The 1,046,635-nt window shown below is 37.7% G+C and overlaps 7 protein-coding genes and 1 long non-coding RNA gene across 22 annotated transcripts; 3 read left to right on the top strand and 5 right to left on the bottom strand.

Moving 5' to 3' along the window:
* Positions 1 to 130,084: 130,084 nt before the first annotated feature.
* On the bottom strand, positions 130,085 to 132,553 carry LOC131737986 (uncharacterized). The gene is made up of 3 exons (XR_009329551.1): positions 132,452 to 132,553; positions 131,962 to 132,234; positions 130,085 to 131,681 (listed from the first exon to the last, which is right to left on the bottom strand). It is a non-coding gene; the product is annotated as an uncharacterized LOC131737986 (long non-coding RNA).
* Positions 132,554 to 168,727: 36,174 nt separating this feature from the next.
* On the bottom strand, positions 168,728 to 883,679 carry LOC117405606 (roundabout homolog 2). Of its 10 annotated transcripts, XM_059031304.1 has the most exons (31): positions 883,529 to 883,679; positions 875,335 to 875,451; positions 434,886 to 435,212; positions 281,352 to 281,509; positions 280,333 to 280,453; positions 277,276 to 277,414; positions 259,439 to 259,566; positions 250,968 to 251,092; positions 243,628 to 243,799; positions 233,241 to 233,446; positions 231,824 to 231,905; positions 231,377 to 231,542; positions 230,932 to 231,098; positions 226,678 to 226,799; positions 224,596 to 224,827; positions 220,663 to 220,787; positions 220,076 to 220,247; positions 218,293 to 218,481; positions 217,214 to 217,240; positions 213,072 to 213,114; positions 205,056 to 205,174; positions 204,232 to 204,513; positions 203,621 to 203,746; positions 194,772 to 194,928; positions 191,140 to 191,400; positions 189,226 to 189,437; positions 182,263 to 182,445; positions 181,115 to 181,285; positions 176,549 to 176,818; positions 173,952 to 174,152; positions 168,728 to 173,025 (listed from the first exon to the last, which is right to left on the bottom strand). In XM_059031304.1, coding segments are annotated over exons 2-31 (4,788 nt in total). In that variant the 5' UTR covers positions 875,438 to 875,451; positions 883,529 to 883,679; the 3' UTR covers positions 168,728 to 173,023. The 10 variants fall into 10 exon arrangements, with proteins under 10 accessions (XP_058887287.1, XP_058887286.1, XP_058887289.1 ...); XM_059031303.1 differs by lacking the exons at positions 875,335 to 875,451; positions 883,529 to 883,679 and adding an exon at positions 706,194 to 706,937; XM_059031306.1 differs by lacking the exons at positions 875,335 to 875,451; positions 883,529 to 883,679 and adding an exon at positions 459,269 to 459,994.
* Positions 883,680 to 905,212: 21,533 nt separating this feature from the next.
* LOC117405593 (lipase member H-A-like) lies at positions 905,213 to 925,091 on the bottom strand. The gene is made up of 11 exons (XM_034008767.3): positions 923,952 to 925,091; positions 918,517 to 918,580; positions 915,921 to 916,291; positions 915,097 to 915,205; positions 914,188 to 914,289; positions 911,376 to 911,465; positions 910,427 to 910,594; positions 909,100 to 909,189; positions 908,862 to 908,970; positions 908,118 to 908,291; positions 905,213 to 905,992 (listed from the first exon to the last, which is right to left on the bottom strand). Exons 2-11 carry the CDS (start codon positions 918,566 to 918,568, stop codon positions 905,905 to 905,907), a joined length of 1,353 nt encoding a protein of 450 aa, XP_033864658.1. The 5' UTR covers positions 918,569 to 918,580; positions 923,952 to 925,091; the 3' UTR covers positions 905,213 to 905,904.
* A 1,658-nt stretch (positions 925,092 to 926,749) lies between these two features.
* On the bottom strand, positions 926,750 to 931,737 carry LOC117406191 (stomatin-like). The gene is made up of 7 exons (XM_059031302.1): positions 931,719 to 931,737; positions 931,278 to 931,414; positions 929,753 to 929,856; positions 928,904 to 928,976; positions 928,178 to 928,260; positions 927,152 to 927,355; positions 926,750 to 926,953 (listed from the first exon to the last, which is right to left on the bottom strand). Exons 2-7 carry the CDS (start codon positions 931,363 to 931,365, stop codon positions 926,765 to 926,767), a joined length of 741 nt encoding a protein of 246 aa, XP_058887285.1. The 5' UTR covers positions 931,366 to 931,414; positions 931,719 to 931,737; the 3' UTR covers positions 926,750 to 926,764.
* An 8,845-nt stretch (positions 931,738 to 940,582) lies between these two features.
* LOC131738071 (splicing regulator RBM11-like) lies at positions 940,583 to 955,289 on the top strand. Of its 5 annotated transcripts, XM_059031297.1 has the most exons (7): positions 940,600 to 940,808; positions 941,014 to 941,059; positions 941,852 to 942,070; positions 943,573 to 943,735; positions 945,874 to 945,955; positions 947,282 to 947,375; positions 953,738 to 955,289. In XM_059031297.1, exons 2-7 carry the CDS (start codon positions 941,045 to 941,047, stop codon positions 954,047 to 954,049), a joined length of 885 nt encoding a protein of 294 aa, XP_058887280.1. In that variant the 5' UTR covers positions 940,600 to 940,808; positions 941,014 to 941,044; the 3' UTR covers positions 954,050 to 955,289. The 5 variants fall into 5 exon arrangements, with proteins under 5 accessions (XP_058887278.1, XP_058887280.1, XP_058887279.1 ...); XM_059031295.1 differs by lacking the exon at positions 941,014 to 941,059 and having other exon boundaries at positions 940,583 to 940,808; XM_059031296.1 differs by having other exon boundaries at positions 940,600 to 941,059.
* A 722-nt stretch (positions 955,290 to 956,011) lies between these two features.
* LOC117406238 (multidrug resistance-associated protein 1-like) lies at positions 956,012 to 989,167 on the top strand (the record flags this gene model as incomplete). The annotated part of the gene is made up of 28 exons (XM_059030581.1): positions 956,012 to 956,086; positions 957,022 to 957,083; positions 957,433 to 957,565; positions 958,180 to 958,340; positions 958,701 to 958,878; positions 961,672 to 961,926; positions 962,418 to 962,483; positions 962,854 to 962,991; positions 963,434 to 963,580; positions 963,833 to 963,917; positions 965,511 to 965,577; positions 965,750 to 965,876; positions 968,108 to 968,284; positions 968,613 to 968,780; positions 969,430 to 969,613; positions 969,823 to 969,874; positions 970,720 to 970,780; positions 971,767 to 971,986; positions 972,573 to 972,727; positions 974,227 to 974,382; positions 975,827 to 976,026; positions 976,790 to 976,916; positions 977,430 to 977,531; positions 978,186 to 978,329; positions 981,080 to 981,238; positions 985,348 to 985,514; positions 986,338 to 986,532; positions 987,555 to 989,167. Coding segments are annotated over 28 exons (3,903 nt in total), but the record flags the coding sequence as incomplete, so codon positions are not given.
* A 14,306-nt stretch (positions 989,168 to 1,003,473) lies between these two features.
* LOC131738069 (enteropeptidase-like) lies at positions 1,003,474 to 1,022,951 on the top strand. Its single transcript, XM_059031292.1, has 20 exons — positions 1,003,474 to 1,003,620; positions 1,004,888 to 1,004,996; positions 1,005,704 to 1,005,813; positions 1,006,260 to 1,006,397; positions 1,006,651 to 1,006,800; positions 1,007,366 to 1,007,471; positions 1,009,706 to 1,009,856; positions 1,010,300 to 1,010,444; positions 1,010,763 to 1,010,852; positions 1,011,405 to 1,011,530; positions 1,011,888 to 1,012,028; positions 1,014,058 to 1,014,168; positions 1,014,509 to 1,014,641; positions 1,015,280 to 1,015,375; positions 1,017,358 to 1,017,407; positions 1,018,491 to 1,018,665; positions 1,018,988 to 1,019,169; positions 1,021,711 to 1,021,806; positions 1,022,108 to 1,022,247; positions 1,022,415 to 1,022,951. The coding sequence occupies exons 1-20, from the start codon at positions 1,003,539 to 1,003,541 to the stop codon at positions 1,022,568 to 1,022,570; spliced, it is 2,487 nt and encodes an 828-aa protein (XP_058887275.1). The 5' UTR covers positions 1,003,474 to 1,003,538; the 3' UTR covers positions 1,022,571 to 1,022,951.
* A 3,476-nt stretch (positions 1,022,952 to 1,026,427) lies between these two features.
* LOC117406337 (chondrolectin-like) lies at positions 1,026,428 to 1,046,267 on the bottom strand. Of its 2 annotated transcripts, XM_034010276.3 has the most exons (7): positions 1,045,960 to 1,046,267; positions 1,038,528 to 1,038,846; positions 1,036,506 to 1,036,663; positions 1,032,376 to 1,032,423; positions 1,031,197 to 1,031,286; positions 1,030,050 to 1,030,146; positions 1,026,428 to 1,028,058 (listed from the first exon to the last, which is right to left on the bottom strand). In XM_034010276.3, exons 1-7 carry the CDS (start codon positions 1,046,042 to 1,046,044, stop codon positions 1,027,974 to 1,027,976), a joined length of 882 nt encoding a protein of 293 aa, XP_033866167.2. In that variant the 5' UTR covers positions 1,046,045 to 1,046,267; the 3' UTR covers positions 1,026,428 to 1,027,973. The 2 variants fall into 2 exon arrangements, with proteins under 2 accessions (XP_033866167.2, XP_033866168.2); XM_034010277.3 differs by lacking the exon at positions 1,032,376 to 1,032,423.
* Between the last annotated feature and the right edge of the window lie 368 nt (positions 1,046,268 to 1,046,635).

Genomic DNA, 1,046,635 nt, shown 5'->3' with positions numbered 1-1,046,635 from the left:
GAACAATATTTCATATGGCCAAGGTCCTGAGAAGGGGTCCGTCCAAAACATTGTACATGAAGACCGCACTGCATACTAGTTTATCTTTAATATTAATAACATTTAAAAACATATGTATAACGTTTATACAAAACATGTGAACAGGAACAAACTCAAATGTCTGTTAAAAGCACAACACTTTTTAAATTTATTATTGTGGTGGGGTGCCCCGCCCCTGTGAGTAGTTTTGTGTTTTATGTTTTATGTGATTGTTGCTGTGTATGTATTGGTGCAGGGGGTATAATGTGGGTTATGTAGCACGAGTGATTTAAAGTGTATAGTTGTATTTAGGCCCGGGGATTGCACAGTCACTTCACATGCAGATAAAATGTGTATTAGTATGTGGGCATGGGGATTACACAAATTAGTTCACGTGCTGGGATTCAAATGAACGATTAATTAGTAATTGAATCCTGGCACAGCTGTATATGTAGATGCACGAATCACTCACTCTGGGGTCGCAGTGGAGAACAGGAGAGAGAGAGTAGAAAAAAACAAAGAAGATAATAACAATTGCTACTCGTGTGGGAGAACCCGTACAATACTTGTTTGGGGTTCGTCCACTTGTGTTTTGTCTGTCTATTTATTTTGGCCAACGTGCTGTTTTGTTTGTTCAGTGTTTTGTATAAACTTTTTATTTATAATTAAAATGCATCACAGCGCATTCATTCCTCTGAGTACTGCCTGTAGTGTTCTTTCTTCTAAGGTTTGATGTCACCACCCAAGCTATCCATGACATATGGTTTTAGAAGTGGGATACAACACTTCCACAGACTCAGACCAGGAACAGTACTGCGGGTACAGTTTTTGAAGAGGAATTATTATTGTGTTTGTTTGTTTTTGTTTTTTAATGAAGAGGATGGAGGAAGGTCTGTGGTGCCAGCACTGCAAAGTGGTGGAACACTACACTGACGATTGCCCCTTTCGGAAGGAAGGGGAAACCAACATGGAAAGGTGATAGCAGTTGTAGAGAGAGGGGGCTGTGTGGTGCGAGGTGTGCAGAGTGTATGGGCATGTCAGGGATGGGTGCCCATACGAAAACTCCCACTTATGGGAGGCTTGTGTTGGGGTTAGGTGGAGTCAGCGGAGGACTGGTTCCTCCGGGAAGAAGTCAACTCCAGCCACCTGCCCAAAAGAAGGGGAGGAGCCAGAGCGCCCAACACCCACAAATTGGGAGTACAAGGGTCCAGTGCCTTCGGGGGAAATCTTGGAATGGCTGATGGACCCTGAGAAGGACCCCAATGAGACAATCCCGATGATGGTGAATATGCTGTGGGCCAGAGATGGGGAGCAATAGGAGGCCTGGGAATGACAACACCACCCAGCGCCCCTTCCTGACATCACAGCAATAGTACTCAGGTACCTGGTTGCCGATATGGGACTGTCCCCACTGCCTCCAGTCTCATCGGGAGGAGCCACACCTACTCCAGATCCACAGGCAGTAAGCACGTCCACGCCGGGGCCCAGAGGAGCCGCACCAGTCTCCAGTGACTAAAGGAGAGCCGCACCAGTCCTCAGCGACTGGAGGAGAGCTGCACCAGTCGAGCGAGAGGAGCTGCAGCTGCTTAAGCCGGCACTGCCTGGGGCTGCCAAGCCTGCATCGCCCGGATGGTAGGCTAGTTTGCCACCGCCTGGGAAGGCTAGTTTGCCATCGCCTGGGGAGGCTAGTTTGCTACCGCCTGGGGAGGCTAGTTTGCCATCGCCTGGGGAGGCTAGTTTGCCACTGCCTTGGTATGTCTACACAACACCACCCGGGGATGTCTGCTTGTCATTACTCGGGGCTTTGTTGTATCCAGCAGCAGAATTTGTTACAGAGAAGGTGGGAGAGGTGAGAAGACCACCTCCATCCGCAAATAAAATGTGCATTAGTATGAGGTACGGGGATTGTACAAATTAGTTCACATGCTGGAATTCAAGTGCATGATTAATTAGCAATTGAATCCCGGCACAGCTGTATATATAGATGCATGAATCACTCTCAGGGTACTTGTTTGGGGTTTTTTCACTGTCTGTTTTATTTTGGCCAACGTGCCATTTTGTTTGTTCAGTGGTTTGTATGGACTTTTTATTTGTAATTAAAATGCTCCACAGCACGTTCATTCCTCTCAGTACTGCCTGTTGTGTTCTTTCTTCTGGGTCTGACTTCACCACCCAAATTATAAAATGTGTTACAGAATTCTGAGCAAAAAATCAGAAGACCAGTGTGGTTTTGTACAATGTCAGAAGCATCTGTCTGATCTCCACAATACTGTCTCATCTTAAGCCACTGCTTGCTGGTTGTAAGTCAGGTGCAACAGAGTCTGGTCCAACAGGGAGCTGACTAAGTACATAAGTATTGCTGTGAATACAAGCTCTGCAATTATTATATCCCTTCACATCACAGTTACTATTATGCCACATCCATCTACAAGATGGGTGTTTTTTTATCAATTAAGCTTTATTGCAACATACACTATATACTGCACATTGGTTACATTGGTATATTGGGGGGATTTTCATATAAATGGTGTTTTCATCCCAACTAATGCAAGGGGAGACTAAAGAAAAGTTTCCTTCATTCAACTGCAACTATAATCATCCAGGTTAATTTAAAACAGATGCATGTCCCTTTAAAAGAAAGTCAAATCCTGATGCACTGCACCTGACAACATGTTGATTAGCATGGACAAGACCATGGCTGAACAGAATAAATGGGAATGTGTTTTATAATGTATGTTGCTATACATTGATTTTTTAAAACCAAATTAAAATGAAAATGAACAATTGAAAAATTGGGAAATAGGATTTTTCTGTTTTGGTAGGTGAATTAACCCTAACCCTAACTAATTTAATCTGCTGTCAAATGCATTCCCTGAGATTCACCAGTGATTATTTCACTTCATATACCACAAAATGTATAATGCTGTAGTTAAAATGTTGTTTAACTGCCATGTGGATGCTAATGGCAAAATACTGTCAAATTGGTTATTGAATCATTCTTGCCCATATGCTGTTCATCTAATTTTACAAAAATATCTCCAGGAAAAATGTACTTGTGTAACTATATTTGTTAGTGAATGTGTTATAACTAGGGTGTCTGATTTTCTGTTTTAACCGATAAAACCCCCAGTACAGAGAAGGAATCTGCAACGTAAATCTCCTCCCAACCAGAAAGGGCGCTGTGTAAGGGGGGCAGTACGCTTTCCCATAGATGGGCTGACTCGATGGTAGGTGGTAACCAGAGGTCATTTTGGGGTCAACATGTAGCTGTGAAATTGCTGAACAACTCCATTGTGGACAGGTGGCGATTGGATAAGCCCTGGCGCCGGGCTGATCACGGGGAGGAGGTTGGTAGTACAAAGGGAACGCAGTTACGTGAGTACAGCTCCTTATGCTGAGACGTGATTCCCAGCCGGAGTGTGTGCGCGTTTCGTTTATCGTTTGTGTTTGTCTTGTTGCAGAGGAGATTGGGAGCTGCCGCCACTGAGCCAGCACTTAACCCCGATCACTACCCCACTGCATAGCACAGCACAATACTTGTTTGTTTGTCTGTTTTGTCCATGGTGCCGTTTGGTTTTGGGTTCAGTGGTTTGTTTTTGTTTTGTTCAAACTAGTGCATGTACTCATAATACTGTGTCCTCTATTTACTGGTCTGACATCACCCGTAAGCCATCTCTGTTACACCACCCCTTATTAAAATAAAAAAAAACTACCTTTCCTAGTGAAGCTGGGCAATGTCCCTCCTTAATGACTTGTATCTATCATTGATTCATTCTAAATACTTTAAACCCACCCCAACTATTGAGTGGCAGCACCTTCCTACATTTCTATTGGAGACTCCGCTTGTGAGATTTAAAACAAGATTAGGAATGGAGGCTTGTTCGCGGGATTTATAGCTGTATTACAGTTAAGACACAGGATTTAAAGCAGAATTGCGAATTGCGGTGAAATGTAAAAAAATGCCTACACACAAAAACCCCAGAAGAATGTGCCCATGACCATAAGAATTTTGGTAAGTAAAAAAAACAATAATTTCATACAGTATATAAAAAGTGAATTTTAGAATACATGGCTGATTGCTTTTGTAACCCTAGCCCGAGGAGGTCATGTCAGTTACTAGAGCATAGATTATTACCTTTTTATTCTGGTAATATTTTCCCTAAAACGTATTGTAACGTTCACTGTGTTGTACTGTCGCTCTGGTCTGTTGTGATGTGATTGGCTGTCAAAATGTCTGTTCTGATTGGGCCAAGTCAAGGGTAGGGCCAATAGCACGTGTGTGGTGCTCTGCACCCTTACTTGCGTATAAGGGGGTGGGACCGAGGGAATAAAAAAGGGCTTGCCCGCCATTTTGGGTTCCTGGAAGCAGTGATGCTGTCAGAACTGTGGACTCTGAACCTGCCTGCAAGAGTGGCATAAATAAAAGAGCGTCATAGGAGGCTGTGTGGTCCGGTGGTTAAAGAAAAGGGATTGTAACCAAGAGGTCCCTGGTTCAAATCCTGGATCACTCATTGTGTGACCTTGAGCAAGTCACTTAACCTCCTTGTACTCCGTCTTTTGGGTGAGACGTTGTTGTAAGTGACTCAGCATCTGATGCATAGTTCACACACCCTAGTCTCTGTAAGTCTCCTTGGATAAAGGTGTCTGCTAAATAAACAAATAATAATAATTCCCAAAGAGCGTCTCCACTGTTTTTGCTCTACCTTGCCGACATGCTACAGTATCTATATCTCTATATCTCTATCTATCTATCTATGTATATATGTTACAGTCCATTTGTAAAATCGGTAAATCTATAAATTAACCAGTAAATGTATACATGTAAGCCCACCTGTAAATCTATAGAATAACCAAGGAAATGTGGTAAATCTATACATTTACCATCTATACATTTACCAACTTCAAACAGTGTTTCAGCTCTGATGTGACTAGCCAATCAGAAACTCTCTCTAGCCTCCCTTTGTTTCAAAAATCCCTTTAAGACAAGAGTTTTAGCAACTCAAAATGGCTGGAAATTTGTTTTAAGGTGCATCTCAAGAAGGGATGCAGGGAAGTTTAGAAAGATTAAAATGTCTGTATTAATAGCTGTTCTAAAGTAATTAATAAACCATACATATCATGCGATTTTAATATTGCTCGATGTATTTTGTAAAATAAAATAACAGATTTTGCCGAGTCAACTTCTAGACGGGTTTAAATTATATATATATATATATATATATATATATATATATATATTTGTTTGTAGTACCATAGTTGTAACTCTACAGTTGTAGCTCTGGAGTACGACAGAGAAATACCCCTCACTCATCCCAGTCATTCTTTTCTTTTACTTTTCTTTCTTTGATTTCCTCTTTCTGTGTCAGTCCAAACACACGCAGTTGTTACTTAGAACTACTTTGCTTTTAATAGTGTGTTCAATTGTTAAAGTTCCTGATTACACCACTAAATAAACCTGGTTTCAGCGAGTGCTCAATTGTCTATTTGGGTCATCAGAATCGCTTTGGCGAATATGTTGATGAGGCAGGCGTTCTGTAACTGGGCAAGACATGTCTTCAGAGTACTGTTTCACTGTAGTGTTTTTTTTTTACGTCTTCGCTCCATTTATGTGCCACAGATTTGGGGGCAAGCGTCGTTCGTTCATAAGAGTTTTAGTTTATAAAATATACTTTGCATGTCTTTTCCTTGAGAAACTATATAAAATAGGTAGGTAAATGAAAAAAATTATTTAAATCAATTATCTTTTAATCAAGTGATTTAACCCTGCGGTCCATTTATTCAGCACCTGTCAGGCGTGTCAGGTCTAATTTATTTTCACACAAGCTGTTTATTTTACACATGCTGTTTAAAAGTAATTTTATTCACAGTAAAACAGGTTTAAAAGGCACTGCATATCAACATGACACAGAGTACTGCATTTCCAGCCCTGCCTCACCTCTTGTTCGCTGTATTTACAACATATCTCTTAATAGTCGTGCATACTGATAAATCATCTCCTGATCACTCAATTTATCACCAAACTCCTCAATAATGCTATCCAAGTGTGACAGAGACAGAATGATTCTTGGTGATAAATCTCCCTCCAGACCGGTGAGGACACTGTGTAAAGGGAACAGAATGCTCTGGACTTGATGGCCCCAGAATTCATTCCCAGGGTTAGGTGGAAGTTGGCCATCTAGAAAGGGGGCGGAGCTACGGTACACCAAGTCATCGACCTGGAAGGGAAGCGATGTGGCAACTGAGGATTGGAGGAGAAAAGGTTGCAATCGCTAACCAAGGGGGCGTGACTGATGGTATATAAGGGGACATAGCGAGGTGATCTGTTCCTTTTGTATGATTAAACGCTGAACCGGAAGGAGAATGTATTATCATCATGTGTGTTTTGTTTGTTTTGTCTTCTCTAAAATCTACTTGTTTGTTGTTATTAGATGGCTAACATGATCCGTAGCTGTCGCTACAGGCCAGCACAAAACCCAGACAACACTGCACCTTGTTCACGATAAATTGTATTTTCACCACGGGCACTGCAGCACTGGACTTGTGACCGTGTTTGTGTATATTGTGTGTGTTTAATACTGTGTCTATAGTTTTGGGACTGAAATACAGATAGTTGTGTATTGCTAGTTCTCATTATTATGTACTGTTGTCAAGTGACGTTGGATTACAAATAAAACCATTATTTCACCAGTAACTTTGTTGTTTGTCATTATCTGGAGCACTGCATCACCTCTACACCTGCACACTGCAAACCACTTTGCCACACCAAGTCATTATTTTATTACTATAACATCGCAAAAAGCTTGGCAAATTTCCACGATTTTCTTTGAGTGCTGGATGCGGAAGCAGCTATCTTGTCTGTTTATGTCCGTGTTTTGTCTGTGATGAAGTGACAATGCATATTGCTCCGATCTGCCCTCATTTCTTTCCGGCTTCTCTCGGCCTCTCTCAGCCATTGAAAGCTTTTCTCTGCTTTTTCCGGAGAAAAACTGACTAGGGACCTGTGATTGACGCCTTTTTGATGATGTCCAACATCGGACCGGAAAGGAAAAATTTTAATGTCGGACCTGGTCCGACATAGGACTGCAAAGGGTTAAATCATGATTTAAATCAGTGATTTAAATCGACTTGATTTAAATCAGCCAACCTGCTTCTAGATAGTTTTTTCTATTAACGTGAACTGCCAAATTTCCCCTCAGACATTATTTGCGCATGGTTATTAAAAACCTTAAATTAATGGTGAAAATGTGACTTTCAGCTAAAAGTTGGAGCAGGGCGATAGTTCAAACTGAGGCGTTGACTCGGCAGAATCCGGTAACAGCAATAATTTAAAAAGACAACTAACGCTTGACCTTAAAATACTTTTTTTTTGTTAATTTACCCAAATATGTCTGTAACAGATCTCACAGAAATCACACTAGCATCATTTTTTTGTAATTAACCTACCATATGTTACTTTATTTCCCAACATTTTACTTATTTTGAGCTGGTAAATGTATACATTTACCGGTTAATTTATAAATGTACCAATTTTACAAATTAACCGTAACATATACACAAAAAATTAAAGGTGCAAACATAAAATATGGCAAGAAAAAAAAACATGAACATACAGTCAAAAATGTTGTTAAGGCATTTGCCAGGTAGACCTTAAGTGTTCTTCAATAAATCGTGGCAGCTTTTTGAAACATGCAGGATTTTGAAGCATGGCCCATCAATGTAGAGATTGCAGCAACATTCATAAGGACCATTTTCAAGCTGCATGAAAAAGTTACCTGCAGAGGCCTCTGGGCCTTTTGATTTCCATAAGTCTCATGTTAAGATGCATGTAAATGATGTTAGAGATACATTCATTTCTCTCAATTTCAGTGAATAAAGAAATATTCAAATTATATTCTTGTTGTTTATTGTGTTTTAAAATTATTTGACTATGTAAATAATGCTTCAGTGAACTGAGACACTTCATGATCTTTGTAGAATTATAATACAACATTGTTTTTTATGGTTGCTGAAATGTGAATTGTATGGGACACCGTATATTAATTTCCAAGTGCATTGCTAAGTAGCACATGTAAATGAGTGATAATTCATCCATGACACTGATACACAAAATGTGATACTAAGCCAGTGCATTTACTAGTTTCACTTGTTATTTAGATTCTTACTTTTACACCTTTGTGCACAGTGCCTCATATGTATTGTGGTGCTGAATAACTCCTTAAAAGGGTATGGCTAATCCATCACATGGACTGGTACCCACAAGATGTCTGTACCCATTCTGTAACTTTTCTCTTTGAATAGTTTTTAATTTTATTTAATTTATTATTATTATTTTATTATTTAGCAGACATTTTTATCCAAAGCGACTTACAGAAAATTAAACAAAATGTAAAAGTATACAAATTACAGGCAATAAAAATGCATATATACAAATAAAAATATATATAAATAGTAATTTACAAATAAAAATTGAATAAGTTGGTTCGGAGAAGTTGGTAAAAGACTGAACAGTCTTGAGGATAACCGGTAGCTGGTTCTGTTGTGTATTAGTAAGGAAAAAGGAGACCGGGACAATGAGAAACTGTACAAAGCAGAGGTAGGTAGCCGGTGGAGAGTGCAAAGCAGAGGGATAGCGTGAGAGTAGCAGGGTTGGGAAAATACCAGACAAGCACCCCCCCCCCCCCCCCCCCCCCCTCCAATAGTGGTCAAATTTTTATTCCCGTGTACGCCCCTGTTGTAAGTAATGCACATTTGTTTAATTTAGCTGGTATTGGGTTCTGTTTTATGTGCTTTTTTTCTTCTTTTTTTTTTTTGCTAAATTCTAGTGGCGTATGACTATCTACCAGTGATTTGCCCCTTTTTGAAAAGAATTGCAGATGATGATATGCTGTAAAATCAACACCCCCATGGGATATTTTGACCAATCAGGATAGTATTTCAAATATCAATTTTATAATACAGTATATCACACACCCTGAAATGCCTTATTGCTCTTATAAAATGGGTTACTAAATAAAAAAGTAAAAACGTTTTAATGAACAAAAAAGTCATTTTTTATATTAAATATCCTTCCGCCTAAAACTGAGCTAAGATAGTTCCATATAACTTTAAAAATAAAAATGCATTAATAGGAGTGTAACAGGGCGAGGAGCCCGGTATGTGTTATTTGTTTATTTATTTATAGTACGGGGTCTCCTCCTCCGCCCCTGTGCAGTTTAATGTTTTGCATCTGTTTTATTGTATTATTATTATTATTATTATTATTATTATTATTATTATTATTATTATTATTATTATTATTATTATTGTTGTTGTTGTATTTGTGTATTATGATTTAGTTATTGTATTTAAATGAAGGCGAAAGCCGTGTGTTTTAGTGTAGAATTGATTTGCTATTTGTATTATTCTTGTGTAAATATGACGAGAGCCTTACGCCGTGTTATTGTATGTGTATATGACGGCGAAGCGCTGCTGGTTTATATGCAGGTGACCATCTCCCGATTTAGCAACAAATTAATCATTTAATTAATTCGGGAGATGGCCATTTTTTTTAAAATTATTCCTGGCAGAGGACGAGCACTAATCTCGCCTCTGCCAGAACATGTTTGTAGAAAGCAACTGTAAATATTTATAAATATGAATATATTAATTGATACATTTTCAAATTTTCGCCCACTTTTCGCAACTTTGTAACATATTTGTTTGAAGTATAAAAGGACAAATAACATACGCTGGATAAGTTGGCAAATGTGATATTGTTTATCAATATGTTTATTACCGTTATTATATATTTATTAAAAATACACAACTCCCTACCCATTTTCAAAAGATTTGGTGTCTCTGAATCTACATTGATAATAGTATCCCATACAAGACAAATTTCCACAGTGGGAGTGGGCATTTTGGTTTTGCTGCAGTTCACTGACTCAACCCCGGTGAATCCGCTGCTTCAGCAGTGACGCATCGGTGAATTTAACAACAGTTCGTTGAGCAACTCCTGGTGAATTTAACAACAGCTTGGTGAATCCGCTTTACATTGGTGCATGCATTGGTGAATTTAACAACGCACCCTCTATGAATTTCCTTATGCCCACTCTCCCGAGCCATTGATTTTGTCAACATTCAAACTGAACCCGCCCCTAGGATCCGTACCAAACTGCTATTGGTTAGAAAGCCAAGTCTTTGTTGTAACTGCAATGCTATAATGCAGGTGACTTTGAGACTGGATAAAGTAGGACAGTAAGAAAAAAAGAAAATGCTACTCGACAGGTTTGAAATTGCACATTGTTGAATTTGCTAAAATACATGTTAATCGCAATGCTGAAAAAACAGCACGTGACTGGAGACAAAACAAAGACAAACTTAAAATAGTGAAAGAAAAACGAGCTGATAGAGGAGGAAAATGTTTATGGCCTGATGTATAAGACATTTTGTTTGAATCGAGTACTTTGAATGACTTTAATACATACTGTAACTTGTTCTACATACAGTATGCAACACTCACATGTTTTTTTACTGGTTATTAAATGGTGCACTTTTATTGTGTTTTTTTTTTTTTAATTGATGAAGCAGCACTGTTTAATGCCAATGCAGCAGGCACTATTGTCGATGGTTTTGGAAAGAAATGTTCAGTAAAGCAAAAAAGATATGTTCTTGAACTTGTCTGGGTACTTGATAAGCTAAAATAAAATACCGGTAGTTTAATACAGATGTGATGTGCTATGTATAACTTGATTTTAAGCTCTGTTAATTAATACTTTTTGAATTCTGAAAAACTAATAGTTTCTGGCAGTTTAACTAAAAACGAAAACAACACTGTAAATTTATTAGTGGAATACAATGTTGCAAACAAGGGTTATTTCGAAACTATACCTGTGTATCTTTCTTTATTTATCGGTGTTGAGCATGTAGGAAAACAATAAATTGTAACAAAAGTATTTTAAACACAAAAAAGGTGTTTTCCTAAAATTGAAGTCTCAGAAAGGGGGGAGCGACTTTTACGCCAGTGCGACCTATAAAACAATTTTTATGGTACACGTTTTTACAAGGTATGTATGTAAAGGTATGATGAGAGAGATCATTCATAAAGCAAATATAACATATACCACATTTAACTCTTTTGTACTTTGCTCTATCCCTGTGTGCAAGATATGACTTGTTTTTTGTTTGCCTTTACATTTTTGTTGAACAAGTCCTTTGATTTTATGTTACAACTACGTACTTGGTCTAATAAACTTACTAACTGGCCATGACACAACTGCATTGGGATTGCTATAGAAACGGCTATAAGCACACCTGTAAAATAATAAAAAAAAATTGATGCAAATACCGACATGCCTAACAATTAGTGTGCCTTAGACGGAGCTGTTTCAAGTTAAAGCTGCTGTATTAATTTGTCCGGTTAGAAAAATTCCCTTGAATCAAAGTTGCAACAATCAAATTATTTATTTCAAGTTTGTGCTGGTTGAAGCCTTGTGGCATTGTGTTGAGTCACTTAAAAACATATCTATGAACTCCAGCCTCAAATTTGTTTTTTAGGAATTACACATTTTACACAATTACACAATACTGACTGTTATACGTAAAGAGAAGGGACCATGGAAATAACACATGTATGTTTTTGTTTTTTTAATTGTGCTATCATCTTGTTGTAGTGTTTGCGATTTTGCTGTGAAAAGGCAAACAGAGTTATTTTGCATCTGTTTGTTTCTGAAGAAGCAGCATGTGTTGTGGCAAAATGATTTGCAAGTGTCTATATTCCAATATGGCTATAAACACAGCACCAGGCAGAATGTGTCATATAATTTCATCTCACTGATACACATCTATTGGACAATTCTTTTCATAACACAGCTGAATCGGTGCCTTTTCCCCAACTGCTGCATCAAGTACAGTCCAAAAAGACAGAGGGAAAGAAAATCCTCAACTGACAGTGTGACAGAAATATAATGAGTTCTGGTTATAAATCTCCCTCCCGGCCTGTGAGGGCGCTAAGTAGCAAAATGGGAAGGCTTTGGACAGGTTGGCCTGACAGTTCATTTCCTGGGTCGGAAAGTCAGTCAGCCTGGAAAAAGACAAGGCTCCGTTGCAGGAATGTATTGACCCAGAAGGTAAACGAGGTAGCAGCTGCAGGCAATAGAGTCTGCATGATCGCATAAAGGGGGCCGGAGAATTGTAAATCTTTTCCTTCGCTTGGGTTCAGAGATGCACGGAACTGGAAGGACCGGGAGACTTCCTAAAAAGATATAAAAATATTTTGTGAGTGTTTTGTTTGTTTGTAGCACTGTTAGTAATTGTCTTTTGTTTGTAAATTCACTAGACGGCTAACACGTCTCCGGAGCTGTGGCCTTGGACCAGCACTACCCGGAACAACACCACCACAGTCACTGTTATTTGTTATCACCCACCTTGAGCACTACTGCACGCACCCGGACTGGTGATTTGTGTTAGTAGTATTGTGGGAGTGGATAACGTGTTATTATTTGTTTTGTTTACAAATCATTATTATTTTCCTGCCGAGCTTTACACCAGGGGTGTATTGCCGGAGGATTATTGTTTGGTCACCAGACCAGGATTTGTGTAAAAATAAAAATAACATTTCCAAATTGGACTACAGTTTTCACTTGTGATTATTTCTGCACTGCATCACCTCTGTACCTCTTCTTAATCAGCAGCCACTTTGCCACAGACAGCAACTGCGATCCTTCCCTGACTGTTAGGGGTGATAAGTTCTATTGTCTTGAAAGCAAATACATGACAAAATGGCAGGCTAAGAAGAAAGAAATAAGACAAAGGACATATAGACATTTGCTTTCAGCTTTTGTCAACTAGACACCGGATGATTTCCATATCATGCTTACTGAATATTTGATAATATACACACCCCGTGGATGGCTGGACAGTAATTTGTTGAATGTGGCTGTTTGCGGTTGCTGCATCTTATCAATACTGTATATTTGGATAACAAAAAAAAAACAACAAATGGACATGCAACATAAGGATAAAGAATAGACCATGACAGCACACAAAGAGCAACCAACTGTTATAAAATGCAGCATGTTTTGGCCCCATAAATGTACCCAAGGTTGACAGTATTGCCTAATTTTCTACACAAACTATTTTTATTACTTTACAGTTATTTAAACTGTGCTTCCTTTTTATCAGGGCCTCCATTATATTCATGTTAGCCCTATATTATGCATATTTGTACATCAAGAGCATGAAATAGAAATGGTTGAAATTATCCATTAAAGTTACATGTACAATACCCCCTTTCGTGACTCTCATGATCCAGATCTGCTTAAGTCAGATATCTTTTCAGCATTAATCAATTTATGCTTTCCTGGGAGATAATTCACGGCATTTGTGCTAGTTTTGTTCTTGGCCACGCAAGCTCTTTCAGAATGAGGTTAGATATGATATTCCCATCAGTTGTCTCCTCAAATTGTAGTTATCTGCAAGTTTTTGGTTGATCCTGCAGGGTGAGAATATAGAAATAACATCACTATTTGAGGGTATTGCAGTTCCAATGAGTACTGAGGTGTCACAGTGGGATGAAAATACCAGGTTATAAAAACTGAATACAGTGACTATATTATAATATGCTAACATGACATGGCAAATCCAGTAAATACACAAACCCACTAACAACCAGTCTTGTTTCTAAATAACTGAATTATATAAAAACTACCCATACCGGTATCTAAATATTGTATGTATTAGGTATGTAAACTGTCTTTCTTACATTACTGTACAAGACTGTTCTGCAGGTTCATTATATAAAAAGTTCAGTTTTTACTAAAAAACTTTAGTTTAACTAAAACTTAAATTGATATATATATATATATATATATATATATATATATATATATATATATATATATATATATATATATATATATATATATATTCATTCTTGTCAGCTCTGCTGACGTGTTTTATTATTATTATTATTATTATTATTATTATTATTATTATTAATAATAATTTCTTAGCAGACGCCCTTATCCAGGGCGACTTACAATTGTTATCACAGTAGTTACCTCAGATGAAGTGATTTTAGTGAAACATCTTATATAACTTTTTCAACCACTCAATGTGTCTCCTATCCGTAGAATAACAATAAATGTTTCAATAAAAAAAGATTTATTGCTCTTAGTTTTTGAAGCAGTTAAATTAAATGTGATTAGTGTTTTCCTTTCAGAGGTTTAAACACCAAAGTATAGTAGCTCAAAACCCATAAGACATAATCCTTTCCTGTAACAGCTTGTTCCAGGGAAATTACTGTAATTATTGTCATATTTCAATACTTTTACAACTTTAATGATAGCAAGATTAAAGCCTCCTCCTTTATACACCATTCTTTCATTATACACAATTTACATTGTACAACTGAGAAACCATTTTCTAACCTATAGTGGCTGAGTGAGGGAAAGCTTAAATTGGACCATTTATTACACTGCTTGATGGCAGCTTTCAAGTATTTGTGGACTTTCTACTTGAAATGTCTTCTGTACATGTTGGGACTGAGTAACATGCTGAGAGTAGTAATCACTGTTATTTTGCCATAGAATAAGACAAGGGTTCCCAAACATTCTTGGCTCAAGGCCCCCTATAACGTTAGGTATTCTGACTGAGGACCATCCAAATTAATCCATAGAAATGTGAATTTTCACTTACAGTCACCCACTTTTGTTGTATAATGGTACTTCTACTACCACTGGCATTAGAAATTAAGATTTTAAATGTACAATGGAGCTGACGTCAAGGAGCTCTTAAATGACTCTCCTGCAGTTCTTTATATTATTATTATTATTATTATTATTATTATTATTATTATTATTATTATTATGCAGTAAAAATGAGCAGAATACGTACTGAAGTATTTGATACACTAACCATTTCTGTTCTTTGTTACCACAGATATTATTTAAAAAATATATATATATATTTTTTATATATATATATATATGCGCAAATTTGAAGCACACATTTTTTTGTTACCCCAATTGAATGTAACTGTTAAGTTTCTGTGCTTTGTACACAGCCGTTGTTTTGCACAATTGTAGCCATAGTGTGATTCAAGGGGTAGGAGCCAAGGCTCCTCCCCCGTTCTGTTCTGCCAATAATCTCTGCCAATCTCCCTATTTAAAACCTGACATGCTCTACAACTGCTGCTCCACCTCTGCAATGGTCTTCCTCTGGGGGGAAGTGAAGTGTACTTCCCAACCTTAGAGGCCCAGCTACTCTGGCCTCGTCCTCCGCCAGGAATGTTCTCACCAAACCAGAAAGGACCCCCGGCCAAATCTGTTATACCTCTCTTTTGTTTTCCTATTCTCTCACCTCTAGGTTCCCCTCTGGGGAGGTAATGGTTGCGTCCCAGCCGCGCAGACTGATCGGTTCGGTCTCAACACCATGATGTGGTCTCTCCGCGAGCCAAGGGGAAAACCCTGTACTCACAGTTATTCTCAATTCCCGAGGTTCGTGCTCCACACAGTCCTTGCTCCTGTCCCGTGAATGCAAAAAGTGAACAACAGACCATAATTATATAGAAATTAAAAGTACCTATAACGTTTCACAGGGCTAAGTTGCTCTTTGATATGCAGTTTTGGTTTGTACTGAATGTGTAAATGGAATTACGTGTACAGTACGTGTGTACATTTTGTAAATCTACTGACAAACAATTAGACTAATAGTCAAAGTAAAATTACCGGTTTGGTCCTAATCTAATATTTAAACTGTGGCGATATTTCGATTCACCATTGTTAAGAGCAAATGAATAGACCCCTGTATGTATAGGTATCAGTCAGCAGGGATTTGAGGGAGTCATAAGTTTCTCTTATTGTTAAGCTCCCTCTCCAGGGCTTTCTAGCCTGTGCCAGATGGTGTTGTCTCTTGATAGCTTGCACTGTTATCACCATCCTATTCCTGGTTGTGTCTTGCATTTTTGTATGAGTTTTTAATCCTCTGTTTATTAAAACCTTATTGAGGTCACTCAAGTGTAGCCTCTTGTATTTATCGTTTTGATCTTTTTTACCCAGTTCACAGTAGGAAAACTTGCGTCTGTTTTATGACATTTTAAAAGCTGCACTTCACTGTAAATACAGCTGACATCAGATTAGTCTGTTCCTAATGTATGTCTGCCTGGTGTTTTTTCTTGCTTTGGTAAATGTTGACGTAACTATGAATGGTAATGATAGATTCTTTTTATAATAGTTTAATATACATATATATATATATATATATATATATATATATATATATATATATATATATATATATATATATATATATATATGACCAGTTGAAAACAGCGAAGATCATGAGCAACACACAGTGCTCTTCATAGGCACAATTGCCAGATGTCTAGGTGCTTCACCTATATACCAGTATCAGTTCAGAAAGCCACTCAATCGAAATCAAGCATGCGTACAGGTGGAAAATGTGATAGATTTTTTTTTTTTTTCATCTGCGGTTCACTCTGAGCTGCTAAACAAAGATTAAATAAGTATACAAAGTGGTTTAGAGAATATATAACACCGTTAAAAAAAATAAAAACAATTCAAGATCATTATTTTCTCTTACTTTCATTTTTATTTGTGCATTTCTGAGTCACCCTGCGTACCCCCTATGACCATTAGAAGTACCCCCAGGGGTATACGTACCCCTGGTTGAAAACCCCTGGTGTATGTTATAACCAGAAATGTCACAACCTGATTAGATTTTCCAACAATTCTTACATTCGTTGCAACCTAACTAGAATACATGGAATTTCTGTGGTACTGAAATTGATAGATGAAATGGTAACTCTATTAGTCCAGAGTTGATAGGCAAAGAGAAGGAGATGTGATACCTTTCATTGGACTTTATTGGTGCACATCAATCTCTCTGTCCTACTTTCATCTAAAGAAGAGACCTCTGGTGTCTTGAAAGCTTGTGATTAATTATTGTTTAGTTAGTCTAATAAAAGGTATCATATCTCCTTCTCTTTGTCTATGTGGTACTGAAATAAATGTAAGCAACTATTATATACAGTAACACTATATTCCAAAAAGGTTGTCTATGTGTAACATGAAGCTTAAAGTGCAGGTCAAACACACCAATACATTTCTGTATAGATTTCATCAATAGAAATAAAACAGTTTTTATGCAGTTAAAAAATATTAATAAACAACAGATATGGTGGATTTTGTGTGGTGTATGGCCACACCCACTCAAAAATCGTGCTGGGCAGAATAAAACCAGAAGTTACGTACGAAACGGTAAACACACATGGCAACTGCTGCCGAAAACATTGAAGATGAAGTCGAAGACCCAATTAATTTTAGGGAATAGGTGCTACAACCCTACATTTTTTAACCGCTGGCAAGGCAGTGGGATTCCACTGATCAACAGAGGCAGCGACTAAATGGGCATCGACAAGAAATAGTTGTGGACCTTCCAAAATCTGTGGCGGATCAGCAACACTGCATGGAGAGTGTAATTTCCAAAACAGTAATGTGTTTGATTACCAATAATATACGCTTCAGTGTCTATACTCTGTAATTAGTTTATATTAGTTTAGCGATTGCCTGTTATGGCTTTAATACCCATTTTTGTCATATTTTGTCTGTGATCACAGGCCACAGACTGTCACAGAACAGCAGACCACTGACAGTGACACTGAGAAATCTTTACAAAGAAAATAAATTACAAACATTACAATAATGCAGAGTAGACATAAGGATTGATAAGATGGCATTATATAAAGCAGATAAGACAACTTCACCAATGAATACGACAAAATAAACGTTTTTTTACTCACCATTAAGTCAGCGGTACAAATTTTCTGATGCAGTAAAGTTCGGATAGTTGTTTGTAATTCAGAAATACAGGTTTATATTCCAATATGGTAATGCCATAACAACTATTTACATGTTTTGTATCCTGATGATGCACTGTGGCAAAGTGGTTTGAAGTGCACAGGTGTTGAGGTGATGCAGTGCTCAAGACAATGACAAACAACAAAGTACTGGTGAAATGGTGGTTTATTTGTAATTCCAACGTCATTTGACAACAGTAAAATAATGGAGAACTGGAAATACACAACGATGTCTATTGCACAGTTAAATAAACATGGGGTTCAGTCCCGAAATAAAAGACACAGTATTTAAACACACATGAACACAAACACGATCACAAGTCCAGAGTAAGTGCAAGTGGTGAAATACAATTTATTCAGTGAGTACGAGTGCAGTGAAGTCCGGGTTCGGTGCTGGCCTTAAGCGACAGCTCCCGGTTGTGTTAGCCATCTATAAAAGACAAACAGTACAATTGACACGGCAAACAAAACAAACACGAAACACTCACGGTACATTCACGGTCCTTCAGTGGTTCATCCGTACGATAACAAAGGAACAGTTCAAATCATTTTCCTCCAATGCACGATTGCCACATCGCTTCCCGTCTGGGGCGGTGACTTGGTGTACCGTAGCTCCGCCCCCTTTCTAGATGGCCGACTTCCTCCTTTCCCTGGAATGAATTGTCAGTCCATCCAGTCCGGGGCACACTGTTCCCTTTACACAGCGCCCTCATAGGTCGGAGGGAGATTTGTAACTCAGGTTCATTCTTTCTCTGTCACATGCACACACAATAATTAAAGTCTCTATATAATTTTAAAAGTGAGAGCCAATATTATGACAGTAAGTTTCTCTCAAAAATAGTAATGCAACTGAAATACTGTAACTTACTCGTAAGGTAAGCAAGGAAATTAAGAAACAGACAACCCACAGTCAACAAAACAATTTCCTCTGAGTGGACATTCAATAGCAGTTGTTTTGTCCCCGCCTGTGTTGTTTTAGGTGACACAAATCTTTCAGCAGCACGATAATTGCTGGATGAATCAGCTTTTCTGTTAACCATGCTCTTAAAAATTGCATAACTTCTTCGTAATCCCTTTGATGCTTGACCCCTTTTCAATCCACTCTTTTTCACATGATCACTTCAGCTAGTTTTATCCATTTTCATTACTGTATACTGTACTCAATACGTACTTTAGCAACAGCCTTGACTTGACAAGGCGAGTTGTATTTTTCAAATCTTATTTTCATAAAAAAAACACAACTTTGCTTTATATTTGGGCTAATGTAGGTATATATATATATATATTTTTATATATATATATATGTGTGTGTGTGTGTGTGTGTGTGTGCGTTCATGTTGGTTTCCTATAAAACCTCAATGATATATTTATTTAAAAAAAATTGACGTGCACTGAAGGTACCGCATCTGACTTCAACCTGACTCATTTCTTGCTTCTAAATCCCATGCTGTATTCAAGTAAGTAGCCCTCCAGATAATCACTGTCGAGAAAGTGCGCGTCACAAATGACAGAATTCTTTTGGAGAACGGATTTCGCGGTGAAGTCCTCTCTTATGATTTGTACAAACTGCACCCTGGAGTGAAATACGGCACTCTCTTTCCCTGGAAAGGCATGCACCCGATGCCCTGACAGCTTGGAGTTCGTGCAACCCCCGCACATGCACGTATTCACCAAATTTATTTATTTATTTATTTATTTATTTATATCTCACAAATCAAGGCTGAGAACTGTTTCCCTTTTAAAACATCACGTGTGACGTGGTACAAAAACGTTGTGTTTTTGTTAGGCATAGTCTGTGATCCACAATAATCACATTTCAGTGGCCAGTATATATATTTTTAAAAATAATAATGCTAATATTCTTAATAAACACTGCTGCATCCATTTCAGTGATAAAAAAAACCTGCAAGATACACTTTAATGTATTGTGTGATCCCGGTGCTGGGTAAATCCATGGGTCACTTAACAGAGTTCCTTGTTTCATCCTATTGTCTAGCTTGAGGCAACAGTAAGCATGTAGATTGCTTGTTATATTTGAAGTGCTATGCAATTTGCCACATGTAAGATGGCTCTGGAGGGGTGTGCTGCAGGAGATTATGTTGTTTTTGTTCTCATTTGATTCTGTTTTTCAGAATACTAATATCTGCAGCTTGCCATTTTCTTGCTTTCTTCAACTATTATTGGGAACTGTCATGCCATGTATGTACTGTTCTACATTTCTATATTTATAAACAGTAGATATAATTGACTTTTATCATTGTTTGATTTTTGCTTGTATGTTGTTACTGGTGCTCTACAGTAACTATTGTGTGCCTGCCTGCCATTCATTTTTGGTTGCTGATTTTGGTGATGCTTCTCTATCTGTCTTTGAAGAAGTTTGATATATTTTGTTGTTATATATCACTTTTGAAAAATACACCTTATTTGCTCAGCATTTGATTTAATTTCTTAAGAATTCTCCTTTTAACAGGACTTCACATCTTCTGGATATTCTCTGACTCAAAATCACTTATTTCTCCTGTCTGTATTCAAAATAAATAGTGATGTTATGTCATGATTTTACCCATTATATGTGTATGCATGCAGACTTCTTTTGTCTAGTCGCTGCTGTCTTTGTTTAATGCAGACAGTTGGTTTGGCTGCATCTGCTTATATTCTGCATCCTGTGGTAATGACATGTTTTCCTATGCGAGAGCTGGCAAAGCCTTAAGTGACGCCTGCCATTAGCTGGCTTTCTGTTTGCTGCATGAATGGGTAGGTCAGGCCATGGAAGACATCAGTAAAAGGTTTGGCAGACTATCAGTACAACCAGACTTTCTTGAAAGCATACACATAATATATGAATAATAATTACACTATGTAACACAATTTTTGTTCCTGGGTAGTAAGTGTTATTTCCTAATTGCTTATGCCTCAGAAGTATAGAAAATGGCTATTATTCCCCACAAACTTTGCTTTTGTGACCAGGACAGTGATATTTTGAAATTTACCTATTTCCAATCAGAAAACGGCGAATTTATGTCTTTTCGTTCACATAAAGTCAGAAAAAACAACATATGAATCCAAATTAACGTGTATTTATACTAAAGTAATACAAAAATGACTACAAAAGATTTAGAAGTGAGTAGGGAGGAGTAGGTACGGGGAGCTCATGGCAGTGTGGCACCGGGGCGATGGATGAAGGAAGGTCCGGATACGTGATAGCAGGTGCATTCTTGCCAGTCCGACATTTGGAAGGGTCCACCATGCAGAAGTAGCAGTTGCTTGAGTGGTCAGTGGGTTCCCGCCAAATTCTTGGGATAGCGAACTTCATGGCTCTCTTTTCCCCTCTGTACCATCCTACAAAAATACATTTATTTCACCCATGACTAATGTGTAAGAGATTCTCGCAACATTTTTCATATATGATTTCAATGTTATTTTTTCAATAACATTGAAAATTGTAAAACATTTTAAAATTAAAAACTTTTACAATTTTAAAAATTTTAACAAATTTTATAACATAAAATTCCGAGCAACAATTGTCCATCTTACCTTCCAGAGTTTTTTTGCAGTGCTAGCAGGTGAAATGAGGTGCAGCTGGTGGGCTTCAGGCCCCTGTATTTATACTACTATTTATATTACTGGAAAGTTCTAGAAAGTTCTAGAAGTTACTCCAAGTTTACTCAGCACTGAATCTATCTGGAATGTTCTGGAAAATAGGTAAATTTCAAAATATCACTGTCCTGGTCACAAAAGCAAAGTTTGTGGGGAATAATAGCCATTTTCTATACTTTTGAGGCATAAGCAATTACGAAATAACACTTACTACCCAGGAACAAAAAAAAAAATAATAATTTGTTACACGGTGTTATGGATGTGTTGGTTGAAATACAAATTACATCATAATTTAAATCATAAAAGATATGATGTGCACCTTCTGTTCTTTTAGATGAGACCCCAGTGTTTAAAAAAAAAATTCTTAGACATTATCTGGATACTAACCAGTGATTTATATCTATTCATTTTATCTTATTAGGCCATAAGGTAGTTTCAGAGAAGCATTTGTTTTATCTGAAAGTCAGCTATTGGGAAAAATAATACATCTCATAATTGAAGACAAACACCATAAAGTTAAGTGATGGGTAAAAAGAAAACATCCAAATGTTATTTGAAGCTATTGTTCAAAACAGTGTATTGTGTTGATACAATATGCTTATTTGTATTGTTAATGTTTAGCAGAAAGATTCAAGATGAACCCAGGATTGTAGGGGCCACAAGAAAGGTACGGGTCACTTTCTAAATACCATCTATATGTACAACGCCTGTAATTCTTAACACAACAACTTTCCACACTGTGATGGAAAACTGTAATTTTAACATGAACCAATATAAAAAGAGTCTGGAACCAGCTACTTAAGTCCCAGTATCCCATGCTATTTATCATTTACATTTATAAATGTTTAAAATCCCTAATCCTAATGTCACCATCAATTAGCTGTCGCTAATACCGTATATGCTCACGCCCACACTCTCCAAAGCTTTTGGGGGAAAACATCTATTTAGGTAATTGACTTATCTGAATGCGAGCAAGGAGCGAGTCACCTCTCTTGTCTTCATAGTTCTTCTGCAACATGTGTTAAGATTTACTGAAACAATTTTAGTCCAGTAACCATTGTTGAAATGTTACAGGGCTGCCTTATGACTAAGGCCTTGTATAAATCGCGATTTCACGGGCTGCGTAGAAATTGTGAAATTTGCCCAATACCGTGATTTTTACAATATTCTTAAGAAATAAAAATAAATGATTTCTTTATCTTAAACACACGCACAGCAATTTAAATTTAAATTCCAAAAACGGTCAAAATGACCGTCTTGGTTGTTCTAGTGTTAAACCATCTCCATTTCTTAATTACATCGTGGATATCTAACAATGATAAAACGGGCTTACAGTCTTTGACAGGTAATTAAATACTTTTGTTTATATACAATGACAAATAATATTACAGTATCATACTTTTGTGTGCTTTCGCCTGTGTTTTGCTGTAATACTACTAGGTTATTTTTCTAAATTCGGTGTGTAAGTTTCCCACGTCTCTGTAAACGGGGTAGTATGTAGGCTAACTACTGTGATTACATGGTGGTAATAATAGATAATAACCAGTTGGTGCAGTCTAACAGATATCCCAGCGAGGCCTTCTCATAGACAAGATGAGCACTAGATTTTAAAACCTTTGCAACCACAGTTAGCCCCAAGCAGGACGTGAACAATTCATGCCTAGTCCCGGTCAAGATGGCGGTTAAAATCTTAAAATGAAAATAGCAAAAGGCACGTCACTCAAATAGGATCTACATGGCTGATATTTTTCATTGTAATTAACCTGGTAGTTTTAGAGAACCACGAGGGTGAATTTTTTTGTAATGTTACTCTATGGGGAAAATACTAGTTTTTTGACGTGTCAATAAAACAAAAACTACCAAACAGAACTACACCCCATTTCAATTAATGTTAACCCCCTTTTTGAGCTTTGCAGAAAAAAAGCGGGTTTATCATGGGAAGCTCATTTTAACCTCAACTATAATGGCGCTACCGCACCACTATATTAACACCCAAGTGGTGCTGCATCGATGATTCCATATGCCTACTCAAATAGACACTCTTATCCAAATAACCCAGGTAAAGAAAAGATTGGGAAAATAAGCGCCCAGGTGCTATTTCGAGCAGATACGGTATACCACAGTAGCCATCCTGGTACAAATACACTTTGCAAATGGTGTACGATTATTTGGATCAATGAAACATCAATAACAATCTCTTTTTTTAAAAAACCTGCTCATATGATCCATTAGGTCCTAAACAATTTCAGGTAAGAAAGGTCACAGAAGATTACCCAAAGGTAACACTGTTATCTGTAGCAGACCTTGCAGTATCTGCTTGTACAGCAAATCTACACTATCCCGTAACAGCTGTTAATTCTCATGTTGAACTGTGAAAGCCATTACTGGCATTGGTACTGTTAAGGAAATACATCACCTGTGTCAGCAAAACTCTTGACTACGGAAGAGTGTAAATTGCTTTGGATTAAGGAAAAATAAGATTTTTTGGCACAAACTGGAAAATGCAATCAGAGCAGTATAGGTTTAGTGATCAATAATGTCAGTGTCCAGTGATACCTGGTGGATGTGTAACATTTTGGAGTATTTTCATGTATCTGCTTCTACCAAGATGCACTTAAACCCCTGCTAAAATACCTTTGGGGCATGTCATTCCGTATTGGCTTAAAATAATTAGTGCAAAAATTACATTTCTGTAAGTCAGTGACCCTAAATGCCCATTACATGTGTGCAAGAACTATAATGGCTAAATAGAGTTATTAAACCTTTAATTGCCATCTGGCTTTCATATGAGTGCTCCAGTATCATACTACTTGTCTGGGTCTTCCAAAGAAAATAGTTTTCCACATATCAATGAGCAGCCCCTAAAATTACAATCATATCACAAACATTGACCAGCTGAATGGAGTTCCCTTTCAAGTAGGGAATATTAACCATTACAAAGGGGTGTTTCCCTTTAAGACATCTAAACTGAAAACTCTATACCAAAGACTCTCGCCAGAGCAGGGTGGCTCTTTCTTCTCTATATACCTATTATTAGCGCTTTTAACTTGTTTTAGTGCTATATATTGTTATTATTATTATTATTATTATTATTACAGAATCACTGAAGTATGAAATTATTTCGAGCTATATTTCTGTTGTTTTTAGTCTGTGCTAGGTTAGTCCCACCGCGGCCTTGTGTGCCGTGGGAAGCCTGCAGCTCGTTTAGCCATTCCTTCCTGGGATCACAGTACGTTAGACTAACTCGCTCCTTCGGGGTACATAATTGTTTTTTTTTCTTAAAATGTGTCATGTATTATATACAGTTCCCCCTCACCGTCCCCTCCTCTAAAGCGGAGGAGGAAGAAAGCCCACCGATCATGTTCGGCAGTCAGGGAACAGATCAACAAGATCTGGGAGGTTTCAAGCCAGCAAGCAATCCTTGCAGAGCTGTTGAAAGAGCGCTCAGCTCCACTGTGAATGATGAGATAGATGACAAGCTCTCTATCACTGCCTCAGAGGAGTTAGATGACCAGCTGGTCCTCTCATCAGATGATGCAGAGTCTGACATGCCAGAGGCACAGCTCTCGCTTTTGGCCAAGCTTATGCACTTAATGCAGTGGTCGACTGCAGTGTTACAGGTGCTCTGGCCTGCAGCACAAACTGAAAGGCGCTCTATTTATGATGAGCAGCCGACACTTCTCCCTGCTGCTCCTACGGTCCACCTGGACTTCCTGTACGAGTTACAGTCTGAGAGGGAAGATAAGGAGAAGGAGGGTGAGTTAGTAGGAGAGACAGAGGGTGTTAGAGTTGGAGCAGGAGGGAGTAGGGGGAGGGAGAGATGTTAAAGTGTTTGCGGATATCAGAAGAAACAGGCAATGTCGTCAGAGGAGAGGAATGAAGGAGAGGGGGGGGGGGAGGGATGAGAAGGTAGAGGATAGTTTCCGGGGGTTGTTAGTGGAGGATTGGATAATAGATTGGAAATAGGAGCGTTTAGCAAAGGAGAGAGTAGAGGAGAGAGGGAGCGGTAGAGGTCTTCGGCAGCAGGGAGTTTGGTTCTCTTCTATTTCTTTTCAGCAGTGCGCAGTTTGGTTCTTGCTGAGCGGAGCACAGAGGAAAGCCAGATTTGGGGAGGGGAGGGGAGGGCGTGATGGGAGGTGAGAGGACAGAGGGAGTCGAGGGAGGAGGTGAGGGAGAAGAAGATGGTAGAGGTAGCAGAGTCTACAGAGAGTTGAGAGAGAGACAGGTTTCATTGAGAGCAAGTAAATCAAGAGAGAGGTGAGAGGCAAAGGCAGGGATGAAATCAGCTTTGTTAGCAGATAAGTGACAGTTCCAGAGGGCAACAGGAAGAGAGTGGGAGGGGGGGAGATGCAGAGGGATGAGGTTAGAAGGGTTAGGGGAGCAGTGGCGGAGAGAGGACAGAGGACGGGAGTAAGAGGACAGAATAACAGGGATGTGAGAGACAGTCATAGAGACAGTCATAGCAGGACAGGTGAGACAGATAGGTACAGTAGTACCATTATGTTTCTATTCAGAGGACAACATAAAAGAAAAATGTTTTTTTGAAAAATAACCTTTGTATAATTAGACTAGATAATTTTTTTTTTTAGATTGGATTTATGGGACACGTGTCACTGGGGGGCGGGGGGGCGGGGGGGCCGGGGGGGGGGGGGGGGGGGTGTATTACCTGGCCTACCATGCGAATACTACCCGTTTGTGCCGCTCTGCAATCTATTTTATTTTGAAGAAAAATGCACAACATTTTAAATTATGTCCCATGAATGTGATTTCACCTATAGAATAAGATCATATTCAATAGAATTTTCTGGTGATATGCTAGGACCCTGGGGATTGAGGCAGCAGTATTTTCAAAATGTCCACAGGTAGCAGTGTGGAGTAGTGGTTAGGGCTCTGGACTCTTGACCGGAGGATCGTGGGTTCAATCCCAGGTGGGGGACACTACTGCTGTACCCTTGAGCAAGGTACTTTACCTAGATTGCTCCAGTAATAACCCAACTGTATAAATGGGTAACTACAGTGCCTTGCGAAAGTATTCGGCCCCCTTGAACTTTGCGACCTTTTGCCACATTTCAGACTTCAAACATAAAGATATGAAACTGTAATTTTTTGTGAAGAATCAACAACAAGTGGGACACAATCATGAAGTGGAACGGAATTTATTGGATATTTCAAACTTTTTTAACAAATAAAAAACTGAAAAATTGGGCATGCAAAATTATTCACCCCCCTTAAGTTAATACTTTGTAGCGCCACCTTTTGCTGCGATTACAGCTGTAAGTCGCTTGGGGTATGTCTCTATCAGTTTTGCACATCGAGAGACTGAAATTTTTGCCCATTCCTCCTTGCAAAACAGCTCGAGCTCAGTGAGGTTGGATGGAGAGCATTTGTGAACAGCAGTTTTCAGTTCTTTCCACAGATTCTCGATTGGATTCAGGTCTGGACTTTGACTTGGCCATTCTAACACCTGGATATGTTTATTTGTGAACCATTCCATTGTAGATTTTGCTTTATGTTTTGGATCATTGTCTTGTTGGAAGACAAATCTCCGTCCCAGTCTCAGGTCTTTTGCAGACTCCATCAGGTTTTCTTCCAGAATGGTCCTGTATTTGGCTCCATCCATCTTCCCATCAATTTTAACCATCTTCCCTGTCCCTGCTGAAGAAAAGCAGGCCCAAACCATGATGCTGCCACCACCATGTTTGACAGTGGGGATGGTGTGTTCAGGGTGATGAGCTGTGTTGCTTTTACGCCAAACATAACGTTTTGCATTGTTGCCAAAAAGTTCGATTTTGGTTTCATCTGACCAGAGCACCTTCTTCCACATGTTTGGTGTGTCTCCCAGGTGGCTTGTGGCAAACTGTAAACGACACTTTTTATGGATATCTTTAAGAAATGGCTTTCTTCTTGCCACTCTTCCATAAAGGCCAGATTTGTGCAGTATACGACTGATTGTTGTCCTATGGACAGAGTCTCCCACCTCAGCTGTAGATCTCTGCAGTTCATCCAGAGTGATCAGGGGCCTCTTGGCTGCATCTCTGATCAGTCTTCTCCTTGTATGAGCTGAAAGTTTAGAGGGACGGCCAGGTCTTGGTAGATTTGCAGTGGTCTGATACTCCTTCCATTTCAATATTATCGCTTGCACAGTGCTCCTTGGGATGTTTAAAGCTTGGGAAATCTTTTTGTATCCAAATCCGGCTTTAAACTTCTCCACAACAGTATCTCGGACCTGCCTGGTGTGTTCCTTGTTCTTCATGATGCTCTCTGCGCTTTAAACGGACCTCTGAGACTATCACAGTGCAGGTGCATTTATACGGAGACTTGATTACACACAGGTGGATTTTATTTATCATCATTAGTCATTTAGGTCAACATTGGATCATTCAGAGATCCTCACTGAACTTCTGGAGAGAGTTTGCTGCACTGAAAGTAAAGGGGCTGAATAATTTTGCACGCCCAATTTTTAAGTTTTTTATTTGTTATCCAATAAATTCCGTTCCACTTCATGATTGTGTCCCACTTGTTGTTGATTCTTCACAAAAAATTACAGTTTCATATCTTTATGTTTGAAGCCTGAAATGTGGCAAAAGGTCGCAAAGTTCAAGGGGGCCGAATACTTTCGCAAGGCACTGTATGTAAAAAATAATGTGATATCTGTATAATATATAATGTGAAATAATATGATATCTTGTAACAATTTTAAGTCGCCCTGGATAAGGGCGTCTGCTAAGAAATAAATAAATAAATAACTGTGAACACATTAACAAAGGTAAGGGGTCTCCTAATAAACAAATAATTACGATACTACACAAAGACTGAAGAAACTGTCTTTGCTTTTATGTTTTGTTGTTTTCCTGTTAATTCGCAATGTGTAAATAGCTTTACACAAAGTCATATGGAGCTTTCTATTTTCTCTGATTCGCTCTTTGGTAGTTTGCCATTTTCCATTTCACAATTTGTTTAAATCGATTTACACAAAGACAGATGCAGCTTTCTATTTTCTCTGATTCACTCTTTGATTGTTTGTCATTTTCCAATTTGCAATTTGTTTAAATTGCTTCATACAAAGATCAATGGAGATGTTTTTGTCTTCTACTTCTATCTTTTCTTAGTCTGTATTTTACATTTTGCAATTTGAGCAAAATAATTTACTCAAACACCAAAAAAAACATTTCATATTGGTCTTTCCAAATGTTTAACCCTTTGCGGTCCTATGTCGGACCTGGTCCGACATTGCAATTATTCCTATCCGGTACAATGTCGGACCCTGTCCGACATCATCAAAAAAACGCAAAAAACGGGTTTCTAGTCGTTTTTTCTCCGGAAAAAGCCAAGAAAACCATTCAATGGCCGAGTGGGAGCGACAGGAGCCAAGACAAGCCGGAAAAAAAACAGAAAAAAAAATAGGACGTATCTCATGAATAGTCATACTTGCCCCTGGCATCAGATAGGGGCGGTCATAAGGAAACAAGCTGGCTGGTACTGCATCAGCGCTCAGAGAATATCACAGACATTTGCAGAGCTTTTTTGAGACGTTATAGTATAATGACTTGGATCGCATTATTGAGGAGTTTGGTGATAAAACGAGTGATCAGGAGATGATTGATCGGTATGTATGACTATTATTATTATTATTATTTATTTCTTAGCATATGTGAAAGCGATAGCGAACGAAAGGGTGGGGCGGGGCTGGAGATGCCTAGTGAGTGCTTTGTTGATATGCAGGGCATTTTAAACCCGTTTGACTGTGGAAAAATAATACTTTTAAACAGCGCGTCTAAAATTAACTGTGCGTGTGAAAATAAATTGGACCTGACGCACCTGACACGCACTTAATAAATTGACTTCAAAGGTTAAATCGCGGAAAGGTTATTTTTTTCAGTCAATGTCAGAAATCGCCGATTGAGTGTAACATTATAAATTATATATATATATATATATATATATATATATATATATATATATATATATATATATATATATATATATATATACACACAGTGCCTTGCATAAGTATTCACCCTCCTTGGACTTTTCCACATTTTGTAGTGTTACAACCTGGAATTAAAATTGATTTAATTAGGATTTTTGGTCACTGATCTACACAAAATAGTCCATAATGTCGAAGTGGGGAAAAAAATCTACATATTTTCCAAAATTATTTGCAAATAAAAAACTGAAAAGTCTTGATTGCATAAGTATTCACCCCCTTCGCTGTGACACCCCTAAATAAGCTCTGGTGCAACCAATTGCCTTCAGAAGGCACATAATTAGTTGAATGGAGTCCACCTGTGTGCAATTAAAGTGTCGCATGACCTCAGATTAAATACACCTGTTTCTGGAAGGCCCCAGAGTTTGTTAGAGAGCATATCTAAACAAACAGCATCATGAAGACCAAGGAGCTATCAAAACAAGTCTGGGATTAGAGAAGCACCAATCAGGGTTGGGTTATAAAAAAATATCCCAAACTTTGAACATCCCCCGGAGCACCATTAAATCCATTATTAAAAAATGGAAAGAATATGGCACAACCGCGACTCTGCCTAGAGAAGGCCGTCCACCAAAACTCAGTGACCAGGTAAGGAGGGCATTATTCAGGGAAGCAACCAAGAGGCCAATGGTAACACTGAAGGAGCTGGAAAGATTCACAGCTGAGATGGGAGAAACCGTCCATGGGACAGCTATAACCAGGACGCTCCATAAAGCTGGGCTTTATGGAAGAGTGGCGAGAAGAAAACCATTGCTGAAAAAAACCCATATCAAATCCAGTTTGGATTTTGCCAAAAGGCATGTGGGAGACACAGCAAACATGTGGAAAAAGGTTTTCTGGTCTGATGAGACCAAAATTGAACTTTTTGGCCTTAGCGCAAAACGCTATGTGTGGCGCAAAGCCAACACTGCTCATCACCCTGAGAACACCATCCCCACGGTGAAGCATGGTGGTGGCAGCATCATGTTATGGGGATGCTTTTCATCGGCAGGGACTGGGAAACTGGTCAGGATTGAGGGCAAGATGGATGGAGCCAAATACATGGAAATTCTAGAGGAAAACCTGCTTCAGTCTGCAAGAGACCACCTTCCAGCAGGACAATGACCCTAAACACACAGCCAAAGCTACATTGGAGTGGTTTAAAAACAAGAACCTGAATGTCTTAGAATGGCCCAGTCAAAGCCCAGACCTCAATCCGATTGAGAATCTGTGGCAAGACTTTAAAATTGCTGTTCACCAACAGTCTCCATCAAACTTGACAGAGCTTGAGTAATTTTGCCAAGAAGAATGGGCAAAAATTGCAGGATCCAGATGTGCAAAGCTGGTAGAGCCTTACCCAAAAAGACTCACAGCTGTAATTGCTGCCAAAGGTGCTTCTACCAAGTATTGACTCAGGGCGGTGAATACTTATGCAACCAACAAATGTCTTTTTTTTGTTTAATTAACTTTTATGTCACAATAAAAAATATTTTGCACCTTCAAAGTGTTAAGTATGTTGTGTAAATCAAATGGTAAAAATCCCAATTAAATCCACTTTAATTCCAGGTTGTAACACTACAAAATGTGGAAAAGTCCAAGGGCTGGTGAATACGTATGCAAGGTACTATATATATATATATATATATATATATATATATATATATATATATATATATATATATATATATGGGGGAATTACGGACTAATCTCACTGCACAACGTAGAGGAACCCCACAGGAGGAAACCTCTGGTTGTTCTTGCAGAGAGATGGCTCCCACTCTGGACATACTAGCGATACTCTGTACGGAGGAATAAGGGGGTATAAACTTAACAAAGAATATCTCAGAAAACAGAAAGTGTAAGACTTTTTAGCAGCCGAGGATCCCAGGTCGACTACCCTGTGATCAAGAAATCCTGAAGTAGAATTGAGACCAAGTTAATGTCTTTATTTTCAATAATATTGCGTCTAACTTGATGCGAGTGAGAGAGTGCTGGTGAATCACTGAAGCGGAGGAGGAGCCAGGTCTAGAAGCCTTCGCAAACGTGAAGATTAGCAGCTCAGCAGTTGGGGCGGGCGTGGCTGAAGCAGCGGAAGTGACGGACACTCTTGAGTGACATCCGGAAGGGGGGGGGGTGGCTCCTGGCTCTAAGCGCGTATTCCTGTTATCAAGCGCATCCAGGCAGTCGGAGACTGAAGAAATAGTAGCATTGAGACTGTTGAATGAGATGTTTAATATCACTAAATATTTGGCGACGCAATTCAGAGAAAGAAACTGAAGAAGCGGCAGGTCAGATAAAACAGCTGGCTCTAGAGCTGAATGAGAGGCATCAGTTACATCTTCTTTTTTTTAATTTAGTGGTCGCCAATTATTTTTATTGTTTTATTGCATCCTGAATTTCTGTCAAAACTGTTGGGTTTAATTTATTGTTGTATTGTTGTTGTCTGTAGCAGAAGAGCTGCTAGTGTATTTTGAGAAGTGAAGGCGCGTTCAGCACACAGCAGACTAGATGTAGTCGTGTGAGATACTGGATCTCACTTTGACAGTAGACAATTAAGCGTCTTTCTGTTCAGTGAGCCGTCAGAACGTTTTTAAAAAAATAAATAAACCTCCCATTCATTTTGAGTGCATTGCTCCGTTACGCGGTTCAGTGATTAACTTTCTATTTAAACAATAACTGCACTCAGACACTCAATACAATTTTGCAGCGGACGGGATTGAAGTACGGTGTGCCGAAAGGCTCAAGACATAGCAGTACGATTAACGCACGTTAAAAAAAATAATCTCCAAAGAAATTAACGCGTTAATTGCAGAAGTTAACTGCGACAGCCCTAATTATTATTATTATTATTATTATTATTATTATTATTATTATTATTATTATTACATTTGGGGGTTTAGTTAACTGGACCAAATTTAGTCTAGTTAAGAATACTTAATTGACTTGACCTGTAATGAAGTACCTGCAGAACAACTATTGCAAAGTAAATCACAGGAAGGCAAATTAGCAGTTTGAAGCGACAGACAAGCAAACCAAGTGCGAGAAGGAGAGAGCGGGTTGGGAGAGGGGAGGAGAGAATGGGCTTGCCCCAGGTTATTATTATTATTATTATTATTATTATTATTATTATTATTATTATTTATTTCTTAGCAGATGCCCTTATCCAGGGCGACTTACAATTGTTACAAGATATCACATTATTTTTACATACAATTACCCATTTATACAGCTGGGTTTTTTTACTGGAGCAATCTAGGTAAAGTACCTTGCTCAAGGGTACCTGCAGTGTCCCCTACCGGGGATTGAACCCATGACCCTCCGGTCAAGAGTCCAGAGCCCTAACCACTACTCCACACTGCTCCAAATTAGTACTTAGGTTAAATTCTGAAGGACAACACTCCCCCCATGGGTGTGACAGCCACCCCTGTCCTTTGGGGCATTGGCTGGGGTTCTGATTGGCTACTAGTTAGAAAGATTAGGTGGGAAGCTTTGGTCTAGCCGGTGTTGTGTGAGTAAGGGTTGTGTCCATCCCCAATGGTAAACGGTGCCTGTATTAAGTATACTGGAGTGTTAAGCATACTATCAACTTACTATATTAGCTTGGTCTTGCTGATACAAGGGAGGGTAATAAGACAACTTTAGAATATTCAACTTTTTGCATATTGTCTGTATTGGAATGTGTCCCTGGTTCCTCCTCTGTATGGTGGCCCCCTGCATACTGCCTCTCAGGATAAATTGTATTGGAAGTGCACTTACTTCAAATTGGCATAGGTGGCAGATCTACAACAAATTCAGGATGTCACCTCCCGATAACTGCGGGGTGCAACAAAACCACTCTACTGTAATTAGCCTGAATTCCTTCTAGATGTCACACAATAGTTGTGGGTAGCTAATGTCTGTTCCGAAGATGGTTTATTGTCCCAGGCCATAGTCAGAGCAGAAAAAAAGGAAAGGATGTCATGAGGAGGGCAAGAGATCAAGTTGGCTGCTCACTCTAAGGCTAAAGCAAAATGAGTTGTTGGCGTCAGTAAGTGTTATCAAAAATGTCAAATAGCATGTAGTGTGGCAGTCAATCTAACTTTGGTTTTTAATGCTCAATTCTAGAGACACCAAAAAACTAATAGAGCAATACATCACTTTATGAACTCTTGACCTCATTATTGGATATAATTGCCTATGATGTTCCTAGTAGCTCCTTTCATAGAAACTATAAAACCACATTTATATTTTTACTACTGATCTTTGATATACAAATCTATTTCTTTATTTAATGCAGATTTAAAGACTGGTTGGAGTTCTGCTAAGCAAATCTAAGATTGTTTCCTGGTTGAATAATGGAATGTATGTTTTTTGGAAGCAATCGCGTTCAGAATAAATAGAATATGTCCAGTTATGGTGTGACCTGTATAATGATATGATGTTCAATGCGACAATGCACCTTAAATATGTTTACCTTGAATTTGCACATGATTTCTGTCAGTCTAACACCTGGAAGAAAATGAAGAAGAAAAAAAAAACACCAGTGGGAACAACTGATGGCCTAGATACTCAGGAAAGGAAGGAATGTAATTCCCATTATGTGGGTTTAGTTGACCATAGCAACTGACAAAAAGTGTGTATAATTCAGACGCAGGCCACATCAGGCACATAATGCCTCACTTCACGTACGGTATTTTTCAGTAGTACTGCTTGTATAATAAAAAAATACAACTTAATGTTCTCCTTAAAATTACATAACATTTATTATTAATTTGTTAACTGATCTTAATATTAATTAAGGTAAAACTAAGTGTGTCCCCCTTAATTCTCCCTTATTTTTCATGCATGTTCCCTTAATTCTTCCCCCACAACTCTCATCCTCTCATTCCATTCATTTTCACCTTAATTTCAAATAAGTGGAATACATTAAACTTAAATTAGGATTACCAGTCTCTAGGAGCACATTTTTAAGGTATCTTTAATTAATTAAGGGATGTTTTGTATATTTTCTATATTTACATAAGGAGTAGACACAACTTGTACTTTTTCTTTTACATTCGAGTATATAGGCTACATGATATTTTACACACTGATTATCACCTACTGCCAAAACATGCTGCTACCAAATACATAACATACATAACTAAAGTAAATTTAATATAGTGATAATTAATGCATTTAGGCAATCATTTCTGAATGACTTGGCTTGTGTGTAATTTCTGATTCAGTTTCATGAGTTGTTGGGCTAGTAAATCAAATTGAAACTGATGTACTCGTGTATAAAAGGAATCAGTTCAATACAGAACTACTGTATGATTTCTAAAATTCCCCATGATAATTTGTTAAAAAGAACAAAACCTTTGCAAACTGCACATCACTCCTTTCAAAACATATGAGCAGCTGGGGACCGTAGGTACAAACCTTTGGTAGGGTGGGTGAACGGGTTCTGCCCCTATGAGAAGGACAATGTGTGCAAATCGAGAATGCAGTAGTTCTGAAATCGATATAAGAGTATCCCAGAAACCATCAATTGCAAAACAAATATATTTTAATACAACTTTTTGTCCAATACACATCAGCCTTAAAATATTTAAGTATTTTTGAATAGTTTTACATTTACAGAGCTCTAAAGTCACTACATATCATAAAAGACAATGAAACCTGTCGTATTAATCATAATAATAATGTCTCAAAATATTATATAAATCTCGCAAAATATAATTCTTTGGATTATACAATTCACCTAGATTACATTCGGCACAAAAAAGCATACTTTTCTAAGTGGATTTTATTGTAAGACAAGTGGCAATGGCATTTCCAGACGTAGCCGTTTCGTTTGCAGGTTACTTATTTTTCGAAAAAAACACACTGACTTCATTATACTACACATACAAACTGCATTAAAATAAACTTAATAACTGTATTTTAAAGATTCCTATAGACACACTCTTGAAAGGGTCGCTCCCTATCCTGGTAAATGTGAATGGTCCACTGCTGTTTTGCAGTTAACTAAATGAAATAGACACTTACTATCTTCATTTGCATTAACCTGACTCTACCTGTGTTGGTAACCTTGTGGCCCTGATTACCGTTGCCGGTATTCAGGCCACGGACAACAGCGGCCCCTGTGGGCTCAAATAAATCAATGCGCCTGAGTGGTGTTTCAAATACAGTTCAGTCTCCTGTGTGTTAGTGAATTGCCCACTACCATTCCACACTGCTGTTTTTTTCCATCATGGAACAGATATTGATACATTGGGTCGTACAGACGTGCTCAAATTTGTTGGTACCCTTACAGCTCATTGAAATAATGCTTCATTCCTCCTGAAAAGTGATGAAATTAAAAGCTATTTTATCATGTATACTTGCATGCCTTTGGTATGTCATAGAATAAAGCAAAGAAGCTGTGAAAAGAGATGAATTATTGCTTATTCTACAAATATATTCTAAAATGGCCAGGACACATTTGTTGGTACCCCTTAGAAAAGATAATAAATAATTGGATTATAGTGATATTTCAAACTAATTAGTTTCTTTAATTAGTATCACACATGTCTCCAATCTTGTAATCAGTCATTCAGCCTAATTAAATGGAGAAAAGTAGTCACTGTGCTGTTTGGTATCATTGTGTGCACCACACTGAACATGGACCAGAGAAAGCAAAGGAGAGAGTTGTCTGAGGAAATCAGAAAGAAAATAATAGACAAGCATGGTAAAGGTAAAGGCTACAAGACCATCTCCAAGCAGCTTGATGTTCCTGTGACAACAGTTGCAAATATTATTAAGAAGTTTAAGGTCCATGGAACTGTAGCCAACCTCCCTGGGCGCGGCCGCAAGAGGAAAATCGACCCCAGATTGAACAGAAGGATAGTGCGAATGGTAGAAAAAGAACCAAGGATAACTGCCAAAGAGATACAAGCTGAACTCCAAGGTGAAGGTACGTCAGTTTCTGATCGCACCATCCGTCACTTTTTGAGTGAAAGTGGGCTCCATGGAAGAAGACCCAGGAGGACTCCACTTTTGAAAGAAAAACATAAAAAGCCAGACTGGAATTTGCTAAAATGCATATTGACAAGCCACAATCCTTCTGGGAGAATGTCCTTTGGACAGATGAGTCAAAACTGGAGCTTTTTGGCAAGTCACATCAGCTCTATGTTCACAGACGAAAAAATGAAGCTTTCAAAGAAAAGAACACCATACCTACAGTGAAACATGGAGGAGGCTCGGTTATGTTTTGGGGCTGCTTTGCTGCGCCTGGCACAGGGTGCCTTGAATCTGTGCAGGGCACAATGAAATCTCAAGACTATCAAGGAATTCTGGAGCGAAACGTACTGCCCAGTGTCAGAAAGCTCTGTCTCAGTCGCAGGTCATGGGTCCTCCAACAGGATAATGACCCAAAACACACAGCTAAAAGCACCCAAGAATGGATAAGAACAAAACATTGGACTATTTTGAAGTGGCCTTCTATGAGTCCTGATCTGAATCCTAGCGAACATCTATGGAAAGAGCTGAAACTTGCAGTCTGGAGAAGGCACCCATCAAACCTGAGACAGCTGGAGCAGTTTGCTCAAGAAGAGTGGGCCAAACTACCTGTTAACAGGTGCAGAAGTCTCATTGAGAGCTACAGAAAACGTTTGATTGCAGTGATTGCCTCTGAAGGTTGTGCAACAAAATATTAGGTTAGCGGTCCCATCATTTTTGTCCATGCCATTTTCATTTGTTTTCTTATTTACAATATTATGTTGAATAAAAAATCAAAAGCAAAGTCTGATTTCTATTAAATATGGAATAAACAATGGTGGATGCCAATTACTTTTGTCAGTTTCAAGTTATTTCAGAGAAAATTGTACATTCTTTGTTTTTTGTGGAGGGGTACCAACAAATTTGAGCACATCTCTATATGCAGGTAAAGATTATTGATGCAACATTGCCGCCGGGAATGCAGTTAAAGCTGATATGGTCCAGGGTGCACATGGCATATCTTAATGTACGTGCATCAAAAACACAGCAGCAGCCATACATAGGTTATTAAAATGTGTCGTGCGCCCTGGACTATGATATGAATGATAGGTTGAAATACATTGAAGTTGTTCAGTATGTGTTCTCTATGCCATGATGACACAGCAACACATTTGTAGGGCTCTTTTTTGTGGCGGGGGGGCGGGGGGGGCGGGGGGGGGGGGGGGGGGGGGGGGGTGTAAGTGGCCCACTCTGCGGCTGCCTGCAGGTCATTTGGCCCACCATGAAATGTAATTGCTGACCCCTGTTCTAGGCCATGCTCAGTTTACAATAAAAATGTACACCAGAACCGGATCTTGAATTCGTTTGAGTACATGAATCAAAGTTAATGTATTTTTTTGACTCTGCAGATTTTTTTTTTTTAAGAAACAGAAATCAAATTTCTGGAAAAATTAGATGTACTGTCTGAAATGGTTGTTAAACGTTTTAAAATCAATCTGGAAAATACAAGCAACATATCAACTTGTATTGCTTATTATATATACATCTTCAGCCCCACACCCATAACATCTCAAAAAGCATATACATCAATATCATATGTACATCATTATCCACATAACATACTTAAATAAAAGTCTAATCAGTATTTTCTTCCCTATTCTGAAACTGTAATTTTGAAAAAGGTAATTAAATGTGAAACTATATTGTAATTATTTTTTATAAACTCTTGCAGCTATGTGGTATAACAATAGCATAAGGCAATTTTGGTAAGGTATCAAATGTAAGTAATACATAACATTTTTTTTATTAAAAATGGTTGAATTTAATATCTACATGTGTTACTGATGTAATTTTTCTAAAGTTAAAAAATGTAATGCACATTAACTAATAAAAATGTATAATGACAATGAAGTACTAAAAAAGGCATATAGTATTTTTGGTGACATTTTTATGTATAAGTGAGAATGTGCTTTTAATTTACCAATTTTCATATCATCCATAAAAGTGTTAAAGTACATTCTTTATTGATTTTCCATTTAATGTGTGAATTAATTTGAAGCACGTCCCATAATTCCAAACTTCGCAGACACCCAAGTTGTTAAATTTATACTGAAAAGGCTAAAGGGTTATTTTTTATTAATTATCATGGCATATGTTTTTAGCATTGAAAGTACATTTGGTATTCTTTTAAATCGACAAACGTTTATGCAAGGCTACTATAAAGCTATAATTCCATCTAGTGCTTCTTGTGAAACAATAAACTATGGAGATACATTTTAATATACATGCACAGTAGTCAGATCACTCAATTCCCTCAGCTACTTATTACTAGAGGTAAAACACACAATAATAGACTAGGATCCAACCTGAACCTGAAGAATAATAGTTTGTGTGCTTTTCATGCTTTTCCCATAATGAATGCAGTCCCAAACATGTAAACTATACATGTAGAAACACTACATAGGGGACGTAGACAGACACGCACACTGTGGGTTTAGAACTCTACTCCCCGAGGTGCTTTGCCTCACACACAAACAAGGTACCGTGGGTGATATTCTGTTGGTACTCACCGGTACTCTGTACCTGACTTATTTTAATGCCGGTGTGGCATGAGAAACTGCACTCTAGGAGATAGTACATCTCTTTACGCTGTTGGCTTTACCACACGTGTGCACGTTACGTGACGAAAAGGGGATTCACTTTTGCATAGCTATACCTATGAGAAAGTGCATCCCATGCAATTGTGCACCCCTACTTACAGTATATTAATATTCACATTTTTCTGTTTATGTAAGAAATAACCCATGACAGGGTGTGCAGTAAGATGATTCTTACCGCATGCCCTGGGTGCGTTGTGAGGCACGAGGTGGCAGGCTGAGTGCCTTCAACCACCCAGGATAATTCCATATATATATATATATATATATATATATATATATATATATATATATATATACAGCTCTGGAAAAAATTAAGAGACCACTGCAAAATTATCACTTTCTCTGGTTTTACTATTTATAGGTATGTGTTTGGGTAAAATGAACATTTTTGTTTTATTCTGTAAACTACTGACAACATTTCTCCCAAATTCCAAATAAAAATATTGTCATTTAGAGCATTTATTTGCAGAAAATGACAACTGGTCAAAATAACAAAAAAGATGCAGTGTTGTCAGACCTCGAATAATGCAAAGAAAATAAGTTCATATTCATTTTTAAACAACACAATACTAACGTTTTAACTTAGGAAGAGTTCAGAAATCAATATTTGGTGGAATAACCCTGATTTTCAAGCACAGCTTTGATGCGTCTTGGCATGCTCTCCACCAGTCTTTCACATTGATGTTTGATGACTTTATGCCACTCCTGGCGCAAAAATTCAAGCAGCTCGGCTTTGTTTGATGGCTTGTGACCATCCATCTTCCTCTTGATTACATTCCAGAGGTTTTCAATGGGGTTCAGGTCTGGAGATTGGGCTGGCCATGACAGGGTCTTGATCTGGTGGTCCTCCATCCACACCTTGATTGACCTGGCTGTGTGGCATGGAGCATTGTCCTGCTGGAAAAACCAATCCTCAGAGTTGGGGAACATTGTCAGAGCAGAAGGAAGCAAGTTTTCTTCCAGGACAACCTTGTACTTGGCTTGGTGCTTCAGCAAGGCTGGAATGGGGCAGATTTGTCTTTGTGAAGGACGCATGAATCAAGCCAAGTACAAGGTTGTCCTGGAAGAAAACTTGCTTCCTTCTGATCTGACAATGTTCCCCAACTCTGAGGATTGGTTTTTCCAGCAGGACAATGCTCCATGCCACACAGCCAGGTCAATCAAGGTGTGGATGGAGGACCACCAGATCAAGACCCTGTCATGGCCAGCCCAATCTCCAGACCTGAACCCCATTGAAAACCTCTGGAATGTGATCAAGAGGAAGATGGATGGTCACAAGCCATCAAACAAAGCCGAGCTGCTTGAATTTTTGCGCCAGGAGTGGCATAAAGTCACCAAACATCAATGTGAAAGACTGGTGGAGAGCATGCCAAGACGCATGAAAACTGTGCTTGAAAATCAGGGTTATTCTACCAAATATTGATTTCTGAACTCTTCCTAAGTTAAAACGTTAGTATTGTGTTGTTTAAAAATGAATATGAACTTATTTTCTTTGCATTATTCGAGGTCTGACAACACTGCATCTTTTTTGTTATTTTGACCAGTTGTCATTTTCTGCAAATAAATGCTCTAAATGATAATATTTTTATTTGGAATTTGGGAGAAATGTTGTCAGTAGTTTACAGAATAAAACAAAAATGTTCATTTTACCCAAACACATACCTATAAATAGTAAAACCAGAGAAACTGATAATTTTGCAGTGGTCTCTTAATTTTTTCCAGAGCTGTATATAGCAGAGTTGTAATGACTCAAGTCAGTGACTCGACTCAACTCATTGCAAGAAAACACTCGACTAGAGTCCCTGCTCAAAAGACTCGAGTCCCGGCCCAAAAGTCTCCACTCGACTCGAGTCATAGTCTTTATGATAAAATAAATGACATGATCAGTTTCATTTTCAATAACCCCAGTCCTTCTTCTGATGCTACAAGCCCTGCTTCTTTATGAGTGAGAGGAACACGTGACAACACAGAGAAGAGCGTCAGCAGCATGGAGTGTAAATCGAGAGTACCTGCGGTCATCGAGTTTGCTTTTAAGAACTATGGAGTAGACAAGGAGAGAAATAAGCAGTCTGCATCCTGCCAGCACTGTAAAGCTACAATAAGTGAACGTCTCGGGACATCATCCAACTTCTGACATTTGAAGATTAAGCATCCTGACCAGTAAGTAATGTCAGTCTAACGTTAACGCTAATTCACAGCACAGAATCCATGTTGAGCTCCTGCAGCCTGCTGCTTTGCAGTTTTCTGATTGAAATGTTTCTGCCGAAGCACTGTGGCTAGCTTCAAGATGAAATCTCTCCAACTGCTATTTTCCCCAGTACATTCCTTGTACAAAATGAAAGAATTGATGGCTGCTAGGTCCAGTAGACATAGCAGCTTTGTATATAAAAATAAAACAGAATATTGTACGTTATATTCAAAATAAAAACATGTATTATAAAAGGCAGTAAAAATGACTGCTCCGGCGGTTTTAGGTAGAGGGGATTATAATTTCAAACGCTCCTGCCTTTCAAACGCCATCAGTGTATTTAATACATGTATTTAGGAAAAGTCAAGAACGGACAACCGCGTATCTTTAACACATGCAGAGTCTGATTTGGAGAGGTTGAGTTTATGATGATGCGAGTGAATCCAGGAGGTGGCCGAGAGACAGGTAGAGATACAAAAGGAGATCTGGGAGTCAGAGGGGGAAATGTAGAGGAAGATCTGGGCATCATCAGCATAGAAATGATACGAGAAGCCATGGGAGGAGATGTGGGGACCCAGGGAGCGGGTGTAGAGAGAAAACAGGATGGATCCCAGGACTGAGCCTTGGGGGATGCCTGTAGAAAGCGAACAGAGAGTGAGCCACGGCAGGACACTATTTTTACATACAATTACCCATTTATACAGTTGGGTTTTTACTGGAGCAATCTAGGTAGAGTACGTTGCTCAAGGGTACAGCAGCACTGTCCCCCACCTGGGATTGAACCCACGACCCTCCGATCAAGAGTCCAGAGCCCTAACTACTACTCCACACTGCAACTATTGCTTTATAGCAGTGGTGGCCAATACCCCAAATGCTGTGATCCATTTTGGTGGATCTCAATGGGCTCCGCAATCCACCAGTAAACTATGACCAACAATTATTAGTGAGATTTAATAAAATAGTGTCCAATACGTAAGATAGCAATAATAAAACAAAACAACCACAACCACAACCACAACAACAAAAATGTAACAAACGTGCAATCAATGCCTTTTTAAAATTATAAGGATAGGTAGTTATAAAACAGAAACTTACCAGTGTTTTTCATCTGAGTCTTGAAACCTGGTGTAGGCAGGGCTATACCTATATATTTTTTTAGGCACATGTGCCCCTAAGTTAAAAAATGTAGGTGAGAACTGAACAATTTAGGGGCACACACACAAAAAAAATACAATTTTGCTTAAATTTATTGTTGAATATCTACAAATCTTTTTTTGTTTGTTTTTTTAGTCTCATATGCAGAAACTGTCGGGTATTTTCATCTGTGCTACTGGACGACACAGAAGGCTCTCCCCATCTTTTGAAACTCGTACCACAAAATGATCCATTGAAACCTCAACACAAACTCCTAACTGCACACCAGGAAGTACTTTCTATGCTGACCTCAGTGTAGGTGAGACTTAGAGCAATACAGGAATTGCGATCCACGTATTAGCCACCACTGCTTATAGTATTAATGCTGTTAGTTTGCAAAGACACCAGACAGCCTGGATTGTCTATAAGCTAGGATTCGATGTAGATCTGCGATCACTGGAACCATTAAGCATTAATAAACCGAAGGAGTAAATACATATTCTGATTTGTTAAACTTTGAATTACCGAAAAGATTAATTCTCAAACTGAACGCAGTAGGGCTTCAAGGAAATGCATGCACATGGATTAGGGAGTGGTTAACATGTAAAAAACAGAAAGTACGGATTAGAGGAGAAACCTCAAAATGGAGCGAGGTAACCAGTGGTGTACCACAGAGATCAGTATTAGGTCCTCTGCTATTCCTAATCTACATTAATGATTTAGATTCTGGTATAGTAAGCAAACTCGTTAAATTTGCAGACGACACAAAAATAGGAGGAGTGGCAAACACTGTTGCAGCAGCAAAGGTCATTCAAAATGATCTAGACAGCATTCAGAACTGGGCAGACACATGGCAAATGCAATTTAATAGAGAAAAGTGTAAAGTATTGCATGCAGGCAATATAAATGTGCATTATAAATATCATATGGGAGATACTGACATTGAAGAAGGGAACTATGAAAAAGACCTAGGAGTTTATGTTGACTCAGAAATGTCTTCATCTAGACAATGTGGGGAAGCTATAAAAAAAAAGGCCAAAAGATGCTCGGATATATTGTGAGAAGTGTTGAATTTAAATCAAGGGAAGTAATGTTAAAACTTTACAATGCATTAGTAAGACCTCACCTAGAATAATGTGTTCAGTTCTGGTCACTCGTTACAAAAAGGATATTGCTGCTCTAGAAAGAGTGCAAAGAAGAGTGACCAGAATTATCCCGGGTTTAAAAGGCATGTCGTATGCAGACAGGCTAAAATAATTGAATCTATTCAGGTCTTGAACAAAGAAGACTACGCGGCGATCTGATTCAAACATTCAAAATCCTAAAATGTACACACAATGTCGACCCAGGGGACTTCTTTGACCTGAAAAAAGAAACAAGGACCAGGGGTCACAAATGGAGATTAGATAAAGGGGCATTCAGAAAAGAAAATAGGAGGCACTTTTTTACACAGAATTGTGAGGGTCTGGAACCAACTCCCCAGTAATGTTGTTGAAGCTGACACCCTGGGATCCTTCAAGAAGCTGCTTGATGAGATTCTGGGATCAATAAGCTACAAACAACCAAACGAGCAAGATGGGCTGAATGGCCTCCTCTCGTTTGTAAACTTTCTTATGTTCTTATGAGTCTGTGTGGTTATTCTTGATTACAAGTTGCCTGGGTATGTGAAAATCTGTGAGCCAGTACACTAACAAAGCACTACAGGAGTTTATGCAATCTGAGTTGTCCTCCTGTTTGCCTCCCCTTTTTTTATATCTTAGAAGTTTCTTTTGTCACATACTAGTGGAGAACATATTAGATATGAAATTAGATATTTCAGGAATGGAGCATTGCCTTTTAAGAACCACACCTGTTGTTTCTTGTTTGTTTTTGTTTCTGGGGAACAAGATAAGAGTTCCTGTTGTAATTGCATGCAACTTACAGTGTTAAACTAAGTGATTTAGATAAAATCTCTTATATTTAATTCTACAGATGTTGCTTTGAATAATTACTCAGATGCTGCTGTTGTTTGTTTTGTTATGTTGTACAGATAAATCATTACTGTTTACCTGAATAGTCTCAATTGCAAGCTTGCTTATATATAGTTAATCAACTTCAGGATGGAACTTGAATCAAAGGGGAATTAACAGTCTGTGATTTGTTAGAGCCTGTAAATCTGTTGTTATTTTCAGAGGATGACATCATGGAGGATTTATGTACTGTAATGAATACCAACTGTTAAATTCCTTAATAACTACAATGTAAAATATAGCTATATGTATCTCTCTTACATAATTGGAGGCCCCAGCGAGATCCATTTAAGAATAATATCCACTATGCTTAATGCGTTCATGTCACAAAGACGGCCGGAGTGGGTGGCGTCAGACCAGAAGCAGGAAATAAACAGACAGAGAGGGGTGGTTTGGTGAAGCTGAGCGAATGCTTTTGCTCAGCATTTAATTAAACAGAACAGAAAATAAAAGGTTTTAACACAAAACACGGGACACGGCACTTCACGCCAAAAATAAAGAGACAAACAAAACGGACTATACAGTAAACAGACGGACAGACACACAAACAAACACGGTGAGTTTTAAATAAACAAGTATCGTGCTGGTCCTACCAGCACGTAATAGCAATTGATATTTAACCTAACTTTTATTTCTCCTTCTCTCTCACCCGTTCTCCACTCACGAACACCAAACACTGAGTGAATGAAAATGTGTCTATATATACTGTTGTGCTGGGATTCAATTACTAATTAATTATTCACTTGAATCCCAGCACGTGAATTAATTATGTGCAACCCCGTGCTCACATATTACATTTAACCAGCACGTGAAGTGATTTGTGCCCTCCTCGTGCCTAAATACAAATCTACATTTTTAAATACACGTGAAACACAGACCCGTTTATATCCCGTGTACAAATGACAATACACCAAAATTAACACACGCACGCAACATACAACACATAATATGCACACAGGGGCGGGGCACATTGCCACATATACCACCCCCTGTGCAAAGCACACATGGCCTCAACGGCCACCTCCCCCCTTAAAAATCCAGCAGTCCAGGACAAAGTCTCGGGCTGGGAAGGGAGGCTTCAGTGGGCCCATGGCTGGCCAGGCTGTCAGCACCCCTGCCGGTAGTGGCACGGCTGACAGCCTGCTAGTCCACGCTTGCAGCAAAATTGCTGCGGGGGATGCTGGTCTCCTGACCTCTCCCCCTTCCTTCGTAGCCGGTAGCTCCCCTTGGTGGGGCTCCGACCACAGTACTGCCGGCAGGGAAGAAGCTGCAGTGGGAGCAGGTCTCCGGACCTCCCCCACGATCTCTGGCAGCGAAACTGCTGCAGTGGGAGCAGGTCTCCTGACCTCCCCCACCTTCTTCGTGGCCGGCAGCTCCCCTTGGTGGCGTTCCGGCCATAGTACTTCCTGCTGCGATGCGGAGCGGCTGGCAACCCCAGGCGATGCGGAGCGGCTGGCAACCCCAGGCGATGCAAGGCAGGCATCCTTGGGCGAAGCGAGGCAGGCATCCTTGGGCGAAGCGAGGCAGGGAGTCAGGACAAGCTGGGGTGCGGATGTTGGCCCTCTTCTCGACCTCTGCGGCCGGGCGGTTCTTCCCTGTGCTTCCGCCAGCATCTAATCCTGATCTTTCTGGTGAAGGGAGAGGCAGCTCCTGCTCCTCTCCCCCTGATGGTGGGGAAAGTGATACCAGCAGGCATTCATCCTCTGCTGGTGGGGGAAGTGATACCAGCAGGTATTCATCCTCTGCTGGTGGACAGGGACCCAGCAGGCATTCACCCTCTGCTGGTGGACAGGGACCCAGCAGGCATTCACCCTCTGCTGGTGGACATGGCGGAGGCAGAGGCAGCTCCTGCTGCTCTGCTCCTGCCGGTGGAGGTGGCGGAGGCAGAGGCAGCTCCTGCTGCTCTGCTCCTGCCGGTGAAGGTGGCAGAGGCAGAGGCAGCTCCTGCTGCTCTGCTCCTGCCGGTGAAGGTGGCGGAGGCAGAGGCAGCTCCGGCTGCTCTGCTCCTGCCGGTGAAGGTGGGAGCAGCGTGTAGTCCCCTGGCGACGAAGGTGGAAGCAGCGTGTAGTCTCCTGGCGATGGAGGTGGGAGCAGCGTGTAGTCTCCTGGTGACGGAGGTGGGAGCAGCGTGTAGTCTCCCCCTTTTTCAGGGGACTGATGATGCTCTGCCTCTCTTGCAGGGGAATGGTGGCTCTGCCTCTTGCAGGGGACTGGTGCTGCTCTGCCTCTCTTGCAGGGGACTGGCTCGGAAGGGAAAACCAGCAGGCATTCTTCCTCTGCTGGTTGTGCTGGGGAAACCAGCAGGCATTCTTCCTCTGCTGGTTGTGATGGGGAAACCAGCAGGCATTCTTTCTCTGCTGGTTGTGCTGGGGAAACCAGCAGGCATTCTTCCTCTGCTGGTTGTGATGGGGAAACCAGCAGGCATTCTTCCTCTGCTGGTTGTGCTGGGGAAACCAGCAGGCATTCTTCCTCTGTTGGTTGTGATGGGGAAACCAGCAGGCATTCTTGCTCTGCTGGTGAAGGTGGGAACAGCTGCCTCTCAGGCTTCGGATTCCCGCGGTCCCCCCGTCTGGGCCTGGACGCTCGCGGTCCCCCCGTCTGGGCGCTGGACGCTCGCGGTCCCCCCGTCTGGGCGCTAGTTCCTCCTCTTCATACTGGGTGGGGCATATGGCTAACGTGTGCCCATAAGCCCCACAGCCAGGGCATAACTCTGCCGCGAGGTTCTTTAAAAAAACCTCCCAGCCATCATCCCCAACCTCCTCCCTTTTGGGCTGTGGACGCCCCAACTCCTCCCTTTTGGGCTGTGGACGTTCGGGCTCCCCCACTCAGGCGTAGGACGTTCGGGCTCCTCCCGCTTGGGCTGTGGACGCTCAGGCTCCTCCCGCTTGGGCTGTGGACGCTCAGGCTCCTCCCGCTTGGGCTGTGGACGCTCAGGCTCCTCCCGCTCAGGTACTGGAGAGGGCAGCGACTGCTCCTCTCCCTCTTGCTCACTGGAAGGCATCCCTCCCATGTCTGCAGCTAGGTACCCCAGCACCACCATGGTGAGGTCACGAACGGATGCCGGGTTGTGCTGTTGCTCCCAGTCCTCCCATCGTTTCCCATCTCGCATCTGCAGTGCGTGAATAACCCAGGGGAGGTCACTGGCGAAGTTCCCCTCGGGGTGCACCAGCCAGTTCCATATTTCCCGGGATGGTGGGGAACCCGGTGGCAGTGGGGGTAGAGGGGTGGCAATTGATGCTTGGGGTGACAGCTGCTTCCGCTGCTTCCTGCAGCTCTTTCTCCCCATCCTCGCTTTACTATATATATATATATATATTTTTTTTTGTAATCCAAAAAAATGCGGTTCCTGCTCTGGCCTGAGTCCTGGAGGCGCTGTAGATCCCACACAGGACACCACGTGTCACAAAGACGGCCGGAGTGGGTGGCGTCAGACCAGAAGCAGGAAATAAACATACAGCGAGGGGTGCTTGGTGAAACTGAGCGAATGCTTTTGCTCAGCATTTAATTAAACAGAACAGAAAATAAAAGGTTTTAACACAAAACACGGGACACGGCACTTCACGCCAAAAATAAAGAGACAAACAAAACGGACTATACAGTAAACAGACGGACAGACACACAAACAAACACGGTGAGTTTTAAATAAACAAGTATCGTGCTGGTCCTACCAGCACGTAATAGCAATTGATATTTAACCTAACTTTTATTTCTCCTTCTCTCTCACCCGTTCTCCACTCACGAACACCGAACACTGAGTGAATGAAAATGTGTCTATATATACTGTTGTGCTGGGATTCAATTACTAATTAATTATTCACTTGAATCCCAGCACGTGAATTAATTATGTGCAACCCCGTGCTCACATATTACATTTAACCAGCACGTGAAGTGATTTGTGCCCTCCTCGTGCCTAAATACAAATCTACATTTTTAAATACACGTGAAACACAGACCCGTTTATATCCCGTGTACAAATGACAATACACCAAAATTAACACACGCACGCAACATACAACACATAATATGCACACAGGGGCGGGGCACATTGCCACAGTTCACTTTCTAAAGATTGGTCTAAAGATGCACAGAAACAATGACGCATGTCTGTGTTGTTTTTTTCTTGGGTGCTACTTGCATATAAAATAATTAGTAGCATAAATGCTGTAGCTACATTTATGTAATCCATGTACCACTCTCAGGCATAGTGTATAAAAAGAAAAGAAAAAAATCTAGGTACATTGAATTTTTCACTCTGCTGCAAGTACTTGCATAACATTTATTTGCTACAATAACATGACTTCACAGAAATATAGCTTATAATAGCTAATTAAGGTACTAAGTACAGCAATAATAAACTACATTTCTGGTGTTTGCCTCTCAGTGTGAAGGCATAATAGCTCTAATTAGTCTTATTGTCCTTACATTAACTGTAGAAATAATGGCTTCAAGTTCATGATATGGGTGAATTAAAACTAGCATACAGGTGGAGTAAATACATTATTCTTGATTCAAGATTCTAAAAATTGTTTATTTTGGTTAAGATTAAATTTAGCATTGCAATTCACAAGTTGTGCAGTGAAGCATGATCTGGTTTGCATTTCCAGACTGTCTGCTATGTTGTAAATGGGGGGAGACACTGAAGAGACAGTAAGAATCTAAACCTGTAGATATCAGTACAAGGACAGTAATTAGTCTGGTTTTGGCGATGTTAATACTTTCAATATACTTCTGATGTATTCAATACTGTTTTTAATTTAGCAATGATACCCAGCTTGTTAAAGATCTTTTACACTATACTGGTCTGTTGTGGATAATGTGTTTTATTTTTGTTGTATTTACTTAGGGGTAGATTCAATCTAAAATGAATATGGCATGTGTGTTCTGTGAAGCTATGAGAATTGTGCGGCTTTCCAGGTTCTTTTTACATCAAATCAAACATTTTTTCAAATTTAGGGTGCTGCAAAATTGGAGGCGAGATATAACATAAGTATACTTTACTTTTGGGAGGGAACGAAAGTTACAATTTCAACAAATCTGACCCACTTTTTTATTTATTAATTGAAGTATATCGTCCAGATATTGACATATTAAGAAGCATATCGAAGTATGCTAGCCCCATTATTGTTGTGGCGAGATCGCTTTTACATTGTAGAATAACAATAGCTAGTCTAAAGAATGTAAAAAAGATAAATGGCAAATGCCAGTCAAGTATCTTCTAGTTTATCAGGCATTTGGACTGTTTTTTTTAATAAGATTCTCAGGACACTGACATACAGAATAACAATGTACAGTTGTTTTGTAGGCACTCGTATTTATTTACACTTGTTAACAAACCACCCACTTTTGCTTTTTTTCCTTAGCAAGTAATCTTTGGCCCTCTTGCAATCTTCATTCCCCTAGATGGTTAAGACTTGTAGACAGCAGTACAGCACCTGTGCTAGATCCACAAATAAGCCAATGTATATTCAAGGGTGAAAGTACTGTAGCCTGAAGAAATCTGACAGCAGAAACAAAAGCAATGCCTACTGCACAGCTATGAGCCATTGTGGCAGGTACACTCAAGGCTGAATTACTTTAGAAGAATAACATGTGTATGTCTATAGTAAAGTGACTTCATGCAGTTTTAAATGGTGGAAGTGTAGTGATACCAGACTATAGAAACACAGAATGAAGAGACTGAATCCCTATTGTTATAAATATGGGGCCACATACAATTGCAGAGAGGCTCTGCAGATGGATGTCCGAGGTGAAGCGTGAATGCTTCAGCAGTGTATTGTTTCTAAACTCAATCACAGAGAAGATATTAATGCTGCTAATGAAGATATTAATGCTGTTAATGAAGGTATTAATGCTGTTAATGAAGGTATTCATGTTGTGTTAAGTTTTGTAAAAGGACAACGTCAAAGTATCCTTGCTGTCTGTTCAGCATTACATTGTACTTCCCAATGTTATGTGGAATTACTTGTCTAGCTCAGGGGTGTTCCATCTACTCCTGGTCTTTGTTCAAACCCTGTTCTAAATTGTTTAATGTAATCAATTAAACTCCCATCCAGACCCTGAAGTAGTTAATTATATATCATTTTGCCTGTTAAATCTGGAGTGGAATAGACCTCCAGTACTGTACTCAGACTAACTGGAAGGAATTGAAAGAAACATTGCATTTACTATTTGTCTATTCCAATATTGCTGAATTGAATGTATATAAACTACTGAGACGTTGTCAGCTAAAGAAAAGGCTAATTTAATTGATTATATTGTCATATACATACACAAAAGCAAGATTTGATGTTCAACATATCAAATCATTAACTCATCAACAAGAGTATATCATCTGAAACAAAAACACATTGGAAATGTGAAAAAATGCCAAGTTATCAAAAGTGCCCAGCCATTTAAAGTGGAGCTATCAAAAACACAAGCCAAGTTTCAAGAAACCATTGGGTCAACCTTCGTCAGCACCAAGCAAATAAGCACAACTGTAAAAGCGGTGGGGGTCAAGGTTGCCCCAATTGTTTCTACTAACTTGACTTGTGTTTTTCATGCAGGTTCGATCCGCTTTTATTGTGCCATGAAAAACACAAGCCAAGTTAGTAGAAACAATTGGGAACCTGTATAAATAGCCAATCGAATTTTTGGGTTGTTTTTTTCCGAGGCTTTCATTTTTGATATACTGTATGAAATTTGTGTTTTCGGTTACTTTCCAAAATGCTTGAGCATTTTATTTTTTCTGTCAAAATATGTATAGTAGTAACTCGACAGTTCTTGCACTCTTAAGTTGTACCTTCTTTCCTTTGCTGTCTTCCACAATGAAATCCCTATGGTCACGGGCACATTCTTCTGGGGTTTTTGTGTGTAGGCGTTTTTGTACATTTTGCCACAATTCTGTTTTAAATCCTCCATATCTTAACTGTAATACAGCTTGAAATCTTGCTAACAAGCCTCCATCCTGATTGTAATCTCGTTTTAAATCTCGCAAGCGGAGTCTCCAATAAAAATGTTGGAATGTGCTGTCATTCAGTAGTTGGGGTGGGTTTAAAGTATTGAGAATGAATCAATGATAGATGCAAGTCAGGATGGCAGGACATTGCCCAGCAGCACTGGGAAATATATTTATTATTTTTTTTGAAGTAGGTTTTATTTTTTAATGGGAATAAGGTAAAGTCAACGTGAATTGATTAACCATTTCCACAGTTTTTCCGGTGTTTATTGGCTATCCACCGGTTTCATATTTTTTTATATCGGGGGGTGTTTTATCGGTTAAATCCGAAAATCAGAAGCCCTAAAAAATAATTTAATTCAGAGGTAAAATGCATAGTTAGATCACTTTTAGTGTTTTTAACTTTCTTTTTCAGAAGTATCTCTCGATCACAATCTTTAGTACATTGTTTCTTTAAGTATACGGCAGTCATATCCTTGGGTAATAAATTCGGAGTGCATTTCTTCAGATTTAATTTCATATTGTGACTCTGTGCTACAGTTCCTTCTTACCCGTAAGAATGGACCTTTTGGTATATTTCTTATCAGTGAGCGAGGATGTTGACGAATTCCGATCCGTTGGTTTATTTAATATAGTAAAAATGTATCATATCTAGATCAGATTCATATTTAAATGTGAAATGACTATTTGCAGAATTAATATAATTAATGTTGACATGTCAGTCAGTGTATCTGCTTTTACCTTGTTTTAATGAATAAAGTATGAATAATTGAGAGACACGTTTGGGATTTAGACTTTTATTTAGCGGGAGTTGTTGTCTTTTCTCTTTGGCATTGACAACATCTAAGAAGTGTTTCCTTCATTTATATATATGTTAAAGTCACATATGCAAAAGTATGTATGTTCAATGAAAGTGTCATTCATATCAACAATTTTTTAACATAAAAAATGTGTTTGTTACACATAAATAAAATACTTTTTTTTTAAGTTTGCAATATAAACACAGCTTGCAATGCAGATGCCGTAGCTTTCACGCCACTGAGTTTGTACTTCCATTTCACAACATTTGCAAGTAGTAAAGCAGTAAAGTTACAGTTTGTAACATGTAACAAGATGAACAAGATTTTGTAAATAATGATTATGTATCATCCTGATTGTATTGAAAGCTTTCCTCAGATGTTGCAAACTATCATAATAAGCTTGATCTGTTCATGGCAGCATGTACCGGTAAGTAAGCGTTCTTAAAAGGAAAAAAAGAAACTTGGTCAAATCACGTCAAAATGTGCTCCCTCACCAGGGGTGTACAGTAGGGGTCACAAATTCCAAGTATCTGGCACATCATAAATTATATCTTTCCTGTGACTGGAGGTAAGAAGTATGCTCTCTGTGGTTGCAAATACATTACATTTTGCTGTGGAAGATACTGTTTTTGCATTAGTCGCCATGGTTGTTTTGACCGCCAGTGCTGGGGTCACGTGACTGCAACCCCTCACTTGGATTGTTTACATCACATGGATATGTTTGTTGTCCTCAGCATTACTGAAATGCTGGGGACAAAGTAGAATGTACAGATCAGTACTAAATAGTACATTTCTAATAAGATAGTGGAACTTGTTTAAGCAACTAATGTATGTCAAAGAAAATATTATAGGAAGGTTGGTGTTTCTTATGTGTTTCACTTAAAAACTGGACATTAGGACGTCCGGGCTTGTTAATTCCTGCCACCCAGACACAGATGCCAATTCCCAGATTGTCCGGGTCAAACCCAGACAGGTGGCAACCCTAACTCAGGGAGACGGTGTTGAAATGTTCTGTAACCCCTGTAAACAACAACACACATTCTCCCCACTCATTCACTCACTCCCCCTTCCCATGCTAATGGCGTGACCCGTTCCCCTCACAATACATGTATAACATATATAAAAGACAGACGAGAAAAACTGAACAGACAAGAAGTCCTGCAACAAAGCAATTGTCTGGGTCGTTATAATATTTTTAAAATTTGAAAGTAAAAATATATGAAAGCATGACAAGCTTTTTATGTACAAAAATCTTCACTAATATACAAATGAACAAGAACTGTTGAATATTTATTTTGTTTCATACAGTATTAAATGGCAGTGTTTATGGGATAGTGAAAAATAAAGAAATAAATATCAATATAAAGAAATAAAAAAGTATGTATTCATTTATGTATTCATTTATTTCAATATTTATATTAATGTATTTATTTATTTATGTTTTACTTTTACCAAATATATAGGCTATCCTTCAGCATAGCTAATTCTCAGAAATATTAACATTCCTTTTTGTCCAGTGGGGACCACAAATAGCGTTACTTTCATCAACCAGTGTCGAGAGAGGAAACCGTACTTCTTCGCGCCAAAAGGGACCACAATGAGCGTTACACTGAAAATTACTGAAAAATACTGAAGCTACTACAAATTAAAAATGCAGCCCTTTGCAATAAATACATAAATAAATAACACAGCCCCTTGCAAAGCACTGAAATAAATATTTTTTCATCCTTTACACTTTTGTTGTCCTCGTGTTTGGTCATCAGATAGCGGATTGCTTTAAGCCTGGACAATTGTGTCTCTTAGCAGTAAGATGCAATTAATTGTACACTAGCCTTAAGTAGCATCTATCATTGGTTTGTGCCTGTAGCCAGGCAGAAACCTTGCTAATAAATAGTGTATTTTGCTTGTGAACTCTTTAAATAAAGTTTAATTACTTTGAATTTAAGTTTGGCAGGGATGGGGTTAACCCCATCCCTGCCAGAATCCACATGTGGAATGTGGCTGGGTCTTGATTGACTAATTGATGGTCAATCAAGCTCTAGCCAAAAGTGCAACAGCACTTTAAACTGCAACCTTCTGCCTCTGGATCTGCTTCCTGCCATTTAACAGCCTTGGCCGTGATGTGATCCTGTCACAGTGAAAAGGAAAGGAAATTTAGCAGCCAAAAGGTTAACAGAATATTGAAATGTCAGAAGACTGATGATATATTTCTCTTTTTAGTGAAACATGCTGACATATTCCTCGCCCTTTTGCATTTAAGTTTGCCTGTGCAGTTTTACAGGGTACTAGCCCCAGGTTGTATGGTACTGCAGAACAAGACTTTAATGATAAAATACAGAAGGGAAGACAAGCTTCTCTTGTCAGTGTCAGTAAATAAATAGCATTAATCTATCTTCATTACTGCCATGCATGGCGTAGTACAAGACTGTACCTGGTGGGAGGATGAGTAATATGTTCTTGCATTTCTGGAGTGCTAAGTAGCATGCTGTGGCTTTCGTTTGGAGCGTGTGAGTAATCTCTGCAGAAAAGTGCCAACTGTCACTGTTGGTCTTGTTTACATGTGTGGAAAAGGTCACAACAATTTTAGATTCAAACTAAAACTCTTTAAACATGTTAAATGCTTGGTCTTACTTTAAGGTCAGTACAAGATTTTCTTTGGGTCAATTTCATTTTCTGAGAACAAGCCAGGTTAATTTTCCCCTTAAGAAAATGCAATTAGGTTTTCTATTGGTTTACTTATTAGATGAGGCTTAGATTGATCGCTCTGAGAAAATGCACATACGAAAAATTAAAACAAATGGTTGTGTTATGCCAAGAAAAAAAAAAGTCAGTTACCAAGTGTAATACAATCCATCATGGATACTCCAGTGACAAAGTAAACCTGCTGAGAAATGCAATGAAAATTTTAAAAGATGGAGGTTTTAAAGCTAAACTACATATTAGACTACCGAATAAACAGCATGAGCATGTACCTTACTGAGGTTAGAGTGTAAAATGGCATGTATTGAAGAAAAATCATGTTATACTGTACGTGTTAAATTAATATCCAGGTTATTAAATGCTTTTGGTTGGCCCGGCTTTGACTGACCTCTGACCACTCATAGGATGACGGCTCCTTTCGGGCCGAAAAGGCCTGGACCGCACCGATCTTATCGTTCTCTTAAATAAATACAAATTGTAATGCTTAATGTTTTGCTTAATGTCACTTTTTTGATCATTAAACTAATAGACAATTTATACCACCAAATTCCTGAGAACTCCAGTTTATTTAAGAATTAAGATGCGACTAGTGGATGTGGAGGAACCGTGGCTGCTACTGAGAAGAAAAATGTTAGCATTTAAGCAGAGAGATTTCTAAATGTGGCCTGCTAAAATCGATCACAAGGGACTGATGATTTTGAACGAAGTCCCATTCCCATTTATGTCTTGGCTGTCGAAATACCAAACTTCATTCAATTATGTTTACACTATACATGAGTCCTTCACAATATAGAAATGTTTATATTATAATGCAGTATTTTAAAAGGTGCTCTGATTAGAATCCACACAACACATCCTTCCATATAGCGAGCACTGTCCTGTGTCGGTCTACAAATGCAGAGGACATCTGTAGGAAAGCATCGCTTTAAATGTAGTTTATTTTTTATAAATTCATAGAATTCTAATTAGTGCAGAGGGTTGTGTTAAATTTATTTGATGAGGTGGCAGCCGGTGGTCCCCCAGAGATTAATCTCCCCCTTCTAGAATGTCATTGACCAATCAAAGTGCTCCCTCAAACTATGCAGTTGCATAGTACTTTGTCTCAAATTCTTTCTATAGTTGACATCTCCAATCAAGAAGAGAAAAGGCTAACAGTCCCTTTAATTTAATGAAAATTATGTGCTAGTTTTTATGTTAATGATTCATTTGTAGGCTTATTTTTTAAATATATTGTCAATCACTGTGTACCAGACTCAGAAGCAGCTTTATATGTGGATGACTGCGATATTTTCCCTCCCTTTTAGGGGTCAGAACATGTTGTCGTCCTGGACCAGGGTCACTTACTGACTGTGCTACATCTTGCACAGGATGATCTGAATGCGGTTCACAGAACATACGACATGGCTCGGGCTAGGCAACTAAGTGGCCTGAGCTATCAGCCACAAACTGCAGCTATTTTAGCTAATAAATCAATTTCTCAGTGTGCCTCAAAGGTAGGCAGCAGTGGTACAATATGGTGTACAATGCAGTAAGTGCAATATTAAGCATTTTTGTTACAATTTACAGTAATAAAATAACAGTTAATATACAGTTCTTTAGTGTGTATATATATTTATAACATTTTTGCTGTCCTCATCAATCTGATTAGTGACACCTGACATGCTACAATATTTTAAGAAAAATGCTTTCCAATATTCCACCACTAAACATTAACACCATTACATTAATATCGAAAAATAAAATATCCATGTAAACTTTAAATAATTTCTATAAAAATATACTTTAAAATTATGTGGAAGAGAAATAGGCTTCACCTTCATCAAGCTGTATAGCAGTCTCTTATTTAAATGACCACATTTTCAATTTGTGGTCGCCAATGGCTCCCCTAGTAAAAAAAATACTACAGCATGGAGAGTGAATGTGGCCAGAATCCTTTTTGCACCAAATTACTCATCTAGACTGGAGCCCACAGCCCACAGAGAGCACTGCATTGGTCTTTGAGCTGCAGTAGGTAGGGAGTAAAATTGTTTGGAGATAGCTTACCTGGTCAGGGTTCAGTAGCTTGACAACATTCCTTGGCTTGACTGTGAGAAAATAGATCTTTTAATCTTTGAAAAAGTATGTATGAACATTGGGTATAGAAACAGATGCTGTTTATAAATATATACAGTGCAATATCAAATTGCACTACTTTTGTAAGGTGACAGGTGAACTGAAAAAAGGGAGTAACGTGAGGTTAACCTCAAGTGTGTCATTCTTAAAATAGAACAAAGACTGAGAAGCCATCCCTCACTTCTAACACCTAGGTAGCAATGCTTTGCTTGACTGCTTTGCACTACAACTTTCAAGTATGTGACTACCTTCTTAATTTGTATCCACACATTGACTTTAATGATGTGCTCCTGGACCTGTGATATTCCACTTTTTCTGGCAACAGCCTATTGAAAATGTTGATAAAGTAAGCTTTTTCATATGCTGTAGGCCCTGTAAACCCTACAGTGTAGGGTTTGTAGAGAAAGGTGATAACATGCATATTTTTTTTTTATAGTCGTGTCTGGCCAGGCAGATGGCTGGCAATGTATAATGTTGCATTCATATAGGTTTTGACGTGCTTGGCAGCATGTTAACTCTTCAGATAGACATTAAAGCCACTGTATGATTTAGAGTCTGGGTGTTATTAATGGGGCTCAGACATGTTGAATTGTGCTTATTTTTATTTCACCTTGGTTATAAAAAGAGTAATTTGGTTTTAGTCTCAAAACAGTCAACATTGGACCCAGTGATACCCGACACGTGTTCTTTATGTGCAAAAGAATACTGGATTCAGTATTGCCAGGTGCAGATCCTAGATACCCTCATGGGAGGTATGAATGAACATAAAAATCAGTAACACCATATGCACATAGTAATGCACACATGCCAACAAGTGTACTTCTTTTCTTGCAACTTGTTGTAAGCTTTCATTTCCTACAAGATTTCATTGGCCACATGAGTCCTCACCATCTGGTGGTTTACAGCATTCAGTTTTTCTTTGTACTGGTTCAGCATATACTTGATCCGCTTTTCTAACCCATGCACCCTTTCCTATTAGGATGCTTTTAAGTTGACTAGCAGAGCTCAATGAAGGCTTGAACAGACTTCAAGTGTGCTTTTCTGTCGGTATATATACACAGCAATAATGCAAAACAAATGTTATTTGATATTACATTTTCTAATTGGGTCCCGAGCTGTAATGTGTCCATTTAAAGAGGAAGTAGCTTCAAATGTAATTAAAAACCCACCTTGCTCTTGTGTTTTAAGAGATTTGCAATTCTGATGAGTGGTTCTGGGTTCTGTTGATCCAATATTGAGTTATTCTATTTTTTCTCTGTATCTATCATTGCCTGCCTTCTTTCCAACTGCCTAGCACGGAACAGATTTCAGCAGTCCAGTCAAATCACTTGACAAAATGTACTACCTATTCACCCAAGGTTAAACCAGCAGAGTTGAAAGGTCACATTGTCACACAGTCTGAATGGAATAAGGAAGTCTGTTGCAAGGAAGTTACAATAATCCAGACATGCAGAAATCCAGGTGAATACAGAGCTAGAGAAAAATTGTAATAATTCAATACCTGTATTGAAACATCACAAAACAGAACCACTCAATTCCAAACGTTTTTTTGTGTTTTTTTTGGCAACATGCCATAATATGGAACACGCGAGCTGATTGGCCGATTTCATTTTGTCATGCGTCACAAATCTCCGCCCATTTCGCTTAATGTCCGTGCTCATTGGTTGGATAACAAGAGAAGGCTTTAGTAGTGCGATATGAAAACAGCAGTATGAAGTAATATTATTTTCCTTAGTGCAGAGAAACGGAATATTCTAACAAACATTGCACCACATGAATTTGAAGGCAAAAATCCATGTCTGTTCAAGATAAATTACATAGTTAATAGATATTAGAAATACGTAGCGTGTTTAACCTAGCACTGATTTACCACCATGTCAGAATTTGAGTGATAGTTTCTAAAATGGCAAGTGGTGTGGGATTAACATAAAAAACAAGCTCAGCAAAGTGATGCTTTAGATTTGGCAAGTGAGTCAGGATCAGGGGATATAGATGCTGGTCCTTCACACTTTCCAGACACTGGCCAAACTTGCAAGGCAAATGTTAAGTATCGTGATCAACGTTTTGCTTTGTTGTGATCCTATTTTCTGTTACAAGGAGAGTAAAAAATAACAGTGAATTAAACAGCAATGTTTTAATACGTTACATTTAGTTGTTCTTTACATTTAAACACATGCATATAGTTTACTACAGGCCAAATATGTTTTGTATGATTAACTGCAACGAAACAGTTTGTGTAATTTATCTAATAAAGGCATGAACTGTCGACTGTTGAGAGCTATCAATTAGGTGTTGCACTCGGTGGGTTTTTTTTGTGTTTCATTTGTATAAGACTGACTGTTAAAGAAGAAACATTTGGTGACGTTGGTGTTTTGTAATGAACTGTATCCCTTTAAGACCGCCCACGCAGCACGGCTGCACAAAATGTCAGTTTATCAGCCGAGATGATTATTGGTTGTTAGTTGCTTTAGAAATTAATTATAACTTGGTTACTTATGCCTCTTTTCCACTGTACAACCAAGCCGTGCCGAGTTTGTACCGAACCCTCACGGTGCAGTTAAGGAACGAAAGACAGTTGTTATTAATTATTGTTATTAATTAACTCAGTTTGCCAAAAGATGCACAACCAAATGGTGTTGAAAAATTAATAGACCAACGGTACAGTTGTATCTTGTATCGCTATACTTTGTAAATATATCTAGGAATGTCTTTATAATCAACAAATGTTACTGATTATATTGACTTACTAAAGTTAAATTAGTTCTGTTGAAGTGGAAAAAAGATGTTTTTAAAAATACGATTTGCCAAAGATATCGCATTTAAGGATAGTTGTTTTCTAGTTGTTGTTTTTTTGTAAAAAATAACAACTATCTGTGCTCGCACAGATTACACCGTGTAACAATTTTTTTTTTTTTTTTGGTTCCTGGGTAGTAAGTGTTATTTCATAATTGCTTATGCCTCAAATGTATAGAAAATGGCTATTATTCCCCACAAACTTTGCTTTTGTGACCAGGACAGTGATATTTTGAAATTGACCTATTTCCAATGAGAAAACGGGCGAATTTGTGTCTTTTCGTTCACATAAAGTCAGAAAAAAACAACATATGAATCCAAATTAACATGTATTTATACTAAAGTAATACAAAAATGACTACAAAAGATTTAGAAGTGAGTAGTTTTTCGAGATTTACGATTATACTGTAAATCACTTTCACGAATCAGCCCCCAAATGTAGTCTCCCATCATGTTCTCGTTATAGTGTCCTTCATTGACAGCTCATCCAGGAGCCTCAAAGCCGTGCTGCTCCATAATGGTAACAAGGGGGCAGCAGTGTGGAGTAGTGGTTAGGGCTCTGGACTCTTTACCAGAGGGTTGTGGGTTCAATCCCCAGTGGGGGACACTGCTGTTGTACCCTTGAGCAAGGTTCTTTACCTAGATTGCTCCAGTAAAAACCCAACTGTATAAATGGGTAATTGTATGTAAAAATAATGTGATATCTGTATAATGTGAAATAATGTATAATGTGATATCTTGTAACAATTGTAAGTCGCCCTGGATAAGGGCGTCTGCTAAGAAATAAATAATAATAATAATAACAAGTACCCGTCTCTTCCCCTGGCTCACTCAGTGCACCTCAAAGAGGATTACAACAGCATCAAGACCTTGCTGGACGCCTTGAAGTATGATGAGTACGGCTGTCCCGAGAGCCAGAAGGGGAGGAGCTGTCGTCCCGAGAGCCAGAGAGGGGTGAGCTGTCGTCTCGAGAGCCAGAGAGGGGTGAGCTGTCGTCCCGAGAGCCAGAGAGGGGTGAGCTGTCGTCCCGAGAGCCAGAAGGGGAGGAGCCGCCGTCCCGAGAGCCAGAAGGGGAGGAGCCGCTGTCCCGAGAGCCAGAAGGGGAGGAGCCGCCGTCCCGAGAGCCAGAATGGGGGCCGCTGCCATCGCCCAGAGAGGGGGAGCCCGAACGTCCACAGCCCGAGAGGGAGGAGCCCGAACGTCCTCAGCCCGAGAGGGAGGAGCCCGAACATCCACAGCCCGAGAGGGAGGAGCCCGAACGTCCACAGCCCGAGAGGGAGGAGCCCGAACGTCCACAGCCCGAGAGGGAGGAGCCCGAACGTCCACAGCCTGAGGGGGAGGAGCCCGAACGTCCACAGCCCGAGGGAGAGGAGCCCGAGCGGGAGGAGTCGGTGCATCCACGGCCCGAGCGGGAGGAGTCGGTGCGTCCACGGCCCGAGCGGGAGGAATCGGTGCGTCCACGGCCCGAGAAGGGGAAGCCCACAGGCCCAGGGCTGAAGGGACTCGCAGGGGAAGAATACAGGCTGTTCCCACCTCCACCGCCAGCAGAGGGGGAACAGTCGGAGCTGTCTCTCCCTCCACCGCCAGCAGATGGGGAACAGCCGGAGCTGTCTCTCCCGCCTCCGCCAGCAGAGGGAGACGAGTTGCCGTTCCCGCCTCCGCCAGCAGAGGGAGACGAGTTGCCGTTCCCGCCTCCGCCAGCAGAGGGAGATGAGTTGCCGTTCCCGCCTCCGCCAGCAGAGGGAGACGAGCCGCCGTTCCCGCCTCCGCCAGTAGAGGGAGCCGGGCCGCCGTTCCCGCCTCCTCCACCAGAGGGAGCCGGGCCGCCGTTCCCGTCTCCGCCTCCCGAGGGTCCGCTGCTGCTGCCGTCGCCTGGGGTCTTCGGGGATCCTGCTTCGCCTGGGGTTGCTAGGGATCCTGCTTCGCCTGGGGTCGCTACACTGTGGCCGGAGCCCCACGGAGGGGAGTTGCCGGCCATGAAGAGGGGGAGGGAGGTCAGGAGACCAGCTCCCCCAGCGGCACTTTCGCGGCAAGATGTGTGGCCGGAGCCCCGGAAGAGGGAGCTGCCGGCCATGAAGAATTGGGTGGTGCTGGACGTCCCACCATGGCCACCCCCATGGACACTGTGCTTCCCCCTCTTCCGGGACTGAGACTGAGGGGGGAGGTGGCCATTTAGGCCATGTTGTGCTTGGCACAAAGGGGGGGGGATATGTGACGGGGGACTGCCCCGTCTTTATGAACATGGTTGGGACTGGCAGGGAGGGGGTTAAAATTCCTCCCTGCAAGGAAAACATGTGAGAATGTGGCTGGAGCCCTAATTGAATAATTAGCAATTATTGATTAATTGGGCTCCAGCCACAGGGGATAAAAGCCAGGGGAGAGGCCCTGTCTGAGGAGAGTTGTAGAAGGAGAGTTCTAGAAGGAGAAGCAAGAGTGTTTTTGTGTGTGCTGTTTTTCTGTTTTGAGACCAGTGAAGGCAACGCCCAGCCTGGAAGCTTTATTTTGTAAGTTTTGTTTTGTGGATTGTTTTGTGTGGTTGAAACCTTTTTGTTTGGCTCTTGTGCCTATTTAGTTTGTATTTTTGTTTATTAAAAACTTTATTTTTGAACTTTATACTGTCTCTGAGTCTCAAACCTCGGTCAATCCTGTCACACCTCCCTTCTTAGCTGTGATGCATAGTTCACACACCCTAGTCTCTGTAAGTCGCCTTGGATAAAGGCGTCTGCTAAATAAACAATAATAATAATAATAATAATAATGTAGTTGTTGCAAGCATTTATATGTTTGTCATTTTTGAATAGGCTACATAATAATTGAAAATAGTATAGACTGCAATGGCATTTATACAACTGTTCAGTTTGTGAATAGACCTATTACACTTGTCGAATAGAATGAAAGCAGTTTAGTGCCGAAGATTATAATGTATTGTGTTCGTATTTTACTATTTTTAAAAGACGACACAAGGTAGGCTATGTGTTTAGTATTTTATTTATGTAACATCCCATTTGCAACAATACGTTGTCTTGTTGCTTTGAATCTTCCATTAAATGTATTGACTCGTGTTTCTGATTTCTTCACTTTGTGTCGCTGTGTCTTATTCCTTATGAAACTCGCTTGGTCTGCGCATATTTTGATGGTGAAATCCACAAAAAAATTATGTTGTTGTATATGTTTAAATATTGCCCGAAGGTGCCTTCCCCCTCCCTTTCATTTTCAGCACCCCCAGTTTGAAATTCATCTCAGCTCCATCTCCAAATTCATCAGGACCACTGCTGGTTCTATAGAATATACAATATCTGGGGTTGGTTGGTCATACATCTGAATTCAAATACCATTGTATTAGATCTAAATGAAAAAATACATACATAAATAAATACTTGTATATGAAAAATAGCATCATTCTCCTACATTCAACATTTGATTATTACATTATATCCATAATACAGATTTAGAAGTACAAAGAATAAATAATTCAATGACTAAACTTTTTCCAGAACATGTACCCGTACAATAAACTTTGTCTATTTCACTATCATACTAACATAATGAAAAAAAAAAACCAAAAAAACACAGTAGAATATACTTACTATTATGTTTGAAAAATATCAAATAAAAGATATAGAATAATGTACGGATAGCAAATACAGATTACATGGGATGTTTATACATGCAGATGTGTACCTATCAAAGACCTGTCAATCAACCTATGTAGGTAAACGTAGACAAGTCTGGCTGGTTGGCAAAAGCCTTGGCTGTCTTTACAATGCTTGGTGCAGTTTGGTGATGTATTGCCATAGCTGCACAGCTAAGAAGAGAGGCATAGTGTGGAATCGAACATAGCCAATCATGGCTACCCAAAGACCACTAGGGGAATCGAACATAGCCAATCGTGGCTACCCAAAGACCACTAGGGGATTCGAACATAGCCAATCGTGGCTACCCAAAGACCACTAGGGGATTCGAACATAGCCAATCATGGCTACCCAAAGACCACTAGGGGAATTGAACATAGCTAATGGTGGCTGCAAAGGGGTTAATGATTGGCAATATCATAAAAGGGCTGGGGAAAGGTTGAACAAATAAAATGACATTTTAAGCTTTTATAACATTATTATACTGACAACAGTATATATTCATAATTATATTCATGAAATTTGCAATCAGGTGAGGTATAGAAATGTTTGAAAATATATATTACACTACTAATCTCTGCTATATGGGTTGTTTCCTGGTAGTAAATGACAAACATTAGATAAAAAGGACTACCAAGAAATAACTTTTTTTTTAAACAAGTTGTCAGGTGAGATAAAGATTTTAATTAACACTTGTCCAACTTCCGAGCTATTGCAACCTTTGTTTATTTATTCTTTATAAATGAGAAAACTCCCTGTTCCTGGCAGCTGGTGACAGCTTCTCATTATAACAAACAGGATCTTTTATTCTATTATGATTCTATTAAAGGGCGAGTGAGGCGGTCACTGTAAAAAGTCTTGTCTGAGTGACTGTGACATGCCATGCCTTCTGTCTGAACACTGTATGTTTTTTTTTTAGCAGGGGTGAATTTTATTTAAAAGGAGCCAGAAACTTTTAAAGACATAATATTCTTGCTTCAGTACCCTTTTCACCTTCACTTGCATTAGTATTTAAACTTTGAACTTGCATATAGTATTATAGAAAAGTTAAGTAAGAAAGTTTAGTAAACAGTACCGTATTGAAAGAATTGCTGAAAATATGGAAGCTTTTACAAATTTATTTTTGTCCATCCTGATTGCCATATTTACTGTGGACCAATAGTACTCAAAATGAAGAACATTTATTTATTTAATTTACAGTACCCCATTATTTTGCACAGATAGTAAGCAAACCTGTGCCACGCTGAATGTATGACTCACCCTGCACACCACATGGCCTTGCTTTTACAAGGTCAGAATACATGTTAACCCAAATGCTTTTATATGAAAGATGGGTTGCAGTAGGTGGGTGACTGCCACAAGGGTACCAACAATGTAGTCCCAATGCGGAAGGACATTAAATTAAATACAAAAAGTAAAAACAAAACAAAGTTGCTAAAACAGCTAAAAACTAAAGTTTGCCATCCAGTGACTTAGCGCGGCTCCCACAAGAAGGGAGGTCCCGCTCCAGCAACTCCCTAACACAGTGTTTTAATTTATTTTTTTTACATTTTGACCACTTTTTTAAACTTTTAAATCGCATTCCCTGCCTCAAGATGGCTTCACATGTACCCGCATGGGCCTCTCAGAACTGCATTTCCCATCATCCTCCTGCTCACTTGTAAATCCATCTCAGTCACATATGTGAACATGTAACACAATAAAATAAAAAGGTCCTTATGTACCCTTTAAATCGGTAATTCCATAAGAATATTTTTTAATGTGATATTTTAAATACTGAGCTGAGGGCATTCATTTCCATATTCCAGTTTTGTAGGTGGACGATCTGGTTTATATAGATTGAAAAATAATAATAATAAATAAATAACTAAATAAAAAGGAGTTGCAATGATAAGCTTTGCCCTAACTTCAACACATATTTTTACGCACCGAAATTGATGGCAGGGCTCATCATGTTGCTGTCTGTTAAGTAAAAACACCACATCACATAGCATCGCACAATATGTGGATTTTATAAGTGATAGACGTTGAAGACGGCCCCAAGTAGAAAAACCTCACTTGTCAGCAGTTCCCATTCACTGACAGATTTAAAAAAAATACTGTGGTTTTAAGATCCTGTCCTTGGATTAATATACATTTGTGTATTCTATTGTCAAAATGCAGCTGTGCGGTGTGCATGTGCCCCACCATGGCTTGGTGACAGTGGGCTCTATACTCAAACCGTTTTCCACAAATTTGGTGTTAGCATTATTTTTTCTGAAGGCTATAAACCTCCCATAAGCTGTCAAACAATAAGTTAATCATACACAGCGTCTATAAAATAAACCGTATGCACTGTGACTTACTGCACTTATTTTCTTTTATATTGTAATACAAAATAAATGCTTTAGAAATAGTGTCAGTAATACTGAATTTGTGTTAAATCTTTTGAGTATAGAGCCCAGTGTGTCAGGAAAATTTCGTAATGTTTACCCATTAAGGTATATTTGCATTAAAAATAACATTTTATTACCATTTATTAACATTTTATTTTATGGTCTAAAACAGCAATTTGATTACTTTTCTACTTTGTTTAAAGTTTAATACTAGTTTTGAGTTTTAAAAACACATAGTCTGTTCAGATTGACCGCCTAATTTCAATGAAAGACAAATGATCAGATAACATATTTCACATCAAATTATTGCTCACCTCCCATTTTTTTTTGCCATTGTAATCACTAATACTTGTGGCAGAAGATACACAGTCAGAAGCAGGGCTTATACCAGCTGTGCCAGGTTCCAGGTCTTCGCAGACAAACATACCTCGACAGACAGTGTCAGAATTAATTCCTAACTCAGATGATGCCTCATCACCTGATAATACAGCAGCTGAGGATGTTATAAAACTGCAGGATACACAGAAATTTCCAGAACGTTGGACACAAAACCAGTTTTTAGAAAAAAAAAAAGATATACCCATGGTTGATTTCTGCTGGAAAAAAAGATAGGATGTACAGTTTGTGCAAATTTACAGTCATTGGGCACAAGCTCCAGTAAACACATTCACCTGTCTAATTAATGGGCAAGAGTTGCAGTTAGCTGTCATGCGGACACCAAAGAGAGAGAGCAGATGTCTTTGAGGAAGAAAATCTTTAAACAGGAATTCTGTGGCCCACAACAAAGCTGAGAGAATTATGCAACAGGCCAAGGAAAAAAATAATTGAAACACTTGTTGCAAAAATGAAAAAAAGATTAGTATGAAATAACAGATAGAATGTTTCGAACCGTTTACAACATTGTACAATCAGGGAGGCCATTTACAGACTTGCCTCCTGACATTGATTTGCAAGTTTTAAATGGCCTTGACATGGGGTGTACCTTGCATTCTGATCAGTCATGTGCAACTATTTCTCATCATATTGCAAATGAAATGAGGAAAAAACTTGCAGAAAGTGTTATAAAGAGTGAATCCAAATTGGCAGTTCTGATTGATGAGTCTACTACAGTCAGTACAAAGTATGTTTTAATGATATACATTAGGGCTTGCCTCTGTGATTCAGATGAACCTGTAACTATCTTCCTTGATGTACTGGAACTTGCTGCCACTAATGCAGAAACAATATATAAAGCATTGCTTTCAACTCTTTCCCGTCATGGTTTCACAGAACAAATTCTCCAAGAGCGCCTGATCTGTTTTGTCTCAGATGGAGCATCCGTAATGCTGAGTAGTAAATCAGGAGTAGCTGCCAGGCTTGTGAAAGATTATCCAAAAGTTTTAGTTTGGCATTGCATGAATCATTGTTCGGAATTAAGTGTTGCTGACACTGTTGATGAAGTGACAGGAATAAATCACTTTCAGATATTTTTTGACAAGCTGTACTCCCTCTATCATTCTTCTGTAAAAAACAAACATGAATTAGCATAATGTTGTGAAGCTTTATCAATACAGTGCCTGAATGCAGGCAAAGTCTTGAGTACCAGGTGGGTTGCTTCCAGTTTTAGGACAGTAAAGGCAGTTTGGATGCAATACCCATGCATTATACAAACATTTCACAGAAGCCTCAAAAGATCCACGTCGAAATAGTACAAGTTTTGTTCACAATTTAGGATTAATGTTCGATGCCCTTGAAGAATTGTCAGAATTCTCCTTAGAGTTGCAAGAGAGAGAAATGACAATGCCTAGAGCACATTCTTTACTCTCCTGTCAGATATGTGGCTTCACGTCCATGGCTAGTAACCCAGGGCTACACACAAAGGAATCCCAAAATGCTGCCAAGTCTTTGGTGTTCAAAGGAGTTCCCCTGCTTGATAATCTAAGACATGATAAGGCAATTGATGTCTCTCTGTTTTTTAAAAGTTTAGCCAATAGTCTTTTGTATGGGGTGCTTGCCTGCCATGTTGACCCTGTCTGACAGAAGTAGGGATGCACCCAGGGGTGTAGTGGAGCCGGAGCGGGGCGGAGCGGCGCTCCGGCACTTTTTCAATCCATGTTTTTCAATTGCAAATGTTCACAATTATAAATACATATATTTAAAATATTTTCGTGTTCGAATTTTGTCTAAACACTTGTAGTAAGCATCACCTGCGGCTCTGTGCCAGCTGTGCGAATTTGCGACAGACAGACAGATAGCTATACGTTTAATAAAGACAAGCTGTCGACTAAAACATCAAGTAATCTGAAAAACGATGTCACCACAATAAGCAGCACAGTTGCTGCTTTCGATTGGTCCATTATTATGCCATTAAAATATGATGTCATTCCAGTTTTTTTTTTTAGCAAATCACTTTTGAAAGTGATGTTGCTGAGAACCAATCAGAGAAGGAGGCGGTTCGTTCCTTGGCCGTAACTGAGGTGATGATATTAGTAACAGTATTAATAATAATAAAAAACAACTCGCAAATCAAAACTGTCTGGTCTCGGAGGTAGTAAACGAACTCGTCAAGAGACTTTGATCCAATATTTTGGCAATAGTAGTAAAAAACAGAAGATCGTTTGTTGTACGGCAGAAGCAGAACCTACAGTGGAACCAGAACCTTCAGCAGTTGAAGAAAAAAACGCGGAGAAACAGCCATGGCCAAACATCTGGAGTTCTGAGATATGGGAAGAAAAGAAACAACTTTACACTTTCCTTGACTGTGCAGATGGTAATCTGGGCTGTCGTGTTTGTAGACGTGTTTCTGCGCTGTCAGTTTTGAAAAGTCAGGGTGTTTCTCTGTCTTCTGAGTGGAAAAATTACAGTGTTGGGTACAATGGAAAAACTCGAGAGCAACAGCTACGATCTTTGCGAAAAAAGATAGCTGAACACAAGAAATCCAGCGCTCATAACAAGGCCACTGCATTGTTACAGCAGAAAACAGGACATTATTGGGAAATGTGTTGACAGTGCAAAAAGGCGAGATCACGAAACTACCTGTAAAATATTTTCCTACCTATTTTACTACCTTGCAAAACAAAATCGACCCTATTCTGATCATCAGGCCTTACTGGAACTGCAAGAAATAAATGGTGTTAATGTGGGAACTGGTCTTCATTCCAGATACAGCGCCACTCAAATTATCAATTATTTCTGATGAAATGGTCAAGAAAGCCTGTGAGAGAATAACACATTGATGGAAAAATTGCTGTGTTATTTGATGAATCAACAGCTCTGAATGGTTCCCCAGCACTTATTGTGCATCTCAAATGCGAGACAGACAAGACACGTGACCCTCACTTCATGTTTTTGGAGTTAGTTGAACTTTGTGATCAGTCAGCTGAGTCCATAGTGTTAGCGCTTACTAAGTGTCTTCAGAAACACGGGTTTGACCATGCATACTTACAGAAGAATCTTGTTGCATTTGCAAGTGACGGTGCAAGTGTAATGCTTGGGAAAAAATCTGGTGTGGCAAAACGAATTTCAGACATGTACCCCAACATCGTTGTCTGGCACTGTCTAAATCACAGACTCGAACTTGCAGTTGCCGATAGTGTTTCTGAGACTACTGGCATGAACCATTTTCATTCTTTCGTGGACAAGCTATACTCAGTCTACAGTAGATCAGCACTAAATCAGCAAGAACTCCGAAATTGTGCGAAGGAACTGGATGCTGTCTTGAGGAAAATTGGTTGTGTACTGGATGTGAGATGGATTTCCAGTTCGTTCAGGACTGTCTCCGCTGTGTGGGAAAGTTTTGAAGATCTGTCGACTCATTTTAAAGCTGCAGTAAGCTCTAAGCGGACTTCTGCTGAAAGAGCGACATACAGCGGTCTACTGAAAAACATGAAAGTCTTCTTTCTGAGCTCTTGGTCCTGGATCCACACCACTGGCCTGCAGAACTACCTCAGGGTTATGGCAAAAATGAAGTTGAAAGATTGTGTCGGCGCTTTCAGCTAAATGAACGTATTATCAAAAATGCATTTCGAGATTTTAAGGAGAACAACGGAAGAATTCCAGATGATTTAGCTCCATTTATTAACTGCACACGTGTGATCCCGTGCAGTACTGCTGAATGTGAAAGGGGATTCAGCCAAATGAACTTAATTATAACTGATCAGCGTTCCAAAATTTTAATCAAACATGCTTCAGCCTTAATGTTTATCAAGCTTCATGGACCCCCTTTGAGACAGTGGAATCCAAGCCCTTATGTGACCACTTGGTTGCGACACAATCATCGATCCGCAGATGACAGCCGTACACGGGTGGCAGCTCCAATTTCCAGCGACTCCCCTGACGCTCTGTGGCAGTTCCTATAGTTGGCTAAAAACAACCTGTGATTGGTAAGTGCAACTTTTAATTTTCTATAGAGAGGGGAGATTTTACAGAAATTTGTTAAGTAAAATATGTGTTATATTATTATTAAAAAAAAAACCTGATTAAATCGCATTAAATGAAAAGTGGGCGTAACTGTTAATACCTCGTTAACTATTCAATTGATTCTCATTGAGACCGATCCCGTACTTTTTTTTTTTAACCACTACACCACTGGATGCACCGAATCCAAGTTTTTGGGATTCGGCCAAATACCATTTTCATTGTCAAGAAAACTGAAGGAAACTGTTGAATGAAAAACAGACTGGCAGCTACTAATAAGGGACGTGCATAATCTATAGTTTTGAGCATTTTAATTAATAGTATTTTTATTACCGAATGGAAATATATCCTTTAATAAGATTTTAGTTTGAAACTTACACAATTTACCGCTCCAAACCTGCCCGCGCCCCGCCACAACAGAAATGTCAAAATACAGAACCATTTACTTTACCTTTTTAAAGGAGAGCTGCATCTTTGCCATAACCCACTATTTTCTTTTATGACGTTTCAACCTGTGTCAACTGAGAGCTAGGAGGAAAAAATTACTGTGAGTGACCTGAATCTCCCTGCAAAATAAACCCCACGTTGATTTAAATGCACCGTGTGTGTAACACATATCAAATAGGCTACGAAATAGTTTTCAAAATCGGGAGACGACGGCAGCAGTGGACCCTCCGGCAGCGACAGCAGCAGCGGACCCTCGTACAGCGACGGCAGCAGCGGACCTTCTGGCGGTGATGGCAGCAGCAGCGGACCCTCGGAAGGCGACGGCAGCAGCAGCGGACCCTCGGGAGGCGACGGCAGCAGCGGCAGGAGACTGGTGCGGCTTTCCCTCGGTCGCTGGAAACTTGGGCTTCCCTTTCTTGGGCTGTGGACGCTCGAACTTCCCCCTTTTGGGCTGTGGATGCTCAGGCTCCACTCCTTCTGTGTGCTGGATGCTTGGGCTCCCCTCTTCTGGGCACGGAACGCTCGGGCTCCCCTTAATCATGTTTCTTTGATACCGTTTTCAGTTTAGCGCATTACAATTTCAGTTAATATGCTTTATCTATAAATAACGAATGATCCATTATCACACAATTAAACAATTATGTGCCTATGGAGCAGTGTCAGCAGCTTAAATGCAAGTATGATCTACCAGTTTGAAATGTGTTTGTTGTAATAAAAATGTGTCTTTCTTTTTGTACAGGGATCCCTTTATATATTTATCTGACGCTGATTTCTACATATCGGATTAGTAAAGATGGAATTATGCAGCTATGTAGGATTGAGAATAAAAAAAATGATATTAACCCAATTTTAACATCATGTAATCAGAGAAACTAAAAAATGATATCGCAAAAGTCAACCGGAAGCCATAATAGCAGTACAGTATTTTATGTTAGATTTCGAAAAGTCACATTTTTCAATTTGTCAGTTTTTTGTTGAGTATATGGAAAACTACAAAGCGGTATGTAATTTAATATATTAACATAACATTCAACATTATAAAGCAAAATGTGTTAATTGTATAATTAATTGGCCATAGGTGTATATTAGTCCCCATTATCGGTTTAACTTACGATCCGTTAAACCAATTACCGGGATCATCTGCTTGATACACTGCAAACAGGATTAAGTCACTACAGATTTGCAAGATTTTCTCGTCCGCATTTTAGTCCACTTGATCACTGGTACGCTGCAATTGACCCATGGTGGTAGCGTATTTGGTTCGCTCACCCTGGATCTACACACAGTCATGAGGCTTTCCGCTGGTAAACAAAGCAGATACAAAAGATAATCAATTTGGCAATCAGCACCTGGCCACATGCTGCACATTCATTTCATTTAGACAGGGAGGGAACTAACCTCTCAACCCTGCCACATCTAACACAAACTTCATTTTCAAATTATACTAATTGTATTTACAAACCCAACAAAACATATGTACCTGTGCTGCCACAAGCATATTGGAAACAAGTCCAAGGAAACCGTGGCCATCAGATTTAATCCAAATGTTGCTGTAGAGCCCAATCACATAGACGTCAGTACCAGACGAGACTTTCTCGAGTGAACACATACATTTTGCATCTGAATGGCACATACCTCATTTTGACTGCCTGGCTCTTGAGAGGAACAGATAGGAGTCTTTGGAATGAAGTTGTCTCTAGGTTCTACATTCAGACAAAAAAATGGGAAAATGTGTGATGCAGGTGTGGAAAGGATATACTTTTTAAGGTGTGTAGAATTGCAGTATCACAGGCACAGTAATACCACTTCCAATCACAAATTTCACAGATTTAAAGAATACCTTTTTATGTCATTGTGGCAATGTGTCCCGCCCCTGTGTGCATTTCTGTGTTATATGTTGCGTGTGGTGTGTTAATGTTGGTGTATTGTAGTTGGCTGCATGGGATATAAATGGGTGTGTGCAGCACGAGTTATTTAAAATGTATAATTGTATTTAGGTACAAGGATTGCACATCACTTCACGTGCATTTAAAGTTTTTAATATGTGAGCACGAGGTTGCACATAATTAATTCACGTGCTGGGATTCAAGTGAATAATTAATTAGTAAATGAATCCCGGCACTACAGTATATATAGATGTACGTTTCATTCACTCGGGGTTGTGTGTTCGTGAGTGGAAAACGGGTGTGGAGAGGAGAAAGTAAAATAACGTAAATAATAAGTGTTTAAACTCACCGTGTTTGTTTGTCTGTTTACTGTTTTATTGTTTTGTTTGTCTATTTATTTTGGCCTCAAGTGCCGCGTCCTGTGTTTTGTTTTGTTCAAACCTTTTATTTTACAATAAACCGGCGCAAGCAAGCACATTTACTATTTCATCCACCGTCTGTCTGTGTACTCCTTTCTGGTCTGACGTAACCACTAGAGCCTGCTTGTCACACATGGTGTCAGAACCGGGACAACAGCACCTCCGAGACTCAGACCAAAAGGAGTACTGTTTGTTTTGGTGGAATAAAAATGGTAAAGAACAGCAGAAGGCAGCAGCCACAACACCAGCTGGAAGAACAGCAGCCCAGGTGTTACTGCTGTGCTGAGCCTGGGCATTCCCGCACGAACTGTCCCTGGTACCCCCTCGGACAGCTACCCCAACTATGCCCCATCTGCGGAGGTGAGCACTATGTGGCTCGCTGCCCTGTCCATCAGGAGAGGGAGGAGCAGGGGTTGCCTCGGTCTCTACAACCAGCAGGGGGTGGTAGACTGCTGCTCCCACCGCCCCAGCAGCAACAGCAACAGCGGCCAGAGGAACCTGTTCCCATGGTGCACCTGGTGCGGAAAGGTGGATCACCGCTGGAGGGACTGCTCAGAGGTGCCACCGAGCTGGTGCAGGCGATGTGAGGAAGGGGGATACGACTAGTCGGGATGTCCCTATGCCAGCGTGCCAGCGCCCAGGCGGGGGTAGGCTGTGCATCCAGCGCCCGGACGGTGGGACCGCGAGCGTCCAGCGCCCGGACGGGGGGACCGCGAGCGTCCAGCGCCCGAGAGGCAGCTGTTCCCATCTCCACCAGCAGTGGGAAAATGCCTGCTGTCCCCATCTCCACCAGCAGAGGGAAAATGCCTGCTGTCCCCTTCTCCACCAGCAGAGGGAAAATTCCTGCTGTCCCCATCTCCACCAGCAGAGGAAAAATGCCTGCTGTCCCCATCTCCACCAGCAGAGGGAAAATGCCTGCTGTCCCCATCTCCACCAGCAGAGGAAAAATGCCTGCTGTCTCCACTTCCACCAGCAGAGGAAGAATGCCTGCTGGTTTCCCCATCACAACCAGCAGAGGAAGAATGCCTGCTGGTTTCCCCTTCCGAGACAGAGGGAGAACCACACTCGTCCCCTGCAAGAGTGGTAGAGCTGCACCAGTCCCCTGCAAGTGAGGTAGAGCCGCACCAGTCCCGTGCAAGTGAGGTAGAGCCGCACCAGTCCCCTGCAAGAGAGGGAGAGTTGCACCAGTCCCCTGCAAGAGCAGGAGACTACACACTGCTCCCACCTCCGTCGCCAGGAGACTACATGCTGCTCCCACCTCCATCGCCAGGAGACTACACGCTGCTCCCACCTCCGTCGCCAGGAGACTACACGCTGCTCCCACCTCCGTCGCCAGGAGACTACACGCTGCTTCCACCAGGAGCAGAGCAGCAGGAGCTGCCTCTGCCTCCACCACAAGGAGCAGAGCAGCAGGAGCTGCCTCTGCCTCCACCACCTCCACCAGAAGCAGAGCAGCAGGAGCTGCCTCTGTTTCCATCACCTCCACCGGCAGGAGCAGAGCAGCAGGAGCTGCCTCTGCCTCCTCCACCAGCAGAGGGTGAATACCTGCTGGTTCCGCCTCCACTGTTGTGGGAGGACTGCTTACCCCTTCCACCTCCACCAGCAGAGGGTGAATACCTGCTGGTTCCACCTTCACCGCTGTGGGAAGATTGCTTGCCGCTCCCACTTCCACCACCAGAGGAGCTGCAGCTGAGTTTCGCACCGCCCAAGGATGCCTGCCTCGCACCGCCCAAGGATGCCTGCCTCACACTGCCCAAGGATGCCTGCCTCGCACCGCCCAAGGATGCCTGCCTCGCACCACCCAAGGATGCCAGCCTCGCACCACCCAAGGATGCCTGCCTCGCACCGCCCAAGGATGCCTGCCTCACTTCGCCCAAGGATGCCTGCCTTGCATCGCCTGGGGCTGCCTGTTGCTCCACATCGCCTGGGGCTGCCTGTGGCTCCGCATCGCCTGAGGCTGCCTGTTGCTCCGCATCGCCTGGGGCTGCCTGTTGCTCTGCATCACCTGGGGCTGCCTGTTGCTCCGCATCGCCTGGGGCTGCCTGTTACTTTGCATCACCTGGGGCTGCCTGTTGCTTCGCATCGCCTGGGGCTGCCCGTTGCTCCACATCGCAGCAGGAAGTACTGTGGCCGGAACCCCACGAAGGGGAGCTGCTGGCTTTGAAGAATGGGGAGGAGGTCCGGAGACCACCAACCCCAGCAGCAGTTTCGCTGCTGGAGATCGTGGGGGAGGTCAGGAAACCTGCTCCCATTGCAGCACTTGCGCTACAGAAAGCGCTGTGGCCGGAGCCCCACGGATGGGAGCTGCCGGCTACGAAGAAGGGGGGAGGTCAGGAGACCACCCCCCAAGCAGCCTTTCCGCTGCCAGGACTACCCCGGCTGGAGGAGCCAGACTGGGAGCTATTAATGTCTCTGCTGACAGCATTTCCACTGTCAGCTGGGAAGCTGCCGGCACTGCCACCAGCAGCAGAAGAGTGGCAGGAGTGTGCCACCCCGCTGTCGGCATTGTTGCTGACAGCCTTGCCGCCCATGAACCTCTTGAAGTCCCTGTTCTTGGCCCAGGACTTTGAGCGAGACTTTTGGGCTTTTAAGGGGGGAGGTGGCCGTTGAGATCATGTGTGCTGCGCACAAGGGGGGGTATATGTGGCAATGTGTCCCGCCCTTATGTGCATTTCTGCATGTGGTGTATTGTAGTTGGCTGCATGGGATATAAATGGGTGTGTGCAGCACGAGTTATTTAAAATGTATAATTGTATTTAGGCACAAGGATTGCACATCACTTCACGTGCATTTAAAGTATTTAATATGTGAGCACGAGGTTGCACATAATTAATTCACGTGCTGGGATTCAAGTGAATAATTAATTAGAAATTGAATCCCGGCACTACAGTATATATAGATGTAAGTTTCATTCACTCAGGGTTGTGTGTTCGTGAGTGGAGAACGGGTGTGGAGAGGAGAATGTAAAATAACGTAAATAATAAGTGTTTAAACTCACCGTGTTTGTTTGTCTGTTCGTCTGTTTACTGTTTATCATTTTGTTCGTCTATTTATTTTGGCCTCAAGTGCCGCGTCCTGTGTTTTGTTTTGTTCAAACCTTTTACTTTACAATAAACCAGCGCAAGCAAGCGCATTTACTATTTCATCCACCGTCTGTCTGTGTACTCCTTTCTGGTCTGACGTAACCACTAGAGCCTGCTTGTCACTGTCATGTTCAAAAGAAACAGTGGAAGATAGTTTCGTATAGGTGGGACATAAAGGAAATAATTCCAATCACAGGCTCTGAATTCCTTTCTGGAGTAATAAACTGTTTTATTGTGTTACTAGCAATATAGTAGGTTTGCCAAGAGAGGTTTACACAGGTCACTTTCCTGTTTATTCAATTTTAAAACTCATATTATGATTAATTCTTAACCTAAAGCAAGCATTTTTCTAAATCTGCTGTTGCTTTACTTTCCATTTCTCATTCAGCCAGACTTGTGTCCTCCAAAATTTTTTTACCTGCATGTCCCATCTATTCATAATTTCATTAATTCTAAACTGGAAGCCCAAAGCTACCTCTTATAGCTGGCTCAGCTGGCTCAGCATACATCGATTACTTTACCCCATGTCCAGCTTATAATATCTATTTGGTTTTCTATCTCTTTGTCCTACTTATTAATTTATAGTTGTAGCGTCAGAGGGGGTCAGTATATCATTCAGTGTATGAAAGTAACAGAATTAAAATATACAGAAGGGAATCTTAAACCATTCTCTGTGTCTTCTTGGTTTCTGGTCACAAACTCCCCCGCTGACAAAGAATGCTTTTAAAAAGAGTCATAAACTAACTGCTGAACAAATGGCTTATCTTCATGATCTCTGAATGACTCTTTCGGCGCCGCAACCCAGACAGTTCTGGGTGCTTTGACACCTAAGACAAGAACCAGTCCATCACATAAATCCAGCCGACAGGGGGTGGAACAGCAGACCAATGGTGAACAAGGGGTTGCATCCGAACGAGAACAAACAATGAAAATGTCTAAGAGAAACAAATGGCAAAATCATAGACAAAGAAAAAAAAATAGCAAATATATTAAATTATTACTTTTCACAAGTTTTTACAAAGGAGGATACAGACAACATGCCCCACATGTCGACCTGTTCCTATCCAGTTTTAAATAACTTTAGCATAACAGAGGCAGAAGTGTTAAAGGGACTAGGAGCTCTTAAAATAAACAAATCCCCTGCGCCGGATGAGATCCTCCCAATAGTGCTCAAAGAAATGAAAGGAGTTATTTACAAACTGCTAACAAAGATCTCACCGGAGAAAGAGGCTGAACATTTGAAGTCGACCTAAATTGAAATATATTCAATTTATTGAGCTAGCAGTGCCAGAGTTTGCGATGAAATATCCCAGACATAACCGGACGAAGAGTGCACATATTGGTGAAGGAATTGCTGTTTCAGTGGAATACCTAAATAGTTAATGACTCTTGTTCTTTGCAAAGACATTTCTTTCGTACCCTGAAGTGGATACGAAACTCGATGAAGGCAGACCCCGGAACCTGGACCCGTCCTTACCAGCAGGAGAGCCTTTGAGTGCCTGTATTGTTGAAGACATGGATCAGCAGGATGAGGCAGCGCACGTCCGTTAAGTATTCAGTGAGTAGTGTTTTAATCCTCTTATGAACTCCAGAATAAGCAGACCTTAAAGTAAAATTAATGTTTTGTTTTAAGCGGAATGTAAGAAAAGTATTATTGCTTTCAATTCATGCTTTGAGTTAATGAACACTAGTATTTGTTTGTATGTGATTTATACAAATTGATGTGAGTTTCATAAGGCAATTATCATTCTGTGTTTAAGGCTAGAATCCAAATTTAGCTGATCATTCTCGATAGGTTGTCTGGACGCAAACAGCGTCTTTATCTCGCAAGAGTGAGAATTGCCTTCTGAACCAAAACTATATACATATATATATATATATATATATATATATATATATATATACATATGAGACTGATTTAACAATGCTTTGATTATCAAATATTAACGAAAGTAAATATTTGTGTTACTAGCGATACCCCTGTTAAGACTAACCTTCGTCTTCAGTAGCTGTCAGGAATGCAGTTGTAAACTTAAGGGAATCTCCCATAGATTGCGTTGGATCGCTGATCAACCAGCGGGAGTGGGGTGTCATTGTTTATGTTTCCTTTTCTGTTTTGTTTAGTTAATTCTTCCTTTCTGTATTATTTTAGTTTATTTGTTGCACCTTTATATTCACTAGAACGTTGTCTAGTCTGATTATTTAGATAAAGGTCGGCTTCTACATGACTTGAATTCAAAACAAGGTATTTTATTATTAAAATTTAAACTAGTCCAAATACAAATATACCTTGCACACTACATAGTTCACATTCACTTTTACATCTTATGCACATTCCATTCAGAAGTCACATACAGTATCCATTTCTGACCTGCAGTATTTTGTATTTCTGACCTCTTTAGATTCAATTAGATTTGGTCCTGCAGTGCTGCAGCGAGCATAACTGGAAACATATATCTTTTTTCTAGTCATTTGCACTTTATCCCCTGGTCTTTTAACGCATTTAACTATTTATCTGTGGAAAGTGTTTTTTGGCTTTTGGTATGCTGTTTGCTAGCATCCCAGAAATCGTCTTTTTTTTCAGACGTTAATTGAATATGTTTCTGTTGAGCAATAACAATATTGTTGAAGGTAGAATGTATGTTGTTGTGCTGGTTTAACTCCACCAGGTTTCTGATCTTCTTTTTAGTACTTTTCAAGACCTATGCTTTTTAGCCACTAGTTATAATTGGCCTGCACCCTATAGTCATTCAACTCAACTGGTTTGTAACTCCTATCTATTTCTGCCTTACTTACATCCAGTCCTACGGCTCATACCAATTCTCAACCTACAGCTTGCTAACCCTGGTGTCCAACTTCTTTTTAATTATTCCTGCCTACCTGCAGTTTACAATCATTCTTGTTAAATCAAATCAAGCATTTAACACCATCTCTTGATCCATGACTTATAGCTATCCTTGTCTATCTGCATTGGAAATATTTTCTTGACCTGCAGTGAACATCAAATCTTTATCTCAGGTATGCAGCTATTACTGAGATGCAGCTAAAAAGCCATATCTGCAACCAAAAGCAATTCCTTACCTGGAGATGATACCCGGCTATAGCCCACATCTTCTTGTTGCACCTTGTATTCCCGTGCAGCTCATTTTCTTTCCTGAGCACACCACACATCTATTCCAGGCTGTCCGCAGCACACAGTCATTCTTTACCTGCAGCTCACATCTAATCCTGACCCACAGTTGACTTTGATCCATGCTTCTCTGATCTCACTCATTCCTAATTTCCAGCCCTTACCCATTCTGATGTTGGAGCTGACAGCCAATTTACAGTGGCAGCACACATCTATTCTTCTCTGTCTGCCTCTTCTACTCCTGCCTGACCTCCATGTCACATCACATCCCACACTGCAGCTTAATTTCATCCCGATCTACAGCCCAAATGGATTCCTGATTGCAGCTTGAATGCATTGATATTCTTTCCTGAGCTCCATTCTGTATCTCCATGTTACGTTCATTTTTTTAAAACCTATAGCTGCAACAATTCCCATATGAGTATTCTGATTTGCACACTGCTATTCATTTTTAATTACTCCCAACATTGTAATTGGCAAAGATTAAAGATGAACTCCCTTATGAATTCTATAGCTTTGTATTCCTGTTTACATTTCTCATAGTTTTGATAGAGTTTCAAGATTTTGTTTAAATCAATGTAATTCATGTCTAGGAAAAGTAACGTTTGTTGTTTTAGGGATAAGAAATTGCAAAGCATGGCACCAAAGCAAAGCTACTGAAATAGGAAATGTGCTGCGAAAAGGTAAGCAGTGACACTGACAGTTTTTGCTTACAACTTATTTAAATATTTGTAAAATGAATGGACATTTTTATTGGAATAAAAAATTAAATATCCCTTATACAAAAATTTTAGATTTTTTATCATCATATCAGTCTATATAATTAACTACAATACATAATATTGTCAGAAAGACTGAACCACTAGAAACCGTCTATATAACTAGTCCTTAGAAGGACACTTGGGACTTCAGTATAGACCCTAATGTAAAGCAATTTTGCTAACATTAGGCTTCTAGCCACATGAAATGTAAGGTAAATTTACAGTTGCATTCTGCCTTGGCAGTAGTGCTGCACGACTCGATTATTTTATTATTCAGATCAAGCTTTCCATAGGTGAAGGTCATTGATCATTTCAAGTGACACAATGGAAGAAACAATTGCTTAGATTTGTGAGAATTGCTGCTCTCCACAGAATCTAAGAAAAGCAGCAGTCATCCAAATCTAAGCAGCTGTGTCTACATTTGTTTCACTTTGAATGCAAAATTAGAGCAATCAACACCAATGACCCATACCTGATTGTCAGCACCTCATTTCTGTGGAGAGCTCAATTCAAAATTATCAAATAATCGGTTTGTGCAGCACTATTTGGCATTAATAATTCTTTCAAAATGATAAAAAAAATAAGGAAACAGCATTTTGCATCGCAAGTACAAACATTTTGCATTAAAAAGGTGAGTATGGCATCCAATTACTGTCTTTTTGTGTCTACAGTTAAAAGCACTTCTAACTTGCTGCTTATATATATATATACTGATGCACAAAAGAAACGCAGGACTCATGGATTTAATCAAATATTTTAAACATAGATATCAAACAAAATCACAGAATATGTGAACAAAAATACAGATCATAATGAAAACATTACAAAGTTAATATCAGGTATGACCTTCCTGAGCATTAACACAATCCTGGCAGCATAGACTTGATCAGCCTCTGGATAGACTGCTGTGGGATATTCTGCCACTCTTCCTGTGCAGCTGCATCCAGCTGGCAAACGTTGGTTGGTTGTGGTTGTCTCCTGTGGATGGCACTGGTGATTTGGTCCCACAGATGTTCTATTTGACTCAGGTCAGGAGAAAAAGCTGGCCACGGCAAGACCTCAAAATTGTTTTCTTGAAGTCGTAATCCTAGCACTGTGTGGTCTTGCATTGTCCTGCTGGAAAATCGACACTTCCGGATTGGCTTGCAGGAACGGAAAAACTGTTGCCTCAAGGACTTCATCAATGTATCGCTGAGCAGTAAGGTTTCCCTCAATCTGCACCAAAGGCGTTCTTGTGTTAAAGGAGATTCCTCCCCACAACATCACACTTCCACCACCCCACCGGTTGGCTTGAACAACACAACAGTCAGCATAACGCTCTCCACAAACGTTCTGTTCCATCAGGTCTGTCAAGGGCAAACCGACATTCATCGGTGAATAAAACACTCCACCACTCTCTCTGCCGCCATTTAAGATGTTACCTGGCCCACAGAAGACAGCGATTTCGCCTATCAGCTGTCAACATGTTACCCCTGAATGGCCTCTGAGCATGCAAATCATTTTCATGCAGATGGTGAGGTACAGTCATTCTGCTAATGCGCGGGTTATTTCTTCCTGGAATTTCTAGTGCTGTAGCCACTGCAGTATGAAAACGATTACGCAGATGGATGAGTCGGATGTGATGGTCCTGGGCCAGTGTGATGACCCTCTGCCTTCCAGGACGTGGCCTGTCCCTCACAGAGCCGGTTTCCTGGTCTCTCTGGACTAGTCTGCTGATTGTTGAAGCAGAACATCTCATTCTCCGGGCAACTTCTCTCACAGACAGGCCGTCTTCAATCATGCCGATAGCAACCAGGCGATCTTCATTACTCAAGCGGGGCATGGTCATATCTTTCGCTGTTCTTGCGTTAATTAAAATCATGTCTTTTCGAATGGCTATTTATACAGATTCTTAATCAACTCATTTTGGCAATTTTAACTCAACTCAAATACCAAACACTGAGCACCTGGCGTTTTTATGAAATCACATGACTTGAGCTCAGTATTTTGTTATCCCAAGGAACAATACTACGCAAGCAATCAACAAACCTATCTGCACACTGTTTAAAATGTAAATAACATTATGTACGTGCCCAATGAGCTATTGATGTAAAACTTAGACTGTTGCGTTTTCATTGTGCATCGGTATATATTTAGCTGTGGTTTTGTCAGTGAAGAGCTTGCAAGCTTAACCTCTAAAGCTGCAAGAATATAATCAGATTTATGGTACATATATTATATTTGTTCTCACATTTATGTTAAACTTGGTAATACATACTTTGTATTTCCATCTAGATTTAAATCTTTAGGCATCATATTCTCACTAGATGCATATGTTTTGAAATTCCTGAGAAGATTTGATTCTAATTCTGTATCAAAGAGCATGTTTTGTGTTTAATAAGGGAGTTACAGCTGCATCTGCATTATCTGAACACCTGCTCTGGCAGGCCCACAATTTTAGTGGTTATGGTGATGGATGACTCTGTTTGCAGCTTGGGAGAAAAGCAGTAAAACTCAGTCATCACTAAAATGTGCAGTATGGGGAATTGTAAGACACTAGGAAACAGGAACAACACAGACCTGTACATTCATAAATATTTTACATGTTTTTTTTAAATGTATTTTAAATATTATTGTCACTAATTTAAATATAAGAACACAAGCATAGCACATGCTGCTAAATCTTCTTTTAAATAACTGGATTCAATGTTGTAAGTTCCATTACATTATAAACACGACATTTGAGATAGCCTTTATTTGAGCTAAAATATATATATATATATATATATATATATATATATATATATATATATATATATACACAAAAATATCAACACTTTACAATAAAAAATATATATATTCTAAGCTAGATGGTGGTATTCCCATGAACCTATTGGTGTTAATTACCTCGGAAACATGATGGCGCACATTTCAGAGCAAGTTGGACTTTCAGTATGTTACACGAACCACTCAACCCACAGCACTGCTGTCCACATATTATCTAATGCTGGTTTACAGTCCAGGGAAATTATGTCGGTTACCGGTCATCGGTCTGAAAACAGCGAGTAGGATCCTTTCCTACAAAAAGACATCTCCTCCATCCACGGCCTCACACTCAAAAGCCCCTCCCTCGATGTTGGCCCCAAGTGCCAGTGCACTGCCTGACTGTTCTGTGAATCCTCCCTCAGATGTGGGAAATCAGTCTGCTTTCAATTCCCAAATGCCATTTAATCTCAAAAATGTTACTATAAATGTGACCTGCTCCCACAAAATCAGTCACATATGACCCCCTAAACAAAAAATAGTTATATATTCCATGAGATTCCACACATCCTGCTCTTTCAAATGACACCAAATGTATTTAAATATCTTCGAGAATGACAAGGTTACAGCATTTTAAAATCACACATATCGGTGATCCTATTTTCGAGAAATTCGAGAATAAAGTTGAGCAATAATTTTCAGCTATGCACATTTGCTATGTCCTTAGCAACCCATATTTCCGGTTTGTGCTACACACTTAAAATGTGGCAGGCTTTAAAAGATCAGTCTAGACTAATACTTGGTTAATTTGGAGAGGGATACACTTGTGTATTTTTTATTTTATTATCTTGCAACCTCCAGGTCCCCACCGAAAGAAAAAAAAAGAAGAATAGGATTCCATTGGAATCTATGGGATTTTGTTACAGGACATGATTATGATTGCAAATATTGTACTTGCATGCTGCATTTTTTCGCCTCTCTTACAAAAAGCACATAGTGATTTTTTTTTAAAGGAAATATAAAATATAAACAGCCTAACTGGGTACGTTTGTATTCCAGAAGCCTATGTTTTGAAATTACATTTTACTGGATAAGTTGTCTACTGCAGAAAATGCTTTCATAATGTATTGACTTTTTGAAGTCATATACACAATAAAATAAAAAAAGAACAAGTCAGTGTTTTAAGGAATGCCTGACTTAAAACAACTAATTTTCTTATGATGGAGAGTATTACTATTAAATCTAATTATTTTGCCCTCATTTATACTTTATTTTGAGATTTTACAGATGGTTCCTGTCTACGTGAACGACAGGCCTCAAATGGAGTTCGGGCTTCCCTATATCTTTGTTTTAAAATCGAAAGTTATTTTATTCAAGCAAAACAAAAGCTGAAAACGGGGAGGGAAGTTTTGGCAATATATATAAGTGCACTGAGCGCACCTGTTTTACCTAATAAATAGCCAAATGAGGGACATAATTACAGGGTTCTATTAGGTAAAATTGCAGAATTGGAAATCAAATTGTCACAACAAAATGATGACCTGAGTAGGAGCCAGCAGGGTTTACACTCGATTCATCCATAGGGGTGCCAAGCCTCTTTAGAGCTGGTGGCTCCTCTGTAGCGGGACCGATGACGTCGACCGACGTGTCTAGTAAAGATAGGCCATCCTTACACTGCATTGATTGACCAGAAATGTCAGTCCCTGGGGATAACCGCAGCAACAGCATCTCGCCTTAGCTGCATGTAGAAGTATTTAAGGTAGAGTGGGGGTTAGAGAATTGGGCTCCTGAGACAGAAGAACACAGACAACACCAAAGTTGGAAAACAGGGCTCCCAGACCTGGTGATATTACTTTTGTTCTATATTTGACTATTAACTATAGACTGATATGTTTATATGTTGTTGCAATTGTTATATATCTGGCCATTTTGTATATATTTTGCAAAAAAAATACATTAATGCAGCATTAGGGTTGAACTCATTGCCACAAAAGCAAACAGGATCTGTTGTAAGTGGAGTGCACCTGTATCAATAAATAGTGGAATTTACCATGAAGTTGGAGAGTTAACTATGTCATTAGATAGTAGAATTAAGCATATTGTTAGACCAGAACTGTCAATAGATAGCAGGTCATTAGATACCAAACATTAATAGTGAAAAGAAAAGCAATCAAAATAAGTTCAACCAAAACACTATACAACAATAGTATACAAAATTAGAGTACAGGGCATAGTGGCAATCACTTCTTTCTAAAATAAAACAAAAACACAATTAGTATATACGAGCAAATTCAGTGATATTCCTTAACAGTACTAGCTATGTTAAAAGCCATTTCTTCATAATTACATGTGCATTGTACACACACTAACAGACACATTTAAAACCATGCATTTAAACTGTATAGTGAGCATATCCATGTGCAATAATCCAAGCATAAGGTTTCTTTAATATACCTTCACATACAGAACATAGGTTACTCAGTGCATAAACATTGTACCTAAATGCATTTCTGCATGTAACCATTTTATTTAGTGCATTAAAATGTTGTACCTTAATATACTTCTGTGTGCAAACCCAAAACATGAATGTTCTATAAACACAATTACAAATGCTGTTTTAACCAGAGCTTTAAAACATTACATGAAAAGGCATTTTTATGTGCAGGATCACCAAATGTGCATTTCTCTATTTTCGTCTCTTTAGACCTTATACAATACATAAAACATTTAATCTAGTACCTTCCAAACGCATACAAATAAAAGAACCCAGACTTATCCAGAGCTGGAAATGTAGCCTCGGATACCCTCAATGGCTTGCTTTCGTCTTCTGAAAACAAACAATATGTTCCGAAAGCACATAGTTAAAACAGAAATAAAAACAGAAACCAACTAAAATCAAGAATAGTGAGAAGTGGGGTTTACCACAGCAGAGTAGAAAGGTTTTCACAACTCTACGGACAGATTTTCTTTGTTGTTTGAATATTTACTGCTGACAGGTAATAGTAAAAAAAAAAAAAAAGGCAGACAACCTCACCCAGGCTACACATAGGTTCATGAATTGCAAATAATTGAAAACTATTTGTGGCAACATCAACACCAAAATTACATTATTCACTGTGCTAACCACTTTCCTGAAGAAAAAAAAAAACTGGTCATTGTTTCTTGGCAACCAGAATTTTCTTAACATTAAAAGCGCATTACGTCTCAGTATCTCTAATAAAAATGCATTCAAAGCTTGGGCCATAAAGAAAAACAAATCCTAACATAAAACAAATGATTTATATCTAACACTTATTTTCCACACAGTACAGTTTAAGAATCTATAGCTTACAATATATTTTGAATTCATAAAAACAGTCTAGAAATCTTGTCTTTCAAGAAATAACCTGAAATCTCTTTAAAATAATGTTCAGTTTATTTGGTCAGGTGTTATCTGTATTACCACAGTATATCCAGAACAACTGAGGCATATCAAACCCAGTCAATGGGCAATTCAAAATCAACCAATAGCAAAGTTGAGCAAATGTTCATAAGTGGAGAGCGCTGCTTTTGTCTCTTAATGGCAAATGAAGAAAGTCTTGGGGCTCTTACAAAACATCACCTATTGTTGGCAGCATTGTCCATAAATAAAAGCAGTAATGTAAAAAAATAAAATAAAATAGAAGCACACCTTGGACAAGGAAGAAAATAAATTATCCACCTCCACAGAACAAGAGAGCTTTATGGTTTAGAAAGAAAAATAGCAAAACAATTATATATCAGTTACATAAAGCTGGTTCTCCTGGTATAGATCCAAGAAAGAAGCCATTAATCACATTGATTTACAGACAATGTCATAACAGTATAATTACTTAACAGTGTGCGGATGAGAAAAAGAATATTGTGCTCATAGAGATTTTTACTGAAAAAAAAAGGATATCATTCTCTCATTTAATGTGCTGTTACAATTGGGTCTTGTCTAATTGTACATGTCTATCTGATGGGTGGACAGTTTTGGTATCAACAACTACTGCACTTGATTGTTTAATCATTGTTGGAAAGGTATTGAGTATGTAAAAATCATGTCTGCTAACTGTATTGTACTAATATCATAGTGATATTCATTTCCTTTCTCTGATGTATACTTTATGTAAGTGATAATTAAGGATTGCAGACCATAACAAAATGTAATGTATCCTAATGTTGTTATTGGTAAGGTGTGTGTTGCCCTGTTTATACTCAATGGAGAACTGTGCACTGTAGGGTGCTACAAATTGATTTCCTTCCTGCAGAGGAAAAAGCTTTTACTGTATAAAAGTCCACAGGGTATTTGTCCAGTTTGCTGGGGGATCTTGCTGTGTTGGCGGTCCAGATCAGCTGCATACCTACTGTTTTTACACATTAAAAAAACAAAAATATGCACTAAATTGAAATTTAATGAGTAAAAATATGCATATCAATTTTGTTGCACAGCTTGTCTGCCTCCCTAAAACTTCCACTAACAACTACATGTCCCAGAATACAATGTCTTCAGAGGATGAGCCACTAAAAAAAGGAGCCTATAATATTAAACTAACTGTTTTATAACTTATTCATGCATTTCCTTATTTTATTTATCTGTATGACTTCATAATGAAGTTTTAACATGTTCACTGAGTATAAGAATTTAATGTTAAAATATACATAACATAATTAACTCTCTCAGTGTTAAAATTAGAGGTTTAACACTGTTACTCCCAGACCCCAAACCTTATCTATAGTGCTGGGGGGACTAATAATAATAATGTAGTGTAGACTTTTATATAGATGTATTGAAAAATACACCTTTCTCACCGTAGCTTTATACTTGCATTCAACTTCAGAATGTTTTCTTGACCTTTATCACCTAGACCCATTTTTTAATAAGTAAACAGTGTTGATCAAGGCAAACTGCTTACCCATATTCACACATTTCTCCTTTGACAAAATGTAAAAAGTGAATAAATCCCGAAACGTTTGTATGTTCTGTGGCTCATGAACATTGGATTTTTTGTGCTCGATTCAATCTTTTCTCTTTAAGACAGTTAAATAGTAGAATGTGCTCCCTCAAACAAACTAAAACTATCCATTGCCACCTGTCTTTGCCTCTTACAGTCTGCAACCAGCAGCCTCCTTACTATTAGGAACATTTATTCAAGATAAAGAAAGATGACATCCACTCAAGTTCCTTGGTGTAAAGGGGCAATTGGCTTGGTTGTGAGATTGGAGAACATCCAATGGCCTTCAGTATGATGTGTGGAATTGCTGTGGTGAGGGATACTTGGGCAGAAAAAAGGGGGGATAATAATTGGGCACTATGAATTTTATATAAAAAGGGGGAATTATTCATAACATTTGATGTTTTAACACTTGAGTTTCATATAACAACAGTTTTGCCGACTAGTTTAATGGGTCAGATGGAAACATGGACATTAGTCCATATTAAATCACTTGGATAGAATGTTTTGAAGTCTTGTCAGTAGATGTTAAGCAATGGAATACATGTATTGAGAGAGAGAATGTGAAACAAGGTGCAAAAGCTCACAAATGAACAAAAAGGTATCTGACAGCCAAACACCAGGACCCTTCGGCAGTGAGAAGAGATGCGTTGGCGGCATGAAACTTGGATGACACCAACTGCAATTATCTTCCAACATCTGACACTAAGGTTACAAATGTACAGCAGGGGAATGCTTCAATTTCCTTCCCAGAGGAGATTACGTGACCCTATCACTGAGAAGGCTGCTTGCTGTTAGAGCTCCTGCTCCTTATATTATTATTTTTATTCTGTATATAATAATTGTCTGCTTACTATATTTATATGGCTACTTCACGAAGAGGAGGGCCTTTGGTGAAGTTAGAGCGAAGCTTCACTCCCAGGGAGTGGATAACTTTTTGGTATATCCAGTTGTCTTAAATATCAATCATGGTGGGGAGCGTCTTTCATACTCTTGAAGAGTTTGCTTCCTTCTTTGCTCAAGGTTTTCAGACATGATGGAGTCTACTGATCCCTCTGCGCGCAGGACCCTGTGCTTCTCCTCTCTTAATTCAGAGAAAACATCAGTATCGATAACCTAACTTTGCTCCGGTTTACTAATTTTTGGTACCTTCAGTGTATGGGAGTGGAAACGTCTTTTTCTATGACTGTCTGTGACCCTTCAGGTTTACACTTTTTCACTTGCTGTTTCCTGGCATAACTATAAAGATATTAAGTTACGGAAATCTAAACATTACTTACATTGGTTATTTCATATTGATCTAGTTATTAGTGTGGAGTAGTGGTTAGGGCTCTGGACTCTTGACCGGAGGGTCGTGGGTTCAGTCCCAGGAGGGGGACACTGCTGCTGTACCCTTGAGCAAGGTACTTTACCTAGATTGCTCCAATAAAAACCCAACTGTATAAATGGGTAATTGTATGTAAAAATAATGTGATATCTTGTAAGTCACCCTGGATAAGGGCGTCTGCTAAAAAATAAATAAGTAAATAAATAAATAAATAAATAATATTACTTAAGGTCCTCAAAGGAATATCTACACTGCAGAGAGTATGATAACCCTATCAAGAATACTAGTGCGGTTCATTATTAATAATTTGGATACATGGCTGTGTTTATTTCCATGATCTTTATTACTATCTGTGGCATACATGTTATTGTTGGTGACATTCTTAAACATTGAATACTAATATATATATATATTAGTTTTATTTATAGCCTACTCTATGCCTGTTGCTAAGGCTATGTATTTTGTTCTTAAGTTAAATATTTTATGGGTATATGGGAACTATTTTCCTTCGAGGCATACTTCTTTGCTCATTCAAAATTACCTTGTCTGATGGTATTGCTTTGATAAGATATGGGGACTAGTCATATGTTTCTCATTTTTCCTGGCATTATTAGTTCTACTGTTGCTACTTTGTCATTTTGACCTTGTCCCCTTGTATTACTGCCAGGTAATGGATGTATAACAGAATAATGTATGCTATATTTCGGTGGTATTAATTCTTAATTAATTGCCCATCTTTTTTAATTTTTTTTTTTATATATATATAGACATGTTGTTTACAGTTGTTCAATTTGCAGTTAATGTTTTCTGTTCGCGAGGTGGTTTAGCTCACAATTGCTGTATTGGTGGGGAGGGAGTCTGGGGAGCTGGAAGTAGAGAAGGGGAGGCTAGGTTTTGGGGATTTGGGGGTAGATAGGGAACGGAATCTGCGAGCGAGAGGGACTACATATGTTAATTGTTGTCTGAGCTTTCTGATATGCAGTGTGCTCCCTCTGGCTCTCTTCTTTATCATTTTAAATTTTTGTAACCACGCTCCCTTCTCAGTTTATTTTGCTGTGTTTTTGCCATTACTATGCTACTGTCCTATAGGATATTGCTGTGTAATGAGTGCCAAGTCGGTGATCTTTCTCCATATCGCATATCCTCGCTATCTCAGTGCTATGTCTTTCACTCGCTCACTCTCCCTGCTCTTTATTCCTATCTTTAACCATGGCTGGTGTTGTCATTAATTACTGGAATTTGTGAGTGGCCAATCATCCTGTAAAGAGAGCACAGTGCTTAGATTATCTCTTAGGAAAAAGGTTGATATTGCATGTTTGCAGGAAACCCATTTGGTTTCAAGTGATGTTGCTCATTTTCAAAATAAACGTTACAAGGTAATTGCATATTCCTCTGCTCAGAATAAACATATGGGTGTCCTTATTCTTGCCAAGAAACAGCTGAACCTTAAAGTTTGTCTCCAATTTAATGATTCGGAGGGAAGATTCTGTTATGTGACTGTTGGTGAATAACGTAGAGGTCTCTATTGCCATTCTTTATGCACCAAATATCTTTGACGTGCAGTTTTTCAACTAGGTGAAACATATATTGGCTTAATTGAGGAATATCCCTGTTATATTGGCAGGTGATTTCAATCAGCTATTCAAGCCAGTGTTAGACACATCTCACCCTTCAGACATACATTCTCCTAAAACTACTCAATTATTAAACTAATATGCTAAAGATCTATCGATTTGTGACCCCTGGCAGATTCAGAACCCCTCTACACGTGATTATACGTTTTTCTCAGACAGGTATAAAACTTATAACAGAATCGATGCTATTCTAGTATCCTGTAATATTTTGCAGTTTGTGAAGTTCACAGAGATCCAAAATATATTAATCTCGGACCACGCCCCTGTGTCATACACTTTCAATTTTATTCCTGAGATAAGACGGGCCAATCGCTGGAGGTTTAATACTTTTCTGCTGCAGGATAAAGCTTTTGTTAAGCATCTAGTAACAGAGAGTTTAGAAGAATTCCTGGCACTTTATCCTCACAGGTGACCCCCCCATACAGTATGAGAAGTAACAAAATATCATATTTGAAGTTGTACGTTCTCATATGCTTCAAATTTGAACAAATCCAGACTACAGCAGATTACTAGGCTAGAGGAGGATGTTAGACACGTTGAAACACAACTGAAGCTCAGCTTTTGTAGTTCCAAGATGGACCACTTATGTGCTTTGAAAGCCAAACATAAAAATCTGTCTAAAAATAAAGCAGGATTTATTTTGCATAAATCTTGACAGCTTTATTATGAACATACTGAATGCCCAAGCAGATTATTGGCCTGGTGCTTAAAACAAGCAGAACAATTTGCCTCTATGGATGCAATCAAAGATGGGAAGGGTGGTTTCCCGGCCGGAGCAAGTAAACAAGATCCTGAAGATATTTTACTCTCGACTTCACATCTGAGTTGATATCTCTTATTTTGAAAAAGGGGAAGGATCCTTTAGGATGTTTTAGCTGTCTCTCTTGAATGCAGACATAAACATTTATGCTAAGTGTTTAGTCCGTCAGCTTGACCCATGTATTCAATCCCTAATTCACCACGATCAGACAGGGTTTATGAAAGGCAGACTTGCTTTGGATAATTTGCATTGTTTGCTTCATGTATTAGATCTGGCTAAGGGATCACCCTCGCCCTCCACTGTTCTGTCATTAGATGCTGAAAAAGCCTTTGACAGAGTGGAATGGGATTCTTTGTGGGCTGTATTGCAGTGTTTTGGCTTTGGTGCTTCTTTTATCGATATGGTTCATACGCTGTACAGTTCTCCAACTGCTTCTGTTTTAACTGGATCCATGATGTCTGCTCAGTTTCCTTTGGCAAGAGGAACCAGACAGGACTGTCCTCTGTCCTCTCCTGTTTGCCATTTTGCTGGAACCTCTAGCACATGCGGTTTGGCAGAGCATGGTGATTACACCTATTGACATCCAGGGCATAAACACCATATATCCCTGTATGTGGATGGCGTATTGTTCTTGCGGGTATATCTAATTTCCTCCCTAATGCGTTGCAGTTGTTTTGTTTTTTGGTTATTTTTCCGGTTAGATCAGTTGGTCTAAATCCGCTTTGCAGCCCTTAAATCTACCTGCTACAGATCCATTACTTATTACCTTGACACCTATTCTTACTTGCACAGACGTATCTGGGCATAAAAATGTATAAGATGCTGCCATCAATTAGGGAAGGAAACTTTGGTAGTATGTTGTCTAAAATACAGTTAGAATTGGACAGGTGGTTACCGCTTCAGCTTACCCGTCATGGAAGAATATCTGTGATTAAAATGAATGTGTTGCCGCGTATTACTTTCTTGTTCTCCATGTTGCCTTTGTGACTTCCCCTCAAATTTATTGCTAAGATTAATTTGCTGTGCTCAAAATTTATCTGGAATAGTAAGAACTCCAGAACTTCGCAGTGCTCTAAATCCGCTAGAGGTCTCACCCTACTGAATGTTCAATATTACTATTGGGGTTTCCAGCTCAGGGCTATGAAGATGTGGTTTCACCCAGAAATTCCTTTTCTTGGCGTCCCATTGAAGATATTTTAGTTCAACCGTACTACTTCAGGATCTCCCCTTTTCTGGTTTAACACTAGAATGACCAAGCGGTAATTTTGACTGTTTTTGGAATTCAAATTGTGGTGCGTGGGTTTAAGATACGGAACTGTGCTTCCTGAGTTTTCCTAAATATATGTACTAATTACAAAGAAAGAATTGCTTAGCTGCAAAAATTAGCAAGATAAAATACTGTCATACCTATTACAACCAGGAGTAGTCAAATTGACAGATACATATAAAACAGGACTTGCTGCTATGTACTGAAGTTTGATTATATCAGTCTGCATTCCTCAAGTGAGCGATCTTTTGACATTTCTATTGTTTCAATGAGCCTCCTGATAGCCCATCAATGAGCCTTGACAGCTCACGGCGTCAGGCTGTCTCTCTGCACTCTGGTTACTACTACTAAGTCACTTGTTTTTCTAAGAAATTCATTGTTACCCCAATACACCCCCAATACACATTGAAAATTGATTGCTGAAGACGCAGGACAGCAAAGAAGTGTTTGGAATTACTGCAGATTTTACCAAACATCGATTCTGATGCAGCAGAGATGGACAATGATGAGTCTGGCTCTGAAGCAGACTGGGTTTGCGAAGATGAAAATAATGATTCTTGGTGATAAATCTCCCTCCCGACCTGTGAGGATGCATTGTAAAGGGAAGAGAGTGCCCTGGACTGGATGGCCTGACAATTGATTCCCAGGGTGTAAGTCGGCCATCTAGAAAAGGGGCACTCGCTAACCAAGAGGACGTGACTGAAGGTACAAAAGGGGATGTGGCTAGGTGATCTGTTCCTTTGTTTATGTCGCTACAGGCCAGCACTAAGCCCGGACAACACTGCACCATTGTAAACAAATAAATTGTATTTTCACCACGAGCACAATAACTCTGGACTTGTGAACATGTGTCTTTGTGTGTGTTATACTGTGTTTTATTAATTACAAACTGTGTCTTATTATTTCAGGACTGCAACCCATTGTTTTGAAACAGCACAATACATTGCCTGGGATTATTCTTTGTGGTCGCCAGACCAGGATTACAATAATAAAACCTGTTTGTCTGTCTTCTGTTTCCTAATCATATCACCACTACACCTGAGCACTGCAAACCACTTTGCCACAAAACTGTATAGTCAGAAGGTACAGTAGCACATGTCATATGTACATAATACATTTTATGACTCAAAAGCAACATATCTTAGATATCTTAGTACTTAGCACATCCATTATGATTCATCTTCCAGATCAAAATCCTTTTAAACAAACATGAACACACTGTCTGAATGAAAATCAGTAACTAAAACTAAAGTAAATGCATTTTAGCTAATTTCCAGATTTAGCTCTGCCCATTTTTGGTCACCTGAGCACCACTACAACAACAAATATGTCTAGGAATAATCCATTCCCCGTATACCCCTCGTCTTCTTAAAGACTTCTAGTCAAAAAACTTTCACTATCAATATTTCTACAAATAGTAATGAGAATATCATTTTATTTTACTAATAGTGTTGGAAATGTTGGTGTGTTCAACAGAAAATGAAAAGGAGCATAAAGATACTGTAGACTATATCAAGAAAAGAAAATTGTGTTTAGCAATACCAGGGTTAAAGTATTTTTAAAGCAGGATCTAATTAAAATACATGCACATCAATATGACCTATTCTGTATACAGACTCCTCTTGAGAAATTGAGAAAGCTGTACTGTACACAACACAAAAATAAATAATAATAATAATTATGGCAGTGCCAGGCATGAACAACATGATGTTGCCTTGCTAGACTACAGAGAAAAACAAAGGAGACATCTGGAACAAAAGTAATGTTTATACACCAATTGATAGGTATAACATTTCCTTAATAGCTATTTATCATATAATTAAATATATGCACATTATAAAATAGGTCATATCTTCTGTCTTTTTGCTTTTGAAGGCTGCCCAACATACTTTAATAAATCACTTTTAGACTAGCATATTTGTTTCAAGACAACTTGGGGTCTTCATTCAAAGTTAACTTAGCAGCAGGATGCATATAGTTTGGTAACTAATCCAATAACTTTCAATTTATTCTTAGTTTCTGACTACCTTAATTAAAACTGAGTGGGTGAGGTTTTGAAGGGAAACAATTCCTAGAGCAAGAAGATTGGATGTCAATCATATGTTGACCTGTGTCTCCTCTGGTTGTGTAGCCTGTTCAGTATCACCCCATGCGAAGCCGTGAATAAGCCTTTAACTCGGCTGCACAAGGATATGGAAATTAAGGGTTTGCTGTTTTTTCCAAATACAGATGATGTGCTTGTGAACCTTACATTATTATTCCCTTGTTTGCTTCTTGTGCAGTTTTGTTTTTTGTGTTTCCTGTCATTTTGCTCAATTTTGTCCAATGTATCAAATGTGTTTTAGTTTTAACCAAAAACAACCTGGGAACACCTTGGGTTTGAGTTTGGAACAAACATGTCCTCAAACATACATTATTCATTTACAGGTCCCCCAAATGAAGAAAAACAAGCTTGAAATATGACTTGGTGGTGAATAGAATGGGGGAGAAGGATTTTTTTGGTCCAAACTTTGGCCCATTCTCCTTTCCTGAAATTATTTTTTACTCTTATACAGAAAGTAAATGTTTCATTATTTCTATTAATTTTGCAAGTCAATTAATTATTGCTGGTATGTAAGGTTCCAGGATGCATTGCCGTCTTTCATTTCCTTACATGCTGTATTACTTTTAGTAAAGTGTCACCTCAATATCATGCTTTTGAAATCGTTTTCAGAGTAGTCACAAAAGATGAATTATTCATTCTTCCAATTCAGATTGGTATGATGACACTGACATTTTCACTCTGCACTCTTCAAATGGCTGAACACCGATTCTGTGAGTTAACAGAAAATGAATTACAAAACATACTACAAAAGAAAAATGGTGATTAAAACGTCACTGTCACTGTTTTCTTACTCTCTGAAATTCAAACAAATTCAACTCGATGTACAAATATGACGGGCTGGATATAAACTGGATTATGCAGCAGTCAGCAAACCAGACGGAGACGGAGAAAAACTTACTGCTAACTATACTGTCTGAACTTCAAAAACATCTGTTATTTATTTATTTACATATGCTGTATCAGCCATATTTAAACAAAATCTATAAGTCTATTTATTTCTGTAGGCTTGTGGCAGAGTGGTTCCTGATTATGTACAGGTGCAGAGGTGATGCAGTGCAGGAATAAACAGACAGAGATTTGTAATCCGATATGGAAAATAGATGTTTATTTTTGTTATAATCCAGGTCTGGTGACCAAAACTCCGGTTATACACAGCAATGCATAAATCACGGAGAACAGTAACAGGGATTGCAGCCCTAAACAATAAACACAGTATCTCTCCCACAATATACAACCACGGTCACCAGTCCTGGGTGTGTGCTGTAGTGCTCGTGGTGGGTGATACAGTTTAAAGAGTGACAAATAGTGCAGTGCTGTTCCGGGTTCAGTGCTGGCTCTTAGCGACAGCTCCGAAACGTGTTAGCCGTCTATAAACACACAAGTAACAATTATAGACAAAACAAAACAAACACTCACGATATGCTCAATACACAGTGCACGGGTCCTTCCGGGTCTATTTAGAAACCAAAAGCGGAGGAAAAGATTGACAATTCTCCAGCCCCTTTTATGTGATTATGCATGACCCCTTGGTAAACGATTGCAGCTGATTCTATTGCCTGCAGCTGCTACCTCGTTTACCTTCCAGGTCAATACATTCCCGCACTGGAGTCTCGTCTTTTTCCAGGCTGATTGACTTCCCGACCCAGGGAATGAACTGTCAGGACAACCTGTCCAAAGCCTTTCCCTTTCGCTACTTCGTACCCTCACAGGTTGAGAGGGAGATTTACAACCAGAACTCATTATATTTCCGTCACAAGGCTGTATCAGCTACATTTAAACTGTGCAAACTGTAGCACTGTAGCACTTCCTGGGAGCACTGACAGCACTGTACCCACTTCCTGGGACTCCCTAATACAGAAACTGTGCCAGGAATGGGCTGCAAACCCACAGACCAGGACTGCTGATCTCATTCACACAATGTGTAAGCACGTTTTACTTCCCTGCATAAGACAATTTAATAAAATAAACTGCCATTAAAAGTATTAAAAGTATAAACTGCCATTAACTATCTTCTATTTATGCAACTACCCTTTTTTACAATAGTAATGCCATGGCAACATTATATATATATATATATATATATATATATATATATATATATATATATGAGGGGGCTGAGTACCTGCTTATTTTTCCCCATGCGGTGCATAGGCTTCAGTGGTACTCACATGTCTTTTACTGTAGTTTAAAATAATGAAGCAGCAAAGTTGCTCTGGCTATATTAAAGGTTTGCCATATGATTGCTTTGGGGGTTTATTTTGCAATTACATTCAATTTATGTACAAAAAAATCCTGTGTCAAAATGTTTTTGTCAAAAGTTCCACTTTTCTACAGTTATTTTACAGTGAGCTAGCATTTTTATTTTTTTTTATTTTACAAACAACAATATTTGTGGTTTTATGTTAGAAAACCAGTCATGCTTTGCCAGTGCACAACTTATTATCAGAATGAAACCATGACGTAAAGCTAAAAGCATATTGTTTAAAATCAATACTTAACTTCCCAGTGTACAGTACGCTGTGCTCACACAGGACATGTGTTACGCCTCACGCAGACAGTTCAGTGCTGCTTACTGCTCAATGCAGAATCGCTTCCTGCTTCATTGGGTCACAGATGGTAATGATGATTATCGATAATAATTTTTCAACACGATAAAATTATCCCTGCAAAAATATTATTATGATTATCGATTATTGTTCCAACCCTACTACATAGTACCGGCAACATTTGTTCAATCAATCCATACATTGAGTTTGTTTATTAATTTTACATTCAAATTCAAAATAGCTCAAAAAGCCGGCAAGAAAGACACAGAAATTGGCAAAGCGAACCTGAAAAACTCGAGCCTCAGCACACTACGAGCCTTCATGGAGGCAAATGGCTTGACAGTTTTTATTACAGTTGTTTATCATCAATCGGCCGAATACTGTGCATACTTCCATCAAATATTTTTTTTTGCTACATTCTAGTCACAAGATCTATAGTAAGGTACTGTACACACCTGTTTAACATTTGTTTTATTGTATTTCAATAACTTTGCTTATGTTGGCTTTTATAAACTGTACATTATTTATAGGAGGCTGTGTGATCTTGTGGTTAAAGAAAAGGGCTTGTAACCAGGAGATCCCCGGTTCAAATCCCACCTCAGCCACTGACTCATTGTGTGACCCTGAGCAAGTCCTTGTGCTCCGTCTTTCGGGTGAGACGTAATTGTAAGTGACTCTACAGCTGATTCATAGTTCACACACCCTAGACTCTGTAAGTCGCCTTGGGTAAAGGCGTCTGCTAAATAAACAAATAATAATAATATTTTACTTTTCATATCGTGCGTTGCCAGAGAATAGTGTTGTTTGTATTGAGTGTGTAATATATTTCAAGTTGGTTTACTTTTCTGACCTTGTACAGTGGTTTAGTTGTAATAAGTTATTTGTAATAAAATATATAAAAATAACTTGCAATAACTTAGTTTATGCTGGCTGTTATATACATTATTTTACATTTCATATCATGCATTGCCAGAGAATAGTGTAATTTGCATTGAGCGTATAGCATATTTCAAGTTGGTTTATTTTTCTGAACTTTTTCAGTATTTTAAGTTACTTGTAATAAAATATAAGGAAAAAATAAAGTTATGAATCTGATCCAAACAAGTCATATATACATGTACATGTACGTATAGACCTATTGTCATTGTATCCCGTTTTATTCCCTCACTATGGTTATGCGCATGACCTCACTTGGTCCCGAGCCCATGCAATTGTGCGGAGTCGACTGTATATGTTTCATGAACACAGTTTACATAGCAGGATAAACTAGTAAAGATAAACAGACGGTTTCTATTTAGGGTACAAAAATAAACGTACATATTTTTTAACCTTGTGTAAGGTTCTCTTCAATTACAGTCAAATACTCTGGACCAAGATTGTCAAAATTAAAAAAATTATTTTATTGTGGAAACAGCAAAGAACAAGATAGTTTGAATACAAAAAATGAAGGCCATCTCCTCTGATCTCAGTTGATTTTGTTCCCTTTCAATTCGAAGACGACCACCAGCCAATACTTTTGGGATATGCCTGCCATAGGTAGGTATTTCCTGAGCATTTTATGTCAGAGCTGGCGATAGGCCCCTCTGTGGGTGCTTTTAAATATAACTAATGTGGGTTACATTAGTGTATAAATATAACAATGAATCAACTGATAACATTAACAGGTTCTCACATAATCTTACACATAAACTGTTTTTTTTATGAAGGTTTCACTTTGTAAGTTGTTTTAAAGAATGTTCATGTTTATTGATGTGGCTAATTCACATTTTCCCATCTTACTCATTGTAGTGTATTTCTGTTCTTGTTTGAGACAGGATATCATTGGAATACTAGTTTAGTTCAATTTATTTATTTTAAAGGAACAGTTTTGCAGTATTTTTTGGTATATAAAATGTTATATAATAGGATTTGAAAAAAAAAATCTGTTCATGCTCAGAGGCTTCCCCTTTTAATAAATCTGCAGAGCAGGCTAGTACACATGGTGTCCCTTTGACATGAAGATTTGCTCTATGAGCAGCAGACCAGGTGCACTCTGCTGATGCAGGATCTATGAAAGAGATAGCACAGGTGATGCTAATTAAAGGACCTTTGGAGATTTCAAAGCAGCTCTGGGCTGCCAGTGCTGATAAAATACCAGTGGTTACAGAAAGCCTGATTTATTTTCAAATTTGAGCTTGCAAGACATAAAAATGAGAAACTAAAGAATGTACTACACTAAATTATTGAAGGACTGTTAGTTGCCGAGTGATTAAAAGATGTACAGGTGTTCAGGGTTTTCTTCTTAGTCTCCTGTTTTAAGATACAAAACTGAATCTTGAATGTAGACAGAATAGAAATGTTTGAAAATATAAAATAATAGATATTTTCTTGTACCGTGAAACACAGGGTTACTGGCTCCAATGCCCTGAATCCATTCCAAGCCCTCCCGTACCGGCTCCAAGCCCTGAATGGACCCTATTTATAGTAGCAGACATCCGAAACATGCAAGATAGCTACAGGTATTAATACAGTCAAAAGCTGTAAGTTTCTATTAATGTGTTGTGGTAATTAAATTTAAAATTAACAAATGTATCTGTTTGTTAGGTTACCAGCAGTGGCAATAATAAATATATCGCTTTTACGTAAAGGCAGCCATGCGATCCAAAATCTCCATTCAGTTACCGCTGTACATTCAGAGGAGGCAGATGCAATGAATAGCATGCCTATTAGCCAATTATATTCTTCAATTTCTTCAGATGGCTTGCATGGAATGCTGAGTAAAGCTGTCTAAATAATAGCCATGGGTGGCATGCCCTCCCTTCCCTTTTGTCTGTTTTAGCCAATCACCGGACGTGTGTCCTCCCACATTTATGACCTTGGATGCTAATACCGATGAGAGTGAAAGGAAAGCAGTGTGGCTTAGAAGGACATAGCAGATGCCTATAGATTGATTAATTTATATTTGCATACATTTTTTTACAGATACAGATTTTATAATTAAGAGTACTGTTTCTGTTTCTTCAAATTGTAATATACCTGGTTGCGGAATTAAAGTTTGGCAGAATTGCTTCCTTTTTATTAAATATATTTGTTTCATATGTACAGAATGGAAACAAAAAGTTGATAGGATGTGCTTGATTTTAGTGTGCCTTTTTCCTGCCTTAACAACTGTCTTAAAATCTAAGTGCTATATTAATGTTGTATACAGTGCGTTTTTAAATATACACTGGCTGTGTGTAACAGTTAAGTTTATTAGAATAAATTATAATGGGCTACTGTTTTGTTTTCTCTCCTGGCTAGTCGAAGAAATATGTTTAACAGCCAAATTGGGGTAAAACGTTAAGAAGATATGAAGTGTTGTCAGCCAGAATACAATAATATGGTTCCACTGCTGCGGGGGACTTAAGGGGACCCCTAGCCCCTGCCTTTTTTCTGCCCCCCCCCCCCCCCCTCCATTTTTTTTGGCCACCCCCACTGGTTACCAGTACAAATGTCTCATTAAACCAGTACAAAAACAGTTGCTGAGCACTGCCTACAATAAATTACCAGAGGGATGAACTGAGTTGAGAAATCTACATACTGTATATTCATGTAAAATGTCCTGGTAGTTCTAAAAGATAAAGGAAAATGTTCATAATTCTAGGCAGTGATTTGGGGTGTGTATGATTGGTTGAGTAATTTAGGTCAAACATCCTTTTGACCTAAAGAAGGACATCAACAGGAATGCATCAAAGACAATTGGGTTTATCTCATACAGTGAAGAAATGCAGTCAGAAAAAAACTATCGGCAGCAAATTTTCAGGCAAAATGCAGCAAACAATGTTCCTTTGAAACAGCTTTAAATATCATATGCACCAGTATCAAAATGTTCAACATCTTTTAAGAGATAGAAAACAGTGTTCATAAAAGGATATTATTTCATTTTATTAACTCAAGAGATGTTGCAGATGACTAATTTCTTCCTAGCAGAAGGAAATGATAGTGAAGTGAGGATTCTTCAAGTGATCAGAAGTAAATACGAGTTGAAAGTACGGTGGGGCAGATTTGACTGAGGAGTAAATGAAAGCAGTTATTGCACTATGGCAGAATGTGGAAAAGCTGCATAATTAGTGGTTGAATTTTATTCTGAGAAGCGAATCCCAATTATTAACTGAGAGCAGGGTGAAGGGTAAGTAAAGTATTAAAAAATCATGCTAAAGAGATATAGAATATAGCACTCAAACTTGAAATGGCTTATGCCCCTTTTGCTTAAATCCTACTGAGCAAGCCATGTTTAACCTTTATTGGGGCTTAGCTTGGGGGACGACCACTGTATTGTATCAGCTGTTCTTTGGTCATAAACAACTTGTTGAATTGTAGGACGCAGGGATTCCCCAACACATCAGTTGTCAGTCTGACAGCAATTTTCCATTTTTTAAGCTGTTGTCACTCACTATTGGAATTGCAAGTTAGTTATTATTCTGTGATCAGTCTGTCAGCATGTGTGATGGTGGTGTATAGTGAAATTTAAGTTAAAAATGCAATGTTCAAAGCTACCAAATTTAAAGTATTCAGAAATAAAAGAGCATCCTGTCAAGAAAAGCAGAAGTGGTCTGTAGGGCATCAGCAGGTGGTCAAGATGAGGTTGCCAGTTGTGTTCTTTAGGCATTTTGTGGCAGCGGGTAGGATCTGAAGGTTCACTGAATGTCAGTAATGAGTCTCACTGGTGCTGGAGGCAGTTCATTAATGGCAACAGTGATGATAGCCTCGGCCTGCTTCTGGTAATTAGCAGTGGGATCTCATGGATTTGTGAGTCCCGGCAACTTAGAGGTCCAAGCTCCAAATGACAAATGCACCTCCCTTGTTGGCAGACTTCATTACCGTATTGTTTCTTTGCCAAATGATTAGGGAGCTTACTGTTTTCCCTTGGTGGGGTTCCTGCATGGTATCCTGTAAAGGAAATTGATATTGGATTGTGGCAGGGCTGAGGCCCTGCACATGGAAAGGGTGTGTTTTTGTATTTCATTTCTTTTTAGGTTTGTAAATGAAGTTTGTTTAAAAAAGTATGTTCTACAAATGGCATAGGGATAGAATCCCATCCCTGGCAAGACAGGTGTGAAATGTGGCCAGGTGTTAATTAATTTACTGATTATCAATTAGCCCTGGCCACATACTATAAAAAGGAGCTGGAAAACCAGTTCCTTTGTTCTACAAGTCCAGAAGTAAATGTCTGTTTGAGATGGATTGGCTGTGACGCCTCAAGACTGTGTTAACACTAGAACCTCTGAGATTTCGGACAACATACAACCGCCGCTCCATTTGAAAACGGCTTTGATAAGAAAATGAAAAACAAAACAATCGGATACAACTTAATATTTTTATGAACATCATACATAACATTTTCTGAGCAGAAACCATATTTACATTGAAAATTAAACTTTTTTCTTATTTTTTTCAAAAAGAGCACATATACATAAACATGAAAAACTGAAATAAAATAAACTTTACGCAAATAAACTTCTGTGTAAACAGGTGTAGAAAGCTGTATGCACATATAAAATTATAAAACATAAATAACTAGTTATAAAAATAGCATAAAACAAAAATCTAACATAACTTATGCAACGTGAAAGCGCTTTGAGTTCAAAGGCTGTCTGTCTGCCCAGAGTTCTATTACAGCTTTCTAAGTACAATCTACGCAGAAAACACGCTTTTCAACTGTACCAGTGCATTTGCCACAGACTTGCCTTTTCACAATGGGCGCAGACATCAAAAGTTCTGTTTTTAATGCATTTAGCAACCTGGCATTGTCTTTTAGTTATTTCAGATGAACCTGTCTCCATTGAGGACTGTTCCCTGGCCACTGGGGCAGTAATCGGTTGTGAGAGTATTGTGTCTGCTAAAATAAGCAGAGCCATAATGGTCTTTTTAAATAACCGATTTAGTCAATAACGTCCTGTTGCACAGCATTACAGTAAAAAGTTTCTGTGCTGCCTTTGGTGACTCCCACTGTCAAAGTTACCCTCTCCAATGCGAACTAGCAAGACACGGGAAACTAATTTGGGAATCAAGCACATTCCCCTTGGGTGCAAGACCCTGCAGCTGAAACATGTCATGTCTTTCCAAGACAAGTTTATATGATTTTAAATGACCTGGATAACAATCTCATTGTTTCTTTTAAATATAAAATTGACAGGAATGATTACATTGTTTTTGCCTCCTCTGAAAGCATGAAGTGTTTCAGATGAGTTGGGGATGGACCACATATGAAGAAATTGCCCATTGGATCTGGATTAAGGTGGCTCTGGGGCGAAGGAGCGTAGGGACGATGACAGGCAAGAAACCCCCGGCCCTGCCACTCCTGAGCCCCGAGAACAGGCTGCCGATGTGGGGAGGTGGGTAACGAGCTCATTGATACGATCGGAAAAGAGACAGCTGGCTCAGCCGGGGGGAGTGACGAGACCCGGAGCAATGCAGAAAATAAAGAAAAGAGCTGGTAGGCAACATAGCTACAGATCTGCAGGCCCAGACGGAGAGGGAGCACGTTGAGGTGCGGGATGACCATGAAGCCGAGGCATAGGTTGACATGGAGGGGGATAATCAGAACTCTGTTTCATTACCCCCAAGTCTAAAAAAGACCACATTATAATAATAACTGTGTATTTATAGTGAGGAATAATAGCAGCAACAACAATGTGTCAGTTGTCAGCAGACCCGCTACATGATCGGCCATGGCTGAGACGGCGGATTTGGCTGCTCTACCAAGTTCTCAGCCCCAGACGTGTGGGGAGGGACTCAGGGACTGGGACTCAGTAATCAGCGCTGTAGTGGAGGAGGAGACAGACACAGACAGTGAGGCTGAATCTGATGAAGCCGTGCCTCTGAACAGAGAGGTTCTCAAAGAAGTCAAAGGGAGATGGGAGGTTTTTGTTAAAGATCTCTTCCCTCATCTCAAGCTATTTGTCAATTCTTGTAAACCACTTTTTAAAGTCTGGAACCAGAAAGAACTACAGGTTAAAAAAATCTGTTAAAGAAAGTTTGTGCTTCTCTTCAAGAATAAAAATGGATAGATTAACACAGGGAAACTTTTTTCTTCTGTTTGTTGATTTTACTGTTCTTTTTAACTTTTTAATTATGAATAAGAGGCAGAGATGTAGCTAAAAGGGCAGCAGTTTTTTTAATTTTTAACTTTTTAAATTTTTAAATTTGAATCAGTCTCTTTTTTACAAGAAACCCATGTGATGGCATAGATTTGGTTAAAAGAATGGAAAGGAAAGGTTTATTTTAGTCATGGGTCTAATCTTAGTGCTGGTGTTGCCATTTTTTTCTCTGATCATTTTAAACCTGATTCTGTTGTTTTTAATGAGATAATCCAGGGCAGGCTTTTATGGGTACAGGCTCATTTTAAAGACACTTGTTTTAATTGTATTAATGCGTACGGTCCCACAGTTGGCAAGGACAGGGTACAGTTTCTCCAGACTCTTACGGCTGAGGTGGAGGGGGCTGAAGGGTTTTTATTCTTCTCTCAGGCAGTGATGGGACATAGGGAAGATACATAACAGACTCTTCTGTCAGCAGTACACTCAAAATGTTACAACGAGTCTGGACAGCTGGAGAGAGACATCCTAGAGCTTCAACTCAGAGCTTCAACTCAGTGTGACTCAGAGGTGGAGCAGTACTTGCAGGATCTGCTGAAGGTCAGTGAAGAGGAGGCAGCAGGGCTGGAGCACTCCCTAACACTGGAAGAGCTAACAACTGCTCTCAATTGACTGCAAAGGGAGTGCTCCAGGCAACATTGGCATCCCTGCTGAACTGTGCACACATTTCTGGTCCCTGATGGGAAGGAGAGCAGCCCCTCAGTTGCCGAAGAGCCGTTATTACACTGCTGCCCAAAGCCGGATACTTGTGTCTCATTAAGAACTGGAGACCAGTGAGCGTCCTCTGTTCAGACTTTAACCCTTTGTGTTCCTATGTCGGACCTGGTCCGACATCGCAGTTTTCCCTTTCCGGTCCAATGTCGGACCCTGTCCGACATCATCAAAAAGACGCAAAAAACAGGTCTCTAGTCGTTTATTCTCCGGAAAAAGCTGAGAAAACCATTCAATGGCCGAGTTAGACTGATAGGAGCCGATAGAAGCCGAAAAAAAGGGCGTATACTGATAGACCCGACACCACATAGAAAACACGGACATAAACAAACAAGATAGCTGCTTCTGCATCCAACGCTCAAAGAATATCAGAGACATTTGCAGAGCTTTTTTAGATGTTATAGTAATAAAATAACGACTTAGATCGCATTTTTGAGGAGTTTGGTGATAAAACGAGAGATCAAGAGATGATTTATCGGTATGTACTATTATTAAGAGGCATTTAAAAAATATAGCGAACAAGGGGTGGGGCCGGGCTGGAGATGCAGTACTGAGTGTCCTGTTGATATGCAGTGCCTTTTAAACCTGTTTTACTGTGAAAAAAAATACTTTTAAACAGCGCGTCTAAAATAAACTGCTGACGCGCCTGACACGCGCTGAACAAATGGACCGCTAACGGTTAAGATCCTGTCCAAGGCTATGGTCAACAGACTCACAACAATCATGGAATCACTGTGCACCCTGATCAATCGTACTGCGTTGCCAATAGGTTCATTTTTTATATTTTCTTTGGTACGGGATGTTTTGGCTGCTTCCAATATGTGTGGCTGCAATGCTGGTCTGATCTCCATAGACCAGGAAAAAGCCTTCAATCGTGTAGACCACAAATTTCTGTTTGAAACTTTGGGAGTTGGTTATGATAAAGCGCTGTTCTGATCAATCCTCATAACTTTGACCTCTTCCGGTTACCTGTGTTTTATCACAGTGTGCTAGAGGCCTGGAAGCTGCTGGATGCTGATCAAGCAGCTGACTCCTTCAGTTGGCACTGGCTCTTAGAGGAGCCTCTAGTCCATAATAGCACCTTAGGGCTGGAGCTTCTCAGCAGATTTTTATTGACCTGTTAATGAGAGCAGGGGTCACAAGAAACATCTGATCGATTGGAGCAGTTTCTCTTTGAATAGTGCAGAGTCTGTGGCCTCAGTTAGGGATCAAGTCAGTGAGGTTTGTATCCATTCGTCTCTCTGAGATGCGGGATGCTCTGTCTGGACTTAGTTCTGAGATGCTGGCCCAGGGGCTCCAGGAACACAGGCTGCCTGACTCCCAGTCCTTTCCCCCTATCTATTAGTGTCCTCTGCAATCAGTCAAGATAGTGACAAACCAGGCCAATTATTAGAAATGAGTCCCCTGTGCTGAGTCTCTCTGGCCACTATAGGGTGCAGAGAGCTCTATACAATCGTAGTAAAGGTATGACACTTCAAGACACTGAAAGATCTCCCAGATTCTCCCTGGAGAGAGGCTGGCTAGCGAGGACTCGATGAAGCTCTGTATGAGCCCCCCCCCCCCACTCCACCTGCCTGCAATGGAGAGTAATCCATGCAGTTTACACAGTTAGGCAGTTCTGACGTGTCCCTCGTATGCTGCCGTTCCTTCTCCCTCGCGACGGCTCTGGTATATATTTACCATACATAATGTTTTGGTGGTCGTCTTCAAATTGAAAGGGAACGTTAGGTTACTTACTGTAACCCTGGTTCTCTGAACGAGAAGATGACCACCAACCGCTAGGTCGCATCGGTCGCCCTCACGGGTTTGATGCAAAAAGAGAAATGACTTCTGGTTTTAACCCCTCGGTAGGGGGGACTGAGGATGTCATCCAGGAAGGGGCCTATCGGCAGCTCTGGTATAGAATACCTACCAATAGGCAGGCATATCCTATACGTAATGTTTTAGTGGTCATCTTCTCATTCAGGGAACCAGGGTTACGGTAAATAACCTAACGTTTTCATCCCTTCATGTAAAAGTGAGACTTTGAATAAATTATTTAGTATGAATTATTCTCGGGGTAGCCCCAAATATGTCAAACTTTGGAAATAAACAAATGAACAAAAAATGTTAATGTGGTAATAAATACATTGCAGGCTTTATGCGTTTAAATAAAATGATCAAACCATCTGGTTTATTTATGTATTTATTAATATTGTATAAACAAGGAGAAGGAGATGTGATACCTTTTATTGGACTAACTAAACATCTCCTCTTTATAATGTTATTTGATAGCATAGGTTTGTAATAAATACATTGCAGGCTTTATGCGTTTAAATAAAATGATCAAACCATCTGGTTTATTTATGTATTTATTAATATTGTATAAACAAGGAGAAGGAGATGTGATACCTTTTAGTGGACTAACTAAACATCTCCTCTTTATAATGTTATTTGATAGCATAGGTTTGTAATGCATGTGTTACTGCGTTAAGGTATATTCTGTGTATTTATTTTATTTCCAAAGTAGCCTAGTTTGACACATTTGGGCTACCTTGGAGAATAATTCAAACTAGTCTTACTTTGACATGAAGGGATGATCGTATCTTCTTCAGATCAGCTTTGGGTAAAGCGAATGTTCTGCATCGCGATGGGGTCATTCGCAAGACAACCCCGAGCCGATCACGAAAAGATTTTGTGTTTCTAAAAATGTCAATTAACCCTAAGCCAGTGGGGTTGACCCAATCCCCGATGGGGTCATATTTTGGCTTGGGGTCCTAACAAATACACATACATGAACACAAGCAGAATAAATGCATACAAACAGCAAGGAAAAATTACAGCAAAGATAACATCTCACATCAGTCATTATGCATTGGTAGTAAATTAAAGCAACAAAAATTGACGGAACACAGCCTTTGTGGTTTGGATTGCTCATTAAAATTATTGTGCATATATTTGAAGATGGAAGATATACTGAGATATGTAGTGAGCAAGGGGCCCAAGTCTGGTAAAATGGGCAATAACACCCCATCGCTAGTCATTCACAATACCTAGAAATTGTATAACATTTTCAAGTAAAAATAAATGTGAGATGTGTTGCTTAATTTGTGTGCCTGTATTTTCAAGGAGGCCAACTTTTGCATGTAGACAATTATTTATTAACAATGATAATGTAAACAATTGATTGAATGTAAAAAGGAAGGTCTTTCAAAAGCAGCATTAATAGCAGGCCACCAAATTGGTCTAGGAGACAGATTTGAAATGCCAGTTCTAGCAAGTGACCTTGAATACATTGATTAATATATGGAATTGTAGTCAAATAGAATTGTATATGCTACTGTATATACACTGCAAAAATACATATAAATACCTGATAATAATTGGTGCTAGTGGTAAGTATAGGCCCTGTGTGTGCACATCTGAAAGTCACCTTTACTTATTTTAATTTCTTATTACAAGTTACTCATTTGCATCACTAACACTCATTATGCTATTTGCCCTTTTACAAGCTGTCCTTGTGTTTCCTCTAAATACCACATGTCCACTCTAATGCTACAGATGTTTGCACACTGCTCATTAAATAAAGGAATTACAGCAGCCTCTTAAAGCTGAAAAGGTTTTCACAGCTTTGGATAAAAAAAGCTATTCTTTGCTGCATTACACGTTTTGTGGTTTCCAACACCTTTTTATAGATACCGCTGCAACTGATTATAGATTCCTTACATACAATTCATAGTGGTACTGTTTACTATTTAGCATTTTCACAGCTTGTTGGTATTTTTTTTTTTTCACTGCTGTTAAAAATGTTATATTTTGGAATATAAGTTAAATATTGAGACTTAGCATTATATATATATATATATATATATATATATATATATATATATATATATATATATATATATATATTACAGTTTGAGATTTCCATTGAAATGAAATACTCTTCTATTTCTCATTATATTACATTTGTGATATTGAGTTTTTATAGAAGCTGCTTCTAGTTATATCTGCCTATTTCTGTACTATAAAATACATTCAGTAATATGTTGATTAAGTGATTGAAACCAGGCCTGCAGACTTATTGATGACTAGGAATCATGCAGTGGGGGTTATGTGTTTCTGTAAAGTAGTATATTTGAGTATATTGGCCTACATACAGTTTATATGTTCATGTACATTACTATATATATATATATATATATATATATATATATATATATATATATATATATATATATATATATATTGCGAACGAGTGGTAGTGTGGTGCCGTTAGTCTCCGGCATTTTCTTCCTATTTTAGAGACTGGACAGACTCCGTAGTCAGGTGAGTAATCTTTATTTACAATATTTACACAGACTTTTGGCTTATTCAATTCTCTACGCCCTGTGCGGGCCACTAACTAACTCACTTCTTCAGCCCTCTCTATTCTATCTCTTTCAGGTCCAAGCTGCTGTAGTCTTCGATAGTAATACACTTGGTTATTTTACTACCAGTGTTAAAAAGGTGTTTTCTCCGGGTGGAGTAAACTAGGCACATAGGTAGAGTAAGTAGAAGCTCCCTCTGCTGGAGTGAGCCAGAACCACAGGTAAGTTGAGTAGAAGCTCCCTCTGCTGTACTGAGCTGGAACCACAGGTAAGTATAGTAGAAACTCCCCCTGCTGGAGTGAGCTGGAACCACAGGTAAGTATAGTAGAAACTCCCTCTGCTGGAGTGAGCTGGAACCACAGGTAAGTATATTAGAAACTCCCTCTGCTGGAGTGAGCTGGAACCACAGGTGAGTCGAATAAAAACTCCCTCTGCTGGAGTGCGCTGGAACCACACGTAATCTTGGTGCAGACTCCCTCTGCCGGAGTGTTCCAGAAGCACAGGTGAGTTGGGTACAGGTTCCCTCTGCTGGAGTGGTCCAGGAATACAGGTAAATTGGGCGTCGGCTCCCCTTTGATAATCTCCTGGAACAGAGACAAACAGACAACCAGAAACTTCCCTTGCTGGAATGATCCAGGGGCATACACACTTATGAACAAGTGGTTATGACGAGTTCCAGAATGTCTGTAGAATGAAGCTGGCCTCCTTGACAGAACGGTGAAGTAATGGAAACCCCGTGGAATGGCGGGGTTTGAACAGAACAGCCCCGAAACAATAAATAAAACACTTAATTCCCAGCGTCCTGTGTCTGTGTCCTGGGTGAATAAAGCACCTCTCTCACACGCTGCTGTCTCGCTGCGGCTGCAGCTACTGTGTACAGCGAGTCCCGGGTTTGTTTCTCTTTCGTTTACCACACAGCACTTTAATGCTTCAGCGTAGCCTGTTCTCTCTCTGCGCCGACTAAGCGCTCGCTGAGTGTTTTACACTACCAATAACCGGCAGTAACACAGTTCGTTGTAGCAAAACATAAACAGATATCAAAATAAATCGGAGCAAACAAAAAGCCGCCTCAACACGAGGATAAACACATAGCGCTGCACTTTGTATTAACAAAACAAAAGCTGTCTTAACCTGGGAATAAACACACAAAGCTGTGCTCTAAAAGACTGACTACCACTGAGAAGTCTTGTACTTACTATTACTTAGAGGGAAGTCATGAACAAATAAACCCAATGTTGGTTAGGCAGGACAATCCAGCGGTGTTCCCCACGATCACCCCGATTGTTCTGCCTGGCTTCCTTTTAAAGCCCTGTTACCCCGCCTCTCCAATTTACCCTGGGCATTCTGAGGTATGCAGTTTTTCTTCCCGCGATGCCATTTCTTAAAGGCGTCGCCGTCCTTATCTTCACAATATATATATATATATATATATATATACCTGTATATACAGCTCTGGAAAAAATTAAGAGACCACTGCAAAATTCTCAGTTTCTCTGGTTTTACTATTTATAGGTATGTGTTTGGGTAAAATGAACATTTTTGTTTTATTCTATAAACTACTGACAACATTTCTCCCAAATTCCAAATAAAAATATTGTCACTTAGAGCATTTATTTGCAGAAAATGACAACTGGTCAAAATAACAAAAAAAGATGCAGTGTTGTCAGACCTCGAATAATGCAAAGAAAATAAGTTCATATTCATTTTTAAACAACACAATACTAATGTTTTAACTTAGGAAGAGTTCAGAAATCAATATTTGGTGGAATAACCCTGATTTTCAAGCACAGCTTTCATGCGTCTTGGCATGCTCTCCACCAGTCTTTCACATTGATGTTGGGTGAATTTATGCCACTCCTGGTGCAAAAATTCAAGCAGCTCAGCTTTGTTTGATGGCTTGTGACCATCCATCTTCCTCTTGATCACATTCCAGAGGTTTTGAATAGGGTTCAGGTCTGGAGATTGGGCTGGCCATGACAGGGTCTTGATCTGGTGGTCCTCCATCCACACCTTGATTGACCTGGCTGTGTGGCATGGAGCATTGTCCTGCTGGAAAAACCAATCCTCAGAGTTGGGGAACATTGTCAGAGCAGAAGGAAGCAAGTTTTCTTCCAGGACAACCTTGTACTTGGCTTTGGCTCACCGCAGACCAGCGACCCCTGTAGTCTGGCCGGGCGCCTGCGGGCTTGCCTGTAACCTGCCCGAGAGCTGCGTTGTCCTCCGTAGCTTGGGTGGCTGCATGGTGAGTCCGCAGTGTGAAAAAAGCGGTTGGCTGACAGCACACGCTTCAGAGGACAGTGTGTGTTCGTCTTCGCCCTCCCGAGTCAGTGCAGGGGTGGTAGCGGTGAGCAGAGCATAATAAAATAATTGGCCATTCCAAATTGGGAGAAAATAATAATAATAAAAAAAATAATTGGCAATGACTAAATTTATAAAAAAAAATAAAATACTCTTTCTGCAATACTGCCTTTAATATCATATGTATTTATCTGTATCAATAAAACTGACCATAACATTATCTTTCCATTTTGTGAAATGCACTTATTTTATCCTTTTTAATCTTTTTCGTCACTCGTCTCACAAAAAAATTATTCTTCTCACAAAGAATCTGTTCTTGTGAAAAAAGAATTATTCTCATGAAAAACGTTGATTTCTTTTGTAGTGATATGGGTCTTTTCGTTCTTGTGAAAAATGTTATTTGGACTTTGACATCAACCGCAGCCAGGTCCACAGGGAAGGTATACCGGAGAAAGATAGCTCTCCTGGACAGGAGTCTCAGCAATCTCCTGTCCCCTTTAATCGTTCATATCTCAGACCCCCTGCATGTTAGGGAGACAGGGGATTCTTGTTTTGTTCCTTACCCCATCCTCTTCTATAATAAAAATACAGAGAAATGAAGGAGAGAATAAATTATTACAAATTTGAAACGTAAAAAAATTACAAATTTATTAAACCGTATATACAGTGCCTCTCAAAAGTATTCACCCCCCTTGGACTTTTCCACATTTTATTGTGTTACAACATGGAATCAAAATGGATTTAATTAGGAGTTTTTGCCACTGATCAACACAAAAAAAGTCCATAATGTCAAAGTGAAAAATAAAATCTACAAATTGTTCTAAATTAATTACAAATATAAAACAGAAAATAATTGATTGCATAAGTATTCACCCCCTTTGCTATGACACACCTAAATAAGCTCTGGTGCAACCAAATGTCTTTAGAAGTCACATAATTAGTTGAATGGAGTCCACCTGTGTGCAATTAAGGTGTGTCACATGATTTCAGGTTAAATACACCTGTATCTGGGTGGTCCCACAGTTGGTTAGTACATTTCCTAACAAAAACTGCATCATGAAGATGAAGGAACATTCAAAGCAAATCTGGAATAAGGTTCTTCAAAAGTACCAATCAGGGGTAGGATATAAGAACATTTCCAAGGCATTGAATATCCCCCAGAGCACAGTAAAGTCCATTATTAAGAAATGGAGAGAATATGGCACAACTGTGAATCTGTCTAGAACAGGCCGTCCTCAAAAACTGAGTATCCGGGCGAGAAGGGCACTAGTCAGGGAGGCCACCAAGAGGCCTATGGCAACTCTAAAGGAGTTACAGTCTTCCACGGCTGAGCTGGGAGACACTGTGCATACGGCAACAATAGCCTGGGTGCTTCACAAAACTGGCCTTTGGGAGAGTGGCAAAAAGAAAGCCATTTTTGAAAAAAACTCACATCAGATCTCAGCTAGAGTTTGCCAGAAGGCATGTGGGAGACTCTGAGACCAAGTGGAAGAAGATTCGATGGTCTGATGAGACCAAAATAGAGCTTTTTGGCCTCAACGCTAAGTGCTATGTTTGGCGCAAGCCTAACACTGCACATCATCCTGAGAACACCATCTCTACCGTGAAGCATGGTGGTGGCAGCATCATGCTATGGGGATGCTTCTCTGCGTCAGGGCCTGGAAAGCTTGTGAAGATAGAGGGCAAAATGGATACAGCAAAGTATAGAGAAATCCTGGAGGAAAACCTGCTGAAGTCTGCAAGAGACCTGGGACTTGGGAGAAGATTCATCTTCCAGCAGGACAATGACCCCAAAAATACAGCTAAAGCCACACTGGAGTGGCTTAAAAACAAAAAGGCCAATGTCCTGGAGTGGCCCAGTCAAAGCCCGGACCTCAATCAATTGAGAATATGTGGAAAGAGTTGAAAATTGCTGTTCACCAAAGGTCCCCATCCAACTTGACGGAGCTTGAGCAATTTTGCAAAGAAGAATGGGCAAAAATTGCAGTGTCCAGATGTGCAAAGCTGGTAGAGACTTATCCAAATAGACTCATGGCTATAATTGCTGCCAAAGGTGCCTCTACCAAATATTGACTCAAGGGGGTTAGTACTTATGCAATCAATTATTTTCTGTTTTGTATTTGTAATTAATTTAGAACAATTTGTAGATTTTATTTTTCATTATTATTATTATTATTATTATTATTATTATTATTATTATTATTATTTATTTATTTCTTAGCAGACGCCCTTATCCAGGGCGACTTACAATTGTAAGCAATACATTTCAAGTGTTACAATACAAGTAATACAATAAGAGCAAGAAATACAATTTCACTTTGACATTATGGACTTTTTTTGTGTTGATCAGTGGCAAAAACTCCTAATTAAATCCATTTTGATTCCAATAAAATGTGGAAAAGTCCAAGGGGGGTGAATACTTTTGAGAGCCACTGCATATTTATATATATATATATATATATATATATATATATATATACAGTGCCTTGCGAAAGTATTCGGCCCCCTTGAACTTTGCGACCTTTTGCCACATTTCAGGTTTCAAACATAAAGATATGAAACTGTAATTTTTTGTGAAGAATCAACAACAAGTGGGACACAATCATGAAGTGGAACGAAATTTATTGGATATTTCAAACTTTTTTAACAAATAAAAAACTGAAAAATTGGGCGTGCAAAATTATTCAGCCCCCTTAAGTTAATACTTTGTAGCGCCACCTTTTGCTGCGATTACAGCTGTAAGTCACTTGGGGTATGTCTCTATCAGTTTTGCACATCGAGAGACTGAAATTTTTGCCCAGTCCTCCTTGCAAAACAGCTCGAGCTCAGTGAGGTTGGATGGAGAGCATTTGTGAACAGCAGTTTTCAGTTCTTTCCACAGATTCTCGATTGGATTCAGGTCTGGACTTTGACTTGGCCATTCTAACACCTGGATATGTTTATTTGTGAACCATTCCATTGTAGATTTTGCTTTATGTTTTGGATCATTGTCTTGTTGGAAGACAAATCTCCGTCCCAGTCTCAGGTCTTTTGCAGACTCCATCAGGTTTTCTTCCAGAATGGTCCTGTATTTGGCTCCATCCATCTTCCCATCAATTTTAACCATCTTCCCTGTCCCTGCTGAAGAAAAGCAGGCCCAAACCATGATGCTGCCACCACCATGTTTGACAGTGGGGATGGTGTGTTCAGGGTGATGAGCTGTGTTGCTTTTACGCCAAACATAACGTTTTGCATTGTTGCCAAAAAGTTCGATTTTGGTTTCATCTGACCAGAGCACCTTCTTCCACATGTTTGGTGTGTCTCCCAGGTGGCTTGTGGCAAACTGTAAACGACACTTTTTATGGATATCTTTAAGAAATGGCTTTCTTCTTGCCACTCTTCCATAAAGGCCAGATTTGTGCAGTATACGACTGATTGTTGTCCTATGGACAGAGTCTCCCACCTCAGCTGTAGATCTCTGCAGTTCATCCAGAGTGATCATGGGCCTCTTGGCTGCATCTCTGATCAGTCTTCTCCTTGTATGAGCTGAAAGTTTAGAGGGACGGCCAGGTCTTGGTAGATTTGCAGTGGTCTGATACTCCTTCCATTTCAATATTATCGCTTGCACAGTGCTCCTTGGGATGTTTAAAGCTTGGGAAATCTTTTTGTATCCAAATCCGGCTTTAAACTTCTCCACAACAGTATCTCGGACCTGCCTGGTGTGTTCCTTGTTCTTCATGATGCTCTCTGCGCTTTAAACGGACCTCTGAGACTATCACAGTGCAGGTGCATTTATACGGAGACTTGATTACACACAGGTGGATTCTATTTATCATCATTAGTCATTTAGGTCAACATTGGATCATTCAGAGATCCTCACTGAACTTCTGGAGAGAGTTTGCTGCACTGAAAGTAAAGGGGCTGAATAATTTTGCACGCCCAATTTTTCAGTTTTTTATTTGTTAAAAAAGTTTAACATATCCAATAAATTTCGTTCCACTTCATGATTGTGTCCCACTTGTTGTTGATTCTTCACAAAAAATTACAGTTTCATATCTTTATGTTTGAAGCCTGAAATGTGGCAAAAGGTCGCAAAGTTCAAGGGGGCCGAATACTTTCGCAAGGCACTGTATATATATATTCTAATGTGAATTTACAATGAGATAGGAGTTACACTGATGTTGTTGTGTTTGATTTGGGACCATGCTGGTAAACATATTTTAAGAGTTTAAATCAGGAGTTGAAGATATTCACGTGCTTCAGGTGTCCAGTATATGGTACACTATATACCCAGTTTTCATTTATCTATTGCCAGTGCGCTTAAGCAGGCACTACACATGCACATCTTTGATAGCTACACATATTGAATCTACAGCATTTGTGGCAGGCACTATCGGTAATGACACTGCATTATCTTGTGTTGTGTATATATTTTAAAAGCCATTAGACAACAACATCAGCTAACATTTACATAGCTCCTTATCATGCCAAGGCATCTTGAAGCAAAAAAAAAAAAAAAATAGCCGGGCAGCATCTTTGATTTATACTAGCCTGTGCTTATTGCTGTGAGTATTCTCAAATAATGTGCTTGCATTATCAATATGACAAAGCACTAATATTAATGGATTAAAAAGGGTCTTTTTTTACCCAGTTCGACAAATATGTTGGTCTTATATATTTATAGAGTTACGGTGTGTAGCCTCCAAAGGAAAGAAGCACAGAATTGGAAAGCGGGCATATAGATATCTTACATATAGAGATAGTACTTTAAAATTCACGTTCACTCAGTGAAACACTGCAAAATAAAATATATTAAATACTAAGTAAAAGGTTTTTGGATTGATAAATGAATTGCCTTTTTTTCTCTGTGGTTATGATTTTAAAACATAAACAAACAAATCTGGCTTTGTTAAAAATGGGAATTTAACCTTCACCTTTAGGGGGTACTGTACTTGGGAGGCGTTACAGTTACAGTTATACAGAAGGCGCTGTATATCGATAAATGATATGACAATGTGTTTGTGCATCTTTATATAGTATTTATGTAATTTACATTATTACAGCTGAAGTTTGTTAGTATGTGATTAACATTTGCATGTAAACAGAAGCATTCACCTAGTATGCTGCACAATTTGTGTTTCTGCTTTTTCACAAGATTGCCTTTATCAGGGGTTGAATGTGTAATTCTCAAAGTACACTCCTGTAAATAGATGTACATGGTTCAGAAATATGTTGTTAAGAGTCATCTCAGTTTACTTTTTCTAAGATGACACGTTGGAATAAATGTACTTTATGTATGCATACATTCATAGTTTTTTTCGCCCAATCCAGGAACATGTTTCAATCTGGCCTCAATTAAATTGGCATCAGTTTGAATTTATGTTTTCACAGTATACTTAAAGAATTGTGTAGGTCTCGTCTCTGGCACATCCTTTGCTACACTATTTATTCAGAAAGAAACATCTTATAGTATCTATGAAACACATATAGAGGTGCAGCCTCCCAGTAGATCTCAAGGGAACCTCCCCCCCCCCCCCCATTGTGCACCTCCCCCCCATTATTATTATTATTATTATTATTATTATTATTATTATTATTATTATTATTATTATTATTTATTTCTTAGCAGACACCCTTATCCAGGGCAACTTACAATTGTTACAAGATATCACATTATTTTTGGGGTACAGCAACAGTGTCCTTCACCTGGAATTGAACCCACAACCCTCCAGTCAAGAGTCCAAATTCCACCACTGCACCCACAACTGCAAATATCTTGTAAACGATTTCAGCTTCCAACTTAATGGGTTATGGAAATTCCATGGGCAAAATACAGGCACTCTCCGAACTAATAATGCTGCCATATTAGGGTCATGTGATTTTATTTTTTGTAAAATTACCTAATAATGAGATATTGGCTTCATACTCAGTACACAGCTGTATTCCTTGATTCTCTTTATTAAGTTATAAATTAACCCTTTGTGCCACAGTGTCAACGCCTTATATAATGCGAAATATGTTGGTGACCATAAAAGTGACTTCCGACCAAATATGGCTGCCATATTGAGATGATGTCACTTTTTATATTTATGCGTATAGAGATTGTACATTATTGGTGTTGTCTATTAAACATTATTTTTCCTTATATAAAAGTATATAAGCATTAATTGACCTTACCATTGTACGTTTGCTAACTTTACAGTGCTTACCTCTATAACAATGATAGAGTGTGACATAATGGGCTTGTTTTAGCTACAGGAGCAATGTTTAAACACAAATACAAGGTCTGTTTGCAAATCCCATCAAGCGCAAACATACATTGACTGGTTGTAACCCTTAACACCTGGTGTAGGTAGAACTTTAGAATAGTGGCCTTGTAAAGAAACTAATAAACTAATGAATTATGTCTGTGAAGGAGTGCACACAATGCCAATTGATGTGTTAGTAAGTTTCCTTGTGCATCTCCTGCACACGGTCAAATTTACCCCACCTCATCAGTTACTTGTTCAGCTGTATCCTGGGTCAAAGACATCCTCCCACAACTGCTTACTATGCAGCTTTGCTGAGCCACAGTGTTCTTAAGGGTGCTCACAATATTTGTGTAACTCTCATTAAACCTAGAGCCTCATTCATACATACTTGACTGAGTTTGCAATCTGGACATACAGTAGGTATTCCACTGTGCCTTAGCTCATATATATTTTACATGCTAAAGCCAGGTCTAAGAGTTTTGCTAAATATAAAACGGGATAACAGAAGAAAAGAAAAATTTAAACAAAATAATATTTTGATAATTGCTGTTGCTTTTCATCAGAGAATGTGTCTGATTTATTCACTAATGTACACAAGCCGCAGGAGTGTTTGCTTTCATAATGCAGATGGGGTTTAGTTTTTCGTAGTTAGTTTATGTTTATATTGAAAATATCAAATTTAGGAAGGAACTCCAGGTTTATGTAAAATACATATTTCATGATTCATTTTTTTAAACTTTTTTCTTTTATTTCCCCACAAGCAACATACATTTTCTTGCTGGGCTTTCAGGTCACTGGTTCCTACCTCATAATTATGAAATGTATCCTTTACAATTTAAAACTAACCTAGAGGTTTTACATAAATATGTGAAAATGTCACATAACTAGTAACATAATTCAGCCCTCCCTCCCATTTACTGTATCAGAGTTGAGCTGTGCTAGCCGTATCCTTCTAAAAATAGGTATTTCATAAGTAAACATAATATTTATGAAAGCAGAAAAAATAGCCTAGTCACATTCAAAATGGATAATTTTCTCTAGATTTCAATCAACCTTTTTAAAGACATTCTGACTTCACCATCAGTGCATTGTCAAACAAAATAAAAACATAAATAAAGATAAAAATAACAACACGTGAAATGTCCCCTTCTTGTACTGGACAGAGCGATATTTAGCAGAAATACTGCCAATCTTTAATGCAACTGGTGTCTTTTTCGTTGAAGATGTTTTAAAGAAATCGTGCAGCTCTATGCAAACTAAACTGGCTGCCAGGTTCCTAAATGCAGTTTACAGCAGGTAGACAAATAAGACAAAGTTTGCCATATTTATTTTTACGTGATAAAAAATATGTATATTTACACTATTCTTTCAGAAATGGGAATTTTCACTGGGAACAACATATTACATGGCAGATGACTGAGTATTGAAAAAAGTACCAGTTTGATAAGCCAATTATATATTATTTGTGCAGCCACTGCCAGAAGCCATGCTTTACCTGGGATAACAAAAGTGACCACTGCTCTTCATTTCTATGGAAACTGCCTTTCACAAGTATCAAAATTAATACAGGATTAATACAATCATTAGTGTCAAAAATAATCACACAGGTGACTGATGAATTATTTAAAAAGGCACATCATGTTATACAATTTCCAACCTCAGATAAACAGCAGCAGGAGGCTTTTTGTTTTTGTAAATTTCCCGGGGTCAGATCAAGAGAGATGTTTTGCTTTTATGAAGAAGGGGAAAAACTTGGCTTCTGTGTAAGCCCTTAGAAAAGTTCACCATAGTAAAAGCGCAATGTGTAATTGTGACAGGATGGCTTGAGCGGTGATGTCAGACCCGGAAGAAACACACAGTACTGCAAGGTGAAATGGTGAATGCGCTTGGTTCTGCCAGTTTATTGCAAAATAAAATAAAAGGTTTCAACACAAAACTCTCAAAATAAAAGGCACAATAGCCAAATGAACACACAGACAGACAAACACAATGGACAAACACTAAACAAGTCTCGCACGAGTAGCATTTGTTATTTATAATTCTTTATTTTTCTTCTCTCTCTCCATTCCCGTTCTCCACTCACAAACACACAACCCCGAGAGAATGCTTCATGCCTCTATATATACAGTTGTGTAGGGATTCAATTACTAATTAATTATTCACTTGACTCCCAGCACATGAACTAATTTGTGCAAACCCTGTGCTCATATACTATTACACACTTTATCTGCACGTGAAGTGATTGTGCAATCCCCCTGCCTAAATACAACTATATATTGTAAATCACTCGTGCTACACAGACTCATTTATATCCTGTGCACCAATACCAATACACCAACATTAACACACCACACGCAACATATAACACATAATACACACTGCCACAGTAATGAAGCACAGTGAAAGTATGGTAAAACATAGGTAAGCATTGTGATGAATGATGAGGTTTTGTAAAGCATATTAACAAACATGGCAAACCAGGGTAAATGCATTGTATAACCATGGGAAAAGCAAGACACTCCGCCACACATGCCACAGCTCTTGTTGCTCTGCTCCTGGTGATGGTGGAGACAGAAGCAGCTCCTGCTGCTCTGCTCCTGGTGGTGGTGGAGACAGAGGCAGCTCCTGCTGCTCTGCTCCTGGTGGTGGTGGAGACAGAGGCAGCTCCTGCTGCTCTGCTCCTGACGGTGGTGGAGACAGAGGCAGCTCCTGCTGCTCTGCTCCTGGTGCTGGAGACAGTGGCGAGGGCTCCTCACCCTCTAACGCTGGAGACGGCAGCCATGGCTCCTCTCCCTCTGGCGTTGGAGACGGCAACACTGGCTCCTCTCCCTCGGGTGCTGGAGAAGGCAGCGATGACTCTTCTCCCTCTGGTGCTGGAGAAGGCAGCGATGACTCTTCTCCCTCTGGCGCTGGAGACGGCAGCGATGGCTCCTCTCCCTCTGGCGCTGGAGACGGCAGCGATGGCTCCTCTCCCTCTGGCGCTGGAGACGGCAGCGATGGCTCCTCTTCCTCTGGTGCTGGAGACGGCAGCGATGGCTCCTCTCCCTCTGGCGCTGCAGATGGCAGCCATGGCTCCTCTCCCTCTGGCGTTGGAGACGGCAGCACTGGCTCCTCTCCCTCGGGCGCTGGAGACGGCAGCGATGGCTCCTCTTCCTCTGGTGCTGGAGACAGTGGCGAGGGCTCCTCACCCTCTAACGCTGGAGACGGCAGCCATGGCTCCTCTCCCTCTGGCGTTGGAGACGGCAGCACTGGCTCCTCTCCCTCGGGTGCTGGAGAAGGCAGCGATGACTCTTCTCCCTCTGGTGCTGGAGAAGGCAGCGATGACTCTGCTCCCTCTGGCGCTGGAGACGGCAGCGATGGCTCCTCTCCCTCTGGCGCTGGAGACGGCAGCGATGGCTCCTCTCCCTCTGGCGCTGGAGATGGCAGCGATGGCTCCTCTTCCTCTGGTGCTGGAGACGGCAGCGATGGCTCCTCTCCCTCTGGCGCTGGAGATGGCAGCCATGGCTCCTCTCCCTCTGGCGTTGGAGACGGCAGCACTGGCTCCTCTCCCTCGGGCGCTGGAGACGGCAGCGATGGCTCCTCTTCCTCTGGTGCTGGAGACAGTGGCGAAGGCTCCTCACCCTCTAACGCTGGAGATGGCAGCCATGGCTCCTCTCCCTCTGGCGTTGGAGACGGCAGCACTGGCTCCTCTCCCTCGGGTGCTGGAGAAGGCAGCGATGACTCTTCTCCCTCTGGTGCTGGAGAAGGCAGCGATGACTCTTCTCCCTCTGGCACTGGAGATGGCAGCGATGGCTCCTCTCCCTCTGGCGCTGGAGACGGCAGCGATGGCTCCTCTCCCTCTGGCGCTGGAGACGGCAGCGATGGCTCCTCTTCCTCTGGTGCTGGAGACGGCAGCGATGGCTCCTCTCCCTCTGGCGCTGGAGATGGCAGCGATGGCTCCTCTCCCTCTGGTGCTGGAGATGGCAGCGATGGCTCCTCTCCCTCTGGCGCTGGAGAAGGCAGCGATGACTCTTCTCCCTCTGGTGCTGGAGATGGCAGCGGCTGGGCTTTTCCCGATGGAGCTGGAGATAGCGGTAACCCTGCCATATCTGCAGCCAGGTAGCGGATTACCATGTCCGCCACCTCCGGGAGGGACACTGGGCAGTGTTGCTTTTCCCAGGCTTCCCATCGCTCTCCATCTCTGGCCCATAGGAGGTTGATCACATCGGGGAGGGCCTCTTCAGCATTCCTCCCAGGCTCCACCAGCCATCCCCAGATTCCCTCAGAGGAGAGTGAACTCCTCTTAGCCAGCGGGCCCTCTCCCCCTGACGCCGGACGCTCAGGCTCCTCCATCTCCTGCCATGGAGGGGGTTGGTCTGGTGCCACGTGCCCAACCTCACCAACCGCGAAGCACCACTCCTCACCCTTCAGGCAGGTGAGGCAGACGTCCAGTGTGGCAAGGTAAGGCTGCTGTTGCTGCGCCTCCTGCTGCTGTTGTTGCTGCTGCTGCTGCTTTCTCCTCCGGCTACTTTTCCCCATTTTTATTTATTTTTTTTATTTTTTTTTCCCCCAAAAAAACAACACACAAAAATACTTTTTGAAAAAAACAAACAAAAAAACGTCCTTATCCTTTCCTGGTCCGGCTGTTGGAGGCGTTGTTTATCCCACTTCTTACACCATATGTGGCAGTCTGGCTCGCAGTGGTGAGGTTGATGACGTCACGGACCAGGAAGTAACTCAAACCAAAACAGTGGATGGGCGGGTGAAGCTGAATGCAATTGCATTCAGCGTATTTAAAAACAAACAAATGATTTTCACAAAACACAAAACAAAAGGGCACAAGGGCCAAACGAATGAACAAACAAACAAGTAAGTGATGTGCTGGTAATCCAGCACGTTTTAGCAATTGTTTTTTAAATGTTGCTTTCTCTCTCCGCTCTCCCGTACTCTCCTCTACACTCAGCCTCGAGTGCAGAGAGCTGCAGGTTTATATACTCTGGCCGAGGGATTAACTAGTTGTTAATGATCTTATTATCCCTCGGCCAGAGTCTGCACGCGTTTGGTAAGGATGCATGACTGTCAGCTAGTTAAATAATCAGTAGCTGATCAGCCATGCATCCTCACGGGGTTTTTAAATATAACAATAAAAGACGCAGCGCTTTTACCCACGCCGCAAACAAAAATACAAATAATAATACATAGGAGCGGGACACTCCGCCACAGTGTCCAATATCTTTCTTTCTTTTTCATTTACAGCTGTGGTTAAAGGTGCATCGGTCTACGTATGTTGTCTGTCCTGTTGAGTTTTTCTATTTAAACAGTTTTGTCTTCTTTTCCAGCCTTTGTAGTCTTCAACTTCTCTAGTTTGCAGTGGGTCTTTGAGTATTTTATCTGTATAAAACATAAACATGAGCATTATATATATATATATATATATATATATATATATATATATATATATATATATATATATATATATATATATATGATATAAACAGATATTGCAAAACAGCAATGTAAATTCAATAGTTTTTGGGATAGCTATAATTTAAAAAAGAAAATGTTTGCGTTATATATATATATATATATATATATACATACACATACACAGGCTGGTCAATATGTTTTACAGAGATAAAATACACTATTTAGTTTTAAAAATACCTAGTCTTGTATTCCCATCAATGGAAAGTGGGTTGATCAAGTAAGGCACCTTTTTCTGCCCGGGTCTGCCACCAGTCTTAGTTTTCTTTAGTTTGACTTTTTTCTCTTCTCGTGTCAGTGAATTTTCACATTGACTTTTTCAATTGAACGTTTCTGGGTTCCCATCGCATTTACTTTGTTTGTAATTTCTCTACAAACTTTGACTTTTTGGGAATGTCCCACCTCATTGCTGATTTCACTCATGAGAATTGTTTTGCTTTTTATTATTTCATCCAGCAACAACATAACTAGCCTCTGTGATAAATCTGGTGCTTTTTTTTCTTTCTGTTCATTTTTAGCGCTCGTGTTTGTTTTCTTTCTCCATCTTTACTCCATGTCCATCTGTTCCAATTTAACATGTTTGGCACAGGAAGGGGACCACGTATTTTAAAACCTATATCTGCAGTCCCAGCGCCTTTATTTAACGTTTATAAAGGGGGTGTGGTGGGGTTATGTGAACAACATGTACACCGTGATAAATAAAGTTATTTTAACATAAATGTATACTACTAACTTTTGAAAATAAATATGTAAACGCATATTCAATCAACATAATGGCACTTACTTAATGTACTTGACCAACTTTTGAAATTACATGGCATTGTAACGATATTTGCTGTCTTGTGAAGTGATATTAAAATTGTTTGACTATGTTTAAATTATGATTATTATCACATTAATACAGTTTACTTAAGAAGCTTCAACATGACTGCCATTAACTTTCATGCAAATATCCCAGTGCTGGAAAGTGTCAGGCACATCATACCCCAGTATGCCAGGAGTGATATTTTCCCATAGCATCAGTAATGCATCACTTAAGTTCATCCACATTACGCTCACATACTTCTGGACATATTGTCCCCCTGACATCACAATAAGCAACTCATCCTATAGTTGCCTTTTCCCTCATTTGCTGAAGGGTGTTTTGTGTCTATGCATGGGTTTATTCATTCTAGAATGCTGTCCTTATGAACTCCCTGCAGGAAACAATGGGCTAGTCCTTTTGTCTACTCTAGCAAAGCAAGTATGAAAATATATTGAGATATTCTTGAACAGGAGGACTAATGATGAATGAAAATAAAGGTGAAGGAGTTTCACGTGAAGATTAAGGTTTAGTCTCAGTGCACATTAACATTGATTATACCATATTTACCATGTATGCAATTTTTTGCTTGGCTTGTTTAAACCAGTCTAGCTGCTAAAAAAAGACAACATGTTCCATTAAAAAGCAAAGCTTCACAGCCTAGAAGATATTGGGGCTGATGAAATGCAAATGAAGCCTGCACTCTGACAGCTGGCTGCATCTGGATGACATGTGTGATGAATGACTCCTAAAACATGAGCCGGCATCGTGCTCCAACTCATTGTCACCAATGCAGAAAAAAGAGGAAAAACAGGAACATTAAAGGAAGCTTCCTTTAATTAACACAAACCCCTCTGCATTAGTACAGACACCATTGAATGGGGAAAACCTAGTACAGTATCAGCAGTAATATCAGAAATCTCTCATCCTTGAAACAGTGAGGGTTTAAAAAGGCTTCAGTATATTTAAGGTCCAATTATAGATGCAGTGGGGAGGCGCAGCATGACAAAAAGGGAGATACAGCTTAGAGAAAGCTGGCGATAAATGAGTTAGGAAGAATAAACTAAAAAAAGGCAAATAAAAGAATGAAGGGAGTCAAAGATAGCTACTTTACAGACAACAATAACTATGGTCATTATCTCCTAATATATTAAGCTTCAACAATTCCATGAATAGAAGTCCTGAAAGCTACATTAATCACACAGTTGGTGTTGGATGTAGATGGCTTCAGATCCATCCATTGTACATTGAATATGTGTTTATGAAAAGAAGATGGAATAAGATAGAATTGCCACCTAGGATTGCATTTGGTTGATAATGATCTAACTATATTCATACTTTGTAGTCATTGCCAATATTGATGTGTTTTCTAGTTACAGTTTCACAATTAATCATGTAACTGACAAACAATCATCATTACATTGGCATGTGTTTTAAACTATTGGAGCCTCTCAAGTTGTTGGTTGCTCATTTTGTAACATTAACATGGATTTTGTTTTTCCTTTCAAGATTCTTCTTCCCTCCTTTTGATCATAACTTAATCCTGAATCCCAGCTTGGTGTATAACCATCTAAAACAATTTTTTTCCAGCTCTTCTTGAACATAATGATGTCATGAAATAAATACTAACTGCATTTGCATTTTCAATGTCTGCTTCTCCTTCATAATTTCTTCTGCCATTTTGTAAGTTGCAAAAACAGGAAGTTACCCATAACCCATGTCCTACTCCCCACTAACCAGCAAACTCCATGCTTGCAAAGGTACATTTTGCCTTGCTTTTACAGATATATGTTTGTGTGGCATTGTTTTACAGGAACTGCAGCTTAAATCTGTTAGAGCAGTTTTTCCCAACCTGTGGTCCGCGGACCGCTTGTGGTCCGTGAGTAAACATCTGGTGGTCTGCAAACAACTCCCAAAATTCGGTTATCCAGTGCAAAAACCCATGTCTACACAATCACACGTTATGCTATTACTAAGCAGCACAACAAACAGCTTTAACCATGTGATATAAAATTATAAGATATGTATGAAGGCTGCATTTTCCCCCTTTATCCGTTTTCTTTTTTTTTACGTATGTGTTTATAAATTAATATATATTTGTGGCAATGTGCCCCGCCCCTGTGTGCATTTCTGTGTTATATGTTGCGTGTGGTGTGTTAATGTTGGTGTATTGTAGTTGGTACATGGGATATAATGTGGGTAATGGGTTTAAAATGTATAATTGTACTTAGGCACAGGGATTGCACTTCACTTCACGTGCATTTAAAGTATGTAATAATATGTGAGCACGGGGTTGCACAGAATTAGTTCACGTGCTGGGATTCAAGTGAATAATCAATTAGTAATTGAATCCCGGCACAACAGTATATATAGATGCACAAAGCACTCACTCGGAGTTGTGTGTTCAGGGCGAAGGAACGGGAGAGAGTGAGGAGGTAAAAGTAATAAATACTAATAATAATTGCTACGTCGTGCTGGAGGACCAGCACGGTACTTGTTTGTTTAGTGTTCGTCCCTGTGTGTTAGTGTGTGTTCATTTTGTTTGTCTGTTTATTTTGGCGTCACGTGCCGTGTTCTGTTTTGTTCAACATTTTATTTTCTGTGTGTTAATAAAACACTGAGCGCCGCAGCGTCTCAGTTTCGCCCGCAGTTGCTATGTGGTTTGGTTTCATTTCTTTGTCTGACGTCACCCCTACAGCCAGCCTGTTCACAGGCATCAGCAGGTGGTCAAGATGAGGTTGCCAGTTGTGTTCTTTAGGCATTTTGTGGCAGGGGGTAGGATCTGGAGGTTCACTGAATGTCAGTAATGAGTTTCACTGGTGCTGGAGGCAGTTCATTAATGGCAACAGTGATGATAACCTCGGCCTGCTTCTGGTAATTAGCAGTGGGATCTCATGGATTTGTGAGTCCCGGCAACTTAGAGGTCCAAGCTCCAAATGACAAATGCACCTCCCTTGTTGGCAGACTTCATTACTGTATTGTTTCTTTGCCAAATGATTAGGGAGCTTACTGTTTTCCCTTGGTGGGGTTCCTGCATGGTATCCTGTAAAGGAAATTGATATTGGATTGTTGCAGGGCTGAGGCCCTGCACATGGAAAGAGTTTCTTTTTAGGTTTGTAAATAGTTTGTTTTAAAAAAGTATGTATTGCAAATGGCATAGGGATAGAATCCCCTCCCTGGCAAGACAGGTGTGAAATGTGGCTGGGTGTTAATTAATTTATTGATTATCAGTTAGCCCTGGCCACATACTATTAAAAGAAGCTGGAAAACCAGTTCCTTTGTTCTACAAGTCTCCTATTTTCTGTGTGCAATAAATCACTGAGCGCCGCAGCGTCTCCGTTTCACTGCAAGTACTGCGTGTTTCTTTCTGGCCTGACGTTCACAATATTACAGTTCATTTTGATGCAATACCAAGCATTGTGTTCAAAGCTGGCATTAACTGAAACAACTTTCTAATGTGAAACAAATACTAATTAAATAAGTTACACATTATGAAGGCACATGTGACTTATTTTTTTTTAGCCAGCATTATTTTAAAAAAATCTACATCTATCATTAAGGTAAATGTGACCTGTGCTCATTCTACTGCTTGTGTTCCCATGGATATAGGAATAGGAATAGACCATTATTTCCATACATTTTTGGAGAGGTTAGCTGCATATAGTAATAGAAGTTTGAAACAGGAGTTTGACTTGTGAACTGTACCGTAGTATGAATGATCGAATTCAGGGTTTATTCAGTCAGGTTTAATATCTCACAAGACTATATGCCTTTAGTAAATTATATTAACACTACTTCTGGAAATAACGTGTACAGTCTGTTCTTGATGCTGTCATATTGAACCAAAATGCTATAAATCCTGTCGACTGTGTGCCACCAATCCTTAGACATCACAGCCCACAAGAAGTGGTAAGTAACATCCTGTACACTCCAATCTTTTTGTTCCTTTTTCAAATTGCTTCCCACCCACTTCGTCTTCTGGTGTTTTTTATATGTAAATCGAGCGAATCTGGCAAATAATAAGATGCATTAGAAATGTTTTGGAAAGATGAATTTGCTATGAAGTAACGGTTGCGTGGACCAGCACTGGCATTTATATTTACTGCATCTGAGGATGACCCAAGCCAACAAAACTCTTCAACCTGCAAAATTGAGATGCCACTTATCTACAAAGCATTCAGAATGTGAAAAAAAACTGAAACAAAAGAAACAGGAATTTTGCCATCAGCATCTTTCAATGCTCAAAATGACAACATTCCTTGCTGACCTGGTAGCAAAGATTCAACCCAGGAATCTCATTACGTTAGGTATGTTATATAAATTTTATATAAATTTTATATATATAAACTTTCTACATGTACTTATACATATAGACATAAAAATGAGTTTCAAAATGCTGTTGTGAAAAAATGCATGGCAAGTGGTCTGTGGGAAAAATCCAAACACCAAGGTGGTCCCTACATTGAAAAAGGTTGGGAACCACTGTATTAGAGGTTGAGAAAGAATTCATAAATTTTGACTTGCATCACAAACTTTTGTTCGTTTTCACAGACCCTGATTAGGACTAACCTTAGGGTCCTTTCACATTGGGTACGCTTGTAAATGTACCGAGTACAATACACTTACCAAGTGCACCCCGCACTTTCCAGGAGAAACATACTTAAATCATTTAACTTTCACACTTGATGTGCACTGAGTACACTTTTCAACTTTATTGAGACCATTTTACTTTCACACTGCACATCAGAAAGAGTACTGAAAATACAAAAAACACATGATCTCCTTGAAGTGGATGTTGGGAAGTTATAATGTTTACAAAATGTCTGTCTCCTCATGCCTCCGTAATGTCCCTCTGTTTGCCATTTTTCATCTACTTTTACTTTATCATATAGAACATTACCACACAAATATATATATATATATATATATATATATATATATATATATATATATATATATATATACACACACACACACACAGTGGAACTCTGTTTATCCACACAGTATATTACAAAGACCGAAGAATGTTTTAAAATTTAGTTTACTTTGACAGTGATACACCTAGAAAAATCTTTTCAAAATGTGATACACCTCCAACCCCATTTCCCTAGCTTTTTCTGTTACCAAAAAAAAAAAAAAAATAGAAATAAAAAATAAATATACTGCAAAAAAATAAAAATACTACAAAGCTACAAGATCATAAGACATTTTATGACAGGAATAAGCTATTCAGCCACATCAGAGCTCACAATTTTCCTGTAAACTAAGTTGTGTGGCTAGCAGCTAGAAATACCACAAGGTATTATCGCTCATTTATTCCACACATTAATATTAAATTATGGTAGCTACGTGTTGCTAGTTCTCTGGGATTTCAAACAAAAAATACAATTCTATTAATTTTTTTAAACTTTAAAACTAAATAAACAAGCCTGCTGTGTCATTTAAACTTGTCTTACATTTCAACAAAATACGTACCAACAGAAGAGGGTGTTTTTTGTAACAGCTTTTTTTTAACAATTCATTGCTGCAAGTCGTTCTTTTGAACCTTGACAAAGTCCATCATAGCCTTTTGTTTCAGTGAGGCTTCACTAAGTAACTGCCTCAGGAGAACACATTTTACAGAATCCTCATGCTGTTTATTTTTCTATGCCAAAAAAACTTTAATAACTGCGCTATGGACTTCAAAAACATTACTTTCTTGACTGATTCATAAAACAAATATGGACAGCACACCTCAGCTCATAGTGGGAAACAAAAGGCCCAGAGGGAAAAACTATAGTTACCTCTAGGCTTCTATCATTATAGTCCCCTGTTAGTAACTATAGTTCTTCCCTCGAGGGCCACAGTTTCCCACTATTAGCCTCCTCCCCAGTCCATATTTACTATATATATATATATATATATATATATATATATATATATATAATTTATTTCTTAGCAGACTCCCTTATCCAGGGCGACTTAGAATTGTTACAAGTTATCATAGTACAAAGTATCACATTATAAAATATCACATTACAGAATATCCTAATACAGATAAGAGCAGATATGAAAGTACAATACAATAATCAATTCAAGTAAGAGCAAAATAAAGCATACAGTAACTTAAGTAAGAATAAATTCGACTAAGTGCAGTTAAACCTTATAGTAACTATTTGCTTATTTGAGTAAAGTCCAGTAAGAACACATAGTAAGTATGATAAATGGATGAGAATGATTTCAAATAAGAGCAATTACAGAAAACGTGAGTACAGATACCTATGAGTAAAATCATATACAAGATATAGTATGCAGATGCTGTCGTAACAGGTGTGTCTTGAGGTCAGGGACTGAGCAGTCCTGATATCCATGGATAGGTCGTTCCAACACTGAGGGGCAAGGGTGGAGAAGGAGTGGACTCTGGAGACGGGGGAGCGGAGGGTGGGTACATCTAGTCTGCCGGAGGTGGAGGAGCAGAGGGGGCGAGAGGATGTGTAGGGAGAAATAATAGTTTGGAGAGAGGAGGGAGTGAATGGTCAAGACAGCGAGTACAAGAGTTTTGAATTGGATGCCGGCCAGGAGGGAGTTGCAGTAGTCAAGGCAGGACAGTACCAGGGCCTGTGTGGAGTAACCAGTGATATATGATTATTATTTATGTATTTTTATCAGTGCTCCAGCAACTCGAAGCCTGGAGTATTTAATGCTCATGGATTTACCACTTACGTAGCAACAGCTTCCAAGAATATTACTGTTTGGTACACTTGATAGTTTGATATGTTCGCAATTGAACCAAGTACATTTCTCTTTCACACTGAAGCAAAAATAAGTGAACCGTACTGAGTACAGAGGCAACTGTACCGAGACCACCTCCCTCAGGTGGTTTCAGTATGGTTTGTTATAATCGTGCCTGGGAAAGTTTGGAGCTTTCACACTGAATGCCAAATGTACTCAGTTATGGAATTCCAGGGGAAACCTACACAGTGTGAAAGGGCCCTTAACTTGTCTTAAATGAGGTAGTTTAAGAGTATTGGTAATTGTTGGTAAAACCAATCCTATGTGTTACAGACCATATGGTTTAAAATGTGTTTATGATATAAAACATGTTTCCTCACCTGTGTACTATTAATAAAACTGATAGAAACCTATCTGCTCCATGTGTGCAGTCTTTCAACCAACATAGATGTTTGTAACGAGTTTAAGATCTACTCTTTATAGATAACTAAACAGGATGGTTTAAATCATGAATACATCGTTAAAGGTTAAGTAAAAAAAAAAAAAGTTTGCTTTGTAGTTTTTTTGCAGTTTCAAATTAAACTGAGGAAGGAAGCTATTTTTTGTGCTCTTTGTTATTTGAGAGGCACGCGTATTCAAGTCCGTTTTCATCCTTTCAGATCTCAAAAGATGTTTTTGTCTGTTGGCAGACACACTCGCGCCCATGTCATGCCAGGTTAAGCTGAAGATCAAACCAGACTGTGGTGTCCAGTGAAAGTGCTTCAGATTCCTACAGGCGCTTCAAATCCAGGTCGGTAATACGGGGGTGAGTGGCAGGAAGACATCGTTCCTGGAACAGAGATTTTAAAACTTTGACTGTTTTAGACAAAAAGGAAAGGAAAAAGAGCTTTCTGTTACAATGCTCCCAGATTGTGGAATAAACTGCAGTCTGATATTAGAGATACTGAGTCACTTAGTATTTTTAAATAAAGATTAAAAACAAATTTTTTTAAACTAGCATTTCGTACCAATTCTTTGTACCAGTTGTTGTATCTTCTCTTTATTTTTCTACTAATATTGACTTACTGCTACTTAAAAAAAAAAAAATACTGTGAAAGTTGGTGCTGTACCAGTTCTCTGGAGTCTCCAGAGTGTAACAGAGGACAGGGACTTCTTCAGGCTAGACTAGTTCTTTTGGTGAAGTTGAACAGATGCCTAAGGATAGGCTCACGGTCAGATGAGTAGACACAGGGAGACAGGTACTTCCAGAACGTGTGGGTTTATTCAGAACGTGCATCAAGTAAACAATCCGTGTTGATAATCACCAATGAGGAGATAATATTATCCGTGTTATACTAGTATCTGTGTTATACTAGTATCTGGGTAATGCTAGTATCTGTGGTCTGTAATAAACAAGAAACAACGATTTCTGTAAACCCTGCTTGTTCCAATAAACAAGGAATTAAGTAAACTAAGGAAACGTTGCGATTGGCAGAGTGAATATGCATGAGCTTACTATGCTATGTTTACAATCATTAAACTTAAATCTTACGTATAAGTACTGATATCAACTTAAACAGAAATGATGGTGAAATACTTATAATTAAGAATATTACTTACATTTCGGCACTGACGCACAGATAGATGGATTATTCGTGTAAGAAAAGGCTTGCTTACTCTCAGCCGTCTATGACAATACAAAAAAAACGATTATCTAAGCTGACTCATAAGGAAACTGTCTCACTAAGATGACGTGTATAAAGAGAACAATATAACATCCATGAACACTAGAGAGCAGCATTTAGCCGTAAATCAAAGACTTTCTAACACCAAGTATAAACAAAATGGCTACCAGTCATTTTGGGTAGTGGTTTTATAGCAAAGAAATAAAATGGCGTTGCTGTCTAAGCAATCAGAGTTAGTTATTTTTCCAAGCCGTTTTATAACACATACTTCTAACCTTTTGCACTATAGAGGTTATTTAGGATTTTCTGTGGGAACACTGATTTGGAACATGGGTCCTTTATCGTAAGGTACAACTTAGGAAAGGTCATTACCGTTTTGCTCATTTGCACACGTTTTCCGTCATGTTTTGTATCATTTGCATCACTTCTGACAGCGCATGAAGAAAATGCCAGCGCCCAGAGTGAAAGTTTTTTTTTTTTTTAAAAACCTTAGTCTGTTTAGGAAAATTTCCTCGATCACAGATGTGCCAGCGGAGGATGTTGAACTGATCACAACAAGTGATCACACTGGAAAAAACAACACACTGGGAAAAAAACACCCCTCTAATGCAGCTAATTCTCAGAAATCCTGCTACGATGTCAACATGAAATGTGCTGCTATAAAGTGTACAAATGTATGAAAAAGGATGAACTGAATGGGCTAACACTGCTTCTAAAACATAGAGTAAGGTTTGGAGTTGGTTTTGGACTGCAGGTTTGGAGCCAATTCTTCCACTGGCTTCATAGTTTGCGTTCCTTTTCTTTGTGTTGCTTTTTCAACTTTCTGTACTCAGCTCCTTTCTGGTCCCATTTTATTGCAATAGTGATTGTGAAAAAATATTCTATTCTACCTTCAGTACCCTCTGCGCTTTCATTTCTCTTGTCGTGTTATTTTTGTTTTGAATTGTTATTGCACAAAAATGACACGACAGACAATTGGTGCACCCCCAAGCAGGCAGTGAAATGCATAATTCCTCCCCTATCCAATGAGATGCGTTAACAAGCTGTACTGCAAATTATGGTGGCCCAGCAAGGCAAAGAAACAAAGTGTGTTTTTTATCGTGTTTACCCGATCACAGGCCCAGAATCACACTTCAATATGATCGTGTTTACAGCTGTTTGTTGTGTCGACAGTATTTTAGAAATGTGCATAATAGCTACATTTATGCAAATCAAGCCTGTTTCCATTTGGGCTAATCGATTATTTTTCATTTAAACGTTTGCTTTTAGTGAAGTAACAGCTCCAATGGAAAAATAGCCATAAACTTAACATCGTTCTATTTTTTCTTTTATGATTTTATAACCAAATAAACAAGAAAACACAACATTGGTATTGTAAATATATAGTATATGGATAATGGGAAATAATAAACAAAATTTACATTTAATTTCCAAGGATAGTACTTCGTCGGGAAACAGTTAAAGTAAGCATAACCACATACATGCCAACAGTCCCTATATGGCTGGGACAGTCCCGATTTCCTAGCAAATATCCTGCGTCCTGTTGTGTAGGAAAAAAATCCCAATATTTATCCTTGGAAATTCTTCACAGGTAGTCTAGGGCGTACTTCTCTCTCTCTCTCTCTCTCTCTCTCTCTCTCTCTCTCTCTCTCTCTCTCTCTCTCTCTCTCTCTCTCTTTAGCGGCTGCTGACCCTCGTGCACTGCACTGCCTGGCAGGGATTGTTTATTGACATATGTCATATCCCGTCATATTGCAAGAGTGTATTGTTTCCTCCCTGCTGCTGCAATATGATTTGATGTGTATGATTTTTAGCATAATGTGGGAGCCAGTGGAACGTGAAGGACTGGAGTTAGATACACCCTTCATTTCGTACAGCATTCGTTGATCAAGGGAAGCGTAGTGTTGAAGGTTTTGAGATATATATTAAGTAAAGTCGGGTCCAGCAAATGAAAATGGCATCTATCAAAGCAACAAAAAAAGAAAGTGCTTGTTTAACAGTATGTAAAACATATGTATTTATCCTGGGGGGGGGGGAGTTTAGTCTATTACTTAGAGAAAGAGTACTCAGGGTAATTATTTTTTATGTACAAAATTGTATTAAATCAGCTCCTGGATCCAATAGGGCAGTGAGGTCAATCAACTGTCAATCTAAACCCTAGAGCCTATCTAGAGGGGAAGGAGGTGGGACCATCAGCATAATTGTCTCTGAACTAAGCAAACATCAGGCATCCATCAGTGGTGAGCAGCAGTCATCAAATTCTTACATACTTTCCAAAAACCCACTATTTTAAAATAACTTAAAACAAATTCATATGTGATTTATTTGGGGATTTTAGCCTTTATTTGAGGATGCCTGATACCTGACTCAAGGAGACCTGATACCTGATGCCTGATACACGACGACTGACTCGAGGAGGACTGATGCCTAATGCCTGATACCTGACGATGGACTCGAACAGGGGTGATTCCTGACACCGGAAGGAGTGATGTCTGAGGATGTCCTAAAATGAACACCGTACAAAGGTAAGATATTTTTCGAGTTTCTTGTACTCTCATTTTTTTCTTGCAGTGTCTTTAGTTATTTTCGTTGTTGTCATTTGGGGATGTGGTGTCTGTGATTTACTGTTTAATGCATTTTACAGAATGTTTCAGTATTCTGCATACTAGTATGATATTATACAGTTACAGGGCAGTAAAGGGTTACAGTGCAAGCTTAATATTTAAGTACAGTGTAGTTTGCAGTAAGTGCAAATAAAACTACTAAAATGCAATATGAACTAGGACGCAACAGGTCAGGATTATTAGAAGTTATATCTACAATGACATAGTAGTGCAGTAGTGCAAGGATAGTGCATTAGCTGATGATCCAGTAACGTGGTGCATAGGTCATGCAAGTCCAGTGCATAATAGGAGTGGTAGAGCAAGAGACTGCAGTCTAAACTGCTAGGTGAAATATTGAATCAGTTTAAGTGACTCTTGGAGAGGCTGGAACTGACATGCTAGCAGATGTGGTCATTTCAGAGGGAAACGTGGTGTGCACTAGACTGAAAACTTTATTGATGGGAGTGCCAACAGATAATATAGTGGTTGTCATATAAAAGCCTGAACAGGTGGAATTAGTACCAAAGGAAGACGTCAGTGACAGACGGTTTGGAAATACATTTGGGAGCCACTGTTGCTGGGCATACACATAAAACAACCACAACTGATGTCATCTTCATTTTGAACAGGAAACTTGTGAAGAATGGATGTGACTGATGTGATCAATCGAGGAGCAGAACTAAGATTGATAGATACAGTGGCTGATTGTCCATTACTCAATGGAACAGCTGCATTAGATGTGTAACAGAAACTAATAGTGGGGGATATGGGTAATACATAAATGCAGCGTGGGGGTTATAAAGCAGTAAAGCAAATAGAGACAAAGGATAATTAATTTGTACTTAGATTTGAAGGGCATAATACATTTTGAAAAGAGGTGTGAGTTTTTGAGACAAATGTGATTGTTGGATACATTTTTAATCTTGAATTAAAAAATTATCAAAAGTTGAAATTAAAATGAGTGTAATACAATGGCATAGCTAGGGGGTGGTTTTAGGGGTTTTATGGGGTTTGAAACCCCCCCCCCCCCTGAAATTCATTATTCAACGACATGGGAGAAGAAAAAATGTCAGCCTCCTGCAACACTGTAAACCCCCATCCCAACCAATGTAAGCTCAGACCCGTGAGCTGTTTGCTTCACTGCCACCTAAGCACACTTAAAATAAATAAATAAATAAATAATAATAATAATAATAATAATATGTCAAACACATATCTAGTTGTGATTGGGCAGAGTCCTGTCATGTTTACACCAGATTCAGCCTTCGACTCCTTTGACTGAACGCGTGTGCACATATCCCAGATAATTTCTCAGAGGTCCTCCTCATTATTTTACAGGACATCAGGACCATCAGTAAAATTTCAAACTCAGGCGTCCTGTGTCTTTTTACTCCAGTGCAAATCGACCATGTCAGTGTTATGTTACAAATGATATAGCATTTCCGGGGTATTCACCTCAAAGCAATACCAGCCTTCCCAATAAATCATAATATAATATTATGATTGGTACGATCTGTCCTGAGACTCTACAGTTCAGTAAAACGATTCGGCACAAGCAAATTGAGGACAGGGAAAATACAAAACCATAATTTGCGAAAAAAATGTAAGTTTTTAACGGTGCATTTGAAGATATGTATGGAAATACATATTACTCAAAGGTTATTGTATCGTATTTCATTTTTAATTTACTGACTGATAAAAACGAATCCACATCTGAGAGGTTACTAGATGTGCTCTGCTTTTGACCAACTCTGAGGAAACCTGGTTTTTAGTTCCCTGCAAAGCATGCTTTAAACGGTTGTTGTATACAACCGAGACCTATTTAGACTCGACAAATTTGCAATGAAAAACAGGAGGATGGACTTGGGGATTTAAACGTCAGGTAAGGTAGGTTATTCCAAAACAGAATCCTGGCTACGCCACTGGGGTAAAGTGTGGATGTTTAGCAAAACAGTTAACCTCTGTTTTATGTAATATTCCCCATTTTACTTGCATTCCTTTAGGCTTGTTAACCACGCAGCTGCCCATTTATTTTGTCAATTTCCATGCCAAAAATTCCCTTTTTTTTCGTTTGCAGATTTTTATTTTTTATTTTTAGCCCTCAAACAAGCAATTTGGACAGTTTTCAAAATGTTTTGCGTTATTTTTTTAAATATATTTGTATTGTTATGAAAAAAGGAAATATATTATTTCAACAGAACTTAAATAATAAAACAACAACAGGAGTACCTGCCAAACACACCTCCCACTACAAATATTTTACAATATATAGTGTGTGTGTGTTTACTTGTTGATTATCTTTTGTCATTATTATTAATATTAATGTTATTGTTATGTGTTTGCCTTCATCCATACTTTAGTCTCCCCTGACCAGACAGGGTTTATTCAAGGCAGACACTCACTCTTTAACATTAGACGTCTGTTTAACATAATATACACACCCTTTTGTACTTCATTCCCGGAAGCGCTGATTTTACTTGATGCCGAAAAAGCATTCGACCGTGTCGAGTGGGATTATTTGTTTACTACTCTAGAAAGATTTGGGTTTGGCCCTAATTTTATTACATGGGTGCAGCTTTTATACTCATGGCTTCTGTTTGCACCAACAGCACCCACTCAGATTATTTTCCACTTCACCGTGGTACTAGACAGGGCTGCCCTCTCCATTGCTTTTTGCTATCGCAATTGAGTCGCTGTCTATTGCATTGCGCTACAGCGAGGGGATTCAAGGTATTTCTCAGGGAGGGCACGTGCATAAGGTCTCACTTTACACCAACGACCTCTATATTACTGATCCCGACTCCACCTTACCACATATTTTCTCAGTTCACTACGATTTTAGCAAAATTTCAGGATATAAACTCAACTTGCATAAAAGTGATTTTTTCCTATTAATCACTCTGCACTGCAACACTCATTCACTACCATAGCCTTCAAAATGTCATCCAACTCTGTAGACAGGACTTAAAATGTTGGCTAACTTTACCTCTTTCTCTGGTGGGTCGAATTAATTCTGTTAAAATAAACATTCTTCCTAAATTTCTGTACCTTTTCCAATGCATACCCGTATTTATTACCCAAAATTTTTTCAAATCCCTGAATCAGTTAATTTCTGTATTTATTTGAAAAAACAAGCCTGATCGCATTCGCAAGGAGTTTCTCCAAAGACCTAAATCTTTCAGAGGGTTATCATTTCCCAATTTCCAAGTTTACTACTAGGCAGCTAATATCAATAATATGTCCTTCTGGTTACACTCCTACCTCAGCGGGTCTACCCCTGCTTGGATAAATATTGAGGCAGCTTCGTGTTGGCCCTCTTCATTATCGGCTCTGTTATGCTCCTCTCTCCCATTGGCTAATTCCTTTTCCAATAACAACGTAATAGTCTGTCAATCTCTGAGGGTCTGGACGCAGTTCAGAAAACATTTTGGATTGCAATCTATTTAAATGTTATTCCCACTTATTGATAACCATCTGTTCCCTGCATCTTTGGTGGACAGCATTCAAACTCTGGCACAATAATGGTATACAAAAATTTGGTGATTTATAGCAATATATTCGCAAGCTTTGAACAATTATCTCAAAGGTTCAATCTACCTCATTCCCATTTTTTTCCAGAAAGAAACGGGATCCTTACATTGTTAGATGACACTTCAGCCATCTGTACATATACTGGCCATTCCTAGTTGCTTTCCTCAGATAGCTTTGAATGCAGGTTCATAGTCTCATAGTCTGTACAAACAGCACCTATTTGTTTAAGATTCAGGACACGGACAGCATGGAGAAAATCAATGGTCGGTTGCAGGAGGATGAGTTTTGCTATTTAAATTATTATTAGGTCCTAACATTTACTAGCAAAATAAATAAAATAAAAAGTTTTAGTAATTACACATATCTAGTTATTTGTAGTATGTGTTAATCCTGATCGTGCTGTTTGTTCAGTAACTTGTTCACATTGTATGTTTATAAAGTTAAAGGTTCCATCTTCGGGCTTTAGAGAAGAAATGTGACGTGCCTGTGTTGTTACTGTGATATGCTTAAATAAAGTTGCTGTTGTTTGATTTCAACTTGTCATTCAAACCAGAGCTATTGTGGTTACTGTATTGTTGCTGACAGCAAACACTTTATTTGGTATACTAAATTAAAATAGATAGATAGGACAGCAAAGAAGCAGAATTATTCTACATTGACAAACAACATTCCGAGGGCGTGTGTAACACCTGCAAGGTAGCCCTGACTACGCCACCGAGGAAATTGCACCCTCAGAATTAATTTTTTTTTTTCAGAGGGCAAATCAGGGGAGAGAGTAACCAGGACACAGTTGTTGTCGTCAATTAAAATAATGTTTTATTGCACAAAATTAAGAATTAGCAGCAGATCATTACAATAGCACATATGTGCTTTGTACAAAAAAAAACAACCAAACAAACAACCAAACAAACAAGGGTTTTGTTTAAAATCACAATAAAGATCCGAAAATAAAAACAACCAGTTTAAAAACAAACACAAAACACAAAACGCCAGTGAGTGCAGAGGAGGGGACATCGATAAACATTATTCCCAACTACATCATCATCGTCATCATAGCAGCAGCAACAAGTACTAGGTTTACCATTTATTTTCGTTTTCTTTTCGTCTCAGGTCCCCTCTCCTACATGCACAAACAAACACAGACAGACAAAACAAATTGTGGATGGCCATCCTAGAAAACTAAAATCAAGGGGTATTTATAGTCAGGTGCGTATTTTCAGTTGCCGGGTAATTTATTAATTAGCTGAGTGGGGAAGGAACAATAAAGTGCTACAAAATCAATCAAAGTGCACAAATCAAAATATACAAATAACTGAAAGTGCAAAATAAACATGTGAAATAACGGGTCATTTCGACCCTGTTACAAGAATAGAGATTTTCTTTCATCAAGCAGAAAAATACTTGATTTGGAACAGTGATTAAACATAGTTTGAAAGATAACATTCGAGGTCCTTTATCAGAGATTTAAGCCCTTGTATTGACCAATCAGGTTAAAGGAGATCTTCTCTCCATTTTCTAATACACAGTACATATTTTTTCAGTCCTTTAAAATGTGTCTGTAAAACATTAAGATTAAGGGTTGATTCCCTTGGAATAACATCAACAGAAATGTTAAGACTCAGTTAACACTGGTTGCGAAACTGGTTCTGTGATCAACAGAGACACTCTCACTTATGCTTCTTTAATCACAAATGGCTGTCAGCATATGAAGTATTAAAGGCATTGCTATCATGTCCACTGGCTATAGGTTCCCTTTCAAGTCGAAAATAACCATCAAGGTATGGGACATTGCCGTCAGGCAGTAGGGATTGGCTGAGCTTTATGTCAAAGCTGCCGATAGGCCTCCGCGCAAGCTGCCGTGTAAGCCCGCCCCCTTGGGAGCTTACTATACGCAGCGCGCGGAGAGTCACTTCCTCTTTTGCCTTCAGCATCAGTAGCGGTAGGACTTAGAGCTATTTTAACTGATTGTACTCACTAAGCTTAGGCTTGAGAAGCTGGTTTATCCCCTTCTCCGAGTTTATTTCAGTTATTATTGTTATTATTGTGTATTTGTATTATTTTAGGATATATTTTGTTTTTACATTATATATTCCTTTTCGCTTTGCTTCGGCACTGCGTTCTTCGTGGTCTCCCCGTCTTTCCTCTGTTCCTTTATTATTACAGTGTGGGTTTTTTGTATATATATATTCTATATATATTATATTTATTGTGTAATTATATATTGTTATATATTTACATTGTGTGTCGGACGCGTGTTGCATTGGCCTTGGCCACGCGCAATTGCATCCTCGGTCTAGCTTAGGCTAAACCGTGTGTGTGTGCGGGTAGTCTGCTCTGCAGTGTTCCCCCCCGCGGCGCGTTCCCGCCACGTGGTATTGCACTACACTCCCTTTCCTTCTGCAGCGTCCACAAAAAAAAAAAAAAAAGTAAAAGTTTTTCCCTTCACTATACAGACAACCACCAACGTGCAAAATCCCCAGCACCTTCAGGTAGGTATTGCACAGCATCAGACACTGTACCAGCACTTTGCGTCTCCGCTTGGCGGGTCAGTTGACGCTTAGGCGTCTGTGCTAGCGTTCCGCGCTCGGTACTCGCGCTTCGGCCCTCGCGCTCCGGCGCTTTTGGTGTCAGCGCTTGTGCGCTTGGTGCAGCGCTTCGGTGCTTTGTGCAGCGCTTCTGCGCTTGGTGCTTAGTGCTTCTGCACTTGGGGCTCAGTGCTCGACGCTCGACGCTTCGGCGCTCGGTGCTCGACGCTTCGGCGCTCGGTGCTCGACGCTCGGTGCACGTTCCATCAACGTCGGTGCTCGACGCTCGGTGCTCGACGCTCGACGCTTCGGCGCTCGACGCTCGGTGCTCAGCGCTTGGCGCCTCGACGCACGCACCCTCGACGCTCGACGCACGCGCCTTGGCGCTCGACGCTCGACGCTCGGCGCTCGACGCTCGGTGCACGCACCCTCGACGCACCTCGGTGCTCGACGCTCGGTGCTCGGTGCTCGGTGCTCGACGCTCGGTGCTCAGCGCTTGGCGCCTCGACGCACGCACCCTCGACGCTCGACGCACGCGCCTTGGCGCTCGACGCTCGACGCTCGGCGCTCGACGCTCGGTGCACGCACCCTCGACGCACCTCGGTGCTCGACGCTTCGGCGCTCGGTGCTCGACGCTCGGTGCACGTTCCATCAACGTCGGTGCTCGACGCTCGGTGCTCGACGCTCGACGCTTCGGCGCTCGACGCTCGGTGCTCAGCGCTTGGCGCCTCGACGCACGCACCCTCGACGCTCGACGCACGCGCCTTGGCGCTCGACGCTCGACGCTCGGCGCTCGACGCTCGGTGCACGCACCCTCGACGCACCTCGGTGCTCGACGCTCGGTGCTCGGTGCTCGGTGCTCGGCGCTTGGCGCCTCGACGCACGCACCCTCGACGCTCGACGCACGCGCCTCGACGCTCGACGCTCGACGCTCGGTGCTCGACGCTTCGGCGCTCGACGCCTCAACGCGCGCACCCTTGACGTCGAAGGACGCACCTCGGTGCTCGACGCTTCGGCGCTCGGTGCTCGACGCACGCACCCTCGACGCCTCGGCGCTCGACGCGGCGGCGCTCGACGCACGCACTTTAGGTGCTTGACGCTTGGTGCCCAGCGCTTCGGCGCTCGACGCGCGCACCTCGGCTCTTCGTGATTGACGTCAATACTAGACGCTTCGGCGTTTTACAATGTCTGGGTTCCACCGTTGTGTGTCCTGTCAGGCCAAGTTGCCTGCCAGCGACCCTCACGAGGACTGCGTCGCATGCTTAGGGCCGGACCATGCGGCATCTGCCCTGGCAGACAGGGCATACTGCCAGCTATGTGCGGGGTTTCAAACACGCACCCTGCGCCAGAGAGCTAGGAAGGCGGTGGGAGGTCGTTCCCCATCCTCGGGCTCGTCCCACACCGTCTCGGCCCCACCATCATCTATCGTGTCGCTGCCGGCGACTTCTCAGCCTATGAGCCCATCTTCCCAGCTTACAGCTGGTCAAAGGTCTCCAATTAGGCGTGCTCGGGAACGTTCCCGCAGCCCCTTCTCTCGCGGGGCTCGCCCCCGTCGGGAGTCGCGATCCAGATCTCGATCGCCTCGCCGGAGAAGGCACTCCCGCTCCCCTCGAAGGGGTAGACGGCATCAGGACACATCTGGGGTGGCTGAGGTCACCTCCAAGATGTCGCAGTTTATGGAGCTCATGATGGGACAACAATCCCTCCTCATGACTCTAGCGAATGTGGCGCCTCGGGCCCCAGAGATGGTTACCGGACCCAGCGCTAGTCAGCCGATGGTTCCTCCACCAGTGCCCCAGGAAGTAGAGTGGGACGCCGATGCTGTCTCAAGGGACGCATCTGACGCAGACCCGCTCTTTGAAGACACAGAGCCTGAGGTGGCATCCCAGCACTCTGGGCAGGACGACCCTGAAGTGCTGGATACTAATGACCCTATCTGGTCAGTGGTGGAGAGGGCAGCCCGTCATCTAGGCGTGGACTGGCCTGCATCAGAGCCAACACGTCGCTCTCTATTTGAATTGCCATCGGCTCCGCCCCTTCAGTCCAGGATGCTCCCGGCATTCCCGGATTTTATTAAGGAGGTGCAGTCCACCTGGGGAGCACCGGCCTCCGCCCCTGCGACTTCTCGCAAGGCTTCGGCCTTCACCATGCACGGGGCGAGCGAAGCTGGGCTGGCGTTGTTTCCACCAGTGGGCGCCGCGTTCGCCGCGCTAGTAAAGACGCCGACACTTTCGGGGCTGGCTAAGGACCCTTCCTGTCCTAACAGGCAGTGTAGGATTACGGAGGCCCACCTAAAAAAGGGTTATGCCGCGGCTACAGAGGCAGTTAGACTGTCCAACGTGGCCAGCCTCCTGACAGTCTACCAGGCGGCGCTGATTCGCGACCTGCCTGAGTCCCCATCCGTCGGGCTCAGAACCGAGCTGGGTGCAGTTGCACAGCTTTTAGTCAGGCTGGCTCAGCTAAATGCGCGAGCACAGGGCAGGAGTATTGCTTCCCTCGTAGTAGCAAGGAGGCAGCTATGGCTCTCACAGGCCAGGGTACAGGAGCCTGATAAGGCCCCGTTGCTAGATGCTCCTATATCCCCGGGGCACACGTTTGGCCCAGCGGTGGAGGAGATGCTGCAACGCTCCGTCAAGGCGCGTGAGGCGTCGCAGCAGTTGGCTAAGATGTGGCCAAGCAAGCCTTTCCAGCCAAGGCGGCCGCAGGAGCGCCAATGGCGCAGGGCGCCGCCGCAGCAGCAGGCGCACCCACAGGGCAGTAAAACTGCCCCTTCGGGGGTTGCAGCACGCAGCCAACCCGCGTTTGCAAGACCGCAGCGTGGAGGGTGGCGCCCCAGAGGAGGTAGCAGACCACGCCCTTCGTGAGCGAGCGCAGCCTAAGCAGCCCTGAGAAACCCCGGCAGCCGTTAACCCACCCCTACACTGTTCCACAGCTCCTGTTCTGGCAACAATGCACCAACGACATCTGGGTGCGCAAAACTATACTCACCGGGTACACCCTTCAATTCCGGTTAAACCCCCCCCCCCCTTCAGGGGAGTGGTGGTAACTGCAGTGAAGGACTCGGTTCAGTCCTCAGCTCTAAATGCAGAAATACAGGCATTGCTCAAGAAGCGTGCCATTCAACTAGTAGACCCTGCTCTGACCGACCAGGGGTTCTACTCCAAATACTTCCTTGTGCCAAAGAAGGACGGCGGGCTCCGCCCTATTCTAGACCTGCGTGTACTGAACAAATACCTGCGGGTGTTGTCGTTCAAGATGCTTACGCACAGGCACATTGTCCAGTCTGTCCGGCAGGGCGACTGGTTTACCACCGTAGACCTCACAGATGCGTACTTTCACGTTCCCATCTGTCCGGGTCACAGGAAGTACCTACGTTTCGCATTTCAGAGCAGGGTCTACGAGTTTTGTGTCCTGCCATTCGGCCTGTCTCTAGCTCCTCGAACCTTTTCGAAGTGTATGGACGCCATTTTAGCCCCCTTGCGGGTTCAAGGCGTTCGACTGCTGAACTATCTGGACGACTGGCTCGTCTGCGCGCAGTCAAAGGAGCAGTTGGCACAGCACACAGTGATGGTTACAGACCATCTTCAGCGGCTAGGTCTGAAGGTCAATCCAGACAAGAGCCGCCTCGTGCCCAGCCAACAGACCGAATTCTTGGGTCTGCATTTGGACTCAGTGTCCATGGAAGCGACCCTATCGACACAAAGAGTTGCCTCATTAGAGCGGTGTCTCTCCCTATTCAGGTTGAGAGAAACAGTCAGCATGGAGCTCTGTCAGCGCATGCTGGGGTTGATGGCTGCCGCCTCGCAAGCCCTTCCTTTGGGCTTACTACACCAGAGACCTCTGCAGGCCTGGTTCAATGCCTTCGCGTTGCACCCGCGGAGAGACAAGCACCGCAGGCTGAGGGTATCCCGAACCTGCTGGGAAGCATTACGCTGGTGGAAAGTTCAGTCGAACATCCGCCAGGGCGTGCGCTTGGGTCCCATCTTCCGAAGGGAAGTTATCACAACCGACGCTTCCAACCAAGGTTGGGGAGCAGTCTGGAACGGGACAGGGACCCGTGGAGTGTGGTCAGGACCCTGGAGGTCAGCCCACATCAACGCTCTGGAACTCAGAGCAGTGGACCTCGCCCTTCGGCACTTCTTGCCAGTGCTTCTAGACAAGCACGTGTTAGTGCGGTCAGACAACACCACAGTAGTGGCGTATATCAATCGCCAGGGCGGATTGCGGTCCCCAGGTCTTCACCGGATGGTAACGCGGCTGTTGCTCTGGGCTCAACCGCGGTTAGCCTCTCTGCGTGCAGTTCATCTGCCGGGTAGAGTCAATTACGCAGCGGATCTCCTGTCCAGAGGAGGTCCTCTTGCGGGCGAATGGCGTCTTCACCCTCGGGTGGCAGAGTGCATTTGGGACTGGTTCGGCACAGTGCAAGTCGATCTCTTCGCTTCGCGAGAGACCACGCACTGCCCCCTATGGTTCTCGGTGAAGGACCTCGACAGCCCCCTAGGAGTCGATGCACTGGCTCACGAATGGCCGCCAGGGCTCCTGTACGCATTTCCACCGATTTCGATGCTCCCCGCCTTCTTGGAGAAGGTCAGGGTAGAGCAAGCGACAGTGATTCTGATCGCTCCTCGGTGGCCTCGGAGGATATGGTTCCCGAGTCTAGTGCAGTTGTTGCACGGTCGCCCGAGGGAGCTCCCTCTGCGAGCGGACCTGTTGTCCCAAGCCCAAGGAGGGCTATGGCATCCGAACCCCAAGCTCATGCAGCTATGGGCTTGGCCCCTGAGCGGGAGCGCCTGTCAGCCTTAGGGCTTTCGACGGCGGTTATATCCACTATTCAGAGTGCGAGAGCGCCCTCTACTCGGTCGCAATATACGTATAAGTGGCAATTATTTCAGAGTTGGTGTCTGGCTGAGGGCCATGACCAGGTCTCCTGCCCTATGGCAGTGATATTACAGTTTCTGCAGAAGCTGTTAGACGAGGGTAAGTCTCCCTCTACACTTAAAGTGTATTTGGCCGCTATTTCGGCTTGCCACGTACGCATTGACGGGTTATCACCTGGTTGCCATTTTTTGGCATCTCAGTTTCTGAAAGGCGCAAGACGCTTGCGGCCTCCAAGAACGACCAGTTTACCGTCGTGGAGCCTTGATGTGGTGCTAGAAGCCCTTGCCAAGGCACCGTTTGAGCCTCTCCACAGCGTGGATATGAAGCTCATATCTATTAAGACTGCGTTTTTGCTGGCTGTAGTATCAGCAAAACGCGTGAGCAAGTTACATGCACTGTCAGTGCATCCTTCTTGTACTCGTTTTGCAGGAGACGGTTCTAAGGTCTCCATGCGCCCTAATCCGGCCTTTTTACCAAAGGTTATATCCCCGTTCCACATGAACCAGTCAGTCGAGTTGATGGCGTTCCATCCTCCTCCTTTTTCTTCCCCAGAGGAAGAGCGGTTACACATGCTCTGCCCTGTGAGGGCATTGAGGTGTTATATTGACCGTACAAGGACTGTGAGGCAGACAGAACAGTTGTTCATATGCCATGGTTCTAGATCTTTGGGTCAGCCGCTGTCTAAACAGCGCCTTTCCCACTGGATAGTGGATGCTATTAAATTAGCTTATGAATCTGCAGGCCTTCCACCACCAGGGCAGTTGAAGGCACATTCTACCAGGGGTATGGCGACATCCTGGGCCCTCTTTCGAGGGGTGCCGGTGTCTGATATTTGCGCGGCAGCCAGTTGGGCTACGCCGCATACTTTCATGAGGTTTTACAGGCTAAATGTACTGGAATCCTCTGCTCCGTCATTTGGAGCATCTGTGTTGCACTCTATGACGCCTCAGGTTGCGGACGTCTAGAGTAGGTGACAATATGGTGTGACTATTCCACCTTGGGACAGGTGTCATTGCGAGCATAGACGCTGAGGCGCAGCTCCGCATATGTGTAGATGTACTGCCTACGCAGTTGCGTTATGACGTAAGTCTGTCCTACTGCCCGAGAATCCTCCCTCGCGACGGCTTGGGTACACTGTTCCCATACCTTGATGGTTATTTTCGACTTGAAAGGGAACGATAGGTTGCGGATGCAACCCCGGTTCCTTGAAAGAGAAAATAACCATCAAGCCGCGAGGTCGCTCTGGAGGCCTTCACGGCCTGAAGGGCAAAAGAGGAAGTGACTCTCCGCGCGCTGCGTATAGTAAGCTCCCAAGGGGGCGGGCTTACACGGCAGCTTGCGCGGAGGCCTATCGGCAGCTTTGACATAAAGCTCAGCCAATCCCTACTGCCTGACGGCAATGTCCCATACCTTGATGTTTATTTTCTCTTTCAGGGAACCGGGGTTGCATCCGCAACCTATCGTTCTTACCAGTCCAGCCTATCCCTTCTGTGTTTAGCTGCCATTACCATTGTTCTCAATATGTAGTGTTCTAAGCACTGCAGCATAACACTTCTTTATTGTTTATTTGGAAACACAGTTTCAGCATGGTCTAAATATAACCAAATTTGTGAATTGTCAAAAAAAAGAAGAGAGTGCATTACCAAAAAACTAAATGGAAGCATTAGATTTGTTCGAAGAGCAGGTGCTATCAATTTATATTAGCTTGGAATCAGTTGGAGTTGTTTTCAAACCCAATTAATGGAAACTAACAGATGGATTACCAGCTGAGCAAATCATTACTGTCATTACAATTAAAAAGGGTAAAGAAATTAGTTTCCCTATATTGATCTTATTGATCTGCCCTGTATCAGGGAAGTCACTATATATGAATATCCCTACTGACCAGAATATTAACTGTTTAGAGAACTTGCATGCTAGCAGATATATGTCTAATGCTAGATATGTGTTCCAATATAATAATATTATATTATAAATCCTGTCAGTCAAATTTTTTAATAACCGCTTATGCATTAATAATCTGAACATTTTGAATATCAATTTGTCCAACCGCATGTATCAGTGAAGGAAATATTAAATACTGTTATATTAAATGTGGTGTTGTTGAAAAATGAAAATACAATGAAGTGCCTGGTCAAGCACACACACGCTGAAGGACTAACCTTGAAAAAGATGAAGTTACCCAACATCAACTCAAAAAAGTATATTTTAAGTAATGGATAAACAACACGTGTTGCATCTGTAAAAATAATTCACTGTGGATTATTTTCTTTATGCCACTTAAAACATTTATTCCTAATGGATTCTTGTTTGATAATGAGATTCAATTGATTATTCATTTGGTAATTGGATTAGTTTTTGGCTCATTTGTTACACTTCAAACAGTTAAAAATGTTTGTCTCTCACATTGTAGGTATGTGTGTTCCTCAGAGTTTGAGAAGTCCCATTTACACAGACAAAATTGTCTGTTGTAAGTGAAGATAGTAGTGAGGACTATGTTTTAGATGTAGAACATGAAAGTGGTATTAGAAAAATCAATAACGGAAAGTCAAGTTATTGATCCTTTTGCCCAACCTAAAACAGATGAAGACCTAAATATCCTTGGTAATGATCGGTTTTTGAGAAGTACTCAGGCAAAATGTAAGAGGGCTGTAAGCTTGTTTGAACAACTCTTGTGATTGATTAAGTGATGATGTCTAGAAGAAAATTGAAATAAAAATTAGAAGGAGGATGTTTATGTGGAAGGGAATTTGTAATTATGATTTTTTTTTTACATTTTAATGTATTATTATTATTATTATTATTATTATTATTATTATTATTATTATTATTATTATTTATTTCTTAGCAGACGCCCTTATCCAGGGCGACTTACAATCGTAAGCAAATACATTTCAAGTGTTACAATACAAGTAATACAATAAGAGCAAGAAATACAATAACTTTTGTTCAAGCAAAGTATAAGTGTGACAAACCACAATTCAATAACACAGCAGATAATAGTGATAGTTACATCAGGGTATGATTAAATAGTGATAGTTACATCAGGATATGATTAAATACAAAGTACTACAGGTTAAACACTTGGCAGATTACAGTATTCTGAAGTACAGGATTAAATGCAGTAAAATAGGGGGCTGATAAGAGCAAAATAAAGCACATTTACATGAAGGGTGATAGTGTCCCAGGATACAAACAGAGGAGTTCTACAGGTGCTCTTTGAAGAGGTGAGTCTTAAGGAGGCGCCGGAATGTGGTCAGGGACTGGGCAGTCCTGACATCTGTAGGAAAATAATAATTATATTACTTTTCTTTAACAATATGAAATGCTAAACTGAAATGACAAGCCCTTTTCTAAGTATTATGTTTGAAATGTGTAATGTTATAATTAACTAATTGTTAAAATTATTATTGAGTAATAAAAAGGCATTCACTTTTCTGTTGAATTGTTCTGACTGGTTGCGTTGACGGATTTTGTAGCATAAACTGTGGATTAATCAACAATGCATCTGCCCCACAACCCCCTTCTCTTCAAACCCACACAGCTACCTTTAGTTAGAAGATTAGTATAATTAATCAATTAAAAGCACTAAGGTGATGTCACAAAAATGTTTTAATAAATTATTTTTTAGAAAAGTTGTTAGGAAATCTCCTTTTCAGTGAAAGTGATATCTCTGAAGAGTTTGAATCTGAACCAAATGTTCTGCCTCCCTCACCTCACTCACAAAACACAGAATGACACTTAGCTCTGTATCACACTGGTTCTCTCTATCTCTAGATTTGAGATTGACATTCATCACTGCCCTACTGGAACCAACAGCTGATTCAGTTATTTTTTTTTACATATATATTTTTTATTCTGAATAATGAGTTATTCCATTGATATTACATTGTGATATTTAAGTATACTTTTCCTTTTTATTACTGTTGTCTGTTTATAAGCTAGATTTATGTTGTATAATAATATTGTATATTTTGGTTAATTTAATCTTAAAAAGATTTTAAAAGACATTATTTCAACACTGCATGAAGTTATGCATTTGTTTTATTAAATTCAGATGTAGGCGTACAGCAGTGGTCGGCAAATGGCAGATGCCTCCTGGCAGGGCTGTATCAAGGGCTGAGCAAGAGCGGAACTTCATTTTAATATTACCGCAAGGGGGTTGTCATGGGGGATTCTCCATATGACCTTCATACATTTCAGAAAATTAAGTGTTTTGCAATATCGATTCCAAAGTACAGTACTTGCTGATTGTGATGATACATTTTGCCTAGCTATGGTACTGGAATGTTCATATGATAGACAGGAACGCAGAGTAACATAAAACATAATTCAAAAGTAGCATACTTTTTTTCTTAAATGCTTCATTGCGTTATGACAAATTTAATGAGAAAAATGGCACTTTTGTTCTGCGATCAGCTTTAGGACACCAAGTGTGATAGACGTGACGGTGATATGTAGGCAGTCCTCCAAAGATTCCTGTGTCAGCCTGTTTTGTGCATCTGTTTTTAATATTGCATTCATTGTGGAATAACAATGCTTATAATATATTGAAAAGCAAAAACAAAAAAAATATTTTAACACCCAAGAATAGTCAAAAACAATGTTGTGCTTAACACTTGAGCAAAAAGAGACACCTTAGTCCCCATCTAGAACACCTCTGATTATACGAAACAATAAACCAAAGAACATCTTTCCACAACTTAAAACAATGTGAACGCATAGGTCAATTTAACATTATAATGATTTAAACACTTTATTAAAAATAAGTAATTAAAATGCCACGTTTCTGTCCTCTCCTTTTGCCCTAGGATGATGTCGATTTCATCCACTTAAAACATTCATGCTCTCACCAAGATAAGCACCAACTAAGACGTAGCTTTATAGTAAACTAATGTGATCCATCTGCGTTTCCATCCATTTGTGTTTCCTACCATCTGATGATGTAGATATCCTTCTGCCTGGTGTTGATGGCTAAAGTGTAATGCTGGCTCCAGGTATCAGCTTATTTTGCCTCCCTGGTTCATTAGTACACACAACGGCTGCGATGCTGGCTCCAGGGATCAATGACAATGCAGTCTCCCCAGCGCCTCAGCATGACAACCGCCTGGATTGAGCTGAGTAGGTACATCTCTGGGGTCTTCAAATGGGTACCTTCCATCCTTGGTGTTTTGTCGACTAGCCCACAACACCACAAGAGGGCTCGACGGTGACTCTGGCATCCCAGAATCACCCCCTCTGTCCCCCACTCAGCTCAGCCCAGCTGACTTACCTGTGCATCAACGTTGCTTTCTTTCTATTGTGCTTGAAATCCCCAACCAGAATCTTTCCATCTTAACCACAGCCAGTTGCTGCTCCTCTCTGCTGCTTCAGGTAAGTTCTTCACTGTGCGGCGCAACTCTTGACCACTGAATCGGATGTCTCTGAGAAACCGGGTTGTAGAGTGTGCCACGAATCCTTGACAACCCACCTTCACTGGGTAAACCCGGACTCTCCAGCCTCGCTGTTCCGCTTCAGCAGCTAGTTGAGCATACCAAAGTTTCTTCCTCTCATACGCCTCATCCACAGCATCCTCCCATGGCACTGTTAATTCTACCAGGTGAACTAGGCATGCTGATCCAGACCACAAGACAATATCTGGTCGAAGGTTAGTGGTGGCAGTCTCAGGTGGAAAAATAAGCCGTTGACCAAGATCTGCCAGCATTTTCCAGTCTCTAGCAGCTTCCAGTTGTCCTAGACGAGGCTTGGTTTTAATACCTTTTCTTGGTGGTTGCTCCCCTGGACAGAGGAATGTTGTTCTTTGTGTGCAATGTTTTGATGGAACTGGTGGCAACTTATTGACCATGTTATGTTTGTCTTCCATTGCTAAGGCCAAGCAACGCAGCACCTGGTCATGACACCAAGTAAACCGTCCTTGGCTAAGTCCCACTTTACATCCTGTCGAAATGTACCTTAATGTTGCAGGTGATGAACACAAATATCGGATCCTCTCCTACCCAGAGGTTTAGGTTCTGTGGTGTTGGGAGAACATCATACAGTGCCTTGCGAAAGTATTCGGCCCCCTTGAACTTTGCGACCTTTTGCCACATTTCAGGCTTCAAACATAAAGATATGAAACTGTAATTTTTTGTGAAGAATCAACAACAAGTGGGACACAATCATGAAGTGGAACGAAATTTATTGGATTATTTTTAACAAATAAAAAACTGAAAAATTGGGCGTGCAAAATTATTCAGCCCCCTTAAGTTAATACTTTGTAGCGCCACCTTTTGCTGCGATTACAGCTGTAAGTCGCTTGGGGTATGTCTCTATCAGTTTTGCACATCGAGAGACTGAAATTTTTGCCCATTCCTCCTTGCAAAACAGCTCGAGCTCAGTGAGGTTGGATGGAGAGCATTTGTGAACAGCAGTTTTCAGTTCTTTCCACAGATTCTCGATTGGATTCAGGTCTGGACTTTGACTTGGCCATTCTAACACCTGGATATGTTTATTTGTGAACCATTCCATTGTAGATTTTGCTTTATGTTTTGGATCATTGTCTTGTTGGAAGACAAATCTCCGTCCCAGTCTCAGGTCTTTTGCAGACTCCATCAGGTTTTCTTCCAGAATGGTCCTGTATTTGGCTCCATCCATCTTCCCATCAATTTTAACCATCTTCCCTGTCCCTGCTGAAGAAAAGCAGGCCCAAACCATGATGCTGCCACCACCATGTTTGACAGTGGGGATGGTGTGTTCAGGGTGATGAGCTGTGTTGCTTTTACGCCAAACATAACGTTTTGCATTGTTGCCAAAAAGTTCGATTTTGGTTTCATCTGACCAGAGCACCTTCTTCCACATGTTTGGTGTGTCTCCCAGGTGGCTTGTGGCAAACTGTAAACGACACTTTTTATGGATATCTTTAAGAAATGGCTTTCTTCTTGCCACTCTTCCATAAAGGCCAGATTTGTGCAGTATATGACTGATTGTTGTCCTATGGACAGAGTCTCCCACCTCAGCTGTAGATCTCTGCAGTTCATCCAGAGTGATCATGGGCCTCTTGGCTGCATCTCTGATCAGTCTTCTCCTTGTATGAGCTGAAAGTTTAGAGGGACGGCCAGGTCTTGGTAGATTTGCAGTGGTCTGATACTCCTTCCATTTCAATATTATCGCTTGCACAGTGCTCCTTGGGATGTTTAAAGCTTGGGAAATCTTTTTGTATCCAAAACCGGCTTTAAACTTCTCCACAACAGTATCTCGGACCTGCCTGGTGTGTTCCTTGTTCTTCATGATGCTCTCTGCGCTTTAAACGGACCTCTGAGACTATCACAGTGCAGGTGCATTTATACGGAGACTTGATTACACACAGGTGGATTCTATTTATCATCATTAGTCATTTAGGTCAACATTGGATCATTCAGAGATCCTCACTGAACTTCTGGAGAGAGTTTGCTGCACTGAAAGTAAAGGGGCTGAATAATTTTGCACGCCCACTTTTTCAGTTTTTTATTTGTTAAAAAAGTTTGAAATATCCAATAAATTTCGTTCCACTTCATGATTGTGTCCCACTTGTTGTTGATTCTTCACAAAAAATTACAGTTTCATATCTTTATGTTTGAAGCCTGAAATGTGGCAAAAGGTCGCAAAGTTCAAGGGGGCCGAATACTTTCGCAAGGCACTGCATGTCTATGAGGAACATCATATCTGATGAGGAAACTGATCCTGCTCTGTTCCATTATCCATAGGTCTTGCCAGCCGATCTTGCGTTGTTCCACACTCTCCCAACTCATCCATTCTCCCTGCTTGGCCTGAGAAACTGCCTTTACACACCTCATCCTCTCCTACTGCTTTTGCACTGTATTTATTGAAAGCATATGCATTTTAAATGGAGCAGTTGCAATTTTAAAAGGTTTACTTGTTCACCAACAAACTACAGTCAGCGCTGCCTAATCGGGATACTGATATCTGGGATTTCTGCTTAAATGGGATACAACTCTGGGAGACGATTCTTCCAATGCTATTTATATTGTTTATTTGGGATGTCACTTCATTTAATTCGGATAGAGTATTTTCAAATGATGAACGGAGATCGCTGTTCAGAGCAAGACAGATTGCGTAGCACAGTGCAGTGAGTACGTGATTACACTGTAAACTGTGTAACTGTGAAGGAGCCACAACTATATAACTGCAGCCTAGGAGCCAGACCTGTGGTGGCGGAATTGTCACGGCTTACATCTACTTCATCACTGAAGGTGTTGCAACTTTCATGTGACAATTGGTACACTAAGCGTTACACCCCTATCACGTGACAATTGATCATGTTGAAAGGGTTATTTTTTTAAAACACATCATGTCCATTTATTTAAAGGTATTCAAAAGATGGATTGTTGAACTGGAGTCTCCTGTGGTTTTTCAGGCTGCTGTTGCAAAGAAAGTTGCTGTGTCAACATTGCAGGTGCCTCGTGTTGTGATAAGATGTGATTTAATTATTTTTCATTTTATGTAGAAATAAAAACAGCGATTAATTTTGTTTAGGAATAAAAAAAAAAACATTCTCGTATTTTAAATTATGTATTTAACATTTAATCATTCTTTTCATTAAGAAACAGCTTATTGGGGATATTTTTCCTTCTCCCGAGACGTCCCGATAAAGTGGTGATGACTGTATCTTTATTTTAACGTATTATTATTTATTTCTTAGCAGATGCCCTTATCCAGGGCGACTTACAATTGTTATACGATATCACATTATTTTTACATACAATAATGGGTTTTTGCTGGAGCAATCTAGGTAAAGTACCTTGCTCAAGGGTACAGCAGCAGTGTCCCCCACCTGGGATTGAACCCACAACCCTCTGGTCAAGAGTCCAGAGCCCTAACCACTACTCCACACTGCTGCCCAATATATCTGTTTTGTAAAATAAATACAGCTATGTTGTATCTGGTTGCTATCTAACAATTAAATGTCAATATTGTTTTTGTACAAATGTTTTCTGCTGTTTAAACTTGAATAGTGTGCCTGTGTGTGTGTCGGTATTCATTTATATTTGTATTGTATGCCCATTTTTTATTTTTTTGTTTGTTTGTTTTAAACATGAATCTTCAAGCAAGCTATTTAAGAAAATCCTCGAAGTTTAAAAGAGAATCCTGTTTCATTAATGCAAACCATTATAATGCTTTAATTAATATGAAATAATTAGTTTATACACCCACCACAAGACACAGCATTTGAGAAGCCACCAATACTGTTTGTGTGGCGCCTTCAATATTTGCAATAATACCAAGCAATTGGACAGCACTATCATTTTGTTGTTTAAATACCACATTTATTCCACATTAGCCAAGGCAGACACTTTATTTAAATTTGTGTCTCCCCCACCATCACTGTTAGTATAGCAGCATGAAGAAACCCACATCATGGCTGTGGTTGTGATTGTCATAGTGTTTGTCAGCTGTCGCCTATACTCTGTTTGTTGTGTGTCACTGACACCTATGTATATATTGCATGCTTGTTATAATGTACTTGTTAAACTGTATTTTATCCAGACAAAGGCTAAAATTAGCCTTTATGTACTGAACTCCTTTACACCCGTATAACTAGTATTCTTTAGTGCACTGTTCTTGAAAGCATAACTAATCTTGAGATGTATGGTGTCAATTGAGAGGCCCTTTATCTGTCAGTATTTGTATATCTCTGGGGCATAGTGTACTTATGAATACATGTACAAGTGCAGTATTGGGGAGTAATGTCTTACATGTACTGTAATTGGATTACATTTTTTCAGTAACTTGTAACTGTAATGGTGCGCTTCAACAGTGAGTTAAACCTTACATGTCACATGAATGCACTTTTTATATAATCTTGCTAAAAGATGGCGTTGGAAGGGAACAACCTGTTTCCATAGCTGGATCTTCAAAGACTATTTTGAGCTGCAGCCTAACCAAACTGAAACTGAAAATATCTCTGTAAAATGTAAACTTTGCCTGAGAAGTAACCATTTGTAAAGGCCGGGACAACGCATATGCGGCGCAATTCTGCCAGCTATCAGGCAGTATTTTACTGCCAATATCACTGGCAATGTTACTGAATGGTGCTGCACAGACCAGAACAATATAATACTGCAGTGTCGCTGAGCGGTGCCGCTCAAATCAAATCTAGAACGATTTTTTCTAGGTGCCACGCGGTACCGTTGGTGGATTAACCAAGTGGTGACAACACGTGCTTCAAAGGAAAAATCATGAATGACCAAATGTTGTCTAAGGAGGTGCCAAGCACCCTGAAGTGTTTGCTCCTTCCCATATGTCCTACAAGGACAGGCAGGTCAGAACTGTCAATCCTTACGGATAACCCGTAAGTATTACGGATTTTCACAATTTCAAAGATCTTACGGCCGTAAAACACAATCCATACATGTTTTAAGCATCAGCGTCTATTTTTTTAATTATCGAGGCAAAGTCACCTTAGGCGCCTTTTTTGGATCTGGTTGTAAGCATGCGAGAATCTCACATTAAATGAAATTAAGTATCAAGCGCATAATCAAAGTTTCCGGAAGTTATTCTGTAACCATATTGAAAATCGGAACCCGCAGATGGCTTCGAAGTGAGATATTTACCACAATGGGCTGAACTTTACCCAGGAATCGTGGCTCCTTCATCTCTCAGTGAAGAGTACATGTTGTGCCTTGTATGCAACCGCAGTGTGAAAGTTGCTGCCACTGGTCACTTTGATCTGAAAGATCACTTTAAAATAAAGATAATAGAAAAAAAGAAAACGCACACCCCAATAATCCAATGTTTTCAAGACAAGCCTGTTTGCAGTGGTGGGACAGCAGCAACTGTTTGCAGTGTGGTGAAGAAGACATTGAGGTAAAAAAAAAAATAATAATAATTATAATTCATTAAAAGAAAATGTAGTATCTGCATTTGCTTTTAAATAACTATAAATACCCTGCGCAGATGTTAGTTTACAAAATATATTAAATTAAATATAATTGAGCATTGTGTTATGTTCTACTTTTTTTTTTTTAAAGCCCTCTTACTTTTTGCATTTGTAATGTAACTTAATATACTGTGTTTATGTTACTATTGTATAAACTGTACTCCTTTATATTGGATTAAGGCATCATGCAAATACATTAATAGTAAAGATAATAAAACATAACGTGCCCTGATGTTGGTGTTGATTTATCAATAAATTAATGATTGTTGTAGAGAAAAGCATTTAAAATACTTTTGGAATATTTAGTCAGGTATGTCCATTTGTATTTAGTTTTGGTATTGGAAGTATTCAGATTTGCATTTAATTTTTCAATAAAAAACAAAACTAAATTTGAATATTTATCTATTAAACAGTTTTAATGTTAATTTCTTAAACAGTTTGTTAATTAATTACAGCAGAAATAGATGAATTGAAACTGATTTTCCAGTCATTCTGCTTTTTCTTAAGGGTTTTGAATGAATCTTATGGGTTTGAAAAGTAAAATATACAAGTGACCATCAAAATAGGTTGACAGCTATGAGGTCAGTTTATACATTGCTCCTGATAAGAAACCTTTCTGTAGCCTAGAGTTGCCACCTTTGAGATACGAAAATACCGGACGCCCCATCCCCTCCTATTGTCTATTTCTTCATTTGTCTCTGCCATTGTGACTAACGTTACAGTATGCTACTTAATAGTTTCGTGCTTCTTCATTCAAAGGGCTGTGTGATGGGGTGCTAGCTCGCCCCTATAAATATGTGTTTGGTATTGTTGTTAGTTTTACTGTTTTCATTATGTTTTTGTGATTCTTGTTTTGGTTTGGATCAGCAGGGAGGGGGGTAAGTTCCTCCCTGTGAAAATACATGTGAGAATGTGGCTGGAGCCTTAAGTGCTTAATTGTTAATTATTAGTTAATTGGGCTCCAGCCACAGCGTATAAAGGGCAGGTGAAACCCTTTGTGTGGAAGTTTTGGGGTGAGTTTGTTTGTTGGTGTGCTGTGCTGTGCTGTGCTGTGCTGTGCTGTGCTGTGCTGTGCTGTGCTGTGCTGTTTAGTTTTGAGAAAGAAACTGTAGTGAAGGCGAATGCCCAGCCTACATTTCTGTATTTTGTTTGAACCTTTTTGTTGGCCCTTGTGCCTGTTTATTTGATTATTTTTTGTTTAATAAAGATCATTATTTTGCCCCTTCCACTGTCTCTGAGCCTCAAACCTCTGTCATCCTGCCACAGGCTGTCAAACTTAACAGCAGCGCGCATGCTCATACCAGATAACACAGCAGTGAGCACACAAGAAAAACATAACGGTACAGCGTTTTGGTGGCTTACGTTGTTACCTCAATTCTTTCTGGTGCATTTACACACTGCTGTGTTATAGTAATTGAATTTCACTCATACAAGCACAACATGTTGTAACGATCACTCTGCACAACTGAGAAGCAGTTGCACTGTCCTCCCTAAGGAGAAACTACTGGCCCTATTCCTATAGCTAAATAAGTCAGCAAGAGTGACAGACAGCAAAAGCAGGGACGTCAGAGGTGTCAATTTCACGAACAATCAGTTTATTATTGTGAACAATAATGTCAACAAATGAAAAAATGAACAAATGAATGAAATGAATAATGATAAGTAAGGAATTCAAATAATTGCAGGTAACAGGTAAGAAATAAGATGGTACAGATAAATATGTAGGGACAAACAGAAGGCTAAACAGTATCACCAAACAGAAATTAATGTAGTGTCCGGAGGGTCTCCAATAAACCCACACTCACAAACACAACACACACAGATAGACAAAAGATGGTGGGAGAATGACAGGTAGGCCCAACAAGTCCAGTAATAGCAGGGTAATTGAAATCCATACAAAGTAACAAAATAACAAAAAAATACAGGAAACAAAGTATCAAATTAAAGTAGAAACAATCCAAACGAAAAAGAAATGATCTCACCCAAAAATAAGGCAGTCCAGCAAAGTGTTCCGAAATGATGGTGATTGTAGAAAGGTGAAAACATTGAGTACGTTGAAATTGTTGAGACTGTCCAGTAGTGTTGAGTTGAATGGTGAACAGTTGTTTGGAAAAAATCAGGAGGATCAGGAAAAAATGGAGGCTGTCACACATAAAACAACAAACACTAAACAGACCTAGAAAAAACAGCTAAACTTAAACAAGTAACAGTGAAAACAAAAAGAGCAGTTTAGACAAAGCGCAGTGACAACAGAAAATAAACGGATGCACTGGAATTATCTAAGGATGTTAATGGATTCACTGAAATTTAAGTAGAGAAAATGCTGTAGTTAAATGGATTCCTCTGAGAAAGGGAGTCCCCCTCAGGCCTGATTAGCCAGCTTTAATACAACTGCTGGCTACTAAGGAGCTCTGAGATTGGAGGGGTGGAAATCTGAATGAGCCAATGGGGAGAGAGGATGAATAGAGGGTGGTTGCAAGGAACTATGGGAAATGAAGTTTTAACCTGGCCAGGCTACTGACCCTAATTAAAGGGACAGGTGGGTGAGACTTACACCCACATTATGTAGCATGGGAATTGCTACATATTCCCCCCCCCCCACACTGGAGGTGCAAGGGACGAACGCCATAGTAGCGTTTTAAATTAACAATATTGACGGTATCCTCTTTGACATAATCTGGCTCCCCCACTTGAGTTTGTAGTTGTTGGGTCCAAGCCTCTTGGTTACAAGAGCTGGCCCAAACCATTTAGGGGCAAGTTTTGCGGAAAACTTTCCGGAGACATCAGATAAGGGGTGAGATCTTATCCAGACTAACTCACCTTCTTCATACTGATAGTGTGCTCTCCGGGCATTGTAATTCCGAGCTTGCCGTTTCTGAGCTTTGGCAACGTGATCCCTCACCTCTTCGGCAATCTGCTGCTGGCGATCTAGCAGTTGGTAGGGATCGGTGGATGGAGCAGGAGCAACAGCGATTAATCGGTCCAATGGGCCTCTGATGGTCCTTCCGAGCGCTAGTACTGCAGGAGAGAAGCCAGTGGTTTCATGTTTGGCGGTGTTGAGGGCGAAACGAAACTCGGGTAGCCACTGATCCCACAGCTGATGGTTTTTCCCGACGAAAGATGCAACCATGGTCTTTAAGGTGCGGTTCACGCGCTCTGTCAGGTTGGTCTGTGGGTGGTAGCTGGTGGTGAGTTTTTGTACTACTCCCCAGGTCTTGCACACCTCTGCGAGTAGCTGGCTCGTGAACTGAGGTCCACGGTCTGAAAGAATGTGTTGCGGTGTTCCCCATCGAGTGAATATTTCCTGCGTCAAAATGTTCACAATTTTGGTGGTCTTACTGTCCCGCAATGGAAACAGCTCAACCCACTTTGTGAAGTAATCAACAATGACCAGGATGTAAGTGTTACCTTTTTTACTTCTGGGGAAAGGTCCCATTAGGTCCAGACCCAGCATCTCTCCTGGCTCCTTCACAGTAGTGGACTGGAGTTGACCTGCAGGTTTGGTGTTGGATGGTTTGTACTTCTGGCAGGTTTGACACTCCTTTATGTGGTGCCATGTATCTTTACGGATGGAGGGCCACCATGCAACCTCCAGCATGCGCAACAGGGTCTTCATCCTGCCCAGGTGACCTCCCAAAGGGTTGTCATGGTAGTGGTGGAGGAAGGAATCCGTCAGCTGTTCCGGAATTACCAGCTGGTATCGGAATCCTTGTTTAGGAATGGGCACCCGGCGATACACAAGTCCCTGCTGTTGGATGAAGGAGATGCGGTTATCATTGGCAGTATTGGAAGCAATGTCATTGATGATGTCAGAGATAGCTGGGTCTTTGGACTGAGCGGCCGCAATCTGGTCCATGGTGGTGGGAAGATCCATGCTACTCGCAGGGGCATTGCTAGCACACACTGATGCAGAAGGAGTTGAAGGTGGTACAAGTGGAGCTCTGGAGAGTGCATCAGGTACAAGATTCAGACTACCTTTCCTGTAAATAACGGTAAAAGTGAATTGTTGTAGGCGAAGAGTCCAGCGGGTCAGTCTGGAAGAGGTTTTTGGGTTATTGAATGCCCAGGAGAGTGCAGCGTGGTCAGTGACAACCTCAAACTCCATCCCCTCCAGATAATGCCGCCATTTTTCTACTGCCCACACGACAGCGAGACACTCCTTTTCAGATGTGGAGTAGTTTTTTTCGGCAGAGTTCAGTAATTTGGAGGCGTAGGCTATTACCTTCTCATCATCTCCTTCTAGCTGAGTCAGAACCGCTCCAAGTCCTACATCGCTGGCATCAGTAAAGACTCGGAACGTCTTGTTGATGTCCGGGTGAGCGAGGACTGGAGGACTGATCAAAGCTTCTTGGAGGAGTTTGAAACTCTTCTGGCACTCTCCTGTCCATTTCCAGGGGACATCTTTCTTTTTCAAGTTGTTAAGTGGGGCAGCAATATCCGCAAACCTGGGGATGTACTTGTGGTACCACCCTGCCAAACCTAGGAACCGTTGAACCTCCTTCAAGTTGGTAGGAATGGGATATTCCTGGATGGCTTGGAGCTTGTGGGGATCAGCAGCTACACCCTCACCTGAAACCACATGACCAAGGAAATGGAGAGTGTGTTTAAAGAAGTGGCATTTTTTGAGATTGAGAGTAAGACGGGCCAGATGAAGTTTGTGGAAGACAGCTTCGAGGTCTTGAAGATGCTGTGCGGAGTTTGGTGAATAGACAATGATGTCATCTATGTAGACGAAACAGATCTTCCCTCGGAGGTCTCCTAACACTCTCTCCATCAGCCGTTGAAAAGTGGCTGCAGCATTTTTTAACCCAAATGGCATTACATTAAATTGATAAAAACCAAAGGGTGTGGTAAACGCAGTCTTCGCTCTACTTGCTGAGTCCATCGCCACTTGCCAGTAACCCGAGCGTAGATCAAGGGAACTGAATACCGCAGCACCACTCAGGGACTCCAGGATGTCATGAATGAGGGGCATGGGATATGCATCAAAGACAGTCTTTGCATTCAGCTTTCTGTAGTCCACACAGAACCTGTAACCACCATCTTTCTTCTCTGTGAGCACCACTGGAGAGGACCATGGGGAGTTAGATGGTTCTATAACTCCGTCCAGCAGCATGTCTTGGACGTGTTCCTTGATTAAAGCCTTCTTCAGTGGAGACGCTCTATACAGTCGACCCCGAACAGGGACTTCGTCCTCAGTGGAGATGGAGTGACGGGTGACTGTTGTCATTCCCAACTTATCAGTGCAGACTGAAGACCACTTTTGCTGGAGGTTCTGGAGTTGTTGCTCGACAGGAGATGGTTCAGCTGAAGTGATGGTCATGGTCACCTTCGCCGGTTGGCATGGTTTTGGATCAGAGGTGGTAGGTGGCTGGCAAGATGTATGGAAGTAGAGGCTGACACTCGATAAGGACCTGTCCCAGGAAGCTTCCCCCTCATACCGTGGCAAAAAAGGATGGTAGGAGAAATCCTTCTGATGTTTGACACCATACTGCCTATTGACAATGTCAATCTGGGTATGAGTTTTCTCCAGGAAATCCAAGCCTAGAACCAGGGGAAACGTCAGGTGATGATCCGGTAGGATATATGTGCCTAGAAACCATATCTCTCCGTGGAGAAGGTAAGTGAGGCGAACTTGACCTTTGGCCTGGTGTGACTGTCCATCCGCCAGCATGAAATACTGGTCCTGTGCAGACTCCAGCTCTTCCCCTGGATGAGCGATCTTCCTCCAGAGACTCTCTCTCATCAGAGTGAAGGTGCTCCCAGTGTCCAGGACTGCAGGCCCTTGGAGCCCTCGAACGCCCACATCCACGATCAGCAGCGTCAGGCTTGCAGCAGGAACTATATTTTTCTTCTTCTGGCTTCTCACCATGCTGACCTCTGCCGGCTTCTTCGTAGCTCCTTTATGGCTCTTCTCGTCCTGAAAGGCTTTGCTGGAGTTTGACTTGACCCAGTATTCCCGCTGGGCAGCGTTGTCTCTCTCCACCTGGGTCCCGATGCGCACCAGTTCTGCCACTGTCTTCACCGTTCCCCTCAGACAGCTTGCCATTTTGGGATTACAGCTGTTTAGAATGCGACAAACCAACTCAGTCTCCTCCAAGTCTGGCTTCCAGCGCAGACATAGGGCACGGTAGTCATAGGCGAAGTCAAGGATTCGCTCGTCAGGCAGCTGGACTCTGGAGCAGAGTCGGTCTTCCACTTCGGTCTGGTAGTCAGACGGCAGAAAGGCTTGACGGAAGACAGTCTTGAACTGTTCCCAGGAGTGGATTCCCTTGCGCTCCGCGACCCACCAGCTCTTTGCTGAGCCTTTCAGCACACTGGACATGGTTGCCATGCTCTCATAGGGTGTCATGGGTCGTAGCGCTAGGAATTCATCACATTTGTCCAGGAAGTCAATGGCATCGCTGCTGGCCTCCCCGCCAAACTCTGGGAAGTTGATTTTAATGGGCAGCTTTGCTTGGGAAAGACTTCCTTCAGTTCTGGAGCCATGGTAATCAGCAGACCCACCATCAAAGGAGAATTGTTGTGGTGCAGACTGCTTTCTAGAGGAGAGAGACGGCAAAGAAAGTGGTAGACGAGGGGTGCTGGTCTTTTTGAAGAGTTTCTTCAGCTCTTCTCCCCACAGCACATCCCGGCGTTTCAGGCACTTCACCACTTCCAGATCCATTTCATCAAGGGCCTCTTGCCTTCGATTCTCTATATCTGTGAAGCGTCCTTCGATGTAACCTCGCAGGACCTGTTCACGATTAATGCTGCTCTCCTGTAACTCAGACAGCTGTGTTTCCAGTTGCTCAACACGGTCAGTGAGATGGGAACAGTACTCAGTCAATTGCCCTGTCACAACACTGTCAGTAAGGTTCCCTTCATCATCATCGCCTCCAGAAAGATCTGCCCCTTCCTGTGTAATGTACAGGTCACTAATGCGGGTGGTTCTCTCTGTGATAGGCTCTCTGATAGTCACATGGGGTCTATCTCCAATCTCAGAGAAGTTTAGCGAAGTCAAGGTCTGATTTTCCATTTCTGACATTAAGTTCCCAACAATTTAAACTGATGAATTTAGATTTGAATTTAATGACACAAAGGGTCCCCGTACGGGCCACCAATTCTGTAACGATCACTCTGCACAACTGAGAAGCAGTTGCACTGTCCTCCCTAAGGAGAAACTACTGGCCCTATTCCTATAGCTAAATAAGTCAGCAAGAGTGACAGACAGCAAAAGCAGGGACGTCAGAGGTGTCAATTTCACGAACAATCAGTTTATTATTGTGAACAATAATGTCAACAAATGAAAAAATGAACAAATGAATGAAATGAATAATGATAAGTAAGGAATTCAAATAATTGCAGGTAACAGGTAAGAAATAAGATGGTACAGATAAATATGTAGGGACAAACAGAAGGCTAAACAGTATCACCAAACAGAAATTAATGTAGTGTCCGGAGGGTCTCCAATAAACCCACACTCACAAACACAACACACACAGATAGACAAAAGATGGTGGGAGAATGACAGGTAGGCCCAACAAGTCCAGTAATAGCAGGGTAATTGAAATCCATACAAAGTAACAAAATAACAAAAAAATACAGGAAACAAAGTATCAAATTAAAGTAGAAACAATCCAAACGAAAAAGAAATGATCTCACCCAAAAATAAGGCAGTCCAGCAAAGTGTTCCGAAATGATGGTGATTGTAGAAAGGTGAAAACATTGAGTACGTTGAAATTGTTGAGACTGTCCAGTAGTGTTGAGTTGAATGGTGAACAGTTGTTTGGAAAAAATCAGGAGGATCAGGAAAAAATGGAGGCTGTCACACATAAAACAACAAACACTAAACAGACCTAGAAAAAACAGCTAAACTTAAACAAGTAACAGTGAAAACAAAAAGAGCAGTTTAGACAAAGCGCAGTGACAACAGAAAATAAACGGCAAGCTCGGAATTACAATGCCCGGAGAGCACACTGTCAGTATGAAGAAGGTGAGTTAGTCTGGATAAGATCTCACCCCTTATCTGATGTCTCCGGAAAGTTTTCCGCAAAACTTGCCCCTAAATGGTTTGGGCCAGCTCTTGTAACCAAGAGGCTTGGACCCAACAACTACAAACTCAAGTGGGGGGAGCCAGATTATGTCAAAGAGGATACCGTCAATATTGTTAATTTAAAACGCTACTATGGCGTTCGTCCCTTGCACCTCCAGTGTGGGGGGGGGGAATATGTAGCAATTCCCATGCTACATAATGTGGGTGTAAGTCTCACCCACCTGTCCCTTTAATTAGGGTCAGTAGCCTGGCCAGGTTACTGACCCTAATTAAAGGGACAGGTGGGTGAGACTTACACCCACATTATGTAGCATGGGAATTGCTACAATGTTATATTAAATTGTTTATTGTAACATATTTTTTAAGAACATATCCAATAGATTAGAATACTTAGAATTACTGGACATCTTCCAAACAAAACGGACAGGGGGTCAAAGTACATAAAAATACCGGACAGTCCGGTAAAATACCGGCGGGGTGACAACCCTACTGTAGCCTATTTAGCAAATGGTAACCTTAAATCGCTATTCCCTCACTGTATCAAACCATTCTGTTTTTGACATTTTTTTACATTTTTATCATTTCTGTAGTTCACTACTATTTTTTATTAAGTAAATGGCTGAGACGGTAAAAACATATATTTTTTTATAGTCGGCTACTTGCTGTCAGCTAAGTATTGTATTTTTCTTTTCCAAGTGGATCGGTCATTTCATAAACCTGCATATAGATCACAGAAAAACAAATTTGATTAACAAACCAGTGGTTTGTATTTAGTAGATTATATGGTTGCATTAGAGCTGTGGCCAAAGGTTTTACATGACCCTATAGAATAAAGACATTTTCCTTCATAAAGTTGAATTAAACCTGCTGAATAATGTTACGTTAACATATTGAATTACATATCGCTTTGCAGTTTTCCACATACTTAATGATAAACTGAAAGAAAATTGAAAATTTTGGAATCTAACATGAGCTACTGTACAACTATTATGGCTTCCAGTAGGCTTTTGCGATATCATTTTGTAGTTTCTTTGATTACATGATGTTAAATAAAAGATCTAAATTATGTTCATAGAGCTGTACATTATATTTGAGTACATAGCCTACTGTGTGGTACTAACAACTGCCATTCAATTTTTCTACACTATTGTAGCAGAAAGCCAGCCTTGTAGTGCATAGCGCTCATGTGTGTCCGGTTTGGAGACTAGCGGTATTGCACTGCATAAATGCGGTGCCGAGATGCATATGTGTTTTACGGCCTTAACTCGAACTAGTTAATTTTTTTTCAAAGTAATACTTTAACTACTTATAATTTTGTTCAAGTAACTTGTAACTGTAACAGATAACTTTTTTTAAAGGAACTTCCCCAACACTGTACAAGAGTAACAGGGTATAAACCGATGTCTGTTTCTTAGCAAGCATCTTCTATACAGAATGATCAATCCTCCCCCAATGAGTAGTTTCTTATAACCCATTAACATTATATTGCACTCAACAGCAGCATTATCCTTAATCAATGGCAGTCAATCAGTCAACTCTGTCTGTTACACAGATTCTCCCAACAACCTCAGGGATTAGCTGCAGAGTCGTTTCGATTCTGAGTCACAATACCAATGTACAGGTGGGGGCTGTGTGCAAAATGAAATGCTTGTGTTTGCCTTAACCATTGTACAAAAGTTTCAATCCCCTCTGGACTTGTGTTTGTTTATTTTCCCAAGCTCATAATCAGTTATCTTGTCTCATAATACTGCATGTTGCAAAAGCAGCTTCAACAATTTTAGTTCCAATGGCTGCTGGAGTTCATTAACCTTCTGTTTGTGTGTATGTGTAAGCAGGGAAGCAGTAAGCTTGCCTCAGCCACGACTGATTGATGTCCGGGTAGGTGTGGACGTGAAAGCCGACATCACCGCGGACAGAGTTGACAGCTGAGTGTGCCAAGATGCTGTGTGAATGTGCAAGACCGTTCGTTGTTTTTGATGTCGCCCAGGCTGACAGGGGCCAGTGGATTCGAGTATCTGCAAATTGTGTGTGTCTTCTTCCTTCATTTTCCATGGTATGCTACAATATTAATGTGGCCATTGTAAATCATTTTGGGAACAAAAATGGCAATAACACAAAGGCAAAACACAAATTACGCGGTCACCAATTACCCAACAACCGCGTTATAATGGGGTAGCACTGTGTGTGTGTGTGTGTGTGTGTGTGTGTGTGTGTGTGTGTGTATGTATCGATATATATATATATATAAGACATAAGACTATACCGACTATAAATGCTGTAGCATTTTCATTGTAAATCTCTTGTAGATATACAGTATTTCCCTATAGAACCCTACATTTTAATACAGATCTCATTTTGCTTAAAGGTAAGTTTACATTAGCTTTAATACTGGAGGAAATAGTTCGTTTTTTTTTAAGAACCCAGGAAATTGTGTTATGACTATATTCTTTGTTCTGATAATCTACATTTACCTTTATCTATTAAAATGTGCACCTGGAGACATGAAGAGAACACGTTGATGTTGAACTTCTTTCCAAGCATCCCTGCAGGCAAATGAGCTTTGTGCAAGCTGTTTCTAAACACCCAAAAGGAAGACGAGTATGGTTTAATCTTTATCGTTCAAAGCAATGTCTTAGGCTCATTTCTTTCAGCTTTTTTTCTGGCAAGTTTCTGGCTGCGTTATTGTAAATCTTGCCTGCTTGTCTAGTTAAGTAGTTTTGCTGTTTTCATGTTTAACTGTTGGCAATATAATCCAAAGATGATTAAAAAACATCAGTGACTTCAGATTGCTGTAGGGCTTTCCATAATCATTTCTGAAAACTTCAAAAAGAACTCCACATTTCTATTACAGTATATCTCCTTATTTTCAGCAGTAATTCTAATACAGTACAGCACAAATCTTGTGTATAATGCACATAAACTGAGATGCCATGGGTTGCACACTTTATACAGTTATAATACCTCATGTACAACATGCACTATCCTATCAAAAACAACTGAGTATACTGTGCACCTAAAACACCCAGAAATGACCCCAGTATTTATAAATGGGTGGATGTTACATTTTAACAAACAGTGATTGTCATTCAGTACTGATGCATGTGTTATTTATACTGTAATATATAAAAGCTGCATCTGCTTGTAAGACAGTAACAGTCACAGTAGGCAAGGCCTATGTTAACAGAATGCTAATGGTAGGCTGTCATTTTGGCCAGTGCAAGACTGTACACATTAGTTCTGTTTCAATACAGTCTCAAAACTGCCATTTTGGAGAACATACTTGGCTACCGATTTCCACCGCTAATTATCACTTTTCCCAGAAACGCTAGACAAGAATAATGAAGTATATACTTTCAGTGCCTTATAATGAAGAAGAAAGAATATGTAATACCTATTAGTAGATATTGCAGTTTTGAACAGAGTTGTCTTTCTTAGACCTCAAACAGCTGATGTTTATTCCTCCAGACAATTTGCACACCTTGCAGTGTTGTCATGCCAAAAGTGCCATCCTGGATTTCTATGTTGACCTTCATTCTATTTTGTCAAACTCATGTATTTTATAAGAGCTCCAATAAGAGGTTTAACAATGCCTTTTCTACCATGAAAATAGCAATATTATTTCATCCTTGCAAAAGAATGCTACCCCTTCAAATAAAATGATCACAAAATGATCATATATTTTTCAAATTGCAGAAACAAACACTTGAAAATAGGAACCTTTTCTCATTTTTCAAAAATATTTTATTTGTTGCTAGTGATCCAGGTACAAGGAGAATGGAGTTATTGTACAGAACATGAGAACTAAATTTGTAAAAGTTTTCTTAGACAAACACATGCAAGTGAGTACAGAAGAAAGAACAAAATGTAAAGACTGCAACACAGCTATAGGATGTTTCCATCCTTTTCCAGTACTGTACAGAGAAACACATTTTCTTTTTTTTTCTTTTAGCAAAAAGTCAACACACAGAATGACTACAAAGAACCAACATTACTGTATGAAATAAACAAATGAGAGAGAAAGCCATTGAACTCTTATCCTTACAAGCAGAACACTTTCCTATTGTCTTGTCAGGCAAAGTATTAGGGGTGGTGGGGGGCAATTTTAAAGTTCATATAAAATATATCTTCAAAACCAAAGAAAGCTAATGGTTAAAATGCAGTACACAATGTGAAGCTCCTTTGAGGCTCTTGAATGTTTTGTTTTTCAAATGAACAGAACAAATGCTGAAACTCCTTCAGTAAATTGCTAACATCCCTCTGACATCTTCTTGTTTCTCTGTTGGCTAACCCAGTTTACATTACACAAATGTATATTTAACATCTATCATATATCACAGTATAACGTTTAATAAATAGAAAACAAACAATGCTGTGATTTAAAAAACAAACAAACAAAAAAAACATTTTGTAACAAGGGTGCTACAGATATTTGTTCAATTCATCAGCCTTTGTCTCCCACAATATTTTCTTTATCTCCACTTTGTAATATAAATCTGAACTTAAAAGCCACTGCTAGTGAATCCAAGAGAGTGTTATAAGATAAAAATAAAAGCAGCAACAACCACTGAGTTTATAATTGACTGCTAAAACAACTGGAGATAACTGCTGCATCTCATCTCTTTAATTAACTGTAGGTGTGTATATATATATATATATATATATATATATATATATATATATATATATATATTTTCCCCAACAGAAGGTTTACACATTATGTTCAAGTGCTTTTGTCATATTTCACTACTATAGACATGCATTTAAACTTGTGTTTGCTTTAAATAATTCTGTGGTAATAAAAAAAAAGTAATTGACAGAAACAATCATAAAATGGACAATTAAGTGTCGTGATGCAGTCACTTTTACTTGGCTTCGATGTCTTGTGTTAGTGTTCATATTCACTACAGCCATAGTAATGGCTAAATAAATATGTATGCACAAAATGTATACACACATTTCTATAGTAGCCCAATAGGCTACCAGAGTCATTTTAAGTAAAATATTTTATTTTCTTTGTAGTATAGTCTTAATACTTAGCTAAGGTCAAATAAGACTTTTGGTGGGATGGGCTGAAATACATTGAAATCAATAAATATTGCTGAATTCATATGAAGGGTAGGACAATTGGGATCCTAAGAGGTATCAAAGCATCAGTATCAGTACATACTGCATTTTTCAAAGAGACATATCCAGCCAAACTGAGCTTTTGATCTAAACATTCATATTTTACCCAAGAATGTCCTGGTTACTGGGCCTGGGAATTATGTGGTTTTGATTTGAACTGTCTTATACCCATATTAAGAAACACTTGAGTGTTAGTGCTCACTTGTGTGCCAAGTTAATGATTGCTGATATTGAGAAAGCACTAACACTCAATGTTTCTGAATATAGCTGTTAGACATTAGTATTCTAAGACAGATTGGCTTCTTGTTAAGAAAGAAGGTAAATACACAACCGACATGAAAAGGTTGCGATCTGGCTCCATAGATGCTGCCTGACAGAAGCTGGAAACAGTAGTACAACCCCAGTGTGATAAAAACAGCTGAGCCTTACCTTGTGATGGCATGAATACAATGTTACACAATTGATCACTTACACAGTCCAATGTATACTACAAGCAGGCAGGTAAACATACTAGAACTAGGTCAAAACCTAATACTGACACCATTTTATTTGGACTTCCCAATTTTTTTTTCAAATTTTGTATTTAGTCACACTGAGCAGATGGTGTTTCACTAAGAGCAGCCTAACCTCCATACTAATGCAGCAAGTCTCCATTTAGCAACCTTTTTCAGTGCAAGACTATGGGGTGTGGTGGGCTTCATTAAAGAATAGCACCAATCAATTGCTATTACGTGCTTTACTTTTAGCCACAGGAACAGTTCTTTAGACAAATACAGCTTGTACAATTACTACTATGCACTCAAAATACTCCAGTGGAATTAAGGTTGAGGCACCCAGTTTTGAAACAATGCACTTTCTGCTCACATATATTTCAAAGGACATACATGAACACTTTTTCGTTTAAACAAGGCTATGTGATTAGCTTTCCACAATGTTAAAATGTTTTTCCAAGTTTAACATACTGTGTATAATTTATTAAATATTACAAAACATGCATACAATCTGAGCAAAGGGTAAACAGTCATTTAGGTGTTATAGACCTGTATAAATATTTTATTGTGTGTGTAAAGGAACAGTCAATAGACATTCATTTTTTTGTTGTTGTTTTTTTTCAGCTAAATATATTTCCTCACAATTACACTATGTTAAAGGTGCACCATGTTTTTTTTTTAAGGACAAAATATCTACAGTAGTTATTGTAAAATTATGAACTTGTTTATGTTTTTATAAATGTCTAAATATTTTAATGTATTATTTAAAACCAAATGTGAGAGAGAGAGAGAGAGAGAGAGAGAGAGAGAGAGAGAGAGAGAGAGAGAGAGAGAGAGAGAGAGAGAGAGAGAGAGAAATAGCACCAGAACTTTAAAATCAAGAGATACTATCTGAGCTGGATACTGATCTGTTACACTATTAGAAAATATCATGCATCTTTAACTTAAGCCACAAGGCTAATTGATACACTTTATTTGTAATTTCCTAAGATAACCATGGGAACATAAAGCTAGTGGTAAAATATTTAATTATTCTGGGCTTGTACCTTATCATCTTTCTTTGTTCATAGCATCAGTTCCAATTTTAATTTGTAAAGTGAATGGTGATTCTACTGCTGCAGCGAATAAAATATTCTACTGGTGACAAATGTAAAACCAAATTTCCTTTAAAGCTTCAAACAGTCTTGTTTTCGGATATTCAAGGTTTCAGAAAATCAATTTACTTTAGATTCTAAAAAGTCATTTTTTTGTATTACTTTAGAACAGCATTTGAAACAGTGAATCTCACTTTATTATGACAAGCTGAGGGACACATGGCAAAAGGATGTAACAAATGGGTAGATGTCAGGAGTGACAATGTAAACAGTGCCAGATAGGTAAAATGTACATAAAATAAGATACAGAATGATATGGCCTTCAGTATACAGTTGGCAAATTACAAATAATAAGATATAAGGACATAATAGGAAACTGAAACATTGTGTTATGCCCTTTTGGAATACTGTCCTTGAAATGTACTGTCATTGGGTCTTCAATTAATTTTTTTTAATAGGGGGTTTTGTGGATTACAAGGCACAAGCCACAGGCAGGACTAATTGTAACACCCTCTGTTTAAACCAACTCTAGTGAAACACCTATTTGGTACTATCATTCCAGCTTTTTTTTTTTTTCCAAGATTACTCTAAGTAGTGAACCAGATTTATCTGTTACCATCACATGTCTGTCACAAGCCTACTTAATCCTAGAAAGGTCAGGCCCCATTAAATACAATATCCTTTCTAGTGTTGAAGATGATTCAGCTCTTTCCAAAAGAAACCTCCTTTTTTACAGTTTACAGTACACAACGCCCTTCAAATTCAGTCTGGTTTTCTTCATGTCACAAGGAGTTAAGGTTTTGTGCTTATCACCAAAAAAATTGCAGTGCAAAACATTAAACATATAACAAAAATGTTATACAATAAAACAATTATTTTATGGCACCACAGCCTATTAATTCACGTATAGTACAAATGACCAATAAAAACTGACTATCATGAAAAAAAAGCTAAAAAGTGATCTTGCATAGCAATGCAACAACAAAAGATTATTTACAAAAACAAAATCCCTTTGCCTTGGAGGGTGCTCTTTTTTGTTTCTCATTTGTCTTTAAATACATTTCATTTTCTTTTTTTTTCTCCTGACAAGAAATAGTTAAGGTGGGAGGTGTGTTTCAGAGGACAAAAACATAAGAAGAGTAACTGTGGGATATGTGTGTCTGTGTGTCTTTACATCACATTTACAGTTTCTTTTTTTTCTAATAGTACATAAATAAGGAAAAAGTTCATTACACCAATGGGTGTCATCACTTCGGTGAGATCAGACCTGGTGGTGTCAGAAGCAGCTAACGATGCATCCTTTTCAAATTACTCTACAAGAAATGCAGAAAACAGAAGCAGTTAGTAGCAGTTAGTACAAAATGTGCACCATATTTCCAGGTCACATGTACCAATCTCACATACAATGTAATACCTGGATGCCTCAACAGTTGCAAACAATAAATTAATTACTGGAAAAGCAAGGGTTTACTCTAGTCACACTATTCCACATCAAGAACAATCACAATTCAAGATGTAATTAGGAAAGACGTTCATGTTTCATGTATGGCACTACATTATACTGCAAGAAAAAAAAGAAAAAAAAAACCTTGAGTGCAATCTAACCTTTGGAATACATCAGCCCAATCTGATCTTTACCAGGAATTATATTTCTGACAATATAAGAGTCACGGAGAGAATGTAATAAATTGGTGTGTGGGTAGTATCTGGGCCTTCGGGTTCACTGATTTAAGTGCTCTAGATATGTTTGCCCTGAAGTGCACAAACTGTGTATTATTATTATTATTATTATTAATTCTAATGGGCTCCCATGAGAAGACGTTCTAAGACTTTCTCTAGCAAAGCAGCTTAAATAAAAATGAAATATGTTTTTTTACACACACACACAGTCGGGTCACAAAAAAATTTACCAGTACCCCAGGCTACCAGTTAATTCCAGTGCAGTAAGTGTAATCGCTGAACCAGAAAATGGCATATGCTGAAGACTGTTCTGTCTTGTAGAGAATGAAAGGGATTCTCTACAGTTTTCAATTACCTGTCCTTTTTATCTCTGTCCATCGATGCAGATGTTTTGAATTCATTACATTTTCACAGAAATAAGACATTAATTGTAATTTGACAGAGGAAAACGCTACTGAAACAGAAAGAGAGGCACCTTTATAGGGAGGGAGACGAGCAAGCCCAGCCTCTTACTGTCGTTCAACTTTTCCAGAAAGGCCTTCTGCCAGAGAATACGTACATAATTCACCAGAGTACTGTCCTTGGCCATTTGTTCCCATGTATCCTAGATCTGGGAGGTCTGTGGTGTTACGTTGGTGAGGCCCCCTTGTGACCTCCCCTTTCCTTGGTCCAGTTGATCCTTTTGAAGAAGATGTTCCTGAAGAACTGTGTCCTCCTGGAGATGGGAAGCTGGGCTTGCTGTATGGCACCAGTGCCTCTTCTGGAATAAATGCAAAGAGAACCTGTAAGTCTCACTGCCACATGCAGGCTAAGTGTAAGGATGTAATTATGTCTCCAGGTACAGACTTGAGTTGGAACATGAGTTTGAATGAAAGCTACCTAAATACATCATTTTGCAATGAGACGCTTGTCTTAAGATACAATATCACAAATATAGAAAGGATAAATTCAGAAGCATTTAAATGAATACAATAATGTATTTAATTTATGCGTACATTTATCACATGGAATCCTCCTTACAGAGTACCCAGTGCCACTTCCTAGCACTGGAAATTATTGTTTGCTGCAAAGGTGGAAACTCTCCTCAACTAGTGCCACGGGCAGGCTGGAAAGCCAATCGATGATACATAAGGGACATTTTTAAATGACATTTCCAATTAATAGGACCGTCATAAAAAAGGTAGTTTTCTACAACCTGTGAAGATATTGTCCTTTACAATCTTCACTCTATAATCCAGTGTTCTGTTTGATACATAAGCACAGCTCAATTGTATTGTTGGTTCAAGGTCACACAACCCAAAGCTATTCAGTTGCATGTAGAGCTTTCAGTTGCCCTGGTGAAGGCCAGTTTTATAATTAAAATGATACACCACATACTGGACATAGAATACATTTTAAATGCTGAAAACTGAAATTGTAGCAATTAAATTATTCAATCAAATCTAGTAAAGTAAAAAAATAAAATAAAAAAATGCTAATGCTTTTGTTGAATCAAAAAGTCATCATTTTTTATACATTGATGGTGCTGGGCGGTGTTGTCATCACACTCTAAACATATTGTACTCTCGACAGTGGTTTTTTCAGACATAAAGGGAGTTGATTTTTCAAAGGATTGCAACAGCCAAATCTATTACATTTATCTTGCCTTTATTTGAAAGCAGAACGGAAGGAGATAACTGAATTTCTAAGAAACTTTTGAATACATCCACAGTTCTTTTTACTGGGCTTTTTTATTATTTCCACTGGATTAGAAAGCATGAAAAAATTGAAATGGTGGACCACAAACGCATTAAAATCTCCAGAAGTACAGTGCAGGGTGCGTCCCCACCTGTCGCTACTGTTTAAATAATGTACCTGTAATATTTATTTTCATTTTTTAAATCCTGACAACTTTTTACACTTATAACTTTAAAATCTGTTTCAAAGCTCTTTTCAAAATGTCCACTCTAGCGCTGGGGTTTGAGATCATAACAACAAGTGCTCTGGCTTTTCTGTTCCATACCACATCATGGATCGTTATTGCTGTCTTTCCTGTTTGACAATGGGCAATAATAATAATAATAATAATAATAATAATAATGTTATATGTGTAAAAAGTTGTCAGGATGTTAACAATGAAAAGAACAATTACAGATATGTTATTTAAAGAGTTGTAGCAGCATGTAACGCTATATTTTCCGGAACCCCGCTATGCACTCTTTAACTGCAAGTTCAAATTGAGGAAGTAGTTTAAGTTGCATTTATAATTAATACAAAAAAAGTGAATTACTATGAACACTCAACTCGGAACCAAAGAGAAATGAATGGGTTCTTCACATTTTATATCATACCGCAGGGTTAACCATTTTAGATAAATAATTATTTTAAACAATAATTCTTCACTTCTCATGGGATTCACCTCAAGTTCTGAGGTTAACAGAAGTAGAAAAGGAAAATGAGCCAAGTCTGAAACTAAGATGACAGGACCAAAATAACAACCCGTCAGAACACTGGCAATTTAATAAGGGTAACTGCAAGAGCCTGTCTTCTGACTTGGTGGTCTTGCTTTCCAAAGCTACAGTGAGGGTAATTGATCTTTGGATTCAAAAGGTTTCCAGTACATCTCCCTCACTATCTCTATTATTTTTTTAATGCTGTTATGATACAATGCAATAGGATGTCGGGCACAATAAGGGATACATCCAAATATTTCTGAATCCGACTCCTCAAAATATTTATTGCAGACAACTGAGCATTGTTATAAAGGTTGTCAAAAATGTCACAACGAGTTGCCATTATTTATATTGAATAAACCTTGAACTGCCAGATGTAATATGAAGGCCTTGAAAACTGCATCAATATATGGCTGAAATGCTCCACAGTTATACTGTTATAATTTCCATGACAAAATAGTGAAATGCAACCTTGTTTTTCAATACAATACAAAACCAATATGCGATTGATTTACTTCAGTGGCTTATTGACCCTGATCCTTGCCTAGCATGGGGGTGAGCATGTCCTCTTGGCTGCATAAATAGTTGGGGTTTTTTTGCAATTTTGTAATATTTATGTGAAAAAATATTAGAATATTTTGTGGAAGCATGAATTGGTCTGGTCAATGAATGTATTGTGACTCAATATTATTGTTAACCACTTTTATCAGCTTTGTTAACCCACCTGATCCATGTGCTTGCTTGTGGAGTCTCCTCATGTCATCGCTGCGCTCCATGGAGCCGACGCGCTCCTGGGCTTGCCTCTGCCGTTCCAGAGACATCCTGGTCTGCCGCTCCAGGGAGCTCTTCTTCTCCTCGAGGCAGGAGACGTGCTGTCTCTCCAGGGAGCTGGCCGTCCTCTCTGCAGAGCCGCCCATGCCCATTCCTCTCTGCCCTGAACCTGAGTGCAGCCGGGATCCCTGGCATGGAGGGGGGTCTGGGGGTGGAGGCAAGTCTAAGAGTAAACACACAAACAACAAGGTTTAGCAATGCTGATAGGGATTGTTTTACATGTATAATTCTTTCTCAGTGGATTTTGTCCAGTGTTTGAAAATGGAGTTCAAAAAGTCAGTATTCAATATTATGCATTTATGGGGGGAAAAAGGGTAATATATTTTCATACATGTATCAGGGCTACCTCTTATTTTAAGAGTGCTGTCTTGTGCATTATTTGTAAGAAATTATAAGTCATATTTTCGTATTGGCGTATGTAAGAAAAATGCTTAGAATGGTCAAATCTGATTTGAAAACTTTTTTCTAACTGCAAATTAAGTCAAGGAATTATATATATTGGGTTTAAGTGTCAAACTACATGCCAGGACTGGCCAAACTTCCTGACCCTACGAGCCGCATACCAAAATTTTCATATGGCCAAGAACTGCAAGACACATACCGGTACTGTAAAACATGAAATGTTTGCGAGCAAGACATTTTAAATACTAGCATTGTTTCACATTTTGTTTTATTCTCTCAGATATTATAAGGGGATCTTGCACTTACTCTGTGCAGTAGTTATCTCTTGATGGCAGCAAAATACACAAGAACAAGCGATACAGCATTGCAGAGCTTTACACAGTTTCTGTGTAATGTACTGTATGAATTAAAATGTAACACTGTGGTGTTTTACATTATTTCTGTTTATACTGTATGTATTATGCACTTTAAATAAAATATATTAAGTTATTATGAAGCAAAATACGATAACTGCCCTGGCTTCACCAAAAAACACCACATAAAACTTTTTGTAAGGATTCTTTTTGACAAGCTCTTCCCTTCAAGATTTTAATGCTGTTTTTTTGGTTTTTGGTTTTTGTATGAATGCTCTGCGTTTTAAATACTTTTGAGAGCTTTGTGGATGACAAATGCACTGTATTTATTTTGATTGAGATTACAGTACCTGCGCATGACGAGGTGTAAGATATGTAAATACAATATACATATTAGACCTGCAACATTTAAACTTGCATTCTCTAGTCTAGTGCCAACACTCCAATTTTATACAAAGATTCATTCACCTGAATAAGGACGTTTGGCATGACCAATATTCCATGCCATACAAAACTCTCTTAAGTTGTTAAATCAGCTAAATCGTTTGAGGTTGCTCGCCTTGTACAGACTACAACGATTTGTTGCAGATGAGACACAGAGGTTTACCACAGTGAAAGCAAACTCTTCCTCCCATTCTGGCTAAAGCCTCATACTTTCATTTAATACTCGTGGAGGGTTTGCTCAATGCCATTGTCTCCACGAAGTGAACAAGCACTTTACTCAAAATTATGAAACTGACTTTCAACTGCAGATCCGGCTTTCACCGAGGTGATCGAAATACGCATGTGCCAGCGAGCGGTGTCGAAAGTCAGCAAGTGATGAAATGTCCTTGCAGTGAACATATGCAGGCTCAAAGAAACAAGAGAGAAGAAACAATAATTAACACAAATTAATAGAGAACAAAATATAATAAACTTGTGTTTATTTTTACTTTTTCTCTTGTTTCATTTTTGTTTATTATTCTTTCTTCAGTTCATTTGAGCCGCAAAGTGTGCAAAACAACAATTTCAACACTTAGCTGCTGTAATGTGCTGTTATACCATATTACTAGTAATTAGAGTCATACTTTGATGTTGTTGTTTTGTTTTTGTTTTTTTTTAAATAATGAAAGAAATGTGTCAGCTTCCTACTTGAATGCCACTGAAAGCACTAAAAGGCTTGTCAGCATTTCTTGGAAATGTATGGCTGCTTTACATATTGCTACTTCAAAGCTTTTGTTCAAAATCCAGTGAAGACTGGCACTTTTACAACACTTTTAAAACTAAAACATTTCCAGACCACCTCTACACTGGATAAAACATTAGAACTTATTGCTAAAACCGGACTTTGGCTCTGGTTCCCCAGCATGTGTAAACCACATGGAGAACACCAGCGAGGTAATATCTGTACAAGGCAGCATCCTGAAATGCAGAACACATTTTTTTTTTCCATTTGCAGTTGTAGATTACTCAGTCATAACATAATTTTGATAATATCTCATACCACAGTACTGTAGTATGTGCAGGCAAAATTGATTTATATAGTCATAGTCATAGTTATGTGCTAGTGAGATAAAAAGATTATTGCCCCATTACAGGTAGTGTTTGCATGCAAACAGACCTTTAAAAACTACTGTACACTGTTTTCAGAACATTAAATGGATATACTTCTCATAATACCATAACTATAATATTTTTAGAACATTCATCAAAGCAGAATGCATTTTTGCATAAAAAAACTCCATCAGGTTTTCTTCCAGAATGGTCCTGTATTTGGCTCCATCCATCTTCCCATCAATTTTAACCATCTTCCCTGTCCCTGCTGAAGAAAAGCAGGCCCAAACCATGATGCTGCCACCACCATGTTTGACAGTGGGGATGGTGTGTTCAGGGTGATGAGCTGTGTTGCTTTTACGCCAAACATAACGTTTTGCATTGTTGCCAAAAAGTTCGATTTTGGTTTCATCTGACCAGAGCACCTTCTTCCACATGTTTGGTGTGTCTCCCAGGTGGCTTGTGGCAAACTGTAAACGACACTTTTTATGGATATCTTTAAGAAATGGCTTTCTTCTTGCCACTCTTCCATAAAGGCCAGATTTGTGCAGTATACGACTGATTGTTGTCCTATGGACAGAGTCTCCCACCTCAGCTATAGATCTCTGCAGTTCATCCAGAGTGATCATGGGCCTCTTGGCTGCATCTCTGATCAGTCTTCTCCTTGTATGAGCTGAAAGTTTAGAGGGACGGCCAGGTCTTGGTAGATTTGCAGTGGTCTGATACTCCTTCCATTTCAATATTATCGCTTGCACAGTGCTCCTTGGAATGTTTAAAGCTTGGGAAATCTTTTTGTATCCAAATCCGGCTTTAAACTTCTCCACAACAGTATCTCGGACCTGCCTGGTGTGTTCCTTGTTCTTCATGATGCTCTCTGCGCTTTAAACGGACCTCTGAGACTATCACAGTGCAGGTGCATTTATACGGAGACTTGATTACACACAGGTGGATTCTATTTATCATCATTAGTCATTTAGGTCAACATTGGATCATTCAGAGATCCTCACTGAACTTCTGGAGAGAGTTTGCTGCACTGAAAGTAAAGGGGCTGAATAATTTTGCACGCCCAATTTTTCAGTTTTTTATTTGTTAAAAAAGTTTGAAATATCCAATAAATTTTGTTCCACTTCATGATTGTGTCCCACTTGTTGTTGATTCTTCACAAAAAATTACAGTTTCATATCTTTATGTTTGAAGCCTGAAATGTGGCAAAAGGTCGCAAAGTTCAAGGGGGCCGAATACTTTCGCAAGGCACTGTAGCTATAACAAATATTTTGAGCCACACTTATACTTGCTACAAATCTCACAGAAATATATTTATCCATCTTGTATTTCATAACATTCACTTGGGGACATGGCCGTAACTAACTATGAGGACACTGAGGTTGTGTCCTTGGTTGTTTTTTTGCATCATCAATGCTGATGCTCATGTAAAAATTCTGGTAAAGTACAAAAGACTCCTTAATTTTGGTTGGCCGTGTAACATAGATTTGGAGGATGAACAGTATACCAAGCATTCATATCTGCCAGCTATGGCTTGAAACCTAAGTTTGACCTCGGAAGAATGTCAGCTCTGGTTACAACGCTGCTTGGGGAGTATCTTTTTACTGGTAGGCTTAAAGGTTAATTACGTTTTAACTTTCTTAAACATATATATACCTGTTTTACAAACCTAGATATTTAAGTGGCCTTAATTGATGACATATTATATTAAATATATATCAGTTACAAATAAACTTGAATTAAAATCCTACATAGATTTATACATTAATAAATGGCTTTTTCTGGGATGAATGATTCTAATACCTGGATATTACATATACCTTGAAATTATGCAATCATTAATTCACTGATATACTGTAAAATCCATATCACAAAGGCACAGCTTTTGTTAACAAGTGGCATGTACAGCGGTAACATTGCGATTTTGATTAATGACTAGTGTTGTACTTCTAAAATTGTGGGTTTGTAGAAGTTGTGGGTTTGTATCTTAATCCTGCTAATTAATTTAGTTTAAGAATGCAATTCTGTTTTCAGAGTCTTTTAACTGTTCTTTGTTCCAGGGTTGCTAAAGTTGTTTTCAAACCCCAGACCTAATGGCATCAGCCTAAGCCTACTCTTTCACTGCTACAGTATGATCTGTTCAATTCAGTTGGTGTCTACACACTCACCGTCTGCTATGCCTTCCCTGCGGTGAGGCATGGGTGCCTGGTCCAGTCTGCCTCCCTTGTGTTTCTTTGTTGGCCTGGCCTTTTGGTTCTGGCTGTGAGCTGCACTGGTGTTGCTGTCTGTTGAAAACGGACTGCCGGGCCGAGGTCTCTGAGAGGAAGAGTAGCCTTTACCTAGAGAAAGTGTCCATTCAGTTACTAACATGAAGTTGCCAGGTTGTGTTGTAAGATAGAATAATATCATGCTTAACTTTTGGATGTATTTTTTTTCAAACAGCTTATTCTAAGTTTGTACAATTATAAACCCAAACACTGCATGGCTGGGGAACAAAACTGGATTTGCTTATCTAGTACAATATACATTCCAAGAATTATTTATTTAATAATTTGTTTTGATAGACTTTATTATCTTATTCAATAGACTGGAGTAAAGAAAGGTGTTTACATATGCCATGTTTATCTATATATCAAACATACACTACTAAATCATATACATGGGCCCATTGTAGAGGATACTATTAGCTTTCATGACTTGGGGCTCAAAATCCCTTGTGTTAAAAGTTAAACATGTACTGAAGTAAGGAAAAAAAAAAAACATTCAGAAGCAATTCCACCAGACAGCTTGAGTTGAAAGCGAGAAACTGTTAGTTTACCAGAAGCAGAAAGAATAACAAACCGTTGATCTTCCCAGAGCAAAGACAGTACCAGCCACAGAATAATCTGTTTTCTTTTCAGTATGATTTTGAAGAAGAAAAATAAGAAGATGCAATGTGGTATATAAACTGATGTGTTTTTGATTAATTTAATGACCAAAACACAATAGCCACTTTACCAAAAACATTAAACAAATCAAATACAGTAGGATTTTGCACTAACCCCCTATAAGATATTGTCCAGAACTGTATGCAAGTCTTATTACATTGAAAGCATGAAAAAGACACCAACACTGCACTTAACCAAATAAGTGTTTAAAAAAAGGGTGTTAAATCAATGAAGAGCAGCCCCAGGAAATGCATCCTGTGTCATGCATGTATAATCCAGAGTGATAGCTATAGCTGGAGCTTCTGATCCATTAGGGGAAAGTTGAGGTTTTCAGAATAGCAAGAGACATCCACCATGCCACAGTGGTTAAACTTGGTGGGTTCACAAACCTTTTTTGGTTAAGCTTGTCCCATCAAACCTGAAGCCAGCTTTGTCTGCTGCAGCAACCAACGCCTGGGCAAAGCTGCCATTGGTAAATATGGAGTCGTCAGAGGAGCTACCTATGCTAGACCTATGGCTAGATAAGTTATGTTCCTCCTCTGAAGCAGAACCCCATCCATTAACCATTGAACCTAAAAACAAATGCAGGAGGTCCAGTAAGCCATAGGGGTTTTAGTATTAACTATGTACAACATTACTCGTCCTTACAAAACAATAGCAGGAGTTGCTGAGGTAAATAAACCCTTTTTTTTTTTTTTTTTTTTTTACAAAATATGAAAACCACTCATTAATGAGGAAAGTTTAAGGCTGCCACTTCTCTGAAGCTAAAAAAGGTGACAAGTGAAGCAAAATACACAAAGACAAACAAATACGTCAAGCATCAACTGAGCGTTTTTTAGCAGATACAGCACATTGATCCCACTGTTGTAAAGAAACATTTTAATAAAGGCTAATTGCACCTTAATATTAACATGTAGAAGTGTTTTCATCTTTGTCTACATCACTGTGTCCCTGAATCTTCCAAATACATGTATGGATTCAAATATTCTATTTTAGAGCAAAAACCTATTAAAATCTAGCAGCAACCATCATACAAATACTGTTTCAGTAACCTTTTAGTACTTTGTCATATAGTAATAAATAATGGGTTTCTCCCGCAATACCAGTGGATTTTATCAAATCCCATAGGATTTCTTGTGATATGAGCCATAAATAAGTGGAGGCAGTATTATAATTCTTTACGAATCATTTATAAATGATTTGACAGGGGGTGGTCTGTTAATTGGAAAATCTAGTGTTTTAGTAAATCTAGTGCTTTGAAAATGAGAAACTTCCAAAAAAGGAAGCTGGTTTGCAAGCTGTGCGTTATCATTTTTATTAAATGCTTATTTCCCTTTATATAAATACAGAACTGTGTACAAGAGATATTATATCTAGTCCTGCCATGAAAGAAAAGTAGTTCTGTGTCCTAAAATGCCAGAGCTCATCAGCTTCAATAAGCTGGCAAGCTATGTAACAGAAGTTCGTGAACTTCAGACTATACAAACACTGACTATAGGAACCCAGGAGGCTGACAGGCAGACAAGAGACAGCAAGGGAGCAGAGTGGAATAATAAGTGACAAAGCTCCACTCTGTTGGGCAAGCTCACCCCTGGAAGTTGTGACTTCTCAAACAGCTTTCACAGGGGACACAAGCTGAAAGGGTGTCAGGAGGCCAGCAAGAACGGTCTAAGGTTACAGACAGCTTTAAGAAGCCATGGATAATGAGGCTAAAACCTTCATCTTCAGTGTTTGAACACTGAGGTAAAGCAGTAGGTACTGGCATAGTTGACTTGGCTTTTGAAATAACATGCCTGAAAGGTAGAACGCTGAAATATATACTGTGTAAAACTGTTATAGTATGTTACCAAGTGTCAAATAAGATATTTGCTGAAGCTATTTGGGTCATTCAAATGTCTTCTGCTTCACTTCACCACCTGGCCTAAGTATAAATGGTGAGAATATGGGACAGAAAGGCCTGAATATATGGTTATCAAAATATTTTTTTCACGAGTTTATTGGACAAACAAAGCCTATGATACAATGTGTAATAAGGTAGGTTTTCATCTATCTAAGTCAATATGTTGTTCACAAGGGAACGTAAGGTAAGGTCAACCTTAGCTAATCCTGTGACTGTGTCAGTGTCCCTTTAAGGAAATATGATTCTTTTTTTTATATTATTAAAAGTAACAGTAAAAGACTTGTCTGTAAAGCCTAGTACACGCTGCCTGATGCGATCGTCAAAATATAAAAACATGTTTAAACTTTGCGAGACGACTGAAATAGTTTGGCTGATCCTTAAAATCGCATTGCAAAGCATAATACACTGCATTGAGGCATTTACAGGGACTGAGGGAACATCACCTTTTGACAAAAGTGATTCTGCTACCATCTGTGTTCATGCAACAGCAAGCAAATCAAGTGGGATCTACCTACTGTACCTGTTTAATGCTGTGCTTGTGACCACAGTGGGAAGTGTGACTTATGTGGACTAAACCTAATTTACAACCAATAGCAAGGGACAACAAAATTAATTAATCTTTGGTCCTGTCCACAATACATAACCGATCTCGAGAACCGTACTCAAAAACCTTTTAATTAATTCAGCTCAAAGCATCCACGCTAAAGTACTGTTTCATGTTTAGTTGGGCTTAATGCGTACAAACACTATTAAAATAGTTCAGTTATAGTTCCTAGCAGCGCAATGGACTGTGGGACTTAATATGACATTATCCCACCATGCACTGTATTTAATGTTTACAACCCGGCAAATATGGAGCCCGTGCCCATGGAAGGCGCTTCTTAGCATGAACATTTTTTTCTTTCTTAAAAACACAAGGTACATTTTATCATAATGAAACAGACTTATAAGTGTGAAAAGTTATCAGGATGTTAACAATGAAAATACAAATTACAGGTATGTTATTTAAACAGTTGTAGCAACATGTGGGGACGTGTGACGCTATATTTTTTGGAACACTGCTACTTACTCTTTAAGACCATAACAAAAGAAAGTATTAGAAAAATGTAAGTGAAATGGCTTAAATGCATTATATAATATGACCAGAAACATCACACAGAAATCCTTCAACAGAATTTCCAACTTACTCGTTTCCAACTACATAAATAACATTCCTCTGATTTATCTTTAGTGGCAGTATCTTAAGTACTTGTTCAAATGTTGCTGAGCAGTAAAATGCTATGATAAAGTGAGATCTTGCTGCTTCTCAATTACATCTTCAGCACTAAAATAAATTTACGATCATTAGTTGGTTCATTTGCATTTTACTTTACACTAAAATCACCCTTGCTGATGAACATGAACCTCTTAAAGCCATTAAACTCTTTTCCTCTGCCTTTGACCTTGCTAATTGTTGCATTGCCTCTTTTTATGTGTAAAAAAGAACAAGTGGTGCTGAATTGTCTTTTTTGTGATTGCATCTTTTCCATCCATCCACTACAGACCCTCAATTAAATCACTTTTAACTGCCTGTGAAATAAATATGTTTTGCAAAGTGAATACATACATTCACTCCATACATGATGGTTTTAGTGCAGCAAACAGATTATTGTAGTCATTTTTTTTCTCAATTATTTTCTGATACATACATAAGCACTGAAAATACTAATGACACGTGCTTATTAAGCAAACAGGAATATGATTAACATTTGTGATACAGTTTATTGGGCCCTGTCACTAAGGTTTTTTTTTTTTACGTTATTTTTTGTGTTTATAAAATGAGAATAAACAAATAAAACCTCTAAAACAGCAACGTTTTGTGAATAGTGACGATTGTATAAAAAAGATTGAAATTAATTCAAACAATATTTGCTTGTAATCAAAATTATAAGTTTATTATATCTGAAACTTTATTATTATATGGTTTCTTCAGGCAATTAAAAAAACAAACTTTTTTTTTTAGTGTCCACAGTGGCTCACCTAGTAAAAGCACAACTGCTTTAGTGATGCAAACAGCAGCATGCTGGTCTAATCCTGTTGGCACTGTATTGCCAAATAATTAGTTTACCTCACCCTGCTTCAGTAACCCTTACTGGGCAGGCGCCAGTTTTACAAAGCATCAGTATCAGGAATCTGTAGATTTTTTGTTCCTGTAAAATCATCTTCAGCAAGGGACAGCAAAACAGTTAGCTAACAGACTGTACTAAAAGACTATGCTGTGCCAAAATGAGCACAGCATTAACAATATGTATGGTACGTGCATAACGATTTCTGTTTAGTTTTCAAGTAGCCTAAAATTACAGCTAGATAAATGCAGTTTGCATTATTGTGGATTTAAATTTGTTAGAAATTATGATGGTTCTGTGATTTCATATTGAAGTTCAGTAAACTAATTAATGTAGCATAATGCACTATGTTAACGATAAAGTAATATTTTATGCAAAGACTGGGAATCACCAACCCGCTTAAGTGTAATATCCGTTAAAGTGTATACATATTTCTGAAAAATTGGTTATTATTATTATTATTATTATTATTATTATTATTATTATTATTATTATTATTATTATTATTATTATTATTACGTGTAACACAATTGTATAACAGATTTTTCAGCAATATTTATATGAAATCACGGAACCATCAGTTTATTACATATTTAAATGCACAATAATAAAAACTGCATTCATCTACTGTAATTTTAGGCTACTTGAAAACTGAACAGAAATAGTTGTTGAGTTTGATTGCAAATTTGATTGCTAGAAATATCAAGAGCACAATACTGTATATACTGCATGATTATTGATTTATACCGATATCTGGTGGTATTGTGTTACTCTGTATTACAGGATACTGCAGTTTTGATAGACCAAGGCTGACTGAAAAATATGTCCGGGTTTGGTCTGTGGAAAAGGTGGCAACCCTAGGGGGGGACATTCAAATTGAGTAGAAAAACATGGGTAAAATAATTGCACCCAATACAAATGTCCTATTTTATGGGTTAATGTGCATTATTAAATTGAAGAGGACTAACTTGGAAAAGCAATCTATTGCTAGTTATAGACCATATCTTTGAAACATTACTTCTAGAGAAAGGGATCTTTTTATATTAGAAATTATAGAACAGTTGCACTGCCAGCAATTGTCTTACATGTTCATGCTTGTTGATACAGTTTAGTAATGTTTCCCAAGTCTGTTGTAAATAAATACATTTAACATTACAATTGTTAACATTTGGTAACAACTGCCCATCTTGGTAATGAAATGTGTATCTTGTACAGTGGCATGCCCTGTGTTACTAGTCTGGTTGTTAATATGGTGAGGTCTGAAAGAATGAGAAATATTATTCCAAAATAAGTACTCAGTTTTAGAGTGATAAGCAGGCACATGGATGAGCAAAATTCATAAATGTCAATAGAATGTACAAGATTAACAGCTCAGCCCTTAGACACTTTACTTTAATCCCTACACATATATTATCAAGGTGGTACATCTCATAGAAAAAAATACTGGAGCTCTTTTCAGTTATATCACTAGGGCGATTTTTGTTAAACCAAATTTATAGCTGTAGTAAAAATGCAAAAGGGGCTGTCTTTGAAAACTGCACAGTACTGTATTTCACAGCCAAAGTGCATTAACATTTTTATGTACCTTTTTTGCTGATGTATGAACTCAAATTTAAAAAGGAACCTCAGATAATATTTTTAAAACCCTACAGTTAACGGCATTATTAATTGAGCATATCTGCAAGGCAGGTTTTTTTTTTTTTAAGATCAGAAGGCAAGTGGAAATGACGTCTCAGGGAACTAATAAGTAGAAGAAAAAAAGGAAGGATATCAATTTGCGTCCTACATTGTAAGGTTGCTTGTTAAATCCAGTACTGGCGTTGACATAGTATACATACAATATGCTGTACATCAAACATATCTGGTCCTAATAAAAGAAAAAAAATCACCATGGGAACCGGTTAGTTGCTCGGTCCCTTAGCTCTTATTCTAGAGAGGAGATGGCCGCCTCCAGCATTATGAGCTCACTGAAGCACAGCTTGTAGTTTAGACCAGAGCTGAAACTAATCCTAAACCATTCAGATGCCACATGACATAGAGGGAATTGCATTACAGCACTCTAAAATACATGTAATTATTGAAAGGTGTATTTAACATTTCAGGGACTGGTGGTTATAATGACACAAAATAATGAGGGCCACATACTATACAGTAATCTACATGTATTAAGTGGTAACAGGGTAATTTACTGCTTCTTAATATAATGCATTAACAGAAAAAAATAAAGGAGGTTAAATGAAAACCTGTACCGGCTGGCAATAATGCACACTGCCCTGAGAAGACATTTGGTGTATAATGTTCTTTTTTAGACAACTCCCACCTCCATTACTGCTACTTACACAGCCACCCACTCTAAATTATAAAATAATAAATACGATGACTGTTTTCGTATCTTTCACTCTTCTCCTCATTGGTCTTCTGAAGTGCTGTCTGGCATTTCCTCTCACAATCTCAGAGTTCTTCTATTTTCTTTAATTCCTAATTATTAAGTGCAGATTATGCCATAAACATGACAAGATGTCAGCTCCATCAAACATAAGAACTTTAGATTTACATTGCTTTTGAAGACAAGCTGTACGGAGCAAAAACTTGAGGGAAAAACTGATGGAAGGTTGGCTTAACTTCTTTTCTTCCCCAAGCAAGTGACACACACCTGATCTGGGGGATGGTGGATCAAAGCAGTAAATCTACAGAAATGCATAAATGCACAATGTGTCATATAGAAAGGAATAATCTAGGTCATACTAAAATATAACTCCCTTACAGTGATCATATACCCAGCTAGATGTAAGAATACATTTTAATGTCTTATCTTCCTATAACTCAGGTAATGATACCAGAACTATGTGGAACCCCTATTTGGAGCTTCTGTAAATGTCCTGTTCAGTTGAAAATAGTTGTTATCTGTAATGAAATACACGGCACATAATTTGTATCTCCAACCTTTTCTCATATAACCTGCCAATCTGTTTTGAAAGCCAGCATTCATTGAAAGCCGATGCATGTTTTTAATATGCTGGCGCTTCTTAAGATTCATGAAGTCTCTTATCTTATTTTTATTCTTCTGAGCAGCTAAACTATTTGAAAATGATGTGGTGTACTAAACTAACATCTGCTGAAGAAATGTGTTTTAACATGTATTTTACATAAAATACCCCAGACTTTGATGGTATTACTTTTTTTTAAAGTCAAAAGGTGTTTAAAAAAACAACAAGTATCTTTAGAAATCCTGTTAAAACATCCACATGGAAAAATAGTTAATACACACACAGCGATTAAACAACTGAACTATCAAAAGCAATTCACTGGTTGACTTCCCTGACAAGTAATGAAAGCAGTTAACTAACCTGTCACGGAGCTGTCAAGATTGTCCATACTAGAGCCTGGAGTATGTTCTATACCCCTGAGTGGCCTGGCAATTTCATATCCTTCATCCTCGTCTTCATCTTCATCTTCCTCATCTGGAATGTCAGTTTCTAGGTCTGAGACCAGGGTACTGGAAATGTATCCAAGAGGAGGTGCTGGGGCCTGGGGAGGATGGGGGTTGCCTTGCATATGCCTGTGTGAAAAATTCAAACAAAGCGCTCACATATCCAACCCTTTAAAATTTTTACTTCAGTGACGGTTAAACGTGTGTGACACATATCTGATTATTTCATTTTGGCCCTTTTCAACCCTTATCCGTTTTTCAGGGAACAAATAAAAGATACAATGTCAAAAATACATAGCTGAAAGTATTGTGTTTTAAAATAAGTAAGCTACTGTAATGTACTGTAGTTGATTTTGTTGGTACGGTACTATATTTTCAACAGAAGTAGTATTTTAATTCAGAACAATATGATTCAGAAAATATCACTTGCCAAAAGATAATGACACATGGACTGTAATACAGTATATACTTTTAAATGTATGAAAAAAAATTCCCCATTAACGACCCAACAGGAATTAAATAAAAATGTTACCCATGCACAGAACTGCGTAAAATGTAATAGGCAATGCAATTTAGCAAAAGATTACAAAAAAAAACAACAACACAGTTTCCAGAATTAAAACTATCCAAAGTGAGTGATTTATTTTTTGTTTAGTAGTCACCAATTATTATTATTTTTTTAATTATTTTCTCCCAATTTAAAATATCCACTTATTATTTAAACTCGGCTCACCGCTACCACCCCTGTGCTGACTCGGGAGCGGTGAAGATGAACACGCTGTCCTCCGAAGCATATGCCGTCAGTCGACCGCTTCTTTTCAAACAATGCAGCCACCTTGGAGCTACAGCGCTGGAGGACAATGCAGCTCTGGGCAGCTTACAGGCAAGCCTACAGGCGCCCGGCCAGAATACAGGGGTCGCTGGTGTGTGGTGAGCCGAGGACATTTTCATTCAGCCTAAGTTCATGAATCTTTATGTATGTTTAAATGCCTTTGCTTAATATACACTGATGTTGTGATATTATTAAAATGACAAAATTAATTTTGTCTTGGGTAGGTAAAATGCAAGGAGGAAAGTGTGTAAATTTGGTTTTGAATAAATACAGTATTTTCCACTAAACTATTGCTCCTAGGCTTTCTCCTGCCCATGATATCTTCAAGCTACAGCACCTGAAGTACATATTGATTTTAAGACAATTGAAATCGGGCCCATGGTATTCACATATGTCTGAGCAAATTCTCTTTTAATCCTTTGTGTGAAAAAAGTAAAAACATGTATGTGTGATTGTCACTATGATGTTGTGTTTCAAGAGATTCACAACAGAGATCAATGACAGCCCTTGATATTAGCTGTTATGTAATGAGTATACAGTCAATAGCCACAGCCACTGATGGAAAGCCTACAATGGTTGTAAAACTAATTTTGCATGTTGTTGCTTGGAAGGGGTGTAGAAATAACATGTAATTACAAGATCTCTCCTCATGCCAGAGCCCCCAATCAACTTTTGCTAGTTTTTATTCCTGAACATGGCATTTCCCATTCAAACATGACACTCTCATTATTGTGTATTAAAGCTTTCATAGATTTACATGACCTGCTTAAACTGTCTTTTGAACGTTTATGAATATGTTTTTCCTATTCTATATTTCAATTAGATTGACGCATACCCTTTCAAATGATCTTTAGAGTAAATGCAATGGTTCTAAAATAAGGGTAGTATTTTTAAATTCGACAATGGTAGACTTATATGAAGAAATATTCATTAGCATATAATCTATCTGGTAATGTGCTTAAGTGGACAATATGTTAGCGTATTCAGTAATACACTTACCATGTTTGTTTTGCAATATCAAACTGGTAGGCCCTGGTCAGTTCGTCCAGGTGGGCCTGAAGCATAGGCTGTATTTCCTCTCGTGGCGAGGGTGTGAGGGTTGCGGTAGACTGCTGTCCATAAGACATGGCGGGAGAGGAGGCCACTCCTCGGATTGGAGGTGTTGGTACTCTTTCGTCTTCTTCCTCCAGTTCATCCTCCATCCCCTGATGCAAGTATGTCTGGACTGGTAGAGGGGGTCCCCAGCCATCATTACCATACCTAGAACCAAGCATTAGACACTTTAATTAAACACTCAATTCAGTTTATTTCTGGAAGCACAGAGATGCCACTATGTAGAAAAATATCCAAACTTCTTGTAACCAGTCTGTGATGGGGTGATGGTCCGAGCTTACCCCCACCCTCAATCACATTATTTTCTCAGTAACACAGAGATATTTAGAAACCAGGAAAACAGAAATGTGGTGTACACAGGTATAAATATTTATTTTGCACTGGATCCTTCACACAAATTACAACTGACTAAACAACAGGTTGTACATACAATGACATTTACGAGAGAATCTCACGACTCACCACCTAATCTCCCTCCTATGGAAAGACATGGCATTAAATAATCCCCAGCCCCGCCTACTCCTAACAATAAACATTGGCACCTGGAATCATTTTATACAAAAATACATTATTTAACATTCATTCCATTTACAATAAACATTGGCACCTGGAATCATTTTATACAAAAATTATTTAATATTCATTCCATTTACATTACACATTTCTTCTTATTTATACATATTTGCTTAACCTGCATGAATACCGTCTTTGTTTACAAACACGATCGTTAAACTATTCTTCCGTTTACTGGTTATTATTATCATGGTCATTATTATTCTCTAGTCCCTAACCATTACCAGTAAAGGCTGAACATTAACATTACCCCTTCTCTTGGAAGATTACTGAACATATGGCTATAAAAAACCCTTGTCCCACATGTATAGCTACGGCAACTTCATTAAGGGAAACGCCTGAATCCTAAATACAGCAATACACCATCATATATTAAATACACCAGCCCAACAACATGCACGATACATAATAAAACCACGGCTCTATCACCAGTAGAATAACAATACCAATAATAAACACAATAACATGCATTTGAATAATACAGTGAGGGTCTCACCCTCACACAGCGTTACACACTATAGAATACCAGTGTGTTATTGCTTGTATCTTTCCACCCTCTAAATCACCTCTTTTGAACAGCCACCTAGATAGTATGGTCTAGATCTAGAAATACACTACATTCTTGTCACCGCAGTGTGGTCCAGTGGTTAAAGAAACAGCCCTGTAACCCGGAGGTCCCCGGTTCAAATCCCACCTCAGCCACTGACCCTGAGCAAGTCACTTAACCTCCTTGTGCTCCGTCTTTCGGGTGAGATGTAATTGTAAGTGACTCTGCAGCTGATGCATAGTTCACACACCCTAGTCTCTGTAAGTCGCCTTGGATAAAGGCATCTGCTAAATAAACAAATAATAATAATAATATCTCCCGGCTGAGGCTTGAATTTGCACTATTGGTAGACAAAAGGTATTCTTACTAATGGATAGGGCTTTTATGGCATCGAGTCACTGTATCCACTAAGGGTGGAAATTTAAACTATGAAGAAACACCAGGCGATCTTTTTAATTTGGAGGTTATCCCTCCAGGCACATTTCAAAATCCTTTGCTCACAGTGACTACAAAGTCAGTTATTTATCCACAAGTGGGTATCCTCACCTGCCAATGAGAACTTACTTCATGTATGATGCTACACTTATGGTATATGGACAGCTGGTTATACCACTGTTTGACTTGGAAATGTATTCCCTAAATAATTCCTTTAAAAAATTGAAAACAGAAGTCCAGGTGTTTTATGTAATATACAGTATGAGTATGTGAAGAATTATGAACAAAACTACATTTTAAATTGGAAACCAAAAACTCCAGTCATCAAGACAAACAGTAATTGTACTACACAGTTGGAAATGAACAAGATTTATTTCTTCATTCCATTTGTTTTATCTTGTGTGGTTTTTAATGGCAAGTATTTTCTATTTATTGAACATGTATTCATGTGTGACCAAATGTACTTATTAAATAAATAAATAGTAGAACAGACCAGATATGAGAAACTGTTTTGACAAAAAAAAAAAACCAAAATCTGCCAGTATGCTTACTGCAGCTCATTAGAAATAACTCTTAAATGATCAGTCTACTTGTCTAGACTTTATAGAGCTTTTAATCTAATATCACCGACTAGAGTAATTAAACCATGATTCAGATTTACAGTGCAGAAGATTTTATGACAGGAGCTTTTTCCCCAAGATAAAGATTAATGGCATTTGAAACCTTGGGTACCTTCTTTTTTTGAAATCTAAAAAATAATTGTCTATGGCTATACACTATAATTTATTGAACTAAAACAGTGCAAAGCACACATTCTAAATATTCTGACAAAGCTTTCTCTTATACTATATTGATGCCTGCCTTTAACCTCAGTTATGACTGTTTGGGTTAAAACTTAATATGTATGTGACAGCTACTGAGAAAATAAGTGGTGTGAGCCGTGGTTGGCTTCAGTACAAATGAACCCTTCAAAATCGTAACATGCAACAGTGCTTCAATTGGAATTTCATTTTTTAGTGTAGGCATTTTTTAAATGCCTACACTAATATATACACTGTACGCTACATTTCCTAGTGTCTGCAATTTGGGATAGCTGCTACCTGTAAATTAAGTATGTTTTAAATCTTAAATGAAAACTACATTAACTCAACCTCTAATGTACCTCTAACACATTTTATAGTCGTAATGGAAAGCATTTTAATAAAATGCCTAAAAAGTGATGTAGCAGATGAGTTCAGGACAAGGTGGTGGCCATGTACTGTATATGTGGGCTTGTATGACCAAACCAGTGGCCTGTAAAGTTGGAACACATTTATATTCTTTTTCTGGCAGTAGGTTTGAAATGTATTTACCAGAATTGTAAAGCTTTATATATATAGCTCACCATCTTTTTAAAGCAAATACATTTCCAGATAGGAAGAGAATCGTGCCATGGAATGTGTACTCAATATCTGTCATGAAAAATACAAATTATTCGGAGAAGTGGTGTTCCTTGAAAAATGGGAAACCTTTCAAGTTTATTATAGTTTGTATATAAATGACTAAGGACAAACGCTGTATACAGTACAAGCTTAATTGTCTTCACCACATGAAGAATAAAAAAGCCAATGTTGCATTTTTTAGGCTTTTTGTTTCAAATTACCAGACTTTGGACTGACATTGTTCAAACACACAGTTTCTGGCAAAGCTGTTCAGTGCCCTGACCACTGAGTGAATGGCATTCGAGTTAGCAGCTTGGCCTCTCTATATTATCTGAAAATAAGTGGCCCATAATTATTTTCTCATTTCGAATCTAACCTTTGGGACATTTTAAATCTTGTTAACACCTTTAATTTTGCAAAACTGAAGGCTGTCAAGTAGCGGGTTGACTCATTTTCATTTCCAAAGTACAGAACCTGAAAAACAAACTTAAATTGGTGATGACAAACTACAATGAAGAATGTCTCTATATATTATATCCTACCCTCCTTCTTGATGGTCTCCGCCATAGTGGTCCAGTTCTGTACCAGGCAATGGATGTACTGGGGGAGGTGGAAGAGGAACATTGGCCCAGTTTGATCCATTTGTCTTCTGAGGTTTGGATCCACTTTTGTTTTTCTTTTTCTTGCCTCCTTTTCCACCTTCAAACACCAGAAATACAAATGAATTGTCTTATAAACCTACATTTGACTTTAGTGCTTGTACTTAGAGTGTTGTGTCATTCAAAGCTGAATCCACATGCAGTACTGTGCGTCTGCTGGAAATAGGGCTGTAAGGGTTTAAACGTTTAAACGGTAAACGTGGATTAAAAATATTTTTGTTTAAAATTTGTATTACACGTTTAAACACAACTTAACAGTAAAATACATTATCAAATTATTTTTGCATGTTTTCCGCATATATATGCTTCCCTTTCTACATGTATGGTTTTCCCCTTTAAGGAAACCTGACCTGTTCTCCCACGTAATCACTCTAAAGACATCTTGCATAAGTTAAGGAGGGATCAACTTCCTGCTTTGTTGTGTATCTTCAAAGGTATTATATTCTCTTTGGCATCTCTTCACTCAGGCCAAACAAACAATCACTGTAGCCGTGTAGAATACAATAGTTTCCAGCATACAAAACTTCCCACATTGGCTTCTGGTTCCGTCGCATTGCCTTTTATCAGGTCTTATAGGGCCCTATGGAATTCGTGTTAACGAGAACACGGACAGAATCACGGAATCAAAAGAATAACGCGGAATTAAGTGCTGTATGGAAAAAAATCCATTTGGCAGTAGAGCATTAAGCTTACATATTTGAAGGGAAAATGTGAAACTTTAATGGTCAGTACAGGCAGTGGCATAACTTTGGTTTCAAAAGTGTGTGTGTGTGTTGGGGGGCCAGTTTCTGTATCTGGGTTATAAATGAGGCGGGGTATTCTGTAAGAAATAAACAACAAGAAGGGTTGAATCAGTGAAAATAATTCACTGTTTGATTGCATTAAATAAATGCAATCATGGAAAATAAATAAACCTTTTTAAGGACTTAAACAATTAGGCAACATTGTAGACTATTTTTAACGTCTGTATTAAAACACAAGAAGTACACAGATACGATTTATGGTGGTGAAACCATGGGCATAGCAGTAAATATAGAACTGATCAATTTCAAAACAAAAAGTTATGAAACATTATTTTTATTTTTTTTACTACTCTGCTCCCTGCCTATCTGTTTCCTTTGGAGCCCCCCACACTGCACTAAAATAAAAAATACAACCCATTTTTAAAGTTAACAATAATATTTTTCAATACAATTAGATAAAACAATACTCTAAATCCAATGACCACGAACTCAAACCAAATGGAAAAAGTAGAAGCCTGTAGGTTTACGTTTTTGTGCTGTTCGCCTTGCCTGCGGTGTGCATACGACGGACGCTGGGAAATTAAGTCTTTATTTTTTCACGTTAATGCGCAAGCGACGTTGTGAAGGGGAGGGACACTGGGAACTAGTAATGTATCAGACAACAGCTTGATTTTTTATGAAAAAAAAAGGTTTTTGGTTCTGGATACATTTGTTTCCTGCCAACAATATACGAGTGAATGAAACTGAAAATGAAATCTTGTGCACTGTGTTTAAGTTTAATTTAAATATTGCGTTGTTTTGTAATGTTTTTTCGATGTTGGATACACACACTTTTTATGGAGCTTATGGAGAAATGGTACGTTGTAAAATCGACTATGAATATTTTTTTTATGATATTAAAATAAATTACATTTTAGTGCTAACTTACAATCCTTATGCTTACCATTGTTTGTCTTTAAGTGGATCTGTATGGTACGCGTTTTGAATAACAAACCAAGGTTAAAATATGACTTACAATATTGGAAGTAAAATATACAAATATGAAATGAGTGAAACATTAAATTTATGGCCGTTTAAATGGTTAAATGACCGGATTAACAATGGGTTTAAACGTGTAGTCAATTAAATGTAGATTTACAGCCCTAGGTGGAAAGATGATTGTGTTCAGCTGAAATGTAATCTACATTCACATACATGATGCTTCTACAGCAGTTTGAACACACTAATGGTATCTGTAGAGTCTATTACAATTTAAGTTTTTAGGTTTCACTCAGAATGTTCCTCCTCCTTTTAACATTTTTTTTGATGTGCTTAGTGCGAATGCACTGGAGCTGGTAGCCAAACATATTTAATCCAATTTAAGGCTCAGCATAGGTTTGTCTTAGTTATTTGTGATCAAGGATTGCTGAAGACACCAAAATTGTGCTTTGGAACCGACGAACCAGATACAAATATCAGGGATCCGGTACCAGTTAGTACTATTATGTTTTTAATTAAACTGATTATTAAAACATTAATTTCTGTCAAAAATGCATTTGATAACTATAATTGACACGTTCACACTAAAGAAAAAAGGGCTGCAAAATATTTATTATGGCATTAGCAGTTTTTATTTTAATTATATTTATTTCCCTGGAGAATAATTCAGTCTCACGTTTATATGAAGTAATGAAAACGCTTTAGGTAAAGTGAATCTTCTGCACCTCGACGAGATCATTGGCAAGACAACCCCAAGCCAAACACTACATGATTTCAGCTGTCTCAAAAAGTAATCTAACCCCAAGCCAATGGGGTCGTAGTTCGGCTTGGGATCCTGACATATACACTGACCTGTTTGCACATACCATCTTTTATGTATCTCCGGTTTTCACAGTCTATTATTGACCCCCCCTTCCGCTCACATATTGACATACGGACATGTTTTTCGAAATGGTTGTGGAACCGGAGTAGAAATACCCAGTTCCAATGACAGAACCAATTCCAAAAATCTCTTCAAATGCACATTAGTAGATAACAATAAGAATAAACTGTTAAATTCAGACGTGTACTGTAACATGGCAACAGGCATAAATGGAACAGTTGCTTCGTTCTGATTGGACCATACTAAATTTGCATGACAAATGGCAAAATCAACCATTTCTGACTTATGTTTACACAATCTTATAGTGCACGAGTAAGTGAGTACATCACTGGCACATTGTGTGTAAGTAGTAAATCAACATTTTGAAATAAAAAGTTTCCTTAAAATTTTAATTAACGAAACAGAACACCCCCTTTTTTTTTAGCTAAAACGCCCCCCTCCCACCCTCTTGGATGTAAACACCCCCCTTTGGCTTCAGAACACCCTTTGGGGGGCGGTACCGCCCCCGTTGAGAAACACTGGTATATACAGTATTTAAGTTAAGAATACACTGTTAATTTAAATTGTGTGGTGGCAATCAGAAATGCTTGGAATTAGCATAACCCACAGAAGCACACTAATTGCACATAGTTTTTATTGTATATAATATGTGCCCAGGTTCCCCCAACAGTTATGCCAAATCTAGATTATAGCAGGGGGGCATGTTCTTTTTAGTTACAAGTGGACAAGTCACACACAGTTGTGACCACTCATTACAATTACACTGCAGTATATAGTTACAGGATGTTCTGTTTCCCTGTCTGCACTGTAACCACTAAACCACACACTTTAGTTGTTTCATCCCATTAGGAAAAATTCATATTTTCAGCAGTTATTTTTCAGAGATGAGTATGATATATAGCCCTTATGCACTCCATAACATCACTGCCGTTCAACAAGTGAGGCTGAAAAATGTTTACTGTAGTGCATTGCAGGGGTTGTTTTTAATGAGTGAATTCAACTCCCTACAGAATTGCCATACTGCTATTCAAGCAAAGTGTTTTTTTTTTCTTTGTTTTATTATTTTTTGATTTTCCTCCTCCTGAGAGTGCTATGAAGCAAATTGTTGTTACTGCTGCCATTGTGTTGGTCTTGCTGTAAATTTTTCAATGTGTTGACTTTTTTTAAGGAGTTAATACGTTTTTAATAAGTTTAGTCAACCGTAGTACTTGGTACCTTGGGTTTATAGGGACTTTGGATGTTTTTTTGTTTATAGATATAGGATTGCAAAATAAATCAAAGGCAATAGATTTACTAACTTTACTAACTGCAATTTGGTAAAAAAAAAAAAAAAAAATATATATATATATATATATATATATATATATATATATATAAATTAGATCAGTTCATTTATGGGCATTAGCTAATTAATTGGTAGATTAATCCGTGCACATTTTTTAAGAATGGTAACCTTATAGTGGCTGTCCTGCATAGTAATACTTTAAAATAATTTTTAAAAAAAAGCCCAATGGAATTTTAGTCTTTTTAAAACCATTTTTATTATTATTTTTATTTTAGTAAATGTAACAAATGTTATCATTCTGTCCTATTACCCTAATAAAACAGATATAGGTACCCGATAACTGAGTCACACAAGCCCCAAGGACCAGAGCAGCACAGTTACGCGTACTGTTTAACCACTCGGGGGTAACCCCTAAACAGCTAAATTATTAGCAATGCACAAACACGGAAACAAAAAACACTCCAAGGTTTATAACTAAATCAACAGTTTATTATGTTGGTCAGGATAAATGCGCCAATCTGGATTTTACCACAGCGTTCACCACAGCTGGTTACAATGCACATGAGTAACTTTGTAGTTTGGCAATCATTTAAATCAGCGTAGATAAACATTCCAGTTCCAAATACGTATCTACATCCTTAGTACACTATCAGCAATCCTTTGTACAAAACAAGACAACAGTTATGATTTTTACACAACTTTAACCCCTCTTTATACAAGCTTAAAATCACAGTGTCCTACCACTTCCGAGGAGAGAGAGCACGCTTCAAATCCATCACTTCCCTAAATAGCAGAACACAGTTCTCTCTCTATCCAGAATGCACTTTTAATGCATGATTAAATTGTAAAAAAAATGTATCTGCGATAAACTCTTTAGTTGATAATCGATCCGATTAAGCTGTTTTGTTTGGCTGAGAAAGATAATTTTGTTTTTGTAAACTGGACTCAATGCTGTAGAAAATGCTGCATTCATAGTTATGTCTGCACAATGCTGCTAAATGCTTCCGAGGAAATTGGTTCAAAGTCAGCCCCATTGTTTGTTTTTTTTATTGATTAGATGAAATTTGAAAAGTGTTTGTCTGTCTTTTTCAGGTATCTGGTGAAATTCTCTCATTTCTCCCACTGAATGCAAATTTGACTTTGTGAGGTTTATGTAAGTAAGTGTTTTTCTTCTTGTATTTTCATTTTTGTTTAAATTCTTTTGTTATTGGTGTGAACCTCGTTTTTTTCAAATTGTCCATATCTTTGTTTTGAACGTAGCCTATTATTGTCCGCTTACAGTGCTTGTTGTAATTAGTGATACATATAGCGGCTGTTGACATATGCACACTAAAGAAAGTGATGACGTAGGAAGGAGTATAACATGAAAAAAAGATTAGTCACGTTTATACGTATTAACAATAACAGGATTTATTTTTTTTAAGTTTCAGGGTCTAGGGGTCTATTGCCATGATAACATATGTATTCCATCAAAGATAGTTTTGCACATGCCCTGAATATCCTTCTACCACATTATGTTCTGCTTTTTAAAATAAGCTTATGTCATTGCTTTGGGTTCCATCCAAGATTTTGCTCAGAAAGTAAAGTAGGTATTCCATTTTGGGGGGCTCTTTCAGTCGCTTCAGAGATGACACATGCTTTGCAAAAAACTTGAATACTGAAATACTTTACTGGCTATAGCAGTGAGATAATTTCCCATTTTACTTCTAATGGTTACTGGCTACAATAAAACTTGTGTACTGAGAATTACAATGTCATTTATAGGACACAGAGGCTCCTGTGTAATATAGTTACAAGCCAGTGCTTTAACTGGTTTCTAATCCAATACATATCAAGCCATTATACTCATGAAGCAGATATTATAGCTGATCTAGAGTGGCTTTTTCATTTTACTTTTACTTCCTTAAGACTTCTTATAGGTCAAAGAAGTCCTTATTTTATTAAGTGAAACATAAATTTGGTTTTCTTTCAAAGCAAGGCTCCTTCTCATAAGACTGGTCAATGGTCACTGCTATTTGTTCTTGGAAACATGTTTTATACAATACAGTCCTAAATGGTATCTAGTGAATGCATATGCAACACAAACAAATATTACGTTGATTCCAATTCATGTGTGTTTTGAATGCCAACATCAGATTTCAGTATCTAGCTAAACTACATGATAATTTTCAAGTATGTTAAACTGATAGCATCAGCATCAGGAACTGTGAAAATGTCGATCCAGCTTTATTTTATTGCTCAACACTTACAAAATGTGTTTCATTGGTGGGGTTTCCAGTTTAGAAACTCCAAAGTTTCTCTCTATTGTTGTGAGAATGTGACGCAGCAGCACATACCATGCACATTCCTCACTCTATAGGTTGTGCGTGGCCAAACCATGGTACAGCTTAAAAGGGTTGGTAAATCGTCTTCTCATGCTAAAAAGCCACCAAATTGACCAAATACTATGCATGGAGACATGTTCTAAAGCCGTACCTTATTGTCATGAGACTTCAGCAGTGAAGATCCCATTTGTGACGTAACCTCGTGCAACTTTCTACTATAACTTAAGGCCATGAGATCTGCTGGAAGTAGCCCTGACAAGCTGTTTGACCAAATAGGAAAAAATAAGCATGCAGTACGAGGAGTTTAGAGACCTCTTCTTTCAGTATTTTTTTTATGTGACACCATTTATTCAACGTTTTTGACTGCTAAAATGATAATGCTTTATAGTTTAGTTGTTTTATAAGCAAGGTTATTAAAAAATACTGAAGCTACTACAAATTTTAAAAATGCAGCCCTTTACAAAAAATAAATACATGAATAAATAAATAATGAAATAATTCACAAAGCACAGAATGTTTTTTTTTTTTCATCATTTTGTTATCTGGACTTTTCTGTCCCTTAACAATATGATGCAATTTATTGCACACAAGCCTTACGTAGCATATATCATGGGTACCAACCGAGGCCAAAAAAAGTCACGTTTGTACCCCGAAATGTAGCATAGCTGGTGCCAGTTGTCTCCTGTATTATTGCTGCGGGCTACCGACAGCACCAGGCTTGAGCGACCACCTACAGCTGAAGTAAAATCTCTTAAACCTAATTCATTGAGCAAGATTTGTTTTACAAGAACAAAAACATGAAAAAATTGGTTCCATGAACTTGTTCAAAAAGACAAATATGAGGCTTAACATCAACTTTCTGCAAGACTTACATAACGAAGTTCCAGAAAGTCCCGGGTGGATTAGCACCGACTGAGAAATGTGTTGAACTGGTATGGACTACCGTAGTACTGGGATCCCCAACAACAACAAATATATAACCAATTCGGATTCAGGTATTTATTATTATTATTATTATTATTATTATTATTATTATTATTATTATTATTATTATTATTATTATCCTATTTGTAGATGTACTACCAGTATTTTAAAAAATGTCCTGTACAAAACATTTTGACTGGATAATTTGTATATCATTAACCTAAAGTGCTGGATTTTAGCTCTGTTCATAAACTACCCTGAAGGATCAGAATTGCTGAAGCTACGGTTCTGTTGGGAAACTTGTATATATCATATATGTACATGTATAAGAGGTTTACATCAAGAGCAACATCTTTCTTTTTCTTGTATGGTGATGCATTACACCGTGTAACAATTTTTTTTTTTTGGTTCCTGGGTAGTAAGTGTTATTTCCTAATTGCTTATGCCTCAAAAGTATAGAAAATGTCTATTACTCCCCACAAACTTTGCTTTTGTGACCAGGACAGTGATATTTACCTATTTTCCAGAACATTCCAGATAGATTCAGTGCTGAGTAAACTTGGAGTAACTTCTAGAACTTTCCAGTAATATAAATAGTAGTATAAATACAGGGGCCTTAAGCCCACCAGTTCAGTTTAGTTCCAGCTGCCTAAGTGGAAACATATCTGCATTTTTCTGAGATGGCATCAAGGTCATAGGAGACTTCAAAATGGTGGCATTCCTGATGGGTCTCCAAGGTGGTTTTACCAAGTTTCCCTGCTATCTTTGCCTTTGGGACAGCAGGGACACCAAGGGGCACTACCACAGGCGGAACTGGCCACAGCGGACCGAGTTCTCTGTGGGGAGGAACAACATCAAGTGGGAGCCACTGGTGGACCCCCGAAAGGTGCTGATGCCACCACTGCACATCAAATTGGGCCTTATGAAACAATTTGTCAGAGCTCTAGATAAGGAGCCTTCAAGTACCTTCAAGATTTCTTCCCTAAGCTGTCTGAGGCAAAGGTCAAAGCCAATGTCTTCGTCGGACCACAGATAAAGAAGATCCTGGAGTGCAATGAATTCCCCAAGAAGCTCACTAGTAAGGAGAAAGCGGCTTGGAACAGTTTTGTCGCAGTGGTTCGGGGCTTCCTGGGCAATCACAAGGCCGAAAACTATGTGGAGCTGGTTGAGACTCTGGTGATGAACTATGGCACAATGGGCTGTAGGATGTCCCTCAAAGTCCATATCCTTGATGCTCATCTTGACAAATTCAAGGAGAACATGGGAGCGTACTCGGAGGAGCAAGGCGAACGCTTTCACCAGGATAAGTTTTTTTTTTAGTCTTGTACTAATATTGTATACATGTAAAATTATGAAAGACTACTGTAGCAAACCTTGAGTATCAGCGATACAGTCAAATTGTAAACAAAAACACCTTGCATTTCAAAAATAATGATTTTAGTTGCAGTGTTAGAGCAAAGCATTTTTTGGGAGTTAATACAGACTTACTTGAGGTTAGGGTTATTAATTGATGGTGCGTGCAAAAATTGTAGCTGGTTGCATATTAACAAACTATTGGTGAGAACTATTTCTCTGTTCTGTGTGATTAAACCAACCTGAGAGACTGCCACTCCTTTCTGAGCTGTTTTGAGAGCTGGTGGTGCTGAAATCTTGTGACTGGTTGTGTGGCATTCTATTAGACAATCCTTCAGCCAATCGGTAGTCAGGAATGAAAAGTAGGGCTAAGGGTTAAAGGGCAAAAATCACAGTGGCATCAGGTGATTTGCTGGCAGCACAAGCACATGCGAAGCGTGCAGTTAGCATTCAAAGCAGAAGCAAAGGTTGTGAAAAGTTGTGTTTTAAAACTGTGTATAACCCTCTCCCTTTCACCCAATGCCTTTCAGGGAAGCGTTAAAAGGTATTATTTAAATACCTACTCCTCTTTCTGGTAGTTTCTAGAAGAGGTCAGTCATTATTTATGGCCAAATTAATCAACCAGTTCACTGAACTAAAATATTTTAGGCTACAAAAAAGTTACTTTAAGTGCTACAAAAAAAGTTAGTTTGGAACTTAAACATATAGTTGACTTGACCATTTTACCAGCACTTTGAGGTTATCAGGTGAAGGGTTAAGGCTAATATTAATTGTCAAATAATTTACATGCTATAAAGTGACCCATGTAAGCATGTTAACCTTACATACTTTTTGAGTGGAAGGCTTCACTTACTGTTGTTACATGATGTTTTGTCTGGCAGCGAGTAACCCAATCCTGTCAGGTCTTGCTTGGCCTGGATTGAGGCCTTCCACTGAGGGTCAGGGAGGTCAACGGCAAGTTCATGGATGCTGTTGGAGTGCAGGATCTGTGTGGTGGCATAAGGGGTGGCCTGAGGAATCTGACTGGGGCTATTGTAGCTGGCCTTAGTGGTAAAGTCGATACTGCTATAGATGGCTCCGTCTGAGAGCATAGTTCCGGATTTGTCCCCTTGGCTTGGCACCAGTGGTAGAGCATCTGTGATAAGCATAGGGGAATGAAGGAAACCAATGATGCAGAGGTAGCCTGGACTATCAAGGTTTTCAAATGAAAAATAAATGTGTCATTCTGCATGTGTGCATTTCAGCTGAGACAAGGTTCATGAGCCAATGAAGGGAAAATGATGTACAACCATCGCTTAGCTATCAGCATCTGTGACGGGACTTGTGCTTGTCCTTCACGTCTCACTGCCTAAAACCATCTTTTTTCCCTCCATATCTTTGAAGGCAAAAGTGAAGTATGGAATATTTTACCACACAAGAATGTTTCCCATTATTCACGATATGCCATCGAATCTGAGCCATTGAAAACTATTGTCCGTATGGCCTTACATTTATTTATTTATTATGACTGGACAAGATTGAAATGTGCCATCAAATGCCCACTGTTCCTCTTCTAGCTTCACAGCCTTCAAAGAAAGTCTAGGGGATGGCAGGATATGTTTCACAAGTGGCTGTATAATAAACATGAATTCCTAAAGTCACATGGCATACCACATTAAAGGCAGATATTTAACTTACCTCCGCGGCTAAAGTTTCCAAGGTCATTAGGCCCATTGTTGCCAGGAATGCTTGTAGCAGGCCAAGAGTCAGCCAGCCAAGGGTAACCTGGGTCACTTGCATTTAGTAGTCCTGGGCGGCTAAAACAGGAAAAGGGGATTGCTATTAGCAGACACCTTCACGACTAATAAGGCATTGGTAGCTTTTCCAGGCTACCCAGGAAAGGGCTGTGCAGTGTTCCCTGGAGATTTGAAGAGTATCCCTCCTGGAAGAAAATGCACATTCATATTGCTCCCTGGATCACAGCCCTGCTGCCCTTTTTACAAAACAAAGAATATATTTTAACTTTCAGCAAGGATATGCGATTAGAGAATGGGTATGTGCTGTCTGGCATGGCATAAAGATTTAATATTTATAAACCGTCCACTCTGCTCCATAGTAAGACACTTGTAACAGTGCTGTCTATAAATACACCTAGAAGGGACCAGAGCAGATGTAGTTTTTGCCACTGTGTCCTTCCCAAACAGTCAAAATCAGGTCATAGGAAGAAATGTTAGACTTATGTCCCATCTGGTTTTGCTTTCTTCAATGGGAATCAGTTATTCCATCATGAAAAAACAGTGTAAGCAGTGTGAAAAGCTGTGTGCGCTATGATGATATGCACAATACTATGTCCCCTGCAGCACTCAAACCAGAATGTAGTAAGACACAATACTTTAATGTAATGAGCAAGCACATATGCTTGCCATTACTTGTGCAGTTCTAATGATACAACCATTCCTTTTTTATGGTCTCATGGAGAAAAAAGTAAAACTATTAGATAAATAAGTGGTCTAACATGCACTGATAAAAATTATATGATAGAGACCTTTAAGCATTCCAAGGTAGTAGGCAGATAACAAAATGCCTGCTAATGTGAGGATTTAAATGAGAAGCAATTTAGCTGGAATCCAAATAAACTCTATCTGTCTGAAATAGGACAGGCACGCTTAGAGCTCCAAACTAGGGTTTGAATGATAAAAGTGGCACCTCAGGAAAACAATCATTCAAACTGATGGCTCTGTATTAGCCATTTCCACAACTATAGGCTAATATATCCCCTCTCTGCATTCCAAATAAGCATCTGTCAGGTCCAGGTAGCCATGGTGATTACAAGAAGAGACTCTCATAGCCTGAACACAAAGTCTCTGCTTTGAAATACTGCTTGCTACATTTGCTAAATAGTGCTTCACTCCCGGGCCATTCCTAACGAACATTCCATTGCTGCTTTATGGCTATTTATCATTGAAGAGACCCTTGAAATTATAATTAGAAGCAGAAATGTTGGAGTGGGAATATTCAATGAGTACATATAAGTAGTAATGCAATTTGTTAGTAAGGGTGTGAAAGCACATTTGTTCCTGTGGGAACATGGTGGTGGTATTATTATTATTATTATTATTATTATTATTATTATTATTATACGGTATAATATATGCATAATGTGAAAGTACAGTATAAACCCACTTCCCAAAAGTACTTGAATAAAGTTTCCATTTTAATGTTTTTGTTTTTTTTTTCTCAATCTTTAATTCACATTTAGGCAGGCACACTTATGAAAAATGTTTTCTTAATAGCAGCTGATAATAAATGTAAAGTTGTCAGAGATCCTGCTTATATGGCAATACAGTATGTCTGCATAAAAGAACAATTTGTATTCACTCATTACCATGTTTTTTGTAACATATTTGCAGCAAAGTGATGAAGACCACAGGCTTATAACCCCAGTCTCTAGGATAAATCTCTATTTCTGTTTGTACCGCTCTACACTCAGAACTAGAACTGGGTAAAACTGGCTTTCTTAGAAAAAGCATGTATTAAAAAAAAAAAAAAAAGATGCCTAAGAAAAAAATGGTAGATAATTTACAACGCGTTTCACATAACCATAACATCCCCAATAAGGGTTTGTACACTAACCAGTATTTAAAGCATGTCTGAACATGAATTTACATTTTAAATTTAGATTCATTGCAACCTTCTGTCAGCCTCAAGTTCCTAGGAGGTAAATTCATTTCCATGGTAACAGTAACAGTAAGATTCATTGGTTTGCCTGGCAAATCTACCAGCACTCATTAGGCATTATCGCCTTTAGCTAAAATATTGATTAGCTGGGAGATAGGAAGTTATTACTGGGGCCTAATTACAATCCCCATATTGACAAAGGGAAAAAATATGGGAATGTATGGGTTTGTTATAAATTTCAATTGAGTAGCCAAAGTTGTTGGATGCAGGCCTATCAATCGACAGCCTATTCATCGTCCATGAAAATGTTATTTTGTGATCGATTAAATGTAATTGTCGTAAATAGCAAAAACTTTGTAAACAGCAACAACTTCATTTGCTGTTGTCTAATTAATGCAATAAACATTCCCTGTAACAAATTAACACATTTCCTTTGCTACTTGCCACTAATTTATTTTTGGGCATATGGGAGATATGAAACATCTGGGCCTGATTTCTCTAAAGTGTATAAGAGATCAGGTCATTGGAGCTCAAGAATTCCTATTTTCCAGTCAATGCTTTTGTGGTAATTTTTTTAAATCTCACCAGGCTTGCCATTATTATTTCTGCAAATGCAAAGTCCTAGAGATGGAGCTGCATCATCAAGACTTGGATGCACTGGAGACATGTGCTGTAAACTGACACAGCGTCTTTTAAATGGAATCTCGCTTTGATTAATTGAATGTGTAAAATGCACTTAATATGCAATTTACAGATTACAGCATGACCAGAATTTTGGTGTTAAATTGAAAGTAGTGCAGCAGGTTACAGAATTCTAATGGTTAGCAGGGGTGCTAACTTATCTCATGTATTTATGTTTCTCAGACACAAGTAAGCAATTATTTAGTCTCAGATATTTGACAAGAATATTAGTGCATACAGGGACCTTGTGTTTAAGTTATGTCTACAGAGAGGAAAAAAATCCTTTCAGTTTGTTTATATTTGTAGTTCTTGTTATGAGTAGGCTCTAAGTTCTGGAAGCTCCCAGGATCAATTCACTTATGCTCCCTGTGAAGTTCACCCAAGTGTTAAATACAACTATATCTAGATTCCCCTTGGAAATAATCTGTAAAATCACAGCTGTGCTTATTGAGTCATATAACTAGCGTTGTAAAAGAGGCCAAAAGTCCGAAGCATGTACAGTAACTGACATCATTGAAAATCATAAAGAATTGCCAGCTATGGCACAAAAAAGCTACTGCCAATAATATAATGACATTCTCCTATCACTGTAACTAGGCAATTGGGTATTGTGTATCTTGTACAATTCAACAGTGAAAAAAAGTAGGAATTATTACTTTTGCTATTCTGGAATTCTGTTTACCTCTCCATATGTGGGGACAAGGCTGATATATTTACATATCTAAAAGCCATTTTCCAACATATTTGCCCCCATAGTGTAATACAGGTAAAGGAGATAATTCATTAAAAATAGGACTTGAGTGTCCAGATTTGACCAGATTTCCAAAGCTCAGAACTGGGACATGTAGATTAAAAATAGTTTTAAAACTAAACTATACTATACTATACTATACTATACTATACTATACTATACTTTTTTTAACAAATGCTTCTTATTTGAATTTATCACTATTAATATTTTCACATTAAACTAACAAAAAAACAACAACCTCTGACTGCTGCACCACTTCTCCTTCCCTATACTGCTATTTATACCCTTCATTTCTATCATTTTGCATACTTTCCGAAATGCGTGCTTTCATCTGTATTTCTTGGTCAACACATTTGAATTTAAGGAAAACTTTATTTGCAAGACGTGCTCTGTCACGTATTCTTTAATGAAGAAGGTTGTCGAACTTTAGAAATTGGAATACACAGAAGCATAAACGAAAAGTCAAAGTATCCTTCTAAAAAACTACTTGATTAAAAGTACAACAAATATCAGGCTCAAATGATTAATTTAAATCTCAAATTTAAATTTTAGTCACAACCTTTATTCATAAATAAAACACAATTCATGAAACAATTCTAGGATCAAATGTTAAAAATGTGAAATCTTGTTTTGAAACTGCTTGTAGATTCCTGTTACTCTTCTAAACTACTAATGCATCCTCTGCAGCTAAACGTTGTGTTTGTTGATTGGTTATTTTAAAAATTTAAACGGTCTCTGGTTGGGCATCAACATACTATGTCATCATCAAAACAAGCAGTCACTGCGCATGTGGGTCTGCTTTATCCAATCAGAATCCTGGCCAGCGCAAGCGTCAGTGTGCTGAAAGAACGAGTAACGAGATGCTTCTGGGAAATGTACTGGAGTAAAAAGTACAATATTTTCTAAACATACTTGAGTAAAAGTAAAAGTATCCCAAAAATAAAGTACTTAAGTAAAGTACAGAAAACAAAAATACTTAAGTAGTGTAACAAAGTATTTCAACTTTGTTACTTTCCACTCCTGGTTTTGGATACTGAAGGTGAGACTGAAAACGACACTGATTTTGACTTTATAAATGCGCCTGCTCCATGTGATGTTTTAGTGCCACAGCATGACAGTGGAGCTGTATGTGTAGAGGGACCTGAGAAGGTAAATATGGATGAAAGGCAGGAAGTGAGTGGGGACTGGGTAACTGTTAGAAAAAATACAAAGAAGAGGATGACACCGAGCAGTCAACATAGAGATTGATCTAGCTAATAGATTCCAAGCACTGAGCAATGACGACCTAGTGCTGGATAAAAACAGGGGTGAGGTGTTGTTAGTAGGTGATTCAATTATACGCTATGTCGACTGTGATTTTAGCTGTAAAGATCCCGTAAATAGGGTTGTTACCTGCCTCCCTGGAGCAAAAGTAAAGGATATTGAATCAGGAGTGCACATATTATTAAATCACAAAAAAGAGGCTGTGGTCATTGTACATGCTGGTACAACTATAAGCAACAGAAAATCTGAGATTCTGATAAGACAGCTGAAAAAGTTAGGATGCAGAATTATTCTCTCAGGTCTACTACCTGCTGTTGGTGGTGGGGATGAAGTATTCAGTAGAATTAGGGCCTTAAATACTTGGCTGGCTGGTTGGTGTGTGCAAGAAGGGCTGGGATTTATAAACAACTGGGATTGCTTTTGGAAAATAAATAGATATTATAGGAAAGATGGACTGCACCTTAATAGGTCAGGGGCAAGAAAGCTAGCTGATAACATCGATCACCGCCTAGCAAGGTATTTAAACTAGGAACTGGGGAGGGGAGGGAATCTAAAGAGGCATGTACAATTCAGGTTAAAGTATCCTGCCATTCCCGCTACTCGCTGAGTAAACACAGAGGTGTGTGCTACAGTAACCTTTGTCAAATTCCTATTACCCCTGCTCAATCACATGCTCTTGATTGGACCAATTTACACCTAGGTTTATTTAATGTCTGGTCTCTGGCTAATAAGGCTCTGTTAATTATTGATTTTATTCAGGATTACAACGTTGATATTCTCTCTTTAACTGAAAAATTGACCGATTTGGACCGAATGACAATGTTTCCCTGACTGAGGCTTGTTCACCCATTTTTTTTTTCCAGAAAGCTCGCTCTGCTGGGTGGGGAGGTAGACTTGCTACTGTTTTCCGTAGTGAACTTAGAATCAAACAGGAAATTGTTGAAGGTTATTCATCTTTTGAAGTTTTAACCTTAGCATTAAACAGTCCATTTCCTGTTCATATTGTAAATATTTATCGACCACTTAAGTCAAACCTGCTATTTCTGACTGAATTTGGGGATCTGCTATTTATATTGACAGTCAAATATGATAGGATTCTTTTATTGGGTGATTTTAACCTTCATGTTGACATTGATTCTGATTCTAGCTCCTTGAATTTTTGAGGCTACTGGATTCCTTAGATTGTATCCTGCATGTCAAAGGTCCTACACATAATCGTGGCCATACTTTAGATCTGGTAATTTTTCTGATTTAGCTGTTAAGAACGTCATAAACCTAGATCTTACTATTTCTGATCATCTTGCCAGTTCTCAAATAAATAGTTATAAAATGCATACAAATTTGTTTTTAGTTATTTTTTTCACTTGTTTTCTTTGTTAGGGGTGTCCTGAGCGATTGCTCTAAAATCACTCTAACTTGACAAAAACAATAATGTTGTGATTTTTTTTTACAGGTTTTTTTTGCAATGGTCCACTCATATAAATAGTAAAACAATGAATAAAGACTTGTTTTTGGTTGAAAAAACTGGTATAATTTTCTTTCCTCAGAGTATCACTTTAATTATATAGTGATTTGAAACATGTTTTATGTAAATAAAGTCACTTTAATTCAATTTGAACAGCACATGGTCTAAAGTGTTACTTTGTTCCCCAAAATTAAATAAGACCTGACCAGCCAGACAGGGTCAAAATAATTGGACTGCAAAGGGTTAAGAAACACAATTTGGACCCTAAAGTCTAAAATAACTATAGGTCAATCTTCAACCTACCATTCTTAGATAATGTTCTAGAGAGAGTTGTTGCAATTCAGTTACAAAAATTTCATAATGGTATAGTCGAGAAGCTTGTCTGGTTTACGTGCTGCACATAACGCCGAGACGGCCCTTGTCAGAGTTGTGAACGATCTGCTGATAAGCTCAGACTAGGGCTTTCCATCAGTATTAATTCTTCTTGGTCTGTGCTGCCTTTGATACTGTACACCATTCCATCCTACTGAATCATCTTGAAAGCACAGTAGGACTGTCTAGCCTTGTCCTATCCTGGTTCAAATCTTATCTTTCTGATAGGTTTCAGTTCGTCTCAATTGGGGAGGTAAAATCGGCATTATCGGAAGGTGTCTGTGGTGTTCCACAGGGCTCCATTCTAGGTCCCTTGCTGTTTTAATTGCTATGCTGATGATACCTAGCTATATTTGTCCGTAAAACCAGGAATTTCTTCTTCCTGGGTTTTATTAGCTACTTGCTTTACATAGATAAAGCATTGGATGTCACAGAATTTTCTAATGTTGAATTCAGATAAAACAGAGGTTATGCTAGTGGGATCACAGAATCAACTAAAAGGAAATGTGGGACTACATGAGCTCGACTCTTGCAGTCTCTCATCAAGACTTAAACTAGAAATTAAATGTTTGGGGGTCATCTTTGATCCTGATCATTTGAGACTCATATTAGGGAAGTTACTAAAGTATCTTTTTACCATTTGAGAAATATAGCCCAAGTTAGACCAATTATTTCCGTATCTGATGCCGAGAGACTAATGCATGTGTTGATTATTGTAATGCACTTTTTTCTGATGTCCCAAACGTGTGGTATCCTGCTTGCAGCTTGTTCAGAATACCGCTGCTAAAATTCTGACTAAAACCACCAGGAAAAGTGAACATATTAGCCCTGTTTTGGCCTCTTTACACTGGCTCCCTGTGCAGTATAGGATTTATTTTAAGATTTTGCTGTTAACTTACAAGGCCCTGAATGGATTAGCACCTAGTTATTTGCAGGAGTTACTGACCCCCTATCCTTCAAACCACACTCTGAGATCACAGGATGTGGGGCTGCTGGTTATTCCTAGAAGCAACATGGGAGGTAGGGCTTTTTCTTGTAGAGCTCCTAAATTATGGAATGCTCTGCCTTCGTTAGTCAGGGAAGCTGGGTCCGTTACAGTTTTCAAGTCAAGACTAAAAATGCACTTTTATACAGTGGCTTTCTTATCTTAGTGGTTTTTAATGTAACTTTAAAATTGCTGCGTTTGTATTATTATGTGTATACTGCTATTTAAATGGTGGAAGTAGTATGTGTGACATGCTATACAAATGTATTGTGGTTAGTTATTTTTTTTCTGTTGTACAGTGCTTTGCGATACTTTTGTATAAAAAGTGCTATATAAATGCAATAAATAAATAAAATACCTTGAATTTAGTATAGTAACCTATATGAAAAATCATATTTTAGAACCATATTTTAATTGTTTACGTCATTGGATGTCTGGTCACCCTAGTGAGAGTGATAGTTATGAACTCATTTTATGTTCATTGTACGGTAGAGAAAAAGAGAATAATTTCTTCCTCACCTCCCATTGCTCACCATGCCTCCATCCCCTCGCTGAAAGGTTACTTCATTTGCAAGAAAAAAGGATAGAAAAACATAGTATTTTAGTCTCGCTGTCATACATCTACAAGGCTTTAAAAGTTTACAAAACACATTTGGCCTGTTTGTACATTTTCATGATATGTTTTACAAACAATATTAGGTCCTAGATACAATACACAACCCTCACTTGAATTTATCTACAGCCCTTTGTTCTGAAGTGATGCTTAAACTGTTTGTTTCTCTACGAAAAAAAAGTGTTTAGGGCGCTGAAGCTAATGAAGTAATTTGATATGTATTACAATAAACCATCAATGCAGAAGAAAAATAGTGTTATTCAATGAAAAAAAAAAACATTAAGAAATTACACCCAAGGGTTTTATACAACTATATATTATTTCACAAAAAACATTTTTTTAAAAATGTATGAAGGCATTTGTGTATTAAAATTCAGTAGTCATCTTTCCTTGTCAGCTTGCCTGCCTTATCACACAGCTGCCAGTGCCAGGCTGTGTTCTACTCTCAAGCCTCAAGGCATTTTTCTGGGGGGTGACAGGGTCAATGAAGTCACATTTCTACAGACAGAACTGCTTCATCACAAGTAATGCTATCAGTTGTTCAAAGGACATGGAAAGAAATGTCTCTGATATTATTGCTTGTATTGTCTGTGTCTAGTTTCTGTCATTCGAATCTCTAACAATGTATGTTGTGTTTTGTTTTTTTTTTTAATTTAGTAGTCGCCAATTGATTTTACCCTGTTTTTTCTCCCAAAATTGAAATTGAAATGTCCAATTGTATTTTTAGGCTCAGCTCACCGCTACCTGTGCTGAATTGGGAGCGGCAAAGACAAACACACGCTGTCCTCCGAAGCGTGTGCTGTCAGCCGACTGCGTCTTTTCACTCTACAAGCCTGCCATGCAGCCAACACAGAGCTACAGCATTGGAGGAAAACAGCTCTGGGCAGCTTACAGGCAAGCCCGCAGGTGCCCGGCCAGTTTACAGGAGTCGCTGGTGTGCGGTGAACCGAAGTCACCCTGGCCGACCTAAGAGGGGGCGGCGCTCGGCCAATTGTGCGCTGCCCCCTGGGAGCTCCCGTCCACGGTTGGCAGTGGAGTAGCCTGAACTCGAACCGGCAACCTCCAGGCTTTAGGGTGCATCCTGCACTCCACGTGGAGCGCCTTTACCATGTTAAAACTCAATAATATGCTGAATTAAAATTTGGTAAAACACATTGGGCAGGATTTTTTTTTTTTTTTTTTTGTTATTGTATCGAACTTGCGGTATAGTAATGACAGTTTTAGTAGCAAGTGATTTTCAAATTAAATGTGTTAATAAAATGAATCTGTTAATGCTTTGAAATTGAGTCGATCAGGTTGTTAATTAACGCATTTTTCGTTAAAAATCTTAATTGCTGCATGTCATGTACATCGCTTCCTGTCTCATCGACTAGATAAGGGCAACTCGTTAATCAAAATACATGTTAACGAGGTCAAGAATAATGAATGGAAGCAGAATTCACTGTTATGGAAACTACTAGCATACAGGGAAACAGCTCTCCCACCAGCGAGCAGCAGCCAAATGTAAATAAGAAATAATGGGAACATCTATTTTGTGTATAATTTGTAAACTTAATTTAAAATTGTGCATTTTGACACCCAGAATGTACATGAATGTAGAATTAATAAATAATGCTGATTTAGGATTATCTGGCATGTGGGTATAAATCGAACGGCACGGATTTAAAAATAAAAAATACATTTAAAAAAATGAAATCCCACTAGTCATGTACCCTCATTCTGGGGGATACAACTCTTTTAATGTGCATTTTGCAATCTTTTTTTGGTTAAAAAGAAACAAATACCTTTTTTCATTTTTGGATGGGGCGGCAGGTGTGGTAGACTTGTCAGCTCATGAAGTGTAGGCTGTGTAGGCTTGGTTGGAATTTACTTTTGTATGTACTTTAGTATGTATTATTGTAGGCTATAAATAAATATGTTTGAAGTGCCATTTGTTTTTGTAGTTGTTAGTTATTAGTATACATGTATACCTTGTATGTAACACTTCATTATATAGTTATTAAGCTTTTAAAATTACGATAAAACTCCCTAACCCAATACATAATTAATTGTTCGGTGAATTCCTCTAATCATGTATTTTCTCTGGTACTCGCCTCCGTAATAAATAAACTCAACATGATTAGAAGTAGCCACCGAACACTTACAGTATTATAAGAACATTTTATATGCATACAAATTTGTGACAACACAGATTACCTTTTAAATTCCCACGCAAACAAATGAAATAGTCACAAGAAGCACTGCTAGTTAAGATGTTAACATTATTTTATTATTTTATAAATCAACATAATATTATAAATCACATTAGCACGATTATTTAATAATGAAATAGGCATAACGACTGATTGAAAATGTCAAAATCAATGCTGCATACAGATTTCTTGATTAACACTGGAGTTATCATTTACGACCTTTTGAAAATCCTGCCCATTGTGCAAAGAGACTATGAAAGAAGTATTGCAATATGCAGTTGCTGGTAAAATGGGTAATTTCACTCTGTGGGTAGGTGTATTTTATTCAAAAGCTAAGAAAAAATGTATTTTTATCTACAGATGGCAGGCTTACGCCTGGTGAAATGTAAAAGAGTTATTGAGAAGAAAATTACACTGTAGCTTTTTTCCCCCACTGCCTTGTTAAAGCAACCCAACCCTGACCTGTCTGTGAAACCATCGTGCTGGTAAGAAATTTAGAGTTAACTTAATGCATCTGGAGCAATTGCCAAAGGCGACTGAGCTTAGACTAGCAAACTCACTTAGCTTGTGACTGTAGCCTGTTTTTAAAAAGGGAATGGCCAGTAAAAAATATTCCATTTAAGTAAAATAGAAAGAAAGAAAAATATTGTGCCTATTCTGTTGACACAAAAAACAGGGGCATGCAAGTACAACATTTCTTACAAAACTGAGACAGTGAAAGGTATAGAATGGGTTGACATTTCAGCAAGTGGGCCTTCAGAAATCTTAGATGTTCCTATCTCTACTTGGCCACATTTCCCCACCGCAAATTTCCCCACTGCATTCTGCCTGCTGATAAGCAGTTTCTCAAATATGAATACAGATTAATCCTCTTTAATAAGCATTAACTGAGAGCAGATAATCAGCAAATAAAAATTCCATCAAATCTTCCGCCTGCCTCTGGATGATTCTGTCAAATGATTTACTCTGCTTGGCTTGACAGTTTTAGGAGCGGTGCGTGAAATTTTGTGCATATGATCATTTTTCCCCTTCTCACTTTGCTTCATTCTTATTTATGATGTTTTCTGTTTTACACACAGTGACACATTAACTCTTTCAATACTGGAGATTAACATATTTCCTCAATCATTAATCACTCCACCCAGTGCAATAAGCCAGGTCTCAGTTGTGGGTGTCAGGACAAGGCTTTTATCTTGGGTCATGTGTGCTTCTCTCACTTGAAGTGCACTTTTCTTTCTGTCTTTCTTTCTTTGATTGCCAAAATAACTTTTGAATATTTTGAACTGATCACCAAAATAGCAAATCAATGACTCTCCAAAGCAAAACAATTATGTGGTGGTTTTGTGCTCTAATATATACTGTGAGCTAAATTGAGACTTCCTAACTCAAGCCAGGCCACCATTGAAGCAACCCATTATGCCATCTAGTCCCTACATTTCCTACAGCGTGTTCTCCACATTTTAACTTAAGGTTAAGCTTATTCCTAATCATGCTGACGCGGTAGAATATACAGTGTAGTGGAGAATTGACAACAAATAATTAGTTCGGAGACAGTCATAACACAAATTGCTTATAAATACTCTTATTTAGTCTGTGAACTTAATTCTGTTCTGCATCTAGGGGTTGTCTTGTAATGGTGAATAAACAATTCCTGCAATGTTTTCTTTAAAAAAAGAAATACCCAACACATACTTACAATGAAGAACAGTGATGGAGAATAAAGGGGCAAGACATTTACTATAACATTTGGGTTCAAGCATGTATTTACACACAACAAATGGTTACATTACATGACAGTTAGTGCCACACATGGTATGCAAGTGAGGTACAGTGGAAGACAGACAAATGGACAATACCTGCAGGGGTGAAGGTGAAGGACTGAACTGTAAAACAAGAAGACAGAGAAGTCATGAGTTAAAAGACCCTGGTAAGGTAGCTCTACATTTACAGCCAATCGCAGTGAATTGGTTTTTAGCTAGAAAGCAGGCAGTGAGACATCAGAGATTAAAGAAAGATGCATAGTGCGGTAGACATGAACAGTGTACATTTATTAATTTTTAAATACACATCTATAAGATGACCAGATATTACATGTATTAGCATAACCATTCCCTCCTTATCAGTTACTTTTCATGTCGCTTAAAGTGGCTTCTAGTTTTAATGTCTTTTTGTTGTTAGAATAGAGTTTCTTTATGTCAGACTGAGGGGGGGAATGGTTATGTGTTTAATGAGACAGTCAAGGTTACGTGGTAAAGGCTTTGCTACAACTAGTGAAACACAACTGTTCACATGTCTACATCTTGAAACAAAGAGTGCGTGCATGTGCATGTGTGGCATGGCTAGTCAGGGATGGGCTTTGACTGGGGAACACAAAGGTCCATTTTAATCTTTCCTTTTGCAACTCCCAATGGTTTTTAATTCTAAACACTTTCCATACAAGCACTTTTGTTAAACATTTTTAAATTCTTTGTATTTGGTTCTCATCTTGTTTTCGTGACCAAGGTCCAACATTTATCCTCAATAAATATTAGGTCACCTTCTGGCAAAGGGTTGGTAAATTAAACAACACCTCAGAGTATCCTTGAGATTTTTTAACTTAATTCGAGAAGATTCCCGTTTTGGAAGTAATGAGGAATGACGCACATCACATTAAATGGTCAAAAACATTAGCCATCAGATGCTGAGAACTAATACTAATACTAAAAAGAACAGCAGACACCCCGTGTTTTATTTTTTTATTGTGTTACTCCATCTATTTCTGTAACATATTTTTTCCTCCAATTTAAGTAGCATGAATAACCACTAAGTCAGGGAAGTAGCAATGAGTTCCTAAAAGAGAAGCAAAATATTTATTTATTTAAATATTACAAGACTCATTCCTCGGCTTTCGAGAAAATGGAATCCGTCACTATTTGAATGCCACTATTTTGCTTACCTGCATAGTTGCTGAGACCCTTTCTTTTCTTTCTGCGCCAGTACAGCCAGATACTGAAGCCCATTAGAATGACCCAGCATGCACCTCCAATGCCTGCAATGAAAGCAGGTTGCTTGACAACATCTGTGATCTGCTCAGTGATGCTGTTGTTGCTCCCAGCTCCACTCATAATGACATCTTTGAAATTCCCTGCAGAAAAGACAAATCGGGGCAAAATCTTATGCCAGGTCAGAATGGATGATATGTCATCACACGGCCACTCATAATACCTTGTTATTTGAAGTTGTTAGGCCATGGGCAAAAATGATAAGGTGTTAGAGGCTCAAACATGGATATACTGACCCCTGGCCAGAATATGACAGGCTCCAATACCGCCTTGGGTTAACCTAAATAGCACCATCTATCAACACTTTAGCATGGCGTGAAGGCCACACGTTGTGACTGGCTATCGTAAGAGATGTACATTGACATCCCTGCTCCATGGCCTTTAACATCTCTTTAAAGTCTCAGGTTACTGAATTTGATACACTGGCCAAAGTTTTCTTTGATGGTTAAAAAAAAGTAACCTTACCACCAACCAACACTAACATTGTGTATTTAGCATGCTGTTCAAAGAAAGTGTTCATCTTTGAGAACACCAACCACTGCTTCCATTCTCTTCACTGTAGAATTTGTTGAGGTACTTAAAAAGGTTACAGTTTAAGTATTCAGTAAAACACCTTATAATTAAATGTTATAACTGTGTCAGATTATTGATCAAATGGTGCAGAAGGAATATCTGAGATGTGGCTTGATTACAGTGAAGACTTTTTATAACAATGCTGTCACTTTGTCTAATTAACACACAAAGCAAGGGAAGTGTCTGACCTGCAACGCTCCACTGTTCCCAGTGACAAAAAAACAAATAAAAAAAATATACTGTATATATAATGGCTTCCTCCCATTGGCGAGTAATAAAGAACAAAGCTAATTTGCTGGATAGGAATTAATTAGACACATCAGGTCTGATTGTATCCATTACTGTGAAACTTTGCAGCTGTTCCATAGATTAATACTCGGGCAGCACTTTTAACCAAGAGCAGGCCATGCGCTTAGTGATGTAATGGCTTTATTATTAAGAGTCATTATGGCCAAAGACTTCTATCTTCATTAATGTTCTTCTAAAGCTTGAGGATGTTTGTTCATTACAGAAGGCATACCAACTGAACATTTTACATTTGACATGTTATCTTCTTGAGTTTGCTGAACACTTTTGAATAGATAATAGACTGAATAGTTAGCCTCCTTCCTTACTTCTTACCTTACTTCTTTATCATATTGTTGCTGTATCTGCATCACTGCAGTATCTATTCCAAAAACATGTTGTTGCTATACTGTATCTGTGATGTTGGTATCTGCTAATGGTCCTGTTAGGGTTTCTTTAGGATATTACAATGGTTACTTCTCAGTATTGTTAATTGCTTATATACAGCCTGAAATGTGTATAGTACATGGTGAGGATATTAAAGTGGATTACTGATATGGCCAAATCCCCTGATGACTTCCACAAGTAGAATAATGTATAGCTTTGCTGATGTTTTAGCTCAGAATAAACCATTGGATGAACACAGAAAGTAACTGAATGCACCTATTTTTTCTGGCTATATCTGACACTTATTTATAAACTTTTGATCACTTAAATACAAAAGAAGTGGAGGGAGTAGACATTACAATATTATTCCACATTTGTTGCATAGTGACCGATTAAAATGTATAAAATTCTTTCTGTCATTTTTCTACTAACCAATAATAATTGGATGAGGCTCGCTCTTGACTCCCACTCCAGCACTGGTGCTTGCTGCCACAGCAACACGATACTGGATCCCAGAGTAGAGCCCCCCAATAACCACAGAGCGAATAGCTGCATCTACTGTCTTGTTGATGTCAAATCGAGTCTCGTTGGCAAGACACCAAATCTAAAATGAAGGAAAATAGCTCCAAATATATAAATACAGTAGAAATATCCAAATGCGACCTTAACCTAAAATGGGTTTTAAGAAAGTATCTGGAAGACATACTGTAGAAGACACAGAACAGAGGGAACTGGATATTTTATATTCATTTCAAAGCTTTTTGTGTAATGAATATAGTTTGCATGAAAAAACAATGCTTTTTATAAAGAACAAATTTGTTTCAGTAATGAATGGTGTTTTCTTTTTTTTTTGGCATGTTTATATCTAAATCTATTCAGATCATATTTTGTTAGCATAAATACTAATGAGAAAAAAAACTGAAAATATTAAATTCCTTCACAGATATATGTTCACATAGATATATGTGTGTGTGAAAAAATAAGGAATGTACTTTTCCCATACTCTATGACTACAGTACCTTGTACTCCTGGATGATTCCATTCTGGTGGTCGGGAGGGGGAGGGTCCCAGGAGACGCTGATGCTTGTGCTGTTGTGGTTCCCCACCGTCAGGACAGTGACAGACTGAGGAGGGGCACTCGGGGCTGCACCAGGTAGATGAAGCAAATGGAATGAAGACATTAATCCAGTTGCTGGAGCGTTCATTTTGCTTAAATAGCGAAAATGCAAGCAGTGAATAGGCAAAATACACACTCCACATAGGTCTGAATATGCATGAGCCATGTAACACTGACAACTTTGAAAAATGCCTTTATGAAGAGGCACACGACAAGGAAATAAATGAAGCAGGTAAGAATATGCAGAACCAATAAACAACAGCATTTTCTATTTCTAGATTTTAAAAAAGATGCCCAGGATAAATTAATAAATATATTTTAGACAATGTCTGCTTTGTAAATCGGTGTTGAAGATTTAAACACATTTCGATCACGTTTTTTTTTATTTATATGAAATGGTGTTTCCACTTCTGTATTTGAGACAGAATAAACATCCAAATGATGCATGTTTTGACTTCTTTGAAGACAATGAAGAAGAGCATCAAAATCACGGAACTTAGTTTCTTCTGTATTCTTAATATATTTTACAGTTATGAATATAGACTTGATCTACCTGGTACCATTGGTCTAAGGACTATAAAATCTATCTGCTTTTATTAACAGATATGTGTTCATTGTTTTAAGTAAGTGGGGTCAGTCAAAGGCCAATTTAAACAAAATTACACAAAAGGTCAATAGTTATTAAACACCAGCTTCTGAATAAGACACAGTATAGGTTTCATCTGTACCTTTGAAAGTGTGCCTTTTATACATGTTTACAGACAGCCCTTTTCTGTTGAAAAAGACATTTTTTTAAACCATTTTCTCATTTCCCTTGCTGCTGGCTCTCAAAAAAACCCCAAAAACACTGTGCCTGATTACTGACAGGTCAATTGTTCCAGCTTTCAGCTTCTTCCTACAGATGTGCAAGAGTCCAAATCGCTGCTCATCTGTTCAGGATGCAACCAAAAATAACTCAATTTGTTTCCTTCACAAGGCCAAGGAAGTGGAAGACACATGTATTTCTAGCTAGGTAATTTTTGGGGGCTCCACACCATCTGAATCACTGGCTCCCGCTGCTGTATGCATGTTACGCACGATGCGTACCATAGGTTTGCAAAATTTCGGCTTCATAAGTGTGGACTTGCATATAATCTTGTGCAATCGGCTGAAGCGAAACAGACATTTTAAGCTTATAGGATTGTACTGTTTATTTAGTGGTAGTAATGAGCAAACTGAAGCAGATAAGTTTAGTTGAAGCCTTTGCACATTTCTACAAGTTGTAGTTGTATTTTCATTGAATCAGTGTCTTATATTAAAATGAATAATACATTTCCTAATCATTAACACATAATTGCCAAGTTGTGTAATCTTCTTCTTCTTCTTCTTCTTCTTCTTCTTCTTCTTCTTCTTCTTCTTGTTGATTTAAAACAAAAAATACAATTCTATTATTTATGTATGTATTACTTTAAAACTAAATAAACAAGCCTACTGTGTAGTTTTAACTTCTCTTACATTTCAACAATATATGTACCAACAGAAGTTTTTTTTTTTTTTCGTAGCAGCTTTTTTTAAAACAATTCACTGCAGCAAGTCGTTCTTTTGAACCTTGAGAAAGTCCATCATAGTCTTTTGTTTCAGTGAGGCAAAATATGTTTGCTGGGCTTCACTAAGTAACTGCCTCAGGAGAACACATTTTATATAATCGGCATCCTTGTGTTCATACCAAGAAATTAATCTTCGCATCTGTAGCACTGCTGTCTTGGCGACTACTTCCTCACTGCCACTGTAATCATCACAGTTACTGTTGTCCAATTTGGTGCTAAATGGCAATAATGTTCTGTATTTCAGAGATACAACTCATCAGAGAGCCGCAGATAATTGAAGTCGCAGATGAATTGGGTGTGGATAAATGAGGTTCTAATATATATATATATATATATATATATATATATATATATATATATATATATATATATATAATTCCTGTATTTCCCACTGTAAGGGTATCCCTTGAGGAATAATGAAGGACATACCATGCTTAACAATATCTGTCTGGATTACTCTACTTAAAACCTAATTGCATTAATGGACTACAGGAATTTTAATCATGCCAGGCTTCTCCGTACAGTAATTCCTAATAAATCTACTACTCCCCTGGTTCTTGTCTGCAGTTTCTGCTGCAGGCCATGCTAAGACTTGGAGCTTAATGTTCTAAATTAAATAGTGGAATCAGCAGAGCCAGACGGGGGGGACGGGGGGGGACACATAATACAAGAATCCACAGATCTGGAAGCACTTGATATATTTTTATTTGTTTGATTATGTGTATGTTTTAGGAAATATATCTGGAATATGAAAAACAAATCTCAAATATACAACACTCATCATATACAATTTATTTGAATGCATTTGGGCCCAGTTTTGTACTGAATATTCCATCTACTGCAATATATTCAACATAGGGAGATGCCTTCAAAATGTCTTTGTTAGAGAAACACAGGGATTACATGTAAGTATTCAGATTCTAACATGATGTTGTTGTATAATAGTCTGTCATTTTTAGAATTTTGGTACAAAGATATAATTTTGGGCAGCAATGTGTTCATAAGATACTAGTGTTGAATATATCTGAGATCAATATCTTAAATATTGAGAAAGACATGTTGAAATGTTTGTAGTTTTATTGTTATGTTTCATTATTTAGGCATACAAGCACTAGCAACTAACCTAAATCTATTTCTTGTGCTACTTAAAACCAAAATATCTATATTGTACAGCTGGCTGGTGACAGTACTATTTGTTTGAGTGTCGCAGACCACTGATATGGCTAAGCTTATATTTATCTACCAAACAAGAGATAAGACTGTATGAATCTGCTGGCCATGGGAGCTTAAACTCCCACTGGAAAGATGCACACAGGGAAGTAGCCTTTAAAAAGTTTTGTACAGCGTTGTGAGAAAATACATGGTCCTGTCAGGTTTCAGGGACATTAACCACCCCCCTGCTGTAATAGATTGCTGATTGTGCTAGTGGCATTCTTAGCAAATGTATGTTTTCCATGTTTTTTTATATATATAATAATAATAAAAGGGGGTGTTATGTGCACCCAGCATGAGAGCAGTAGTCTGTCTGCCTCACAAATAGATGCACTTTATGGAATGTAATGAGGCAAATCAGAATTCAATAAAATGTGGTACACAGCAAAATAAATCATTTGAGTCTGGCGGCAAGGTGGACAGAATGTCATAAACTCTGCCACTAGGCAAGCAGCCTGTTACCTGTTACTATTGGGATTTCCAGCAATACTGGTTTGTCAGAGCTGGTAGTTTGTTAGTGTTCAACTGGTTCAAGAGACTGTAATGCATGTTAAAGAGTTGGAAATACTGGTTCAAGAAAATAAAAGTAGTCAATGTAGAGTCTATAACATTCTAAAGTAAATACTATAACACATCCCAATTGTTGGGACATAGAAAGGTTGTATCTGGAGATTACATGTGAATTTTGCCACATAGATCATGGCAATCATGCATAATATCAATAAAGTGTCTACCATACCTAATGTTTTTTTGTGCAAAGACTTAAATAATTAAAAGTTCTTACCCTATAAAGCTAATATACATTAACGTGTCTACATTTGCATCTCTACTAGTTTAGGGATACCGCCTGGTGCACTGTAGATAAGCAGGCGATACAAACTTGTATTTCAGTAAACATTTTACTTGATTAGGGACAGAGGTATTGCATTCTGAGTACCTCTTTTTATGTATCTTCCTGTTCTGTTGTAAAATGCAATGTGTAATGCATATCTCTCCCCCCTATACACACTGATGCTTTCTTATTTAACAGAACCTACCTTCCTCAGTTGTACGAGCGGTCTTGGAGTCACTGTCCATCCCCTGGAATTCATTGAAATATGGCCGAACCTTGATCTCGTATACAATGCCTTTCTTGAGGTTGGACAGCACAGTGCTCCTCTCAGTTGGAACTTTCACATCCGTACTCTGCCAGCTGGAAGGAGAGGACAGGCCGGAAGTCTGTCTGTACATCACTCGATAGCCTTGGATAAACTGAGATTGCCGGTCCACCTGTGAACAGCAAGCAAGATGCAATACACTTTAGATGAGAGATACTCTGTTAATAAGAATCTAATGTGTTGGAAAGTATGTTAAAAAAGAATAGACAGTTAAGGTACAATGTTTAAAACATGAAAAGGCATTTTATACCTTGCTCTAAATATATCAGACCTAAACTGTTATGTCTTGTTTAGAAGTATCAACGCATTTCGGTTACTAGTTCATAAGAGATGCTTAATAAGTGTGGGTGTTTACAGTGTAATTGAGAAATACTACACTTTTGCCTGATTTCACTAAATAATTTATGTATGATCTGCTCTGCTACTGTACTGTACATGAGTGTTATAGTTTACGGTTCTCAATACGTTGATGTGATTATATGATTTGTTCAGTTAACATTGAAGCACAGATGAACTTACCCAAATGTTTTAGATCAAAGCAGTCATTTCAGAGCATATTTGGGCAAATACGTGTATTACCCCTTTCTGTGTTTTTTGACTCTTACAGTACAACTTAAAACTTTACAAAGCAGACTTCAAAAACAGATTTTTGCAAATTTTGATTATTTCTTATAGGGGATTCTTAAAGGGGATTATTTCTTATAATATCATGAATAAAACACTGCAATATGGCAAAATGGTTGTATAGTTCAGTACAAATATTAATGTTTATTTATTTTTTATTTGTATTATTTTTGTCTGTGTTTATCCAGTAAAAATATATGGATGTAATTTTTGTAATTCTTTATACCAATATTCTATTAATAAGAATGCAACTACATCGAAATGAATCACATTTCTCTAAAGTAAATGTTAATTAATCATACATTCCACTCTAAATTCATTCAAGCCAAGCGCTAGCATGAATTTATCATGAACAGACCAGCTTGTTATAAAAGTAAGTCCTTAAAACAACTATGATTATAGAAATAATTGTTGAATGTAATGCATTATTAAATTGATGTTAACTTAATTCAATGAAAAATTCAAACAAAGTGGATGAAACCAAGTGTCCGTATTTGTATTTGTTATTAACACAACTCAGAAATGTATAAACTGTTTTAAGGACATACTTTTATAACAAGCTGGAAGTTTACTTTTTCAAGGCAGATATCGGAACTAAATGTCACAAAAGAGAGATGAATGCTGGTCAGCAGAACTGTTTTGATGTCAGAAAATGTAGATGTGTCCATGTCAAGATAGAAGCGAAATGCCATGCAATGTGTAAATGTTAGGTGTCTGTTTTCTAAACTTAGCTCCATTTACTTAAGGCAAACTTTAATTTATGTACCAAAGGATGGCTATAACTCACAGTAATAGCTGGTTAACTGAAAGAAGTGAGCTGTGTTTTTAAGGAGGACATTAAGCAGCTGCTTTTTCGTTGAAGAGGTGTCTGTAAATCAGGAAAATTGTTTCTATTAGTGTTAGACTTTCATTAATTGAATGTTTTAGGGAACTCAGGACTGTTACAGAAAAGGAAATGATGATTAAATGCCAGTACATCTAAATAATAATTAAATGCCAGTGTATTTAAATGATGATTAAATGCCAGTGTATTTCCTGCTAATAAAAACAAAAGCACTCTTGAGTGCTTCAATGTGAAGAATAAATGATTTTTATATTAGCTGGTTTCATTTTCAATCTGTACTGTATGTCTTTCACACTGCCAGAACTGAACTGAAGGCATTCTATCACTGAAGGCAGACAACCTATGACGTCATGCCTCAGCTATGTGTATTGTACGCTACTTAACAGTTAAAAAAACATTTAGACTTATAAAAATGCCAAATGCCCATTATGCCCATTTTTTAACTTAAAATAGTGTAATATCGGCTACCAAAGCTATAGGGTAGTGTAACTTACTGTCCAAGTAACTTGAATGGTTGTCGGTGTAAGAACAACAGGGTTGTGCAGTCGTATAATCACCTCCCCCAGCTCTCTCTGCACATGCCTGTGATCCACTCCCTGTGCTGGTGGACTGATATCTGTACATGATACAAGTTAAATGTTAAGACAGGTAAAAATACACACGCACCAGGGTGTTACCAGGGCATTGTATGGGGTTATCAACAACTAAATCAGCATGCCCGTGGAGTTAGTGTTTTGGATTAGGGATGGTCAACAAATTGCTTTGCAAAAGTATTCAGACCCCTGACCAATTCTCTCATATTACTGAATTACAAATGGTACATTGAAATTTCGTTGTGTTTGATATTTTATTTTAAAACACTGAAACTCAAAATCAATTATTGTAAGGTGACATTGGTTTTATGTTGGGAAATAGTTTTAAGAAAAATAAAAAACTGAAATATCTTGCTTGCATAAGTATTCAACCCCCACACATTAATATTTGGTAGAATCACCTTTCGCTGCAATAACAGCTTTAAGTCTTTTGGGGTAAGTATGTACCAGCTTTGCACACAGTGTCGGAGTGATTTTGGCCCATTCTTCTTGGCAGATTTGCTCCAGGTTGTTCAGGTTGGTTAGACGACGCTTGTGGACTGCAATTTTCAAATAGTGCCACAGATTCTCAATGGGATTGAGATCAGGACTTTGACTGGGCCACTGTAGGACATTCACCTTTTGTTCTTGAGCCACTCCAATGTTGCTTTGGCCTTGTGCTTGGGATCACTGTCCTGCTGAAAGGTGAATTTCCTCCCAAGCTTCAGTTTTTTAGCGGACTGAAGCAGGTTCTCTTGCAGTATTTCCCTGTATTTTGCTCCATCCATTCTTCCTTCAATTTTAACAAGATGCCCAGTTCCTGTTGATGAGAAGCATCCCCACAGCATGATGCTGCCACCACCATACTTCACTGTAGGGATGGTGTGTCTTGAGGCGTGGGCAGTGTTAGGTTTGCGCCACACATAGCACTTTGAGTTTTGGCCAAAAAGCTCTATCTTGGTCTCATCTGACCACAAAACCTTTTCCCACATCGCAGCTGGGTCACTCTCATGCTTTCTGGCAAACTCCAGACGTGCTTTCAGATGGTACTTTTTGAGTAACGGCTTCTTTCTTGCCACCATCCCATACAGGCGCTCTTGATATGGTTGGCTGGTGCACCATTACTCCACTCCCAGCCACTGAACTCTGTAGCTCCTTCAAAGTGATTGTTGGCCTCTCTGTGGCTTCTCTCACAAGTCTCCTTCTTGTTTGAGCACTGAGTTTTGAGGGGCGGCCTTTTCTTGGCAGTGCCTGGGTGGTGTGATGCAGCTTCCACTTCCTGATTATTGATCCAACTGTGCACACTGGGATATCCAAACACTTGGATATTATTTTGTACCCTTTCCCTAATCTATGCATTTGTATTACTTTATCTCTAACTTCTGTAGAATGCTCTTTGGTCTTCATTTTCCTTCAGATTCACAGCCTGACCAATGATCCTTCAACAGTGGGGTTTTTATCCAGAAAATGTGACAGCAACTTTAATGGTTCACAGGTGGAGACCAATGGTAAGGTAACTGTGTCCTCGTTAGCGCAATTTCTTTCATCGGTGTAAACTGGGAGCTTCCACAGCACAGGGGTTGAATACTTATGCAAGCAAGATATTTCAGTTTTTTATTTTTCTTAAAAATATTTCCCAACATAAAACCAATGTCACCTTACAATAATTGATTTTGAGTTTCAGTGTTTTAAAATAAAATATCAAACACAACGAAATTTCAATGTACCATTTGTAATTCAGTAATATGAGAGAATTGGTCAGGGGTCTGAATACTTTTGCAAGGCACTGTATGTGTTTGGAGTATTATTAACATAGTGTGATATTGTGGGCTATAGTGGGTCACTAATGTTGAAAGCTATTAGTAAGGATTGCCTCCCAAGCAGAAAATTCAAGCAAAGCCACTGACACATTCTGTCACTATAAGAACAGCGATACACATTGTTGTAAGTATTTACATCCCAACTGGATAACTGGTTCTCGAGTTATGTAAAACTGTGACATAAGTATGTGTGTCTTTACTGTATACCCTTATGATGGAATAATGCTGATGTATACAGTAATTTAGAAACAGATTTGATAAAAGCAACTTAATCTTTTTGTAAGAATCCAACGAGAAGCATTTTTGATGGGAGTATCTTTGGTTATACCTTGATCTTGAAATCAAGTTTGTGAAAACGATACCCCACTGACTATATTAACTAGTCATTGCCAACTAAAATGTGACAGCTAAATTATGAAAGCTAACTGCTGCAACAGTAAGTGAAGGTAAATCCTGAGAGTATTTAAATAAACAGGAAGAACCTGTAACATCCTATTATTAAGGCCTTTTATTTTTCATCTATAACGTATGTGTATAATGTGCAATACACACACACACACACACACACACACACACACATATATATATATATATATATATAACAGATTGAATATGCATTTAGAAAACAGAAGCCATTTTACAGAATACCGTAAAAAACAAAGTAAAACCATCCAACAGCAGCCTCTGCAAAATATTTCATACCCTTCTTTCCCTAAGAACACCTCCAAAAATCTAAGTGTGGGAGGAGTGTTTAATTACAACTGAAAAATAACATATTCCTTTTTATGAGTTGTCAGCCTCCACTTAAAGATTTAATTTAGCAGCCCTGAAGCTGGCCAACATCCATGGTTATTGGTCAGAACTGAGAGTGTTTGTCCTCCCTCTTTTTCCAACACTGTCAGGCCACACTGACAGTAAAAACAGTGCATTAAAATTTACACACAAGAAGTGACCGTCCTAGGAAATTGCTGACACAAAATTAATGCAAATAAGTAAATAATAATGATATTTCATGGCTGTAGCTTTTGTCATTTAGGAATATGAGCAGCAATGTAGGTCATAGTCATTCTAGAATATTAATGTCAGACAAAGAGACTTTTTGCAGAGTTTCCATGTGTATGACTTCTGGTTTACTCTAAACTATGGGACAAAGTGACAGGCTCCCTTGTGGCATGCAACCTTCTGTCAAAAGCAATGCACTGTAAAATATCAGACTGCACTAACTGAAACAGAACAGACGGACAAGCTGCATACAAGAGCATCCAATAAGGAAAAAAAGAGGATTGATTACATTGCTGCAGGTCTCTGCATATAGAAAGCACTTGTTTTCAGCAACAAAAAAAAGGTTTTGCCAAATTGTTTTTTATTTCGAATACCCCATTTTGAATAGTTTTTGTGTGCACATGAAGGTTTAATACACTGAAGCATAATATTACACATTTATATACATTCATTTTAAGTTATGTACTTTTTTCAGACCACCCAGCACTTAAGAGGAGAGACTTTGTAATGATTAATTCTGACCAGCAAAGCACCGTAGTGCATTTCCAAAGAGGAAGAACACTTCTACAATGTTATTACTGATTTTAGTAAACAGCTTGAGGGGAGGGAAATCCTTTTAAATGCCAAAATGAAAAGGCAATGGAGTACAAAGGGAAACTGTAAAGATAACTATGTGATGATGGTGTGTGGATAAAAAGAAAATTGCAATTCTAACAAAAAGCAGTCAAGGCTTTACACCGTACACTGCTTTAGATGTTTTCTTCTTTTGTAATCAGGTTAAAATAAATGTCATATCAATGTGGTAATCCGTGTAATATTTCTTTCTTACGTTCTCGTGCATTGGAAGAGTCAGTTAATGATTTAATTTCTATAAACACCACTCATGATATATTCTTGCTATAATCTGTAAGTGACAATAAGCTTTAATTAATTTCAGTACTTGTTATGTTAATTTTTTTAATATAATACAGTACAATCTGTTAACATCTTAGAGTTTAACATTATTCAGTTTATCCAAGTGTTTATTGCCTGAATATATAATAACAGAACACTAAAATGACTAAATAAATAATAGGCATAAATAAATGTAAACTTTATGATGGTTTTCGTCTTTGTGAACTGGGAGTGTAACTTATTCACATCTTATGTAACTGTTTTGAGATCTAATGCTTTGCCTTTGATTTCCTGTTCTCTGAAATCATGGGAGTCACATAATCACACGACTCACAAGTGACACTGTGATTGCATTCATGTTTGCAACCAACAAATTGAGACAACCCTTTAAAAAAATAATTGCATTCAAGGTAAGATTACTAAACAAATGAATTTGATTTAAGTCCTTTAAAAGCCTTACCTTGAGTCCGTACTGGATCTGTTATTGGACTTGGGTCACTGAGTCCTTGTGAGTTGACGGCTCTGACCATGAACAGATAGATTGTGTTTGGTCTAAGTCCTCTCACAGTGAACTGGGTCATCTTCACGTGATCAGCAACTGTCTGCCAACTGTTACTCACTGATTGGCTACAATAAGGAAAAAAATAATGGTGAGTATCTCGTTCGATACAGAGAGGATACAAAATTAGGTAACAACATCATAAATTCTCTCTTTATTCCTATAAAACAGGCTATGCAGTGTTTGATGTCAAATCTTAAGCTTCTACTATAGATTGAGCGATTAAACATAGTGGCTTACACTGATCAATTTTGCCAGTGATTAATCCTACAACAGTCAAGTAACTACTGTATGCTAACTATTAGACCAAATTATTATTGTGAAATGATTCTGGGAAAACCAGTACCTGAATGCTTCAATGACATAGGATGTGATAGGTGAACTGCCTGTCATGCCTGTTTGCCAAGACAACGAGACACTGTTCTTTGTGACGTCGGTGACCTGTGGTTTGGACGGGGGTCCTGGAAGCTCATTGACATCATGATTCTTGCTCACTGTAGCTCCTCCAGATTCTACATTTATATAAAAGAGACTTAATTTAATCCTTCAGTGGCCCATCTGCGAGAAGGCACTGAGCCCTTGCAATCACGCCACTCCGTTGCAAGAATGTGGCCTCTTCTTAAAGCCTATGTAGTAGCCCTCTTCCCAATCTGACTGAAAATTATTTCAAACATATTTATGGCATAATTATGGACACTCATTTCAGTTTTAACCCCAACCCAATCTTGGGGATCAACATTTCATGTATTTACTTACATTTTTTTAATAAAAAGTTGTTTAAATAACACTTTACCTCGCACTTCAAGAAAAGCACTCCAAGATGTTTCCCCACTGGAACTTGCAGCCACACAGGTATAGATGCCAGAATCTGAGAGCTAGTTTAAATGCAAGACACTATATGTAAAATCCATACTATAATTCGTACATGTGAAAGCAATGCTACTTTGCAGTGAAACACATCTGGGGGTTATATGTGTTCAAAGAAAATGTGTAGCATCCAAAGGACACCACACGTTTGCTAATGTACGTAAAGAAAATGCTAAAATTAAGTGCACAGGCATGTGTACCAAAATGCTCTTTCCTGAATCCAAACAACAGTCCCAAGAGCTAGAACCACTGATGACCCGCAGAAATGTCATTGAATTCTGTCTGAGATCTCCAGGCTACTGTTTTAATTGCTACTCTTTGGATGAAGTAGAGGCATCTTTCAAGCACAGTGTTTAATCCAGCTGTACAGTAAAAACACATTAACCTCCTTGGCCTGCCTCTACTTGAGTACATGGGAGGAAGACTAAATGGTTTACCCAAAAAGTGCTGACATTAATTTCTTTAATAAATTCTATTTTCTACCACCAGTGGTTGATAATTAATTTATGGCTGCTGAAATGCCGAAGACTGATGACAGCTGGTATATCGTGATCTCTTTTTTTGCTGTTGTTTTCATCTTTGTCTCTCTTCAATTTATTAAATAAAATGTCAGCAATATAAGTATTTGTCAAGTCTAATGGATATTATGGATAAAGCAATGTATTACTCAGTGTGGAGTTGTTATATTTACTCAACTCCAAATAGGCTAACGTGTTTATTGGCAACCGTTTTTCAACCTCTGTTTGGCTCATTTAACCCTTACATATTACTGGAAGTAATCCAAGAGCTTTCTACTTTATTTAATAAGTCATCAGTTGCTAAGTGTTTGTATCAAACAATTTAGAAACATCAATACTTTCTATGTACCCCTTACAGTAAAAGCAATATGATTCCCTTCAACTTACTTTTAACCTAGATGCAATTGAAACCTGCCAGGAGCAGATTTAAAAGGATAAAGGAAAATAAGGAGACTGATGAAGAGAGGTTGCTGATGGGAGGGGGGTTATTAGGGATGTTTCCCCTTTTGGACCTGAATGTATCAGGGATTGAAATGTTGTTCATTTGGCCTAGGAAACTGTTTAGTGCAGTTTTTTATTATTTGTTTTTAATTGTAGAACTTTTGATACTTCTACAACTCAAAAGAGTTTTAGTTTTATGAATTACTCTTACTGTTATTTCAAATTTGGCTGTCAGGCAAAACAAGAAAATATCACTCTGTCTCCATTTCTGCTGTCTATTGGTAGGTTCTATTGTCTTTGACTTGACAATAGAACCTGCTTTAGGTAAACTTTTTAAAGGACACCCAAATTATGGGGAAAATACCAGAGAAAGACAATACCTACCCGTATGTTTTTAATTTGAAGGCTTCCTCGGTCCTGGAGAGACATCCTAGAGTCTTTTCCAAGGAGACTCAAACCATCCTTTAACCAGCTGATCGTAGGAATAGGGTCACCTAAGGCTTGGCACTTTAGCAGAGCCAAACTGTCAACTGCTAGCGTCTGATTAGCTGGTCCTTGGCGGATAATGGGTGGGGGCCTGTCGGTCAACACTACAAATGAACACACAAATCATTAAATAATGCTGATATCTAAAGGTGTATAAGGGAAGCCAGTGCTTTCTGAAATAGGGACTGACCTCACTTGACAGGTTTACCTTTGTATGACCATGCAATTCCTGTCATTGGCTGGGAAAGTGAAAGAGAAGCAAGAACATCAACAGGTAAGACTTACTGGGTAACCGATTAGAAAGAGGGACTGCAGATCTCTTCCCTGAATTTCTACCAGATCTTCCTGATAATATCATTACACAGGCACCAAATTGTATTACTTAGGAAGTTTCATTTGTGTTGCCAGCATAATACTGCATTTTATTGTGGTTAGTAAATAACTACTCACCATTTTTAATTCAGTGAATCTTTGAACTGTCGATTCCATCCTCAAGTGCCCATTCCCCTCAAAGTGGGAAAATTACCTTTTATGAATGACCTGAAGGTTGCCTCTTTTTACCAGAATATTGCTATAAGCCTTGAATTGACTTTATACAGCATAAATGAATACCTTTTAACCTTTTATGAGATCATGATCAATGAAATACAAGAGTGTCCCTAGGCTCAAATGATCTTTCAGCTCCAGTATTCTGGGTGAGAGAACATTAGATGCTTCCTTGTGACCAGGGGTGAAAGGTTAAAAGAACACTTACAGTTCCTAATGATCTGTGAACAACTGTATAGCCATTACATTTATAAGAAATAAATTCTCTATTGAAACAACATTGTTACACCTTAATGTCAGTCCAATTACTATTTTGGAAAAAAGTACCTGTGACAGAGATCGAATGAGTCTTAGTGTTAGATCTCCCTCTCGACCTGTGAGAGCACGGTATACGAGGAACAGAGTACCCTTAATGAAATGGCACGACAATTTATTCCGTAGGGTAGATGGAAGTCGGTCAGTTCGGAAGGGGGCGGAGCCATGGCACCCGAGCTCAGTGACCCAGACGGTAAGCGGCGTGGCATCCGAGGACTGGAGGAGCGGATGCGCTCGTTAACCTCGGGGTCATGGGCGAGGGTATAAATAGGGGGCATGGCTTGAGTGATCTGTTCCTTTGCATATGGTTAAAACATATAACCGAGAAGGAGCCCGAAACGTGAACGCGACCGTGAGTGTTTTGTGTCTGTGTCCTAACACTGTGTGTCTTGTGTGTTATTGTCTCACTAAGATTACTGAGCACGATCCGGAGCTGCAGCCGCAGGCCAGCGAAAACCCGGACTTCACCACTCACCTGTTTCACTTTCGGAACTGTCTCTGTGTTTGCACCTTTTAACACTTGTATCACGCACTGTCTTTGTGTACGTGTTTAGTGTGGGTGTCGGAACGGGACTTTGGGGTTGCGGGTCAAACCCGTAGGATTACAATTAGAAGTGATACACGCCGCTGTATCACTTCCAGCACTATTATTATTTACAGGTTTTGCCTTGAGGCTCTGGACATTTATTAAATTAAATAAACACCCTTGCACCTGTACCAACGTCTGTCCGTGTGATTATTCTGCACTGCACTCACCTGCACGTCATTACCACTTTGCCACACGTGGTCGTCAGAAGTAGGAGATGGACTACGCAACACTGTCGGCGCTGCTGGAGCAGCTGGACAGCAGACGGGAGGGGGAGGAAAGACGGAGAGAGGAGAGGTACACCGCGTTGATCGAGAGGGTCGGGCTGGCAATACCTCCCACAGCATCAGCGGAACGCGGCTTCATAGCGCCCAAAGCCAGGACGCATAAAATGACGGCGGATGATGATCCAGAGGCATACCTGGTGGCATTTGAGCGGCTGGCTACCACCGCGTCATGGCCCCGACAGTTCTGGGCAAGCCAGCTGGGACCCTGCCTGATTGGGGAAGCGCAGGCAGCATACCAGGCAATGGGGGATGACGACGCCGCTCAATATGACCTGGTAAAGCTGGCTATTCTCCGCCGTCTGAATATTACGGAGGAAACGCACAGAGTGAGGTTCAGGGAGTACAGGAGGTCCCCGAACGTACGCCCCAGGGTGGTCGCGCAGAAGCTCTGTGACCACATGATACACTGGCTCACCCCGGCGCTAAAAACAACTGCCCAGATGGGGGAGGCCATCGTTATCGAGCAGTTTTGTCATGTGGTCGGCGCCGAGACCCAAGGATGGATACGGCGCCACAACCCCGACACCCTGGAACAGGCAGTCAAACTCGCTGAGGACTTCGAGGACTCCCTGGTATCCGCCCAGACCGGGCTACTCACCCCGCTACCTCAACGGAGCAGCCGAGCCCCACCTCCTCTCTCTGCTCCATCAGCCCCACCACCAGGACCGGGTCAACGCCCTTCGAGAGCACCAACCCCAATGGGCGACCTTGCCTCCTCTTCATGGAGACCAAGGTTGGCCCCCAGCGGGGGTAGAGGTGCTGCCCCTGCCCCGTTGCCATACCAGCAGCGGGACAGACCATTTAATACTGTGCCCTCCATTCCCCCTACCTGTTTTAGGTGCCGCCAGCCGGGACATCAGGCTAGGTCATGCCCATCTGCGATGGAGTGTGACGTGGCCGTCTGTAATCTGGCATCTGAAGCGGGTAAGCGAGGGAAAAATGGTCGGGAGGGGCCTTGTATTGTTAAGGTGATTTTTGGAAATGTGAAGACCCATGCATTAGTGGACACAGGGTGTGGTCAGACCTTAATTAGAGCATCTCTCTTGGGCGGTATGGTGTGGCAGCCACAAGGTCAGGTGGCGATCTCCTGTATCCATGGAGACACGGCAACATACCCCACAGTAAAAGCATATTTATCGGTCGGTCCGATGAAACGTTCCCTGGTAGTTGGGGTAGCGGAAAGGTTACCACATCCCATTATTCTGGGTCGGGACTGGCCCAACTATAACGATTTATTGAAATTAAGGGCAGTCCCGGCCATACACGCAAATGTGGCAGAAAAAGTAGAAGGGGAAATAATTGGTAATGTTTTTCCCTTTCAAGCGGAAATGTTCTCTTCCCTGTTCCGGCCGAAAAAAACAAACAAAGAGAGAAGGCTGCGGAAATGGGAGGGAGCGTTAATGAGACAAGGCTGGGGGCTGGTGGGAGCCTGTTATAACGGTGAAAAACGTAGTCAAAGGGGGTCGGAACGCAGTGTGACCGAGAGGGCGAGGTTACTGGGCCATCAAGGGCAGATGTTACTCCTGCCCCGCTCAATATACCGGACATGTGGCACTCGAATGTGAACCTAGTGTGGGAGCAGGACAATGACCCATCACTGGTGCACATTCGGGGACAGGTCCGGTCCATTGAAGGTAAGGATGTTGAAGGCGCTGGGGCACTAGTATTTCCACACTTCATTATCAAGGGGCAATTACTATATAGGGTAAACCTGGCCGCGGGCACAGGACATCCTGTAACACAATTATTGGTTCCCCCGTCTTGTCGGCTGGAGGTCATGAGGCTGGCGCATGATATCCCTTTTGCGGGGCACCTCGGAGTTGACAAGACAAGGGAACGGATATTGGCTCGATTCTTTTGGCCAGGTGTTTATAAAGAAGTGTCGAAATATGTAGCCACATGCCCAGACTGCCAGAGAGTAGCGCCGGGTCGAGTGCGCCCCGCCCCTTTGGTCCCACTGCCGATTATTTCCACCCCCTTTGAACGCATCGCAGTGGACATAGTCGGCCCTTTGCTACCTTCTGACTCCGGGTATACGCATATATTAGTGGTGGTAGATTACGCAACGCGATACCCAGAGGCAGTTCCATTGAGGTCCACTAGTGCTGCTGCGATAGCCAAAGAACTAGTGCAGATTATGGCAAGAGTAGGGATCCCCAACGAGATATTGACTGATCATGGAACTAATTTCTTGTCAAATACGCTACAGCAGGTATATAAATTACTAAAAATACGTCCCATCAGAACGTCGGTTTACCATCCACAGACGGACGGTTTGGTGGAACGTTTTAATCAGACTCTAAAGGCGATGCTGAGACGATTTGTGAATCAGGAGCAAAAACATTGGGCATCGCTCCTTCCCTACCTCCTTTTTGCAGTGAGAGAGGTGCCGCAGAGTTCGACAGGGTTCTCCCCCTTCGAGCTCTTGTACGGCCGACAGCCTCGCGGCATCCTCGATCTGTTGAGAGAGGGGTGGGAGGAGCACAAAGGCTCGTCCAAAAATGTAGTGCAGCATGTGCTCCTACTGAGAGATCGCCTAGATTTGGTCGGTCGTTTGGCCCAAGACAATCTTAGATCGGCTCAGCATCGACAACAGCAGCATTACAATCAAAATGCATTAATCCGAACTTTTCGACCGGGAGACAAGGTAATGCTGCTACTTCCCTCAGCGGAATCCAAACTATGTGCTAAATGGCAAGGGCCATATGAGGTGATTCGGGCTATAGGAAAGGTGAATTACGAAATTAAACAGCCCGATCGCCGTAACAAAAAAGAAATTTATCACATAAATTTATTAAAGCCCTGGCAGGCAAGAGAGGTGTTATTTATAGCCCCAGGCAATATAGAGGATGATTTAGGGCCCGAGCTAGAACCCTCTAGCACAAAGAACATTTCGATGGGGGAACAGTTACTTCCTGATCAGCAACGTGAACTACGCAGGTTAATTGAGGAATTTAGCGATGTTTTTTCTAACACGCCCGGTAGAACTAACCTCGATGAATATGACATTATCTCTCCCCCAGGTGTCACAGTGCGAGAGAGACCTTACCGGGTCCCGGAAAGTCGACGGAGTGGCGTTCGCAAAGAGGTATGGGACATGCTCGAACTTGGGGTGATTGAGCCTTCCAGGAGCGAGTGGTGCAGTCCAATTGTGATAGTGGCCAAAAAGGACGGCACCAACCGCTTCTGCGTTGATTTCCGCAAGGTAAACGCTATTGCCAAGTTTGATGCATATCCCATGCCTCGGGTCGACGAACTCCTAGATAGACTGGGGACGGCGAGGTTCATCTCCACTCTGGATCTGACGAAAGGATATTGGCAGATCCCGTTAACTCGTAGGTCTAGAGAGAAAACCGCATTTTCGACACCAGAGGGGCTGTTTCATTTTACAACCATGCCGTTTGGGTTACATGGTGCGCCTGCTGCCTTTCAGAGACTGATGGACCAGGTTTTACACCCACATCGTGAATATGCGGCAGCGTATATTGATGATGTGGTCATTTACAGCTCCACCTGGCGAGAGCATTTGGCTAGGATCACAGCCGTCCTTCAGTCTCTAAGGGCAGCCCGGCTGACAGCTAACTTGCGAAAATGTGCGTTTGCCAAAAGAGAAACACAATATTTGGGATTTGTAATGGGGAATGGCAGGGTGAAACCCGTTGTCTCCAAGGTCCAGGCCTTGGTAGACGCGGCAATCCCCAAAACCAAGGCTCAAGTGCGGTCGCTACTGGGGTTAGCCGGTTATTACCGCCGCTTTATCCCCGAGTATGCCACAGTGGTTAATCCCTTAGTTGACCTCACCAAAAAGAGCGCACCAAATTTAATTAAATGGTCAGAAGAATGTCAGGGGGCGTTTAATACTGTTAAGCAGAGACTTTGCCAGGCCCCTGCTCTCATCACTCCAGACTTCACTAAGAGATTCATCCTCCACACCGATGCTTCGGATGTCGGTTTGGGTGCAGTCCTGTCTCAAATGGTAGGCGGAGTAGAACACCCTGTTTTGTACATAAGTAAAAAAATGCTCCCTCGGGAGCGCAACTACTCCGTTGTCGAAAAAGAGTGTTTGGCCATGAAATGGGCTACTCACTCTTTAAGATACTACCTGCTGGGACACTCATTTGATCTTGTCACTGACCACGCCCCACTCAAGTGGTTAAGCACAATGAAGGACAGCAATGCCCGGATAACTCGGTGGTATCTGGCATTGCAGCCCTTCATGTGCCATATGGTACACCGTGCAGGGAAAGACCACCAAAATGCGGATTATTTTTCCCGGGAGGGGGGAGTAATGGGAAAGGTAGGGTTAGCCGAGTGTTCCTTCGGCTCCACTCTGAGCGGTGGGATATGTGACAGAGATCGAATGAGTCTTAGTGTTAGATCTCCCTCTCGACCTGTGAGAGCACGGTATACGAGGAACAGAGTACCCTTAATGAAATGGCACGACAATTTATTCCGTAGGGTAGATGGAAGTCGGTCAGTTCGGAAGGGGGCGGAGCCATGGCACCCGAGCTCAGTGACCCAGACGGTAAGCGGCGTGGCATCCGAGGACTGGAGGAGCGGATGCGCTCGTTAACCTCGGGGTCATGGGCGAGGGTATAAATAGGGGGCATGGCTTGAGTGATCTGTTCCTTTGCATATTGTTAAAACATATAACCGAGAAGGAGCCCGAAACGTGAACGCGACCGTGAGTGTTTTGTGTCTGTGTCCTAACACTGTGTGTCTTGTGTGTTATTGTCTCACTAAGATTACTGAGCACGATCCGGAGCTGCAGCCGCAGGCCAGCGAAAACCCGGACTTCACCACTCACCTGTTTCACTTTCGGAACTGTCTCTGTGTTTGCACCTTTTAACACTTGTATCACGCACTGTCTTTGTGTACGTGTTTAGTGTGGGTGTCGGAACGGGACTTTGGGGTTGCGGGTCAAACCCGTAGGATTACAATTAGAAGTGATACACGCCGCTGTATCACTTCCAGCACTATTATTATTTACAGGTTTTGCCTTGAGGCTCTGGACATTTATTAAATTAAATAAACACCCTTGCACCTGTACCAACGTCTGTCCGTGTGATTATTCTGCACTGCACTCACCTGCACGTCATTACCACTTTGCCACAGTACCTTCCTTTAGTGCGGTTATATATATTTTTTCTATACAGCTTCATATCCAGAGAACATAGACATGGCAATTTAACAAACTACAAGATATAAGATCAATGGCTGATACAAATGTGGGATATTTCAGTGAGTTATTTTCAGTGCCTTGTATTTTAGAACTAATCTATTCAGTCTTGTGCTATCACGTGACGTTCATTAATTTTGAGCTGTGGATTAATGATGGTAAACCGTGTGTGTTAATGAACAACTCCGTTCTATCTTGCTGTGAAATCTGTACAGGAAAACCCACAGAATGTAACCCTAAAAAATAGGAACATTTGGGGTTTTCTTTTGGTGTTTTCAACACCATGAAGTATTATTCGTTACTTCCTATACAATTCACTGTTATTCTACCAAATTACCTTGGTTATTATTTCCTCCAGCCATATTTTCTTTCAAACACAATTTTTCTTTGGTGGTCCAATGAAGGACACCTGACAATTACATTTCAGTGGGTCAACTTGGTAAGGTATATAGAACTTGGCGTCCATTTAAAACTTTTTACCTGGGATGGGAGAGGTGTTGTGGTTGGAACACAACATCTCAATACGGAAAAAACATTGGTTAACCCTAATCAATAAATGTAGTGTAAATATAGGGAGATGACATTCTATATAACATATGCTATAGTTCATTTTTTAAATATATATGTTCTAAACCTGTTAAATTAGATACAAAATAAATGGTCTTTAATGACTGTGAACATATCCATCACAAGCAAGATTTGAGGTTACCAGAGCTCATATTTCTATAATAATCAACAGCTTACCAATAGAAATGTGGTTAGATGTCTACAGCTTTGGTATTAATTTAGCTTGGGTCTCTCAGGTTAAATGGACAGTGTCCTTGTCATGGGAGACCCCACTCAGCACTGTGTTTCTCAACATAACTAGAATATAAAGCACCATTGTAGGTTTCATTTCAGGCTATATTACAACTTTTATAATACTAACAAAAGTTGCCTTAATAACATTTAACTTAATATTTATAAAATAATTGAAGCCTATGCATGGTTATTAGAAAGTACTAATGGCTATTTGGGGGAATAAAAATCACTACACTAAATCACTAAACTTGTCAGGTGGCATCAGAAATTAACAGAACATCACCAGGGGTCATAGAGGATGGTGTAGCTGGTGACTATATGTGCCATTACATTAACAGCTTAACATGTCTAACATTCATGTTAAGGTGGGGTTCTATTGTCAAGATAACAGAGACAAGAAATTTCAGAAGGACAAATAAAACCTATGAATGATGGTGTTCTTCAGTTTGGTATGCTTTTCTTTTGTAAAGTTGCAGTATAAAATAGACCAACTGACATTAAAATCTAGTGTATAATAGCATTTAGAGTGGGAGTAAGCTGTACCATTGTATGGGACATGTGTTTCTAAATGGAATACAACCTACTGTAGATACTGGGGATAAAAAGAAGATCCCTGCCAAAATATTTAACCTGCATAATTTAGCAGCATTCAATGTATGTCTATATTCACCACATGTTTCATTAACTACACTGGTGTGCTGATATACTGTATACCAAGGTTACTGTCGTAGCTCAAACCTAGAGCCTACATATCCTTCGGATGAGACATAAAACTAAGGTCCTATTGTAAGAGTCTGCAGCAGCAGTTTTTAATGTATAGTTCACCCCCTAGTCTCTGTAAGTCACTTTGGATAAAAGCGTCTGCTAAATGACTAAATAATAATAACAACAATAATAATAATAGGCCATAGTTGACAGTGCTACCTCCTAAGCCACCAGCACCCTCCACAGATCAGTGAATGCTTTTTATTCAGCTCAGGAAAAGGAGAATGAGAGATAGAGAGAGCAGGATCAGACTGAGGCCTTGACTGTCTAAGCAGGAATTTCTCATTACGAATCTCCTTGAACCGGCTTCGCTCTTCCTGGCCTCACCGCAGTCAATCACTGCAGCAACAGCAGGTGCACCCATTAACAGCTCCATGTCCTCTCCCCCAATATTTGTCTGTCCTATTTATTCCAATCACGGCCAAGGCACTGAATCAAGCCGCACCGTGGACAGATATTAAAAAGTACCGCCTTTCCATTAATTTTAAATGACCTTTTAATCTACATGCAAATTCACATTGGATGAAAATGCATCATTTTGTCAAACAGGAGAGCTGGCTGCTAGGGGTCACAGTGAGAAGGTTAAGATATAATCTCTGGAACACTAGTTGGGGAAGTATGGTGGCTGGTATAGATACAGGGATCAGAAAGCAATGAACCCTTCCTGTCATAAAATATGGCAGGCTTTTTGGAAAACAAAGAGAAGCCATTAAATTCACCCCATGAAAGTGTAGGGTGTGTGTCCATCTCTCGCTGGCTGTCACCTGTGATGAATATCCTTTCATGCTAACAGATTACATATCATTGGATGGGTTTCACAAACCTTCGGTCACTTCCTGCATCCCCATAGCGCTTTACTCAGCTACAGCGATTGAACGGAATGAAGATTTCCAGGCAGGAGGATTAATGTTGAGTGTTGTCTTTCATAAATTAATTTGATTATCAGTAATCCTACGAATCATGAGCATAATTTTCCTTAGCATTTTATTTATATTTTCGTAAATGATAACTGACAGTAGAGGCCTTAAAATAGCAAGATAGCAAGTTTAGATGCTCAGATGTTCCAGGTTCAATTTTCTTTACAACTTATTATTTTCCCAATTTTTTAAATAATGAATGCGGTTTTGATTAATCTACATACTAAAACACTATATTATTAATGAAAGTTTGTAGATGTATCTGCAATTTATTTTGGAACAGTACAGAAGATCAATGGGAGGGAGCTTCAGCATATCATGATAGTTATACCCCTAGTCATTAATGTGCTGGCTGATATGAATAGGAAAATGTCATAATGGCCCTGGTTCAAATCCTTACATGATGTATTTCTTTTTTTTAACAAGCAGGCAATAATACACTACTTGTGAGAGTAGAATGCTTGGTAAAACAAGGCTACCACATTGTTAAGGCTTCCCCCTTTAGTTTTTATTGGCTCTTTATAACTTGTTAAATTGTATCAGAAACATCTTATTCAGGCCTCAGGGAGAGACCTAAGCTTGTTTTCAGCCATGTTCTTGAAATTGGTAATCTGTAGTGAACAGTCACTTTACTAACTTAATCAATATACCCAGAACTGATTACACAGTTGCATTTTTTGCATTTCTCTAATATTTTGAAAAACAGTACCATTGTTGATCACAATAAATGATCGATGATTACTCATGGTATAATGACTGCTTGTGAGTGGTATTAACATGTACTGAAACCCCACACTCTTTACAATGAAAATGTGATTAGAAAGATGAACAGGTTAGGCTGTGGTGTCATATACAGTACCAAGCATGATATGGCAATATTAAGTCTTACCATCAGTGACTTCCAGCTGGGCCTTTGCTAAGATGCTGCCAGCAACAGTGAGAGCCTGGCAGATGTAATATCCAGCATCTGATCGCTGGACAGTGGAGATTGTGAGGTCTCCACTTTGGGAAACTGAAAATCTACTGTTTGTCTGGAGGGGCTGGTTTGGGAACAGTAGATTCTAGTGGAGAGAAAAAATACATATTATATACTTTATATATACTATACATACAGTGTGTGTGTGTGTGTGTGTATATATATATATATATATATATATATATATATATATATATATATATATATATATACCCACCTTGGACCTTGTTCTTAAATTCCCCAAAAAATCATAACAGGGCAATTTCTTGGATGTCATATTGCTGAATTGCCAATCGCTTGTCTACCTCTAATATGGGAGGACAGTTTACAATGGACAGCATTGGACTGATCAAACTTCAGTTAGGAAGATGCAATACAGTGAATAATAAAATACAGGACGAGTTACATACTGTACCAATAAAACATGTGATGCCATGCATGCAGTTAATTACATAATATATATTCTTATCAGGGATGCATCAGTTTAACTATTGTAATATATATATATATATATATATATATATATATATATATATATATATATATATATATATATATATATATATATTACAATAGTTATATATATATTACAATAGTTATATATATATACACAATAGTTATATATATATACACATTGTAGTCAAAAGTTTACATACCCCAATGGAAATTTATAATTTATAGAAATTTCTCAAAAACAAAGTTACAAGAAATAGATGTCTACAATTATTTATTTCCCTTAGTATAAAAGGGTTAGGCATAGGATGATTGCCAATACCATTAGTCAATATGGGGAAAAAGTCATTACCAATAAGTCAATATGGGGAGAGAGTAAAGAGCTATATGAAGACCTTAGGCAGAAAATTATTTATTGTCATAAAGCTGGAGAAGGATACAAGAAGATTTACAAGCAATTTCAACTATTGTTTCTATTATCAAGAAGTACAAGACTCATGGTACTGTCACAACGCTCCCTTGGTCTGGAAGAAAGAGAAAGTAGAAGAATTGTGAGGAAGGTTAATAACAATCCGAGATTGACTGCTAAAGACATTCAAAGTGTATTGGCTGCAAGTGGGACCGGAGTTTCCATTTCAATCATAGGTCGAGAATTGCATGGTGAAGGTCTCAATGGTCGCAGGCCAAGGAAGAAGACACTCTTAGGAAAACGTCACAAGGACAATTGCTTAAAGGTTGCAAAACGGCATCTGAATGATGGATATGAGTTCAGGTCAAAGGTTTTGTGGAGTGATGAAACAAAAAAATCAAGCTATTTGTCATGCTGATAGTCGTTACATTTGGAGAAAGTCTGGTGAGGCGTACAAAGAAAAGAACACCATATCTACTGTCAAGCACGGGGGTGGTAATAGCCTTCTATGGGGCTGTTTTTCCTCTAATGGAACAGGACATTTTCTTCCAGTACATGGTAAAATGGATTCCATAGCATTGCAAAATATACTGACCAATCATTTGAAACCCTCCACTACAATACTTGGTTTAAAGCACAACTGGATGTTCCAACACAACGATCCAAAGCACACATCAAAATCTAGTTCAGAATGGTAAAAGAAGAATACAATCAAGGTTCAGGAACGACCTTGTCAAAGTCCTGATCTAAATCTGATTGAAAATCTTTGGTATGAGTTGAAGAAGGCTGTGCACAAGAGAAGTCCTCGGAATTTGAATGAACTGGATCAATTTTGTGTTGAAGAATCACAAAAGAATCATGTAAAAAGCTCATTGACAAATATCCTAATTGTTTAAAAGAGGTTATTATTGCTAAAGGTGCCTCAACTAGCTATTAATTTAATTTTCCTTGTCAGGGTATGAATATTTTTTAATTAGCATTTTTGAAGTTAAAAAAAAATGCTTTCTTGTAACTTTTTTCTTCATCCACAAAAGCAAAACTTGTGCTCGTTTTCGAGACATTTCTATAAACCACTGGAGTATGTGCTACAACTGTATATATATATATATATATATATATATATATATATATATATATATATATATAGACGTGCTCAAATTTGTTGGTACCCTTACAGCTCATTGAAATAATGCTTCATTCCTCCTGAAAAGTGATGAAATTAAAAGCTATTTTATCATGTATACTTGCATGTCTTTGGTATGTCATAGAATAAAGCAAAGAAGCTGTGAAAAGAGATGAATTATTGCTTATTCTACAAAGATATTCTAAAATGGCCTGGACACATTTGTTGGTACCCCTTAGAAAAGATAATAAATAATTGGATTATAGAGATATTTCAAACAAATTAGTTTCTTTAATTAGTATCACACATGTCTCCAATCTTGTAATCAGTCATTCAGCCTATTTAAATGGAGAAAAGTAGTCACTGTGCTGTTTGGTATCATTGTGTGCACCACACTGAACATGGACCAGAGAAAGCAAAGGAGAGAGTTGTCTGAGGAGATCAGAAAGAAAATAATAGACAAGCATGGTAAAGGTAAAGACTACAAGACCATCTCCAAGCAGCTTGATGTTCCTGTGACAACAGTGGCAAATATTATTAAGAAGTTTAAGGTCCATGGAACTGTAGCCAACCTCCCTGGGCGCGGCCGCAAGAGGAAAATCGACCCCAGATTGAACAGAAGGATAGTGCGAATGGTAGAAAAAGAACCAAGGATAACTGCCAAAGAGATACAAGCTGAACTCCAAGGTGAAGGTACGTCAGTTTCTGATCGCACCATCCGTCGCTTTTTGAGCGAAAGTGGGCTCCATGGAAGAAGACCCAGGAGGACTCCACTTTTGAAAGAAACATAAAAAAGCCAGATTGGAATTTGCTAAAATGCATATTGACAAGCCACAATCCTTCTGGGAGAATGTCCTTTGGACAGATGAGTCAAAACTGGAGATTTTTGGCAAGTCACATCAGCTCTATGTTCACAGACGAAAAAATGAAGCTTTCAAAGAAAAGAACACCATACCTACAGTGAAACATGGAGAAGGCTCGGTTATGTTTTGGGGCTGCTTTGCTGCGCCTGGCACAGGGTGCCTTGAATCTGTGCAGGGCACAATGAAATCTCAAGACTATCAAGGCATTCTGGAGCAAAACGTACTGCCCAGTGTCAGAAAGCTCTATCTCAGTCGCAGGTCATGGGTCCTCCAACAGGATAATGACCCAAAACACACAGCTAAAAGCACCCAAGAATGGATAAGAACAAAACATTGGACTATTCTGAAGTGGCCTTCTATAAGTCCTGATCTGAATCCTATCGAACATCTATGGAAAGAGCTGAAACTTGCAGTCTGGAGAAGGCACCCATCAAACCTGAGACAGCTGGAGCAGTTTGCTCAGGAAGAGTGGGCCAAACTACCTGTTAACAGGTGCAGAAGTCTCATTGAGAACTACAGAAAACGTTTGATTGCAGTGATTGCCTCTAAAGGTTGTGCAACAAAATAATAGGTTAGCGGTCCCATCATTTTTGTCCATGCCATTTTCATTTGTTTTATTATTTACAATATTATTTTGAATAAAAAATCAAAAGCAAAGTCTGATTTCTATTAAATATGGAATAAACAATGGTGGATGCCAATTACTTTTGTCAGTTTCAAGTTATTTCATAGAAAATTGTGCATTCTTCGTTTTTTGTGGAGGGGTACCAACAAATTTGAGCATGTCTGTATATATATATATATATATATATATATATATATATATATATATATATATATATATATATATACTGATGCAGACTGAAAACGCAACAGTCTAAGTTAAATAGTGAGCAGATAGGTTTGTTGATTGTTTGAGTAGTATTGTTCCTTGGGATAACAAAATACTGAGCTCAAGTCATGTGATTTCATAAAAACTCCAGGTGCTCAGTGTTTGGTATTTGAGTTGAGTTAAAATTGCCAAAATGAGTTGATTAAGATTCTGTATAAATAACCATTCGAAAAGACATGATTTTAATTAACGCAAGAACAGCAAAAGATATGACCATGCCCCGATTGAGTAATGAAGATTGCCTGGTTGCTATCGGCATGATTGAAGACGACCTGCCTGTGAGAGAAGTTGCCCGGAGAATGAAATGTTCTGCTTCAACAATCAGCAGACTAGTCCAGAGAAACCAGGAAACAGGCTCTGTGAGGGACAAGCAACGTCCTGGAAGGCAGAGGGTCACCACACCGGCCCAGTACCATCACACCCGACTGATCCATGTGTAGAATCGTTTTCAGACTGCAGTGGCTACAGCACGAGAAATTCCAGGAAGAAATAACCTGCGCATCAGCAGAATGACTGTAGCTCGCCATCTGCATGAAAATGATTTGCATGCCCGGAAGCTGTTCAGGGATAACATGTTGTCAGCTGAAAGATGAAATCGCTGTCTTCTGTGGGCCAGAGAACATCTGAGGTGGCAGCAGAGAGAGGAGTAGTTTTATTCACAGATGAATGGAGTTTTGCCCTTGACAGACCTGACGGAAGACAACGTGTGTGGAGACGTCGTGGTAAGCGTTATTGTAGCAGGGCGGTAGTAAGCCCTGCTGATTAAATGTACTTGTTTATTTTGAGAACGGGGTACCCCTCCGCCCCAGTGCATTATTATTATTATTATTATTATTATTATTATTATTATTATTATTATTATTATTGTATTTGTTAAATGTTTAGATGACGGCGTAGCCGAATGTTTGTTTATTTTGGTTAGTAGCGTGGATGGGAAACCCCATCCACAGTAATTGAAAAACTCGTGCAGATTGTGGCCGAGGGGTAATAGAATAATTGCTAGCTAGTTAAACCCCTCGGCCACGATATAAAAAGCCTGCAGCTCTCCAGCTCGGTTGTGGGTGTTAGAGAGGAGAAAGCGAGCAGAGAGATGGAGAGCGAAAACAAAACTAAAAGAAAACCTTAAAGGATCAGTGAAGGCTATTGCCCAGCCTGATCGTATATTTTGTGTTCGTGATTTTGTTTCTGTTTAAAACATTTATTTTGCTCTGTGAGCAAGTGTTTTTGTTTAAATATTTATTTTATTTTTGTTGTATTATTTAAATAAAAACGGCGCAAGCGCCTTTAACTGCAGTACTCCCTGGTGTCAGTTTCCCTTCCTGCTTCTGCCGTGACGTCACCGCCCAGCCACCCTGTCAGTTATGCTGACTGTTGTGTCGTTCAAGCCAACCGGTGGGGTGGTGGAAGTGTGATGATGTGAGAAGGAATCTCCTTTACTACAAGAACACCTTTGGTGGGGCTCCCGAGTGGCGCATCCAGTAAAGGCGCTCCACGTGAGTGCAGGATGCGCTCTATAGCCTGCAAGTCGCGAGTTCGAATCCAGGCTATTCCTTTGCCGATCGAGGACGGGAGCTCCCAAGGGGCGGCGCACAATTGGCCGAGTGTCGCCCGGGGGGGAGGGAGGGTTAGGTCGGTCAGGGTGTCCTCGGCTCACCGCGCACTAGCGACCCCTGTAGTCTGGCCGGGCGCCTGCGGGCTTGCCTGTAGCTACCCGAGAGCTGCGTTGTCCTCCAACGCTGTAGCTCTTGGGTGGCTGCATGGTGAGTCTGCAGTGTGAAAAAAAGCGGGACGGCTTGACGGCACACGCTTCGGAGGACAGCGTGTGTTCATCTTCGCCCTCCCGAGTCAGCGCAGGGGTGGTAGCGGTGAGCCGACCGTAATAAATAACTGGCCATTCCAAATTGGGAGAAAATAATAAAAAATAATTGGCAACGACTAAATTAAAAAAAAAAAAAAAAAAAAGAACACCTTTGGTGCAGATTGAAGGTTCAGCAATACATTGACAAAGTCCTTGTGGCAACAGTTTTTCCGTTCCTGCAAGCCAGTCTGGAAGTGTCAATTTTCCAGGAGGCAATGCAAGACCACATAATGCTAGATTTACAATTGGACTTCAAGAAAACAATGTCGTTCCCTTGCCGTGGCCAGCTTTTTCTCCTGATCTGAGTCCAATGGAATATCTGTGGGACCAAATCGCCACTGCCATCCACAGGAGACAGCTGTGACCAGCCAACAGTCTACCCAGAAGCTGATCAGGTCTATGTGTCAACGCTGCCAGGACTTTGTTAATGCTCAGGGAGTTCATACCTGATACTAACTTTGTAATGTTTTCATTTTTACAGTGTGTCAGGTTTCATACTGAAAACTTATCATGATTCTTTGATCTGTAATATTTGATTAAATCCATTAAACCTGAGTGTTTCTTTTGTGCATCAGTGTGTGTGTGTGTGTGTGTGTGTGTGTGTGTGTGTGTGTGTATATATATATACTGTATATATATATATATATATATATATATATATATATATATATATATATATATATATATAATGTTATAGCAAACTAGTTTTGTCTCACAGAATTCTAATTTATAATTAGCATGAGCTATTTCACAGTGAATATGCCTGATTTATCACTATAATCAATGTCCACACTTTGAAAGGAACACTTATGAAAATCAACAGAGAATGATGAACAATTCGAGGTGCATTGACATTGAGTGAACCCTCACCTTTAATGTCTTTTATCCTTGAATTTTTTAAGTTCTCAAAGCAGGAGAACAGGAAAAGACATTAGCCAGATTCAATTAAACCTAATGACTTTAATGCTGCAAATTATGTACTTTTTTAATTACCTTATCCCACTGCTACATGATAGATGTCCACTTCATTAGATTCAAGTGTGACACAAAAGGCACCCTCTGCCTAATTACTTAATTACTGTTTTAATTCATTCTTTTAGCTGATAACTCCTTTTGCGCCATTAAAAGGTTCAAGGATATTGGTTCATTAGCTGGGTAAATAAGATCCCACAGTAGCTGTTATTTTCCAGAGACTGGGTGAATAGGATCTGAAGGACCACTTATTTTCAATTCCACTGGGTATACTAAACTTCCATATACTGAAACATATCTGAAGTACATCGGCAAGCTTCATCCAAGTGGTTATTATTATTATTATTATTATTATTATTATTATTATTATTATTATTATTATTATAAAAACATATTTAAATAAGATATCTTGTCTGACTTGAGACATTCCATTATCATAGGGTTTCTGTGTTATGAGTCATATAATAAAATGCAGATTTTGAGGAAATGTAATATACATTTGTTACAGGTGTCGAAAGATAAAGCCTTCTAATGATACCATTGATCTAATTTATTCATGACGTTTTTCAAACTCCTTTGAAAACACGGATGCACATGTTTTTATTCACAACATCACTTACTTAAAGCTGGCTTTGTCATTGTAGAGATATTTAAGAAATGAATTTGATGAGAATTTTACTTACCTGGCTTCCCTCTTTCTGCCAAAAGACAGCCGGCTGAGGGCTTCCCTTTGTTTCACAGGGGAAGGATGCAGTTCGACCCTGTGCAACGATTTGATCTCTTGGCCTGACCACAAACTGAGGAGGAGCTGGTTTGAAACAAAAAGTTTTTTTTGTTGTTGTTTTGTATTTTTTAAGGATGCACGGTAACACACAGAGGTGGTAGATTAATCACAGTTATCATGCAACAAAACACAGTCTGACAGATAAATATAGAGAGGAAAAATAGAGAAGACAACAGAAAAGCTTTTCAGTTTTACAGTTATGATACATTGTGTCTCATGTAAACTAGTTATTTCCAGCACCTCATGAAGGGTAAGGGACAATGACACTGGTAGGTGCCATGGGAACATCCTCTCATAGCTCTGCAAGCCCACCTCAGTGTTGACCTAAAAAAAACCTTGACATTTACTGTATGATGCAAAGACTTCCAATTGTGTAGGAATTACATAGTGGTGATCAGAACCAAGGCTTCCGGAATTGATGAAACATTAATGAATTTGACTTCTGCACTACATAGTCCTGTATGCCAGTGCATTTCACATATATGTATTTTTTATCCTTTTTTTAATTATAAAGAAACTGATACCTACTGACAGTAATTTAAATAATGTTGCAAGAAATTGCTGTAAATGCAACACAGCAAACATGTTCTGTAAATGACGCTTTTCATATGACATATCTTAGAGCTCAGAAAAGGTTGAAATATGTATTGATTATACTGGACCAAAAAAATTATTATGAAACCGAAAAAATTGTACTGTATATTCCAAGAGCCGTGCTAATTTTCGCAATGGGTTTATTATTATTATTTATTTATTTCTTAGCAGACATCCTTACCCAGGGTGACTTACAATTGTTACAAGATATCACATTATTTTTACATACAATTACCCATTTATACACTTGGGTTTTTACTGGAGTAATCTAGGTAAAATACCTTGCTCAAGGATACAGCAGCAGTGTCCCCCACCTGGTATTGAACCCACAACCCTCTGGTCAAGAGTCCAGAGCCCTAACCACTACTCCACACTGCTGCCCTAATTGAAACTGGGGCCAGTAAGCAGGTTATCCAGTAAATACATATTCCACACTGTCCCTAAACCTTGCCAAGATCTTAAAACAGTGAGGGCAGAGATCACTAGGATTCCAGATAAAAGGAAAAAGGGAGGAGAGGAAAACAATTAAGACTAGAGAACTGGGGCATTTTGTTGTAGGAAAAAATAACGTTTGGAGAATGTAAATGAACAGTAAATTAGTTGATTTCTAGCAAATTATGCTTTGATAGTGCATTCAGCAAGCACTGACTTCAATCAATGTCACGCCTGAGCTATGTTATGCTAATGGCCAGTTAAGGAGGCCGTTCGGGATGATATGGAAATCAGATGTTTGAGCGGAATGGGGAAACAGGGCCCAAGTGTGAGCTCTGCGCCAGGCGAGGGGGCTGCAGGACCCCAAGGTTAATCATATCATGTTCTGAGTTGTGTCTACAGCATGGGATGGTACGATGTGGCTGGGATTAAACAGCAGATAATGAAGAGGCAGATAGAGCCACTATCTCGCTCATTGCATAACATGGCTGCATTGACATTCCACAGCTCTTGGTTAAGCAGACTCTTCTTTCATTCTTGTTCTTCTTCTTTACTCCTTCTTGTCAGACTGTTCCTTGGTCATACTCATAAAGTTAATTGTTTCCCCAAAACCTTTTTTTAAGAGAGGTTGGGGTACCATCTGCTCAGTGCATGTAAAACCACAACTGTCAATTTAACAGCAGCTTTGCTTTGCACTAAGTTGTTGGTTGGTCAAGGTGTACGTTAGCATGGAACAATTACAAATTACAAAATAGTTTCTGCTTCCTCAATAGTTGTTTCCGAATGGCAGGTTAAGTTAAAACTCAAGCTTTAGATAATTGTTTTTCTGTGCCAGTGTATCTTTGCAAGAATAATATGGTATGCCTACCCAGAAACATACTGTTCTAGTTACAATGATGTCAGATATGCCTTTTATTTTTTTTTATAAACATTAACTGGTCTAAATATTTAAGTAAAATAATTTATGCACCTTGAAAAACAAGAAACATAGTTATCTTTTAAAATTAGAAATCATGAAACACATTTTTTTTTTTTTTTTAGCTGTAGCTGTATAAACAAAATGCTTCATTTGTTTTATGTCACCTAGTACATGGATTACTGTCTATAAGGGTAAAGTATGCCAACATTTCATACAGGCCTCCAGTTAAACCTTTGGCAATTTAACCAGGATAAGATCACCAATCCACCCCCACCCCCACCCCCACCCCCACCCCCACCCCCTATGCACATCTGAAAAACATTTTTTGATATCCAACAATGCAAATTTATTTAAACCTTATGAATGAAGTAAATACATTCCAGGGTTCATTCAGCTGCAAATAAAGAAACGGTGGTGAATTCAAAGCAAAGCTAAACAATCAAATTCTCCCCTTCAGAAATAATAAGGATACACTTTTTTTTTTCCTGGGAGTACTTAGACAAAACACTAAATTGTTGAATGGAAAGGTCATGCATTGTCATATTGCTTTTGGGGCATTTATAGTATTTTAAAAAAGCAATAAAAAATATATAGATAGCTAACATATTCCACACTCTGTCAGTACATTACTAATATCAGATTTGAGATGTGATGGTTTAAGAGGCCAACCTGTATTCTGAGTTTTATTTTTATTGTGTTACTGCCTGAGGGTTTGTCAGCTGCATCTTTTTAAATTATGAGGGAGGTATTTTCAGCAGTCACGCAAGTTATTTTATATTCAAAGGCTTTTGGGTGGCAACCATTTCTTTACCCCTAAGTCAAATCTAATTTTATGTACGTATAACCCTATTTGAGTTTTGAGATCTGAGACTTTTGAAGCATTATTACGATTTTTGTAATGAGAAAGCTGTTCAAGGCTGGCCTCTTACAGACGCAGAAAGCAGAAAGCATCTACTGAGTCATATATTATTATTTTATAAGCGCCTTACATTTCTGAAAGAAACGTCACCTTTTGACCACTACTGTACTGTACAAAATGAATGTCTTATCATGGCAAACTGAGCTGTCTCTTAGTGCCCGACAAGCTGTGAAAGTGGATCTATAAATGCAGTACTGTATAGTAAATACAAAATGTATTTTAACAGCACGTTTTCTTTTCAAATTATAAAATGTTAACAGCTTCATACACTACGATATGGGCCTTCTTGATAAAATAAACTAAAAAAATTGTCTGTGAGTAAAGAAAACAGTGAATGAATGAATGTTTAAACAGCACACCTCTATGCTATTGAAGGGATGTAGTATGACAATTACTCAGTTGAGCTTCAAGTTCTAAAAATGGCAGCTCGTTTGGTTTGAGACTTTAATGATTTATTAAAGTCATCTTCACCTCAAAGGAAATGGTTTATCAGACAAGATATTTAATTCATGACGGAACACATCTGCCCAGGGTCTGGATGTTTAAAACAAATACATTTCTGAAGGCCCTTTTTCTTTCAATCATATTTTATTCAGAGAGGTAAAGCAATTACTGTCTCCTTCCAGTGGATGGACTACATGTTTAATTTTCAAAGCTTTTTCAACCTAATAATTTCTGACAATCACACTTTAGACCTTGGGCTACTTTAACCGAGTCACAGTTCTCCATTATTATTATTTTTTTCCTGATGCAGATAAATGGGGTGACAGTGTTTTAATTAAACTTATGCCCACACATTAGCCCCTTTCCTTAAAATGACAGCTATAATAATAATGGTAAAAGCGTGCCCTGTACTAAACAACCACAAACGTATTTAAAATATTTCACTGTGCTGCTTTTATAACCCTTTCCTCTAATTCTGTTTTAAAGACACATTCAGTAACAACCGACATTGGTGGCTTTTGACAGCAAGGCCAGGTTACTACGGAAATCTGTCAATGACAGTGAAAACATCAGGGACCTTTAGGAACAAGTATAGTTGAGGAGGTGGGGGTGTGTCTTTGAGTGCAAACCTAAGGAGACATGATCTTTTAGGAAGCCAGAATATACTCAATTGCAAGAAAAAAACAAATGTAGTAGAAATATAAAGTAAATTCTTCAATTGTTTCAGTTTAGCTTTGATTTGAATCCATTGTTCCATGTTTAAAAAGCCAGGGCAGCCTTTCTTTTGCTATGTACTGTAATGGAGGTGTGAAAAAGCAATTCAAAAAGGCTTCTAATTTCAAGACTAATTATATAACAAATCTGAGACAACAATCTGTAATAAACAGGGATAACAGCCCTTGTAACAGTATCCATGGTGGCTTCTTAACTTGGATGAATTCAGGTTTAGTTGTTTAACAGGTTAGTATTATGGGAAAAGCAAATTGTAATAAGTACAAAAGGACAGAACTGAATAGGCTTTTTTTTTCAAGACTGGAAATGACTAATACTAATAAAACAACTGCATATTATTCTACTGTACTGCTGTGCGTTGGTTAATGTTAATAATGAGTCCTGATTTCAAGCACTGCCTGAAGCTCATGCACAAATGGGTTTAAGGATGGTTACTTACCAACAGGGCGAGCTGGACACAGAACAATGGTGTGGTGGGAACATAAAAAGAACAGAACAAAACATAACAGAAAAAATAGGAAAAAAAATAAAGTCAGAATGAATGACATGTGCTCTGTGTACACAATTCAACGAGGAAAAAACTGATGAATTACGTTTTTCTTAAAGAGGTCAAAGACATGCAAAGGCCCGCCTCAGTATTTCCACAACCTGTGACAACTGTATTTCAAGGATCCTTGGATATCATAAACAACAATTGAACATGACATCCTAATAGACACATTCAGCCCACAAACAACTTTAGCTTTATGTTAAAAGTGGGGCAAGTGGTTCTGAGGTACCTAAAGATGTGCTCCTCCTCCTTTTAACCACTTCAACACCATGATGTACGCACGTACATCAAATGAAAACCCACTTACAGTACCTTGCCGTACCTGCGTACGTCAAGTTTCCCATTCTTTTCTATGAGTGGTTTCTCAGTCTAGCGTTTAAGGTTTCATTCTCTAAGGCAGTGCTAGTACTGTGGAATGTGCAATGAAAGTCGGGGGAGGGTCAGGTGACATTTGTATCCAATTGCGTGTCATGTAGCGATTCCAATCTACCTGTGGGTGTTTAGAAGACTGAGATATATTGCGTTAAGCCATTCAAATTTTCCAAGTATATATATATATATATATATATATATATATATATATATATATATATATAGTGTTTTAAATTATTATTTTTTGTTTTGAGTGGAGTGAAGTTGGTGGATTTCGATACCAGCGAGAGTGATGCTGACGTTTCGCTCAACAATGATGATGAAAAGGATATGGAGCCAAGAAAAATACAAACTGTTCAAACAGAAGAGCATGCAGCTACTTTACAGGTAAGCTAAATGCAAATGGGAAGCTGTTTGGTTTGAAATGGCAGTGCTGTGACGAAATACTATCAAAACACAGCACTGGGTACAGGCAATGCGGCAGCCAGATCCACCACAATGCCTGCGCAAAGTAGCTGTGTACACACATTTGTGACTATCCCTCCAACACAAGGGAAGCAGAGACTGCAACAAAGGTGCAGGGTCTACTATGAAAATGAAAACAAAAGAAGACACAAGAAAAATGTTCAATGGTTGAGAAGGCAACCCCGGGTTCTGTTGTATTGAATATTTCAATAAATGGCACAGAGCAAGTCGATAGTGGCACACGTTTAGATGTTGTTTGATTTTGATTTGATAATTACTGTTTACTGTTTATTATTGTTATTAGCAGCGTTTTTATTTTAACTGTTAAAAAAAAAAACAACAACAAAAAACGTGTTTTTATCTCTATATTGAATATGGGTATGTAGTACACAGCAGCATAAAGGGTTAACACAATTTAGGTAATTTATTTGTGTTTTATTCATCATATGTTAACATTTTATAGCAATTACAGGTTTGAAAACATTATTATTATTATTTTCAAAATCTGGTACCTGAGAAGGGGTTTCATTTTTACATCTGGAGTTGAAGTGGTTAAGTGTTATTTTTTGCCTTTGATCCAATTTTATACTTAAAAAATATCACCCCCTGATGGCTGGATATTATAATTGATTTATTATTCTCATTATTATTATTATTTATTTCTTATCAGACACCCTTATCCAGGGCGACTTACAATTGTTACAATATATCACATTATTTTTACATACAATTACATTTTTTTTTTTATACATTATTTTGACATACAATTACCCATTTATACAGTTGGGTTTTTATTGGAGCAATGTAGGTAAAGTACCTTGCTCAAGGGTAGAGCAGCAGTGTCCCCACCAGGGATTGAACCCACAACCCTCCGGTCAAGAGCCTAGAGCCCTAACCACTACTCCACACTGCTGCCCATTAAAGTTTATACATTAATACATTGTCCGATGATAACTACACCACATTGTTAAGTGTTCATATAAAATAAAATCTGTTCCACCTGAGTTCTCAATTACTTAATTGAACCAATTATTTTCTTAATTGGTCAACACTAACATTCTTTCCAGGTCTTTAGTTATTAATGATTTAAAGATACCCAGAAACCTGCAGGACTGTGGCTCTCCAGGACCAGGGTTGGCCACCCCTGGACTAAAGCAACAGCAATGAAACAAAACGTGATTAACAATATACTTTTATTACACATAAATACTGTATTTACATGGAAATATAAGTTTAAAAATGATCATTAATGTGACACCTTTTTATTAGGAATAGAGAAATGAATGCTTATAAAATGCTTTTGCAGTCTTTGCATTGGTTTTACCATAATGCTTTTATAAAGGCATACCACTACTTACTGATAAAGTGTATGGTGCAGTATGTGATTTGGCTATGTGTCACAAAAACAAATAAATAAATAATAAAGGAGGGGTCTGGAAAGTTTCCTCAAAATATGTGCATTTTAAAAGTATTATCTGCTAACTGGGGTCAAAAGCAGTAAAATGGTTGGATACATTAAACAAAACAAAACAATCTACTACCAGTGTCTGCTATTCCTTTTCAGTGGATGAAGTAATGTTTTTTTGTTTTAGAAACAACAAGTGATCTCAGGATTCATAGTTAGTTGATTGAGTTAAACCAATAAACAGGTGAATTTGCTGTAATCCCTCAATATTAGTGCTTCTTTAGGTGATGAAGGTGATATGTTGCTGACAATTAAGGTATGTGCACACTTCATTCCTGCTATTCTATACCAGACTTTGTGTGTGCATTCAGCCTTCGTAAAAAAAAAAAAAAAAAAAGCTCTTCTTAAATGGCTTAATTTCCTCACAGAAACACCTTGTTGAAAGGTGCTCTGTTTTGCATTCAGCAGATTAAACTGAATCAAATCAATGCATTTAAAAAGTGGAAAATTGAATCCGGCCTCACAGGTCATTTGAACCCTCCCCTTTGTATTATTAAACCATTCCACAGGGACCTTGAACATTTGATTCAACGTGCATGGGGAAAAAAGAACAGAGATTATGGCAAAAATGCTTTGATTAACCTTTCCCACCTCTACAGAAAACCTTCAGCATGCACCACTAAACTGTGAAATGGCATCTGTATCTGTCTTACAAAGGTGCTGTGTACTCAAACTGAATTAGGATAATAAAAACAAAGAAGGAGCCAGAATTCCATGTGAACCTAATGAAACATCTTCTAGATAAATAAAAGGAATGAACTGCCCCAATTCTTCAATCTGATTAGTTTAAAGAGGTCCTATACACAGTCAAATGGGCCGTGGTCCTCTTCTGGTATTGAGAGGCCATAATGCAGCAAAGAGAAACACGGTTTTCTTACTGGCATGCTTTTAAATCTGAAAAGCAGAGTTGCCTACTGGTCTTGTTAAAAATCTCATTTAAGATTACTGCATGACCTACAGTATGTAAGTCATTTTATTGGCTCATGCATATTAAATATCCATTGCTATATGGTTTTGATAGTGTAGCAGTTGCGTTTTCATTTCTATTTCAGATAAATCATTACTGATGTGTTTTGTGATACATATAGCAACCACAAATACTTACAAATCCTAATGGAATTCATTTGCACTTGTTATTATTTTTTTTTTCAAATTTACCATGCCAGTATAACACGAAAATTCACATTATAAAAGGTATTTATTTATGTGATTCCTATGATATTCCAGCTCCTTTAATATTATTTTGCTGCCCATTTTGTTTATCTTCAATTGTTGTAGTGCAGATTTACCACAATACAAATGTATATTTAGATTTTTCAATGAATATCGCAGATTAATAATGAAATATATTTGTACTGGGGGTCATCTTTCAAGTTTTCTCTAAAGTTTTGTTACTCAGCACCTCATGTTGAAGTAGTATACAGTGTGTTGTTTCAATCCTATTAAATGTTGGTGAAACTTGCTGATGTATTACTTACCCCTGACTGTAAGGGTTGCAGCAGCTTCCACTTTTCCAACACGGTTCTCAGCAATACATGTGTAGGTACCTTCATCACTGCTGGAAGCCTTTTTTATGCGAAGCATGTAATCCTCTTTAATGTCATAGCTAAGGAATGAAAAAAAACCCCATTATATTTGGTGTGTTGGAAATCATATATATCCTAGCAACACTACTGCTGCACTTTATTTCAAATGGGTTGTCACAAAGGAGCAAATGCAGGTAGCTGGAGAACCTTGACTGTCTGAAGGCAGATGAAATCATTAATATAAAAGGTAGCAAAAATAAAGATAACATTTTCCTGTGCATTTGTACTTTGTACTTTGAAAAAATGGTTCTAAATCACTGCTTCTGCACATTTCTGAAGGTAGTCTTTTTCAACTCCAAAGCTTTCTTCACTTGATTAAGTTTATTTAATTTCATGACTGGATATTAAACATGCTCCCCTGCATGATGTTTCCATCATTTATTTGTTTAATTGTGTGTAAGTTTTGATAGACACAGAGTGGAGCCCCTGGATTAGAACATATCCTAACAGGGTTCCATCATTTCAGAGCTATAATGATGTTCCTCTGCCCTCTGTAGTAGCCTGCCAACTCAGCAATTCATAATGAAAAAAGTGGAGGGGATAAACCTGGCAGCTGCTGAGAGACAGGAAAGAAAGGAATAATACAGTTGAATCTATTACATCTACGAATGAAAATTATCTTAATAAAGACTTGGTCATAGTAAAAGGAGATCTTAGAAAAAAAACTGACAGTGGTCTTAATGGTGAAATGTTCTTTATATTGGGAGTTACCTATACTAGGATAAAAATAGCAATTGTGAGGAATACTAATGTGGAGTTCAAGAGGAAATGTTAATTGGGGATCCAGTTAGTAATTCTGTGAAATAAAGCGTGAAAGCAATAGTGGGTATACCCTTAACGCAGGTCTGTATCATTAAATATTCAGAGCCAGAAGCCTATTAAAAATATCTGGATAGAGAATTGGATAGATGTTAAACTCCTGTTTGTACTGCACTCCAGAACAGACCTCTAACAATTACAGTGTGCTCCAAGTTTAGTGTACTCAACTTAGCCCCCAGCGGACAAAGCCATCAGTTGTCAGTCTCTCATTGGAACAGGCTCAAGACTGAATGACACTGGACACTGTGCATGACAGCAGCCTGATTCATTGTCCCTCAACTTTCACTATATTCACAACACCAACATATAATACTACATTGATTTTTGCATAGCACTATGTGGAAAAATATATAAATAGAGGTATTTTTTAATTTAATTGAAAGGAAACACTTGCAATACATAAACACAATAACAGAATAATAGCATATGAATGCATATGTAAAGGGACCCCAGCTCAAGCTGTACCACCATTTGGTTTAGAAGTCAGTGAGCACAGTGTGAAAGGGAGGCTCTCTGTACTTGTTACAGGTCCCTGTGTTGACAATATTTCTGCCACTGGGGTTTATAAGCTAAAATGAAAATCAAAAGCTCTCATTCCAAGGCTTTCGGACCCATCTGCCACTGAATACTTTAGGACAAGCCGAAGGCAATTACCACTTCTCATCACCCTATGACTATACATGATAAAGGTCTGCCTGGCTGCCACACTGAGCACAGACCTAACACTGCTCTGCTTTTTCAAACCCGCAGACACACACTTGCATAATATGTGTGTGGGTAAAGCCAGACTTAATTAAAACCAAAGCACATGGAAAATAAACTGCTGTTGAATAAAAATGTTACAAGGAAAATGAAGGAGGGATTTTGATATTAAAATTGGACAGTCAGTGGCTCGAATGAATGTGCTCATTGTTACACTATTTGATTAATGGCAGTTCTACAATAGTATGCTGACAGTCCTTGCCACCCAGACATGTTTTTTTTCTGATATGAAACACTGCTGAAAAATGCACACCAATCAGATCTGGCCCCCAGACAACATGTGCTATCATCACTGTACCGTGAATTGAGATTGATTGGTACCCAGCTGTGACAATGGGAAGGGAAAAAAAGGGCCAGCACCTCCCAAAAAAGGGGGTGAAGAAGACAGAACTTTTGAAAATGAAATTGTGTCAAAACTATCGCCATCTGTTCAGAGATTCACTGAATAAAATAAACGAAATTAGGGCTGCAATGGTGTTCATCAGAACAGCTTGACTGCTTGCCACTGGCATATTAAAGGCCCAGTCTACAGTACATATCCACAAGATGGTCTTTATATATTCATGAAAACATGTCTGAGAAAGAAGAATAGCAGCTCATTATGTTTGCAGGGAGCTGGGTATACTCTGATCTTTCTTATACCAGGAATGTGATTACAGATACATTATGTAAACTCTTCATTGAGACGGGGGTGAAATATGCTTTTTTGGCAGAAATGAGCTTACTTATGATTGGTTAGAGCTGACACCAAGAGCTGATAGACACATTGCACCTATGGGCAAGTCACTTAACCCCCTTGTATTGCAGAAACTGGACTCCAATGGAAATCAGATGACCTGCAACTTGTATACATTTCACAATGTTCTGCTTCCTTTGCTTTCATGTCCTTTGGATCAATGTATCACACGCCATGGGTGATAACACAGTATTGCCTCACATTTGACAATATTGTTTTTCACAGTTTTAAAATGACTAGCACACTATCACCCTTTAATGCAAAGGCAAGACTAATAGCCATATAAAAGGTGCATTCATTTCTACTAATCTGACCAAGAGTGCTCATTTAAATGAGATTTAATGAGGTAGGAAATTATAACATATTTTCTACATAAAACTAAAAGCCAGGGGTTTTGATGCACTTTATCCACCTACAGCTATGGCCAAAAGTTTCTCATCACCTAGAATTTTAGGATTGAGGCATCATTGAAAAAAAAAACTATATGAACATAATTTAGATATTTTATTTAACATCATTTAATTAAAGAAATCACAAAAGTCTACCGGATGCCATAATAGTAGCACATTATTTTATGTTAGATTTCGAAATGTCAATGTTTTTCGTATATGTATAGTATATGGAAAACTACAAAGCGGTTTGTAATTCAATATGTTAACTAGGGATGCATCGAATCCAGGATTCGCTTTCGGATTTGGCCTGAATACCTACTTTTTGAGCAGGGTTCGGATTCGGCCCATTTCTTAGGGTTCGGTGAATCGAATCCTATATCTGCCCAGACGCACATCCATTTTAATATATCCCCCCAATGTGAGTGGTTCTTTTTTAAATAAAAGACACAAATCCGGTATTGAACGTAACTTTTATATTTAATAACAAGAACACGTTTCATGAACACGTCACCCAGCTGCTGAATGCAAACATACCGTCGTATGCAACAGCACAGTCACATCACATTTTCCATGGAGTAAAGTAATGCAGTAAACCTGTAATATATAGTAATGGCAAACTGTTGTAGACTTTTGTGCTTTGTTGTTTTGTCTGAGACGTGTTCTAGAAATCATACTGAGAGAAAAAAAATAAAAAAACTGGTGCACAGAAATATATATTTTTTGTAACTTTACAACTGTCAGATGTGCAAGACATTGTTGAACAATATGCTTTAGTAAATAAAATTTTACGTTACTGTAATGTGCCAATACAAGTTGAACCATTTAGGAACTGCTGTGTTTTATTAAAATCATTTAAAAACTATTTTGTAGTCTATTTGATATGTGTTACACACACGGTGCATTTAAATCAACGTGGTTTTTATTCAGGTCACTCATCACGGTAATTTTGTTCCTCATAGCTCTCAGATAGGGTTGTCAACAGGCTCCCGAAATCTAGGGAAACTTTAAGGCAGGTCAGGTTTTTTAACTCGGCTCTTTGCACTCACCTGCACTCTTTAATTTAACCTTGTGATAGCAGGTAAAGTTTCTATTTGTTTAATATTTCTTGCTTCACACATTCCCGCCCAGTCAGAGACTCAGAAAGCCAATCAGCTGCTGTATAGGTCTGATTGATGGAAACTATCCTCACAGGCATGTGTGTGCTTTTGGTAACAACTAAGTAAAACAATTACATTAATTTAGCAACAGTTTGCACAATTCACACTCACTTTACTGAATACATTGCAGTTTAGAGAGGCGAGTTACAAAACCTGACCTGCCTTAAAGTGTCCAGAGATACTGGAGCCTGGTGGCAACCCTACTTTCAGATCAGGTGACACAGGTTGAAATGTCATTAAAGAAATAGTGGGTTATGGCAAAGATGCAGCTCTCCTTTTTTGTAAAGGTAAAGTAAACAGTTCTGTATTTTGACATTCTGTTGTGGGGGAGGGGTCTAGTGATAAATTGTGTACGTTTCAAACTGAAATCTTATTCAGGGATATATTTCCATTCGGTAATAAAAATACTATGAACTAAAAGGCTCAAAGCAATAGATTGTGCGTGACCCTTGTTACTAGCTGCCAGTCTGTTTTTCATTCAACAGTTTCCTTCAGTTTTACTTGACAGTTTTTGTAGATTCAGTATTCGGTTCAGCAGTCGCTGAATCTTTTGAGATGGATTCAGTATTCGTCCGAATCTCAAAAATTTGGATTCGGTGCATCCCTAATGTTAATGTAACATTATTCATCAGGTTTCATTCGACTTCATGAAGCGAAATTTCTTAATTCTATAGGGTGATGCAAGATTTTCTGCCATAGCTGTAGAATTCTCCTTCACTGAAAAGCTTTCTAGGTCCCACCCCCAAAAACCTTACCATGTGAGATTTATAATGAAACCTTTTAAATGGATACAGAAACCAAAGATATTGGACCACTGTACATGTCACCACATACATACAAGCTTTTCAGGACAAAATATGTGTCATCATACGGTATAAATTACTTTTTTCTCATGTCGGTCCAATTAAGATATTGAATAACAAATGTCAACGGTACATGGAAAATAGGCTAAACTACTTGGCTGCCAACCTCCATAAAATGCCTAGTATTTTCCATGAAGTACTACTACACCATCTCACATATGGAATTAATCTGTTGAGAAGAGGAAAAACCCAGCTGGCACCTCTTATGTGCTGAAGTGAAAATTTCAGAACAATTCACTCAGCTTTACAAAATTAAACATTTTTTCATATGAGTGCTTCGCTAAGTGTTTGGCCCACAGTGCATTTCCAATAAGGCTAAATAACACCGAGATTTTGGACTCCTGCCTATTCGGTCAAAAAAAAAAAAAAGAGTGGACCCTTCTTCTAACTAATTTATCTTAACGGCAAGTGGATTTGGAAGTAATTCAACAGTGTCTTGGCAAGCCTCGATAAGGTCAAGTTTTGGGTACAGTAGTGAATACAAATTATAGCTGGACGAGGGACCTATAAAATACTACTCATTGATAAGACTTTGGAGAAACAAAAACTCTTGCTCCCTGGAGCTGTCCCCTCTTAGGGAATAATGGAACCTGACAGTTTTAAGGTTAAACAGGAATTGTTCTCTCTGCAATCTGTTCTGGCTTTTCTTTGCAGAACAGAAAGAATTGCCTTTAAGCCTTGCCTACTATAGCTAGGGCGCCACCATTTATTTAAACATCCACTTGCTTGCCGAACTGGCTGCCACTTTCGATTCCTTGGCACAACATTCATCTAATCAGACTGTGTCTGCAAGTGTGGCCTACAAGGGAGCCTGTAATTTCATTAAAGCTGTATTTACTCAGCTGAGCCACCTGCTCCGAGCTAGAGCACAAAGACAACAGACACACATAGCTTCCAGAGCGACAATGAGTACAGCCCATAGAAATGGCACTTGTTTTGTTGTGTTATTTTAAAGCTCATTAGTTTAATCATGGCGGTGTCACCTTCTCAGATACAAAGTGAACCCCCCCCCCCACAGTTACTGTCTATTGTAAGCCTAATTAGAATTATGAAATGTGAGGACCAAGAAGAGAAAATCATTGTTAGAGCTAGGATAGAAGCTTAGTTGGATAGAAATACAATAATATGTTGTTGTTTTATTATATTTATTATATCTATGTTAATACATATATAGTATACTGTATAAGTCCAAACTGAATTATCTAACATAAGTTCCCTGCACTCTATTTTAAAATAAGTTCTTAAAAACAAAAACAGACACAGGTATATTTCTATTTATGAGCAAAATGGTAGATTTTATGTGTAGTTCTGCACTTTGAAAATGACTATCCAGCAGTATCTTTAAGAAAACACGAAACAATACCATAAGGAAACTTTCTGCGACTAACTCGCTAAGATTCTACAGTAGTTAAATCAATCAATCAATCAAATTTATTTTGTATAGCGCCTTTCATACCAAGGCATCCCAAAACGCTTCACATGACAAATAAATATACAATACAATAATATAATATACAATAAAATATAAAAAAAACATCCAAAAACAAATGGGAAAAAATAAATAAATAATATAAATAAATAAATAAATAAATTACATATTAACAAAATTCTTAAATAGACCATCCCAATTTACTAAAAGGCCTCTGCATAAAGATGTGTCTTAAGCTTTGATTTAAATACATTTATTGAGTCAGCTTTATTTCAATTGGAAGATTGTTCCATAATACAGGTGCATAATGACTAAAGGCTCTTCCACCGCAAGAGCTACGTTTTATCATTCTAGTCACCAGAAGCCCAGCATCAGCAGATCTCAACTGGCATCCAGGGACATAAGGTAAAAGCATATCATTAATGTAAGCAGGGCCATTTCCAGAGACAGCCTTAAATGTCATTAATAAAATTTAAAAAATAACTCTGTACTTCACCGAAAGCTAATGCAAGCGGGCAAGAACAGGTGGAATATGTTCAAATCTTTTTGTACCTGTCAGCATCTGTATTAGAACCTGATACATAAGCGAATGATAAGTTTACAAGGTAGACCAGCCAATAGGGCGTTACAGTAGTCCAGATGGGATGAAACAAACATTAATTAACATTTCTATGTCAGATTCTGCAAGATACAAACAGACTTGAGATATATTCCGCTAATGATAATAAGCAGACTTCACTACAGTTGAAATGTGATGCTGAAAACTAAGAGTAGAATCAAATAAGACTCCAAGACTTTTCACAGCTTGCGAAGAGCTAATGGGGGGCTGCCAAAGGTCATTGGTTGTAGGATTTTATTTAATGCTGATTTAGAGCCAAGTAAAAGAAATTCAGTTTTATTTGCATTTAACTGCAAAAAATGTTTTGACATCCAAGCCCCTGTTTTGTCAAGACAAGTTGATAGTCTGGAGTTTACGTTTACATCATCTGAACTCATTTTGAAATAAATCTGGGTGTCGTCGGCATAAGAGTGTAAATTAAAACCATGTTGTCTGATCACATTACCCAGCGGTAGCATATACAAATTAAAAAGTAAAGGATCAAGGACAGAGCCCTGTGGAACCCCAGAAACAACAAGAGAATTAGCCGATTTTGATCCTCCAAAGGACACAAATTCATGTTGGGAGGTTAAGTAGGACCTCAGCAAGGAGAGTACTGTGCCAGTAATGCCTATAGTTTTCTCAAAGCGATCAAGAAGAATTGTGTGATCAATGGTGTCAAATGCAGCAGATATATCCAAAAAGACAATCTCTGATAACAGCCCCTCATCTGCATTCAGCAGGATGTCATTAACAACTTTTATGAGTGCAGCCTCTGTACTATGTTGTTTCCAAAAGCCAGATTGAAATTTTTCAAAGAGAGTATTAGCAGAGAGATATGCAGACAACTGAGCAATAACAACCTTTTCCAAGACTTTTGCAAGGAAAGGTAAATTAGAAATTGGACGATAATTAGACAAGACATCAGGATCCAATGTAGATTTTTTAAGTACTGGCTTTACAATTGCCAACTTTAAACTAGATGGAACAGTTCCAGTTTTTAGGGAGAGATTCACAATATTACAAATCACATGAGCAAGCGTATCTGCACCATGACGGACAATATTAGTCAGTCAAGGATCAAGAGAACACGAGATGGAACAAGCTTTATTGATAAGATCTAAGACATCAGTAATATCAGTTGTAGCAAAATGCGCAAGTCTATGTGGAGCTACTATGATCTCGATGCCCACATCAGTTAAATCTTCACTAGATAGGGTAAAAGAATTCCTTATTGTAACAATCTTGTCAGTGAAGAAATTAGCTAAGTTATCCAATACTGAAGTACCTGCATCACTTTTTGGTGTTATAAGCTGATTAAAAGTTTGAAACAGTACTCTAGGGTCTACCTGCTCCTCAGTTATAATAGAAGAAGACCCAGCAGAATTTAGGGCTAATTTGTAATCAAGAAGGTGTTTTTTCCACATTTCTTTCTGAACAAGACCCGATCGCTTCTACTCCAGTTTTCTACCAGTTGTTTTTAGAGCCCTAAGCTCATCATTGAACCAAGGAGTAAAATGTCTTATTTAATAATTCGAGTTTTAAGTGGGGCAATATGGTTAATTGTGTTCGTCAAGGTCAGATTGTAAAGTGCCACGGCATCATCAACATTACTCAGTACTACATTGACTAATGATGAAGAGGCAAGACAATCATTAAAGACCACTGGCTCTAAAAGACTCATTATGTGGTAAGTTATTTCCTTAGTTTGTTTAGGTTGGTCGAAAGAAGTAAAATTCATTTTTGCAATAATTAAGAAATGATCAGATATAGTTAGATTTCGTAAAACAAGATCAGAAAGCACTACCTTTACAGATATAAAGATCTAGGATGTGTCCATGAACATGTGTGGGGGACTGAATCATGAAAGCCCAAAAGAATCAAGAATATAATGAAATTCTACAGCCATAGTGGAAGGAGAGTCCAAATGTACATTGAAATCACCATAAACAATAATCAATAAACAACATAGAAAATAATTCATTGATCTCAGAAATTAATGAAGAATTGTACTTAGGTGACAGTACACAGAGTTAACGACAATGGTGTAGGAAATCCAAATGTAAGGTGTTCAAATGAAGAGAAGTCTTTCAGGGGCAAAACCTTAGCATTAAAGTGAGATTTATAGATAATAGCTATACCTCCTCCTTTACCAATCATACGTGATTTCTCACAAAATGTTTACCCTGCAGGTGCAGACTGATGCAGTAAACCTAAATTGACGGATTTGTGCCATGTTTCAGTGAGACACATGAAGTCAATTTTACTATCGACAACTAATTCATTTAAAAACAGGGCCTTATTTGACAGGGACCTAACATTAAGCTGTTCCACAGTACATTCTGATAAATTAGTTGGAATCTTTCCATTTGAGTTATGAAGTGAAACACTTTGTCCACGGGATAAAAACACCACTTGGTAGAAGACCATATTGCAAGCACATTTGCCAAAAGGAGCTAAGGGCATAGTAACAACAAAAACAAACGACAAACAACAAAAGTCCTGATTGTACTTATCTTAACTGCTGCATTTGCTGCTGCTTGCACCAACACAGAGGATAAAAAGCAGCAATATAGAATAATTACAATATTACTAAAAACTATAACGCACTTTAAAACAGAATTAGTATTAAAGTTAGTGTTTGTGTTTTTTGTTTCAAGAGATATTCGTTGTTCTAGCTAGGGCAACTTATAAAAAATATCTGCAACTCATGTATTAGCATGCAGCAATATAATCCAGCTACAGACTGACGATCCCCCATTGGGAGTAAAAGAAAATGGATATTCTTTAATCTGTACAACAAACAGAGAGGTACAATCGCAGCTTTGGAGAAAGAACCTCCAGAGAATCCAGGGGGATGTATTCATGGTAAAAGCCAGGATGGTAATGAAAAGCCACTGCTTAGGTGTTCACACACTAAGAACCTCTTTTTTCTTTTTCTTTTTTTTTTTTTTTACTTTGCTATTTAATTAAGGTCTCATTGTCAAAGTCCTTTTTTCATACCAGTACTCTGGTAGCTTTATCTGGGCTTTAGTCATTCTTCAAAATTACAATTTATCTTCGGCTAACCCAAAAACTAACATCCCTCCTTTTGGAAGTAAAACAGTTTTGCTCCTTTTACATTTTTCTAATACAATATATAAAAAAAAAAACCTACAAGTGTAGCTGCCCAGTATGGTTTTGAAAATAGTTTTTATACATATTTAAAAAGGTTGTTCCATATAGCAAGTTAAAATATTAGCCTATATTTTGCCTCTTTTAAAGAGTTAGATATGTCATTTATAACCTCCTGTACTACTGCTTTGGTTAGTTTTAGGAACATTCCTGTTTGGCTCCATTGTCGTGAGAATGTGATGTACGACTCAAAGGGGTGGGCAAATTGCCTTCTCATACTAAAAAGCTGCACAAATTGACCAAAAACTAAGATTATTTTGCATGGAAACATGTCTGAAAGCCGTACCTTACGTTCATGAGACGTTAGCAGTGAAGATCCCGTTTGAGACGTAACCTCGCGCAACTTTCTACTATAACTAAATGCCTTACCATGCAATTCTTAATTAATAAAGGTCTGCTGGGAGTTGTCCTGGCAAGGTCTTTGACCAAATAGGAAATAATAAACATACAGTATGAGGGGTTTAAAGACCTCTTCATTCAGAATCTTTTATGTGACACCATTTATTCAATTTTTCAAATTATTCCATGTATAGTTTCGTTGTTTTAGAAGCAAGGTTATACAAAAATACTGAGGCTACTACAAATTAAAAAATAAATGAATAAATAAATAAATAAGCCCTTTGTAAAGCATAGAAAGATATTTTTTCTCATCCTTTACATGTTTGTTATCCTTGTGTATGGTGATTGGATAGTTGATTGCTTAGACTTTTTGTCCTTCATTGTACACTAGCCTTACGTAGCAACTATCATGGGTACATATCAAGGAGAAAAAAAATTGTTACGTTTGTACTCCAAAATGTATTAAATTAGCATAGCTGGGAATTCATGCCAATGGCCTCCTGTATTATTGCTGCGGGCTACCGATAGCACCAGGTTTGAGTGACCACCTATAGAGTTGGAAGTAAAATCTCTTAAACCTAATTTATTGAGCAAGATTTGTTTTAGAAGAACGAAAACATGAAAAACAAAACAAACTGCTGAGAAATGTGTTAAACTCGTATGGGGTACCGGTATACTGGATCCCCAATAACAACAACAAAAAAGATATAAACACATTCTACTGACAAGAGCCTTGCACTGTCCCTGCGAAATTTGGATTCAGGTATTATTATTATTATTATTATTATTATTATTATTATTATTATTATTATTATTATTATTATTATTATTACTACTACTGTATTTTTATAAGAATAGTATGTAGTGGGAAATGTGGGCAAGTAGAGTAGCCTATTGTAGATTTACTACCAGTATTAAGAAAATGTACCGAACTAAACATTTTGACTGGATCATTTTTATATCATTAAATTAAAGTGCTGGATTTTAGCTTTGTTCGTAGTCTACCGTAAGGATCAGACTTGCTGAAGCTACGGTTCTGTAGTAAAACTTGTATATATTATATATGTATGCGTATAATAGGTTTATAATAAATATTTTTTGTGTGTGTGTAACGCTATGTCTGGGTTTTTATTTTGTTTCCCTTGGTTTTATTATTATAGTTTTTTGGTGGCCAAATGAGGCAGACTGCACTTGCAGTTCTTCAACACAACCTTACAACTTCATGGAAACCCAGTTCAAGAAAGCTGCACGATATCAGTCATCACGCAAGGCCAAACTGGAACTCAGACAGAAACATTTAAATATACCCTGCTGTATTTTAATATTAATAATATTATAATTATAATATATAATTATAATATATAATATAATTGCATTTGGAAGGAGTATTTCTGTCCCTAAAAGAAAACTTAATGGAAACCCAAATTTCCTGAAAAGGTACTACCAAAATAGCGTGAGAAAAAGGTGAGACTTATTTTTATTTTTCCATGGAAACCCATATGACTTACATATAGTTGCAAACAGGTTTCAATGAGGGTAAAAGATTGTGTAGCAAAATACATCATTGGTGATTATATGATATTATTATTAATTTCTTAGCAGACGCCCTTATCCAGGGCAACTTACAATTGTTACAAGATATCACATTATTTATGCATACAATTACCCATTTATACAGTTGGGTTTTTACTAGAGCAATCTAGGTAAAGTACCTTGCTCAAGGGTACAGCAGCACTGTCCCCCACCTTGGATTGAACCCACGACCCTCCGGTCAGGAGTCCAGAGCCCTAACCACTACTCCACACTGCTGCCCCAGTTTATGATAACATAAACAAAAGAATAATGTTCTGACAAATGTAAGAGAGACCAATAAATAAAAACTTAATATCATTGTGGGGCACTAACCGCTTTAAGAAAATCTACCAAATGATCTCCCATTATTCCAAGTGGCCTTTTCTCCCATTAGTCCAAGTGGCCTTTTGTGACCTGTTTTGAAAATGTCCACAAATGCCAACATTATTTGGTAATATTGCTAAGTCTTCAGTGCACAAAAAACAAATGAAATGAATCATTATTCAATCAATTGATTGATTAATTGATTTTACTATTAAAAACAAATCAAGTACTGTTTTGTTTTAAAATCTAATTTTGAAGAGGGTCCTGGCAAAACTGTACGGACAGCGAGCAGACCATTTAAAATATAATAAAAAATGGACAGCTCTAGGATTTCCATTCACTACAACAGTATTCCTTTTTGAATAATTGTGTTGCTGCCAAAAGTTTTCAAATCAGGTCACGACACAAAAATTGCTCAGAGACAATCAGTGTGTTGGTTGCAGAGTTACATGCCAGAATTGTATTACTGTGTATGTATCTTAAACCCCCTTTGGAGATTTTTTTAGTCCCCTCTATGTCTTGGCTCAGCACTAATCCCTACAGGGAGAGGCAGCACAACAGAGTGAATACTGAGCATGGGTAAACACATGGCTGAGGCAGCCAGACAGATGAAGCAGTTAACCTAAAATGCCAAACCCTTTGTAGGCAAAATGCAGCACCACGCTGGCTTTAAGTTACACTACCTTATACTTCTGTGAGCAGCAATGAACCTATTTTTTTTTTTTTTTTTACATGTTGCCATTTATTTGTATTTATATCCTCTTGTTTTCTTTGAAATATGAGTTTGCACATTGAAGCTCCGGCCTTCACTGGACCTTGATATAGCTGGAATTCAAACACTGCAGTTCTATCAGTGACATTCCATCAACTTGTATCTGGTGGATGCTGGGAGGGGCTTATCTGCTGCCATCTGACTGCTTTAATTAGCCAAACCTTCACATTTGTTGGCTTTTTTCTGTCTAATTTGCACATATTTTTTTTTTACCTGAAGACATCTCTTTACAAAAATTTAAAATGCCATGTCCAAGCAATAAATCCCACTCAAGTAACAGGAGAAACCTGGAATAATTAAGACACAATAATTAATATTCATGATGAATATTCTGTTATATTTTATCTTAATTAATGGATGTTCTTGCTCCAGTCTTAGCAGTTTCAGTATTTTGCATATCATTCACTGTTGTGACATCATAATTGGAACATGCCACTGCTCACCTCGATCTAACAAAACCTTGTCTGTTTGGTGGCAACCTCTATTTAATATGTCACATTGCATGCCTTCCTTTTTTCTGCAAGGGCCAAAACCTTGTATGAAACATTCATTCTTAATGATCTTTACAGGCACTGGATACATGCATGCATTTCTTTCTGTTCTAGAGATACTGGGGTCATTAACAGTACAATATACTGTTATGAACATTCATTGCTTGCAATATCCTTTTCAGCTGCAGCTATGAGACTGTCTAGATAACTGTTGTGCTGTTGCCAATTTTTATCATCCCTTCAGTGTTCTGACATTTAGAAAAGGGTTTTACAGATATACTACTGACATAGCTTGACTGATTCGACCATGTCAAAATAATTTGGTAAGAGGAGCCACTTAAAATATGAAAAACCTTATTAGGTTAACAATCTTGGGAAAGGAATGTGTGCATCCACTTTCTCCGTTTGAAATGATCAGCACCCACTACTTGCATCTGTTTTTGCCTTCAGTATATAGTTCACAAAATAAACATAATTGTGTACTATTATATAATGACACCAATTTTAATCTCCAAAATATTTAACATGTACAAAACAGCACTACAAATATGTGATATCTACAAAAAGAGCTAAAGTACAACAAAGGAACAGCGATATTCAGATGAGTGGCTCTACTCTGATCACAGCGCAAATGCGAGTGCAAGCGCAAACGGTGCTTGACCCTGATTCTGTGGCACAAAAACCTCACTGCGCTGAAATGGTATTCTGAATACATGTCCTGCACCGTTATATAGCGCCTGCCCCATCGCCACATGTCGGCATAAATTTCGGGGTGTGGTATCATTAACATATTTGCCCAAGCGATTCTGATGACAGCGCAATGGGGTCCTAAATAGACAATTGAGCACTGCGTTAAGACCCGCTGAAACCAGGTTTATTTACTGGCGCAATCAGGAACTTTAAGACTTGAACACACTATAAAAAGCAAAGCAGTCCTAACATGCAACTGCGTGCACTTGGACTGACATAGAAAGAGGAAAAAAGAACATAAGATGAAAAAATGATAAAACGTTAGAAACTAACAATATTATTCGTAAATTAATAAACAAATGTATGAATTAAAGAAAATGTATTTTGCAAATACAATGGAGTACCTCATTTATTTTCACGAGGACTGTAGCAATTTATTTTCATAGCAATTATTACATGTGAAAATATTTATGTACAGTATATGGAGGGCAGCATAACAGGAGCACAACTTCTGTATCTGTACGTGTATGTCTGTCCTTTCTTTCCCTGGTTGTTGTTAGTGCTGTGTGTGTGTGCGTGTATCATGTGCAACTTCAAACAAGTTAACTGCTGTGTAAACTTAACACAATGTATTTGCTCTGTTTCCGTGATTGAAATAAGTCACTACTACCGGCAGACCTGAACCTAAATATCGGTTTCGCTGCCTGATAATGTATGAGCTTAACTAGTTTAAAACATAATAACGAATTAGAAAATGGATCGGGAAATATTCTATGACAACTAAAGCCCTGGTTATATTGAAACTCTAGTACATTACAAGCTCAGAGGAAACGTGATGCGGCACTTCATGTCCCGCTAGAAAATGAATCAGCTGCTGCTACTGGTAGACAGGTCAGGGAGGGTAGTAAGTATTCACACTTTACATGTAGTAATGTCAATGCCATGAAATAATGTACCTTGTATAACTATTGTAAATAATAAATGACTGTCCTACTGCCTCTACCTCTTCTATTAATATAGCAATCTCCTGTGTCGTGAAGCATGGTTTACATATTCTGTTGGTGATTGGCCTACCACTTGCTATTCTGACTTGTGCTGTTTTTCTTGCTCTGCGCTGCTGCCGCCCGACATGATCGGCACTTCTATATTTAAAATGGAGCCTTGGGGTGACGCAAGAGCATTCTGTCTCTTAAAGGGATTGTTGCCTGGCCCTGATTGGATAGCAGATCCCCCAACCTACTCAGCATTGATTGGCTGGGCGCTGCCACTGCGCCACTAAACGCGCTTGCGCTGGGTTTTTATTTTGATCAGAATCGCATTTTTGGAGAAGCCGCGCCATACAGGGCAGACGTGTTTCACTTTAACCACTGCGTCTGCGATTGCATTTGTTTCATCAGAATCGAACCCGAGGTATCTACCATGTTAAATAAGATGTTGGCCCACTATTTTTAATATTTGCTCTTGTGTTTTCTACTGTCTGTTTTGCCTCTCGAAGAAGATATTTAACTCATATATAACTAATGCTGTCATCACTGGCAAAGTCTGCTTAGTAAAATTATTTCACATCTCCTGTCCTTCCTTTAAGGGTTTCAATATTGAATATTGTTTTCAAACGGTATCATATTATCATTTGACACTCCCTGTTATCTGTGTTTGCAGTAACATGTTTTATTGCATCTACTGTTTCTCAATTTTGTCAAGTGTTTTACTGTTATTGATCTGCATTTGGATTGCAGAGTGATTATCATTAACGATTCTTCAACATTGCTAAGCATATCCTGTATCTTGTTTCATCAACTGATAAAAATATAGCTAGATAAATCTTTTATCTTATGCCAAAACCTCAAACTATTACACCTTCTTATTCATGCTTAAGCAATTAGGTTTTTTTTTCTAACTGACTTGCAAAACATCAGAAGTACAGTAAATCGTGATAAAGAAATGTTATGTGTGACAAATCGTATAAAAGATGTTTGATCATTATATATTTGATATACTTTTATTTTTGGCACTGGACAATGACGATACATGTTTTTTTCAACTGCTGAAAAAATGTACGGTACATAGGTACCAGTTTAAATGGCCTCTTTAGCTAAGCATAGCACTCCCCTCTTTGATGTGTGTGCACTGAGATCCAGCGAGCCAAAAAGGTCACAACTTTGAATCCTGCTGAGAAAAAAAAAAGAAAACTGTATAATGCTTTATGGCATTCAAGTGCTTTGCTGCCAAAGAAACTCAACGCTGAGGTTCTTCTTGGGTGGATGTTAAATGTCATGTTAAATGAAACACATTATATATGCAAGCAAACCACCTGTCTCACTTGCTGTGCTTTTTCAATTCTGTACTAAGAATATATATAAATGTGTATTTATAGTGTTGTGTGTAAACTATGTTTTTAAAGAATTAATGGAGAACCTGATGGCCTGTCTGGAGGTCCTACCTGCTGTGTTTGGTTGCGGGGAAAAGTAGCTGGTGATTGCCAGCTGCCGATCCCTAACCAGCAGATGGGCGTATTCCAGCGGAGCGTCAGGTATGAAAGTTTCATGGTTATACACCTCAGGGCTGCTACAAGGCCATAGCAAGCACCAGGATTAATACCGTCTACTCTACCAATGCTCCGATCCTGGTTTACACACATGGCAATAGAGATTAATGAAGAGGCAGAGACCGTGTGTATATCAGGGATCGGAATGTGCTCGGGTCTATGAAGAGGAAGCCACAACCACCAGCGACAGTGTGTATATCCAGAGCTAGGGTTTGGTGAACTGGTTTTAGAAACAGGGATTAGTTCGGGGATAGTAAACCACCTAAAGTTTTGCGAGGTCTATGAGCGGGACCTCCCGTGTAGGGGAGTAGCACTAGCCATATTCAGGGCAACTTTTATTTGTAGTTTTTACGCAGTGTTTTATTTTGCCTTTTGTGCTTTTTAATGTATATCCTCTGTGAGCTACTATCGCTGGTAGTGCCATGTGAGTCTGTCTGAGACTATGTAAATACAATCTGTGTGCCGTGTCAACAAAAAACCCACACCTCCTGTTCTCCACTGTTACAGTACCTTATATGACTACACTTTACGGAAGTATAACTTAAAGGCTATAGGGATCTTTATGACTTTTAGCAGGTCTGATATTCTACTCCCCATGTGGCTTCAAAATTGTCAAAAACAATGGAGTTGCTTGCAAACAGTATTTGGAACATGGCCAATTAAGACATTCTGTAACAGTTTCATCCATTCCAGATATCACTATGAAGGGTAGGCATAAACAGCTTTTTGTGTAGAGGTCGCTTGACACTAGGTTCATAGTAAACCTTCCATGGGTCTAATGAGAAACTAATAGTATAGTTTCTCCTGACAAAAAATACTTTCATAGCACAAAGATAATAAAGTCTTAACACCTCTCCTATGGTCAACAGCTAGGTAGTCTTGGTCACACATTTTTAACAACCAATGTATTTATTTCCTGCAATTACAACTCCTGCCAATAATAAATTACAGCTACCGGAAGCTGTAAAACACCCAGTAAACCTGCATGCATGTTTATTGTGATGAATATATTTTCTTGACTATTTTATTGTTATCTAGGGAAGTGTTTAAGCTCTTCCCTCCTTACCGTCCTCTGGGTAGATCAGCGTCATCTTTCCTCCAACGCACAGTGGGCTGCGGGTCCCCCTGCACCTGACATCGAAACTCCACCACCTCTTCCTCAAGGACCACCTGGTTAATCGGTCGCCTCAAAAACGTAGGCCGCTCTTTAGAGGGAAAGAATAGGAAGCAAGCAGTGTTACCAAAAACAAGCCGGTTTATTATAGTCAATCATTTCTTAAAGCTCTGGAAACACAATTAATTTTGATAAATGCTTTACTGCTTTTGTTTCTGAGGTACATTGTCAAATGACTGCAAGCTTTCCACTAAGTTTCAGTCTGCTGAAACATAACAATTTAAATAACTCTTCACTAAAGAATCTGTAGCATTTTAAATGGGTTCAGTATCCAAAATGTAATGCCGATAACAACAATAAAATTAAATCAATGAAGGTGGACCATGGGTGACGGAAACACTCACATTTTAAGCAGATAAGTAAGGAAGAGGCCAAGAAAATCTTAATAGATTCTAGAGCGAATGTTGCATAAATAAAGTATAGTGTGGAAATCTAGAGCATCTGCACTTCTTTATATGGAACTAACTGTATTGAAAACATCCTGCTTTATGCATTCATCTCCTTGGAAACACGAGTGTTGCTTGCCAGTGTTGGCTACAATAGAGTAGGCTACTCAGTGTCAAATCGGTTTACAAATCTGATGTTTTCAAGGTAATCAAGATAGATTCTCTGCTATGCTGAAGCTAAAAACAGCTTTGGCCGTCAACTGAACCCACAACCTCTCAATCCAAAGGCTCAGTATTTGGTAGGTTGGATCTAAAACTGTCAGATTAAAGGGCCAGATGTGTTGTAATATGGGTATTGCGACAAAGCACATTTTACCAGCCTTCACAGCGAATTTAGCTGTTGCTTGCATTTAAAACTCAACAAGTTGGGTGAATAGTTATTTAGGGCCAGTGTTACTGCCCCTCAGCATTATGCATATTTCATTTATTGCTGACAGTTACATTTATATAGTGCTGTTTTTGTGATGCATGCACATTACAATGCAAAGAATGCATTTAGGGAAAACGGTCACCATGCTCAGTCATAACTGTATATATTTCCATAAAACATTACACATTTCTATCATATTTCCTTTCATCTAAAAGATAAACATATGCCCCTGTTATTGTTATCTTATTGTTTTTCCCACTGATGTCTTGAAACAGCCTGTGTGTGCAGTGCTTAGATACACTTTTTATTATTTTGTTGATAAGTACATTGTGAACTCTTTCTATTCTTTTCAGTGCCAATCAATTCAGTTTACTGGGTTTTAATTCACTTTATAATTCTCAAATATGCAAATGCCAGGAGATCCTCACAACTGTATCCTTCAAGACCAATAAGTGTATTGATTGACATTTCCATCATTGGGTTAAATTTATTTTAAATGATTTGGGATATTTACAGAGTTAAACTGGACTATTTTAAGGAAATACTAACTAAATTACATAATAAAAAATCAATAGTCTATTAACCAGTTTAATTATACACAGTCCAGTAATGTGATATTCAGTCATTTTATTATGAAGGCATTTAGTCTACCAAGATATATTTTTAAACTAAGAGTTTGAAAATGTGCAGTATATATTTTATAAAAAACTAAAGCAATAAACCTTTAGAATGGAATTTAGCTGCAGCATTGTCATTGCGCTAATCAATTGATCCTAATGGTGATCCTTTTGGTAACCATTTAAATAGGGCTTACAAAAAGATTTTAACTTGACCCCTTGCAAACTATTGAGATGTTATTTTGTAAGAATTGTTTGTTTTCTTTTGTTTTATGTACAGATTTAAGAAAATGCTGTAGAGGGGACTGTGATGGGGTGCTAGCTCGCCCCTATAAATTTGTGTTTTGTTATTGTTGTTGTTTTTACTGTTTTTATTATGTTTTTGTGATTCTTGGTTTGTTTTGGATTGGCAGGGAGGGGGTTAAATTCCTCCCTGTAAAGTGCATGTGAGAATGTGGCTGGAGCCTTAAGTGTTTAATTGTTAATTATTAGTTAATTGGGCTCCAGCCACAGACCAGAAAAGACAGCTGAAACCCTTTGTTAGGGAGAGGTGTTTTTTTGGGGTGAGTTTGTTTGTTGGTGTGCTGTGCTGTTTAGTTTTGAGAAAGAAACTGTAGTGAAGGCGAATGCCCAGCCTACATTTCTGTATTTTGTTTAAACCTTTTGTTTGGGCCCTTGTGCCTATTTATTTGACTATTTTTTGTTTAATAAAGATCATTATTTTGCCCCTTCCACTGTCTCTGAGCCTCAAACCTCTGTCATCCTGCCAAGGGGACAAATAGAAAAAATATGTTAAAGAAACAAGCTTTCAATTAAATTAAATTAAAGTTGGCTGCAAATTAGGATTTATGGCCTAAAGTTGTAACAGGCCTAAAAGCCCTCTCAGTATGTCCAGTACAATATACATGCTGCTGTGATGGTCTGCAGAACATCTTCCGTTCTACTGCAAAAGGACTGGAGAGAGAGAAGCCTCCCAGAAACTATGCAATCTGTTTTAAAGGGCTTTGTGATCATACACAACAGGCTTCATTGTATTAAAGCCATCTACATTTAAAAGCCATGAAACATGTGCATCAGGATTCCTGCTGCACTTGACACAAAAATACTACATGTGTTTTGATGCTGTGGGTTTCTATTGCAATCTAAAGTTATGTTTAAATCAGTATGCATTATGTGTAGAAACAAGGAGCAACATGTGAATAAGGCCTTTTACATTCATAACAAAGCCAATTCATTTTCATTTAAGAAGACATTTGAAGATTAATACTGTAGCAGTTCAACATACCTTTTAATATTTGTTAATGGAAGCAGATTTGTCACACAATTAAATGGTTACATTTACGTGCATTATGAAGCACAATCGTGTAGTTAACCTGTCTTTTTCAATCATCGCAGGCCTAGCAAGACTGGAATTAAATGCCTTGTCAAGGAAAACTTGCAGCCATGATGAACAACCTTGTTTCTGAGAATACCACAATTCATGGAGAGGAACTTTAGATTCCCTTAGATTTCTTACCAAACACTGTTAGTTGTGCAGTTTCACTGTCTCTTTCTCCCACCATGTTGGTCCCTACGCAGATGTACATGCCTGCATCACTCTTTCTGGTGTTGGAGATCATCAGCTTTCCACCTCTGATCTGTTATTTAAAAATATATGAATAACATGTGCATTTGCATTTTGCCTTAAGCTCTTTGTTAAATTTGTATTGAAAACCGATGCACATACAGACAGAAGGTCCTCATAATTGTGGACAGCATTAATATATAAGTTAAAATGTGTATAAAATCACCAGTCACATCACACCCACATATAATTGGAATTGTCTATGGGAGAATAGGAGTGGATGATTCAAGGCAGAGAAAATTCAAAGCAGTTATAGTGTTCACCCATTATTGTGACAGACATAAATCAGTATATAAGGTTCCCCATTTTGAATGAGGGCCCTTAAAAAACAGTTCCACCCCTTGTTCTCTGTTAGCATACTGAAACTTTTATTGTGTGACAGTTTAATTATAAGGCTGGTAGACCTTTTTAAAGCTGCTTTACTATTTTAAAGACAATTGTAGGTTGTCCACTGCCAATGGGGTCATTACCCTGTAGAGATATATTAATGCGCTCCATTAGTGATATACTTTGTATGTGATATAATGTGATGCAGAAATAAAAGAATACTCAAAATGTCATTATGGTCAGATGTAATGATACATGCTTATACAAAATACCTGCACTTATATGGAGAATATATGTAAAATATGTTGGTGTAATGGATGCCCTTGAGGGAACTGTTTTGTGAATTTCAGAATATTGTGTCTTAATGTGTGTGTCTTTTTAGCTCTTTTAATCTGTGCCTCTTGACATATAACTCAAAGCGAAGTTAAATAATCATTTTAACCTTCTTTTCAGATGTTATTTATCCACTGAGCTTCATTAAGACAGTCTTGTTTTTTATGTATGTGAAAAAAGCATCTGTCATCTTCAGTAAGCTGGGTGAATACAGGGCTACAATTAAAATTAAATATACTGCATGTACTTACTGTGATCCTGTCTTCTTTATCATCAATGCGCACTTTGTCTTTTTTCCAGTAAATGGTTGGTTCAGGGTGACCACGTGGGGGCTGGCATTCCAAAATTGCTGGTTCTCCAGCAGCCACAACAACATCGGTGGGGTTCTGTCGGAAATCATCCCGCAGCACTGCAAAAACAATAAGAAAAATAGGCATCAGGAATCAAAGCTCATGAACAGCAAATAGGATGTTTTGTCTGCATTGCAGCCCTGAAAGTTCCTCTTGAAGCTGTGAGAAGGCAAGTACAGTATCAAGCATCTTGCACAAAAGACAATAGACCTCCAAATCGTAAATCAAAGAACTATGGGTGATCCATCTACTGTATTCACACACGATTCCCAAGACTCTCAAAACTGAAATAGGATCAGTCATTTAATAGAGACCTCATTATTTATGTATTTATTACCCTTCCATACAATACCATATTGATACCCGATGTACACAAAAGTGTCAAATCTACCTCACTAAATGGCAGCAACAAGCATCTGTCTACAGTGGGCCCATGAAGGGACAGAACTGAGCTGATAGCAAATCAGACAGAGCATTTTTAAAATAAAATAGTGGAGAAAAAAGTAAATTTTAACCATTAGCCAAATAGGAATAGAATATGAACAATCTCCTGAACATGTTGGTGTTTAAGGTACACATATAATTTGTATCAGTATAAGACAATATGCCAGTGGCCTGGGCACAACGGCCTATGCCTCTTTTCCATTGTACAACCAAGCCACGCCGGGGCCGTAACCTGTGCGGTTAAGGAGAGTCTGGGTTGTTTTTCCACTGCAGAGCCAAGTCGTTCTACTGACATCACACGCAACGAAAGACAGTTGTTATTAATTATTGTTATTAATTAACTCAGTTTGCTAAAAGATGTGCAAACAAATGGTGTTCAAAAATGAATAGACCAACGGTACAGCTGTATCTTGTATCGCTATATTTTGTAAATATATTTAGGAATGTCTTCATAATCCACAAATTTTACTGATTATATCGACTTACTGAAGTTCAGTTAGTTCTGTTGAAGGGGAAAAAGGAAGGTCTTAAAAATATGACTTGCCAAAGATATCCCGTTTAAGAACAGTTGTTGTTTTTTCTAGTTAAAAGCTGTGCGAGCACAACGGGAGCCATAGTTATATGTATGGTACAGCTGTACAGTATGTTTGACTATATTTTTGTAAATAAATTTAAAATTGTTTTATTTTCTCCATTTTTTTTATTTATATTAATATAATAAAGGTCATGGATGAGAAATGTGGTAGAATTTTGTGCTTTTGAGTGTGAGTTAAGTGTACCGGACCTGCGGTTTATGTCCATTTGCTTCAAATCGCCAGAAATGTGGGCATAAACTTTCTCATTTCTGATGCACGACTCCAAATCTTCCTGAACACTTCTATCTGCCCACAGAGAAACTACAGCCTGCATTTCCTCATCGTCCCAAGGCTGTACTTTTCTCTGATCACAGTCGCTTCCCAGCATGTTTGTTGTTTTTCTTTCAGGAGTGTACTGACTGATGCAACGTAATGATGAAAATCGTTAACCTCGCCCCTGGTTCGGCTCGGCTCGCAGCCAGATTCAGATGTCTTGTGAGGCCAGTTTCACGGTTCTCGCTCGGCTCGACAAATAGCCAGTGGAGAACCACCCGTACCCGTAGCGTACCGTGCTAGTGGAGAAGGGGTATGAGAGGTCAGGGGGTAGGGGGGCAGGTCTGAGGGCCACATTGGGTCTCCAGGCTTAGGTTCATACATCCTGCTATCATATATGTACATTTTGTTTCATGCATCAGATGCAAATACAAAGAGATTGATATCCACTGCTCCAGTCCTTTTCTTAAACTATTCTCTTAACCCCAGTCCCCTCCTGATACTACATAGTATTCTTGTATTTCTACTGAAATGGATTTGACATAAATAATGCATTCCGTTTTTTTTATAAACCAAACTGGTGTTGAAAGAGTGCTACCAGAGCAGGGATACTGTAAAGTAGCTGTGCCATGATTATTACACACATGTTTTGGAAAACCTGCGCCCACAGTGAACAATGTCAGTCTGCCTTACAAATTTTCCCGACAGCTAGTCCCTCCAGGAGGGCCTTAAAAGATTTTGCAAGGGCAGATAAAAGTTGCAACCAAGACTAGAGAATTCTGACTAAATCACAAGCTTACTACTCACAATCAGTGGCACTGAGGACTGGCGTCAGACTGTTAAAAAAAAAAAAAAAGGTCTGTTTGAAAACTAAATTAAGAGCTACTTGCCAGGTTCTTATGCAAATCCCAGTAGTGTAAAGAGGGATTAGGCCTAGCTAACAGGCCCCTGTGTGCTGAAATGATTCCCAGTTCACCAAATCCTCACAAGTGGGCCTTGTGTTGTGTATTTTTTTAAAAAAGCTTTAAGACCAATTATCCAAGAGCTGTTACAGTAAATGCTGTTTTTATGTGCTACATAAATTAAACCACTCACAAAGGATAGCACAAACTAAAGCCTATAAAGTTAATACAGATTAATAAAAAAGCAGTTCATATTCCAGGTTCTTGAGAATTTCCATTGTTTTTTGATGATGATGTGTAAAAAAGAAATCCTGATAATTCAAGTCTTTGTAACCCTATTACTTTACCCCCTGGTCAGGCTGAAAATGGCTCCTGTGAAATGTGTATACATCGTAAATAAACTATGGGTGAAGGCGTGGTGTAGCTGTCTGCTGCATCTACTTAAGAATTGCGTAATTGTTCGCAGCATTTTAAAAAGGGGAAAAAATATTGCTGCTTCATTGAAAAAGGTGCACAATACAGAAAATTAGGTGCATGTAGTGTGTAATTGTACAGCTGGGGTGATCAAGAAAAAAACATAGTGAATGAAAATGCAAATTATTTTTTCAGAATTCTTTTTTCTTTCAACAACACCACTGTAACTGGGCAGCAGTAATAATTACTAGAAAAGTAATTAGCATTTCTATAGAAAAATATCCTTACAGAACTAATATTATATTTTACTACTTTTAATCAGAAAATTTCCTCTCTAGTGAAACATCACTGCACCATTTCACACAATTTCTACTTGGCGGGGCGGGATGATGAGGCCCCACTGCTACAATACCATTACCAGCTCCTGCTAGTCATTAGTGGCATACATTTTACTGTAAAATAAACACAGATCTAGAAAAATGAGAAGTAAGAAGTTGAGTCAAACAACCATGTGCACAAAGATGGCATGGATCAAGGCTTGCAGTGCAAGCGTTAGAAACCCTTGCAGGCAGAGCACCTGCCACAGTTGAGTAAAGGTCCCTGCTACCATGGCGAGCAAGTGCCACCAGCAAACAGCACCTGCCAGACTAGGCCAAAATCCAGGGACCCGGTCACCAGTGTCCATTAACTCAGGGCAGTGGAAGGGAAACAGGATTAAATCCATAAATTTCTGTTAAAATGTTGTTCATTTTAGAGAAAACATAATGCAAGCAAGCTATTTGAAGGGGTCCAAATTACTATAGGTGCCACACTTCTCCCACAATCCCACTTCTATAACAGCCTCCCAGGCTCTAGAAACCCATCTTTATAGGATTTACATTTACATAATGATTACAAATAACCATCTGTCTGCTTCTACTTTTTCAATCTGCCCCTTAGTCCCCCGAGCCCCTCATTGACGGTCAAAGCAGCAAAGCCTAGAAGGAAAAGCTATGGGCCTGTCAGTAGGCTCAGAATAATTGCATTCTTATCCTGTTTTTTTCTTCCTTTTTTCCAAAATATATTGAGCCTCTGAGGAAAGAGCAAACCCTGGTTATGTTTTTTTTTTTTTCCCCTCTGCAAATGGAACTGACTTATAATATAGCTGCATCTGTCAGACTGGCTGCAGGCAATATAAATAGATACCAGCAAAATATGAATGTACTGTTGACGTTTTCTTAGTCATTTGGCAAACCACGCTTCACTGTTGCCAACACCCAAAACAGCAGGTAATACCTTGCACTGTGTTAACCTCTGTATAATCTTTGATATGACTTATCGAAAGCTTGCCAAAAACACATACTTATACTTCCAAACAAAGAAAGATAAATTGAGACAGAATTTGCAGGACTGCAATTTTAGGACTTGTTAGCAATGTTTTAATACTTTTCTGATTGGTCTAAATACTTATAGTAGACCCAAAAGCATGTCTTGATGCTGTGGCTCTTTTTATAGTTATCTTCCTGATGGCAGTGGTCTACCTTGTAAATGCTGGTATGTCAAACTTCAGTAAGCAATGACGTGCACACGCTACACTGGCAGTGCAACAGTTCTGTACTAACTGGAAGTACAAAAGACTACAAGGGAATAAGTCTGGGGTAGAATGGAACAGCGGTCACAACATGTTCTTGACTGGCACTTTTTGTTTTTTGTTGCCATTGCCTTATTTATTTTACCCTAACACTTACAGTCAACTGTCATTAATAGGAATTTCTAGCCATTTTTGTGTGTGTGTGTCTCAGAGGTGGCAACTATCCAATGAAAAGTATTAAACATTTAAAATAGTATTGTGCATGTTATTGAAAATGCAATTGTAAATGAGGTTTGTAAAAGTATACATTGTGTAAGCAGGACTCAGAGACTCTTGAACTTGCAATCTACACTAAAAGACTACGTAAGGTTCTTGGTGCTGCAGTCATTCTAACTTGAGTGCAGAAAGTACAGTAGTAGGCTGTCACAAAGACGGCCGGAGTGGGTGGCGTCAGACCAGAAACAGGAACACAAACAGACAGAGACTTGGGGTTTTGGTGAGGCTGAGCGCGTGATCGCGTTCAGCATTTAATAAACAGAACAGAAAATAAAAGGTTGGAACAGACAAAAACACTGGACACGGCACTATACGCCAAAATAAACAGACATACAAAACGTACTACACTTAACAAACGGTGCACGGAGACAAACAAACACGGTGAGTTTCTTTTACTACTTATTTTACTAACAATTACTACCTCCGTCTCCTATCCCGTTCTCCACTCACCGAACACCTAACCACCAGTGAGTGAAAACATGCAGTTTATGCAGTTGTACCGAGATTCGATTGCTAGTCAATCATTCAATTGGAATCTCGGTACAACTGCACGTGAATTAATTAAAGTGCAATTCCCCGTGCTCACATATTACTTTTTACTTGCACGTGATGTGATGTGCCATCCCCGTGCCTAACTACAAATATACAATTTACACACACGTGAAACACAGACCGCTTATATCCCGTGTACCAATGCCTATACACCAACATTAACATACGCACGCATACATACATACACAGAACACACAAATGCACACAGGGGCGGGGCACTTTGCCACATATACCCCCCCTTGTGCGCAGCACACATGGCCTCAACGGCCACCTCCCCCCTTAAATATCCAGCAGTCCAGGACAAAGTCTCGGGCTGGGAAGGGAGGCTTCAGTGGGCCCAATGCTGGCCATGCTGTCAGCACCCCTGCCGGTAGTGGCACGGCTGACAGCATGCTGGTCCCGTCCTGCAGCGAAAAAGCTGCGGGGGCAGGTGGTCCCCCGACCTCCCCCTTCTTCGTAGTCGGCAGCTCCCTCCTGTGGGGCTCCGGCCACAAGAACTCCTGCCGCGAAACTGCTGCTGGGGAAAGTGGTCTCCAGACCTCGTCCCCCTTCTTCGTGGCCGGCAGCTCCCCTTTCTGGGGCTCCGGCCACCGTACTCCCTGTGGAGGTACGGGCAGCAGAGGCAGCTCCTGCTCCTCTGCTCCGGGCGGTGGCGGAGGCAGAGGTAGCTCCAGCTCCTCTGCTCCTGGCAGTGGTGGAGGCAGAGGCAGCTCCAGCTCCTCTGCTCCTGGCGGTGGTGGAGGCAGAGGTAGCTCCAGCTCCTCTGCTCCTGGCAGTGGTGGAGGCAGAGGCAGCTCCAGCTCCTCTGCTCCTGGCGGTGGTGGAGGCAGAGGTAGCTCCAGCTCCTCTGCTCCTGGCGGTGGTGGAGGCAGAGGCAGCTCCAGCTCCTCTCCCTCGGGTGGTGGAGGCAGAGGCAGCTCCTCCGACAGCGGGGGTAGAGCTGTTGGCGCTGCCGGCTCCTCCGACAGCGGGGGTAGGGCTGGTGGCGCTGCCGGCTCCTCCGACAGCGGGGGTAGGGCTGGTGGCGGGCGTCTCCGCTGGGCTCCCTTCAGCAGCAAAAACAGCGGCTGCTGTGGAGCCTGAGCTTCACGCCCTCGTCCCTCCCAAAAAAAAATAGGGGTTTGGGCCTTCAGCTTCTCCCCTCCGGACACAGGACGCACCGGCTCCTCTCCTCCGGACCTAGGACGCACCGGCTCCTCCCCTCCGGACCTAGGACGCACCGGCTCCTCCCCTCCGGGCCGTGGACGCACCAACTCCTCCCTCTCGGGCCGTGGACGCACCGACTCCTCCCTCTCGGGCCGTGGACGCACCGACTCCTCCCTTTTGGGCTGTGGACGCCCCGACTCCTCCCTGTTGGGCTGTGGACGCCCCGACTCCTCCCTGTTGGGCTGTGGACGCACCGACTCCTCCCTGTTGGGCTGTGGACGCACCGACTCCTCCCTGTTGGGCTGTGGACGTTCGGGCTCCTCCCACTCAGGCGTAGGACGTTCGGGCTCCTCCCACTCAGGCGTAGGACGTTCGGGCTCCTCCCACTCAGGCGTAGGACGTTCGGGCTCCTCCCGCTTGGGCTGTGGAGGCAAAACCAGCAGGCATTCTTCCTCTGCTGGTGGAGACGGGGACAGCAGGCATTCTTCCTCTGCTGGTGGACCTGCTACCTGGGCTGCTGTTCCACTTATAACTGCCTCCAGGTAGCTGAGGACCAACCCCACACCTTCCTCCCAGGTGCTTACGGTCTGTTCCCTCGCATATGCCTCCCATCGCTCTCTGTCCATAAACTGCAGGAACTGGACGACTACTGGTATAGACTGGGCCTCCAGCCCAGCATTTTCCAGCATCCAGTCCCGCACTTTGATGGCGTCTTCTGCCATTTTTTTTTATTTTTTTTAATTTTTTTTTTAAATCCAAAACTGCGGTTCCTGCTCTGGCCTGAGTCCTGGAGGCGCTGTCGATCCCACGCAGGACACCACGTGTCACAAAGACGGCCGGAGTGGGTGGCGTCAGACCAGAAACAGGAACACAAACAGACAGAGACTTGGGGTTTTGGTGAGGCTGAGCGCGTGATCGCGTTCAGCATTTAATAAACAGAACAGAAAATAAAAGGTTGGAACAGACAAAAACACTGGACACGGCACTATACGCCAAAATAAACAGACATACAAAACGTACTACACTTAACAAACGGTGCACGGAGACAAACAAACACGGTGAGTTTCTTTTACTACTTATTTTACTAACAATTACTACCTCCGTCTCCTATCCCGTTCTCCACTCACCGAAAACCTAACCACCAGTGAGTGAAAACATGCAGCTTTTATGCAGTTGTACCGAGATTCGATTGCTAGTCAATCATTCAATTGGAATCTCGGTACAACTGCACGTGAATTAATTAAAGTGCAATTCCCCGTGCTCACATATTACTTTTTACTTGCACGTGATGTGATGTGCCATCCCCGTGCCTAACTACAAATATACAATTTACACACACGTGAAACACAGACCGCTTATATCCCGTGTACCAATGCCTATACACCAACATTAACATACGCACGCATACATACATACACAGAACACACAAATGCACACAGGGGCGGGGCACTTTGCCACATAGGCCATCAGAGGAAGTTTTAGAAACTAGAAGCAACATCTTCTGGAGTCCTGGAGTCAAAGAACATAGTTGTATAAATTGCATTTTTTATTTGCTATTTCATGTTTCTTCAGAAATCAGAACGAGTGGTTGGAAAGTGTTTTTCATTGTTCTTGTTGAACATGTGGCCAGGGCTGCACATAGACTGTGTAGCCTTGTTAAAACATTACTTCTGGTTCAATATGCTTAAGGGGTGGAAGGAACCCCAGCTAAGAATGGAACAATTTATTAAAATACAGTTAGGAATGTGTCTGGGGCCATGTTAATGTTAAAAAGGGACAAGTTTAAATTGTAGCTTTATACAGTTGCTTGAAGGTGTTATTATTTAGGCATTTTGTGAAGACTAATTTTATGAGGCTGTCAGTGGAAGTTTTGGAAACTAGAAGCAGATGATCAGGGACCTAAAGTCAGAGAACATAGCTGTATAAATTGCATTTTTATATGCTATTTCATGTTTCTTTCAGACTGGTTTTAATAAACCACCATTTGTTAGTTATGAATGCTGTTTCTATCTCTGTACATGATCCTCGGGACCCAATTATACATATTCCAACAACACGCAGAGATACATTGACAAAGTGTTTGCGGGAGTGTTGAAATCTGCAGCATCATCTTTCTTTTTCTTGTATAGCGGTGCAGGATAATGCACATTTTTTGCACGGCTTCATGGAAAGGATGCATGAGTAGCATGGCAACTCAAAAACTGGCTATGGCAACTCAAAATGCATCATAGGATCAGTAGTCCCAAAACAGCAGTAAAATACAATACATAGGCACTAATCTGGACACTAATCCCAATATCCTTTACACTAGTTGTTTAATTGAAAATGTTTGCACAAACAGTACATTTCTGTTAACTGAATTGATATTAAAAGCAGTAATTTACAATAAGCAACTGCTAAAGTTGGCCGTTATAAAATTCAAAGTATCAAGAAATTTGTAAAATTCGATTTTAATGAGAATTGGATAGGGGATATATATTTATTAACATTGTACACAGACAGTAAGAAATACAATTTAATTACATTTCTACAGTATGTTTTTGTTTTCTTTCAATATTTGGGCTAGGTTAATAGTATTCAAATTCAGATTTGCTTCTTTGAATACCATCCCTGTGATGTGATCTCTGTATGAAATATTTTCTCTGTATGAAATTGTTTCACTGTGCACGCAGAGCTCACAGCCATGGAGCATCCAACATCCTAATGCTAAAGTTTTTTTCATTAAAGTCTCTAAATGATATTCATTGCATGTATTTTCTTTTATGTCAATGAAGAACATTGCTAATGATTTAACAGAAACTAAAAACCCTTTAGTGACTATAGCTCAGAGCTACAGTTTAATTTCTCATTGTACAGTATGTTTATGTGTGTTCTTTCACACTTCAGTAGTGAAGTATGTATGGATATACAGTCAATTGTCATTAATACAAATTTCAAGGGGCCCACAGAAAAAATAATTGGCTCAGTAATTTGTATTATGAGGAGTCTAAACTAATGTTTTTTATTGAAATTACAGTAATGTTGAAATCAAATTTCAATTACAGTACAATGAAAAGTATTATGCATTTAAAAGTAATGTGAATTGTATTGAAAATACAGTTGTAAGTGAACTTCTAAAAAAGTATACATTGCAAATTAACTGCTCTTAAAATCTGCATACCCCAGCTGCTGTGCAAAGTTCTCTGCTTTATGTTTCATAGTGGTCCCAGATACAGGCACACTCTGATTATGGGCATTTTTACACCACAAAAGCAAGGCATCCTCAACATCAGGGTATTGAGCAAATCAGAAACTCTGACGACTTGCATCCACAGTTTGCTGCTCATAGGCCTGTGTTATTGTATCACGTTCGCAATGGTTGACAAAGTGTTTGCAGGATTGTTGAAGTTTTTTTCTTTTTCTTGTATGGCGGTGTATTATCAACCACTTTCAACATCTCCACTTTTGTCTGCAGAATAATGCAAGTTTTTTGCGCTGGTCATTCACTTCAATCCTCCATGGAAATGGCTTTGATAAGTGAGCGCTATTGCAACTCGAAAACTGCATATATGGTAACTCGAAATGCATCATAAGATCAGTAGTCCCAAAACAGCAGTAAAATACAGTACAAAGGCGATAATATGGATGCAAGTTAATACATTTCCCAATATTCTTTACCCTCAGCTTTTTGAACAAGGGCAATTTGTTTCATTATAATTTTTTTCCCTTAAGGGCCCAAAAATAATTTGCACAGAAGTAATTTGCAATAAGTGACTGCTAAATTTATCTCAGAAAATTTGTAATATCAGGAAATTTGTTTAATGATTTTGCTGTATGTATTTCGGCACTGTGCCAAAAATAAATAATTTGAAAAAGATGGCAGATTTGCAATAATCATCAATCTGGGTTTCTTGAGGTTAGAAAAAAAGAAGAGGGTTGTTGAAGATGGAAAACGTGCAGGACGTGCAGGATCCGGGTTAGAGCTCAAGGTGGGAATACATCTAATCTGCACACCGACAAGAAAATCACCCATCGTTGTACAGAAATACGCTGGTCTGTACTTACTGTAATAGTTATGGTGAGAAAATGACAAACAAATTCAGGATAGTGGGTTTTAAAACTGTCCTAACCGCAAATCAGCTTCATTTTTATGAGAAACTGAAAGCAGCCTTTTTAGATGAATGCTACTACTGCACAACAATTCCAATATCTTTGACTTCTCTACGGTACTGTACAATTACTCAAGCACATCCTATTTCTTACTGTTTACAAATAAAGCACACTTGCAAAATATCGCTTTTTATCATTATTTTATTTTTGTCAAAATGTTTTTTTTGTTTTTGAATATGAATTTTTAAATTTAGAACTTCCCTTTCTTATTAAGCATTTTTTAACAATATATTACATTTTGGAAGGAAACATGTTAAGCATTCAATATAGTGGTAGCTTATACTAAACTTTCTACTTAAGCAAAGATTGCATAATATATTATGATTTTTTAAAGAATAAATGTAACATAAGCCCCTTTCGCACTGGCATGCTCTAACCGGGTCGCGACCCGGTGTCAAGTGGGTCGGCTACGCGATTTCACACTGCTTTTTAAAGAACCAGGGTCAACCGGGTGACAGAAGCAAGTACACAATGCATGTATGAAATGCCCCAAAAGCAGCAACGTTCACCCTTTGATCTGCTCAGGCTTTCAATATGGCGTGCTTGTTACGGATGCTTCCCTGGATTGAATCGTGAAATGTTTCTTCACCCCTGCTGCAATCTGGCTCATTGTATATTTTTATATATTTTTTTGTGTGTGACGTCACTGAGGGGCTTTTAGTGTCTAAAGGGCGGAGACAGTTTACAGCAGCCAGGCAAAGACAAAAGCAGAAACAAAAATCACAGGGACTTGTTAAGAGCTAATTAAAACATGGGAAACACTGTAAATCTGATGTATTTGACTTATTATTATATTACAACATGTATTATGTTTCATGTGTTTAATATAATATAATATACACAGTAGAAGCCGGTTATTAGCAACCCTGATAAAGACAACTTTCGGTCATTAACAACATTTTCCCAGGAACCAATCCCATCCCATAGACTGTAATGTTAATGGAATTCTGATATTTGCAGTTTATTACTAGTTTCCAGTGCTACAAAGCGCACTTGCATGATTTATAACACACTGACTTTGCGACTGCGTATTTCTGGCGGACCGAGGACAGTTTTATGTTTGCTTTACTCATTGTAAGGGCAATTGTAGTACATCGTTGTGTAGTAGCTTACTATTTAAGCCAACTCCCTTTTTTGTGTTTAACACACACGTGAAGTAAACAGTTCTGTTTGGGTATTTCAGGTTTCTCATGTTCATTTTTGAACACTAACATTTAAAACACATGTATTTCAGTGCCATATTTGTACAACTACGATATATATCGTTCCATATAAATGCACTTGAAAACGGGGGCTTTTCACTTATTGGCAACTTTCGGGTTAATGACAACTTTGTGCTGGGAACTGAGAGGTTGTTAATAAGCGGCATCTACTGTATATATATATATATATATATATATATATATATATATATATATATATATATATATATATATATATATACAGTACAGTATACAACATTTATAAATATCAAGAAACGAGTGACCTGGGAATGACCTGGGAATCTCTGGCACTGCTCTGGCCTGGTTCTCCTCCTACCTCTCCAACCGCATTTACCAGGTAACCTGGCGTGGAGCAACCTCCACACCTCGCCCTCTCTCCACAGGAGTCCCCCAAGGGTCAGTCTTGGGTCCTCTCCTGTTCTCTCTCTACACCCGCTCCCTGGGCCCCCTCCTCGCATCCTATGGTTTCTCATACCATTTCTATGCTGATGATGCTCAGATTTTCCTACCCTTCCCCACCTCTGACTTCACCATCCCCTCCCGTAGCTCTAACTGTCTGTCTGCTATCTCCTCCTGGAAGCACTTGCATCACCTCAAACTCAACCTCTCTAAATCTGACCTCCTGTTCTTTTGCTCCTCCCCCTCCTCTGATCTCTCTATCTCTGTTCCTCTGGAATCTACCACACTCTCTCCCTCCTCCTCAGCTAAGAACCTCGGAGTCACCCTGGACCCCTGCCTCTCTTATTCCCAGCACATCTCCACTCTGGCACGCACTTGCCGATTCTTCCTGAGTAACATCTGAAGAATCCGACCCTTCCTCACCAACTACGCAACCCAGCTCCTGGTCCAGGCCCTGGTACTCTCCCGCCTAGACTACTGCAACTCCCTCCTGGCTGGCCTCCCTGCGTCCGCCACCCGTCCGCTCCAGTTCATCCAGAACTCCGCTGCTCACCTGGTGTTCTCTCTGCCTCGCTTCTCCCACGCAACTCCACTGCTCCGCTCACTCTACTGGGTCTCGATCACCGCTCGCATCCAGTTCAAGACTCTTGTACTAGCCTACAGATGCCTTGACCAGACTGCACCCAGCTACCTTCAGACCCTCATCTCTCCCTACACCTCCACTCGACCTCTCTGCTCCTCCTGCACTAGAAGACTGGCTCTACCTCCTCTACGCTCCCCTGCCTCCAGAGCCAGCTCCTTCTCCACCCTCGCCCCGCAGTGGTGGAATGACCTTCCTACAGATGTCAGGACTGCCCAGTCCCTGACCACCTTCCGGCGCCTCCTCAAGACTCACCTCTTCAGACAGCTCCTGTAGAACTCCTCTTTTTTTTCCCTATGGACACTCTTCCTTAAATGCGCTTTACTTGCTCTTATCTGCCCCCTATTTTACTGCACTTAATCCTGTACTTTAGAGTACTGTAATCTGTCAAGTGTTATTTAATCTGTAGTATTTTGTATTTAATTATATCCTGATGTAACTATCACTGACACTGTTATCTGCTCCGTTACTGAATCGTATTTTGTCATACTTGTACTTGCTAGAACCAAAGTCATTGTATTTGCTCTTAATTGTATTATTACTTGTGCTGTGATTCTTGAAATGTATTTTTGTTTACAACTGTAAGTCGCCCTGGACAAGGGCGTCTGCTAAGAAATAAATAATAATAATAATAATAATAATAATAATAATAATAATAATAATAATAATAATAATATACAGATACTATTTCATGAACAAAATGTATCAGGTACATTTTTTTCCTTATTACTGATAATAATAATAGAATGAATAACTATTATTTTACTTATAAATATTTATTTTGAGAAAATAATCGACAGTAGTGTCCATTACTGCTTATAAAGACCCTGAGAATAAACATGTATTATGCCATTGCAATCACTCAGGTGAAACAATGTCTTGTGATTTGCCCAAACATCAATATTTTTCAACAAAGCTTTCAGGAAGTATTGTAAGGTCCCTCAGGTCATAGAACAACGTGTTTTTATACATGTATTTCTAAGCAGAATACATAATAAAAAATACTTAACGAAAAGTGAAAAGTTTGTATGGTTTCTGAAGTACTTTATAATGTTCCCCAGAGTGTTCTAAAAAAGGACACCAAGATGCTACTGTAGAAAATAGATTTTTAGTGATTTTTTTTATAGGAAAAGAGTCGACTACTGCAAAAAACACCTGGTCCTGGGGGAGCATCCCACTGAAAAATGCTTGGTCCTGAAAGGGTTAACAGTGTGGACTCAGCACTACATCTTTAAATATGCCTTTTGTTTTAAGTTCCCTCTCCCCAACTTTCTCAATAAACATACCAATGGAATGAATCCTCAATCTGATAGTTAAAATTCCCACCAGCTATCTCATTATCCCTATGCAATAAATATGCTGAAGCATCAGTAATTCTGACAGCTTATCAGACAAGGATAAACCAAAATTACGAATTCAACAGCCCTTGGTTTCATAATAAAATAAAATAAAGGTTTGAATTCAATTGTTTTTAAGAGCATTATCTGGTACACTGGTCTGACTCTTATTTACAGTCATAAATCATAAAAAAAAAGTTGTTCTTACTTTGATTGGCAAATAAGCTTCATATTCTGAAGGGAAGATGAATGAATTCACGTGAGACGACAACCATAACATGGAAAAACTGTCAAACGCACATCAGCGACTTAAAACACTGATTCAGCTAACAATGTAGGAATTATTTTGACTGGGAATAGGTTGTCATTAGCCATTAGCCATTTTCCAGGCACATCAGACGCCAGGATCCAAGCATAGACATGTATAGTATATACATGTGACTAAAAACTAGGACTAATAGTATGTACAGATGAATGTACATATGGGCACTTCCAGTGTATCTCTAATATGATATATATTAGTTTTAATGGTCACATTTTTACCACTAAGCTAGTTTGAGTTAATCCACTATAAAATATTTTATGTATTCTGGGGACAGGCTTTCTGTCAGCTAGTCCAAGGCTTGGTAAATCCTTCTTTGAAATTCAGATCAAGTTGGTATCATTATGCTCTGGAGAGAAAACAAGTGCCACCTGCAGGATAAGCACATTAAGGTTTAGTATGCATATCTGCTGAGGGCCCCTCTGTTAACAAAGGGAGATTGTAAAAGATGTGGGACAGTTAATGGATTTTATAAGGACTTAAGGTTACCGGTATTTCAGACTTAGGCAAATATAAACAAACAATGCCTATATATAAACTTTACAGCCACATAAATCATACATTTGTCACCTGACTCTGGGTGTTGCAAGAACTCTCAACCGAGCCTAACTTGTTTGAGAAGAAAATACAGGTGGAGAAAATTGGCAGGAAAAACAAAGCACAATAGTGTAACTGTGACTTCATTACATTGTGCATAATGGTAAGTAATTAGGGGAGAATGGGCCAGTTGAGTCATGGGATACATTTTTAATTAAGCAATTACATTGTGTTTGAGTATGGTGTCCAGGGTAATTTTGAACCTCAAGTATACTACTTTAAGTGATGCCTAGAAAGTAGCATAGACCAAAGCTATTTTCTACACTCCAATGTTAAAATAGGTCGATGCTTCATGACAACCCCTAATACTGGTGTACTTTTAACCATATTGACATGTTGTCATGTTTTCTATACCTAAGGTCCTAAGATTAAACATGTTGCCATTATTAGAAATAGAGTAGGTTTAGTTTGATTGCTTTTCTTTTATAACAGCACCTTGATAGGTACTTGCTTAGTTTAGATAAGTATAGAGCATTTAGATTCACGAACACCTCTAAACAACCCCCTTTGAAGTATTCAGGTGCTTTTTCAATTCAAGCAATAATCTGAGTGAATGGGAGCCCCTGGTCAATATATTAATGACAATAATGCATACAATGTTAGGGATCACATCAGTTGGCATGCCCTGGAAATATGTGTGTTCATTCTGAAACAATATAATTAACTCTTAATGAACCTCTCCCTTCCCCCTACTACAATCAATTTAGCCTAATCCTTGCTTTATGGTAATGTATAGCTCATTAAAATGTCAGTTAAAAACTCATTAAAATGCACACTAAGAGGTAATGGCTTCATTACATTAATATGTTGTAAAGCAAAAAGAAATAGAAGACTGCTTTATAATCATTTAATTGTGGCCAAAACTGAATTCATTTGCATAATAATAAGGGATGCTCAATAATTTCTGCAGTGCTCAGTAATTAACAGGGCTATAATTAAAGATGCATTTTCAAAAAATAATTTCGGCTCCTTCTAAACTTCTTCCTGCTTTCATTTTAATTGGGAGACATGGGGGAACGAGGTTACACCTGTATTTCATGGACCTATAAAAAGAGATCAAACCTTTTCATGGTTCTGGGTTCTTAAGCCCTAGTTAGGTTGGCCACCTGTTAAATTGTCTCAATTATAAATCTGTGAAAAGTGTACACGTGATATGGCTTGGTGTGATTTACTGACAACCCAAAGCCTTGAGTTCAGAATAGTAGTAAACCTACAAATACTCACAGCAGGTGCGCTAAGGTTTAATAAGAATATAATATTTGACTAGAGCCTTCAATCTGAATCTCACAACGGGGTTTTGGTATTGATCTCAATAGATACAAGAAGCACAAAAAATACCAGTCTATAGTTATGAGCAGACCCAATGCTAAAATGTTAAAGTGGAGTGTAATCAAACGCACACATATTCACTGTATGAACCAAGGGTGCTAGCACTACCAAAGGATCTTTAATAAAGAACCCTGGACCTTGCATTTTGGTATCCCTGGGCTGCTCCACGTTGCTGTAGAAATATTTTGTGTTTTGTATTTTTTAAACAGAATTGCTAGTTTAAGAAGAAATTAGAAAATTGGTGACCAGCAAGTACCAGAATGAAACCACTACTTATATGGTCATATCCAAAAATACCCTGTTCCAATGCTATATTGAGAACGATTAACTCAACTGTTAATTTTCTTCATCACTGGAGTTTTGTCAACAAAAGCATGTATCTGTGTGGTCCTGCAGGCACAAAGTGAAGAAACTAAACTAAACTAAAAAGAGTGATCAAAGCCAGTAAGCAGGCAATCTTAGAACAAAGGAAACTTTCAAAATGTTTGATAGAGACTTGCTTTACTTTATACCTTAGTGTCCCACCATTCACTCTACCCAATCTCTTTCCACTGATGGTCTCCAGTAAAGTATCCGTAATCACATGTTCCCTCAGAATTACGGTGACAAATATCACTGTTATTTGGTGTCACAGTTAAAAGAAGGATAAATCACCTTGTTCTCACTACCTTTCCCCCCATGGTGTGGTGTTAGTAAAAGGCAATAGCCCAGCCCACCCTCCTGACGTCTTTAATTGACCTCATGGAGAGTGTTATCCAGAGCTGCTCAAGCAGTGCTAATAGTTTCTGTCTACTGCTTGCACATGGTGTGGCTGGCACATGCTGCAGCTGGAAAAGGCTAATAGGGGTGTGTAATGTCTGCACAGTGTGGCAGAATCTCACACGGTCCAGAGAGACCACAAATAACCTCTTCCGTGTCCGCACTGCTTAAACTTTGGGAAGGGATAATGAGACACAGTGTTTGTGCTCATTGACGACTTTAACAACCACAAAGATTTATCTTTTTAATTCCTAATTTGTTAGCAGTTTTATTTAAACCAAAGTCCCTGCAATAAACAAGCATAGACAGCAAAGACAGATTGATAACCTTTTTGTTTGTTTTAGTTGTTCATCTGAAGGATATGCTGTACAAATAAATAATGCTTAAAGGATGGGAAGGCAACGTATGGTCCTGCCAACAATCAAAGGTAATGTAAAATAAATGTGAAGTTACTGTCAGGGGCAATAATTGTTATTATTATAAAGTGCATTCATATAATTGCCTATGTTGTGCTCCTTAGCACCCCCTTTTGAAGTATAATGGTGCATGCTGTTATTGTGGACAACAGTGTTGATTTCAAAATAACTCCAAGCACCTAACAACAGCATTCGTTCTGAGGAACATTGCTCTGTCAGGGTCTTTGGGAGATAACAGTTTTGCATGTGCTACGGGCCCCCTGAAACCATCTCGAACCTCCAGGGGTCCCCAGCCCCCAGTGTGGGAACTCCTGATTAAACAACAAGAACTCTATACCCTTTAAGAAGCACTGTCACCACTACCCTTTGTTTTCCTTAACTTACTGTACTTATAATCTCAGAGGAAGTTTAAACTGCTTTGTCCATTGCCGGGCAGTTTCAGCCAAATATTCGGTACAATATTCTAAACAAATGGTGTCAAATTAATAACTGAATTGTGGAGTGCTGTCTTAAAGTACAAAATAATAAAAACTTGTAATGTTGCAGTTGACATTGTATCATTAAATCCCTCTTTTGTCAGTATGCATATTTTATTTATCTTTATTAGGGTTAAGTAAAAGCCCTCTTTGCTACGGGGCATTGCCGTGGACTGGTGCCTGCCTTCCAATTATTGAGGAAGTAATTGGGTTCTTAATAACCTCAATTTAAGTGGTTTTGGGCTTGTAAAATATGTCATTCTTCCACATCAGACCCTTTTAATTAAGCTCTCTGTTGGAGATGAATAGTTTTATCAACCGTAGCCCGATGAGCAACCATTCAGCATAAGATACATTCATTTGATAGAACAATGGTTTTATTGCTACTGTACCCATATCCATGTACATTTATTATGCTGTATTAGTTCCTCTCTGTTGACCCATATCTTATCCGGTTTCCTTTTAAGAACCCAAATTTATGCAAAAGTAGAATTTTATGGTATTTCATATTATACTGAATACTAGAAGTACACCCACCCGTCATTATATCACCCCTCGCTATACTACGGATTTGGATATATCACTGTCCTGGAGTTGGCTCCCCATTTTTACTGTCTAACTGTGTGCCTTAGCTGCAATATACATAGGCACTTAGAATTACTGTTAGTTTTATTTCGTACAGTACATCACAAACAACAATATACAAAACAATTAAAAACATTAATATTGTACTCTTATCACATACACACGTATTGCACAATAACACAAAGCAAATTAAATATCTACTTGCTGAAGCGGTTTTTATTTTAGCCAACAAGGTGTTCACCTGTGGCAGCAATGCACTAGCAAAAGCCACAAGGCAGTGACGTCAGCTCCCTAGCAACAAGTCTCCTATGTTGGGAATGGATTCTTTCAATGCAGCGGGTTTGTGCATTACAGAAAGGAAAAGAAGACTAAAGTTGATGAGAAGCAATTACCCTCCGCTGTACGAATTAAAACAGTGTGCTGCTTTTTATACGAAAAATGAGAAAAAGCAGGTTGCATAGAGGATTTATACTGGACCCTGATGCCCCCGATAAAACAAGGGAGTGGTTGTACAGTATTTGTTAGCCTATTTGTTTTTCTATGGGTCTCTCGCTATATCGCAGCCCTCAATATATAGCAGATTTATATTGGACCACGACACCCGTGATATATCAATTGGGTGGTGTATTTAGGAGAAGGAAAGTGCTGCTGAGCAGAATGTTTCAGTGTCTTTGGTGCAGGCTTGCCTAGAGCTTTGCTAAGCTAAGTATGCGCCTCAGTGAGGGAATGGAACAGCAACAGACCTCTCTTGCATTGCCATCTTAATCCATTTGAGCCTCAGCTCAGTGTGGGCTGGCACAGCATGCACCAAAGAGACAGCTGCTTTTCCATACTGTCATATATAGGTGGCTGTACATTGAGCAAACATTTATCCATTGAGTTTTCTGAATGTAGCAATTAATAATTTTAAAAATACCCACAACATATCCTTCTGTCTCTGTATTATATGTCCTTAAAGGACAAGTAATACAGTGTTCTACAGGCCATTAGCAGGCTATCCCTGGTTAAGTGAGAACCATACTCCATTGGAAACCTGACCCACTTTCAGTAGTAACCACAGTTGCTAACAGCCCCTGGTAGTTTCCTTGAGAAGTGTACGCAGCTTGTTTTGATTTGCAGCGGTTTCTACCACACATTTTACCTACAGTAATTGCCTGTGAAGATGGCAAGTTCAAAAATGTGTGTGTGTTGGTTGAGTCCAGACTCGTTGATTAAGTGATACATGGTAAGTTGTATGTTCGCTTCAACAATGTCACCTATTACTGCAGTAAAAAGACAGGAAAAAGAAAGCAGTTTATGTGTACTGTTTAATATGTACTTGGCTATCGTCCCACACCACTATAGGGAGTGAAGACATTGCTGTTGCTGTTGTATTTTCCATCAGGGAGTGTTTTTATCTAGGAGCTTCATGCTTAAATCAGGAGAGAGTGGTTAACGTGACACATTACATGACTGGATGTGATAGGACACAGAGATTGGTTGGGAGTTCCAAAGCTAGACGTTCAAGCAATAGCTGTGAATAAAATGTATTAAAATTACAAGCTTCCCATTAATATAATTTTTGACATAACCTACTATTTAACTATTTTAACTAATGTGGAGAGGTTCCATTTATTTTAAATATTCTGTTGTTCTAGCGATTAGGCTGTATATTCTAAAACCTTTCAATTGCTTCTCAACACTTACACTATTTGTGGTGTTTCAATTATTGTCATAAAGTATGTTTCCACGTCTTCCTTCATAGTTTAGGTCTATCCTGTTTATTTTACGTTTATTATCTTCCTCAATCAATATATGTGCATTCTTTCACATCAAATACCATTTCTTTTCTTTCTAAATAAGACAAAGACCTTCATAATTCACATGGGGTGCCATTTGTGTTTTTCACAGCTATCTATTATACTTGCTGTCTTGATGCAAACTACATCCATGTAACACATTGCAAGACAGCCTTGTTTCAGCTCTTTTCTATTACATTGTTCAAATAATAATGCAAAGCTTTCCTCACCATGTGCTCTTTCAAAATAAGGGTGGAATGCGAAATCAGAGTTTGCAAAGATGTAGCGGCATTAAACTAGATTTATTGATCATTTTATAGATCTTAAATGCTGGAGGAAGACCAATAGTTAATCTGCCTACTAGAGTGACCTTGCTGAGGGCTCATTTATAGCACTTGCAGTTTATTGTTTTTGCAAACAGCACAAATCCTAGGTATCTTGGTCCAAAATTCATGCGACGCATACAGATACGTGTCCACACTTGAAAATAAAGAAAACGTCAAAAAGCCCAGTTTAGATAACCATAGGCAAATATGTTTGATCAGCAGGAAAAATGCAAAGATCAAAATACTGCAAAACAATTTGAAGTGCCTGTAGATGGTGTAGAAAACTACTTCCAAAATACTGCAGTGCAGTACTTCACTATTTTTTTGTAATGGCTGACAATTGCTCTGATACAAGTAACAATGGTTTATGGTAATATAATGTATTTAGATATTGTATTCTGATCAAAGAAGATGTGTTCCTTATTTCATACCATTAGGCAAGTGCATACACTGCATTTGCAGTTGAATTGTTTTGTATATATATATACATCCAAGTCTTGCTAGCTCAGCAAAGGATTGCTACATTAAACACACCTAATCATAAACCATAAGAATTGAAAGCGACTGCATTAAGGAACCTGAAGAGTGGGTGATGTGGAAACCTGTCACCCAGTGAATAAAAGATAGTTTTATGGTTCTACTGTGTTGTGATGGAAACATGATTACTTTTTTTTTTTTACCTGCTATTTTTAACCCTTTGGGAGATTTTCCCCCAATCCTATTAAGAAGTGTACAGAAAAAAAGGAGTGCCCCTCAGGCCCTAACTGGTTAAGGAAATCATTTTTTCTCTAATTACAGTACCAGTGCGTTGAGAAATGACAATGCTGAGAAGGCATATCCAGTATTTATTTTTAATGTTCTAAAAGCTTTTAAACGATGATGTATAAGACTTTGCATACTTGAGCCAAAAATGTGTATTAAATGTGTGTATGATTAAATTGACTTAGTGACTAAGATTCATCTCTCAATTCAAAGGTCTTTTTAATATAATAAAAAATAGCAAAGTACTGAAGCAATTAATTTTTTGCAGTTTTATATTTTTTTGTTGGGTATTTATATAGTGTATGACATTGGCTATGTCCATTCTGTCGCCCAGAATGGAACGTTCTTTTTCTAGAATTTTGATGTCATCATACCATCATTGTACCATACTTTCATAGATTTTGAAAATGCACATTCTAACCGTGGAATGTCAGGAGGGGGTAGGCCAGTGCCAATTTGGTATGGCTAACATTGGGGCAGTTTCCATGGAAAAAGAAAAATACATCTAATCTTTTTCTCAATTTTTTTGGTGTACCTTTCGGGAAGTGTGAGTTTCCATGTAGTTTTCTTTTAGCCACAGAAATTCTCCTTCTAAATACAAATAACCTAATTCATATTAAAATACGAGAGAGTGTATTTCTGTCTGCGTTCCAATTTGGCCTTGCATGACTACTCATATCGTACAGCTTTCTTTGGAAACTATGTTGTGTTTCTGAAAGGGGAATCCACCCACTAATCACATATGTAATCAAGCTGTTTCTTTAAATAGCCCTCTAGTCTATGCCTTGTCGTTTCTTTGTTTGGTCCTCCTCCTCCTCTGCCTCCACCTTGCAGCGTGCCTTGTCTAGAGGGAAGGTGGCCCAGAGTGCCACTTGTCCTGCCCGCTGGCATTAGTTATCATTCAACCAATATACATTACATCATAGTTCGGCCAGTGCATAGGGGCAGCTATCGAGTTCACTGGACTAGGCCATGGGCCAAATTATATTATGTTTCATTATGGGCATGGTCATTTGTCAAAATTCAATAAAGAAGTGTTCATTTCAATCTTGTGGATGTCTCCTTTCTGAATAAACTGGGTTTCCACAAAGGTTTTAGTTTGTGTTGAAGCACTGCAAGTGAAGTCTGCCTCATTTGGCCCCCCAAAAAATGAATACAAAAACCAAAACAAAAAAACAAGATAGTTTTACACAAATACCATTTCCGTTCTCCTAAAACAAATATTCCTCAATGAATTAGGTTTAAGAGATTTTACTTCAACTCTAGGTGGACGCTCAAGCCCGGTGCTGTCAGTAGCCCGCAGCAATAAAAGCCACTAGCAATGAATTCCCAGCTATGCTAATTTAATACATTTTGGGATACAAACATGACTTTTTTGTCCTTGGTAGGTACCAATGATCGATGCTACCTAAGGCTAGTATACAGTGTGTTGCATCTTATAGCTAAAGTACAGAAAAGTCTAAGCTTAAAGCAATCAGCTATCCAATCACCAAAAACAAAGATAACAAAAGTGTAAAAGGGAGAAAAAAATATCTGTGCTTTGCAAAGGGATTTGCTATGTATTTCTTTATATAAAATATATTGTATTTGTAGTAGTTTTGGTATTTTTTTTTTATTACCGTGCTTATAAAACAACCAAACTATGAAGCTCTAGCATTTTATGAGTTGAAAGACAATAATATGAAACATTAAATAAATGGTGTCACATAAAAATAAAATACAAATATTGAATGGAGGTCTCTAAACCCTCATCTCTAAATTCATGGCTACTCCAAGCAGATTTCAGATAATAAAGGACTGCTTGGTATGCCCTTTACTATAGTATAAAGTTGCGTGAGGTTACGTCACAAATGGGATTTTCACTGCTGGAGTCTTGTAAACATAAGATACAGCTTCCGGACATGCTTCCATGCAAAAAAAGTTAATTGTATGGCTTTTTAGCGTGAGAAGGCGATTTACCCACCCTTTGAAGTCGTACAGTGTTTTAGAGGCGCACTTCCTATAGCGTGTGGAATGTGCATGGTATGTGCTGCTGCGTCACACAAATCATGACAGTGGAGAGAGCGACTTTCTAAGCTGCGTGGAAACCTGGCCATTGTTCCATGAATCGTTGGTCTATTATTGCTATAAAATAGTATTGCTACACAATAAAAAAAGGTATTGTCATTGGGATACACTGATTAAACAAGTATATTACTCTGAAAAAACCCTACGTTACCAGCAATAGCAAGTATTGCTCAGTGGTCCCAATATGGGAGCACACTGGTAATGACATGGTACCATGGTACTTTAATGGATCATTAGGGTGTATAATTAACCATTCCACTGATTGACGGTCAGGATCATTTGATATGGGCTATTGTGAAAAATCAAAGCAATCTATTGTTAAATGAGGAATCCATAATGTGACCCGTGAATTTAACAAGATTATTCAAAACAATTTGTAAAAAAAAAAAAAACGCAATTTCAAGCCTATTCCATTTTCTTTTTCTTTTTCTTTTTTTTTACTAGCAGCCAGTTTAAAATGAATTTAACGAGATGCAATGAAGTGTGACAGAAACATAAATAAACATAACTACAGTTGTTACCAGCCTGTTAAAATGAACCCGGAATTGTAGAAAGGCTGTTAGAATTTAATGTGCTCTAGTTACCTTCGTTTTTGCCAACTCTCAGCTGAAAACCAGCACTGCCTGTTACACACTTCGGTTCCACTGGAATCCTTCTATTCCAGTGGACTCGCAGTTCCTAGCAGCAGACAGCTACGTGTGCTTCACAGGAGTAACAGCTGTTAGATATGCTGATTGACACTTGTGAAGACCTTGTCCTCTTTAAAAATGCACTATTCTCTGCAATTGCAGCTTTCCTGAGGATATCTCTAGGCTTAAAGCCCAAATACATCCACAGTTTTCAGAAACAAAGGAATAATTTAACCCTCTCCACCCATGGACAAAAAAAATAACCAATTTTCATGAAATATGAGAATTGTGCATTTGTACATGTTGAATGCGTTTCCTAAATGACTTCTATATAATGAATAGATCCTCAAAGGCAGAGAGTGACTTAAAATAAATAATATTCAGATTGTAATACTGCATCCCAGACTACGACACACACACACACACACACACACATATATATATATACATACATACACACTGCTCCCTCGCTATAAGGCTCTTGGTTATAACGCACCTCGGATATAACGCTCCTACAGCATGTCCCCCAATTCCCTATACTAGTGATTCATGTAGTATTTATACAGTAAATACAGTACCGGTGTTGTTCAAACTGTAAAGAACTTCTCATTCTAACTTCCGTTTCTGTCTATCCCTTTTGATACAGTATCTGAACTGAAGAAAAGCTGCGCTGCCACTTTATAACACAGACATCTTATTCAGCATTAGTTTTATAACTAAATAAATATTAGGCCTATTATAGTGGAAAATGATTGACCCGAGGGAAGACTATTGTTACCGATGTGGGGCTAAAATGCCTGAAACTGCAGGCATTTAATTGTCCACTATTAGCTGAGTCTGCACTACATATTTAATATATGAGTCAGTCAAAATAATGAGAGGCGAGGCTGGATAGTAAATATGACTTTATATACTGTAAAGCCATAAATATTTGCGAGCCATTTATTAATATATATATATATATATATATATATATATATATATATATATATATATATATATATATATATATATAAATATTTTTGGCATGAATATCTTAGTGCTGTACATATAATAATGTAATATTCTACCAGTGCTACCAGTGCAAGGCGGTCACCAACATTTCTGGAGCAAAATAGGTTTTATGAGTGTGATTCGCCAAATATTTATGACTTTGAGCATTTTATTTAAATATAGCTGATAAAGCATAAGTAAATAGCTAAATAACATAAATAATATAAAATGTTCATACCGTGTACAACCCCTATATGTAAAATCACCCTTGAATGTAAAAAATTACCCCTAAATGTAAAAAAAATTACCCCTAAATGTAAAACACCCCCTAAATGTAAAAAAATGTACCCCTAATAGTAAAACACACCCTGAATGTAAAAGGGGTAACTTTTTACATATCGGAGGTGTTTTACATATAGGGGTGTAACAGGGGGAGACCTGTGCTGACTCTTCTGATGTGTTCATAGTGCTGCAGGGAGAGGGCAGCAGCCCGTCAATATCCGCCTGTCAGTCATGGCAGTGACACAGAGAGGTGGGAGAGTGGGTGTGCGGGCTTTCCTTCTCTCTGAGTGGCTGAGAGGCGGGTCTTGGGGGAATTGCTGGCCCTATAAGTTAACATTCTGCTGTTCCCTCAGGTCTACCCTCTGAGACGTAAAAGGTGTGTGGAAGCGCTGGAGTAAAAGCTGCAGGGACGGAAATCCCAACAAGAGAAATAAATAAATAAATAAATAAAACAATTAGCGGTAGCGGGGAAAAACCTTGGGCAGCCCCGGTAAACAGTGTATAGCAGGCTGAGGGAGCCGCTAGTGTAGGACGGAGACCCGGGCCGTGCGGGTAGCGACGGTTGGGGTGAAGCTGCCGAGCGCAGCACCTTTTATTTGTAGTTTTGTTTACTGTGTTTTATTTTCCCTGTTCCTTTCGCCTTTTGATTATTGTTTTGTTTGAACCTCTGTATCCTGTACCACCCCCGGTATAGTTGTGGCTCTGTCGCTACCATAGTTGGTACGGCAGACCACAGACAACAGCGCCCTCTGCGGGCTGAAAAGAAATTAAGCTCCCATAATAAAATTGGGCACCTGTGCGGTGTTCCTAAATTACTTCTCTGTGTCCTGTGTGTCAGTGAATTAACCACCACCCTTCCACAAGGGGTAACAAAAATAAATAAAAGGTTTTAACAAAAAGACTGTGCTCACAGAGCAAAATAGAAGGTGTAAACAAAACAAATCTCGAACACAAAATAATAAATAAACCATACAGGTCAGGCTGGGCAGTCGCTGTCACTGTTCCTGTATATTTTTATTCAGTTTCGTTTTCACTCTCTGTGCTCGCTCTCTCCTCTCTAACACCCACCACGAGTGCAGCGCGATGCAGGCTTTTATGCAGGTAACCGTCTCCCGATTAGCAACAAATTAAATCACCTAATTAATTCGGAAGATGGCCACCTTCTGCACGAGTTTATTAATTACTGTGGATGGGGTTTCCCAGCCACGCTACTAACCAAAATAAACAAAACACATGGCTACGCCGTCAATACATAAAAACAAATAAACAATAACAAAACACGCAGTGCTTTGCCGTCATATAAATACAATAACTAAATCATAATACAAAACAAATACAAAATAACACACTACACAGGGGTGGAGGGGGAAACCCCATTCTAAAAATAAAAAAAATACATTTAAATCAGCAGGGCTTACTACCGCCCTGCTACAGGGGTGTTTTACATACAGAAGTAACTTTATACATATAGGGTGAGGTCTTTTACATATAGGGGTAACTTTACATATGGGGGTGTTTTACATATAGGGGTAACTTTTTACATATAGGGAAGGTCTTACATATAGGGGTAACTTTTTACATATGGGGTGTTTTACATATAGGGGTAAGTTTTTACATATAGGCATAGACTTTTTACACATTGTGAGTTATTTACATTTAGTGAGAGGTTATTACATATCGGGGTAGATGTTTTACACATAGCAGCATTTTTTTTGTACAACCTAAATATGTAAAATCACCCTAAATGTAAAAAACCTACTAAAATGCAGTTATACTCGGTCAGTCACACTTGCCCATTAAATCCTCCAAAACACATGTTCAATGTTGTACCAACCGGGATAGAGATTCTGATTCCTCCTTCACTGGAGCCACACCCTGCACCACGTTGGGTGTTTTAACATTGCTCTTAAACTCAAAACAACCCCACTGTTCCTTCCAGAGTAATCTATTTACTGATCCCAAGGGATCCACTATTCTGTTTTCTATTACTGGGTTGAAATATATTGTTGGCATAGGAAGGTTCTGTTCACACACCAAAGTCATTGCAGCGCAGATAGGTCTTCTGATATACAATACTGCATCATTTAGCTTATAATTTCAACTAGCAACGGTGAACTGATGAATGGTGGGCAGCATATCATGCCGTGGGGTCTCATCACAAGACCGTCTCTTGCATTCATCGTTTGGTGTGCTGTGCTGAGGTGTGTGATCACATTCTTCCTCGAAAGAATGGTCACCACCAGGGCTTGCTGCAGACATTCTCTCACATTCATCATTCGGTTTGCTGTGCTGAGGTGTCACATCACATTCTTCCTCGGAAATATGGTTGCCATCAGTACTGGGGGCAGATTCTCTCAGTCAAATCATCGGTCAAAATGCTGTGCTGAAGGCTCGAATCAGACATTCTCTCAGTGAATTCAGTGATCCGGGCTGAAGTGTGTCATTACGTTCTTCCTCTGATGAAAGTTTGTTCTCAGGGCTAGAGTGAGACTCAATGAATTCATCTTCATTTGCTGTCAGATGCAAACTAACACAGTGCTCACCCTTGCCTTCCGGAAAATAACCCAGATAAAGAACAGGCCCATCGAAAACCTCACTGGACTTTATGTAATGATAACTGTCAATAATTAGCAACAAATGGGTTTCATACAAAGTATGTTGATTGCCCAAATACTTTTGTTAAAGTATGAAATTAGTTTTGCATGTTATTTTTCATTGTATGCATGCTATGTAATAATCCTTTGCTTTATTATAAAGCTGAATCTCTAATTTCTATCTTTCAATAGAACAATTAGAAATTATAGAAATCACTTTCTTTGTGGTTTTTCTAGTTTTTTTTAAATGCCCAAACACTTTTGTCTGCCACTGTGTGTATATATGTACACAGTAGAACCTAATTTATCTGCACCCCGTTCATCCGCGACTTCAATTATCCACGGCTCCCTGATGAGTTTTAGCTCTGAAATAAAGTACATTATTGCCAATGTAGATTTAATGAACATGGTGCACACAAACACATAAAGATGCATGCGTCAGTCTAACCTGTGGTGTCGACGCCAAGACAGCAGCGCTACAGATGCGAGGATTCATGTCTTAGATTGAACAGCAGAAGGATTCTGTAAAATTAGTTGTCCTGAGGCAGTCACTTAGTGAAGCCCAGCAAACATATTTTGCCTCACTGAAACAAAAGACTATGATGGACTTTGTCAAGGTTCAGAAGAACGACTTGCAGCAGTGAATTGTTAAAAAAATGCTGTAGAAAGGAAAAAAAAAACACTTCTATTGGTACGTATTTTGATGAAATGTAAGACAAGTTTAAATTACATAGCAGGCTTGTTTATTTAGTTTTATAATACTTTTTTTTTAAACAGAATTGTATTTTTTGTATGAAATCCCAGAAAACTAGCAACACTTAGCTACGATTATTTAATATTAACTAATTTTAAAACATTCTTCTGTGTTCGTAATATATTGTATTGCTTACATATTCAGGAAACACTAATTTGGTTTACATTACTAGTTTCTGTATTTTATTAATACATTCTAGTCACAAGCAATGACACCTCATTTATTCGTAGATTTCACACATCCATGAACCTATGTCCCCCAAAGCGTGCGGATAAACAGAGTTCCACTGTGTGTGTGTATGTATATGAGGTAGGAGTGGCTCTGGGTTTTATAATTGTGATTCCCCTCTGCAGGTATGTTAGGCATCCTCTGCAATGGCAGCATTAAAACTACTATATAAGCGTCATGAAAAAGTAGATCACTTGACTGTTTCTCCAAATATACCCAGATTCTGATACTATCAACATGTGTCTCTTCTAGATTCCCTTCACATTGGGCAATAATCAGAAACAACTTTTGAATATTTCCTCTTCATTGAAGACCTGCTTAAACTTGGAAGAAGTAAAACCAAAGACAGTCTGGGTCATTTTTTTTCTTAAATGCACTGGTTCACCAGTTTGCTATCTTAAAAATGTAGCTCTTATGGTGTCAGAATTTCACTGGAAATATTGTCCTCAACAAGCAATTCGAGGTGAAAGGAGAGAAGACCCTTTGTCATCAAGGAAGATACCACCCAAGCTAACTCAAAATATGGAAGTTTGCTATATTTAATTCTAAAGCCCCTTTCACACTGGCACTCCTACCTGGGTTAACCCAGGTCCCAGCAACCCACCTCAGGATGTGGGTTGACATGCTTTGACCCGGGTTGAGCAAGACAAAATGATTGACAGCCATTCGTGAGTCGATGCATTAACAAACAGCCACACCTGCGTGAAGGTTTCACTTCCACAATTAAGGAACATTTCTGTTTATTCTATTTAGCCCCATTTTTATTGCTTGAGACACACCATGAGACAGACTGCAGCAGGGATCAAGAAACATTTGCTCTAATCAACATTTGGTCCAATGGTTCAATCCAGAGAAGCTTGGATGGAAGCGTCAGTAACAAGCTGCTTCCAGGGAACTGATACGTGCATTGTGCACTTGCCTCTGTCACCCAGGTCAACCCTGCTTTATCAAAAGCAGCGTGAAATCATGCACCCGACCCGCATGACAACGGGTCCTGCCCGGGTAGGTTCTGACCCCAGTAGATCATGCCAGTGTGAAAGGGGCTTGAGTTTAGACTCACAGCACCAGAGTCCAAGTGTTACTGTGTATATATATATATATATATATATATATATATATATATATATATATATATATATATATATATATATAACCATTGTATTTATTAAAATTGAATAAAACTATATTTAAACATGCTGACACAAGCTTCCGTTGTTAAAGCCCATTATACAGTATGCCAATCCTGACAATCTTTTTTAATCATTAAAGTTACCAGATAAAGTGTTATGCATGCAAGCTGCCCCCTCTGCCAGGTGTTTTACTATGTTTTTCCACAGCAATTCATTTCAATAAATGATTCTAGTGCAATTAAATGGTGCTGAAAAGTAGCTAGTGACCTGCGGTATAATACTTTTAACATCAGCCAGGGAAAAAAAAAAAGGGAATCAATACGAATCCTGCTCACAATTAGCAAATAATTCAATAATCTCTTGCTGGTCCTCTGGAGAGAAGAGAGCGCTGGTATTTGTGAGCTCAAGCATGGACCCCTGGATCTATTTCAACTATGAGCTTATCTCTGAATCTGATGAATAAAGACACAGCTTTAAATGAGCCAATGCCATTGGGTAATGGAAGCCATACAGCAAATGACTGTGTGTCATATTCTGTAATTGTATTGCCTATACGATGGGTCTCTCTTTTATTACTCTGTTATTCTTTGTCATTGTAAGTAGACAAAGTTTTTTAGGCAAAGCCCTCTATAATTGCACCTCAATTCTCATACGAACACCCCATGCCATTCAGTCCTGGGCCTCTCTCAAGCAGACCCTGCCAATTGTGTGGTGGCTTTGTGATGTGGACGAATGTCCTGTGGGGGCTAGATATGGTTAACAAACGTCTTTCAAACCGCCAGTGCATGAAAGGCTTGTAATAGTTTTGAATGTTTTTTTCTGTTTTAAATAGATAACTGGTTCTGAACCAATGTAGACCACAGCGCTTGACTAATTTGTAAAGGCAGCACAATTTAAAAAAAAAAAAGTTTTTATGCATAGTAAAAGTCCTAAGACATAACATGTCATCTATTTTGCTCAGCATTAAAGGGTATATAAGAACCTTTTTTATTTTATTGTGTTACATGTTCCCATGTGTTGCTACAACTGTTTGCGTAAGGCGTGTGTATTGTTTTAATTTTTTTTTTTTACATTTTGACCATTTTTGTAAACTTTTAAATTGCATTCCCTGCCTTAAGATGGCTTCACATGTACTTTCATTCAATTTAAAAGTTTAAAAAGTGGTCAAAATGTAAAAAAATAATAATTAAAACAATACACACACCTTTTAAACAGTTGTAGCAACACATGGGAACATGGTCTAGTTAGTAAATGGGTAATGCTTACAATATGAGCTTATTATTTATAAAATAGCAAAACACTCTAAATTTCCTTAGTGCCTTTAGTACAAGTCAGTAGCTGGTTATTCACGAAAGCCCTCATTTCAATTATCATTACACATACTGAAGACTTGCTTTGACACCAAAGGTACAAGTGCAAATTGACACTATGTTGCAAAATGTACATTTGTGAAAGGTACAAGGTCGACATGTAGGAAGCTACTAATGTGACCTTTAACATGCTGTTAGCCAGCAACTTCTGTGGATATTGGAAATATATCTGCTACAGAGGAAGACAAAGTGATATCTTGAAAAGAAAGCCTTCCAAAACCTAAATTTTATTATCAATGCCCCGGCACTTTTCTCACAATTTCTCTAGAATAAAAGCTATTTATCTGCAAGATAAATAGCTCTGGGGAGATAGTTACAAATCTGAGTCTACTGTTTCTGAGATCTGGGTAGAAAATGGGATAAAAATAGTCATACCGGTAGCCTGTATTTTTTGTCATTATCAAATCACGAGCCACAACTAGGAGGGGATACTAACAACTACAGTACTTTTGAACCGATATATATATATATATATATATATATATATATATATATATATATATATATATATATACAGACGTGCTCAAATTTGTTGGTACCCTTACAGCTCATTGAAATAATGCTTCATTCCTCCTGAAAAGTGATGAAATTAAAAGCTATTTTATCATGTATACTTGCATGCCTTTGGTATGTCATAGAATAAAGCAAAGAAGCTGTGAAAAGAGATGAATTATTGCTTATTCTACAAAGATATTCTAAAATGGCCTGGACACATTTGTTGGTACCCCTTAGAAAAGATAATAAATAATTGGATTATAGTGATATTTCAAACTAATTCATTTCTTTAATTAGTAAAACACATGTCTCCAATCTTGTAATCAGTCATTCAGCCTATTTAAATGGAAAAAAGTAGTCACTGTGCTGTTTGGTATCATTGTGTGCACCACACTGAACATGGACCAGAGAAAGCAAAGGAGAGAGTTGTCTGAGGAGATCAGAAAGAAAATAATAGACAAGCATGGTAAAGGTAAAGGCTACAAGACCATCTCCAAGCAGCTTGATGTTCCTGTGACAACAGTTGCAAATATTATTAAGAAGTTTAAGGTCCATGGAACTGTAGTCAACCTCCCTGGGCGCGGCCGCAAGAGGAAAAATCGACCCCAGATTGAACAGAAGGATAGTGCGAATGGTAGAAAAAGAACCAAGGATAACTGCCAAAGAGATACAAGCTGAACTCCAAGGTGAAGGTACGTCAGTTTCTGATCGCACCATCCGTCGCTTTTTGAGCGAAAGTGGGCTCCATGGAAGAAGACCCAGGAGGACTCCACTTTTGAAAGAAAAACATAAAAAAGCCAGACTGGAATTTGCTAAAATGCATATTGACAAGCCACAATCCTTCTGGGAGAATGTCCTTTGGACAGATGAGTCAAAACTGGAGCTTTTTGGCAAGTCACATCAGCTCTATGTTCACAGACGAAAAAATGAAGCTTTCAAAGAAAAGAACACCATACCTACAGAGAAACATGGAGGAGGCTCGGTTATGTTTTGGGGCTGCTTTGCTGCGCCTGGCACAGGGTGCCTTGAATCTGTGCAGGGCACAATGAAATCTCAAGACTATCAAGGCATTCTGGAGCGAAACGTACTGCCCAGTGTCAGAAAGCTCTGTCTCAGTCGCAGGTCATGGGTCCTCCAACAGGATAATGACCCAAAACACACAGCTAGAAGCACCCAAGAATGGACAAAACATTGGACTATTCTGAAGTGGCCTTCTATGAGTCCTGATCTGAATCCTATCGAACATCTATGGAAAGAGCTGAAACTTGCAGTCTGGAGTAGGCACCCATCAAACCTGAGACAGCTGGAGCAGTTTGCTCAGGAAGAGTGGGCCAAACTACTTGTTAACAGGTGCAGAAGTCTCATTGAGAGCTACAGAAAACGTTTGATTGCAGTGATTGCCTCTAAAGGTTGTGCAACAAAATATTAGGTTAGTGGTCCCATCATTTTTGTCCATGCCATTTTCATTTGTTTTATTATTTACAATATTATGTTGAATAAAAAATCAAAAGCAAATTCTGATTTCTATTAAATATGGAATAAACAATGGTGGATGCCAATTACTTTTGTCAGTTTCAAGTTATTTCAGAGAAAATTGTGCATTCTTCGTTTTTTGTGGAGGGGTACCAACAAATTTGAGCACGTCTGTATATATGGTCTACAGATACCACACTAAACTTCAGGTACAAGCAGTGACAACTTTGGCAAACTTGGAACATGGAAGAGCTATCTGTTACCTTTGCTACCTGATGGTGACGTTAGGGAGGGACTGGTTAAGCTTTGTTCCACTCCTAGAATGGGCAAAAGAATAAAGAGTATATGCAGCCATAGGCGCCTAACCCATGGGTGGGGCAGAAGCAGCACGTGCCCCCCACTTTGACAGTGGAGGAGGTGAAACTATATATTTTGCCCCTCCACTTTTTTCATTCATTATTTATGTATAAAGGGCTTCTGTTTTTCAGGTTTTATTAATTGTATTTTTCAGTGATTAATTTTAGCTATTTTGTAGTTTTATGTAAATCGTTTTTTTCGGGGCTTTCGTTTTTGATATACTGTATGAAATTAGTGTTTTCGGTTACTTTTCAAAATGCGTGAGTGTTTTTTTTTTTTTTAATCAATATATGTATAGTAACTCGACAGTACTTGCACACTTAAGTTGTACCTTCTTTCCATTGCTGTCTTCCACAACGAAATCCCTATGGTCACAGGCACATTCTTCTGGTGTTTTTTGTGTGTAGGCATTTGTTTTTTGTGTATAGGCAAAAAATTATTTTTCTGCTGTTTAATTATCAGCAATGATAAACACTGTAAGCACACAGAGACAAAGTGTTAAATATTTTATTTTAAAAACCCCTTTGCAAGAATTAGCTTTATTAAGTACATTATTAGTAAGTGGTAATGGTAGCTGACGTGTTATTTTGTTAGAATATGTTAAAATATAGAAACATGGATTAAGCGTCCAGCTAATTACAGGGATTGGTGGTGCCAAAATCGCTTTATAGTCTTTAGATGTTACTCTTCAGTCTAGTTAGTCTTGAGATGTAAAATATAGCTGTTGTAGCACCCTTGGTATTCGCTCTCTATTACATGAAATGAACTGTACCTTTTAATACGCAACTGGACAAGGTTTTTTTTTTTTTTTTGTAAATGGAAATCCTATTATTAGAATAATGAGATGTGATGACACACTGACTTTCAGTTTAGAATGTGGGACAACATATAAGTTCTGAAAGATGTCACTGTTGTAACCATTTATTATAATACCTAATTTTCCTTTATGTTGAACTGCACAAATTATTAATGTTGATAAATATGGTCATCCCGCTTCCTTTTAAAATGAGAGTTAAAAGCTGCTTTTAAAATTCAAGCAGTTCTGATTACCATAATCACTTCATGCCTGACAACACTTTATAAATGTATGGCTATTAATGCCAGCAATTACAGGCTAAATGCAAATACAGCAGCACAGTATCCCTGTGAAATGCAGGCATATCAGAGGAAGCTGTTTGGTCACACCAGCAGTAAAACCTTGTAGATTTATGTAAAAGACCTGCCCAGCTGGAATAATCCCTGCAGTAAAAGAAACATCCCCCAAAGATGTATCAGCTACATATGGATTATAAAAAGAAAATCACAAAAAATAAAAAATAAATCTCTCCCAAACAACTGCAGTTTGAGGATGAAATAATAAAGTTATATTTATTTACTGCCCAGAAATATTATTTCCAGAAATGCTTGTTTTAATTTACATCAATATAATCTGGCTACAATGTATTCATTCCCATGTGGTAGACAAGAGGGTATAAATAGGTAACAAGGTATGTGATTTATTTAATATATTTTTATATACATTTTATATATATATGTGTGCATGCGCGTGTGTGCGTGTAGGTGCGGGTATGTGTGGGTGCAGGTGTGTGTGCAGGGGTGCGGGTGTGTGCAGGTGTGTGTGCAGGGGTGCGGGTGTGTGCAGGTGCGTGTGCGGGTGCAGGTGCGGAGTGCAGGTGTGTGCGTGTGTGTGTGTGTTCTCGGTTAACTACCCCAACTTATCCGACGCTCTGCTTCTGATAAGTTTATTTCATTATCCTAGCCTGTTTGTCCCTCTGACCCCCAATGACCCAGCAACATTCTTAACTGGCCCATCTTGCACATCTGCATCGATCTGTCGACAAAGAACTGTCAGACAGAATCAATGAATCATCCCTTCAGTAACGAGACCAGCTCCTGGGCACTTTACTTTCATTTTTTTTTTTTTTTTTTTACAAATCAATAGCACTAAATTGGCGAGCTGGAAATTGGTACACAATTAGTCCTTTTTATCTGCCTGGTTAAAATAAAAGTAAAACAAACAAAAAAAAAAAAACTCACTACAGGGTTTCTTTTTAGTGCTGCCTTATGAGTGACTTGACATGAAGGATTAAAATAAAACACCCCAAACATGTACTTGTGCAGTACGTATCATTCAGACCAGTGGGTTAAAACCAAAGAAAAGATAACATTTAAACCATCCAACAAATATATATATACTAAGCAATGATACTGATTGTAATAGTTTTCTAGAAATTCAAAATGTCAAATTGCTCCCAGCTAATACTGCGATTGTCTCATGTATTGGCTTGATCATCAGTACAGACCCATGCTCACCAGTCATCAATTTGCAGTCAGCATTTGAGTCAGATGGATAGAGATACTGAGGTATGACATCCCATTGTCTTCCTTATTACTGTAAACTTACTTACAAAATCGGCTCAGTGACAGTCTTGCTTTTTAAAATTCAATTCAAATACAGTAAAACCCCAGAGCTACGAACACCTAACTTATGAACTGACCTGTCTACCGAACCCCCACTTTCAACCGGAAGTATGCAATCACTCAATCATGCATGCAATGCAACCAGATAGGCGCTCCTACATAAGCGGTGTGCTGGTCATGGAGAATTCAAAATCACTGTACCAACAAATGTATTCAGAAAGGTGAGGCAGATTTCAAAGCAAGTATGGGCAATTTTACTGGGAACAAAACCAAAGGAGGCTGAATGACTGAGGAAGCTGCACGAATGCATTTTGTTTAAAAACAAGCACAACATTAACCCAGGTTTTCCTGGATGTTTAAATCTGTTTTTGCTACAGTTATTATTTCAATGGTAACTTCAATTTAGCCTTTTTCCATTGATAGCACTGTTTTAAAGACTTTAGAACCATAACAATATGAGTATTGCATTACTGTGCTGTAGCCTTGTATTATTCTTCAGATCGAGGTTGTAGATAGCAGGGTGTGGCAATGTGCCCCGCCCATGTGTGCATTTATATGTTGTATGTTACGTGTTGTGTGTTAATGTTGGTGTATTGTAGTTGGTACACGGGATATAAACGGGTCTGTGTTTCACGTGTGATTTAAAATGTAATTGTATTTAGGCACGGGATTGCACATCACTTCACGTGCATTTAAAGTATTTAATATGTGAGCACGAGGTTGCACGTAATTAATTTACGTGCTGGGACTCAAGTGAATAATTAATTAGTAATTGAATCCCGGCACAACAGTATATAAAGATGCACATTTCATTCACTCGGGGTTGGGTGTTCGAGAGTGGAGAATGGGAGAGATAGAAAGGAGAAATACAGTTAAGGTTAAATAACAATTGCTACAGTGTGCTGGAAGTGCCAGCATGGTACTTGTTTAATGTTCGTCCACTTGTTTTGTGTGTTAGTACGTTTTGTTTGTCTTTTTATTTTGGCGTAAAGTGCCGTGTCCTGTTTTCTGTTTGTTCAACCTTTTTATTTATTTGTTATTAAACGCTGAGTGCAGCCATTGCACTCAGTTTCACTCATCACCACTGTCTGTCTGTGTGTTTCTTCCGAGTCTGACGTGTCACTACCAGCCAGCCTTGTGACACAGGGGTACACATTTATTAAAACCATTGAAAATAAAGTTACGGGCATTTCAGACTTATGAACAACCTCCATTCCCAAGGAGTTCGTAACTCTGAGGTTCTACTGTACCAATATTTCTAAATGGTGACATAAGACACTTAAATGCGTTATAAACAGTTAAGCAAGACTTTCTAGATCTCTGGGTTTTAGAGCTCAAGTCGACTTGCTATGGCCTACTGTATAATAATGTATACAATAAATACTTTATATACAACATAAATATTGCATATTAACCAGTGGAAAATACTAAATTAAACCCGCTAAAGAGAAAAAATACATTGTTAAAAAGGAAATGTGTCTTTTTTGCCCCCACATTGACTCTACTTTTCAGAAAAAGTCTATTTGTTTGAGATTGCAAATCAAACCAAGGCAACCTTCTGCTTAGCATTCTGGTTGTCTAACACAGAAGTTCAATGTATCACAATTAATCGGGTCAATTGATTTTTAGCTCCAATCTTCCAACAGGTTGGATAATAAGGGTACCTCCATGGTAAAAAGGGGAAAAACAGCATATAATTGCTTCTGCTTTTGAAGCTCTGAGCTGTTCCAATACATTTTTTCCCCTGATTGAATATAATAAAAGAAGGACGAAAAAGTGTTGCTCCTAAATATTCAGTTTCCATATTCATTTTACCACACTGTCTGTGGTAATTATTATTATTATTATTATTATTATTATTTTTAACTTGGTAATCGCCAATTATTTTATTATTTTCTCCCAATTTGGCATATCCAATTATTTTTAAGCTCATCTCACCGCTACCACCCCCCCCGCTGACTCGGGAGTGGCAAAGACGAACACACGCTGTTCTCCGAAGCATGTGCCGTCAGCCGACCGTTTTTTTCACACTGCAGACTCATCGTGCAGCCACCTCATAACTACAGCGTCGGAGGACAAAGCAGCTCTGGGCAGCTTACAGGCAACCCCACAGGCGCCTGGCCAGACTACAGGGGTTAATGGTGCGCGGTGAGCCGAGGACACCCTGGCCAACCTAAGCCCCCCCTCCCCCGGGAGGCGCTCAGCCAATTGTGTGCCGCTCCCTGGGAGCTCCCGTCTACAGTCGGCAATAGAATAGCCTGGACTCGAACCGTTGACCTCCAGGCTATAGGACGCATCCTGCACTCCACTCGGAGTGCCTTTACCAGATGTGCCACTTGGGAGCCCCAGGTGGTAATTATTTTATGCACAAAGCAGTATGTATAGATTTTAGGACTTAATTAGAACAATATGATGGATTACACTAGTCAATAACGTTACAGTTTTTAATTTCCAAAGAGCTTATTATTATTATATGCAATGGATTGTGGCAGCAAAGGCAAATGGAACTCAATGCCATTGAATTCATTCTATATCAGTGTCAGCATGATAAACAGCACATTAAGTACCCTTATCGCAATAAGTATTTCCAGAATTCCGATGTATGTGCTATGCATGGGTTCATAGCCTTTCTCCCCCTCCAACATAAGATTCAAATCTGTTTATTCTGACCTCATTATGGAATACCTTTCAACTTCGCTGACGTCAACTGGAAGCGTGTTTTTTGTTACAGTAAACAAAAAAACAATATAACTACTCTACCTATAATTACAGGTATTTAAAAAAATATATCATTACCACATACATAGAATTGTCAGGTCCCTATGGATGTACAGGTAGTGGACCAAAAAATGGAAACACCTGGGTAAATGAGGGGCACCAAGTATAATGAAAGCAAGGGCTTCCACACAGGTGTGGCTCATGCGTTAATTAAGCAAATAACATCCCAGCATGCTTAAAAATGCTGGACAGGCCTGGTTGCCTATAATTATGGCTACGAGGAGACCTCAGTGACTTTGAAAGAGGGGTGATTGATGGGGCACATTTGGCAGGAGCTTTAGTGACCAAGACAGTTCAACTTGCTGATGTTTCACGAGCAACTATGTCTAAGGTGATGTCGGCATGGAACTCAGAGGGAAAGACATCATCAGCAAAGGACAACAGTGGGTGGAAGCGAATACTCCAGGATTGTGATATCCGTGCATTAATTTGAAGTGCAAGGCAAAACAGGCGAGCAACTGCAGATCAATTGACTGCAAATTTCAACCTGGGGCGCGAGCAGTCAGTTTCATCAAAAACGGTCCGCCGAGAACTCCACAGAGCGGGATACCACAGTGGCCTAACGCCCTATTAAGTGACGTACATTGGTGCTTCCATTTATAATGGGACACTTTTTTTGCAGAATTGAAAGCAAACAGTTTTTGTCACCTTTATTCCAATTATGCAGAAACCTTGCTCATTTCCATTGATATTGCTACATAGCATACCATTATCATTTAACCAAATAACAAAATTAAATTGTATCCTTAATTATGTGTGTATAATTGAAACAATTAAGTAGCAGATTTAATGAGCTTAGAAAGTGTTTACTCACTCTAGATCAGAGCAGCCGCAGAGGCTGACAAGCACTGTTGTGGGTCTATCAAATATGGCATTACTTTCAAGGGTTATGAAAGGAATGCTTTAAAACTGAAGCAGTTCTCCTGCTGTGAATAGGCATAGGGAAATACAAAGTGAATTGTACGAGGCAGTCTTTTGATTTTGAGAACAATCCCTGATATACATCTATGAGGGGCTACAAGATTTGCTATGTAAAATGGAATACTGGTTTAGGTGAATTGTGTTATTAAAATAGTTTTAGTTTTGGGTAATCATAAATCCAAAATTTTTTTATATAGATGTACATGATACTGTACATGATACTGTATTATGCTAATTTCTGGTACACTCCAAAACATGGTTCATTAATTATTCTTTTTAAAACAGTCACCTCCAGAAGTAAAAATAATTAAGCAAAGGGACTGAAGAGACATCTTGTTCAAAAGTGCTGTGGCTCAGTGGGGTTATGGTCCAGGCTGATCAGCGGCTGAAATAGCAAACCCAGACTGAAAGCTGCAATTCAGCGCTTTTACACACTTTTATTTATTCACAAAACAAAAGGTTTAAACAAATAAACCAAAAATATTCAAACAAGAACCAAAGCTATAGCTATATCAGTGCATAAACCAACCTCAACACTATCCAGGCTTGGCAACACCTTCACTGAACTATATCTCTCTTTTCTCCACTGCCCAAACAATCATTTCTTTGTTCTTTTCATAGCACATGGCCAGGGCTTAATCGAAAATCAATAAATCAATTAACACCTGGCCACATTCCACACTTTTCTAATTAGGGCTGGGATTCCAGTACCAATGTACACATTGCAACAAACTTTATTTACATCTATGTGGCTGTGCAATGGGTGACCATCCATGCTGTTCCTCCACTCCTCATCCAAGATGGCTGCCAGCCACCAAAACACATATAAGAACATAAGAAAAGAAAGTTTACAACCGAGAGGAGGCCATTCAGCCCATCTTGCTTGTTTGGTTGTTAGTAGCATATTATAATGTGAAGGGCAGTCTTTTAATCTTGTATCTTACTTTGTTTTAAAATGAATGAGTCACTCCAAATGAATGAGACTTGACACATCTGAAAATGGTAAATATAGTAATACAATGTATTACAATGTATTTATTTTTTGGTTAAAACATGAGTCAACTTAATAGTCTCTGTAATTGTTTTTTAATAGTTAATAACACTACTTTCTTGAACATAAAGCATTTTTTCTGCAATCTATAAAATAAACTGCAGACTAAATTGCAAACTGCCCAAATGAAATGTGTGTAAGGTGGGAAAGGGTCAACCCCAGTGGTGGTATGAAATGACAGATTAGTGGATTTATATTTGGTTGTCAAGGTTTCTCAAAGCTCCGTTGGTTGGGTCATATGGCATCCGTGGTCTGTTAACTTTATGTTGTGACCTCTGACTTCTGAATCAGGTTCATATTGGAAGGGGGGTGTCTGATGCATTTTTCATTGCAAGTTGTGAAATTTGGTCACATCTAGTTGGTGGAACTAGGCATATGTGACATTATAAATCCACATTTAAGTTATGGATTTTAGAATCATTTATCCTAAATTGAACTACAGTATCATTCAAAATAAAACATCTCAGGCCAATCCCCTATGTTCAATGGCAAAACAGTAACACGTCTACAGTAGGAATGTATTTATTGTGCACAGTCAACAACAGAATGGTAATACAGTGGTAAAATGTTTATAGTTTGACATAACAATTTTATGGAAAGAGGATGAATCAATACAAACTGATAATCCAGTACCTCTGTGTGCTATTGTTCCAAATCCATTGTGTTGCCATTGCTAGTAACGCTATAGTCTGGCATTGGCTCTACTTTAATTTCTTCAAGGTAGTACTGTGGTATTATAATGCTATCCCAATAGCATTTTTTTCTGTGCTTATAGAATGCAAATAACATGTACTGATTGATTGCATCCTTCGTTCGGTTAAAATGTGGCTTCAAGACATGCAGTTGGCACCTTCCAGTTTGGTATGAGTTTTGTTTGTTTGGACTCATTGAAAGCATGTGAACCCACCTCTGCAGCTCTATATTTTCTTTTTACAATGTTAGTTTTTTTCCAGCAAGTGCAATCTGATGAATGCAGTTCCTAGCAGTGTCACTAGAAGAATTGTAAGAAATAATTACACCATACCATGAAAAGGCCAATGAAAGGAAATAGCCTCAAGTCATTTGAGAAGGCCCAAAAGTGCCGCAGTGGTCAGCTATATTAACAATTTTATTAAAAAATAACATAACAATAATCACATACTGCACTGGTGCTGCTCTAACCTATTTTTCTTATAAGCCTTATGTTTTGTCAGACATAAGGCTTATAAGAAAAATAGGTTAGAACAAAGAAAAGGTATTAGACAACTAAATCTATATGGTATGAACCAACTGAAAATCGATGATGCCTCTAGGACTTTCTCAGTTGTCACTGGAAACTATTAATGACGAACAGTTGTTTGCCAGTGAGCTGTCGATTTCTTTTCCACAGAAAATTACTGACCATGAATCAAGTCAACATTTACAGGAATCTGCAAATGAAACAGCTAAATTCATGATGACAAGAAGCCTCATAAAAGCTGCCCATTTACTCTGCTCCCAGCACTCATCCCCATCGGGGATCAATAGTCAGGCCTCATATAATACAGTCCTAAATGTCAGGTTGCAAATACTCTGCATTTATGCAGAGGGAAAAGAGAGGCACAGATAGGGATTATTATCCCTTTCTTCTGAGAGGCTGACACTAAATGGATAAGGGAACTTTAAAAAATGGAAAGAGCTGTTTTAAATCTTAGAAACATAACAGCATTTATTGGTCAACCTGTTATTGTTTATAGGATGGAGAGAGAGTGTAAAAGCATAAGAAATTACAAGTGACCAGTGAAATGTAGGTCCAAGTTAGTCATAGCACATGTATGCTCCGTCGTACATTGTCACACAACCATTTAGGTATACAATGGCAAGTAGGTGTTTAATGACTAATTCTGGTATTCTATAAAAAGGTCTACATACCTACAGCTACACGTAACCCTTAACTGGTAGGCACATATCAACAAGAAACAAAACTGTACTTCTAGTGTGTCTTTCATTTCATGGAGTCGCAAAGTACATCAAAGGTATAATCTGCAGGGCTAAAATAATCCATTTTTAAAATTGCTTATTTTTTCCCCTAAAATATGCTGTACGTGTATAGGATAAATTATGGCACAACAGAGAAGATCTAACAATGAAACACCAATAAATAAAAAAATAACTTTCATAAGTACACGTAAAAATTATATAACATTATACCAGCACATAGAATGTTAGATCATTTTGTCATCCTAAGTAGTAAAGTGTATTTTATTAAAAAACGGAATGTTAGAATACTGCATGCTGACTGGTCCATCAGTGTTCCAAGCTGTTACAATATCCAGCACAATGTCACGATTAGGAACTACTTAGGAACAAAGACAAATCACTGCACCTGTGCTAACCATGTATCACTGTGCCATACAAAATCAAAGAAAACACCTGTCAAAATACCTGCTGTCATGGAAGATACTGAAGACATCCCTTTTGAACTGTTTGCGCCCATGACAATTCATAAAAGCAACTCTCCCGAAACTGAATAATAGAAAAAGTTGACCCGTCACGCTGAGATACAACAATGTAACATTGACATGCTAGAAAAAACTTGAAATGAAATTAATACCACAAAACAAACATATTGGGCTGTTAAGTGCTTCAATGACTAGCTTTCTGAAGAACATATACAATTTAACTTTAAATGAATTACAGAAGAACAGTTAAATAATATTCTTAGAGATTTCTATGACACAGTCAGAAATTGTAAAGGCGAACAATACAGAATAAGCAGCTATGTTGGGCTCCGTGCTGGATTAAACCGACATATAAATGTTTATCCTGGAGTCTAATGAGTAACAAGGAATTCACAACTTCAAATAATGTGTTTGTGGGTACAAAAAAAAAAAAAAAAAAACTGAGATGAGAAGGCCGGGATTAAACACAACATCACCTTGCAATAATAACGGAAATTATTAGAAATTCTGATGCCCTAAACCCAGACACAGCTACTGGTCTTGTTACTAAAGTGTGGTTCGACATCCAGTTACATTTCGGACGCAGAGGAAAGGAAGGAAACAGACAACTAAAAGGTGACTCATTATAAAAACAGAGCTAAGTATGCCACCATGACCTCCAAAAAAAATCAAAAAACACAAAAATCCCTACGAACGGAACAAAGAATCTCACTGCAGATTCATGTTTAAAGAGCCCAGAAACCGCTTCTGTCCAGTAGCTTCACTGGAGGAAAATCTGCCTGCCTTTTATCTTCAATCCAACAAAGCAAAACAAAGTACCTTAAACTCTAGCACTGTTTGGTATACACTAGAGCCAATGGGAGTGAATTACCTAGCAACAATGGTACCTAGAATATCCAGGAAGACAGGCACCTCACAGATATACACTAATGATAGCATCTGCAGCACCTACATACAGAAACTGTCCAACACTGGATTGCAAGCGAGAGAAATTATGTTCATTAGCGATCACAGATCAGAGACCTCCCTGCAGAGTTACTGGGCACCAGTAAAGAAATAGAAAGTGCTGGAGCAACATCTTGTCAGGGGAACACTCCACGGCATTGGCAAATAATAAAAAGAAAATATGAGAAAATAGCAAAACCTCTTCCTGCACTTTAATGTCTCCTTCTGCAGCAATTGACAGTTACTTTAATAAGTGTACAATTACTGCCATCATTCAAATGAATGTTTATAAAGACAAATGAACTGAAACACAATAAAGCAAGATTTGTTATAGTTCTTTAAAGTCAGAAAAAATGAACTGAAACACATCTAAGCAAGGTTTTTACAGCTATTTAAAGTATATATATATATATATATATATATATATATATATATATATATATATATATATATATAAGATTTATTGCATTTACTGAAACAAAAAGGAACTACAAAATGGAAATGTTTTACTTGAATATTATTTTTAGTTCATAGGGACTATTTTCTGTTGTGGAAGGTTATACCTCACAATGTTAATACATCTTTAGAAACTATAGAGATTTCTCCTCCACACGTTACCAGTAGTGATAACAATATCCTCAAAACGGTATTGCCTGTTTTTTCTTTCTTTATGTTTTAGATGGAAGAACAGAACATTTTTTTTAGGTTTAGTTTATGCACTGCTAAAATGATGTTGCTAGGTAGTAAACAAACTGATGTTCAGGACTCGGAATCAGAAAGCAAAACACTTTACTTAAATAACAGGAGAGAAAAAAAAAAATTCAGTGGGGGAAGGGAGGAGAGGCAGCCGGCCAGCGGGAAAGTGCTGGGATTAGCTGTAATTACCTCATGTTTCACTCTTAATTAAGTACTGATACAGAAGGTAAACTCGGCAGGACCTGCAGAGAGAACCTTGGCCACGGGGTATGATATCAGAGCAGCCATTGTTTACTCATACTAATCTGACTCTTATTTTAATTCTCTCTAATTCTTCTAAAAACAAACCATAGGCTAACATCACACTTTGATCAACTGAGGGAACTGAATAAATAGCATTCAGTTCCAGATCTGGATAGGGTACAGCTCTGGAATTGAATCATGTTTAAAGAATCTCACCAAATCTGCAGGTGCATCCAGAACTTCTATGCGACCGATACACTATCTTTTATTTAATTATGTCTCAAATATCTTAATATGAAAACAGATTTAGGATATATTTCATATATCCTAAATCTGCTACCTCTCTATTACTTGCAATTGTTTGTCGTTAAATGTATGTAGAGGAACAGAAACAATTTCTAGAAAAGGAGTGGGAAAATGTGGACAAATATGGAGAATGTATTGTTGGCTGCAAATGTAGTCTTTACTGAAGTATCTGGGGACCTGTGAGTTTCACTGGGCTTTTGCTTTCTCTCACACCAATGACAAAACTGCCATTCACAAAGAGACAGTGTAATTTCACTGGTGACTGCCGCACATTCCGGGTCACTGCAAAGGAAGCCTCACCTTACCTCTTTCTGTCAGCTTTCACTGTGGACAGCCCTCGGCTGATGACAGCCCCACTAAATGCTCATGTTTTTACATCCTTTTACATCCTTATACTTTATATGTCTGACCACATTGACTAAACCAATATATTTCACAGAAGCCAAGTCTGTTGACAGACAAACATTGCTTAAGGAATGGCTTTCAAAAACAATATTGTCATTTATTGGTATTGATATTTGGGTCTCCACCACAGTCGTTACAATAGCTAAGCAAAGAATGATTAAACCCTGCTATGTGAACAATGTAGTTGGTTAAAATATGACTGTGAACCAATTACAAACAATCGTACTAGCTTAACCAAATACAACTCTGTATTTTGTATTTTACCCAACCACAGAAGCCATTATGCTACTGTATATTAATCGAGTCCCTTCCCTGTGCAGCAGAAATAAAGTGATCCTGCTTTCAACCATGTCCTGTATTCCTGTTTGTCTGGCTGAGATATAAATCTGCAATGCTGACGGCATCATTTATACATGCTGGTGAAACATGTTCTCACATCTTGCATCTATTTACTGATAGGGGCACAGCTTCCCCTTGGTAGAGAAATTGCACCATGTGTGCTAATCTTTATGTAGTTATGCCGTTTCAGTTTTGAAAAATAATTCAAATGTGCATTAATAACAAAAAGCACTTGCATCTGCCATACCATCCATGCTGATGAGTAGAGGATATCCATTAGAGTGACAATGACAAAAGAATGTGGATTGTGAATATGTGCAAGCACCTAGCCTTGTACCATTATAAAGGGTTACTATTGTGTTTGTTTGCCTAAGAAAGTCAAATGTTGATGGTGTGATTAAGACAAATGGCCACCTAGACCTTATTGTGATTGGCGAAAGGATTTTCTGTAAATTGGAAAACCCAGGACATCCATCCTAATTGGCAGTGGACAGAGCACTTTAGCAACTGGGGTTGTTGCTGTTGATGGAAATCTAGCCAGACCAGGTCAAAGGGGTGAGGTCATAAGGACAAGATGGTGATGTTATCCTTTGACATATGGTTATCTTCCATAAAGCTTTCCAGCAAAAAGATGCAAGCTACTGTAATCTGAGCAGTTGAACCATTGCATGTGTGGATAATTTGGCCACTGTTTGACTCTTTATGTACCATACATTTATATCTTACACGTTTTAACCAGAAGGGATAATATATAATTAGGGCTTCTGATTTTCGGTTTTAACTGGTAAAATCCAATAAAACACCCCAGTTACAAAAAAAATTAAATCGGTGTATAGCCAATAAACACCGGAAAAACACTGGAAATGGTTTCTCAATTCATGTTGACTTCACCCCTTTCACATTTTAAAAAATCAAATAAAAAATAACTACCTTTCCCAGTGCAGACTCCGCTTGCAAGATGTAAAACAAGATTACAATTACAAGGCTTGTTCACGAAAATTGCAAATTGTGGCAAAATGTTAAATATGCCTACACACAAAAACCCCAGAAGAATGTGTCCGTGACCATAAGGATTTAGTTGTGGAAGACAGCAAAGGAAAGAAGGTACAACATAAGTGTGCAAGTACCGTCTAGTTACTATACATATTGTGACAGAAAAAAACCCCAAAAAAACGCCCAAGCATTTTGGAAAGTAACCGGAAACAATAATTTCATATAGTATATAAAAAGCGAAAGCCCTGAAAAAAAATAATTTACAGCATACAGGACCACATTTATTGCCATGGTGCTTAATTGAGGCATGAGCCTAAATTGTATGGGCTTAATTATTCAGTTATACTTCATATACTAAATGCAGTTATATAGTACCATTTCATATCAGAAATAAAGTCCTAAATATGATTAAAAAGGCACTTTCCAGCTGTCAAGAACCTCTGTTAAGATAAATGGAGCAATAAAAATGGTCTTGACCATTTCACATAACTTTGTAAGCCCTGCTGACAGTTAGAATGGATGACACAAAGTAAAAACAACTTTTCACCTAGCCTCAGAAAGAAAAGACCTATTTCACTGGTGATAAATTAATCACATTTAAATAATATGCACCACATTTTAGTCAAATGCTGGTTAATCTGGCATACAGAAAAGAAAACCTTAACAGGTTTCAACCTAGAATGGCTGAGATTTTTGCAACACAATGTTGGTTTTAGTATCATAAATCTCAGTTAGCACATTCCAAATCGTTTATAGTTTTTAGATATTTTGGGCAAATTACCCACACATTTTAAAAAGTTCAGGTAAACTGGGTTCCCCAGAGTTATATTTCTCTACAAATGCATGTTTCACACAAATCAGTTCAGGATTCCCATTAGCTCCAGACTAAAGCCAGATTATGGTGGATTCATGTGTTAACAGCTGGAGGGAATCAATGGATTCCAATTTATTAATAATTAAACACAGAATGCAGCCACAGACCGATGACTTAATAAAGCCCAAATATACCGTGTTACTAATTCTTAAACCAGAGGATGGATTAAGAATAGACAAAAGGAGACAAGGAAAAAAATCTAAAGGAGAGCCATGATCCTTTGCGTTGATGAATATTATCAACAAATGCAGTACATGAGAGGTGTTACAGATAACACACAGCAGTTGGTGATGTACACTACACAAATGTAATAAAGAATGGCCAAATTCTGTAATTTGGAACAGATATGGTACTGCAATGGGTTACCAGTCTTTATTAGTTCATATCATTGTGATACTCTTGGTATGTCAGACTATGAAAATGTTGCTATTGGGGTAATATTCTATAAACAGTACTGAAGCTGTTATGGACATTGAAGATTATTTAAGCACAGTTGTCAGCCCCTGAATCCCAGCCCTGGGAAGTGTGAAGAATAAAAACATCTCAGAAGAAAGAGCAAGGACCATTCTCACTGAACCAGGAGTAAAATGCATTTACAGTAAAATGTATATACTACCCAGAATGTGTGCCTCTGAATGCAGTGGGACACTTCTACAGCCCCCTCTGTTGGGGAAAGGGGAAACCTTTAGAATCAGAGAGCATTTGCATTGTTTCACAAATATTTACAAATTCCATCCCCATCAAAATATATTTGTTGAACCAAAAGCTACATGAACAGAATACAGGACTGTTCATACGGTATTGCGAGTATCCTGGTTTAGTATTTTAATTCAATGCTGATCTTTTCTATGTAATTATCCTCCTAAAATTAACTAGTACATAATTGGACTTCTAATTGTTCCATTTCATAAACAGTAGTCCTTAGTGTTTGTAATGCACATAACACTTCAATATGGTGTGAATAGTACTTTCTGTACAGTACCTTATGTGCCTTGTCTATTCATTTTATCACAGACTGAGTAGGCCTCTGCAAGTAGAACAGATTGCAGGGCTTGTTAGCAGACGAGACAGACTTGTGGTCTTGAAGGAAAAAATCAAAAAGGGGGAGGTAAATAAAAATCAAAAGGCCTGGGTTTATCACACTTGCCATTTGGGAATGTACTAATCAGTGCAGTGAAAATAAGGCACACATTCATCTTTGCCCTGGCTAGTCACACAAAAAAAAAATACGAACAACACCCAACGCGCTGATAAAAGGGACGCTTAGGAAAACAGTGCTTTGAAGCTGCAATTTACAAGAAAACAAAGCATTTTTGCTTCTTTTTGGGGTAAGGATTTTGTTTCTATGAAAATGCCCATCTGCTGTCTTATTTTATTTTATTTTCCTTCCATGATTACTTACTTTATTTTAAGTATTGTCTTTTCTTCTTCCTCTGTTATCCTGTTTTTCAATCAGCTCCATTTCCCAAGTGATTGATAGTTTCATTTCTCCCTTTTACCCCCTTCACAATACTGATCTCCATCCCTCCTTAAACAGAGTGCATCTATCACAAATGAGGGAGACTGGCCTCTTTTTTCTTTATCTTTTTTTTTTTTGGTGCTCATCAAGATGAAGGATGGCCGAGTTGGGAATGGTACATTTTCTCTTTTTCTCACTCTTTTTCATTGCTGCAGGTGACAGTGCTAAATACTATCTTCTTCAGGTACAGCATGGTCTCCCCATTTATTTCTTAAATGATCTCAACCTTTCCTGTTTTTTTTCCAGTAGGTGTAAGGGCTCTGTAAATGTTTGATTCTAGAAAAGCACTACCAGTGCTGGTAGTTATCTCCTCGTGGACATGCCGGTGATGAAATTATAGAACTTACTAACATAGGTGGCTATCTTCTTTAACAAATTGTTAGAAATGGGTTGATTTAAAAGGGCCAACAAAGCAACAGAGGCAGCTTAAGTACAGGGCTTTACTATGGCTTGTACCATGTTTTACTGTGGCAGAAATCCCCTTTTGATACACAGAAACCACAAATATTGTACCTCTAATAGTAGCTACATGTACATTAGTAAAACACAGATCTATTTAGATACCACATAAGTACACTCATAAAATACACTCCAAGGTAAATTATGTCACCCTCACTGCATATGGCATCTAACTTAAAGTATGAAGATGATCAGTTAATTACAACAAATGCTACTCTACAGGCAAAGATATATTTTAAATACTAGAAAACATTCTCAATACTGCGATACTTGCTACCTGTTAGTTGTTTCTTTTGTAAAACATCCTTTAAGAACGCTTTTACTCCCAAAAGGGTTAAACCCATACCAAAATTTGGTAAACACAATTGCTGCAGTGCTCCCTCCTTATAAATTAGTTGTCAAGAGGAATAGTGATTCAAAAGACTGCACTGTATGTGCTTAAAATGGAATAACAGTAAAGTCATCCACAACAGTACCATTTATAGTTGGTTAGGCAATATAAACATTATAAGGATGGAATAACAGTAAAGTCATCCACAACAGTACCATTTATAGTTATAGCAGTATAAACATTATAACACTCTGCTGAATTTATTGACATAACTGTTGACATAAAAACTTGTTCACAATATTGTTTTTTGAGGTCCCATTCTCTGGCACAAGTACATTTAATTTTCAATTTTTACTTTGGGCAAAGTAGTACTGGTCCCTGTGAAGTTAAGACTGCACCTCAGACTTTCTGTGGGCAACGCAAGCGGTTTTGATACATTTTATTAATTATTTTATTCTACAGAACTCATGTGACAGTCATAAATGATTATTGTTTTTGTAGTAAAAAAACAGTCGCTTAATTATTGTAGTAGGCAATGTATTTTAAAACATGTATGCAATTTTATATCGCCTAAAATAACAGCATAGCTCTGTCAACAATATGTACTGAAATATGTACCATTGCATTTTAATCAGAAAATACAACATATTTGTAAAATACATACAGTAGACTGCATATTGAACAAGGTAATAGTGTGTGTTGGAGCTCAGCAGTAAGATGTGTAACACGATCATTAAAGTCAACTCATTTTATATTCTGGTACCTGGGCACTTGTGCAGAGGAATTATGAATTATGATCAAAGGGAAAGCAAGAAGATGTGGAAGAGGAGGGATGTGTTTCCTAGATAAAAAAACAAACAATATATGAGAAGAGTGAAACTAAGAGAGAAGAAAATAGAGTAGACTGATTTCAGACTGTTAGACTGATTTCAAGTACTAGCATTACAAAACTGATATTACAAAGAGAAATTACCATTTTACCAATACACAGTGTGAGATAATACAAAGAATACAAAATATTTGCTTAAAGGGAGGATAGGATGCACTATAACAAAAGATTGGTGGTCCTCAAGTGCTTTCTCTATATCCTGTTTCAATTCTAACATCCCAGTTGATTCTTAAAGTGGTCATAAATTATACATGATAGGCTTGGGAGCAGATTTTAAAAAAATGTGTACGTTTTATTAAGGATAGTCTGACCATAACATTCTACGTACAAAACAGGAACAAAACAGTATTATGAAAATGCAAGTAAATTAAGGGTTTGAGTTTAGCATGCTATCCCCTTATAAAAGTTTAGCGTGGTAAATGTTCACAGTAAATGTGCCCCACTATGCTTTTTCCATGGTTATACTAAGCATTTAACATAGTTTATTATGGTTTGCCATAGTTTTTAATGTGCTTTACCATACCTCTCTGAGCTTTACAATGCTTACCATGCTTTCACTTTTTTTTTTACTATGGTAAACTTGTATAAGGGACATTCCATTTCAAGGTACGTTTTTCAAAAAAAATATTGTACTGGTTTTTTGGCCCTTGTTACAAAATACTGTGTGAAGCTGCATACTGTGGTTTGTTTTGAAACCATGTGAAATGAATCCAGACTGACGCACAAGCAGCTGCAATTCCTATCTTCTGTCTCAACTGTGTTCAGGTATAACTGAATTGGATAGCTTGCTCGTGCTACAGTAACCTAATATCTGCTGTTTGTTGAAATAACAGATTCTTGGCACCACTGTTCAATCTTCTTGCCAAGACACACAATTCACAGGATCGTGTGGCTCCACTGTAGCACAACTACACTTTAAGTAGCTTCATGCTCCCTGCAAGGCTTGCATTCCAACAGCATTGTTTTAAAAGGTATTTAATCATCCGTCTCTCAAGACATTATAAGGCAATATATTATAATTAACTGAAGAGCAATCCTGTTGGTACAAAGGCATATGTAGACACTAATTTCTCATTAAGCTTACTGTAAATCCGCTCTTGTACTTTAATGAACACATTTCCATGTAAAATGCTAATAAGAGCTGCAGTGCTATACTGAAGGCTCCTCTTCAAAAGTGGTCCTTTTACACATGTTAACAAGAAGATCCTAACAATCACAATTATATAGTAATCGGGTATTTGAAGTACTGTACACAGTCTCTAATTTGGTTTTACAACCCACAACCTGCAGTCGTTGATGTACTCATTTACCTGTTCAGAAAGCAGAACATACTCAATAAAGAGTGACTGTCCAGTAAAGTTTCTGTTAAAACCAAATGTAGCTAATAAAGAGTCTAGTATTTTAAGTATGTGTCGGTTCAACAACAGGGCTTCAAGAAATTGTTTTCCAAAAGGCTTGGTTTTCTACGGCCCTTATAAAGTTATGAAATTGATTGTCTAACTGCAAGAAATAAATTGTTTGTTTTGTAACCTTTTTTCAATGTTTTTTTTTTTTTTTTTTTTTTTTTACAAAAAAAGTAGGAATCTGATTAATCCTTGTAATAAATGACATGTATCACACTGTACCTGTACAATACAGTGGTACCCATAAGTGTTGATCTTATTTGTTTTAATATAATTCCCTGAGTAGCCTCCCCTGATTAGCCTCCCCTGATTTTGACAAGGCTAACAACATCTATGATGTATAGCTATAAAGGCCTTCAGAAACGAAAGAAATGTCATACCAGTAATTATCTACTGGGACTTCAATTTCACACTGTTTTTTAAGATAACTTGTTGAGTATTTTATCAAAGTGAACTGCATTCTGCTGCCGATTATATTATCATTTCATTTACATTAAATATGTAGCAGATAAGGCTAATGCTTTTGACTAGAGGGAAGAATCCATATCCTAATTATCTAACCATGCTAAAAATTACTGTGTTTGCAGCAACAAGGCCATAAAATCAGAAAATGGGACCAGATTCTTATCTTGTTATATACTGAAATTGAATGTAATCTTTCAGTGGGTTAATATTCTGTCCCTATCCTCAGAGGGGATGAAGAAAATAAAACCCTGGAAAATGAAGGTAACATTTCAGCCTTAGGTTTTATTACAAAAAGTTTTGCTGCTGAACTCAGAGTCCCAGAGTACTTAAAAAAAATAGACTACAGAGAGACTAGGATCTTTCATCAGTCGGTGATAATCCCTGGGCAGAAAGGAGAAAACCACCTTTGGCATTGACTGTATGTAACACCTCTAATTCTCCACTTTCTTGACAACCACTAAGAGGTACTGGCCCTTTCAGGAGGGATTCAGTGTGTGATCTGAGCTCTACAGCTGGAGCAAGTTTACAGGGGTCAGTTACTTCAGTTTATTGATCTTTGGGGAACTGTAATTCTGCCACCTGCCGCAGGGGTCACTGTGGAGTAGACTAAATATCTATGTATAGAAAAGAGGGATAGCAGTGAGAGTTGGAATAAAGTTGAATTACTTTAATGATGCATTTTCTCCCTTAGGAAGACCATTGTCAGTTACGTCAAAGTGCTTTTTTATTTTTTTGGATGATTATAAGTGTACATTACTATTGCCTTTCTTGTTATTGATAATAATAAGAACAGTCATTTTTATGCATGTTTTTCAACAACAATAACTGCATTTGCATGATGTCAGATGTTGGCACATGACTGGTTCCACTTTACTCTGGAACTTAATATATGAACTGAAGGTAAAATGGAATGTGTGAAGTGAAGTACATATTATATGGTGCTAACAACTGTAGGATACTGCAGACACATGCTAAATTGTCACTTTACCCAAAAATACACGTGCATCGTGCAGCCTTTAAACAGTATGCTATGCTGGGCTTGGGGTAGATAAAGTCGGTTCAAAGAAAACAGAATCAGCAATGAAAATCTTTTGTTATTACATGCTGCTCACAACAAGGGCACATCCTATTATATGAGGTTTGTTGGACACCGTCATGGCTTATTATGTGCCCTGTTTACAGTGATGGCTCATGTATAGAAGGCATTAGGGTACCGCTCCTCCACATTTATATATATATATATATATAAAAGCTCATTTCTACCAGTAGACAAGATTAATACAGTTGAACAGTTACTCATGAAACCATTCTTGGGACTAAGTATTGAAGATAAACTTCAGGTGAAAAGATTAGGATCTCATCAGCCTGATTTAATCCTGGAACTCTAAAGAGGATAAAAATGTTTTTAAGAAATATGATGAACCAGGATTGAATCAACACACTGGTGATGCTGTCAATAGAGAAACAGCTGCGAGATACCGAACTTCAGCAAGAGAACCATTGAGACGTTTGCTGTCCTGAAAGATCGTCGGGCAAAATTCCTGTATAAGTAGGTGAGTACTCTTTATTTAACCACTTTATACAAATGATGTTTCTATTTTTGGTCATTAAAATATATTTGTATTAATATACACATAGAGCTGATGTAACTAATTAAATTGTACAGTAAACAAAAGACAAAATAAAACATATATATTTAAAATTAGCCATGTGTGAATATAAGTGGCGTTACATAACAACAAGGCATATTAATCACAGTGGAATTTCAATGGTAAGAAAAAATCGGTGTGAACACGTCTTATACTGTATGCACATTTGTTCATTTTCTTTCTCCTACACCCCATGAGCCACCACTGCCTGCTTATCTAACTATTGCCTTGCCATCATGCTATCTCTGTAGGCACACTTTTTGCAGAGCAATAAAATGTCCTATCAGATTATAAAAGTTGTTCTTAGTCTGACTTTTTAAATAACATTTTCTTTTCAATCGTCTTGATTATTTCCTCAGAACAGTCTTGGTGTGGTCTGAGGACGCCTCTCCAAACCCTCACCTTTTCCACTTGGAAATTCAATTGCTGGAAGGCTGCCTGTCTGTGATTTAGCTGTTAACTTATGCCCTGTTCACACTAGCATTTTTATACCGGTATTGTTGCGGAAACAGTACCAAACTTGGAGTTCTTATGGGTCTTGTACCGATACAACTGTATCCGTACAAAACTCAAAAAAGGGCAGGTTTCGTACCATTACTGTTTCGAAACGACTCGAACAGCTTAAGTGTGGACAGGTAACCCGACACGGTATTGATACAGTTAAGTCAATATTCTGAAGCATGCGCATGTCTTGCTTTACATTTTACGGTGAGCTGCAGTACCTTTATCATGGCTACACCAAAAATGCCAAAATAAGTGACAAAATAATCTCCACAAAATTAGTGATGATGACTATGAGGTAAAGCGTACTTCAGAGCAGTGCCGCTCTAAAATAAAATCCCATGTGAGGGAATATCAAAAAGCAAAAACAAAACAAAACAAACAAAAAAAACAAAACATGCATTCCCAAAGCCGTAATGCAAGCCCGTTGTCTTTGCGCAGTGTGGAGTAGTGGTTAGGGCTTTGGACTCTTGACCGGAGGGTCGTGGGTTCGATCCCAGGTGGAGGACACTGTTGCCGTACCCTTGAGTAAGGTACTTTACCTAGATTGCTCCTGTAAAAACCAAACTGTATAAATGGGTAATTGTATGTAAAAATAATGTGATATCTTGTAACAATTGTAGGTCACCCTGGATAAGGGTGTCTGCTAAGAAATAAATAATAATAATAAAGATAGCTAATTGTTTTTGCCTTTTTGTTTGTCTCATCCTTTCATGTTCTGCTCGTCTCTTAATAATGATTGAACTCCAAAACAAAATACTGTAGATGAACAGGACGGCAAACCATGCTGTATTACATAACAGTGGATCCATTTCTAACAGCGGTCGTTATGGAAACGAGTTCAGAACCCAAACACTGTTGATTTAAACATACATGAATGTGGACAGGTACATCGCAACTGTATCGGTGCTGTACCGGCATTGAAAACTGAGTTAGGACAGAAAGTGGTTTCGTACTGGTATATTCTATACCGAAACAAACTGTACTACTATCGTACCGATACAAGTGTGAACAGGGCTTTAGTAGTACTGTATTGGCCCTCTTACCAATGATTTTATTTGTTGTCGTTGTAGTCTTTTTGTTGTTTATTCAGACCACTATTTACTCAGTTAGTCTTTATAAGCTCCTGTCATTCAAACACATAGCACAGCCCACATAGTCCATATACACCTCCTTTAAGATCTCCTACAATGAGAATGTATAATCATGCAAAACTGCATTTTATATTGCTGCCTATGATGTGTTGCTCAGCACTCCCGGATGGACATGGTTGCAGGATACAGTTTGATATTTCAGTAGTATGTGTGTCATGTCCAAAAATTCCTTTCAGAACAACACTACCTTATGGAAAGAACATAGGTACACACTGGACTGGAATAAGATATGTTGAGTAGGAATACAGTAGTCTCCGCATATAGGAACACCTCCTAAGAGAACACTTCGCCTAAGGGAATTTTCCCATTGTAAATGCTCCGGCTAAAAGAACAGGAACTTCGCTTAAAAGAACACCTTCTTGGCACCAATAGCGATTCGTTTACATGCATACAATACTGTTTTGTAACCTGATATCATTAAACTTAAATTGAAATGGTTTATTCAGTCTTTTCGAAAGCGACTTGTCACTGTGAAAGTGTCTTGAGGCACACTGATTGGTTTATTAAATCTTTCCAAAACCACCGTTATATAATTGAATTGTTCTGTATTATGATTTCACCTCATCGCTACAAAATGGCATGTAAGCAAACTGCAAAATGCACCGCAGTTTCTCTTGCTACAGAAAAGGTGGAAAAAAACTGAATTAGACACCTGAAGTCGCCTGGCAAATTTGGTGTTTCCCGTTCTGGTGAGTTGCTTCCCATTTCTGATAAATAATGTGCATGTCTTGAATATTGTTGCTGTATTTTTTTAACATGCGTAGGGGTGTTATGTTAATTTAGTTTGACAGTTTGTTTATTAAGATTAGTTTGTCTGTTACTTTATTATTATAGTTTACTTGTCTATTTTATATATGTATACTTGTCTATTTTTATATTATTATAGTTTACTTGTCTATTTTTTTATGTATACTTGTCTATTTTATTTACACTTGCCTATTGCTTTTCTTTTACTTATTCTTTTCATTTCATATGTTAATGCACGTGCGTCACGACAAGTAATACATATTTATTTATTTATTTATTTATTTATTTATTTATTTATTGATTGATTCATAGTGTGTCTGGTGGTTACTCTGTCTTAGAGAACACTTCAGCTATAAGAACACTTCGCTTGCTTCCCGAGGGGTGTTCTCTTAGCTAGAAACTACTGTACTTTGAAAAGAACCTTCAAGTTTTAGTGAACTTCACACTTGTAGGTCTCTCTCAAATGTGGGGAGGTTATGAAAAAGGCAAACTGAATATTTCCATACATTAAATGCAATCACCTCACTATAGTAAAGACTACATTGAAATTGAGATCATGAGGTGCAACTAAGCTAATGATATAAACTAAATTTGTACACAGAAAACATTTTTAAACAATGTTTATTTGCCAGCAGCATAGCTGTAAGTCCTTTTAACTTGAGTGAATGTCTCATTGTGGTGAAATGCTGTCCCTAACAAGAGGGTTCATTCATCTTTCTCAGCTGAGAGAATGGGAAGTTTGAAACAGCATTTTGACAGCTCTAAAAAGCACACCCAGTGACTGACAGCTCATATCCATTATTTGACTGCAAACAACTGCTCTGTCGACAGGGAAGCCTCTTTATCGAAGCATCCCTTTTGGAAGCGTAATCCCAGCAATAGGAGAGTTAATTTAGAAACTCCTCGCCAGCAGCAAGTGAAAACTGGAGGGAGATATTTCTTCTTTATGTGCCTGTTGCACGTCTGTTGACTTGCAGTACAGGTGTTCAGGGAGTATACCTGATAGATCCAGTGCTGGGGAGAGGTTCATAACGATACCCAGAGCTTTCATTTTGTTTTACTCCCTAACAATGAAAAACATTGCTTCCTTATGTACAACATAAAACCTAATAAACTCTCCAGCTGTTCCTTCCCCAGTGGCTCCTGCTGCTTCAGACTGAGATAATCTGGGGATTTGCAGCTCCACGGAAATAGGTCTTGGAAAGACGTCTATTAAAAGGTATCCAACCCCACAAGTGTACCAACTGAATAAACAAGACCCCTGAAATATAATCATTCTCAACCCTGAAACTTGATACAGCGTCCATTAATTTTACAGTGCTGTGTTAAACTTAAAACAATTAAGCTGTTCTTCTTAGTTTTTACATGCAAATATAAATAAGTCAGTACTTAAGGTAAATATTAGCAAATGGGATTTAAAGGTATTTGCTTTTGAGCCTGAAAACACATGTAGGAAATCCTAGTAAAAATATTGTTTCAGCAACAACATATCTTACTTTTTATATTATAGACCATACAAAGTCATTCCAAAGCAAAAATTATAGCTTGAATACTAATATACCGTGCGACACATGGATTTAATTTCTTTATAGTGAAGTATACTACAACTACTGCAATTTTTAAAAATAATTTGGCATATATTAATGTTTCCAATTTACTGGTAAATGATTATTAAATAAACATATCCTGATGTTCATTTTTGAAATGTTAAGACATATTTAATGTAACATTTACTTACCTATTGATAGAATCCAAATTAAATTCAAGCAATCCAGGACAGGTCCCAAAGAACACATGAAAGAAAAGAGAAAAGGGAGAATACATTTAGTTAACCTCATAACAGCTACACCAACACACAACACACATTCACCAGACTTTGAGTAGGACTGGACAGTATTAAGGGTATGCTGTGTTGTGAACATTTTCTAGTTGAATGTTTGTGTAACACTTACACATTAAACTACATGGTTTGCAATCTCCAGTCTAAAGAGAGTCAATTAGAGGAAATGGCATCAAACACTGCAGTGTGTTAGGCATTGTGGCTGACTGCTCTGGGGTCAGAGCAAAACAATTGCTGATACAGTGATATGAATGGCAGTTTTCATTTTGAACCAGAAATGGAAAACCAGGCCATTTCCTGACAGGCTGCTGCAGTGAGCCTTTTATTACAGCCTTTGTGTCAGTGGCATGAATTAAATCTTTATCAAGATATCAGGAGGCCCAAAGCCAACTTGTGAAATTGGAGGAAATTGAACAGTGTTGATCTGTTGGTGCAAAAGCATACAGTTGTGATCAGTTTGCTTGCTCGCACATAAAGCTTCATGACTGAAGCAGTAATAGGATAATAAGTCATTTCATGGGTTATGAGGTTGCATTTTGGTATACTTCTTACAGTGCTTAAGAAGACCATGGAAATATGAATGTAAATCTGGAATAACTGAGTAAAACACAAGCTGAAATGTATCCAGTACAGCGCAGACACTTGATATCCTAATCAACTTTCCCCCTATTTTGTAACAGACAAGACAGCAAACCCCACATTCCTGAAATGATTGTATCTTCAAGAATTTCTGTGTTTCGCTCCCAAACCCAGCATTGCTATCACTCAAAAATCCCATCCCTCACACATGGACAACTCTCCCAATTGTCTTTTGACAGCTGCTAAATCCGTGACCTTTGAACCAACACAATTCACTCTTTCGACCTAGACCATTCCCAGAATACCATTTTACCCATTATCATTTCATTTCTTGGTGAAGAAAAAAATGATTTCAATTCTGTGGACAGATATGCAATTTATAAGTAAAGCACTGAGAAGTGTAACCGTGTGCTTGCCCACAGAGTTTTGAATTCCATACATTGTAAATGAATGATAAATTAATGGAATCCAAAAACTCCTGTAGTATAATCTTGCAAGCTTAACCAAAAACAAACATATCTACACTACTTGGCTGGTAAGTCCCAAATGGGAAATCATGTTGGTATGCCATAAACATTATATATTTATTAATCAAAAGGAAATAAATGTTGCTTGACAAATTGTATCATTCGACTATTAGAAAATACTCTACATGTTCTATAATTCCACATACACCAGACTCTGTTCTGCATCATTAGACTATTCAAAAAGATGGTGTGCCATGCTCCAGCTTTTTCTGGACCTCAAAGTTGTGAGGTGGTCTTTGATTTGAGTATGTTTAGCCACATTATTACAATTTAAGTTAAAGACAGTACATTATTATTAAATTATGATTGATAGATAGCGTTTTTTTTTTTTTTTTTAACCACCTCACTAGATTCCATAAAACTACTGGAAAAAATACTAGCTATCTTTAATAAAGGGAAATATAGATGTTACAGAATATTGAGCCTTGCTATACTGTAGTAGACTTCATTGTTGGTAAATAAGGATTTACATGTGCACAGCATCGCTGGAATTAAATCAGATGGTTTTTGATGGGTGTCCATTGAATAGCAGGGGTAAACATTAACATTATTTTATTTTGTTTTATCTTTAAAGAGCACAGTCAGAACACAGTTTCCTGCAAGGTAACACAAGCCTTTGCTGCTACATTTAATATGAAAACAACACACACAATGCTTGAAGGGGGCTGCTTTTTTGAATATACAAACACCAACTGTCAGTGCCCTAAAAATGTCATAAGCAATAAGCGATAAAAGACTTCAGTGTACCATTAACCAGGCTCCCCAAGGCAATACACAGCAAAACAGAGATCACCTATTCTGCTGCCATGTATTAGGCACTATGTGCACACATGTATGCATACCTCACATCAACATTTAGCCTTGATTTAGGGACAAGGTTACCCAGACCTAGGTCCACACACCTCCAAATAATAAACATTGATTACAACTGAATATCCGTCATAGACAATATATTGATTCAACCTCCTCTGGAAGTCTGAAGTGATGATTTAAAAGCAGCAGTTGGGACAGGCTGAATTCCCATGACCCCATGGGGCCGCTCACCTGTCAGTTCCAACTGGGAAGCCTAATGTGATTGAACAGTGCTCGATTTTTTACTTCAGGTGACACATTGACACACTATTCTATCAGCATGAAACAATAATAATAATAATCCAAAAATGTATATCTGCATAGAGTATACAGCACTTGTATTTTGTATTCTTATTTGTTTTACTGTTCCTCATTAAGTGCTTAGGGCTGTTTTCTAAAATACTATTAACTCCTCCACCCTACAAGAGGGAGCCGACCCCATTCTCACTCGCTGTTTCAGTGCACATCTTCTTAGGTATATTGCGATTGTAACCAAGTTCTTCCCATCTGGGAGGGAAAGGCATAATTGCAAAGGCATATGCTTAATTACCGACCAAAGCCTGGAAACATGCAATGTTCTGTGCTATAATTCTGCACCCCCATTTCAAACAAGGTGAAGCCACTGCCCCAGGATAATGAATATGCCTGTTACTTGTGGTACAGGAACTAAATCTAATTTAAACATGCATTTATCATTGTCTGTGTAGTAACAGGTAGTGCAATGCAACACACCTTTTGCGGCATCTGCCTCCACATTTTTTCCTAATTGTGTATTCATTTTAATTTAAATAAAATAAAATAAAAAAACAGTTGAGATGCTATTGTTTAATTTGAATGCTTAATAAAGCATTGGCTTTGTTATATTGATTAACAGAAGCAGACATTTTATGTAATTAAGTTGGTCATAACTCCTTGTGTGTTCCAAAGTTAATGTTTTGAGAATGTGAACTGAGACTGTGAAATTCCAATACAGCTGTGCTTATAGACTTTCCATGTTAAGCAGGAAAATACATTCATTTTCAATGTATGGTTATTCACCTCAAACAACACCACCAAGGAACTACCTTATATGGATTTATGTAGCATTTAAATTGTTTCTTTGTAATAAGAAGCCTTGCAAATGACCCTCATTAAAACATTTTTTTTAGAAGGACTGTGGCAATGTGCCCCGCCCCTGTGTGCTTATTATGTGTTGTATGTTACGTGTTGTGTGTAAATGTCGGTGTATAGTCATTGGTACACGGGATATAAACGGGTCTGTGTTTCAAATGTATTTAAAAGGTAGATTTGTATTTAGGCACGAGGAGGGCACAAATCACTTCACGTGCTGGTTAAATGTAATATGTGAGCACGGGGTTGCACAGAATTAATTCACGTGCTGGGATTCAAGTGAATAATTAATTAGTAATTGAATCCCAGCACAATAGTATACATAGACGCACATTTCTTTCACTCGGGGTTGGGTGTTCGGTGAGTGGAGAATGGGAGAGAGAGAAGGAGTAAAGTAAATATAAAAGAACGTAAATATTGTTATCTGCTCACCGTGTTTGTTTGTCTGTCTAGTCCGTTTTGTTCGTCTATTTATTTTGGCCTCAAGTGCCGTGTGCTGTGTTTTGTTGTTTCAAACCTTTTATTTTCTGTTCTGTTATTAAATGCTGAGCGAAAGCATTCGCTCAGCTTCACCAAACCCCAAATCTATGTCTGTTTATTTCCTGCATCTGGTCTGACTCCACCCACTCCGGCCGTCTTTGTGACAAGGACATGCAGTAAACTTTTTGTTTAGTCTGAACAAATATTGACTCGTAAGAGTCAATGTAGGATGACCAGGTTTCTGTTGATATTTTGTGAACTGATACAGTCTGTTTCAATCCAACATTTTGAAAAACTACCTCACCTAATACATAAAATGACAAATGTTTAGATTTAGTATTAAAGAGAACAAATGCAATGATAGAGTAAGGGTCATATAATTACAGTAGATGGAGGACAAATGGTAACCCTATTAAAACATTCGTCATCATTTGTGCAATGCAAGGCAAAAGGAATACACACCATAAAGCTAGCTTGCTAGAAAAGAAATGTTTTATAATTAGAAAAACAGGATTTACCATGGCCTTTCACACTTGCTTAATATGTACTGCTTTATTGGTCTAAGGGAGCAGAAATGATTAAACTCATTGATCACAGGACTGGAAAGCGAAATGGCTACCATTAATTATAGCAAATTCGGTATGAAGTCATTTATTCTCGTGTTCCAAACTTGAACAGTTTCAATTTGAACTTGATTTCAATTTGATTAGATAGAAAATGTAAATACATGAATGGATGCTAATTCAATGTTATGATTCTGTCTTTTATGTAATGTAATTGTGTAAAAATGAATCAGGGAAGAACATGACAACACATTTTCCCATTTGCCTCTGTAATGCTGCCAGGAAACAACTCATCATGACAAGTTTCAAAAGCTCCAAGCATTCGACTTCTGATTGAAAAGGCTATCCATGAATTACAGAATTCCCAAATGGTCCATGATCTAAATCAGGACTACTGCATCTACCCATTTCCATACACCTAAACAAACTCAACAAGCCGGACATTTGAGCACAGTAACTGTTTTCACTTTTAGTAGATTCACTTTTAGTAGATTAGAATTACATCTTCTGTTTTTCTGTTTTTATTAATTTAATTTTTCTGTGCTTATTTTTAGCTATTTTCAAGGTACACTGAATTTTTTTTTTTCGTGGCTTTCGCATTATTGTTTTCAGTTACTTTCCAAAATATTTGGGGGGTTTTTCCTGTCACATTATGTATAGTAACTCAACAATACTTGCACACTTAAATTGTACCATCTTTCCTTTGTTTAAATCCTTATGGTCACGGGCACATTCTTCTGGGGTTGTTGTGTGTCTATGCATATTTTTACATTTCAACACAATTTGCAATTTTTTTTTAAATCCTCCCTAGTTAACTGTAATATTGCTTTAAATCTAGCGAACAAGCCGAGTCTCCAGTAGAAATGTAGGAATTTGCTGCCACTCAGTAGTTGGGGTGGGTTTAAAGTATTCAGATCGAATCAATAATAGATACAAGTCAGAAAGGAGAGACATTGCCCAACGGCACTGGGAAAGGTAGTATGTTTTTGTTTTTTGCAGTAGGTTTTTGTTTTTTGAAGTCAACGGGAACTGAGTAACCATTTTCAGTGTTTTTCTGCTGTTTATTGGCTATGCACCAACTATATATATTTTTTTGTATCGGGTGTTTTATCGTTTATATCGGTTAAAATTGAAAATCAGAAGCTCTAGTTATAATATAGATGTACAAAGGGTGGTGATGGTGACTGGGCCACATTTCATATATGACTTTCTTCTTTAACGTAACATGTTTAAGGATGTTAATGTGACCTTTGCACTTCACAATAATAAAAAACCCAGGTCAAGGGTCAATCCACATCTGCTTCAATGTGCAATGCGTTGATATTAACACAGAGGGTCAATACATGCAACCTTTGGGGACATTTGCATACCATGATGTAATGTAGGTTCTACAATTGCTAAAGGAAAGAAGAAAATACCGGTAACCAAAACGTAAATAATCCATAAAAAGCATGATAACAAGACCAATAATGCTTTCACCTTTGACTTCCAAAATGTGTTTTAATTAAGTTCCAGTGGCTAAAGATCCATGGTAGGCCTTAGAAAAATAAAATCATTTTCAGTTAAAATATTTTTGTATTTTGGTACTTTTATCCCTTTTTATCCTGGAGCCCCATGTGGTTGTAGAGGGGGTTATATGCAGCTAAAATAGAAAACAAAACATATAGGGGTAGATGTACTAAAGTGTTGCATCTGACGCAATCGTTGCAGACCACATGCAAACCAGTCGGAAGTGTAGTGTGAAATGTACTAAACAAAGGCAACGCTGTTAGCATCATTTTAACGAATGCTTTGCAGCAGCAGGTCTTATTTGCGCTTTAGCCTTAAATGAATATGTAATTCTGGGCGTTCCTGTAGAAATCTGCAAAAACAGGGTGGAGATAGTGCAAATGAGGAACCAAAATATTGTAATGAGATGTACTAAAGCTGCGGGCAATTGCAACACTTACAATTGCATCAATTTGTTAAGAACTTTTGAAAGCATGTTTTAAACATTCACAATTGTTGCTGGCATTTCCCAGTCTGCTTTTTCTTGTATGTTGCCAGTTGTGTTTGATGCATTTTTGAGACAAACACCCAAGAACCTAATTTAAACTAAAGTCGGGTGTACTTACAAGCCTTGAAAACAAATTTCTATTACATTTCTGGTTTTCCCAGCATGTTGGGAGCAAACAGACTGCACACATGTGCCACTAAATCCTCCAGCTCATTCTGAGCATCTGTATAGGACCACGATCTATTGTGTGTTAATTGTCTAGGCTACTAAGTAGACCAAGTTAAAAATAATAATAATTAAAATAAAATAAAACCCCTAAAATATTTCGTTTCAATTTAAAATAATCTTTTATTTGCATTGTACAGCAATGGGTACAATGCAGCAGCATGATTTATTCTGTGTTACCAGTAGGCTAAAGTACAAAAAAAGTGCACTAGGTATTCATTTGATTTTACTACTGTACTGTATACTGTATAGGCCTACTGTACAGATTTATATTTTTATATAATGTAATGTGTAGCGTACCCAAAACACATTAATGTTATTTCAGCGCAATGATTTATCTTTCAAATACATTGAGAACCAAATGTATGTGTGTGCAATTTTATTGTATTGTTTTTAAACCCGACACCTCCTTATGTCAGAAAAACATGCCCGGTTTAGCGAGGGGCTACTGTATGATTATGAAAGGCTTTTTGGGGGTGAAGCTTGGGGCCCCACCATAGAATCTGAAGGGATTAAACTGCCTTTCATTTTTACACATATAACAGTATTAAGACGGAACAGAATGCATTGTACAGATGACGTTTACATTTAACAAAAACAATGTTATTTTGATTCTTGCACCCTTGCATGTATAGACATTATCCTTCGGCACTCTCTGCTGCAGCAAACCACAACTCAACTGCCATTATCTTATTTGAAAAAATGTCGCACAACTCTCGCTGGAGATCTCGCTAAGATTACACAAATAATATTTAAATGAGTATATTGCAGCTCTCTTCATTAACAGATTTTTTATTAGTACATACGACAAAATGTGCACCCCATAGTGTTTGCAAATATTGCTTGGCATGCTACCACAAATATTGGTCTTGACATGGTACCATGGTACTGCAATGTTTACAAGTGAAGTATTGGCTGATTTAAATGCAATCCATCTATATGTGAAAACATAAAAATGTGACTACTTTGGCACGATTCTACCAATGGCATACCACTGCTCTTGTGCTTCCACTGTCCCTTAGTACCTAACCATTGCTTTCCCATTGGAGATTATTAGGTTGAAGAACCCACATTTTGACTTCTGGTGGCTTCAACAACCAGACAACTAGATTATATATTTTTAAGGTTATATATATACCTTGTAGTTGGATTAATGTAAGCATGTCTTAACATGTTTAAAACAATATACCTACGTATGAAGACCTCAGCTAAATTAATTTCACACAGAGAATGATTCGTAGCTAACACATAATGTAATAACGTGACACTGGTTGCCTCCCTGACAGCTCTAAGATATGAAATAACAAGCACTCAGTGTCAGCGCTTTTAAATCAAGCCCAAAGCTCCCCTTGGCACCCGCTATGGCAGCTTGTTACCACCAAGCAAATGTCAGTTCAGCCAAAATGTGGAGGAGGTTGTCAACTCCCAGGCTGCATCTGCCCTAATAAACCAGCCTCCTGTTTGGATGGATTCATAGAGATATAGTTACATAGTTCCTGACCCTCAAGGTGAATCTCGCTTCAACAGAGGTTTACATTACTGCCAGTTCCTGCCTTCAAGAAATCATTATCATACCAGAAGCCTAAGATCTCATAAACTTAGGAACCAGGTTTCTTCTTCTTAATCTCTGACCTTTTCGAAACCCTTCAATGTTATTATTCTGCCCACCGGACTCGAAAGTTAATGTGTTTTTTATTTATTTTTTTACAGTCTGCAGAATGTGTTCTGCTTGCTATTTTTTTCTACAGTGTACACACATACAATGTGGAAAATATTTAAAAAGGTATTGAGTATGTTTGTGTATGCAGCAGAAATTGTGTTCATAGTCAATATCTCTCTATCTCTATGTCTATCAAATATTTAATTGCCCATTTCTTATGAGTATTGAGAAAACTTCTGACACAGAGGGACTGTCTATGCTTTCTTAGAACAGGTCACATTTATGGATCTTTCTGTCAATCTGTCTGCATTCCAACACATACTATATGCCTATCTGTTTCTCTCCTGTCAATGTGTCTTCAAATACAAAGTGGCACTACACTTCTAAAATTAACATTTTACTTTTAATAGTGATGCTGTTTGACCACTGTTCTTTAAACAATCGTTAGTATTTCTATACCCTGTATATATGAGCATTCTACCCACATGCTATAATGATTCACAGCCTGTTTGAACAACTGGTTGAAAGCAAATGAGTATTACTTTGTATACCATAACAAACAGATCTACCACTTCCTTTGTCTGTCACTGTAAAGCACAGTTGGCCATGGATGCCAATTTGGAGGAATTACCCACAGCTGGGGCACTTAAGATATATCTTTAATTGTGTGCCAATTTTAAATAGTAACAGATGTGCCAGGGATTCTGTGATGATTGTATCATGTGTTCCATGGCTATTTCTGCTATCAACATTTTATCCAAATAAACCCCTGGAATAAATAAAAAGTTACCGTTGATTTCATTGGTACTGAATCCATTACATTACTAAAAGGGGGGGTAATTGTTTGGGCTGTTTCTGTTAGCATTGCCGCCTATGTTTGAATCTTATAAGCCATGGGGTTAGGTTATCCAGGTGCAGTTATCTTAAGTCAGGGACACCAGAGAAATTTATGAAATTCTGTCAAACCTACTTGACTCTGTTATCAAATATTATTGTCTCAGTAAATGGATCTGAACAAACTATTTTTGTAATTATATTATCTATTTGTTAATTGTAATTTAATATAATGAAATGCATCTCGAAGAAACTTCCTCTCATCAAAAATTAGTACTGGAGTTGGAAAGTACTTCAATTTGGATGCTAATCTATTAATATACAATTTATAATGAATTAGTGTTAACTGTTCTAATCTGCCCACTGTACTTTGCCAACTGACAGACTTCATTAGCAACCAGTTGTTACAAGTGGCACCATGGGTTGTTTCCTTTACTGCAGCAATTTGTGTCTCTCTCTCGGGGCAGTTGCTGGGAATCTACCTCTCATTTTTTTCACCATTTGCAGAGAAAGAAGAAAAGTGAGATAGAGTGTGCTTCACTGTTCTGTGCTCCAGGGCCATCTGTCACTATCCTACCCGCGCCCAGGAGACGCACTTTGGAAAGGCCACTGTTGCTAATGAGCACTGCAAAAGATGGCCCCTGAACCGCGCTAAACAAATTCAGCTCCTGAACAAGCCCCGCAAACTGCCCCCCAAGCCTCTAGCCTGTCATGGAACAAGAGGCCAGCTCAGTTTTGTTTTACAATTGGTCCCACTGGTGTCTTATTTGAGCCAGCATTAGGAGACACCTAACAGATATGTGTCTAGTTAAAGAGAAGGGCTTGACATATTGTTTCATCCAACTGTGATGCGTAGCTCTACTGGTGCCATTTACTGCTGCACTCCCTGAGAGCTAAAAGTAATCAAATTCTAATCTGGGAAACAGATGAATTATTGAACTGCTTGAGACTTTTTGGCCCCTTGCAGGCATGACAAAGGGACATGGCTTAAATATCATGGATCTTGCAGCGGACTTTCAGTTCAAAGGTTGGCTTAGCAGTCTGGCCGCGGGTCATTTAAATAAGCCCTGAAACAACGGTTAATTTGGGAAACAATTTTTTAAATATTTTGTGCCATATTTCCTATTATGTCATGTATTAGACTGAACAATTTAGTTCCATTTAATGTTGCACATATGACTAACGTTTTGTCTATAAGAGAGGCTTATGCACTTTCATGTCCTTTATTTACAATTGAAACCCTATCAAGCAATCTTGGGTGTTTTTTGAGGTTGCTTGAATGATTCTATCAAAATAAAACTTTCCACTACAGGCTGGTATTGTAGAGACAATTTAACAGTCAAGAAGGGGAGATAGGATGCCTAAGGCAAGTTTGACTAGATTGAGCTCCACAATGTTAGGGTACATAATATGGTTATCTAATAGAGAGACTGAAAGCAGGACCAAAGCTGAACAAAATTAGTAAATGCCCATAGAGATGAAAAAATATGTTTTGTGTTGTTGTGGAGCACTGTGTTCTTTCAGCTTTTCCATTAATGGTCATTATTGATCGTTGGATTTGTCTTAAAAACAAATACAGCTGGTTTCACAGACTCAGATAATCGATAGTCCAAAGATTATATATGTACCTTCCATTCTACCTTGTTTTAACACAAAAAACAGACCATAATTACTGAAACATCGAATTAGATTTTTTTAAATGATATTTGCCCTTGAACCAAGACAATCAGATCCAAAACATCTATCTTGCTGCAGCACAGCAAACAATGAATATATTCACTATATTCCCTTGAAAATACAACAGTTGAGTGTTGAGTATAGCTGTATAAAACATTGAGTATAACATTGAAAAAGGAGTGTTTTATCTTGTTGATATTGCAGAACTTAATTTAGGTCTCTTTTGTAAGTGTGGCACAGAATTTGTATTTGCTCAGTGAAAGCATTTTTTCAGAGAAACCACTTTCTGGTACTTTTGATTCAGCCCTGTACATTTTCCATGTTCAAAGGCAGATGGGGACTTTTTTTTAACAAGGTGAATATTGCACTCAACAGCAATCAATGAAATAATAAAAATATATATTTTTTTAAGTTGACGGCTGCCACTGTATAAAGCTGCAGCACGCTAACAGCAGAGGACGCAGTGCAATGCTGGTATGAACCCTCAGATGGGATGTAAAGGAGCCAATTCTCTTCCTGTCAGACAGCGCCAAAAGACTGTCGTCAGACTCCATGGATTAATATTAAGTCAAAGTCAATCCACAACTGCATCCAGATTACATGCTCATGTATTTTTAAGGATGATTGGAAAATGATGGGTCAAAGCTGTCAGTTTCACTGCCACAAAAAAATACATATTTACAAATTATAAGTGAGTTTTTTATGTTTGTCTGAATGACTACCTCAGCTCCCACTAAGCGCAACATTTTTTTTTTAAATAGTTTGTCTGTAAATTCAAGCCTAAATGCCTTTCTGCTTCTTATTGGAAATTGTGCACTGCATTACTAGTATGTACACCCCCTTCATTTTCACATTTCCCAACAGCACTTGTGCTGTTTCTGTAAATAAACAAGATACATTGAATGCATAAAAGAAAAACAGATTGGAATACAAAGCTCTACTTAACCTGAGGTAAGCTTAAGAGTAATGCAAATGACTCAACATGCACAAATAAAGAGCTGCAATCATGATAATGCATCGAGCTATTTAGCGGCTGTACTTACAGCCCAGAGGTGAGGTGAGTTAGGAGTACAGGAGCAGTAGGCACTGTATGAAATTTGTGGAGCATGAAAATCAAACCAAACAAAAAAAAGATGTCAGAGGAAATGCAGCAAAGTCCTATTGGCACACAGAAAAGAAAAGTTTTCTGAGGAGAAGCTGAGAGTCCTTATGGCTGAGGTACTTCAGCATGAAATGTAGTTATTTGGAAAAACCTCAGCCAACATCAGTTATGCTACCAAAGAGGCCATATGGTCCTCTATAGTGGAGAAAGTCAATGCTGTCAGTGTTACCAGGAGGACAGTCAACCAGGTGATGAAAAAGTAAAATTCAGCTATTAGGTCTAGGGTGACCTGCGGAGCGACCCTGGGTTTTAATATGCAGCGTCTTCTCTGTCTTTCCCTTCTCCTCTGAAGGTTTTCCTGCCTGTCATCAACAAGAGCCAAGCGTTGCCGCATCAGGAATTGTACGACAGCAGCCACCCTGAGGCCAGTGACAGGTCTCTGAAGGTGTGTGGGTTTTATACAGCTCTCAATTACTCGCTTCTACAATGGTTTGAACCTTGTAAGAGGAGGTGCAAAGTTTTTGGAGGGTCAGCAATTGCCCAAGTGCAAGGCTAAATCCTTACATCTCATTATAATGTTTGCGTTTTCAAGAGGTCAGTGTTTTAGTATTCCAAATCCCTGCTCAATCAGATGCTCATTTCTTCATTTGAATACATTTCAGTATCATTCAAATGGATTAAATGATGACAAAGTGCTAATTTGATAGCGGTTGCAGAACGGCAGGTGAAAAACATCCTTTACATAAGCCGTGTTTTTAGTTGCCGCTAATGTCCCACTTCACGGCCGCTAAGCACGGTTTGAGTGTGCAAAACGTAGATTTTGCCTGCAATATGTGTGCTTTGCAACTGCAAATCACTTTGCACGTATCCTTACATCAACGCCATAATGTATACATAATGATGTGGATATACAATGTGAGTTTAGTTCAATAGAAACATGGACATACTGCAGTATAGTGACATAGCATGTTGCCCATCATACAGATACATCTTTTTTTACACAGTTACATTGTTTCTTGAAATGTTCATATAATAATTTTATGAAGGAGGCTACATACTGTAGCTATATACAGTAAATAAATGTACAGTATATTATGAGGCATTGCATAGTTTCTTTTAAGGTGCTGTTTACATAGACTATAGTACATATGTTGTAGCAGCCTACAGCAGACCTTTGAAAGACACAAAATGAACTACAACAAAATAAATGGCCTTTTCCTATTTCCTATTCCTATGAACCTTTTAAATCATGTTTGACATTTTTAAGTTGAGTAAGCTGGCAAAGCCTGTAATATCTGGTAATAGTAAACCCTTTCTGGAGCAGTAATCTTATTGCTTTGTCTAATGCTTCTCACTTCATGCGGCCTTCTTGTCCCCAAGGGACTTATTTGCTCTGCCTTCACCTTGCCACTGGTTGCTAATGCTCCCTATTATGAGGACGCAAAAATAAGCCTACAGGCAGCGTAAGTAAAAGCCAGGGCCTTCTGTTGGGCACTATAAAATATGCACATGCCTTATGTGGAGAGTCGCTTTGTGCTCTACAGACAGTGTTGCTGTGCTATTTACTCTGTCCCATTGCTAATCTGACAAGCTCCATCTGGCAAGCAGACCTTTCATACCATTCTAGTCCCTACTGCTACATCTGCAAAGCAAAGTGGTAACTGGTGGCATCTGTCCACTAAAAGATAATGATCACCCAACTAGTTAACATGATAGAAAATATACTGCCTCCTTGTTTGTAGTAGGCTATGGGACATTTATGGTGCCCATAAAACATTGAAACAAGTGTAGCAAAACCATCACGATTAGGTCACTCCTATTGAAAATGGTCTTACTCAGTTCTTGTGGGTATCTCTACTATATTTTTATTTTTTAAACTGACTTCTGTTATTTCCAAAGCTACTGTCTTGTTTAATACTGTATAATGAATTAAGATGGACCTTTGTATTTACAAAGAAAATAGCATGACTATTTATGTCATATAACCTCCGAACAACAGATTGTATGTGCTCTTCTGTACAGCTGTAAATCTGTACAGCCAACAATATTGACAGGTCAAATGTCACCACGGCAGCCAAAGTTTTATGCTCATTTCATGCTTATTTATAGAGAATGTGCTAGTATCTTGATTTTTGTGCTCTGTGTGTAGTGTTTCTTTAGCTTGCAATCTCTCAGAGGGTGAAAGACCCGTGGCTGTCGCATGGTACGTGAGGGAAATCAGCACAACAGGCCTGTTAATTGGTGTAGCACAAGCACTGCCATAATGAACCCTAATTGCCTTGCTGTGGCAGCTACCAGAAGGTAAAGGCATGGTACCAGCCTGTCCACCAGTGGGTATGCCTAAAACATAAAGTCAAAGCTCCTCATAGGCATTAGAAACAAAGCACTGGAACAAATGAAAAAAAAAGATCTGACTTTACCTTAGACTAGGAGATCAAATAATTGCTTTAGACTGATTCCTCCAGTGAGTACTGGGGATTTAATGTTGGTCCTAGTGTTCCAGCGAAACCCTCTGTGACACTACTTGCAAAATAAATCATCTATTTTAGTGAAGGAATTATGTTTCACAACGTGGAACACTGGTGCAATATTTAAATGGGTCCTTGGTTGAGTTTAACAGCCTTCATTTGTTTAAATTGAGCACATTAGAATAAAAAAAGTCCTGCATAATACAGCACTTGAATCCCAGTCTGTTGGTTACACAAATGCTTGACATGCCATAGCTGTTTAAATTACAGTGATTTCCTCACAGCACAGCCATGAAAGGATGTAGGGTTGTATGTATTACAAATTGTGAGGGTTACCAATTGAGGAACAAAACAGCTTGTAGGTGGTTGGCAGGGAAAGACCTGGAAAATGCATAATCTTTGCAGGCTGGTTTTGTGCACTTATGCTTCATAAAAATCTTCCAGCTTTCTAAAACCAGATTACCTCCCTTGGGTGTACACACACACAAACATACAATGTGTTTCACTAAAGGCTCTCCCCTGGGCTACATATGCCTGGGCAACCATATTGTCATTAAAGTGGTTCACACCTTTAGGGAACAAACTAATACCCTACTGCAAAATGTCTTGAGGTTCCCTTAGTTGCAGCTACTGGAAGCAAACAAACACAGGGCAAAGGCTTGTCAAATAAACTGGTTGCAATGCCAAAAGTCTCCTAGTGCTTCAGACCCAACATTTATAGATAAGGAATGTAAATTGCTCCTAAAAGTGTGTTTTTGTATAATAAGAAAGTTTAAGTAAGTGAAAATGCATACAGTCTAGTGCAGCGATATTACGAGTCTTCCTCTCCTTTCTTAAATGCACAAACCTGCTGCATTGAAGGAATCAATTCCCAACACAGGAGGCTTGTTGCTAGGGAGCTGACGTCACTGCCCTGTGACTTTTGCTACATTGCTGCCTACTATAACAGAACAACTCAACTGCTAAAATAAAAAATGCTTCAGCAAGTAGATATTTAATTTGCTTTGTATTATTATTGCAATGCATGTGTATATGGTATAACAGTACAATACTAATGCTTTGTTTTTAACTGTTTTGTGTATTTCTGTTTGTGATGTGTATTATTATTTATTTCTTAGCAGATGCCCTTATCCAGGGTGACTTACAATTGTTACAAGATATCACATTATTTTTACATACAATTACCCAATTATACAGTTGGGTTTTTACTGGAGCAATCTAGGTAAAGTACCTTGCTCAAGGGTACAGCAGTAGTGTCCCGCACTTGGGATTGAACCAGAGCCCTAACCACTACTCCACACTGCTGCCCCAGTGTATTGCGCAGTATGAAATAAAATTAACAGTAATCCTAATGTTGCAGCTAAGGGTTAAACTCAGATTATTCTTTAGTAATGTGCAGCCCGCTATACACATTAGGTTAAACTAGTTTTCTGGATATGTGGCCCCTGATAAAAGTTTGGTTGCGCACCTTTGGACTAGTGGGATCTTGGACTGGAACCTACTGTTTACTATACTGTTGTTAACCCCAAACCACTAGGTATTATGTGAGAGTGTACAAGCAAAAACAAATGAAACATTTCATGAAGCAGGACATTCTTTGAGACTAAAACTCTCCAACCACTCTTGTGATATTGTTCAACTAACAGTGAAAGAGTGATTTACCATAAGAAGCAAGCATATCGTATAAAACAATTTAATTGTAAAAAAGCTGTATCTTCTATAAAATAAATGTATTAAATTGTATAACCCTTCATTAAATAAGACACAGTATAAAACCATATAACCAGTTTCCACTGCCAACAAGACTGGAACATTTTAGCAGAAATGCTACCAATTGATTTCCTTTTTTTAAGAGCTCAAATCCTAAACAACTTCATAATGACTCCAGGCAAATCAGAAAATCTTTTAGTCAGACTTGGCATGGAGTAACCTAACAGAGCAGTAAAATTGTTAGAATGACTCTCTTTTTCCACTCCTTATTATCTGGAATAAAGGACTTTTCATTGCTTTATTTTTTATACTGGCATCTTTGGGAGTTGAGGGAGAAAGGGAAAGTCTGGGTGGTCTGACATAGAGATGAATGAAAAGAGGTAAACAGTTCTACGTAGAATACTATGACAATTGTTCCGCTCTCCACTGGGCAGATGGACGTTTGTCTCCTGTGTTACAATGAACAAACCAAACTGTGTTGAAGGTCTAACCTTGGACTAGGCTCATGACCTTTTTAATTCACTATTTCACCTTTTAAAAAAGGCACATTTTTGCTGTTTTTGTTGCCATTTTGTTTAATTTCTTCTTCTAGCAACACATAGACTTTCTTTTCAACTGAGAGTAAACTGTTAAACTAAAGTAAGAATTGTATATCTAAGGGTCTCATTGGTGAATATTTAAAAAACAAATGATATGTAGATATAAGGCACTAGGAACCCCAAGGTTAACAAGACATACCAAATAATTAACTTCATATTAGTATTTATAAAAATCATACTGCATGGTCAGTAGCGTAAAAAATATTGTGGGCCTAGTTTATAACAGGCACTGCCTACTTTAACAGCACAAATAAATCACCTCTATACAGTGTTCTGTGATAAGACAAGAATGACATGACGAAAAATAAACATTCACTTGTAGGAACTTTCATCATGATCTCCTACTGTCCCCTCGGCTTTGCACACTGTACAGGTTCAAAGTGCATGTACTATATCAGCAACTAATACCACGTTTCCATGAACCACATAACCCGGGTACATGCTCGAGTTGACCCCCACACCTCTGTTTCCATGTTTTTAAATTACTCGAGTTGGCTCCCAATTTGGACGGGAGCCTGAATGTTCTGGTCCGATTTCACTCCTCGGGCTGGCCTGAATTCTAAAGTATCAATTCAGGCTGGGAGGAAATTACATCAGTAAATGTCAAAAATGTTGTAGGGGGCAGGAACATGCGATATAACAGGACATTTTGGTTATTAAATTCGACAGATTTGCTACCTTGGGTGATTTTGAGTTTTTAAATTGGTGTTTTTCGCCAGTATCTCATTTACAGTAACTCGTTCTAGCATCTATCACTGCAGCAACTTATAGAAGAACAAAGAAGGCCTTCTTTACAGTATTTATCGTTCTTATATGGCCCTTAATTTTAAGGTAATAAAGCCGAAATGAAATGAAAATGCTTTATTGTGCTTCAAAATAATTTCAAACTTGTTAATAGACTAGCAAGCACTGGTAAAAGCAGCTCAGTTTTATATGGTGCAGAACTCGTTTATTTTAATGTTTTGTTTATGGACTTTGTGATACCTGCACGGTGGGTACTGTCTTCAGTAATATTCGTTGTATTGACAATAACAATCAAACATTTTGTTATAGGCTTTCTAACAAGTCTGGCGTAAGCAATTTTGTCTGTTACTTAAACCCTTGTAAAAAAATATATCAATTAAAAAAAATAAATAAACACAAAAATGCTTAACATAAAAAAGAACAGTCCTGTCAGTAGCAGGTGCAGTTTACATTGCCTCTTGGTTTCTGATTGCATCAGATAAATTTCAGATTTTTGTAAATCCTTTGATGGAAATGTCCGGTCTAATTTTAATGTTTTCAAGCAAATTGGCTTCATTACTGCCATTATCATATCCACTTTGTCACCTGACACATTATTTCCTGTGTCCAGATTTTCTTCGAGTTGGCTGTCCATGGAAACAATTAATTTAATTAATTAATTTAATATCATTAATTTATATCAAACTGAAAAAATATATCAAAAAGGTATTACAGTTTGAATGTGGGTAATAAGATGAATAGAAAGGACACATGTGAATGCATGTTTTATACAATATAAACATGTGAACGTTTTTGGCATATGATTTGTTTTAAACTTGAACCGAAATGCTTTTTACAGCTTGATTCATTACATGATGTTGGTGCTAAGCATACAGACTTTTTGTTTTTCTTCTTCTTCAGTTTTGCTTTGTGTTTCAGATGTAGTTGTTTTTGTTACTGCTGATATGATTGCTGCTTCACAGCTGATTGGAATACATTCTAATATAAGGATAAAAGTATTTCCGTCTCTGTGAAAAATATACTTTCTTCAAGGAAGTCAAGAGGAAAAACAGCAGTATTTAAAAGCATATTTAAAGAATATAAAGACATGGAAGATTAAATTCCACTGTACAGTATGCTACTGATACTCAACATATGTTGTTAATGTCCCAATTGTTTATTAACTAGGTTCAATTTCCTTTAATCGTTCACACATTTTAATATATTTAAAAGAAAAGGTATGGAACACATTTAATCATGAGCAATACAAAGCTTTTTGATTTTTTTCTTTCTTTTTTTTAAACGATAACAACGTTAAGACTGGTCCCAACATGTTTCCAAAGGCTAGATTTCAAACATATAGAAGTGCATATGGATTTTAAGGCTTCTGTATTATTTATGACTTCCTATAAAAGCTCCAGTTAATTATAGTGTGTTAAGGTTATAAATTACATATTGTGTCACTAAGGATATAATTAGGTCTATAAACTGGAACTAAAAATGAGCAGTGAAAAACTGATCATTCAGCTTCACATTCTGCCTGCTTGTTGATGTGGTTGCTTAATTTCCAAGCAGTAAACCAGAACACACATGGCAAGAAAAGTAACTCTTTTGAAGGCTAGAGACATATGCAGAAACTCAAATACAATTCTAGAATCTAAATGGGAGTACAACATTTACTACTTAAACAGAGGTAGCTGTATCACTTTAATCTTCACTGTTAAGCAGTTATTATCTTTAAGGTGGAGTTGTTGGCACATGCGTTAAGCCTCTTTGGAAGATTCACACTTGGCAGGTGTACGTTTGCACAAACTCATCTGTGGAAAAACAGATGAGTGGGGCCCCCGAAGTCCTTCGACCAACATTTAACTTTAATCCCAAAGAAGAAAGCCTTCCTTGAGATGAATGGTGGCCATGTTGAGCAAAGATTTAATGTGTTGGATTACAGCAACTGATGTTTACCATTGTGGTTGTCCTAAAATCTTGGTGCTCAGCATCTGATGTCTTCATCTGCCAGTCACTTTATAGCAACCCTGTATATGTTATTCTGTTTTGATTCTCTTCAGAATTTTCTACCTATTTTTAACCTACAGTAGAAGATTATTTGTATCTTCTCCTACAATTAGTATACGGTTAAAGGGTATCTTAACATTGATGCCATTTAAATACAACAATATGAAACTATAAAATCATATAGCAAACGTCTACTGGAAGCCATAATAGTAGTACAGTATTCCATGTTAGATTTTTTGTTAAGTATATGGAAAACTACAAAACTAACATAACATTATTTCAGCAGGTTTCATTCGACTTATGAAGCAAAATTAGTTAACTCTATGATGCAAAACTTTTGGCCATAGCTGTAGAACTAAAGTTAGGAGTAAATAGTATTTAAATAGTCTTTTAAAAAGTATTTTTTGAATTTCGCACTTGTAGGTCGCATCATTATTCACAACTCCTCATTTATGTTTTTATGTTCCTGAAAAAATGCAGTACAAACCACAAAGAAAGAGGCATCCAAAACACAGGCAATGGGTCCGGCATTTTGTATTAGTCAATGTTCTTCTACATACGGAGCCCACGCAGTATGCAAATAATATCCAAAGTATGCAAAGCACTTGATTTGCTGTCGGTTTTAATCAACTTGAATAGTAGCCGACTCCCATATACATTCAGATTTGCTATGAACACTTTTTAATGAATGTTATGAAAAAGAAAAAAATAAAACCACACAATCAGAAGTATACAAGGGATAAGCCGGACCCTTTGTGAGTCATTAGTTTGATATTTATTGCCGTTTTTAGCAGGTCTCTGGTGCAACATGTGTTTACTGAACAAAGCCCATAGGTGTACAGACAAGTGTGAGGAAGCCAGCATAGACAAATTATGCCTCCAGGGCTTCTCTACATAAAACCCATCAGTCAAGGGTCAAGCCCATGCACAAACTGAATGTACTTTACATACTCATCTGCATCAATAAATTAATACCCCTCTCTTAGCCAGTGTAAGTGATCTGCTCCTGCGACAAGCAGCACCTCGCCATGAAAGATGATGCTTTGTTTGTTTTTTTGCTCCCTGTCGTTTTTTTTATTGACCTTCACTTCCACAGAAATAAGAGATGCAGTCTGCTTTAACTTGCGAATAATTAGCTAGCAGCACACAAGAGTCAATATGTGAACAACCTATTCCAACAGACAAGCCTTGTCTGTTTGTCTAGCTCCTATCGCAAGCTATTTTTCCTGTTACTTTTTAAAAATAATTCTGTAGTTTCAAAACAATACACAAAGATTGTGCGGTTAAAGGCTATCCATACATGAAATGATTAACCTATTGATTCTAACATACAGTCACTAACAGAAATATTTTAAAAGGTGGATGTAATTTTGCCTTAAATATCCTTCTATCACATAATGTACTATTTTAATTGTACATTTTTAACCAGTTTGATTGAGGCCCCTGTTTGGTGAACAACACTGTCTGAAAAGCTCTGCACTCAATGCACATCGGTCCAAAGCATGTTTTATTTTACAGTAAAAGAAAACAATTACAGTACCACTCTAAAATATACACTTTACTAAACATAGAAGTCCAGGCCGTGCCTCCTAAGCAGAACTGTTGTCTTAACACAGCTTACTTGGGTGTCCAAACAGGATATTTTAGTAGTGTATTGAATAGACAACGCTACAGCATTAATGAGCACACAATGAAACAGCAATCCCTTTTAAATTGTTTTAAAGACTAACCATTTAGTACAGAAATGTTTTAATATATAAAATTACAAAGAAACAGATACATTTATCAAATGAAGGTGTAGCGTTCATTTTCAACATGTTTCTTAACCTGCAACTCCCATCGCATAGTATCACAGAAATGAGTCACGCTATGGCCCTTCTACTGCTGGAAACTCTCGCTGTTTTGTTTGTTATCTATTAAGCTGGATAACAGAATCTTCCACAATTTATGTACTTTAGATTTCCCTGCAATTGCTGGGTCTGTGAAGTGGTGACCTAAAAATACAGCTATAGGATGTAGATATGGGTAGAAAATACCTCAAATGACTATGTGTTAATGTATTGTGCTGCCTGGGTAACATTAACTGTGGCTTGAAAAACTGGGGCACCCATTGACTCACATTTTATAATTAAAATATGTCTAAATGATAATAATTTGAAAAAAAAAAAAAAAATTCTGATTAAACTTCCAGCTTAATTTTCTGCTGCACAACTGCCAACCTGCGATGCCATCAGTAGTATGTGAAAGGCAGATGGCACTTCAACGCATCAGCAGTGTAGGGGACCTGCACATTCTCAACCCCCAAAATTTAAATCTGTTCCATGTCAATCAAGTATGACAGCACTCCAATTCTTCCCTGAGGTTTTTTATTTTAGCCTAAAGGCAGTCTTATTAGGTTCCAAAAATATACAGGCAGGGGGAAGGAATCAGCTTCAGACTGCATTCATGTTTAAATAATAATAAAAAATGTATGCTGAATATCATGATCACTTGTAAACCATGTTACAGTTATTTAGCATTCTTACCTATAGGCCAGTTAGGATATGAATACAACACTAGTAACCATAACCTTGTTATCTATCAAGCTGGAATAAGAAGAAAAGGTTAAGGTATTCTAATGTATGCATATTAAGCCCCCATGTTCAGGTCTTGAAAGGAATAACGAATACCACAATTAAGACACAATCAATATTGTTTGAAAGTTGGTCTTACACTGAAGTTAAAAGGGCATTGCAGCAAGCGAAGAAAGAAGGAACAGGATCTCGAGGGCATGCATCTGTTGTTAAATGCTAAGTTGGTGCATGTTTAATTTAGATTTAATTGCCTAAACCACAGTTATTTCCTGAAGCAATGTAAATGATCCCAAAGTCTACATAAAATACTTTGTTCCAAGAATGGTTTGTTCCAAGAATGACTATAGAGGTATGGATAGTGCTAGACATCTATAAAACGTGGTTTTTCACAAACCACATTTTTCTGTATTTTTACTGTATGTAGTGATGCTAATATGAGTGTGTCAATAAGTCATCCCAGGTGAAAAACCTCAGGGGGATTGACAGTTAAGAGATGATGTATTTACTGTAAATCTGCCACTGTTAAGATCATTATAACAGACACAAATTAGTGTATTGGGGTTGGTATTGTATTGTTGCAATGTTGGAATGCATTTAGTTTGATCCTGACTTCAGAGTGTCTACTTCCTGTGGGCTAACAACATATTCATCTGTGAAAGTGTACCTCGTTTGAAGCTGGCAAAATCACATGTGACTTTCTCTACCTTTATAGACAAAGACAAAAACAAGCATCTCTGAACAGTACTTGATCAATGTTTCTTCACAATACTCAGCTAAACTAGCTTGATAATCAATCTACAGTGGACAGTAATGATCATAATTACTGAAGTGTCTTACAGAAATGCAGTTAATGCCAAGCCTTCTCATTTAAAAGTTTACCAAGGTAAATGTGCTGTTTATCATGATTAAACATGCATTTATCGTAGTTTATTATAGTTACTGTGTTTTTAACATGCTTTCCATACTATGTATTTCCCATGGTATACCATTAACTTGAGTCACTGATGTATGTATTTATTAGGTTAGACACTTCAAATATTTTACTATGTGAGCACTAATGCTTAACACCATAGGCTTCTTAACCATGTAAACCAGTTAGTCAAAGGCCAAAGATAAACTAGATAAATAGCTGACTGTTTAGATAGAGCAAACAGTGTTGACCCCACACAAGGATTTCCAATATACTCGGAGGAGAAATAAGTTCAGGTGGTGGTTTTATACTAATGGACCGTGAATATTAGTGAACTTACTTGTTACCGGTCTTTTTGTTTTAACCTGAAAGGCAGAATGCATTTGGAAAACTTAATGATTTCAGCATACTAAAACCCTACTTTATTTGATCTTTTATTTTATCTTTGTAGAAGCATGCAAGCCATTTGAAGCACTTGGTGCAAAAATCATTAAAGGAAATACTTTCAGATGGCCTTGACAGATTTACATTATTGAGTTTTAGAGGCTTCATTGTTATTCATACAGCTGCTTACTTTGATTGGGACTTCAATATGTTTACTGAACATTTCATAAATATTCCCACAAGCACATGAAAAAGTGTACACCAAGTAAATAACAGTTATAGTTAGTATTCTTATTATTTGTTTATTTAGCAGACACCTTTATCCAAGGCGACTTACAGAGACTGGGGTGTGTGAACTATGCATCAGCTGCAGAGTCACTTACAATTTCATCTCACCCAAAAGACGGAGCACAAGGAGGTTAATTGACTTGCTCAAGGTCACACAATGAGTCAGTGGCTGAGGTTGGATTTGAACTTGGGACCTCCTGGTTACATGCCATTTTCTTTTTCCACTGAACTACACAGCCTCCTATATGTTTTTGGTATTTTAGACAGCAACTTTCAAGCCCATCAAAGTACCTTTTTTATTCACTTGTTCACCCAAGCTGCTGCTGCAGAATACACATAACAATTATTGTGAAAATGGGGACATAATGTTACTGCAAGGATGTAAACAGTGATCACATTGAAAAGTTAAAGCAGCAGAGCCAACTGGTTAAATAACACCTTTGTTAAATCAGAACAAAGCTTTGTGAAATACAGATAAATATGCATTAGAAATATATAATTTGGCAGAAGTGTGAATAGAACATCAATATAAGATTTAATAAAAAATAACAGCAGACAGCAGTTCGATTTGTTAGGAAACATTAGGCTTTGCTAATGGAATTATCTGCATATTAGTTATCTTTCACAATAATATTTATTTTCTGTCTCCAGGCTTCAAAATCAATATTGACAGACTGATCAATAGAGCGAGAGCCCATGAAATAGCAGAGGAAAAGATCTGGTTTTCTGAACTTCTCAGCGACCTGCTTTAAATGTACGACAGCAGTCACTGGATTATTATTAACTGGGGATCGGAGTGCAGTATTTGAATGATATACTATTAGAAAGCAAACAGAAGAAACAAATGTGGTTTTAAATTCTGTAGCTCAACGGACAGGTTCCTCTATGTAGGCACTCTCAATAATGTGCGTTTTATCACAGTTAGACAAGAGCCCCCTTATAATGCAGCCCTTTATACTGCAGAACAGGTTATAAGCCGGTACGGTCATGGCTCCCATTTGCCCCATAATGCCATTACACTAACACTAGTATTCTCGTTATAAGGCGGAACACAAATAGCGTGGTCTCTTAACTATGGCTCCCGACTACAACGTTATAAAGGCGGAGCACTGTATATGTGAAAATGTACATTTAACATATAGACGGGGGATCATGAATATCAAATAAGTCACTTCCTAGTAGTACTGCTTATCAAATGGCAGTCAGTTCATTATAAATACAGTGTTAGTACATAGGTACTTACACTGTACTTAACATGTACTAATCTTTGCAGTTCATGTAATCAAATATATCTGGTTGGTTTAGCACAGATTTAGTGTTAATACCTTGGTTTAGCACAGATTTAGTGTTAATACCTTGCTGTATCTGCTTGCCATTTAATCGCCTTTCCTTCTCACATGACCACCTCAAACCCCATACTGAGGAGAAATAGCCCATGAATAAAAGATACTTAGCAACCAAGTGATGATGACCAAAGATAAGTCTATTTAAGCTCAGTCTTGTACTAACATGTATGTACGGTAGTATATCTACAGTAGGTACTGTATATACACGATATTAAGAATAGCTAACCCAGTGCAGGATTCAAGACTTTAAAACAATGGGAGAGCTGTTGTCGTCTGTTAAAGAGACCTTACCTCACCCTTGACTGGGTTTTCTGTCTGAGGGAAAACACTGAGTGAGCTTGATGTCTTGGAAATATTTAAAGTCAAGTGAACTCTCTTAAACAAGTTGCAATCTTCTCAGTTACAAACATAAGAGTATGTTTATCCTTGCACATCTGCAATAATATTGGGAGTGCTCATTACAATACTGTTTGGGTTTTTATAATAATCTGTGCACTATATAGGTCAGACTGACTCAAACTGATTTGAAATAAGACTTGTATTTTTCTATTTTATGTCTGTGATTCAGTCTTTTCATGCTATTTCGTTAACAGAAACAGTTATCACTACTTCTGGTCGCAGACTGTGTTATAGAATTACAAGCATGGAGCCAATTAATTTCTTGGAATATCTTCTCGACATGCTTTAAGCCAGCCTCCTCCACCGTGGCATAAACGGTATTTCTCTTTTTTCATGAGCTGTCCACTCCTGGGCATTGAACTCTCTTAGGAAAGTCATCGAGGTGGAACTCCATTGATGGGATCATACAGAGTTGTGCCTCTTTACATCACAGATTTGAGATTTCTTATATTAATACCTTTAAAATCAGAGTGGAAGCCACACAGAAATAAGAGGTTGCCAAAGGGCACCTAAACTAATCCTAAACCACTGGAGTGTTTAGCATCAATTTAACCAACAGCATTCAATATGGCACAGTACTGTACAGATCACCAGGGACTATTTTTTTACCCTGCAAATTACTATTGTGTTATGATTAGCCAGCCAATATGGAAAAAGCCAGTCACACATATGAGATATATATGAATATATATACTGTATATTTTTTTATATATATATATGAAACAGTATTGCCTAAAATACTATTGTTTTATCAGATTTGATAGAGTGGTATAGTACTGTAATTTCAGTGGTCATAGCTCTTTATAGGGTAGAGCGTTCATATGTTGTTAATAATGCATGCTGGGATCAGGATAGTCTGTAATTTTTAGTGTTTTGCCTGGGATTAGATATGGGATGACAATACAGTTGGACTGTTTTCCTCCCACAGTCCAAAAATAGCAAGTCAGTGAGAAGAATCTTTCTTTACTGCCCTGCCAATGGCTTACCACAAGCCACTAGAGAACACCCTCAACCTTAAATTGACGCTCTCCCTATCCTCGGTTTCCTAAATGACTGAGCCAAAACTGTTTCATTCCATGCAAATCATATATCAAAGATCTAGATCCTCTTCATTTTCCAAATGCCATAAATCTGAACAACATTTGAAATGTTTTTTTTTTTCCATGAAAAGCTACTGTGTCACATTCATAATATATACTGTGGTATTTTGTATACATTCTTAATATTTCGTATTTTTATTCCGTTCCAAAATATTTACACCAAATGTGTTGCTAAATATATATTTTTTAATATAGTTAAACACCATGCATATATAATATTTTTAAAATGTATGACAAATGTAAGGCAAAAACATAATCAATTTTAAATGTATGGTAAGTTTGTTGCAAATATATATTGCTAATACTATATTGTAAAATATATTTTTAGTCAGTTAAATAAAATGAATTAGTAATGTAAAAAAATACATTAAAAATATCTTCTGCATTTGGAATATATTTTAAATATAATTTAATCTATTTATTTTAAATGTTGAAAATATATGGTAAGGTTATACATATATTATTCATATATTTAACATGTTTCCCATTCATAAAAATATATTTTCATTCCGTATGGGAATACACATTGCTTTTAGGCTTGGTTGCTTGGACTGAAAAAAGGGGCTTACTCTAGGGTGTCTTTAATCAAGTGTTCACTTCACTCACTCACATATTTTTCAAAATAGGAATAAGTACTCAATATGGCCATCTAAAGGAAAAATGTAATTAAACATGGCAAAACATATTATTACTACATAGACAATGCACACCTCCAGGCTCCTAACAATTCTAGCATACTGAGGAGTTTATGCAGTGCATCGGCTACATCAACCCCTTTGACCCATGGTGGTGGTCTTGATGCCTACCTCCAATTGTATAGCTCTATGGCAAAAACAGTAGCCTTTTCACCAGAATAGATCAATAGACCCTGCATACAATAGTTTTGCTTAACAATAAACAGAATTAAACATTGAATAATAACACATTTATGAATTTTCTTTATCATTATTCTTTATTTTTTTAAGAAAGCTGGCACCAAATGTGAACATTTCAGAGAATATTCTGCCATCTATAAATAATGTTGACTTCCTAAGAGAATAAAAATGCTTGCCAAGTGTCGTCTAACCTTTAAATATGTGCATTTTCTTCAAATAACATCAGAGCCCATTTTGTATGTATTAAGCCCTGTTTTATTCACCTAGAAGCAGCCTTTTCATTCCCCTTACATTATAAGCTACTCAAGGGTAATTGCCAAGGCATGGAGAAATACATTGTTGCAGGAGTAATAAGGCCCTGACTAGATTACTGTATACAATCTCAGCCTGCCTTATATTAGGACCCTCATCTTGCTTCACTTTAGCATGAATGGCCCTGGAGGTAGTTGAGATGGTAATGATGTCAGAGACCCTCCTCAGGGAGCAAGGAGGGGTTAGGGGCTTGTATCACTCAACAGTATTAGGTATTGCTTGCCAATGAGTTCTGACATGGTTTCCAAATGAAAGATGAACACTTTCCAAACTAACCACAGACAAAGAGCATTAAATATTTAATTACCAGAGGCAACTGGGTGAACTCCCAGGACAGTTCCATTGTGGGGTAGAATCCTCAGGCTGGGAGGGACAGGCATTAATGAAAACACATAAATACACAACCCATTACTTAGAAGAGGAGGAGCCCATTTTAAAAATGTACAGGTTAAGTATTATTATGAACAATAATATGCAACTTGTACACAAAAAGGAAAATAAATTTCCATTCCGATAATAACAAACAACAAGTACCACAGAGGTAACCTTTTCATATTTAATAACTCTGATCCCTATGGTTTTAGAATGGTATGAATCACTGCACTAGAACTCCTGTGCACTATCATGTTACCACACCATATCAGTACCAGTGTGCTACAGCATCAGGATGAGTGGACAATGTTTGTTCTGAATCCATTCTGTTACCATTGCTGCCAACGTTGTGTCCGGCTAATGGTTCTGGTAAAGTTTCTATAGGGTAATGAACTAGTATCTTAATGGTATCCCAATCAAAGCTTTTGAGATTAAAATATATTAACTAAACTGAACTAAATTGAAAATTACAAAAACATTTCACTACCAATTCTGTTTTATGTCCCATTGCAATATATTGTATAGATTTCTATATTACATAGGCAAGCCTAATACAGTCCATACCCCTTATTGCTACATATCAAGTGATGTGATGGCTATCTAACCCTTCTGCAAATAATGTCTCATTAGCCATGTTCCACCTCCAGGTAGTCAGCAGTATTGTAAAGTACATTGATTCATAGTGGAGTACAATGCAGTGCACACAAAGCTATAATGAAATGAGTACACTGTACACTTCGGCCAGAATAATTGAATTAATTTAAATGTTCATATGACCAGCGGCATTTAGAATTATAATAATAATCTACAAATGGAACATTGAGTTTTTTGTTACTTTAAGTAACAGTCCTCATATCTGATTACCTTCATAGTATTCAAGGCTACTGTAAATTAGTTCAGTTTTGTGACATGGTCAGGCATGGTTATTGGCAAAAGAGTACTTATTGGATTATACAACATTTAGAAAACTGCTCCCTGTTCTTCGTTTCGTTCTACTGATTATGGCAAGCCAAATTATCATTTAAAGATACAGTATCTTTAAATATCTGAAGATATCATTCAATATTTTTAAATATCTGGAATGATTCCGAGATATCTTAAAATTATATTATTATTATTATTATTATTATTATTATTATTATTATTATTATTATTTATTTATTTATTTCTTAGCAGACGCCCTTATCCAGGGCAACTTACAATTGTAAACAAAAATACATTTCAAGAGTCACAGTACAAGTAATAATACAATTAAGAGCAAGATAAATACAATACTTAGAGATATCTATAAATTAATTTGAAATTTCTCTAAATGATATTTTGGCTTGCCATAACTGATTTTCTTTCTACAAGCAGAAACTAATTGACAGATAATTATAATTCCACCCAAACAGCTTTCCATTAACCTGGCATTAATGTAATCTGAAGATAAGACTTTAACATTTTTATTATCTTTTTTTGTTATATTCCATAAGTAGTTAAAGATAATAATTAACTAATCTTTAGCACCAAAAATATAATCCTTTTAGCTGTGTAAAATCCCCAGTGTTTACTGTGGGAGTACTCGTGACTATTTGTATACAAGGAGTGTTTCATTAGGGTCATCTATACAAATTGTTTTCAGTTGCCTCTCAGTTGCATTAATAGTTGCATTCCCTACTCAAAAGGGCCTAAACAAGCAACCTGCCAAATCCTGGGGCTTTCTTTGGGAGGTTTTTGGTTGGGAAACATTTGAATTATTCACATATGTTCCACAGTCATGCATGGTGCTTTAAATAATTTGTACTGGCTAGCTGGTGTAAAACACTAGTATAATCTACAGCTATGGCCAAAAGTTTTGCATCACCTAGAATTTTACGATTGGGACATAATAAATAATAATAATAATAATAATAATAATAATAATAATTATGTTAATCACATAATCAAAGAAACTACAAAAGTCTACCGGAAGCCATAATAGTAGAACAGTATTTCATGTTAGATTATGAAATGTGACATTTTTCAATTTGTGTCCATTTTCATTAAGTATATGGAACACTACAAAGTAGTATGTAATTCAATATATTAACGTAACATTATTCAGCAGGTTTCATTCGACTTTATGAAGCACAATTAGTTAATTCTGTAGGGTGATGCAAGAATTTTGGCCATTGCTGTACTTCCCAATACATTTTACAATTCCCATCATAAATGTTTAAAGTGTTGTTTCATTATAGTGCGCAGGACCATGCTATAAGAGAAATGACAATGTCAAATAAAAAATATATATTCTTGGTGTAATATCAATTCTCTATATACATTTAAATGAGTCATTCCTACTATAAAAGACTTTCAAAGGAGTTTCAGAAAACTACCAGTAAATTAACGTTCATTACAATCCTTTTTTGATGCAGGAACAGGAGAGGAAAGAATGATAGGAAAAGATTCCATTACGTAGAATTTAAATGAGAAGCCAACAGTTCATCTTGAACCAAATACATTATATCTCTCTAATATTCTTTTAACATTGCTTCCACCCCATAGCCATTAGCAAGCCCTACAGCACTCCCTTTTGTCCACAGGGGAATCCAGGTTAATATTACATTTGTGAAGCAGACTCTGCATTTTTGATTTATTGAAACTCAGTCTAGCATGAAAGCGTATAGGCACAACCTTAGAATTACCTGACCCACTGTAGATGTGTTTTAGATTATCAGGCAGATAGCACTTAATAAAGTGAACAAGAAAGGAAATGGTATCTGAACTGGTCTGTAACATCATAGTGTGTGAATCGCACAGCATCCTTCCTTAACTGTGCTTTTTTTGTACCATGCCACCATACAGTAAGCCAAGCTTGTATGTGTAGTCTGAACTTATGGCCAGTATGTGGGTACAACCAATTGAATGTGTTCAGAATGGGGCTCAGGTGTAGTAACAGGGGAACAGAATGCCACTGCATTAAGTGACCTTGGGAATGCTAAATCCTAATTTGAAAAAAAGAGGACTCCAAATATTCTTCGCTTTATCACTATCATGCTTCACCTTCATTTATGGATGGGGATAAACCATGACATAAAATCCTTGGAAACTATAGCTACACCCTGGACTCAATTCTAAGGTGACACTCAATCACTGAGCAAGTTCTTGGGATTTTGAAAGAAAGGTATTTGCTTGTAGGAACTTGAAAAATGGGCTAGTAGATACTGAAGACAAACCGGGATCTATTGTACACACCCATAACATATTTATTTTATATTATATTATTTGACTAATTACAGGTTTGCAGCACATTTACAGTATAAAAGGTTGTAAATAAATTGCCACATTCAAGTAACAATAATAACAGGTACTTATTGTCTCAAGGCATCGAATAACACGTCTACTTGACCATGCAATGTTTCTATACTGAGGGGTCCTGGTAATAAAGGCAGCTATAATGGTAAGAGCTATTTCTAGAATGGTACAGAGGTAACCTTTTCATATTTTGAGATAACTCTGATCCCTATGGTTTTAGAATGATATGAATCACTGCACTAGAACTCCTGTGCACTATCACGTTACCACACCATATCAGTACCAGTGTGCTACAGCATCAGGATGAGTGGACAATGTTTGTTCCCAATCCATTCTGTTACCATTGCTGCCAATGTTGTGTCCGGCTAATGGTTCTGGTAAAGTTTCTTTAGGGTAATGATTCTTAATGGTATCCCAATCAAAACTTTTGAAACTAAAATATATTAACTAAACTGAATTGAAAATTATAAAAAATGTTCACTACAGATACAGTGCCTTGCGAAAGTATTCGGCCCCCTTGAACTTTGCGACCTTTTGCCACATTTCAGGCTTCAAACATAAAGATATGAAACTGTAATTTTTTGTGAAGAATCAACAACAAGTGGGACACAATCATGAAGTGGAACGAAATTTATTGGATATTTCAAACTTTTTTAACAAATAAAAAACTGAAAAATTGGGCGTGCAAAATTATTCAGCCCCCTTAAGTTAATACTTTGTAGCGCCACCTTTTGCTGCGATTACAGCTGTAAGTCGCTTGGGGTATGTCTCTATCAGTTTTGCACATCGAGAGACTGAAATTTTTGCCCATTCCTCCTTGCAAAACAGCTCGAGCTCAGTGAGGTTGGATGGAGAGCATTTGTGAACAGCAGTTTTCAGTTCTTTCCACAGATTCTCGATTGGATTCAGGTCTGGACTTTGACTTGGCCATTCTAACACCTGGATATGTTTATTTGTGAACCATTCCATTGTAGATTTTGCTTTATGTTTTGGATCATTGTCTTGTTGGAAGACAAATCTCCATCCCAGTCTCAGGTCTTTTGCAGACTCCATCAGGTTTTCTTCCAGAATGGTCCTGTATTTGGCTCCATCCATATTCCCATCAATTTTAACCATCTTCCCTGTCCCTGCTGAAGAAAAGCAGGCCCAAACCATGATGCTGCCACCACCATGTTTGACAGTGGGGATGGTGTGTTCAGGGTGATGAGCTGTGTTGCTTTTACGCCAAACATAACGTTTTGCATTGTTGCCAAAAAGTTCGATTTTGGTTTCGTCTGACCAGAGCACCTTCTTCCACATGTTTGGTGTGTCTCCCAGGTGGCTTGTGGCAAACTGTAAACGACACTTTTTATGGATATCTTTAAGAAATGGCTTTCTTCTTGCCACTCTTCCATAAAGGCCAGATTTGTGCAGTATACGACTGATTGTTGTCCTATGGACAGAGTCTCCCACCTCAGCTGTAGATCTCTGCAGTTCATCCAGAGTGATCATGGGCCTCTTGGCTGCATCTCTGATCAGTCTTCTCCTTGTATGAGCTGAAAGTTTAGAGGGACGGCCAGGTCTTGGTAGATTTGCAGTGGTCTGATACTCCTTCCATTTCAATATTATCGCTTGCACAGTGCTCCTTGGGATGTTTAAAGCTTGGGAAATCTTTTTGTATCCAAATCCGGCTTTAAACTTCTCCACAACAGTATCTCGGACCTGCCTGGTGTGTTCCTTGTTCTTCATGATGCTCTCTGCGCTTTAAACGGACCTCTGAGACTATCACAGTGCAGGTGCATTTATACGGAGACTTGATTACACACAGGTGGATTCTATTTATCATCATTAGTCATTTAGGTCAACATTGGATCATTCAGAGATCCTCACTGAACTTCTGGAGAGAGTTTGCTGCACTGAAAGTAAAGGGGCTGAATAATTTTGCACGCCCAATTTTTCAGTTTTTTATATGTTAAAAAAGTTTGAAATATCCAATAAATTTCGTTCCACTTCATGATTGTGTCCCACTTGTTGTTGATTCTTCACAAAAAATTACAGTTTCATATCTTCATGTTTGAAGCCTGAAATGTGGCAAAAGGTCGCAAAATTCAAGGGGGCCGAATACTTTCGCAAGGCACTGTATATCGAGGGCCGTGATATAGCGAGAGACCCGTAGAAAAACAAATAGGCTAATAACAAATACTGTACAACCACGCCCTAATTTTATCGGGGGCGTCAGGCTCCAACATAAATCCTCTACGCAACCCGCTTTTTCTCATTTTTCGTATAAAAAGCAGCATACCATTTTCATTCGCACAGCGGAGGGTAATTGCTTCTCATCAACTTCAGTCTACAATTAATTTCCTGAGTCTTCCTCTCCTTTCTCAAATGCATAAACCCGCTGCAATGAAATAATCCATTCCCAACAACAACATAGGAGGCTTGTTGCTAGGAAACTGACGTCACTGCCTTGTGGCTTTTGCTAGTGCATTTCTGCCACATGTAAACACCTCATTGGTTAAAATAAAAACCGCTTCAGCAAGTAGATATTTATTTTGCTTTGTGTTATTGTGCAATACGTTTGTATATGATAACAGTACGGTATTAATGCTTTGTTTTTAATTGTTTTGTATATTGTTGTTTTTGGTGTGCAGTACGGAATAAAACGAGCAGTAATTCTAAATGCCTATATATATTTTGCAGCTAAGGCATACAAATGGGGAGACAACTCCAGGACTGCGATATATCCGAATCCGCAGTATAGCGAGGGGCAATATAATGAGGGGTGGGTGTATTGTATAGATTTCTATATTGTGTAGGCAAGTCTAATACAGTCCATATTCCTTAATACTATATATCAAGTTATCTGACCCTTCTGCAAATAATGTCTCTTTAGGCATGTTCCACCTCCAGGTAGTCAGCAGTATTGTAAAGTACATTGATTCATAGTGGAGTACAATGCAGTGCACACAAAGCTATAATGAAATGAGTGCACCCTACAAGACCTTAACTAGATATTACAATTCTTCGTGTGCACTTAGGGCACAACAAGGGAATGAATTTAAATGTTCATACGAGCAATGGCATTATCCACTTACAATTATTAATTCTGTATCCATTGAAAAGTCAGGGATATTTTCATAACAGAGCACGCATTTTCAGCAGGCTATTAACCTCAGCTGTGGATAGCAAATCTATGCATAATTGATTTACAAGCAGATATACTCACCCTATCTTAGAAGGAATCCGTTTTTAATCAGGCGAGGAGGCTTATGTAGCTTTACTCAATTTTAGGCAAGAATCTATGGTCAAGACAAAATGCTAAGATGGTTAAAAATAAGATTTTTTGAAACTTGAAATCATAAATGGGTAATACAATATCCTTCAGCAAGTATGTTTAAAACATGTATCAAACCCATACATTTTTTTATACAGTGGTATACCATTGTTTTGTCAAAAATCCTTATATAAGGAAATGCTGTGTAGTAAGAGGCAAAAGTGATACTGTAGTTTTGTAAAATTTTCTCAGAGCCCTTCTACATTTTTTTTTTTAATTTCTGTTTCCAGACTACACTTAAAGATGATTGCTAAAACATCTGCAAATACAAAATGGACAGCTATCTACAAATGTAGAGCGCTCCCATACACCAATAACCCACACAAATGGTCAATCTCTATTCTTTGACTTGCAACAGGGTACCCGAATGGATTACTGGAAGCTATTTTGACAAGTAGAAGTGGATTAGGTGAACAATGGCTCGTGAATATTTAAACAGGACGTAAAATGAGCACTTTGGGGTCTTTGGACGAAAGTGCCGTGCATACCAGATGTCTCTAATTTAATGGGGGATAAATGGAAATCAATGTCTTTTGACTACTGAAAAAGGGAATCAAAATACATTGTTTTTGTAGGCTTTCAGCCAGTTAGACCACAAACTTATATTTCTGGAGATACTGTTATGATCTGTATGTAATTATGTTTAGTCTATTGCCTGCAATAAAATCTGAAAAAAAGTGTTCTGTCTTTTATTTCAGTAGGAATTTGCAACATAACTCCATTTTACTCCGTGTTTAATAAAACTTATATTTTAGTAACACAACATTTAATTCAAAATATGTGAAACCACACACATTAAAGCATAAAAGTAAGAAGACTGGGATGTGAGCAATATCTGCTATGGGGTACTATGAGTGCAGACTGTGTTGGTAATAGTTCTTAATTGGAAAGCTACACTATAGATATTTAAGTCAGAGTAAAGGTTTCAGGCAGATAAATACAAGTTAAATATTAGGAGGACCTGTTTATTCAACTGTCAGGTCATTAAATCTTTGTATTCAAGGCCACCTAGATGTCTAGTCTTTTCAAAATGACTATTTTAATAGAGACTGTCTGCCTAAAAGGTGGTAGATATGAGAGGGGAGATGAGTGTCTCATACAGAGCAAGTCCAAAGGTAAACCTCCTGGCACATAGAAAATATCTCAATTTGAACTAAGTTAAGCTTCCTGGGTAATCTGGCAAAGGGAATGACATTTCTAAAAAACAAACAAAAAAAATCAATTTGATATCCTGTACAGAAAACTTTGAATACCATTGTATACTATTATTGTAAAATAAGTCAACTAGCTAAAATAAACCCTAAAAGACCACAGAATTACCAGCAATGTCAAAATTACACATACAGGAACATATATTGATCCTCATAATAACATACTGGCAATGAGGTTACCAGTGTGAATTGGTTCATAATATTGAGATACCACGGTGTAAAAACATTACAGCTGTGTTACAATCTACCACTGACTCAGATCATTATAGCCACCTTTGTGTTACCAATTCCAATCAGATACATTGAATTGTCATTGAAGCACCTATGGTTAAAAGTACAGATTGTTTTTGATAATAACGCCCTCTAATCCTAAAACACAACTGCTGCCTAACCCATAAGGTGGGGTTGTAAACAACCACACACAAGTATTAAACTAACCACAGGTATATAAACCACTTTGGGTTTAATGGATCTGTGTGGTCCAGTGGTTAAAGAAAAGGGCTTGTAACCAGGAGGTCTCCGGTTCAAATCCTGGCTCAGCCACTGACTCATTGTGTGACCCAGAGTAAGCCACTTAACCTCCTTGTGCTACGTCTTTCGGATGAGTGACTCTGCAGCTGATGCATAGTTCACACACTCTAGTCTCTGTAAATTGCCTTGGATAAAGGTGTCTGCTAAATAAACAAATAATAATAATTCTGGTTGGGATTAAATGGCAACAAACACCTTCAATGCCCCTAAATCACTAAAATGGGCAAATTACCCCTCTGATCAATTGCTTTTGATATACCTGTAATCCTTTCTGCAGCATAAAAAGTCATATCATTGCTTTTAATGAAACCTGACAAAATGTGTAAATTTCTGTCACTGGAGACATCAGCACAAATTAGCCGATAATTTAATTTTTTCCATTAGGGAAACAGCAAAGTAATAACTCCGTTGCCAAGCATTCAAACTCCATTAATGTCTCCATTTTCCAAAATACATTAATCCCTCGGTATTAACCTACAACGACTTCATTTAATGAATACAGAGATTCTTACACTTGGCATTGGTTAATCTATAGTTGTGCAGTTTTTCTGAGACTATCAGCTCTAATTTCAGCACAGTGGTATTTGAAGAGCTATGTTCTTTATGGTAAAGCATGTTATCGCTTTTTAAATGGCAGCTATTCCTTTCATTGCTTGAGGTGAACTTATTGAGAAATGTAATGAACTCTGGTAGTTGACTGCGTTGAGTAGTAACTATATAGACTTGTCTGTCCACTGTGCTGACATAACCTTTTTTTAGCACAGTGGACAATGGTTGCCTCCAAACCATGGAAACATTTGGTCCTGAGTCACAAGCCCATTGGTAAAGACTGAATTACCTTCTCAGCAGTTACATGTCCCCCACATATTTAAGGATTAAATTTGTAAAACTGGCAGAAAAATACAAGGAATAAATAAAAAATACAGACCAATATAACGAACCATTAAATCATAATATTTCAATTCATAACCTTGCCTCAACGACACACATGTATGTCAGTCTTTCGCATGCTTAATGCGTTTCCTATGATTCAGAAAGGAGACATCCACAAGATTTGAAATAAACGATCCTTTATTGCATTTTTACAAATAACCATGCCCATAATAAAACCTAATATAACTTCCCCCATGGCTTTGTCCATTGAAGCACGATAGCCGCCCAAATACGCTGGCCGAACTATGATGTAATGTATATTGATTGAATGATAACTAATGCCAGCGGGCAGGACAAGTGGCACTCTGGGCCACCTTCCCCCAGCACAAGGCACGCTGCAAGGTGGAGGCAGAGGAGGAGGAGGATCAAACAAAGAAACGACAAGGAGGCGTAGACTAGAGGGCTATTCAAAGAAACAGCTTGATTACATATGTGATTAGTGGGTGGATTCCCCTTTCAGAAACACAAACATAGTTTCCAATAAATAAACAAAATGTATTGCAATAAAATGTGAAAAGAGATACTAAAAGCTGTTTGTTGATCTTTTGCATTATTTTTGTGTAGATTTAGCAGCATCAGTTAACAACATCATAACTTCCAAGGTCTTTATTTCATATGAACTAATTTGTGCGTTTTAAAGAAGATTTCGGTTTCTGTTTTTCACTGATGGCACGTAATCTACGACATTTTGCCAAGTTAATATTACATCTCTATCCCAGGTAATGCGCACTACCTCGGTGTGTAATTAGAAAGCTGTTCTAGAAACATAGCTGCTGGCAGAGGATACTGGCAAATCTCCACAACCCCACCTTCATGCTTATTGATCTGGGTAATTATGCTGTCCAGCCGATCGAAGACCCTCTTCTGGAAAGCTGATTCACCTGGACAACCTGTCATACCCTTGAGCTGCACTGTACATGTTGTGTCTGGTAAAGGAATGCCCATTTCTGCAAAATGTATGGAACTGTTTTGCTTCAAGCTCCAGTGCTGGCTTCTATGTTTTAGAATGAAGTAAAACAGCAGTTCCTTAAACATGCTTCAGTAGTGTGAGGTTCCCGGTGCACAATGGTCAAACAAAAATGCTTGTGTCTAAAACATGAATGGGAAATGGTTTTTTTGGAGTGACAACCAGATTAAATTAGCTTCTTGGTCTGTGTTTTCTAAACGCCTTAGTTTATACCTGACATCTTACAGTATATAGATTACAGAATAATGTATCCCTTTAAAGGGACTCAAATGACATTTTCAGAAAAAGGGTCTGCCTGTAAAATTACATTAAAAGCTTTACTATATAGGTAAAACCTAACCATAATCCACTTGCCTAACCACAATTCAAACAGTGCAACTGTTTTGCTGCTTTCAGAGTTCAGCTTCTGAATGAACTGCCATTCTATTTCAAATCTGAAGATCTGAAACATAACATGCCCTTTGATACTGTAGAAGCAGCAATATATTTCTATAGGGACCTTCACTTTTACATAGCTTTTTAGGGTCAGAACTGTCAGCTATAATGTTTTATATTCACAGATTCCTACATACTTCCTGTCAACCTGCATGGTCTTTATTCCTCCTAAACTTCCACTAAGAAATCAGCTGTAAGCTGTGGTGTTTACCTCTGGCTTGCTAGTAAGATGGACATTTAATCAACCACAGCAAATTGGTATAAACTAGAGGGTGGTAGAAATGCTGTCTGCTGCATAAAACACGCTGAGCCAATGTACTTTTTTCTCCCTTTCCCTCATCGTGAGCTGAAAAAAAAATTCTGATGATCAGTAATTTCACAGCTGACTGCCCTCTCTCTTTCATATATTATTTGTAAAAAAAAATCTTCTCTGGTCCATTCCTGTGTGAATAATATTTCATTCGTTTACTGAAAAATTGGAGCAATAGAGGAAACAAACGCTGTTTTAAGAACAAAAAAATAATAATTTGAAAATTAAATTAAGAGACAAAAGAGACCTAGCTACAGTATGTGTAAATAGGATTTATAGATATGCTACTGTATAGTTAGACTCAGGTTTAATATGCCTCTGATCCCACTGTTTCTTTAATAGAAGGAACTATTAATGTTTCAAAACTAGGTGATCATACTCATATCTAAGTTATTTCTAACTAGCTTTGTAGCTTTCATAAAAATTGCTCAATTTGTATTGGAGCAACATTTGACCCCATAATTTCTGTGGATAAAAGAGTTTTCAGAGACCTGGATATTCAAGCCAGATTTCAGTCTTGCTACGAATAGGTAAAATGCATTCCTTCTAGTTCAAGTTCAAGTGTGTGTTTTTGCTAGTATCGTTTGTCTTTAGGTATTTTTAAATCTGCTGTAGTAAAGTGTTATAATGTTTTTCGAGCTCAGTATGCATTCCAGCTGTGTTATGTATTCTATAGTATCATCAGAAGGCATTTGCTGTGTCCAGTCATTATGATCTAAACTATATATATATATATATATATATATATATATATATATAACCATAGATTTCTAAAGCCCCAAGCTAATGTGTCATTATTGTTATACAGTAAAAATGCCCCAGGATATTATGGCATTTATCTTCAATATAAACAAAATAATTTGCGACTATTTTTTCAAATCTGACCTCACCAAAAATACAAAATGTCAAAGGTAATATTGGAGGCCATAATTTGTGAGGAGAAAAACTGAATTTGCATGCAAAGTATATACTTGCACAAGACAGAACGTATGCCGGCTACACATTAGTGCCCCAGTCGCCACCCCAGCAGCTGCCAGATCGTGCTCTGAGCGCACTTTATTCGTTTCTAGTCCTCATTTTCAGCAAGTCATCGTCCTCTTAACTGCAGATGATGCTCCTGCGTTGGGAAACAATGCAAGCACACCACCTCATAATGGCCTGGATTAATGATGAAAAATTTGTCGTCACCCTGAAGGCTCATGGACATTTATCACCAGAAGGGCCTGCCAATAATTGTGAGAGCTGCCTCTGACCTGGCTGGACAGAGCTTCTGCCATTGTTTTCTCCATAATTGGGGACTAATGGTGTGTAGTGTTTCAGCAAACGGGTACAACAAGGTATTATTATTTAGCTTTACTGCCTCATTATGAAGGACTCACAGTTATAACACTATCTGGAATATGATTGCAATTCCTTGGCTCCCACGTGCATTACATCCTATTCAACACCCCCCTTTATTATCCCATCTTCCTATACAATTTACTGTGAATATACCTTTACTGTATCTCACTCCCTTATTATCTATGATTATCTACCTTACAAAATACAGAAACATGCACTCCAACAAGAATGTGCAGATTAACAATATTCTCCAAGTAAGTTTTAATTTATAGTATTGTGCATAGTACAGCATTTTGAAAAACAAATTATAATATTCCTTAACTACAATTTTAGCAGCAACAACTGCATTTAATGATCGTTAATGTTTTAAACATATTCAGTACAGCTGCCTATGTCCTTATGATTAACATGCATTAAATGTATCAGGTTAATGAATTTAAAAAGGGCTTGGTGTTTATGGAGAATCAGAGTTATCATATTTCTTATATCCACTAGTGGCACAGTGTAGCACTTCTGTTATATATAACACTTCTGTTTTAAAAAGTCAGCAATATGAATCTAAACAACAAGAAGAATACAAGTTGAGAAAACTATGATATTTTATACCCATAGTAGTTCCTCTTTAGGTGCACCCATCTGAAAAAGATCCATGCTGCTGTGATTTTTTTGGTTATTTTGAAAAAAATAAGTTTAAAGCTGCATTACTTTATGAAAACATTTTTGAATTTTTGCAAGACCTTGAGGTTTCTGGACTTGAAACTTCTTGTACCAGGAAACACAGAGCAGCCTTTAAAAGCAAGATCTTGATGTTGAGGCTTCAAATTAGAGAAAAGTGAACAGAACTCATAACTCACCAATTATGTTAGTAATAAACAAATGTCAGTGTTTCTGTGTAAATATGCAGCAATTTAGACTAATGGAAATCCCATTTTAAAAATGGTTCCCCCAACAGCTTCTTAAGGTCTCCAGATAACTGTTATATGAGTTCAAAATCCTGCTTATTGACACTGAAGTGGGAAATTATGTGACCGTCATAAAATAGATTTCAGGAAATATAATGTATAATCTCATGCCTTTAAATGGTTGCCAAGATTAGCTTTCACTGTTAAAGCAGAGTAATGTTGCCTTTGGGACTAATTTATAAACAGGGGTTTTGTTGGATCCTACATTTCCAAGTCCTCAACAACATACGTTTCCTTCCAAGGCAAAGGCCATATTACACAAGGTTCTGAACAGCGCTCTGCCAGTAACCATAACAGTTAGCTGCTTGTGAGTCAGTTTCCCAGCAAGAATACAACATTAAATATAGCAATAACTACAATACTATGATTGCCATTGAGGGTTTATAATTTTATTCCTGTCATTTTAGCACTATTATTATTAAGAGGCAATTTGTGAGTTGAAAGTCTTACAATAAAGCACACATTTACATAGAGTGATCTATTAAATGTCTGCACCAAAAAAAAAAACTAACAAAAAAAAAAAAAAAAAAAAAATTAAAAAAATTGTAAGAACAATTAAAAGCAACTCTTTAGTGCGCTGGTATCCTCGCTACAATTGTTCAATATAAAACATGCCATGACATTACCGTCCCAGTTGGCGTATTTTCTACACCAGTATATGTAATCTGTTGAGCTATGTGACAGTCTTATGTTGTACATGAGAAACTTATAACTAAATCTACACATGTTAGCATTTAGTAATTACATGTATTTTGAGGTTTTTCTTCATATCTGATGTGCTAGGACCAAATCTTTTTCAGTTCTGTTAACCTGTTTTCTCTCTGAGAGTGAAACACATCACAATTTTAGGTTTATCAATCCTACAAGGGAGAATTCAGGACACTGTGCTCTACCCAAGAATTTGTAAAGTAAGCAAATCCTGCCTGCGATAGAAGAGAAGCTTTACAATGAACAGTGGCAGGCTCAGCAAACGCAGGTGTGTTGACCAGTGATAAGGACGCCTCTGGAGTCATTACTCATTGCAGAAGACAAAATAAATAGGCTCCCTCCAATTACATCTTTTGGCATTTTCTAAAAGGTCTGCTATAAAATACTTTACCATTGAATGTAGCACACATGCTTTGGTAATACATTTTATCTTGCTCGAACTATGCACAATGCTGACAAAATTAAAAAGAAAAAGCTAGAAATGTGTATTTATATAGTTTGGTAGTTTGTACAAAAAAACAACTTTTTATATACTTTGCACTGTCATGCCTGACAGCCAATTGTTTATTTCAGGGCAACAGGACATTTTTGCCTATAATAACATTAAGCATCACAAGAAGTAGTCTAAACATGAGTTACTTATTTAATACATGTTTTGAATTCATTATTAATTGATGTTTATTTCATATGAATTCAGTCTGAACTGAAGAATTCACAAAACATGATCCAGACGTCCTGAATTTCAGTATCCACATTTTAAAGTAGTATAATTAAATTCTGTAAAAAAACTTCTAATATAACATTACTTTCTAACAAATTATTCTTATAGTTTACATGCATACCCACTGTAAGCTGTACACTTTGTACTAAATGAATAATCTGTTAAACTATAAGTTAAATTCCAGTTGTATCAGGATGTACATAGAAACCAAAAGTTAATAACATTTAATGCAGGCTACTGCCCAATCAAGAGACCTTTTTATATATTTTTTTGGTGGTCCATTTTTAATATGGTTGGTGCATCTGTTGGCTCTAAATTATTTGTCTTTAGTCTCACATTTGGCACATCTACACTGCACAGAACTATGGATGTGAAAATTCCCCCTTTTCATTGTCCTCATAGCTTTCAGCAAGCACGATCAGTTCTGAATAACAAAGCAGAACTGTGGTTGATATGAGCAGAACACCACCAGACTCAAAACAACTCAAATACAAAACCTCTAGAATATATTATTATTAACCACTTCACTGCCGTTATTGTGTTAATTTTGTCTCCTTAATACACTGTGGCATGTACATATTTTCCTGGTAAATGTTTTTTTTTCCTGCTTATTGAATTAAGGAGGGGTACCAGGAACCAAAATAAGCATTTTGACTAGTCTAGTATCATCAGTACACGTGACAGTACAAGGCTAAACATGTGGCTTGATTCCAATCAGCAAATAAATTATAATCTGCAGTGCTTCTTCACAACAGGGGTGGATTTTATGCATTTTTTTTAATTCTTATCGACCAGCTAACCATCTCTGTTCGTAGCCTGGTGTTCAATCGATACGGGCTATTGAAGAGGAGATCCTAACTTCATGCTCCCATCAGCATTCCTTATCTAATTACAAATTGGCTTTGGTTTAAGAGACACTATCTCCTTGAGCTTGGCCCACCTGGTCTGTAATTTGTACCCGATAAATCAAAATCGTGGAAATCCATCTTTTTTAAGCCAGAGCAAACCAAATACACTTGGCATGGCATGGTATGTAAGGGCAGCAGTGTGGAGTAGTGGTTAGGGTTCTGGACTCTTGACCGGAGGGTTGTGGGTTCAATCCCCAGTGGGGGACACTGCTGTTGTACCCTTGAGCAAGGTACTTTACCTAGATTGCTCCAGTAAAAAACCCAACTGTATAAATGGGTAAGTGTATGTAAAAATAATGTGATATCTGTATAATGTGAAATAATGTATAATGTGATATCTGTATAATGTATAATGTGATATCTTGTAACAATTGTAAGTCGCCCTGGATAAGGGTGTCTGCTAAGAAATAAATAAATAAAAAAATAAATAATGTACTCCGTGGCTATTGCTGGCAACTGAAAAAGTGTCAAATTATCAAGAAGAGATTTGTTTCCTTTTTTTTCATTTTATTATTATTAGTAGTAGTAGTAGTTGTAGTTGTCGTAGTAGTCCTAGTAGTATTAATAGTATTACTATTATTATTAATCCAGTACTGTTCATAAGAAATTAGTTAGCTGAAGACACAGGGTAGCATTGTGTGTCTACACACTTGCCTACAGTACTAAGGTCAACAGATTACAGTATGGCTCCTATCTATTTTAGAAAGGTCATTACCCCCTAGTATTTCAATACTTGTAAGTGCTAAAAAAATTGTCAGTTTTCTGAAGCAGTATTACCACTCCATTCCAGTATGCCTTGCTTTAAGATTAAATAGGGAACAAAAACACAATGAGCAATTCTTGCAAACTGTTTTTTTTTATACCTCTTAGCAGCTGAACTCAGCAATTTGCCATCTGTACAGAAACCTAGAAAGCCAACTCATTTCTTTTGTATGCGTAAAGGACAAAAAAAGCAAAAGATAAGCAACCAGGTGTTTAGTGCTTTTTATTCAAGATTTTTTTTTAAAAACAGCTTTTTTACTAAAGTATTGAAACGCTTGACATACAGTGTCTCCAAATGTTATCTGTCAAGTTGTGTATTCCTTCTCTAGTTCGAGTGTTGTTTATTTGGTATGCATATACTGCTTTGTCTCACTCAGGTCAACCTTTTACTTGTATCTGCCATGTGCTTGACATGAACAGCCTGTATAAATAAATAGACCAGCAACAAAAATATAATACACAACAATGTCCTTTCAGAGATCTGAATATAATCACGGTGAGTCAGGAGACAGGAATCTCTATTGCAGAGGTGTAAAGCAGATATCTTGGTTGGCCAGCCACTGGTATTCATGTGAGGTGCCAGCAATATTGATAGCAATGGCAGCGTCCTGATCGTAATATTCAATGAATTTTCTAGCAATATGCATATATTATCCAACATAAAGAAGTGGGCACCAATATCCAGTCATGTCTAACAATTTCTTACCAGTATTCATGGCACTGTGTATAAAACGGAGATGCTGCATGAATTTGCATGTTTACACAGATGCAGATATAATTGCTCCCTTAAAGTATATAATAGCTTCATAGACAACATTCTTAAAATCCAAAAAATAAAATCCAACTGTGGCACGTAGTTATTCAGACAGTACATTGACACTGAAACTATAGTTTTTGCTACCACTGTATTCAAGTTTGGGTTTGAAAGTAGGTTTTTTTCTTTCTTATGCCCCACCCCTACCACAGTAATTGTTGTATCTGTGGGGTTAAGGACTCTCAGATCTCTTTAATATACTGCATGCTTTATTAGCTGTGAATAATCCAATGGTTGAAGATGAAAAACCCAGCACAGTACAAAAGATAATAAAGCTACAAGAGAAACCAAAATCTCACATTTAGATAAACAAAAGGGAGGGAAAAATAGAAGCTTACCAAGGCTTTATCTCCTATTCAGATAAATTGCTCTGAAATGTACAAAGATATCTTAATCAGCACCGCAACCAGCTGGGTTCAGCAATGCCATGTGCCAGTTATTAAGCGTCCAAAAATACCATCCTTTATCATTTAAAATGAAAATAACACCCTTTCTACACTGCTACCTTCTAAATCTGCAGGATCCCACAATCATGTTCAGTTTTCCACTAAATTCTGTCTGTTGACTTGAATGTTACCTAGCTCTGTCCCCCATCTTTCCTGCCTACTCTAAAAGCCTATTTAAAACATGGGCTTTTAGGGTAACAGTATAATATAACTGCAACAGGCAATACATTTCCAGTTGCTCTTCTGTCTTTGAAGTTACACTTTTTCCCATCCAATTCTCTTGCAAAGATTGAACTTGGCAGTTGTAGAAAATGACCCAAATATGGAAGGAAGTGACTGACTCTGGGGAGAGTGGAGTTGTATCTTAATCCATCATGTCCCATATGTTATTTCAATGTTAATTAATTAACTAAGGTCTGTGTCTTCTGCAAGGCAGCATCAACGGCGCTGCAAAACATTTACTCTCAAAGGCTATATGGCTGATTTCTCAAGATATTATCTTCAGGCCACCAGTCTGTGTTTCTTAAACAAGATGGGCCAGAGGGGCAGATATATCCCAGAGCCAGACTGATGCAACACGCAGTACATACAGTGTAAATGTGTCAATCTAGTTCTTTTGAATAGCATACAAAATTACAAAGGGAAAATAAAGGGTTACTGAAACAGATTATTAAAAAATCCATCACAACCATCCTATTTATAAGACCTTGGACATTTTTCCAAACACAGTATCACCTGATGGCACATTGTTTGAGTAACCTTGGCAATATAAGGTTCTCTTTTTATTATCCCAGCTCAGTTGTTTGGGTAACCTTCCCCTTAGTGTGTGCTGTCAGTTCACTCTGTTGACAGTACATGACTCTTCAACTACATTCAGAGCTCATCAAACCTAGCCCTCTCTTGATTAATAGCTAATTCAGGATTTGGCATGCAAATGGTTATTGGGGGAGATGAGGTAAACACTTCAGCCCTGTCAAACATGATAGGCCACTGATGGAGTGGCCACAAGATACTGTCCCTCAGGAACCGCTGTGTCATTGTGCTGGCATCTGATGTATCGCTTTAAAGGTACAGAATCCATATTGAAATAGCATTTTCTCCCCTCCGATGCTGAAATTAATTAACTGAGGGAATTCCAAATGACTTCTTCCTCCCCTGGCATTTAATGAAAGGAAAGGAAAAAAATCTTTATTTAAACAATAGATTGTGCATCCATCTTATTCCTCTCTACATTGACTCACTAAAGTATCTGTTAACGACTGTATATGTTTGACATTGCAATTGTGTTATTATATTTTTCTGTGTTTTGGAAGACTTCGATATTATCGATACTGATATTGAAATACGTACACAATATTGATATACAATTTTCATATCGATGCCCACCACTTGTTTAAAGTATTCAGAACGAATCAATGTGAGATATGATTCAGGAAGGAGGGACATTTCCCAACTGCACTGGGAAAGTATATTTATATATTTTTTGTAGGTTATTTGATTTACTTTTTTCATGGGGAAAGGGGTCAAGACAATGTGACTTGAGTAACCATTTCCAGTGTTTTTCCATTGTTAATTGACTATACACCAATTTCATTTTTTTTGTATCGGGGTTGTTTTATCGTTTATCAGTTAAAACCGAAATCTAAAATTCTTTAAAAGATCCTGTGAAAACGTACCATTTCTGTTTTTGGCAATAGTAAACAGTAAGCAGTACCATCTCAACACCCTCTGGTGGTAACCTTAGAATCTTGTTGCCCATTGTTTGCTGCCTTCATCAGCCAATTTGCAATATATATATATATATATATATATATATATATATATATATATATATATATATATATATATATATACACACATATACACATATACAGTGCCTTGCAAAAGTATTCAGACCCCTGACCAATTATCTCATATTACTGAATTACAAATGGTACATTGAAATTTCATTCTGTTTGATATTTTATTTTAAAACACTGAAACTCAAAATCAATTATTGTAAGGTGACATTGGTTTTATGTTAGGAAATATTTTTAAGAAAAATAAAAAACTGAAATATCTTGCTTGCATAAGTATTCAACCCCTGTGCTGTGGAAGCTCCCAGTTTACACCGATGAAAGAAATTGCCCTAACGAGGACACAATTACCTTACCATTGGCCTCCACCTGTGAACCATTAAAGTTGCTGTCACATGTTCTGGATAAAAACCCCACTGTTGAAGGATCATTGGTCAGGCTGTGAATCTGAAGGAAAATGAAGACCAAAGAGCATTCTACAGAAGTTAGAGATAAAGTAATACAAATGCATAGATTAGGGAAAGGGTACAAAATAATATCCAAGTGTTTGGATATCCCAGTGAGCACAGTTGGATCAATAATCAGGAAGTGGAAGCTACATCACACCACCCAGGCACTGCCAAGAAAAGGCTGTCCCTCAAAATTCAGTGCTCAGACAAGAAAGAGACTTGTGAGAGAAGCCACAGAGAGGCCAACAATCACTTTGAAGGAGCTACAGAGTTCAGTGGCTGGGAGTGGAGTAATGGTGCACCAGTCAACCATATCAAGAGCTCTGCATAACACTGGCCTGTATGGGAGGGTGGCAAGAAAGGAGCCATTACTCAAAAAGTACCATCTGAAAGCACGTCTGGAGTTTGCCAGAAAGCATGAGAGTGACCCAGCTGCGATGTGGGAAAAGGTTTTGTGGTCAGATGAGACCAAGATAGAGCTTTTTGGCCAAAACTCAAAGTGCTATGTGTGGCGCAAACCTAACACTCTTCCATGCCTCAAGACACACCATCCCTACAGTGAAGTATGGTGGAGGCAGCATCATGCTGTGGGGATGCTTCTCATCAGCAGGGGCTGGGCATCTTGTTAAAATTGAAGGAAGAATGGATGGAGCAAAATACAGGGAAATACTGCAAGAGAACCTGCTTCAGTCCGCTAAACAACTGATGCTTGGGAGGAAATTCACCTTTCAGCAGGACAATGATCCCAAGCACAAGGCCAAAGAAACATTGGAGTGGCTCAAGAACAAAAAGGTGAATGTCCTACAGTGGCCCAGTCAAAGTCCTGATCTCAATCCCATTGAGAATCTGTGGCACTATTTGAAAATTGCGGTCCACAAGCGTCGTCCAACCAACCTGAACAACCTGGAGCAAATCTGCCAAGAAGAATGGGCCAAAATCACTCCGACACTGTGTGCAAAGCTGGTACATACTTACCCCAAAAGACTTAAAGCTGTTATTGCAGCGAAAGGTGGCTCTACCAAATATTAATGTGTGGGGGTTGAATACTTATGCAAGCAAGATATTTCAGTTTTTTATTTTTCTTAAAAATATTTCCCAACATAAAACCAATGTCACCTTACAATAATTGATTTTGAGTTTCAGTGTTTTAAAATAAAACATCAAGCAGAACGAAATTTCAATGTACCATTTGTAATTCAGTAATATGAGAGAATTGGTCAGGGGTCTGAATACTTTTGCAAGGAACTGTATGTATATATATATATATATATATATATATATATATATATATATATATATATATATATATATATATATTCTACCACATACCATACAGATAGATATTAATGGCATAATTAACATTGCTTTAATTTAGAAGTGACATATGAGTCTTCTTTATTATTTATGTTGTTCTGGCCTTCCCCCCTCCCCTAGCACAGGTCTCAGCCCTCTTCAAAACAACATTTGCCTGGAGATATGAAGCAGCTCCTGTGGGGAGCACCATGGATGGAGAGACAGAAGGATTCCCTAAGGCCAGTCATTGCCTAATTCTTATCATCAACCAGACAGGCAAGGAAGAGAACAGCCCTCATTCTTCACTGTTTAGAACATTCCAACAAACACCGGTGAACTGGTGACCAGTTCAAATTTAATGGTTTCTTGCAACCTCTATATATGTTTACTTAAACTATCAATTCAAGGGTGCAGACAATAATCCTACACTACAGCTGAAAAACAGCACAAGCAGTGCTGGCCATAGATAAAAATGCACTAACAACAGAAAGCCCAGGTAGCCAGCTTGACGGTTCCTTGCTTTGTGCGTTTGTGGGACTAAGGTCAAAATACAGTATACTCATGTAAAATACCCACAGTTCAACTGTATAACATGCTTTGGCAACTCAGTTTTATTTATAGCCACACAACCATCTTTTCATTTTTTTTGTTTCCCCATTTGACTCCAAGGCACTCATTTTGTCTGAAAAGTGACATCTTTCATGTTATGGAGTATTTTTTTTATATAACGTTAGTTTTGCAACACTTCCACTCCTGCAGCATTTCAGTTTCCTAAAGGCAATCTTTTGCTACACTTTTTGATTTGAAGATTCTTACTGGAGCACCGATTGAAAACATCTCCTGAGGAACTTTCTACTCAGAATGGATGGACATGTCCCTTAATTGAACGCTTTAAGTGAGGCATCAAAAAAAGCAAAAGAGATCTTTAAATAAAGATTGCAATATAAGTGGGACACAGCATAATTTATTTTAGCACTGGGAGCTGGAGGTGTCACTCCTCCTTGCCAATATGGGCTTGTAATTCAACTGTCATCTGTATAACAATTCTTGACAAGGGCTGATTACATCTTTCCTACAGGGAAGCTCCTCCTTTTTTGTAAAGCGGTCAGGCACCCTTGCTGATGCCATTGTGGACGCTGTCCTAGTGCCTTGGACTGTCTTTCAGCTGTCTCTACCTCCTTCTCCTGTGAGAGAAAGGGATGACAGCCCTGACATCCCCGCAATCATCCCATTAGAAAATTGATATTGTCCTTCCCAGTAAACAAGAGCTGCAACATCGACCACTCCTTGTCCGCATATCCCTGAACAGTCAGCTTCCATTAAGGGCAGAAGCCACACATTTATCCCACTGTGTTTCAATCAATAGAGATGTGGCTCTTAAAAAAAAAAAATGAGTGGCACTGGGCCCCATCACTTTAATAATCGTCACTTTGAAAGTGAAGTTACTCATGTGCTAACTGTCTTTTGCTATTTTGTCTCTTCTGTATCTCACTACACAATATACTGTTTTAGATACTAGGGGTGTGGCGATACTTGTATTTTCCAAGTAATTGCCTTTAAGAAATGTGAAGTTGTTAGGTATTAATTAAATGGAATAAAACATGTTAATTACTCAACAGAAAACAATACGGTCCCTCGGTTTCCCTTGTTTACATAATTATTATCAATGAATAACAATCCAACAGTGTTATTTAATATAAACCCTGTCGTAATCAAACTAACTCAAACTCATTTATATTAGAAGCAATTGTTTGTCTGAACTTTCTTTTATCCTTTTGATATGAAATCACTTTTTTCCCCTTTCCTTAGTTTCCATAGAAATGCGTTATCTCTGCAGTGAATTGTGGGATTGTAGTCCTGGGCAAGGTGTTATCTCTGATTAAACTCAACAAAGAAATACATATACCAGTTTCCATATCAGTAGCTAGGTTAGGTTTAAGGAAAAGGCCACGTTTACTTTATGAATTAGTTGCATTTTGCAACATATTTTCATTGTCAGTTTACGGCCTTCGTGTGGCAATAAAGTCAGAGCCTCGGATGAGAGGAAAATGCGTTTCTAATCAGCTTTTACTCAACAGCAAAATCAACTGCCATTGATTGGTGCTCAATTATACAGGTAAGAGAAGGGCAGCTTTTCTTGTTTTGAAATCAACACATTAATACAAGGTGTTTTGATTTAGACCTCAGTCAGTTGAATTTAGGTTTATTGTATGACTGACTTTGTGACTGGCTAATCTGACTAGCTGAAAAAATGCAACTAATTTATCTGAAGATTTTCAATTGACTTTTTCAACTTAGATGTGACAATGCAACAAAAATAAACAGCGCAGCACACGTAAATGCATTATGAATTATTTTAAGTATTTTTATTATTTTTAATACATAATTACTAGCAAGGTGCAAATAGTTGATCTTAGGTGTTGGCTAGCCTGATCTCAGACTGTGACTTCTGTTGCATTGCACACACGTTATTGTATTGTACACAAAAACATTATTATCATATTTGTTTTCACTGGTATGCTGAAAGAGAGTCTACTACAAAATAACCCAAACTGGGCACAGTTATAGTATGAATAAAATCACACATGAGGTCTTTCTTCCAAAGTAAACACATATATTAAAAATGAAATGTACTGTCTGAATTGGTTGTTAAAACATTTTTAAATCAATCTGAAAATTACAAGCAGCATATCAAACAGTATTGTTTATTATACATCTTCAGACCCAAATCCATTAAACCTCAAAATCATATTAATCAGTATTATTTGCACATCTTGTGAAACCATAATTTTGGAAAAAATCACTAAACATGAAACTATATTGTCACTATATTTTATAAAACCTTTCAGCTACATGGTATACTGAAAATAAGAAACAAGTTAAAACTTTAATAATCTTTGAATTGTAGTAACCTGTATACATACCTGTAGTTATATCTGTTGCTATCAGCAGTAATTAGACCACATAAACACAGCATGTCACCAGAACTTACCTCTCTGTTCACTTGCATTACTGCATAAAAAACAACTGCCTTTGGTGCCACAAAAAGTCTTGCTATTTGTGCGCTTCCCCAGTGCGTGTGGAAACACTAATAAATGTATAATTCTTTGTTGAGCAGCCTTATTTTTTGGCAGGGAAATCGTATTTGGGTGCAAAGTGAAGGTACAGTTACACGCAAGAAAAGGCCAACTAATAGAATGTTAGCAGAAGCTGACAAGGGGCGGTCGCCCTAGCAACTAGTAGCTGCGGTCAGTCAGGGTCAGTTAAAACGTTTGCGGTTGCAAAAATTCTGTCGGCAGTTTGCTATTTCAAGTATCGTGGGGGTTCCAATATTTTATGACTTAGCTTGCCGTTTACCAAATATGACTGACAACAAATACGGTCTAGTTTGATTTATTTAATACCTGCTGACAAATACTTCTTAAAGGCAATTACTATGAAAATACAGGTATCAACAAACCCCTAGTAGATACCAGCTTAGATAGCTCAATAGTACACATGTTAGTAACTGGCTTCATGCAGCTGGTCTGGTGAGATTCTCTTTAATGAGACTGTTACCTCCTCAGTCTCTCTCTCTCTTTGATTGTCCAGCCTTTAGTGAATCACCTAGGCCAAGTTCATTCTGAGGTCAAGAGAGGCCAAGCAATAAAGTAGTTTAATGAAAACGAGTTTTGTTCTCGGAGTTTTGCATGTTCTGCTTCATATTTTAAGAAGCTCAAAAAGTAAAATGTAATATGGCAAGCTAACTCATTTTGAGATATTGGTCATTCTAATGTAAAGGCAGCCAACATTTCTGACTGTTATTTTTTCATTTAAATTGTATTATTATGAAACATTATTCAGTAAATAATGTAACTAACTGCGTATGTATCGGACTACATATTGCAATGCCTACTGTAGTTTAACATTTCTGGAAAATGAAGTTAAGAAGTCAGTAGAAGTGAAAGCTTTGTATTCTTCTGGGTCTGACTGCAGATGATGACAGGCATGCTGTGATGTGCACACCATCAGTATATTCCAATTTGTTTAACTAAATCAATACTCTAATGGGCAGGTTCTTTGAGTCGTCTTTAACAAGGGCCAAATTGACACTTTCCAACATTTTCTTTCCGGCCTGTGCATTAAGTTCATTAATTTGCTCTCTGAAATTCCAAGTTTCATTTTGCCGAGTTGGCAGTGGACATGGATCACATTTTTTTTAAGGTGTTTGGTTTACTGTATTACAGGCCAGCAGTGATAAAGTCAATGTTGTGAATAGATTCTGTGCCACCTGGCCTGTTAGCTGTTACTAATAAACCACAAAAGAGCCATTTGAATAATGTTACTTACAACCAGAACGAGAAGAATGAGAGAAAGGGGCAGTTCAAATGTTAACTTGGCAGAACTCTAAATAAACCACATTAGGACATACTCATCACATCTATATAGTAACAGCAACATACAAGGTATTACATTTTGTCTGATTCATCTCTTACTATGTAACAGTTTTTACTCTGAAATGAAATAAGTAACACATTGCTAGTTTCATTTTTTCAGACTGTATATGTGGTGTTATACAGGTTTTAGGCTGGGAAATGTTTATACTGTTGTAATGTTTATACTGTTGTAGCAAAGCGATAACAACTCTAATGTAATAACGTTCTCTTGATCGGAGAACATGTCACTGTCTAAACTAACCCTTTTGGTCATTCATCACCCCAAGACCTAAAGGTCAAACCTATTCTACGGAACCACATAATGAACTTAAACGCTGCAAATAACATTACGGGCCCAATTGGCGTACCAGTGGTAAAACTGGAGTTAAGACTGGTGTTATTATCACTCCTCCAAACTTTATTCCTTACTTCCACTGTAATTCACCAACATCCTGATGGCATTTTTTCCATGCCGTCTGATCAGCTGTTATGAATAATTAATTTGTGTTAATACATACCCTTTTTACCATAATAGTGGGACTCTTACCTTATTATCTCCTTCAAATAAATTGCTACGCACTACCTCCAGAACAGCTCGCTGTAGGCACATTGGGATAATATAGCTTGTATTTAAAAAGCCTTAGCTCAAACTAAAAATGGCTCAAAAAGGGAGCACATTTTAACATTCATGTTCTAATACAAGTTTGTCACGAGTTACTTAAAACTTTTATTTCTTTCAAGTTTTATTTCTGTTACAGCATATTACATGCTGTATATGATTTCTGCAACTAATCATTTGTTTAGTGAGATTAAAAATGTTTTTAGTTTTCCTTACATGTTGAGGAACACAGAAAATGTACATCTGAGATATCAGCATTGACACAATCCCTGATGTAGTTAAAGTGATTACAATTTCAAACTACAATTAATACTTTTTAGTTGTACTACATGTATATTAAAACAGGGAGTTGGTGAAAGCCAGACTAAGACAAAGAAAAGTGTCTGACACCTTAGTGGATTGCTCAGATTATAGCATGGGAACGCCCCAAATGCATTCACAATTCACTGTTAAGAAAACCTGTTCAAATTCAAGTACACAGATTGACCTTTGTGGGTTACATAATTTGGAAGAATGGTATGAGCACTAATATCAAGACAGAAATGATACCAACGGGAAACAAACATTCTGTGAATCGGACCCTCAGTTAGTTACATTATTTATGTGTAAATATTCTGTTATCAAGTTACAGCGCAAATATATACATGCAGTTAATAATAAAGGAATAACATAATGTGCTATGCCATGAATTTGTCCTGTCTCTAAATAGTGATAAACATTGCCATGGCAATGTATACTGATGCACAAAAGAAACGCAACACTCAGGTCTAATGGATTTAATCAAATATTTTAAACATAGATATCAAAGAAAATCACAGAAAATGTGAAGAAAAATACAGATCAAAGAATGATGATAAGTTTTCAGCATGAAACGTGACATACTGTCAAAATGAAAACATTACAAAGTTAGTATCGGGTATGACCTCCCTGAACATTAACACAATCCTGGCAGCGTTGACGCATAGACCTGATCAGCCTCTGGATAGACTGCTGTGGGATGTTCCACCACTCTTCCTGTGCAGCTGCAGTCAGCTGGCGATGGTTGGCTGGTCGTGGTTGTCTCCTGTGGATGGCACTGGCGATTTGGTCCCACAGATGTTCTATTGGACTCAGGTCAGGAGAAAATGCTGGCCACGGCAAGACCTTGACATTGTTATCTTGAAGTCGTACAATTGTAATTCTAGCACTGTGTGCTCTTGCATTGTCCTGCTGGAAAATCGACACTTCCGGATTGGCTTGCAGGAACGGAAAAACTGTTGCCTCAAGGACTTCATCAATGTATCGCTGAGCAGTAAGGTTGCCCTCAATCTGCACCAAAGGCGTTCTTATGTTAAAGGAGATTCCTCCCCACATCATCACACTTCCAACGCCCCACCGGTTGGCTTGAACAACGCAACAGTCAGCATAACGCTCACCATGATGTGGGGCCGGTCTGGTGTCCCTCTGCCTTCCAGGACGTGGCCTGTCCCTCAAAGAGCCAGTTTCCTGGTTTCTCTGGACTAGTTTGCTGATTGTTGAAGCAGAACATCTCATTCTTCGGGCAACTTCTCTCATAGACAGGCTTCCTTCAATCATACTGATAGCAACCAGATGATTTTCATTACTCAAGCGGGGCTTGGTCATATCTTTCACTGTTCTTGCATTAATTAAAATCAAGTCTTTTCGAATGGCTATTTATACAGATTCTTAATCAACTCATTTTGGCAATTTTAACTCAAATCAAATACCAAACACTGAGCACCTGGCGTTTTTATGAAATCACATGACTTTCCCAAGGAAACAATCAACAAACCTATCTGCTCACTATTTAAAATGTAAATAACATTATGTATGTGCCCAATGAGCTATTGATGTAAAACTTAGACTGTTGCGTTTTCATTGTGCATCAGTATACATACTATATACTGTACTTCAACAGAAGCATACATGTAACACTTTTATAGTAACAGGGCCATGGTGTCTATGTTAACAGTAAGTTAAATGTTAAGAATAAATAAGATCACAACCTCCTGTTTGCTCTAAATGCAAGGTGGACACACACATGTAAGCACACAAAATGTCTTGCGTCGCAATGAAATGAACCTAAACCCTTTCAGGGGAAAATTACCACTGCTTAATGTGAAGCAGTCCTACAAATGGGATTGGATAGCTGATGATTAATGAAATGAAATGAGCAAAAACAAAGTTGCATTAAAAGTGGATAGGGTTTACTGCTTTATAAAGCAGTGCAATAATGAGTGAACTCTGTAATATTGGGCTGACCCCTTTTATATAGCTCCGGGCATTATAATGCAATTTTCCCTTTTGGTTGCAGTTCCACTCAGAATGCTATCTTTATTCCGTTTAGCCTTCGCAGCAGTTGGTGTTTGTATATTAATGCCATGATCCATATTGTGTACTGTTTTCCACATTTATGACTGCAAGGTACTTTCTGGAGCCTGTGGGGAGTCTGCAGGAATGGCTTCTGCTCAGCTACCCTTCTCATCCAACATTAATGGATGTTAGATTTTTAATGAGGAGGCACATTTTCAGGCACTTTGCATGGGCTTCATCATTCCCCTGGGTACTCATGGACAGTACAGCATGTCTGGATGCATTAACCAGGCCTTGCCTCAGTCTAACAACAGAAAAAGACAATCTGTTGGTCAGTAGTGGGTCTCCTTGAGTAAATACTCCACAAGGCTTAAAACATGTATATATACATAGAGTATATTGTAAAACCCTTCATGATTTTTAAAATAGATTTAAAAACTAAATACCTCAACCCTTTCCAGGAAAATCTAGCTATATATCTATCTATGTTCGTATCTGTAACTCATTTAATGTACAGTAACAGTAACTGTTTTTTGGTTCACAGTTAAAGATTATAAATGCTTGCTCAATAATAATGAAGCAGGTTTTACTATTTAAAAAGACAACAGAACCATATGTTTTGTTGCATGTGCTTTGAAAAGTATAAGGAAAAGAATAAATGCACAACCTTTATACCCAAGAGCAGGACGGATAGGCCTTTGTAGACAATACTGCATTGATAAAGTACAGGAAGACAGTCCCCTAATCATTCTACAGGAAGACGTGCACACATACTACCTGTATAGTATATACTGGTTAACATAAATATATAAACAATTAATTACATTTTTTATGCATACCGTTTTTTTTGTTTTGTTTTGTTTTTGTATTTACAAAAAAGCAACCCTTAAATGTATGTCTTTCAAATTAAATGAATACATTTAGTATTCATTATAATAAGCGTATTATGAAAAAAAAAAAAGTGCAGCCTTTGGGACCTACATGCCCTAGGCAGACATGCATGGCTGGGCGTCCCTTTCTGAGAAGTGCCTACTGTGCGCTGCACCAGAGGAGAGCAGTAATTACCTAACACATCCCCCAAAAAGCACTAAAGTAACCCTTCCTCTACCTATTTGTGTAACCACTTAACCGTTCACTCGTAACAGATTCTTTAATAACACTTACATATTTACAATTTAATAGGAATCCAGTGAGGCACAGCCAGGAAATGAATTTCCACAAACAATAAAAGAACACACATCTGCCATGTTTCCTAAAGAAAAGGGTTTCAGACTGAAGATGACTGTAATTTAGCATGGGGGTTTTCCAAGCAATGAAGACAAGCAAATAGAGAGGGGATGCTGTTTACACATTTTAACACGTGATATTAATGTGCCAGATGTGTAATGTTGCAGCACAGAAAGAAAGACCCCCCCCCCACAGGACTAAGAAAATGCAGCTTTTTGCAAGCGTCCATGTTGCTTGTCATTAAAAGTATTGTTGCCAGTGAATCAGAAAAGCGGTCTTCATAGAAACATGTCCCTAAGCACAGCACAGCTTTGTCTATCTATCTATTTATAGTATTAATATGTATCTCAGATTTTAAGTTAAAAAAGGCTAACCTTACAGCCATACTGTGTATATTTTTGGACAAAGCCTTATTGGAGTTGCACTCTGCCATTCCAGTTTGGAGTCAGAGAAATAGTAATTTGGTAGTCAGTAGCCAAAATTACTGGTGCCCTTTACATAAAATATTTTAGCATTAGAACAGTCTAGGTTTGGAGAAATAAGTTTGGTTGTCTAAAGTTTCTGTGGAGAGTACCAGTAGTCCATATAACAAACCGACCATACGATTTGCACAACTGGTAGGGGTGTAGGGGCTTGGGAAAGATCGAGGGCTGAATAGTCTGTACTATTATTTATTTACATTCAGATAAAGGAGACTTCTCACATCCTAGGAATCAAACTATATCACAATAAACAGGGCTTGTGATTTCTTATGCAAGCCACCCTCAACACCTCAACAAAAACATGTTGTTTCTATTTTAACTGCCACCCCTTTGTAAACAAGGAAGGTATCAATGGTGTGCTTGCCGTTTTCTATTGAAAGAAGTCATGCTATTTGGTCTATCTGGTAGTAATATTGTCTGTATCATTTACAAAACAGTTGTGAAAAAAATAACCATAATAACTCTGATATTCAGTCGTTACAGCTTTAATTCTCTTCTATGCTCCACACCAACAACCTCTCCCACTCCCATGAGTTCAAAGAGGTCTAGGAACAGATGGGAATGGAAATAAATAAATAAATGGAAAAGGAACAAAAGCATTCAAGGCATACAATTTAAAATGGAAAACTGCTGCAGCGGTGGAATGATTAATTGTAAAAGCCATTAGTGTAAAAAGCGGGTAGCGCAGTCCCCTTCAAGTGTCTTGGCACTATCATTCTGTGCCTGTTGACATAGTGGAGGGTGTGTGTGCGGCGAAGACGGCCCTGTCATCACTCTCTCTTGCTAATAACATTCCACTCCAGATGCAGGCAAGGTCCCATCGAGTGACATTTTGCCGGTGATAAAGTACTGCGCCCTTTAAAAACTCATTTGCAGAATGGTTTCATTACAAACCGCAACTGGTCGGCGTCCACAGGGGAAAACTTGCGCTCTCATTAGGGTCCTGTGCTGTCTGCTCTTAATATTTTTCTCATGCAAATTCGCTGACACTGGGATAAATTACATGGAAATTCTATTTTGCTAACTATCATTATCCATGTCTGCAGATTGGAGAGTCCTATACAAACCAGTCCATAACATGTAGCAGAGCTGTTGATTGCTCCCATTTATACCTCTTGGCAAGGATGGAAATAAGACTCCCACTGCATAGCAATTTGATCCATTCTTGGTTTTACTATGAGTTTAGTAAGACGCATCTGAGCTAGTTACCAATACACTGAGGCTAATCAGGCTGGAAATAGCCTGGAATAGGTTGAACTACAATGCAATAGGAGTCTTATTCCATCCCTGCCTCTTGGCTTCAGCATTCAGTGAGCTGGTCTGCAGACAGAACTGCTGTACTGACTCTGTATATTCTGCTTTCCCCTTATGTCCACCACTCTCTCCCAGCTGAACTTGGGTACCTTTCTAAATTTAAGGAACTTCAGACAAATTCACAGTCTGTACATTTCTCTTTTCTGCTGGTTTAAAGTTGTTCCAGGTCCTATAATCAAGTGAAGCAGCTTGACAGCTGCTTCCCACGATCCTTTACACATTGTCTGCCTGGATTAGGATCAAAACAACATAATATTACATCAGCATGCTGAAACAATAAACTTGTTAGAAACGATACACCTAGCAGCAAGCAGGCCCAGACTGTTCTAGTATTTTAGAATGGCTGAACCATACTTTTACTATACCTCTCTGGGGAAATATGTTCTATCCTTTGCATCAGCATTGCTGTTATGATACAATGTCTGACAAAAAGGCTATGTTACAGTCTTTTAAAACTTCATGTATTTAAGATGAACCACATAATCCACATTCAAAAATATGTTTTTTTAAGGACAGTTTTTTAAAGGCAATTTTCTAATGTTTTTGAGAGGGTTTGAAGTATTTGTTTAGGTTTCAAAGCACTGTTTAACCTAAAGAAATGTTTATAAATGGTCTTCAAAATAACAAAAGAAAAAGTCCTTAAAAAACATTCCTTACTATTCCTTTAAGTTTTGTGAATAAGACCCAATATTAAAAATATCGTGCAAGGAAAGTATTAGAAAGAGGAAGGATGTATTAGGCAGATCATAAACACAGACTGCATGCCAGCTGTCAGAAAATCACTTTGATTACTATAACAGTTGAATATGTATTTATATATTTATACATAAAACGTGGGCAGCTTGCAGTGTGCTCAATGAACCATAGAGCTGTGTGTGTGATGTGTCAGTCCTCCACACTCATATTCCTTAAGGTGATTTCAACTTGTGACACGTCTGTCTCCGGATCTCAGTCATGCTGGCTCAAGGGATTTGTCTTTGGTGTGACCTGGCTTCCCACTGCGAGACGAAAACTGGAACTTGTGACACCATGACTTTTCATTATATATTTTTTTATTTATGAATCTTTATTAAATATAAATATATATATATATATATATATATATATATATATATATATATATATATATATATATATATATATATATGTAATAGAAATAATAAATCATGGATGCTTCCATCAGAACAGTATCTCTGCAGGCTCAGAGGCCTTACCATAATTTTCCCCATAGCAAATTGTGATAGTGAGTTATACCAATTTCAAACCTAAAATATATATTTCCCTTATTCATTAAGGATTGCAGACATTTTTTTTATATAGTTCAAAACAGGTTTTCATATATTTTTATTTAATAAATATTATTGTGAAATTAGAATTATTTATTTTTGAATTACCTTTATTATTTATAAAGTATGATAAACATGTATTTTTAAGTGTATTTGTGCAAGTCACATGATTTTCTGCTTGGTAGTATATAGTAGTTCAGAGTATGGCAGTGTCATTTACTGCAACAGAGCACATACAATAAAAAGGTGCTGCTGTGTTTCTATTTTCTTTTTCAAAATTTTGAATGAAAGACTTACACACTTAAATGCTATTGCTGTCAGTCGGAAATTTCTAGCACAGGTTATTTGTCTGATCACAAGTACAGAGCTAACAGGAGGTCTGAAAGTTATTTTATACTCTAATAAGTTATTGAAATACAAACCGTCAGCCAAGTTTGTTATCACATTTTTAATCAAGAGGGTCCTTCTGCACAGTATACCACCATACTGGTAGAGCATAACATGCCTGGAGTGTATATTATATTTGTAAAAGTGCTAACGAACCCTAAAATGAAGCGGGAACTCAAAGCTGGCTTTTCTTCCACTAACACACATTAAGCAGGGCTTAATTTCTGTAACCGCTTGCTGATTTTCATGCAGGTGTCATTTGATTCCAGGGAGACTTCATTAATATGTAAGTGTTAATAGGTGGAGCTACACGTTAATTGCATGCTGGAATGGGACCATGTTTAATATTAGAATCTATTACAGGCCGGCTGGTGAAAGAAGCAGAAAATGAATTAAGACAACACATTATTTACGATATCGCACAATAAATGTAGACTGACAGCTCAGAGAAGGTTGTCACTAAACATGGCAGCTGTTCCCCACATCTGTTCCCTTTTGAAACTATGTGAGGGCAATTCTCTCCACTCATTTGGTACTGTATATGGATATGTTGGAAACAGGTTTAGAAGCTAGACTTTTTCCATGAACATTAATTTTGCCTTTTAGATCTTAAATGGCTTCTGTTTGCTGGACAAGAAAACAATGAGATAACATTTAATACTACTGTAGATAGGTTTTTCTGCAAAAAGAATGTTGTACAATACACACTTTAGAAATAATAATAAATCAATTGGACAGTTTGTGCCAGAGGAGAAAGCTTCATTTGTTGAAAAGTTCCAGATTCCTACTGCTTATTGTATTCCAAAACAGCACTTAATTTGGCTAACATTCCTTTAACTATTCTGTGGTAAACTCTACTTTTGAGTATAAAGGAAATATAACTAAGCTGTTTTCCATAGGACCCAGTGACACACACCCACACAAATGTATTCAAAAATGCTCTTTCCGTGAGGGGTAGAAAAAAACAGGTCAGATAGTGACAGAAGTCAACTCACATTTAAATGGTGGAAATGATGTTGCTAAAATGGTAGCAATTACCATGTCTGAAATGGGTTAAAAGGAGAGGAAGCAATATACTGTATTCATGGAAACAATGTCACATTAGGCAAAAGATGTAACATCAGGGCTTACTCTTCTGCTCAGCCAATAATATCATGCACAACCGTGTCAGATTGTAGCACTTTATATGTAAAAACGCTCCCACATTTTTCAACCACAGAAACAATATTGTATCTGCCTCAACAGGGTATCATGTAATGGTCATGTGCTAAATTATTACAGAATCCATTGACTACATCATGCAGGAAGGTCAAATCTGTTGATTTTGTATACTGCTGTATGAGAGTAAAAAGTATGTGTGTATTGGGGGGAGCACTTAAGCATTTATACCTCCTCCTCTTTGCCAAAGTCCCTAATGAGCTTGTCGCTACTAGAATTAATTTCTTATTGTTTAATTGATCTCCCAGCAGCACTCATCCATCATAATGGTATTCAATAACTCACAATGCTGCAGCCTTGTCATTTGCTGCATCCTTCAATTACTTCTGTACAGTGCAAACCATTACCCACAAGTCTCTGGGTGAAGGTCTGCTGCACACAGAGGACTAGCAAAAAAGTCCTGATAGAAGAAGTATTATATTTTGAAAATGTCTGTGTTTTTATGTGTAAATAAATTTGTGAATGTATATATATATATATATATATATATATATATATATATATATATATATATATATATATATATATATCCTGACCTGTCAAACCCATAGCACTGGGCAAAGTTTTATGACTAAATACCTTTTTCTTCTGTTTCACCCCAAACTGAAGTAGGGTAACATTTAAAATTCAGCAAGTCAGCAAAGAGCAGACAGTTTCCTCCCACCACCCCTCTATAATGTACTTTATTAGTATTCAATGCACATCACAAATGGCACCAACACAGGTACTTGACAGAAATGAATACAGCTAATGTTTTTAAATGTTATTGCACTTAACGTTTTTTTTTTTTATTTTCATCTAGACCATTGCTTGAATCAGGTTTACAATGTTCTCCCAAGGCAAAGACTTTAGCTTTGTTTTGCTGGCGTGCCAAAATATTTTACGGTTTTCCTAATTAATGTATTTTAATTGATTGTGTTGTAATACCAAACAATTCAGTAGAAGTATGGGGTTTTTTTTTACCCTTTGTGCTGAAACCTCTAAATAATTCATTCATATAGCCTTTAAAAGAAAGAATCATGGCTTTACAATACATTCTCTTACCTTACTCTCTGGTAACACTTTAAAATAAAGGCCTCAAATTCATAATTAATTCCGGAGGGATACCACAGGAATAACACCTGAATATCTTATACACTTCCTCTGAGTTCTGAAGTAATTCATTTTGAATTCAGTCCTGTTCATTCATGTGGATTTAATTACACATATTCATTCCATGTTTCTTTGTAACAAATAATGTTGATCACATGTATAAGGCATACATTATGATGGCTTCCCCTGTATAAATGTGTATTTCTAATATGAGGGAAAGCCTCTATTTAATGCAAAATGCATTTATATCAAATTGAAAGTCTTTCTTTTCTTTCAAAGACCAAATGTTGGACAGAAATCACAGCTAAATAAGGTGCTGTACACATTAATGTGGTACTTGATTAACCAATTACTAGACATTAGGAAGAATTAAAGAAAACCATTAACTGTTGCCACTTTAGCCAGCACCTTCTTCTCCCATAAGACACTGTGCATGGTCCCTCAGGACTTCTCGTGCACTAGTATGCAGGTTACTTATTAAATCTATAAAAAAAAACTCATTTGGATTTTTAATAGTCTAATTGACTTTGTAAGCTGACAGTAATCAGACTGATTCCATTGTCCACTACCTCTGCAAATTAGCAAAGCAAGCTCTAATAAAGATTCTGAAGGAAAATAATGCACTGTTAACCATTTCTGCAACTCCTGGCCTGGCAATTTACAAACATCTGAACAAAGATGGATTTTCATGCCAGTATAACTGTATAGGAAGGCTGACCATGGGGACAAACAATACAACATAATTGCTGTTCTCTTTTGGAAAGCACAGTAAACCAAGGCCAAAGTCATTTCTTTTGTGAGTTCACTTCATAAATGAGCTCTGTAATTAATTTAATTACTTTATAATTACAGTTTCTAATGTGTTTATATGTGGTGATATCCCTAAGATATATTTACTATCATTATGATATGCCAGTGCATCTGTTTGTCGATGCAATCTCTTTGTTGAAAACTAGATGAATTATAAATATGGTTTATGATTTCTACTACCTCAAGGCACATTCCATTCTGCATGCCATCTTCCCTAATCTTGGAATACTCAGTATGAGGTAAGCCCTAATAACAAAATTATGATAATATAAAATTATTATAATTGGAGAAAAATAAGCATTTTTTTTTAAAATGCAATTATTCTGGCAGCTCTTGCTGTGAGCTACTGCTACCCCATAACATCTGTTCCTAAATGTATTTTAAATAACAACCATTTGTTAGAGGTGTGTGTTCGTGTGCCTCTTCCACTGTTTGTAAATAAATTATAGTGACATAATTAATTAGATCGATTTTGAAAATACTTTGCAGTGCAAAAATAACCTACAATCAAGAAATCAATCTCAGGCTTGATGCTTATTGTATTTTCTAACTAATGAATGCTAGTCTATGTGTATGTTCATGTTTTACTTGCAGAGTAGATACAGCGCTGGGTTCAGATTTAAGCACTTCTTCCAAAACCACTTGTTTGCACTGTAAGGAGCTTATGGAAAAGGCATGGCAACACCCTTTAACGTAGCACAGGGGGCAGTGACTGAGGACAAAGCACCCGATTCAGAGCCTGTCCTCTGAGCTAACATACAGCTCTGTCAGTGGAGTAGACCAACACATTTAAATAGTTACTACTGAAAACAGCCTGCTACCATAAAACAGTCCATCACAGCCCCATGTACAACCACTTATTCTATTGATACAGAGATACAACCATGCCAACTATAACTACATTTTACACATGTAGTTATACACCAAGCAATCATTTGAAACTTTCAATTAAACCAAAAAGTCTGACAGGAGTTGCGTCCTTTGGGCTTGATGAAATCTAAAGTGAGGAGAGACATGTTAAATAAATCTGTTTTACTGTTTGAGCAATGGGGCTCAAAGAGAAATGGTGCACGTTACATTAAAGACTCAGTCAGTGGAACCCCAGCAGTCCTTTAGCGCTTCTTGATTTTTGAAAGATCTGGCCTTAATAGTGGCAGGAGGATGAGGTTTTTTAATGCTTGGGGGGACAGGACAGCATAAAATAACAAAACTGGTATTGTAAATTAGCCTTGTATTGAAAAATGTCCTCACAATAATCTATCCTCCAGGATCAAGGTGGCTTTATTTGTATTTTGCTTTAAGTTGCCAAACAATTTATCAAGCATTCTGATGCTGATACAGTACAGTAAATTATTATGGTAGTATTTGATGAAGTCTCTCTATAAAAATGAATGGATTCATGTACTATTTAAAGCATCTCTTAATACTGTATGTCTTGTCAGAGATGTAAAGCAGTGAAGGAATATTTCAAGTGAAAGTAAGACTGGGCCTTGGATTGTCCTTGCAGGCAAATTATCTTGATAATGGAGCCACCATAATACAAAGCTGATTCCACAAACTATGTGAGAAATGGCACACAAAGGTATTCAAATGAGGTGTCCAGAATAATTGGACCGCTGTTAGAGAGCTCAAAGTCTGTTCTCACCATGTTGGGCATAAGTTGCATAGCTCCTCTTTTACACTTACACAACATCTACCCTGGACATCTCTGATTCAGTTTATGTATCAAAAACCACAAATGATGAAAACAGCTCCCTGGAATTTGAGCAGGAATGACTCTACTACCAGTAGGATTTAAAAAAAAAATGTTTCACACTATAAGCATTTATTGTTTGCCCTTTGTTCTTGATGCAAACGACCACCAGTTTCTTTGAGAAATGTTGTGTCAAATCAGTAGGATAATATGCCTCACTGTGCTCCTAAAAGACATTTAAGCTTGGAGATGCCACTTCCACCATTACCACATGGACTGGTAAAAAAAAAAGACCTGCCTCTTTCAATTAATTTCAGCTTGCCTGACCCCAGTGGAGACTCACAGTGGTTTTGCTCAAAAATCGGTATTAAAGCTGCTGAATGTCCTTAAGACAAAAGAGAGCTAACTGTCTATTGATGTACCTGCTTCAATAGGTAACATTAACAGCATGAGTAAGATAAAATAATTGAAATGATAAAAGAAAAAAAACTTCACAGATTTTCTAAAAGATATCATAGACATAACACTTTTTTATTTTAAATTGAGACTTAATAATATTTCTCATTGACAGAAAACAAGATTTCAATATTATAAAGCTTAATTGATTGGTAAACTATAAAATGGTACTAAACCCTTGTATGGATTTTTCTAAACCCTTCTACTTAAATCAACTATATACTTCTGTTTTGGATCTGTGGCTGTCTGGAAAACGAGACATCCATTAGAACACTGCAACTACATAGTGCAATTAGAAGATGAAAAACAGTTGGCCAAGCAGACTGTTCATGTCATCCTTGGGAAGGCTGGTGAGGCAGATATTCTGCTGGATGACTTAACATCAATGCTCTACATTGTGGTTTACAGCTGCTTCAAAGAAGGCCTACAAAAGCAACTGAAAACTATTGAGAAATACACAACTGATCACCAGACAAACAAAAAAAAATCGTTGACGTTACCTTGGCAGTTTGGAGCCTGTAAATATGTATGTTTTATAGGTGAGCAGGTTCAAACTGAGAATTGGATAAGAGGGATTTCAGTAGGAGGTTGAGTAGTTCTGGCCAATAGGGCTAAATCTCCTGAAGATATGTATAAGGCGTTGCTGACCTTTGGGAATATAAACCCCCACCACACACACACAGACAGAGCCTACACAACCAGTATTGGACTCTGATAAATTAATTGTCTTACAGCCTGGAGGACATAAAAGTGTCTCTGTGTATTCACAGCACGTGGATGCATGCTAGAGTAGGCCTAGCAAGTGCAGGAAGGCTAATCCCCTCAGGCATTGTGCCTAATCTTTACTAAATATTACTGTCTGCACAAAAATGTTTGCAGGATCTGTAAAATTCATTGGGTTCCAACCCCATGCATGTGATTTATGTGGGAGATTATTGACGATCCGAATCAAGGATTCAAGGCCAGCTCTTAGTCTGTTCAGCTATATTTATTAACAGACAAAAGCAATGGCAATTTCTTTAGTCTTTAATAACTTAAGAACACAACACCACTAAATAAACAATGTCAAAATGAAGCCAAAATGGAACCTTATTCTTTTTTAAGTATGGACCTAATAAAGCTTTACTGACCTTCAAGAATATATATATATTTACTGTGAAGTTATTTTTTATTAAGGCTATTATATGAACATATTTTTTTTTTTCCTGCCAAATAATCTGACTGCTAAAAACACAAAAGTTGTCTATTATCCAAAGCTTTTTTAGTAAAGTGAATATCAAGTGGATGGAGCTTATGTTTGATCTCCAATGTTATAGCTCTCTTTCACACAAATGCATATGTATTTCAAGTCAATTAATTTCTTCACCAGACACAATTTGGGAACAATGTTCTCTGCTCTTATTTGAATAATAATAGAAAATCAGCAATACTGTCATGGAATTAGTCATGCAGGCACTGCAGATGCAACACAAACTGTAGCCGAAAGTTCAAGACTGCTCATTTGCTCAGCCCTGCATGGGGTAGTGAAGTGTCGAATTCATAATACGCTGAATACAGAGAGAAGGGTTTGTTATGCTCACTGTTCACACCACAGGAGGTGCTGGGCTCTCTTTAAATACAGCCAAGAAGTTCAAAGCTCACAAATAGAAGCTTCCCTTCTCCATGGGAAGTTCTTTGTTAAATAGCACATGAACAAGACAAAGGAGTCAGCTGCAAGGATAGCTCATTATTATTTTTTCTATTGGAAACCACAATACAGTTGCCATTTTGAGCTTTACGTTTATTACGGACAACAAAAAACACTTATATAAAGTGCTTGGTTCCTGTTGGTGTGACAGCCCATCTATATACGTTACATACATACATACATACATACATACATACATACATACATAGTAAACCAAATATATACTATATTTTTTGTTTCTTTAAATTTTTGGAGTAGTCCATCTCAAAGACCACATCCAGTTTACATTAGGGGTCCTGCTTCTACTCCATTTTACAGTTGAAGGGACACAAGCACAAACAGGTTAAAGGATTTGCCTGTTTACACAGTGAAACAGCGGGATTTAAATATGAGGCCTCCTTGCTTTAGACTATCAAAAAACAATATGTGTGTGTGTGTGTGTGTGTATTCATCACTACCAAATATTTCCATGCTCACTACAACCAGGTAAAAAAAATAATTAACTTACTTGACTGGCAAAAGACACTGTACCAATACTGGTATTAGTATTATTAGGTCTTGGTACAGCAAAAAAACTGTGCTGGACATTCAATCAAACTTGACACATTAAAAGAGCACTAAAGTAGTTCCAGTTATACTATGTTGAAAACAGTGTAATGTGTTACCCCAATTCCTTTTGTGTTTGAGTATTAAACATTACCCACATTAGTTTTAGCAATTCATGCTGCCTAACAATATCGTAGTAGTCATCTTTTCAGCATTAAAATAACAATTCATAAAGCAGTACACTAATACTGTACAAAAGATCTAGCCAAGCTGTGGAGGTTCTGAAAATAAAAATTGCAAAGGCTGGTCTTTTTCTGAACGTCATGGTAATTGTAACAATTTCGTAGCGCCTTCGCCATGACCATGCAGTCCACAACACATCTGTCTGAAAAAAAAAAGAAGAAAAACACCCATTCCTCCCCACCCGTCAAACCTTTTCAAATTGAACACACTTGCAGCTTCATGCATAGGCAAACAGGTGTGAGAGACGGGAGTCTGCCAAACTCTTAAGTCGGCACGAGATACATATGTATCTTGCTGATTATGGCATGGCATCAATGGGACATGACAAGCTTGAACAAAAGGAAGGGTCAGTAGGTGGCTTTTTGATTTCCATGGCCCTGTGACACTGCCAGTGTGAGTCTGCAGACAGAAATCAAGAAGGGGGACTGTTACTGGAGGACAAGCTCCTTTCTTTAAATAGTAAAGGACTGCTACCAGACGCCAGTCATGCAGCTGGGATGCAGTCTTTCTTTTCTTATGAATAACTTACTGTGGAGCATGTGCTGCACAGTATTCTTTCATAAACCTGGCCCCATTGTTCAGAGGAAACATGCTTTACAATACAATGATCCATTTGAGTATGAGTGTGAGAGCACTTAAGGTTAAAGAAACAAGTTCCACACTATATTTCTTCTCTTTGCTTAGTTGCTTAGTTTATGTAATTGCTGAAAGCACTAGTTTTAATGCATGAGATCATATGGTGTTTTGTACAAACAAGCCTTTCACAGTGCTTAACAAAATATACTGATCATGTAATCGTTGTTATAAAATATGGCAGTTACTGGTTATAGCAGATTTCTAATATGAAACTCAACAAGTTTTACACACCCACAAATGAAAAATACAGCAATTACATCAAATCTGTTCCACCCTGCCTGAATATTTATATACATACTGCTCTAAATACAGTAAGATGGGGAGAATAAAGAATTCACACTCAAATTAAAGGTCTGATGTCTGACAGCTACTGAATGGGAAGATGAAAACTCATGCTTGTGGTTAGTTTTCAGTAGCAAACATTTATGCATCTATTGGCTTGGCTATGTCTATATATCAATTCATCTTTATTTTATATAGCGCCTTTCATAATGGACCACCATCACAAAGTGCTTTCAGGTAATCATTATGTAATCAATTTAATGACTTGCTTGTTCTTTTCCCACTTCACAGAAACATATTCAAGATCTAGTCATATTGCTTTTAGATTTCAAAGTTCACAATAAAAGTTTTTTCTAACCTTTATTAAACTAAAATAATGATGGAGTCATGAAGTGTTGGTCAATTAACTAATCAGCAATGGCTGATTAATACTGCCATCTGATTCTTCTCACCAAGAGACCCTATTATTAGTTGCAACAACAAACAATAAAAAGTGAGCATTCATTAGGAATAATCAGGTTTATACCAAGCTGTTTTTTTTTTTCCAGTCTAGGTTGTTTCCTGTAATTACACAAATAAACACATGGGGTTTCTTCAAAAAATCAAGTTAGTTAAAAAAAACAAAAAACACCACATGAAATCAACAAAAAAATTAAATGAGGAGGACGTTTTGACAGGTCATTCTCCATTTCAGTAACATTAAAATGTAAAATAATAGTACAGCTCAAAGACCATAATACACTGTGTCTCATATGGCAGCAGTGTGGAGTAGTGGTTAGGGCTCTGGATTCTTGACCGGAGGATCGTGGGTTCAATCCCAGGTGGGGGACACTGCTGCTGTACCCTTGAGCAAGGTACTGTATCTAGATTGCTCAAGTAAAAAAAAAAAAAAAAACTGTATAAATGGGTAATTGTATGTAAAATATAATGTAATTGTATGTAAAAATAATGTGATGTCTTGTAACAATTGTGAACTCTGACCCAATATCCAGGGCCAATATTTGTCAAATCCCACCTATTCTGCCACAATGGAGCCTTTCCTACTACTATACAGCTCTTATGTACTGTTCATTTAGAAAATTGTATTAAACTGGCTTATTTATGCAGGGTCTCAAAGTTAAACTAATTGAAAGTGATAAATGTGATGTATGCCATGACAGCTGCTTGTCATGGCCCGTTTTCTTTTTTCAAGATTGATTAAAATGACAGAAAAAAAGGAAAATAACAAGTGCCCACAACTGGGTGCTCAATTGAGCAGCACCAACAAAAAAACATATACCGTATTACTAGGTACTACATTATTCAGGCACTGACACTGATGTATATCTATCAGAAAATATATGTAGAATTGACGGACTGGAACAGGCTTATAACAAAGTATGTACAATGAGAGAGAGAGAGAGAGAGAGAGAGAGAGAGAGAGAGAGAGAGAGAGAGAGAAGGGGGGGGGGGGGGGGGGGGGGGGAATGTGCGTCCTCTAATTATCATAGACCATAACAGAAATATGTTAGGCCTTACAGGCACGTAACACAAGTAGTATTCAAAACATGTATAGAGGATTTCATCCATAGCATGTACCTCATTAAAATCGATGTAAAAATGTTTGCTCTTTTCAGCTTCTTTTTTTTTCATTTTGTCTTTATTGCCTAATGCCCCAGAGTAGTATGTTGCTATATTAATTCTATTGATTTTGAGAAACAAAATGATGGTTTAGGTAAAAAAAAAAAACAGAAGTTGCTTGACTGCCTCGATTATAACGCGCCTGGGATATAACGCTCCTACAGCATGTCCCCCAATTCTCTACACTAGTGATTCATGTAATATTTCTACAGGAAATACAGTACTAGTGTTGTCCAAATTGTAAACAACTTCTCAGTCTAACTTCCGTTTTTGTCTCTCCCTTTTGATACAGTACCTGAACTGAAGTAGAGCTGCGCTGGCACTTTATAACACAGACATCTTACTCAGCATTCACTTTATAACTAAATACATATTAGGCCTATTACGTGGTCATCTTTCTTTGTGTTTACTTTTTTGCTGCGAGAGGAGCTGCAGCTTTCTCCGGGAGACGAGACGCTTCAGCCCCGCTCTGGCAGCTGAACCTGGGGCGAGCCCATTCCCTCTTCTCCTCGCCCAGCCCACTCTCCTTCTTGCACTTGGTTTGCTTGTCTGTTGCTTCAAACTGAACTCCTGACCGCCGTTTAGCCAGGCTATTTATAGTTTAAAAACTGCTAATTAAAATGACCCACCAGTGGGAATCTTACCTTTTTTTTTTTTTTTTTAAATATAGCGTTGGTTACATGGTGCTTTATGCATGGTTAATTCAAGGAAAGTTACATTTTTGCTTCACTATATGTGCATTATAGCGAGGGAGTTATTTTATTTTGTATTTTAGCCAGATATGTGTTGTCCCGCGGCGCCCCCCATCCACTCCCCCTTTATAACATTCTTTGGTTATAACGCTCATATTGTGTCCCCCCCGAGACCCGCGTTATAGCGAGGGAGCACTGTAGTATTTGTGTATATGTATAGCCAGTTATAGCTATGCTCCCCGAATAGATACACAAGCTGGTTAGTTTCAGAAAGAATGATTGAGTGGGCTTTCAGTACGGTAGTTACAGAGCTAAAGTAAAAGTATAAAATAACCAGCCCAGCGTACAAGCAAAGACCGCCCCCACCCCCTCCCCCCACACCAACACCTTCACACACTTATATCCAAAAACGGTACCTTGTTGGCACTGCTCAAGTAGAGGATATTACAGAGAAGATGTTGCAGAAATGAACAATCATTCACAGAGTCGGCAAAGTCTGTATACAATTTATCATGGCTCACATCTCTTGCTTGCCAGTGTCTCTGAATTCATATGTTATTGTTCCTTACCTGTCACTTTCTGTGATGCTTTTTAATCTTTCCCCCACCGAATTACATTCAGAAAAGGTCACCGCTATCCAATTAGAACCTTATCAAAGATGCACATGCAGCCTAGCTTCCTGCTTATCGAGAGTGGGTCATAAATCCAGAAATTGCACATCACAATGTACCGTTACCAGAATGAATACAATGAAGTACAAAGCAAACTGTGGAAGGAAGACACCTGTGTGTCTACTGGGCCTTTATCACATAGTTGGGTTTAATTGTTAAACTTTTTTTTTTTAAATAAGCAGCCCGAAACTATTCAGAGTTTATTGGGTTTATCGTATATATTTGTCCACAACGAAAACCTGTCCGTCAAAAACATATTAATATTTGATTACCTCAATATTGATGCTAACCTTTTTATTATCTTCAGTCTTTTGCAAATACCAAATACATGTATTCCTTTGGCAAGAGGCATGCAGGTTTCCACCCAAACATAAGTCAGTTGCTGTGTTTTCACAGCAGGGTTTTCGACTGGCATTTAATGCAAGTTTGTCTCCTGACCCCAATTTAGCCTCCTCAAAGAGCAGGGTGATTCCATCTGAAATGAAAACAGAGCAGTTTCTGATACCCTGCCAGTGTCTCCCTCCTCCTGAATTCAGGTTGTGAGATAAATGAAGCAAACTCAGCAAGACCTGCCCAATAAATGCTTTTATTTCCCTAGACGTTTATACAAGTCTTAAATAGTGGTAGCACCTATAGAAAAAGAGTTTTACATGTATATGTAGAGAACCATTTTTTCTAATTGTGATAAAACACTGCCTATATGTGTACATACTGTGAATGTTTTGGTATTTACAACAATGATTATGATATGTAACATAGTTGTATTACATGTTTCATAACTTAACTAGTTTCATCATGGTGCAGTTTTGATATTCCCAAATATTTCTGTTTAAGAACAATACAAAAAAGGTTATACACAGTAACTGGCTCACACAACTCAGAGACACACATACACATTTGAAGTACCGACAAATTGTATCACAGATATCCCAGCCACTGCTGTCTGATTAATAGGTTAACTTCAATTGTACCCATGGTCTTATGGCTCTGGCTCGATTAGAATCAACCCACAGAGGAGTTCATGTACATGGCACTGCTAGACCACTCCACATTCATTGAACAAAACAAAAATGGAATTACTGTACTTGTAAATCGGGGAACTGAATCAAACTGAAGGAAATGTGCTGGGTTGATTGCTATCAGTTTGATCAGATTCACAGTGCGAAGAAATGGACACAGCAACAGGACAACTGCATGACCAGCTGTAAGTTTTTCTTTATTTTTCTTTATAGGGTTATAACATCATATATTTGTATTCCCGTTGTGAAAAAAGGGGCAACATTCACATTTTTAGTTTTTACCAGAATCAAAAGTAAAGAGCTCAGTAGTCTCTGTCACTGTGATTTAATTTGGGTTCCTCAGTAATTCACACACAAATCCCCATAGGGGCACTGAGGACAATAGCCGAGCAACACTGCCCTTGTCTCTTTTCTACTTTCTATTCAGCCGACCAGCAGGAAGTAGATGCACACCCTGAAATTTTTATGTTGACAGCAGTGTCATAAGCAGCCAAGTCTCTGACATTTGAGGCTGTCACGAGCCGCCACGAAGGGAAATTGATTGACCTTTGCTCACAGTTATCAAAACAAGTGAAAGGAGGAGTCCGTTGAAAGCAGCTGCCGTGTCCCCCCAGCCTCCACGTGGAGATCGGCTTCCCAAAATGTACAAGGCAGCGGGCACCAAGTCGCAAGCTGTCAGGGCAAGCACATGCACTGGTGATTAATGAAGGGTTCATTTCCATATCTGGTGCACTTTCAAGATGTCGAAAACCTGACCTATGGAGTTCACTTTACTTCGTAAAACAGGGAGCACAGTGGCATGAAGAATTATACATACAGTTCAATTTTTCAATATGCATAGTTTTATACATTTTATTTGAAATAAGTACCTAAGGTAACTTTATTTCCTAAAAAAAAAAAAAAACCATAAAAAAAAATGTTTTGTATTTTAATGACAGTGTATCAGTATAAGCAATGGCCAGAATACTATAGCTTAAGAGGGGAAACGTATTTACATGATTGAAGCAAACTATACATAAAAATATGGATATTGAAACTCAGGGTATAGTAACTATCCAGATATTCTGGTGCCAATGTATGTTCACCACCACCACTATTTATAAAGAAATGAATACATAAAGTCACTTCTGTTAATAACAATAATTCCCTCCATTACACTTTTTTAATTTTTCATCCACAGACATTATTATTATTATTATTATTTTTTAAACATACATATAGTGTACAATGATTTAGCTGTGGCTGCATTTTAACAACAGGGGGTTTCTTTAATTGTCTAAATAGAGGACAAACCTAATTTCATTGATTTTTTAGGTGTGCATTACAGTATGTGGGGTAATAATTAATCCCTGGGGGAAAATACAAGCAGGATTAATATTTAGTTAAAACGGGGTCTCTATTGCGAGCCACTGCTGATAAGATAACTTAAATAGACCTTCACATTATTTTTGTGACCTAAACCTTTATACATGACACTTTATACTGGAAACTATGGTATTTTCTTAGTCATTCTTTAGAATTCTTTAGGTTTTTAGAAATATAATTATTACATCACCTAACCACATGTACAGCTTCACTGTAATGAGGAAACAAAAGGTAAAACAAGTCCACATTGGTTCTGCACAAGAGATTTCAGACAGCCCAAATGACAGCTTGATGTTGACTGAAAGGTTTTACTGTTGTCACATTTTGTATTACTATTTCCAGTTACAAATGAGTGAATCTGGACTGCGTCACTTACACTTGGCTCAAACCTTCCGTAACTCCTAAGGGGGTAATTTCTTGTTAATTAAAGGGGAGAGAACCTCCTACTTATTACTCTGTGTGGCATCTGGACTGATGACCAAAGCGTGGAGGACATGTCCTGTCTGCACTAAAAAGCCAAAAAGGAATATTAAGTAGTTAATAACTGTTGGGCAGCGGGTTTCTGCAGAAAGGTACAGGAACTAGTGAATCTTGGAAGACAGACTGCTTTCTGTTTTTGTCTATCAACCAAATTATGATCAAAACGTATTGAAAAGCTGAATTACGTGCATCATGAAATAGAAAGACCTAGCTAGTCTTAAATCTTTTTCCATTATATGGGGGGTGGTAGCTGGGAAGCTTAATTAATTAACGCCTATCATCATTAACCTCCTACTTAAACCCCAATCTCAAACTCTTTCTTTGTCTAGTGTTTTGCTTTCTTGCATATGCTGCGACCCGTTCTCTGCGTAAAATTTTAAACTTTTTTAAAAATTTTCCCATTTTTCAGCATGAACCAACTCCAATTCAGATCAGGAAACCTCCCTGCCGGATTCTCCTCAACAATATCTCATTAATTTCTCAGATGGAAACTCAGTACCGTCTATTTCTAATGCAGACTTTTCCCAGCAACCAGACCCACTGCCCCGGCATTACGGAGATCAAAACGCCCCCGCCAGCAGCGATTTTATAAGGATTGGCCACTCGCCTAACTTTTAAAAACCCTGCATGGCAACAATATCAACATCCCGACTGGAAGCGATAGTATGGCGTTATTCAATTTTTATTGTACCTTTAAATCTGCTACACCATGCTGCCTGTTTCTCAAGCGCGCTTCCACAAACCCGCTCACCCAGAGCTCCAGGACAGGCCGGCAGCACCACCCCTCCTCTCCAGTCATGGTCACCGTCTCCTCCCAGCACAGCAACCAGGAGCTGCAGCCGAAACAGATCCCACCCTTGCTTCTTTAACAACATTTTCGAGGACATGAAGTCCCTCATTCACGCCATTGCCGTCTCAATTACTTCAATTAATACATGGCTGAACGATATGGACAAAGGTCACTTCCAACGCTGCAGCAATCTCTATTACTTCAAGCTCAGTGTTCCGGGGAGGATTAGGTCGGCCAGGGTGTCCTCGGCTCATCGCGCACCAGCAACCCCTGTAGTCTGGCCGGGCGCCTGCGGGCTTGCCTGTAAGCTGCCCGAGAGCTGCGTTGTCCTCCGACGCTGTAGCTTTTGGGTGGCTACATGGTGAGTCCGCAGTGTGAAAAAAAGCGGTCGGCTGAAGGCACACCCTTCGGAGGACAGCGTGTGTTTGTCTTCGCCCTCCCGAGTCAGCGCAGGGGTGGTAGCAGTGAGCTGAGCTTAAAAAAAATAATTGGCAATTCCAAATTGGGAGAAAATAATAAAAATAATTGGCAATGACTAAATTAAAACAAAAAAAAACATGCTGCTGCAGTCAATTCATACAATCATTCATCTCCTACCGACATAGCAATAGCCCTTCAAAGACTAGCTAGCATGCCCGGAGCGGGGACTACCTGACCGCCGGGACCACCAGAGGTTTTCCCCTTCTAGGAGGGGTTTTTTTCCTCTCCATTGAGCGGCAGGTTATCACATAACCATACTACACTAACACTATTTTAACCTCCAAAGACTAGCTAGCATGCCCGGAGCGGGGACTACCTGACCGCCGGGGCCACCAGAGGTTTTCCCCTTCTAGGAGGGGTTTTTTTCCTCTCCATTGAGCGGCAGGTAATCACATAACCATACTACATTTAACCTCTCCATTTTGTCTCATATGTCCCCTCCTTTCTCGTCTTTTCCAGCTGTTTCTTTTATGCTATGCACTGGCGCGACTCTATTGTTTGTCTCACGGTGAGGGTCTGCGGCGAGCCAGGGGTCCATCCTTTGGGGGGGTAAGTGCGGATCCACTCCCCCGACCTCACGTCAGCCACACTACCTTCCTTCGCTCGGGACGTGGCCCGCTTTATGCTCTCAGTATCCAAGTCCCAGACTAACCCATCTCTCTCTGTTGCAGGTTCCCTGCGGGATGCCTTCCCACTCCCGGCTTCGGAGGCCTGTGCCTCACCTCATGTGAAGGCAGCACCAGACCAGTCAGGGAAACCTTTACGATCTCTCCTTTCAGTCCTAAGCTGTTGGACTATTCCTATTGTGCCGAGAGGCGCCTCTGCCGAGCAGAGCCCTTTTACATGTTTTCAGATCCTCAGGAACGTGGCCTTCGATCAAGCTCTGTCCTCGCGCAAAGGAGAGCTAATCGGTCGGGACCTCTTTTCAATCCTAATTTCAAGCCCGGGCCTCTCTAAGTCCGCACCTAATTCCGAGCTTCGGGCTCGTCACTCGATCCTTGGCTGACCGTCCTACGCTCGATGCTGTCTTACTAACAGCTTGTTTCTACTTCGTCTGCTCTGTCCTGACACCCTGTGAATTGTTCTATATCTGTACAATGCATCTAAAGTATAACTAAAATACAACTCTTACTTGACAATGACAAAGCAACTGTATAGATATGTTTCCTAAGAATTGTTAAAAAAATCTCATAATTCTGTGTTTTAAAGTAATGAATATGTACAGTGTCTACATACAATTTACTCAAGACATATGATTCAAACTAATCTCTTTAATTTAAACAATGCTTCAATCTTGTTGTTAAAAAAGAAAATCAGTCACCGGCGCTGTCATTTTAACAGAAAAAGAAATAATGAAAAAAATGCAATCCAATTGTTTCAGCCCTCCAACCTGCTACTTAACTTACAGTTATAATTTATTAATGCTCTGGCAATTATAAATTATACCAAGCCGATACTCCATTGTTTAAAGTCAGTTGTCAGAAGGAAGTAATTGAAGCACAGGACTTAGGAGTCAGGGCTCTCAGCAGGAATACAGTAGACCTCAGTTCTTTAGGAGTCCATGTTGTCACTCACCAAAGCTAATGACATGATGTCACCCTGCTGCACCTTTTTCTGTCCCCACAAATAAATAGCCACTGGCACTAGAAGAACGGCGGAGTGCAGCACAGAAGGGTATAAAGTATTTATCACAATCAACACCACTGCTGGCAGAGGAAGATCATTTCTTACCATAACTGAGTCAAGTGACTTATTACGTCTTATGAGAAGCCAGACTAATTCTGTTAGCAGCAGTTGTCTCCGCTATCTGATTTTTATGTTATTTTTTTGCCTGGGGTGATGACTCTTAAATTGTGTATTTATGCAAGCCTGAATGCAGACAGCCCTGGTTCTTTGATCAGAGAGATCAGAACAGAAGAAGCGTTCTGATCAGAAGGGTGCTGAAAAGGTGCAGAGAACTGTTGACAGTGAAGATGTGCAGCATTCACAAACCACTGCTTGCTTCTCTGGCTTAAAGAGACATCTTTCCCCAGTCTTGTCACACACAGCAAACTAAGATCAGCTTGCCTAGGGTATAACCTTTGAGAGCAAATGGACAAACTCATCATTGCAGACTCATTATAACACCTCAGACAGATAACTGCAAGGGTTAGGATGGTGTGTACTGTAATGGCTAACACTCAATTTTCCATATTCAGTTATATTAAGCAATGTGTGCCTATTTATATTTTTTTAATCTGTTAAGGACCAATAACAAATACAGTGCTCTATTCATAAAATGTTAACTCATGAGTTATTTAAATAATGTTTTTCAAAGTCTGTTTTTATTAAATAAAATCAACTTCAGCTTGTATCATGCTCTGTGAAAAGGACTATAGTCAAACCTGAAATAAAGACCACTTGTACAGAAACACCTCTCTAATGAATCTCCATATATAAGACCACTTGCCTATTTTAGGCAGTTCCTTGTCTATTTCAAGACTAGTATAAGCAGGTGTCACTGTATAATGTACAAAAAATTGGCCTAGGACCCTGCACTATAGCATCACTATAGTATTGCTATAAAGATAATCTAGACTTTGTTTTGGGAATCCTTCAAAAACAGCTATTTTCAGTGTTCTACCCTGAAGGATGTTGATTACTGGCCATACAGTCTGGTCGTTAAATTATTGTAGAGAAGAGGACCTCGTTAAGTAGCAAACTACTGACCATTTCTCCAAGTTACTTGGCAGTCCTTTGATACCACGACAAAAGATTTTCTGAAACAGAAATACAAACATCATGTAAGCAAAGTCATCCAATTCCTACTATCTATGATTACAGCAGACTCAACTCAAATCTTCCATCTGCTCTGACTGCGTATTGCATGAAACATAGCCCGACATACATGTTCTCCTGAAAAGCGCTTTTATATCTTTAAATCATCTCTCAATTGCATTATAGAAAACAGGGCCTGACAATGGCTTCGCATTTTGTTACCCTCGGTAACTACAAGTCATCACAAAGCTGACTCTAATCGGGTTATTCCGCGTCCCTGTCACAAATAACCTGTAATCACTAAATGGATCGCCATAAATCTTTCAATTAGAATGCATAACTTTATTAGTGCAATATTTTTGAACTGATTTATAACGGTGAGGAAGAGCTTTCATTTAAGTCTGTTAGCTGGGGTCAGTCTTTCATAAAGGCAAGGTTTTTGCAGCTGTTCAGGGATGCCAAAAAACAATAAATAGTGTATTGCATATTCTATAACGTTTTTTTATAACTTGATAAAGACAGATAACCCTCTTTATCAACCGTGGCTGTGTTTTTAAATTAGTTCAGATTGGTGCTGTTGGGGCATTACAGGTGAATGTATTGTGATTCAAAGAAATGTAATTTAAAGCAAAGCAAATTTGAAATTTACTAGTATAGTTGAACAAGGTTATATAGTCCCTCCAGGATTCCGCGATCGCGGAAAAAATCACTGAATGTGTTCTCTCTCACGGAATTTTCAATTTTTTGTAAAAAAACAAAAACTCAAACATTTGCTCCCTACTATCACTGTACATGTCACTAGAGCGCATCCACACTATTTGTATAGTGAGAAGTGTGGCGGGTTTTCAGTGCGAGCTTTAGTTCAGCCATGGAGAGATTCCTAAGACCATTGGTGAGCTCCAGAAACAAATCTAAATTAGCACCGAATATAATGGCAAAAGTTAGGGCACAAATGCAAAATGCAAGTCCAGTATTTTCAATAACTCACTGCCATAGCTTCTGTTAAAACGGCAGAAGACCGTGACAGCGACCATGGATACACAAACAGTGGCTACTAAAGAACGGAATAAGGCAAGATTATTATTATTATTATTATTATTATTATTATTATTATTATTTTATAAAAGGATTTCATAGTTTAGTCGTTCAAAGTTCAAAGGGAAGCGTTGTTCTGTTACTCCTATGTGAAAGGTCAGAGAAAAACAATTAGGACCTTGCTTGTACTCCCTATGTTGCAGGTCCTGAAAGATGTCATTCTAATTATATATGGAAATACAGACGTTCTTTGTACATGGTGTAGTAACATGAATGCTCAAAAAGGAAGAGGACAGCAAACTATATTAGATATTATCCAATTACTTGAGATGACTTAACATTTACTTTCCCGTTTGTTTTGTGGTATGTGATGGTAGCACTTTCACATTGTGGCCTTGAACAAAGAAACAAAAAAGCTAGTTTATCAGCCAATCAGTGTCGCCTGTCACTGTTTTCAAGCGCTTGTCACAGTTTCCATACTATTTCTATGTGCTTTCTTGATATGGATACGTTTTAAATTTACAACGTATTGGTGAACAACAAATGTTTCTAAAAATACCCTGTTACATTTGTACAAACATGCTCCAAGTCTAGTACACATTTGTAAAACAGTGCATTTGTAAAATGTTCCAATGCTAATTTGAATTCCAGTGCAACACTACAATCTTATTCTGCTATGTTATTATTACTAATGTGGTTAAATATAGTCATATGTTTTGGCCATAACTGTATTTAATTTTTTTTAAAAGAATTGTTATGTTTTATGTATATTTTAAAAAATGGCATCCAATAGTCAGTGCTGTAAGAGTTTTAAAAGTGGACTCTCTTTGCTTTATTGTATGTGTTCTGTTTTCTTCATAAAATATGGCAAACATGTTTTCTGTTTTCTTTCAGATTTTAGTAATGCGATTTATTATTTATGCTCATTAACACTGTTTTTCATTAAAAAGTCATTGCTGACTAATTATAGTTGATGTATTATGGAATTGACTGCTTGGGATACACCAGCTCAGCACTGTGACACTTAACAGAATACTTCAGTTGTTGTCTTTATTATTAACAAAGAATAATAATTATAATATACAGAATCTGTATTCCAGCGTATTCAGTTTTTCTGAACTGCAGGGGTCCTAAACAGGATGGTATATTATTGTATTTCAGTCAGTTGTTGAAACCCTTCAGAAGTTCGGGAAGCCCCTTTGTTTTCAGAGTGTACTACAGTTATGGATGTGAGAACAACAGTTATTATATATTTGCACATACAATCACTGCAAAACAAGAATACAATATTACAACTTTTTTAAATTGTGAAGTATGTAGAATATATTCTATTATTTCATTAATTCATAGATACTCCCAAAACAATGCCACCGATTATTACTTTTACCCTAGCAATTACTTTTTCCTGTTTGTAAACACATAAAATACAAAATATGTGGGCAACATTAAGCAAGTGGTTTTAACATAGAATTACAATATGTAATTTACACCAATGTCAAGTTAGCTCAAGGTCACATACAGCAGTGTCAGCGTACATACAAAAAAAAAAAAAAAAAGCTCACTTCGCTCCAGTGAGATTTTTATTTCCTATGCCATCAATCCTGTGTCTGAGATCTCCTTCGGTTGTATCATCTTGTGACCTTTTACTTCTCCCCTCCCTGGGGTTACAGCGCAACTTAAATTTCAATTTTCTGTTTTAGAGTTTTAATGATGCCATGGCACAGGGAAATATTTGCTGGCATTATGCAGAGTTAAGCCTGCGTGATAGTTTTGGGTGTTTTAATGTCCTATCAATTTGCATAAAAAATCCATATGGGTTCTCCTTGGAGTTAACCACTATAGTTTATTTTTCTCGATAGAAATTATTCTCCTAGGATTTACGTTTTGTGTTTCCAATTCTGCTCGTGTCCTATTTTAACACTTGGGGTGCAACGAGGTGATGTGACTTAGGACACCTAGGATCCCATACTAAGTCAGTGGTAGTAATATCCCTTTTTTTCTTTTGTTTATTTTCTTGTTTTGCTTCCCTGAGCTACAGTGCAGCTACTTTACTTGAAGTCTGTAAATCGGGCATGAAATTCAGCAGGGGTGGAGTTTGGGATGGTGATAATAGCATATGATACAGTCTGTGTCATCAGGATTCTTGGCTAAGAAAAAAAAAAAAAAAACTTCTCTTTCCTCTGATAAACTTTCCATTGTTTTCACATGGCTTGAGGTTTTGAAAAACAGGTACAATTGATTGTTATGGCCTTAGTTTTCATTTTTATATCCTGTCTGCATGCTGACAATGTTCCTGCCTGACAAAAGATAATTTGCTGCAAAATATTTGGTAGTGTTTACTGTAAGACTTATCGTATTCTATACAACTAATGTGCTATAGCTTCAAAACTCTCAAACCTACTGTCTGAAAGTTTTGTGAAGTATCTGGATTATTTCCAGGCTCGTTAGAATATTCCACAAGACGGTACACGGGTCTAACATTACATACAATATTGCATTTTGTCCCTATCAATGTTTATCCCTTTGCTCTGCAATCTAAATTTAAGCACACAAACCAAAATCAATATGCATACAGTGTCAAGACTGTAATTACCTTGTTTTCTTTTGAAGGAAACTCCACAGGGGACCATGAAAAATCAAGAACTTATATTTCACTTTTAATGCAGTCGATTTCTTGCATGCAGCAATTAAGCCTTTTTAAAGGGAGCTCCAGTTGTGGTAAGAGGCCTTTTCCCTCTCTTACCCTGCCAGTTTTGCAATCTTACTTAACATCATTTTTGAGTAAGTAGTTTCCTAAGGCGCACTGCTTAACACAGCAGGAGAAGAAACTACCATGTTTGCTAATATAAAAAGCCTCTGACTGCAAACAGTGGCAAATACAGTAGCAGTGCCCTTCAGCACAGAGCCAGCTAGAAAAAGTATCTCATTCTAAAAAGCTACTCTCAGCTCCTACACATTACATCACTGGAGGATGTTAGTGCATACATATACATGCGTCTATGTATTTTTGAAATGGGAACAAGAAAATGGCTTTCAAACTTACAGAATAACAACCTTACAAGCACAACACATATTGCACCAAATATTGTCAGAATAGTTGCCTGCAGGCTACAGAGGCAAGTTATACTGAAAGAAAAATGAAAGGATAAGAAAATTATTCTGAAAACTGTATTTTAGTGAAACTAATGGATTTCATTGGCAGGCTCTTATCTGGGTTGCTGTAATACAAAGCATTCTGCTGTATCACTTGGTTCCACCGAGTTTTCCAAAACATTTCAAATGAACACATCTTTACTTTTGTAACTATACAATACAATCATTTTTTTCTGAAGTGTCTGTCATGTACAAATATCTCAAGATCAGCAGTGACTGGTGGCCAAAGAAAATGGAGAGGCAGAAAAAAGGCAGAGGGCGAAGGGTAAGCTCCCAGCAGCAGTAGAATTGTATTATTGTATTCAGACTGTATATAATATATAATTGAAATTAAATATATTTATACCTATCTATATGCCTTTCCTTGCATAAACTCACTTACTTCACTAATAGCCTACGAGCTAAAATCCATGCATTTCATATAACCGACTGTGAAATCGATGTTCAATTTGCTGTAACCTAATCAGTGACTCACGTTCCGTGAGTTTTTAGAATCCTAACAAAATACTGTATATACATTGAGATTTAGTATACAATACTCTAATATCAAGAGACGCTTGTCTAATGGCAGTATTAATTCTGGTGTCTGGTCAACATAAATTTCCTCCAGATATCTACAGTTCTATACTTTTTAAAATAAATAAATAAATAAAACATTCAAACTGGGTCTCAGTGGAAGAAAGCACAACCTATACATGTAGGGTGCTATTTTGAAGCATACAAATGCAAATTGTCTGTAGGTAAAGTTTATCAGGGTAAAATTATCGAATGGGCTTTTAATGACACAAATATTAAGGATTCAAAGAATATTTAACCAGATTTAAAATGTCTGAAACTTAAAAGAATAAATCCTAAAGCAATGCTATTGAAAACAATACTCCTGGTTTCATTTAAAAACAAATTCTGATTGGCAATGGGTGATTTACCTTTATGGAGTTCATTTAAACTCGTTGCTTGTAATATAGACTGACCTGTCCCGAGCTGTGATGCATAATGCCCAACTCTATTATCATGCCTGGTTTTTAGTTTTTGTGCTTAACGCAATACCTCAGCAACTCATTGAAACATGGTCTGGATGTCAGTTGTATCAGACATATCAGTTTCAAATAGTCCTAGACGGAGAACGTGATTGCAGGGCAAGACAGAGCGCTCACATTACACCTTATTGTGCAGCTGTTAAGACCCTAATGCCTTATTGGTTTCTATTTCAACAAAAATAACTTTAGACTAGCATAATATCTTACTTTGCTATTGAAAGATCATTACAAGTCATAACAAATTCTGACAAACTATAACTCTTCCACTGTCATTGCCCAGGGAATTAAAACAAATGACTCAAGACACATTTTTTATGAAAGGGTTTATACCATGAATGTTTTTTTTTTTTTACATAAAATTCAGCGCAAAGGAAATCAGGAAAGATTTAAAATACAAGTAATGAAACATAACTGACTGGTTTTTAAATGTGCTAATTTTGCACCAAGAAATTCTGCATCTATGAGTATTCTTTCATTATGAAGCTTTCTTTTTGTGTTCCTGGTGGTATTTCTGCTAGGAAATGTCAAATAATAAGCTTTACATTTCTTCCTGGGCTTTTGTGCAAATGTATATTTTGCAGGTCATAGTGGTGGTTCTAATGGTAGGCCGACTTGCTATCTTACAGTCCAGTTGCATTAAGAACCAATCTTCTTACAGGAAGACTTCAATGTCCATCGGCGATGACAAAGGTAGCTGAGCATGTCATTGCCTGGTCACAGAAGTTATGAATTTTCATTACGACAGACTAGATGGAGGTCAGGTGTCAGTTGTGGTTGAAAATAATAATTCATCAGTAATTTTGTCAGTGTCTCGACAGTTCTGACCCACTGAACTAAATAAGTACATTTAATCACTACTGGTCAACTTATCCAATAGCTCCAAGGAGGTTAGGGGAACCTTCTGTCACACAGAGTGCAGGTGTTGCTTGAACCATGGCCTGTGGAGCAATAACACTGTAATGCTATTTGGTGGTAGAAACTAACTAATGGGTGCAGCGCTTCATCATATCTGTCCTTCTGGAGTGCTACAAATGATTGATTATGAGGCATGACTGAATGGCGAGTCCTAATTTAGCTCCCAATAGGGTCTCCAGTTCGGGTCATGCTAAACCAGATATCTGAAGCTCAGATGGAAGGGCAATTTGGAGTTGCTAGTCCTCAATGGGGACCCAGCACAGCGCACTGGGAGTTACTGTGGATGACCTCTGGATCACGGAGGGTCACTGGCCTAATCCCTGTCCCAAATTGACTCACTCTGCATGTTCATCTACAATGGAACACTATGGGACAAGCTGACTTGTCCAGTGGGAGATCCAGTAGAAAGGAAAGGAAAGCTAATGGGACTAGAGTTAGCCACAAGGTCCCACAGCACTCTCATGGAATTAAGACAGAAGCTGACAGTTGGTGAGGCTTAGCATACAACTGTGTAACAGTGAATCAAAGAAGAACCTGGGCAAACTAGAATATGAACCAGAGTAATAGACGTGTAGCTATGGGATCTCACTGGTAAACCCAAGTGCTTGCTTTTGTGGAAGTGTCCTTTGTCTATTAAAGAGCACCATCCAAAAAACTATATTAAAAAAAAGAGAAGCAGCAGCCATTGTCAAACCCAAGAGGCCATCAATAAGTCCTGCACACCAACAAACAGACTGAACCCAGTACTTTATCTTGGAGTGCTAATGGTGAAGTAATGTGTCTGCTCAGCACTTTCTTATTGATGTCTCACTTTGCCACTGTCTGCTGCTGGCAGCCATGACTGAGAGCTCTTGAACTTGTTTATTCACACTTGTTTAATCCTGTTTTCACACTCTGCTTCTCAGCCTTTGGAGCAAAGAAGATGGATGAGGGGAGCCGGGGCTGTCAGGGGCTCGGGGTCACAGTGTCGCTGGATCTCATTAACTGCATCGCTCTCCACACCGGGCACACAGGAGGTCACCCAGCTGAGGACTGTGGGAGATGTAGTGGAAAAATGACTCAAGGTAGTAAATAAATCCCTATTATAGAAAACACAGCATCTCAGATATTCTGATAAATCTTGTATATGCATGCACAAATGTTGTTTTGTGGTCCATTTTCTTTCCTGAAAAAACTGAAAACCTATTCAGCAAAATCCAGCGACAATAAATTCTACTAACTGGTACTGTAAAGGGGAGGCAAAATGTTGATTTTATGCAGTATAAGTATGTATTGTGCTAACATGAATACATTAGACCTTTGTCTTGCCTAATGTAAAACTAATGTTCAGAATCACATATATACAATAATATGACCATGATATAGATACTATTTCACAATGTCATATAGTTTAGTAGAAAATCATGTAATTCCTTTTTATTATTATTATTTTTTTAAATGACTGCACATTTCTAAATTGCGTACCGTAAAAAAAGCGTGTATAAGTCAATTTTCTAGGTCATTTTGTGGGGCCCTTAAAAGGGGGGAGCGACTAATACACCGGTGCGACGTATGCGCCGGTGTGTCTAATATTAAACTACTGTACCAGTGCCACAATGGGATTACTACAGCCACAGTTATGTCTCACGCAAACTTAACTGTCAACAACCTGGTTTATTTGTTCAGGATCTACGGCATTCAGGTAATCTTGCTAGGTAGAAACACAAAACCACTGTTCTAATTAAAAGTTTGAATTTGTTACTCAATACCCTTAGCCATTTTGAATGTTAAAAGCAAGCTTTAGACTCTTGACTGACCTCCTCCCGACCCAGACGTGTGCTTAAAAAAAGATTGTGGTTAAAGTTACCAATCTTCAGAATATGAAAACGTCACAGCTATACTGCTTCACTGTTAACATAATAGCTGTCAGTCTATATATTTCCTTATTCTCACCCTCCCGAGCCATTAATCTGTCAACATTCAGACTGAACCCGCCCCTGGGATCCATTGCAAACAGCTATTGGTTAGAAAGCTGAGTCATTTTCCGTTCATCAAGTCTTCTGTTTGTTGTAAATGCAATGCTATAATAATGCAGGTGACTTTGAGACTGGATAAAGTAGGACAGTCAGACTAAAAATGAAAATACAACACAACAGGTTTGAAATTGGGCGTTGTTGAATTTGCTGAAATGCATGGCAATCACAATGCTGAAAAAACAGTACGTGACTAGAGACGAAACAAAGACAAACTTAAAATAGCGAAAGAAAAACGAGCTGATAGAGGAGGAAACTGTAGAAAACATTTTGTTTGAATGGAGAACTTTGAATGACTTTAATACATAATAAAAATACTGTAACTTGTTCTACATGTCAGTGGAATGCAGTGGTACACTTGTAAAGTATGTGTATGGTTATGGTTCTGATTAACAAAACAAAATTAATGCATCATTGTACAGCTGGAAATGTAATGCAATTGTACTGCACCGTATGCAACACTAAGATGTTTTATTTACTGGTTATTAGATGGTTTAATTTAGTTTTTTTTTTTTGCTTTTTTTATTGATGCAAGCAGCACTTTTTAATACTTTTCTTTTAAATTTGAATTAATATAACAAATTTGTAAAAGCCAGTGCAGCTGGAATTATTGTTTAAGTATGGTTTTGGAAAGAAATGTTCAGTAAAGCAAAGAAGATATGTTCTTGAAGTGCTTGGGTACTTGATAAGCTAAAATAAAATAAGTTAATACAGATGTGATGTGGGATGATTTTAAACTTGATTTTACACTCTGTTACTTATTACTTTTTAAATTTTAGAAATTTTGAAAAACTAAATAGTTTCTAGCAGTTTAACTAAAAATGAAAAACACTGTAAAATTATTAATGGAATCAAATGTTGCAAACAAGGGTTATTTCGAAACTAAACCTGTGTAGCTTTCTTTCTTTATCGCTGTTGACCATGTAGGGAGGAAAAAAAACAATTGTAAAAAAAGTATTTTAAACATAAAAAAAAGTGTTTTCCTAAAACTGAAGTCTCAAAAAGGGGGGAGCGACTTTTACGCCAGTGCGACCTATAAAATGATTTTTATGGTGTCATGTACCCACTTAATGGAGGCTTTTGTAACACATACTAAAGAATCAATTACTTCTGCTATGCAATAAAGGCATTTGTTAAATCAGCTAAAATCTGTGCACGGTCAACTTTTATTATTTAACAGCATTTGTAGAGTGTGTGAAAGTGGTTGATTTGAGAAAATCAAAAAGGAAAAAGCATTGGTGTACATCATATTACTGCCCATACCAAAAAAATACAAAGACCATGCTGGGACCAAGCAAGACATGCAAGACCAGACATGCAATTATAAAGCAAGAGCTGTGCAAGTATGATTGCAAGTAAGGATAAGGAAGAATTTCATGCATGCCTTGCAATGGATGCACAGATCACCTAAGGAAATTATCATACCTGCATAATTATTTTATGGATGGCTTGCTTGATCCAAGCATAATACTTTTTTTTTTTTGGTATTGGTAGTTCCTTGTTTCAATAAGACGGCAAGAAATACAAGAAGCTTCTAGAAGTACCCCCCCCCACCAAAAAAAAAAAGAATACTACTCATTAGATTGAGCTGCACCCAAGTTTTGTGTTAAGTTTTCTTTGTGATTGACTTCAAAGAGTTATACTAATCTGCAAAGCATTCTGCTGACCACAGGCTGCCTGGTATTCGTTGGAGATGAAAAAAAAAATGGTATCGAATTAGATGACTTGTACAAAATAAAGATATAAAGCTGACATATTCAGTCAGTTTTATAAGGAGCTAGACAGTGGTTGCATGGGCTTTTAACCTGTGTTATCACATGATAATACTCCAGGCAGTCGCCCAGCATTCCCATGCACACTGATAAAGTTTATTGCATCACAAAAACAAGACTTTCTGGGATCTCCTCAAAGGTATACTTTTTGACTGGCTTGAACAGCATGTATTACAAAATATAATAGTATTTCTTCATCAATTTTTTTGCCAACATTTTCACATTTTGGATGTTTTTGTAATCTTCTCTGTTCTTTCAATCAATGCTTAAGATGTGCAATGTATAAAATACATTCCTTGATTCCCTGAACACAAGATTGTAGTAACCAAGGAAACACAACAAGTTATCAGGGTGAAGAGGAAGTGCAGTAAGAAAAGGAAGAATTTTATATGTTATACATCATACTGTCTATATGATGAGAAGCCCCTTAATGAACATATCCTTAAGCATAAACTAATAGATAGAAGTAGGTTTTAATTACATGAATAATTACATGTTTTTTAACTTGCACTTGTTCTGTGTTTTATATCAATAACTACTGTAAAGTGCTAACAATGCCCATCTCATTATTTTAGCAACTTTCTGAAAGTCTTTCTATATTTTCACCATCTTGCAATCTGTCTTCATTACTCCTAAGAGGAGACCACAAAGAAAATCAATAAAGCCTTTTTGAATTTTGGCTTACACAGCATGCAGCTAGTGCTTTCAGCATAATGCCCACAAAATGAATGAATCATAAACATATACTGATAATCAATATACACTCAAGAAATCAATTTCTTTTTACCACAGCCACAGTATTATCTGCCAAATAATGTGTTATGTTTTAATGTTACTGTTAACATTAAATGCTACCTAAGGTTTATGACTGAATATGTATGTTTAAATAACTTTTGTTCAAAAAAAATGTTGAAAATATCTATGATCTGTTTATTGAATTGACAAATCTGTTTTATGCTGAAAAACATATGTGCGAATCATGATGATCGTTTAGCATGACCCCTTAGTCTCACGCAGACTAAAGGCTAATACATGTATTGTACAATACTGTGTTTAGACTATGCATTGCAAACTACCTGTGTGTCCACTAGAGGATTCTAGTGTTGCACAGTGCTGAGCTGTAGATGTGCCCTCTGGGACAGTTCAGCAATATGTCACCCTCCCTTTGATCTCCACCTTCTGAGAGAAGGCCTGTCATGATTTCCAGTTTTAGCTCTTCTGAATTATTTGTTGGACCTGCTGAGCTACATAAGTATCCATAAGATTACTGTTTTCTCTGAACCCAGTGTTTCCTTTGAATAATATTTCACCCTGCTGAGAAACATTGCAGCTAGATTTGAAGACTGTCATGCTCCTTTTTGAGGGGTATTGGAATCCAACATTTTTTTTATTTGATTGTTTTAGATGCCTTACCATAGTTTGGGCAAACAAGTGATAGCTTAGCTGTAATGTGCTTTTACATGGTCATATTGCTAAATTGCTGGTTAGTATTTTTGATGAAATAATTCCTTTTCCATATAACAGTCATGACTGTTTTTTTTTTTTTTTCAAATTTTAGTGCATGTACTAGAACAGTAATAGAACACTGCAGAGTAATCTACCATACATACATTAAGGTAAAACTTTTAACCTAAATACTTTTTAGGCCTCTAAATTATGTGTTTGCCACAGTAACCTAACATACCTGGAGAGATAAAATGCCAATTTAATGAGGATTTAAAGCAAACAAGATTGTTTTTTATTTTATTTGCAGAGCTAACTTAATCCTACTACTTTAGCAATATGCTGTCTATAAATAATGCTGTAGCCCATCCAGGAGTCCAGGGAGAAATAGGTTTAAACCACCCTGCAGACACACAATTCAATCTGTTTCAAAGCAGCAATTCAATTATCAGAACGACTCTGCTTACTCATTTGTGGAAGGGGCAAAGTGTAAGAGAGAGTGAGCAAAAACTGAGCTCTTCCAGAGTACTGCGTTTTGATATTTAAGCTTCTCTCATTGTGATCTCAAAGCCCGGTTAAGCTCCTGCTCAATCTAGAAATGGCCCTGCGCTCTTCACTTTGGAAGTTTAGGAAGCGCAAGTGACATTTGACCCTTGAACCATAACCTCCTAGCCCCAAAAGCATTCAACACCTCATTTAATCTCCCCCCACTGCACTGGCACCCAGCAGCGAGGACGGAAAAAGGAAAAAATAATCTGGAGACTTCATCAATTTTTCATGAATTTTCATTTAGGACTGAAACCCCTCTTACACTGGTCGATAGATCAAGCTGCTGTCACATATTTAACACCTGGGGCTACAGCTGGACCTCAAGGGATAGCCAGCGACTTATGCTTGATCAGAGGCATGCTTGGATGGTGAATGAACCCCCCTTGCTCCCCTGTGTTTCAAACAAGCAGCACTCTGGCTCTCAGAACCGAAATCCAATCCTGGTTTGCTGCTTCACAAAGTGTCTTCTGATACTCCCACTGGAAAGTTGCACATTCAAAGTTCAGATATGTCAATCCTTTTGAGAAAGGAGGGTGCTTTTATTTTCATAAACAATTGCTATTTATATATATATATATAACTAATAGTCAGTGGCTAGAAATTCTGGCTTGTGATTGGTTAAAACCTCATAATTGGAGGAAAAATAGATTGAACTATTGCCCTAACATAATTACACCACCGGGCAATAGTCTCCATCTGTCATGTGTTTGGTTCACATCACTGCCAGTCCTGCCCTTTTCAAAGGAACACCCTCCACCTCCACGCCTAACAACAAGATAAAATGGCTGAATGAAAAAACTGCTGAACAGCGACTCTGTGATTTAACAGAAAATGAATAACAAAACATACTAAAAAAAAAAGAAAAAAACTTGTGGTATGAACTTCAAAAACATTTTCTGTTATTTACTTATGTTATTTACTTATTTACTTATGCTGTATTAGTTATATTTACAGAAAATATTGTAAAGCCATAAATATTTGCAACCAAAATATTTTGCACATCCATAAAACCTATTTTGCTCCAGAAATGTTGGCGACCTGTTGCACTGGTATGTTACTTCATTATATGTACAGCACTAAGATATTCATGCCAAACACGTGAAAAACACATAGTAAAAGGCTTGCAAATACTTATGGCTTTACAGTATATAAAGTCATATTTACTATCCAACCGTGCCTCTCTTATTATTTTGACTGACTCACATATTAAATATGTACTGCAGACTCAGTAACCAGCTTCAGGCATTATAGCACCCTGTCGGGTCAATCATTTTCCACTATAACTATTATAGATAGATAGATAGATATAGATATAGATATAGATATAGATATATACTCATACATACTGCTGTTATGGTATGGAACTTTATTGCAGTAGCCTGTTACTGGCAATCCAATTCTTCAAGCTGGGCAGACAATGAAAATCTGTCATATTGTTTTTCTTGAATACACAAACAGACAGTTCTCAAGGTCAACCCTAACTGACTTTGCAGAGCAAGAATTATGGGAATGCTAACATTTCATTGCGAAAATACATCACACACACACACACAAACACACACACACACACACACACACACACACACACATGTATACTATCTTGCTTAACCACAACTGCTACAGCTTTGGAAATCAACAGTAATCTTTAATAAAAATGAGACTTGACAACTCTGTACATGTTATACTTCAAGGGATGTATAATGCCATAGTTTTTGCAGACCAATTGCAAAAATCAATTGATGCATAAATGACGATGAATGCAACATTTTTCTATAGCATTTGTTTCTTCAGCTTTGACCATTTAAACCTTAATCTGTCATTAAACCTAGTTAACAATGAACAGTAATCTTGTCAACCCAAAGTGATATGCAAAAAAAACAACAAAAAAAACACTCATCATAAGAGTGGCTCAATTGCATATATTAACTTATATAATAATTTAAAGTGCCTTTTAATATAAATCGATATACAATAACACTCAATTACTAACAATTATACAGATAGTTATCTGTGCATACAAAGGAATATCAATAACAATAATCATCACAAGTGGAAACCGAGCTGTACTCAAAATTCAATTGTAATACAGAAGATAATATATACCTTCACCACAACGCTGTCTAATACATTGATCTATTTTTTCTGAAAACACAAAGGCAGCACAAGCGTAAGTGACGTATGCCTTATTGCATGGGAACGCAAGATTAATCCTGAAAGAGTATAATAGGAAAATGCAGTCAGTCCATCTTCAAAGACATGAAAACTAAAATAATACGATGTCAGGTGCACACTGCTGTGACAAAAAACTCCAGCTATGGTTTGTGCTCTTGAATTTCATGTTCTATGATCATTCCTACAATACCGTTCAATGAAAGCTAACTTTTTTTATTATTATTTTAGCAATTTGCTGTTATCTGACTTCAACTCATGCATGACACACCACCAGCTGTGTCAGTTAAAACTCTAAGCCAGAGGTCCAGGCTTTGTGAAACTATAGGCATCAACTGGAAAGAACATCAACGAGATTTTTGTTGAAGTGTGCCTTTCTAAACCAGTGTCTGAAAAACCTGTACATGCGAAACACCAATGTACACCTTCAGAATGCTTGCTTAACAAAACAGAATGATTGCACATTCAATACCCCCTGAAATTCATTGCATAAAAACTGATGATTGATTTGCAATAAGCCATTTAGAATGATGGGCTCAACCTTAAGTGGAAGTCACATCTGTTACACCAGTTTTGCCATCTGAAATGTACACCAATGCCAGGAAACAAAATACCTGTATAATATAAAGATTAACATAGAACCCTCCTATGCCAATAGAACCAACATATTTTCTTTTCTTTTTTTTCTTGCACTTCAATAAGGAAACTGTGGAGTAACATTTTTTTGATAGAATTATTACACATTTAAAACTGAAACCAACAGATATTTAACATCAACTATAATATGGAATTCTATCCAAGCTTAGATCTAGGCATGGTGTTAAATTGTTGTACCTTTTGGCTTTCTTTGACTTCTGTTGACATGCTGTGTGTGTGTTGCTTTTCATGACCAAGCTCAAAAGCCATACCATGTGGTTATTAGCAATGACAAAACAGTACTCACATGCCACCTCCAGCGATGCATTGTGACTCACGGCTTCCCCCAGGTAGTTCCTGGCCACGCAGACGTAACTCCCCTCGTCCGGTTTACTGCGTCGGCCATGCACGATGCGGAGGAAGAAGAGCGAGCCGCTGGGAAGCAGCATGCGGTGGGAGCGAGGATCATCCTTGTCGGTCTCCACCCGCTCACCATCCTTATACCACTCGATGGTGGGGGTAGGCCGGCCTTCCGCCTTGCAGTTCAAAGTGGCGGGCTCTCCTTTGGAGACAATGAGGTCAGAGGGGTGTTCCACTATCCGAGGGGGGGAATCCTCCTGACGAAGGCGGGATCCTAGGACACAAACAAAAAGAGGCTCAGATAACGGGAAAGGTTTCACTTTTGTATACACCAGTTACCATCTGAAAAACTGCCATTTTATTGATGGCTTTTCAATGGCATCACGATTGTGGTGTGACAAACATATTATTAGTTTTATTCTAACATTATTTGCCATATGTGTAGAGGTGATGTATTTTACACCTTAGCAACTGTTTATGGGTCCTTCAAAAACATACCAGGTCAGAATGCTGACATATTTATATCAATATTAGGGTTATTTAAAGAGTAGGTATTTTAATTTGGTAACACATTTGTGTTTGAATAATTACATTGTACAGGGAATCTGAACTACACATGTTTGTGCATTTAATTTGTACATATTCCCATTGGAAGGTTGTGGTTGCTGATTTACAGAAGTGTCCTAGTGCCAATTAAAAAAGGTAGGACTTTATATCGCCTATGTAGGACTTAAAAAAATAGATATACAGTCCTTCTTTTTTTTTGGCACTAGGAAGCTTCCGTACTGATTTGTATTTTACTTCTACGTGTATTTTTTTAGAAAACTAAATTTTACCTAATTTTACCTATAACCACACTGCCTTTCCGCTGTACATCCCACTGCTGTTCACACACTAAAACGTTACAAAATCACATTGTATTTATTTGCATATAATGAAACATAACTTTGTACTGTTTGTGGTATATGTACTTTACATAAAACAAGAAAGCATTACACAGAAACACATTACCCAAAACAAGGACATAAACTAGAATTTAAAAAAAAATCCCTCTGTCTCCCCCAAGAATACTGTTCACATTGAGCAGTTCCCCATCACATATCCTATATGACCACATCAAAGACTCCAGCACAAACAGGTCATTTGCATTGAAGCTAAAGGGAATTTTGCTGTCATTATTTATTATGATTCAAATGTTGATCAAAGGCTGATTCTGTGCATGTGTATATGTATCTTTGACAAGTCTGAACTATAATATTGCACATCCCCTTTTTTTTAAATCCCAACATCAGTTTTTATTTAAGATAATCATTTATCTGGTAGACTTCCATACTATCATTTCACGTCTGCATGTTACTTTAAAATCTTTGGCTCATTCATGTAATACTAACTGATTTGTAAAAACTTCCCTCCCACTCACACATCTATCAATATGCTTCTATTTCACTGTGGTTCTTTTTTTTCTCCTAAAAATGTATCCCTCAACGGAAGGATTAGCAAGTTAAATAAAGCCAAGTTTAAGAAAAAACAACTGCATCTGTATCTATTTACATTTTTAATCACAGTTTCTGTTAAAATGCTAATTTGTTAAAAGTGAAATAAAGAGTGTCTTTTAACACTGGAAATGCTGTACCATAGACAGTCTAGGCATTATGCAAATATACCTCAATAAAACAGTTTAATGCGTTTTGTGACCACATTTTCACACACTTGATAAGAACCAAGGGGCAGCCAAAAATTTACATCACTTAGCCCAAAGCGGGGGCTTTAGGAAAGAACACAATTCACATAGTTGACAGGAGCACAACAGGTCTAGGACAAGCTTTAGGTATGCTGTATCCATCTTAGTGACCTTAATGCTTTCTCTCTGATACAAATGAAACAGGATAAGACAGCTCCTATATTATGTGATCGATAATTATCAATAACTCAGTTTACAGAATGCATTTTGTCTTCAATTTCTTCTAATTTGTGTAAGTATAATAATACAGATTCCCTACATACACTCAGCACTCACAAATCCGATCCTATAACATTTTGACTTTAGTAATGGTTAAACAAGTGTGACGCAGGGCTCCTGAGTGGCGCATCCAATAAAAGCACTTGCGTAGAGTGCAGGATGTGCTCTATAGTCTGGACGTCGCGAGTTCAAGTGCAGGCTATTCCTTTGCCGACCGAGGACGGGAGCTCCCAGGGGGTGGCGCTCAATTGGCCGAGCACTGCCCGGGGGGAGAGAGGGTTAGGTCAGCCAGGGTGTCCTCGGCTCACCGCGCACCAGCGACCCCTGTAGTCTGGCCGGGCGCCTGCGGGCTTGCCTGTAAGCTGCCCGAGAGCTGCGTTGTCCTCCGACGCTGTAGCTCTTGGTTGGCTGCATGGTGAGTCCTTAGTGTGAAAAAAAGCGGTCGGCTGACAACACACGCTTCGGAGGACAGTGTGTGTTTGTCATTGCCCTCCCGAGTCAGCGCAGGGGTGGTAGCGGTGAGCTGAGCTTCAAATGATAATTGGCCATTCCAAATTTGGGTGAAAAATAATACAAAGTAATTAAAAAAAAAAAAAAAAAAACAAGTGTGACGCATATCTGATTACACCGTGTAACAATTTTTTTTTTTTTTTTTGTTCCTGGGTAGTAAGTGTTATTTCCTAATTGCTTATGCCTCAAAAGTATAGAAAATGGCTATTATTCCCCACAAACTTTGCTTTTGTGACCAGGACAGTGATATTTTGAAATTTACCTATTTTCCAGAACATTCCAGATAGATTCAGTGCTGAGTAAACTTGGAGTAACTTCTAGAACTTTCTAGAACTTTCCAGTAATATAAATAGTAGTATAAATACAGGGGCCTTAAGCCCACCAGTTCAGTTTAGTTCCAGCTGCCTAAGTGGATACATATCTGCATTTTTCTGAGTTGGCATCAAGAGGCTGCAAGCATCCGGCAGACGCATTTTGCTATGTCTGCGGCCAATTTATCAAGACAAGAGCGAAAAAGTACTCCGTGGAAGCATCTGCTAAGATGTGTGAGGCCTACAAGGCATATTTCGGCATGCCTGTTGGGGATCAAGACAAACCCTGGGCACCTCATTTCACCTGCGAGCACTGCAAAAAAACTCTGGAAGGTAAGATGGACAATTGTTGCTCGGAATTTTATGTTATAAAATGTGTTAAAATTTTTAAAATTGTAAAAGTTTTTAATTTTAAAATGTTTTACAATTTTCAATGTTATTGAAAAAATATATCATATATGAAAAATGTTGCGAGAATCTCTTACACATTAGTCATGGGTGAAATAAATGTATTTTTGTAGGATGGTACAGAGGGGAAAAGAGAGCCATGAAGTTCGCTATCCCAAGAATTTGGCGGGAACCCACTGACCACTCAAGCAACTGCTACTTCTGCGTGGTGGACCCTTCCAAACGTCGGACTGGCAAGAATGCACCTGCTATCACGTATCCGGACCTTCCTTCATCCATCGCACCGGTGCCACACTGCCATGAGCTCCCCGTACCCACTCCTCCGGAGAGAGAGCAGCCGTCTTTAGAAGAGAACAGCAAGCCAGAGAGCGAGGAAGACGTTGTAGATCCAGATGACAATTTCAGAGGTGGAGCCGAGGAGAGAAACCCATACTACCCCAACCAAAAAGACCTCAACGACTTGATTAGAGATCTTAGTCTCACCAAGTCCAATGCCGAGCTTTTGACGTCTAGGCTCAAGCAGTGGAACTTGCTGGATGAAAGTGTGCAAGTCGCAGATCAGAGGAAGCGTCACCAACCTTTTTCCAGCTTCACCGGTCAAGATGGGCTCTGCTTCTGCCACAATGTGACCAGTCTGTTCGAGGCAATCGGAATCGCCTGTAACCAGAATGAGTGGCGCCTCTTCATTGACAACTCATCCAGGAGCCTCAAAGCTGTGCTGCTCCATAATGGTAACAAGTACCCGTCTCTTCCCCTGGCTCACTCGGTGCACCTCAAAGAGGATTACAACAGCATCAAGACCTTGCTGGACACCTTGAAGTATGATGAGTACGGCTGGGAGGTCATAGGAGACTTCAAAATGGTGGCATTCCTGATGGGTCTCCAAGGCGGTTTTACCAAGTTTCCCTGCTATCTTTGCTTTTGGGACAGCAGGGACACCAAGGCGCACTACCACAGGCGGGACTGGCCACAGCGGACCAAGTTCTCTGTGGGGAGGAACAACATCAAGTGGGAGCCACTGGTGGACCCCCGGAAGGTGCTGATGCCACCACTGCACATCAAATTGGGCCTTATGAAACAATTTGTCAGAGCTCTAGATAAGGAGTCGGCAGCCTTCAAGTACCTTCAAGACTTCTTCCCTAAGCTGTCTGAGGCAAAGGTCTAAGCCGGTGTCTTCGTCGGACCACAGATAAAGAAGATCCTGGAGTGCAATGAATTCCCCAAGAAGCTCACTAGTAAGGAGAAAGCGGCTTGGAACAGCTTTGTCGCAGTGGTTCGGGGCTTCCTGGGCAATCACAAGGCCGAAAACTATGTGGAGCTGGTTGAGACTCTGGTGAAGAACTACGGCACAATGGGCTGTAGGATGTCCCTCAAAGTCCATATCCTTGATGCTCATCTTGATAAATTCAAGGAGAACATAGGAGCGTACTTGGAGGAGCAAGGCAAGCGCTTCCACCAGGATATACTGGACTTTGAACCAAGGACCAAGGACAGTATAACGAGAACATGATGGTAGACTACATTTGGGGGCTGATTCATGAAAGTGATTTACAGTATAATCGTAAATCTCGAAAAACTACTCACTTCTAAATCTTTTGTAGTCATTTTTGTATTACTTTAGTATAAATACATGTTAATTTGGATTCATATGTTGTTTTTTTCTGACTTTATGTGAACGAAAAGACACAAATTCGCCCGTTTTCTCATTGGAAATAGGTAAATTTCAAAATATCATTGTCCTGGTCACAAAAGCAAAGTTTGTGGGGAATAACAGCCATTTTCTATACTTTTGAGGCATAAGCAATTAGGAAATAACACTTACTACCCAGGAACAAAAATTGTGTTACATAGTGAATTATTTCCTCTGACGTGTATGTAGGTGAGCACGTTGTAACCTGACCCCTACCACCCAAACAACTCCCTGCTCTGCACACACACACACACACATTTCGTACTGAAAGAAAAAATATGACTTGGGTTTGAGGAACTGTATAGGGAGACGTATATTGTAGCGCATATTTTTATTTTCTTTGGCACTGTTGCCGTTTTCTTTCTTATTTCATTCTTATATCTGACTGTGACAGAGAACGACTGAATCTTGATTGTAAATCTCCCTCCCGACCTTCTGAGGGTGCTGTGTAAAGGGAAGTGTTCTCCCGGACTGGATGGTTTGATAGTTCATTCCAGGGTCAGTCATGTGATGTGGCAATCGCGGATTGGAGGAAAAACGATTGCTCTCACTAACCAAGGGGGCGTGGCTGAAGGTACAAAAGGGTATGTGGCCAAGCGAACTGCTCCTTTGTTATGGTTACAAACGAACCGCTGAAGGACTGTGATATACCGTGAGAGTGTTTAGTGTTTGTTTGTTTTGTCGTACTAATTGTAAACGTTCTTGTTAGATGGCTAACACTTACCAGGAGCTGTCACTAAAGGCCAGCACCAACCTGGACAACACTGCACTACTGTTCACAAATAAATGTATTTCACAACTCACAGTTAAAAAGCACTCCCTTTGGAATTGTGACCGTGTCTGTGTTCTATATGTGTATTTACCATTATTATTATTTCGGAACTAAACCCCATGGGTTTTACTGAGCAGTACACATAGCTGTGTATTACCAGTTATTATTGTTTACAGTTGTCAAGTGACTTTGGATTATAAATAAACCATCACTGCACCGTGAACGTTGTTATTTGTCATTACTTGAGCACTGCATCAGCTCTACACCTGCGCACTGCAAACCACTTTGCCACACTGGCATATCACAAGAGATGGCTCATGATGATGGTAGATTGTTCATGGAAGATTTGATTCAGCAGGGCCAAGGCAGGATATTTACAGCAATCTCTCTCGAATGTTTAACTATCTGAAGATGGTCCTCCTGTTTGTTTCGTTTTTCATCCAGAGAGGTCTTTCATTGCTTATTTCACTGAAATATGTTAGCGCACGAGTTGGGGGAATAACACAGCAGTAAAAGACAAACACTTGTCAGTTTTTCAGGGAACAAAAAAAAAGATACATCAGAAAATACATAGCTGAAAGGACTGTGTTTTAAAATAAGTAGGCTTCCATTTAGATGTACTGTAGTTAGTTTTGTTGGTACAGTACTATATTTTCAACAGAAGTAGTATTGGTAGTGGACTGTAATACAGTACATACTTTGAAATCCAGTATGTATTGTACTAACATTATGTAAAATTGCCCATTAACGACTCAACAGCAAAATGAAAATCAAAATGTTACCCATGCATAGAACTGCGTAAAACATAAAAGGCAATGCAATTTAGCAAAAGATTAAAAAAAAACCCTGCCAGTTTCCAGAATTAAAACAGTATCCAAGTCAGTATTCAAAATTGCAAAATATAGTGCTCGATAATGCCATAATGTCACAGTTCACTTGCAAATGAAAATGCAAAAAAACAATTAAAGATCACAGATTAAAAAAAAAATAAAAAATGTATCACAGTATCTAAAACTGTTTAATGATTAACTTTTACATTATTATGTATTTCTTAGCAGAGGCCCTTATCCAGGGCGACTTACAATTGTTACAAGATACTACATTATTTTTACATACAATTACCAATTTATACAGTGGGATTTTTACTGAGCAGCAGTGTCCCCCACCTGGGATTGAACCCACGACCCTCTTGTCAAGAGTCCAGAGCCCTAACCACTACTCCACACTGCTGTCCGTGTCTATTACTGTGCCTTCTCTTGTTCGCTTTGTTTTTGGAGGAAGTGCTGCGTAACTGCACAATAATGATGACAGACTGATTTGCCATGCCAGAAAAAAAGAAAAAAAAAAAACACTGTGATGGATAAACAAGTACATTGAAACACTGAAGAGATGGGCTTTGTAGCAAAAAACTGGTGAGTCAGAAATCGGGTGTGACGGGTAAGTGCATTAATTTGTTACATATATATACAGTATATATGAGGATTGATTTTATTTTTAATACAAGGGCAGTAAAACACGACTTACGTGTATCTGGGTAACAGATATCAGAGTGCTGACTGTAATTAGTTATTTGTCTGTGCTTCTTTTTAGATTCTCCTAAACATTTACTGCTGCTCTTGTTCCTGCACTATCCTGTATTTAATGAACATCCACTGTATTGAATGATATGGTGGTTTGAAAATGTATTCATTGTCTAGGAATATTTGCTTTATAAACCAAATGTTAAAACCACACCACACCATTTCTAAAATTCATATCATTGCCCTGCATCCTGACTCTTCAGGGGGTGCACGTGTTTATTTACAAATACAAAATAAACAAAGCAAAGAAACAAGGTACAATTATCAAAATAAAGTGTTAAGCAAAAACAAGAAGGACCATTAGGCTGGGTAATGGCGTCACTAAAGGTTGTCCAAACGATGCTTCTCAATCTCACCCAAAGGATTTTTTCTCCCTTTATATATTTATCTACAGTGTTACCAGTTTACCAGGAGTACACAATATGCAGTGTCAATTGAATAGCAGCAGTATTCCTTAGTGGCCTTCATCTGCACAGCATACATAAACACGGAATCATTCAGCCCCCACTGAAGTACAGCCCCTCCTAGGTTGCCACTTCATACCTACTTCAACTTGTTTGTAGTTATTGTTATTAGCCTTGATTCTAGAATTCATGTCTCATTGGTGTTGGTCTCCCATTCCAGTAGAATTGAACCAGGTCCCAGATGAGACATAGAAAATTAAAGTTCATCAACTGTCATAGACCTTCTAGTTCACCTCTGTGTCCAGTATGTCTACTACATTGGACTAGGCTCCCTTGTGAATATCTTCTCTGTCTATCATTGACTTGTGACCCTATCAAAAAGAAAAGGTGAAAGGGGACCAAAGTACACCCTGAATTCCACTAATCCCCCTGGCGCTGAGCTCTGCTAAAGAGGAAGAGAAAGTGAGCTCTTGGCACCACAACAATTTTTCAAGCAGCGTAGGTCTAAGGGGTGAGTTTGTATTCCACTGTAAGTAAGTTAATGAATGAAGTACTAATTAACATTATGGCATTGATAAATGGAGAGTGAGATTAGGGATGTACTCGATGTTCAGGCCTTCCCAGATGGAGTGTCAAAGCCACATTAATTCCTATCTCATTGGAGCATCTGCTTCTCCCATAATCCATTGCCCCTTGGTACGCACAACACAAACTGTTGTGACTCAATTCGATTTATATCAATCTAATTTCTTTTAATCCAATTTGTATTCCAATCTACTGCGTTCTAATCACTTAAACCTTGAGCCTCCATCTGGTACATTTTCTCTCAAAATTAACAGACAGATGCCTCTGCAATTGTCCTCCACAGTCAGGCTAATCATGTCCTAGCAGCACACAGAGAATGCAGAGGCTGTACGTGACTTGCCACGCTGCCCTTCTTGTTACTAACATAGTGATTCTACAGGAAGGCCTTTTCGTCTGCCTACTTACATAGCAGTGGTGTCCAAGAAATCCTTTGAATACAAAGAAAATGTAAAAGCTCCCAAAACAATGGTCTATGAAGGGCACTACTGTACATTGCATTAAGGTCTTTCTTTCTTGAAACCAAAGAAAGACTAGCATTAAAAGTATTCATGTTGCACATGCTCATCATATATAATTAAAACCATAATCTTTGCCAATAATCATGGAAGCCAACTCTAATCCATTTACTACAGTCAAGGCAAAACATGTTTTGGTGAGTGGTCTGCATATCATTATACATATAGTCAGGTCAATTGCTTTTCATTTAAACGGCAGCCCAGATAAAATAGGCTACTTTTTATAGAAACTTTGTACCTGACCCACAAGTGGAATTAGATTCCTTTGAGGAAGCACTCAGCAACACAATTTGGTAATTTTTGGTGTGCTATGCATCATGAAATTGTGTAATATATTTTATCTATGTAATATCTATGATTATATTGCTTAGTTATTCATTTTACATACAGAAATCTCTTACTAAACTGGACATGTCAGGAGACAGAGAGGTTGTCCAGTTTAAAAAACAAAATTACACACACATACATTTATAGAGCTACATTTATTGTCAATGTATAAATCATTGCACTGAAATAACATAATGTGTTCTCTGTGCACATTACATTATGTACAAATATAAATCTGTACAGTAGGCCTACAAAGTATACAGTACAGTAGTAAAATAAAATGAATACCTAGCGCACTTTCTTTTTACTTTAGCCTATAAGTAGTACAAAATAAATCACACTTCTGTGTTAGTACAGTGTGCCACACTTAATTGGATATTATTGGGGGACATACATTGTGTCCGGCTTATCCGAATAAACGGCATGTCTGCATTAGCAAGGGACTACTGTACTATACATTTGCCTTTAAAAAACTGCTTAAAAGCATATACTGGTACTGTATTATTTTACAAGCTGCTGTCATATAATATAACTATGAGGAGTACAACAATTCTTATAGATGTCCTGTTTCAACTGCAGATCATTTTTTTATGACACAGGTGACAATTCAAATGTTTGTTGTAATGATTTTCATTATGATTACCATGAATAGGGCAAGTAATTTTATCCAAGTCAAAATGGATAAAGATTCTGCTTCCAAACATTAGTGACCAGCTGTAATGGAAATTCATGACAGCTTTGTATAATCATTTTCTATGGTATCCTACTGTATTTAAAGTATACAGATAAAAGGATTTGCTGATAATATTAGCAGCTCCAACAAGATGAGTGAGAATGGAGCCCCCTTAGGGATGCTGTGTTACTCATTGATTAATTCATGCTTATTAACAATGGGATTCTTACTGTACGCATTTCTGCTTCTGGTTGTTTGTTTTTTAATTAAAAAAGACTATTTCAAGGAATACATACAGGTTTCAACTATAAATCTCCCAACACCATAGTAGCACACGCACATGCTAGATTTTTGGATTAACACAGGTTCTGATTCAGAAGTCAGTTTTATTTGCCTTTGTTTTCCCTTGCAAACACTATCTTTTCCTAATTTAGTTTTTATTGTTTCCCTTCACCTACACAACAAACCACAAAGACTGAACCATCTGGGGCCCATACAAGTACCGTCCCAGCTTTGCCCACCCCCTCTCTGATTCCCTTTAATTACCAGTTGCAATGAATAGAAACAAATCCCCCTCACCACTGCCAACACCACCAAACAAGTAGGATGTTCTGGACCCTCTGCCTAGCATATGTAATATAATTATGCAGGGCTACAGCCTCTTCTATGCCTTGTTTTCTCTGATACTGACCACACAGGCAGAATCTATAGCAGGTGCAATGCATTTAATGAGATTTCCATCGCCATAGCAGATGATGCAGTCAGAATTAGCTAGGTGTATTTTTTTACAGCTAATACCACCCCTTTACCAACTGCTAAAACATCAGTGAGCCCACTTGTGAACAGCAATGGGGTGACATCAGAATAGCCATCAGATGCTATGTTTTTGAGCTGCTTCATATAGCCTTTCGGAGTTCACAACTGCAAGCTGACTTCCAGGCTGTAAAATACAACTTGCTGACAAGAAGGAAAGGGGTAAATAAGATCAAACATGCACTGATGTTTTTAGCCAACACAAATAATCCACTTTTTTCACAAAGCTTCACTGAACACTGCTCCTCGAGTAAACCCATTACAGCTTAATCAAGTCATAGAAAGTGTCAAAATCTAGCTCATATATTCCCATGAAAACAGGGCTGAAACAAAGGAACTACAAGCAAACAGTGACATTGGAAGGAAGTTGCTTAATATTCACATTGACAGACAAGAACAAGAGAGTAATTATGTGAAATTAGCATTTTCATTGAGAAGCCTAGTTGAATCCCATGTTCTAGTTAGTGGGGGAGTGTGTCTGCCTCACCACGGTGGCTCACAGAGCTCTCATTTATCGAGATCCTGTGGCTCCTTTCTACCTGTCACTAAATCAAATGTGATCAGATGGTTACCCTCTCAGGATGAATCACTTTAATTCTGTCAAAGTTCAGTCGCACTTTGTCTTTAGGATAGTTCTTCATGTAGTCACATTAAAAATAAATATCAACACCCATTTCTCTGTCATACAATGCACATTAAACATACCAAACCAAATGTATGCAAATTAGCATAAATAATTTCCTTCTGAAAACAAATGCAAAAATAATCTACTTTAATTCTTTCAGCAGTAAGTAACAGACGTATGTGTACATTAGATTAGTTTACTGGTCTGCAGATTTCAGTAGAGTTATATTTCTTAGACCTGTATACAGGCCTAACAAAATATTTATTGCTAAATGAATACCTCTTGAAAACTATAGTTTTTTTAATCCATAAAAGAATACAAATAAAAACAATACTGTAAGGAAGACAAATACCATGCTCAACAAACATGTTGTCTTAGAACAGAGGGCTTTAGGGTTCAGTTTTGTCAATCTACTATCTTCTGAGCCAAAGTGCTTAGTACTTCATGCTGTCATTATAAGGATCTTTTCATAGCCAACCATAGTTATTGTTGCATTCTGATTTGTTTCATGTCTCCAATCAAACAAATTGATGTTTAAATCTGATGGGGCTGTTAAGAATTCTCTGGAAATTATTTGATTGCCTTATTGACATTTCAATTTTGGCATCACAAAGATGTACCCTCTTCCTGTTCTTGACATTGGCTGTTGGCAAAAATACCCCAGATCGGTTCCAGACCTATTGCAGCAAAGTGAAACAAAACAACACAAATAAGCTTTAAGCAGCAAACTACAGATATAGCTTATCCTATTAGCCACCAGAAAATGAAGCTTAAAGGATAAAAACGTTTGAGTACATTGTAAGAAATCCTATGAGAATCAGATTTTGTCTAATGGATTTAACATACCTAACATTTTCCATTGCTTTTTTTCTACCTTTTGCTATCAGCTGGCATAAACAGGAAGAGATGTTATCATACTCTGCAAGATACAGTCCATCAAAGCAAAACCTGATAACGCTGATGTAAATAACATTTATTAAAGAAATAGAACTTAGAACATCCTTTTCATGTAGCAGTGCTTGGAAGGTAAAAGCTACAGTGATGTGAGGTGCATAGCTTTTCTCTTGTCTGGTTTCTTTTGTGGTATTTAAAACGTGGGTGTTCTACTGTCCTTTAAAAAACTACTGTCGGAAGGCATCATACTGAAATGTCAAGAGTGTTGACCCGCTACAGCCCACCACCTGAGGGCCTGGGCCTGGGTTTTGTACAAGCCAAGCAAGGAACAGACTGTGTCATACAGATGAGCCTCTTTTTGAAGTGTATTGCTGTTGTGAAGGAAGCACTTTCTACCTTTTCTTAATGCTAAAGAAAAAGTCTGTATTAATGCAAACTGTATTATTGCTCATATAACTTAGCTAGTAGGACATGGGTAGGGTTAAGTATTCATACGCAAATTGACGAATGAACAAATATGCGGAACAGAGATTGGACATTTTGATAGACTGATTGGTCAATACAGTAATGGGAGGTTTAATATCTGTGTTCTATGTACTTCATGGAATTTGTACAGTACCTGTTTGACATTTGACTGATTAGCACAAATCTTTTCAGTAAAAATCTGTAACAAGGAAGCGAGTGAAGACAAGAATGCAGTATGGCAAAAATTCTGTCAGCTACATTTGTGTTTACATTACCACCATGAAATCTGTTTTTTTATCTGCATTGTGCCTCTAATCAAATGCCATTGCGATCTGATGACTAGCCTACGTACAGGTCTCAGCTTAGTATAGAATGGTCCATCTTACAAAAAACACTGTCGAAGATTTTAAGAGCAAAAATAAACCATCACACTTCCTTGGAGTGATCCTGAGTACGAGCAATATTCCTGATTCACATTAGCAGTGCAGAATGCCATTGCCCTTGCTGAATCTGGTCTAGATATTCTACACACCCATACACATAGATATAGACAAGGTATTTTGAAAATGATTTATTTAAAACAGCACTTCCATTAGATTCCAAAACATAATCCATCCTTTCACACAGAGCACCACCTTGACCTTGGGAGAAAATTCCAATACATTTTATTAGCATTGCTTTAGATAAATTCAATAAGGAAAACAGCCAGCACAGGGAATGCAAAACCTTTGTACCCATTAGCTAAATAACGCAGGGCAATGACACTTTGTTTTGTGCAGCTTGTGGTATTTTTGCACATCTCTAGAACCCAGTACAGAGGTAAATGCATAGGACTGCAATGCACTTACCAGAACACTACGCATTATTGTATTAACCCATTAGTTTTAGGTGCTGATATTTTATATTACAAAAACTGTAGTAATAGTATGTACAAAGGCAGTATAAACACCAGCAAATAATGTTTTACCAAATTAACTGTGGGGTTCAACATTTTACTGGGCAGCAGTGTGGAGCAGTGGTTAGGGGTCTGGACTCCTGACAGGAGGGTCGTGGGTTCAATCCCAGGTGGGGATACTGCTGCTGTACCCTTGAGCAAGGTACTTTATCTAGATTGCTCCAGTAAAAACCCAACTGTATAATTGGGTAATTGTATGTAAAAATAATGTGATATCTTGTAACAATTGTAAGTCACTCTGGTTAAGGGCATCTGCTAAGAAATTAATAATAATAATAATAAATTTGAGGTCTATGAACCTCACAACCCCACACTGAAACATAAATGCACTTTCTCTAAATTCTTTTTTAGTCTAAGTCTGAGAATACTTGTACTGGATATATAAACATTTGAATGTGCATTTCATCAAATACTGACGTCAAATGTTCTGTTTAATTTTACAGATTTAGCAAACACATACAAGAAATGAGATGTTTGAAATCAGCAGATTTATCCAACACATAAGAAACGAGATGTTTTAAAATAATGCTGAGTTAGATACTTATGAAGGGAACATGCCATATTTATTTCTTGATAAGGCAATTTAATTAATCGAATCCGGAGCCAGCAGGACCAGTAAGCGAGTTAATTAAAGAGAGGCAGATGGAAAAACAAGTGTCAGCAAAGATGATCCATTAAGACAAATGTGGCACTGGAAACTGGATTCACTATGGAGACCTACTTTGGCGTACATTACCACTACCTTAATCTCTCGTGCCTGACAAATGTCCCTTTAAGCAGAAAGCTTTCAATGCCCTCCAAGTTAAATGCTCCAGAGATTGAGAATAACTCCTCATACATTTTCATATCCATGGAGGAGTTCCGAATCAAGCCATTAGTAAATTCTCCTTCAGTGTTTCCCCCCATTTATTCAAGGATGTGACTAGAAATCGTAAAAAGGGCACAACTGCTCTCCAGGGACTTGCACTTCATAGTAAAAAATACTTTGGGATTATGCTGAGTTCCAGCAAATAGCAAAATATTCACGATTTGCAACAATTGAATTCAGCTGTGAGGAGGGTGGGTCTATTTGAGAAAGGGTTAAAGCAGAACTTGAAAATTTTTGTGTAGGTACTCAGCACAGCACAGCACTGCTCATAAGCCATTTGTGACAATGAAAATGTGGGATATTTCAAGCACACAAGGTAGGTCATTATTTTTGAATGAGATGATACGGTGATAGTACTGTATAAACTGAAAGAGGCCTCTATTGGAAACAGATTAAATGATTTATAATTACATGTATCATCTAGTAAAATAATGAATAAAAAAAAAAATTATCATTTAGAAGGCATTCTAAAAAAGTTTGGAAATTAAATGTTTTAGAACCAAGTTGAGAGACTGGTGAAGTTAACACAAATACCTTGATTGTAAATATGAACATGATTTTAGAAGAGACAGAAAGGCAAATAACTATCTGGGAGCATTTCTGTTTTTCTCCTAAATGAAGCAATACAAATGTCCTTGTATGTATGTACGCAAGCTTCTACAGCCACCAGAGAATTCAGCCATACGGTTTAAAATTGCCAAAGGGCACGCTAATATGTTGCCATAATTAAGTTTTTATTAGGCAATAAGGCATGGCAGGGGGTAGGTTAATGATATAACCCCTTCCCTGGGGGCTGTGTGAGGTTACTTTGGCAAAATAAAAAGAAAAAAAAAGAATTCCTATGAGGTGAGCATCTAAAATCAATATTGTTTAATATTATTTTCTGCAAACCCAACAGCTGGCATGGATGGTAAATAGTATTTAATAGGGAACCCTAATTAAAATAAAAAGAATAAATCAGAGCTTAAAAGAAAGCAGACCATATGACTCACTTCATAAGGCTCAAACTAATATAGCAAAGGGTCCACCTTTGACACTTGGGTTCAAATGTGTCATGGGTTCAAATCTCCCATCCTTAAATTAAGTCTAATAATTAATTCATTTGGGGGTCTCTCTGTGTCAAGCATGGTTGTCCTTTTCTACAGTTAGGCCTATGTAAAATGTGTATTAAAAGGTTTTTCAGTATGTAAAATGGCATTTCCATACAAAGGTTTGCCAGCTTTACATAATCAGCTGTAGGTTTCAAGATTTGACTACCAATAATCTGCTAAAAAGTTCAAACTGATTTTTTATTTTTTTTTTATTTTTAATTAGTGCTCATTAAAGGTGATGAACAATGGCATTGGCAACAGTCAGGAAAGGTACAGACAGAAGCCACCCTCTCACAGCTCTGCAAGCACACCTCAATTCTGCCCTGAATAACCCTACCACTGTCTTTGGGTCTCTATCAAGCAGAACCTGCCAATTGTGCCGAACAGTGATTTTGTGATGTGGAATGATGTCTAATGAGAACTACTATATGTTGAGATCAACAAACTCATTTTACTTGTGACTTGAGTCAGATTTTAATAATGCCCCTAAAATATAGACCAAAGATGGCCTACTATCAAAACAAAATGGCTTTTTGTACAATACATAAAATTACTGAAACTAGAGTAATGTAGTGTATTTATTGGAAGTTTTGGGGTTTCATTTCCAAGGAGGGAAATGTAATTTGATGTTCTGTATGTTTGCTGTCTTTCATTAGAAACCTGCAGGTGAACAGCAGAGATAAACAAATTAAGCATCTGCTTTTTCAGGTTTTTCCAAGGTTGTCTAAGGAATGTTTTTTGTCATCTACCCACATGCAGTTCAAAATAGCTTACATACAATTCAATTCAAGAGAGAAAAAACAGTCTTTGTTTGTTTCTTCCCACAGTGGTCTGTCGAATAATAACCCTCAAGAACAAAATGACAGCTGCTAAGATTCACATCAAAGCTTGCAGGCCTTATTTTGTCTGCCTCTGTTTATCAGGTTTGTGATTACACCCTGCTACCTGAATGTTGTCAAGAGACAGCCAATCAAAACACATGACAGAGGCACAAGCATTCAAGGTGCTCAAACCCAAAATGTTAATCTCAACCCATACCACACAAGTGACCCGCATTTCGCAGGTCAGACCCACAAATTCATATTAAAACCTGCAGTCACGCGACAGTCATTGTGCAACCTGCAAAATAAAATGTACATGTAAGACCACTGTTTGAATGATGTAAAAAACTGAAGTTTGTCATTATCAATGACTGTATGTACATTCCATTCATTAATGGGTTCTTAATTCAAGTTGCAAATTCTAACATTTTAAATTAACCAATGCTGTTGTTTTCTTTTTCTTTTATTGATTTGTAACATATCTTTTTTTATAAATTAGGTCATATTAACACTATCAAGGCCGAGCCCTTCCTGGTTTGGCCATGTTTAAAATGAAGATAAAATCATAACAGCTCACTATCGTACCCATACAAACATTATCAAACTATGATTTTTTTTCTTTTTTTATGTAATTGGCACTGCTCTTCTAAATTAGCTTTTTTTGGATCAACTCAAGCAGGTGAAAAAATAATGTGTCTTGCTACTAAAATTAAGACGTTGTAATTGTAAACGTGGCCTGTGTATCTTTTTCTGCCTGTGGGTCACTTGAGCCATACTTCACTAGGATGTCCTTCTGTGCTTTTGGTGGTTCATCGAGTTTATCCAGTGAACCAAAAACATAAATCCAGCTGATGATCCAGTCACTCGTGCACAAGCTAAATAATTATAATAATGCATTTATTTATGTATTTGTTTATTTAGAGTCCCATTCTCTGTGAGTGATCAACAGTTTTCTGTGGATTTACAGAATAAACTGTGGATTCGTTAATCAACAATATATCTGCCCTGCACTCCCCTTCTCTTCAAAGCCACACAGTCACTTTCAATTCGAAGATTCGCAGAATTTATCAATTAAAAGATCAAAGGGTAGACGTCACAGAATTTTTTTAAACAACAACAAACTTCACCAAACTTACTATTCAATCCTAGCCTCCTATATATGTTTTGGCTTGCATTTGACTATAATCTCACTTACTGTGCACTTATCACGCGATTATGAGGATTCGCTGTATGTGCCTGCACTGGTTTTCATTTTAGGTAAGGGCTGCAGATACCAGAATGCATGATTCTAGTTTAATTGGTATTTGATATTAGTGGCAATACGTTGCATTTAATAAGACAATAATGGTAATGGAATTGTAGACTAATTAAGGATTAAATGTTTCACCCCAATGCCCTATTCAACTTGTCTTCAAATGTTGTGCTTTAAACATGCTGTATATAAGCCTTGGGGAATTTCTATACTTAAATGAACAAAATATAGACAGTCATAAAGGCAAGTGTTGATTTATTTTGTTGACATTAATCGGCAATATAAAACCTGTAGAAAAGGACATATTTTATGTAAAAGTGGCATTAGGTTCAACTTGTCTTGCTGTTATCTTAGAAGTAATATAAAGTGCCAATAATTGTCTGTTGTAATATTATGCCATGTTCCTATAGTAGTGTTTTTAAGAATTGTGCCTAAAACAACAAATGCTCCACAACCTGAAGATTGTTTTAACAGCACCACCTGTTAAAAAGGTTGATAGATCTCTAGAAACAAAAAGACATGCACGTGTAAGGTCTATGTAGTATTGTAGTGGTGGCAGAAAGGTATTTTGAGGTTTTCATATGAAATGCAGCACATACAAATACAAGCTGAACTCTTTTGTGCAGACAAAGAGGACCCACTCGCTGTGGTCCTTTATGGTTAGTTAGCTTTGTATGTGAAATTTACATCACCTTGCCATACAGGCCTATACTTCTTTACTTTCAACAGGTTCCCTCCTTCCTTCCTCTGATCACGAAATAGGGGTCTGGTTACACAGGTAGACATGAATCTTTGAAGTAAGCCACATATTTTATCCTGAGAGCTGTTATTTACTAAATGAAAGCTCACGTATTATGTTCTTTTTAACATTATCAGCTGCAATCTTCTGAGGTGTGTTGCTGTTCTCAACAAATTAATTTGAAGGTTCTGCTTATACGTTTTTAATGCTCACTCTGGAAATTGCAATAGTTCCTATGGGAAAGTCTCTAGTCTTTAAATGAGCTATAAAGAACATTCTTCATTTGGTTTTGTTATCATTCATCATCATAATGTCAGAAAACAAATTCTGAACTACACTTTCTAGTTTAAAAGACAGAGAGTGTATTACACATTTTTAAATTAATAAAAAGCATAAGAAGCAAGTACTATATTGACAAACATATGTTTCATAATCTACTGTTGTATGAAATGGCATAGGACATGATGACAGGTAACAAGAAAAGTAACAGTTGTCAAAAGACCACAGTAATCCTCCCCATTCTAAAGCCTCTTTCACACTGGCACTCCTACTTGGGTCCTGACTCACTCTGGCTACCCGGGACTGATGTACCCTCACTCTGGCTACCCGGGACTGATGTACTCGGGTTGACCCAGGTTGCAGCGACCCACCTCAGGATATGGGTCGACATGCTTTGACCCGGGTTGAGCGAGACAAATTGCATGACGGCCGTTCGTAAGCCGACGAAATAGCAAACAGCCATGCCTGCGTGAAGGTTTCACTTCTGCAAGGAACATTTCTGTGTATTCTGTTTAGCCATATTTGTGTTGATTTGAGACACAACATGAGCCAGATTGCAGCAGGGATGAAGAAACATTTGCTCTAATCAGCATTTGGACCGACGGTACAATCCAGAGAAGCTTGGAAGGAAGTGTCTGTAACAAGCTGCTTCCGGGACATTGATATGTACATTGTGTATTTGCGAGTAGAGCATGCCAGTGTGAAATTGGCTTAATTCAATCTAGCCTACACAAATTGCACTACACGGTTTTGCTATAATACTAATTAGCCCCATGTGAAAGGGAATCAGTTTGATCACATTAACCTGATTATGTAAATATCAAGATCAGATCAAGTTGAACTGAGATAATGTATCCTTTCTATTTTTGCTGTTTATAGTGTTGGAGCACATAACACAAAAAACAAATGCCCGGGTCTGTCTCATTTGGTACCAGAAACATGGCATCAGGTTTTCATCAAGATAATGCTAACCCACTCACTTTCTTCTGACAATGCTGAGTGCTTTATATTTCTTGAAACTGATCCTTTGAGCAAGTTATTATAAGGTATAAATGCCACAAATTACACATTTAGATAAGCAATTCCTACTGCCATTGTCTTAAAAGTTAATAACCTTAAAATAATATGCAGTAGCTCTGGTAAAGTTCAGCTAACTATCTTCACTGTTGCTATCAGTTTGCCAAACCACATTATGGTACTCAATTGCCCATATCATTGTCTAAGAGGTCAGGGGCAGATTTCTCTGCATAGCTGAAAGTGAAACTTTATCCCCCAGCTGGGCTGACATTGCAGCTTGAATAGGGGTGTCAGGACTGCTTTAGGTGCCTGATTCCTACAGTTGCAGAGAGAAAGGCTTCACATTTCACAGTCTAATCCTGACCAATTTAAACGATGAAATGAGTTATATTAAAGCCTGCCAGCAGCAGCTGCCTTGCATTGCATACCACAGAAATGGACACTTCCTCTTTTTCAACTTGTAAATCTTTTCAGGTTCTACTTTATTCTATCACAACTGCATTCTGAGAACTATCAAAAACCTGAACTATTTTAGGCCAACAGTGCAGCTGTCAGTGGGAAACTATATCCACCTAAAACACCTGAGCAGCATTTTCCTAAGCTTGTCTACGAATACCAGGTCAATAGCATTACATTTCCATTAAGCTAATCCTAGAATTTAGATATTTCCCTTTGATTCAAACAAACTCTGAACTCTCAATGAGTGGATTCTTCATGCAGCTGCACAAACCTGAGTAGGAATTACTTATGTCTATTAAAATGGTGGTAGGAATAACAAATACTGAATTACTCTCCATAACATTGCAGAACAGCTAGATATATAAACCCAGAAGCTGCTAAGAGCTTCCCAACCCAGACAGAGGTTTCTTTCTTCTCCTGAAGTAATATAAACACAGAAAACTACACAGATTTGACAAATCTGCCTTTTTTAAATGTGTGTTATTATTATAGTATTATAACAGCTGCTTCTTTATTTAAACTAGGTATTTAATGCAGACTGCATCCAAGGGTCAGTATCAAAAAAAAAAACAACAAAAAAACACTCAAGTTTCCCAAAGAGTTTGGTCAGGGCTGCTTAGCAAACTTAAAGCTAGAAGAAGGAAGACTCTTCCGCCTGCCTTCACCACTATAAAAACCTGAAGGTATTAATCATTACATTTTAAATGCTGCTGACTGATACTATTCATTGAGTTAGGCATTGTTGCTAATGTGGCCCCATGAATACAGCTTAAAACCTTTTTGTCTTTTTAAGTGGACTCTTAGCAGTAGCCCCTCCCATCTCAAAGGCATACAGAAGATCTTTCAAAGGCACAGCATTAGGAAAAACAAAAATACTTGGGGGGAGTTAGAACAAAGTGGTCAGATTTGATTCGGACCATGATTCATAGCTCACACTGTGTTTTGCCCCCTTCTCTACCTCAATGGTTTTTACCTAGCAACCATAGTTTGACCATGAAAAGGAGCATGATTTTTTACGCAGAGGAGAAATGTAGACAAGTTTTTTGTTAAATATCAGTGAATACAGGCCCAGAAAAAAAGTTTTTTTTTGTTTTTAAAAAGAGCTGAAAGTACAGACGTCAGAATGCATTTTTTTTGTTTTTAAAAAGAGCTGAAAGTACAGACGTCAGAATGCATTGTTCTGTATGTTTTTTTAACCAATTAATATACACTTAAAGCTGCAAAATATACAAATTATGTTAAATGTTACACCAAAAATATAATTCTGTGGTGTTTGTCATAATTAATCCTTCTGTGCATTCTACTTCTTTTCATAAAACAGACCAGTTTAATTTAATTTGGTTGTAGAAATACTTCAAAATAATTTGAATTTGCTGTGACACAACACCCTACCGCCCCCCCCCCCCCCCCCCACCCCCCCCCCCCCCACCCCCCCTTGAAAACCGACTGCCAATCTAGTTTGTTATATTATTCCAAAGGAGAGTGAATATTGTGATATTTTTAATGTATGTTTTAAAAGTAACAAAATGTGCTAGAACAAATAAAACTGTATGGGACACCTTAATCATAATCTAAAACAATGTCACATATTAGTTTCCAAATTTATCCTTGCTTTATAGAACATCTCTTCTGCTTACGCTTAAATATTTTTTATAATGGTCTGTATTTACCAAACACATAACTCGCAGCAACCTGTTTTATTTTCACCTGGAAATTAACAATATCCTTCACAGAACACCTGAGAGCACTTGACAGTTGTGTAATCTTCTTTTGCTGTGAACTTTACAAAGGACCCTGCTAATAGCCATTGACCAATTCAGGTAACAGAGTGTGTATTTAAGAGTCTTGAGCACTAGGAAATGGCTCCTCAATGATAGCTCTGGAGATCTGTGATTGCAGGGTGAGTCATGATTAAGATGCTTCTCATAACTGACTCTTAACTCCTGACATTTTCACAGCAGTAAAAGTAGTTCTGGCATGCAGAGTGTAGAACACAAAACTGCTGTCTTTCACAGCATTAAAACTGTCTAGTAGTAAACAGTATGCAGAAGGCCACTGAGTAAAATGATGTTATTAGCGAGCTACTGAGTTGCTAAAATATGTCCAGATTGACAAGGAATTGTCTTTTTTAAAGAGCTGGTGTCGTTTTTTTATTTATTTATTTATTTATTTATTTTTTATTTGTCACCAAATAGAATGAGCAGACTTAATGGTGAGTCTTTATAGATATCTAGTAAACCAGAAGTGGATTTACTATACTTTATATCAATTTACATTTCCCCAAACTGTTTATTAATATAAGTTACATTACATTGTACACTGACAATGGGGGAGACTAAACTTCTTCCTTGATGTCAGTCACAACCAAGTGATTCTACAGTCTAATAGCACCCTTCTTATTTCAGGCAGATTACAAAAATAAATAATTTGAATAACAACATCAATTTTCTTGATCACAAAATAAACTGTTACTAAGTATTGGTGAATTTGTCTGGTTCCATTAGTTAAGTGGCAAATTAAGCTTAATAGTGTGTAATTAAGTACTAACTATCACTGAACAATATATGGATAATATCCATCTAATGTATGTTACTGTAATGTAATTAAGCGTTCATAAACTACCAGAGTCAAATTGATACTTTATTTAGGGTATTACAGGTAATAACACAAATTTCATGTAACTATGCATTAGTTAGACCAATGCCACAGAACATACTCTGCCACGGTTAACCATTTAAACAACAACAGGATTTTAAATATGAACCTCAAGTTATGTTTTCCGTAGACAACCAGGATAAATGAGCTCTAGTTCCTGTCGTTGCAGCGCGCTGGCTAATTGCATTTGTTTCATAGATCTCAAAACATCCATGTACATTAATTACATTCTGGAACACAGTGCTTTCTCTGTTTCGCTCTGTCGGTTTCACTGAGTACCTCAAGTGTATTCATCTCAACAAAACCGTGTATCCGATTGATTAGCTTTTGTGGTTATTAACAATGACTTTTATGCAATCCTATTAGGATGCATTGGCAAAATAATTAATATGCCTTTTGTTTATGTTGGTAAAAGTCAAAAGCACAACACTATGACATAAAGGTGATATAAACATGTGGCTTTAATTTTATAATTAATATACAGTAAGCCAGGCTTATGGGAACAAATACGTTTAATCAAATGAACACTGCAACCGGGCTCTGCGTATTTTCTAGGATCTGGGGGTATGATAATCTGTATATTGCACATATCACTACACTGTTTATATAAAACAGCTTTAATAACCATACGCATGATGTAACAAAGTTTCGTTTGCTTAGATTTATGAAAGTCAAGGTGCGGTGTTTAAGGGTAGAAAGTTCATTTCGCGCTTGATCCATCGTTTGAATCAGTCACTGCGGGAGTAACATTTCTGAGTGTTAAAACTGGGTATACCACTTGTTTGTTGCTTCACAGAGCAGTGAGGATAGCATAACCGTGATAAAGCGAAATGTAACGTGGTGTCTGTGATGCGCATCTGGCACTACCCGATGTGCAGGAAACACATCAGAAACACGGGTATTCCTTTATGGTACTTGTCAGAATTATGAATGCATATTGATCATGGAATATGCTGGCCTACATCATATCGTAAAACAACATGCGTTTTTATTTAATTTTTATGAGTGATCCAACTGTAACCTGTAATCATTATTCAATAGGCTTTGGAACTAATACAACCAGAATTCCAGTAGTGTCGATTTGCAAGTCTCAAAAAAAAAACATCCCGTGAAAGTCATCGTCAAACATTCTGTACTGTATAAATGCAACTATTGTTTCACACCCAGACAATTAGCGCGTCTGCATTCAGAAACATCGAATTGTGATACAAAGTTTAGCTTTAGCACTGCAGTTAATATGCCAAACTTTCAGTGAGGCACTCGTTTGAACTGGCAAAGTCAATGAGGCAGGTCAAACATGTGTCTCAAACCTGTACATTTTACCCTCAGTTTGTCGCAGTTGAGTCAACGTGTTATGATACTATTTTAGAAATTGCTCTGACAGTGAATTGTTTGACCTTGTTTTAAAACCAAAGTACTGTCTATTACTTGAAACTGAGAACTACAAAGGGATGTTTATATACAGCACTCCCCACCTGGTCAAATAAATAAATAAATAAATAAATAAATAAATAAATAATCTTGTTTGTTTCTTATTGGCAACGTAATTAGATTTCTTTAAAACTAAAAACATCGTAAACAATCTGCAACCCATTTAGAACAATCCAACCCACATGCCATTGTACAAAAATGAGATGAAACGGAATGTCTTCCTCAACTTACCGTTCACTTGAAAAAAAAGTAATCCAGACACAAGAATGACTAGTAGCAGACCCATTCTATCATATTAAAACAATCCAGGTATTGTGCATGAATCCTGGATAAATTATTAAGTTAATTAAAAAAGGGAACAGTTTTCGTTTTTTATACAGTTCTTAATGTCTGAATGAATCCAGTCTGAAAGCAGGCGCGCAAAATAAATGCATAGTAGTATTTTAAAGGGCACTAGTCATAGTAATACATCCATATGGATGGACAAGAAAACTCCATCCCTGTTTCCACAGATTTAAAGGAGACACTGCATCCTCAGCCCAGCATCTTGTCAAGTTTCCTTTTTTGCGAAAATCCACTGCAATCCCAAAGTAGATCCGTCAGATGCAACACATTTCAGAATGACAGTTTATTCCTTTTAAATGCCTTCCTGATTTATCCCCAGTTCTCACAATCTAGTACTTTTGTCCTAGTGGTATGGATATCCAGTGTCTCAGCTCATTTTTAATACAAATTGCACTGATCAGTATATTCTTCACTGATTTAGAACGCTTGTGAAGATAATTTGTTTTCCACCCACTATGAAAAGCTGTTGAAGGGATGTTGATCCAGGGTGCTTAAGTACTGTATATATACAGTCAGTGGTGAGTGGATGTAGTTAGTTTAGCAGAGAGCTCTGCTACCCTTTCTCCCTCTTTGAAACACTAACACTACCACTGCCAATCTGTGTTCATGCTGGGCTGGAGCTCCAAATGACACACCAACCAAAAAAAATAACTTGAAGGGGGAGGAGAGAAAGAAGCCGAGAGACAGACTGAGAGAACGAGAGAGGGAGGCGGCCAGGGGGTGTGGACTATACCATATACAAAGCTAAAAGAGAAGCAAAAGGATCTGTGTTGATCAGTAACAGACTTCCTCGTGGCTGATGGAAATGAGGACATGAGCCAACTAGTGTGGTCCTTATACTGAAATAATTATAACAGTAGCCTAGAGTAGTCCAAATTAGACATGTCATAACGTTATCTCCTTACAGTGCTCGCACGAACAATAATATACAGTTTAAAGTTTAACGGGACAGTGGCAACGGACAATGTCGGGGTTTTTTCTTGTTTTCTTTTCTTCTTGCAAAAACCTGTCCAACTGTTAATTAAAGTAAATTTCGGTTACATACTGTACCTTGTTTTCTTACTGGTATTGTGAATCATGGCGATGCAGGGGAGAGGGGTAAAACAAGGTATTTACTGTACATTTATCTAATTCATTTTTGTCTTTTAGCAACATGTGATGATATAGTGCCATTTGTTGTGATTAAATGCAGTGTCGTTTTTTGGGACAATTCTAATATTGTATAATAATAATAATAATAATAATAATAATAATAATAATAATAACGCATCAAGACGCACGAAGACAGGTTGCGCACTGTATTAAAACAGTTACACTGAATTTGACATTTCTAATGTAATGGACTTGATTAAAAAGTTCAGAATTGCATCATTCCTCTCATTAATATTTGATCATTCTATCCACCATGTGTGATGAGGAAATGACATCCATGGAATGATTGCACCATTAGTCATCCGCTTATCGGTTTCTGTTTACAACCCCATTAAGCATACAGGCTGGGGAAAAAAAAAAGATTGCAACATTGATCAAAAGTAGAAAGAAAAATACGCGTTCTAGGTTGAAAACCACTACTACAATGCTCACATCCAACATGGACAAAATTAACTTACAAGGAGTGCACAGAAGAACAGAAAATAAATTATGAAAGTGAATGTGAACGAGAGATGTTGTGGAATGCATGAATCTGTCAATAAATGTCTGAGGCTGTTCTTTCAAGAATGCAGGCTGAATAATAGTCATCGTCATCATTATTATGATTATTATTGTTATAATGAATAGGCTTGTTATCGCCTACATCCATTATCAAATATAAAATAAGTGCAACTTCTTATCTTGTTGAGATGGAAAAGAGACACTGGAAATTGCTATAGTGCAAGTGTTGTCGATATGAATGTGTCTGAAGATCACAGTACTGCTGGAAGCTATTTGATGTCTGAGCTGGTGATTAGTCGCTGTCCGTGTGTGGCAGGAAACAACATTACTATACGCGCTAGCTGTGTTTACAGTTTCACAATGAACGTTTGGCTCCCCCTACTGGATAATACAATCCCTTTCCAATTTCAGATAAAAAGCATCAATGATATGGTGGTGTAGCTGTAGAATAAAAATTATTTTCACTAGCTCTTATTCATATTTTGTTTGTAATATTGTTTCTTTATAAGAAAACGTGAATGTTGGTGAATACTGAGCAGCACAGCCTTAAATAAGGTGTGGTCATGCTATCTTGATCGACATGCATTTAGCATTTTGACTATTGTGCACATTGACTGACACCTGTCACAGTTATCCATAGCCTTCTTCTCTCACACCCTATCCACACTGTAAGAAATGCATGTTTAAAACGTAATTGTTAATTGTTTCAACACGTTCATCACATTATTTAGGTAGTGGGCACAGTATAATAGTCACCAGTCCAGCAACATGTAATTGTGTCGACTTATTTGATGTGTAATTATGAATGTAAATCACACCTACATGTAGCTATATATTGGGAATCACACATCCATTTGTGAGTTTCGATTTCCAATGTGTTCTGGTCCCTGGCTGAGCTGCTGAAGGCAACATCTTGACAAATGTTGAATCTACAGTAGGCATAGGGTAAACTACAGTATGAGATTATATTTTTCATGTTGTGGTTGTAGTCTCATTCCAGCCTTCATTTTCTCAGCTCTTACACCAGCTCTGTAACTGCTCATGAAAATCATAGTGTTGCAGTTAATTTAGTTGTTTAACACAATACAGTTCATGTGTTTTGTATAGTTTTCTTTATCTGAACAGAGCATATTCCAGTTCTAGTTTCTGTATACTGCAGTTACTGTGTAACTGTACTGTGTTCAGTTACACAGTACATTTAAACTTCTGCACTACAATATGAGTCTGACTAGTACAGGTGTTGAGATGATGGGCTGGTAATCTCCCAGATTCACATACATACATCTGTGGAAAGAATGAGTCCTACTGGACCACCTCTGAATGCTACTGATATACCCTACTGGCTTCTATAGGAGGCTAAAAACTCAAGCTGCACCATCACATGCTGCACCAAGGTGGAAAAGACATCTCAAGGGCTCATTATTCACACCATCTCAGCATACTGTATCAGCACCAGGTTTGCATGGATCCTCAGGGTTCAGTGTTCTAACCATTTTTCAGTAGTTCGGGACAAACTCCAATCACAAAGTGTTTTAGTACAAATATATATTGTGGAGAATGCAGAGTGTTCGATTTTACAGAGGTATGTTGTATATACACATTAATTTAGCATCAAACCTAACTTGGTTTGAGAGCTCGCTGCCTGGCCGACTGGACGAGGTGGAGACCCCCATTGATAAAACATAGAAATTGTTTTTAAGAAAGGTGGAGATGGGGAGGTGGTGGGTTATGATGAAATCGAAATGCAACTGAGAGGTAAGTGAAGAGGGTATTTATAGTGCTAACAATCTTAATTAGCTCATGTGTAAATTGAATGATTCAATTTGGTGACGCAGAGATTGGTGTCTGACCCTCCTCCCAAACTTTAATTGTGAACTTCATAAAGACATTTGTGGTCAAACTTTAAAAAAGGAACTACAAATGTATGAATCCAACTGCGGTTTTGACTTCAAAACAGGTGTGAGTTACCTCAAAGACTGAAACAATTACCTTCTGTTGCAGCCAAGTGTTTAAAACAAGTTTAAGCATGTTAACAACAGAAATGAAAACAAAGCTGATGCACATACCCACTGGTATGCTGCTAAATGCATCTTGATGTCCTGTGTCCTTGATGTTATGTTATGATGGCCTAACTTAAATGGGATACTTCACATCTAAATCAAGATTCAGATTTATGAGGTGATAAGCCATATTTTAAATTGCACAAAAGCAGTCGCATGGCCAGTCTTGGGCTATATACAGTAATATAAACACATTTACGAAAATATATAGGGCTCTATGTATCATTGATTTTTCTTTTTTATCTTGAATTTTTGTAGACCTACCTGCGATGTATTAAAGTAATTTTCATTCACGTAACTCAGTTTCATCCCTGCTGCGGTAGTTTAGTTATGACTGTTAGTTTTAAACTACTTTCGTATGCATATGTACGAATCTCATTATAATATCGAGATTTCGCGCTTACCCTTGATGTATTATCATTTTTTCCTGATTTACGACTTTGGTTTGTGCCTGTTATTTTTACGCATGCCTCTCACTGGCATAGATTAGCTGTTCGTATGTGAAACTTCCTGTTTAAACGTTTCCAGGCTTTTAGTTACTTTAAAATAAAGAACTTTAAACAATAAAAGAAACCATATATATACAAAAACAAATCATTGTACAGTTATTTAATTAACCACAAACTGAAATCTTTTCTTACCAGTAATTCATTATGTAGGGCGTAGATAACTGAAATACGATGAATAGTATTTACTTGCTTAGCGTACTGTCTGCACTGTACTTTTTTTCCTTTACACAACTAAAATATACATAAACTCAAACAACAGTTTTCTGCAATATTTTTTTTAAATAACATGATTTTGGGATATTAATTTGTTAAGTGTGTACCTGGCGGTAACAATACAATAGTCTTCCAGAGGGGCATTTCATTTTCCAGTATCAGCTGACAGTGCAGTACATATTTAATATATAAATTAGTCAGGGAAATAAGTGAGACAAGGTTAGCTAGTAAATATGACTTTATATATTGTGTTTAAATATAGTTGATACAGCATAAATAAATACATAAATAACCAAAATAAATAACAGAAAATGTTTTTGACCTTCATACCACATAGTTATCAAATTCTTTTTGGTGTACAGCTCTCCGTCTGGCTTGCTGACTACTGCATAATACTCTCTTAGTAGCGCGTTTAGATCCTGGGCGTCATTGTTTACATCGTCAAGGTGAATTTGTTTGAATTTCAGAAAGTCAGAAAACAGTGACAGTGGCGCATTTTTCTTTTGTAGTACGTTTTGTAATTAATTTTCTTTTACGTCACTGAATCGTTGTTTAGCAGGTCTTTCACTTTCACATTTTCTCTTGTTGTGAGGAGTGCAGATGAAGGTTGGTTCCTTTGAAAAGGGGTGGGACTGACAGTGATGTGCACCAAGCACATGTCAGAAGGGAGACTATTGCCCTGTCGTGTAGGGATGTTAGGGCAATAGTTAAATCTATTGTTGCTCCTATGATGAGGTTTTAACCAGTCACAATGTTATGTGTTACATATGGTGGCAGCGGTAAAAGTGAGCCCTGCGGACCCAGTACAAAACTAAAATAATTAAAAAAGAAGTATGGAAATATCTGACCTAATAAAGAAGTTGGTGGAGTCAACTGCTGCCGGCTACAGACAAGAGGGAGGAGGTGAACAGCACACCTCCACCACAGTCCCAACCACCACCCCTGTGATCCAGTCCGGCGCCACTGCGTGCGGTCCCGTGCCCCTCCAGGACACCCTGCCAGAATGCCCGGACCTCTGCTGGACCTAGTGCCCAGATCGGTGCACCACCAGGCTAAGTCGGTTGCCTGGTCTCCCACTCCGCTCCCCCTGAAACTCCAGATGTCTGATGTCACTTACGCTCCCCCTGCCTCCTATACTGTGTTCACCCTGGAGAATCCGACGTCGCTGCGCAGGAGCCGAGACTTCCACCTCTGCATGCTGCTGCACCCACCAGGTTACCAGTCTGCGTGCCAGTCGCCAGGGTCACCCCGTTTGGCTCCCTTGTCGCTGGTTCACGGTCCCTTCCCGAAGTTGCCGGAAGACGGATCGACACAAAGGGTGAAAGGGAACAGTATCAGACTTGAGGGAGGGTCATGGAATTTTAAAGCTTGAGGGGGAAGTGGCCTTGGAATGGCCAGTGTGCTACACACAAGGGGAGGAAATGTGGCGGGCTAGGGGGAAAAGGAGAAATATGTAGTCCAGGAGGGGGAAAATGACTACATCCCCCAGAAAGGGACTGAGCCAGGAAGAGGTTTCTCTGGCTCAAGATAATGAACGTCATCTGCCTGTAAGACAGGCAAGTATTTAAACAGGCCAAGTTCGAGGCTGTTTTGAGCCTGTGGGTATGAAGATTGTGAAGAGACCGATGTGGTCGAACAAAGAAAGGTACTGAGTGAACCTTACTGAACAAAAAGTGTTTTTGTTTTACCGGTAACCGGTGTAGACGTCCAGTTTATAGTAAGGGATTTTTGTTAAGAGTTTAGTTAGTTCTCCAGGTGGGCGTTTCTGTTTTAGACAACCTCGTAATGATGAATATATTGCTAGCTGTAATGCATTCTATTGTTCTGATGAACAGTATGTTGGTATTCAGTGATTAGTTTTCTTTTATTTGCTTTGACTTGTTAGTTTGCAGAAATGAAAAATGAGTCATATGTGTTGTTGTTTTTCTAAAACTCTTATAATGTATAAATTAGTGAAATGGTCTTTGTACATACAGGTTCTGTTCACTTTATTAGGAACTTTTAGGGAATAAATAAAGGACATGATGAGGCAATGTACAATTTGAAAATTGGCTAGTACACAATGCATAGAAATGTATGTGTTCACAAGAACAATGTGGATTTGTGTGCAACCATTCAGCAAAATCATGGGAGAGCAGTACGATCTCAGTGACTTCACAAGGGGCATGCTAGTGGGTGTCCATGCAACCAGCTTGTCCCTCAGTGCAGTGGCTGCTTTGGCCAACATGTTCATTAAAACTAGAATGGCACAGGTTATAGAACACCACCCCTAGAAAGCACTATCCAAACGGGAAGCAAGCGGGTCATGAAGGATTGAGCATGCAGAGAGATCCAATGTATCCACATCTTTAAAGAATGTGAAAGACAATGAACAATGTGCATAATCCTGTACTGTTCTGTAATTTAGGGGACTAAGAAAATATAATTATGTATACTGTGACCTCTCTTTATTTTGCTTTCTGACTTATACATCACAATAACAAATTATTGAAGGCAGTGAATTAGTGATGGGTCTTTATACAATGAAGTAGCATGAAATATGAGGGAGCCCTGTATAAATAGAATAATGGCTGGTTCAGTGTGTATTACCAGGGAGTAATACCATTGATAGGTTCTGGGGACAGTGGAAGCTCGAGAGGTTCCTGACACAGAACCTAGAGATGGTATTACCCCTGGTTATACACACTGACCCATCTATTATTTTTTGTAACTTACGTTTCGTGGGAGAGTTACATTTATCGGTCAGGAACAGGGAGATGCAGACAACAGGATGCTGCTCTGGGAGCAGAAATTACTTGGAAAAAAAGTTCGCCAATGATTGTGGCAATAATCATAACATTGTCCAAGGAGTGTGGGAAATTGAGAAACAAACTGAAACACGAACAAGAATGGGAATTTTTTTTAAAGTTGTTTTGATCAGCGCTGGCACTTTGGTTTGTTTACTAGTAGATGACTTACTTGCATTTCATTAGAGCTGTGTGGTGGGTATGGTTTCTATTGCCCATGACTCACCAATTTTTGACAGGTTGAACTGCAGTAGACGAAGGTCGAAGACTGTTTTCTTTATGCTGTTCAGATTCTCTTGCTTTTGGACAAACTCCAGTCTTTTTTCAGTATTACTGTTTTCCTTAGAAACAGCCATTACTTTACGTTGTTGGTTTTTATCATAATTTACTGGAAACGTAGTATCATATTGGAACACTGTAGCTTTAAAAAAAATATATCTCTACTTCGTGATATACACTCTTTTGGACACTAAGGTGCACTGCTAAATAGAAAAGCGATATTTCTACAGTACCAGATATTTCCATATTTAAAATGTTAAAATGCATACATTTAAACCACATTATAAAAACAGAGTTTCAATGGAGTGATTGCATGTCAGTTAGTTATGAGCACAGAATTGGCCTTGAAAGTGGAAAGTACTGTGAATGTGAAATAATGTCCCACACAGACACAAACACACCTGATTATCCTGAAACAAATATTCATTCTACTCCTGTCTCAATTGCTGTTTACTTTTCTTAGGTAATCTTAAAGGGCTAGAAGGGGATTTATTTTAATTAAAAAAATATATTAATATTGACTCAGACCTGTATTAATACCTCACCAGCAATAATTGTGTAGCATGAAGATTCTTTCATGAGAGTAAAGGCTTATAAACCAATTTTCTATCTGTTCAATAAAGCAATTTTGTAACAGCTTAATTACATTTTACAACCTGCTAAGGCTATTTAAATGTTACTCTTATAGTGAAAATATACTCTGAACACCAATGAATAAAAAGTGATACATAAAAAAATATGCAGAAATAATGTGTTTTTATATATGGTTCTCAGTTTTTTAGTCTATAATGAGTCCACATTGCAGGTTTTTAACTTCCAGTTAAGAAGCTCAACATGTTTTATTATTAAACGATTATAAGTGCACTTCTCAGCTAAAGCTACCTGGCTTTACCTCACAGAATGCACAAGAAGTCAGCCTTTGCAGAGGTCATGCACACTAAAAAAAGAGACTTAAGGGTTTTAAATTTAAACAATAATCTTTGTATTTCATTTGTTCATGTTAGTTCTTACCATTTACGTACACCAACAGAAATAATTCAGTTATTTTTAAGGTGTTTAGAATGGTACCTACATTAGTTATCTTCCAAATGTTCATATGCTAAAATAAGATAAACACTCTGGCCTGCTTTTGGCAGATGATTGAGTCACCCAGTTATAAGGTGTAGTGACCCAATTCGTTTTCACAAAATCATTTATATTCTGCGTTTGTCAAATTTTAAAAGTACTAACAATTTAAAAACTGGATTACAGAAAAGGGTCTGTTTGATACATTACAGTATATTTGCCCATTTCAACACTACAGTACACATGCCCTCTCATCAGCTAATAATTAATCATGTTCTTTTTTGTTTTAATTACTCATTCTCACTTTTGGGTATGACACAAAACTACCACAACAATCACACATTTTCAAATGGATGATTTATTACGTGAAATAAATCAATGTAAAATTACTGTCAACTGATTGGCACACTTATGTGTATTAAATCAAATTACAACACACTTATTGGTTTTTGGCCCGTCTGGTCATCAGTGATGATGCAAAAGGAAAAGAAGCATGTGACAAGATGAGAAATGTATAGCCAGGAAAAGAGATAGTCATAAGATTTTGCCAATTAAAAAAAGATTCCTAAAAATGCACAGGGCGGAACTCATTACTTTAAAGGGTAAATCACAGCTTTATCCACAACAGCTAATCTTGAAACTGAAACTGCAGGCTTTTAGAAGTTATTTATTCATGTATAATTCAAATGCTAATAAAAAAGAAAAAATCATAATTTTAGACTACTGTATCTCCATTTCATTTGTTGGCCGAGGCCTTCTATGAAGCCAGTGAAGAGAGCAACTCAGAGATAGGGGAGTGTGTTTTTAAAAACTTTCAAGATTCAAATTAAGGTATAACGAATAAATTATGATTTCAAAAATCTATTTTCAACACCAGTATGTATAAGACATGTGCCTTACAATGCACTAAGGCATGTTGAGGCTTATTGTGTAAACAAAGAATGTTTCCATAAAGTCAGGCATGTTGTATGCATGAATAGGGTTCTTTTCATTGTTGATTGTGAATAATTGTCATGTTTCACCACTTAATGTGATACCGGTCAGATGTATCCAGGCAAACAATAAGAAAACCATGAGTTGGATGTAAAACATCTATTAACTTTCTAATTGAACCATTGTGTATTATTTGAATGTAGTAATTCATATATATCATATATATATATATATATATATATATATATATATATATATATATAGTGAGGGATTGGTTAAAGGAAACGAACAAAAAAGGTGAAAGACAACGTAAACCAACTGGTTGGTAAACAAAGAAAATTAATATAAAGTGTTTGGGATAAAAAATGAATGGGTTTAAAAATACACTTTGTAAATAATAAGTGTGTGTTAAATAAGGGAAAGTACAAATGAAGAAAAAGTATGGTTTAAAATAAATATTTATTATTGTACAGAGACAATACCTGGGGGACACTAGGACCAGGTGGAAGCTACTGAAGTCAAGGCTGGCTCCAGTTCAAATTAATTATTCAATTTAATGACGTGTCAATTGTTTACTGATATAACTGGTTACCATTTAAAATGTCTGTTTTGTGAGTGTTTGAACGAGGGTGATGGTAGGAGCTGGGTTGGAGAGTGGGAGAGTAAAAACAAGGAAAAGAGTATTAGTATTGTGAGAACTGGTTAACGACATTTTGGAAAGGTATTTTGGATTACGATTTGGGTTTTGGAGACGAGGTACCAGGCTTAGCCTGCCCCGTCATTAGTCAGAGAACGATCTGTTTAGTTAGGACCCGAGACTGGGTTAGGTTTTGTTTTCTTTATTTTCTTTTTCAGTGTGTAAATAATAAACACACGCTACGGTGTTTCCTTGTATCTGGTTGTCAAGTGTCTGACTGAAGCAAAGCCTGTGATAGGAACGCAGATCATCACTATATATATATATATATATATATATATATGTGTATATATGTGTATATATATGTATTTGCTTACGATTGTAAGTCGCCCTGGATAAGGGCTTCTGCTAAGAAATAAATAAATAAATAATATATATATATATATATATATATATATATATATATATGTATATGTATATGTATATGTAGAATCTAGTTCAAGTTCACAAATTCAGTATTACAAATACAGTTCTGTTTTAATTTTCTTCTGTGTCCCTCCTTATTTGCACAATTTTCCAATAAGGACCCAGGGAGCTTCCTACATGTCTTTCTGAATTTGCTGTAAGGTTTCTGTGTTGTGTGCTTACCAGCTTAGATGTCTCCACCCTTGCTGAACTCAAGCCAGGCTGTGTTTAAGCTGTTCAAAAACACAACCACATTGAATATTGTCATATGACGCAGCTAAGCCTCTGCCTTTACTGCCAGCTTGTTGCACAATTAATACATTAACAACATTACTCTAAAAGCCGATTGCTGTATTGCAGTATTTTGTGTGCTCCTCAAAAATACTGGAAACAAAGAACCCTAGGCAAGAAGTGAGTAGGGCTGCACACCCACAGCCTCTGCAAATCATATCCTAATAGATTTTGATGTTAGTGAATCCTTTTGTATTATAATACATTAATGTATCATTCATTAATGCTATTTCACATCTTTGGCATGTTATGGATCAATTTTGAATTCAGCTGGAATTAAAATGTATGAAGTTAAAGAATTATGACTTTGGAAAATATATTTTCTGCCCCACTTTCTTAGCTTCAGACAGCTTTTTTAAATGCTCATGCAAACGGCTGTGGGCTGTGAACATTAACAATAATATTTGTTGATGTAGGAATGGCTATAACGTTGTATACACTGTCTAAACATGTTTATAGGTCGCAGTAGTCCATCACTATCAAACGCAAAGGCTTACTTTCTAATATACTCTTGTATAATGTGTTTTCCTCACATTAGACCTTGTGTTATAATAATTTATTAGTCAAAATGGAGAAATGGTTGGTATGCGCTACAATGTCTGATTTATAGAGATGTCAGCTTGAGTGCTTGCAGCTCATCAGCCTGGTGGCAGCCTTAACGACATTAGGGACTCCTGTTTGAGCCTACCTGCAGGCTGCATTGTTCCATCAGACCATGATTCTTCCTGGCGATACAATGCTGTCAGCTCTCTTGTCATCAGTTATATGTATCAACAGATTATTAATGGTATTTTCTGTCAGAGATGTATATTAGTTGCACCCTGCAACAGCCTTGCCCCAATTCCACAATAGAATTATATTTTGCATTGTCTCGAGAAATGATTCTAAATTAGAATTGATCTTTCTGAAATATGATTTTTCACTGCTGATGTAATTTAGTGTGCCTGCTAAATATTTTATGGGGCGCCTTGATTCATTGCTAAGCCACAGAGTTCTGACTGCAACAGAAACACAGAAATCTGGAGCTGGCCAAGGCAGAATACTCGGCTGAAATTCAACAGTTTCCAGACACTGTGTTGTAACTTGTATAGTTTAAACACAAGCATAATGTTTAGTCTGGAATTGGAATTACTTGTTACTTTTATTGAGAATTATGAATTACTGTGTCTCCCTAAATCAATAAAAAGGCCCAATAAGTAAATATTCATCAACATTTTATTTTGCCACAAAACAAAAACATGACATAACTGTGCACAGGTACAGACCACTTCTTAAAGGAGGGGGAGGCAGTAATATTATTTTAACCAAAAACTCTCAGTTTAGTAGTATCTTAATACTGCAACTGAAGACTGGTACAGCTGAATAACAGGTACAGTTGAAAAAAAAACCTTTACATAACCATCTATCTCATTCTGATACCACTTTCAATTTTAAGATTCCAGTTTAAACTATTATATGTCCATTTCCATTAATAAAAAAGGTTTAAGGTTGTTAGCTACAGTAAAGTATGAATCCTAGGTATGCGTTATCATTATTAATCTGTCACACTATATATATATATATATATATATATATATATATATATATATATATATATATAAATCATTGTTAAACCATCAATTGCTGCAAAATCATAGTTTCAGAACATATGCAACAGGGGAGGAGGCTGGGCCCGAATCGGTGAACACACGTACAGCAAGCAAGCATTACGCACTATACAAAAGAGCTGGGGTCACCTGCATTCATGGCTAGAAAGGTTTTAATCTCATCTCATCTCCCTGACGGGACAGAATCCATAACAGCAGTGCATCACACAACACTGCCAGTTACATCACAACCAGTTATTGTTATGCCATGAGTGACCATGAAACTACCATGTGTTTTTTTTTTCAGGACACCAAATACTTTTTTGTTTTACATAACTTCAAATATTTTTTTAACATAACTTCATTAAAAGTATTTGTATTTAAACACTGAAATAATCAATTCAAGAGGACCGAGTTTTATATTTTAGCAATATTTTTGTCTCTATACTGTACTAGTGAAATCAATAAATACATGGACTGTTCAGAAGAAGCCATGAATTACAAGGACACTGAATGCCAGTGAAAGAATACTATACAAGTCAACATTATTGTAGCAAAGAAGCACTGGAACAATGGAGGGGGACTGGTAATGGGCATAATGCAGTTAGCCCCGTTTTTATTTGCATGATTTGAAATTTGAGATTCGAAAAATATCTTGCAAAATCAAATCTTACTCTTGGCATTTCATGAAGGCCATCGCTACCTCCTGAAAGACTGAATATCATCAAGCAGTGATTTGAATTGCAGTGTTCTGGTAGTTTACATAATCATTTACAAGAAGTTCTTTTTTGGGATAAAGTTTAAGAGAAATTATGGAAATCTCCTTTGACTTAGTAAATAACAAGGGCATTGTGGAATTGTACTGTACTAAAATAAACATAGATAATTCCTTATTGAGGAAAGATGTTGTTTAGAGACAGGAAGCTGGGCAGGGGTATGTTGTTCTTGCATGATACATGTGTTTAGAACTCAAAAAAGGTCAAGGTGATGGATTGTCCTACTGGATCACTGGATCCAAACCCCACTGAGCACATCTGGCAGGGACTAAAATAAAGGGTCAATACCAGGCACCCAACTAACATAGGGGACAACAAGCATACTGCTGTGGAATACAGCAGACTGGATCTGGATGTGTGCCAGAAATATGTGTGGTCCATTTATTCACAGTTGTAGGAAGGGTTCAAGGCCAAAAGAGGTCAAACACACTGTTAGTTCATACACTGGTTGATGGGCCAATCCCTTTGATAAATGAAAGTTTCACAATGGCCTGTTTAAATGGTATCCAGGGACAAATTAAAAATGAAGGGTTGTCTTTTGCGCAACAAGTCTGATATTAATAATGTAATATTTGATTTCTTGGAGAAAATGTATATTATAAATGTACGTATGTGTAATTTCAGTGTCACTGTCATTTCAGCCAGCTGTGTGGAGTAGTGGTTAGGGCTCTGGACTCTTGACCGGAGGGTTGTGGGTTCAATCCCAGGTGGGGGACACTTTACCTAGATTACTCCAGTAAAAACCCAACTGTATAAATGGGTAACTGTGTGTGAAAATAATGTGATATATTGTAACAATTGTAAGTCACCCTGGATAAGGGCATCTGCTAAGAAATAAATAATAATTTCACCCAGTTCTGACAGATCTCGTTGACTGAAGCAGCGCAAGAATGCTCTCGTTTGTTTAAAAGACCTGTACCGACTGTGCACTTTCATTTGCCAGCTCAAGCACCTGTCATTCAAAGCGTCTACTTTTGAAATTAGCGGCTTAAGGTGTAGGTTGGCTTTTGCTAGGTATGCAGTGACAGTTACTAGTTTGATTTGAAAATGGGGTGCAAGAGGAAAACACTTAATGAGTATTGTGCAGAATACCCTGACCGACATCTCCGTGGCAGGACGAAGCAAGCCTGTCTGCCTTAGCTTCCAGTGACTCCAGCTGTGCTGAAGAATAAGTGCAAGTTAGTTCTGTTCAACCATCTAATGTTTTGTTCTGTGCATATTATTTTTACTCGTAAATGTATGCTATACAAGTCTGTGTAATATGCTTTTATATGCTGCGTTTTCTATGGTTTGAGACCATTTTTTAATTTGTGTTAGTTCTTTATCTTTACAAGGTATAGCTCCGCTGTGACCAAACATTATTTCAGTTAGAATGCTTTTAACCATGGTTTTGTTGCATGTTGAATAAGGGGCTTAATGAGGCTTTTCTTAATGGCATAAAAAGTCTGTGGTTTTTTTGTGGTTTTTTTTAACGCATAAAGGTCGATTTCACACATTCTGTGCTTGAATCGAAAAATAAAGATTGCAAAAACTGTAAATTCTTTCTAAAATAAATGTCGATATTAATTGGCGATTTGGCAAAAAAATAAAAATCGAATAGTAGCAAGCCTATATATATATATATATATATATATATATATATATATATATATATATATATATATATATATTTACTGTATATACTGTATATGCTATGCATACATGTGTATATATACTTTCACCTGACAAATCATGAATCTGAGGCTATTTAAAGTAGTTTCCTTTACCAAGATATTGTGAGGAAAAATGTTCTCTTTCCTTAGCTTGTTGGCAGAATTCCTCGATTACACATTCAAGTGATACAGATACAATTTCCATAGCTGCTAGTAACTCTGAATCACGTCTGCCTGCATTTTTTTTTACAAGTGATAGCAGCATGGTTGTTAATATAAGGGGGCAGACACATTTTCCCTGGTTAAAAGTTAAATGCAGCTGTAACATACATTAAAGAGTATAAGAAGCTTAACAGTCTCCTTGTGCTTTGTATTTGTAGTTCAAAGTGCTCTGTATACTTTATTAACAACCCCATCTGTTATATCTTTGAGCCATAGAGAAAAAGGAAGTAACCTCAAAATGCAGTTGAAAAGTGATAAATTAAACCACACAATTATTAGGAAAGAAGTGAACTTGGTACACAGTCATGTAAGTAAATATTTTAGAAACTCTTATAATATGCCTTATACATATAGGGCCTTCTGCGGTGTCACTGTAACTGGGTCCCCAGACCCAAACATTGGGCTCTGTGATGAATAGGCCAATACACAGTTGAAACTGTGTGTATAAATGGTGATTTCGTCTCGAGTCAAGCAGTGTGCAGCTCCACATACAGTACTGTATGCTTAAATTGTATTTATTTATGTCGAGTCTCTGTATAGCCCCCACCTCTCTCCTCTCATGGGTGGCTGGTATAGACAGTTGTTTTGATTGATGTGTTTAGTATTTCAAATTAATATCGGTATTTAAATTATATCTGGAGTTTTTGGTTTTTGTGTTTTATTTCTGACTAATGTACCTGCCTTTAAATTTCAATTATAACGTTTTTTGCAGACAATTTTTTATTAAAAAAGTGAAATGAGCGGATTAACTAAGACTCCAGAGAATAATGTGCAGAATGGTCTTTGTGGTCTTGCCTTGCTGCACTGTCACAGAGATGAGATTGATTGCTGCACCGCAGAAATGTGATGCCAGTGGTCACAGGAAGATTGGCAAACTACATTTAAAATCAGATGCACATGATGTGTAAAAAAAGCTACTCACAGCACTGCATTTTCTGAATGAGAGGACTTATATGGCTGTATATAGTTGCTGTGTCACAGCACTGTACAAAACAGGCCCTGGAACCTCATGTGCTCACAACTCTATAATTGTATCCTATTCAGAAAAAAAACTGTTAACTAAACTTTTGTATTTAATAAAACTACATATAATAATATAGTCATTCTGTTATAAAAACTTTAGGGGGGTGCCAAAATCAAACCCATCATTTTGTAAACATCATGCCAGTGTCTTATTAAATGCTAACATATCATTTGTGCAAATATTGTTATTCCAAATTCATTATAAAGCCATGAGAGTTGCAACTTGGGGTCAATAAATAATGTTCATGCTCTTGAAATTTATATGAATATTTTTTTTTTAGAAATACTGGTATTAAATATTTTGTTATGAGAACAGCTTTATTTATTAATTTTAACTTAAAAGTCACACTTAAAAGTCAGGCATAGTTTGAAAGCATTTTTTTGCACATGTAGTACAATATACTTACAATTTAAAAGAAAAACACATGCTATGGCCTAAAACCAGAACAAATCCAAAAGAAGAATGACACAGTGAATCACATTACAGTGAGGCCAGACCTACTATATTATTTTTGCATTTTATATAGATTTTATATTTTTTGATGTATGTATGCAAGGCATTGTAAGAGTATTTCCTGTCACTTTGACCTAACCGCAGTGTCTGGGCACTTTATTATGACATGTACAAAATATCATGCATGGCCACCATTTGCCCTGACTTGACACAATGTGGCATGGACACCACAAGGTCCTAGAAAGAGTCTCGAGGGATGTTAATTCATTCAGTCGTTATTACTTCACGTGTCTGCCATGCTCCTCAAACAATTCACGCACAATTCTGGCACGGTGCATTATCATCTTTTAAGCAGCCATCGCCATCAGGGAACAAGAGGAGCATCGATGGACTTGATCCGCAACAATTCTTAACTAAACTATGGTATTCGTTAAACATTCCAGAGTAATCAAAGCATTATACCTGGAAAACATACCAAGTAATTCCAATTGAATTTATAGAAAGGGTACATTTAACATGCATTAATACTAAACCTGAAACCTAACATGAATCCATCATGAACAGGGTCTTCATTTTCATTAAAAGACACAGAGTTGGAAAATGATTATTAAGTGGAAGTGTTACCTACTGCAGTATTTCTTTTGATTACTTATTGTAGTAGTGTGTATGTAATAATTACCCAGTTGCTGTGAATGGTGGAATTTCATTTCTTTCTTAATCATTTGGATATTTTCATTTGGACAGTGAAGTTAAAATGTTCTGAAAACAGCATTACAATAGGAGGACTACTGAAAATGCAAGAAGCTGATTGAATTGGGAGAGAATTAAGGATTGGTTTGCAGACAACTACCAGGCTGGGGTTGAATTTTATAGCTAAATGGAATTGTCAGGTGCAGTGGCAAGCACAGCTGGATGAGATCAATCATGGGCAGACCAACTAAGAGCAAATTAATGATGAAAATAACTAAGATGCAGGTTTATAATTTGGTTTTACTCCACAGCAAATGATTAGCCTTTTTTAAAAGAGCACGTGCTGTAGTTCACTGGTTTGATTTTTATTCCATAAGAGGGTTACAACAAATAAAGGAAATAAAGTGGTTCTGAATTAATTCATTTTTGTTATGTTTCTAATTTACTTATTTATTTGCCCATTTTTGCATTTGCGTAGTGTTGTGGTCTGGATAAAACAGAATTTAGAGTATCAACAATTAATATGTAACAACCACTCCGAGTGCTGTTTCTCAGACTTTATTGTTCGATATTTTCCGTAAAAGGTGCTTTGAGCTGAGTCACCACACACATAAGAAAGAGATGCAGAGTCAGAGCCAGCACTATCATGCAAGCACCTCATTCATTATTTAAATGAGTTGGTGTGTGAAAGTACTGTGATCTCACAATAACCTACTGAATTAGTACCATAAACTGTAAGCTATTTGATTAAAATGTAATATTTTCCAGGATGACTTGTGTGTAAAGATTTGCATTGTCTTTAAACAATTACAGGGTTTGTAACTCACTTTTCCATATGTGAAGGGCACAAATTTTTATTTTTTTTATTTTTTCACATATTCCCATAGCACTATCATTTGGTCTGATAAAGTGTAGTTTCAGTTTTTTTTTTTTAATTGTTCAATTTCACTGACAATTTCACTGCATATTAACTCCTGCATATTTGTACTCCTTATAAAGACCATCTCATCTTTTGATGCAATCTAATGTTGTAGCACGCTGTGAATCATTTCCATTGAAATTTAAATAAATGGCCAAGCATTTTACAACAGGGCTGCAACAATCACTAAGGGAAATCAATGAAAAACCTCCGGGCAGGGAAGAACGTTTTTGGGGCAAAGTTTGCAAACTTCCCCTAGTATGAACTTTGATCTAAGTCGATCAACTGAACTTCACTCAACTTCCCAAAATTTGTAGTTAAGGGGTGTCATATTTAAATTAGGGATGGTACCTACTCCCTGGTAGTCAATCAAGCAAGTTGTCTTAATTTCACTGAACTTCCCATTAAGAAGTTGATAGCGGGCAGCTGGAAAATCAACAAGCCAAGACTCCTACAAAGGTCCAACCAATAACATAACAATGACATATGAAAAAATATGATAAATATGATATATAACACTAATGACATATAGAGGCAGGAAATTTATATCCTAAAATACACAGGCACATTATAATATATATATACAAAAAGAAAAAACACAATCAGCAATCTGTGTACTAAGACGAAAAAGTGTGAATTTGGGGACCTCGGTTCAAATCGAGGTATTCTATAACACAAACCTTAATGCAGAACTATCATTTCAAGTCACTGACAAAAAGGCTGCAAACAGAATTATATTTTACCAAATTAATCATCATGCATATGTAAGCAGGAACAGATCATGGATATGCATGTTCATATAAAGTGTCAATTTTGTTTCTCTTTATATGTAAGATATCTGTCAATCTGTGGGGTTTCCTGTGTGTAATACAGACATTGCAAAATTAATTTATGACAATATTTACAATTTTCAACGCTACACAAATTTAATTTGTAAAAAAGGGTGTTGCTGCAATATTGTATGAGTAATACATTTAAAAAAGAAGAAAAATTCTGAGAGTCGGATTCAATCACAGGTAAGTTACCTATCAATTGATCGGGAATCAGAACATTCTGTTAAAGTATAGCACATCAGCACAGTGCTACAGGCGGGCAGCCATGGCTCAGAATTAATTCTGACCATAATCCAGCATAGTGTGAAACTACATACCTGGATCAGGATGTGGGTTTGACCCAGGTTGAGTGAGTGTGAAAGGGGCCATTCGTAAGACGACATGTACCTTTCACTTCCACAAGGAACGTTTTTGTTTATTTTGTTTGGCCATATTTTTGTTGCTTGAGATGCACCATGCACCATGCACCATGCACCATGCACCATGCACCATGCACCATGCACCATGCACCATGCACCAGATTGCAGCAGGGTACTCCTCCACCAGACAAAGGATTTCTCCTTCTGTATATACATGTGGCCACCACAATTAGCATCAATTACCTAATTGGGGAATGGCCACACTTGTGATTTCTGGCAGGGATAGAATTAACCCCATCCCTGCCAACCTTACATTCCCCCCACACACACTATTTACAGCAGGAGGGCTTCTACCCTGCCACAGACCCCCTTCAGTTTTTCCTATATTTGTCATTCATAGATAATTCCTTACACCTGCTACTTGTTTGAAATTTGTGGATAGTCCCCTTAATACATTTCCTAGCATGCCATAACATTTGAACCAGTAATACTCACTTTGTAAAACTAAAGACTACTTATGAACCCCATGCCACATTTGTTTAAATAATAATAATTTCAAAAAAAATCTGAAAATACATTTGGCATTTAATATGTATACCTGTGTCTGACAAAGAGTTCTCCCTGATGTGAGTTTCTGTTAATTAACCAAATGTGTTTTACCCTTTTCTGCTCAGAGCTATAAATGAATTTAGCATTAATTGGCAAACACTGGCTAATTCAATTATTTGATGCAGTCACAGAATAAAATGCTGACCTTGTGTTTGTGAGTTTGTTGTTTTACTAATTCATGCCGCAAGGATGTAATTTTATACCTAATGGCCTTTATTGCATTTCGTTTTTAAAAAGCCTCATTTGATTTATGAGTGTGTTTTTAATTTTAATGGGGTTTAAGACCTCAAGCATTTTTTATTAACATGGTTTAAAAATTAAGACTGCAATAAAGTTGCCAGCAATTTTGTTTTCCTTTATAAATCTGTCCCATTGTTCATTTTTTTTCTGAAACCAGTTGACTGCAATTTTTATCATTAGAATTTATAATTGTATTTTTCAAGACCATTATCTTTTTTTTTTTTCATAACCCAATCAGAAATGTCGATGCTGCAGATCAAGCGCCACAATGCACATGCCGTTACTAAAGAAGTTAGTTAATATTGGGAAACCTTTTGGATGTGGGACAAATATTGTACAATGGTCCTGATATGGTAGCAACATCTTCTCATCTATTACCAGTGTCTTTGGTTCACACGATAGATATGCTATAATATGAAAATGTTACCACTCTGGTATCGTTTCATCAATGGCTCATACTGTTGTAGCTTCCCTGTAGCAACCTGTCAATACAGAACCAATGTACAATGTCTCAAGAAAATGTGGTGCTATTATTTAGGTTGTTAAGATCAAAATATATTTCCAACTCCATTTGCAATGGGCTTTATGAGAACAGAGAGCATATTTAATTATTTTAAGCTAAATCATTGCTAAAGAAAACAATCTAAAAAGCTCTCTTCTTCATTTAGATATTATATAGTTCTTCCCTGTGCTGTACAATAAACAATTTCAGAGCCCCCTGTGGTGTGTAGCATGACAGCTTGGAATCTCTATGCCCTAATAAAACTCCTGAAGGCATGAATAACATTTATGACCCAATCGCCTCAGTGAACAAAATGTCTACTTGCAAAAATGTAGGTAGGTTTTATACTCTTGGGTTTCTATAGCAGGTTTAAACCACCAGCCTATATATGTGCAGTTTGGTGTTGTATTCATTTGTAGAAAATGAATTTCCCAGTCATATAACTATACTAATGCCTGAATCAGATACTTGGTTTTGCTAGCCTGATGGTGACTATTACCTCAGGGAAAGTGTTTCACATCTGTTACCATTGCACTGCAGCCCCAGAAAGTGCTAGTGTGCTAATGAAAAATAAAATGCCAGTAATATAGCTAAGAATACAGAGTTTATACCATCTGAGTAACTGTTTAATTCCAAGAAGTCAACATCTCTAGAGAAATGTGTACCAAATTACTGGAAATCTAGCAAAACTGAAAAAGCATGAAATGTGTAATCTGTTCAATTTGCCATATTTATGATGACCAAAGGGCGCTGTTAGAATTAATATTGCCCTGTGGAATTCAATGCATTGGTGACAAGGTGCAACGAGACACAAATTAGCTACTACTCACTGCATCAGTGTGCTTGCCCTGTTAAGTTTGGGGGTTTTCTCAATATGTTCTCTTTCCTCCTATCCCCTACATTTCTGTAATGTTATGTTTAGCCCTGCCTGATTTGTACTGAATCAGCTTTGCTGCTCACAGGGCAAAATCCATAAAGAAAGCCATTTCATTAGCCCAACCATGATGTTTATAGTTTTTGAAATATTGTTCAAAAGTAATGGAATATGCTGGTGGCAGTTCAATAATGAATCTTTGCCAGAAAAGCCATATTTATATTATCTTCATTTTTCTTCAAGACTTAGATTTATAAAGCAAAATGATTATAAAAGCAGCCATGTATATCCAGGAATAGATTTGGTCTTAAACCACAGATTCATCTAACTTTATTTTTCTCCACATATTGTACAAATAATAGAGTAATAGATTGACATTGCGTTTTGAAATGTTACCTCCGCACATCACCCACAACTTGAAGGGAAACTTTGAAGAAAAGTATAACTTCAGTCCCGATTTGTCTTTTAATTCTTTTAGACCAAATACACAAAGACCTATATTTTCCCCTGTGGAAGAATCGCTGGCAAATTGCCCCCTCCATAGTAAATGTATTACAATGCAATTTGCCCACAGTGGAAAATCAAGCTCAAATTGTCCCAAGCTTTGCTCAGTGCTACCAAGCATAGTATCAGGCATTCTGTTTGGCACTTTGTTTAGCATTTGTTTCACTCAACAACAACAACAAAAAAATAATCTGAAATATACTTTATTTGCAGCATAAAACGGGCCTACTGTAGCCCTGTAAAACACGTTACAATGATCTGTTGTTAAAAACTATGCAAACTAGATATTTTAAAACTAAAGTGGTAATGACTTACAAACTCAGTTCAGCACCTGGGGCTGAAGACAACAACGTTGTTCTTTTTATATTTAAAAAAACGTATTTTTCAACCCTGTTTTTCTATCCAATGTGAAATGCTCAATGCAAATATCACCTTACCCCACTTACCAATCAGGAGTAGTAAGGGTCAACGGGGACCTCTGTTTCTACTGTCTGGTCAATCACCTCTTTTCACCAGCAAAAGCTAAGCAATGTTTCCAAGCTACTGAACCCTGGAGGCAATTCTCACGGTTGACGTCACATGCTTGAAAAGTCATAACTTAGGCGCCTCTCAGAATTCCCTACTGTAAATTCTATTCAAAATAGTGACATCACGATACAGAATTCCCTTAATCAAACTCTTCCCTACTTTGAATGAAAGTGCTGATGGATTTGATAAAGTTTAAGATTAGAAACAATTATTTGCAGGACCTGTTTTGTACAGTGCTGTGACACAGCGACTATATACAGACATATCCTCTCATTCAGAACAAAGACGGTATTCATGCAGGTTAAACAAATACATATAAATGAGAAGAAACATGTGTAATGTAATGTATATGAATGTTTATTGTAAATGGAATGAATGTTAAATAATAGAGTTTATTTTTGTATAAAATGATTCCATGTGTAACTGGTTATTGAATAATTAATCCTGTTAGGAGTAGGTGTGGCTGGAGATTATTTAATGCTGTGGCTTTCCTTAGGAGAGAGCAGTAGTATTAGGTGGTCAGTTGTGATCTTGTCTTGTGTCAGTCATTGCATGTACAACCTGTTAGTCATTTGCAATCTGAGTCTATCCATTACAAAACTAAATATTTATACCTGTGAACACTAGCAAGTTGCTGTTTCCTGCGTTCTAAATACCTCCATGTTTTTGAGAGAATAATGTGATTGTGGGTGAGGGTAAGCTCAGACCGTCACCCTGTTACACACCATAACATTTAAGTCAAAATAGTCAATAATATGTATGTTTTTCTTTTATATATACCATAAAATTGCTACTGTGCTGCATTGAAAAAAATATATTAATAAGAAACATCTACAAATCAAGGATTACTGTATATTCCAGTGTAGCTCTTCCATTTTGAGTGCAGGCTATTATTCCATAAAAAGAAAACAAGCAATTCATCACATTTTAGGCCTGCTTTTCAGTCACATATGTGAACGTGCAAAGGCATCTTAAACCGCAAATGTGAACAGGGTTGCAGACCTAAATATGCGGCGGCCCTGGGACAGCCCCTGTGCCAGCACAGTAGTGTGAACGGGGTCTAACTTGTTTTTAGATGCTACATCACAGGAAAGAGACAATGGGACTGATTTACAGTCAGGCATGTTACTATACAGCCCTCAAGCTGGCAATAGTGCCAAATTCTTTGGTGGTTTTGTCACATGAACTAATATCCACTGGGGTGGCTAGAGACATGTGACTCTTGATGGGTTTGAAGTTTCCAAATAAGATGTCTACGCATTAATCTCCCTCAAAAGCTCCATCTTGAGTACTTGTTATTTGTTAGCACATTCAGTCTTGTTAATACTGGTGTTATAATAGTATATTATTCCTTTAACCTGATTGGTCAATATGAGGTCCGTAATCTCTGGTAAAAGATCTTGAATGTTATTGTTCAAACTATGTTTAATCTGTTCCAAATCAATCCGTTCTAGTACACGCCCTCTGAATGTTGTCTGTCAATGTAGACTAGGGGCTCTATGTATTTATTTATTATTTTTCTTTCATATCTTGACTTTTTGTAGGTTTTTGTGACTTCGTAGACCTAACCGGGATGTATTAAAGTGATTTTCACTCCTGTAACTTAGTTTCATCTCTGCTGTAGTAGTTTAGTTACGACTGTTCGTTTCAAATTACTTTCGTATGAAAATGTACGAATGTCATATAAGATTGAAGTTTCGCGCTCACCGTTGATGTATTATCATTTTTTCCTGATTTACGACTTTTATTTTACGCATGCCTCTCTCTGGCGTAGATTAGCTGTTCGTATGTGAAACTTCCTGTTTAAATGTTTCCAAGCTTTTAGTTACTTTAAATTAAAGAACCTTAAAATATAAAATAAATCATATATATATATATATATATATATATATATATATATATATATATATATATATATATATATATATATATATATATTAAATAACAATGGCAATAAATACATTTTGTTTTATTTTCTTTTATCTGTTAAGGTGCTTTATTAATGAAACAAATAATTGCAGAGTTATTTAATATTTAACTTATTTAACTTAAACTGAAATCTTTTTTTACCAGTAATTCATTATGTACTGCATAGATAACTGAAATACGACGAATAGTATTTACTTGCTTAGCGTACTGTCTGCACTGTACTTTTTTCCTTTACACAACTAAAATATACATAAACTCAAACAACAGTTTTCTGCGATATTCTTAAATGAACATGCTTTTGGGATATTAATTAGTTAAGTGTGTTCATAGAATTATGTTTTTGACTAATGAGTTGTTACGAATGCATGTGTATTGCAGGCTAGGTTTTGAGATGCTCATGTGTTTCTTTTTTATATATAAATGTTTTCATACTAACTTTTGTACTTGATAACATTAATTTAAAAATCCAATTGATGCCTATGATTAATGTGTTTTGTGACTAATTTGAAGATATTAATATGTTTCAATGTTAACTAAATCGAGTTATTAATTAAATTGATTAATCTTGCTACATAATTAATGTATTAAAATGTTTGGATATAAGCCTACTGTTACATAATTGAACTGTCTTGTTAGAATATATTTTGTTTAAGAAAAGAAAAATGTTTTTGACCGATTCAGATTTTGCTGTTGATGAATTTATTTTCAAAAGGTTTTCTTTAGGTTGTGCTGCAGCAGCAGCTCCACATTTTTTTGGGGGGGGGAGGGGAGGGGGGGGGGGGATTTCACTGTCTTGCACCAGGGCTCAGTAAATCCTAGCACTGGCATTGGTCCCAGTGAATTTATTTTGTTACTTATTTGGCCCTGCAAAGTGTTAAATAATATTTCCTGATTTTTTTTCCATTTCACAGACTAACAGGTCAATTTCATCTTTGTGGAATTTTTTTTTCCTTTTCTTTTTGGCCGGTGTCATAGTTGCATCAAGGTCGGAGTCTGCAGAAGTCTTAGCTCGATCCTGTTATATTTGCTTACTTCTTCTTTCTGTTCACTATACCATTCATTCATCTTTTCCACAAGGAAGTTCTAAATCTTGACTTTCGGCGTTGCAAATCTATAAATAATGTGATGCAAATTCTGATCTCTCCTGTATAATGAACAGTAATTTATGCTGTTCGTAAACTTGCGGTGATATTACGGTAGTTGTTCACGAAAAATAGCTGTTTAGTACATCACACGCAAAAATTCTACATTTAATATAGCAAATAAAGTAAAAAATAAATAAATCGAGAATACTGTTTGCTGGAAGCAGCAATAAAACAGTAACCACAATAGCAATAGCAACTAGTCTCCGGTTTAAATGATAAGTTGTAGAAATAAAACAACTGGATGCAGACTGATTACTTTCAGGAACTTTATGGAGGCTTTGAATAAACTTTATGAACACACTGTGAACAAGTTACTGAACAAACAGTACGGTGAGCATTATTGCATGTAGGTTGTACATTTTTTTTTTGTTTTACTTTTGCCAATACATTTTAGGACCTAACAGTAACTTAAATACCAAAACTTACACAAATACACAAACATGCACTCAAATCCTAATTAAAAAATAAAAAGTTACCAGTATGTTTATTCTTTTACATATTTGTTTTTTATGCCATGTATCCACTTTTCTCACACAACCTCACCTGGTCTGGATTTTTTCCATGTCAAAGAATTTCATCCCCTTTCCCTCTGACCTGTGTCCTTGGAAATCCAGTCTATGGTATATTGCCAGACAAGGCACTTTGTCACTGTCTGTCTTTTATCTCCAAGAAAAAGCTCCTAATTATAAAGGAATATATTATTCCTGATTTTGGAAATGTGTTCTTTGTACATGTCTCTCTTTAAAAGTGAGGTTATCATGAACTAAGGGCAGAGCAGCTGAAAGCCGTATTACGTAATGTGAAGGTCATAGTTCTTGGTTAACATAGCAGCCCCAATCACAAACCTTCAGTTACACAAAAGAAACTCAATTTGAATGTTTTTCAGTGTCATTGCGTGAACGATATAGGGAAAACCTGTTCCTTGTGTGATGCAATAGCTAGCTCAGCCATAAAAAATGCTAAATACAAAACAGTTTGTAGTACTAGAAAAAAAAATAAGGTTCAGTAGATAAAATATATTTCTTTAAAAGACTCTGAAGACATTTAAAAAAAATGTTAACCCACCATTTTTAATTTAGCTGCTGTCTATAGGTAAAACATAATTGTTATAATGGTACAAATCATTTTACAATATAGGTTTTCATTTATAAAAGCAAGGTGTCCTCAACATCAACACCGGTATTGAGCAAATTGGAAACGCTGACGACTTGCATCCTCAGTTTGCTGTTCATTGGCCTGTATTATTGGTCCCCAGAATGGTTGGCAGTGTTCGTGGGAACGTTGAAATCTACAGCAACATCTTTTTCTTATATGGGGGTGCATTATCCACTGCTTTCAACACCTCCACTTTTGTCTGCAAGGATAGTGCATGTTTTTACACTGTTTCATGGAACATTATTGCATGAGCACTATTGCAACTTGAAATGCATCATGGGATCAGTAGTTCCAAAACAGCACTAAAATACAGAACAGAGGCACTAATCTGGATGCAAGTTATTCCATTTCCAAATATCCTTTGCACTCAGCTGTTTGAATTAGGGTGTTTTGTTTTAGTCAAAATTGTCATCCCTGGGTGGGGGTCCAAAATAATTTGGACTAACAGGAAATTTGTCATAAGTGGATTCATATAGTAATTCAATGTAAAATCAGGAAATTCATCTAATCTGAGGTTGTTTTAATGAGAATTGACTGTGGTAGAGTAGCATCGCTGTCAGGGCTGGCCAGCGGCAGAAATAGCAGACGCAGAAGTGGAATGTTTATTAAATAACAAGAACAAACAAAATGCTTAAACAAATCAAAACAGCACCCAAGCAACGCAATCAGTATATAAACAGAAAGCACAACCTGCTGCTCGTTTTCTCTTCTCCCTAAACTAACCTCCCAGAACACAGGAGCTGGCTCTTCTTTTAAAGCACGTGGTTGGTCTTAATTTATCCCCAATTAATCAATTAAGCCCCAGTCACATTCTGCACATGGATTTGGCAAGGATGAGATTTTTACCCCATCCCTACCAAACTTACTGTAAATTCAAAATATATAATCTTTATTTATACAAAACGTTATTTACATGGGCAGGACTTCACAATATATATATATATATATATATATATATATATATATATATATATATATATATATATATAAGAAAATGGCTGATCAAAGAACATACCATATATTCTGTTTAAACCAAATCCAGCTGTAATGCTCTGCAACAGAAACTAGAAACCAGTATTAAATTAGCCTTACGACTGGTGGCTAATCATAACACAAACCACATACAAATGCAGCCAGTTCCATTGTAAAAAGAAAGAGACAGTTCTGTTTCTCAGCCATGACTAGTTTAACCCCCCCCTCCCCCCCTTCCCCTCCTCCCCTCCTCCCCTCCTTTAGATGGCAATAATAATTCCACACTGTAGGTTAAACATGTTAATACCACACACAGGGAGAACTGTCTCATGCTCTATAACCACTGGAATATGAAATGAACTATAACATCAGTGGAAAAAAGATACAGTTGCATTAATCTAAAACCATCCAGCAGAAGTAGAATAGGCTACGCACTGATCTGAGGATAAGATGCTTAAAGGAAATGGCACTTGAGATTTCCTGTATGCTTTATTTATATCTATTAGGTCGGTTATTTTGATAGAGGAAAACTGAATGCGATTAAATTTTAATTATGGTGGCGCTATCTATATAGTGCCTACCAAGAAGTACTGCATAACTTTTAAAGATAATTGCAATTATGTTATGCAAAAACTGCTATAATTGTTGTTGGTACTTTCACTTTTTTGATTATAATCTAAGAGAAAACAAAACTATTTCTGTTTCAGAAACTAACAAATCCTAATCGCTAAGAAAGATGTATATATTACCAAAGTTATATTATAAGAAGATTTCTAAAATGTGTTGTATGTTAATAAAGATATACTAGCATACATGGTTTCTGAAGCAGGCTGTTGAAATAACAGTAGACTTGGACATTTGCACAAAATTATATATATATATATATATTTATATAGATATATTTCACACTGTTATTACCTTTATTTCTATTAATATGTTTGAGACCTAAAGTTTCTGTAAGGATAACCATGTAATAAACTTTGTGTTTTCCCATCAGTTTTATAAAGTGTGTGAATGATACCTTCTTTATATTTGTTTTGGACTTCTGCCTAAACAATTTCTAACAGTTTTAGCAAGCTATTCACCAACTTCAACAAGAGATGAAGCATTCCTTTGAAGTTTACCACAATAATTTTGACATTTGCTTGTTTTTATTATGCATTTATTGTGCTTTATAGAGGTTAATCATGTTTTTATTCAATACTGTACTGTGCTTCTGAGTGATGTACCAGTGTTTTACCATGCTTTTACTATGAATCACTCTCATGTAATTTTACCATGATATACAACAGTCAAACCTTCATGTGATACAGGAGTTATGTTCATTTTTGCTTATGGAGTTGAGACGTGGTGTGAACAGGCTGGCTGGTGGTGATGGCAGGCCAGGAAGTAATGACAACAGTACTGTGAGTAAATCGCGCTGTTGTGCCGGTTTATTATAAATGAACAAATAAAAAATTTAACAAAACAGAAACACAGAACAAACAAAACGGTTAGTTGGCCAAACTAAATAGACAAACAAAACACTGACCCAAACAAGTACCATGCTGAGGTGGTTTAGCACCAGTAGCAATTGTTATTTACTATTTTTATCTCCTCTCTCTACTCCTGTTCTCCACTCACCGAACACCCAACCTTGAGTGAGTGAAACGTACATCTATATATACAGCTGTGCCGGGATTCAATTACTAATTAATCATTCACTTGAATCCCAGCATGTGAACAAATTTGTGCAATTCAGTAATACTTAAGCTTTTACTGATTTAGACAAACGTTTTAATGATGAATGTGTTTGTTTTTCATGTTATAACAATTTAAAATCCTGCAAAATCTGTTGATAGTTATCAAATGTAGGGCATTATGTTTTATTTGTCTGTTTTCAATTCTAAAGCTGCTAGACACAAGGTCAAAAAAAAATACATCTTTACACATCAGGAAGGAAAAGAGATGGAAACAATTACTGTTTGTAAGCAGTTTCCGTATAGAATAGCGAATGCTGTACCAAATATGTCTTCACAACACCAAGAAAGCTTCTCCTAAACACCTCTCTTTGTTCTATAAATGTGTATTGATTTTCTCCATAACTCCTTTTGTGCTGTAACCTGGTTTTCTTGTGAGCTATTTAGAAAAAGCGACTGTCCTTTGTTTTCACTAAAGACACTCACTGCAGATTTATTGGCATCAGGTGTTTCTTAGAATGTCATTGTTTGGGGCTTTTCTAATATATGAGAATGTCCTTTCTGTAGCTGATCATTCCTTATTTTTGGCATTCTAGTGGTCTAGCCAAAATCTGGCTTGAGAAATGGAACATTCTAACTATAATACAACAACTATAATACAATTATATTTTCTATATACTGTAGTCTGCGAGGGAAGATTCACGGTAGAATTTGGCCAGGGCACTAACACGGTCATTACAGGTGATTTGAAATGTGTCAGAAGTATATCAGACCAATTGGTGCCTTTGCATACTATGCTGGGAATCTGATACATACCTATTGCTAACACAGTTTGAACCTGGGGACTATGCAATCATTTTAAGATACATAAAAATAAAAACAAGGTTGCTCACTGGCTGTTTATTTTATACATCTGTGTATCAAATATTATAGCAATGCATTGAAGGTAAACTAGATCAGGTGGAAGGAAGAGAAGTAGGCAAAGGTGGTGTATATTGAGTACTTTACCACGACAAGGTAAATAAATGATGAAATATGTGTAACTTTGAAGGTATGCTGCACAGTACTGTCTGAAGAAGGGCTAATTCAGTTCTAAGTTCCATACTTGCTAGCATGTATGGTGTTTTCATTTAGAAAAAAAGGTGCATTTGTTTTATTTTTGTTAAACATATTTTCTTTTTGTAATGTCCCACAAAAGTAAGGGTTCAAGAAACAATGAACAAAAAAAGTCTCAAGAGACGAATGGCAAAGCACACACAACCATATAACTCCAAAATACGAAAGACAGAGCAAGAAAAAAAACTTGGCTACACAACCAATGCAAAAAAGTACTAAACAAAAGGAGATAAAAGGAATGAACAACCGTCACAAAGTGCAATAAGCAACCTTATCACAAGTCAACATCATTACAGCCATTAAAAGGACAGCCACAGGATTTAATTACACAATACCAGGTAAGTGACTGCCAAACCACTAACTGTGTTAACATTATTTACTGACAAATACACAACTCAGTATATTGTCGAAACAAGCAAATCAGTTTATTGCGTCACCATTTGTGACAATTTTTACTTCACACCAACTCCCGTCTCACTCCACTTTAATCAGTATAACCATGATTTCAAACAACGTGCAACAATCTGAATTACACACCCCATAAAACACTGCACAAAGAAAGGACACACACAGAAAAAAACTCTATCACCCAGGGGTGGAACCAACACCAGACACCAGACCCCTAACATATAAGCATCCTCACAAACCATATTACACATATGAAGACACTGACACTTTTCTTGTAAGTGTTTTGTATTTGTGTTATGGATGAAATTACTGCCTTTAAAATGGTTCATTTTTAAAGCAAGCTACTGTCCAGTTTATTTTCTGCATTCCAATGTTTTTCTTTCAGTGTTTTGCTTGCTTGTTGTATGTTATGAGAAACAGATAATTGAACAATCAAGGGTCAACCATGCTAGTTCCTATGCCACATCTAAAGCACATGGCTAACCTCCACTGAACTCCTTTCTTCTACAGTAAATAGAACTCTTGTATCACCTCTTTGTTAATAAACACATGTCTCATGATAACATGCACATGAAGCATGCTGTTGGTTTGCCGCTTTAAGATTTTTTACTAGAATCCTGTTTACTATGATCTGCAAACACACCATTACAAAACTCTAAGTAATGACATACTTGTATAACTTGTACAGTATGTATTGTACAATCTTGTGGTGGTGCTTATGATCTTTATTATACTTAATGGGCCTGATTATTTGTTGTCTTTTTTTTTTAAGGAGAATAACAAAATACTCTGGATTTGTAGGTTTGGTAAACATGATCCTCAGTTTCATCAGCAGCCATTATGATGATGCATAATTGTAAACGTTTTATCGACCAGCAATACAAATACATGATGAGTTGTTCAGTTGCTTTCCTACTTAAGCTTCATATTTGTCCTGGAAACTCAACTATACAAACCCAATTGAAACTGCTTAAGTGATTTAGTTGGAGTGCTTATTCAATCACCTCGATTGTGCATTTTTATTATGTTCAATATTACACTTTCCCCATAAGCTAATGTTTTTTTTTTTTTTCTCATGCATTCTTCCATCCCACAATTCCATCTGGAAGCATTTTGCTTTAGGTTCCAAGCTAACAATTACTGCACAAAGGAATTTATTTGACACCCTCGAAAGAGTTGCAGGGCTAATAGGAAAGTGTGATGATCGTTTTTTTTGAGAAGTTCACCGAATGCACCATTTGTATTTATGTATTTATTTTATTTTATTTTTAATAAACAGGTCAGATAAAATAATAAATAGGGAATTAGTAACTAAATTCAACATAACTCAGTGGATGAAAGTATTATTAGGTTTTGTTTTAATAAAGTACATATCTCACGTAGCTAGATGGTTGAAGGCCTAAATCCAATACTAAACCCACTATATTTAGCTGAAATTTGCAGAGTTACCCTGCGATTTGTAACCATTGTGGAACGTAGTAAATGTACTCCCTAATGGTAGCCTCGTTCATTTTCCAATGGCTTTATATGGTACGGTATGTCAATTAGCGGTACTGCAGGCTATGCTGTTTTGCTGATACTGATGATCACAAAGTAATTGAAAACAGAAATTCCACTGTTTTGTAGCAAGAGTGATTTTTAGGCTGTATACAGTAAATCGTATAGGAATTAATTTGGTTTAATAACAGATCCCAGCTGCAACCTTATTTAATACAAATGCATTACAAAGAAATGCTTTTTCAATATAAATGATTGACATTCCACATGCCACAGCAATATAAATGTTGCGCAAAGATAAGAACGTGAATGAGTGACTAGAGAGGTTAACAAGGCAATTATAATGTTCACCATGTGGATTGTGAGAGACAGATATGCAGACAGGCGTGGGGCAGTTCAATGGTTCAATTAAATGCATCATTTACATTTTACTAATACTAAACAATTCATACTAGATACAGTTCCTTATTTATTGGACACTGGTGCTGAAAGTCAATACCTATTCCATTTGGAACCTGCAAAACTGGTGGCATAAAGAGGGATCCTTTGAGGCACTTTTTAAGACTTCACAGGATAGCAACACATGCTTCCTATGTAAGACTGAAGACAACAGGGTTTTTTTTGCAGGGATGTAAAATATAGTCTCACCATCCAAGTACACAGATTAGTTATCTTATTTATCTTGGACCATAGCAATATGTTTGGATGTACATGCAGCAGTTGGCCTGTAATTCAAATTATTTATGCATTTTAATTTTGCGGGACCTTGCAGTATCTAGATCCCACTTAAAATTCCTAGTTACACAAGTAATTTCAGGCACATTATAAATTACAGGGTAAGGAACTGATTAGATAACTTTGCATGCTGGGTAGTAAATTATACGGTACTTGTAGATCTGGGTAACACTACATTACTCTGTGGCAGCTGTGGTTTGTTGGAAAGTGTATTTATGATGCAAACCAAATGAAACATAATTCCTTCTACAAAATGTATTTAACTGTCTTGAAGTCCAGAAAAATAGAATGCATTCCTCTGCTATAGATCCCACATAAAGCTGTTGCCATGAAATATGTTTTGTAGTCAGCTGTGATACAGACCTAAATCGACCACAGACAAGAGTAGGCTAGGCTCCCTGATTATTATTATTTTTTTTTTTTTAACAGTAGTTTTATAAAAATAAAATGTGCCAATTCCTGCTTAGAAATTGCAAGCCTGTTTAATTTGTTTTATTTGTAAATCAAATGGTTAACAAACAGATACTGAGTAGACTTCAACCTTTTTTCGGCAACAATTCCATATCCATAACGTCCAAGATTAGTTCTAATTGGGAAACCCACCATTAAGATACTATTTCAAGTAGACAAATTATTTCACTAATGACTTCATGAACATTGTTAAACATAAACACAAAGAGACACACACACATAGATAGATAGATAGATAGATAGATAGATAGATAGATAGATAGATAGATGTGGTTTATATACTTTTTCCTTTTCTTTTTTGTATGAAAAATCAATACATTATGTGGGGGAGGATCACAGACACACAACGTGTTTATTCACAGTTGTACTTTTTTATGCAAAGTGGATCATTTCTTGCATTGTTTTACATAAAGCCAAATATACTGAATCCTTCTGAATAATTCATTCATTCATTCATGGGAATGTATGCAGTATATATCTGTGTATATATTAAAATGTGAGTATTATCAGCAGCATAGCTCATCCATTTCAGATGTACTGTAGTTTAAATAGCACAAAGCAATCTTCTCTCCCTGGTTATCCCATACTGTACTTTTATCCTACGAAAAATAATATTGAAACTATGTACAGATCGAGGCTGAAGACTTGCTCTTTAAATGGTGATATGACCAGGTTTACTAGAAGCCTCAGGAGACTCTCTAAGGGTAGACCTAAGTCTGAAAGGGCACCAGAGAGAAATGAGATAAACCCAGGCCATGTCTACAATTGTTCCTGAGTGATAGTAATGAACAGTGTGCTCTACCAGATTCTGTTTTGCATTGTTTGTGTGTGCCCAGGACTGAAGGGTGCATTTGTAATTCCATGTAAATACATGGCCAGGGTCATCTAATGACCCTGAGATGATGACACTGATTTTACAATCTGAATAAAACAACACAAGAGTGGTATCCTCTTCTATTAAGGAACAATACTACAAAAGTATATTGGTATTACCAGGTTAAACTTTTTACAGACTGCAGTTTAGCTACACTGTACATATAGTTTCAGTTTTCCAATACTGGCATTCTAAAGTCTAACTACTGTATATGCGAATGCTCTTAGTAGAATTTGTCCATAAATGGAGTTTAATTGCTCTTTTTAGATGGGTAGATTCTAAACTATTAGTGCAATACAAATGTGATCAATTAAAATAGGGGGAAGGAGGGTGAGATTAGCATATGAGGCACATTGGTGCCACCTGGTTCCATCAATGGGTGTTTTGTTGACCCCATTTGAGCATCACTAAATGCAATATGTTCAATTTACAGGGTTTTATAGAGGTGGTGATTGAATCTGCCACTGAGTGGGTCATTGGTAGACCCCTAGTTGTGGTGAATGGGAGTTGAATCTGCATATTGAGTGTATATCTTTAAGATACTAACTGTCCTAATTCTCCCTATGTCCAGTGTTTTCCCCAGTAAGTGTCCAGGTGTAACCATTCAGGGATTGAATCACTGTCCCCTCCCCCCATACCATGTAACTGGTTTGTACACTGACATTTGAATACTCAATAAGAAAGAGAAAGAGGGGAATAAAGTAGGGAACAGTCGGTATATATTTTCCAAAGAATCAGCAGAAATTAAACAGCTATGAAATAAGACAATGTTAGCAAAGGATTATTAGGCAACTAGTCAGCAATCTTTTTAGATTTCTAAAAACTAATGAAAAGGAAAAAAAAGGTCTTTGTCAAGGTGACCCAGAGCACATTTTCAATTTTGTAAACTATTTTATTGTACACTGTACGGTGTGTTAAATTGTACAACAAAAGCCTATTTTCTGAAAAATCAATAGTGTTGAAATATATTTGTTGTATGAGTTGCTACAAGGCTCTGCAGGGCTTTCTTCCAATGAGTGGGTAGATTAAGATTTGTTTTTCTCATAACGATTCTCCTTTTTTAGATTGTCATTAATGGCTTGATTGAAATAATATGTTCTTTTATAAAGCACCATATTAAATAAGACAGGATGTTTTACAATTCCCTTTAATGTGTGTTTTCCCTTTAATGTGTGTTTTTTTTTTAAATAATGCAATTAATATAGGAAAGCATTTTACCCGAGAGCGATAGTGTGAATTACAAAATCAAATTAACAAAAACTGTTGTTTTTTTTAAAGTTTATTCATATATTTTTAAGAGGCTCTATTTACATTCGAAGGACATATTTAGTGCCATGCCAATATTGTGCAAGTAACACTGTCTCTAGACTGTCTCATGATTATTTGTTCAAATATCTAACATGAGAAGCTAACACTACCTGCTAACTTGTATTGGGACACATTGGTGGTAAGAAGAGTGTTTTATTAAGACTGCAAAAGCAATGGCAATCTGAATCCGAACTAAAATGCAATACAGTAACAATAACAGTTTACGCACAAAGGAAAATGCAAAACACCATTTGGATGATATCCAGCATGTATTTCTGTTGTTGCAACACTGTCCAGCAACAAATGATGATTAAACATTACAGACATTTCTTGAAATGTGTAATTTTCCAAATTCTGCCTCAACCTAAATAAAGCATTTTTATCACCCATTCTCTTCCCCTTTATTGCTTAATGTGATACTATATTCTTTACTTGCTGTTAGTTGAAGGGCAAACATAAATGTATCCAGATAGCTATAGTGATGTTTTTATGGGTAGATACAACTGAATAAATAGGTATATGTGCAAATATAATTCCAATGGGGCTTTCAGTCACTAGCTGGTCACATTTGGTCACATATTTATCTTGTAGTACAGATAACACCATTGTTAATTAAAAATCCTATTGAAATCAAGAGTAACAAACTACACTTTAAAAAATAAGTCTTTAAAATAACCCTTTAAAGACCAGCCTTTTTTGGCCTGTCGTCATCATTTTGTCCAGAAAAAGCAAAGAATCAAAGAAAGAGAAATCCATCATTCATGGTAGCTGATTAAACAGCAGTGGGTTGTTTACAGCTATCCATTTAAGTGAAATAACCACAGCACTCTCTATGTTTATGGAATATCTTGTTAATATAACAGGTATAATGTATGGGAAATAATGTTTAAATCTATATGTAACAGCTGAATTACTTTCCTTAGATCAAGCTCTGTGTTTTTTAGCAATGCAGCATAATCTGGAACAGTGCAATTCAGCAGGTTATTCTGTCGTTGGGTTTGAATAAATTCATGATTCTAAAATGAGATGCAGTAAAAATAATTATTCACGCAGCAATATTGAATCGAAGAAAAGTGATTTAATGATAAATCTCTGAACACATTGTGTAAGTGGCAATATGGGACTCTCCTACTACAGTGCTCCTTCGTTATTAGGCAGCCCTTTATACCAAGTATTATGTTATATACTGTAAGGTTGTATGGTGATGGCTCCCGTTTCCCCCAAAATGGCATTACACTAGCATTTGTATTCTTGTTATAAGCAGAACACATGGTCTCTTGCTTATGGCTGCGACTACAGTGTTATAAAGGGTGAGCACTGTAAATGTTTTCAAATAAACATGTTGAGGTACATTTTCAAAGGCAACTATGAGGGTTAGATGGGTGTAATTGCATTTAGATGTTTAGCTAAGGTGACCATATGGCTTAATCTTCAGCGGGACAGTTTGGGATCATTCAGGCTTTTCAACTCACAACCCAGTGCATTCTGGTAAGCGTAGTCCTGCTTCTCTAAAAGCAGGGGTGCCCAATCCAGGTCCTGGAGGGCCGGTGTCCCTCCTGGTTTTTGTTCCAACTGTACACTAAATTGCTTAATTGGACCAATTAAGCTTCTAATAAGTGCAAGGAGAAGGGAATAACTACTTTTTGGTTAGTAAGTAATTTAAAATCAATCTTAATATGGAGTGTATGTGGCGGGACCGCTGTAGCTGTTTTTCAATGACCTTGCTGTAAGCTGTTAGTGTGGCGCAGCAGCAATGTGTTGGTTTTACACTCTTCAGAATGGGGTTTGTGCCTCAAGTAGATTATATATAATCTTTCTTTTTTAAACCTGGTTCAGAAGAGTGCAAAGCTAGAACTCTACCAACAGAGCCAGAACAACAACTTGCAGTAATATAAACAAATAGTTTGGACATGATTGGAAAGTAAATACATTATAGGGAGCATTAAAACATTCTAATGAAAATACGCTCATAGACACTGCTCCAAGAGGTGATCGATACCATTTGGAATGTATGTAAGGCTATGTACACACACAGGCTAAATGCGGTTGTGAGTTCACCTTTTGCTCTTAATACTGTGTATATACACACAGTTCGGTTACAAAGGGCAGTGACAACCACACTAGTTTATCCTTTTCAGAACGAGTATCAGGTGCGGTTATTCAGTTTGGTCAGTTAATGAGCACTAACTGTGTGTGTATGTATTACAACCGCACTAACACAACCACAGTTCAGTGGTGCTCAGTGGATTTCTGCGCAACTAATGATGGCATTGTTTATCAGACATTTCTGTGTGGTAAACATGGCTAAAAAAAATATACAGGTGCCTACTGAGCCAAGTTGATTTTGTAATATTGATGAATATTAAATTCATAACAATGGTAAATAGTGCATACATATAATACACTTTTTTATTTACTCAAAGTACAGTTGTATAATATTTTGTTGTAAGAAAAAAAAAATTGTATTTTTGGTTTTACAACTTAAATAACGAATGTCTCATCTGTGTGTTTTGGCACTCCAGGAAATGTCTCAGTAAATTACAAATTACGCATATAGGACTCCTTAGACATGCGTACATTTTTAATCCAGTCATTTGGAAACCACTCAAGTCATTCCCACCAGTCTTCTGGTGGGAAGATCACCCAAATGTTTCGATCTACCGTCATGGTACTGCAGATCGTCACCACTGTATTTAGCAGTGCAGAAAAAGTAAAATGGCGTCTCCGCTTGTTTTGCAGAAAAGAGCAGAGCTGTGCTTGACAAACTCTCGATCGATTACGTACAGTACTTTCTTCCAAAAGCATAAACAAAAACAGCTGGCATGTTGTCACACAAAACCTCACGATCGGCATGTAATGATGGCCCGAGTTCAGTGGTTTGTACTCACCTCAGTAATGAAAGGTGTGTGTGTGTGTACAACAAACAACCGCAGCGAGTGCCGTTTGTAAATATGGTTGTCAAGCCAACTTCAGTGTGTGTGTACATAGCCTAAGTGAACTGTATTTAGAGGCATAAATACAGCATTGCCTGCTCATCTTTTTGCAGACATTTTTATAAAGATTAGAAACTGGCACTTGAATGAAAGAAAAATATTTCATAATAAGCGCTTCATCTGAATGTGATAGAGTTTTGTATTGTCTCTCTATTTCTTTTTTTATTTCTTCTCTATTCCATTTAACATCAGATATTTCATTTACTTTAGATTACACTGTCTCCCATTTGTTCTAAAGCAAGTAACCGGTGCACACGTCCAAATGCAGATATTATACTTACATCCTATTTCATTGCATGTATTATATTTCTAATTCATATACAGCTTTGACGGGTAAGGACTACAGCTCTAAAACAATGGAAGCCATGTTCATTTGCAGATGTTTAAATCCGAAGCTTATGAGGGGATTTAGACGTCTTTGTGCACAAACAGCAAATTTAGACATCTTAAACCTCCCTGTGTCACTGTTTAAAATCGGGTCTAAAAAGGCCCAACTAAGCCCGTCTAAAAGAAAGTGTAACTTTAGACATCTAAGCAAATTTTTGTCGACTTTAAAAATGTACCCCATAGTGTATAGAAAACCCATGATTCTTGCATAATGGTAAATAGAATCAACTTTCCTAAATATGTAAGAAATATTTGTTAGTATTTTTTTAAATAGTATACACCTAATTAATACTCACATCTACCAAACCGTTCTATCTCTGTTTTTCAGCTGTTTTCCAGAATGAGCCTCAACAAGGCAATGCATTTTTTTCCCCAGGGTCACAGCAAACTCTATCTTCTGGCACACTCCACACTTACTAAGCAATGCTACAGAAAACAATGCAGGTCCATCTGTCCTGACACAAAAAGCAATGCCTATTCAAAGCTGCCTCCTGGTCAGAATGAATAAGTAAATAAATGAATAATTCTGACCAAAAAACCTTCAAGAAACTGTAATACCTCATGTTTTAGTGTTTCAACACTGCCGGTAGAGAAAATTGATTTATCATTTATTTTGAATGTAATTTGATTGGATAAACAGAAGGGCCAACACTCATTTGTTATACATTATTTATAGCTCTCCTGGTTAGCATTCACTTTGCCAGTGCTTGCATCATGTTTCATTTGAAGTTAATAGCTAACCTTCAACATTTTGGTGAGGCTCATATTTATAGTTAAAATATAGATAATTGTGTTCTCTGAAACACAGGTTGCTGTAAAAGGATATTTAAAACAAAGTGGGAAAGTAAGTAGAATGCACTGCCAAACTGTGGAATAACGTTGTATTGTAAACATTGAATATGGTTGTGGTACAGATTTAAGATGTTGTTTTAATCTTAACACAAAATGCAAATCTTATGTAAGTAACAAAGGCAGCACAATCCTACAGGCACCGTTTGCTGTTTCAGCTCCAAATCTTAGATGTGATACATATCTAATCAAATGGTGTCTATTTTATTAATCTAAACATTGGTGGGTTTACTCTATATTGCTCAATTTGGGATTTTGATGTATTAACATTACATCAATAAAAATACAGTGAAATGAGGTCAGTGAAACTCTAGTTTATAAACACTACATGCAATAAAAAATACAGTGATTATTAAATTTGACCCCCATGTGAATTAAACATATTACAACGCATCTACCAGTGAACATGTACAGTTGAACAAAACTTAAAAGACACTCACATTTTCTAATCAGGTAAATACAGAAAGGATGGTATTTTGACCATTCTTGGTCTTTTATATCAGAGACAATTAATTTTAAATTACATTTATATTTACTATAATTTCATGGGTTTTCTGGGTTTTACTTTTAGTATGAAAAAATAACATATTGTGAAGTGAAAGCCATGGAAGGCTTCAGACCAGAAGAACATTAACTTGAAATATCAGGACAGTGTCTTTTCCTCACTGCTCATGTTAACATATTTCATTATGTGCCATGTATGTGGCAAGTGTGATGCATGATGACAGAAAGGTGCTGGTGGCTCAATCCATCAACAAACCTTGTTACATGCCATAAGCAATAAAATGTGATATCACACTGTGCAAAGTATTAGGATTTCAAACTACTGAGTGGAACATTCATTAATTCTTCCAATTTGCCTTAATGGTTTTCTTAATCCAAACCTTCAGTTTAAACCTGCCCCGTATGTTCAAATCCAGGGAGTTTTACAGACCTTTAATTAATCCATTAATCTCATATAGATTTGGATCAATGTTCATGAATTGAAGGGGGTGGTGCAGCATCACAATTATTCAGCTGCAGGGGTACCAAGCATGCATGAATGTTGTTCCATTTTATGCACATACACACCCACACACAAAGAGCAGTTGATCTGGACAGCACATGAGATTGAGTGACTTTGTGACTCAAGTCAGACAAATCCCTTCCCTGGTGACACAAATGAGTAAAGGTATTTGGTCTTAAATTGGAATTGCCAATTCACTTGTGCACCAAAGCCACAGAAGCAACCACCCTAAACCTTACCAAAAAAATCTGTAATGGGAAGGCATGTGGTGGGCATATATATATATATATATATATATATATATATATATATATATATATATATATATATATATATATATATATGTCTCCAAAAATGCAATAATTTTCTATAGTATACTATAGCATGTTCAGCAGTATACTATAATAAATGATCTAGTTTGTGGGAGGTACTATATTATTCTATTTATATGGGCAATAGCATCATGTTGGTCCCATTGCTACTGCTTCAGGGCGGATCCTCAATATTTGTGAGAGAGGATGTCTTCAGGGTAATACGCTGATACTGTATATCAATTACATTTTTTTTTTTTTTTACTTCTCATCAAGTCACAAACAAAGGCAAGTCTCAATGATAAATGGCTCAATTTTACAGATAATGACTGACCTGAGAGCAAGGTGTTCCAGGACTGGGCTACAGTATGGTTTAGATATTGTACGGTGACTATGCCAAGGGCCAATACAGTATATATACTCTTTATATATACTCTTTATATTAAATAGGTCACTCGAGAAATATAATGCCATTTCTTGTTGCAGACATTTTATGCTAAAGGATCACAAAAACTGATCTAATGATATTGTCTGCCATAAAATCTGAAAGTGTACAGCAACAGAAATTTGAAATGCACATCCTGAAAGGACTGACCGTCAGTCTTGACTTAAGCTACTTTGGTTAAGATATAATAGTGTGGTTCCAACAATGTGCTCAAAACAAAGTGTATACACATTGATGATCCCCCACCACTAACATGACTTAACTAAAATGAGAACTGCCAAATGTCTGTATTTTTAGTTTTCATTATAGGGGATGGTATGAAAACTTCTCCAGATAACCAAGTCAGTGATTTAAATTTAATGGGGTGAAATGTGTGAAAGAAAATCTTTAAGATCTGTAAAATGTTAATTTTCCCACCTTTGTCTTTATATTAAGGGATTTATTCAGTAACACAATATTTGGGATATATATATATATATATATATATATATATATATATATATATATATATATATATATATATATATATATATATATATATATGAGGCTGTGTGGTCCAGTGGTTAAAGAAATTGGCTTCTAACCAGGAGGTCCTTGGTTCAAATCCCAGCTCAGCCACTGACTCATTGTGTGACCCTGAACAAGTCACTTAACCTCCTTGTGCTCCGTATTTCGGGTGAGATGTTGCTGTAAGTGACTCTGCAACTGATGCGTAGTTAACACACCCTAGTCTTGTATCTTGTAAAGCACTTTGTAATGGTGGTCCACTATGAAAGGCGCTATATAAAGATTATATATACTGATGCACAATGAAAACACAATGAAAGTCATGTGATTTCATAAAAATGCCAGGTGCTCAATGTTTGGTATTTGAGTTAGGGTTAAAATTTGTCAAAATTAGTTGATTAAGAATCTGTATAAATAGCCATTCGAAAAGACATGATTTTAATTAACGCAAGAACAGCGAAAGATATGACCATGCCCCGCTTGAGTAATGAAGATCGCCTGGTTGCTATCGGCATGATTGAAGACGGCCTGTCTGAGAGACCAGGAAATCGGCTCTGCGAGGGACAGGCCACGTCCTGGAAGGCAGAGGGTCACCACACCAGCCCAGGACCATTATGCTAACTGTTGCGTTGTTCAAGCCAACCGGTGGGGCGTTGGAAGTGTGGTGATGTGGGGAGGAATCTCCTTTAACACAAGAACACCTTTGGTGCAGACTGAGGGCAACCTTACTGCTCAGCGATACATTGACAAAGTCCTTGAGGTAACAGTTTTTTCCATTCTTGCAAGCCAATCCATAAGATTTTCCAGCAGGACAATGCAAGACCACACAGTGCTAGGATTACAATTGCACGACTTCAAGAAAACAATGTCAGGTCTTGCCGTGGCCAGCTTTTTCTCCTGACCTGAGTCCAATAGAACATCTGTGGGACCAAATCACCAGTGCCAGCCACAGGAGACAACTGCGACTAGCCAACCTTCGTCAGCTGGCTGCAGCTGCACAGGAAGAGTGGCAGAACATCCCACAGCAGTCTATCCAGAGGCTGATCAGGTCTATGCGTCAACGCTGCAAAGATTGTGTTAATGCTCAGCGTGGTCATACCCAATGCTAACTTTGTAATGTTTTCATGATTATTTGATCTGTATTTTTGTTCACATTTTCTGTGATTTTGTTTGACATCTATGTTTAAAATCCATTAGACCTGAGTGTTGCGTTTCTTTTGTGCATCAGTATATAATTATAAGATATAATTGAGCCCCTGTTAGAAGTAATCCATACTTAACATGAGGATTATTTGAAAGGAAAGCTTAATGAAATGGTATTTGCTCATGTAATTGATATACACTAGTGCATGTGAGATTTTTAGCCTGTCTATATTCCTTACTGCTATTCAGCTAATGCAAGCTATGTCAGGGGAGGCGCTCAGTAACTCAGCTACTAAATTTGTTCTCTGCAATGCGTCCAGGATCAATAACTAATTTTTGGAAGCTGATTACTTTGCAGCAGGAAAGTAGACGCCATCTGAATCCTGCCTGAGGATATAATCAACCACTAAATAGCAGTAGTATTGCTCTCATAATATATATACTGTATATATATATATATATATATATATATATATATATATATATATATATATATATATAGTATAGTTTTAAGTGTATGATACATATTTCAATACTATTTAGTACACATACTGGAAACATGAAAAAAATAAATAAATAAATAAATAAATAAACAACAATAATAATAATAATAATAATAATAATAATAATAATAATCTGAGTTAGAATACAATTATGTTAAATGCGTTGGAAGCCACACGGTTATTATTATATTAATGGATAATTAAGAGTTATCATTGACATAAACCCAGCAGGATGTTGTTATGTTGTTTTCTATCCAGTTTAGTTCCTGAGAAGAATTTTGCTGCAGTTATTATAATTGAGGTGTATTTGCCGCTAATGAAAGCTTGTTTTAACGTTGTCTTTAATATGCCGGCCAAAGATCCACACTTACAACTGCATTGTCATATTTTCTACTTTTTCTTTAAATTCTCAAATTAATAATCAATACCAGGGTCCGGTTGGGTAAAATCCGACAGGAACCCGGGTCTTTGGGTACCTGTGTTGACCTCTAATATATATTCTAATAAATAGGTTTATAATCACTAAAGTTACAAATATGGAACAGGGGGGGTGTCTTATATTGTAACATAGAGAATTATAATACTTAGTTGATACATGTTTTAACCTGAAATAGATGCAACTGTTATAAAAATATGTTTTGTTGTAATGGCAATGGAGTGACCACTTTTGATGGGTGGCGCTGTTTCAGATAGAGCTATGGGAAATGATAGACCTATCTAGGAAGAGAAAGAGAACTCTGTGATTGACGTGTGACCTGGATCTGAAAGGTGGCCATATATATATATATATATATATATATATATATATATATATATATATATATATATATATATATATATATATATATATATATACACTGAGTGTACAAAACATTAGGAACATCTGCTCTTTCCATGAAGTAGACTGACGAGGTGAATCCAGGTGAAAGCTATGATCCCTTATTGATGTAACCTGTTAAATCCACTTCAATCAGTGTAGATGAAGGGGAGACAGGTTAAAGAAGAATTTTTAAGCCTTGACCCAATTGCGACATGGATTGTGTATGTGTGCCATTCAGAGGGTAAATGGGCAAGACAAAAGATTTAAGTGCCTTTGAACGGTGTATGGTAGTAGGTGCCAGGCGCGCCTGTTTTACTGTGTCAAGAACTGCAACGCTGCTGGGTTTTTCACACTCAACAGTTTCCCGAGTGTATCAAGGATGGTCCACCACCCAAAGGACATCCAGCCAACATCCAGATGAAAGAGGCCAAAGGACGGGCTACAGTTAGTCAACTGACAGTCCAGTACAACATTGGTGCCGAAAGACCATAAAATAATGCACAACTCGTCGTACCTTGACATGAATGGGGTATGGCAGCCGATGACCTAACAGAGTTCCACTTCCTTCAGCAAAACACAAGAAACTGCGGTTGCAGTGGGCTAAGGAACGAAAACACTGAACACTGGAAGATTGGAAAAACATTGCCTAGTCTGATGAATCCCAGTTCCTGCTGTTTCATGCTGATGGGAGAACTAGGGTATGGAGAAAACCACATGAGTACATGCATCCATCATGCCGTGTGTCAACATTGCAGGCTGGTGGTGGTGGTGTGATGGTGTGGGGGGTGTTTTCATGGCACACATTGGGCCCCTTGATAAAAGTGGAGCAACGTTTGAATGCCACAGGATATCTGAACATCATTGCCAATCAGGTGCATCCCTTCATGGCAGCATTGTATCCATCTGCTAATGGATTTTTTCAGCAGGATAAATCCCCATGCCACAAGGCTAGGATTGTCCAGGAATGGTTCCCCGAACATGACAGTGAATTCAGCTTACTGCAGTGGCCTGCCCAGTCACTAGATCTCAATCCAATTGTAGAGTAGAGATCCACTACCAGCCAACTTGACACAACTGTGGGAGCATTGGAGTTAACATGGGCCAGCATCCCTGTGGAATGCTTTCGACACCTTGTAGTCCATGCCCTGACGAATTGAGGCTGTTCTGAGGGCAAATGGGGGTGCAACTCAATATTAGGAAGGTGTTCCTAATGTTTTGTACACTCAGTGTATACAGTGGCTCTCAAAAGTATTCACCCCCCTTGGACTTTTCCACATTTTATTGTGTTACAACATGGAATCAAAATGGATTTAATTAGGAGTTTTTGCAACTGATCAACACAAAAAAGTCCATAATGTCAAAGTGAAAAATAAAATCTACAAATTGTTCTAAAATAATTACAAATACAAAGCAGAAAAAAATTGATTGCATAAGTATTCACCCCCTTGAGTCAATATTTAGTAGAGGCACCTTTGGCAGCAATTACAGCCATGAGTCTATTTGGATAAGTCTCTACCAGCTTTGCACATCTGGACACTGCAATTTTTGCCCATTCTTCTTTGTAAAATTGCTCAAGCTCCGTCAAGTTGGATGGGGACGATTTCCACATATTCTCAATTGGATTGAGGTTCGGGCTTTGACTGGGCCACTCCAGGACATAGACCTTTTTGTTTTTAAGCCACTTCAGTGTGGCTTTGGCTGTATGTCTGGGGTCATTGTCCTGCTGGAAGATAAATCTTTTCCCAAGTCCCAGGTCTCTTGCAGACTTCAGCAGGTTTTCCTCCAGGATTTCTCTCTACTTTGCTGCATCCATTTTGCCCTCTATCTTCACGAGCTTTCCAGGCCCTGATGCAGAGAAGCATCCCCATAGCATGATGCTGCCACCACCATGCTTCACGGTAGGGATGGTGTTCTCAGGATGATGTGCGGTGTTAGGCTTGCGCCAAACATAGCGCTTAGCGTTGAGGCCAAAAAGCTCTATTTTGGTCTCATCAGACCAAAGAATCTTCTTCCACTTGGTCTCAGAGTCTCCCACATGCCCTCTGGCAAACTCTAGCCAAGATTTGATGCGAGTCTTTTCAACAATGGCTTTCTTTTTGCCACTCTCCCATAAAAGCCAGTTTTGTGAAGCACCCGGGCTATTGTTGCCGTATGCACAGTGTCTCCCAGCTCAGCCGTGGAAGACTGTAACTCCTTTAGAGTTGCCATAGGCCTCTTGGTGGCCTCCCTGACTAATGCTCTTCTCGCCCAGATACTCAGTTTTTGAGGACGGCCTGTTCTAGACAGATTTACAGTTGTGCCATATTCTCTTAATTTCTTAATAATGGGCTTTACTGTGCTCTGGGGGATATTCAATGCCTTAGAAATGTTCTTATATCCTACCCCTGATTGGTGCTTTTGAAGAACCTTATTCTGTATTTGCTTTGAATGTTCCTTCATCTTCATGATGTAGTTTTTGTTAGGAAATGTACTAACCAACTGTGGGACCTCTCAGAAACAGGTGTTTTTAACCTGAAATCATGTGAAACACCTTAATTGCACACAGGTGGACTCCATTCAACTAATTATGTGACTTCTAAAGACAATTGGTTGCACCAGAGCTTATTTAGGTGTGTCATAGCAAAGGGGGTGAATACTTAAGCAATCAATTATTTTCTGTTTTATATTTGTAATTAATTTAGAACAATTTGTAGCTTTTATTTTTCACTTTGACATTATGGACTTTTTTGTGTTGATCAGTGGCAAAAACTCCTAATTAAATTCATTTTGATTCCATGTTGTAACACAATAAAATGTGGAAAAGTCCAAGGGGGGTGAATACTTTTGAGAGCCACTGTATATACAGTATATATATATATATACATACATATATATATATATATGTAGCCCGTCTGACTACGATTCTGCGTTGTGTTCTGGTGTATGGATAATGAACAGGACTCTGGACACTGGTTGTCGGTTTCTGGTCTTTTATTCTGAATTAGATGAAATAAATGCAGTGAATACAATGGAATGAATGGTGCACACCTCTGCTCAGTAGAGCCAAAGACAAACTGAGCTGGATTCAATTGATAATACAATAATACAGCTACTTCATTGACCATTACTTAAAACTAATAACATTCTTACAGTGTATAGAAAAATATATATTCCTGCTGCAAAGATTTAACATTTTAAAAGGAAACTATGACAAAAGGAATTGCCCCTAATGAATCAATAAGAAATAATAATATATTTATAAATAAAATAAATCGTTCAGATAAAAGCTCTAGATTATAAAAATAAATACATTTTTGTGTCAAACACATTACATTAAAAGACCACCGGCTATATTGTAAATAATGGCAACTCAGCCACATAAATGCAATAAACAACAATACAACTGTAGATTAACATACCTGAATTAGATGAAATAAATGCAGTGAATACAATGGAATGAATGGTGATGAGCTACTCTATGTTGCACGCAGTGCACACCTGACATGAGGAAAAGTAAAGTGAGCGAGTGCTTACACGTGGGAAGCTACAGACACCCTGCTAGCATGTACTGAAACTAGCTAACAACACTTGGTAAAAAAAACTCTTAACAAATTACTATTTCATCACAATCAATTTGTTAGCAACACAACAATGCTGCAATACATTCTAACATATTTACATAAAGTTTCACTTGTTCTAAACGTTTATATTATATGTACATTGGCGCATACGCAAACACATACCTCTCCTCAGTAGAGCCAAAGACAGACTGAGGAGTAAAAACCGCGCGCTGCTGACTGGATTGTCCCGCAGGCCAGAGCAATACACCACAGAGCAATCGATACTCTCCACGGATATGTAAAAATAAAAACTAACGGAAGGATTTGGGTGAAATACATACAAATGAATATTAATACTCGTTACATTATATATATATATATATATATATATATATATATATATATATATATATATATATATACATACAGTATATATATATATATATATATATATATATATACAGTGCCTTGCGAAAGTATTCGGCCCCCTTGCACTTTGCGACCTTTTGCCACATTTCAGGCTTCAAACATAAAGATATGAAACTGTAATTTTTTGTGAAGAATCAACAACAATCGGGACACAATCATGAAGTGGAACGAAATTTATTAGATATTTCAAACTTTTTTAACAAATAAAAAACTGAAAAATTGGGCATGGAAAATTATTCAGCCCCTTTACTTTCAGTGCAGCAAACTCTCTCCAGAAGTTCAGTGAGGATCTCTGAATGATCCAATGTTGACCTAAATGACTAATGATGATAAATAGAATCCACCTGTGTGTAATCAAGTCTCCGTATAAATGCACCTGCACTGTGATAGTCTCAGAGGTCCGTTTAAAGCGCAGAGAGCATCATGAAGAACAAGGAACACACCAGGCAGGTCCGAGATACTGTTGTGGAGAAGTTTAAACCTGGATTTGGATACAAAAAGATTTCCCAAGCTTTAAACATCCCAAGGAGCACTGTGCAAGCGATAATATTGAAATGGAAGGAGTATCAGACCACTGCAAATCTACCAAGACCTGGCCGTCCCTCTAAACTTTCAGCTCATACAAGGAGAAGACTGATCAGAGATGCAGCCAAGAGGCCCATGATCACTCTGGATGAACTGCAGAGATCTACAGCTGAGGTGGGAGACTCTGTCCATAGGACAACAATCAGTCGTATACTGCACAAATCTGGCCTTTATGGAAGAGTGGCAAGAAGAAAGCCATTTCTTAAAGATATCCATAAAAAGTGTCGTTTACAGTTTGCCACAAGCCACCTGGGAGACACACCAAACATGTGGAAGAAGGTGCTCTGGTCAGATGAAACTAAAATCGAACTTTTTGGCAACAATGCAAAACGTTATGTTTGGCGTAAAAGCAACACAGCTCATCACCCTGAACACACCATCCCCACTGTCAAACATGGTGGTGGCAGCATCATGGTTTGGGCCTGCTTTTCTTCAGCAGGGACAGGGAAGATGGTTAAAATTGATGGGAAGATGGATGGAGCCAAATACAGGACCATTCTGGAAGAAAACCTGATGGAGTCTGCAAAAGACCTGAGACTGGGACGGAGATTTGTCTTCCAACAAGACAATGATCCAAAACATAAAGCAAAATCTACAATGGAATGGTTCACAAATAAACATATCCAGGTGTTAGAATGGCCAAGTCAAAGTCCAGACCTGAATCCAATCGAGAATCTGTGGAAAGAACTGAAAACTGCTGTTCACAAATGCTCTCCATCCAACCTCACTGAGCTCGAGCTGTTTTGCAAGGAGGAATGGGCAAAAATTTCAGTCTCTCGATGTGCAAAACTGATAGAGACATACCCCAAGCGACTTACAGCTGTAATCGCAGCAAAAGGTGGCGCTACAAAGTATTAACTTAAGGGAGCTGAATAATTTTGCACGCCCAATTTTTCAGTTTTTTATTTGTTAAAAAAGTTTGATATATCCAATAAATTTCGTTCCACTTCATGATTGTGTCCCACTTGTTGTTGATTCTTCACAAAAAATTACAGTTTCATATCTTTATGTTTGAAGCCTGAAATGTGGCAAAAGGTCGCAAAATTCAAGGGGGCCGAATACTTTCGCAAGGCACTGTATATATATATATGTGATGAAAGCACTTAAGAGCCATATAGTCTCCGTCTGTCACGTGATTGGTTCACATCACTGTCAGTCCCACCCCCTTTCAAAGGAACACCTTTCTCTCCTGCACTCTTCACAAGAGAAAATGGCTAAACATCGATTCTGTTTGTTAACAGAAAATTAATTACAAAACATACTACAAAAGAAAGATGCTCCAAACACTAAAATGCTGATTAAAACGTCACTGTCGCTGTTTTCTGACTTTCTGAAATTCAAACAAATTCAACTCAACGAAAACAAATATGACGGGCTGGATATAAACTGGATTATGCAGCAGTCGGCAAACCAGACGGAGAAAAACTTTGCTAACTATACGGTATGAACTTCAAAAACATATTCTGTTATTTATTTATTTACTTATGCTGTATCAGCTATATTTAAACAGTATATATCTATTAAGCAGTTTTATAAAAACTGTGCAATAGTTTGTCAAGGGAGAGGAAAGCACACGGTGTGATATTCTATGATTGATATAAAGACATTAAATGAGTCTAGCCCTACAAAAGGGATACTGTTTCATTTTTGATTCAGCACTGTTAAATTTGTAATGAGTAAGGAAGTTATTTGCCAAGAATCACATTTTTTATTTTCCATGCTTCTCTATCCAGTTATATAAAATTGTCTCTTTTTAGCAGCTTGGCACAATAAGGGCTTCCTGTGTTAAAATACAAATTGTCTATTGATCACATTCTGTAAGAGTGATGTTATATTTATTGAGTTTCAATAAGTTTTAAATCTCAGGGCAGTTTTTAAATTAAAAGTTACCATCCATGTTGCTGTCTGACTTTCTCTAGTCTCATTTTTCTTTAGAAATTGCCTACTTGTTTTACCTAGTAACTGAATCTGGTTACCGGATGTAAAGCGTAGGGTTTTATTTTCATTTAAAGCTGACTTTTGAATCTGTTGCCATAACATTTTACCAGAAAGATCTGCTCTTGGTTAATATTCCCAACCATTGCATTCATTTGATGAAGATGTGTTTCTGGTTCCTAGGGCTACACTTTGCAACAAAATGGTTTTTTGTTGTTATGCTCTGCCTAAATCTATTATTTATTCTGAGACAACCAGCTCTCAGAAGCCGACATGCTCAGTTTTTAGTGATGGTGTTTATTCTTGGTGTTTTAAACTTTAATAAACTAAATAATTTTGCCTTGCTCTCTGGTCCTGCTGTCATGCAGGTCCTGCAGAAACTGATGCAGTTAAAGCTTAGGCTGTTTGTTTCCCTTGTATTGCCATCTTCTGCCCCATGCCTGTAACATTAGTTTACTCCTGGTGACATTAGTTCATCACCTCTGAAGTCAGTAGGGGAACTATCTACTAGGACAACTATCTACTAGGGGAGGGGAAACTTTACCCAAAAAGTTCATATTTGTTCTGCAAAATATATATTTAAAAAATGATGTAGCAGTTAGTCAAATACAAAGTTCATGTCAAGTTCAAGCTTAAATTTTAGAAGGATAAAAAAGTGTTAAATGTTGGGTCCTATCACTATCAATCAGGCACATACCTGTTAACCAACACCGGTTAATTCAATTAAATGTCTTGTTAATTGGTAGTAATTTTATTACCATTAAATCAAGTTTGGATACATGCCTCTAAAGTTCTTATGCTAAGGATAACAATATCCATTTGTAAGGCTAGTGTTTGGAAGTAAGTACAACTGTAAACAGTTTACAAATAAAATATGATTGGATTACATTGTTTCCAACCAATTATAAAATGGATTGTTAATGCTACATGCTGATTGGACCATCAGTGTTCCAAGCCGTTACAACATCCAGCAAAATGTCATGATTAGGAACTACTTAGGAACAAAGGCAAATCACTGCACCTGTGCTTAACCACGTATTACTGCACCACGCAAAATCAAAGAAAACACCTGTCAAAATACCTGCTGTCGTGGAAGATACTGAAGACATCAAGGTGTCTTTTCATATCTTCCAGTTTATAATAATTTGCACAACGAACCAGTTTGCTATTTTAAACAAGATGCTGTTCTGGTATTTTATTTGTAGTACATACATACATTTTCTATAACTTCGGTTGGATCCAGTTGTCAGATATTCAGTTTTATTTTCCTCCTTTTAGTTAGTATAAGTAATCATGGGGACTATTTACTTTTGTGGAAGTTTATACCTCAAAATGTTAATAAATCTTCAGAAACTATAGAGATTTCTCCTTTTTTATAAAACGTTTATAAATCTGCTTTATAAAAGCAATAAGGCACTGGAGGGCATGGGTTGTGCTGGATAGGGGCACTTCTTGGTTGGTTGCAGGCACTCGGCTGCACCTCATGTCTAACAAACAACCAAGAAGTGACAATATCCAGCACAACCCATGCCCCCCAGTGCCTTATTGCTTAATTATAGCACACTTAATTCGGTGTTTGGTTTCCAGTTTATGGACCTTCAATCAGTGATTAACTCACAACCAAACAACTGGTCTACAATTTTAACCTAGTATCCCAGGTAAGTTGTGGAGTTTTACATTATATTGTACATATGATAAATAACCTGAAGATTTGTCTAAAAAATATATTTGCTTGAGTGCCACATATATTTGAGCATTCAGATTTCAGGGTATGAGTATATGCCCCAAAAAGTTCTCTTTTAATAAGTACAGCATATTTTATATTTGTTATTGAAATGCATTTTAAGATTTTATGATGCAACTATAATGACTGTGGTAACACCATATTCAAATAATCTTGAGTGATATATTAGTCTACCAATTTAAAAGGAGATATCAGTTCCTTGTTGAACCACTGTTTATTTTAGACATGGTGCTCCAGGAATTACTATGATTGGTAAAACTAGCTCTTTCATTAAATAAACAGGTAGGCGACTGTTCTGTTTGATGTGTCGGGTTCACAAACAGTCACTCGTTTTGTCATGTCTCAACGCTGCTTAGCATAAACTCTTATTTTATTCAGCCTGTCTTCTGTTTCTTTTCTTTCTGCATTACAGTTTCTCTTCTTTCTGCATTACATTGCTAATGTATTGGTGATTTCATTATTTTGCCTACTACAATTAGATTAACTGTGATGTGAGTGTTTAACATCACTGTGCATAATGAATCGGCAGATACAATTATTTGCAGTGGCTGATGTGATTTTTGTTAAAATATGTAAATGTTTAATTTGTACGTTTTAGCTATAGCTCTCATTTCCTCACCACCACAAAGATTCACTGTAGTCTGATTAGCTGAGCTACATGGCTCTAATCCCTTGGTTATGTCCCAAGAATATTTTTAACTGTTTTTGTTCAATGCAACTCCATGGTTTTGTTTTATAATGGGGGAAACACAGCCACTGATGTAGAAAGATACATAAAAAATACTGAAATTTAATAAAAACAGTTACAACAGATAAAAATTATAATTAAATGTGCTTTGTATATATACCAGGCATTACGGACCAGTTGGGTATAGTAGCACCCTTGACTTTGTCTTGGGCCCCATTACAATTCTTTAACAGAGTAAATTCCAAACTATTAATCACAGCATGTGAAACCAAGGTCCTAAACCATATGACCATTGTTTTATGATTTCCTATCCACTAATAGTATAACAAAGATGTGCCTGGTAGAAGGCTCCTGGAGCCCCCCTTCCTCTATAGCTGGATTAGCACTTGGACACTGTTTTGGTTCAAACTTTATTTTTGTGCAGTGTTTTGTATTGTATTTATTTTTGTTATGCTCTGGTGGTGTATTGTTGAGCGTGCGTTGATAACCTTGTTGGTAAAACCACATGGTTTAAACAAAGAACCCCGGCTGGTGACTGGCTAGTGGCGGTCATCAGTCATTGCAACTGGATTGTGAAATCTCTGTATATAATTTTGTAAATAAATCCTGGGCACCTGTGTGGTGTTTGCAGCTTCAATCCTGTCTCACTCTCAATCTCTCACACCACACATCTTGTACAGGTGTGTATACTGGGAGATGTATTTATTTGTCTAGTTTAATCAGAGGTAAATCTTGCCCACAGTTCACTCCAGAGATTACTTATTTTTAAGGAAATGAGCAACTTGAAATCAAAATGATATCAAAAGAATAAAATAAAGGTAAAAAAGTAACCCCAGATACAATTTGTGTGCTTTTAGTCAGTTTGATCATGAAAAATGCTATATTAATTCGCACGGTCAGATTATTATTGATAGGACATTAATTATTGTGTACACAAGGGCAAGGGAGTGCTTTTTGTTTTGTGTTGAGTGATTATCATATTTTATTCCATTTAATAATTCCTAACAACTTAAAACATCTTAACCCTTTCAGGACCAAGCATTTTTCAGTGGGATGCTCCCACAGGGCCAGGCATTTTTTGGCTGTAGTTGACTCTCTCCCTATAAAAATTCACTAAAAATCTATTTTTGGAAATTGTGGCCCTTTTTTCAGAACACTCTGGTGAACATTATATATAGGCTTGCTACTATTTGTTTTTTTTTTTTTTTGCCAAATCGACGATTAATATCGACGTTTATTTTTTTAAAGAATTTATCTTTTTTTCGATCTTTATTTTTCAATTCAAGCAGAGCATGGGTGAAATCGACCTTTATGCTTTTTTTTTTAAAAAAAAGACTTGATAAACCACATGAAAATGCCATTGATAAACCACATGCAACAAAACCATGGTTACCAACATTCTAATTGAAATAACGTTTGGTCACAGCAGAGCTATATTTTGTATAGCTATAGATCCTACACAAATTAAAACAATGTCTCAAATAAACCGTAGAAAATGCAGCATATAAAGTGTATTACACTGACTTTTATAGATTTACAAGTAAAAAAAATATGCACAGATAGAACAAAACATTAGAGAGTTGAACAGAACTAACTTGCACTTATTCCGAACTCCGCCCCTCTCCTGGACTCACTGGAGGCAAGGCAGACTGGCCCACTTTGTCCTGCCGCGGAGACTTCTGCCGTCGATCAGGGTATTGTGCACAATACTCATTAAGTGTTTTCCTTTTGTGCCCCATTTTCAAATCAAACTAGTAACTGTCACCGTATACAGTATATCCCTAAAATAGCAAACGCTTACCTACACCTAGGGCTTCTGATTTTCGTTTTTATCCAATAAAACCCGATAAATCACCCACAATACAAAAATAAATAAATTGGTGGATAGCCAATAAACACCGGAAAACACCGGAAAAACTGTGGAAAATACAATTAATAAAACCCGAAAAACAGAATCCCTACCTACACCTTAACCTGCTAATTTCAAAGTTGGCGCTTTGAATGACAGCTGCTGTAGCTGGCAAATGAAAGTGTACAGTCGGTCTGATGATTGACAGTCATTTAAACGAGTGAGAGCATTCTAGCGCTGCTTCAGACAATGAGATCTGTCAGGACAGGATGAAATGACTGACGGTGAAACTACACTAGCCTATTAAGGAACCACTGATTTGACTGACAGCGACCCCTAGCCATTCAGAGCGGAACGGAGACGGGACAGACAGCAAGTATAAAAACTACACACTGGAGACTTTTTCTTAAATTATTATTATTTTTGGTAAGAAAAAAATAGCGAGTGGTTTTACAGACGTTTATCCTATATAAATTTATTTCAGTCAAACTCTTATTTTTGGCGAATTCGACGTTTAACAAGCTTTACCGATTACAATCGAAAAGTAGCAAGCCTAGTTATAAAGTACTTCAGAAACCATACAAACTTTTCGCTTTTTTTTCAACACAATATTTTTTTTAAAGCCTTTTTATTCTGTATTCTGCTTAGAGATACATGTATAAAATGTGTTATTCTATGACCCAAGGGACCTTACAATACTTCTGAAAGTTTTGTTGAAAAATATTGATGTTTGGACAAATTACAAGACACCTGAGTGGTTGCAATGACATAATACATGTTTATTCTCAGGGTCTTTTATATAAGCAATAATTGACACTACTCTCGATTATGTTCTCAAAATAAATATTTATGAATACAATAATAGTTATTTACTCCATTATTATCAGTAATAAGGAAAGAAACTTACGTGATACTTTTAGTTAATGAAATAGTATCTGCTATATACCACTCGTTTCTTAATATTTATAAATGTAAAAACATTATAAAAACATATATATATATATATATATATATATATATATATACTGTATGTGTGTGTGTATATATATATATATATATATATTAAAACATAAATGAATAAATGTTCTAATATAATTATGTCAAATACATCAGATTTACGGTGTTTCCACCTTTTTAGCTCTAAACAAGTTTCTGTGATTTTTGTCTCTGACGGGCTGCTGTAAACTGTCTCCACCTTTTAGACACTAAATGCCCCTCTCAGTGACATCACACGAAAAAAAAACTATCAGGAAGTGAACGTCAGTCCCTCCCCTATGCAATGATATGTGTTTCAAGCCTGTGCTTCAAAATAAGGTGGCCCTGTAAAGCCTAGGACACACATGAGTGGAGCGGCACCGCTAGCGGGGAGCGGCACATATCGCACACCTTTTATTTCAATTGGAGTGAACACACATTGACGAAAAAAAGACGTTGTGGAAAAATGTCGCAGCGGTAGAATTTTAAAACGGCAAAATATCGTTCGGTGAGCGATATTTTGCTGCTCAAACATTTTCCCGCAGCGGCAAATCTGGGTCTAGCCAATCAGGTCCATGGTGTGGGATACATCATGTCTTGATGAACTTGAATATCCATCAACATGGAGGAGCTACTGATAGCTGAAGTTTCTCAGCATCCCAAATTATTTCATTATAAAATTAAGAATTTCAAGGATGTTGGTTATGGGTCTATTGAATGATCCAAAACAAATACTAACCGCTTACACTCCTCATTAATCCAGTTACTTGACATCCTGTATCATTTGTCAGATATACATGTCAAGTAATTAACCAGTTGCCAGCCGACTGGTTATTGTGTATACACTTGCAAAGAATGTGATCCCTTTTTTCCTTAATAATAGCAGCTCCTATACAATGTATAACTACAGATACAGTACCACAGTCCAGTCTTGTTAAGTGTGGTGCTGGCTATATAATAGCTGTTTCTTTGTAGAAAAAGGCTTTCACATTGTATCCCAAAATAAATATCATATTTTACATACATATCCTTAAGTAAATAAAAGGCAAATATTTCTGAGTGGTGTTCTGATATGGGAACTTATAATGTTAGATCCTGATAAAAATGTCTGGAGATGGAAATGGTCGTTCACTCTGGGTTCAAGCAGTAAAAGTTCAAGAATAATATTCATTTTTTGGGGTTGTTGTACAGTGCTGGGAGGTGGTGGGCTGTCTTTCTTTTTTTTTTTTATCGCCGCTTCACAAAGTTGATGTGTGTCCACCAAGCAAAGCGGTATGGCCGCGCGCCGCCCTGCTTCGCTCCCCGCAAGCAGAGCCTCGCCGCTCATATGGGTCCTAGGCTTTAGTCATGAAAACAAAGTGCTTTTTTATACTGTTAGAAGCCCACTTCTTAAGCCCCTTTCACACTGCCATGGTCTACCCGGGTCGGGATCCGGTGTCATGCTGGTCAGCTACGGGATTTCACACTGCTTTTCAAGAAGTAGGGTCGACCTGGGTGATGGAAACAAATACACAACGCATGTAGCAATAACCCGGAAGCAGCTTGTTATGGACGCTTCCATCCAAGCTTCTCTTAAAAATGTACTCTGTCCTGAGTAACTTCCTTTCAAACGGATACTGGTGTTTTAACAAACAGCCCATTGTCTTTATTGGTTCACAGAGATATTCACTTGTGTGCATATTTTATCCCAGTACCAAGAGGTGAAAAGTCAAAACATCTCAAACCACTATACCCCAGGGGGCCAGTGTAGACCTTTAGGTAGTTAGTGGTGTCCCTTTGATGGCTTTTGTTTTGAAAATGCTGTTCTTTGACAGGGTTGTACAGTAAGACTTTTTCCCCTGTCTAAAACATTTTCTATTGATTTCTACCACACAAATTGATTCCACAGCACCATATTTGCCAAGTGATGAAAAAGGATTTGGGGAGTAAAAAAAAATATATATATATATATATATATATATATATATATATATATATATATATATATATATATATATATATATAAATTAGTTCATGCTCATACTGAGCTACCATTTCAGATCTCTAGTTATTATGTGTTGACACAATCTATTATTTAACATTTCTACTTCTGTTGAATGTAAATCAGGCATACATATCAAAATGAATGTCCAGTATTTTTTCCTTAGCAATATATTGTGTTTCAAGTTTCTATTGTTTAGTATTCTATAGTTTAGTATGGAAGTACAGCTATGGCCAAAAGTTTTGCATCACCTAGAATTTTATGATACAGTAAAAAAATACTATATGAACATAATTTAGGTATTTTAATTAAGAACATGTAATCAAAGAAACTACAAAATGATATAGCAAAAATCTACCGGAAGCCATAATAGTAGTACAGTATTTCATGTTAGATTAAAAAATTGTTTCAATTGTTGTTAGTTTTTCATTAAGTATATGGAAAACTACAAAGCGATAAGTAATTCAATATGTTAACGTAACATTATTCAGCAGGTTTCATTCGACTTTATGAAGCTAAATTAGTTAATTCTATAGGGTGATGCAAACCTTTAGGCCATAGCTGTGTAGTCTATTATAATAAAACTATTATTATATTATAATTGTATCTGGGGTTACTTTAAATTAATCTCAAATGGGGTTGTGATAATTTCATAACAAGGAAAGCTGCATTTCCCTCACGTATCTATGCATGGAATATTCTCAAGAGTTGTTCTGAGGTTCCTTTTCTCTATTAAATGCACATTGCATTCCATTAAGGTCAGAAAGTCAATACGCAGCATACATATGACTTAAATGAAACACAGCCCATAAACTTTCCCCAAGCATCTGCAAATACTATCGACTGAAATCTGAAGATGATATTGAATGGATGTCTAAATCGAACAATAAATAAATAAATCACAACACATTGCTGGTCTACTGGCACAATTTAAAGGAACGAAAACCACAGTCTTTGCAGCAATATGAGATAATGAACTCCATGTCTGATTTTTGATTAATAGCATGAAACCAGTGATGTAATTTGAATTAAGGCCAATATTCTGCAACAAAATTGGTCTGCCATGGTTTGTTAGTGTAGTAATGCTCTATGTTAATCAACAGGTCACTTTTTAATTCACTACATATTCCATTTTAATAATTTACTATGTTGGTTTAAGTGGCTATGTTTAATTTGAATAGGCAGGATAACGCAGGGCATGGTGCTTGATTTAAATGGCCATTAACAATAAAAGTAGCTTCACCTCCTAAACAACACTAATGCTGCATTTCCAACTGTACCATGAAACCCAGCTGCAGACGTAGAAACCATTTACTTTTCTGCTATGTGCCTCAAAGCATACAGGGCCCTATTTTTGTATGTGACTAAATTGGCTTAAGTAATGTTTTTTTTTTTATCTTCTACAAATAACATTGGATTTAGACATGTCAATGTAGGTGTGATTTTCAAAACCTGTAGTCACTAATGTGCTGACTGACTAGGCAGAATATCAATTAGGATTGTCATGAGTAGACAGGGCTCAGAATAGCCTAAATGTAGTTCTTTAGGCATTCATAATAGTCATTTGTTCTTACAACTGGAGAGTCTGCTGCTCCGGTTTGGGAGAAAATTTAAAAGCACAGAAAAACAAATTTTTCGTCTGAGAAAGTAGAAATACTTGTTGATGCAGTTCTTAATTTGTATAAAACCTTCCTGCAAGGCAAAGGATCGACAGATCCCGTGACCATACAAAAAAGATGTTGAATCCCCACAATTGTATACAATTATTCTTTTGTTTTTGTGACAACTGTGTAGTTTTCAGAAAGCGTATATATTTTGTGGTAGGGCATATCCCTGCCTGGAAGAAATGTGTTGGTTTGGCAAGGATAAGGATCATTTCTGTCCCTGCCAGAGAAATGTGCGTGTGTGTGGCTGTGTTTGCACCGCCGCAGGTGTAATTAGTTTAGTTAATTTAATTGATACCTGTTGTATAGTTTAATCGTCCACCTGCCTGTAATAAGCAGGCAGGTATTTTAAACCAGGCAAAAAGGTTGTTCTGGGCAGTCGCTAGTTTGTGTGAAGAGAGGCTGTCATTTGTGAAGAAAACTGTGTCGTTGCCTAAAAGGTAGTGTATAAACCTTTTTGTTTGTTTGTGTGTGTTTAAAAACTGTTTTGTGTAGATGGCTTAGCCGTCTGATTTGTAGTTAGCGAAGTGAAGTAAAGTTTAGTTAGTGCTCGTTTTCAGTTGTCTTTTATTTTCTGTAAATAATAAAAACAGCACCTAAATACCTAAAATCTTCACAAACCTAAAAACAAGGAAAATCTTTCATGCACAATTTATTCATGCGCAGCCACTTAAGTCACTATTTGGATACGGTAGACTGGCTTATACCAGAGTTGTCTCTGATGGATCTTTAATATGGAGGAGGATATTTTATGCCAAAATAAATACATGAATAAAAATACATTTATGTATTTCTATGTTTATTTATTCATATGTATTTATTCATGCGTATTGTGGAGTTCTCCAAATCCTCTTATAGCTCCTCACATAAATGCAATATTACTTGTGTATTAAATCAAAAACGACTAATAATCTGATCATATGTAAGGTCCAAAAAAATTAATACGGGATCTGTATAATCTAGCAAAAGGATACCTCCTCCTCCTCTTTATTCTCCTTCTCCCTGTCTGCACTGCAACCATTTCGAAAAAAAATATCTGCCATCCTTGCTTTCAAAAGGGTAGTGAATTGTCTATCTCTTAAACAATAGAGACTGAAGTTACACCAAGTAGAAGCAGGTGTAACTCGGAAAGTCCTCAAAGGTGTGTAAATGCTTTGGAAATCGCACGTGAATAACTTAAAATGGATGACTAAATCCTTGGAAATACCTAAACATACACATTTGAAAATCGCACACACAAGTCACCCGTCTAAACAACTAACAAGACAGCTTATGTTCTCTTAAATCCCAAAGTCTACTTTCATTCACTTCATCCATCGTATTGATTTGGAGAGAGCAATTTCCAACATCCATGTCTCTGAAGTAGGCCTCTGATATTATACCAAATCAAATAGCAGATGGAAATGTTGATGCCCCATAAGGGTAGCAAATTGAACCTTTAAATATATAAGAACAGTAAATACAAATCTTTGAGAGTGTTTGTTCAAGGTTATTTTAATATCTGGTACAACTTAGTGAAATGCTTGTGCTTTAAATATTGATGTAGGAAGTAGCTGAATGTTTATAAATAACTTTACATGTTATTTGGTGTCAGTCTTGCCAGATGACTATGGTGGTTTTATCAATGAAGTGCCAAAGTAAATTTGTTGATAGGAAATGAATTGTATATTCAGCGACAGAAATATTACTTTCAGTTTTAATATACTTTTTTTCACTGTGTGTTTGTAGAAATTCCAAGCAAGTGCTGACTACAACACAAGAAATTCAAATATTAACTCACACCATCTCCTTTAGTTTCTTGCTGAATGGTTGTCAGAGATCTACCTATATTCATGAAATAAACACATGTAGCATTTCTGACTCATGTATTGATTTATTTATGTTTTTTATAATAGGCTCTGATTATCTCTTTTGGTTTCTGGTGACTCACATCAATCGCGTATTTGTTTTCAAATGTCAACTTGGATGAAGCTTCGGGTTTATTGTCCGGCAGGATGGTTACATTTCTACCAATGTACTCTCAGGCTTTTATCTATCTGACAAGGATTGGAATTCATTTGTTTACTTTTGTCATCCAAGTAACTATTTTGTCCAGACAATGGCACGCAAGCAAAGCCCACATCATCAGACTGTTTTCTCCAAATATCAGCCCAGCAACCAGACAAAAAATCTAGGCTTGCCTGTACAAGTTTTAGAAAACTGGCATGATTTTGTTTTTTTCAATCTCAAAGCATGTTTCTTGCTTCTTTGTATCCTAAAATGTACTGAAATTATTTAGCATATGTTAGGATCCCCGATTAACCTAGCAATCAGTTTTGGAACTTGGATACTGGGTTCAGTACCCTGACGCCTTGAGCCAATAATCAATGTATCTCCCAGAACATGTAGATGTGACCACAAGGCAAAAACCCTTAGAAATTTCTGCATCATGATTGAGGCATTAGGATGTCAACCCCAAGTGGGATTCGCCCAATCCTAGCATACATATGGATATGGTGTGTGTGTGTTTATGCCAATTGAATACACATTTGTACTTCCATGAATTGATGTCTCTAATAAGTATAAATATGTGATTGTGCTGTGCTTTTGTGGTCATTTTTCCAATTACTGTTTTCACAGGTCTATTCAGTTATAAAAAGAGGAAAGAATAAATAGAATATGCTCACTGCATACAAACAAAGCATAATTTCTAACAAGCAGTGAGTGGAACACAGCAGGACTGAGCTGTGACCACAGACACCTGCCGTTTTGCATTTACATAGAGTTAAACACTAAGGTAATTAGTGCTCAGAAATAAACTCAAATATTCAGATAGTATGTTATTTAAAATGTTAAAAATATATATATACTGTATATAAATTAAACTTTGCTTTTATGATCTAGCCCAAGGATATTGCATCATTTTGTAGTCACACTACTTTTAGCAAGTGTAAGCACATTTACTTTTCTTGAAAATTAATTACACACAGTAGCTTTTTTTCAGGATAAAAAGAAGAAATGTATAATGTATCCTTCCACCTTCCATTCAAAAGTAGTCTCTGGGGACTGTTTCATTAGTGTGTGTTTATTTATATATATATATATATATATATATATATATATATATATATATATATATATATATATATGTGTGTGTGTGTATTTTATTTTATTTATTTTTTGCCATAAATGTTAAATTGAACTTTTCCATTTATTGTAACATTTTTCGAGATTAAATAGTGTTTTGGAATTGAAGGTCGAAGGAGGAGCTTCTGAATCCTGGGGCTGTGGTTAAAGCAGCCATCTTTGCGTAGGAAAGGATCCTACTCCAGGCTTTGCGTTTTTCAAGAGACAGTGACCAATAATTTTGGAGGCTGTTTTCACACGGTCGACCGGTAACCGATATAATTTCCCTGGATTGTAAATCTGCATTACAACATGTGGACAGCAGTGCTGCGGATTGAGTGGTTTGTAACGTACAGAAAGTCCAACTTGCTCTGAAATGCGAGACATCATATTTCTGAGGTAATGAGGTACCAATAGGTACATCTGTATGTATCTATATTCAGGATATTTAAGGGGGTGAAGGTAGAATGATTTGGCATCTGAAGGACATGGTTGATCTCATTGATATCTTTATGGTATTTCATTTGTTTATTAAATGACAGGGTCACAAACTCCTGGCCATTTCCATTTGTATTGATGACAAACGACTTCCGTGCACTGTCCTTTCTGTTCGCGGCAAGCAAAATAGAATTGTGTATCGAACCCAACCTTATTTGTAAGCCCAATGGCTGTGCCAGCAGAGAGAGCAGGAAAGATTTTAATTTTGTTTAAATCTGTTTCTTATATCGGAGGGTGGTGGTGGACGACTGTATCTTTGTCAGATATTCTGTAAATCTTAGCGACAGATGAAAGCATTGTTGGACGATTTAAACACGTTTACTGATATGTTGCTATTTCTACCCAAAGACACACTATTCAGATAGTGATTTATACCAGTTCTGACACCAAAACTCTTTCATAAAAATGCCTTAGGACTGTTCAATTGAACACTTGACACAGTTTTAAAGTCTAGGCCAGGGGTACTCAATAGACGGACTCCGATCCGAATCCGGACCGCAAGTCATATGTCAATCTCTCTCTTTACATGCATTCACTTTGGAATGCCGTACTGTACTACTCGTGTGTACGAAACTTCACTTTGCAAGTAATGGTAGCGCAACGGACAACCCTGGCCACGACAGATATCGCATAATTCCACGATCCACCAAAATGTGTTCTGTGCAAAGCTTGAAGCTTAAAGCTTTTAATTAGCTTGAAAGAGAAAGTACAGTGATTTTTCAGTTGTTTTTTTCTTGTGCTTCAGTTTTGTTTGCTACAATTTTCTTTGTTTTTGCAATGGTGAAACACAATGTTTGACTCTGCTAACACAGACACATAGGAATACAGTAGTTATACAATGCTATGGTTATGACAGGGAAAAAACATGCAGTAACAAGTCAGTAAAGAAGGCAGACTAGTAAAAACAAGACGGTTTTGATTCCCCAAAAAACTCCTTTAATCCTAGTGAAGAACTCTCAAACGAACATGTGTAATAACTATATTTGTGTAGCTCTGTGTTTGTTTGTCAGTATGGGGATTGGGTGAAAATGTGCTCTTGACCTTGCTGTAACTAAGAAGTTTGGACCTTCACTAAACTAACAGAGTACCCCTGGTCTAGGCTAATGATGTGGCTAGTGTTTTGTTTTTTTGTTGTTGTTTTATTTGTTTCAACCAGGCATTAAAACATTTATTATTATTAAGGCATAGTGGTATTAATAGATCAGTTAAGTGAGTTGGTCTATGATGTCACAGTCGTGCAGTGAGACAATTATTTGTGCACTGTCATGTGATCTTGTTCAGCCAATCACAGTGCTTAATTTATCCAAGCCATTTTATAAAGTGTATTTTGACATTGGGGTTACAAGAGGAAAATGTATTTTCCCACTCCCATTTTATATCTTTATCTTGTTTACACAAAAGAATTGCATCATAAAAAAAAAAACTTACAAGAGGCTTTTTATTAGAGGTGTGTTTAAATTAGGATGGAGGGAAGAGCTATCGGAAACATAATTTATGTATGGACATTTTATGATTCAATAGAATGTATGAAGCATGAAGCTCCTTCACAACGATGTTATGAATACATTATTGCTTGCTTTAGGGATGTTGTGTTCAACTAAATTAAAGTCACTTTTTATATGGTTTAAATATGTGTCAGTCAGTTCATTCTGATGTCCCAATATACTATCGAACTGAAATTGTTTTGGATAGCCTCAATGGCATCCACTAGATGATAGATGAACATTACTTAAGTATTTAATAGTATATAAGGCTGGAAGGATGTGGTAAAAAGAAATCAAATATACACCATTATCTTGTTGGAGTGGAAAACTTAAATGTGTATTAAAAATTTTGAAATAATGCATTACGCAATTCGCTTTTGGGAAACATTGTCATTATGTGGGGTGTTTTAGCATCAGAAGTCCAGATGAAAAAGGTTAATGGCTTACTACAGTACTCACTGTAATGAATGGTGGGAGAAACTGCATTTCTGTCCAAAAGTATCGGTTTAAGATAAACACTACTATCCTTTTTCTGATTTATGTTTGATCAGCCGTGGACTTCAGCAAATAAACAGGATCATGCAGAAGGTGCTAAACAATGCCCTACTCAACTGTTCAAAAGATTCTCTTATCAGGCCGTCTACCCCCGAAACAAGCGCTGGTTTAAGAAGGGTAAGGGAACATGCTAACGAGAAGACAGCACATAGCCATGCTCCTTGAAGTGATACCCTGCTAAAAAGATACACATTACTTATAGTGTGTGTGTGTGTGTGTATTCACACAAACACCTCTTTCAACTACAACTGTCAGCATAGAAAGATAGGACTTACCCAGGCCAACCAAGCATAATGTTTCCAATCAAATAACAATCATTACTGTGTTACGTTTTGGTTTGTGTTTTGGTTCATGAAGAACACACAGTGGGTTTAAAACCATCGTGATCTGACCTTCAGTGGACCAATAGGAACCTGCTAACAGAAAAAATAACTGAAACATATGTTTAAGATGTTTGGCTTTTGACTCTACCTCCTCTCTTTTCTTCAAATATATATTTCTATGGACACAAATGGAAAAGACTATTCATTAATTAGTCCCCATATATGCCTAGAAAATCAATTAGCTAATTGTACCTTAATTAGAAACCAATTAATGGAATCACTGGTTGTAGACAGTCATGAGACTTTTAATGTTGATATACTGCTGTGCTCATGTTAAGCTTTTTTAATAGTGGGTTTCTTACCATATGTGCCCCACAAAGCAACCTTCCTTCGAATTAATGTTTTCATTATTTATAATGTGATTTAAATTTCAGTTGAGTTCTTTCGTATTAAAACAATTAGGCATTTAATTACATTCAGTTTAATAGAAAAAAAGGCCTGAGAATGTAACCAAAAATCTAATCTAATGTAATTAGAAACCCTTTAGTTACTTTGGGTCACTCGGTTCTTGTTCCTCTTAACATGGCTTGGATCCAGCCTGTAACTGGACAGCTAAGAAGCTGTTCACTAAGCATTAATATCCAGTATGGCAAGATAGGTGATTCCTACTGAGTTTATTTTTGTGTATATAAAACAATATTTAAATGCCTGTTTACAAGAGGTGTGCTGAGTACTCGGATTATACACGTATCTGTTATGATTACCGTAATAAATCTTTTTATAGGTTGCACTGGCATAAAAGTCGTTCCCCCCTTTTTTGAAACTTCAATTTTAGGAAAACACCTTTTTTGTGTTTTAAAATACTTTTTTTACAATTTATTTTTTTCCTACATGCTTGTGAGTAGGATGGTTTTGTTGGTGAGGTCAAGCCAGGAAATGAATGCAACACAACAGCAAGTATTACGGGGTGAAACTGAGACGCTACGGCACTCCGCTTTTTATTAAACAAAATAAACACTTTTAAATAAACACAAAAACAAAATGGCTGTGGGCCAAAACAAATAAACAATGATAACAAGTATTGTGTTGGTGGTTCCAGCACGAGTAGCAATTGTATTCTTTATAGTTATTATAATGCCACCTCTCTGACTCTCGTTCTCCACTCCTGAACTCTCATCCCCGTGCAGTCAAAGCTGCAGGTTCTTATAGTGGTGACCGAGGGTTTAATTAGTTGTCAATTAACCCCTCTGTCACATTTTGCACAGGTTTAATAATTCTGCGTGAGTGTCAGCTGATTAAATAATCAGTAGCTGAAAGTCAAGCATTCTCATGAGGCATTTTAAAAACTATAACAAGTAACAGCGGGTGGCACCTCACTTATCCTGACAAACATAATACATAATAAAAATACAAAATAATACACCCGCCCCTGTGCAATTTATTATTTTGTATTTGTTTTGTTGTAGTATTATTATTATTATGGTTTATTTATTTATAAATGACGGCGGAGCTGTGTTTTGTTATTATTTTGTATTGTTTAGCAGCGTGGTTGGGAAGCCCTATCCACATTATAAACCTCGTGCAGAAGGTGACCATCTCCCGAGTTAATTGATTAATTGTTGCTAATCGGGAGATGGTCACCTGTATATAAGCCTGCAGTTCTCCGTGCTCTAGGTGTGGGTGTACAGAAGAGTACAGGTGAGTGAGAGGAGAAAGGAGGAAAGAACATTTAAAAAATATACAGGGTCAGTGACAGCGTTTGCCCAGCCTGACCTGTATTGGCTGTTTTGTGTTTGTTTGTTTTTTTGTTTATCTTTTATTTTCGCTCTGTGAGCACTGTTTTTGTTTAAATATTTTATTCATTTTTGTTTTGTTAAATAAACGGCACCGCAGTGTCTTTTTGCCCTGCAGTACTTGTTTGTTTTCCATCCTGTATTCTGGCCTGATGTCACCACTCAGCCATCCTGCCACACAGTGCTGTTTGCATCAATTAAAAAAACAAAAAAAAACAAAAAAAAAAACAATAAACTAAACAGTAAACAAAACATTTTGTGTTGCATATGGTGCAGTACGATTGCATTAAACTTCCAGCTGTACAATGATATATTCATTTTGTTTTGCCAATCAGAACCATAACCGTACAAATATTTGATTAAATCCATTAGACCTTAGTGTTGTTTCTTTTGTGCATCAGTATATATACAGTATATTTAACAAGGATATATATATATATATATATATATATATATATATATATATATATATATATCCTTGTTAAATGAACATTAACACTAGAACTGCTGTGGTTATACTCATACCTAAAACCGCTGAAGGCAGTCATTATGACAGTTACATTATAAACATCAATATTAAAATGAAAGACTACATCAATATTAAAATGAAAAACTATCAGATACAACTCAAAGCTTTTATTCAAGTACATCATATCAAACATCTGCACAGCCAAATCGCTGTAGGTTATATTCAAATTCAAAACATGCATTGTAAGAGAGTCAAAATGACTGCTCTGGCAGTTGCTGGTGTGCGCAACTTCAGGAGGCATTATCTTAAGTTATGATCCATTAAGTCATGTGGCACAGCCCGGGAATCCTGGGATGTGCAGTTTGTTAAGCACCAGGGAACTTTTGGTTTGATAGCGAGTGATGAAGATGAACATGTACTCTCTATAAAGGGTTCACTTTTATCATAATATAATTTTTAAACAAAAATGTCTATCTTTTTACTTAAATATTGTTTTTAATGTTTTGGCTGTGCCAGCATGCACACTATTGGTTGTACTGGATTGCATTATTCTTCATGTTACAAGATTCTTAAACTTCTTGGTTATAATTTGGGATAGAGTAGGTTTATGCAGCTACATTACTGTACACAAGCTGGTGAGCCAGTGCTTCATGAGAGGTGAAAGTAACAAAAAGTAAATAATATAAGCAAATTCATCTATTAACAAATAACTAATCTATTAACAACAAAACAGCATACCTTAAACTGAAATTCAATTTACTCAAGGACAAAAAACAGCATACCTTATATTGAAATTCAATTTAGCCTAGGTGCGGAAGTTCTTTATTTGAGCTGTGTACAAAAAAAACAGCTTCCCTTAATTTGAAATTCAATTCACGCTAGGGGGCACAAGATCTTTATTTGAGCTGTGTACTTTTGCTCCACAGTTTATTTAAATACATTTTATTTGAACTGTGCAAGCACAAAGTGTCAATCATTCCCCTCAGCCTCGCCCACTTCCATCGAGGATATCAGGGCTCGCTCTTGCTGTCTGCCGACATGTTCAGCCAATCACAGCTAACTTTAGCTGGAACCCAAAACTGACACTCAACAGACGAGCTCTGGATGGGGGCTTCGAGTTTTACAGAAGGACTGGGCTGAAGTTAGTTACTTATTCCTGATTCGAGGGCTGAAGTTACTTATTCGCGATTCGAGGCTGAAGTTAGTTACTTATTCGCACAGTTATGTATTGGATATTCGTTCACATTCTAAGGGGGAAATCGCATAGACAGTCTGCATGTGCCACCTCAAGTAAGGTATCATTTTAAAGCTTGAGCATTTCTCTTCAACATAAAGTAGATTGCTGAGTGGCACAAGTAGGCACTCACAGGCTATGCCATGAAATACACATACACACCCTTCTTTTCCTGCATATTAGCGCACATTGTGATGGCTTTGCCACCTCAAGCTGGGTGTAATGTTGAAGGTTAAGCAATTGTCTTGTGAATAGAGTATGGTGCATAGTGACATGTACATTATCATAGTGCAGGTTAGTTTAGAAGAATTTCAAAAGAAAATAAATTAATAATATAATTTAATATTCGTCACGTCTATTGCTGTTTTTCACCTTGGTAGAAATTCACATAGACCTGAAATGATTGCACTCTTAGAAATATGCGTGGGTTGTAGTTAGTTAGTGCTTGTACCAGGGCAGGAACCCTGCACATGAAGAGTGGGTTTTGTGTATATATTGTAAATAGTATTGCGTAAATGTGTTGTTGTTGTTATTATTATTTTTATTTATTTCTTAGCAGACGCCCTTACTCAGGGCGACTTGCAGTCGTAAACAAAAAATACATTTCAAGAATCACAGTACAATTATTAATACAATTAAGAGCAAGATAAAATACAATGACTTCAGTTCTAGTAAGTACAAGTATATGACAAAATACGATTCAATATCGGAGCAGATAACAGTGTCAGTGATAGTTACATCAGGATACGATTAAATGAAAAATACTACAGATTGAATAACACTTGTGGCAGATTACAGTACTCTGTAAAGTACAGGATTAAATGCAGTAAAATAGGGAGCAGATAAGTGCAAGTAAAGCGCATTAAGGAAGAGTGATAAAGTGTCCAGAGTGAAAAGAGGAGTTCTATGTCTGAAGAGGTGAGTCTTGAGGAGGCGCCGGAAGGTGGTCAGGGACTGGGCAGTCCTGACATCTGTAGGAAGGTCATTCCACCACTGCAGGGTGAGGGTGGAGGGGAGCATAGAGGAGGTACAGCCAGTCTTCTAGTGCAGGAGGAGCGGAGAGGTCAAGTGGGTGTGTAGGGAGAGATGAGGGTCTGGAGGTAGCTGGGTGCAGTCTGGTCAAGGCATCTGTAGGCGAGTACAAGAGTCTTGAACTGGGTGCGAGCGGTGATCGGGAGCCAGTGGAATGAGCGGAGCAGTGGAGTTGCGTGGGAAAAGCGAGGCAGAGAGAACATCAGACGAGCAGAGGAGTTCTGGATGAGCTCTAGGTGGCGGACTCAGAGAGGCCAGCCCTCCCTGTGTCCGTCATTATAAATAATTAATGAAGTACCTGATGCTCCTGTGAGAGCCTGCCTGCTGTGTGTGATTGCCAGCTGTGGATAATCAGCAGGTAGGTGTGTTCCAGCACGGTGTCAGGTATAAAGAGGTCCTGTTTGTTCACCTCAGGGCTGCTGCAAAGCCAAGGACAATGGGCAGAACACCGCCCAAGCTACCCGGACATGGAGACCTGGCTGTGTAATCCTGATCGCCGTGAGAGTGACCCGGGATCAGAAGCGAAACCGCCGACGGCCCTGCTAGTAGTCGTAGTTGGGGTTTGGTTATAAGTGAACAGAGATGATTAGTTCAAGGATTGTAAATCCCCCTAATGTATAGCGAGCGAGGTGTATAAAGCAGGGCCTCCATGCCTTAATGATTCAAATTCAAATTGTTTGTTTATTTAGCAGACTCCTTTATCCAAGGCGACTTACAGAGACTAGGGTGTGTGAACTATGCATCAGCTGCAGAGTCACTTACAATTACGTCTCACCCGAAAGACGGAGCACAAGGAGGTTAAGTGACTTGCTCAGGATCATACAATGAGTCAGTGGCTGAGGTGGGATTTGAACCGGGGACCTCCTGGTTACAAGCCCTTTTCTTTAACCACTGGACCACACAGCCTCACAGGGAGTAACACATGCCGTTTTTAAGGCACCTTTATTTTGATAGTTTTTTGTACTGTGTTTTGCCTTTGTACAGCTTGCTGGATGTGTCCTCTGTGCGTTACTATCGCTGGTAATGTCGCATGACCTGTTTGTTTACTTTTGTTCTCTTGTGTGTTAATCCTGTGGGGCGTGTCAACTTCAACCTTGGTCTTGATCTCCTGCCTGTCACTCAGCAGCGAATGCACACACCCACAAGCAAGTACCCTTCCACAGTGCTAAATAAAAGCTTCTACTCCAAGGGCGTAGGTTTGGTTTGAACATTGGTGGGGACACAATTTTTTAGGGGGGCGGAGTCACGTCGCTAGGGCGGTTCGGGGGCATGCCCCCTGGGAAGAAATTTTTTAGGAGACAGCTGTTAAATGGTAACTTCTGGTGGCTTGAAATGAATGCTGGACATGAATCGAGGACAATCTGATTGACATGAAGTTGGCTGGTATACACTTAAAACACTATGATAAAGTGTCCCTCTTGGAAGCTGGTTTGACATCCCTGCTATAGAATTACTAATAACCTGAATTATAACCTATCCCAGCCTTACTGTAAGCTACCAATACCCCTGGCGCTACAAGCATGAGCACATGCACGCTTACGTGCTCTGCCTGCCTCTCCTGTGTCTGTGCTGCTGCTCGTACCTGGGTGCATTGCTTCGTTCACCTGATAAAATAATAAATTGATGCATGCCATATAGAGAGAAAATATATGGCTATGCTAACTTTATTTGCTGAGTATTACTATACAGCATTAGCCTACTATTATATCACAATGTGCCTCAAACAATAATATATCTCAAAACTGAGTCTAACACTTTCACTGTTATAATCACTAAGCCATTACAGACCTCACTTGAGACCCTGTTGCTCCACCTGCCTCTGTACTGCTTTTACCAGGCTGCACTGCTTCACTCGCCTGATAAAATGATAAATTGATGCATGCTGTTTAGAGAGAAAGTATGACTCTGCTAACTTCATTAGTAAATTATTTTTACATTTGCTATGAGAATCATTATCAATTGTGTTTATTACTTTAATAACATCTTCCTACTTACACTTTGACTTTTTGTAAAAAAAACTTCCTTATGTCCATCTTTCTTTTTTTGGTTGCTATTATGCTTGTCACCTAAAGCCAAATTGAAGTGATTAACTAACGTTAGTTGAATGACGATATCAAAACATGCTCACACACACTCATACTCACACACTCTCTCTCTCTCACACACACACACACACACATAATGATTTAGCTGTGAAACAAGCTAGCTAGCCACCAAGGACGTGGGGTTAGCAGCTAGCAATGGGTCGCTAACGTAATAGGTAGGTAGGTCGGTAGGTTTATTCACTCAAACTATGTTGCTGACGACCTGACAATACCTTCAGCCCCGGCACCTGGCTTTCATTCAGTCAGTGGGTCACACTCATATCAGACTGACCGGCAAGCGGCAACATCAGATGAGCGTCTTTCCAGAGTCCAGCCTAAGCCAGCGGTTCTCAACCTTTTTTTACTCACGCCGCACTGAAATTTATTTGTATATCTGTCGTCGTCGCCCCCCCCCCCCCCGCCTCCTTCCCCCGATTTATTTGACTTTATATATTTTTTATTACTGCCTATATAATATAGTGCATTTATTTAGCCGCCTAGATAGTCACACTGTCCATTCAATCAAATACATATGTTCGTGTTCGCTTTTTACACACACGATACAAAAATATCAAGCAAGGAGTAAGTTAGTTACAAAGGGAGGAAGGAGGAGGATTGAAATAATGTGACAACGCATAAACCAACAAACACAAACTAAATATCGAATTAAACTGATTATATTTATTCTTATTTTTTTAATAAATGTGAAAATTGTGGCACAATATACACCGTTTAAGAATGACTAGAATTTTTTTTTATTTTAAACCCGGAGATTTACCTTTCACTCCCGAGTCCTTGTGCACTTTCGCACTTCAAAGAAAACAACACACTCTGCAGGTCCCTGACCTCAGCCACGCACTGAGTCCATGTTACAGTGATGCATTATGGAAGGGCCTAAGCCAATCAAATTAGCTGGTTTTTTTTGTTTGATTTTTTGGAGGAGGGAGGAGTAACGAGAGGGGGGATCTTGAGAGAGTTGACCCTTTGTGGAGCGGATAAAATGACTTGACAAAAGACGTTTTAGATTTATCAAAATTATTGGTAGGGACAATTCAACGGTCACTTGACATTGGTAGGGACATGTCCCTACCGTCCCTAGCTAAATCTACGCCGGTGTTCTACTCATATATTTAATCCATGCTTTGGGTTCTATACTGGGATACACCAAGCACATAATATTATAAAACAGGTACATCAATACAATATTGATACTTCAGTGCTTGGTTCAGCACCCTGAACATAAATGTTGGATCTTTGCCCTTATAGATATGACTGATAAGGTCTGTAACACTTTTCAAAAACAAAGTCCCTGCAGCTTAATAAAGCTATTAGTGGAAACATTTAACTTGGTTCCATATATTATTATTATTATTATTATTATTTATTTCTTAGCAGACGCCCTTATCCAGGGCGACTTACAATTGTTAAAAGATATCACATTATTTTTACATACAATTACCCATTTATACAGTTGGGTTTTTGGTGGAGCAATCTAGGTAAAGTACCTTGCTGAAGGGTACAGCAGCAGTGTCCCCCACTGGGGATTGAACCCACAACCCTCCAGTCAAGAGTCCAGAGCCCTAACCACTACTCCACACTGCTGCCCTATAGTGTTGAAAATAGCCCGTCTCACATTAGTAACCCCAGTGGTCATGGGAAAACTGTTGTGTTGAAGTAAATGGCCCATGTCCTTTCAGACTCACACAAGCAAAACCAAAGAATCGTGTGTGAGCGTTAAAGTTAGCTGTTCACCGTAAGGCCCAGTGTAACTGTACATGGACTGTGTTTTTAATGACTCCTCAGTATAAAAACACATTCAACGAACAGCATTATAAGGGCTCCACACAAACAGGGCATTTCCACCTTTGATCTGAGGAAATGGTCTGAAGAGTACAGCCTCAAGTCTGTTTTTGGTGTTAAAAGATCAAATAAAAACAATTGTGCTATAATTTGGTCCATAAACCAAGATGAAAGAGCTATTGAGCTACTTTTTTATGTTACCATACAGTCTAGAAAACAGTTGTATGCTCAATTTAAAATATGTAACCCTTGATATTAACACAAGCATGTGATACATCCATACTCTCCAGAAATAAACTGTGCTCTCACACAGACACTTTCATATTTACATTTGCATATAATTAAGGGTTCAGTTTTACAGTGTTGTTTTTTCGTTATGGACTCTTTCTGGCTTTATTAGATGAACAATTTTTTATACCTCTTCTGGAGGAGACGAGGCATCCTGAAGACTATACCTCTATTTGAACAAAGCACAGTAAACTAAACTGTGAACACAAAACAAGTCTTGAGTGTTCTTTCAGTGTTTCTGTGATAAAAACTGTTATTGTTATTCATTGTTTGCTTGTTTTATTGAGTTTTATGGGTTAAAAATAAAACCAGACACCTTACATATTTTTTCAGAATTATACTACACTATACCTTATCAGGCAGACCAGCACACAGGTTGTTTCACTTAAGCTTTGGAGTTCCTTGGAAAACGATTACTTAATATGAGACTCTGGTACTATGTGCTGCACTATAGGGTTATAAAAAAAGATTGTCATGCTCAGTTTTCTGTTTTGAGATTTTACAATTTTTTCCTACCATCACGAGGCATTTTTTGGAAACCTGGACATTTAAAATGAACCACATGAACCACACAGTATGTACTGAGAGGCTGAGTTATGTCCAATGATAACTGATTTAAGGAAACATACAGAATATTTCTTTTGACTCCCTGATAATACCTGAATAACATTGTATCCCTCTTATCTTCATACTCCTTCTTTTGTGGTGTCTGAGAGAAACCTTAAATGACATTTGTTTTTTACAAGACCCAGAGACCTTGAAACACCTAAGGCCACATTTTATTGACCTATTCAGTATTAATGTACAATTTGTGAACATTTATTTGGCTGTTTGTAAAAGCTTTTTGTGGAGGTTTGTTAATGTATTTATTTGCAGTCTTTACGTTGGAAATTCATATCTTTGCAGTGAATTGTTACAAATTTACAAATACAAGCTTTTAAATATACTGTAAATGTTACAGCACTTTACCATGGGTGACTCTCTTAGTGGCTCCCATATTCCCAATGACACATTTTCACTTTTACTTGCACATTAAAAGGCAGAAAACAAATAACCTAATATATTAGGTTGATGGCTTTTAGAAAGAGATGCTTTTGAGGTGATTTGACAGTTTCACTGCTGCTGAATCTAACAGTGATTAAGACTATTTTGAAGAATATTCTAGCTATATATAGGTCTGAAAAAAACAAAACCTACACAACTTCTGAATTTGAATTCCCAATACTCTTACACTGCAAGCCTCAAAATGCACGACAACATGCAGCAATGCAGCACAACCATGCCCTGCCCTGCCTTGCCTTAATACTTAATTGAAAAAATGATTGTAATATAAAATCCATTTTGATTTTTCTATACCCACATTCCATCTGTCATTGAAAAAAAAAATCCAGAAATGTATGATTGTGAAAGAATGTTAAACTGTTTATTGAAATGCTGCCAAAAGCCTAGTGAATGGTTTGCTGGGGTCATCGGGCAGGTTACATCTTGTTTGAACACTGTTTAAAAAGCATTAAATCAAAGAGCTCTGTGTTTGACAATAAGGCAAGTAACTGTGTCTTAAACCCATTTTGAATGTAAATAAAAGTGAAGAGGGCATACTTTTGTAACCAAGTGTGATGTAGCACACTATAACTTAAAAAACAACAAAGTCCCTTGGATTAAATGCTTGTCTATCTCAGTGGATACATATAACACAGTTTAAAAAGACTTTTACAAATGCTGTCAAGTTATTTAATAACAATTTCTGTCAATGGGTGTATTTGAGAAAATGATGAACACATAATTACTGAAAATGACACACAGAAATAATTATGTACGTCCTTCTATATGGGGGGGGGGGGGGGGTCTGCCAGAATGTATTACTTATAATTAAATTAAACAACAACTTTAGAGATGATTAATTGTACAAGGAAATAAACCAACTCCAGAGTGGATAAACACCAGAGATTTTGTTGAAGGATGTTTATACTGTCAAGGGAAATTAGCGATGTAGAAGATAAATAAAGTAAACCATCAAAAAAACAACCGTGAAAAACATATTGAGAACAAACATCCATTCTCTGCTCCTTGTTCTATGGAGACAACTTACATTTCGTTGACCCAGGAATGACCTGGACATGAAACAAAATCAATGAACCAGTTTAATAAATCTAGTTAATTAAGGCACTTTTGAATAGAACATCAATACTTAAAAAGGGAGTTTATTCACATCTGCTACATATTAACACTGTGCTGGTGATTTCAAAAGTGTACACTTGCTCCTCTGGCTGTGTGTTAAATTAAGCATGACATTTTCTAAAAAAAACAACGTGGTTTGAAGTTTGGGAAATTAGTTAATTATGTGTGTAACAGATCGGCTGGGTAGAGATCAGTGGCGGCTTGTGGCCAAAATAAAATGGGGAGGCAAAAAAAGGTAGAGGGCGTAGGGTCCCCTTCTAAGCCCCCGGCAGCAGTAGAATCTTATTATTGTATTCTGACTGACAAAACTTTTCATATCTTCTTAACGTTGTACCCTAATTTGGCTGTTACATGCATTTTCTCCACTGGCCAACAGAGAAAATAAGAGAGTAGCTGTGACAGAGAAAGAATGAGTCCTGGTTATACATCTCCCTCCTGACCTGTGAGGCACTGTGTAAAGGGAAGTGTGCCCTGGACTGGATGGTTTAGCAATTCATTCCAGGGGAAGGTGGAAATCAGCCATCTAGAAAAGGGGGCGGAGCCACAGTACACCAAGTCATCGCCCCAGATGGGCGGCGATGTGGCAATGGCAGATTGGAGGAAAAACAATTGCACTCGCTAACCAAGGGGGTGTGGCTGAAGGTACAAAAGGGGATGTGGCAAAGCGAATTGTTCCTTTGTTATGGTTGCGTAAAGTAACCGCTGAAGGACTGTAAAGTAACTGAGTTTGTTTGTCGTTCTAATTGTACTCGTTTGTCATTGTTAGACGGCTAACACAATCCGGGAGCTGTCGCTAAAGGCCAGCAACAAGCCCAGGCAGCACTGCACTACTGTTCACTATAAATTGTATTTCACCACTTGCACGTATAGCACTCACTCTGGACTTGTGATCGTGTTTGTGTTCTGTGTGTGTCTATACTCTGTTTATTATTTCGGGACTGAACCCTGTGGTTTTAACTGTGCAGTACACATTGCTGTGTATTGCCAGTTACTATAATTTATGGTCACCAAACGACCTGGATTACAAAATAATAAAAGGATTGTTTGGACCGTTAACTTGTTAAGCATTGCATTACACCTGCGCACTGCAAACTACTTTGCCACAGTAGCCCACCATAGTTTATTCTAATAAACTTAACTGTTACACACTGCCAGCATATGTTTAAAAATGCACTCTATACAACTATAGCATTTAAATTTCAAGACAACGTCACTGACATACTTTGCATAAAATATTTTCTAAACAGTTAAGGCAGGAGAAAGGCAGACAAAAATCAAGCACATCTGTGACAGGGTAGCGTCACTGGCATGTCTGTTTCCGTCAGGGAGAGACTCAGACACTAGAAGCTGCAGGTTTAAGCGTTATTGTGCACATTTATTTACAAAACTCACAAAACAAACAAAGGCATAGTGGATTAAATAAAAGTAGTGTACAAAACACTACTGTAGACGTAGTGGACAAAACACTACTGTGTACATACATCGTTCAATCCCAACAAAGGCCAGCACACACCAAAACACCAACACTAACATTAACTCTAATATTAATACCCGTGATTTCCCTTTTTATACACCTGTGGCTGGAGCCTAATCAAAATCATTCAATTATGGCCCCAGCCACATTCCCACGTGTGTTCTGGCAGGGAGGATTCTGAGAATTATGGCATTATTTTGTGATGGGGGGGGGGGGGGGGGGGGGTCAAGTTTTGACCCCCCCCCCCCCCCCCCCCCCACTACTGTGACCACCCATCCTTAATTGGACAGGACAGTCCCTAAATGTAAAGATCAAGTCCCAGTCCTGGGCTGACTCTGTGACTAAATTTCCACAGTTAAACCATAGCTTAGCTATTTAGAGCAAAACCCCACCCCTGCCGCATCATTTCACAATGCCTTACGCAGACCCAGAATGACTGACACATTGTACAGCCAATCTAAGACATAAACTATAGTCCCACTAACCATGTGACTTGTTACACTCACACATCACATGTTCCTAACGGCCTGACACTGATCTGCTTTGGCGACAGCAAAAAAAAAAAAAAAAAATTCATAGAATATTATTTTAATTTCAAGCTAGACAGATTTGTCTTTTGTTTTTGTGAAATGGCTTACTCTAAAAGTCAAAGTGACAGCACTGATAGTGATACGTCAGTAAAGAAGGATTTTTTAAATATTAAACATACAGTATAAAATGTGTAAATATACAACACTCCACCCACCCCACCCATCAAAAAAGGTGTCCCATTTTTGCATTTTGAAAAGGTGGTAAATTTACTCCCCTAAGAACTTGAATTTAATAAAAACAAAGGAAGCTGCTTTAGGGTCTAACAGTTAACATTGGAAGCTAGAAGTGTCCAGTTTGTTTAGGGTCTAGCATGCGCAGGGATATCTGTCATGCGCATCAGTGCAGCAGAGTTTTGCTACTGGGGTAAACAGGCAGTGGGAGATGTTTGCTGATGAGACGCAAAGTTTGAGTGAGAGGTAACAGACAATTCTCCTGTTTGCAAAATCTACATTTTCTAGTCATTCCCCAAACTGTATATGCTTTCTGCCACAATTTTCACACTATAAAGTCAAATGACTTAGTAAAAAAATTATAAATGTAATGTAAACATATTTTTTCTTAAGACCCATTATTCGGTTTCTGTATTTTCTTTCTGTTGTTTGCTTGGTTACTGTGTTGGTTTTAAGATATTTGTATTTACTTAATGTTGTACTTGCCCAATATTTTGTATTATTATTATTTTCTCAATAAGGTTAAAAAAAATTATAGGGTTTAGAACGCTGATAATTTCTGATACTGTGCTGGAAAATGTCTTCCATTATTTAAAAAAAATCCATATTTATAATACATTGATTTGCGTTTTAAATTTGTCAACAATGTAATTTATTTTCTGCTTGCCTAAAGGTAACCCTTATTTTATCGTGGTAAAGTTAGTTTAAAGTTCGATATTCATTTGATATCCACAACCATATCACCTAGACTTATCAAACCAATTTTATTGTGAAGCTGAGCAGTTGTGAATATATTTGGGTGTTCCTGGCTGTTGGCCCTTATAAAAGTTTACCATAGTAACAGTATAGCAAAGTAGCATTGACTACCACTTAAAACACCTTATATTCGCAAACTTTGCCTTATCTAACTTTGAAATCATTAGGGTATGACTGTCACATTTTACATGGAACAGGTATAATACACTTTATACAGTATGTGCAATATTATTCCTTTTCCATTTTATTCCTCTTAATGCTGCAATGATGATTAAAATATCCCAAGTCAAAATCAAGATGAAAATTAACAAATTAACCTACAACTAATTTTTTTCAATTGATGTAAACAAAATAATAAAAAATGTGTAAACCAGCATTCCATTTCAATGTCAAATTCGGGAATCATTGGCAATTATTCTCTTTTCCCTTCTAAGGTTTGCAATGCATTCTTGTAGTGTATATAATTGTACTATTATATGCCAGTATACAGAAGTATATTGATTTTCTTTTTACTTTACTGTAATTTGCAGAGAGGAGACAGTTAGGAAGTCAGAAATTGAAGAAGCAATACAAAGAGAAGCAGTGTACATTTCAAAGAGCAAGGTGGAATAAAAGAAAACATCAGACTAGACGGGCAAGATTACTAATTGAAAGGTAGATCAGAAAAATTATAGGATAGTAAAATGGATCCAGTAAGGAAACGACCATCACTGCTTGATTATGGATTTCACAAAAAAAACAAGCATAATGGACAAGAACCTATTGAAACAACAGTATCAGAAAGTACAGCTACATGATCTATGCCATCTGTTCAGGATGTGAGTATAGCTAGTGAGAAAGAAGGAGGTTCTTCTGGTAGCTTTTCAGCATTTAAACAGTTGCACAGTGAAAGTACATTTGGTGGACAACAAAACATCAAAGCAACAACATCTCTGTCATCTGTTCAGGATATAACTACATCTAAGGAGAAATAAGCAAGTTCAAGAGTTTCAGTCCCAGCACCAACATTTCTATTTCCTGAATGTCATGAACATCCAGATACAGTCGAGATGGCCTTGTGGATGCACTAGAAATCTACAAAACCCTGGCTGGTTGTCAGAATGGAAGGGTGTGTTGTTCTGTTTGCTCTTCAGTCAAACATCTGGCATTCACAAAAGAAAAGGGTCTTAGAGTTGGTGATGCTTTCATAGATAGAACTGCCATGACACAAAAGAAGCTATTATTATTATTTATTAGCAGACACCCTTATCCAGGGTGACTTAAAATTGTTACAAGATATCTCTTATTTTTATCATACAATTACCCATTTCTACAGGAGGGTTTTTTTTTTAATGGAGCAATCTAGGTAAAGTACCTTGCTCAAGGGTACAGCAGCAGTGACCCCACCTGGGATTGAACCCACAACCCGCCGATCAAGAGTCCAGTGCCCATACCACTACTCCACACTACTGCCCACTATTGAAAAAGATTGATGGTCATGCTTCACAGACACATCAAATATGTGTGGGAATAACAGCAACAGGAAAAAGAAGTGATCACAAAAGCATCCCAAACTGCTGAAGAAACAAAATCGGCCCTTTACAAAACATGGGTAAATTGCTCTGTGCCATGGATTGCATGGTGTAGACATGGGTAAAATTCTTGCATCAGACCATGCATGTGCAAACATTATGCAACATATAAGCCAGGAAATGACCAATGAGCTTGTAACCCATTTTCTGTGATGATTGATCTGCTAAGAAATAAATAATAAGTCCACAAAAATAAGTGTAAAATCCTCACTCATTGTATATATCAGAATCCCATTTGAAAATGATGTGTGCAACTTTTGATTAGATCTGGTTCCACTGAAAAAAATCACTCGTGTATTTGATATCCGATGGGTGTTTTCATCTTGGAGGGCTGTGTCTGCATTATTATATGACCTGCCAGCATTGTTCAAACACTTGTGTTGAGCGGCTGAGGACAAGACAAGGCCAGTGAGAGACAGAGAAAAAATGTTGTGGTATGGCAGACAAGATTTCCTCTTTAATGTTTGTTTCACAAATGTCATTGTTGAAAGATGCCTTGGAGGAAGTGAGTCAGCTGTCAACATTTCTACAGAGAAGAGATGCATTGCAGAGCTACCTACAGCCTATATAAAAATAAAAATAATTTTACAAAAGCAATTTCTACAAGCTCTCAGTAGTAATGTTAAATGGAGATTTCCTGAAGAGTGACATTTCTTCAAGAGTGTTGCACCAAGCACAGTGGCCACAAGAAGGCCAGGGTAATGTATGGTGATGCAGAAGTTCTACACCTAGAAAAAAAACGTGAGATTACCCATACAGTAACTGTTTCTGCTTTCAGGGAACTGGAGATACTACCATCCTGCCAACCAACAGTAATGAAAGCTTTGACACTGACTATCTTCAGCTTAATGAGAGAAGGGATTCAGCTTAATGAATGCACAACTGACACCAAGCAGAACCTGTCTTACTCTAAAAACAGTGAGGGATCTGGTGTTCATATCCATGAATAGGCCTCCAATGCATCTGGCACATCTACAGAAGTATGTGGCATCCTGGTTAAGACAAGGACACCATGCAGCGACTGATAATCCAACAGGACGCAGACCTGCTCCAAAAGAGCCTCCATTGCATACAAAACTTTTTTAAGATAATTCTTCCTTATTCACTTTTAGAAATGTAGTGTTCAGTTAGAACTTCCAGTACTATTTGACTAAACAAGGTGTCAAAAGTAGTTTAAGTTGAAATCAACACATGCAGTAAGTGTCAAAACACTTTCTATAACTTTTTTTGTGTGTGTGCCTTACTTGATGTTCACAGTGCAAGGAGCAGCACCTTTTCTTTGTAGTTTTGTTATTGTGTTTTATTTTGCTTTTTGCTTTTGCCTTTTGGTTTTGGAATATTATTTTTAGCACCTGTGAGTGCAACCTGGACTGTGTGTATCCCTACCATTGCTGGTAACCCCTGGGAAGTACCTAATTACCGTTGTTGGTATTTGGGCCACGGCGTAAGAGCGCCCTCTGAGGGATTAAATAAAATAGTGCACCCCAGTGGTGTTTCAAATAAAACTTTCTGACTCCTGTGTCCAGTGAATTCCTCACACCCTCCCACACTGGTGCTAAGCAGAATATTGCTAATTAGGTAACATCTGCTACTATTTCTTTATAATAACTAGCTTGACATGATAAATGATGACACATGAGTGGCAATAGTGTTCAGTCTTTATTGTTAAAGCTATTTACTACAGCAGAAGTAATATTATAGCAATATTATCACATCCATAAAGAGGTGTGGTATATGTTCCAAGAAGGATAGCATAGATCAGTCAGAGTTGGGAACATTACTGACAAAAAGTTACTTATTATTCGTTATTCGTTTCTTCAGAAAAAAGTAATATAATGTCCTTACTTATAACTAACTAATAACAGTATACTACTTGTTATATTACTTGTTATATTCCTTTCCCTTGTCTTGTCCAGTGAAACAGTTGTAGTGACTATTGTTTACTTTTTTTAACTACGTCTGGTAATTCATTTATTATATATGGAGAGTTGTAATCTCCCATGGAGCTTGGTGAAGCTTAGTCTTATTACTACTATGTAAGTGTGCGTAACAAGACTGTGACATCACTGCCGTGACCTGTAATTGATTACAGGCTACGACAGTGACGTCATCACCCTGTCACAATTCTATACAAACTGAGAAAAAATGGCACTCAAGATTTCCTAAACACGAGAGACACAATACGTGCAAAACAATGGTTTCTCAAAAAAAGGGGCAAGGGAAACGCTCCTCCCTGGGCTGACTTCTCTCACAGATGACAAAATAAATCTGCTGTTTACTTCAGGAACAGTCGGAACGGCGGACCTGGCCACGCTCCTGAACATGGTATTTTTTTCTGAGTAGTCTCCATTTCGCGCTCTGGAATAAAGAAGCAGCACAACCTCATGTGGGGAATACTGACTCGCTTGGAAATGAGTTTCTATAATATTCAGAGAGACATGTTTCTTGGGCTTTACAATATTTGTGTGTGTGTTCGGTCGATTACAATGCACCATATATAATAAAGATTTCAGTATAGGTACCAGTGAGTGTGTGTAATCTAGCCTGGGCTACTCGGGTTCTGTGATATCAGAGCCCACTCGACCTACGGTCCCATAACCCCTCGGAGCCTTTAACAGGCTTATTGCACACACTTACCTATAGTTGATACTCTATATTAACTGTGTTAAACAGATTTTTAAAATATTTATAATATAAATACATTTCATTTTTGGCATATAAGCATAATGTACTGTATATTTCCTGACCCAATAATTCATTCAAATGTTAGAATTCAATAAAACCATGATTAGAAAATCAACAATAACAAAACAAAAACAAATAAAAAGGTCAAAAAGGTCTATAGAAAAAACGAACTATATGGTGATAAAGCAGTAAACGTAAAAATAATGGGGTGGTGCAATAAGCAGGCAAAGAAACAAATAAATAAATAAAAGTGGTATGACTCCTCTCAGTCTTAAACTTCAAAATATGCGGTGGTAGACACGTTTCCTGTATAACGTTTTTTAAAAGTGCATCATCAAAATTGGCATGTAGGGATACTATTTTGTTTTGTTCCTGGTGTCTAGCCTTATTATTTTCTGTTTTCCTCTCATCTCGTTTCACTGGAAATATCTTTCACAACTGTTTCAGAATTATGTGACAACTTTGCTTAAATCCCATTACATTGGAACTTCCATCCCAGGTAGCATTATCATTCTTTTCTGATCAGGAACAGGAAGGGGTACGTATCAATTTTCAATCGAGTGGCACAGTGGCATTTTAGTCCCCCCAAGTTAGCTGTTCTGGCGGCTTTCAGCAGACATCACCAGCAAGCAGTGAGAAGAACAATTTGCAAACCCCTTGTTTTAATGCAGATCACTCTATATACAATTGTTTTAAAAGATAAAAAAAAGTCTTATTTACCAGATGTAAAACATGGTCTAATGATACTAGTTCTTTAAGTGTAACATGTAATTGTACATACAGTAATGAAAGCTGGATGTAGTGCAGACTGAAACATACTGGCCTATAATTGTGCTGGGAATGCCGATCATCATTATGTGTTTTAACTTATCATGGAAAGTACACAATAGTGAAAGCTGGAAAGCATGATAAGTTAAAAAACATCAATGATGGCCAGCACTCCCAGCACAATAATAGGCCAGCATGTTTCAGTCTGCTCTACATCCTGTTCGCACAACATTCTCCCACCCAAGTAATTGTTCTGTGTGGTGCATAGTGGAACCTCTCATTAACATCCAGAAGCTCTCAGTTTTTAATTGGTAGCTACCAGTGCAGTCCTGTTCATTGTACAATGGAATCCTGGGTCATTATCTAGCAAGTTTGAATTGTTTAAGCTTCACCTACATTGAATACCATCTGCTGTCTGTTATCCTTTTTTTCCCCAGAGCAGCCTGCCCAGAAACACTTAAATAGGGTTTATTTATGATGTCTCACGCTCACAAAAGACTGTAAAAATACAGTAAAACCTGTGTAACACAACCCCTGTACAAATCAGCATTCTCTATACAGTAATTCGGCATCATTCTTGGGTACTGACCAAATCCCTATTGAAATAATGGTGTGATCCCCTTGTGCGATACAATCTGGAACCTAACTTTAGGGAGCCAAGTTAGCCCCAATTTTATAACCTTGCTTCGTTATGTCGATATCACATAATTAAATGGCTAATTTGTTTGTTCTTTTATTTGTCTACTTTTGTACATGTAAAACATTTTGGTCAGATATCAATTCTAATTATTTTCAATAATCACACACATTTATGTTTTCAAAGCTTGCCATTTTCCATTCTACCTTTGAATGTTGAACATAGTATAGTCATTAGTACAACTGAGCTTAAATGAATGTGAGTTAAATACTGTTAAGGCTAACAGACACAGGCTAAAACTTTTACCATGGTCATGGTGGATCATTTTCTATATTGCATTAGACTTCAATAAAGAAATAATCAGTTATTTACAAGGTAACAAGATGCAGTCATCAGCTGGATGTTTACAAATCAACTATTCAGCACCTATGCATTTAGTGTTATGTTTTGTGTTATGCTGGACCCAGTGCAGCAGAGGTGGATCAGAATCATTTGTTTATCCATCAGCAGGCCTTTAGGGGAAATGGTGACCATCACAAGTGAATTAAAGTACATGTTTATGGAAGATTTCAAATTGTTTATGCCTCGAGTAGTGTTCCTCTGTGGGGACGTACTGACGTATCAACTCATACATTACCAGTGATGTATTATTATTTATTTCTTAGCCGACGCCCTTATCCAGGGCGACTTACAATTGTTACAAGATATCACATTATTTTTACATACAATTACATTGTTTTTTAAACATTATTTTTACATACAATTACCCATTTATACAGCTGTGTTTTTACTGGAGCAATCTAGGTAAAGTACTTCGCTCAAGGGTACAGCAGCAGTGTCCAAAACTATTACCAGACTACATAATTACAAACAATGGTAACACACAAGATTACTGAAGTAGTACGAAGTGTGACTCCACTGGAAAATAATACCACTGTGGTACCATTCCAACAATGACAGCCCCTTAGAAAAGAACCAATGCATTGACATTAGACAATTGTTCAAGGTGGAACCATGTTTGCCCAATTTAGCTATGGTGGAAAGTAATACACATCACAAAACCACTACACTATGGGCTCCAGCAGTCATAGACATTGCTTGGTCTTTTTCATCCCATTTTGTAAACAGGAGTATAGTGAACCTCTTCTAATGGCTATTGACAGTCCTCTTAATAACTAGGTAGGTTCAGAAAGAAGTGAACAAAATACTGGAAAAAAGACTGGCATACCATCTGGCTTTCACAACGATTACATTTAATTAGAGCATTCTGTATTGAATTTCTAGAAATACTTTTTGGGTGGGATATAATAAGCGCTCACAACCAAGAATAACTAATTCTTTATTATCATTTCATTGAAAATACATTTTAGCTTTATTATTATCAATTAATAGTATTCACAATCTATATTATTGCTGCATAACCACACATATCCATTTTCAGGAAAGTTTTATTAAATAAAATGGCAGTACATCACACAAAACTGTCAGTCACGTCTGATGAAAATGTCATATTTTTGAATTTGGCAAATAACTCCTGGTTGTATTTCTAAATTGGCATGCTAACTCTTTTCTATATAATACTGTAGTATGGTAAACACAGCATTCTTTTCTGTAACATATCAGTAGTTGGTGCATTCATTTTTAAAGAGTCACAGTGGAATTTAAAAAGTAAAGCTGACTAATGGGATGAAAGAGCTTTCTGAATTCATGAGACTTGCTTCTCAGTTACAGATTTAATAACTATTACACTTTAAAATGGCTGGGCTGTTTTGCTGCCTTCAGCAGAAATTTGACACGCAAGCAACAATATTGTTAAATTAAAGAGATTTATTTAGCAGATAATAAATTAGATTTATTATTTATCTCATAAATAATTCTTACTACCGGCACAGGGCTAGCATGTGGTTCTAATATTGCACAAGTCAATAATCTTTTATCAAGAGATAATAACTATCACACTGGAACTAGGAACAGCTTTCAATTCCCTTGCATTAGTAGACTGTGGCCCTTATATTAAACCTGTGTAATTTTAATCAGTGTAAAATGGCCAGTGGACAGTTCAGCACACATTAGGATCCTACACGCATTGCTTATCCTAATTAACTCTGCTGTTTCATGCCAAAATGCCATTTGTTTTCCATTAAAAGACCAGGCACACAAAGAGTCTGTGTTTGAGCTGCAAATTGTGAATAACAGTCATAATATTTATCTAAAGATTAGTGCCTATATTGGTCTTTAGAAGTCAATCAGCCAAAATTGAGACATAAAGATGGTCAGCGTATCACAAATTAGACTTAGATCTAGTACATTTACAGAAAGTCAGGCTGCAGCCAGGGATCATTCAATAAGGTAATTTGCCCAAGCAGAGAATCTTTTTGTGCAGTTTATTGTACCTAATGAGATGTTCTTTTTGTCAGAAATTAAATCCAAACAATGCTCCGGAATGAACTCTATGTTCCAAGGCCAGGTAGTATTTATTTTTTTTTAAGCATGAACTCAAATGCTTCTGCATCAGCAGTTTTGTCTCTATAGAATATGTATTAACCGTTTTGTTGCATGTTCATCAGTAAACTGCCTCAGAGACTACAGTTCCTTATGAGTTTGAAATAAAATAAATATATACATATATATTTTTAGTCAGTGCCCAAGGATTCAAATAAGTGGTCCACAGGTCCACTAGAATAAAAAAAAATGTGGATTTAATAATGTGGATTGTGAGCACAAATGCAGACCACAATTTAAAAAAAGTAACAAAACACTAAGCAAGCAGTGTGTTCCCAAAGCAAGCAGTCATGACATCCCATGACCTGAGACACTACCAGTGTACCGTATCTCCAAGCAAACCTATCGCAGTGAATGTTTTTTGAGTGTGGAAAATATTTTACCTTAAATAATAAAAGCGAGAAAGAAACATTGCTTCTCAACTGTTTGCCGATCCCTCGTCTGTCATTATAATGTATGTTTACCTGTTGTTCTATTATACTTATCTCAATAACATGATGGACATCATATGCAAACTGCTCATTACATTTTTTTGAACCCCTGTTGCTGACCTCAGGAATTTTTACTTGTACTGTACTACAGTAGATAAATCAAGTATCTCAGAGTATAACCCTGGGAACTTTTAGGATTTTCTTCCGCTTTTCATCTCTTTTAATTTCGCTCTAGCTTCTCCTCTCTCTATGTATACCTCCGATAACCACGCTCAGTCACAATCTACGCTTTTCAAAAAGGCTGTAAAGCCGAAATTTAAACTGCTCAGTTATTTTCAACCAAAAAGTCTTGATTGGGATGGAGGCTATCCTGATATTACAGCAGCATTTCAGTTGTTGTTGCACCAGGCAATTTATTTAATCATTCAAAAAGACAGAAAGTCACCAACAATTGAATTTTACTACAGCCAATAGTGTCAATAAAATTCCAACATTACACCAGGGGAGCACAATTTTGGCCTTTGGGGTCGGGTTATAGCTAATGAAATTCCAAAAATCTACCCGTCATGCATTTCTGTTCACTATGCAAGGACATGTTGACTCTTTATGGTCTGCCCAATGTTAAATATCCCACCGTCAACCTGGCCCTTTAACTCTTTTTACTCAGGCACTGTGAGAGACAGCCCTGCTTGTGTTATTGGAAAGAGGAGATTCAGAGCTTTAAATGAGGTCCTATTTGTGTATTTCTGGTAGATGAACATATTAGGAGATAGCCTTGAATGCGAGTTTTTTGCAATGTTGCTGCTGCGCTGTAAGACAGACCTACCTCGGTGCAGTAAACAAACATTTTCACACAAAATAAGAGAAATGGCGACATCTAAGGCACAAAGACCTATTTTCCGATAAATATATATTTGTTTTTCGTGTTTGTGGATCAGATACACGAGACCAGAGCTGTTTAGGGTTATGTTGCCATGGTCGCCACCATGCTGGTCATTCAAGCTACAGTGAACAGCCCCACATGATCAGGGTGCCTGGGACAAATACATTCAATGTGTTTTTTTTTTTCTTTTTGTTTTCTTGTGCACATTTTCAAAGAATTTTTTTTTTGTTTGTTTTGCTTTTGGTCCTTTTTGTATATATGGCCATAATTCCTTTATTTATTATCCAATTTGTTAAAAAACTAAATCCATGTTCCCTACATGTTGAAGTTTCATTGTACACTGTCAGATTTGAGCTGGCCATGCTAAAATATTTTTACAAACAATAATTCATGTTTTTTCCCCTAAAAAGCAACTTTCTTTTTCTGTGTTTTTTGTCTGTATTGAACAGGGTAAGTTTCAGACTATTTCACTTTTTTTATGAAAGCCTAGTGTGTGCACATTCATTTCATGTATGGCATGTACCTGTAACCTTTATCATTAAAGAGTTATAGCCTCACATCTGACAACAGTAAAAAAAAAAAATACAGACGAAAATAGCTCGGACCCTATTAGCAAACATGATAACTGATGCTATAAGCTTTCTGGTAGTGTTATACAGCTATTGCCAAAAGTTTTGCATCACCCTATAGCATCAACAAATTTTACTTCATAAAATTGAATGAAACCTACTGAATAATGTTATGTTAACATCCTAAATTACATACTGCTTTGTAGTTCATTTCGATGATGACCACCAACCAATACTTGGGATATGCCTACCTTAGGTAGAGCTGCAGATAGGCCCTTCCGTGGAGTGATGGAATAAGTAGTTGCTCTGCGGAACTCACTTCTTCTTTTGCCATTTCACCTTGGTACGGTAAACTTCTGTGTCACTAACAAGAATGCGTTTTTCGAAAAGAGCTCTTCTGAGTTGACTGCAATTCCCTTGCATTCGTGCCGAGAGCTAGCTTGCCACTCTCGTGGAATCAGCGGCTCCATTTTGAGTCTTTTCTCCTTCTTACGGTCTGCTTACTGGACAAGTGGCTTATCTCCATCATCAGCTGAATGAGTCTTTTGGTCTCAGCAGTGTCTTGCAGAGCGCCGCAAGCCAGACAGTTTTGAGTGCTTTCACACCTCGGCAGAAAACAGTCCATCTCATAAATCCAGTCAACGGGAGGCTCAGGCACCTCCCAAAATAGTTTTGCGGTGGAATATCCCGGACGAAGAGTGCACATATTGGTGGAGGAATTGCTGTTTCAGTGGAATACCTAAATAGTTAATGAGTCTTTGTTGGAAAACATGGATCGAGAATTGATTAGCAGTTTGCTAAGCATGTGGACTGGCAGAGCTATACTGGTGTTCTTTTCTGAAAAGAAACTAATATTGCAGATAGCAGACTGTTTGGTTCAAATTGCATGTACTGCTAACAATTGATAAGAGACCTTGTTTCTACAAGCTTCTTGTCCAACATTGACTGCAAGCTAACAAGATAACAGTGCTATGGACCAGGAGGGGCTAGGCTCTAAGACTTTTGGGAATACAAAGCATAAAGGAGCTAAAAGGCTCCCAGGGACTGCCGTTGGACCCAAAGGTTCACAGGGAGAGTAAGAGATAATACCACTAGGACTTAAAGGGTCTAAGGCAAAACGGAGAGAAGATGACAAAAACCAGATGTATGGACCTTTTTGGGGCACCAGGGGTTTGAGGAATGCACTGAGTTCAGAGGTCGTCACACTAGATCACACACACACACACATACACACACTCACACTAAATGAAATATATGTTAACAGGATAATGAGTTGTACCTTTTCTATTGGTTAAGTGTCAGAGAAAGAGGAGGAGAGAGACACCTATGCAGAAGGGTATTTAATGTCATGCAACAATTGTAAGAACGAGTATTCTGTGTCCTGTACCTGGGACCAGACTCCCTGCATATTTCAATAAACCTAACAACTGACTGAAGAAAAGGACTCTGTGCAGTTTCTTGAATCTACTTACTCACCATCCTCTTTTTTAAGTTACATCAGTCTTGTTTTTACAAAGACATTTCTTTCGTACCCTGAAGTGGAGACGAAACGCGAGGAAGGCAGACCCCCGGAACCTGGACCTGTCCTTGCCAGCAGGAGAGCCTTCGAGCACCTGAATTGTTGAAGACACGGATCAGCTGGAGGAGGCAGTGAATGTCAGTTAAGTATTCAATTTGTAGTGTTTTAATCCTCTTATGAACTCGAGAATAAGCAGACCTTAAAGTAAATTTAACGATTTGTTTTAGGTAGAATGTAAGAAAAGTATTATTGTGATTTATACAAATGTATGTGGGTTTTATTTTTTTATTTTTTTATAAGGCAATTATCATTCTGTGTTTAAGGCTAGAATCCAAATTTAGCTGTCCTGGTAATTCTTGATAGGTTGTCTGCACGCAGATAGCGTCTTTATCTCGCAAGAGTGAAAATTGCCTTCTGAACCAAAACTATATATATATATATATATATGAGACTGATTTAACGATGCTTTGATTATCAAATATAATGAAAGTAAACTAATTAATGTTACTAACGATACCCCTATTAAGACCATTTAGTCTTAAATAGCTGTCAAAAATGCAGCTCTGCCTGTACACAGTTCCTGTATGGGTGTCTAGGATAATGGAAACAGGCTATTGTTACGCACGAACCCTGCGTTCCTACCCAAGGTGGTTACGGCTTTCCACTTGAACCAGTCAGTGGAATTAGAAGCTTTCCATGCCCCTCCCTTTGATTCGGAGGAGGACAGGAAACTGAATTCTCTCTGCCCAGTGAGGGCATTGAGAGAGTATATGGATAGGAGGAAGGCGCTGCGTCAGTCTGACCAGCTCTTCGTTTGCTATGGTGAAGGGACCCTAGAGCAAGCCCTCTTGAAACAGCGACTGGCCCACTGGATTGTGGACACAGTATCGACTGCTTATAATGAGGGTGGCCGCGCATTCTACTAGAGGGTTGGCCACGTCATGGGCACTCATGGACTGACATTTATACTACAGCTAGCTAGGCTACTCCACATACTTTTACCAGGTTCTACCGAATAAATGTGGTAGATCCCTCTATGCCTTCATTAGGCACAAGGGTCCTTGAGGGTGCACACGTGCGTCACCAACACTAGTTGGCGGTAGCGAGGCGTCCCTCGTATGCTGTCCACTCACACTCCCTCCCGACGGCTCCAGTATACTTTCCCAAAAGTATTGGTTGGTTGTTGTCTTCAAAATGAAAGGGAGCGTTAGGTTACTTACCGTAACCCTGGTTCCCTGAAAGAGAAGATGCCCACCAAACCTTGCGAGGTCGCATTACTCACATTCGCCACAGAGCTTGCTTGCTTGCTTCCGGCAGGCGGGACTGAGGATGTCACTCCACGGAGGGGCCTATCGGCAGCTCTGATATAAAATGCTCAGCGAATACCTACCTAAGGCAGGCAAATACACAAAAGTATTGGTTGGTGGTCATCTTCTCTTTCAGGGAACCAGGGTTATGGTAAGTAACCTAATGTTTTCCATATACTGACAAAAACTGGAAAAATGTGACATTTCGAAATCTGAAATATTTACTACTATTATGGCTTCTGGTAGACTTTTGCAATATCATTTTGTAGTTTCTTTGATTACATGATGTTAAATACAATATCTACATTTTTTTTTTTTAAATGATGTCTCAATCCTAAAATTCTAGGTGATGCAAAACGTATGGCCATAGCTGTGTCCAAGGCTATTTCACCTCAGCAGTGTATTTCGGGAATAGAAACAGGTGTTGAAGGAAATAATTTCACACTCCATGTCCAAGTATCTCAAACTACCTAGAAGGGATGCAAACTGAGTTTACTAACCTTTGTTTTCAAATACATTTTTGCTATAACATTGATTTATTTAAAGACTGCACATATGGGACCTACAATGTGAATAGAAGAGCACAGTGGGTGAGATTTAAGGAATTATTTAATGAGCAATAACCCCTTTAAGCGTTATGTGTGCCATACCCAGCACCTCTGTTCCAATGCTATAGGCTTGCCACTTGCATAGCAGAAACCATGTTCACAATTATGTATTCCAAAGCTTTTGAACAGTTCCCTTTTTACCACTTTATTACTTAAACAAGTACAAAGACAATACCTAAAATATTACAATACTATATACAGCAATATTCCAAACGTAAAATAACAATATCTATGAAATGTTTCGTTAAACATGTATTCAAATAATTCTCTGGGAACATAAATAAAATTAATATTATAAAAGAATAAGGTATTCTATGTATTGAAAAAGTAAGAAATATTGACAATGATTGAATGAGACTACACTTTTGATGTAGCATAAACCATTACTGCATATTTATTTTTTTCTGCAAATAGAGGATTGGTAATAAATGCACAAATAATGTACCTTACGTTCATAGCCAATCACATTTCCATATTTATAGGTCGGAATAATCCATTTGAAGCACCCTTGTCCAATATAACTGGATCTCATTTGATTTAGGTTTGAAAATGCTAAGGTATCTTGTCTCAAAGTGTATTGTCAAAAGTCAATATTTTTCATCAATATTATTATTAGGTGAATTTTTTGTAAAATGCTAATGATATGGATGACATTAACACAGATTGATATCAGCACATTCTCAGTCACAAATACATTAAGAAACAATTGCTCATGTACCACATCAGGACCAATACAATATGTTCAAATATTAATAGCTAAGAAAATGCTACTGATCTGATTTAGACCAAAATGAAACCTAACCAAAGAATCAGTTTTAAATAAAGCTTGAGTAAATGGAATTTGTAGAGCTTTACCCCCCCAAAAGGCTTTTTTTTGGTGCTCAGATATGTTTAAAGTTGCAATGTCCTTGTGACACAGACACAATGATTCTTGGTGACAAATCTCCCTCCTGACCTGTGAGGGCACTGTGTAAAGGGAACAGAGTGCCCTGGACTGGATGGCCAGACAATTAATTCCCAAGGTTAGGCAGAAGTCAGCCATCTAGAAAGGGGGCGGGGCTATGGTACACTAAATCATCGACCCGGAAGGGAAACGATGTGGCAGCTGCGGATTGGAGCAGTGGTTGCAATCATTAACCAAGTGGCCATGATTGATGGTATATAAGGGGATGTAGTGAGGAGATCTGTTCCTTTGTTATGGTTAAGGCTGAACCGGAAGGAGAACCGTATTGTCTATCATAAGTGTTTTGTTTGTTTTGTTGTGTCTAATTATACTTATTTGTTGTTATTAGACAGCTAACATGATCCGGAGCTGTCGCTACAGGCCAGCACAAAACCTGGACAACACTGCATTTGTTTCACGATAAATTGTATTTGCACCACGAGCACTACAGCACTCACTTTGGACTGGTGACCGTGTTTGTATATTATGTGTGTATTAAATACCGTGTTTATTGTTTCAGGACTGAATCCCTGGGTTAAACTGTGTAGTACACAGCCTAATTAATTATTACTTACCGTTGTCAAGTGACTTTTGGATTATAAATAAACACCACTGCACCTGGATTATCGTTGTCTGTCTGTTACTGATCATTGCATCACTCCTGCACCCGCACACTGCAAACTACTTTGCCACAGTCCAACATTAATTTTAAATTTTATATTAAACTAAAATTTTACTTTTACCCTTCTTTTTTGGTATATGTTCACTACAGTCTTCCATAGTTTAACCTTTCTATGCTCGCTATTTAATTTTCCTATTTTACCATCCTTGTTTACCCACAGGAATCTTATATGTAAAGTATAAACAATGATGGGCCTTGTGGTTCTCATGAAATATACGCTGCCAGGATACAGTAGAACCTCAGAGTTATGAACACCAAATTTACGAACTGACTGGTTAACTGAACACCCTACTTTGAGTCGGAAATATGCAATCACTCAACCATGCATGCAATGCAACCGTGTTACACTTTCAATTGAAAGAAAACATTGAAAATATTTTTAGAAACTTGACAGTGATATCATCCTCAGCAATGAGAATACGGTATCAGGAAATTGTGAGCGATATTATAAAAAAGGCCAAGAAAAAAATCCAACCATTTGAGACAAAAATCAGCAGACCAGTTCAAACAGATGCATCGTACGCAAAGCTGATGCTGATGATTTTGATCAAACAAATGTATCCAGACAGAGGTGAGGCAGATTTCAAAGCAAGAATGACTGAGCAAGTTGCACAGATGCATTTTGTTTAAAATAAAATAAAAACAAGCACTATGTTAACCCAGCTTTTCCTGGATGTTTAAATCTGTGTTTTTCCTACAGTTACAATTTGAATGGTAAGTTCAATTTGGCCTTTTTCCCATTTACTGTACTGTTTTAAAAACATTAGAACCATAAAAATATGAGTATTGCATTACTGTTCTGTATAATTACGGATGTAGATAGTAGGTGTACACATTTAATAAAACCATTAAAAACTGATTTTCAGAGTTACTGACATTTCAAATTAAGAAACAACCTCCATTCCCGAGGGGTTCATAACTCCAAGGTTCTACTGTAATATTATGCATTGCCTAATAGCATTACAACAGCATATACACACATGTTAAAAGTCCCAGTCCAGCACATTAAGACTGTTTGATCAAAAGTAGTGTTGCTAGGATTTTTGGAATTATAGAACAAGTCATTAGGTATAACAACAACTTTATCAAATGCTTTATATACTGTATTTGTTAAATATATTTCTGTGGGCTGCAAATCTGTACTGTGTGGCCTTTAGACCCTACAATCCTACTCTAATACTATCTTTGCCATTGTAAGTGGTAGATATAATTTAACTTTTTACCTGTGTGGTATCAAATGATTATAAAAGTCATTATTGTTATGAAACCATATGAATGGGGGGTGTATATTACATTAGTGGACCTGTTAATGTTGATAGAATAGGATTGGATCACAGCATGGGGAGCAGATTCAATTTATGTGGTAACATTATTGCTGTCTTGTGCAATACCAAGCCCCAGCTGTATACAAACTAATGAAAAAGCCTTTGACAAATGACATGACATAGATTTGCTGTAAAAATCCAACAGCTTTAGCAGTTAATGTGTTGCTGGTTTTGCTTGTAGATGCTTGGGAAAAAAAGATACTTGAAAAGGTTAACTTCCAAACAAATGCACAGATGCAAAATAAACACAGTATGTCTGTTTGTTCTTTGGAATAATATGGAAACTAAATGACAATAGCATTTATGTGAATTCCCATGAATGATTTTAATGAGAAATGAGAAAAAAGGTTGTAAAAAATGAAAAAACTAAAAAAAAAATGTTCCTGCTAATAAAATAATAAGATGTTAGGATCTGACATAAAAGAATATACAAGACTACATGAAACAAAGAAGAAAGTTACCTGAGGAGTCAGTGATGTTATATGGAAACATACGATTGTCAGAAGAAAATGTCAAGTTCTCCAGCAAGTAGGAGTCAGGTGACAAGATGGAAAGATCGGAGAAAAAATTCATCTGCAAAAGCATTCGGAGCAGGTAACGCAACATAGTTCCTACACAAATTTCCTTGATGCCAAAATCTGATCACTTACATAGCATGAGCCGGCATCAGCACTTCCAGTGCTGACTCTGCGCTGAAAACATGGTCGTACGGTTTACTGCTAAACTTGTCCATCGTGGAATTTATATCACTTGTGCATTGCAAATCATCCATCTGTTCCCAGTTTTAGAATACTGACTAATATACCGTTGGAGGTTTTCACTAGGGTTGGATGTGTCTGCTGACATGCGTGCATACTGTTAATTTTAACAAGCAGGGTCTCTCATTTGTGTACTTGTGTGTGTTTGCGCATATTTAAATGTGAGGTCTAAAGCACAAGCTGTGAAGAATTCTTCGCTCCGAACCCCTGTTGGTTCTTCCTTTGCATCCCTCAGCTGCCACCGGAAACACAGGGGAGAGATGCGACGGTATAGCAGGTGCCTCGGTCAAATAAATATTTAATTGCAGGATTAAGGATATTCCTATATCGGCTATGATTTTCACCAAACTGGAGAACAGTGAAAAATTGAATCAGGAGCTGAAAAGGCATACATATTGCATACTTTCTTGTTGGCATGCAAAGGCATTGATATTACTGTAGGTTCTACCTGGTTTATCAGATATATAAATAAAACTTATTTTACACTGCTTTAAATGGCTGGCAGCTTTTGCTTTATGTTGATCATAACAGTAAGACAGAAGGAATCCTAATTATGCTATTAGCTGGAAACTGTAATACATGGTTTCCATATTTACTGTTGCTTTTGATACTCTAACGCCTTTCATTGTTTAGGTTATATGACTATTTGCCTGAAAAGTTTGATTCCATTATGTATTTTTAAAGAAAACGATTTACAAATTCACTAAGCTGAATTATAACGCTGATGTTGCCAGTAAGAATGAACTAATTCTCACTGTGACCTTAAAGCTGTTGAAAGCTAATAGTTCAACAGAGAACTCACTATGTAAGCAATAACACAGAAGAGAGCACAACCCAGTATAATCCACGCCTCAGGTGCATTGTGAGGCACGAGGCGCACGCCTGTTTAAGTTAGTTCACAATGCATACGCTCAGTTAGTTGTATAAAAAGTATCATACAGCAAAACACGAAAATGCATTTACAATATTATATCACGTTTAATAAAGTTCTTCAAATGTATTCAATCAAATCCCTCTTAGGAACTGTAGCAACAGAAAGTGGCTGCCTTGCTAAAATAACATCTGTTCATTTTTTAATAACAGCTGCCTCAATTTATTATCTAGATTGTGAAAATACCAGAACTTACATTTAATAACATTTTCATGAATGTACCTCACATGCATTTTCAATAGAGCCCATGGTTCACAATAATATTGTGAATAACCGAACCAGACCGGAGGAATATTTGAAGTAACAATCAAAAATTATCCTTGACAATTTCTTTTCAAGTCTGAATTAAAGAAACCAACATAAACAAATATAATTGAGTGTGGAAAGTATTATATATTCCCTGATACATATTTATTTTAAATATTTGACATTCAGTTTTATGACTTTGTTGCTGTAAAGATAACAACACTGTGGCAGGGTGAAAGCCCTAAAGGTAGACTATAGGGAATATAGGGTTGGTAGGGAGTGGGTTAAAATCCTCCTTGCCATAAATACATGTGAGAATGTGGCAGGAGCCTTAATTGAATGATTAATGGTTAATTAGGCTCCAGCCACATGGTATTTAAGGAGGAGAAAATCCTTTGTTTGGGGGTTGGTGTGTAGGTGAGTGTAATTAAGCAATAAGGCATGAGAGGGCATGGGTTGTGCTGGATATTGTCACTTCTTGGTGCATTGTTAGTCATGAGCCCTCTCATGCTTTATTGCTTTTATGAAAGAGATTTATAAATGTTTCATGAAAAAAAGTAGAAATCTGTATAGTTTCTAAAGATATATTAACATTTTGAGGTATAACTTTCCACAGCAAAAAATAGTCCCTATGAACTAAAAATAATATTCAGGTAAAACATTTACATTTTTTTTTTTTTTTTTTTTGTAAATGCAATTAATTTAGTTTTTAATGAAGACTTTTAATAACTATAAAAAACGTTGCTTTAGATGTATTTCAGTTCATTTTTTCTGACTTTAAAATAACTATTAAAAAAAAAAAACCTTGCTTAGTTGTATATCTGTGAGGTGCCTGTCTTCCTGCATATTCTAGGTAACATTGTTGCTAGGTAATTCACTCCCATTGACTCTAGCATATACCAAACAGTGCAAGAGTTTGAGGTGCTTTGTTAGGATGAAGATTTTTAATTATTAAGTAATTAATTTAAAGTCAAATTGTATATATTTTTTTCAGAAAGCCAGTCATTTAAGCATTTAACAGCCCAATATGTTTGTTTTGTGGTATAAATTTAATTGTGTTTTTTCTAGCATGTCAATGTTACATTTTTGTACCTGTAAAGAGAGTGAGTGTGAGGTAATAAAGGAGAAGAGAGACGGTAAAGAAAGGTGAGAGTTGGATGGTTAAGATATCGTGTGTAGTAATGTAAGTACTGTTGAAAAGTATAAAAATATCCACAGTTAAAAATTAATGAAGAGTCAGTTTCACAAAATGATGGCTGATACCAACTAAAAGGAGGAAAATAAAACTGAGTATCCGACAACTGGATCCGACCGAAGTTACAGAAAATGACTGGCATGTACTACAAATAAAATACCCAAAAAGCGTCTCGTTTAAAATAGCAAACTGATTCATAGTGCAAATGAATATAAACTGGAAGATATGAAAAGACACCTTGATGTCTTCATTGTCTTCCATGACAGCAGGTATTTTGACAGGTGTTTTCTTTGATTTTGTATGGTGCAGTGATACGTGTTTAAGCACAGGGGCAGTGATTTGCCTTTGTTCGTAAATAGTTTCTAATCGTGACATTGTGCTGGATATTGTAACGGCTTGGAACACTGAAGGACCGGTCAGCATGCAGTATTCTAACACTCCGTTTTATAACTTGAGTTTGGAACTGTGTGTACTCTGTGTTTGGAAGTCTGTAGTGAAGACGAATGCTTGTTCCTGTTTAATTAAACGTGCGCAACAGCGCTTTAAACAGCAGCTTCTTTTCTCTTTACTGCTGATAACATCTGGGGCCTGACGCTATCCTTTTACACACACAATCTCTATCACTTCCTCCAATGCACAATAAATGTTGTTTGGTTAAAGTTAGACCAGTTAACTACTAAGCACAAATCCTTGAAAAACATCCTATTTTAGTTAAAATAAATAAATACATAAATAAACTTAGTTAAAAAACACATCTGTATTGACAGATAATCCTCTAACAATGAAACAGTAGCTTAGTAAAGAAAAAACCAAGAAAAGAATAGGCCATCGATTTTATTCCATGACATTTTACAGAGCTCCTTCTGTGAAATTTGAATTTTTATTCAAATTTACTTCAAAGAGCTTTTGAAGTGAGCTGCTCTTTGAAGTCTTTATTTGCCATTACAGAACCCCGGTATTTTGTCTGTATAATATTTAATTAGTATCAACATCTTTCAATTCAAATTTTAAAATGTTATCAGAAATGGATTCGGGCAAGGCAATTGGGATTACTCTGTCATTGCATTTGCTTTTGCTTATAAGTAATGCCATTATAATTATCAATTTCCCAAGCCAAGTTAGGTAGGAGTTTTATTGTGTTCCTGCAGTAGTAATAATGATACATTTACCATACATGGTATGAATCACTCACTCACTAAGCCTAAGACAGCCTGACAACTAAGAAGCAATCAAGATGCCATTCACTTCAAAGACAACAGCCTTACACCTTGGAAATTGTCCAAATGCTTTAATGGTGGCTCCATTAAGCAGGTGAAAGATAACTATTTAGGTTTGTATGTGTATATATATATATATATATATATATATATATATATATATATATAATTATACCATCATGAATGAATGCCAGCCTTAATAAGTGTTTGCTTCGGGGCAAGCTTGAGGCATACTATCCCTGCTCTGTGGATAATTAGACAGCTTCAGTACTTTATCCACGAATGAGAATGCCCAAATAACCAGTGAGACTCCACATGAGTTAAATAAATGCAGCACAGCAAAATATTCACTCTATAGCACTATGAAATTCAAATGTTGGGAGCATGACTGCTTGTTTGGGTGTGGTGAAGTGGTGATTATGGATTATTTGGCCGCTGGTCCCATCTGTTAAGGGGAGAAGAAGCAGCCCTCTGAAAGAGGAACTACCGATGTCAGCAGGATGGACCGTGGTGAAGACACGCCCTTCTCCCCCATCAAGGGGACTGCATGCATAAAGTTGGAGGTTGGAAGATGGAGGATAGGATTACAACTGGCATTGTGACAGCAATAGCCAGGTGAGTTTACCTGATTTATATAGCATATGAGGAAGTGATCTAATGAGAGAGTAATCATTCAATAATCCCTTTCCCGAATTTCAGCCTAGGCTTCTAAAAGTTATTCAATGCTCATAATTGATAAATGGCAAGCTAAGTCATAAAATATTGGAACCACCACAAGACCTTAAATGGCCATCCACTGCCAGATTTTTATTAACTCTGCAAACATTTTAACTGACCCTGACTGAGTGCTGCTACTAGTTGCTAGGGCGACCGCATCTTCCCAGCTTCTGTTGACAGTCTATTGGTTGGCCTTTTATTGTGTGTGACTCTAAATTCACTTTGTACCGAAAGAAGATTTCCATGTAAGGAGCTGCAAGGTTTTATAACATGTTGTGATAACCAGTGGTGCAGTCCTAAATCCAAAAGTACTGGAACACCTACAAAATAGAGATTTCTTAAACAAAAATCATGCAAATTCCTGTTTTATTTGTTCATTGAGCTTGAGGTAATATTTAATAGGTAATGCATGTGTCTCACATGCGACTTTTATAAGCTACTCCCCTAGTCATGCTGCTAGATTGGCAGTTTTTCCAGCCAAATTTGTCTTGTTTTGAAAGCATTTTGCAGGTAAATACTGTCTTTGGTGGTCTAGTTATTTTTATCGTGCATGTTCCTTTTCTATTCCTTTCGATTATGAGGTCATCACCAGCGCAGAACTTCAGTCACCACAATGTCCTGTATAGTATATCACGTCCTCCTCCTGTCCTTTTTTCTGGAGCTCTGCATCCAATAAAATTACGAATCACACAAACGCTGTTATTTTTTATTCGTCACCAATTTCAGAACTGTACAATTACAATTGTTTTTCAATGTATTTTTAAAGAATGTATCCGCTGACAGTTCTGGACAGTTTAATTTTACACGACATTGTGAATGCATGTTTTTTCCTGGACCTTATCAGATAAAAACAAAACAAAAAAACAACGGTTCTGGTATTGTAAATTGTGAGAAAAAAACAAGCAAAGTAAATAAATAAATGTGTAGCACTTATTTATGCTTTTGTAATATATATTAGATGGAGGTTCTTATGGAGATGGAGACTCTGATTCGTGTACCATCAGTAGTAGCACGTAGGGAATCTGGTTCCTAATGCATATTCAATGGTATGGTACAGAAAGACTATTTTGATTTCCACACGGAAAAGAGATCGCTTCATCGGTGCACATGCATCGAAATTATTCTTAAGTTGATTCCTTAATTTAACTCTTAAGTCAAGGTTCTGCCTATGTGGATAATGATTTACAACCATGGCCAAAAGTTTAGCATCACCTAGGATTGAGACATAATAAAAAAAAAAAAAAATCTATGAACATAATTTAGATATTATTTAACATCATGCAATCTAAGAAAAAATAAAATTATATTGCAAAAGTCTACCAGAACCATAATAGTAGTAGAGTATTTCATGATAGATTTCGAAATATCACATTTTTCAATTTTGTCAGTTAACTATATGGAAAACTATAAAGAGGTATGTAATTCAATATGTTAATGTAACATTATTCAGCAGGTTTCATTTGACTTTATGAAGCTAAATTAGTTAATTCTACAGGGTGATACAAAACTTTTGGCCATAGCTCTACATATGATAATAATTAATATGTTTTTTGAGATTTCATTGGTTTGAGGTTGAAGATGTATACATAATAAACAATATAGGTTGATATGCTGCTTGTAATTTCCAGATTGATTTTCAAATATTTTACAGTACATCTCATTTAGTTTCCACTTTGGAAGAAAGTGTGTGCCTTGTTTCTAATTGCGTCCAGTTTGGGTTGTTTTGGTGTACTCTTTAAATGTATAGTAGACTCTCTTTCAGCATACCGTTGAAATCAAATATTATAATATCATTTTTTGTGTGCAATGCAACAGATGTCACAGCGTAAGACAGGGCTTGCTAAAACCTTAGATCAATGATTTGCACCTTGCTAGTAAGTATCTGGACACAATTACAAATAATTAAAAAATAATTCATAATACATTCATATGTGTTGCACTGTTTATGTTTGTTTCATTGTCACATTTATTTGAAAAAGTCATCTGAAAATCTTCAGCTAAATTAAAGTATGTATTTTTTCAGCTAGTCAGATTAGCCAATTTCTTCAAATCAGTCATAAACCTAGATTAAGATGGCGCTGAGGGTCATTAAAAAGAAAGTAATTAAAATGTTTGCTAAAGAATTTTAGTACCATTACATAGTTATTTTATAGTTGACATATTGAAATATAGTTGAAATATCAGAGCAGTAAGAGTGAGTACTACAAGTATTGATATAACCTATAAACATAACTATATTATATACTGCCTTACTGTTTATATATATATATATATATATATATATATATATATATATATATATATATATATACACACAATTCTGGATTACTATTTATTTAATCCTTCAGCTATTCATTCAAAAGACACTGTTCTGTCATATTAGGTTTGTTTAATGTTTTGTAGGACATTTCATGGCTTAGGTATGTGCCCGTTTGTCACTTTCTTAACTCTACTTTGCAGTTGAAGGTGAGGATTGCTTTTTCAAGTAGGTGAAGAAATGTATTCAGCTATTTAGAATATGGAATCAATCTGGTGTGGTTCATGTCATAAATGGAGTCTGTTTGTTTTGTGGCATAAACACATACAACCCATGCTCTTATCAGCTAATAGCTACTCAGTAATCCATGATATTAGAACAAATTCAGGTGGACCCTTCATTTCAAAGGTCTAACTTTATTATACTAGTATTTACATGCATTAAAGGAGTTATCAGAAACATACGCCCTGTAAAGTAGAGACAGATTAATACAGGCTGTTACACATTAAAGACTGCACATTGTTAATTACAAAAGTAATACTGTAAAGGTTTGAAATTAAGTGCAAGCAGTGGTTAAGAGACCACATAAAGGGTCATAATAGGGAACTTTAAAGAAATTACATTTTTACTAGACATGCTGTCAACTAACCAGTTTGCATTGTTCAGAGTCACATTAATAATCTTTAATTAACTTGTTGATTGGCGGCACATGATAATGCAAATCCCTTTATTTCCAATGTTGGTAAGAGTTTTGTGAATGTAAGACTCAGAATACAAGGGTAAGGTTTTATTATGACGGAACGTTTAATCAAAACGAAAGCAGCTGTTTAATTTGTAATGCCACGCAGAGCAGATTGAGTGATGATAAGTAACACCTGTTAACAGCTGCTCTTTTCTGTATGTGTTCACTGTGTTCAGCCATGTTTTTGCATTCTTGATGTACACAGCACTCAGTTCATAAAAGTAATTAAAAGAATCCTGCCAAAAAAGTGAATGGAATTTTACCAGGGGAAGGGTAAAAGTGTCAATGACTGTATCCACAGTTTGGCTCAAAAGACACCCAAAATTGAGGATAGACCTCGGAAATCAATCAGCCAAGGTTGAAGATCGAGGGCCATTGACCCTCCTGAAAGTAAGGGCACTTTCACACCTAGTTCACTTGCAAGTGATTCGAATCATGGTTAACTTGCAAACAAACACATTTTTTTTAGTTTGCTTCAGTTTGTTGCACACCAAATTAATTCAAGCGAACAGTGAATTTAAATGAGTTTGTTTGGTTCACTTGCAGCGTCATCCAGGCCACAGTTCTAGTGGTTTCACATTGCACTTTTCCAAATGCACTCGGCTCTCTTGTTGATTACTAGAACAGAAGTTCTCTCTGGAAGAACTTATTTAATCATGCCCAACATGGAGAATACTTTACGTGCTGTGCTGTTGTTTGTCTTCTTTGGATTTATTTGGTGCTTACAACATCAAATCATTGCAGAAGAAACGGAACATGTCAAAACAGCATCACGTATTTGTTGGAAAAACACATCTGGTGTTTAGAAGATGTTTCAAGCGAAGGCAAATATTGATAATAATAATAATAATAGCTTGTTGTGAATGTTGTATGCGTGACAGTGTGTTGAGATACAGATGCAACAAAGGAGCTGGTTTACTCAACTCGGGTGAAGCAGTGCAAATGCAACACTAATGTCTGTACCGCTTTGTCTTGGCAAAATATTTTCCCTGCGAATGTATAACAATTATTACATTGTCATTTCATATTTTTCCTATGACTTTTCGTTGCCTTGTGACAGTTTTCTATTATGCTTAAAGAACGTGCATGCTGTAATAGTAAATCTTAAACACTGGTATTTGCGTAATTTCATTGAATAAAAGCTCCCAGTTACCCCAGTAAATCAGCCCCATAGTATTTTGATGTGGTGTTGTGTATGTATGACATTAGGGTGTCTTATCTGGTGTGTGTGTTTTAGACAAGCCCTGCATTGCGTATGTGTGAGAAGGGGAGACCCTTTCATGGTGCTTGCTCAAGTACGCCACTTCCACGATTTGCTTCACTGTTTGGAGCAGTTCATTTCCAAGTGAATTGGAATACGTTTAGTTTCACATTGCAAAATGTTGAAACGGAGCAAAGTGGCAAACGTACTGAGTCCACTTTCAAGCGAACTGAGACCACCGTTTCAAGTGATCTCAGTTCAGTTGGTTTGATGCACATCCTGGTGTGATTACGTGGTTTTCAGAGGTTTTACATATAACGGCAAGTGAAATGAACCGCTCTTCAATCCGCATTAAACGGTCAAACGAACAAGATACATTTGTAAAGGAGGCAGTGGGGACATGAATGACCATACACAACACTGATGACCATGCTAACACAACCAACTAATTATATCAAGTACACTTGCAAGCATACACTAATGTAAATAATTACAATATAAATTACAAGTATCCACTCTGTATCATTTTCACAGCTACTACACAGATACTGGTGTTTATAAGAAAATATATAAATAATTGCCAGTTGCAGTTACCTGAAATTTAGATTCCTAGCAGAACCAGCCAGCATTAAAAGGTTGGACTTAGTTGTTTGTAGATATCTAGAACAACCTGTATGGTTTTCACTCTTAAATCTCTCTTAAGTATAAAGGCAACAGCTTTGAGCTTATGATTTAGCTGCAGTTTGGTGAACAGCATGAGCAACACTTGGCTTTTAAAGGTAAGACATTTTATTGGCAGGATTTCCTCAACTATTTCATCCTTAATTATATGGGTTAACACATGGAAGCTGCTACATCTAGATTTCTGCACCTTTAAATCAGAAATTCCTTTCTAGACATGTACGGAGCACAGCTGGAAATTGCAGATAAAGATAGGTTCTTATGAAGGCAGCTGAGCCCCCTGCCCCCCGGTCCCTTGAAATGTGCTGAAAAGGCTGCACACTGAGTCACTAGCAGTTTTAATGAGATTAGAAATAGCCTGCAGGGAAGTGCACACCAAATGATGCCAACTACTGCGGTTTTGGAGTTGAGAAAGACACGAGGCAAGCGCCTGGGAAAATACAAAAAAGAACACAATTACCTGTAATTGTTTCTTCTGCCAGAATGGTCAGCTGGGTTGGCAAAAACATATTTGAGAGTTATTGTTTAGCTGATCCCTTTATTTAGATGTTTTCCTGTTTCATTTATATTGTCTAATAACATTTTAGTTATTTGTGTCTGTAGAAGACAAATGGTGGTTGGGGGTGGGGGTGGGGGTGGGGGGGGTGGGGGGATAATTATTGTTTGATTGTCTAATTTAGTGTCTTTAGCTGCACAAATAATAGTCAGCGCAGGCCACCATAGTAAATTGTTGCATGTCTCGTGTTTTCTCTGATGCTTCTGTTTTGATGGAATCACACAGAAAATAAGAATACATTTGGTAGATTTTGGGGGTCAGGCTAATAATATAAACATGGAATGTTCATGTTGAGGACTACATCCTGAGCTATTTGTCATTTATACACACACTTTCCTGCAAATAAGAGTTTTTTGATGATCTTTAATGTTGTTCAGTTGTATATCACTGAAACATTTTCCTTTGACCACTGTTAAATGAGCATAAAAACAAACGTGTTCTCTCTAATTATACATTGTCTTAAACATGGTCAGTCTTGACTGTGAGATTTAAAAAAATATATATTTGGCATGTCCAAGTTTCTATAATATTGAAAAAATATTGAACAATGGTGTAAAATAAAAGGAAAATTACTTCAGTAAGAGAACACATATATAATTCATATATATTTCCAGGCTTAAGCATAAAATGGCCTTAGTCATGTTTTTAGCAGCTGTTACATTTTCGGTATTTGACAAATTCTTCTTTAGGCAGAACATATACACGTGTTTTCATATTATGTAATTTTCTTAAACAGGGCTGATTATATGACTAGTCAGGATACAGGAAGCTGGCTGCTGGTGTATTTGACTAGTATCATATTGTATCGGACTGTGGCACACAGACCCACAAAGAGTAAAACATATTTAGCTTATATTTAACTGCAATATAATTCATAAGTATATGAGTAGTGTTAGTAGCATTCAGTTTAACCTTGTGGTGTTTGCCTTCTACCTAAATGTATGTTTTATAGGAATTTCCTTTTGATGTTAAAGGGAATCCCTTCTGATTGCCTTAAACAAGCCTCATGGGAGTGCAATGGTATTTTGTCTAAGAACTGCAGAGGCAGACTGAACCTGAATCCACATTTTTTATTTTGATTCGTAACTAACATTACATTGAATATTTGAATAATGCAGCAGTGTGGAGTAGTGGTTACGGCTGTGGACTCTTGACCAGAGGGTCGTGGGTTCAATCCCCGGTTGGGGACACTGCTGCTGTACCCTTGAGCAAGGTACTTTACCTAGATTGCTCCAGTAAAAACCCAACTGTATAAATGGGTAATTGTATGTAAAAATGATGTGATATCTTGTAACAATTGTAAGTCACCCTGGATAAGGGTGTCAGCTAAGAAATAAATAATAAAAATTCTGATTCCCTTGAAAAAAACTAAGTTCTGAGTACACATGTAAGCAGCTATAGTATGAGCACGAGCAAATGGAATATATTCAGTCAGTCCCTTTTTAATGGTTTAATCTATTCTAATTTCTTATTTCGTATTGTTTTAATGTGTACTTTAAACCTGATGAATTAAAACAAATTATTTAAAGAAATCTGTTTTTTATAATTTTTATGGAGCTACATATTATTAGGTTATGTCATTATCATTTACATTAGCCAGGATGGGGAACAATCACTTTTTTTTTTGCATTTTGACATAAAATAAAACATTAAACCCTTTACTGCACAGAACAAACATCCTGGGTTTTACCACTGTGAAATAAAATTGCATTCTAGGAAACATTGCTGTTGCTATTTGGTAAGTAACAACAAGAGAAATGAAGCCTGCTGAGCTTGTTTCCCTTAAAATAAATGGAGATCAGCCTATTCAGCTGGAATAAAACCCACACTGCTTGGCTGCATTGATGGTCAGCAAAAGTACCTAATTTCTATGGGTTTATGCAGTTGGTTGAATCACCTCTCTTAGACAAAATAATTAGATATTATGTTGGTAAATCATTCGCCTATGATCTTCCAACCAAGATGCCAGATTTTTTCTTAAAGGATCCTTTTTGTACCCAGTAACAGCTGGGTGAAATGGTACAGAAAGGTGATTTAACCCAACTAAGATCATGTTGTAAATGGCTTTGTTGGAACTGGAACGCATGATCTCTGGGCTCAAGGCACTTGATCTTACCACTGGGCTACTTTTCCTTTCGACCAGGGATCAGTCCTAATTTCTGAATGAACATGAATGGCTTATTCAACCATAATAAAAAAGACCCAGAAATCAATATCCCTGGCTTTAAAAGGTAAATCAAATATTTGGCTTGTGCTATAACCTTCTTGGAGACAACAAACAGGGGGCCCTATTCAGTTTTAAGATTGCTTTAAGTTCTGTTTTTTGAAGAGTGATTGTAAACATTCTGTTATGCTAAACAGTGCTTTGAAAAAACTGAATAAACTACGGTAATAAACACTCTCTAAAATAGAGATAAAAAGGTTGCTTCATTAATAATTTATTAACAGTACTTAATAAACATTCCTTAAAATAGTTTCTTAAATACAACCCAGCGTTTCAATATCTTGAGTCATTCCAATAGCTGTAATTGTGTCCCATAATGTTCATATTGTGTGTCTATGTATATACTATAAATGCCTTAAATTATGTGTACTTGAACAATAATATACACTTGTGAAATTACACACTGCTAAGTGCATTGCCCCACCTAATACCAATGCATAACTTTATTGCAATTATAACATTTCCCAGAAGAAAAACTGCAAGTGACAAGGCTAAAGAGATACAACCAGTGTGCTGTTCTCTAACAGCACTGCTTCGAATCTTGTTCACGTTGCTTTTTTCACCCAAAGCTTGTCGTGTTTTAGAAATCCCAACAAGGAGTTGATGGAAGCTCTTGGGGTTTTGTAAGAAAGATCCTTCAATAAGGTAAAACGTTTAGTAATCTTTACTTCAAATTATTTTACTTCGGGAGAAACCTTTTCCCAATACAAGTCATGATGCTGAATATTATTTATCCTAAAACACAACCAAAAATATTGCACATATTGGGGCTGCTGTAAGGATACGTGCAAAGTACCCATATTTCGGCCAAAATCTGCATTTCTCACGCCATGTTTAGTAGGTAAAGGTAAAGTAGGACTTTAGCGGCCACTAGATATGCGGTTTATGCAAAAAATGGTTCACCTGGAGTTCTGCACCCACTATTAAATTAGCACTTTGCCATCATTAATCCATTTAAATGATACTGAAATGTATTCAAATGAAGAAAAGAGCATAGAATTGGGCAGGGACCTGGAATACTAAAAAATCAGTGAGTCTTGGTTTCTAATTTGGTTATAAAACAAGTTTCACCAAACTGTTATTGAGCATTATAACACAAAACATTAATGAGATGTAAGGATGTTGCCTTGTACTTGCTGACCCTCCAAAAACGTTGCATCTCCTCTTACATCTCCTCTTGCAAACCACTGTAGAAGTGAGTAATTATAGGCTGTATAAAACCGCACACCTTCATAGACCTGTCATTGGCCTCAGGATGGCTGTTGTGGTTCACTTCCTGATGCAGCAATGCTTGACTCATGTTGAGGACGGGCAGGAAAACCTTTGGAGGAGAAGGGCAAGACAGAGAAGACCTTGCATATTCAAACCCAGGGTCACATTGTTTGGGATGCCGGCGGATGCAGTGGTAAGGGGTTACACCGACAACATTGACTTTCTCCACTATAGAGGACCATATGGCCTCTTTGGTAGCATAACTGGTGTTGGCTGAAGTTTTTTCCAAATAACTCCATGCTCCTCCTCAGAAAACTTTTCTTTTCCGTGTGCCAAGGGGACTTTGCTGCCCTTATTCTGACATTTTTTTTGGTTTGGTTTGAATTTTGTGCTCCACAAATCCCATACCTCACCTACTGCTCTCTGTACTTGTAACTCACCTCACCCCTGGGCTGTAACTGCGGTGGCTAAATAGCCCGATGCACAGGCGGCGCTCAGTGCGACTCTCATTATCATGATTGCAGCTCATTATTTGTATGTGTTGAGTAATTTGCATTGCTCTTAAGCTTACATAGACTGCAGTGCAAAATAATTGCCTGGGCTCTAGGCAATTTGGATTTTGCAGCCACAATTGTTTGCACTACGCCTATCCTTACATCAGCCCCATTGTCCACAAATTGGCTCTTGGTTTCTAATTTGGTAATAAAACAAGTTTCACCAAACTTTTATTGAGCATTATAACACAAAACATTCATTAATGACAACTGTCTCTCGTAGCTTTAAAATAATTAAAAAAAAGTCCATCTGGACTATAAATGGTAAAGACTGTATTGTAATTTTCATATATTTGGTTGTAAATTGAAAGTGATATACAAACATTTTTGGTTGAGGAATATTTTCTTCTGGTTTGGAACAAATAACATTAAACATAAGTTTTAATATGGCTGTGCTACCAGAAACATTTTATAACTTTCATTAAACTGCTGTGTTAATCATCATTTCACTATTCTGTATTTTACAACATATTTAATATTTATTACAGTAAGGATGTAATATAGCAATAGCACAGACAACATTGTATGTTTATATTATATATTTTGTATATATTATTTTTGTATTTTCAAACACCAATGGATTGGATGAAGGGATTAATTTATTGATATGCATTGAATTAGTAATTTAGCAGACTGACATTTTGCATTACTTTTGGCTTCAATATTTTTTTCATCCATCTTCACAGTCTACCCCCTTGAACAGCTGTTTCAGAATTCATCTAGTTAATTATGGGGGGCTGCCATAGTCTTTACCAATCAAATATGACACCCTGAAAACACCCAATGAATTAATAACAATAGAATCCCCCATATACAAAAAAAGAAGATTACTAATTGAAAGCTTTCTTTGTAATAGCACACATAAGCAGATAGTAAAGCAAGTGATTTTTAACAGAATAGCTGGGTTTCATTAAACATAAAACGAAGCAACTGCAGTAGAATCCTAAACAAGAAATATATTTTACAACAGTACCATCTGCCTTTAACTGTTAAAATGTAAATACATTGTGCGCATAGTATAATTTAAAGCAGAGATCGTTTACCTAATAGCTAGTTATGTATAGATGTAGAACAACACTGAATATATGCTTTCATTAAACCATGAAGGCTGAGGGTAAATATAAGTGCTACTAACATTGAGCTACATTTTGCAGTTTATTCATCTGCTTACTACAATGAGTCTCTAGTGGAAATTGGAAATCCTCGCGATTGTATTTAGTAAGCATCTGCAAAATTAGATATTGGAGCCATTAAGTGACTTGAGAGCTAGAAAAGACAGGCACACTAACACACATCCCTCAACTGTTACAGTATATCAGCAGACCTATGTGTTAAAAACATTTAACCACAAAGAAATAGAAGTTACATTTGTAAAATACTCATAACATAACATTTTTTAAGGGTGATAAACCAATTAAAGAAATGTATGATAAGCTAGGTTTTTAGTCGCCCTGGATAGGGGCGTCTGCTAAGAAATAAATAATAATAATAATAATAGGTTTTTCTGTAATATTTTATGGGAGGGTAAGTACTGATTTCCACACACATGGTAAAAATCATGTAAGAACATGAGCTACACATTGAGGTTAATCAAAGTAGAGAAGTATACAGTAGTTGGCAGGGCACTTAATGCTAGTTTACAGAAAAAATCTAAATACAAGAATATAACCAATTACCTCAAAATCCACAGTTAAGTGCACTTTTGTTTAGCATCATGCATGATTAGGGTTACCAGATGTCCCGAGAAAACTGTGATTGTTCCAGTTTTCAGCCTTAAATTTTTTCTCAGTCAGAAATAGTAAAATTGTCAAATCACTGTTTTGTATTCACATTTTTATAAGTACAGAACTGTAGCAGTGTGCTCAGGAAGTTGACACCACAGTAATTTATTATTAAATAGACACTGGATTACTTATTTAATAATGCTGATTATGTGTTTAATAATTAATATTCTGTTTAACTTCCTGGACCATGGCTAGTTTTTTTATTTTATTTTTTATTTTTTCTTGGAAGTGCCACCAGTCAAGTTAGACTTTAAGTTAGTCTCTATTGTGTTTTGATTAACACAGCCATTTTTATAACCAACTTAATATAAATAAATAAATAAAGTCCACTTTTTTTCACTCTGGAAATCTGGTAACCCTGTGCATGATGCAATGTTTTATGTGGAATAGTTATCTTCCTCAAACAACATGAGACATGAGCCACATTGTCCACTGTGAGCAAAGTTCCCATGTAATACATTTACTATTGATCGGTTACCTCTGTTCAATAAAAAAAAAAAAAAAAAAGTAATATATATATATATATATATATCACCCTTAAAACTGGATTGAAACATTTATAGGTATTTATATACATGTTGCCTGTTCTGGGTAGTACACTCTTTACCTTATATTTTTCCAGGCATACTACAAAGTTATTAGTTGAGAAAGCTCCAGAAAATAACCAGATGCTCCATATTTAAACAGACTAAATTTGCAATGATAAAAAAAAAACAGTGAGAGCTTTAGAAATAACCAAGTTACATGACCTCAATGTAAACAGAAGAATGAAAGGCTTATCCAAAGCAAACAAAGTACAGTACAGCTATCACTATTGTCACGTGTGACCCTATGACCCTAAAACCCTTCCTCCCTTGTACAAGGTACGAGCACCTTTTTGAGTGAAGGGTGTATGTGTCTTTGATAGAACCAGCTTAATTTCTTTGAAGTTTCCACACTGATGATGGGAATGAGAATGTAAAGATGGGAGCCCGGCTAACAAGGTTTAAGTTTTTTGCAGGTATCAGGCTTTTAAAGACTGTCACCCACACCTGTGATGTGCAGAAATGGATAAAACATCCTGTAGTGGCTTTGACAGACCCACTGAGAGTAGAACCTGACCAAAGACTGTGGGATACAAATTGAACATTTGTGAAACTGCAACAATGTTAAAATATTGTAATAACTGTACTGTGTTTTAAGAATATAAAGTCAGCAGAAATACTATTGCAGCAAATTAGGAGCAGGATAACAGGATTCAAACTAAGAAACAGAGCAGATAATTACCTAATGTTAGAAATAAGTTTGTCTCTGTTAACCTTAAGAGGAAGAGGCAAATTAGTTCTTGGAAACTGGCCAGACTTAAGAAATGGGCTTCCCTTATCTGAGATCTACTCAGAGCTGGAAAAGTAAAGGGAATTTGAATCTTGCTGGAAGAATGATCTGTTGACATGAACTGGATGTTGTAAACACTGTTCAGGATAATGTTATGATGTACTCTTTATTAGCTTATAAGTAATACTGTAGGGTTCTATATTTGAATATTCTAGTGTAACATTGGATATTAATATAGGGTCTTTGTGAGTTTGAGTAAAGGGAGCTGAATGGGGGTCATGCTAATCAGTAACACCTGTGTAACCTTGGAAGAAGCAAGCATTTAATTGAATTGAATTAGAAAAGTGTTCACAGTGAAAGTTCTTATCAGAAAAGCAGTAACTTTAATTGGGAAGAAGTTTGTAAACCAAAAACACTGAGCCTCTTAGGTATTGCTGTTCAGTTAAGCATTTTTCCAACCATTAAAACTTGTTGGAGGAAAAATAGACATCTGCTGTAGTTAATCATTAATGCACCATTACAATTGTATTGATGCTAACTGTCTTCAATTTTTTTAAATTATGGAAGGTGTATTATCTGTTTGGCTTTTATGTTCAATTTTGTATCTACATATCGGATATCTTGATATCTAACCAGCTCTTACTCTACCTCTAACTGTTTTGTCAATACTAACTTACTCACTTGGTCATTTTTGTTCATTTAAAAGCAGAAAAAGGTTATTACAAGGACAAAAACATTTGGAAACCCTCCTATGACATGGTCGATTGTGTAGGACCCCGATGGGCAGTCAGGATGGCCCTTATTCAACATGACAAGTTTTCAGGCTGTTTAAATGGTTCTGGAGGGATACATTACCATAGCAGGTAATGCCTGGACAACATAATGCTTACCCTTATTACAAAAAAGTTATTGTAGCAAGACCCCTTTGTAGTATTCACACTTTATCTTTCTGTTTATTAACAGAAATAATGACTTTCCTGCTATCTTCAAAATGTGTGATTTTCGTTATTAGTGTACCAGTGGGTAGTTCACCTTCCCATCTTGACAGCAGTGTTTCCATAAGGTTTTGTTTATTAAGTATTCCACCTCACTAGCTCTGGACTTCTGTACTTATCCTGTCAAAACCCGTCTGCCTTCCTTTCCCTTGCCAGCACCAAGTAGATTTCTGACAGCATTTGGAAGCAGCATTTTAAAATTTGACAGGTTTCATTAAAACTGATGTACATCAGCTGAGGGGGGAAAAAAAAAACAACTGTCTGGGGGAACTGTGCTTCCGAACCAATGAAAGATGTGATGTTTTATGTTGAACTCTGTTGACACTGTGGTCCTGTTCTTCCTGTGTTAGCTAATCAGCAGAGGCTGTTTAAGTGCAGTTGGGGTCAGAATTACTGTTGTGCCTATTGATTTTAATCCTTAAATGTACTTAAAATACATATTTGACAATGCAGTATACATGAAATGGTTATTAAATGTGCTTGAATTTAATATACTCTTTTAAAGCAGCTTGGGAAATCACAGATGTGTACATTTGGGTAAAAAATGCGTTATTTCGTACACATTTCAAATATTTAGTACACGTACTGATTTGAATTTAGTACGTGTTGTAATTGTAATTATTACACTTACTAATTTGGCCAATCAGATCACTGAAAATAAAATGAGTCAATTAATTTAAAGAAAATAGTATGTGTAATAAATTATCCAATTAAAAGTCGCCATTACATTTGAAATTGAAACAAACAAACAAACAAAAAAAAACGTCTGAGTAAGATAAACCGAATCGTGTCACAGTCAACATTGTCTGTCTCAACAAGTCGGCAAAGGGTTACCAGATTTCCAGACTGAAATCTGGACATATTTTGTTTTCTTCAATTCAGTGACTCCGCGAAGCAGTTAAAATAACTGTATACAGGTATAACCAAATCGTAATTTCACAGTTAAACATCGGGTGTATTTATTGCAGATCAACAATTCATTGCTTTCCTTTTATTGTCATCTGACTAAAATAGTAAAAAATAAAAAAAAATAGACATGGTCCAGGAAATGAAAGCGATTGTGAAACACAATCCATCAAATTGTTTATTTTATTTTTGAATGGCGTTAACACAATCACACGGCTATAGTTTTGCAGGTATTACAATAGCAAAACCAGGAAAATGTAACAATTTTAATGTTTCCGACCAGGACAAAAAATCTGGGCTGAAAAACTGTGACAATCAAATTTTTCCTGAGATGCCTGGTAACCCTAAATCAGCAGCACTAAGCAAAGCTATATTTGCACGATAGAAGAAAATCTCTCGCCGCTGTGTTTTCCAATTTCCATATTCTTGATGTTAACCTGAAGGTGATTGACTACTCTTGTAATCACGCTTTGAATACGAAATCATTACAAGCGACTTGTCAGCACGACTAGGCACTACTGTAAAATGACCAGCTCATATGTAAAAAATGTGTAATTAATTTACATTTATTTAAAACATGTACTATTTTATGTATTCTGATTGGTCCAAATCAATACGTGTACTAGGTATGTGTTTTTGACCCTGATGGCCTTCCCTACAATACTCCCTCAATCACACTATCATAATGTATCAATGTGTTCGTACCACTGAATCACAGAAAAATTTGAAGTTATGATGGAGGGCTCCAGTTTGCGACTAAAATGGTTGCAAATGTGACAAAAAAAGGGACAACTGTTTTTTCTGGGTTAGGTACACAAATGCAGCCTCTCCCTTTAAAAGCACGTGTCAATATTTCTGAATGTGACATGGCATCAGTATGTATATTAAAAAAAAAAAACCGCATATATTACATGTTTTAATAAACTGAAGTGTGAAAAGGAAGGTAAGAATTTGATCGAATACACATGATTGTAAGTGCAGAGGGGTATTAACACCTGCAGAATACAGGAACCCCAGGTTCTTGCAACAGTTGTGATGGCGACCAAACGTGTGTGAGTACTGTTGTGTTGCATTTAAGAAATATAGAACAAGAACAGCAAAAAACTAAAATAAAAATACACTTAAGGTTTGTGTGTTGCACACGTGCCATTAACAAAATGCCCTGGAAACTTAAAGAAAATAATTAATGAAGGGCTGTAATGCAGCAAAAAGCTCAACAATTAAACTAAAAAAGGAAGTGAAAAGGTTACCGTACCAAGCTGGGAAAAGTTATCTTTGTGAGCTCCAATAAACCAACGTCATCTTTCGCCAGTCAAATAGTACAGTGCCTGAATACAGTTTTGAGTCAACACAAGCAGATTGTTTTCGTCTGTTGCATCTTGCATCCCAGATATAATAGATTTAGTTACATTATTTACCGTCAGGAGTTTAAGGATGATTTAATTGCGCAGCAGATTCCCCAGTTAGATGATGAGCTAATCTATTCAGCCAAAGAATCAGGCATGGTAATTTAAGAGTACCGTTACCATAATGAAAAACAGCAATGTAGCCTGTTTTATACTAAAGCACGGTCAGCTGTTGCAGGACAAACAAGGTAAACAAATAAGAAATATGAAAGCAGAACGCACAGAAATACTTGGGACTGTAATTAGGAAGTGTACTGCTCCGAAATAAATTTAAAATGAAATGTTCTGCAGCTTATGTGATTGCAGTAAAACTAAAATGCCATTCACTAAATTTAGCTCTCAGATTGTGCTAATGAAAATATCTAAAATATATGACAATGTGCTTGCTGTGTTGTATTTAATATCATAAATATAGCAGAACAAACTCACTGCAATTTAAACTTGCTTGGCAACATGTAATCATAAGAGCTGTCGTGTTACGTGCTGTCAGATCAGGACTTCACCAACACTGACCGTGGGAGCTGCAGCATGCTATTCCCATATTACAACTGTACACATTTAAAGGTGCAGTCACCAATTCCATACATAAATATTTAAAATATAAATCATCAGCTGCATAGATTAACCATTTAGCAGAATGAGGCAACAAACACATGAGTACAGACACAACAAACCTGGTTGTAATGGTGTAGGTCTCGGTTTTAACAGACGTTTAAGATTGCACAGTTACTGGTACACCTGGTAGTCCCTGCTGGAAACACTGGTACTTGAGATGAAAAGGTGGAAAACCACTGATTTAAACCATACAGTGGCTCGTTGAGGCCATCGAAAAAAATGATCTCTATATTGCCATTCTGTTATATCATGATCACCTGGTAATTCATCTCAGGATTTATACAGTACAAGTTGTTTTCTCGAGATCCTCAGATAAATTATCTCATGGTCACGAGATAATGGAATGGTAATATCGATATCCTGAGATCAATTATCTTGTGATCTCGACCTAATGAAGTTTTTTTTTCCAATGGCCATAAAACCAGAAAGAAACCCCAAAATGATGCTTTTCCTATAATTTGCAAATTACAGAAGTATCAATCAATGATAATAGGACAAAGTCTTCTGGCAGTGTGAACTAATATAAATGTATCTAATAGCTTTTCAGAACCTAATCTTTTAAACCAACTTATATCTTAGTTGTAATTATTTGTCTTACCTTTGTTTCACCCGTTGTGTTATAGCTAACTTGAACTATGCAACTGTTTAGGAGCTGAAAACAAGTAAAAAGGTCTAATTAAGCAAATTATTAGTTCAATTAAGGGCTTAGTTAAGTAATTGAGAGCTCAGTTGGAATGAAATCCAGAAGACACATGGTGTCCCCAGGACCAGGGTTGGGAAGCCCTGCTGTAGTGTGAAACATGTTTAACCTCAACATACCTAGCATATCATCACTTATGAGATTTCCCATTGTGACTGAAACTAACTTGGAACTGTCAGTTGTTATATAGTACAGCATGCTTAATAGTTTTCTATTTTGTTTTTATGTGCACTTATAGATTCCCGGATAATGAGTGCCGATTAACACAGTACTCCACACATCAAAGAGAATGAGAATAGTCCTATATCTATGAACACTATTAGATGTTACTGTTTCCGTCTAAGATATTAGTGAGTTACAACCATTCATATACTAATCTTATTGTTGTAGGCAATATATTTTTCTTCAGAGGATAGGTCGTGGCTTATTTTTAAATGTAATTACATTATTTGGTAAAGCTAACAAGATACAGTAAACAAAGTAAAAGATGACCAATTAAACATGCACTGTAGCCTTTAGACGTGCTCTAACAAACAGAAGAGACGTGTGTTAGTGAAACCAATTAAAATGTACAAACTGTCTTGCCAACAACATTTTCTGAAAACGCTCAACATGATACCAAGTGAGATTACTTTCCTATTGACAGAACTCATTTTCCTAACTACAATACTAAACACGTTATACAGTACAACAATACTTTAATATCATGGGAATTAAAGTTGCCATTATTATTGTGTTGCAAAATTATATTAATAACAGATATTGAACTTTCTTAAGCAAGTGGTTGTTATTGGTGTGTTGTTTCAAACAAAGTAATCATATAAAATCAACACAAAAACAATATGCTTTTGAAGCTAATAGCCTTATTCCATGCATGTAAACATTGCATTTCCATATAAAGTGACTCTGTCATGTCTTTGGTCAATAGCCAATTACAGTGTTCTAGGTAAAGCAACACTTAATCCTTTTACTGTCACTGCAGTCGATCCCACGCTGTGCTCAAAACAGTTTAAAAATGATACCATAATGTCATGGTAATATGCCCCACATGCCATGACAGAAATTAGTGCCATTTGCTTTTTTCCTTTTTTTTTTAATTGATTGATTTTTTTTTATTTTATTTTTTTTAGGAAATGCTTATTTAAAATACAGTTGTTTTTGTTGGAAGAAGGAATAGGCTTTGACACAAAGATGTTACAAGAAGTAATTATAAAAGTAATAAATGACATTCTTAAACAAAAAGTATCCCATGTGGATGCTTCATGGCAACAAAAAAGAAAAGGCTGGTATACTCAATGGAGATGGCTCTCCAAGCCCAGTTGAAACCAGACAAAGGCTTTTACAAAAAGGCGGTTAGGACTGCACCCTATGAGAGGAAAATTAGGGCAAAATTGATAAGAGCTTCAAATTTATTATGGCAAGCCATGAGAGTAGAGTGAAATGTGATTAGGCTGAGTGTGCCCATCAGCTCCCTTTGTGATATCTAGCACAATTTAGAGCAGCCCTGAGGAGAGGAATCAATAGTATTGAAAGCAAATTTGGACCACTGTCAAATCAACTCAGTTCTTACTTCCCCAATGAGCAAAGGACGACTGCTGCATTTACACAATAATAACCAATTAGATATGTTGTTAACCCTGTCTAGTCCAGACTAGAGCTCGACCCACAACATGTACAAAGCAAGTGATGACTATAAAATGAGATTAATTATTGACTGAAAGATGAGATTCATTATTGGCAATGTACATGCTTCAAAAGAAATTGGAGTCCTCGGAGAATGTTCTTTTAAAGCTCTTGTAGCTAACAACATAATTCCATGAATCGTACCTGCTGCGCACTTCCATTCATTATATAATGTCTGAACTGCCCAGTTTTTAAACAAACACAGCTATTGTAAACATGATGGGCTGTATGTACTAATATTACTTACATGTTCGTAAATACTGCAGATTCCTAGCCTTCGTCCTTCAAAGAATTTTTGCATGTGATGTAGTAAACAGCTCTTTTTCGTGAACTACCGTAATATCTTCGCAAGTTTACGAACAATATAAATGACTGCTTATTATACAGGAGAGATCGGAATTTGCATGTCATTATAAATGGATTTGCAATGCAGAAAGTCAAGATTTAGATGAGTAGTATAGTGAACAGAAAAACAGTAGGCAAATATAATAGGATCGAGCTATGGCTTCTGCAGACTCCAACCTTGATGCAACTATGACACCAGCCAAAAAGAAAGGGAAAACAAATCCTGTTTCTAAGGGTAAGCACGAAACTTCGATATTATAATAAGATTCATACATTTTCATACGAAAGTAGTTTGAAACTAACAGTCGTAACTAAACTACCGTAGCAGGGATGAAACTAAGTTACGGGAATGAAAAAATTGGGGGTAGGTCTACGAAGTCACAAAAACCTACTTAAATTCAAGATACGAAAGAAAGATCAATTATATTTGTTACTACACTTGGTTAAAGAAACTTCTGTTGGATAGCTATGCTTTCAGATAGTGTTACACTTGCTTGGTCATTTCACTGTCCCCACCACTTTAAAGACTATCAATAACCAATCAGCCCCTTCAACTATTCACTGACATGCTTTCAGCCAATAACATGCTATGATCTAAAAGACCCTGCATAGGTGAAATGACCCAGGAAAGTGCAGAGAATGCAATGGTATTTGAGTAATGTCAATAAGCACTCTGCTTACTCTTTAATAATACTGGGATTGTGTCAGTGCTTTTTAGAAATGGTTCAGTAAGTGCGGAACTGAGAACGCATCCAGACACACCAGAGATTTTTAAAGATTTTTAGTGAAAGTAAAGAACAAGCGTGTTAAATGCCATACTACTGTATTGTACTTGAAGTAATTCATTTGGTACACAAACTACCTTTGTGGTGGGATTACTGTTATTAGTTTGGGGATTGAATCACAGGACCTTTGAAAGCAAACAGTTGCAAGTCTAGCCCCTTGAGTGCACTCTCTCTAATGTATTAAAGCCAGCTGTGAAACCGATAAAGATCCTGCTGATAGGAGTTGCCTCAAGTTTGCTCTTGAGGAAATACCCTCTTATGGTGTAAGGAAACAGTTCAGTTGTACGCTTCAGAATAAGATTATGCTGAGCTTCTTTTGGGGTTTAATATGGATGCAAACTGACAATAATTGTAAATGATTTACTTTGATAGATTATTTTTTCTAATTTTGCTTTTATTAGATTGTTTAATGATAGCTGATTTTTTAAACATATTTGCAGCACACTAAGAGAGGGTAACCTTGGTTCTTTAGAATGTTAAACTGTCTCCAGTATTTTATTTTATGTATTAGTGATTCTGTTGTCAACACACAGCAAATTATTGATTGCTGTAAAACCACTAACTCAGCCTAGTGAAATGGAACTAAAATGTCTGGAAAGGTAATCCTTGTATTCAGAGTACTAATTAAAGCAGAGGGGCTGGAATTTACATGTATTCCCTGTATCTGCTATTTCGTGTAAATACATCTACCATCTATACATTATAAATAGATATAGGTTATATTGCCTTCATTAACAATACAAATAGTAATTAGATTACAACTACAAAATCAGACCTTGTCAAAAGGCAGGTTCTACAACAAAAACAGAGTTGCTTCCATGCTATTTTCCTTCAGAAAGGGGGGGAATATATAGGTCCTACACATATGTACTAGAAAAGCACAAGTAAACCTGGTTATATTAGAAAGAATAACCATAAACATCCAGGTTCAACAAAGGTGGCATTTCTCATGATAAGGCCCTGTGAAAATCGCAGAAATTTTCTTTAAAATTCACGACAGTGTTACAGGTAAAATATCGTATTTCGCGGAATGTGCACGGAAATATGTTATACATTACATGTACAGATTATTGTGACCACTGACAAGCACCAGACTGTTTTACCAATTCCATAATCTCCTGCTTGTGATACTCGGCAACTTTAGGTAAGTATTCACTGGGCTGATGAAGGAATCGCTCCACCATTTGCTACACTCTGTCTGAAGAATTTCTGTAACCTTTTGTTGTCCAATTTTTCAAAAAGGATATTTGCACAAACAAAAGCCTCTGTCAGGTCAAAATTTAATAAGTGGACTTTTGGAATATGGAAGTCATCGTTTTTTGTTTCTTTGCAAGTAAAGCAGTCGCAGTACTGCTCTGGATTTCCGGCCTTCTCGTTCGGTGAATACTTGCTGTCAAAAGACGAGTTTCGGTAGTGATCTACAGTAACGTTGCAGGACGTACAGAAGAGCTCACCTCCATTGCTGTGTAAACTCTACCGGATACTGCTTTACGTGATCTGCTGCAGACACATTTTTAGCCTTTTTAGAGATATCCATTTTATTGTGTACAGTGTGTAGTATTTTAATTTCCCGCTGTAGCAGGGCGATTGCCCTGCACGTGTGTATTTAGTGTGGATATCATTTGTATGGGGAAATGGGTTTATTGTATGTCGTTTTGGAGTTGATTTGTTTAATTACATTTATTGTTTACAGACGGGCGCTCGATTGAGACTTGCTGCCTGCTAGGTTTGGTTGAGGGGAAGGGCAGCAAGTGATTGGCTGTGCTGGACCTCAATCAGCAGATGGGCGGGTCTTGACCGAGTGTCTGTCGGTTCAAAAGCATCCGCAGGAGATGGTTCGGGGCGACTGCAACGCCATGCCAGAGGGGAGCGGCGTATACTCGGGAGGAGAGGGTCCGTTCGGCAGGAACGACCACTACGCAACCCTTAGACTGCAAGCGGTGCTTGTGAAGGCAATGCCCAACCAAGGCCGTATGAAGCAGCACGAGTCGTTGTATGAATACCGGCTCGTGAGTAGGTTAGTTTGGGGGATAGTGATCCCATGTGATGTATAGCGAGGGTTACGTAGTGTAGCCGGTTCCTGCAGCAGGACGCCTCGTTTTAAGGCTAGCGCTCGCCCTCTGGGCACCTTTTATTTGTAGTTTTTGTACTGTGTTTTATTTTGCCTTTTTGTACAGCTTGCTGTTTGTGTCCTCTGTGCGTTACCAATATTAATTGTAATACCATGGAAGTCCATAGACAGTAAGAAACACTGAGACTAAATAAAGATATCGCAAATCAAACAAATCAGTAATAAATAAGAGAACACTAGAAAAATAAATAAAATTAACTAAATTAAAGCCTTTAAAGATCCACCTGAATTGATCCATGACATGTTCTATACCAAAGGAAAGGTACATTTTATAAGAAGATAAATAAGACCTGGTATAAAGTGATATGGCAAGTTGTGTTTCCTTAAAGTTATAAACACTGATTTTAAGAAAGATTATTCTTAAATTCATACAGACACAAATGATATGGTGCTTAAAACCTTTCCCTACAGGAAGTGTCCTGGATCTCCTTGAAACCCGCTGTGACAGTCTGCTGCACCCCATGCAAGTATCAGAATGGTTTTACTTTAAGCCTTGGCTATTTAATTGAGATGAAGCAAGAAACAAAGGTTGAATATTTGCATGCTTGTGATTTGATAGTAAATATCTCGTTGTGTACCTGCTGAAAACTGCCGTATACATATTTAAGGTACTTATTTTATTAATATGATTATATTCGGTACAATTATGTTTGTCTACTGAAACTACAAAAGAGTTCCAATTGTAATTTGTTGTAACTTACAGTATTCATTGCTAAGTTGTTTTCAAAAATGTAAGACTATATTACTTACTTTGTCACATGCTATGGTACTGGAAAATGTATTAGATACAGAATCAGATATTTCAGGAATTAAGCATTGCCTTTTAAGAGCCACTGTTTGAGTCCCCATTGTGATTTCATGTAACTTGCTGTATTGCTTACTGACTGCTAGATAACTTCTAATAATCTATAGAAGTGGCTTGAATAATGACCTCAATACTATTATTGTTTGTTTTATCATGTTGTACAAATAAATCAGTATTGTTTAAACAAAACAGAATAGTCTCAACTGCAGGCTTGCTTTCATATCAACCCCACATAAGAAGTTTGCTATAGCATGGAAATATGATGCTACTTTCAGAGGATGACATCACAAATCATTTATGTACTGTAACGAATACTAATTGTTAAATTCCTTATTATAAAATGGATCTGAGATTTCCTTTAACCTGATTGCTCAATACAAGGACCTCGGATGTTATCGTTCAAACTGTTTAATCACGGTTCCAAATCAGTCTACGTTTTAATACATAACATGCTCTCTGAATGTTGTCTGTCAATGTAGAATGTCTGCTTCCTCGCTGCCCTATACTTTACAATTTAGTATAGCAAATAAATAATCCAGAATAGTGTTTGCAGTCAGCGTCAATGACGAGTTGAAAAAATCAAACAACTGGATGCAGTCTGATTACTTTCAGCAACGTTATTAAAGTATATCACAGTAACAACACAGGACAGTGCTCTCTTCTCTAACAAAGCTAGGAAGGACGACTAGATTTTTTAAATTACTGATTTATTTTTTATTTTTATTTCACTAATACATTTTAGGACCCAACAGTAGCTTAAATACTAAAACTTACACAAATACAGAAACCTGTACTCAAATCCTAATTAAAAAGTTACCGGTACTTTTATTTATTTACATGTTTTATAAACTGTTCACAAACCATGTTCACTTTTGTGTACAAGGTGCCTGAACTGAAGAACAGCTCCATGTAAGTAGAAGATTTTTTATTTTTTTTTTAGTGTTGAGTTATTATTTTGCTCTATTGGAAATACCCAGAAGGTGACATAGTCCACTGCTGGGATATTGAAGCATGAAGGCTACCAGAACACATATGGAATTCTGAGCAAACGCATTACTCAACAACATTTGTATTCATGAGCAACAAAAGCTAGTGCTACATAAAATCACAAATAAAAAGAAAACAGATTATTTTTTTTTATTTTTATTTTTTTACATTTTTTAACATCCATTTTCTAATAGCAATAGAGCCCTCATAAGAAGGCTTTACCATCTGGTAAGGTCCTTCTCGTTATGTTAAATGCCCTCGCATCTCGCCTAACTATCAAGCTGGGGCTGTCGGCAGTTCCATGCAGTCTGTAATATGTAGCCAGATGTTACACAAAGGTCAAATATATTTTCTGGAGCTGAAGTCTCAATTCAAACTGGTTTCATCTCACTCTAGTGCAGATGGGGAAAAAAGGGACTGATTTCAAATGGCTTTTAACACAGTCCCAATGGCAGATGGAAACATGACATTAAAACTAAAACCTTATCCTTTGATAGCCTTAGCTTGGGTAGTGAAAAGACTGGACAAAATGAACAGTGGAGTTTCAGCTGTCAAGCCAATCTCCTCTTTCACACCAAACCTAAGTGCTGTTACCAAGCTACTGGATCCTGGATGCAACTGCTAACCTGGGAAGTTTTTTTTCACAGCTGATTTCCTCCTTAACCCTGAAGGCCAAAGTAGTGTAACACATGGGTCCCCTGCCCAGATGGGCAACTTTCACCAAGTGGGATACAAACCTGGATTACATGGCGTAACCAACCACAAACGGCCGTGCTTTTGCTAGGTGAGGCACTGGGAATGCCAGAGGTAGATTATCTGAGAAAACGAAAGCAATTGTTACAGTTTAAAACCTGTAAGAAGCAACCCAGTTTAAAATAGTTCAAAGTTATTTCTTATTAGTTTAATAGCATAACATTATTTTATACCCCTAAGAAAATTTACCTTTGCACTTGCTTAAAAAAAAAAAAAAAAACAGTATAAAAATTCCTTTGGCTTCACTGTGCCCCCCTGCTTTACTGATACAAAAACAGGCATTTTACTCACTGGCTTTTTCACCGCAGGAATACTAGATGTATACAACTTTACAGGGGATCAATCCTCTGCCAATTTATCTGCAGGTTGCTCCTGAATTTTATGAAATAATGAAAAAACAGGTCTTATCAAAAATTGTGGATTGTAGTTGAATAAAAAATCATCTGGCTTGGACCACCCCCTATCCAACAGTTACACAATTTTGAAAAAAAAAATGAAACAGATTCAACACAATGGATTGCTTTGTTCAAAAGTTATAGCTAATTTCCTAAAATAAAAACCTACATTTGTCCAAGTAAAGTTTTTTCAGTACCTGACTAATAGGAAGTTAGATATGTCAGATTGCATTAAAACAGCAGATTAGAAACATGACCTGCTTCACTGACTGTGTTATGAACTCCATTCTGAACTTGGAATGACCAGAGTAGCTCATTAGGTTTGGATTGACTTCATAATGCCCTGAAGATAAACAAAATGACTCTGTCTCAGAGAACAGATGCTTCCATTAGAGATACAGGGCCTCATTAACCTGTCAGCCACAGATGGTTTCTGGCCCACCCATGACTGTGTGTACTTCCACCAAACCACTTACAGAAATTGCTCAAGGCATAGTGAAGTATTGAAACAACTTTTTTTTAGCTATGCGTTTAATAATTGGTTGGGTGTTGAAAAATGAATTTGTTGTTTTGTCTTTTTTAACACAAATGTATCACAGAGAGGATTACCACTGGAGTAACCAGCCAGGAGTTGTCAGAAACCGAATTTGCAGACTGTTGCAAAGAGTTGTCAGAAGTCCAAAGCTTTGCTTATCAAGATAAAAGACAAATTAAAGTATGTTGGTTGTGTCTTTGATGATGTTAGGGGGTAAAATGCAACATTAACTTGAAGTCATGAGTAATCTCGTTAAATACTATACAATATTTAATGGTAATGGGGTAGGCATTAAAAAAGACCCTTCCATTTTAACTGCAGTGTTACTTTGAACTACTGTACAACCACACGTGTGTTCTACAAGGTCCTTTATCAGCTCAGCGCATTTTTTTCGAGGTATCACACTGACTGCAAATAAATTATGTTACTTATATTTAGGGCTTCTGATTTTCGGTTTTAACCGATAAAACCCGGTAAAACACCCCTGAAACAAAAGAAATTAAATCGATGGACAGCCAATAAACACCGGAAAAAACAACAGAAAAACTGTGGAAATGGTTAATCTATTCACATTGACTTAACCCCTTTCCCATTAAAATTAAAAAAAAAAAAAACTACTACAAAAATAATAATAAATACATTTCCCAGGGCTGCTGGGCAATGTGCTGCCTTCGTGACTTGTATCTATCATTGATTCGTTCTGAATACTTTAAACCCGCCCCAACCACTGAGTGACAGCGCATTCCTACATTTCTATTGGAGACTCCGCTTGCGAGATTTAAAACGAGATTTAGCGAGATTTAAAGCTGTATTACAGTTAGGATATGGAGGATTTAAAACAGAATTGTGACAAAATGTACAAAAATTCCTACACACAAAAACCCCAGAAGAATGTGTCCGTGACCATAGGGATTTCGTTGTGGAAGACAGCAAAGGAAAGAAGGTACAACTTAAGTGTGCAAATACTGTCGAGTTACTATACATATTTTGACATACACACACGCAAAAAAAATGGCAGGTACCTGTACCACTGACTGTACTTCCATAACATGAAAATAGGTTAAATATTATTCAATAAATATGTATATTTATGTTTTCAAGTTCTGGGTAAATTATAAGAACATAAGAAAGTTTACAAACGAGAGGAGGCCATTCAGCCCATCTTGCTCGTTTGGTTGTTAGTAGCTTATTGATCCCAGAATCTCATCAAGCAGCTTCTTGAAGGATCCCAGGGTGTCAGCTTCAACAACTGGCTACAATCATTCTGAAACAAAACTCCCTATTTAGTAAGCAATATGGAATGTACTAAGATACAATCAAATTACTGACATACTGAATTCATTTTAATGTCTGTTCTGATCTGGTATAAAATGGTGAATGGGTGCAAGTTTAGTAATAGTAAACTAAACTAAAACAATTATACTTGACAAACATATACAAAGTTCCCTTGTGATTTCACTGTCTGGCATGCCGGTATACATGACACAATCAAGAAATACCGAGTAAAGAATTTGTGAACGCCCCTTACAAAGTAAAATACACTGTATGTACAATTTAATGCTAATATGACATAATACCTATTTTTTTTTTCTTTTGAAGAAAGAGTTCCAAAAGTGCACATTTGCAAATGTAATTCTACCTTGATATATACTGGCAGTGTATTATCCCTGCATTGTGTGCTGCTGCCACCGACAGGCATGAGCTGGAAAGGGAAGCATTCCTTCTCAGTGGTTGTTCGACATTGTATGTTCTTTTGTATTGTAACTCTCTGGTCAACATTTTGTCAGTTTTTACACATAAGCATAGATTCAAATGAAATGCACTGCAGTATATTAACATTTTCAGGTTTGTATAAGACATTTTGATCTTACAAAGGTGGTATAAAACACAACACTTTTTTTGCATCACTTTTGTTAACTTAAATATAAAATTGTCACTGTATACATTGTTTTTTTTTATAGTGTTCAGTAGGCCGACTACCAGTTCTACTTCACAATATAATATTATTATTATTTATTTTTTAGCAGGCATTGTTACAAGATATCACATTATTTTTACATACAATTACATTATTTTTTACACATTATTTTTACATACAATTACCCATTTATACAGTTGGGTTTTTACTGGAGCAATCTAGGTAAAGTACCTTGCTTAAGGGTACAGCAGTGTCACCCACCAGGGATTGAACCCACAATCCCCTGATCAAGAGTCCAGAGCCTTAACTATTTAATTATTCTGGTTGCCAGTTGAACTTCTTGCACTGGCATACAATTCCCCCTGAATGCTGTTGAGATTTTCTGGACTTATTTCCTTAAAACGTATGTCATTTTTTTCTCTTTAAGCCAGACTTTAAATACATTAATGGTCCAGGATGGGTTTTTTTTGTGTTTTTTCATCTTTGTTTTCTTCTATTTCCTTTAGCTGTGCCTCATTTACTCTTTTGTGTCAACTGTTGACAGTTGCTGTAGCACTTTATTTTTTTCCGGTGGATATTGTCATCACTGGGACAACTGGTTCTGTACCAGTTCTCTGGGATTTCTTCCCCAAATATATTAAATAAAATGGGGAGGAAAGTCACTTATTTTGTGGCAGTTGTTTTTATAACTAATGCATAGAATTTTGTGATGGAATTTATAATGTGCAATATTGATGTTTCTTAAACAAACGAAATATTTTTTAAACAGAATTTGATCTTTGTTAGAATGTATTGTTTGTTTTCATGTTGTTTTTTCTTATATAATGTAAAATATATGTAAACCAGTAAAGGTACCAACTCAGAAAAAAATAGACAAATGTAAGTTTAAAACTGACAAAGAAAAATCAGTTTTAAAATATATCATATTGTAGCATGCACGGGGGAAGGCAGCAGCAGGGCTGTTAGGTGACGTAATCACAAACAGGGACATGAGCCCGATATACGCCCCTTGCAAAGGAGACGGCTCTTTTGTACTGCAGTGTCGGCGCTATGTTTTAGTGTGAGAGGTCCCGGGTTCGCGCCCGCCCTCCGCCTGTGTGTGGATTGCCTCGCCTTGTGTGATGCGCCTGACTGCGTTAACCGAGATCACTACAATATGTATAATTTAGTGAATATGGTAAATGATTGATTTTAGGCTTAAAGTTGTAGAAGGCCAGAGAACCTTCTCAGCTTTCAAAGCAGAGTATGAAGACAACTACGCTGTTACCTGTAGGTGCCAATAAGTTCCCTGCACCAACAGGGACCTAGGAAAGTATAATCGATAACCGAAAAATCGAGTGAATAACGTTGATTTATTGTAGCGTCAAACTAAATCAATCATGCAGCGATCTAGATAATACAGACACATAGACTTTCCATCCCACTAGAAGATAATAATATACAGCTATATTGACTATTAATTTTAATAACATTAAGTGGACTTCTCATATGCGGTGCTGTATTTGAGTTTCGCACTGTCCAATTTAAAGGCATTGAAAACTGACCCAAATTTAGTATTTAAAATAAATATCCTCATATCATAGTAATGATAGTCCAGGACTCACTCTTATTTTTTTTAATTAATTCATATATCTATATTCCAAATTCTCTCTCCATTGTGAGAATGTGACGTAGCACACAGATACCACGCACATCCCACACCCTGTAGGAAGTGCACGGCTAAACCATTGCATGGCTAAAAGGGTGGAAAAATCGCCTTCTCACGCTAAAAATCAGCGCAAGTTGACCAAAACTACTTTTTTTTTTTCATGGAAACATGTCTGAAAGCCGTACTTTATGTTCAAGAGATTTCAGCAGTGAAGATCCCGTTTGTGATGTAACCTCTTTCTTCTATAAATAAAGGCTGTACCAAACAGTTCTTTATTAACAACTGATATCTGCTGGCAAGCTCTGACCAAATTGGAAAAAATAACCATACATTAAGAGTGGTTTAGAGACCTCTTTTAATTGACACCAATAATTCAAGGTTTCAAGTAATTGCCATTTGACTGCTTTATAGTTTAGTTGTTTTATAAGCAAGGTTATAAAAAAAATACTGAAGCGACTACAAATAAAAAAAAATGCAGCTCTTTGCAATACATAAATAAATAAATACATAACGAAGCCCCGTGCAAAGCACAGAAATTGTTTTTATCCTTTTCAACACTTTTGTTATCTTTGCTTTTGGATATCTGATTGATTTAAGACTAGACGTTTCTGTCCTATAGCAATAATATGAAATTCATTGTATACTAGTCTTAAGTGGCATCTATCATGGGTACCTACCAAGGACAAAAAAAGTAAAGTTTGTACCCCAAAATGTATTAAATTAGCATAGCTGGAAATTGGTGCCAGTGGTCTCCTGTAGTATTGCTGAGGGCTACTGACTGCACCAGGCTTGAGCGACTACCTAGAGTTGAAGTAAAATCCCTTAAACCTAATACATTGAGCAAGATTTGTTTTAGATGAAAGAAAACATGTTTTTTTTTTAATGTTTCCTGAGGTATTGCCCACATTTTAAAGCAATTTTGGGCTTGTTATTGACACAAAGTATTTGAATGAGTTACTATGTATTACAATATGACTTTTTGGCACACACTTAATCATTATGAGATGAAGTAAAAAAAAACAAAAAACGGCAAAATCACGTTAAAGGCACCAGTGATTTCTAATGCCTTGGTTATCACTCTTTTAACTGAAGTACAGTACCTTGTAATATATATATATATATATATATATATATATATATATATATATATATATATATATATATATATATACTGTATGTAATATATAGTTAAGGTGGGAGAAAGTAGTAACTATAGAATTATGGGTAATCTGGATATGCAAATTTCAGCATTACAAGAGCCAATCAAAAGGTGAAAGTTTTTGTGTTCCACAGGCAGGTCTTTTGCGTCTAATACGTAGAGTTTAATACATACGGTACTGTTTAATACGTACAGTTTATTACATACAGTACTGTTTAATACGTACAGTTTTCCTGTTCCACAGGTAGACATTTTGCGCAAATAAGGTACATCTGGGTCAGTAAATGACAGTCACGTTGGCATTTGTGATGTCAAAGGAGAAATCATTACTGCTCATCAACCTGTGATTTATCAATAATGAACAGAAAGCGCACAGTATTGAAGATAAAATTTAAAATAATAAAGTTCAAGTGGCGAAGGAATGCGACCTACCTCTACTTTTGCCAAAGTACAAGAAGCACTGCTTCAGTGGTTTAAATTAGCCCGTACCAGAAAATTACTACTGAGCAGTCCTATCCTTCATGAAAAAGCTCAACAACTTGCTGACGCTTTGAGCTGTGAAAACTTCTCCAACACCACTGGCTGGCTTGAGAGATGGAAGAAAAGGAAGGGCATCATTTTAAAGCATCAGTACGGGGAGGCCGCCGACATTGAAAATGAAAATGTAGTTGATACGCGGGTCCATGGTGTTCTTCCAACAATGATTGCCGATTGGGATCCAAAATATATTTTTAATGCTGACGTAAGTGCCCTTTTCTATCACCTTTTACCTGTTTTATTTGACTTTTCTGGTGAAAATTGCAGCAGATGAAAAAAAGTAAGGAGAGACTTACAGTTATGTTTTGTGCAAACAGCGATGGTAGTGAAAAATGAAAATGAATGGTCATCGGCAAATTTCAAACCCTCATTGCATTACAGGAGTGAAATCCCTACCTGTCATTTACAAAGCTAACAAGAAAGCCTGGATGACTGCTTTATTTGAGAACTGGCTATGGGACTGGGACAGATAGGTACAGCATAAAGGCAGACACATCATCGTGTTTGTTGACAACTGCACTGCCCACCCCTCTTTACACCTGATAAACATCAAGCTGGCTTTTCTTCTACCGAACATAACTCGGAGATTGCAGCCCATGGACCAGGGACCAATTTAAAACTGAAAGGTATTAAGCACTAACAGTTAATGACATTTTAATAATCATGTAGCTATGTGTGTAATAAAAAAATATAACATTAGATTGATTTTTTCTTTTATTGTTAGTGCATTGGGGACTTGTTAGTGCATTGGGGACCCTCTGTTCTAGATGGGAATGTTGAAATGCCAGCATTGGATGGAAATGAGATGAGCCATCTGTGGGACTCAGTGTGGATACATATGATACTCTATTCCTGACACTTTAAACTACAATGTATTTGTAGACATAGACAAAAACTTTGAGGTCTGTAATGAGTCTACTATCGACGAGATAGCTGCAGAGGTGAGACAACAGCACTCTGCTGCAGAGGCAGGTGGCAGTAAAGGAGAGGATGATGACAAAGAACAGGAAGACCCAGAACCCGTGGTTGTTTTGAGTTCTTCTGCACTTCAGCACGTCGCTGAACAATGATCTTATTTTTAGCAGCATGAAGGTTGTGAAGTGCTACCGGCTTTAAATGATATGGAAACTAAAATACTGAATAAAATCTCAAAATCATAACAGAATATAATAACTGATTAGTCTAATAATATAGTAACTTGCTCATTACCTTACACAGGTTGTTACTTAAAATTAAAAAGGAGAGAGCAAAACCAAGACTGAAGTGCAAATTAAGCAGATTGTCTGGTTGTTGTTGTATATAAATTATTGTATCTCCCCAATCTAAACCAGCCACCTCTAGAGTGTTTAATATGGTCTTAAAAAATGACCGTAATCCGTCAAATTTAAGACGCCGAAGATGCAGACAAATTTCCCACCCTCAATTTTGAGGAACAAATAAAACATCAAATAAAGCTGCATTTACAAACATACAACCTCAATTACGCATATAAGAAAACGACGTGTGGAGGCAGTTTGCGGCTGTCTGGTATCACACAGTTGTGATTACTCACACCTGTTTTTCTCCCTTTTTGGTATTGCTTGGCATGTAAAAAAATACAAGGGTCTGATCAGCATTTTCGATCTATCCAAGCTGGTACTGTGTTAGAATAAAGAAAAACTGAAATTGTAAAAGCCTCTCTTCGAATTCCTCAGGAAGCTAATGATGCTTCTTTGAAAATGACTGCCTGTATGTCATGGATGATTCGAGATCGGGCAGTAACGTTTTGGTTCATCTTTTCTCAGCAGACAGTCACGTTGCTGTTTGTGTACTCGGGTGTTCACATCTTTTGTTGGCGATTTTAATACACACATCAATATTATCGAATTTAAGACTCAGGACATTTTTTAGAAGAAGAATTTGGTCTAAAAAGTGTGTCTTAAATTCGAAGGAATACGGTAAGTTCAAGCACAGCTAGTGTTCTTTAATGCATTGTCGATAAAAACATTTCAAAGGCTTGTGAATACACCAGGGGGAATGAAGCAGTAAGAATTCAAACAAAGAACAAGCCAAAGCACTGCATGTTTTTACATAGGAAGAACAACAAGCTTGAAAGCAGGGAGACCCATAGAGAAAAGTATTGGTTGTTTTACACAACAGATACATTTCTACTAGGTGTTTTGTTACAGATTGGTATAATAGTAATTTAAGACTACAGAACTGACTTCTAAACTACAGGTACTGGTACTACAAATGTTTTATTGTATTGTAAATTCTATTACATGTCAATTTCAAGATGTAAATAGAATCAATGCCCTTTGGGTCTAAATATTCTGTGCCTGCTTTATGATTTGAGTGGAATTTGTATGTTAATGTAAGGCTTGAGCCTGGTTTATGAAAGCTTATTGTAAGTTTCATGACAATACTATATTTTAAACAGAACTCTGACTATGATTGATTTGTAGTCGCCTTCACTGTTCATGCATACCGCCAATCACTTGGCATATGTATGCTTTAGGGCATAAAATGCATTATAGCAAAGCATAAAATAACCCTGAGTGGAAAAAAAAAAAAAATCTTTCAAACAAAATTATTGGAAGGTAAGCAATGTCTTTATCTTGCATGTCAAATATTGGAGGTAACAAATTAGATATTTTTTCTTTCTGGTTTTAAATGACCTTTTAAATTGTATAAATCACAAGCTAAAACCTATTAGGGTTTTGAGTTATAAGGAAGAGCCATGGCTTCATTATAAAATTCAGACCTTGGCTGTAATTGACATGGTTGAGAATTGTACAAATGACACTGGTATGATGAGATTTGCAAACACTAAAAATAAACCTGAAATATAAGCCACTGCTGCCTCGTTAGAGGTATCAAACCCAAATTGGTCATTATCTTCTAATCTACAGTACTGGTATCTGGAAGCTGACTGAACTGCAGCTGTCTGTTTCTAGGTTCTCCTGCCCCACCATGTGGACTAAAATAGATATTTTACAACTGTCTGCATGTAAGAAGTCAGTCCAAGAAAGAACAAGCCATTCAGCAGAACTCTTGGTTATAAACTAATATTTCCCCACCAAGCGAAACTTATGAGAACAATGAGCTACTGTAATACATATAAAATGCATCATATCCTGCCATAGCGAGATTCCAGAAAATGTGATTTTGGTTTCTATTAACTCTTCTTAGACACTTATGGAAATGCATAAAGGGACATCATTATATAAGAGAGTACATGGATTTGCAGGGCTGCGAAACAGTATTAATATTTCTGAATTACAGACATGCAAAGTGGGGTTGAAATGACATATTGCATCTGCACCAGCCTCAGGGCAAATGCACATTTAGAATATCATTTAATGTGTAATGTTTTCCAATTTGGGTATGCATATGAAATATTTTCAATAAAATAGACACTGCTTTATTGCAACTACTGGCCAATGCAGACATTTTTTTCTTCCTGTCTCTATTTTCTTACAGTTTTATCTTTAATGCATTGTACATAAAAAACATTTCAAAGGTTTGTGAAAAGTATTGTTCGTTTTACACAACACACACATTTCTAGTAGGTGTTTTGTTACAGATTGGTACAATAGTAATTTAAAACTATAGAACTAACTTCTAAACTACAGACCTGCTGGTACTACAAATGTATTATTGTCCATTCACATTCACATTTTATTTGTTCAACAATTACTCTGTTAGCACACTGATAGTTCTGATAGCACACAATGGTGCATATTGTGTTGTCAATATGCTGTAGTACCAAAGTCAAACAGCTTCCCACAATCCTATCAAAATGACAAAATGGATATCAATTGAAATGGAAAAAATATAGTCAAGTATATTAGATTCAGTGGGGACAATTTTCAAAGCCTTGTACTCCAAAGAGTACAATCAGTTTTCAAAAGGAGAAAATGCCCTGTGAAATTTACAAAACTAGAAATAAACACATTAAGTATTTAATTTATGATAGTGTAATTAAGTTAGGTTGTTCTTTACCATTTTGTAACTTAAAAGGGTGTTTGATTTACACTTTTGAGTAAAAAGCTTTGAAAATCAGCCCCATGTTGCAAGACCAAGATAGTGAATAAAGTTGGCTATTAAATTAATTTATACAGAGCTACTGTTTTGTTTGTCTGCATGACCCTATTAAAAAGCTGTGTATTCCGTAAGTTTAAATGCTGCTGCAAACAGACTGCATGTTTGGGAAAGGGCTTTCAAGACATGTGTACTTTCTCAAGTCAAGGGGAACAAATTATCTAGCACAACACAATACTATACAACCTGTAGCCACTGCTTCACAAATAAGTCATTGGTTATTATTGGACAGTTATTCTTTGGCTATACATATATAATGTATGGACAGCAGCCAGATAACATATGATTTAAATAGAAACCTATATTTAACTTTCCATCTCCTTGTGTGCAGTAAATCACTATTCTCCAAAGGCCTCAAATTAAACATGACTGCTGAAACTGCAACTCAGGAAGTGCGTATCCATTGTGAAATGGTTTAGCACATGCTGCTAACGAAACAAGCTAAAATGATTTGCTATGGCTGAGTCAGGAGAAATGTTGTCAGTAGCTTGCCTTCAATTCTTTTGGTGAACACAGGAACTGGCATGAGGCCTGTAGAATTGTACACAGTAGAAGAAGGTATCATTTTTCACTTCTGGAACATCAGGGGTTCTCTTCATTTATTATTTCAAGGTGACAACAGGGAGGAAATCATTCACCTAAGGTCCTTTTTCATAGCATGGCTGTGACACAACTATATATCTCAGACACTGAGCAACTTTCCTGTTCGATGCACCTCCCTTTTATATACCTGCTTCCCAGTTAGCATACACAAATAACCCAATAACACTTATTTCAAAACTCACAGGCAATTTATCAGGGGCCACGTCCATTTATCTACACCTTAGATAATGTGCTAACTGAGTGTGGTTAAACAGCAAATTAAAAAGCATTATTGCCTAACGTTTATCATCAAACAGCCTGGAATTCTATGACATTAATTTTATTGATATACAGTCCAACACAATTAGATATAAATTCATGTATAACGTATTGCACTAAATGTTGAGCCAGTATAAGTATAAGAGCTGATATGGTTGTAAATGGAGCATACGTTTTGTATGGGTCAGTGGGGACCTCTTACCTACTAGGATGTGCAGTATCAACAATTTGTAAGTTAATGTGCCTATGACTGCTTGTAGGCAGGAGGTTCCATACTGTGCCACGTGTAAGTCTACCAGTAACATAAAATTAATTATGTTGCATTTTACTGTACAGTGTGAACATAGTAAAAGATTATTTTTAACTAAATCTAAATGATTTTAGTAAATTTCCTTTTTTTTTAATGTAGCCTACTTAGTACACAATTAACAAAAAACTTTACAGAAATAATATGTTTTACATTTACATAGAAAATTTGACAGTATACTTATTGCAGTGTTTTTAAATTTTCTTTTTTTGTAGTCTTTTCCTTCTGTTTTTTACATACAAATTTGTGTTTCTTTTTATTTGGAGGTTCCAGAGGTTCGGCAGGTTTCTTTTTTGATGTTTTAAAATCGTATAATTTTAATAGACGTATAGGCGTTATGATAATAATAGACGTTATGACAATGAAGCTCGACAAAACACTTGTCTACTGAAAGTCTTGATTGTTGAAAAGTATGACGGAAATGTGCTAATTATAGAATGTCTTTAATTATTATTATTATTATTTGTTTATTTAGCAGACGCCTTTATCCAAGGCGACTTACAGAAACTAGGGTGTGTGAACTATGCATCAGCTACAGAGTCACTTACAATTACGTCTCACCCGAAAGACGGAGCACAAGGAGGTTAAGTGACTTGCTCAGGGTCACACAATGAGTCAGTGGCTGAGGTGGGATTTGAACCGGGGACCTCCTGGTTACAAGCCCTTTTCTTTAACCACTGGACCACACAGGCACATTTGTATAATTGTATGTCGAGATAAGCCAATAGCTTTCAGCTTTAAGAAGAACTCGAGAGGATGGAAGCCAATAGAGAGTGAGAAGTTTCACTGCACTGCACGCATAGATTTTAGTTTAGTTCAGTGAAAGCTAAACGTTTCTAGCTCTAAAGGCTGCTTCAGTAGGATAGCAGGCACATAAATAGTACATTTACTCATATTTGCAATTTTATTTCTGTATATGTGTGGGCCCCCCTCTGGCGTTGGGGCCTCGGTGCTTGCCCAGGTTGTCTGGGTGCTGACGCCGTCCCTGCGTGAACGGGATGATATTCCTTAATAATGTTCCATTCAATTGACTGATTCTGATTGGTGGATGAAAGTTCTGAGGTTCCCTTTCAAGTCGAAAATAACCATCAAGGTATGGGATATTGCCGTCAGGCAGTAGGGATTGGCTGAGCTTTTATAGCAAAGCTGCCGATAGGCTTCTGCGCGAGCTGCCGTGTAAGCCCGCCCCCCTGGGAGCCCACTACATGCAGCGCGCAGAGACTCTCTTCCTCTTTTGCTTTCAGCCTTGTAGGATTGAGCTGGTAAGTTTTCTCTCTGTGAGATTTTCACTGATTGTACTCGTCAGCCTTGAGCTTGAGAAGCTGGCTACCGCCCCTTCTCGGAGTTGATTTCAGTGTTCGCTCTACTGAGCATTATATATATATATATAATTTATATATATTATTTTTTCTTTTCACGCTTGCTTCGGCATTGCGTTCTTTCCGTGTTGGCTCTCCGTCTTCTTACTTTATATATACAAATATATATTTTGTATTGTTGTATTTGTTTGGGTTTTTGGTATTGTTTATTCTCTCCGTAGGTGTAGAATACAGTTTAGAGGACACGTTGCGCGCCTGGCTAGGCCACGCAATATTTTGCAGCCTCGGTCTCGCCTCAGCTAGACCCGGAGTGCAGCCTGCTGCTAGCAGCCACTCCAATAATACCACCCGCGGATTGTAACATCGCACCGCGTGGTTGCTGTTTGACTGTAGCAGACAATTGTATCTGCACTTTAGTGCGGCTGCAGTTCCTCTAAAATAGAAATAATAAATAAAATTCCCATACAATACATTAGGAAGACTACCGCCAACTACACTTTTCATTGCCCCTTTTAATACAGGTAAGTATAGCACAACACCATTGTCTTTTAGACTGAGACACTGTACGAGCACTTAGCGTCTCCGCTCTGCGGGTCAGCTGATGTTTCGGCGTCTAGTGCATAGCGTCTTCACGCTCAGTACACGCGCTCCGGCGCATAGCGCTTCGGCGTTTTTCGGGGTCAGCGCCTTGGTGCTTTGGTGTAGCGCTTCGGCGCTTTGTGCTTAGTGCCTCGGCACTTGGGGCTTGGTGCACGCACCTCGACGCTTGGCGCTTCGGTGCTCGACGCTCGGTGCACGCACCTCGCTGCTCGGCGCATCGACGCCTCGACGCTTGGCGCACGCACCTCGACGCTCGATGCTTTGGCGCTCGACTCTCAGCGCATCGACGCCTCGACGCACGCACCTCGCCGCTTCGGCGCTCGACGCTCGGTGCACGCACCTCGACGCTCAGCGCATCGACGCTCCCCATCGGCGATCGGGGTGTCTAAGGATGTCTGGGTTCCACCGTTGTGTCACCTGCGAGGCAAAATTGCCGGCGAGCGACCCGCATGAGGACTGTGTGGCGTGCCTGGGACCAGAGCATGCTGCGTCTGCCTTGGCAGACAGATCGTTTTGCGCATTGTGCGCTAATTTTCAGCCGCGCACTCTTCGCCAGAGGGCGAGGAAAGCGGTTGGGAGCTACACCCCCTCCTCTGGGTCGTCTTAGATCCTGTCTGTCCCGCCGTCGCCTACAGCGACTCCGCCCATGAAGCTGCGGCTATCCAGGAGCCCCTCCCAGCTTACAGCTGGCCAGAGATCCCCAGACCATAGACGTGCTCGGGAACGCTCGCGTAGCCCGTCTATCCGACCCCAAGGCCCCTCCCCTCGCAGGAAACACCCTCGCCGGTCACGGTCTCGCTCCGTGTCACCCCGCCATAGGGGACGCTCTCGTTCCCCTCGTCGAGACAGGCGTTATAGGGACAAGTCAGGCATGGCAGAGCTCACGTCAAAGATGTCCCAGTTTATGGACGTGATGATGGGTCAGCAATCGCTGCTCATGTCTTTGACGAACATGGCACCACGCGCCACTGACGCACAGGTCGGGCCGACTGTCAATCAGCCGGCGTTTCCGCCACAGCCACTGGCCGCCCCGGTCGTCCAACAACCCCAAGGGGTGTGGGACGTAGATGCCCCGACAATGCACCGACGACATCTGGGTGCGCAAAACTATATCCACCGGGTATACTCTTCCGTTCCGGTTAAAGCCTCCCCCCTTCCGGGGAGTGGTTGTAACTGCAGTGAAGGACTCGGTTCAGTCCTCAGCTCTGAATGTGGAAATACAGGCATTGCTCAAGAAGCGTGCCATTCAACAAGTAGACCCTGCTCTGATCGACCAGGGGTTCTATTGCAAATACTTCCTAGTGCCCAAAAAGAGCGACGGGCTCTGCCCTATTTTAGATCTGCGAGTTCTTCACAAATACCTGCGGGTGTTATCGTTCAGGCTGCTTATGCACAGGCACATCATCCAGATTGTCCGACAAGGCGACTGGTTCACCACCGTGGACCTGACAGATGCGTACTTTCTAGCTCCTCGAACCTTTTTGAAATGTATGGATGCCATTCTAGCTCCCTTGCGGGCTCAAGGCGTCCGACTGCTGAACTATCTGGACGACTGGCTCGTCTGTGCGCAGTCGAAGGAGCAGTTGGCACAGCACACAGTGATGGTTACAGGCCATCTTCAGCGGCTAGATCTGAAGGTCAATTCAGAAAAGAGCCACCTCGTGCCGAGCCAACAGACCGAATTCTTGGATCTGCATCTGGACTCAGTGTCCATGGAAGCGACCCTGTCGACACAAAGAGTTGCCTCGCTGGAGCGGTGTCTCTCCCTATTCAGGATGAGAGAAACAGTCAGCATGCAGCTGTGTCAGCGCATGCTGGGGTTGATGGCTGCCCCTCGCTTTGGGCTTACTACACCAGAGACCTCTGCAGGCCTGGTTCAATGCCTTCGCGTTGCATCCGCAGAGAGACAAACACCGCAGGTTGAGGGTGTCCCGAACCTGCTGGGAAGCACTGCGCTGGTGGAAAGTTCCGTCGAACATCCGCCAGGGCGTACGCTTGAGTCTCAACTTCCGAAGGGAGGTAATTACGACCGACACTTCCAACCAGGGTTGGGGAGCAGTCTGGAACGGGTCGGGGACTCGCGGAGTGTGGTCAGGACCCTGGAGGTCGGCCCACATCAATGCTCTGGAACTCAGAGCGGTGGACCTCACCCTTCGGCACTTCTTGCCAGTGCTTCTAGGCAAGCACGTGTTAGTGCGGTCAGACAACACCACAGTTGTGGCGTACATCAACCGCCAGGGCGGCTTGCGGTCCCCCGGTCTTCACCGGATGGTAGCACAGATGTTGCTATGGGCACAACCGCGCTCAACCTCTCTGCGTGCGGTTCACCTACCGGGCAGAGTCAATTACGCAGCGGATCTCCTATCCAGAGGAGGCCCTCTTGCAGGCAAATGGCGTCTTCACCCTCAGGTGGTAGAGCGCATCTGGGAATGGTTCGGCACAGCGCAAGTAGATCTCTTCGCTTCGCGAGAGACCACGCACTGCCCCCTATGGTTCTCGGTGAAGGACCTCGACAGCCCCCTAGGAGTCGATGCACTGGCTCACGAATGACCGCCAGGGCCCCTATATGCATTTCCACCGATTCCGATGCTTCCCACCTTCATGGAGAAGGTCAGGGTAGAGCAAGCGACAGTGATTCTGATCGCTCCTCGGTGGCCTCGGAGAATATGGTTCCTGAGTCTGGTGCAGTTGTTGCACAGTCACCCGAGGGAGCTCCCTCTGCAAGCGGACCTGTTCTCCAAAGCCCAAGGAGGGCTATGGCACCTGAACCCCAAGCTCATGCAGCTATGGGCTTGGCCCCTGAGCGGGAGCGCCTGTCAGCCCTAGGGCTTTCTACGGCAGTGATTTCGACCATTCAGAGCGCCAGAGCACCCTCTACTCGGTCGCAATACACGTACAAATGGCAGTTGTTTCAGGATTGGTGTCTGGCACAGGGCCACGACCCAATATCCTGCCCTATGGCAGTGATATTACAGTTTCTACAGAAACTGTTAGATGAAGGGAAATCTCCCTCTACACTTAAAGTGTATTTAGCCGCCATATCGGCTTGCCATGTTTATCACCAGGTTGCCATTTTCTGGCATCGCAGTTCCTGAAGGGCGTAAGACGTTTGCGGCCTCCAAGAATGACCAGTTTACCGTCATGGAGCCTTGACGTGGTGCTAGAAGCCCTTTCCAAGGCACTGTTCGAGCCTCTCCACAGCGTGGATATGAAGCTTGTGTCTATAAAAACTGCGTTTTTGCTGTCTGTGGTATCAGCCAAACGCGTGAGCGAGTTACATGCACTTTCAGTGCATTCATCATGTACTCGTTTCGCAGGAGACGGTTCTAAGGTCTCCATGCGCCCAAATCCGGCCTTTTTACCCAAGGTCATATCCCCGTTTCATATGAACCAACCAGTCGAGTTGATGGCGTTCCATCCTCCTCCTTTTTCTTCCCCACAGGAAGAACGGTTACACATGCTCTGCCCCGTGCGGGCATTGAGGTGTTATAATGACCGTACAACGACTGTGAGGCAAACAGAACAGTTGTTCATATGCCATGGTTCTAGGACCTTGGGTCAGCCGTTGACTAAACAACGCCTTTCCCACTGGATAGTGGATGCTATTAAATTAGCTTATGAATCTGCAGGCCTTCCGCCACCAGGGCAGTTGAAGGCGCATTCCACTAGGGGTATGGCGACATCCTGGGCCCTCTTTAGAGGGGTGCCGGTGTCTGATATTTGCGCGGCAGCCAGTTAGGCTACACCGCATACTTTCATGAGGTTTTACCGGTTGAACGTACTGGATTCCTCTGCTCCACTATTTGGAGCATCTGTGCTACACTCTATGACGCCTCAGGATGCGGACATATAGAGTGGTTGATGGTGTTGACTATTCCACCTTAGGACAGGTGTCATTGCGAGCATAGACACTGAGGCGCAGCTCCGCATATGCGTAGATGTATTGCCTACGCAGTTGCGTTATGACGTAAGTCTGTCCTAATGCCGAGAATCCTCCCTCGCGACGGCTTGGGTACACTGTTCCCATACCTTGTTGGTTATTTTCAACTTGAAAGGGAACGATAGGTTGCAGATGCAACCCCGGTTCCCTGAAAGAGAAAATAACCATCAAGCCGCGAGGTCGCTCCGGAAGCCTTCACGGCCTGAAGAGCAAAAAACGAAGAGAGTCTCTGCGTGTTGCGTGTAGTGGGCTCCCAGGGGGGCGGGCTTACACGGCAGCTCGCGCAGAGGCCTATCGGCAGCTTTGCTATAAAAGCTCAGCCAATCCCTACTGCCTGACGGCAATATCCCATACCTTGATAGTTATTTTCTCTTTCAGGGAACCGGGGTTGCATCCGCAACCTATCGTTTCTAAACACACGTTATGTATGAGATCTTCCTTGTGTACAAAGAAAAGCCCCACAAATAAGATGGAGCGCTAATAGCACGTGGATAAGTTTTCCACACATTTAAAATATACAATTGAACTATGTATCTGTTATTTTAACTATATATTTACAGTAGTCCCTTAGATTGTTGCTCACTGGATTTATGAGGAGCTGATAATGGTTTTACTTGTGGTGATAGAGGCACAGCGTCACTGTCAACAAAGGTAAGACTCCTTGCAAGACACATACATACAGCAGTTAAAATGTTAATGAGTCAATGTGACATTTTAACTCCTACAGTTTCAGAAACACTAAAATAAACCTTAACTTAAAATATTCAGTTGTACGAAACTATGATTGAGTGTTTAAAGTTAACAATGTACTGCAGCAGATGACTGATTTACTGACCTAGGCATAACCAGATGGAATGCCCTGCATCTCAAAACTGACACTAAAGAATCACAGAGAAAGCTAGAGACAGCTGCCCTGATCAATACACTTGCCATTATCTGTCATGTATCAACAAGTGTCATTTCTTCCTGTTAAATCTGTCTGCAAAATGTCACACACTGTGTGCCCAGGAGATAAACATGCTCTCACAGCACAGGTCAGTAAACTATCAATGGGGCTAAGTCATGTCAAGCAGTTCAGCGAATGAAGTATTCATCAGCTAGAATTGTAGAATGTGTCCTTTCTATATAGATAAGCCATAGGTCAGAAAAGATCCTTCTCTAGAGTTGTAGTTTTCAATTACTGTTCCTGGATATAACCAAGCAATGTGCAATATGACTATTTGTTTTCTGCACATACCAGTATATTAATAGAAAAGTGTAGTTTCAAATGTAGTTTTAACAGTAGGTACACAAGCCCCCCACCACCATCTTGCTACAGCTTGGAGCACCAGGAAGTTATTAGGATTTTGCTCAAACAAAGTTTTTTTAATATGCCTTTTAGTGCACATGAATTTGCATCCTAAAAGATATGTAGTTTACTCTATGCTAAATATTTTAGTTAATAGGCCCTGTAATTTATGTATAGGAAATGTATCTGGTTTTCCAAATGGGATTTGAGAGAAATAAACACGCTGAAAAGGATTTAGCATATATTGGTTACCTTTTTTCATACAGGCAATAAAGTTGTGTTTTTTTTCCAGTCTACCTGTAAACCTCAATCTTATCTCATTCCAATATCAACTGGGGCTGCTGTCAGTCCCATCTGCAGTTTACAATCCAGTCTGCAACCGAACAATGCACAAAAGTGAAAGATCACCTGTATATATCATTTTTTGTATGATTGCTATTTATTGATGAATTCACCTTCTAATATTTCCTTGATGGTATATATATATATATATATATATATATATATATATATATATATATATATATATATATATATTCACAGCCTTCATGTTCAGCTGACTTTTTTTCTGCAGTCAGAGATTTAAAGCCAGCCTCTCACGTCCAGTGCAAAGGATGCTCATTAGGTAACTTCCACCATCAGTTAAGGAGATTGACTTCTTGCCAGCCTGCAATCCTAACTGGGACTGAGGGAGTCCCAATTTAAAATGATATTATCTCAATATGCTGCTGATGGAAATAAACAAGTCTGATTTTAAAATGCTTTCAAGTCATTGGCAATGAAAATGTGGCATGAGACAAAATATGGATTTATGAATTACTTTTTGTAATTACTATGGTGTGACACCCTACACACAACGTCCGTCTCCCTTTTAGATTCTAAAGAATGACAGAAACTGTGTTGTTGGTAAATGTTACATTGCTTTAGATGGCAATACATACATTTGAAAAGCATTCTATGCCCTTCTCTGGCACAGCTGTGTGATAGAACCAACTTCCAACAGTATGTAGGCCAAGCAAACCTAAACTGGACATCACAACCTATAAAGTGGATTATGTAAAAAAATAAGGTTTCAAAGTATATCCTGGAGACATTACTCTATTATTATAGAATGTTATTTGTATGTGGCAATAAAAATAACAACAATCATGGAAAATAGCTGCTGGTGGAAAAAATAGAAACAATTTTTTTAGTCACCATATAAATACTGAAGATCCCATTATCCGTAGTGGGATGCAGCCTTAAAATATATAGAAGATACAGAGAGATGAAAAGAAGGCAAATATAAACAGCATGTCAAAATAGGAAAAAAATAATCAAGTGGGAAAATGTCTGTAAAAGGTTTTTCCAACCCTTGAAAGTTCAAGGTAGGATTAGAATGTGGCATGAAGGTTCTTAAAATAATCTACAGAAGATATTTAAACCACCTTCATCTCTGGGGCTTTGAATTGTTTGGCTTCAAAAACATTGAATGGTTCACAGTAAAAAAGTTAGAACACATGCTTCATTGTAAATGGCAGTTTTGCAATATATATATATATATATATATATATATATATATATATATATATATATATATATATATATATATATATATAAAATTATTTTTGCAACCTATTGTGTGATTTAGTGGGCAGGAACTAAGGCTCCTCCCCCGTTCTGTCCCTCCAATAATATCTGCCAATCTCCCTATTTAAACCCTAAGTCATGCCCTTGTTCTCTGTCTTGCGTATTTCATTTTAATGTCGTTACACAGCTGACAAACACTGGACCCGTCGCCTCAATCCCCACTGATCTCACTGGGCCTCCCTGGGTACCCTTAAAGCTTTTCTCGCTCCGAATTCTCGAATGTTGAATCTGAATTCCCTAATGGTCTGTCTTGCGTTTTCGTTTCGCTGCACAGCCCTGCAGACTCCGACTCAATCATTTAAATCTAAGATTATCAATATAGATATAAAATGGCTACTCACCCATCACACTTTCCTTTCTCTTCGGAATCCGAATTCTCCAATGGTGACTGCATTTCTCTTTCTGGACAATCCAAGAAAAACATTTGCCTGTCTGCTGACAACGCTGTGGACCCATTTAGCCAATCCCTCCCCCCCCCCTCGCTTCTACTTCCTGTGACGTTATGCAGTAGACTGAAATTGCAAGCAAGAATAATATATTAGCTCTTTCAAAAGCTACTTCCTGAGCTGTAAACAGAAATAATACTTTTGGATAAACTGTTTCCACAGATAAAAGTAGTCATAGATACTGTACATGTCTCCAAAAAAGCGATCGTATTTCTTTATTTACCATGTACTGCCAATCCATCTCAGCACAACCTTTCCTCCTCACACGCCAGTTAAGCCAACCAGGCTTGTCCACTTGTTCTTTTTACTTCACATCTCCCGCCTGCTGTTTCACCCGATCCTTCAGCTTCTTCTTATTCTTTCTATGTCCTTCGTATCCAAATCTCCAATGATATCAAGCAACTCATTTAGCCTCTCAACTCTGCAGTTTTAATCCACTCTCTCAATGCCATTGTCTCTCCCCCTACCCCTCCAGCACAGTGCAGAAACCAGCCACCGGAAGTCCATAGTACAAGCACGCTCCATCCAGCATTCTTTCATGCAAGCTGTCTATCACTCTTCTAGCTGCTCAGGATATAAATTGAAGGCAAAATGCGTCTTTTCTAACTGCGCATTCATATTATTATTAGCTAAATCAGTTAGTCAAACCAGCCCCTCTTCACTATGGGTGGAAGAAAGAAGCAGATATTTAGCCCCTCTACATTGCTTCTCCACTGCAAATGGCTCCTTGGATTCTCATATGCATTTACTTTTGGAACCTGCTTTTCTCCCTACTCCCCTCCCCTCCTGTCCTAGCCCTCCTGTAGAACAGTCTCATTCATTCTTGCTACAGCTTCAAGAACCGGTTCTTACTCTGCTGCATAACTGAATCAGCACGATCCATGTCTATTCAATTCTCAACCTCAACTCTCCTACACTCTCACTCCTCCTACATATCCGGCTGGTCTGCCTTCACAACCTTCTGCAAGCAAAATCGGATCTCCCCTGAACCCTCCAACCAGGATTTCATTGTTCACTCATAAGATAACCTACACAATTCAGCAATCTGATATCCATCTAAATTCTTCCATTTGCAATCACCTCACCTCCACTCAAGATTACATGGCCACTGCCGTGGCTCCTCCCACATTCTCGCTCTTCCTACGCATCCGGCTGGTCAGCTTTCACAACCTTCTGCAAGTCTCCCGGTTCAGGCGCCTGGTTCCCTCAGCTGATTTTTTACACTTGCCTGTACCTCCATTCAGCAAGCTAATATTCAATTAAATCCATCCCTTTGCAATCTCCTCGCTTCAGCTCATGATTATATGGCCGCTGCCATCGCTGCATCAACCCGCTCCTCCTATTCAACAGGCTGGTCTGCCTTCACTACCTTCCGCAAGCAAAATCAGATCTCCTCTTCACTTTCAACATGACAATCATCCCTCCTCACAGCACCTTCCTCTGTCACAGTGCTGGAGAGAAATATGCTGCATTTACACTTGCGTTCCGGAATCGTTTCGAAATGATTCTGAAACATTCTGTTCCGAGGGTGCATTTACACTTGTATGAAACAGCAGGGGGTGCTTCTGTCAGGAGACGAGAATGCACATGCACGCTTTGTAAGGTGAAGACATATGACACTATGGTGTAATGACAACATCATCGCGCCATCATCATTTGAAAATACTACCTTCTTCCGTGTCACTGCTTAATTACCATAAAATGGCACCCACTGGTGTGGAGATTTGTTGTAAACCCTGCTCAAAAAAAAGGCCAGAGTTAAGTTTTTTTTTCCCCAGGAACAATAGTGCTACAATCATAGCAGGCTACATCTATTGTCATTGTAAAGGTAGCCAAAGTCCCCAGAATGCTTCATTTTTAGACCAGTAGAGCAAAGTAATCTCCAAGATCATGATTATTGCTTTGCGAACATTTAAGGGAAATATATATATATTTACAACCAGACTTAAACCACCCTCTAACATTGGAACCTGTTGGTTTAAAACATGTATAGATATACTGATACACCAAGCATTCATTTCAAGACAGAAGCATAAAAGTTCACTTGAGGAATGCTGCTATCAGGCAGCAACGAGTCTTCTCTAATTAACTGACAGCTTTCCTTTGATATGCTGCCAAAAAACGAATAACTTTGGTACTGTAAATGTTAAACTGAAAAAAGGCATCTGTCTATTTCACAGGCCCTCTGTTGATTAGTTTGGACTAATTAACACTGACTTTTGAAAGTGAGCGATAATTGCTGACATACATAATGCAGTAAGTTCAATAGCTAAAGTGTGTAATTATGAATATTCACTTTGAAACTGGTCGGCAAGAGTGCTTAGGCAGTTTTTAAGTAGAGAAGTGTCCAGTGATACGGATGATGAGTGGGACTTCCTCCCTGACCCCTCTTTCAATCAATTTTAAGTGCTATCACTTTAATGCCAGATTTTTGGATTCTGGCCTCTTAAAGTCAGTGATTTATGGGGTGTGAAAAATGTCTGCATTAAAAAGGTGGAGGAGATTACATCCATTTTGGCCATTATAATTAATAGCTGGATCTTCAGCAGTAACTAATTGAATGGAGGGCAGTATGTTTCCATAGTAATGTCCTACCCAATTTTGCCCATGTTCCAGCCTGCTGCCCCTTTCCTTAACTGCATGTTATAAAAAAGCTTTAAAGGCAAGAATTGCAACTGATGCAACATCTGGGCTTTGCATTTTCATATAAAGGGATAAGATTAATATGGTTATTAGCATATTTATTTGAGCTCTTTAAATTGTTAATTTTGATAACTGATAAACCAATACTTTCAGTAATCTGCCTGTGCTAAGGTTGTAGGAGGCTGTGTGGTCCAGTGGTTAAAGAAAAGGGCTTGTAACCAAGAGGTCCCTGGTTCAAATCCCACCTCAGCCACTGACTCACTGTGTGACCCTGAGCAAGTCACTTAACCTCCTTGTGCTCCATCTTTCAGGTGAGACGTAGTTGTAAGTGACTCTGCAGCTGATGCATAGTTCACACACCCTAGTCTCTGTAAGTCGCCTTGGATAAAGGTGTCTGCTAAATATAATAATAATAATCACATTTCATTGTATCAATATGCTTTATGACAAGGATTGTTTAGTTAAAAAAAATACATTAACTACAAAGAAAACTCCTTTCATAAATGAGACCCAACAGTACAGTAATATGTCAATACTGACACAATAACCTATTGCTAAACTATAAATAACACCATGTGATTATTTACATTTTTAAACACATTCTCATAAAAGATGACGTAACAATGACATGGACATCTGTCTTGAAAAAGCATTAAGAAACACTATTTATGTTGGGAATGACTGTCAGAGTTTGGTAATTTGTATTTAAAAAGCTAAGAACCAGATGGCATATCTGAGTTTATGATTATCGCATACACCCCACAAACATAAAAGTTCAACCACAATTGTGATTGAGCGGAAGTACATACCTGAAATGGAAGCACATCAGGTTGTCTGGGTTCCGGAGGCTTTGGTTCGAAAATGATTTTGGTCACAAATTAAAGTTCCCTTAGTATGTCTCATCACAAAGCCATAACATAACTTTGAACAACACAGGCTGTGAGCAATATTGGTCTCAGAAAGAGAAACCAAAGACAGGTAGGCATGGATTCATCGCCTCGAATATGATTTCTCCATGCGGCATACTTGAAAGCTTAAATAGTGTCTGATACACACGTTATCTGTTCAGGAATTATTAGGGGTACAATACCTGAGATTTTCAAAACTAAATTACTCAAGACCAAGGGTTTGCAACCTAAGTTGACATCCATGGCTGGTCTTTAATGTATTGACTGCTGATCTCGCCTACTATACAGATTTCTATGTCAGGCAACAAGAATTGAAGAGCAGCTCCTTAACTCATAGACACCTTATCAAAAATTAAAAAATAAACATTATTTGAACTACTCAGAATTAAAAACATCATTAAAAGCTAAATAAAACTGTAATTTGAAGCTAATTAGTCTTTAAAAAAAGCTTAAAAAGTTATAAACAAAAATAAGCCATTTGCTCCATCAATGCTTGTCCGTTTCCTAGTTATAACCCAATAATTTAATTTTGTCTGTGCTTTGAGTTGGGTAGATGCTGTTTGAAAGGATTATGACACTATACTATTGGTCTTTGATTCATGTTATTACAGTGAATCACATTTGAAGGAAAGGTGCATGACAAGAACCACTGTACATACTGTGCATGTTAAAAGTATAAAACCATGCTGAAGTAAAAACACTTGTCTCTGTGCGGTTGTATCACTATTATCAAATAGATTAAATAAGGGCCTTATCGAGCACTATTCTGCAATTTTGAATACTGACTTTGGATACTGTTTTAATTCTGGAAACTGGTATTGTTTTTTTTAGTCTTTTGCTAAATTGCACTGCCTTTTATGTTATACACAGTTCTGTGCATGGGTAACATTTTGATTTAATTTTGCTGTTGGGTCATTAATGGGGAATTGTACATACTGCTACAATACGTACCGGATTTAAAAGTATTGTAGCGCTGAGCTGTGGGGTTTCGGGGTATAATAAGACAGACAACAGTTGCAGTTCAAAGCAGTAGGAAACCGCTGTATTTTTTTTTTTTTTTTTTTAGCTTTTAGTGAACAATGGCTCTCATTCCTCTCCTCTCACTCACAAACTCAACCCTCTCTCAATTCTCCCGCCTTCAGGTCCCGCTTCTCTCTTTCAGGCTGTCATCTCCACACACCCCCAAGTCCCTCATTGGTCCAACACTCCTTATCCCTGACTGGTCGTGTCAGACCTGCTCCCACCCGCCTCAGTGATGCGCTCACACCCAGGCAGTCTCTCAGTGTTCAGTCACACAAGCACCAAAACACACAAATAATGCTAACAGATCTGAACAAGAATAACACAGTTTACAAACACACATTATTTACAGAGTACCCCATCCCCTACCCCAGTCCATAATCAGGTCCATTGTTATTTATTTATTTATTTATTTTAACTAACCCATCCTTGTCATAACACATATTAATACAATGAAATGTGATTATTATTATTATTATTATTATTATTATTATTATTATTATTATTATTAATAATTTATTTAGCAGACGCCTTTATCCAAGGCGACTTACAGAGACTACGGTGTGTGAACTATGCATCAACTGCAGAGTCGGAGCACAAGGAGGTTAAGTGACTTGCTCAGGGTCACACAGTGAGTCAGTGGCTGAGGTGGGATTTGAACTGGGGACCTCCTGGTTACAAGCCCATTTCTTTAACCACTGGACCACACAGCCTCCTGTGGAATATGCAGGGTCTTCTCCGTCTTGCCCTTCTCCTCCGAAGGTTTTCCTGCCTATCCTCAACATGAGCCAAGCATTGCTGCATTAGGAAGTGAACCACAACAGCCATCCTGAGGCCAATGACAGGTCTATGAAGGTGTGCGGTTTTATACAGGTTTTATACATTAATAGTAATACAGTAATGATATAAGCATCACACTGGTATAACTGTCACTGAAGTCCGAATTGTATAGGGTCGGATATGTGTCAGTTGTACTTGATGAATCCTCTTGGTATTGAGTGACAAATGCTTTGGCGTTGTTTGTTCACAGGATAACAAGATTTGGAATTCCAATGAAAGCAAAGGGAAAATAGATTCCACTTGTCATATAATATTAAATAAAATCTCAAACAAATGAGTTTTACTATCTTGTGTTGTTTATTAATAATAATAACACTTAACCATAGCCTTTTGTTTCTCACTTTAATGGATATATAAATAAATATACACCACTAATGGTGAGCTAAATTAATTATAAAGATGATCCCAGGATATACTGGGGCTTGAATGTACAGTAAATTGTATATCCAGAAAAGCTTTCTGTTTTAAACAAATTAAGTTAAACTGGCCTTCTATCACAATGTGAGCTTTGACCTGCAAACTCCAGAAACTCCAGCTGGAATTGTAAAGGAGAAGGAGGGCACAAAAGGGCAGACAACGGAGGATCTCTGAAATGAAGTATATATTTTTATTGCTGATGGTTAATTAATAATGTTCGTTTTTTTACATGGCTGATACTTTATTATTATCTCTTTGTTTTTTGTGTACATATGGCATTTTACAGGAACACCAAGAGAGCAGGTATTTTTAGCATGGTCTCATTAGTTGTAAGGTAATGTAAAGGTAAATTCTGGTATGTAAGAAATGTTTTAACTGTCTGTGCCACGAGTACTTTAAATTTGCCCAAAATATATATATATTGGTCAAACACAAGATCCCAGAAAAAGGATGATCTAATCTTCCTTCTGTTAATGTATATGTATTACAGGATAATGACATATATCCTGTAATACATATCCATTAACAGACAGAAGATATCATTTATAATTATATAATTTATTCTATACAGTACTGTATGTGTAAATTAAGCCACTTTCACAAGAAAAACACCATTGAGATAATACTTGTCATAAATAAGGCCTTGGATGCATGGGGAATTTGTTGTACTTTTCTGTAATTGAACTAATACAGCCAACAATTGTCAGAGATTCAACCTAGGCTATGTACAGTATTTAGCAGTAATCAAACTATCAACTCAGATTTTTTGAAAAAATCGATGAGACGATTAATACCAACACAGAACATTTTAAAAGGCCATGGGCATACACCTTTTGCTTTAAACGTCCATCCCAGTGAAAATGGTTAGTATTATTTATCAAATTCCATGGCTACTTTTTTATAGATTAAACCCTGGAGTAGAATCTTTTTGTTATGTTTAAAACACTGCTAATTCTGGATCTTTTGTGACCGGGCTTGGTACTATTAATTCACCAACTGTATTATCTGAATAAGGTTTTTTGTTACTGCTTTCATTTTACTGTATCATAGATGTGCCTACATCATTTTGGAGCCCTTGATTAAAAGTAATATACTTATAGAACCATCTTGCTCAACATGGCTCAGTTGTTAATTTTATATTAGTAGAGCTGGCTACTAGCATCTTTTCACATTGCACTTTACAAATGCTGTTTAAAATGCCTGCTTGGATAATGTTATCAAGGGCTAACATATTTTCAATCCAGTAACATCGGGCCAGACCAAATCAAAGTTAGCACTTAGCGAACAAGGACGTGAAAGCATTCGTGGTAAAAAAAAAAAAAACACAAGAAAAATTCCAAGCGAAATCCTGCGGAACCAAAACAAGCCCTTTTCGCCCTTCAAAAACCAACTATCACTTGTTGACTACAAGTGGGTTGAGAAGGGGGAGTGGGTTGCTATCGCCTGACCAAATCTACTAAATTCCAGCTATAAATCACATGGCAAGACTTTCGCAGGACCGGATTTTATAGTCAGCTTCGAACATGTCGAAAGCTATCGCGTATTAGCAAATAGTAAAAAAAGAAAATAACACTATAAGAACATAAGAAAGAACATAAGAAATTTTACAAACGAGAGGAGGCCATTCAGCCCATCTTACTCATTTGGTTGTTAGTAGCTTATTGATCCCAGAATCTCATCAAGCAGCGTCTTAAAGGATCCCAGGGTGTCAGCTTCAACAACATTACTGGGGATTTGGTTCCAGACCCTCACAATTCTCTGTGTAAAAAAGTGCCTCCTATTTTCTATTCTGAATGCCCCTTTATCTAATCTCAAAACTACAACTAAACATCTTAATATTTGAAAAAAGAAAACAGTACATGTCTCAAAAGAAACTCTTTTCTACTCACAGAGAGGTTTGCTTGAAGCAATGTCTCTTTCCGTGATGGAAAGCTTTTTAGATATATTTTCTTTTATTTCTGATCTTTGTAGTAAACTACGGACGGTACACACAGTCCATGGACATACAGTGGCTCTCAAAAGTATTATTCCCCCTTGGACTTTTCCACATTTTATTGTGTTACAACATGGAATCAAAATGGATTTAATTAAGAGTTTTTGTCACTGATCAACACAAAAAAGTCCATAATGTCGAAGTGAAAAATAAAATCTACAAATTGTTCTAAATTAATTACAAATATAAGTCACCTACCTCTGTTCAAATTATTCATTTCTTAAAAGCACAGTGCTCCATTACATTGAACTTCGATCAAACTCAAGGCTAACAAATGTAAACAAATTAGAATACTAATAAAGGACGTGTGAATGTTTTAACTTTCTCTCGTAAAGTACTTCAACATGTTGGCCTATACAGAAACATTATGAAGCCCAAATTCTCAGCATTTAAGAACAAGCCCACCGTTCCAGTACAAAGGAGGACATTTTGGTTGTACAGTGTCAGCATGCCAAGTGGTCCCCTCGAAACGTATAAATCCGTGTAGATAACAAAATTACGTAATACCTACAAAGGTCATCTCAGAAGCATCAAGGTGAAGTTTTTACATTTGCTTTGGGTTTTCGATGGAAGAAATAATAATAATAATAATAATAATAATAATAATCTTAACTTTTTTTTTCACGGCACTGGATAGCATTTCATTCAACTTCTTATTATATATAATATGTACCGGTGTTGATCCTGGCGACAGTGTTACATGGGTACATAAGGACCTTTTTATTTTATTGTGTTACATGTTCCCATGTGTTGCTACAACTGTTTACGTAAGGTGTGTGTATTGTTTTAATTTTTTTTTTTTTTACATTTTCACCACTTTTTTAAACTTTTAAATTGCATTCCCTGCCTCAAGATGGCTTCACATGTACCCGCATGGACCTCTCAGAACTACATTTCCCATCATCCTGCTCACTGGTAAATCCATTTCAGTTACATATGTGAGCAGGAGTATGATGGGAAATGTAGTTCAGATAGGTCCATGCGGATACTTGAGGCAGGGAATGCAATTTAAAAGTTTAAAAAAGTGGTGAAAATGTAAAAAAAAAAAAAAAAAAATTTTAAAACAATACATACACCTTACGTAAACAGTTGTAGCAACACATGGGAACATGTAACACAATAAAACAAAAAGGTCCTTATGTACCCTTTAAGAAATGCATTTTCTGAAGCTTGAGAAATGCCCAAGGATGTTTTCTTTTATTTAGCTTTTGAGCTTTGGTGCAACACTAGTATATCAATATGTTTTAAATGACAATGAGTGTCCATGGTATTCATTCCTACTTGCTGAGACTTCAGGTTTGAACAATGGCTTAAATGTCTCAATTGTGGGCAGTGTTGGTGCAGAAAACAAAACTGAAAATGGTTTCAACAAATCTTTAAGGACACATACCAAGAGTACCCAGAGAGACTTGTTGAACGTAAATACTGTAGATATGTAATATGACTTAGGAGTTGTGTGGTTTATATGTAATATGACTTAGGGGTTGTGTGGTTTACATAATTAGTTCATTCAGTGTTCCCATCATACACCCAGACGTATAAAAAAACAAACTCTAGCATACCTGTTTGCTTCTTATTGAAATGTGCAATATAGGGTCTGTTTCTTAAAATATCATGTACCCAAAGAATGTCTCTCTGGCTAACAGACAGACAAGCAAGTATCAATGGGGATTAAGGGTATACTGCATTGCCAGTTATTATACCATACTTAAAAATATCAGAAGCAATTCAAAAGTGCAAAAGTGTGTAGGTGTCACATCAGGAAATGAATGGTTATAAATGTTTTACAATGCTATACCACGGTAACGTTGTAGAAATCTCTAGTAAGCATAGAAAAAGAACAGCTAAAGAATGTAATAAAAAGACAAAGGAATTACATCACAGCTCTAAATGTGATCATTCATTTTGACATTAATGGAAATTGGAACTGGATACGGAAATGTACATTGAGTAATCCAACACATTTGGATATTTACACAGTATTTACACTAACACTCATAGACAGTGTATAATAATAACCTTGTTACGTAGCAGAACTGTCAGTGGTTCACATGAAATAATAACATATATCAATCAAATTGAAAGACACATTTGAAAATAATTTGCCTAAACAAAAAAGAGCATCATACTTTTATAAATAAAACGAGTTCATAACACTGCCCAACATTAGTTATTAGTCTTCATAAAATGCACACAATCAGTATGCAGGCATTGACAGTTTAAAGGTATTTCTGACATAGAGATTTACATTTTTATAAGCAATAACCTAATCTCAGAGCTGACTATAAAGCTCCTCCTGCATGTACTTTGCATGCAATATTTACAGTGTTTGTCAGAGATATAAAAAAATAGGTCACAAGACTAAAAATAGGGCTGCTTTCAATGTTAAATGCATGAAATATTAATACCCTGCCTAGCATAGCACAAGCTCCAATAATCTCAGGTAGAAAAGTAGCAATATTCACAAACACTGCTCATATGAAGTACCCAACCCACTGTAAGATGGAAGCTCCCAATAAAATAAAGTACATTGAATGTCACTTAATTGACCCGTAATGTCCTGATCCCTCTTTTCTTTGCTTTAAATAGCTCCCTGTTTAAAAAAATTACATCCATTCCAAACACTAAAAAAAGCTCCCTCTTCTGGGTTAAAACTACACTACACTTAAAACTAGATAACTACATATATAGGTAGTTCAAAGTTGGTGCTAATCTGGTGTGGGAGTGTTTAATAGGAGGTGTGTTCCATTAATCAAGGACAGTCTTTCCCATTATTTTACTGTACTTAAAAATAAATGTTGGTCAAAAAACTTCAAGAGGAATACAAATATGTGTAGGTGTCACATCAGGAAATAAACAGTTAGACTATGGTATAGCACAGTAAAACTGTAGAAATGTGTAGTAAGCATAGTTTAAGTAAGTGAAAGCAGGGTAAATCATAAGTTATAAAGTATTGTAAAAAACATGATTAATCAATAAACATTACTTATATGAAAGATTGTTTGCTCAATCTCTTGGGTATTACTAAGCCCAATAGGCATGAGGCCAAATAGTATAGTGTTGTCATTCTATACAAATCTGTTAATTAAAATCATGTTTTGCTAAATATCTGGGTCATTTGTCTTGATCTCCTGAATTGCCAGAATACAGAATACTTCATGAACACACTGTACATGGAGTGTTGTATATATTTCACTTATGAGAATAACTCATTTGTCCCCTTTGGGGGCTCATCAGTTATTGTCCATTCTTGGAATAAGAACAGTCCTCTATGAACAACACTGAAAGCCACATCAATAGGATAGAGCTGGACTGAATTATTGTACTGCAGTATCATGTGTACTGTATGATGCTACACAACACAACATTCAATATTGCACTACTTATATCAATGTTATAACCACTTTATTAAATACATAACTGACAATGTAAGGTTGACTGTATGTGCATAGTGAGCACTGCACGATCCAGTTGTTGAGCATTTTTCTGTTCATCACACAGTATTTGAGCTTATGAAAAGGTTGTAGAGACAATAAATCCCTGCATATTAGACAGTGTGATTTTAGAGATGAAGGACAAACAGTAAAGACCAGTAAACAGTACTGCACCTTTAGCACACACTTAATTTAGTGTAAAAGTGGAATGAGTAAAATTATCACAATTGATGGCATGGAAATAAATGTGGTTTCATAGTATTATATTGCATTCAATATGAATAAAGGGGTGAGGGGTGTTTGCCATGAGAAACAGTATGCTGTCATCACTGATGTCTTTACTTTAATGGCAGTCAAAATGATATACAATGACATACAAATTGCCATAAAAAAAAGAATTACATGCATAATATTGCTTTGTGGTTTTATAGGCAAGCAACACATTAGTGTTTACAGTTAATAATCCTTTGCATTATTTAATTATAATGAATTATATGCCTAAAGACTGCATTATATATTGAGCCATTTGCATTTTCTTTGAGCATTTTTCTGTTAAATTGTGACAATGGGATTGCATTTGTATTATGCTGAATGTCAAATTAAACCATTGTTGATTAAACAAACATTATAAACTCATATAATCCAGATACCAGTTTTAAATAAAGTTTTTTGCTGTTTGTTTGCCTTGATTAAATATTCATTGCACATTTTCCTAGGGAAGACATTTTGGTTTAGGCATTGCTGAAATTTTAAAGTGCATTGTGATTTTTGATAATTCAAATCATAACAACAACTACATTCAATAAACTAGTACAACAGTTGTTACTGCAATGTAAACTATTTTGTTTTATTTAAAAACGTGTTAAAACAATTGTGACAAGAAAATAATAATGGAATAATGAGAGATGGTAAACACTGTAGGTGCAACACTGTAATGGTTGATGGCAATTGTCAGAATGGCATTCTGCTGTATTTCATCTTTCCTGCACCTCTAAACAAAGAGCCTTTTTAGTTTTAATTGTTACTTAATGTATCGGGTTGTTAATTTCAATTTTAGTAATTATTAATTAATAAATGTCAGTGAGTGTTGTTTGTTTTTGCCTAGAGGAGCCAATGAATATATTTATTTATTTTTTTAATTTTTTTAGCGAGGTCCGACTCCCTCTTGTGGTCACAGCTAATGCAACACGTTTTCAAGAAAATAATACAAGCAAGTGTAATACCACACTAAAAACATAACTATTCATTCGTAATTGTAGAGTTCAGTGTATTGGTTGGTAGGAAAGTGACCTGTTTATCTCTTCCCGACATACATATACAGTATGGGGGAGCACATTTCTTCAGGTACACAGGGGTGACCCAACTGTCTATTTTAGCGGCCATTATGAGTATCCACACCTGCAAAACTTGAATGTTCATTACTGTATTCTGGAGAACAAATGGTTTTGTTTCAAAAGTGGCATTAATATTGTTTTTGTATTGACTATGGAATATCAATGTACTCTTTTACTATCACTTTTAACTACCACACTCCAGTATGGCCAGAATCTGAGCATGGGAATGCATCAGAGAAATAGGCCAACAAATTGAGCGTGGATCCCATGCATCTTAGGAATTAGCAGCCATTGCCTGAAAGGTCCACCAGATTGTATTTTGAGAAATGTACTCACTTGATATAAGACCCTCTGCTGATGTGAACACCAGCAGTTCTCTGACATTTTCTCCTACTGTATCTTAAAAAAGCACACATTGTAATTGAACCATACCCATCAACTGTGATGACTCAATAGATTGCAATATCATTTTTTTCTGAAATACCTTTTATTACTCTTAACTATACAGCATATAAAAAACAATGTTAGCAGAAATGCCAATTCTATTCTCACCACAAGCCAGAATTACTGCTTTTGATCACTCCAATTCATTCAATTGGCTGGGTTTGTCACCAAATGATCAAAAGTGACACGATTTTTTAAAAGAAGACCTCTGTGCATAGTCACCTTTTATGTGACTTCAAATAGCACGGAGCTTATATGAAACCTATACTTTTTTTCAAAACATGTGAATGTCACAGACCTTAAGTCATGAGGGTCTTGAAAGCAAACATTGTATACATAATAATGTTGGAATTACTGATGGGTCCTACTTTTACATAGTTACTACTTTGAAATTACATTTCCCACCCTTTAAAGTCGTACAATGTTTTAGACGCACACTTCCTATAGAGTGTGGACTGGGTGTGGTATGTGCGTGCATAAATAATAACTGTGGAGAGAGAGTGACGACTTTCAAAGCTACGTTGAAACCCGGCCATTTTGTTAACTGATGTATTTACATTGTACAGGTAATTACACACTTATTCCACCAGCAGTTACAATGTAAGAGCAGTAAACATGGGTAGTTGCCCAGTCATTACAATGTTATTACATGGTTTTGTATGTCCTGTAATCTAAAGTGCAATTGATTTATATCAGCAATTCATTAATGTAATCTATAATATTTTCTTTTTCCATCTTATTTCTTATATTAGTATTTTTATTTAACAATTTTCTGCTTGTTTAGTTTCACTCAGAATAAAGATTCTAGCAACAGTATGGATAGTGGGAGAGCCTATCTGAGAATACTAAGTTTAGATTGACTGTATGTCAAGGCTGACTCAGTATTAAACTTTCAGTCCAGTAGTGACTCTGATACATACCTAGCCACATGATCAGTGATCAGCAGACTCATCCTATCTATCTAGCAGCACAACACTCAGAGGTAATAAATAATGTGGTTTCCTACAGTCTTATTTAAAATTGAAACCATATTTGGTTCTTCCTTTAGGGAATCAACCTTTTACTTATAGAAATAAATGGACTCTCTGATGTATATCTGTAATATAAATGTGCCATGTTTTTTTTTTTTTAATCTGTTAAGGGCTGGCAACATTTGTATCCCAAGCAAGATATTTGAAGCCAGAAAAAAACACCTCACTGTAACAGTTAAACCCAAGACGTCTACTACATCTTTAAAGTCATACTGTACCCAGCTCCTTGCAATGATTAAACTGTAAACCTCAGGAAAGTCCATTAGTAGGCACTTCCCAGCTGTAGTTTTTGGACCATTCAGTTTAATTAAATTTACTATTTACATACACTCACACTGAAATAATTATAGTTTCTGGACCAGGTGGAGGTACATAATGATGGGCTGTAATATGACAAGCAACCTGGACATTACTTAGCTGTAATTAAATTAAGATTTATCAAAAAGGAAAAAGGAAAACAAAATGTTTGAATGGTTAATCTCTATAAAAACTGAGTCTGTAATTTTAAAAAGAGCAAAAATCTAACTCTTTGACTTACTGATTACCAGTTTAACCAGTTACCATTTATTTGTTAGTGGACCTTGTCTGTTCCCAACGTCACAAAAACCAAGACGGTATTTCTGGTAATCCGGGAACTGTCGCCAAATTTATATGTGCCTAATTCACAGATGTTGTAACAATTAAAGTAAATGACATTTACTGGTATAGTCTGAAATACCAATTGAATTAAAACTGTGAAGCTGAAGAGGTTTCAACTTGCATGAAAAGTGATTGATTTAGGGGATATCAAATGCTATTAACAAGATACTGATCTTGGTCACATGATCTATTTCGCATGACATTAAAACAAATAATCCAATCATACGAAAGCTGTAACAGCATTCATATGATGTCCATCATCTGGAGATGTGAAGTTTCTATCCCCATAGCAACATCTGTGGTGCTTATGTTAATCGCTTTAAATTGACCTTGATTTGAAAAAAAGCCCTAGGAATGCTGCTGCTATTGTGGCAGTTTAGAGGACTAGCATGATTTCTCTAATAAAAATCTGCACTGAATATGAGGGGGATCATCATTTGAATTGTAGTGATTTCTTTCTTCAGTAACTACACACTCAGTCAGCCACAACTTGCATTATCATCATGAAAAGCTGGAATAAAATGTTGAATATTTTTTTTCATTATTGAGTGTCGTTATTTTGCTTATCTTGTGTGCTAGAAGTAGTTGTCAAATGGTTATCTAAAGGTAGACATTCCATTAGCTGTTATAAATTGATACACCCTGTGACTAAAATATTCCCACTACTTGCTATTATACTGGGTATTGCTGCAAATTTCCTTTTGCACTTTTTTTTCTTCACATTCTCATTAATTAATCAACTCATTTATTATTGCTATGAAAGTAATGTTGCTCTATCTTCAGGGAACATCTGTAGTTTCTCTTAAGAAAGCCATCCTTCCTCTTGTGTCTAAATAAAAAGCCCTTCTCATTAACATTGCTGTGTACTTTGTTTGAACAATAGCTCTAGCAGAGCAAGGCTTCTATTTAGTGTCCGTACATGATTTTCTGTTATATGTGCTGAGTTGAGGTTTATGGAAAAGCAGTTCCCACTTCATATTTGTCTTCTGCTAAGCTTACCACACTATTCTAGTTAAGCTGCTTTATGAGAGCAGACTATGTTGGTTACCAACAATTACAAATGTTTTCTTCCCATGTGTAACCAGCAAGCGAATAGTCAATTTAGACTACTAAACTACTATTTATCAATAGAACTGTTAATATCTCAAAGTTCCTGTAATATTCAAGGAGCAACAAACCTATTTTAAAAAAGGATCTCCTGTTCTCCAAAACATTTTTACAGGGACCTGCTGTACATTAAGCCAACAGCATTGGGAGGTAACATAATTAGAAACTACAGTATTTTATAACCCTGTGGTGCATTGCCAAGATTTATATGTGGGTGTTGTAAGGGTTGATGTAATAAATGAATATGAAATAAATGTACTTTCACTGTACCATATTTTTTCAAGAATACAATGCACAGATTCATTGGAAAATTGTTAAATGTCCTATATATGTCACATGTGTTACATACTAGATGTTTTCTATATAGTATACTATGGTGCTTTTGCTAGGTTAGTTATATACAAGAGATGTAACTGAAGGATGCTCAGTCATGTGTGCAATACATAAGGTACCTGTTATATTTGTATAATTATGGTAGATTCACATTAAATCCTTGCCTATTTCTTAAAGGAAATATAAACAACATATAAATACAACAAATATATATATATATATATATATATATATATATATATATATATATATATATATATATAGGGGATCATTAACAATTAACACAATGTGCATTCTCACATGTTTTCATGCAGGGAGGATTAACCCCCTCCCTGCTGTGTTACACTTCCCCCCCCCTTAAGTGCACAGCACTGATCGGCCATTCCAAGGCCACATCCCCCCCCCCTTTGAAGTCCGATGCCCAGAGGAAGGGACCGCGATCCGACGAGGAGGGACCCAAACTACTTGCCAGGGGCGACCGACGCATAGGCCGGTAACCTGGACGGTGCAGCGACAGGCAGAGGTGTGAGCCACGGGACCAGCGCAGCGACATCTGAGACTCCAGGGGGAACATAGCGGGAGGAAGGGGGAACGCAAGGGACCAGGTGAGGAACTGTGCCTGACGGTGCCCCGACCTGGGCACGAGGTCGAGCACAGGGAGGTCCATGCAATCCGGCAGGGTGTCAACAAGCACGGGGCAAGGGACCGTGCACGGCAGCACCGGACTGGTTTCCAGGGGTGGTGGTCGGGGCTGTGGTGGAGGTGACTCCCTCACCTCCTCTGGCTCCAGAGACGGCAGCTCCAGCCCCTCTGGCTCCCGAGACTGCAGCTCCACCCCCTCTGGCTCTTGGGTTGGCAGCTCCACCCCTTCTGGCTCTCGGGACAGCTCCACCCCTTCTGGCTCTCGGGACAACAGCTCCACCCTCTCTGGCTCTCGGGACAACAGCTCCACCCTCTCTGGCTCTCGGGACAGCTCCACCCCTTCTGGCTCTCGGGACAGCTCCACCCCTTCTGGCTCTTGGGACAGCTGCTCCACCCTCTCTGGCTCTCGGGACGGCTGCTCTACCTCCCATTTCTGGAGCAGCAGGTCCAGTTCTGTAGGCTCCCGCTCCGGCAAGCCTAACTCCACTCTCCACCTCTCGTTCTGCTCCACTTGAGCAGCGGTGTTTCTTTTGATCTTCTCGATCAACTCTTTAAAATCCATTTTTTCTTTTACTGGGTCCTAGGGGCGCCCACAGCTTCTGACACCACGTTGTGACGTATTTGCCCCCACTTAGGGTTCGTTGCCCCTTTAAAAATTGACCCAGACACAGAAATTGGGGTTCAGCGCTTCTGCGCACTTTTAATAATAATACAAACAGAACACAAAACAAAAACAAACACCTAGCTCCTTCGGAGCGCTAACTAAAACTCAGGAACACCCTGACTATAAAGTGGGACGGCTAAGCTGTTTCCCCACAACACAAAACACTCAGAAATTCTATACTTGCCGACTGCTTGGAAGTAGAGCACACCTTCCTGCCTCCTTCTATACAGCAGCCCTGTGCAGACTGACTGCACCTCTCATATACCCTGCACCTGGTCCTAATTTAACAATAATTACCAGGTGCAGGGGATAATTAACAATTAACACAATGTGCATTCTCACATGTTTTCATGCAGGGAGGATTAACCCCCTCCCTGCTGTGTTACAATATATATATATATATATATATATATATATATATATATATATTTTTTCAAGCTGACAAAAACTGTTAAAATAATATGTCCTAACGACAAACAAATATATAGATATTATTCTAGATGGCCATATAGACATATAACAATGACAACCTGATTGCCTCCCTTTGATCAGAACTAAGTAAAAACTTGTCTTAGATTGAACTAATCCTTCTTAGCATCGACCTTCAAACTTGATTGTATAATTTATCACTATAAAAGTATGAACAATAATGGAATGCTTTTTCATAGTAGCATATTTTACCGTAGACATCAGCAAAATACAGAAACCCTGTGGTATAACCTCTTAATGATATTAACATATACTGACCACCCTACCTCACACTTACAGAATTCAGCGTGGAAGAGTTTGTAATGAAACTGGATGAGGATTCAAAGACACTTAGCTTAATGTATCAAAGCTAAGCGTATGATATATGTCAAGGACATCACTTTCCCTTTTACATTACACATTGGTTAACCCCCAGGTACTGTAGGCTTCACACTATCCATTATTGTTAGTGAGGCAAAGAAATTTCCAATAATGACAAATGTTATTGTTGTACACATAAACTCTGGAGGCAAAGACAAGGTTTCTTAGAAATGTGATTCATCCATCAGATATTTGCTGGTACATTTGCTTTGTATGTATAGCTGGCTCATATAGCTCAGTTACTATTTAGCATACATGTAGATTGTGTCACTATTATTTTTAACAATGTTAAAAACAGAATAATAATAATAATAATAATAATAATAATAATAATAATAATAATAATAATAATAATAATAATAATGTACATATGACTGCAGAGGGTCTGTTGACATGATGGGAACATCATAGTAACAAAAACCCTGAGATGGAATAACAGACTTATATGTTGAGTTTTTTGGTATTTTATTTGTTGTATAATTGAAGGTAAGAGATTATTCAGACCAATTTGGGCATTTTGCTGAGAGACGGAAGTTTGCTAACAGAAGGTCAAGTTGGTGTGACATTTGCATTGGCTTCTTTAAGTTATTTCACAAAATGGTAGCGTTACTACCAGTCTTCCTCAAAGAAAATGTATTTAGTGCAGCTGTGATGAATGAATGATGATAATAAAACTGTTAAACTATACCATTTATAAGACATTACAAGTTCACATTGCATGACACAGTAATGTTGATGAAGTTGTGTGCTACTTGATTGTTTCAATTATAGTCTAAATATCCTTGTATTAGATCTCATTCAATTAAATTGTGAAGCATATTTATTCAAATTCCATGGCAAATATGTGCATACATTTCCAAAAGTTGTCAGCCTTGTCAATTTCAATACATGTTAAACACAATTCTAATTAAATCTTCTTTGTAACAAGTGTGATGTACAGGACCTTCAAGGCACTTTGAATTAACTAGTGAAGTTTTAAATAATTCTGTAAATATCATTAAATACACAATTGCAAGTTGTTATACAGTAATTAATATTAAACAATGCCTAAAAAGAGATGACACAAGTAATGTAAAAAAATAATAATAATCTAAAATCTCTCATTTGGCACATAGTAACTTAATGTAATTAGAATGCCCTGATTTATATTTACAGCAATATCTAATTCCAGGCCTCAGGTGGTACTAATTAATAACAAATAAACCACTGACTGTTTGACTATTGGTCACCCTTGTGCCCATACTACACCTAACCAGAACTGATAAAAATGGAGAACACCAAAGCGTAACCATTTCACTGAGGGAGCATATGAAAACACTTGATTTCTCCATTCCTCCATTCCTACCTTAATGGTAGCGGTATGCATTTATGCACTTATATTTAATGATTTAGACTTCCAATACTTTTCCAATAATCATAGAGTTAATCTTGGATAAATGGAGTTAATAATACTTTGGTTAACTAACCATTTGACTAGTCGAAATTAAAATCCTTAGTCGCAGTATTAGTATTATATACATAATGATAACTTGTGCCTTTACCACTCATGTGTTGTTTAGCCCTTCTATTGCTTTTTGGTTTTAAACCATTAAACTTCAGGATGCATTGCCATGACAGTGTCAGGAATCTCTTATAAAAATGGGTTATGGTTATACTGTACTTGGTTAAATTATGTGTTCACCATAGGTTGTCATGTTTTTGTATATATTCTTTACCATACTCTCTGTGCTTTACAAAGTTTTGCTTTGTATTACCATACTTTCACCATGCCTTATTATATGTTGCAATACTTTTACAGTGGTAAACTTTTATAAGGGGTACCACAATTATGATTTTAGAATTGTAATTCCCTTTCAGGAAAAAAAAAAACAACCCAAAAAAAACATGCGAATAACAGAAAGATTTGAGAATTTCGTCCATATTGTCTCAGGCTTATTTAGCTCTGGTCATCACAGAGCACTGTCTCCTGGACCTGTTTCCATAGAAACTTGCCAAGAGGTGACACTTTCAATGACATTCATAACATCATCTTTCGCAATACTTTTAAATTGTAACTGCAATAATTGTTTGGTCTGTTATTGTTGTGACAATTAGAATATGGTCCAGGCCTGGTAGCGGCACCAGTCACTGTTTGCAGCAGTAAAAGAACCACTTATTGCAGACAGTTAAAGGCAACCTTGCTTCTTGGCCAAAATGATCCCCATTGGTCTTGTTATCTTGCAATAATCCAACCCTACTATGAATAAATATATATTACATTTTTTAGATCTTTTTACAAAACTAAAATTATCCCATATTAAACCTGATGATATATTGCTGTCCTTCACAGAAGACAGGCTGGCAATAAAGCCACATTTTCATCTGAACAGTTGCCTCAGGTTAGTTTTATTTTTTTAAACTAAATAATTTATGATGAAATAGATTAGAAGTGACACAAATGTGCAGCATGCATCGCTATGTATCCATATGTGGATTCCAGAAACTGAAGTGATATTTTTCAGCAACAGTAAAAAAAACCAAAAAAAAACAAAAACAAAACAAGAACAAAGCTATGTAATCCATAGAACATTCAACAGCCAATCAGAACGTATCTTGCTATGCACTTACTATACCATCCACTTACAGTGCAATTTTACCAAACTATATCCACTCATGCATGCAACGGTAATAACTGCATGCTTCACTGGGTATATGTCAAGCGTGAAAACAACAGTACTAAAACACTGCCTACCAGACTAGAGCCTTTCATATTACAATATCCTAAAATAAACAAACAAAATGGCAGACTGTCTCTACAAAAAATGGCACTAATAACACAATGCACTCTAAAATATGTAACTTATAACAGCTCCCAAAATGGATGTTGTACTTATGACTACTATTAAACAAAACAACTTAAAAAAAAAACGTTTTTCTTTTTCTATAAAAGTGTACTTTATGCTTTATGTTCTATTCAATAAACCATCCTGCCCCGTGTTTAATTATAGTTCCAAGAAATTTCAGTTGTTTTGGTGGGATGTTAAAGACAAAAACAGTTTCAAATGCTTCCCAGTCGTGACAATGCAGTGTTTTTGGGGGGAATCTATACAGTATTTTTCCCTTGCAAATGTTACTTTTAATTGACCACCATTTTTTAATAGTTGTAATTTCAATGTTAATGAATGTATACCGTAACATATGTATGGGGATAAATGTGCTAAAGTTAAATAAGTACATTAACAAAAGTTGATAAATCATTGTGCTAGCACAGGCCCCAAATTGCTGTTTTAAATATCAGAAATCCTATCCTAATATATTTATACCAGTAATAGCAGTTTGTTAAAATACTGTTTCCGGGTCACATACAGTTAGTGTTGGAGGCTTATTTAAAAAAAAAAAAAAGAAAAAAGAAAAATCAATTACATTGTATTGCAGTTCAAGTAAAGCACAAACATTATTTTATTTTTAACCAATATTTCTCAACATTTTATGAGATTCTTATATGAGATTTCTTTCTGCTGGTGCTCCTTGGGATTCACAACCTTAACCCCATCCAATAACAACACAATTGCTTAGTGCCCAACAATGAGTCCAAATCTGTTGATATGGCTTTTAAGTGCTTCAGATAACACTTTGACACTTTTTAAAATTTGAATCAGTTAATTAAAATAACTCAATATATAGTGCTGTTCACTTTCTCTGATGCTACACAATTTAACACCTGTTATAAAGAAAAAGGAAGCACCACAATGTAACAGCAAGCAGCTTTCTATGACACTTTTCCCAATGGTATAATATCCTACCCTGCTGTCAATCAATACAGCTACAAGTAAATAATACAGTTCATAAGTAAACATGCAGTCTATTTTTGAAATGTAAGAAGCTCTAGCCTGTGGGTATAATTAAACAAATAGAGATATGACTCGTTGTCACTAACACTCAATCACTGCGCCCCGTTTCCTTTAACACTAGCTTTATTATGGCAGGTTGTACAAAGCAGATTTACAATGCTGCACTGAGTTTGGAAAAGTGCAATGTGAACCCAATAGAGCTCTAATCTGGATGAAGCTGCAAGTGAACCAAACAAATGCATTTTAATTCACTTTAAAAGAAAGTGAAGTTCGCTGGAATTTTTCTGGTGTGAGACGGACTGAAGCAAACCTGAGTTCCTGGGTGGTGAAGGCACTCGGCTTCACCTCGTACCTCACCGTGCACCCAGGGCCTGTAGTAGTTTTATAACTACTGCACACCCTGCTGTGTGTTATTGCTTACATATATCATCCTGGTCTTTCATCCTGGTCTTTGCATGTCACTTCTCATTCTTCTCATTGAAATATGTTTAAAAAAATATACATTATCTGTTTATCTAATAATTCCATAAAAACAATGACTGAGTCCCAGCTGTTGACTGGATCAGTTACACATTCTATGACATTGCAATGTATAGTTTACAGTAAGTGCAAACAATACTACTAAAATACAATATGAAATAGGATGCAACTAGATAGGATAACAAGAGGTTATAGCTACAGTGACATAATAACAGTGCAAAGATTAGCTGAGGATCCAGTAACGTAGTGTGTAGATCAGGGAAGTCCAGTTCATAGTAGGAGGGGTAGATCAAGAGATATACAAGTGCAGCGTAAACAGGTTTACCCCAATTTACCCCAACATTTACTATATATTATTTTTATTTTCACTTTAAAATTTTGAGGAGGCGCTCCTAAGGAGCCTCCACTGGTCCATTTACGCCTTTTTGTGCAGGAAGGTTATACAATTTTAGGAAAGTCTTGCTCAAGGTACAGTAACTTGACCTGTTTTGTTTTAGAAGTGCACAATCACAATCATTTTAGATGTTTTACAAGACTAACACACTCTTTAGTCTTCTTGCAAGGAGATACTGATGCAGATTTGTGATTTCCACTGATGTCCACTGGGGGCTAAGTAGTGTATGTTTTACTTGTGATCTTAGAAATATCTAGATCAAATTCCAAAGCTAAGAGCTAAGGTAAGTAAAATAGCCTGCTGCTTCATCTATCTTCCCAGCTGCTGATTTTGAGACAACAAGGCTCGGAATAGGGGCTTACACAACCAAACTAATACAACGCAATGACACTGGAATCAGCAAAGGTACAAAGGACATATGTTTTTAAAAGCCTTTGTGCAAACTGTTATCAGAAGTCTTATCTAAAATCAATGAGTGTGGCTTTGTGAATTGTTTTCTTTGTATTAAATACTAGCAGATATGGCTGTCTTGTTCTAGCAGTATTAGGCTGTAAAAACACTAGTAAAACAAGGCTCATGCTTGTCAGCTTTAAAATCTCACATTTTATTTTTAAACTTAATTACACTGTTGAATAGTTATATTTCGAAACAAAGGTGAAATTAAACTGCTTGTAATACATGGTATGGTATGCATTACATTTGTTAAATGCCTTGCAGGTGTCAACTGTCTCAATAGCTTCCAGTATTGAAATTTGATTAAATGTAAATGTCAGATACTGTACTTTTCAGTTCTTTTTTGATTAGCTATATATTAAGCATCTAGGGATATGAAACATATTTTTTGGTCTGGCATTCAACACTTCTGTTTATAAAACAGGATGGTATTAATAAACTTTTTTTTTTTTTTTTTAATAATTTAGTCGTTGCCAATGAGTTTTTTTTTTATTTTTTATTATTTTCTCCCCAATTTGAAATGCCCAATTATTTTTTAGGCTCAGCTCACCGCTACCACCCCTGCGCTGACTCGGGAGGGGTGAAGATGAACACACGCTGTCCTCCGAAGCGTGTGCCGTCAGCCGCCCACTTCTTTACACTCTGCAGACTCACCGTGCAGCCGCCTCAGAGCTACAGCGTCGGAGGACAACACAGCTCTGGGCAGCTTACAGGCAAACCCGCAGGCGCCCGGCCAGACTACAGGGGTCGCTGGTGCACGGTGAGCCGAGGACACCCTGGCCGACCTAACCCTCCCTCCCCCCGGGCGACGCTCGGCCAATTGAGCGCCGCCCCCTGGAAGCACCCATCCACGGTCGGCTGTGGAATAGCCTGGACTCGAACTCGCGACGTCCAGGCTATAGAGCGCATCCTGCGCTCTAGCGAGTGCTTTTACTGGATGCGCCACTCGGGAGCCATTAATGAACATTTTTCAGAATAAGTGTGGCTTAAATTATGGACATTCATTCGATTTATTTTTTCTTTCTGCAGCATCTGAGAAATCAAAGATAATGTTGTAACTAATATTTTTTATCGTATACACTGTTGGGTGTTTTTCACTTAATATTCTCCCAGAGTGTTTTACTTTAATACAATCAATCCTGGGAATTGTTCAAATGTATGGCAGGGATAAGCAATACATACAGTTGTAGTCAAAAGTTTACATACCCCAATGGAAATATATAATTTCTAGAATTTCTTGAAAACAAAGAATTTTAGGAAAAATATTTTGTAGCAAAGTTAAGAAGTATTCATACCCTTTAATGCTATGATAGTATTGTCTACAAGGTGCTAGAAATTTCAATATGACAATGCAGAACCTAATTCTAGAAAAGTCTAGAAAATGCTGGATTGTAGGTGAACATTCTTAGAGCGTATAAAAGGGTTAGGCATAGGATGATTGCTGTCATTACCAATAAGTCAATATGGGAAAAAGTAAAGAGCTATCTGAAGACCTTAGGCAGAACATTATTTATTGTCATAAAGCTGGAGAAGGATACAAGAAGATTTACAAGCATTTGAGTATCCTAATTTCAACTATTGTTTCTATTAGCAAGTACAAGACTCATGGTACTGTCACAACACTCCCTTGGTCTGGAAGAAAGAAGGTTCTTTCACCAAGAACAAGTAAAAGAATTGTGAGGAAGGTTAATAACAATCCGAGATTGACTGCCAAAGATATTCAAAGTGAATTGGCTGCAAGTGGGACTGGGGTTTCCATTTCAAACATAGGTCAAGTATTGCATGGTGAAGGTCTCAATGGTTGGAGGCTATGGAAAAAGCCACTCTTAGGAAAACGTCACAAGGACAATCACTTAAAGTTTGCAAAATGGCATTTGAATGATGGATATGAGTTCTGGTCAAAGGTTTTGTGGAGTGATGAAACAAAAATCGAGCTATTTGGTCATGCTGATAGTCATTACGTCTGGAGAAAGTCTCGTGAGGCATACTAAGAAAAAAACACCATACCTACTGTCAAGCATGGAGGTGGAAATATCCTTCTATGGGGCTGTTTTTCCTCTAGCAGCAGAGAAAACCTAGGTCCAATACATGGTAAAATGGATTCCATAGTGTACCAAAAGATATTGGCCAATCATCTGAAACCCTCTGCTACAAAACTTGGTTTAAAGCACAATTGGATGTTCCAACACAACAACGATCCAAAGCACACATCAAAATCTACTTCAGAATGGTTAAAGAAGAATAAAATCAAGGTTCTGGAATGGCCTAGTCAAAGTCCCAATCTAAATCCGATTGAGAATCTTTGGTTGCATGGTGTGACAAGCTGGCTTTAGTGGTTATGTCAGATCAGAAAGGAGTACACAGACAGACAGTAGTTGGTAGTGAATCTGAGACGCTGTTGCGCTCAGTGTTTTAATAACACAAAAAATAAAATGCTGAACAAAAACAATACGACACTTGCGGCCAAAATAAATAGATAAACAAAACAAACAGACACTAACAAACAGAGATGAACACTAAACAAGCAAGTACCATGCTGGTCCTACAGCACGACGTAGCAATTGATTATTATTAACTTATTTTACCTCCTCTCTCTCTCTCTCTCTCTCTCTCTCTCTCTCTCTCTCTCTCTCTCTCTCTCTCTCTCTCTCTCTCTCTCTCTTCCGTTCCTTCGCCCTGAACACACAACCCCAAGTGAGTGAAACGTGCATCTATATATACTGTTGTGCCGGGATTCAATTACTAATTAATTATTCACTTGAATCGCAGCACTTGAACTGATTCTGTGCAACCCCGTGCTCACATATTAAATACTTTAAATCTCCTGGCCACGGAGGTGGAAGCAGCGTGTAGTCTCCTGGCGATGGAGGTGGGAGCAGCGTGTAGTCTCCTGCTGTTGCAGGGGACTGGTGCGGCTCTTTCTCTCTTGCAAGGGACTGGTGCGTCTCTCCCTCTCTTGCAGGGGACTGGTGCGACTCTCCCTCACTTGCAGGGGACGTGTGCAGTTCTCCCTCTGTCTCGGAAGGGGAAACCAGCAGGCATTCTTCCTCTTCTGGCGGAGATGGGGACAGCACACATTCTTCCTCTGCTGGTGGAGATGGGGACAGCAGGCATTCTTCCTCTGCTGGTGGAGATGGGGACAGCAGGCATTCTTCCTCTGCTGGTGGAGATGGGAACAGCAGGCATTCTTCCTCTGCTGGTGGAGATGGGGACAGCAGGCATTCTTCCTCTGCTGGTGGAGATGGGGACAGCAGGCATTCTTCCTCTAGCCCAGTGAGGGTGCAGGTAGGCATGGCTCCTCTTACTTGGAATTCAACCTGCTGGGGCAGTCCCATATCGGTAGTTGATCACCATGGCTGCCGAGTTCACAAAGAGCACTGTGGAGTAATGTTGTTCCCAGTGTTCCCAATGTTCCCCATCTCTGGCCCACAGCAGGTCAACAACCTTCGGGAGGTCCTCCCAGTTCCACTCCAGGTCCGACACTCAGTCCAGCATCTCCATTCCTGCTGTTGCTGTCTTCTGCTGTGTTTTCCTATTTTTTTTTTTAAACAAACAGTATTCTTTCTGGCCTGAGTCTTGGGGGCGCTGTTATCCCACCCTGACACCACGTGTGACAAGCTGGCTTTAGTGGTTACGTCAGACCAGAAAGGAGTACACAGACAGACAGTAGTTGGTCGTGAATCTGAGACGCTGTTGCGCTCAGTGTTTTAATAACACAGAAAATAAAATGCTGAACAGAAACAGAATACGGCACTTGCGGCCAAAATAAATAGACAAACAAAATGAACAGACACTAACAAACAGGGACGAACACTAAACAAACAAGTACCGTGCTGGTCCTCCAGCACGACGTAGCAATTGATTATTATCCTCTCTCTCTCTCTCTGTCCCGTTCCTTCACCCTGAATACACAACCCCGAGTGAGTGAAACGTGCATCTATATATATACTGTTGTGCCGGGATTCAATTACTAATTAATCATTCACTTGAATCCCAGCACATGAACTAATTCTGTGCAACCCCGTGCTCACATATTAAATACTTTAAATGCACGTGAAGTGAAGTGCAATCCCCGTGCCTAAATACAATTATACATTTTAAACACTCATGCTCATTACCCACATTATATCCCGTGTACCAACTACAATACACCAACATTAACACATGCAACATACAACATAAAACACAAAAATACACACAGGGGCGGGGCACACTGCCACACATGGGTTTAATTGGAGGTGCCGATAGAGCTTTTTTCATCAGAGGAGACAAAGCCTCTGTTATAAATTCATCTCTCTATAACCACAGTACTAGCAATGACAGGTGACATAGTCTGAGCCCTGTTTTTAATTGGAGGAGCAACTCATACCCTCCCGCCCCCTGCTGAAGAAGTACTGCTACTATGTGCTTGATGTCCTATCATTTAAAAGAGATTATTATTGTTAAAGGTGCCTCAACTAGTTATTAATTTCATTTTCCTTGTCAGGGTATGAATACTTATGAATACAAAAATTAGCATTTTTTGAGTTTTGCAAAAAAAATGCTGAAACAAATACTGTAGACTATTTCTTGTAACTTTTTTTTCTCATCCACAAAAGCAAAACTTTTGCTATAAAAGATTTTTCATGAAATTGTTTTCGAGAGATTTCTAGAAATTATAAATTTCCATTGGGGTATGTAAACTTTTGACTAGGAGGCAGTGTGGTCCAGTGGTTAAACCCCAGGGCTTGTAACCAGAAGGTCACCAGTTCAAATCCCGCCTCTGCCACTGACTGACTCACTGTGTGACCCTGAGCAAGTCATTTAACCTCCTTGTGCTCCATCATGCGGATGAGATGTCCAATTGTAAGTGACTCTGCATATAATGCACAGTTCACAGCCTACCTCTGTAAAGCACTTTGTGATGGTGGTCCACTATGAAAGGCGCTATATAAAAATACAGATATTATTATTAATATAACTAAGTCTGAAAATGTTGTTAAGCCATTGAAGCTTCAAACAGATGGAAGACTAGTTGTAGTTCATCCTTTGTTTTCATAACCAATGTTTCAAGATTCGTGACAAATGGAAGTCATTTGCATGGATTTGTTATGAGTATCAGCAGGAAGTATTTTGAAGCAGAATGGCATTTCAACAGAGAAAATGTTTGTGACATCCTGAAGCAATTGCAGTATGTGTTACATACATAAACAATGTTATCAAAACATGTTTAATTCTACACTACAAACATAGGCATCTAGTATTACAAAAACAAAATATTTGACATAGTACCATAACATAACATCTTCTTTGACAATATAAAACTGGTATTAATTTAAAAGAGGGTTGTAAGCAAAAAACAGGAAATCAGGTAGCCGTTCAAATAATAACGCTCTTAAGCACTTTTATTTAACAAAAATAAACAAAATAAATGATTTCTAAACAAATAATAACAATACACTGTCCCACTTTTGGTTACTTTGGGCACAAAACAACTGGCGCTTCTTCCTCAGCCCCAGTCTCTAATGGACTCATTGAACAATTAATTAATTGATTGGCCCACCAATCAAGGCCCACATTTAATCCACATTCTCACATGGAAAATAAGGCTAAAGTTAACCCTTTCATGGATTCAGATACCACACACATGAATTACTATTCAACATTTATGAAGTAATATAGTTAACACACTTAAATATGAAACTAAAGATAATATTGTTATTTATGTAGTTGGTAGAATAATACACATTTATATAGTAGAATGTGGCAATGCGTGGAAACAAGTACCTGTACATTTTATAATGAAAGCAATAAATCACAAAGATACACACTATTTACATGTGAGGGGCTTGCAAGATCAACCCCAATTGAAGAAGCAGTTATCTAGATATATGTAAAAATTTAGCAAATTTTATTAGAATTGGAGCAGTTGTAAAAATGTGAAAGACAGCTGGAAAGGCAGACAAAGACCCTCCATATACCCCACATTGTGATATACTGAATAATGTATGCAAAAGTACGTCTTTAACACATCTCAACACACTTGGACAATAAGTTCTTTAGATATACAGGTATACTAAACTCTAAAATGTGACATATGTACTTATACTACCTCCATTATCTCCTTGCCTCAGGGTGTATGCATCCCCAGTAGGGGATATTACTGCTGTTCATGAGTTTATTGTAAATGTCATGCCTTATTAAAAATCAATAGGAAATATTGTTTTAGTTCTTGTGTAATACATATTGATGCAAGGTTCCTCCTTTTTTATGTCTTTTACCTCTAAAGGCCTGGTTTGAGTCCAGCTGAACGTCTGTCTTTACTTAGTTTCCAGTGAACATTAGCCCACTTCACAATGGATGTAGGTCTGCCATGCAATTGGGCACAGTTGGCACTCTCTGTTTAGAGATAACTGCTTGTGTTCAGGTCAAAATTGAGACAAGGCAGATATTTCCCAGCCCTTGTGTCTTTGTTGTACCGTTGTACCTTTGCAAAGCACTAAGCACCAAGATACATCACCAATATCATTAGTCATTTTTATTATGGGCTGTCCCTCAAGAAATCTGCGACTAGTGAAATCGGAATGGAGAAAAAGAAAAAATGTTTCATTCTGCAACCTTTTGAAGATTGGATGAAGGCAGACATCGAATTTATGAATTTTATGATGAATTGCTTTATCTTTGTTCTTTGTAAGTGTAGATGCTTCCCGCTAACATCCAATTAGACTTTTATATGTTTCATTAATAATTTAAATTCCTTTATCTTTCTTTTCTGACCTCTTAAATCACGTTTGCACTGCAGGCTGTATTGCATCGAATTTCTATTAAGCATCAAGAAGACCCAGTCTTTCTACCAGAACGAGACCATAGTGGGTGACCTGCTGTAAAAAGACATTTCCTCACAGCATGTGAAAATGAATTCTTGTTTCCCTCTCACAACTTTGACTTTGGCATCTTTTTATGACTCTGATGGCATTGATCACTTGTAGCCAGTAAACATTTTTTCTTAGTAATTGTCACTGTCAGGTTTTAGATGACTCAAGGTTTTAGCGCTCACCTCATCGCTGTGGATTAATGTACTAGCCTTTTTGGTTTGAATGCTAGCCAAGTGGTTTGAACCCATGAACCTAGCTTGGGTCCAAGTTGATGGACTATCTCTGTCAGCAGTAGTAAGGAAGCAAACCCTACCGCTGCTTGTGCTATCCCTGCTCTGTAAGATAAACAGACTTGTATGAACAACAAAAGTAACCTATAGTACATCAAAGCTACAAATATGGATCTATTCAGAACCAAGTCTTGAATGATTATCCACTTCTACTTGCATTAAAAAAACCTATCATGACTGAGCTAGATTTAATAATAGAATATCCTGTCAGCCAAGTCTTTATTTTTACCACTACAGTAAGTCTCACTGTTTCCCAAAGCACTTTTTTTTTATAAATCAAATTATAAATATATATATAAAAAAAAAAACATGTTTTTTTTCTAGTGCAATACTGTATATCATTGGCAGTATTCGATCCTACAGTAAGGTCAAATTCATGTTGTGAGTGCTTTTATTTATACTCTGTTGCAAATGCGTTCTGTAAATCTCATGATTTGTTAATGCTCACCCGTACAGAAAAGTGGCTTATAAACAACATTAACACTATTAGAGATTTTAGGTAAAGTCATATACGTATTTCCGTATTTCAGTGGTTTAATATAACTGAGGATGCACAGTTTTACTGTACTTAAGACAATATTACAACTTAAAAAATAGGCATGACACATTCACCTTCAGTATGATATGCTTCCTTATTGCCATGAAATCCCTCTATTACGACAACCAAAGACATGGGAGTAAAAAGGTCTTAATAGAGATCTGGAGAGCTTAAGACTATGTCTGTGGTGAAAAGGGACTGACAGAGAGTGGACTTAATAGAGCTGGTCAGAAGCTTTGTACAGTAGTTGGGTAGCACTTTAGATTAGAGAGCATGGATAGCAGGGTAATTACATTGTGAACACTCGGTAATTACCAATGGCTCTTACAAGGTAACAACTGTGGCGTAATTACATGGTACTGGCATCTTGTTACCTGATGTAATAACATGACACATGCCATGTTCATGTATTTACACACTTTCTTCACCAGTAGTTACCATGCAGGAGCAGAAACCATTGGTAGTTTCCCAGTTAATACCATGTAATTACATGCTTACACCCCATAATATAGAGTGCTACTAGTAGTTGAATCTGGCATTGTGATGAATTAGGTTATCATGCAAGTACACATCTCACAAATGGGATTTAAGTGAGGGACTGAAGTTTATGCATGAGAATGTAGAAGGAGAAAATAATGGCTGTTCTCTACATTATAAGGTCATTAGTCGTGATAATAGGCATCATAGGGTTTTTGATCTAAAAACTGAGATAACACATTACTATACAAGAATAAGACTCATTCTCATAGTCAAAACATCCATTCAAACTCTAATGTTCATGCAACAGTGTTAAATGATGTATTTAATATACATCACACACTCTCTCTGGCTTATAGCTTAACTTTAAGCACTGCATTAAAATCAGTCACTTAATAAAAACAATACAGATTTAAATATTTAGGCAGCAATGGATTTAGTGAAATGTAACTACTTTATGGATACAGTCCCCTTTATTATACCTGATGAGGCTTAAAATTAATAAGTACGTTTTGAAAAATCTTTCATTTTTGCAAATTCACCAAGCGTAAGCTGTATTGTAAGCTGTACAACAGAATGCATTTACAAACCAAAACATGTGTATCACTCTCATAGTTACAATGAACTATTTTACTAACATAGAGATGTTTGGAGGTTACCGTGCTTAAAATAATTTGCATACCATAATTTGTATACCTTTATGTGTCCTAATCATAATTTATTACTGTACTGTTTCTGAACCCCCCCCCCCCAAATATTACAACACCGACTTCCCAGTGTTTAATAAAGTAGCAGAACTTTTTGTGCTGTTTCTGAGTATGCCTGAGCAATATAAAAGACCTTTAAGGGTGCACTGCTGGTGTGCTCCAGTAATTTTAACACCCATGAAACGGTGGGTTAGATTTGCAATGGAAACACACACAATGTTCACGGTGGAATAAACAGCCAGTTCACACCTCTGATGGTCATAATGGCATAATGAACAGATACAACATTTAATATTATGCAAATTCAGTATCAAGTAGTGTGAGTTCCCTATAATTCATTAATGTGCGTGCTAAAACTCCTCATTATTTCAAAAGACAGTTAATGGAGAGCTTATAACCCCTGTGTACGTCTACATCTTTCTAATTACTCTAGGAAGTGGTCTGGAGTGAAGATAAAAGGAAAGGTATGAAGCTAAATGGTGAGGACTATAATGGTTCATTGAAAAAGAAAGACATATTACGTACTGACAAATGTAACTGTGGTGCTTACACACAGCTCTTGATGAATTTCAAAGAGAATTTGAATAAAGGCAGTTATCTGTATTTCCACTTGTCTGCCTCTGTGGTGTGAGTCATGCGTAAAGTAATTTTAAACTACTGGGCACTTTTTAAAGTTAGATATTATAAACGTATTAAGTTACTAAAGTTCCAGTAGTAAAGAGGTTGCTGCCTAACACATTCACACATATATTTGAACTGTACACCAAGACAAGAACTAAAGTTAATGATTTCATTGCCATTAATAACATTTTATGCAAAATAAACTGTATTGGATGACCAGTAGCTGAAAACTGATATACGGAATAACAAATACTTTCACATAAATTTAGTAAGATTGAAAGTACTGTAGGAGTGAACAAACAGATTTTAGAGGGCTGTCAAAGGTCACCAAAATAAGACCCAAGTAGGGAACTGCCACATGGTGGCAATGGGGAATAGGAGGTGATTGAATACCATGACAACCTGCAGAAAATGGGTTAAAGGAAAATTAAAGTGTCTAATTGTCTTTCTGAACCACAGCAAGCCTTTGATCAAAGTCTATGGACCGAATAACAAAATACTAGATACACTTAATTATAACCTTTAAACTACAATAAATTGATTGAGACAAAATAAAAAATACACAGATCTGTCAAATGTTCTTATGATCTCACTATACCAGCAAATGTTGGACAATAGCTATTTGACTGCAATTCCACATTATATAATAAGATGGAAATAAAATATATCAATTTTTTTCATGCTGGTGAAGCTGATAAGATGTCTTTTTTCAATTCACAGTTCTTTACAAACTGATATCAAATCTATCATGTCAGGGAAACCTAAGCCTAATTACATCTGAGAAGATTTGTATGTTCCAGTACTTGAATCTGTTTTACTATATCCATCATATGTACATTTCTGGTTAGAATTCATTGATCTGGGACCAAAAAAGTCAAATAATTAATTTTAAAAAATGGAGCTCAATGTACAGAAAATGAATGGAAATAACCCTTATAAAATATCCTTGTAGATACCTACAGTATTCTTATATGACTTGGTGTAAAGATAAAGTTGTAAAGTGTACAATTATTAATCCTATAGTAATCTTTATAAAGAATTTCATTTGTGTATGTATATATATATATATATATATATATATATATATATATATAAAGATGTGCTCAAATTTGTTGGTACCCTTACAGCTCATTGAAATAATGCTTCATTCCTCCTGAAAAGTGATGAAATCAAAAGCTATTTTATCATGTATACTTGCATGCCTTTGGTATGTCATAGAATAAAGCAAAGAAGCTGTGAAAATAGATGAATTATTGCTTATTCTACAAAGATATTCTAAAATGGCCTGGACACATTTGTTGGTACCCCTTAGAAAAGATAATAAATAATTGGATTATAGTGATATTTCAAACTAATTAGTTTCTTTAATTAGTACCACACATGTCTCCAATCTTGTAACACCGTGTAACATTTTTTTTTTTTTTTTTTTTTTTTGTTCCTGGGTAGTAAGTGTTATTTCCTAATTGCTTATTCCTCAAAAGTATAGAAAATGGCTATAATTCCCCACAAACTTTGCTTTTGTGACCAGGACAGTGATATTTTGAAATGTACCTATTTCCAATGAGAAAACGGGCGAATTTGTGTCTTTTCATTCACATAAAGTCAGAAAAAACAACATATGAATCCAAATTAACATGTATTTATACTAAAGTAATACAAAAATGACTACAAAAGATTTAGAAGTGAGTAGTTTTTCGAGATTTACGATTATACTGTAAATCACTTTCACGAATCAGCCCCCAAATGTAGTCTCCCATCATGTTCTCGTTATACTGTCCTTGGTAGCGGCGTTCAAAGTCCAGTATATCCTGGTGGAAGCGCTCGCCTTGCTCCTCCGAGTACGCTCCCATGTTCTCCTTGAATTTATCAAGATGAGCATCAAGGATATGGACTTTGAGGGACATCCTACAGCCCATTGTGCCGTAGTTCATCACCAGAGTCTCAACCAGCTCCACATAGTTTTCGGCCTTGTGATTGCCCAGGAAGCCCCGAACCACTGCGACAAAGCTGTTCCAAGTCGCTTTCTCCTTACTAGTGAGCTTCTTGGGGAATTCATTGCACTCCAGGATCTTCTTTATCTGTGGTCCGACGAAGACACCGGCTTTGACCTTTGCCTCAGACAGCTTAGGGAAGAAGTCTTGAACGTACTTGAAGGCTGCCGACTCCTTATCTAGAGCTCTGACAAATTGTTTCATAAGGCCCAATTTGATGTGCAGCGGTGGCATCAGCACCTTCCGGGGGTCCCAGCCGTATTCATCATACTTCAAGGTGTCCAGCAAGGTCTTGATGCTGTTGTAATCCTCTTTGAGGTGCACCGAGTGAGCCAGGGGAAGAGACGGGTACTTGTTACCATTATGGAGCAGCACGGCTTTGAGGCTCCTGGATGAGCTGTCAATGAAGGACAGTATAACGAGAACATGATGGGAGACTACATTTGGGGGCTGATTCGTGAAAGTGATTTACAGTATAATTGTAAATCTCGAAAAACTACTCACTTCTAAATCTTTTGTAGTAATTTTTGTATTACTTTAGTATAAATACATGTTAATTTGGATTCATATGTTGTTTTTTCTGACTTTAAGTGAATGAAAAGACACAAATTCGCCCGTTTTCTCATTGGAAATAGGTACATTTCAAAATATCACTGTCCTGGTCACAAAAGCAAAGTTTGTGGGGAATAATAGCCATTTTAAATCTGACCTCCTTTTCTTTCCCTCCTCCTCCCCCTCCTCTGATCTCTCTATCTCTGTTCCTCTGGAATCTACCACACTCTCTCCCTCTTCCTCAGCTAAAAACCTTGGAGTCACCCTGGACCCCTGCCTCTCTTATTCCCAGCACATCTCCACTCTGGCACGCACTTGCAGATTCTTCCTGAGCAACATCCGAAGAATCCGACCCTTCCTCACCAACTATGCTACCCAGCTCCTGGTCCAGGCCCTGGTACTCTCCCGCCTAGACTACTGCAACTCCCTCCTGGCTGGCCTCCCTGCGTCCGCCACCCGTCCGCTCCAGCTCATCCAGAACTCTGCTGCTCGCCTGGTGTTCTCTCTACCTCGCTTCGCCCACGCTACTCCACTACTCCGCTCGCTCCACTGGCTCCCGATCACCGCTCGCATCCAGTTCAAGACTCTTGTACTAGCCTACAGATGCCTTGATCAGACTGCACCCAGCTACCTCCAGACCCTCATCTCTCCCTACACCCCCACTCGACCTCTCCGCTCCGCCTGCACTAGAAGACTGGCTCTACCTCCGCTACGCTCCCCTGCCTCCCGAGCCCGCTCCTTCTCCACCCTTGCTCCGCAGTGGTGGAACGACCTTCCTACAGATGTCAGGACTGCCCAGTCCCTGACCACATTCCGGCGCCTCCTTAAGACTCACCTCTTCAAACAGCACCTGTAGAACTCCTCTGTTGTATCCTGGGACACTATCACCCTTCATTTAAATATGCTTTATTTTGCTCTTATCTGCTCCCTATTTTACTGCATTTAATCCTGTACCTCAGAATATTGTAATCTCCCAAGTGTTTAATCTGTAGTATTTTGTACTTAATCATATCCTGATGTAACTATCACTACTTAATCATATCCTGATGTAACTTTCACTATTATCTGCTGTATTATTGAATTGTGGTTTGTCACACTTGAGAATTATTGTATTTCTTGTTCTTATTGTATGACTTATATTGTAACACTTGAATGTATTTGTATTTGCTTGCGATTGTAAGTCGCCCTGGATAAGGGCGTCTGCTAAGAAATAAATAATAATAATAATAATAATTTTCTGTACTTTTGAGGAATAAGCAATTAGGAAATAACACTTACTACCCAGGAACAAAAATTGTGTTACATAGTGTAATCAGTCATTCAGCCTATTTAAATGGAGAAAAGTAGTCACTGTTCTGTTTGGTATCATTGTGTGCACCACACTGAACATGGACCAGAGAAAGCAAAGGAGAGAGTTGTCTGAGGAGATCAGAAAGAAAATAATAGACAAGCATGGTAAAGGTAAAGGCTACAAGACCATCTCCAAGCAGCTTGATGTTCCTGTGACAACAGGTGCAAATATTAAGAAGTTTAAGGTCCATGGAACTGTAGCCAACCTCCCTGGGCGCGGCCGCAAGAGGAAAATCGACCCCAGATTGAACAGAAGGATAGTGCGAATGGTAGAAAAAGAACCAAGGATAACTGCCAAAGAGATACAAGCTGAACTCCAAGGTGAAGGTACGTCAATTTCTGATCGCACCGTCCGTCGCTTTTTGAGCGAAAGTGGGCTCCATGGAAGAAGACCCAGGAGGACTCCACTTTTGACAGAAAAACATAAAAAAGCCAGACTGGAATTTGCTAAAATGCATATTGACAAGCCACAATCCTTCTGGGAGAATGTCCTTTGGACAGATGAGTCAAAACTGGAGCTTTTTGGCAAGTCACATCAGCTCTATGTCCACAGACGAAAAAATGAAGCTTTCAAAGAAAAGAACACCATACCTACAGTGAAACATGGAGGAGGCTCGGTTATGTTTTGGGGCTGCTTTGCTGCGCCTGGCACAGGGTGCCTTGAATCTGTGCAGGGCACAATGAAATCTCAAGACTATCAAGGCATTCTGGAGCGAAACGTACTGCCCAGTGTCAGAAAGCTCTGTCTCAGTCGCAGGTCATGGGTCCTCCAACAGGATAATGACCCAAAACACACAGCTAAAAGCACCCAAGAATGGATAAGAACAAAACATTGGACTATTCTGAAGTGGCCTTCTATGAGTCCTGATCTGAATCCTATCGAACATCTATGGAAAGAGCTGAAACTTGCAGTCTGGAGAAGGCACCCATCAAACCTGAGACAGCTGGAGGAGTTTGCTCAGGAAGAGTGGGCCAAACTACCTGTTAACAGGTGCAGAAGTCTCATTGAGAGCTACAGAAAACGTTTGATTGCAATGATTGCCTCTAAAGGTTGTGCAACAAAATATTAGGTTAGCGGTCCCATCATTTTTGTCCATGCCATTTTCATTTGTTTTATTATTTACAATATTATGTTGAATAAAAAATCAAAAGCAAAGTCTGATTTCTATTAAATATGGAATAAACAATGGTGGATGCCAATTACTTTTGTCAGTTTCAAGTTATTTCAGAGAAAATTGTGCATTCTTCGCTTTTTGTGGAGGGGTACCAACAAATTTGAGCATGTCTGTATATATATATATATATATATATATATATATATATATATATATATATATATATATATATATATATATAATTACTACAGGAGCCAAACATCAAAATACTATGCATTCCTAGAAATTGTTAAGGTTATTTTTGTGAGGGAAAATTTAGCATTTTTAAGCCAAAAGTAATTACATGGTAACACCTTTGCACAGGCTATTCCTATTTAATTGTATACTTATTCCACAAGCAGTTACCATGTAAGGGCAGAAAAGGTTAATAGTTACCAAGTTATTACCATTTTATTACATGTATGAATACAAATTAATACAACAACATTTTGTTTGCAAGTAACTTTATCAGACCGGTGTCAAAGAAACCAACAATAGACTGTCATTAATTAAAGCCTTGTGCAGGGGGTGCAACTGCTTTAATAAACTCAAGGTGTTTTTGTTTGTTTGTTTGTTTGTTTTGTTTTTATCAGTTATCACAGTAGCCTGCAACATTTAGTGACCTGCATGCTCCTCCTACTTCCCTCTTCCTCCACTCCTGCACCTCCTTCTCACCTTGTGTCCGTACACAGATGCACATCTAAGGGCTCTATCAATCCTTCTGCTGCCATTAGGAATGCTAGCACTGTCCCAAAAGGAATGGAAACAAGTTTTAAAATGTAAAAAACAGCATCTGTTTCTGAGAAGGTTAGTAGCCATTGATGGGAAACATGACAGTATATTTTGTACTGGTAATATAACAACATGCCTAAATAGAATTTATGTGCATGTTCCTGGCCTTTTCACAAGAGCCTGATATGTCTTAAGAATTTACCTAAATACTGGCTATTGAAGCATTCATTTTGCATTGGCCAAATTCTCACACAAAGAAAGCCTACATCTGCCTGTGAGCAAAGTTTCTTGAATAAGAACTACTGTACAATGTGACCCGGATCTGTCCTTATCAGCAACCACAAAGCATAGTATGAACCATAAGACAACTAGCATTTTAGAGTTTAGTGATTCAGAACACTTTTTAACAGTTTGTTTTTGCCTTTAGAAAACACAAAGATCAGACTTTGTAGTACTACAGCAAACCTTTTTCTGAGTATGCCCTGTACCTATAACAACTTTAATATGTCTTTCTTATTTTAATTATTGTTATTATTTTATATTTATCAGCATTTCACTGAAAACTAATTAACATTCGCTCAAACTCGTATCATGTATCCTTCACATTCTGACAACTACAAATGTAATCTGTTTTTGAGTACAATACATTCCCACAGCAATTGCTGTTTGAAAATCAGCCGTCAAATTGCTAATAAGCTCATTAGCATTTCTATTTTGCACATCTCCACAGAACAGAGGTAATAATGGAGAGATGGCTTTCATTTACTATTGAGTTTTCAGGCTTGTTTGAAGGCCTCATGTTTAAGTAATGCAATTTCATTTGACAGGCTTTTTTTCAAACATTAAAATAGGTCCAGCATGTATTGATTCTAACCCCATCTGGTTCCCACAGTACACATAATACACATAGGTTAAAATGTGAGGAATGACACAATAAAAGGCCCAACCAAGGCAGCAGAATTGTTGTACTTGCAGGACAATTTAATGGTGAAATGGAATGGAAACAATGTGATGTATGTAAAACAGTAAGCTTCTAAACAAGAGATTCACTACCAACAAATTTGGTGCACGTAAAAATCACACATAAAGTAGGTTTCTCACAGTGTTTTATTTTATAATTTGTAAGGGTAATTATTGTTTCACTATCTGTAAATTAAATAGTTCAGGACAACCCACCAGTACCTCAGAGAATGAGAAATGAATGCAGGTTACATTGAAAACTTGACCTCAAACACACTTGATCCTGCAGTACATGTTATAAAACTAGCAAGAACACTAAAATAATTAACTCCCGATAACAGAACGACCCTTTAATTAACTCAGCATTTAATATGGAACATGTGCCCGGGCGATTAAAGCATTACATTTACTCTATCAAAAAATTAGAACACTATTAATACTCAAGTTTGGGATATTTTCTAGATTCTACTAAAATTATGTTTAATTTCTATAATTACATAGAAAGGCTATTTGAGGCTTAAACATTCTTTGGACATTGTCAGGTAAAAACTCATTGTTTATTTATTTTTTTTTAATTAAGGGATCGACTGTGCTGGTGGACAACTCACCAACTGCCACAACCTGCAATACTGCTATACTTATGTGACAGGGGAACTAAAGCAATTACAATCTGATACCTTAAGGGTGAAAGTCCACTGAAATATACCAAAGCTTCAACAGCATCAACTTGCACACATACAGTTACCTATAATCAAGAAATAAAACACATAAACCACATTTTGCAGTTAATAAATGTTCACAAGGCAGGAGCCAGGCCTGTGTAAAGGGACTAGGAAGCTGTGTGGTCCAGTGGTTAAAAAACAGGGCTTATAACCAGGAGGTCCCCGGTTCAAATCCCACTTCAGCCACTGACTCATTGTGTGACCCTGAGCAAGTCACTTAACCTCCTTGTGCTCTGTCTTTCAGGTGAGACGTATTTGTAAGTGACTCTGCAGCTGATGCATAGTTCACACACCCTAGTCTCTGTAAGTCGCCTTGGATAAAAGCGTCTGCTAAATAAACAAATAATAATAATAGAATAAAGACAAAGTGCTTGTGACTTAGTAATAGAAAAGGTGTTTCCCCTTGAGTACTCGGAGAACTGCCCACGCGGAGGTGAGGCCAAACCGATTGACCACCAAGTCTGGGATGCGACGGACTTCCCCCCAAGGGGAAACTAATAAAGGATAGGAGGACAAACCAAGGTCTTCCTGACTTACTGAGTCTTCTAGTCAAGAGAGGTCAGACTCGGCTGATGCTCCGAGGCCGCATGAACAGCCTCGCGATCTACGCATGGAGAACAAAAGCGCTGTAAAAGTTAATAAGAAATAAACATATGAATAGGGCCAGGGGTCTCCCCCCCAGCTATAAGAGCCACCTTCGATAAGTTGAGTCAAATGACTAGTTCAAAAGTTGGGAGCAAGCTTTGCTCTCCGAAGGGGGAGACAGACACGGGTGCAAATGAATAGATTAGCATGAGAATGGAAAACTTTTGTCCTCTCAGAGGGCAAAGCGACGTAGTCGGCCTCTAAGGTTGGAAAGTGAGCTTTATTTGCCCCCAAAAGATGACCCCCGGCTCCCCGCAACTGCGCCACCAATGTAAAGAAGAGAGAAAATTGTTAGAAAAGAAAATTAGTGATTAATTACAAATATTGATTAATTACAATTATTTTTTATTTATTTATTTTTGTATTATTATTTAACTAATCTAACCGCTCGGCGGAGAGGAAAAAACCTGCATTTTGTGGGAAGAAACCTCTGGTGGTCCTGGCGGAGAGGTAGCCCCCACTCTGGGCATGCTAGCAATACTTTGTTTAGTGGAATAATATCGAGGAGAGAAGAGTGACTGTAAGATTCCACTGCTGAGGAAGGACTGATTGATTTTAATGTTGGCTGCTGATGTTGCTGCACCTATACGGATGAATGGGACAATGCGATTGGAGAGGAAGGACAGCTTAGAATGAGCTGAAGACAAAAGATTGAAAATGTATAACTTTAGTTGAAAAAGCTGAATGGAGGAATGGATAGAGGGAAAGGTTGAGCTGAGGGAGCCAGACGTCTGAATTATGCAATCTGAAAATGAGAAAGAGCGTCAGCAGTGTTATTAGTGATACCTGGAAGGTGTTACAAATATTGATAACTGAAATCCAGACTAGCCGGCGGAGAAGTTGCATAATTACAGGGAAGAGGAATGGCCTTTATTAATAATATGAACAGTACATTGATTATCACAAAAGATTAAGATAGATTTTTTCTGCCAAAAACGGCCCCAAAGCTACAACGACGATAGAGAATATGTATTGTCCAATGCTAACCGAGAAGCTGCTTTGCCTGAAAAAGATTTATGATACTCATAAGAAATGGTACCGCCATATCTGACCAAGAGAGTAACAATGTTAAGTATATATGAGTCGGTGAGCATAAATTTCACAAAGAAAATGCAAGCACAAATTCTCCAAGAGTGAGTTTTTTAGACAGCCAAGGATCCTGGAATTTTAGAGTAACAGACAGATCTCCACAGTCAACTACCCTGTGATACAAAAGTAAGAATAGAGACCAAATTAACATCTTTGCCTTCAATAATATTGCCTCTCAGTTGAGGAGAGTTGCGATGACCAATTGAGGCAGAAGAGGATCCTGAACTAGAGTGAAGATTGGCAGCTCGGGGGCAGGTGTGGGCGTGGCTGAAGCAGCGGAAGAAGCGAGTAATGCTGCTGGTGTCCCTGATGAGGATGAAATGGCTGCTGGTCCCAAGTGAGTGATTCTGTTATAAAGCGCATCAAGGCGATCAAATACTGTAGAAATGGAGGTGGAAAGAGGATGAATGAGTTGCTTGATATCGTTAAAAATCTGAAAACGTGAATCGGAGGAAGGATCAGCTGAAATTGAGAGCTGAGGGGTTGTGGTAGCTGAATCAGAAGTGAATGGAGCCTGTACTGTGGGGATGGAGTGTGAACTGACAAGTTTGGATCTCTGCTGTGTCTTTTGAGGGGGATAAACAGGCTCGGCTGATACGGAATTGCAGTATGAACAAAATAGAGCAGCCCGATCGCTTCCTACTTCAATGGGCAATCCTTTTTTAAACAGAGCTTTCAGGAGTTTGTCGATGGGCCAATCTTTGTAAAAAAAGTCGCGCTGGAGAATCATCCTGAGTTCTGATGCGTTTAGAGCGATGAAGAGGAATGTCAGGGGGCAGCTGGATAAGCAGAGGTTGAAGCAGCAGCATTGTCAGATGGAGGAGAAGCGGGATGGGTGGATTTGTTTGAACATTTTTTCGTGGATTATTTGTTGGAGGAAGACCGCCAGAAGGAGAGAAAAATTATTCAACTGAGTCAGATGAAAACAAAAGTTGCCTCGGGTGAGTAGTCATTTTTCCTGATTGAAAACAAAGGTTTGTTTTAAGGTTGGTTCTGCAAGCCTGCATGATAACCGCAAACTGTAAAGCATGACGAGAATTAGGAAGCTGGCTATGGTTTAAACAGGGTGACTGACAGATGTTTTAGCGGGATAACACAGGGGAGTAGTCCCGGCTCCAGCCCCCCGAAATACACCAGGGTTCTACTAACATAGAAAGTAAAAAGCATTTAAGAGTGCAATATGGACATCTCTTCCATTTAACTACTGCCAACACTCTTAGAGTAAATGAGGGCTCCCAGCATACACTGCTCTGTGCTTTTCCTGTATTTAATAAACAATTTCAGACCCCTTATGTACACAAGCAAATTGCAAACAGCAAGTAAAACCAATCATTGTTCTGATGTTTGTAAAACATTTGCTCCAGATTGCAAACAGTGAGTCAAAGAAAAAACAACTGACATTTTTTGCAATTTATTATCAGAATGTCTGCTCAGAAATTGCAAACTCTGTGCTATTTTTCTGAATCAGAGACAATATAATTTTCATTCTCACCAATTTTAAATATCCAAATATATCAAAGTAGAAAAAGGCCATCAATTTTAATTACAAGATTGAAATGATTTGAAACTTGTACCGTTTCAGTTTGAAGGGATTACAAGTTCAACATGTATGAGGGAGCAGGGGATCATTAAAATGAAATAGAGAGCATTTCATACATGTGGCTGTTCCATATAGTGTGTTTTTTTATGAATGTTCTGTTCAGGTTAGACAGTTAAAAGTGGTGGTTGAATAATTCCTTAAATCTTACCTGCTGTAATGCACTTCCTTTTGTACGTACAGTTGGTTTCAAATTCCATTTTGGAAGAAAACATTTCCAGCAAATTGTATTTTTATTTTAAAACATGAAATTTATTTACAATAGATTAAATATAGTTGTTAGTTTACTTTTTTTATTTTCAGGAAATGTGTTACTGTTCCACTTTGTCATTCCAGCTGTGTCTCTGGGGTCAATACATATTACTGGTTGTAAAGTATGTCAGTCATTAGGGGAAACGGTTGGTTAATGACAGGAAGGCAGGTTTTGGAGAGATGTGGACAATTTCACACCAGGTGAAATGACCAAGGACGTCAAAACAGCCTAAAAACAAGGCTTGCAAATAGAGAGCAGTGAACTCTGATCTAAATGATGTTTTAAAGCTGTGTTTTCTGTATTTCATGGCACCCTGACAAGAGCCATCAATTGCCGTAATACAACAACAATTAACAAGACCTGGCTTGACCAACTAACTATTTTAGACTAAATCCATTGGAATGCTGTGTGAAGTCAATGAAATTACTCTTATACTATATATATATATATATATATATATATATATATATATATATATATATATATATATATATATACACAGTGCCTTGCAAAAGTATTCAGACCCCTGACCAATTCTCTCATATTACTGAATTACAAATGGTACATTGAAATTTCATTCTGTTTGGTATTTTATTTTAAAACACTAAAACTCAAAATCAGTTATTGTAAGGTGACATTGGTTTTATGTTGGGAAATATTTTTAAGAAAAATAAAAAACTGAAATATCTTGCTTGCATAAGTATTCAACCCCCACAAATTAATATTTGGTAGAGTCACCTTTCGCTGCAATAACAGCTTTAAGTCTTTTGGGGTAAGTATGTACCAGCTTTGCACACAGTGTCGGAGTGATTTTGGCCCATTCTTCTTGGCAGATTTGCTCCAGGTTGTTCAGGTTGGTTGGTTGACGCTTGTGGACCGCAATTTTCAAATAGTGCCACAGATTCTCAATGGGATTGAGATAAGGACTTTGACTAGGCCACTGTATGACATTCACCTTTTTGTTCATGAGCCACTCCAATGTTGCTTTAGCCTTGTGCTTGGGATCATTGTCCTGCTGAAAGGTGAATTTCCTCCCAAGCATCAGTTTTTTAGCGGACTGAAGCAGGTTCTCTTGCAGTATTTCCCTGTATTTTGCTCCATCCATTCCTCCTTCAATTTTAACAAGATGCCCAGTTCCTGTTGATGAGAAGCATCCCCACAGCATGATGCTGCCACCACCATACTTCACTGTAGGGATGGTGTGTCTTGAGACATGGGCAGTGTTAGGTTTGCGCCACACATAGTGCTTTGAGTTTTGGCCAAAGCGCTATCTTGGTCTCATCTGACCACAAAACCTTTTTCCACATTGCAGCTGGGTCACTCTCATGCTTTCTGGCAAACTCCAGACGTGCTTTCAGATGGCACTTTTTGAGTAACGGCTTCTTTCTTGCCACCCTCCCATACAGGCCAGTGTTATGCAGAGCTCTTGATATGGTTGACTGGTGCACCATTACTCCACTCCCAGCCACTGAACTCTGTAGCTCCTTCAAAGTGATTGTTGGCCTCTCTGTGGCTTCTCTCACAAGTCTTCTTCTTGTTTGAGCACTGAGTTTTGAGGGACAGACTTTTCTTGGCAGTGCTTGGGTGGTGTGATGCAGCTTCCACGTCCTGATTATTGATCCAACTGTGCTCAATGGGATATCCAAACACTTAGATATTATTTTGTACCCTTTCCCTAATCTATGCATTTGTATTACTTTATCTCTAACTTCTGTAGAATGCTCTTTGGTCTTCATTTTCCTTCAGATTCACAGCCTGACCAATGATCCTTCAACAGTGGGGTTTTTATCCAGAAAATGTGACAGCAACTTTAATGGTTCACAGGTGGATGCCAATGGTAAGGTAATTGTGTCCTCGTTAGGGCAATTTCTTTCATCGGTGTAAACTGGGAGCTTCCACAGCACAGTGGATGAATACTTATGCAAGCAAGATATTTCAGTTTTTTTATTTTTCTTAAAAATATTTCCCAACATAAAACCAATGTCACCTTACAATAATTGATTTTGAGTTTCAGTGTTTTAAAATAAAATATCAAACAGAACGAAATTTCAATGTACCATTTGTAATTCAGTAATATGAGAGAATTGGTCAGGGGTCTGAATACTTTTGCAAGGCACTGTATATACAGTGCCTTGCGAAAGTATTCGGCCCCCTTGAACTTTGCGACCTTTTGCCACATTTCAGGCTTCAAACATAAAGATATGAAACTGTAATTTTTTGTGAAGAATCAACAACAAGTGGGACACAATCATGAAGTGGAACGAAATTTATTGGATATTTCAAACTTTTTTAACAAATAAAAAACTGAAAAATTGGGCGTGCAAAATTATTCAGCCCCCTTAAGTTAATACTTTGTAGCGCCACCTTTTGCTGCAATTACAGCTGTAAGTCGCTTGGGGTATGTCTCTATCAGTTTTGCACATCGAGAGACTGAAATTTTTGCCCATTCCTCCTTGCAAAACAGCTCGAGCTCAGTGAGGTTGGATGGAGAGCATTTGTGAACAGCAGTTTTCAGTTCTTTCCACAGATTCTCGATTGGATTCAGGTCTGGACTTTGACTTGGCCATTCTAACACCTGGATATGTTTATTTGTGAACCATTCCATTGTAGATTTTGCTTTATGTTTTGGATCATTGTCTTGTTGGAAGACAAATCTCCGTCCCAGTCTCAGGTCTTTTGCAGACTCCATCAGGTTTTCTTCCAGAATGGTCCTGTATTTGGCTCCATCCATCTTCCCATCAATTTTAACCATCTTCCCTGTCCCTGCTGAAGAAAAGCAGGCCCAAACCATGATGCTGCCACCACCATGTTTGACAGTGGGGATGGTGTGTTCAGGGTGATGAGCTGTGTTGCTTTTACGCCAAACATAACGTTTTGCATTGTTGCCAAAAAGTTCGATTTTGGTTTCATCTGACCAGAGCACCTTCTTCCACATGTTTGGTGTGTCTCCCAGGTGGCTTGTGGCAAACTGCAAACGACACTTTTTATGGATATCTTTAAGAAATGGCTTTCTTCTTGCCACTCTTCCATAAAGGCCAGATTTGTGCAGTATACGACTGATTGTTGTCCTATGGACAGAGTCTCCCACCTCAGCTGTAGATCTCTGCAGTTCATCCAGAGTGATCATGGGCCTCTTGGCTGCATCTCTGATCAGTCTTCTCCTTGTATGAGCTGAAAGTTTAGAGGGACGGCCAGGTCTTGGTAGATTTGCAGTGGTCTGATACTCCTTCCATTTCAATATTATCGCTTGCACAGTGCTCCTTGGGATGTTTAAAGCTTGGGAAATCTTTTTGTATCCAAATCCGGCTTTAAACTTCTCCACAACAGTATCTCGGACCTGCCTGGTGTGTTCCTTGTTCTTCATGATGCTCTCTGCGCTTTAAACGGACCTCTGAGACTATCACAGTGCAGGTGCATTTATACGGAGACTTGATTACACACAGGTGGATTCTATTTATCATCATTAGTCATTTAGGTCAACATTGGGTCATTCAGAGATCCTCACTGAACTTCTGGAGAGAGTTTGCTGCACTGAAAGTAAAGGGGCTGAATAATTTTGCACGCCCAATTTTTCAATTTTTTATTTGTTAAAAAAGTTTGAAATATCCAATAAATTTCGTTCCACTTCATGATTGTGTCCCACTTGTTGTTGATTCTTCACAAAAAATTACAGTTTCATATCTTTATGTTTGAAGCCTGAAATGTGGCAAAAGGTCGCAAAGTTCAAGGGGGCCGAATACTTTCGCAAGGCACTGTATATATATATATATATATATATATATATATATATATATATATATATATATATATACAGTATACACACACAGACAGACAAGACATTTGGCTTCTATTTATAAAACTATATTACTGGTTCAAACAAGTGCCCACCACCTAATTATCTGTATTTCTTTAGCACAGTTGCATTCATTTGCATAATTACTCTGTAAACATTTTGTTGGTGCAGTTCATTGTGCTAATTTATCTTTTTTCAGGGTTATCAAACAGAACCTTGAATTCTCCAGTGAACTCCCAGAAGTAATCAGACTGGTGAAGACTCAGTGTAGTGGGAGTAGACAGCCACACTGGGATGGTGCGTGTCAAATTTTCAAACATCAAAGGTTATCCTTTAATCTTTTAACACATGTCTACATACCAGCAAAACCGAAGTGGCAGACTGGGAGAGTGAGTGCAACAGCTTCAAAAGGAAAGTGTTCACGGCTGTATCCGCTTGCCATTCATGTTGTCATTTTTATGTGAAGCAGTTTTATGACTGCTTCATTTTGTTGTTTATTTTTGTAAGGGTTGAAAACCATGTACAGTAATATCAAATGCACCTGGCATGAGCTCTAATTCTCAATGAATATAGGAATCAGAGACATTACACTGATGGAGAAATGTGTTGAAACATTTGTCAACTTGATAAAAAAAAATGTTCACAGTGTATTATCTAGTGTTTAAGACAGGGCTGTCTAACAGATGGCTTTTGAGCCATATATGGCTCTTTTGATTAAGAAGTAGAGTATTCTATTTAAGGCTCTTAATGGGTATGAGAAGACTACAAGGGCAATCGGTAGTTACTGGTTGAAGAAAGGACAGTCAAAATGTAGCAAAAGTGATGTTCTGTTTAAACATGGCACATGGTTAATGAGCACAAACATGCCATTGTTTGTTACTATTCAGTCAGCAATTTCTTTTTTGTAAACTAAACTTATTTTGTGATTGCCGGGTCATCAGTATGGTTTTCAACCAAAATGGTTAACAGCTCTTGTTTAAGGTATGGATGGCATTGGAGAAAATGTTTTGTTTTTTTCAGTATACTAAACAATATAATATATTCCATCCATTTCCAAATTTAAACAGCCAATCGTTGAAGTCTATCAATGTCAATAAATCTACTGTAGTTTTCAAAGTACAAAGCGCTTATATTTACATATTATTGAGGATGATAAAGAAGGGTGCGCGGAATGCATCAAAGCATGTTATATATGACTTGTTCTTGAAATTTGGGGAGTTTCCCTTGAACCCACAACAAACACAGGAGTTGTGTGCATAAAATATAAAAGTATGCAATTCACCTGTCTTTCAGAAAATTAGTACAAAAATATTCTAGCATGACAGATTCAATGTGTGCCCCATAAAGGGTTAAAGTTATATCCGTATGAAGATACTGCAATGTAGACGTGATTGATTGTTGTGACAATATTTTGAAAAATAACCAATAGTTTGATACTACCTTTGTAATGCTATGAATAATAGTATATGTGGTTCATAATGCTTAATTGAATGATGCACATGGGGAACTTTCATTGTAAGGCCGCAACTCAGTTCAGAACACGTGTGTGTGTGCTTGTCCTAGTTCAATGTTAATAAACAAGGTTAAATCAATCTGGACTGGTGTATTACAACCTAATACTGTACTTGTGCTTGAATAATTCTTCAAATAAGGACTTCTAAAACAAGGAATCTATTAACTTTGAAACAGAATGTAATAAATAACCTCCTAAATCTTGAAATGTCTGTTTTGATGCCAATGCATGTGCAGTGATGTTGAGAATGCATTGCTGATGCCTGAGAAGTACAGTGCAATTAGGGAAATATGACTTCAGGACCAGTGCCGTGCCGTCAGGACTTTCAAGGTATTCTCTGCTGACCAGACAGTGCCAAGTAAACCGTCAGTCAAATGACATTACGTTGCCTCACTCACTTGCGTACAGTGTGCTTACTTATACTGTGAAACATACTACTCTAATTATTATTTGTTCATTTGCCTGACGCCTTTATCCAAGATGACTTACAAGGTTTACTAGAGGTTTTTTAAGAGTCTAGGGGTTTCCTGAAGGGGATGTGATCAGCCAATAAGAGATGTGCATTTCCCCCACGTAAGTCTAAAACAATGACCAGACGCTAGAAAAAAAAAACAAACAGTTGAGGATATTCTCAGTTTCAGTTGAAGGTCTTAACCAATAGGCGAGTCGAAGAATGTCCTTTTTTTAGACAGGCGACCAATCAGGCGTGAGCAGAGGCAGGCCATAAATCTCCCAGGGTATTCTCTGCCTCACTTGAAGGCCCTGCTTTACCAACCAATGGGAAAGTCAAAGCTCTGACAGCTGACCAATCATTAGTGAGCAACCCCAAAACATGAATATTCCTTGGTTAGCACTACAGTTAGGAGGATAGCTGGATTTCGCACGATATTGCTTAGAAATATAGATTGATAAATACAAATACCTTTGCAACATCAAATTATTTCAAATTTTATTTTACACTAAAATAAAAAAAAATGTGAGAAAACTGAGACATCATAGTCGATTTGGTTACAAATCCTTTTTCAAAGAGAACTTTCTCTGAAAAATTGGAGATTGTTAAAAAAAGGGAGATATACACCACAGATCCCTGAGATGCCTCAGGAAGGGAAAGGATATACTCGGCACTTTCAGAATTCAGATTATGAAAGGTATCTTTGGCTTACAGGTAGCTGCCACTTAAAAAAGGAGGAGGGTGGGCGGGGTGCGACGACTCTGCTACCCCAGTCCATTTTGTCACGGCACGCCACTGTTCAGGACATAATTCTGTCCGTGTGTGTCATCATATTTAAGTAGAGACAATTATCTATTCAGGGATACCAAGATACTGAGTGAGCAAGGGGCCAGATTGGGAAAAACTGGGCAATAAAAGCCCCACCCCTATTTGTGCTACACTCCTAAAAATAAATACAATTTGGGTGTGTAAAATTAAAGAGGAGATAATTATATATGCAGGGATATAAAGATATTTAATAAGTAAGGGGACTGAGTGGAATAAAAGGGGAAATGAATGCCTGTTTTAAGGCTGGTGACACCATAATTATGACACTGTAAGATTGTTTTTCTAAACTAGTAAATGCAATGTCTTACTAATAAAGTACTTTGAAACAGCATATGTAATTGTGCAACTGTGTACATGAATATTACCGGGGTACATCTTATCTCTTCATTGAACTACGGATTATGAACATGTTTTATAAATAACATTTTAATATATTATATGAGCCTTCAGATTTAATTTACATGTGAATTTCATACTTTTGATATGCTAAATCATTCTGACAGCAGAGAAGCTTGTTTTACCACTATCTTGTAAGAACAGCACTTGGCAATAATGATTATATTGTATTGAAGTATTACCCAGGAAGGACAAGGAATATGCTGCTAAAATCATATACAGTAATTTAGTAAAGTGGAAGGGAGAAGGATTCATAACTTCTAAATTAGTTAAGATAATTCTTATTGTTGTTGTTGTGAATTGATCCAGTCAAGGGTAGCATGTGCATTTGAAAATGGATCAGAGATTTCCTTTAACCTCAATGGTCAATGTGAGGTCCTTACTCTCTGATAAAGGACCTTGAATTTTATCGTTCAAACTATGTTTATTCACTGCTCCAAATCAATCCGCTGGAAAATACGTAAATACAGTATTCAGGTACATATTTTAAAAGTTTTTTTTTTTAAATCCATCAATAATTTCATATTTTTAACCCACTATTGAGAATACTTGTTATTCCTTCACTGGTATCATACAGGTATCCCACTGGAATTATTGATACCTTTGAGTTTCGGAACAGCCTTACATCCACCATACAACCGCAGACAATACGATCATATCCCAGATAAAAGGTGTCCGTCTGTTGAACAGCAAGTTTCAGCTGTTAATGCTCTTGTTGAATATTACACCGTGTAACAATTATTATTATTTTTTTTGTTCCTGGGTAGTAAGTGTTATTTCCTAATTGCTTATGCCTCAAAAGTATAGAAAATGGCTATTATTCCCCACAAACTTTGCTTTTGTGACCAGGACAGTGATATTTTGAAATTTACCTATTTTCCAGAACATTCCAGATAGATTCAGTGCTGAGTAAACTTGGAGTAACTTCTAGAACTTTCCTGTAATATAAATAGTAGTATAAATACAGGGGCCTTAAGCCCACCAGTTCAGTTTAGTTCCAGCTGCCTAAGTGGATACATATCTGCATTTTTCTGAGATGGCATCAAGAGGCTGCAAGCATCCGGCAGACGCATTTTGCTATGTCTGCGGCCAATTTATCAAGACAAGAGCGAAAAAGTACTCCGTGGAAGCATCTGCTAAGATGTGTGAGGCCTACAAGGCATATTTCGGCATGCCTGTCGGGGATCAAGACAAACCCTGGGCACCTCATTTCACCTGTGAGCACTGCAAAAAAACTCTGGAAGGTAAGATGGACAACTGTTGCTCGGAATTTTATGTTATAAAATTTGTTAAAATTTTTAAAATTGTAAAAGTTTTTCATTTTAAAATGTTTACAATCTTCAATGTTATTGAAAAAATATATCATATATGAAAAATGTTGCATCAAACCTTGCTGGACGCCTTGAAGTATGATGAGTACTGCTGGGAGGTCATAGGAGACTTCAAAATGGTGGCATTTCTGATTGGTCTCCAAGGCGGTTTTACCAAGTTTCCCTGCTATCTTTGCCTTTGTGACAGCAGGGACACCAAGGCGCACTACCACAGGCGGGACTGGCCACAGCGGAACGAGTTCTCTGTGGGGAGGAACAACGTCAAGTGGGAGCCACTGGTGGACCCCCGGAAGGTGTTGATGCCACCACTGCACATCAAATTGGGCCTTATGAAACAATTTGTCAGAGCTCTAGATAAGGAGTCGGCAGCCTTCAAGTACCTTCAAGACTTCTTCCCTAAGCTGTCTGAGGCAAAGGTCAAAGCCGGTGTCTTTGTCGGACCACAGATAAAGAAGATCCTGGAGTGCAATGAATTCCCCAAGAAGCTCACTAGTAAGGAGAAAGCGGCTTGGAACAGCTTTGTCGCAGTGGTTCGGGGCTTCCTGGGTAATCACAAGGCCGAAAACTATGTGGAGCTGGTTGAGACTCTGGTGAAGAACTACGGCACAATGGGCTGTAGGATGTCCCTCAAACTCCATATCCTTGAAGCTCATCTTGATAAATTCAAGGAGAACATGGGAGCGTACTCGGAGGAGCAAGGCGAGCGCTTCCACCAGGATATACTGGACTTTGAACGCCGCTACCAAGGACAGTATAACGAGAACATGATGGGAGACTACATTTGGGGGCTGATTCGTGAAAGTGATTTACAGTATAATCGTAAATCTCAAAAAACTACTCACTTCTAAATCTTTTGTAGTAATTTTTGTATTACTTTAGTATAAATACATGTTAATTTGGATTCATATGTTTTTTTTTCTGACTTTATGTGAATGAAAAGACACAAATTCGCCTGTTTTCTCATTGGAAATAGGTAAATTTCAAAATATCACTGTCCTGGTCACAAAAGCAAAGTTTGTGGGGAATAATAGCCATTTTCTATACTTTTGAGGCATAAGCAATTAGGAAATAACACTTACTACCCAGGAACAAAAATTGTGTTACATAGTGTTATCAGTCCCTGAAGCTGGAGTCTGAATGGTCTTTATTTATTTTTATTTTTTTTAAACTGGCAAGATTTCCTTTTTGGGAGCCTTTAATATTTAATAACCAAGAGATTCAGAAGTATGATTTACAGAATATCCTATCAAATTACTGTTCCAGCCCAGGTTTAATAGGTATCATTAATTGATGAATAACTTTAAGGCCTGGTCAGAGGTTTAATTAGTCCAATTTAATATTAAGAACATCATTTAAAATCGCCAGTGTTGGCTACCTCTCCTATTAAATTATTAATTTTTCACTTTTGTGGGGTTCTGTGAATTTTGGTTTTGAACTACATCATGTTTGTTTTTAAGCAGGCTTGTATTTAAAAGATGCTATTTATCAGATTATGTATTATTACTCTTGTTTGTGAGACAGATAAAATGCAGAAATGCTAAGCTATGCCCTGTACAGAACATCACATTGATATGTCTTGTAAACCATAATATGCTTGGTAAGCCTTGGGTTTCTGCCACAAAATACATCATTGGTTGCTGCCTACAGCCTTATGACACTCTTATGGAAACATAAGAACAAATTAATGTTAGTCTTCAACCCTAAGTTAATTCCTATGATTAATGGTCAATTTTTTAGTGAGTCTGAAGACAAGTTTCACCACTAATAAATAGTGAAAGAGGGATGGCAAGATGTAGGGATGACAAGAAGCAGTCTGAATATAAAGGAACTAGCAAGACTTGAAATTCTTTTACAAAATAAACTGATTTGATTAATAGTATTTATTTGTGAGTTTTTCTTTATTTATTATTTTACATGCCTGTATTACCACACATTATTATTATTATTATTTTTTTTGTTAATTTGTTATTTTAGAAGTGAGTTTTATTACTAATTTACTAAAACTGGTTTGATATCGAAAGGTGGTTTTGAAGGGGGTTCCAAAATAAGTTATTAATGGTTGATTGGGTACTGTAGGTTGTATTGTCAACTGCACTTGTGAAACCTGTACTGAAGTATTGTATTAATAAATCATTTATGACATGTACATGATCAGATTGCTGTTTTAAACTGATGCAATGCTGCTTATGAGGGTCAATCAATATATCTATTAAAAAAACAGAAACACAAGTTCCAGGAGAAATTATGTTGCATTTTCAATGGTAGATGGCTGCTTTTATTGTCATATTTTCTAATAAGGGGCTCAGGGAACCCTACTTTACAGTGTTGTTTGACTAACAAGGGTCTTCTATGTCATTATCTTTCCTCTTTATGATTCATACTTTTGGGGGGTTTTGTAGTTTTTTTTCAACGTTTTTTATTTAAAGGCCCGTTATTTTAAAATGCAGACTGTGTGTGTGTAACACAGTGTTATTTTAATTTTCATGTTCACAACATTGTTGTCATTTAGTATCACTTAGATTATTATGATTTATTATGAGTGTTGGTTTTGTTTATTCACTATTGAATTATTGTTTGATCACGGCATAAAGTGTGTGTGAATATTTCATTTGTTTTGTGTTCCTACCCCTGCATGTGCCTTGAGTGAATGATCCTGCTGAATTTCAGAGCGTGTAATAAATGTCTAGTGATTGACAGCTGTCCTCAGAACAGGAGCAAGGTGGCATCAAAAGCATTGATTGAATCATTTCCGCTTGCAGCTTACTTAAAAACCAACAAACCAGGTTGGAAGAACGGCGAGGGCAGAAAGAAAGCACTCCTGGCACGCCTTGTGTTCACCGGCATTTCTTTGTTTGTGTGTCTGTTGTTTGTGCGATATGAGCTACGTTCGGTCTTTTTAATTCTGGTTTTGTTTTTGTAACAGGTTGCAGACCATGTGTCGCCGATGGCACACATTAAGTATACTACTGGAGCTTGTTACGTAGGCAAAGATATATTGTTTGTAACTCAGAATAGAAGTTCTGAGCTATAAAGGTCTTGTGTTAAAGAAAATGGGTTGAAATTGTAATGCTGCACGAACGATATGTTTTGAAGCGGGTTTGATTATTCTGCTTAATACAGGGTTGCATGTTATCTAATGAATAATGTACAGGAATGTAGAATGTGTTAAAACAAAACTGGAGGTACTTTAATTAAATATACAATCAACTTGAAAACTAAACGCAATGGAAAGAAACACTAGTTTTGAGAGTGCAATATGTTTTATTGGTAGTCCTTTGTGTGTTTATTTTACCAGTCTTAAGTTTGTGATTTTTAAATTAATGTTGTATGTAAATGGTAAGTTGATCACAGTCCCAGCCTGGTTGTGGACTGTTTAATTGATTTAGGAGGGAGGTTATTTGGGCTAAATTGTATTCCTGGTGTCCTGAGGTGTGTACAATAAAGGGTTTGGTGGTAATTTGCTGGTCATGTAGGCAAAAAGCTTAGTCAATGAAATGGTGCCATTCAGGTAAGGGGGAACTGGTGGTGCTGTGCTTGACTGCCTAGGGCCATTCTGGCTACAAGCGCTTGTGTGTCTCCTCAGGATATCAGGACCCTAGCCATTGAGGTGGGAAGTGATTGGTGCTACCTATTTTTAAATACTATGTGGTGTTATTAATGATTATTGATATCTATTGAAATGTGATTTAATGATTATTGATATCTACTGAAATATTATCGGTTAATTGTTGATACCTGCAGAAGTATTATGCAAGGCTGCTAGTCATGACCTGTTTATATATCAGCCTTTCGGTGTATAATTGCTGAGAAACATTGGCTGTTAGAACTGTCTTACTTTTAAAATAGGGTGGTACTGTGACAACAATAAACTGTTTCATTTTAAACAATCCTTTGGGTGTGGTAAACTCATTTCTGCGTATGTGGTGAGTGTCCACCTGCTCTTCTAAATAAAATAACCTTTGTGTGTGGGACTATTTTATTCTGGTTTGCCTTTATGGTGGGGGGGATTAATTAAAACATTCTAGGGGATCTCTCACCTCTATATCAAAATCTAAAGAGGTTGGCGTAGTTGGGACCACAATTATTACCTGCCATTGACTGTAATAGTAGTAATGAAATGTCAATTAATACAATAGATACTATGTATTATCTTTTGGTAGAAGGACAGGCTCTCCACTGTGCGAGCATGGGCCCCCTTGTTACATGTGGTTTAGGGGGCATATAACAACTGACAGGGAAAATCACAAAACACATATTAGAAAGAAATAAATAGTGTGTTGCCCGAAAACAGCATTTTGAAATTGAGGATTAAATGTACAATATATCATGGAGGCTTAATAAGCCAGAATAAGACTTCCTCTTTAAAGTCATCACACATTCACTTCTGCTTCCTATCAATTGCCTAATACTCAACTTTTCATTTTAATTGCTGATGCCAGCAAATCCTTATTACTACAACTGTGGCATTCACTAATATTATTGATGCTTGCTTGGAAGAAAAATGAATTTATCCTTAAGTGCATTTTTATGCAAAGGTTTGTTAAAGATTAATGTATTTACCATTCACTTGCTACTTTGCCTGAAAGTAACAGATTACTGGTGTTCAGTTCTGAGGTGTTATAATAGTTAGAAAGGAGATGTACTGTATAGCTGACGCATTCTGAACAAGCTGGAGCCACTGTAATGTAGAGTCCGGTAGGCCAGAAAACAGGGCATTACAGTAATCCAATCTAGACATCACAACATGCACCAACATTTCAGCATCTTTGCCAGACAAGATTGGTCTCAATTTAACTATATTACGCAGCTGAAAGTAAGACGTCTTAACTACTGAACTAATGTGGGCATCCAGACACAATTCAGAATCCATGATAACTCTCAAATTTTTCACGCTCTTGGAGGGATTAAAAAAATGACCATCAAAAGGAATATTAATACAAGGCGATTTAGCCAAACTATGCCTGGAGCCAGCCAACAGCACCTTTGTCTTTTGTGGATTAATTTTCAGATAATTATCAGTCATCCATGCTTGGATCTCACTCAAACACTGAGACAGAACAGCAGGTGCCATTTCTGATTTAGTGGGAAATGAACAGTATATTTGTGTGTCATCAGCATAGCAGTGAAATCCAAGGTTGTATTTAGCAGTGATGGATGCAAGGGGGAGCATATATACATTAAACAGCAACGGGCCAAGCACAGAGCCTTGTGGAACTCCGTACTTCACATCACCAGTTTCAGAAAATGAGTGACCCAAAGAAACAAATTGGTGCCGGTGTGATAAATATGAGCAAAACCACTCCAAGGCAATGCCTCCAATTCCAGTGAGATTATGCATTCTCTCCAATAAGATTCTGTGGTCTACAGAATCAAAAGTGGCGGAAAGATCCAGTAAAACTAAAATAGATAATTGACTACGAGTCACAGGTCACATGCGTGGTCCTTATATTTGCCTGACCATTGGTATAATCGCACCCATCAGAGTACAGAATCAAGGCTTTCACAGATGTGACCTCTTTTGTAGTTAGTCCATACACTTGTAGTTTTCTTTCATTGAGTCTCATTTATATTGGACCACACTGTTTTTTGTGTCTGAGGTATCTATATATAAATAAAAAAATCATTCAGTATCATCAGCTAATCAGCTTCCAGCTATAGCAGGCATCTAGTAGACAGTAGATGGCAGCTAAAACGTCACCGCATCACCTGTGAATCAAATTTTAAATCAATCCGTGCAAGTACCGACTTTTTCATTTTGACTTGCTGTATTGAAAGCTCAGTTCACATCTACTGTACAGCAAATACTAAACAAAGACACAACTGGTCCAAATTAATTATATTATCCACCAAAACCAGCCAATTAATACTTTGCATCGATGAAAGCAACCAGTCCTGTACCCGCAACTGCTGAGTCAGCCAATCACAGCCTGTCAGATATCTGGCACTGTCCAGATAAACTATAAGCAGCTCTGACAAGTAAAACATGTGTTTGTTTCATAAAACAAAATCTAATTATCTATGTGATCTTTTATGAACATTTTTGGGACTATTTTCTTAAAACTTTGCTCAGCGGAAGGGTACCTGATGAATCATTACACGTCTAAGGTAAATCTAGGTTTTAAAGTGTTTTCATGAAGACGATCATGAGAAAAGGTGTTTTCTATTTGCAATAGTGCCCTCTTTTTGAAGGCTCTACCGTGTGGTAGTTGACCTTGACTTTCGTTAGCACCCTCGTCTTCGGCTCGGGACACATAGCTCCAGTCACAGTCAACTACCACACGGTAGAGCCTTCATTGATGGGCACTATTGCTTAAAGCTTTCACTGAAAGAGCAAAATGCTGCAAGCTATACTGAATCAGATAAAAAACACACTTCCCTTAGGTTCTCTTTCAATCTCCACCAATATTTAATGATTAGCTACATGTAATCATGTACTGATCTTTTAAAGCTCCAAACCAACAGATTTCAAAACCGATACCAAGGTTTGCATTTTTGATAAAGTACATAAATAGTTAAACTTTGAAAAAGTGTAGTAAACTAACACCAGGGAAATATAATTAAGTGGCACTGCAGCTTTGAATATTACCATCAGTATAAAATAGTCAATTCGTCAAGAAGTGCTAATATAAATAGATTAATGCATGACTAAATGAATATATCAATACAGGGGGTTTTATTTAAAAGCTTACCTAATAATAAATTAGAAAACTGAAATTAGAAACTTAGAAGCTTAAGTATAATGATGACATTAAGAAAAATACACATTCATGTTGACATGTAAATATGTAAATGTTTCTATAGTCGGTGTTGAAAATGTTCACCGTTGGCATTCATACACTGCAGACATCGTTGAATCAAGTTCAAGTACACAGCTCACAGTTGCTGCTGAGGTAGTGTTGATGAAGTTTGTGATGTTTCTCTGCAGTTCCTCAGCTGTGTGTGGGGTTATTGCGATAGACATTGTCCTATAAATAGCCCCACAGCTAACAGTCGCAAGGGTTCAGGTCAGGTGATAACAGGATGTAAAAGGCACATCGCATTGTGCAACTAACAGCCTCAATGCCTTACATGGACTATGCAATAGTCGTTGAATTTCTTCTTCTTTGTTCTCAGTTACCACGGTTTTCAGTCTCCCTCCATTTCTGCACTAACTTATGAATGGCCGGCTTTGATGGTGGCTCCTCAACAGGATATTGTTCTTTAAATTCTCTGCACATGTTGTATGATTTGAATTCAGTATACGTTTCAACCAAAAAACATGTTTTACTCTTTTACAGCTCCCACTCAAGTGATGTGATTCATCTGATTACAGCTCCCATATGGTAGTCAAGTCAGAACTGTCACATGACTAGTGTTAGATTCCCCTCTGTTCATATACATCTTGAAAAGGAAAAGGACATCTAATTTTATTATTCTATTTTATTATTGGGTAAACCTTTATATATATTAGAGGTTGGCATGGGTAGAAAATCCGGAACCGGGTATCTGCCATGAAAAATACCCGGATACACAGTCTTTTTCAGGTAATAATTAAGAACAAAATCACATATATTAATGTTTTAAGTGTATGATACATGTTTAAATGCTATATACTACACATACATTTAGTCCCTTCAGCTCTGTATGCTTGTGTAACCTTTTTCAGTACTGGAAACATCGAAATAATAATAATAATAACAATAATAAAAACGATCTCAGTTTGAATACAGTTATTAATGCTAAATGCGCATCATGCTGCAGGATTCTTCGTGACATCTATTGGCCATATTCCACTGTTGTTGTTGTTAAGAACATAAGAACATAAGAAAGTTTACAAACGAGAGGAGGCCATTCAGCCCATCTTTCTCGTTTGGTTGTTAGTAGCTTATTGATCCCAGAGTCTCATCAAACAGCTTCTTGAAGGATCCCAGGGTGTCAGCTTCAACAACATTACTGGGGAGTTGGTTCCAGACCCTCACAATTCTCTGTGTAAAAAAGTGCCTCCTATTTTCTGTTCTGAATGCCCCTTTATCTAATCTCCATTTGTGACCCCTGTTCCTTGTTTCTTTTTTCAGGTCGAAATAGTCCCCTGGGTCGTCATTGTCTATACCTTTTAGAATTTTGAATGCTTGAATCAGATCACCGCGTACTCTTCTTTGTTCAAGACTGAATAGATTCAATTCTTTTAGCCTGTCTGCATACGACATGCCTTTTAAACCCAGGATAATTCTGGTCGCTCTTCTTTGCACTCTTTCTAGAGCAGCAATATCCTTTTTGTAACAAGGTGACCAGAACTGAACATAATATTCTAGATGAGGTCTTACAAATGTTAACATGGCATCCAAGCAAAGCATTGTGTGGAATTTCTTTACCAAAGCAGGAGTAAACGTTTCGTAAGTGAGTGAGTATTGCTTTTCTCATACTGATTTAATGTTATACTTACGCATTTTGGAGTGCGTATGCTTTTTCTTAGTTAATCTACTTCATTAAAATAAAACAAATGTTTACAGTTTTCAGTCTGTTTTCTGGGGAACACTGCTCACAATACTTTATTTATTTGTTTTTTTATTTTTAAATAAAGACTACTTATTTGATCGTTTTGGTAAGAAACTATATGCGCAATAGATGTAGATCAAGCATTCCATATTGGAAGCCACATGGTTACTATTATTATTAGATCTCAAAGTTATTACTGACATAAAACCAACAGGATGTTGTTATGTTGTTTTCTTTCTGATTTAGTTCCTGAGAAGAATAGTCGCCGCAGTTATTATTACTGAGGTGTACTTGCTGCTGTGTGTTATTGTTTTCTGTAAAAAACATTGATATCCTGTCATTTAAGAAATGGCTTAATGCAAAGCTTGTTTTAATGTTGTCTTTATTATGCTGACCAGAGACCCACGCTTACAAACAAATACATGATATATCTTCTAAATTTCTGTCAGACAATAAACTAGCTGGCGGTTTTTTTAAATTTTATATTGTAACCTGATATAACCATACATCCTCACATCACTGAAAATTCAAAGCGACTCCTCATCAAGTGTTGGATTTCTGTTCCTTTCTAATGAGGATTTATTATCCATTGTGAACGACAAAGAGCTAGATTAACAAAGTTTACCATGCCTTTTATCACAGCATTAATTGTAATTACTTTGACAGTATATTCCCAACATTTTAGTGTAGTGTTAGCCATTTTTATGGCATGTTAGTTTACCAGGGTCATAACCTTCAAAAAGCTCATTATTTATAAATATCATGACATTCATAAACCATTAGGGTGCCATTGATTGATCTCTAACACCATATTGTTTTGACCACATTCTGAAAGCATGTGCTAAATTATTATCCTAGCCGATGTAAATTTATGTTTGGTCTCTCGTTTTCATTTATATCACTCAATGTAATGTGTTTTTGTTTCTGTTTTTTGGTTTGACACTTGAAATGATTGAGCTTTTACTTTTGTTTGTATCAAACTAGCTTTCACACAGTTCTTAATTAATGGTCTGCTCAGTCACCCAACTCCCCTATAAACAGTGTCATTAGGACACAGGGCTGATGGAAGACCTTGCTTGGAAATTTCTTTCAGGAGGTTTTGGGTTATTAACCCAGCCCTTCCTCAGCTGGGTTTCTGACTAGATTAATCCATTTTATTTGGTCTCCAGCCCCTTAATAAAAAATAACTATTTCAAACCAATCCAAATGTTTCATTGCACTAGATGGCAGGGCTGATATTAGATATTAGTTATGTGTACTACAGATATTAGAAATCCTATTTTGAAATAAATCACAAAAATGTTATCGGATTCCTTAGTAGTATAGTAGTATATATTTAAATGACAACTGAGATTTCATCCATTAAACCATAAAAAATAATACATTCGAGAATAGACATAGATGAGATTGAGAGAAAGAGAGGGCATGAACCTGGTGTCTTGTGCATGCTTGTCTATGGGAATTTAACTGCTTACACCAAAAAGGGTTTAACTTAAGCCCTGCATACAAGGAAATGTTTATAAAATCTTGGAGGTTTCCTGGTTTCTGCAGTCTTTGCTTCCTATTTTTCAAGAGCTCATCTTTTGAGCAGTTTTTTTGTTGGTGGAGTTCCTTATTATATAGATTGCGCCTTTATTCATTTACATTGAAAACATGTTTTTTATATATAAACAAAATATTTACAGGGAGACATCTTTTCTTTTCTTCATACTGTCCATAATACCCACAGTCGAATTCGATATGGATCCTTGTGATGACAAGTCCCAGGTGGCATTTCCTAACGAAATATAAATTAACGCATTTCCAGTGGATTATACTACACATATGTTAATGACTTGTACAATAGCCACCCCCCATTGTTATCACTTAATTAACATTAAAACAGCTTGCAGTTTTCCTCCACATCTCATATTATTTCCAAACAGCTTTGAGTGGTTTTTAGACATTTCCTTAAAAAATAAAAACTAATCCGCTCAGTTTTCTCTATGCCTCCTACTCCATCTACACAATCATCATACAACATACAGGAACTGTTAAGAAGTAAAACAATGTAAGCAGATAAAAACATTTGGAGGTGTTAACATTAAGAACAATATAATACGCAAATGCGCAGCTTTGGGGCTTAAGGGCAGGATGGGGTAGTTTGGGAAGGGCACAATTCGCGTGACATTACAGGTCTGCCACCTGGGGTGGAGTTTGTAACCACGGCCTATTACAGGTTTGAATGCCCCTGGAGCACCTGTGTATTGAACAAGGTCCAGACGACTTCTTGTGGGTTAAGCAACTTGAATAAAGTGCTGTAGGTGGCTATAATGGAACCAATGCCTTATGGTGTGTTATTGCGCCTACATCATGTAAGACTATCATGGCAAACAGGTTCCAATAAATGATGAGTCTTGTATACAATTAAAACTACATGTGGGGACTGTGAACAGACTGGTCTGTCAATGTCAATTTTTGGTGAAGTAGAAGGCTATATTGTAGAAGAAAAACAGACACCATCTGCACTGCATTTGACCATAAACAATGTAATATATTTTTAGAGAGTGACAAAGCCATCTATGCCTCCAGATGTAGATGTACACTCACAATTACAATATGAACTGGATCGAGTTTTTAAAATAACTTGGCACATGAAGACAACTTTATAACCTTTGTTTGCACTCAATTTCATTTCTAATTAAGTAATTTGATTTTTTGGTTACACTTTACACCTCAGCCTGACTCTTCTCATCCTTCAAATCCCAGTTGAAGAAGAAGTCGCTTAGGTCACAGCACGTTTCACTTGCAGCTAACACATACGACAGTTTTCCTACAGCTTCTGAAGATCAAGCTGTATGCCTCTCTCTAAGCATCTAGAGGGTCCTGTCACAATCACAATACCTCCTAGGGAATTGCATATTTCAACAAAGGAGGTGCTGCCTGTGTAGATTTCTTCACAGAGGGGATCAACAGGAAAGATATCTGCAGGGGATATGCATGTCTCCCCAATACTGACTGCAAGCACTGAGGGTAGATAAAAGTGTTGAATTACAGTTTGAAGAGGTAATAATGGATGATCATCAAAGACATTTCAGCCTAAAGATATTATGAGTTTCTGGATCAAGATCACATACAATAAGGAGGTCAGTGAGATGGGCAAACGGTTTCCATGTAGCAAGGCTGTATAAGAGATTATTTACTGCCAATTGCATAGCAGGCATCTTATCAAGAGCAGAAAGCACAGGGATTGCTGATGGCTCTGGTGTTGTCAACATTTGAAGAATCTAAATATTACAATTTAGTAAAATATAGTAGCACATTGAAAACTAACTGCTGTTTTAAACAATATTATATTAGAAATATTAGCTACTATTTACTTTTAAAAAAACAGGTACTGTTTACTAAAGTAACTGTTATATACAAAGACTAGTTTTCAAGACCTAATACACACACTTTATTACAGTATCTAAGGATGCTCGAAAGAAAAGGTAAGTACGGTTCTGAGTTTGTCACAATGATTGTAGGAGGATGGGGGGGGGGGTTCTTGCTTAACCAAAAGACTCACATATAAGGCTAGTATGATCTGTGTTCAATCTGCATCTAGTTATTACTTCCTCCTCACACAGCCCTAGTAACATCTATCCTGGTCCAAAATACTCTCTCCCTGACTCTTCCTCTCGCTCTCCTGTGCAGCTCTTCTGCTGGTTCTGTGACACCGCCTGGTTTCAATAATTGGTACTTTTAACACATGCTGAGGCACCTAATAAAGTTAGCGTCCTTAAGTGAATATGGTTTGCATATCAGATACCTCTCTCATGGTATTTTGTGATGTAATTTGCATACATTTCCACCCATTAACATTTTTCATTGAATTTAAATGACAGTACTCTTTCGATGCACTAGGTCGCCTGCCACTGGTGTGAATACCGAGGTGTACAAAGCACACAGTAAAGGGGCTTACTGCGTGCAAAAAACATGGCCACTGTTTAGTGAATGAGGCCCTATGTGCTTATAATAAGGAAGATGAAGTTTTTTTTATTTTTCTGATCACTCATTTGTGGAATTTTAGCGCTGTCGCTCTAAACAGGTAAAACTACTGTATGATTCTTTTAGCAGCCACATTAACCCTTACAAAATCCTTCACTATCTCTATAGTATCCTTGTATATATAAATTTTAAGTAAGTTCATGTGTAGCGTTTTCTTATAATCATTGATTGGTACTGTAAAAAAGCATGGATTGAAAATAATCATAACACAAACATGGATACTGCAATGACTTAATGGCATGAAGCATATTTAGAAAGACATCAAATAGCATTTCCATCTATACAGTTAACAAAAAAAAAATGTTTCAGTTTCCTTAAAGATCCAAAACAATGTAGAATTTAGCAAGAGCCTTGGTGTTAGATCTGTGACCTGTGAGGGAGCTGTGTAAAGGGAACAGAGTACCCTGGACTGGATGGCCGACAGTTCATTGACCCAGAAGGTTAATAGTGTGGCATCTGCAGACTGGAGGAGAGGTTGCACTCGTTAACCAAGGGGTCATGGTTGACGGTATATAAAGGGGAAGTAGTGATGTGATCTGTTCCTTGCTATGGTTACACTGAAACCGGAAGGACCAGTATTGTTGTTATATTTGTTTTATTTGATTTGTCTGTTTGTCTAAAAATTCTGTTATATTTCATTGTTCACCAGGCTAGATGGCTAACACGATCCGGAGCTGTCGCCCACGGACAGCAGTAAACCTGGACAACATTGCACTAGTTGTTCACCATTTTTGCACGTAATAAATTGTACTTCACCACAAGCACTACTGCACTCACTTTGGACTTGTGACCGTGTTTGTGTCTAATTGTCTTTGGTACTGTGCTTAATATTTGCAGGGCTGCAACCCTTTATTATTACTGTGCAATACACATAGCTGTGCATTGCAAGATCTTTATTATTTGCTGCCTGGTCATCAGACCCTTGGATTATAAAATAAAACAAACCATTTCACCCATACTTTGTTGTCCTTTGTTGTCTGTTTTCATTGGATTACTGCACCTGCATTTCACCTCCTCTACACCTCTTCAAACGACCCAGGTATGTGGCCATTATTATTATTATTATTATTACATTGTTGTTGTTAAGCATTCGTAATCACTATTATTATTATTATTATTATTATTATTATTATTATTATTATTATTATTATTATTATTATCTGTGTTATTATGCGCAAGTCACCACTTACCTTGTATTACTACCGATGTCGTTCTGCGATCTATTTTTCTACTTTATCGTAAACACTATTGAAGACTGTGATGCATCAGATCATGGGTGAGTGTCTGAGCCGTCTCTGACTTAATTTACTTATGAATAATTATACACAGAACAAGGTCGTGTGCCATGGCAAGATGCAAGACTTTTATTTAGTTTTTCCTTTTAAAACAGTCCGGTGAACAGACATGCACTGTATTTTGAAAGGGATTACAGTACCTGCTCATGACGAGACGTAAAATACGTAAAAATAATATTAATTTTAGACCTGCAATACAACATTTAAACATGCATTATCTAGTCTAGCGCCCACTTCTTTATTGAACCAAGAAAGGAGTATCTGCTGACTGCTGAGTCATGCTTTTAAAAAGACTAGTTTGTTTCTCCTCAAGTCAGATCCAGGAAGATATTAAGATGAAAACTTGTGATTTGTTTCATAGACGTTTGAGGTTGCTCGTCTTGTGTGTAAGCGATTTGTTGCAGTTGAGACACAAATGTTTACCACTGTTTTCAGTGAAAGCAAACTCTTTCTCCCATTCTGGCTTAAAGCCTCACACATTACTTGTGGAGTGTTTACTCAATGCCACATGTCTGCACAAAATGAACGAGCACTTCATTCAAAATTATCAAACTGACTTTCAACCACACACCTGGCTTTCACTCGAGGTGATCGAAATACGCATGCGCAAGCGCACAGTGTCAAAGGTCATCGAATGACGAAATGTCCTTGCAGTGAACATGCAGGCTGAAATAAACAGGAGAGAAAAGGGGAGAGAAGAAAGAATAATAAATATGAATGAATAAGATGAACAAAAATAATAAACCTGTATTTATTTTGAGTTTTTCTCTTTTTTATTTTCACTTTTGTTTATTATTCTTTCTTCAGTTCATTTGAGCTGCAAAGTGTGCGTCACCCAGCATTTCACCGGGAGCCGCACTTGAACTGCCCGTGGCTCGCTCTGCTATAGTATATATCATAGTTATTTTTTGTGGTGTGCACTACAGTATTTGTAGTGTACTGCAGTATGTACTAGAGTATTTATTGTAAATACTATAGTACCTTGTAGCATACTATAGTTGGAACTATTTATACCATATACTGAACAATATGCACTATTAATTTGTGTGTAACGTGCAACATTGTGTACAAAGTGTGCTGGATATTTGGTAAACACGATTTTGTTATATTTCATGAATTATCTTCCAAGATATTCTCAGACTAGAACTGAAAAAAAATATCCAATATCCAACCACCTTCCAACAAATCAATTTCACTGCACTCCATATTATAAGACAGTGGGACATTGCTACTTTAATTCTGCTGTTTTAAATATGGGTGATTATTATTTAGTAGATCAATAAAGCAATGTTAAGGAAAGACATCTGCAGGGTTTGCATCTTTTATTATACATATTTTTCAGACATCTGTACCATTGGCTGGTCCGTAGGTTTTGGTAAGAGCTGTGCTTTCGACTCTGAGGTGTAAAGCTGTATCATTTATGCTCAAGAGGGCACTTCATTCTAATTATCCAGTGCACTTAGGTGTTGCTGCTTTGCCCCCAATTCCATCTATCTGTTCCTGTCTTTAACTACCTCATAAAAACATCTTTGCACAGATGATGGATGACCACACATATAGCACAAGAATATATTACTCTGAGGGTGTATGAGACTTCAGCCATTTCAAATCTCTACTTCTGTGACAAAATCTATAAACCATGCAAAAGTGGGTAAAGTGCTTTTTTTTTCAAGCATCTCTTCCAGTTTAATAAGGAACTAATATATGTCCCCTCCAAGTGTACGTGCTACGTGCAGTGTGCTTTCAAGGAGGATTTAGCTGGCAGATGCCAGGCCTGGTGTCTGCAGGCCTGCCCAATTATAAATTTGACATGGTGGATGCTGGTTGGAAATGTTAAGCTTCTGCATTTAATAGGGTCTGTGTATGGTTGACTAAAGGCTTGAAAGGCATTTCCTTTTGCATGCAGCATGTCTTTGTTGACTCCAGTGCCCCCTAATCTCTCTCAGACATTCCTTCAATTCTGCATGATACTGCTCAAACTGGTTGACACACTTTTGGTTTCTCAATATTGGGGGCTTATCTCGCTAAGCTTTTGCTGTATGGCACCCAGCTCATCCATAGGATGCTGGCAAGCTGTCATGAAATGCTTCAGCTTTGTGGGCCTCTGGTCAGTGAAGAAACATGAATCCAGTTGCCTAGAACTGCTATTGGACAAGCTTGAAATATTTTTTCAAACTCTTAACATTCAGCCTTGAGCTTCAACCTGATAAACTTGCATTGTATCCTTTGAGTTAGGCCATGTACCTGCTTAGTTGATCCTTCTTACTGGTGATTTAAATTGTTCTTCATATGGTGAGCAACATCACAACAGGAGCCCATTTTTACCAATATTTATCAGCATTAGCCAAACAAGTTATAACAGGTCAGTAAAAGGGTACTTTTGGATTCACTTGTAGAATACAGACATATGGGTTGCAGTTGAAACACTGATTAGGTGCCCAAGATTTATTTACAAATTCTTCAACTCCTTATTTGCAGTGACAGTGAGTTGTTGCTAGGGTACCAGGAATGGGAGCTCCTAGCACAATATACTTTCACACGGGTTAGACAAAACACGAGTCAGACAAGCCATACAAGGGCAATGCTCTATCCTCCTACCAAGGAGTCCTGCAACTGGAACACTAATACTATAGCTGACTACATTTTAACCATTTGTATAGTAAGATTACCTTCACTGACCCAAACCAGGCAAATGATTACAAGGGAAGTTTAAAGGCTGCTTGACTCCTACAAGCCTAGACAACCCACCACTGAATAACTGTCACTGGTTCCTATTTATATACAATCAATTATTCAATGTAATCTTCAATTATCTCTCTGCTGGCCTGTGTCAACAATCTATGCGAGACTCCAACAATCAAACTCTGCATTTCTTGCTTAGTTTGTCCACTATGGCCCCTACAGATAGCGCTCACAGCTGACTCCAAATTATCTGAGAGTCAATTCTGATTTTTCCGTTATCACACAATCACATTTTATCTTAGTAAACAAGATTACTAACAAGTTAACAATCATCAACAAAAAACATTAACGAAAACTTTCTTTTTTTTGTTAATGGTTTGTTGATATATAGAAACCTATTTATGAACTAATAAGAAAAGACAGCTAAAACTGTTCAGCATACTGTACAGGTTATTCCTACTTCGGGATAGAAACCAGATGTCTGTTTAGCAAAGGCGATCAGTTTTTATTTTCTTACACCGTTCTATTTGTTAATATATATTAACACAAAATGAACAGATAGACATCACTTTTGAGAATTTGGGGGTCTACAGCCATAGTACAGCAGAGACAAAGATTGTATACATTACAGAATTGATGGCAGCAATTATATTTGCATAATAAATTAATCTTTTGAGGCAAAGCCCAGAAACACATTGCAGAGGTTTCCAATTGTTTGTCTAATCAACGTTTAAAGAGTTGTTTCCATGAAAACTGAACAAATTCAAGGTACATTCTTAATGTAAACGTAATGAAAACTTTCCTTTTGATAACTTTCTTAGTGTAAGTTACCAAGCATCATCAGTTCTTAACTAAAATAAAAATGGATCATTGTCTGTTCTGAAATATTTATTATGCCTTATTTCTACTGTACGCATGGTCTATGAATAGATAAGTGCTTCATCAGTTTATGTAAGAGATCACTGTTTCATGTATTCAATATTTAGTAAAAAAAAAAAAAACCTTGTAAATTACCACTTAGCCATTAGAGCAAAAAAAGGACAATTTATCAAATTGATAAACCAGAGGTTTATGGATCACCTCCTGTATTGCTGTTTTTATAAGAAAGTTTTTGCATTCTTAAATAATTAAAAATGTGAATTCCCAAACCATGAAAAATTCATCTAAGTGTTATGTATTATTAATCAATTTAATTTGAAGCATTCTGGAAGATTCATCTTTCAAAGATTTTGCTTGAAGATAATAAGACCAGACAGAGATGGTTAGTTTTGCAACTACCTAATCTGGGGCTCCATCTCTGATTAAAAAGTAAGCCCTACAGTGTAAATTATATACTATCAATATACTACAAATCCAGTTTATGTAAATTAACTGAGGAAGGTTGTATTGGAAAATGTTTAATACAGGAATTTAATACATAAGGAATTTAAGATGTTCATAAGACTAAAGTCCTATTTTCAATGATTTGATGCGTTTTCTGTAGTAATCAGAAAACCAGTGTTTAACTGGTACAATCCCCAGCATTCAGTCTTCATGTCTTGCAGTAACTATAGGAGGCTGTGTGGTCCAGTGGTTAAAGAAAAGGGCTTGTAACCAGGAGGTCCCCAGTTCAAATCCCACCTCAGCCACTGATTCATTGTGTGACCCTGAGCAAGTCACTTAACCTCCTTGTGCTCCGTCTTTTGGGTGAGACGTAATTTCCAATCTGTAATCCAAGCCTCCACTAACAACCCACATAAACTATTTTCTACCTTCTCCTCCCTCCTAAACCCTCCCTCCTCCCTCTCCTCTGATGACTTTGCCTCTCTTCTCTTCTAAAAACTCAGATATCCGCAAACTCTTTAACACCTCTCCCTCGCCTGCAACCCCTCCTGCTCCAACCCCTACACCCACTGCATCCCCTACTAACTCACCCTCCTTCTCCACCTTATCTCCCCTCTCAGACTCAGACCTCTCCTCCCTGCTCCAGGGTCACAAACCCACCACGTGTGCCCTGGAAACCCCTCCACACTCACCTCTTTCAAGCTGCTGCTCCTGCTGTACTTCCCTTCATCTCCTCCCTTCTCAACACCTCTCTCCTTTCTGGTCTCTTTCCCTCTGCCTTCAAACAAGCCTCTATCACTCCCCTCCACAAAAAACCTACCCTCGACCCCACCTCCCTCCAGAGCTACCGTCCTGTCTCCCTCCTACCCTTCCTCTCCAAAACCCTCGAGCGGGCTGTACACCGCCAGCTCTCTGCTTTCCTGTCCAACCACTCTCTGCTCGACCCTCTCCAATCTGACTTCCGCTCTGCTCACTCCACTGAAACCGTCCTCCTGTCTGTCACCAACTCACTAAACTCTGCCTGAGCTGCCTCTCTCTCCTCTGTCCTAATTCTCCTCGACCTCTCTGCTGCCTTTGACACTGTCGATCACTCTATTCTACTATCCTCTCTCGCTGACCTGGGAATCTCTGCCACTGCTCTGGCCTGGTTCTCCTCCTACCTCTCCAACCACACTTACCAGTAACTGCTCTGGCCTGGTTCTCCTCCTACCTCTCCAACCACACTTACCATGTAACCTGGTGTGGAGCAACCTCCACACCTCGCCCTCTCTCAACAGGAGTCCCCCTAGGGTCAGTCTTGGGTCCTCTCCTGTTCTCTCTCTACACCCACTCCCTGGGCCCCCTCATCGCATCCTATGGTTTCTCATACCATTTCTATGCTGATGATGCTCAGATTTTCCTCTCCTTCCCCACCTGACTCCACTATCCCCTCCCGTATCTCTACCTGTCTGTCTGCTATCTCCTCTTGGATGCACTCGCATCACCTCAAACTCAACCCCTCTAAATCTGACCTCCCTTTCTTTCCCTCCTCCAACTTGATCTTATCTGCCCCCTATTTTACTGCATTTAACCCTGTACTTTAGATTACTGTAATCTGTCAAGTGTTATTTAATATGTAGTATTTTGTATTTAATTATATCCTGATGTAACTATCACTGACACTGTTATCTGCTCCATTATTGAATCGTATTTTGTCATACTTGTACTTGCTAGAACCAAAGTCATTGTATTTATCTTGCTCTTAATTGTATTATTACTTGTACTGTGATTCTTGAAATGTATTTTACGACTGTAAGTCGCCCTGGATAAGGGCGTCTGCTAAGAAATAAATAATAATAATAATAATAATAATAATAATAATAATAATAATAATAATAAGTGACTGCAGCTGATGCAAAGTTCACACACCCTAGTCTCTGTAAGTCGCCTTGGATAAAGGCGTCTGCTAAATAAACAAATAATAATAATAATAATAATTCCAGAGAAGTGGTGTGTTTGGTTGACTGGTCAGTTTGTACGTGTGGTGTTGGTAACTGAGATTCTTTTGTACTGTGAAACCCCTGATTTATGTGACATTTTCTGCAGAGGCAGATATATTTTTAGGGTAGGCCTGTGAGGTCCAGAGACCCAACAGTAAATTGCTGATACCCCACAAAAAAGAGCTGTGTATGCTCAATACAGTACAGCGGTTTTGAAATTTGTATCAGTTGTCTGATTAATAATGAGGTCTGTCATATGTTTCCTACACTTACAGTATATACGTTGTCTAGTACACTATACAAAAAGGCCCTTCAAAGGAAATTAAATTAAGTAAGGGGAACTAAGGAGCACAGTCCCACAAAATTTAAAATGCTAAGCTGACTTGATCCACAGCTTTTAAGCTCCTGTAGGACTCAGAGGAAAATCATGTTGTGAAATAATATGCATAACTTTTTTTTTCATATATCTATACAACACTGGATCTAAACTATATTGGTATGCACACCCTGGTAAATAAACTTGGAATAAAGCATGAAAAATAAAATACCAAGTTATTGCAGAGAGACACATACCATGTTAAAGATATAAGCAGTTTTAATGTAAATTCTTGTTGACAACAAAAAAAATGGTAAATTGATGTTGCTAAATATACCACTCTAAAAGTAAAAAATTACCGAAATAATTTATTGTGTATCTCTGGCCTAAGAAATATTAATGGTATACTCCCATACTGCAGTATTTACTGTCCAGCAGTGTCAGTCTAAATATATCATGTCCATTGTTATTAAAATGGAAATATTATATATATATATAAGGCAGGGATTAATCACTTTTCACTATTGGGTTGCTTACACAGTATGCCAAAGAGGGTTGTGCTTGTTGGTGGAAATATTACAGTATGAAATACAAGTTTTATGATACAATTGGTTTAGAACTGTGTTGAGAATGATGATGTCTATTAATACTTTTTATATTTTTATATTTGTAGCCCCTATGCCGTGGTCCAACTCTCGGCTTGCATTCAAGACATCGAGGCCTGGATGTCTGCCAATTTTCTTCAGCTGAACATTAGCAAATCTGAACTCATAGTAGGCTCTAAAACTCAACTAAATAATTTAAATATAGCTGTCCTGAACCTTGGAAACTGTCTGATGCTGCTTTCCCCCACAGTGTGAAGCCTTTGTGTACTTCTTGACAGCAACCAACTCCTCTGTAGTCAAATCTTCCTTCTACCATCTTCGAAACATCTCCAAAGTCCGTCTCTACCTTTCCCTCCCAGATGCGTACTTTGTCATGCATTTGTCTCCTCTCGACTCTACTACTGCAACTCTCTATATGGTGATCTCCCGGCACGCACCATAAACCGACTGCAGCTGGTTCAGAATGCCGCTGCCAGGATCCTTACCAGATGTAAAAAACGTGATCAATCACCCCCCGTCTTGCCCAGCTGCACTGGTTACCTGTAAAGTTCAGGATTATTTTCAAAACTCTCCCGCTCACCTACAATGCCCTTCATCACACAGGTCCCAAGTACCTCCTCAACCTGCTGACCCGCTATGTCCCTGTCCGCAAGCTGAGGTCCCCCAACTGGACTGCTTGTTATCCCCAAGCATAAGTGCACCACACTTGGAGAATGCTCGTTTAGCTTCATGGCTCTGACTCTGGAACTCTCTCCCAGCGTGATGCTCCCACTGTCGCTCGCTTAAAATCAACTCTCAAGACCCACCTGTTCTCTCTTGCTTTCCATGTTCTTTAAGCCTGATATCTGCTATTAGCTGCTGTGTTGCTGCTACTGTTTCATGTATTTTGTTACTATCATGTATTATGCCTTTTACACTGTATTTAATGTATTATGCATTTTTCTTTGTTGTTGTTACTGCATCTTGTAAAGCGCTTTGTGATGGTGGTCCACTATGCTATTGATTGATATGATTTACTAAATGTATGCTTTTTGCATTTCAGAGGAATTATTTATCATTCAAGTGTCCCCAGGTTAAATATCTGACTTGATTTGCATCACAGTTATGTAATAAAATTAAGTTAATCACAGTATTAGGGTGTCTTAACAATTGTAACCTACTTATACTTTTACAATTATTAGGGGAAACTGTATAAATACTAACAATAAAAATGTTGTACTGATTTTGTCAAAATGTTTGGTTGTTTAAAACAAAACCTCAGCAGGGATATGATAACAACCCCCAGCTCTCTCTGTTATGTGTGCCATGAGGACAAACGCTACTTAGAGAGTAAGTAGCGGGGTTCCAGAAATATATAGTGTGATACGTCTCTATGTGTTGCTACAACTGTTTTAAGTTGTCTGTCTTTTCATTGTTAACATCCTGACAACTTTTTACACTTATAACTTTACATTGTCTGCTCTGGTTTTGAGATCTGTCCACTAACTCACTGCAGGAAGAGAGATTAAAAAAAAAGAACATAACAAGAAAAAAGAACATAACAAGTGCTCTGGCTTTTCTATTCTGTACCACATGGGTCGTTATTGCTGTGTTACCTGTTTGACAATGTGGGCAATAATCCTTAGACTATCAGTACACTAGAGCGGACATTTTGAAAAGAGCTTTGAAACAGACTATGAAGTTATAAGTGTAAAAAGTTGTCAGGATTTTAACAATGAAATGAAAAAATACAGGCACGTTATTTAAACAATTGTAGCAACTAGGGTTGCCAGGTGTCCGGTTGTCGACTGGAAAGTCCGGTTGTAAGGGGGTCTGTACAGTCTCCGGTCAGAAGCATTGACTGGACATCAAAAGTGTCAAACATTTTTGATCTTCTGTTTAGCATCCTATGACAAATACAGCTTAAAAGTAGCAGTAATATAACTGTCAAAACAATATATTTGATTTATTTTTAATCTTTGAACAACTTTCTAGTGCGCAACCACAATCAGTGGAGCAACTCGCTTTTAAAGAGTTAAGTGCCGAGCAAGCAGGCGCGTACAAACAACGTTCAACGTTTAATGACATAGTGCGAGGTGAAATGGCGGAACCCCAAAAGAAGACGGCAAATGGTTGCAACTCCCAGAATTGGCTTACTACAAAGGCAACTGAAGACTCAGCATATCGTTAAATTTGTCGTGTTCAATTCACAGTTAAGTTTGATTCTGTAAAAGCTATCAAGCATCATGCAGAGACAGAGGGTCACAAAATCAAAGTACCAGCACAGGTATGGTCGAGTACTATCGATAAATTCTTTGTAAAGACCGATTACTCCAAAGAAGAAGAACACTGTGTGCGGCTGAATTACTTTTAACATATGGAGTTAAACACCATCACAATTACCGTTCTCAAGATTGTGGAAATAAGCTGTACAGCTCCATTTTCACCGACTCCAAGATAGTTTCCTATTTTAATAAAGATACAGGAACCTGCACGTCTATCATAGACTTTTTTGAGTATGCAGACGAAACATCAGTGGGAATCGCAAACAACTTAAGAAGTTGTCTTCAAAATGCCGGTCTGATGTGTAATAAAATTGTGGAGCAGACAACGCGTCTTTCAATTTTCATGCACCTATAACGAATGTTGGATTTGCCAAACCTTGTGCCAGGGCATTGCAGCTCTCACATAGTACTCAATACAGCGAAACATGGCTTGAAAATGCTCTCGTACGATGTAGAGAACTTGGTCATCAAGGTTTTCAGTGAATTATCGTCTAGTGCAAAGAATATTAGTGTACTTAAAGAGTTCTTTGACTTCATGGAGACAGAATATTTAGAAATCTTACGCCATGTACCTACACGTTTTCTGACTCTTTTCACTGCCGTGGACAGGCTACTGAAGAATTGGCCTGCACTCAGATCTTACTTTGTGAGCAAAGGAGAGGAAAATGTGAACAGCGCAATATGGAACTTTATTTCTGAGCAAAAGGACGCAGTGTCCGACAATGACAATATTACGATTCCAGAGCTGTACATCTACATTATGAGCCAATTTAACAACACCATAAAGGTTCTTGAAAGTGATTCGATTCAGGTAACTGAACTGTATGCTACATTCAACAAGCTGAGAAGAGAGATTCAGAATCGACAAGAGAAAGGCTTCTATGGGTACAAGGTGACACAGTTCTTGAAAAACCGCAGCAGTGTGGAGTAGTGGTTAGGGCTCTGGACTCTTGACCGGAGGGTCGTGGGCTCAATCCCAGGTGGGGGACACTGCTGCTGTACCCTTGAGCAAGGTACTTTACCTAGATTGCTCCAGTAAAAACCCACCTGTATAAATGGGTAATTGCATGTAAAAATAATGTGATATCTTGTAAGTTGCCCTGGATAAGAGGGCCTGCTAATAAATAAATAATAATAATAATAATAATTAACGAGCAGAATACATTTGTTGGAGATGCCCAATGGGCTTACACACGTATCATACAGTATTTAGAAAAGTGGTTCGATTTCAGTGAAATCTCTTTCTACAAGTTGCGTGCACCACTCAATCTGGACAGACCTCTTGAGCTAGACAAACTATGTACTTTGACTACCAACTTGGACATTCAAGTGGACGGCGATTAACTACTTACAAAAATGTGTACATTAAATGATGTGCAACCGGCCGTAAAGAGTTCGACAAATGATGCTGAATTGACACTGTGCCAGCAGCAACAGGAGTACCGCAGTCGAACCAATGTCTCTGATATGTGGGTAGAATTCTTTAAGCGAGGCAAGGCTCCGAACTTACTTCAAATTGTGCAGCATGTGCTTGCTATACCACCCAGCAACGTATTTGTGGATTGCATTTTCAGCGTTATGAAGAACTTGTGGACCGGTGAAAGGCATTGACTCCAAGTGGACATGGTGAAAGCTGAGCTATTTGTGCACTGTAACTATAAAATGACATGTTCCGAGTTTGCAGGATTTTTGAAGACAGGAGCTGCAAAGGAGCTTGTGGCGGCTACAAGAAAAGAACAGTACAATTTTAAGAAGGAGGGAGGAAATGAAGAAAAGATATGTTTCAGGCGCAAAACAATTACAACCCAAAAGTAGACAAATCTAAATCTAAAACAAAATGGCCCAAATGGTTTAATAGATTAATTAAAAAAAATATTCAGCAAAAAAAGGCACTTTACAGAGTGTTTAAAAGGGACCAAATACAAAGTACACAGTACACAGAAAGAGTACTTGCAAACACAAGTTTTAGGTCAGTATTAGGTCCTCTGCTATTCCTAATCTACATTAATGACTTGTTAAATTTGAAGATGACACAAAAATAGGAGGAGTGGCAAACAGTGTTGCAGCAGCAAAGGTCATTCAGAATGATCTAGACAGCATTCAGAACTGGGCAGACACATGGCAAATGACATTTAACAGAGAAAAGTGTAAGGTACTGCACGCAGGCAATAAAAATGTGCATTATAAATATCATACGGGAGATACTGAAAAGACCTAGGAATTTATGTTGACTCAGGAATGTCTTCATCTAGACAATGTGGGGAAGCTATAAAAAAGGCCAACAAGATGCTCGGATATATTGTGAAAAGTGTTGAATTTAAATCAAGGGAAGTGATGTTGAAACTTTACAATGCATTAGTAAGACCTCATCTAGAATATTGTGTTCAGTTCTGGTCACCTCGTTACAAAAAGGATATTGCTGCTGTAGAAAGAGTGCAAAGAAGAGCGAACAGAATTATCCTGGGTTTAAAAGGCATGTCGTATGCAGACAGGCTTTAATCTATTCAGTCCTGAACAAAGAAGACTATGTGGTGATCTGATTCAAGCATTCAAAATTCTAAAAGGTATTGACAATGTCGACCCAGGGGACTTTTTCGACCTGAAAAAAGAAACATGGCCCAGGGGTCACAAATGGAGATTAGATAAAGGGGCATTCAGAACAGAAAATAAGAGGCACTTTTTTACACAGAGAATTGTGAGGGTGTGGAACCAACTCCCCAGTAATGTTGTTGAAGCTGACACCCTGAGATCCTTCAAGAAGCTGCTTGATGAGATTCTGGGATCAATAAGCTACTAACAACCAAACGAGCAAGTTGGGCCGAATGGCCGCCTCTCGTTTGTAAACTTTCTTATGTTCTTATATAAAACCATTCAGACTTTGGTGCTGGGAATTTGCTCTGTAAATAATTTTTATATGCAATGTGTTCTGTGTACTGTAATCAAATGCACGCTTGTTGTAACCTTGAGTGAAACTGCGCGTCTGTGGAGTGTGTTACCATTGGCTCGTTTCCCGTGCTGTGTGATTGGAGCCCTGTGAGAGCTCATTTGCATGTGTCAGCGGCGCTGTATCTAAGAAGCAGTTTTAACTCGCTATCCGCTGTCTCGTCTCTTCTTGTTCTCCTGCTGGGAACAGCGACTACATGCCGCTACTTTACAATGGCCTATATAGTCATCTTTTTTGTTCCGCAAATTTACTATTACCTATATAATACAATTCTATGGGTGATGCAAAAATATTGATGATAGCTGTAGTGTCCGTTTTTGAGAAACTGGAAAGTTGGCAACTCTACTAGCAACACATATTTTTTGGAACCCTGCCACTTACTCTAAGATTAATAACTTTTTTTAATTACAAAGAATATTATTCAACCCCTCAACATCTATCAAAATCCCATTACTGCAAAGAAGATCACATCAAAACAGTTGAGATAGTAAGTAAAAATTGGACTGTTGGATCCAACAGATAATCTTTTACTTTCTTTGAAGTGATGAATGGAGACCATTATTTGCGCATCACATTTGCGCTACTGCTGTAGAATTAACATTTTGGATTAATTTTGTTCAGTTCTTACAGCTATTTTTCACTTGAAAATTGTTTTCCTGTCTCACATTTAAATGTTAGTCACAATTGATTCCATCTGTTTCAACTTTATTTTGTTTTTCTTATGTATATATCTGTGTGGATTGTGTATACATTGTAACCTTTTGTAATTTGTAATTTAATAACATTTAACCAGACCTCTGTGTTGATGCACGTGTGCCATGGCAAGTAATACATATTTATTTATTGATTGATTCATATTGTATCTGGTGGTCAACTCCATCTTAAAGAACACTTTGGCTTAGAGAACCTGAGGGGTGTTCTCTTAACCGGAGACGACTATACAGTAGAGGCAATGAAGGCAATGCCTCCTCAAAATTATAGTTTAAAGTAAATATATTTTTATATTAAATATATTATATAATATATTTTATAACAATGTTGTCTATGAGCTTCTTAAACAGCATTTAAAAAAAAGAAATGTTGCCATTATGTTACAGATTAGTTTTTTCAAATGGCCTGCAAGTATACCAAATGTTTGTATAGCCCACATTGGTTGGATCTAGTCTGGTTCATAGATAAAGATAGAAAGCTGGTGGATTCTTCAGACATTTCATGAATCATCTTTTTACATTTAACAATCATCTTTTGATAGGTTGTAAGTAAAACCCTTTTAAATATATAATCATTTTATTGTTGTATTGTTATTTTATTATGGTCTACTTGGGTCTCTCTTTGTATGAGTGCTTGCGCTACTGAAATGTATCTGTGCTGGCCCTGCAGGCACAAAGTGAATGAAATACATGAAATTAAATTAAAATCTAAATAAGGGATATATAAGTAATGGCAGATCTATACTGACATTGTTTGAATTATTTAAATAGGACTGGAATTTTACAGATTTTTACAGACAGAAATACACTAGAGACGTACATGAAACATTTACATGCCAGTTGAGCTCTCTGCATTATCCTTATAAAAGTTTTCCCTATTATTTTTGCAGTTTTACCATGGTTATACTATGAATTTACCATGGTTTGTCATGTTTTTTAATATGCTTTACCATACCTTGCTGGTCTTTACAATGCTTAACTATGCTTTAACTGTGCTTTGCTTCAATTTATTATGCTTGTACTATGGTAAACTTTCATAAGGGTTACTGTCATCCAAATGGTAGAATGATACCACAGTTGTACCATTTGAATAGTATAGAATTACAGTAGTATACACTTGTAATCCATAGCAATAACATAGGCCCATATCAATTCTAATGTACAGTGTCACAAAAATACCCCAAAATCCAATCTCAAAAATACCGAAATTGACCAAAGGTTTGTTCAGTATTAATTTGAAGAAATATCATATTTTCAAAACACTTTGATAATCTTCACATCTTTCTATGCTACAACAAATAGAAGCATTGCTTGAGCACTGGAGATGTCAGCATATATGTGTTTGTGACAGGGTGGAAGCCCTGCCTGTGTAATGTGTGGGGACTATTGGGTTGGCAGGGAGGGGGTTAAATTCCTCCCTGCCAGAACACACGTGGGGATGTGGCTGGGGCTGTAATTGAATAATTGATGATTAATTCAGTCACAGATGTATAAAAAGGGAAGAATCTGTTTGTTTCAGGTTGGTGTGTAGATGAGTGTAACCATTGGAGGTGTATACTGTGTTGGGAAGTTTGTAGTGAAGGCGAAAGCCCAGCCTATAGTCATTTTGTGTTTCAACCTTTTATATTGGCCACTGCACCTGTGTGTTTGTTGCTGTGTTTTGTTTGTTGTTTTTGTTTAATTAAACGTGCCCAATAGCGCTTAAACTGCAGTTCTTGTGTCTTTCCCTGACATAAACAAGCCTTGCCAGTGACGCTACCCTTTCACAGTGTTACAGAAGCAGAGGAAGTTTTGGATTGGCTGCTACAAGTAAACCCCCCTGAGTAGTTGACAATAATTAGTACCCAGAGGAGGAAGTCAGGCGACTGGTTGCTATGGAAGTCTCAGAGGAATGAAGTTCAGTAAAAGCTGTGAATCTTGTCTGAAAATGTCTTGAAGACTAATATATTTCTTTGAAAAGATTTAAAGTTAAAAATAAAACCAAATATCTGTACCTACTGTGGTGGAGCAAAGTCTGTGCACGTGTGTGTGTGTGTGTGTTTTGTGGCTTGCAGCCATCTTGGTTCATGTATAGAAGAACAGCCTGGGGACAAAATTGCCACCTTTGCACAGCGACAGTGTTAATAAGTAAATTGTGTAATTGAAAAGTGTGAAATATCTTAATAATTGAATTAGAAAAGTGTGGAATGTGGCCAATGGGTAATTAACCCCTGGCCACACCCTATAAAAAGAAACCAAGGGATGTTTGTTTGGAGATGTGCAGTGTTCAGTGAAGGTGCTGACAAGTCTGAACAGAACAGTAAACACAGACAGACAGACAGACAGACAGACAGACAGAGCGCTGAGGTAGCTGTGCTTAGGTGCTGTGTTTATTTTGGATTGGTTGTTTGAAACTGTTGTTTGTTCCTGTGTTTTGTTTTGTAAATAATAAAGCTGCAGTTTTTCCGTCTGGGTTTGCTGTTCTTGCTGCCAGCCACAGAAACACACACACACACACATGCAGAGCCACTGCTCTGCCACAATATAAATAAGCAGAATTTAAGCACAGCAGGTCGTCAGTTCTTTGGGTACTAAATGGTCCAGGAGCATGAACACATTCAATGGCGTCTGTCGTATAGAAAATATTATTTAATGTTTACAATCTGATTGTGTGTTTAAGGTTACTAACCATTAGGGGCCATTTTAGTTAATGTTATCAACATTTAAACATAACATTAGAACCGATAAAGGAAAAACAATAAAGATCGAAGAAACAGTGCAAAATGTCACCCAGAGGCAACATTAATTCCCCAGCATGGAATTAAAACTAACATTATTAATGCTGTGGCTATATCCATTATAATTAACTGTGGTGTTTGTCATACAGAACAAAGAAATGAAAAAATCCCATCTAATGAGTGCTGTCAGTTTTAATACTGCTATAAAACTAGAACTACAGATCTGTAATAAACCCAACATCCAAAACATTAAATCCAACTATATTAAATTTGCATCTTTACCTAACATCTGTTAAAAGTGCACTAATCTTATTTAATGTGCATATCGCATAACAAATTCTACCCATTCTCAAAAAAGGAGGTACGTATTATATTGCTGCTGGAAATTCTCTGAAATTCAAATCCCTTCAGCTGTTTTTAGCTTTTCTGTAAAAAGATTCAGAATCTTCCCATCTATTGTGCCACAGTACTGAAAAGGAAACATATGGTACATGGTGAAAAACACTGTAACAGAGCATGATGCATCACAGCTGCTGTTTTAGTGTATTACACATCCCCAGTTTTTCTACATACACCTGGTTATAGGGATGGCCAAAACTGCATGTGTGACTATTATAAATTAGCATGTGTAATTGTGGAACTGGAACCTTTAGAACTGTCGGGAACACATTACAAAATAAAACTCATTGACAAAGACTTTGAATTGAAATGTGTGTTACATTTAATAATGGAGTATTGTAACTGCTAAATATTAACATACCTACCCAGGGCAGCAGTGTGGAGTAGTGGTTAGGGCTCTGGACTCGTGACCAGAGGGTTGTGGGTTCAATCCCAGGTGGGGGACATTTCTGCTGTACCCTTGAACAAGGTACTTTACCTAGATTGCTCCAGTAAAAACCCAACTGTATAAACACCCAAGTATGTAAAAATAATGTGTAAAAAAAAAAAATAAAGTAAATTGTATGTAAAAATAATGTGATATTTTGTAACAATTGTAAGTTTCCCTGGATAAGGGCATCTGCTAAGAAATAAATAATAATAATAATTATCTAGCAACAGTAACTTCTAGATCTTAAATATTTAAGCCTTCAATTGTACCCACCCTACCCCCACCTGAGCTTAATTTTACCAGACAAATTGTACTTCTCATTGCTTCTGCCCAATTAGTGTAATTCTGCTGGACCCTTAATTAGAATATTGTAAACATGATAATATGTTTTAAGTCCATGATAGATGTTATTTATCTAATTAGTGCATGCTTTATTATCTTAGACAGGATTATCAATGCTCTACTTGTGAAGCACCGGTAAACCCTGCAACAAAACTGAACTAAAGGTTGTGAACAAAGGCTTTAGTTAGATGTAATATGTGAAATAAAAGGCACATATTCCAGTGGGGTATCATGGACATTGTAACACAGACCATCTTCCATTAAGGAATGAGACATATTTTCATTTGGAAAAGGTATTACTGTAACTTTGTGGGCAGTCCTAGTTTAAACCCATACATACAATTGTAGAACCATTTGCAGGCCACAGTATATCCAGCAATGTTAATTTGATGGATTTGGAACAAATATTGCACATTGATACTGTAGCACTGCAATGGATTAGCAGTCTGTATTGGTTCATACCATTGGCCATACCAATCATATGTCAAAATATTAAAACATTATCATTGTGGTTCCATTTTTCCAACATCAAACACTGTACGGTGCAACTGAAGATCATTTGATAAGGGTGTAATTTATTTTTTCAGATCCAGACCTCATTCATTTGCCACTTGTGAGGCATGTTTATTCCCACAGTGATCCATACAATTGAATAAAATATATTTACAGCAATGTGTGAGGATTGTTTTGGCCACAGGATACAGTATGTGTTTTTGGTCTACTGGGCAAGTGATTCCTACAGTAGGTTTTCTTTGCATTATGAAGGGCAGGTCATGTTACCAGGTAGTCTGTATTAAGAAATGATAATAAATCCCTCACAAACTATCTTAATCTTAATTAAGCAGCAGTCGTGAGTACTGAGGAGTGTTTGATATGTTCACTCAAATGAAAGGGATTAACAGCCCTGTTTCTTCAGTGTTTTGCTGATATGCCCTGTCAAGCAAAACTTTATCTGCATATATTTAACACAAGTGTGGTTTTAAAAAATAGAATCTTGCACAATTCTGTCTCTTAAAGGTCTGGACAGCCGCTGATAAATATTTCAACATTGCAATATGTATCTTTTTTACATATGTAATTGGTAAGTTTACTATGTGCATCAGAGATTTATTTGTTAATATTTTCAAGTTTGTTTTTCTATCATGGTTTATTACTGAAATGTATGATGTGCTACATTATAGAATAGATTATCTAAGTATTAATGTATTTTATTTGAACACATCAAAATGAATCACAGATTTGGTCTGCTTTGCATTTTTTTAATGTTTAAATGTGATTGATATTATTTACTTTCTCTATAGAGGCTGACAATAATAGCTTACTTATTTTACTACTAAAATGAAAAGCGAATATTACAACTCCAAGCAGAAAAAAAGCAAAACCAGAAAAAAGCATTTTATCCCCATAAACACAGATGATGTAATCTGCCCTTGTTCAAGTATTATTATGTGGTCTAAAAGGCTATTCTTTTGACATTCACAAGTCTTTCATTCATGCTTTTGTGATATTCATGAACTAGCTCTCTTGTTATTGTTTTATTTAGTTTTTTAACAACAGTCAACAGTTTCATGAATATCCAACGTTATTTTATGCATACAAATAGAAAAAATAACTGATGTTAAACTTTGTGAACATTGTGCGTGTGTGGGTGCATGCAGAATAAGTAGACCGTAGTTTCCAACACAAATCAAAGTTTTATTTGGGGTCCTGAAATGCCCAGGAAAAGACCATCATGTTCACGAGACAAAGGCAAAAGAAAATAGACAATTCATAAGCAAAAAGAAAAGACAAGGTAAACCAACTGGACCATCAACCACATCCAGCCCGTGCGTCAAAGCTGTTCTGCCTGGTTTACTATCAGGTCGATAACAGCCACAGATGGTCTATTAAACCAGGTTTTTTTTACTCCTGTATCATCGGTGAAAACCAGCACAAGCTGTCCACACAAGAGCCAGAAGAGCAGCTGACCACTCGCTGGCTCCAGTGCTTTAGGTAAAGATCCAGCGACTCAATCCTGGGCAATGGTAGGAATTCCCTCATACCCGCACAAGTTGCGATATCAGGCGCATACGCAGAACCAGCAGCTATTGGTTTGGATCACCATCACTCTTTGAAGCTTTGGGCGTAGATAATCCCAGGTGAGTTTCTCAGCTCGGAAGACAGACCCGACTGGCTGCAGAGGCGCTCTTTTTAAAGGGGTGATGAGTATCCAGGAATTGGACTATTACAGGCTACAGGTGTCTTAACAAGGTGAGAAATGTGTATATTATGTGTATAGTTCATTATTTTCTATAGGCTGAAGTATATAAAGATGAAACCAAAAATATGTAAGAATGTATTTTTAAAATGTATGATGTGTTCATGTTTACACTTAAAGACAACTCAAGTGCCTTGTGTTAAAAAACAATTTATTGATGTTTTATTTCCTCTTCCATTAGTTCCCTTTGGAACCAATTTTATAACAATGGAAGATAAAAAAGGCATACCTTTTCTGAGTCTGAAGGAATACTTCAACGCAAGATAGCAACAAAACAGTCAAATCAAAAAGCAAAAGATGACAACATGCTATTCTTAGATGATACGTGTGATACGTCTAAAATAGGAAGATCGACTTTCATTCCCCTGAAATTGCAGTATAATGGATCTGTTTGACCAGCCTGCCACAGACTCGTGCCAGTTCTGCTTTAGTCACTTCTTCTGGATCTGTTTTTTGGAAACACTTGACCCTTTGGGAGTTTTCTGCACAAACTCCCTGACAGTTTGAAAACTCACACTCCTCAGTGGAAACACATACACACTTTTCAAAATGCATAGCAGTCTTTCTAATAATTCATGTCAGGTATTCTTATCTAAAGTACTTCACACACCAGATTCACAGTTTCTTCTAAAAAGATTGTACATGTCTTTCAGCTGCTCATTCTGTGAGTCATATTCCTGTGTTAATGATCATACAGTGTGTGAACACAGCTGCATAAATAATGTCACAAAGCAGGAAACCAAACAAAAACAGATACATTATAAAACTGCATATAACTTGAACATGATGCAATTAGGCAGTGTAGACTTTAATGACAGCATGTATCCCAAAATAAGCAAACTGTTTTTGCTACATTATTTCAATTCAAATGTGACTTTAAGCAACAATATTAAACACATCACTGTCTGAGAAAATTCCAACGAAAATAGATCTAGCACGCTGTGATTGTCTCGCTATTATTCCTGAAAAATTATAGATGTTTGTGAGGAGATTTTCTTAATATGCCAATTTGTTTTGAAAACCTACATACACATACACGTAGGATAAATAAACGCAAGGTCATATGTTGGTCTGCAAAATACTGTTTCAATGTACTGCATTATTTCTATATGTTTGTTAGCTTGACTAAATTGAAGACAACTAGGGCACTAGCTGAAACATTTGTCTACTTGACCTTATTTCTTACAAGTTTATAATTTGTTGCATAAGTGGCAACCAGTCATAACTGTATGCATACAAGTTCGATCTATAGTGAGGTCAGAAACCCACAAGAGCTGTGCAATCTCAACACTCTGAATGGGTAGAACAAGTAATTATGAGATTATATCATCATTCCAAGCAACCACCAGTCATAGCTGCAAACTAAAGATCCAGTCTTAAAATGCTTCGTCAAACAATACTACCTACTTTCAAAAAACAAAAAATGTGTAGTTTGAGAGAAGCCACTTGAATAAGCTCTACAGTAAGCTGATTTATTATCTGTATGTGTTAATAAAAAAGGGGTATATGTACCATTACTAAATTAGAGTGGATAATAAATGACATTGAGGTTTAAGAAAACTGGGTATGGAACATTCATTTTATTCAGCCTACTTGTGTCTAATCTTATTCACTGGGAAATAACATCCAGCCATATATGTTATAAAATATTCATTTGCAATCATGCTGACCTACTTAGTCATATGCACAAGTACTGTATAGTTAATGCCTTTTTTTCAAATCAGCCTTTCAGCAGTAGATGCAGCTGGCATTTATGATGTTTTTTTCGAACATTTAAGAGATACCTGTAGTGATAACTGAACTTGTATTGTTTTGTGTATTATAATAAAACCATATGCATATTGCTCCAAACGCACCAGATGCTAAATACTGGTGTTACCACCAAAATGCAAACACTGTAATAATGACTATTCAATTTACGGTCAACTGCTACTAACCGGTAAGGTAATGTTTTTAACTTCACTAACTGATAATTTAGATATATCCATTTGAACCTTTACTTAACACAGGCTTGGTTTAAAATCAAAGCAGGTGTTTACATATTACCAAACAAGATCAATGTAGGGTAATCTTGAAAACACAAAACATATAATGAGTAAACCACCACACAAAAGCAAGACTTTGATTTAAATGTAGCATTACAAGACCGTGGCAGTTATAACAGAAAGGATACAGTGGCAGAGATCCTAATATTAATAAACAGAGAACTCTAAGGAGGACTTTATTGACTGATGAACTTACACCTTCCCCTCTGATCACTGATTAAATAGCTTCATGAGACAGTCGCTACAGAAAGTGTTTTCTGAAAGATATTGATAGTGGTGAGGGGATTGAGCAGTCCCTTACCTTAAAACATAAATATGTTTACAAAAGCAATTTATCTGTAAAAGAGTTATTTAATCCATCATCAGTTGTAGAATATTTCATTACACAGTATGGCATGCCGCTGTCGCTATAAATGACTAAATACAAAGGAATATTCTTGATATGAAATCTCCCTTTTTCTTGAAATAATGTTCAAATGACACCATAAATTATTTATTTTCATATACAGTCATCCCTCTTTATACTGCCAGGTAAGGGCCATGGGCAAAAATGGGCAATAAGCAAGGGTGGCGTTATAGTGAGAGTCAAAAAAAAACAAATAAAAAAAATCACACACACACACCCTATGTCTGCAATACATTCAAACGTTTTATTTTTTTAGTTATACAATTACAGTATCTCCAGGCCATTTTATTAAAATATTAATCTTTTTTTTTAAACTACAGTACTAGTTCTTAACACAACAGTAGTTTTACTAGTGATGTTTTTTTATCATCTTTTCCCATCTGTATGAAACATACATGGTTACTTGTGAGGAGCAGTTTATACTTAAAAAAAATTAAAAATAAATAAACAAACAATCATTTAGTGTCAAATCACAAAACAACAATTCCATAAAAACAAAAAAGTGTATGATTGCTTTTTTTTTTTTTTTTTACTGTACTGGTCATTTCAACTTTGCTGTTTGTGGCACGATTGTAAGCCTGCTGAATACTATCCCCCATTAAACGATGCCATCTATTTATTTCACGAAGCAATTTAAGCTCAACAGCATTCTTTTTTAAGCAGTTAAAAAAATGTGTACAGGCAAACACTTTTTTTTAAAACAAAAGTAAAAAAATAAAAAAACACTATTCTGCTGTTTACAAAACTGATGCTTTAGTTTAAGTCAGCCTTCATTTGTGCAAAACTTGCACGTAAACAAACAAACCTCTTACCGTACTTAAAAAAAAAAAATGTAACATTTACTGTGGTTTATAAAAGTCACTGTCAAGCCTTTTTCAGGTTAACAAATCGACCCGTTCCATCAAGGTAAGTCATTTGTTTTTATCCATTAGAATGTCTCCAATTGTCCTTTGATTAACAGTATATGCCTCACTTTGGTGAGAAATCATTTGCAGTGTCTTGCTTTCTTATTTTCAGATGCATACATGCAGATTTTTTTCTTTTGCTCTGATGTTAAATGTAGGGTCGACACGCCATTTTGTACTTTCTGTTTTGCTTTGGGAATGGGAGTGTTGATGACATTGGGATGAACGTTCAGTTAACAACGAATTAGGAAAGCGAGTCAAAGGTTAACTGCATTAACTTTGTTGTTTTAATTGGCCATGATTATTTCGCTGGCGCTACAATGAGGGAAACTACAATGCTTATATTTACGTTTGCTTGGCTTGGGAAGTTGGCGGGTGGCGGACAGCGGGGAGGTGATATAACGGGTAAAAATAGCACTGTTTTTATATTGGTGACATTTGTTCTGTGAGAATACCTGGCAGTATGCAAGGGTGGTGTTATAAAGGGGGGCGGTATAACACAGGACAACTGTATATATATTGTGGCAAAGTGTGGGGTAAAGTGGTGGATGGGCAGTATTATGGGGCACGCGTGAACTTTTTTGGCTACGATATTTGTTAAATCCATTTGTACTTCTCTTGCTAAGAGGAGAACATTTGTAAATAAACATAAAGGCACTATCCTGTTTAAAGAAAGAACTTCTTCTTCTCCTTCTGGTTAATCTATAGGGCGCATTCCATCTATTATTTTAGATGATTAGCGCCCTCTATCTGTAGTCCTTTGTCTGTCTTTGTTTTACTTTATTTTTCTGTCACATTTATTATAACTTCCCTTCTTTTCCTGTTTCCTTTATATATTTCGTCAGTACCCTTTCTCTATTCAGTCTCCCTTCCTCTTTCCCTTTTCCCAGCAAGTTCTTTATATTGACTTCATATACCTCAATTTCTCTCAGCCTCCTCTCCATTTTCCTTCTCTGCTCCTCATATTTCTCACACTTTAATAAATAATGTTCTACTGTTTCAGCTACTTTACATTTTTCACACTTTCCATCTTCATATTTCCCCAGTCTTAAAAGATGTTCATTTAAAGATCTATGCCCAATCCTTAACCTATCCAACGCTCTTTCCTCTTTCCTTCCCAAATCTTTGTTCACCCAACTGTTATTCACCTCTTTCTGGATATTATGATAAAACCTTCCTTTTATGCTTTCATCCCATCTCTTCTGCCATTCTTTTACTATGATTTTTTTAACATAGCCTCCCATTTCCTGCAATCCCAGAGGAATCACCACATCAATTTCCTCTCTTTTTAACCCATTTTTTGCTGCCAGATCTTCATTGCCCAGAATGCCAGAGTGACCAGGAATCCAAACTAAAATCACTTTGATCCCCATTATTGTACATTCCTTATATTGTTGCATTATTTCAAACATGATATCTCTTCTATCATTAAACTCCCCTTTTAATGCAATAAGAACACTCAATGAATCTGAAAATATGACTGCTTTTTTAGGCTTTATTTCAGCTATTTTAACTATTGCATATAGTATAGCTACCATTTCTGCAACATATACCGATAAATGGTCAGATATCCTCGCTATTTTACAGATATCTAATTCTGGGATATAATATGCAATCGCCACTCTTCCTGTTTTTGGATCCTTGGATCCATCTGTATATATACATAGCGCCTCCATAATCTTCTCCTCTATAAAAGCTTGACTCTTTCTTTTCAGTTCCATTTTTTCCCCTCCTTTCTTCACTTGCTCACCCAATTCTATACAACAGTTTGGTTTTTCCATCAACCAACCCGGAAACACATTTATATTAACATTCTTTACCAACTTCAGATTTTCCATTCCCAATTCCTTTATCCATTTTTGCATCCAATACCCCAACGTGCCCCCATTTGTTTCCCACCTCTCCTTTTTATAATGATTAATCCACCTATCTTCCATGCTTTTCCGAGGAGGAAATTCTGAATGCATAGAGTTAGCCTTTACCCAAGATTTTATACTTAACCATTTCCTCCTTAGTTCCAATGGCATCTCATTTATTAAAACCTGCATAGCATTTATTGGAGCAGATTTCATAGCTCCTATACACACCCTTATTGCTTTAGCTTGCCAATTATCCAATTTTTCCATCTTACTTTTACAAGTTCCCACTAGAATCTGATTTCCATAATCTATTACACTCCTAATTAACCCTCTGTATATCATCATCATACAAGTTTTATTTGCTCCCCAACTTGTCCCTGAAATACTTCTTAGAATATTCATCCTTCCTTTACATTTATCTATTATAGAATTTATTTGTTTTCCCCAAGTTAATTTTTTTTATCAAACTACACTCCCAAGTATTTAAATTCCTCCACCTCTAAGAATCTTATCTTGGTATAATAAATTTAACTTCTCCTGCTCTCTTCTTCTTCGTGAAAATAATAGCATCTCTGTTTTTGTTACTGATATTTTAAAGCCCCATTTATTTATTAAAGAAAGAACTTGCTGTGTCCTGGGTGTTGTATCTGGTGAAACGTGACGAAAGCAATCCCTGAAATAAACACTTTGTCACAAGGGGTGGAGAATGTGGGCAGCTGAACAACACTGAAGACACAGGGCTTTTTACCGAGGGATTTTAGCTAACCAGTTGTCAGAGGTATACAAATGAGCCGTGTCCCCTACTTAAGACGTCACTGGCATACACCGTCTGTTTACACCGTCACGTTATGGCTACGGAACATGTCTGGAGACAGGCAGGTTGTCCGAAATACTAAGATGTCAGTTTAAAAAATAATATTACTAGCACACACAGGTGGTAGACGCGAGTGAAAGGTTAGGGTAGGTGCAGTATACGCTTTTTGATTAAAAAACCTTTTTTTATATATAGCTTATATGCACATGCCTTCCTGAAAAAGAACTGTAACCACCAGAAATGTAATGTGTTGTATAGTTCATGATATTTAAATTTTGGTTGAGAAAAAAATTGATCCTCTAAGCACACGTTTCCTTTGCAGTGCACAAGAAAGTACAGAAGGCACTAGAGCATCAGCAAGCTCTGGTTATTTTTCTCATAATATTACGTTTAAAAATTTCACTTGAATTACAAATGGCACAGAAAGACAGTACCACACAGTTATGTTAAAATACAATTAATTGTTAAAATGCCAGAAATAAAATCACCTAGCTTTTATTTGTTACTGTATTCCCTCAGTTTGCAAATACCTGCACAATCCATTCAAATACAACAACATCTCAAATCTATTTCTCATACAGTACACTTTACCATACAAAAAATAAATAAATACAGCTAGATTGAGACTTGCTGCCTGCTAGGCTTGGTTGAGGGGAAGGGCAGCGAGTGATTGGCTGTGCTGGACCTCAATCAGCAGGTGGGCGGGTCTTGACCGAGTGTCCGTCAGTTCAAAAACATCTGCGGGAGATGGTTCGGGGCGACTGCAACGCCATGCCAGAGGGGAGCAGCGTATACTTGGGAGGAGAGGGTCCGCCCTGCAGGAACGACAGCTACGCAACCCTCAGACTGCAAGAGGTGCTTGTGAAGGCAATGCCCAGCCAAGGCCGTATGATGCATCATGAGTCGTTGTATGAATACCGGCTCATCAGTAGGTTAGTTTAGGGGATAGTGATCCCATGTGATGTATAGCGAGGGTTACGTAGTGACGCCTCGTTTTAAGGCTAGCGCTCGCCCTCTGGGGCACCTTTTATTTGTAGTTTTTGTACTGTGTTTTATTTTGCCTTTTGTACAGCTTGCTGTATGTGTCCTCTGTTATAATAGTATCCCTGTGGTAAGTTTGGCACATAAATACTGTACCACAATAATAATGACATGGTAGCATGGCAGTGCAATGAATACCACTGTGTACTATTTATACCATTGTCATACCACTAACAAATACAACTGTGAATTTGTTACTACTGTGGTTTTTGTGTAGACTTTTGTTACCATTGCCCATAAGCTATTGAAGATCACTTATATTTGGTTTTTGGTGAAATGTGGCAACAGTTGAAAGGTTAATGATTTAACCTGGCTTGTAATAAAAACAATAATATATGGTACAATAAAAACCTCACCATTTGAGGATTGAAAGACTGGAGACATAGCATGATAATTTACGTAGATAATGCCCATGACATATAAAAGGAAATTAGGATCTTCCACACTTGTTATTATGCAGGCCTGTGACCTGTCCAGTTTCTAATAGGACACTGCAATGATTCATGTTCTGTATATGTCTTCCTGGACAGACCTAGTTTGACCTCTATTGTTAATATTTGACCATAACCACTTAAAGGTTACCTGCTGGATTTGTTTGTACCCTTATACATTATACTTTATTATTATTATTATTATTATTTATTTCTTAGCAGACGCGACTTAAGCAAATACATTTCAAGTGTTACAATACAAGTAATACAATAAGAGCAAGAAATACAATAACTTTTGTTCAAGCAAAGTACAAGTGTGACAAACCACAATTCAATAATACAGCAGATAATAGTGATAGTTACATCTGGATATGATTAAATAGTGATAGTTACATCAGGATGTGATTAAATACAAAGTACTACAGGTTAAACACTTGGCAGATTACAGTATTCTGAAGTACAGGATTAAATGCAGTAAAATAGGGGGCAGATAAGAGCAAAATAAAGCACATTTACATGAAGGGTGATAGTGTCCCAGGATACAAACAGAGGAGTTCTACAAGTGCTGTTTGAAGAGGTGAGTCTTAAGGAGGCGCCGGAATGTGGTCAGGGACTGGGCAGTCCTAACATCTGTAGGAAGGTCATTCCACCACTGCGGAGCAAGGGTGGAGAAGGAGCGGGCTCTGGAGGCAGGGGAGCGTAGCGGAGGTAGAGCTAGTCTTCTAGTGCAGGCGGAGCGGAGAGGTCGAGTGGGGGTGTAGGGAGAGATGAGGGTCTGGAGGTAGCTGGGTGCAGTCTGGTCAAGGCATCTGTAGGCTAGTACAAGAGTCTTGAACTGGATGCGAGCGGTGATCGGGAGCCAGTGGAGCGAGCGTGGAGTAGCGTGGAGTATACTGTACTTTAAACTAGATTACTGCAAAGTTTCTGTTGTTACTTTGAACAACGTATTGGACAAGACAGCTACATAGAACATTTAGTGAGATAGAGAGCTAAAATCTTTCACCAGGCTTGCCAGCTGTGATAACGATGTATAATTTAATTGAAGCTAGGCTTCTATCCTCTATAGAACTCCAACTTCTTTCCCATGTTTATGCATTATTCAGGCTAATGGTGACCCTGAAATTGAAAAAAGCTTCTTATCTCTTAAAACTTTTATTGAGGAGAGCAGTAAAAAAAAAAAAACGCACAAAGACTGAAAGCGTTCTGTCTGCTCTAATGTAAAGTGAAGGATTGCTGTTTTTGGCTCTTGCAGCATCACTTTCCTGGCAACAAGAGTAATCTGATTGGTTGAAACACCAAGGTCCTATACTGTGAAGTGTTTTTCTTTTTTTTTTTTTCTATCGTACCTGTGAAATTATTTAACTTTAAAACATGAAGCACTGAATCTCAAACTCCTTCTCACCCACGCCAGATATCTGAAATAATACCTTCTGTTCAGGCCTAACCGAATCTCACATGGCCATCTACTGTACAGTATATTGTAATTTGTGTGCAGTAGTGCAAGGAAAAGTGCCGATGAAATACTGACATTGGCCGGGATTTGGACAACTTATTTGGTTCATCTGATTTTCATTCACATAAAAATCAGTCTATTAGAAATCAAGGTTATACCAAACAGAACAATGATGATGGCTTATAATAAACATCCTGCTTTAGTTAAAGCAATTTATGTTATAACTATACAAACACTGAGAATTAAAAACAGAACACAGCTATATATCAATGGTATATCTCAGTCCCATACATTATAAATCAGGTATGAAAATGTAATCAAACTGAAAATCTACTGGTTTACATATAATATGTTTTTATTTTTACCATATTCAGGTCTGTTTTTCGATCTGCGTGTCTGTACACTATATTTACCTATTTATCTATCTGTATCTGTGAATTTGTTTTTTTCACTAAAGAACAGACAGAAGAGATAAACCAAAGACTGTAGAGTATAATTGTGCATCTAGACTATCAAAGGGAGACATTGGAGTTTATTTTGATGATCTTAACAGCTACAAACCAAAATGCTGTCACCTTTCAACTAAATAAATCCTTCCAGTGTTTTCCCTTAGGAGTGATTTATTGACCACCTTATTAACATTGCTCAATACAATACAATACAATACAGTGAAATATACAGTATGTGGTGATCTCTTGATTGTTCTGGGTAAAGGTGGCTTCTAGAAAATAGGAAGCAGGATAGAAGGGGTAGACATTTTTAGATACATTTTTAATGTTTACTTTTCTGAGCCAACACCAATGGCATAAGGGTTGGAAGGAGACATTTCCTCATATAATGATCTTTGTGTCAAAAACATGACTTGGCCTATGTTAATGAACATTCTAAATGCATGTAACCCATTCCGTGGGTCAGCGCTTGGCCCAGTGGTGAACAGCCCTTTACCAGGAAGAACAGTGCTCTTGAAAATAGCAGGATTCAGCAAACATTTTAGATTCTGCAAATGGTATGTGAAAAAACAAGTGTTTTATGGTCCATAGAGCAGAGTGCTATTACTAGAGAGCAGTCTGAAATAATTGGAACAATATTTAGTCATTTTCACATGATTACACAATGTTTGATACACATGGTAGTCAGAAGATACCGAATTAAGAAATGCATTATCTCCTTACCACATACATTGTATCACAAAATGTTATTTTAGCAATAAGACTAGACACAAACGACATCACCAGTGGGGCCCAAAGCAAAAGCGTTATAGTGTTACAACCTGACAACTGTTATGCCTGATTGTATCCTTTGTGGTGGGTTGTTTTCAGAGTATCCTTTTCTAAAAGACAGCAAAATTGACATTTTAATCTGCATGTAAATTGGCAACTTCAGAGTATAAGGTAAAAATAAGGGTTTGGCATCATTTAGTGGTTAAGGATTTTAGATACCATTAGTTAAGTGTATTCTTTGTAATAATGAGCAATTATAATTGCTTTGGCAGTAACACTGTATAAAACTACCTTGCCTACTTTGTAGGGAGAGCTGAACAGGTTAGGGTAAATGGGGTCATTGGCAATAAAATCTGCTAGCCATACGTCAGGAGCTTCTGTCGTGTCCCTATGATAAAACTGAAACATAAAACATAATTATTGTTCACTGTAATTCTTGGTTCCATTAGAACTCTTCTTCATTCGTCAAAATGTGACTGGAATGTGTTAATTAACTGGTATGACAGTAGGGTTTATAAACACGGGCATGGCATTTATTTCAATGCTTTTTAAAGTCAATTATTTAATCAAAAAAGACATTGATAACAACATTTCCTTTGAACAATGGTTTTTGAAATGCTTTTATTTTTCATTTAATTATAAACAGCATTCCATCATTTCTTAAGTAGATTCCTTCCTAAGGTTTATACCTCCATTAATTCAGATAAAATATGATGTTGAAAAACCCCAGGGGCAAAACCACTTGACTTATGAAGAATCCCTTTCAAACATCTTGGCAAGAGTCCCACCAATCATAAGTTTTATGAAACATCCATTATTTAAAACTTGGTGGAATATTCTTTTATGAAAGTAATCATTTAAACAGGGTCATAACATTTGTATTGTAGCGGCTGATAGAAACATATACATTTATACTTCAGATGCTGCTTACAGGACCAAGGAAAGATAAGATGAAGAATAACCTGTCTACCAGTGGTTGACAAGCAAATTTTGAATCCAGTTTGGTACATTTTTCAGTTTATACACCCTTAAGGAGCGAGGCAAGGTAGGCTAGTTCTAATTACATGTAGCTGGAGATGTACATTCATCCACTTCAAGATAAACGCACAAAATGCAACATTGCATACCATACTACATAATAAAGTAATATTATTGTGCACCTACTTTTCCTTTCTGAAATTGTAATACAACCATTTATCCTACTGGTATGTATATTATATAAACCAATGGGTTTGCCTTGAATACTTTAATGTATTCGTTAAAATAGGAAATAATGACAGAATTGGGGCAAAGATACTTGCAAACCTAATATGTATACATACATATAAATAAAAAAGAAATCATGGATATGCATGGGGAAAATACACCCTCATTAAAATGAACATCTAGGAATGATCCTTGTTTACGGGTATTTTATTTTCTTCTAACCACATCCATAGCACTAAATATAAGGACCTGAAACCCTCCTAAGGGGAAGAAAAAGAAGGCATGTAATTTCCTGTAGGTGTTTAGTAACAGCTCTTAAAAACAGATAATGCATTCCAAGTACCCTCCAGATCTTGCTTCCAAGTGCAAGTGCCTTAAATCATTGTTGTTTTGCAGCTGAATTCACCACCCCGTGTCAGAAAATTATATCAAACGGGGTCCACAACAACACTTCTACTGCATACCAGTGCTGGTCTTGTCTGCCATTCACATCTATCACTTCGAAGTTTTCATCACCACAATTACCATATCACTGTAGTAGTACTTTGTCTTTTTCAAGTAATGTAAAATGTGCTGTGTATGGACTGATCAAGTAGTTCTGCCAAGTTGTCTGCTACAGAAATATTGTTGAGTGCTCACCACTATAATAATAATAATATATAATTTCAGGGTCATGGGTATCTTTTGAAGGACAACACTGGCGTCTCTACTCAGATGCTGCTGCATTATAATAAAATTCTTAATTATAAATATTAAAAACTGTTCTAAAAGTATTCCATTCTAAATGTTTAGCTTGTTTTTTGACACACAGTAGGGGGAATGGACATCTCGAGACGTCATAGTATGTAGCCCTCTGAACCATAACACCAGTGCTGTGAAATATGATGAGATTCCTTCAGGCCTGCACAAGGCACTATCAAGGCTCTTTCAATATATCACCATTTCTGGGTCTATTATCATATTTCCTGCCTCCACAATGCTGATACAAAGTCCAGATTGTCAGAAAACTATTATACAGAGAATAATACAAAAAACGCATAACTTTAACATAATCACATCTTATTCTATTCATAACTGTATCACTTTGTTTGAGAATTAATTACTAAATATATGTTATAGGGCTCAAGGATTTCTAGAAATTTGGAGAGCATGAGCATTCAGAGGTTTGACAAAAATGTTGAAACCTGTAACATTGGGCACCATTCACTAAACCATTATAGAAAACTGGGTAAGAAGAGTCTAAATTGAGCTTCAAAAGCAATACTCAGCCCAGTGTAGTGATAGTTTGCATTATCCTTTTAATGTTGCATAATCTCTGTTAATCCACTTTAAGGGTGATGCTTGAAGACTGTCCACAGCTAAAAAATGTATGCCAATCCCCCTGAATGTTTGTAGAGTAAGCCACTATGAAGATGGAAGTCATTATTAGGCCAGTTACCACTTGTATGTGTATTGGACTGATTCAGCAATTGAGTACATGCTAATGGAGTCAGACCACCGCTAGGGAAACTGTTGTAGGAGGGATTTTCAGAGACAGGCCCAACATAACCTTTCTGGAAGTTTGTACGTTCACATGTCTCAACTCTCCAGGGCTGGATATTACTACATAACCTACCAGTACTGAGCTAGTAAGTACTGGTAGGTAATGAGCTTGTTGTATAAAAAGAACAATGTTCTTTACTCTTCCTCATGAGAATGTACCTTATAAATAAGCAGATTTCCAAAACAAATTGATTTAGATAACAAAAAGTAAACAAAAATATTGAAGATATTGTATATTTTTAAATCAATATTTCCTGTATTAAGGAAGTAAATGAAGCTGCACTTTGTATTGCCTTTTGCTTAAATTCATGAGCCTGAACAAAACATGACTTATTTCTGAAATAAAATGTATAATAACATGCTCCATCATTTTACTGTGGACCAGATATTACATGTCTGAATTTTAAATTGATGTTTAAGTAGGTCTGTTTCATCGCTCCAAACTATGTTGGTTATCTTATTCCAATGCACCAGAAAAATCATAAACATGACTTAAATACACTTTATGTAGACCCAACAAACTGATACTCTTTACAACCACTAAAACATGAATATATAGTATATATTGCTTTTCTATGTTTATGGATTGCTGCAATTGAAATGATAAACATTTGTGACACTGCTTGTGATCATTAAGGACATGTAGCAGAACTTGATGTCAAATGCTTTTTCAATTAAACTTCTGAGTGACTTATTTATTGAACTACCTTAAATAATTTGCAGGATGCAAAACATTACTCCAGAATGTACCTTTATCGACTTGACCATTTCAAATAAAAAGTAAGTCAAAAAGCTTAATATGGTGCTAAATATTTGAAACCATTACTCTATAAAAGACATAAATAGCAATTTAACCAAATAAGCATTATAATTAGCTCCCCACACAATAAGAAGTTTAGAACATCACTTTGCAAGTGGACACGATCATTAATGTGCCAGTCTTCTAAATTAATGATCTTTGAGCACTCCTAAGGTAGCAGAACACAGAGTAGCAGGACTTGCATAGCACTCATCCAGAACACACAATAACAAAAAGTGAAAGGATGAATCAGAAAGCATGAGGTAGTTACTTAAAATCTTATTAATGCACAACATTTCTGATGCTCACTCTTTGAAGACTGCCAGGCTGCTTAGCGAGAACTGCTTCTACCAACAATGCTGAACAGCTGTCAAGAGTTTTCCAAGGAAAACGCAGAGATTAAAAGTGGCTTTAATCCAACAAAAGGGATTATATGAAGAAAGTGAAGGGGTGTGAACGCCTCCTGCCGAGGAGTTGCAGTAAATTATTAAAACTGTCTTTAGAATGTTGATCCCACTCTTTAACCTGAAATCACAACGTTGACAGTAGAGGGAAATAGACAGGGCTGTTAAAGATGAGATTAATTCACTAGACTCTGTGTGATCATTAGATATGTCCACCAGTGCTCCCAATCAGGAAAGATGCAAATCAAAGTGTTTTCAAAACACAGGGAGTCCACCACATGCCCTACGGCACTCATGTGCAGCTAACTCAGAAATGTATGAATATCTATCCTTAGCAAACTCATCTGATTACTAATAGCTTCAACTGAAAAGTTATGTAATCAATCCATTTGGCTTAAAAACCATTGGAATATATATTAAAGCCATGAAATATGATACATTTAACGAGAACACGTCCTTGTAAGACAAGCACTAAATACATTACTTTATGGCTTTTTTCTTAACCTTTTACTTTTTTTTTCTAAGATTTCTTCCTCATTTACTGTATAATTAAAGTATAAAGACATGGTTTTGAAAGGCTAAAAAAGATAACAAATAAACAATAAAGTTAGTGTTACACCAGCTGTAAATCCTAACAAGCCCTAAAACATTTATAAATTACAGGAAAAATATACTTTTGTCACTTACCACCCTTCCCATATCTCCCCTTGGTTCTGCTCAGCTTGCCAAGAGTTGGAACACAGAACAGGAAGAACAGAAATAAAAGAAGTTCAAATATAGAAAAATTTCCCTTTTTTGCCCTACAAAACATTTCCAAGAGTTATTTTCACAAGCTCTTCACATCTTTATTTTCCTCACACTGCGCTACATTCTCTTTTGGAAGATGTCATTAATCACTGAGAAATGAGAACTGGGGCTTGCTTTGCCATCTTCAGATGTTGAGGTAATATCTCACTGATATAGCCCTGAGGAAAGCCACATTTCTCACTGATCCAGCATCACCCACATAGCAGCCAGCCGATGTGCTACAGTGCTGCTTCTGCAAAATAATTTCCGCTCTCCACTTCAGCTTTCAGTGGGAATACATCTTACTGCTTTCAATGTGAGCTGGATTAACAGCATCCACTGTTTGTGTCCGGTGGAAAAAAGAAAAAGGATGTCAGAACTGTGCAAAAAAAGGAAAGGAAGCAGTTGTCCTGACAGCTCTAATCCTGGCTGTCTAATCCTAATAGCCATGCAACCAACCAAATTGCTCTTTAAAGAGTAATAAGGCTTCAGCCAGCTAGAGCCACTGTCAGTGACACTTCGGTAGGTAATGCTGATTTTAAAAATGACTGAGGAACCAGCTGGAGATAGCCAAAACAGACCGCCACATGGTCCCAGTTCAGAATGTGATGTGCAGTGCAGAATATGCTCTCAAGAGTTTTTCATGTTAATCAGGGCTCTAAGAATTACGAAGATGATAGACTCTCTTGCTGGAATGTTTCTACTGTGTCGGTGCTTTTTTTTTTATTGCTGTCAGTAAAAGCTTCTACTGTGAATGTTAACCTTGATGGTGCTGGATATTTTTAAAGCATTGCATTTAAATATGGCATAGGGTACTTTTAAAGAACCTACGTATTGTTTAACTCGATATTGTGTTTTAGTGTTATTATTATTTTTATCTTACATTTCTTGAAGAAAGTTTCATATATATGTTGAGGAGGTTAGAGTGGAGTAACACATAGGGGGACATCAAGATCGATTGATGCTGCTCTAAATTGTCAGAGTGTACAGTAGCTCTCTGCCATGGCACAAATTTGACCCTGTCCGTGCCAAAATTAATGAGGCACGGCATAAGCTGGCACATTTAACCCTTTCAGGACCAAGCATTTTTCAGTGGGATGCTCCCCCAGGACCAGGCATTTTTTAGCTGTAGTTGACTCTCTTCCTATACAAATTCACAAAAAATCTATTTTTTACAGTAGCATCTTGGAAATTATGTCCTTTTTTTCAGAACACTGGGGAACATTATAAAGTACTTCAGAAACCATACAAACTTTTTCAACACAATATTTCGTTATTTATTTATTTATTTTAAGTTAAGTATTTTTTATTATGTATTCTGCTTAGAGATACATGTATAAAAATGCATTATTCTATGACCCGAGGGACCTTAGAATACTTCCTGAAAGTTTTGTTGAAAAATATTGATGTTTGGGCAAATTACAAGACATTGTTTCACCTGAGTGATAACAGTGACATAATACACATTTATTCTCTGATGTTTTGTTTCTGCTTTTGTCTGCCGAGTTGCTGTAAACTGTCAAAACGAAGTGCTTTTTTATCGTGTTAACACGATCCCGGTCCTTAAAAGGTTAAATGCGTAAATGCACTGCGCTGGTGTTCTGAAAATCTGCGCCTCCCCCTCAAAATGGGCTACCGGTAGCACAGATTAACAGAGTGTCTTGACTTTATATTATATTATTATTATACAACGGATAAAACCAAATATACAAAATGAAAAGGATAACTTAATGAATCAAGTTTATAACACAACGAATACAAACAATTGTACATAATGAAATAGCAAGTATCGAGATATAATTTCATCCTCAGGGAGATCAAAAAGGGTAATGCGGACCCTAAATACTCTCATTTCATCTCATTACTCTCCCTCTGTTTCTGTGTTGTTCAGGAAGGTTAGGAGCCTGCACTGTCCATCGAAAGAAATGCCCTGGAATATTCACAATATTACGAATTTCACGTGTTTGACTGCCTACTGTGAAAAATATGTATTTTATTTTCTTTACAGTATTTTCCATTACTCTTCACCTCCCCTGTTCATTTCATACTTTTATTATGTAGAAGCAACGCTACAGTAGCTGTACATGGTGCTGTGTCAATGCCGTGCATTTGGTTATTGCAGCAATGGGGTCAAACAATTACCAGCTTCATGATTGGTAAATTCCTCATACTGTACAATGACATTTCGACATACTACAAAAAACGTACTGTGTGTATAAAGAAAAACACAACAGCTTCTGTTTTGTCATTTCAGGTTTGCAGTTAACGTTTCTCCTGTGTTGAATATTTTCGGATTTGAGGCAGCAAAATAGGTTATTGGAATTTTAATTTTAATTAATGTGTTAACATGTTTTAAAGGTTTACAGAACTCGAAAATGTTGCTGAATTTGTCATTCAAGGTTCTTTTTAAAAAAGTCTGCTTGTTACTTTTTTTTGCAGCCAACACAGACGTCTTGTTTCCAGCAGAACTTTGTTACATTTTTAAAGATTGTTTCAACAGCGAATCGAGTTACAACGTACATTTTGAACAGTTGACTCAGTAGCTAGGCTAAATGTTAAAATGTTTCAGCCTTGGTTTTTGGGTGATGTTCTTGATGAACTATCAGTGATACCACATTTTAGGCAACTTAAACATCAGTAGAATATAATGTAAATAGAACATGTGTTTTCTAGTGATTTTTTTTTTAATTAAATGGCGGTTTCATGACACTCCATGAAATTTGTTGTTTTTTTTTTTATTGTCATTCATGAATTTCTTTAAAAAATATTGTGAATTTTCCAGGCCCGTAGTTATGACTGCTGCCATAATGCTCTTTCCTAGCAAATGCTTTCTGACTTTTTCTTTGCGCTCAAATAAGACCAATTTGAAATCTGACTTATTTGTGGATGCTTTTAGGCACAGCTGTTCTGCCGCTTCATAAATCTTAATATCACAGACTTCATTTACAAATGAGCCCCACCTACAATTTGCACATGCATATAATTAAGATTTGACACGTCTTAAAATACATGGCTAATGAGCGGCAGAGCGCATTGCACGGCAGAGGGCATTTTGGCAGTGATAACAGCCTTAACTTGCCAAAAGTGTCATAATAGATACAGGGCAATTTTAAGGCCGGCGTAAACTCGGCGCTATGGCCTTAATGGCATCGCCAATACTTGATACATGTCCCTCATAGAGTATAATGAATGTTAAAACAAGAATATTACAGTACTTGCTGAATATTTTTTGTATTTAGTTAATTTGTGTAATGCAGGTTATGTATTCTATCATGCATCCTCCTTTTATATAAAAAGAACTAGAGAAAAAAACAATACTTTCATGTTTATGTTTGACCTTTTATATGTTCTTCCTAAAATTAGAAATGCCTTTCTTTTCTCAATGTCAGGACATACTTTAAAATATATTTAAATATGTTGAACAAATTCAGTGCAGTCATAAATTAACTGCCTGCACAAGGGTACAACGTGTGTAAGCTGGCTAATATGCATGCTGTAGCTTTAATGTCCTAATTACAGCTTCTAAAGGAATCCATGATTAAGTCCATACTTTTTCATACACTGTGCAAGCAGAATCCACACTGGGTGTTGATACATTCTTCTCCACTTAACTACCTACAATAGTTGTAATAAGGTAAGGCAAGAGTTTAAAAAAAATAACCCTGTACTGTTGTGGTGTCTTAGGTCAAGACTGTATAGGATTTCCACTCCATCATTTAATGTATGACTCAGTCTTGTCATCCACACAGCATGTTCTTACCACAAGCACAGGTAAATAAAAAGAAAATCAATTTGTGTGGAATGACTTACTAGAAACAGTGATGGCCAGGAACTCCTTTAAGTAATGGCTCTTTGGACACGTTAGGAAGACTACAGATGTTCTGGCCTGCTGTTGATTTTACAGCTGTAATTATGTAGCTGAACTGACTTAAAGATGTAATAGTTGTTGTTGACAGTGGTCAAATTGAACAATTTAACAAAACATAAAACAAGCTTTTTTTTGTTTAAGTACAGTGCAAGTTTAAAATGTGTTTGGTGGTCTCAACTTAGCCCTCAGTCAACATTATAAAACAGGGTGTGCAAACCAAACTCTAATTGGTCCCTAGCAATCACATGACTGTCCATAAATATCATATAATGCGGATGTCATTTTTTAAATCACAAAAGTATTCATCCGCCATCAGCTGTTAGAATAAAACAATTTAAAATAACTCATAATTCTAAAGCACCATATTCAATAACTGAGGAGCCGTAAAATGAGCAGCGTTGACTTTTTGTTAAAAGATGGCTGAATGAACTGGATGACTAAGTGAAAAAGAACGAAACAATCTTGAAGAAACAAAAATGTGAAAAATACCAAAAAACGACTTCATGGGCTATGAAAGTGTTTAATGACTCAATTCTGGAAGAACAAAATGCCAAAAACCTGTAGAGTTACATACAATTCTACAGTGTTTCCAGCTTCCTCGGACTGACAGCAGGGATAAACAGATCTGAATAGTATAGAAGTTGGAAGAAACATAAATGTGATTTCTAACAGTAATTTCAAATCAGCAAATTATGTGTTTGTCTCCGTTATTAAATTATTTAGAAAGTCTGGTAATGACACAGCGCTAACCCATAACGTTTTCTTTTTTTGTAAGTATCTTATTTCTTCTACTCATAAAAAGAAAACGCTGTTTAATACAGTTTTGTTAAGGACGATTAGTGGGTTGTCAAAGTTTTGATTTGGTCCCAGCCTTAGTTCTGTTTCTGTTATTCCACTGTGCCGTTTTTCTTTTAAAGTAAAGTTAATTACTGGTACCGGTACTTTGTCAGATTTGGGAAATTGATCTTCATACCATTCGTCAAACGTTTTTCAATTAAAAAGGCAACATTTGATTGAATTGATTTGAATTTTTCTTAATTAATGATAATTTACAGATATTAAATGTTATAGAATAATGGCGTATTAATTTAAATTCAAAGCTTTTGGTGCTGCGTCTGCATTGAAAGTTTGCATGAGATTAACGTATGGCTGATAGAACACAGCTAACCAATCAGAAAGCAGGATTTTTCCAAGCAGGTTTATAAGGGTATTTATGTCTTTTTTGATGTTACAAGGGGGTGTAAGGAACAAATTTATTCTGCTGATGAAGTACGCTTCACAGATAATAATGCATATAACAGTGATACACACCCGTACCCGAAACTGTGCAAGATAGAAAGTATGTTTACCACATCAATCACCTTGTATATGACGTGATTGAAAATTTGCAACGCAAGTTTTCTGATGTATACGTACTAGATAAAGACATTAGCATTGATGAGAGTTTGAAGGGCGTCTGCTTTGAAATCTATAGCACAAAAAATAGTTTCTAAAAAGTGATATGACTTTTTGTTGCATTGTTGATAATGCTGCCATTGTAAAACAAAAAAAAATGTTATTTTGTGATTTATACTGTTATAATGCTACAATTGTAAACACATTGTTATTTTGTCATTTAAGTTCTATTGAAATTGCTTATTTGCGGGCTAAGAATGAAAAATCTGCAAAAAAAAAAACAACACTTTTTTGACATGGAAATTGCCAATATAACTGGGCAGCTGGGTGGTTAATACAAGGACGGTAAAACATGACTGACGTGTATCTGAGTGTCGTATATCTCAGTGCTGACTGTATCTGGACAGCGTGTCCTGTGTTATTGCTTATAAAGTATAAAAGGGGTTATAGCAGGGTAAAGAGATACAATTACTGTAATGTTTGCAATCGTGTATTTAAAAATCATGTATTGCAGTTACATTTTTGAAGAAGATTTACTATTTATTAGCATATCTTGAATGAAGGCTAGTCTAGTTTTTACATACATTCTAATGCAAACAAATGTGATTCCACTCAGTAAATCAATTAATAATTGTCTACAAACTAGGATAGCAATAATTGATAGAAATAAATGATTCATTTCCCACCGTTTTTATTTTTCTGTTTTATTTTGAATTGCATGAACAGTGGGGCTTTTTCACCTAGATCAACGCAAGCCAAGCACAGTTACTCTGAACTCTATTCACTTTCCTAAACATGTTTCTTTTGATGTGCTTGATGATTTCATTTCTCAACTTTTTCAGCTGCTGGGAGCATTGTATATAAACTAATGCCATTTTATTAAATGCAGCCCATTGTGCTAGCCTCATTCTTTCAAATTATAAGCCTGAATTGAATAAAAAAAACTAACCATATAAAAGCAGCATTACCAACATTTCCTCTAAATTTAAATACAAATGAAATTGATTTAACACATTTTACTTACTAGTCTTGTCTCAAATGTTGGAGATTGAAAGGATTCTTAAAAAGCAATAGCTTCATACGATTTTTCAGTTCGTCCCATGGTTTGATTTGGCTGTTGGAGAATAACATTATAGCAGGACCCATAGAATGATGCTTACAATAACCACAAAAAAAAAATGACCCAATATTGTCCCTGGGTTTCGGGTTCATGCACACCAATAGACACAAAGCTACTGTGGTAACATACAGTATGTCAAACATTTCCATTCAGTACTTTTTATAGTATATGCCAGCTTTGACTTTCAACCATTTTCAATATATGACTCATACAGTTATGAAGCATATTGCAGGTTTACACAGAGAATATCATTACCTAAACTAAACATCTAATTGTAAGTGAGATTAGATGGTAGTGGTTGGTTTGCTGTTGCTAGTAACACCATGTGGCGGAGTGTCCCACCCCTGTGTATTATTATTTGTATTTTTGTTTGCGGCGCAGTTAAAAGCGCCGTGTCTTTTATTATTTATAATTTAAAACCCCGTGAGGATGCATGACTGATCAGCTACTGATTATTTAACTAGCTGACAGTCATGCATCCTTACCAAATGCGTGCAGACTGTGGCAGAGGGGTAATAAGGTAATTAACAACTAGTTAACCCCTCGGCCAGAGTATAAGAAGCTGCAGCTGTCTGTTCTGCAGGGGGTGGAGTGTACAGAGGAGAGTACAGGGAGAGAGCGAGAGTGAGAAAAAAATAATACATAGGGGCGGGACACTCCGCCACACACCATTTTTAGCCTGGCCTAATGAAAACCATTGTAAACTCAAGTGAGTCCTTAGAACATGCCTGCAGGTATGTAGAAGTCCCTGGGAACTTTATTGGAGATTTTATTGCTTTCACTCTCAAGAACAATCTTTAGTTGCTGTTTGTTTACGTTGCTGGAGTATGCACCATGCAGTATGTGTTAAGACCTTAGCACAATGCATATAACATGACTGACCTGTCCCACATTCACACAATACATTAATCTATTAATCTATTTTCTTCAAATGTCCCTCTTTCCCTGTATAGATTATCACAGAACTCAGTACTGAGAAAAAGAGGCTGAATAACAACTGCCTCCTTCGAAACGCATCCTTTATCCAGCAGCAAGCCAAGTGGAGCAATGGCATGGATGCAAATCTCTACTTCACTGTCTCCTTCAGGGAGCTTCATCTCCTTATCATAGAAAGACAACAGTCCTGGCTGAATGGCAGCAGGGTATGTCCATCACTCCTGTGAATCTGGATGCTGCATGACCCCCTTGAATGTCTTCATAACCAATAAGCACAGAATGAGTATAGGGCATTGGTACACAGCCATATTGTTATCAAAATGCTATTTTGAGGTGTGCTGTATGAATAATGAAGAGTAGGCAATTCTGTTTGAGGTACATACACTACACTTTACTGTGACATTAATGCTTTACAAACTCATAAAACATTTAACATATAAAAAGGTAACGGTGTGCTCTGTGCAAGATCTGTTGCCATGCAGGAAATCTTAATAGACAACACAACTTGTGTTGGTAAGTACATATTTTACCTTGAATGTCATCTCTCTCTCTCTCTCTCTCTCTCTCTCTCTCTCTCTCTCTCTCTCTCTCTCTCTATATATATATATATATATATAGCATAATTTAATGTGAATTTAGGTCACATAATTATTACATTGTTGAAGAAGGATCTGTTGTTAATTTTTAGATAAAAATAATTGTTTTGAAAGGCCATTTAAATGTATAATTCAATTTATATTAGGCCATTAACAAAGACAGCATTTCCAATAAAGCTGTGCTCTGCACACTAAAGAAGCAAAGTTTTTCCCCTGGCGATTTTGTTAGTCCACACATATCAAACAACGTATCAATGTGTCGATACATGATTGCTCCCGGTCGGTATTTAAATGCCTGGAGTACAAAGACCAATGGGGCAGTGATTAGAAAGTCTATTTATTGACAGAAGTCCATTCACACATTAATTGGATACGAGATGTGTTAAAACAAAGTGTTGTGTCTTTGAAAGAAATATGTCTTTATAATGTACTACCCCTATGAAAAGAGCTGCTAGTTAAATACAGTATGTTTGCTTAACCCTGCCAAAAGCAACCCCATTGAGATATTATACCTACAGCTAAAATCTAGATTATTTTATAAATTGTTATTTTGCAAAGGAAATACTAAATGCCTGGGCTTTTGTCTCTGAAATTACAGATTGCAGTCACATTACATGTTTTAATAATAAAACTTGCAAGTCTGATAAATCTTCAGTTCAAATAGACCATTACCAAATTATCTTCAGTGGCACTACAGGGACAATGGTACACAGCTACAGTGCAATGGTAACATCTACGCATTTTGACACACAAAACTATATAATCAGACTTGTAGGACTCAGACTTGGACTCAAGTCACGGCCGCAAAAGACTCGGACTGACCTTGTGTGACATTCGGGCTCCGTGACTCGGAGATATTAATGACGAATCCTTTTTTTAATTTTCTATTACACAAATAATATTACAGTTACTAGGAAACCTTTGCACAATAAAAACCCACCCAACAAAACATATCCAATCACTAGTTAATCCTGTTGTCTTTGCAGCCAATCATAGTAGGAAAAAGAAATTGGAAGCAAGTTTGATTGCACCGTAAACACCTCCCCACACAAATCCAACTGGTAAACACACCCCCACTCAAACCCATCGCAAGCCAAGTTGTTTTTAGTCGTGCATTAAGTTATATAAGGAATACATGATGTCAGCATGGTAAACACTAAGTACTTATTTCGCTTTACTACTTTAAACCGTGTTCTAAGGTTTTTAAGCACTGTAGAAATAAATTTCTAAAACTGCATTCTTCAAAAATACGTAATTTAATTTTGAGTTTACTGAAAACAAAAACGAATGAAAAATAATAATCACACAAGTTGTAATCATACTTTTAGAGCTTCTTAATTCATATCAGAAAGTCAATGTGTGATTAAATATTCTGTGCTTTGCTTCTAATCTCCACTCGTTCCCAGCACACGCCATATCTGTTTGCAAGAAATTCACCTGGCAACTTCAGTCGAACATTGCTTACCGTCAAACAGGCAGATATATCAGGCTGATAGGACAGAAGGACTGATTGATAGTTAAAAAAAAAAAAGAATGACAGAATAACTTAATACCACTTAATTTACCAAAATGAAAATGATTTATAATGGATGCAGGAAAAATACATAAACAATGCGCTGTGCAGCATCAGTCTAGAAATCTGTCTTGTGTGAACTTCATGTTTTTGTTCCATTATGAACCTACACAAAGGGGAAACACCAGGGGCGGCCGGTTAACAGTGTTCGCTTGCTTGCCGAACCCTCCATCTCTTATTAATGAATTACGCTTCCCTCCTTCTGGGTGATGTGCGTTTCATTTCCCCCCTCTCATGTGACACTGGCACATCAACAATGCCGTTCATCCCATCAGTTTAATGGGCTGAAGCCGTGCTGTGCTCGCTCATAAATGCGAGCACCCAAGTCCACCTTGCACATGCGCAGTAGCAGCCAGCCGTCAGCCAGGACTGGCTATTATTGGCTTAAAAATATCTGGATGGAGCGCAGCCTGTTAGCGACCACAGTGATCAGACGACCAGCGCGCATGTGCCAAGACAACAAAGGCTATAAATATGAGCAGCACGACTTCATCTCTTCTCAGTCTTGTGTGTTACTTTGCAGAAAGACAGAAAACATTTAAGCTGTTTAAATAGTAAAATAAAATGCAGAAGTGTAATTATCTTTGTCTAACTTCGTCTAACTTTAAATTAATGTTATTTGTCTTATTTGTTCAACTTCGTTCTTTTCACAGTTTTAATCTGCTTTTATTTTGTGCCATTCAGCAGTGCTTTAACTTAAGATCAGTAATATCTTGCTGTGTTCGGCAATGTTTCTTTTTATTTTTTTGTGTGGTTAACATATCGTTTCTGTTTTGCAAAACAAATAATACTAAATTTACTATTTAAGAACACAGTATATATACAGTTCTGGCAATGCCTAAATCAGATTAGCAGATTTTACCCGAATTGAAGTCAAAGTAGATGCTATAGTCAGAGGTGAAAGTGACTTTTATTTCATACCTATGTAGTGGTACTCACTCAAATATGGTCATGCTGTTTTCTGTATTTTACATTTTTTTGATTGAATTTATCATATTTTCCAGTCTTTTACGTTGTTTTTAATATAACTTATTATATTTTTCCACCATTAAGAACAATTTATTTGAGTTTGTTTCAAGGACTCGTGACTCGGACTCGAATGATAGTGACTCAGACTCGACACTCGGGAGAGACACAGACTTGGACTCGAGGTTTGAGGACTTGACTACAAGTCTGATTATATATATATATATATATATATATATATATATATATATATATATATATATATATATATATTATTGGGGCTGTCAAGCAATTACAAAATGTGTTGCGATTAATCTTGAGATTAAAAAAAATGATCTGAGTGCATCTCATTTAAGTGTGTTTTATTACTGATGCTATTGTAATGTTGGAATGTATTTTCTATTGTTTTGGCCAGATTACAGTATTTGCACTGTTCAGATTAAATAAAACAAAACATTCACCCAGTAACGGTTATATCCTCCATAATTGTAAATAATATAATTTTAAAATAAATGTGGTTATTGAAATAAAACAAAGCTACAATGTTAACGGGTCTGCAGTCGGTAGCTATCCAACAGCACTGGTTATACTTATAGTATCGTACTTAGCTTGATTCATGGGTTTGCAGCAATCCTGAATTTCTAAGAGAGTACTCTGTCGAAACTGACGGGTTTCATTTGTTGTTGTATTGTTGTTGTCTGTAGCAGAAAAACTATTATTGTACTTTGAGAAGTGAAAGCATGTTTAGCACACAGGTGGTACAGCAGACTAGATGAACTTCTGTGATACTGGAACTCACTTTAACAGTAGATACAAGTAACCCTCTTTATATCCAATGAACCATCAAAGTTTTTAAAAAATAAACTTCCCATTCACAAGTCCTTCAGTTTGAGTGTTTGCTACATAATGTGGTTCCGTGACTAATTTTATATTCAAACAATGACTACCCTCATTTAATCCTGGCATGCACTAAAATGGTGCTGCAGGAAATTAATTACAGTATGCTAAGAGGGACAAAACAGGAGTGAGATTAACGTGCGTTAAAAAAAAAAAAATCGCTGATTAATTGACAGCTCTAATATATATACGCTAAAAATATATATATATACAGTGCCTTGCATAAGTATTCACCCCCCTTGGACTTTTCCACATTTTGTAGTGTTACAACCTGGAATTAAAATGGATTTAATTAGGATTTTTACCTTTTGATTTACACAACATACTTAACACTTTGAAGGTGCAAAATATTTTTTATTGTGACACAAAAGTTAATTAAACAAAAAACAGACATTTGTTGGTTGTATAAGTATTCCCCCTCCGAGGCAATACTTGGTAGAAGCACCTTTGGCAGCAATTACAGCTGTGAGTCTTTTTGGGTAAGTCTCTACCAGCTTTGCACATCTGGATCCTGCAATTTTTGCCCATTCTTCTTGGCAAAATTGCTCAAGCTCTGTCAAGTTGGATGGGGACCGTTGGTGAACAGCAATTTTCAAGTCTTGCCACAGATTCTCAATCAGATTGAGGTCTGGCCTTTGACTGGGCCATTCTAAGACATTCAGGTTATTGTATTTAAACCACTCCAGTGTAGCTTTGGCTGTGTGTTTAGGGTCATTGTCCTGCTGGAAGGTGAACCTCCGCCCCAGTCCAGGGTCTCTTGAAGACTGAAACAGGTTTTCCTCTAGAATTTCCCTGTATTTGGCTCCATCCATCTTGCCCTCAATCCTGACCAGTTTCCCGGTCCCTGCCGATGAAAAGCATCCCCATAACATGATGCTGTCACCACCATGCTTCACCGTGGGGATGGTGTTCTCAGGGTGATGAGCAGTGTTGGTCTCATCAGACCAGAGAACCTTTTTCCACATGTTTGCTGTGTCTCCCACATGCCTTTTGGCAAAATCCAAACGGGATTTGATATGGGGTTTTTTCAGCAATGGCTTTCTTCTCACCACTCTTCCATAAAGCCCAGCTTTGTGGAGTGTCCGGGTTATAGTTGCCCCATGGACGGTTTCTCCCATCTCAGCTGTGGATCTCTCCAGCTCCTTCAGAGTTACCATTGGCCTCTTGGTTGCTTCTCTGACTAATGCCCTCCTTACCTGTTCACTGAGTTTTGGTGGACGGCCTTCTCTAGGCAGAGTCGCGGTTGTGCCATATTCTTTCCATTTTTTAATAATGGATTTAACGGTGCTCCGGGGGATGTTCAAAGTTTGGGATATTTTTTTTATAACCCAACCCTGAATGGTGCTTCTCCAGAACTTTATCCCGGACTTTATCGCGGACTTTTGATAGCTCCTTGGTCTTCATGATGCTGTTTGTTTAGATATGCTCGCTACCAAACTACCAAACTCTGGGACCTTCCAGAAACAGATGTATTTAATCTGAGATCATGTGACACTTTAATTGTGCACAGATGGACTCCATTCAACTAATTATGTAACTTCTGAAGGCAATTGGTTGCACCAGAGCTTATTTAGGGGTGTCACAGCAAAGGGGGTGAATACTTATGCAATCAAGACTTTTCAGTTTTTTATTTGTAACTAATTTTGAAAAATATGTAGATTTTTTTCCCCACTTTGACATTATGGACTATTTTGTGTAGATCAGTGACAAAAAATCCTAATTAAATCAATTTTAATTCCAGGTTGTAACACTACAAAATGTGGAAAAGTCCAAGGGGGGGTGAATACTTATGCAATGCACTGTATATATATATATATATATATATATATATATATATATATATATATATATATATATATATATACAGATGCTGCCCCCTCCTCCCTAACTTTTATTTGAAATGAATATTTTCACCCTTAATTTCCGGTCTTTAATAACAATGCCCGAGGGGAAATATCACAGCTCACATGACTAGAACAAACAGCCTAGAAGTTGTTGCTCTGTGTATTAATGATTCAGACAATTGCTTGCATCATAAATGAAGGTTCAGATGACAAAGACGTGGAGTTTGGCGGTTTCAAATAGGACGATACAGACTCTGCAGTGTGATTGATTACGTTTTCCTGTTGTTGCGCTACAATCCATATTTTTGATTATTTATTTTTTTAGACACTGCAAAAGCTTCTAACTCAGTCATTTTAATGCTATAGTGCTACTTTGGATGCTACGTTAATTTATTATTTCGTGTTGTGTTTTCACACTGGACACGCCAATTTCTTACTTACAGAGATTATGTAAAGTGATTTATTTTAGTGGACCGAAAATTTCACGTGTTTATATACGTTTTCAATGTAGCGACTTTTATTCTAACATTTTTCACCTACAAATGTGTTTTTTCATGATGTGCTAGTTTTGCACTGTACACTGTAGCTTTAGTTTAATGTTTGTTTTGTGAAAATTTTTGAAATGGCAAAACAGTGGAAACACTGCAGCAACTTTGAATTATATTTCACCAGTCAATAAATATGTTACCTGCACTCCCTGATTCTTTAGCGTGACTGTGTGCTGTGCTCTACCTTTGAATTTTAAGCATGTCTACCCACCGTGTAATTCTCCATTTGCAAGCCTTCAAAAATTCTTAACTGAATATGAAAGCTCCAGTGAGGATGCGTACACATACCGAACCCACCTCTCATAGATCAGGTTACTCTAGCTTCGTACATATTCTAGCAATCAAGCTTCCAACTCTTTACAGCTCTTACTGTAAACATGGGCCTCTTGTTAATCCCAAGAACCCAACTGAAGTCATGTGTTCAGCTCTGTGAAATCAAACCCAAGACTCTGTCCAAAAGTGCAATATAATGTATCTATTGGGAAACAATTTAAAATCTAAATTGGAGAAACTCAGATTCACGATTTTAGACATCATAGAAGGGAAAGCTAACACAAATCTTTAGCTATCTTATTTATTCACATTTAAATCTATTTATTTACTCCTTTATGTAATATGTGTTTGGAAGCTAGCCCAATGTTATTTTGATTTGATAATGGTTTAGCGTTTGTCCCTTCCTATTTAATTCATAAACAAAGCCTCTACTAGGTGCTAAACTCTGTTAACATGTGACAGGACAAAAGAAAAACCCTTGATAGATGCTTGATTATAAATCATGAAATATTCAAAAGAAATATTTGCATATTTGTCTTTTTATGTTGAAAAGATACAAGAGCATACACATGGACCCATATATTACAAACACTTATTACAGTGTAAAATGTGCTCCATTTTATGAAAGGCTTTGAAATCTGGTGATGTTTCAAAACTAATAAGAAACATTCCAGTTAAATTCAAGAATAGAGGTCTCTTAAATCAGTTTACTAAGCAGTTTAACTCCCCCCCCCCCCAGAATACACTTTGTTTGCTTTTTAAATGACCCAATAACACAAAACGTTCACATTCACAGCTCACACTTAGTTTGCAGGAATCAGCTTTATATCTAAAAGGAAACTTTAGGGCAGATTAAATCTAAATTCTGTGGTGACCAAGCTAAATGTTGGTATTAGAAAAAGAAATTCAAGGTGCAGTACAAAAGGTGTTTGTAGGGGGTGTTTCGTTTTAACGTGGTATAAAAATGCATTTATTCAAGCAATGCAGAACCTGCATTTAGTAATTTGGGTCTTTTTTTTGGAAGACATCATTGAAGTTGTTCTTATACTGCACGCTTTTGTAATCAAGCATCTTGTGTAAATAAGCACATGTCCTGTGGGTATGGTACTTCTACAGTAAAATTCTTCTTGAAATAACAGAATTTAAATTCATACAAGGCTTGAATTACATGGTATACCAGGTATGTAGGTCTACTGTAATTTTGTTTTTTAAAGTGTTCAAATAGTTTGTTAACATTGGAACGTTCCAGTTGTGGGCTATATTTCCATCTTCAGCCATTGTTTGAATGAAGAGCAGCAAAAAAAAAAATGAATTCATTTTTTTTTCAAAACCTTAACTTTTTAACATAATACAGACAAACAAACATTCAACAAAAACTGATTTTTTTTTGGTTTTTTTTACTTTTTCTGTTGCCCCTAAATGTATTTAATACCTTCACACATTCCAGAGCCAGGAATACATAATGTAGCCTATCCTACATTAGAATAAATTAAGAAAACAATTACAACCTGCAGTAGGCCAAAAAGGGAATTTCTTTGCAAACATACATATTTTTACTAAAATCACTTATAAAATGGGTTTTATAAATACTCTACCCTGATGGTCCAAACCGGTCACATGGGGGTGTTGATATTACAGCATATCACCATGAGTCGGCACTTTTTTTCAAAAACGGGCACATCACTGGCAGATATCCATACGCCACTAGAATTTAAAAACAAAAACGGCAGACATATTGGAATTTATCGCAATAAACATGACCGACGAGATTTATGTAAATGTTGAACTTTTGGGAAACCGAAGTGTACATGAGATATTGAATGAATCTGAACTGGACACCAATGATTAATTAAAGTAGTGAAAAAAGCCGGTCTGGGGCCGGTCAAGCACATTTCTTAGGGACTGCTGCCATCTGCCAGTGAAAAACAAAACTGCAGACTATAGGAGTGTATAATGCTTATTCATTTAGTCTAGCATGCCAAAAAGACGTGAGAGATTTTGCAAATGCACAGAGAACCCCTGTACGCTATTCTCAAGGGAGTGACAAATTTGGACTCGCTTGCACTCCACATGGAAATCGCGGGATAAGCAGCTGGGTGGTTAAGTATCATGTAGACTAGTGTCCCCTTGGCTTTATAAGGCAGGAAGCAGAGTGCCTTTAACCCTTAAGTGTGTGGTTATATCATGTCAACCAACCCCCGGGAGTGCCTTAGTGCTATCATAAAATAATTATTAGATGTATTTACTTTTAAATGAACACAACAAATTAAAAACAAACCTTTCCAATAACAGTTAATGTCACTACGCACAAGAAAATAGTTCCAGTGAAAAGTAAACAACATTCATAAATATAATAAACTAGCTGAAGTACCCGGCATTGCCCGGGGAAATTCAATATTTCAATATTTCGTGCATGGCAAATTGGGGAATGGTAGCCTTATGGTTTCCTATAAGTTACAGATCTTGGGTGTCGCACAATGCACTCAGACCCCTTTTTTTAACTTTTTTTGGGGGGAGGGGGTTGCCATTTTTAATTTTAATTTTTACATTTTTGTTATTTTTATTTATTTTTTGGTTTTGTGTGTTTTTTTTTTTTTAATTTGAGATACATGGCTACTGTAGTGACCCTGCAATGGGGTTACTAAATAAAGAACCCCGGGGGTCAAAATTTTGGATCCAAACATAGCCCTCGACCTTCCCCTGGATGAAAGAGGAGGCCATGCAAAGTTTAGTTGCACTGGCTCCTGTCGTGTCCGAAGGCATAAAGGAACAGACAGACAGACAAATGTTCTTCTTTATATACAGTATTAAGATATTGATTAAAATGTGTATAAGTAAATAGTTTCTGCATATCAATTATATTAACATAGTTCTTGCTAATTTACTATTTCATTAATGGACATGCATATTTAAACATAGTAGATTACATAAATACATCTGATTTTCTTTGATTATAGATCAGTAATATTTAGATAAATGTTCACTTGAAAATTGCCAGATATTGTGCAGTTTGAAAAACTGCCAGAAGGGGAGCTGCAATTGAAAGCAGCAGCCTGTTTCAGAATGCTCACTGTGCCTTGCAGGAACTTTTTTTTATTATTCTTAACTTTTCCAGCTCTGCTGGTGTTACTGGGGGATAGTGTGTTGTTTTGTCTTTTCCACTGTCTTAGTTTTTTAATTACTGCTAAGAATATGTTGTTAGCATTGTTAAATTTTACGTCTTTAGCTAAATTCACTTTTCTGGTATGGTGGGTCATTCACAAAGCGATTGATACGAGCTTGCAGATTTATAAAGCTTGATATGCTGTATTGTGCTGAAAGTACATTAAATGTAAGTCTACCTTTTTGTTGGAGACAGTTTTGTTGGACATTCACAGCCCATTTAGAAGCCTTTATTAGGTTTTTTGTTTTTTTGCTTCGGTCAAGTTTGAGTTGTTTCAGTTCTGGTTCTGTTATTTCACTGTGCTGTTTGTCTTAAAAAAATTTTTTAAAAAAAATCGAATTACTGGCACTTTGTCCGGTTCAGGAAATTCATCTCCATCATACCATTCAACAGTTTTCCATTAAAAAGATTATAATTTGAGTCTGGGTCTGACATTTTTTTAAAGTTAGTGGTTACTTATAAATATCACATGTTATAGAATTAGGACAGTTAAGTGGAATCTGAATCAGTATCTGTTGAAAGGTTTGTGAGATTAACATATGGCTGATAGAACGCAGCTAACCAATCAGGGAGCAGGATTTTTCCAAGCAGGTTTATATCATTATTTAAGTCATATTTAATTCATACAGGATATCAAGAAAATCAAATTCTTCCTTTTGTAGACAACAGTGACACATTATTATTATTATTTTATTTCTTAGCAGATACCCTTATCCAGGGCGACTTACAATTGTTACAAGATATCACATTATTTTTTTTACATACAATTACCCATTTAAACAGTTGGGTTTTTACTGGAGTAATCTAGGTAAAGTACCTTGCTCAAGGGTACAGCAGCAGTGTCCCCCGCCTGGGATTGAACCCACGACCCTCCGGTCAAGAGTCCAGAGCCCTAAGCACTACTCCACACTGCTGCCCTGTATGATATGCCAATGAGAAGCAGAATTGCATTCAAGGTTAACATTTTAAGTTTGTAAGCTACCACAGTACTTGCATTTGTTCTATAGTTAACCCCCTGCATTCCAGGAATCTAAGAGCCAAACAATCTATAGGATTATATATATGTATATATTGCTAACAAACACATTTTCAATATCCTTATTAAATGTACCTGCAGAAGTTGTATAATATCTTAGTAATACTACATTATAAAATGAAGTATTTCCAAAATGACTGTCCCAGTAGTCAGAGATCGGAGAGTAATAAGAGGCTGGATGAGTTAGCGATGGCTGTCATAAAATCTGGCAGGGCATTCTATTTACAATATGTAATAAAACTGTCACCGAAAGGATTTATAAAGGCATTTGCCCTAGAAAGCTAAACCCTTTTGCCAAGGGCAAGTTAATAACCCCTGCAGTACATTTGAATATATTGGCACATAGATATTTTGTGTAATAGAGCATTGCAGGGAATGTAGCAGACACTTAAAAACTCATGATGGATTCATTTTAAAATTGTTATCTTAGCAATGAACAACAGGCGTTCTTCAGTGCGGAAAGCCTGAAAACATAATTGTGATAAAAGAAGAAGAAAAAATGATGTGTATACCTGCAAGTATAAAGTGAGTTTCCACAGTAAAGACATGATCTAATTTATTTTGTGATAACATGAGGTAGAATAAATGTACTAAAGAATACTTTACTGTTATTGTTTTGCATTTGTTCTCAATGTTTTACAATGTGTCACGGTTCCATAAAGCAACACTAAGGGTTGTCTTTCTTGTGGTTCAGCCATCCTTTGTCTTTCAGCTGCCTTTGTATTTATTTTTAATCTCAGTATGTTACATGCCAATATGATGTCTGGTGCACATACACGGTTTATATGTCCAGTAACTGCTGCCCTTGAAATTTCTAAATCCCACTGGTGCAAACTTAAAGAGTAAGTAGTGGATTTCCAAAAAATATATCGTTATACATCCCCACGTTGTTAACATCTTGGCACGTTTTTACACTTCTACATTTTAATTTTGTCTCAAAGGTATTTTCAAGATGGCTGCCTAGTGCACTAAGGTTTTAGATCCGATGTGTGTTCTCCCTAATTACACACACACACATATATATACAAAATGAAAAAGTATATTGTATATGGAAACTCAACATGTACAAAATCTAATAGATATACAAAAAAAAGGTATATAGACTTGCCAAGACACACAAAAAAAAAAAAAAACGCCAATACAACTAGCGCTGTTATCAAGTCTGGTAGATGGGGGCACTATATTTTTAATTACTAAAACTTTTTTATTTCGCAAATAGTTTTTAAGACCTATCGGTAGCTTAAATATTGAAATTTACACAAATACATGAACCTGCACTCAAATACTAATAAAATAAAAGTGTATGAGGTACCCAAGGTGGTTCAAATCAGGTCGCCCTGTCGCCAAATGCGACCTTCAATTTTAATATGGCCAGTAGATTTTACTGTAAAGTCGCCACATTGGCAACTAAGCATTTCCAGTATATACAACAGAACTTTGGTCCTGTAATAAAGGTTTTCTGCTTAACTGTCAGAATCTGCACTGCCATGTTGATCTCAAAGAGCCAATCCTTTCATGGAACCAGACCCCTTTTCTTGTTTCCATAGTAACACGCACCAGCCAGTCAAGTTAGGGTAGAACAGCGGAAATTATCATTATGAATGTATGGGAAATAAAATAAAAACATTTTCTCAAAATATCTCTTCCATACCCTAAATAAAATGTCAAAGGAACTGAAGCAACAATCAAATCTATTTGCATATGGATTTGAAAAATCCACATCTGGCCAACTCCATGAAAATGAGAATGTAACTGAAGATGAGGAGGAGGAGCTAACAGTGTGTTGGTATTTTAGCCAGCTTGTCTATGAAAAATAAAGAAATGTGTTCACTTCCCTGGAATGTTTATATAGTTATCTTCCCTGGCATTTGATTGACATAGTTCTGTTTCCTGGCATTTTATGTGTATAGTTCCTTGGCATTATGTATATACTTCACTCACTGGCATTTTATGCACACATAAAACAGTTCCCTGGTATTTAATGTAAATAGTGCCCTGACATTCATGTACATAGTCCCCTGTACACCCAGTACATGAAAACAAAGCATGCAAAAGCAATGTGTGTGAAAAATATACATGTCTCCTCATATTGTCGTCATTTGAAAATGTTGGCCACCATAAAAGTTCACTTGACCACGAGGTTTTGAAAGCTAGTGGCCAAATGACCACCAGCATACAGAGTGATTTGTCCCACCCTGGAGGTACCTGAACTGAAGAACAGTGCCATGTAAGTAGAGTATTTTTTCTTTTAGTATTGAGGTATTATTTAGGCTATTGGAAATACCCTGGACACCACATTGGCCTGGTTTCCATGCAGCTTAGTCATCCCTCTCTCTCCACAGTCATTATTTATGTGACGTAGCAGCACATACCACACTATAGGAAGTGCGCGTCTACAACATTGTACGGCTTTAAGGGGTGGGTAAAGCGTCTTCTCACGCTAAAAAGACCAAACATGGAAACATGCCCTAAACTCATACATTATGCTTACGAGACTTCACCACTGAAAATCCCGTTTGTGACGTAACCTTGCACAACTTTCTACTATAACTGAAGACCGTGCCATGCAGGCCATTATTGCCAAGCTTCTTTAACTAACTAGGGGGAAAAAAGCATACAGTATAAGCTGTTTATTCAACGTTTCAGATTACTTCCAATTGACTTATAAGCAAGGTTATAAAAAATACAGAAGCTACTATAAATAAAATAAATACCCCTTGCTATAAATACATAAATAAATAATGAAGCCCTTCTCTACACTTACTCTTGCTATCTTTGTGATTGGTCATCAGATAGCTGATTGCTTTAGCCTATACTGTTCTGTCCCTTAGCAATTCATTGTATACTAGCTTTAAGTAGCATCTATCATAGGTACCTACGAAGAAAAAAAAAGTCACGTTTGTACCAAAATATTTATAAAATTAGCATAGCTGTATAATTGCTGCCGTCTACCGACAACAATAGGCTTGAACTTGTATGGACTACTGATAATATTGGTTCATCAATAACAACAAAATATATATAATATATGGGAACCACATTCTATTAGCGAGAGCCTTGCATTGTCACTGCTGGATTTGGATTCAGGTTTTTCTTGTTGTTATTATTAAGAATAATATGTAGTGGGAAACATGGCAGGTCGGGTGGCCTGATTTACTACCAATATTTGAAAAATGTACTGTACTGAACATTTTGACTGAATCATTTTTATATCATTAACTTAAAGTACTGCTGTATTAGCTCCGTTCATAGACTATAAAGATCAGATTTGCTGAAGCTATGGTTCTTTAGGAAAACTTGTATATTATATATATATGTACATGTGTATAAATCCTTCGGATGAGACTTGTTACTCTGCAGTAGCAGTTGCATAGTTCACACCTAGTCTCCGTTGCTTTGGATAAAATCGTCTGATAAATTCTTATGGAATATTTTACTGGCCAAATGAGACAGGCTGAACTTGCAGTGCTGTAACACATCCTAAAAAAAGTTAGTGGAAACCCAGATTAAGAGAGCTGTACAATACAAGAAAATATGAACATTTTTATTAAATTTAAGCTTGCTCTCAAGCAATTGAAGTGTATGGATACAAGCTTGATTGAACCAAAATTAACACAAACTGAAACTTATCTTCTTAATATGAAGTCATCTCAGAAATTTGTTTCAGGTTTTTATGAATTTATATTGCTTCATACTAACATAAAAAATTACTCCATTAAAAATAAATGGGTTGAAATCTCTCAGGAAGCTTGGAACCATATAAATTCTAATGTTAAAATTTGTTCAATCAATGCTAAGCTTTGCTCCATTCAATTCAAAATTATAAATCGCTGCCATTATACACCATATAAACTATACAGATCAAACCTAAAACAGAACTCAAACTGTTGGAGATGTGAACGTGAAGATGGAACATTAATGCATATGCTTTGGGGATGCAGAAAATTACAAAGTTTCTGGCCAAAAGTATTACACTCTATACCACATATCCTGGGATTACATTTAAGAAATGAACCTCAACAAATTATTCTGGGGGAATTATCATCTTTACTTATAAACACATCTCAGAAAGTAATCCTTTTGTTTTTACTGACCACTGCTATACGCTGCATCCTAATAAACTGGAAGAATATCAATCCACCTTCATTTGAGTTCTGGAGGCAGACTTCAATAGAATATTTAGAATATGAGAGAAACTATTATTATAAATTACAGAAATCTGATGTATTCTTAAAATGTTGGAGCAAAGCTTTAAGCCTATTGATAAAAACATCTTAGATACCATATTTTTATCTTCATTAAACATGTATGAAATCTATCTTAAAATATACTATCAGTTGTTTTCCCATGAACTGGTGAGTTATGTATTACTATCAACATATATTTTGATGTATAATCTCTATTTATTTATGTTCCAGATGAAATCCCTGTTTTAAATTGTTTTGAAATCTCATGAATAAAGTTTTATTCTGAAAAAAAGCTGTACAATATCAGTCGTTGCATGAGGCCAAACTGGAAGTTAGACAGAAACATTTAATTATACCCTCTTGTATTTTAATATTGATTAGGTTATTTTCATTGGGTTATTTGCAATTTGTATTCATTAGCAACAAAAACGAATGCTGCATTAAATCACAAAATGTACAAACTGAAACACTCTACATGTTTTTTTTTTTAATGTATTCATTTTCTAATAGCAGTAGAACCTTCATAAGAGGGCTTTACCTTCTGGTAAGGCCCTTCTCGTTATGTAAAATGCCCTGCTTCGGCTCGGGACATTAAACACATGAGGCGGGCTTTGCCAGACAGTAAAGCCCTCTTCTTAGGGTTCTACTGCTTAAATGTATTCACTTGCATCCACATTAGTGCCTCTGATCTGTATTTTAGTTCTGTTCTGTAACTACTGATCCTATGATGCATTTTGAGTTGCCATAGTGCTCACACAACAACGCCATTTCCATGAAGCATAGAAATGAGTAACAAAGCAGCACAAAAAAACTTGCATTATCCTTGCAGACAAAAGTGGAAGTTGAAAGCAGAGGATAATGCATTACCGTAAAATAAAAAGAAAGAAGTTGCTGCAGATGTCAACATTCCCGCAAACACTGAAAAAACTGGGATACATTAATGAAGACCTATGAACAGCAAAACTGTGGATGCAAGCCGTCAGCATTTCCGATTTGCTCAATTCCTTCATGTTGTGGTTTACTTACTTTGTGTGATTTAAAAATGTCTTTTATAGAATGGAACATCCCGATTTCAAGTTTCAATGTATAGTTCACTACAACCATATTTTCAATCAAATGTACAGTACTTTTAAATGTGTAATACTTTTCACTGTACTGTAATTGAAATTTGATTTCAGTGTTACTATAACATTTATAAAAATTGACATATGCATTTGGCTTAGACTCTTGATAATAAGAATTATTGATTAACACATTTTTTTGCATGTCCCTTCAAATTTGTATTAATGAGAGCTGACTGTGTGTGTGTCTATATATATATATATATATATATATATATATATATATATATATATATATATATATATATATATATATATATACTGTATATATTAGTTATGTGGTGTTCAGTATTAAACATTTGTATAAAAATATTAACGCATTTAATAAGTCAAAAGATAATGTCAACATTCAATATTCATACTGACTTTTAAACAAGTGCTTAAAAGCTGGGCACTTGTGTTGATGTGAGGGGAAATGGTCACCAAGGAGTAATTGTTTGGAAAATTACAATCACCACTTAGAAACCAGATTGCAGACCTTATGTTAAGGACAGTTCCCTGAAGGTCATTCTATTCATCTGTCTAAAGTGCTGGAAATGTCACTATGACATAAGCATGTCACAGCTATTATAAAATGAAGGAAGGAGCATCAGTGTTTGTAAGGTAATTAAGATATCAGGTTTTCAACAGCTATGTGTGTTCATTAATGCTAGTCCAAGACTCAGATTAGCTCAGTGGATTAATAGATCTCAGATAGATCTTTTACTGCTGTAGCAAATCTTTTGGAGTCGCCTCAGCTTTGTTCCAGTTTCACAAGTTTCCAGATTCATCAAATGTTTTTATTTAAGATTGATTTATATCACTGAATTATACCATATTACCCCAGTAGTAACGTTACAAAGTTTACATTTGTTTGTAAAAGTGTAACTACCTGCTGTAAACTAAATGGCAACATTTTGGTATATTCACTGTAATACATATAAAAACATTACCTTATATATAGATGTTAAACAGTACCGGGTACTTCACAATTACCACAGTGCATACTGCTGTCTTTCAGTAAAGCAAAACAAATAAATCAGGTGCAGTGCAGAGCATTTGTAGAAATGCTAATCTGCAAAGAGCATTATGTAGCACACACCAAATTGTGGGTATTACTTTTGAATATGTATACAACTTACACAAGCAAACTAGCAATTTAAACTACTGATCTGGCAATAAAACTGCTTTCAATTTAGAACAAAATAGCTAATGTAAAGAAAAAAATACATGCACATCCAAGTGAGAAATAATGGACAGGAATACAACTGTTAGTATGCGACAAGTAAGGGTTCTTGCATCAACAGTTAAAAATCCTACGATAAAAGATGCAGTGCACGTGTCGGCACATGTTCAGACACCAGTTCAAATATGCATTCGGGAGCCAGGCCATGCTCTTATAGGTCAGCTTCCTCTGCTTGGGGATGGTGTGGTTTCTGCAGTCCTTCCAGACGTAGTTTGACATATGTGATGCCCAGCATTAGCAGTTTCTCATACAAAGTCCATTACACTCTTTATCTGCCCATAACAAAGCCCCTGCTCTTTATATGTATGTTTTGGATCAGTTGCACACTTTTGTGAATAGTAGTTACTTTGTATTTCAGAATCCTTTTTTTGCCACAATGAATGATTAATCTTTTGTCCAAAGCAGCACCAGCAATCTGAATATTCTCAGCCAAATCCAGTATGGGGCGAGTTGAGCAATGTAAATAATGTGATGTATACCTGAAATATTGACATTGTATTGTTTCAACAGGGAAATGTAAAAAGTGTAACTTTAAGAAACTGGATTTTAGTATGCCTCTGAAACCCCCTGTGAAGGTGATAGAGTGTAGGCAGTCAGGTGTACCTATGTCACACTTCACATTTCTCTATATCTGGAGAAGTGCTTATCCAATTGTCATAAAACCTGGTTTTAATATTATTTAGTTTGCTATTGATAATATGAGATTCTGGGGATATAGGGGGTGTCTGTCTGTCCATCCATCCATCCATCCATCCATCCATCTGTATGTCACACTTTCATTTGGTATATATCTGCTTATCAAATTATCATTATACATGTGTAAAGGTCTTTGTTGTGCATACATTGTTATTTGTTTATTTATTTACTGGTGGTTGGAGTTTGTTTTAGAATGTTAAGTAAAAGTGTTTTGTTATTCTAAATTGTTTCTCCTTCCTCACATGTCCCTTCAGCCAACATCGTTGTTTTGGTCCCGTCTGAATGAATAATGTGTTGGTGTCTGGCCGATTTCCTCATTTTGTTGCTATGGAAACCCCTGCCACTATTTTAATGGACTCCTTACCTGCCTGTCACCTCTGACCACACATTTCCATTTCCGTGCGGGTCATTTAAAAGACCTCGGCGGTAAACATTCAGGGGGCCATCTTGTACAGGTAAGCAGGAGCGGAGAATGAAAAGAAACAGACCTCCAGGTTTAACTGATCTTTTCTACATCATGTATGGATAATGGCAATGACTGGGGCAGGGACAGGAGAGTAGGATGAGTGCTAGATTCTTGTACTGCATATTTCAACTATAATTATAAAGCTGTATTACATTTGTCTTCATTCTGTATTGTTTAGAATTATATTTGTACACTTTGTGTGAAAATGAATAAGCACATTTTACTGTATATTTTTAAATAAAACTAAAAGAGGAGATAATGTTTCCCATTCAGCTTGATATATGCTTCATTTGTAGCAATTGAAACGATCCTGCATACTATCATTAGTCCTGTTCTCTGTGTTAACCACAGGATCATCCCCAGTTACTATGCTACTTTTAGTTAATTGCAATTCAACCATGGAAATGATCAAGGTTACCCTGTCTGGTAAGCGTGTCTCAGAAGACTGATTTGATTTGAATAATCTGTAAAGTTACTGCTATTTAAATAGCTGTGCACACTTATATTATTTTATTGTATTTTGAAAGAAGTAAGTTACTGGGCATTTCATATGAGGGTTTAATTTGTCATATTAGATTCTGAAATTCCATAAAAATTACAAAAAGCACAGTTTATATATGTAAATTTATTTTGGTAGCAACATCAGCATCATTCGGCATTGAATTTCAATATGCAACACAATATATCGCCATATTGTCATTAATGATGAAAAGTATTTTCATTTAATGGAAGTGGTCCTGTGTAATATTTGCCTGTCAAACTGTTGCTCATGATATACACAATTATGTTTTATTGATGAACACATTTCATCAGAAAGGAACTTGAAAGCCCCAAGAAAAGTTTTAAGATACCTACACTTGTTGACTTTTCATTGCCTTTTAAATGCTGTACTCCCCGTGCCCTGTGTGAATGAAACAATTTCTAACAGGATCCTTTCTCAACCAAAAATAAAATATCATGAACTCTGACAAAAGTGGCATCTCTGTTGTCTGTAGTACTGTTCAGGAAGGCATTTGAACATTTCATGTTCTATGAAAGAGTCATCATGTTTTATAAAAATGGATACCCAATACTAATGTTATACTAATTCCAAACAACATAGTTTTACACATTACAATGAAAAGCTGGAACTGCAGGTAAATTTAGGCTGTTGAGCTGCTGCAGATATCTCTGGATCAAATGGTCTAATTAGCACCAGTTTGTTCATCCTTACTTAGGAGCATCTTTTTTTAAAGATGGGATCATTTCTTTGTCGTAGGAGAAGTACATTAATCTCTCCGTTGTTTTAATTACCGCACTTTCTGCTCAGTCAGAAATGAAGGTCACCAACCCTTAATAAATATTGTTTTTCTTGCTTTATTTTATGAACATAATTAATAGCCTCATTCTAATGAGCACATCTAACAATAGCAATGAACCTGAACATCCTAACACTGAAGAAATTACACTCAACTAAGTAACAACTCAAACACCTATTGACAAGATTATTTGAATGCCATTGCTGTTATTCCTTATTTTTTTATTAAAAGCTTACGCCTCCTGCAGTGAATTGATTCTAGAATGAAGTCTCTCGCCGGCAGAATGCTCTGGATCCAAGGCAGTATTTATAGAGATGTATATCATGAGGAATGGAATCGATTGAAAAATTGCTTTTCGATTAAATCATAGAAGCCCTAATATATATATATATATATATATATATATGCAATAAGGCCGACAGGCCATTCGTATACATCGAATATACAGACGCCTCAGGCAGGAGACGTATATTCAATGTATACGGACGCCCTGAAGGTCCTTATTGCACTTATAATCCAGGTCAAAGCGGATTTGAAGAAAAAAAAAAGCAGAAATCATGTTTAGGGCAAAAAATTATTCTTTTTTTTATTAAATATCCTTATGCCAATAAAGTAGTAACTTTGAACTACAAACTGAGTTAAGCTGAGTAAATTAATTTTATTGGCATGTGCAAAAGAAAGTGCATCTGTATTTTTGACATTGCCACTTGACATTGCGGAGTTGAGAGGACACCAAGTTATTTTTTCCCTGTCATTGGCAGTGCAGACACTGTTTGAGCAGAACAGACGGGAGGAATAAAAATAAATACAACGACGTCACAGATTTCAAAGTATGTGTATGACAGGGGTGGATAATGTGCAGAAGTGTGTTTTTGTGTTTTTCTATAGCATTTACAAAAGAAGGAAGCCTATTGTTACCGACAAGGGGCTGTAATGCCCGAAGCCGCAGGTAACAATAGGTTTTCTGAGGGGCATTTCATTTTCTACTATGAGTAAAGATGACTTTATATATGTTGTTTAAATATAGCTGATACAGCATAAGTAATTAAATAAATAACAGAAATAAATAACAGGAAATATTTTTGAAAGTCATACCGTTTAGCTATCAAAGTTTTTTTGGCATACAGCTCTGTCTGGCTTGCTGACTGCTGCATAATCCAGTTTATATTCCGGCCATCATATTTGTTAACATTGTTGAATTTGTTTGAAAGTCAGAATCTTTCTTTTGTAGTATGTTTTGTAATTCATTTTCTGTTGTCACAGAATCGCTATTCAGCAGTTTTTTTACATTCAGTCATTTTCTCTTGTGAGGAGTGCAGGGGAGAAGGGTGTTCCTTTGAAAAGGGGCGGGACTGACAATGATGGGAACCAATCACATGACTGAGGGAGACAAAGTTGATGGAATTTTGTGAGGCAGGAAGACATTCAGCTTGTTCGATGTGGAACAGGAACAGATTTTTGCCTTTTGGCTGACAGTGATTTGAGGGTGCTGTTTGTGCATTGTGGTGATTTTGTTTAGACAGAAAGTTCTAAGCACTTACATCATATGTAATATACTATAACATCAATCTTATTGGTCAAATATATAAAAACATCACGCTATACAGTACAGACCATCGTAAATCAAGGCTACGTTTATTGTATTTTGCCAGTACAGTAGTCCGTCACATATCTGCCTGTCACATATCTGCCATGATCAATCTCTTCAGCAAAGTTAGTTTATTATTGAACAGAGAAGATTGTAGGTCCCACCAAAGTTTTCGTACACAGTGTTGTGTGTGCTCCGTGCGCACCTGTTGCTGGAAGTGTCACCTGAGCTTTTCAATGTGTTGACTTGATATGTAAATACATCCTGTTCGCCTGCAGAGCGTATCAATTCCGTCTCGCTCTCCTGCTTGTCATTCAGCAGCGAATGCACGCACCCACACTGCACACTGCTACTCACAAGCATTAATACCCTGTATCTTTCTAAACAAGGGATTTAGGGGAGCTCCCTAATAAAAGCTGAATCGCAAAACAATAATTGTGTGAATATAATGTACCGCCGTCCCTTTTCTTTGCAGTACCAGCAATAAAGTCGCTGACAGGGTAAGTGTTGTTCAGTCTTTTATTTATTAACCACAAACAACTGTAGCTGGCTTCCAATCTCACACTGTAGGCAGGTACTAGCTCTCACTCAAAAAAACTGTCACACACACCTTTTTAACGGCTCCACCACTCACACGCAGCCATGCAATCTAACTAACCCCATTCACTCCCAGCTGCACACACACACTCGCATGCATACCAGCTTAACAATGCACACAACACGTACAACACAAAACAACCACAGCAGCGGGTCTTCTGCACCCCCAGTTGTCCGGGTCACTACAATAATAATTGTTACAGCTGTATATAATGGTATTTATCCTCCCTTACTCTGGTCCAACGGCAGGCGGATATGCAACGGATTACTGTATTGCATGGACAGTTGATCTATAGAAGACAGTGAATTAGCAGTACAGCTATGGCCAAAAGTTTTACATCCCCTATATAATTAAATCATTTTGCTTCACAGAGTCGAATGAAGCCTGTGGAATAATGCTACGTTAACATACTGAATTACATACTGCTTTGTAGTTTTCCAAACTTAACAAAAAACTGTGACAGTTCAAAATCCAACATGCCAACTATTATGGCTTCTTGTAGACTTCTGCTGCAATATTATTCTGTAGTTTCTTTGATTACATGATATTAAATAAAACATCTAAATTATGTTAATCTAGGTTTTTTTTTTTATGTAAGTGATACAAAAGTGTGGAACTGCTCCTCAAGCAGACCGGGCTGTTAGACTGAACAAGCAGAAGACGTTCCACAGCACGAAGGTGAACGGTTTTCCAAAATCAGGTTGTCCAGTAATGTTCAGTCTGTTCGGGCTCACGAAATTACGCCTTTAGTATCACATCTTTCATCACATCGATAACATGACCTTAACACTGACCTATTGCCAGAGCGTTCGCTCTGCGTCCCGCCTCCAGATAGACAATCTGTCAGCTGTGATTTGGGAATTTGTGTTTTGATTGACAGTTCACCAATACTACCTTGCTATGTTTTTTTGTTTGTTGTTCTAATCCCAGTGGAGTAGACGGAACCTATATATATATTTTTTTTATGTCTAATCATTAGATGGACTCGGGGCTGGGCCCAGGTGCAGTTGCATCCCTTGCAGTTGCCTCAAAAGTGACAATTATTGCAGAAGCAATACAGATAGTAATCAAACCAAATACAAATAATCTCTCTCAGCAAAAAAAATAAAATAATATATGTAAAAACCTAATAGTTGATAGTTTTCAGGCGAGGACGTTTAATTTTACTATAACCATTAAACTATTTTATATATAAAATGTAATACATTGTTAGCATTTTGGATGTTCACAATCATGAACAAAAACTCAAAAAATAAATTATGCTAGTGTAAAAGTATAAAAAAGGTTTTCACCAGTTTTCGATCCAGTGATCTTAGGTGTGCTAACCACTACGCTATAGGCTTCTGCTTCATTCCCGCCCTTCCCCAACAGTGACGTAATCACCTCACACACAGAACTGACAGACAGGCAGGGAGAATGGAGCTGGTGTAGTGAGAGATACAGAGCGAGCAGTAACACACAAGCACAGCCACACACATTCAACAAAAATATAACAGGTCTCTAGGGTCTCCCCCCCACCTTCCCTCCCCAAGTCAATCAGCATAGTTCATCGGGCAGCAGTGTGGAGTAGTGGTTAGGGCTCTGGACTCTTGACCGGAGAGTTATGGGTTCAATCCCTGGTAGGGGACACTGCTGCTGTACCCTTGAGCAAGGTACTTTACCTAAAATTGCTCCAGTAAAAACCCAACTGTATAAATGGGTAATTTATGTAAAAATAATGTGTTATCTTGTAACAATTGTAAGTCGCCCTGGATAAGGGCGTCTGCTAAGAAATAATAAATAATAATTGTCCATGGTCTCCTTCCGCATGGCTGCCCCTCCACTACACTATAATGTTAATGGTTGTTTTTTCGGTTTTCACTGGAATAACCAGTTCCATATTCCAGTAGAGGGACAGCTGAGGAACAAAATGAGGGGTCTTGTCTTTCTAACTGGAACAGAGGCTGAGATTTCAGAAATTAAAATGTAAGGGAGGTACCTCACACTGCTGCCCCGGGAAGTGCTGTCTGTCTCGGGAAAACCTCTCCCGAGAGCTCGGCGGTGGCTGTCCAAATTCTTTCTTCGTCAGATTATTTATTTTTTCGTGAGAACGAAAGAACCTCACGAAAGAAGATCCCCCTCACCACAAAAGAAATTAAACATTCCAAACCGTCTTGCGCAGGGCAAGGGAAAACATTGCAAAAAGTAATGACTTTTTTGCATTTTTTCACTATCTCTATCTCAAAAACCGCACAAGCGACTGGAACGCTACTGTCCACATCAAGAGAGCTACCCCAGGGGACAGTGCATACCATTTTTCAGTCAAATCCGGCAAACAACTCAAAAGTTATTAAAGGGCAAAAATTTGAGTTTAACTATCGCGCCCCTTTTATATATAAGTAATTATCAAGACATAAACCCCTGCACATTATTTAAAATTCATTTTGATTTAGTCACATGCAAGGATAAACACTACATAGAAATGAAACATAGTGTTTCTGTTTGAAAAAGAAAACGCTGAATAAAAGTTAAACATATACAAATCAGACAAACTGAAAAAAACTGTCAACATTTCAAAGTAACAGAATATACAAACATTTACTAGTTACTGTAAAAAGCTTTGTTATAAAAAAAACAAAACACAAAATGAGTACACAAAATAAATAAATCATTTCAGTGTGACACTTAGTAGTTATATCCATTTTAAAAACAGGATCAATATATCAGACCCAGTCTATTTCAGATATACATGCTGACAGGTTATAAACCTGGCCATTCAAACACATAGTCACGTTGTACCCTGTGGTTTGTCTGGCACTTCAATAGTACTTCTGATCACTAGAAATGTAATAAGACTAATAACTCAGTCAATATTGAATTTGCAGGCCCACAGCAGGTGGAAGCTATGATCTTCAGTGCTTACAAAAGGCCAACACATGCGCTTTATTTACAAGGACGTTAAGGGCAATATAGTACAAACAGCAGCAGTCGAAGTACAACAGAATACCAACACTATTACAAAATGACAACTATGCTAGAATACAGAAGCTCAAATATGACAATAATTATTTAGCAGTTAGTACATAACATTGTAAAGAAATCTTCAATGCTTGTCAGACATTTTTCTACAGGAAAAGTGGACAGTAAAAGTCCAAAATTTGAGACTGGTGTGAAACTGATTCTTTGTCCAGGGTAACTGATAATCATGATTTCCATTACATGAAAGTAGATGTTAAAGCTTCATGCTGATTTGAACTCGGCAGAATTCTTCTTTCTGTGTGTGAATTCCATTAAAGACATGTACAGTACCTATTCTTTAAGCCAATTGTTTACTATTGTTGGACTATGACTGTAGACTATGACTTTCAAAGTACTATACTGATTTTACCACATAACTGTAAGTTTCAATATATGTGAATTAAGGTTAGAAAGCAGAATTCACAACAGCATGATACTTTCCACACGGACAGCTTTGTAAATTAATAGATACAAATTGATATTGATTTAATATTGAATAAAAGCAAATCAGGTGCAACTTGTATTTGTAGTAATTGAACAGAATGACTGGTATGTGCATTGAATATTGGTTTAAACAGCAAAGTAGAGTAAAATTATAAGTATCAGTTATTTCTTGACAAAAGCAGTGTTTGTTTAAATATTCAACAATGCTGAGAGACCCACAGTTCATACTTCAATCCTTTTCATCCATGTAAAGCTAACAGAATAAAATAAGTTTATTAACTCTTTCACTCCTATAGCACATTTCAGCATCCTACATTCTAAACACATTGCTGCCGAGAGCGCCAAAACAGAACCAAACTAATCTTAATTAACTGTAAAATAGGTTGTGATTTTACACCAACCAATTCATGATTCAACACCAACCAATTCAAATTTCAAATCTCTGTCAATCAAGACAACATTGACCTAATTTATTTGTGAGCTTTCAGTTCTTTAACAGTATTACCTGAATAATAACATTGGCATATTTAAGAACATCTACAATTGTACTTAATGTTTCATATAACTTTTCTCAAGACTTGAGGCTACTGTGATTTAAAGGCCCTCGGTGCTAGAGAAGACTACTGTATTAATACCTTGTGTGGGGGGGGCACTGTGCATATTTCACTATGCTCCTACTCGTTGATCATTTTCATGTAGTTACAAGCAGCATTTGTAAAGATGTTATCCAAAGGGTCAGACATCACAGGTGATACTACTTTGGGTTAGCTAGCAACGTCCTACAACTTAAGGCACAAAAACTAAATAATCATGGGAATAAATGGGAGAATGTTTAATTTGCACAGAACTACAACAAAAGACTTTTCAAATATATGTTCCTTCAAGGGTAGGTTGTTTGGGTTAAATATGGGAAGCCTCTCTGGAGAAAAATAAAGTTGCTACAAAAAGACGTAGATTTTATAAATATACTCACTGATACAATAGGTAAATGCATCATGAGCGTGCCAGTGTCTCTCATATCGTGATTTCATATGAACATGGACCAAGTGAGACATTTACATCCTGATCCAAACCTCTGGGAGGAGGAGAGAAGTCATTCATTAGATATCTATCTATTATTAACTGGCTTTCAAGAACAGCCAGGTTTCTGATTGGCCCACTAACTATTTAAGTTAGTGTCCCAGTTGCTGTCATGCTGAAAACAGATTGAAAGCAACCAAGATGAAATAAGCATTCTATTTTGGTCATTGAAATTATGCTCCACACTGTAATTTGATATAGTATTTTTCTGATTTGTTTAAAGTTATTTTATCACTATTATTTGTGTGGAAAAACATTTTGCTTTCCTGTTTATCTAATCTGCTGGAGAGATCCCATTTGAATCTGTATTTACTTCTGATAATTCATGAAAAAAAATGCTCTTCTGAATCAGCTCATTCTAAGAGACTATCGATCTGGACTGTCATCAGTGGTTGAACACTTACAGGCAAGGCGTATATGGATGGTTAAGTACAAACCTATTAGCAAATACCTTATGGAGTCAAATAGGATTGCTAGAATGATGTACTTACTTTATAATCATCCTGTATTGTAAAGGAAAACAAAACTAAGGTAAAACTAAGCAGGGAAATGTTTTGTCTAGTGCCTTCTTCAATGTACTTATTCAACATGTTTCGATTCAAACTCTACTTATGACCCACTTGGATAAAAGGTTATTGTCAGGCAATCCAACTTCTTGACTTTTGGACAATTAGCTAAAACATGTGGTAGCTGAAAAGGCAGAGATGGGGGAGATCATGGGGTCAATTTAAAAAGTACATTGAATCTTTCATGTTGTTCAGTGAACTAGACTGTAATAAACTATTAGAGTGAGACATATTTGCAGAGGGAGGATGGAGGCAGGCAGAGAAACGGACACAATTTGAATTTAATTGAATAGTTGGAAACCCTCAATCCACGTACTGAAACATGGCAAGGCTGAAATGAATGGTGAAGATGAATAGATGATCAATGGAACTAATGACTGTATATAAAATGTAATAACTAATATATCCTGCTTTATAACATGGAATATTAATTTATTCATGTTTCTTGCTGTATCACACACCATGTGCTTGTTCTGCAAAACATATTCACAGTAATTAAGTTTCAAGAGCAAAGGGGTACTATTCTAAATCCACAAAAAAGGTTCTGGAACACTTGCTGTAAATGATTACATAACAGTAAGAAACAACCTGGTTTTAACTCATTGTCCTTAGATTAACCTTCTGAGCAGTTTCTCACTTGTTTGGCCAGTTTTATTTTCCTTTTCCAAAAAAAAGTGTTAATGGGAAGTTCACTAGGCTGCAGCAATGGCTGCATGGGCGGTCCAGAGAATAGAAAGCCGTAACCTGGGGAGTCCACTTCTGTCCTGACTTTGAAGGCGGGGAGGTAACTGATGCTGGTCCTCAAGAGGGCGGAGGGGAAGATGGAGGTAGCATCTAATTTTGTAGGCAGAAACACTGACCCCGAACCACGGAAAGGCTAAAATGAAGACTCCATATGGTGTAAACTTTCTTTTAGATCTCTTAAATTAGCCTACACAGTAATTCAAATTGTGTTGCAAACCTTATTTGCGATAGTAGAACTCACTGACATAAATCGCAACAGTGGAGCCCAAAGTATTTGACATTTCTTTAGATTATGAAATAGCACAACAGTTTACAAAAGTATGCAAGCTAGTTTCCTTGTAAAAATGACCACATCAAGCTTTGTACAACACCATTTAAAATGTACCCCTGTTTATTATTATTTATATTATCCTATTTTTCTATATACTGAAAAAAAGCTGTGATAAAATACTCTTCTTAACCTAGAGACCAGCAGCAAACTTCACCATATTGATTTGTACATGATTGATATAGGTTGGGGATGCTGAGATCAATTTTGTATTAAAAATGTATGTCGCTAGGTGGTATTGAGTACTGTGATATAGAAACCAATGTAATAACTTTGATAATTGAAGTATAGCATTAACTAACTTGGTATGGTGCTGCTTAAGAGTGCATAAAAAAGCTAAATTGGTGAAAGGCAGAAGCAATGCTATACCATGATTATACCTGGTTGCATTAACCATCCTCACAACCTCAGAGTTGTCTAACGGGGGGTATGTGACATAGATATTCCACACATCAACCATCTTTGTCAGACACTTGTCAGAAGAATAAAATACAACGATGAAATATGGTCAAAGCAACTGACCTTACAAGATCACACAGAGGTTGGCCAAATAATCTTGTCATATCTGCCAAACAAAAAAAAGAGCTGTGCGCCCATAAAGTGCTTTCCCCTTTAGAGCAATAGTAAAATATATGCATAGTCTGTGAAATTCTAAGTTATGTCTGACCCACTTTCCTTCAGTGAATTGTCAAAATAGAGCTGAATATTGTAACATGTACAGTATTAAAATAAATACACCAAAACTGTACTTATAAGGCTATAATTCCATATGCATTTTAGACTCACACTGATCAAGTAAGCAAATCAGCACAAAGGAAATGGAAGTATATACAGTATATGTAATCCCCATTTCTCATAAATGTGAACATTTATTTTAGCTGTGTTTATCAACATCAAATGACAGTTGCTTAAAAATGCCACATGCATCTAATTACCATCTGTCATTTGCGTCTTATTTATTAATTTATTTTTTATTAGCTAATTGCTTTTGCTCCAAACCTTATGAAAGTAACAGCAGTGTTTGCAGCTACAGTATTAAGAATTGATGTGATTCTCAAAATAAATTATTCTTAAATAATGTAGCAATTATCTGTTTCTGTATTGGGTAAACAAATACAGTGACTTTAGTATTGCTTTATACAATTCCTAAGGTTGTTTAAACCAATCAGAACACAGTTAGTTAGCCCAACCAAACCAGAGTATGTAATCTCAATCACGCAGCTGTACAGTGTAATTATATGTGGTTATATGACCTTGCTTTCTAATTGAATAGATGTTAAAAATTTGCTATTTTGTTATGAATACTACTGGCCAAACATTATGGTCATTGTAATACCAAGAATACAAGCTGCCCTGTATCTGAGCACTGTACCTGCGCTAGACCACCTGTGTTTGGCTTATGTTAATGATGATCACATGGAAGTGATCCCACGGTAACCATACCGGTATTGTATATATGGGGGTGGGGGGATAAGGGGGGTTCCCTGACTGCTTTTTTTTTATCCCTGCATTTTCAATTTTCATCCCCGTTAGGGAAAAGAGAAGTTGCACTTAATGTCTTTCTGCTGGAAAATAGCATTTATACAGATGATATTCATAACCAGATACATTTACAGTATGCTTCACCTTGTTGGTTCTTACTGTCAATGACTTTTTTACCTACCGCAAATGATTATGTTTCTCTAAGCACTTTCGACCATACAAACACCAGGAACCAGCTAACACACTGCCAACACTGTTTGTATGGGGTCAGCCAATAAGACTCAAAAGAACACACGTTTTAAAAACTTCAGTTCTTGAAAGTACTTGGAGAAACACAATCATTCCTCCTAAACAAATGGACCAGCATTGAATTGTAACATCTGGTATTTCTGACAATTTTAGTACCAGTATTTGTAATATACTTTTAATAATCATTTAAATGACTAATTATTTCTTGCTGATAACTGAATTAGTTCAATACATGTAATGGTTGCTAGGAATGAGTGAAAGTGCTATGCAATAGGAGTCTTATTTCCATCCTTGTGTGTGTGTGGGCATCACGGTTTGTGTGTGTGTCTGTCTGTGTTTCTCTCTCTCTTTTTTCTCTTTCTCTCCCTCCTTTCGCTACCTATCTATCTGTTTGGAGAATGCACATCTGAAACCATTGCTTGTATTTCTGAAATATACTTTTCAGAAATTGTATTTTGGATTTTGTTCACAGTAAAATGTGGCTTATTTCACAGTATTTGACAATCTAAAAATAGGCATTTCTAGATATTTCACTAGTAAACATAATAATTATTAAAGCAAGAAAAAATAGCGTTGTCACATTCAACATTGATAACAAATGTTCCTAAATATTTAAATGTTTAAAATGTAGAATATTTCATTTTTTTTTGTCCTCCTTTAAAGACATTCAAAATACAAACATAAATGCATGTAAAAATAACAGTAGACATGTGAAATGTCCACTTCTTGTACTGGACAGAGCAGAATATTTCCAATCTCTGATGCAGGTGGTGTATTGTTTCATTGAAGACATTTTTAAGAAATCGTGCATTTCAATGCAGTGTGTTAAATCATTTACCAGAGCCAGGTTCCTAAATGCAGTGTAACAGGTAGTGTGTTAATAAAACAAACTTTTGCTGTACACCACCCACTCGATATATCGCAGGTGTCAGGGGCCAATACAAATCTGCTATATATTGAGGGCCGCGATATAGCGAGAGACCCATAGAAAAACAAACAGGCTAATAACAAATACTGTACAACCACTCCCTCGTTTTATCGTGGGCGTCAGGGTCCAATATAAATCCAATACGCAACCCGCTTTTTCTCATTTTTCATATAAAAAGCAGCGCACCGTTTTAATTCGTACTATGGAGGGTAATTGCTTCTCATCAACTTAAGTCTCTACTTTCATGAGTCTTCCTCTCCTTTCTCAAATGCCCAAACCGCTGCATTGAAAGAATCCATTCCCAACACAGGAGTCTTGTTGCTAGGGAGATGACGTCACTGCCCTGTGACTTTTGCTAGTGCATTGCTTAAAAAACCACTTCAGCAAGTAGATATTTAATTTGCTTTGTGTTATTATTTTGTAATGCGTATGTATATGATAACAGTACAATATTAATGCTTTGTTTTTATTTGTTCTGTATATTTTAGTTTGTGATGTGCAGTACAAAATAAAACAAACAGTAATTCATAGTGAAATTGTCTATGTATATTGCAGCTAAGGCATGCGCAGTTCGACAGTAAAAATGGGGCGCCAACTCCAGGACCGCGATATATCCGAATCCGCAGTATAGCGATATAACGAGGGGTGGGTGTATTTATTTTAAGTGATAAAAAATATGTATATTTACACTATTCTTTCAGAAATGGGAATTTTCACAGGGAACTATATATTACAGGGCAATGGGTTAATAGTGAAACCCATAATAACAGTGAAACAAAATACAGCCTTAATTATAATTTAAAATAGGTGGAGGAACCACGTATTCGGATTGACAGGCTGTATTACAGGCGGCCAGAAATGACCCATCTTGTTTTGCGACTAACGAGCTCAAGCTTTATCCGAATTACAGTGGATTCAAAGCCTGGCGCCGCAAGGCTTATTCTCCAGTCCTCGCCCCGGCTCGTTCCCGGGGCCTGCAGGCCTTTCTACTGTTTCCAGCTGTCCTCAGGATCAGACACGACTCCACGATGCATTCGTTCCAGTCACCCCGAGGAAGCCCAGGCCTTCCTGGACTCTCTTGACCTGTCTTCTACTGTTATTGCCGAGTCGGGCATCAACGGGGTGAAGAGAAGTGGATCAGCTGCACGACGCCTCGATGTTGGCTGATTTCGGACTGGGGATAAGACCTGTTCTTTTAGACCATCAATTGCGGGTTACGGCGCTATCATCTTATGCTAGTTATTTTTTCCTTTTGAACTTTTTTGGATTGTGAACTTGATTGCCTTTTTAACTTGTCTCTTTGTTTTTGGCTGATCTACCTCGGTCGGATACTGAGGTAATTTTTGTTTATTATTATTGTACTTATTAGATGTAGTCTGGCTATTGTATTGAATGACCGATGGGGGGAGGATGGAAGTGGAATTGTATTTGCCCTGTCCAGCAGCGCCACGGGTATGTCTTTGTTTGGGTGTGGGGTACTGGAAACCGTTGTTGTTATTTTTATTTCCTGTTCTTTGGGGTAGTATTTTTGTTCTGAGGGTGTGTGTGGGTTGGGGTGTGTGTGTGTGGTGGTGATCTGGGGGGGGGGGGGGGGCAGAAAGGACCTTGGGAGATCCCCGATTGTGTTATTTTGCTATAATCTAACTGAGCTAGTATTGTATGATCTGTTTTTTAATGTCAATGCCTATTTATATCTGATCTGTTTAGTTTATACTTTAGCGGATATTACTAAAGGCAGCTACCTTTGTGCATTCCAGGACCTACATTTGCGTTATAATCTCCCAGGTATTTCTTTCCCTTTTTTTTTATCTACGTCTTCGCTCTGCAATGCATGCCTATGGTGTTCCCTGGAGGACAGAACTATCATCTCTCTCATGTGTTGCATAATATACTGAACACAGGGGGTAAAACGAAGGGACTGGTATCCACACTCTATATTCACCTATTAGAAGCCTCGTATAAACCACTGTTAGTTAATGCTAATTGGAATATGGACGTACCGCCTATAAACGAAGACATTTGTTGGGATACTGTCTGGAATAATATAAGCTGTGCTTCCAAAAACCCTAATCATCAGCTGATCAATTTCAATTTTATTCTTAGGCTATATTTAACCCTTCGAAGACGATTTCAAATTTACCGGTATGTGCGCTTTGTCGCCTGGGGGCCATGGGCACCTTTTTTCATATGATCTGGGAATGTCCGGATGTGGCTATATTTTGGGGTCGGGTTTGTTCAGCTTTGTCCACTATTCTCGAAAAAATTATTCTTTGTTCCTCTATAGTCCTTTTGTTGAATGATGACTTATCATTTGATCTGTCTCTATAGCAGAAGCGGATTTGGCTGGCTGCGAAAAAGAAGGTTGCCCTGCGTTGGCAGCTTCCGCGTTCTCTGCCCTGGCGTCAGTAGACCCTTACTTTTCTTGACATATATATGGAACTTTCCATTGCTCATATCCATGGGGCAGACTGACCGGGGTGTAATAGGGTCCCACTGTAATCCGTCCTCCCGATCTCTTGTGGCATTGCATAGGGCAGCCTGAAGTCGGGGCAAACGGCCTGAAAATGATCATACCGGGAGTTCTGGTATGGTCGGTCATTTTGCCCTGACGCGAAACCGCGAGGTCGCCGAGCTCGCTTTCTGCAGTCAGCTGTGCTGTGTCCACCAGTTGGCTGAGGCGGGGGCATTAGCTGATTGTAGAGGCGGGGTTGGGCAGTATTTAGGCTGTGCTGTTTCTGCTTTCGGGCTCTCTGTCCTGGGTTAGCAACAGGAGTATGCTGTGCTGTTGTATGTGTGTTGCTACTTTCTTCTGCTCCTGTTCCAGACCCCTGAACAGGCGGCTGCCTGCGTCCCTACTCCTACCTTCTCCTTCTCTTCCCGAGTGTGTGCTTCGGAAGTACCCGGAAGTCTCGTATCCACCCAGGGCAGCGAGTGCTGGAAGGAGCCAACTGCTGACACAGCGCCACCACCACTAACGTGGCCATTTAAAGAATGGCAGCTACTATTTGTTGTGTTCTATATTATTATTGTGCTGGACTTGTTTGTTTATTCTTTTTATTTTAACCCGGTTCTACCATTGGTATTACCAAGGTTTTTTTGTGTTTATTTTTGTAATACCTGCTACCCTACCTGGGTGCTGACTGTGGCTTCGGCCCTTTTGTTTTTTTTGTTTATTTTTTAATCAATAAACCACCACTCAGTCGCCAGGTGGCACTGAGGTTTGCCCACAAGCTTCCTGTTTGTGTGACGTCATTGCTGGTCCTCCCAAAGACTACACCTACTACCCTCTAACAGGCAGACACTATTAAATTGTTGATAAGCCTGTCCCCAGCTATCATTGATTGATATGGGATCTTGGGGTCCTTTGGGGGATAGAGTGGGAGGAGGGTTGCCACCTGGGGAGGGGGGTTTAGGTTGAAAATGTGATTGTTCTTGTCTGTTGAACTGTTTTATTGTTTTGTTAATTTCTTAATTTCTACATTAATGACTTAGATTCTGGTATAGTAAGCAAACTTTGCAGGTGACACAAAAATAGGAGGAGTGGCACCCTCCTCCCACACCCCCACCAGAGTCGCTGCTGTTAGGATCCATAGAAAACTGCTTTTTCTGACCCTGTGGGCACAAAAGTCACCCTCACGCCAGCAAGCCAGTAGCCACACAGGACAGTTCATACAATTAAAAATGGTTGCCTGCATTTTCTGAACAATTAGATAGAGAATAATGCAGGGGGAAGTATGTGATATGACAATTTAATGCCTACCTGAGGGGTTTATCCAAGCATCCCACCCCGATGGTGGGCATTAAATTCTCATTTATCACACACTACCCCATGTGGTATTTTTTATAATCTCTGATGAGCAATTCTTCCTGCCAGAGTTATACAGCTCTGTGTTGCTTGTTGTGGAATTCCTTTTAGTTTGACAGCTCGCACTGGGGTTACGTTTTGTTGCTGGTGTTAATGAGAGCGTGTTACCCCAAAATAACCGGCTGGTCATTATGGGAAATATCAACTGGATGAGCCCATTGAAAACATTGCTCACCAGTTATTATATAGTTATTATTAAGTTAAACTGTGGCGTTTCTTTCTGTGGCTAATAATTAGCTTTATATATGAATCTTAAGCAAAATTACGCAACATCCTACACTTTGGCCTTGACTTAAGTTTAGTGGCCTTGCTGACCTCTACAAATTTATTGAGAGTAAAGCCATTTTGACTTTGCTCTTTTTTTTGTTTTATCCAATTTAGACCCCTGCTACTGCAAAATCAGCTTTTAGAAAATATTTCTAATTTCATATTTATGATATAAAGGAGAGATATTGACCTATCTTCCTATTCTCTGGAGAAAATGAAAAAAGAAGAAAAGGAGCACATTAAAAATTAATCTGAATTAATTAGCATTACTATTTGCATTGCCTAGTTAGAAAATTGGAAGATGTGTCTGTACTGTATTTTAAACAATTGCTCCACAGATATTCTAGAAAAAAGCTTGTTAGTGCTTTGGTGTATTATAAAAGCAATCCCTCATGATATTTTTTAAAATTCTAGATTTATTGTGACCAAAAAAATAAATCTGTAGACAAGAGCTTTAAGTACAGTATGTCCTTTTTCTGTTTAGATTGTTTTGGATCCGCTTGTGAGGCAAAAAATATGTATGCTTCATAGTTGCAGATTGTTAGAACAAACGGTTTTCCCCCAAACTCCCCAAACCTACAAACTGGCTATTAATAGATCCATGAGCATAATCATTTGCAAGTGCACATTGGTGTGATTGCTGTGTTGGGGAAGAAATCTTTCTAATTCATAAGTAGTCCTTAATAACAAATACTTCAAATGTAGTAGATTAGTGTTGTAATTAAAAAGTATAAGCTTTTTACTGGTACAGTCGTCCAGTATAGTAACACTTCGCCTAAGGAGAACACCCTTGTGACTGATTTTTCCCATTGTAAATGCTCCACCTAAAGGAACAGAAACTTTGCTTAAAAGAACACCTTTTTGGCACTGCTAACAAGTCGTTCACAATGTATACAGTACTGCTTTAAAACCTGATAACTCAACATCATCAACCTTAAATTATAAATTGTTTATTCAATCTTTTCAAATGTGACTTATTATCACGAGAGTATCTTGAGGCACAATGATTGGTTTATTCAATCTTTCCAAAACCACGTCCTCTCATTGCATCGTTTTGTATTCGGTTTCCACAAGTGCACCTCATCGCTACAAACTAACGAAATGACAAAATGTGCCGCTGTTTCTCTTGTCACAAAAAGTTGGAAATTGTTCAAGCTCCTTAAAAAAACCCTGAATCAGATACAAGTCACCGAGCAATTTGATGTTTTCACCATTATGTTAAATAATTGTGTGCATGTCTTGAATATTGCTCCTGTATAGGATTCATAATTAATCTAGAGCTGCTGTTGCATTTTTTAACGTGTGAAGGGGTGCTATTTTAATTTACTTTGACACTGACAGTTCATTTATTAAGGTTAGTTTGTCTATTACTTTATTATTATAGTTTATTAACATTCACTTGCCTATTGCTTTTCTCTTAGTTATTCTGTCCACTGCATATGTTGATGCACGTGCATCATGACAAGTAATAAATATGTATATCTGGTGGTCAACTCTGCCTTAAAGAACACTTCGGCTAAGAGAACACTTCGCTTGCTTCTCAAGGGGTGTTCTCTTAGCCAGAGACTACTGTACTTGATTTAATGAAACAAACGGAAAAGATCTCAGAGTATAGAAGAGCATAAATACCTAGTTATGCTTCTTGAAGTCTGGCATTTCAGAATTGGACACAGTGAAAAATGCTTATATGCTCTTGCAACAATTGGGTCAGGAACTTTAGATTATAAGATTGGAGGGATTTGTAGGTTGGTGATCTCTGGCTTGTCTATACACTTACGAAGAAATCAGAACCTGAAGAATGAATTTGGATTGACTGAAAAGGCTACAACATTTGGGACTTGTATTTCCAATGTATGTCTTTGTGACGGGGACGACCCTGTCACTGGTTCAGCTGTGCTGCCACTTTGGTAAACAGGAAGGTTTGACCAGAGCTGAGCTGAGTTGATTGGGAGGTCCTGATTGGCTGGGAGGGCGTGCCCGGGGAGCTTACGCCTGTTTAAGAAGGCAGCAGCGCCAACATTCAAGGCTACTACAAAGCCATAGCTACACAAGCGGGCGCTAAGGAGGAGAGCGTCCACCCCATGGAGAGAACTACTACACAAAACCCTTCCACTCCAAGACGGTGCTCGTGAAGGCATTGCCCAGCCGAGGCTGTCTGAAGTGTCACCATGAGGATGCCGGGACTCCGGGAGCCCAGAAGTAGGTCAGTTTAAGGGATTTAATCCCAAATTAAGTACAGTGAGGGTTAGTAGTGTAGTAGGTTCCTGGAGCGGGATGTTCCTTTTAGTAGGACTAGCGCTCGCCACTTGTGTGGCACACTTTTATTTTTAGCTTTGTTTTCTTTTCCTTATTAAATCCCGCGCTAGGATAACCATTGTTGGTACCCTAGCATTGGCCTGTGTTGTTGCTCTGTGTCTGATTCAGTATTATTCAGTGATGACTCACATACGTAACATCGCCCTGTTACAGTCCTGCACAAAAACATGTATAGACTTATGCATGATGACTGTCTTGCTGCATGATCTGCCGCAATGTTAGCAACTAAGTTGGAAACTAGTGTGGACTGGTACAAACTTCCAAGAATTGACAAAAATAGATTTGTGCAGTAAAGAGATGTGGTTCATGGAAGAGCTTGCTTCTTTCTACAGGACTCCCAAAGGATTCCTACACATTTCAGCACTTAGAAGGCACATATATTTCTCTTTTTACCAATTGAGAAAACTGTAATTCAAGGGGAAGGGTCACACAAATATAATACACAAAGAGCATTAAGCTGTCCTGCTTGAACTTATGTGAGTGAGAGACCTACCTAAAAGTACCTCAGTAGAAGCTGTGGCTAGAATCTGCCCTGGTGAGAGAGCTTTTCCTCCGCACTTCATGGCGTTCAACCCCTTTGAGATTCAGATACGCCGTGACACTGGGGGCATGTGGTGATACAGTCATTTGGAACAACTCTACTAGAACAGTCAATGGAGTCGGGCAGTCATCAGGAATACTGGGTTTAAATGTATGTATCAAATAAGGGAAAACCTTATAAATTAGGATCTTTCTGTAGGCTGTGGGCAGCAATTGCATAACACGAATCACATACCAATATGCATAATCGGCAGTTTACAGGACATAAGCACTATTGGGATCAGATGTATCTAGTCACATATGCTGCCCAAGCTATGCCCCTGGAAGCTCCTTGTAGTGGATGAATGTAACTCTCAAATTCCAGTACACAATATAGAATGTCACATTTGTAGAGAAACAAAGAGGTTTGGGAGTAACTTTTTGGCTGCATCAGACAAAGGCAATTGCTTTAACAAGATTAATTTGTTAAATATTTTTAATTGAGAATTAATTGATTACTCTCTTGTAAGTACCGGATAGTAAAGATATACAGTGCCTTGCATAAGTATTCAACCCCCTTGGACTTTTCCACATTTTGTAGTGTTACAACCTGGAATTAAAATTGATTTAATTGGGATTTTTTGTCACTGATCTACACAAAATAGTCCATATTGTCGAAGTGGGGAAAAAAATCTACATATTTTTCAAAATGATTTACAAATAAAAGACTGAAAAGTCTTGATTGCATAAGTATTCACCCCCTTTGCTGTGACACCCACTAAATAAGCTCTGGTGCAACCAATTGCCTTCAGAAGTCACATAATTAGGTGAATGGAGTCCACCTGTGTGCAATTAAAGTGTCACATGATCTCAGATTAAATACACCTGTTTCTGGAAGGCCCCAGAGTTTGTTAGAGAGCATATCTAAACAAACAGCATCATGAGGACCAAGGAGCTATCATAACAAGTCCGGGATAAAGTTCTGGAGAAGCACCAATCAGGGTTGGGTTATAAAAAAAATATCCAAAACTTTGAACATCCCCCGGAGCACCGTTAAATCCATTATTAAAAAATGGAAAGAATATGGCACAACCGCGACTCTGCCTAGAGAAGGCCGTCCACCAAAACTCAGTGAACAGGTAAGGAAGGCATTAGTCAGAGAAGCAACCAAGAGGCCAATGGTAACTCTGAAGGAGCTGGAGAGATCCACAGCTGAGATGGGAGAAACCGTCCATGGGACAACTATAACCCGGACGCTCCACAAAGCTGGGCTTTATGGAAGATTGGCGAGAAGAAAGCCATTGCTGAAAAAAACCCATATCAAATCCTGTTTGGATTTTGCCAAAAGGCATGTGGGAGACACAGCAAACATGTGGAAAAAGGTTCTCTGGTCTGATGAGACCAAAATTGAACTTTTTGGCCTTAGCGCAAAACGCTATGTGTGGCGCAAAGCCAACACTGCTCATCACCCTGAGAACACCATCCCCATGGTGAAGCATGGTGGTGGCAGCATCATGTTATGGGGATGCTTTTCATCGGCTGGGACTGGGAAACTGGTCAGGATTGAGGGCAAGATGGATGGAGCCAAATACAGGGAAATTCTAGAGGAAAACCTGTTTCAGTCTGCAAGAGACCTGGGACTGGTGCGGAGGTTCACCTTCCAGCAGGACAATGACCCTAAACACGCAGCCAAAGCTACACTGGAGTGGTTTAAGAACAAGAACCTGAATGTCTTCGAATGGCCCAGTCAAAGCCCAGATCTCAATCTGATTGAGAATCTGTGGCAAGACTTGAAAATTGCTGTTCACCAACGGTCCCCAACCAACTTGACAGAGCTTGAGCAATTTTGCCAAGAAGAATGGGCAAAAATTGCAGGATCCAGATGTGCAAAGCTGGTAGAGACTTACCCAAAAAGACTCACAACTGTAATTGCTGCCAAAGGTGCTTCTACCAAGTATTGACTCGGGGGTGAATACTTATGCAACCAACAAATGTCTTTTTTATTTGTTTAATTAACTTTTGTGTCACAATAAAAAATATTTTGCACCTTCAAAGTATGGTTCATTATTTTTGAGACTTTACGTCATTAAAACATTAGTTTGTGCAGTTTTAGATATGCGGTTTTATATCAGCGCTTTATCAAAGTTTATCAAATATGCTGTAAAGCAACTTTAATATTTTACATGTCAGGAATGTAATTTGAATAACAAACCAAATCATTCAGGTGAAGGTACTGTAAGTCAGTTTACAGTAGTACTAAAAATAAACATATTATTAAAATTAGACATTTGAGTGAAAAATGTTTTCAATGTGTCATGACAATTGTTTTAAAACTGTACAAAAACTAAATAAACTGGGGGTGGTTTCTGCTTCAGTGATATAAAATAGCATCAGCTGTGTTTTAGAGTTACATTTTTGGAATATATCCGGCCAGGTTTTCTTTTTCTCGGTCTGCAAATAATGGTCAACAGTTGCCAACAGCCATTGGAGCATCCATGGCACTGAGCGCAGTGCCTGGGTGGCGTGAATACTGAGCAGTATAGAGCAAAGTTGGTAAGGCTTAATGAATCTGACCATCTGCAGCTTGGAAAGCTTATGCACAGGTAAATTGAACAATGTGAATGATGTGACATTAAATCAAGGAGAAACATTTACTTTTAAAATGTCGGGTGAAAAAGCTATTGTTACAAATCAGTAACAGAAGCACACATCTGGTTTAGCAGGCTTGGTCTGTAGTACAGATGTGTTAAAGTTTATAATGCATGTTCATACTTCAGATGTTTCAGTAGGGATTTAAAGAATGAGAAATACACAAATAAGAACTATTCCTTTCAATTCAAACATAACATTATAATATGCATCTGTACAATCTAATATTTGCACAAGAGCATTTAATGTTTAATATATATTTTTACAACATTGTAAATCGTGTATTTTTATGTTACTTTGGTTTACTTATATATCCACATGAGAAGACATCAATTTTCTAATGTGTTCAAATTAATTGATAAATACATAAACATATATATTCCAACAATGTCATTAGCTTTATAGCGTTTTATGTTTAATGGGGCTCGGTTATGTCCCTAAAATTGATTGTACTGGAGAGCGATTTATAGAAAATCCAATCCATTCCTGAAGCAAATGTTAAATTGCTTCTACATCTGTGCACAATATGCTGTGTTTTTAAACTGATCTTTCTATATAATTCTTTGGCCAAACCATGGTCATACAATTAACAGCTGGTAATGGTATCTTACCATCAGTATATTAAATGATTACATTTGGCCATTATAGTACCATTTTACCAATGCCTCTCTCCTCTGTAGCTGCCCCATAGTACTGAGTCATTGCCATTGAAGATCACTTGGAAACTTCATTACACCTTAATAAACTACCCAGCAAGCCAGAATGCATGTAGTTGTCTGAGTGTCCCCTGCTGTGACTTCCTCAAGGCAGCAACATCCAAACAAAGTGGTTAGATAGGGGGTTTGGACAACTAATGTCTGCCATTAGTAATTTTGTGTAAACTATTGATTTGTTATGCAAATTCAGCAGGTAGTTATCAACGTCCATGGCATGTATTCTGTGTAAGAAATAAACAACGATAAGAGCTGAATCTGTACAAGAAAATCAGAGAAACTGTGAAATATGTTCTACTGATTCAATACTTTGAGATGTTTATGCCATTTAAAACATTTCTTCCTAATTGATACATGTTCACTAATGAGATTGATTTCATTTATTTCAAATAACGCTAGATTTGAAGGGTTTTATACTAAACACAGTTGGAGAGCTACAGCTGCTGTGCATCAGCAAATAGTTAATTTGTCAAAGAACCGGGCATAGATCAAATAATGTACATGGATACAAGAGGACAAGGGATAATCAAAAATATTTCTGAAATACTTCAGAGTAAGAAGTGAATCAGGGTGTCATAAACAGATTACCGATGTTGATATGATGAAATTTCTGTTGTTCCTAAACCTGAAATACTAAATGAATGTGCAATTGTATTACTTTGGTTTAATCATTTGAAATATTAAACTGAGAATGCAAACACTTTTATAAGGGTTGCGTTTGAAATGTGTAATTTTATAATTAACTAATTGTTGAAATGATTGTTGCGTAATAAAATGGTATTTGCTTATCGTTGAATGGTTCTGTGGATTAATTAATCAACAGTACATCTGGCCACACAGCCACTTGGTTTGATATGTAAAATGAATCAATTAAAAGACCAATGGGTGACATCACAGAATTGTTTAAAATATTTAAAATCTATATTTCCCAGTTTAAGTCAGTTTCTGTTATGAATTGCAGTACACAGTACTATCCTGGCTGCTTATTGATTGTGTTGTGATAGACCTTTTTCTTTTTTTCTTACCCTGTACATACGATAGTAAAGATTCATCAAGACTAGACAACAGTTTGGCATTCAGATATCTGCATTTTTGATCTGCAGAGTGTGTTACAATTCTCCAACAAAAGCAGGTCTAATAAACTTTAACTTTTTAGGTCTTCTAAGAGACTAAAGAATGACAGGTATATAAGGACGGAGAGGCTGCCAAAACATATTTAGACAGGATTCAGAAATGCATCCTGACAGGTGTTCCCCAGAGAATTGACAAGTCAGACTAGCTGTCATCAGAAACTCCAGTATATTCTTTTAATAACCTGTCTTAAATTAATTGAACTGAAAGAAAAAAAAATGTCTGTGAATTGCTTTTATAATCTATTTTCTAAAACCAAAATATGATAATGTTTTCCAATAATGTACAGCTATAGTCAAAAAATATGTAACACCGTTAAGCTATTTGAACTAAAATTGCACTTTTAAAAGCGCTTTACTAGCTTTATTTTTTTATTGACTATTTACCTAAATAATATTTATTTTACATTTTATTAAAAAAAACCTTTTAAAGCATTCTTTATTTGTTATGTGTTTGCCTCTGAGGATAATAATGGGTTAAATTTCTTGGCAGGCTATGGAGCAGTCATAAAATGCTATATTTCTATTAGTCAATCCGTGTGTCAATCACAGTCAGCAGGGTGGTCTGCTCTACAGAGTCTGTTTGGTGTCAATTTGTCATAAAGATGGTGTCTATATTTTTCAGTATTACTTGTGGAAACAGTTTCTTGTCGTCTTGTTAGATGGAGGACACATTAAAGTGCTGTATGTGAACTTACTAAAGCCTCTTTCACACTGTCATGCTCCACCCGGGCTGCGACCAGGTGCCATGCGGGTCGGCTATGCAATTTCACTCTGCTTTTTGAAGACCAGGATGACAGAAGCAAGTACATAATCCGCGTATAGAATGCTCCAGAAGCAGCAACGTTCACATGACCACCCTTTCATCTGTTCAGGCTTTCAAGATGGAGTGCTTGTTATGGACACTTCCATCCAAGCTTCTCTGGATTGAATCGTCAGCCCAAATGTTGATTATGTTTCTTCATCGCTCCATGCCATCCCTGCAGCAATCTGGCTCATGGTGTGACTCAATCAACAGAAATATGGCTAAACAGAAAAAACAGAAATGCCTCGCGGAAGTGAAACCTTCAGGCAGACATGGCCGTTTGACAGCTTACAAACGGCCATCATGCATTTTGTCTCGCTCGACGCGGGTCAAAGCGTGTCGACCCACAACCTGAGAAAGGGGCTTAATAAGAATGCAATATTATATTTTTTTTCACTCATTGTTCAATATTAACTTCTGCAAAATGAACCTTAAACCTTACCACTTACTGGGTCATGCTCTGTATCTTTTTAATTATGAGAATGTATGTAACAGCCCCATAGTAATTATTTCTTGTGGTATATGAATACAATAAAGCACAACAGGATGTCCGTATTATGTCCAATATACAGATGCCTTGGGGCGTTGTGATACTCGAGGCGAAGCCAAGGCCCTCCAAACCCTGAGACTGTATATTGGACATATACAGAAACCCTGAAGAGCCTTATTGCATTTATTATCCAGGTCAAACAGTGGATTTGAAAAAAAGAAGTAGAAATCATTTTTATGCCAAAAAATATGTTCTTTTTAATTAAATAGCCTTACACCAATAAAGGAACTAAAAAGTAATCTCATTTAGATTGTTTCACTGCGAACTAAGTAAATTACATTAATTTAATTGAAATGTGTAAAAGTGAGTAAATAATGAATTTAAACAGTCCAGTTTATTGTTAATATGTGTTGAATTGTACATTACCAATGAATGTACATTGGTGAAAGAAATGCTGAAAAGATTCAACAGGCAGCGATGCTAAAACGGCACTGGATTATTTTTGTTTCTCCGTGCAGGACACCCTAGATAGCACTGTATGTCTACCCAGACCTTCCTCACCAAGCCCAGAACCGTTTTGGTTGACAGAGCTTCGGACTGCATTCATTTTTCAAGGTCTGTCAGAGGGGGGTGGATAATGTTCAAAAGTGCTTTTTTATGATTTCCTGTAGCGTTTACAAACCACTAAAAAGACGATGTTTGAAGTGATGAAATTGGGAGTATGTATGTTGACTGATTTCCAGATTTCTTTTTTTCATTTAGATTGTGGTTTATTCCAGCCCAGAAACTAATGTAGCTTGACATTATATATTTCGTCTCCCTTGGCATTTCTTACATTTCCGTAGAAATCCCTTAGTATATATTTTGTTTACATATGTATTTTCTGTCGCTGATAAATCTACTTCAATAAGTTTATATTTAGCCAGTCCTGAAAAACGGTGATTGCCCAGTTTATCATTTCTTTTATATTTTGTTGTTTTCCTTTTCCAATTAATTTACACGGTCTTCCCCCAAATCTGCATTTTCTGGGATATTTTTTTTTTTTTGGTGGTTCATTGTCTTCAGATTGAAAGACGTTCATATTTGCAAGTACTGCAGTGGAGTGATTTCTAATATGTGATAAGGCCCCAACTATCCATACACAACATATACAATATACGGACAGCTGCACCCAGGCGCAATCAATCATTGCTTGTTTCAGGTTCCATAGCCACAGCTGGATTAAATTTATTTATATATATATATATATATATATATATATATAATATTGTGATGGAGTGTATGTCTCAGACTGAAATTTGAGGCCTTTAGGACCCTGGGCATAAGGGTTAATGCACTCCAACTCTGAAAAGGGCAAAGTGAAGCCAGAGGGCTGATTATTAGTGTGGGATAATCAAGTTATTGGGGAAAATGTAGGTCATCTTCCAGATTAGAAAGGGGTATTAAAGCTGATGATTTTTTTTTAAATTTCTGGTTGAAGAGAGTGGGGGTGTGAGGAGAGGTAAGGAGAAGTAAGGAGAGAAGAGTGGTGATTGGAAAAGGTACTGTGAAAACAAACAAAGAACAGTGTTTTTTAAACAAGCTTAGCTTGTCCCTCGATAGTCCGGGAAACTCGGAGGACTGTGGCACCATTTATTGTAAAATATAGGACTCTTTGGGAAGAGTTAGGTTTATTTTGTTGGATTTGTTTTAGTTTATTGTAAATAATAAAGATTCCACAACCACGCATTAAACATAATATTGACACAAAAGTACTATATAAAAAAAAGGCCCTAATATATATATATATATATATATATATATATATATATATATTAATCAGTCCATAGAAATGCTGGCATGTGATTGGTTAAAACCTCATCACATGACCAAAAATAGATCCAACTATTGCCCCTGTGACACTGCTTACAGTCAAAAGTTTTTTCCTCCCTCAAACTCCATCACGCTGAGCGTCCTTCCTCTCTTCACACAACAAAGCAAAAACAGGGGATTTTTCACAAATGTAGTTGATGCATGATTTATTTATTTTTAAGTTTCAGCAGCAACTGACCAGTAACCCGCAGTGTACTGCAGTATCAGGTACCACACCTACCGCGGTACTGGGGATATTTTCCATGGAACCCACTGTATATGGCAACATTGTTTTGTGCCCCACAGAATCATCACAGAATATATATGGTATGATTTTATTTTCACTACACCCATAGTACATTATTAATTAATATGTCCAATACATGCTGCAGTGGAGGTGAACTGAAGACAGTATTATGTGTTGATGAGCATGGAACACTCCAGAAAGAGATGACTGATAACACCACCAAGCTGTTTGCCAGCAAGCAGCTCCTACAATTTGAGAGAAAAATGTGTGGGAGCAAATAACCCCGTCAGCAGCATTAAAAGAACGATCTTAGTCACTCTGAAAAACTGGCAGGATGAGAAGTGGGTGATTTAGTAAATTGTTACAGTTAATGAAAAAAAAATTCTCCAGACAGTGGATTATATATATATTCAGGATTTGGAGAGCTATAAAAGCCAGGACTTTATTGGACTGGCTTTCTGCTTTTGTGACAGCTACAAATTGACAGTAAATATTCTTTTGAAAGAAAAAAAACTATACATGAAGTAACAAAATGCCTGTAAATTATAGATATTTTTTAGTTTTCAAAATTATGTTTGTTTTTCTTTCAAGAAACAGAGCTTAGGTGAGTGGATTGGCTGAACACTGGCTTTTGAATCAGCTCTCTCTTTTATCAAGATAAGTCCTTATTATTTTTTTATTTTTTTTTAAGTAAAGGATATAATCCCCAGTTAATTTAACAGATTGTGTTTGGAAGAGAGATGTTACTTGGATATAACTTTAGAAATATGTAAAAGAAAACCGTGGTTTTAAAGGAACAGCAAGTTTGGCAAACCCATTTTCCTTATCTGTCATTACCTGTGCCATTTTCAATATAATTACATCCATGGCCTTCTTTAGAGGTAACGTAGGGCAGCCACTGCCTCACTTTCTAGTACAGTTCTAGACAATTTTGTGTTTAACTGAACATTGTGCCAAGCCATCAATTTGTGGCTCTGCATGCTGCTTCCCATCGGCAGAACACCTGAAAGAGGGTGTACAAAACCATTACAAAACCATTCTTTATCAAGTTTTGTTTCATCGAATGTGGTCATCGATTTGATCTTGTTTTGGTACTACAGTACATGAATTATATGTGCATCAGTGAGATAAACTAAATCAAGAGGTAATATTAAACAAAGACAAATAATACGTTCTTAATAAAAACACATTTACTCTGTATTTAACTGCAAAACATCTAATGGCTATTGATTTACCTATGAAATGATCATCACTGACACTGAACATAAAATTGCCTCAATATTTAACAATGTCCCACTTCAATGGAAGAAATGTATCATTGTACTCTCTGTTAGGGCAGCTCTACTCCTATGATACCGTGTTCTATAATTTTAAGACTTGTTTGCACAATTTTAGAACAGAAAAAACAGGTGTAATTCCCTTAGGTCCCAATCCTATGTATTTACTCTTAATATACCACGAGGCTGGTCTTTGATGAAAACTAAATTAAACACATGTGTAGGTCATAAGCTACGGATCCTGCCAGCAGCAGAATTCATTAGAGGAGGTCCACAGAGACCTTTTCCTCAAAAGACAATTCAATCATAAGCACAGTGTACAGTGCTGAGTTGTACAGAAAGCTAACTTCCTAAGGGTTCTATATAGAGTACAGGTATATACCCTCCAACAAATATTGGGACAGATGAATACATTTGGAACAACTGGGGTTGGGTATTTGTTGCCTGTTTTGCTCACTAAGGGTCTCTTTCACTAAAGTTAAATTCACAATAACGCTTTATTGGACTCATTTTCACAATACAGTAGTCTCCACATATAGGAACACCTCCTAAGAGAACATTTTGTATAAGGGAACAGCCTTGTGGTGAAACAGATTTTCCCATTGTAAATGCTCCAGCTGAAAGAGTAGGAACTTCGCTTAACACTAGAATTATTATACTCATAGCTAAAACTGCCACCGGCGGTCATTATGATGGTTACATTAACATCAATATTAAAATGAAAGACAAACTATCGGATACAACTCAAAAGCTTTTTGTTCAAGTAAACATTTCAAAAGAAACTAGTGTGTAAACGGGTATATATGTACATACAAAACAGTAAAAATGAATTATTTTTTTAATTTAAAACAAAAGTAACATATGTTTTCTCTTGCGTGTGTCACTCAGTGCAGCACTGAATCCATGTTGAGCTCCTGCAGCCTGCTGCTTTGCAGTTTTCTGATCAAAATGTTTCTGCTGAAGCATGGCTAGCTCCAAGATGAAATCTCCTACTGATATTTTCCCTGGTGCATTCCTTGTACAAAACGAAGGAATTGATGACTGGCAGGTCAAGTAGAGATAACAACAGGCTTGTATATAAAAAAAAATAGAATATTGTAGGTTATATTCAAAATAACAACATGTATTGTAAAAGGCAGTCAAAATGGCGGTTTGGTGGTTCTAGGTGGGCGGGATTATAACTTCCTTATTTTCTTGATCCTGCCTTTCAAACACCATCAGGGTATTTAATACATGTATTTAGGAAAAGTCATAAACGGACAACTGCATAACTTTTTTTAAATTTCAAAATTTCAAACCGTCAAAATGACTGCCGTGGTCTTTCTAGTGTTAAAAGAACACCTTCTTGGCACCGATAGTGATTCGTTCACAATGGATATAGTGCTGTTTTGTAACCTGATAACTCATCATCATCAAACTTAAATTCAAATGGTTTCAAAAGGACTTACACAGCTGTTTCTCTTGCTACAAAAAGTTGGAAATCGTTCAAGCTCTTGAAAAAAACCTGAATCAGACACAAGTCGCTGAGCAATTTGGTGTTTCCCATTCTGGTGAGCTGCTTCACTATTCTGTTAAATAATGTGCATGTCTTGTATATTGCTGCTGCATTTTTTTAAATGTGTAGGGGTGCTGTGTTAATTTAGTTTGACAGTTAGTTTATTAACGTTAGTTACTTTATTATTATAGTTTATTAACATACACTTGCCTATTGCTTTTACATATTTAGTTCATTTAATATGTTGATGCACATGCGTCATGACAAGTAATACGTACAGTATATATACACGAGGGGGCTGAGCGCCCGCTTATTTCTTCCCATGTGGTGCATAGGCTACAGTATATGTCTTTACTGTAGTTTAAAATAAAGAAGCAACAGAACATCTTCTGATACAGTGCACAAGAGCCATGGCAACTATTTCAAAATAAAAGAAAAAATGCAACCTTTTAAATAAACTTTTGGCAAAATCTGCATGCTCCAAGTAGGTAAAAATGGCCTAGAGGAAGTGATTAAATTTAATCTGGTGAAATTATTTGTAAATTAGGAAAAATAAAGATTTACTGTAATTATTCATGAGCCACATGTAACAGAATAAGGTTAATGTGAAATATGTTTAATTGTAATAGAAAAAAGAAAACATTGCGAAACTGTAGAAAACATTAAGTGAATGTGGACATAAATGTCAAATTTGATAACAGACCGAGCTAAAATTATAATAACAGCAGACTAAGCATTTCTGGATTCCAGATAAAGAATAATATCAAAATAAAATAAGCCTTTATACAAGTATGTTTCATTTACAATGTGTAAAAGTCCAAACACATGCAGGAATGCAGTACTCTATGTGCTAATTATTCCATGAGCATTGATTCACGCTTTTGTAACCTCAAAGGCTGATTATTGTAATTTCTTGTTTGCTGGTCTCCCAGATACCTCATCGAATAGGTTTGCTTGTTAAAATTGCTGCTTCCAGAACACTTACACATAACAAGTCTACCTGTCACAATTCCCCAGTTTTAAGGTCACTACGTTGGCTTCCAGTGAAGCATCATATTGATTTTAATATCAATCAATATCAATTTAATTTCAATCGATATTTTTAAATATATACTTAACACGTTTGTTGTTATCTTTTTGTAAAGCATTACTGGGTTGGCCACTATAAATCAAATTGGTATGGTATGCTGGTATGGTTAATAACAACACTGTTCATTATTATAATTCACAATCTAAATGGAATTTACAAATGTGCTATTAAGAGAGATCGAAATAAGTTGCATATTGGCAGGAACTTGTTTTCAAAACGCAACAAAATTAGGCCTATTGCCGGATAAGGTGGATGTTAAGTAATAAGTCAGATATGACATGGGTTACCGTACACTAAATGTTACCAACGTATACTTCACAAAGGTTTAACAGGGAAAACAAAACTTAAATAAAGATGAATTTTAAACAACTATTGCTATAAATGATCTGCTTTAACCATAAGATTCAGTCGCAGCATACAGATATGAAAAACAGCATTATAAACCAACAACTTCATATCTGTCTGAGCTTTTAGTCACTATAACTATCACAGTCACGTCATTGGATTCTTTATCATGCCCTTTAAAGTGCTCTAGACTGCCATTGCAGTGCATTTATGTGGTTCTATTACACGGTCTTGGTTAGATTTTAGAAGAACTATTACAGACATACTGAATATGGTGCTATAATAACTCATGCTCTGCTCCATTATTCCTAAAGGACTTATTTAGTGGGGAAATGGTAAGGTAAGCAGAAATGTACTGCTACAATTTTTAAATTACTATACCTTACAAACTATACCTAAGCACTGGCAAAAGACAGTGGTAATACTATGCAGCATGTCAATATGTTCTAGACATGCAATTAGTATTATAGTATAAAGGAAGATAAGTGTACTCCCCATATCAAACAGAAAAAACTGCTGTTTCCTACAGTAGCTTATCAAAGAATGCAAATGTGATGACAAATCTATTTTAAGATGTTATTTTTGGTTCAGTTTTTTGGGGGTTCTTTTCATAAGAACATAAGAACATAAGAAAGTTTACAAACGAGAGGAGGCCATTCAGCCCATCTTGCTCGTTTGGTTGTTAGTAGCTTATTGATCCCAGAATCTCATCAAGCAGCTTCTTGAAGGATCCCGGGGTGTCAGCTTGGTTCCAGATGCTCACAATTCTGTGTAAAAAAGTGCCTCCTATTTTCTGTTCTGAATGCCTCTTTATCTAATCTCCATTTGTGACCCCTGGTCCTTGTTTCTTTTTTCAGGTCAAAGAAGTCCCCTGGGTCAACATTGTCTATACCTTATAGGATTTTGAATGTTTGAATCAGATCGCCGCGTAGTCTTCTTTGTTCAAGACTGAATAGATTCAATTCTTTTAGCCTGTCTGCATACGACATGCCTTTTAATCCCGGGATAATTCTGGTTGCTCTTCTTTGCACTCTTTCTAGAGCAGCAATATCCTTTTTGTAATGAGGTGACCAGAACTGAACACAATATTCTAGGTGAGGTCTTACTAATGCATTGTAAAGTTTTAACATTACTTCCCTTGATTTAAATTCAACACTTCTCACAATATATCCGAGCATCTTGTTGGCCTTTTTTACAGCTTCCCCACATTGTCTAGATGAAGACATTTCTGAGTCAACATAAACTCCTAGGTCTTTTTCATAGTTCCCTTCTTCAATTTCAGTATCTCCCATATGATATTTATAATGCACATTTTTATTTCCTGCATGCAATACTTTACACTTTTCTCTATTAAATTTCATTTGCCATGTGTCTGCCCAGTTCTGAATGCTGTCTAGATCATTTTGAATGACCTTTGCTGCTGCAACAGTACACCACTGGTTACCTCGCTCCATTTTGAGGTTTCTCCTCTAATCAGAACTTTCTGTTTTCTACCTGTTAACCACTCCTTAATCCATGTGGATGCATTTCCTTGAATCCCTATTGCGTTCAGTTTTAGAATTAATCTTTTATGCGGCACTTTGTCAAAAGCTTTCTGGAAATCTAAATAAACAATGTCATATGCTTTGCAATTATCCATTTTCAATGTTGCATCCTCAAAAAAGTCAAGCAGGTTAGTTAGACACGATCTCCCTTTCCTAAAACCATACTGACTGTCTCCCAGGATATTGTTACCATATAGGTAATTTTCCATTTTGGATCTTATCATAGTTTCCATAAGTTTACATATAATAGAAGTCAGGTTTATTGGTCTGTAGTTACCTGGTTCGGTTTTGTCTCCCTTTTTATGGATCGGTATTACGTTTGCTATTTTCCAGTCTGTCGGTACAGCCCCTGTGTCAAGAGACTGTTGCATGATCTTGGTTAGCGGTTTGTAAATAACTTCTTTCATTTCTTTGAGTTCTATTGGGAGGATCTCATCCGGCCCAGGGGATTTGTTTATTTTAAGAGCTCCTAGTCCCTTTAGCACTTCTGCTTCTGTTATGCTAAAGTTATTTAAAACTGGATAGGAACAGGTCAACATGTGGGGCATGTTGTCCGTGTCCTCCTTTGTAAAAACCTGTGAAAAGTAATTATTTAATATATTTGCAATTTTTTTGTCATTTCCACCATTTCAACCCATTGGGTTTTCCCATTTTATATGGGGGAAGTTGAAATCTCCCATTAGTATGGCTTCTCCTTTTCTACACGCATTTCGAATGTCATTGTATAACCGATTATTTTGCTCAGCGTCTGAATTTGGCGGTCTATAGCATGCTCCTATTATTATGCCCTTTGAATATGTGTCCATTATTCTGACCCATATTGATTTTGCATTGTTTTATTTGTCCTGATTTAACACCTGGGCTTCAAGACTATTTCTTATGTATAGCGCTACCCCTCCGCCTCTTCTGTCCTGCCTGTCTTTCCTATATAGTGTGTACCCACTAATATTATATTCGTCTCCATCACTCTCAGACAACCAAGTTTCTGTAACACCTATCACATCATAGTTACTTGTTAGTGCATTAGCTTCAAGTTCTAACATTTTGTTTCTGAGACTTCTAGCATTAAGATAAATACATTTAATAGTTGTCTTACCTGATTTGTTGCCCTTGTTTTGATGTGGTCTCCCTTCTGTTTTTTTTTTGTTTTCTCCCCCCTTCCTTTCTAGTTTAAATGCTTCTGGACCTCCTCAAAGATCCTTTCTCCGAGTAGATTGATTCCCTTTCTGTTTAAGTGCAGTCCGTCCCACCTATATAGATAGTCCTTGTTGTAGAATGTGCTCCAATGTTCAAGAAAGGTGAAGCCTTCCTGTGTGCACCACGATTTCAGCCATGCATTTTGATTTTGTATTTCCAGCTGTATTTTGTATTTTTCATCTGTCTGATGATGATAAAGACATGACTTTGAACAAAGTATAACTCATACCATATGACTCCATGCTACAGCAAAGAAGTGGTTGTGTTGCTTTTTTTGCAAGTGAACTGAATAATATAGTAAAATAAAAAAATTAAAAATTCAGTACCATGATAAACTGATGGTGAATTCTGAGTTTATTTTAAATTAAAATAATATTGTGTAACACTAGCTATGGTAATGTGACAGGGTGTCTCTGATAGTTATTGCCTACTTATGTGTGAGTGCGACTGTATATCTATATTGTTACTGATAAATGTCTTCATTCATAATCAGCTTTTTACAGTCTATAAGTGTGCATGATTTTTTTCAGGAAAAAACAGTATTATTAGGGGTGTGCAGAGTACGGCAAACCAAATTATCGTTTAGAGATATCCCAAAATGCATTTCAAGATATCTTAAATTGAACTGCAGATATCTCAAACTAACTCGATTTCAAGATATCTCATACTCATTTAGAGATATCTCAAATTCAATTCGAGATATCTCAAACGGACCTGTCCTGTTTGATATATCTCAGATTGACTTCCGGCTCATTTCAAGATACCTCAAACTGGACAGGAAGTCAATTCGAGTTATCTACAATTCAATGTGAGATATATCAAACTGGACAGGAAGTCAATTTGAGATATATCGAATTGAATTTGAGATATTTCGAAATTAGTTTGAGATATCTTAAAATTGAGTTAGTTTGAGATATCTGCAGTTCAATTTAAGATATTTTGAAATGCAGTACGGAGAGATATCTGCTTATTCTGTACTTTTTTCTACTGGTATATTCCTGTTATTGTGTTGATCAATTGTTTGTGCAACATTGGTGTGCAGGCTTGACTCGGTCCTAATTACCTCTATATTAAAGGTGCTTCCAGTATACTGACCCGTTGAGTATATTTTTGACCATTGCTAAAATACGTCTTTATAGCACTGCTAAAAGTATATTACTTTGATTGTGTATTTATGATCATTGCTAAATTGCCTCTTTTATACTTTGTGGTTAAAAGTATCCTAGTTGCTTCAAGGTGCACTTCTGACTCTTTAGATATTATTACCCATTAATCCATGTGACTGGTACATACTCAACTATCCATTGTTAGGACACCCCTGTGAAACAGATTGTATTGTGTTGAAAAGAACTTGTAATAAATTATTTGGAGTATAATTGTTCCAAATTGGATAAATCTCCTCCTCCCGGCCTGTTGGAGGCGCTACACAAAGTATATTGAAATGTTATTAATTATTTTTTAAGTGTGTATACCAGTACCAGTAGTACAAGGACAAAATTAAATCGTACACGTGATCTCAAATAAAACAAAGAAAAAAGAAAAAACATGAAAAATGTATCCTTGAAAAGGATTAGATTAATTTGGTTTATCCAAAACAAGGAAAGGAAGAATTTAAAGAAACTGTGGCAAAGGAAAAAAAAAATTACATCATGGCTGTTCAAAATATATCTTACATTCGAGGACGGGAGCTCCCAAGGGGCGGCGCACAATTGGCCGAGCGTCGCCCGGGGGGAGAGAGGGTTAGGTCGGTCAGGGTGTCCTCGGTTCACCGCGCACCAGCGACCCCTGTAGTTTGGCCGGGCGCCTGCGGGCTTGCCTGTAGCTGCCCGAGAGCTGCGTTGTCCTCCGACGCTGTAGCTCTTGGGTGGCTGCATGGTGAGTCTGCAGTGTGAAAAAAAGCGGTCGGCTTGACGGCACACGCTTCGGAGGACAGCGTGTGTTCGTCTTCGCCCTCCCGAGTCAGCGCAGGGGTGGTAGCGGTGAGCTGAGCATAATAAAATAATTGGCCATTCCAAATTGGGAGAAAATAATAAAAATAATTGGCAACGACTAAATTAATATATATATATATATATATATATATATATATATATATATATATATATATTACATTTGTTAAGATAAAAAGCCCTGTCATCTTACAGGATGATAATACTTTCCTTTTCAACAGAATGTATAATGAAACAGTAATTTCTTTGTGTGCAAAAAAATAGTAGGCTAAAGACCTCATTAATGGTAAGAAACACTAAAAATATCTTACTTGTTAAGATAGGTATATATGTCTGATTGAAAAAAAAGGTGTTTGGTAAAATTAAGCAGCACACATAACTCGTAGAACGAAAAATATTTGCCAAAATATATATAGAAAAAGGGTCTTTCTAAAGGCGACTGCTTTTCAACTAAAATAGCAATAAAAAACACTGTGATAGGTTACAGGACCCTGTCCCTTGACTTGGTCCATATAAATACTATTCGTATGTGTAAAACTGTGCAATGCTGATTTCTGTTGCTTTTCCCCATGTCTCTCTCTACAATCTTTTGGGGCTTGTTTGTGGCCTTTCTTTTTGTTTTGTTGAAAATGGAATCACAAATTAAAGGATATTATTTATTTTTTAAACTGTGGCACCGTTTTCTTTTATAGACTTCCCTACAAGGTCTTGAACGAACCTGCTTACATTCAGATAAAGAAAAACTCTGTCTTAAAGATTATATAAAAATGATTTGCTTTTCAAGATGGATAGTAAAACAGTTTTTTTGTGTAAAAAGTATATATAGCTGGCTTAAGGTTTTAGACACACAAAATGGTTGCTCTTGTTAGACAAAGACAAGATCACAAACAACTCTATTATTTGCATGGTCAAGCACACAAACTAAAAGACTAGCCTTGAAAAGGGCTGACATCCCCAAGTTCACATTCCCAATATCAACTCAAAAACCTTTTATTTGTAAGTACTTTAATAATTGGTATTATTTTACAGAGTAAAAGTATTATATCTCTTAAAAGAGTTTGATTCTGAGTTGAATGTTCCATCTGACCTCCTCACTTGATGCTTAGTTCTATTGTCGGACTGTGTCACACATCCCTCTGGTCCCTCCTCCTTCCCTCTTGGATTGGCTGCCTATCTCTAGACTTGACATTAACAGTTATCACTGCACTATTGGAGCCAGGAGATGATTTGGTTACGAATTTATTTTCAAGAACTTTCTCAGAAAAAATGGAGGTATACACTAGAAATACATGAACTGATGAAGGCACAAATTCTTCAAATAGAGGTAATTATGTGGGATTACTTTCTCTGATTTCTGACTATGACAGCATGTTAAGCAATCGCTTGTCAATAGCCACAGTATTCTCGGGTACCTGTAACAGATTCCAAATGGCTTAATCTCTTCAGTGCCTGCCAGGTTCTGCTAGATTTAGAAGTACAAGGAAGCCAAGTACGTAGCTATGTAAAAAACCGATGTCCTGTGAAAATGTGTTACATTTATTAAAATAAAAATGCTTTTAAAAAGACCAAATTAGCTTTTTTTTTTTAGATTCTATTTTAGTATTACTATGCAGGACAGCTGCTATAATATCATTACTTTTATAAAAAAATGTGCACAGATTAAGCTACAGATTCATCTACCGATTAAATCAACTAATGCCCATAACCGATCAAAAATTGTAATCGATTGACAGCCCTAATTTTATATATATATATATATATATATATATATATATATAGTAACGTAGCCTCTCTGTCATTGGCTTGTTTGCCTTTTAAAACACAGGATTTGAAGGTTTTTAAAGCACTACGCGCTATTTTTAATAATCACAAAAACAAAACAAACAAAACAAAAGCCTATCTCAAACGTAGAGCCTACCTTCACTTATATGCAGGTCCCTGTCTAACGTGCAGGACAGCTAAGCTGTTTACCTAACATATAACACCAAACAAAACACTTTATTACAAACAGTTAAACCAAACGTAGGTTTTACACAGACCTTTACGACATTCCGTCGGGCTCTTCACTCCACAGCAGCAGCCTAGAGCAGACTGACTGCTTCTTTTTTATACCCTGCACCTGGCTCTAATTTTCAATAATTGCCAGGTGCAGGTGATAATTAAACAAAATAATAAAACAATTAAATTAAACAAAAGCAATTACCTTGGCAGGGAGGCTTTACTTCTGTCCCTGCCCTAAAACAAAACATTTTTCATATTGCAGGCCCCCCTGTCCTGCTACATCTGTTACAATATATATATATATATATATATATATATATATATATATATATACATATATATATATATATATATATATATATGAATGCTTCCTCAGTGGTCTGAAGTCTAGGTTTTCAGTTAGACTCTAGGTTAACATTTGACACACACACCTCTACAGTGGTGAAGGCAGGGTTCTTTCAGCTAAAGAAAATCTCTAGAATCTGTCCTTTCCTGTCTCCCAGGGATGCTGAGATCCGTGTTCATGCCTTTGTCACTTCTCGCTTAGATTATTGCAATGCCCTTTTTGCTGGTCTTCCTGCTCGTTTCTCTCAATCATTTACAGTTGGTACAAAATGCAGCAGCTAGAATCTTGATAGGCACTAGACGGACTGAACACATTACTTCTGTTCTTGCGCATTTGCATTGGCTACCTGTCTGTTCCTGTGTCACTTTCAAGATTCTGCTGCTGGCATACAAGGCCCTACATGGTCATGGTCCTTCTTAGCCCATACATTCCTGGGAGACAGCTTAGGTCTTCCAATTCAGGACTTCTTAAATGCATTTCACCTAAGCATATTACTCTTGGTGGTGCATCTTTAGTTGCATTGCCCCTTCCTTATGGAACTCTCTGCCCAACTGCATTCGAAATTGTACCTCAGTTTCTCAGTTTAAAACATCTCTCAAAACGCACCTCTTTTCAGCTGTCTTCTCTTCTTAGGCTTCCTAAGTTTTGAAATATGAACTGAGATTTTTTAATCTTGTTTTTATTCTTACATTGTTACTAATATATTTGGGAAATTCTGCTTTTATCTTGTTTGTATTGAAGTTTACAATGTTAATAAATTTGTGGACATTTTATGGTGCAGCGCCTTGGGACACTTCGATGTGAAAGGCGTTATATTTAAATTAAATTAAATTATTATTATTATTATTATTATTATTATTATTATTATATATTCAGGCCTTACCTAGCATTTCCAGTATTTTGCACCCCACAAGCTTGTGTATTTCTAAGTGATGTTAATCTGTTTTTGACATATCCAATGGTTCTGGGTAGTTCTGAGTGCCATTTATAATTTCTTTATATGAACTGAGACCATGCTTTGAAGTGAGCAACTTCCCTATTCTGGTTTGTGACCCCTCACTGAAACCCATTTTAGTGCAGCATATGCAATTCTTAATGCAGGTTCATTTGAGTAATACAATCTAATTTACATTCCAGTCCGCATTGTACTTTTTGGATCACATGGCAATATTTGACAAAAATGATTGAGAACACCATTGAGATGTCAAGGCAGACTACAGGTAGCCATGGAATCCTGTACTACCCAAGTACAAGAGAAATGAGATGTTCTGGCAAATTCGATATTTGAGCAGTGGCACTCAGAACTAAACGTAACCATTGGAAATATCATACACACTTAAGGGAAAAGTAGTTTTTTTAATTAGGTGATGTGAAATATAGAACTACAGTTGAACTTTATAACTACAGTACCTAAAGCAATACCTGGATGGATGGCAACTATGTGGAGTCAGCGATGGCCTTGGTTATGGAAATCATTGCAAATAAATGATAAGGCGGAAGTTAGAGTGGTTTAATATCATCATCTACAGATCATAATACAAATGAAAGGCCAGATGCCAATGCATATGTCAGTTTCTTGGTAATTACTGTACAATATAATTTCATAATACTAATAAAAATGTTGAATCGCTTTTATTTTTCAAAGACCTCAAGGTAGACCTGTACATGGCTTCCGCAATCTGTAGCAAAGCATCCTATGCCATTTGTGTTCCTCCAGCAGATTTTTGCCATTATCTAGTCTTCACAGCCACTTTCAAATACAGCAGGGACATTCCAACAAGCTTCACATGTTAGACTGCTCATGCCCCAAGCATTACTAATACGCATATAGATAATCTGGTGCAAATGAGTAATAAGTGCATGCCATACTTATGTTAAACCTTGCATTCATCCAAAAGGCCCTCTTTAGCTTTAATCAATGTCTGGCAGATAGATGGCACGCTGTCCAACAATTTCTCTGGAACTTCCCTAGACAGCAAGTTACATGCTGTCAACAGATACTGTCAGAGCTCATCCCTGCTCTTACATGCCTTGGAATTACATTTCTGTCCAGAACATCCCTGAGGACATCAGCTGGCAATATCCAGTATTGCATCTGTACATGACGAGCAAAATATATAGACATTTAAAGACAATTGGATGAAAGTATTAATTGCAAAAAAAAGTTAAGAACAGTTACAGTTTTGAAGATTATGTATGCATTATGCATAGGTGTGAACAGGCTGGCTCGTGTGGTGACGTCAGGCCAGGTGCTGTGATTAAATGCGTTGCTGCACATTTTAATAAACAAATAAAGTAAATAGTTAAACAAAACAAAACACTTCACAAAACAAAAGGCATGATGGCCAAAATAAACAGACAAACAAAATACTAACATTAAACCCCAAAACAAGTATCGTGCTGGTAGTTCCAGCACGAGTAGCAATTGTTTTTATTTCTTTTAGTTTCCATTCTCCTGACTCTCTCTTTCCCGTTCTCTCTCTGAACACACCAACCCCCATGTGGCCAAGGGATTAACTGGCTATCATTTACCTAGTTTAGCCCCTGACCACATTCGGCACTGGGTTTTTCATATGTGTGGTCAACAGCCAGTTTGTCAATAATCACGCATTCTCAAGAGTTTATCTGGATGAGGCATTTTAACCCCATCCAGGCTGTAAACAATAATAACAATAAAAACGGTGTGTTTTTAAATACACCAAACAGTACATTTTAAATAATAATACAAAATAACAGAAACACACACAGGATACATTAGGCTAATGCAAACTATCTAAATATGTGTTAATATTTAAGACTAGTTGTTTATACTGTATATTCATGAGGTTTGTCTAATTTTACACTGTTGCACACTTATTATTTATTGTGAGAGACAACTGATTAAGATAATAATAACTGTTTAATGAATTGTCATTATTTTAAACTCTACTTTTTGTTGAATTTCTAATATGCAAAGTTCCAAGCATGATTGACAAGAACATACATGCCAAACCAGTATAAGTATTGTAGATAGTAGGTGCCTCATTTCAAGATTATCTTGTTATTCACTTCATGCTAATATTAGATTTGGCTTTTGGGGACCAAGCAAGACGTAGCTTCGCTGCAACATCTGCACACATGGAAGTAAGATATGAGCCTCCAGTGCTTTTCCTCTGTCAAGTAACATGGATTTCCTATTGGCCCAGTGTTGATGGCTGAAGTGTAATGCTGGCTCCAGGGATCAGTCTATTTTGGCCTCCCTGGCGCATCAGCACACACAGCGGCGCCGATGCTGGCTCCATGGATCAACCAAAGTCATCAGGGTCATCAGGTAGGCACCTCCGTCTCCGTATTTCGTCCACCCCACCCAGCCCAGTTTACTTGCCTTAGCCAGGTCTCAAATCAGCCTATTTCCTCCTCAGCTAGAACCAGTTGCTACTTCTGTCTGCCTCGTCGAACAGAACCTTCACTATATTCTGCCATTTCTGTCCACTGATTCTCTGAGAAGCCGGTCATGGAGTGCGTGACAAATCCACATTCCCCCACCTCATCGATTCTCCCCGCTTAGCCTGTGACACCGCCTTGACACACCTTATCCTCTCGTCCTGCTTTTGCACTTCAGTAACTACCAACTTCCTACTTTCAGGTGGAGCTGCTTTGTGTCATCTTGGGGGCGTCAAACTGAGACCCAGGCCTTCTCTTCCCTGTTGTACTTGCCCCATGATATCACTGATATGAAGGGCAGCCTTTGCATCTTATACCACGTCCTTTACTGCCCAGTATCCCAGTTCTCACTACGGGTGCTACCTCCCTCGCACACTCGTCACGCGATTCCACCAGTGTCATTTCTAGCCAAACCTTGAATTCCTCAGTTAGAGCTGAGACTGGCAGCTGCAGTTTCCCTTTACCTTACAGTGCTATCCTGTTAGGGCTTTGTGGAACTCCTAGCCATTTCCTAATGTATGAACTAATCATAAGTGCACCTCAAGTTGTTTGACACCAAGAATTGAAATTTGAAGAGTAAATATAGAAAGCAAATACAGTACACTAGGTTACCTAGGTCATTACACACATTTGGAGTACCATGCTTCAAAATGGTAATGTTTAATAAATGAACACTACCACAAACTGGTCCGTCTATGACTCCCGCACTTTAATCCCTTAAGGTATCCTAAACTCAGGACAGTATATTGGAACTTCAGAGCTTGCTCCTTATAAAAATGTAGCTGACAGTCAAATAAAGCTACACATGTCTGTTTTGACTACATTTGATTTTTGTTGCTGCTTTCCTGAAATACAAAAAGTATATTATTGAACAGTGTCATCAGGATTACTTTACTTATCAGACACACACGCTGTTCAGTGTTTTGAAATTTCTATTTCAGTTTCAAACATTTTTTTGTATCACATAAATGCTTACTGTAATACATGCAGTGTTTTCTGCTACATTTAATAAGATTAAGAGATCACATGTTGTTCCATTACTGGAGATCAGATGGCTAGGTGTATTCCTTGCCAACACAATCTCTGGTGGTTAAATCCAGTGCTAATGCAATCAGACTAAACAAATCTCTTTACCCAGGTGTAGTAAGCAGAGTACCATCTGCCAGTTGTTGGATGCCACCAGGCGCTGTAGGTCTGGTATAACTAGGTATAAAATGTATGTGTAGGATATCTGTCTCGGGTATTAGTTACAGTGCTCAGAGGTATTTGGCAGTTCATGATTTATATTGCATTTTATTTTTACCCATCTTTCATATTTTCTTTGCCCCTGAAGGAATGCAATGTCTCCTCTAGAAAGGGTCATTGAGCATGACCAACACTAAGGCCACATGCTACACTTAGAAGTGTTTTTTATGGCAGCATATACATATAGATACGCATGCACAGTTTTTCTCACACGGGCGTGCCTTTCCTAAAAGTACAACCTTCCTAGTCAGGACTAAGATGAAAGAAATAAAGATATTTATAAACAGAGATAGCCACCCAGGCCACGGATTGGTGGACAGAGTCAGATAAATAGATAGAAAGTAATATTATCCCAAGCATATTTTAAAGCTGCAGTGACCCACAATCTTTATTTTAAATTATGATCCCAGAGTGACAACCACATGTATGAAAATGTAAACTTGATATAAAAAAATAATTCCCCATTTCAGTTATGAAATTACTTGAGTTCAGAACTGTCAGTTTTATTAAGCCTAGTTTGGTTAATTATTTTATAGCTGGTACCATTATATAGTAATACTAAAATAAAAGTATGCAATTCTTTGACATGTTTCGACTTAAAGTTAATACTTTATGTGTTGGGTGTCTCTTATTGTACCTTGTGAAGTTTGAGTTTTGGCCGCTCTCAGTTAAACATGATGTATGTATAATAAGACATGCAATACACAATGTATTAACTTATTGTAAATCACACAAACATATTGCTTACTCAGAAACTACTAATTGTATTGGTCCCCAAAAATCTGGATTTTGTCTGCGCCTTAAAGTAACTAGGCTTCAGATATGTTGGTAATGTCTTAATGGTAATGTCTTGTTTTGTAAACAAATATAAATCTAAAGTCTGAAGACAAATTACTTTGCTGATTGTTATCTTATGAGGTGGTGTTGAAAACTGGGGCTGCTATATTTAAAACATGGGACCATGCTTTGACAAGCAATGGCTTTGTAAGAAGCTTCTGAAATATTATTTTCATCTATGAAGTTCAGTATCATGAATATTAACCACCCAACTGGCCATTTATTTTGGCAATTTCCATGTCAAAAATTGTTTTTTTTTTTATTTGATTTTTTTACAATTGCAGCATTATAATAACAGTGTGCAAAGTCATTGTGCAGTCATATCACTTTTTAGAAATTCTTTTTTTGTGATAGATTTCAAAGCAGATTCCCTTCAAACTCTCATCAATGCTAACGTCTTTATCTAGCACATATACATCAAAAACATGAGTCGCAAATTTTCAATCATGTCATATACTGTATCTTCCACAGTTTCACTGTATCGCTGTTACATGCATTATTATCTGTGAAGTGTAGGTACAGTGCCTTGCGAAAGTATTCGGCCCCACATTTCAGGCTTCAAACATAAAGATATGAAACTGTAATTTTTTGTGAAGAATCAACAACAAGTGGGACACAATCATGAAGTGGAACGAAATTTATTGGATATGTTAAACTTTTTTAACAAATAAAAAACTGAAAAATTGGGCGTGCAAAATTATTCAGCCCCTTTACTTTCAGTGCAGCAAACTCTCTCCAGAAGTTCAGTGAGGATCTCTGAATGATCCAATGTTGACCTAAATGACTAATGATGATAAATAGAATCCACCTGTGTGTAATCAAGTCTCCGTATAAATGCACCTGCACTGTGATAGTCTCAGAGGTCCGTTTAAAGCGCAGAGAGCATCATGAAGAACAAGGAACACACCAGGCAGGTCCGAGATACTGTTGTGGAGAAGTTTAAAGCCGGATTTGGATACAAAAAGATTTCCCAAGCTTTAAACATCCCAAGGAGCACTGTGCAAGCGATAATATTGAAATGGAAGGAGTATCAGACCACTGCAAATCTACCAAGACCTGGCCGTCCCTCTAAACTTTCAGCTCATACAAGGAGAAGACTGATCAGAGATGCAGCCAAGAGGCCCATGATCACTCTGGATGAACTGCAGAGATCTACAGCTGAGGTGGGAGACTCTGTCCATAGGACAACAATCAGTCGTATACTGCACAAATCTGGCCTTTATGGAAGAGTGGCAAGAAGAAAGCCATTTCTTAAAGATATCCATAAAAAGTGTCGTTTACAGTTTGCCACAAGCCACCTGGGAGACACACCAAACATGTGGAAGAAGGTGCTCTGGTCAGATGAAACCAAAATTGAACTTTTTGGCAACAATGCAAAACGTTATGTTTGGCGTAAAAGCAACACAGCTCATCACCCTGAACACACCATCCCCACTATCAAACATGGTGGTGGCAGCATCATGGTTTGGGCCTGCTTTTCTTCAGCAGGGACAGGGAAGATGGTTAAAATTGATGGGAAGATGGATGGAGCCAAATACAGGACCATTCTGGAAGAAAACCTGATGGAGTCTGAAAAAGACCTGAGACTGGGACGGAGATTTGTCTTCCAACAAGACAATGATCCAAAACATAAAGCAAAATCTACAATGGAATGGTTCACAAATAAACATATCCAGGTGTTAGAATGGCCAAGTCAAAGTCCAGACCTGAATCCAATCGAGAATCTGTGGAAAGAACTGAAAACTGCTGTTCACAAATGCTCTCCATCCAACCTCACTGAACTCGAGCTGTTTTGCAAGGAGGAATGGGCAAAAATCTCAGTCTCTCGATGTGCAAAACTGATAGAGACATACCCCAAGCGACTTACAGCTGTAATCGCAGCAAAAGATGGCGCTACAAAGTATTAACTTAAGGGGGCTGAATAATTTTGCACGCCCAATTTTTCAGTTTTTTATTTGTTAAAAAAGTTTGAAATATCCAATAAATTTCGTTCCACTTCATGATTGTGTCCCACTTGTTGTTGATTCTTCACAAAAAATTACAGTTTCATATCTTTATGTTTGAAGCCTGAAATGTGGCAAAAGGTCGCAAAGTTCAAGGGGGCCGAATACTTTCGCAAGGCACTGTACTTCATCTGCAGAATAAATTGGTCGTTTTGACCAGTACCAATCCTGACAAGGTTTCCTTACAACACCAACAAAAAAATAAATACCCTCATCTCATTCTCTGTAGCAAGCATCCATTTTTTATTCCCAGCTGTGCTTACTATGGATGGGCCGGTCTGTCAAGCACATTTCTTAAGGACTGCTGACATCTGCCAGTGAAAAACAGAACTGCAGTATATACTTTGCTTATTGATTTAGTGTAGCACATCAAAAAGACGTGGGGAACTTTGCAGACGCACAGAGAAACTACTGCACGCTATTCTCCCAGGAGTGACAAATTTGGACTGGCTTGCGCTCCACGTGGAAATCGCAGGATAGGCAGCTGAGTGGTTAAGTGTTGCAGTCACTGAGTACATTTTTATACCCTAGGGGTGGGGTCAGAAAGGTAACTTTATTGGACCTCTGAGATCCCACCCCTGGGGTATAAAAAAAAGATGGAGCACGCTGATGTCAAGCTTTAATTAAAAGAACGGCTAATTGGAATAATTAACCCAAGAGAGGGAGCTCGGGACTTTGTTTTCAACAGAAGATGCTTGATCTACAAAGACAAGTGGAGCACTGATACTGGACTTGTACTGACAAAACTTTCACTGCCTTTTGTTATTATTATTATTATTATTATTATTATTATTATTATTATTATTATTATTTATTTCTTAGCAGACGCCCTTATCCAGGTCGACTTACAGTTGTTACAAGATATCACATTATTTTTACATACAATTACATTATTATTATTTTTTTTATACATTATTTATTTTTTTAATACATTATTTTTGTGTTTCATCTCTTCTGCTCCGTCTTAAAGCAACTGTGGATTTGTGTTCAAACTGCGACCTTGGATACAATAATAATCTCTGCTGGTGATTGCAGTTGGAAAACGTGAAGATATAGAGAGGCACAGACAACATAACGTTAGAAAATTGTCATTTATTTTATTAATTAACATAGTTATTTTTTACATTCACAGTTTAAATATCTTAAATTCTTATTTTCAAATGAGTTCTAAAAACTGTTTGGTCTTTGTAGCATCTGGTGTCTTAATGTTATCACTTCATAACTTCAGTTGCTAAATGCTGTCAACATCTTCATGCACAGATTATTGATGGCTCCACCAGTCTTCTATGTGTCAACGTTAATTTAAATATAATTAAAATATCATTTAGTACTGAAACATTTAATCTGCATATATATCCACTTTTCAGGAACTGCACTCGACTGATTTACATATTGTTGCGTGTTTGTAGAATGAACACACAAGAAGCCAGGAGTTGCATTTTAGGCACCAAAGGTACTTTATTAGGTTGCTAAAAACAACTAGCCACCCACAACAAACTCACAAAATACAACACAGAGCCCCATCCCCACCACAACAGATCCCTCAGAGACAGTGGTGTGAAAAGTCACTCCCCCACCCCCCAATAACACATAACTAAGACCCACACATCCCGTTGGTGATATTATTGAGGGTGATGAAGAGGGGTGCACGGAATGCATCAAAGTATGTTATCTATGATTTGTTTTTCAAATTCGGCACACTTTAGTGAACATGCAAAAAAAACGAAAGTCATGTGCATAGTTCCATGCCTGCCTGTAAATTAAAAACATTGCTAATGTTACAAGCAGATGACCCCGTTCCTTAGGTGATAAGTCAAAGTAATTTATTTTGATCAGTGGGCCCTTTCTAATGCAGTGGATTGTGGTATACTGGACGAGTAATGTCGTTATTTTTTGGTTACAACTTTCTAGGACTTTAAACTCTAAAATAAATCAGGAGGTAATGCTGAATTTAGAGCTTAGCTGTCATCAGTCTTTCGTATTGTTACATTGATTTTTATAGTATAGACTACAATAACTATGACAAGGTACTGTACATTAAAGATAGGAAACTGCATTCCCGTTTTGATTACAGTACAAATAAAATAGCAACACGGTTTAAAATACATATGTTTAGATTTGTTTTATTTACAAGTTTGATACAGTCTTAAAGTTTGCAAATGTTAGAAGCTATATAGTGATTGCTATTAACAACAATTGGTCTGACACACATATTTCTTAAATACACAGTCATACTAAAAGGATGATTGGATGACCCAGGATGATTGCCTGCATTAAATATGACTTTCAGTAGATAGCACTACAAAAAAGTTTAAATGTGTTTGATTCATTGTAATGGTTGTTCTTGCAGCTTTCACTCTAGCTTCACTGTACTTTCACGCTACTCTCCTGCACATTTCACCCCACTCTAACATGTGTATTGCTGTATGTATCAGTTAAACAATTCATCCAATGATCAGCTAGAGAGGGCTTTATATATTACCTCAATCCATTCTTTCCCGCTGTACGTAAGGGTTCGCCTCCTCCTCTCCAGCCTACACTTGTTTTTTTTCAGTTCTGTCTGGGGAGGGCAGCTATCCTTGGTATACGGGATCCTTGGTATACTTTAGGGTAGGGATAAATTTAGGAGAACTTTAATACCACTCCAGTTTCATTTAGTTTGTGCAGGGAAAAGGTTCCTGGTTCCTGGTGCCGGACCTCCCTTTTAATGGGAGTAGCACACGGCCCGAGCTTGGCCACATTTGTTTTCTTAGTTATTTTTGTAGTGTTTGTTTTTGCCTTTTGTATATATTCATGTACTGTTTTGTAGACATCCTTCTGCCCTAGAGGCAGCCACAAACCACTGCAACTGCACCTTTGAAAATAATAAAACGTGGACACCTGTGCAGCGTTTCAATGTCAAACCCTCTGTGTCTCTCGTTTCTCAGCGGATACCCACACAGTAAAAGTACAACCCTGTTACAACGACCGTAAAATACATCAACTATATTTCAAATTAAGTCAAAGTTTACTTCATTTAATCAAAGTTTGATATCTCTGGTTGTTGTGATATTATTTTGCAAGCCTGAATAAAAACAGTCACATGACAGACCTGTAAAGTATTTGAGATTAAAAAAAAGTTTAACACAGTTATTTAAATATAATGGTTTCTTGAATGTTAGCAATTATTGAGAAATAGTGTTTTGATACATAACCTCATCTTAATGTAAAATTCAATACACCAGGCGATCAGCTGTCAAACGAAATTAACACAGCACCCCTACACATATTACAAAATACAGCAGCAATATACAAGACATGCACATTATTTAACAGAATGGTGACGCAATTGACCAGAACGGGAAACATCAACTTGCTCAGCGACTTGTGTCTGAGTCAGGTTTTTTTCAAGAGCTCGAACAATTTCCAACTTTGTGTAGCAAAAGAAACAGTGGCGCATTTTGCCATTTGTTTACATGCCATTTTGTAGCGATGAGGTGCACTCATGGAAATCAGAATACAAAACGAGTCAATGATAGGACAGCGGTTCTGGAAAGATTTAATAAAGCAATCCCTCAAGACACTCTCGCAAAGTCGCTTTTTTATAAAACAGTACTGTATCCATTGTGAACTAATCGCTATTGGTGCCAAGACGGTGTTCTTTTAAGCAAAGTTCCTGTTTCTTTAGCCGGAGCATTTACAATGGGAAAAATCTGTTACACCACAAGTATGTTCCCTTAGGTGAAGTGTTCTCTTAGGAGGTGTTGCTATACACGGAGACCACTGTACCAGCAGTTTGAAAAAAAGCCTTTGAGAACACCTATGTGGTATGAAAAACGGCAGTCTTTTAACTCATATGCTTATTCTAATTGTAAAATTCAATGAGCTTTTGTTTTGAATTTTGCAACATATCAACATAGTACCATATAAATGTATTGGCCCTTTCCAAATACAGTATTCTTGGGCTTAGGCAGAGTTAGTCATTGACTGTTTGTTGCTACAGTATGTGAAGTATGCAGAGGTAGTGTTAAGAATCAATACTGGGGTTGCTAAAACAGTGTGTTATCCATAGGAGTGTGTAATACAACAAACTCATTACAGGAATGACAAAAAGTGCATGGAATGTATCGGAGCGTGTTTTACAGTGGCGCACGGCTATATCCTAAAATTACGGTTGGATCACGGCTAATCCTAAAATTACGGTTGTTAAAGTACATCACACTGCAGAATGCTAGATACATTTTTTTTTTCTTCTAGTATTATTTGGACAATGATGTGTGGTAAAGGGAATGTTAAATTTAGTACATATATGTCAAAGGTAAAAAGAAATGCTCAATACATTGTAATATATGGGAATATATATATATATATATATATATATATATATATATATATATATATATATATATATATATATATATATATTAGCTCAAAGAGCCAGCTGCCCTCATATATATATATATACACACACACACACACACACACACACACACACACACAGTATATAAAATACTTGAAAAAAATAAACTTTTCAGAACCTTTCAACAGTTATACAAACATAATTAATTTTACTTACAAATTATACTTGCTGTACTTGTTTTCATTAAATTAACTTAATAGTGCAAAGTATGGGTCTGGAATCTCCTGATATGCAAAATAACTGCTATAAAAAAAAAAAAAGTAGCTATAATAACACAAATGGTAATGAGTTTCAGCAGGGGGACTAAGAGCTACAGATGCAGAGTCAATTAGAACAGCCATTTTTCTCAGGTTATTTTGTTGGTACATGTGCCTAATAGTGTCATTCATTTAATGCATTAGATGGGACATGCATTCACCCAGAAGGTATTTTACAGCAAACATCATTAACACACAAATTGCTCTTAAGAAAAAAAGGGGGGTTCATTTTTCTACACATCAATATACTTTGCAAAGGCTATTACATTTTAGTCTATGAATAATACAACAGAATAAATTAATATCTAGAAACAGTAATTGTTTTGTTTTAGCCTTTGTCTTTTAGAAAATGGGTTAATGAATTGACAGCCCTAGAATCTCTTCCGGAATTTAGGAAGGTGTTTCACATCTTCCAGTCGGACAGTTAGCTTGTCAAGAAAATGGTTTCTTCATCATTGTAGCGCTATGTTAACAACTGCAACAATAACAGGTTCCTAACACGGCATTCCAGGTTGTGTCTTCATAGGTCTGTCAAGGGGGTGAAACATCACCATTCTGTATTTTAAAGTGCTGTACCCTTTGGGAAGAATGTAAAATCACTGTTCAGGTCAGAGTACTGTGATTTTAGTACTGCATATATTTAAGGATGTTACAATATTGTTGAAAACAGCAGCTCTGTACAGTAGGTACTTCCTGTAAAATGTTATCAACATATCAAAAACACTAAAAAAAAAAGAAAAGATTGCATTGGAACTGTTTTGTTAGCTTCAATTACCGGTACTTTAAACGTGCCAAGTGGTTGTTATTGAGAAAGCATGCTAAAAGTGACCACTAAAACTCAGAGGTTGTTTCTGAATATGGCTGAGAGTGCTCAGAGTGGAAACTATGGAATAATGTCTGGTAAACCGATCAGATCTAGGAATCACATTTCCACTATACAATGTAACTTGGTTCTTCAACTCTGCATCTTTACTTTTCACCAGTGAACACCATACTGTGGTCTATTTGTTGTTGTTAGATTCTTTGTAATATGAATGTACTTTTTATTGACTGAAAAATCATTCTGTTTTTGAACACAAATTTGGACATCTATTAGTTTTATGGCAAAAGCCGCAGAAAATCAAAAACATTGTTCTGCCAGTGTTACATTACAATTGTGTTACCTGTTAAAACCCACAACACTTGACCTTTATCTCGATAGGTATTAAATACTCATTTGTGACCTTTGGAAAAAGAAGGGGGGAAAAAGCTAATGACAGGCAGCAGCCCAGGGTAGCATTGTGCCAATGCACTGACCCTCTACTTCAAAAGGCAGTGTCCACTTTAGGCAGAGGCTGGGAATTTATCTCCAGAAAAGACTAAATGAGACAAATATTTTTCATTTGGTTGTTTTATACAGTGAAACCTAATATAGTCGTACACAAAATAGACAAGATATTTGTGGCTGTCTAAGACAGGCAGCTGTTGTTTCAAGTTAAAGCAAAGAAAACAGGCAGCCACAACATGTATGTAAACACAAGAGTAAACGGTCTGAAAGTACTCTCTATAGCTGTTTCAGAATTATTTAATAAAGTACTGCAGATACATTCAGGTACATTTTTTTATTATATGTTAGTTTTTATATGTGCTACAATTCTAATGATTTTAATAGTATAGTAGCTCCTTTTTTAACTAACCCTTATCTCCCAAACACACAGAAAACCGAGCTGCACTGTACATGATCTTCACATAGCTTTATTACATTTACTTAACTATTGTCTCCTGTAAACTGAGGCTGCTGTCAGAATACAGCTTAGTAAGGAGTTGCTTCAGTGACTCACACCCAAGAGATTTCACTTGAATACCAATGTAGGTGGACATTCAAAAGGGAAGAGCTCTGTACAGTGACTGAGGCAGATCCATTAATGTTATCCTGGTTGTATTGCCACTATCTAAAGTGTACAAAAAGAGCTATGTGCATTCCCATCACCTGGTTACTCCACATTCACGAGCGAGGTCTCAGTGACATTGACATGCCAGTCCTGGGGGTGGTTTTACAGACTCTCAGCAGGGGCAGTCAAGCAGCATGAACAGCCTCTGCCTTCACCCTGGCCCTGCTGAACCAATCAAACCTTGCCTACCTGTGGCGGAGTGTCCCGCCCCTATTTATTATTATTTGTATTTTTGTTTGCGGCGCGGGTAAAAGCGCCGCGTCTTTTATTATTATTTAAAAACCCCGTGAGGATGCATGGCTGATCAGCTACTGATTATTTAAATAGCTGACAGTCATGCATCCTTACCAAACGCGTGCAGACTCTGGCCGGGGGATAATAAGATAATTACCAACTAGTTAAATCCCTCGGCCAGAGTATATAAACCAGCAGCTCTCTGCACTCGGGGTTGGGGTGTTGGAGTAGAGAGTACGGGGAGCGGAGAGAAGGAATAACATTTAAAAAACAATTGCTAATACGTGCTGGATTATCCAGCACGGCACTTACTTGTTTGTTTATTTATTCGTTTGGCCCTCGTGCCCTTTTGTTTGTATTTTGTTTAAATCTTTTGTTTGTTTATTATTAAATACGCTGAGTGCTTTTGCACTCGGTTTCACCCGCCCATCCACTGTTTTGGAGTCAGTTACTTCCTGGTCTGTGACGTCATCCACCACACCACTGCGAGCCAGACTGCCACACTACCATAATAATATGCATTACATGTTTCAAGTGGAAAGGCCAGTGGAATTGGGTCTGTGAAACACAATCTGAATTAAAATATTCACACATGAAGGCATGCTTGGTTTACCTAGTTTATTTATTATTATTCACAATTTATTAAATGGTGCTCATGAAAACTGAAGGCCAATGACACTGTATAGTGAGGCACAATTCCAACAGGCCTCGTGACAGCTTTTCCTTACAGATCTACAAACTCACCTCAATTTGACATGAACACTCCATACAGTATTGGGCCTTTCTATACTAGAGCACACCAAACTAGTACAGAACACCAAACTCATTGGTTTACCTAGTTTGAGCATGTCACAGCTGTGTTACATTTCATTGACACATATATTATAGAATTTCCTCTGGCTTAAAACATTTGTTTTCACTGTAGCAGTACAGTGACCAGCTCTTTATAAGCACCGTGTACATACATGAACCATTGATTTGCAACTACCAACAGCTTTCCTGGAATTGCAATATGCATTACTGAACAGAAACCTTACGTTTCTTCCAGTGTAACACTAATCTGTGGTTTATCACTGCCACTGAAGTCTACTAGTACTACATCAAAACAGACACTACTCTCCTGCACCCTGTGGAGTTACTGCTTAGAGTCACGCTAGTTTCTAAGCAGTAACTCCACAGGGTGCAGGAGAGTAGCCCCCTCAGCTATGCCAGTGGGGAATCCTTTATTACTCCAAGGTTTTACATGTCTGCTGATAGTGAAAAAAACAGTCCTCTTAAATGTACAACGGTACATACTGTAGTACTTAAAGGTGCAGTGCCCAATACAGGTCTTTACATTTTTAGAAGGTTGATATAAACTTAAGTCAGATCTATACATACAGTACTCCCTGGGAACTGCTATCAGTCACAAAAACATGGAATGAGAGGTAAATACATTGAATTTCTGCTTGATTATTCTTACTGCTAGCCCCCAGATGGTACTCTTTGAATCTGTGCAAGCCTATTCATATACACATCCAGTATAAGCTTAGAACAGAACTAGAGGTCTAGAGCTGCCGTCCAGAAATCTAGAGATTTTTTCTAAACAGTTTAACAAGAAAAATAATATATATAGTTCAGTAGTTCGGGACAAACACCAATCACAAAATGTTTTAGTACAAATATTTATTGTGGAGAATGCAGAGTATGCGATTTTACAGAGGTATGTTGTATATATACATTAATTTGGCAAATTTGGTTTGAGGGCTCGCTGCCTGGCCAACTGGACGAGGCTGAGACCCCCATTGATAAAACATAGAAATTGTTATTAAGAAAGGTGGAGATGGGGAGGTGGTGGGTTACGATGAAATCGAAACGCAACTGAGAGGTAAGTGAAGAGGGTATTTTTGTGCTAACAATCTTAATTAGCTAATGTGTAAATTGAATGATTCAATTTGGACACGCGGTGATTGGTGTCTGACCCTTCTCCCAAACTTTAATTTATTTCTGTTCAAGATACTGTTTTAGTTTGGCCTGCACACGTTTCTTACTGTGTTTAATTCAAGGTTTTAAATTAATGTTATTATGCATTTCATTTATAAAATACTAGTTTACAGACGCTTGGAGTTAATTTACCACATATTCTATTTTTAAATATAGTTCAAGGGAATTTGACCACTTTTACTTGCCAAACAACATAAATGGAAGGAGTGCATTATGGGTTTTTCATACCTGATTGCTGTTCCACCTACATTTGTTTTTCCTGTCATTTCTTATTCTCATGAAACTTTTATTTACTAAAGCTCTTTCTTTATTGTTCCATAACAACGTGGAAAACAATCACATGTTTTTCCAAAAAAGCAATTAGCATATAACATCAGTATCTTCATGTAGTTTACATAATGTTTCAGTATTCTACAGGACTGGCATTTCCATTTATATATTTATGAACAAGTCACTGGGTTGTGTGTGAAAGGAAAAGAGGACAAGCTAATACAGTTTTTGTCACGTCAATATATTGCAATGGGAAACTATCTGGGATCAGCAGTTGTACTTTTTTATGAACTAAAATAAAACTTCAGGAATCAGTCAAATCAATCACTTCTTTGACACAACCGCATTAAATAAATCAATGATGTTGAAAGGTTAGGCTTTAATATACTCGGTGTCAAACTCTGTTGACCAGTTTATGTACAAACCATGAACAAAATATTGAATTACTGATTTGTTTTTGCCTCCCTTATTAAGCTAGAGTAGTATTGCTGTTAAATGGTATTATCATTTACAGTGATACAGTCTTGCTATAGGGCAGAATCTGCTTGTACTTTTCTAAGCTTTCATGCAAATGATTGTTTCCTTTATGTTGTGATCTTCGCTGTACATTGAGAGCATGTGGGTGTGTGCGTGCATTTCAATGTATTTGGAGTTGGAGTGTGTGACCTTTCATTTCCCTTCAGAACTTGACATAGAGACATCATTGCTAACATGTATATAGAGCAATCCATTATGAACAACCAGATTATGTGAAGACAATAACTTTTGTCTGTTTTTGTCTGTTTTGCTTGATGAGTAACAGTGTTTACATAATATTATTGATTATTTATTCCTAATATAAGGAACAAATCTATTGCAGCGGATTTGTGCAAGACATTAAATATTATGAACATGTAAGTATTTCAGTAGATTACAGTTGAACATTTTTTGTATTGTTTTTTCATGGTATGCTGAGTGCCAGTTTGAAAGGACCTCTGTAGCGTACTTTGTTCTGTATTGCATCACTTAAGACAAATTTCAAGTAGTTGTAATTAAGTACTTAAAGCAAATGTGTAGTAAGGGTACAGTAGTTCAGCTCAGCAGTCACACATTTCAGTAGTTTCAAAATCCTTCAATGTTTTAGTTTTTTTTATGCGGTTTAGAAAAGTATATGTCATTTTTCACTGGCTGACATATGAAAGCTTACTTGTAATATCCTGTTTAAGTGAATCATGCATGTGGCTACAGTACTGGCTTCATTGGTTAGTTATAATTTGTTTCACAAGCTGTCTCGGTATCTAATATTAAAATATACAGTAACTAGACAGGAAAATGGTTAATAGCAGGGCATCAGTTAAATTGTCTCTACTGTGTAGCACAAGAGTGGTGCTATTAAAAAAAATGTAATCCAGGCAAAGATAAGTACTGGTACCTGATATCTATATCATATATTTCTTGCTGTTGGTTTGTTATATACACTATTGTTGGTTGGTAACATAAGCCCATTCAAAGACATTCAGAAATACTACTGAAGCTATTTGCTGACACTGGTGTGTCTGCTTTTTTATTTTTAAATCAAGCATGAATTTAATAATGGATTCTTGGCATGTTTAAACACAATTTCCACTGCTGGGCACTCTGTCATATGAAGAAGGGAGCAATTGTGGTGAAACTTTCCAAGATTTATGATTTGGTTTGAAGGCTTCATAACTAAGGTCGTTTTTCCATTGGGGAATTTACCTCAGACAGAAAATTGAAATCCTTTCTTGCAACAGCAATTTCCAGTTTTAGCTTAAGATTTGATTTGTGGCTGAGGCCTTGAAAAAGAAAGCAGTTTTGACATGGCAAACAAGCACAATAGTTTCTGAACTCTATTTCGTATATACAGGAACACAAAGAACTATAAAGAACAGACTTTAGTTAGACTCTAAATTGTGATGAATAAAAATTAAAAAAATTGTAATGTATTTTAATGATAATTCTACAATTGTGGTGTATTTCATGTCTCACAATATTGAACATAAAAAGTATTACTATTTATCAACTCAAGTAAGTATACCTATATGACCAGGAGGTACTTCAGAGGTAATTTTTTAGTCATTAATAATTACCATTCACGGAAACATCAAGGAATCTTATTCAAGCTTGTTGAGAATCAGCTGTTCCATTTTTCCCTTTTCTTGTTGTTTTCACTATTTTGTACCATTTTAAATAAAATTAGAATCTTGTTGCTTTGGAAACCTATTTTTACACCAATAATATATGTGTTGTCATGACAGCTGTGGAAAGACACATCCAGTACCAATGAAAAATACAAGTTATTGTGTTTTCTTCTTTTATCACAACATACCATAATTAATACTCTATAGCCTGCAGCTATTTCTTGACTCACTGCTCTGATAATAATCAAGCATGTTCTTATGTTTCCCTGGCTCCTGCATACTCTGGGCAATGGTGAATAAATCATGTCTCAATGTTCATTCAACAGATATTCTGTTTCATCAACAGTGAATTCTACTGTTGCTCTGTCAACTTTTGTTGAATTTTTTAAATCTCCCCACACTCAATCCAAAGGTTCACATGATCGCCTTTATTTTTTATGTGTTCTCATGAATGGTTTATTATTCTTTATCAAATTTAAGTTTTACACTCTTAGAGGGAGTTACTTATAATTTCCTTTACCTCCCAAATTCAATACAATCTTTGACTGGTAAACGCCATTTGTTTCATTCTTGGAAAATATTGTCTGAAGGAGCATTAACATGTATTAAGTGACACTGCCCTGAGACCAGCATATTATATCTCCTGTGTCTTGAAACTATTTTTTAATTCAGATTGCAGTGTGCATATATTATATTACAGAACTCTAATATGAAATACATTGACACAGCATTATTCAACCTGGTTGGTGTGAGAAATTGTCTTGTATGTGTTCTGCTGATAAAGGCAGCCATTCTGTATGTAAAACTAATAATAACTTTGCAACTGCCTGTTTCTTACACTTTTGACATTGATAAATAATACACATACCAGGGGAAAATTGTTTTGCAATTGTAAAATGCCTTCTTATTCAACTAGTAAGTCATTATACAGTTTCAGTTTTAAGTTCAAGTTTGTTTACAGCTAAAATACAACCAGCGGCCCACATGTGCCTCTGGGGACCCAAGGTGTGGCAGCCCTGCTGTCAGGGGCCCACATGCGCCTCTGGGGACCCAAGGTGTGGCAGCCCTGCTGTCAGAGGCCCACATGCGCCTCTGGGGACCCAAGGTGTGGCAGCCCTACTGTCAGAAGCCCACATGTGCCTCTGGGGACCCAAGGTGTGGCAGCCCTGCTGTCTCAAGGTTAACAGTACACTTGCTGTTTTGAAAGGCTACTTTGCAATTCCCCTTAGTTGATAGAGCACCAGACACTTTAACAGGCCTACAAATCACTTGTGACTAGCCTGACTGCAGAAGGAACCCCTCTTGTTTGTCGGGTCTCCTCAAAGACAGTGACCCCTCTCCTGTTTGTCGTGTCTCCACAGCAACGGAACCCCCCTTCTATAATGATGGGCTTTTGAAGTGGCGGAACACTCACACTAACTTTGTTTTCTTTCCGGTTTGCAAGCCTCTTTGTATGTCAGCTAACCTTAAAGACGGTGTCCCCTCTTTGTATGTCAGGTCACCTCAAAGACAGTGGCCCCCCTCCTGTTTGTCAGGTCTCCTCAATAACAGAACTCCCCTTCTATGCGTTGGGCCTTCAAAGAGGCAGAGGCTCTCTCTTTACATGTTTTATATGTTACTAACTCCATGTGCTAAACATTACATCAGCTGGCCTTGCTCCTCCCCATGAATAATAATAATAATAATAATAATAATAATAATAATAATAATAATAATAATAATAATAACACTATGTAACACAATTTTTGTTCCTGGGTAGTAAGTGTTATTTCCTAATTGCTTATGCCTCAAAAGTATAGAAAATGGCTATTATTCCCCACAAACTTTGCTTTTGTGACCAGGACAGTGATATTTTGAAATTTACCTATTTCCAATGAGAAAACGGGCGAATTTGTGTCTTTTCGTTCACATAAAGTCAGAAAAAAACAACATATGAATCCAAATTAACGTATTTATACTAAAGTAATACAAAAATGACTACAAAAGATTTAGAAGTGAGTAGTTTTTCGAGATTTACGATTATACTGTAAATCACTTTCACGAATCAGCCCCCAAATGTAGTCTCCCATCATGTTCTCGTTATACTGTCCTTGGTAGCGGCGTTCAAAGTCCAGTATATCCTGGTGGAAGCGCTCGCCTTGCTCCTCCGAGTACGCTCCCATGTTCTCCTTGAATTTATCAAGATGAGCATCAAGGATATGGACTTTGAGGGACATCCTACAGCCCATTGTGCCGTAGTTCTTCACCAGAGTCTCAACCAGCTCCACATAGTTTTCGGCCTTGTGATTGCCCAGGAAGCCCCAAACCACTGCGACAAAGCTGTTCCAAGCCGCTTTCTCCTTACTAGTGAGCTTCTTGGGGAATTCATTGCACTCCAGGATCTTCTTTATCTGTGGTCCGACGAAGATACCGGCTTTGACCTTTGCCTCAGACAGCTTAGGGAAGTAGTCTTGAAGGTACTTGAAGGCTGCCGACTCCTTATCTAGAGCTCTGACAAATTGTTTCATAAGGCCCAATTTGATGTGCAGTGGTGGCATCAGCACCTTCCGGGGGTCCACCAGTGGCTCCCACTTGACGTTGTTCCTCCCCACAGAGAACTCGGTCCGCTGTGGCCAGTCCCGCCTGTGGTAGTGCGCCTTGGTGTCCCTGCTGTCCCAAAGGCAAAGACCCATCAGGAATGCCACCATTTTGAAGTCTCCTATGACCTTGATGCCATCTCAGAAAAATGCAGATATGTATCCACTTAGGCAGCTGGAACTAAACTGAACTGGTGGGCTTAAGGCCCCTGTATTTATACTACTATTTATATTACTGGAAAGCTCTAGAAAGTTCTAGAAGTTACTCCAAGTTTACTCAGCACTGAATCTATCTGGAATGTTCTGGAAAATAGGTAAATTTCAAAATATCACTGTCCTGGTCACAAAAGCAAAGTTTGTGGGGAATAATAGCCATTTTCTATACTTTTGAGGCATAAGCAATTAGGAAATAACACTTACTACCCAGGAACAAAAACAAAAAAAAAAATTGTTACACGGTGTAATAATTATTATTATTATTATTATTATTATTATTATTATTATTAATAATGTATTTATTTATTAGCAGACACCCTTATCCAGGGTGACTTACACTTGTTACAAAATATCACATTATAGAATATCACATTACAGATAAGAGCAGTTTTAAAGTACAGTGAAATCAGTAGAAAATACCATCTTGTTGGAAAATGGCATCAGAGAAGGGAATGAGTGGGTTCAGTAACTGGATCGTCATAGAATATTTTGAGCTGCAGTTTGACCAAACAAAAAACAATATCTCTGTAAAATATAAACTGTGCCTGAGAATTATTTCTAACTATAACATTTTTTTCCCCAAATTAATCATTTAAGTAACTACTTGCAATTTTGTTATTTATTACTTTTAAAATTAACGTGTCCAACAGTGGCAAGAAGGTGCGACTACTTCCTGGTACCTAATCACTTCATGTAACGTTGTTTAAACACATTCCAGTTGTCTAGCTGCAATAAGATCATGTGACATACGGGATGCAGTTGTTTATCAATAGCACTGTATTTGAAATATTTGCATATCCTGAATTAACGTTAAGAAAAAAATAAATGAGTAAAGCTATAAGCTTAAATAATAATTAGAATGATAGAGACTTTAAAGCCTTAGTTTTCAAAGTAATGCAATTGCAAACATCTGTTATATATGAGGGGGAGGCAGTTTTTTGTTACAGTAATTTCTTCAGGGGACCGTAAATCAAATTTCAGCAACAACAAAAATATCTCTGTATAATATTTACATTTCTAATCAGACTGGAGGAAAGTGACAGGTTTCTAAATGTCCAGCACGCAAGTCAACGAGAGGGAACAACCCACTCAGATCTGTCAGGGCTCTCTAGGTACTATGGAAATAATCAATAGTTTCACAGCCACTTGTTAAAAATGCTATTTCCAGCTCGACTTTCTGAAAAGACCCCTTCACATATAAAACCACATATCATTCTACCTTGCTGAATACTGAAATGAAAAATAGGTGCCCACTGTCACAGAGCTATATTGATTATGAATGAAAAAGTGATCATTTTGTATTAACTTGCCCCTCAGCATTGCATTCTGTCAAGGCAGCTGAAGGAAATTAATGCTTTCATATCATGGTTAAGAAAAATATGGGCTGTTGTTCATTTTGCCCTGTAGACAAAGAGGTATATGCCTCTCACTGGAAGGTAATGGCTTTCAAAAGGGAACAAGATCCTAAGAATTATATTAAAGTCATTATTTAAAGCAGAGTTTTTTGGGGGATATTTATTATTGTGGACAACGCTCTAATGAACCTCCAGCCTTGGCATTTAAAATAGCAATTTGTAGTAATTACATTTTGTATCATAAAGCTACTTTTTTAAATTAAAAAAATGACTTATAAAGGTTACATATTACTCACATGGTACCAATCTTCTTACTTATTTTTTTTTTTAAAGGAAGTTTATACATCATTTCTTGTGAGATACAGAGTTTTAGTTTTTCCATCATAATTATTTTGTAACCCCAAAAAATCTGAATAAACTTTTGTGAACAGTCCTTCACTATTTTTAAAGTATATACTGTATATATATATATATATATATATATATATATATATAGCGTTATTACATTTAAGTGGGATAACATAAATGGAATAACATGCTTTACGGGACTAGTTTCGAATGTGTCTTTGTTTACATTCCAATCCAGTGGTGTACTGCTTAAATTCAAGACCGAGCTGCACTTCGATAGTTTAAACAGTACTGCCACCTACTGCATATGTGTTGTATAACAACTTTCTGTTGTTTTGATTTGGACCCGAATTTCCTTGAGAACGACTTTAGTCAAGAAATACCAGTTCCCGATCTGCCTGCATCTGATTTATCAGAACTGTGTAGCCCCTTCATTCACACCAGTAATGGTAGGAAACAACAGAGAGAGGCTGCAAATTGACAGATTAAGCTCACAAGTTCTATCTAAAGACTGTTGCGTAGATGCCATAAACAGGGTTAGAAATTAATCTGTGTGAAACTGAAAGTAAAGATCCGCTCGGTAAAATTATCACTGAATTAATTAATTTAATATAAAAAATGTACACATTTTATTGCTATTTGTTTTAAAATATATACTTGTGGAATAAACAGAATATTGAATTTTGTGGTATATGGCGAATAAAAAAAGGTATACCGCAAAAGATCATTTAATATAAGATTAATCACTTAACAGACACTATATATATATATATATATATTAGTGCTGGGACAAACACAGATTTTCAAGTTCGGATATTCGCTTATAATTTACATATTCGTTCAGATATTCGTTTATTTTCAAAAAGTAATAAAATCCATTACATTGCTCAGAACACAGGCAGAGACAGCATAGCAACAGGGGCAGGGCGGCCTTACAGCAAGACGTTACAGTAACATGTCAAAATATCGCAGGAGAAAAGAATACATTGTGTAGGCCTTACTTTACCCCAGTGAATTAACTACAAAATAATGGCTGTCAAATAGCAGTTCAAGTTAAACTTTGTTTTGTTTATCCCCAACATTAATAGTACATAAAGTTCATATCGCATTTCACAGGTCATGTTTACATATAATTCTGTGTTATATACGCAGGACATTTTAAGAAAAACGCTAAATAATAACAGCAGTGCGTTTCTAAAACACAGATGTAAAAGACAACAGATCCCCTTTTCATCCCTATCCAATCATTTCATTTATATTACGAAGTAGTTGTATGCAATGCAACATGTAAAAATGGTTCCACTGCTCCCTGCATCCTCTTTTTTTTAATTTAGTATTCGGCAATTGATTTTACACCGTTTTTCTCCCAATTTGAAATAGCTAATTGTATTTTAAGCTCAGCTCACTGTTACCACCCCTGTGCTGACTTCAATGGAAGCTCCTGAGAATTATTAAGACTTTGATTTGGAAAGAGCACAAGTATTTTTTGACTTGGGTGCTAAACGAAAAATTTAAAGAACTTTTAAACAGCAAAACTGTAAAGACATTGGTACACTGATTTTTACGTTGTGAACGGGGGAAAACGTTTCATGGTAAGCTTGTCTTTATGTCTATTTCTATACCATTATTTATACTGTGTACTGTTTTGCATGTTAACATCGTTAATATGAAATAGTTACTTTGGAAACTAATATAACCATGTTGATGCAATATGCAGATGTTATGGTTGAAAGCGCAGATTTTGGGATGGTATGCTTTTTACAAATGCACATTTTAAAGGCTAGCGCGAACTCTGCCACATTTGATTTTTTTTTTTTTTTACTTATTTTTTAAATTCCTTGCCATTGCCATTTCTTCACAGTAAACAAACAGTGGCCATAGACACGTTTTCATAAAGTAATAACATGAGGTTTATTTGTGACTTATTGTAGCTGAACGAAACCAAACAAAAACTGAAATTTAACTTTAAACACTTCAAATAAAACAAACGTAAAAATGCAGTTGCAAAATGGAGGAAAAGACTCACTGTTTTGGTTCTGATAGTTGCAACAAAAAATATATAATATATACAATCTATATAAAAATCACTACAAAACATTTACAGCAAGTTGGGTACTGTTTAAGTGAGGCATTTCAGAATGACGTGCTTGCCTTTTTTTCTGTCATGAGATTCTCATTCGCGCTAAAGCTGCACACCGCTTTTTTGACCATGATAGCTTTCCATAGAGACCACTATGCTTGTACGCGCATAATCTGGTTTGCTGTCTAAAACTTTTAAATAGAGGCTCAAGAGCTCATGTGTTGATCCTGTGTGTTTATATATATATATATTTGTATCCGAAGAAATACTCACATTTTGCCTTCTTTGTGACCAGCACACCACTTATCAAAATCATCAGCAGCAGCTTTGCGTACGATACATCTGTTTTTAATATCGCTGACAATGCAATACCGTATTCCCATTGCTGAGGATGATACCACTGTTAAGTTTTTAAAAATATTTTCAATGTTTTCTTTCAATTGAGAGTGTACCACATTTGTGTCTCCCAGTTCTTACCATTTCAGTAGGTTAACATTGCACCTTTTAAACTAGATTCTGGTGGCATTATAGGCATGGTTGAGTTGTATTTCTTCAACTAATTAAATTAAAATAGCACTCAATAAATTACATTTCTCATCAGCTAACGTAAATAAAATAGCACTTAGTAAGTTACCTTTGTTAGTCTGAAATTTGAAACCTTACGGTATTCCATAAATGGAGGTGTTAAATGCAGTATTCTAGGTTGTAGTGCAGCTGGTGATTTACAGTAATATATGTACTCTTGATGTATTTAAAATCTTTTTCTGACATGACATTTGGCTGAAGGAAATGCAAACGAGCAGTTCAGCTCAAACAAATGTCAGATTCCGTCACTAACCTGTAATTATCTTTCAATACAATTTCACATCACTACCAAACGGGTGCGATTAATGGTGGCATAGATCGATTAACCGATCAATTGAAACTGTCACGATTAAAAACCCCTAATATATACATACACAGTGTATCAATATTTCAGCAATGACACCATTCCAAATATATATAAAAAAAGTTTTTTTAAAAGAGTAAAAATGTACTCTTTTTTTCATGTATTTATTGGAATTTGTCTGGCAGGTAGGATGGTATTGTTATAACTGTAGCAATATAGCACTTACAATCTAATAAAATAAAGATAAATGCCACTGAAACAACTTTCTTGTACAAAACTTAATGCCTGGAAGGGAATGTCATGATGTGCCTATGACAGGGATATTACAGATTTATTGGATATATAATGGGAGATGAAATAAACAGATTCTTAACACCAGAGGTCATTGCCCTGTAGGCCAGTATGTTTTATTGATGTATTCATATTCTACAGAGAATGACTCCAAAACTCAATACTCCAGATCTGGGATAATGAAATTTGGAAAAGGGTTGGGTAATTGCAAGAAAGAGAGGGGTGAGGGTAATGGGTAGGGGATCAAGCGCAGTAAATTTTCTGGTAGATTGGTGTTATTTTATTAAAGCAACTACATCTATATTTTTGGACACACAGAGAGAAGACTTAGTACTTGAACAATGGGAGTTGGGAGAGCTAGTTTTGTTTTGTTACATTCCTGTTTCAATGTCCATTGATCAAAATGTTGGGGACAGTAGTACTTTTTGTAAATATTACAGCCCAGCAACCCAATTTCTTGATCGTAAAAACAACCAACAAAATAAGATCAAGACAAGGAGAAAGGGAAGCATGAGAACTATTTTTTTTAATTTAAAAAAAAATTTTTTTTTATCAGTTTTGCTTAGTTATAGAACGGAGTCTTGTGTAAGGTGGGTGGAAATAAAAAGCAGGCTAGTGGCACATAATGGGACTTGGTAATGATTTTGGGTGATATAATAATATGTAGTCCAAGGGATGATTTTCTATTTTGTATTTATTTGTCCAAAACAAAAAAAAGTTCTATTAAATAATTACAAATGGATGTCATATTTCAGTCATCAATCAGTTTACACAGATCCATTTGTTTAGTTACAGACAGTGATATTATTCATTTAAATAAAGTAATTAAATACTAAAGTATAGTATTTGATCAAAAGAAAACTCCATTATTACAACTGTTGGTGCAGCAAATTAATTCCAGCTGGTAAAATGCATTGAGAATGTACAGTATCATATGTAAGGTACAGTAGCTGGGGAATTAGAACAAGAGAGATGTACAGGATAATACTCTGTTGATCACAGCATAAGAATTTGTAACTTTGCTAAATCTAAAATACCTGATAATTCATGCCTCAGTCTTACTGCAGACTGAACCGAGCCCTGTCTGTTCCCATCCTACTTAAATTAAATCCATGTACACAGTTGAATTTATCAGAAGTGTAATTGGATTATCTATTCCAAGTCATGTAAACACAGAAAAGTATTGTTTTCAAAAAGCCAATTTTCTGATTCAGTTTTCCGTATTATTCGTTTTCTGAAAACTTGAGCTGTTATAAACGTACTGAATAACATTAGAGGTATCGATAACATGAAAAAGTACCATGACCTACCACACTGTATGCACATGTCAACTTGTAAGTGCGACATACTGTACAGATGGACAGGTTACTCCAAATATGTCCCCAGATCCTGTAGTATATGTATAAAGACAGGGATAGGTACTTCCTTATACCTACAGATTATCCAATGTGACATACAGTGGCTCTCAAAAGTATTCACCCCCCTTGGACTTTTCCACATTTTATTGTGTTACAACATGGAATCAAAATTGATTTAATTAGGAGTTTTTTGCTACTGATCAACACAAAAAAAGTCCATAATGTCAAAGTGAAAAATAAAATCTACAAATTGTTCTAAATTAATTACAAATATAAAACAGAAAATAATTGATTGCATAAGTATTCGCCCCCTTTGCTATGACACACCTAAATAAACTCTGGTGCAACCAATTGTCTTTAGAAGTCACATAATTAGCTGAATGGAGTCCACCTGTGTGCAATTAAGGTGTTTCACACGATTTCAGGTTAAATACACCTGTTTCTGGAAGGTCCCACAGTTGGTTAGTACATTTCCTAACAAAAACTACATCATGAAGACGAAGGAACATTCAAAGCAAATCCGGAATAAGGTTCTTCAAAAGCACCAATCAGGGGTAGGATATAAGAACATTTCCAGGGCATTGAATATCCCCCGGAGCACAGTAAAGTCCATTATTAAGAAATGGAGAGAATATGGCACAACTGTGAATCTGTCTAGAACATTCTCAAAAACTGAGTATCCAGGCGAGAAGGGCACTAGTCAGGGAGGCCACCAAGAGGCCTATGGCAGCTCTAAAGGAGTTACAGTCTTCCACGGCTGAGCTGGGAGACAATGTGCATACGGCAACAATAGCCCGGGTGCTTCACAAAACTGACCTTTATGGGAGAGTGGCAAAAAGAAAGCCATTTTTGAAAAAATCTCACATCAAATCTCAGCTAGAGTTTGCCAGAAGGCATGTGGGAGACTCTGAGACCAAGTGGAAGAAGATTCTATGGTCTGATGTCAAAACAGAGCTTTTTGGCCTCAACGCTAAGAGCTATGTTTGGCACAAGCCTAACACAGCACATCATCCTGAGAACACCATCCCTACCGTGAAGCATGGTGGTGGCAGCATCATGCTATGGGGATGCTTCTCTGTGTCAGGGCCTGGAAAGCTTGTGAAGATAGAGGGCAAAATGGATGCAGCAAAGTACAGAGAAATCCTGGAGGAAAACCTGCTGAAGTCTGCAAGAGACCTGGGACTTGGGAGAAGATTCATCTTCCAGCAGGACAATGACCCCAAACATACAGCCAAAGCCACACTGGAGTGGCTTAAAAACAAAAAGGACAATTTCCTGGAGTGGCCCAGTCAAAGCCCGGACCTCAATCCAATCGAGAATATGTGGAAAGAGTTGAAAATTGCTGTTCACCAAAGGTCCCCATCCAACTTGACGGAGCTTGAGCAATTTTGCAAAGAAGAATGGGCAAAAATTGCAGTGTCCAGATGTGCAAAGCTGGTAGAGACTTATCCAAATAGACTCATGGCTGTAATTGGCTGTAATTGCTGCCAAAGGTGCCTCTACCAAATATTGACTCAAGGGGGTGAATTTGTATTTGTAATTAATTTAGAACAATTTGTAGATTTTATTTTTCACTTTGACATTAAGGACTTTTTTGTGTTGATCAGTGACAAAAACTCCATCCATTTTGATTCCATGTTGTAACACAATAAAATGTGGAAAAGTCCAAGGGGGGTGAATACTTTTGAGAGCCACTGTACATTTATACAAATGTCTCCATAATCTCCAGCAAGGGATACTACCAGTCTCAATTTTCCGGTAGTATCTGGGCTTTCTCTTAAAGCATTCAAGCTTATTTGCAGAAGTGTATCCAACACAGATTTATATTTGTATGGTACTTTTTACAGGGTGATTCATAATTCACTCAACATTGTATGAGCATCGTGAAAACTGGAGGGTACACAGAGGATGCAGAGGAAAAATGTCGATAACAGAAACACTCTGACACATTGTCTGGCCACCAAAGGGTTGTTCAATAATGACAACATTTAAGCAGAATTGAAAACAATGCAAAACATCAGTTCTGGGTGAATTATGAATCACCCTGTATAGGTATTGTACCTGTGTGCACTTTTCTTTCTTTTCTTTTTTCTTCAATGAATTCCCTTGCAGACCTACACATTAGGGGATTCCACCCGAAGGGAGAGACACACAAAAGATTAGTCTTCCCTGTTTTACTCTGTCAATGCCACTTAATCAGACACACAGGGTGCTCAGTGCAGTGCCGCTTGATATATTTATCAGGAGGCACTTTACACCTTCCCTAACAAATCGGAATAATAAATGGGTTAGCATTGTTGTTCATGAAAGTGTTAAATAAGGATTTCCATTTGGTACCTTCCTGTTTTTTAGGCCTTATCTTTGAGGAATATGGGTGCAGTTAATTAAAAACACTAAAACTGAACAAAAGAGCAGAAGTAAGCCAGTGCAGGTGCTTATTGAGCAATAAAAGCGATTCTATTCTATAATAAAGAAGATTGAGTAATCTGTAGTACTGTGACACTGTAAACAATAGTATAAATTAAGTATTGATTATAGAGAGTGAACATTTGTAAACAATTAATATATTTTTTCACTGAAACATTAAGACTGCCAAGTGTTTTTCAGCTTAAAAGTTTTTTTGGAATCATATATATGAAGTTGATCTTTGCTTGTGGGTACATAATTTGGTGCAGCACCAGGGCAAAGGTCATGATGGGGTCATGCAGTTAAGATAGGTATTATCATTTTCATGATTCATAAGGCCTCCATAACCATAAGTCATTTACACTCTTTTCCAAACTATAATACTCATTAGCTGAATCAGAAAGATATATGTTCACATGTCCTTTACAGCTGTCATTCTATAGCATAAGGGATAATAAAATAGTCAAGGTAATATTATTTTGTGTAAACGGTGAAGGCATTAGCTGAAATGTTTTTCAACTGGACAAAGATCTACGGCAGCTTCTGGCACCATGTCTTGCTGACCACGGCATTCTCCTTAACCTTTCATGAATACCAAATTCACTAGCATGAACATTTTAAACGGGAAAAAAAAACATCCTTGAACTTTAGAGTTGTTTCATGTTTTCTATCAAATTAACAGTTATTTCAGTGTAAAGGCTTTAAAACAGGCTTTATTTTAACCCTGTGACCTCATTAACCAAGGTGTGCCATACTCTGTTAGCTACCTAAACTCATCATTTTGCAAATTTGATGTGACTAGCAAAAATGTCAAAATTGTTTTCTAACATTTAGAAAGTATTGGGTTGCACTGGAAATAATGGATGATGAACACTCTTGAACTTTGCAGCTTAATTTGTGACTGAATGATTCATTTCAAAGAGGCTTTGGAATTATATATACATGCATGTTACCCCAGGGTTAGAATTGAATTGACGCATGATATTGCTTTTAAATCTAATCTGAAAAATAAGTGTTCGTATTTACTGAGTGCAGGCTCCCCCTAGTGGTAAAGGAGGGACATGTTTAAAATGGAAATGAGGTGTATAATATTACTTTTACTACTATTTAGTTTAAGTAGTGTATTTAATATATGTGTGTGTGTTATATTTAAATGTAGATGAGGTGTCTTAATTACAGTATGTTTTAGATTTATAACACTTACTGTACCTTCTTTCTCATATGAGCATTGTATTTTTACTTTGTAAAATTAAATGCTGTCTATACTCGGTCCAGTGGTTAAAGAAAAGGGCTTGTAACCAGAATGTCCTTCGTTCAAATCCCACCTCAGCCACTGACTCATTGTGTGACCCTGAGCAAGTCACTTAACCTCCTTGTGCTCCATCTTTCGGGTGAGACGTAGTTGTAAGTGACTCTGCAGCTGATGCATAGTTCACACACCCTAGTCTCTGTAAGTCGCCTTGGATAAAGGCGTCTGCTAAATAAACAAATAATAATAATAATACTCTTGTACTGTAAATACAGTGTAGCAAACTGTAAAAAGCATAAGAACAAAGCCTCACTAGGGTCAAGCATTAACAATATCCAATACATCTCATTTCTGTGTCTCTGTGTAGGCCATTACTAATTTGTGTTGTACAGCCACCTAACATCTATCAGGTTACATTCCTTAGACTCTTTTAGCATATTTGAAGTATATATACCCTAAGGATCTATTCACAGGTGCTTTGCAACACTGCTTACTTGTCCCTGAAAGCTAATTCTGACACCCAGATTTATAAGCAGGGTGGAGAAGGATGAGAAAGAAAAACATGGACACCTTATCCCTAGGGCATGCTTAGTGCCTTTTTAGGCCTGCCCCCTTAGCCACCTATATTACTGTAGCATTACATGACCTGCCACAGAGCAAACATTGCACAAACAAAGAAGCGCAGCAGAAAACATGAAGCAATACAATGACAAACAGAAGTATGAATGAGGTGCAATAAAAGCAAATGATAAACAGAGTCCTGTACTACCATCAATAATAACATATATTAAACAATATCATTGTCTTTGTGTCCTGTCTATGCTAATTTGGGGATTCCACAAGTGGAATCACATTGGCTCTAGCACTCCCATTGGGTAATGGAGGTAGACTGAGCAGTTTCTCCTCACTACACTACAGTGGACCCTACTGGCCACCTGCAGGGCTGGCCTTTGTCCTCCTCATAGGTGTAAGGAGGCAATACTAAGAGCCGGCAAGCACAAGCAGATGTGGGTGCATATTTCATTTGAGCTGCGCAATTGCGCATCTCAGAAGTTGCAGGCTCTGTATTAACTGCGGAGTGTTGAAAACTGCACCTGTGCATCTGAATGTGGGCCGCAGTATTTAAATGAAGTGAATGCACCGCACGTCAGAATAGTGTAGGTTCTGGATTTGGCTGAAGGGGGAATTGTGTGGCTGTTGCTTGAAATCCTGAAGTCCAACAACCCTTTCACACACAAATGCTGCTACTGAGCAGTCTCAGAGATGTTAAATAAATTCTTTAAAATACCCATTCACACGGCACAAAATTGCACAATCTATGCCGGTATAATACCGTCATAACCCTTTCACACAGGCAAAGGGATCATGACAGTCAACAGATCGTTCTCATGGCTACAGAAACTTCACTTCAACAAAATCTATTTTTTTCTTTCCATACCTTGCAACGCAATGCATTATATTGCATACTGTGTATCATTTAAAACAACTAAGGTTTTGACAGGGTCACCTTTAATATTTTATAAACACCCTTATTTAATTTATAACTATGTATTAATTTTCATCACCATTGTTAAACCATCTCAATTACTGTACATCATGAATATCAGACGATGATAAAACGTTCAAAAAAATTCTAGCTGTACATTCCTTGAACAAAACTGTGGGTTGCCACATCTGCCCATGACAGAAATACCGTATGTTATGGGTTTTCATGACTTATCTCTAGGGCCCCGGAAAATTCACGATATCACGAATTTCATGGACATCGTGTATTTGACTTCCTACTGAAAAATATGCATTTTATTTTCCTTACAGTATTTTTACATTTTAATTTCATACTTTTATGAGCCCAGGAACCGGAGTAGCAACATCAGATCCTCCACGGGGAACGAATTATAAAGCAGGGGGAACACCAGTGACATCTGCTGACCGCGCAGCGATGTCTGGGGTTTCATGGGGAGCAGAGTAGGGGACTAGGCAACTCAACCTGGACCTGCAGATTACCGTCCTGCGCTCCAGTCGCCCATCTCACTCCATTTGAGTCACCGGACAGTCAATTCTCGTTAATACGAATTTCAATGGACTAGCAACAAATTTTGCATTATACCACTAAATCGTATTATCATGAGTAGCCTATAAGTCCGTTTTTATTTAAATTAGTCAGGGTGCAGTGCTAAATTGTGTACAATTACAAACCACCTGCACATTAATAGAACAGGTGTGTTTCCTGTTCCTATACAGATGCTCAGAATTAGCTGGAGGGGTTAGCGGCACATGTGTGCAGTCTGTTGGTCACTGGTTTTAGGAAAAAATAGGTATTTCGCTGTTCACCTCAAATGCATTGAGCACAACTGTCAGTGCATGAGAAAAGGCGGACTGGGAAATGCCAGCAACAATTGTGACTGTTTAAAACATGCTTTCAAAAGTTATTTAACACTTGATGCAATTGTAAGTGTTGCAATTGTCAGCAGCTTTCATACATCTCATTATAATATTTCAGAACCCTTATTTGCACTATCTCCACCCCCCTTTTGCGCATTTATGCAGGAACGCCCATAACTACATATTCATCTGAGGTTGAACCGCAAAGAAAAACTGAGACCCAAAGCAATAAAAAGCATAGGTCATTTAAAAGGGTAATGTTTTATTTACAACATATAAAAATATGATAAATAAATGTATGAGTGCCCTGAGGATTCAAACTGAAATATAATGAAATTGAAGAATCCACCAGCTGTCTACCTTTATCCACGAACCGGACTAGACACAACCAGTGTGAGTGATGAAAATATCGTGTATATTTGGAGGCCATTAGGAAAAAATTGAATTTGCAAATATTGGTTTTAAAAAAGCAGTTTTGAACACTTGTTTTATAGAGAAGCTCATAGGCAACGCTGTTAAATGTTTTAGATCTTACTAATAAAGCTCGTTCCACCTCATGTTCTCTTGGCCGACTAATATTGTCCGTCATGGTGCAGATACGATTGCTCCTGTGATTTTTAATATTGTGAATCTCTCCCTAAAAATTGAAACTGTTCCAGCTAGTTTAAAGCAATTGTAAAGCCAGTACTTAAAAAATCTACATTGGATCCTGATGTCTTGTCTAATTATCATCCAATTTCTAATTTACCTTTCCTTGCAAAAGTCTTGGAAAAGGTTGTTGTTGTTGCTCAGTTATTATTATTATTATTATTATTATTATTATTATTATTATTATTATTATTATTATTATTATTATAATAATAAGTATTATTTATTTATTTAGCAGACACCTTTATCCAAGGCGACTTACAGAGACCAGGGTGTGTGAACTATACATCAGCTGCAGAGTCACTTATAATTACGTCTCACCCGAAAGACAGAGCACAAGGAGGTTAAGTGATTTGCTCAGGGTCACACAATGAGTCAGTGGCTGAGGTGGGATTTGAACCGGGGACCTCCTAGCCCTTTTCTTTAACCACTGGACCACACAGCCTCCTATATTATGGACTATTTGGCCGCTGGTCCCATCTGTTAAGGGGAAGAGAAGAAGCCCTCTAAAAGAGGAACTGATCTGCCGATGCCGATGTCAGCAGGGTGGACCGTGGTGAAGCCACGCCCTTCTCCCCCATCAAGGGACTGCCTGCATTAAGGTGGAGGCTTCATTTCTATTGTTTTTTTTCATAAACTGCTGACATAATGTATATTTTCAAAGTATAAAAAATGTAACCCTCCCTATACACACCCAGTGTATGCCCGCAGGAAACTGAGGGATGGGTTGCTAGGCAGACTCAGCGTGCTTGGATCACATGGCTATACTGTGTGAGATATTGCTGACAAAAACATACTGATGGAAATTATCACATGGGAAGTTAGTGATGGTAAAAAAAAATGGGGGGGGGGGGGGGGTTATATTAAAACTCTCTGATAAACAAGTATAGTAGATATTTTGTGAGGTTTATATCAGCAAGTGTATTTTTCTTGCATTTTCATGTTCTTGCTCTTTTAAAAACCGTCTCCTTAAATTCTTCTGTTATTGGTTTGTACCTCATTGTTTCTGAGTTGACTTCATTGCTTGGTTGAATGTCCATATTTAAATTTTGAATGAACTATTTCTTCTCCGTTGTACTGTGCTTGTTGCAGCGAGAGTGATAATGCTGGTGGTTTGTTTTTTAATGAAGTTGCTGACCTGGGAGCGTCATGACGTAGGATCTTGTATATTGTAGGAATATATGTCTTGCATGTACCTATGTATGTACATGAAGAGTATAAGGATATATTTGTTTGGGACTGTTTATGCATCTCGGACCATGCTGTGCAAGCTGGAGCTCAGAGCATGCAACTTGCAGAGACTTGCTCAAGACTGTTTGCCGCTCGTAATTAATTGGGACTTACAATTGAGGGCAATGCATGGGACTTTGCAAAAGAGTTCACCCTACCTAAACAAATGGATGCAACCTTGCACCAGCGGTGACCTCTCACCAGCGTGGGAAAAGTGGACAAGGGACTGAGGAGTGCACATGTCAGTCAAGGGGAGGTAACCGGGCTGGGCTTCTGATTGGGTACAGCATTTACAATGTTTCAACTGTGTAAGTCTGCGTATGCCTGCAAGCTACTCAGGGTTGGTGATGTTAAGGAGTGTTGCTGAGTCCGTGCTGACAATCGACTGAACCTGTTTGCTGCCTGTACTGCAAATAAAGACCCTGTTGTTTTGCTGCAGACGTCTGTACATTATTAAATGAATAGTAGACATATTTACACTGTGGCTTATGCTACAAAAAGTCGTATTGCACTTTTGCCCGTGCAATGCGAGTTTTTGATGCCACAAAAGTGCAATATGACTTTTTTTTAGCAATACAACTTTCTCTGTCAATCAAGATTAGCTCGAGCAAAAAAAGTTTGTCTCACAAACTCAACATGTTGTCCCGTTTTCAACACCCAGCTGACAGATGCTCAAAAAACTTTTATTAGTCAACAAGAAAATCTGATTTGGCTCTGTTAACATCTTATCTAAATATTTCTGTGCTTCACTCTTGCAGTTTATGATTTAAATATTTTCTCCTACACTGTTTATACAGTAAATAGAAAATAGATCTAAAAAGGCTATTGACACAAAATTCAGCCCATCTCTGAAGATCCTCAGCTCTCTGCAACTATTATCTTTAGAATGTTGATGTACAATGTACATATTTTGTAATATATGGAGATATATTCAGTTTATAAATACAGTTACCAAAATCACAACATTCTGAAAGCTAAACATAACTAACAAAACTGTCCCACATCTACTGTAATTCCTTTTTTTTCTTTTTAACTTTAGTATGCAAGTGAACATTTTGTTAGACATGCCAAGGCTGTGACAAACAGGTGCAGGAGTGCCTTGACAGGTGAAATTTATTGGCTGCTCCAAAGTCTGAAAATGCATTCAATAATCTGCCTGGATGATTAATATATCCCACATGTACAAGCGTGCATAAAAGGCCAAGAGATGGCTGTAATTTACACAAGCAGGTAGGACAACTCAGCAGTTAAAGCCTTCAGAGTTGTAAAACTGGCATGTATTAGTAGTTCCAATCCATTTAATTACAGTTTAAACTTTCCAATCTGACAGTAATAAATTAGGCAGAGGCTACATTGCTGGCTTCATTTAAAGGCTGCTTTTGTCTCGTGGCCTTCTTTCATACCTATCCAAGTGCTACCTTGTCAGTAATATGAACTCTGTCTTTCCTAATGAAAGTTTATTTCCTAAGAGATAAGGTCATTTGCTGTTACCTGTAGCTCTGCTTTTATAATGGAACATGCCTATTAGCCCTCTTAAATGTACTGCCTGTGTGTTTAATATTGAATTAATGAACAGCTATTCTCCTCCCTCCTAAACCCTCCCCCCCCTCCTCCTCCCTCCTCTATCTCCCCTGACGACTTTGCCTCCTTCTTCTCTTCTAAAATCTCAGATATCCGCAAACTCTTTAACACCTCTCCCTCCCCCGCACCCCCTCCTGCTCCAACCCCTACACCCACTACATCCCCTACTAACTCGCCCTCCCTCTCCACCTTCTTGCCCCTCTCAGACTCTGACCTCTCCTCCCTGCTCCAGGGTCACAAACCCACCACGTGTGCCTTGGACCCCCTCCCCACTCACCTCTTTCAAGCTGCTGCTCCTGCTCTACTCCCCTTCATCTCCTCCCTCCTCAACACCTCTCTACTTTCTGGCATCTTCCCCTCTGCCTTCAAAAAAGCCTCTATCACTCCCCTCCTCAAAAAACCTACCCTCGACCCCACCTCCCTCCAGAGCTACCGTCCTGTCTCCCTCCTACCCTTCCTCTCCAAAACCCTCGAGCGGACTGTACACCGCCAGCTCTCTGCTTTCCTGTCCAACCACTCTCTGCTTGACCCTCTCCAATCTGGCTTCCGCTCTGCTCACTCCACTGAAACCGCCCTTCTCTCTGTCACCAACTCACTTAAGTGTGCCCGAGCTGCCTCTCTCTCCTCTGTCCTAATTCTCCTCGACCTCTCTGCTGCCTTTGACACTGTTGATCACTCTATTCTACTATCATCTCTTGCTGACCTGGGGATCTCTGGCACTGCTCTGGCCTGGTTCTCCTCCTACCTCTCCAACCGCACTTACCAGGTAACCTGGCGTGGAGCAACCTCCACACCTCACCCTCTCTTGACTGGAGTCCCCCAAGGGTCAGTCTTGGGTCCTCTCCTGTTCTCTCTCTACACCCGCTCCCTGGGCCCCCTCATCGCATCCTATGGTTTCTCATACCATTTCTATGCTGATGATGCTCAGATTTTCCTCTCCTTCCCCACCTCTGACTCCACCATCTCCTCCCGTATCTCTACCTGTCTGTCTGCTATTTCCTCCTGGATGCACTCGCATCACCTCAAACTCAACCTCTCTAAATCTGACCTCCTTTTCTTTCCCTCCTCCTCCCCCTCCTCTGATCTCTCTATCTCTGTTCCTCTGGAATCTACCACACTCTCTCCCTCTTCCTCAGCTAAAAACCTTGGAGTCACCCTGGACCCCTGCCTCTCTTATTCCCAGCACATCTCCACTCTGGCACGCACTTGCAGATTCTTCCTGAGCAACATCCGAAGAATCCGACCCTTCCTCACCAACTATGCTACCCAGCTCCTGGTCCAGGCCCTGGTACTCTCCCGCCTAGACTACTGCAACTCCCTCCTGGCTGGCCTCCCTGCGTCCGCCACCCGTCCGCTCCAGCTCATCCAGAACTCTGCTGCTCGCCTGGTGTTCTCTCTACCTCGCTTCGCCCACGCTACTCCACTACTCCGCTCGCTCCACTGGCTCCCGATCACCGCTCGCATCCAGTTCAAGACTCTTGTACTAGCCTACAGATGCCTTGATCAGACTGCACCCAGCTACCTCCAGACCCTCATCTCTCCCTACACCCCCACTCGACCTCTCCGCTCCGCCTGCACTAGAAGACTGGCTCTACCTCCGCTACGCTCCCCTGCCTCCCGAGCCCGCTCCTTCTCCACCCTTGCTCCGCAGTGGTGGAACGACCTTCCTACAGATGTCAGGACTGCCCAGTCCCTGACCACATTCCGGCGCCTCCTTAAGACTCACCTCTTCAAACAGCACCTGTAGAACTCCTCTGTTGTATCCTGGGACACTATCACCCTTCATTTAAATATGCTTTATTTTGCTCTTATCTGCCCCCTATTTTACTGCATTTAATCCTGTACCTCAGAATATTGTAATCTCCCAAGTGTTTAATCTGTAGTATTTTGTACTTAATCATATCCTGATGTAACTATCACTACTTAATCATATCCTGATGTAACTTTCACTATTATCTGCTGTATTATTGAATTGTGGTTTGTCACACTTGAGAATTATTGTATTTCTTGTTCTTATTGTATGACTTATATTGTAACACTTGAATGTATTTGTATTTGCTTGCGATTGTAAGTCGCCCTGGATAAGGGCGTCTGCTAAGAAATAAATAATAATAATAATAATATTGTACACTTTAGTAAAGAGCATTGTCAAAACACATTGCAAACTGAAATATATCTTGTTTATCTTTTAATATCAACACTATATTCACGTTTACAGAAAATGTATCATTACATTACTCTTTTTAGATGGTTGAAGGACTTAACTGACAGTGGGGAAAAAACCCCACCACAATTAAAAATGACTTGATAGACATGACATGCTTTATCAAGTATTTGAAGAAAGGGGATTTCAGCTCGATGAGGGTCACTGAGAGGACCCTGGACGAGCTGCTGTGCAACATGGCGAATCCACTTGTGGTCCTGCACCAGCAGGAGGTTATGGAGGCTGCACAAGGTAAGTAAAATACAGGTTACTGTGAAATATATCAGTAATTATTATTACTTCTTATAATGTATTTATTTGGCTGATGCCTTTCTCCCATCTTGTCTTATAGATCAAATACTTTCTTGTGTAGGGTCTCCCAAAATAATTCTTTGTTGCTTCATAGTGTACATTACCATCTTAGGCACTAGGTATATAGTGTCAAATGTAACACTGTGGATCAGCATAGACAAATTAAGTATTTTCAGTAGTCAAAGTGTTTTTTCTCCAGATCCTTTGGAACAAGAGTGAGTGACACATACCGTGAAATACACATACCGTGAAATACACATACAGTTAAGGAACACACTTCTCTGTTGCTCTCTCTTGGCAATTCGATTTAGACATCTGTCCTGTAAGCATCCCGCTCTTTGCCATTATTCCCCTCTAACATGTAACAGGTTTGTGCACATAAAGTTCAGTTTTAATCGCAATGATTGAAACCAAGTGAGCTGGCTTTACTCACAGTTGAGTCCCAGAATCTATGCACGTTGCCACTGGTGTGCATAATACATTATGACTAGACAGATATATGAGTTTGTTATATTTTGACAGATTATTTATATTCCACATCAGGCAAATTCAGCAAATGTAAATATTGAACATCTGCTGTTTCATTTTTGGCCATAAAATCCTTTGATGCCCTGTAATGCACCATACAGTGTACATTTTTGGTTCTAAATTGTTTCTAAATTGTTGTATAAGACATTTAAACATGTAAGCATTTGAGTTAGTTGTAGTCTTGGTTCAGTAGGCTGAGCAATGGCCACTCCTTACTCAGTTTCCCAGTTTAATCCCCCGGGTATGCCTTGCCTTTTTTGCCTGCGTTGCTTTTGCTTCTCTGCCTCGCCTGTATTCATTCAGCTCATTTGACTTCTCAGATGGTAATAGGGAGCTTGTATTTATAAAGCTGAACTTCAGCAGTAGGCATAAAAATGGTGGTAAAAAGTATGTTATGCAGGGCAAGATAAAGCTTGTGTATTTAATTTCATAATTCTTGTACAGAAGATAACGGGCCTCTACATACAGGCAACACAAATTATTCAAGAGGCAGAGGGTGAGCCACAACAGGACACGGTACATGCTATCGGAGAGGTAGGAGGAGAACCAGGCCAAAGCAGTGCCAGAGAGTCCCAGGTCAGTGAGGGAGGACAGGAGAATAGAGTAGTCAACTGTGTCAAAGGCAGCAGAGAGGTCAAGGAGAATTAGGACAGAGGAGAGGGAAGTGGCATGAGCAGAGAGTAGAGAGTTAGTGATGTAGAGAAGAGCAGTTTCAGTGGAGTGTGCCAGGCGAAAACCAGATTGGAGGGGGTCAGGCAGAGAATGTGTTGACAGGAAAGCAGAGTTGGCGATGTACCACTTGCTCGAGGGTTTTAGAGAGGAAAGGGAGACAGGATGGTAGTTCTGGAGGGATGAGGGATCAAGGGAGGGTTTTTTAAGATGGGGGTGAGGCAGGCCTGTTTGAAGGCAGAGGGGAAACAGCCAAAGAGCAGAGGTGTTGAGAAGAGAGGAAATGAAAGGGAATAGAGCAGGGGCAGCAGCCTGGAAAAGTTGAGTGAAGAGGGGGTCCAGAGCAAACATGGTGGGTTTATGGCTCTGGAGCAGGGAGCAATGATCAGAGTCCGAGAGAGGCGAGAAGGAGGGTAGATTAGTAGGGGTTGCAGAGAGTGATGGGGAGTGAGTGAGCAGAGGACAGGGAGTAGGTGGGGAAGGAGGCGAGATATTGAAGTTTGCAGATGTTATTCATTTTGGAGGAAAAGGAGGAGCCAAAGTCATCAGCTGAGATAGAGGAAGGTGGAAGGGGGGAGGTGGCTAAGGAGGGAGGAGAAGGTAGAGAAAAGTTTACGGGGATTGTTTGTAGAAGACTGAATGATAGAGTGGAAATAGAAGCATTTGGCCCCGGTGAAGACGAGGTCCAGTAGATGGCCTGCTGTGTAAATGGGGAGCGGGGGGGCGGGGAGAGACAGAAGGCAAAGGAGTGAAGAAGGGGAAGAAATCCAACAGAGTGGTTAGGGTTGGAGAGGTGGATGTTGAAGTCACCTAATAGAACAACGGGTGGAGGGAGAGGGGGAGAGAGGAGGAAGTCAAGCTCATCAAGAAAGTGAGTAAGGGGTCCAGGAGGGCGGTAGAGAACAATGAGGGGGAGGTGATTTTAACAGCGTGACACTCAAAGGTGCTAACAGAGAGAGAGAGGGGAGAGCAGGGGGGACAGAAAAGAGCAGGGAGGGAGAGAGCAGAAGTCCTGTTCCCCCACCCCGTCTAGAAGGGCGAGGAGAGTGGGACAGGACATAGAGAGAGGAAAGGACAGCCAGAGTGGTAGTTATCGGGAGATCCACGTTTCAGTGAGAGCTAGGAAGTCAAGAGAGAGGTGAGAGGCAAAAGCAGAGATAAAGTCAGCTTTGTTGGAAGCCGAGCGACAATTCCAGAGGGCACCAGAGGGACCCTCATGCGTCTGCGACCTGGGATCGCATGGGGTCAGATGACGTTGAAATATGTCAACATTTGCTGCATGGTCGTACGCTGGTAACCATCATGGAGCAAGACTTCGAGGAACTTTTAATAGAATAAGTTTGTAAACATCCACATTTATATAACTACTCACTTAAAGAATATAGAAATCCCCCAAAAAATAGAAAAGGACTGGAGAGAATGTAAAGCCTGATGGAGAAAACTGTGTGATAGATTTGTGAAGAGCAAGAAAACCCTGAAGTAAAGAGTGGAGTCGGAAGCTTGTGTCCACACTTTGCTGGGAAATGCCAGTTGCTATGTGCAGTGTGTCTGCAGGTGTTGCTGGCATCACATGTGTATTTTTGTGTTGAAGCAATGATCCCAATCTGTTTAACAGATCATCAAACCTTTTACCTGTCATTCTGAAAGACCTAAAATATATCTCACTGTCACATACCCGCATCTCTCTAATTAATGTATACAATTCTGCCTTTTGGATTCTCTGTTGATTGAGAGGACGAGATGTACCAGCGTTGTCATTTTTTTTTAAACCTCTTGTATAAGAGGTACAAACTCAACACATCTCCATAACTGTCTGAATATGTATGTGTATTTGTTTAACAAAATACAACACGTTTACTACATTTTAGCATTACATTTTTGAATAAGAACAAGTGCAAAAAACCACAGCATGAATGTGACAAGGAGAATAAAGGCTAAAAATGACATTTGTTGAATATTAGCAGCAGCGCTCTCTGTTCTACAGACAGATATGATGTACAGCCCTGCATAATCAGCTCTGAGCCCCATAAATCTGGTCCAGGCTGCAGGACTTTGATGAGAACGCGATATATTTGAAAAAGTTCTTCTCAAATGTCACCCTGAAGTCTCTCCAGACACGGGGCTGTTCTAAATGTCACAACATTCTCATGTGACCTTTTGTTAGCATTCTGATTGCTTCGAACAGAATCCCAGACTTCTTTAAAATGAAGTAAGATTTAGGTTTTGTTTTATTTTTATAGATTTTCTGTGTCAGTTTTTGATCCCAACACCTGTCCTTAAAAGTCACAAACCCTAGGGGTTACAGTAAACAGTTCAGTAGGGTTAAAAGCAGTGTTTGGTTTTCCCATTGCAGTATGAGTAGCAAGTAACAAGATGTTTATTTCAGACAGAAAAGGTGAAAACAATAAACTGTTAACAGCTATACAATCTTTGTGTAACACCAAGGTTCCAGTAATATTGAGACTTTCATGCTGTTGGTTTATTTCTTTAATCTATTATTTATTAATTTCAATGTAGATTGATCGAATGTGTGATGTTGTCGTGTATAAACTTACATTTTATTTTGAAATGTCTTGTAATAGTTTATGAATACAGTTTAAAAAAAAAAAGAAAAAAGAAAAGTCAAGTCAAGCAAGACCTTCTGTGGTACCAAATACATTTAAGTTCCTTTTCTTAAATATGTGTAATAGTCTAACTATGTACCTATTTAGTACAAAGGCCACAGACAGGTTAGCTATGTAAGGAATAAACCACACCGGGCCGTGCGGTTCCCATGATATATACCACGCCTGAAGTGGTTTATACCTCTTATAATACAGCTAACTGTCATTTGGGGGATGAAAAATAATTAAAACATATTTTAAATTAAGACAAAACCAGAAACATTTATTGTGTATGCATCTGCAGTGTAATATAGTCCCACATTTAATTTAATTTAATTTATTGTTCACTTATTGAAAATAAATGGCACATATCCGTTTATTGTAAATTTCTGTGAGTTTCAAATGACACCGAAAGTAAGAGGAAAAGCTGCCTTGGATGCTGAAGCTGTATCTTCAGTTGAGTTTGTGTACTCGTTATATGCGAGGCACACATATTCAAGTCTGTTTTCATCCTTTCGGATCTCAAAAGATGTTTTTGTTAGTTGTAGGACACCCTTGCATCCAGATTGTGCCAGATTAAGTTGAAGATCAAACCAGACTTTACGCATTAATCCGACCGTGGTGTCGGGACAGTGCCTCAGTTTCCCGCAGACGCTTCAAATCCAGGCCGGTAATTTGGGGGGTGGTGTCTGGCCTTGTCTTTAGCTGCTTTTCTAAAAGTTTTCCTGACTGACAGGAATACGTTCTTGTTGGTTTTAAACTCGCTGTCAGCAGAGATGTTAAAACTTCTACTGTTAAAATATCTATTTAGTCCAACTCAGTGTTGTAAAACTGGAGACTGAATACTGCTCCCCGTTTGAACTTTGAACTTTGTTGTTCCCTTTGTTGTTGAGATTTTCTTTTACTTATTTCCTTAAAATGAATGTCCATATCTTTTTCCTTTTAACCAGTCTTTAAGTACATTAACAGCCCATGCCACTGGGGGACACCAGGGAAAGTGAGGACCCACAGTAAAGTGGAGCAGGCCTACTACTGGACATCAATTATGGCTGACATTTTTAAATGGGTATATAAAATACATTCAATATTTAAAAAAATAATAATAAATCCCCCAATGAACAGTTTAGCAAAGGCTTTATTAGTTGCTTCTAATGAGAGGCCCCCCCTCAAACCATTTAGACGCTAAATGTGCCACAATTCTGAGGAGGAGAGCACTAACGTACAGTTAGAAAGTGTGGATGCTGACAACATAATTGAAGAAACAATAAAGCAAGTGACTTCTTTAAACAAAGAGGTGGGTGACATTATCTGTTCCTCTGTTATTTATGGAAAAAGTAGCAATCATTTTACCAAAGAGACCAAATGTACATCTATGTTGTTACTTTGTAATTTTTAAATTAAATAATATAATTTCTATGCTATGAAGTAACAAAAGTGGCCTACATATCTATCAATGCAGGTTATCAACAGCATTCTCAAGGCTCGGGAACAGCAAAAAAAAGAAAACATTTGAGGGGAGGAAAAAAAGCTAATAAAAGCATTTCATATACATGAAGGAAATGAGGTCCTGAAGAGAAATGTAAAGAAAGATGGATGGAAGGGACAGAGACTTGAGCACAACTGGACAGGACCATACTGTCAAAAACGTTAGTGAAAAGGGAGAAAGTAAAGGTGCAACTCTGAGGAAAGTGAATGTGAGGCATCGCAAGTCATTCTTATGATGGGAAGATGAGGCTAATTTATTTATATGCATTTTGTACTGTCAGTGTTTGCCATATGATGATAAAGACAACAGTAGCATTTAATTCACCCACTCTCGCAGTTTACCTGTAATTATGTGTTATACCTTTCATGAGGATATGCAGGCTACTTTTGATAAGACATGCAACTAAAAGCTAATAGCACAATGTTTAAATTAAACCATACTGCAGTTATGTTTATATTGTATAACAACTTAAGTGCACTGATGAAAAAAATGTTAGAAAGACTGTTTTTCATTTCAGTGACTGTTATCAGACGGCCTTCATGTGAGGTACTTGAGCAACATGGCCATGACTATTGTGCACAGCAGGAAAAAGAGATAGGCAGGGGAGATGAGGCTAGAGGCAAATACATCAATGTGGTTTCACCACATAGGGTTCAGATTGAGGGTGAACTGTTACCAGTATCTGGTCAGGAATGCAAGAGACTGTGTCAATCAATCAAGTAATATATACATTAATATACATTTAAAAAAGTAGCATTTCTTTCAAAGGCACACACATTGAATTATTTACTAAAATTAAAACAGTACAAAAAGACAACCACAATATAAAAAGTATATATATATATATATATATATATATATATATATATATATATATATATACACAGTGCCTATAGAAAGTCTACACCCCCTTTCAAAATGTGCACCGTTTGTTGCCTTATAGCCTGGAATTAAAAATGCATTAAAATAGTTTGAAAAAAAATATTCTAGAAATGTGTAGAAAATTTATAAAAAATAAAAATTGAAGTAGCTTGGTTGGATAAGTGTCCACCCCCCTTGTAATAGCAATCCTAAATTAGCTCAGGTGTAACCAATCGCCTTCAAAATCACACAACAAGTTAAGTGGCCTCCACTGGTGTTAAATTGTAGTGATTCACATGATTTCAGGATATATTCAGCAGTTCCTCTGCTGGGTAGTGCATTTCAAAGCAAAGACTCAACCATGAGCACCAAGGAGCTTTCAGAAGAACTCTGGGACAAAGTTGTTGAAAGGCACAGATCAGGGGATGGGTATAAAAAAATATCAAAGGCCTTGAATATCCCTTGGAGCACGGTCAAGACGATTATTAAGAAGTGGAAGGTGTACGACACCACCAAGACCCTGCCTAGATCAGTCCGTCCCTCCAAACTGGATAACCAAGCAAGTAGGAGTTATCCAATTATGATCTTTCAGTTCTGTATTTTTAATATATAATCTTTTTCTCAATAAAAACTTTTTTCCCCTTAACAGTGTGGAGTATGGTGTGTAGATATGTGGAAAAAATCATCATTTAAATGCATGAAACTGAGGCACTGACACAACAAAATGTGAAAAAGTTAAAGGGGGTGTAGACTTTCTAAAGGCACTGTATATATATATTTTAGCTCAAAGAGCCAGCTATATATATATATATATATATATATATATATATATATATATATATATATATATAAAACAAGTAGCTTTCGATTTAAGGTTAGTGAAAGCAATAGATTAAAAAACACAGCGCATCACCCAAAGAACACCATCCCTACTGTGAAGCATGGTGGTGGCAGCATCATGTTATGGGGATGTTTCTCATCGGCAGGGACTGGGGCACTTGCCAGGATAGAAGGGAAAATTAATGGAGCAAAGTACAGAAAAGTTCTTGAAGAAAACCTGCTGCCCTCTGCAAGAAAGCTGAAACTGGGACGGAAGTTCACCTTTCAGCATGACAATGACCCAAAGCACACAGCCAAATCTACACTGGAGTGGCTAAGGAACAAAAAGGTAAATGTCCTTGAGTGGCCCAGTCAGAGCCCCGACCTAAATCCAGTCGAAAATTTGTGGCATTAGTTGAAGATTGCTGTCCATCAACGCTCCCCAAGAAACTTGACAGAGCTTGAACAGTTTTGTAAAGAAGAATGGTCAAATATTGCCAAATCTAGGTGTGCAAAGTTGGTAGAGACCTATCCCAACAGACTCACAGCTGTAATTGCTGCCGAAGGTGCTTCCACCAAGTATTAACTCAGGTGGGTGGAGACTTATCCAATTATGATCTTTCAGTTTTGTATTTTTAATATATAATCTTTTTCTCAATAAAAACTTTTTTCCCCTTAACAGTGTGGAGTATGGTGTGTAGATATGTGGAAAAAAATCATAATTTAAATGCATGAAACTGAGGCACTGACACAACAAAATGTGAAAAAGTTAAAGGGGGTGTAGACTTTCTAAAGGCACTGTATATATATATTTTAGCTCAAAGAGCCAGCTATATATATATATATATATATATATATATATATATATATATATAAAACAAGTAGCTTTCGATTTAAGGTTAGTGAAAGCAATATATTAAAAAACAAATGGGTTGTAGGGAGATAGGCAAATAAAGCATTACAAGATCCAATCAAATCGTGTGAAAGTTGCCTAACGGCTTCTACATTCACAGCATTTTAAAAGTCAAAATACAGTAGCTGCATACATGTTTCGCCCTTTTTGGGGCTCATCAGTACAGCGCAACTGTATTTTGACTTCAGAAAGGCTCAGGAGAGTAAGTAAAAACAAGTAGCTTTCGAGTTAAGGTGAGGTGAAAGCAATAGATTAAAAAACAAATGGGTTGTAGGGAGATATGCAAATAAAGCATTACAAGAGCCAATCAAATCGTATATATATATATATATATATATATATATATATATATATATATATATATATATATATATATATATATATATATATAGTGGTTTGCAGAAGTATTTACCCCCTACCAATAATGTCACATTTTGTTGAATTACAAATAATGTATGCACAGTTTTTCAAACAAACTTTTTTTATTCAAAGCTGTAGTGGTTAAACTGAACACTGTCATATGAGGAGGAGGTTAAATGTCAGCAAAACTTGCAAAGAAAATGTACAAAATGAAATTTACTGGTTGCATAAGTATTCAGCCCCTGAAGTCAGTACTTTATAGAAGCACCTTTTGCAGCAATTACTGCTATGAGTCTTTTTGGATAGGTCTCAACTAGCTTGCACAGTAGGATGGTGAAATTTTTGCCCATTCTTCATGGGAAAATTGCTCTAGTTCTGATAAGTTTGTTGGGGATCGTCGCTGGACTGCAATCTTCAAGTCTCAGATCGGATTCAATTCAGGACTTTGACTGGGCCACTCAAGAACATTCATTTTCTTCTTGTTCAACCACTCCAGTGTGGTTTTGTGCTTCGGGTCATTGTCCTGCTTTTTCTCTGTAAATCTTACTTATTTATATTCTATATGCATTTTTAACTTTATCAATGTCGAGTAGTTTGTGTAGATTCTACATGTAAAGTCTAATTTGAAAGCATTGTGAAGTACGCTAGGGTGCCAACAAAATGTGAAAACTTTGCAGGGGGGTGAATACTTCTGCAAACCACTGTGTGTGTGTATGTGTGTGTATATATATATATATATATATATATATATATATATATATATATATATATATATATATATATATATGGCTATGTGAAAGGGTTATGACGGTATTATACCGGCATAAATTACACTATTTCATGCTGTGTGAATGGGTATTTTAAAGCATTTTTTAAATGTCTCTGAGGCGACTCAGTAGCGGCATTTGTGTGTGAAAGTGGTATGAGACATCTAAATGTTACACTATTTGTAATGAACAACTTCAAATACCCCTTCTGTTCATGTTTCCAATTAAATGATTGTATTGTATTAATTTATTTTGTTATAAGAGCATCTTGACATTTTGATAGTACAAGCCCAATACATACAATTCAACTGAGCTCATTTCAGAAAATCCCTTACAATGACTTGCATTTTAGAAACTATTTGCACACCAACTTTGAAGTCAACCCCAGGGCAAATGTTGAGCATACATTTGGTTACTAAATGTCACAGAAACTGTAATCGGCAACAACACAGCCTACTCTCTTTTACAGGTTACTTACTGATAACATTTTTCTATAAAATGGCAGAAGTATTTTATTCTTCTTCTACATATTTATTGCATAATTTCTGTTTTCAGAAACATAAATTCATTAAAGATGCACACCTACTGATATTCTCTTATAAAATATAGAAAAGCATTTCAGGCTATTGGTTCATTTAAATGGTAATTGTGGATGGCTCTTATTATTGAAAAAACAATGTAAATAAACTAGAGGGAATAAATGCTGAAAGAGTTAATGAACCTAATCATTTGTATATAAGTGCTATGCCAAATTTGGTGCATTGCATTTTGTTCAATATTACCCAAGTGCATTGTGCATTATCATGTGTAAAATAAATTGTTGTTTTACAGTTTACAATAACGTTTTATGGCTGCTATTTATAAGAAATGAAATAATCGCTATGAGCAAATGTTTTACTGTGGAATATCCCTAGATGTTGAAACCCATAAACATGCCATTACTGTCTTGTATTGTGCTTCTTAGATGCAATAAAGAAGTACTCTAATTCTAAATGAAGAATGTAACAGTGCAGATTTTTGTCTCAGACGCTGTGTTTCATTTTCAGTGTCAAGGTTTTTTAAATAATAGAATCCTTTTGCACTTGTGTCTTCGATCCTTTCAACATTTATTTCTGCCTTAAAAAACGTATTCTCACAGAGTAGTTTAATGTTTGTAAGCACTGATGCTTTAAAGGTAAAAATGTACAAAAAGGGTGTTTTTTCATACATCTGCCTAGGGTGGGCCATTCCAGCCCCTTCCTGCATATCAATTCTATATTTATTTAATCTAAATGTATAAATGTGTTACATATTTTTAATAATATATTACATTAAATTGGATTAGCTGTATATGTGTGTTTGTCTTATATATAGGGGGAGACACGTAAACAATATGTGAAATATAATTAAATCTATTCGCATTATATTTAAAATATTTGTCATATAAATATAAACAGTATATTAGACACTGATACTAGTATGGCAAATCGTTTTACTAGTTTATTTTTAGTATTTCTAGATATCTTACTATCAGGTGTTTTGTATTTCTGGATGAAATATGAGCAGTCACAGTAGTCCTGAACTGGTGATTGGTTTGCAGTACAATTTTTACAGAGAGGTAGCACAGGGAGTGGGTTAGTGGAAGGAATTCTGTATTTCAAGGTGACACCAACATAATGCAATGAAGATATTATATGGGGAAGTCTTGAGGATTGGGTTATTATAAAGAGTGTTCATAGTCACAAAAAGGTAGTGTCTTGAAGTCACTTTGCCACCTTCCGTTGCAGTTACACTGTACATGTAAATATGGTCTAGCACTTCCAACGAGAAAGCACATCAATCAAATGGTTTAGTGGTTGGCACATATGCGTTCAGATAAAGCTGGTGGCTCAGCTGTGTGGGAGGAGGATCACAGTTTGCTGGAGAACAGAAAGGAATCACCCCCAGCATAAGCCCATTGTAATTGTTTTTGTGCAATATTGTCACCAAGCGGGGGCAGTAAAACTGTAGTTGGAAAACATATTACAGTATATTTAATATTATATACCGACAGTGATATTGTTTTGTTATATCAACCAGATGGCAGAAGTTGTGGTTCTTAAGGATCAAATTAAATGTTTGTCGTGGTAACTTTTTATTTCTAGTACATTTTGTTCACTTTATAAAGTTAAAGGTACAGCACTCGGCTGTCTTTGCTGGACAGAGTTTTCACAGGTCAGGCAATATTCACAAATATTTATTTAAAGCATGTGTTTTTACAACTATTCTAGACTGCAGTTGGCTTCTTTAATATAGGACGTCTGTGTATGAGGGGATATCGGCATGAGTAGAAGTGACCAGATTGAGGATATGAGTGTCAATACAACCCACCCAGTGTCCAGTTGTGATATCACTATTTTGAATTGAATTTGAAGATACGGTGCAGAATTTTTTTGTTTTTTAAGCAGGTGAGGAATATTTAGACTGAGGGATGGTAGAAACTGAATATGGTACAGTTGATGAACGGGGTTAATATGTGTTGTGTCCAAGCATACAGTAGGCTAAACTGGTACTCTAATTGGCTAAAAGATAACCTGAAACATCTCAGATTTGACAGTAGAGCATTTAAAGTTATTTGTGTTACTCTCCTCGTGAGCAGCTCCATATTCCCAGCCTGTGGTCTGTGAGACATGGTCTGAAAAATGACCAACATGAGGTGTTTCTACATTCATTTATTTCCACACATCTAAATATTAATCCAAAGAACACTGCAGATAATTTAGCAGCTCAACAAACTAAACACATGTAGTTGCTATTTATCTCTCTCCTTTGTGAAATATCGACATTCAAGAAAGTATTACCACCTGGTGGCCTGCTACAGTATTATTCACTGCTAAAACAGTACTGCATGCTGCCATTTGCAAATTCCTATGAGAGAATTCCAAAAAGAAAATCTGAAATGACCCATATATTAGAACCAGTCCAGTAGACAGTCCCTTTAGATATTGTAATAGAGGGATCATATATCAGCTCTGTAAAATATTGGAAAGTGTTATGCCGTTCTGGGTGTTTTTTTCCTGTCTGACGGTTGACTGAATGTGGGTAGTACAGGAGACTTGGCATCATGTAATTTTCTGGGATGTTTCTGTATTGCTGCCAGACCCGCAGCAAAACCGGAGCTGGCCCAGACTTTTGAAATGTTGCTTCCCCACACCATTTACAGTGGGCTTGATACAGTGATGCATGTTTCCCCTGTTTGCCTGTAGTATAGTGGGCATAATAAGGTCCTTATGTCATAAAACCAGTTCAGTTCCACTTGGTTGATCATGTAATCTAGGCCCAAAGGGATAACACATAGCCTGAAAAGTGTAGGGTGCTGCAATAATATTTTCCAGCTGTGTAAATAAACACTCAGAAACCAATTTCATCACGATTTGATAGGAGAGGATATTTCACCTAATAGACTGTATATCAGCTTTATGGGTTGTTGAAAGTAACTTTTTTAGGGAGAGTGGGGGAGGTAGTTACATTAGTTAGATTTTTTTTTTTTTAAAAGGTGTGCAAATGGTGGTATTTGTTGTCTATCTGAAAAAACAATGTTTTCTTAGGGTTAGCAATTGGCGCAATGTGATGACAACTCTAGACGTCACTGTACCTTATATACTGTCATTCTCGCAAGCTTTCAAACCAATACCTGTAAATACCTGTTTGTAAAAAAACAAACAAAAAAAAAACAAAGTGAAAGATTTCTATTAAGCTGGAGCAGGTTAAAGCACATGCAAGAAAACAAACCAAAAAATATATTTAATCTCCAGTTAACTTCTACAGCCCCATGTGGTTTATACAAATATTAACATATTTAAATTTGTGTTGCTTAAATGCCCAAATGTATAATATTTGAAGGCAGTTTAAATTAAACATTTCATCACATTTAATTGCCATACATGTCCGAGACTCCTCTGTCTAAACAAACACACAGTACATGCTTATTTTATTTTACATGACTAAAATTAGGAATCTGTTTGCTTTTTTACACCATTGGTTGTCAAGGTGTTGGTGAACAACAAACCAAAAAACCTAGGGAATTAGCCAACAATAAGGGCAGTTTAAGTATTAATTGGTCCCAAAGCACAATCCTAACTACTGAGATACAATGTATATTTGAATTGTGAAAGTACTCTAATTCCACAGTGACCGAATATCAGACAGAAATAATAAATTGATGTGGGTTGAAGACAGTTATTACATGAATGCCATTATGTCTTGTATATATTTTTGGGGGTGTGGGGGTTATTTTCTACCCAGTTTGAAATACCCAATTCTAATCTTGCAGCCAACTTCCCGTTAACAAAACAATTGCCTTTTTACCTCCCAAACCTAAGCAACAGATGTTAGAAAGCTACTGAATCCTGGAAGTAAGGGCCCTGCCTTTGAAATTTCCACCTGGACTCTCCAGGTGCCTGACCAGAAGTGAGTGCTGAAGCTTGATGAGGCGAACAAGCCCCACTCCACCCTCCCTAACCCAGTGGGAGTGCAACCAGCACTGCAGCTCTCCCTGACAAACAATCAGGTTTAAAGTGTTACCTAATACCTACATACAGTATTATGATCCACATGACACAAGAAAAAATAAATGTGATTCTGAAAGTTTAATAATGAAAAATAAATAAACTACAGTGAGAAAGCAGTACCTGGAATTTAATCAGATATAAAAAGAATACACAGAAGACTAAACTATGGAAGACTACAGTAACTTTTGGTCACTGCAGACACTGAATCCATCTAGCACCTTTCATAATCACTAAATATAAATAAAGAAACAGGACGTTTTAAAAAAAACATAATAATGAAGCTCAGATCTGATGTATGGAGTGGAGATATTTAAGGTATTTTTTTAAATTCAATATCAACATAATGTACAGTGTTTTGTTTTTAACATTGCACTGATTCTTTTAATTTTAGCTTGAGCAAGAGAAACACAGCTGTGCAACAAAAATAAAGGAAATGGCTCCACCAAGTGGTCACATATATGGTTTATTTTATACACCATTTTAGTTGTATCTGTTTGCACCAAAAAACTGGAGTCTGTGAACATTAAAGGATAATGCAAGTGACAGGTTCCTTCAGACTTCAGCCAAGTGTTTATTTCCGCTGTTTATTGGTTGTTTGTTACTTGTTTACTGTAAAAAAAAAAATATATATAATAATTGCTTCATTTCTGTGGTTTTTTAACCCAAGCAATGTATGCTTTACATGGTTTACGAATCAGGTATAGCAAATGTCATATTTACTTATGTATCTCATCATATTTAATTACCACCTGATATAAAGTTTGGCAGGCAGTCCGCGACCGCCAAAGGTTTACACACTACATGATCACCGTAATACTTGCTGTAAGGGGGTATAATGTTCAATTGCTATTGTGGTTCAATTCATATTTTTTAATACTGAATATATTTTTGTTTTGTACTTGTTTTTATTTTTTTATTTTAGAGTGCCAAATTGATAGCCTTTATCAGGTGTGCCACTGAGAATCATAAGTTACTGATTGAGCTATCTAAAACATCAAACATCCAGTCATAGATTCTGACATGCCATCATCAGGGTTATTACAGCATCCCAAGATCCTCTCAGCACGCTAGAAGAGATATAGAGTCTTTTCAATATATCTTTCATACGGCTTTCTTAACTTAAATACTCCTTTTGGCAATAGGAACAGCAGAGAGCAATCAACTAAGTGGCCCTGTCCTTTGTTTGTCCTGGAATAATGCAGAAATGTCCAAAAAGCTCTGAACCTTGAATGCAGTAGACATGCACAGTGACGTCTATATAGTATAGTATATGTATATATATAGTTTGTCTGTGCTTATTTTGCCTTTGTTACTGCAAGGTTGTCATTCCCATAAGCTCACAAACCCCTGCATCCCAAGAGGCTCTTCTGCACCTCCCACAATGTCAGGAACCGTGTTCAGGGTGCCCTGTGATATAGATTGGAAAACGCTGCTGTTCTTATTTGGTCTCTCTGTTCATCTACAAGAACACTACAGTTACCTTCAGAAATAACCACTCAATAGCACAAGTTTCCTTTTTAATCAAAAACCATGGGGTCTTGTGAACAGCAGAGGTACCCCAACTGTCTCCAAAGAGTGTAACAGTTTGGCAGCAGCTCCTGTAAATTAAGTATTTTTTGATGGCAGACAAATGTCAAAACGTTTTTTTTTAAATATATTTCACTAGGATATACTTAAAAATACAGGTACTACACTTTAACTACACTTAATTATTACAAACACCTAACACAATTCTAAGATAAGGACAGTAACTATGTTAAATACTGCTTTTCAACAGTTTTAAGTGGAACCAAATTGAAAATATAAAAACTGGCAATTAAACATAGTATGTATCTGCATGTAGTCATGGTTTTCTACAATTGCTGGCCTCTCCATAAGCAAATATTATTATTTGTTTATTTAGCAGATGCCTTTATCCAAGGCAACTTACAGAGACTAGGGTGTGAACTATGCATCAGCTGCAGAGTCACTTACAATTACGTCTCACCCGAAAGACGGAGCACAAGGAGGTTAAGTGACCTGCTCAGGGTCACACAATCAGTCAGTGGCTGAGGTGGGATTTGAACCGGGGACCTCCTGGTTACAAGCCCTGATACATTTCCAGCTGGATCAGTCATTAATATAAACAAATATACCATGTGGACACCTCTGACTTGATTTAAAAAAACACAATAATATTTAAAAACTCAGGGACCAAAATCAGCTTTAGATTTACGTCTGGGACTCCAAACAAATTAGTATAGAAATCTTCAAAATATTAATTTTAGGCCAATATGTATTGTACTTTGAATGTAAAAACTATGAGCTAAATTTGAAAGAAAAACATTTCACATGGTAGACCCCACTCGTCACGCAGAAATCCAAGGCTGCATCACTGCTGTTGGTATTAATACATAGTAAGTCTTTTTAAATGTCTACTGCTATCAGGTTTACATTTCAGTAACTTCCTTTGTTGTATAGCACACCATATTGAACTTGATATGGAAAAACAGTTAACTGAGGCTGATGCTGCGTAATCAGTGTATTTGTTATGCATCTGTTGGGTGATAGATTTGTTTTTTAGCAGCTCATTAGGCTGTGCTATCATATATTTCTACTGCTTTTTAAAAAATTAGCAGGGAAATATAAACTGTTGCAGTGCAGGGATTTGAAGAGGCACGATAAGTGTAACATTGATGTCTAGTACCTTTTAAATTAAATGGTTTACCCAACTGATTGTTCGTTGGATTTGGTCCACAAAAACTGAGCCTGATAGCAAACTTGTTTCCCTCAGCAACATGTAATCACTTCAAGTTAATTAGAAGCTAAATCGGTCACCTCCCATGCTATTGCAAAAGGGGGATCTTTTTGTCTGCTAATTTATCAAATATGCTGCTGTAAAATCTGAGCTATTAGCTGTTTTCCCAGGTGACATTATCAATGCATCAAACACCACCTGTTCATTCTTTTGTTCCATTTAATAGGCCTTAATACCAGACTTGCTTTGAAGGCTGGAATAATATGTCGTTTTTACCTCAGCCTAGAATAACCTTCTCAAGCAAAGAGATTATTAGCTAAATTTCAGGCAACATATCCTCAGCACTGAATACTGCTTTTATTTTACAAACTGATTATAAGTACACAATCTATCTGGAGGACATTCCATTAACTTTAAGGAAAGAAGGACTTCCATGATGACCAAAGCTTATTTCTCATTCAGGCCTTGGAAAAGAACCTAAATCGCTGATGGGGAGCACAGATTCAGTGCAGTGTACTAAAAACAATGCAGACTGTACGTCCATCCTGTAAACTCAGTACTGTATCTCAAAAACTACAGTAATACAAGGGTGTTATTTTAGCAGGATGCTGAGGGTTCACAAGTGGAAAGGTCTCGGGCAACAATCGTGATGGATTATAAATTTGAATTCCTTTTCACATTAGTTTACAAAAAGAGAAACTGGAAGTTATTTTAACAATTCAGATGATTAGATAAAATACATATTTAAACAGAAGATATATCAGTAGCATTGTGTACATTTGGTACATGTTACATAATGTTACATAAGTTGCTGCATTTTGAAGTTGACATGGCATGATCCATGTATGTGTTAACACTGTGGAAGCTCTTGGAGGTGTGGGTGCTTCTGAAGCAGGTAGTTTAACTATTGAAGTGTCACAAGAGCACATTTTGTTCACTTACAGAGTACAACTTGGTTCCTGTTTTATTTCAGTTAAATCTGTGAAATGGAAATAGGTCTTGACAAAATAGACCCATTCTCTGTAGAACCGAATTCGGAAATCATTTTGTACAAATACATAGTTGGTTCTGAATAATTTTCAAGAAAACATAGAAGTCCTGCCCACTTCTTTTCCAAAGCGGAATGCAGATGCTATAATGATGTTGTCTGCATGAGGGAATGGTTGAAGGTACTGTTGTTACTGAAGCTTTAAAATAAGTAAAATAAATACCTGATAAACATTGTTACTTAATTTAAAGAGCAATTAGCTTCAAATGTCATTTTTTAATGGCATATACAGGGTGAATCATAATTTGTGCAACATTGTTGTTTTGCATTGTCTTCAATAACTGTTGACATTATTGAACAACCCTCTGAGGTGCATCACAGAGTTTCGCTGGCATAGACATTTTTCCTTTGCATCATCCTCCACATACCCTCCAGTTTTTGCGATGCTCTGACCATGTTAGATCAGCCAACGTCTGGATAGAAGAGCCAACACCATCTATTGATCTGCGACTTTGCATCAATTTTCTTTTTGTTTTTCTGGCATACATTACTATGCACTAGACACTGCTAATCTGGTGGATATTGCTGCTAATACACTTACAGAAGGGTACAATCACTTCATTTGAATAGGAATTAATATTTTATTTATTTATTTGCATTTTTATAGCGCTTTTTATACAGAAGTATCTCAATGCATTGTACAGTACATAAAAAAATCAAACCACAATACATTTGTAAAACATATTACTCATCTACCACAATCATACCATTTAAATAACATATTCAAACAGTATAAAATAATAATTTATATATATATATATATATATATATATATATATATATATATATATATATATATATATATACAGCGCCTTGCGAAAGTATTCGGCCCCCTTGAACTTTGCGACCTTTTGCCACATTTCAGGCTTCAAACATAAAGATATGAAACTGTAATTTTTTGTGAAGAATCAACAACAAGTGGGACACAATCATGAAGTGGAACGAAATTTATTGGATATTTCAAACTTTTTTAACAAATAAAAAACTGAAAAATTGGGCGTGCAAAATTATTCAGCCCCCTTAAGTTAATACTTTGTAGCGCCACCTTTTGCTGCGATTACAGCTGTAAGTCGCTTGGGGTATGTCTCTATCAGTTTTGCACATCGAGAGACTGAAATTTTTGCCCATTCCTCCTTGCAAAACAGCTCGAGCTCAGTGAGGTTGGATGGAGAGCATTTGTGAACAGCAGTTTTCAGTTCTTTCCACAGATTCTTGATTGGATTCAGGTCTGGACTTTGACTTGGCCATTCTAACACCTGGATATGTTTATTTGTGAACCATTCCATTGTAGATTTTGCTTTATGTTTTGGATCATTGTCTTGTTGGAAGACAAATCTCCGTCCCAGTCTCAGGTCTTTTGCAGACTCCATCAGGTTTTCTTCCAGAATGGTCCTGTATTTGGCTCCATCCATCTTCCCATCAATTTTAACCATCTTCCCTGTCCCTGCTGAAGAAAAGCAGGCCCAAACCATGATGCTGCCACCACCATGTTTGACAGTGGGGATGGTGTGTTCAGGGTGATGAGCTGTGTTTTGCATTGTTGCCAAAAAGTTCGATTTTGGTTTCATCTGACCAGAGCACCTTCTTCCACATGTTTGGTGTGTCTCCCAGGTGGCTTGTGGCAAACTGTAAACGACACTTTTTATGGATATCTTTAAGAAATGGCTTTCTTCTTGCCACTCTTCCATAAAGGCCAGATTTGTGCAGTATACGACTGATTGTTGTCCTATGGACAGAGTCTCCCACCTCAGCTGTAGATCTCTGCAGTTCATCCAGAGTGATCATGGGCCTCTTGGCTGCATCTCTGATCAGTCTTCTCCTTGTATGAGCTGAAAGTTTAGAGGGACGGCCAGGTCTTGGTAGATTTGCAGTGGTCTGATACTCCTTCCATTTCAATATTATCGCTTGCACAGTGCTCCTTGGGATGTTTAAAGCTTGGGAAATCTTTTTGTATCCAAATCCGGCTTTAAACTTCTCCACAACAGTATCTCGGACCTGCCTGGTGTGTTCCTTGTTCTTCATGATGCTCTCTGCGCACTAAACGGACCTCTGAGACTATCACAGTGCAGGTGCATTTATACGGAGACTTGATTACACACAGGTGGATTCTATTTATCATCATTAGTCATTTAGGTCAACATTGGATCATTCAGAGATCCTCACTGAACTTCTGGAGAGAGTTTGCTGCACTGAAAGTAAAGGGGCTGAATAATTTTGCACGCCCAATTTTTCAGTTTTTTATTTGTTAAAAAAGTTTGAAATATCCAATAAATTTCGTTCCACTTCATGATTGTGTCCCACTTGTTGTTGATTCTTCACAAAAAATTACAGTTTCATATCTTTATGTTTGAAGCCTGAAATGTGGCAAAAGGTCGCAAAGTTCAAGGGGGCCGAATACTTTCGCAAGGCACTGTATATATATATACACACACACATATGCATCCATAGATACATCCATACATAATAATAATAATAATAATAATAAAACCCACTAAGACAAGAAAGCCATTTTATAAAAGTAAGTTTTCAGTCTTGACTTAAAAACTGTAATGGTCCCAGCTTCCCTGACAGACTCAGGCAGAGCATTCCACAATTTAGGAGCTTTACAAGAAAAAGCCCTTCCTCCCATGGTGATTCTGTTGACCCTATAGGAATAAACAGTAGCCCTGCATCGTGCGAGCTCAGAGTGCGATTCAGAACATATGGGGTCCGTAACTCCTGCAAATAACTGTGTGCTAATCCATTCAGGGCTTTATAAGTTAGCAACAAAATCTTAAAATCAATTCTATACCCCACAGGGAGCCAGTGCAAATAGGCCAAAACAGAGGTAATGTGTTCACTTTTCCTAGTTTTAGTCAGAATTCTAGCGGCTGTATTCTGAACAAGCTGTAAGCAAGAAACCACCCGTTTTGGGATACCAGAGAAAAGTGCATTACAATAGTCAATTCTTGATGAAAGAAATGCATGCATTAGCCACTCAGCATCAGATACGGCAATAATGGGTTTAAGCTTAGCTATATTTCTCAGATGATAAAATGATACTTTAATTTTCCTAATGTGATTCTCAAATGATAGATCAGGATCAAAGATGAACCCCAAATTTCTCATTTATAGTTTTAGTTCTGACGAGAGACTGCTAAAGTCTGGCTCATGTGAATTGATATTCTTTAGTTGATGCTGTGAACCTACAAGCATGACCTCTGTTTTGTCAGAATTCAACAAGCTCTGTGACTTCCAACACTTGATGTCAGCAAGGCAAGCAGCTAATAGCACCCCAGTAGAAGGATTGCCTGGATCCAAAGACAAGTATAGCTGAGTGTCATCTGTGTAGCAATGGATATTCATTCCATGCCTGCGGATAATATCACCTAATGGCAGCATATAAGTGAAAACAACAAAGGACATAAGATAGAGCCCTGCGGAACACCACAGGCAACTTCTGACAAATCAGACTTCATCTCCCCAATAGAGACAAATTGGATAGAACACCTCCTGACAAACCCACTAAACTTTCAAGACGATTCAGTAGAATGGAATGGTCCATGGTATCAAAAGCAGCACTAAGATCTAGGAGAATTAAAATTGAAGGAACGCAGAGTCAGAGCTTATCAAAAGATAAGTTAATACCTTAACAAGGGCCGTCTCGGTGCTATGTGCAGCACGAAATCCAAACTGGAATTTCTCAAATACAGTATTACAAGTTACAAACTTGTGTAATTGATTAGCAACAACTCTCTCTAGAACCTTTGATAAAAATGGCAGATTGGATATTGTCCTATAGTTGCCGAGGGCTTTTTTTGAGCAAGGGCTTTACCACCGCAACCTTAAATGCAGAGGGAACTCTAACAGAGAGAAGCGATTCATTAATAATTGTTAAAATGCATGTATTAATAACAATTTATAATAATTTGGTAGGGACTGGATAAAGGGCACAAGTAGTAGGTCTCATACGTAGAACTAATGCAGCCAGGTCTTGTAAGGTAATCGGAGAAAAAGCCTCCAGCGTTGCTCTATCAGGTATTGTTTTAATCAGATTAGAATAGTATGACGATCTAGCCTGGGACAGAGCCTTCCTATATTTAGTTTGATGGCTTTTCCATGCAGAGTAATGAACATGCAGATTAGTACCCTTCCACCTGCGTTACAATTTGTGACCTTCACATTTCAGCTTATGAGTTGTATCATTAACCCATGGTGTGCTTCTTTTGTAAAACACCCTCAGAGTTTTAACTGCTGCTACAGTATCTAAAATGTTAGTCATGGAGGTGTTGTAGGTGTTAACCAATTCATCCAATGATACAGACTGAGTAACTGCCAATAAATGTAATGCCCCACAGAACTTTACAGCGGTTGATGAATTAACTACACTGGTTTTGATTATATGATCCTGGCTCTTTGTAGCGTACAGTAATTTAAAAAATAATTGCAAGATGATCAGAAATAGTAAGGTCAATAGGTCAATATTTTGAACAACCAGGCAACGAGAAATTACTAAATCTAAAGTATGGCCACAATTATGAGTCGGACCCTGAACATGCTGGACAAAATCTAAGGAGTCCATTAATCCCCAAAATTCCGAACATTTACAATCCAATTTAATATCAATATGGATATTAAAATCACCCAATAGAAGAATCCTATCGTAGTTAACAGACAATAGTGATTAAAAAAAAGAAATTCTCAAAAATGCTTGGAATGCCCATGCATGGTTCTCTGTCAGAATGCTTCATGTATTGCTGTACTGAAAACATTTCAAAACAGTAAAAGGTCAATTGCAATCTAAATGCTGCTTTGTGCAATTATTATTGGAGAAAAGCATTTTAGCAATACTTTGGCTCTGATTCGCAGCTCTGAAATACATTCCTTTATACTGCCATCAACATTGCTTTTTTTCAATTAATGATGGTACAACAGGAATGTTCTTACATTGACCCCTGGACATGGTCCTCAAGAAGAAACACCACTGCCTTAACTCATTGTGCTAAATGTATGCATTATTGGAGCATTATACAGTCTGATATAGATTGCACTTGCTGAAAGGGACTGGAGCATGCACAGAAAATGCAGAATGAAGAGGTTTGCATTATTCATTGGAATAATGGATGTAATTATGTTTAGATTTTGGTTTATATAATTAAATACAAGTTATTTAAGCCATTTACTTCATGAATGTATAATAAATGTGCCAATATTTATTTTAAGTATACTGTATATCCCATCTATTCCATCAAATGTATTATCTTTGAGTGAGGGGGGCAAAAATAAACCTGTTGGTGGATTGGTATTTACCTATTTCAAGATCTTTTATAATTTAAATCTGTCCAAATTAATTTTAACATGTACAAAACAAATGCTATATACCTGTTTCACAGACCACGATTAGCACTAATCTTGGACTACCTAATGTTACCATTGGTAAGGTAGTCCAAGATTAGTGCTGTTTTGGGTCTGTGAAAGCACCCCATAAAGATGGAACATCCACAAAGGAGGTCAAGTTATATACAAAAATGTGTCCGCCCTGTAAGGACGTAATTAAAAAAGTTAAACAAGATAGAATTTGGTTAAACTTAGAGCTGTCAAAAGAACAACAACCAGGAAATCTGTAGGTAGTCGTTCTTTATTCTAACTTGGCTGGAGTGGCTGCTGTGACTCTCAATACTATCAATTGTCTGTGGCAGCAAAAGTTTTTTTTTTAATTGATTAACTGTGCTAAAAAAAAGATGCAATGTTTATTTCGATACTTTATCATGTATCTTAATTGTAAAACAATCCTCTACTGATATATTGGTGTTTATTGTTTAAGTCTATGACTTCTTGGTCTGTTGCTGTAAACCTGTTTTTTAGTAAAATTTCCCATTTGCATCGTTTTGGGAGTTTTGACCTTGCACCATTCAATGTTGCTTTATAATTAGACTCTGAGATTGTATTCTCTGGCTACTCTTAGGAATACACAACATTTTATAGCATGACATTATGTCCCATCATGTCCAGTAGCATGAAATAACTAGAGAATATAACTATAGAACTAGAGAACATAGCACAGACCCTTTTAAAATACAACATTATTCTTTTTTATGTCCTGTCAAAAAAAAAAAAAAAGTGCTGCTTTGCCCTTAACCAGTGAGGTGAAAATGATGTGAAAAAGAATAAAAAAATCACATATTGAGCACATTGCATGCCAAACACTGCTGTTTTGCAAATTAAGGTGCCATATTCTGTAGAACAAAAGTAAAAGAAAACTAATTTGGGTAGCAGTTAACCATCATGTATTTGTTCTGGATTGCAGCACCATCATCTGGGTTTTACTGTAACAACAAGAATTCATAGCAAAACTTACTATCAGCTTTGTGGTTTACAAGAATGGTGCAAGAATGTTAAGTATACCCCCCACCCCTTTAGACGGGCTGGATAAACCCCCCCCCCCCCCCCAACATATACCGGTAAATGTGATCAAGGGGCAAAACTGACTGTCTTTTTCTGCATAACTACCACCTATATACAGTCATTATCACATTATTGATCACTGTGTATTTACAATGTTGCTCAACTCCCAATACAATTCCCAACCTTCCTAATGCAACCTTCCTATATTCAAAGAGAATGTCTTATTTTGTATACAATACTTATTTTGTACAACTTAATCAAAATCTATTTACCGTATTACTTTGAATAAATGCTGCTGCGTTTATTTTAAATTGCTAAATACAGCTGCGGCTCTTATTCAAGGGTGGAGCTCATTCGAGGGCGGAGCTCATTTGAGAGGGGAGCTCATTCGAGGGTGGAGCTCATTCGAGAGGGGAGCTCATTCGAGGGCGGAGCTCATTCGAGAGGGGAGCTCATTCGAGAGGGGAGCTCATTCGAGGGCGGAGCTCATTCAAGGGTGGAGCTCATTCGAGGGCGGAGCTCATTCGAGGGCGGAGCTCATTCGAGGGTGGCGGTAATTAGAAATACTTTTTATTGTGGTATTTGAGGGAGGCGTATATTGAAGTTTATTTCTGTGGATACAACTTGCTCAGAATGGCAAAGAAGTCCTACAGTTTTAAATTGAAAGCTGTTGAGCTCGGAGATCAGATCAGTGTTTGACTAGGTGAGGACACATACCAGTGCAGCGTGGAGAGGGAAATAATAATGAGAGAAACGTCAATTCAACACCGAGAAGGTAGGTATATTTTCCCTTTCTTTTGTTACAGCAGTTTCTAAGTTGCAGGGCTGAACTCTTTTATATACAGTGTGTTTCTTTCTCTTCAACCAGCAAGACAACTAACACCTCCCGGTCTCCTGATCCAGACAGGGCTTCGGTGAGGAAGATGAGTTGATCCCGTGGCTCTCCCCAACGCCACAAAGAGAGCTACACTAGCTTCTGCTTGACACTCCAAAACACCACACCCCCCAATTTCCGAACTTCCTGTCTGGATCAGGATTCTGCAGCGTCTCGTATTAGCCAAAATACCGTGTTTTGCCATACTGTGTTTTGTTTGCATTTCTTTATTAAGTGCTGCATTTATTTGAGCTGGGGTAGGGAAAAAAATGTACATGTTTCATTATTGAGAGCGCAGTTTATTCGAGGACAGTATCTATTATAAATCTGATATCTGAGTGCAGCGCTTATTCAAGAGTGGCAGTATTTCAAAGTAAAACTGTGTTTACTGGCCTGGCAATATCAGGGAGGACTCACATGACAACAGTCTGGTCTGTTTAGCCTAGCTACATGGGTTTAGTTGTGTGCTAGTATAAAATAATTTTCTTGATAATGTATTGTGTTTAAAACTTAATCTAAACTTAATGCTTGCAGCTTACAACTACCGAATAAAATGGTCTATGCACTTGATCCAGCATGGAGTGAAAATGTTACACAAATAAATGATCAAAAACCAGTATTGGCAAGTATGTTAAACGTGATAAAGGTAACAGATTAAAGTGGTCTGCCATGATCAATCACCATACATACTGAATTTGAACTGGACTCAAAAATACTGACATTCAACTGTGAATTAAATGATTGATTCTTCTTCAATGACATGTCATGTACCTCTTGATGCCACCTCATTAAATAAACATGAAGCACTATGAATTATAAAAAGCAATTGCACAGTCGTTGAAAGTATTTGACTAGTAAAGATTGTGTCTTCATGCCAGGCGTCTTTGTTACTTGCAACTTCAATAACCATTTATTTTAAGTAATAAAAAACTCAGTCTACAGGGGTAATGTCTTGTTGGATGTGTGCCAGTGCATTTGATCTGAATACTTATACTTCCTTAAGTGTTTTGACTTGCCAAAGCATTACTATTCAACATACTTGATGTCCACATTTTTTAAATGCAAGATGTACATTGTAAAGTAAGTGCTAGAACTTAGCTGTCAAATGTTCCCATTTGTACTTTATGTAATTGAGGTTCAGTCCATTTGTTTTTCATCAGATAAACCACTTTCGAGAAGATGATTTGTTTTCATCAAAACATCATTGGATAGGAAAATGCTACAGTAGGCTTTCACCTATTTTAACATAGTACAAACACTGCAAAAAGTTATTATGGGGAAAATATAAATACATTGCCAGAGCTTTGTAATGCAGCAGGGCTAATTTACTCACCTTGAAAGCCTTCACTGAAGTTTAAATCTAGCCAAAGTTGCAATTGAAACGAGTAACGACAGCATAATATAAAGAAAAAAAGAACAATAGTGAATATACACAAAGACAGCACTGGAATATAAAAATCTAGTAAATATAGGGTGAATATCAGAATTATAAAAAACATGTATAGGTAATGTGAGGTGCACTACCAGAACTGATCAAGAAGAGGTATCCTAAAACACATGAACAATGCTAATTATCCTTAAACCTAAATGAAATGATATTCAAAATTATAGTAATAATATTCACATGGGGGTGAGATCCCTCATCCCACTTAAGGCCTAATGCTATTTTTGTGCTTATCAATGATAATGCGGGAATTGACCACTTTCCAACTCATCAGCGTTAGAATATATAATTTTTTTATGAAGTTGTGTATCATGTTACCATAATGGGATTTAATAATTTCAAATTACTTAACATTACTTCTAAAATGTATGCATTTTGTCTAAGAAACACACATAGTTTTCTCTTTGCACTTTATCTGAAAGCTAAAAAACTAAAAACACAAAAAGACTATTAGTCCATGGGCCAGACCAGATATTGGTACCACCTGAGGTGGCAAAATCTCATTGTGATTTTTGTAAAGGTCCATGTCTATGGATTATATTTTGATATGATAACCATGTGGCAGCTTAGTGGTAGTTTATAGCATATGCTAGACCAAGGGAATGCGTGTGTTGATATGATCAGACTATTAAATGCCATCAAAATAGTCTTGGAAATGAGATGTGGTCATTTAAATATGAAATCACACCCTGTTTTTGCCATTTTTCCAACACTGTTGGATTTATTTTGTTATAATTCAACCATAGACATGGCTATCACACTTGTTTTACTTTATCCCATTCCCCTGTTATTCAAGTCAATGTGGTGTGAAAATTGTGCATAAATAACATAAATTGAAGCTGTTATGGGCAATTCCAGTGTAACTCACATGGCATTCAGAGAAAATGTTACAAACAAATGGGGATACAATTATCCTTTTAACAGTTTGAGAATGATACATGAAACAGTCTCCAACCATAAAGCTCACTAAATCAATCTTTTATTGTTATGAACTATAAACATTAACTTATTAATGTGTTTAGAATAATGTAACTGCTACCAACATGTTTTAATCTCTTTAGTTTGGGCAATTTTACTATGTACCCTGTATAAAATGCTGTGGGAGTACGTGTGTGATGGACCAGGTCGTTTACTGCAGCTGAAGCAGGTAGGGTTAGAGGTAGCGGGTGAACATAGGGCAGCAGTGTGGAGTAGTGGTTAGGGCTCTGGCCTCTTGACCAGAAGGTTGTGGGTTCAATCGCCAGTGGGGGACACTGCTGTTGTACCCTTGAGCAAGGTACTTTACCTAGAGTGCTCCAGTAAAAACCCAACTGTATAAATGGGTAATTGTATGTAAAAATAATGTGATATCTGTATAATGTGAAATAATGTATAATGTGATAACTTGTAACAATTGTAAGTCGCCCTGGATAAGGGCGTCTGCTAAGAAATAAATAAATAATAATAATAATAATAATAATAATAATAATAATAATAATAATAATAATAATAATAATAATAACTGCTGTATCGTCTCAAACAGTTCTGGAGAGACTGGCCAAGTTGACTGAAGACATCCTGGTAGGTCTCACGACCTCCAAAAGCGCTCACAGTGTCACAGCCTGTGAAGGCATGTAATCCAATTAGGTCATTACAGACACTGCCTCCCACTGAACTTTCCAGTTTGCCAATGTCGAGGAACCTGGTGCGGTTTTGTGTTCCACACTTCAGGTACATGGAGCAGGTTATGTCACTCGCAAAGCCAAGGCACAGTATCAGCACATCTGTGTCTTCAGCAGTAATTACTGTAGCCTTTGACCCTGTCTCTGCAGCATGAGAGTGGCCGCTTCTTCTTGTGTAGACCTCAGCTCGATGATTTCTTCACAATGGTCTCCGGTGATCTTGTAGCAGACCTCCTCACTTGTTGCATAAAGTGACATGCCCTGTAACCTCTCCATGTACTTCGGCAGCTTCCATTGTTCCACCAAGAAATCAATGAGATCAGACTCACAATGAGATTTTCCCACCTCAGGTAGTACCGATATGTGAAAATTCTGATCTTGGCCCATGGACTATCTGCCACAGTGGCAACTCTGGCAGTTAAGGAACAAGCAAATATTATTTGAAAAATGTTAAGCAGGGTAGTTCCACTGAGATCTTGTTTCCATGTAATTTGGGGAATTAAAGCTTTGCTTCTTATAGTTAGCCAGGGGTGAAATTAGCCAGGCTAGAATTGTATTGATCTGCATTGGAATGTATCCATGACATCGGGGTTAACACCCCTGCTAATCGTTGAAATATGACAGTTGAATCTTTAATGACCAAAGGGTACACAGTCCTCAGTTGAATGTCTCATTTAAAGATGGCACCTCATCAGGCACAGTAGTGCAACATGCTGGCTCATTGGTTGAGCTCAGTCTCACAGGGAAAGTGCACCCCTTTTCCATGGCGGTCCCCAATACCACTAACTATGCCCAACCTTGCTTAGCATTTGAGCTCTAACCAATTCGATTCCAAAGTGGTATGATCACTCACTCAGAAACAGGAAAGATTGTGTCTGGAGTTTGTTGATATACACAATGTCAACAAGCATCACTGTGTTTAGTGCTTATTGAAAAGCACTGTGTCAACAGGTGTATATTTCATACAATGATAGCTTCTAAGAAAACTGCTGCAGCCCTGAAAATTATGTCATTATATGCTGTACTTACCTGTCTATACTAAGTAGATCTGTGTCACTCATGGTAATCAGTAGTGTAATTTTAACTTGATTTCAATACACTTCAATCTTCTCTGGCCTGTTTTTTTTTCCTTACTGTTTCCACATTTGACTTACTGGCTTCAATTTCCCCTGAAGTTACACTTACGCTGTCTCTGTAGGAACTAGCATACCAATGCCTTTATATTGATCTGTGGAGTCAGCTTACAGGCGATCAATAATTCTTATATCTCAGTGCTGGCTGCTCTGTAGGCTGTTATATGCCTGAGGTTGATAAATAGCAGTTTCATATTATGCACCACAGGATTTTGTATTATTATTTTTTATAAACCTATATTTAAATACCACTGTAGCAATTTATTAGTTTCCTAGTGTAAAATGTAATTATATATCTATAGATAGATAGATAGATATAGATAGATATATGGATGGATAGATAGTGTGTACTGTAATAACCATGGGGTGTGCACACAGTCAGTGCACCCTAGTCATTTGTAGAAGAGAGCAGTGGGCAGGGAAATCCACTTTTCCTACACCCGGTCCTACCTTGTTGAATTGATCTGACTTCATATAAGAGTAAACCAAGCAGTGTTAAATATAACAGGCTGGAAGAGGTCCATGCAAACATTGAGGGAAAAACTGCGCTGAAGCAGTTCAGAGCAGATTTAGCAGTGTGCAGATTGCTCAGATGTTGGCAACAACAAAATTGGGCACAGCAAGAGGAGACTTCCCCAGCTTTCCCAAAGAGTGCTAAATGCCACTTGGAGTGAAGAGATAGTTGCATTTACTCTACTTGCCCCTCCTTCGGACTCCTAATTATCCATTTGATCCAATGACAAACCAAAGAAGGAAAGTCATTTCCACACATATTTTAAAGTCAGAGGCAAAATAAAATAATAATACCAGCAAGAAGCTAATAGAATAATAAGAATGACCCCTTTGAAAATATAGGGCCAATAGCAAACCAAAAATACACTTAAATAAATAAATATTTGCCTACAAGATGGTAAAATCATTCTAATGTTAAATGTAATAAAAAGATAAAGATGCATATGTCTGTAATAAAAATAATGATAATAATAATACAAATAATAATAATAATCGGCTATATTGTGACAATGGAAAAAGTGGTGATATTATGTAACTGGTAGTAATGGTGTTTACTGTATATTCATAAATCATTGGATTACCATTGCTGAAACTTGGTAGAAAGATAGCAAGTAATTACTTACTCTAGGAACCAGAGGCAATCACTCCATGAAGGGCAAACAGTCTCCTGGGCCCAACCCTTGTTTAGGGACCTGCTCTCTTCCTGACACTGAAAATGCACACTCAGGTCCAAACACAATTGGAATGTCACAAGCACTCACACTGCTAGCCAAAACAGTGTTCGTCTAGCATTTACTCTGCAGCTGTGAAAGTGATTTGATTTCCCATGAAGTCTTTGTGTCCTTTTAACTTTAATTGTTATTTATTTAAGTGGCTCTGTAAGGCACTGAATTCTTAACACCTATTACAGTAATAGAAACCAAGGTCTTGTCATGAGCAGTACTTTAGAAGGTAACCACCAAGCAGGTCTGGTCTGTGTGCACTGCAGAAGAGTTAGATGACTTTCCAATGACAAGAGAAAATATAAATTGTCTCTGCTCTTCTTCTCAGTGATTGAAGTGGGCCATTGATTGCCAGAATACTGACTCATTTAAAAGTACTTTACTACTGGAATATGCCAAAGTAGTTTATCATGGGTTATTATTCTTCCTTTGTACTTTGTGTGTGTGTTTTTTTTAAGTGTGTTCACAAAGGGTGCTGGGTTGACAGAACAAACAGCAGCAATACACAATGTACCTGCATTGCAATGCAATCTGCCTTTCTCAATTAGGAGTGCAAGGCTGGTTCAGTCTCCATGCCCATCCAAGCCTGCCAAAAACCTTTTGTTACTCAGATTTGCAAAGTGCCTCACAATGCATTTGATGTGTGCATTGACTCAGTACAAAAACACAGTGTGTGTGTGACAAAGCGGGATCCTCACTGTAGGGCAGTTGGTTCTGTGAGGTGGTTGTCCCTAATCAAGCCCTGTCTTTATAAAATTGAACTTTCCTGTACCCAGTTAGTTCTACTTGGAAAGCTGTACTGGAAGGAACTCCCATTGGTTGCTGTCCAGAATGCTAAAGCCTGGGACACACATGAGGGCGATACCGCAAAACTGGTGGACACACAACAGTGTATGCGGTGGTGGTTTCCAAAGTATATCATGTCCCTACCAATACAGCCAAACTGGCCACAAATTACGATGAGACGGAAGAGGAAGATAATGATATGCTGTTTAGCAGTATAAGTCCAGTATATGCAGTTAATTTATTAAAGAAAATATTGTTATTTACGGAGCAGGAAAGAAACATGTCATTCATGAATAGTGAGCTAATTTAAAAGTTACAGAATTGAAATGTACATATGTTGCTTCACTCTGTGTTTGAGATTTCTTAGTTACATTTTAAAATAAAAGAGGTGTTAATTTAGAAGGGCAACCTTTCATTGTGCTTTAAAAGAAATCCTTTTATGTTTCTGAAAGCTTCATTTTCCCCCTTAACTTTCTGTTCTTACAGAATTAAATATCAAGAACTGTGTCAACACTAACAAGCCCCAAATAAAACCAGGCCAACATGTTTTGAATGTAATTTGGGATTAACATGTCTTCTTGTTACTTATGTGTGTGATGAAGTAGTATAAAATATTAATCACACAAATCATGTTGATGGATATTCTGAAGTTTTCATCCAGATAAGACTTATCATGCAATCCCCAAACCACCCATCTGATTGGTTAGAGCTAGAGTTGCCACTGTGGTAAAATGTCTCAGCTGCAAAATATTGCTTGCCTAGTTCTAAAATTCTGCTGCTGCGAAATTTTTCCGCTACAGTATTTTTTTGTCAATGTGAGTTCAGTCTCATTGAAATAAATGGGGAGCGATATGCACGGTAAAATGCTGCATTTTACGTGTGATGCCGCACCGCTCATGGTTGTCCAAGGCTTTATCCTGCTGCTTGCCTGTACTCCCACTGAGGCCAGGCTCTTCTGTACCAGCACATTACCACGTTCACAGCCCCCTCATCTGACTCAACTCTGCCTCCTCGACTAAGATTATTGTATGATGCTGAAAGTATTTCAACCAATCATTTGCCGCATTTCCATACTTTACCTGTGCATAACAGCATCATATTGTTATTCGACAATTATGGCACTCTGAAATTACTGTATGAATTACCTTTTGAAAACACAGGAACATGCCTCATTGCAAACCCCAATGTGAAAACAACATGTCAGCAAAATATACTGGCCATAACAACACTAAGCATGATTCGCAAAGGACTAAAAAGCAGATGTCTTCAGAGCTGGTGAAAAGCAGAGGACTTCTACTAACCTCCCAGACGTGGATTAGTTTTCAGCAAGGAAAGTCGGTAAATTCAAAATGAAATGCGATGTTGTGGCCAGAGAAGGTGCTTTTGTGCATGATTTGTAAACAGTGAACCGGATGTAAAGATGGAGGAAGAACAAAGCGTATCAACTGAGCACCTTTTCATGTCGTTGTACCTTCTTTTCCAAAGGCTAGAATAACCAGTTCTTCCCTTGAGTGATATGTATTGCCATACATATCTCCAAATGCATTTTTCAAAGCATCCATTTGTTATTAGTCGCTGTGGCAGGGCGAGGAGCCCTGCACATGAAAAGGGGGCGGGGCAAAGCCCTGCCATAAATGTATTTGTTTTTTTTGTTATTAAAAACAGCCCCTGTGCAATTTATTATTTTGTATTTGTTTTGTAGTATTATTATTATTATTATTATTATTATTATTATTATTGGGCAGCAGTGTGAAGTAGTGGTTAGGGCTCTGGACTCTTGACTGGAGGGTTGTGGGTTCAATTCTCGGTTGGGGACACTGCTGCTGTACCCTTGAGCAAGGTACTTTACCTAGATTGCTCCAGTAAAAACCCAACTGTATAAATGGGTAATTGTATGTAAAAAATAATGTAATTGTATGTAAAAATAATGTGATATCTTGTAAAAATAATGTGATATCTTGTAACAATTGTAAGTCACCCTGGATAGGGCGTCTGCTAATAAATAAATAATAATTCTTCTTCTTCTTATTATTATTATTATTATTATTATTATTATTGTAATGATTTATTTATGTATAAATATGTAGGTGAAGCCGTATGTTTTTGTTGTTTTTATTTAAATGTGTTCTGGCAGAGGCGAGGTCGGCAGCTCGTCCTCTGCCAGTATTAATTAAAAAAAACTTGTGTAGATTGTGGCCATGTGGTAATGAGATAATTGATAGTTAACCCCTCGGCCATAGTAAATAAAAGCCTGCAGCTCTCTGCACTCGGGGTGAGTGTTCTAAGAAGGAGGAACAAAAGCGATGTAAACTGAAAAGAAAACGAAACTAAAAGAAATCTGTGTCAGTGGAGGCTACTGCCCAGCCTGACCGATCTATGTGTTTTGGGTTCGAGATTTTGTTTTGTTTAACTGTTTTATTATTTGTGTTTTTTGTTAAACCTTTTATTTTAATTTTGTTGTTTAAATAAATTGCGCAAACACCTTTATACCTGCAGTACTGCCTGTGGTTTCCTTCCTGCATACTGGCCTGACGTAACCACATCGGCTACCCTGTCACAGTCGCCAATTATGTTTTGTATTTTTGCCCGTCCCCAATTTGGTTATGCTCAATCATAGCGTTTTACTGAACTGTAGAATCTCAGGACATATTGTACCATTTTTAATATTACATTATGGTTTATTGTAAAGTTGGTATTGCTTTGAGGCGAATACCCCCGGGAATGCTTATATCAATTGTAACATAACAGTGACATGGTCAATTCGCACAGGAGTAAAAAGACACAGGACGCTTGAGTTTGAAATTTTACAGAAGGTCCCGATATTCTGTAAAGAAAATCAGAGGACCATTGGGAAAATTATATGGGATAAAAAAATTCTGAATCCACCTGTTTATGTGGTGATTGGTAGTCCCGTGTGAATCAGGCTTAAGTCTGGTTTCTCAAACACTGACTAAAACTAATTCTGGAGTAGTGCTAATCTAGGTCTATGAAACCAGTCATGTAAACTACAAAAAAATCTAAACTAATAATACAAAATATACCTGCCACATCTCAGAAATTATACAAAGCCACATAGAATTATATTACACTTCTTTGGCAGTATAATATAATACTATTGGATTACTTCTGTCTTGTACTCTAAGCTATTTGATTATAGCCTTAATTTATTTAACACATTACTATATATTTTTTTTTAAAGACCGAACAGGTTTCACCCTAGCACCTCTTGCTGACACATTACACTCTACATCTCACTCATGAAGCAGAGTACTGAATAGGTATCAAGCTATCTGCATTACAGGTACCCATTCAATTCTGGTAGTTGTCTGTTGTGGCACTCCTCAAATCATATTGCACATTCTTAGGTTCCTCTACTTGTCAAGATATTTTTCCTAATCAGTAGCGCAAAGTGACCAAGAAACAACCACTAACCATCCTGTTTTTGTGCTTCCAATAAATGCACATATTCTCATTGTGTTTCTGGGCAACATGAATTATAATACACCAGATGGGAGATTTAACTTTAAGCTATGCTTAACTGTACTTTGCAGATACTTTGGCGGCTGAGGGACAAGAGCCTGGATTAGATCGCTTTTCTCCATTCCACCGACAGGATAAATAGAGATCTGCACAGCACATGGAATATAGCTCAGTAATTTAGGCCTATTTATCATAACAGATACCCTCAACCTCTATCTGTGGAGTTGCATTTTAGACTTTTACACTGACATAGGATTACTATGGAAACTTTTTTTGTGGTGTTGGTGTGTGTTCAGTCTTCCTTTTTGCAATCCACCATGAAAGCTTGATTTTAATGATTTTATTTACAGCAGACCAAAATCATCTTGCATGAAAGTGGCTTTGTAGTAAATCTCCACAGTAATCATAACCTGCATCCATGAATAGTTAAGAGTAAATTAGATATCTGATATGCTGATATAATTTACCACAATGCCTAAATATAAGAAAACTAAATGCAATTATTTTTTAAATAATATACATTTTTACTGATTGTTTACAAGATCAAATATTGTGGTATAAAAATGTAAAACTAATTTGAATCATTATAATGTTCATACCATAAGTTACGTCACTGATATTATTGTATAATGCTGATGGGGTTGTTCTACTTCATTAGCGGCTGTTAGTTCCCTTTCAATTCAAAGACGACCACCAGTGATACTTTTGGGATATTGCCTGCCTTTGGTAGGAATTTCAGAGCATTTTATGTCAAAGCTGCCCATCTGCGAAGTGACGTCCCTGGTCCCGCCTCCCGAGGGATCAAATAGTCACTGCGCAGAATGCTTGTCCTCTTTTTGCTTCTCACCAATGGTAAGGAACTAACCTAGTGTTGAGTCGAGTCTTTCAAAGAGCACTCACTGAGTACCTGTAATTCCCCTGTGATTCATTCGCTGTAGGTTTGCCATTAGTGGATTGCCACTTCCCCGGAATCAGCTGCTCCACACTACTGAGCTGCTTCTTCTAAAATTTCTGCATTCTGCTTCGCTTGCGTCGTTGACCTTTTACTAACTCTACTACTGTAAATGCAGCTAAGAGGGAAGGTATCTGCATGATCCTCCATCTGGGCTCGGCTGCCGTGTCACCGCTGTGGAGTGAGTCTGCTGACCACTTACTCATAGTGTGTCTGTGTGCATAGCAGTTAAAAAAAAAGAATGTACTTCTCTTGTTACAGTGTATTACTGTTACCAGTGTGTGTTGACCTCAGTTGTCTTCCCTGTGTGTTCTTTGAAATAGGCATTTGAATTCCCTCTGCCCAGTGCGGGCATTGAGATGTTATGTTGAGCAGACCAAAGCTTTGCATCATTCTGACCAGCTCTTTGTCTGTCATGGTACACAGACCCTGGGACAGGCTCTCTCCAATCAGCGACAGTTGCACTGGATTGCGGACACTGCGGTCTCGACTGCGTATAATAATGCCGGCTCACTGTCCGAGATTTGTACTGCGGCTAGCTGGACTACGCCGCATACCTTTACCAAGTTCTACCTCGTTAATGTGGTAGATCCCTGTGACAAAAAGACAATGATTCTTGGTGGTAAATCTCCCTCCCGACCTGTGAGAGCACTAAGTAACGGGAACAGAGTACCCTGGACTGTTTGGCCTGACAATTTATTCCCAGGGTTAAAAGGAAGTCGGTCATCTGGAAAGGGGGCGGAGCTTCGGTGCACTAATTCATCGACCCGGAAGGGAAATGTGGCAGCCACGGATTGGAGGAGCAGCTACAATCGTTTACCAAGGGGTCATGTATAACGGTACAAAAAGGGGACGAAGCGACGTAATCTGTTCCTTCATTTGGTTAAAGAAACAGCCCGGAAGGACCTGTATTGACCATTGTGAAATATATCGTGAGTGTTTTGTTTGTTTTGTCTTGTCTAAAAATACTGTCTGTTATTTTAACCGTGAATTTAAACAGAGCAATACACGCCACTGTTTTGCCTGTTAACATTGTTTATTATTTACTATTGTTACGCCATCAGGTAATTGGATTACAAACCATTAAACAATATTGCACCTGGATTATAATCGTCTGTCTGTTTATTGATCACCTGCACCTGCACACTGTTAACCACTTTGCCACAATCCCTCAGTGCCTTCATTGGGCACAAGGGTCCTTGAGGTGGCAAGCTCCCACCGCTGACCTTATTGGTTGTGCGTGGTTGAGGTATCCCTCATTAGCTGTCCGCTCACACTCCCTCGCGACGGCTTTGGTATACTTTCCCAAAAGTATCGTTGGTGGTCATCTTCGAATTGAAAGGGAACGTCACTGAAAGAGAAGACGACCACCAACCAGCAAGACTGCTTCAGTCGCTTACTCAGCTTCAAGGCAAAAAGAGGACGAGCATTCTGTGCAGTGATTATTTGAACCTTTGGGAGGCAGGACCAGGGACGTCACTCCGCAGATGGGGCTATTGGTAGCTTTGATATAAAATGCTCAGAAATTCCTACCAAAGGCAGGCAATATCCCAAAAGTATTGTTGGTGTTTATCTTCTCTTTCAGGGAACCAGGGTTACATCCGTAACCTAACGTTTTGTTGAATAAATGTAAAAAAAATCTATATTATTTGAGAATATCTTTACAATATTTTACATGCCCTTAGACATGTATGGAAACAGGAACAAATCTCATCTCATGTTAGTGGATTATTCTTCAATGCAATTGTAAATCTTCACCTGTATGCATGCCCTAAAATGTGTTAAATCCATATGTTATGTATCATTTTTAAGCTGCAGGCTAAAAGATATGCATGTAATTAATGCATGAGTGTAAGTTATTTTACTATGATAGTTGCCATGAACTTAATTAAGGTTGAGTAAGATCTATAGAATTAAATATTCTGTTTTTATTTGATGTCTGGGGTTAATAACCATCATCCTTCATGGCTATGCATTTCTTTCTGTGTTACCCATTCAGATCCATCATGTACGTGGCTACTGCATATCAATCCTAAAGATAAACATATTACAATGTGGATCTCTACCTATAGGCATCTCATTTTCTAAAGGATTTTAATATGGAGCTACATTTCTCAATTCAGAACCATGTGTTTTAAAACACTGAACTTTTTTTTACATTCCTATCCCATGCCAACACAGCAGGTAAGAAATGAACCAACCCCCCCTCACCCCCCGCCTCCCCAAAGTTGGGGACACTGCCCACCTCCAAGCACCACAAACCAACAGGATGCTGTGTACTGTATGTACAGTATATATACTGTAGTCTTTTTATATGTACATTCTTTTCAGTAATCTTTATTTAAAAAGGTACAGAGCAGAATTTTTCGGGTTCATCAACAAAGCCAATCAAATTCCTGAGAGAGGTATCCTATTTCCAGCAGCACAAGTTATATATTTTCCCTCTAGGGTTTGTATGTACTCGTATACAGTCCTGCATAACAAAAGCTGCTTTATCCATTAGTATTCTAAAAACAAAACCATGAAGCTATAGCCGCTGGCACAGCAGGAACCTTGAAATAATCTGTGGTTATCCTGCTGTTGCAGTGCTACAGTGAGTGCTCAGATTTGTTCATGTTGAGCATCATAATTATTAATGTTTTACACCTGCAGTAAGGGACATACTTGTCTTTATATAAGGAACCTGTGCTCAAAAGTAGGGTCCCAAGCCCCAACCATCACTCAGTTTCCTATTGTAATATAATATGGCTAATATTCCTTAATTTTACCACAAATCAACAAAGCTTTCACTTCAACAAAGCATAACAGAGGTAATCTCGCTATAAACTAACTGCTCATACCTGACTGAAAGCCACATTAAAATATGGCTTCATGGAAAGACAACACTTTCGAAAGCTTCCTGTCTGCTCTAATGATCACTTGCTATTTAAAAGGTCAACCATTCCTTATTAAATTAATATTACCGCTGTCCCAGGTTTGCGGGCACCTGCTGTTATCAGGCAATAATAATAATAACTTACTAAAGGAGATTCCGCCTTGTGTAACAGGACAGATGCTGAGCGCAAGCTGGCGAGCCCGAGCACTGCAAGCGAGCCTCTAAACCACAATGCAAAAGAGCTAGGCTATCACTGCCCGTTACACTTGCAAACCAAAAGAAGCACTATATCAAAGCAGACACGAGAACAACAAAACAACTAACTAACAAAGTACAACACAGCTAAATTAAGAACTACATTTGTCTGTAGCTTAAACTGATTAGATTTTGATCTTGTAAAAAAGCTTTCTTTGATTGTGCTGCTTCTGGACCAATTAAAGAACAATTCAATTCTCATCTTTTTACTTTGTCATCCATCAGGCTTCCTTTCACTTCACTGTGCCCTTGGGGCGCACTGCTTTATAAAAACCCATTAATGCTGTTATAAACCATGTATTAGGACATAACCAAACCAAATAAATCACTGGTAAAACCACACAAATTCCAGGACTTTGTTTCCTGGTGGATACCACCAATAGTGGAAAATAAACTGTTGAAAGTGTTCTATGAAAAAATAAAGGTTTTATTTATTTAAAGTTCCAATTAGAAACTCTATTTATTACTCTATTTCCTTGAGCTGCTGGAGTCTGTTTTTTCTCTTAGGCTGTCAGCTGGTGCTTAATTCCCTTGATTCTCTATAAATCCTGCCCAAGCTGTTAATTGCAGAGGAAGAAGTGCCAACCTTGTAGAATAAATGTGGGAAAAATAAGTGGCACTATCTCAGTGCATAAAGTGGAAGAAATGCAGTCTGCTGACTGTATCAGTAAAGGCTAAAATGTCATAACATGGGGTGTGCACGAAGCCAAAACATGAAACCTCGACCCGTGTTTTTTTTGTTTTTTTTTTACATAGGTTTAAGGTGTCGGATGGTCATCAGAAAAGAATAGCTCATTATCATTTGTTTATGGACATTAACCTGTATCCATAATACTGTACACAAACCAAATTCCAAGTATTCCATGCATAGGTATCAATGTGTAATTTAAATAAGAGTAAATTAGCTTCCAATTGGCTTTTAAAACTTTTAATTGTCATTAATTGGTACTCAGTGGTAAAGGTGAGGCAAGGATAGCTTTTCTTATTTTAAAATCAACTGCTTCTTACAGGCAATTACGAGTGTGCGTATCAGCCCACCCCTACCATAAATACTAATGTAAGAAATATGAAATTAGGAGGGGAGATATGACAAGAATGTGGGTTTTTACAAAAGCATATCCAGAAGTAAAAATGTTATAATAGTTTTCAGAGAGATTTTTACAACTATTAACAAAAAATGACAGAAGTCAGGATTTCTTCTTATAGAATAGAATAAGTAATAAAAACAGGATGGTTAAGGGATAAGCTATTAGGCAGTCTTGCCATTAAATTAATAAAGATCGCAGCACATCTTTTCATGACTGTGTTGTGAAATTAATTTAAGTGCTATGCAATTTTCCTCAAATCCACTTGAGGCATTTTCTACATTTGCCATCACAAACTTCAATTTTGAATATCTGACATGCTTAAATTCCCTCAATCAGACATAAGATTTCAGCATTCCACTTAAACCAGTTTAACTGAGATTTAAGCCTTAAAACAAGTCGTAAAAAGCCCAGTCTATGAACTCAATCACAACGTCCCGATTTAGACCACAAGGTGTCAAAATACTTTTTTTCAGTCTAATATAGACTATGTAGCAGTCAGTTTAACTCAGGTTTTCTACTTTTGAAGGGGCAGTATTTCCATTTAGAAATATACTCACCGATATATAAATAGAATACAACGTCAGATAAGATGTTCATAAAACATATTCATTTGCCATTTTTATTTTATATACAAAATGTAGGTTTAAAAAAATGTTGATATAAATTATTATTGTTTAATTGGTTTTACAAACGATAGGTACTACAGCTCAAGCTGTGCCTTAATTATTTAATTTTAGATTTTTATATTGTGTGGAAAATTAGATTTTTGTGAAAGGGGTTATACAGTGCTACCCTGTTATAACGCGGTTGTCGGGCTCCATGATTGGTGACCACGTTATTTGTGTTTCGCCTTTTAACGAATATTGGCATATATGTTTCCAAATTAATATTAATATTGTAGCGTACCGTGGAAAATGAAGGAATGAGACAAACACAATTTGCAGATACTCGAATCAGCATTCCAACAACGTATTCCAAATTAGGTACCTTTTGTCAAAAGTTAGCACTCCACAAGGAAAATTTTTTGTTCTGTGCAGTAGTTCCCCACTCGTTTGCTGCTAAACTGTTTAAAAATGTACAATATAGTCATGTAAATGCTATATTACATTTTATTTCATATAGGCATAGTCAATATTACAAGATACAACATAATTCCTGTGTAGATGAATTTCCAAGGAAAGATTCATTTGCGGCATTAGTCTTTAATAGAGCTGGTTTATAATGGGCTTAAAATAAACCACTAAATGGGTCTTGTTAAACCAATTAATTGGTTTAAGTGTTTGGTGCGTTGAAATAGAGTTTAATTTAGACCAATTTAATGGTTTCACTGGGGTTAAACCAGATCCGAATTTAGTATCAAGATTATGGTCTAAGTATGTGATACCTTGCAATCCTCCCACGATGTTCTGGGTTCCACTGTTATTGTTAATAACTAAATATGTATTTGTATGTGCTATGATGCTTTTTCATTTTTAAAAGCAATTAATATAACTCCCTGTTCTTGATATATTTTCAGACTTAATGTATCCATGAAAATGCACATCAACCATGCTTTTATTTAGTAATAATGAATTTACATTCAAATGTAAGGGGAATGAATTGCAAATGTAATTAGTCAAAAGCTAACCATGAAGGTAGACAAAAGCTAACAATAAGAAAAGATAGATTCAAGTGTGGTACAGAAAGTATGGTACAGAAAGTAAGGGCTCCATTATGAAAGCAGTGTAGTGTTCAATTCTGCATAACCATATTTACAAGAAATAACGTAGCTACAGGAAACAACTTTTACTATTGTTTTGAGTTGTTTCTTGTTAGTTTTATAATGTTTTTTTTTTCATTTAGAAATGTAAACTTTGCCCTCACATTGAAACAGCCCATAGAGCTGTAATTGAACATGTAACATTTCACATGAAAACAAGTCTTATCAGTCATTATTATAAGATTCTACCAGGTAATGACAAAACTGTTTAAACATGACCTTGTGGTCCTGTCTTCATCTCTTCTCCTGTAATTATTCTACTTCCCTGCTGCTGTCTTAATTGTGTTAGCTTCCCGGACTGATTTAATGTTTTCTCCTCTCCAAGATTTCTCTGCAACCCATATGGAAGATTGATTTTCTTGTTTTTTTCAGAATGGCTCCACTACATATTTTTTTTCCAGAGCAATATGAGCAGTCATTTATGTTTTATAGAAATCTGCCAGTCATAACGTGGAAAAGCTGGTAGATAATAGTACTTCACACCTTTTCTACTTGGAGTACCCTCTGGAGTCTGCAAGTTTCAGCAGGTGTTGTAATGGCTTTGTCAGTCAAACACACCTGATATTAAGAGTGAGTGGAAGGTCCTGCACTTTAACAAACACAAATGTGGATGACAGTTTTTCTACAATTTTTTCACATATACTATACAAGCGAATCATTGAAATGGTGAAAAATCATACACTGTAGCTGAGATTGTGCTAAGCCCTTTATAGCCTAGAACCCCACCGGCAATAATTTTATGGCTGTTTTTACGACTGTCTCTTAAAAGTGCTTTATGAAACTCATTTTGAGACTGTAGGGTTAGAAAAAACTATTTTTTCTCAAATGTATTTTCTACCCTTATAAGTTGAGTTTTTTTCAACAATAAAACATTTTTGTTGTAAATTATGTTACCTTAGGGGTTGTGGAAGGGTGGTGGGCAATTCACTGACACAGAGGAGACAGAATTTTATTTGTAACGCCGCTCAGGCACACTGATTTATTTTTTACCCGCAGAGGGTGCTGTTGTCCATGGCCTGAATACTGGCAACAGTAAACAGGACCACGGTGTTACCAATACTGGTATACAGTCCAGTGCATCCGAATGCACAACCAAGCACAGTTCTTATGGCACCTTAAAATATAAAATAAACAAAAAAATTATTAATAGTCTATATTAAATAACAATGGCAATAAATACATTTTGTTTTGGTTTCTTTTATATTTTAAGATGCTTTATTTTAAACTTCACATTAACAGTGGAAGGGAAACACGGAAACACATCATTGCAGACTTCTTTAATTAAACACAAACTGAAATCTTTTTTTCTAAGTAATTAATTATGTAGTGCATAGACAACTGAAATACAACAAAAAGTATTTACTTTGAGAAGCCTACTGATGCACTGTACTTTTTTCCTTTACACAACTAAAATATACATAGACTTAAACAAAAGTTTTCTGTGATATTAAATTAAAGCACTGAAAGCATAGGGAAGCATGGTTAGGGTACAGATGAGTACAAACATGGTAAACTGCAGAATTATTGTGCAGATTTACCATGGTAAACTTCCATATATAGAAACAAGCTTAGTTTTATTTATGCTTTCTGTTTTTGAGGACCCTTTCTTTTAGATCTACGTTTTGGTTTGTTTTCGCTGTGCCCAGGGTCTGCGCTATGTTTAACACATCACATTTAGTTTGTTCTGTTTTTTTATTTTTTATTTTATGCTGTTTTCTTTTTTGTAATCCTCTAAGGTCATACCATTTTTTTTTATGTTTTTTTTTGGCCCGGCAAAGTGTTAAATAACATTTCTTAATTAACTTGACTTTGTGGAAATTTGTTTTCCTTTTCTTTTTGGCTGGTGTCATAGTTGCATCAAGGTCGGAGTCTGCAGAAGCCAGAGCTCGATCCTGTTATATTTGCTTACTTCTTCTTTCTGTTCACTATATCATTCATTCATCTTTGCCACAAGGAAGTTCTAAATCTTGACTTTCGGTGTTGCAAATCTATATATAATGTGATGCAAATTCTGATCTCTCCTGTATAATGAACAGTAATTTATGCTGTTCGTAAACTTGCGGTGATATTACGGTAGTTGTTCACGAAAAAGAGCTGTTTAGTACATCGCATGCAAATATTCTAGGATGCTACGAATTCGCAGTATTTACAAACACGTAAGTAATATTAGTACATAGAGGCCACTATCTGCAAGAGCCGGACAGTAATGCAGAAACTATGCTTAATCACCTGTGCACTGTAAGAACCCATAAAAAAGTGAAATGGAATAGGCAGCATGAAGCAAAGTCAGGGAAGGAGCCAAAAAGCTCCTGAAGGAATTAGTATTGATGGGCTTGCTTTGTATAATGCAAATGTTACATTAGTGGCTGAGAGAGAGAACGTGAAGGAGATAGAAGCATGCTCCATAACAATGCAAATCAATACATCTGAAGTTAAATACTTGTTAATGTTATTTATCGACCTTCCTACTGCATTTTACAATACATTTAACAAAAAACTACTTTATTTTAATTAAAACACAAATGCTGGCATTTGAACTTTAGACTTTTGTTGTCCATTCAGATACTTTATTTTAAGAGAGTTGTTATGTATTAAATGGGCACACTTGATGGATTCTTCCTTACCTATGCACCTATAATTTCCTTTTCCTCACTAATTTCAAAATGTCAATACATAGTAAAGGTGCATACTGACCATCAGATCTGTTGAGTCACATAGAGCTGGGCTGTTTCTGATATTTTAATTTAGGAAAGCTTGTACTCAGCTTCCTATCTAACATACCGGTATTTATAATATTTTTTATTATGTATTGTGAAATAAGTAGAACATATTTTTGGTACAATCTGCTGTTCAAGAGACTGGAGTTCTACACTGCTCGCAGAGTGGGAGTCCTGAAGAAAATATTTTCCTTGAATCATATTTCATTGAGCAAGTTGTGTATTTTGGTTGACAGTTTGTTAAGCAGAATGTTGACGTAGTCAATTCCTTAGACTGAAAGTCCTCACTGTCCGTTTATATGTTTAATTGACACCTTGTTTTTAGTTTCAACTTGCTGCATCCTTCTACAAGTACAATTTCAAACATGTTGTGTTATACAAGCTATGCTATACAAGCCAACTGATACTAGGACATTCTGGGTAGTTGTAACACAGTGCTATCTGGGCCCACTACAGTATACAGTACTGTATGTTCTGGTTCTATATAACATAGCTTGAGCAGGGCTTGAATTTGCTTTTGATATCCTCGCGTTACTAAAAGGTAGCCCAGAGCATGCCTTCTGACAATGTTCAGTTCTCAAAAGACTAAACAGGTCATTATTGATGTGGACACTGGCTTACAAAAGCAAGCCCAACAGCTAAATTGTAAAGGATGTTGCTATGGCAATGATTACTGCTGTGTAACTATTATTTGAAGTATGAGACTCGTATGAGATCGTATAATGAGGTAAAACGGTTATGATTGAGCTTTTAAAGTTGTGCTTGAGTCAGAATACATTTTTGAGAGTATTGAACCAATCGAGCTGTTATGCAGGATAAATACTAATTCACAGTGATTATGACAACTTGTGAGTTACTGTGAGATCCATAATTGCTGATACTGAAGGTTGTTACCCTGTCTGTGTAAAAAAAGATCAGATCTGAAGGTAGTACCATTATTCTACAATTAGAAAATGGATTGGAGATTTTCTTTAACCTGATTGGTCAATATAAGGTCCCTAATTTCTGGTAAAGGACCATGAATGTTATTGTTTAAACTATGTTTAATATCTGTTCCAAACCAATCCACCAGAAAATACATGAATACCGTATTCATTTATGTATTGTACTTTTTTTATGTTTGATGAGAGAAAATCACTGTTCTTGTACCAACCCTCTGAATGGTGTCTGTCAATGTAGACTAAGTCTGCTTCCTCACTGTCGTACACGTTCAGTCAATCTATTTAAATATAGTATAGCAACACAGTAACCACAACAGGAATAGCAACTAGTCTCTGGTTTGAAGGACAAGTTGTAGAAATCAAACAAGTGGATGCACACTGAAACTTTATGAACACACTGAGAACAAGTTACTGAACAAGCAGCACTATCAGCATTAACACGTGTAGGCTATATTATTATTATTATTTATTTCTTAGCAGACGCCCTTATCCAGGGCGACTTACAATTGTTATAAGATATCACATTATTTTTACATACAATTACCCATTTATACAGTTGGGTTTTTACTGGAGCAATCTAGGTAAAGTACCTTGCTCAAGGGTACAACAGCAGTGTCCCCTACCAGGGATTGAACCCACAACCCTCCGGTCAAGAGTCCAGAGCCCTAACCACTACGCCACACTGCTGCCCTGTGTGGCGTAGTGGTTAGGGCTCCGTAAACCGACATTAAGCTCAGCTATAGTTTGAATGACTAAAACTTTAATGAATTTTATGAGCGAATGGTAACTTGAATACTAAAACTTACACAAATACACCAATGTGCGCTAAAATCCTAATTAAAAAATAAAAAGATACCAGGATATATTTTACATTTTTTAAGAGGTAGATAAAAGCAGTTCACAGACCATGTTCACTTTTGTGTACGAGGTACCTGAACTGAAGAACAGCTCTATGTTAGCAGAAGATTTTTTATTGTTATCATTTAGGTTATTGGAAATACTCACAAGGCGGCATACTGAAGCGCAGGCGCAGGCACTTAATGGCACGAGGTGGGCCTTACCAGACAGTAAAGCCCTCTTCTGTTCTATTGCTTAAGTAGCTATTTATGAAGCCTGTATCCTAGTAACAACTAAAGCCTTGCTTCCATCTGCTACTGGAATTGAAAGTTATATGAAATCAGTTTTGACTTGGACTACGGACTGAGAGAATTTGATTCAGCCCAGTAGCTCTGATAGAGGAAGTAACATACAGTCACAGACAAAAGTATTGGCACCCTACACTTAATATAAGAAAGTTCAAGAAAACATGTTAAATACAAGCATGTAGTGAACATTAGCCACTAATTAATATGACAAAGACCACAGTATACAATATCTGGTAGTATGACAAATAATCTTTATAAAAAAAACAAAAGCACTTACAGTAAACAATTTCAAATAATGTTTTTAAAATGATATCTCAATCCGAAAATTCTAGCCGATGCTAAACTTTTGGCCATAGCTGTACACATTATTCTGAAGCACTACAGCATGAATGTCTATGAGGCTCCAGCACCCACATACTTTATGTTAAAAACTGTACTGTGGTTTGCTAAGCCAACTTGACCTCAGGAAACAACGAGGAATGAGAAAAAAAAAAATTTACTTGGAAGGAGCAGAAAGTAATGTGGTATCTTAAAAGGTTACACTGAAAAGAGCAAATGCTGATGCATGTTCTTATCTGTCTCGTAACATAATGAACAAGACAGATAAGCAGTTGCAAAATGATTTTGGTATCTAATGAAACAAAATCTTTTTTCCAGTGATTGATTTCTGTGCTTTCATTCTTAAGCTAAAGCAACAGAAATAGCATTTAAAGTGATGTAAACATATTTTTCATATGTTAATAACATTAAAACGTGTTTTAAGCTATCTCCTTTTATTCAGTCATGCAGGTAAAATATTCTATGAAAAAGTTGAAAGTTTTAATTGACTGCCAACAATGTAGCAATTACTATGTACTGGTTTCCAACAGATTCTATGAATATGATTAACATTATCTTTAATTTGTTTGAGAATTACATGTCCTGCTGAATGCATAACTAGGATGTATTTTTCTATTCCTTGTAAATTATTGTGTTAATATACAGTACTAGGTTATTCTGCAGATTGTTAGTAACCCATTCATAGATATATTAAACACTCAAAAGACTTCTAGAATAAATGTTTCTCATTTTTTATGTTTCTTTTTGTATGTATTAACCCATTACAGCAAGTATTTTGCTATCTATGTACTTTGTTTGGGGCCACATTTTAGTGTGTCCTTCATTTGTTATTTTTGGGATTGTTTGGGATTCCACATGGACCAATACAAATAATTCGGAAAGCATTTGTCTTACAATGTGTAAATATTAACAGTTCTAGAAATCTACAAATGAGTCATGAAACGAAATAAAGAAAAACAGTGTATAGTAAATGAATAATCAGAAAAACTGACCGATTTATAGTTTTATTTAAAAATGTTGCACGTTGACCAACAACAATTAATAATTTAGTAGCCCACAGCAATGTTAAGACTGGAGCTGTTTGACAAAAGAAAACAAGGAGGAGAGAAGTTCCTTGGGATAGGCCTTTCATCATCAGATTACACCCTGCTGTAGAGTAATCTACTCCAAGACTAGTAAACACTGCCAGTGCTAACGCACACTGCACCACTGGTGCCAGTCTCTGTGGACTGTGCACTTGAGTCATTGCAGACAGATCATCAGTTCTTTGCCTGGGCTTTAATGAACCACAAACAGAAGCAGTTGCATCAAACACCGGTGAATTAACCCCTATTTGCCTCCGTGGAGAAGTGTGTGGCTGGAGAGGTCCCTAGATAATGGCTTCCGGTCAAAGTTCAAGCTGCAATATGCTTACAGCAAGAAATACTGGATAGGGTTACACTCTGGCAATGATGCTGTTTCACAGGGTGGTGTTTGTACTGCAGCCAATTTCTGTAGCAGTGCCAAATGATCACAGAGTTTGCAGAAAAAAACAGGAAAAATGGAAAATGCTTTTTTAGATAGCAAGCTAAGAAAATAAGCATTTGCTTTTGCAATATTGTTAGTTTATAGGTATGCTCTTAATATTACTGTAGAAAGAGGAAATAATTACTGTCCTTTTTTATGAAAAAGTATGTGTCTGATCATCAGCCGCAGACTGTAGACTCCCCTGGGAACAGTCATGCATTTCACTTCAGTTGTCCTAAAACATTTGATGAAGAATAAATTCTGTGTACCATAGCGTATAATACAATATAGCCATGTTTAAATCAATATCTGACATCTTCAAAAGGTCAGACAAATATATGAGGAAATTTGGTTCATGGAACATCATACATTATAAGACTATAAAAACCTTTATATTACATGTTTTTATTTCCTCTTTCAGTACAATTTATGATCCTTGTTAAAGGCAAACTTCAGAAGCCTTTTTTTACAGATTGTATAGCGTTATCTTTTCTTTATACACTCAAGCCTTCATAGTGATGCACTTTGCCTTTTAAGTCAATGGATCTTAAAGAAAGAGGAAAATGCGAGACGTGCTGTTGCTAATGCCAGATTGCTGCTGTTCTGGATCAAAGTGTGGAACCTTTTTAGAAACGTGTAAAAAAACATTATTAAAGGAATGGGCTGGACAAACTACACTTAAATACCTAAACAACCATGGAAATACACTTTCTTTTCTAGATCCATCTGCAGAATTTAAGTTCATGTATTGAATTGATTGTCCATGAACATTTTTTTACCACTAAACCACTTTGAATTGGGGCTATGGCCTGGCAATAGAATGAGGCAACTGCGACAGTCCTTTTGCTTAAGTTGACCATGACTCTTAGGATATACAAGTGTCATCTCGGGATACGCGTCACATATTTAAAAAAAAAACTTTACCGTAAAACAGTGATCCTACATGGCTGTGAATTTGCAGCAGGAGACATCAATTAAAAATATATATGATATATGCTGTTAATATTCAGGTTGCCTCGTTTATAACATACTATTTTGTAATCATGTCAAAATATGGGTGGCTATGTTTGATAGCTGGGGGATAACTGTTAGACTGAGTAAAATACTAATAAATAATAATAATTCACATTTGAATGCAAAGAAAAACAAAGGAATAACACACACATAAAGATATATATATATATATGAATCTAAAAACTTTTCATTCAACATTATTCATTAATACACAACAGCAGACACATTGTTTTGTAATGTGATGCTGCAAATATGCTCTGGTACATAAAAAATGTGTATGCTTTACATTGGAAACATACACTACAGCGACTTTAATAACACCCTCTGCTGTTTTTAATGAAGTGCATCTGATTCAAAGCTGGTCAGATTTTAATTTTGATTACTTCATGATATTGGACTCGGCTTTCACCAAGATAAAATGAGATAGTAGTGGTGGGGACCAAGCAAGACGTAGCTTTGCTACAATATCTGCACACATTGAAGTAAGATATGAGCCTCCAGTGCTTTTCCTCTGTCAAGTAACATGGATTTGTTATTGGACCAGTGTTGAAGGCTGAAGTGTAATGCTAGCTCTAGGGATCAGCCAATTTGTGGCCTCCCTGGCTTATCAACACACACAATGGTGGCGATGCTGGCTCGAGGGATCAATCAAAGTGCAGCCTCCCTGGGGCCTCAGCATGTTAACCGTCTGGAATGGGCTGGGTGGGGCCCATCACATCGTTAGATGGGCACCTTCTGTCTTCTGCGTTTGTCGATTCACCCACTACACCTCAGGAAAGCTTGAAAATGATGCTTGCATTGTAAGATTAAAGGTTTCACAAGTACTTAATCATCACAAATTACATATCCAAAGGATAACATCTATCACAGCTATAAGAGCCTCTTTTGTTTTAGTAAGACGGAAATGTTTTTTTGCCATCATGTTTATTATGCATCAAACTTAAAATGTAAAGAAATGTGCATCTAAATGGAGACCTTCTAAGAAAACATACAAGTTGAATGGAATGTAATGACTTCAGGTAGGTTCCCAAGCTGATCAATGACCAAGACAAATATAAATAGTACACAGGAGGCAATGATAGTAAGTAGTGAGGGTTGTTCATTAACACAGACTTACTTAAAAGGGGCATATTGCCCTTTCAATGCACTTTCTCTGTCTGGCTTTTTTACTATTGACAAATTTATGCTATCATAAAAAACTGTGTATGTTTTAGTTCTCAATATAAACTAACTCTCTAGAGACAACTCATTTTTCCCCTTTGGGGAGTAAGTACTTGTTTTAATACCGTTTTCAACAGCTAATTCACAATTGTATCTCATACAATCAATGAGATTACTTTAGTAATACCTTACAAATACCTGTTCAATCATGAGTTTATTATACACACATTGCTACATAAGAATAATCATACTATGTAGGCAGTGTTTGAGGTGGTCTTCCACATTGAAAAAAGCACTAGACTTTGAGCATATTTTCAGTGTAATTACACTAGGTTAAAACAGCAAACCAAATCTAAAAAATTAAATGTAATAATCTTATAAACATTTTCTTTAGTACACTGAATAAGACACAAGCCAAAAGTAAGTCTATTTGCCTACATTTTCAAACAAATATATTCTTGATAGCAACTTCTGTATGTGTACCATTATTATATACCAGAGTTGGCCTTAACTATAAGTACTGCAAAGGAGCTGGTCAGTTGTTACTGTGGATTTCAAGACGGCAGAAAGTAATGGCTGATGGGCGATTTTATGGTTAGCAGTGGTGTAGTTCACCTTAATGATAGTGTGGGCGGCTTTTCTTTATTATTGTTTTTTGTTGTGTCTGGTCTGTTGTGTTGTATATCTCTTGTGGGTTTACAGTTCTGTATAAAACCACTTACCATGAACTGCGTTATGCCCTTGTTATAGTATTAAAGCAGCTGTTTGAGAATACCCTTGCTGTAAAAACCACGCTAAAGTTAAAAACGAAGAGCAAGTGAGCTGCTTAAATGTCTAACTGAATTAATTCCCATCCTTTTTTTATCCCAGTTATGTCCAAAGACAGTGCGTGTCCGCCCTCCATGTTAATAAATATAGTTGGTGAACTGGATTTCTTGAGCCAGCTCGATCGCCCAAAACAGCACAATAAACATCCAACAAGTTGTTGATGCCATCTCAGCACTGACCAAATAAAATTGCAAATGAACGTATTGATTGTGTTTTATTTGTTTGCGTCATTAATATTTAACGCAGCAGTAAATCCAACACAACTTAAAAGAAAGGAGAGAATCTCTGACAGCACGAACCAGAGATCGCTGCTGTCCAAGTGAAACTGGCAGCTGAGGTAACCTTCACAGTTGCCAGGTCCGCTTATAATACATTTTTAGAGTCGCGGGTTTTAATTTGCATAAACACCCATACTCTAACATGGGTTGCGCTTGTTTTGGGCTTGTTGTGAAAGGCAGGGCTTGATGTTGACAAGAGCTTGTGCAGGATAAAGCAGGCAGTGGCAATTTTGGGAACGAATTAATGCACTTCAGTCCGTTTCATCAGTATCTGCCACCTCCCATTCAAGTGCCCACTACCCGTATTTGCCCAAACGTGGTGATGAATGCTTCCTCAGCAGCTGTCAGTCATCTGGACGGGTAGGGTTTCTAAGCCAGAGAAGTATACGCAGCATCACCTGATCCCCTATTTGCTGTATTGCCGGGATGAAAGGGATATATATAAAGTGCCGTGAAAAAGTATTTGCCCCCTGTCTGATTTTCTGCATTTTTGCATATTTTTGAAGCTGAATGTTATCAGATCTTCAACCAAAACCTAATATTAGATAAAATGGACCCTGAGTGAACAAATAACACATAAATTTGAAACATATTTCGTTTATTTATTAAAGAAAGTTATGCAACACCCAATGCCCCCGTGTGAAAAAGTAATCGCCCCCTTAGACTCAGTAACTGGTTACGCCACCTTTAGCAGCAATAACTGCAACCAAACGCTGTAGTTGTAGTTAATGATTAGTAGTTATTGATTAGTCTCTCACAGCACCGTGGAGGAATTTTGGCCCACTCCTCCATGCAGAACTGCTTCAACTCAGTGACATTTGTGGGTTTTCGAGCTCAAGCTCGTTTCAGGTCCTGCCACAACATCTCAATGGGGTTTAGGTCTGGACTTTGACTAGGCCATTCCAAAACTTTAAATTTCTTGTTCTTCAACCATTCTGATGTAGACTTACTTGTGCTTGCTAGACGGATGGCCTGACATTCTCCTGTTGAATTCTCTGATACAGAGCAGAATTCATGGTTCCTTCAATGATGGAAAGGCATCCAGGTCCTGATGCAGAAAAGCATCCCCAAACCATGACACTACCACCACCATGCTTGACCGATGGTATGAGGTTCTTACTGTGGAATGCAGTGTTTGGTTTTCGCCAGACATAACGGGGCCCTTGTCGGCCAAAAAGTTCCACTTTTGACTCATCTGTCCATCGAACATTGTTCCAGAACTCTTGAGGATCATCCAGGTGCTTTTTGGCAAACTTGAGACGAGCATTGATGTTCTTCTTAGTGAGCAATGGTTTCCGCCTTGCTACTCTGCCATGAATCCCATTTTTGCCCAGTGTTTTTCTGATGGTGGAGTCATGAACACTAACCTTAGCCGAGGCAAGAGAGGCCTGCAGATCCCTGGATGTTGTTCTAGGGTTTTTTGTGACTTCCTGGATGATTTTACGCCTTGTTCTCGGAGAGATTTTGGCAGGACGGCCACTCCTGAGAAGATTCACTACTGTCCCAAACTTTCTCCATTTGGAAAATATGGCTCTGACTGTGGTTCAGTGGAGCCCCAGAGCCTTAGAAATGGCTTTGTAACCCTTTCCAGACTGATAGGCATCAACAACTTTTTTCCGGGGGTCTTCAGGAATTTCTTTTGTTCGTGGTATGTGTGCTGACAACTTCACTCTGATGGTAAGGGCCAAAGTTTTTGTTAACCAAAGTACTCAAACAGCTGACCCTAATTATCCCTTTAATTGGGTTGAGTTAAGTAGGGTGGGGGGCAATAACTTTTTCATACCTGAAGAATGCATGTTTGATTACCTTGCACACCAAACAAATGAAAGAAGCACCAAACTTTGGTGTCATTTTTTCTCTCAGACTCCCACTATATACTACTACAACCCACAAAAAAATCTGACGAAATACAATGTGAAAAATGTGCAAAAATGCAGAAAATCAGACAGGGGGCAAATACTTTTTCACAGCACTGATATATATATACTAATGAATACGTGAGAAAGTGTAGTCCTGGGGAGCAAAGGACTACACCTCCCTCCCAGAAGGTCACAGGCTGAAAAGCCTTAATTTATTTAATTGTTTTATTAGTAATTATCCCCAGCACCTGGCTATCATTGTAAATTAGAATCAGGTGCAGGGTATTTAAAGAAAGCAGCCAGTCTGTTCAGGGCTGCTGGTGTGTGTACAGCCGTAATTATAGAAGAAAGGTAGTGTAAAACCTTTTTGTGTTGTGCTGTGTAAAACTGGGTTTGTTTTGTTTTGTTTTGCAACCGGTAAACAAGCTTACCTGTCCGGTTATTAGAGAAGGTTCCAGCCTGTGTTAGTTAGTGCTCCGACGGAGCTAGGTGTTTGTTTTATTTTTGTTATTGTTTATTAAAAACATTGCGAAAGGGCTTCAAAACCTCAAGTTCCTGTGTCTGGGTCAACATTTAAAAGGGGCAATGAACGTGAGAGAGTGCAGCTCGATCATTATATATATATACTGTATATATATATATATATATATATATATATATATATATATATATATATATATATATATATAACGTCTCTGCCGGTTTTCAGCAATGGTGAGCTGCAATACCTGTTGGTCAGTTTCATTTTATACCTCAGAGTTTATTTTTAATTAATGAGTCGTAAGATAAATTAGTTGAAACAGTATTCACTACTAATGACATGACACCCCACTAATGAAATTTGAAAAACAATTTGGGCAAGAGCAGTAAAAAGCATTATTAACCAACCAGGCACAAGGTATTTTGTTTTATTGCAGCAGCTTAGATTCACTCGTGTACCAGTTCTCTGCGCATGGAAACCACATTTTCACAAAATGTCACTAGTAATCTTCAAAAACAGCATGAGTACTTTACGCATAGCTAATTTACATATCACCCCCCACCTTTCCCATTCATTTGCATGACGTCAGGTGAAAAGCCCGGTTTACTCAAGTAAAATAAACTGAATGAATGGAAATACAAAAAAAAGCATTTTACACGAGACATTTTTCTCATGTAAATGCCTCGAGTTAAAAAAAAACAAAACATGAATGGTGCAAATCTGGTCATATTAATGCAACAGCAACAGCCAAAGTGTCACAGGTTAAATTGTTGTCAAAAAGGCTTTCTAACAAGATAAACAATTCTAGGACTATTAACAAGGGTCATAGAGTGAGTAGCCAACGCCAATAAGTGTTTTAGTAACACTTTAGGTATCCGTTATAAGTGATTATAAACAATAGCAAACAAAACAATGGCACACCACATGTGAGCAAAGGAATTTGTGTATCTTCTGTATTTTAAAATCCTAGAACTAAGTTAGAGCACTGAGATGCAAAATAATTACTGTATTGCAAAAACAAAGCCGCCCCATACAATTGGCGAGACAGAAATACAAAGACAGACAGACGGGCATAGAAAGACAAACTCAACTGAAAATACAGGCAGACAGACTTTATCCATTATAACTGAAACAATAGCAATAAAAAATGGCAAAAGTGTATAATAATAATTATACTATGTAACACAATTTTTGTTCCTGGGTAGTAAATGTTATTTCCTAATTGCTTATGCCTCAAAAGTATAGAAAATGGCTATTATTCCCCACAAACTTTGCTTTTGTGACCAGGACAGTGATATTTTGAAATTTACCTATTTCCAATGAGAAAACGGGCGAATTTGTGTCTTTTCGTTCACATAAAGTCAGAAAAAAACAACATATGAATCCAAATTAACATGTATTTATACTAAAGTAATACAAAAATGAGTACAAAAGATTTAGAAGTGAGTAGTTTTTCGAGATTTACGATTATACTGTAAATCACTTTCAGGAATCAGCCCCCAAATGTAGTCTCCCATCATGTTCTCGTTATACTGTCCTTGGTAATGGCGTTCAAAGTCCAGTATATCCTGGTGGAAGCGCTCGCCTTGCTCCTCCGAGTACGCTCCCATGTTCTCCTTGAATTTATCAAGATGAGCATCAAGGATATGGACTTTGAGGGACATCATACAGCCCATTGTGCCGTAGTTCTGAGTCTCAACCAGCTCCACATAGTTTTCGGCCTTGTGATTGCCCAGGAAGCCCCGAACCACTGCGACAAAGCTGTTCCAAGCCGCTTTCTCCTTACTAGTGAGCTTCTTGGGGAATTCATTGCACTCCAGGATCTTCTTTATCTGTGGTCCGACGAAGACACTGGCTTTGACCTTTGCCTCAGACAGCTTAGGGAAGAACTCTTGAAGGTACTTGAAGGCTGCCGACTCCTTATCTAGAGCTCTTACAAATTGTTTCATAAGGCCCAATTTGATATGCAGTGGTGGCATCAACATCTTCCGGGGGTCCACCAGTGGCGCCCACTTAACGTTGTTCCTCCCCACAGAGAACTCGGTCCGCTGTGGACAGTCCCGCCTGTGGTAGTGCGCCTTGGTGTCCCTGCTGTCCCAAAGGCAAAGATAGCAGGGAAACTTGGTAAAACCGCCTTGGAGACCCATCAGGAATGCCACCATTTTGAAGTCTCCTATGACCTTGATGCCATCTCAGAAAAATGCAGATATGTATCCACTTAGGCAGCTGGAACTAAACTGAACTGGTGGGCTTAAGGCCCCTGTATTTATACTACTATTTATATTACTGGAAAGTTCTAGAAAGTTCTAGAAGTTACTCCAAGTTTACTCAGCACTGAATCTATCTGGAATGTTCTGGAAAATAGGTACATTTCAAAATATCACTGTCCTGGTCAGAAAAGCAAAATTTGTGGGGAATAATAGCCATTTTCTATACTCTTGAGGCATAAGCAATTAGGAAATAACACTTACTACCCAGGAACCAAAAAAAAATAAAAAATGGTTACACGGTGTTATTTCTAATCACATTCTATTTGTTAATAGCATATCTAATAACATGTTTATAGTTTGTTTATTATTATTATTTGTTTATTTAGCAGATGCCTTCATCCAAGGCGACTTACAGAAACTAGGGTGTATGAACTATGCATCAGCTGCAGAGTCACTTACAATTACGTCTCACCTGAAAGACAGAGCACAAGGAGGTTCAGTGACTTGCTCAGGGTCACACAATGAGTCAGTGGCTGAGGTGGGATTTGAACTGGGGACCTCCTGATTACAAGCCCTTTTCTTTAACCACTGGACCACACAGCCTCCTGTTTATAATCACTTATAACGGATACCTAAACTAAAGTGTTACGTTGGCTACATCTCACTCTATGACCTTTGTTAATAGTCCAAGAATTGTTTATCTTGTTAGACAGCCTTTTTGACAACAATTTAACCTGTGACACTTTGGATGTTGTTGTTTTCCATGAACTCCTTAGGATTTGTTCCATTCATCTCAAGATCACATTAAATACAGCCTTTTCACAAGGACATACAGTACAAGACCTCTTGATGAATGGCATCTCTCAATTTAGCGTTAGCACAAAGTGGTCAACTTAAGAATCGCTCTGTATATATTAAACAGTCTTTTACATCCTCATCCATCCTCAAGCCAACAAGACGATCCAGATGGATATCACTGGATGCGAGGTCTGGGTTGTAAAGTGTGTGGGGTGGGGGTGGGGGGGATACATTTTTGAATAGTATTGCACACTTTGAAGGAGTATTTGATGGTGAAATGTTCTAAAATAAAATATAGCTGTTTTTCATTTTGTTCCCATTACAGTGTAATAGGTTGTAGTTTATGTTCCAGAAAATAACTCAAATTACAATTTCAGTACAGATTGCATTACTGATAGCAGACTGGAAATTGATAACATTTTGAGCAAACTCCTTATTCAGTCTGGACAATCTTACATTAAATAACCACCTTTATTATAATACAAATCTTACAGATTTCCAAAAACATTGAACCCAAACAATGGTTGAAAAAAAAAATAAGTAGAGTAAAAATAGTTGGAGCACAGCCTCCGGTAGCGCCTGCTAAAAAGCAAATAATAAAATAATAAATAGTTTGCGAAGTAGGATTATATACCTTATAGGTTGATGGGAACTTGCCGGCAATTGGCTTGTAGATTGACCAATGAAATATACTAGGCACTTGTATTATTGATACTATAGATTCCCTGCCTGAAAACCTTGCAAGCTTTATATTTATCAAACTGTTGCAGAATCTAGTAAAGGTGAACCCCGGACAGCTTGAGCTGAATTTACTACACCAAGATCAACACCCACACAGACTTAACACTTGCCATAGCCAAAAAACGAACTAGATTGTAACTGACACACATGCTCTCGTCTTACTGTTCCACCTCTAAACTTTATTGAAGCACACCACATGTGAGCAAATGAATTTGTGTATCTTCTGTATTTTAAAATCCTAGAACTAAGTTAGAGCACTGAGATGCAAAATCTAATTTTCAAGTGGATAACAATACAATATCCTGTGAAATACAGGGGTTATCGGAGTAGGGGTCAGGCATGGTTTTAGACGGCTCACGATCACAATTGCAGTTACAATAGTACATTACAGAAGCAGGTCATTTGTAGAAAGCACACTTTTTCAGACACTGTACTGCAGTATGTACAGTATGTCTATTCCTGTATTTCTTGTGTATACTGTGCAAATTAATAGTAAGCTGTATTTCAATATTATAGATGGATTTTGCATTGCCGGATACCACCAGACCCAAGTCACTTCAAAGGAACTTTGAAAGCATGCATGCTACATAAAAACAGAATGTAACACTAGAGAAATGTAATATATAAACTAGACAACCCATGGCATGCTGGTTTATACATTCGGAAGTAAACTGCTCAAGGATATGTATGTACAGTATGAATATATGCGTGAACAAAGAGGCAGATGTCATCTGAAAACACATCTATGTGATACTGTATTCAGTCAACAAAATAGCTGTCCCTTTCTAATGAGTAGCCACTGGTTTATCATTTCCCTAGGTTTTAATTGGAAAGCATTTTAATGTTGTGTCAGAGAGGTATCTAATGTATAGAATCCTTTCACAAGAAAGGGATACAAGTGCCACCAGGAGCTTTGCTTTAAAATGTGATTAAGGCATATTTCAAATTATACAAGCCATACAATCACCCTGATGAAACCTACTTCATATAAAGACAAAAGGAGACTTTGAGGGGAAAGTTAATTACATACAGTATAAACCCCACACAGTCTCCAGCAAGCACAATTGCCTTTTTTCTCTAATCCAACTCTTCTAGGACATTTCCGTACCATATCCAGCACACTTAAGAGTATATTTTACTCTGGCATGTGCCATGCCCCAAGCTCATTAATCAGATTCGGTATATGAGCACTGAATGTTAAAATCTCCAGTCTTTCCCAGCCAAATAACAAAAGGACGCATTAACCTTGGGGCTTTTCAATAGCATTCATTTCCCAACATAAACTTGGCACTGTAGAAAAGGGAACTTTACAGCTGTTGATTTCTTCTTGTTCGTCACTACACTATATTGCACCATAAATTAGACCACACTTACAAGCAGGGTGTGAACAGATTCACTGTGACAGAAAAGGACAAGTAATAAGCACAGAAATGCCTCCAGTCTAACCCAAAGCTCATAATATGTTTTACTAGTATCCATATGCTTCATAAGGCACTTTCTGCTACAAATGTTAAAACTGAAACAGCTTCCCGTATCAGCCACCACTGTAGGTGACTAACTCACTCATTGGGGTGGAAGCAAATAGTGTCTTCAGTGATCGGTCACTTGACAAGAGTTAAATCCTCAAAGTGTTTCTTAAAGTGGTTTCCGAGGCCTGTGATATGATTACTGATTATTGTTTTCACTATTTCAAGTTCAAGTTCATTTTCCTCAAAAATTCGTCCAACACTGGAATCATTTCCACATTACAACTTTTCAGTCATTTCTTCCAGTAGTAAAGTTTCTACAAGAAGCCATCGATTTTATCACTTAATGACAGAATGTTGGTGTTGGGACCCTGAAGTGAGACATTCAGCACATTTCGTTTTTCAAAAATGTCTGCTAAGTATGCTAAGCTTGATAGCCATTTGGAATCAGCCAAGTGTTCTGCATAAGGTGATCCAGTGTCAAGAATGAACAAGTGCAGGTCATCTCTCAGCTCAAAGAAACGCATCAGAATTTTTCCTCAAGACAGCCACCAGAATTCTGTATGCAAAAGCATACAGAAGTGTGTTCTGAACCCATTTCCTTACATAAGATTGAAAACAATCTTGAATTTTTGGGACGAGACTTCAGAAAGTTCAGTATTTGTACTGCAGTCTGCAGAACACAATTAAGTTCTGGTTCAAGTTTCTCGAAGCCAGAGCTCCCCTGTGTATAACACAATGCGGGAAAACAACATGCTGCACCACTTCCAGAACTTTTGCTTTCACTCCAATGTTTTTCCCCATCATAGCATCAGCCCCATCTGTACATACACCAACACAACATGCTCACTGCTTATACAGCATTTAAAAGGGACCAAGAACAAAGTACACACAAAGAGTACTTAAAACTGCAAGCACAAGTCAAAAAGGAAGGTAGAAAGGCCAAGAGAGAGATAGAAATGAACAATGCCAAGGGGGCTAAAACCAATTCCAAAAGGTTTTTCCAATATTATAACAGCAATAGAACATTCAAGGAGGAAGTAAAAGTCTAAGAGATACAAATGGCAACATCTTAGATAAAAGAGAAAAAAATAGCAAATATATTAAATGATTACTTTTCACAAGTTTTTATAAAGGAGGATACAGGCAACATGCCCCACACAACGACTTGCACCTATTCAGTTTTTAATAACTTTAGCATAACAGAGACAGAAGTGTTAAAGGGACTAAGAGCTCTTAAAATAAACAAATCCCCTGGGCTGGATGAGATCCTCCCAATAGTACTCAAAGAAATGAAAGAAGTTGTTTACAAACCACTAACTAAGATCATGTAATGGTCTCTTGAGACAGGAGTTGTACCAACAGACTGGAGAATTGCAAATGTAATACCAATCCACAAAAAGGGAGACAAAACCGAACCAGGTAACTACAGACCAATAAGCCTGACTTCTATTATATGTAAACTTATGTAAACTATAATATGATCCAAAATGGAAAATTACCTGTTTGGTAACAGTATCCTGGGAGACATTTAGCATGGTTTTAGGAAAGGAAGATCGTGTCTAACTAACCTGCTTGATTTTTTTGAGGATGCAACATTGACAATAGATAATTGCACAGCATATGACATGGTTTATTTAGATTTCCAGAAAGCTTTTGACAAAGTCCTGCATAAAAGATTAATTCTCAAACTGAATGCAGTAGGGATTCAAGGAAATGCATGCACATGGATTAGGGAGTGGTTAACATCTAGAAAACAGAAAGTACTGATTAGAGGAGAAACCTCAAAATGGAGCAAGGTAACCAGTGGAGTATCACAGTGATCAGTATTAGGTCCTCTGCTCTTCCTAATCTACATTAATGACTTAGTTTCTGGTATAGTAAGCAAACTTGTTACATTTTCAGACTACACAAAAATAGAAGGAGTGGCAAACACTGCTGCAGCAGCAAAGGTCATTCAAAATGATGTAGACAGTATTCAGAACTGGGCAGACACATGGCAAATTATATTTAAGTGTAATGCAGGCATTCAGGCAATAAAAATGTCCATTATAAATACCATATGGGAGATACTGAAATTGAAGAAGGAATATATGAAAAAGGAGTTTATGTTGACTCAGAAATGTCTTCATCTAGGCAATGTGGGGAAGCTATAAAAAGGCCAACAAGATGCTCGGATATATTGTGAAAAGTGTTGAAGTTAAATCAAGGGAAATAATGCTAAAACTTTACAATGCATTAGTAAGACCTCATCTAGAATATTGTGTTCAGTTCTGGTCACCTCGCTACAAAAAGGATACTGCTGCTCTAGAAAGAGTGCAAAGAAGAGCAACCGTAATTATTCCTGATTTAAAAGACATGTCATATGCAGACAGGCTAAATTAATTGAATCTATTCAGTCTTGAACAAAGAAGACTACGCGGCGATCTGACTCAAACATTCAAAATCCTAAAAGGTATAGACAATGTCGACCCAAGGGACTTCTTTGACCTGAAAAAAGAAACAAGGACCAGGGGTCACAAATGGAGATTAGATAAAGGGGCATTCATAACAGAAAATAGGAGGCACTATTTTACACAGAGAATTGTGAGGGTCTGGAACCAACTCCCCAGTAATGTTGTCAAGCTGACACCCTGGGATCATTCAAGAAGCTGCTTGATGAGATTCTGGGATCAATAAGCTACTAACAACCAAATGAGCAAGATGGGCCGAATGGCCTCCTCTCGTTTGTAACCTTTCTTATGTTCTTATATTCTTCATAATTAGATACGTCCATAGACTCATCAAGTTGCAAGGCAAATCTGGGGCTCTATTTAACATGTTCGATAAGCTGAACCTTTATATCATTAGCAATATCTTCAATGCGTCTTACAACCGTATCATTGGACAACGGAATCGTTTCAAGTGGAGTTGAAAATGTATCTCCATGCGTAATACAACACATTGCTACCGCAGCAGGAAGAACGAGTGTTTCTCCAACTGTGTGTGGCTTTTTACATTTAGCAATTAGGTATGAAACTTCATAGGAAGCTCTAAGTGCTTTTGTAGGGATTGTTGTTTGTTTGCTCAGAACATCCCATTGACCTTTCAGTTCTCGTTCTTTTTGTTGAAAAAACTCTACTGACTTGTCGGCATGTGTTGCATGTTAAGGCTGCAGATGCCTTTTTAGTTTTGCAGGTTTCATGCTATCTTGTGCAAGCACTTCTGAGGGTACTACTCACTTTCAGTAATCAAGTAGGTGAAGCCATACTGCATGTATTCGTCTTGATAGTTTGTCCGTTTGACTTTATTCTGCGTCAGGGCCTTACTTTTCCACTTCACTGCATGTGTGACTTGCTTTTCGGTATCTCCTACCGACACTTCATGAGAAGTTGAAGCAATTTCATTCGCTTCTCTGTTTGTCTCTTCTGTCGTTTTTTTTCTTTCACTCGACTGAGCCAACAATCCATTTTTACATATATACTATACTTCCAGCAAGCTCAGAATGTAAAAAACGCAAAACTGTGATGGTTTCCAGTGCTTACTTGTAAACACGTTACACCATGTGGCAGTTTCTTGAACAAAATGATTCAACGACGCACAACAATATTAGTCAAACTTAACCATTTGTGGTCCATTTATTCAGCGTATCTCAGGCGCGTCAGGTGCAATTTATTTTCACACGAGCTGTTTATTTTACACGCGCTGTTTAAAAGTAATTTTATTCATAGTAAAACAGGTTTAAAAGGCACTGCATATCAACAGGACACTCAGTACTGCATCTCCAGCCCTGCCCCACTCCTTGTTCGTTGTATTTATCACATATCTCTTCATAGTAGTGCATACTGCTAAATCATCTCCTGATCACTCGTTTTATCACCAAACTCCTCAATAATGCTATCCAAGTTTTATTACTATAACATCTCAAAAAGCTTGGCAAATGTCCGCAATTTTCTTTGAGCGCTGGATGCGGAAGCAGCTATCTTGTTTGTTTATGTCTGTGTTATGTCTGTAGTGAAGGGACTATGCATGTTGCTCAGATCCACCTCCGTTTTATTTTCGGCCTCTCTCAGTCATTGAAAGCTTTTCTCTGCTTTTTCCGGAGAAAAAAATGACTAATGACCCGTGCTTGATGTCTATTTGATGATGTCGGACAGGGTCCAAAATCGGACCGGAAAGGAACAATTGTAATGTCAGACCTGGTCTGACTTAGGACCGCAAAGGGTTAAAAAACAATCTGTCAAATACACAGCGCCATCTACAGACCATGTCTGGAGCCATCCGTAGTAAGAGAGTTACTGCTATAGGTAAAATGTGTTAAGTATTTTTTTTTTCCACCAAAACTTATTGCTCCCCCCCACAATCCATCTTGCGCCCCCCAGTTTGAGAACGACTGCTCCTGTATACACAGTCGCTCAAACCTGGTGCTGAGGTCGGTAGCCTGCAGCAATAATATAGGAGACCACTGGCATTTAATTGAATACATTTTGAGGTACAAAAGTACCTTTTTGTAGTAGGTGCCCATGATAGATGCTACTTAATCCTGCATGCATGTAAAGTACAAACAAGTGAATGACTTTCTATGGGGATGGTTTAAACAGGCTTGTGCTAATAACAGGTAAAGATTTTGTTGAATTGTTGTGTTTAAAGTTTGCTTAGAAAAACAGTGTATGTACAGACTGTTTATGTACAGTTATACATTTTCTTTTTTTGTTTAAGCATTCAAATAGTTTTGTCATTTTACCTTTTTTAGGTACAGTATTCGATTTTTAAAACTAACTCTGTAATCCAGCACACTGTTTAATCTGACACAATTTTCTAGTCCCAAGTGGAGCCGAAGTGTGCAGATTTTACTATAAAAATGTAAAACACTTTCAATTGAACACTCCATTCACTGCAAGTTCAATGAACACAGTGACAATTGCACATAACTGAAATGAGAATGCAATATCAATTTACATTTTTAGTCCTCAATTGTCACAAACAAACAAACAAACAAACAAACATCACAGAACAACAATATAAATGGACTTAGACTTTGTTTAATTCCAAAAAACAAAGACTCAGCCTGTAACTCAAAAACAGAAATTCAATATCAATAATACACTTCATACATCCTCTTTGGAGACAGAAATCAAAAGCACTGTTTGAGTGGTACTGGATACAACTTTATTATTAGTCTATCATCTGAATTAAAAAGAGCTTTAAATCTTGAAAAAGCTCAACCCCCAGTAGAGGTAATTATTTATGTGTTTTTGGGACATGTAATTTACCTGAAATTCATATTTTAAAAAGTTAGGTGTGGTGGTAAGACAAATGGCAGTAACTAGAGTTTTACACATTGGATTGACACAAAAGTGGTATCATTGCATTGAACAAGACCTGTGTTTTTATTGAATATATCATAGTGTGGGGTAATATGATCATGTGACATTATCAGAGGTCAAAGTGCACACAGAGTCATGTTTTGAGCTGTTTTTGGACTTTTTGAGTTCAAATGGCTGAAGAATGTGTTCCACCTGTGCTAGAAGTGTTTAAGAAGGTTCATCATATTCCTGAGATTATGTGTCAGTTTTTTTTTATCAAAAAGATTTGATCTCTACCTTGCTGTTTGGTTTTGGCAGGGCGTCACAAATGTCCCTTTCTGACATTTTTGTGTATGGTTTTTCAAACATTCCATGACAAGGGGAGGCAAAAAAGCTTTCCATACGACTTGCAAGGGTTTGAGACAATCAGAATTCTGCACCATTGACACTGACAGTGTTTGCCCAATGGACCGAGATCACCTCTTTAGGTGGACTCGGTATGGTTCGTTTCCCGAGCAGACTTTGTTGTTCTCTCTTCACACCAAACGTACCGAACCGTAGTGTGGACCAAACCCTCTAAACAGACCCATTGTGAACACAGCCCTAGAACACATACTATACGCGATTGTCTGTTTAATGAAAATAAAAAGTGGCAACTGCAGCACAAACAAAAAAACCAACATACAAACCCAACTAAACTTCACTTATCACAAAGAGAACTGTTGTCCGCACAGCGTACATGTATAACAGTACAAATAATCCAACCCCCTCCCAGAAAGCAGAGATGGGGAACACTGTTTAACAAAGCACCAATTTCCAAGTAGTACCAAGCCATTAAACCAGCAAAATGTATGTAAAGATATTTAACTTACCTTGTCCCTGTCCTTTAACGGTCTGACTCCTTGTCATCAGGATAATAATCAAGGTCCCAAATAACAGAATGCCTGATCTGATACCTTCCTGTCCTCCAGCCATTTCATTATTGGGCACTGGCAGACAAAAGCAATCAAAAGGTTAGTTCACTTAAGCCTTAAAATGACAATGACAAAATACATTATAAACACAAACCAACAAATAAAAGAGACCTTCATTTTTGCTGCAGCAAACACATACTGGAATTACTGCTGGCTTCAAACTCCACTTGTAGTCTAATGACATTGGTTGTAATCTAATGACATTACATATGTAATAAACATGGTCTAAAAAACGCACAACACATTTCTTACTGACCCCTTATTTTGTTTTACTTTACTTTTCCAAAATGTATATTTTACACCAGGTGAAGCCATTTACCCTTGAATACAATACATTTGAGGATAAACAGTGATTCCTGTCCAACTTCCTATGCAGCATGTACCAAGACCCACCTGAACCCCCATAGAAAGCGAGGCGTAGGTGGGGTTGTGCTGCACTTGAAGTAAACTTAGGAGTGTGTATCCTCAGATTTGTATTATGGCAAAATAAATGGGCCTCTTCCAAGTCCAATTGAAAGTTTATTGAACTAAACAATCGAGTGAAAAAAATATAGCACTTCTGTAAAAGTTGCTGGCTGTTGCGAAAATTATTTTCACAGCTTTAATTAAAGGGTACATATATTAAGTGAACTCTCGACCACACAATAAAGTCATTTTTCATGGGGATTGTAGGAAGAAATAACAAGTATCTCTCATTCAGGGCAGTCTCATTAAGGGGTTGTACACATTTTTACATAAACTGAAAGCACAAGGAGGATAGAAAAAGATCAAAGTGCATAAATAACCAGAGGAGCAAAATTCAGTCCCAGATAAATAAGACCAGAATGAGACTTTCTAATTACCCTTTAGAGGCACTGTACAACAAAGGGTGCATTCTGTCCTGTGGATGGAATACTATTAAATATGCCTCCTACAGTGGGACAAACAGTACATCTCAGATCGAAGGCTCTCAGACAAATGAATGCGCAGTCGATTCATAAAACTTTAATGACATTTTTTGGAAGACTAAGTTTTAATGGAGCTTTGGGGAATTATAATATGTTGCAGTACTCTGATCTTGTTAATAATGAATAACATTTTCTATATGATACAGGATTTAAAATGTTATAATAAATACTGAGTAGAAATTTTGCAAACTTTTACTCCTTGAAGTTTCCACCCATTAGATAAAAAGGGACACATGAAGTGACACAAAAGAAAGTTTTACTCTGCATTATTTTATTTTATTTATTTTTATTTATAAAGAAATCAAACCAACATACACTGAAAAGAGAAATGAATAGAAAGCAGATGCCCGTAGACAGATTTCATTATCTGAAGGCATGTTTGGGATTGGCTTGTCTTTTATTTTGTGGACATGTAAATGTCCACAAAATATCTTCTATGTGCCCACAACAATGGACCTCGAGTTTTAGCTGCAGTACATATAAAAAACTGTTTTGGACACAATTACTCCTGGGTGTTTCCTTTAATAAGCGATTATGATTGGGGCCCTAAACACTGACCACAAAAATGTATTTAAAGAGAACATTATATGTAGTTAAATGATAACTAAAACGTACTGTATTAGGTTAATTCTTTTAATCACTGGTTCATTGTGCTGAGAATTTTATGGTTCTTCACTTCTTTTACATAATTTCAGGATATGCAAATACAACGTCATATGTGAGCTGCTGCATCTGGTGTTTCTGCTTGAATTACATGTTCTAGTTGCAGCTTCAGTATTGGAATGTTTAATGACGTTATTAAGTACCAGGAAGCAGTAGCAGCAACTTATCATATATAGCTTTGTCTTTATAATACCTGCATATTCCAATTTGAAGTAGTCATAATAAGGGGTAGTAGATTGATTTAAAAACCTTGGTTTGGCACTCCTTTAACTATTATCAAAGTTTAACCATAACGTTTATAATACCAATTGACAGCAGAAATGTTGTTATATTTCCCCAAGGTTGCTTCCCATCTGTGTGTGAGCAAGGAAGCACACATTTCTTTTTTTGTTAGTGTTTTCTGTTTTGTTTTTAAATTACGTATATCATGTTAAATTCAGAGTGAAAGTAGGACTGTGAGAGTTCAGCGTCCAGCTGTACGTTGCTAGATAACCCATAGCTTGTATTTAGATTTCGTAATGGGACATCATAATTTTCATTTAGTAACAACATACAGCGGGGTCTTTCAACTTTCAGTGAGGAAGTCTATTCAATCCTATCACTAACAATTCTCCAAACAAGCTCAAAGATTAGAGAAAAAGTGTAATACAAAAGCTCTTCAATCATTTACGAAATCTCACAAGAGTTCATTACTCAACTAGATTTAAATGAGACCTGAAAGAGGATATTTTTTTAAGGATTACATACTGTTTCGTAGATTAAACACATTATTTATTATCAAAATAAAACATGCAGAGATCTCTCCGAATTGGTACATAGGCAGTCTATGAAACAATAAGGCTCTTGTGGACACTGAAACTGTTCAACTGAAGACCCCAACCACCTTTTGGGGAGACTTGTTCCTGTGTATTATATTTTGTCACTTGATCTTGTAAGAGATTCAAATCTGCTGTTGTTTTTTTTTTTTTAAGTGTTCATATTTTAAGGACAAAGTGCTTTTCATCCATTACAACTAAGACAGCTACACTGTATTCCAGAAAAGGTCTCCCCTTACACAGTGCTCGTTCATTTACTTATCAATACACAGTACAAAGCACTTGATATAAGAGTTTGTCAACAATACATTGTTAGGCTTGCCCTATTGTATTTTTCATGTACCGTTAATGCAGTTATTTAAAAGCCTCTGCATCCCAATTTGCAAAAACAATGCAGATTATCCACCTAATCTGTTTGTAAAACAGAGGTTTTAACAGCCTCTCAGGGTTTAGTCAGCTGCTGATTCAAGCAAATTCAGGGACGCATTACAGATGTAAACAATAAACTAGAGTTCACTAAGTGCTATTATTCACACACATTCCACAGGAAATCAATAGTGTTGACTCATTTATCTCCAGTTTGATTTCCCTTTAAATCTCCGTAAATGAGACAAAGCTGTAATGCAATGATATGATTTGCATACAGTATGCTTGACATGGAAAACACCCTCTTGTTATTTTGAAAATAACTGATGTACCAGTATCTAGTTATCCTGCTACAGGTATCTATATCAGATATTCTCTTGTCAAAGCCCCGCACCAGTTTAATGTCAAATATTTCCTATAAATCAACCTCACTATTCCAAAATGCAAACATTCACAAATTCAGTTCATACACACTTTGACCATGTTGACAGAAAATGATACAGTGCATGTACCATACTTTCCTGTATAAGGGCTATTCACTAATTTACTACATCCAATATTTCACTGTTGTTTGATGTGTAAGTCAGATAGTGAAATAACAAGGAAGTACAGTACAAAAACTCATTCTCAACACACCTCCCCAGTTTAATAGCGGTGTAATGCTTCTCTATTGCAAACCTAATGTACCAAGTTATCATGGGTGGGTAACCGAGCACAAGTGATTCAAAGAACCTGGCGCCTCCAAGGATTTTTGGGATAACCCACTAGGCCACAACCACTCACAACCTGTGAATGCCATATTATTTAAGACATGGCAGTCTATGGTTTCTGAAGGAAAAATGTAAAATAAAGAGCCAAAGGTTCACTGAATTGATCTGAACTGTAATTTCTATTGAAGTTCACATTTACTGTATATTCATTTTTGCTACTTTATTATTGTGTAATGGCTTCTGGGTCATATAATATTATGCCAGCGTAGTTTGGTAAAAAATAGCTGATTCACATAAAATTAACCAGAGTTTAATATTTCCCTATGGTCGCTATGAAAGCACATCTTGTAAGACTACTTGCCCATGTACTCAGTCAGTGCATAAACATTAATTGGTAAGCATGTACAAGCTGTAATATGGGGAGTTAGAATGCTACCAGCCACAGCTGCTACATGGTCGGTGTGCAAGATACTCCTGAGGTTTCAGCCCCTCTTGACTATAAATGGAAACTATACCACAGTGAACCTTGATGCCAAGTGGAAATGAACTGCCACTAGCTAGAACAAGAAGTGAAGCTAAATGAACTCAGCTAACCTAGAAAATGTACAGATTCATTGGACTGTGGAATGGATTTTAAGAGTGAATTCAGCCAGCCCCCCGAAACACTCCCTACTGTACACACTCATAAGGTTTGCATTACATTTCTTTAATACTGGATAGATGAAACCAATGAGACCATAATATAAATTAAATTAATTTAAAACAATATCCAAAAAGATTTATCTTAGAGAATGGAAAGAATGTTATGAGACCCTGTGTTCTTTCAAAGCGAAGTTAATTGTCAGTATATTTTACAGTATACTGTATTATTATGCAAAACAGCTCACCCTGAGAATAAAAATAACTGCTTGGATTCACTGTTTGTTATGCTAGCTACTAGCTGGGGACTTTTTTTTCAAATGGGAAAGTCATCACAATGAAACACCAGAGTTAGACCTACTTGAATGATAGAAACAACAACAGTATTTATTTGTTTAGATCATTAAAATAGGGGTGGCAGTCTCACTTGGTATGGCTATATACCTTTTTCCCAGCATTATTCATGTGTGCATATATACAGTAAATAATCAATTTATTGTCTTTTAGTTAGGGGATACTGGAAAGCAATTGGGTGTCCCGGAAAAACTTGATAACCCAATTAATAAATCAAATGCTGTTTTTGGAAAACTGAAATGTTTGTGGGTTGCAAATTTTAGTTTTTTCTAGAAAATTGTTTTTCATGGAAATATTAAACAAAATGAGGTGATTCCTAAGTTGAGGGTTATCAAGTTTTCCAAGGACATCCTTGTTTATCTGTGAGTTTACTGTTACTGCAGATAATTTTCTATCCATGATCAGTGCCATCTACCTCTCTAATTTGGAGTAGGTACAAATAGTAATACATCTCACACTAAAATAGGTACATTTTAGTTTGCAGTTAGATGTATTGTTCATGAAAACAGTGGAGTTACTAAGAAATACTAAGCCAAAAACACACAACATACCAAATATTACATTTTTGGGTTGTTCCCTTCTAACTGTATAAACATCAAATAAATGACTCCTTTTGTCAGCCCATAGTGCAGAACTCCATGCAACAACAGCATGGGACTGCAGAAATGCAGCCTGTAGATGGGTATATTGAACTTGAATTCAAACCAAAGCTCTTCTACAGAACCTCAGTCTTTTTGCATAAGCCAACTCTTTTTCATACTCAGAACATGTACAGTATGTGGTTATCCCCTGCCTCTGAATTTAGTTATACATTCACGTCTGCTCACCCCCACCAAAAACAAATAAATCAACACACCCTTACGGTGGAAGTAGCTAACAAAATAATTTCATAAACCTTACATTTCCATTCACTGTACTGGATTCAAATATGCACTTTGAAAGAAATATGTTACAGTGAACATAAGATTTAAGAAAGTTCTATGTTTGCTTGACTTGCTCTTAAGAAGTCTATTACTATTTCACTTCCTAATTCATTTAACTAAGCATGTTATTGGCTGCAATGCATGTGAGTGATCAGGGGAAGCAGCTAGTTGGTTAACCCCAGTGCAATGCTGCCTGAAAGCGAAGCTTGCAAATAGACATGTATTTAACATAGAGACGTATCAGATCACACGTGTTAAAATGTACAAATATATGGCTAGTTCCTTAAAAACTACAGATTTTAGACACATATACTGTAGGTTGGCCTTTCCTCTTTAAGAAGTAGGGAGAATTCTGTCTCTGCTACTACTGTGTGTTTCAAATGTAACAGTCCCAAAACTAGTCTCCTGAGCTGGGAAGCAAGCCTGTTATAAAACACTCTGGCTCCAAAGCAATTATTGTGACTAGTCCCAAAAGACTGAAGGATGTAAGACTTTTTATTGTTGTCAGAGTTTATAATTTCTATATACACAGGGGCTGTGAAGTAAATGCATGCGGTAAGAACACACAATGCACAAAATACGGTGCAGATGTCCAAACCACAATACCTTTCATTTTTTTCCAATACTTCCTGCACTAAGCCCTCCTGTGAGTTGATAAATGAAAATGCCTTTCAGGTGCCAACCTGAAGTATTCCCATCAGGTCATATCTCCTGTGGAATACTCACAGCAGGAGAGTTCAGTGGCATGGAGAATGTATTTCCCAGCTGTGCAGATGAATGTAGTTTTCTACATTCATTTTGCAAATTGTAGTTTTCTACATTCAACCTAAATTGAGTCGGCCTTTTAAAAATGTTTATATTTGTCATTTTACTTTACTGACATTTTTAATTAAAAATCATTAATAATCCAAGTACAAGACTGTCAGTGGCATACTATTTTTCTACCGCCACCATTGGTCATTTTATTGGCAGACATCCCAGACACAACAGATTGGAAATTAGTGTGCAGCAATATTAACGTATCATTCTGGATAGCGCTATATTTTTCTCAGCTTTTTCCCCCTTAGAATAAACATAATATGAATTCACACCGTTTTTTTCTAAAAACATCTTCAATGAATTGTTATCTCCAAAGTGACACCCTCTGCATTTATCTGTTCTCTTCTAAATATAGAATTTTACTTTTTGACTTGTGAAGCTACCTGCTTTTTTGATTTGGGTATTTCAATGCATAGTAAAGTTTGAAAACCAAACACAAAAATATTTTCCTTCCAAGTATAAATCATTTGTAAATATTCCTCTTATTAAATCATTTTGCATAATATATTAACATTTATGTTAATTACACCTTTTGTCCAGGGAGTGCAGCAAGTTGGGGGGACCAACAGACAGTACTAAACCACTTGTTTTAACCAACTATAATTTCCAATGAGGAATTCATTTTTGGCATTAAATACACAGAAGTTGGTTTTCTATTGCTGTAGATATTATGGGCGGTCTTGAGTGATATTTCTCTCCCAGGCTACCATACCACATTCTGATCTTCAGTCTAGACACAGTGAGCATGTAACTAAACACTGTCCACAAACCACTTCCACTTTACCCCAAACTGTGTCCCGAATCCCAAAGCAGAACCCAGAATCAGGTCCCAAACCCATTTGCTCATTGTCATTTAACAGCTAAAGTCTCCGTCTTATATTTTCAAAGGTCGTTCTTTAAACCTTCCTATGGTCACTTGGGTGTTTTTCAGTTAACTGCCACTGTGCTTCGTGTAGTTTAAACAATCACGGAAAAGTCATTCAATATCAGTCTCAAATGCTTTAAATTGGGGAGGTTTACGAAATATTGAAGCCTAGTTCTAATGTGTTATTGTGTTCTGTTTTTTCTATATTGTGTATTAATTATTATTATTGTTTGTATTAAACTGTGTTGTGCACTTCAGTGGGTGGGTTGACTTTCACTGCTGCTGTTTATTTGTGTTGTCATGCCAGGGCCTCTTGTAAATGAGGCTTCAGTCCTAATGGGTGTAACGGCTAATAAATAAATAAATGGATGCCAAAGGAAACAGGCTTGGTGGATAATGTATGGTGCCTATTATACCATTCATGCTGTCAAACCTCACTACTGAAACAATGCAAATGACTAGACTAGATTCTGTAATTAAATGTTTAAATTTGTAAATATATACAGCACCTGTGGTATCAACCGGGGTGCAGCTCATCAGTCCGTATGGTTTATGACATGCAGCATAAATGCTAGTTTAATTTATTTTCACAACATGGTCATATTTGACAGGAAGTTTTGGGAAACACACAGATTCTCATGCTCATATCTACTGTCAACACTAAGGATGTTAAGGATGTTACAGACAATAATAACATAAATACGTTGAATACTTTGAACTGATAATGTTTTGCAATGTTGAAAAAATGCCTCTAACTATAAAATGTCTTTACATTAATAGACTCCTAAACAGTTAGCATAGCTGTTCTGTAGTCATTCATTTGGTTATTTGGTATTGTTGCAGTAAATTATAGATCTAAAACAGGTGAATTAGTCAAAAGCTTTATTAAGCTTTATTACTATTCACCCCTTAAAGGTAGCTGCAATTTCCCTGTAAAATAAACAAGGTGATGCTGCCATCTGCTAGACGACGATCAGTGAAAGTCACTCACCTCTGCTTTCCCCTCTTAGAGCCTGCTTGTAGCTATCGGTGTATGCACTGCCAGTGTAATCCAAGTATAGAGACAGCTAGGTCCTGTCCTGTTTGGTATACTAGGAGTCCTCCCTGAGCCACACTGGCAATTCACTCTTCCCGGCACGAGAAAGCACTGCCCCTCACCACAGACAGAGAGAGAGAGATGGTATGGATAATGGAGATTGTCATAGGTTGCATTTGTGGTAATCCAATACATATAACAGACTGCAAGCACCCTACTTCAGAGTAAAAGCCTCTCCCTGACATACCAGCAGACTTAATTAAACTGATTTTATCCCCTGATTTAAAGGAGGAGTTTTTTTTCCTTCTTTACAGTAGCTAGCATTTTTCCATGTCAAAAGTTCTCCTGTTATATTTTAGTATAATTGTTTCAATGATAGACTTTTAATTAAATAAATGAACTGAACAGTCTGCACTTGAGCTATATTTCATACTAAAAGTCTTCAATGTTTTATTCGCTAAGAAATATTACAAGTTAATAACAAGCAATTAAAGCTAATTCTGTTAGAGTTAAAGCTAATGAATATGTGATAATAGTAAATTACTCATTTTATGTTTTCTTTTTTAATATAATGTGGCAATTTCATTTAATTATCTTTTTATGTTATCTTTTACCAAACTAAACACCTGATGGAATTGCTTTCACTCACTGACAGAGAAAGAATGAAGAATGAAAAGTGTGCCCCGGACTGGATGGTTTGACAGTTTATTCCAGGGTCAGTCGGAAGTCAGCCATCCAGGAAGGGGGCGGAGCCACAGTACACCAAGTCATCGTCCCAGATGGGAAGCGATGTGGCAATTGCTGATTGGAGGAAAAATGATTGCACTCGCTAACCAAGGGGGCGGCTGAAGGTACAAAAGGGGATGTGGCCGAGCGAACTGCTCCTTTGTTATGATTATGAACGAACCACTGAAGGACCGTGATATACCGTGAGTGTTTAGTGTTTGTTTGTTTTGTCATACTGATTGTAAACGTTTGTTCTTGTTAGACAGCTAACACGTACCAGGAGCTGTCACTAAAGGCCAGCACCAACCTGGAGAACACTGCACTACTGTTCACAAATAAATGTATTTCACCACTTGCAGTTAAAAAGCACTCACTTTGGACTTGTGGCCGTGTCTGTGTTCTGTATGTGTATTGACTGTATTATTATTTCGGGACTGAACTCTGTGGGTTTTACTGAGCAGTACACATAGCTGTGTATTGCCAGTTATTATTGTTTACAGTTGTCAAGTGACTTTGGATTATAAATAAATCATCATTGCACCGTGAACGTTGTTGTTTGTCATTACTTGAGCACCGCATCACCTCTTCACCTGCACACTGCAAACCACTTTGCCACACTCACCTACCAAGTGACGATTGGTATTGTTGTGCTTAAAATAGTTATTTATATAATAATGTTTTAAAAAATCGTAATTTACAGTGCCTTGCATAAGTATTCACCCCCCTTGGACTTTTCCACATTTTGTAGTGTTACAACCTGGAATTAAAATGGATTTAATTAGGATTTTTTGTCACTGATCTACGCAAAATAGTCCATAATGTCGAAGTGGGGAAAAAAATCTACATATTTTTCAAAATTATTTACAAATAAAAAACTGAAAAGTCTTGATTGCATAAGTATTCACCTCCTTTGCTGTGACACCCACTAAATAAGCTCTGGTGCAACCAATTGCCTTCAGAAGTCACATAATTAGTTGAATGGAGTCCACCTGTGTGCAATTAAAGTGTCACATGATCTCAGATTAAATACACCTGTTTCTGGAAGGGCCCAGAGTTTGTTAGAGAGCATATCTAAACAAACAGCATCATGAAGACCAAGGAGCTATCAAAACATGTCCGGGATAAAGTTCTGGAGAAGCACCTATCAGGGTTGGGTTATAAAAAAATGTCCCAAACTTTGAACATCCCCCGGAGCACTGTTAAATCCATTATTAAAAAATGGAAAGAATATGGCACAACCGCGACTCTGCCTAGAGAAGGCTGTCCCCCAAAACTCAGTGACCAGGTAAGAAGGGCATTAGTCAGAGAAGCAACCAAGAGGCCAATGGTAACTCTGAAGGAGCTGGAGAGATCCACAGCTGAGATGGGAGAAACCGTCCATGGGACAACTATAACCCGGACGCTCCAAAAAGCTGGGCTTTATGGAAGAGTGGCGAGAAGAAAGCCATTGCTGAAAAAAACCCATATCAAATCTCATTTGGATTTTGCCAAAAGGCATGTGGGAGACACAGCAAACATGTGGAAAAAGGTTCTCTGGTCTGATGAGACCAAAATTGAACTTTTTGGCCTTCGCGCAAAACACTATGTGTGGCGCAAAGCCAACACTGCTCATCACCCTGAGAACACCATCCCCACGGTGAAGCATGGTGGTGGCAGCATCATGTTATGGGGATGCTTTTCATCGGCAGGGACTGGGAAACTGGTCAGGATTGAGGGCAAGATGGATGGAGCCAAATACAGGGAAATTCTAGAGGAAAACCTGTTTCAGTCTGCAAGAGACTGGGGCGGAGGTTCACCTTCCAGCAGGACAATGATCCTAAACACACAGCCAAAGCTACACTGGAGTGGTTTAAAAACAAGAACTTGAATGTCTTAGAATGGCCCAGTCAAAGCCCAGACCTCAATCCAATTGAGAATCTGTGACAAGACTTGAAAATTGCTGTTCACCAACGGTCCCCATCCAACTTGACAGAGCTTGAGCAATTTTGCAAAGAAGAATGGGCAAAAATTGCAGGATCCAGAGGTGCAAAGCTGGCAGAGACTTACCCAAAAAGACTCACAGCTGTAATTGCTTCCAAAGGTGCTTCTACCAAGTATTGACTCAGGGGGGTGAATACTTATGCAACCAACAAATGTTTATTTTTTGTTTGTTTAATTAACTTTTGTGTCACAATAAGAAAATATTTTGCACCTTCAAAGTGTTAAGTATGTTGTGTAAATCAAATGGTAAAAATCCCAATTAAATCCATTTTAATTCCAGGTTGTAACACTACAAAATGTGGAAAAGTCCAAGGGGGGTGAATACTTATGCAAGGCACTGTATGCAATAAAAGTCAGGCTCCATAGTTATGTCCTAGTGCTCTTTACGACAGTCCACCGTCTCATAGCATCCATATAAGGGTTACTCATTTCTGAAAAATATATTTATCCACTGGCTATAGTTCAAAGTAGGGTCAGACTTATGCAGTATATATTAAGAGTTTTCCCAAATACATATCTGATTATTTGAATGAGGCAATATTTGTTAGAAATCCGAATAAAAAATGTAATTTGTGCTAATTTCTACTAGCATGTCCACCAGTAAAATATTAACTATTGTAAGCTAAGGAATAGTTTAGTTAATCTCGCGTGGTTGTTGAATGAGAGTGAATGACACGTAACTCCCTGTGTGAGCGAGAAGGAAAAGTGAGAAAGAGAGACGATAAAGATTAAGCAGATCACCATTACTGTGTTCACCTAAATGTGCTCTGTTGCTGTATGTGATACTTTGGATTTGTTAATAAAGTGATTCAACTTGGTATATAGAGTCTCCATCTCTGATTTCTTAATAGCGATTACAATAAATAGTAACGCTATACTATTTTTAATACTCTGCATATGTCATGATGAAAAATGACAAAATTAATTACATTTACTGTACTCCATTACGAAATCAGAACACAGTTAACTGACTCCTTGGCTTGTCCTGTGAAAACATATCAAGCCTTGGAATCATGTCACTAAGTCATATACTTGAGTATTTGTATTAATATCGCAAGTACTTTTTAGTGGGGGTGTAACAGGGGTGTTCTGTTACAGTGTGGGAATCCTCTGAGAATGAGAGAGGGTTTGACTTTGAAACACCGCTCAGGCGTCCAGGTTTTATTTATTTTACAGGCAGCTGCAGTGATGGTCACCACTAGAATACCAGCAATGGCAGCCCTAGTACGGGAGGATGTATACCATGCAGTACATGAATAGCAAAAAGGCAAACAAAACACTAGAACACAGAAAATAAAAGGTGGCCAATCGCTGCTCCCACTAAAAGGGAGGTCCCGCTTCAGGAACCTTCTCCCTGCATAAACTGAATAAACTTGAGAGGAATTAAAATCCCCTAAATGAATCCCTACCCTATCCCGGTCTACACATGGTGATAACAGTAGCTCACCCTGGTTAAGCACACACTTCGGGTGTTGGACGCAACCACCTGAGGCGTCATGTTATCCCAGCATGCCCTGTGCATTATTCCTTTAATTTATGGGTGAATCGCCGTTGCCATGAAAATGATCTGTTGACTGACAGGTTTGAAAGTTGCACTCACATAATCCCTTTGGCTGTGTGAAAGGGTTATGACAGTATTATAGCAGCATAGATTGCGCAATTTCGTGCTGCGTGAATGGGTATTTAAAATAATTTTTTAAACATCTCTGCAGTAGCGGCATTTGTGTGTGAAAAGGGGTAGCCGCCAGGTAAAGACAGATTTAGAAATAAGATGGTAATAACTAAAAATTGTAGCAACAGAATCAGGAACTCATTATTTTGATTACAAACATAAAGAAAGACAAATGTAAACAAGAAATGAAGTGACATTTGAAGCTATCCTCATTCAGTGTTTGTCATTGATTTATTTTGAGTAAATGTAATTCATTAAAGAACACCATGCAATTGTTACAAGAAAATTAGTCATAGGCGCATATACAAAATTTGCAACCGTTTTGTCTGAAACATGTTTTTGGAAAGGTTCAATGATTAGGCTACAGTATTATTAGTACCGTGTCTAACAGTACAATTAGACCAATTTAAGTATTCCACTAAAAAAATGCTATACCTTTAATCCTTTGAAAGTTTGAACATTATAAGAAACGTTTTTTTTTTAGCTTATAGATTGGTCTACTGGACTGTATCATGATTAGTTATGATTTCACTGCCCCGAAAAAGTCTGGAGCACAGTAGATGGAAAAGTCCCTGTTAAAATATAATTGGCTAGACATGGTGGTCTAATGACCATTTCTCTCTTGGCTAAGAGGTAGGCCTCCCTTCTTCACTACTGAACCGTTGAGTTATGAATCCTTCTTCACTCCTGGGGAAAATATGGTAGTTCACTGTCAGCCATTTTATATTAATTTCACCTGTGTCTTTCACTTGCTTGTGGAAATGCCAATTATTTTTTACCACACAGGTTATTTTTTTGAGGAACGTGTCAAATTTTAGTCAGGTTTAGTCAGGTTTGCAGAGTAATAGACAGTTAAAATGAAAAGGGCAGGGGATTATATTCTTTTATTACCTTTATTGTACCAGGTTATATAGCTGGCTACATAAAGATTGTTTTTCAGTTTTGGGTAGCAGAAATACACACTGTATAATAAAGGCAAACTAATGACTTATATAATGGTGCTGAGCTATAAATTCTGTATTGTTTTGTAATTGCCTGAAAATAGTTTGCTGAAAATTGCTCTGCTAATCTTTCATATAATGGACAGTGAAACCTTCAGTGGACACTCTTGGGAGTAAGTAATGTTTCTTAAGATTAAGATAATGATGTTAGTTGACAAAAAGGTTACTTTTACAGTTTTCCTTAAATAGTAAATGAGAATGAATTCGGTACTGGGAAATGCCAGTCTTTGTTATTTGCCGGTATGCAATGTGTTTGCATTTCATGGACCCACTGCAGTGTTGAAATAAGTATTTATGTTGAATATTCTTATCATGTGGCTTTCTGTATTGCATTGGTAGTATTTTTAAGTTAGTTTTGGTTTAAAATGTTGTATAGAGTAAATAGCTGTTTAATAACCAGTGCACACACATACAGAGGTTCCTCATAATCTCGTAGCAATCGTACAGTACCCAAAAGCTTCTCTTCAAATTCCTCAGGAAGCTAATGATGCTTCTTTTAAAATGGCTGCCTGTATGTCACGGATGATTCAAGATCGGGCAGTTTTGTTTTGTCTATTTTCTTGGGCAGTCAGTCACGTTTCTGTTTGTGTACTCGGGCGTAATGTTTTTATTCGTCTTGTCTCGGGCAGTCAGTCACGTTCCTGTTTGTGTACTCGTGCAGTCACATCTTTTGTTGCCAATTTTTAATACACACATCATTATACTCGAATTTAAAGCTGAGCCACTTTTTCAGAAACAGTGGTTTGAAACCTGGTTCCAGAAGACCAGCAGACCTAGTTGGAGGCAACTTTGCTGTATAGAATCCCAAAGTCTCCCGTTGTGTGCCATGCAGTGACCTGAAACCTAGTCTCCTGAAACCAAATTCTGTTCCCTCAGCTTAAGATGCAGGGCATTTTTTAGAAGAAAAAATTGGTTTATATTGTATAAATCATAAGAAATAATTTTTAAAAATGCTCGCAAAATGTAAACCTCGAAAATGATTTTATATATATATATATGCATATTTTCTCAATTATTTATTTTATATTATATATGTTATCACTCATCATTTTTTGCATTCATATTCTTTAACATAGGGTATTGAAGTATTGAAGGTGGTTATTTTCTATTATTGAAAATGTATGTTATACATATACATGTATGGAATGTATACTTGTCAAAACATGATCTACTGTTTCTCATTAGAATTGCAAAGAATGCTTATTACTATCTGCTTCACTTAAACAAAGCCTCCTGAAAGTACAGTATTATCCATCAGCATTATTAATATGACATGGATTGTAAAATATATTTTGTTCTTTTTAATTATGTTGAAGGATTGTAACAAGAGGTCACAGTCAGTGATGGATATGGTAGTTAAGTTATTGCGTTAAAAGGGAAATACTGAGACATTTGTGCAGCTTGAAAATGAATTCAACAAGTTTAAAATAATAACATGTTTACACTGAATCTTAATGTAGTGGTACTATATAAATTAGTTAACTATAGGAACAAAACACATACCCTCCTAACACGACTGTCTTGTTTACCCTCTCTGTTCAAGAATCTGCAAAATACGGTTCCTGTGCAGTTCAATTTATATGGAGAACAAGAATATTGTAGATTTTTTTTTATCATTCACTTGGTTTCCATGCAGTTTAGAAACTCCACATTTTCTCTCCATTGTCGCGAGAATGTGACGTAGCTGCACATATCAAGCACATTCCTCACGCTATAGCAAACCATGGCACAGCTAAAAAAAAGGGTGGGTAAATCACCTTCTTATGTTAAAAAGTCTGACCAAAAACTATGCGCAACTTTCTACTATAACTAAGGCAGTACCAAGCAAAAAATAAATAAATAATGAAGCCCTTTGTAAAGAATAGAAAGACACTTTTTTCATCCTTTACACTTTAGTTTTTTTCATGTTTAGCGATGGGATAGTTGATTGCTTTAAGCTTAGACTTTTCTGTCCCTTAGCATTAAGATACAATGCCATTCATGTTACACTAGCCTTAAGTAGCATCTAGAACAAACTCACGTTTGTACCACAAAAAGTTTTATATTAGTACAGTTGGGAATTTGTGCCAGTGGTATCCTATATTACTGCTGATGGCTCCTGACTTCAGCATCCGGCTTGCGTGACCATGTACAGAATTAAAGTAAAATCTCTTAAACCTAATTCATAGGGCAAGATTTATTTCACAAGAATGAAAACATGAAGGCATTATTGCTATTTGGCACCTGTATAAATGTGGCTATATAGCGCTATATGTCCCCATGTGTTATTATTATTATTATTATTATTATTATTATTATTTATTTCTTAGCAGACACCCTTATCCAGGGCGACTTACAGTGTTGCTACAACAGTTTAAATAATGTACATGCCATTTTTATTTTCATTGTTAACATCCTGACAACTTTTCACACTTATAAATTTAAAGTCTGTTTCAAAGCTATTTTCAAAATGTCCCCTCTAGTGCACTGGGGTTTGAGATCTGTCCTCTAAATCACTGCAGGAAGAGCAAAAACTAAAAATAAGAATAAGTGCTCGTGCTTTTCTGTTCCATAAAACATCATGGATTGTTATTGCTGTGTTACCTGTTTGACAATGTGGGCAATAATCCTTACACAGTCGGGGCACTAGAGCGGACATTTTGAAAAGAGCTTTGAAAAAGACTTTAAAGTAATAAGTGTACAAAAGTTGTCAGAATGTTAACAATGAAAAGAAAAATTGCATATATCTTATTTAAACAGTTGTTGCAACACATGGTACAATGCTATATTTTTGCGGAACCCTCTACTTACGCTTTAAGACATTAAGACTCTCGTAACTTATATAAGAGCTGGGAATCATACCTAATTGTGTTGCTGTGATATGCAGTATTTCTCAGCAGTGTAGGTTAGATAACTTTTTCACATTGCAGAATGCCTCACTGAATCCAATCAAACTGTAGCCACCGGCAAATTAACATGCTTCACCTCATTAATTCATTGTACCTGTTTGTGAATCCACCTGGACTCGGCTGATAAGCAGTTTCATTAGCCCATGAACAAAGCATTTTCGCTTAGACTTTACTCTTTCAGTTGTAAGAGTATCTATAACATATACTATATAGTTTATCAATTACTTTTCTTTTTCATAAAGTATTTCTAGTGATTGATAAGTATCTTGATGCTGATTGTCCTTAGATAGATAGCTGTTTGTTGTTTTTTAATTCTCTGTACTCTACATATATATGTAAAGTTGTAAAGAATAGAAAATTGAAATTCCTTCCCTTCAGTCCCTCGGGATGACATAACGCTATTTTCAGACAGAAACATGTTACAGTGAGTGAATCCTGGTTCTTTCCTGTGTAGCTTTAACAGAAGAGGGTGACTCAATGAGCCAGTCTTCAATATAGTAGATCCCTTCCCTTCCCTTCATAAAAAAGATGCATCTTGGCCCATCATTTCAGTAAAATAGCCTTGGTATTGTGGAAATGCATGGTAAAACCCTGAATTGATAAAGATAAGTCTGAAAATCTTTTCTACAAGTGGACCAAATAGGCATATATGGAAATGAGCCACTGTAAAAAGCCAATTTCCTAACGACATTAAATACACAATGTGTTGAATTGTAGCCATTGTGCATTTCAGTAGTTCAGGATAAACCCCACAACACAATGATTAGGTAAACAAACTTTATTGATGAGGTATGCGAAGCAAGTGAACATAGAACAACAGTTTTGCATAACACCTACTTGGATCGAAGATACCCTACCTGGCCGTAGGACGAGGCAGGAGACCCCCTGTCACAAAGACGGCCGGAGTGGGTGGCGTCAGACCAGATGGAGGAAATAAATAAACAGAGAGATGGGGTTTTGGTAAAGCTGAGCGCGTGATTGCGCTCAGCATTTAATAACAGACAGAAAATAAAAGGTTTGAAACAACAAAACACAGGACACGGCACTTGTAGCCAAAATAAACAGACGAACAAAACGGACTAGACAGTGCACAGACAGACGAACAAAACACGGTGAGCAGATAACACTAATATTTACGTTCTTATTTTACGTTTCTCCTTCTCTCTCTCCCGTTCTCCACTCACCGAACACCTAACCCTGACTGACTAAAAATGTGCCTATTTATACTGTTGTGCTGGGATTCAATTACTAATTAATTATTCACTTGAATCCCAGCACGTGAATTAATTCTGTGCAACCCCGTGCTCACATATTACATTTAACCAGCACGTGAAGTGATTTGTGCTCTCCTCGTGCCTAAATACAAATCTACACTTTAAATACACGTGAAACACAGACCCGTTTATATCCCGTGTACCAATCTATACACCAACATTTACACACGCAACATACATACACATAACACAAATGCACACAGGGGCGGGGCGCTTTGCCACATATACCCCCCCTTGTGCGCAGCACACATGGCCTCAATGGCCACCTCCCCCCTTAAAAATCCAGCAGTCCAGGACAAAGTCTCGGGCTGGGAAGGGAGGTTTCAGTGGGCCCATGGCTGGCCATGCTGTCAGCACCCCTGCCGGTAGTGGCACGGCTGACAGCCTGTTGGTCCCGTCCTGCAGCGAAAAAGCTGCGGGGGCAGGTGGTCCCCCGACCTCCCCCTTCTTCGTAGCCGGCAGCTCCCTCCTGTGGGGCTCCGGCCACAAGAACTCCTGCAGCGAAACTGCTGCTGGGGAAAGTGGTCTCCAGACCTCGTCCCCCTTCTTTGTAGCCGGTAGCTCCCTTTGGTGGGGCTCCGACCACAGTACTGCCGGCAGCGAAGAAGCTGCAGTGGGAGCAGGTCTCCGGACCTCCCCCACGATCTCTGGCAGCGAAACTGCTGCAGTGGGAGCAGGTCTCCGGACCTCCCCCACGATCTCCGGCAGAGAAACTGCTGCAGTGGGAGCAGGTCTCCGGACCTCCCCCACTTTCTTCGTGGCCGACAACTCCCCTTGGTGGGGTTCCGGCCACAGTACTTCCTGCTGCGATGCGGAGCAACTAGCAGCCCCAAGCAATGCGGCACGGCTGGCAGCCCCAGGCGAGGGTGAAGCGTGGCAGGGAGTCAGGACCAGCCGGGATGCGGGTGTTGGCCCTCTTCTCGGCCTCTGCGACCAGGCGATTCTTACCCATGCTTCCCTCAGCAGCCTATGCAAGGGCTGCGGAGGGCCGCCAGCTTCACGCCCTGGTCTTTCTGGTGAAGGGAGAGGCAGCTCCTGCTTCTCTCCCCCTGATGGTGATGGAGGCAGAGGCAGCTCCCGCTCCTCTCCTCGTGATGGTGGGGAAAGTGATACCAGCAGGCATTCATCCTCTGCTGGTGGGGGAAGTGATACCAGCAGGCATTCACCCTCTGCTGGTCGACAGGGACCCAGCAGGCATTCACCCTCTGCTGGTGGACATGGCGGAGGCAGAGGCAGCTCCTGCTGCTCTGCTCCTGCCGGTGGAGGTGGCGGAGGCAGAGGCAGCTCCTGCTGCTCTGCTCCTGCCGGTGGAGGTGGCGGAGGCAGAGACAGCTCCGGCTGCTCTGCTCCTGCCGGTGAAGGTGGGAGCAGCGTGTAGTCTCCTGGCGACGGAGGTGGGAGCAGCATGTCGTCTCCCCCTTTTTCAGGGGACTGGTGCTGCTCTGCCTCTCTTGCAGGGGACTGGTGCGGCTCTGCCTCGGAAGGGGAAACCAGCAGGCATTCTTCCTCTGCTGGTGGAGGTGGGACCAGCAGGCATTCTCCCTCTGCTGGCAGCTTGGTTCCTAGGGTTATGGAAGCCCCGACTTTCCTCTCTTTGGGCTGTGGACGCACCGACTCCTCCCTTTTGGGCTGTGGACGCACCGACTCCTCCCTTTTGGGCTGTGGACGCACCGACTCCTCCCTTTTGGGCTGTGGACGCACCGACTCCCCCCTCTTGGGCTGTGGACGTTCGGGCTCCCCCCACTCAGGCGTAGGACGTTCGGGCTCCTCCCACTCAGGCGTAGGACGTTCGGGCTCCTCCCACTCAGGCGTAGGACGCTCGGGCTCCTCCCACTCGGGCGTAGGACGCTCAGGCTCCTCCCACTCGGGCTGTGGATGCTCAGGCTCCTCCCACTCGGGCTGTGGACGTTCAGGCTCCTCCCACTTGGGCTGTGGACGCTCAGGCTCCTCCCACTTGGGCTGTGGACGCTCAGGCTCCTCCCACTTGGGCTGTGGACGCTCAGGCTCCTCCCACTTGGGCTGTGGACGCTCAGGCTCCTCCCACTTGGGCTGTGGACGCTCAGGCTCCTCCCACTTGGGCTGTGGACTCTCAGGCTCCTCCTCATAACTGCGGAAGGGACAGTTGGCGAACAGATGATCCTGGTCGCAGAGGAGGCACCCCGGCGTTGGCTTGTTAGATCGCCGTGGATGTCTGGCCCTTAGGCGGCACTCCTCCTCCCTGTCCTTCACCTCTTTATCCTCCTTCCATCCCATTTTATTTATTTATATATATATTATTTTGTAATCCAACACTTTTTTTTTTTTTTTTTTCAAAAAAATGCGGTTCCTGCTCTGGCCTGAGTCCTGGAGGCGCTGTCGATCCCACGCAGGACACCACGTGTCACAAAGACGGCCGGAGTGGGTGGCGTCAGACCAGATGGAGGAAATAAATAAACAGAGAGATGGGGTTTTGGTAAAGCTGAGCGCGTGATTGCGCTCAGCATTTAATAACAGACAGAAAATAAAAGGTTTGAAACAACAAAACACAGGACACGGCACTTGTAGCCAAAATAAACAGACGAACAAAACGGACTAGACAGTGCACAGACAGACGAACAAAACACGGTGAGCAGATAACACTAATATTTACGTTCTTATTTTACGTTTCTCCTTCTCTCTCTCCCGTTCTCCACTCACCGAACACCTAACCCTGACTGACTAAAAATGTGCCTATTTATACTGTTGTGCTGGGATTCAATTACTAATTAATTATTCACTTGAATCCCAGCACGTGAATTAATTCTGTGCAACCCCGTGCTCACATATTACATTTAACCAGCACGTGAAGTGATTTGTGCTCTCCTCGTGCCTAAATACAAATCTACACTTTAAATACACGTGAAACACAGACCCGTTTATATCCCGTGTACCAATCTATACACCAACATTTACACACGCAACATACATACACATAACACAAATGCACACAGGGGCGGGGCGCTTTGCCACACCCCCATAGAACTGTACTTAGAAATTTATAGGAGATGGGGTGGGTGGTGGGTTGAGAAAGAACAAATGTGAAAGGAAGGGTGAGTACACAGGTTATTTTTGCTAGCGGTAATTATTCAATTTGGATTCATTAGATGATATGATTTGATTAGATGAAGTGATAATTGTGTAGGGGTTTGTCCATCCTCCCAAACCCAAGTTGTAAACTTTAATTTCATAAAATGAATGAATGTTTTGAGTCCTCTCTGTTGTACAGTAGGATTGGTATGTTTGTCTGACTTCTTGGATACTAGGAAATAGCAAGAATAAAAAAAACAGTAATGCTGCCAATGGTACTCGTTTGATTGCCTAGAGTTTGGAAAGGTTATCTATTTCAGTGGTTAAAATCAAATTCTGTTTTAGAAAAACACGAGTTGGGATTATTCTTGGGTACATCCACAACTATAAACCATCCAATATTGGTAAGTACAGTAGTAACAAAAGGAAGTTCTAATGGAAAAATTCAATTGAGAAAATTCAATTGGAACAAACAATCATTGAAGAAGATTGGGAATGACATTTACTCAAAATGTTTATGAGTTGTTTTAGTATTATTACTTAGACAAGTTAAAGAATGGATTTGTACTGCCTGGGGTGGTTTTGTTTCAGTTAACAGAAAATCGTGTTACTCTTCCCCCGAAAGAGAGAGAGATTATTGCAAAATAAAATGTGCTAACCCAAATAGCTGACCTGTTGTTGGAATTTAAAAGAATAAAAAGATCCTTAAAAATACTGTGCTTGTACGGTTAAAGCAGGTTTGTCAGTTGTTTTCACAGCCTGCTTTGGGTAAGCGTATCCTTCAGCTCTGGTCCAAGTTAGGCCCGGAAGTAAAGGAATCACGTTGTGGTAATCCAGTTTTGTAAATCAGGTGTAAGGATTGTGGCTCCAGCATGAAGGCACATCTCGCTAAGACCATGGTTCTGGTTACACTGGCTGCTGTACCAATTTCGTCCAGGGATTCTTGAAAGTTGAAGTTTAGCAAGTGACTTCAGCAGGGACGGAATGTATGTCTTCTGTGAAGTAGGTTGCAGATTTTCAGCACTCGGTGCAATCCTTTCACCTTACACGCAAGGCACACACTGTGATTTACAATGCACATGTTCAACAGTAACTTTGCTTGAAACGGGTTTCAATTTTCTTGCTTTGCCTGCAATGGCTGACCTGCTATCAGCATCTCCATTTGTCTGTATCTTGTCAACAGGTGGAGTAGTTATGTCCTAATGTGGATGTTTGTTTATCCCACATTTCTTATACTGGTTCCTATACAGTACTTAGGGGTAGGTGTACTAAGATGGGCTAGTCACAGCGCAAACATACCGCAATTTGCATTTTTGTTGTGACACTTAGCAAACTATACATTTTGTCATATATTTATTGCGTCTTCTTAGCGAGATCTCTATTGCGAGAGTCGTGCGACATTGTATAAATAAACAGCGGGAGTTGAGTTGTGGTTTGCTGCTGCAGAGGATGGCTGAAGGATAACTTCTATACATGCAAGGGTGCAAGAATCAAAATAGCATTGTTTTTGTTAAATGTAAACGTCATCTGTACAATGCATTCTGTTCCTTATTTTAATACTGTTATATTATGTCTGCATGTTAGAAAGAAGGTACTGTTTAAAGTCGATTTTACAACCACTAATATGCATGAAAATTATGTGTGGTTGGATTGGCAGGCTCAACAAACTCCAAAACAAACTTTTTGAGATACAGTGGCAAAAGAAAAACAGCTGTTTTTCTCTTTTTTTCAAAAATCTTCCATAGTGCATTGTCCAGTTCTGCCTGAGACTGGGAAGTGAGATATGATTATATGTAAATAATTGTCTTGTGTTTTGCAGTTAAGGTAACATTGTCTATAAACCAGAGCAGGCATCCTTTAATCTCACAATAAACAACACAGGAACTGAAAATTCTAGTCAAATACAAGTGATGATGTCATGCTTTTAGACTGCTTTAGGTAAGAAAGTGAATGAGTGCATGTAGAGGTTTAAAATATTCATGTAAAATCCAAAGTGTATCGGATTATGTCCAAATGCAATACGTAACGTCTATAGCAGGCTAGGACTGTTTAATCAAGATTTATGCAAAATCAAGGCACTTCTCGTGATCACCCGGTATAGTGTGACAGACGGACTCACAATCAACATGTAAGTGTCCACATTGTTTCAATGAGGACCCTAAAGAGAATCATTGGTACAACATTATGGTACAAGGTCTTTACATCTTTCTTTGTTACACACTTCTGTAATTTTAGTTATAAATACCACAAGTTCTGAATTCATACAATAGTTTTTAACTTATTCTTACATGTTTATGAATGCTGAATGCCAAGAAAAAATGCTGGCTCATTAAAGAATCTGTATGTCAGACCTGGAACAATACTTTCTCGGTTTCAACAACTGACAAGAGCTTCTAAGAGCATATTATGCAGTCATGGTGCCTGCCAGACAAACAAAGCTAACCACACAATGAAAGCAGTTCCATAGCCCAAAAGGACTTCTGTCAACACAGACTTTAGATGTACACCAAAAATGCAGTAAGAAAACAGATCAACAAAGTAATGAAAATCTATAAAAACGGTTACATATTATTAAAGCGTACAACAAGAAGATAAATAAAAAATACATTCTTCAGATTGCTTTTCTGTACCAAAGTTACGATTTCAGCCAAAACTAGACAAGGCAATCTTTAGAAACTTGAGATACTATATAAACCCTGACTTGATCAGGTTTTAGATCATGAGGTGAACTGGCCACATGCCAAGCACATGGATGTGTGTCTTTAAGTTCGAACATGGTGGTTTTCATGTTATGTGTCATTTGCAGTATGTACTTTGTATTGAAGCATTAACATGAGAACTATTGCTTGATCATTTTTTTTCCATGTCTGCGCTCAAGAAATTACTTTTTCAGCAAAGTAGCATGTTCTTTTGTTTTATTCAGTCACAGGAAAACAGCACTGTAAGATAAAACGATGAAACAAAGAACACAGGCACAGAACTCCTGCATCGCTCTGTCCCTCACAGGAAAACAGGTCCCTCCATAGCAGGCAAACTCTCCCGTTGTGTTCCTTCAGTCTTGTTTTTATATTCAGGTATAGCAACAGGTGTAACTGTTGGAGACTCGCCAGGGATTGTTACTAGGGCACTCTTTCATGTTAGTTACGGTGTACAAACACCCTGTTGCTTTTATTTTGAATTATATATCCAGCAAGTACTCCATCAATGCTTCCACAAGGGACCTGTCTGACAGTCTCAGAAGGCAGCAAGCTATTTTCTTGACCTTGACTAGAACAACACACTGTCTGATCCAGTGCAGTGGTACAAACAAGTTAGAAAGGCTCTGCTTGGTATTTCACAGGGTATATGGTATTTCACATATATCCGATCTATATGCCCGGCTTGCTGAAACTGGCAACAAATACAGGTAAGACTATACTCTTAAATACTCGGTGACCTACTTTAGACCACGGTGACCAATTCTTATTCTGCTTATGATTTCTTAATTTCTCTTAGATTGACCGATATACCTATTTGTGTCCTTAAAATTATACACGTGGCTTCCCCAAGTCCCCTCCCAAACTCTGTGGCTACAAATAATGTTTTATTTCCTCAAAGTGATTGCAGCTAACAAAACAATTGCATAAATGTTACCTGTTTTGCACTTCTATTAGCTACATAGGTCTCAAATGTACAGTTGTTAAATAATATTATGCATGTATTTTCATTAAAACAGGACATCTGGAACTACATTAGGTTAAAGTCAGTTTCCATGTCTTACTTGCAGGAAATATGTTGCACTTCCTAGGTCATTTCACCTTTGCAGTGTCTTTTAGGTCAAAACACGTTACTGTGTGTGATACACTGCCGTTACAGATTCTGACCCCTGTTGGTGGAATGAGATGAGATCAAAAGCTCTAAAACCATGAATGCAGATGAGCATGGCTCTTTTGCACTGTGGTACAGATGCTTTCTTTGGGTGTGTGTGTGTCGCTGGTTTGTGCACAGCCTCTGCCCTGTTATATTAGGGCCATGACCTGGATCTCATGGATTGCCTATCTCCAAGGTTAAAGAGGGGGAAAGTGTAACGCTGAAAACAAAGATAAATAGTCAAACAATGCAATTTCTACTCAAAATTAAGATTCCTCCAAATATCAATAAAAATATGGAGATACTGAGACCAATTTTAGCTAACATATTCCATGACTATATATTCTTTCTATCTATCTATCTATCTATCTATCTATCTATCTATCTATCTATCTATCTATCTATCTATCTATATATATATATATATATATATATATATATATATATATTCTGACTCTATATACTGTGCACATATATCACTAATTTATCCAGTCTCACTTCATCTCACCTCATTCTTTTCATTATTCTTATGATGTATGTCAGTCACAGACACCCCCCACCACCACTGAAGTACAATACAAAATTAGAGCTATCAACGGTCAGGGGTTTGAAGATTCATCAAGGGAAATGCTTGAGGGAGAAGGGACAAGGGCCTTGCATTGATCAGTACTTCTTACGAAGTCAGTCAAGTCAGTCAAATGAAATCCAGCGACAGGAAGCAAACCACAGTTCACAGGATATCAGCACCCCTGGCATAGACGTGAGGAGGACTTGCATGGACACAGTTAGTGATGAACCTAATGATCCTTGTGAACCCGGTCAGACAAACCAGCATAAGAGAGAAAAGAACCTCAACGGGCACAAGCCTGGAGTTAAATGGCCAAGAGCTTGTGAGAAAACTGCATGGGACACAGTAAACACAGATCTCTGCTTTGCATTGGAAAGATTAAGTGGAACAGTTGAAAAGAAGCTGGATAAATTTGGGGATATCATCTACGCATATGGAAGTGAGAGGTTTAATGTTGAAAAAAGGAAGGAAAAAGTACAAACTATTCCTGGAAAGTCTAGACGGCAGCAGGAGATTGAACGCTTAGTTAGAGAAAAGAGACAGCTGAGGAACCAATGGAGAAGAGCAGAACAAAGTCAGAAGGAGGGACTCAATCTCTTACAAAGGGTCATAAAAGATAAGCTTGCAACATTGCGCAGAGCTGAGCGCCTACGGAAACGCTACAAAAAGAAGGAGCATGCGAGAGCTAACTTTTATAAAGACTCATTCAAATTTGTAAAGAAGTTATTCACCAGTGAGAAGAATGGCACACTAAAAGCATCTAAGGTTGAGCTGGAGAGATATTTGGAGGAAACAGATTAAAAAAGGCAGGAGCCTATGTCAGACATCCCACCTATCAATCCACCAGAATACCAAATGGAGGACTGTGCACCTAAGTCGAAAGAAGTAGAGCAAGCTGTGAAAAAAGCAAGGGCTTCATCATCTCCAGGGCCTAATGGAGTTCCGTACAGAGTGTACAAGAGTGCTTCAGGAGTTCTATGAATTCTGTGGAAATTGATGAAAGTGGCACGGGAAAAACAGGTTGTACCAAGAGCATGGCGCCGAGCAGGTGGAGTCTTTATACCTAAAGAAAAAGATTCTACAAGCATCAGTCAGTTTCGTCCTATTTCCCTATTAAACGTAGAAGGCAAGATTTTCTTCAGTATTATTGCCCAGAGATTGTCAACTTACCTATTAAAGAACTGCTTCATTGACACTTCAATACAAAAAGCGGGCATTCCAGGTTTCCCAGGATGCTTAGAACACATCAATGTGATCTGGCAACAAATTCAATCAGCTAAAAAGGAGAGGAAGGAGCTCCATGTGACATTCCTGGATTTGGCTAATGCATATGGTTCAGTGCCACATGAACTTCTTTGGGCAGCATTTGAATTTTTCAGTGTACCGATGTCAATAACAAATTTAGTGAAAGCCTACTTTGGAGATTTGCAATTTAGTTTTTCAACTTCAGAATTCAGCACTACATGGCAATGCCTAGAGGTTGGAATAATGGCAGGATGCACCATTTCTCCACTGGCTTTTACCATGGCAATGGAAGTAATCATTAGGGCATCAAAATGGGTAGTAGTTCTGGAATGCGACTACCACCAATTCGAGCATACATGGATGACATGACAACCATGACTACAACAGTAGCCTGCACTAATCGATTATTGGGCAAATTAACCAATAACATTGAATGGGCACGAATGCAATTCAAGCCCACTAAATCAAGGAGCATCTCTATAATTAAAGGCAAAGTAGTAGATAAAACATTCTTCATTAATGGTGAGGCAATACCAACAGTGTCTGAGAAGCCAGTGAAGAGTCTTGGGAGATGGTACGACGGGGATCTAAAGGACACAGTTTGTGTGGGAGAAGTTAGACAACAAGCAGTGGAAGGGTTGAAGAGCATAGACAGCTGCGCTCTACCAGGCAAACTAAAACTCTGGTGCTTTCAGTTTGGTCTACTGTCGAGGTTGCTGAGACCACTGACTGTGTACGAGGTTTCTTTGACAACAGTAGAGAAGCTGGAAGCTTTAATCAGTTCATACATCAGGAAATGGTTGGGAGTTCCACGCTGCCTCAGCAGAGTGGGACTTTCTGGTAAAGGAATACTGCAGCTACCAGTCTCCGCTCTAACCGAGGAGTTTAAGTGCGCCAAGGTCAGACTGGAAATGACATTAGTAGAGTCACGCGACAAATGCGTAAGGGAGGCAGCACCTGTGTTGAAAACTGGAAGAAAGTGGGCGGCAAAGAAAGCTGTGGAAGATGCAAAGGCTGCCCTTCGAACTGGTGATATCATGGGGCAAGTTCAGCATGGAAGAAGAGGTCTTGGTCTCAGTTCAGCTCCTCCTACATGGCACAAGGCAGCCCCAGCTCAAAGGAGGAAGCTGGTAGTCAACAAGGTGCAAAAGCAGGAGGAGAGGATGAGGTGTATAAAGGCCATTTCCCAGGCCAAGCAGGGAGAATGGATGAGATGGGAGAGTGTGGAACAACGCAAGATTGGCTGGCAAGACCTATGGTCAATGGAACAGAGCAGGATCAGTTTCCTCATCAGGTCAACATATGATGTTCTCCCATCACCACAGAACTTAAACTTCTGGGTAGGAGAGGATCCCTCATGTCCTTTGTGTTTGGCCTTAGCATTGGAAGACAAGCATAACATGACCAATAAGTTGCCACCTGTTCCATCAAAACATTACACACAAAAGACAACATTCCTCCTCCCAGGAGAGCAACCACCAAGAAAAGGTGTTAAAACCAATCCTCGCCCAGGACAACTGGAAGCTGCTAGAGACTGGAAAATGCTGGCAGATGTTGGTCAACGGCTTATTTTTCCACCTGAGATTGCCACCACTAACCTTCAACCAGATATTGTCTTGTGGTCTGGATCAGCACGCCTTGTTCACCTAATAAAGTTAACAGTGCCATGGGAGGATGCTGTAGATGAGGCGTATGAGAGGAAGAGACTGCGGTATGCTCAACTAGCCACTGAAGCGGAACAGCGAGGATGGAGAGTCCGGGTTTACCCAGTGGAAGTGGGTTGTCGAGGATTTGTGGCACACTCTACAACCCGGTTTCTCAGAGACGTCGGATTCAGTGGCCAAGAGTTGCGTCGCACAGTGAAGAACTTATCTGAAGCAGCAGAGAGGAGCAGCAACTGGCTGTGGTTGAGACGGAAAGATTCTGGCTGGGGATCTCAAGCACAATAGAAAGAAAGAAACGCTGATGTACAGGTAAGTAAGCTGGGCTGAGTTGAGTGGGGGATGGAGGGGGGTGATGCTGGGACGCCAGAATCACCGTCGAGCTCTCTTGCGGTGTCGTGGGCTAGTCGACGAAACACTGAGGATGGAAGGTGCCCACTTGAAGACCCCAGAGATGTACCCTACTTAGCTCAATCCAGACGGTTGTCATGCTGATGCGCTGGGGAGGCCGCACTGTTTTGATCCCCGGAGCCAGCATCGCAGCCGTTGTGTGTGCTGATGCGCCAGGGAGGCAAAATAAGCTGATCCCTGGAGCCAGCATTATACTTCAGCCATTAACACCAGACAGAAGGATATCTACATCATCATATGGAAGGAAACGTAAATGGATGGAGACACATATGGATCACATTAGTTTACTGTAAAGCTACGTCTTAGTTGGTGCTTATCTTGGCGAGAGCCAAGTTCAAATCAGCATGAAGTTTTAACATCTACTCTCGTGTAATGGAAATCATGAAAAAGATCACCATGACCTACATCCGCTGTATGCACATGTACAAATGGATGTTTGTTATACAGACAGATAGATATCCCCAGATTGTGATACTATGCACTGTCAGCTGAACACAACCACATAAACTCTTCACTACAGCTATGAGTGTCAGCTGAACACAACCACATGAACTTTTCACTACAGCTATGAGTGTCAGCTGAACACAACCACATAAACTCTTCACTACAGCTATGGCCAAAAGTTTTCATCAATTTTAGGATTCAGACACTAAAAAAAAAAAAAAAAAAAACTTTATGAACATCATTTTTACCTTTAATTTAACATCATGTAATCAAAGAAGCTACAAAATGATATTGCTAAAGTCTACCGGAAGCTGTAATAGTAGTACAGTATTTCATGTTAGATTTTTTGAATATCACATTTTTCAATTTTTCGTTAAGTATATAGAAAACTACAAAGCGGTATGTAATTCAATATGTTACTGTAACAATATTCAGGTTTAACTCAACTTTATGAAGCAAAATGTGTTAATTCTATAGGGTGATGCAGAACTTTTGGCCATAGCCGTATATAATGATATAAGTGTGACCTATTGACAGGGCGTCTCCATATACCCCATTATTTAAAAAAGGTCATTGTAATTGTATAAGTGGTTCTCTAGATATATGGCATTCAGACAGGCAGGCCTGTATACCGCCAGTTTAAATTCTTCTAAAGAATATCTTAGCAAGTCGCATCACAATTGGACAATCAGTTTTGTAGATATAGTCAAAACCCTAAAGTGTGAACTATTTTCCTATGAACAACCGGCTTCCCCAGTTTAAACTGCAGTTAATTTACTAACCATGTAGTACCATGGTTAAAAGCCAGATGGCAGCATTGGGCAACGTAAGCTCAACAAACTGAACTCTGGTCCCAAAGTTTTCATCCATGATTATTATTATTTTTTTTTTATTTGTACTTATTTTTTATTACAGTTGGAATTGAATTTACTTTTTTTGAGACATGTCAATACTTTTGGAAGCTTATGTTATACTCTGAGACCCCATACACCTTCAGTACAAAATGCACTAACTCACATTGATATTACTACATTTTTTTAAAAATAACATTACAAACTATTCTGTAAAACAAATTATGAAAACTGAAAAGAAAACTGCAAACTGAAATAAATTTGAAATTGTTTTTTTTCACATTCATATTTGCATTCATAATTTAAATTCAGAAGTTTTACACAATAACTTGTAGATAATGTCAAGCACTGCACAAGTGTTGAGAGGAATTGTCATATGTAGTACATCTGTTATCTTAACAATTTTTATTTTGATAAACACAGTTTTGAGGCACAAGAAAACATGAACACAAAAAACAAACAGAAATAACCTATTTAATATGTATGGAAAATTGTTTGCACAGTGTTTAGAAATTAGGAATAAAAAAGAACATTTAAAATAAATTCGAAAGCTAGAAATGTATATTTACAGGGGAAAAAAAGGAAGATGTTTATACTCTGCTTTACAAAAATAATACCAATATTATTGAATTTTCTTTTTACAAAAGAATTACAGATAGGCTATTTTATAAAATCCATAATCCAGATTTTGTTTTAACATCACTATAGCTTTCATATTACATTTCAATGTCCTGGCAAATGATTGGCCGGAATGTCACTTCAGTATTTTCCTCCATAATCAGATCATATCTACACAAGTGTGGTCTGAAAGACAGAAATGTTATTGGAAAAGTCAACAAAAAAAGAAAATCTGGTTTGGGACTGTACACTGTCAGAGAATGAATTATTTGGACTAGTGGGATTAGTAAAATGTAACAGAACTAGCAATAATAAAGTGACATTATGGACAACTACAGTATTAGTTTGCTGAGAAGGCAGTGACCTTTTATATATTTTTGATACACATTAGTAAACAATAATTAGAAGAGGGTGGGCCTGCTAGCAGCTGCTATGAAACTGCTGTTGTTTTGACTGTGACCACAGTAGATTTTGTTTTTGTAACTGCTCCATCGGAGCTAGGCTTTTGTTTTCTGTTTTAGTTTTGCTAAACGTGTTTTAAATTGACAACAGAACTGGCAGAAGGCACATGTGTCATTGTCCATCCATCAACAGTCCAAAGCACCTTTGACCATTGTTCCATAGTCCAATTTCTGTGTGTCTTCTTTCTATTCCTTAAGGATATTATCTTCAAGTATTGCTCATCCTTGTTTGACAGCTTTTTTGGGTCTTCCAGTCCTGGGTTTGTCAATTACAGATGATGTTTCTCTGTACTTGTTGATTATGCTTTGGATACCACACATTGAAAATCGAGTGATGCGAGCTATTTCACTCAATGTTTTTCCTTCTTTATGCAAGTCAATGTTGTTTATAATAGTAGAAAACACTAGTGGAGGCTTTGAGTAAATTGTTGATGCTCATAATGCATCAGAGTAGAAAAATGCAACATGTCTAAGACTTTTCACAGCAGTGTACATACTTCCATATTCTTTATCATACTTGCCTACACATTGCTGTTTTAATCATCATACAGAGCAGTGCTTAAATTATTTCTTTCAATAATACATTAAATCTAGTTTTGTTATTTTACTGTAATAGAATCAGTAGTGTGCACAGCCCTTTGTCTTTTCTTTAAGTCTGTACAAATTTTATTACTATGGAAATGGCATTCCAAAATCTATTGAATTAGAGCATGTTTACTTTTGTTGTCCACCATAACATTTTGAATCAAATATTTCTGATGCCTTCGGTGTGCATCTGGTGTAATTAATGTACACCATTATTAGCACATACAGATTTAAAGTGTTACAGAACAGTGTATACAAGAAACACATTATGTTGCCTTTGCTGTGTCCTGTGTCGTCCTTATCACAGCGTTGTATTTCTAAACATATTGCTGACTCGCACATCCTCGGTAAGTCAACTGGAGAATACATTTCTCAACTTCTTTTTATCGAGCGTTCACCAGGAGAAAGAGACCTCTTATAAGGATCGCAGTACAACCAGATCATCTTCCCTCAGCAACGATGATTTTCAATTCCTACAGGAAGGTGCATGATCTGGATACACTGCAATGTTTAGAAGAAAAATTGTCTTTCTCCTGGCGAATGTTCCAGAGTAATTTCTTAGCCGATTTACCTATGATGTGTAAATACAAATATCAAAAGAGTCAGGATTATGTTGAGAAATATATTGCTGTGATATGGACAACACAGGATACAGCAAAGGTAAAGTAATGTGTTACATGTAAACACTGCAGGGGGTTCTGTAACACTTTAATATCCTTGTTGGTAGATGCCAGTGGTTCACAAATTGAAGCTTGGATAACTACAGAGGATGGACAAAATATTTGAAATGCCAGCCCAAGGGCTGTCAATAGGCCTCCATAGTATGATTCTCTGTGACGAGTCGGCAAGGTCTTTAAATTGTTCTTTTGGGACTTGACCATTCCCCAGTGATTACTGCCTTGAATTACTTCATCAATGTTAGTTGTGGAAGTCTGCAGCGAAGTGAATTAAATTGGTACCTCTTTGAGACTGGTTCCTTGAAAATATTAGTATTTGTGCAGTCTTGAATATAGAAGTATCTGACAACTGAGCTTCTGCTATAAGCCCTCAAAGTAGATTGCATATACTGTCTTGCATATCTTGACTGAAGCACTAGGTAGATGCAACTTTTGTATATTACAATATACCTCAGGAATTCCATTTGCAAAACAAATTATGCAGTCACATACAACTTTGTGTAGCATGACAAAGTTTTTTTTTTTTTTTTTTTTTTTTTTTTTTTAATAACCATTAATAATTTTACATATATTGAGCCCAACATTTACCTGTTTTTGTTATCCAATGGCTTCAGTCTCATCCGTATAACTCTCAGTTTATATCTGGGGCCAATCACATTTCCTGTGGAGAATTTAACTGAGATCTTTTGGACATTCTCCACATCCTTATCAAACTGTGTTAGCAACTGTGTTTCTGTGTACTGTTCAAATTTCGACGCTTTGCTGAAAGAGAAAAAAATAAAAATCTTAGACTTCCTAGTGTTATTTCAGGTAAAGTAATCCAAGATTAGTACGAATCAGGGTCTGTGAAAGCAGACGTAAATGTATTTGGTTATGTTTACCTTCTTGCTGAATAAACCATCCTTGAATCTGTACAACTAAATAATTAATTCTGCCATTTTAAAGACAACTCATTTTATTATTTAGGCTGGAAATGGCCAACCAATTTAGTTTAGCAATTTTAGTTTTTCTAGTGCAGTACATAAAACTACTGATCAAGCCCCTTATGAATATTTAGCACAGACATTTTGTACTGTAATTATGCAGTTTCCACATGCTTTCCCCACGATTGTACTATACATTTACCGTAGTTTACCATGTTTTTAATATGCTACCAAACCTTTCTGTAAATGCTTACCTTTGCTTGTTCATGCTTTCCCTCTGCTTTATTGTATTTTACAATGCTTTTATTAAGGCTTTCAGACATTTATCTTTATACATACATTTTGCATAATGTTAACACAAATACACATACTTTAATTCAGATTTGAAATTGTTAAACGTGTAACTTACTGATCTAATTTTGATTCTGTCACGTTTTTTCCGTTCATCAATTTTATTGTAATGTATCCCCAGCGTGTGCTTTTGTTCCATGTAATAATATCCAGAAGGTAATTGTACTCTTTAGGGAAATGAAAGCAAAACACAATCCTTGTTTGGTGAAGGTTACGTATTTCTTAATCATATATTTCACAATTCAATATTAAATCAATAAATATAAATGGAAAGAGTACACTTAAAAGTCACTTACTACAAAATGGAGGATCTGCTGTTGTAGAAAAATATGCTTTTGTTTGTTCAAGTTTAACAAGAGCATCTTTCCATTTGTATATGTAAAAACCTGTATGTTGAAGAACAAAAACTGTAAAAGCATTGTCCCACACGTAATTTACTACATTCTGCAACAGGTTACAGAGATTTTTAATTTTTAAATGTTTTAATTTTTTGTAAGGGAAAGGGGGTTTAAAAGTAAGTGGGACCTTGAATGAACTGAGTAAATCACTGCTGTTCAACAAAATGTGTGAAACTGTGTATCAAATTACAAGAGACATGTTTTTGCCTACAATGATAATAAACAATATCAAATTGACATACTGCATACAATACATTTTGCTATTAGGTGGCTTTATAGCAATGCAGGGACCACAAGTCACATCACGTGATAAACCTAATTTGGATTTCTAATTCAGGGCGATGCTAAATTCAAGTCAGGTGGACAGGTCCTATTAAAGTGACCATGCAGTGTAAGTCTTGTTTTGTTCACATTCCTCACAGATGGCTTTATCTACACTGTATGTACACATTACAATCTCTCCCTTGAAAAGCATCAGTCTGTGACATACTTGTACAATTGCAACACAAGGGTTTAAAACTGGGGCGTGTTACTTCACTCAGTGTAGCTGTAAGTTAAATGCCTGGAATGTCAACAGTTCTATTAAAAGAAGATGTAATATGCTAAGTGTCCTACAACTGGCATTACAGATGCTAAACACATGTAATATTAGTTACATGTTAGTTTTGTCTATCTTAATCGTATCTAATTATTTGCTAGTAGTCAGTCCGCTTTTTAGTTTTAGTAAATGATTTTATTCACTATTTGTAAGTCATTTTCTGGTGCTTTAGGTTGTCTTCATGATTCTTTAACTTTGTCACTTTGCACTTTCTGTAGACTTGTGTTTTCTTCCTTCATTTCTTTTGCATGTAAGAAATGTACCAAGAGAATACACAGAATTTACTCTATCAGAAACTGAAAACAATTCAACCAGCCGCTACTGCTGTTACTAAAATGCAGCCGTGCCTAATAATAATTTAGAGAGGAAACATGCTCAGTCAGAATCACTTGTGCGTACAGGTGGATGATAATTTTGAAACTATAGGCAGACTGTAAACTTAGAGCTGCAAAACAAAAATGAATTATGTATGCACAGCGGTTTAGAGATAATATAAAATAACTCAAGATAATTAGAGTCGTCCTGCGTACCCCCTATGACCCTTAGATGTGCCCCAGGGGTACGTGTACTCCCGGTTGAAAACCTTGCTCTATATTATTACATGGCACAAATCTGAATAAATCTTACCTAATACAGGACAAGGTGCTGGAAGAAAAGCGTCACATTCAGTGCATTTACCATCCAGAAATTTTTGGTATGATGAGCAGGGGTAAGCCGTTATTTCACAGGTCTTATTTAAAGAGCAGAGGAATAGGAATACGGATCTCTGATGGTCACACACAAAGTATTGTTTTCCTAGAAGACATAAATTAATTATACAAGACACCTTGTATTGAAATTTAGATGCTTGTCTTTTTGACATCTTATGTTATAGTTGTATGATTGACAGCTCGTTTCACAGACCCTAATTAGCTCTTATCTTGGGTTGTCTTACCTAATTTAAAATTGAGTAGTCCAAGATTGGTGATAATAACGGTCTGTGAAACCAGCAGTGAATGTTTAAAGTTTTTAGGGTCAAGTAGGTACAGTTCTGCATTGTGTGATATTCTAGGTATAGACTGCCACTATTGAAGTCTGTTGGCTGCTACTGCATGTATGTAGCAGAGGTACTGTAGGTGTTTTACCTGTCACTGTGACGTGAACATTCTGAGCACTGGCTGTTTTTCACTGCCTTGTACTGACTTTTATGCTGCAGATGATCTTTTGTTTTGTGTATTCCATAACACAAACAAACCCCACAAATCCTGACAAACAATATTGAGATACTGTCATACTTTATTCACATGAAATAGTTCAACAATCTGAATCAGCAAAGTTAATTTAAAACAGTTACAATTGTTCAAGTACCTCAGCCATTCAAAACATAAACAAAACTAAACATGATAACTCTTTGCCAGACGATGGACTAAATAAAGGTTTTGATATGATTAGAAACCTCACAATCATACAGACAGGCAGCCTATATCTCTGTAATACCCCCCACATCACCTCCAGCTCTTGCCTTATCTACTGTACATATGCCTCCGAGTAAGTGATAGTAATAAATGCAACTTTCCATAGTATGATGGACACTTACCAGAAAATATGGTTTTGGGGCAGCCAGGTTGGTCTGTTCCTCCGTTGGCATAGAAATCTATGTGTCCTAGCGGTTCTCTGAAACCTAAAGCTAAAATAAAAAGCTACCTTTCATTCAAATCTCAGAGGTGGAATATCGTATTAGGTGAATAAGAACAGCATACATTTGTATTGCAATGCAAATGCAGTATTCACTATTCTTACATTATTGTCTTTGGAATAACCATACTCTGTGGGCAAGACATATTTTCAAGTTATTTTTGTGTGTTGTTATGATGTGGTGTTATTTCATGACTGCTTATAACCAATTAGAAGTTAGTTCTTAAGGCTAGAATAGGCTGGTGCTGAATTGAAACATGCATGTACTGTAGAACTGTATTCAGAGTATAAAGTACATTTTTTCTAGCTTATGCCGTTAATGTTATTTGCGATTGACTGAAAACAATACACGATCTCAGCTTTTAAAGAAAACTGGAACTAAAGTTGCTGTGTACATAGAAATAAGAACATAAGATAGTCAGTATGACTTGCAACTGATGGTGGTTTCCCACACAGTTCCCATGTGAGGTGGAATGGCCTGAAATATGAATAATCACATGACAGAAGGCTTTCAGAGTCTAAACACAGCGAATGGCCTTTTTTGTGAGACTGAGCTCTGCTGGCCAGTACTGGCATGGCAATCACAACTACCTGTGTGTATAAAACCTTGCCTGTCTGGTGTGAAGTGAAGTAGTTAAAAATGTAAAAATACTTTTATTGGGATCAATTGAAAAGGGATGGGGCTTGCAACTTCAAAGAAATGACCAGTATCCTGTATAACCACATGCTTTTGTTCTCCTTATCAATGTATTACTTTTTTATTGGCAGTGTTTATATCGGAGGTTCCCTAACTGGGGGCTAGGAGACGATTTCAGTTGTGCCAAAAGACGCAAACAGAAATGTCTCCCAATTAACTCTGAAAAATCTATATTTCCCAGGTCATGAGATCTTTTTATGTATATAAACGCTGCTGTTAGGTGCTTGGGGTTATTTTGAATGCAGTACTCACTACCTAGTTGTCGACTGTCATAAATTTGCAATCTTTATTTCCAATGACTGTGATAACATTATGCGCCTTAAGAAGAACAACATTTTACAGTGGGTGGTGGTCCTCATTTAGGAGACATAGGGGTAAATGTAAGGATACGTGCAAAGTGATTTGCAGGTGCAAAACCACCATAATGCAGCCGTAAATTGAATTTAGCAGCAGTAAAGTCTGATTTTAGCGTCCGCTAAAAATGTGTCGTATGTTATTATTATTATTATTATTATTATTATTATTTATTTCTTAGCCGACGCCCTTATCCAGGGCGACTTACAAGATATCACATTATTTTTTACATACAATTACATTATTTTTTTTACACATTTTTTTTTTTTTTACATACAATTACCCATTTATACAGTTGGGTTTTTACTGGAGCAATCTAGGTAAAGTACCTTGCTCAAGGGTACAGCAGCAGTGTCCCCCAGCTGGAATTGAACCCATGACCCTCCGGTCAAGAGTCCAGAGCCCTGACCACTACTCCACACTACTCCACACTGGTGTTCACCTGGCGCACTGCATCCGCTATCAAATGTGCACTTTGCCATCATTATGCCATTCAAATTATATTGAAATGCATTCAAATGAAGAAAAGAGCATTGGAATTGGGTGGGATCTGGATACTAAGCAGGCACAAACATTATACTGTGATGTAAGGATTTTGCCTTGCACTTAGGCAATTTCTGACCCTCCAAAAACTTGACAGCTCTTCTTACAAGGTGTAAACCATTGTAGAAGCGAGGAATTAAGAGCTGAATAAAAGCACACACCTGCAGAGACCTGTCATTGGCTTCAGGTTGGCTGCTGTGGTACCCTTCCTGATGCAGCGACACGGCACTTGTTGAGGAGAGGCAGGAACACGTTCAGAGAAGAAGGGCAAGATGTAGAAGACCCAGCATATTCAATCCCAGGGTCACTTTGTTTGAGATGCCGGATGTGGTGCTAAAGCTTTATCGTCTCACTCTGCAGGTCATCCTAGGCCTAATAGTTGAATTGAGGGATGAGCTAGACTCTAGTGTCAATCTAAGGACCGCTATCCCTGCACATGTGAAAGTGCTGTGTTCTCTGCACTACTTAGCTTCTGGTTCCTTTCAGACCACAGTTGGAATGTCTGGAGGGATAGTCCTTTTCCAGAGTACTAGGCACAATCATTTCCTTAGGATACTAGCATAACTGATGTTGGCTAAGGCTTTTCCAAACAACTCTGTTTCATGCTGAGTGACCTCAGCTGTAAGGACTCTCAGTTCCTTCTCAGAAAAAAAAATATATATATTTTCCATGAAGCCAAGAGGACTTTGCTGCCCTTCCTCTGACATATATTTTTTTTGGTTTGTAGTTTCGTGCTCCACAAATGTCATACAGCGCCTACTGCTCTCTGTACTCGTAACTCAGTCACCTCTGGGCTGCAAGTGTGGCCGCTAAATAGACCAATGTGCTTATTTAGACCCTTATTATCATAAATGCGGATTATTATATGTGTGTTGAGTAATGTGAATTGCTCTTAAGCTTACATAGGGTGCAGTGCAAAATAATTGCCTGGCCGCAATGTACTTTGAATTTTGCATCCGCAATTATTTGCACTGCTCCTATACTTACATCTCCCCCATAATGTCATGGCCAAGGAGATTTTGGAATCCCTGCTTTATGTTTTGTGTGATATATAAAAATACTTGACATTGAGAAACACTGCTACTACTAAGTGTTTAAAACTGTTAAAACACTGACTTACCATCAATATCGGTATGTAAGACATCCACAAACTCTGCATCAGTGGGGTCAAGTCTCTCTGCAGGTGGTTTACCAGTAAACATTGGGCCTGCAGGGTCAAGGCCTACAAAAAAAGAAGTGTAGTTTGTGCTGAGAAAATACTATACAAATGAGCCACAATAGAATAAAATAAATAATTATTAAAAAGCTTAAGTATTTATTTATTACTATTTCGTTGTTACACCCATAACTCACAGCAAAGTTAGTTACTTGCAGTTTAAATGAACAATTTTAGAAATACTAAAAGAAACTAAGAAGTATTAAATATTAAAAGTATTTCTTAATGTCTTCATTTGAAAAATTGTATTTGAAATATATAATTTGCAAAGTTTCTTTTAGTATATCACTGTTGAGTGTTTTATAGTTATGGATTAAACGGACACTGTACTGTGGTAAGCCATGAACAAAAAAAGGAAATTAATTAACAATTTCAACTTCACCTGTGCTATTGATAAAGCTGGATAGAAATTATTATTATTATTTATTTCTTAGCAGACGCCCTTATCCAGGGCGACTTACAATTGTTACAAGATATCACATTATTATTATTTATTTTTTTTATATACAATTACATTATTTTTATATACAATTACCCATTTATACAGTTGGGTTTTTACTGGAGCAATCTAGGTAAAGTACCTTACTCAAGGGTACAGCAGCAGTGTCCCCCAGCTGGGATTGAACCCACGACCCTCCGGTCAAGAGTCCAGAGCCCTAACCACTACTCTACACTGCTGACCTTTAAAATGAATGGGTGGTTCAATTGCAGAACATGCCAAGCCAAATGAATGAATTTCAATATTTCCTGGAAGTATGTCATGATATATAGAGTCTGTTTTCAATTAATATAAATAAATGCTTTGAATCTTACCAGTGATTCTTCCAATTTTGCCACCCAGCATGTTCCCAACAAACCCAGATATGTGAGCTCCAAGACTGATCCCTATCAAATGGAAAGAGCTGAGTGAACTGCCCATTTCCTAAAGCACAAAAGCACAACAAAACAAATTTTACCAGTCATTGTGTCTGTTTACAACAATCATAGCTGTTTCGCAACATTTTAAACATGGAAACACAGGTTAAATGTTTGGAAACACATTTTAAAAGGACAGTCCATCATATGAGTGAAAAATTTGTTAATAATATAGTTCAGACATGGCAACGTGTAAGGTTAATTTGAAATGTATTTCAACAGGAATGAAGTCAGTGCAGCCGTCGAACAGCATATCTGTAATTTGACGTAAGGCCACATCTATCTCATTGCCGCCCACTAAAATCAGGGGCAGGATACCAAATGATAACACCCCCTCATGGGAAGTGATGCACAGCACACCTCTCTTAAAGCTGCAGCAGCTCCATTAACCAGCAGCTTCTCTCTTAGTTATAGCAACTCTATTATATCTGCTTTTATACAGATTCTACACAACTGTTGCATCAATGTCTGGTGTCACAGACCCTGATTAGCACTTATCTTGAACTATCTTACCAAAGGCTGTAGCTTTGGGTTTCATACAATTTTCAGCTTGTGGGCCAATAGTTTGAAACTATAAGCTTCAATTCCACAATACAAAGTACAGCTTCCACATATATTTTATTAAGCCAAAATAATACACACCATAGAAGAAATAATGTGTACAGTGTAAAAAAAAAAATTCTTGCATAATTTAATATAATTATATTAAAAGAATAACTTACTATCATCTGTTTAATAAACAAGGTTAGGATTTGTGCCACTCTCTTTGTGTTTTCTGCTGCTTTCGGATATAAGATGGTAGCAGCTCCTCTGTTCCAGTCAACTATAATCACGTTCATATCTTCAGCAGATAACAAAAGCTGTACTATTGTGTCTATCCACACTGGGGGGGATCCTGATGGCCTGTATCCATGGATTACAAAGGTGGTTTTTCTTTTCACATTCAGCAAATTAGAACCTTTGAAATTTGTGTGATCCAGATGATTTCCACAGTTTATGGTTTCATTTGTGTAGAGCAACAGCTTAACGTCCAGTTTTGTCCCAATAAAGGAATTGTGAAAGTCCAACGCTGTGAAATGCTTACATTCAGGTTCTAGAAATGAAGTAAATAAAATAAAAAATGATGATTTGGAGTTATTTTTAAACCTATTATTATTTCTTTCTTGAGAGTCTTATCAATATCACAAAAACCTCAACATTAAAAGTATGTTTTGATGCATTTTATTTGCTATACCACATAGTCGCAGAGTATTCAGACACATCTGGCATTTTACTGAGACAACTAATTTGGAAGCATGTGTTATACCAAACAGGAATGCAAAAAATCCAATATTGAACCCAATGTGGTGGCCATCTTACAGGTCAAAGTGAAGGAGATGTTAGATTTTGTGGGAGGAGTTTCCATAACACTGAAAATATGAAGTAGCTAGCTCAACTGGTTTATGGGGTATTAGTACAGGAGTTATAATATTGGTGGTGGTGGATTTGCAAATTCATACACTCCATTCATACAAGGATGGTTAATAATAATAATGTAGTTCCATGGAGGTGTTCTAGTGACATGATCAAACAGAAGAGCAAAACTGAAAGAGAGATGTATTGTATTGGAAGTTAGTTCAGTTGAAAAATATATTTTGTTAAATAATCCTTTTCATTTAAAAAGTTTGCTGTGGAAAATATTCACACACACACACACACACACACATATATTTAGAAAACTTTTGATGTTTTTTTTTTTTTTTTACCATACTTTAACTATGCTTTACTACACTGTTTGGTACATTATAGTAAACTTTTATGAGGGATAGGTGATGCTTTCTTCATAGCTGACACTGGTCTCTATTTTGTTATGACCAAATGCCATGCCCATGAAACAAATAGCTTTTTCTAGAAACTTAATGTGTTTTTTGTTGTCAAAAAAGTCTGCTTTCTGATAGAGTATGCCGAAGGCTAAACATAGCGAGCAATGTAGCAAACAGATATGTTTGTGTAAAATAATTGCTCAAAAAAAAAAAGAATTCACATTGCTAAAAATAGCCTACTTCTTTCTCCTAAGAGATTCCACATGGGATAATCATAGGTACACATTTAATTACATGACATGCTTTGAAGCAAACACAATTTTTCAACAGTAATAAACTCACTGAAATCACAGAGAACCTTAAAGGGATAGTATATAACAGCTACATTTATAATATATCAGTTATTAAGTTTAATATTGTTAATTTTGTTCAGTGAGTCAAAGTTTGTGTAGTGTTGAGACATCACAACAGCAGTTTAATCAAGGCTTAACAAAGCACGGCTAGCATTTCAAAAACTGCGGCCTATATGGAAGTCAAAGACGTACAGTCTGAAGTTAAAGATGAAACTCTACAACAGCAATGTGAAATCTGTGCTACTGTACAGTTCAGAATGTTGGCGTGTAACCAAAGACAGACAAACTGGAAGTTATCCACAAATGTCTACAAAACATATGTCCAATTTTCTGGCCGAATAAGATATCAAACAAGGATTTGTACATTAAGACTAAATCAAGTGACATTAACACAGAGATACGGCAGAGAAAACTACAATGGCTAGGCCATGTACTTTGGATGCTGCACAACAACACCACCAAAATTGGAATGTGATGGACCCCACAGCGAAAAATCAAGCGAGGAAGACCAAAAAACACCTGGAGGAGCACTGTTGAGGCAGATCTGAAAGACATGCATATGAGGTGGGGAGAGGCGGAGAAGGTGGTCAAAGATAGATCATTGTGGAGGTCAAAGGTTGTAGCCTCATGTTCCAGAAGAAACAGAGAGGATTAAGAATGATAAAAGTTTGGGAAAGATTGGTGCAAATCAGCAGCTACCATATTGTGGACAGTTGGAAGGACATGATCAGTGCATAACGGTGTCCTTTTTTAAAAGGATCCCCAAAATGTTCATATTTTTATTTCAGGCAGTAAAGTGTTTACAGCTGCTGTCATGGTATTTCTTTACCTAAGGGCAAACTATTCGTGACACAGTCTTCATTACAAAATCAATCTGTTATGCCACTGAGAAAAAAAGCCTCAACATAATCACTCTTCGGCTTAAGAGTTCAGCAGTAATCAGCCTTCAGTACATGCATCCTCCAAAATAGGATTATGCTTCTAAGTAAAGAAGAAAGCCATGCAGTTGTTTAACTCATTTGCATTTTAATATAAAAGCTAAATAATAAGTAATCTTCAATAATCTTGAGGTAAGAAAAAGAAACATGTACTTTATGTTTACTTAAAACCTTTAAAATGTTAAGGCTTTGTTTTTTATTTATCAAATACTTTATAAGTCTTACCTGCTCGAAGTACACAGGGATGAAGGAGCATCAGGATCCACCACTTGAACATTGCTGCTTTTATCTTCAGAACGAACAAAGGAAGAGAATCAGGATTATCTGGAGAGTAATGTGTGTCCTGTGATGGCTGTTCTTGCTTGCAGTCAAATGAGCCACTCGACAGATTTTATACATGTGTGTGGTTTGGAGTCAAGTAGGACCTGGCATCTGAGAAAGCTGTACCATACAGGATTAGGAGCATTTCAGAATGAAGCTCAAAAGACTATTTCAAATGAAAACACACACGATGAACATGCATATAAAGTGTAATCCTAAAATGCAGTTTACCCCTTATCAATATGTGGGGTGACCAGATTTCCAAAGCTCAGAACTGGGAAACATAGATTCAAAAATACTTTATAAAACTACAATGTTGTATATATATATATATATATATATATATATATATATATATATATATATATATATATATATATATATTCCCTTACTCTGGAACCATATTTTAATATGATTGATGATTGTTTACGTAATTAGTGGAATGGTGCCGGGAGTGCTGTCTTGCAGACCGGGACTTTTTTTAAATGTCGGGACACCGGGACAGTTGGTGGGAAAAGGGGACAGTCCTGGTCAAACTGGGCCATCTTGTCACCCTAGTAATATAGTGACCAAAGTAGTATTTGTCAATGGGTTATGTTTTAAAGTTAATGGATTGATACATTGATAAATAACAATACAAGTCAGCGATGTCAGACTAAACAAATACTGAAACTGTAGTTACCCAGGATTTTATTATTATTATTATTATTATTATTATTATTATTATTATTATTATTATTATTATTATTATTACTGTAGTTAGAACTGTAAACATGTACTGTTAACCATTTTTGTTTGAAAAACACACTGCTAATGCTAAAACTAACAAGAAATACCTGTGGTGTATGTACAGTAGGACCAATTAATTTAAACTCCTGCTTTTCAAAATGAAATCATCTTATTGAATATGGCGAAAATACACAATAATGTCAAACTTTGGGAGTTTTTCATATCACATCAGAAACATGGAAAATGAGTTAAAATGTAAGTGATACTATATTTGTAACATTATAAATAGTTTTCAGGGAAGGGTTGTGGTTCTATGTAGTTGATGTCAGTAAATTACAGACCGTTTCAACAAAATTATCCTAAACAAGTAAATCAACCAGACATGCTACCATGCTACCAAAATAGACCCAGAAATAACTAACATGTGTGTCTCATATACAAGGTAGCAAGCCCGAATAAAAATGCTTTAACATAACAACAGTTTCTTGAAAATGAAACATTTTTTGTATTTGCTTGTGTGAAACTAATCTAGTGCTGATCATGTAGCAATTTGAAATGTTACACAAAATGATCATTTGGCAACCATCACAGTATGGGTAAAAAACTTGCCATGCCACTGAGAGTTAGAGTAGCATGCAAAGGAAGTCACTAATATAGCTATTTGAGTAATAGAACCCGAAGAAGAGGGCTTTACTATCTGGTAAGGCAAGTACATGGTGAGTTGAGGTCCCGAGTTGAAGGCAATGTAATTTAACAAAATGAGAAGGGCCTTACCAGATGCTAAAGCCCTCTTATGATGGTTCTGTTGCTATTAGAAAATGGATGCATACAAAAATAAACATTTAATGTTTTTTCTGTTTGTTTTCATGATTTTATGCAGCACTAGTTCTTGTTCCTAATGAATACAATAATGTTCCTCAATATTCCATGAGTAATACGGTTTGCTCAGTTTGCTCGTATTCAATTCAAGACCCTTGTTCTTGCCTACCACTCTTCACCACACTGCCCCCTCCTACCTCCAATCCCTCCTATCTCCCTACAGCCCCTATCGCCCTCTCCGCTCCTCCTCTACGGGCCAAATGGTCATGCCTTCCCTCCACTGTCCATCCTCCTGTGCCTGCTCCTTCTCTTCCCTAGCCTCTGTGGTGGAACCAGCTACTGGAGAACTTCAGGACTGTTCCGTCTCGTACTGCCTTCCACCGCATCCTCAAGACTCACCTGTTTAGACTGTGCTTGTAGATCTCTTGATCTATCCCTCCTACTAAGCACTGTATTCCCCTGACCTACGCACCACGTTACTGGATCCTCAGCTAATGCACTCTACTTGCACTATTGCACTACTAATATGACATTGTAGATATAACTTGTTGTAATCCTAACTTGTTGCATCCTACTTAATATTGTATTTTAGTAGTATTATAAAGGCTTCTGCCAAATAAATAATAATAATAATTCCATGTGTGCCCTGGTAGCCTTCACGTTTCAATATCCCAGCGGTGGACTATGTCGCGTCCTGGGTATTTTCAAAGCATAAATAATAACTCTCTCAGAACCTTAACAAACACATTCAGCATTACTGAATGGAAACCTAAAACACCTTTAATGAGCAGTTTGGTAGACTTAGTAATGAATATAATTTTGTTTCAGTCATCATCTAGTGACTTTTTTAAAAAAAAGTTAATAATCCTCCCTTGACTCCCACACAACATTAGCTAATGGAGGAAATTCCTCATATAACTCGCCCAGATGAAATCCCTGTCATGGCACCCTGAGCAGATGTAAGAAATACCACACATTTGTTCTATGTATACTTTTTAACTGAAGGTTTGCTGTTTTCCCACATCTGCTTCATAACTGAATTTGGTCAACTACTGTTTTTCAAAGTCCACTTCATAATTTTAGGCAACTACTCACTAGCAACAGATGGTAAGCTGGTGACCTTCTATAAATTGGGAATTGGAACAAATATTTACTTAGATTATATTGGGTGCTCAGTAAGTAAATACAATGCTAGATAAGGTTACATCGAATCATTCTGGAGTAACAAGAAGCAGTTTACTTTAGAACTTTACACTAAAGGGAGGTTTAATCAAACAACTTTTAGCACCAACTCCTGAAGCAAGGGGTTGAAAACCAGCAAATTCCCAGCTCTGACATGAGTACACCAGTGCTGAACATTTATCTACATTTAGCAGCTTGTAGTAGTATAGTAAGCAGTTGTGGTTTTGTAGCTATTCCTGATTCGTGGTGAATTTGGTACAGACCCTAATGATTTTAACAGTCCATCTTCTGTTATCCTACCAAATAACAGTATTGAGTTTCTAGAATCTGGTTAAGGAAACTTTTCAAGCCCCTATTATATGTTGCTCTTCATATAATCAGGGTGTCAATCATTGTTGTTACTCTTTAATAATAATAATAATAATAACAATAATATATTTATTTTAATATAGCGCCTTTCATAGTGGACCACAATTACAAAGTGCTTTACAGATGTAGGCAGATGTGCATTATGTGAACTTTACATTATATTATTATTATTTATTTATTAGCAAACGCCCTTGTCCAGGGCGACTTACAATTGTTACAAGATATCACATTACTTTTACATACAATTACCCATTTATACAGTTGGGTTTTTACTGGAGCAATCTAGGTAAAGCACCTTGCTCAAGAGTACAGCAGCAGTGTCCCCCACCTGGGATTGAACCCACGACCCTCCGGTCAAGAGTCCAGAGCCCTAACCACTACTCCACACTGCTGGCCTATATGCAGAGTCACTTACAATAGGACATTGATTTAAGGAGGTTAAGTGACTTGCTCAGAGTCACACAGTGAGTCAGTCAGTGGCAGAGGTGGGATATGAGCCGGTGACTTTCTGGTTACCACTGGACCACACTGCCTAACTTGTCCTAAAGGGACAGTGTTCAGAAGAATGTTAGGTCACATAAGAGTTTTGTATCATTAGGATTAATGATCTTTTACACTCTGCTGTTACAAACTTGGCTTGTCTTGTCACTACAGCTATAACTACCTTTGGATATGTAAACAAATTAACTGGTCAACTACATGTCTGCTTAATGGTGAAGTAAGATAGCACAGGTGACTGAACAATAGTAAACACAGAACAAAGAAAAACAAAAATGTAGACCCTTCAAAGTTTGAAATGATGAAGATTCTCAAACAGATTTCGGCCTTAAGCCAGAAAGATCTGATAGTAAGGTTAGTCGTCAAACCAGTATGCTATTTACCTGCCCATTCAATGAGCTTTGAGTGGGAAATTATTTTGGAATAAAGATATGGAGCAATGTTTGTTTTTTACATGTTAATTCAATATATATACAAATATTGCTTTACATTCTGCAAATTATTTAATAGGTCTCCAGTGTTCAGTGTCAAATATCCAGTGTCAATGTCTCCTATTGGACCAGACTTGGTTTTAAATGTACAGGTCATTCAACTTATTTAGTACTTTCACTGCAGTATACATGGGAGATTCTACTGACAGCCATATTGAGACATATCAGAAAGAAGTGAAGCATCATTACTGACCAATTATCATCAGCTACAGATATACTTTGGATAACCATACTGGAGTTTTCCATATACATATTAATGTGATGCGTATACTATGATGAAGGAAGTGTAGGTTGGAGTTCAGGATTAGACATTACCCTTCAGAGTATGACTGCTTCCAGTTTAGTATTTGAATAGTTATATCATAAAAAATAAGGGAAGAATAAGATAAATTAGGTGCAAGTACAGATGTCATGGGTATCAAGCGCCTCCAATGCTCAGTGCAAAAATACTGGTTAAAAGTCGTGTTCTGAAACTTGAATTTCCCACACTATATAACTAAATTCCGTACTGGCTATATCTGTAGAGTTTTGTGATCTGGGAGGATTGGTAAATAGTGAGGTTCGTCTCCTAAGTGGAGACATCACAAAATGTTTTTTGTTAATCTTTTAAAGATGTGTAAAGTCAAGCTGTGGTTTATTATTTCAAGGCCATTGTGAAGTTACACTTCATATTAAAAAATGTAAAAGTACTGTTTGTCTTTCCAGTTTAGTGTTTTATTGTATTGTGCCTAACTGTACAATCAATTGTGTAAGCTCCTTTATGTCTGTGGCTTTTTTCACACAGTACTGTATTGTTTTAGGGTCATCAAGCTGATTGTGTGCCCTGTCCTTATAAGTACTTTATAAGAATTGTGAAGGTGTCCTTCTTCTTGCTATGAACATATTTACTGCAACATTAAAATATGATGTATACAACAATAAAATAAAATAGATTTGTTTAATAACTGCATGTGGCACTTTCTGCAGTATGGCTATGAATATTTATACTCAAGTGCATATTTGAATCAAAATGACTATAGATAAAACTTAAGAAGTTCAAGCTGGGTTTTACAAAATGACAGATTTATTTTTTCGCCTGTTACATTTTACATTATTTTGTACCTGCACTGATAACCCAGTATGTAACACAAACATAACTTGTAAATATGCTACCCTAGGTCTAGATATTTACTGTATATACCAAGAGCTGTTGACATTTGAATTAATGACAAAGGCTTCTTGTAGTTTCAAATTTAAAAAATAGTGACTTACCAGCTGAAGGAAGATGGAGCAGTAAAGCCAACCAAAGGAGTGACCATAGACGATAGATAGAAAGGATTGAAGGGATTTGAATAATAATAGAACTATTAAGTCTTGAAGTTTCTGTTTTCAGTCACTGGAAAATAACCCTAGTTTAACAAGCTGCACCTCTAGCATTGTGAATCAGGAAGTACAGAGCAGTATTGTGCATGAAACTCAAAGATAAGCTCCTCCCAATACATAACGATAGCTTTCTTGCCCACACTACATTCACCCTTTTAAACTGAAGACACACCTACAGTATCACCTGTCTGTTGGCAAATACTGTCAGATGGGAGGGAAGTGAAGGCTTTATAGAAACTGCAAACAAAGCTATGCTGAAATGAAAAGCTTGCTTTCCTTGGCTGAAACACTGTTGTGGATCTGTCCTATATCATTTATTTGATTTCCCTTCAGCATAGCTTGTTTTCAGTTTCTGTAAAGCCTTGCACTTCCCTCCCTTTTTTGAAAGTATGCTTTAAACGTTTCTTACATTTTAAAACAAAGCATTAAAACACTGCATAAACAGGGGTGAAGAGAAACTAGAACTTGAATTGAACTGACTTGCAGAAAGTGATTACCACCTAATAGGGATGTAGGATGGATATCTGCAGTGTTCTGTCCATTAAGACTAAAGCTGAAACAAGGCGGTGCTAGCTTTATGTATTACAGAATACGACACATTTGCATAACCAAATCTGTCATGATTGAAAGCCATTTAGACATGACGGCGGGTAGATCCAGGGTCAGTAAACCAAATACGCGGCCACCATGTGTTTAACCGCGGTCGTGAGCGCAACCAAGGACCACCGTGTGTTTAACCGGGATCCTTGCCCTTTAGCAAAGGGATTTAATTTAGGAGATTTTAGTGGATTCAGTGTGTGTCAGGGAGAGGATTCCTGGAGCGGGACCCATTCTACTGGGAGCAGAACTCACCTGCTGTTTGGCCAGCTTTTGTTTTGTTAGCTGTTTCTTCCACTGTGTTCATGTGTTGAATTTAAATCAAGGGAATAATGCTAAAATTTTACAATGCATTAGTAAGACCTCATCTAGAATATTGTGTTCAGTTCTGGTCACCTCACTACAAAAAGGATATTGCTGAGAGTGACCAGAATTATTTCTGGTTTAAAAGACATGTCGTATGCAGACAGGCTAAAAGAACTGAATCTATTCAGTCTTGAACAAAGAAGATTACGCGGTGATCTGATTCAAGCATTCAAAATTCTAAAAGGTATTGACAATGTCGACCCAGGGGACTTTTTTGACCTGAAAAAAGAAACAAGGACCAGGGGTCACAAATGGAGATTAGATAAAGAGGCATTCATAACAGAAAATAGGAGGCACTATTTTACACAGAGAATTGTGAGGGTCTGGAACCAACTCCCCAGTAATGTTGTTGAAACTGACACCCTGGGATCCTTCAAGAAGCCACTTGATGAGATTCTGAGAAAAAAATAGGCCACTAACAACCAAAGGAGCAAGATGGGCTGAATGGCCTCCTCTCGTTTGTAAGCTTTCTTATGTATTGAATTTGCATAATTAGGAATTGGTGCCAGTGGTCTCCTATATTATTGCTGCAGGCTACCAACCTCAGCACCAGGATTTTGCGACCATGTCTAGAGTTGAAATAAAATCTCATAAAACTAATTGGTAGAGCAAGATTTGTTTCACAAGAACAAAAACATGGAGAAAACCAAAACTGTTGGTTCCACAAATTTGTTGAAAAAGACAAATATGGGTCTTAATATCAGCTTGCTGCAAACTTGCAGAACCAAAGTTACAAAAATGCCTGGGTGGATTAGCATCAATTTGTTGAACTTGCATGGGCTACCAGTATACTGGATCCCCAGTAGCCAATATATACCTACCGACCGACCGACCGATGCTGACAAAAGCCTTACACTGGAATTCGGATTCAGGTATTATTATTATGTAGTGAGAAATGTATGCGAGTTGGGTAGCCTATTGTAGATGTACTACCAGTATTTTGAACATGTCTATGAAACATTTTGAGTGGATTTTCTTTTTTTGTATCATTAACGTAAAGTGCTGGATTTGATCTCCATTCGTAGACTACAATAATGATCAGAATTGATGAAGCTAACCTTCTGTAGGAAACCATGTATTATATATGTACATGTATAATGTGTATGCAAATATACACTACATGCAGTCAAAAAATGTTTAGCAAATAATGTATGGATAGTGCAAAGCGCTCTCTATGGAATGTTTTCTTGTTTTTTAATTGGTATTTGTGTAACGCTGTCTGGGTTTTTGTTTTGTTTCCCATGCTTTTTTTATTGTATTTTTTTGGTGGCTAAATAAGGCAGACTGCACTTGTGGTTCTTGAACACAACCTAAAAACTTCTTGTAAACCCAGTTTAAGAAAGCTGCAGAATATCAGTGGTCGCGTAATGCCAAATTTGGAAGAATGGCAGAAACATTTAAATACACTCCCACATTTTAATATTGCTTAGGTCATTTGAATGTTAAAAGAGAATTCCCCTGCCTAAAATTACATGTAAACCCAAATTGGCCAAAATTAATTTGATTTTAATTTGATAACATTTTTACAGGAATTAAAAAACAATGTATGTTGCAAAGGTTGAGTATAATTAACTATCTGGATTTAAAATTAGGAATAAAGAACATTAATTACAAAATGAATTTATCATCATTTGTAATCTCTAAGACAACCAAACAACACACAGAACTAAGTGGTTTATAATACCTGATCATTTCTAACATCGAGGGTCAGTCTTTATGTCAATAAAGCTGCACATTTTTTACATACAGTCAGACAGACCGATACCTTCACACGTTTTAAGAAGGATACTTACTTTTGCTCTTGCTTCTCGTGATGCCTCAGCTTCAGCAGCCATTGCTCTCTGCATAGACTGGGGGAGTTTGACATCCTTTAGTTCGACTCTCTCCACTTTGATGCCCCACTCCTTTGATGCATCATATAACACATGCTAGATTGGAAAAACAAACAGTGTGACATAAGTCAGTTGCGTAGACACAAAATATATGCATAAGGCTGAATGTATTTGTGTGAGCCCTATACAACCATTCTACATTCCCCTATATCCCTGTGAGATTGATTGGTGCTGGACTTTTGACTCAGGCGGTTGTGAAGATTTGAACATTAGAAACTGAAATTCAGTTTTTACCTCCATCTGGTCAGCCATCTCCTCTCTGTCAGTAAGGATCTCCGAGAGGTTCTTTGTTCCCAGCATGTTTCTTAGTGTTGTTTGAGCAAGCATTTGTGTGGCCATGTCAGCATTCCCCACCTTTGTGATGGCAACTGTGGGATTGAAAGTGCGGTAAAACACAACACCATCCACCATTATAGTAACAGAGTCTCTTGTTAAAACCTATGGGGGAAAAAACAAGCAAACAAAACACTGTTAGTACAACAGTTTTTATTACACTCAAACATTTGTATCTTTCCACATTCCACTGAGACAGTTTATCCTTATTGCCACAAGAGGATGCTCATGCCCTGCAATACAGGATTTTTTTTTTTTTAACTAAACCTTTGTGTGATTCTCCGAAAAATAATCCAAGAGAGAAAACATTAGAAGTGTATATTAGTCTAATTTTGTGTTGTGTTTATTAAGACGTATATTCCCCAAATGCTTGTTTGAGTGACTGTATATATATTCTGTATATATATATTATATATATTCTTCTGTTAATCGCTCTGCTTATTAAAATAACCATTTCAGGAAATTAGAAAAATCATGATTATCTAACTTTACAATAAACATGATTTTTAAAGATATGAAAAATAAAAAAACATGCAAGTCAAAGTGTTTGAGTAACGTTCTCAGTTACCGATGACTCACATATTTTCAATGTGTCTGCGTTCATTCTCGGAAGTGCAAGACTGTAATAACCACAACTATTTTTTGTTTAACTGCTATGGAAAAAAAAATACCAAAAATACCATTGCATCTTGCATATTGGAAAATGCAATACACATTACGTAAATATAATGTAATTATTTTGTTAGCTCTCTCTAATACATATTTATGACCTCAAACCTTCACGAGTGATTTCCCATTCCAGAAAAAATGCTGGAAATGACACTGGAGCTAAAAAATACCCTGTCTTAATGTTCTACATATTACTTTTCTTAAAAGACATGAATGTAACTATTTTACATCAATAGAAATAAAAAAAAAACTGCTTACTTCCTGAGGAGGTATATTAAATGACACTGTCCTCAAGTCAACACGGCGAAATGTGTCTAGGCAAGGAATGATCCAGAACATACCTAAAAGAAATATAAATATAAACTACATGTTTTTAATAATTCAAGAACATGAAGAAAGTATTATTTTCTTGTTGTTTATAAATCATGTTGTCATCATTCTAGCCTGTTCAACACAACTTGACCCACATGTGAAGGGGCAGGAGCGTATAACGTAATTTAAACCAAGATTTTTTACTGGATAAAAGCAATATATATATTATATGGCATTCAGTTGAAAAGACAGACATTAGACAGTTAAGCAGGAGTGATGATGTAAGCCTCACCTGTTTGTTGAGCCTCACCTATGTTTGTAGGTTTTAATGTTCCGTGCATCTCTTGCTTCAAGTTATTTTTAGCAAGCTGTAGTCTTTTTTTTTTTTTTGAAATGTTGCCATTTATATTATTATTATTATTATTATTATTTATTTCTTAGCAGACGCCCTTATCCAGGGTGACTTACAATGGTTACAAGATATCACATCATCTTTACATACAATTACCCATTTATACAGTTGGGTTTTTACTGGAGCAATCTAGGTAAAGTACCTTGCTCAAGGGTACAACAGCACTGTCCCCACCGGGGATTGAACCCACGTCCCTCCGGTCAAGAGTCCAGAGCCCTAACCACTACTCCACCACTACTCCCCTATTATAAAATGCATACCTGGTCCTTTTGCTCCCCCTTTAACAATACGCCCAAGACGAAAGATGACAGCCCTCTCATACTCCTGTACAACCTGAAAGGAAAAACAAAATAATGTAATTTAATTAACCCAATACCTGGCAAATGCAATTGCTATTATAATGAGACAATAGAAGTAGAGTACAATCACATTTGCCATTTGTACAAGAATTGTACAAATACCAGACTATCTTACTAAGATTGCATTAATCCAAGGGGTCCCAAGTGGCTCACCTAGTATTTATGGGAAGAATAGGTTGAGTCAAGGTTTAAATCCTGTGGGTTCCCTCCTGTGTACGGAAGACAAACTGTCTGTTGTAATTAAGTGTCAGAATGAGTGTAAGCCGTGTTCTTTTGGAGTCTCCAAAAGTTGCGTGTCACCACCATGTGTCGTTTATGATGTATTAATGTATGTGGATTAAAACTGGAAACAGTACTTGACATCTTGACCACTGTAGAAGAACAAATGTACAGTCACCTTCACGATAGCAGTTTTGTCTTGCTGTGGGGCAGGTATAATTTAACTGAATGTGCTTCACAATTCAGAAGGTTCAGTTATGTTCCCTCACCACAGCAATTTCCAGAAGAGCTTACAAGACCCTAGTCAGTAGTCACTCGTAGTGTGTGGTACCACACCAATCTGCACCAGTGCCAATGCAATGTATCCTGTGGAATCCCCACTTCTTAACTATTTGTAGCATTGTGATAATGACTTCCACTTGCCCAACCTTTATCCATAGAATCGTCTTGAGAATTCATCAATAGTTGTTTTGCAAGGATAAACCAATTGTTCCGTTTGAATGTTGGAAATAGGAAGCTAAATGCTCTTACCTTAAAACAGAAGAAGATTGATATGGGGAATGTCACAAGGATCATTAACATGGAAAAGCTTATCAGGATCCATCCACAGAAGCCTACACCCCCACCATTATCCTCTGGAGAAAATCAAAAAGCAAACCATTGTCTATACATTTTTCTATAAAAGACTAAACATTTACACAAAAAATAAAAAAAACATAAACCATTTACTATAGCAACCATTAACCAGAAGTCATCACTCACACACACACACACACACACACTCACACAGACACACACAAAATGTATATAAATCTACACATACTGTCAATGGAAAAGGTATGTTAACAACACAGCAATGTTAGGAATGTTGGATATACTGAGTAAAAGTGCTTATTTATACCAATATTAAGGTACAGTATGAAAATAATACAATAGCATTCTACTGTTTTCTCAAACTACTGTTTAATATGTGTTTTTTGTTTGGTACTAATACTGTGATATTAATGGCACAAACATGTCTTAAGCTTTTGTGGAAAGCTTGTGAATAGGAAATTGGTGTGATGATGTCGATAGGACACAGAAACAGGTTTTAAGTAAAGCTGTAAATAGCGCACAGTAAGGTTAAAAAAAATCATGTAGGAATATTTTGAACCAAGCTAACAGAAAAAAACATGTGATGGAAAAAAATAAAAAATAAATAGAAAACACTGTTCTAGTATTGTATGATCTACTCAGACTTGTAAGTACTGTATTACCATGTTGCTTCATTAGGCCAAATTCTTTTTCAACCAAACACTACAAAAAATGTTTTAAGTTATTTTTTTAAGTTATGTATTATATTTGCATTACATTCTAAAAGCTTCACCTCTCGGTCCACATAGCACCACCATATGGGTTCAAGTCTATCAGGCCACACACTTAGTGACAACTTGCACTTCTTAATTACTGCAGAACCCACTTGCAAGCAACTGCACTGCTCATACAAGTGTCACATTATTGCTTATGGTGGGCATTTATATATCATGGTAAAACAGCCTTTCAAAAATGGGACACACTTCCAAACCATGTTGGAATGGAATTGGCTTTCACAAACTGCAATTCTATCTCAAGAATCATAGTTAAACAACTGGCAACAGTGAGATTAACGATAGAGGAAAGGGGCATTCTAAATGTAATCATATCAGTGCTTTTAACCTTGAAAACTGATACATAGAATGACATAGCTGAAACATATTTATATTGGCTATACAGAATTGCACAACATGCTACTAGTGGTGATATAATTTCTATGATACTGTCGAATCTAGACAAGGTTTACTCAAATACTACTCTGTATCATAATAATAACTAATAATATACTATTATTTCAAGTCAAATTACTGTTCAGCACATACTATTTGAAAGTTTTGTAAGTACACTGATATTTAAAAAAAGAGCTATTGTTTAAAAATAAAGCATAGGAGGCATTTTTCTTCTGAAAGAAACAATTAGCTGTAAAAGTGCAAACAGTATTCTGAACATTGCCATAACAGCAGTAAGATGAAACAGAAGTTACCTTGCACAACCTGATGTCTGTTTTTTCCTTCTGCAACCTCTTTTGCAGTACTTGACTCCATCTCTGGTTTAATTTTATTAATTGGCATTCACTGTGTAAGTTGTCAAACTATGACAATCAGACAGCTTATGATTTTGCTGTAGAAAAAAAAAACAGTTTAAGAATGGTCACGCCCTTCTTGTACCAAGAGAACGTCACACAATGGAACGTAAACAACTAGAGTAGTTGCATAGCAACAGTGGCATATCCATTCCTGGCATTAGAAATTCCCATTCTGTGTGTAAATCTACAGACTGTTTTTAACTGTACTACTATTTTCTTGTTTTCTTCTTTAATTTTTTTTGACAATACAATACTGAGGCATATAGTCTAAATAAAATGTCTAGATAGAGTAGTAATGGCAAACCGAATTTGCATTTTTATAATTCATGACTGACATACCTGGAGAAAACGGGCCAGCCAGGTCCTGAAAAACAGGTTGAAACAATGTGCAGTGTCATTTAACTCCTATTCATCAGGACATGTGTACCAAAGGTAAAAAAAACAAAAACCTTATATACTAGATGTAACAGGTGCAATTTGAATTTGCACTGTTCCTTTAAATTTGTATAGCTTGTTCAATAGTGCCTCGTTTGGAGGTCAAGGGCAAGAGCCCATCTGCGCAGGAGCAAGTCAGATATATGTTTATGTTATAAGATACACATATAGAGCATTATGTGTTGTGAAAAAATGTTAAAATCATTTTTGTATGCTGAGTGCGGCGAAACGTGGTTAGCACGTGTTAATATTGTGTACACTAGCAATGTAAATGTGATTGTTTTTTTGGTATTACACTTATTTTATCTGAAGTGACTCCGGGCTTGCTTCTTACAGACCCGACGCTGCATGTGCAGATCAATAAAAGCTGTTGATTTACGAAAAAAAGAGGAAAAAAGTTTCAACGCAGAGTACGAGGGAAGTGGGGTTACATAAACAATGAACTGGTATTACCAATAACTAGACACTGGGGCATTGTGGTGTTCCCTGTAATAATTAAAATCCAATCCATGTAATTGCTAAGAAATTGCAATAACTTTTTTGAATGTCATACTAAAATGTAGAGTTTGTTAATACCATAAAAGGTAGCCAAACGTGTTCTATAAAATATGTATTTCTTATCATGGTAAAATTGTGATTCTTAACTTGGATTCCATTTATCTAGTTATACATAGGATACTAGTATTTAATATACTGCCAAAACAGTATTCATCATTTCCGAAGTGAATATATATATATATATATATATATATATATATATATATATATATATATATACAGTACCATCAATCAATCAGCTTCCAGCTCTAGCAGGCTTTTATCAGACAGTAGATGCCTGCTACTACATCACAACATCAACACATTTAAAGTCAAGCAGAGCAAATACCTGCTTTTTTTCATTTTGACTTGTTGTAATGAAAGCTCAGTTCACATCTATTGGACAGCAAATACTAAACAGACACAAGTGATCCAAATATATTTTATTATCCACCAAACCCAGCCAATCAATACCTTGCACTGATGAACTACCGAGTCAGCCAATTACAGCCCATCTTTGTGTTTACAGCTTTCTTATGTTTTTAATTATTTATGTTTTGTACACGTGCAGTGCATGTATTATACTGATTGAAAAGAATCAATGCTACACCTAGTAATTATGAATTCAAATTCTCTTTGAATTGAAGAGGTTGGATTGTATCAGCGACTGTATACTGGAGCACATCACTATCTTACTGAAAACGTAGAAAACAAAGAAATAACAGTTGTAAAATACAAAAAAAAAATCATACCACACTTCAAAAACGTGTCTTTTCTAATTTGCACAGGACCCACATGGTCCTTCAATAATAAAATGTTCACCACGCAATTTACAGGGAAAATTAGGAAATGTTCATTGTGACTTCATTTCCGTTTTGATGTAATACTTCTGATGTATTTTGGAGGATTCTGGTTAGTAACTGGCTAAAACATATGGGTAAAACATACCCACTGCCATGATCAAAAATGATCACAACTTTGAATAAAATAGCTTTTTTTATAAAACATTATTCAGAACTTCCAGATTGAGACCCAGAGTCTTCAGATGACAAGCCAGTTGATGGAGGGAGAGGGTGACTGTTTCTGGTTTGGCCATCGCTGCCATCTCCAATGCAAGAGGGAGATGAGCCATCGCTGCCATCTCCAGTGCCAGAGGGAGAGGAGCCCTCGCCATTGTTTCCTTCGCCAGAGGGAGAGGAGCCATTGCTGCCATCTCCAGTGCTAGAGGGAGAGGTCCCAGTGCAGACATCTCCAACGCCAGAGGGTGAGGAGCCCTCGCCATTGTCTCCACCACCAGGAGCAGAGCAGCAGGAGCTGCCTCTGTCTCCACCCCCGCTAGGAGCAGAGCAGCAAGAGCTGCCTCTGTCTCCACCACCACCAGGAGCAGAGCAGCAGGAGCTGCCTCTGTCTCCACCACCACCAGGAGCAGAGCAGCAAGAGCTGCCTCTGTCTCCACCACCACCAGGAGCAGAGCAGCAGGAGCTGCCTCTGTCTCCACCCCCGCTAGGAGCAGAGCAGCAGGAGCTGCCTCTGACTCCACGACCACTAGCAGCAGAGCAGCAGGAGCTGCCTCTGTCTCCACGACCACCAGGAGCAGAGCAGCAGGAGCTGCCTCTGTCTCCACCCCCGCTAGGAGCAGAGCAGCAGGAGCTGCCTCTGACTCCACGACCACTAGCAGCAGAGCAGCAGGAGCTGCCTCTGTCTCCACGACCACCAGGAGCAGAGCAGCAAGAGCTGCCTCTGTCTCCACCACCACCAGGAGCAGAGCAACAAGAGCTGCCTCTGTCTCCACCACCACCAGGAGCAGAGCAGCAGGAGCTGCCTCTGTCTCCACCACCACCAGGAGCAGAGCAACAAGAGCTGCCTCTGTCTCCACCACCACCAGGAGCAGAGCAGCAGGAGCTGCCTCTGTCTCCACCCCCGCTAGGAGCAGAGCAGCAGGAGCTGCCTCTGACTCCACGACCACCAGCAGCAGAGCAGCAGGAGCTGCCTCTGCCTCCACCACCACCAGGAGCAGAGCAGCAAGAGCTGCCTCTGTCTCCACCACCACCAGGAGCAGAGGGTGAATACCTGCTGGTTCTACCTCAACCGCCGTGGGAGGACTGCTTGCCCCTCCCACCTCCACCAGCAGAGGGTGAATTCCTGCTGGTTCAGTCTCAAGCGCCGTGGGAGGACAGTATACCACTCCCACCTCCACCAACAGAGGGTGAATACCTGCTGGTTCCGTCTCCACCGCCGTGGGAGGACTGCTTGCCGCTCCCACCTCCACCAGCAGAGGGTGAATACCTGCTGGTTCCACCTCCACCATCATGGGAAGGACTGCTCCTGCCCTGCCTCGCACCGCCCAAGGGTGCCTGCCTCTCACCACCCAAGGCTGCCTGTTGCTCCGCATCGCCAGGGGCTGCCTGTTACTCCGCATCGCCTGGAGAGCCACCAATTACAGGGTACGAGGGAGAAGTGGAGCTCCCGCTGCCGCCTCCATGGCCAGGGGCTCCCCTCCCGAGGGTCCGCTGCTGCCGTCGCCTCCCGAGGGTCCGCTGCTGCCGTCGCCTCCTGGGGTCGCCGCCGTCTTTGCTTCGCCTTGGGTCACCGCCAGCTGTGCTTCACCTGGGAAGCTGCCAGCCATGAAGAAAGGGGGGGGAGGTCAGGAGACCAGCTCCCCCCGCAGCACTTTCGCTGCAGGGAATTGGGTGGCCGGTGGCCCAGAAGAGGGAGCTGTCGGCTATGAAGATGGGGGGAGAGGTCAGGTGACCACCTTCCTTCGCAGCACTTTAGCTGCAGGAAATTCAGTGGGCGGAGCCCCAGAAGAGGGAGCTGCCGGCTACAGAGAGTAGGGGGGAAGGTCAGGAGACCACCCCCACAGGCCGCAAGATAGCTTTAGCCGGAGGAGCCGGCCTGTGTACGCTCAGCCTGGCCGCTACAGCTGTTGGGGTGGGAGGAGGACCGGGACTTTGGGGACTAAGGGGGGAGGTGGTCAAAAAGGCCATGTGTGCTATGCACAAAGGGGGGGCGTGTGTGACGGGGTACACCCCGCCCCTGAATTATTTGAATGTTTTGTAGGATTATTATTATTATATTTGGGACGGTGGGAAAGCCATGTTTTTATTATTTGTTTTTAATTTAAAAACCTGTGAGAATGTGGCTGGAGCCTCAACAAGGTAATTGGTTTATTGATAATTAATTAAGGCTCCAGCCACAGCTTAAAAGAACCCGCTCCAGGCTAATCGGGGCATTTTTCTTTTGAGCCAGAGACAGGAGTACTATAGAGCGAGAGAATACACCTGAAGCAACTGCTACTGCTGTACCACACGGTATTTGTTTGTTAGTTTATTTTGGCCATCGAGCCCTTTTGTTTTGTGTAAGTGTTTTGCTTATTATTAAACGCCGCGTGCAAACAAGTCTCGTTCCCGTACCCACCTTTGCTGCCTTTGTTTTTGTGTTGCTCCTTCCTGGTCTGTGACGTCACTTCAACCACTCTGCCACACACCTGTGTTGTTTTTTTTTTGTTATGCTGATATTATTATTTATTTCTTAGCAGACGCCCTTATCCAGGGCGACTTACAATTGTTACAAGATATCACATTATACATTATTTCACATTATACAGATATCACATTATTTTACATACAATTACCCATTTATACAGTTGGGTTTTTACTGGAGCAATCTAGGTAAAGTACCTTGCTCAAGGGTACAACAGCAGTGTCCCCCACTGGGGATTGAACCCACAACCCTCCGGTCAAGAGTCCAGAGCCCTAACCACTACTCCACACTGCTACTGGACACTGACCCCGACTGTGTGTAATGTGCAAGAAAAAAAAAAAATCCCTATTCAGCTCAAATAAGGAATAATGAAATACTAGTTTTTTATTTCCTTTTGCCCATGGAACCCATTTGGCTCACAGTTGCCAAGTTGAAATTAGAAATCTCATATTCCTAGAGCTTGAAATACCTTTTTCAGTCTTTAAAAGTACAGGGTATACACGTAGTTCACACTTTTCTAAAATGGATTTTCTCTCACATAAATTGAATTGTATTTGCCAGTAGCATCTCTGGTCAGTCTATCTAGGATTGTGCAAAAGAAAATGCCAAATTCTGAAACACTTTTTATGTGGTAAAATAGTAATTCATGAAAGTATAAGACTGATTTTAAAATATGCAATCACAAAATCCTGGAGGGTATTATGCATGATATATAATCATACTGTATAAACTGCATTCCCCTATTGAAAGTTTGTTTCAGAAAGGACACACTTTAATAGAGGACCACTAGCTTGGTGTTTGGTTAGCAGGGTCTTTCCTATCCAAGGACCTAGACCAGAGGGATTTGTCTATTGGTTGAAACATGACTGGAGCCACAGATACACGAACCCTTTCTGCAAAGCTTTATTAGTAATCTAAGAACTGAGGTGGTGCAACAAATGCCCCATAGTGTCCATTATCTTATTCTCTATTAATTATTTAATCTGTACTTAGTTATTTATGTGAAGGTATTCATACAGTGTTGGATGTGCATTGTTCTGAACTGGCCTTTTTCCCCATTCTGGAGTATTTGGTTCTATGAGTTCACACCTTTATTTCATTATAAAAACAATCAATTAAGAATAAACCAAGAAACATGAGAATATACCGGCCACCTGAAAATAATTACTGTGCAAAATATGAATTATCAGCTGCTTTCTCCCTGTGAAATGATACAATATTTATCTCATTAATATTAACATTCACTAAGAACATGACTGATTTTTGAAACTCTGATAGGAAAATTGGTCACTGATTCAAAGCTGTGAGACCAGAGCTGTAACAATACTTACTCAACAATAATATATTTGGGTCAAAACACCTGAAAATAATGTATGTGTCCAGGCACATTACAATCATTTATTAAAATCAAACAGATCTAATTCAGCTGTTATCTATTTAATGTGTAGGTGTAAGCGTTACACTCTTTTTGTTTTTAATAAACTTTTCCATTTATGGACCAAATGTACTAATTTTGATAACAACTTGTGACAGAAATACAATGAGTTCTGGTGATAAATCTTCCTCCCGACCTGTGAGGGCGCTAAAGAACGGGAGGAGAAGTATCTGGAAGGGCGAAACTCTGTTGTAAGACCGTATTGATTTGACAGGTAAACGAGGGGCAGCTGCAAGTAATAAGGCAGCTGCAACCGTTTACCTAGATATCATGCGGGATTACATATAGGGGCCAGGGTAACGCTGTTCTTTTCCTTCGTTTGGGTTAACGTTAGGAGAGAAGGACTGAGAGAGGACCTCTCAGAAATATAAGAGAGAAATAAGTGTTACGTGTTGTGTGTTATTATTGTCTGTCTTTATCGCACCACTACTAGACAGTTAAAGCACACCTCCGGAGCTGTCGGCCACGAAAGCACTATCCGGAGCACCACTGCACAGAGCACCTGCACGTTTGAATTCACCCAGGACTGGTGACCGTGCCTTTGTTTTCTGTTCAGGACTGTGTTGTAATATTCACGCTCCCTGCGCTTTACACATTGTTGTGTACTGCCGGGGATTTATTATTTGACGGTCGCCAGGCCTGGAAACGGCACAATAAACACTTATTCACTAAATTACCGTTGTCTGCCTGTCACTCCTGCATTGCATCACCGCTACACCTGTTCCCCTTACCAGCCACTTTGCCACACACCTGCATCTTTAATATTTGCATTTTGATATTACATTTCAAAGGACTGTCTAGCAGTTTTTACTTTTAGTGCTGTTAGTGCTCACAAAGGTTAGAAGTTGTAATATAACAATGACCTATATCTATATTTATATTATAAAAATACAAATATCATCCTGATCATAAGTCTCTTTCAGTCATCTCTGATTAAACAGGAGAGTCTAGAATTTAATTTTAAATGGGAAGTTTAAATATCTCAATTTAAGCTTATAAATTAGTTACCATATGTACAAGAACAAATTAATAAATAAGCCATTTTGCCTGACATTATGTACTATGTATATCATCTGTATTCCCCTGTTAAAGGTTTGTTCCAGAACTGACAGCCTTTGATAGGGGTGATTGGTTGGCAGGTGCTTCCATGTCCAAGCCAGCACAAAGTGCCTAGGCCACTTACCACACAGATGCCAGGGTTGATGCTAAAATTATATGGGGATGGAGGCATATTTTTAAAAGCTATTACTCCAGTCTTTAAATAAGTCCTATTTTTTGAGAAGAATAAACAAAACTATAACCAAATAACTAAGTAGACCATATAATCCAGGGCCTGAAATATATTAAATATCACAGTTATATTATTTATTCTTCTTCTTGTTTAAATTCACTTTGTTATGATTTTCTTTTTCTTTTTTAAAACTCAGAAGCAGAAGAGCTCTTAAACATCTTCAATGTAGTTAAATTTGCCCTCCACCCCACCCCTGCAACACTGTTACATGACGTTGGTTAAGAGTTGGGAGTTGTAAACAAACTGGGGCTTTTATCAAAGCCGTCTTTCTGATTAACCAGAGTGCTAAGAAGCTGAATTATAGCTGAATGTGGTAAGCAGACACTCATAATATTTTATTGTATATATGATTGAGTGTGACGCAGTAGTTAGACTTTGATTTTTCCAAGCATTACATATTTACATGTTTCATTTTTCATAATGATTTAGTAAAGCCTGTTGTCTAATTGCTTTGGTTTATATAGCTAGGTTTATGAACAGGAATAATAAGTGCTTATGAACACAGTAATAAAAATACCTCCTGATATGTGCTTCAATAATCATTTGCTATACATTTTTTAAAGAAATTGCACATTCATAATTTTGTACTTGCTGAATAATGAAAGGTGAGTTTAATGTCCACACATCCAGTACAGCATGTACTGTACCTACAAGTAAAGCAGACAATAAAATGCTGTTTGGTTTTGCTAGGTCAAATTGCATTATGTTAACTTGAAAGCAGAATCTCTGTTTGCTTTTGAATGAATAAAGATAGCTTAAAAATGGGGATCCATTATGTCATTATGTATTTTAGTGCTAAACAGCTTCACTGATTGTCAAGCAAATATGAATATCAAGTTATCTTTGTTGGTTTAAAGGTGTTGTTGCTCATTAGCTGACGCTAAAATGTAAAACTCTCAGACTGATGTTGAATACCATTTTCCTTAATACGAAACTAAGATGTGGCTTTTTCGTGTATGAATTTTCTTTTATCTTACCTGTTAGAGAAAGGAAATAAATACCATGAATGATAAGGCTGTGACATGTTGATCGATGTCAGGCCTGGGTAACATATTCCTTTCACACAATTCAGTGTTTGGATCATGGTTGCTGCTCTGGCCTATGGTGGGATGTTAGTGCTTATAGGCAAGGTCAGCAGGGTGGACCGTGATGAAGTCACACACTTCCCCGCCATCAAGGGTATTGCTTGCAAATAAAAGGTAGGTTGGGGATGTAGAGAATGAAGTTGCAACATGCAATACATGTAATATAAACCCAATTCAAACTACCTTCGTACAATTTTGCTGCCATTAAAAAATAACATGAGAAATGACGATTTCAAATCACTTTCAATGCGGTCTGATAGCGAGATGGAAACAAGACATAAACTATGACTAATTAGCCAGCAGGCCAGTAAAAAAAAAGTGATGGGGCAGCCAAGGCTAGTTTTATATGTACTGTATTCATGTTTTTCAAGCTGTCCCCATAACAAAAATGTCTATACAACATCTGTATATAACACTTTTGATTGATCTAGCACAGGTTTGGCAATGCTGCACCAAAGAAGGCATATTTTGGCACAATCCAGCATAAAAATGCTTTATATTGCAATATTTGTTCTATATCCATTAGCCACTGCTGATCTTCTATGGTCCAAATTCTACTAGTGTACATACAGTTTTTAACACTTGTAAAAATTAACTTAAATACTGTTTTCATTGCTCACTGCAGCTCAATTATTTCAATTGTCCTACATGTCTTCTTAGCGTCATATAAGGTAAAGCACTGCAGTCTGTACTGCAGTGTAGGGCAGAGTGGCATAGCACCATTATAATTATCATATTTGAGAAAAAATTATTAAAAAAAAAACATGTACATTAATCTAAATCTATATAATAAATATATGCTTTTGGGAATGGCACTGAACCTTAAACAACAAACGCTGAAACAATCACTTCTTGATTGTGAACAGCGCACTCTTGACTTGCAAACTACACATATATGTATGTCGTGATGTTTGGTCAGTTTTACGGCAGGAGCTGTCACTCTGGAAACGGGTAGGAGGGTACGCTGAACAAGGCGGAGGCATTGCAGTATTGTTGCTGCGTAATTAGTGTTATTGTTTATAATAACAGTTTAAAACTATTTATATTGTATTTAACTTATGTTAGCCATGTTTAATAACGACAACGAGGCCGACAGAACCATATTTGTAGGGAATTTAGATAGCAGTGTAAAAGAAGAGATACTATTCGAGCTTTTTTTGCAGGTATTGCTGCTGTGTGTGATGCGATGGAGTGCCCGGTGTTAATTTGCTGTATATATACCAAAGTACATAAATGCGTGTTCGGTGCATAACATTGTTTGCAAGTTTGAAAGGCGTTTATTGGATGTGAATACGAATGCCAGCTGTCAGATCAACGTGTCCTTCTGTGAGGAAGGCCAGTTTAACCATGTCTAACTTGAATTTGTAGACCCGAATATCGTCATATCTCTAAAGTCTTTATGGAGACCAGCAAGGTGCTGTTTTTTATTTACTTTTATTCTTAAAACCAATTTGCAATGGATTTTAATATGTAGTCGTTTTAGCACGTCTTAGTCATACAATTAGCAAGTAATGCATTTAAAGTTTAACTAGTCATTTGACTCAATTAAGAGTAAAGGATTGGAAATAAAAGTGCAGTCATTTATAATTATGATGAATCTTGTGTTCTTGAAATGTGAGGGCTATTGTCTGGTATAATGCCAGCAGGTGCCATGATGAGCTTCCCCACACAAGTGCACCTGAAGCCTGACTTGCACACCCCAGCCATTCAGTCTTGAACTCTCTGCAAGTAGAGTCTGCCAGTTGTGGCAAATTATTATGATGTGGTGGACTGGTGTTCAGTGGGGACTGTCTTATACCACCAAACTTATTTTTTAAATTTTTACTTGAGTCAGATTTGAATGTGCAGTAGGTCCCCTGGGTGAAAGGCAGAACCCGGTGAATCTGCCTGCTATCATCCAGCCCTCCACCTTACCTTTTTATAACCTGGGGTTCAATATCCAGAAATTGAATGCTGACTGTGCTAATACAAAGAAATGTTATAAAAGTAATGATGATCTTGAAAAGCAGTTACTTAAAATTAAGTTTCAACTAATATAAACATGTTATTGAGGTGTGTTAGAATAATGTGGGTAAACCTCATCAGGGTTTGTTTATGTTCTTGCTAGAACTGCCACCTTTTTTTTTTTTTTTTTTTTTTTTTTAATATTTAGTTGTTGCCAATTATTTTTATTTTCTCCCAATTTGGAATGGCCAATTATTTTTAGGCTCAGCTCACTGCTACCACCCCTGCGCTGACTTGGAATGGCGAAGACGAACACACGCTGTCCTCTGAAGTGTGTGCCATCAGCCGACCGCTTTTTTTCACACTGCGGACTCACCATGCAGACACCCGAGCTACAGCATCGGAGGACAACGCAGCTCTTGGGCAGCTTACAGGCAAGCCTTCGGGTGCCCAGCCAGACTACAGGGGTCGCTGGTGCGCGGTGAGCCGAGGACACCCTGGCCGACCTAACCCTCCCCCCCCCCCGGGCGACGCTCGGCCAATTGAGCGCCGCCCCCTGGAAGCTCCCATCCTCGGTCGGCAAAGGAATAGCCTGGACTCTAACTCACGACGTCAAGACTATAGGGCACATCCTGCACACCACGCGGAGCGCCTTTACTGGATGTGCCACTCGGGAGCCCCCTGAACTGCCACCTTTTAAAGATAATGAGGGTTTCAATTTTAAAACTAATTTATGTTGGGTCTAGCCAAGGTTACCAGAAAAGTGGCATTTATCTGTGTCTGACATGTTTAATTTGCTCTGGAGGAATGAATGTCCATTCTTTCCCTTCAGGGAAATCTGGGGTGGAAATCTGCCGCATAGCCTGTTGGCTTAATTATGATTGTAATTTGTGCAGTTTTGTATACAGAAGCACGTGTCAACCGATCACCTGCTTTCAGCCTACTATCAGTTTGACTAATCCAAGTCTGCCATCTGTCATATGCTGGCCAGAATAGCTTTGAATACCGCAATGTTATGGATACCATTAGCATAGGAGTGCAAACAAAGGTTTTCTAACCTGATACTTGCACTAGCAATGCTGTATTATCACTGGCCCCTCCTCTTTCTTTTGAAAATCACTTGGCTCTTGTATACTTCAGTTTGGATTAGGCAGATATTCTAAAGACAGTGCAACAGATGAAAAGTTGTGTCTGCTTCCTGGTACCCATCACATCATGTGTTATAGTTCAAACTCAATCTAGCGTAGCAGCAATCAGACTGTGATTTGCAGGAAAGATACCAGGGTACAGAAGTCCATCTATAGCATTGCATTTTCAATATTTGAAATCCTAATTAAACTAGTGAAGAACCAAAAGATGTATATAATGCTAATAAGAGGTAAGGAAATGTATTTAATTTAAAACATTGGTTAGCACTCCTGCAATACATTAATTTGTAATGCAAGAGGTAGCCCAGTAACATTGAAATGTCTTAGTGATACAGGACTAATCAGCTTCAGCTACTGCAGACTACGTTTTCCAGCTGTTCAGCTGGACACAAGAAAAAATAATAATTTATGTAAAACCTGGACAGGCTGAATCCTTAAATGTATAAAGCTGTAGAACAGCTACCTGTAAACATAAAATAGCTACTATATGTTGATGCAACTGACAGCTGGATCTGTTGTAAGTTTGGTATTAGATAAATACTTGACAAGTGTACTGATGAGGCATTATCCAAGTCTGCTTTCTTTGCTGCGACTCAGAATAATTCCAGAATTGACATTTTGATGCCTGAATGTTATTTATATAATAATGTTGGATAACTTCTACTGAAAAAGTATAGGATTGTTAATTCATATTAATTCAGTTTGTTTGGCTCAAAGAATGTAGCCATAGTGAATAGATTATCTGCATATGTGACAATACAATTTCCTCTGCACCTATAATTGTTTTTTGTCATGGAGTGATCATGTGAACATTTGACTTTTTTTTTTTTTTTAGGCTGGACCTTTGACCAGAGTTACCATTGCAAAAGATAAGGATGGAAAACAGAAATCGTATGGCTTTGTTTGCTATAAGCACAGAGAGGCTGTGCCTTACGCCATAGCTTTACTGAACGGAATCCGTTTGTACGGAAGACCAATCAAGCTCCAGTACAGATTTGGTGAGTTATTTTTGTATGTTATGTGTTGAACCTGTATTTTTTTTTATATTAGTACCATCCAACTGACATCCTCTGAATTACACTTTGTAACACAATTTTTGTTCCTGGGTAGTAAGTGTTATTTCCTAATTGCTTATGCCTCAAAAGTATAGAAAAAGCCTATTATTCCCCACAATCTTTGCTTTTGTGACCAGGACAGTGATATTTTGAAATTTACCTATTTCCAATGAGAAAACGGGCGAATTTGTGTCTTTTCGTTCACATAAAGTCAGAAAAAAACAACAAAAAACAACCAAATTAACATGTATTTATACTAAAGTAATACAAAATTGACTACAAAAGAGATTTATACTTTCACGAATCAGCCCCCAAATGTAGTCTCCCATCATGTTCTCGTTATACTGTCCTTGGTAGCGGCGTTCAAAGTCCAGTATATCCTGGTGGAAGCGCTCGCCTTGCTCCTCCGAGTACGCTCCCATGTTCTCCTTGATTTTATCAAGATGAGCATCTCAAGGATATGGACTTTGAGGGACATCCTACAGCCCATTGTGCCGTAGTTCTTCACCAGAGTCTCAAACAGCTCCACATAGTTTTCGGCCTTGTGATTGCCCAGGAAGCCCCGAACCACTGCGACAAAGCTGTTCCAAGCCGCTTTCTCCTTACTAGTGAGCTTCTTGGGGAATTCATTGCATTCCAGGATCTTCTTTATCTGTGGTCCGACGAAGACACCTGCTTTGACCTTTGCCTCAGACAGCTTAGGGAAGAAGTCTTGAAGGTACTTGAAGGCTGCCGACTCCTTATTTAGAGCTCTGACAAATTGTTTCATAAGGCCCAATTTGATGTGCAGTGGTGGCATCAGCACCTTCCGGGGGTCCACCAGTGGCTCCCACTTGACGTTGTTCCTCCCCACAGAGAACTCGGTCCGCTGTGGCCAGTCCCGCCTGTGGAATTGTGCCTTGGTGTCCCTGCTGTCCCAAAGGCAAAGATAGCAGGGAAACTTGGTAAAACCGCCTTGGAGACCCATCAGGAATGCCACCATTTTGAAGTCTCCTATGACCTTGATGCCATCTCAGAAAAATGCAGATATGTATCCACTTAGGCAGCTGGAACTAAACTGAACTGGTGGGCTTAAGGCCCCTGTATTTATACTACTATTTATATAACTGGAAAGTTCTAGAAAGGTCTAGAAGTTACTCCAAGTTTCCTCAGCACTGAATCTATCTGGAATGTTCTGGAAAATAGGTACATTTCAAAATATCACTGTCCTGGTCACAAAAGCAAAGTTTGTGGGGAATAATAGCCATTTTCTATACTTTTGAGGCATAAGCAATTAGGAAATAACACTTACTACCCAGGAACCAAAAAAAAAAAAAAAATTGTTACACGGTGTTATCCTTGTGGTCGGCAGGAACAAGGAGATCTGTAGTTCTTCTTTTTTTTTTTTTTAATACAAATTACAAGTCTGAACCTGTGTCAGGGTCACAGGATAATTGATGAGGCTATTATGGATCCTTAGGGAAGGGCCCCATCTGCTGCAAAGGATTGTTGCTCTTTTCTAATGATACAATTTTAGAAATCTCATAGGCAGAAGTGATTGGAAAATCACTGTTGTTAGTTAACTGTGGCTTCCATAAAAAAACAGATTTAATTGTACCTGCTTTATTTCAAATAAAATTGCTGAGTCAACCACCTGCATATTGTAATTTGGGTTTCTTTGAGATTTTTAGTAAACCACCTGTCACCCAGTGGCAGAATGTAGCAAACTCATTTTGTTTCTCTGAATTGAAAGCTTAATCCAAAATGTCTTTAATTGCCTCCTTATGCATCTAGAAAAATACAGCCCTTTCTCCCCAGCAAGGGTATTACCTGGGAGTCCACTATGCCAAACTGTATAAGTCCCACTACTGGAGAGATGGGCATTTAGAAATGTAATGTTTACCAGTAAATAACCCTCTAATGGGGGGAGACTACTTCAACTGCATATGCATCTATAATCTGTACTGTAAATGGTTCCAGATTAGGTGTTGATATTTAGGTTTAAGGTGAAAATCAATAAAACATTCACACTGCAATTTATTTGATACATGAGCAAAATAAAATGTGAACAAAATAAAAATCTATTTTATTTCTTTTTATAGGCAGCTCCCATACACCTGATGCAGGTAGTTCTTATCCAGGTTCAGACAACAGCCCATGCAGAACTCCTCAAGGCAGTTGTAGGTGGGTGTTTCATAATACAAACAGGGGGTTCTAATGCACATCTCTCGTCCGTGAACCCATTACAGTACTTGTAGTAAACATACAGCCTAATGTTTAAGGACAATGTGTGAGTGTGTTATTGAAGCATCCTCTAGTACTCCTTTTTTAACTGACATCTTATTACAGAAAACAAAATGTTAATGTTTCAAGGTTTCAGATAAGTAATTCACTCATTTAGGAACCTGTATATTAGTCAGATTGTTTTTAATTTTATATAACAAATCTGCAATTTTAGCACTGGCATAATTCCCTACAAAGATGCATTCTATAATTTTGGAATATTGGTATTATCTACACAAATGCCATTGCCACACTGTTTGTTAAAACATCATACAGTACCATTTGTGTACTAATATTGCAGGATTTTATAAGCACTGTAGACATTGACCTTAGCATTAGTGTGTAATCCAATATAGCTGTCATATTGAGGTCAAATGAAATTTTAGGTAATGGGTCCTATTCACAAAGCTTTCACTCATAAATAAAATTATAACTATTAATTAGTCATTTAGCAGACTTTTTATTCAAATCGACTTACAGAGACTAGGGGGTGAACTATGCATCAACTGCTGCTGCTGCTGCTTCAGAGTCACTTGCAATAGGACCTTGGTTTTATGTCTCATCCAAAGGAAATTATCTATTGAAGTCTGGAGTAATATTTTTTTTTTATTATTTTTATTAAAAATTTAGTTGTTGCCAATTATTTTTATTATTTTTTTCTCCCAATTTGGAATGGCCAATTATATTCTAAGCTCAGCTCACCGCTACCACCCCTGTGCCTTCGCCACACCCCTCGGGAGTGGCGAAGACGAACACATGCTGTTCTCCAAAGCGTGTGCCGTCAGCCAACCGCTTTTTTTCACACTGCAGACTTACCATGCAGCCATTCAAGAGCTACAGTGTCGGAGGATAACGCAGCTCTCAGGCAGCTTAGAGGCAAGCCCGCAGGCGGCCAGACTCCAGGGGTCGCTAGTGCGCGGTGAGCCAAGGACACCCTGGCCGACCTAAACCCTCCCCCTCCTGGGGCGACGCTCCCTAGGAGCTCCCGTTCACTGTAGGACCGGCGACGTCCAGGCTATAGGGCACATCCTGCACTCCACGCAGAGCGCCTTTACTGGATGAGCAACTCGGGAGCCCCCTGGCGTAATATTTTAATTGCCCATAAAGAAAACAATTTTAAGACACTTCAAGGAATGCATGTACAGTTATTTTTATTTATCACTCATAACACAGCTTGACTGAACTCTAGTGCTGTATATTTAACTCAATGTGATATATTTTTTAAAGGAATGATGGTTATCCTGAGGTTTCTCTGTTCCCAACTCCTCCCTTCACAGCCAACACTTGTGTATCACAAGAATATTTCTACTGGCAACATATGGTATGTTACCCAACATCAAGCCTCTTGTATTGTACAATAATATGAAGTTGGTGGATAATGCCACAGTAGCAAGGCAGGCTGTAAAGTAGATGTATTCTAGTTGTGTATTGTGGTCCATTTTACATGCATTGTGATATAATTATACAAGACAGCATATTGCATCTTTGTTCAAGTTATTACTGCTAAAAACAAAGTATCATCCGCTATAATAGAGCTCAATTCTGGAGAGCCTCAGTTCAAGAGAGATCCTGCAATAGACCAAGGATGTGTGACACTGGTGCCTAGCATAGCAGATGCGATTCAGCTATACGTCATTTCATTACTTAACAGGGTGGTTATTTTAAGGGCCCTGTGCAAAGGAAAATGACAACAAAACACTGACATAATAATTGACAATAATTAAACTGCTCCTCTATGCAACTAAGTTGTTTCTTACTAGTTTGAAACATTCATTGTTTCCCAAGTGCTTCAAAATAGGGTCCTAATGGCTGGTTTCACAGACCCACTACCACCTATTCCTAAAGTTAACAAGGTAGTTCAAGATTATTTCTAATCTGGCTCTGTGAAATGTGTTTAAATCATTTAACCATTCCTATAAAATGTTCACAGTATTAAAGTACTGTAATGGACAATATATCATAATATCTTGGTTATTACCAGGACAACACTGACACTTTGCATTAATTCAGAGTGTTCATGATAGATTAAGGGCACTTTCACACCTAGTTCTTTTGACCCTTTGATGCAGATTGAAGTGCATTTTGGTTTGTTTGGAGTCATATGAAACCTCAGAGAACCACGTAATCGTACCAGGGTGCGCATCAAACCAAGTGAACTGAGATCACTTGAAATGGTGGTCTCGGTTTGCTTGGAAGTGGACTCGGTACGTTTGCCACTTTGCTCCTTTTGAATTTTTTGCAATGTGAAACCAAACGTACTCCAGTTCACTTGGAAATAAACCACTCCAAACAGCGAAGCAAATTGTAGAAGTGGCGTACTTCACCAAGCACCAAGGAAAGTGACTCGCCACTGTCACACATACACAACACAGGGCTGGTCAAAACCCACACACACACAGTACAATGACACATACACACCAGACATGAACACCATAATGTCACATGTACACAACAGCACATCACTAAAAAAATAATGTGGGGCCGATTTACAACCCGGGGCTATTCAATGAAGTTACGCAAATTCCTGTGCTATTTCAGCATACACATTCTTTAAGCATAATAGCAAAACTGTCACAAGGCAACGAAAAGTCATAGGAAAAATATGAAATGACAATTGAATAATTATTTAGCACATGTATTGCGTGTTGGTTCATTATAATTGCGCCATAAAAACTCGCTGGGAAAACATTGTGTCAAGACAGACTGGTACAGACATTGGTGTTGCATTTGCACTGATCTATCTGAATTTAGTAAACAGGTTGTTTATATCTGTATCTCCTCATACTGTCACACGTACACTATTATTACTATCATTATAATCATCATCAATAACAGCTAAATTGCAATTTGTTGAATGTACAATATTTAAATATTTTCCATAATCTTAATTGTCTCTGGTAGAAAAAACTGTGGTCAATAAGGCACGCGTTGCTTTCAAACAAGCAAACTTGAATTCACTTTAAAAGAAACGCAAGTTCGCTTGAATTTTTCTGATGTGAAACTAACCAAAGCAAACCTGAAAAAAATGTGTTAGTTTGCAAGTGGACCATGATTTGAATCTCCTGCAAGTGAACTAGATGTGAAAGTTCCCTAAAAGAGCACAGCTGCGGGGCTCCCGAGTGACGCATCCAGTAAAAGCGCTCGCTAGAGTGCAGGATGCGCTCTATAGCCTGGACGTCGCCAGTTCGAGTCCAGGCTATTCCACAACCAACCGTGGACGGGAGCTCCCAGGGGGCGGCGCTCAATTGGCCGAGGGAGGGTTAGGTCGGCCAGGGTGTCCTCAGCTCACCGCGCACCAGCGACCCCTGTAGTCTGGTCGGGCGCCTGCAGGCTTGCCTGTAAGCTGCCCAGAGCTGCGTTGTCCTCCGATGCTGTAGCTCTGAGGCGGCTGCACAGTGAGTCTGCAGAGTGTAAAGAAGCAGGCGGCTGACGGCACACGCTTCGGAGGACAGCGTGTGTTCATCTTCGCCCCTCCCGAGTCAGCGCAGGGGTGGTAGCGGTGAGCTGAGCCTAAAAATAATTGGGCATTTGATATGGTGTGTGAATTGGATGTTTACAATATGTTGCAAGGTAGATTGAAAGATGGCAGCTATTGATGTGTTGCTCCGGTTTTTAATATTTCATGTTTTAGATTGTTACATATTGCTCTGGAAGAAATCACTTGGGGAGAATTCACCTAATGTGAAGTGGAAAAGCCTGCAACCTGCTCTCCACCACAATCACGTCAACCGGAGGCTTGAAACCATTATTAGACTCGGACATTGGTGTTCTTAAGTAGATAAATAGAATGCTTATTCTGTAGCACAGGATACAACAGTTCTTAGCACAGCTTCACAGGGGGGGGCGGGGTACGCGAGACAAATCCTGTAATGGCGGACAACAGATTTTTTTTTACCACATTGTAGTACTTTGTAGGACTTACCAATCCAATTAACAATGTTGAATCTTCTTTCAAATAAAACCACATGTGTACTGGTGTACGCTTCCTTTCTGTTTACACTATAAACAACGCGTTGAGCGCACACATGGCTAATTTACATATTTAAATAGCAGGGCCGTGGTTCAGTCTGTAGGCTAAAAATAAATAAATAAATGAAATAAATAAAAATATTGTCATTGTATGATGTTGCTTCATTTAAAAATGTGTAGTATTTACTTGGTACGTTTACTTTCTGGAGTTTAAATGTTCAGTGTTGTATCTAAGTTTATGTTTTTTAAATAACAGTATTATGGAGTTGAGCAGGCAGCTGGGCCGCCCTAGACAGTGAAATCACTCACTCGTTCTGCGCTGGAGCTGGAGCGATCTTTATCTTTATCTTGCAATGCTGTATGTGCTTTATGTTTTCCATGTACAGTAATTGGCTGAACTCTAGTCCCTCCTCCTTCCCTGTATGCATTCTGTTCCAGCAAATCGAGGCTTTTTTCTTTTTTAAATGACCCGCTTAGCAGCGTAAAGGAATATCCGGTAGAAAGTGTTCTGAGGGTATCAGATGATTCTAGGGCATTTGCCAAGCACTCCCACCTTTCACTTTCAGGGCTTGTCAACTCTACGAAATCAACCCACCCTGACCCTAACCTTAGGCAAACCCAGCCCTAAAACCTAACCCTAAGCGAATACCTAACCATTAAAAATCACCTGATGCCCTCAGGACACTTTCTAGTGGATATTCCTTTGTACTGCACCCACATAAAGCCTTTTGTAACAAAGTCCTATTGGTTCATTGTAAAATACAGAATAGCATACCCTCTGTGTATGGGCTGCATTGTTTACTAATCGGTGTAGTTTTACTGTAATCTGTGATTAAAAAGCTGGCCCGTCCATTGGTAGGTAGGCATTTTTTATTATTTTCAGTTAACAACAATGATTACTTAAGCCTAGTAATTAGAAAATACATTTTTTTTTCTTTTATCATAGGTATATTATGACCCTATCTCAGATGGGGGTACGCAGTAGACTAGATTTTTTGGAAAGGGGTGCAGGGCCTAAAAAGTTTGAAAACCACTGCTTTAAGTGATCCTGCTAGTTAAGATGTTTGAACTGCATAAGTCACTGCTCCTGATGAGCAGACATACTGACACCTCCAAAAACTGACTCCCACGAAACCACTGTGCTTATATATGCGGTACAACTCTACCAACTTGTAACGTTTTACTCATTTTATATAAACACTCTACATATGTACTATTGTATATTTTATACAAAAATACATTCTTAATTAACAATACAATAGCAAAAATAAATTATATTTAAAAAAAACCTTTAAGCCATCTTCCGGGTAAGCTTTTGTTTATTTTAAACAGTGACGGTTTTCCATCACAGTCGCCACTAAACAAAGTAATTTGAGAAAAGACAATACATTTTACTATTTTTGTGAGTTTTGTCCAGCTTGGCTTGGATTGTGGTATCCTGATCAAATGTCCATGTACAGTAGTCCATTGCATATCTGACTGTGGTGGGACCAGAGTAAGGGCGGATATGTAAGAAGTCGGATAAATGGGGATCCCGAGTGGCGCATCCAGTAAAGGCGCTCCGCGCAGAGAGCAGGATGTGCCCTATAGCCTGGAGATCGCACGTTCGAATCCAGGCTATGTCACAGCCGACCGTGACCGGGAGTTCCTGGGGGGCGGCGCACAATTGGCTGAGCACTGCCCGGGTAGGGAGGGCTTAGGTCGGCAGGGGAATCCACGGCTCACCGCGCATCAGCGACCCCTGTGGCCGATAGAGCGTCTGTGGTTCTGCAGTGGAGCCGCCAGATCTGTGTTGTCCTCCGGCACTATCGGTCTGGTGGCATTGCTGTGGATCTGCAGTGCGAAAAATGACGGCTTGGCAGGAGCACGTTTCGGAGGACACGTGTTCCAGCCTCCGTTTCCCGAGTCGGTGGGGGGGTTGCGAGCGGTGAGCCGAGGATACAGATAATAATTGGGCATGCTAAATTGGGGTGAAAACCAGGGTAAAATAATAATTGGCGACGACTAAATTTTAAAAAAAAAGTCGGATAAATGAATCCTGTTTTAAATACCATGATACACAGCTGTAATAATGACTATATTCACACAATTATTGTTTTGTGATTCAGCTTTTTATCAGGGATCTCCCCTAAATCCCTTGTTTAGAAAGATACAGGGTATTAATGCTTGTGACAGGGTAGCCGTCTACCTTGTGGGTGCGTGCATTCGCTGCTGAGTGACAGGCTTACTCACTGTTCAGTTGATAGAGAGAGAGAGAGACACACACACACACACACTATTTAGCCCAGTTGGCTCTGGTGTTGCAGCCGTGCGGTAAATAATAAATGGAACCTTTTTATACCTGACGCCCCACTGGAACACACCTATCTGTTGATTTGGATTCTACACTTGGTAATCACACACAGCAGGCAGGCTGTCCAGGCAGCATCAGGTACTTAATTAATTAATTACAATAAGTACACACTATTTACAATATACATTTACACAAAAAAAAAAAAACACTTCATGTGCAGGGCTACTGTCCTGCCACCGTGTTGTATACACTTACATTAGTGTCGGGTAATTTACACAGTAGCAAAATTCATACGTTTACAAAAAAAAAAAAAAAATCAATTGTAAGCACAACTCGCTTTCGCTTTCCTGTATCCGGTTTGCATTAGCGCTGTGCACGTGGGTGACTTTGCTGAAGAGCTTGATCCTGGCGGGTATGTGACAGGCGGATACACAACGGATTACTGTAGTTTATGATTACCAGATTTCCACAGTGAAAAACAGTAGCAACTCTGAAGCCGTTAACAAAAATAACAGTATATAAAATAACACAATAATAATTATAAAAATTAAACATCGGGTGCATTTATAGCAGATCAAAACAACTCACTATTTTCTTTATATTGCCATCTAGTGAAAACATGTTAAATGTACAAAAAGTCAGATTTAAAAACAAATAGATCAGCTATTACCATTTAAACATATGGTATACACATAATCAGAATGGTTAAACAAATAATCAGTAAGATTGTATGTTTTACTTTTGAATGGCGCTAACAGACAACCTAATACATTACTATTAGCAAAACCGGAATGATTAACAATTTTACTTTTTCCGACCGAGACAAAAAATGAAAACTGGTTTGCAACTATTGCGACAGGCGCAACACTTTAGTAAACCTACCCCTTCGTTTTTATAATTGCAATACTGGCATACCATAAAGGTCACAGCAAGACTTATCAAAGTTTTTCAGTGTACTGTGCATCATAAAACAGACATAAGCAAAACACACTTTCTCATAGTTCAGGTACAGTACAGTGTAACAATCGCATTTATATTTTTTTTCAACAAATGCTAATGTTTCCTTCAACCCCCCCCCCCCCCCCCTCCAACCTAAAACAGAGAATTGTTTCCTGTCAACCCCATGGATGGAATTGCTGTGTCCCATTGTTTAAATATATCCATTTTACTAATATGTCCATAGTGTAATATGATTGTTCAAGGTTGCTAGTGTCTAGCAATAAGGGGTTGAATTAGACACTGTTAACCTCCTGACTGTGTTCTTAACAGAGTTAATACCCTCTAGTCAAGGTTATTTAAAATATGAACTCGAATTGTCATAACAGTATTGGTATAGATGTGTATTAAAATGTAATATGCTTATTTTTCTAATGTTATATTTCTACACTAAAGGATACATGCTTATTATGTTTTTATTCTAGGCATCAGGTTATGCAGCCCAGCAGTGTTCCTTTGATGCTCATATGGCTCAGCAGCAGTATTACCTCACTAATGCAATGACCCAGCAAGCCACAATGATGCCCACGCCTGTGTTCCAAAGCACCGTGCAGGACATCAGAGCTGGCCCGAGTTATTGTATCTGGGAGAACCTACAGCATAACGGAAATGAAATGGAGCAAAACGAAGGACAGTTGGAAAACGACAGTGACAGAAGTAGAGAGAGACGTCATAAAAAGAGTCGTGTTTCCAAACATGCATACAGAAAGCACAAGACCAAGCAGAAGTCAAGCTGATCTGTTTGGATTTGCAACCCTGTCTTTAAACACTGCACCTTATTTTGTAAGGCATATGAAATCCTTAAAATAATATTTCTTTTTTTAATGTCTTCTTGGAATAACAAAATTATTAGAGTTTCTGCTTGTAAAGGCATTTACCCTGTTACATATCAATGTGCGTGTGTTTCAAATGGGTGAAAGGGTTATCATCTGTTGTTTATTTATCTATATAGAGAATGTTAGTAGGATGAATTGTAATGTTTCACATTATTTGTTCTTATAACTTTATATTTAAGTACAAATATATTGTTTTATATTATTGCATCACATGCTGATGGTTTGTTACATTTTGGCATTTAAAGAACATTTGTTTATAAGATTTATTTAAAAAAAATGTGAAATTAATTCATACAAATTTGTTTAACCAATTTGAGGGGAACACTGTTTTGGCAGTAAACTATTATGTAAAGAAGTTGTTTGTAATTTGTTGTTACTGGGCAGCAAATCTAAAAAGAGAGAGTCTGTAGAAGAGTATCCCTGCACAGTATGCAGGGTGGGGCTCAATTATTATTATTATTATTATTTATTTCTTAGCAGACGCCCTTATCCAGGGCGACTTACAATTGTTACAAGATATCACATTATACATTATTTCACATTATACAGATATCACATTATTTTTACATACAATTACCCATTTATACAGTTGGGTTTTTACTGGAGCAATCTAGGTAAAGTACCTTGCTCATGGGTACAACAGCAGTGTCCCCCACTGGGGATTGAACCCATAACCCTCCGGTCAAGAGTCCAGAGCCCTAACCACTACTCCACACTGCTGCCCCAATGGATGTAGGATTCAATAAGACAGATGGATCTGGACCAATGACCCTTTATCCTAAAAGTATATATGATTAATTTCAGAAAAACTTTCTAATCACATGTCTTTCTCTGGATAATGAATTTCAAAATGTCATACAGTACAAGAAAACTAATTTCCTTAGATTATGTTATACAGTTTTTTGCAAGATGCTTTTATGACTGGGAATAATTTGCTGCCACTTGGATTTCAGAAATGCAGCTAGAGAGTAACAAATGTATGTTTTCATAGACTTGTACACATTGCATTTAGGTTAACATGGTTGGCATACAGTGTATCTATTTGCATAATATGTATTGTCATGGGAAGTGTTCAGCAGCAGGGTGCTGAGAATGTGTTATTTAATACATATATTCATCAAATTAAAAAAGAGAAAATGTTTGGGTTTTTTTGTAATTATTTTTATTGCATATTTTAAGTTTGGAAAACACAAGTAAAAGTACTTTTTTTGTTAAATGTATTGACTATGCATATATGCAGCATTTATCAGTATTTATCACATGTACCTACTGTACAGTCAGTGGGCACCACTAAATCACATGGTTAATAGTAGCTGTAGCTTTTATTTGATTGTCTGGGCATACACAGTTGCAAATAAACATGGATCTATCCATTTTAAGGCTACAAAGGCCAGTACTTGCCTTTTGTATCAAGTTTGCTGCAAGCTCAGTTCTACCACAATTCTACCACATAAAAAGTCCAACAATCTTCAGTTCTGCCCAGCTGTACCTGAACTTATTTAAAATGTAATTTACATGTAACGCCCAGAGCACCACTCTCATTGGACGCCACACTGTAACTGCATCACGTGAGGATAGAGCGTGAGGCAGTCTATTCTATGCACAATCCTGCTGTAACAAGGAATTTACTGTATCGGCACATGATATTAGGCTGGAAACAACACATAGGGAATAAGCGTGTAGGTGATCAGAATCGCTTTAATTAAATAAAATACATACTTACCGTAACTGCGTGAGATTTGATTTGCATTACTGAATTTACTTGTAAAAAAAAAAGTAAATAAGTGATTTTCGTATTGTAGAGTCAAGGACTGACGAGGAAGTCGTATAGAGAGTCCTGTCATTATTTACTAATCGTATTGTTGTAACGCAACCAAGCTGTCGAAATCATATTTGTTTAGAAATGGCTCGCACGAGAAACAGTGTATTGGAAACAAGGTAAGGAAGGTGAATCAGTCGTGTTTATTATTATTATTATTATTATTATTATTATTATTATTATTATTATTATTATTATTGAAGTGGTTAGGGTAACTTATAAATTAGATGTTTAATAATGAATTTCCTTAAACTAATGCCTTATTGCTGCGTTTCAACAGAAATATACACCTTAAATGTACAGTAGTTGTCAGGATTAAAACAAAATACATACTGTATCCTTAAAATTACTTTTACTACTGTCTGGATGATCAGTATTTCAGATTCACAGGGTAGTATTGAAAAAGGCTTATGTAATGCATTAATCTAAATGAAATGTTAACTCAGTTACACATGGTGGAGATTACAATCGCCAAGGTGATAAAGCGAGAGTCATGCAGGGTAAGGATTGGCAGTTTTACGAACACGGGGGATTGTGTCAATGGAGCATGCATTGGAGATACAGTATTAGTCAATAGCAGTGCGAGTGGGTACGATACAGTACAATCTATACAAGTTGTCAACCATGCCGAATTTTACAATTATATTTAATATGTATAATTGCTATTGGCAACTTTGTTTAAATGCACTGTCATTCACATGAATGATTTGTTAAACAAATGGAATTCTACAATATCATATATAAAAAATGAGTCTTCTAGTTGGAAGTCAGATTCAGTCTCAACAGGCAAGGCCACAGATCTGACAGATTGAAGTGAAAGTACCTTGTAGGTCTTGCAGACTTTCCTACTTGTTAACTGTGCCAGGCTGCATAGGAGGCCCATCTGTACAACTCGCTGTACACATAAGCTTTATTTATAATTTAATTAGTATTTACTTTTGGCTATGGTGAATAGATGTGTACTGTAAGTACTGAAGTTAACTATGGGTAGATCACGAAAGATCTCCTGAATTTTGGCTGAACATGTTTTTTTTTTTCCTCTTTGTTCTTCTAGAACCTCAACCCTGAAAGGAAAGTTTCTTTTTTCAGCAGGGTGACATACTGGTGGTTCAACAGGTAAGGATCTCCACACCAATCCAATCAGCATTCATTTTTGTATTATTTTATAATACATTTAAAAATTTCAAATCTGTAGTGTGTTCTTTAAAAAGCCTTTTACAACATGACAAGTAAGGTTTTTCTTTTCATCAGAAAGAACACATTTACATAGGTAACAACCTGAGCTACAGTATGTGTAATTAAGCTCACAGGAGAACCTGGCATGGCACAGACTGCAATATTAATAGTATTTCTATCCTTACTAGACACCTGAGAAGATAACCTTAATCTTCTCAGTACAAGTGTTGACTTGCATTTGCTGAGCCCTCTCAGAATAGACTACAATTGTGTTTAATTTTCCTTGCAGTGTTATAACTTTAGGTTATAAGAGACCCTTGCAGAGAGAAGACCTCTTTGAATTAAGCGATGATGACTCATCTTACACTGTATGCCCCAGCTTTGAGAAACAGTGGAGGAAAGAAATTATTGGGCCAACTGAGGTAATTGCAATCATGTTATTCATTTTTACCTACTGAGACACAGAGTTAATCTGAAGTAAGTAAAGTTGTGCTCTAACACTGTACAACTATCAAGAAACAACTAAGTTCCAAGTAGGAGCAGTGGGTGTGCACATACACTGCCTGGCCACTTCATTAGGACCTGTCTGCCTGGATTTGACACTGTCACAGTGGGGCACGTTCTCCTGGTATACCCTAGAGCTCTTGATTACTCTGGAAGACCGCGAACAACAAGCAGATTATTAACACACAGTATTGAGAGTAACCGCATCTGAGAATATATGAAGGTACCTGTCCATCAATACATATGTATGTCACACATTTTTACATGTACAGTACATACTGCTGATAAGCTGTAGGCGATCTACGTTTTGGTGATTTTATTTTGCATTTACAGCAGTTGGGACATATGTATGTAGCTTACATGTTTTCATTTGATTCTTAATCTGAAATTCTGACATTTTCAAGTAAGAAAGGGTTATTGAGTGCTTGTGAGGCAAAACAAAGCAGTAAAAAGCTGAATAGAGCTGCGCCAGAGAAGAACTAGAGCAGCCAGTTATGACAGTATTCATATTGTGTAACATTTATTAAACCAGGTACCAAGAGAAGATGAGGAAAGCCTTTTGGGAAAAGGAAAAAACCATAAGCCCTCTTTGCTTCGTGCTTTATGGCAGACATTCAGAAGGCTTCTTGTTCAGATTGCACTTCTGAAAGTGTTGGCAGATTCTTTGGCTTTTATCAGCCCTCAGATACTCAAGTAGGTGATATTTCATTCAATGCAAATGTGTGTATATATATATATATATATATATATATATATATATATATATATATATATATATACACACATTTGCATATAGATAGATAGATATAGATAGATACAGATATAGATATATATATATCTATATCTATATCTATATATTTTGGGATGTACACAAATGTTTAAATGATTATAAAATAAAGTACCGTAAACTGCTAGTTAAAATGTATGAATATTTAATTGTGATGTATACCCATTTAGTGTTGAATTGTAGATTAACAGTGCTAAGTAAATTATAAGACAGATGTATGCAGAAACCACTAACTGTAGTTTGTTTCCTCGTGTCCATCTTTTAAGGCTCATCATTGCTTTCTGTGACAATCAGCCCATGTTCGATTGGAATGGTTCTACCTATGCAATTGCCCTTCTTGTGGCTGCTGCCTCTCACACCATCGTCCTCCAGATTTACCAACGCTTCAACATGCTGACTGCAGCTAAGATCAAAACTGCTGTGACTGGGGTGGTGTACAAGAAGGTGAGAATATTTCTAGTCCTGAGGCATCACACAACAATATGACCTCTTTTGTGTGGGGCATTGCATATCAACAGTCAAAAACATTAAAAAATATTGATACGCTCCTAAGTAAGTTTACATTTAGCAATGCTGCATTGGTAACTTCCAATTTGTTTTTAACCAGCTTCATTAAACGCTGTGCCTGAGTGCAGTGGGGTGTGCAGCAAACTAGATTTCTGCACTTTATAATTCACTTGACTAAGTTAAGGGAGGTGGATGTTAGAGATGATTAACATCCAACTTGCTGACTTTCCTCGAGACCAAACAAGAAATTGAATGTTATCGCATTATCTACTAAATCTGCTACAGCCTGTATCAAAATTCACAGATTTCATGTGAATTCAACTATTTCTGGGCATTTAGGTCGTATTATATACAGAATATTCTGTAGTGAACCGTAATGATCCGTTATTTTGGGATGTGCACCTATAACAGTAAGCTACGTGTAACGTCTAGATCTAGCCCCACCTTCCTTGAGAGAAGTGTTATGTACAGGACAGCATGGAGTTGGAGTTAGATGTGCTCACAAGTTACTGTCAGTGATTATGATAATTGATATTTGAACCTTTACTGAGTAATAAGATATGAGGTATTCTGTGTTGATTCTGTCGTGTTATTATATTACACAGCGAGACGCTCCATTGAACTATAACCAGCGGCTCATATATGTAACGTAACTCGAAAAATACAAGTTTGGTCTCTTTAATGTACACAATTATATTACACACTTTCTTTCACACTAGAGGCACGAACATCACCGTACTTCTCTTATGTTTAGCTTTACTTTAGCCTGTGAGATTGTTATGTGTTGGCATTCCTAATTAAAATCAAATGGTGTTTATGACTGAAATTGAATAAGTATTGCTACATTTTTTTTTTTAATACCTGTATTTATTTATTGAATTGTATTTTGTCACACTTGTACTTGCTTGAACCAAAGTCATTGTATTTATCTTGCTCTTAATTGTATTATTACTTGTACTGTGATACTTGAAATGTATTTGCTTACGATTGTAAGTCATCCTGGATAAGGGCGTCTGCTAAGAAATAAATAATAATAATAATAAAATAATAATTAATTGTTAACTAGATTTTATTGTAGATTTTTTTTCTGAGATCAAAACCTTATTCTCTTCCCGAGTAAAATTTAGAGCCCTGTGCTTCTTTGCCACAACTGAATCGAGTTTAGACGCCATAACTTAAAAACAGCTTGAGCTGTAACCTGCTCTATTCAGACTCAATCAGTTGTTTACGGATAAGATTGGCATTACATTGGATTTCTAACTAATGTTTGGATAGGATGAGACACTTAGGAAATTGTAGACACTGCTGACTAAGGGAAATGCTTTTGTAATACCAGTTTAGGAAAGATCCTGTCCTAGCCACAAAGGAAATCGTTCTGTAATTCGACCCCAGGTCTTTGCTCAAACTTTGTTTGGAGTGACCTCAAGCTGTTAACAATGTCATTATAGCTGTTAAACCTGTTGTAGAATGGCTGTCCAGGACCGGAGTTGCCCACCCCTGTACATAGTTTCAGTACTGTCAATTTGACTAACTTTTGCCTTAATAATTCATTAGATAAAGAGTCTTGTGTTTATCTTCTAGCACAACTTCCTGTGCTGATAGCAAATTTGTTTATCACAATCAAAGCCTGGATATGAAAAATTTGGACGCTTTCCACCGGTCGTGTAGCATAAGTCGGATGTCATCTAAAATAGAATGTGTGTATATATGTAAATATGGCAATTTTGATGGTGTTCAAAATGAAACAGTAAAATTCAGAACAAAAAATAGACACACAAGCAAACAGAATGGTTTTGAATGTACTGCCAAAAAGGTACCCGTTTAGTTTGCAGTGAGATGCACAACATAGCATTGTCACAACTTTATAAACGATTCTCCAGCTATATGCAAAAATGTGAGATATTGAGAGATGGATGAATGGACCGACAGACACATTCCTATATCCCCAGAATCTCATACTAATGTATGCTAAACAATGTTCATATCAAGTTTCATGACAATTGGACAAACAGATATATGGAAAATGTGGAAGCGTGACAGACGTACATTAAACCTCTTCCCCTTAAATACCCTTTGCACAGGATTTAATACATGTAGTTAAGGGAACTGGAAAATATGTTTCATTCCTGATTTTTTTAACTTAAAGGGGGGATGCATTATTACCAACTTCTTTGCATATCTTGGTTTATTGTTTTGATATCTAATGATTTTAAAAACAGTACTATACTGTACTTTACAGTATTGTCCTTTGAACATTGCTCAGTATGTAGGACTGAGGTGCTAGCGGGCAGGTCCATGCCAACCTTGATTAAGACAAGCAGAAAAGAGCTTGTGCCAATAGACATATTTATAGGTCGTGACAGGCCTAACATATTTCATAATTGTAACTCCATACTGTAGGGTCAGTCTTAAATATTTTCATTGTACATTATATGATAACTAAAGTAGTAGTTAATCTCAATATTTGAGCAACAGGACTCCATGATTTCAAACATCATGAAAATATAATATAAGTGACAGGGACAAATACTTACTAAAATGGCATTTGTATCCATAACTCCTCTAATGCAGCGCCATTGACAACAAATGAAAGAGCCTGTTTTAAATTGTGTGAGTTCAGAATTTTTTAAAAACAAGTTTATTTTTTTTTTTCTTAATCAGCTAATTCAAAATAGACTATTATTTGTTTGTCATTGTAATAAAATTAAATGAAAATATTGCTTGTTTTAGGCCTTAAACCTGGCAAACTGCTCTCGAAGGCAGTTCACGACTGGTGAGGTTGTGAATTTAATATCGGCGGACGCCCAGCAGCTGATGGATCTGGCTGTGAACCTGAACCTGCTTTGGTCAGCACCATTCCAGATCCTGTTGGCAGTCTTCTTCCTGTGGCAAGATCTGGGCCCCTCAGTGCTGGCTGGCATTGCGGTTCTAGTGCTTGTCATACCGTTGAATGCAGTGGTGGCTTCCAGAATGAAACAGCTGAAGGTAAGTGTAAGAAAGAACATAACATACCGTGTACAGGGTTTGTTACCAACATGGATACTTTACAATGCATGAAAGGATGTTAATACACATTTATAAGTTACATGGCCTCACACTTACTGAAATTCTGTATTATATTGTAATTTAAATTATTTTTAAATTACAAAAAAAACATAATGTTTGGCAAACCCCCGTTTTTTGATTGGTTTCATTGTGAGTTTGAAATAAAATGGTCTTTGAACAAGAAAAAATGAACAATGTTTTAATGTTGGCATACAAACGGGCATGTTTTTTCATTGTTAAAAATAAGGACAAATAAGGAAAATAAGAACTTAATATTAGCATTAACCCTCACCTTTGGTTCTTGGGTTAGGCAATAGCTGTAGATATCAGAATACATGATGAACCATTCAGATCCAACATAACTGTATTCTCGTTTGTAAAACATGTATTTTATTGAGTTATTCATACTGTACTTACTCTCTCAACAACAGAAAAGTCAAATGAAGACCAAGGATCGACGGGTTAAACTGCTAAATGAAATTTTGCATGGAATTAAGGTACAGTAACACAAACATATTTGAATAGTTATTTTGTTTAACTTCAGAAATATAATCTGATATGTTTGGTATTTTATGTCATTTGTTGATTAGATCATCTAACTGGCACCATTATTAATAGTAAAATACTGGAACTATGCTGGCTTATACCCGTTCACCTGCTAAAAATGGTAATTCAAAAATCTGTCTTGATGTACTTCCTATGCTGATGTTTTTTATTAGCAATACATTGAGCTAATCTGTTTATTTCTAACAATGTTTAACTTATTTCCACCATGTTTTCTCTGCAGCAAGTTGGAAATAAGAAAGATACTGGTATAATAAAATTCAAAAGATGTACGTTTCCATCTCGATGCTGCTGTTTGTTTAGATTCTGAAGCTGTATGCATGGGAGCCATCATTTCTTCAGAAGGTAGTGGACATTCGAGAAAGCGAAATGGAGGTGCTGAAATCTTCAGGATACTTGACTGCGTTTTCCATGCTGATGTTGACCTGTGTCCCTTTTTTGGTAGGGAACATTTTAAAGCTGTGCTTCATTTTTTAATCTTAATGTATTTTTTCAAATTGAAGTATTGTGTACCTGTTTTATTTTAACAAATGTAAATGACAGCTTGAACAAGATTTTTCAAGCTTTCAGAACACTGTTTATTTTCAACTGTATACAGTAGCCTGATGTACACTGTTTGAAAGATGAAACATCTGTATAATGTGAAATAATGTATAATGTGATATCTTGTAACAATTGTAAGTCGCCCTGGATAAGGGCGTCTGCTAAGAAATAAATAATAATAATAAAAGATGAGGGGAATGTAAAACAACCTATATTTATTAATTGTGTGCCAAGAAACCAGTGCAGTTAATATAAGACTAGAACACAGTAAGTGATAGTTAATGTACCTAACTGTGGGTATACTGTCTTGTTATTTATTCCATTTACTCTTTCTTTGTAGGTTTCCTTGGCAACGTTTGGAGTCTTTGTATTGGCAGATGATGGGAATGTTTTAACTGCATCCAAAGTTTTTACATCAATCTCCTTGTTTAATATTTTGAGATTGCCACTATTTGATCTGCCAACTGTAATTTCTTCAGTTGTTCAGGTACAAACACATCCATATTCATGGGGAACTGTCTTCACAGTAAATAACTGGAGACTAGTGGGTTATTCAGTTTGTGTAGAGCACTCTGGTTTGTGTATACATAGCTAAATTATTCATCTGGGAGTGAGTGTAGTTGGATACAACCTTGCATTTTATTACAATAAAATTGTTTTTTGCTGTTCAAAAATTCAACATGGGTATAAATTAAATACTGTATTTATGATTAAATACTGTATTTATGTAATCTCCTAGACAAAGGTGTCTCTCAGTCGACTGGAGAACTTCCTCAGTGGAGAAGAACTTAAACTGCAAGATGTTCAGACTGAATACCTTGGAGGTAGGTAGGAATTTGTAGAATAATAATTTTCTGATTCTTACTTTAATGCATTTTGAGAGCAGGTTTACAGTTGATTTGTATGTAAAAAAAAAAAAAAAAAAATTAAAATATGCTTCAGATGAAAACCAATCTGTAATGCTATTACTTCATGGAAGTGTGTCTTTGGCGACTTTGTTTATTGTGTCTATGTACTGTTTTTGCCTGACATGCACACTTTTATAATGTATAACTACTGTATGGCTGTGGCAAAGTGCCCCGCCCCTGTGTGCATTTGTGTGTTCTGTGTTGTGTGTTGCGTGTGTAAATGTTGGTGTATAGAGATTGGTACACAGGATATAAACGGGTCTGTGTTTCACGTGTACTTAATGTAGATTTGTATTTAGGCACGAGGAGAGCACAAATCACTTCACGTGCTGGTTAAATGTAATATGCGAGCACGGGGTTGCACAGAATTAATTCACGTGCTGGGATTCAAGTGAATAATTAATTAGTAATTGAATCCCAGCACAATAGTGTATATATAGACGCACATTTCTGTCAGTCGGGGTTAGGTGTTCGGTGAGTGGAGAACGGGATTGGAGACGGAGGTAAATGTTAGGAAAAAGAATAATAAGAAGAGTAATAGTTAACGTGTTTTCACTCACCGTGTTTGTTCGTCTGTCTGTCCTGCACCGTCTGTTTAGTGTTTAGTAGTTTTGTATGTCTGTTTATTTTGGCGCAAGTGCCGTGTCCTGTTGTGTACCGTTTAAAACCTTTTTATTTGTTAATAAACGCTGAGTGCAGCCATTGCACTCAGCTCATCATCACCACCGTCTCTGTCTGTGTATTCCTGTCTGGTCTGACGCCACCCACTCTGGCCGTCTTTGTGACAATGGCATATTTTGCTTTGTGGTTATTTCAGTGCGGTAAAGTAAGGCCTTCACATTATGATATTTATTGTACTTTGATACAGTGTTCAAATAGAGCTTTGATTACTTTTTTCAAATGAACGGATATTCTATTACTTGTTTGAATTTTGAACAGATATCCGAACATGAAAATACCATGTTAGTTTCAGCACTATTATGAATAGAGTAGTCTGTCGCGTATTCCAACTGTGGTGGGACCAGAGTAAGGGCGGATATGTAAAAAGTCAAATAAATGAATCCTGTTTTAAATACCATTATACACAGCTGTAACAATTACTATATTCACACAATTATTGTTATATAATATATTGTTAATAATTACAGCTTTTATTAAGGAGCTCCCCTAAATGCCTTTTTTAGAAAGATACAGGGTATTAATGCTTGTGACAAAGTAGCCATCTGCCATTTCAGCGCATGCATTCGCTGCTGAGTGACGGGCAGGAGATCGAGAGGTTGAAGTTGATACACTCCGCAGGCGTACAGGATTTATTTACATATCAACACACTGACCTGAGTTCATACAACACAGTGTATGAAAACTTTGGTGGGATCTACAGTCACTGAAATAATCTTCTCTGTTGAATAATAAACAAACTCTGTCTTACTGATGGATTATTGTATATTGTAATTATAATGCTGCCATTTTTATGACAGAGGATATATTAATGTTTTTTTTTTCCTATAGGCCATGCTGTAGGATTCACTGGAGCTTCCTTTCGTTGGGATAAGACTGGACGTCCAGCTTTAAGAGAGTAAGTGGGAGTAAAAGTGACACCAGCAATAATGTCAGTAACATCAGTGGTACAAAAATGTCATTTAAACCATTAGTATGCAGTAATTTAAAATGTCCACATATTTAAAATAATTAAAATATCAACCTGAAACAACCACAATAAGTAGTGAGTACTTTTTTTTTTTTTTAAGTCTGAATATGAAAATACCAGATGGATCTCTGGTTGCAGTGGTGGGCCAGGTTGGTGCTGGAAAATCATCCCTTCTGTCTTCTATCCTTGGGGAGATGGAAAAGGTTGAAGGCCTCGTCCAGAGAAAGGTCAGCTTTAGTACTAGGTTGTGCATTTCACTATAATTCTCTACAATTCAGCAACATTTTCTAATAATCTTTACCCATTCCAACCTTCTGTATTTGGTTTATGTCATAATTGATATACGATCATGTTTTCTTAACAATCTTGATGTAGACACTTTATACAGTTCTTCTGATTATCCAAACTGAATTTTTGAGCACTTATTATTCGAAAGGCTACCTGGCAACGAGCCGTGCAATATTGTCATAAAAACACTGCACTAGCCAGACCTGTGATCTCCATACCTGATATTTACTGTACATTCCTGTACATTACAGTATACAGTTAAAGGCTGTAGAGCTAACAAAACAGTTCCAATGTAGTATGTAATCGAGTTATAGGATGGTAAGCTTCTGTGTGTGATGGTTACAATAACACATGTAAATGAGTAATTCTTGGTTAGTCCACTTTTACTTATGCCAATAACAGGGCTCTAAATTGGCAAAGAAAAAAAAGTCCAAAAGGTCCATCAGTTCAATACATTTGTTCAGGATACCAAGGCCACTAAACCTATGTCAAGGCCCAAGTGTAGGATGTATAATTTTGCAAAGGATTCATATATATAACTAATTATTGCCTGTAGAAAGAAACAATGGAGTATAACTTAATATTAACTATTTATTTGTTCAGAAAATTGTGTTTTTATTTTGGCAAAAGCTGCCTGTGTACATTTTGTAATTGTAGGAACTAACCTGTGTGGCTACTTGCTTCTTTGCCAATTGTGTTTTGATTAAAAGATAAGCAAAATGAATTCTAACAGCAGCGACCCTAAAGCTGGATTCACAAAGAGCAAGATTACCGTACCATTATAAAGTTTTGTATTTGTTCCTATCCTGATAAAAACACAAGGATCAATCAAGACTTTAGATATACATTAATGTTTAAAACTAGAGATAATGTAAAGGTACAATAAAGTAAAATGCCAAAAAGGGGTATGTCCATTTGTTTACTCTATTTATTGTACATTGCAAGTGTAAAAGGTTCCCTGTTTGATAACTGTATTGTAATAACCAGCTCCTCCACCCCTGCTCCTATGGATTGGCTACTCTTTTTTACAGTAAGCACCTCCACACTCTTCTGATGACAATTTCACTGGAACATCACTGTCATCACTGAGACAGCACAGCGAGCAATTTAACGCATGGCCGACAGAGAGGTGACGAGATCTCTGACCGGGAAATTACACCTCCCCACTGGCAATATATATTTTTTTAATTTTCTTTTTTTTAATTTAGTGGTCGCCAATTATTTTTATTGTTTTCTCCCCAATTTAATAATGTCCAATTATTTTTAGGCTCAGCACACCGCTACCCCTGCGCTGACTCGGGAGGGGCGAAGACGAACACACGCTGTCCTCCGAAGCGTGTGCCGTCAGCCGCCCGCATCTTTACACACTGCAGACACCCAGAGCTACAGTGTCGGAGGACAATACAGCCCTGGGCAGCTTACAGGCAAGCCCGCAGGCACCCGGCCAGACCACAGGGGTTGCTGGTGCGCGGTGAGCCGAGGACACCCTGGCCGACCTGGCCCTCCGTCCCCCTGGCCCCTGAGAGCTCCCGTCCTTGGTCGACAAAGGAATAGCTTGGACTCGAACTGGCGACGTCCAGATTATAGGGAGCATCCTGCACTCCACGCGGTGTGCCTTTACTGGATGTGCCACTCGGGAGCCCCACTGGCAATATATTAAACATTACTACTGAAGAAATTATCAAGTTTTGCAAAACATTTTTGTAGATTGTGGAAGGCGTTCTATCTTTTTTCAGGACTCTCTTCTTAGGTGTTTTTTTCCCCCACTGATGTGACTTAACCACATAAATCATGTAATCATGTTATTGTTTGGATCCAAGCACTTCCTAATTTGCTGTGTACAGGTGTCTCCGTTGCTATAGCGGAAAGGGCTCTGCGGCCATAATTGCTTTGAACAGACATACATTTTGATGGGCATTGTGGCAATTGAGAAGAGCACCCACAGCTTTAATTTTGAGCCCTGCGAAATGCCCTCATATACAGACGTTTGCCGTCTTATAAACCTGTAATATATGCCTTTCTATTTTAACTAAGAATATTAAAATATTAAATATTTGGCATACCTATTCATTTGATTGTATTTTCAAAGAAGATACCAGGATTTGTTCGTTGTCTTACATTTTTGTATTACTTGTTGATACTAATGAGCTGATTTGCTTTCAATGTACAGGGTTCGGTGGCATATGTTTCCCAGCAGGCTTGGATTCAGAATGCCACCTTACAAGAAAATATTCTCTTTGGCTCAGAAATGAATGAGAAGCTGTACCACGCGGTGTTGGAGGCATGCTGTCTCCTGCCCGACATTGAACTTCTGCAAGATGGGGACCAAACAGAAATTGGAGAGAGGGTTAGTATGGAAAGAAAATTATATCATAGATATTTTTTGGTGATATTAAACACTTAAAATGCAACTTAGTATTTGTAGGACATATCTGAGTTACCATATGTATTCTGCTTGTTTTATGCATTGCTTTGTGTCATATTGTTTTTCAGTCATCACATCCTGGTACTCTGGATGTGATGACTGAAATACAATCTTAACCTACAGAGCACAGCTAGTTAGTTGTGTATAGTTATTAGCAAACCCCCTGTTTTACAGTAATGTCAACAACACTGTGTGTAATATGATTAGCTGTAAATAGGAGCTCATGTGCTTTTTCTGCCTGTGGTGATAGGGAGTGAATCTGAGCGGCGGGCAGAAGCAAAGAGTGAGCCTGGCGAGGGCTGTTTACAGTGGCGCTGACATCTACCTGCTGGATGATCCCTTGTCAGCTGTTGATGTGCACGTTGGAAGACAACTTTTGGACCGAGTGATTGGACCCACTGGACTCATGAACAGCAAAGTATGTGGGGGAAACACGATCTTGAAATACTGTATAAAACCTAGTAAAAAAAAAAAAAATCCTGCAGTGATCCTTTTTCACTTATTGATAGGATACAAATAAAAAAGACTCCTTAAAAATGGCGAATGAAACATACAAATGGTCCTAATGACAAAGCGTTTTTAAAAGAGTTTGACAGTTTAAGAAAAAGGGTCTCACACATGAAACTAGAAATGTTTCAAATCACTGTTTTTTATTTCTTCTCACAAGGCAAGGCAGCTGCGATGTTGACACGTCAACTTTCTTTGCAACAGCAGCATATAGTTGGTGCGGCTCAGTGTACGTTTAGGCTTACATTTGTAGATGTTTGTTTAGTGGAGGCAAGTCACGATGATCTACTTTCTCATGTTACGGATCACTGGACTGTTTTTTGAATTGGTTTGTTAAAGGTCTATACTGTAAGGCCTACTCATTTTTCTGATGACTCAAGGGATCATTCTTGAGACAGATTTTAACGCACACTTCCACTCCCAAACTCCCTGAAGGGAGAATTAGAAACTGTAAATCCATGGTGGCCCTACACCCTGTTGCTAGAATCATGGCAGATTTTTCTAACCACTGTAAGGCACCAGATTGAGCACACACTGAAAACAGCCTCTGTGTTTTTTAGACATGCATTTTAGTGACCCACAGCCCTGCAGTTTTACCTCTTGCTGACATGATAGTGGTAATGGAAGATGGCAAGATAATTGAGATGGGATCCTATCAGAAACTACTGTCTGACAGGCAGAAGTTTGCAGAATTCCTTCAGGTTTATTGCCAAGAAACTAAAGGCAGCCGCTCCAGTGCTGAAGGTATGTTTTTCATGACCTGTACGGGTTTTGTATTAAATTTAGGCTATGTAGTGCATATAAAGGACTTCACTGCTTAACTGATGTATTCTTCTGAAGTATTATGGTATGACTGGGTGTTGTGACGTCTATGGTGTTATGCCTTATAACTTTTCAGAATATCACAACACCCTGTCGTAAATGTCTAACACACGCATTTTTTTTCTTCATAGAAAATACAGAAAAACTGAAAAGCAGCACAGTCTTAAAAGAAATATCGAAAGGGTAAGTCTGAACAGACAGGTAGTTAAGAGTAGACATGGATTCATTATTTTCCATTTATTATACAGGTATTATACTGTACAGACACTACAGTTGTATATTTGTATAATGCAGACCTGGGTCTAGGATATGGTAACTTTTCTATCCTAATAACTCTAATTAAAAAGTAAGTACCCTTTTAATACATTTTACACTGCCATTACTAATGTATGGTGTTTACAGTAATTCTGAGTGGTTATGTTGTTCTGTTGCTCCCATATTGAGTTCTACTCATTTTTCTCTAAATCTGTCTTCACCTGGCCTTGAGCTTGTCTAGAGTAGCAGCCTGGCACTGAACAGCCTTCCTTATTCCATTCAAATCACGTGACAAGGGGACTGTTCAACTCTGCTAGTCATACCTACTCAATCATTTGAATGGTATGAACAGGCTGTTTGTCCCAGCACTTAGGAATCCTCAGAGAAGCTCAAAGCAAGGGGTAAAAGCATATTTACAAACACATGATGATAACTTATTATTGGAGCAACGTAACCTAGAAATGCTCTGAATGAAACCAATCACCATATAGCAGTAAAGGAAATATAAAAACCCATTTAAATGACATTTTAAGCTACATGTTTACAGGTGTATGTTATGTATAATAATAATAATAATAATAATAATAATAATAATAATAATAATAATAATAATAAAAAACAACTATTTGAGCAACATTTGAAGATACTGTGTATTTCTTTTGGGTTGTCTAAAACAGTTTCAAAATAAAGAAAGAGTTGAGCGTTTATACTAATTATTATTTCATTAAAATTTATTCTGAGTTGTTCTCTAATTTTTTATTTTTTTATTCCAGGCACTCTGAAGAAAAGCAAGGCCAGCGTGTAATGAATAAGGAAAAAGTTGCAACTGGAAATGTATGCAAAATAAATTCTCCTTCCCTCGTGTTCTCAGCACGTTAAAGCATACACAAACATATCTTGACTTTTGTATAGACAGAAGCTTCCAAAAATGTAATGGAGGCATAGATATAGAAGTAAAATACCTTTAGTAGTATCAGCAGTGTAGCATGTGTTGTTTTAATTGTTAGTTGTAGCGTATTTTGAAAACTGGTATATCTTCTGATACTCCTGTATATGTCTTGTTTTTGTAAAGCATTAGTGGAAGTAAGGTCTTGTCTTGTTTGTTAGGAGTTAAGCTACAAAAACACAATGTTACACAATGAGTTACTAAAGCATTGTCTTGACCTAACAGACCTATAATCCATTTTATAAGATCAATAGATTAATACTGTATACTGACGTAAAAAAAAAAAAAAAACGACATGCTATTTGCTTTATGACTCACATTTCAATGGAAAATCCATTCCTTGGAGAATCATTTTAAGTAATACAAATGTACTTTCTGCATGCATGGATTAATGAATATCCGATTACCAAGCTCTCCCCATCTTGACTTTTGCGACCCCTTTATGTATTTTCATTATGAAGGATTATTCTGCCGTGAGCACATAATAGCATTAAACCTGCATGTATAAATTAGACTTACACTGTTGTGGTGAGAGACAGACTTTGTGATACCTACAGACAGTATTGCACATTTACATTCACTGCAGTTACTTTATTTGCATGTGATTTACCTTTTCCTCAGTTTTCAGTTGGGGGTCCCAATTCAAAATTGTATTTAAAAGGGGTCCCCCAAACAAAAAAAAGGTTTGAGAACCTCTGCTTTATCAATGTATACAGTGTGTTCTGGTCTGCTAACGTGATCATATTTCAAAACTGAACCTCATGAAATGATTTCAGTTTATCAGACTTATTCAGAGTATCAGAATCAAACTATTCAGAGTATCAGAATCTAGGAGTTGCACAGCCCTAGTTTATTTTCTTTACCCTTTTTTCAGGTTAAAGGATCTGTTATCAATAAATACCTACAATCCTTTGGGTGGATGTGGGTTCTTCTCACTATAGGTGCCTATGTAGGCCAGAATATCATTTCAGTGGGACAGAACTGGCTGCTTAGCACCTGGACATCGGAGGCCAAACAGGTGCAGGATCTGGCTGAATGGAAGGATCTCAGGAACTCAAGACTCACCATCTATGGATTAATGGGTCTCATGCAAGGTAAAATGTATGGAAGGAAAACAAACGTGTAAATGTTATGTTGTTTTAATTAAAAACAGCCATTATACCTAATGCGATAGAAATTGGACAATTAAATGATAAAGCGTTTTATCGTTGGGTGAAAGAAATACATCTTTTTTATTTTAAAACAAGATATATGGGACTACTGTTACACTGTTTTCTAGCCATACTTTTAGTTCTGTTCGCACTTCCGTGGTCATTTCCCCTGGAAGATGGAATTGTCCCAACCTTTAACACTTTCATTCCTGCTATTACCAACCGTCTGATTGACATGCTTTTCAGGTAGTAAAACAGACTTCCTGAACAAAGACATGCAGACTGAGAACTGTATTCTAGTGTAGCTGTAATAACCAGATACAATCTTTTCCAATTAAAATCCACTACATGTTGGCTATAAAAATGTCTCTTTCAAAACGACATTTGAGTGAATGGAACAGCACAACATGTAATGTCGATGGAATTATTGTTAGCTATTACACAGGTTATTTCTTATTCATTTTAGAATTGTCGTTGTTTTTTTCTTGTTCTTCAGTGTGACATGTTGGCTATTTGACTTTTTTCATAGGTTTGCTGGTATGTTGCGGTGCTTTTGTCTTGACCAGAGGGACTTTGCATGCCTCTCGAATTCTGCATCACCAGATGCTGGACAGCATTCTTCATCTTCCTCTTCTGTTCTTCGAGACAACCCCTATGGGTCAGGTCATCAGCAGGTTCACTAAGGTAAAAGGGGAAAACACTTGCTGTCATTCCATGAACTACCATCATATCAAAGGAAGGACACAAACATAAAATGATTGGAGTCACTTGAATCCATGTGAAATGTGAGTAATGAATCTGACTAGGTTTAGTAGCGGAGATACTCGGATTCTCTCTGATGTCTTTATGTTTTACGCCATTGTCAGTTGTTGAAGAGTTACAGGTACAGAACATGCATTGCTGTACCTTTGCTGTATTTGTGTTGTACATATCGCAGCACTACATTTATGAACATAATCCCAATAGTTTTTATATTTTTATAGTGTATCCAGATCATGATCCCTCCTGCAACAACACTGCTGGTTTTCTGTTACCACAAAAGACATTAATTTCAACTAGAGCTTTTGCATTGTGGCATGATCTGGATACACTATGAAGCTTAACAACCTTTTTTCCAAACCTTATCATTTTATTTTGATCTTTTAGGTGTCCAGACTTATATAGTTTTACCTAACTGTATGTTTTAGAAAAGAAAATGAATGTATGAATTTCTCTGAGTCTAAATTGTGTAAAAGACTGCTAGTTTGTTAGGGAAATTATGGTAAAAGGTATAAGCTTTCGAGAACAGAAAGAGCATATTGACCTTGAAGTATTAGCAGTGTTATTGAGCCTATTTATTCCTGATGCGCATTCCAGTCTGTGGAAACTGCACTGTCATAGAGACCACAACCTGGAACACCACATCTGCTGTTTGCAGTATATAAATAAACCTCTAGCACTACTGGCCCTATGTGGCAAAGTGGCTGCTGATTGGAAACAGGTGCAGAGGTGATGCAGTGCAGAAATAATCACAAGCCAGGAAACTATAATCCGTTTTGGAAAAGGGGTCTTTTATTTGTAACTCCCGGTCTGGCGACCAAACAATAAATCTCCGGCAATACACACCAATATGTAATGCACGGAGGTAACAATAATAAATGGAGTGCAGTCCAAACAATAAACACACATTATCTGCCCCACAATAATACAGTACACGATCACCAGTCCAGGTGTGTGCAGTAGTGCTCGTGGTGACCAGGGCGACAGCTCTGGATACATGTTAGCCGTCGAGTGATTCACAAAACAAAAGACAATTACAAACAGCGACAAACAAACAAAAACACTCACAAATACTTTTTCTCTCTTTTATGGGTTTCTCCTGGTCCTTCCAGTTTCTCATTCTTTTAACTAAGCGAAGGAGTAGATTGCAATTCTCCGTCCCCTTTTATGCTATCACGCATGACCCCTTGGTAAACGAGTGCAGCTGTCTCTACAATCTGCAGCTGCTATGTCATTTCCATTCCGGGTCAATACGTTCCTGCAACGGAGTCTCGCCTTCTTCCAGACTGACCGACTTCCCGGCTCTGTCACACCCTATTATAAAGAAATAGATGGGTTTAAATAATTCTAATGATTATATTGTACATAAAAAGTATAAAAGTGCCTTCTTAGAAAGAACTAATGACACACATTGCTTCCTACAGGATATCTTTACAATTGATGAGCGTTTCCATTACTACCTCCGGACCTGGTTGAATTGTATGTTGGATGTGGTGGGAACCGTGCTGATAATTACTGTCGTCACACCAACTTTTCTGTTGGTAGTCTTCCCATTGGCTGTCCTTTACCTTACTATTCAGGTATGTCAACCCTACCCTGGAGTAATTTTCGACCCACAATTTTACCCTAAAATATAACTCTTTAGTGGCTGTTTAATACATTTCTCCATAGCCTTGTCTTCTGTACACTACTCAGAAAGCAGCCTTGTAGACCAATTTGTTTACTTAGGTTGTTGATACACAAGCTTAACCTCACTTGGAACCATCTTCCCTATCTCTACGTGAAGCATATTGAAGGACAAATTCTTAACCTTGTTGCTATTTTTAACAAAAGCGATAGTTGAGAAGTATTTTAAATACACAGAATACGCAGAAGGAAAAATGCAGTGTGGGGAAGTGAAATAAATTGCATACTAATCCACAACTAGTGTTAAGCAGGTCATTGAGTAGGGTCCATTGTTGCTCATCTGAAAATGCAATGCCTTTTGGAGTGCATGCGCCAGTGGTTTTAATCTGTCTCGCTGCAAGGCTGGGTTCTTGCCTCCAGGGTTTGGTATCTTGGTAGCTTTGGTGGGGGTGAAAAGAAGCTATTGGCTTGACAGTGGGAATGGAGGTTACCCATTGAGTCCCACTGGTCAGTAAGTGGGTTGCAGTGTTGTGTTTTCATTAATGCTTTGAAGTGTGATTTGGTGTGGATAGAAAATATCAGTTATCTTTTCTTATTCTTGTTGTTTAGTTTCCCTTTGTATAATTTACTGTTTCCTATCATCCTATTATGTCTAAAACCAAGTGTAACCATTACCTGCCCCCCTATAATCTCCAGCAAATATACATATTTGCTCTTAGTTTGGTTATAGAAAAAATGATACATATGGAATAAAAACAAGAAGAAGAATACATTTGTTCATATTATTATTATTATTTGTTTATTTAGCAAACGCCTTTATCCAAGGCGACATACAGAGACTAGGGTGTGTGAACTGTGCATCAGCTGCAGTCACTTACAATGACGGAGCACAAGGAGGTTAAGTGACTTGCTCTGAGTCAGTAAGTGAGCCAGGATTTAAACCAGGGACCTCCTGGGTACAAGCCCTTTTCTTTAACCACTGGACAATACAGCCTCCTATGATATTAACATATCCAAAGTTTGTACAATACAAGATAAGGCCCTGACTCTCCCTTGGTACAATTTCAGATTATTATTATTTGTTTATTTAGCAGACACCTTTATCCAAGGCGACTTACAGAGACTAGGGTGTGTGAACTATGCATCAGCTGCAGATTGACTTACAACTATGTCTCACCCGAAAGACGGAGCACAAGCGACTTGCTCAGGGTCACACAATGAGTCAGTGGCTGAGCTGGGATTTGAACCGGGGACCTCCTGGTTACAAGTCCTTTTCTTTAACCACTGGACCACACAGCCTTCTTATGCAGTTAACCTAATGTTGCGTATTGTTTTTAAAATGTCCTTGTCAAGAAGCCTGCTGTTTTGCTACATTCTGCACATTGCTGTCTTTCTCAGAGGTATTACATTGCAAGTTCCAGACAGATTCGTCGGTTGGATGGAGCATCCCGCGCCCCTGTGATCTCACACTTCAGTGAGACTCTGTTTGGTGTGTCTACAATCCGAGCATATGGATACCAGGACCAGTTCATTAACCAGAACAAACAAGTAGTGAATGAAAACCTGGTCTGCTACTATAACAATGTCATTTCAAACAGGTAAGGACAGACCCTTTCCATACAGTGTCTATGTGAGGGAAAGCATTGATAACCACTTACAGAACATTAAGCCATTGCAGAAGATAAGCAAGGCTTTAAGATCCATCTTCTTACCTCATAAGAATTAGCACCATCATCACTGGTACCCTTATTTTTGTGCACTGCTTGCTAGTTCTTGTTTTTTTTACTTAAAAAAGGATATGATTTTATTTTCAAATACTGTTTCCTGGTACCTTATCCTTTCCTGTACTGCAGTTCAGCCCACAATTATGGTATAAAATAAAACCACAAAAATATTCAGCACAACCATCGTAGGGAATGTGGCAGACAAATCTGAGGCACTGCACTTGTAAATAGTATGTGTGTTTTGTTTATTTTGAATGTACATTTTGAGGGGATGGGGTTAAAATCCCATTCCTGCCAAATCCATGTGTTTTGGACAATTGCTGACAGCAATGAAATGTTTTCACAGGGAAACACTGAAAAACCAAACCATCTACTGTATCTACTAATTTAATCAACTCAGGTTAACTTCACAAAACAGTAAACCCAATTTATTTAAGCACAGCAATACACTAAACCACTGGCCTAATATTGTTGTACAAACACCCTGTACAAATACCAAATCAAATCAAAATACCTTTACATGTGCACAAATACTGTATTAAGACTTGTAAAATATGTCCACTTAGTGACAGGGATGAATTGTCACAGGGAAGGAATTGTCATGGTCCCCCTGGACTATACTCTAACTGTTTTCCAGATGGCTGGCAGTGAGACTGGAGCTGGTTGGAATCCTGATGATATTCCTAGCTGCCCTATTCATGGTTTATAATACAGACAGTATGGATTCTGGAACAGTGGGTTTAGCCATGTCATATGCTTTAAATGTAAGTATTAAAAAGAAGAATGAAAGCACAGTCTTTCAAAAAGCTTTTTTATTTTTTTATTTTTTAGTTTTGAGACTGCAGTGTAATTACTGGCTTTAATGAGTGAAACCAGCAGTATGACATAAAAATATTTTTTCTTACACTATGTATCTGTTTACATTGTAAGGTGGGGCATTTCATTTCATTTTTCAGTTTTAATGTTACTGTATGCACTGGTGTATTTATATTTTAATGGGGAAAATATAGGTACATAAGTAAATATAGTTTAACATGCAGGATATATTGTAAACTAGATTTACTTAGTACATTTGCTGGAGATTAGGGGGAATGGTGGTAATGTTGATAAAGAGCTGCTTCTAGACAGATGCTCCCTCTTGTGGTCAGATTTAATAATGATTGTATGTTGAAAGGTTGGTCTGCTGTCCTTCTGTTCATATCAGTGGTAGGTTATCAAGTTTCTGAACGGTATGCTAATAAATATTTCCATACTTTTAATCTTTTTTTTTTTTCCAGATCACTGCAACTTTGAATTTTTGGGTTCGTAAAGCATGTGAAATAGAAACCAATGCTGTGGCTGTTGAAAGAGTTTATGAATATGCTGAAATGGAGAAAGAGGTAGATTTTTTTGTTAAATCCTTATCTTTTTTTCAATAAAGCAGTTAGTCTCCATGGAAGTATAGAACATATAAGCACAACTCGTTATCCCAAACATCATGTCCAGTATACTTAGCTTCCCAAGTGAATTCTGTTTTTAACAATATAAACATTAATATCAATAAGTCGAGTCGTGAGGTCATTACCGGTATTATTATTATGTGTTTATTTAGCAGACGCCTTTATCCAAGGCGACTTACAGAGGCTAGGGTGTGTGAACTATGCATCAGCTGCAGAGTCACTTACAACAACGTCTCACTGGAAAGACGGAGCACAAGGAGGTTAAGTGACTTGCTCAGGGTCACACAGTGAGTCAGTGAGTGAGCCGGGATTTTAACCAAGGACCTCCTGGTTACAAGCTCTTTTTTTTAACCACTGGACCACACAGCCTCCTTGTTATATACCCACATTATGTAGTGGTAATGGATGTTTTATATGCAAATAAATATTCAGTTCAAAAGCATTAATATCCTCCATAGCCCTGCTTTATAACATGTATTTAATTAGAGGTGGCTGTGTATTATCATGAAGCAGGAGTACCCATACTAATTCTTAATAAAAAACACATATGTTTAGTTTGTTATATTATTTATGCCATGTTACATTCTTTAAAAGGCTCCTTGGGTCCTATCCAAAAGACCACCTCAAAGATGGCCTAGCCAAGGGATTGTCAAATTCATTAACTATGAAGCTCGATACAAGAAAGAACTGGAGCCTGCTCTGAAAGACGTAACATTCCAGACACTCAGTCAGGAGAAGGTAAGGAGCTGGTTTGAAATTGAGTTACATTCCTTTATGTAAAGGCATATAGGTTTCTTATACTTTATATGTTTCATACAAACAGCATAAGGTTTCATTACTTCATTTGTATTCATAGCTTTAAAACGGGTTTAGGGGATTGTGATGGAGAATGTGTTCCTCCATTACTAATATGGACATTGAATAAACATATCATTAATATGGATATTGAATAAATGGTTATTGTAAATGGGGAAAAAAAGAACACATTTATATTTACCTGGGTTCCGGCAACGATCTCCGGGCCCCGTGGAGAATATAAAAGAATAGTTTAATCGGTTAGATTGAACGGTCCTGATCTGAATAGATGGTGTACACACCAACACTGAAGATATTGCACCGCCTGGCATCTGTATTGTTTTATAGATTGAGGAATGTGTAGAGCTCTTTGGACATTGGTTGCTTCTAACAGCCAAGGAGAATACTGTAAACTATAAGAAAGTTTGTATGTGAACGGGCAAAAGGTTTTAGTATCACTAATAAAAATCGATACTTTGGGAGAGAGACCGACAAGCCTGAATCGGACACATGAACGCACGCGGCTCTGCTGTGCACATGTAGACCATGGGGTGGGAGTGGCCTTTAACCCAACGAATTAACGTAAAAATCATTTTATAGGTCGCACTGGCGTAAAAGTCACTCCCCCCTTTTTGAGGATGTTTAAGAACATATCATCTTTGCTTTACTGAACATTTCTTTCCAAAACCATTCTTTAGACAATAGTTCCAGCTGCATTGGCTTTTACAAATGTGTTGTATTAATTCAAATGTAAAAGAAAAGTATTAAACAGTGCTGCTTCATCAATTAAAGCAAAAAAACAATAAACTAAGCAGTACACCATCTAATAACCAGTAAACAAAACATCTTAGTGTTGCATACGGTGCAGTACAATTGCATTACATTTCCAGCTGTACAATGATGCATTAATTTTGTTTTGTTAATCAGAACCATAACCATACACATACTTTACAAGTGTACCACTGCGTAGGACTGACATGTAGAACAAGTTACAGTATGTATTAAAGTCATTCAAAAGTACTCCATTCAAACAAAATGTTTCTACATCGGGCCATAAACACATTCCTCCCCTATCAGCTTGTTTTTCTTTTGTCATTTTAAGTTTGTCTTTGTTTTGTCTCCAGTCACGTACTGTTTTTTACTCATTGTGATTAACATGTATTTTGGCAAATTGAACAACTTGCAATTTCAGACCTGTTTAGTAGCATTTTTTTTTTTGTTTTTCTTAGTGTCCTACTTTATCCAGTCTCAAAGTCACCAGGCAGTTACTCATTGAGACTGAGGCCTCCTTTACAATGGTGTCCTGGAAAACAGTAAAATGACAATTGCAAAGTACAAACAACACAATTAAAACATTTATGGTTCAAACTTAATCAGCAGCATGCAGAGATCAAAGAACACAATAAATAGGACATGTCTATTTGTTAATGTAGACTGAAGGAGAAACATTGGCTGGATTTCCTAAGCAGTTCTCAAATACAATCTTTAAAACCAGTGAAAGAAAGATTATCAAATTCCATCTTCATACTATGTTGGAAACAGTTTCACATCTTTGGGTGTTGATATGCAAAAGATGAATCTCCCAAACGTATTTGAACCCTTGGAACAGCCAAATTAACAGAATCATGGCAATGTAAACTACAGCCAATGCTATTCCTTTCTATTAGAGCACTCAAAAAGAGAGATGCCAAGCCTTCAAAAACCTAAAACACAAAATAATACCAATGAAAAAGCTAATGGTTCATTAGCGCTAGTTGTATGTGCATATGACTATGATGTTTCAAAGGGGAACACTAGAACAAATCTGCCACATAAATTATATAGTACATCTAATTTATGTAGAGATCTTAAAAGAAAACTGGTAAATATAATCACCATAATCTAAAACAGGAAAAATAGTAGCAGTCACTAATTTTAATGTGCTAGATAGGGGAACAACCTTGCTGTGCGAAAATTAGAATCAATATGTGATTGACCACTGCTTTTAACAAAACCTGATGGCATCTGTATTGTACTTTAGATCTGTGAAATGCCAAATTAGCCCTAATAAAATGCTTGTTAAAACAATCAGTGATATCGTTACCCTTAATATAATTGCAATCAATAAATGTCACCTGTTGGGGCAGAGTTCAGTACCTTGAATGCTACCATATAAGGCAGTAAGTACTTGGTCTGGATAGAGGCCAGTAATATAGCATTTGCCCTGTGATTGTGGCTGTTGATGCAAAATATTGATGCCATGTTTTCTTTTCTTTGCTTTTGTTTTGTAAATAGTTGTTTTTAGTCTATGCTGCCACAAAAATAAAGTTTATTGGTTATTTTCACACTACGTCTGACTGCTGACTCATACCTCCCTGCTGCTCGGAAATCCTTAAAGGGATATGTATTTAAAGATATCCATTTTTGACAAATTCAAAATATAATAAAATCAGTTCTAAAACCTATATTCAGTCCAAGCATAGCATAAAAGAATACCTCCCACAACTCTTCTTACTACAATTTAAGGTTAAAATAAGTAAAAAATTAAAAAATAATATTCACACTTTATATTGACCTGAGGTATTTATTTATAATGTGATGAATTGTTCGTAATGAAGCACCCCCTGTTTCACAAACTGTAAACAATACAGCTTACTATTCACAAATTTGGTAATATAGTTGATGTGTTTTTTTTTTTTGTTTTTTTTTTACAGGTTGGAATTGTTGGAAGAACTGGTGCAGGGAAATCAACCCTAAGTAACTGCTTATTCAGGATCATAGAAGGGGGGAAAGGCATTATTTTAATAGATGGTGTTGACATAGCCAGTATTGGGCTACATGACTTGCGTGGGAAACTCAACATTATTCCACAGGTAAATCATAACAGAAGTGTGAGCACAGCTTTCAGTGCTGCAGTCTACCACCACAGTGCTAACTGACACATTTTATTTACATAGTAACACCAGGGTTACATAATGATTCCAGAGTGATTCAATAGAAATGCATAAAATGATTATGCTATCTGGAGAGTGAATGCATTATGGAGCTTGGGTTAAACATTTGAAAGATTTCTGCATTAGTTAGGTAGAAGTACTACAAGGCTCTCAGGTCTTTCCGTTATTATATTTTTTGTTGATAAGGTAGTTTATCAGTATCAGACTATTGGCAGCCCCAAGACAATTTGAGAATCATACTTATCACCACATAATGTGTGTGCTTGCTTAGTTAGGAACAACCCTATTAGTAAATATTGCAAAATTACAGAAACCTTCAAATATACTTGCTTGTTTTCAAGCATAACTTCTGAGATATTGGAAAGCTTGCAAAAGTATATACAGTTTAACAAAAAACTAAATCTGTTTTCATTTATCATTACTCATCCTTTCAGGAACACCTACACACTAAGCGCAGGCATTGATTAAAATCCAGTTGAAGCAATATTTTGACTATCGATAATTCCACAGCTGTTGAGGTCGACTAATCGAATAGTCGCCCCCCCCCCCCCCCCGCCTCCCATTCAAAATGAGACGTACATTAAATGCGAAATAATGCAAAGTGACAATTATTGCAATTGCAATAAATTCTGAACTTTATTTTAAAATACTTAGCTAACTTTGTTAAATAAACATTAGGCTATGTAAAAAATACCTTCCTATTAGGAAACATACAGAAATGCCATAACAGCAGCAATAACATAACATACCGTCAACTCTCGTGTGAGACTCTCGTATTTTGCAAGCAAGTGTTGCAAGCAAGTCTTTTACCGATATTGTCACAAGCTTTTCCGTTAATTACAATTTCAAATGAACTATAAAGGTTGTGACAATTAAAAAAAAAAAAGTATAATTTTTATTCAATTATTAATTTAATTTTCATTCAATAATAGTTTAGCAATGTGAGCTGCGAGGCAAACGCCTTAACATTAGCATCCTTGTGGCAATAATGTTTTCCGGTCATAACAGCGAAATACAAAATTCATTAGACTATCTAGCTAGCTAATTTATACAATCCACTTAACTAAACGATTTACTTTTCCTACGTTTTCAAACCACACACAACATGCAGACTACCGGTCTACGTTAAATCAGATCGGAAACATACCTGTGCGTTCGAGTTCCAGTGAATAAAAAATAAATAGCCTGTATAGGCAACAGCTTGCTATGTATGTAGCTAGCTTAATAATATTAATAAATAAATGAATGAACAAAAAGGCCTGAGTGGCATTAACGCACTAGCCTTCCATGGAAGCAAAAAAAAATCCTAACTAAAACTTTAGGAATAGTTAGGCTAGCAATGTCCATTATTATCATCATGTTCACTTATTCTTGTTTAAAAAAATCAGCATGTCCATCAGGTCTGGCAATACTGCAGCAGACGGTGCTCAGGCAGAGTTGTTTGTTTTTGTTTCAACTTCAGAGCCTCAGTGGCTATTGCACTGTGATGAAAATGCGACACAAGACGGCTGGCCGCACCGACTACATTATGTATAGCACCAAGTTTAAAGCCATCGTTGAAGGCGAGCTGCAAAGTGTGTGCAAAGCACAAATTCGAGCCCCATTCAACAAACTCCGAAGATGATGTTGCTGGCATTGTCGTGAACACAGGCAGTGATTTCCCCCCCTAGTTAAACCCGAATGGTCTACAGCGGTGTTCAACACATTTGCGAGATTCTCTGCTGTATGCCTCTCTGGCGTGGCGCGAGTCTGTAGAACTACGTTTTTCATTTCCCAATCCTCAATGAAATGACAGGTTATTATGACGTACGACTCGGTATTCAGTGCAGTCCACGCATCTGTAGTAATCACCACCTTCTCAGCCTTTGACAAGTTTCTGCGGACAGACGCTGCAGAATCGGCATGCATTTTTTTCGAGTCTAGTGGTAACTGTTTTAGTGCAGGATTTTTCGTGCATGGATTGTGTATTCAGGTTCCACAAATTTCATCAACTCCCGAAATCCCTCACCTTCAACAAAACGTATGGGAAGCATGTCCTTTGCCACCATATTAGCAATAAATAAGGGCTGATGTTTTTCAGCACGTACGACGTTGTCACACTGACGAGGCCTCACCGCAAAGGATGCAATGGCGGTTTGTTGCGGTCCTCTTTTCTTTTCTGTCGTTGCTAGCGTCACAGAACGGTGTTTGTCTTTTAGGTGGGTTAACATACCAGTTGTAGATTTGTGGTAGTTTAATTGCACTGCACATATTTTACACTTAACAGTGTTTTCATTTACTTTGTCAGAGTATTTCCATGCTGAACTTTTCTGTGAGTAAGCCATCGTTAGCCGAGGTACGTTCTAGTTTAGCCAATCACAGACAAGAAATAACAAATCCCACCCTCCAGTCAATCTTCATTACCGCTACATAGAGAGCCAATCAGCAGTACAGCCTTTAAAATAAAATCAATATATACATATTTTTTTTTTTTTTTAGCTTTCGAATGTTGGATTCACTTGTCGATAGGTGCCATCGTTATCGAATAGTCGAATGTTCGACTATTCGGTCTCACCCCTACTAATAAGATTATCATTTTTTACGGATTGTGCAGCCAGCTTCATCAAGGGACGGTAACCAAGTCCATCCAGGTCTTGGAGATGGGGTGGTAAATGTACAACCTGTTATTAATTGAATAACTAAAGAAATAAATCAGAATGAAAACAGTTCTGGACGCTGCTGAGAGAAAACCGGCAAAACTGTTTCAATTCCTGAGTTCGGTTACCTACTTGTTTTCATTCTGATTATTTGTGTAGGCTACAGCGTGTCCGTCAGCTCAACTAGCGAATGTCAGTGCAGTGTGATACCAAAAAAAATGAGTGGTTGGATTTGCTGTCAATCAACCCAAGTTTTTTGTTGGATCAGCTGTTTGTACATTTTTTTTGTTTTTAAAGGCGCTGTAGTTATACAATGTAGTTAATGCAACTGTGTGCACAAGTCCCTCCTCCCCCGAACCTCCAGAAGATTAGGTACCATCGCCAGTCCTGCGTCAGTCAAAGAGTAATTACATTAGTCAGGATTTGTGAAATTAAATAAAATGGTTTGCTTTGCTTTGAACACCAAATGTGAAATCAACAACCATAAGTACGAATGAAATTATATATAGTTATTTATTATCATAATGTGAAATTGAAATCTGATGCGCATGTTAAAAGTTCAAGTCCTTTGCTTCGTATTTCCTTTTTTGTTTTTAAACGGAAGTGTTCTGAACTGAATCTCTCTTTTTAACTATTTTGCACAACAGTGTATTTGGTTATTGGATCTTCTGTTAAGTTCTTTATTTTTCGAAAATAAAACGTCAATGCACTAATAAGAAATCAGGTTGCCAATTTCACCACTGTGACTGTTCACCTTAAAAAAGTTACCATTGCCACCCTCTCCCGAAAAAAAATCCTGGCTACGCCACTGTTGCCAGGGTTTATTATTTAAAAATGCGCAGTTTATTTCAAACTTTCAAAACATAATAACATAACAAAGAGTGTCTAAGACCCTTCACCGTTATATTTGTTCTCGTGTGAGACTTTCACTTTTTCAGTCAGCGAAAATATGTGCTAAAACGGAGTGAATTTGAGCCCTGTTAAAATGGCAAAAAGACAGCTACGTTTGGAGTTTTTCTACAACAAAAAAGCTAAACCTCCAACGCCAGAGATATCAACAGAAACCGAACCTGACTCTTCTGTAGTTCAGAATGTTACGAACAGCACAAGAGTGTGACGATACTTCCATTTCAAACGCTCAGGTTAGTGCAGGTGTAGCTGTCTGTCGATAAGAGACTCTTGCCTGTAAAGTGTTATTTGCAGCTCTTGATTGTGACAATCTGGCGTAGAACTGTTTGTGATTAAATATCTGGTAATGTTAGAAAGCTAGCTTAATGTTTACATTAAAATTGTTAAAATCGGGCATCGGGTTTGAGCACGTTTTTCTTGGGGGGGGGGGGGGGGGGGGGGCTGTGCCAATGCCTTAACGCATGCTATGACTTTTATCTCCAGGACCCCATTTTATTCTCGGGGCCCCTCAGGTTGAACCTGGATCCATTGGAAAGGCATTCTGATGCAGAGCTGTGGCAAGCTCTGGAAATATGTTATCTGAAAGACTTTGTGTGCTCGTTACCGAAGCAGCTGCACCATGAAGTTTCAGAGGGGGGAGAAAATCTCAGGTAAAATTAAAAAAAAAAGAAAAAAAGAAAAGCGTGCAAAATGGTATGGGTCATACCATGTATTGTAATATAACACTTAAGTTAAACCTAAAATGATAAGTATTAAGAAGTATTACACTATGCAGTAACTGCTGTAGAACTTCTCTAAAAAAGGGGGGATGTTATACAAAATGTGTATAAAGAAAACAACTGTGCTATGAACAAATGATACAAAAAGGTCTAAGTCAAACAATGCGCAATACGGGCTGAAATACCCCTCTATTTTTTAATGTACCAGGCACTACTCTTAAAAAAATGACTTGGCCATTTCAATCTCTATAGTATTCTCTGAAATCCTCCCTATACTTTCCAGACCCTGGGTGCTCACCTACACCAGTACCTGTCCATGCTACATTGATAGCCTTGGATTAGAACATATATCCTTGTTATTTTTGTTTATTTTTATTTTTTACTGATTATGTATCCTACAATATATTCTGTGTGCTTTTCTGTTGTGTTTCTGTGTAGATGAATTATACCATGATCTATTCCAGAAAAAAAAAGATTTGTATATTTCAGATAGAAACTTAAAAAACATATAAAAGTAGACATCAGGTTTTTTGTTTTTTTAAATCCCTCGTATTGCAAGTGACAAATTACACATTCTCATAAAGTAATATCATTACTGTGGTTTCCGTATGCCTTTACACGCAAGTGCCAACTCAAATTTAACTTAAATAAGCTGTAGAAAAGGGGGCATTGTGGGATTAGCGTACTTTCTCTCCTCTGGACCTGGTAATGTGTTATTTATATCCTTGTCGCAAATATGAAATTTGTTTTACAGTGTTGGACAACGGCAGCTGATCTGCCTTGCACGTGCCTTACTACGGAAAACAAAAATATTGATCCTAGATGAAGCAACCGCCTCTATCGACATGGAAACTGACAACTTGGTCCAGCTGACCATTCGGAAGGAGTTCTCTGACTGCACCATACTAACTATAGCTCACAGGATACATACAATAATGGACTCGGATAGGTAAGTCAAGGGCATTTCTCTAACAGCATATTCCTTACATTGTTTTGTTCTATATTCTGCTGTCATAGTAAATTATGTTACATAAAACTTACCTTTACTAATAAATTCTTCTTGTGTGGATTCATTTTCTGTTTCTGTTTCTTCACTTCCTTTCAAAAAGTCACCAACCCCCCCATGTCCTCAACACTGCCCTTAATGGATGAATACAGTTCATCAGTAATCAATACTGCTTAAAACAAGTGATCCGAAACAACAAGAAGAATACATTAGTTATGATAACAGTGAAGTCTAAAAAATAAATATTTATCTGGTATGATTCTGTTTAATTTTGAGTTTATTTTAATATTCAAACTTTTACCACATCAAAGTTATTATATTCATGACCAATTAGAACAGCCACCATGAAAGGTCCTCCCAATTACTACATCATTTACTACAACATGTAAATCATTTCTGTGTACATGGAAGAGACTTGAACTACTGAATATGAAAAAAAATGATACGGCATAACACGTTTTTGTTTTGAAATGTACATTTAATAGTGGTAAATGGAATTCAGCTTCTTGTGCATATATTTTGTGATTATGTGAATAAGAAATCAGTGAGGTGACACCCACATGACCCTAAAACCCTATCCACACTACTGTAATGCTGTTTTAAATGTTTTTTAAACTGAGCAATTAGCCCCCCTTATGTGTTACTGTGACTGTCAATGCTTTACTCTGTTATCCTTGGTATCTGTTTAACAACACTCTTTGTGGTTGTGACAAATTATAGTGAACTTTTAATTTCAGCAACACAACCCTGTTGCTTCGAAAATAATGTGTTGCTGCACTGCCAGCATTTCACTGTTTACCATTGTAACCCATTTCTCAAAAGATCTTAAAAGGTGCCAGCATGTTGTATATTTCAGTTATTCAATTTTATAGCAAACTGAATTATACAGTTGTCTAGAAGATTAGTCACGTAATATTACAGCACATATTTGAACTTTTTCTAACTCATATTCCATTTTCTTGCAGGGTGCTAGTTTTGGATTCTGGAAGAATTGTAGAGTTTGACTCTCCAAGCAATCTGATCCAGCGAAAGGGTGTTTTCTTTCACATGGTTTCCGAGGCTGGCATAATTCAGAACAAGAGTGACTCTGTGAGTCATTGGGACTGAAACAGTCACTGGCTTACTTGACGTACTGTAGCATTTTGAACACCTAAAGCAAAAAAAATGACAGATAGTAATTCCAAACTATTGGTCTTTTCAAGTGCATTTACATGGGGTAAGGGTCCTTATAAAATGATCCCAGTATGCCAAGGTTGTTCCTGCTAATTAATTTCAATTAAGGTATTAGCACCTTATCAGTCTTCCAAAACCATATACTGTAACTTAGATATGTTCATTTGCAGTGTTTAGTTTTAAGGAACACTCAGATATTTTAATACCTCACTTACATTTTAGAATAACGTATTTATTTTGAACCAAAACTATTCATTTTTAACCTGTTACTTGAGTCCACCTTGTTGGACTTACAGTAAATCAGAAAGGCATATGTGATGCCCCTTAGGTCCTTAATGAAAGATTGTGCTAATAAGGCAGGAAGTAATTTAAAATGAAAGCAATACTAGTAATACCAAACTACAAAACAGCAGGAAAGCCTATAGTAAATATACATTACGTTGATACATCATTCATGTGCCAACATCTGCCACCATGCAAATGGAGTTATTGTCATTTAAAACATTGTTTTATTATTCTCAATAACTAAAAGGCAATGACAACGTATGCATGTAATCAAACCAAAAATAAATACTTATTTTTAAAAAAGCACTCAGCACAAGTAATTGCACATAACCTCCTGTAGGAAGTGTATTATTGTCTCAAGAGTAACTGAGCATAGCACAAACATATTTTAAACTGCCCTGATTTGCAGTACAAAACAGTTCAACCTGCTATGTAATATTTTATATTCCACTACCAAACAACCGCTGCTGAACTTACCCAATCCCAAACAAAACTGATAACGAATCTTTTGGTTTTCAGAAGATTGTGTAAGGCTTGTGTATTTATTGTTGACACACAATATGTGGGTTCAAAAGACTTTATTGGGAGAGCGCACGGTATGTTCAGCAATATAGTCATGGATAAATGCATATTAAGTTTTCTTGTTGCAGAATCAGGGGCCTGACATCCATGATGATACTTTTCCTAAGTTTCTTCCACTTGTTGTGCTTTAAGGTATGGTATAGTACAATAGGATTTTATAGATAACACATGGATTATAATAGCCAATGATTTAATACATAATATTGGGATACTGTTTCTAAACTGCAATTTGTCAGAAAACTATTTAAATCTTCTTTTCTTCTTTTATTAAAAACCTAAGCTTGCTCTTGTAATTTAATCTGATTTTTACTTACAAATCACAATGTTGGCTTTGCTTATAACAGTGCCGTTTGGAATAAGAAAAAAAACTTTTGTATATTGCCCCTTAGATGTTTCTTTAATTGTTTACAATTGTTACAAAAGAGTTAAGAAGTCTGTTTCTGTTAATAAAGGTCAGGACTGTTTGCCTAAAAAATATAAGATGCTTTTCTTTTAAGAAAATACATATGCAGAACATGATTTTGTTTTTGTTTTGTTTTTTTTAAACAGATCACATGAACAAGTTTGATTGTAGTATTGTTATGGTAATAGAAATAAATGATATTAGAATGAAAATGTGTACTATTTTTCTGAAACGCAATTTGAAATGGCTGAAGCGTGTTACTTGATAATATCAAATATTAGTTTGGCTTCTGACAGCTCCATTAAAACTGATGAAACTAGAAGGTTTTCTTGAAGAAAAAACTGTTTGTAGTTTTTTTTTTTGTTGTTTTTTTTTTTTAATAAAAAACTTTTTATTTGAAGTGTCATCATTTGTTTTAATTGAACTGTGCTGCTCCTAAAAGTCTTTCAATGATAAAATGATACACTGCAAGCATAAACTTGATATGACTTTATTATTTACTTTGTATGGTAATCTGTAGACTTCCAATTGCATATAAAAACAACAGTAATCACAGTCCACTGAATCTTGACTGCTCAAAAACCATTTTAGATGCCAACTTCATATTTTAAATGCAATGGAAACTCCTCAGGCGAAATCTACAGGCAGTGACCTAAAGTGGCTTACATATTTGTGTAATGTGACTTTTAGCTTTCCATATGTTAAAGACATAATGTAACCCCTTGAGATATTGGCTTTATATTCAGTACACAGCTGTATTCTGTCAAATTTGATTGTGGTAAACGTACAAGAAAAACTACTTTTTTTGTGGCAGTAATTTGTACAAAGCTGTTGTTTGCTGCAGTCAAAAGCTCTTAGAAACCGTTTGAGGTAAGCTGAAAATACAATGTGTTGGTGGCCATGTGTGGCAAAGTGGTTTGCAGTGCGCAGGTGTAGAGGCGATATGATTACAAAACAGAAGACAGACAACAAAGTTCCAAACAAATTATTTTTGTAATCCCGGTCTGGCGACCGCAATGAGTAATCCCAGTCAATACACAGCAATGTGTATTGCACTGTTTCAAACAACAGGTTATAGTCTCAAACTAATAAATACAGTATAACACACACAAAGATACACACACAATCACAGTTCCAGAGTGAGTGCTAACGTGCAAGTGGTGAAATACAATTTATTTGTGCACAGTGGTGAAGTGTTGTCCGGGTTGGTGCTGGCCTTAAGCGACAGCTCCCGGTAAGTGTTAGCCATCTAATAAACAAGTATATAGTTAGACACGACAAAACAAAGAAACACTAAACACTTACAGTACAAATTTGGTTCTCCTTTAGTTTTGCTCTTAACTATAACAAAGGAACAGATCACCTAGCCACGTCCCCTTTTGTACCGTCAGTCACGCCCCCTCGGTTAGCGAGTGCAACCATTTCTCCTCCAATCCGCGGTTGCCACATCGCTTCCCTTCTGGGGCGATGACTTGGTGTACCGTGGCTCCGCCCCCTTTCTAGATGGCTGACTTCCACCTAACCCTTGGAATTAATTGTCAGACCATCCAGTCCAGGGTACTCTGTTGCCTTTACATAGCGTCCTCACAGGTCAGGAGGGAGATTTATAACCAAGATTATTTCTCTGTCACACCATGATATTGACCTAATATGACCTAATATTTTTTATTTTGTTTTGATTCAGAAAATGGCATCCCTGCATGTATTCTGTACTAAATAAATGCTACCTCTCCATTTTCCCTATGGGAAGTAGGTTTCAGTCACAGTGAACAAGAGATAAAAGTGCTAAATTGGTAGACTCTTCCATATCCAATAATGCACATATTACCAATATTTGAGGTGGAACAGTCTCAAAAGACATTACTCTATGGGACAATATTAAGAACAAATTTCACTGAAGAATTAGAGGTGGTAATCATCAAGGAATGGCCACATGCTATATGATTCCAGAACAATTTAAACAATTGCAGATCTGTAACATCTTATCACTGGAATCCTCTGTGTGCATTGTGGCTCTACAACCCTTTGACAGTCTGTGGCAAGATGGCTTGCGGGTGACATCAGACTAGGGAGGAGACAGACAAAGTACTTGCCCGTATCTTTAAGGATAATGGTCTGGATGGATCTGAAGGATTCTCTTTAGGGAATTGTAAGTATGAAATAGAACTGTTTGTTGGGCTATATTCATTCAATTTAGCGAGACCCTAGTCAGTGCTTATTTTGTTTTCTTGTTTTGTTTACAACTGAGAAGAAGTCCTAACTTCATGTCTGTTTTTAGTAGAAAAACTAAATAGTGGTATCAATGTGGCCAGTGGTATCAACCCTAATGTTGTAGTATATGATGGCCTGTACAATATCTAGAGGTTAAAACGATTTAAAAAAAAGAAAACAAGTTAAATTGTTTTTGTTTTTGTTTTTATTATACTATTTACAGTGCTTTAAAAAATCTGAATACTGAAATAAACCCACTCTAAAACAGTTCTTGAAAACATTTTCATGGACTGCAAACTTTATTTATTCAGAATTGGCTTTAAAAAACAGTCCGTGACAAAACATTCCCTTAAACATGTTTCTGTCCTTATGGATTGTAATTGATTGTCTTGTGTTTAGACAGGATGTTGTCTGGATGAGGATATTGTTTGATGCGTCATTTGCTCTTTTTTTAAGCCCTTGAACCAAAATGAAACAATCTGTACTGAGGTTGATTAACTAAACAAGCCCAGCCCACCACTTTTTCCAATCTTGGGTCGGATTGTTTTTTTGTTTTTTTTTAATTTTAGTCGTTGCCAATTATTTTTTATTATTTTCTCCCAATTTGGAATGGCCAATTATTTTATTACGGTGGGCTCACCGCTACCACCCCTGCGCTGACTCGGGAGGGCGAAGATGAACACACGCTGTCCTCCGAAGCGTGTGCCGTCAAGCAAACCGCTTTTTTTTACACTTGCAGACTCACCATGCAGCCACCCAAGAGCTACAGCGTCGGAGGACAACGCAGCTCTCGGGCAGCTTACAGGTAAGCCCGCAGGCGCCCGGCCAGACTACAGGGGCCGCTGGTGCGCGGTGAGCCGAGAACACCCTGACCGACCTAACCCTCCCTCCCCCCGGGCGACGCTCGGCCAATTGTGCGCCGCCCCTTGGAAGCTCCCGTCCTCGATCGGCAAAGGGGTTGGATTGTTTTAAATGAGCTGAGGTAGAATAAAATAATTAACATAGAGGGTCCATCAATCTTAACCGCTCTATGCACATACTAACAGCATACATTGGAAAACGATAGTGGTGTTTAATTTTAGTGGATGGGGCTTGTTTAATATATGTCTTTTATTACAATTATGCTTTTTCTTTGTTACTCCAGATCAGGGGTGCACAATTCCGGTCCTGGAGGGCCGGTGTCCCTCCTGGCTTTTGTTCCAACCTTGCCCTAAATTACTTAATTGGACCAATTATTACCAATTATTGGTCTACTTAAGTAATTTAGAACACAGTTGGAACAAAAGCCAGGAGGGACACCGGCCCTCCAGGACCGGAATTGCACACCCCTGCTCTAGATGTATGCACAGCATTCTGGGAAAGTCATTTCAAACCACATAAAGTAAGACAGAGTAGTGAAGATGGAAAAGACTATGGAATCTTCCAGATCAACAGCTTTAAGTGGTACAACGATGATACTTCCAATGGCAAAACACTGCAGGTGCAGGTAAAAACAACCACAAGCTCAACAGTATTGTGAAATGTTGTTTCTTATCACTAAAGATCATTTTTGAAAGTCCACTGAAAGTCTGTAGTATTTTGCATTTAATCGTATCCTGATGTAACTATCACTGACACTGTTATCTGCTCTGATATTGATTCGTATTTTGTAATATACTTGTACTTACTAGAACTGAAGTCATTGTATTTTATCTTGCTCTTAATTGTATTAATACTTGTACTGTGATTCTTGAAATGTATTTTTTGTTTACGACTGTAAGTCACCCTGGATAAGGGTGTCTGCTAAGAAATAAATAATAATAATAATTTAAGTTCTGTTAACTGTGACCCATACTGTGAATTGTTCGTTTTGCAGGGAGACAGTTTAATGGTGCAGTCTGGAGTAGCAGCTGATGTTAGAGAGAAGATGCGTTTGAGAGCCCTTTTGAGGCCACAGTAGCACTAGCTCTGTAAGTCACCAAGTTTTAAAGACTAAAACAGAAAATGATACACAAAGTTAATCTAAACATGAAGAAGAATGCATTAGTTAGGTTAACTGTGAATGTTCATACCCATACCAGGTTGGTATTTAAACGGCATTACTGTTTACTTTGATGTATGCTTTTAAACAATAATTCAAATGTTTCTTTTTCAGATCTTCTGAAGGATGACCTTAAAGCGCAAGTTGATTGTTCAAAGATCATTGTAGGGAAAGAGGGACTGAAATCATGGTATGTATAGACTAACATGATAGTCATTAGCTATTGGTGTGAGGGGCAATGAGACTGGCTACATTCAGGCAAGTTGTGGGCAGGCAACATTTGAACTTTCCCTCAGCTCTGCAACTGGCCTAAATAACCCTAGTCATTATGTTTTTAGCACCACTTGAGCAGAGTCTGGCGAGGTGGAATTATGTTGTGATTTCTTGGCTACACACTGTCAAGTGAGAGCTACGGTATAACAGACCTGCAGCCCAAACTCAAATCACTTGAGCCAGATTCAAACCTGGGACCCCACAGGTAAAAGGCACAACGACATGACAAATACACCCCAATTCTATTTCTTTCTGAACACCTTCATCCTTGTTTTGAAAAGAGAAATATCAAATAGATGTTCAAAACAGATAGCTAGTAATAAGTAGAGAGCAAGTATGATAAATATATGTTGATCAATATATTCAATATATCAATATATATTCTCTGTCTTTGTGCAGGGAAACCTGGAATAACTACTGCAATGGAAGAAAAATGGAGAGCTGGGTTAGAGGATGTGATTTACTCTGAAGTACAATAACTGAATTACACTGAGATACATTTGTTTCAGAACTCTGTGTGTGTGTGCGTGTGTGCGTGCGTGTGTGCGTGCGTGAGTGCGTGCGTGTGTGTATTTGTTCTTAACACAGTCTTTGAAAATGTATTCTGTGGGAATGGACTGATTCTGACATCGTCATGTTCATTGTATTGTTACAGATCTGTTGAGATTGTGGTTTCAATAATGTAAACATTGCAGGGTTTGGATAAGCAAATACTGTAACCTTACTATTTGAATAACAGTCCACTCCCCTTGTTAGCTTTAACATGAATAATCTGTAACAGCAATAATATTCCTAACAACTAGTATTAGTTCTGCTGTAGCTGCTGTCTTAGATTTAACTGTTACAAATGGAAACCACTGATGTTATTTTCAGTACAGTATTTCAACCTCTTGACTGCATTTGAAGCAAGAAACTTTTTGTTTTTGAATATTGAGTGAAAACCTATTTGTTTCTTTACTTTCTTTTCGCTATAGTGTTGAGGCTTGCATTAAAAAATGACTTCTTTTTTATTTGATTTAAACTTTTTCCTATCAATATTAAAGTGTGAATTGCAAATAAAAATGTCTCCTCTTGCTTTTATAATGGGCTTTTGGCTGAAAAAGATTTCTTCTTTTAGCTATTTCGGTGTGGTGTGCTGTAAGGTTTACAATGACCTTCATCATTGTATAGTTACCTTATGTTACAGTATACGTTGCATCCTAGCCTCCTATATGTGGAGTGGCAACTGGACTTTGTGAATCTTATAAGTCGAATATTTAATACACTGTTAACTGTTTTACAACTAGCTTATCAACATAGCCCCTTCAGTCATGATTAGTATTATTTAACATTTTAATGTTAAACTGTTAAGGTGAAATCTATGGGGTATGACAAGACCCTGTCAAGACTTGAAACAAATTATACAGGGGGTGACTGAAAGTGATATTAGCAACAACAACAACAACAAAAACTAAACAAAACAAACAAAAAAGGGCAGTTAAATTTGCCAGTTAAAAAATCCCTACTTTGGGATTATCAACTCAATGGCTGTTGAATTTGTTTAAAGGCATGTATATGTAAATATTTACTGTTATGTTAGTGAGCTAGTGATTAATATTTAATGAATTAAAAAGGTTTAATTCATAACAAAGCGAAAAAACTGTTCAGGTGAAACTCATGAATCCCCTGCCCATCTTAAGCAAAGGTATTTCTATTTCATATTTCTTATTTTTTAAAATAGAGAAACAATAATTCATTAAATAATTAGACTTGTACAAAGAGGTTGTTTTTTTTCAATATATTTGTTATAAAACTAAACAATTAAATTATACATATAGTAGCAAACATGTATACATACACACAGCAAGAAATCAACAAAAGTGTGCTCCAATTCATAACTTTTGCTGATCACCAGCTCAGCAGCAATTGCTGATTTGTACAGCAGTGATTTGCATTAGGTTATCAGTATTGTCCCATTTCCTTTATCTGCCAGATAACATTGTAAGTGCTTTTAGTACACTTAACAGTTACACAGAACTAATTCCCATTTAATGTGTAACCATTTCCTTTAACATACATTAAAGCTGGTGTTGCATATTATAAACCACAAATAAAAGAGAACTTCCAGATCGATTTGCTTCAGATCCAGATCAATTATTTATCTAAACATTTCATTTTTATATTTTTAATTGGTATTACCACCAGGTACCTAGTTCTGTGACCTGCTAAGTATTTAAAGATCTCTCGGTCAAGGTAAGCATCCCTGTTTTTATTTATTTATTTTTTGTAAAGAAGTTAGTTTAGTGGTTCACAATAACTTAAGACTTTAAGACTGTTGGACTTTAACTAGTGAAGTTTGCAGGCTATTTACTGAAAATGATAAGAAGTCTTTATATGTTCTTAAGTAAGGCTGGAACTAGACCTGAACAAAGTCTAGCAGGTCTTTCCTAAAGAGTATTGGGAATAACTATCCATGAACAATTCCCACAGTGCTACTGAGATATAAAAACAAATGACGTAGCATTTTATACCTTTATAGTAATTATATTGTGTTTTGTCTTACTTAACGGTGATAGTTGCGTATAGGAAGAACAGCTGAGGCATTTTTAACAATTCTGCTGCTTTTTGTTGATAGTTAAATACTTTAGTCTCACATTTTAATTTATAACAAAGAGAAAAAACTGTTCAGGTGAAACTCAAGAATCTCCTGCCCGACTTAAGCAAAGGTATTTCAATTTCATATTTCTTAGTTTTAAAATAGAGAAATAATAATTAAATAAATAATTAGACAGTGTACACACTGGTTGTTTTTCTCTATATATTTGTTATAAAACTAAACAATTAAATTATACATACAGTAGCAAACGTTTATACATATTATGCATATAAATATTACATTAGTGGACCAAACTACTTTTACTGTATGTAGATATTAAAACTTTACAAAGTGTGGAATTGTTATAATATATGTATAAGTTAAGATTTGTAATCTGATTGAATGTTAGTTCTTCAACAAAGTTGAGGTAATAACTGTGTTAAAGTGTAAAATAAAATGGTAATTATATAAGATACCGTAATATTGTTTAACTTCAGCAAAGAATTTGCATGTTACTGTGTTTTAAACAATAAACAGTTTCAGCCAATCAAGATTTTCTTTTATTACAAATGATACATTATTTTTCATTGTATTCTTAACTGGTACCAAGCGCAGGTAATCTAAGCCACAATTTCACTGGGTAATAAATCTCCATGGGGAATGTTGGGTTATATATATACTGATGCACAATGAAAACGCAACAGATAACAAAATGCTGAGTGCAAGTCATGTGATTTCATAAAAACGACAGGTGCTCAGCATTTGTTATTTGAGTTGAGTTAAAATTGCCAAATTGAGTTGATTAAGAGTATAAAGAGCCATTCAAAAAGACATGATTTTTAATTAACGCAAGAACAGCAGCCATGCCCCGCTTGAGTAATAAAGATCGCCTGGATGCTATCAGCATAATTGAAGACGGCCTGCCTGTGAGAAGAGTTGCCTGGAGAATGAGATGTTCTGCTTCAACAATCAGCAGACTAGTCCAGAGAAACCAGGAAATCGGCTCTGTGAGGGACAGGACACGTCCGGGAAAGCAGAGGGTCACCACACCGGCCCAGGACCATTATGCAGACTGTTGCGTTGTTCAAGCCAACCGGTGGGGCGGTGGAAGTGTGATGATGTGGGGAGATGTGGTGCAGATTGAGGGCAACCTTACTGCTAAGCGATACATTGATGAAGTCCTTGAGGCAACAGTTTTTCCGTTCCTGCAAGCCAATCCGGAAGTGTCGATTTTTCAGCAGGACAGTGCTAGGGTTACAATTGCACGACTTCAAGAAAAACAATGTTGAGGTCTTGCCGTGTACAGCTTTTCCTCCTTACCAATACATCTGTTGGACCAAATTGCTAGTACCATCCACAGGAGACAACCTCGACCAGCCAACATTCGCCAGCTGGCTGCAGCTGCACAGGAAGAGTGGCAGAACATCCCACAGCAGTCTGTCCAGAGGCTGATCAGGTTTATGCGTCAACGCTGCCAGGATTGTATTATTGTTCAGGGAGGTCATACCCGATACTAACTTTGTAATGTTTTCATTTTGACAGTGTGTCACGTTTCATACTGAAAACTTATCATGATTCTTTGATTCAAAATATAAGTTTATCGTGAAATGTAATGAGAACATTGATTTAATCACCAAAACACAACATAATGATATCTTTTCAATTTAGTCGTTTTAAATACAAGTTAATCCAATAGCAAATAATGCAAGATACGTGTTTCAAATCGCCCTTAGAAGTGCTGAAAGTAATATGCTACAGTACTGTAAATTACAGTAGATTACACAGTTTTCACATTAGGCAATACACTTACAGTACCCAACAAAATTGACAGAAAATCTATAATTTCCATAACATCTATCCAATGTGTAATCAAAGGTTTGATCAATGAAGACATCCTCTACAATCATTCATGCAAAAAAACATTTTGTTTTTCAGATATAATTGCAACATAGGTGTACTGTCTGTAATCCAATGTAAGAAATTAAATGAAACAAATTAAATGAATGAAAATAAAACATAACGTTTAGCACGCATTAATTTGCATCAAGCCTGTCTTGAGCATTTGGCCATAAATTCTCATCCACATCACAGTGAATGTCCTCATTGTTCATGCACCACGGGAAAAACCTTTTGGCATGGCGAATCCAAGCTTGACATTTGTCTGCATTGATGTCGTCGCATGCCTCATCCATGGCCAGAAGGAGGGTGGCACGCTCATGGGGATGGCGATCGTACACCTTCCACCTCCATGCTGAAAAAATTCCTCAATAGGGTTGAGGAAAGGAGAGTATGGGGGCAGGTATAGGGTCACGAATCGGGGATGGGCCCGAAACCATGCCTGAACCACTGCATGGTGGAACCTGACATTGTCCCACACAATGACATAGGTGACCCCTTCACCTTGACAGGCCTGCTCAATTTCATTGAGAAACACAATGAGGTGTGCAGCGTTGTAGGATCCAAGTAATGGCCTACGTCCTACCACACCATCTTCAGAGATAGCTGCACACATGGAGATGTTTCCCCCACGTTGTCCAGGCACTTGGACGGTCGCCCATTGGCCGATGAGGTTCTGCCCACGGCGCCGAGTTTTGGCCAAGTTAAAGCCCGTTTCATCAACAAAGATGTACTTGTGATGGTTCACAGCAGCATCAAACACCTTCACCCTCTAAAAATATATTTTGGTTAGTTCTTTTTACAGTATAGTTCCAATATGATATTGTGAAGTAGCATGTGCATCAAATAGTAACAGTAATACAGTATATAGTGCTGTACCTGAACATACTCGGCCAGCAGTTGTTTCACCCGGTCGTTGTTTCTCTCAAAAGGCATCAGGTAAATGTGTTTCATAGATACCTGGTGCCTCTTCAAAAGGCGGGCGACTGTTGGTAGGCTGATGGATGCCACATTGGCAAAGGTGTCATCGTTCTCCTCAATGGCCTGCTTTATTTCGGACAGCCGTATGTCATTCCTGGCCCTCACCATTTCCACCACTGCCCACTCCTGCTGTTCGGTCAGCACACGGCCACGGACACCACCATAGGGTCTTCTGTCAATTCTGAGGGTAGAACAGAGTATACTGTCAATAGATCATACTGTAAGAATACTGTAACATGTTTTGTGAATTTACATGCATTACAATATGTCATTTACTGTAAATGTAATGGTAAAGCATAGTGCATATCCTGCAGACTTACTGGTTTTCTTGGTGAAATGTTCTCATGATCGAATTGACAGCTGATCTTTTCAGATTGGGGTGAACTAATCTGGCAGCCTCTGCCATGGTAAGGCCTCTGTTTACCACATGGTCAACGACGATGGCCTGGACTTCATTAGACACAACAGTTCCCTGCCATCTGCCTCCCTCTCTCTGATGTCTACCTCTTTGATGGGGTCCATGCCCACCTCTTTGACCTCTTTGACGGGGCCCATGCCCACCTCTTTGACCTCTTTGACGGGGCCCATGCCCACCTCTTTGACCTCTTTGATGGGGCCCATGCCCACCTCTTTGACCTCTTTGATGGGGCCCATGCCCACCTCTTTGACCTCTTTGATGGGGCCCATGCCCACCTCTGACGGGCCCCTTGTCCACGAGCTCTTTGATTTCTTCCTCTCCCTTGCTGTCTATCCTGCTCCATGTTGAAAGAAATTGTAAGTGTTCACATACCCCCTTTTATAGGGTGACCAATTGTGGTTACCACTATGTGAAATCAATTAGCAATAACGAGTAGTCATTATGTATGGTTATCATGTATCATACATGTAATTTAGATGTTTATACTTTACAAACACACATTTTATTTCTGTAGTTCTCAAAATCCATATATAGTAGACAAACCAATTTAAAATCTATAGGTTTACCAAAAGGTTAAGTGATTAACCATTAAGAGCAGTTGGATTAAGTGATGGTCAAATGTATTTAAACAAATGAGAAGAGAATCATATGAAAAGTATTGTGAGCATTGCATTGTGAAAGGCAATTACTTTATATGAAAGGTATTTCTAGATGAAACACTGATTAGGTTTGGTGAAAAAGTTACTGTGTGAGTTTGTGTGTTGTACTTAGTCAATTGAAAATGTGCTTAAAGTTTTGGAAAAACAGCCTTTTTGATGATCTGTTTTGAGTTTTGTACTAAGTTGTGAAATTTTACCACATACTTGTGAAAATAGTACCACGGCGATTAAAAAAAACTGTATTTCATTTACAAAACTTTAAGGAATGTTTCAGCTTTAAGGGATGTTTTGTTAAGGATGACTTTTAAAGCCCAATTTGTCCAATTAAACCACATTTTCAGCTCTCAAAACCCTTTTCAACTGATTTAGAGAGGTTTTATTCTCAATTTTAAAAGCACTGTTTTATCCCAACACCCCAAAAACAGCACTTAAAGCAGTCCTTAATGTGTGAATTGGAGCCGACGCCCAGACAGTAAAGTTCCTTGTTAATATGTTAGCATGTGTGCTATAGGTATCAAATGTAGTAAATGGTAGTGTGCGTGACATGTGTGATTTGTGCTTAACGTTATTGATTCACTTCAGATACAAATCAATTTGTTATCTAAAGCTTGATGAAATTATATAATTTTATTTGGTGTTACCACCAGGCACCAAGTTCTGTGGCCTGCTAAATAAGCAGTCATTACAACTCATTAGTGTTTAAAAGCAATACATTCCTGGACAGCACTCAGGCCTGTCACAACCGCAAATGAAAGATTTACAGTATTAATTTTTAAAAATAAATTCATAGTTATATATTTATAGAGAACTATAATCATGAGATTGTTTGAATTGTGTAACAAGTAAACCACTTCAAGACTGACAGCAGACATGATTTACTGTGAAATAAAAACATTACCCCATATTATAGCCTATATAAATACATTTACTCTTCTTCCAAGATATTATCATTGTCGACGTGAAGTGTAAGAAGTTCATTGACAGAGAAGATGTGTACTGATTCAGAAAACCCCACAGTCAAGAGCAGATTCTCTTCCTGCGAAATTCTCTTGTCTGTCCTTTTCATAGCTTCAGTGATAGCCTGTGCTGGCTTGATAGCAATCGCATGGCTTTCACTTCAACAGTCCCCAGAAGGTAAGCTGCGATGTTTTTATTTTGTTTTTTCTTTACCAAACTTAATCATTTGTTTGCTTGACTACAATGAATTGGAAAATTAGAATTTGAAGTTTCAAGTTTCTGAAGTTTCTAAAACATAGAAATAGTAACATTTTCCTGAATATCTTTTCCATTTACTATGGTTCTATTAGCCCTTCCAGGACCTTTGGGGGGCCAGGGAGTCTGGATCATTATCAGGTTTGCCAAGAGACCTTCCTTTGAATCAAAGGTGTCAAGGCTTACTGCTTACACTGGCGATGTTTAGTTCCTGAATAAATTACGTTGTTTAAGGAACATAAGGAACATTTATTGGAAGACTAGTCAGTGTCTCTGAATTTGTAGTCTTAAAGTAATTGCTTAGATTACTTATCTGTCTATATTGTTAAAATAAGGCAATATGACCTACATGCTGAAAGGATGTTTGAAAGAAGGCTGAGGAAAAAGTATAATACTTGCGATATATTGTGGAAGAAAGTTAAAAAAGTAAATATAAAAGGATGAAAGGAAGAAAAAAAATATTTGTGTGAAACACATACTTAAATATGCTAAATACGTAAGTTATGTTATATAACTAAAAATATATTATGTTCCAGTAATAATACCTTATGGTGAAGCCTGATTTGTCAGGAAACAGACCCCAAAGTCTACAAACTCTTGTTTATGCCTTTCAAGATGAAACTATCTAACATCTTGCAGACCAGATGCACAGGCAAAGTAGTTGCCAGAAATGTTTTCATTGCTAAGAGATTCTAATTTCATTTTCAGAGGATCAAATCAAAATCAATGGAACTGAAGTATTTTTGAGAGGGGCATTTAAAATTCTCACAGGAGCTATCTTTAGTGAAAAGCTTCAGAACATGTCTTCAGTGGAATTCAAATCCCTTGCTTTTGATATTGAACATATGGTATGTATACATTCAATATATTCTTGACTTACAGATGGTCAAATGTTGCTGTTTGTTAAATTCTAGAGTATGTTTGTGATCTAGAAAAACCCCAGTATAAAGGGGTTATGCCAAAGAATAACAGAAACATCTACAAAAGAAACATTTATAATTTCAGAATATCTTTACTGAATTCTGGTCTACTAAGTTGTTGAGACAAACATAATAATACTAATAAAACAGCCATTGGATTTTAAGCACAACTAAAATATTTCCATTAATATATTTCAGCTATCAAATATTTACTTACAAAGTAGACTGAAGAATAAGTACAAGGACTGTGACGTTTTATATTTCAGGTAAGACTGCTTCCTTTTGATTCAAATACAGGCTGTGCACCTTCAAACTTTATTGGAAGTTTAAATTTTTTCTGTGTCCTGGTTAAGAGAGTAAGAGACATCTCTTGCTTCTAGACAAATCATTTAAACATTTGAAAAGTTTTTTTTAAGGCTCAGATCACTATCAGATCAGTACTTTTTTGTGCATTAAGTATGGATCTCACAACTGCCAGCCTTATAGTTCTAGCTCTATGCGAAAGTGCAATCAAACTGATAATGTTACAAAACTAGTTACAACTTGTAGGTATACTTCCAAGTCTCTAGCTTACCCTTCTGAATTATAAATCTACCTGACAAATCGTATGGTCTTTAAAACAGATAATTGCATAGAGGTTTAAACTGAGCTTGAGTAAACTCCTTAAAAAAAATCTGTCCCACAAGTATTATCTTTTCCAACCAATACATGCCTCACACTGACTATGCAACAAACAGATTTGAAAAGCACTTTGACAGTCATGTGGTGTCTTTTTAAGTTTTTAACTTGATGGCAATGCAATATACTAGCATAATATAAGATGAGACTAATATCTGAAGTACATTTTTTTTCTTTTTTGTGAACTGGTATTAATATGTTAATTTCAATGCTTTCTAGAAATGGAAGTGTGGTGGCCACATTTAACCTGCATTTCACAGAGTCTGTACCTAGTGAGGTTGTGAGACAAGAACTAATAAATGGTATTGAAGAAAATAAAGGAGGTGTAATGGGAACATTTACTGTTGACAAACAAAGCATTGAGGTTGGAAGTAAGTAGATTCAAGACTCATCTTCATCACTTCCAAACAAACTAGGTGTGAACATGCCCTAACTATCCACATTTCCATGCAAATATATCAGCTTTTAATAAGAAGCATCATATAGTTTTGCAATGAATCAATTATGTTAATCAATGTGAAGATGATAATAACACTGATAAGGGTATTATGTTTGTCTGTTTAGTTTTGTTTAAGGAAATATTTCTAAATGGTGTTAATTGTGTTCATTTTTGTATTACTTTTAGTGCAATGTTTACCTGGTTATGAGCAATGTGCTGATTATATGACATGTGTACCTCAAACATTCATGTGCGATGGAGTTAACAACTGTCAAGATGGCTCTGACGAGAATCTGAAACGTTGCGGTAAGTGTTTAACAAAACATACTCTCCAAAATACAAAATGAAATAGAGTACAAAATCAATATAGCAAAAAAAATAATAATACAGAAGAATCAAGAATCAATTGAATTAACCTAGTCATATATTGTTTGATGGGAATCTAGGTTTGTACAGTTGTGTAGAGTTCCAGTACTTTCAGAAGACCAATACTACAGGCTTAAGTGAAACTAAATGTTTCAGGAAGAAAGGTTTTGGCTCACACGAGTGGAGTCACTCAGTAAAAGAATGGCTTCTAAGGCATTCTTACTGCTTTGCCAGTGTAAGTGGCTTATCGAATACAAGGGCCATAAAAACTGCCCTGTAAAGTTGTCTTTAAGATATCCTGAATTATCACTATAAGATTAGGATATAGCTAGGATTTAGCACATACACTCACACCAGAACATTCTCGGATGGTACTGAAGGATATCAATTATTTATAAAACTATATAGGATAAGACAACAGAATGATGTAGTAACTGGGAAATCGTGCTGTTTACTTATGAGTCACTGTATGAAGTTTGGCAGCTCATTTGAGAATAGACAGACAATGTACATAAGCTGCTGTGATGCTGTATTACTTAAATAGGGATTGGTGAAAATCAATAGCACTTGGACAGCTTCTACTGACCTGTTGATTTAATTCCATCTGGAATTAGCTTTTTAGTAGCAGGACAATGGCCTGAATTATCTAGTGTAGTACCATATGTCGTGTTTTAAAATACATATACATGTAACGTGTTTCTATTCAAACTGGACACGTGACACCTATTTAATGACTTGAAGTGCACAACATTTGTGGAATTATTTTGTTAGCAAGAATATCTTTTTTAAATTATTATTTTTGAACATAATCTTGATTGTTTTAATGTTTGTATTCACACATCAGTGGTAATAAATCAGCTGGAAATACGTTTCTCAATTTGTGTTCGGTTATGATCATCATAGTGTTTCTATTTAAAAACATAATCGTGTATTGTGGGAATAGAAAAGAGTAAGCACCGTTGCATAAGGGAGAAAGGTTTGGATACACTAAGATTCTTATAAGAGAAGATTCCCCAGGTGAGTATAACAATCACTGTTATATAATAGATATGAACCCTTCCTGTTACAACGCATACAGAACAAATACAAGTTGAATGTTACAATGTTACTAAGTGCATTTAAGTTATTTACTGGAAAAATGGTTTTCCATTTTGGAGCATGATAAAGTAATGGCTGTGTTAATGGTTTTAATGTTTTCTCTCCATAGCAACACCTTGTGATGGACAATTCCTCCTGAATGGGCCTACGGGCTCTTTCCACTCCATTAATTTCCCTTTGCCATACGATTCTGACGTTTTCTGCCGATGGATCATACGGTAATCAATTCGGTCCATTAATCCATTATTTGGAATGATGGACATGCAATAAAAGTGACTGGTCCTCAAAAAATAACCTTAAATAAAATTTGTATGAGCACTGTGATTTGGTATTGTTTAGTCTATATGTTTGTCTCTATTTAAGCTTTAAGTAATGCACTGCACTAAAAAAACCCAGCCTGGATTTTGAAAGTGTTACAAAAACGGGAAAAAAAAGTATGTAGGCTTAAATTGTTTCTCATTCTTTTGAGAAAAAAATAATTTGTGTATTGCTAATACACCAGTAACAGTTTGGAATAAGTGAGTCCAGCTAGTCATATTTTAGAAAGTAGACTACCTGGCTTGAAATGTCCACTATATATTCAAGATCCTGCTGCAGTTCAAGGTAAAATGCTGTTCGAGTTGTCCAACACTGCCTGGTGATAGAAGTATACAAAAACTCCTTAACTTACAGGCTGATGTCTATAAAATGATTATACAGTATATTGGATACTTCATGAATGTTTCATGAAGGAGTGTAGTTAATCCACGAAGGATAGATCCCCAAGGGGTTATTTAGGGATATCCTCAAGAACATTCATTAAGAATTCTGTTTATACTGTATAACAAGTACAGTATAAAAAGATGCTAGATCTCTCTGGACTGGATAAAATAATATATAAGATGTGACACTATGAAGATAACGTCAAACTGTTTTTTTGTTCCAGCATTCAGAAGGGGCTTTCCATTAAAATAAATTTTCCTGCATTTGTAACAGAAGAAATAACAGATGTTTTGAATCTGTATGAAGGCACTGGTCAAAACAAAGTTCTGATGTGTAAGTCGTGAGTCAATGTAGTACAACATAGAGTATGACTGGTGAGAGGAGACATCTTGGATAAGATTCACCTTCGAACTGAGTTCTTTGGTTAATGACACTACCATTTACATACATAATGTTATTTAAACTAATGCATTCTTTTTGTTGTTTAGATTCACTTTGTAACATTTTAACACTTTAGTAGGTGTAAGAAATACTACTTAGAAAAAATGTTTAATATTTCTGTGTTTCTGTAATGATGTAATGGTGTGTGTGTGTTAGGTGTACCAAGTCAAGTCAAATCACTGTGCTGGAAACTTGGTAAGATGTAAGCTTTTTACTAGTGCGTAATGGTGAAAGGCTGTCATTTATATGTAGACTACACTGGTACAATATAAAACTTACCCATATGTTTTAAAAAATGCAACCTGATTTTTTTCTTTATTTTTGTATTATTATTTCAGATTCACTGTCTGGTTCTACTCCAGGATCTGTAAGGATAATGTCTAGTGAAGCAACTGTAGAATTTCTTTCAGATTATATCAACAATGTCAATGGCTTTAATGCAACATATGAAGCAGAAAACATCAGTATTCTTACCAGTAAGTAATTACTATTAATTAAATTCAACTGATTCTGTTATATAACATATGTTTAACATATTTAAATATATTTCATAGGTCTCTGCTTAAATTAAAGCTCACTTCATGATCTATCCCCAACATACACACACTAACCCTAACCAATTATTTAGTTAAGGAAACTCACTGCTGTGTCAGCAGATACTAATGTCAATCGATAAGCATCGTTTACAAAAAAACTGGATAACTAGCTCATCAAAAACCCATGTTACAGATGAGAGGAAGATCAATTGTTCTTTTGAAGAAGGCTGGTGCTACTGGAGACAAGACCCCAAGGATAATGGAGAATGGATGAGATTAAATGGGCCGACATTTCCACCATTTTCCGGACCTAATTTTGATCATACATTTATGAACGAATCAGGTGAAAAGCATATACATTTTTAGACCCTAGAATATTTTTTGCATTTCAGATTGAGGTACAGCTTATGACATATTTGGTGACATTTTAATGATATAAACTGTAAACCTTGCTGGATAAACAGCTATATTAATATTGAGTAAAATAATGTCTGTATTAAAATACGCTTGCTTAAATCATGAATTACCTGTCATCTAATTGTAAAACATTGTAGAGAAATACAATAAGAAATTGCTCAAAATGATGCTTTTATAAAGACACGGCTTGTGACCAATCAGCTATCAGCATGCATAATAAATACAGTATGACAAGGATGCACGACACAGGATAAAACAACTACCCTATCTGTCCAAATTCACATGTTGTGCAGCCCCAAACACACAGAAACATTGTTGATAACAACAGCACTCAATCATCTTCCGACTTCAATTTCTCTTATATGTTTTGCAAATTTCCATGTTCTCTACCTTCACATGTCTGTACTTTTTTTTAAATGTAGTTTTATTTTCATTTTATTTTAACTTAATCTTATTATCTTTTGATGCTGCTTGTTTTCCTTTGCTTGCAGGGTTTTATCTGAGCACTCCTACAGGGTTTGGAAACCAAATAAGAAGTTTTAGACTGTACAGTCTCCCTTTAGCTGCTGCAATCCAACCACTTTGTCTAAGTTTCTGGTAAGAAACATGAAAAAAGCAGCAACAATACATGTGTTTTACAACATGCCCTGACACGTTTGTACTTAAACCAATAAATCAGTGTTACATTTCCTGTACCTTTTTATGATGGACTATCTGATGGTTCTGAACTCTGTTGCTCCAGTGCATGTTTTTCTCTATAGCTCTCTATACCTGGCTTTCACTGGGGCTCAACATATCCTAGTTAGATTGCATGAACTTCCCCATTAAGAGACAAATCATGTCAGATTGTCCTTTCAACTTGGTTGGCTCTCATGCTCAGTAGTACAGCAAGTTCATGCAGATGAGCCTGACTGTTAACTGCTGGTCTCCTACAGAGCCTGGTATGTATCTTGTATACAGACGTGCTCAAATTGTTGGTACCCTTACAGCTCATTGAAATAATGCTTCCTTCCTCCTGAAAAGTGATGAAATTAAAAGCTATTTTATCATGTATACTTGCATGCCTTTGGTATGTCATAGAATAAAGCAAAGAAGCTGTGAAAAGAGATCAATTATTGCTGATTCTACAAAGATATTCTAAAATGGCCTGGACACATTTGTTGGTACCCCTTAGAAAAGATAATAAATAATTGGATTATAGTGATATTTCAAACTAATTACTTTCTTTAATTAGTACCACACATGTCTCCAATCTTGTAATCAGTCATTCAGCCTATTTAAATGGAGAAAAGTAGTCACTGTGCTGTTTGGTATCATTGTGTGCACCACACTGAACATGGACCAGCGAAAGCAAAGGAGAGAGTTGTCTGAGGAGATCAGAAAGAAAATAATAGACAAGCATGGTAAAGGTAAAGGCTACAAGACCATCTCCAAGCAGCTTGATGTTCCTGTGACAACAGTTGCAAATATTATTAAGAAGTTTAAGGTCCATGGAACTGTAGCCATCTCCCTGGGCGCGGCCGCAAGAGGAAAATCGACCCCAGATTGAACAGAAGGATAGTGCGAATGGTAGAAAAAGAACCAAGGATAACTGCCAAAGAGATACAAGCTGAACTCCAAGGTGAAGGTACGTCAGTTTCTGATCGCACCATCCATCGCTTTTTGAGCGAAAGTGGGCTCCATGGAAGAAGACCCAGGAGGACTCCACTTTTGAAAGAAAAACATAAAAAAGCCAGACTGGAATTTGCTAAAATGCATATTGACAAGCCAGAATCCTTCTGGAAGAATGTCCTTTGGACAGATGAGTCAAAACTGGAGCTTTTTGGCAAGTCACATCAGCTCTATGTTCACAGACGAAAAAATGAAGCTTTCAAAGAAAAGAACACCATACCTACAGTGAAACATGGAGGAGGCTCGGTTATGTTTTGGGGCTGCTTTCCTGCGCCTGGCACAGGGTGCCTTGAATCTGTGCAGGGCACAATGAAATCTCAAGACTATCAAGGCATTCTGGAGCGAAACGTACTGCCCAGTGTCAGAAAGCTCTGTCTCAGTCGCAGGTCATGGGTCCTCCAACAGGATAATGACCCAAAACACACAGCTAAAAGCACCCAAGAATGGATAAGAACAAAACATTGGACTATTCTGAAGTGGCCTTCTATGAGTCCTGATCTGAATCCTATCGAACATCTATGGAAAGAGCTGAAACTTGCAGTCTGGAGAAGGCACCCATCAAACCTGAGACAGCTGGAGCAGTTTGCTCAGGAAGAGTGGGCCAAACTACCTGTTAACAGGTGCAGAAGTCTCATTGAGAGCTACAGAAAATGTTTGATCGCAGTGATTGCCTCTAAAGGTTGTGCAACAAAATATTAGGTTAGCTGTCCCATCATTTTTGTCCATGCCATTTTCATTTGTTTTATTATTTACAATATTATGTTGAATAAAAAATCAAAAGCAAAGTCTGATTTCTATTAAATATGGAATAAACAATGGTGGATGCCAATTACTTTTGTCAGTTTCAAGTTATTTCAGAGAAAATTGTGCATTCTTCGTTTTATGTGGAGGGGTACCAACAAATTTGAGCACGTCTGTATATTGGGAAGCCTGTGTGGCTTTCAAAATACGATTTGTGTGGTGATTCTGTGATTTGGACTGAAGGAATTGTCAATGTGTAAGTTACATTTATGTTATTTAAACTAAATAATAGCAGTTGGATTTGAATCCAGGCCTCTGAAGATGAAAGGCAAGAAAGGTGTTTTATGTAATTGCCTCTTTAAAGGGTACATGTGGAAAACAGACAGGAATGACAATAATTTAATTGATTTTGGTTTTAGGTACCACATGTACGGCAATGATGTCTACAGGTTGAGAGTTAATATCTCAAAGGTACAGAGCTTGCCGAAAATCATTTTTAAAAAAGAAGGAAACTATGGTGACAGCTGGCATTATGGACAGATCACGTTAAATGAGACTGCAGATTTTACAGTAAGTATTTGTCTACAGTGATATAATAAGATTTAGGTATTGTGTGGTTTAAAGTTACCTCTTGTGCTTTTTAGGATAGGTTAGACCAACATAGTCTAATGCCACCACAGCTGTGAGTCAGCAGGGTCTTCACCATCCATATGATACAAGGGTCAGAATATAGTAAAAATCACAGCACACTAAACTACCGGAGAAACATAAAGGTCCTTTTTTAAAATGTTTTTCCTCCTGAGCTGTATTTGAAGCTTCCTACGGCTGCAAGGAGTTGCAGGAGCAGGCCGCAACTCCTTGCGTCACTACGGTTAAATTGGATTGCCAACAAAGTACACTGTGGAAGAATGTCATAAATAGACACCATAGAATTATATGTGAGTATGAAACTGAATATAAACACAAACTACAGCTTTGAGGAAATAACCATCTTCAAATGGTATGCTTTTCAGGTTGTTTTTGAAGCACAAAAGAACATAGGCCTGAGAAATGATATAGCAATTGATGACATTGGACTTACAAACGGCAGCTGTGTAGAAGGTGTTTACCCAGAACCCACTCCTGTTCCGCCACCTACAACCCTGCCTCCACAACCCAGTATGTCACTCACTGTTTTTAGTAATAGTTTTGTGGTGCTCATTTGACTGGAGGTGACAACTCATCTGTCCACTAGTTACTCGATACTTCAGTATTTGTTATGAGATTCTATGCTGTGGATGTAGGTTGTGGCGATTTACCTTTTGTATTGAACTGATACCTGTAATGTAGTATTTTATCACTGCCAGTAATATGTATGCTGCAGTAACTTATTTGTTGTCTTTGTATGCGGCAATATCCTCTTCCTTTTAAAGTATAGACAGGCTAATATTCTATTTCATTATGTACTATTTAACATGTACAATTTAATTATTGTAGCGGACTGTGGAGGGCCTTTTGAACTTTGGGATTCAAACTCAACATTTAGTTCGGCCAGTTACCCCAGAAATTATATGAACAATGCATTCTGTAAGTTCTACTCTGAATTTGAACTTTTTTATACGGTGTATTTTACTGAAATAATACTTACTAGTACCTTTTTATTTTTTTGACCTTAGTATTTGTATTAAATTATTTTATAAAGTCACAAAAAATATATTTTTGTGACTGTATACACCATAACAATGTGTATTGGCGTTTCTAGTATATAATAACAGGGAACCTGTAAACGAATTTGAGACATACAGTAGCAAAGACGTGTCTCTCTTTTCCTGAGATTAACACCCACAGGGTGATTTGTGTAAAGGCTAAACTATAGCATTTATCATTGGCTCAGTTACTTGACTTTGTAAATAAGTGTTTACTATAAAGTATAAAAGCAGTGTTCTGCTATAAACAGATTGAAGGAAATTAAATAACTATCCCAGTTGCGTGATAATGGCTATTTTGTTTTAATGCATCAGGTATATAAATTACTGATACTATTATCATAATGTTGAAATTAAAGAAGATTAGAAATAGGCTAAAGGCTAATAGTTGCTATTAATTATGACAAAATCTTACTTTGCTCTGTTTTATCAGGTGTTTGGTATCTAAATGCAGACGAGGGTAAAAACATCAAGCTACATTTCTTGGACTTTGACTTGGAAGATATTTATGATGTTGTTGAAGTGAGAGATGGGAGAGGAGATGATTCTTTACTGTTAGGTAAGTACAGCATTAGGAACTCTATTCACAAAGTTTAAACTATGACGAATTGTGGCAAAGTGTGTAAGTGAATGCAGGTGAATGCAATGTAGCAGTGCAGAATAAAACAGACAGACAACGATATCCAGGTGCAAGGGAATTTATAGAATGAACAATGTCCAGAGCCTTATGGCAAACACCTGTAAATAATAAAGTTGTAAAGTGATACAGCAGCGTGTATCACTTTATTTGTAATCCCCGGGTTTGACCCGCAACCAAAAAATTTAAATTTAAATTAATATTCAAGGGGAAGGACATTTGAGGGGAAAAAAATCACAAACTTAAAACGTTAAATGTATTTATTTATTTCAATAACAGATGTGTATACAGGAAAAACACCGTTTCAGGATGTGTACTCCACAACAAACCACATGACAGTGCTCTTCACTACAGACAAGTCCACAACCAGAAAGGGCTTTCTGGCAAATTTCACAACTGGTTACAACCTTGGCAAGCCAGGTATGTTTATCTGATGATGACTTTAAAGTTATAAGTGTAAAAAGTTGTCAGGATGTTAGCAAGGAAAAGAAAAATTACAATTACATTATTTAAACAGTTGTAGCTACACATGGGGACGTGTGCCGGTATATTTTTCGGAACCCTGCTACTTATACTTTAAGTGATAACTACAGGGCAAATTCTTTTTTTATATATATATAATTGTAAAGGTTATAATCTGTGACTTGTATTAGGCTAAAAAGAATATGTGGTTTAAAATAGCAATAAAGGTCTTGTTTACCAGTTTCTAATCACAATAAACCCATGAGTATAGAGCATTACTGTGGTAGTTTACTTTGTCTGTATGGTAGCTGAGAAATGGACAGAAATGTAGATTTCAAAGCATATTTAACCCATTAAGTACCAAATTACTTTTCTTTGAAAAAATAAAAACACAAGCTGTATTTATGTAATTTGGGACGCAAATTGAAATACAATGAAGGACAATGGCACTTAAGGGGTTGTTGAACTTATGCAGAGGTGGTCTGGTGGAAAATCTCTGAAAAGTTCCTGAAATACCCTGAGAACTGCACAGTTTAAACTTTTTAACATGATAACAAAACAAACAAAAAAAAACTCCAACCATGTTAACTTCAAGTGCTGGAAAGGTTAACAATTGATATTGTGACATTGAATAAGTACACTTAAAATAAATCAATACTCAAGACACTCACTGCTGGTACTGCTGATTCCTGTTAAAGTGTTGTCTGGGATTACTCAAAACATCCTGTGTTGGAGGGTGCCCATTTCCACACTCAACAAACAATGAAAAGGTATGATGGCCTCCAAAAATCTTGGCATATCCCTACATTTCATTTTGGTTACAAAATAAAAACAATACATTTTATTCAAGTACAAATCTGTGATACACCCAACACAACAAAAATATGTTTATACAGTGTCCTTTAGTTCTTTTTTCACACTTAGATGCTGGATTCCTTGATATACCCCCTTTGGATTTACCAACTTTTTCCAAAAGAGAATTCTAAAAGTAAAATAACACCCACCTCATGTCGTCCATTCCATTTCATTTCTAAATGCTACTTGAGAGCAATGTTTACATTATATTTATAATTACCTTTCTTCTGTGCAAGAGAACTGTTTACCTGCTCATTTTGGGGTTTAAATTAAACAGTTAAAATCGAAGAATAGGAAATGGTTATTGACATTGCACCTGGGTAAATGGCACTCGCTTCATTCGGCTTCACCCGGGAGAATTTCACTGAGTGGTTCTGACTGCATTCCTTAAGCTGGAGGTCACATTTTTCTGACACCTTTTAGAATTAAATCAGGCAGTTGAGTTTATAAATGCAAACCAACATTAAATACAACTGTTAGTAAGTTTTATTAAAAATGTAACTATACTAAGACATTGGTCTATACAGTGATGGGATTTAACCTCTGGGAAGTAGTGTATAATACTGCATGCAATAGGCTCATGTGCTTGTGTGGATTAGGGGTGTATCTACCTGTATATGCAAAATAAGAGATAAAGTCCATTAGAAACAGTCTTTAGGCATTGAATCCTGTCATTAGGACAATTTCAAAACATAGTGTATCGTGCTGTTGAAATTAAAATATTGTGCAGTAAATATTCACAGTAATTAGCCTCATAATCAGACATCGTGGTGCTTATATCTGTGTCAGCATGATGCATTTATACCCTGAAATGATAAAAAGGCAATACTTGAAACCAAAAGAGCAACTACACTTGCACAGAATACAGCATTTCTACATGTTTAAACCTTGGTTTATAAAAGTCTTGTAGTATGTTAAAACTCCTCATGTGACATATTACAGTTTGCACTATAGCCTCTCAAGTCCTTAACAATGGTACATATTCATAGCAGCAATATGGCCATACTGTATACATAGTAACCATTCATAGCAATATCAAAACACAAAACTAAGCAATATCTCCACTACAAACATTCATAAAACTTGCAACGATTCCCTAATTAGGTTGTTTCTGCTGTTCTGTTGTTTTAAGAATCTTGTTCTTCAAGTGATTTCCAGTGCACCTCTGGAGAATGTATTGCAAATGGCAGCCTCTGTGATGGTCACCCAGATTGCCCTGATGTCTCAGATGAATCTAACTGTGGTGAGCATTTTTGTAAAAAATGATACTGTACATATTTAACATGGAAACAGGTACCAATGTATTAGGACGGGTGCATATCCCCTCTTGCACAACTCTCTACACACTTTACTGGGCAGTACAGCTTGCTCACTATCACGGTTTGTTTTAAATAATGTCTCTTCTCCCTTATAGTCACTTAACTAGTAAGAAATGTTCCTTCTGAGTTTATAAGCATTGCAGGCCAGTCATGGACTTGTTTTGTGTTTTCTATCTAAAGCACTTTTTTTATATTCCTGGTTAGTACAGGGGCAGCAGTGAATGACATTCCATATGCTGTCAAACATTATTTCTTCTCTTCCAGTACTTCTGCAAAATGGCACTCAATCCACCAATGGGAAAGTGCAACTCATGATGCGGAGTGAGTGGTACACCGTTTGTGCTGAATACTGGACCAACCAGCTCTCAGAGTTCATATGTCAATATCTAGGCTTTGGGTTAGATATTCTTATGTAGATTATTAAACACTACAGGGCATGTAGTGTTCATATTTATTCTTATTTGTTAATGGTTTTATTGAAGAAATAACTGAAAGAGCATAGCTAGTGTACAATGAGATAACAGTCTTCCAAGTGGATTAAATGTGAGACATTAATAGAGTACACTGTCCTGGATTTAAATAAAAAGTCAGTTATGCAAGAGACCTGCTTTAGTATACATTCTTTTGACTTCCTATCACTTCCACTTACCCAAAAACTATTAACCCGAATAGTAGCACCTTGTCACACACTTAATTCAGACTAGGCTTAGAACTCTAAAACTCATTATAATGCTATATTTAACCATTTATATTCTGTCTGTAAATGTGGCTTATTTTCGGGTAATTTGGTGCAGTCTTAGATTATTTGATGGGATATTTCAGACATATATCTGTTATCAGCCAAAATGAAGTCCAAAACCCAAATGACCCAAATGATGCACACAATTTGGGTCACTCAGCCTACAGTAGCTACTTGTTTGGCATCCTCTTTGGTAGGGTGGGAGCTGTTAAGAGCATAAGAGCATGTCTGAAAAACCTACATTTAATGAACAATAACACAAATTTAAGAAAATATATATTTTTTATTTTATTTAGGACTGGCAATGCAACCCTGGTTCCATCTCCTGATGATGGAAACACCTTTGTAACAGTGAGACAAGCAGAAAATGGTAGTTTAGTGCTCACTCCCAGGTAATTATGGCATTGTTGCTCTTATTGTATTACTTGTATTGTAACACTTGAAATGTATTTGCTTACGATTGTAAGTCGCCCTGGATAAGGGCGTCTGCTAAGAAATAAATAATAATAATAATAATTGTATTAATAATAGTAATACTGTATAAGTTATTAAAACCGAACCTCGAGCTTAACTGTTTTCATTTATGGTAAGCAAAGACATATTGACTTTAATTTTGTTAGCAAATATACTTAAATCAACAATAAATGGTAGGGTTAGGGTTAGGGTATATCACAACGCTATGTAATTTGATAGAGAAATGCTGATGGAGAGTACAACTTGAATTGTGTTTATTTCAAAAGACACTTTGTTTCTTAGTAGAAAGAGCAGTTGCAGAGCAGGTATGGCTGTACTATCACACAATGTGGCATACTTGTCACCCTCTGCTTGAGAGAAACCCAGCACTGAATGGCAGGAGGTCAGGATTGAGACCCAGAAATATGAGGGAAAGCTTGTATGGGTCCTGATGGATCAATGACTGACTAGCCAGTGCCATTGTCACTCACCTGTTATTAGCACTAAATTCACAAAAAAGAGACAGCACTAGAAATAAGCTGAACAATTACACACAAAAAGTAGTGACATACAGAAGCTCACGAGCAGTTTTTTTTATTGTTGGAAAACAATGACATGGATATGCCTACAGGTTATTTTTTTTATCTGAAATATCACTTTCTACCACTTGACGGCAGCCATATACCATTCACAGCATTGATTCGCTAGCTCTTTCAGCATCTGCTGACACAAGTACAAATAAAAATGAAAACACTGGCCATGTACAGCATGATTTTTGTGGTTCTTAAAAAGCAACCCTGTACTCTGTAAATCTCTCTGTTGCAAGATCAACAGATCTGACAGTCTGACAGAGGGCTGTGTAGGCTCTTCTGTATTAAGTGCTGTTAATAATTTCTTCTCGAACCTCGGTATATTTTAAATGTAAAAAAAAAAAAATTAAGTGAGGTGCTTATTTCATTCATATTTGATTCACCATGTTGATGTTTTTAGTGATCGGTATCAGTGTAAATGCAAGTATTGCATTATGGGAATAGAGTTCAAAAATACTTGTTGTTGACAATACTGATAAAATACATAATAAAGATAAATAATAGACTTTAAGTACGTCAGCAAAATACTTTGGCATCATGACTGCAAATACAAACTTAGAGCCAGCATAAAAAGTTAAATAAAAACGTAGGCAAAATATTTGGTCAATCCTATTGTTATATCCTGCATAAAAATAGCAAACGTTTCAATGTTTTAGCTAATGCTTTCAAACGTGTTAAAGGCATTAGCCAAAATGGAGCTGTTCTTTAATAAAACTATGAGGCAAAAATGTGTTTAAACATTCAAACACATACAAACTACTTCACGGAATGTTGCCACAGGGAAATAACACAACGGTTGTATTTTTTGATTGAATTAACCCCTCAATCATAAACTCTGGTGTTTTCTCAAGTAGACGTTTCTTATTGTTTACCTCAGCGTTATTATTCTGAATTAACTTAACATCTATCCGTTTGGGCATGTGTCCAGTTTTATGTGTACTTGGGTAATTGAGTCAGTTTATTGTACTGTACCAGTACCACAAGTTACAGTAGTCAATAGTCCATCACTCTCGAATTGCGTTATTAAAATCAAATACAGTTCTATGGCACTTTTCTTAAAAAGAGAACTCCCCATTAGCCTTTAACAAATGAACCCCAATTATCTAAAAGCCATTGGACAGCTGCCCATCTAATAAACAGAAGTTGCATTTACTAGATTAAATGGGTTTGGGATGAGAGAGGGGGTTTCAGGGGGATTCTAAGGGGGAAATGCCAAACAAAGGGATTGAACATTTACTTAAAGCTAGGATGACAGAGCATTGCCACTATGGGACTATTGTTGCCAGTTTTGTGTTTATAAAACACATTCTTTTTCTTCTTTTTCTTTTTAGTGATCAATGTGCAAATGGATCTGTTGTATATCTAAGATGCATCACCAAGCGTAAGTCAGGTTATCCATAGCCAATTCAATTCACAGCTTTCTTGATACTGTTCACATTTATCTGGGTTATTCTATAGAAAACATAAGCTTCTGGACATTTTGTTGAAAATGCAAAGTAACAAATACAGTAACAGTGTATTGCATGACAAGCAAACTTACAATAGCAAAACAAGAGTTACAGATGCAAATCAAAGTACACGTGATACATTCGCAACACAATGTTGGCTAAAATGAAGGTGCAATAAAGAATGATTAGTATCTTTTCTTATTTTCAGTAGATGAAAACTTATAATTTTTATTTTTTTAGAGATGTTAAAGTTTACCAGTGTAATTTTGCAGTTTCTACATGCTTTTTCAATGGTTAGAATAGGCAAGTACCACAGTTTACAATGTTTTAACATATATATATATATGGTTTACCATACCTCTCTAGGCTCTGCGTAGTGCTAATTACGCTTTGCTATGCTTTTACTATGGTAAAATATAAAAAATCATGTTACACCCTGGACTGTTGGTGTGATTTGCATCTGCACAACATCTCATGGGATTGATTTGTTTGATGTTGTTAAAGATCAACTGGGGGTTCATTGCCTACCACCTGATATTGCCTTCTGTATTACAGAATATTCCCATTTGTTTTTTCTATATCCAGAACTGTATCTGATGACTGTTATTTCCCCAGAAGTAGGCAAAATGTAAAATGTTCACTAATGAAAAGCGGTTTCAGCTAATGAAACAATTCCATGAATCTTTCTTGTCACACATTTACATGCACACTTCAATAGGCAGTTTCAAAAGAAACATGCTGCAGGTAACGCCTTTCTTTCAGGTTGTCTTTTGCTGTTTCTTTTCTTCGGTTGGTTCACTTTATTCAAATAATGACTGGCTGTAAAACATCTCAGTCATTATAAACCTCCCGATTAGAGTGGTCATTATCCTACAATAGATGTCCTTTAAAAGCTAACAGGACTTGCAACTTGTCAGAACTAGAACAACATTTTTAGTATGGAATAAAGAATTGTAGCACACCAAGAAACACAAATTTGAATTTGCCTGTGATTGTTGTTTTTTTTTTTTTTTAAGCTTGTGGAACTAGAATGGTATTGCATAAGAACGATGGGAAGATTGTTGGTGGAGAGAATGCTAAGCAAGGGGCTTGGCCTTGGATAGTATCCCTCCATTTCAAAGGACAACATGTTTGTGGTGCTGCTCTTGTTAACAATGAGTGGCTTGTGTCAGCAAGTCACTGTGCTTATGGGTAAGTACAATTTTTATGACTTTAAAATGTTTTAATCTTCTTCTAACCCAAAACTTTTGCCTGAACCCAAATCAGTAATGTAGAAATTAGCTAGAATATTGTATAAGACCTTTGCACTCTCACAACCTGTCACAGCTATCCAGAGCTCTTTAGGAGGTATGGAAGACAATACTACCTGGAGCCTTACAAAAATATTGTTTTAAGTACGTCAGAATGGAGACAAAACATGAACATAAAGATATACAGTACATTAGTGACCAGACACAGTTCAGGATAAAATAATATTTGAAACAAATGGAACTGTAAATTTTTTTTTTTTTAGGAGAAATGTTCATCCTTCAGATTGGGAAGCGGTCATTGGTCTTCACACACAGCTCAATTTAACATACCCACAGACTGCAATCCGCCGGATTGACCGCATTGTGATGAACCCTCAGTACAACAAGAGAACAAAGGACAGTGACATCACCATGATGCACCTGGAACATAAAGTGAACTTTACAGGTATGATAGGCTCTTCTTCTGACTGACAGAACAAAGAACACTTGATTCAGCTAACAGCACCAGAACTCTAATCAGAACCATGTGCTGTACAATTAGAATATAATTCACTGCAGATTGTACTTAATTGTTTAAAAGGTTACCATGGTAGCAAGGCAATTTTCTTTTGTGCGTCATTTGCCTTATTTGAAAAAATAAATGAAGACTAATTTCTAGCAATGGTTGCACTTTGTACTATTTGTTTTCTGCAAATCTATGAGGATGTGACTTAGAACACAGACGCCTCACTGATTTTATACACATTGATCTTTTATAAATGACATGCCGGGGGTTTCATTTACATAACAAACTAATCGGTTTTATAAGGGATACTCCATTTACAATTCAGTGTGGGCTACATGCAGCAGGTAATTGTCCAGCCACTGTACCACTGCTCTCTCCTGTTGTTACAAAATCCTAAAACACTGCAAATTACACACACAGAAAAAAAAATCTGCATTGCTTGTTGTGAGTTACAGCTATATATGTTGATGTTTGGTAGCAAGGAGAAAAACACAAATTGTAGAATCAAATTGTGTACTATGAATTTTAGGAGATATACACACACACACTGAGTGTACAAAACATTAGGAACACCTGTTCTTTCCATGAAATAGGATGACGAGGTGAATCCAGGTGAAAGCTATGATCCCTTATTGATGTAACCTGTTAAATCCACTTCAATCAGTGTAGATGAAGGGGAGACAGGTTTAAAGAAGGATTTTTAAGCCTTGACACAATTGAGACATGGATTGTGTACTGTACGTGTGCCATTCAGAGGGTAAATGGGCAAGACAAAAGATTTAAGTGCTTTTGAACGGGGTATGGTAGTAGGTGTCAGGCGTGTCGGTTTGTGTGTGTCAACGGCAGGCCAGTGGTCGAAAACGGCTCATTGATGAAAGAGGCCAAAGGAGGCTGACACGAATTGTGCACAGCAAGGCCTACAGTTAGTCAACCGACAGTCCATACAACATTGGTGCCGAAAGACCCATAAAAGAATGCACAACTCGTCATACCTTGACACGAATGGGGTATGGCAGCCGACGACCTAACAGAGTTCCACTTCTTTTAGCAAAACACAAGAAACTGTGGTTGTGGTGGGCTAAGGAACGAAAACACCGGACACTGGAGGATTGGAAAAACATTGCCTGGTTCCTGCTGTTTCACGCTGATGGGAGGACTAGGGTATGGAGAAAACCACATGAGTACATGCATCCATCATGCCGCGTGTCAGCATTGCAGGCTGGTGGTGGTGGTGTGATGGTGTGGGGTGTGTTTTCATGGCACACATTGGGCCCCTTGATAAAAGTGGAGCAACATTTGAATGCCACAGGATATCTGAACATCATTGCAATCAGGTGCATCCCTTCTGGCAGCAGTGTATCCATCTGATAATGGATTTTTTCAGCAGGATAATGCCCCATGCCACAAGGCTAGGATTGTCCAGGAATGGTTCCACGAACATGACACTGAATTCAGCTTACTGCAGTGGCCTGCCCAGTCACCAGATCTCAATCCAATTGAGCATCTGTGGGATGAGATGGAACGAGCTATTCGGAGTAGAGATCCACTACCAACCAACTTGACACAACTGTGGGAAGCATTGGAGTCAACATGGGCCAGCATCCCTGTGGAACGCTTTCGACACCTTGTAGAGTCCATGCCCCGACGAATTGGGGCTATTCTGAGGGCAAAAGGGGGTGCAACTCAATATTATATATACGCCTTGTTCACCTGGTAGAGTTAACAGTGCCATGGGAGGATGCTGTGGATGAGGCGTATGAAAGGAAAAAACTTTGGTACGATCAACTAGCTGCTGAAGTGGAGCAGCAAGGATGGAGAGTCCAGGTTTACCCAGTGGAGGTGGGTTGTCAAGGATTTGTGGCACACTCCACAACCCAGATTCTCAGAAACATCGGATTCAGTGGTCAAGAGTTGCAAAGCATAGTGAAGAACTTATCTGAAGCAGCAGAGAGGAGCAGCAACTGGCTGTGGTTGAGACGAAAAGATTCTGGTTGGGGACCTCAAGCACAGTAGAAAGATAGTAACATCGATGTAAAGGAAGGTAAGTAAGCTAGGCTTAGCTGAGTGGGGGATGGAGGGGGGTAATGCTGGGATGCCAGAATCACTGGGCTAGTCGACGAAACACCAAGATGGAAGGTGCCCAATTGAAGACCCCAGAGAAGTACCCTACTCAGCTCAGTCCAGACGGTTTTCATGCTGATGCGCTAGCAAGGTCGCACTGTGGTTGATCCCCGGAGCCAGCGTTGCTGCCGTTGTGTGTGCTGATGCACCAAGGAGGCAAAATAGGTTGATCCCTGGAGCCATTATTACATTTAAGCCATCAACACCAGGCAGAAGGATATATACATCATCAGATGGAAGAAATGCAGATGGATCACATTAGTTTACAGTAAAAGAAGCTATGTCTTAGTTGGTGCTTATCTTAGCAAGAGCTGAGTCCAATATCAGCATGAAGTTTTAACACCTATTTTTTTCCCACAGATTACATTCAGCCAATATGTCTTCCAGAGAAGGAGCAAATGTTTAAACCAGGAATGAAATGTTTAATTGCTGGATGGGGTAAAGTTGTAGAGCAAGGTATGTAATTACTGTGCTACTTAAAACGTGTCAGTAATCTGTTAAAGATGGTCATCGTCTCCATGAATTAGTACTTAATGCATTAAATACCAGTACTTGTGAAACAAACACACATACCACCATCATGCTTTTCTAAAATCGATTATAAATCAGGTGTCTTCTCAATAAGTGCAAATGTTTTTCTTGTTGCTTGGTTAAGAGTTCAACAGCTTTTAATTTTGCTGTTTACATTGTTTGTACATTTTGTAAATACAGTAAACCTATACATGTAATAGTTCATCTATGTTTTCCTTATTCCCAGGATCTGTTGCAAATATCTTACAAGAAGCAGAGATCCCTCTAATTACAAATGAGAAGTGTCAGCAACAGTTGCCTGAATATAATATTACACAAAGAATGATGTGTGCGGGCTATGAACAAGGAGGTGTAGACTCCTGCCAGGTACGGTTCCTAAAGTATGTATTGCTGTAATAGATCTTTGGGTAAGTGAAATGCCCAGGGGATAAATGTGTTATTACCTGGCTCTCAATTGAGGTCTTCCAGAACCTTCTATACCGTAATGTATGTACATATAGTTGTTGACTGCATATTTCTTGTTACTGTTTCAGGGAGACTCAGGTGGACCCCTGATGTGCCAGGAAGATACCAGGTGGATATTAGCAGGGGTGACTTCTTTTGGGTATGGGTGTGCTAGGCCCCAGCGCCCAGGTGCATACGTCCGTGTCACACAGTTTGTTGATTGGATACACAATATTCTTAACTAATCACTAAGGATTCACAATCATTTTTGTCATTAATCTGCATCAAAATAGTTAGGTTACCATACTTATAAAACAAACAAAAATTGAATTCACATTAAGTTTTGGGCTTTACATTACTCCCCAAAGACAGTTCTGAAGGAATGATAGGTGGAATTGTGAAATGGACACAGATCTCTAAAACGCATTTAAATATCTTTCAGAATTGTCTACTGAAGTGTGGTCCATACACCTCTTACTGAAAGTGTTATGACAGGTTTCCTATTTGTTGTCCAACTCCTATGAAACCCAGTTTGATGAATATTCAACATTATTCTAAACAATACCGAACCTTTATACCACCTACTGACAGCTTTTGACTTTGAGAGTTTGCAAAAACACTGTGCACAAGACCTGCAAATACCTGCACTTCAAAAAGCTTTTTGCTATTATCAGTCCTTTCTCAGGAGGATTTTGAAAATGGTGTCCAACATGTATAACCAAGGATTAATTCGAATGTCTCAGATTTATGTCTGGATAGATTAAGGTTAATGTTAAATAATAGAAACTTATGTTATATATGCAATATGCAACCTGTCTGTGTAGTGTATCTTATTCTGCGTGAAAACATATTTTCTAAGAGTTTACTTCAGTCTTTCATATATACACACACACACACACACACACACTGTTGTGCTAAAGTCTTAGACATGTTGCATTTTTCTACTCTGATGCATTATGAGCATCAACAATTTACTCAAAGCCTCCACTAGTCTTTTCCACTATTATAACAACCTTGACTTGCATAAGAAGGAAAAACATTGAGTGAAATAGCTTGCATCACTCGATTTTCAAGGTATGGTATCCAAAGCATAATCAACAAGTACAGAGAAACATCATCTGTAATTGACAAACCTAGGACTGGAAGACCTAAAAAGCTGTCTAACAAGGATGAGCAATACTTGATAATAATATCCTTAAGGAATAGAAAGAAGACAAGTGTTGAATTGACAACAGAACTGGCAGAAGGCACGGGTGTCATTGTCCATCAAATCAACAGTATGAAGGTCACTCTTGAAATCAGGACTAAAGGATGTGTTGCAGTAAGAATACCTCTGTGAAGAAAGTGGAACAAGACTAAAAGGCTAAAATATGCACAAGAACACAGAAATTGGACAAAGGAAAAATGGTCAAAGTTGCTTTGGACTGTTGATGGATGCGGCGCCTGGGATTGCATTAGGTGACAGCAATTAATAAATCAGATTTAGATATATAATATAAGCAGTCTAGAACAGTTGTATGAATATCACATATTCTTTAATACATCCTACCAGACTTTAAAACAACTAAAAAAACAAACAAAAAAACATGTGTTGTCCAATACAATTAACTAGCTCAATTTGTTTTTAACCTCCAGTCATTCTATCAGAGATTACATTCTTATTAGCAGACTTCAAAATAAAATAATGAGGCAAAGCTTTGTGAATACACCCTTAGGTTTCTTACCAGTAAATCCATGAAAGGCAATGTACAATTACTGACCAATAACCATCAAATTGGAAGTGTAGGTGTGATTTGTATACTCTAATGAATGTGTTTAATTGTTGTATTTTTGTAATTGGGTTGTTGTATTAATAGGACTGCTCTCTTATTTTTGTATAATCTTAACTCGTGGCTTCGGCCTTGTATAACTGAAATTAAAATAACTGATTTTTTCCTATTTTAGATTGTGCATTCTGCCTTACAGAAACTAGTGGTTTAAAATCTGCAAAGGGAAAGCAACACTCAATTTTGTGAAATCTAATACATACCCAAATACATGGATGGGTCATGTGTTACAATGTCATTATCTCATCCTCAGATCCAAATAGTAAACTCCAATGAATGTCCAATAGCATAGCATTTATTAATCAGACTCAACAACATACCATAGCTTTGGGGGTCTGTGAAGAAGAGCATGTACATTATATGTACAGTATTGACACAAATTTTGGACACAACAATCACGGAATCTTTAACAATATGCTAAATATTTTAATGAGCAAAACATCTCACAAGTAGAATTGTAGCCTGAAATGTTCCCCTTTTCCTAGGAAAGCAGTACAACTGGCGATGGGGAGTTGTTACTGGATAACCTAATCCAAACTACTTGCTCACTAAATATCTTGGTATCCCTGAATAGTTACTTGTCTAGTAATCTGAATAAAGTTATCCAGCAACAAACCCCCATTCCCAGGTGTACTGCTTACCAAGAAAAAAAGGTAACATTTTGTGGTGCTGATATACGTGTGAGATGAATTGCTTGTTAAAGATGAGACGATTATCTATTCAGAGATACCAAGGTATTTGGTCTGAATGAAGAAAAATAGGCAATACACTGCCCATCCCTAGTCTTGTTGTAAATCATGTGTTGTTTCCATGATTTGTGCCGGCACTGTATTTGCAGATGATTACAACTTAGAGACAAAAACTGAGGTGCTTATACCAGAGAGGGAGACAGTTTTGTCAAAGTTAATTTGTTGAAACCTGTAGTGTTAACTACAATATTATGTGTCCTGCTTCACAGAGAGGCACTGTCCCTTTAAACATTTTACTTTTGATATCTCATCTTAGACAGGGGACTGTTGCCATCATCATTTCATGCCCAGTTGCTTTGTCAAAATGTAGACCAAAACCACACAGGCCCCCCATTTCATAAGGCCAGATTTAAAATTCAGCTTTTCAATTGCATTTCAGAGACATTAGCATTTTGACTGTAACTCTTCATATATCACAATTTTGGCAGCATTACAGTAACATAGTAAATGCTATAACAACATGCTATTAATAATATGCATGTTTCTTTACTGTGGTAACAATCACAGTACAGTATAATATTTTGTCCATTTATTTGACATTTCTCTTACTGGCGTTTTCATAGGCTACTCAATGGGCTGCGCATTTCAAGTGTGGTACAAATGATCACTGCAGCACTACAACATGTGAAAAACAAAATAACACAAAGCTGTTTCTTCAGGACACATAGTTCTGCTTGATGACAGGAACACAGTGTTTGTTTCGAGAACTAATGAGATGTGTACTATGTATTTAAGGCATATTTATAATTTTCTATATGTAACCAAGAAGAGCCAAAAGCAGAAGTGCCAGTATATGATGTATTTTACATTTAATATTTAATTTGCCATGAATATTATATAACATCCTATTTTTATTTATATTAGGTTGAACTGATAACACTTTACTTACTAAGATGGTGAATAAAAAATAGATGCAACCATTTCAACAAGATGGTTTTAAATATGACACTTAAAGCTTACAGTAAGTGAGTTTTGATGCCACCTTCTGGTACCGTCTCATACATGCCAACAGTCCCTATATGGTTGGGACAGTCCCGATTTCACGTACCACGTCCCGATGCATAGGAAGAAAGTCCTGATATTTACACATAGAAAAAAATTCATCTATTCTGCACAGTAGAGTTAGTGAAAACCACACGCTGTGCTCTTCGTGCGGCTGACACATCTGCTGATCACTAACTCACCGGTATATTGTTTAATGTCTGTGTTTACTGTCATGTTGGTCGTGCGGTGTTGAGTTGAGGGGATACATCAAGGGGACAAGCGTCCCGCTCAAGTTTCCAAATGTTGGCAAGTATGCTGTCTTGGCAAGGAGGCACTGTGTTCTTGTCTACTGTTGCCAATTTATGATACCGTATGCAAATTAGCATCCTGGATCTTAACCTTCTTAGGTTTTTTTTCTAACCCCAAATCATAAAAACACGATCAATCATGTGAACCAGTAAAATGTTAAAGCTTGTTGAAAATGTAACTTGCTATAATTGTATGCTCTAATAAAAGCTGTGACATATACCAAGGGCAATCAGATTTCAAATAAGGTTTCTTTATTATGGTGCAAGCACATATACACCTATACATACGTTTATTTCTATTTACAATATAGTGACAGATTAAATGAAGGTGGAATTTTCTCTGAGAATATCCAAAGCTGGAAACTGTATTGTACTAATTATTCTAAGTATTGAACATAAAACCTGAATGAACCAGTAACCAACACTGAACATGCGTGGCTGTTTCAGACAGGTGGCGCCTCTCTCTTTCAGTTGTATAAAAGAAAAGAAAATTGATTCTGAGGTTTACTGGCATGAAGGGTGCAATATACTGTATAAAGTATACACTACGCATCCTCGTGGTAGTATTTAGGAGAATATTGTCTTTAGAATTGTGTGTGGTTTTAAATGTCAATTTCTGAGTAATATTTAATCACACATCAAATATAACACAAAGAACACACCCTAGACAGCATCATCCAGCTGACCTATTGCATATGACATTTTCAATCTGTCACCAACAAGCATTTCCCAGATGGTCTAGGTCTTTCACTTCTCTGAGAAATGCTCGAGAATCTTGTTTTCTACTAATTTGAATGAGATTGGTCTGAAACTTTTCTACTAAAACCACTATTGGAGACATAATTGAGACTCAAAAGAGAAATACATGACAATTTAAGTGAAAATTCAACAGAAAACTGCACATATGTATTTATCTGAAAATTGTCATATTCACATTTAAACTATGTGTAAATACACTGCAATAAACTTCATCCTATGTGTTGATTTTCTCTATTGAAGTCAAGCAGGTTAGGAAAATGACCCAGGATAGAATTTATTCTTCAGTGGATAAAACAAATCTTCAGATACATTTCAGTATTAGAATAACAAGTATTTATTTTGTATTTCTTGTGTGTCCGTTTAAATATATCTCTCTTTAAATGCTCAGAAGGAAACATGACTCAAGCATTTCTCAGAGTGGTTTTTGTCTGTTTTTTCACTACATGACCTTCAGGCATTAGTAGATGTAGCAATTCTACAAGAAAACATAATGTGAGTAGATGGCAATATGTGTTATGTCAACGAGTTTAAAAAGTGCTAATTTCTCTTCAATTAACGTTTGCAAACACAAATAAAAATGAAATCTGGAAATTATTGTTATACCGTACCAAAGATAAAGCAGCCAATATTTAGTTAAAAGAATATTCAGATATGTGCTTTCTTCATTCCTAACACACTGAGGTGTAGCTTTGACATTTTAGGAGACAAATACAATCCATACAGTATAAAATAGAATATCATCATCCTGACCATACCCACACACCCCCAGAAAGTAACTAACTGTTTATTATTGTTAAGGGTTTGGGGTATTTTCCTTTCAGGCAAGACAATACACTATTATCCAGGTGAACCATAACTGTCAAGCGTTTTCATTCTCTGCTCCTCTCTCACAGTTCTTTCCTTGGTTTGCATTTGTTCAGCTGTACTGTATATTCCAGAGCCTTATTTGTATGTGAAGCAATTCCAAGCTGCCAGGCAGAGATCAGGAAAGTCAGCGTACAGTTTTCAAGATCATATGCTAGTTAAACTTCCATGCCGTTTTCTTTCTTCTGGCTCTTTGAAATCCAAAGTGTTGACTGGTCTGGGTTGGTTTTGGTTCGTGGTTTGCTGTAGAATATTAAATGCAGTAAATGACTAAGATCAAGTGCAATATTTATTTTTTATTCAACTCATTTTTGAACTAAGTCTACCTGGAAAGTTATTATATATGTGTGTGTGTGTCTCACTGCAGCAATTCCCACAAGAGCTCTGGAGAACTGAAGGGCAGTGCATGCCTTCCAATTCCACAACCAAGCTAATTGCCGCTTTACTCCCAGGAGCTCTGCAGCAGATGTTGGCAAGCTACCGGCTCCTGGAGAACAAAGTCCAGCCATGCAGGTGTCCGCTTTGAGCTCACTGGGCACCTGGCTAGTAGGGTCTGCTGTAGTGCAGTGAGAAGAAACAGTACCTGCCGATTTTGCCCAGTTAACATCAGAAGCTTCACACAGCCATTATGACTCACCTCTGCACACCGTGCAGTCATGTACCCTTTTTTTTACTTTTAAAACAAAATACAATATAAAATATATTTTACTTGCTTTTGATGAAAATATAACATGACCTGGAAACATTTTGAGATGCTTCAAATATAAACCTGTCTAACCTGACTGTTATATGTTAATATGTGTGTAGAAACAACACACATGCCTATAATTAACTGCAATATGCCTTCAGTGACTGTTTTGAAAAAAAAAATGAAATGAAATCAAGAATTATATGAGGTATCTTTTAAAAATGTACACTATAACCAAACACCTACACAGAGGTTTCCAGAAGTATTTACACCTTCCTATTTTTACAATGAAAAATACATCAGTTCACTTTGATATTAATACCATGAAGAAATATAGATATGCATTATGATACTATCAATAACCAGCACTAAAGAATGCCCTTAGCAAGTTCCATCACAATTGGACAAGCAGATCTCTAGTAACAATATAACTAGGGCTTCTGTTTTTTAGTTTTTATTAATTGTGTTTTTTGGTGCTTATTTTTAGCTATTTTCGAGTTTTATGTAAATCTTTTTTTTCAGGGCTTTTGTTTTTAATATACTGTAGGAAATTAGTGTTTTCGGTATAGTTATAGTTGTAACTCAACGGTACCTGTACACTTAAGTTATACCTTCTTTCCTTTGCTGTCTTCCACATCTAAATCCCTATGGTCACGGGCACATTGTTCTGGGGTTTTTGTGTGTAGGCATTTTTGTACATTTCGTCACAATTCTGTTTTAAATCCTCTGTATCTTAAATGTAATACAGCTTTAAATCCCCCTAACAAGCCTCCATCCTGATTGTAATCTCGTTTTAAATCTTGCAAGTGGAGTCTCCAATACAACTGTCACTTAGTAGTTGGGGCAGGTTTAAAGTATTCAGAACGAATGGCAGATGCAAGTCAGGAAGGCGGGACATTGCCCAGCAGCACTGGGAAATGTATTTATTATTATTTTTGTAGTAGGTTTTATTTTTTTATTGGGAAAAGAGTAAAGTCAACGTGAATTGATTAACCATTTACGCAGTTTTTCCACTGTTTATTGGCTATCCACCGATTTCATCTTTTTTGTATCGGGGGTGTTTTATTAGGTTTTATCGGTTAAAACCGAAACTCAGAAGCCCCAAATAGAACAGCCAGTCTCCATATAACCTCAGATTAAGATAATACATTAACTGAAAAAGATGGTCAAAAGAAGTTTCATCACAATTGGATCAGTGGTTCTCTAGACACAGTATATGCACAACACAAGGTGACATTCATATTGACCATGTCTGGATGCATGTAGCGTATGTACACCCACTTCCACATAACCATGTCGCTGGGTACATGCATCCACATTGGGAGACTATAACACTACATCAGGGGTGGGCAATTCTGGTCCTGAAGGGCCGGGGGTCCCTCCTGGCTATTGTTCCAACTGTGCTCTAAATTACTTAATTAGTAATAATTGGTCCAGTTAAGTAATTTAGGGCAAAGTTGGAACAAAAGCAAGGAGGGACAATGGCCCTCTAAGACCAGAACTGCCCACCCCTGCACTACATGGTTAAAATAGTGAGGCCACTTACCTTTTGCTTAACATTTGGAAACAGCAGGTCCCTGAGGCCACTAGTATCAACAGCAGCAAAGGTATGGTTGGAATAATAACGTAAATAAGAAGTAAACCTAAAAAAAGGATAACATTTAACTTCAAAAAATCTATTTAAGAAAAATGAATACAGAATTATAAAAATCCACATCCTGACAGTCAGTATTATTTCAACCCCAAAGGCAATAGTAATTAAGGTTGCCACCTGGGCCCATAATTCCAGAGCACTGGGAGACAGAACAGGATTTTGAAGTTGCCTTTAAACTGAAAGAACTCAACAAGTGAATTGAGTGCTAAACCTTTGCTAAATTGATTCTGTTGATTAATTATCTCGAGGCAGCATGACAATACATAATAGCGTTTAACAAATTAAATAAATAAATATGTACCATCATCAATATTTATTTATTTTATTAATAGTTTTAAATATATATATTTTAAAGTTTCTTTATAGTTTCTAATAGTATATTGCCTTCTCCCGCTAAAATCATTAATACTGACCAGCTGTTCACTATTCCTGACACCACGGATCTGGGCAATACACATAGACCCTGCACCACAGAGATAACACAGACATAAACAAACAAGATAGCTGCTTCCGCATCCAGAGCTCAAAGAATATTATGGTTATTTGCAGAGCTTTTTGAGATGTTATAGTAATAAAATATTGGTGATAAAATGAGTGATCAGGAGATGATTTATCAGTAAGCGCGACTATGAAGAGGTATGTGAAAAATACAGCGAACAAGGGGTGGGGCAGGGCTGGAGATGCAGTACTGAGTGTCCTGTTGATATGCAGTGCCTTTTAAACCTGTTTTACTGTGAAAAAAAATACATTTAAACAGTGCGTGTAAAATAAACAGCTCGTGTGAAAATAAATTGGACCTGATGCGCATGAGACATTGAATAAATGGACCGCTAAGGGTTAAGCAAGTGTTTAGTGCTCAATTCACGTGTTTATTTCTTTCAGTTTAAGGGCAACTTAAAAATCCTGTCCCATCCCAAAGTGTTCTGGAATTATGGGGCCACGTGGCATCCCTAGTAGTAATATACATATAAATGTGTCAGACTGATATATACTTATGATTCTGAAAACAATGTCCACCTCATAATAACTCAGACTTTACCTGAGGATCCTGAAACATCAACATGTTGCGCATCTTCCTCAGGCTTGCTGGGTGGATCATTTTTTGCAGGTGTCTTGGTTGGTGAAGTTTCTAAAACATAAAATGAAAGCAATAATAAAAATAAATACTATTATAAAGATTTGTATTATTATTATTGGCATCCTTGTAGCTTTAAAATTCAGATTTTTAAAGCCTACATATTTACAACATACTTAAAGCTTGGTATACAACCATCTTAAACCACCTTAATAAATGGGAAAAGCCAAATTCGTAACAATATGGATTCAGATTTGGGCTTTGACCCTTTACAAAAATATTTAAAAAGACATAATATCTTTACATGTACATTAAAAGTATGGGGTGCAGTGTGTTAAAGAAAAAAAAAGTGTTAATATTTTATGCTGAAATTTGCATATATTCAATTAACATTACAAGAGCCAATCAAATTGTGTGAAAGCACAAAGTGGGTGGAGCTCATTTGCTTACAAACTCCAGATTTAGCTGGCCAGTTAAATATTTAGCTAAATGTTAAATCTTATAAAGAGATTTAAGATTTAGTTAAATATTTAGCTAAATGTTAAAATCTTGTAACTAGATTTATAAATTATATCTGAATGTACACATTTAAAGAAAATATTTATTTATTTTCACAACATTTATAAATCTGAGGAAAAAATACAAGATTTAAGTTAAATCTGGAAAAAAAGACATGTTAAAATATTAACGCTTTTTTTTCACGTGGCACTCCATAAAAAAGGTGGTGCTTACCAAGTTTAAGTATATACAGTTATGACCAAAAGTTTTGCATCGCCTAGAATTTTACGATTGAGAGATAATTAAAATAAAAACATAATTTAGATAATTTATTTAACTTCATGTAATCAAAGAAACTACAAATAATATCGCCAGAGTTTACCAGAAACCATAATAGTAGTACAGTATTTCATGTTCGATTTTGTCAGTTTTTTGTTATATATTGAAAACTACAAATCGGTATGTGTTAACGTAACATTATTCAGCAGATTTCATTTGACTTTATGAAGCAAAATGTGTTAATTCTATAGGGTGATGCAGAACTTTCGGCCATAACTGTACACACACATGCACACACACACACACGCATGCATTCAATAGAACCATTCTACAGATTAAACATGACAAACAACCATTCCTCCTTACCATAGTCTGGCTCTGCTCTGTCTCCTAATTCTTTCTCCAAGATGCTTTCTTTATAGGAAGATAAATTTAATGTATCATTTCAGTATCAGTAATATGGTAGCTGTGGTGTTGCATACAGAGGTTGCTAGGCTTAAATTCCTGTGTGTTGTATGCACTACATTTTATCAAGTTTTGCGGCAGGTGAATGCAAGCAGATCAAATTAGGGCTGGGGCATTTTTTGCCCATTATAGCTTAACTCAAGACACCTATGAGACTCAGGGCCCAATACACAGAATGTTTTACTTGGCGGTCATACCATTTCTATCTTAATATCAGTGCTAATACCATTCTTCAGCAAATAATCTAACACATAGGTCAATCTGTGTGCTTGAATTTGTGCTATTAACACATTTTCTTAATGGCGCTTTATTAACATTTTTGAGGAGTTCCCGTGTTAATTATAAAATCCCTGCAATTCACTGAGATGCAGGACACTTGTTAGCACCGTTATTAAGACTAGCAGAAGTCAGGTTTTAAAAAATGAGGTATTAACCCATTGTTATAAACAGGAATAGTAGGAAGATATCTGCCATTCTTTGGTTACAAAGCACGCACCACAGAGCAAGAATTAGGCAGGAGAAATCCCGTCCGCCCCATATCAGATGACATGTTTGTTAAAACGTTTCGCCCTACATGGCAGGCAATATCAGAATTATGTGAGAAGCTTAGACCCAAATTGGAGTCTACAACCAGGTGATCACATGCAGTTTCTGTTGAGGCTAAGGTTTTATTCCAAATTTGAAATAGCCAATTGTATTTTAGGCTCAGCTCACCGCTACCACCCCTGTGCTGACTCAGGAGCGGCGAAGACGAACACATGCTGTCCTCCGAAACGTGCGCCGTCAGCCGACTGCTTCTTTTCACTCTGCTGGACCGCCATGCAGCCAACCCAGCGCTACAGCGTTGGAGGACAACACAGCTCTGGGCAGCTTATAGGCAAGCCCGCAGGCGCCCGGCCAGTCTACAGGGGTTACTGGTGAGCGGTGAGTCGAGGACACCCTGGCCGACCTAAGCCCCTCCCCCCTGGGCGTCGCTCAGCCAATTGTGCACCGCCCACTGAGAACTCCCACCCACGGTCAGCAGTGGAATAGCCTGGACTCGAACTGGCAACCTCCAGGCTATAGGGTGCATCATGCACTCCACGCGGAGCGCTTTTACCAGATGCACCACTCGGGAGCCCCCATTTTACGATGTTTTTAACTGCGGTTATTTCATGTTACAATTAGTATAATTTTACACCAAAATACTACACATTCATATATAAGAATAGCCTATAGGAATCTTGCAGAAGGGTTGTAAGCCACACAACCCGACTCAAATGTCTGATATCAGATCGGCCTGCCACAAATTATTCTGTTTGTGTTGCAGTGAGAGATTAATTTGGAAAATGTTTGAATCAAACAAAATGAAAAACAAAATGATGGAATAAATAGGCTACATTAAAGCCCCTTTCACACTGGCACGCTCTACCTGGGTTGTGACCCGGTGTCATGTGGGTTGGTTGTTCAGTGTTTTTTGTGTTTGTTAAACCTTTTTATTTTTGTTTATTTAATAAAAGAGATGAGCTCCATTGCGCCACAGTTTCGCTCGCAGTTGCTGTATGTCTTGCATTAATTTCCTGGCCTGATGTCACCCCACCAGCCAGCCTGTTCACAATGCCCAAATACATCAGTTCACAATGTACATGCTCAGCTGACTGTATAAAAAGTGTCACCACTATACAGTAAAACAGGAAAATACTCTTACAGTATTACACGTAAAGGAGGTAAATTTAATGATGCAGCACTGGCAATGGTTTTGGATTTGGGAATGCAATACACTTAGGCAGGATATACACTTAAATGATATAAAGTACACTTAAGTGGGATAGACTCTATAACAGGAAGGGTTACATTTAGTTTATTTTGACTTATTTATTTTTTGATAATTTACTGATTGTGAAAATACAATATTTCTAAAAGATGGACATAGCATCTACTGTTGTTCTTTCAGGTAAGCATTTAAATATTCAGGAACATTTGTTTTTAGATCGTAAAATGCTGTGAAATAAGCCATTTTTTACAGTGGAAAAAAACAGCCCAGCTCATGACATGCAACATAGGATTGTATATTATAATCCTATTACATTCCCATATTGCAAATATGCACCCACCCAATGTATAAATACATTTTTTCGGATATTTGTTCTTAATTTTACCCCAGATCTTTTCTATTGACTGTTAAGACTCGTACCTCTGCCCTTCGTAAGGATTTTTTAAAATATTTAAAAATGTACTCATTAATTTATCTTGAATGGGGATAATCCCTGGAATAGAATCCATTTGTAATGAACGAATTATCGCAGATCAATTAAAAGCCTCTCAATAAAATATGCTCTTGGCGTGGCCACACACTTAAGCAGAAAATAGAGGATGTCGTTAACATTTATGGCCTAGATATAAACATGCTCACAGATTGCCAAACAAAAAACTGTGGATCAGACACTTTTTCTGTGTTATACAACAGCTTCTACAGCTTGTAAGATGTTTTATTTGAGGTGTACAAATATTACCATGCCAAAAGTTCAGTACATCAAGTATTCTTTATAAATCATGTCCTCATCGCTATTAAACCAGAGTGCTACATTTCATGCACGAGAGGGCTTACATTTTGGAAGAACTTAGTTTTTGGGATGGCATTGGGAAAGATGAGGAACTAGGAACCAGGCAATAAAGCAGCTGCACAGTGTGTATGTTTCACTCATAGTCAGATGAAGAAGTCTAGTTATCATTTCTATTGGATTGCCCCCCATAAGTTAAGATTTTAGTTTTTTGCTGCTCCGTAATTACATAAAATGCTGTCTTGGTCCACATTTTAAAAGTAAAGGTTGAGTTTGTAACATAAAAATGAGTACCTGTAATAGAAAGCATCATTTGGCAGACACTCATGAGAACAAAGCAGCATTTATACAAAGCCAACAGGTGCCGCAGGTACACAACCTCAAATGCAAAGCAAGTGCATCCAGCACAGGCAGTTATGAGGTAAATGTAGCCACCACAGATTAATTGTAATAGTCCCATAAACAAACAAAAACATGGGTGATTTTAACATCACACCCTGGTGAGAGGAGGTTTAGCTACTGTGTGCCAGGGCTCTGGAATTCCCTGCCAACTGCTATTAAGGGGGTCAAACATTATTTGATTTTTTAAGTTGGAATGTCTGGAGGGATAACCAAATCCACCTTTTCCAGAGTGCTAGGCAAATTTCTGCATGTCATGCTGAAAAGGGCAGGCCAATACATTTCATTTCCTAAGGATACTAGCATAACTGATGTTGGCTGAGGCGTTTCCAAACAACTCCATTTTATAGAGTGACCTCAGCCGTAAGGACTCTCAGCTCCTTCTCAGAAAACCTTTCTTTTCCGTGCGCCAAGAGGACTTTGCTCTCCTTCCTATATATACATATACAGTATATATATATTTTTTGGTTTGTATTTTTGTGCTCTGTTCTCCTAACTCCGTCACCTCTGGGCTGCAAGTGCAGCCGCTAAATAGAGACCCATTGAGACCCTCATTATCATAATTGCAGATAATTATTTGTGCGTGTTGAGTAATTTGCATTGCTTTTAAGCTTACACAGGGTGCAGTGCAAAATAATTGCCTGCAATGCAATTTGAATTTTGCAACTGCAATTGTTTGCACTGCGCCTGTACTTACATCTACTCCTTTGTGTTTTATGCATGAAAGAGATACATTGACAATGACTAGCTACACTGGTTTATTTTAACTTGAAGAAAAATGTTGATCAATATCTCATATTGTTTTTTATCACTGGCAGCAGCACCAGAAGTAGTGGGGTCTACAGTACCACAGATTCACAGAAGAGACCTAAATTATGCTTCATTATACATATGGGATATTTATTAAAATTATTGGTTTACAGGAGCAGAACGGTATTGTTGATATTGTTATTGACCTCAACTATAAAACAATTAGAACCCACCCCAGTTCAGATTCATGAGTGCAATGAGGTTAATTTTCTTGCTTATCATGGAAACACTGAAAGCAGTATTTAGACACATTAAAATGAAGCTGCAGTATGTGTACTGTACCTGGTTCATACTTGCAGATAAAGTTGTGCTTCATGTTGCACCTGTCATCGTTCCACTGGTAAAGATATGCACCTCCAAGTCCATGCTGTGCAGTTGGCTGATGGTACATCACTACACATGCTTCCCCACCACAAGAAGGCTCATCGTAATACCAGTTTCTAACATAAGAATAATGGATACTTGGTTTGAGTGATTAAAGCACTTAGAGCTAACAAAATTATTCCAGTAAATCTAAGGCTGCATTCACACTGGGTCCGTTTCAAACAGACTCGGTCTGGTTCGCTTAGTTTGAAACAATCAATGTGCTTGCTGTTCACACTTATTATTAATTGTTTATTTAGCAGACAGCTTTATCCAAGGCGACTTACAGAGACTAGGGTGTGTGAACTATGCATCAGCTGCAGAGTCACTTACAATTACATCTCACCCGAAAGACGGAGCACCAAGGAGGTTAAGTGACTTGCTCAGGGTCACACAATGAGTCAGTGGCTGAGGTGGGATTTGAACTGCAGACCTCCTGATTACAAGCCCTTTTCTTTAACCACTGGACCACACAGCCTCACACTTATCTGTGAACAAAGGGACCGAGTTTGTTTGGATGACAGCTAAAAAATGTTGTCCTTTTCCATTATTTTCAGGACCAAGTTCGTTTGTGTTCAGAATGCAGTTTTCAAGTGCACTTGGTTTGTTTATATGGTCTGTGAACCACATGTTTACAATACCCATATTGAGGTATATTGAAAGATGTCAGCTATTGATGTATTGTTCCGGTTTTGAATAGTGTATGTTTTACATTCTTACATATTGCTATGAAAATCTGTGAAATGTGGCATATGTAATAATCAGAATGATTAAACAAATAATCCATAAGATTTTTTTTTTTTTTTTTGAATGGTGCTAACACAACTTAATACATTACTTTGCTATTAACTTGCTGACCACACCGATACAAAACTGGGACAATAGCAAAACTGAGATGATTAACAGTTTCCCAACTGGGACAAAAAATTAAGGCTGAACTGTGACCATCCCAGTTTTCCCAGGATGCCTGGTAACCCTAATGTACTGTAGTTCCGAGACATTTTTTGATCTACTTGTTTCTTCAGAATATAAACTAAACTATGCATGAAATGTTTACTAATCAGGTTACCTTGTATAGTTAGTTTCCGAGGTGCAAAAGGACCGAGTCCAGCAGTTGTTGGTGTGTTTGGCTAACGGCCGAGACCACCTCTTTATGTGGACTCGGTACAGCTCATTTCCCAAGCGGACTCTGTTATTCACACTTCACACAAAATGTACCAAACCATACCGAGTGTGGACTAAACCCTCTAAATGAACCCAGTGTGAACACAGCCTAATACATATTGCTTTTTAGGTCTCATGTTACCTTATTTAAAGATTCACATGGTAAGCATGTATTTCACTTTTTAATAGTATTTTTTCAAAGCTTTCAGTGATGAAAATGTATATCACTCCTTTCAAATATCTAAGTGCTACACTTCCACATCCTTGCAGAAATGCAGCAGACACTTGTCAGGAAACGTAATGATTGGGTACTAATACATGAAGTCTAACACTGATGCTTGGAGATCAAATGTATGTTCATACATACTGTACATACAGTATGTACGTATGCCACATTTCACAGATTTCTCCATCAGATATAGGCAGGTGTCTTTATGTTTGTATTTGGTAACAGGTAATGCGAGTCAAAATGCAAAACCTCTGGGTTTGAGTTCTTGTAATGGAAGGAATAAGAGAAATTCAGTATGTTTCATTTACAAAGTGATGGAATTACATAGTAGATAAGCGTTCCTTAAAAAAAGGTTCCATATGGTGAAATAATTAGGCTTTTCAAATCTGTGTACACAGGGATCAAATGTGCTTTTTTTGTTTTTGTAAAGGGATCTTGGAAATAACTACGTAAAGGCAGATTATTTAACAATGCAATCCAACTACACCTTATAAAAATGTATAAAACACACATCTTGCTTTTGAAATAAACTTGAAACTAAATCTTACCTGAATTCTGAGACACTTCCGTCTGTCCACTTGTAGAGGTCTGGGCAGCCAGTGAAAGCGTTATGTCCATGTCCTTCCACATTTCTAGTCAGTCCAATCCAGAAGTCTCCATCAAAAATCCCTGAGCCTGACAGTGTCAGGTCCTGCAAGAGTTTTTCTATAAGCCTCTGCTCAGCCTCGCTATCTATGCTTAGAAGGGCCCCACCATCAATCTCACAGGCATTCCAGGCCTCTTTGAAGGCTACCCTGCTTGACATATCTGGGAAATAGGCAATCTTGTAACATGGGTGCTTTGGTCCACCGTAACACACAGTCTGACCTGAAACAAGTAAGAGAAAAAATATTTACTAAATGCACAAAATAGGGATGGGTGATTTAAACTAAATAAATTAAAAAAAACTGAAAATGAATGGTATCAGCATTTATTCAATATTGACAAATGCTCTTTGCTGGCAACCTGCACACCACTTGATCTCAGGCAACTTAATATATTTGTTTTTACAGAAGTACAACCCAAATACTTGTTTCTCATTCCTTATTATACTCAATCACAGGAGTCAGAAACCAGCTTATGGTGCATGTTACAGTACAAGAAGATATTTTATGTGTTATTGGCAAACATGAACAAAAGATGTGTTTTGTTTGTGGCTATTTAATGGAAATACAGCTCATTTGCAAATAATCTACATGAAAATTCAGCTTCAGAATCAGCCAAAACAAAGAGAAAGGACACAACTCCAGTGGAGACTATCTCAAAATGGGAAGAGATCACGACACATCCCAAGAAATCCACATGTGGCACTTCCTCTTTAAAATAAATGAATCATAATGTAATTTAATATTGGATTCATGTAAATGCAAGAAAGGTAAAGGGAGAGGTTTAGAAATAGTTAAACATATCTCATTATGAAGAGGTTCATAATAAGTAAGGACTTAATACATTTAGACACTTTAAGAAGGGAAGAAAGCTTAGTCAGTTCCTTTTTACTTTATTGACCCCAACATTCTTTCCTACGGAATAATTAAGATTAATGATGCCACTTTAAATTCTTTTAAGTTTTAAGTTCTCAACAACTCCATTGGGAAAGATGTGCATGGCCTGAAGCTGACCCAATTTTACAAATGCAATTACAAAGATACTTGGTTCCACCACTCCACTTAAAAACTGAAGTCTAGGGTCAGGAATGGATAATGATCTAAATAAATATATCTCTGGAATACATTTAATTAACAACCAATATATTCAATTCTCAAACCTATGTTTTGTGCCTATATACTGTATTTATTTAACCAGGAGAGTATCCACTGAGATCATTTCCACAGAACACCACAAACATATAACCACAAAGCAAGCACATTACAATACTAAATAAGACCATATTAAAGTAATACATTAATCCATAAAAAAGAGCTCAAGGTGTTTGTACAAAGCTCAGCTGCAACTGACTAGTTCAGCACAGAGAATCTTCAATGAATGAATGGCAATGAATGAATGATGACGATTGCAATTGCAGATGATTTATGAACTGTGAAGGGTGCTCAGGGCCCGATGACTGTGATGGGTACTCTGGGCCAGAGTGAAAGATAAATGTGGCCAGAGTTCTTGTTCGTGGGTGCCCCACGGCTAACTGTGTGAGGCCAGCTGGAAAAACATGAACAGTTACATGCATCCCAGTGCCACAGATAGGATGTGGCTAAAACAACGAGGCCGCCAAACCATGAATGAATAATAATGAATAATTAACATGCTCCACAGTGGTGCCCTGCCACCTATCCCCCAGATATTGAATTTAATGAAAATCAGCAACTGAGACATTGCCCATCCCCCAGAGCATGACTGCATGGGGGAGAGAGCCCAGCCTGTCCAACCCAACCACTCACCCTGTAATACGAACTGCTCAGCACTCAGGTAAGGAAAACCTCCTACTCACATATTTTTAATTTTTTATGTGGAAACCTCAGGGAATCTGTGGCTGAGGGCAGCCCTTCCTCCAGGCTCTAAGCTGTCAACTCCCGTTTCGGCCTCCCAGCTCTTGACTGAGCAGCCGAAACAAAAAGAAGCGACATGGAAGAATATCACACAGAGCTTTTATGCACTTGCTGATGACATGTGGGTTAGGGGCAGATTCTCCTTTGCAGAAAAGCAACCAAGTTTACAATTCCAAGTCCAACACTGATCTACTGCAAGCTTCCTTTTTGTGTAAGTCTGTGACGGGGTACACCCTGCCCCTGTGTGTATTTGGTTTATTTTGTATTCTTATTCTTATTCTTATTCTTATTATTTAAATGTATATATTTTTTGCATTGTTATTTTAGGTTGGCAGGGAAGGGTTAATTGCCTCCCCTGCCAAATCAATTCACGTGTAGAATGTGCCTGAGACTGACTGAATGACTGACAAGCAATCAAGCTCAGGCACAGCTGCATAAAAGAGGCAGGAACCTCTCAGTCTGGGTTGGGGTTTTGTTCAAAGTGGAACGTACAGTAAGTGAAAGATATCTATAACAATTGCTACTTGTGCTGGCTTTAAAGCAGCACGTCACTTGTTTTTGTGTTTATCGCTGTGTTGTGTCTATTTGTTTTGGCCGTCTTGCCTTTTGTTTTATTCAGTGTTTGTTTTGTGTTAAAACCTTTTATTTATAATTAAATACACGCAACCGTGCTTCACCTCGCAGTACAGTGTTTGTCTCTTCCTGGTCTGAAGTCATTCAAACTTTGCAAACTCTTGATCATGAGTTCTAATAAAACAAACCAGCCAATTCAATAACTTAGAAAAAAGTAATCCCCACTATACAATGTCAGCATTTTTTTTTTTTGCCATATTTTAAAAACTGTCTTGTGTGCTTTTGTGTTTTGAAAAGACTACACACTTCCGACTTTTTTTTTTTTCCTTTCTAAAAAAGGTTTTCTGCTTAGTATTAATACAGCTTATGTAAATAAACACATCACATTTTTGGCAGAATAGAAATCAATAGAATTTGACATCCTTTAAATTATAAACTCATAGTTATTACATCTAATAGTGAAACACATTTGCCTGCATAGGCCAATTTGACCTATAAATAGCTGTCACTGGGAGCGTGTGCGTGTTTCCAAAGGAAGGGGCGGTAATTACTAATAGGTTAACAATACATAACAATGCACACAGTCCTATTGTTCACATTTCTATTCATACATTTTGATGATGTATTGTAAAAGCTGTGTAAAAATATAATGCGTTCTGGGCTAATACCTAAGATTAATATACCGACTGTTAAATGTCTAATAACAAGATTAGTTTCCAGCACACAAGGTACTTTAAGTAATTGCCTCTGCCCAGATTGCATTATCATCACTTGGTGCTCTTTATGATATCACTGGTTGCTTGAGAGCTCAGAAGAAAACTCAGCAGTTTCTAGCCTCTTGTAAAGCAAAAACTTTGCAAGAAGGAACACTATCATTGAGTGAGTATCACTGAGTAGATTATGTGGCTCTAACATCATTTAGAAACACGGGGTGTTTGATACATTTTAAATCAGCATGCATGTATGTAAGGACACGTGTAAGAAATACATTTATTGATTGTTTTGTTTTGTACAGCGCTTTGAGACACCTAGGTGTGAAAGGCACTATAATAAATTAAAATTATTATTATTATTATTATTATTATTATTTTAAAAAAGTGAGACAAAGATGTACTGTCACAGTAAAACAGGGATATAATGAGGTTCATAAAATTATATATTAGTTCTGATTCCTCTACCAGCTTTATAAGTTCCAGTCTTTTTGTAGTTGTACAAATCTGTGTTTATCTCGTCTTACTGTTTTTATATCATCGAAAATGTGAATTGACTGGTTCTTTCTGGTATTGCCAAAAGTATGCTCCTGAAATTTTGATTTGTTGAGCATCAAATCCAAATAACAGTGTACCGAAGATGCCCTTCTGCACTGCCCTGAACCACGATTACAAACCTGCAACATCAGGGAACACAAAGTAAGAAAAAAAAACCTTCTTTAGTGATCTTTTTCCCCATCTAACCAGTTTCATTGATTTTGTTTTTGTTCAAGGGGTGTATTTTTTGATAAAAAATCTAAATGTACAGATACATATAGTAAACCACTATAATATACATTTCAGGTGTTCTTTTTAAACTGTTTGGGCTAAAGTCAATAAAAAAACAAGGCTATAAATGTGTTAGTGGCAAACAGAATTCCGAAAAAGGGTTCCCATTTTATAACACTATAGTTGGGAGCCACAGTTATATAATGGGCAGTGTTGTGTGAGGCACTGCTAGCTAAGGATTCAAAAGCTGTATAACCACAAATGCAGAGGAGCCCGACTCTTTTGCATAGTGGTTAAGATGCTCGCTTGTGGTGTGCAGGGTCACCAGTTCACACCCAGCTTCTGCCCTGTGACAATGTCCTTGCATGAATTTTTATATTTTTTCAATAAATGCCAAGCCATAGCTTGATTTTTTGACAACATTTTACAGCACTGGGGAAACATCCCACCAACCATATAGACACGGTCATGTTTTTGAAGCTATGAATGAAAAATCAATAAATACAAAACCCCTATGATACTCAAGAGCATGGCTATAATACATTATACACCTAATACATGTTTAATAAAAAGAATGATGAAATAAATACTTTTATTTAATAAACCTTTATATAGTGTTACTCATAAAAAAAAAAAAAAAACAGCCAGATCTTAGCTTACAGTCCTCCTTCAATATGATTCGCCCCATTAGAATGCCTCTCTCACATTCTACCACAATTTCCTTCTGGACTGAGGTACACCAGAATAAAGCAATGCTATATTCCCCCATTATACCGCCACCCTCACTGTCCGCCATCTGCCAATGAAGCAAATCAAGCAAAAGCATTGTAGTCTCATCCACTTCGCCATCAGCAAGATACTCTGTTAAAAATATGTTATGTTCCCTATTGTTTAATGGACAGAACACTATTGTCATTGCTATACTGAAAAAGGTTGAAAAAACCCCTTGTTATGTTGCTAACGGTATATCCATACCTGTCAACTTTATAAAATCCGAAATCGGGAGTGTGTGTGGGGGAGTGGGGGGTGCAATCCGTGATACCTTTTTTACTGTTTCCCCTGTACGGGAGAGTTGACATCTCTGGTATATCATCTGTTTGGTACCTGTCCGATAGTTGGCAGTTTGAGTGTGTGGAAAAGAGGATATGTTTTTAGGGATTACTCACAGACCACAAGGATGGTTGGGAACCTCTGAGCTGAAGGTAGTGAAAATCGTATTGTAATGTATACCTTTGCACTTTTAATTAATGGAATGCCTACTTACAGTAACTAATGTGTTCCTATTCATATTTCAGCAGGTAAGCTGGTTAATACTATTGCATTACTATGAGAGAAAAGGAAGTTTCTCTAAGGTTCTAATATGCTTCTGTCTTTCTTACAACCAGCAGGCAAGGCTGAGCTGCCTCTTAAACACTGCAATGAATCTGTTTTAAAGATGATGCTTCTGGGATAATTGTATCATTGCACAGTGAATACATAATCAAACATTACATCATTACATATTTAACAGACAGAATGTCATGTAAGCAGGAAAGTGATAATATGAGATGAGCAAAATGTTTTTTTAGGAGAAACATTTAAATGATCTTTAAAAATAATAACTGATTTACTATATTTTGCCACAGACCACAATGTGTTATTAATAATAATAATAATAATAATAATAATAATAATAATAATAAAGCAAGACCTTGTGAATGAATCATTGGATGGCTAAGACAGATCAACAAGAAAATAGTAATTTGGGGTGTTGAATTTGAGTTTGCTGAAGTTTATTTGTGAAAATACTCTTTGCAAATCAGACAACTTTTTGGAGTTAGTTTGGTATCTTCTAATATAATAATCAGCATGTACAGTCATTTAAGAGAGTGGTTATTTTCAAAAAACATTTCTTATTAATGACTTCTAAAAGAGAGCCTTTAACTTCCCAAAACCTACAAACCAACTTTTGACAGTGCTAGGTAGGAACCGTGTTAACCTTTGAATCAATGTACAAATACGACTTGGAGATTTTGAGATATTTACACAGTATTTAACAGATGACCAGCTTTGAAAAGTAACTGCACCATATTCTACTGCTTAAAAGGGTGGCAGCAATTGTCTGCACTGCCAAGAGGAAACCAAGTAGATTTGATGAAAAATTGTCTAAATGCAAATAATATGTTCTAAACGGCAGAACCTGTTTTCGATTGAAATAAATATAATTTTAAAAGCGTTTTTTAAAAAGCGTACTGCAGTTGTTTTTATATTATTCTAACATTTTGATCCAGTTAACGCTTTATCACAAAATAAACACTGAGTCATAATTCTCAAGTGCTTTTTAAAAATTCTAACATTCATGTTGCTTGTTTTCTTAGCATTTTTTATTTACATGTTTCACTTTTTCACAATAACACTTGATTTATTTTGATGCCCGTACTTTAGTTTAATATTTAGCTACATTTTTACTTGTATAAAGTGACCTCTAACTTTTCCTTATTCTACTTTGCTTACAAATGATATAATTAATGATGGGTATATGCATTTTTACATGCCCTTATTTACCATTTCTTCTGTTCCATATTTTTACTATACTTAGTAATGAATTTGTTTTGAGTTAGAGACACCCTTTCACAACCTGGTTAAGCTTTTAGATGTGGTCAACTATGTAAAGAGTGCAGGCAGCCTCTTTGTGCTCCATTTAAAAGTACACTTGAAAAAGGTACATAAGATGAAAAGGGCTCAACTATTTACCTGTTCAGTAAGGGAAACCAGAATTGCACACATTGAAAAAGTGAGAATGCACCAGGTTCATCTTCATCTCTAATCAACTTTTGTGGATTACATTTGCAATTGTATAGTAATATAATAGATTTAAAACTGTTATAGTAAGAATGGTAGTTTTCTGGTATATGGTAAGTATACTCACAAACAGAAACTAGAAACCCTAAATATTACTTACTTCCTCTTTGAAACATTAATAATGTATTTGCACTTTCATGGGTAAATATTTATTCACTCCAATTTAGAACATTTAACTATTAGTGCCAATTGTACATTCAAGATAAGTCAAGATCATGCAGTGTAGGTACAGGTGCCATTTTACAGCAGCAGAATCCTAATTTAACCGTCAAACAAAGAATTAAAACAAAGTGAAAAAAACTATTAAACTCCACTGAATTCAGCTATCCACATAGTATAACACATACACAACAATAGACTGAAATTATATATAATATTACTGTAGATACATTTATATAGGGATTTCTGTGAGAATTACCCCAAACTGCTTCACAATATAACAGAACCCCATTTTACAATAGTTATTTTTTTCACCTAGCTTGGGGGTAACTATAAGAAAGCTTCACTAAGTTGATTGAGTGTTGAAAGAGACAAAAGCATGAATTACTTACCGCTAACAACTCTTGTCCCAAAGCTGCTTTGAACTATTAAAATCACCCCCCAAAATACTGTGATCATCTTCAGCTCCATGTCCATCTTCACAGGATCTAAAAGCACAGCAAATAAATGAAAGAAAGGAAAGAAAAAGAAACAGAGCTACAAAGCAGAACAGTGTCTAGTCCAGAAATTAATTCAAGTAGGCCAGTCTTTTAGTTTTACTAAAGAACATTTTTAGTTCCAGTCCAGCTAATTCTGTACGATCTATATGGATACAAGCTCTTGAGCTATCTTCCTAGCATGCTGTGTGTTTTATACCAGGAGCCTGTGACACTCTAATTACCAGCCCCTCTGGCTATTGATTTCTGCAGATATGCCAGGGATTCACAGCAGTAAATAAAACAGCTTAGTGATGTCACCTCACTAAGCTTATATGCTTCTATGCTTGGATATTCAGAAATGCTGTCTTATATTAAATATACATTTAAGGGTGTTGTGTCTAATAAGATCAAAAACATTGTTATGTTTCATTATGATCCCATTTTGAAGGCAGGTGTTTCCGGTAAAATATTACCAGTATTAAAAAACACAATAATATATATATATATATATATATATATATATATATATATATATATATATATATATATATATATATATATATTCTGTTTTGTACCCTAAACTACAGCA

Source organism: Acipenser ruthenus, chromosome 9, assembly GCF_902713425.1.
Source record: "Acipenser ruthenus chromosome 9, fAciRut3.2 maternal haplotype, whole genome shotgun sequence".
In the NCBI taxonomy this organism is placed as follows: Eukaryota; Metazoa; Chordata; class Actinopteri; order Acipenseriformes; family Acipenseridae; genus Acipenser; species Acipenser ruthenus.
This window is presented reverse-complemented; position numbering and strand designations above follow the sequence as displayed.

Coding starts and splice junctions, on each gene's coding strand:
- LOC117406191 (XM_059031302.1), bottom strand. CDS start 931,365: ATGCCAATTAATAAAATTAAACCAGAGATGGAGTCAAGTACTGCAAAA. Junction 929,857..931,277: donor CAGACATCAGGTTGTGCAAG/GTAACTTCTGTT, acceptor GATTTTCTCCAG/AGGATAATGGTGGGGGTGTA. Junction 927,356..928,177: donor TTAATATACCTCCTCAGGAA/GTAAGCAGTTTT, acceptor TTTCCCCCATAG/GTTTTAACAAGAGACTCTGT.
- LOC117405606 (XM_059031303.1), bottom strand. CDS start 706,317: ATGTTTTGTAGGGCAAAAAAGGGAAATTTTTCTATATTTGAACTTCTT. Junction 203,747..204,231: donor CAAAACATCATGTAACAACA/GTAAGTGAAGCC, acceptor TTTAACCCTTAG/CCCTACTTTTCATTCCTGAC. Junction 194,929..203,620: donor AAGGAGTGGCAGTCTCTCAG/GTTGGTTTAATC, acceptor TGGTGTTTGAAG/GTGGAAAAGGAGGCAAGAAA.
- LOC117405593 (XM_034008767.3), bottom strand. CDS start 918,568: ATGTTCAAGTGGTGGATCCTGATGCTCCTTCATCCCTGTGTACTTCGA. Junction 916,292..918,516: donor TCCCTGTGTACTTCGAGCAG/GTAAGACTTATA, acceptor CTTCATTTCTAG/AACCTGAATGTAAGCATTTC. Junction 915,206..915,920: donor TGTTTATTAAACAGATGATA/GTAAGTTATTCT, acceptor TTTGTGCTTTAG/GAAATGGGCAGTTCACTCAG.
- LOC131738069 (XM_059031292.1), top strand. CDS start 1,003,539: ATGACATGTGTACCTCAAACATTCATGTGCGATGGAGTTAACAACTGT. Junction 1,014,169..1,014,508: donor CTCAGATGAATCTAACTGTG/GTGAGCATTTTT, acceptor CTTCTCTTCCAG/TACTTCTGCAAAATGGCACT. Junction 1,022,248..1,022,414: donor GAGGTGTAGACTCCTGCCAG/GTACGGTTCCTA, acceptor TTACTGTTTCAG/GGAGACTCAGGTGGACCCCT.
- LOC131738071 (XM_059031295.1), top strand. CDS start 940,704: ATGTTAGCCATGTTTAATAACGACAACGAGGCCGACAGAACCATATTT. Junction 940,809..941,851: donor TATTCGAGCTTTTTTTGCAG/GTATTGCTGCTG, acceptor AATTATTTTTAG/GCTCAGCTCACTGCTACCAC. Junction 947,376..953,737: donor ATTTCTACTGGCAACATATG/GTATGTTACCCA, acceptor TTTTTATTCTAG/GCATCAGGTTATGCAGCCCA.
- LOC117406337 (XM_034010276.3), bottom strand. CDS start 1,046,044: ATGGACATGGAGCTGAAGATGATCACAGTATTTTGGGGGGTGATTTTA. Junction 1,031,287..1,032,375: donor CAGAGCAGAGCCAGACTATG/GTAAGGAGGAAT, acceptor TTTATGTTTTAG/AAACTTCACCAACCAAGACA. Junction 1,030,147..1,031,196: donor TGATGTTTCAGGATCCTCAG/GTAAAGTCTGAG, acceptor TCCTTTTTTTAG/GTTTACTTCTTATTTACGTT.